The sequence below is a fragment of the Balaenoptera musculus genome, chromosome 9 (assembly GCF_009873245.2).
Source record: "Balaenoptera musculus isolate JJ_BM4_2016_0621 chromosome 9, mBalMus1.pri.v3, whole genome shotgun sequence".
NCBI classification, from domain to species: Eukaryota; Metazoa; Chordata; class Mammalia; order Artiodactyla; family Balaenopteridae; genus Balaenoptera; species Balaenoptera musculus.
The window spans coordinates 38,570,163-39,723,595 of record NC_045793.1 but is presented as its reverse complement, the minus strand read 5'-3'; the positions used below and the strand labels follow the sequence as shown (position 1 = coordinate 39,723,595).

At 37.0% G+C, this 1,153,433-nt stretch overlaps 4 protein-coding genes and 3 pseudogenes across 8 annotated transcripts; 5 read left to right on the top strand and 2 right to left on the bottom strand.

Annotated features, from left to right (window-relative positions):
- The first annotated feature begins 96,372 nt into the window (after window positions 1-96,372).
- On the top strand, window positions 96,373-96,530 carry LOC118901371 (annotated as a pseudogene).
- A 36,087-nt stretch (window positions 96,531-132,617) lies between these two features.
- LOC118900524 (ubiquitin-40S ribosomal protein S27a-like) lies at window positions 132,618-133,766 on the bottom strand. Its single transcript, XM_036862933.1, has 2 exons — window positions 133,709-133,766; window positions 132,618-133,173 (listed from the first exon to the last, which is right to left on the bottom strand). The coding sequence occupies exons 1-2, from the start codon at window positions 133,764-133,766 to the stop codon at window positions 132,656-132,658; spliced, it is 576 nt and encodes a 191-aa protein (XP_036718828.1). The 3' UTR covers window positions 132,618-132,655.
- A 48,326-nt stretch (window positions 133,767-182,092) lies between these two features.
- Window positions 182,093-1,083,355, bottom strand: IMMP2L (inner mitochondrial membrane peptidase subunit 2). 5 transcript variants are annotated; one of them, XM_036863031.1, is made up of 7 exons: window positions 1,083,276-1,083,355; window positions 1,082,673-1,082,745; window positions 1,039,613-1,039,749; window positions 1,007,195-1,007,298; window positions 464,456-464,521; window positions 381,972-382,074; window positions 182,093-183,261 (listed from the first exon to the last, which is right to left on the bottom strand). In XM_036863031.1, exons 3-7 carry the CDS (start codon window positions 1,039,745-1,039,747, stop codon window positions 183,124-183,126), a joined length of 546 nt encoding a protein of 181 aa, XP_036718926.1. In that variant the 5' UTR covers window positions 1,039,748-1,039,749; window positions 1,082,673-1,082,745; window positions 1,083,276-1,083,355; the 3' UTR covers window positions 182,093-183,123. The 5 variants fall into 5 exon arrangements, with proteins under 5 accessions (XP_036718926.1, XP_036718927.1, XP_036718924.1 ...); XM_036863032.1 differs by lacking the exon at window positions 1,083,276-1,083,355 and adding an exon at window positions 1,083,080-1,083,100; XM_036863029.1 differs by lacking the exon at window positions 1,083,276-1,083,355 and adding an exon at window positions 1,082,930-1,083,023.
- LRRN3 (leucine rich repeat neuronal 3) lies at window positions 619,175-657,865 on the top strand. Its single transcript, XM_036863027.1, has 2 exons — window positions 619,175-619,690; window positions 654,911-657,865. Exon 2 carries the CDS (start codon window positions 655,270-655,272, stop codon window positions 657,391-657,393), a length of 2,124 nt encoding a protein of 707 aa, XP_036718922.1. The 5' UTR covers window positions 619,175-619,690; window positions 654,911-655,269; the 3' UTR covers window positions 657,394-657,865.
- Window positions 749,652-751,024, top strand: LOC118900598 (DNA/RNA-binding protein KIN17-like). The gene has a single exon (XM_036863028.1). The coding sequence runs from the start codon at window positions 749,679-749,681 to the stop codon at window positions 750,855-750,857; it is 1,179 nt and encodes a 392-aa protein (XP_036718923.1). The 5' UTR covers window positions 749,652-749,678; the 3' UTR covers window positions 750,858-751,024.
- Window positions 777,620-778,290, top strand: LOC118901117 (annotated as a pseudogene).
- On the top strand, window positions 1,010,891-1,011,798 carry LOC118900600 (annotated as a pseudogene).
- Window positions 1,083,356-1,153,433: the final 70,078 nt, after the last annotated feature.

Below are 1,153,433 nucleotides of genomic sequence, written 5' to 3'. Positions count from 1 at the left end.
ATTTTGAGTTAATTTTTGTGTATGATGCAAGACTGTGGCGGTCTAGTTTCATTCTTTTGCATGTAGCTGCCTAGTTTTCCCAGCACCACTTATTGAAGAGACTGCCCTTTCCCCATTGTATATTCTTGGCATCTTTCATGTAAAGTCCTTGACCATATATGTATGGATTTATTTCTGGGCTCTCTATTCTGTTCCATTGATCTAGGTGTCTGTTTCTATACCAGTGCAATACTGTTTTCATTACTATAGCTTTGTGATGTAGTTCGAAATCAGGGCGCATGATACTTTCAGCATTGTTCTTTCTCAAGATTGCTTTGGCTATTCGGAGTAAGATCTACCTAGCTTTTAAATTAAGTATTCCCAGAGAAATATGCTATTTCTATTTACATGGCTAGCTGGCAAATAAATTTAGAAACACCTTTCAATAGTCTATGTTAAGAATAGAGACATAGCACTCAAAATTCAAAGCATGCATCACTCTATCAAAATAAACTCTGTACTTCTTCTACCCAGCCCTTCCTCTGTAAAGGAGAATTATCACAGCAAAGCCCAACTTTTTCTAAATATTTTTGACTTTGAGGCTACACACTTTTAGGACAAGTTATCCAAACAGAGGTGTTGATTTGTATGAGTAAAACTCAGCCAAAATCTCTGAGTTTATATGACCTCACAGAAGTCAAGGTGATCGTTTTTGGACACTGCAAACTTAGTTTTTCGAATCCTCAAGAATAATTTATTAATTAGGCTTAATTGATATGTAATGTCCATTTTGAAGAACTGGCCCGAACCATAGTTATTAACCATTATAGTTTAATGGTGTTTAGAGTAAATTTATTGAAACTTCACCATGTGTTAGGCATTGCTCTAAGAACTTTATGTGAAATATCTCATTTTATCCTTCCAGAGACACTTGAAGTAAATACATTTATCCCCACTTTACAGATGAGGAAGCTGAAGTATGGGGAAATTAAATAGCTTGCATGGTACATAGTTGGTAATTGCTGTGAGTGAAACAGTTCAGATTGATTTCAACCTGCAACCAAACTTCAAGCTCAGAATGGATGTGGCACCCCAGATGTAATAGCTGAGTAATTATAGATGATTCTTCTCTAGCTCTTTATATCTACATCCTAAGCTGAAGGAATGAATCCAGAAATTCAGAAGGACTAAAAGAATGCACTTAGGCCACTCTCCTTATCTGGTAAAATTTTAGGGACATGGAAATAATTATAAATAATACGTATATTTTTACTTTCTGGCAAACTACCTCCTCCATTCCCAGGTTCATACTACATTCTGAGGAATGGCCTAGAAGAGAGATAGGATGCAGTGGTAAGAAGGTGGTGGTTTGCACTGAGTTGATGAGTTTTGTCCTCTTCTCTCATTTACTGGTCAATCACACTTATTAATAAATACCTATATTTTATAACGATAGGAAGGTTTTGATATTTGGTATAAAATATGATACCCTTCCAAACTTTATGCATTTAAAAATAAAAATGAAGAGAAAAAGTTGAGTATAAGAGTGAAAAGTTATAGAATTCTTTTATTATTATTATATAAACCACCTTATTAAATTATGGTTGACATGTAAAAAGCTGTACATGTATACAACTCAGTGAGTTTGGGGATAAGTGTATACCCATGAAACTATCACCACTATTAAGGCCATAGACATACCCATCACTTCCCAAAGTTTCCTCCAAACTCTATTATTTGTCTGTGTGTGTGTGTGATATGAGTATTTAATGTAAGATTTACCCTCTTAGCAAATTTTAAGTATTTGCTAGCCATAGTTAGCTAGTATTTTTAGCTACAGGCACTGTGCTAATATATAGTAGATCTTCAGAATGTATCTAGCATAACTGAAACTTTGTACCCTTTGACTATCACCTCTCAATTTTCTCCTCCCCCCAGTTCCAGTAATCACCATTCTACTCTCTGCTTCTATGAGTTCAACTAACTATTTTAGACTCCACATATAAGTGAGATCATACAGTATTTGTCTTTCTGTGTCTGGCCTATTTCACTTAGCATAATGTCCTCCATATCCACTCATGTTGTTGCAGATGGCAGGATTTTCTTCTTTTTCAAAGCTGAATAATATTCCGTTGTATGTGTATACCATATTTTCTTTATCCAATTATCCATCAATGAATATTTAGGATATTTTTTTCCATATCTTGTCTATTGTGAATAATGGGAGTGCAGGTATCTCTCTGAAATAATGATTTCAATTCTTTGGATAAATAACCTCAAGTGGGACTGCTGGATCATATGATAGTTCTATTTTGTAATTTTTTGAGAAACCTCCATGCTGTTTTCCATAATGGCTGTACCAATTTCATTCCCACCAACAGTATACCAGGGCTCCCTTTTCTCCACATCCTTGCCAACACTTGTTATCTCTTGTCTTTTTGATAATGGCCATCCTAACAGGTGTGAGGTGATATCTCATTGTGGTTTTCATTTGCATTTGCCTGATGATTAGTGATAAAACCCACTTTACTGTATTTTCACATCTTAGTGAAAATACTCCCCTATGTGTAAGATGCATCTTTATATTATTTATAGTCCACATATTATAATTTACTTGTATAAATATAACCTTACAAACTTATACTTTAGTTCTTAGTTTATAACTATTACTTTAAATTATGTATATTTTTATACTTTTGTAATAGCAATAATGTTTTTGTTTTTTATCCCTTCTAAATAATGTGCCTTTATTCAGAAGCAAAGGTAGTTTCCCATCAGTTTATAGTGGGTGGATGCTTTGCATTACATTTTTTTTTTTTAATTAATTAATTAATTTATTTTGGCTGTGTTGGGTCTTCGTTTCTGTGCGCGGTCTTTCTCTAATTGCGGCGAGCGGGGGCCACTCTTCATTGTGGTGTGCGGGCCTCTCACTATCACAGCCTCTCTTGTTGCGGAGCACAAGCTCCAGACGCGCAGGCTCAGTAGTTGTGGCTCACGGGCCTAGTTGCTCCACGGCATGTGGGATCCTCCCAGACCAGGGCTCGAACCCGTGTCCCCTGCATTGGCAGGCAGATTCTCAACCACTGAGCCACCAGGGAAGCCCCTGCATTACATTTTAAATGTTGCTTTGGAAACAGGCAATTAGTTATAAACCAGGCCTGCCATCATCATTTATTGATGAAGAAACACTGAGTTCCTTCTTTTGTAAATTTGAGATAAGCTGTCTTCCCAAAGACATCTAGATAAGAGGAATCAATGTACATTGTCATTTTGACAGGCCGTACTTTCCTGTTTGCTTACACATCTGCTCAAGGAGAAAAGACTATCAGATATTTTTGCTGATAATGATAAACAAGAGAGGGAGTCTTGGGTTGGTATCTGAGGACAGCCTGTCAGGGCTGAATGGAAATTCAATCCCCGTTCTAATGAATGCCATTGCCCTACAGGGGGAGCCATGATGACAGCTGATCCGCCCCCTGAAGTTTGAAGTCCTTGCTAATGACATGACTGTAATTCTCAGACCTGTCAACAAGGACCTAACATGCTTTTTCAGTCCAGTAGGGTACTGTGAGCTATTTTCATATGTGTGTTTTCAGGACTGAATACCTATTTTGAAGTGACTCTGTTCTGTGGGGGTAGAAACACCAAGGACCATTCAGTTCCTACCAAATGATTTGGAGAAAGAGCTAGTTCATGTAGAAAGTGAGAAAAAAAAAGTGACAATTTTTACTACAGATACCAAAAAACTTAACAACTCAGGGGACAATATTATAATAAATACCATTTAATTAACCATAAAAACATATCCAGAATGTCCTCTTCCTTCACAAGTACCTATCCAGCCTAGCTCATGGCTTTAGTCTTACAAAATAGCTTTGTTACCCCTGCCTCCTCTTCCTTTGTAGGAAGTCAACTAGCTCTGAGTTTGGCTGAAAAACATTACTTTCTTCTCTATTTTCTCTCTTCTCCCCTACATTAAAGAAATGCTGATGTATTTTCAGAGACTCAGTCTTCAGAACCAATGTATCAGAACCAAAGGAACTGGTAGTTTTATTCTTAAGTCAGATTTTTATTCTTAAAGATGATTTAAGATCAATAAAATTGATCAATTAAATCCAATTAAATTAACTCAATTAAAACTAATAAAAGAAGTATAAATATTAACCAAAAACTGATTTGAGAATTTTAGAATAAAGCATCAAAAAAAACTAGGGCTTCCCTGGTGGCGCAGTGCTTAAGAATCCGCCTGCCAATGCAGGGGACACGGGTTCGAGCTCTGGTCAAGGAAGATCCCACATGCCATGGAGCAACTAAGCCCATGCAACACAGCTACTGAGCCTGTGCTCTAGAGCCCATGAACCACAACTACTGAGCCTGCGTACCACAACTACTGAAGCCCGCGCACCTGGAACCCGTGCTCTGCAACAAGAGAAGCCACTGCAATGAGAAGCCCAAACACTGCAACAAAGAGCAGCCCCCGCTCGCTGCAACTAGAGAAAAGCCTGTGTGCAGTAATGAAGACCCAACGCAGCCAAAAATAAAAAATAAGTAAAATAAATAAATTAAAAAAAAAAAAATTAGTTGAACTTTTCCCCAGTAAAACAAATGATGGTGTGTTTAACTTGCAAAATAACCTAGATTTTCCACTTTAAAGCCTGAATGAAATATGTGATAAGACGAAGTAATAAGTGAAAGTGCCTTGCCCAGATTCTGGAACTTAATAAGTACTAAATAAATGTTGATATATGAATGATGGCCTCTGACTTCTGCTGTTTTGACTAAAGATAAAATCCTAAAAATTTATTATGTGTGTGCTGCTTGATTTTTCCTTTATTATTATTCTAATGGTATTACAGGACAAAAATTACAAGGATATTCAAAACCCAAGATTATTTTCATGGCTATTGTGGTTTTATAAATTAACATGGACCACTGCATCATCAGTAGAGCTATGGCATCCATACCAATTGTGAATACTGACTCTGTAGATTGAGCTTGTCACAGTCAGTTTTCGCATCCCATGGCCTGCTGGGCTGAGTTAGTGTAGACATGGCCCACGGAGTACAAAGTCTTTCAGAATCTGATGTAAAGCTAAAGAAACCCATGACAAAGAGATCTACAGTACAAGTATTCTGAAGTTATTTTTGTTTTTCTACATTATTCCCCTTCTCACTTGTATTCTGTTTAGGGGCAAAGTATGATATAAAAAGGTAGCCAAGAATTAGTTTTCATAGTCCTTTCAATTACTATACTAAAAGTGATTAATTTATTTATTATTACTTTAACCAACAAACCCCATGGGATGGGTTTCAATAAGGATGTGCCTAGTACCAAAATTCGATCTTTTAACACTACACCTTTAGTAAAATATTAAAAAAAAAAAAATCCTGACAAAGAATTACTCTGATCTTTTTCCTTTAGACTATTAATACAAATTGATTCTGGTTTCCTGAACCAGAATTTTACTTGGTTTTAATTCATTTTTGATAGCATAAGAAAGAAAACAGCTCTTTCTAAATTATTCACCATGTTGTTTAATGAGTGAGCACTGCACAATGTGATGGCTCCTGAAAATCCATTAGTCTATTGTGAAATATATAATTATAGACTGTTATGAAAATAAGAAATTTTTATTACACATATGCATTTGACAACGTGCAATTAGTTTTAGACTCTCTAACATATGTTTTACTTAATGGTGAGTGAGTATGCATTATCATTTAATTATGGATAATTTCAAATACTCATCTAATTTTTTGTGAATCTAGAAATAAAATTAAGCATTTGTCAAGAAGCAGAAGAGTAAGCTTTTCTCTGTTTTTGTCCAGTACCAAGAATTATTATGAAATAAATAGTAATAAAGTAGCTTTCCTTTGAGTAAATTGCTGAATATTTTTTACCATATATATCCTGCTGTTATATTTATGAATGGTGCTGTTCTTTTATATGAGTTACTCATGAGTAATTTTTCACATAAAGAGGAATCAATAGTACAAAGAACTGTAGAAGCTGTTATGAGTTGCATTAATTAAATACCACTTTTTTCCTGAGTAGTCATTCTAAACACTTAGATTTCATCAATCTACCCTAATTAGAAGAATGTATTTGTATAATCAGGTTACAGAACAAATTATACTTTTTAATGTAACAGTACCTGACCATCCTTGAATAGTTGTTTTGTTATTATATAATGTTTGATGAACTCCCAAAGTTTTTCTACTTGGTAGTTTTGCTATATCTCATAGATAAATTTCTCATAGATAAATTTTCTATGTTTAGAAAAATGATATATAAATAGGAAAAACATGAAACTTATGAATCCATTTCTTCCTCCATATAACAAATGAAACTGCCATCAAAATACAAGGCCTTACGGGACTTTCCTGGTGGCACAGTGGGTAAGAATCCGCCTGCCAATGCAGGGCACACCGGTTCGATCCCTGGTCCAGGAAGATCCCACATGCCGCAGAGCAACTAAGCCCGTGTGCCACAAGTACTGAGCCCGCATGCTGCAACTACTGAAGCCCACGTGCCTAGAGCCCATGCTCTGCAGCAAGAGAAGCCACTGCAGTGAGAAGCCCGCGCACCACAACGAAGAGTAGCCCCTGCTCAACGCAACTAGAGAAAGCCGGTGCACAGCAGTGAAGACCCAACACAGCCAAAAAATAAATAAAAAAAAAAAAAAAAAAAAAAAGGCCTGAGAAATGCTCTTGATTGTTTTCTCATTCTATAAATCCAGAGTGAATGGGATTAATGAGTTAATATTTCTAAAATCAGAATATCTTTATTGAGATTTGTAAGCAAGGGAAAGAAATTTAATATTCCTTGTGACATCTGTCTTGGTATTTATGGTTTAATTTGCATTTTTGACAGGATATATTGCTTTAAAAAAAGCAAATCCACACATTATAAAATGTAAGTAGAGTGATTGTAATTAAGTTTGGGCTATGTAAATGTTTGCTGAAAGTAACTAACACCCTAAAGCAGATTTTTTTTTGGTAAAAGAGGGCTAGAATTATCTGCTGTGGCTGTCTTTGAAATATAAGTGGCCTAGATAACTGTATTGCTTCTCTGTTTGTTTTGATGAAACCTTAACTAGAATGCTAGATGAGTGGCACGTACTGAGTAACTTATTGTTGTAGGCAAAGTAATGGCCCCAGAGATGTCCATAACCTAATTCCTGGAACCTATGAATATGCTACTTTATAGGTAACAGGGATTCTGCAGATGTGATTAAATTAAGGTAGTTTGAGATGAGATTTTCCTGGATTTTCGTGATGGGCTCAGTGAAATCACAAGAGTCTTTATAAATGGAAGAGGAAGAGGGAGGCAGAAAAAGAGTCAGAGGGAGATGTGACTAGTGAAGAATGGTCAAGAGATGCATGTGGTTGGCTTTGTGGCCATGTAGGAGCCAAGAAACGTGGGTGATTTCTGGATGCTGGAAAATTCAAGAAAACAGATTCGCCCTCAGATCCTCCAGAAAGGAATGCAGCTCTACCAACACCTTAAATTTAGTCCCATGGGACCCATGTTAGATTTCTAACCTACTCACATCTGTTTTCCCATGTGGTAAGATAAAATCATAAGATAATAAGTTGGTGGTGTTTTAAGCCACCAAGTTTATGGTAATTTGTTATAGTAGCAATAGAAAACTAACATCCATTAACCACAACTACAATATTATGACAGCAACTGCTGGTAATAATAAAATAGGTGGTATTTATTTACCTCTTATCATGTGCCTGCAATGTAAGAATTTTGCAAAAATTATTTAATTTAAATCTCACAAAAAACTTATGAGGTTGGTACTATCATTAGCTCCATTTTAGAGATGTGGAAATTGAGGCTTCAGTTAAAATGTAAGTAAACAAGTACTGCATAAGCTTCCCAGAAGTCTGACTTCAGTCATTTCTCTCTGTCCTTCCGGTCGGTTAGTGATGGGATAAACAGAGTCTTCTTTCTCTTCAATTCTGGTTATTGAAAATCTTTCCAAAAGATTTTCTAAGTTTAACACTCATTTAAATTTAGTCAAACATAATGAACACAATTTAATATTTTATAAGTGAGCATCTTACAGTACCTTAAGATTATAATTAAAATCACCAATTCTTAGTGGGTAGAAATGTAGAGAGACAAATGTCAGGCCTTGGTTGATTCTATACTTAACTCTGTATCTCAAACCTCAAACAAATCAACATTTTCTTGTCCCTGCTGAATAAAACAATGTGTCACTTAAGTTTTACATTATATAGATTTCCATCATCCAATACTGTATATTTTGATTAAGGTAAAGATTTCCTTTTTTCATTCTTTACCTGAATCCATCCTGTTTGTTTTTATCCCATTATTAATTTGAAAAAGCTAATGTGTAACATATTTATCTGAGAACTATAAAACCATATTGTATTTAACATGTATCAAGTATCCTGTATTCCTAGTAAACTTGTCTGCACAGGAATTGTTTATTTTACTTAACTCCTCCTATATTTTTCTTTACATTTTTAATTCTTCCAGATTTGCATTTTTACCTATTTGTCATTTGCCTTCTGAATCTGATTAATCAAATCTACTTACTTTTCCTAAATAGGTTTTTTTTCTTCTTCTTCTTGGTTTATATTGTGTACAGTTGTGGACAGAAATTATTTTTCTTGGACTCGTTTCTCATTTTCTCTACACTTTTTAATATGTTAATATCATTCAACTCCTATTTTTCACTTAGATAATATCTGATGATGACAGCTGTTGCAGTATAAATTGTACACAAGGTAGTTTAAAATGCATTTTGATGACTGCTCCTTGTGCACGAGGCAGGGTGTTAAATCTTGTCCGTCTTCACGCAAATCTTGCTCCTCAGAGCTTAAGCGGGTTACGGATTCCAGCCTCCTGACATAAGAAAAAACAAACAAGTAGCAAAATAGTAAAACAACCAATTGCAAATGTCATCTCTTAGAAGCTATGAAATAGTGCTAATAATAATTATTATTATGATTACTAAGGGGGGAGCCACAAGACCCACACTGCTTATTGTTGGTCACATGCCCAGGGCTGAAAGGTACACAGAGGTATTTGGAACTCTGACATAATTCTTCCATCAGCTTCCTACAACCAATGCAGGTTTCCAAGACAAAAGGGAATTACAAAGGAGAAGGTCAGTCCAAAACCAAAGCAAAACACTTAGAAATATCCAGGATTTGGACACCAAATTTCTCTTCGGAACTTCAGGCCCCCATGAATTAGTTAATTAGTTGTTCTCAAAGCGTGATCCCAGTCCTAGTAACATTAAAATAACCTGGGAACTTGCTAAATGCAAAACCTCCAGCTCTACCTCAGACTTACTGAATCAGAAACTCTGGGGAAGAAGCCCAGGAATTTGTGTTTTAACAGTCTCTCCCGGTGATTCCGGTACCCGCCGATGTCTGAAAACCTGTGGTGTATATCCTAGGGGAGCCGAGAGGTCCTTTCTCAAGGACTAGGCTTGTTTAAGCAATTTTGATGATGCTTCCTTTTTTGTTGACTGTACCCCAGCTCTCTGTTTATCCTTCAGAGAGTGGAGTGACTTTCCAGGGCAGAGAAGGAGCCACAGTGCAAGCAAAAAACAAACAGAAACATAAATTAAAAAAAAAACACTAATAAGACCTCATAGGCCTAAGCACTTATAACTTCTTTTCACTCTTAGAATTCTGTTCCCCAACACACAGTGGGCCAGAAGAGTTCTCAGAGCTTGGCCAGTTGGACATATGATGTTGCTGTTTTATGACATGCACTAAAACGTCAGAGAAATAAGTTAGAAATGCTGTCAATAAATTCAGGTTTTCACAGATGACAGGTCCCACTCCTAACAAAGTTACCGCCTTTGAGTGAACAAACAAACAAGAAAACACTCACCCTCATTGTTGCCAATTTATCTTTTAAGGAGTACTTTTGTGGCTTTCCATGCAGAATGTACTATACAACCACAGCACACCCACCAAATCCTGAGGCCAGCTACTTGATGGCTACAGACAGCTGAAAATTTGAAACTGAATAATCCATGAGGTGTGGTGTTTACTAGGAACGAGTACTCTGTTTCATTAACTAATTTAAATACCTTTATTATGACCCTTAAGAAGTTCCCTGGTTTGGAAAATTGCAATTTGATGACAATTCAAATATTCTAAATGCTATGATACGTTCAGTGCACATGATAAATTCCTTATTTCAAATTTAAATTGAGGTGTACAGCTTTCATTAATAAAACACTTGTTTCTCACTGCTACCACTAAATATTAAACATATTCTAAAATACTAGTGAAAAGAGAGTCAGTTTTTAGCTTTTCAGAGTTACTCATATGTCCCCATTTGTCTATGTCTAGGATTTCTGTGAACATTCCTCTTCAAGGTGGAAGGAAAAGGAATCCTTTAGCAGCATTTAGGATGTAATCCTTGTCTGTAGCTAAAATAAAATATGTATCTTTACTTGGTAAAGTTTTGTGGAGGACTTTTTCAGATTTTTAAGGGTAATATTAGTTGAGGGGCACTCCCTTTTTGCTTAAAGTATTTCAGTAGCTTCCTACTCGATCGCCCTTGTCCCAGTTTTTTTTTTTTCCTTTTAATCCACCTTACTACTAAATAAATTTTTCTAAAACTTTTAAAACCTTACTTTCATTAAACCCTTCATAGTTTTTCATTACCTGTGGGCTAAGTCATTTTGACTTCATCTCTTATTCTATTGTTACATCTAGATTTTGGAAAACTCATGAGCATGACAGATCTGGTCCTGTACCAGGATGTACACAAAGCCACTGTATCACCATGGTGAATCTTCTCTTGGAGTGTCATTTTTACTCAATAATAAGTAGTTTAAATAATAATATTTAATTCATGTTCACTTAAAATAAATCAAGAGTATTTTATGCTTGTACAGGACTACTTTGAGCTCTGTTTTAATTCTTCTGTGAAAATGTTTGAGATGATTTGCACTGTACAAACTTTCCATCCAGCCGTGCAGAAATTGGCATTATCTCCCCTTAAGGTTGTCTAGATTCTGGTTCTCTAGGTAGACTCCGCTCACCAGTGACAGTCTCTGATTCTCCTTTTCATCAGGAGGATTCACCGTGCTGTGCTACCCAAGAGTAGGTGATTTACCTAGAAACTTACAGATTCCTTCAACTCCTCTAAGTAGCCAGATTTACTTAACTTGCTCAGATCACCTTGATTTGTCCATTTTGTACAAGCTATTGAACCAATAGCTGACATTGTAAGGATGTCAGGTTATACTCCCTAATTACTAAGATTCCTCCCCTTGATCGTGACCAGAATGGGTTCCTAAACAAAATAGAAGTTTTAGAAAATATATTTCCTAAAACATGTAAGATGACGTTGAATGTGACTTTTTTGTTGGGGGGGGGGGCGGAGAGTGGGGGACTCATAATTCTGAGTGAAGTCCCAAACTAATGACAAAGAGATAAGTATATCCATATTCTACAGAAAGCACAAGATTGCTGCCATATATTTCTTCCAGGATTGATTAAGGGGCAAACAAAACTTTCTGAGAACCTCACTCACCATGCCATTTGGCCTACAACAAGAAGGCAAAACTAGAGAAACATTGGTTAAAGAAGAAGGATACGTTAGAGTAGTGAGTCCTTGATCTAGGAGGAGAGTGCTGGGGTGGTCTGATAGCCTCCCAACCCTAAGGTTTTTAAGAAGCTAAAAAATTCAACATTATGGAGGTAAAATTTACATGTATACAATAAAATGCACCATTTAAAATGTATACATAGTTTGATAAGTTTTGATAAATATTATTACTACCCATGTAATCACAACCACAATCAACATGTAGAACATGTCTATCACCACGAAATTTCCTTTGTGCACTCCACTGTAGGTCCTAGGCAACCACTGATTTGCTTTCTGTCAACTTAGATTAGTTTTCTCTTTTCAAGAACTTCATATAAATGAAGTCAAATAGCATGCGCTTTTTTTGTTCTGTCTTTTGCTCAGCATAATGTTTCTCATCTTCATCAGTGTTGCCTGTATCAGTATTCATTCCTTTCCATTGCTGAGCAGTATTTCATTGTATAAATGTATTACAATTGAATTATTTACCTATTGGTGGATATTTACATTTCCAGTTTGGGGCTACTATGAAAGAAGTTGTCATAGACATTCATATGAGTCTTTGTGTGAACAGTAATTTCATGGGTCTGTGTAAATAGACTGGAATAGCAACACTGTATGTTAGGTGTATGGGTAATTTTATAAGAAGCTGTCACAATGTTTGTCAAAATGCCATTATATATTCCCACCAGCAGTATATGAAAGTTCCAGTTGTTCCACATCCTTAGCAGCATTTGATGTCATTAATTTTTTTTTTTTTCATTTGTCTTTCTGTCTGCTGTTCTGATTGGGTGATTTCCATTATTCTATCTTCCAGATCACTTATTCATTTTCCTGCATTTATTTTCTGCTATTTATTGCGTTTAGCTTTGTTTTCATCTTGGCAATTGAGTTGTCTAGTTTTGGTTGGCTCCTCATAGTTTGTAGTTCCTTGTTAAAGTGATCTGCATTTCTATCAATAGCCTTCTGAATTCCTTCAGCATTGTTATTACCTGCTTTTTGAACATGCAGTAGACCGGAGAGGTTTATTTCATTGTTTTTTCTTTCAGGGAAATTCTCTTGTTCTTTTAATTGGGAGTGGTTCCCATGCTTCTTCATTTTACTTATATTTATGTGACTCTATGAATTTAGGAGAAACAGTTTTCCATTGTGTGGTTGTTTTTTTTTTTTTTTTGAGATAGTTATAGACATTGTGACATTTTATTCCTAAAGACTTCAGCATGTATCATCTAAAAACGAGCATTCTCTAATATAGCTACAGTAGAGTTATAACACTTGGGAAATTTAAAATTGATATAATTCTATGATCTGATACTATATTTAATATTATTACCTAATATGAGTCCTTATTCAAATATCCCCAGTTATTTCAATAATGTCTTTCATTGTATTTTTAATCATCCAAGAGCCAATGAAGGATTACACATTGTATTTAATTACCTCTTTTGTGTTGTTTAATCAAGAGCAGTTCTCCAGTCATTTTTAGTCTTTCATGACACTGACATTTTTGAAGTCCTAGACAGTTACTTTGTAGAAATTCAATTGAATTTATCTGAAGTTTCCTCAAGATTAGACTCAGGTCATGCATTTTTTGGCAGGAATATCACAGAAATGATGTTGAATCCTCAGTGTGTCGTATCAAGAGGTGCCTGATGTTGGTTTGTCCCATTCCACTGCGGTTTTGATGGGCTGTTTTTATGTGGGCGCATCCCTGTGTAGTCTGCATGAGTCTAGTATTTTTGGTGCGAGGGCTGTTTTCGGTTTGGATGCCTGCTACATCTTTCCTCAGGGTGTGCTGGCCATTATCCCCTTGATAGGGGGTGTGATTGGTGGTGTGGTGACCAGAGACTGCACTGGATGTTGGGTGGGGCCTCCTCTTTGCTCTGTGGTTGTCACAGCCCTGTCTGGTGCAGGGTCTTCTCCCCAGTTATTGGAGTAGAAGCCCCCAGATCTGGGTCGAAGCTGTGGTCATCAATCTTTTAAATTTCATTATCTCAGTGATTTTTAATTTGCATTTCCCTGGTGAGTAATGATGTTGAGTACTTTTTCAGGCTCTTATCGTTCTTTCACATATTTTCATGTGAGCACCTGCTAAAATCTTTTGTCCATTTTTAAATTAGATAGTTCGTCTTATTATTTTGAATTGTAAGAGTTCTTTAAATATCTAGATACAAGTTCTTTGTCAGGTGTATGTATATATATGGTGTGTGTGTGTGCGTGTGTATATAAATATCAGCTTGTAAATTCCTATAGAACTGTTGGTATTTTAACTGGGAAAATTGACATCTTAACAATATTGAGTCTTAACTATACTGATACATTAAATTGGTATGTCTTTCCATTTATTTAGTCTTTTAAGATATCTCTCAGCAATGTTTTATAGTTTTCAATACATAGGTTTTGGACATGTAGAAAATTATCTGTAAATACTTCATTTTTTGGATGCTATTGGAAGTTGTATCATTAAAAAATCTTATTCTCTAATGTATAGAATTATAGTTGATTCTTATATTTTAGTCATATATACTGAGACCTTAGTAAATGCACCTAGTTCAAGTACTTGTTTTGTAGTTTTTTTTTTTCTATATACACAGTCCTGGTTCCTGAGAATAGTGACAGTTTAATTTTTTTCCTTTCAATTCTATATGCTTTAATTTTTTCTCTTCTTGCATAATCATAGTTGATAGAACCTTCAGTAGAATATTAGAGTGCTGAGAGCAGACTTCCTTTCTCCCCAGCTTTATTGGCATATAACATTGGAACATTATATAATTTATATATATAACTGACATATAACATTGTAAGTTTAACACCCATTGATTTGATACACATATATTGCAAAATGATTACCACCATAGTATTAGCTAACACCTCTATCATGTCACGTAATTACCATTTCTTTTCTGTGGTGAGAACATATAAAATCTACTCTTAGCAACTTTCAAGTATAAAATACAGTATTATTAATTATAATTGCCCTGCCATACATTAGATCCCCAGAACTTATTCATCTTATAACTGGAAGTTTGTACCCTTTAGCCAAGCAGAGTTTCACTTGCCTTACTCCCAAACTTAGCAGGGGAAACAGTCTTTCACAATTAAGTATGGCATCAACTGCAGATTTTTCATAGATGCCTTTGGTCACATTGAATTTTCCTTCATTCTTAATTTGCTAATAAATTTATATAAGTGGTTGTCCAGTATAATCACATACATCTATTGAGATAATCATGTTTTCTCCCTTTATTCTGTTAAGATAGGGAATAACATTAGTTTTCAATTGTTAAAGCATCCTCAAATTCCTGGAATAAATGCCCCTTGGTCATAATTTTTTTTTTTTTTTACATATATTGTGGGTTCAATTTGATACTTCGTTAAGGATTTTTGCATTTGTGTTCATGAGGGATAGTGACTTTGTAGGTTTCTTTTCTTGTAAAGTTCTTATCTAGTTTTGGCACTGGAGTACTTCTGACTTCGTGGGATGATTTGGGAAGTGTATCATCCTTCTCTATTTTCTAAAATAATTTGTGTAGGATTGGCTTTTTTTTTTTTTGGTATAAATGTTTTACAGACTGCAACAATGAAATTATCCTGACCTGAAGTTTCCCTGTGGAGAGATTTTAATTATCCTTTCAAATTCTTGACATATAGCTATTTATACTTACTATATCTTATTTCAATTTTGGTAATTTATGTCTTTCAAGGACTTTATTTTGTTTAAACTGGCATAAAGATGTTCAAAGTATCCTTTTAATTTCTGTAGGATCTGTATTGATATGCCCTCTTGTATTCCTGCTATACGTCATTTATGCTTTCTTTTTTCTTGATTAATCTAGGTAGAGGTTTATCAATTTAAATGATTTTTCTAAAGAATAACCTTTGATTTCATTAATTTTTCCTTGTTTCTTCTTTTATTGATTTATTTGATTTATATTTCCTTAATTTGCTCTTCTTTTGCAAGCTTTTTAAGATTGATGCTTAGATAATTTATTTTAGATCTTTATTTTAATATAAATGTTTAAAGCTATATATTTCCCTCTAAGTACTACTTTATTTGTATCTCACAATTTTTTTTTATATGTTTTCTTTCATCATCATTTGTTCAAAATATTTTCTAGTATCTTATGACTTCTTTGATCCATGGGTAACCTAGGAGAGTGTTGTTAATATTCAAAATATTTGGCAATATTCCATGAAACTCAAAAACAAAAATAAGTTTTCTAACATAATTATGTTGTAGTTAGAGAATCTAATCTGTTTGAATGCAGTCTTTCTATATTTACTGAGACTGCTTTTAGGGCCCAACAGATGATCTATCTATTTTGGTGAGTATTCCATTTGCACTTGAAATATAATTGGAAAGTGCTGTTCTATGAATGCCAATTAAATCAGGTTAGTTGATAGTGTGATTCAGTTCTTCTTTGTACTTAATTATTTTTAAATTATTATTTCTAATAATTCCTGAGCAAAGAGTGTTGAAGTCACCATTCAGAAAAGGATAAGCATATTTATATTAGTATGTCTTTGTAATGAATTGCCCCTCTTATTACTAAGAAATTTCCTTTTCTATCCCTGGTAAATTTCTTGTCCTGAAAACCACTTTGTCTAATATTAATATAACCACTCCCAGCTTCCTTTGATTAGCATTTTTGTAGTTCTCTTTGTTCATCCTTTTACTTTTAGTTTATATATATCTTTATATTTAAAGAGCATTTCTATAGACTGATGTATATTTTGGTTTTGATTTTGATTCAGTCTAATAATTTCTACTTTGATTATTGTGTTTGGTTCATGTATATTTAATGTAAAATATTATATAGTTGAGTTTAAGTGCCAAATAATATTCATTTTCTATTTGTACCATTTTTGCTGTGGTTGTTCCTTTGTCCCTTGGTTCTTGCCTTCTCTTGGATTATTTTTTGTCTTTCATTTTATATGCATTACTGAAGTATAAGTTATAGATCTTTGTTTATTTTTTATTGGTGGTTGTAGAGTTAGCAGTAAGCTCCTTTATCCTATCAGAGTCACCCTCAAAAAAATATGATACCCCTTCAGATACAGTGTCAGAACCTTAGCAAGTTTGCCCCTAATTCCTCTTCTATCCTTTATGCTGTTGTTGCAATACATTTTATTTCTACCTATGTAATATTTCTGTAATAAGTTATTATTCCTTCATCATGTTATCTTCTAAAGAAATTTTAAAATGTGGATTTCATTTATATTTACACACATAATTACCATTTCAGAAGCTCTTGATGCTTTATGCAGATCAAAGTTGTCATTTGGTACCATTTTTCTTCTGCCTGAAGAACTTTCTTTACCATTTCTTGTAGTGCCTATTTGCTGGTAGCACATTTTTTTTCAGCTACTTTTGGTCTGAAAATGACATTTTTTATCTTCCTTTTTTTTTCTGAGTATAAAATTCTACAGTAACCATGTTTTTAGTACTCTAAAGAAATTATATTTCTTATGGATAGCATTGTTTTTGAACAAGGCTCTGATCATTCTTGTGTTTTTCATATGTATTTAATTAAGTCTTTTTTTTCTATGATCACTTTTAAGATTTTCTTTTTTTGATTATGCATGCCTTCGTGTGGCTACATCATACTTTACTTTCTTCTTGCTTTTGAGTCATTGAATTTCCCAGATCTATGGGTTTATAGTTTTCATCAAATATGGAAAATCTTTGGACATTATCTCTTTACATAGTTTTTTCTGCTGATTCCACCTTTTGTCATTTAAATTACACATCTGTCAGACCACTTTAAATTGTCCCGTAAGTCACTGTGGCTTTGTTCATTTTTTCTTTGGTCACTTTCTCTCTCTGTTTCAGTTTGAATAATTTTTATTGCTATGTCTTCACAATTACTGATTTTTTCCATCAGTGTATATCTCCTATTTTGCCTATCCAGTGAATTTTTCATATATATTTAGTGTATTCTTTACACCTAGTTTAGCCTTACTTGTAAGGTGCAAATCTTCTGAAGTCTCTCTTATCTGCTCTGATTATTGGATCAAGTCTCTCCACTATGGCTAATTGGTACCTTCTAGTCCAGTTTGATCTCTGGGAATTATTCATCTTACAGCTCTCCATTAGCTCTTTGCTTGGTCTTTGGAATTTCATCTTATGCCTGATAGCTTAATACTCAAAAACAGACTAGAAAAACCACCTTAGAGGTTTCTGGAGTTCTTTCTCTGTATTCTCACTCCTCTCTGTATTTTGCCTGAAAAATCGCAGCTGCCTCAGCAAACCCAAGCCCTGATTTCTACCTGAGCTCAATGAAACCCCCAAACTGTGCTTGGGTTCCCCTTCCATGTGCTGCAGTCCACAGTGTTCCTCCAGGCCAAAAGTCAGGGAGATTGAAGGATACCTCATTTGTTTTTATCCTCTTAGAGATCACCGTGTTCAACTCCTAAAAACAGTGATTTCATTTTTTTTTTTTTAAACCAGAGTTCTGGTTGTTTACAAAGTTCAGGCAAGACCAAATTACTTACGTTAATATGGTAGAAGTCTAAGAAAAGGACACACAGTAACAACTCAAGAGGCTTCTTTTAAAGTTTCAAAGTGACAACATTGCCACATGAAGGGGGAGCTTTCAAAAGATGTTTGGCAAAAAAAAAAACAAACAGAAAAAAAGTCATATTTGCATCTCTCTAAGTTCAGACTGTTCAGCAGAGTAGGACTTTAGGTGAAAATGCTTTAAAGATTTGGGGGTGGGGGATGCATTTTGTAAACAAGGGAAAACAATTTGAGCAGAAATAAAAGTAGAAAGCACACTGACATTTTTCAAGTTCAGGGGAGACTGACATGCAGAATCCTGGTTTGTATTAGAGGAATCAGCAACTTCATGTTCTGATTTAACTCCCTGATAAATTGGATGTGGTTTGTTTCAATATTTACATCACTTCTGTCAAGTTTCATAATATCAGCTTGGATATCTGGTCACATTTTAATGCTCTTTTAACCTCTCTTTATACTTTGAGTAACACGAGTTATTATTTCTGGGGATTGGTGGCGGGATCAATAAAACCACTGAGAAATTTAGAATATTGCTTTTCTGTGGATCATTTCTACAAGGGCAAGAGAATCAATCACAATCAAAAATTTTCTCACCACATTTATCTATAAGCAGAATGTGCTGAATTGGAATAAATCTTGGGCTAATTTAACTTGGACATTCTGTGTTTCTGGCCTCTGAACTCTTTTTTTTTTTAACATCTTTATTGGAGTATAATTGCTTTACAATGGTATGTTAGTTTCTGCTTTATAACAAAGTGAATCAGTTATACATATGTCCCCATATCTCTTCCCTCTTGTGTCTCGTTCCCTCCCACACTACCTATCCCACCCCTCTAGGTGGTCACAAAGCACCGAGCTGATCTCCCTATGCTATGTGGTTGCTTCCCACTAGCTATCTATTTTACGTTTGGTAGTATATATATGTCCATGCCACTCTCTCACTTGGTCCCAGCTTACCCTTCTCCCTCCCGTATCCTCAGGTCCATTCTCTAGTAGGTCTGCGTCTTTATTCCCATCTTGCCCCTAGGTTCTTCACGACCATTTTTTTTTTTTTTTTAGATTCCATATATATGTGTTAGCATACAGTATTTGTTTTTCTCTTTCTGACTTACTTCACTCTGTATGACAGACTCTACGTCCATCCACCTCACTACAAATAACTCAATTTCGTTTCCTTTTATGGTTGAGTAATATTCCATTGTATATATGTGCCGCATCTTCTTTATCCATTCATCTGTCGATGGACACTAAGGTTGCTTCCATGTCCTGGCTATTGTAAATAGAGCTGCAGTGAACATTGTGGTACATGACTCTTTTTGAATTATGGTTTTCTCAGGGTATTTGCCCAGTAGTGGGATTGCTGGGTTGTATGGTAGTTCTAATTTTAGTTTTTTAAGGAACCTCCATACTGTTCTCCATAGTGGCTGTATCAATTTACATTCCCACCAACAGTGCAAGAGTGTTCCGTTTTCTCCACACCCTCTCCAGAATTTATTGTTTGCAGATTTTTGATGATGGCCGTTCTGACCGGTGTGAGATGATATCTCATTGCAGTTTTGATTTGCATTTCTCTAATGATTAATGATGCTGAGCATTCGTTCATGTTTTTGTTTGCAATCTGTATATCTTCTTTGGAGAAATGTCTATTTAGGTCTTCTGCCCATTTTTGGATTGGGTTGTTTGTTTTTTTGATATGGAGCTGCATGAGCTGCTTGTAAATTTTGGAGATTAATCCTTTGTCAGTTGCTTCATTTGCAAATATTTTCTCCCATTCTAAGGGTTGTCTCTTTGTTTTGTTTATGGTTTCCTTTGCTGTGCAAAAGCTTTTAAGTTTCATTAGGTCCCATTTGTTTATTTTTGTTTTTATTTCCATTTCTCTAGGAGGTGGTTCAAAAAGGATCTTGCTGTGATTTATTTCATAGAGTGTTCTGCCTATATTTTCCTCTAAGAGTTTGATAGTGTCTGGCCTTATATTTAGGCCTTTAATTCATTTTGAGTTTATTTTTGTGTATGCTGTTAGGGAGTGTTCTAATTTCATTCTTTTACATGTAGCTGTCCAGTTTTCCCAGCACCACTTATTGAAGAGGCTGTCTTTTCTCCACTGTATATTCTTGCCTCCTTTATCAAAGATAAGGTGACCATCTGTGCAGGAGTTTATCTCTAGGCTTTCTATCCTGTTCCATTGATCTATATTTGTTTTTGTGCCAGTACCATACTGTCTTGATTACTGTAGCTTTGTAGTATAGTCTGAAGTCAGGGAGCCTGATTCCTCCAGCTCCGTTTTTCTTTCTCAATATTGCTTTGGCTATTTGGGGTCTTTTGTGTTTCCATACAAATTGTGAAACTTTTTGTTCTAGTTCTGTGAAAAATGCCATTGGTAGTTTGATAGGGATTGCATAGAATCTGTAGATTGCTTTAGGTAGTAGAGTCATTTTCACAATGTTGATTCTTCCAATCCAAGAACATGGTATATCTCTCCATCTGTTTGTATCATCTTTAATTTCTTTCATCAGTGTCTTATAATTTTCTGCAAGCAGGTCTTTTGTCTCCTTAGGTAGGTTTATTCCTAGATATTTTATTCTTTTTGTTGCAGTGGTAAATGGGAGTGTTTTCTTAATTTCACTTTCAGAATTTTCATCATTATTGTATAGGAATGCAAGAGATTTCTGTGCATTAATTTTGTATCCTGCTACTTTACCAAATTTATTGATTAGCTCTAGTAGTTTTCTGGTAGCATCTTTAGGATACTCTATGTATAGTATCATGTCATCTGCAAACAGTGACAGCTTTACTTCTTCTTTTCTGATTTGGATTCCTTTTATTTCTTTTTCTTCTCTGATTGCTGTGGCTAAAACTTCCAAAACTATGTTGAATAATAGTGGTGAGAGTGGGCAACCTTGTCTTGTTCCTGATCTTAGTGGAAATGGTTTCAGTGTTTCACCATTGAGAATGATGTTGGCTGTGGGTTTGTCTTATATGGCCTTTATTATGTTGAGGAAAGTTCCCTCTATGCCTACTTTCTGGAGGGTTTTTATCATAAATGGGTGCTGAATTTTATCAAATGCTTTCTCTGCATCTATTGAGATGATCATATGGTTTTTCTCCTTCAGTTTGTTAATATGGTGTATCACATTGATTGATTTGCGTATATTGAAGAATCCTTGCATTCTTGGGATACACCCCACTTGTTGGATTCTGTTTGGTAGTATTTTGTTGAGGATTTTTGCGTTTATGTTCATCAGTGATATTGGCCTGTAGTTTTCTTTTGTTGTGACATCTTTGTCTGGTTTTGGTATCAGGGTGATGGTGACCTCATAGAATGAGTTTGGGAGTGTTCCTCCGTCTGCTATATTTTTGAAGAGTTTGAGAAGGATAGATGTTAGCTCTTCTCTAAATGTTTGATAGAATTCGCCTGTGAAGCCATCTGGTCCTAGGCTTTTGTTTGTTGGAAGATTTTGAATCACAGTTTCAATTTCAGTGCTTGTGATTGGTCTGTTCATATTTTCTATTTCTCTCTGGTTCAGTCTCAGAAAGTTGTGCATTTCTAAGAAGTTGTGCATTTCTAAGAATTTGTCCATTTCTTCCAGGTTGTCCATTTTATTGGCGTATAGTTGCTTGCAGTAATCTCTCATGATCCTTTGTATTTCTGCAGTGTCAGTTGTTACTTCTCCTTTTTCATTATCAATTCTATTGATTGAGTCTTCTCCCTTTTTTTCTTGATGAGTCTGGCTAATGGTTTATCAATTTTGTTTATCTTCTCTAAGAACCAGCTTTTAGTTTTATTGATCTTTGCTATCATTTCCTTCATTTCTTTTTCATTATTTCTGATCTGATCTTTGTGATTTCTTTCCTTCTGCCAACTTTGGGGTTTTTCATTCTTCTTTCTCTAATTGCTTTAGGTGTAAGGTTAGGTTGTTTATTTGAGTTGTTTCTTGTTTCTTAAGGTAGGATTGTATTGCTGTAAACTTCCCTCTTAGAACTGCTTTTGCTGCATCCCATAGGTTTTGGGTCATCGTGTTTTCATTGTCATTAGTTTCTAAGTATTTTTTGATTTCCTCTTTGATTTCTTCAGTGATCTCTTGGGTTAATAAGTAGTGTGTTGTTTAGCCTCCATGTGTTTGTATTTCTTACAGATTTTTTCCTGTAATTGATATCTAGTCTCATAGTGTTGTGGTTGCAAAAGGTACTTGATACAATTTCAATTTTCTTAAATTTACCAAGGCTTGATTTGTGACCCAGGATATAATCTATCCTGGAGAATGTTCCATGAGCACTTGAGAAGAATGTGTATTCTTTTGATTTTGGATGGAATGTCCTATAAATGTCAATTAAGTCCATCTTGTTTAATGTATCATGTAAAGCTTCTGTTTCCTTATTTATTTTCATTTTGGATGACCTGTCCATTGGTGAAAGTGGGGTGTTAAAGTCCCCTACTATGATTGTGTTACTGTCAATTTCCCCTTTTATGTCTGTTAGTATTTGCCTTATATATTGAGGTGCTCCTATGTTGGGTGCATAAATATTTACATATGTTATATCTTCTTCTTGGATTGATCCCTTGATCATTATGTAGTGTCCTTCTTTGTCTCTTGTAATGGTCTTTATTTTAAAGTCTATTTTGTCTGGTATGAGAATTGCTACTCCAGCTTTCTTTGGATTTCCATTTGCATGGAATATCTTTTTCCATCCCCTCACTTTCAGTCTGTATGTGTCCCTAGGTCTGAAGTGTGTCTCTTGTAGACAGCATATGTATGGGTCTTGTTTTTGTATCCATTCAGCCAGTCTATGTCTTTTGGTTGGTGCATTTCATCCATTTACATTTAAGGTAGTTATCGATATGTGTGTTCCTATTACCGTTTTCTTAATTGTTTTGGGTTTGTTATTGCAGGTCTTTTCCTTCTCTTGTGTGTCCTGCCTAGAGAAGTTCCTTTAGCATTTGTTGTAAAGCTGATTTGCTGGTGCTGGATTCTCTTAGCTTTTGCTTGTCTGTAAAGGTTTTAATTTCTCTGTCAAATCTGAATGAGATCCTTGCTGGGTAGAGTAATCTTGGCTGTAGGTTTTTCTCCTTCATCACTTTAAATATGTCCTGCCACTCCCTTCTGGCTTGCAGAGTTTCTGCTGAAAGATCAGCTGTTAACCTTATGGGGATTCCCTTGTATGTTATTTGTTGTTTTTCCCTTGCTGCTTTTAATATTTTTTCTTTGTATTTAATTTTTTATAATTTGATTAATATGTGTCTTAGCATGTTTCTCCTTGTATTTATCCTGTATGGGACTCTGCTTCCTGGACTTGATTAACTATTTCCTTTCCCATATTGGGGAAGTTTTCAACTATAATTTCTTCAAATATTTTCTCAGTCCCTTTCTTTTTCTCTTATTCTTCTGGGACCCCTATAATTCGAATGTTGGTGCATTTAATGTTGTCCCAGAGGTCTCTGAAACTGTCCTCAATTCTTTTCATTCTTTTTTCTTTATTCTCCTCTGCAGTAGTTATTTCCACTAGTTTATCTTCCAGGTCAGTTATCCATTCTTCTGCCTCAGTTATTCTGCTATTGATTCCTTCTAGAGAATTTTTAATTTCATTTACTGTGTTGTTCATCACTGTTTGTTTGCTCTTTAGTTCTTCTAAGTCCTTGTTAAACGTTTCTTGTATTTTCTCCATTCTATTTCCAAGATTTTGGATCATCTTTACTATCATTATTCTGAATTCTTTTTCAGGTAGATTGCCTATTTCCTCTTCATTTGTTAGGTCTGGTGGGTTTTTGCCTTGCTCCTTCATCTGCTGTGTGTTTCTCTATCTTCTCATTTTGTTTAACTTACTGTGTTTGGGGTTTCCTTTTTGCAGGCTGCATGTTCATAGTTCCCGTTGTTTTTGGTGTCTGTCCCCAGTGGCTAAGGTTGGTTCAGTGGGTTGTGAAGGCTTCCTGGTAGAGGGGAATAGTGCCTGTGTTCTGGTGGATGAGGCTGGATCTTGTCTTTCTGGTGGGCAGGTCTATGTCTGATGGTGTGTTTTGGGGTGTCTATGGCCTTATTATGATTTTAGGCAGCCTCTGTGCTAATGGATGGGGTTGTGTTCCTGTCTTGCTAGTTTTTTGGCATATGGTGTCCAGCACTGTAGCTTGCTGGTCATTGAGTGGAGCTGGGTCTCGGCATTGAGATGGAGATCTGTGGGAGATTTTCATCGTTTGATGTTACGTGGAGCTGGGAGGTCTCTTGTGGACCAGTGTCCTGAACTTGGCTCTCCCACCTCAGAGGCACAGCCCTGATGCCTGGCCGGAGCACCAAGAGCCTGTCCTCCACACGGCGGTTCTTAAAAGACCCACGGCAGGTCCACACCCATGAGCATCTTTCTGCCTCTCTCGGCAGCCACAAGAGCCGCAGCCTCTGAACTCTTTTCTATGAGACCTTTCTTCTCCTCTTTACCTATTTTAATTACTGTCTCGGGCCCAGCTAAAGTTCTGTTTTACCTACTAAGTCTTTCCTGACCACTTCAGTGAACATTGATCTCTTTGCCCTCTGAATTCTTATACCATTTTATGACTTGCATATAATTGATTAATTAACTGTTATATATTATTTAATATATAGTGCTCTTTTTCGTATCTTCACTTGAATGAAGGTAATTACTGTTTACTTATTTTGCTTATTCATTCAAGTGTTTATTAGATATCTACTCTGGACCAGGCATTTTGCTAGGAGATGATATTCATTCGTGAAATGAAAAGATAATGGTCCCCACTCTGAAGCAGCTTGGAATGGCAGAAGAAACGTACATCAAGCAAAACATATGCAAGTGTTAATAATAAATTGTGATATACTCCCTGATAGAAAGGAACGGGGATCTATTAAAGAAGAATATTAGGTGAGACCTAAGTAACTTTGAGTGGTTAGGGAAAATCTCTCTATGGAAAGGATATTTCAGCTGAGATATGAAGAATGAAAAATAGTTTTCTAGGCAAAGAGTATGGGGAAGAACCTTGTAGGCTTTAGACATGACATGGTATAAACTCATTTGTTGGGGAAGAGCTTGACACAATGAAGAAAGAGGAAGACAGATTGTGGCTAGAGCACAGCTGACCTTAGTAAGGGATGGGTTTGGAAAGGAAGGCAGAGGTCAGATCTGCAGGGCCTTGTACCCACATTATGAGTTAATTTTATTCTCATATCTATAGAAGTTGCTTAATCATTATATTCTGAATGAAAATGAACACAGGAGGCAGAACATTACTTAAAAAGGGGAATGATCTAAATCCTCAAGAGTATAAGGCAAAGGTAAATGTGTCTAGCATAGTAGTGCTCAAAGTTTAGTGTTAATCAGAATAATCTGTGCCTACTGAAAATGTAGATTTCTGGCCTTCAACTTCAGAGATTCTGAGTCAGGTTTTCTGTATTTTGTAAGTACCCAAGTGATTCTTTCTGGTATAAGTAGCTGTGACTCCATTCTGTGAAATATAGGTATAAGCAGTTAATGTTTTTCTTTAAAAAAAAATGTTACGGTAGGAATGAACACGAGTGACACCTCAATGGAATAAAAGGTGTAAGGTAGGTCTGTACCTATAAGAATTTGTTGTACAATGGAATGTGGATATTAAAATCCTGAAATATTGAAAGTGCAGCTATTAAACTCAAAGTTGCAAAAGTCCCGACTTAATTTCTCAACATCAAGGAATAGGTGGTAACACATGTTCCTTTGAAGACAGTAACTATGCCTGATAGAACTTTTCATCCTGCACAGTATCTGCCATAGTTTTGGTGATTTACAAATGTTGAATGCATGAATGAATGCATTAATGAGTATTTTCCTGATACTTTTTGCTTGGGGAAGAGATAAGGTACTGATAGATCTAATAAATGATGTACTGCTACTTGGAATAATTTGAATAAAATAATGTCTGGAAGAGAGCAATGATTAACTGAAAGAAAACGACCTTCAGTCTGTATCCTCATAACACTTCATAAATGTGTCCTTTATCTACATCTATAAAATAACCATAATATAGTTTATCTTATTTCTTCTACTTGGACTGTGAGCTCCTCCAGGGCAGGAGCTGTGCTTTATTTATCTTTATTACATATAGAGTTACCCATTGTGTCTTCTTTGGTTGGTGCTAAAAGGGTTTATCTTGAATTGAGTTATTAATGAAGATATTGCAAATACTTTGGCACCTGGATTGGGGTAATTTTTGAGATAAAGAACTTTCTTAATACTTCTCAATTCTTACATTTGCACTCTTTTTCCTCCTCCCAGCCTACAGTGGGAACCGAGGGCACAGAAGTTGACTGCACAAGCACCATTGATGGGGAACAGCAGTGCTCCCCAAATCTAGAGTTTGGGTTAGGCACAGATGCTAGGATGCCCCATTTGAGTGACCCTGAGACTCATTTAGTATCTCAGATGAACTCAAGTTAAAGATATGTTGATTTCTTGACAACTTGGTGCCAATAGCAATAGGATAAGCCATTATTAGATGGAGACAACCTTCTTAGTTTGTGGATTGAAGAGCTGAGGAAAACACATGAGTTGATAAAGAATGATCGCAGAACTGAGAGCTGGGTGGTCCAAAGCAACAATGTTTGGAATGATTTGGGATTTGGATTATCTGAACCCAGAGCTCTAATCTGGATGATGGCAATGGAAATACAGTGAGAGACATATGGTGGTGTCCAATTTGTAACCCCGGCAGGTGCCATTTGGCCAATGGAGATTGCTCCACATATGAATATTGGAGATTGAACCACACTGGAAGGCATGGGTAATAGAATCTTGCTCAAGTTAAAATGGTTTGTTAGGAGGGAGGCCATAAGATCTGGCTTGTTTGTGGAAAACCAGGAAACTAGGCAAACTGAGGTAGAAATTATGCCAAATCAGTGTCTAGCAAAAAACTTCTGGTTAATCTTGCTTCCCTGATGTATTGATATGAGGGTCACTTTGTGTATGTAGATGGCAACAGAATGTGCATAAACATTTCACTTCAACTGCACTTGTTTTGATCATATTATAAGGCTGACCTCACCCTTTTTATTTTCTTTTTTTTAAAAAATAAATTATTTATTTTTGGCTGTGTTAGGTCTTTGTTGCTGCGCGCGGGCTTTCTCTAGTTGCGATGAGCGGGGGCTACTCTTTGTTGCAGTGCGCGGGTTTCTCATTGTGGTGGCTTCTCTTGTTGTGGAGCACGGGCTCTAGGTGTGCGGGCTTCAGTAGTTGTGGCATGTGGGCTCAGTAGTTGTGGCTCGTGGGCTCTAGAGCGCAGGCTCAGTAGTTGTGGCGCACGGGCTTAGTTGCTCCGCGGCATGTGGGATCTTCCCAGACCAGGGCTCGAACCCATGTCCCCTGAATTGGCAGGCGGATTCTTAACCACTGCACCACCAGGGAAACCCTGACCTCACCCATTTTAAAACAAGCAGTACACAAAACCAGTATTAACTTGCTTGGTTAAGAAATGCATTGCCTTGACAGCCTTAGTATTATTTTACAGAAAAGCTTCTCTCTTTTTTGATGCCACTAAACCTTATTTATGATGAGCATTTTCAGTTTCTCTTTAAGAACATCTTCAGCAGATGATTTTATGTCAGCTGGTGCCTGGCTCTTCAACAGCTTCTTTTTAAATTTAATTTTCCTGTTTCCTTTCCTTGCTCCACTGAGCCCTTCCTTAATTATCAGATTACAGTGTTCAGCATGATTCCTGGAATTGTTCATTTTGTCAACCAGAAAGAAAACAGACCTTTGATATATGTAAGACTGTGCCTTCTCGTTTAATGATTCTCCAATTAGTGTCCCAGTCAATCTCGGGAACTGTGTCTGAAATAACCAGTGAGCAAGTTTTTTCCTTCTTTGCTGCTTCCTAATCTCTCTTCCACTACCAGCTTTATCCGTAAATTATAAAGTGGGATTTTGGTGAAATAGTCATTTAATGTCATGTGAATATCAGATCATTGTGGTTAGCTCTTTTATTTAGTAAGTTTGTTCTAATCTCTCTTTGTGTAGAACTCAGTGTGTACATGTCCTGCTCTTTGCACCGAAGCATGGTGAATTTTAATTTCATTAATTAGATAAGCAGGTGTTATAGGCTGCTGAGTGCACTGGAGAGTACCTTGGCCAAAAAACCAAGGCAGTATGTCCGGCTGGATTCATGGATGTACAACCTGTGTTGGCCTGTGATCAGACGGGCCCTGTCTTTGATTTAATGCTTTGGTGGTGTTTTGAAATTCTTAACAGTTATCTCTTTCAACTTGTATTTTGTAAGTGAACTTTGATGGGACAGTGGAGCATGTGTGTGAGCAGAGGAGATTAGCACAAAATGTGTGTCCACCTTTCGGGTCACCTCATTTGCATATAGTGTTTGGGATGCCCCAGGAGCACAGAATTCTGGTGGACCCACAATATATGAATGTTCAGCAATACAAAAAGTGAGTCCAAGGTAAGCATGTTCTATCTACAACTGAGAAAGTGGGTGAACTGACAGCCTGGGGTGCTGTGCTTTCTGTTGGAGTCAGAATTTGTTTCAAATGCAGAGGGAAGGCAATGGTGCTCTAAGAAATATGAACAACTGTAAAATAATAGAAAATATCTAAGTTGGTCTCTACCTCCAGTTCCTAGCACAGAGCTCCTAAGTGATCAGAGTACTAAGAGCATTTTTTCTCATATTTTGTCTTTGATCCCAGTTCTCACACAGAGCTCCTAAACCCCTTGCAATTTCTTGGGTGATTGCAGTGTCTTTTGTTCTAAGGAGTCCCTCTTGGTGGACTCCTGGAGAGCTTCAGAACAGGGGCTGGCCACTAGAAAGAGCCACTCCATCATTAGAAGCTTGGGATGTTCAGCTCTACCTCTCATCCTCCAGGAAGAGAAGAGGAGCTGGAGATTGAGCTAATGATCTATCACGCCTTTGTGATGAAGCTTCTGTAAAAATCCCAAGTATAGGGTTTGGAGAGCTTCCAGGCTGGTGAACACATCCATGTGCTTGGAGGATAGCCCTCCCCTATGCCACAGGGGCGGAAGCTCCTTCCTTGGGACCCTTCAAGACCTTGCCCTTTGCATCTCTTCCATCTGGATATGTATCTATATTCTTTATCATATCCTTTTATAATAAACTGGTAAACATAAGTAAGTGTTCCCCTGAGTTCTGTGAGCCATTCTAGGAAATTGTCAAACCCAAGAGGCGGTCATGGGAACCCAAATTTATAGCCAATCAGTCAGAAGCACAGGTGACAATCTGAAACTTATAGTTGGCTTCTAAAGTGAAGGTTGGGGGCAGTCTTGTGGAATTGAGCCCTTGACCTGTGGGATCCAGATAGATGGCATCAGATTTGAGTTGAATTGTAGGACATCCAGCTGACGTTGGTGTGAGGAACCTCCCCCTCCAACATACACAGACAGACACATTCAGAAGTGTCAGAGTGTTCTGTGTGAGTAGTACAGGAGAAACACCAAGAGTGCTTTTCCTACACAATCACCAAGGAATCATATCATATCCTTTCTGACTCATGTTACTTCCCTGTATTAGCCAGCCGCTTATGCTGAAAATGATGACATAGAAGGAAAAGGAAATAGGAAAACCATAGTTCTTTTCCTTTCATTACTTCTAACTTGTCAGTAGGCTTAAAGTAGAGTGTTGGTAGAATGTGTGCGTATCAAGAAGTGAAATAAAAACAGTTGAGTTTTGTGCAGTATTTCCACTGTTTTAAGAACAACATACATATGCATGTACAAAGCTACAAAATATGAATTGTGTAATTTTGGTGATTCTGCAATTGAGCTAAATGCTCTTCTATTTGCATTTAAAACAGGCATTGCACAATATAAACAGGAATGGTAAAATTCATGCTAATAATCAAAAATTTAAATTCTTCTTAGAATGACATTTGATAGCAAATAAATAAAACACTGTGACAGGTCAGGAGAAAGATGAGGAAGAAAGGAAAAAGCTTTATGTTTTAGCACTTTTAATGACACTTTGTTCCCGCTTTTCAGACAAGAAGCACCAGATTTTCATTTTACTCTGGGCCCTGCAAATCTTGTGGGCCGCCCTGTAGAATGTTCTCAGGATCACTTTTATTTCTGCTTTCTTTATCATAGATCTCCAAAAAGCATTTATGGCTCCAGGAAGGGGCTGAGAGAGAGACTTCCCTGTGTAACCCTCCCCCCCAACCCCCGTGTCAGGCTACATCATATAGGCTGACGACTCTGGTCCATGGGGATGGTAGTCTTTGTAGAAAATCCGCATCTTCCAGAGATGGAGATTCCATCATAGGAGAGGCCTTGCTCTGTGAGTCTTTTTGCATTCCCTCTCTTACCTTTTTCTTTATTCACGATTGATGGTGGCCACACAGCACCTTGGTTGCCAGAAGCCTTTGGAGTCAAAAATGAAGAGGACTTTTTGCTTGTTTGGAATGCTGCATCAGTTCTAGGTTACCAGTAGCTAAGAACACACAGTTGGACTTTTACAGTGATTGACTCTGGTACAGCACAGCTTTTAGATGTCAAGGCACTGAGCCTATAGCAGCATCACTGTGTGAGTGTGTGTGTGTGTGTGTATGTGTGTGAGGGACGGGGGAAGGGAAAAGGGAGAGAAAGACAGGGAGAAAGACAGAGAGAGGGAGACCATGCATGTTTCAGTAGTGGCAGAAGACTATGGGGGATAAAATCCTTTTTCTTCCTTCCCACTTCTCTACAACTAGCCTTCCCAAACTGTGAGAAATTTCTGAAGATTATTTTCTTCATTTGAAGGCCATAGAGTATATATTCTAACTTTTAAAATATTGATTTATTCTCGTTATAAAAGTACACTACTTTGGAAAATGTATGAAGATGAAAGGAAAAAATGCCTATAATTCCATCATATGTTAAACCAGTATTAACATTTTGGTGTATTTTCGTTTTGTCTTTTTCTCACTTCTTTCCTCTTATCCCTCTCTTTCCCTCCTACTTTCTAGTCCTTTCCTTCTTCTAGCCCATATGTGTGTGTGTGTGTATGTGTAGACATATATAACATAAAATATATATATTATATATAAAATATGTATAATATATATATTAATATAAAATTTATATATTATATATATATAAAATCCCTCCCAAAAAAGTGGCTTTATATTCCTTATATAGCTTTGTCACCTGCCCTTTTCCTTAACATTGTGAGCATTTCCCATGTCATTAAGTTGTCTCTGAAAACATTATTTTAAAAATTGCATCAAAACAGCCCTTATATAGATGTGCTATAATTCACAAATCAGTCTCTTATAGTTGTACACGTAGGTAATTTACAAATTTGTCTTCTGTGGTTGTATACGTATGGATGTCTACATCTACTTTTTAAAAAATATTTAGAAAATATCATAGAGACTAGTTATGTCTACATTATCCATAAGCAATGACCAATCTGGTACTTTCTGCAGTTTTACGATTTAGATTACAGTACAGTCAATGCAATCAATTGTGTGGTGAATGAGAATTTAAAGTGACCAAAAATAGGATAGACTCAGTCAATTTGATATCTGTGAATAGAACAGCTTCAGTCATCACAAGATTAATCAGTAAGGTGTTAACATAAACCAATAAAGTAGCCAGACTTCAAATTAAGGACTTTCTATCATTTAAAGTCTCACCCCATTTAGCCTTTCCACGCAAGTGCCCTCAGGCTTTCGAGGGCATAATTGCATGTGGTTTAAGAAGATTTAAGATGAGGGCGATCCACTCAGCAGAGAGCAAACTTGACCATTGCTATCTTACTTTAATTAATCTCTTTATTCTCTTTCAGTTCACTCAATACCTGAATCAAAAAAAGTAAAATCGTGTTCTTTTGAGTTGAGGAAACAATTGAGTTATAAAGTAATCTGATAAAGAGAGGATCAAGGAATGTAAAATTTAGAATTCCTAACAGGTGGACCTGAATTGAAAGCCCTTTTACACCAGGTTTTTCATGCTTCAGTGGCAGACTTTTCTTCCAGGTTCCCTGGATCATGCCCTTAACCCCTTGGGGTTTGTGAACATAAAGCTTCCTCCCTTTGACTTACAGCCTAGGCTAGCATTCTAAAAATGATTGGGTTCAAAAAGTTACTCCTTTTTTAACTCTGTAAGAATTTAAGGCTCTTTTAGAAACCAAATCCTCGAGACGCCTGAAAAGTGTTCTCTTTTTCCATAGCAACCCTTTTATTGCATGTTGGAAACTTAGTTAGATTATAAGTACTTTTGCACCTGCATTCATTCATTTACCTGGGGAGTATTTATTGACTAATCGACTACCTACTAAGTACCTAGCATCTATAGCTTCTTTCCTCTTGGAGCTTATTCTTTGGGGGAGAAACAGACATTAATCATATGACCAAAATGAAACAACAAATGTGAAAGATACTGGAAGGAGAGGTAGTTGGTGCTATAAATGCTTGTAATAGAGAGAGAATAGTCACACACAGAGTAGGGGGCTTCTATGAGATTGAAAGATGAGAAGGTGTATGCCATAGGAAGGGACGGGGGAGGAAAGAACATTTCAGGAAAGGAAACTGCACCGGCAAAAGCTGTGAGGAGAACCAGGATAGCAAGAACATAAGAGTGTGTGGGGCTTCCCTGGTGGCGCAGTGGTTGAGAGTCTGCCTGCCAATGCAGGGGACACGGGTTCGAGCCCTGGTCTGGGAGGATCCCACATGCCGCGGAGCAACTAGGCCCGTGAGCCACAATTACTGAGGCTGCGCGTCTGGAGCCTGTGCTCCGCAACAAGAGAGGCCGCGATAGTGAGAGGCCCGCGCACCGTGATGAAGAGTGGCCCCCACTTGCTGCAACTAGAGAAAGCCCTCACGCAGGAACGAAGACCCAACACAGCCATAAATAAATAAATAAATAAATAAATAAATAAATAAATAAAAATTAAAATGGAGATTTCTAAAAAAAAAGAGTGTGTGACCTGATCAGATTCACATTTACAAAAGATTTACACAGGCTACAGTGAGCTAAATAGATGGGTCGCTAAGTCCTAAAGCTGTGATCTCTGATTTGGTCATGAAATAACTACTATAAACAAGCCACAGGATGACACAGATTAATCATATAAAAATATTGTTAAAGCCGTCCAGTAATACACTGTATTATTCACAATGCATTTTACTCAAAGATTGAAAATATAATGGAAAAAAAAAAAGAAAAGAAAATTGCACCACTGAAGGCTTTATGGGACAAACCACATTTGACACACAAATAACTTATAAGGTCTAGTAAGAAAAGACAAAGTAGCTTCAAAAATGTTCCATTTAATAACACAATGTGTCAGACAAGGATGGTGGTGGTGAAAAAGGTATGAGAGTGGCACTCTCCCTGTAAAGGTACAGGGCCACTGCCCTAAAGGAACTGAGAGTCCTAGTGGTGCAGACACGTGATCAAGCCTCTACAGCACACTCAGACATGTTTTAAGACAAGTGAGCATGCAGGAGAGAGTGTCTGCCCTGATGGTATGGGCCATCAGCCAGGTTTCATGGAGGATAGGTAGCTGAATCTGAGTGCTGAAGAGGGAAAATTCTCGAGGCAAATGTGAGAAAGAAAAGCAAAAAGGACAAAAGAAACAGAATGAGTGGAGGCATTATGTTATGCTAAGGAAATTGCTCAGTACTACAGAGCAGTGCTTTTCTCCAAAAGCTGGTTTAGGATTGCATTTTCATGCATCCGTAACAAAATGAGAAAAATGAGGATGACGAAGAAGACACACACATTTTCAAAGACACACAGATTTCCCAGGTACTGAGAACACAACAACGGACAAAATCTGCCTGTATGAAGCTTACATTCTACTGGAGAGACAACCAGTAAATACATACGTGAAAAGTGCTTTCAAATAGAAGTGTTTTGAAGAAAAGTAAAGCTGGGTGAAAGAAAGTGACTAGGGGAGATATTTTAGATACTGTAGTAGGCGTTTCTGCTGAGGTGACAGTTAGATTGTGACAGGAATGAAGTGGGAAAGTGAGCCACGCCGCTATCTGGACAAGTATCTGTTCCCAATACAGGAAACAGCAAGGGCAGAAGCTCAGAGGCAGGGACATGCTTGGCATGTTTAAAGAGGCGTACAAAGAACAGCTGATCTGGAGTAAAGAGACCGAGAAGGAGAGGGGTAAGATAGGAGTATGAAAAGATAGCTGGGGACCGGATTGTATAGGTCACATCTCTGCCTCACATTTTCTTGTAGGAGATCAAGATAGGGAACTCGGATTTTCTTCTATGTTGAGAGAGAATAAATCTAGTTCTGTGTTTCCCTGAGTATGTTCTGTGGAATACCCGAAGTAAGAAATGATCTTTTAAAAATGTATTTTACAGTAAAGTAGATTATGAAGTCCAGCCTGCTGTGTCCCCCTGGGGCAGATTCAGTATGTGTCTTAGATGGTTCTTCTCAAAAGAAAACCTGGGGCAAGGACGTAGTTTGCCAGTTGTCTTTTTTAGAGAAGTGAGCCCAAGGAACACGAGTGAAGGACTGGGAAAGGGAAGAGGAATGCTGAGCTTAAGGTGCTTTATTGAGTTGATAGTCAAAAAACAGTATCTAGAACTATGAAAAACCCCATTTGGGGTATGACCAATGGACAATGTTATCTCTTTAGTGCTGGACATTATTTCGTTAATAATTTGACTTAAAAGAACATTGTTTTTTGGAGTCATTCCACATTTTCAGTTTAGAGTCAATTAAAATTGCCCAGTCTTTGTCCTGTGGTAATGTGGCAGCTCAATCACGTGAGGCTGGAGATGCTGAGTGGATGTCCCGGGAAGCTACCAGTAACTGAGTCACTTTGGTCAAGTCATTCTTGACTTGGAGCATCTCATTCCTATTTAAACTTAAAGGGCTTGGAATAACTCTGAGATTGTTTTTATTCATTTAGTATTTACATGAATTACTTTTACTGTATAGCTCCTCTTCTGTATTTGTACAGTATTTTTAAAAATACTTAAGTGAAGTACTTTTAACCTAATTAAGCTTTACCTTGTTGAAACTGGAATATTAATTGAGCACTTTGTTGTCTTTTGGATCCTATTTCTGATTGTGTATTTCACTCTTAGCTTCATTATACATGAAAATCTCATCAAATGCTGCAAATGTTTCTGTATAAGATATTGATAAACACAGGACATGAAACTTCTTTCAGATTTTGGTCCTGGGGGAGAAATCTAGATGACAGAGAATATTACATTTCACAGTCCTATGTACTATGATTGAGCAAATATGAAAGTAAAACAGACAGACGTTAATGTCTAATGGAGGAAATCAATGTACCTAAATACCAAAACAAAGAAAAGCAACGTTTTTAAAAAATCCTCAAAACAAATGAGTAGTATAAAGTAAAATAGAGCAATTAATTTTTCTATGAATAACCATCTTTTTGAGTAATAGTGGCAAACATTAAGATATCCAATAGTTTAAAATCTAAGAGAGTTTCATTTAACATTTCCTATTATATAGTGAGGTTTTTTCAAGAAAGTTTTTGGGAGTTTAATTATTCTCCAGAGCCTAATATCTGCCAACGAGCTGACTACTCCTTTAAATTTGGTTAAACTCCCTATGGAGTAGTAATATGCCACTTTTGACCTCCGTTTTAATGGAAAGAAGGATTTCATTAATACCTTTTCTTAACTACTGCTCTAATTAATATGTACAAGTCAGAAGAGCTGATTTACACTACTTGATTTCATAAAGAAGAGGAACTAAGAAATCACAAAATAAAAGCTTTATCTAAATACACAGTAGGATGCTCAACAATGCATACTAAAAGTGAATTTCTCATCGGGGAACATCCAGCCAGAATTCCAGTGCCAAGCAATTCCACTGGCAGAATGTAAAAGATATGTTTTCTATCATCAGGAGGCTCTGCTGAAAAGAGAGCCCAACAAAATGAGAAGTGTTTGAATGAAGGCCAGGTGAAGAGAAATGCAACTTCTATTTTATAGGAACTGTCTTTAAACACTCCAACACCATTAAAGGAATTTCAGTCACTCTGGCTTTATTTTAGAGTCTTTGCCTCACAAATAAGCAATGGGAGAAAGATTGGTTACTCTTACATCTTTTATACCATCTCCTTAGGAATGGTATCCAAGGCAGACTCCTATTCTTTTCCCCCTGAAAGTCAGTTTCTGACAATACCAATCAAATAAACTTAAAAATTCTAAAAATTTCCAAATCTCACCTTCATTTTGTATTTTAGGATTGTAGCAACATCTGCCAAAGAAAACCCTGAATATAAAGAAGATAAAGAAATATGTGTTGTGATCACTCAGTGGGGGTAGAATTGTACAGATTTTATTTTAGGGAAAGTCCCTACAGTATTTACTGAAGAAGCTACTATATATAAGTTCCCTTCATCTATCTTCTGAGAACTAAGTTTGTAACAATTCCAAATTCCTCTTCTTTTAGTACTGCCATCCTCATCTGGTAATCTGTGAAGGAGTCTTAAATTAGTTTTCTGTCTAAGATGATAATCTCCCATGGAATTTTCAGAAAAATCCACATGAAAAACTCCTTTCGCTTGATCCAAAAAGGTGTTATGCTAGTTGCTGGGGATGATTCATATGTGATGAAAACATGATTCCTCTTCTCATGGACTGTACAAGTAGGATCAGTAAGGGAGAAAAATAAGTAAGTTAAAGATAAACCAGAATGTGCTAAATGTTGATACACATGCACCTAGTAATTGGGAGGGAATTGTGAGGAGAAGGGGGTTTGATTCAGAGAATCTTCATGAAGGACAGGACATTTGAGTGGGTCAGAAAAGGTTTGGATGGAGAAAGGCCAACTCAAGTGGAATGATCTGAGCAGAGGCAGAGAAATTGGAAAGTGTTGACTAGCTCTACACAATGGAGAAGAATCTAGATCGTCTGAGGTGTAGGATTTTGAGAGGAAGACTTGGGGAATAAAACTGGAGAAACTGGCTGGAGTTAGATCTCAGATGAGTGGAATGAGGCAATGGTGTCGTGACTACAGTGTTAGTACATGCAGATATTTCCTCAAAGAAATGGCATGAGCAAAGATACGTTATAGGAAGGTCAGTCTGAAATGTGGAGTAGAGTAGATTAAGGAAAAGAAAAGACTATGGCAGGGAGAACAGTTGGATATAAATGCAGTGGTTTCAGGTGACAGTGATAAGAACTTTAGGCTGGGGACAATGGCAATGTGAATAATCCGTTATGAATCCATTGAAGTTCTTGTAGCTCCACAGGCCTGACAACTCGATTCTAGAAAGGGATTGGTGAACCTTGAGAGATTCTATTTTTTATCCTAGAGGATAAACATTTCTAAAGATTAAAAAAATTGTAGATGCCATCCTCACTCTCCCTTTAGATAATTAAAAAAAAAAAAAGATTTCATTTTCTTCTAATAGGCTATTTATATGAGAAATACAGCCCAAATGTGTCTTTAAGTATTCAAAACATTAGGATCAGAGCTCCGTTAAATTGTAGGCCTTTTACTGTTTTTATGGATTTTTGTATTTCAATGCAGAAAGCATGAAGTACTCTTATGATCACATCTTGTCTTAGTGAAGGAAGTCTCCTTTTCGTCTCTCCTAGGGCTGATCATAGTATTTGAGGTATATTTTACACAGTACCACTCAGTGAAAATCATATGCTATTGGGAGTCCAAGTGCAGCAATTCCAGTGACATTGATTGATTTTGTACAGGTTCCTATGAAGAAAATACTTCACCCAACTCAATTGTTCTGCTAATAATAATTTAAATGCTGATATTTACAGTGTTCACAATTTAAGAATAAGTGAAACATCCCAAGGTTTCTTTATATAACCCAATCAAAGAATTATAAAAGATGGCTGATGCCATATGTTTCCATTTAAATAGTTGTATGTGGATAATCACTGAACTAAATCTATTTCTGCTGTTACAATGTGACACTATCATCATTCCTCAGAAGTTCCTATTAAAAAACTGTAAGTGAACCGTTAAGCTTTGGCTCAAGGGCACAATAACCCTCACATCAATATAAATTAATCATCAACATAAGTTAATGGAAAATTAAATTTGATGTTCAATACTTTGTAATTCCTGCCTCATACATCCCATGACTGTAGATTTTCTAAAATGGGTTAATTTTATATGATGAAATGTCATACTAGACATAAAAACTCTTTTGTATTCTTTTATAATTATTATTTGGGAGTAGGAATTATCTCATTTCTCCTCTAACTGGTGAATTTTTTTTTTTTTTTACTATGTTTGAAAGTAGTTTTCTTGAATAATTTGTTTTCATAGATATACATAAAAATTAACAGTTGGAAATTGGAGAAATGGAATCAACCTGTACTTCACAGTTTACACAATATTTCATTTACTTGTCTTAACGATTCTACTATACTGGATTGTATACTGTCCTCCCAAAATTCATGTCAACCTAGAACCTGTAAATGACACCCTATTTGGAAATAGGGACTTTGCAGATGTAATCAAGTTGAGTTTAGACTGAGTTGGGGTGAGGTCTAAATCCAGTATGACAGGTGTCTTTATAAGAAAAGGGAAATTTCAATAGAGAGACACATAGGGATAACGCCATATGATAACAGAGGCGGAGACTGGCATGCCACATCTCCACGGGAAGGACTGCCAAGGATTGTCAGCAACCACCAGGAGCCAGGAAGGCGCCAGGACGAATTCTCCCCTAGGACCTTTAGAGAGGGTGTGATCCTACCAACACCTAGATTTGGAACTTCTAGGCTTCAGAACTGGGAGGAAATAAACCTATGCTGTTTAAAGCCACCCAGTTTGTGGGAATTTGTTGTAGCAGGCCTAAGAAACTGATCCATCTAGAAAGAATTTTACCCAAATTGATTGATAAAGCATCTGTGGAAGAAACGAGTATTTCTGACTGCCTAATTTGTGAGAGTGTTTTATATAATTTATTATGTAATAATAATCTGCAAGGCAGATATTAGTATTTACATTTTAAAAACTAAAGAGGCTCCAAAAAGTTAAGAACGTTTACTGTAGTCACTCACATCTTTTCATTTCAAAGCCTTGAGTTTTTTCCCTTACTTCAAGCAGCCTTGTGAAGTAGTACAAACTGTTAACAGGAGGAGTTCTAGCTCCATCTGGGTACCTCTCTGTAGGAGTTAGTGTACAAAGGATTTGTGTTAGATGAGATGTCAAGTAAGCTAACTTCTAATTCTTTTCCAATTCTGAGGTCCTAGAAAAGATCCACCAGGTCACACAGAATTCCAGAATACTATTGGATTTTAGAGCCCCTATTAAAACCCAGGCCTCTCAACCAAAACACACAGACCGCATCCCCGTGGAACACGTGTAGTGGAGAGGCAGCACTGCTGAGAACTAGTCGTTCAGTTCGTTTGATCCCTGATGACTTTGCTGTACTCTGTAAAGGCACAGCAAAGGGTTCTTGTTCTGTACGTTGCCAACTGAGGTAATGACTTTTTTTTTTTTTTTAATTAATTAATTTATTTACTTTTGGCTGTGTTGGGTCTTCGTTTCTGTGCGAGGGCTTTCTCTAGTTGTGGAAAGTGGTGGCCACTCTTCATTGCGGTGCGCGGGCCTGTCACTATCGTGGCCTCTCTTGTTGCGGAGCACAGGCTCCAGACGCTCAGGCTCAGTAGTTGTGGCTCATGGGCCTAGTTGCTTTGCGGCACGTGGGATCCTCCCAGACCAGGGCTCGAACCCGTGTCCCCTGCATTAGCAGGCAGACTCTCAACCACTGCGCCACCAGGGAAGCCCCGAGGTAATGACTTTTAAAAGTCATCAGTTTCTAAATGGAAATTCTCATATATCTAAATTCTTCTTTATTATGTATCTGACCAATATCAAAATTCTTACATCTGTGTAACATAAAAAGTACGACTGGCCTATGAGTCAGAAGACCACAATTCTAATTTTGGATTTGCCATGAATTAGCAAATGATGCAGTCTCTTTACTTCCATAGCCATATCTATAAAATGAGACAGAGATCATTACTTGTTCAGCAGACATTCATTGAGCTTCAATATGGATCAGGTGCTGAGAACAGTTCCCTTAGCGATAGAAGGCATAGAATGGAGAAGGCAAATAACGTTGATTGGTGTTGTGCTATCTGTATTTTGGTTAAATGTTTGTATCATTTCCTATCCTGACATTCTGTAATGTTTTGTATATATGGGAAAAACATTTCCTAAACTATATTCTACTGTTGTATTATTTAACCAGAACCATTTCAAAAAGATCTTTCCATTTGTTTTTCATTCCCATAGATATTTGGATAAGAAAGATAGGGCAGACCATAACTCACTGACAAACACAGAACTGTTCAACATGGCAGAGTCAAAATTTAAAACCAACATTTGAGTAAATATTTATCAAGTATATTTAAGTATGTAGAATATTCCAAGTTAGAGTGGTAGCAAATGACACAATTTCCGGATCAAAATAAAAACAAAAAAGAATTTTTAACCACCTCTAGGCTCAGGCTAATTTACAAAATGAAAGGAGAACTTGTAAAATTTGAGTTAACACTTCAGGTCAAATTGGGCCAAACTGAAGGCTTACAAATAATTTTTTTTTTCTTTATTTATTTTCTTTATTTATTTTTGGCTGTGTTGGGTCTTCGTTGTTGCTGCACATGGGCTTTCTCTAACTGCGGCAAGCGAGGGCTACTCTTCGTCTTCGTTGTGGTGCCTGGGCTTCTCATTGCAGTGACTTCTCTTATTGCGGAGCACGGGCTCCAGGCACGTGGGCTTCAGTAGTTGTGGCTCGCAGGCTCTAGAGCACAGGCTCGGTAGTTGTGGCGCACGGGCTTAGTTACTCCGCGGCATGTGGGATCTTCCCGGAGCAGGGCTAGAACCCGTGTCCCCTGCATTGGCAGGTGGATTCTCAACCAGTGCGTCACCAGCGAAGCCCCACAAATAATGTTTAGATGACGCCTTTCCTTATAGTTCCAAGATTCCTGGTATATGAAGAGATTGAATTCTGGTTGCCTTCATGAAACTAAGAGTTATATCAGAACAAGAAGGAACCTGAAGAAAAAATCATCTAGTTTAATTCCTCAGATAAAATGCCTGAAGTCTAGAGTGGGTTAGACACTTGGTCAGCATTTACCTCATAAAAAAGCCAAGAATATTCATGAAGGACACTGTGCATGCCCATCTTTATTCTGGTTGAATATAATAATCTATTTTCTGTCCATTAGTCTTGTAAGAGGAAGAAGTTTTTTTTAAAACTACTTTTTCCATATGTCTGTATTTATCTATTGAGTGTTATACATTTTGGTATAAAATTCGGAGAACTCTTCCCGGTATAACAGTACCATTTTCTGATCCTTCAGTCATACTGTTAGGTTGAATTGGATTGAGTTGGGTTGAGTTAGATTAATTCAAGAGATTCTCCCTCCCCGCCTCCGCCTACCCCTCTCTCTCTCTCTCTCTCTCTCTTGCTCTCTCTCTCGCTCTCTCTCTCTGTCTCCTTCTTCCTTCCCTTCCTCTCTCCCTTTCTTTGTCTCCTTTCTTTCTGCATAGGTACAACTGTTGTCTATATTTCATAGCTACTTGTTGGCATCTTTCTTACTTTATATTCATTTTGGGCAGTTTACGCTTTTAACTGCTTTAGATATGATGAAATACCATAAGAAAAAAATATTAAGATTTTTTTCTTGCCTTTTAATGGAAAAAAAATCAGAAATCATACAACAAAATCTTAAGACAATTTGCCCTATGTAATCAGCCTGAAAGATTCAAATGGCTCAATAGCTGATCATACATTTTCAAATCTAAGGCAATCAATGAATAAATCCAGGCTGAGATCAGCTTGAACTTACTTCATAAGCCAATAGCCACATTTCACATACAGATAAAAATCTGATTATGAAAAATAATATTCAGTGAAATGTATCACTTGAATATGCCCAAAGATTGTATTGACTAAATGTTTACATATGTATCCTGGTAAGATGGCATATTGCCAACAAAATGATTTGGCTATATTTTCAATTTGTGTGTCTTTGGAGTTTCCAAAATCAACTGACTGAAAGATTATTATCATAGCTAGTCATTTCATGACTGAAAGTTTTACTTAAATTCACATTTTAAAGATAAATCTGAATCCAGTCAAATCATTATAGACCCAGAACTGTGGACAAACTTCCCCAAGCTTAATGTGCTAGGAAATGAAGACTATTACTATTTTAATAAAGGTCTTCAAAATAAATGTTAAATAAGGAAAACACACATAGATTGCCCAAACCAGGTGGAAATCATTATCAAACTAGCCTTTAAATGATATATGAAATGATATCTCTTTAAAAATAGTACATTGTAGATTTTACGTCAGTAACATCTTTGCCATGTTGTTTTTCTAATTCAAAAGGAGAGTATAAAGTTGACCCTAATAACCTTGCTGATATATGGGTTAGAATATAAAATTGATGGCCTACTGGAAGATGTCAAGATTTTATTATAATTCACATTCTAGCCCTGTCACTCTGTCAGGCAAATCCTTAAACTTTGTGTTGCTTCACTTTCCTCTTCTGCAGAAAAGATTTAATAATAATTCCCACCCATTAGTGTTATTACAAGACTTATTGTGACACCTGGCACAACCTAGGTCCGTAACAAATGTCTGAGAAACACTGATGAACATGTGTTTAAGAGTTAAAGAGTAAAGCAGTGTGTAAATAATGTGTCTATCTACCTAAATATTTATCTATTTTCTAAGTATTGAGCCAGACATATAGGCTGCTTCAGGTCCCCTGAAGCCCTTTTGAGTACATTTTCTCTCTCTCTTTTTTTTTTTTCCTTTTGGGTTTATTTATTTATTTATTTATGGCTGTGTTGGGTCTTCGTTTCTGTGCAAGGGCTTTCTCTAGTTGCGGCAAGTGGGGGCCACTCTTCATCGCGGTGTGCGGGCCTCTCACTATCGCGGCCTCTCTCGTTGCGGAGCACAGGCTCCAGACACGGAGGCTCAGTAATTGTGGCTCAGGGACCCAGTTGCTCCGCGGCATGTGGGATCCTCCCAGACCAGGGCTCGAACCCACGTCCCCTGCATTGGCAAGCAGATTCTCAACCACTGCGCCACCAGGGAAGCCCGAGTACATTTTCTCTTAATTTCATATCTGAAGCAACAGCAGAAGATCCCTGAAAGAGGCACGTGATGCCTGCATGCCCACCCAGCTCCAGGGAACACCTGGTTTCTTTCACCTTTCACTTGGGACCATGCACTAAAGTGTAGAGTTCAGTGATTTGTAGATGAGGTTAATACACCTATGTTCTTAGGACAGGTAATTAATCCCTTGACTTTTACAACAGTAAACACACATAGACATACATGTTATTTTATGTGCTTAAATATGTGAAAACAGAGGTCAAGTGCTGTGAAGAGATTTTTACTGTATTTGAAAACCAAGGTAGTCTGCTCGAGTTCCATCGATATTGTGTTGAAGTAAGACCTATGACTTCTGGGTCAGAAAACAAAATTTTATAACTCACAGCCCAGCAGGCACCATGAGCTTTATGTTCACATTGGTTCCCTTGTCCCCAAGTCCCACGGGAGTGATGCAGCACGGGTCCAGGTGGATGCTGGGTGCACCCTAGGTTTGTGTCACAGCTGAGGAGCATCAGACTTTTATAAGAGGACTTCAAATCTGCTTAACTTTTGTCCCAAAGGGAAACACTGTGTGTCTTTCAAGGCTGTTCACTATACAAACATCCTTGAAAAGATAGTGCAGAAAAAAACCTTGTTAGTTCTCAGGCTCTCAAGATGTGCAGAAATGAACGTCCCATTGAGAACTGTATTGTGAGAGGAGATTATAGACATCCCTCATCCCTAAATACTTCAATGTATATCTCCTAAGATTGAGGACATTCTCCTTCATGGCCACATTGCCATTATCACTCCTAAGAAAATTAGCATTAGTAATCAATTTTTAAAAATTCCTTGTTAAATTTCCTCTTTTGCTAGAAGCTTTGGCACATGCAAGTATATATAATGTGACTAACTTACTAATTCATTAGTGTTCTATTTAGAGTTCTCTAGTGAGAAGCGATTGTTTGTAAATACATTTAAGATCCCTGCTGTATCTGATGGCATCATAAGAAAGGGTTGAATAGGCAAAACTTGTTTTTGCTAGGAAAGAAATAAAGTGTGATGTTGAAACGCGGTTGCAAATACAATAATAGCAACATCAATAATAATAGCTGGCATTTTATACAGCTCTTATTATGTACTGGGCACTATGCCAAGGTTTTACATCATTTACTTAGTTCATTCTTGTTAGCAGTCCCATGAAGTTTTCATAAGATGAAAAAATTAAAGTAACTTTCTCAAGGTCAGCGAGTAAACGGCAGAACCAGGACCTGGGCTCCGGTCTGGATAATTCTGCAGCCCTTGCTCTCAACCACTATGCCATATTATACTGTTCACCCTCTGCTGGCATGAGTATATACAAGGCCCCCGAAGACTGAGCATCTCATTTAGCCTGTCCTTGGCTCCCTTCAGGCAGCTCTGATAACAAGCAAAAACCACAGATATGAAACAGCATTGTTTATTGACTCTGTGGGTGAATCAACGGGTGTCCCGTGCTCAGAAGCACTCCTAAGAACACTGACTTAAACATTTCTCCTTCGTGACTATATTCTTTTTCTGTATCAAATAGTTTTTTTGTGTGTGTGTGTCAAATAGTTTTTAATGAACTCCCCAGCCTCTGATCTTGTGGAGTGGATGCAGCCACAGCTGACTTTGCCTCTAATTACTGTTCACTTCATTTGCCTCAGTCTTGCCTCCTAATATGCCACAGACATAAGACTTGGGGGGAGGAGTGGGGACTCCCACTGCCAGTGAAACTGAAATTAGCATATGGGCAAAAGAACTCCGGTTTGAACCCCTGGTCTAACTCCAACCATGTTCTGGGCTTTCCTTGCCTTTATGGTTGATCAGTTCTGCCTACTTACAAGTGACTAACATTAGAAGAAGGTAAAAGTTTCCACATGACCCACTAGCTACCGCTAGTTTTTTTCTTTCCCCTCTCTGCTCTTAATATACTGGGATAGCTGCTTCTGAAGACTATTCCCTTGGGGGGTGATTTCAACCTCCTTCAACAACAAAGGATCCTAGGAGGTACCTCCTCGGAGAATAATCTCTAATAGGGTTTATTGTTCTCCATGATTGGTAAGAAAACTCACAATGCTTAACCCCAAACTTGGGGTGACTCATGCCTTCTCTCAGTCATGATGGCCTTTCAACGTTCCTGAAAATCGGATGAGGAAATCTTTCCCAAAGGACCACATGGGGAAATGTCATCATGAGTTTGACATGTTGGATTATTCCACGATTTTCTTCCACGAGATTCTGGAACACATTACACAAATGAAGTACACCACAGCCACCAACACAAGTTTCCCACAGCAACTTCAGTTACATATGTGCTTGGCATACATTTGATGACTTGGATTCCAGGAATGGACTTTTAAGAGGAAAGTAGAAAGCAGTGATAGAGATTTGGAAGTGAAAGTGTGACCATCTAATCCAATAGTTTTAAACATTTTTTAAGCCATATCTTCCTTTGTTCAAATAAAATGTTATGTGGAAGTTCAAGAGAAAAAAAGATTGAGGAAGAAGCAGTCCAGTGGAAATAGGGTGCCTGTGATTCTGGTGATGGAGGAGACCAGGACCCTTGCCCAGTCAGCACTCTCTTCTTGCAATTCAATCCCCCTCCCCACAGGTGGTGAGCTCTGAAGAATTCCTAGAGTTCCATGGAGCAGAGTTTGGAAATTCTTGATCTAATCAGCTCTCTGTTCCATTATAATTCACCAAATATTTGTTGAGCATCTCCTACATTGCTGATATTCCACTAAGTGCTTAGGATACAGAAGAAACTGTGGTTCCAACCTTCAAGGGGCTTACATTCCAGAGAGGATTTTTTGCGTAATTTAATTTAATGTGCTCAATATTCTGATTAAAATTTGCTTGGCGTGTGGGAATGCAGAGACATGCAGTCTGGGAACTGTAAGGAAGGACTTTCTGTAGAAGTTGATCTGATGGTTAACTTGTTAGAATAAAACCACACTGGAAACATAAACAGGACCCAGAATTTAACTGATTGGTGTAGAGTTAAGAACCTTGGCTTTGGGGTCAGGCTGACTGGGCTTTACTTCCAGCCCACTGTTTACCAAGTGGGTCAACTTGGGCTTGAGTGACTTAACCTCTGTACTCAGCCATGAAATGGTGATCACACTTGACTCAGGGTGTTCCAAATATTAAAGTAGATCATGTCTGCACAGCGCTGGATCTCACGCCCCGAGCATGGTAGCTATTGAAGACTCTTCTGTCTTCTATCCCTCTCCCGCCTCAAGCCCATGATGTTGGGTGAAAGAAAAACTAGTTTCTATGCGTAGTGCCACGAAAGAGGAGACTATGCTTTTTAAAAAATATTTTAAGATGCTGCTGTTTCAAAATTTGGCCCTTCATGCCCTTTTGTGTTGAAGAATAAATGTTTCAAAAAGTACAGGCTTCTGGAATTGCTACTGACACTGCAGAAAAGCTTTTTAGCATTTAGAATCTTTTACCTACCCTCTAAGCTTGGTTGTTGGAGAGTATGCCTGATGTCATGAGTCATTTCCGCAATGTTTTCTCCTATAATTTAAGAGGCACATAAATTCAGGAGCAAAGGTGATCCACAATAAAATGAAGTGGTAATTGATACACACACACACACACACCCCATTACTGCTTAATGTGATTTAACTGTGAACATGTACACATCTTCCATAACAGGGCAATTTAAATTCTTTATATATTTTAATCATGTCTGGAAGAGATGAAATGGTTGAATTACTATCAACTTCTTTTTTAAAGAAACTGTTTAGAAGTAGGTAACAGGTGGATGTATTGGGCTGTGTTTCAGACTGGAACAGTTGCCGTTTTCTATTCAGTTATTCCAAATTTATTACCATGACTGGAAATAACACTCTACGAAGGGGACTTCCCCTTATCTCTGTGTATGGAGAAGATGAGTGATATTTTCATGTTGCTACATTTCATGTTTCTTATGATTGACTGATGAGGATTTCATTTGCTGTTATTTTTTTCTCCAGTTCCCATCAGTTTGAAATAGATGTTGAAAGATGCCCCTAGGTATATCTTAATTGTTTCCTGTCGACCTCTTTTTTGCCTCCAGGTTTCTATGCATGTCCTTATTAAATAAATGTTTGTAAAAGTAACCTTACCATTCTGATTTTCCACTGCAACTTTACCAGATAGATTCTTCATCATTTATTATCATCTACCGAACATGCCTCAAGCCTTTTATTTGAATCCCATGATGCTTGCTCAGGGGAAAAATAAATGAACCTACTACTAACAGAAGCTTTAAAGGGATTTGGCTTTACTTGGTGCATGATTTCTTCTTTGTGTTTTTCAAGAGGAAGAAGCAACCTGTTCTGGAGGGAATTACCAGCTAGGTTTTTATTTGCACCTCTTCCCAGAGTGCCTGAAATTCACACATCCTCACCCAAGTTTTCTTAGCTATATTTTAAAAGCTTGGCTTAAAAAAATTCTTCACTTGCATTTTCTTTTCTCCATCTACTGTCTGACCTCAGTGACACAGAACAATATCTTAAGTGGCTGACTCTAGGGTTCATTTCACAATGGAGTACACTTAGCATCTAGTCCAATGACATTTCAGAACTTCTTTCATATTGATCTTCCATTTGAGATCATGCAGAAACAATACAGCTGGGTTCATTCCAGCCTATTCCAGGAAATGTGTCTCCTAAGCATAAGTGGGCAGCAAAATACCTGTTTACAGTAAATGCGTACTTTGCAAATAGTTCATAAACACTGTCAAAGTAGAGAGAGAAACATTCTGATGAAAAAACATCTGTTCATCCCAGAGAATTCCCCTCACTCCTCTATAATTCCCACTGGTGATTGTTCTGAGAACTAGATTCATTTACTTCTTGATTGTCAGGCACTTTCTCACAGCAAAATTGTGAGCCAGACTAAATTTTAGGTTTCAAGGGTTCACAAGTAAGTACCCTGCACTCAAAATAAAGAAGCAGTTTGTTAGCTCTTTCTCATGCAACTTGCTCCACTATGTCTTATTGTTAGTGCTGTGCTTGTTGAAAACACAGGTAAGAGTCAATCAGGACATCCCTTTTAAAAAGCTATCTATCTATATGTCTATTTGTTTGGCAGATCATGCAACAATGAGGCTGTGTAACCTGTTACACACCTTGGAGGTGAGATGTTTTTCTATGATGTGGTGAACATACATCTGGAATTTGTTTTAATGTTTTCTCTTTTATCCCCATACTAGAAACAAATGTTGGGATAAATAGCTATGACTCTCTTTATGACTTTATGTTATGTAATATGCTATGGTACTGAAAGGACACCACTGGGAAGGAGTATACATTAACATAATCAGGTCCATTCCTTCATGCAACAAATTATGTTATGTGCATACTATGCACTAGGCACTATATGAGATATTGAGAGACTAGGGGTGCACAAGAAAATTTTTTCTTCAGGGCTTTCTCAACAAAAGGGAGACCAAAAAGTGAATCAACAGTGACCAAACGGAGTGAAGAATGTTTTGTTAGAGCTATGAATTGTTGATCTGGGAGCATTGCAGGAGCAACTAACTCAGCCTGGGAGTAGCATTTCAGGGAAAGGACAGATGACACTGATCATTGAAAGACAAACAAGACTTTCAGGGACCACTGGGGATAACAGGCTTTGAGATAATGTAAACTAGAATGTAGAGTATGTGGTGAAAGAAATTGGAAATAGATGGGAGTTAGAGTTGTGATAAAGGAGACTGTAGAGGAAGACAAGCCATTTCATGAAAGGACACCAATATGATTTAAAGACTTTAGGTATTAGTCTGAGAGCTCTGGGGAAGCACTAGGGATTGTTTCTTTCCCATTCTCTCCATTCCTCTCTCCCTTCCTCCCTTGCTCTGTCCTATTCTATTCTATTCTCTCTTCCCCTCCCGTCCCCTCCCCTATATAAAAAAACCATGCATCATTAAAAGGTACAATTTGAAAAAATTTTCAAGGATCCATATGCTCATAAAACCATCAATGCAATCAAAATAACATATTCATCACCCCTAAAATCTCCTCCTGCCCCTTTGTAATCTGTTTCTTCACTGTAGGTTAGTTTGCATTTTCTAGAAATATATATAAAAGAAATGATAGAGTATGTACATTTTAGGTCTAGACTTTCACTCAGCATAATTATTTTGGTATTCATCTATGTTGCATAATACTGTATGAATATGCCACAATTTGTTTATCCATTTACCTACTGATGGGAATTTGTGTTGTTTTGGTTTGTTGCTATTATAAATAAAGCTGCTATAACCATTTTTGCACAAGTATTTGTGTGCAAATATAGTTTAATTTCCCTTGAGTAAATGCCCACAAATGAAATAGACAATATGATAGGTGCTTTGTTTTTAAGAAAATATCAATCTGTTTTCTAAAGTGTTTCCTTTTACATTTTCTCCAGCAATGTGTGAGAGTTCTAGTTGATTCACATCTCTGCCAACACTTGGTATAGTCAGGTTTTTAAATTTTAACTATTTTAATGGATATGTAGTGGTATATCATTTTGGTTTTAAGTTGCATTCCACTAATCCCTAATGATGTTGAACATCTTTTCCTTTGCATATTTGCCATTGACATATCTTTGGTAAAGTGTCCATTCAGATTTTTTGATCATTTGCTTTTCTTTTCCTTATTATTGATTTTAGAGAGTTCTTTATATATTTTGGATACAAGTCCTGTATCAGAAATGTGATTTGCAAATCTCTTCTCCCAATTTGTGACTTTTCATTTTCTTAGCAGCATTTATGAAAGAGCAGAATTTCTTAATTTTGAGTATAATTTTTTAATATTTTCTTTTACGGGTTATGCTCTTGGTATTCTATCTAAGAAGTCTTTGCCTAAACCAATGTCATGAAAATTTTTTGCTGTGTTTCTTTCCAAAGTTTAAAATTTTTTTAGTTTAATGTTAAAATATTGATTGATTTTTAGTTATTTTTTATATTAGAGTCCTTTCATCAGGTTGAGGAAGTTCCTTTTTTTTTTTTTTTCAAGTTTCCTGAGAGTTCTTATGAAGAATAGACATTAGATTTTGTCAAATGTTTTTTCTGCATCTATTGAGATAGTCCTTGGTGGTTTTTTTATTTAGTTTGTTGATGTGGTGAAATACATTGATTTTCAAATGTTAAACCAGGCTTGTACTTTCAAGATGAACCCAACTTGAGCATGATGTAGTAGACTTTTTATATATTTTGAATTTGATCTGCTAAAATGTTAAATTCTGCATCTATGTTTATGAGAGATTTGGAGTTGTAATTTTCTTGTAACATCTTTGTCTAGTTTTGATATCAGGGTCATGTTCTCTTAGAATAAATTTGAAAATATTTCCTCTACTTCAATTTATTTGTATAAATTTGGTATTATTTCTTCCTGAAAATTTGGTATCCATCACAACTGAGGCTATCTGGACCTGGATTTTCCTAGTGAGAACTTTTAAGCTGGAAGTTCAATTTACCTGCTATTTAGGGCTTTTCAGATTATTTCATTCTTCTTGTGTAAGTTTTGGCAGTTTGTGTCTTTCAAGGAATTGGTTCATTTCATGCGGGTTACTGAATTTTTTGTGTACTTATGTTTATACTATTTCCTTATTATCTTATTAACATCTGTAGAATCTGTAATGATGTCACCTCTTTAATTTGTGATAATGTGTTTATTCTCTTTTTCCTCATTATTCTGGTTAAAAGTTTACAAATTTTATTGATTTTTTTCAGAGAACTAGCTTTTAGTTTTATTGATTTATTTTCAATATAGTGATTTCTTCTCTTTATTATTTCCTTTCTTCTGCTTACTATCTAGTTGATTTGGTCTACTTTTTCTAGTTTCTTAGGGTGATGCTGAAGCTACTAATTCAAGATCTTCTTTCACTAGTGTAGGCATTTAATGCTATAAATTCCTCTCTATTGTTTTAGCTTCTTTTCACAAATTTTGTTATGTTGTGTTTTCATTTTAATTCAATTGAATAATCGTTAAAATTTCTCTTAATTTCTCCATTGATCCCAGAGTTATTTTGAATGTGTAGTTTGGTTTTCAAATTTGGGGGATTTTTTTTTTTCAGATATTTTTCTACTGTTGCTTTTTGATCTGATTACATTTCAGTTTGAAAATATATTTTGCTTGGTTTGAATAATTTTAAATTTATTAAGATTTGTTTTATGCCCTAGAGTATGGTCTATCTTAGTACATTTTCTGTGAGTGCATCCAAGAATTTGCATTTTGCTATAGCATGGTGAAGATTTCTGTAAATGTCAGTTTGCTCAGGTTAGTTGATAGTGCTGTTTACTTATTTTATTCTTACTGACTTTCTGTCTACTTGTTCTGTCAATTAATTGAGAGATGGATTTTGAAATGTGTGACTATAAATATGGATTTGTCTATTTCTCTTTGTAGTTGTGTTGGTTTATGCTTCATGCATTTTGAAGTTCTGTTATCAGTTGCAAATATTTAAGTTTCTTGGGTCCTCTTAATGAATTGATTCCTTCATCCTTATGAAATAATAAACTTTCTTTTTTCTTTTTAAATATTTTATTTATTTATTTATTTATTTATTTATTTATTTTTGGCTGTGTTGGGTCTTCGTTTCTGTGCGAGGGCTTTCTCTAGTTGTGGCGAGCGGGGGCCACTCTTCATCGCGGTGCACAGGTCTCTCACTGTCGCGGTCTCTCTTGTTGCGGAGCACAGGCTCCAGATGCGCAGGCTCAGTAGTTGTGGCTCACGGGCCCAGTTGCTCCGTGGCATGTGGGATCTGCCCAGACCAGGGCTCGAACCCGTGTCCCCTGCATTAGCAGGCAGATTCTCAACCACTGCACCACCAGGGAAGCCCTCTTTTTTCTACACTGGTTATATTTTTTTTTACTGTATTTTTATTATATTTTACTGTATATTTTATTTTACTGTAAAATTCATATTGTCTAATAATATTTGAATCATTCCAGCTTTCTTTTGACCTCTGTTAGCTTGACATATCTTTTCCTATTATTTTATTTTTAATTATATCTCAATATTTTAAGTACATTTCTTGCAGATAGCCTATGGTTGAATCTTGTTTTATTATCCAGTCTGATGATCTCTAACTTTTATTTAGGGTTTTAGATTATGTATATTTAATGTGACTTCTGATGTGGTTGGGTTTAAATCTACCATTTTGCTATTATTTTCTTGTTTTCCCATATGTCTTTGTTTCCTTTTCATTATTTTCTTCCTTCTTTTGGATTGAATACTTTATGATTCCATTAAATCTCCTTTATTTTCTTAAAAGGTAAATCACCTTGTCTTTTTTTTTAGTGGTTGCTTTGGGTTTATTGTATACATCTTTAAAATAACATAGTCTAATTCTGACTAACTTTGAACATTATACCATTCACATATGATGTAAGAATTTTATAATACTTTACTCCATTTCCTTCCTCCTGGTCTTTTTATTACTGTTGCCATAAATTATGTCTACTATGTTTTAATCTCTTAATACTTTGTTATTTTCTCTTCTTGGGTCATTTATATTTCAAAGAAAAGTGATTATCTTACATTTGCTCACATATCTACCATTTCTAGTGCTCTTCATTTCCTTATGTAGATACAGATTTCCAGCCAGCATCATTTTCCTCCTGCTTGAAACATTTCTTTAACTTTTTTTTTTTAAGTGAGGGTTTGCTGGTAATGGCTTACATGAAATTTGTATATCTAGAAAACATTTTTATTTTATTTTAATTTCCTAAATACATTTTCACTAGCTAAGGAATTCTAGATTGGTAGATTTTCTTTCTTTCTCTAATTTAGAGATGTTGTTAGTGCTCTTCTGGTTAGTATTATTTCTGATAAGAAATCTGTCATCTTCATTTCTCTGTACACAATTTGTTTTCTTCTCCCTCCCCCAACCTGGCCTTCTTGATTTTTTAATTTTTCACTGGTTTTAAACAATTGGTTGTTATGTATTCTGATGTTGTTTTCTTTATATTTCTTATGCTTGGGGTTCATTAAGCTTGTTGAATGTATTTGTTTGCATTTTCCTCAAATTTGGAAAAATTTTGACCATTATTTTTATCAATATTTTTCTGCATGCACCCCCCACTTCCTCTGGGGACTCCCATTACATCTATGTTAGACTGCTTGATGTTACTCCATAGGTCAGAGATTCTCTGCTCATTTTTTATCACTCATTTTTCTCTATGCTTTATTTTGAATCATTTCAGTTGCTAAATTTTAAGTTCACTAACCTTTTCTTTTGTTGTCTTTAATCTGTTATTAATCCCATTCAGTATATTTTCATCTCAGACATTGTACTTTTTCTCTCTACAAATTAGGTTTGAGTCTTTTTCATATCATCTGTATTTTTGTTTAATATATTCACTATTTCCTTTACTGTCTTGAACACATGGAATATAGTTATAATAGCTGTTTTAATGTTCTTGCCTAAAATTTCTATCATCTGCATAATGTAGTTTTTCATTTATTGATTTTTCTCTGCAGTGTAGGTTATATTTTCCTGTTTATTTGTATGTTTGGTAATTTTTTATTAGGTGACAGAAATTGTAATTTTACTTTATTGACTGTCAAGGAGTTTTCATTCATAAAATATGTTCTTAAACTTTGTTCTGGGTCATAGTTAAATTACATGGAAATCATTTAATCTTTTTGGAACTTGATTTAAATCTTTGTTGGGCAGGGCCAGATTAATGTTTCCTCAAACACTTTTTTTTTTCTTTTGCCCACTTATGAGGCAAAAATTCTTCTTTCCTACTTTTTTGTAAGATTCTGTAGGATTTTCTACAAAATTCTACTTTACCTGATACTCTGAGAATTATCAGTTATTCTACTCTGGCTCATGGGAACTGTATTTTTCCCAGCTCTGTTTGTGCTGCAAAGATGTTTTTTCCCTTTTATCTTTTCAGGCAACTCTTTCCTTGGCCTCAGATAGTTTCTTTCCATGTGTATGCTGATCAGAACATTGATGAGTACTCAAGGGGGTCCCTCTACAGATATCCAGAGTCTTCTCTCTTTGCAGCTCTCTTCTCTGTAGTACTCTATTCTGTAAACTCCAGTTACACTGACCTCCCTGAACTCTCAACTCCATCTACTCCATTCTGTAAGAGCTCCAGATTTTGCTTGGGTTTCCTCATCTTGGGTCACAGCCTGGAAACTCTTCCCAAGCAGTAACGTCGGGCAATCGTAGGAATTACCTCTTTGATTTCCCTATCTCAGGCATAACTGTTCTGTGCTATATGATGTCCAATGTTTCAAAATGTGTTTTACATATTTTGTTGAGTGTTTTAATTTTTTCAAGCAGGATAGTTAATTAGGTACCTTCCTTCTATCCTGGATACAGAGGTCCCACAATAGATTTTTAAGAAAAGAAGTGAATCATTTTTGAATTTGAATGCTAACTTTATCTCAATGTAGATTATAGATTTTAGAGGAGACTGGTTAAAATAACCTTTATAATAATGCAGAAAAAATAATTATGTGAACCAGATTGCAGAGTGTGACAGTTAGAACATTAGGTAATTAAGAATTTTGCAGGCATATAAAAATAGAGTTTAATATATATGGAATCTAAAAAAAAGAAAAGAAAAAATGGTTCTGATGAACCTAGGGACAGGACAGGAATAAAGATGCAGACATAGAGAATGGACTTGAGGACATGGGGATGGGGAAGGGAAAGCTGGGATGAAATGAGAGAGTAGCAGTGACATATATATACTACCAAATGTAAAATAGAGAGCTAGTGGGAAGCAGCTGCATCGCACGGGGAGAGCTTGGTGCTTTGTGACCACCTAGAGGGGTGGGATAGGGAGGGTGGGAGGGAGACACAAGAGGGAGGAGATATGGGGATATATGTATATGTATAGCCGACTCACTTTGTTATAAAGCAGAAGCTAACACACCATTGTAAAGCAATTATACTCCAATAAAGATGTTTAAAAAATAAAAAACAAAAAATAAAAAAAATAATAAAAATAGAGTTTACAAGGACCAAATGGCATAATTGAAAACACGTTATATAACATTAGATTTTTAAAAGCAGGGTACTGACTCATTTATATTATACATTACTAAGTGAAAAAAGAAACCTCCTATAAAACTCTATATTTAGGAAAGAAAAGGAGTAGTAGAAATATTACATAGTATTTTACCTATTACATAGTAAAATCACAAGCGATTATATTTCTTGCTGTTTTCCTGTACTTTCCGAATTGTATTTGATAGCATTATTTTTATTACGAGAAAACAAACTTTTAAAGTTTTTTAGAACCTAGAATAAACAGTATTTGATATTAGTGAATAAATATGAAGCAGGGGATTAGGTTAACTCTTGGGACTGGGATGAATAACTAATCTAAAACGTACTGAGGGTAAAGCAGCTCTGTGAGAGAAAATATTATGTTTATATATGAACCTTTTGAATTTGAAGTACTTGAGGGATACTTAGGTAGAAATGTCTAGCAGGGCATTGGTTTCAAGTTTCTGAAACTCAGAAACAAGCTGTTGGCCAAAAATACACATTTGGGAGTCACTGATTTTATTTGAAGTTATAGGTTTAGGTGAGGTTACCTAAATGTCATAATTATTATGATTTTATCATGATATTTTAAATTTAACTCCCTAAATGGACAAAGTACTCTATTAAAATAATAATTAAGCAAATGCCCTGCATATTTGCTTTATAATAAATTACAGAATAATTATGTATACTTTTTATAATGTAAGTGCTTTCAGCATCATAGTGCTATTGGTTAATTTGGTCATTCCCCAAGTATTCAAAAGACTCCAACTTTAGAAACTGAGAAAAAATTATAGATTGATAGTGCCTTATTAAGAAGTTTTATGTATATCAAACCTTTGGATGCCCACTGTACTCTAAACTTTTTGAAATCCAATCAATCAAATCAATGTGTCTGAATTCTTCTAGCACAGAGTCCGGTACATAATAGAAACTCAATAAATATCTTAAATGTGTGACAAAGACTGTGTAGCAGTTGAACGAGACTGGAGTTTAAATATATACAGAAAATAATATCTACCTGGCAGTTGTTTCCTGCCCACTTTTTCTCTTTCCTTCCTCATTACACACATTCTCTTTAACCATTTCATGTAAAGACTGAAAGAATGAAGCATGTTTTTTCCAACATTTTACTATGTGTATTTTCAGACATATGGGGTAAAGTTGAAAGAATTTTACAGTGACCATATATATATCCACCATTAAATTGGTTTTTACAATTTTATCATTGTTTTATTACATTTGCTGTATCATATATCTATCCATTTATCTCTCCCTCTATTAATCCTTAGTACATTTTATTTCTTGGTACACTTCAAGTAAATTGAAGATATCAGTTCAACCCCTATTAAATACTTCAGCATAAGTATCTTTTAACTAGAATTTTTTAAATGTAATAGTTTTTTAAGTTAAAATCTACATGCAGTGAAAACACATAAGTGTACACTTGCTGCTTTTTGACAAATATACAGCTCTGTAACCCAAACTCCTATTAAAATATAGAACACTACCATCAACCCAGAAAGTTTTCCCATGCTCCTTTTCAGTCAATCCCCTCTGCCACTGTTCCAGAGGAAACTGCTGTTCTGATTTGTTTCTACTACAGATTAGTTTTATCTGTTCTAGACCTTTTAATAAACAGGAATGTACATATTCTTTTGTATAAGGATTCTTTCACTCAGCACATTTTGAGATTTAATTATGTTACATTATCAGTATTTCATTCTTTTTAATTGCTGAATAGTATTTCCTGATATGAATATTCCAGTTTGTTTATCCATTCTCCTATGGAAGAATTTGTGGCTGTTTTCAGTGCCAGGCTATTATGACTAAGCTGCTCTGAACATTCTTGTGCATGTTTCTTGGTTGGCATATATTTTAATGTCTCTTAGGTAAATACCTAGATATGAAATTGCTGGATCATAGGGCATATATATGTTTACTTTTTTTTTTTTTTTAAATAAAACTCCAGACCTCCCTTTTCTAAAGTAGTTATACCATTTTATATTCCCACTAGAAATACAGGAGAGATACAGTTGGTCTACATTCTTACCTGGCCTTGTCCAGGTAAGACAAGGCCTTACGGAAGTGTAGTCATATCTTGTTGTGTTATTAATTTGTATTTCCCTGATGATTAACAATGTCCAGCACCTTTTCAGGTGCTTATTACCTATTTGTATAATCTTTCGTGAAGTGTCTTTTCAAATAATTTACCCATTTTTTATGGAGCTTATTGAATTGTGGGAGTTCGAAACTAGAACAGATATTTGAAGGGAGAGTCAACATTTTACGTGTTGTATTTCTCCCTGAAACTAGTGTAGGGTGTTGCACATGAGTGCTCAAAATATTTGCTACTTAGTCTTAATTTGAAATAGACAATCCTAAAAAGACACACATAATCTGGCACTTTAAACTTTGAAAAATACTTCATATAAATATTGTGCCATTTACCATACTCCGCTCTCGAAAAAGTAAGAATTTAATTGGCTTACTCTGTAATGGTTTGACAGAATTTTTTGTTTTTGCTTTTATTTATCACTTTGTTGAAGAGAGCACTTTGTTGGAGAGAGAAGCAGCTTTTTATGTCCTGGAGTAGACTGTGCCGGGATTGTAATTTCAATGCTATTAAAACCTTGGAAGGGAGAGATTTTTTGCAGTCAGCCTCCTACAGCCTTCAGAGGACCGGTTGAGTTGTTAGAAATCTCAGAGAAGCCTGAGAGTTCTTTGTGATAAAAGTGTAGCAAGACAAAAAGGCTTTGTTTTAAATGAAGTTTGCTAATCTTGACTGAATGTTTAATTATAGCTGTCATAAGCAGTGTTACAAGCAGGGCACACTTTAGGGAAGCGGTTGGACTATGGGAAACATGTAAGGCATTGATGCTCATTCAGTAGTGGCAGGCTTTCAATAGAGACGAGGTTTGCTAGTTGGCTTTTGCCTCTCAGAAGCCTGAAGGACCAAGTACGACATGATTCTGGTGACACTGAGCCTGAGGCAGCATAGCCTAGAGGACTTGGACTTAGACAGTTACAGCATTGGAGGCTAGCTCTGCCACTTACTTGCTCATTGGCCTTTGGGAAGTTACTGAATCTTTCTAAGCCTTGGTTTCTTGAAGATGGGGATGGTGGTGATAGTGCTTATATCAGCAATGTGTGAGAACTACTGAGATGATAACAGTGAAGTAAGTCAGACAGAGAAAGACAAATATCATATGAGATCGCTTATACGTGGAATCTAAAAAAATGATACAAATGAACCTATTTACAAAACAGAAATAGAGTCACAGATGTAGAAAACAAACTTACAGTTACAAAGAAGGAAGGGGTGGGGAGGGATAAATTGGGAGATTGGGAATATATCTATATATAAAATAGATAACCAACAAGGACCTACTGTACAGAACAGGGAACTCGACTCAGTACTCTGTAATGACCTATATGGGACTAGACTCTAAAAAAGAGTGGATATATGTATAACTGATTAACTTTGCTGTACAGCAGAAACTAACATAACATTGTAAGTCAACTATACTCCAATAAAAATTAATTTTAAAAAACTCGGTTACAGAAATCAACACTATAAATGGTACCCACCATTATTATTTTTGCTATTCATAGTAGTAGTAGTAGTAGCAGAGTGGCAGCAGCAATACTAGTACTCCAACTTTAGGATGGATGTAAACACCAAGGCTTTCCCAGCAATGTAGTCATGGTGACAAAGCATCTTTATCTTTCTCTTTAATTTGCACTTACTTAGATAGAGATATTACTGACTCATCTTGACGCCTCTCTTCCTCTTCGAGTATCCAAATCAATTGCCATGGCCACGCTTTCTTCCTCACCACAATTTTAATTCCTAGATTTTCTCTGCCTGCCTTCCTTTAGAAAAATCAGCACTCGGAGAGTCAACACCTCTGGTCATTGACTTGCATTGTCAGCGCTTCCCCACCCCTGAGGATCATAACGCCAGAGGGAAATGAAAAACTGTACCTTATCAGAGAAATGCAGAGGCTCCTGTCACAATACTTCTTCAGGTTTGCAATTAAACCTGGCTCGAGGGGAGAGGGATGTTTCACAGGAACCAGGGACATTCTCCCTCGACAGGACTGTGGTTTTCTGATGCTCACTTAAAGCAGAGACGAGAGAATTCAGAGCAGGTACTTTGAGTGACCAAGAGGCAACGAGAGGTTTCTGTTTCAGAGGCTTCCCTGCCTCTCTGCTTTCCAGGCTGGGGTTTTGAGTTGTGACATTGTTGAGACTACTTCTGATGAACTGACCATGCAGGTATCTTTCCTTAACTCCTAAGGAAGTAAACTTGTTACCTGCAGCTCATGCTTGAGGTTTGGCTCAGCATGAAATGCAGCAGCCTGAACATCCACGTCAGAGAGCAGCACGATTCTGTCAGAGTCCTGCCACCTTCAAGCGTATGTTCAGAGAGTGGGAGAGGAGGAGGGGGGTAAGTGGGCTTCTGCTAACTCGCTCTCCCCAGGCTGGGGTCAGTACGGGGCCGTGCCAAGAAAACTTTCCTTTCTGATTCCTCTTGATTCAAAATTTGAATACAAAGCAAAAACTCTTCTAATAATCCAACTGAAAATTGTTGTGGCCAATAGAGGAAGAGGTTAATTGAAGAGATTTCTTCCAGTCAGTAAAACTGCTAGTAAAATTGTGTTTTCTTTCTTTATATCTTTTAAAAATAATTATGAGAATTTTCTTTCCAGCATTTAATTATGTCCTGTCGAATTAGGAGCAAGGAATCTGCTGTTTCCTTTCGTGACCCAGAACTAGCTATTATAGAATAACTATGAGAAAGAGACCTTAATATCCAATGAAGAAGAAAAGAGTAAATTACATGTTAATTTGGCCCTGTGCTTTCAGTAGCTTTGCCTGAAGGATTTTTCAGCTTAAGATAAAACAATAATTCAGTCATTAATCTACTTTCCTTCTCCAACCTTTTCCCCCTGCATGGTGGTATAAGATCTACTAAAAGTGGTAAAGTTGCTAAATTAAAATATTTGATAAAGAATAATTCATCTGGAAACACAGTATCCCAGAAAATAACTGTGTTTTTTTTTAATATAATTAAGAAATTATTGTCCTTGGAATTAAGATGATCAAAATTGTACTTGGCCCCACTGAATACTTTCTGGTCTACAATAGTAAGACTATCAAGGAAAGTCTTTTTGGTTATGAAAACAGAATGCACTTAGATCTGAGGGAGTGATCAAATTCCATGACAATATTGCATTAATAACCTTCTTCCTGAAGGGGATACTAGAGGCTGCTGGCTGCCATGTGGATGGCATGAGTCACTTATTCATTTATTCAGCACCTGGTGTTCCCAAAATAAAGAAAGCTTTGAAGACAGTAGGAGTGAGACCAAAGTGAGAGGAGATAGAAAAGTGCAGTTGTGCCCAGAGGTAGTTGAAGCTCTGTTGAGCCTCAGGTCCCCCATCAGGTGGATTATTTTAGAGCTTAAAATACAGGTCTCAAGGATGTAGAGGGCAAGGGTTGTAACCCTTTTATTTCTCTTCTTGGGGTTCTAATCAGGGCTATGGTTTTTCATTTTCCCTTGGTGTTCAGAAAATATTAATTTCTAAATGTACAGTGACAATTGGGATTACCATTGTTCTTTAACTTGAGAATTAAGTAGAAAACTAATTCATATGAAAGTAATATACCTTAAAAATAGTGACTGATACACTTGTAACATTCTACTCATCTGTTCATTTGGAAAGAGTGGAGCTTTATTCTGACCTTTAAGTTTATCGTGGAATTTATGAAAGATTTGCAAACGCATTAAATAAAACTAAAAACAATCACCCTTAATTTTATCAGCAAGAAATAATATCTGTTAATATATTGGTGTATATACTTCTAGTCTTTTAAGTTTTATGCACATGTAGCCATTCTGTTAAGTAGCCCAAACGTAATAGAGCCTGAATGTGAAAACTTTTATCTTTCTTCTATTATTACCTATCTTCTAGACTATGTGACTGAACCTCTTAACAAAAACTTGTATAGATTCCAAAACTTTCTGATCATTTCCCATTATTAAAACAAATAAACAACAAGAAGCAAACACAAAAATAGACCACTGTCTTCTCTGGTTGAAGTCTCCCATCTCATTTCCCAGTTAAAGCACTTTAAGACATGTTTGAGGTGGAGGAGGGGAACATGTACTTCCTGCACCTAGGAATTTGTATGGAAATGCCTTTTACCTCTGGGCCAGAAAGAGGGAAATGAAACAACGGACTGACCTCTCTTAGGGGATGAACGCTCCAAGTTAGCCGTAAAGCCTATACTCCTGATGACTCTTTCAACTCCAACGATTAATTATTTTGCTCCCCCTTCCTAATTCTTCCCCTTCCATAGACTAGGTGTCAGGATGGTTGAGGAGGGGAGCTAGTGAAGTGGTTGGAGTAGTGGAGCTTACTCAGCTATCTCAATAATATCTGGGGGAGGTTTCTGACACCACTCATTGGTGTCTGTCTTGGGGACGTTTGGTATTTAGAGACACTGCCCACAGTTTTTGATCCTAGCAGGCAATCCTAGGATTACAGAAAAACCCCTACTTAGCATCCGGTTACATGTGTATATGGGGAGTGAATGTAATGTGTTGACACATGTTAATATACTTTTCTCGTTTGCCTGTGTTCATACCTGTTCTTCTCCAGTCAGCTTAAAGCATCTTTCTGCCCATCTTGATGGTGGTGTGTGTATTTGCCGGGGGGGGGGGGTGGGTGGGGGAACAAAGTGTTACAGCAAGCAATCAACTAGAACCTTTTCAGCTTCTAACTTCCAAACTAGAATTTGACAACAAAACACCAAGCTTAAAGCCAGGCATTAATATAGAGAGAATATTCTAAATTCATTATATTAAGAATCAAGTTATAAGAACTCAGATTATAGGGTGTCTTGCATAGTATAATGATGATATTCCTTCTGCCTGCGATGGCCAGGGCATGAAATAGGCAGAGTAGGAAAATTAAGAGAAAATCTAGCCCTAGCAGGACCCAAAGGCTGCATCAAAGAGAATGGGGAGAAAAGCAGAAGAAGGGGTTAAAGTATGTGGCTCCCAATCCCTTTTCTTCACATTTTGACTTAGGGTGTCAGAAGAGTTTCTCTTGAGAAAAATGCCTGGAGTTTTTATCCCAATTTATGTTTAGAAGAAGATTGTCACAGATGGGGCCTCCAGAAATAACCTGGGGGGTGACCACATCAGGTAAATTCAGTTGTGCAGTCAAGTTAGGCAGGAGAAAGGCCAGACTTTCTGAGATGTTCTGAGATGTTCCCAGTTCTTACAGGCCAGGTATGGGATCCATAGTTTCCCATAGTCCCCTAACAGTGACTGAGAGTAGCTGTACTGAGAGATGGTGGAGCTTCTTTGAAGCTGCCATGAATAGAGGCAAGTTAATCTGGAGTAGCTTCTATGACGTACAGTATAGGACAGAGGAGACAGAGGGGGAAGTGTAGAGAACAGGAGGCCTCTACTCTTTTTCCAGGGCCATGAAGCATTGATGTATGATCATCATTAAGCTCTATCAAATTAAGGGGGACAATACCTTGAATTCTGCCATCAGGACACACAGCACAGACATGCCTATGGTGGGTAGTAGCACCGAAGGTCACTACACATACACAAACTCCCTCCCCATAGCCCCCGGGGAGGACACAATAAGTTCCACAGATACCACACGTCATCACGAGCAAGAGAAGGTAAGGGGAGGGTGATTTAAAATCCTAGACATTTGGCTAAAGACCTGAGCTAATTAAAGAGACAGTTGAAATTAGAGAGCACCAGACATAAAACCTAGTTGTTGTTTTTTTTTTCCAGCTGCTCAGTGTGTGTGTGTGTGTGTGTATAGGGAGTTTTGGATTGTAGACTTCAAAATTGTTTATAGTGTTTCTTGTAAAAATGCTATAAAAAGAACATCAAATTTATTCTAATTATTCACTATTACAAAAAAAGCTATGTTTAATAATGTCCTAAATATACCTGTATGTACTCATAAGCAAGTATGTTGTGAAGATATATTTTCAGACATAGAATTCTGCAGCCAAATCTTATATGCATTTTTGATTTTGGTGTACTTTGCCAATTCCTTATCATGAAGGCAACAGCACCAATTTTCACTGCTCACAATAGTGTATGAGAAGGCCTACCTTCCCACTCCCTTAGTGTTTCTGGCAATAGCCAATAAAGCTGAAAATGCTAATAACCCAGAACTCATGCTTAACTCTTTAGCTCTTTAGCTCTTTAACAGAGAAATTATTCCTTATGTTTACCAGAAGTCATACAAAGATATTCACTTCAGTTTTTTACATGTAAAACGTTTGTAATGTGAAAAATTGGATATAAACCAAGTATCCACCAATAGTAATGGATAAAGGGTAATACATTCAAATAATGGCATGCTGTATAAAAGTTAAGATGAACATATAGGACAACATAAATGGAGTTCAGAAACACAATAGGGAATACAAAAGCAAGTTTCAGAAAGTAACACACTGTGTTATTTATGGATATGTATATTATTAAATGGTTAAAAAAAAGTACTGGAGATATATTCACCTGATTAATGATAGCAGAGAAGTAGCCTTCAGGGTGGGAAGAGAAGTGTTGCAGGGTCATACAAGCAAGAATTCTACTTTATTATGTTTTGTTTCTTTTATTATTACATGTTATTGTTAATCTTTAACAAAATAACATTAACCAATTCTGTGTAAGACGTATATAAAGGCTGATTTCTTCTCATACATTTTTTTGTGTTTTTTCAAAAAGAGAAGAAATCCAGGTCCCTTAGTTCTTAGCCTCTTAGGAGTACCTTAACCCAACAGCACCTAGGTTTCATGCCTATTATTTTATAAATGTTAAACATACAGAAGTAAAGTGTTTAAATCTCCTAAGTTCTAAGGCTAATATTAACAGTCTTGTTCTCCTAGATTGCTCTATTTTCTTAGACTATTTTTCTTTGCCTAAGTGAAATTCAAAAAAATATTTTGAGAGTGGTTAGTCATTTTCCATTATTAGTTAAATCATATGTTTATCTCCTTTGCATTCTGAAAGTGGTAATGAAGAATTGCTTCTTCACACAGTAGATAGTCATATTCTGATTGATTAATGGATTGAGTGAAATTTTTAAAAGAAAATTTGTAGGGCTTCCCTGGTGGCACAGTGGTTAAGAATCCGACTGCCAATGCAGGGGACATGGGTCCGAGCCCTGGTCCAGGAAGATCTCACATGTCGTGGAGCAACTAAGCCCGTGTGCCACAACTACTGAGCCTGCGCTCTAGGGCCTGTGAGCCACAACTACTGAACCTGCGTGCCACAACTACTCTAGAGCTCATGCTCCACAACAAGAGAAGCCACCGCTCGACGCAACTAAAGGAAGCCCATGCGCAGCAACGAAGACCCAATGCAGCCAACAATAAATAAATAAATCTTTATTAAAAAAAAGAAAACTTTGTAGCCAACCAAACCAGTTCTGGACTGGAAACCTAAATATGATGGGACCTTTTGAAGTGGGTGTGGACTCTGGCATTTGTGTTGCATGTGTGAAAAATTCTCTGTGGAGTTACAAATAAATTGCCAATTGTCTGTCCTTTTCTATTACATTTGACAAAACCACCTTGTTTTATGTACATTGTTGAGGCTGCTGAGTGAAATGTCTAGAAATAGATGGACACTGAGAACCTAATTTAATTTTAAAATGCTGAAGAGGGAGCCCATAGACCAGAGTAATGGCTCAGCTGGCGCTCTTCGGAGGGCTCCTTACCTGCACCTACAAGATTTATTGAGCCCCCTGTGAGTATGGTATTAGGTTTGTAGGGTACACAGAAAGAAATGTGTTATATTTGTTTTGTAAAGGCAAGAGCATGGGTTTGTGAGGTATATAGGTAGCTATAACTAACCATCCACTCCAACAGACCCTAGCCCCCATCCTCAGCTCTGGTGGGTTGCTATGCAAAATAGTGGTTCAATTTGACACTCCTACCCCTGGAGTATGAGAGCTCCTGTTGGCTACCACTTCCTTAGCATTTGATATACTCAGACTTTTTAATTTTGGCAGTTAGAGGTATTTCTTTACTGTTTTGGGGGGTTTTTTTTTTTGCATTTCCCTCATTACTAAGGGGGTGTAGCATCTTAGGAGTTTATTGGCCACTTGGTTTCCTCTTCTGTGAATTGTAGCTTCATATACTTTCTCCATTGATTTGACCTTATTGATTTGTAGTTCACTGATATTCTGAATGAAAATCTTTTAACTGTTATATATATTGCCAACCGTTCTTGCAGTTTTTAACATGCCTTTTAAACTTGTTTATGGGGTCTCTTCTCATGCAGAATTTTAAAATTTTTGGTATTCTCAAATTTATCAACATATTTCCTTCATTGATTATGCTGTTTGTGCCCTGTTTAAGAAATTCTTTTCTATGTCAAGGTCATAAAGATAGTCTTCTATAATTTCTTCTGATGGTTTCAAAGCCTTCTTATTCTTTGTAGGTTTTTTGTTTTGTGTTCATTAAGGTCTCCAAAATATCTGGATCTCATTTCAAAATATAGTTTTCGATAAGGATCTAATGTTTTCCTTATGGAAATCCCATTTACTTATGCCATTTACTAAATATCTAACATTTCCCCATGGTATTTAGTTCCATTTCTATTATATATACCAGGTTTCTATATATTTGTGGGTCTATTTTGATATTTGTTATTATTTTCTAAATATACAATTTTTCATAACTTTCATTATGATTTATTCAACCCAGGTACTATGTAGTAGTGTGACTTTTAGTGTGACTTTAGTCACACATATTTTTAAATATTTCTGATGTTAGCTATTTCTGATTTAATTGTTATGTGATAATACAGTATGGTCTTTACAAGAGCTATTTTGGGGGATTTGTTTGAGACTTTCTTTATGGACTAGTGACTGGTCAGCTTTTGAACATTTTCATGTGCACTTGAAAATTAGTTGAATGTAGAGTTTAAAATATCTAGTAGATACAGCATGTTAATGTGTGTTGTTAAAATCTTCTATAGCTATAGTAGCTTTACAAATGTTCAACCTATCAGTTTCTAAAAGATGATTTAAAATATTCTGCTTGGATGGTGGATTACTGAATTGCTCCCTGTAATTCCATCAGTTTTTGCCTTATATGTTTTGCACAGTGTTGTCAGTTGCATAGAAATCAGGGTTTCTGTATCTTCTTTGTACATTACTATCTTCATTATTATACATTGTGTGCTTATCTTCAGTGAATTTTTGTTATTATTTTGTTTTCCTTTGCAAATTGTCTGGATGTGAAGTCAATCCTAGACAGTGGTTTTCCATTTCCCTCTATCTGGTCCCATGGGTTCCATGATTTCTGACCTGTTTTCATGTTAACTTCTTGGCTTTTGGTCTTGGTTAATTAGTGTGTAATTTCAGTTTCTTGTGGTTGATTCTTTTTTTTTTTTTTTTTTATCCATGGCCCCATGTGAATCATAAGGTGCTTAGTTTATTCTCAGAGTCAGTTGGTAGACTTTTTCAAATCCTGTATCAAGTCCCTCTTACTAGCCCTTTGTGTTTCTCTCTATCATGCTGCTAGAGCTGCTCTAGCACTGGGAGCGACTTGGGCTGTTCAAATGTCCTTTTCCACAGCCCTCAACATTAGGGTTTGTATGCACCTGTAATAGCTGTAAACAATTTATCTGCAGCCTCTGATCACTACTCTGTGTATCTCTGTTATTTCCAGCTCCTGAGTTTTCAAGGGGCTCTTTTCAGTTTTAAGTTCAGCTATGTATTTTCAATTTTTAAAGGCAACTTTATTATATTTCATCTTGAATTTCTATGTGACTGTCTTGTGTGTGCATGTGTGTGCACACGCGTGTGTGTGTGTGTGTGCATGGAGAGGAAGAGATGATAATTCCAAGTGACTTAATCCCTTATTAACTACATAAACACAAATACATAGGAGTATTTTTTGCATTTAATTTTAACAAAAAAGGCATCATTAAACCATTAATGATTCTCCTGGTCCTAGATACAATCTAAAATACGTGTTTTGAACAGTAGCGTAATAGTACATAGTAGAGATTAAAAAAAAATACTTACATCTACCATTCTATTAATAAATAGAGTTTCACTCTATTGCTGCTACATACAATGCTATAGTAAAAATACCTTTCACTTATTACGTATTTGCACTTTTAATCTACAGAGTAGATAACCAAAAACAGAATTTCTTGGTGTAAACACATATATTTTATTTTACTCTATCTTAATAGAGATGTACATTTTCATAAATTTTTTGTTTTTGTTTTTTCTGTGAAATTTACATCCTTCTCAATATTTGATTCTGTTAATTTCTCTGCATCTTTTCAATACAGGGTATTATTGCAGTTATCAATTTTTGTCAGTCTGATAAGTGGAATATGGGTTCAATTAGCATTTCCCTGACCACCTTTGGGATTGGGCATCATTTCATAGAAATCATCTGGATTTCTTTTTCTATGATTTTTCCACTTGTATCCTTTGCCCCATGATCATTTTTTAAATAAATCAGTTACTCTTTGTAAAATGGTGCTGAGAATGTTCATGTGGTCGAATGTGTCCATTTTATTTGATTAAATCAGATTTCTTATTAAAGAAGCTGCTTCCAACACTGTTTATTCAGATATAAATTTTTTATCATTTGATTCTTTTGAGTCTATGTCTTTAAATATATATATTTAAGGATCTTTTTGGTCAGACAACCGATTATGATGGCATCATTTATTTCTTATGAATGAGAAAGCTGACTTTGACTAACAATACTTGGTGCTATCAAAGTAAATCATTTTTTCTCCTGAATAGAGTTAAATTTTCATCCTTTTTCCTCCTCTTTCCCTCCCTCATCTTTTTTCCCATCATATAAGTCTGGAGTTACATCATACTATTCCCTAATTTTAGGCTCTGGCCCAAGTCCCCTGGCCATTAAGGGTCCTCTAAATTGGATCATCCACTTCATTAAGAACAGTGGTTCTCCAACTAACATGCATCAGAATTATCCAAAACGCTTATTAAAACACATATTGCTGGGCTCCATACACGATTTCTGATTTAGCAGGTTTAGCATCATTGTTTCGGGTCAAACAATTTGCATTTCTAGAAAGTTCTCAAATGATGGTGATGCTGCTATTCCAGGGCCCACACTTTGAGAACCATTGGCTTAGAAAAATGGCCTTTAACTCCAGAGTCACCTGGAGAGCTGTTAAAAGATTCGGATGTCTAAGTCCTACCCCAGATTAGTTAAATTAGCTTCTAATTTAGATAATGCTTCCTTGGCTTCATCCTGAAGACAAAGTCCACATTCAGCTCTTTTAACATGTGGAGATGAGGAGGGGCTGATTGTCCAAGCTTTCTGGAAGATATTGATAGTTTTCTAATTAGTTATTCTGAACATCATTGTATTTTTTAAACTCCTGTTCTTTACACTTATTGCTTCTAAATGCAGAATTTCTTCCCATCCTCATTTGGAGGGACAGCTCACACCTTTGTCAGTCCTCTCCTGTACATATATTAGAATGTGTGTGCTTTGCTCTGGTTTCAGCATCAATCTGAGCCCATCTGGTATTTTAAAAGTAGGTTTATTTATATTTGAGACTTGGAGAAAAAAAGGATAATTAAAAATAACAAACAATAATAGCTGCAAACATAGGTGCTGTTATTATTAATTCTTTATAGATAAGTAAACTGAGTCTCCAAGGATGCAAATAGTATGTTCAGTTATGAGCAAGTGTAATTATGAGTCCCAGTTACATACCCGGGCAGTGTGACTCCAGGCGTGTACATTGAATTGTCCTAGTAAACCTGGATTCACTGTTAAAGTAAACTGGCAGAATGAGCTATTTCTCACTCTTGTGTGAATTTATTTACTAGGTAGCAGACACATAAGCTGGAAAACCACCCCCTTGGATAAGGGAGGTCCTTCTTGGTGGGTTCACTGAATGGGGCCAGGAAAGAGACAGATGTACTCAACATGAACACAGGTTTAAGAGACAGAAGCCCATCTGTATCCTCTAGAAATTCCTCAGCATTTTTGTCCTGATGATGATATCCTCTCTAGAGTCCTAGCATAATTATAAAATTATGATTCTTATATGTCTTCCTTCACTTTGTGGTATGTTGGGAGGGGACAAAGTTAAATTTGTGCTCAGTTCACCATCCTGAAAGGAAGGAGACCTGAATTTCCAGCTTTAATTCTGCAACAAATAGCTCTATGACCTCGAGACAAATAACTTTATCTTACTGGGCCTGATATTTTTCTTCTGAAAAAACTTGAAATAGGTGATTTTTAAAATTATTTCTAATTCTAACAGTGCAAAATGGAATGATAAAGTTCCAAGTATGACAAGTGAAGTCTTGTAACAACGCTGAACTGTTCCCATATCATTATTCTCAGATTACTTATGTGTCTCATTACAGTGATTTATTGTGACCATGCAGTAATTTCTCAGCCCCCCAAAGAACAATCTGTTTATCTGGTTTTTATAAAAACATTAGAAAGAACAAAAATCACTCCTAAGCCAAAACCAAAATAGGAGATAGAGAGAGAATCTCTGATCTCACGATGCTGTTAGTCAAACAAATGAGAAAAGAAATAATTCCAACTCACTGTATTTCAATTTTACTGGAATTCATTAGTGCATATATAAAGTGTTTCATGGTGCATAGTTAAAATTGCTATCTCTATGTCATATATTATCAGGGTTACTGCAATTACCAGAATACATTATATTATAAACCTCTCTTCTGTTTCCAGGGAGATGAACTGACAGTGGCATACAAATGTCTCCAATGGCAGGCAATGTTTCTTTGTGTTTAAAATACTTTACGAAAGAACCCCCTGTCAAGAGAGCACTTCTAAGCATATTCACCTATGAATAGATACAACTTTATTTTTTTAATATGTATAAAGCTCACTTCATTAATGGCTGAGTGTCTGAGGAACTTAGACAACAATTTCAAACGTGACTGTCTTAATCTCTTTCCAAGATATATGTATGCTCAGGTAATTGTCATATACTTCTGACTTCTAAGGACATCTATCTTTTTAATTCTTCATGTGTGTTTTCTATAATTTGCAGAGTAGGAAATACATTTTGTACAGTGGCAAAGAGTTTTCTCTTGGAAGTTCGTCTTTCTTTTTAAAAGCCTTTTCCATAAGGTAAATAATGGACTGAAATAGTAATCTGGGGATTAGATCAGAATTAAAATTTAAAATAGTAGTAGTTAACATTCATTCCCTTTGGTGAGTATTTATTTTATTTAGGTGGCTGATACTTTGGCTGTATCCATGGCTTCAGTATTCAATTTCATTAAAAAAGAAAAGTTGTATAAATAAGGTCATGATGTCTTAATTTGGGTTCCAGGAAAATAGACTCTGAGCCTGAGATTTGCATGCAGTAAGTTTACTGGGTGAGTGCTCTCAGGAACAATACCTGTGAGGGAGTGAGAAAGGCAGGATGTGCAGAGGAAGAAATTGAACCGTGATGAGGCTACAGCATGGGCCACAGTCAAGTCCACAGCGAGCTCTGGAGCTGCCATGGCCCTTCAGAGTTGTGAGTCAAGGCAGAGCAACCATGTCTTTGTACCCTGCATGGACCAGCCATTGGATATGGGCTACCCCGGAGAGGGAACGCAACCTTTCATCAGGGAGCTCACTTCTGCAAAAGGTGACTTCCAAATGAAGAGCTGCGAATATCTTGTCTAGGACTGAAAACTAATCCTCTGAGGCAGGTATGGCATAGGAGGACCAGAGTTTTACAATGTTTTCCACAAATTACGGCAGGCACATTAGAAATTTTAGAAAGACTACAAGTACTAATGCCAATGGTGGATTTCCACTTAGTAATTACATTTAAGTATGAAAATGTATTCCAAAATTATGCATATAAAAATATGCTTTTCCAAAGGAGCTCAAAGTTTAAGTCATCAAATTTGGTTTATTTAAGATGTTTCTAGTAATGGGATAACTAAGAATAAATACGCAACCTGAGTAGAGAACGTAAATAAGTATGGAGAATATACTGTATATAAATTTATGTAGATCTTTTTACTACATGTGTTTGCAGAGGACGTGATATATTCTGTGTATTCTATGAATGTCTGAAAGGTTTTCTGATAGTTGTTTGCTTGACCTAGTTTTAACCAATTATTAAGTTTGACTAAAGCAGCCTATATGCATGTATCTAGAATCCAACCCTGCCTTGAAAGTCCACACCTTCAACAGTCAAAACCCATCACCTCTGGACTGGATTATTGCAGTAGCCTCTTTCCTACCTGGTCTTCCCATCCTTGCTTCTAATATAGTTTGGTTTCAGCACATCAGCCTATGTGATACTATTATAATGTGAGTAAGATGATGTAACTACTTTGCTTAAAAGCCTCTCCTGGCTTCCCATCTCACTCAGCATAAAAGCAGAAGTCCTTACAATGGCCTCTAGGACCCTATATGATCTGACCAATGACCTCTCCTCCTACTCTGCCATCATATGCTCTGGGCACACTGGCATTTTTGCTTTTTTCTGAACATGCCATGTTTAGGGGATTTTGCACTTGTTATTTCGTCTGTCTGGAATGTTCCTCCTCCAGATAATTCCATGGCTTGTTACCTTACTTCAGGCATTTACTCAGAAATTATCTTCTTAGCAATTCTTCCTGGATATCCTACCTAAAAGTTCTATAATCCTTTCCTACCCCAACACATCTGGCTTTTTTCTTTGACTCCCTAACACTTACCATTACTTAGCAAGGTACATATTTTATTTATCTGGCTTGTTGTCAATCTCCATTGCTGGAATAGAGAAGGCTAGGATTTTTGTTTTTTTCATTTATTCCTCTAGCTGTAGCATTGAAAACTAATGCACAGCACGTAATAGGCCCTCAGTACATTTTTAATGAATGAAAGTAGATTTAGATGAGAAATGTGATTATATACTTAGTGCTTTTACACAATTGGTCCCCACTGTCAAGTTGCTGTCTGACACAGCTAACACTAGAAGGAAGAAGAAAAGACTTTCTATGGGATCTGCCTCTTCTGTTTTCTCCAGAGATTGAGGGTTTTAAGAACGGTAAGAGACCTTCTTTAATTAGTGTTAATTATGCTCTGGGCCTTCCCACATGAGCTGACCAGGAAGCTTAAAGGAGAGGTGGCTCTCTAGAATCATGGAAGCTTGTTTGTACTCAACTGTGAATCCATGAGACAACATTGCTATCCCATGAGTGTCAAGAAGAAGAACCTTAGGGCTGACGAGAACAGTAGAAGTGTCATACTGCTTATTAAGAAACTAAATAATTTTTTTTTCTTTCCAAAATAACTGTTTCCCTAATTCCTGTTTAAAACAGGACATGGAACTCCAAGATCAATTTTAAAAAGATAAGGTCAAACCCAGAGTCTGCTTTCTATGAACTACTCTCTGAAATCAATATCTAACAAATATTTCAATGTCATTTGCAATATGAATGTAGCAGATTCTTAAGGAAGTTGTAAGAGAGATGCCTTAGAATGTCAACTTATTTTCTTAAAGGATGCTAAAATTTGGTTTTCAGTTTGCATTAAACGTGACTTTTTTGTAACACCATTGGGTGTCAAATGCAAAGCATGCTTCTTACGTGTGACATCTGTCAGTTTTATAAATCCCACAGGATCTGCTGCCAGGTGTCAGCTCTTCCCCTAGCATGCTTCCAGGACCTACACAAGATCAGAAAAATGATGTCTGACTACTGGTAGACTACCTTGAGGCATAGGGGGAAATTGACTGAGAACGAAGAGCTTGGCTATTGACTATGTAAGGCGCGTAGGAGTTCTATCCTCTCCATGTGTTACCCGTGGCCATCATAGTTACAATCACCTCAGGACTCCCAATAGTGAGGAACTCTGAGACAACTTTCAAGAGCACTGCAGGTATTAACCAGTCTGTGGCCTCTTCCTTGAGGATCGCTTTGGATGCCATTCTAAAGCAATCCAATATAGTAAGCTCCCCCTGCGAGTCTGTGCTGACAGCGAGGCATAAGAGACGGCTTACGGTGTGGTTCTTCTCAGTCCTGAATACTAAATATGGAGCCTGCTGAGTATCTTCTCTACTTTCGGTGAAGCCTCAGAAAAACCAGAATAGCTTATGGCGCATTAGGATGCAGGTGGGATAGGATGCTAAGCACCTCATCACTGTGGCTAGGGACCCAGGAGCAAAATCATGATTTATACATTTTCCAGTCTTCTTTGGCTGCAGAATTTTGAAGTTTGGGGGCTCGGCAGAGATTGGATTTGGATAAGCATGGACGCCGACACGGTATTTAGATGCCCCAGCTGTTCAGTTGCATGGTCCGTCCGTGCTATTCTCTCAGGGAAGGGTACATGAGAAGGCTACTAAGCAAGTTATTTTATTTTAAAGCAAAAAAGAGAAATCATCAAAAGGCAATCTGGCTTTATTAAAAATGGAATTACTTAAAAATGGGATTTCAGGGCCCAAGAGTGGCACCAAGATAGGGTGGTCCACTGTCTTTCTGGCTTGTCTGTGAGCACGTCCTGGTCTGTGGACACTGCTATGGCATCACACAGCCTGTGTGGGCTGAGGGCTTGTCAGGACCTGAAAGGGGAAATGGAGCCCACCATGTCCACGCACTGGCTGCTCGAGGCCTTCTAAGTCTAAAAGCATTGCAGGTAGACATGTGCCAGTCAGAAGCTGAAGCGGGGTGGGGAATGCTCTCTATTTGTCACTCTGCTCAGCCATCAGGGGAGTTTCTACCTCTGTGCGGGATGCCAGCATGTCCCAAAGGAAAGTAAGCATTTTACCCAATCTCATGGAATTTTGTCAACATAACTCCAAAATCCTAGAGGTTGAGATGATTTGTTTGCATTCTGCTCTGAATGTTTTGCCATCAAATGGACAAAGTCTAATGTGGCAAAATGTGCCAGTGTTCCATTTGAATATTAAGCCAGAAATGGCAGAATGACCTCTGCCTGTACCAGATCATCTATTGCTTCTCCAGGAAGCCCGGATTGTATGAGCAGGACCCACTAAGCCTCGCTCCCTCTTTCTCTGTTAAGCTTCTGCATATCAGAATAGCACAGTTTATAGCGTTCCTTCTTTTCCCTTAGTCACAATATCTCAAGTGTGGGATGATTGGGTATATTAGTGGTATAGGGCAGTGAGTATGGAATACCTGAGAACACAGACTGTACAGAGGGTTCTACACATTCTATGTGCTTTGGACCAAAAGTGAAGAATAACAACAGAACAAGGATACTGTGAGGATTTGAAGGGATTAAAGCAAAGCCTGGCTGGAAGGGTCTGCTGGCCATGTGACTTTCTGAAGGTATTATGAGCGTCTCAGATAAAAAGGTAAAGTGGGCACAGTATCTTTCTGAGAACAGTTTTTCTCATAGGCCATTTAACTATTTCCCTGTTACAGACTGCATGCAAATGATGGGAGAATTTTCCTGCTGTTTGCAGAAAGAAACAAGGAGTCAGTTTTCTAATATGAAGAGATTAGCTTGTTGCAGTTCAGCTTCCCATGCCCTGCCCTTTCATGCAGCAAGCTTGAGGTTTCTCATCCTTGCCTCTATGGAAGGGCTCAGATACAGTCTAACTTTTCTGTTGAACATCTCACTGTAGCTGCTGATAAAAGCCACAAAGGACACAAAGACCATCTCATGAAAATAAAAAAAAAAATTATTCTGTGTACCATAGACTGGGTAAAAGGCAGAGGCATATCTATTACTTTGCCCTGCCTTTGAATTGCTAGCCTATCAAAAGTCCAAAGCTGAAAGTTGTATCTGTATTCATGGTAACCTGGGAATGTTCCTTGCACTGAGGCATCATTTGACAAGGAGATAACAACCTGCATTAAGAAAGTGAGAGCATCTCTTCGAAGACTGGCAGGAATGGCAATGGAGCAGTGTGCCGTGCAGATGAAAATCAACCCTTCCAAGCGAGAATGGTATTGAATTCTCTTTGGAGACAGGGTGAAAGTGTTGGTAAATTGCAATTGCATTAGTTTTGCTTTTTGTCCCAAATCAAATGGTAGAACAGAGTATCTGATAGAAGGGACTAGACTATTGTGGATTGCACTGAGGCAGGTCTACGCTCCTTCCTGGGCTCATGCCACACTCATCTCCAGCTCCTGGTCTTTGCTGGTGCTATTTCCTTTCATAAAATTCTTTCCCGGCCCATCCTCTCATACAACTACCATCCATCCTTCATGCTTTGAGCCAAGGGTAGTTACATATTATGTTCTGTGTCCCTCCACTCAAATTTGTATGTATATGTATTATTCACGTTAATCCTGACCACAACTCTGTAAGGTAAATACTATTATTGTTCTCAGTTTACAAATAATTAAATTGGTGCCATAGAAATCCAATAACTTGTCCAAGACCATTCAGTTTGTGAATGGAGAAATCCAAATTCGAATCTAGGCCCTCTGACTGCTCCTGCCCATACTCTTAACCATTATGCCACACTGCTTCCCATGGTAGACCAGATATCCTTACATGCTCATGAGGCCTTCACCATCAATTCCTGTCCATAGCCATATGCTTTCTTTTCATTCCAACTGCATTGTTTGCGACATTCATTCCAGTACTTGACCTTATGCTATCGTAGATGATTATCTAAGGTGTTTATTAAAGGAAACTTTTTCCCTGTAAGGTTACACAGTGTTTAAGAGAACTATATATTTTTTCATATAACACTGTATTTTTGTACTATACTAGCCTGATAGTGTACTCAACACCTAGTAATTGAACTAAATAAGTCACTTAATATAGTTGCAATAAAATGATAAAGGATAAAAAAATACTACATTCCTCATTCTGAGACCCATTTTGCTAAGCATTACTAAATCATGGCCGTGGAAACTTCCACCACATCTATATGATCACCCCTTTAACGTGTCAGGCTGATCAGAACACTGTAGAAATTCAGCTCTATTGTGTAGGCAGGGCAAGAGAGTACATTTCTGAACAACAATTCAGTAGTGATTAGGTCAGAGGGCTGTCAAGTTAAGACACTAAAGTGATGTGCTGAAAACAAGCCAGAAGCAATGTAAAAATCAATAAAGACATCTGAGAAATAGCTAGAGTTGACCAGGCCTTCTGGGCAGGTCTGCCAGGCAGATGTGCTCTGGTTTATCCATAAACCAACCACTACTACAGAGACCAAACAGAAGTGATGTAAGCCTAACACCACTTAGGCTCCTTTTATTGAGGCTTAAGGGAGACATAACAAGATAATCACTTATGTATAATTGACGCTTCTGAGTGTGCTGGTCATCAGTAAGCCTGTAGGCTAATTCTGAGCCTCCTGGGGAGCACCCTTGGCATAGAACAAATAAGAGGACAGTTACCATTACAGAAGGTGCTCCATAGTTGAGTGATTAAGAAAATTAAGTCTGAAAAAAAAAAAACTTAAGTCTGTAATATGAGACTGCCTGCTTGACCATCACTTATAGACGTGAGAACATGCACAAGTTATCCAACCCCTCTGGGCCTAAGTCCTTATTGCAAGTTAGCACATAGTAAAAAGAAGGCATATCGATTAGCTTTTTTAAATAAGTTGATGTATACACCTTTCTCAGCACAGTACCTGGCTGTGTTAAGTATGTGCTCAGTAATGAAGAGAAGTGGGAGTGAAAGATGTATGTGGCAAATGTGGGCAGAATAGGGCATAAAACCATTCATTTATTCAGTAAGTGTTTATTGAGAATCTAGTCTGGTAGATGCTGGGTACAGAATCTAAACAAAATCAAACCAAGCCCTACTTATATGGGGCTTAAACTCTAGTGAAGAAGATATACCATAAACAAGTAAACATATAACTGTATCATTCTCAATTATGAAGAAGTGATCTGAAGGAAAATTAGGAGACAGAGAGAGAGAGAGAGAGAGAATAAAGGAAGAGGACTTATTTTAAATTGGATGGCAGAGACAACTTCCTTGAGGAATAACATCTAAGGTGAAATTTTAAAGACCAAGAGAATACAGTGATGACAGCAGGGTAGAGTGGAGAAGCCAGCCAGGCAGAAGGAGTCCCATAGCCTAAAGCCCTCAGGAAGGAAAAAAATCTTGACCTGATCTATTAGCTGAAAGAAGGTTAAAACGATGGAGGCAAGATGGAAAGGGAGAGTGACTCAGGAATAGGTTGGAGGCAAGAGAACTGGCTGGTGTAAGTTTGTTCAGGGCTTTGTAGGCTATAGTGAGGAGTTTGGATTTAACAGGAAGGGTAATGGGAGGTTATTGAAAGGATCCAACTTAGGTTGTCTGCTTTATGGTGAATGGGTTGCTGGGGCAAGAATGAAAGCAGGAAGACCAATTGGACAGCCATTCTAGTAATCCAAGCTAGAGATGATCGTGGCTTGAGCTTGGGCATGGGTGGAAGCAGTGGATAAGAGGAGAGGAAGACAGAATTGAGATGTATTTTGGAGGTAGCATCTATAGGGCACACACACAAAAGCCACATTTATATTTGATATAAAAAGGGATATAGGTTGATAATCCCAGTCAAGTGCATGTCAGTTTTAAATAGTGTAATATAAAGATAGCTTAAGTCACTTTTGATCTGCAGCCAATTGTATTTAGAGGTTTTACCAATCCTAAAATATGCATTTAAAAAATCAATCTCTCTGAAATCAAGATTATTTATAATTGAAGACAGATTAAAGGAAATGCCATATCTGTCATTTTTTTTAATGGCATGAGAAATTCCCAGGTTTCAAATTGGTAACATTTTTTTCCACGTGTTACTTTAAATTTCTCCAATGAAAGTTTCTTTCAAAAACTCTTCAGGCTCAAGCTGAACAGGACCCTAGAGCAGTGAAATTCAGAGTTTCTGATATCAAAGCACACTATAAGGCACAACAAGAAATGTTGTATACCAAGCTTTTCTGCTGTAAATTAATTCCCATCAGTTGAGAAAGCAGGATAGAGCTGACCAAGAAAAAAAAATGTAGTGCAGCCCATAAACTCGAAGTTGTTTTTTATCTCCTGTTACAAAATTATTCAGGCTATGTGTTTTCAAGGCATTTATGGGGATTGGGCAGCTGAGTCCCCTTGTGATGTTTTAAAATTTCACCCGCAAGAGTTTAACCACATTCATAATAACACTGTAATTATTTTCTGATTTCAATCCATATTTTAATTTAGCAGTACTGTATTTTGTACCATGATTAACAATTGCCCATGCACTAGTTATGGGGCGACTCACTTGTCCTGTTGTTGTAAATCTTATCCCTTTGCTGTACCATCAGATGGCATAGCCTTTCTGAGTTCATGTGAGATTTCTAGAACTGTGGCCCGGGAGATTTCATCCATGCATCCTGACTAAGAACTCACTCTCCTACGCCAGCCGAGCTGTGGGTTGCTGCTGAGTCACTACAGCTGACAGACCCATCTGGATGGTAGCCACCACAGATACAGAATTCATTTCGAGCAAATGAACTATGTGATCCAGGTGACAATGAACTGAAGTGGCGATCCAGAGCCAGCCATACACATAGGCTGAATAAGCAGCTGTCTCTTTACTGGGATTTGAAATGACCTTAAAGAACACACTCCCCAGGCTTGGCTCTCTAGCATCTTTTCTCGCTTGATGCGACCATATTGGCGTACATGACAACATTACTCACTCCGAGTTACGTTATTAAAGACTCCACTAAAATGCGTGTTTCTTAGAGAAAACTGTCTTTAGGTTAGTAGGCCCTACCTATACCACAGAACCAGCTCCACGGAAAAATATGTTTCCGGCATCCTTGGGCTATCCATAGGCACTTTTCTGAACTCTTACCTAGGTGACTTCCTCTTTGTTTCCACGCTTCTACTTTAATCTACTGATTTAAGTTTAGGTGTTACTTCTAGTTCTGAGGTTTACAAGAACATCTATAGAGAAGCCTTTAACATCTAGAAATAATGATAATAAGTTACTTTATCAGGTAATAAATACTTTGGCCGTAGCCTGGTCATGATGGGATAGGACAGTTTTCAGGTATAAACTGATGACTGTGGTAGAGGAAGGAAAGTTGCTAAAAATGAGATACTAGGGGACTCGGAATCAGGGAATAGAGAACGTAAAGGATGAGGGTGGTGGATTGGGACAGATAGGAGTTGAAGTGTAGGCACAGAGTGGTTGATTGAGGAAGGCTTGTTTAACACAGGAAGTAGATAGAAGAGGCTCCATAGGTGAGCTTTACTTTTATCACAATTGGAGCTACAGAAATATTTATTAGAGTTCTACAAATAGATGGATAAAACCAAAGCATGTTTGCCAGTGTCTTCTAAAATCTGTTATTTGGAACATCAATTCCATGAGATGCTTTATGAAAATAGGGTTCCATGGATTAATAAAATTAGGAAATGCTGTACGTTCAAACCTCCTGTCAGAAATTCACTTGACATGTCAGCATATGGGAGGTTTTGAGATGTTTCCATTAAAAAAAAAAGATTTGATTTTTTTAACTTCTTTTTTTCCCAAATAAAAGATTAACTTAGAGGAACATAGTTTGATAAATTTTGCCTGTGCAATTTAAGGAAGCAAAAAAAAAAAAAATAGCTTTTATGAGTAGGTACTCAAGTATCAAGAAAGAATCTAAACCAAGGGTTTCCAAAATTTTCAGTTCTCAGCTCTAATAAAGCTATTATATTTATTTTTAAGTTACATACATATTACTGTGTTCTAACATATTATGTACATTACAGCACACATAAAATAGAAATCCAGAAGATGAGAAAAATGAGAACATTTTAAATGTCATGTTTATTTTATTTTTTGACTGTTTGAAGACATTTTCCTCTTGCCATAATATTTAAATAATGACACTTTTTACTGAACAAAGTGATTAAAGTTTTTAAATGTAAATATATTTTTTTCTATTTTATTTTATTTTTAACATCTTTATTGGAGTATAATTGCTTTACAATGGTGTGTTAGTTTCTGCTTTATAACAAAGTGAATCAGCTATACATATACATATATCCCCATATCTCCTCCCTCTTGCATCTCCCTCCCACCCTCCCTACCCCATCCCTCTAGGTGGTCACAAAGCACCGAGTTGATCTCCCTGTGCTATGCGGTTGCTTCCTACTAGCTATCTATTTTACATTTGGTAGTGTATATATGTCCATGCCACTCTCTCACTTCATTCCAGTTTACCCATTCCCCTCCTCATGTCCTCAAGTCCATTCTCTACATCTGCATCTTTATTCCTGTCCTGCCCCTAGGTTCTTCAGAACTTTTTTTTTTTTCTTTTTAGGTTCCATATGTATGTGTTAGCATACGGTATTTGTTTTTCTCTTTCTGACTAACTTCACTCTGTATGACAGACTCTAGGTCCATCCACCTCACTAAAAATAACTCCATTTCATTTCTTTTTATGGCTGATTAATATTCCATTGTGTATATGTGCCACATCTTCTTTATCCATTCATCTGTCGATGGACACTTAGGTTGCTTCCATGTCCTGGCTATTGTAAATAGAGCTGCAATGAACATTGTGGTACATGTCTCTTTTTGAATTATGGTTTTCTCAGGGTATATGCCCAATAGTGGGAATGCTGGGTCATATGGTAGTTCTATTTTTAGTTTTTTAAGGAACCTCCATACTGTTCTCTATAGTGGCTGTATCAATTTACATTCCCACCAACAGTGCAAGAGGGTTCCCTTTTCTCCACACCCTCTCCAGCATCTATTGTTCGTAGATTTTTGATGATGGCCATTCTGACTGGTGTGAGGTGATACTTCATTGTAGTTTTGATTTGCATTTCTCTAATGATTAGTGATGTTGAACATTCTTTCATGTGTTTGTTGGCAATCTGTACATCTTCTTTGGAGAAATGTCTGTTTAGGTCTTCTGCCCATTTTTGGATTGTGTTGTTTGTTTTTTTGATATTGAGCTGCATGAGCTGCTTGTATATTTTGGAGATTAATCCTTTGTCAGTTGCTTCGTTTGCAAATATTTTCTCCCATTCTGAGGGTTTTCTTTTCATCTTGTTTATGGTTTCCTTTGTTGTGCAAAAGCTTTGAAGTTTCATTAGGTCCCATTTGTTTACTTTTGTTTTTATTTCCATTACTCTAGGAGGTGGATCAAAAAAGATCTTGCTGTGATTTATGTAAAAGAGTTTTCTGCCTATGTTTTCCTCTAAGAGTTTTATAGTGTCCGGTCTTATATTTAGGTCTCTAATCCATTTTGAGTTTATTTTTGTGTATGGTGTTAGGGACTGTTCTAATTTCATTCTTTTACATGTAGCTGTCCAGTTTTCCCAGCACCACTTATTGAAGAGGCTGTCTTTCCTCCATTGTATATTCTTGCCTCCTTTATCAAAAATAAGGTGACCATACGTGTGTGTGGGTTTATCTCTGGGCTTTGTATCTTGTTCCATTGATCTATATTTCTGTTTTTGTGCCAGTACCATACTGTCTTGATCACTGTAGCTTTGCAGTATAGTCTCAAGGCAGGGAGCCTGATTCCTCCAGCTCCATTTTCCTTTCTCAAGATTGCTTTGGCTATTTGGGGTCTTTTGTGTTTCCATACAAATTGTGAAATTTTTTGTTCTAGTTCTGTGAAAAATGCCATTGGTAGTTTGATAGGGATTGCATTGAATCTGTAGATTGCTTTGGGTAGTATAGTTATTTTCACAATGTTGATTCTTCCAATCCAAGAACATGGTATATCTCTCCATCTGTTGGTGTCATCTTTAATTTCTTTCATCAGTGTCTTATAGGTGTCTGCATACAGATCTTTTGTCTCCTTAGGTAGGTTTATTCCTAGGTATTTTATTCTTTTTGTTGCAGTGGGAAATGGGAGTGTTTTCTTAATTTCACTTTCAGAATTTTCATCATTAGTGTATAGGAATGGAAGAGATTTCTGTGTGTTAATTTTGTATCCTGCTACTTTACCAAATTCATTGATTAGCTCTAGTAGTTTTCTGGTAGCATCTTTAGGGTTCTCTGTGTATAGTGCCATGTCATCTGCAAACAGTGACAGCTTTACTTCTTCTCCTCAGATTTGGATTCCTTTTATTTCTTTGTCTTCTCTGATTGCTGTGGCTAAAACTTCCAAAACTATGTTGAATAATAGTGGTGAGAGTGGAAAACCTTGCCTTGTTCCTAATCTTAGAGGAAATGGTTTCAGCTTTTCACCATTGAGAACGAGATTGGCTGTGGGTTTGTCATATATGGCCTTTATTATGTTTAGGTAGGTTCCCTCTGTGCCTAATTTCTGGAGGATTTTTATCATAAATGGGTGTTGAATTTTGTCAAAAGCTTTTTCTGCATCTATTGAGATGATCATATGGTTTTTCTCCTTCAATCTGTTTATATGGTGTATCACATTGATTTTCGTATATTGAAGAATCCTTGCATTCCTGGGATAAACCCCACTTGATCATGGTGTATGATCCTCTTAACGGATTATGTTTGCTAGTATTTTGTTGAGGATTTTTGCACCTATGTTCATCAGAGATATTCGCCTGTACATTTCTTTCTTTGTGGCATCTTTGTCTGGTTTTGGTATCAGGGTGATGGTGGCCTCATAGAATGAGTTGGGGAGTGTTCCTCCCTCTGCAATGTTTTGGAAGAGTTTGAGAAGAATAGGTGTTAGCTCTTCTCTAAATATTTGATAGAATTTGCCTGTGAAGCCATCTGGTCCTGGGTGTTCATTTGTTGGAAGATTTTTAATCACAGTTTCAATTTCAGTGCTTGTGATTGGTCTGTTCATATTTTCTATTTCTTCCTGGTTCAGTCTCGGAAGGTTGTGCTTTTCTAAGAATTTGTCCATTTCTTCCAGGTTGTCCATTTTATTGGCATATAGTTGCTTGTAATAATCTCTCATGATCCTTTGTATTTTTGTAGTGTCAGTTGTTACTACTCCTTTTTCATTTCTAATTCTATTGATTTGAGTCTTCTCCCTTTTTTTCTTGATGACTCTGGCTAATGCTTTATCAATTTGTTTATCTTCTCAAAGAACCAGCTTTTAGTTTTATTGATCTTTGCTATTGTTTCCTTCATTTCTTTTTCATTTATATCTGATCTGATCTTTATGATTTCTTTTGTTCTGCTAACTTTGGGGTTTTTTTGTTCTTCCTTCTCTAATTGCTTTAGTTGTAAGGTTAGGTTGTTTATTTGAGATGTTTCTTGTTTCCTTAGGTAGGATTGTATTTCTATGAACTTCCCTCTTAGAACTGTTTTTACTGCATCCCACAGGTTTTGGTTCAACGTGTGTTCATTGTCATTTTTTGTTGGTATTTTTTAATTTGATCTTTGATGTCTTCAGTGATCTCTTGGTTATTTAGTAATGTATTGTTTGGCCTCCATGTGTTTGTATTTTTTACAGATTTTTTCCTGTAATTGATATCTAGTCTCATAGCATTGTGCTTGGAAAAGATACTTGATACGATTCCAGTTGTCTTAAGTTTACCAAGGCTTGATTTGTGACCCAAGATATGATCTATCCTGGAAAATGTTCCATGAGCACTTGAGAGGAAAGTGTATTCTGCTTTTTTTGGATGGAATGTCCTATAAATATCAGTTAAGTCCATCTTGTTTAATGTATCATTTAAAGCTTGTGTTTCCTTATTTATTTTCATTTTGGATGATCTATCCACTGGTGAGAGTTGGGGGTTAAAGTTCCCTATTGTGATTGGGTTACTGTTGATTTCCCCTTTTATGGCTGTTAGAATTTGCCTTAAGTATTGAGGTGCTCCTATATTGGGTGCATAAGTATTTACAATTGTTATATCTTCTTCTTGGATTGATCCCTTGATCATTATGTTGTATCCTTCTTTGTCTCTTGTAATAGTCTTTATTTTAAAGTCTATTTTGTCTGATATGAGAATTGCTACTCCAGGTTTCTTTTGATTTCCATTTGCATGGAATATCTTTTTCCATCGCCTCGCTTTCAGACTGTATGTTTCCCTATGTCTGAAGTGGATCTCTTGTAGACAGCATACATATGGGTCTTGTTTTTGTATCCATTCAGCCAGTCTATGTCCTTTGGTTGGAGCATTTAATCCATTTACATTTAAGGTAGTTATCAATATGTATGTTCCTATTACCATTTTCAAAATTGTTTTGGGATTGTTACTGTAGGTCTTTTCCTTCTCTTCTGTTTCCTGCCTAGAGAAGTTCATTTAGCATTTGTTATAATGCTGGTTTGAAGGTGCTGAATTCTCTTAGCTTTTGCTTGTCTGTAAAGATTTTAATTTCTCTGTCGAATCTGCATGAGATCCTTGCTGGTAGAGTAATCTTGGTTTTAGGTTTTTCCCTTTCATCACTTTAAATATGTCCTGCCACTCCCTTCTGGCCTGCAGAGTTTCTGCTGAGAAATCAGCTGTTAACCTTATAGGGATTCCCTTGTATGTTATTTGTTGTTTTTCCCTTGCTGCTTTTAATGTTTTTTCTTTGTATTTAATTTTTGATAGTTTGATTAATATGTGTTTTGACGTGTTTCTCATTGGATTTATATTGTATGGGACTCTCTGCGCTTCCTGGACTTGATTAACTATTTCCTTTCCCATATTAGGGAACTTTTCAACTATAATCTCTTCAAATATTTTCTGAGTCCCTTTCTTTTTCTCTTCTTCTTCTGGGATCCCTATAATTCGAATGTTGGTGAATGTAATGTTGTCCCAGGGGTCTCTGAGACTGTGCCTCAATTCTTTTTCATTCTTTTTCTTTATTCTGCTCTGTGGTAGTTATTTCCACTGTTTTATCTTCCAGGTCACTTATCCGTTCTTCTGCCTCACTTATTCTGCTATTGATTCCTTCTAGAGAATTTTTAAGTTCATTAATTGCATTGTTCATCCTTGTTTGTTTGCTCTTTAGTTCTTCTAGGTCCTTGTTGAACGTTTCTTATATTTTCTCCATTCTATTTTCAATATTTTGGAACACCTTCACTATCATTACTCTGAATTCTTTTTCAGGTAGACTGCCTATTTCCTCTTCATTTGTTAGGTCTGGTGGTTTTTTACCTTGCTCCTTCATCTGCTGTGTGTTTCTCTGTCTTCTCATTTTGCTTAACTTACTGTGTTTGGGACCTCCTTTTTGCAGGCTGCAGGTTTGTAGTTCCCATTGTTTTTGGTGTCTGTCCCCAGTGGGTAAGGTTGGTTCAGTGGCTTGTGTAGGCTTCCTGGTGGAGGGGACTGGTGCCTGTGTTCTGGAGGATGAGGCTGGATCTTGTCTTTCTGGTGGGCAGGACAGCATCCAGTGGTATGTTTTGTGCTGTCTGTGACCTTATTATTATTTTAGGCAGCCTCTCTGCTAATGAGTGGGGTTGTATTCCTGTCTTGCTAGTTGTTTGGCGTAGGGTGACCAGCACTGTAGCTTGCTGGTCATTGAGTGGAGCTGGGTCATAGCATTGAGATGGAAATCTCTGGGAGAGCTTTCACCGTTTGATATTACATGGAACCGGGAGGTCTCTGGTGGACCAATGTCCTGAACTCAGCCCTCTCACCTCAGAGGCACAGGACTGACACCCAGCCGGAGCACCAAGACCCTGTCAGCCACACAGGTCAGAAGAAAAGGGAGGAAAAAAAGAAAGAAAGAAAATAATTAAAGTTATTAAAATAAAAAATAAAACAATTATTAAAAATAAAAAGTGGAAAAGTAATTTTAAAAAAAAGAAAGAAAGCAGAAAGCAACCAAACCAAAAAACAAATCCACCAATGATGATAAGCCCTAAAAAACCGTACTAAAAAAAAAAAAAAAACACAGACAGACAGAACCCTAGGGCAAATGGTAAAAGCAAAGCTATACAGACAAAATCACACAAAATCCATCACCTCAATTTTGGGAAGATTCTTTGCCTGTTCAGATAGTCCAGAGATGCAGGGTACCTCAAGTTGATTGTGGAGATTTAATCCACTGCTCCTGAGGCTGCTGGGAGAGATTTCCCTTTCTCTTCTTTGTTTGCACAGCTCCCTGGTTTCAGCTTTGGATTTGGACCCGCCTCTGCATGTAGGTCACCTGAGGGCGTCTGTTCTTTGCTCAGACAGGACGGGGTTAAAGGAGCAGCTGCTTCGGGGGCTCTGGCTCACTCAGGCCAGGGGGATGGAGGGGTACAGATGCGCGACGAGCCTGTGGTGGCAGAGGCCGGCGTGACGTTGCAGCAGCCCGAGGCGTGCCGTGTGTTCTCCCGGGGAAGTTGTCCCTAGATCACGGGACCCTGGCAATGGCGGGCTGCACAGGCTCCCGGGAGGGGAGGTGTGGATAGTGACCTGTGCTTGCACACAGGTTTCTTGGTGGCTGCAGCAGCAGCCTTAGCATTTCATGCCCATCTCTGGGGTCCGCGCTGATAGTCGCAGCTCACGCCCGTCTCTGGAGCTTGTTTAGGTGGTGCTCTGAATCCCTTCTCCTTGTGCACCCAGAAACAATGGTCTCTTGCCTCTTAGGCAGCTCCAGAGTTTTTCCAGACTCCCTCCCGGCTCGCTGTGGCGCACTAGCCCTTTCAGGCTGTGTTCACACCGGCAACCCCAGTCCTCTCCCTGGGATCCGACCAAAGCCCAAGCCTCAGCTCCCAGCCCCCACCCGCCCTGGCAGGTGAGCAGACAAGCCTCTTGGGCTGGTGAGTGCTGCTCGGCGCCGAGCCTCTGTGCGGGAATCTCTCCGCTTTGCCCTCCGCACCCCTGTGGCTGTGCTCTCCTCTGTGGCTCTGAATGTCCCCCCCACCCCCCGTCTCCGCCAGTGAAGGGGCTTCCTATTGTGTGGAAACCTTTCCTCCTTCACAGCTCCCTCCCACTGGTGCAGGTCCCATCCCTATTCCTTTGTCTCTGTTTTTTCTTTTTTCTTTTGCCCTACACAGGCACGTGGGGAGTTTCTTGCCTTTTGGGAAGTCTGAGGTCTTCTGCCAGCATTCAGTAGGTGTTCTGTAGGAGTTGTTCCACATGTAGGTGTATTTCTGATGTATTTGTGGGGAGGAAGGTGATCTCCATGTCTACTCCTCTGCCATCTTGAAGGTCTCTCCTTCCAGTCTTTTAGATAAAAGTCTCAGCCTCATCTGGCTAGACCAGAATGACATAGATTGCCTCATGAACTGGAATTCTGAGAGTCCAAGAGCTCAATATCCCGGGTTACAAATGATGAAGAGGACTGTACAGGCATTCGCTTTTTTGTGATCCCTTTTCTGATGGCTGCAAACAAGCCAAAGGACCTCCGAGGCAACCCCACCGACTCTTCCATGTCTAAATATATTTTTGTTTATTGAAACTCTTGGTTTAAATCCTGGTTTAAAATGTATGCTATAATGAGTCAAAGGAGGGGTTCTAAGTTGAGTTTATTTCCATGTAAGTTTTAAATGACCATATGAATAAGGGTAGCCTGATATATATAGAATATAATACAAACGGAAGATGGCATTGAATTACATTAACTAGTGCCTACAGGTGTAGTATGTATTATACATAGGATTAAGAACAGCATTAGCAGTGGTGGACATGGATCCATATTTAAGTAAGCTTCTAGATTATTTACATAGCTTGGTCTTTTTGTCTGATCTGGTAATATCACCATATCCTTTTCTATGGTATTTAGAGAGCTGCACCCAACAGTAGAGGTGTCTTATACATTTTTCTTTAGTGGTAGTCTTTTAAGACTTCCCAGACATTTCAACAGGGTTGGTATAGTTAGAATTAAACAATATAATTACGTCTTCTTAACTTGATGTAATAAACTGCAAAGCATTACAATATGCTAAAAGCAAGTGAAAGATAGAGGTATCAATTGTCAATCGCCCTTACCTTTCCTTCAGGATGCTCCAGAGATACAGATAACCTAGGACTATTGAACATGCAGGGTAACAAAGACCAGGGCCCATCTGAATATTAAATATTAGCAAAACATAATTATTATATTTTTATATTAAAAAATACACATTTTAGTATTTTCTTCTTCCATCCTCCAGTGGATTGTCTTGCTAACCTTTTGGGCTACATGCAGCTCATTTTGGACTCCCTCCCTCTTGTCCATATTTCTAAGAATTTCAACTTCATTTCTAACCTATGTCAGGCCTGTTCCATTTCTCAGGGGAGTATTGTTTTTTAGCACATGGGCAAATGAAGCCACAAATCAAACTTCCTGCTGCCACCAGGACTCCTTCAGGTGTGTTTTAAAATCCCTCTGACATCGAGTATTCTGAGTTCATTTTTCAACAGAATTTAGCAGAGAAAGGTTTCTGGAGGAAGTAATTTTGGATCTTGATGTGCAACCAGATAAAATGACAAGGTTTTCAAAAAGGAATGGAATGATATTCCAGGAAAGAAGGACTATCAGAGCCATTTTCTTTTCCATGACAATGACCTTATGGGACATTATTACTTTATATTAAATGTGTGTGTGTATGTATGTGTGTATACATACACACAATGTTTTACCAGAGTGAGGCATGTGCAGAACTTGGAAATTAAATATGCAGTAGATTTGCCCAGACTTCTAGTTTTAGGATAGTAAACAGTTCTATTGTTAAATCAACCACATTAAAACTTGTTTCTTTCATTGCAGTAGTCCCAGTATTCTTTAAAGTAGCTCTGGAATATGGACATCTTCCCGTTTCATGCACTTCTCTGTATCCTGGAGTGGCACAAGGGTGGCTTATGCCCATGCATTTGTGTTGTTTCACGCACATTGAGTTCCCATACAATGACATCTTTCCTCTTCACTTGGAACTCTCTTTCCCCTGAGCTTGATCCTGCTCATTCCAAATGCCAGTGGTAACAACTCAGGGGGAAGAGCCATGATTCTTTTGCCTATCTTAGCAGTGTTGTCTGTAATATCATGTGCAATTAGAAGATCTGGAGTTTTCTCTAAGTTCTTAAAAGTATCTGTGGACATGACATACACACCCTAAGTTAACCCCCAATGATATATACCACTTGTAACCCCCTGCTCTTGAGTGTGTGTGTGGCAGGGGAGACCTGTGTCTTGCTTCTAACCAAGTCAATAAAGCAAAGGTGATGATGGGATTTTACTTCTGTGATTATGTTTCATTATCTGAGACTATTTTAGCTGACTGGAGAGACTTTTCTCCCTTGCTGGATTGAAGTCAACCACCGTGCTGTGAGAAGGCTATATGGCAAGGAATGATGTGCAACCTCCAGGAGCTAAGAACAACTCCTGGAAGCAAGAAAATGGGGGCATCAGTCCTATAACCATGAGGAGATGAATTTTACAAGCAATCTGAAGAAACTTAGAAACAAATCTTTCCCTAGTCAAGCCTCCATATGAGAATCAAGCCCTGGTTGACATCTTGATGTAGCCTTGCAGAGAACCCAGCTAAGCTGTACCCAGACTTCTGACCTACAGAAACTGTGAGATAGTAAATGTGAAATGTCTCAGGCTGTTACCTTGTGGTAATCTATTACATAATAAAAGCTAGTAGAGTGGAAAAGTAGCCAGTTTTTAATTTTTTTAAACATCTACAAACCTCAGTTTTTCATCAGTAAACTGAGGAGTATGAAACATGACATTCTTCCTTTTTTTTTTTTTTTTAATGACATTCTTTCTTAATCTTTGCTTTAAACCCTTGTCTCCATTTGATAAAATTGTACACTGCTCTGGAGATCACTCTACTTCCTCCACTTCTGTAAAGAAGTAACACCTTCTATTTTGTGGAATCACCAATAAAAAGAATATACAATTTATCTTTGGGCTTACTCCACCAACCTTGTAGTTCTAGACAGTTTTACTTTCTAAGCTTGAATGATAAAAAAAATAATGGCTAAGAACTTATGACCTTAAATGAGCTTTTTCCAAACTACATGTGGATTCATCCTACCTTGATATGGACACATGCTCATTACAAATCACTGGATTAGTGGAACCCTGAGGTCCTTTCCAACACTAACACTGTGATTTTGTGGTTTAAATTTATTTGAACCCATGTGATACCGAAACAAACAGTGTCTAGGATACTCAGCTTCCCAGTCACACTGCCTGTTTTCATACCATGTGCTCTCCAGAAAGGATCTGATGTTATATGTTTATGACTAGGTGATTTTGATCAGTCAATGAACCACACCTGTCAGTGGCTCTTGAAGTTTAAGCCTAAACTCTACTTGTGGAATGAAGGCATCATCTCCTTTACTGAAGTACCCTGAAGAAAGGAAAACTGGATTTGTGGCCTCTCTGAAATCATAGCTTGAAAGCGGTGAACAATTCCACCAACACATAGAACTGGCTCTAAGGATTTTCCTAGGATTGTCTGATTATTTACCTGCTATTCAGAGCAGCATCTGACCTCTACTTACTTCAAGAACCTGCACCCATCAACTGATCATATAAATATGCAGTGACAACTCTAAGTTTTCCTATATAGCTGTTGCCTGGTTGTACACAAATCATGTCTGTCTTACCTTGGGTGGTATAGTTAGGATTAAAGTTTGCCTCCTTTAATTATGCATTTTATTTGGAGATTAAAGTGCACCATTTATGCATAACTTGGTACACAGTGATTCAGGATTGGTGAAGAACTAGAAAGTGAAATCAACCGAGAACCCATGTGCTTAGTAAATTTCCTGGAGGTTTCAGATCCATATTTTAAAATAAACAAAAATATGTTCGTAAATTTGGAGGTAGCCTGTCATACCATCCTAGATTTGATTCCTGGATCAGACACTTACCAGTTAAGTAGCCTAGAGCAGGCAATTTTATATCACTGCACCTTAGCTTACTTATGGTTAAATTACAGATTTATGACTGTAACAAAATGAAGAATTTTAATTTTCTTAGTAGCTAGTGCAAAGAGATTTTTAGATTACTGTGGCATAGAAGAAAGTCCAACAATGGGGGCCTAGGTTGCCAGTGGAAAAAAGACGCTACATTACATAATCGGGAGATTGAGAAAGGAGGGTTGGAAGTGAACATACAGGATGAGGCAGATCAGGAGAAGATGTGAGTCAAATGAGGCTGCACATGAAGGAGCCAAACTCTCCTGTCTTATCAGTGACACCTTTGCTAAAATCTCTATTGCTCAATAATTCTTTCAGTATAAATGGATTTGTTTTCTTGGAAAATTTAAAGCAATGATGTTCTGCAATAATGTTTGTGAGGAAAGAAAACAGAGAGATGCAGAAAAAACAAACCTCTGATTTACATAGCATCAACATCTTAATGGTATTGTGAGGGCGAATCCTGATAGGGTAAGTAAAGTGCTTACTCAGCGCAGTGCTGGGCACACCTGCCTTCAATAAATGGTAGCTACCAGGCCTGCTAATCACCACCTTGTGTTCAGGAAGATCACAACCCCTGTACAATGATAATTAAAATTTCCTTTTAAACACACAGTGATGCAAAAGTTATATCGACATATAATAACAACAATTAAATTAAAATTGCAAGCAAAAATAATATATTTAGCAACACATATTTAAGTGAGAAGTACAGTAGCCCTTTGGGAATGAAATCTTGATAGAAAATTAGAGGATAGGAATCTTTAATAAAAGAAAGATCGAGCAATCCCCAAGAATATGTAAGAAGGGGCAAAAATCTCTTATTAATCAAGTAGGACATGGTGGATTGTCAGTGAATAAAATCTTAATTTGCATCATAATAAGTAATGTTGAGTTATTGGTTTCTAAGTTTCTCCTAGCTACTGAATGATTTACTATGTCTCACATCAATACTTTTAAAAGAAAATTTCCCAACGTTAAAATGTGTCACAGCTGGTTAAAAAATATTCCCATCTGGCATCATAGTTGGAGTTTATTTTTGTGCTAAGACGTGGACATGATAAAGAAGAGTTTGCCAAATTGCCTGAAAATGATAAAGTGGTGGTTGAAAGAAAAGAGAAAAGCCACCAGGAAGGCAAAATTTTAAAACTCTCATATAGTGCTGCTAGAAGTAAAATTTATTCAAGTGCTTTGGAAAAACTTTTGGGGAGTATCTTCTAAAGGTCACTGTATAATTACATTATTAATGTTATTATAAGATAATTATAACTGTTATAATTCCCTGTGCTATACAATATATCCTTACAGTTTATCAATTTTATACATAGTAGTTTGTATTTCTTAATCCCATACCCCTAATTTGTCCCTCCCCTCTTCCCTCTCCCCTTGGTAACCACTAGTTTGTTTTCTATATCTGTGAGTCTGTTTCTGTTTTGCATATGCATTCATTTGTATTATTTTTTAGATTCCACATTTAAGTGATACCATATAATATTTGTCTTCCTTACCTTTAGAGATAGCAGGGACAGTATGTATATATTTTTATCCTTGAAAAAAGAAGAAAGGAAACATCCAGATGCTTAGATTTTGTCTAGAGTTCTAGATTTTTAGGTTTTTAGACATTCAGTTTTTTAGGTATTCTAGAGTTCTAGGTTTTTAGGAAATCAATTGTACTGGACTGTGATGTCAACTCAGCATCACTGCCAGCGATTCTGGAACTCCCTTGTTCAGAATCCCCTTCCCCATATAATTTTGGGTAATAGAATACCAATGAGAAGTACTTGCTTTGGGACGCAGGAGAAAAGGAGAAGTCAGGGTCTGCTGGCAGCAGTAGTAGAATCACCCACTTTGGTGCCTTATTAGGTTGCTTGGGCTGCCATAACAAAATACCACAGAGTGGGTGGCTTAAACAACAACTATTTTTTTCTCACAGTTCTGGAGCCTGGCAAGTCTAAGACCTGCAGTGTGGGCTCACAGGTTGGAGATACAGGAGAGCCAGTGGTGCACATGAAGTCTGAAGGCAGTCAGCTGACAAACTCCTTCTTACTCAGGGAAGACAATCTTTTAGTTCTATATAGGCCTTCAACTGATTGAATGAGGCCCACCCATTATGAAGGGCAATCTGCTCCACTCAGAGTTCATTGATTTAAATGTTAATCTCATCTAAAAATACCTTCCAAGTTAACATATGAAATTAACCATCATGACATCCTACACTTAAATATAAATAATCTAATGTATGTTTGGGTATTAACTTCTAATTCCTACTCACAGAACAACTGGCTCTATACTTGGACAGGTCTGAGTAAAAAGATGTGCTTGTCTTATTCCTAGTTTTTTCATCCTAGTTTTGCTTCATCTTTCTACATCTTTTGTTAACAGTAATAAAATTTCACTCCCTTATATGCTGTATTATACTAATTGCAAGGAATATGTCTACAATTATGAGGTTTACACATTATTTATAGTCTTCATCAACTATTTATTTTTAAACTTCCTGGGCAATCCCTGCTATTGTAATTATGGCACCGCCCTATGACAAGCTAGAGGTTATGGAAGTGCTCAAACAATGTGTGATAATGCCTTCTGCAGTTTCCTGTCTGGGGTATGCCTTTACTTTCTGCCTCTGTGATGTGATCATAAGAAGGATTAACTATTTTAGCCTGTCTTGCCTCTAACTGAAAGGAGAACAGATCCTCTAGGTTGGCTTGTGACTACACAGCCACCCTTTTCTCTTTGCTTTCTTTCTCCCCAGGGCACCAGGGACTTTGCTCTAGTGTGGAGAATTCAATTGTTGTTCTAATGAGAGCAGTCATGTCAACCTGAACTTATTTCCCTTATGGGATGGATTTACTAACTTAGCCAATTAGGGACACGTACATGTACACACATCTCATGTGTTTCTCATGAGATCCTTGTGGACAAGAGAAGTAAATGAGGACTGGGTGTGAGCATAAATATAAAAAGTTACAGTTGAGGGGGCTTCCCTGGTGGCGCAGTGGTTGAGGGTCTGTCTGCTAATGCAGGGGACGCGGGCTCGAGCCCTGGTCTGGGAAGATCCCACAGGCCGTGGAGCAACTGGGCCCGTGAGCCACAAATGCTGAGCCTGTGCGTCTGGAGCCTGTGCTCCGCAACAAGAGAGGCCACGATAGTGAGAGACCCGCGCACCGCGATGAGGAGTGGCCCCCGCTTGCTGCAACTAGAGAAAGCCCTCGCACATAAACAAAGACCCAACACAGCCATAAATAAATAAATAAATAAATAAATAAAATTAAAAAAAAAAAAAACCTGTGGTGAGGTCACACCTGAACAAGCAAATCAGAGTCTGTGGGAGGTCCACAAGTCTGTAGGGCAGCCAGCCAAGTTCCCAAACCACTGGAGAGTAAGACCCAGGAAACTGGTATCTCTCTACAAAAAAAAAAAAAAGAGAGAGGCTGCGATAGTGAGAGGCCCACGTACCACGATGAAGTGTGGCCCCCACTTGCTGCAACTAGAGAAAGCCCTCACACAGAAAAAAAAAAAAAAGAAATTACAGTTGATTGAAAAACCATGATCAAAGAGTATTGATTAAGGAATTGATGTCATCCCAAAATGCATGCTGTATGTATGGCTTGTCATAAAGTCAGTCTTCTCCAGTTCTGTGATTGCTCTGCCTGTGAATGGAGGAGAACTGTTTGAGATGCTGTATCCTATTTGGAGTCTAGTGGGAGATACTACATACAAAAGATAATAATTTAATAATGTTGTGGGTACAGTGATAAAGACACATATGTGGGGGTACTATGGTGGCCCTGAGGGAGGTACCTCCTTCACATGAGCAGAGTTGGGTGGAGAGAAGTGAGGGTCAGTCACAGCTTACTTCAGTAGGTCAATCCCAAACTGACCCTTAGTTTCTATATTTCAGTCACTAGATATATCCAAGTCCTAATACCAAACACCTATCAGTATGACCTTATTTGGAAATAGGACCTTTACATTAAGGACTGCAGACCCTAAATCCAATGACTGATATCCTTATAAGAAGGAGGGAGGACACAGACACACAGGGAAGTTCTTGTGAAGATGGGGGGGGGGGGGTCATGCAGTCCCAAGCCAAGGAGCCACTCAAGACACCAGAGGCTGGAAGAGGCAAAGGAGGATTTACCCCTAGAGCCTTTGGAGGTAGTGTGACCCTATCAACACCTTGATTTTGGAATTCTGGCTCTAAAAACTGTGAGAGATTCCATTTCTGTTGTTTCAAGCCACCAAGTTGTGTTAATTTGTTAGAAGAGTCCAAGGGAACTAATAGAGGCTTTGGTACGAGGAAGTAGGCTGCTGTTGTAAAAAAACATCTAAAAATATGCGAGTTGCTTTGGAATTGGATAATGGGTACAGGCTGAAAGAACTTTGATGTGTGTGATAGAAAAAGCCCAGACTGCATCGAAGATCTGATTAGTGAAAATAATGACATTAAAGGCAATTTTGATGAGGGCTCAGAAGGAAGTGAAGAGTACAGTAGAGAAAGTGTCTTGTCTTAAAGGATACATATATTGTCGTGAACAGAATGCTGATAGAAATAAAAATGTTAAAGTTATTTCTGGTAATGATTCAGTAGGAAATGAGGGACATGTTATTGGAAGAAAGGTGATTCTCATTATAAAGTGGTGGAGAACATGGCTGAATTGTATTCTACTGTTGGATGGAAAACAAGTAAAATGCAAAAGCAAAGAGAAGAATTGAAGAAGGAACTGCTAAGCAAAAAGGAAGCTGCACTTGATGATTTGGGAGGTTCTCAGGGTACCCAGGTTGCAAAGGATGCTAAAATAAGGAAATTCATTGTTGGGAAAGCATGCTCTGAACTGAAGCCTGAGGGTATGGCTGGGAAACCTTTTGCTGAAGAGACTAGGTATGTGACTCAGGGGTCTGATCAACCAATTCAGCAGGCACCAGTAATAGAGATGGGGTTATCCAGGAAAGATCTGTGGAGGACCTCCCGTCTAATGGTGTGGATCCCATGACATACATGGTAGGCCTACAAGGTTTTTGAGAATGTTGAAACACTGCTAGCTTGGACTGAAGGGGACTGAGACAGAGATACAGAGCAAAAGCCTCTGTGAAGACGGAGGCAGAGACTGGGGTCACGCTACCACAAGCCGAGGATCACCAGGGGCCGCCTCAAGCTGGAAGGAGCCAGGAAAGATCCTCCCCTAGAGCGTTGAGCAGGAACATGGCCCTGCTGACACCTTGATTTCAGACTTCTGGCCTCCAGAACTGTGAGAGAATTAACTTATGTTGTTTTAGGCCACGAAGCTTGTGGTGATTTGTTATGGCAGCTCTAGGAAAGTAATTTATTATCTATTACTCTTTTTCTGGTTCTGCCAATGCAAATGAGGGGATCTTCCACCTAAGCTCTAGCTCTGAGTACCTCTAACCCAGTCCCAGGCATATTTATTCTACCCTTGGATATTCCCAAGGAATAAACTCCCCACCTCCCTCCTGTTAACTGTTTTTGTGAACAACATACAAAGCATTATAAATTGTAACAAAGCCTCATAGACATCAAAATCTTATCATCTTGGCAACAATTAATTAGAGGTCATTTTAAGTGTTTTGAAAGACTTTAAAAAATGTACAGTCGTGATAATAGATTAAAAAACTACAGCTTCACGCCTCATAGATTAACTGTGTGGTTTCCTTTACTCATAGAACTACCTGTTAGATCTGTGGGAAAGAACTACAAGACAGAGCTGCCAAGTAAACTATGAAAAACCTAACAAACTTTTTATCTTAGGTATTGGCATATCCCAATGATCTGTACTGTTCTAGGGTGTGATGGCTTAGGAGTGAATATGATTTGAACCTAATACATTTTTAGAGGGTGTCAAATTCAGAACCAGGCAGATCCATCGCCTGACCCTAAACACGGTCCTAAAGTAAATCGCTTGAGGAAATTGGATCCCAAAGATTACAGGTGGGGAATTTTGAAGTGTGTCCATATTTCATTGGAGATCAAAGAAGCCTAACTGAAAGAATTGTGGGCTGACTCACACGATAACTTCTTTTTGAAAGGGCTACTTTATCTTGAAGATTATGAGTTTGGAGGAACTAAGGTGATTGGCAGTGGAAAGAATCAGAACATGTGAAATTCCTTAAAAATTTATTGACTTAAATAACTTTGTGTTACACATAATTAAAAAAAACCCTTTACACTTTGAAAAAAAAAAAAAAAAAAAAAAACTACGGCTTCTTGTACATACCCTATTGGTAGGGTAGGGAGAAAAGAACAGAAGGGCTGGGCATATTGGAGAAAGGTAGTGAATCTTTGCAGTAAATTTTATGGATGTTATATTCACACTCTGATTACAACAATATATTATAAACTTATGCATGGATAAATCTTTTAACTATTAGAGTAAAGTTTATGGAACAACAAAGTACTTAATGATAGTTCACTTTCTGGATTCCATCATGTGTCTTATGCACATAATAATTGTAGCGACAATAATGATTCCCACTCATATTTAACTTCACAGTATGAGAAAGGTTTGTTAATAAATTATGTATCTAGGTGTCTACAAAAATGGATTCTTTTTTTTTTTTTTTAAGTTATACAATTTTTATTTATTTATTTATTTATTTATGGCTGTGTTGGGTCTTCGTTTCTGTGCGAGGGCTTTCTCTAGTTGCGGCAAGTGGGGGCCACTCTTCATCGCGGTGCGCGGGCCTTTCATTATTGCGGCCTCTCTTGTTGCGGAGCACAGGCTCCAGACGCGCAGGCTCAATAATTGTGGCTCACGGGCCTAGTTGCTCCGTGGCATGTGGGATCTTCCCAGACCAGGGATCGAACCCGTGTCCCCTGCATTGGCAGGCAGATTCTCAACCACTGCGCCACCAGGGAAGCCCCAAAAAATGGATTCTTACAACAACTCTGTGTGGTACACAGGGGAAGTGTTGTTATCTCATTTTACAAATAAGGAAACTGAGGCACGGGCTTTCCAAGTTCATAGAGCAAGTATCAGAACATTGACCAGAACCCAGTCCCCCTGATTCCAGCCAGTGATCTTTTGGTTTCTTTCTGCTGACTTTGGAAAAGGTGACCAAATTAAATGAATCTAATAAAGTTACACGTTTATATATTTTTACCTATTCTTATTATATGATTTGGAATTTTAAACCTAAGAAAAACAATGTGCAAACCTCTTTGTTTAATGGCTTGCTTCTCTGAACATATGCTTTGACATTTTCTGTCTTGATAATGAAATGAAGCAAAGGATGCAGATAAGGTGCATTTAAATTTGTTTCTTTGTGAAAATATGGCATACTACCACTAGTGGATGTGGTTTAAGGAGAAAATGCTCATGTTGTGTTGGACATAGGATAGTGATTTTTTTTTTTTTTTTTTACAATCTGAGAGGATTAAAGAGATTGTATTTTTTAATGTTATCTAGGACGTATGGATGGAATGAGGTTGACCCAGAAGGGCAATCTATTATCGCTAGAAGGCCAAGGAAACTTCCAGGAAATAATTTTAAAATATTTATACACTGAGTTCCCCTAAATCTTTAAGGAAGGAAAATGATTCATGATTCGATGCAATGAAAGACCAATGTGTTTTATGCTAGTGATTTGGCAGTTTTACAAAGATAACAATGAATATGGACACATTTTGAGGGAGCATTCAAAAAAGTCCTTTAAAATTAATTATTCAGTTATTTAAAAGAACCATTAAGGAACTAATAGTTTAGCTGAATTAATACCTGGAAAATACTCTCCATCTAATAGAAATTTGCTTCAAATGCAGAGTGCTTCTCAGAAAATTGCTAAAAATATGATAAATTAAGCATACCGAAGTCACATCTATTTTCTCCTCGCTACTGCTGATGTTGGTGCAATCACATATTTCCAGAATAACCGCTGTTCAGGATACTTGCAACATCAGGGAGCTGAAAATACTTGTCTTTGGAAAATGTATACTCATGAACCTGAAGGAAGTGGTTAGTCATGCTGTGTGATGTATTTTTATATACATATGTAAATGCACATAACAAGATGAAAACACCGACAGCATTTGGATGCTTAAATTGACAATATAGATTTGAGAATCAAGAAACACAAATGTTAATATTGTTTTATCAACCTTGACACACATGATGTTGCATAAGGAGCTTTTATGAGATGACTGTCACTAAACACAGACCTCTCGAGTGGGAGGTGAGAGTACACACTGATGACTTCAGAAGGGCTTACTTTGTGAATGTCGTTGGGCCTGCCAGTGTAGGAGGTACTCTACGAATGCCTGGAGACCTCAGGGATGTGAAATGATCATCTTGCTTTTCCTTACTCCTAATCTGGGCTTTCTGTCCTATCTATGATGAATGGCTAGTTAACATTTTCTCATTGAATTGGTTTGCTCTGTAAAGTAAGTCAAAATTCAGGTAATGTCAGTTTATCTGATTAAGGCGTTGACAGTAGGAAAAAAAGAGAATCAGACCATTTGTGTTCACATGTTCAGTTGTTTTTAAAGACCACATGTGGCCATCCGAGTTTTGGTTTTTATAGTCAATGTGTAGTTTTGCTTTGCAAAAGGATTCAAAGTTTCAAAATCAAAGCCATTAGTGACCACTAGTTTTTGTAGTTCCTATATGAATATGCCAGCAGAAAAGATAAAAGCCCTATTTAAACTATCTAAACTAGAGGAATCCAAAAGAGATTTAGAAATTCCTTTCTCTAAGTTGTCTGCTATCGTCACCACTAACAACTGAGGCATGTAGTCTGGTGTCATTGTCCTGTCATTGTTTATTTTTCTTACTTCTGACTTCTATTAGTCCATTTATCTTATTTTGGGCACTAGGATATTGCTTAGAGTCTGTCCTCTTCTTTCTGTTTCTGTGTATAGAGCCAAAAACTTCTCTCCAGGGCAGAGCCTTTCTTTTTCCCTTCATCCAACTTTGATGAGCTCACCTTATACACATAACTCTCCAGACAGCTTTGCACAGTGGGTGAGGGGGAAAATTGGTGGGAATGTGTTTGGTAGAAAAAGATAGTAGCTGCCCAGTCCAAATCACTCTTACGAGATTTGGAGTTTGCTGTCACAAGGCTAAACCTCATGATAGGAAGAGAATACCAAAAATACTCATAGAGGCCCATGAGCTCCTAGGGAAGACTTACCGTCTTCCAGCCCATCATCCTGAAGGAGCTGAAGGGGAACATTCAGAAGATCCTCCTGTGCTACTGGTGCTCCTCTTTGACCTCAGTGTGGGGTTTTCTTTGCTTTTTTTTTATTTTTTGAATTTTATTTTATTTATTTTTTTTTATACAGCAGGTTCTTATTAGTCATCCATTTTATACACATCAGTGTATACATGTCAATCCAAATCGCTCAATTCAGCACACCATCACCCCCACCACCCCGGCGCTTTCCCCCCTTGGTGTCCATACGTTTGTTCTCTACATCTGTGTCTCAACTTCTGCCCTGCAAACCGGTTCATCTGTACCATTTTTCTAGGTTCCACATATAGGCGTTAATATACGATATTTGTTATTCTCTTTCTGACTTACTTCACTCTGTATGACAGTCTCTAGATCCATCCACGTCTCAACAAACGAACCAATTTCGTTCCTTTTTATGGCAGAGTAATATTCCATTGTATATATGTACCACTTCTTTTTATCCATTCGTCTGTCAATGGGCATTTAGGTTGCTTCCATGACCTGGCTATTGTAAATAGTGCTGCAGTGAACATTGGGGTGCATGTGTCTTTTTGAATTATGGTTTTCTCTGGTTATATGCCCAGTAGTGGGATTGCTGGATCATATGGTAATTCTATTTTTAGATTTTTAAGGAACCTCCATACTGTTCTCCATAGCGGCTGTATCAATTTACATTCCCACCAACAGTGCAAGAGGTTTCCCTTTTCTCCACACCCTCTCCAGCATTTGTTGTTTGTTGATTTTCTGATGATACCCATTCTAACTGCTGTGAGGTGATGCCTCGTTGTAGTTTTGATTTGCATTTCTCTAATAATTAGTGATGTTGAGCAGCATTTCATGTGCTTCTTGACCATCTGTTTGTCTTCTCTGGAGAAATGTCTATTTAGGTCTTCTGCCCATTTTTGGATTGGGTTGTTTGTTTTTTTAATATTGAGCAGCATGAGCTGTTTATATATTTTGGAGATTAATCCTTTGTCCATTGTTTCATTTGCAAATATTTTCTCCCATTCTGAGGGATGTCTTTTTGTCTTGTTTATGGTTTCCTTTGCTGTGCAAAAGCTTTGAAGTTTCATTACGTCCCATTTGTTTATTTTTGTTTTTATTTCCATTACTCTAGGAGGTGGATCAAAAAAGATCTTGCTGTGATTTATGTAAGAGAGTTTCCTGCCTATGTTTTCCTCTAAGAGTTTTATAGTGTCTGGTCTTATATTTAGGTCTCTAATCCATTTTTAGTTTATTTTTGTGTATGGTATTAGGGAGTCTTCTAATTTCATTCTTTTACATGTAGCTGTCCAGTTTTCCCAGCACCACTTATTGAAGAGACTGTCTTTTCTCCATTGTATATCCTTGCCTCCTTTGTCATAGATTATTTGACCATAGGTGCGTGGGTTTACCTCTGGGCTTTCTGTCTTGTCCCATTGATCTATGTTTCTGTTTTTGTGCCAGTACCATATTGTCTTGATTACTGTAGCTTTGTAGTATAATCTGAAGTCAGGGAGTCTGATTCCTCCATCTCCATTTTTTTCCCTCAAGACTGCTTTGACTATTCGGGGTCTTCTGTATCTCCATACAAATTTTAAGATGATTTGTTCTAGCTCCGTAAAAAATGCCATTGGTAATTTGATAGGGATTGCATTGAATCTGTAGCTTGCTTTGGGTAGTATAGTCATTTTCACAATATTGATTCTTCCAATCCAAGAACATGGTATATCTCTCCATCTGTTGGTATCATCTTTAAGTTCTTTCATCAGTGTCTTATAGTTTTCTGCATACAGGTCTTTTGTCTCCCTAGGTAGGTTTATTCCTAGGTGTTTTATTCTTTTTGTTGCAATGGTAAATGGGAGTGTTTCCTTAATTTCTCTTTCAGATTTTTCATCATTAATATATAGGAATGCAAGAGATTTCTGTGCATTAATTTTGTATCCTATAACTTTACCAAATTCATTGATTAGCTCTAGTAGTTTTCTAGTGGCCTCTTTAGGATTCTCTATGTATAGTATTGTGTCATCTGCAAACAGTGACAGTTTTACTTCCTCTTTTCCAATTTGTATTCTTTTATTTCTTCTCTGATTGCCATGGCTAGGACTTCCAAAACTATGTTGAATAATAGTGGTGAGAGTGGACATCCTTGTCTTGTTCCTGATCTTAGAGGAAATGCTTTCAGTTTTTCACCATTGAGAATGATGTTTGCTGCGGGTTTGGCATATATGGCCTTTATTATATTGAGTTAGGTTCCCTCTATGCCCACTTTCTGGAGAGTTTTTATCATAAATGGCTGTTGAATTTTGTCAAAAGCTTTTTCTGCATCTATTGAGATGATCATATGATTTTTCTTCTTCGATTTGTTAATATGGTGTATCACATTGATTGATTTGAGTATATTGAAGAATCCTTGCATCCCTGGGATAAATCCCACTTGATCATGGTGTATGATCCTTTTAATGTGTTGTTGGATTTTGTTTGCTAGTATTTTGTTGAGGATTTTTGCATCTATATTCATCAGTGATATTAGTCGGTAATTTTCTTTTTTTTTAGTATCTTTGTCTGGTTTTGGTATCAGGGTGGTGGTAGCTTCATAGAATGAGTTTGGGAGTGTTCCTTCCTCTGCAATTTTTTGGAAGAGTTTGAGAAGGATGGGTGTTAGCTCTTCTCTAAATGTTTGATAGAATTCACCTGTGAAGCCATCTGGTCCATCTGGACTTTTGTTTGTTGGATGATTTTTAATCACAGTTTCAATTTTAGTGCTTGTGATTGGTCTGTTCATATTTTCTATTTCTTCCTGGTTCAGTCTTGGAAGGTTATACCTTTCTAAAAATTTGTCCATTTCTTTCAGGTTGTCCATTTTTTTGCCATAGGGTTGCTTGTAGTAGTCTCTTAGGATGCTTTGTATTTCTGCGGTGTCTGTTGTAACTTCTCCTTTCTCATTTCTAATTTTATTGATTTGAGTCTTCTCCCTTTTTTTCTTGATGAGTCTGGCTAATGTTTTATCAATTTTGTTTATCTTCTCAAAGAAACAGCTTTTAGTTTTATTGATCTTTGCTATTGTTTTCTTTGTTTCTATTTCATTTATTTTTGCTCTGATCTTTATGATTTCTTTCCTTCTGCTAACGTTGGGTTTTGTTTGTTCTTCTTTCTGTAGTTCCTTTAGGTGTAAGGTTAGATTGTTTATTTGAGATTTTTCTTGTTTCTTGAGGTAGGCTTGTATAGCTATAAACTGCCCTCTTAGAACTCTTTGGCTGCACCCCAAAGGTTTTGGATCGTCGTGTTTTCATTGTCATTTGTCTCTAGGTATTTTTTGATTTCCTCTTTGATTTCTTCAGTGATCTGTTGGTTATTTAGTAACGTATTGTTTAGCCCCCATGTGTTTGTGTTTTTTAAGTTTGTTTCCCTGTAATTCATTTCTAATCTCATAGTTTTGTGGTCAGAAAAGATACTTGATATGATTTCAATTTTCTTAAATTTACTGAGGCTTGATTTGTGATCCAAGATGTGATCTATCCTGGAGAATGTTCTTTGCACACTTGAGAAGAAAGTGTAATCTGCTGTTTTTGGATGGAATGTCCTATAAATATCAATTAAATCTATCTGGTCTATTCTGTCATAAAAACTTGTGTTTTCTTATTTATTTTCATTATGGATGATCTCTCCATTGGTGTAAGTGAGGTGTTAAAGTCCCCCACTATTATTGTGTTACTGTCTATTTCCTCTTTTATAGCTGTTAGCAGTTGCCTTATGTATTGAGGTGCTCCTATGTTGTTGTGCATATATAGTTATAATTGTTATATTTCTTCTTGGATTGATCCCTTGATCATTATGTAGTGTCCTTCTTTGTCTCTTGTAACATTCTTTATTTGAAAGTCTATTTTATCTGATATGAGTATAGCTACTCCAGCTTTCTTTTGATTTCCATTTGCATGGAATATCTTTTTCCATCCCCTCACTTTCAGTCTGTATGTGTCCCTAGGTCTGAAGTGGGTCTCTTGTAGACAGTATATATATGGGTCTTGTTTCTTTATCCATTCAGCAAGCCTGTGTCTTTTGGTTGGAGCATTTAATCCATTCATGTTTAAGGTAATTATCTCTATGTATGTTCCTGTGACCATTTTCTTAATTGTTTTGGGTTTGTTTTTGTAGGTCCTTTTCTTCTCTTGTGTTACCCACTTAGAGAAGTTCCTTTAGCATTTGTTGTAGAGCTGGTTTGGTGGTGCTGAATTCTCTTAGCTTTTGCTTGTCTGTAAAGCTTTTGAATTCTCCGTCGACTCTGAATGAGATCCTTGCCAGGTAGAGTAATCTTGGTTGTAGGTTCTTCCCTTTCATCACCTTAAGTATATCATGCCACTCCCTTCTGTCTTATAGAGTTTCTGCTGAGAAATCAGCTGTTAACCTTATGGGAGTTCCCTTATATGTTATTTGTCATTTTTCCTTTGCTGTTTTCAATAATTTTTCTTTGTCTTTAATTTTTGCCAATTTGATTACTATGTGTCTTGGCGTGTTTCTCCTTGGGTTTATCCTGTATGGGACTCTCTGCGCTTCCTGGACTTGGGTGGCTATTTCCTTTCCCATGTTAGGGAAGTTTTCGACTATAATCTCTTCAAATATTTTCTCTGGTCCTTTCTCTCTCTCTCTTCTCCTTCTGGGACCCCTATAATTCGAATGTTGTTGCGTTTAATGTTGTCCCAGAGGTCTCTTAGGCTGTCTTCATTTCTTTTCATTCTTTTTTCTTTATTTTGTTCCGCAGTAGTGAATTCCACCATTCTGTCTTCCAGGTCACTTATCCGTTCTTCTGCCTCAGTTATTCTGCTATTGATTCCTTCTAGTGTAGTTTTCATTTCAGTTATTGTATTGTTCATCTCTGTTTGTTTGTTCTTTAATTCTTCTAGGTCTTTGTTAAACGTTTCCGCATCTTCTTAATCTTTGCCTCCATTCTTTTTCCAAGGTCCTGTATCATCTTCACTATCATTATTCTGAATTCTTTTTCTGGAAGATTGCCTATCTCCACTTCATTTAGTTGTTTTTCTGGGGTTTTTTCTTGTTCCTTCATCTGGTACATAACCCTCTGCCTTTTCATCTTGTCTATCTTTCTGTGAATGTGGTTTTTGTTCCACAGGCTGCAGGATTGTAGTTCTTCTTGCTTCTGCTGTCTGCCCTCTGGTGGATGAGGCTAGCTAAGAGGGTTGTGCAAGTTTCCTAATGGGAGGGATTGGCGGTGGGTAGAGCTGACTGTTGCTCTGTTGGGCAGAGCTCAGTAAAACTTTAATCCACTGACTGCTGATGGGTGGGACTGGGTTCCCTCCCTGTTGGTTGTTTGGCCTGAGGCAACCCAACACTGGAGACCACCTAGGCTCTTTGATGGGGCTAGTGGCAGACTCTGGGAGGGGTCACATCAAGGAGTACTTCCCAGAACTTCTGCTGCCAGTGTCCTTGTCCCCACAGTGAGCCACAGCCACCCCCCGCCTCTGCAGGAGAGCCTCCAACACCAGCAGGTAGGTCTGGTTCAGTCTCCCCTGGGTTCACTGCTCCTTCCCCTGGGTCCTGATGGGTACACTACTTTGTGTGTGCCCTGCAAGAGTGGAGTCTCTGTTTCCCCCAGTCCTGTCAAAGTCCTGCAATCAAATCCCACTAGCTTTCAAAGTCTGATTCTCTAGGAATTCCTCCTCCCTTTGCTGGACCCCCAGGTTGGGAAGCCTGACGTGGGGCTCAGAACCTTCACTCCAGTGGGTGGACTTCTGTGGTATAAGTGTTCTCCAGTCTGTGAGTCACCCACCCAGCAGTTATGGCATTTGATTTTACTGTGATCACGCCCCTCCTACCATCTCATTGTGTCTTCTCCTTTGTCTTTGGATGTGGGGTATCTTTTTTGGTGAGTTCCAGTGTCTTCCTGTCGATGCTTGTCCAGCAGCTAGTTGTGATTCTGGTGTTCTCACAAGAGGGTGTGAGAGCACGTCCTTCTACTCCACCATCTTGGCTCAGGGCCCCTAGCAATTCCTGACCTCAATGTATTTTGATGCAACTGAAGAAGTGACATGCTGAGTTACATGTGCTCCTGTCCAGATGGTTTCCTCCCCACACAGCACCAAAGACACCACCACCCTTTTAGAAAATTCCAGTATTAACCTCACCGTGCCTGATATCTGGATTTCTGTCAGTCGCACAAGAAGCCCAAGATACTCAAGTCATCTCATCACATGGATGCTCATTCTTGGAATTTCCTTTAACTAGCCCACATCTCCCACCTTCCTCAACCCCAGACCATTCTTCTTCGCCCTCTGGAATATACAGTCAGTCATCAGAGACATCCCCTTCATACTTCACCTCTTCTCAGAATATTGCCTTCATCCTCTTTCTCTAGCTAAAATCTGGCTCTCCCTAGAGATGACTTAAAGAGTTGTCTTTTCAAGTAGTGTTGGTTTTCTCTCTCATGCCGTTCGTACTACTGGGTCTGGAGTTTAGATAATGTTATTTCCTGATTCCTCTTGTTTCTTTCAGACCTTTTTTCCTTCTTCTCTCCTCCTCCAAAACCCCTGATTTCCTTTGACGTTGTTACCAAGAGATTGCCCACTATCCAGATTTGTTGTATCTAACAAACCCCCAGATCAGTTTTCTTCATTTCTTGAAGATTTTACCCCATGATTCACTCCATTACTACTTTGTCACAATTTTTGGTGATTCTGTATTCATGCAGATGATCCTGTTAACCTCCTGACTTTTTAGTTCCTTGTTCTCCTTTTTTTACTAGAATCTCATTCCCTACTTTATATCAGCTGCTCACTCTCATGGGGTAACCCTAGTAATAGCTTTCCCTCCGTAATCTCAGTTTGAAGCACCCCACTCTCCAATCCATCCTTCATATCTTTCTAACACATTCCTGCTATTTCCTTCCCCACACAATTCATCCACTTGTCTGAGATCTTCAGTTTATTGGTCATATGCCTTTTTCACGCCAAACATTTTCTCAACTCCTTAAAATTCTCATATTCCTTCATCCAAACTTAGATTCTGTAGTTCATACTTACACTTGCCTCTTGCTTACACCTTCAATTCTTTGGCCCCTTTCATCGCATCTTCTTACATGCCTGCAAAACCCAACTCCAGTCATATTCATTTCTTAGCCTCTTCTGCATCTACTCATGTCTGGAGAAAAGTATACACCAATATTCCCTGATCTTATCTTAAATAAATGAGCATTATCCTCAAGTTGGATCCTAGTTCTGTCCAGCAACCCTTTACATTTCCTTCATAAATTGTCTCTTACTCTCCTAGATGACTATTTCACTTCTTCTTCTCTGTCAAACATCCATTTCTACCATTCTCTTCTTTTTGAGCTAACAAACTTGCATGCTATTTGAACATAGAAACAATCAGAAGGGAACAGTCGCACACGAACATCTTGAAATCTACCTATGTACATGTGTAGTGACAATGGAGGACCTCTCAGTGATGCTATCTAAGGGTAGGGCCTTGATAAAGGCACTGGGTTCCATCCTTTCTGCCTACCACAGGGCATGGCTCCTGTAAGAGACCATTTTCTCCTGCAGCACCCATTTTTCCTTCTTGTCTTGTCATTCCCATTGGTAGATAAAGAAGCTGTAATATCTCTCATCTTTTAAAAAAACTCCAATTTCCTTTTTTGCCCTTAACGTTACCAACTACTTAAGAGATGTTCTCGGCTCCTCTCTATCCCTTTGCTAAGTCCAGTCAATCAGTTATACCTCTTTCATCTGTTGTTTCCTGCTGCCACTTAGTTCAGTCCCTTATTAACATCTCACTGAACAATTCAAATAGAGTAGCCCCTGTTACCTTTGCCTCTCTCGGTTCTCTAGCCCAGGAAAGAGCATTGGGTTAAATCAACACATGATGAATATATGCAGATTTCAAGAATTGAAACTTTTAGGAATTTTTTGTTAGGTTTAGTATCTTAAGAAACCACTACTATTATATCATATTTTTCAAAAGCTTTATAAGGCTACTTACTGCTTATTGAAGAAAATCGGGTTTTCTTACTCCGGTAATAAAAGTCCACAATGATACTTTCTGATTTGTATATCTTGATGACCTTGCTGAATTAGTGACCATTTCTTCAATATGTACTGTGGACTTTCTCCATTCCCTTTCTGTATAACTATGGAAATTCCATCAATCCTTTAAAAAAATAAAAGAGTAAAATAATTAGTAATATAATAAGTATCCATATTCTTGCCACTCAGAGTGAAAAACAGTTAATTTATCATCTTTTGTTGCAAAATTTTTACTTGTCAAAAGGAAAAGAAATCATTGTGGAGAGAGTAAAAGGGTCCTTAACCACCACTTCTGGTTGCGTTCTTCCATATCATCTCCCTCCATAGTTCACACTGTTGTCAGTGTTTGTGTATATTTTCCAGGCTACTTTTGTTTCACATCTATAAAAAATATATATGGTTGAGTGTGTTCTCCACTTTTCTCTTTTCTGGAGCAGAATCAAGGGTTGGGGAGTACTGGGGCAGATTTCTGCGTGAACTTACCTGTCATATGGACAAAGAATTATCTATCCATCCTTTAAGGCCCAGAGTTATCTATCCCTTAAGACCCATTATCCTTCTTGTCATGTAGAACTCCCATGCCAATGTATTTGGAAACCTTTTTTATGCCATGTACCATGTAAGTTTTATATATATATATATATATATATGTGCATAAATATGCTTCTTGATATTGGCATTACCTTTTATCATCCCTGAGACTACCTTTACGTCTGCACCTGCAAATTGTGTAGCAGAATATACACCTACACCCACACTTAGAGCTCCATGCATGCATTTATATGTGTGTGTGTATATATACTTATATATATCCCTCTGTTCACTTCTTTTACTCCAAATACAAAAAAATAAAGGAATTAACAATAGAATGGTTGACTAAGGAACATCTAATGCTTCAGATTTCAGTAGGTGCTCGTTGTCTAAGTGATGTGCCATACTGCTAATTCTTCATCCCTTTATTACACATGGCACTAGTAAAAAGTAATAAAGGGCTCTTAGTTACTTGAAGTGTTCCCATAACCTATAGGAGCATCATTTGTCTTGGTGGCAGCTAGGAAAGGAACAAAGAACAATTTGTCTTTTTTTGACTCATATTTCCACTTAAATGTAGAGAGATAAAAAGCAAGAGACAGCTTGTACTAATTAGGTGGAGAAAAGAGAATATTGCTCTTGGCAGTGTTCAAAATATCAAGGTCAGACATGTACATTCTGTAACTCTTTGCCTCTCAAGAGAATAGTGTATTGAGTGAGAGGATTGCATGGTGGCATCTTTTTGGATTTTAACAACAAGAGCCTAGCAGCACAGAGTCAGGAGGTTAAATGTCAATTTCTTAAACGGTCACTGGGAAACCATAAGATCCTGTTTATTCATTAAACATAGTTCTTAAGAACATTAATTCTAAGCCTGAAAGATTAATACATCTGTGTCTACTGCTCCCTTGGGGTGCCATTTATTTGCTCTGTCGCTTAAAAATGGCTTAGACAATGAGGTTCAAGGACTCCTTCTCCTTCCACTCCCACCCCCTTATACATCATATAATTCAGCAATGTCATAACTTTTTGACTGACTTGTGGTTCATTTGTATGGAATAACCAGTTACTGATTATGTAGTTTCTGGCCTCCACCAAAAGCCACACCTCCTAGAAAAATCAATCTGTTCAGTGTCCTTTTTCACTTATTGGCAGATTAAGAAATAAAATAGATGTTTGGCAAAGACTAATATTTCTTATTTTGTTAATCTGAAAACCCAGGCATTCCCATTAAATTGCTCAGCAATGCCATTAATTTCCTAGGAAAGAATTAATTAGCCAATTTTGTGAAATGTTCTACAAGATCAGTAACAGTACTACTAAAATGACCTTAACTAATTGAAACTAAATCACACCTGTCAAAATAAATAAAATATGTTTTGGAATGCAATTTCTTTAATTTCTACTGTACATATTCTTTGAATTTCTAATTTTGATCTCTTAGCGTCTCACTTTTAATTGTCAGGTGGAGATCATTAAACTCTAAGCAGAATTAAACACAAGTTTCGTCTCCATTTGAAACTGTTAATAAAATCTGTTATCCCTCTTTGTTCAAAGGAGGCTTTCATTCAATTCCCTTCTTGTTTTTTCTATTTGGCGTTGAAAAATAATTGCAATATGCTTGGGGTAATTACACACTGTCAGGACAAGGTCCTTTTATTGTTAATATAGTCAGGTAGGCATCTCAACAAGTAAAGCACAAAGAGGGAGAAATCCCATAAGAGGTGTCTACTGCTATGTTTCTTAAGAATTACATTTTATTCTACAGAGTGTAAGCTCCATGAGGGTAGTAGTTCTTTTTAGCTTGTTCATGACTGTATACCATCGCCTTGCCCAGTGCTTGATATAATCAGCGCTCAATAAACATTAGCAAATAAGTCATGCTGCTGCCCTGTTTATTCAGACTAAATGATCTAAATTCTAACATAAATGTTGTAAATATCTGGCCTTTAATGGTGTATGCAAATAACAATATCCCTGTTTTAAGTGATGTTTTATGAGTATTTAACTTCTTTTATAATGCTAATCAAAAGCAATTCACCTTAACCTTCTACATAAAGCATCACTTAAAACTATGTTTTAGATTCTGTCATAATTCATCCACATAAACCCCATATGTGAGAGATTGGATTTTTTGATATAAATCAGGAATAAAAGAACATCATGCCAGGTGGATACCATTCCTTCCTCTCTCTTCAGTTGGAAAACTAACGTAAATCCCATTTCAGTGGGCCAACAAGAAAAAGAGATTAGCTCATAACAGAGAGCTATTGCTTTTCTTCACCTCTATATTATACTTGGATTCTTCCATTTGAGATACAATGGAATTTTCCCATTTTTTTAAGGCTTTTATTCAGGTCTCAAATCTCTGTATCTGGTGTGTTGTCTAACAGACTGTCATTTGGCTTTTCTTTAGGGAAGCAACTTTTGAGAATGCCACAGACTCTAGCTTTTCATGCTATATTTAGAAGATAATTTGCTGCACATGCTTGGATTGATTTTGCCATCTCAGTTACTTTGTGAGAGATAATTGACATTCTTTGTGCTATGACAACTGTATGTGATGGATTAGTTCCAGTGGTTGACACTGGTTAGCTTCATATCAGTGACAGAATTTCATGAGCAACCAGATTCAAATCCTATGCAAGACACAAGAGTTTTCCAGGAATATAACCAGACTGAACTTAAGCAAAAGAGCAAACACATTCTCTCTTTAAAGAAATCTTCAATTTTCCAAAGTCATGAAAAAGATGAAAACTCAGTAGACTATTAATAAAACAGTATCCAATGATCAGCATGTATTATAATTGAAAATTTTCAGGGTATAACTACGGCTAAATATTGTGGTACTTTTACATCAAAGCATTAGAACCTTAAAAGATACAGCTAAAATCACTTTTAGAAATTAATTGAGTATAATTTAGCCTATGAAAAATTTTAAATTATTTCAAAAGGATTCATAAGAAACATTCATTTATGTTTAAAGGAGTGCATTATGGGGATATATTCTGCAGAAAATTTCCTCTTGTAATCTTCAAGATTAATGAAATACTGATAGAAATAATGTCTACTAAAACGTTGAATGGCAGAAGGCATGTCATAGAGTTAATACCTTTTGAGGGACCTTAAGACTTTCATGAGTTGTATTTTCTTTTGTGATGATTTATCTAGGTGTTTATCTCCTTACATTTTATACTCTCAAAGCTTATGTTTCTTTAGTATTCCAAGTTTAGATATAATTTAAAGACATAGTCTCTGTATTGTTCAAAATAAATGTTATTCATTATCTTTCACTTAAGTGGTTTAATATCTTGTACCTCCTCTACACCGATCTGATATTGCTATATTTATTTCTCTGACTGATAAGTGAGAGGGCTTAGTAATGTATCTACACATTAGTGACTGGAGAGAAATGACTTGAGCCTGAACTATCCAATTGTAAAGTACAATTTATGTTTCCAAAGTGTTCAAACAATATAGAGAATAGTTTACTAATACACAGACCCATTATTTAAAATGGATCAATGCTACTTAATTCACTGGTCAAATTTTTACTGTGCTTCTGTTTTACTTCCAAGTTGGCCAGATGATCCATCTTCACAAAACTTCAGAACCATCTCTCCATACTTTTTTTCTGCAAAACTATTTAAACTCAGATTTCATGGGTCTTGATTCCTCTGAGTATATCTTTGGACACCAACCATATTGCTCCTTATTGAATCTTGTCTGTCTAACTGAACCAAATCACCATAAAAGATTTTTCTTACTTTCAAGTATTTTCTTATAGTAGTTTTCAGTTTAACTTTCCTGTTTCTCTTAATTTATATTTTCTTCACTCCCTCCCTTCTCTCTATCCCTCTCCCTCACTTATTTTCCCCTCCCTCCCTATCTACTTCCTTCCTTCCTTCTGTTTCTTCCTTTCCTGTCTCTTTCTTCCTCTCCTGTCTTTCTCTCTCTCCCTCCCTACCTCCTTTTTTTCCATTAGCTCTTCCTTAATCAGTTCATTCATCCTAGGTTAGCGCCTTTTTGTACCAAGATGTTTTCCACAAAACTAAATTCTCATTTGCAACATTCCCAAAACTATATACATGGAGTATCTTTTCTGTGTTCCAGTAAACTCGAGATAGCAACATAATTTACTCAAATTTACAGGTTATGTAATTTAGCCCATGGTAGCTAAATGATGCTAAACACTGATAGGGTTCATTTGCTGAAAATTCCTTCCTTGGTAAATTATTGATTTGCTTAATTTTATAAAATAGTCACTATGGTGAATTTCCCCATTTTCAGAGGCATATCTATTTTAGTCATCTTAGTTTTTTATTACTAGAGGCGCTATTGCTATAGGAGTCTAAATATGGGTTGTATAAAGTTGTTTTATAACTGATAACAATTAGCTAGGGAAGACTTTGGTAAGAGGGTACATAATTCAGATATAACATGAATATGTTTTGCAGACCTAATGTACAACATGGTGGCTATAGTTAATAACACAGTATTGTATGCTTAAAGTTTGTTAAGAGAGTAGATCTTAACTGTTCTCACCACACACACACACAACTATGTGAGATATGGATGTGCCAATTAGCTTGGTTGTGGTAATCATTTTACAGTGTAAAGGTATACCAAATCATCATGTTGTACATCATAAGTGCATATAATTTTCGTTTGTCAATTATACTTCAATAAAGCTGGGGGGGGGGAATTAGTAAACATTAAAGAAGCAGATATTGTGGATGCATATGGAGAAGTGTGCTCAAAGAAGTGACTAGGTGTACTCTGGAATAGAAAGGAGTAAGTCTGAATTAAGAGACCATGGTTGAGGGTGGGTATTGTTTATTCAACAACAAGGGCTGGAGAAAATATTCAAGTAATTTGACCTGGGGGACCTAGAGTATAGATAGCTACACACACACACACACACACACCTTACACTCATGTACACACACACTCTGTGTGTACATCAGGAAAGCACAGAGGAGAAACGGTGAGTCGTCAGTTGTTGAGAATAGTTTCAGCCTCAGTCTGTGCTAAACAGTCAGAATAGACTGGGTTTCCTTAAGAATTAGAGATTCATGGAAACAGAATTAACTCAGGTTACCTAGCTGTGGTCACTACGATGAGAATTTAGACCTCTCTCTAACCGGCCTGCCCCCAGATTCCTCACCTGGAAAAGCAGGTAAATTTCTACAAGCTGAATATGAGGTGAAACCGCCAGTTTACTCTAGAGGTGAGCGAAATTCAGACTTCTTATTCTGTCTTGCCTGCCCCAGGATTTCTTACCTGGAAAATAAAGCAGATTTCTGTATGCTATATACAAACTGAATTTGGGGTGAAATCAGCAAATTCAAAGGAGAGGAGAAAGTGCTGGGGTTCTAAGGCTTCAGTGATGATGGTGACTACATATATATTTCTTTAATTACTGGGGTGATGATATGAGAGAAATTCACCAACAGCTATGGTGGGCCTCGATGGAGGGCTTATGTTGGACATGCTTGTGATGGTTCATTAGAGAAACATAATTGGCAGATAACATAAAGCCATTTATGCACTATTTTTCTGAATACTACCTAGATTTTCTGGATTTGTTCAATGACCTCAGTTTCAGTTTTGGACTACTCTAGATTATTGCTTAATGTTATTCAAGGTCAGTTTACAAATAAAGATTAAACATGTATAGAAGTGCATTCAATTTTTGTTCCAGAATTTTTCTTTCACTAATGTATTTTTATTTGAAGACAACTAGCACAAGAAATCATTTTAAGCTGGCATGGGACAAGCAAAATTTGTTTTTATTAGGACTTTTGAACTGTTGCATTACCATAAGTAGAACGATTTTATTTTCTTGAAATTTGCAAGTTCCTTAATTTAGCATGAGCAAAAGTAGCCACATTTGTTACTGTAGTTTAAATCCAAGGCCAGTAGAAAAAGATATTTGAAATTTTTATTTTATTTTTTAACTTTTTATTTTATATTCAAGTATAGCTGATTAACAATGTTGTGATAGTTTCAGGTATACAGCAAAGTGATTCAGATATACATATACATGTATCTATTCTTTTTCAAATTCTTTTCCCATTTAGGTTGTTATATAATATCGAGCAGAGTATTCTGTGCTATACAGTAGGTCCTTGGTGGTTATCCATTTTAAATATAGCAGTGTGTACACGTCAATCCCAATCTCCCTAACTATCCCTTTCCCCCACCCCCTCCCCCAGAACCATAAGTTCATTCTCTAAGTGTATGAGTCTGTTTCTGTTTTGTAAATAAGTTCATTTGTATCTTTTCTTTTTTAGATTCTGCATGTAAGCAATATCATATGATATTTCTCTTTCTCTGTTTGACTTACTTCACTCTGTTGGACTTACTTCACCTAGAGTACAGCAATCTCTAGGTCCATCCATGTTGCTCCAAATGGCATTATATCATTCTCTTTAATGGATGAATAATATTCCATTGTATATATGTATCCCATCTTCTTTATCCTCTGTCGATGGACTGAAAATTTTAAAAACCCTGAAATTTATATATGCTCAATTCCAGAGATCCTATATATATTAATATTTCTATTCCTTTGTCTATCTTCTGTTCATCCTGGAAATGAACTTATAATATATTTGTGTGTAAAAGTGATGAGGCACTAAGGGAGTTTTACTAGATGCTCCTCGCTTGCTCAGTGTTGGTGTTGGATTTGGAACTTCCCAGCGCAGCAGCCCTGCCTGTGCCATAAAGTACCCACAGCGACTTGATGACTTTTGTTGTTATTTGCTCTTACTGATTATGTAGACATCATTCTCTCAGACATTCATCACTGTAATGTAAATAAGCATCTTTCTTTAAATCTAAAGCTCCAGTACTTTCATTTGATCAGAAATCCCTTAGTAGCAACTTAACCTGGGTTGTGGAAGTTGACTCAGCATGAAAACCTGTTTCTGTCATTCAGCCCCTGTGACCTGTCTATGTTCTAAAAGGAACATTCAATTACTAGTACCCTTCCTATTTTCTAACCTTTTGCCCATTGTGAGTCAATGTGAAAAAAGGTCCAGTGTTCCAGAGAGGAAATAATCAGTCTGAAATGTATCCATCAAGTATAATGTAGCTGCCTGACCAGCTATAGGCATAGAAAAGAACAACTCCCTGCTGTGCGCTCTTATCTGAGAAAAGAGTTGCTGACATCTTTTAGTCTTTTCTCCATGGGAGCTTATTTCCTTTTTCTCCGTCCATAGCATTTCTAAGATCCACATCCAAAGACAAAGGAAAGGAGTAGAAAAAAGACAACTGTGAAATGCAATTATAAGCCACATCTTGAAATCTACGCTTTACTAGCAAGAGGCTAACAAGGCAGAGGTTCTATGGCCTCCTATCAAGGTTCAGTTTCAAAAGGTGACCGGATATGCCTTAGACTTTTGGATATGCCTTAGACTTTTGCTGTAACCATTAAGATCCTACACATTAATTTCAAGCATCAAAACTGTAGCCCTCACTTCGTCCCAGAGTGGTATGGACATATATACACAACCAAATGTAAAATAGATAGCTAGTGGGACGCAGCCACATAGCACAGGGAGATCAGCTCGGTGCTTTGTGACCACCTAGAGGGGTGGGATAGGGAGGGTGGGAGGGAGATGCAAGAGGGAGGAGATATGGGGATATACGTATATGTATAGCTGATTCACTTTGTTATACAGCAGAAACTAACACACCACTGTAAAGCAATTATACTCCAATAAAGATGTTAAAAAAAAAAACAAAACTGTAGCCTTTTCTCTGATCTCAATAACAGATGACTGGGAGGTAGCTTATAAAATATAATTGGCAGCTTGAGCTAAAGTTGAACACAGTAGTTTGCAAACCTGTGCAACCCTGAAGTTTATGAGTGGTTGCCTACCTGTGCTGGGGAGCAAGAGGACACGGGTCACGGTTAAATGCCCTGAACAGGACAAGTGGGCCTCAGACCTTTTTCCGAACATTACTCTTCTTCCAGTATTACTCATAACAGTGAATGGAGGCCCAAGAGTAACCTGGAAACCAACTTAACTCTTCCCTCTCCCCCGTTTTCTCACATCCAAATTCCAAATCTTAATATAATTAACTCATCCATTTACTTCTCTACATCCCATTTTCGAACTCATGCCACGAACGTATCTTGCCTGGATTCCTAAAACTGTCCTTAGTTTTTAGGAAATAAAATTCCTGGCTTCAGTTTTGGTCCCTTCTGATGTATACTTCACTGCAAGTCAGAATGATCTTTCTGAACAGCAGAAATCCTTGTAATTTTCAATGTCGCTCTTGTCCTCAAAAGCCCAGACTCCCTAACATCCTTACCTCTCACCAGTCCCCCTTTCTCTGTACTGAATTAAATGCCCCCTGACTCTCCTGTCCTCTACCCTTATGTTTGGACATATGGTCCCCTTTTCTTGTAACATATTCTTGCCTGACTGGCTTGCTCCCACTTATCTTTTAAGTTTCAGTCTTCCTTGATTAGTCTCTTCTACTACTGCCCCTTTAGTTCCTCTCTCATAATCTTCATTTTACTTTCTTGTGATAACTGTAAGTATATCTTCAGCATGAGAGTGGATGTTCCATGATGGCTCTGAGGGCAGAGGAGGTAGCACAGCTTTTGTTTACTATCATATGCCCATGACTCCATGATGTTTGCTGAATGAAAGGATGAATTAACTTTTCCACACCCTCTGAGATCCAGGGCCATGAATGGTCAGCTGAGAAGTGGGTTTTCTTCTCCTAGCCTACCTGGAAATTGAAGGAGTGGTTAACAGGACGAAACACAATGAGGGAATGTCTTTGTGTATCCCTCAGAGAGAAAAAATAGATGGGACTGCTTGTCCACAGAGAAGATTGAGCTCCTTTGGGGAAACATTACTCCCTTCCAGGCTTTGCTCTCAAAGTTTCAGATTGGGGAAAGAGGTGAACATGGGATAGGAACTTTAATTACAGCCTGATGTAAGCAGAGAACTCTGTACAGTTAGGACGTATAAGTAGTTCAAAAATACCAGAAAAAAGTCCCAAGCTTTCAGGAAGCCTAAGAGAATACAGGGTTGGCAGAATTGAAAACATAAACTTCTTTTACATTTCCTCTTTCATGCTCAGTCTTTTTAATATCCCTAATTCTGACCGGTTGGCTGACCTGCTGACCAACCTTTCTTCCCTGCTTCCTTGCTTCCTTCCTTCCCTCCCTCCCTCCCTGACCACACAGTTATTGTGAGCCTACGACATGTCATGTATATTTCTAGGTGTTGAGGATACAATGGTAATGAAGTAAAAACAAAATCAACAGACTCATGGAGCTCATATTTCAGTGGAGACAGTAATAAGTAAATAAATGTGTAATACAATAAGTCCTCCAAAGAAAAGTAAAGCAGAGTGAGGCATAAAGAGTGACTAGATTTAGGTGTGTGGAGGATGGTGAGAATAGGCTATTCTAGACGTAGGGGTCAGAGCAGGATCTCTGAGAAGATGTCAAAGAAAAATTGCACTGGACAGATTTAAACAGGCAAGAGAGACTTTATTCAAGACTATTGCAATAGAGGAAACAGAGTGAATTCTGCTGACACAAAAGGCAGTAGAATTTTTAAGCACTGGGGTGAGCTAGTGGAAAGTACTGGAGGATATTATGGGTAGGTGGTCAAGTGATTTGGCCATCTGTGTTTGCTAATTTTCCCTTATAAAAAGTAGGCTCCTGTCCACCCACAGAGACTGGAAGATAGTGGTGATAGTGGCGCCACCTTCCATGATGATTACGTATCAAAGAGCTGGCTCCCAGGTCCTTGAGAAACACATTCCTCAGTTGTAAGACTGGCTAGAGGTTGGAAGATTTACACCTCAAATGGGACTGAGAAAGAACTTAACATTGGAAGTTTTCTAAAGTAAATGCTCAAAGAAAAGGGAGGTCAGGGGTCTATAGTCAGGAAGAAACCCATGTAAAGTTTAGTCAAGCTAAGGGGAATGTTAAAGCCATCTTGGTCAAAGGTAACATTTGGGCAGAGACCTAGAGGGAGGTGAGAGGGAGAGTCCTGAACGGACCTGAGCACAAGCACTGAGGCTGAGGCAAGAGCAAGGGCAAAGGCCACCACAGAGCATCACACTTGAAGTCAGAGGAGCAATTAAAACAGGCCTGTAGGGCTCTAGTGGAGTGAGCAAGGGGGGAAATGGGCTGGAGCTGAGGCCAGAGAGCTGGGTCGAGACCAGACCATGGAAGTTTTTCAGGGAAGAAGTTTGGAATTTATTGTGAGGACCCTGGGAAGCCACTGGAGAATTTAAAGAAGAGAGTTTCATAATCTACATGTAAGAGGACCTCTCAGGTTGCTGTATGCGAAATGAGTTTAGGCGCTGGAGGGCAGAAGCAGGGAGACTAGCTAGGAGGCCACTGCAATAATGTGAGCATGAATCTTGGACTAGGATGGTAACAGCATCCTTTGGGAGGTTTGACATACATGAAGATGTATATTCTTTGCTTAAGAAATGGATAGAGATAAAAATAGGATGAAGGGAGGCTCAAAATTTTTGACCTGAGTGACTAGGTGAATATTGTTGCTACCGGGGGATGGAGAAGCCTGGATAGAGAGCAGGTTTGGAGGCTTGTGAGGGATATAAAAGGAAGATTTCAATGCTGGATAAGTTAAAATTGAGGAGCCAAGAAAGTATGTCACCTCGACCATTGCTATATTACCCCGTAGCTCAAGAGCAATGTCAGAGATAGAAGGTATTCTTTGGAAGGAATTATTTGGGAATCACTGGAGTGTAGCTAGTACTTAGAGCCAGGCCAGATTTCCTTCAGGGTATGACAGTGAGAAGAAAGAGAGAACATTTATTTTTCAAATGTACTCTTATCTGGCAAGGTTCTGTTTAGTGACTCATCCCAGCATTTTTTTTTTTTAAATCCATTTGGATTAATAGCTACTCACTTTTGCTTTCAGTAAACGTTTCTTCTGATGCATCTAGGGTTGAATTGTAGACTAAGCAAGTGCTTGAAGGCAATAGCAAAGCAAGTGTCTTAGTCTGTTCAGGCTGCTATAACAAAGTACCATAGACTGAGTGGCTTAATAACAACAAAAATTTATTTCTTATAGTTCTGGAGGCTAGAAGTCTGAGATCAGAGTGCTGGCATGGTCAAGTTCTGCTGAGACCACTTTTCCTGATTGCAGACTGCTGACCTCTTATTATATCCTCACATGGTGGAGAACAGAGAGAGGAAGCAAGCTCTCTTGTGACTTGTATATGGGCCCTAATCCCTTTCATGAGGTCTCAACCCTCATGACCTCTTCTAATCCTAATTACCTCCCAAAGGCCCCACCTCCTAATACCATCACATTAGAGGGTAGGGTTACAACATATGAATTTTGGGGGGAAACAAATAGTCTGTCCATAACAGCAAAGGTGCTGAATATGTTTTAAAGAATGCATTGATGTTTCAAAAATATATATGAAATAGGAATAATTGGACAAAGTAGCATTGTGTTTGGCTTTTACAACCTCATTTTACGATTTAGTATTTTTTAGAATATGCATATACTTGAGGTAGAAGACACGATAATTTTCAGTCTTAATACTGCCTTGGCCAGGCTCTGAACTTGGTACTGGCCTCTATAAAAAACAGATGTCAGCTCACTCTGTTCATTTTTTTCAAATGTGTTTTTGAATCCTCTTCTTAGCATTAAATAAAGAAAAAGTGACTATGCACAAATGAATAATGACATGTTGCATTAACTGGCAGTGCTTTTACTTCTTTATTAACTTTAATCAGTGGTAGATGAAACTCAAGGGATTTTAAAAGTCAAGTAAACCCAGATGAGTTTCACAAAGAGAAAATCTCCGGACAATACTCTATTATTTTGTCCTCAAATATTCTTTTTTATGTTTTTTTTTTTACAGTTACTGACAAGTTGTTAAATACAATGTCAGACAGGGATACTGAGTGCCCACTATGTGCCTGGCCTGGTTCTGAGTGCCAAGGTTATAGCTGTTGATAAAGTGGATAAAAGTGTTTGCTTTTATCGGAAGAAAACACAATAAATAAAAGGAAAAGTGAAATTTGTATGCTAAATGGTAGTAAACGCTATGGATAAAAATAAAACAAGGTTGATGGAATAGAGTGCTGGGTTGTGGGTGGGTTTGCAGTTGTCCGTAGGATGATCAGGGAAGGCTTCATGGAAGGGATATTTGAACAAAGGTGTAAAGGATGTAAGGGAACAGGTCATGTAGACATCCAAAAAAAGAGCATTGCAAGTTGAGGGAACAGTGATAGCAGGGATTTCAGGACTGAATCATGGATGGAATGTTTGAGGAACAGCAGGAGCCAAGTAAGGGAGAGGGAGAGCAGTAGGTAATGAGGTCAGAGAAATAGTGGGGACCAGATCATGTAGAGCTCTTAAGTCATTGTGGTGATTTGGCACTAAATTGATGGAAAACCACTGGAGGCTTTTAAGCAGAGGAGTAGCATGAGCTGACTCATACTTTGAAAGGATCATTCTGGCCGCCATGTAAAGAACCGATATTGGGGGCAGAGGGCAAGAGTGGAAGCAAGAAAAATTCTGGGAGGTCATTCCAATCATACAGGTGAAGTAATGATTAGCAATGACAGTATACCATGGGGTTAGCAGTGGAGGTAGTGAGGCTTAACCAGAAATATTTTAGAAGTACAGCTGGTAGGACTTGCTGAAGGATTGTATGTGGATCGTGAAAGGAGTCAAGGATGACCTCAAGGTTTTCAGCCTATAGAATTGGGAAAATGGCGTTACCATCTACTGAATGGCTGTAGGAAGAACAGGTTTGAGGATGAGGATCAGGAATTTGTTTCAGGACATTTTAAGTTTGATATGTCTACTAGAGGTCCAGGTGGAGTTATCAAGAAGGCAGTTAGATATGTGAGTCTGGAATTCAGGGTTGAGGTCTAGGGATATCTGTTTAGGATTCATCTACCTCTACCTGGTATGTAAATGAATGAGTGTAAGCAAACAAATTGTCTAAGGACCGAAGCCAGAGGTGCTTCCTCCATGTTTAGAGGTTGGAAAGATGAGGAGAAACCAACCAAGGAGAGTGGAAAGCAGTGATATAAGGAAGAAATTCAGCAGAGTGGTGTCCTGGAAACCAAGTGAAGGAAGCATTTGAAGGGAGTAATCAACTGTGTCCAATGATGCTGACAGGTCTGGAAATGAGGACTGACCATACACATTGCATTTAGCAACATGGAGGCCGTTGGTGACCTTGACCAAGCAGTTTCAGAGGAATGGTGGGCAGAAGCCTAGGTTTAAGAAGGAATTGGAGGAGAGGATGTGTTGGCATCAGTGAATGTAGAGAACTCCTTTGAAGAATTTCGTTATAAAGGAGAGCAGACAAAGAGGTCTTGAGTAGAAGAATTGAAGTCAGTAGAGTTTTGTTTATTACTTTTTTTAGATTAGAGAAATGTATGTAATGGCTATGAAATGGTGGTCAATGAAAGACAGAAATCTTGGTGTTACAGGAGAGAGAGGGGAGAAGGGAGAATTGCTAGAGCCATGTCCTTGAGTAGTGGATTAGGCCTGTGATTATGCTCAAGCAGAGAAGATGCCCTTAGCTAGGACATGATACTGAGGGTCTCTCTCCCCCATCTTCCCCTCTTTCTACCTCTGAGCTTCATCCCGATCTCTCCTTCCCTCCCTCCTTCTCTATATTCCATACCCACCCACCCCCACACACACCTTTTGTCAAAAAATAATGTAAGAAGTCCTACTGGCAATTTTAATCAATTAATTAATTAAGATATGAAAAAATGGGAGGGAAAAAAAACCTTATCATGAGCTTGGCTTCTTCAAGAGTAAATAAGAGTGAGGAACTTAGTATCTAAGATCCCTAAAAGTATTAAAATCCTATCAACTTGTAATATATTACTTTAACAACTTTATTAATAATGGAGTTAACTACTAATTCAAAGATGACCAATTTTTTGTAAGTTTGACTCAAGTATGTGAAGCTTAATCCATTAATTTTTTTATGTAGAACATGCTATTCATTTTCAAAATGTTTAGGGTAAATATTTCTGTTATACCATCATGGTATGGCTTACATATGATTTTTAAGAATGTTTAATAAGGAATAGCTTTACATGGGATTTAAAACTTTTTCTTCTCAACTCATTAATTTTTATAAATAAAATGAAGTATACAAAATAGTGATAACTACAAAACTGAACTATGCATAAAAAGTAACTACACATGGAACTTTTAAATAATCTCTTAAACATTTTTATTCCATTATCTTCTTTAACTCTCCAGGACAATGAAGCTAATGTGAATAATATTGGAATCGAAGTTCCTTTGCAAACGAGAGTGAATGTATGAATTGTTAATTATATGCCAAAGTCTAAAATAGATGAATTTTTATCATCCTTTAACTGTTCTAAGTGGTCCCTCTGGAGAGCTTTCTCTCTGTCTCTCTCTCTGGTCCATAATGAGCTGTGAATCCTATTATGTCTCTTAAAAGCTTTCACTTTCTATGAATTTTCTTACAAACTTAAGACTTCCTTAATTTACTACAATTACCAGCAAAAAAAATCAACTTCAGATTTTATTTGTAATAATTCAGCATTACCCCCACAGATTCTCAGACACACCTGATGTATGTGTGACCCTGATGGGTTCTCTACAGAATGACTGGACAGTCAGCAAGTCTTTGACTCTGCTAAGTACTCACAACACCCAATACAATGAGATATATCGGTTCTTTCAAGCCTAAAGCCTGAAATACTTCAGCTATTTTTGTCAGCCCAACATATAAATGCCAAATAGTGTGGTCATTCCAAGACTGGACTAGACATTGGGATTGGTTCTTAAAATGTGTTCTGTGTCATTTAATTATGTTGCGTGATCTCTCATTAAAAGCAAATCAAACCAAACCAAACAAAAAAACTGTCAAAATTATGTTTTGAGTCCAGCTGTCACTCTCTTTTTCCCCTTCAAAGCCAAACTCTCTCCCTGCACGCTCTGCTGAAACTGCTTTCCTCATCACTGATCTCTGAATTGCCAAATCCAGGGAGGACTCTTTTATCCTTTTCTCCCTTTCAACCTGGGCATTTAATTCTGTTGTTCCAAGCACATCTAACCAAACTCTTCTTCCCTTTGATCTCATGGCATTATATTCTTAGTTTTATTCCCGTGTTTACTCCTCCTTTATTTTCAGGGTCCCCTAATACTGCCTTTCCTTTAATTGTGATATTTCTCAGAATTCTTCCTGACTTGTCAGAAGAGTGACCTTAGAAGTGCTGACTGCAGGTCAAATACATGAGAGCTAAAACTTTACTTCACTGGCATTTTAATATATCTAGAACTTTGGTTATAATAGGACAAACATAAAAATAATTGAGAAGGTAATAAAGCAATAACTAGATCAGAGGAAGCTCAACATGTGGTGTGGACAGAGTGTGGGTTACAGGCCCTAACATGATGTAAAAATAATAAAATACTTGACAGTCAGTGATTTGGACCATTGGATCCTCATCCCCTTAAATTTTGGAATTCATGATATAACAGCTATTAAATATTGTCCAGAGTATGTCCTCAGCTTGGTGAGTTGAGATGATAAATGTCTCTCTAATAGTAAGTCTTTTTCAACCCCAGAAATATATAGAATTAAGAATAGGAATGTTTAAGAAGTTCAAAAGCAATATATAATTGTTTTTATGTTAGAGAGTCTGTAATATTTAGTATTTTATATTACTTATACTATTTTTAAAATTTTTTCATAGATAATTTTAGGCCAGTCTTAAAATTGCTATTCAAAATGGATAAATAGTTATTTTGACTTGTGATTTTAAGTTGAAATCTATGGCACAAATTGGGTTTGGGTCATTCACTACTCATTCTAAATATATTCTACAGTATTAAAAAATAGAAAACTAAAACCTACATTTTCCAGACTCCTTTGCAGCTACAGTTCTATGTATAAATTAGATGCACTTGAATAAGACTTGGATTCATAACTGAATAACCTGGGGTTAAGGGGCATCCATTATGGGGGCGGTGAGCAGATTGCAGCAGAAGCAGCATGGTTCTGGAGCCAGTAGCTGTAGAGTTGGCTTTCTGATTCAGCAGGTGGTAGCATCCTAATCTGGCATCTTCCTTATGGTGTGGCTTCCTTCGAGTTAACACTGGGCAACACCTTCCTGATTCTTCACCAACCACCTTCACCTGAAGCAGCAGCAACCTGTTTTTGCATTCTCTTGTGTCATTGAGCATGCTGTCCTCTGCATCTAGAAGGCTTTTTCTTTCTCTGCCTGAATCATATAAACTTGGCTTTCCAGACTCAGTCAGTGTATCAGCTTATCATGGAATATTTTCTTAACATCCCCCACCCTCACACCCTGCTGTCCTGGCTGTTAGGTCACCCGTCCACGTATTCTCTTTTATACCTTATTTATCTCCAACCTAGTGCCACACTCCATTATACTTCTGGTTTATTTGTCTATTTCTTCACCATATAGTAAGAGCCTCATGGACATAAACACTGTTTTCACTATGAAACCCTAGCCCCAAGTATGATATCTGGCACATAGTAGGCGCTCAATGTATGAATGAATGAAATAATGAGTAAATGGATGTCTGAGTGCCAGTGAGGGGCTTCAAATGGCAATTTGGTCTTTCCATTAAAATAACTATTTCTAAACACATATTTGAAAATATTTCCTAAAAGAGAAGTCTAATTACTCTGTAATTCAAATGAAGTAGCAATCTAATCCACTCTCATACAGAGCTTTCATGAATATCAGGCCCATGAAGCACCACTGAATTCCCTAATTCTTTCTTTTCTGATAAGAGCCCATTAGCTTAACTGAAAAGGGGCCTTGCCGCCAGGCTCTGTTTTGGGATGAGGCGAACACTTTACTACCAAATGTTTGAAAACGGCATAGGTAAGGTAAAATGATGAAGAAGACTAGTTTCTTTAGTAGCTTTTACAAAGTAGGATTTACAAATCCTGTCTTGTTTGTTCAATTAGGACCAAAGGAGAAACAGAACATGGGCTCAGGTGGTTGGAAGAGTTTCTTAAAATGTTAGATTCAGATTATAGACATTTTAGAATTGCAGCACACTGATAAAAGGAGCTTTCATTCCTGGAACTTCTATAGGTGATTTAGGTAATGATTGTACTTTTTTATACCAACACTATTGTCACAGGGGAAAGAGAAAAATGTAATACAAAGGAAAATTTGGTAGTTGTATCTGCTGATGACAATACCTGGTAAATTGAGTATAACGGGATTTTAATATATGAATTAATTAAGCTTGTTTATGTCTTCCAAACATTTAACTGAACAGGTATAAAGATAACTGGTAACCTTCTATTTTTCTGATGAAATAGAATGTTTGTATGTGTCAAATGACAGAACGTTCATGAAAAAAACATGAAAGGGTTAAGATAATTTCATCCTGCTATCCCATCTATAAAGCCAGGTCAAGGAAACTTTTAACCTAATATAGTTCCTATGGTACAAGGAAAATCTCATTTGCAATTTAAAAAATCCTTTTCATTTTCTATGTTTCTCAACTGGCTGTTACTGGATATACATTTCGCATCAACAAAATAAGGGACCACAGCTTCTCATTCAGCATCCTCTGGTTATACTGTGAATCCTCTAACAGTGCTCTCATTCTGACTGGTGTACGTTGCTCTTAATATTGCTTTGGGGACCATTCATTCATTCAATAAATACATATTTTAGTGCCTATTCTGTACCTAGCCACTATCACAGGTACCGAGGAGTCAGTGGTGGAAAACCACAGACATAATACTAGCCTTTTTTGATTTATAGTTGGTAGCTGGAAAAAAAGGGGTATGTAACATTAAAGAAAAGATAGTAATAAGTGCTATGGCAGAAATTAGCGGGGTAATGTAAGGAGGATTAACAGTAGACATGGTCCTTCATGAGCTCCCAGGTCACCACATTCTTGCACACTGATGGGCCTCTCCAGGCTGCCCCACAAATTCCCTGTGATGTTGACAGTGTCCCCTTACCTCATGCTGGGCAGGCTTTTCTGGGAAGGTGAGCTCCTGGCCATCTTGCACCCTGCTTTCCAACACCTCGTGTCCTCCAAATTCCCTTCCCTCTTAGAGGGCTTTACGATTATTGAAAGAATACTTAATACCCTAGTCAGAAGTATTTGCATTTGTATGGCTTGAATTGTCTGGGCTTTCCTGAGAACATATGTGAATATTTACCTAACTATTATGAGACTGAAAGAGTCACTATAGCAGTGTCGCTTAGGTAGAGAAAGTAGCTCTGCCCCCAAACAGTGAATATGCCACTTGTTTGATGTGGACAAAAATAAAGAACTAGGCAGATAATTTAGATTTGGGATGATTTACAGAACCCCATTAGCACCATTATATGGCCATTTAACTAAGTAACAGAATCATGGCAGTGTTCCAGGTTTATGTCAGGAAAATGGGTGCAAGTCTAGGTGCTGCTATTTACCATACATCCTGTATGACACTGTGCAAATTATGTTTCTGACATCTAGGTTCATCCCTGATCAACCCAAATAGAAATAGACGCTCTGCCTGACTCCGAATACACTTTGAGGTTAAACTGGAAGTGTGCCTTAGAATTATACATTGATATTGTTTTTCCTTAAATATAGAATAAAATAATATTTGTGAGGGTCAACTCTATGTCAGGAATTACCCAGCGTAGGCAAAGCTGTCTTTATGTTGCTGATGAGACAATCAACAGAAGGTAAAAGATTTACCCACAGTCACATTGGTAATAAGTTTTACTGGAATGAAAAATGAAGTCATTTGATGCAATGTCCTATTCTCTTTCTTTTAAACCAAGCAGAAAAATTTACAATGTGAGTTGTACTATATATTTTTAGAAGATTGGTATTCAAATACCTATAGTCAGTGTCCTGTAACAAGTGGAGGAGAACCTCGGAATAGTTTGGTTCCTGCTCTTATCCCAAAATGGGTTTATTTTCACCTGATGTACACACTGTCCTCTTAAAATTTCTTTTCAATCAAGAGTTCTTAGATTAACATGAATGAGTGAATGAATGAATGAATGCCCCTCATTTAGAGAGTCGTAAGTTGGCAAAATTATTTGTGAGCTAGCCAATGTTTTGCTCTCAGAAAGAAGGCTGCGTAGACTCCTATGATAATTTTCCAAAACATTTGAAAATTACTCAAAGACTTAGGAATGTTGGTTGGTTTATTCAGTATTGTCTCCAAGGAAACTCTCTCTCTCTCTTTTTTTTTTTTTTTTGGTAGCCTGAGAATGACTGTGTAGGAGGGATCCTGTGAAAGGACCTGTTAAATTTTGTTAAATATTCATTTGCTCATTTTAGCATCTGGATAAAGACTTTTTACATTTTGGAAGATACCTTCCAAAAGAAACTTTAATTGACTTGGTGAACTATCTTTCTCCCAACAAGAAGGATTAGTAAACTGAGGCCATATATTTTCTTGTATTGCAAAAACATAAAAAATACCATAAAGGGAAATCAAAGTAGTAAAGGATCAGTAGAACTGCTGAGATAGTTGTAATATTTTTTCAAATACTTTAGCATAGCAATATTGATTTTCTATACATATGTATGCAGAAATATACAGGTGTTTACAATCTCAGTATAGTTTGTAATTAATTTTAAAGGTGTTGCAAACAACAGCAGCAAACCATGAATGATTAGCATTCAAATCCAAGGTGGATAGAAGGTATGATGAAACAGCAAATTATACTTTTTAATAAGTGCGTTGTTCTGCTGAAAGAGATTATTGTATTCACTGACAGCCAATTCTGTAGTGATGAATTATTTTTTAAAAACCTTTCCCTGTGATATTTTTTGGTAAGCAGTTAACAAATAACTACTCAGCTAATTTTTATGTATGCAATTATAAATCTTTGCTTTAGTTATATTTCACACCAAGTAGACTGATAAATGTTTTTGATTGTATATGTACCTTCCCTACATTTTCTTTCATTTGAATTTTCCAAAATAGCATAATTTTTCCAACATGAAAGTCGAGCATAATTTGAAGAAATGGCAAGGTTGGGAGCAAAATCTTAGGTTTATACCTGATGTCCGTTTTAACAAGAAGCACTAATCAACATTTAGAATTCCATTGCTACCTTGTCTTCAAATAGTAGAGCATTTGCCATCGTCCCTCAAACTGTGAGTAATTCAAGGGGAAATTTCTCTTTATTTGGTACCTCTTTCAATCTTCAGGTCTTTAAAAATCAAGGAAAATTCTTTTATTTCCTATACGTTTCTTCCCCAAAGTAGATTAAGCATAAGAGAAAACTAGCTTGTTTATTTTCAAAATGGAATCAATTAAAAGTTTACATGGTATTGAAGTTTTATGTTTTAAAATTTGTTACTTTCATTTTAATTGTTATAACCATCTCAGGGTTCCAGAGTATATTATCAATAATCTTTATGGTTTTCTGATTAATCAATAGTTTTAGGGTTAATCACTCTTATAAGCTGTTTATTTTTGTATAAAACATCTAATGACAAATGGGTGAAGTCAGAGATGATCTAGTTATGGAAATTTAAGGTACACAGGAAGGGTGCCCGCCAAATAAAACAGTCTCCTTCAAAGACCTGAAAGGGAAACTTTGGATATTTTATTTTTTGCTTTTGAGAGTTCTACAGTCAATAAGAAGTACCAAATGAAGTGTAGATATCCAGCTAGTGGGGTCAGGGCTGTGACTTTCCCAGATGCAGCAGGAGGAGGGAAGAGGCTCAGTAGAAAGGGTGGAAAGTTAGATAAAAGCTAAATGGTTTTACCTTAAAATTTTGCCTCCAGCTGCATGGAAATTTTAAATATAACTCCATATTCTTGACTGAGTCATGCTGTTCTCTCACTCACATCAAGTTGTTTCGGCTTAATTTTTCAGAATACTTTTCTTGTAATGAATTTCCATTATTCACCGTTGGGTGATTTCTATCTTGAGTTAATAAGAGGACAACAGTAGTTCTGTTTTAATGAGACCTTTTTTGTCATGTAGTTTTAAAAACTAATGGCTAACGTAAAGCATGGATACTTGGAATAGTTGACAACTTCTGTCCTCATGTATTTTACCAGTACCTTTATGTTCATATATATTCACAACTTCCCTCTACCTGCAGAGGCAGTTCCTAGAACAAGGGCTATTCTGTAGCTTTAGTAAATCCATAGTCTACTGAGGAATAAGAAAAAAATGAAAGGCAGAATTGTCTTTTGTTATCTGAACAACCTGTCCAATTTTCTCTCGATATTCTTTAATCCATTTTACTCATTATATGTCAGTAAATTATCACCCACACAGAAAGCGATGAGAAAGTACAAAAAGGGTTTTGCTTCAAAATATATTTAGTTCTGTATAATTGTGCTTACCTTTGAAGATTAAGGTCTTATGTGAAGATTATTTATTTCTTGGGTAGTAAGGATTTCTTTTTTTTGGCCCTGCAGGAGGTAGTTCAAACTCATTATTCTGTGGATTGTTATTCACTGGAAATATGTTGGACTAAAGTAGAAAATTAGAGTCTCTGACGTAGTGAGTTCCTCTCTTTTCTGGTCTGTGCACTCAGGAAGAGAGCTGCTTCCCTTGTTTCCCTTTCTCCCCTGTGGTGCCCTTACTGGGATCTGGAACTGGAATGGAGATTCCACCTTCCTTCTTTCAATTGAATTAATAAGCCTTTCACTTTCGAGGAGGCTGTATAAGGTTGGTCTTTTTAAACAAGCTTTTACTGACAAGAGAATGCCTGAGGCCAGCTGATCACTAGACAATAGTAATGACTGCAGTTCAGATAATGACTTTTTTTTTTTTTTTGGTCTGTTTGGGACCATATCTTTCACAGTGTCAATGCAAAAATTTCATTGGACAAAGTTAAAAAAGCAAGGAAGACTATTCTGGCTCTTGGAATTGGGCATAGAAGCTGAACTCAACTCCCCTGAAACAAATGATGTGAGTGTCTTTAAGCACTGGAGGACAGGAAGGAGGGGGGTTGATGATGGGATGTGTCCCGCACATTGAATATGCAAATGGTTTCCTTTATGATTAGATCATCGGTGTTAACTAATTGGTGCCCATCTAAATTAGGCTTCTATCCTCCCACAGAAACTGGGAAATAAGGGCACTATATTCTAGATGATTACATTTCCAAGAGTTGGCCCCAAGGTCTTAGAGAAAGTCATTCCTGGGTTATAGCAAGAAGATTTTTTAAAGGGGCAGAGAGAGAATTGACAATGACAAGTCTTCTAAAGTAAATGCTCTAAGAACAGGATCGCCAGGGGCCTAGAGTTAGGAAGAAGCTTGTTTAAGTTTCATTAAACTGAGGGCCTTCTTGGTCGATAATAAACATAATTTCTGCTCAAACTGCACCAGCCATGAAGTCTCATCAGTTCTCAAACAACCAATTTAAATATCTGTACTCTTTTGGCGGAAGCTTGAACTGATATGTATCTCTGTGGTCGGTCTATAAAATATTCTAAATAAGTGAATAGTGTAAGCTGAATGTTTTCAGAACATTTTAAAATTTATTGAAAACATTTTAAAGTACACTTTAAGTTCTTAAATTACACTCAATTTCATGTCACCATTTGTTTAGAAATTACAACTCTTTCCTATCCATTAAAACAAATCCCCTAACACCTCTACTAGATTTTTTACCACCTTGATTCATCAAAGAACTAATGATTTTTAAGAGTAATTCTATAATCTCTCATTTTTACTATTTTGGTTCCTCTAAATTAAAAATATAATATTGAGCCTGTGATTGTAATATAGCTGTAATATATCATATATATAACTCAGATATTTTAAACTTAAAATATTAAGTATTTATAATTTGAAGAAGAGAGCAAGCGAGCAACTAGTCTGTTAGAAAATTTAAGTTTGTGTGTGGACAGAGGACAGAATAAGTATTGTTATTTTAACTATTATATTAATATTCTACTAGCGAATGTGTCATTATTCATCAACACTTAGGACAAATATTACCCAGCAATAGCTGAGTTTGGTGTTACTCTTTGAGTGGAGCAAAGATTTTAGTATATATAACCTTCCTCTCACACTCTCTTTTAGTCCTTGGAAGCAGCTCTCAGTATGATACTTTGCCTAGCATTCAATATAGTGGCATTTTCAGTACCTTGCCATAAAGAAAAGTTATTTGCATGTTTCATTTCAACAGAGTGAAATTCAGGTCCCTGTGTAGTCTCTTTTTCCCTAGTTATTTAAATATATCTTATTGCTCTTGGGGTTACTTAATACCTACAGTTGACCCTTGAACAACGTAGGGGTTAGGAACGCCGACCCTCTGTGCAGTTGAAAATCCTCATAAAACTTACAGCCAGCCCTTGGTATCCGAGTTTCCTCTATGTCCACAGTTCCACATCCACAGATTCAACCAACCGCAGATCATGTCATACTGTAGTATTTACAATTGATAAACATTTACTATTGAATCCATGCAATTCAAATCCATGTTGTTCAAGGGTCAACCATATTTTTTTCCAATTTTCTTTTAGTGTGGTAAAATACATATAAAATTTACCATCTTAACCATTTTCAGGTGTACACTTCAGTGATATTAAATACATTAATAATGTTGTACTACCATCACCACTATCCATCTTCAGAACACATTTTATCCTGAAAAACTGAAACTCTATGCCTAGTAAATAATAACTCCCCATTCGCCTCTCCTCCCAGCCCCTGGAAACCACCATTCTACTTTCTGTCTCTATGATTTTAATCACTCTAAGCGCCTCATAATAGTGGAATCAAAAAATACTTGCCTTTTTGTGACTGGCTTATTTCACTTGGCAAAACGTTCACAAGATTCATCCATCCTGTAGTATACATCAGAAGTTTCTTCCTTCTTGAGGTTGAATAATATTCCATTGCATATATATATATATATACACCATATTTCACTTACCCATCATCTGTAGGTGAACACTTGGTTTGCTTCCACATTTTGGCTATTATGAATATTGCTGCTATGAACATGGTATACAAATATCTCTTTGAGACCCAGATTTTAGTTCTTTTGGGCATATACCCAGAAGTGGGATTGCTAATATATTGTATTTTTTTTTTTTTTTTTTTTTAGTTCATTAGTTCATGTCTTTTATTAACCAATATACAATCACTTGTCTTCTGGTTTGTTGAAACAATAAGTCAGACAACATTTGCCACAATAATGTCTGTCAAAGTGGCTGGCCATAAAAACTCCAGCACCACATTCATCTGAAGGGCACTCCCGACGATGGCGACTGATTTTGCCATTCGCATCCACCTTATAGTATTTCAGGACAGCCAGCTTAACCTTCTTTCTCTTATGCTTGTTCTTCTTGGGAGTGGTGTAAGACTTCTTCTTCCTTTTCTTAGCGCCACCACGAAGTCTCAACACAAGATGAAGAGTGGACTCCTTTTGAATGTTGTAGTCAGACAAAGTACGTCCATCTTCCAGTTGCTTGCCAGCAAAGATCAGTCTTTGCTGGTCAGGAGGAATTCCTTCCTTGTCCTGGATCTTGGCCTTTACATTTTCTATTGTATCCGAGGGTTCGACCTCGAGAGTGATGGTCTTCCCCGTCACGGTCTTCACGAAAATCTGCCTATTGGCAGCGGTGCCACCACAGATGGCGGATCCGAAAAGCTGTATTTCTGTTTTTAATCATTGATGAACAATCATGTTATTTTTCCACAGTGGCTATACTATTTTACATTTCCACCAACAGTGCACAGGGGTTCTAATTTCACCACATCCTTGCCCCACACATGTGTTATGTTCTATTTGTTCATATAGTATATAGTAGCCATCCTAATGGGCGTGAGATGGTATTTCATTGTAGCTTTGATATTTCATTTCTCTAATGAGTAGTGATGTTGAGCATCTTTTCATGTGTTTATTGGACATTTGTATATCTTCGTTGGAGAAATGTTTCTTCAAGTTTTTTATCCATTTTTGAATTGGGTTTTTTTTTTGTTATTGAGTTTTAGGAGTTCTCTCTATATATGATAAGGGATATTAATCCCTTACCATATATATGATTTGCAAATATTTTCTTCCATTCTGCAGGTTGCCTGGCACTCTGTTGATAGTGCCATTTGATGCACAAAATTTTTAAATTTTTGTTGTCCAATTTGTCTATTTTTTCTTCTGTTGCCTATCTCTTTAGTGTCATATCCAATAAATCACTGCCAAATCCAATGTTGCAAAGATTTTGTCCCATGTTTTCTTCAAAGAGTTTTATCATTTTAACTCTTACATTTAAGTCTTTGATCCATTTTAAGTTAATTTTTGTATATGGTGTTAAGTAAGGGTCTAACTCATTCTTTTGCATGTGGATATCAACTTTTCCCAGCACCATTTGTTGAAAAGGCTTTCCTTTCCCCATAGAATGGTCTTGGTCCCTTGAGATTACATATGAATTTTAGGATCAGTTTTTCTGCAAAAAATGTTATGGGAATTTTTGATAGGGATTGCATTGAATCTGTAGATTACTTTGCGTAGTATTGACATCACTTTGGGTAGTATTAATATTAAATCTTCCTATCCGTGAACATGGAATTTCTTTCCATTTATTTATGTCTTCTTTAATTACTTGCAGCAGTGTTTTGTAATTTTCACTGTAAAAGTCTTACTTGGTTAATTTCTAAATATTTAATTCTTTTCGAGGCCATTGTAAATGGAATTTCCTTAATTTCCTTTTCAATAGTTCATTGTTAGTATATAGAAATGCAACTGGTTTCTGTGTGTTGTATTTGTATCCTTCTACTTTGATGAATTCATTTATTAGTTTTAACATTTTTTCTGCTGAATATTTAGAGTTTTCTACATTTATGATAATGTCATCTGTGAATACATATAATTTTACTTCTTCCTTTCTGATTTGAATGACTTTTTTTTCTTGTCTCTCTGGCTGGAACTTCCAGAACTTTTTTGAATAGAAATGACAAAGGTGGGCATCCTTGCCTTATTCCTAATCTTAGGGCAAAAGCTATCAGTCTTTCATCATTGAATATGATGATTGTTGCATGGTTTTCATATGTGGTTTTTATTATGATGTGGTCATTTCTTTCTATTCCTAATTTGTTGATTCTCTTTTTATCATGAAAAGATGTTGAATTTTGTCAAATTCTTTGTATCAGTTGAGATGATCTTGTGGTTTTTTCCCTTCATTCTGTTAATATGGTGTATTACATTGATTGAGTTTTGTAAATTGAATTATCCTTTCATTCCAGGAATAAATCCCACTTGGTGTTGGTGTATCATTCTTTTAATATGCTGCTGATTTCAGTTTGCTAGTACTTTGTTGAGGATTTTTATACAAAAGTTCAAAAGGAATATTGGTCTATAATTTTCTTTTCTACTAGTATCTTTGTCTGCTTTTGGTATTAGGGTAATGCTGGCCTCAAAGAATGAATTAAAAACTATTTCTTCCTCTTCAATTTTTTGGAAAAGTATGAGAAGTACTGGTGTTAATTCTTCTTTAAATTTTTGGTAGAATTCACCAGTGAAACCATCAGGTCCAGGGCTTTTCTTTGTCGGGAAATGTATGATAACTGATTCAATCTCCTTATTAGTTGTAGATCTATTCAGATATTCTATTTCTTTGTGATTTAGTCTAAATAGATTCTGCTTCTAGGAATTTGTCTGTTTAGTGTAAGTTATCCAATTTGCTGGCATAAAATTGTTCACAGTACTTAAAATCCTTTTTCTTTCTGTATAATTGGTCGTAATGTCTCCACTTTCATTTCTGATTTTAGTGATTTGAGTCTTCTCTCTTTTTTTTCTGAGTTCATTTAGCTAAAGTTCTGTCAGTTTTGTTTATCCAGGTCCCAGTAGTTCTTATAAGCAATTCCCAGCTTGAGCACATTCAAATTTTGAGTGTGTACTATGTGCCAAGCAATATACTAGACATTTGGTTTATATTTTTAAAAAATATTTAAAAATGTATAAACATATAAAATATTTTTAAAGTGTATATCACTTTTTTTGCTTTCAAAATGACCCAATGGGGAACAGTATTTTTATTTCCACTATATGGATGAGGAAACTAAGATACAGAGAAGGTTGTCCAAGGTCACAAAGCTTGTGAATGGCAGAATCAGTATTCAAATCTAGGCAACCACTCTCCAGAGCAACATACTTAACCACTATGCCAAACAAATAAGTACAAAAAATAAAGGAATAATTTTCAATATTTGATAAATGCTGTCAAGGAAAAAACCAGAATGGTATAAGAGAGGAAAATGTATGAGCCTCCTTTAGAATGGGTAGTCATAGAAGGCCATTCTGAGTGAGGATGTACATTTTAGATGAGGCCTAAAGCTTGAATAAGAGTCATTAGCTGAATGCCTGGGGCCCTAGCAGTCCCTTATAGTAACTAATCAATCCAGCCCAACCCCTCCAGCCACCCACACTTGTCTTGCTCATTCCTGCTTTCATGCCTTTGCCTGCACCCTACTGCTCTTTCCTGTGTTGTCATTTTTTCCACCTAAGAATATTTTTTGACTGAATATATTGCTTATTGCTCAATAAGCAATGTTTTCTTATTGCTCTAAACTCTTATGACATATAACAATTCATGTGCAAGTTGCCTGATAGTTCCTTGTCTTGTTTTATTGGTGGTTATGTTTATATTCAATAAGCCACACAAACCACTGGCCAGTTACATGGCCTCTCCCTTATTCTAAGGGGTTCATTAACTTTATAAGTCAGAGAATGTGATACATGATACACATCATGTGATCCATGACATGAATTTCACCATGAGGGCTACAGGTGCTATGACCAGTGCTGGACCCCTGAGCTGAGAGTGGTCAGTCTTGAAGCTGGCATATGAGGTAGTAACATGAGGAATCTCCCTCATTAGGGCATGCTTTCCTGATTGTTCACTATTTGAACCAACCTACTTCTTTCTTTGGGGGAGTTTAAACAGAAAACCTAGAAATAAAAGGAAGTCATAAGTATTTGCCTAAAGACTCTAAGGAAAGGCAGGATAAATCTATCTGAAAACATTTCTGTTCATCAGAGTTAGGAGACACAGCTCAGGAAAAGACCAGACCTGAGGGAGGGCAAAGACTTTCCATTTGATGTAACTGATCATTTATCCTATGTGACAATCATTTATCCTATGGAAGGAGCAACTCATGGAAAGAGTTAAGAGGACAGAAGGAAGAGTCCTTGTGCTCAGAATAATCACAACATTATGGCTAGGGGCCTGAGAAAGGAGGAGAACCTAAGGAAAGACAAACATGGTCTCTTGCTGAAATGGCATTTGAGGAACTGAGGCTTTGGAACTAGAGAATGGAAGGAAAGATGTTTGCATGTTGTACAGATCACGGCTTTGAAGGAAATAGAGATTAAATATCTAAGAAAGAAAATGAGAAATTTTTTGTCTGGTCTGTATAAACCCAAAATGACAGTAAGGCTATTTGAGAGATGAAAGAACTGTAACATACAGAGTTTAGATACTCATCACTAAGCCAGACCAAGCTCTCTCCATCAGATTCAATGTCTTTCTAACTTAGATGGCTAGAAAACATTTCTGCTCAAGCTTAAGCTCTATAACTTAAACATTTTTGTCTCTCACTATTTATGAGAAAGATCTGGGTTCTTGGAGTAGTCTTCATAGAATTTGAATGCTGCTCTTTAAAAAGAAAATCTTACAAAAATTATCAACTCAAGAGATCTAAGAGAGAAGTGATTCTTCTTTCACTGAATATTTTCAAGCAGAATCTGTTGCTTGAAGGGATGCTATAGAGGTTATTCATTAAACATTAGGTAGAAGTTGGATTAATTGACCTCTTAAATTCTTCCTATTTTTTAACTATGTTTGTTTGAAAAAAAAATTAAAACAGAAAGGAAGTAAATCATTTTATTCTACATCAAAACTCTAACATATTAAAAATGGGTAGATTAAGACCCAGCCTTGTCCTGATACTTTATTTACAAATGATTAGAGAAAATATAACTGTACATTTTGTCCTGCTTTATTTCTCAAAATTAGTGAATTTTATTCCTTTGGAAAATTTTCCAAGTTGATTAAATTAAATACATCTGTCAACCAATAATTTGGGGGCTTACTGAAAACCTTGGGTTTTTTGAAAGTGTTACTTCACAACCTCCTCAGGAGCTTCCAGGTATGATCTGAAAATGGCCCCTGGACACAGAGGGCAGGGAGAGACCAAAGAGGGAGACAGACCACTCCAGATTGGTGGCTGGCAGGTTTAACAAGCAAGGGAACTTACAAGGCTGCAAGACAAGTAGATCTCCACGCCAGTCCACCACAGTCTTAAAAGTTTATGTCGAGACCTTAACCAGGTTCAGTCACATACCCAGTCCAGAGAGTTTCATCACCACCTCACTAGCTCAAGGCTGTATCCTGGGGGCAGCTCCTGGGCACAGCAGGCAAGCAGAACATACATTCCAAAAACAGAGGAGGGGGTGAGGAGCTTCCAATTGCTGGGGTCCAGCTCACATCCGGGTCAAACCAGCAGTCACATCCTCTCGATGACCTCCAATAGGAAGTCAAACATTATTTAAGAATAATTTGCTAGATTAAATGTGCTATAAAAATTACAGAAAATAAAATGTATAACTTACAAAGCTCATTTTTTTTACTTTAATGTTTGTGTTTTAATGTTTTATAGGAGCATTTGCATAGGATATGTACCTTCTTTCGTAAGAGAAAGCATGATACTGATACCTATTCTATAATTAAGTCATACTTTTAGAAAGTCTGTGAATCTACCTAATCTCTTTCATCTCTGTATTCTTAATAAGTGAAAAAAAAATCATTGGCAAGACTTAATTAAAATATTCAAGCAGCATATAAGCTGGAAAAAAATTAAAACTAAAAAACATTGTTGATGAAATACAAAAATGCAATGCGTAACACATTGATATATTAGAATTTCCACTGAATAAAAATGACTAGTGTAATTATGGGTAACACTTAAAAATAGTTAATTTTTGTTGGGGTAAAGAAAGGGATCGATAGTGAAACTAGAAAGATATTCATCTTGGTAGTTTAGATATTAAAATCATGTGTAACTATGATGCAAAGCTATTGAACATTATATGAGTTAGAGTTAAATAATATATTGGATACAGAATTTAGAAACTGCTTTATCTTATTCTCATTTTTTCTTAGTCTCATTCTCTCCCTCATTATATTATATACATGCATATAAAACACACACCACAAACACACATAGACAAACACATATACTTTGTGTGTACATACACACACATAAATGAAGAACACAAATGTGTTTGTGTGTGTGTGTATGTTAGTTAGTTAGCTATACGCTTTCTACATTTTCCCAATTTTGGCAGAAGAGATTGAAGTGGCAATCTAGAAAACATATAATGCTTTGGAATTATGTAAAGGGCACTTATAGCCCAGGTAATAGAAGTGCTAGATTGCCTAGGGCCCAATATGTGAACTCACACTTAAGGAGGAGAAGCGGTTGTTTGATGTGAAAGAGACAAGACATATGATGGAGAAGCTGCAACCTGAATTTGGGATTCTAGCAGGAATATGCACATCTTGTGTCCTGTGACTCTAGAACAGTTAAAATAATGTCTTTTCCACTATTTTAGCAGGGTAACCAAGTTTAGCGCCTTGAGGGAAAGCCTTCTGTTCACCCATAGAGATGCAAAACTATTCTGACAGCAATAAAAGCTTGTAAATTTGATACATATCTATGATATATTCAAAATTAAGGTAGAAGTATCCTTAAATCTACCTATGTAAGTTTGGTTTTAAAATACCTAAAATGATTAACGGAAGTCCAGAATTGGTTTTTTTGTTTGTTTGTTTTTGTAGAGTAGAATTTATTAAATGAATCAAATTTGTGAGGCAAAATAGCTAGGACAACTTCCCAATTTTCCAGAGAGAGGAATAGAATTGAAAACCAGAAGAGATTCTGAAATTTCTCTACCTGGAAATCTTTTAGGAAATCACATTGCCAATCCCTTTAGAGAAAGTCTTAACTATAAGGCGGAAGGAGAGAAATTCAGGTCAGGGATTGCTATTCATCCTTACAAAGCCTGTGGCTAACAGGAATTACTTTCTTTCCCCTTCCCACCCCCAGCTTTAGTGAGATATAATTGACAAAATAAAAAATGTATATTTGAGTTTTACAATTTGATGCTTTGATTTACATATACATTGTAAAATAACCACAATTAAGCTAATTAACATATCCATCACCCAACATAGGTACCAATTTCTTCCTTCTTTCTTCCCTCCCTCCCTCCCTCCCTTCCTTTCTTCCTTCCTTCTTTTTTTGTGGTGATAAGAACACTTAAGATCTACCCTCTTAGCAAATTTCAGTGATACAGTACTGTATTGTTAACTATAGTCACATTGCTGTATATTAGATCTCCAGACTTTTTCATCTTGCGTAACTGAAACTTTGTCAAAAGGCCAGGATTTGGAATGCCTGAAGGTAGCAGGATTTCAGCTAACCGATTTTAGTGAGACTTGAGGTATTATAATCTCACTTGCACAGTGTCCTCCCAATCCACGTGGGCATTGGCACGAGATAGTCTTATTTTGTGAGGATTAGATCAGAGAATGCAAATGAAGCTCTTAAGTGCAATGAATGTCAGGCACATAGTGAATTCGGTAATAAGTGTTTGCTATGGACGGGGTGGTGACAGTGATGATAAAGATAATAGTGATGCTGTCACACACAAGGGGAGGTTCTACCAACCAAGGGACTAAGGTGCTAATGAATTGCATTGCTGTCCTCTACTTTATCAGGACAGAATTCCCATGTGGACCAAACTGCTGTGTAATTTTTGTATGGCCTAAATGATAACTGCTCACTTTCATGTGAGCGAGTTATTGTCAAATGCCCTGGAAGAGCAAGATCAAATGTATTTGGGAGAAATGGGACAAAATTTTCTGTTGGATAATAACCCTCCTTCTAAGTTTGCCAGCTTTGACCTTTCCACACTTCAAGCATTATGCCCCATTAAAACATTTTTTATCTCTCATTTTAGGATAGTCCTTTAAACACCTAATCAAATCCCCTTTTCTCAGTTTTTAAGTCACTTTTTTATTCTCTTTGCAGAATCCCTGAGAATTGCTGGACAACCTACTTGATCAAATAGTATTTCTAATACTTGTAGTTGCTCATGAGGTGAGCCCTTGGCAATCTATTCAGGATAAATAACTTCTTTCCCTCTAATGTTTCCGTACAGATTTTTATTTCATTAAAAAAAAAATCCTTTTGATCAATTTTTGTGGTTTTTCTCCTTGATCTCTAAATACTTTTCTTAAAAATGGTCTTCCCATTAGGTCTTTTATCTATAGCATCCAACATAATGCCATGCACGTAGTGATGTTCCATAGATGACAGTTGAGGGAAAGTAGGCAGAAAAGAATAAAGGAGGGAAGGAAGAAAGGCGACAGCAGGGTGTAAGTGTTTGCTTGTGTTGTGTAGCTTAAAGGATTTTGAGAAGGACGGCTTTTAAAATACATCTTCTCTAAAATATCTGAAATTTCGGTACTAAAATTTGTTTCTGAATATTGTATATTGGTTTTTTCACATACACCTAGAATGAGTCCGTAACACCTTAGTGAGAATTAGTTCAGGGGGATATTTTGTTTTTCCTCTTATAGGAAAGACTATAATAGTGTCAGAATACCTGTTTGTAGAATGACTATGATCTTGATGTCATTTATAAATATGGGAATTATGTCACCATAAAGGTGAAGTTAGGTTGGTTCATATGTGACCAATTCTAGGCAAAGAGCTGGTGTAGCAATAATTAGAAACTTCTGCAGGAAAAGAAAAAATCCATGAGCTTGGATATCACACAGATAGGAGTCCTTTTGGCTATATTTTAAGACAATGGAAAATGAGCTCTTACACTGGGGATTCCTCTCCAGAAAGCTGAACCCCTACTTTAACCAGCTTTCCCCTTTGGGCAGTTTGTTCATTCTCCTGTCCAGAGCACCACTTCCATTTGCATTGTCTCTGCACCTGTAAGCCAGCATTTCTACTTTATTGTTTGGTGTGAATTTTTAATGTCCTTGAAGCAGCCTCCAAACATGCTCAGTGCCTGCCTAGCTGTCCAAGTTATCTCCAGAGGTACCAATTATGGTTTTGGTTAGAGCCTCTGGTTACCAAGTAGATTAAAATTTGAATGATCTCCCAACACTATTTTTCCTACCAACCCTGTTACTTTAGTATGATTTTGAAAAACATGCATTTTGGGGGAAATACATATATTGGACTACAGTAGAAATTGTATTAAACATTACCAAGGTGTTAGTAGGGGACTCTGGGTTGTTGTTTGGAGGAGAATAAAGGGAAGGAAAAGGCACTGAAGTTAGAGACATACATAAAGCAGGCCTTCTCAAATTTTAAATGCATCGGAATCAGCCCAGGATCTTGTTAAAATGCAGATTCTGATTCAGTATGTCTGAGCAGGATCCTAGATCTTGCCTTTCTAACAAGCTCCAGGTGATTCTTGCTGCTGGTCTGGGGATGACAATTTAAGTAGCAAGAGTCTGAAGGACAGATAGCAATTTGAAGAGGCACCATCTAGCACCGGGCCAGTAGGGAGCATATATATTTTTTCAGGTTATGATGTGTTTTCCTGACTCACAGACAAACCAGGATCATTACTAAAATCTTCAGTTTGAAACTAATCAAGAGTAAAAAAATAAAAAAAATAAAAAAAAAAGTTTGACCAACATCCATGTTCCTTTTATTTTTCTCAAACATGCACTTAGAAAGCTAGGTTTATCAACTGGCTGTTAAAATATTAATACTCAGAAAGAGGTTCTTTCTTTTATCTTGTTTTAGAAACAGCTTAAGTTATAACCTCCAACTGTCTCCTGGGCTAATGAAAGAGGCAGGAAAGATAACCAGGTCCAATCACTTTTATTGACTAAACAAAGTGAGTTCCCTGCATTACTTTTAGTTCTTGACATTTCACTTTTACTTGTCTGGATTCACAATAACTGTGATGTGATTTCAATGACCTTCAGTACTACTAAAGGATGCCAGGGTATATTATAAGTTTGGGCTAGCATTCCAAAAATAAATAGGGCCTATAGAAGCTTAAAAATAAATTTCTTCTGTAAATTAACAATTTTGAAACCATATAAAATGTAGATAGATAATGCTTAGATATACGATTGCAGTGAAAAAGATCTACTCTTGACAAAAGACAAAATAATAATCATTTTTAAAAAAGGTTTTTAGTTATCATTTGTTGTGTTGCTTTACATATGCTATCTCACCCAGCTCTCATGAAAATGTGTCAGATGTTATTAACCTCATTTCACAGAGGAAGGAACCACGGCTTGGAGAAGGGAACTAATTTAATGTCACACAACTAGTGAGTGACATGCCCAGATTCAAACCTAGCTTTGCTTGGGTCCAAAATCCGTGTTCTTAATCACTAAGCTCTCAATCCATTTGGAGCCACTAAAATTTAGGTAGACATTATGTCTGATTTATATGTTATGACAAACAAAAAGCATGAAATTCTCTTTGGCATGGGTCCCTTCCTCTCTGGCAGTTACCAAAAGTCATTTTTGGAAATAAGTGGTGTGTAAATTTTAAATAAATAAAAATTTAAAATGTCCTCTACTCATCTCAAAGACTTTCTAAGTACATTCTGTTTTTTTGAGGAGTGAGTGCCATTAGCCCATGAACCCCTGTGTCCTTGAGGGGGTCTCTGTTCTGTTGACTGTTGAAAAGCACCTGAAGAAATAAGATTCCCAGGGTTTGTAATAGCTGGTACTATAGTTGGTTCTTCTGCAGTCTTTCTTTGATTTGATTTGTAAATTAAAACATACTATAAGTATGATGTGGAGGTTATGTTGGTTCATGCACAATTATGTCCAGCCTGTTACTGTTTTGAAGCAATCAGTGGCAAGCTTCTCAAAATTAAAAAGACCACTTTTGCAATACATAAAGAGCTTAAAAAAAAAAAAAAGGCAGAAAATCTCCAAAGTGCCTTCCTTTAGAGCAAAAAGTAGCTGTTTATTTGCTTCAAGAATTGCTAGGCTTTCCACTATGTTCAGCTGTCTGGGGAAATGCAGATGTGGAGACATTTCACCATGAATTAAAATAATGTAGTAAAAAAAGAATTCTGATGAAAAGTCTTTATCAGCAGTGTATGCCTTCTAGGATCTATATCTGGAAGAAGGAAGCACAGATAAAACATTGCAAAGAGTTTTCTGACAGTGATGCTAGTAGAGATTTAACTTTACTAGGATCCTTTATTAGGGGTATAATTGTTTATGTTAGTGCTCTGGTCACAGAGTTCCAATATAGACCCAGTTCTATTTTTCCCCGAGTCTTGTTACTTTTAGTGCTCAATTTTGCAAAATGTGAGATTGTTCAAGACAAGCCTGTGTTATATGAAGCTAGGTTGAAGCAAAGAATGAACAGTTCTCACAAGCGCATCATTTTTCTTTCTCTAGTAGATACCTGAAAAAAAATTTTTAAACACATTTATTGGAGTATAATTGCTTTACAGTGGTGTGTTAGTTTCTGCTTTATAACAAAGTGAATCAGCTATACATATACATATATCCCCATATTTCCTCCGTCTTGTGTCTCCCTCACACCCTCCCTATCCCACCCCTCTAGGTGGTCACAAAGCACCGAGCTGATCTCCCTGTGCTATGCGGCTGCTTCCCACTAGCTATCTATTTTACATTTGGTAGTGTATATATGTCCATGCCACTCTCTCACTTTGTCCCAGCTTACCCTTCCCCCTCCCCGTGTCCTCAAGTCCATTCTCTACATCTGCATCTTTATTCCTGTCCTGTCCCTAGGTTCTTCAGAACCATTTTTCTTTTTTTTTTAGATTCCATATATATGTGTAACCATACGGTATGTGTTTTCCTCTTTCTGACATTTTGCTTTGTATGACAGTCTCTAGGTCCATCCACCTAACTACAAATAACTCAATTTCATTTCTTTCTATGGCTGAATAATATTCCATTGTATATATGCGCCACGTCTTCTTTATCAATTCACCTGACGATGGACACTAGGGTTGCTTCCATGTCCTTGCTATTGTAAATAGAGCTTCAGTAAACATTGTGGTACATGACTCTTTTTGAATTATGGTTTTCTCAGGGTATATGCCCAGTAGTGGGATTGCTGGGTCGTAAGGTAGTTCTATTTTTAGATTTTAAGGAACCTCCATACTGTTCTCCATAGTGGCTGTATCAATTTACATTCCCACCAACAGTGCAAGAGGGTTCCCTTTTCTCCACACCCTCTCCAGCATTTATTGTTTGTAGATGTTTTGATGATGGCCATTCTGACTGGTGTGAGGTGATACCTCATTGTAGATTTGATTTGCATTTCTCTAATGATTAGTGTTGTTGAACATACTTTCATGTGTTTGCTGGCAATCTGTATATCTTCTTTGGAGAACTGTCTATTTAGGTCTTCTGCCCATTTTTGGATTGGGTTGTTTGTTTTTTTGATATTGAGCTGCATGAGCTGCTTGTAAATTTTTGAGATTGATCCTTTGACAGTTACTTCATTTGCAAATATTTTCTCCCATTTTGAGGGTTGTCTTTTCATCTTGTTTGTGGTTTCCTTTGCTGTGCAAAAGCTTTGAAGTTTCATTAGGTCCCATTTGTTTATTTTTGTTTTTATTTCCATTTCTCTAGGAGGTGGGTCAAAAAGGATCTTGCTGTGATTTATGTAAAAGAGTGTTCTGCCTATGTTTTCCTCTTAGAGTTTTATAGTGTCTGGCCTTACATTTAGGTCTTTAATCCATTTTGAGTTTATTTTTGTGTATGGTGTTAGGGAGTGTTCTAATTTCATTCTTTTACATGTAGCTGTCCAGTTTTCCCAGCACCACTTATTGAAGAGGCTGTCGTTTCTCCATTGTATATTCTTGCCTCCTTTGTCAAAGATAAGGTGACCGTATGTGTGTGGGTTTATCTCTGGGCTTTCTATCCTGTTCCATTGATCTATATTTCTGTTTTTGTGCCATTATCATACTGTCTTGATTACTGTAGCTTTGTAGTATAGTCTGAAGTCAGGGAACCTGATTCCTCCAGCTCCATTTTTCTTTCTCAAGATTGCTTTGGCTATTCAGGGTCATTTTTGTTCCATACAAATTGCGAAATTTTTTGTTCTAGTCCTCTGAAAAATGCCATTGGTAGTTTGATAGGGACTGCATTGAATCTATAGATTGCTTTGGGTAGTACAGTCATTTTCACAGTGTTGATTCTTCCAATCCAAGAACGTGGTATATCTCTCTCTATCTCTTTGTATCATCTTTAATTTCTTTCATCAGTGTCTTATAGTTTTCTTCATACAGGTCTTTGGTCTCCTTAGGTAGGTTTATTCCTAGGTATTTTATTCTTTTTGTTGCAGTGGTAAATGGGAGTGTTTTCTTAATTTCTCTTTCAGATTTTTCATCATCAGTGTATAGGAATGCAAGAGATTTCTGTGCATTAATTTTGTATCCTGCTACTCTACCAAATTCATTGATTAGCTCTAGTAGTTTTCTGGTAGCTTCTTTAGTATTCTCTATGTATAGTATCATGTCATCTGCAAACAGTGACAGTTTTACTTCTCCTTTTCCGATTTGGATTCCTTTTATTTCTTTTCCTTCTCTGATTGCTGTGGCTAGAACTTCCAAAATGATGTTGAATAATGGTGGTGAGAGTGGACATCCTTGTCTTGTTCCTGATCTTAGAGGAAATGTTTACAGTTTTTCACCATTGAGAATGAGGTTGGCTGTGGGTTTGTCACATATGGCCTTTATTATGTCGAGGTAAGTTCCCTCTATGCCTAGTTTCTGGAGGGTTTTTATCATAAATGGTGTTGAATTTTGTCGAAAGCTTTTTCTGCATCTATTGAGATGATCATATGGTTTTTCTTCTTCAGTGTGTTAATGTGGTGTGTCACATTGATTGATTTGCGTATATTGAAGAATCCGTGCATTCCTGGGATAAACCCCACTTGATCATGGTGTATGATCCTTTTAATGTGCTGTTGGATTCTGTTTGCTAGTATTTTGTTGAGGATTTTTGCATCTACGTTCATCAGTGATATTGGCCTGTAGTTTTCTTTCTTTGTGACATCTTTGTCTGGTTTTGGTATCAGGGTGATGGTGGCCTCGTGGAATGATTTTGGGAGTGTTCCTACCACTGCTATATTTTGTAGGAGTTTGAGAAGGATGGGTGTTAGCTCTTCTCTAAATGTTTGATAGAATTCACCTGTGAAGCCGTCTGGTCCTGGGCTTTACTTTGTTGGAAGATTTTTAATCACAGTTTCAATTTCAGTGCTTGTGATTGGTCTGTTTATATTTTCTATTTCTTCCTGGTTCAGTCTCGGAAGGTTGTGCATTTCTAAGAATTTGTCCATTTCTTCCAGGTTGTCCATTTTATTGGCATATACTTGCTTATCATGATCCTTTGTATTTCTGTAGTGTCAGTTGTTACTTTTCCGTTTTCATTTCTAATTGTATTGATTTGAGTCTTCTCCCTTTTTTTCTTGATGAGTCTGGCTAATGGTTTATCAATTTTTGTTTATCTTCTCAAAGAATCAGCTTTTAGTTTTATTGATCTTTGCTATTGTTTCCTTCATTTCTTTTTCATTTACTTCTGATCTGATCTTTATGATTTGTTTCCTTCTGGTAACTTTGGGGTTTTCTTGTTCTTTCTCTAATTGCTTTAGGTGTAAGCTTAGGTTGTTTATTTGAGATTTTTCTTGTTTCTTGAGGTAGGATTGTATTGCTATAAACTTCCTTCTTAGAACTGTTTTTGCTGCATCCCATAGGTTTTGGTTCCTTGTGGTTTCATCGTCATTTGTTTCTAGGTATTTTTTGATTTCCTCAGTGATCTCTTGGTTATTTAGTAGTGTATTGTTTAGCCTCCATGTGTTTGTATTTTTTACAGATTTTTTCCTGTAATCAATATCTAGTCTCATAGTGTTGTGGTCGGAAAAGATACTTGATATGATTTCAGTATTCTTAGATTTACCAAGGCTTGATTTTTGACCCAAGATGTGATCTATCATGGAGAATGTTCCATGAGCACTTGAGGAGAAAGTGTATTCTTTTTTTTTGTGGTGGAATGTCCTATAAATATCAATTAAGTCCATCTTGTTTAATGTATCATTTAAAGCTTGTGTTTCCTCATTTATTTTCATTTTGGATGATCTGTCCATTGGTGAAAGTGGGGTGTTAAAGTCCCCTACTATTATTGTGTTAATGTCGATTTCCCCTTGTATGGTTGTTAGCATTTGCTTTGTGTATTGAGGTGCTCCTATGTTGGGTGCATAAATATTTACAATTGTTATATCTTCCTCTTCGATTGATTCCTTGATCATTATGTCATGTCCTTCTTTGTCTCTTGTAATAGGCTTTGTTTTAAACTCAATTTGGTGTGATATGAGAATTGCTACTCCAGCTTTCTTTTGATATCCATTTGCATGGAATATCTTTTTCCATCCCCTCACTTTCAGTCTGTATGTGTCCCTAGGTCTGAAGTGGGTCTCCTGTAGTTAGCATATATATGGGTCTTGTTTTTGTATCCATTCAGCCGGTCTGTGTCTTTTGGTGGGAGCATTTAATCCATTTACATTCAAGGTAATTATCGATATGTATGTTCCTATTCCCATTTTCTTAAATGTGCTGGGTTTGTTATTGTAGGTGTTTTCCTTCTCTTGTGTTTCTTGCCTAGAGAAGTTCCTTTAGCATTTGTTGTAAAGCTGGTTTGGTGGTGCTGAATTCTCTTACTTTTTGCTTGTCTGTAAAGGTTTTAATTTCTCCGTCACATCTGAATGAGATGCTTGCTGGGTAAAGTAATCTTGGTTGTAGGTTTTTCCCTTTCATCACTTTAAATATGTCCTGCCACTCCCTTCTGGCTTTAAGAGTTTCTGCTGAGAGATCAGCTGTTAACCTTATGGCGATTCCCTTGTATGTTATTTGTTGTTTTTCCCTTGCTGCTTTTAATATTTTTTCTTTGTATTTAATTTTGGTAGTTTGATTAATGTGTCTTGCCATGTTTCTCCTTGGATTCATCCTATATGGGACTCTCTGTGCTTCCTGGACTTGATTGACTACTTCCTTTCCCATATTAGGGATGTTTTCAACTATTATCTCTTGAAATATTTTCTCAGACCCTTTCTTTTTCTCTTCTTCTTCTGGGACCCCTATAATTCAAATGTTGGTGCATTTAATGTTGTCCCAGAGGTTTCTGAGTCTGTCCTCAATTCTTTTCATTCTTTTTCCTTTATTCTGCTCTGCAGTACTGATTTCCACTCTTTTATCTTCCAGGTCACTTATCCGTTCTTTGGCCTCACTTATCCTGCTATTGATTCCTTCTAGAGAATTTTTAATTTCATTTATTGTGTTCATCATTGTTTGTTTGCTCTGTAGTTCTCCTAGGTCCTTGTTAAATATTTCTTGTATTTTCTCCATTCTGTTTCCAAGATTTTGGATCATCTTTACTATCATTACTCTGAATTGTTTTTCAGGTAGACTGCCTATTTCCTCTTCATTTGTTTGGTCTGGTGGGTTTTTACCTTGCTCCTTCATCTGCTGTGTATTTCTCTGTCTAGTAATTTTGCTTAACTTACTGTGTTTGGGATCTCCTTTTCATAGGCTGCAGGTTCGTAGTTCCTGTTATTTTGGTGTCTGCCACCAGTGGCTAAGGTTGGTTCAGTGGGTTGTGTAGGCTTCCTGGTGGAGGGGACTAGTGCCTGTGTTCTGGTGGATGAGGCTGAATCTTGTCTTTCTGGTGGGCACAGGACCGAGTCCAGTGGTATGTTTTGGGGTGTCTGTGATCTTATTATGGTTTTAGGCAGCCTCTCTGCTAATGGGTGGGTTTGTGTTCCTGTCTTGCTAGTTGTTTGGCATCAGGTGTCCAGCACTGTAGCTTGCTGGTCATTGAGTGGAGCTGAGTTTTAGCATTGTGATGGAGATCTCTGAGAGAGCTTTCCCCGTTTGATATTACGTGGAGCCGGCAGGTCTCTGGTGGACCAGTGTCCTGAACTTGGCTCTCCCACCTCAGAGGCACAAGCCTGACACCCGGCTGGAGCATCAAGACCCTGTCAGCCATGTGGCTCAGAAGAAAAGGAGAAGGAAAGAAAGAAGGAAAGGAAAAAAGGAAATAAATTATAGTTATTAAAATTAAAAATTAAGAAATTATTAAAAATAAATATGTATTAGAAGGTAATTTAAAAAAAAAGAATAAAAGAAAGAAGAGAGCAACCAAACCAAAAAACAAATCCACCAATGATGACAAGCACTAAAAACTATACTACAGAAAGAGAAAAAAAGCAGACAGACAGAACCCTAAGACAAATTGTAAAAGCCAAGCTATACAGACAAAAATCACACAAAGTCCACCACCTCAATTTTGGGATGATTCGTTGTCTATTCAGGTATTCTACAGATGCAGGGTACATCAAGTTGATTGTGGAGATTTAATCCGCTGCTCCTGAGGCTGCTGGGAGAGATTTCCCTTTCTCTTCTTTGTTCGCACAGCTCCCGGGGTTCAGCTTTGGATTTGGCCCCGCCTCTGAGTGTAGGTCGCCTGAGGGCGTCCGTTATTTGCTCAGACAGGATGGGGTTAAAGTCGCAGCTGATACGGGGGCTCTGGCTCACTCAGGCCACGGGGAAGGAGGGGTACAGATGCGGGGTGAGCCTGGGCGGCAGAGGCCAGCGTGACGTTGCAACAGCCTGAGGCGTGCCGTGCGTTCTCCCGGGGAAGCTGTCCCTGGATCACGGGACCCTGGCAGTGGCGGGCTGCACAGGATCCCAGGAGGGGAGGTGTGGATAGTGACCTGTGCTTGCACACAGGCTTCTTGGTGGCGGCAGCAGCAACCTTAGTGTCTCATGCCCGTCTCTGGGGTCCGCACTGATAGCCGTGGCTCGCGCCCGTTTCTGGAGCTCATTTAGGCGGCGCTCTGAACCCCCTCTCCTCACGCACCAAGAAACAGTGGTCTCTTGCCTCTTAGGCAGGTCCAGGCTTTTTCCCGCACTCCCTTCCAGCTAGCTGTGGTGCACTAGCCCCCTTCAGGCTGTGTTCACGCCGCCAACCCCAGTCCTCTCCCTGCGATGGTACCGAAGCCCGAGCCTCAGCTCCCAGCCCCCGCCCACCCCGGCGGGTGAGCAGACAAGCCTCTCGGGCTGGTGAGTGCTGGTCGGCACCGCTCCTCTGTGCGGGAATCTCTCCGCTTTGCCCTCCGCAACCCTGTGGCTGTGCTCTCCTCCATGGCTCCGAAGCTTCCCCTCTCCGCCACCCGCAGTCTCCGCCCACGAAGGGGCTTCCTAGTGTGTGGAAACCTTTCCTCCTTCACAGCTCCCTCCCACTGGGGCAGGTCCCATCCCTATTCTTTTGTCTCTGTTTTTTCTTTTTTCTTTTGCCCTACCCAGGTACGTGGAGAGTTTCTTGCCTTTTGGGAGGTCTGAGGTCTTCTGCCAGCGTTCAGTGGGTGTTCTGTAGGAGTTGTTCCACATGTAGATGTATTTCTGATGTATTTGTGGGGAGGAAGGTGATCTCCACGTCTTACTCCTCCGCCATCTTGAAGGTCTCTTAAGTGTTTGAAATTTGTTGTGTACATGACCTACTGCCACTTTTCTATGCAGCAATCAATGGCTTAAGCATTTGTTTGAACATCTTGGGGCTAAGCCTAGGAAAAATACTTTAAAGGATGACTTTGTAATATGGGACATATAGTATTAATAAACTAACCTTTTACAAAGAACATTCCTGACACCATTACTTTTGACATCAAATTAAAATACTTACATTTAATATTGGATTACTACAGATGGCATTAATAAGACTAATTATATGTATGGTTATATTACCTATATATGTATGTATATATTTGTGTATAAATGTATGTGTGTGTGTATATATATATACATATAGTAAAAAGGCAGATCCACATAAGAAGTGATCTGCGTAAGTAAAAAATATTTTAAAAATTAGAGTTGTTCATGAATGGATTGGACAGCCTTGTAAGGTAATGAGCTCCCTGTCAGTGGAAATGTTCTAATGGAGATTGGATAAATCTCAATCAGAAACATCACAGCAGTGGTATCTACACTGTGTGGGATATGGGATGAGATAGATAGTTATTTTCCAAAATAAAAATAGGTATTATTTCTTGAATATTAACTAGGTGTTAGGCCCTGCACTAAATCTTTACACCCACTTTCTACCTAAGGAATAGATATTTTTATCCTCAGTAAATAGATGAGGAAAATGAAGCCTAGAGAGGTTAAGTAACTAGCCCAAAGTGATAAGTATCAGAGCCAGCATTTGAATTCATGTCAGTAGAACTTCAGTTATGCTGTGCTGCTTCCCAACTTAATAATCAGTGCCTTAATAGGGCACTGATTCTACATGCCCTGTGTAATTAAGACCAGTTTTTGAGGTGAGATATGAGCGTTTTATATTTGTTCATCTATTATAGAAAATTTTAAATAGTTGACATAGTATGGTTAATACTAACTTGCTTTATTTCAAAAGATGCAAAGAATAAGAAAATTTCAACAACTAAGGACAATATAAGGGAAACTAGACAGAGGCATCAGAATTCCTCATAGCACAATTGAGAATAAATATTGTTGAGTGAATGAGTGACTTTGATATTTTGTCCTAGCTCTTTAAAAATATCCCCAAATAATTCTTATGGTTTCATATTCCAAACAAATTCAAACTGGCCTATAATTTTTGCTCAGATCTCCATCCCTTGCTATGCCACTAACTTGTCCTTCGCTGTTTTCTGACCTTGACACAGATTATGAGGGTTTTTAGATTCCTACATTCTTATATATAATAATTGACCTTCTTTCATTCTTAGACTCTACTCTTGTTCCTGTATGTTATTTAAAGTATACCTTTTCATCTCTGGTACTGTGTTATGGACACTTTGTGACACATAAGGACTCTGTTAACCTCAGGTAAAATTATTGAGTTATAATACTAGCTTTGAATAAAAAGTGATCATCAATGTCAAGTTTATTGCCTGAGGACTATAACTGATTTTATTACAGTTTGTTCAAAGAATGTGAAGTGTATAAACGATCCAGGAACTTCTTAGGGAATGTAAATATTGTGTCACATATATGTCAATTTTGATGATGAACATCAATATTTATGATAAAAAAGGAACTAAGTAGAATTGGAATTTTTCCTAGAATATCTAAATTGAGCACACGGATTAATCAAATTTGCTGCATTATTTAGTGTGAAGCAGTTATATTACTTATTCATATTAACAAAAATGGAAAAGATAAATTTGTAATTGATATGTTTAAGTGAATAGCCTTCACATTCAGGATTCTGAGATTTTCACCCATAATCATTCCAAAAATCTGTCTAGGATATTAAAACTATGTGAACATAGTGATGCTCATCAAATATCTCACCTGTATTCTCCAGCCTCCTTACACTTAGATGAGGCCAAGTATATCTGGTTCTGGTCAATGCTCTTGTAAGGGAAGTGATTTTGTCACTTCTGGCCTGAGGCAATAAAATGCCTATGTTAGGTTTTGCATCTCTCTTCCCCTGGCATAGGGATCCAAGCATGTCTTCTGGTCCCACTCTTCTCAAACTTTAATGTGCATACAGATCACTTGGGCATCTTGTCAAAAGGCAGGTTATCACTTGGGTCCAAGGTAGAGGCTAAGACTCTGCATTTCTAATAAAGTTCCTAATGATATCAGTGATACAGGTCTGCAGAGCACAATTTGAGCAGCAAGACTCTACATAAAACACCTTCAAGATAATAGAACCTTCCCCAGCCAGGGTCCCTGAATGGCTGTGTGGAGTAGAGCCTTACACTAGGCATGTAGCGTGAGTGTGATATAAATGTTGTATCTGCCACATAGAATATCAAAGACAGTTTCTTTCTGCAGAAACTGCCTTCTGTGAGTCAGTAGAGGTATAGAAGCCAGGTATAGACATGTAAATGAAAAAATAAGTAATTCCAGTTCATGGGTTCATAAATTGTAACAAATGTACCATGTTAATGCAAGATGTTAATAATAGGGGAAACTGTGTGTGTGGCGGGATGAGAGACTCTATGGAAAATCTCTGTACTTTCCACTCAATTTTTCTGTAACCCTAAAACTGCTCTAAAAAATAGTCCATTTATTAAATTTTTTAAATTAAAACCCATTTTTCCATCTCTCTCCATTCCAAAAAATAAAAAAAATTAATAAAAGCCAAGTGCTAATCTGATAATGGAAGTGAAGAGGAAGAGACAATTTCAAAGAATGTGGTTTTCTTAGGAAGGCAATAAATTCAGACAATTTAAAGAGCGACATTCAAATTTTGCTGTAGATTAGAATTATTATTCTTTGCTTAATATCTTGTTTTATATATAAAACAAGAGATTTGTGTAACTGTCCTTTTCTAAGACTACCTTCCCTCAAAACATTATGAAACTTAAGACAAATAAAAGAAATAAAATTTCAGTTAAAGTTGAAAAGGAGATTACTTTGTTGTGTAAAAGCATATGTAGAAAACATGACTATGGGAACAATTTGGAAATACTTTCATATTTCTGAAAATGCATATTCTAAAAGTTAAGAGCTTCATACTTATAGCAGTAAGTATGCATTCAGGGTATTATGAATTATGAGAGTAATTTATTTTTGAAAATTATTATTATAACAGTGATAGATGTACTTGGAAAAAAGTTATAAAAATGTAGAAAGTATACTTTGAAAACTAAAAGCCTCCTCTACCTTCACATTAATTCCTATTCCCAATTTTATTCTCCAGTTTTTGAAGGTTACACTCCTCTAACACTAAATAATATATTTGTATCTCCATTGATTATTTATCAAAATTAAGGATGAGGAATTTATTATATTTACATTACCTCTCCTTCCCTTCTTCCAAACTTTGTCATTTTTTATATTACTATTTTATTCCTGATTGAATATTTGGAATTTCATATGGTTCAATTTAACCATGAGGGTTGAGGACTCATTTCTATATGAATATATAATTCATATATGTTATCTTTTTTAACTTTAAATTGAATATGGGCCATAAACTATTTAATTTATAGTCTAAACTTTACAATGTATGTTGGTTCCCTATATGTAAAATTAGGAGATTCATACCCCTCATATGTTTCACCTCTCTTTTTTATCCTACACCTCATGGTTTTTTTAGCCATGATAATATTTTTACATTGTTCAGATAGATGACATTACCAATCTATTTTATGACTATAACAAAATCTATGCTATAACTAAATATATTCTGTAGTTTAATTCTAGAACTTAAAATCAAATTAATAGATTTTTTTAATAGAGAAATGCTACCTTTACTCTACAGCATTGTTATCCCCATAAACTACATTACAGCTTGTTTCAAGCATTAATTTAGTTATTATCTCAATTTAGGAATGTAGAAGTTGAAATTTAGAAATGTTAAATAACTTTCTGGTGTTACATAGGTAAGTGGTGGAGCAGAATAAAAACCAAAGCCTATCTCCCTTTAAATTGTATGCTCTTAACTACTCCATGCACTTAACCATTTACTTCAAGAACATGCCTTCTGAAGCTTTGGTTTGCTTCACTGCTCAACCAGCACAGTACTAAAGTACTGATGATCTCTGAATCCTCTTTCAGTTCTAACAGTGTGCAGCTCTGATTCACTACTTACTGTGGTTAAGAAATAGTTACTGTTTAAATATTGCTGTAGACTAAGCTTGATGCTATGGGACTGAATAGCCCCTTGAAAAGCACAACATCACCACAGTAGGATTTCTTTTTCCTGACGAAACACATGATACATAGTCAAAATGCATCACACTTTTCATAGGCTGTATTTATTGCATGAATATAGCTATAAAATAATTTTTCTTGTTTCTACTTAACTTCCAAATATAAAATCATTTATATTTTCCCCCAAGATGAAGGGTCAGCAATATACTATATATTGAACATTAAACTTTATAAAAAGGGACACATTAAATCAATGGTCAAGTTTTGGACATATTGGACATTTTTGATAATTTTCTATCTCTTAAAAATATCTCCCCTTGATATTTTTTTCCATATCATTGAAATTTCAGTGTATATTTCCATTTTGAGATGGAAAACTGAGTAAAATGACAGTAATAATAAATGAAATACAGTTTTGGTCATAGAGATGGGGGCATGGCATGACCCAGTTGGGGACTTTATCCAATTCCTGAAAGAGTAACAGAAGTTAAGACTCTGCCAAATGGTCCATCTTAAAATATATATTTGAATTCTGTGTTCTCTTTATAACATAGCTATGACTGTTTCAATATAAATACACACTTTAAATTACTTTCCATCAGATAGAATTAACAGTCCAAAAGTATGTCATATTATGCTGTGTTTTTTATCCTAGATCACTCTAGGTACATTCCAGTTTGAGAAATATATAAATAGAACTAGCATCAAGCACAATTGTTTCACATACTTAATATTGGTTTACTAAATAATTTTTTAAAGAGTCTATTTCTTAGGACTACATAGCCTGGCTTTCCTTTCCCTTTCACATTCCTCAGGGATTCTTTGACAATAGCCTACTCTTTTCCCATGGGCTTCATCAAAGTTGCATTTATAATTTAATTGCCTGCCATCCCACTTTCCAGGGTCTGTTTCCTTTAATATATTTGGTGGAGGAATTTTTTTTGTCATACATCTGCCCCTTCTTTTTTCTGCCATAGCTAGTGTTTCTGTTCTTGTCTAGTCTCTATTAGTAACTCTGAACTTCACTGCTTTGTTGCTAATTAGCCCCTGGAACTCTAGGCTAGCCGTCTATCATCTTGTAGCATCATGATACCCTTGGCGGATGCTGTCTAGATTGCTCTTTCACTTTCTGCAGTATCCCCACAGTACAACTAACACAGAGGTATAGAGAGTGTAACAGATTATGATGAAAATGTAGAAATTCCTGGGAGAAATTACAATGTAGTTAAAAGAGCACTCTTTATATTGGATACTAACTATAACTTTTCATCTGGCTAAAATAAATTAAATCCATGAAAGGGCTTCCTCAGCAGAGCCCTTGTGTTTCTCCCTCCCCAGTTATAACTAGCTCCCTACCTACCTAGCTCTCTGTGCCAAAACAAGAAAAAAATTGTTAGAGAGTAGCATTATTTTATATTTTTCTCAAATATTTTCTGTTGTCTGCTTTAATAGACGACAGCTGGATTCTCATATCTACTTCTGCTTTCAATCTGTTGCAATATCATACAACATGTAGCCTCTGGAAAACTCCACTGAACACTCACGAGAGAATAAAGACTGAAAACACCAAATAATATATTACTATTATTATTGAAATAGATTGGAACTTGCAGATCCCTAAAAGGGTTTTGGGGCTACATGAAGGTTCCCTTGAACACAGTTTGAGAACTACTGATAGAGAGCATTTAAAACAGTGCCTGTCACAGAGTGAATCTAATTGTAAGAATTAGCTATTATTATTAACTTTATTTCTAAAGCTAATAAAAGTACCTTAGCTTCTGTCAGTTCACATTTTCAGTGCCCCCTGCCTGTATCAATTCTATTTCCTTTGCCTCCCTGGTTTCTCTATTTTAGCCTCTTTCTTTGGCTCTCCTTTTCAGTCTAGCTTTTCAGAATTGGAGACTCTCTTTTGAGCTATTCTTTGTTGGACTTTGGTTGCCCTTTGAATGTTATATACTCACTCTGCTAAATATGTGTATGAGGCACCTGGCCTTGCACTCCATTATCCTACCCCTGGGTATTCAGATAGGCCTACCTTTCACCTGGTCTTCCACCTAAGGGAGGAAACCCTGACCAAGAAGTAGGTCTAGATATGTCACCTAAATGAAAACTCTGAAGCACAGATTAGGAGCTATAGTGGACCCAAATGAAGACAAGTACTTTGCCCAGGGTTGATATACTGCCTCTATAGTCTGATACAAGGGCTCAGATAGGACCAGGTAGTTAAGAAATGGAGGAGGAAAGGGGAAAATAGGCAAGAAGAAATTGAAATGCTCAATATATTATGGAATAAGAGGAAATGAATAATAAATATTAATTATTCATGACCTAGGATTAGGCAAAGATTTCTCTGACATGACACCAAATGCATGATCCATAAAATTAAAAGAATAAATTGAACTCCATAGAAATTAAAACAAACAAAAAAAATGATTGGTCTGCAAAAGATCCTGTTAAGAGTGTGAAAAGGCAAAGAGGATGAAAAGTTCATCAGCAACTGGGGAAAAAAAAAAATCTGCAAATCGCCTATCAGGCAAATTGCTTGCATATGGAATATATAATGAGGTCTACAAGCTCAATAGTAAGAAGACAATTCAATTAGAAAATGGATGAAGTGACTGAACAGACACTTCATCAAAGAAGATATATGGATGGTAGATACACACATGAAAAGATGTTCAACACTGCTTGCCTTTAGGGAAACGAAAATTAGAATCACTGTGAGCTATCACTACACACCTGTAAGAACGGGTAAAATAAAAAATACTGATAGTGCCAAATGCTGGCAAAGGCACAGAAAAACTGTATCTCTCATACATTGCTGGTGAAAACAAAAAGTAGTACAGCCACTCTGGAAAAGAGTAAGGCAGTTTCCTAAAAACTTACCATATGACCTAGCACTTTCCTCCCTCCTTCTCCCCTCCCACTCCCTCCCTCCTTTCCTTCCCCCCCTCCCTCCTTTCCTTCCCCCCTCCCTCCTTTCCTTCCCCCCCTCCCTCCTTTCCTTCCCCATCCTCCCTTTCTTTCCTCTCCTCTACTCTCTTCTCCCTTCCTTTCTAATCAAGATTCATCCATCAGTCTTGGTTACTCGGTCTTGGGCAGATAGCTATTAAGTAACTCTAATACCTACTTAAGTTCTTTTAAATAGGCATATATTCAGCATGTATCAGAAAGAGGTTGGCTTCAAGTAACAGAATTATTTACTCATGTAAACATTAGTCTAAATGGCAGACAACTATTAGAATCAGCAAAAATTCAATGGCTTTAGCTCCATTTCTTTGTGGTCCTTTGGTTGTCCATTAGGTTTCCCTATGGCTTTATCACCATACCCCATGGTGCTGAGAGGAAGAAACAGAGTTGCTTAGATAAACTCTCTTAAGAGTGAGAAAGTACCCTTTCTAGAAGAACCCAGGAAACCTAGCCTTGGGTCTTAATGTTCTAGAACGAGTCACACATCCGTTTCTCAATCAGTGCCTTTGCACAGGAAATTTCCTAGTCTGTACATCCTTAAACCAAACACTTTATCAAGGCCCATGAGATTATCCTGACTGCCTTCGGTTAATCAGAGCTTACCTTTGGAACTGGGAGTCAATCCCTCAAGCTGCATATTTACTAATGGTGGGCAAATTTGATAAGGATGTAGATAAGAAAACCGCAATGTCAGTTGTACAACATGTAAATCTTGTACCCATTTTTAGAGGAAGCAAAGCCATTATATCAATCATGTAAGCTATATTTTAGAAGATGACAAAAATATTTAAGCTTGCCCTACAAGCTGATATTAGTTCTATTAAAATATTACATTTGCTTATATCAAGCCAAGAAAAGTCACATCAGGGAACAAATATGAAACATTCACCCATTTGTGAATTTTGTAATATCTGTGCTATCCACCAGGTAGCACTTAATGTTTTTGACAATTGAGATGTCAACTTTATGGTAATAAGTATAATATCATATTTTTGCAGTAAGTGCAATTTTCTGGCTGACCTATACATCTAGAGTCATTATTGACTGATGATAAAAAAGATTGCTTTGTAATAATAAGGCTCATTGCCTTATTGGTTTCTCTTTTCTTCAAGTCATAATAAATGTGCTTAAAGACATGGGGCCAAATTTTGCATAGATTTCAGTTCTGGCATAAAGTTTGACTAAACACCTTTTCCTTTCACTAACTAGCCTTATTTAGTGACCCAGGCCATCCTTGCTTTGTGATTCAATGTCAAGACACAGATTTCCCAATGGGTAAGATAACAAGTCAAACAAAAGTAGACTTGAGACAGCAAGCTGGGTGAACAAACCTGTCTTGACTAGTGGTACCTTCCAGAAGATTAACTACCTGCCTTATCTTTTCAGTCTGTCTACTTTCCCCTGGATTTGGGCCAGTTTGAGTCTTTTCATATTCTCTTTGTCGCAGTGCCTGAGGACTAGTGACAAAAGCCCTGCTCTCTAAAGATCCTTGCAGTAACTGTGCATAATACACACACAATACATTTTGAGTGAGACTTAAGATAACAGTATATTTAGAGCAGAAATCTTGGAGTTGCTCCAAGGGAATCATGGAAATGAAATGGAATCTTTCTCCTTGTGACTGTCAACATTTTCAGCATGGTCACCTCCCTTCCCTGTTAGCATGTGTTTTCACCTTACCTCCTGCTTGTCCCATTTTCCACTCTGTCATTACTTCTTCAGTCAGCCTCTCAACTCTGAAAAGAAAGACCATAAATCTAAATGAATAACTTTTTTTTTTTTTTACAAATTCCAGTATTCTATATTAATGATTCATTCTATCAATATTTATTGAGCACTTCTATATGCAAGGCTGGGGAAGGTGTTTTAGAAGATACAAAAATGAGACATAAAATTTCAAAAAGCTTAGCTAGGTATGGCTTATTTCAGGCTTAAAAATAAATGCCATGTGAAAGGAATAGATAAAGCATTATGGCTGCTTAGACGAGTGAGAGTGAACACCTGCATGGGGAGATAATGGTATAGAAATAGATCCTATGTGATCTAGGGCTGGGTTGGGGAAACAGCCTCTTGCCCCTAAATATTTTTTCCGTCTACTGTTTGATGCTTAATGTGTATTGTGCCACACGATTATCACTCTTTAATTATAGGTTTGATCTTGACTCAACTACTCATTAACACTTAAATCATTCTACCTCAGGGCAAACAACTGGGTGAGTATTACTTAAGCGCACTGTTTTATTCCTTCTCTCTGGCTCTCAGCAAGTAAACTCTTGAAACTGCTGCTCCAGTGTTACCCTCTCTTCTTTAGAAATATCTTTAATGGAGTAGTTTCTTCTTCCTTTATGTTCTTATAGCATCCTACATATTTCTCTATTACAGAATATAAAGCATTTTACTATAGTTACCTATTTATACATTTCTCTTCCTTATTAGATGGTGAGTCCTTCAGGCCAGGGACTAGATACTAAACTAGATACTAAAAAATACTACGTACGCTATAAAATATAAGAGTAATTACTCACAATTGTAAATATCAGAAAAAATTTAAAATTTAGTCTTTATACTATGTATTGCTAACATATGATTATAACTAATGGATTTTTGTGCCAAAAGCTGTTGAAAATATAGAAAGAAAAAAGAAGTAAATTAAAAAACCACCAATAATTGTGTAACAGAGATGATATTATTTACATATAGATACATATCTACCCAAATTTATATGTGAGGACTCTCACATAGACTCCTGTCATCATGCTGTGTATGTGATGTAATACTTTCACTTTTTGTGCTAAAAGCTTTACTGTGATCTTTTTCCAAAGCCACTGAATATTTTTAAAAGATAAAAAGAATCCTAATGAATGCACATTGGTGTACCTCATAGATGTGCCATAGTTTATTTAGACATTTAAGTAGTTTCCAATTTTTCACAGTATTCAAAAAATACTTTGATGATCATTTATTAATTAAAATGTGCTAGACATACTGTTAGCTAAGTACTCTTCTAGACACTGAAATTTATGTGCACAGAACTTTGTATACATTTTGATTATTTTTGTAGCATAAATTAACAGAATTAATGTTATAGGCCGAAGGTCATGCTGACATTTTAAGGGGTTGATACTCCTCTAGAAATGTAATAGTTTGTGCTTCCATAGTGATATATAAGCAGCTCCTCTCCTTACTTGGGCAATTTTAGGTTAAAATATAATGTTAGACTCATACTCATTGTTTGTGATGGAGATAGCAATAAGGATAAGGATTGGGAAAGAATAAAGTAATTTAAGAGTTGGGAACATAAAACTGTTGTGAAGGGTTTTATTTCAAGTTGCAGTTTTATTTGGTTAACCAAAAGTATGAGCACTTTTCTCGAATTACTTTTGTTTCTTTTTGTCAGATATTTTTCTTACTTGTTTTTAAAAATGACCAAGATAGAGTTATGTGTCATAATCTCATACTCATGGTTATGTCCCTTTCTCATTATGTTTTTTCTCATTACAAAGTCTACTATTAATCATCATGTATAATCCTGATATTATTTAGAGGGAATTTTAAAATTCAGTTAGAAAACTTGCTTCTTCATCTATTTCTCCAAGGTGTTTCTAGGTTCCACCCGTAGTATGGTTCAATAATCAGAAACAGAATCCCCTTCCAAATGAGGTGAAAGATTTAGGTAATTTGCTGCTTAAAAATACAAGGACAAATTTGGCATTGAACCAAATTGAGTTAGGGACTATACTTTCTTTTCCTCATTTTTTTTCTCTCAGTACTGGAAGAGAAACTTGGGAAGCTATACTTAGGGACTAAAAGTTACATGAAAGCCTCTCCTTCAGGGAAGGCTTGAAAGAAACATCCCTTGAAATTTTTCTCTCTCCTTCTTCCTGTATTTTTAGTTACTTCAGGGCTCTGAACCGGGACCAAGGCCTGGGGATTCAGTCATGACTATGATCACGTTTGTCAGAGGTCTGTCTTGTGTCAATCTCTTCAAAGAACTAGTGTGTTTATTTATCCATTGTATTGCTTTTTTACTTGTCAGTACATTAATTTAAGCCTATATCTTTATTTTACTTTTCTTCTTGTTTTGAGTTAAATTCTTAGTAAATTTCCTCCATACCTTTTATTTTAAATAATATAAACAGAATTTTTAAAAGTTTTCTCTAAGCACACCCTGGCCATATTCATTAATTTTTATGTATTATATATTATTTTATTTTAATTATATTCTAAATTGTCTGTATTTGTCCACCAACAGACGACAACCCAAGAGTTCACCAACCCAAGTTTAGTTCACCAACCCAAGAGTTTAGGGATTTTTTTTTTTCTTTAAGGTTAGATTTTTAGGTTTCCAATTTGCCTGATGTGTATGTGTGTATGTGCAATTCTGTTAATTGCCTGATGTATTAAATTATTGTCAGAAAATGTGATTATCATAATTTCCAATTAGGGGATTTGTTGATGTTTTCTTTGTAATCTGTGGTGTGACTGACTTTTAAAAATACTTCTTGGACATTTGAAAATAACTTTTGTTCTTCACTGGTAGGGATCAGTGTTTGGCCTATGATTTGTATATTTAAAAAAAATGTTTTTTTATTTTTATGTATTTCAGTATTCCATTTCTTGGCAAATGAAGATGTAGACTATTAGATGTCCATTAGGGCATGCCTTCTATTAATATAAAACAGCTGTAAATCATTTAATAGTTTGGAATCCTGACTTGTACCTTGTATAAAGATGATGATCTGGGAGGTTTTGGCATTAATTAAGTGGAGTAATTGCTGTGCACACAATGTCCCTGACAGCTGGCAGAAGAGGCAGGTAGGGCAAAGACCATGGAGAGTCCCACAAAAGTATTGCTTTGCTAGGTTGACTCTTTAGTATATTCCAAAAGTGATAGGCCTCATGGGGTAATGAAAGGAATTAGGCCAAAAGTCTGCTCTTGAGGTATCTTCTGATGGAATTTTAATGGAGAATCTTTAAAAAAAATCAATATTTTGTCAAATTTTTGCAGCAAGAAAAGAATTAACATTTTCTATCACAGTTCTCTCCTCACATTATCTCAAGCTTTCTTCACTATTAGGACTACATATATTTTTAGAAACTCCCAATTTTCTTCCCTATAATTTCCCCTTTTTTTGTATCTCACAACTACTCAAATGCCTTTTCTTTCTAGAACCCCAAACCTTCTCATCTCCTACAATTATAATATCCTCTTCCATGTGTTCACTGCCAGTTTCTCAAAAAACCACCAGAAAAACCTGATTACACAAAGATGTACTGCAGTAAGGGAAACTATCACTTTGTCAAAATTTTGGTAATAATGTCTGAAAATGGGGAAATTAGGAAAAGGTATCTGTTGGGATTCAGCACCTGGGATGTGTCCGTGTAAGATGGATCTGACAAGGAAGGAGACTTCTCTGGACTAGACAAAGTGTATGACATAATAGCTTTGGATTGGTGGACAAAATGAGAGTCTCGAAATTAGTCTTGGTGAAAAAGCTGTCTGGCTGGATCACTGTCTTAACTTCCAGAACGGTGTTTCATATAGGTTACTTTGCTTAGTCTCAGTACTATTTAACACAGGAGTGGAAAAGTATGCCTCCGGCCCTAGTATTGTTTAACCCAGAAATAGGGTATTATGCTGGTTTTATTTCTCCCCATTCCCTATTTAAAATGCCACCACCGGGAATTCCCTGGAGGTCTAGTGGTTAGAAGTTAGTGCTTTCACTACTGTGGCCTGGGTTCAATCCCTAGTTGGGGAACTAAGATCTTGCAAGCGTGGCACAGCCAAAAAAATAAATTAAAAAATAAATAATAAAATAAAATAAAAAGCCACCACCAACTTTCTTTCTATTACCATCATCTCCTTTTTTTTCTCTAAGAACCTCTCATCTTCCTTTGCTCTCAAGATCTTTTCAACTCCTCTTTCTCTACACCGCCTTTAATGTCCCCTTACCCTCAGGAATGCTAAAACAATTTAGGACAGAAAGAGGTCTTATGAGTGAGGGCACTATTTCTAGTCTCAGAAATTGCAAAATAGTCCCCAAATTGCCAAAATCATTCACTTTCCTTCTGACTACACTTCTTAATCTGTTACTCTTCTCCCACATTCTTTTTTTTTTTTTTTCCCCCCGCTTCTACTCAATACTGTATTCTTTGGATGTGAATTCCAACACCCCACCTGCCCCAAACCACCCACAGACAAATAATTGGCAACCTGGCAAGAGGAGAAAGTAAAATATTGATTCCAAATAGAGTCATGAATAGTAAACATTCTGGAAGATTTTTAAAAAACTTTTTTTATTTTTTTTTTCATGATGAATAGCCATTTCCCTGTTTTATCTTTCGGTTTTCTTGGAGGTGATATATGAAAGTACTTGGAAAGCTTCTGTTGTAAAAGGAGAAGAAAAGGCCAAAATATAAACTAATCCCTGAAAGAATAGCACTGAGGTTGTACTGAAACAGATTACAATATCATTGTCCTCGTTTTATTTATGCATTTTTCCAGGAAGGTGTAGAGGGAAAGCAGAAAAGTGGAGAGCCATTGCTTTATCCTTACTATTCTTACATCCTTCTCTCATTTATTTTTTATTTTTAAATTTAATTTAATTAAAAAAGTATAATTGATATATAATACTATTAGTTTCAGGTGCACAACCTAATGATTCAATATTTGTATATATTGTGAAATGATCACCACAATAAATCTACTTAACGTTCATCACTATACATAGTTACAAAATTTTTTTCTTCTAATGAGAACTTTTAAGCTCTATTCTTTAGCAACTTTCAAATATATAATACATCATTATTAACTATAGTCACCATGCTGCACATTACACCACCAGGACTTATTTATTTTATAACTGTCAGTTTGTCCCTTTTGACCACCTTCACCCATATCACCCACCCTTCACACCTTGCATCTGGCAACTACCAATTTGTTCTCTGTATCTATGAGTTTGTTAGATTCCACATAAGTGAGGTCATTTTTTCTTAACGTAGGCATTTATTGCTATAAACTTCCTTCGTGGCACTGCTTATGCTTCACCTCATAAGTTTTGATATGTTGTGTTTTCATTTTCACTTGTTTCAAGATATTTTTGAATTTGCCATTGATTTCATCTTTGACCCATTGGTTTCCAGGAGTGTGTTAATTTCCACATATTTGACCGTTGTCATTGGAAAAGGTACTTCATATGATTTCAGTCTTTTAAAATTTGCTTATACTTGTGTTGAACCTAATATCTGATCTATCCTGGCGAATGTTCCATATGTGCTTGAGAAGAATGTATATTCTGCTGCCCTTGGATGAAATGTTCTGTATATATCTGTTAGGTACATTGGATGTAAAGTATACTTTAAGTTCAATATTTCCTCATTGGTTTTCTTTCTGGATGATCTATCCATTGATGAAAGTGGATACTGTAATATTGTTTATTAGTCCCTTCAGATCTGTTAGTTTGTTTAATATATTTATGTGCTCTGATGTTTGGTGCATATTTATTTACAATTGTTATATCCTTTTGATGAATTGCCCACTTTATCACTATTAATGACCTTCTTTGTCTCTTGTTATAGTTTCCTACTTAATCGACTTAGTCGATTTTGTCTGATATAAGTATAGATAACCTCTGCTCTCTCTTTTGGTTTCCATTTGCATGGAATGGCTTTTTTCCATATCTTCATTTTGAGAGTGAATGTCTTGGAGGCAGCATGTAGTTGGGGTTTTTTTTGTTTGTTTCTTTTTTTTTTTTTTTTTTTTTACTGTCCTACAATTTTAGTTTTTATTTTTTTTAACATCTTTATTGGAGTATAATTGCTTTACAATGGTGTGTTAGTTTCTGCTTTACAACAAAGTGAATCAGTTATACATATACATATGTCCCCATATCTCTTCCCTCTTGCACCTCCCTCCCTCCCACCCTCCCTATCCCACCCCTCTAGGTGGTCAAAAAGCACCGAGCTGATCTCCCTGTGCTATGTGGCTGCTTCCCACTAGGTATCTATTTTACATTTGGTAGTGTATATATGTCCATGCCACTCTCTCACTTTGTCCCAGCTTACCCTTCCCCCTCCCTGTATCCTCAAGGCCATTCTCCAGTAGGTCTGCATCTTTATTCCCAACTTACCCCTAGGATCTTCATGACCTTTTTTTTTTTAGATTCCATATATATATGTTAGCATACAGTATTTGTTTTCCTCTTTCTGACTTACTTCACTCTGTGTGACAGTCTCTAGGTCCATCCATCTCACTACAAATAACTCAGTTTCGTTCCTTTTTATGGCTGAGTATATTCCATTGTATATATGTGCCACATCTTCTTTATCCATTCATCTGTTGATGGACACTTAGGTTGCTTCCATGTCCTGGCTATTGTAAATAGAGCTGCAATGAACATTTTGGTACATGACTCTTTTTGAATTATGGTTTTCTCAGGGTATATGCCCAGTAGTGGGAGTGCTGGGTCATATGGTAGTTCTATTTTTAGTTTTTTTAAGGAACCTCCATACTGTTCTCCATAGTGGCTGTATCAGTTTATGTTCCCACCAACAGTGCAAGAGGGTTCCCTTTTCTCCACACCCTCTCCAGCATTTATTGTTTGTAGATTTTTTGATGATGTCGATTCAACTGGTGTCAGATGATATCTCATTGTAGTTTTGATTTGCATTTCTCTAATGATTAATGATGTTTAGCATTCTTTCATGTGTCTGTTGGCAATCTGTATATCTTCTTTGGAGAAATGTCTATTTAGGTCTTCTGCCTATTTTTGGATAGGGTTGTTGTTTTTTTAATGGTGAGCTGCATGAGCTGCTTGTAAATTTTTGAGATTAATCCTTTGTCAGTTGTTTCATTTGCAAATATTTTCTCCCATTCTGAAGGTTGTCTTTTCGTCTTGTTTATGGTTTCCTTTGCTGAGCAAAAGCTTTTAAGTTTCATTCAGTCCCATTTGTTTATTTTTGTTTTTATTTCCATTTCTCTAGGAGGTGGGTCAAAAAGGATCTTGCTGTGATTTTTGTCATAGAGTGTTCTGCCTATGTTTTCCTCTAAGAGTTTTATAGTGTCTAGCCTTACATTTAGGTCTTTAATCCATTTTGAGTTGTTTTTGTGTATGGTGTTAGGGAGTGTTCTAATTTCATTCTTTTACATGTAGCTGTCCAGTTTTCCCAGCACCACTTATTGAAGAGGCTGTCTTTTCTCCATTGTATATTCTTGCCTCCTTTGTCAAAGATAAGGTGACCATATGTGTGTGAGTTTATCTCTGGGCTTTCTATCCTGTTCCATTGATCTATATTTCTGTTTCTGTGCCAGTACCATACTGTCTTGATTACTGTAGGTTTGTAGTATAGTCTGAAGTCAGGGAGCCTGATTACCCCAGCTCCACTTTTCGTTATCAGGATTGCTTTGGCTATTTGGGGTCTTTTGTGTTTCCATACAAATTGTGAAATTGTTTGTTATAGTTCTGTGAAAAATGCCAGTGGTAGTTTGATAGGGATTGCATTGAATCTATAGATTGCTTTGGGTAGTAGAGTCATTTTCACAATGTTGATTCTTCCAATCCAAGAACATGGTATATCTCTCCATCTATTTGTATCATCTTTAATTTTTTTCATCAGTATCTTATAATTTTCTGCATGCAGGTCTTTTTTCTCCTGAGGTAGGTTTATTCCTAGATATTTTATTCTTTTTGTTGCAGTGGTAAATGGGAGTGTTTTCTTAATTTCACTTTCAGATTTTTCATCATTAGTGTATAGGAATGCAAGAGATTTCTGTGCATTAATTTTGTATCCTGCTACTTTACCAAATTCATTGATTAGCTCTAGTAGTTTTCTGGTAGCATCTTTAGGATTCTCTATGTATAGTATCATGTCATCTACCAACAGTGACAGCTTTACTTCTTCTTTTCCGATTTGGATTCCTTTTATTTCTTTTTCTTCTCTGATTGCTGTGGCTAAAACTTCCAAAACTATGTTGAATAATAATAGTGGTGAGAGTGGGCAACCTTGTCTTGTTTCTGATCTTAGTGGAAATGGTTCCAGTTTTTTACCATTGAGAACGATGCTGGCTGTGGGTTTGTCATATATGGCCTTTATTATGTTGAGGAAAGTTCCCTCTGTGCCTACTTTCTGGAGGGTTATTATCATAAATGGGTGTTGAATTTTGTCAAAAGCTTTCTCTGCACCTATTGAGATGAACCTATGGTTTTTCTCCTTCAATTTGTTAATATGGTGTATCATGTTGATTGATTTCCCTATATTGAAGAATCCTTGCATTCCTGGGATAAACCCCACTTGATCATAGTGTATGATCCTTTTAATGTGTTGTTCGATTCTGTTTGCTAGTATTTTGTTGAGAATTTTTGCGTCTATGTTCATCATTGATATTGGCCTGTAGTTTCCTTTCTTTGTGACATCTTTGTCTGGTTTTGGTATCAGAGTGAAGGTGACTTCGTAGAATGAGTTTAGGAGTGTTCCTTCCTCTGCTATATTTTGGAAGAGTTTGAGAAGGATACATGTTAGCTCTCCTCTAAATGTTTGGTAGAATTCTCCTGTGAAGCCATCTGGTCCTGGGCTTTTGTTTGTTGGAAGATTTTTAATCACAGTTTCAATTTCATTACTTGTGATTGGTCTGTTCATATTTTCTATTTCTTCCTGGTTCAGTCTCAGAAGGTTGTGCATTTCTAAGAATCTGTCCATTTCTTCCAGGTTGTCCATTTTATTGGCATATAGTTGCTTGTAGTAATCTCTCATGATCCTTTGTATTTCTGCAGTGTCAGTTGTTACTTCTCCATTTTCATTTCTAATTCTATTGACTTGAGCCTTCTCCCTTTTTTCTGGATAAGTCTGGCTAATGGTTTATCAATTTTGTTTATCTTCTCAAAGAACCAGCTTTTAGTTTTATTGATCTTTGCTATCATTTCCTTCATTTCTTTTTCATTTATTTCTGATCTGATATTTATGATTTCTTTCCTTCTGGTAACTTTGGGGTTTTTTTGTTCTTCTTTCTCTAACTGCTTTAAGTGTAAGGTTTGCTTGTTTATTTGAGATGTTTCTTGTTTCTAAAGGTAGGATTGTATTGCTATATACTTCCCTCTTAGAACTGCTTTTGCTGCATCCCATAGGTTTTGGGTCATCGTGTTTTCATTGTCATTTGTTTCTAGGTATTTTTTGATTTCCTCTTTGATTTCTTCAGTGAGCTGTTGGTTATTAAGTAGTGTGTTGTTTAGCTTCCATATGTTTATATTTCTTACAGATTTTTTCCTGTAATTGATATCTAGTCTCATAGCATTGTGGTCGGAAAAGATACTTGATATGACTTCAGTTTTCCTAAATTTACCAAGGCTTGATTTGTGACCCAAGGTATGATCTATCCTGGAGAATGTTCCATGAGCACTTGAGAAGAATGTGTATTCTGTTTTTTGTGGCTGGAATGTCCTATAAATATCAATTAAGTCCATCCTGTTTAATGTGTCATTCAAAGCTTGTGTTTCCTTACTTATTTTCATTTTGGATGATCTGTCCATTGGTGAAAGTGGGTGTTAAAATCCGCTACTCTTATTATTGTATTTGCTTTCAATTTCCCCTTTTATGGATGTTAGCATTTGCCTTATGTATTGCAATGCTCCTATGTTGGGTGCATAAATATTTACAATTGTTACATCTTCTTCTTGAATTGATCTCTAGATCATTATATACTGTCCTTCTTTGTCTCTCATAATAGTCTTTATTTTAAAGTCTATTTTGTCTGATATGAGAATTGCTACTCCAGCTTTCTTTTGATTTCCATTTGCATGGAATATCTTTATCCATCCCCTCACTTTCAGTCTGTATGTGTCCCTAGGTCTGAAGTGGGTATCTTGTAGACAGTATATGTATGGGTCTTGTTTTTGTATCCATTCAGCCAGTCTATGTGTTTTGTTTGGAGCATTTAATCCATTTACATTTAAGGTAATTATTGATATCTATGTTCCTATTACCATTTTCTTAATTGTTCTGGATTTATTTTTGTAGGTCTTTTCCTTCTCTTGTGTGTCCTGCCTAGAGAAGTTCCTTTAGCATTTGCTGTAAAGCTGGTTTGATAGTGCTGCATTCTCTTAACTTTTGCTTATCTGTAAATGTTTTAATTTCTCTGTCAAATCTGAATGAGATCCTTGCTGGGTAGAGTAATCTTGGTTGTAGGTTTTTCCCTTTCATCACTTTATATATGTCCTGCCACTCCCTTCTGGCTTGCAGAGTTTCTGCTGAGAAATCAGCTGTTCACCTCATGGGGTTCCCTTATATGTTATTTGTTGCTTTTCCCTTGCTACTTTTAATATTTTTTCTTTGTACTTAATTTTTGATAGTTTGATTAATATGTGTCTCAGTGTGTTTCTCTTTGGGCTTATCCTTATGCTACTCTCTGTGCTTCCTGGACTTGATTGACTATACCCTTTCCCATGTTAGGGAAGTTTTCAACTACAGTGTCTTCAAATATTTTCTCAGACCCTTTCTTTTTCTGTTCTTCTTCTGGGACCCCTATAATTCGAATGTTGGTGTGTTCAATGTAGTCCCAGTGGTATCTGAGACTGTCCTTAATTCTTTTCATTCTTTTCTTTTTATTCTGCTCTGTGGTAGTTATTTCCACTATTTTATCTCCCAGGTCACTTATCTGTTCTTCTGCCTCAGTTATTCTGCTATTGATTCCTTCTAGAGTATTTTTAATTTCAGTAATTGTGTTGTTCATCACTGTTTGTTTGCTCTTTAATTCTTCTAGATCCTTTTTAAACGTTTCTTGTATTTTCTCCATTCTGTTTCTGAGATTTTGGATCATCTTTACTATCATTATTCTGAATTCTTTTTTAGGTATATTTCCTATTTTGTCTTCAATTATTTGGTCTTGTAGGTTTTTAACCTTTCTCCTTCAATTGTAACGTATTTTTTTGTCATTTCTTTTTTTTTTTTTTTTTTTTGATTGGTGGTGCTGGATTCCCGTCTTACTTGTTGTTTGGCCTGAGAGGTCCAGCCCTGAAGTTTGCAGGCAGTTGGATACAGCTGGGTCTTGGTGCTGAGATGAGGACTTCTGGGGGCCCTCACTCCAATTGACATTCCCTGGGGTCTGAGTTTCTCTGTTAGCCCAGTGGTTTGGACTCGGAGCTCCCACCACAGGAGCTTGGGCCCAACCTCCCCACTGGGAACCAAGTTCCTGCAAGCTTCGTGGTGTGGTAAAAAAAAAAAAAAAAACGAGGAAAGAAAAAAAAATGGAGCAGTACAATATCAAAGAATAAAAAACAAAATAAAATTGGAAAGATAAAAAATATATTAGGAAAAATAAAACTATAATTGGAAAAACTGCAACAAAGTAAAATAAAACCACAACCGAAAAAAGAAAAAAAAAGGAAAGAGGGAACAAGCCAAAAGGAGAGATCACTAACAAAGTATAAAGAATAAAATAAAATTAGAAAAATAAAAGATTTATTAGGAAAAATAAAAATATAAAAGAATCAACAACGATGAATCAACAAGGTAAAACAGAACCCCAATCTAAAAGAGGAAAAAAGAAAAGAAAAAGAAAAAAAAAAAGAACAAGCCTTGGCTATGGGGGTGGAGTTTAGGTGGGGGTGGAACTTAGGCAGGAGTGGGGTTTATGGTGGGGTGGGACCTAGGCGGGTTGGGTGGTGACATTTGAGCATGGGGCGGGGCCTCTGCTTAGGACCTGCAGGGAAGGGGAGAGGCAGCACGTCGAAAGGAGGGCCTCTGGAGTGTGGGGTTCCAGAGTTTGGAGGTAGGGCCATGAGTGAGGGTGTGTGGGTGGGGTTTAGGCCCAGCGCATTGGAGGGGGTCTCCAAATGTAGAGGTAAGGCCCTGGGTGGGGATGTAGGGGAGGGGCTTGGGCTCTGAGCTGCAGGAGGGAGGCTCCGAGGGCAGAGGATTAGGCCCGGGAGCCCAACAGGCTTCCCTGTGCCTAAGTGGACAGGGAAAGCACTGGCCCCGTTCCCTTCCGTTCCTTTGCGCCCCTCCCCCACTGTCTCCCCCAGGGTCTTCCCCGTTACTACTGGACCCCTAACCATGGGTGGGTACCTCTGCGTGTGGGAACTCCTTCCCTCCCACAGTTATCCCTCAGGGGTCCTGGTCCCGGAGGTCCGGCCTTTACTTTTGCTCCCCCTTCCCTCCCTCCCACTCCCTCAGGACCCAAGTGGTTGGAGGGGGCCTAGATGGGCAGAGGATCAGGCCTGGAATCTCAACCTGTTCCTGGGAGTCCAAGTGGGCAGGGGACACCTGGCCATGGTCCCTTTTGATCCTCTCCCCTCCCAGTGGCTCCCCAATTTCCCCCTTCGGGCGTGGGGTCCCTTCCCTTCCCCCAAATGCCCCTCAGGGATGCCAGTCCCATCCCACCTCCACTTCTCCCCCTTCACTCCTCCCATGCCCCTCGTCCTACCCCATTGCTGGGGGTTCCTCCTGTCCCCTTAGGTGTCCATGGTCCCCCACCAGTGCCTGGTAGGTGCCATAGTTGTGAGGAGATGCAAATTCCATGTCCTTCTAGTATGCCATCCTGACTCAGCCTTTTCTTCTCTCATTTTTAAAATGTTGAAAACTTTCAAACCTGTAGAAAAATTGGAAGAACAGTGCAATGGGTCCGTATATGCCCCACATTTATATTCAAGAATTTAAACATTTTTGTAGAATACTTTAACCTGATATACTTCCACATATATTTCCTAAAAATAATTACATCCTCCTACATAGCCAGAATATGTCTATCACCATTGTCATTATATTGATGGTTGTGGGAGTGGGTGTAGAATTAGTCTCATTTTTCTATTCTACAAAAAAGATACCTCACTAAAGAAATAAGTGGTGCTTCGTGCTTTACATTTAATTAAAATTAAAAATATAATAGAAAACTCAGGTTTCTTCACTCAATGAATATTTTGGAGTGATCCTTTCTCTGGACATAAGATTTGAGAAGATTTTTTCCAGGTGATTTTGATACTCATATCTAGTTTTGAAAAGTAAAAACTGTATTTTCCACTTCATTTTTTTCCAGCTGCATTAAGGTATGATTGACAAATAAAAATTGTATATATTTAAGGTGCACAATGTGATGATTTGATATACATTATGAAATGATTACCGTAATTAAGCTAAAAACGTTTAGGACTACATCAAACTAAAAAGTTTCTGCAGAGCAAAGAAGCAATCAACAAAATGAAAAAGTAATCAATGGAATGGGAGAAAATACTTGCAATGCAGTATTTTTCTAGTTGTGATTCTCAGATGGCTCCAGGGCTCAGAGCAGCCTGGGCAGAAAGCTTCCTCTCTCCAAGGCTCAGGGATCATCAATAAAATGATCATAGACAGAAGAGGTTAAAAGATCCCTAGAGGATGCTAATAGTTAGAAGTTGACAAGGTGAGAAGGAACCTACCAAGGCTACTGAGTAGGAATTGTTAGTGAACTATAGGGGTACCAAGAAATAGTCAATCCCCAGGAGGCAAGTGAATAAAATATATAAGGGAGGGAGTGGAAAGCAATATCAAATGTTGTTGAAAGGTCAAGTTAAATGAAGGCTGGGAATTGACTTTGGCATGTTGGAGGTCTCTGGTGACCTTAACACAAAAAGTTCTAGTTGAGTGGTAGGGGTCAAAGCTTGAATGGATTTGGTTTCAAAGGGAATCAAAAAGGAAGAAATAGAGACAGAGAGTGTGGGCAACTCTTTTGAGGAGTTGTTTTATAAAAGGAGAAGGGATTGAAGAGAGTGAGTAGAGTACAAGGGGGCATGTGTCAAGGGAAAGGGTTGTCAGGTGGGAGAAATTACAGCATATTTATATGCTGATGGGAATGATGTGGAGAAAGGAAAAATTGGTAATGTAGAGAGGGGGGTCAATTACTAGAGTAATTTCCTTGACTAGGTAAAAGGGCTTGGATCTAATACAAAGTGGACATAAGAGAATTCTTATATATACATTTTAAAAGTAATTTGTACTGCAGTCTGAATATATTTTCAGATTTATCTTCCTAGTCATGGATTCAATTTTCTGAAATGGAAGGTGCATTTTAATTAGTTTATCTATCAGACAGCCAGGAAGCAGAATACATGGATACAGGTACACATAGGCTGTTAGACATGGTTATGGCAGACTGATGAAGTCCTCTTCTTATTCCTTATATATTCTCATTAAATTGGAAGCAAAATCATTCATTCAGGGAGAGCATTAGGAGAAGGTGTAAAAGTGGAGAGGGTATGAATTAATCTTCGAAGAAGGTGAATAGATGAATTAGATAAATATACTGGGAGAGGGACAGAGACATGCTTGTGGTTTTGAGTCTGGGCAGCGTTTTTATCTATGACATTGCCCAGAGAGAGTAAAGCTCTGTATAAAGACCACAGAAACTGCAACAATATGAGAAAATTGGTGAGAAGTATTTTGTTCTTTCAAAAAGGAGGAATGGGGGCTTCCCTGGTGGCGCAGTGGTTGAGAATCTGCCTGCCAATGCAGGGGACACGGGTTCGAGCCCTGGTCTGGGAAGATCCCACATGCCGCGAAGCAACTGGGCCCGTGAGCCACAACTACTGAGCCTGCGCGTCTGGAGCGTATGCTCCACAACAGGAGGGGCCGCGATAGTGAAAGGCCTGCGCACCGCGATGAAGAGTGGCCCCCGCTTGCCGCAACTAGAGAAAGCCCTCGCACGAAACGAAGACCCAACACAGCCATAAATAAATAAATTAAATAAATAAATAAAGTAGCTATTAATTAAAAAAAAAAAAGTCATTTAAAAAAAAAAAAGGAGGAATGGGGTTAGGATGATCTGAGGGGAAAATATGTATGCTTAGGGCTCCCATTCTCCTTGAAGAAGTAATGTTTCATCCAAAATAGAGGATATATGTTTTGTGAGAAGACTGAAAAGAGTAGAACTAGAGGCCTGCATTGGAGAAGGTCAGTGGGACCTCACTTCTTGTCAGCCCTTGGATGTTATGTTTGGATATGAAACCTCTTATTAGGGTCCTCAGGTTCTTTGTATATACGCCCATCTCTCTAGTGGGTGGATCTGGATTCTTTGCAGCTGAGGATTGGATACCACCCTGTTAGTAGGACTGATTAAAGACTTGCTAATCTTGTGATTTAAAGTATATAAAGTAATGAAAAAATTACTGTAGCTTCAACTTAAATGTCAGTAAGATCAAACTAAGGTAAAAGCCCAAATTGAATCTCTGTTATCGTGTAAACTATTTAACATAACAAATTCCTCCTGAATTTTATATGTTTTCCCAGATGAATTTGATACCCTTCCCATTTTGCCCTGCCAGGTGAAAGTTTCCATTCTATAATCTTTCCAACTGTCAATATACTAGAATGGTTCGTAATGTTGTCTTTCCTATTTGAAGATCAAAAATTAAGTAATCAGCTGATTTTGAGACTGAAATGCGTATGAAATTTGTTATCAAATTTTGGAGAGAGACCTTAACCTTTGAAAGAGAGGCATGATAGTCTTGACTCAAAGAAGAGCTAACCCTGAGACAGTCCTTTAAGCTATACTAGGAATCCTTCACTATAGGAATCTCTATTAATTAACCTATGTTAGTTAAGGGAGACTTGGTTGTGTTAACAGACTTCAACATCTCAATGACTTTACAGAATAGAAATGTGTTTCTTGCTCACTTAATAGTCCAGGGAAAATGTTTCAGTTGTGTTGGCCTTTTTTCAGATAGTCACTCAGGGACCCACACATTTTCCATCATGTGCTTCTGTTACCCTTAAGGCCTTATAATCATAAGCCTCCCACCGGAAGACATGGGAAGAGGCTGGAGAAGCCCATGAAAGGTTTTATGCACCAGACACATTAATCATTTTTAATCATAATCTGAGTTGGCAAGAACTCAGAAACATGGTCATAACTAACTGCAGGGGAACCTGGAGAACATAACTTAGTGGTATTTCTAGGAAAAGGAGGTAAATGATTTTGGTGAACTGCTTAAAGCCTCTGCCATACTAATGAAGGAAAGAGTGACTGTGGCAAAATAAGGACATTGCTGAGGATTTTGTTTATTGGAAGTTGGTTTTGAGAGAGATGCTCGAGAGATTTCTGACTTTTAAAATATAAATTTTTAAGAGCTTTATTCTCATGTGTTTAAGAAGGAAAACTGGTAGTGTAGGAAGGCAGCTCTTGGTGAGAAATTTATAGTTTGGATCACTTTCACTTCTTAAATTTAGCAGGAGAGGAGAGAATTTAAAAGATAACAAGAAATCAAAACCCAAATTGGAGAAATGGGTGTCTCCAAATTTTTTTTTAATTGAGGTATAAATGACATATAGCATTATATTGGTTTCAGGTATGCAACATGATGACTCAATATTTCCATGTATTATGAAATGATCACCACAATAAGTTAACATCCACCATCATACATAGTTATAATTTTTTTCTTGTGATAAGAACTTTTAAGATCTATTTTCTGAAACAACTTTCAAATATGCCATACAGTATCATTAGCTGTAGTCACCATGCTGTACATTGCATCCCCATGACTTATAACTGAAAGTCTGTACTTTTGACACCTTGTATCCATTTCACACCTCACCACTGCCCGCCCACCCCCACCTCTGGCAACCGCCAATCTGTTCTCTGTATCTATGAGCTTGTTTTTTTCTTCTTGTCTTTTTTTTTTTTTTTTTGGTTTTCACATGTAAGTGAAATCATACAATATTTGTCTTTTTCTGTCTGAATTATTTCACTTAGTGTAATGTCCTCAGGTTTATGTTGCCATAAATGACAAGCTTTCCTTTTTTTAAATGGTTGAATAATATTCCATTGGATATATATACCATGTTTTCTCTATCTATTCATCTGTCAGTGGATACTTAGGTTGTATCCAAGTCTTGGCTATTGTAATAATACTGCAATGAAAATAGGGGTGCCTATATCTTTTTGAGTTAGTATTTTTGTTTCCTTCAGATTAAATACCCAGAAGCGGAATTGCTGGATCATATGGTAGTTCTAATTTTCTGAGGAATGTACATATTGTTTTCCATAGTGGCTGCACCAATTTACATTCCCACCAACAGTACATAGGAGTTCCCTTTTTTCTGCATCCTTGCCAACATTTATTTCTTTTGTTTTTGGTAGACATTTTAACTGGTGTGAGGTGATATCTCATTGTGGTTTTGATTTTCATTTCCCTGATGATTGTGATGTTGAGCCCCTTTATATGTGCTTGTACCTGTTGTTCATCTGTATGTCTTCTTTGGAAAAATGTCTATTCAGAGGCTTTGCTCATTTTTTAATTGGATTGTTTTTTGTTTTTTTTTGCTGTTGAGTTTTATGAGTTTTAAAAAAAATATATTCTGGATATTAAGCCCTTATCAGATATATGATTTGCAAATATTTTCTCCAATTCGGTAGGTTGACTCTCTCTTTTGTTGATGGTTTCCTTTGCTGTGCAGAAGCTTTTAGTTTGATGTAGTCGTACTTGTTTATTTTTGCTTTGGTTGCCTTTGCTTTTGATGTCAAATCCAAAAAATCATCACCAAGACCAATGTCAAGGAACTTACCACCTATATTTTCTTTTAATGGTTTCAGATATTACATTCAAGTTTTTAATCCATTTTGAGGCAATTTTTGTGTATGGTGTAAGATGGTGGTCCAGTTTCATTCTTTTGCGTGTGGCTGTCCAGTTTTCCCAACACCATTTATTGAAAAACTGTCCTGGAAACTATTGTGTATTCTTAGCTCCTTAAGTCATAAACTAATTGACCATATATGCATGGGTTTATTTCTGGGCTGTCTATTCTGTTCCATTGATCTATGTGTCTTTTTTATGCTAGTACCATACTGTTTTGATTACTATAGCTTTGATACATAGTTTGAAGTCAAGAAGGATGATGGTTCAAGCTTTGTACTTTCTCAAGATTGTTTTTGAATATTCAGGGTCTTTTGTGGTTCTTTATAAATTTTAGGATTTTTTGATCTATTTCTGTGAAAAATGTCATTGAAAGTTTGATAGGAGAAATGTTCTAATCTCATTTTTTTACATGTAACTGTCCAGTTTTTCCAGTACCACCTATTGAAGAGACTGTCTTTTCTCCATTGATTAATTGACCATAAGTGAATAGGTTTATTTCTGGGATTTCTATTATGTTCCACTGATCTATGTGTCTCTTTTTGTGCCAGTACTGTACTGGTTTGATGACTGTAGTTTTGAGTATAATGTGAAGTCAGGAAGTGTGAAACCTCCAGCTTTGTTCTTTTTTCTCAAGGTTGCTTTGGCAATTCAGGCTCTTTCATGGTTCCATATGAATTTTGGGAGTTTTTGTTCTAGTTCTGTGAAAAATGCCATGCATCTTTTGATAGGGATTGCATTAAATCTATAGATTGCTTTGGGTAGTATAGACATTTTAACAATATTAATGTTTCCAATCCATAAGCACTGGATATCTTTCCATTTATTTGTGTCTTCATCAATTTTTCCTATCGATGTCTTATAATTTTCAGTGTGTCTTACGTCTCAAGTTAGTATCTTGTAGGAAGCCTATAGATGGGTCTTTTTTTTTTTTAATCCATTCAGCCACTCTATGGACTAAATTCTCCAATCAAAAGACATTTATATTTAAAATAATTATTGATAGGTTGGTACTTATTCCCATTTTGTTAATTGTTTTCTGGATGTTTCATATTTCCTCTGTTTCTTTCTTCTTCTCTTGCTCTCTTCCTTTGTGACTTGATGATTTTCTGTAGTGGTATGCTTAGTTTCTTTTCTATTTTCCTTTTATGTATCTAGGTTTTTGCTTTGTGGTTATCATGAGGTTTACATAAAACAATTTATAACAATTTAAGTTAAGTTTGAATGCAATCTACAGCTTTTTATATTTTTACTCCCTTCCATGTTTTATAGTTTTGATGTCACATTTTACATCTTTTTATCTTGTGTATCCTTTAACTAATTGTTGTAGCTATAGTTATTTTTATTACCATTGTCTTTTAACCTTCATACTAGCTTTATAAGTGATTCAGCCACCACCTTTACATTTTTCTGAATTTTACTATATATTTAACTTCTCCCATGAGATTTATACTTTCATATGTTTTCCTGTTACTAATTAGCACCATTTCATTTCAGCTTAAAGAAGTCTCCTTAACTTTTCTTGTAAGGCTGGTTTAGTGACAATGAACTCTTTTATCTTTTGCTTGTCTGGAAAACTCTTTACCTCTCCTTCAACAACTTTGCCAGGTGGAGTATTCTTGATTGGAAGTTGTTTTTTTTAATTTCAGCATTTTGAGTATACTGTGTCACTCCCTTCTAGCCTACAAAGTTTCTGCTGAAAAATCTGCTGATGATCTTATGGGGGTTGCCTTGTGCATAACATAACAAGTTATTTGTCTCTTGCTGCTTGGATTCTCTTCTTGTCTTTAACTTTTGACAGTTTAATTATAATGTGTCTTGGTGTGGGTCTATTTGAGTTCATCTTTTTTGGAACTTTCTGGGTTTTCTGGATCTGGATGTCTGTTTCCTTCCCCAGGTTAGGAAAGTTTTCACGCATTATTCAAATGAGTTTTCCCCCCCTCTCTTCTCCTTCTGGGACCCTTATAATGAAAATGTTGGTCTTCTTGATGTTGTCCCATAAGCCCCTTCAACTATCTCTACTTTTCTTCATTCTTTATTCTTTTTGCTGCTCCTATTGTGTGAGTTCCACCACTCTGTCTTCAATTCCATTGATCCTTTCTTTTGTTTCATCTAGTCTGCTGTTGAATCCCTCTAGTGTATTTTTCAGTTCAGTTATTATATTCTTCAGCTCTGTGACTTCTCTTTGGCACTTTTGTATATTTTCTCTTTTTTGAAGTTCTCACTGTGTTCATTCATTCTTCTCCCAAGTTTGGTGACCATCTTTATTACCACTATTTTGAAATTTTTTCAGGTAAATCGCTTATCTGTTTCATTATTGACTTTCTGAGGTTTTATCTTGTTCTTTCATTTGGAATATATTCCTATTTCTTCATTTACCTTGACTCTCTGTGTTGGTTTCTACGCACTAAATAAAACAACCATCTCTCCCAGTCTTAAAGGAGTGGCCTTGTGTAGGAGATGAACCTTATTGTTCTACTCTGCCTTAGCTCTTGGTTGTCTGTCAATCCTTTGTGATTGTTCATGCAGCCTGTTTTATTTTTAGTGGCTCCTTGTAGTTGAGGGTGTGCCAAGACCTGTCAGTGGAGGGGAGGATCTCAGTCAGCATCTAGATTCAAGTGGTTTGGAAGCCAGGCCCTCAGGCAGCAGCTTTTAAAGTATGTAAATACATGTAGTCCTGTGGGATCACAAGCATAAATCTCACTGGCCACCAGAGCCAGGAAATCTAGAGGAGTCTTCTGGGTGGCAGTTACAAAAATCAGGGTGCCAGACAAGCTGTCTTCTGGGACATGCTGGTAACCTGGAATGAGGCAGAGGGAGAGCACAAATATGGCATCCACCCACCTCTGTCCATGCTGTTCTTACCTCAGTAGGCCCCTAGATGTGTGCTAAACCAGATCCCTGCCCTCAGAATAAAGTTCCAGGTCAAGCAAATAGGCCTTTGTCACAGAAAGACTGGGTGCAGGTTTCAGTCTCCTGACTGTGCAGTGCCCTGGGGGTGGTAGCCAGGCAAGAAGTGACTCTCCAATTATTATAGTCCCATGGGACACATGAATGCCAGCCTTGCTGGCCACCAGAGCCAGTGACCAAAGGGTGTCCCATGGGTGGCAGTCACAAAAACCAGGGCACCAGACATGTATAAGGCTCTTCTCTGGGAGATACTGGGGCTCTGCAACATGACAGAGGGAGAGTGCAAAGATAGTGCCTGCCCTCTGAGGTCTCTGGAAAGGATTACAGTCAGCCCTTATATGTGTGTTTAATTAGAATCCTGTCCCTCAGGTCATAACTATGAATATAAGCTAATAGGCCTTTTTCACAGAAAGACTGGGCTCCTGGGTCTGTTGCCTCTTGCTGGCCCTGGGAGTGTTGACAATTAAGAACTCTTTCTTGGTTAATAGTGAGAGTGATTGATGCACTCATGAAAGTACATACTAGGTAACACAGAAACTCTGCCTGGAGTTTCATCTTTGAGGAGGTAGCTTATGAGCTGAGTTGTTCAACAAGCATCAAGAATTAACTCTGCTGGTGATACGCTAGATGGCTTGAGAATACAAAATTAAATAGACGGAGCATTTGTCTCCTGTCTGAAGATTTACAATCTTGAATTAATAGTTTGAATAGGAAGACACAAATAGTCAATAAGGTAATAAGGCTCATAGCCAATTTGCTGAACTGTTAAAATACCAAATTCTTCCATACCAGGGTAAGTAGCAGCTAATCCAGATACCCCTTTATTTGTTCTCTACTCTGTCCCCCCTCATTATCACCCCCCAATCCTGTCTTCCATAGTCCCCGAACTTTCCTATGTTCTAGTAACTAAAGGATTAATACTCTTATGCACGCAATATTTTACATATAATCCCAGGGGATGCACTTCACCAAGGGGTAAAAAAGTTTCAAGCCTTGAAATAGCAATGAGAATTTGGTAATCTGCAGTTAAAGGCCAAAGTGTGAAGTTCAAGTTGGGGAAGAGAGGGAAATGGAAATGAAGAACTCATAAGGATAATATAGATCCACGGAGAGATATTAAGCAGATATTTTTAAAAACATGATAATTTTGACCAACCTTAGTATATAAGTACTCATTGATGTGTGTTGAACTAGCTATTATGATGCTAATGAATTATTATTAGTAACATACACTCTTAATTTGCATTTGTTTTTTGCTGTTGCTCTTTCTGTTCCTGCCAGCTAATGAGTTTGCATCCACATTTGCAAGATGGCTAAACCTTGTTTGGGATCTTATCTGCCGATGAAACAAAAGAAAATGAGACGAGGCACACAGAGGAGATTGAGCTAGAGATGTAGTTTCCATAAGCACAAACCTCCAACCAATGGGAGGAAAAAAAGAAAAGCTTCATACATATAGACTTGCATGCAGGGAATTTACCTCCTTAGCTATACAATTATAAAATCTATTATGCCAATATTACTCCACTTTTCAATAGTGATTTCAGAATTATAGACATGAGCACTGAAAAATCATTGGGAGGGAAAAAAATCAAACTTGTTTGATCTGGAGTGATTTTTCCATTTCACTCAGAACATTTTACCAAACAGTAACCGAATATTGACAAATAGGTTCACTCATCAATGTGAATAGGCATGAGATCACTAAGAAGTTCTGGATTAAAAAAAAGGGCCAGTAAGAAAGATTTGGCTATATGAAAATATTGAGAGAATTGATTCCCCATTACTTCCTTCCTTCCCAAAGAGAGAATGTATTCCTTATTAATGGATGATTATTACAGGTCAAATAATAAACACCCAAAACAGTACCTGAACAAATCAGTGTTTTATTTTTACATCATAGTTTACTGTTCTTCCTAACTGACAGTCACTGCATTGTAGATACTGTCAATTATAATTCCTAACAAACACTATGTGTATAATGTTTCTTCATCTATCTTCCATCTTAAGAGTAACTGAGTAATGTTATGTGATGGAAGTAAATATTAGTCTTCATATCCTTCCAGCAGCAAGCTCCAAAATCAAAACCTAACAATCAATAGAATATGTATGCATAAAAAAATCCAAAATTTATCCCCTTTGAGAAATATGGGAATAAAATTTTCATATTCCCAAAGGTCTGCATTTTTTGGGCATTAAACGGTATTACAATTTAACACAAAATCAGGTGACATTTAATACTGTTTAATAAATATTTTAAAACTCTTTCTCTACTAATACAGATCATCTTAATGTGACTGATAGAAATGTTTCTTGCACTGCATCATCTTGGGGGAAGCTTTGCCCCTATGGTGTTCCTCTTCTCCATCCCTCTTCCTGGGGTTGGTGGTGGTGCCTCCCCATAGCAGCAGCTCAGGGAGATCCACGCAGGCAGTCCTCTTCACTCTGAATGGGCAAGCGCTCTGGAGGAAGAACAGATTCCAATTTCTGCCAGCGCTCTGGAGGCCACAGGATGTGAGTAGCATGACCATGCAGGAGTCCCAGGGAAACCTGAACTCATGAGAGACACAAAGTGAGAAAGATGTTCTTTTATATAGGATCATCATTAATATCTTGAAAACAGAATTTGATACAGGTCTGATATTCCATGGAAAGATAATGATGATGATTAAGATAGTAAACCCTTAGTGGCATTTTTTCTAGGTGCTTTATTCCTTTAATACAACCATTTGAGGTAGGTACTGATATCCCCTTTTTGCATAAGAGAAAACTATGTTCAGGGAGGTTAAAGCACTAGCCAGAGGTCACATAGCTCTCAAGCCACAGAGGCTGGCTTCAAGGCTGAGCAGTCCAACTTCAGCGGCTGCACCCTTAACCTCTATCGTCAGTAGACTGGTTGCTTAACCCCCGGAGGCATGAATCTGGTTTACATTCTCAGAATTTCCTCCAGCGTTCCCAGTATCTCAGAGAGACTTTTTCTTTTTTTTTTTTTTTTTTTTGGTGGAAAATCAGAGATACCTTAAAAATATCTATATTTTGTAAAAACTACTGTCCCACATGCTGGATGAGCAGCAGAAGTTAGGTGTGAGACTGGGTAGGGTGCCTCCACCGAAAGTACACTGAGCAATTTGGGTTTACTGCTCACGAAGAGAGGTGGGAAACCAAGGGGAAAAAATCCAGTATATGGTCCTCTACTGATGATGGTTCGACTTATGACTTTTTGACTTTATGATGGTGTGAAAGCAAGACTCACTCAGTAGAAACCATACTTCCAATTTTGATCTTTTCCCAGGCTAGCAATATACGGTATGATACTGATACTTTCTTGTGATGCTGGGCAGTGTCTTTGAGCTGCACAATTACAAGGGTAAACAACTGATACACTTACAACTATTTTGTTTTTCACTTTCAGTACAGTATTCAATACCTTACATGAGATATTCAGTACTTTATTATAAAATAGGCTTTGTGTTAGATAATTTTGCCCAACTGTAGGCTAGTGTTAAATGTTCTGAGCACGTTTAAGGTAGGCTAGACGAAGCCATGATGTTTGGTAAGTTAAGTTTATTAAACGCATTTTTTACTTAAGATATTTTCAACCTTCAGTGGGTTTAGCAGGATGTAACCCTATCATAAGTGGAGGAAAATCTATATGAAAATCACTGCAGATGGTAAAAGACATACCAGGATCGAAGTGGAGGCAAGGGAAGGGAACTTTTCCTGGAGGATATAAGACTGAGTCCTGAGAGGGAGGGAGCCCTTAAAGACATGTCAGGGCTCCCTAAGGACATGAACTGCAGTGCTCAAAAGAATGTAGCAAACCGGTTTAAAATGCAGATCAAGGCCCTATACTCAGAGATTTCCAGGCCCTCCCTCAGACCTGTGAAGGGTAATCTGTGCCTTTTGTTGTCGGTGCTATCAGGTAATATTTTAACGGTATGTAGAAGCTTACAAAACACACTCATATTGAGTGCCATCTATAAACCAGATACTATGTGTCCATTTTATTTTCAAATGTTTTCCCTATAAATTGAAGCTCCATAGTGATTAACATATGACACTGCTTTCATTAAAGTTCTTCTATTTATATGCGTTTGAAAAATCACACTGCCCAGAGACTCAGAGCTGGATGTCAAGGGAAACACTTCCAAACAGATAACCAGAAACATTAAAAAAAAAAGTAAAGAAAACATTCACAACAACTTGAAATACAAACAAAATAAGCCCAAAGGGTACCAAGAAGCCCATGGGCCCAATAATGGAATTTTTCTTCAACTTGTTACTGTAAAAATCAAACCTACAGAAAATTTGAAAATGTTGTATAAAAAATAGTTCTATTCACCAAAATTCACCAGTTATTTACATTTTGCTGCATTCATTCCCCTCTCATATGTGTATATATGTATTTCTACACATATACTTTTTCCTGAAACATTTGAAAGTTGTTGTCATCATGCTGAATTTATCCCCAAATACTTCAGCGTGTATCACCTAAGACACTTTCCTACATCAACACAATACATTATATGCAAGACATTTAATATTGATACAATATTACTTAATATACAGCCCATATACAAATGTTTTCAATTGTCCAAATGTGTTTCAGAGCTATTTTATTTTTTAAATTTTCAACTGAGGATCACAAATTGCATCATGATTGTCACTATGATGCTTCAGTTTACATTTGGCTTAATCTAGAGGTTCTACATCTGTAATTGCCTGATTTTTTTCCCCTCCTGATTAGAGTCAAGTGTTCTTGGCAAGTATACCATATAGCTGATATTATATTCTTACCATTTTATCACATCAGGAGGCACAAAATATCAGTTCATCCCATGTCATGTGAAGTTTTGATCATTCGATTAAGGTGATGTTGACCAGGTTTCTCTTGTAAACCAATCAATCATTTTCCTTTTGTAATAAGTAATCAGGGGGATGATATTTTGAAATGTAAATATCCTGTATGTCAACAACATACCATCTCACTGCTCTCTGAAGGAAGCTGGTTTCTAAAGCATCTAAAATAATGTTAACATCTATTGATTATCCTGCCTGAAACAGGATAATCAATCAATTATTCTTTCTAAATTTATTTCTTTTACATTTATTAGCTTCCATTCTTCTCTTAAAAAGTGCTGTCCCCTCCAACCTCAAATGCCTATATATATATATATATACACACACACACACACACACACATATATATATATATATATATATATATACATATATATATATATTTTAGTTTAGGCACACGGGATCTTTCTTTTAGTTGCACCTTGTGGGACCTAGGTCCCCGAACAGGGATCAAACCCGGGCCCCCTGCATTGGGAGCACGGAGTCTTAGCCTCTGAACCACCAGGGAAGTCCCCAAATGCCTATATTTTAACATAAAAGATTCCTTTTTAAATTCAAAATCTTACTATCATTTGGTTTGTTTGATACTCAGATGTCCTACATTGGGCCAGTGGGGGTCCTTTGTTCATTTTTGGGTATGCCTCCATGAATCTTTGAGCACTTCCTAACTTTTTGGTACCATTAGGTGTTGTGGGCTTACCTTGTACTTTATACCTGTTCCCTCTGAAATTAGACATCTCTTTAAAGAGCCTTGGTTTCTTTTGTCAAGGAACGCTACTTAGAAATCAAGATCTGGTACTAGATGTGCTCATTGCTCCTGGGGGTGTCAACCTTCTATGCCATTTCAGGGGATAAACATAAAAAGCCCCAAACCACAGGATTCTCTCTTACCTCCTGCATTCCCTATTTCTATCTCCCTTCTTCCAGAGTGAGCCCTCTGTCTCCCCATAACAACACATTTACACTATCCTAAAATACACAAAAAATAGTTTTGAGATCACTATACTATAAATACTACCAACAACAAATTTCCTGAGTAAAAATCGAGATTTCTTTGCAATTATTTTGGTCCTTAAAATAGATCTCATTTTAAGGGTGTATTGGCAGAGTCCTGTATTCAAAACTTAGTTGAATTCAGTCGTTTTTTTCTTCCTAATATACAGTTATATTTCCATTCGATATATAGTTAGGCCCATTTGTTTCTATTTGTATTCAATTTTAGAGTTCCCTTTTGTTATCCTTTTTGATTCAATTTAACTTTTGAATAAATATTTAAATGGTTTAAGAGTAAAATTATTCTTAAAAGGTATGGCGTGCAGAATAATGTCCCCACACAAACTCCAAAGATGCATATCCTGATCCCCAGAAGGTGTGAATATGTAATGTTCCAGGGCAAAATGGGAATTAAGGTTACAGATGGATTTCAGGTTGCTGATCAGTTGGTCTTAAGATAAGGAGACTATCCTGTAGGATCCCATGGACACAAATGTAATCACAAGGGTCTTAAATGTAGACCAGCTAGGCAGAAGGGTCAGATTCAGAGAGAGATTTGAAGATACTGATGCAGAACAGGGCCATGAGCCAAGGAATGCAGGTGGACTCTGAAAGCTGGCAAGGAAACAAATTATCTCCTAGAGCTTCCAGAATAAAGGCAGCCCTGCTGATACCTTAATTTTAGCCTAGTGCCCATTTTGGACTTTTGGTCTCCAGAACTGTAAAATAATAAACTTACGTTGTCTTAAGCCACTAAACTTGTGGTGATTTATTACAGCAGCAATAGGAAACTAATAAACTAATAAAAAATACAGAGAAGTTCCACTCCCATCTGCTACCTTACCTCTCTAATAGGCTAACTATGTTAATTAGTTTCTGGTTTATCCTTTTTTTTTTTCCAAAAAAGAAAATATATGTAAAAATACATACTTTTATCAGTTTTTATCTATTACATTCTTATTTCCCTTTTTTCTCATACTGAAGGTATATATTCCCTTTTGCATGGTACTTTTATTCTTAACAGCATATCCTGGAAACCACTTCCTATCACTTCATAAAGATGGAGCCTGTGGTTTTTACAAAAGCCCTATCCCACATCCAAGCGATTCTGATTAACCCCACTAGAAATCTAGATCTGGACTTTCCGCTTGGCTTCACACCAAGAAAAGGTAAACCTAACCAACTTTAAAAACTCTCTTGAATATATTTGGAACTCCTAAGTAACCATTCTAACCATATTAAATGCAGAAGCCTAGATCTAAATGGTCTATCATGCTGCCGTTTTTTTAAAATCTATTTTTGTCCTTGTCTGGGCTCAGCTGAGCTAGAGAACAGCTGGTCTCCATCCCCTCCACAATAACCCTTTTTAGATTTGATAGCTGCTACTCAGTTGTTCCTCAAGCCTTTATTTGCTTTTCCAAGTTGTTTAACTTTTTTCATAAGGTTGATCTGCCAATCTTTTAACTTGGCTGAACTCTTGCCAATATTTTTGCCTGATTTCCTAGTTTCGGAGCTCAGTTTTAACAGTGATTCAATTTTTTTAAATCAACATTCAGTTTACCAAAACCTATTACAATTTTATTCCAAACATTTATTAGAAATGCTACTCTAACTTCCTGAAAAAAATGATTCATCTTCATAATTATAAATAATGGTGAAAATTCCCACAGATGGATAATGTATCATTTTAAAACATGGTATGGGAATGCAAAATATAACTGTTTTTTAAAGACTGAGATTAAGATAGAGTGCCTAGTCACTCCCTTAGCTATCTTGTCACGGATCTTTATTTTTTTTGGTTGGTATGTACATAGACATGCAAAGAACACAGTGAATTTAAAAGGGCATAAAAATCCAGAAATATATTAAACTTTAAACAAATTAAAAGTTATCTTCAGGTCCAGCTTTGGTGTCCACACATACTGTGTTAGGCATGGTCTTCCAGAGAAAAAGAACCAATAAGATGTGTGTATATATAGGAAGAGATTTATTTTAAGGAATTAGCTCACACAATTATGGAGACTTGGTGAGTCCAAAATCTGATGCAGAGGGCCAGTAGGCTAGAGACTCAGGAAAGAGCTGTAGTTTAAGTTCAAAGGCAATCTGCTGGTAAATTCCTCCCTGGTTGGGGGAACGTCAACCTTTTGTTCTTTTCAGGCCTTCAACTGACAGCTCTCCAGTACATGAGTGTGACTTATCCAACCTGCTTTCAAAGTCCACCCATCTAAATGTAAATCTCATCCAAAACCACTCTCGCTGAATGATGTTTGACCAAATATCTAGGCACCTTGGCCCAGCCAAGTTGACACACAAAATTAACCATCATACCTACAAATATAATCACCTCTGACAAACATATTTCCTCTGTGCTTACTCAATGTCACACACAGTGTTCACTGTATTCAGGGTGATGTTCCAAACGACTTACTTATACATACTGACTCATTTAATTCTCACAATAACCCTGATGCAGGTACTATTGTCTCTACTTCATAGTTGAGGAAACTCAGATATAACAATACATTTTTTGAGCTGACACTTTAATACATGCCCTCTGGCTTTCGAATATCTATATCAGGATCACCATATAATTTATCATACAAATGAAACACTTCTGACAGTCAATGGGGGCACTTTTTAAATTAAGTCAGGATAATAATTTGTCCAAGACTGTCCTGGACAAATCAAGATACGGTCACCCTAATCATACTACTTCTTGATATTCCTAGGTCCCACATACTTTCCTGAAACAAGTAGATTTATCAAAAGGAAATGCACATCATGGGCAGAATTGTGTTCCCCCAAAATTCATATACTGAAGCCCTAACCCTTAGTACCTAAGAATGTGACTGTGTTTGGAGCTGATAGGGCCTTTAAAGAAGGGACTAAGATAAAATGAGGTCATTAGGGGAGGCCCTAACCCAATCTGATGGTAAGCTTGTAAGAAGAGGAGATTAAGGCACACAAAGAGGTAACAGGGTTGCATGTAGACAGGTGAAAGACCACGTAGGGGCACAGCAAAAGGACAGTCACTTGCACGCCAATGAGAGTGGCCTTGGAAGAAACCAAACTCACCAACACAGTGATCTTGGATTTCTAGGCTCCAGAACTGTGAGAAAATTTGTTGTTTAAGCTGTGCAGTCTGTAGTATTTTGTTATGGCAGCCCTAGTAAACCAATACAGACATAAATAAAAAGGAACACTGTGCTGGAAGCCAGTTCCTGAGATGTCCCAATATTCACACCAAATAGGGGAACAAAGGAAGAGGATGAGAAAAAAAGGAAAAAAAAATCTGTTATTAAAGAGCGAGAGAGAAAGATGCTTAAGCATGTATTGAATACAATTTTTTTCAATAGCTTAAATACTTTGACCAACCAACCTAATATTTTATTGGGACTCAACGCTCCCCTCTCTTTGCTCGTTTGTGTTCCCTGTGTAGATGTGTCTCCTCCAATGGATTCACAGTATTTTTAGGCTTGAGGAATTCACTTTTACAGTAAATTTTAAAACATAACACCAAAAACACATTAAACATTATAAACCCTTAGCAGATCATTGTATTTTTAGTATCTACTGAATGAGAAAATAGGTCCATTTACATGTATTAATGAGCCTCTTACAATAACTCTTTTGCCCAAAGATGCGGAATCAAGGATCTAGAATAATTGTCACCAAACTATTTTGAGGGGCTTCCCTGGTGGCGCAGTGGTTGAGAATCTGCCTGCCAATGCAGGGGACACAGGTTCGAGCCCTGGTCTGGGAAGATCCCACATGCCGTGGAGCAACTGGGCCCGTGATCCACAACTACTGAGCCTGCGCGTCTGGAGCCTGTGCTCCACAATGAGAGGCCGCGACAGTGAGAGGCCCATGCACCGCGATGAAGAGTGGCCCCCGCTTGCTGCAAATAGAGAAAGCCCTCGCACAGAAACGAAGACCCAACACAGCCATAAATAAATAAATTAATTAATTAATTAATTAATTTAAAAAAACAAAACCAAAAAAAAAAACTATTTTGATTGTGTACCCCACTAGCAAAAATACTTGAGAATTCACCTTTGTATTTATATATTTAAAATTGTATATATAATATATAAATATAAAATTATATAATATATAATTATATAAAAGTATATTAAAATTACATATACATATGTATTAGTATTAACACTATAAAACCAAATGTTAGTAAAGCTCAAATTCCTATTTTTTAGATCCAAAGTTCTAATTTTTTTTTGCATCCAGGCGATCACTATAAACACCCCCTATATATTCCTGCTCCCTCTTTAGAAATCCCTTCTCTGGCAAACACCAAAATTACTGTCTGGAAAGTGATCAGTGCTATCAGTCAACTGGTTTGTTTTGTCCACATGATGCCAAGGAACCACATGGACTAAATTTACAGTGAACCGCCTGTCTTTGATTGAATTGGCTCCACTAAGAAGTTATTTTGGCATCTGGTAGACACAGCCTTCATGGGCCCAGCCTTTGCTTCAGGTGCCAGGGGCACAGGTGTGTGTTACTCTGGTTCCCTCCACCCATTTCCACAGGGCTACAGTCTACAGAACACTCTTCTGATTCTTGGCTTCAGGGCACCCTCTGTTGAAGGAAGAGCTTGCAAGGACAGTCTGTGAGTACTGTGATAAAATAATAAAAATAAAACCAGTTACTTTGTACTGGTCATTGCTGAGCAAGGACAAACATAAGCACATGAGTCTAGAGATAGGACAGAGGGGAAAACACAGAAAAGAAGGTAAGGAAGAAAGAAGATGACTGTTAATGGGGGCAAACTCCTTTTTAAAAAGGTGTTCAGAACTAGAGCCAGGGTCAGAAGAGGACCAATATGAGAAATCAGATGAAGCATAAAACTTCCAAGTTTATGTGACTAAAATGTTTTCTGAAAAGGACAGTGTTTCATCCAAGATTAGGAACTACTTTTCAGCAACAAATATTTGTTGAATGAGTGAATGTTCACTAAGGAGGAAAGCTAAAATCTGGAAATGCTATATTTTCTGATCTGGGCATCAAGGAAATTTCCTAACTTATCTTAAGAGAAACATCCACAGTTTGCCGGAAAACAATATTAAGTGACATAAGAGCTTTACAGATGATGTGCCACCGTGGATTGACCACAAACTAGTGCTACCAAAAAACTGTGATACAGTTCTTGATACAGTTCTTTGGTCCAGTCTCAAAAGAATTTTTTAAAGTTACAGTATGGAATTTAAAACATATACACGAAATACATAGATTTTAAATTTTTATATTTGCTGCCTCTTAAGAATTTTTAAATATATTACACAGGCAAAGAAAATTGGTTTGGATTGCCTCTGGGGACCACCATTTACCTCCAAAGCAAATGAACAATATTAGGGAGGAGAGAAATGTATAACGACTGGTCCTCAGTCTCCTGGGACGAGTACCATTGGTTTTTTGAGTAAGAGACCAAAATTCTGGCTACTTGTCCCCTTCCACACATTAAACTTTTCCTGAATACAATGTCCACATCAGTCTGCTATCCGTGGCAGCCAGGGAACACTGCTCACTGCTGTACTGGCAAACTCTTTCCGGACTGGAGTACCACAAAAGAGGGTGTTGTCTTGATCACTACTGATAAGACCAGAGATGGGAGTGGTACCTGGAGAGCAGGACACTAGAGAGAAACACAGGACTTCACTCAGGGTCCGTGCTTTGGTACTGCGCATTCAATATGATGCTGCAAGTGGACAGCGCAGGGCAGGTTCTGTGCACTGGTGATCAACCCCGAGGGAGCAGAGCACTAGGCCACTTACTAATCCCATGGAGGGACCCCAAGTAAACGGAGGACAGCAGAGATCATCACAATGCCCGCCACAAGGAACAGACGCCTAACATCTCACCCACTGCACCGTGGTGTCAGTCACCGAGGAAAACACAACGCCATCAAGCTCTGGATGGAACAGGGCATGGCTCACACAGAGAAGAGACAGAGCAACACCGGCTTCCACTGTGGCTGTTGGTGGTTCTCTGTTCCACAGAGAAGGATGCCCTGATAGTGCAGAGATTTGCCTTCCTGGCCCTGCCTCTGCGGTCACCATTTTCTGGGCATGTCAGTGTTACACAACAACAACACTAAAGGCAGGTACTTAAAAACAACCTAAAAGACTAAGAGAGGTTGAGGAGAGCAAAATAATTCCTTTACCAGAGAGCATAAAAGTGAGCTCTCTTGAAAATATGGACAAAAGCAGACGCGTGGTCTAAGTGAATCAAAAAGAATTAGAAATAAAGACAGGCAAAAACATACCATATGGAAAAATAAGCAACGGCACTGTTTTAAAATATTATGAAAAGGATATTTTTTATAAGTCTGAAGGATAGAAATGATAGCACCTACTGTATTTTTACACATGGATTAACATATACAAATTTGAGGTTTTCATTAACATTGTTTGATACAGTAGACAAGGGTCAGAAGGAGAATAGTAATGGCCTGTCAACCAGCACACATTCCCAAGATGCTTATCTACACAGCATTGAGCAGATAAACATAGTCCGCTAAACAAGAACATGTAGGGAGACTGCTTCCAGCCTAAGCAAGCACTGACCGACATCTACGCAAACACAAACTAGTAATGGCAAAGCTTTGGTTGTAGAGGTGGATGAGAGGCATGAGGGTCATGTGCTAAAGAATTATGCAGAAGACAAACAAGGAAAGTATCAACACTCCTAAGACCTAAGCTGGTAAGCAAAAGAATATATAGTAATAAAGGAGGGGAGAAGGAACGCTCTAGAAAAATGGAGAAATAAGTTAGAACAGAGGGGAAGCAGCAGCAGGTAAGGTAAAAGGCACAGAGGCAGTGGTGGCACACTGAGAAAGCTTTATTTGTGGGGAATGAACCACTTCCATTGCCCCCTCCCACAGGGACCCTAGTAGCAGCACCAGTTATGAGAACATGTCACCATCCAGAAAATCCCAGTGCTGTTCTCTTTCTCCTCCCTGAAGTGACAGGAGTAAGGGTCCTTGTACCTGGGAATATTTCCCTTGGATGAGAACGCCTTCCTTCCTAAAGATGTATAATACAGGCTCACAATACCTTATCTACAATTCCAAAATCCAAAGAGCTCCAAAAGTTCAATTGTTTTGTAACTCTCTGGTAGCAAAACCAGACGTGACCTAAACTGTTAGGAAATCATACCCTTTATTTATCCCCTGCAGTGTGCCTATTCATAATTTTTGCTGCAGAAGTATTAACGTGCTTGATTAGAGAAGTTGCCCCAGACTCTGCTGGGAACGTTATGTTACATGGTATAGATATTGTTTAGATGCTGTGTATAGACACTGATACCACCTTTCCAACATCCAAACAAACAGTCTGATTTCTGAAACACATTTGCCCTCTAAGTTTTAGATATAGTATTACCATCTTTAAATATCTGCAAAGATGAATATTTACCAAAGAGGATAAATGTAACCAGAGTTTTGGGCTCAGTCCTAGGTGGGATGGGACCCCGTGTAGGATCTCACCAACTGGCGGGAAAGACAGATGTTTAAACAGAGCATCAAAATACAATCCAATATGACAGACATAGGAAGGAGCCAAGTGCCCTGGGAGCAGAGACTGCGGTCAGACCTTGGGAAGGTTCCACTGAGCCGCAGCATCTAAGTTGGCTCCCAGGGATGATGGAGACTTCCCTCTCCTGAGGGTAGACCTTTACCCAATGACATCCCCTGCCAGATTTCTGTCTAGAACATTCTCCTAATCCTCCTTGCCCCCCACTGAGTTGCAAAATTGAGACAATGTGATAGCTTGATACAACCCAGTACTTTGCCATCGAAAAGGAAAGCCACATGCTTTACAAAAGATTCAAAATGAGATTCTCTCTTCTAAAGACCTCACTCTAGGACAAGTGTTTTCCTTCATTATCAACAATTTTAACTAATCATTTCAAAGCAATTTTCCTGTTCAAGACTGAGCTTTAATCAGAATGCATTTTCAGGTCACTTCATGGCCTCTTCAGGATTCTCTCTAGGTAACTACAGAATCAGGCATAACCATTCCAGTCCCCCCCAACCCCGGCACCTTCAGTAAGTAGTTAGTTCAACATTTTATGCAGAAATAGATACAAAACAGGCCTCTAGGGGTATCTCCAGCTAATTTTCATGAATTAATTTCCCAGGATTAATGTTTATGCACCAGTCTCTTCACCACATAATCAAATCACTGGAGTTGAAGTGGTCTAACTCCTTATTTTGCAGCTTGATTAAGCAGGTGATGAAATACTTGAATATAATTTGGATAGTTAGAAACTCACAGTATCAACAATAAACCACAGTGGGGGATGACGTTACTGATGATGTCTCATTGTTTACTTGTGTTCTCTCTAGTAGCTCGTGTCCCACATGCTATTTTTATGTAGGAGATAAAACAGTCCATATAAATACGTGAGAGGAGAGGCGTAAAAGTCTTTACTGTGGTTGACATTGTTTTAAACCATATTTAGGCCACTGGGCAGACAGCTGCTGAGACAAACCAGACTGCCATTGGTAGGAGAGGATTTGGGACAACAAGGTATCCAGCAGCCGTTGCCAGACCTGCTGCTATGGTGGATGAAGACACATCCCTACCATGGTTACCTCTGTTCATTTGGGTGGTTATCTGGCATCCAGTCTCTATCTTACCATCTCTCCCTACCTCCCATCCCTCTTTTATTCTTTTTTCAAAAAAAAAAAAAAGAAATCAAGGAGGCTTACAAAACAACCAACCAGGAACAAAAGAAGATAAATAAAAGTGACAACTACAAGAGCCAAGATAGTTGCTGTGGAGAGCACACTTGGTACGCAGCATGTTTTCTTCTTCATGGTGGCTCTCAGATAGCTAGCTTACACAGCTCGCATAGGAGAGGGGGAAGTGTCCCAATTTTTAAGGGAAGCTAAGTTTTTGTCTGATTAAATTTCTGCAAGCTATTTCTCACATGGGCTCTGTCACAGGATACTCGAAGCATCAAAATGGACAATGTCCATGGAAGTAGGTTCCACCTAAAAAACAGTAGGACAGTTCAGCTTACTGGCAATTAGCTGTTCTGCCAAATGATTAAGGCGATGTTGTCTCGTATGTAATCTAGAGACCTAACTTATTCCAATGATAAGTACTTAGATTACCTGGCAGCACAGATAGATAGAATGCCCTTTAAATGATCTTTTCTAAATATTTCTTTCACCTGTGTTTTTGATATACAAGATCTGTTCTGTGTTGTTTGTGGCAGGAGATAATTCCTGATCCAAAAATCTGGCTGTGTATCTACAAATGAAGGATGAGTTGGAACTGATGATCTACTGCACTCAGCCCTTCTCCTCATCCCAGAACAATATCTTAGTGGTCAGAGCTATAACTACTGTTCTTAAATTTAAGCTTACCAAAATCCAAAGAATTGCGTTGATAAGGAAAAAAGAAATTACGCAGTATAATAAAAGGTAATTGAAAGAATGGTCTAAACCCTAGCAAAACTGGCTTCTCTAGAAGAAATATCCACCAGGTATTTGAAGTGATAAAGGTACACATGATAGAGCAGGATCTTAAGGATCACTGAGATCATTATAGTTATGGGTGTGGCATGCGTGAGTACCACCCGTTTCAACCACCTTTTTGTGTCTGTACAAGTCTTGGTGAGAAGAAATGCCTTCATCCACTGCCTACACCCCAAGCTGGATGGTCCAGATATTCCTTCTTTCCATTGCCAATAGCTGAGGGTAGGCACGTGACCAGGGCTCAACCAATTGGATACTGAAATCCAGGGCTATGAATGTGGAGGGAGTGATGCAAAGACACAGAAATAGTCAGAGATTACTGGCAGAGACGAGAGTGCCAGGAAGTGTGCAGTGACACCAATTGCCAAACCCATCATCCTGCTTCTGTGTGTGACATAAGGGTGTCCTATGTTGCTAACTGTCTAATTCCCAAGCCTTGTTTTCATCCCATCCATTCAGTGATATCCAATATCGATATCCTTTCCAATGACATCTTTTCTACTTAAATTAGTCAGGATGAGTTTGTATTATTTGCAACCAAGATACCTGATGAATACACTGCCATGGAAATCCTTACACATGAATAATGTTTATAAGGATATTAGAAATTAGGTCTAATCCCCAGCCCCACAGGTGAGGAAATCGAGGCTCAGAAATGCTGCCCACAGTCAGTTAGGGCTGGGACTCAGCACTGGCTCCTAGTTCAAAGTCGTTTTCACCATACCTGTTAGTGATACAAAGTGCAGAGCCCTGGAAATTGTAATGTTTGGCATGGGGCCCTGCATTGATGCTTTCTAAACCTGGTTTCACCCCAGGGAAAAGAGAGGCCTTTCATTTTCTGCAGGAAAAAAAACAAACATTGCACGTTAAGGTCTGTACACATCCATGCCGCTTTGGGAACTGTTGCTGATTTGTAGCAGCAGAACACGTTACAAGTCACTGGGCTGTAAGGAATGCTTGCTGGCAGTGACAAGAAAGGCAGTGCTTACTACAGCAATGTGGTTATGTCCACGTGCATAAAAGAGCCTGGAAAACGAAGAAGTGGGGAAAGACTCTAAAAGACACTCCCTTTACTCAACACCATAGATACATAAAAGCCTACTATGTGCAAAGCACAGGGCATGATGTTCTAAATGTACCAAGATGTATGAGCCATAGACTCTGGCCTTGAGGAGCTTACAACTCAGATGGGAAGACGGCTGTCACAAGCTTGATCCATAGGATGTGTTTGGCAGAAGCAGAGGTTGCAGGAAATGAGAGTGATCTGGTGAGTAACACAGGCCATTGAAGGATTAGGAGGAGATTATATGTCCAACACTGTAAGAGGGGACGCCACCTCTGACCACAGTCTAAGGAAAGAAAAAAGGCAAGAAAGTGGAGAGCAAGAGAACAGTCAGGAGATTTTTTGCAATGGTGCTGCCAAGAGATATGATTGTGTATGAGAGAAAAGAAAAGAAAGGAGCCTTCGGGAATGAAATCCACATTTCCTAGCACGGTATGCTTGGTCCTTCATTAATGGACCTCAGCTTTATGCCTCAGTGCTCCTCAACTTGTACCAGAATCACCCTCACACCTCTGCACATTTGCACATACTGCTTTTTCTGCCTCCTGAAAGGCTTTCTTTCACTGTTTACCTGGATAACTCCTCTTCATCCTTCCAGACATAGCTTACATGTTACTTCCTCCTGGAAGGCCTCCAAGCCCTCTTGCCATTCTCTGCAGTCTGGGCTTATTTATGATAACTAGTAATTACCACCCTGTGCAGTGAGGGTCTATTTAGTTCTTTGTATCTTACTAAGTATGAGCTTCTTGAAGCAGGCACTGTCATATTCTAAATCAAGGGAATGAAAGTAGAAAGAAGCTCAAAAAATGTTGACTGATTAAATTAATGAAACAGGAGATGATGTGGATTTAGACTAGATACAATTTAGCAACTGATTGGACCTGGGAGCTGAGAAAAGAACAAGGTGTAGAGATGGCTCATTTCTCACCTGCCTGGAAAGATGGTAATGCTATTAATAATAGAGGGATCACAGTAGAAGGAGCAGATATGGGAAATGATGAGTTCAGTATTGGATTATCAATCTGAGGATCCTGTTGAATGTCACGGGAAGACATCCCGAATGCAACTGAAAATTCTGTGCAGGAGTCCAGGCAACGGTGGCAAGTAGAACTTAGACATTCAGGAATCACCCAATTGTACCCACAGGAATTAATGTGCTCACCTAGAGAAGAAGAAAGTAAGAGTGCTAAGGACACAGACGTGGGGGACGTTGCATTTCAAAGGTAATGCTAGGAAGCTGTCAGCTACATGCAAGAATCAATACATTTTGCTGAGCTGTAACACACCCACCTCCAAGGCTTGACAGACTTTCGCACAAATGGAGGCATACTGCTCTCAGCTTGTAAAAAGGTGAGCATTGACAATAGGGGAGGAAATAGTTGTAAGTCACCTTTAAAACTGTAGTTGCTATTCTTTTTTTGACTGTGCCTAGAGAACATGTAAAGATCCAGAAAAAACCTATTAAAATTCTGAAAATGATGTTCACCTAGTGTGGTTATACATTTGTATATATGTATGTAACTCATGGACTAAATATATAATATAAAAACAAATCAGCAGATTGATCAAAATATCTCCTCTAATGGAAATAAATGTTTTGTTACGTTTAAACATTTTTCTTTCAGAAGGGTAAGTAAAATGCTTTCTAAGATTTTTAGCTGAGTTTTAAATTAATTTCACATTCTTAATACCACTTTGGTCAGAAATAAATTGTGTGAACCAAAAACGCTACTTAAAGGGCTGTATTATTTATCAGGAATAATACTATTTATGGAGGGTAATTATAAATCTTTTAGTTTAAATATTATGATCTATTTATTTTTTAATCAGGTTCACTACTAAGTAAATAAAAACAAAAGACATGTAAACTATTGAATAGATTTTTGCTACTTTTATTAGTTGTAAAGGATCTTGTTGCCTTCTTGAGAAGTCATCTTGTTAGTATAGTTTGAATCAACAAAGAAATAATGGTACTGTGATGATGTTAAAAGCACACACACAAAGAAAAAGTTACCTATGTGAGGTGATGGCTGTGTTAATTATCTGGATCTTGGTAAATATATACAATTATACCTGTCAGTTATTCTTCAATAAATTTGGGAGGGGGAAGCATATTGCCCAATGTCAATTCTAATATTGATATTAAGTTCCTGAATTGCCTCTATGGTTTTTTTGGTTAGATTTTGAGCTCCTGCAAATAATAGTTGTCTTGCTTTTGTACTTTGATTACAGTAGTTAATTCAGAGAAATCTCTCGAGGGTTATTTGACATTCAATCAATAAACATGCTAGCACAATGCCAGGACCTGAGACGCTCTGTATGAGATAGCAATTGCAGTATAGTGAAATTAGGGGAAATGTAGTCTTTTGACTTTGAATATGCACAGTTATTGTCTGAAAGTTAATTATAGACGATGTTTAAAGTTCAAGTTTACGTAATGATAGATGATCCATGTCAAAGATGGCATAGCAACAACAAGAAAAATACTGGTCGGATTACTAAGAAACAAAAAGAATTCCTGAGAGCTAACTAGATGGTATGTGGCTTATTTACAGAAAATTTCTATATTCCAAACTATTTGCTCAATTAGATTGAATGATTTGAAGTCATATCTTTTCTCTCTATATTGGCTGTATACACGCACACACACCTTGGAAAAGGTTGATAAGTTCAGTAGTAGCCTAAGGAAAATATAACAAAATATAACAAGGGCAAATTTATTTTTCCAGCGCAAAGTTACAAATTATCTTTGATCTGACACTATGGATTATACATGACTTTACTCCACTGACTCAGATAACTGAATGCTGGCTCTAATTTATAAATTCTTAGTGCTGTACCAAACAATTATGTTGTTTTACATATAGGTTAATGTTGAGAGTACAATAGGCTGATACGTACTGTTAAAACTCTCGGTGCTTTATAAATTCAGAGATAATGTTAAATTGTCAGGACTTAAGCCCAAAGAGAGACTGGGCTTAGCCTTGTGGCCCCACTGCTGGAGACACTCACTGCCCTGGGGAGAGGAACAGAGACTTGGCTGATGCTGAATGTTTCCACATATCTGGTGCTCTGTCTTCATCTCCGTGCCAGCTTCCCAGTATTAAGAAAGTGTCATCAATCATTTTCCTTACCAAAGTGGGGGTGGGGTGCACAAAGCACCAGGAGTAGAACCTGCCCTGCCTTTGGATGAAGCCTTTTCATGAGGATTCCTGGCCATATTTAGCCCACTGTAGCCAGTACTAACAGCATTGGAAGCAACAGTTCCAATTAGCTTTCCCTTTCCTTTTAGCACTTCCCCCCCCCCCGCCACCGCCCCGCCCTCGGCTGGCTTTTCCATGTCTTCTTAAACCTGAAAAGACAACTGCTTCATTACTTAGAAATTTTTTTTAACACACGAAGTTGGAGGGGATATCTCAACCCAAACAAATTCGTTAAAGACAGAGTCAAAAGAGATCCTCTCTAATCATCAAAAATCCTGATGATTCAGTATCAATAGCACACTGTCTATGTTCCCGAAATAACATGACACACAGATGGTCCAAGGGAGAGGAGTAGAGTAAGTAAGCATCAGTAGCAGACTGCTGAGAGCATAAGCTTTGGAGTCAAGAAATCACAGTGGGATCCAGACTGGAAAAATGAAGAGCCGCACCACCTTTGGTTAAGTTACTCCACTTCTTTCAGCCTTACTTTTCTCACTGTCGAAATGGGAACAAAAATATCAACCTTGCAAGGTTGCCACAAGAATGAAAGGGTGCAAAGCGCACAGCTCTAGGGCAGAGCCTTGATACATACGAATTACTACGCTACCCCATAGTAAATCAGGCGCAGAGGAAGCCTGAAGTATAATAAAATAACACCAAAAGAGAAGAAAATGAGGTGTTGAAAATAGCTACATTATACTGTATCCCACTGTTAACCGTGAATAGTGTCCAATTAGGGGTTATGCCTTTGAGAAAAAATGTTTTTGGTTAGCTTATGATGTCAGTTTATAAGTACAAAAATGATTGCAAGAATTCTTGTTCCAATAAAGTTCCTTCTTAGGAGCTCTATCAACAATAGCAATAAAACATGGGTGCTGTTATGTTTCATTTTTTTGATACAAGGCTAAACTTTGAAGGAGCTTTTCTATATACTGAGATGAGCTCAATAAAAACAAAATCCTCTGGATTAAGGTAACATCCCTAAGAGACTTCTAGCTCTGGTAAAGGCATTTGCAGTAATGAAAAACAGAGGGTCAGAGGACTCCATTGTTGCTTTAAATTACATGTGTGACAGATCACAAAGAATTGCTTTTAGGTAAATGAGCAATATTTTCTTGATTTTCTCCCACTCTTTCACAGCAGTTAAAAGGTCCCTGGAAAGTATGAATTTTCTTAACAAAATAACACTGCACTATAAATGGTGCCAGTTCCTGACCACTGACTCATTCCTTAACCTTTGCTGCCTTCTGTTTACACGATTCTGTTAAATAGTGACCTTAAACATCAGTGGCCTGTCTTCAGTCTCCATCTTCCTATGTAATTTTCAACCCTGATGATCATTCCCTGCTAGAAAGTCACCCCTGGTGACTACTCTACTTCTCTTCCGAGTGCTCTAAAGGGACTCCAGTTTTGCTGGATGATCATCACCCCAATTTCCTGAATCTAGGTATTCCCTGTGGTTATAGTTTTTCTCTTTATAGGCACTCCCTTGGTAAGCTCATCCATTGCTGTATCTTGAACTCCCACCACTTTGCCAATAACCCTCAAGTCCCTATGTCCAGCCTTACCCTTTTTCCTGACATCCAGACTTGATTCTCAGTGGCCTGTTGGACACTCCCACCAGGGAGTCCTCATTACCCAAATACGATGTACACAGCACACCAGCTCATCAGCATTTGCCCCAAGTGAGTGTCTTACCCTGGTTTTCTGATTTGGGGATCTCCTTGTTGCCCAGTCTTCACTGCAGTCTTAGAGCCATAATTAGACTCCTGGCTTTGCTTCAGCACCATCTTATTAAAATTAGTTGCCAGATTCTTCCTTGCTTGAATCCCTTTGCTCCTTCCCATTCTCACTGCCATCACCCAGGGACAGGTTCTGGTTTCCTCTTCCCTGAATGAGCACAGTAACCTCTATTCCAAACTCCCCAGTTCCAACCTTGTTTTGCTCCAGCTGCTATACGTACTGGTACCAGATTAATTTTCTAAAGCTTGGCTTCCATCAGATAATTACCAGGATGATCACACTTCAGTGGTTCTTCACTGCCTACTTGTGTAAGTAAAAGAGGAACGGCCTAGCATGCAAGACAGTAATAGGCCCACTTACCCACCTTTCCATTCTTTTCTCTCACTATTCCCTTAGCATGTACCCGACACAAGCTCCGTACAAGTTCTCCAGGGTGACTTGAGTGTCCATCAAAGCTTGAGAACGAATGCCCTAAACTACCAAAGTGAAATGGTCACAACTATTTCTTGGCTCCTCTGCACCTGTGGCTTTACTCTTGCCACTCCTCTCAGCATCCTTCATCACCACCTCCACATCCTCATTCTACCCCTCCCTTGACTGCCAGCAACATTTTCCATACGGCTTTTTAAAAACGACTCTCTTCCATCCTCAATGCTATAGACTTCTTTCTTGTTACCTTATTTATAATTATCTATTATGTGCCCTATCTTCCCTAGCTGACTATATGGTCCTCTAAGGCAGACCCCTGTCTAATATGTCTTTTTATTCCTTACTCAGTGTAACATGTTATCCATGATGGGCACTCAACAAATACCTTCTTCATAAACAATACAATGTCAAAAATAACCACACTCCCTTAGACAAGACCAGTTTAGGAAAGAACCATTAACCATGTTGCTGAAAACATGGACCTGTTTATTAATTGTAGCATGAAGTAGATTTCACAACATTGATTACTTCAAAATATAGATCTTTTATTGAGCAAAGAAATATATCTTTAAAAATAAGTTTTTAAGATTTTATACTTCTTGGCAAAATAGTCAAAGCTTGTATACGTAAACGGGTCTAACTATTTCTTTATGTAAACAAACTACCTATGGCACATTGTATTTTTCAAAGATGACCACAAAAGTACCTCACAACTCGAATGCTCTTCTGCAATGTAATCTTTCCACCCCACTCTCCCTTTAAAAGGTAAAGTCTATCTCTTCATCTGGTTGGGAGTGGGTACCTGTGACTGCTTTGATCAATTCTGGGCATAGCACTTAAGTGGTCTGGCAGCTTGTGCTTCTTAGAAACTATCCATCATATGAGAATTGTGACTCTGTGAGATCACCATGCTGTGAGAAGCCCAAACCACACTGAGAAGCCTCGGAGAATGAAATGTCACGTGGAGAGAGAGTGAGAGAAAGAACAAAGAACACTGAGGCACAAAACATCTCAGTGAAGATGTTGAAAATGGGTCCTCCAGCCCTTCCCACTACAGTTGATGCCACGTGAGTCAAACACAAACCACCTAGCTGAGTCCTTCCCAAATTCCTGATGCATAAAATTGTGGGTAAAATAAAACAGTTGTTTTATACCACTAATTTTGGTGTAGCTTGTTACACAGCAATATATAAACACTACTATCACTACTTTGGACATGTAGAACTGTGTCCATGCAAATACAAAATTAAAATGGTATGCTGACAATGCAGATAGCTAATCTTACAAACAGTAAACTTATATGTTATACAACCTAATGCTGAAGAAAACCTAATACTGACCAATTTATGAATTCCCCTTTAATTATGTCCTTAGCAAAAAGTTAATATGAAAAATGGATTACATATCTCTAATATTTTCCAAGTCAAGCCTCCATTACAGAAGGTACACTAAAGAGTACATTAAAAAATGAGCTGAAGACTATCAAAGAAACATAGGATATAAGTAAGTAATTGGAAAAGTTTGCAAACATGTATCCTGGTAAGTACATTATTAGTTTATATGAATTATGATGTATCCCAACACTAAAACTCTACATAGCCATTAAAAATGATGATATAGCTATACTGACAGTAAAAATGTTCATAATATGTTAAATGGAAAAAGCCAAGTACAAAACTGAATAACACAATCTCATTTTGGGTTATTTAAAAAAAAAGGTATGTATTTTTCCCATCTTCCCCCAATCCCCAACACACATACACATATTTTTTCCTGTGGGAAAAAAAGACTAAAAAGGATGCATATTGGGCTTCCCTGGTGGCGCAGTGGTTTAAGAATCTGCCTGCCAATGCAGGGGACACGGGTTCGAGCCCTGGTCCGGGAGGATCCCACATGCCACGGAGCAACAAAGCCCGTGAGCCACAACTACTGAGCCTGTGCTCTAGAGCCCGTGACCCACAACTACTGAGCCCATGTGACACAACTACTGAAGCCTGCGTGCCTAGGGCCCGTGCTCCGCAACAAGAAGCCCACACACCACAACGAAGAGAGTAGTCCCTGCTCGCTGCAACTAGAGAAAGCCCACATGCAGCAATGAAGACCGAAGGCAGCCAAAAATAAATAAATAAAATAAATAAAAAATTTAAAAAAAGAAAGATGCATCTCAATGTCTTTATCCTTAGGGGGTTATATTACAGTTCATACTTATTTTCTTCTCTTATTTTAAGGCAGTAATTCTTAAACTATGCTCCCCAACCACAGAATCAGTATCACTTGGGAACTTGTCAGAAATGCATATTTGTAGCCCCTACCTTGGGCCTACCACTCAGAAAGTCTAGTGTGCGGTTCAGCATTCTGTGTTTCTACACCCCTACTGGTACTTCTGATGTACGTGAAAGCATGGGAACTATAGCTTTACTTCTATTTTCTAATTTTAAAAAAGTGAATGTGTTTCCTTTATAAAAAATTTAAAAGGCCATTTTTTAAAAAAGAACTTAGGTCCCATTTGTTTATTTTTGTTTTTATTCTCATTATTCTAGGAGGTGGGTCAAAAAAGATCTTGCTGAGATTTAAGTCAAAGAGTGTTCTAAGTTTTCCTCTAAGAGTTTTATAGTGTCTGACCTTACATTTAGGTCTTTAATCCATTTTGAATTTATTTTTGTGTATGGCATTAGGGAGTGTTCGAATTTCATTCTTTTACATGTAGTTGTCCAGTTTCCTAGCACCACTTATTATTGTAAAGGCTGTCTTTGCTCCATTGTATATTCTGGCTTCCTCTGTCATAGATTAGGTGACCACAGGTGTGTGGGTTTATCTCTGGGCTTTCTATCCTGTTCCATTGATCTAAATTTCTAATTTTGTGCCACTACCATATTGTCTTGATTACTGTAGCCCTGTAGTATAGTCTGAAGTCAGGAAGCCTGAATCCTCCAGCTCTGTTTTTTTTTCCCTCAAGATTGCTTTTGCTATTCAAGGTCTTTTGTGTTTCCATACAACTTGTAAAATTTTTTGTTCCAGTTCTGTGAAAAATGCCATTGGTAATTTGATAGGGATTGAACTGAATCTATAGATTGCTTTGGGTAGTATTGTCATTTTCACAATATTGATTCTTCCAATCCAAGAACATGGTATATCTCTCCATCTGTTTGTGTCATCTTTGATTTCTTTCACCAGCATCTTACAGTTTTCTGCATATGGGTCTTTTGCCTCCTTAGGTAGGATAGACATTTCTCCGAAGAAGACATACAGATGGCCAACAAACACATGAAAAAATGCTCAACATCACTAATTATTAGAGAAATGCAAATCAAAACTACAATGAGATATCACCTCACACCAGTCAGAATGGTCATCATCAAAAAATCTACAAACAATAAATGCTGGAGAGGGTGTGGAGAAAAGGGAACCCTCTTGCACTGTTGGTAGGAATGTAAATTGATACAGCCACTATGGAGAACAGTATGGAGGTTCCTTAAAAAACTAAAAATAGAACTACCATACTACCCAGCAATCCCACTACTGGGCATATACCCAGAGACAACTATAATTCAAAAAGACACATGCACCCCAATGTTCATTGCAGCACTATTTACAGTATCTAGGACATGGAAGCAACCTAAATGTCCATCAACAGAGGAATGGATAAAGATGTGGTACATGTATACAATGGAATATTACTCAGCCATAAAAAGGAATGAAATTGGGTCGTTTGTAAAGATGTGGATGGATCTAGAGACTATCATACAGAGTGAAGTAAGTCAGAAAGAGAAAAACAAATATCATGTGTTAACGCATATATGTGGAATCTGAAACAGTTGGTATAGATGATTTACAAAGCAGAAATAGAGACAAAGACATAAAGAACAAATGTATGGATACCAAGGGGGAAAGGAGGGGATGGGATGAATTGGGAGATTGGGATTGACACATATACACTATTTTTCTTTTGAATTTTAGAATTTTATTTTTTTATACAGCAGGTTCTTATTAGTTATCCATTTTATACATATTAGTGTTAACACATATACACTGTTGATACTATGTATAAAATAGATAACTAATGAGAACCTACTGTATAGCACAGAGAACTCTACTCTGTGCTCTGTGGTGACCTAAATGAGAAGAAAATCCAGAAAAGAGGGGATATATGTATATGTATAGCTGATTCACTTTGCTGTACAGTAGAAACTAACACAACATTGTAAAGCAACTATACTCCAATAAAAATTTTTTTAAAAAACTTAGAAAAAGAAGGTTAAAGATGGTATGTACATTAAGTTTTTCTCTCCTTTATATTCTATTTATTTCTTTTATTCTTTTTCACAAATTTTAGCTTTTCTTATTTATTTTTAACTCATCTCCGTGTACTTAGTTCCCAGTTCATTGATTTTCTTTTTAGTTTTGTCAAATCAGCCTATTTTACCTGTCCATTAAGTTTTAATTTCAAACTGCTGTATTTTTCATTTCTAAAGGTCCCATTTTGTTCTCTTTCAAATCTATCTACTTTCTCTCATAGTGACCTCATTTTCCTTTCAGGGTGTATCCCTTCTTTTATATCTTTAATTCTTATAAGCATACATTTTTATTAGCCTCTTTGAGATCATTCACGTGGTTTATAGCTTTTGATTTTGACTTGATCTTTAGAGAATTGTTTCATCTGTACACGTCTCAAGAGATAGGTTGTACAAGTGTTTCAACATGGATTTGCATATATTTTTGCCAGGTACCTGAGGAGTTTCTCTAGTCTAAACCACTTTGTTCCCTAATTTCTAAGTATAGAATTTCATGCACCATGCATGGAGTGTAAATTTAGACTATACACTCTCCACAGTGAGAGCCTAGGCCTTCTTTTTCTTTTTCTGAGACAAAACAAACTACCCAAAGTATAAGGAAACAACTAACTAAAGTTTGCTTGTTAGACTTTCCCTGAAGGGGTCAGGCCTTTAAAGCCCAGGCCTTCTGCAGAGGTTTCTGTCTCAACTCTCATGCACACCTCAGCTCACACAAAGCCACATCTCCTGTCATAGGATGCTAGGACCCGTATCTAGTTTGGTAACCGCGCAAACTGCAACAGCTTCACATCCTGAGTTCATTTCTCTTTGTTTTCTCTACAATTTTTTTTCTCAAGGTCAACTTTGTATTATATTCGGCATTTTTAAGTGTTTATAGGAGGGAATTTAACATTCAGTCTGCCATATTTTCTTTAATTTAATTTAATTCTCCACATTTTCTTTAATTTTGTTACTATATTGCTCTTGCAATTAATTTTTAAAAACCTCAGTTATTGAAAATGGGCTCCACTTAATATAGTGCCTTTGATTCTAAGCTATAGATTATTAAATAGAACCACTGCATTGATTTTAGGAACTGAAAATAGTTTTTTATTAAAGAAAATAAGTCTCAAAACTTGATTATATAAGATTTGTTATTTAATTTTCTTGGTATAGATTATCACTGGAGGCATAAATAGCTCTTTCTAGGAAGAACTCTGAGGAATTTGAACCAGTGTGAAAACAGCTAGAAGCAGGAAATTAAAATATTGCTTATTCCTATGAAAGGCAGGAGATTCCATTAGATAATGTAAGTGCCAGTGTAATCAGTTAGTGATTTATTAGTTGCTAGCAATATGACAATCTATTAGTTTAGCAATATAGTACAGAGGAACCAGCACAGTTCAAGAAATAGGACAGAGTAGGTTTGAATCCTATATCTGCCTGTTACTAGCCATGTAAATTCAGACAAAACTTTTAACCTAATATTAATAATACATTCTTTTAAAGTTGTGATGATCAGAAGGCAGAAGTTGCTTAATAACTTATTTTATTGCTTTTGTTATTGATAGCAGTCTGGGACTTAGGAGAGACTGAGGCTAAAAGCAGTGTTTCTCAAAGTGCAGCCCAAGACATCTGCATAAAACTCTCCCAGAGTGCATATTTGAAGGTCCATTTTAAACAATTCTTACTGGTGATGCTTCTCCGCATTCAAGCTTGAGATCAACCACTTAAATATGTAAAAGAATTTTTGTGAGAAAATACAGGCCATGTCAAAAAGAACTGAAGTTCCATTTGAGACAAAGAAGAATGAAAAGCAAAGGCACATTTTATGAACTATAGGATATGCACTAAATGGTCTGCTTCTCAGGAAGGGCAGGGGTTTTGTGTGCTCTAATGCAAAGTGATGTCCCAGCAGAAGAGAACACAACAGAAGAAAAATCACGGCTATCCCAACCACTCTAGTCTGAGACACCATCATCTTTTACTAGGACTATTTCATTAGTCCCCTTTGGTTTCAAAGGTCACCTTGTCAGAAAAGCTTTCTATGACTTCCATATTTAAAATAGCATCATCTGGTTCTCCTTATCCTGTGCTACTTTTCTTCAGAGCATTTATCAATTATCATGAGATTGATATATTACATATTATACAGTTATTTCTTTGTTCTATAGATATATCCACTCACTAGACTGTAAAACTATGAGAACAAGGACTTTATTTTGTTAACTGCTGGATCCCTAGTGCCTAGAAGACTGCCTGGCACACGTCAAGGGTCAAGAAATACTTACTGAATAAATAAATGAATGGGCTTAAGGAAGTCCTCTCTTCCTTTTGGCTTATTAGAGAGGGTAGGGGATTCCTAGAGAGAACAGGAAAATAATCCAGAGAAGGACCAGAAAGGAAGATGTCTTGTGGATGTTGGGCGAACCCAACCAGTGTCATGAGTTTGATGTGGAGAGGAATCTCACACCAAAGGGAGAGAAAGGAAGAACTTCTGCGCTCCTGGAACTCTTTGACAGAAATCAGTTTCTTGTAATATTAGGTCAAACCAGTCCTTCTGGAATAACAGCAGTAGCAATGATGCAAGGGAAGCTATAGAGACCCTAGCAAGTGGGAGGTCATGTGCTCATTATGGATACTTCTCTTTTGAGGGACCATGGGTGGACCATCGCCACAATCAGGTGCTATGTTTCCTACCTGGCATGAGTATCCCAAATATAGAAGAATGCAGGCATCACCATTTCTGATGTCTAACCCGGGAAGAAAAAATATATATAAAACTATTTCCCTACAGATTTGTGAAACCCTGGGATACATAAGAATTAAGTTTTTTTCTTTCTTTTTCCAGTTCAAGCTCTGGCCTTTGATAAAAAAAATCACATGTAAGTGAATAGCTGGCTGAAAAAGAGGAATAGAGTAGAATTTGTTTCTCTGGATGGTGACTTCTAATTTTGGAATGATTGGCTCCTGGCAGGGACAGAGCACAGTCGCAAGAAGACAAGGAAGAAAGTGTTTGGCAGCCTTGCCCACTGGATAAAGATGTTCTAAACCCAGATAAAATCAGATACAAAAGAGAACAATAGATGCGATAAAGAAAAAAGAACCACATGGCAGAGAGTCTAGTAAGTCTCAGGGGAATATTAAGGGGAAGGGAAATTAAGTCTAGTGTTTAGGTCCTTATCTGTCTGTGAATCAGAGCATAAATTCTGACACAGAGGAGTAAATGTGATCTCTTAGATATTATTAAGGCTTTATGAGAAAGGTACTCAGGACTGAACACACCACTGATTAAGAGAAAGAGTGTGTGTGTTTGGTAGTTCCTCAAAAAGTTAAACATAGAATTGCCATATGACCTGGCAATTCCCCTCCTAGGTATATATCCCAAAGAACTGAAAACAGGTACTCAAACAAATACCTGTGCATGAATGTTCATATCAGCACTATTCACAATAGTCCAAAGTGGAAACAACCTCAAATCCACCAATGAATGAATGGATAACCAAAATGTGATATAGGCATACAATGGATTATTCGTTATAAAAAAGAATGAAGGACTGATACATGAACATGGATGAACCTAGAAAGTACTGTGCTAAGTACAAGAAGCCGGACACAAAAGGTCATATATTATATGGTTCCATTTATATGAAATATCCAGAATAGGTAAATCCATAGAGATAGAAAGTAGACAGATCATTTTGCCAGGGGCTTGGTGGAGAGGAAAATGGGGATTAGTTCCTTAATGGGTGAGTTTCCTTTCAAGGTGATGAAAATGTTTTGGAATTAGCTAGGTGGGCTGATGGCACAGCATTGTAAATGTACTAAATGCCATAGAATTGTTCATTTTAAAATAATTTCAAGTTATGTGAATTTTATCTCAGTAAAAAAATAGTCTCAAAGGTGAAAAATATTTCTTAAATAAATTTTTTAAAAGACAGTGAGGGGTGGGGAGGGGAGGAGAGGGAGTGTCAGGTGGTACATGATGGAAAGGGATATGCTTATAGGAATAGCCCAGACCTAAGAGTAGCAGCATAACGTGGGGGTACCTCACAAGGCTAACAGCGTAGACACGCAGAAGCCACTAGATTATCAAAGGAGGACACAGACAACCCAGCCAGACAGACCATTAAAAACAATGTTTTCTAATTAAGAATGCAAAACAGAGAGACAAAAGATGAATGATGTATTCCGATAGCGACATATATCCTGGACACTGCAAAAGTTAACTAGGGAAGCAGATCCAGATGGATTGAGAGTGGATTGAGTAATCGTGCCTGAAACACATCTATTATGACATGACCGCAAACACAGGAGAACCTAAAGACGCATAAACTTTACACTAAAATGTTCATTACCTTAAAGGAATGTCTTATTTATCTCATTTAGTGGTTGAAAGGAAACTCCAGTAGAACCCTACCAAAATATTTTGTTGGTTTAAAGTGCTATTCCATGGTCTGGAATTTTAACTAAAACTGAACACAGAAAGAATTTCTAAGAAATCATCTCAAATGAATAAGATACTTGTTACTTGTGAATATTATTTGGAAGGAAACTGCTAAACACAGCATGTTGTCTTTGTACAGTGTATACATGTAAGCTTTCCTGTTTAATAATTTGGAAGGCTTAAATTTTTTTTTTTTTTTTTGCTAAAATACCATGGCTAAATGTACATGTCACTATATGTTAATCTTTGTCAAAATATTTGTTATAAAAATGTTGCCTCTCAGTATTTTGAATCATCAGCAATTTCCATGTGAAGAATTTATCAGTAAAATTCCATGAGGAGTCAGCAGGGCCTGGGAATTAAGCACAAGGGAAAATGCAGAGATTGAGCTCCTATCCAAACTCTCCACCATCGAGTCACTGACTATGTACTGGCAGGAAGAGCCAATATATAATTTGCAAAATACACTGAAAATAAAGTATTAGAAAAGTGCCTAACAAAGACAACGTGTTCTCTGCAAAGAGAAATCCATCATCCATAACTGCTGCTTAATGGAATAAATAGGTTTAGTCATTGAGATATTAATGTTATGTCTCAATATAAAACATAAGTTACATTATCCCTTACTAATGGCACAAAGTAGTTACCCCTAAATATATGTCACATTATTTCATTATAACTCTACCTTTAGAATCCAGAATTGTAAAGGATAAATGGATGGATAGATAAGTAATCTTCTCCCCAGTTTAGACACCACTACAAGATCAGAGTTTACAGTATGTGGCAGAGACTGCTACTTGCAAAATCAACACTCTTCCTCTCCTTATTACAATAACACTGATTTTCTTCCTGTGGCAATATACCAGTAAAGACTGCGTTTCCCAGCCTCCTTCATTACCAAGTTTGGTCAAGGAGATGACAATGGAAGTTAATGGGTAAAACTTCCACAAAGGCTTTTTAAAAGGGGGCTGAGAGGATACCGTCTCTCTTACCCTCTATTGCCTTCCTCTTTCATCCTTCCTAGAATTCAGAAGTGATGGCTGGCATCAGAAACTCAGCAGCCAGAGAAATGGACATATAAATTTCAGTTGCCTGCCATTTGGACTAAAAGTTGTGCTCTAAGGATGGCAGGGCTGGAAGATAGATGGAGTTCTGGACTTCTTAAGAGTGGGAGAAAGCCAAATGGATTTTTCTTATATACAGTTAACTTTAACCACAACTAATACACACACACATTATGTATCCAGTATTCACCTTCTCACCTTTTCACTCCACCATTCTAGGCATAAGATGCTGCGTAATTCAAAGCTATAATGTTTGCAATTCATTCAAAGGTTTTCACAAATATCCAAGTATGGAAAGACACCAGCACGTGCCTGGATAGTCCGTGGCCTTGTGTCCATCTAAGCTACTTTGAGAAATACCTTGAATTCATATTTTTTTAAGTAAATGCGAATGACATAGTAATTGTTCTTACATATTTGCAATGAAGGGTGAAGTGCTTTGACAGCTGTCAGGAAAGTGTTGAATAGACTGTGGCAGTGAAAGGTGAGGAGATTTAAAAGCCCTTATTCTTGGTGGCCTTAATTTGGTGTGGTATCAAGCTGCTAAAATTGGCACCCACTGAAGAAATAGTATTTACCCTTTCTCATAGCCGCTCCACCTCCTATTACTTCTCTTTGCCTCAGCTTTCTCAAGCCTCTCTCATTTGTACTAAGAGACGACCCCAGTTACAGAAAAAATTCTACCCTAGACCCTGTGCGACTCCCACCTGAGTCTTGAAGTACCTACACTTCCCAATATCCCATTTAATGGGGCCCAGAATATTAAGTCACATATTAGGGCCTCGGGTTTTGTTACACCTAGAAACATTACTGGGCTCATTCCCTGTGGTAGGAGGAATTCTGAGATGGTCCCCATGATCTCCACCCACTGAGTATGGCTCCCCTCCCCTTTAGTGCAGTTGACTTTATTCTAACCAAGAAAATATGAAAACACTGATGGGATATCACACCTATGATTACATGTTATTATTTAAGACTCTGTCTTAGCACACTGGCATGCAAGGGATTCTCCTGTTGACCTTAAAGAAGCAAACAGCCATGCTGCAAACTGCCAACAGAGAGGGCCATGTGGTAGGGACCTGAGGGCAGCCTCTATGACCTAATGGGGGCATCCAGTTGATAGATAGTAAGAAGCAATGTGCCTCAGTTTTAAAGCCACAAAGAAATTCTGGAAAAAACCTGAATGAGTTTGGAAACCGATTCTCCCCCAGTCAAGCCTCGATAACAGCACAGCCCAGACAACACTTTGATTACAGCCTTGAGAGATCTTGAGCAGAGGATTCAACTAAATCAGTCATGATTCCTAACCCACAGAACTGTGAAATAATAAATGACTTGTTTTCAGCCACTAAGCTTGTGGTAATGTTATACATCTCAGAAAACTAGTACATTCCCCAAGCCCCCATTGCCTCCGGTTTGACTTGGGATGCAGCACCCCACCGTTGGCCTTTTCACTGTTTTCTTAATTGAAGTCCTTCTTAATCCTAAGGGCTCTAGTCCACAGCCCTGAAGCTTCAGCTTTGATCACCTTTCTAAGGATCACTCCTTTCCCCACCTCCACACACACACACCCCTCCACATAATGCCTTGCTTTGGTGAACCCCATGTTTTCAAATATTCAGGTCCTAACTACTGCAACCCCCAGAGCCCTCACAAATATTGGCACAGATTGTCCAGTATTCAGACATTATCCACGGACAGGTCTCCTGGTCAGTAACTATCTACCAGCCTGGATTTCTAGAAATAGTTCCCCAACCCTGGCATCTCCAATTCCTTGCATTACTACCTCTTAGGTTATCTTTTGACTTATTGTAGATTCTCAGGGTTGATGGGTTTACTCTTGAGATTAGAGTATGTATCTATTGGATATGGGAATTTCTTACCTAGTCATTTATTTCAACCTCTCCTTCCTTCTACATTTCAAAAACAAAACAAAACAAAAGCCCACCCATCAATTCTAAGGATGAAGCAAATTCAGTATTAAATGTTTATTTAGTATGGCTATCCAAAGAAATCTACAGATTTAATGTGATCCCTATCAAATTACCCATGACACTCTTTGCAGAACTAGAAGAAATAATCCTAAAATTTATATGGAACCATAAAAGACCCAGAACTGCCAAAGCAATCCTAAGGAAAAAGTACAAAGCAGGAGGCATAACCCTCCCAGACTTCAGATAATACTACAAAGCTACAGTAATCAAAACAGTGTGGTATTGGCACAAAAAAAGACATATGAATCAATGGAACAGAATAGAGAGCCCAGAAATAAATCCACATACTACAGTCAATCTTTGACAAAGGATGCAAGAATATATAATGGAAAAAAGACAGTCTCTTCAGCAGGTGGTGTTGGGAAAGTTGGACAGCTACATGTAAATCAATGAAGTTAGAACACACCCTCACACCATACACAAAAATAAACTCAAAATGGCTTAAAGACTTAAAAACAAGACATGACACCATAAAACTCCTGGAAGAGAACATAGGCAAAACAGTTGCTGACATAAATCATACCAGTTTTCTTAGGTCAGTCTCCCAAGGCAATAGAAATAAAACCAAAAATAAACAAATGGGACCTAATCAAACTTACAAGCTTTTGTACAGCAAAGGAAACCATAAACAAAACAAAACGACAACCTACAGACTGGGAGAAAATATTTGCAAATGATGCCACCAACAAGGGCTTAATTTCCAAAATATACAGCTCATTCGCATTTTGAAAAAGATGAATATACAATGTCAGTTGACCTGGTAGGAACAATTTTGTAGAAGTGTGAGCTGTGGGAAGCAATGGGGAGCAAAGAAATTCAAAATATCATCAGAAATACTGAGTTCAGAAAATAAACTTTGATGTTTTCAGATAAGTCTTTGTGTGAAGAAGACTACACTCATACAATGACTAGGTTTCAAATAAAATGTATGGTAGTTAAAATTGTATTGAATTCCAACTGTATAGAACAGGATGGTTTTCTAATCGCTCTTAAGTTTTGTTTTTTTTTTTTTTAAGGTTTTAAGAGTTAGTTACCGCCTCAAATTCCTAATATTCTCAACTGGTTTTACACTCTCTAAAGAAAAGAGTCAGAGTAACTATTCTTGTTAAATATGTGTAGCAGGAAAATCACCAATTTTATGTGTTAAAAACAACTTTCACATTGCTGAATAAGAAAAATCAAGCCTGAATTACTACATGTTGATTTATTTCTCTGAGGAATATCACTCCTTCTTAACGTTACCAAGTTTCTCTTACAATATTATCACACCTATTACACAGTGCAAGCTTTCAATGCAATGTGTAACTGTAAACTATTCCCAGTAACATTTATAGTTGTCTTATCTTAATTGCTAGGAGACTCTATCCTAACCATTTTTGATATGTGGGGAATTTGGCATGTTGGAAACCACTATTGTGGCAATGCTCCCCCGAACGGTCCCTTCCAGAACTCAGATGACAGCACAGAACATTAGACCGCATGGTAAGCTATTCATTAGACTATTAACTTTGACCCAGTTTGTCAAGTTTTTGTGTTCTAAATGTCAATTTCTATTCAGTTGATTTCTTTTCACTTGGTTTTGCCAGACTAAGAATAAATTGTTTTTTTCAAGGAAAAGAAAAGGAAATAAGACTATCAGGAAGAGTAAACTCAGAAGTCACTTAGGTAAAAAATTAAGAACTGGTGTGAATCATCTTTAAGTTAATTAACCAGTTGGGGAGATTATTAAGATTCTTTCTTCATCCTGTTTGTCTAACACTGCTCCTCTGCCCTGCATTTAACACTTGGGTACTTACACTATTTATGTTGATTTCATAGCATATGTCAAATCTGAGAAAACTTTCCAGTAAAGTATTTGCTTCGACCAGATCAAATCACTTCTTTTTGGAAAAAAAAAAAGTCAACTTATTTCATAATCCAATGATAAAAGTCAGTAGTCAGTTTTATATATAATCAGCCCATTATTATTATTTCCATTGGAAATAACCATAGAGAACTGGAAAGAGATTAAACTAGACATATACTTTCTGCCCTTTATTAGCAGGCATCATGAGGGATTTAGTGATGGAGGAATTTATAGCTACTGGCTAAAAAGACAGTGTGAAATGATCTGTAAATGTCTTTCATCCATGCTGATCCATTACCAAGGATAATCAAGAGATCAGGAGTTGGCTAAAATACCTCTAACACCTCATCAAACACATTATTTTCAACAGTTGGTTGGGTTAGAAGAAAGAGAATGTTAAATGGTGTCTAGTAGTGTTTCAGGTGAACAGAAAGTAAATGTCTGATTATATCCCAGATCAAAAATTTAAAAAAAGGCAATTTTAAACTTACTTTATGGTACTTTCATTATTTCTAAGAAATATCATATCTGCTTGTTGTGAACTGATTCGTCCAAGCCCTAAAAGATATTCCCTCAGGTAATTAATGTTGCTAACCTGGTAAAAGATTACAAAATGCCTTGAAACAAATGCAAAGGACTGAAGAGGGTCAAAATATTTTCTTCCATAAATTTTCACTTTTATGCCGGTGCAGTCATTTTTTTCTTGGCAGTCCCAATATTTCTGGTATAAATATTATCAAAGGAAGGAATGATCAATTCTGGAAAGATTAAATAGTTTTTAGAAATGTTAAGGATAAAAGATATACAATCTGCAGAATTTTTTTCATTGATTAAATGTGGTTAAAAATGAAGGGGAGGATGAAGGGATAACTCCCAAATTTCTGGTATAAGATGATCGTACTACTCATTGAAATTGGAAACCTAAGATAAGAAGTAAGCATTTAGAAATATGGAATTAAAGCTCATGACAGATGTTGAGAGCCATAACAACACGAGGTATACAAGTTGTTGAAGATTTGGTTAAGTTTATCTTACAGACTACTTGGTATGAAAAAGAAGGCAGAGGATGAAATCCCACTGGCTGGCAATATCTTAGGGTTTATTTGAAAGATGAGGAGGCATCTAAGTAGACAAAAAAGGCACAGCCTAAAATATAAACAGTGCACAGTGTAGGCTCTCAAAGGGCAGGCACTATGTCTATACTGCTTGTCATCTAGACGAGAATCCACAGCACCTTATTAGACTACCCAGAACACAGTAGGAAAACACTTGTTAAGTAAATGAACAAAACAACCAAGAGAGTGATGCTATGAAAACCTAACACACGGAACATTTCAAGGAGGAAGACGTTTATGGTAGTATTAAGAGATGACTCTTGGATTTGGCAATTAGAAAGTCATTTGAAAACCTTATCAAGAACAAAGTGTGTGGAGTTTTGGAATTGGAATCCACTGAGGAGCAGATACATAATGAAGCAGTGGAGGTGCTGAAGACTGATTTCTCTTTCAAAAGGACTGGCAGAGAAGAGAAGGAATAATAAATAAAAATAGAGGAGGAAACATTAGTGAGAACTTTTTTTTGTAAGTTGGGGGAGATCTGAGAAGATGTACGTGCTGGGAAATAAGCCAAAAGGAGGAAGAAGGGAAAAGGCCAAAAAGGGCATAATTGATAAAGTATGGTCGCTGGGACATGGAGGAGATAAATTCTACAGCAAGATGGAAGCATCAGTCTAAGACCAGAGGCACGTCCTCTCTATCCATGTAGCAATTAAAAGTCGAGAGTGAGGGGAAAGAAGAGTCAAAGATCACTCCCAGGCTTCTGGTATATGGCGGTGGTCTATACCTCTTACCTCAACCCTCCATCAATAGGTAAGAATAGGGGCAACTACAGGCATGTTTATTGGTGTAAAAATAGGAAGTTTGAGGGCACTTATTCCTCAGATTTCTCAGTGAAGCAGCAATGAAGCCATCTTTTTAGAAGGGTTAAGGGTAAAGTAGGGATTTTGAAGATATTTGGGGCAAACTCTGACACCGGATTAGGGAAGTTAACAGGGATACATGGAAAGGGCTGTGACTATGCAGCTGAAGAGGAGATGATAAATTTGGGTTGACAGTACCAATTGGATTCAACGGTTTGGTTTTCTCCACTGGCATTCAGCAGTCCTGGTATAGGGACTAAAAGGTGAAGGGCAGGTTTAATCCAAGGCTGGACGTTGGCAGAGAAGTATGATAGGATGGGTAGGAACTGGGGAGTTGACAGTGCTGAAATTGACACACTTGGAAGTTAGGCTGCCTGGAGAGAGAGAAAGGTGTTAGCATTTTAGGTTTAAAAGGAGGGGGTGGAAGTGATTAAAGGACTTCAAGAGTATGAAGGGCAAGAGGAATTAGAGGGAATAAGGGAGTGTGGAAGCCTCAAGGATAAGAAAGAATTATGTTTCTGAATCCTTCCCTTAGGGAGGGAGAGAAAGGGCCGGGAATAAAAGGCAGACTTATCTGGATGTGGTTTCAGACTGAGACGGGCTCTTCAGTGCAGACAGTAGGTCAGCTCAGGGCTTAAATGAAAAAGGCAGAAGCGGCAAGAACAGGACGATGGGTGTAAGCACCTAAGGGCAGTCAGGACACACATTAAAAATGCTAATACTTGTCTGGCACCCCTGAATAAAAGAACGAGGCTGCCTGAAGCTGTCAGTGACTGCTGACAAGGCGTCCTACTCCGTGACACACATCCCAGACACCTATCACTCATTCCAATCTATTCACTGCCTGGGCAACAGAACATACTTGATTTAGGAAAACTCTGCCTTAGGAAACATTGAAGGTCAAAATCAGGGAAATCAAATTACTACTGACATAGCTCAAAAAGGTAATGATGAGAGGTTCAAAACAAAGATAATAGGATCTAAATCCAAGCAAACACTGAAGTAGACCTAGGAGAAAAGAGCAAGGATAGGATATAAAGTAAGAATCTATGACTGTTGTACTGATGGTCTTGTGTGCCATCTGACGCGGGCCTCGTGGTGCAGGAATGAGTCAGCACAGAAGTGAGCCCAACATGAAGGTGACATTTAGAGTCCTTGAATTCAGGAACGAGTATTTCAAGGTGGTAAGAAGTAAGGCTTTCTCCCACTAATTTTAATTACTCATATAATACACAACCAAGTATAACAGGCAATCAGGAATTTTTTTTTAAAGATAGGTAATTTAAAAGCTGTAGAGGGGCTTCCCTGGTGGCGCAGTGGTTGAGAATCTGCCTGCCAATGCAGGGAACACGGGTTCGAGCCCTGGTCTGGGAAGATCCCACATGCCGCGGAGCAACTAGGCCCGTGAACCACAACTACTGAGCCTGCGCGTCTGGAGCCTGTGCTCCGCAACAAGAGAGGCCGCGACAGTGAGAGGCCCACGCACCGCGATGAAGAGTGGCCCCCGCTCGCCGCAACTAGAGAAAGCCCTTGCACGGAAACAAAGACCCACAACACAGCCATAAATAAATAAATTAATAATAATTAAAAAAAAAGCTATAGTTTTTACACATGAAATAATAGGGCTCTGGAAAAAAAAATCCAACGCATTGTTTAAATACAAAAGTTCACTTCTCAAAATATATCCTAACATTTTTCTCTTTGGCAATTGCACAAACTAACAGAAAGTTCTTTTAAGTCTGGGATGCTTATAAGAATAACCTCTTTTGTGTGTCAGTAGAATATAAGATGTTTTATTCTGCTTGAACATCTTTGAAGGAATGATCAAAGAAGCAGAATGGTATTTGTATTGTCAAATGACCTTGGTCTGTGATCTTCATAGAAAACAAACAGCTTTAAATGAGAAGAAGCTGTCAATTTGGCCATATTACAATAACGAGAGCTCATCACATGCTCTATCCTGTGGTTCGGAATTATAGCACTCTTTTATGTCGTTACCCTGTAAATCACTACCCACTATTTATGGTATTTCAGCACCTCTGGCCAAAATATCCAGTAAATCAAATTGAAGATGAAATATTTTTGGCATAAACCAATTCAATATGTTCTTGCTCCTGACAGCTGTAAAACCAGAGAGTTATTTTACATTTCAGTGTTTGAAGTGTAAAAAATCACAATTTTGGATGACCGGATACATTCCAACTGAAATCCTGGAAATCTCATGATGTCTGGGAAATTAGCTAAGAGGGCCATAAGCAGATCATTGTTACTGGATGAAACCCACAGGAGAATCATACTAAGGGGCCACTGACTAAGAAGCCAAAAGTAAGAGATTATAAAAAACAAAATTTTAAGAGATACCAAAACTGGAATGAAGGCTATTACAGGATGATAAAATACAGATATATTGGTTTATTCTAGAAAGTCAGCTAAGGTAAAAGAGTCAGAGTCCCAGGTGAGTCTGGTAATTATACTAACAAAACATTTATGTAGAAAGTAATCACTCTTATTTAAGCCTGTTGTAACAATTAGTAAAAGAAATAAAAGAGGACAAAGGGATGTGCTAAAGCAAGAATATAAACACTAATGAAACAGTTCAGCACCACAGGGGAATACTGTTATAATTGTTTGAGGTTTTGTAAGTAAAAATGACTCTGTCAGTATTATTATCTGAAAATAATTTAATGAAGCCACGGGATGATTTACACACATGCACTAAAACAATTTAAATTCTGGAAAATAAGATGTAATGTGGTCTTTGCTCTACTACTAATGGCTGAGAAATATACTGACAGCAACCAGAGGTGGGGAGCTGGGCCCGTGGCCCTTCTGTTTTTATGTGAGCTGTCTTGTATTGATGGGAACATAACCCTTGGAAACTCAAAATTTATGCTGAATATTTCTGAAATCTTTTAAGTGCATTTCTCTTAGTGGTTGTGACTACTACTTTAAAACAACACAGAAAGATTTTTTGATTCATGACACCCTGGTTTTCCAGAATTGGTGGCATCCAAAGGTGAACTTGCATTAAGTATCTAGGAACCCAGATTTCTCCTTTTGACTCTGGATTGGCCGCAACTGTAGAACCAACTGGTGCTTTGGGAGGGCTTAGCCCTCCTTCTTTCTCCCAGCTGTCCCACTGCCCCCCCCCCCAACCTAACACTAATCAAGATTAATACACAATACATAAAAATAGTGTCCTGTTACGCAAAATCAGTTTCAGGAAGAGTTCTCTTGTGTCCCGTCCAATGGAATCACTATCCTAGACCCTTCCTATATCTGGTGTCATCACTGAGTGGAAGTTGTAGTATACTGGTCAAATACATGGACCTGGGCATCAGATAGACTCTGGCCTATACCAGAGACAAGCTAAAAGGGACCGACACCATCTCTTTCTCTATGTGTGTGACCTTGGGAAACTTTTAACCTCCCTAAGTCTCAGATTGTTTAGGGTGGTTGCAAGGACTAAATGAAATAATGCTCTGTGAAGTGCTTGGGCAAGTAGGAAGTACTCAATCAAAGCCAGTCATTTTAAATATTACTGTTACTGGTATTATTCATGTTTCTTGCAATTTTCCCTTGCAAATTGTTTATCCAATGAAAAAATTGACAATAATAACCATGAAAAATTATAGGAAATGAAGATATAAGGTTTTTTCTTACTAATAAGCAGTACATAGTACCCCACAGGTACTCTTATTCTATTACTCACTTTGAAAATTTCATGTGTGAGGAATCATAGGACCATAAGTTATATTATGATGAGAGGGACTAATTATTAGGAAATGAGGCTTTCTGGAAAACAAAAAATTCTGATTAGAAAATGAGTTGTCATCTGTTACGGACTGAATTGTGTTCCCCCCAAATGCATATGTTGAAGTCCTAACACCCAGTACCTCAGAATGTGACTATATTTAGATGTAGGGCCTTTCAAGAAGGGATTTACTTAAAATGAGGCCCTCAGGATGAGCCCTAATCTAATCTGACTGATGTCATTTTAAGAAGAGATTAAGACAGACAGAGAGATACCAGGGGTACATGAGCCCAGAGGGAGAGCCACGTGAAGAAGCAGCAAGGGGGCGGTCATCTTTGAGTCAAGGAGAGAGGCTTCAGAGGAAACCAACCCTGCAAGAACCTTGATCTTGGACTTCCAGCCTCCAGAAGGATGAGAAAATAAACTTCTGTTTAAGCCACCCAGTCAGTGGTATTTTGTTAGAGCAGCCCTAGTAAATTGATACACCATCTATGGGTAACCAACTAGCAAAATAACAGTATGACAAAAATCCCCCCACAATTCTAAAACATGTTGAAGGTCATTTGATTATTTAGAGAGTATTTCAGTCTCTTATATTGTCTCAGAGTTATCTGTATGACCATCAATTTTCATTTTACCAGCAAAGAATGGAAATCCTTGCTATTAGAGAATTCTGGATAACAATTTATTTTAACAAGTATTGATTGAGTTGTAACCAAACAGAAAAGCCTTGTGCTCACTGGTGAGGACTGTATGTAGCGGGAGAGAATAAAGATAAGTAAGAAAGTATTCAAATACTTTACAATATAACGAGAGAGAGAGAGTTGTAAACAACCATAAGGTAAGAACAAATAAAAATGCTATAATAAATGTGAAGACCTAGGGATTTGAAAGCACAGCTGTGTGAAGGATTGATTTTACCTCAGTACACTGATGAAGATTTAGTTGAGAAGACACATTTGAGCTGGTACTTAAAAGATGAATAGGATTTCAACAGGTGAGAAGGAAGAGAGCATTCCAAGGATAAACAACAGGATAAAATTATTTTGGGATATTGGGAAAATATAGGTAAGGGCAATGGTCAGATAAATAGAATAGGGTGGGGATGGAGCAATGGAAAGCCTGAAGGGTTTTGAGTAGCATGGTGGACTAATAACAAATATTAATAGAGGGAGGGGTCCTTCAAGATGGCAGAGGAGTAAGATGTGGAGATCACCTTCCTCCCCACAAATACATCAAAGATACATCTACATGTGGAACAACTCCTACAGAACACCTACTGAATGCTGGCAGAAGACCTCAGACTTCCCAAAAGGCAAGAAAGTCCCCACGTACCTGGGTAGGGCAAAAGAAAAGAGAAAAAACAGAGACAAAAGAATAGAGATGGGACCTGCACCTCTGGGAGGGAGCTGGGAAGGGGGAAAAGTTTCCACACACTAGGAAGACCCTTCACTGGTGGAGATGGGGGGTGAGCAGCGGGGAAGCTTCGGAGCCACAGAGGAGAGTGCAGCCACAGGGGTGCAGAGGGCAAAGTGGAGAGATTTCCGCACAGAGGATCGGTGCCAACCAGCACTCACCAGCCTGAGAGGCTTGTCTGCTCACCCACTGGGGCAGGTGGGGGCTGGGAGCTGAGGCTTGGGCTTCGGAGGTCAGATCCCAGGGAGAGGACTGGGGTTGACTGCGTGAACACAGCACGAAGGGGGCTAGTGCGCCACGGCTAGCCGGGAGGGAGTCTGGGAAAAAGTCTGGACCTAAGAGGCAAGAGACCATTGTTTCAGGGTGTGCGAGGAGAGGGGATTCCTTTCCTGTTTGCCCACAGAAGGCAGAGCACCATCTAAATGAGCTCCAGAGACAGGCGTGAGCCATGGCTATCAGCTTGGACACCAGAGATGGGCATGAAACGCTAACACTGCTGCAGCCACCAAGAATCCTGTGTGCAAAGCACAGGTCACTATCTACACCCCCCTGGGAGCCTGTGCAGCATGCCACTGCCAGGGTCCTGTGATCCAGGGACAACTTCCCCAGGACAACACATGGTGCACCTCAGGCTGCTGCAATGTCACGCCGGCCTCTGCCACTGCAGGCTCACCCCGCATTCTAATTATAACTACTGTACCCCTCCTTCCCCCTGGCCTGAATGAGCAAGAGCTCCCTAGTCAGCTGCTGCTTTAATCCCATCCTGCCTGGGTGGGAACAGATGCCTGAGGGTGACCTACACACAGAGGTGGGGCCAAAACCAAAGGTGAACCCCAGGAGCTGTGTGAACAAAGAAGAGAAAGGGAAATTTTTCTGTGCAGCCACAGGAGCACTGGATTAAATCTCCACAATCAACCTGATGTACCCTGCATCTGTGGAATACCTGAATAGACAATGAATCATCCCAAAACTGAAGCAGTAGACTTTGGGAGCTACTGTAGACTTTGGGTTTGCTGTCTGCAACTGATTTGTTTCTGATTTTTATGTTTATCTTAGTTTAGCTTTTAGCGCTTGTTATCATCAGTGGGTTTGTTTATTGGTTTGGTTGCTTTCTTCTCTTTATTATTATTATCATTATTTTTTATTTTCATAATTTTTTTAATTTATTTTATTTCTTTTTTCTCCCTTTTACTCTGAGCCATGTGGCTGACAGGGTCTAGGTGCTCTGGCCGGGTGTCAGGCCTGAGCCTCTGAGGTGAGAGAGCTCAGTTCAGGACATTGGTCCACCAGAGACCTCCTGGCCCCACATAATATCAGTCGGCAAGAGCTCTCCCAGAGATCTCCATCTCAACATGAAGAGCCAGGTCCACCCAATGGCCAGCAAGATCCAGTGCTGGACACCGTATGCCAAACAACTAGCACCAGGGACACAACCCCACCCATTAGCAGAGAGGCTGCCTAAAATCATACTAAGTTCACAGACACCCCAAAACACACCACCAGATGCAGCCCTGCCCACCAGAAAGACAAGATCCAGCCCCACCCACAAGAACACAGGCACCAGTCCACTCCACCAGGAAGCCTAAACAAGCCACTGAACCAACCTCACCCACTGGGGGAAGACACCAAAAACAACGGGAACTACAAACTTGCAGGCTGCAAAAAGGAGACCCCAATCACAGTAAGTTAAACAAAATGAGAAGATAGGAAAGCACACAGCAGATGAAGGAGCAAGGTAAAAAACCACCAGACCAAACAAATGAAGAGGAAATAGGCAGTCTACCTGAAAAATAATTCAGAGTAATGATAGTAAAGATGATCCAAAATCTTGGAAATAGAATGGAGAAAATACAAGAAAGTTTTAACAAGGACCTAGAAGAACTAAAGAGCAAACAAACAATGATGAAAAACACAATAAATGAAATTTAAAATTCTCTAGAAGGAATCAGTAGCAGAATTACTGAGGCAGAAGAAGAGATAAGTGACCTTGAAAATAAAATAGTGGAAATAACTACTGCAGAGTAGAATGAAGAAAAAAGAATGAAAAGAATTGAGGACAGTCTCAGAGACCTCTGGGACAATATTTAACACACCAACGTTCGAATTATAGGGGTCCCAGAAGAAGAAGAGAAAAAGAAAGGGTCTGAGAAAAAATTTGAAGAGACTATACTTGAAAACTTCCCTAACATGGGAAAGGAAATAGTCAAGTCCAGGAAGCAAAGAGAGTCCCATACAGGATAAATCCAAGGAAAAACACCCCTTGATGCATATTAATCAAACTATCAAAAATTAAACACAAAGAACAAATATTAAAAGCAGCAAGGGAAAAGTAACAAATAACATACAAGGGAATCCCCATAAGGTTAACAGCTGATCTTTCAGCAGAAACTCTGCAAGCCAGAAGGGAGTGGCAGGACATATTTAAAGTGATGAAGGAGAAAAACCTACAACTAAGATTACTCTACCCAGCAAGGATCTCATTCAGATTTGATGGAGAAATTAAAACCTTTACAGACAAGCAAAAGTTAAGATAATTCAGTACCACCAAACCAGCTTTACAACAAATGCTAAATGAACTTCTCTAGGCAGGAAACACAAGAGAAGGAAAAGACCTACAGTAACAAATCCAAAACAATTTAGAAAATGGTAATAGGAACATACATATCGATAATTACCTTAAATGTAAATGGATTAAATGCTCCAACCAAAAGACATAGACTGGCTGAATGGATCCAAAACCAAGACCCATATATATGCTGTCTACAAGAGACCCACTTCAGACCTAGGGACACATACAGACTGAAAGTAAGGGGATGGAAAAAGATATTCCATGCAAATGGAAATCAAAAGAAATCTGGAGTAACAATACTCATATAAGACAAAAGAGACTTTAAAATAAAGACTGTTACAAGAGACGAAGAAGGACACTACATAATGATCAAGGGATCAATCCAAGAAGAAGATATAACAATTGTAAATATTTATGCACCAACATAGGAGCACCTCAATACATAAGGCAAATGCTAACAGCCATAAAAGGGGAAACAGACAGTAACACAATCATAGTAGGGGACTTTAACACCCCACTTTCACCAATGGACAGATCATCAAAAATGAAAATAAATAAGGAAACACAAGCTTTAAATGATACATTAAACAAGATGGACTTAATTGATATTTATAGGACATTCCATCCAAAAACAACAGAATTCACTTTCTTCTTCTGACATATATATACTAATATGTTTAAAATGGATAACTAATAAGAATCTGCTGTAAAAATAAATAAATAAAATTCTAAAATTCAAAAAAAAAAAAAAAAAAACAAGAAAAATCTCAAATTAACAACCTAACCTTACACCTAAAGCAATTAGAGAAAGAAGAACCAAAAAAACCAAAAGTCAGCAAAAGGAAAGAAATCATAAAGATCAGATCAAAAATAAATGAAAAAGAAATGAAGGAAATAGCAAAGATTAATTAATTAATTAAGTGTCCATCGACAGATGAATGGATAAAGAAGATGTGGCACATATATACAATGGAATATTACTCAGCCATTAAAAGAAATGAAACTGAGTTATTTGTAGTGAGGTGGATGGACCTAGAGTCTGTCATACAGAGTGAAGTAAGTCAGGAAGAGAAAAACAAATACTGTAGGCTAACACATATATATGGAGTCTAAAAAAAAAAAAAACCTAGGGGCAGGACAGGAATAAAGATGCAGATGTAGAGAATGGACTTGAGGGCACGGGGAGGGGAAAGGTAAGCTGGGATGAAGTGAGAGAGTAGCACTGACATATATACACTACCAAATGTAAAACAGATAGCTAGTGGGAAGCAGCTGCATAGCATAGAGAGATCAGCTCGGTGCTTTGTGACCACCTAGAGGGGTGGGATAGGGAGGGCGGGAGGGAGATAGATGAGGGAGGGGATATGGGGATATATGTATACATATAGCTGATTCACTTTGTTATATAGCAGAAACTAACACACCATTGTAAAGCAATTATACTCCAATAAAGATGTTAAAAAACTATTAATAGAAACAGCAGTGGGAGCAGCAGCAGAAATTTGTCAGTAATAGTAGGACTAGTTAGTAGCTAATGCTTATTTAGCACTCACTACATGCCAGGCACTTAATAAGAGGTTCATGTTCCTGATCTCAGTTATTGCTTAAAAACCACTCTTTAAGATAGGTACCATTTCTGATTTTTAAAATGAGAAACCAGGTTCAAGGGAGTTAAGAAACTTGCCAGAAGTGATACAGGTAATAAATGGTAAGTTGGGGCTCAAACAGATCTCACTGACTCCAAAACCCATTTACTTAGTTCACATGAATATTTTCTCTTTGATATGAAAACTAGGACATCATATAATCCATCTTCTCCACATAGTTGTATCTACTATTTTCTTTTCTTTTCTCTCTTTTTTTTTTGGCAAATAGATGCTATACATTGTAATCAATCTGAAAATATATTCCAACTTTTGTTTTTATGAAAAAATGTTATTAAAAGTTTAAAAGGCAAACTTAAAATATATCATTCTTTCTGGTAAGGAAATAAAGGCCAATCTTCTAGGTCCTTGCTACAATGAGAAGAGAACAGATCCTAACTCAGCCAGTTTTTCCTAAAATTACCAACTGGGATGGTTTGAAGATATAAATGGTAGGAGGTTGGGTTAGGGCTGTGGCGCAGAGAAGTGTGTGGGCAAAACAATTTTCTGAAAATAAAAGCTTTTCATTCTTCACTATTGTGCTTCTCATGCCATTAAAATCTGGAATTTGGTACAACCTGAGCAGAAAATACTCAAGCTGGGGTGCTGGCAACCTTGGCAAACCTGTCAAAGCTCTCTTTAGCTGTGTCCTACTCACCAAGTCCTCCTTAAAAGGAAGATTTCCTGGTACGTAGTATATCGCAGTGCTTTTCTAAAATAGACATGCCAACTGAAAGCTGAAAAAACACTTTTATAAGCAATAAATAATAAAATGGCTGATACACTATAGTCTGAAACTTTAGTCACTGGACCATAAATGGGGATGCCAAACTGAATTACGGTGAGGATTTTGAGGTATTCACAAATAGGGACAGAAGTTATGCATGTGTGTAAACATTCCCCTCCAAGCAGGGAAGATGGCTGGAAGTCACTGTCACACCAGCTAATGGAATAAGCCACCACCAGTCTGATGCAAAACCCTGACCCAAGACTTTGATCCTATAGTTGGTATGTACCTGCCACAGGACAATCCTGCTCACAAGCAAACTGAAATCCACATGTGTAAGAGTGTCTGGTTTCTAATTTTTTGAGGTTGGTATTTTCACTGACCAAAGGGAATAAAAAGTAACAGGTAGTGACTCATCCTTTGGGGTTATTATTATTTTTTATGCTCTTAATGAATCTCTGTTGATTAGCAATTGAAGCAGTTCTTAAAAATGACTGATTGAGAAAGACACAGCCCATATGTCTGACAATATGTTTTAAAAAAATGCTTTCTGTAAAAAGCATATTAAAAAACACCCACAGCATTGAGAGATACTTACTGGAACCTTTATTTTATAGTCTCTGGTTATGGCCATGGAGACGAATTAGAAAACAGAGGTAATTATAGAGATAAACCATGGAACCCTCAGCTTCAATCTTGAATGATTCCCACACCCAAGAATAGATATTCTGGATTAGTAACAACAAGGAATTTAGGAGGGAAATACTATTTGGCAAATATTTAGCGCACACACTTGCAAATGCTTAGTAGAAAGGACTTATAAATAATTTATAGAATTATAATAGTAACTGAAGTGTTTATGTTAAATTTTGATATCTTTGACTAATATCATTTCTAGTTATTTTCTGTTCCTTATGCAATTCTTATTAACAACCCTCAAAATACTGTAGAACACATGATATTTGAACTGATTTGTGGTTGTCAAAATATCTTTTCATATGTTAAGCATGCATAGTATTTTGAGATTTATAACTATAAAACGGATTTCAAACAGTCACTGTTTATTTGGTTCGAAGTTTTTGTTGGTGTGCTATTCCATGTGAAATAGAATTATGCTTCAGTAGTTTAAGAAGAACTATTAGCTAGATCCTTCCTATATCCAACTCTCCCAAACTAAGCTTAATGGGGGGGCTGGGGGAGGAACTACTGTCAGACTCAACACCGTAACTTCCAAACTGATTCCTGTCAATGACATCTTTGGCAAAGCATTCCTATCAAAAAATTTTACTGAGTTGCACTCAGGAATATTCTGGAAACAAAGTGTCTGTTTGCTGCAGTGAAGGAAAGCAATCGTCAGGGACACTGATATACAATAGTATAACAGTACACTGTTAAAACTTCTTTTAGAGTAATATTGCAGATTCCCTGAGGAATAGTGGTGCAGACTCTTCAAGGTTGCTAAGGATGAGGGGAAAATGTCCTCATCCTTTTTCTGTGTGTGTCAAAAGAGGTATTTTAAAAATTAGATTCAGAAAAGAAAAAAGCCATTCCAATAATCTCAATAGTTTCGTAAATGTGTTTTCAGAAATAGAGTTCTTACCCCTCAGGTTCTTTTTTAATGACTACCAAATTCACAAGAACTAAGCCTCCTCCCAATCAATAATTGTCTGACCCCCTCCCTTTTCACCCCAAAATTACTAACATTAAGGGCATCTATACCTGTGAGTGGCTTATCATGACTTGGCTGTGAGATGTTAAAACCTTCATGACCTTGACTCAAGTGAAAGCATTTCCAAGTACAATGCATTTAAGTAGACCATTATACTGGATGACAGGGCTGAGACTGAGGGAGTTTGAGAACAGTAAAGCTCCAAGTCCCTTGGGGTAGACAGATAAAATGAGGCAGAACCTGTTTAAACAACACATTTGTTATAACTAGTTGTGGTGTTTTCAAAGTCTTTGCTCTGGAAACTACGCTGATTATGCCAGGGTTCACCGTATCACTGATGCCACAAAAGCATTTCAGACAAAGATCAGACTTGCCCATCTCTGCTTTATACAGAGAAAACCAAAGATGACAACATGTATAAGCAACTGAATCCAGGCTCACATTTTTCATTAACATGTGCTCAGTTACTAAAGACATTCTTGTTCTAAATATTTTGCTTTTCTACTTTCTTTAAGAAGCCAATATTTTGGTAAATGTTGGCTTTTGTTACTATATGTACAAAACAGAATGTTTTCTTGGTCTAATATCATTTGCAAATATTTGGCAGACTTTATTAATAATTAGAAAATGCTTTTCTTTTAACTTACATGGTATTTGCCTTCTACACACATTTTTAAAAGAATATTCCTATTTTATAATATTCTTTAAATATTATAAATTAATTGTTAGATCTTAAGAGTTAGATTAAACTATTCAACAAAAATGAGAGGGGAAAGAAATTATCGTTTGTTGGCCATGTCTGCTATGTTTAAGCACTGTGCCCAGAAAGAGATACAATGACCTTGAAATGAACACTGGCTAGTGGAGAAGGCAATATGCTAGCACTAACCTGGGTACCTTGTGACAAGGGTGGCAGCAAAGCAAAGAAAGTACTGTGAGACCACAGATTAAAAGCTAGCCTATTCTGATTGGGATGATCCCCCAAGAATTCAGAAAGTAGGAGATATTTAAACTGAATCTTAAAAGATGAATAGTAGTAGTAGTAGTAATAACAATAATTACAACTACTGCTACTACCCCTTACATAGTTCTTGCTATAGGCCAGGCATTGCTCTAAGAGCCCTATGTATATTATCTCATTTAATTCTCACAATAATGCTATAAGGCAAGAACTATTATCCCTATTCTTCAGATGAGGAAACTGAGGTTCAAAGAGATTAAATGACTTGCCCAAGGACACACAACTAATAAGTGGTGGGGCTGGGATTTTATCCAGATGATCTAACCCCAGAGTCTGCAGTTCACAGCTTGTATAGCAAACTGCCCCTCCTATAAAAAGTCACCAAGGAAGAGAGTCAACAAACCAACCTAAACAGAGGGAATAGTAACAGAGGATGAGTTATGCGATAAATGATGGTGCGGCCTTCAACCACTGGGCTGCTTGAACATCTCCCTCGCCATGTGAGTGGATATGCGAAATATACAGCACTCCCTTATTCTTCCCACCGTATGCCTCCAATTCAGTTCTCTTGATAGGAGAGAGAGAGAGAAAGGGAAGAAAATGGTTGAAGAAAAGAAAGCACACAATGGAAATCCAATTTATCTGAAAGTAATTATTACATACATAATAGAATATTAAAATAGGAGTTTTGGGCTGAAGCACCAACACAATAATTAACACATTCCAAAGGAGGAGTTAGACCATATGCTGAATTCCCAAAGGAGGATTCTCAGAACCAATTATGCAATTCTTAAATGCCACATCCCCATTCAACTTCTAGAGCTGGAAATTAGGGAGGAGAATTTTTTTGGAGAAAGTTATTGGTAAGCTGTGAATTCAACTCTGGAGGATAGGAGATGTCTACCCCTTACCTCAGACTGGGGAGAGACTTCAACAGGACCTCATGGAGACCCCAATATTTGTCCCCTGCAGTTTGATGGGCATGTGGATTGGTGTCTGACTTATGCACAAGACACCTAAATGCCAAGTGATTGGTTAGTTCCATTTATGGTGGGGCAAAAGGGAGATTGCTAAATTAAGAATTACCAATTCCCAGCATACACTGGGGTTCCTAATGTGTGAGTGGTTTCTTTGGACTATATGTGGGCATTTTGGAAGAGGGAATCAGAATGGGTCATATCTCAGAAGACCATTTGGATAGGGTCAACAGATCTCAAAAACTGGACAGATCACTGCCTTTCTTAGCCAGAATAGAGATGTTTTGCCCCATTAAAACAACTGCAGCAGGGAGAGTCTACACAGAACAACGGAAGCTTTCACAATCAAGTCGCTTTAATCCCACGTCCCCAAGTTCAGAGAGCAGGAATGCTAGACTAACACTATGGTATTTATTAAGGAAGAACTTTCCTATCCTTCCCTCTATCCCAGTGTTCCAAACCCAGAGGAGTCAGAACGTGATATTACCAAACAGGATGGAGAAGTAGAAAGCCAGGTGGTGAAACAGACAGGAAACCATGGCAGGGAAAGGGATAGTTCCTGTCTCTGGGAGCCCTGAGCTTGGAGCTCGAGGGGAGAAACTTTAAATAAAGTTTAGAATATTAAATATTACATGGCCTGGAGATTTAAATTATTAAATTGAATCTGTGATTTTGCCTAAAAAGTATTATAGGACATATTATTATCCAAGAGTGTCCAGGAAAGTCACGAGGCTTGCCTGAACATGTATCAATGGGCAAGGAAAAAACTTGCTGCATAGAGTGGACGTAAGGGGATTTAAAGAAAATTTGTTTTGTAATTACATTTAACAAATTGCGCTTAGTCAACAAGGCAGCTACATATGTGGCAATCTCTGCATCGAGCACGTGTACACATGGAATTCTGCTCACTTCTATTCACAATGTAAAAGGTGGCACAAAGAGCTTCAGGGTCTGAGCTCTGGAACCAATTTGCCTGAGCGTGCCTCAGTTTCTTTATCTGTAAAACAGAAGTAATAACAGCGTATACTTCTTAGTGTTGGTGGGAGGATTACATGAAGCAATAAGTGGAAGCATTTAATGTAGTGCATGGTAAGCACTCCACAAATGATATTTGCCATGCTAGTTGTCGTTATCATTATTAACAGTAAAAGGTTCTTTTGGACTCACCTTACCTGCAAAGAACAGCCAGAGCAGGAAGCTCACCAGTATCATGCTTTATCTAACCTTCTAACCACTTGCGAATCAACAGACCCAAATACTGCCACTGCCGCCCCCGCCCCCATCCAAGACGGTAGTAAGTCCAGCCACAAAAAGACAAAAATAAGAATACTAACTGCTAATGTTTATTGCGTGCCTGCTATCACCACACATTGTACTCTGGGCTCGGCACACATTCTCTCATTCATTCCTTCCCACACCCCTGGAGGTGGCTACTCTTATTATCCCATTTTCTTCTTGAGAAACGAAGACTTAGAAGGGTTAAGAACCTTGTCCACGGTAACAACTGTGTGTGGTTGATCCAGGATAAATGGTTATTGTCAACATTTTCATCAATTTATGGTAATCAAAAAATTATTTTGCTAATGAAACCTAGTTTCTTTTTGGGGCCAGATATGTAATATGCTACATGTTCATAGGGATTTCACTAAAGACTACTAGTAACTCAAAATAAAGCAATGCAACTTTTATGAAGAAGCAATCCTTCTTTAGTCATATCAAATAAGTATCTTTAGAATATATTGGACTCGATGAAGCAAAATCAAACAGACTGCCCTTTAATTTCAAGTGAAAGGTTTTCATGTTAGAGCACATACAAAACCAAACAGTAATTAAACACATATTGTAACTGATCGGTTCACTATTTAATGGGTGTGAATAAGAAGAGGTAGCAATTTAAATGAAGTTAAAGCACAATATCCAATCAGGTAAACCCTTCTAAAAAGTCATTTTTTACTTCATGCCTTCTTTTAACTTCTCTTAGCCTCAGGTCCCTGATATTTAAAATGGGAATTATTTAAATGAAAGTATATATATACTATAAAAGGAAAGTATTATGTACATACAGAGGAATTAAAGTATGTATATACCTATGAGAACTACTTTTTTAGCTGTAAAAGGCTGTAAAATGTTAGCATTTGTTTGTTATAAGAGATACTACTGTATTTTAATGTACAGAATATCATCAAAATTTTAAATATAAATATTTAGCTGCCCAAATGTATACAATGCTTGAGATACAGAAGGTGCTTCAAAATGTTAATTAATAAATGCAGATGCCCTTAGTTCCTTACTAACGGCACGAACGCATCTAGCATTCAGAAATGAGGTAAACAGTGACCTCATACATTTGTTATTATGATAATGAACTCTACCTAGAGCCTCTGTAGTTTAAGGAAACACAGGAGAGAGAAGCTTACAAAGACACACAATATATACAACAGTTCTGAATCTGGAATTCAAACTCGTGTTACTGTATTTGTAGCTTTCATCTTCTGTAAGCACATTGGCAAATGTACAACTACAACCATGAAAAGTGCCATTAAAATAATACCTTGCAATAATTAGGTAAAGGATTATTGACATGCTCAAATATTACAGTGTTTATGTCTTGAGTATGAGATGGAGAAACCTATTCCTTAGAATGAGATAGATAAAAGTGCCATCACTAATAATGTATAATGTATTCATCATTCCATTGTTATTAAGTACCTACTATGTGCCAGGTACTGAATTAAGTGCTGGATAAAAGAGTGGCCCCTTTGAGGAGTTCTCAATTAGTTAGGAACACACACGATCAACCAGCACTTAGGAAAGAGTATGATATCTGCTGGGAATGGGTAAGTTCTGAAGGCCATAGGAACCCATGAGAGGGATTTTTTGGAAGAGGTCCCTGTGCAAAGTGATGTCAAAGCTGAGCCTTGGGTGGTGGGGGAGGGTCACTGTACTGGGAGAACATGTACGATGGTGAATGTTCAGGGGGCTGGACAGCATGAAGAATTCAGTGACCTGGGAGAGTGTGAGTGGGGAGGGGCAGGCAGAAGAGGTAACCAGGGACAGATTATAAAATGCCTTAGGAGCTATGACTCCTCAGGAAACACTTTAAGAATCCTGAATAAAAGTATTTCCCTGTTCGTCAAACATATTCCTTTCTTGCCTGCTATTATTATTAACAATAGCTAGTTGCTTTTTTAAAGACTTCAAAATTTAATCAAAAAGAGTGTAAGACCTAAAAGAAGCCATTCTAAATTCGTTTCTAATCAAAAGTAAAGAGATCTTTAGAACTGCATCTCTCCACTTTTGGCAATGTACATTATGATTTGCGAGCTTGGAAAATGGTACTGATTTCACCTTCTCTTAGAAAGAATGGACAGATAGCAGAAAGGAGCCTTTTCCTTTGGCCTTATACTAGTGTGCCTTTATAAGGATTTTATACTCTGTCCATGAACACCAGGAACTCATGGAAAAATTAATGTTCCCGAAGCCAAATCATGGACTTTTAGAAACATCTCAACAGTTTCAATTTATTGATAGACAATGATTTCCTAAGTGCAGAACAAGCGCCTACATTCTCCCTGCCTAATAAATGGCTCAGGCATCTGGTATAAGAGTTGCTAAATGGAAAGGAGAAACACTCGAGTACAACGGACTCCAACATCTTTGATACCTTATCAATTAAGATTGGATTTGCATGCAAGAAACAGAGCCCCCAGCCCCCAAAACAGTGGGTTAAACAAGATACAAGTTGTAATTATGCTGGTGGGTGCTAGTATGACAGCTCTACAGGGTTATCAGGGTTTAATCTCCTTCCATCTTAACTTTCTACTACGGTAGGTGTTATTCCCCTCATAGTCACCTCATAGTCCAAACTAGCTGCTGAGATGCCAGGCATCATGTCTGGAGTTTAAGATGTAAGAGGGAGGAAGAAGGTGAGGAATGACATGCCTTCTCCCTTTCAAGGCACCCTCTGGGAAGTTGTACACAGTTCTGCTGAAATTTTATTTGCCAAAATTTAGTCATGAGGCTCCAGCTAACTACAAAGAGAGTCCAGGGAGTGCAATTTTTTAGACATGTGGCAAAGTGCCCAACTGAAAAAGTGTGTTTTTCTAAGTAAGGAGGAAGGAAGGAAGGAAAGATGGATTTTGGAAGGCAATTTTCAATCTCTGCCATAAGTACACACTCATGAGTTTAAAAATGTAAGTATTTAACCCCAATATATGTTTACTTATAAATTATATACACACTCTATTATACTATTAGTTTATAGAATTTATAAAATCTGGACAAAGAATTTTGTTAAAAACTAAAATTAAAAATATAAATAAAATTTCCTCTACTGTCTTTTAAACCTCAGGGGATTGTAATGTATACATCACTTTAAAGACTACTGCTCTACAAAGTAATCAGTAAAAACACTTAGATTTTGCTTCTTCAGATTGTCAAGGAAATAGTCACGGAATCTAGAAAGTCTATATGGATATGAGCTATTCCCCAGTTTATTGAGGAAAAGCCTATCTCCACTGAGAAAAGTGACCACTCAGACAGCTGGGCTAATTCTGATCATTGGCAAGACAAGAAAAAAGCCTAAGCATCACTGCAAGAATCAGAACGTTAGCATGCAAAAACGCCAGTCCTATAGAACAATGTGGAAAGCAGAAACAATATAAATTACTAGGTGTTAGTACATGAAGACTTTGAGGTTATTTTTGTATATTTTGCTAAATGGGGACTTGTTTCTAAAAATGAAATTGTACTAATGCTTTTGGAAAGTACAATGGCAGTATGTATCCAAAAGCCTTACAAATGTTTTTACTTCATGAATAAAATTCTAAAAATTAATCCTAGGGAAAGAATCTGAGATGTGGTGATATATTTATAATGCATTTATAAATAAAGGTGTGCATTGAAAACCAATGTATAATAATACAATATAATAATTAGAAACAGCTTATATACCCAAAAATAGGCAAAAATAGTTAAGTGAATTATGATATAGTCATACAATGAAACATTCTGCAAGTACTAAAAATTGTACTTTCAAAGACTATTTTATGACATAAAAAATACACATGATATAATATTAACTGGGGAAAGAAAGTTATCTTGAAAGAAAATGTAAGCATGTAGATTCTCATAGTTAATAAATATTAAAAAGACACCTATAGGTTTATAGTGCCAGGCAATGGAGAGACACATGGCTTCTGGGTCGGAGAAAGGGTAGTTTAAAGGACATTTACAGAGTCAATTTTACTTCATGTGGCAGGAAATGTCTAAATTATAATTTAGATAGTAATTATTCATATTGTAGTAACAGTGTATTATCAAATAATGCATTTGAATCTGAATATGCAGAAGCCATACCTATACTATTTCAAGGTAACTTTCAGAGCATTAAGTAAAAGTTCATCAAAATAAGGTATGCTATTTATTTAAACTGTTATATTAAACAACAGTCATTATGCTAAACTTCAGATCAGAGCAAACCTTTTGCAGCTAAGATTCAGCTCCAAGAAAGTAATGATTTTACTTAGAAAAGCTGCTAGGACCAAACTATAACAGCATAAATATATCATTAATATAAAAACTTTTCAATAGCTAAACACTACAAGGATTACCTGGTTTGAGTTTCCAAGTGCAAATTCAATCTGAAATGATATTGCCAAAAATCTCTGTGGTCTAAAGGATTTTTTTTTTTTCTTCTAACATCTACAAAGAGAGTGTACAGTTATAGCTTCTACTCACTGATCTGGGCCTTCAGAAACACATCAATACATGCAGTACATAAGAAGCAGCTGTAAGAGATATTTTTGTCAATACAAAGCAAGGTCACTGCATTATAGGAAGACTCAGCACTGTTTATTTCACTTCCAAAAGGGATTGTTCAAGGGCAGATTCTAAAAGAACGATTCTGAAGAACACTGAAACCCCTGGAAGAACAGACAACTTTGGAGAAAACTCAGAATATCTATTGGGATATTTTTGGATTATGTTACAAATAAAAGCAATGTATTTTAAAATATATATTTTTTGCATATATCTTCACGTAACTAAAATACCTTATTTCACAATAGAAAGAAATATAAATACCATAAAGAAAATAATAAATCATTGGCAATTATAGTGATTCATTCTGGAAAATTTAAGATAACACAAAATAAGGAAGACTTGCAACTAAATGCTGACCAAAACGTCAATTCAATTTAATGAGGGTCTGCCCCACATTAGATACCTCGCTGGTTGCTGAGATCCACTGTTAATGCTTCTTTAATGTGTACTTTCTCTCTACAGAGCATATTACTAATAGGGAATAGGGCCGGTCTAGGGTGAGGCCACTTAGGCATTTACCTCGGGCACCAAATTTAAGGGTCATAAAAAACCCTTATTAATCAAGATACACGATACTTTAATGAAATATTAAAAAATAAAACTAATGCAAGAAATGCATGATAAAAATATCCAAATTTTAATATAGATAAGACCTGTCAGAAAGCATGTACCAAACACTACTTATTTCAAGTGGAAATGATAAAAAAAAAATTGCATGTCAAAAAGTGCTTTTAGGTACTAACTTCCAGTTATAAAATAAATGTCATGGGGACATAATATATAGCAAGGTGACTATCGTTAATAATAGTGTAATTCATATTTGAAAGTTGATAAGAGAGTAGACCTTAAAAGTTCTCATCACAAGAAAAACGTTGCACCTATGTATGGTGACAAATGTTAGCTAGACTTACTGTGGTGATCATTTTACAGTATACACAAATGTAAACATTGTGTATACTGTTGTGTAAACACAACAGTATACACGATGTAAACATCAAGTCAGTATGCTGTATACTTGAAACTAATATATGTAATATAATGTTATATGTCAACTATATTGCAATTAAAAAAGAATTTAAAATTATAGGAAAAACGTTCTTAAAATGAAGAGAAGATAAACCTTTTTCATAGAATGTCTTTAAGACTTTAGGATCTTCACATAATTCTCTCTCGAGAACATCAAGATAAAACACCATCCAGAATATTTCAGCTTTGTCCCTCAGTAAGAGACAGAAAGGAAACCATGTGTAAGACAAGGCGGGTCTTCAGAAGAAAGCCATTATGGAAAAATAACACATTGGTATTTACAAAGCAAATCCCATTATTTATGATGGATGGTTACAGAAAGAGAACATTTTTTTTAGAAATCATTATGATACTCCTTTAGAAACATGCATTTAATATTTGGCTAACCTCCTTTTTTTCATTGTCTAGACATTTCAACTTATTTCCCCAAGACTTTCACAAACAATCTTTTTGAAAGCCAACATTCAAGCCACTCTGAGAGGCCTTGAGGAAATTAGATGAAATACACACAAAAAACAAAAGTAAGAACACTGACTAGAAAAAAGAATAGCCCTGATAACCAGCCAGTGTTCCAGGAAATTTTCTCTGGAACACTGTAACAAGATCTAGCTGTAACATAACATGTTGTAACAAGGTGAAGAAAGTAACGGCAGAGCTGTGACATATCAGATTAAAAACTAGGAAACTCTGATATTTAGTGAACTGAAGACTAGTTCGTTTAAACCTGTACTATATTCTTTGAATGAAAATGGTCACTTCCAAATAATTCAGTGATTACATGTAACATTTAAATACTTCATTTATATGAAATGTTGGAAGATTTTTAAAAGTAAATTAATACTATTTTAAAATAAATGAATATATGAATATGACTTCAGAGGATTATACATATCCAAAAAATTGATTAACTTCTGAGTTGCTCTGTTCCACTCTAGATTCTCATCGGATAAATTCACATCCCCTTGATGAGGTACGATTATTGAAATTGCTAATTCCTAAGTCCCACATCAAATTTTCTAAATCAGTATCTCTAGGGTTAGGACACGAGAAACTACATTTTTAAGCAGCACCCCTGGCAATGCTTATACATCCAAGTTTGAGAACCATTGCTGAGTGTAGAGTTTTAATTTGGATTTTTAAAAATAGGCATGATGGAAATAGTTCATGGGACAAATTCTGAGGTTTAGTACTACAGAAATGGTCAGCTACAAAGCATTTTATAGGATTTAAGATCTCTTCCTCTGATTCAGTCGAACTGAGGCTGACTGATGGTAATTACAATAGCTTGCTTAGGTAATTACAATAGCATAATTGGCCATTATTGCAGGGGAAAAAAAAACAACCCTAAAAAGTGTGTTCCAATGCTTCACTGTCTCGGTCTTGGAATGTCTAAGTAAAGATTACAGTGTTTTGGTGGTTTTTTTTTTTTTTTTAATGTGTCAGTGTCATACATTATGAAAGCTTATGATTACTAACTTGTTCACTATTTATATATAAAGTAATTTTATTTATATTTTTAAATCTTGGTTTCAATTCTGTTAAACAACAGAAAATGACTGGGACACTCACTATTGTTAATGTTGCTATTGTTTTCAAATCTAATATTTCAAGATCTTTGGACTCTCAGCCCTCCATCGCCATGGCAGCATGGTTATTTTAGCAGCATGAAGATCCTCTGACACACACTTTGCCAACACTTGAGGGAGGCAGTGGTGGAGGCAGGCGGGCCCACCTTTAGCCAGTCAAGGAGGAAAGCCCCACTGCGAAGAGATGTGCAGGAGAGAAGAGACAGCGTGTCTAAAGAGGCTGGTAGTGTATATATGTCAACGACACTCTCTCACTTCGTCCCAGCTTACCCTTCCCCCTCCCCGTGTCCTCAAGTCCATTCTCTACGTCTGCGTCTTTATTCCTGTCCTGCCCCTAGGTTTTTCAGAACCGTTTTTTTTTTTTAGATTCTATATGTAAAAAAAAAAAGAATTAACAAGACATCCTGAATAAACAACATAAAATAAAAAAAAAGAAGAAGAGGCTGGGCTGAGAACACATCCCCACCCATCAGTGGGAAACAGAAGGAGAACCGAATCTGAAACAAATCAAGCATCACAGATTATAGACTACTAATGCTAGAACGGATTTAAGGGAACATATAAATAAGGCCCTTCATTTTACCAATGAGAAAGTAAAGGCAGGGAGCAGTTAAGTAAATTGTTAGATCCTTTAAAAGAGAAGATCCTATGAATCACCACAGTAACACTGTTTATTATGGTCTCCATGAAGTCTCTTTAACCCATAATGGAATATGTAAGCTTTCCCTCCATAGTAATTATACTCTATGGGCAATGCTTGATCAATCTGGGGAAAGTTGAAGGTAAAGGGATGAAAGAAAAGACTGCAAATGTTCCCTAAACGGATCACTTTTTTTGTAAATCAAGTTACGTTTTAAATCTCCGTGAATCTTTCTGCCTCAAATAGTCTGCTTAAGGAGTCAAATTAGCTTTCAAACTACCTACTCAAATAAAAGACTACTCAAAAAGATCTTAGATGTTAGAAAAGGAATAGGAGGAATTATAAATGATCCATGGTGGCTTCCCTCAATCAGAATACTTTTTTTCATTTGCTAATTCATAACCAAAAAGCTGAGATTCAGTTTATTTTCATTACTGACCCCTGCAAATGGGCACTTGCCATCTGACATTTAACTCTTATGACAAGATTCCACACAATGTTATAATGGAACTATCTATGAAGAAGCCCATGCTTCAGTGAAATATGGAATCCTAAACTATCAGCGCAACGTCAAGATATCTTAATTTTCTAACAACCATACGCAGGAATCATAACGTATTCATGACTGATGGCCCTTAAATGGACATGCATACTGGGACATACCAAGGACATGTGATAGCACATCATGTCTGATTTTTCAAAGAACAGCCAAAGGGAAATGGCCATAGAGGTGAGAGGCTTTTGTTTGAAAATTTATTTATGTGTGTCAGTGTGTGTGTGTGTGTGTGTGTGTGTGTGTGTGTGTGTGTGTGTGTGTGTGTGTGTAGTTAGGGAATCAAGAAGAGAGATGAAATAGAAGAGAATGTGAGCAATAGAAGAAAATCGTGTCCGAACATCACTATAATCAATAGTCCTTATTCAGGAGAGTTGAGTCACTTTACAGTGAATGTGGATGGACAGATGGAGGCCCTGCCATCTCTACTTCCTGTCATAAATGTTCTGGAGTGCCATCCAAGCTTCCCAGTAGACTGGTATTGAGTTTCTTTCTACAAAATTTGGTGCATAGAATAAAACCACCATCACATATATTACAGTATCAGGGAAATTTTTCCAGCTACCATTTTTCCAAACTTTCTCCAAGCTAACACATCCCTGTCAAATAATGTATCCCTTTTTGAAGCCTGTCTTTAAAAATGGGGTCAAAGGGTAAAAGATATCAACATTCAATTCACAGTGCCAGAGAAGAAAAATAATGTAGTGATTTTCTAGTTCTTTTTGTATAGTTTACTATGTTTTAAATAATAATTCAGTTACTATAATCAGTGAATATCACTGCTACTCTAAGATGAATAATATCTTATTTCAGAGATGACTAGGGTTAGCTACACTGTATTTGTTCAGAAAGTCCAGATTTAATAGCCTGTAGATAGTTTTTCCATCTACGAACTGCACTTTTTGTAGGAATCTGTCAGCTTTACTCAGCAGCTATCTCTACCCAAAGGCATATCTATTCTGGATTAAATGTCAGTCCTCCCTTCTCTTCTCTCTGCTTTTCTATGGGTACAGAAATAGTTTATAGAAAGTGAAAAGTTATTTTTGGGTCTAGTGATATTAACTTGGATTTTGAATTTTGGAAATTCAGTTTAGGATTTTTTTCAGTGTACACATCTGCTACTGCTCAGTATAAAGCTAATAATAATCAAGCTCTTAAAATAATATGTTATAAAAACTAATATATCTCTAAAAAAAAAACTAATATACAAAAGGAAATTTTCATGGTACCATATTTGCAATAAGAGCCTTTTGCTGGTAATTGGAAGATTCGGCTTCACTTCACTGTTTAATTACCCACAAAACTGTTTATTGCCCTATATATTCCTCCAACAAGAATATAATCCTTTTAATGTGGCCCTCAGAAAACCAGGGAACATGGCATGGTAATAGCACATGCTACTCTTTTTAAATATTAGAGCCAAATTTTAATCTGACCTTCAGGCTCTGACAATACATTCTAAAATTAGTATATATCTGAACTAAAAGGAGATATTATTTGAAGCAGAATGACATAGCTATGGGGTTAAGACATAAATAATAATTGCAACATAAACTATGTGTCTCAAATATTAACTTTTAATTAAATATGACTGATACTCAGTTTAGTCTATGCAACTATACTTTTTTAAACTCTTGAAGTATTTTGTTCCTAAGTGTGATTAAATATTGTGTACTTGTGTATATGCATTTAGAGACACTGCGTTTTCTTTTTGAAGCTTATAAATAAATTTAAGTTATAAACTACTAATTTTTTGTTTAAAAGGTAACTTTTTCACAGTCATTAAGAAAAAAATAAAATTAGCTTCCTTTAGTACTTTCTAGGCAAAAATCATTAGAGAGTAGTTAATAGTTACTTAGAATATTGTTTAAAAGACTTTAAGACTTAAGTATTTCAAATTATGATTGTGTAGTTCTAGACCTGTGGTTTAAATTTATGCACACATGCACACATAGGAACATTGTGTAATAGCCAAAATGGAAATGCAGCATCTGTTTGTCTCATTTATTTAGCACCTACTATGTGCTGGTCACTGTGCTAGACATGGGGCTACAAAGATAAAAAGATGTCTCTTCTCCAAAGGAACCTAGAATCTAGTGGAGAGCCAGATATCTAAACCAACTGTCACAATGTGCAATGCAAAGCTGTAATGGGCTCATTACAATGTGCAGGGGGCACAGAGGGAAGGAGGTGGGTTTAAAGGAGAAGCAGAAATTTGCTGGGTTGGATCCACTGGGGAAAGCATTCTCTGTAGGAGGAACAACGCTGGGTGCTAAGGCAGGGAGAGGCATTAGAAACCATGGAAAAGATTTGGCTGGATAAGTACAAGTCACTCATTAAAGTATCATACATTGGCAAGACATCGAGGGAGATAATACATTGGAGGATTCTACTCGCCATCTAAAGAAGCTCAGGTTTTATGTTATAGGTGAAGAGAAGCTACTGAAAAAATAACAGAAGAGACATGGTAAGATCTACATGTAAGAAGCCTGCATTAGCAGCATGGTGAATGACAGATTTAACAGCATGGTTAAAGGCAAGAAAGCTACTTAGGGGACCACTGTCAAAATGAATTAGGGTAACAGATGTGAAGATGAGAAGGAGACTCAGATATGAGAGGTATTTAGGAGGTGAAAAACAATAGGCTGTTGGGCTAATTAGATGGTAAATGAGGAAGAGGGAGAAGTCACCAGAGACTCCTGGGTTTCTGGCAGGGATCATGAGGGACGAAGATGCTGTTCTCAGAGGCAAAGCAGGAAGAGCAGGCTGGTGGCTGGAGTGGGAGAAGGGGGACACAGTGACATCCGTTCTGAGTGGGTTTGCTATCCCTATGAGACTTACAAGTAATCATATGTAGTAGGCAGTTGGACTGTAGCATACACATTTTGAAGCCCAGGTGGAAGATATAGGCTGGAGATCGTGTTTGTGCCTCACTTACTTTAAGTGCTATTTTGATTCAGTGGCTACAGATGAGTTTGCTGCGAAGTGTGTATAGTGAGAGAAGACGTAGGCCAAGCACAGAACTCTGAGAAACAATCATTCTAGGATAGGCAGACCACAAAGAATAAATATTAGCTAAGTTCATAACATGGAAATAATCCTTAGAAAACTTAAAAATTATACTCATGCACACATTTCTATTCTAAATGCCAACTGTTAATTTAAGTTAGAGGTCTTGTTTTGATTACTTCCTCTATATAAGAAATTATTAAGGCAGATGATCTTAAATACTGAGAATTTTAAAAAATTATCCTTTCCAATGAGAGATACTGGCCTGCATTCAGCTTTGGGTTTTGGCTTATGAAGAGAAGGGCTATGGAAAGGGAACCAAGCTAAATCAATAAGTGTGATGATCCCCTTCTGTGGCCTGTCTTCTTCCCTTTTCCAGGAGAATTGCATACATTTACACATATTTATTGCATTTACTATGTACCAGGGAGTGTTTAAGACATTATATGCAGCATGTAACAAAAGATATTAAAATCTCTGCCTGGGGAGCTCAAATTCAAGTGGGGCAGAGGGATAATAAACTAAACAAATCAGTTAAATTATATAGCATGTGAGACTTAGACAGGTGTAGTGGAGAAAACAAAGTAGAGGAGAGGAATAGGGAATTCAGTGCTGGGGAAAGGGTTGAAATCAAGGCTGGCTTCACGGGTGCACAGCCTATGCAGTCACACAGGACCCCAAGACCAGAAGGGCCCCATGTTGGGTGCGATGCTCCACTCCCACTGTCTTGAACTTCTTAATTTTTAAACAAGTGGCCCCTTAAATGATACACTTGGTCCTGGTTGTAATTTTCAATATGGTGGATGAAGAAGCCCCTTTTGAGTGTTATCTTTCCTTTGGCTCATCAGATATATTCTCCACCTTTCTCTGAACTCTTCTGTCCCAGGAGGCTGACCACATGGACTGTATCAGGGACCTCCTTTGCCCTCTGGCTGCAGATTTGGTTCCAATGATAGGGAGCCCAAGCAGGAGTTCAAGAGGTCACTGCTTCTCTCAAGATATCCTGGCTACCCACTTCGCTTGTCCTAGGTGCTACAACTGCTTCTCCTCCTTGCCCATCTAAGGCCCATCTGCTTACCGGGCCTGGCATATACATACGCCTCCTGGTCTACCTATTCCCTGCCCATACCTTCATTAGACCTTTCTTAAACTTTTCTCATTCGAGTATGCCATGTGTGTCCTCAGTACTCAGGCTGAGAAACACCTCGTTAAGAAGGTGACACTTGAGTAGATTCTGGTGAGAGATGAGGGGGAAGCAATGTGGCTATCCAGAGAAGACAATTCTAAGCATTGGAAACAGCCAGGATTCTAAGGGAGGGGTTACCTGGTGAATCAGAAAGAGTCTGCAAACCACAGCCTGTAGACAAATCCAGCTGCTGCCTGTTATTGTAAACAAAGTGTCATTGGAACAAAGCCACATCCATTCATGTGTGCATTGTTTACGGCTATTTTCATGTTACAATGTCAGAGTTCAGTAGTTGTGACAGAAACCACATACCCACAAAGCCTGAATTATGTACTGCATTTTCCGTTACAGATAGTTTGCTAATCCCTAAATCAGGGGAACAGGAAGGAGGCCAGAGAGTTTGGAGTTTAGTGGGTGAGGGGGAGAGTTATAGAAGACAATGCCACAGAGGAAATAGGAGGACAGATGGTTTGGGGCCTTATGAGCCTTATCGAATGTTTTGAGGCGGGAATTTAAATTTTACCAAGATAACTATGGTTATTGCCTTAAAAGTAGTCTTAAGCAAGGATAAAAGCTGAGAGATGGGGCAAGGGGAGGGGACACCACTGCGATAAGCCAGGAATGAAGTGATGATAGCTTAGTAGCAGCAGAGCTGCTGAGAAGTGGCCAGAGTCTACCACAGTCATGACAGAGCCAAATTAATTTGCTGATGGATTGAATGTAGAGTGTGAGAAAAAGGAGCTGAGCCACAGTTTTCTTTCATGAGGAACTGCAAGTGTGGAGCTGTCATGAACTGAGGTGGGGAAGCTGGTGGAAGGGGAGAGGGATATAGGGTTAGGGGTGGGAGTCAGAGTGGCTTAGCTCATGAGGTCAGACATTATGAGCTTTAAAGTTGGATTAAACATCCAAGTAGCTATGAGATAGGAGGAAAATGTGTTGTCCTCCTATCTCATAGGAGAGGTAAGGAAGAAAATGTTTCAAGAAGGAAGGAAGGTGGCTCTACTAGAGCAGGAGAAGGCTCTACTGCATTGGCCTTTTACTGCTCAGCGCGCTGCAGGTCGATGACGATGAGGTTGAAGAAGGGACCACTGAAGTCAACAACTTGGAGGTCACCGATAACCTTCACAGGAGCAGTTTCTGTGGAGTGCTGTGGGTGAAAAGCCTGATGGGAGTGTGCTTAAGAGAGAATGGGAGGAGAGGAAACACAGACCACGAGTACAGACCACTCTGAGTTTGGCAGTGATGAAAATGAGAAAAATTGCTAGAGTTAATCTCTGTATTCAGCCCCCTTTTTTTTTTTTTTAACGATGGAATAAAACCCAGCATGTTGGTATGCTGTTAGGAAAGATCTTATAGACAGGAAAATATTGATGATGCAGGAGAGGGGGAAGGAATTGCTCGAGCTATGTCCTTGTAGGTGGAAAGGGATGAGATCTAGTAAGTAAGCACTAGCCTTAGCGACCTGCAGGGAGACATCTCAGGGCATGTGACACTGTGCCATTTAGTAAATAATCAGTCAATCAATATTGACTTTCAGTCTTCCTACAATTAAACCTTCTAATACTTTGTGAACAGTTAGGGCATTAGTATATAACCAAGAGCTTCAAGTTCAATTCACGGTTTTGTCACTGATGAGCTCTGAGACCCCCCCACAAACAAGACATCCAACCTTCCCTTGACTTAGTTTGCTTTTAATTATGAAATACAGTATCTACTGGTCATTGTAGTGCCTGGCAAATTAATAAGTTATTTAAGTAAGCCTAGCCAGGCACCAAATCTCTCTGATTCTTGCTCCTGTAGAACTCCAGATAGAGAGAAAAAAAAAAAAAAGAAAGGTACTTGTAGACTCCAATGTCTACCTAGCAATAGCCACGTACAGGTCTTTTCATAGTGCATTATTCCCGCTTGTATATCTTAAATTTCCTCCAAATGAAAGATATTTACTCTCCATGTCTTAACACCCCCTACAATTAAGTTTAATTTCTGAGAAGACTTATCTTTTATATAAACAACATATGTTTAACCTTCTAGTTGCCATTATTTCCACAAGGCTCTCACATGCTAAGCTTGACTACAGATTCTAAACATACCCTGTTCATCCTTGGAGATACAGCTTACGTATCACCACCACTGGGAGGCATTCCTGGGTCCCCCTGGGGAGAATATCTCCTTCTCTGTCCCCACTGCACTCTGTTTACACCTGTGCCATGACACTGACCAGGCTGTAATCTGTTGACATTTCTGTCTCCTCTTCCAGATTATAAGCACCTTATCCTATTCTTCCCTGAGTTGTTGGTGACTGGCACAGAGTAGATAGGAGATAAATATTTGCTGAATGAATGAATTTCAATGTATACATTTCCGAATGGAGGCTGATCAAATAACATGGCATGATACGCAAGGAAAGAAATGGAGTAAATGGGTCCTAAGATAGGAGGCTTGTGTAAATGTTCACAAGAAAGGGAGACTCGTGGTACATATACTTACCAGTTCAGAGTGTGTTATGAAAAGACTCTAGTTTTCAAGGACTGCTTTGGTAAAGAGTCAGGAGACATTTTCTTGACTCAATATTAAAAACAGATTTCTGACCTGTTCTACTTCCTCTCTTGGTAACTATGTTAAACAGACTTAGGAGTTTATTTCCTTAAGAAAATACACAAATGCCTTTGACCACCTTTTATTTTAGGAGAATATTGACAGCAATGAACAACTGAAGCCATAGCTCTAATACTCTCAAATAAGAAAGGATATAAATAAATCGAGTTTATATAATATGAATTTTCAGCATTGAACTTCCTGGCAGAAGGAAAGTTGACTTATCACTATTAGATTCACTCTTTCCCAGCCTAATTACTCTCTTTGCCTTGCTGTGAGGTCTCTGTCTTCAAATTCTCCATTAGGCTTTTTAATAGACAATCTGCTTCAGCATTTTCTGAGGAAGAAAAAAAAAAAAGCTTCATTTCCCCAAAAAAATGGCAGTTAAACCTTCCATTTAATATGAAATCAAGTGGAGACATCTGTGCTTTGTCATCAAATAAGCAAACAGTTTTATCTTTCTCATTATTATCTATTTATCAGCCTTGGGGTAAGAATTCACTTGCCTTTGTGCCACCTTGAGAATTCAGTCTTAATTCCCCCACGTCCAGGCCTAAGATAGACTCATTACCTTTCTGTTAGTCTTTATCTGCATCTGCCTCAGACGCATGCTGTTTATATCCAGTATTGAACCACCCTTCACATTAAGTTTAAATTGGAAACATTGTTTTTCCCAGTGAAGATAATCTATATCCTACTAGTTTCCAGGAAATATAATCATTCAGCAATAGATGAAAATGTTTCAGAGTCATGAAGGGCTTTGAAGCTGATGTCTTCCATTTACAGAGGTTTGTGGAGGTAAATACACTGAAGGTCAGAAATGAAATGCCCACACTGATCACTAAGAAGTCGGACGCTCTCATCTACTACTTACTGTTTTCAACTTATTAAAAAAAAAAAACAAACCAGCTCTTGTTTTCCCCATCTCACAGAACAGCAACTACTGGGAAGGAATTAAGTGTCTAGAAGATACCAGACCACAATGAAAGGGAGAAAAGAAAGCTCTGGTTTTGTTTTCCTCCGAACATACCACAGAATTGGTTTTCTGTGTGCAATCTTATTTTTGTTCTGTGACATGATTATTTGAAAATCTCTCACAGCACTCCGTACCTCGGAAATCTGCAAAGGTCTGTTGACTACTGTAACAGCTCTGACTAAACACCCATTTCTTAGGACAAGTGTAGAACACTGCATATGGTAATCGCAATCAGTGCCTCACAAGTGTCATGCAGACCCCAGAGGGATTCCGGGCCCAACAAACCATAGCAGCCAGATCGTAAGACAAACCAGATTTCTATGTTACATAAACGGGCCTACTGGGGTGAAGGAAAAAGAGAGAGCAAATATTGCAATGCCGTAATAGCAAGGAAATTAGCGAATTAAGAGCATTTGCTGGTGGATCACGGAGAAGGGGAGCTGTTGGTTGCATCAGAATAGCTCTCTCTGGACAGCTGAGACCCTAAGGTAGCCCACTGTTCAGCCAATCAGATTTTAAATTGTTCGTCTCTGCAAATATCTCTAACAATGTGAGACTCCAGATTAAGTGGTTTCTCCATCTGTGGAATACTAGCACTCCACCAGAGAAACAAGAGACTGCTTAATAGAAATCATGATATCTGGAGGATGGAGATGGTTAAAAAAAAAAAAAATAGAAAGGAAAAAGGAAAAAAGGAAAGTATAGCCATTCCTCTTTATCCACCTCACATCAAGCCCTGCTGAATAAGTACAGCATAAAGCTTTCCATTGATCAGTGATGCCATTTCCATGACGGAAAAATTTTGAACTCTCCACCTAGATTGAGATATAGAATTAGACCCATCTACACTAGTTATAAGAAATCAAGAACAATATAATAGAATCCTTCAAAATGATCTCCAGAATTCAACATATTCTACTGGGAGATCCATATCGCCGTAAAGCTGAAGTAGATATGCATCCACTAAGTACCTCTCAAGAGATTTTGAATTTTTACAAAAGTAACTTTCATATTTATCAGATGCTTACTCTATGCTGTAACATACTATGTGTAAATGGCTAACCTAATTTACACGTATTGTCTAATTCCACCATTACAACTACCTTATGAGGTAAATACAATTATGAATCCAATTTCACAGATGAGAAGCCTGAAGCTTAAAGAGTTCAAACAAACACTTAACCATTAATTGGAAGGCTGAGCTCTTAACCTCTATTCCATGCTATCAGTCACAACCTGTTCATTTCTCTTAACTTCTGACCCCTGGTGTCACAAGGACAATTGTCAGGTCTATGTAGCATACCTCGTGTCGTTTGTGCCAAAGCTAAATACTGCTCCTGGCCAACAATGGGTCCACACCCCATCTCCTAGCACCTGACACACTCCTGAGTTTCTGTCTAGACCAAGGTCCTAGAAGCAGAGAATGCTTTGAATTCTGTCTCCAACAAAGCTATTGTCCTTTACTTTCCAAAGAATCCGGAAACTTGACAACTATCTGAACAGCTATTTTAAGACATTTTGAAAGATTTAATTGCAACTCATTTTGTTTGCTCCTAATGCATTTCTAAATTTCTTTTCTCCTAAAAGTTGTAAAAAAAAAAAATATATATATATATATAACTTTTCAGAGGTTTTATCAGGAAAAGAGACTTTTGGTAAACATACCATTTTTTCTTCCATCATTAACGTGCTTCCAAGTGCTACAAAATGGACAAAATACTTGAAATAGAGTACAGCTGAAAAGCTCTGAACTGTTAAACTTGTGGGTTTACAAAAACAATAAATCCTGATCACTCAATCCATGTAAGAAAAAAGATCACAACCATCACAGTAGGATCATGACGGCTGCAAAGTGACAGGGTCTGTGGCTGATGCACACTTCACTTGAATAGCCTATCACATTGCCTCAACATCAAGTCCCCTTCAGACCTGCCTCGGTGTCAGGGTTACCTTCATTCTCAAAGTCACCTCTGCTTCAAAATCTTGTATTTATCCTTCACTCTTTTGTATCCTTCTTGACCTCCACACAAGCACTGAATCTTATTATTTTTTCTTTACGTAGCTTTGTCTGGGAGGGCACAGGTCAGAGGCAGTTTGGTAGGAATGGAATAGTGGAGTCTTCTGGAGGTCTCTACGGAAATCTGATCTGTTGAATTGAGTTAATGTGCACTTGTATTTTGGACATATGCCCAGAAGCTAGTAGACAGCAGGGTCTTTTAAAAACAACACAATTACCACAAACACAAAGCAAAAAATAAGGGCAATGTTTGGAGAGAGAGGGAGAGCATAAAAATGCATTGCACTCCACCATGTATTTGATTTTAAAAACATTTTCCCCATTTCCATCATTAATAAGGATTTATTTTTAAGTTTAATTTTTATCATTCTCTTTTCCTATAGCACTGTATGCAATAAAACCATCCTTTGAGCTGGGGAATAGCTCCATGGTAACAGATTCTCAAACATCAGCTCAGGATGGAGCTTTCAGTGTGTGATCACAGTTCAGAAAAGGAGGATAAGGAAATGATGAGTTTCTTTCCTTCCTTGGGATAATATCCTGAGAAAGAAATCTGCAGTCTCAGGAGGTAACTGGGAGGCGGGGAAGGAAAATGTGGTCAAGTGACAGATCACCCTTAAAATGTTATTAAACTAGTTATGGAATTTCAAGGTTTGAAATAAATCCTTTATTTTAGTTCCCTAGAGAGATGAAAAAAGCATTTCCTACTCAAGAGAGCAGAAAGGAACTCTCTACCATGATGCCACACTTTCCAGCACATACAGAAATAGACTAATTCATTCACTCGCTCAAAATTCACATGCCTAGTATTTGCAAGCAAAGCCCTGTGGTAGGTAGTGTGCTTGGGTCCAAGCCTGTGGGTTTTCATATGACAAGTCTTTGTGAAAAATTATTGTAAAGTGTATCCAGACAATGGACTATTATTCAACGTTAAAAGAAAATGAGCTATCAAGCCATGAAAAGACATGAGGGAAACTTAAATGTATATTACCAAGCGAAAGAAGCCTATCTGAAAAGGCTGCATACTGTATGATTACAACTGTTTGACACTCTGGAAAAGGCAAAACTATGGCGACAATAAAAAAGATCAGTGGTTGCTGGGGCAGTGGAGAGCAATGAATAGGTAGAGCACAAAAGATTTTTAGGGCAGTAAAAATACTTTGCATGACATTATAATGATGGATACATGTTCTTATAACATTTGTCCAAACCCATAGAATGTACTGTATCAACAGTGAACCCTGAGTTAAACTACAGACTCTGGCTGATTATAATGTAGTAATGTAGGTTCATTCTTGGTAAAAAATGTAGCATTCTGGTGAGTGATGTTGATAACGGGGGAGGCTTTGCACGTGTGGAGACAAGGAGCATATGGGAGACTTCTGTACCTCCTTCTTAATTTTGTTGTAAACCTAAAACTCCTCTAAAAAACTGAAGTCTTTAAAATTTGCTTAAAACCTTTAAAAAGTATTATACGTAGAATGATTTGAATGTTCTCATCTCTATCTGACTGTTCTAGAAGCTGGACACCAGAAGTCCACCTGAACATTGCTCATTGGGAAGGATCGTCTCCACTTTGGGATCACTTTGTAACACTGACAAGCAACCTAGTTTTTACACAAACTTAATAACTTGTTTGTCAAGTTCAACCTAGCCTCAGGGATTTGGAATAACCAGGTTTAAAGCAGGGGAATAGTGAATTAGGGGACTATTCCAAATAAGAGACATTTAAAATTCTCATCATTGTTGCTGGGCAGTGATGCTGCTTTAAGAAACTCTGGGAATATTTTATATTTTGAGTTGAGATAGGCCTTAAGTATATGGGTGCTTCTAAAGTGCTTTAGAGTGTTTAATACCATTTGTTCTTCCAATCTTGTTTGCACTATTAATTTGGTTAATGGGTTAGTAATCCTTTCTTTATAGATACCAGGAAAGTAAACTTCAGCCCAGCACTTTTCTAAATTGTTACATCCTCTGAACAAATGGGGTACAGATTAATGAAGTTTTACTCAAAGCTCTGAATTCGCAGGAGGCTTAAATGAAGCGACACATCCTCGTTTCCATTGAATGAAAATAACAATCAGGAAATGTAAATCTGACTTGATTGCAGGGTAACAGAGCTGGATAACTACGTGCCAACATTGAAATCACCTTCAAAGTCTAACCCCTGGCAAAATGAGAGGGCTCTGACCATCTACTGACAGTGCAACTACACAACCGTTTGAAGAGGAACAGAAAGTCACGTATTCCCCTTTCTCATGTGCAGTCAGGCTCACAATATTACATAAGCACTTATAACCTTACTGCATATTAACTAAAGACAGTTTCTGATTTTCAGGGCTTTAATTCTTTAGTCATAAAACAGCATAAGAACCTCTCCTCCTCCAAAATGCCAAAAATTCCTATTTATATGATTTCACCAAAAAGAGAATGAGTAGATGAGATAATATAGTTACACAAAATATTTTCTACCGCATCACCATAACATGTTTAAGTTTTTCAATAAAGCATTGGTACTGGGAATCCTCATTGTAAGGCACAGTTAATTTCATTTCAATAAAACTTGTGTAAAAAAATGTGAACTTACCAAATCAACAAACATCTATTTTGAAATGATTGCTCATAAAGTAGCACTTAATTACAATAATAAAAAATTCAAATGTAGGAGAAGTGAGTATGTCAGTGAAAGAGAGTTACGACTCCAAAGAGGGAAAACAGATATCCAGCTTCTTTTCTGTGTTACTAAATTACTTGGGGAGAAAATGTTAGTATTTAAATGTAGCATCACTACCCCTGAATGTGGTACTCATAAATCCATCAAACTCAAAACAAATGCTACTATTATTTCACTTCTAATCTTCTAGCCAAACAAGATGTGATTAAAAACATTAAAAAACGACATAATATCTTTGTGGTTTCCTGTAAGGATCCAAGGTGACAAAAGGAAGAGACTGAAAACTGCACCATTTCAGTAAAGGCTCAAATCCGAATCCCAAACCTCAATGTTTTCACCTGTAAAATGAAGAAATACTGCTGACCTAGACATTCTACTGGTATAATCTTAGTCAGCAATCTGAAGGGAAAAGACTTAATGTCTGTACTACAGCACAAGATCAAGGTGCCAGATATTCTGTAGATTTGAAGGGTGGATAATTGCTATGCAAAACTGGGTAGAAGAAGAGGAAGTTTCCTCTTCCCTTCATAAAATATTATATGCCTACAATAAGTCAAATCACTAAGGTTAATGATGAACAGAAGTTTCTGACCATAAACATTATCATAGGAAATTAAATACTTATAGAGGAAAATGACAGACCTGTTTATACCCCAGAAGAGAAGGCAAGATTTCTAATGAGATCCCAAGTTTGCAAAAATTGTTGGGTAGGCTGAAACAGTTATCATGACTCTCAATATATGCCCATTAAAAATGATGTTGGAGGGAGGCAGTATGGACAGAAGAGAATGCCAAATATTTTTCAAATGACTTTCCCCAAACTGACATTACCATGATTACTTTATATTTAAGAGTATAAATTCAGTATTCAGTGCTTTGCCTATAATTAGGGTATGCTGTCACTAGATGGCAGTAATGGTTAGGTCATTACTACTGGGGATAAAATTCATTCATTCAAGAAATCTCTAAAGTACCTACTAAAAATTCTGTTTATATTATATAAAGCTTACTTTTATATAAATCTTTACATGACAACTAAGCTGTATTAAGACAACAAATTCCATAGTCGTGGAGAACACATTTTTTTAAAAATCTGAATAATGAGATTTACCTTATTTCTGATTTAATCCCTAATCATTCTTATATGTTAATCAGAATATCCTTAATAACTATTTTGAAATCTTTTTTGGATTTTGGCCCTTCCTATGGTTGATTCTCAAATCTGGGAACAGTCCTGAGACAGTGTCTTTTGATGTCATAAGCAGTTTCTATCAATAATATTCTATTTCTTTGAAGTATTCTTCCATTTTACCTACAGGATTCTTATACTGCTAAAATTGTTATATTAATTTGAAAGGAAGGGGTTAGTTTATATTTTAAGGCTTCTTAGGAAGTTTAAATATATATACTTTAATTTTGTAATATTTGATATATAGTTTTTCACTAATTTTTATAATATTTCGTATAGAGCATACCAATAAAAAGAATACCCAAGGCCTCATCAATATATATCAGAATGAGATAATGACAAATATTGTTTAGGCTATCTATGCTTCATCCCGATTCCATTCTTTGCTGCCCCACCAAGAGGCAATCCCATCCAGCCTTTTGTGTTTATCATTTTTTGATTTATTTTTTTAAATGTTGGTTTTTAACTGATTTTAGCTCAATTTCATTTACTTCCATTGCTGATACATGCAGATTTTTTTCCAGCATCTTCGTGTGCATGTGTGTGTATGTGTGCGTGCACACACTTTAAATCCATTCCACCTTTCCTATTTTTCTCTGTTTCTCCCTTCTTGGTTCTTTTGCACTGATTATGTTGTACAATTTCACTTTTTTCTTTTACTGGTTTGGCAGTTTCCATCTACATGTACTCCTTTAGTGATTTGCATAGAAATGTAGGTATGCATATTTTATTGATTTCTTCCTTTCCAATTCTTTTATTTCATTCCTTTTTTCTTACCTAAGACCTCTGCTACTAGGTGAACAGAAGTGATGGCAACGGATATATCGTTTCCTTCCTGATTTTAAAGGGAATGTTTCTAAACTTTTACCTCAGAGTGGTATTTGTTGTTGCCTTTTGGTAGATACATTTTATTAGGACAATAGGGCCCCCTTCTATTCTTAGTTTGCTTGGAGAATTTTTACAATAATGAATCAAGGTAAAATATTAGCAAACATTTTCTTCATCTAATAGAAGGTCACATCCTTTTCTCCATTAATCTGCTAATAAAGGTGAACTACATTTCATATTTTCTAATGTTAAATCCTTTGTTTATGTAATAAACCCACGTGGTCATGAGAGATTACTTTTTATTTAGTGTTGGACTTGGTCTACAATATTTAAAGAATTTTAAAATTCTTTAATAATTAAAGAATCTTAAATATGTTTATGAATGAGATTTGTTTTAATCTGTGGAAATTTATTACTTTCTTCTAAGTCTAGAAGGCATTAAAAAATAATTTTTGGCGCACTTTTTCCACATCTAGTTGTCGTGCTATAAACGTTCTTCAGAACTTACAGTTTCCTACACTTCCAGAAGCAAAACTTATCAGGGAGGTTTTTGTTTTTTATTTTCTGGCTTTTCTGCTCTTCCTACAAAGTTCATGGCAGAGCAATTAATGTCATAAGACTGTACAGTAAAACTCCATCATTATTACTTGGTAAAAAGAAATATTCCATTCAGTATACTATCCTTTCAGAAGTAGAGACCAAAAGAATCCCAAAGATCATTTCCTAAGATTCTTTTCTGGGGGCTAGGGAAAAGTCTATATTATAAATATCTCAAAACAAATCTAAATTTACTACAAAAAGGAAAGTTTATCAATTAAATCTAGACTTTTTTCCCCCCTAATTGCTCTGATTCACTGTGAGGAAATGCCCCAAGGGGATCCATCATTTTGGGATAGAACTAGGACCCATCTGGATGTTTTTGGAGACCTAACCTGCTCCTTTGAAAAAAGCCTTTGGCGCAAGGTTGACCAGGATGACATCCTCTGGCTGAAAATGGGGATATTCTCTAAGGAAAGGCCTTGGTGAGGAGTGAATGTAGCCAGTTTGGAGGGCTGACTGTCAAAAGGAGTTTCATTTAATCATAACAACATAATTTATGGAGCACTTTCTGTGGGTTGGCTACTGTGGCAGTGTCTTCTCCACATTATCTTTTCTAACCTTCACAACAACGTAGGAGACAACTGTTGCTACTTGCTCTGTTTTAAGGATAAGCAACAGACAGTGGGTTACAGAAGTCAGGCAACTTGCCCCAAACAACCCAAACTGGAAGTGGATAACCCTGGACTTGAAATCAGGTAATTTGTCTCCAAAGGTGATGCTGTTCCTCTCTCAGAAGTCAGAAATTATAAACTTATTATTTATAATTTATTATAAATTATAAATGATCTTACCCAGAGATCATTAGGGTAAGAACTTTACAGCTTTAGCTCTATTTTATGTATCAAGTTGAGCCTCCATTATATGTTATATATATATATGGTATATGTTTTATATATATATGTATAATATATATATATACACACACACACATATATATATACATGTTATATATATATGGTATATGTTATGTTATACCAGTTACTCAAATGCAGGTATAGTTTCTTCTGCTATGGAATGAAGTCAGAAAAACATAGATGTAACATTGTTTCATAAGCAATTTTCTAACATTTTCCCCAGCAAGAATTAGCAGCTAAACACATCTGAATACAATACTGTGCATGACACCCAATCATCTCATTCAATCCTTCCTAACTCAGGTTGGCTACACTACCTATGGGAAGGGCTCGCTGTTCACTTCTCCCACACACTGCTTCATTTTGTCTTTTTTCATAGTTGAACAGCCTCAATCCTTCCTTCTGCCTCTTCCCTCAAGCTATCTTCCATATTTCTTCAACACCAAGTCCTCGATAAACTAAAATACTCATCTATTTATGAAACTGGAATTTAACATGCCTTTTCAACTGGGCTGGTATTTTTACTAGATTTTTTAAAAATTGTTTTTGGTAGTGTTCTGGTTGCAAAGTTTTCAGTGGTCTATCTTAAGTCTATTTTTCCCCATAAACTTGGCTATTTTCAGTGTGTGGTCTTACAGATTGTGGGTATTTTCAAGCCTACATATATCATGTTATGGCAGAAATTCTGTATTGCTTGGCTATAATTTATTTGATATATAATTATTGGTTCTGATAATCTTATTAAATGCTAGAATTTGTTGTGACTGTATTGGCTATTGAGTTATCTACAAATAGAATAAATTAAACATTTCCAAATAACATAGAGATTATTTAAATGAATTAACTGGTGAAACACAAGCTAAAGATAGGCTATCTCCAACTATTTTCTGGCTCTTAATAAACATATTTGACTCCAATCTTGAAGGGCTTTATTTGCCAAGTATTACTGAAACAATATAAATGTATGTGACCTAGAAAAGTAGTTTTTCATTTCTTACTTGGGAATAGGAGATTTTATGGTGGGGATGGAGATAGGGAATAAAAATCACACTCATTTTTAAATCCCGTTAAACTATGTTTCCCTTATGAAAATTGAGAATTTACATTTGATTGTTTAGTTCTTCAAGAGAACATGCTTAATATCTTGATTTCTAGTCTCCTATAAAGAAAACACAATCATAACTAATTAGAAATTCTGATGAACTTGGCGAGTTGTAATCAGAAACTTCAGGCAATAAGTATTCAGAGGGTAGGACCTGGTGTTTGAGTTCCCGGTGCTCATGATGAAACTTCTGGCAGTTTTCATGCTTAATTGGGCCACTGGATCCTGTCTGTATGAGGGGAGGAAACAAGTTCTTGCTTGTTTGGCATTTTAAATGATTTGATTAATGATTACCTGGACGCATTAGAGTCATTATGATGATGCCATCAGTATTTCCTGTTTTTCTTGTGCTAATATTTATTTTGCAAGATGCAAAACTGGCGTTTCAGTCTGTCACATAATTTATTTATCCTATTAAGCCATACTGTTGTTGCTTATGAGTCAGGGAGACTTACCTCAATGTAACCTTACCTACTAGACAACAGGTTACCTATTTTAGCGAAGCTGACAATCGACCAGAGACACAAGCAGGCGGAACTAGAAAGAGACTTCACACAAAGGAGAAATTTCTCAAACCTAAATTTTAAAAATGCTTTTGATATGGGCTTAAATTTTTTTTCAGTTTGATTTTGAACTTACATGTGTACCTCAGGATTTCAGCCTTAACGCTCTCAGTCTCATTCATGCCACCCTCTCCCTCAGGATGATCTCATCCATTTTCATCTCTTTGCTGATGACTCTCAAATCCAGATCTCTTGTTACATCTCTCTCTCTCTCCCTCTACTCAGGTATACAAGAAAAACACCTAAATATCATCTTGACTCCTCCTCTTCCCTCCTATGCTTATCCAATTAATCATCAAGTACAATGTAAAGCTGACCTTTGAACAATGGAGGGGTAGGACTGCTAACCCTCCATACAGTGGAAAACCTAAAGAGGAGTTTACAGTTGGCCCTCCGTATCCATTGTTCTGCATCCACAGATTCAACCAACTACAGATGGTGTAGTACTACAGTACATATTTGGTTAAAAAAAAAATCCACATATAAGTGGACCCATGCAGTTCAAATTCATGTTGTTCAAGAGTCAACTGTATTTTGTTTCTACCTCACTCTATTTCCAATGCCACTCCCTTGGTTCAAGTCAGCAGTTAGAGTGGGGAGAGGACTGGAACAATCTCAGCACTCTCCTAACCAGTCTTTCTACTTTCATCCAGCCCCACATTCGTGCTTTATGATACTGCCAGGATGATTTTTCTAAGGCATGCACTTGTGATAATGCCCCTACTCTGCTTAAAAACCTAGCATTTTCGGTGTAAAGCCCTAAGCATGGTGTATAACACACTTTATGGAGTTGATCTATGCTTACTCTCCTATCAGTGCTTGAGGAGAATTTTACTGAATACATATTATGTGCCGAACACTGTTCCAGATACTGAGAATACAGCAGTAAATTGTATATAGTCTCTGCCCACCGAGTCTCACTGTTAGTGAAGGAAGGTAGAAAATAAATATATGAACATGTATTTTCCAATTTTAGGATTGATAGGTGCTATGAAAAAATAAGACATTACAGAGAGTGGGTTAGAATGCTGGTTTATTACAGACTGCTTGGGGAGGGCATCAAAGAAGGGGTGTTATGTGAGTGGAGTCTTGAATAATAAGCAGAAACATGTGAAAACCAGAGAAAATCCTGATATAAAGACTCTGGGACTGACATGAGCTTGATATATTTAAGGGACAGGAAAAAAAAAAGCCAAAACAAAAAATATGAAGCCAGAGTGTTTAAAGGGGGCCAGATGCCCAGGACTTTGAAGGTCATGATACAGAGTTTGAATTCTATTCTACTTGCAATGTAAAACCACTGGAGGGTTTTAATTAGAGAGAGGGGTGACCTGATTTACAAGATTAAAAGTTTCCCTCATCTATATGCCAAAAACTGTAAGACACTGATGAAAGAAATTGAAGATAATGTAAATATATGAAAAGACACCCTGTGTTCATGGGTTGGAAGAGTTAATATTGTTAAAATGTCCATACTACTCAAAGTCATCTATAGATTCAATGGAATCCCTGTCAAAATTCCAATGGCATTTTTCACAGAAATAGAACAATCCTGAAATTTTTATGGAACCACAAAAGACCCCAAATAGCCAAAGAAATCTTGAAAAAGAAGAACAAAGCTGGAGGTATCATGCTTCCTGATTTTAAACTATATAACAAAGCTATAGTAATCAAAATAGTATGGTACTGGCATAAAAACAGACACATCAACAGAACAGACTCAAGAGCCCAGAAATAAACCCATGCATATATGGTCAACTAATATTTGACAAGGGAGCCAAGATACTCAATGGGAAAGGACAGTCTCTTTAATAAATGTTGTTGGAAAAATTGGACAACCACATGCAAAAGAATGAAACTGGACCCATAACTTACACTATTCACAAAAATTAACCCAAAATGGATTAAGAATTTAAACGTAAGACCCCAAACCATAAAACTCCTAGAAGAAAACATAGAGAAAAGTTCCTAGACATCAATCTTGGTAATGATGTTTTGGATATGACACCCAAAGCATAAGTAACAAAACCAAAATCAACAAGCGGGACTACATCAAACTAAAAACCTTCTGAACAGCAAAAGACACCATCAACAAAATGAAAAGACAATCTATAGAATATGAGAAAGTATTTACAAACCATATATCTGATAAGAGGTTAAAATCCCAAATATATGTGGGACTCACACAGCACAATAGCAAAAAAAAAAAAAAAAAAATCTGATTAAGAAATGGGCAGAGGAGTCAGCTCTACCCACCACCAGAGCCTCCCATCAAGCCTCTTAGATAGCCTCAACCACCAGAGGGCAGACAACAGAAGCAAGAAAAACTACGATCCTGCAGCCTGTGGACCAAAAACCACAGTTACAGAAAGATAGAGAAGATGAAAAGGCAGAGGGCTATGCACCAGATGAAGGAACAAGAAAAAACCCCAGAAAAACAACTAAATGAAGTGGAGATAGGCAACCTTCCAGAAAAAGAATTCAGAATAATGATAGTGAAGATGATCCAGGACCTCGGAATAAGAATGGAGGCAAAGATTGAGAAGATGCAAGAAATGATTAACAAAGACCTAGAAGAATTAAAGAACAAACAAACAGAGATCACCAATACAATAACTGAAATGAAAACTACACTAGAAGGAATCAATAGCAGAATAACTGAGGCAGAAGAACGGATAAGTGACCTGGAAGACAGAATGGTGGAATTCACTGCTGCAGAACAGACTAAAGAAAAAAGAATGAAAAGAAATGAAGACAGCCTAAGAGACCTCTGGGACAACATTAAACGCAACAACATTCGCATTATAGGGGTCCCAGAAGGAGAAGAGAGAGAGAAAGGACCAGAGAAAATATTTGAAGAGATTATAGTCGAAAACTTCCCTAACATGGGAAAGGAAATAGCCACCCAAGTCCAGGAAGCGCAGAGAGTCCCATACAGAATAAACCCAAGGAGAAACACGCCGAGACACATAGTAATCAAAGTGGAAAAATTAAAGACAAAGAAAAATTATTGAAAGCAGCAAGGGAAAAACGACAAATAACATACAAGGGAACTCCCATAAGGTTAACAGCTGATTTCTCAGCAGAAACTCTGCAAGCCAGAAGGGAGTGGCATGATATACTTAAAGTGATGAAAGGGAAGAACCTACAACCAAGATTACTCTACCCGGCAAGGATCTCATTTAGATTTGATGGAGAAATCAAAAGCTTTGCAGACAAGCAAAAGCTAAGAGAATTCAGCACCACCAAACCAGCTCTACAACAAATGCTAAAGGAACTTCTCTAAGTGGGAAACACAAGATAAGAAAAGGACCTACAAAGACAAACCCAAAACAATTAAGAAAATGGTCATAGGAACATACATATCGGTAATTACCTTAAACGTGAATGGATTAAATGCCCCAACCAAAAGACATAGACTGGCTGAATGGATACAAAAACAAGACCCATATATATGCTGTCTACAAGAGACCCACTTTAGACCTAGGGACACATACAGACTGAAAGTGAGGGGATGGAAAAAGATATTCCATGCAAATGGAAATCAAAAGAAAGCTGGAGTAGCTATACTCATATCAGATAAAATAGACTTTAAAATAAAGAATGTTACAAGAGACAAGGAAGGACACTACATAATGATCCAGGGATCAATCCAAGAAGAAGATATAACAATTATAAATATATATGCACCCAACATAGGAGCACCTCAATACATAAGGCAACTGCTAACAGCTATAAAAGAGGAAATCGACAGTAACACAATAATAGTGGGGGACTTTAACACCTCACTTACACCAATGGACAGATCATCCAAAATGAAAATAAATAAGGAAACAGAAGCTTTAAATGACACAATAGACCAGATAGATTTAATTGATATATATAGGACATTCCATCCAAAAACAGCAGATTACACGTTCTTCTCAAGTGCGCACGGAACATTCTCCAGGATAGATCACATCTTGGGTCACAAATCAAGCCTCAGTAAATTTAAGAAAATTGAAATCATATCAAGCATCTTTTCTGACCACAACGCTATGAGATTAGAAATGAATTACAGGGGAAAAAACGTAAAAAGGACAAACACATGGAGGCTAAACAATACGTTACTAAATAACCAAGAGATCACTGAAGAAATCAAAGAGGAAATCAAAAAATACCTAGAGACAAATGACAATGAAAACACGACGACCCAAAACCTATGGGATGCAGCAAAAGCGGTTCTAAGAGGGAAGTTTATAGCTATACAAGCCTACCTAAAGAAACAAGAAAAATCTCAAGTAAACAATCTAACCTTACACCTAAAGAAACTAGAGAAAGAAGAACAAACAAAACCCAAAGTTAGCAGAAGGAAAGAAATCATAAAGATCAGAGCAGAAATAAATGAAATAGAAACAAAGAAAACAATAGCAAAGATCAATAAAACTAAAAGTTGGTTCTTTGAGAAGATAAACAAAATTGATAAGCCATTAGCCAGACTCATCAAGAAAAAGAGGGAGAGGACTCAAATCAATAAAATCAGAAATGAAAAAGGAGAAGTTACAACAGACACCACAGAAATACAAAGCATCCTAAGAGACTACTACAAGCAACTTTATGCCAATAAAATGGACAACCTGGAAGAAATGGACAAATTCTTAGAAAGGTATAACCTTCCCAGACTGAATCAGGAAGAAACAGAAAATATGAACAGACCAATCACAAGTAATGAAATTGAAACTGTGATTAAAAAAAAAAAAAAAAAAAAAAAAGAAATGGGCAGAGGAATTAAATATATCTCTAATAGTTTTTCCAGAGAAGATACACAGATTGCCAATGGGTACATGAAAAGATGCTCAACATCACTAATCATCAGAGAAATGCATATCAAAAAAGTCAAAACCACAATGAGATCACCTCACACCTGTTAAAATGGCTATTATCAAAAAGACAAGAGATAAGAAGTGCTGGTGAGGATGTGAAAGAAAAAAAAATTTTTTTTGTACTGTTGGTGGGAATATAAATTGGTACAGCCACTATGGGAAAATTATGGAGGTTCCTCAAAAAACTAGAAATAGAATTAACATTTGATTCAACAATCCCACTTCTGGGTTTATATCTGAAGGAGGTGAAATCACTATTTTGAAGAGATATCTGCACTCCCATGTTCTTTGCAGCATTATTAACAATACCCAAGATGTGGACACAACCTAAGTATCCATTGTCAGATGAACGGATAAAGAAAATGTGATATGTGATCTTTGTATGTTAAATATAAATATGATATATAATGATATATATGTGAAATATAGTGATATATATATATACATATATATTTTAAAATGGAATAAATATAAAAGAATATTATTCATTCACAAAAAAGAAAATCCCACCTTTTATGACAACATGGATGGAACTTGAGAGCATTATGCTAAGTGAAATACATCAGACAAAGACAAATACTGTATGATCTCATATGTGAAATCTAAAACATTGAACTCATAGAAACAAAATAGAATGGTGGCTTTCAGGGGCTAGAGGGTGAGGGAAATGGGGAGATGTTGGTCAAAGGGTACAAACGTTCAATAATAAGATGAATAAATCCCGGGGATCTAATATACAGCATGGTGACCGTGGTAGTTAACAGTAGTGAATTGTACGCTCGAAAGTTGCTATGAGATTAGAGCTTTAATGTTCTCACCTTAATGATGACAAAATGATAATTATGTGAGGTGAAGAATGTGCTAACGTTAGGTGGTAAACATTTCACAATATATATGTGTATCCAATAATCGCATTGTGTACCTTAAACTTACACAATGTTCTGTGTCAATTATATCTCTATAAAGCTGGGGAAAAAATTAAAAAAAATATCCCTTCAGCCTTTCCCACTTCCTCCTCTCTCCTCATACGATGCTGTAGCCACGCTGAACTACTTCTGGTCCCACAAAGCTCCAAAGCTCTCTCTCCAGGCTTGTGTGCATGCTGTTCCCTCTGCCTAGAATATCTTCATCCGCATCTGCCTTCCTCCATCTCTCCCTGCTGGCTTGCATTTACCCTCTGGACCTCTCAGTGCAGACGTTATTGCCTGGAGGAAGTCTCTGCTCCCTCCCAGATTGAGACACGTATCCCTCCTCTATGCTTTCAAGCTTCAGTTTCATAGCAGTTATTCCAACACACTGAGATTCCTTAGCTGTCTATCTCCCTCACTAACTCATCGGCTTCTTGAAAACTCACATTGCCTAGGCAATTCCTGTTTATTCTGCACCAGCACAGAGCCCTGAGGTAGAGCAGGCATTCAAAACATTTTCTGAATGAATATAGTGACTTTTTAAAGTAATAGTGGCTACTGAGTGCTTACAGGTAAAGATGGCTTTATGGAAACAAGCATAGAAGTAGGCATGCTTAAAATGTTTCAAAGAAAATAAACAGAGTATGCTCCAAAACTCCTTGTAAATGTCCTGGTACCTCTTTGTCTTATAGCACAGTTTCTTAAGTACGTCAGTATCTTTGGTCCAACCTTTTGAATGCATTTTCATTTTCTCAGCACACATTTCTAAAGTGCAACTGTATTCTCCCACTCTTCTTTACTATTTTTCTAAATTATTTTCTTGATTGCCAGTGCTCTCTCCTTGTTATTTCCTTTACCTTCCTAGACTAGTACTCACTCTTTCCTGGTTGCACCTCTCATTTTACGTCCAGCCTCTTAAGCTCATGAACTGCCACACTCCTGAGCCGTTCCGTATCACCCGGTGTGGCAGGAATGACCTCCAGCACAGGGAACCCTCGCCTGCTCCCTATCACCCTTTGTTTGCATACACGCTTGTAATTCAGTAGTCAGCTAATTCCTACTTAAGGTCTCTTTCTTCATTCTCCCACTTCATTCTCCATCTTCTGGCCACAGCATGTTTGTATTTTCACTAGATAATATGAGGTGAAGAGAGGCAGTGAAATGCAAGTGAATCCATTTTGATCATTTTGAGCAGCCCTCATAAAAGGATTTGATGGAAAACAAGGATGAAATCATTGGTTTAATGGAGAATTAAAAACTGTCAGTGGATGTCATTTATCCATGTTATTTCTGGTCATCATTTAACATGGATAATTGGAAAGAAAATGGACAGAAGGGGGAAAAATTCAGAGATAAATGAAAAGAGAGAGCAAGAAGTGAGAGAGAAGTTAGAGTACAATACAGCTCAACCAAAGATTGAGTGGAGACTGCCCTGGATTAGAAGCAGTTTCCACTGTGTTTCCTGATGGGGAAACAGTGCAAATCTGTGGATAAACATTCATCTGATGTTATATTTATCTGCTGTACTGATTATCTAGTGCACTATAGACTAAAGAGCCAACAGGTTGACTGTCTGAACCATTCTGGTCTATAACGGTCTTATTTGTTCAAGTAGATATGAGCCACTGAAGAGTCCCCAGTCCTCAAATGCTCACACAAACAGACGCACACACATACACACACAACTATATGGCATATACGTAGTGTTTTCCTAATCCCAAAGGGACCTAGAGACTTGAAATCTTTTCTTAAGAAAATCTACAAGAAAAAACTAATAGTGCTACGAAGTCTCAGGCACTTTTAAGTAAAGCAATAGCTAACTATTTTCTGTGAAGAACTCAGAGGATGGAGGGTCTCATCCTTAATTCCCTTATAGCTAATATGAAGCCATCTGTATTTATGCAGGGTCATTCCTGCATTAATGCAATCCTCTGCGTGCAATGTGCCCCTCAGTATAATGGTACTGATTAGCAAAAGTACATTTCTGTGAATATATTAAAAGGTTTAAAAAAATTAGCCTTTGTTTATAATTAGAAAACATCAGTGAAAATGTATTTTATTTCATGGACTTTTATGAATACATTAAGATTAACAATGAAGTATGCCCTCTCCCACCTCCCCGTCAAACGTCATAGAAGTTCAAGTCCTTACACTGTCACGCATTGTCTTGTTCCTGTCAAAATATTTTTGATGTGTTTGGTGGTAGTAGATGTTTCCAGAGTTATTTTTATATATAAAATATGGCAAATGTTCCTTTTGAACTGCTCTGTATCTTCAAAGGAAGGTATTGAAAGCTGTGCTTATTTGGGTAATTATTACCTTAGGGATGTATAGAAAAGGGCCATTGTTGGGTGAAGGAGGTTTACCTGAAGGCATTGTGTTACCAGGTGGATATAGCATTCCTGGAATATCTGACCCTATAGAAGATATTCCAGGAAGATTTGGGGCTCCTGTGCAGCACACATCACTTTATGGTGAAAAAGAATATCCCTCTGGCAAAATCACCATGTAATTAATATGACTCCCACAGAGCCGATTTGTCCTTGGTAATATTTACACACTTGCTCCATGGGCCTGTGCTATACTCCTAGGGTCCATCAGGGACACCTAAAGTTGGCTTAACCATTGAGACCTGGGCAGGAGACTGAAATGCAGATAGTAAGAAGGGGAAGAAAACATGACAAGGGCCAGGGAAACTTCATCTCTGGAGGATCCCAATGGTAAATAACTTGAATTTCCCTAAAGAAGGGATTGCTGTTTATGTGATTTTATGGCAGAATTACTTCAAGTTGGGAGGTGAGATTAGGTCAAGAAAGCCACTGTGGGATTGAGATACTGGAAGAGAATCTCATGAGTAGGATCCAGCGGAGCATAATTGTTGATGCTGTTATTAAGTAGGATGAGGGAGTTGCCCCGGGCCTCCTTGCTAGGGAGCAATACCTCCAACCAATTCGGCTATCTATACCTTTGAGAAATAATGAGAAAAAAGCAAGGCTGATCCTAATAGGGGAATATGGGGCTGCTAAATAAATGGAAAAGACCTTGGAAGTGGAGATTCAGAATGGCAGAATGGTGAGGAACAGGGGACCACCAGACTGCCTGACACCCAGCTCTGCCACTTAGCTGTGTGCACTCGGGCGAGTTACTGAACTTACCCGGATCCCAGTTTCCTCATCTGGAACAAGGACTAACACTGGCGGCCACGTGCTTCCTTAACCCACAGCTGTTCCACAGCTCACATTTCTATCATGTCGCCCCTCACGGGCCACGGCCAGCTTGGCTGGGCGTCCCTTCAATGAACGTGATGGTGAGGAGTCAGCACATTCTCTCTCAAAAGGAAAGATGCTGCTTTAACATTTGTGGTTTCTGCTGCAGGGGGCATTCTGTTCAGGATTCTTGGCTTTGGACAAAGCTCACCAAGGTTCTATTGAGTAGCCAGGGCCCGGCTTCCCTGGTGGCGCAGTGGTTGAGAATCTGCCTGCCAATGCAGGGGACACGGGTTCGAGCCCTGGTCTGGGAGGATCCCACATGCCGCGGAGCAGCTGGGCCCGTGAGCTACAATTACTGAGCCTGCGCGTCTGGAGCCTGTGCTCCGCAACGGGAGAGGCCGCGATAGTGAGAGGCCCGCGCACCGTGATGAAGAGTGGCCCCCGCTTGCCACAACTGGAGAAAGCCCTCGCATAGAAACGAAGACCCAACACAGCCATAAATAAATAAATAAGCCTACACCTTTAAAAAAAAAACAAAAAAAACAAAGTATGTATATAAAAACAAAAAACAAAAAAACAAAGTATGTATATAAAAAAAAAAAAAAATAGCCAGGGCGTCTTGACTGCTGTGAGATAGGACCAAGTCAGTCTTGACTCCCTTGCTCCTGTCATTTGTAAGCACCACACAACCCCTAGGGTGTAGATCAGTGAGAGGGGAAAACTCAGACTTCCAGTCTTCACACTCTTACTGGTAGGAGGTCTCAAGCACAGCATTCTAGGGACTAACTGCAGTACATTACTTGCATTGAATTGTGTCGAGGGAAACCCTAGAACTAGAACTATCTGCCATTCTCATCTCTTTCTTCCTTTGTCCTTTCAGATGTGTGTTACTCCTGAAATAATTACAAACATAGAATCTTAGAAAGTAATTCTACTAACATGTGTGGATATACATATATATACATATACACACACATAAATGTGAACACATACACATATGTACACATATGTGTGTGTGCGTGTGTATATATATATATATATGTACATGTACATAGATAATCCCAAGGCAATATATATATTTCAAATAACAAGACCTAAAAAGGTTTCTGGTCATCTTGGAGCAAGGTTTCATATGAGACTGTCAAGCAGAAAAAGTGGCATTATTAGTTTAGTAAGTGTATGCTAGAAAACCAAGGATTTTCAACTGTATAAACAAATGAAAGTTTGAACCTTTCAATATTTCAAGGTCTCTACACTGACAAAATGTTCACAACCTGCCTGAGGCTATACTCTTGCAACTGCTTTAAGCAAAGAGCGCTAAATCTACCTCTTAATTGGCTGAGACACAGAAAATTCCGGTATTTCAGAAAACAGTTAAAATGATTCATTAGATCACTCTTTTCTGAAGATAGCCTGAACCAGCCTCTCAATCGAATATTATGGAATACTTTACATCGGGTGTCTTGTCTATAAGGTTAAAAAAATCAGTCATTAAGTGTCAGGTGCAGAAATAGATTAAATTTGGAAATCTGGCCAAATGCTGTCTTCTAATATATTGCTGTACAAAGAATTTTCCTTCGACTCTATTTTTAAACAACTATAAACATAAAAACAACAACACAACAAAAAAGCTATGCTAATATTATTACACAATCTAACCTGGTTGTCCAGAAATGTATCTAGCAACCTGGCCATCCAAACTAAGAGTTGTAGGTGAGAAGGACCAGCATATTCAATCATCCATTTCACCTGGGAGTTAGATCGTCCTGGAGGCCAATCAGGCAACCTCAATGGCAACTGACCAGCCTGCTATTTTTTTCAATTTTGAAATTTTCTAAAGATTCTGCACTCGTAATTTTAAAACTATTTTTCACTAGAGTTCCAAATCATAACATTGGGGAAAATAATTTAAAAATTTCTATGAGTAGTCATTTGAAAAAGGGTAGTACTGGAAACATTTATTTTCTGTATCTTTTGAAATGAAATTACTTCCTTTATGTCTTTGATAACTGTTGCTGTTTGAGATGGTTTGTATTTAAATGACAGGTGAGCCCCATAAAAACATTGTCTAGCAATTTGTAGTTTCACCAAGTTTAAAGACAACTAGTCTACAGAATAGTGGAAAGCACTTTGCAAGGGAAAAGAGAGTGGAATCAGTGATTGGTAAACCCTCGGTTACCCAAAATTTGACCATGTTCTTTGGTTAGCTAGAAGTCGAAACTGATAGGGACAGAGTAAAGGGACAAAGTAGATGACTAAATAGTTAATCCCACTGAGGGATCATAAGTGAAGAAAAAAATATGGAAGACCCCTGTAAGTTAATAATCACTCAAGAAAGCAGGCTTGCCTAACAACAAAACCATGCAACAGAAGCATGAGACATGCCCCCAAACAATAAAATAATTGTAAAATGAGACCCACATCCTGTCAGCGAGGTTAGTTAATGATTCCCAGGGCACACTCCTCTGCCCACACTAAAAACAAAAATATAGGGAAAAGATGGCATTAGACTAACACCTGAGATGATTTACCATTTTTAGCATATGTTACCACCCTTCTGCTAATTTAAGTAGTGCAATGACAGTCCCGGCTTGACCATGTAGGGACAAGAAAACTCCCCCACCTGATGTGGAGGAGGAGCTGACGATGGAAGCCTGATGTCTACTCAAAATTGAGGAAGAAGTTGGTCTTCTCCCCCTCCCCATTCTTGCTTTGATTATGAAACTGTAGCCCACTAAGTTCTCAGGGCAGCACCCTCTTGCCCACCCACTTGTAAACCTCACAATCATCCTATTCTAATAAATCACTTCCAGTCTATCACTTTGCCTCTCTCCTACTTCTTAGCGCACTGAGACATAAAGAACTGGAGCTCCTCAGAGCCCCCCGAGACACATTTCTGTGGTTTCAAAACTGCTTTTCAGCACTGCAAATCTCACCAAGCAAGGATGGAAAGGGCAAAATTCATATGTAAATATGGCACTAAGTGAATACTCCCAGCTACCTTTCCACATCCCAAAGTAAATGATCACCTATAAAAATATTATTTTATCTCTAAAGATAATTTTTATTACTTTTACTTAGATGTAAACAAATTAACCATCCTTGCATCATAAAATAATTTAAATCTGTTTTAAAACCTTTTTTTACATTTAAACACGTTAAGTATATGTACGCCCATGTCTTCAGAGACTAAATTTTAAATTGTAAACAAAAATTCTAAGTGTCAAGAAAAATAGCAAAAGAGCTAAATAAATCATGGAAAATCCATAGGATAGAATATTATGCAGCCAATAAAAATCATACCTCCTTCATTGATTATTTCGTGATACACGAAGATGCCCATAGCAGGTCAAATGGAAGACATAAAACTTTATATGCTGTATTGCAATTTTAAAATAATAACGCATGCATATAAAAAATACTAGGAGGAAACATTAGTGTTAACCATTTCTTGATAGTGAGATTATGCATGTTTTCTTATACTTTTCTGAATTTTCCAAATTTTTTACTGTGAGCATGTAAAGCTTAAGTCAATCATGTGTATGTGTGGTTCTGATCTAACATTAGCTTGTATTTGTTGCTTAAGTGTGAACAGTTTCAAATACAGAAATGACAGAGGGTCGAGTTCATTGTTAAGGTTAATGTCACCTGAAATGGAAATATTCTATTTAAATTCCAAGTAAATACCTGAGAGAATTGGAAACCTGAAGAAGGAGGCAATTGTATGAAATGTTTTCTAGACCTAAACTGGATAGAGAAACCATTACTAGAGAAAAGGCCATGCAGGTTTCATTCTGTCATTCCACCATATAAAAATGTATGTTGAATTTAAACTCTCAAACACATTTGCCTTTAGTTAAAGCCACTCCTAGAGGAACCCTCAAATACTTTCCATCTTGTTCAAGTGCTATTCTTTCATAAGTGAAAGTGCTGAAGAAAAAGATATTCTGTTTTTGCTGTACCTAATGTTATTCTTCTTTACTTGAAAACAAAACATTAAATGTAAAGTAAATGTACAGTTAAAGTAAAGCAGCTATCAGAGATGAAAGGAACTCAGTTTTCTCCTACAGAAAAAAAAAAAAAAATATGGAAGCTGCTCTTGAGAAGGAAAGCCGTCTCTCCTTCAGTATACCATGCCCACACATCAACCTGGTTTTGCACAAGCCCAGAGCAACAAAGTCAACTTGCTGTTGAAAAACAAAAACAAAGTACACACACACAAAGAACAACAACAAAACACCCACAAAAAAATAACTTCTTGAGGAAAGAACTTATAAACCTCAAAACAGAGTTAAAAGTCAAATTCTGGCCAGTAATAAATTGTCTGTAATTTCCAAAAAAAAATTCATAATAAACAGTGACTGTGCACGTGTAAATTATCTTTAACCTATACCATGTGTAAGTTTGATGAACACCTAAGTACTCTAATTAGAATTCACACTCCGTAGTTAGCATCTGAAGATCATTATCAAGAGTTCACAGTCTAGGGATGGCTGTGTCATACACTTCAAATATCACCAGTATATCTGTACCACAGGGTCAGAGGAATGTTAAAAATAACTATTCTAATAAAATGAGTGGTATTTGAGAGGTGGTTTCCTAGAAAGATTATACAGATATCTCTGCCTTTCCATGTCCGAAATTGAAGAACTCAGCAGGACACGTAGCACTCAAGGTGTAGAATCTCTTGTAGCTGTGTGCCCCTTTAATGGAGGACCCTATCATCTATCTGAGAAAACAGAGGGCCTGTGATCTTGCCACCTTAATATCGTTGCATCTTCTTCCGAGGGAAGCTTGCATTAAAGCTAATTGCCAGGAGTTCCTAAGTGGGCAAGGAGTGGACTGTTTTCATGCCTGCATGCTAATAAAAGTATGGCAGGATTCAGACTAAGATTTGCTTTCATTTTAATATAGGGGGGAAAAACCTGTATCTCCCATTTACCTTCAATTTCTGGAAGTTACTGGTATTTAACACAAAAGCCTGACAACTACATAACTCAGCTCAAGGGTCACCTTCTCGGCCAACATTTCCCTCTTCTCCTTTATGCTTCCCACGGTACAGGGTACTGTGTTTATTATATCATACTGCAGAGCATTGACTTTTTTTTTTTTTGGCATGTATGTCTTTACTGATTGTGTGTTTCTTTACACTTAAAAGTTTAGAGTAGGGACCATTTTAACTTCATCCCAGAATGGTACACCACTTTAATATTTGTAGTTATAAATTTGACAGTGGCTCTATGTGAAACTTTAGTTAAAAAAAAAATAGTGAGGGCTTAGCATCGCTGAAAATTCCTGGGAATGTCTCAGATCCTTTTCCACGTGCCTTCTTTTCATCAGCACAGCATTCTGAGCTGTGGGCTTCTTGGATAAAACCTCTGTATCCCTGTGCAAATATCATAGCAGCCCACCTGATGTGCCTGACATGTGCCTGACAATCACCTGGTCAGGCCATATTTGGAAGATACAGACAACAAATACATGAATGCAACTCCTCTAGGCTACTGCCACCCCACAGGCTATTGTTTCCCATGAGGGGAAAAAATGAGTTTGTAGCAATACTCATAAGCAAGACACAATTATTTTGGAGACTTTGGGAGCAATCAAACCTGCCGCTCATACACATTTCCTACACTATATTTTTTCCCTAGAAAATAATAGTTTAAATCTTGCTGCTCCAAGAAGACCCCATAAAATCGAATAGTTTCTTTAGCTCGTTAATTTAGTGTGAACATTCTATACCAAAAATAATATTGAGGAATGCTGCTGAGAAAGCTGCAGAGCTAGAGAATGAACACTGCTTCTAGAATAGGATGTCTTATATTATATAAGCTTCATTCTATAAATATGTTTGGCAGAAGTGTCATTCTGCATTATTTTTGCTACAATATGTGTTATTCTGAGGATCTGTTATGGTGGTGGCTTGCAGATCCACTGTACTGAAATTTCCATATTGACAGTTACAAGAGAGAAAATAATCTTAATACCAAATAAACTGCCAAAAAAGATATGGTTTGGTGGTTGTGGGTACAGTCTCTTATTTTAAAATGAATAGATTATTTTAATTTTAAGAGGCAGAAAATAAGTCTTTCCTCTTCTAAGAGTTTGACTTGTTTTTCATTTATTGTTCTGCTAGTCTAAAAAAGGAAACCTAACATTTTCTAACTGATGGACAGCAGTGAATTCTTTTACTGAAACACCCACACTTAAAACTTCTTGGCAGTTTTTAAGGCAAGGCTGGGTTAGAAAGAAGATGATGAGAGTATGTCAGCTTAACTAAGATGAACATCTGGTTTCTAGAGGCACCAAATGAAGGCAAAAATGTAGGATGTAAAAAATATTTTGTCATGTAAAAGTTTTTTGGTGGAGAAACCTAATGGACAGAGAATCTAAAAGCTTTTGTGGATTAAAAAAAAAAATACAGAGTTAAAATTTGGTGTTTCTACATGTGAGTAAATATAGATCTTAAAGAAACTAGTTTTTTTAAACAAAATTAGCAAATAGAAGACATTGAACAATTCAGAATGTTGTCTTCTATTCAAGAAACACCTACTTAGCACCCATGCCATATATTGAAAGCAGCATTGGAGATATAAAGATGAAGACAATCTCTTAGGATATACATGCATCATCATTTACTTCTGTTGTAAGTCAGTCAATGTTTTTATCCTCATTGCTCTGATATTACTCTTATCAGTTATCCTTTTTCAATGTAAAAATAAACTAAAACAGAGCAAAGCAAAATTATTTTTATTTCCTCCATAATTTAGAAAGCTCTAAGACAATGGTTCTCACATTTTAGTGTAGAAAATAACTTACTCGGACAAAAGAACCCTATTGAGAGAGTCAGGGGTGGGACCAAAGAAACTACAGTTTTAAACAAGCCCAGGAGAGGGCTGTAACATAGGTGCTATAAGAACCACCCCTTGAGATACCACCACTGCCCTAAGAACTGTAACAGCATCTATTCTTTTCCAACATGTTGGAGGTTCAGATACTGAGCAGGGCATGACTTGGAATGAAGCATGGCACAGGAAATATTGTACTTCTAACTCATGGGCATTTTTGGTCATGTGCTATTCTATGTAGCTAGCTCTGAAACTCTAAACAGTTTTCCATGGGCCGTGGTGACAGCAATAATTACTACTGTTCTTTCCACAGTAAGGGAAACAGAGGAATAAATTTCCTAGGGAGCTTTCTACCCAAGAAGTTAGTAGCAGATCGGAACTTTGAGGTCAATGGTTTTTTAAACCACAGGTTGGCTGTAAAGGAAATACATGGAATGAGTATTTCCTATAAGCTTTTTGGCATGAGTACTATTAAGAGCATATCCTCTAATGCTAATTAAATAAAATTGGTAGGTCATATTTTTCTACTTTTTGTACTGTCTTTAAAGTCATCTTTGATACACAATTTATTTATCTGGCTGGCCTAGATATGAATCTCTTTAGGAAGCTCTGAGATCTCCTTGTTCCCTTTTCTACTTCATTGTATTTTGAGTGCCTTGCACCAAAGCTTCAGAAACAAGGTTGATATAAATTAGTATTCAGAAAATTAAGTGTACTGTTTAATTCATGTAATTGAATTAGAAGCTGACTCTCTGGATTATTTCTCTATACAGTAGATGGAAAAATGATACTGTGTTTAAAAACACCAACTGTTATGGTTTACACTGGTGCTATAAAGAGATGTGACCATTCACCACTGGAAAAAAAGAAAAGTACTACTTTAAAAACCCATCTTCCCAATGTCTTTCTCTGCAGATGTAGAACTAACTCCCATGTAGACATCCAGAGTATATTCAGAGGTAAACTTTCAGACATCGATCAATCCTATTATTTTGGGCACCTCCACCCTCTCATTTCACAATTCTTCAAGCCCACAACCTGCCTACTCCCTTCACGATACCTCTTCTCCATTGCCAGTGCCCCTTCTCCATTCTCACTGTGGTTTGTTCTTAATTAGGAGTCAGTCAATTGATTCCTGGTAAAGTGTAAGTTGATTAAAAAAAAATCTGCAAGTCTTACCTTAAACCTATCTGCATTTAAATGTGGCTTTTATTTACCTAAACTCAAGTGTACCTATCTTATTTAGAGGAGGAGGCTGCCTTCACCACAGCCTTCTAGTTCCTCACAGCATAGGGGCAGGTGCCAGACTTCTGCATGAGCCCCTGTGTCTCATGATTTGGCTTCTCTGCCTCCTGAGTTTACAAGCTGCATAAGACAGTAGCTCCACTAGTGTGGGCTTATGACGTGTTAATGCAGGATTTTCGGTAGGAGGCTAAAATGTTCGAAGTTAGGATTTACACGTATACACCACTTGTTAACCTTGCAGAATGTAAGGATAATTTTGATCATGATTTTATAGGAACTCATGGATCACTGAAGGGGCTTTTAGTTATATATACCAGGTTTGATGTTAATACAGGGCAAACCAAAAAGTTGTACACTTTCCTCAGTAATGTATATCATCCTGTGCTACAAAAATCATCCATTTATTAAATTAGCAGTCGAAGAAATATGCTCCTTTCTTTTCTCCAATAATGTAGAACATCTATATTCACTACACTAAGTAAAAATTCTCAGCCTAGCGCAGCCTATGTTTTGTTCCACATATTGCAAATATAAGCTAAAAGATGTACATTTTTCAAATAATTTTAAATGAATTAAATGCATTGCTTTTCCCTTAATCTCCAGCTTCAGAATGGTAAAAAATAAATTACCAAATTTTAATTTGCCATTATGGTATTATTAGTTATCAATAACATCAACTATTAGTTCAATATATTATTTTTATTTCTAAAATAAAGATATTTTATAATTTATTTCAAGAAAACCATCCACAGGATATGTTCCCAAAATGAACTGAAATATTCATTTTCCACATTCAAATAAAATTTAGGCAAGATATAAATGGAACTTATCTGACAACACGTTATGAATTGTCAAAAATCTTGATCCAAAATAAAACAGACCCATATAAAATATTAACAATAGCCTGTGCCTGAAATAAAACTTTAAAGAGATAATTATAAGGGAAGTCAGCCTAATTATACTTATTTTAATAACAAAAGGTACATATAAAGTTTCATTATAATTATATACCTGAGGTGATCTGCTATATAGCCCTTAAACTTCTTTGAAAAATTAATAGGCAATAGAAATCAAATTCTTTCTTCCAATAAAGGAGAATAATCACTTTATTCAATTAATTTAAAGGTACCTTCTTTGAATATGAAATGGGAAAAGATTAGCTTGTTATCCAAGTTTCTTTCTAACCTGGTTATGGGTAGAAGAGATGAGACCTGAAGATTAATTTATAGGGTTGAGTCCACCCAATAAGGACCTAAATGGGGTATGGTTGAGTCCAAGGCAGAAAAATCTCCACTCCATTCAGCCGTGTTTCAGTATGACTCCTTGGCCATCTCTGGCCTTTAAATCCAGACATATACAAAAAAAAAAAAAAAAAAAAGATTCTGAGACACTCACTGGACTTATAATTTATGACTGCAAACATATTTTAAGCCTAAAGTGGACAGGGTACAAACTCCAATCCTCAGGAAGATTATATATTCAAAAACAGACAATAGACATGACTACTTTCAATTAGAATTAACAATAGGGGGAAAATCAACAAACAGCGTATAAGAGTCTACCTGGTCGTATGATTCTAACAGTTTTAGGAGGCTTTACCTTAGCATTTCCAATTGACAGCTTCATTTCCTGACAATGTGTTATTTGCTTAAGTGTGTTAACGCAACTCCATTGGGAAAGGCGAACAGATGAGCACCGGAACCATATAGGTTCTTCCCAAACTTTTTTTTTTTAAACAGTGTTTTGATGGTCTTTAAGGCAATTTGGCCCAGTATTCCCTTTAAGGCATGTTTATTTTAACACATAATGTCTCTTCAATTAAAAAAAATATATATGAGAAAGTTCTGTTTATATTCATATAGACTGAACACTTAAGCTAACAATAGGTACTCAGCCAGATATCTCATTTGTTTAAGAGCACCAGATCCTCCAGAAATTCTTGGTTTAGACTTGCATTAAATCTTGAGTGATGTACAAAACTCTCACTTGCCTTGGATAGATAATATGGCCAGGTGGTATTTTCAGGAATGTGGAGATTTTTTGCCTCCTTGGACTAAGAGAATAAAGAGGTTTGCAGAACAGAGGTATAGAAAGAACAGAAGAGACCCTGAAAATAAAACTTCAGAAAGGATAACAGCCCAGAAGCCTTAGTGAAGATAAATAAATTTCAGTGCATAGGTTCAAGTAATAGAAGAAGAATAAATGAGGAAGAATCGTGATTTTTCCTGGGAGGATATGAGCTAGGGATGGAAGCACTGGAGTACATTGGGGTTGGCATAGGAACAGTGAATTTCAGAGGAGTATATGCTAACACGTTTTCTTGTTCCCTATCTTGGGTCTAACTAGCTTGAACTCAGCTATCAGGGGATATACAGAACAGGGAAGACCATAACATGCTCTAACTCTGGAACAAATAAATCTTTTCTTCACAAGAACCTTAATGAGCCATGAGGCTGACAATCGAAGAATTAACCCTCCAATTTGCCTTTCCCCTGGATGACTTAGGTGACAAAAATAAAACAGGTAATATTCCTCTTCAATGATAAAATTCTTAAACTCCTACAGTGTTACAGTTAAGGAATAAATACTTAATAGCAAAACCTATAAGCTCCTTCAGCAATGGAAAGGTCTTATTGTACATTTTTAAGTATCTGGATACACAGACTCAAAACTCCTGATATGCAAAAACTTTTATATTTGCCTTTTAAGATGCTCTCTTCATAATCTTCCTCTGAAATGGAGAACAGAAAACGCAAGTGTGCAAAGTTTCTTTCAGGTCTACAAAATGAATAAACAACTCATAAATGATAGCACAATTTAACTATCAAAGTTGTATAATTTATTATAAGTAGTCAAGCTATTAAAGTTTCCAATTAAAACTAACAACGCAAAAAAAGCCATGTAAAAATCATGTAACTTTTGCATCTTTTTTTGCAGCTTCCTCCATCACACTGAACAGCATCTCTCCCCTCCCGCTCCACATTCAATCTGTAATCAAGACTCCTTATCTTCTAAAAAACTCTTGATTCCATCTCCATCTACCATGAAGTCATTATCTCTGAACTGGGCTACTGCCAAAGCCACCTAAAGGATCAGCCACCATTTTTATCTACTTTTTTTCCCTCTCATCTGTTCTCTGTGATTTCACCAGAGTGCTCTTATACAAATGTAAATCCAATCGTGCTGTATCCCTGTTTAAAACTCTTTAAAGGTTTATCATTGTTCTAGGATAAAAGCAAAACCCCTCAACAAGGTCCCCAATCCACACAGTGGTCCTCATACTTGACTGCACACTGGAATCGCTCAGAAAACTTTAATAAAAACTCTGATGCTTAGGTCGCACCCTCAAACATTCTGATGTAATTAGTCCGGGATGGGCCTAGACAGCCAGATTTTTACAAGTTCCACTGAGAGTTCTCCTGTTCCGCCAGGGCTGAGAACCAGTGCCCTAGAGTTCAATCATCCGATGTGGTAGCCACTTACCATATGTGGCCATTATGCACTTGAAGTGTGGCTGGTCTGAATATTGACATGCTGTGACTATAAAACATATACTAGACTTTAAAGACAGTGTGAACAACAGAGTAAAATACCTCAGTAATTTTTAATATCGATTACATGTTGAAATAATATTTTGGAAATACTGAGTTAAATAAAACATCATGAAAAGTAATTCCATGTTCTTCCACTTTTTAACCATGGCTAACAGAAATTTAAAGATTACCTATGTGGCTTGTATTCTATTTTTATCAGACATCACCACTGAAGGGCCTTATCCAGCACTACACTCCCCCTTCTCCTGCTTTGCCCCTCGCCTTCTCTTAGTTTCCGATATTTTCCTTCTTCTCACCACAAGGTCTTTGTATGCTCTCTGCCTGAGCTTTATTCTTTTCCTTCTTTTTTTTTTCTAGTTAACTCCAAGTTATCCTTCAGATTTCATCTGAAGGGGTAATACACCACACACCCTTAATATGGGCATCTCTCTCTCCCACACACATATTTCTGAGACTATATAATGTCCATTTCTCCAATTAGTAAGCTCTGTAAACACAGGTTAATATCTGCTTTTGCATGACTCAGATTTAAATATCTGCTGAATAAGTGACATAATACCAGAAGCAAAAGTATAGAAACTATCATATTAGAAATACTGACTCTACAAAACATTTGTCCATGTGCCAAAGAGAGAGTCCATTGCTAATATGTAAAATAAACTTTAGATAACTTTGTGGACTAGAACACATATACTCTTCACCTCCCACAGTGATACCCTGGGAGTGTAAGCTAATTACGTACACATATATACACACACACATTTCTGTACATATATATTTACATGTATACTTGTGTTCTTAAGGTTATTTTTCATATTTTAATATTTTATTGCTAAAATCTATTCACAGGGATAAAAATCTGCTTTATCATGGCAATAAAACTATATTTTTTATAAAGATACTAAAGAAAAATACTACTTTCTATATGAACAGAAGGAACTATCTCAAAGAATGCTGCTTGATTCTTCAGAAAGTCTGTCAACATTTCAGAGTGGAAAGCGTATAATTCTCCAACATTTTAACAAATAATCCTCTTTGCCTGAGTAAAATTTGCTCAAGAGTAACCTCCCTCTATGTCCTTTTTTAATGTGAATCATTGTTTAGCCTTGGAGTTTACTGCCAAATAAATATATATGAGTTCTATTTTTTTATAGTTGGAAGAGGCAACGATGATACTCAACGCAAGAAGAGACTTGAGAAAGAGCTAACATGGCCCTCGTCCCCGGTCTTACTCTACAAACCAAGCTGAGGAGTCTCCGTCAGCTCCTTGCTCTGCTAAACTGGGTCTCCCTGAGGGAGGCCAATGAGGTGTAAGCCTTCTTCATTTTCTTCCTGATTTGCCCATTACCAAGATCTAATTTCTCCTATTTTAAGAGTGTGTGATATAACTCCCAAGAGGGTGATCAAGGCAAAAGTATCAAACTATATGGTCACTGACCTAGTTGGAGAAATACTTTGTCCTACGTAATCTCCAAAAACTGAATTCAAATTCTCTTTTGAAATAGCAGAAAAATTAACCTCCCCTCATTCTTCATTAAATGAGATTCAGCTAAATATGATGATTTAGGTCAGAAGTCAGTGAACTTTTTTCATAAAGAGCCAGATGGTAAATATTTTAGGCTTTGGGGGCCCAATGGTCTCCATTGCACATATTCATCTCTGTTGTCATGGCACGAAAGCAGCCACAGACATCAGGTTAACGAATGAGCACGGCTGTGTTCCAACATAACTTTACTGCAATATAGGTGGTGGGCCGGGTTTGGCCTGTGAGCTATTGTTGGCTAATTACAGATTTAGAAGAAAAGTAAATTGCTCTAGAAAAGTAACCATGGACTCATCAAAAGGAAACTATGCAGACAACTTCCCAGCTGAAATTTTATTACAATATTTAATTCTTAGAGGTCAATGTTTTTTCTTATAACTGCATCTTGCTTTACATATGCTTGCATATATGTTACCTGATGACTTCTAACAAGAACTCTGTAAGGTAGCTCTCACTGCCTCCCATTCAGTAATTGAGGAAATTGAGGTCAGCTATATGAAATGATTCTCTTAATATCATACAGGCATAGAAAGCAGAGCTGGAAGCCAAACACAGTTCTAACTTGAAGTTTAGTGTGTGCGCGCATGCATGTGTATTTCTCCACTGGAAATCTTAAAATTGTAATTATATTTTCCTGTTAAATAAAGTCTTAATACTTCTTAAATAGGACACTTAACCATATTTGTAATATATTTTCTAATACATGAAATTAGAAGTTATATTTTGTCAGAAATAAAGTCAATTGTAATTTGTCATTAATTCCATGATATGTTCTTTTCAGAGGATTAGATTCACATGTGATACATAAATTTTGGTATTAAAATTACAACAGGTAGCAGAAGAATTCAGAATGTTCAATTATGTCTGAGGTCCTTTTGACACAAAAGCTATTGGTAAAAAGAGATTAAAAGTGAAAGCGTGTGTTTTAACCAGACAAATATCCTTGAAACAAAGCTTACCATCTTTTAAAAATCTGCATCAGTGTAATCTTCCACTTATCACTTTAATTGTTATTTTTCAATAGTATATCTTCTTATTATATATTTCTAGTTCTGTTGGTGGTGATTCAGCATTAACATGGCTGGGCTTAGAAATGGTTCCTGTAAACTTGAAAATCAGATGTTCTCACCCTCTGCAGTGGTAAAGAATCCCATGGATCTTTTCCAGTATTAGGACTATACAATCAGTTGGGAGAGCAAAAATGAGCTCTAACACATTAGATTTTCCACGCAACTTCCCATTTTATTACTAGAAAAATAATCAGAAAATAACTGACTTCTACTATATATAAAATAGATGACTAATAAGAACCTACTGTATAGCACAGGGAACTCTACTCAATACTCTGTAATGACCTATATGGGAAGAGAATCTAAAAAAGAGTGGATGTATGTATATGTATAAATGATTCACTTTGCTGTACAGCAGAAGCTAACAAAACATTGTAAATCAACTGTACTCCAATAAAAAATTTTTAAAAAAAAAAGAAAAGAAAAGAAGTGACTTCTTCAAGGCCACATAGCACAGGTGGTGAAGCAAAGATAGAATCAATGTCTTCCATCCCCTATTAGTCTTTTCAAGATAATACCTTGGATCACCAATGACAGAAATGCATATTTATCAATATAAAGTAACTGTAAACCATATAGGCTTTATTTTATTGGGGCAATGTCTTATGTGTCCGATAGGCTATATAACTAGGTACCTATCATAAGTAAAAACCTTTAATGATGGAAAGTACTGCAATAAAATGTCTTTACTCTGATCTGTAATAACACCTGCTTGGTTCCACATAATTTGTCAACTGTACATTGATATTTCTCTTTTTCATGCGTTTGTATCTAGTTTTTCAAAGATACTTTAGATTCCTTGAAAGAGAGAGGCTATCTTAAGTGGTTTTTTTCACATTTTCCACAAGGCAGCCCAGACCTTGGCACATAAGTCCTTCTAGAAATGAAAATGATGAATTCAGAAAAAGGATACTTATTACAAATATTGCCATCATGCACAAAAATAAACTCAAAATGGCTTAAAGACTTAAACATAAGACATGACACCATAAAACTCCTAGAAGAGACCATAGGCAAAACGTTCTCTGACATAAATCATACTAATGTTTCCTTAGGTCAGTCTCCCAAGGCAATAGAAATAAAAACAAAAATAAACAAATGGGACCTAATCAAACTTACAAGCTTTTGCACAGCAAAGGAAACCATAAAAAAACAAAAACACACACACAAAAAAAGACAGCCAACGAGAAAATATTTGCAAATGATGGGACAGACAAGAGCTTAATCTCCAAAATATACAAACAGTTCATACAACTTAACAACAAAAAAAACAAACAACCCAATCGAGAAATGGGCAGAAGACCTCAATAGACACTTCTCCAAAGAAGACATACAGATGGCCAGTAGGCACATGAAAAGATGCTCAACATCACTAATTATTAAGGAAATGCAAATCAAAACTACAATGAGGTACCACCTCACACCAGTCAGAATGACCATCATTAAAAAGTCTACAAATAACAAATGCTGGAGAGGGTGTGGAGAAAAAGGAACGCTCCTACGCTGTTGGTGGGAATCTAAGCTGGTACAGCCACTGTTTGCATGGATGCAAAACAGTACGGAGGTTCCTCAGAAAACTAAAAATAGAGTTACCATATGATCCACCAATGCCTCTCCTGGGCATACACCCAGACAAAATTATAATTCAAAAATTTACATGCACCCCTATGTTCACAGCAGCACTGTTCACAGTAGCCAAAACATGAAAACAATCTCAATGTCCATTGACAGATGAATGGATAAAGAAGATGTGGTACATATATACAATGGAATACTACTTGGCCGTAAAAAAGAACAAAATAATGCCATTTGCGGCAACATGGATGCAACTAGAGATTATCACACTAAGTGAAGACAAGAAAGACAGAAAGAAAGACAAATACCACATGATATCACTTATATGTGGAATCTAAAATATGACACAAATGAACCTATATACAAAACAGAAACCGACTCATTGACATAGAGAACAGACTTGTGATTGCCAAGGGGGAGGGGAGTTTGGGGTTGGTAGATGCAAACTATTACCTTTGGAATGGATAAACAACAAAGTCCGAATGTATAGCACAGGGAACTATATTTAATATCCTGTGATAAACCATATTGGAAAAGAATATTAAAAAAGAACGTATATATCTGTATAACTGAGTCACTTTGCTGTACAGCAGAGACTGGCACTATACTGTAAATCAACTATACTTCAATAAAAAATAGTATTCAATAAAAACAAAACAACAAGAAGAAATAATGCTGTATTTTTTTGCACGTTACCTACCAATATATATTTCTTAACTACTGTAAGTTTTTATATTTGCTCAAATATTCCATGATGGAAACAGCCACATAAAAAGAAAGTAATTATTTTAGTCTAATGTTCCTAGACTTATTTTTCTAATAAACTATTGAATATAATACATGGTTACTTGAATCTAAAAGTATATCTTTCAGTAAAAAGATCAGATGGATTTTTAGTTGCAATTGGACACTTAAAAACATTTACGTGCTAGCAAAACATTATAATTTGCAGGAGTATTATGCCTTTGGAAACACATGAGAGTTCAAATAGGATCTGTTCTATCTTTTTCCAGAGTGAAGATGCTAAAAATAGTGTGGGCTTAAGCTGGGCCACAGTTTTGTGAAATTGCTATCACTTCACTGGAAAATGGAGGAAATGAAACGAGTCTGTTGGGTGGGCGGGGAGGGCCTGTGTAGATGATGGATTGGCAATCATACATCAGCGCTTCAGTGCTGTTATACCAAAGGCCTTTTACAGCTTATAGTTAAACTTAACACTAAGTGTAATCCAAATATATGACACCTCATTGTACTTGTATTACCGTATGCAAATATAAATAAAGTTACCACAAATTGGTGAACAATTAATGAGATTCATTGCAGGGATATTTCATCACTGAACACTGTTTTCCTGCCAACTGAGACATGATGTATTTAATTTAAATGACACCACCTGCTCCCACCTCTAAGTGAAATGAAAAAGCTGCCAAAGGGCATGTTGGGAATTCACTTGCAGACTTCCTTTTAATCAGGCATTTCTCCATAATACTGAAAGCCAAAAACATCGTGAAAAATAACACAGCTTTGTAAGTCGATAGTTGAATTTGGAGTGCTCGCCAAATAAAAGAAACTTAGGATATACAGGATGATATTCTACAACAATACTATTCTTTGCTTACTGTGAAATTACTTTCTTACTCTAAAGAAAAAAAAAGGTGTATGAAAATACAATACTGCCTGACATGACAAATCAATAAGAAGTGACTTATAAGAGAGGGAAGTGGAGTGAATGTTTTCATTTGTCATAGTTACCAAGATAACGATACTGTGAACTTACGATTGTCTGAGGAAAATGTTTCCCTAACATTAATTGGAAATGTCTCAATACCCTCTTCGCCCAGTGAACTACCAACATGTTATCGTGCACATTTTCCTAGCAGGTAAGATGAGTTAGAGAATGGACAGGTACTTTTCTAAGAACCTTGCAGGACCTTCCTTATATCTTTCCTCTTGATATTCAGTCCTCTGTCCTGAGCAATTGAACTGCTATTTAACGTGAACAATGGAGGGTGTAGGAGGGTATAAAACAAGTGTATATGCCAATTTCTTATCTAGGGAGTCTGTCAAATGAGGATCCATTTTCCAAAGTCATCAAGTTGCTAAGGATGAGTATTAGGCTGTATAAAATCTGCCAAATTATTTTCCCATTAAGTCATGCTTTCATCCCTAGAAGTCTCAAAATGATGTCCTAATTAAAAAGTGATGTCAAAATCACATTTGAACTGCTGTTTATAAAATAATTTTTAAAAGGTACTAAGCCAAACAAAAAGATTCACATAGAAATACACACTCTTCCATTCATTCAGCAGTCATTCACTCAAAACATTTTTCTAAATACCCTCTACACGCCAGGTTCTAGGTGCTAGGAATAGGTCAATGAACAAGACAGGCAAAATCCTTGCTCTCATAGAGCTTACATTCTGATGGGTGATAGGAAACAAATGTCTAACGGCAGAATGCCATGAACAATAGAGCAGATTAAGAGAGAAGGGTATGAGCTTCCACATAGTAGTTAGAGCAGATTTTTCTGAGGAGGGACATTTGAGCAGCTATCTGGATGAGCTGAGGGAGGGAAACGAACAAATATTGATTATACTGCATGCCATCCCCTCTTGCCAGCTCAAGGACTTCACTCATGCAGATGTCCCCTCTCCATTATTTATTCCACTTTCTTACCCACTAGCATACAAATATGCACTAATATCTTCCATCCTGAAAATAAAAATAGATAAATCATATTTATTTTTGACCTAATAGCTCCCTCTAAAAACCATTCCACACCATTCATCTATTTCCCTTTGCAGCCAAAATCCTCAAAATAGTTCTTTCTACTCAAAGTCTTCTTTTCCTCCAATTTGTTCTTGAACCCACACCAAGCTGGTTGTGGGCTCCACCACTCAAGGAGATAGCTCTTCAGAGTCATCAATAACTGTCTTATTGCCAAAGGCAATCCACAGTCTCCATCTTCCAATAGCAATTGACACAGTGGATTCTCTTGAAATTTTTTCTTCTTTTGGTTTTGAGCACACCACCCTCTTAGCAGGACTGACTATCTCAGTCTTCCTGGCTGGTTCCTTCTCATCTTCCTGACTTGGAACATTGAAGTGGTTCAGGCTTCAGTCCTGGGGACTTCTCTTCCCTATTTACACTCACTCTGCATCATCCAGGCCACGTTTTTAAGTAGATTAATGACTTCCAAATGTATCTGCAGCCCACAGACCGTCTCCAGATTCAGGTATCCAACTGCTTACTCGACGTTTCCACTTAGTTGTCTAATATGTATCACAAATAAAATGCTTCTAACTCTTAATTTTGAGATCCCACATATACTTGCTACTCTCACAGTCTTCCCCATTGCAGACTGTGTATTGCAAAGATGGCTGCCACAATATCATCCGCTGGATGTGCTCTTCTTGCCTTGACATGCCTTCCATTGAGTGGTAATGTGTCTGTCCCCTCTTCCTTTAATCTGGGTGGAACTTTGTGACTGCTTTGCCCAGTAGAATATTGGGAAAGTAGCCTTATGTGATTTCTAAGACTAGATTATGAAAATTCCATGCACCTCCATTTGGTTTTCTTGGGTCACTCGCTCTTAGAACCTAGCTGCTTTGCTGTATGGAAGCCCAAACTGGAGACTACCTAGAGAGGCCATGGGTAGGTGTTCCAGCTAACAACAAAGCTGGGGCCCTAACCAAAATCTAGCATCAGCTGTTACACGTGTGAATGAAGATACTTCCAGATAACTCTAGTTCCCTATCATTGAGTTGTCCCAACTGAGGCTCCAGATATTGTGGAACAGAGACGAGGGCTCCCTCCTGGGCCTTGTTTGAATTCCTAACCCATTGAAGCTGAGAGCAAAATAATATGGATATTTTAGGTCACTAAGTTTATTACAACAATAGTAACTAGGATGGATTTACCAACTGCTGAGGCCAAAATCCTTAGAGTTGCCTTCAATTTTTCCTTTCTCTCATACCCATGCTCAATCTATCAGCAGACCCTGTGAAATCTAGGTCTTCCTTTGAAATACATCCAGGATCTATGACTTCACACCACTATCCCTCTTGTCTTGACTATTACAGACGCCTCCTAACTAGTCATTTTTTGCTTCTATCTTCCCTCTTATACTATCTACTCTCAACAGAGTAGGAAGATTACTCTTCTAAAAGTTTAAGTAAGATCATGTCACTTCAATGCTCAAAACCTCCCCATGGCTTTCTTTGTGATACAGCTTAAAAGCTAAAGTCCTTAATGGCCTACAGAACTCTTCATGATCTGGACCTCCACCACCTTGCTAATTCTTATTCTCCTACCACTCTCCCTGCTTTGCTTGTTGCATTCTAGCTAAACCGGTCTCCCTGCTCTTCCTTAAAAGCACCTAGCACTCTCATGCCTCAGGGCCTTTGTACTTGCTGTTCTGCCTGGAATACACTTCCCCCAAATAGCCACGTGGCCACTCATTCATTCCCTCCAGGTCTTGCTCACGAGTCATCTTGTCAGAGAGGTCTTTACCAAGTAGTTTACATAAAATAGTGTGTCTTATACCTATCATTCTCTATTCTTCTTATCCTGATTTCCGATCTCCTAAATTATTATACATTTGATTTTTTGCTTATTGTCTGTTTTTCTCCTATTTGATGAAGGCTTCCTGAGGACAAAAATTTTGTCTTGTTGAAAGCTCTAGTTCCCAGGACTGGGGTAGTCCCTAGTACAGCAGGAACTCGGTAAGCATTGCTTGTTTTTAAAGACCGTTCCAAGCAGAGGGACAATCAAGTGCAAAGACCCTGAAATAGGAACTAACTTGACTTGTGTGAGAAACAGTGTGACCATGACAGAATGTGTATGGGGGAGAGTGAATCAGATGAGGTAACAGAACAAATCAAAGGCCAGATCAGGCAGGTCCTTATAGGCTATGACAAAGACTAATGGGAAGAAACTGAAGGGTAATGATGCGATCTAATTGGCCTTTTAAAAATATAATTCTGAATGTCTGTAGAAAATAGCCTGTATGAAGAACAAGAGGGGAAGCACTGCTAGGGAGACTAGTCCTGAGGCTTTTGCAGTAATTCAGACAAGCAAGAGATGATAGTACCTTGAACTGTGATAATAATGACAGAGGACTCCAAGGTGGTCAGATACAAGATATATTTTGAAAGTAGACTTGAACAGACTTGATAGTTTAGATACAAGATAATAAGAACAATCAAAGATTACGCCTAGATTTTTGGCCTTAGCAAGTGGTTAAACAGTGGTACTGTTTTAGGAGTAGTTTTACTTTAAACAAGGGTCCTATTTTCATAGGATGGATTCAGAGTTGGCAAGCAAGTTCCAAAGCAATGTTCAAACATATGATAGTTTAGATGAACAGAAGTTCTAAGAACTGATGGGTAAATTCTTTGATTCTCAGAGACCCCTGGATGCGATACCTAACTGGAATAAAAATATACAAAGAGATTAATAGTGACACCCACACATAACAGAGACCTGTGTGTGCCACTGTCTTGAAGAAGCACCCCTGACACCTGCAGGCACAGATGGCCTAACTGGACACCCTGAAGACTGACAGGATTTATATCTGGCAGGCGAGCCATCAAGAAAATTTCATAGACAGACTTCTGTCCACAGAGATACACCTCTTCAGAACATTTACAGATACTCTGGGGGAAAAAAAAAAATCACACTAAAACCTTAATATGAAACCACTCATACAAAGAATTAAGTACTCACATGTCTTTCTCCCAACATGCACATAAAAGAAAACAAATTTGTAGGGCAGCTGCTGACCAGGGCTAAAAAGGGATGTAAAATATTGAAACATCATAAGAAGTACAGCTCTGTAGGGAGCAGCCATGAAAATGGGCTCTGCTGACTTGGTGTTATCCCAGCAGAAAAAGCAAGCTGACCTTAACATCCTTTCTCTTCTCTTCCTTTAACATATTAGTCATTCAGTTTCCCCAAAATATTTTGGCAGTGATTTTTCTTTCTCCTTCAGAAGTAGAAATGAAAGTTATTACTACATTATCTTTAGTGGTAATTTTATATATAAAATTCATAAATATATGTATACATCTATATATGAATTTTTTTAAAAAACATTGATCCTCTGGACTTTGTCCTGCCTATTTTTGAGGTTTCCACTAGCCAAAAAATAAAATAATTTTCTTTTCTCAGTTTGAAACCAGCTGAGAGATAGACGAAGAAGATCAAAATGTCAGCTTTCTTACTGACAAAGCTGATGAAAGAATGTGGCTTAAAGATGCCACCCTAGTGATCCCTCTAATACCTTCTAATCCCCCTGAATTGCAGTTTCCAGCAATGTTGGACAATTGCCAACCAGTCTCTCAGGGGAGACCCTGGACTGAAAGCTCCCCGAGAAGCAGAGAATGTCTGTGTTGCAGAAAAGAGTGATTTGGGCACAATCATTTCCTTCTGCCAAACTCCACTATAAAAAGAAGCCATTCCTCCTGTCCTGGAAGGAGCAAATAATGAGGTGGAGAGAACACACCTTCCTCACAGGCACTTCCCTCCTGGAGAGTGGAGTGGAAATTACCTTCCTCCATGAAAACATGAGGAGTTAGGAATAAATGTTCCACCTCACCCTCCAAAGTTGGAGGAGGGAACTAAATTTTATCTTCAACTGTAGAGCTGGATTTTTACCAACATCTGCATATAACTTCCCCCTTTCACTTTTCTTCAGATACATGAACGGGGCAGCTGGTTGGGCAGAGACGTGGAGTAGTTTGAAACCTACTCCCTCCATCTATAGCTTTATGAAGTTCAGCAAATAAATTGTCTTCCCAGTACCTTTTTTTTTTTTTTTTTTTTTTTTTAACCTGGAAAGTGGCTCTACTATCTCCTAGGGTTTTGTTAGAATTAAATGGAAATAAATTTGAAAGACTTGGCATATGAGTGCTGAATTAATACCATTTTCTTCCTTTCCCTGCCTGATTCAGTACTAGGACAGGGATTAAAATTTGTACTGAACCAAATTCCACAACTTTATTCTAGACTGTGTCACTTGGCTGACCTCCATAGTCATCGGGACTAAACCTTAGGCTTATGTAGTCTTGTTTTCAGTGCTGATGAAAGATTACTTTATAAAAGAATACATCTTCCATTTTTCTCACCTTGTGCTTAAATTCTTTCAGCTATTTCTTTCTTCTGTTTTTTTGTTTGTTTGTTTTTTGTTTTTTTTTAGTTAAGACATTTAAGACATGTCTTTAAAGAAAATGCAACAACAACAACAAAACAAACCACTACCACAAAACACACATCCTCTGCATCCTGATGACTGTACCACAGTAGATGACCATTGCCATTTCCATCTTGGGACACAGTACTTTCCAGGTTTACTTATAGTGGGCATGTGGAAAGGAGAAGAATGTTTTGATCATAAGATGAAGATCCTACAGAATCATACATATTGAATTAGAAAGAACTTTATAATTCCAACCCTGTAATTTAAAAAAATTACATACATATAAAGATAAAGTTTAAATGACTTGACGTTACACAATTAGCAGTTAACAACAGGGCTTGGTCTTCTGACTCTCAGCTCAGTGCTCTTACCTCTGGTTCAGACACAGGGAGAAAAACATGGAGGAGGGGATGCACTTGGGACTCAGGGGTGACTAGAGACAAGTGCTTTGAGAACAGAGAGAACGAGAAAAGAGATGACTGCAAAAAGTGGCCAGAACATTCTGAAAACAAACCTGGCTAACTTTGTGATGGGGTCCCAAACAAAATACGCCTTGTGATTACGTTGTGCTCCTGAGTTTGCTGTTTGTACCTGGCCCTGCTTCTTATCCTGATCACAGAAGCAAGCTAGTACAGTTGCCCTGGCTGTTGACTCAACATTTGTCACAGGATTCCATATTCTTCTACTTTGTGACTAAAAACCTAAAGCGAGCACACCATTTGTAAAAATCAGTATCCTAGGATGGGTTAAATAAGAGATATTGAGCGAGTGGGCTAGAAATAGGCATGGGACTTCCTTTCCTGTACGAGTAATGATGAACACTGTCATACAATTGTCTCCTGAGGGCAAGGCAGCGTGCTGACAGTGCTTTTTCCTAACAGCCCTGATAACCAATTCAAGCATAAGCATAGCAGCCATAGAGAAACATCTGCTGAACCAGAAATATGAAGACACATTAAATCTATGACCAAAAGAGAAGACAGCTCTGGAAATACAGGCACTCTGGGATTCAAGTCTATATCCTGCTTTTCAGCCTCAGAGCTGATGTTCTGTGCACTGAATCAGGGGGTCAGTCTAAGGCCGGTTATGCACCTGGGAATTCAGTAGGAATTAACTAATATTCAGGAAGCAGCTACTAAGTTCCAGGCTCTGGGATACAGAGGATAAGGCACCTTTCTTACCCTCAAGAACAGCACTACAAAGCAATGCTTAGTCTTGCAGTGAGGCAGAGATAGATGGACTTAGAACTCATCCAATGCTCCCCCTAGAAGCCAAAGCACAGAAAGGTAATGAGTTCATGGCAGTGGCAGAAACAGAACTCCAGCCTCCTGACTCCTGGCTGAGCGCTGTTTTTAATGCACGAGCTCAAAATGAAAATACACTCTATTTGACCCATCTCTTCTCTTCTTCAGGGTTCAAAATCTTTGTTTCTGACTTTTAGAAGGAGGTTTGCTAGCCAAAACTTTTTCACTGAACCATGTCTTCATCCTATGATAGCCTAAAACAATTTCAATTTGAGAGATTTCTCCCCAATATTAAAAACATACCCTATGTTATATCACAGAATATATTTAAAAGGAAGAGGAAACCATTGAAGCTAGATATGAAAGAACTTGAACAGATTCTGCATACCAACAGGAATCTGATGCCACAACCCACAGCTCTTGTTACCTCATAAGCAAGATCACAGGTGAAAAGACAGGGTTTCTTCTTTGAATATTTGATTAAAATTATCTATTTATAGGGTGTTACCCAAGACCTCCAGAAAATATTGCATTTGCAAAATATACATAGCAGAGCTAAATGCCTTAACCCACATTAGCTTCTCTCTTAATGAGAACTGGAAGCTCAGCAAGTAATGAGTTAATTTATTACAAGCCCCTCCCTCAGAACGGTCCCCTGCAGTATCTCATTTTCCTCACTCTCTATAAGTAAACAACTCCTAGGTAAGTATTAAAATGCAGGGATCTAGAGAGCTTGGCTTCTCAATTTAAAAGGTAAGAGCGGGCTTCCCTGGTGGCGCAGTGGTTGAGAGTCTGCCTGCCAATGCAGGGGACATGGGTTCGAGCCCTGGTCTGGGAAGATCCCACATGCCGCGGAGCGGCTGGGCCCGTGAGCCACAATTACTGAGCTTGCGCGTCTGGAGCCTGTGCTTCGCAACAAGAGAGGCCACGATGGTGAGAGGCCCTCGCACCGCGATGAAGAGTGGCCCCCGCTTGCCGCAACTAGAGAAAGCCCTCGCACAGAAACGAAGACCCAACACAGCCATAAATAAATAAATAAATAAATAAAAATTAAAAAAAAAAAAAAAAAAAAGCTGAACTATAAAAAAAAAAAAAAGGTAAGAGCAAGTTTATCTTTCATGATCCTTTTGCTCAGGGAATAAGTTCTGTCTTTGCTTCTGTCTCAGCTCATGCAAAAAACAAAATTCCTATGAAAATTAAATTACCGTTATCTTTTTGCAACACACTGAAACATCTAAATGAAAAAAACAAAAAACACCACCTCTAAATGGACCATCTCACCTAATTTGAATCCTCACCAAAATCACATGATATGCCATATGCAAAATACCAGAAGCAGCTTGAGGGGGGAAATAATGTTAGTTTTAAGAAACTGCCATTATATAAGGATAAAAAGCTACGAGAAAAAAGTTCAAAATTTCAGTGTGAATTAAAATATACTTTTTATATCTTTCTTGTCCTTGCTTTAACTAATTCAGAAAGATAAAATTCATCTTATTTTGAAACATTCAGGTAAATCAAGCCTGAAAATTAGTTAAGAGAAGAAGCAATCAGTTAGACAACACATTTCTGTTGTGCTAGAGAAAGCGCATGCCTGTAAGTGTGAGCACACTAGGTACTAGTGTAAGAATGCCTAACGTTTTACACACCTATATTATACATTAGGAACTAATTTATTCATCTGATATTTATTCGTTACTCACTATTTGGAAGACACTCTGCAAGGCCCTATGGGAGAGTCAAGTTATAAGATAATCCTTGACCTCTTAGAAGCTGAGATCTACTAACAGAAGTAAAATACATGTGTGAATGCTTACAGTGTGTGACTGTGTAAGTGTCATGGCTGCCTCAAGAAATGCCAAATCACCTAACATAGGTTATTTGTTTTGAAATGAATTCCTGTATTTGCCTATGAAAATTTAAATGATCAGGAAGACAGATTTAAAGAATAACTACGATCCCTGAAGTAACAGAAGGGCAAACAATGGTTATTTAAGCAAAAGAAATATCAAAGTACAAGGTATTATTTGTAATTAATCACAAAGTCTTAAGAATTCTTGGACGTCATGGAGTTTATGCCTAATTTTTATTAAGCAAAATATAAAATATTGTGTTTGATTCTAACCACACCATCACACAATACAGAAAAAAATGCACATACATTTTAAAGTTTAGGTGCTATAATTAACTATTCAGACAGGTGAAAATTCATCTTGTTTTGAAACACTCAAAGAAAGCAAGCCTGAAAAATAATTAAGAGGTGATCAGATAACACAGATCTGTTGAACATTCACCCTGTGCCTGCCATTATGGAAGGTACAGAGAAGAATCAGAGGGAAAGCTCCTTGAGGTAGGGAATAAACCTCATTCACAAGTCTATCCATAGTACTTAGCACTGGCCCAAAGGAGATAATCAGTTAGTACTTTTAGGAAATAAACTTAGAGGAATGAATGACTGACTGAATCCCTAACTTCTGGCATTTATGTTACCTTATTTTCAACCTATTCCTAGAAAAATAGCTTTCCGATTGCAAGTTGGTACAATAAGATCAATGCTAAAAAAGATTAGAACCCAAAGAGAAAGGAAAGAGAAAAAACACTCAGAGCTGAGGAAAGATGGTTACGTAAACTGAATATCATCTCTCTTTCTGAGATACCTAGCAGTCAAGGAAAAAGGGAAGTAATTTTGCAGTTCTTATTGTCTGACTAAAGGAAAACACCAGTCTTCAGAGAAAGACATTTTATTGGAACTATACTATAAGAAAATTTTTTCTTGTAGAAAAGGAACTCTGGGTAACTTAATGGGCAATGATGGCAATACCTTCTTGCAGAAGATGGAGAAATGCTCTTCCTGTGGTCAATTGTTTTAAGTGTCTTTTGATAAAAACTAAAAGAATGGTAATAAACTGTAACCCAAGTAAAGCATTTTTATTGGTAGCTAAGCTTGTTGCTTTCTGGCGGTGGTATTAACATAAAGTTGGGGAAAATGTAGAGGAATAAGTGGTGACTGTGACTCATCTCAAACACCAGCAGTTTCCCTGTAATTCTGTTGGCAGAAGCTAGACAGTAGTCACTTCAAGGTTGAGGTCTTGGTGAAGAATGCTCAGAGAATAGGCTCCTATGCTTGTTCACTGAATAAGCTTTAAACATACATGTGGTAAGGAGAGTTGGGAAATAAAGGCTTGAATCTGAGGGTGTTAAAACCAGTTTTTTTAAAAGGGAACTCTTTCACTAAAACCAAGTGAAAAGGAACTTTAAAGACAATTCAGTACATTTTAAGTGAACAACTTGCTTTTATTTCTGAAATTCAGGTCGGAACATATTTTTGAGACTAATTTATTGAGGATATCACAAAACCAATTTACATTAAGGTTTTTTAAAAGATATTAAAATTTTTCTATTTTTATATCTTTGAACTTATTTCTGGAAGCACCTCATGTAAAGTATGAATTATTATCCATGTTTAATTATCTACATAATTTCCCGAATACTTTAGTAAGGAGGAACATAGTAGAGTCACATTTACTCAAGGAACTAGAATATATAATTTCTAGAAGAAAATATTGAAGATGACAATTTACTGTTTTTCTTTACTATCAGTAATTTTATTACACCAACTAAAGATAGAAAATGTTCAGTAGTAGCATGTGCAGGCAAACTCAAGACACCATAGGCCAAGGAGATTGGCAATATTGACGACTTTGTCTGAATTACCAATTCTACTCATTGAAGCTTTGCTGCAGTTCACCCAAGAGTCTCTAAAATAACCAACTTAGCAGCAATATATGCCAGTCCAACTCCATTGTACATCATCCAATGACAATGAGGGTGGATTCTGAAATTCATTTCCGTAAAAGTTCCCTGAAATTGTGTTCTAAATTATTTTAACACGAAATCGACCTTAAAGATTTGCTAAAATATTAAATGCATAATGTTTAAAATATTTATTAATCATTTATTCTTTATTGCAAAGTCATATCTGTTCAAATAGAATTCACACACTTGAAAGAGGAATCTGATGGCATCTTCTCTGATCCCTGTTTTCTTATAACTTCCAAGTTTCTAGTTTGTTGTGGCTGTATATTCCACAAACAAAGCATTTATCTAATAGAGAAGATCATCAGGAAATGTGAGGAAGTATTAAGTGAGAAATCTGAGGAAACAGATACAACTGGAGTATTAGAAGCAGTTTGAGAATGAATATGACATTACAGAGAGTAAATAATCAAGCTCCCTCCCACCCACAGCTGAATGGCATGTGCATCTGATCTAATGATGTCTCTTTCCTGTGTAAACTAATTTTTAGATTTTCCCATGGATCTGTAGAGAATTTTTGAATAACCAAGTAGGAACGAGAACAAAGCCAGAAAACATGCGGACACATCTTAAGCAAAAAAAATATTAAATCTACAAAATTCATAAAGTGTCTCCTATGTGTGCATACCCACCAACTCCTTGATAAATTATAAAAAGAATGAACTATGGTTTCATCCCACAAAGTTCAATTTCTTGTTTGAATGAAAATATATTTATATAAACCATTTTTCTCATAAGAAACTTTCCCTAAGATAATACTTTTAAGATTATCATAGTATTTTTACTCACTGTCACAAAGGGCATCTGTACATTTTCTTGAAAACAATGACAGGTTAGCACCATTTGGCCCCAACCATTGCAAGACTCGTGTAACTGGATATTAACCAATCATAACTTCTTTACATGGTGCAGTTGGTAAGGGTAGAATGCCAATGATGTAGGGTGAAGGAGTGGCTCCCAAGATGAACCTGGTCTGTTCCACAGCCTTAGATCACTATTTCGTAAATGGGGGCCACTGGGCATAGGGGGGTACCTTAATAGGAAATATGGATCAAGTATTTTTAAAAATCCTAATCAAATAAAATCAAAGCACATGGCTTACGGTCCATGATTTGATAGATTCGTTTTTTATGTATGGATGGCAGCAGGCTATTATCTGTGATTCTTTTAACTCATTGACTTTGCTGTACATAGTTGAACATGATGCCAGTCCTAGGTTTCTACCAGCTTTCTAGATCTGGCTAGAAAATCAAAACCATGCGCATCTGACACAGAGACCACACATGTATCTGCTATTTACATAGCTGATACAGTTGCTGCTTTAGGGTTGTCTTGCTGTCTGAATCTAATATTCTGCTCAGATTGAGCCTTCCCATATATTGCTTGTGTTAACTTTATTCAAACTGCACAAATTAGAAATGAACGTATGTGCTATAGACCTCAGTCTCAAAAGTGGATTTCCCAACTATGTGCTTGACTTATACTTTTTGTTGTCATTGCTGTTTTATGTGGACTAACTTGGTTGAGTGAGATTCTGAATAAGGATTGTGGAAAAAAAACAAACAGCAATGCCCTTTAATCAGACCGTAGAGGATGGGTAAGAGAATATTTGACATTCCTGTTTATTTATGCTACTTAAAATCTAGCTAGAATTAGAAATTGAATAGGATTGTAGAATGTGAAAACAACTTTATTCTTCAATCATTTCAGCTGCAAACCCTCTGAAACTAATAAAGGAGGAAAGTCATGGTTAGTCACATCCAAACTCTCATTACGGATATAAATGGAAGATACCCAGGCCTGGACACATGCGTTTGTAAAGGACAGTTTCCCAGGCCTGGCACAGCAGGATTGTCAAGATCTGGAACACTGGATAACAGATACTGGGCTGGTAACAGATACTGTGTGGTCTACTTGTTGACCAATAGAATTATTGCCTTATATGTGCTCTCTCTGGTGTTGACAGGCTGGGTGGGATAAAGACAGCAAGCCCATAATTTTAGGATCCTCTTACTTGACAGCAAGATCTCATTCTATGCAGCAGCCAAGATCACCAAACCTCGGTGTATGTCTGTTAAACACATGAAGCCCTGGGCATACACCACAGCTCTATGATATATATTCTTTGCTGTGTTAGGAGTGAACCTGAATAAAATCAAATTTGAACTATCTCCAAGTCAAGGATCTTGCCCAGCTTTGAATCTAGATAAGATTCCTTGGTCTAGCCTAGGACAAACAGAAAGTATGATTTAGCATTAAAATTAGAAGCAGCTTACATTAATAAAAATTATCTTCTGAATTTCCATGAAAGTGGAAGACTTGGGGTTAATTTGGTGGTATGATTGCATTTAAAAGGAATTTTTATCTTAAAGACAATTTATGTATGTAGCTCGGTAGGTGTAATGCCACATTTTTTTATTCTATTTTTTCCCTATTGTTAGGTAGACTGCTAAAGGTTACTTCAAATTAATATTCTACAGCATTATTTTGTAAGTTTATTTATAAATGTACTGTAAAACATTCAGATTGTAAAGAGCTCATTATCTTGGGATACTGTAAGCATTCAAATATAGAGAAAGGTATAATAAAATTGTAAGTATGGTCTTCTATTCAGAATACATACTATTAGCATGTTCTTTGTTATGGGCCATAAAAACCACCAACTATATACAAGGTTCTTTTATTCAGTGAGTATTAATGGAACATCTGTTTCCTTCAAAGCGCAGCACTAAGAACCATGAGAACATAAAGCTAAAAACCAAAAGCTTGTCCCTGAGGAACATGTAAAGAGAATAAAGTGCAAAGTTATGTAAGGAGTAGTAGTAGAGAAATTACAAGGTAGCATGAGCACACTGAGTGGCCCCGTGCAATAGGACATACTTGTGGGCCAGTTATCTGTTCATGGATAACTAAAGGTATGATCCTTGCCCTCAGGGAGTTCACTGTCTAGAAGGATAGACAAATGAATATTAAAAACGTTCATTTTTCAATACCGCATAATGTTATAGAAATATGCGCAAGTATAGATTATAAACATAATTACTAGGAGATTCTCAAGATCAGCTCTACAGTGCTTTAATCGGGAAGGCTTCTTGAAATAGGCAAGTTTGGATCTGAGCCTTGAAGGACACATAGGATTAGGACAGGTAAAGGGACAGCTCTGGAGAGGCATTTTGGATGTTAAGAACAAAATAGATAAAAACCCTAAGGCAGGAATCCATAGTAGGAGCTGTGCAGGGGATGGTGGGGATCAGACAGACAGGAGATGGGGGTTAGAAAGTGGCTGTGAGCCATGAGCTGCAGAGCTTAGGGATGGTTAGTTGAAGGTCAACCTTGAGTATCAACTCAGAGAGTGGACTCAATTTGATGGGCCACAGAGAAACACTGTGGGCTGAATCATTCCTGTTACAGACTGAGGTCTCTAGAAAGAAAGACTCTGTACAGTCTGGTGTTCAGGGTGTTTATTAGAGAGTGCCCTTGGGGTTAACACTTAGACAGGAAGGAGGAGAAAGCAGAATGAAGCCCAGGGAGAAGTCAGCTGACTCCATAAGGAGCTCTGGAGCTGAAACTGGTAAACTGGGTGTTTGAAAGATGAGTGAGTCATTGAGTAAACTAAAGAAGAGTGTCTCACTTCCCAGAGTTAACTTCTTAGTTGTACTGCTGTGAATCTACATGTAAACTCTCTTGAAATTAATGAAATAGGAGATAACCTCCCTGTTTTATTATCCACATGCTAATAGACTTAAATATCCAGGATTTGGGTGGTAAACGCTCACTTTATGATCATGTTGTTGGAGATTTAATATTCGTTTAAATGCTAGATCCTTCTTCCACCCCAAGTACTATTTTCAGATGAAAAAAACATTCCGTGCAGCATTCCTAAAAGAACCTTCTCGACACTGAATATTTGCATAGCAAATGTTCATATCACAATGAACTCTGGTCCTAGGCTACTGGAGCAAAACCTAACTTCACAGAGTCTCATGTCTAGAAGAGTAATAATTCACCTATCCACCGCAGGATTGACAAAACCCAGTCAAAAGCCCCAGTACTTCGGAACTCTGATTTCTAACGTACACTGGATCCTCCTGTGGCACACTAGTTGTCCTCCAAATGCATTCTGCTACTATTCTTCCTGGGCACATGGTGGCTCATCTGGAGACTACATGTCCCAGCCTTTCTTGTGGTGTGGAGTAGCCACGTAAGTGTGGGTCAACAGGATATAAGAAAAGTGAAGCATGAAACTTCTGCTTATCTTCAACTTAAAGACAATCAGCTTCCCCTGAAACTCCTCTCCAACTCACTCCCATCAGGGCCTGGAATGCAGATGAGGTAGCAGTCTAGTTTCAACTAGGCAGATGAGGACAATTTAGAAGATGGAAGTACAGCATGTAATGAACTGGGCCTCCAAATGACCTAAACGTGCAGAACAAAGCTGTCACTCTAGGACAGAACTGTTACGTGAGAGAGAAACAAACCTCTATTCTTTTTGTTTGACTGCTTAACCTTTATTCTAAATCGTACATTTACGGCTGTGTCAGAAGAAAGTACTTATAATTAAATAAGGAAATAAGGTCATTGATGTCCTTCATGCTCCTTAACCACTTGGAAAGAAGTTCAACTTAATTTTAAGTATCATCATAGATGCCATATCGAAGTATTTCCTGTTCTCGAAGAGAGTGCAAATTAAGTCAAACCAGTTTTAAGATAGGTAATTCAGATGAATAAGTAACAAAAGTACGCAGGAAGTGCTTTATATATTACTGACATAATGTAAATTACTTAAAGTTTAATAGAAAACTTAATAGAAATTTTCTGTAAGTAGAACATTTATAAGACCAAGCCTTACCAGCATGGTATCTGATAACTTTTGGTTAATAGTATAAATCACTACCACAAGGTAAGCTCCATGAGAGTAGTGAATGGTTTGTTTGCCAAATACACAGAACCTAGAAAATATTCCTGGTACATAATAGGCAGTGTATAAGATTGTCAAATGAATGAATGCGATTTCTTTCATGGTCTAACATTTGTAAAAAACCAGAACAAATACATACAGAGAGAGTATTGAAAGATCTTCATCTATCCTGAAATACATTAAACCTTCTCAAAATCAACCACAGTCTATTTGTTTAAATTACATAAAGAAAAAAAAAATCCCATGATTCTATAATTAACAAAACTTTTGCTATTGGACTTACTGATTAAATTCAAGATTTATGAGCAGTTGTGTCATTGGAAAAATGAACTCCTAGAACTCTTAAGAAAAATGTAGTAGGATATAAAATTGTGTTCTATCAAACAGTGAATTCCCTTATAATAACGGACTAACACTGGCCTTACAATCCTGGCTTGTTTTAAACATGGCTTTTACTGTATATAGCTATGTTTTAGAGAGAATATTTTGAAACTTTTCTTAAATCTACAAATGAATGAAGGGGTATAATGCTAAACCCAGAGCACATACTTTATACCAGGTAAAAAAGATCAAAAAGACTTTAGGTTCAGCATTATCTGGTCTATTTTCAGGGCTTCAGTGAACTACTCTAGTTGGATCAACCCTTGCTAAAGTGGGCAAAACCATTAATTCAATAAGTCAATTAGTGAACCAGTTACCTTTGTTCCATTTTAAGCCCAAAGAATACACTCAACTAGGAATGGTTGCTATTGATCACAGAGGGATCCTAGTGAGTAATAAGATGGATAGGTAAATCTATAAAATTATTAGGAAAAGCTCAACCCCATTGCACTGTTGAAGGTAATGAGCTCAAGTGTCAGTGTAACTTTAATAAAAGAGTTAGCTCACATAGCACAGGGAGATCAGCTCGGTGCTTTGTGACCGCTTAGAGGGGTGGGATACGGAGCGTGGGAGGGAGATGCAAGAGGGAGGGGATATGGAGATATATGTAAATGTTTAGCTGATTCACTTTGTTATAAAGCAGAAACTAACACACCATTGTAGAGCAATTATACTCCAATAAAGATGTTTTAAAAAAAAAAAAGAGTTGGCTCATGTTCTGGCTCTGAGGTTCATCATTCAGGGTGACTCATTTTAGACTTCACTATGCCATAATTTTTCAACATGTTTACTGCAGACATTATTTCCCATCCCTTAACTCACAGAAACATTAACAGAATAACATGACAAAATGCATTAAAATAGAATAGGGACTAGGGAAGAAAAAGATGGTACGGATCCAAGATAGCATTAAACCTATTTTATTACTGAGAAGATTTATCCATAGTTTCAAAAGTATTCCATGTCTCACTCATTACTTCTGTGCTTTAGAAGAAAATGCTCTTCATTCTAAGTTAAGCATGAAGAATTTTTAACAAATTTTCCAAAAAGAAAGAAAAATGGCCTCAAAAAATATATATCCAATTCAAGGACTACTACACACTAAAATAGCAATTAATTATGATAATAAAATATTTCTGTGCTCAGATCTATGACTGCCAATGTCTGGTTAACTTCCCAATACAGAAATATGCTCCAATTCAAACGCCTTTTTTTTTTTTTAACCCCCCCCCCCCTTTCAAATATCCTGGCATATTCAGAAAATATTAATCTTGCCAGAAAGTACAAGGGAATCTTAGAAAGTACTGGGTTGGCTAAAAAGTTTGTTCGGGTTTTCCCTTGACATCTTTTTCATAAGATATTATGGAAAAACCCAAACAAACTTTTTGGCCAACCCAATAAGAAGCATTCAGAAAAAAATGTTAAATATTTTCTGGGGATGAATTGCTCTGATAATCAAGTAGTCTCCATTCTCCGCATCATTTTTTGGTCACTGTTGATAAGGTTTGTTCTGGGTCTTAGTGTTAAAATTTTGCTTGTGTGTACATTAAAGCCAAGAATGCTTTAATTTTATACACTCCTTGTAGATACTTACTTTGGTTTCCCTCTTCTCAGCACCTTTATTCTCGGAGCTGATTCTTCTAGCCATCATGGAGTTCTGCCCCATTTTAATGCTGATACAGTTAGCTGCATTCTGTCTAATGCAGTATCCTCTTTCTTACTCTCAATCTAGGAGGACATTTCTCTGTTTGGCCATGGAAAAACCAATTTGAAGGGTGTATCTGAATTGTCTGTGTATTAGAAAATCCTGTTTTTTGTTTTTTTTTTTTTATTCAAACAGAAAGTCACAAAAATTATAATCAACCTCATCAGTCCACTCAGTCCCATGTCCTGTGTTTGTTTTACCCATCTCCATCTTGAACAAAGCAGAAAAGAAAAAACACCCCCATCTCTTCCTAATGACTTTCCTTTGTTAGTGGCGCCTTCCTTCTTGTAGTCAACCAGACACAAAGTCTAATTTCTGCCAAGTAAGTATAAGAAAATTTGAAATAAATTACCTTAGGACTCCCATGAAAGCTACTGGTATTCCCCAAACAGTTATTCAGGAAAATCATTTAAATACATGTATACTTATGTTTTAAAAATGATTAAAACTCTATGTACAGAAATCTAAATTTATCCTTTGAACACTACCTTATTAATCTTATAGTTATTTAAGGTATCATCCTACCTAAGAAAAAGTACATTTTTAATTTCATATGCAAGTCCTGTCATCCTCACAAAACTGACCCCCAGCTACACCACTGACTCATTCTGGACCTTCCTCCAAACCAGATATAAGTCACAAGAAATCAGGGTAACTTCTGCTCCAGTTGATGATATGCATTAGCTTAATATCCGTGTGTTATGACTGCAATGGTTTCTAAAGCTGCACAATGCCTAGAGGCTTTTGCTTAAGAAAAAGTTACAAGCAAGTTGGGTGTAATATTTTCAAAGGGTTTTAATTTTACCTTAAAAAAAAAAAAAGATTGCCAAGGTAAAGACGGCAAATTGTAAAATAATGAATTTTCACTATAATAATGACATTTCACTATATATTCCTCACTCAAGTCTGCTTAAAATATATATTTGGATAGAGACAAAAGCGATCAAGATACAGTAAAGACTGTAAAATTTCATTTAAATATGTTCTGTTGACAATAATTTCATTTTTATTTTGTGCCAATATCCTACACACACCTAGGAATTTGACATGGTGGCAGAAGGCTGTGTAAACCAGAGCATCCACCAGGAGCTGATGATCTCAGTACACTTGCTGTGATCCAACACTTCAAATCTTTAGACTAAAATTATAATAGGGGCAGGGAATCAAGGGTTTCTTTATTTTAGGCAGCACTTTATGATAGAGTGCAGTCACTAAAAGGCTAACTGTATCTTCTGAACTATTAATTGACTTAGCTCCAGGACGACTGTATAAAACATATGGTGTAAGATACAAGCAACTGTCCAGGGCTACGCACAGGGGGCATTTGGCTTCTTTCTGAAAAGAAGAACCGAAGGTAATCCCTTTGCAGCTGCAGTGCAGATGGTTTTCTTTACACCATTTCACTGAATACTAAACAGAAACTGGAAGAAGTTTGAAAACATAACAAACAAACAGCTGAGTGTTAGCTTAAATGCTCTTTGCATCTATCAGAGAGAAGCATTCAGAAACCCTGGATGTTTACCAGATAGTTTAAAAGAAAAACAGAGATGTGAAAATGGAGTAAAATGGTTTTTAAATTGTACCTAAATATGGTTCTGTGTGGTTTTCTTCAAAGTAACAATATCATTAAATCTCTCTGAAACTTCAATTATGGGTGTCATGATTCATAATCCTCGACATCATCAAAAGTTTAGGTTTCCCTGAAAATATGCTGAGATGAGTAAAGCTAAAATCACCTTGCCCTAAAGGAGGTACTTGAAAATCATGGCAACATCTGTTAACCTTCATTCTTTCTCTTCGGTGCGGCAGCACGTAGTGGTTTCCTTTTAAATAAAAATGTACCGTGAAGCTCGGTTACCATTTCAACTTCACATCATCTATTCTACTGTGACAGAAAGAAAATACTACATTGAAGACTGGTCAGTGGGCAGGAAGAGAGCAAAGTCATGTCAGTGAGTGGGTTTGGCCTGTTAACATGCTAGGAAATAAAAATAGTATATTAAGTCCACTGGAAAGCACTAAGATATTAATACTAAACACAAATCCAGTTATCTGAACATGCTTGATACTCTTCTAGACATCTGGGTTGCAGCAGTAACAAAATACTGTCACGCATATAAATATACATGCATAGGATTTCATACATAACTAGAAAGAAGAACACCAAAATACTACCACTTTTAGTTTCTAATTATGCATAGGATTATGGCGAGTATTTATGGATAATTTTTCTTAACTAACTTGTTTTTGGTCAGATGCTGTCTGGACTTTCTAAAATAAACAATTAACTTTCATAGTAAAAAGTTATTTAAAAAACTATGTCATATACTTTATTAATAATAAGCAGGTCCCAACCTAAAGTTGGTATTACTCTATGTAAAAGTAAGTTATTCATTTGGTAAGTAGAATACTTTCTTTGTGTTTCCAAACTTCCTCAAAGTCAAGTGTTAAAATGAAGAGCTCCTCACAACTGAAATAAACAATTGCTGCATTTCTCTAACAGAGCAACTACGCAGTTCATCAGCTGGACAGTTCTTGAGCTGTAAACAGCAAAACGATTCAGTCAAATTATGTTCTGAAGCCCTACTATCCAATGAGATCAAACCCAAAATAACCTAAATGAAAATGAACTCTTCCTCTTCTCCACTGCTCTACTCTTCCCTATATTTGAGTTTCATAAGCTTTTCACACATTTTGGCGAATAGCAATAGACTTGCATTATGAAAAAAAAGCAAAGACAAAGCACGCCAACGCCAGCTCTGAATGGCTGGTCGCTGGTGTGACGTCTTTTTTCCTAAATGTCTGCCATCTGGACCCGGCATCCTCACCACTCTGCCTTGCCAGCGTCCATCTCACTCCCAGCTTCCAGCTAAAACTGTTTTGCTTATCCCTTGTTTACTCCTCTTAATTCCTTTCTTCTCACTTGCTTGCCTTTCGCTCAACTTGGTAAAACACTACCACGGCTGCATTTAATTATCTTATCAATGTTCAGCTAAAACGGACTATACAGAATTCACATACGGCTGCTGCTATCAGTTGCAGCCCAATGAGTAAAAAGAACGCTTCACATTTGAATCCTTCAACCGGAAAAGTTGTGCTATAACACACTGAAGAAATAATTGATTAAAATTTGATAGACTATGTTTCCAAAGAAGCTGGGAAGGTGATCTTAATATACTGGGAGGCATAGGATCCCTTTTTGGTTACGTTAGGTACTAACCAGCCTAAAAAGAAATGCTGAATTGTTGACATGGGAATTAGTGCTTAAGTCTAATACACACAGCTGCTTGTCAGTCCTTTGGCCATGAGGAGGGCTTTAAGGGGCCTCAAATACCCTAAGGCTGCTAGTTCTTCTCCGCAGCAGAACTTGAAGCTGGAGGAGAAAGAGTGTATGGCCTAATTCAGCTTGAGAATGGGTTAGTCACTATGAGAGATACCTTAATTCATTACATAGTACTGGGAAATTATTTGGGTCTCAAATATGTGGTTTTCTTCAAAATAATAATACAATTAATCTCTCTGAAACTTCAATTATGGGTGCTATAACTCATTATTAAAAGCTTATGTTTCCCTGAAAATGCACAGAGATGGGTAAAGTTGAAACCATTTCCATTTCTGTCAGGTCTGCAACACAGAACACCTTGTACCTACCCTAGGATGACAGGAGAAGCTCAAGTGAGGGCACAGGGAACAGAGCCTGGGGTGAATGAAAGACTTTCCAGACAGGTTTCTGATGATGCCACGCCCCATATGCTTGGATATTTTTTACTTGCTTGGCAGGTAATGATGCTTAAGTAATGAGACCAGTAAAATTTATTAGTTCTTCGTTGGATTGTCAGTCCTTTTTCCTAAGGAATGCTATTACTTTTTAGCAATTTTCTCTATTCCTAAAACATTGCAAAATACTTTAGTTTTTGCATGAAGTCCAAAAGCCCCATAAGGTTTAATGAACAGAAAGACTTTCACTTTGCCAATTCTAGAATAACCTTAGCAACTAATAAAGACAATGTCACAGGAAATCCTAAAACTCACATCTACATGGCCTTAATGCCAAACATCAGTCTAGTGAGAAATGTGATAAAGGGTAATATATTCATAAATAAATAAGGGGTAGCAACTTATTAGAAATAGGATACTGGGCTTATTCATCAAAGTGCCTATACAGGTGAAAGGTGGGTGTACAAAAAACTTTTCCTTTTCTTTACTGTTTATGTTTATTCTTATGATTTGTCATAAGTATTAGTTCAACTTGCATAAAAAATTTACTTCAAATTGAAAATCTTCTGTGTATTTTTTTTTATATATATTTTAAGATTTACCCTATGAACCCTTTGATTGCTATAGTTGTACACAAATGTTATAAACAAAGCAAGAAATCCGGGGGGAGTATTATCATGCACAGCTGCTGTATGGACTGTTCAGCATTGATTGTCCCTTCTGGAAACAGCCTCCTGGTGTTGCTCATGGAAAAGCCACCCTTCCTCAGCTGTTAATACTCGTGGTTTGGGTGGACCACCTCCCGGCTTTAGGGTGAGCCCACCTAATAACAGTACTCTAATCGTCTGGCCAAAGAGACTGGCTCACGTGTAAGCCAATGACGTAAGCCATTTACCAAGATTCAATTTTGTAACTCTGCTGCTTCTTCTGCCTCTATTTCCATTCTCCAGGTATAATCATTGATATCAGTTTGGTATGTTTCCATCCAGATTTATTTCTCTGTCATATATATTTGTCAATAAAATAAGCCTATACATACATATGTATGTATACTGATATTTATGTATATACACATATAAAGTTTCTAAATAGAGCAGTAAAGTATATGAAACTAATTTACTTCTTTTACTTAACATCTTTTCATTTTAGGGCAACAGACGTAGCTTAATTTGCTTAATCACAGATAATATTCTATCATATAGAAAAGACATACTTCATAACATAACCAGTAGGGTATTCTATCCCACAGTGAGCTATGATAGGAGATAAACACTGGCTAAAGCAATAACCTCATTTCTGAAGCACTATCATTACTTGGCACCTCAGGAATGCCATAAGATTTAGAAGTAGTCAATGCTGAGGGGAGAGAGTCCTGTTGAATAAAATGGGCCTGAGAAAAGGTAAAGAAACTCAGTAAAACTCAGAAAAAAAAAACCAAAAAACGTCATTTGCACCCAATCTCACTGCTATCTTCCTCAGATTCCCACCTGAGAGAGCAGAATTTAAAATCAGAAGGCTTTATTTAGCAGGAGGACAAAAAAAAATCATACTTTGTTTCTAGTAAAACCAGGCTTAGGTTGGCCTTGGAATTGAGCCCCAACTCCTGAATCAGGATTGGGAGCTTGGGATTAAGATCTCAGTTGACTCAAAGGAGATGGAAGTTGGTGGTGAATGAATGCAGGATCCAAGGAAATTACAAGTATGTAAAGACTGAGACCTAGGGGACCACTGGCTGTTCATAGGCTCATATGTAAAACATGTGAGTAGGCCTTATCAAAGTCCAAAACTGCATGTATTCATCTAATTGATCGTTAAACAGAAAGTTTCCGTATGTGAACCATAGCAACTAGTATATCCTAAAGTATTAATTCCTTAGGTCAGGACTCATGTTTACTTAATATTCACAAAAATTATGTTTTTACGTACACACAATATATTATATGCAGAGCAGTTACTGAAGATTGATATCCCTCACCCTTTACTTTTTCATACTTATTGAAAATTTAATTAACTGTAGTGATTTGCTTAAAGTCTTTAGTTTATGAGATTAAGTTCCTTTGGGACAGGAACCACATCTGTTTTATTCTGTAGTATATCCCTGGCACATATGCCATGTGATTGGCCTAACCAATACATTTGGTTCAATGTATCTGTAAGCAATAATGAGTGGGGGAAAAAAGGAGAAGAAAAGAGAAAAAGGGGAGAAAAAATGAAAAAGGAAATGGAGGATAAAGAGCCTAAAGAAGAAAAGAAAAAACTCATTTCAAAATCAAGTACATTAATCTGTAATACTATTCCATGAAGATGAGATCTTTTTTGCAAAGTAGCTTAGAACAGGATGGTTTGAAGGAAGGAGATTATAACGGCTCCATTTTGCTTCTCTTGTATTCTTATCTAAAATTCTATATATAGACCATATTTCCTTACACATTTCTCCCTTCTCAAAAAGGCAGATCAAGCAAAATGCCAATTCTATTTTTATTATATCAAAATGCATGTATACTCATGTAAGTGGCATTTTCAAATGGTATTGAGTTTTTCTTGTGCCAGCTAGTTTTCTTAATAAACCCCCCAGGAGACCTAAAGCACCATGAAACTGAGCAAGAGTTCTGTAAAATCACTCTGCAGTAAAGTGTTTTTCCCTTTGCTTTAGCACTATCCTCTCTTTTCAGGATTAAGTACATTGTAAAAAAGTTGTCATAAAAATCAAAGGATATTGAGTAAAAAGAAGTACATGAAGAGTTTTTCTAACTTTCTAGATCATCTTATTTTTGTACCTTATTCAATAACTAATTCCCATTCTAAGTGTAAACTTCTCTCATTTGAGCAAGAGAAAACGAGGTCAAACTTTTGTTCCTTTTCGATTGAACCATTTCAGCAGGAAAAATTTACCATTTTGCAGCATTTACTTCATGCCTGTACTTCGTAATTCTTAATTGTCTGTAGATTTTGGATTATCTAAAAACATCAAGTTTAATCAAAATGGAGCTGCCAGGGAGAATGGGAGAAGAATGTATTACTGTAGCTAATTGTAGCTCTGACATAAGGAAGCTAAAGATTTTAATTCTGCTTAGAAAGGTCAGAAATTCCAAGTAAATACTCAGGAATTTAATCATTTCCATATAGATACTGCCCCAGGCTAATTTAATATTTATTAAGTCCTACTAAAGTACATTTTTAGTACTTTTTAAACTGAGTTTAAGATAAAAAGGAACACTCTAAAATTACACCCAAAGGGAAGTCATTTTACTGTGCTGTTTCCTCAGATAAAATAATTTCATCGAAACTAACTTCCTAGACAGAAAAATATTTTCTATACTTAATTCAGAACATAAACTATCTTTTATGCTTTTGAGTGTAGATTAAGGAAAGGCATCAATCCCCAAGGAAACAAATAGCACAAGTATGTTCATTTGATGGGCCAGATTGGGCTCTCTGTGCTTATGCAATTAGCCAGGAAATTGCTACATTTCAATTTCACTGTATTCTTTTCAGGACCAGTTCTGGATGAAGAGTCAAGCAACATTCCAAATTCCATTCTACTTTTCCTCAAAGGGGAATTTTTCCAATGTCACAGAAATGATGGTGCATAATGTCTTTATATGCAATTCCCATTTTTTTTTTTTTTTTGGTAGACAACAAAATCTTTAAGGAGGGCCCACTTGAATTTTATGTTTTGATCAGAGTCTTGCATATATTGACATCTAGTATACTTCATTATGACTAAACAAAAATTAAACAGCATCTACTCTCAATTTAGTCCTCTCTAGGATTAAAACATCCATGACTTTGAGAAAACAGTTCTATGTAGCAGAAAAAAAAAAAAATTATCAGAGTATAATATTCTAAGAATTAAATCAGGTAACGCTTTTGTCTAAAAATGCTATCACAAACCAATAAACTATCTTGGTTGTTAGTATATGTCCTGTATTTACCAAAAAAAATCCTGATTTCTTTTTCAACAAAAAAATTTGTCAAGTATTGAACTATGTATAATTAAAATTTAATTTCATGTAGATTTCTAGTAATTTATTGCTCAGAAAAATTTAATCTCATTGTAAACGGGTATTGTAAATATACAATGAACTCTAAGACACAATGCAGTCACAGTACTTAACTTGCTAACAGGCATTTATTATGATGTTTAATCTTTCTCTTCCTCACTGTGCTGGGTACTATGCAGGTTACAGAAATGAAACACATGGTCCTTTTCCTTTAGAAGCTTAAAATATAATTGAGATAATAGCAAGCCTCATAAAACCACACTGAATAATAATTGCTCAGCTGTGGGGTGCTGGTGAAAAGTGCTCTGGGAGTATGACAGTAAATCAACGTGGACCGTAGGAGTCCACAGAGGGTTCACGTAAGAGCTGAGACTTGTGCGGGCCCTTGATGGAAAGAAGGGTGTAGGTGAGTGAAAGAAGAGAAGCAGCTTGGTGTCTGTCTGGGGAGGCTCAGAGGGCTGGGGGCAGGGGATGAGGGTGAGGTGGAACTGAGCAAGGCCTTCAAGCTGAAGCAGTTGGTGTGTGATCTGGACATTACTCTACATGTAAATGTGAGGCACACATTTTGGCTCATCTGCAAAAGTATGTCCATTTGGGAGCAGGTGAAGAGTGCTCAGGAGGTCTGGCAAAAACACGGCAAAGGCAAGGAAAGGGACTCGATAAATGTGTTGAAGGAAGGGTTGCTTTTATCCACTTGCTTTCCACTGTTTCATCCACTTGGTCAAATCCAAGGTCCCAAGATCAAAAGTAACAAAAGCAGTGACCACAGCAGGTGAGGCTGTGAGATATTCATTACGAACTTAAACTACCCAGTATATTTTTTTAATAAGCAAGGCCTCAATGATTTTACTAAATAAAATGCCCCACTGCAAAGAATCCTGTGAATTTTAGAGCTAAAGGAGCTCAGAAAGGGAAAGGAATGAATGATAGTGCAAATTAAAAGGAAGAAGAGGGTGAAACTCCTAGTTAAATAATTATAAACTCCATCTTCCAAGTAAAACTGTAATCATTCATTTTCATGGTGTGCTTACATTAGACTGGATAAATGTGTGTTACTTAGATCAATTCCATAATATCCAATATTATGAATAGATAATTCTGACATACACACACACACACAACTATAATAGTTAATGTCTAACTTGAACTAATATCCACAAAGAGTGAACTTCTGACCATTAGCAGATTCATTAATAAAGAATAATATTTTTATTCTATTGTGGGTAACACATACTAATTATCAACTAAAATTACACGTTTTCTTAACCTACTCATGAAGGCACAGGGTCCTGTTTAACAAAGGGTGACAAGAAAGACACTGAGCTGAGCAGTACTAGATCTTCAGGCCTGTCTTTCGCTAGGTGTTCATGCTTGAATGTATCGTACTGATTGCGGGCTTCCTCTTTCTCATCTATAACACTGATATGATTACTGTATCTCCAACATCCCCCTCACTGACTAAAATCCTGCCATTTTATGATAATAAATGATTATGATGCTGCTTACTGCCTCTAATGATGTCAATTACACACTGAGGCCTTAATTATTGGTCAGCCACTATCCTATATACTTTATATTTACTCATTTAATCTTCACGGCAACCTGTGAGGTAGATACTCCGGTTATTTCTATTTTAGAACAGAGGTGAAACAACTTGCCTAAAGTCAAGAGCTGATAAGTGGCTGACACGCAAACACAGCCAGTTTGACTGGGAGCCCACACTCCTGTTATGCTAATTTACAGTATCTGATCATGCTTTTCAGTGTAAGGATAGAGTCCTTATCAATGAATTTACTAATAGTTCCATTTCTGCTGATATTAATCTAATTTAAATCTTTAAGTGCTACATCTGTAACTCTCTACTTATATATGCAACAGTTTACAGGGATTCCAGTTATCAAAAAATATGTTTTTTAAAACAACCCTGTGAAGGATATTGAGTAGTTTTTTACATCTTCATTTCATTTATGAGAATTTAGAGCTAAGACCTAGACGTTTAAAGACTTCCAAATTACAAAGTTCAGCTGCGTTAAATCTCTAATAGAACAAGGAAAGGTAAAAACGAACTAGTCACAAAGCCAACTGCTGCAAATGGCAAAATTTCATTCTTTTCTTTTTTATGTCTGAGTAGCATTCCATTGTGTGTGTGTGTGTATATATATATATATATATATATATATATATATATATATATATACACACACACACATATATATATGCCACATCTTCTTTATCCATTCATCTGTTGATGGACACTTAGGTTGCTTCCATATCTTGGCAATTGTAGATATTTTTTAAATATTTTGAATTATTTTTAAATTAAATATTTTAAATATTATAAATATTTTCAATTAAATATTTTTAAATTAAAATGAAGATCCCATTACATATTAACATAAATAACATTTTGATGATAAGTAATCATAATCTGAACTTTGAATTGAAGTTCAAAGATTAAGTAACCTACACTAAACAAAACAAAAAAATTAGTGAGGCTAATGGCTTTGTTTTACATTTCTTATAAATCTTTTTAATGTTTGCTTTAAGAGATGACAGCTGAATTTCCATATCTGGTTCTGCATTCACTCTCTTGCAATATGTTGTTTTGCTTGAAGTATATGAAAAGAAATTGGCCTCACATAGCAAGTATGTAGTTGGAAAAGGGAGGTGCACTTTCATAGTCTTTTTACATAATTGCAGATATTCTTCTTTGATAACACACCAAAACTTGACAGTGGTAGTTTCTTAAAGAATAATTGCAATGTAGAATCTGAAATCCCACCAAAGAACTTAATGTAATAGCTCTCTTACATTAAAATATATTTATTGGTCTCAAGGCATCCATATTTTAATATGTACTTTGAATGATCTTTACCTATGCATGATTTTAATGCATACTTTTGTAACATCATGTACTGCTCATTTGGAAATCCCAGTTCACTATATCATGCAGATTTTCCAAATGTTGTTTTATTTCATTATATAATATTTTAAAATAATTTATAACACCACTGATATTTTCACAGAAGTCCTTAAGAATTGAGCAGCTCTAAAGCTCATGGTGAAAGATATAAGTTTTCCAAAATTAAAAATAATGCTTAGAAGCATAATTCAATCATTGGAAACAAATACTATTAGTCGTTTTCCTTGAAATGATAGGTTCCCTTCATCAACTTTTGGGAAGATATCTGTCAAACACCAAAGTCTGGATAACCATACTGTAATTTATCAGTGAATCAAGTAAAAATGGTGTTACCATGTACAGTAGTGGCTAGTTCAGCTGGCAACTCAATAGCACAAGTACTTTCCTCAAGATAGCCATTGTACTTCAAAATGTAGCAAAAATATGTACTTTTGATTTCATCACACAGAGTATTAAAAAGGACATTGTACCCAAAGGTTGAGACTTGATAAAATTAGTTATTTTACTCCTTCATCCAGGACATTCTTAAATGAAACTGGCATACTTTTTTTTTTTCTGCCAGTGTATAATGATGAAAACGTTAATACTAGTTCAACTTTGTGCCTTGATTTGTGCTAAAGCACCAGTAGTTTTTCCACCATTGCTTTTGCACCATCAATGAAACTCAGCGAAAAAGGTAAATACTGCCTTAGCATTCTTATAAAAATAGTTTTGACCTCACAGACGTCTTAAAAGGGTTTTTGGGATGCCCAGGGGTCTGCAGACCATAGTTAGAAAACTGCTGCCTAAATCATCTCTATTTCAAAGGTAAGGAAACTACAACATTAAGTAACCTACCTAAAGACAAACAGTAAACAGGACAGCAGAAATTCAAACCCAGGCATTCTAACCCCAAGTTCTGGTTTCTGATGACTATGCAGCACTGCTTAGGACATATTGTTGCCAATATTGTCACAAAGTTCTTTTCACTGAAATTTCACATTGGCCCTTGCTTTGCCCTCTGATATCATAATATACATTCATTCATCAAGTATTTAGATTGCTTCTACTATGAGCCAGGGACTGAGCCCCATGATGGGGATGCCAAAATGAATAAGGTATTGTCCTCACTTTCAAGGAGTTCACAATTGACTGGGGAGATAAATGTGTAAACAACTACCTGTAACGCAGTGTGATAAAGGCTATAGTAGTACTCCGTACAAAGTATTTTGGAAGCACAGAAGAGTGATTAATTCTGTCCAAAGAAGGGAGGAGGAGGAGCGGGTGATCAGGGGCTTAAGAGCGAAAGTGCATTTGAGTCGGACTTGAAAGACAAATACATCTTCTAATCCTTTTATTCACAGGATAGTCCTTCACCTACTTGAATACAGCTATTGTGTGTCCTGCATAAGTTTTCACTTCTTTGAATTAAGTATTTCCATTGCTTGAAGAATGTATTATGAGGATGAATATAGGAAATAAATCCCCCTATTATAGGAAATGTCTTCTAAAAATATGTATCTATCATTCTTTTGCAAATATATTTTCCTTTTTTAAAAAAATATTTTATTTATTTATTTATTTATGGCTGGGTTGGGTCTTCGTTGCTGCACACAGGCTTTCTCTAGTTGGGGCGAGTGGGGGCTACTCTTCGTAGCGGTGCACGGGCTTCTCATTGCGGTGGCTTCTCTTGTTGTGGAGCACGGGTTCTAGGCCGTGGGCTTCAGTAGTTGCAGCACGCAGGCTCAGTACTTGTGGTGCACGGGCTTAGTTGCTCCGTGGCATGTGGGATCTTCCCGGGCCAGGGCTCGAACCCGTGTCCCCTGCATTGGCAGGCGGATTCTTAACCACTGTGCCACCAGGGAAGTCCCAAATATATTTTCACATTTGTTAACATCAGCCTGTAAATAATCATGAGAGCCCGCTGATTTTGCCTAATATCTAAATAGCTTATGCCAAACCACAATTAGGGACAAATGCACAAACTAAAGAGACTGTTCACAAAATGCCCCAACCAGACTTTTTAGCCATCTTTCCTCTAATCCAGAGGTCAGAAAACTTTTTCTGTAAAGGACCAGACAGTAAATATTCTATGCTTTGTAGGCCAGATGATCTCTGACATAACTATTCAGCTCTGCCTTACAGTGTGAAAACAGCCAGAGTCAATATGTAAACGAATGGACATGGCAGGGTTCCAATAAAACTTTATTTACAAAACAGGCAGTGGACCACATATGGCCCACAGGCCATAGTTTGCTGACTCCTGCTCTAAGCCATCTTTCCTTTTATGCTCTCCTCCTTTTCACTGTATAATGCAAAGAACATTAGACTTGGAATCAGGAGAACTGGCTTTTAATTCTACCTCTCTCATAACCAGCTGGGTGATCTTAGGCAAATTGCTTTACTACTCTGGCCCGTGTTTCTTTTATCAAATCAAGGATCTTTAGATTATATGATCAATAATGGCCCTTCCTAAATTCCAAAGAATTACCTCAAAGTAACTCTCTTCCCCACAGTATTCCTAATTCATTCCATCATGAAATAAACAGTGTGACCTTCAATGATATTAATAGAAACATTTATCTCAAATGAAAAGAGGGCAGGTCTACTTCACTCTATAAAGGTAAAGTTCAATTATGAGTAAAACACTAACAAGACTGTCCATAAGAAAGCAACCAGGGACCTAAAAAACCCTGGAAATTTTAGCAAATCAAATAGGTTTGAAAGAACCGTGTAAAAAGTAAAGCAGAAATATAGTAGGCGTAATATTCTTCTTCAAATGTTTGGAATCAAAGATTAGAACTTAAAACATCCTAGGTCTGAATGATATTTCTGAGTCCTTGGTTCTGACCAATTTTAAGTTCTGTGCCTTCTGAAATTTTGTAATATCTTAAGTCTGTAAAGTCATTGCTAGTAATAACGTTGAAGTAATATCATTTAGAGTTTATATCCTTGTGTAGTATATCATTCGAGCTCCCTGGCCCTATGAGATTGGCAAAGATAAATACTATTGCCTTTTTACAAATAAGGAAACCCAAATTCAAAAGGATTGCCCTCCACCTAGAAGACTCTTGACATATGTCATAAAAAGGGAAGGGGCTAAAGCTAAGCTCCCAAATCAGCTTACACAATATATACTGAACACTAAAAAACAGACACCAAAAAATATTTTGTAAAGTATCATCTCCTTTGTATTCTAGGAGGAAGGAGAGCTTGGGTGAGTGGGATTTAACAGCTTACCAGCAACAAAGCACTGTAAATTTGGAAATAGTTGCCTAGCCTTTTGCTTTAGCTCTTAGCGTTCAATTTACCTAGTTTTTCTAAGTGCTTCAACCAAATGTAAATGCTTTATGAAGATAGCTCATAAAACGTATGATGGGGAGAAGGGGTGTTCTATATTAAAACAACCTCGACTAGGAAGGATTTTAAAAGCAAAGAATATTCCTTTCAATTTGACTGGCTTCATAGACAAAAGCCATATTCTTATAGAAATAAAATACAAGCAGCTGTGAATAATTCAAATCACTAAATGGCATGAATGGATTAATATTTTAATGTTATACTTGTCTTTTATCCAGACACAACTTTGAACATAATAAATTTGGTTTCAGAACTGAAACCCTCAAAATTCTGAGTTTGGTTTCTTTTAATATGTATAATTAAATTCATCTTTGAAGACTCCTGAAGGTCGTAGAGGTCAGAAGAAATGTATTTTTATTCAAATGAGTCAATCTGTGGGAGGCCTCCACAGTTTGCTACACAGAAAACTACAAAGAGATTTGAGAAAGCAGCAATTCGAAGCTTGGTTATCCAAAGAAAAAGGCTAATATGGATGAGGAAATTCATCTCAATCCGCTTATTTTCCCCGGGGTTTAGAGGATACCAAGGGGGGAACAGCACTGGAGCAAATCATATGTATACCTGGTTCTCTTCCCTTTCACTCACTCTCCAACTGCTCATAGATTAAATCAGATTGTTGACCACTAATGTCCCAGGTTACCTTTTATGAGAGAAAGGTAAGAAAGGAATAATTTGTGGAATCCTTGGAAAGGAGAAAGGTACATTCCACTCTTGTGTGGAGCAAGTTGGGAGAATTCACGGGCTGACAGTGTGCACATGAGTCAAATGACTTCCTAAGCAACAGAGAGTGAGGCTACTCCACTTTCCTGCAGCCTGCCTCCCTCTAGAAGCTCAAGTTCTCCTAAGGCTGTGGCCAGGAGAGGTAGCACGCAGGACAACAGTTGCATCTTACGTGGGAGGTGGTTTCTAAAATCAGCCTATTAGGCAAAAATAGCCTGAAATCAAAATACCCTTGAAAATCCCTTATATTTTCTTTAAAGTACAGTAGGTATGGTTTTCCAAACATAACCCTCTAATTATACATAAATATAATGTACTCGATAGTATACAGTTTATAATCAAGAAGTCCATCTTGTACCCCCCCCTCCAAAAAGCCACTGAAATATTTAAAGATTAGAATCAGTCATGTGAGAAACTAATACCACCAGGCATGCAAGAAGCCACTTGGGGTCACAGTCTCCTGAAAAGGAATGCAGGCGAAAGTGCCTCCACTTTGTAATGTTAGACCCCTTCTCTCCTCCTCCTGCTTTCATTCTCTCTTTCCTCCAGTCAGCCATCCCTCTTCCTAACTAGTTATAGTCGAACTCAAGTCACCCTGGGCACTAAGGCACTCCTAAGGCATGCTGAGCCTTACATGTATCAGTTTTTTATCGCCGCTCTAACCAATTAAGCAAACTTAAAACAAGTGATCATATGCAGGCTTGAAACAACACAGATCTATTACCTTACAGTTCTGAAGGTCAGAGGGTGGGTCTGGTTGCTCTGGGCTTCCCACAGCCGAAATCAAGGTGTCCGCTGCCTGGCTCTGGGGGAGCATCCACTGGGAAAATGATTCAGGGTGTTGGCTGAATTTACTTCCAGGCAGCTGTAGGACGGAGGTCCTACTTCCTCGCTGGCTGTGGGGCAGGGGTTATCGTCAGCTTCTAGGGGTCGCACTTTGACTCCTGGACCCCTTTCTCCGTATTTAAAGCCAGAGGCAATGAACTGAGTCTGTCTCATGTTCCACATCTCTAGACCTCTCCCTCCGCCTCCTTCCTTCTCTGCCCCTCTCTCTTCAACTGCATCTCTCTGACCGACTCCCTGGTCTTCCTCCTCTGATTTTAAAGACTCATGTGATTATACTGGACCCACCTGGAAAAACCCAAGCTCCTTGCCCTCTTTTAAGATCAGCTGATTATTAACCTTAACTGTCTGTAAAGTCCTTTCACAGCAGTTCCTAGGGGAGGGTTTGATTGAAAAACGTCCTCTAGAGAGGACGCCTTTAGTATTCTGCCTACCGCACTGTAATGACAAATTCTTAGCCCCTCAAACACATTCCTTACATCCCCTAAATTATATTGCACATTTAGCCAGAAGTCACAGGCGGCCAGGTTGGCAATTAAGATTTCATTGCAAAATGAAGAACCAAATGAAAACATATCAAAGAGGACTATTACAAGACATTACAAATATTTGAATAAAACTTAAAAGAGTTGAAGTAGCAAGTATGAAAATAAGCATGCACTAAAGGAAGACTGACAAATTCTAGAGGGAAAGAGCCTTTAGAAGTTTCATTTGCTCTTTAGACATTTGGGGTCACTGATTTATTGAGAGATGCCCAGATGTTACTTTTTGCCCTGCGAAGTCTAAAGTGCTCAGTGCTTTGAAACAAAGACTCGTTAAAGGCCCAGGTGAAAGTCCTTAACTGAATCTATAGATTCCAGCTGGGGTTTGAGATGCTTCCAAACTAACTTGACTTCAAAACCACTCTGTCATTCTAATTTGAGCCAGTGTTTGCACTGTACTGTCTTTATCCTTGCATATTCTTGGGTTTCGCTAAATGACCTCTGAATAGAGTCAGTCATCCTGGAAGTCAGGGATTCCCAGGAGCTAACACTTCCTTTGTCTGGGGCCAGTGGTCAGAGGTTTCGCCACTGTCTTCAGCAGACAAGCCGGCCTCCCTTAATTCTTTCACAGTCTGAAACGGGACTGCTGGTGGCATGTTTTGTAGCTTCTCTGTTGCTTTACCTGGTCTGGGGACCTTGGGTTGGCTCAGAACACTGTGAAACCCAAGCGTGCTCTGTACCTCCCCACATCCACCAAGAACTGAGTTTATATCACGTGACCTGCCAGTCAACCCTAAACAGGCATTTCATAGGTATTTGACACAGAATGGTGAAAATAGTGAAAAGGTTCTTTTTCCCCCACAAGTACAGCAAGCAACTTAGAATTTTTCATAGAAATTCTAGAGATCAAAAATCACTGAGGGGGGGCTTCCCTGGTGGCGCAGTGGTTGAGAATCTGCCTGCCAATGCGGGGGACATGGGTTCGAGCCCTGGTCTGGGAGGATCCCACATGCCGTGGAGCAACTGGGCCCGTGAATCACAGCTGCTGAGCCTGCGCGTCTGGAGCCTCTGCTCCGCAACAGGAGAGGCCGCGATGGTGAGAGGCCCGCGCACCGCGATGAGGAGTGGCCCCCACTTGCCACGGCTGGAGAAAGCCCTCGCACAGAAACGAAGACCCAACACAGCAATCAATCAATCAATCAATCAATCAATCTTTAGAAAAAAAAAAAAAATCACTGAGCAGTAAGAAAATGGGGGAGGGGGGCAGGATTCAGTTTATTCTCACCATCTAAAGGACATGACCACATATGATGTAAAGATGACTTTTTGACCTGAGAAGCTGACGTTAGTAACCAAGTGAGTAGGAGAAAGGACTAGACGTGTTTTCTTTGTTCCTTCCAGTGCATTCCTGACCTGTTTTCCTCTGGGAACTCTACAGATGATGTACAATGCCCACCTCCTCCCCGCCATCCCCTATCTCATACACAAGATGTAATCAATACACCTTGAATGGCGCTGCTTTTATTTAACTGAAGGGTCACAGAAGGCTTTTTACACTGCTAACTCAAAACCATGGGAGATATTCACTCCAGAATAAGGGAAAGTGGATCTCTTAGAAAAACTCTATCACTAAATTGAAGTATCCTTAATTATATCCTTCCACCTACTGGCATTCTTAGACCATTTGGGGGCATGTCTGATTTCTAGTGACTTCATAGTATATTCATTAAGGCAAAACAATAATATTAAATCTTCAGCTTTTTCAGAGGTTCAATATTAGAAACACCTTTTATAGCAACAGCCATTTCTGTGCTCTTTCAATAAAATAACTTATACATTATCCATTGCATTTTATATTACAGAATGCCAAATAGACAGACCTATGTGATAAATTTCTCCTGGATTTCAATTCTAGCTCAGGAGTTATTAATTGGTATCTATCCCTATCCCCACCTCTGGTTTTATCTGGCCAGGAAAGACTCGGTTTTGGTTTGGTTTTAGTTTGAATTTCTTTGCGTGGGGCAAACACAAGCTATACCATTCTCTACGGTTCACACCAAGCCTCTTCACACCTTTACTTACCAGACTGTGCACTGCGGACCCCTGAGACTAATATGAAAGGTCTCTTGAGTTCAACAAGGAGAACTAGGTAAACCAAAGTATTTTCTTTTTTTTACTTTAGTTGCCAATAACTTCAGAGTTAGGTTTAGAGCTCATCCACATTAATAAATCCATTTGAAGTTGCTTCTAACTTTTCCTCCGTATAATTTCATTGCTTGTTCTGAGTTTCTTTCGAATTTCCTAGTTTTTACTGCAATTTATTTATAAAGTTTCCCCAAGTTTTTATTATAATAAATCTTAATTATATTTTGTAAATAGGGGCCTCCAAAGAAACATACCAGATGTAGTTACCTCTGTAGTACACTCAATTTAGTACAGCCCTTTCCTAGCCTAGCACAGCAGTCTATCATTTAAGAAATGGCCACCAGACATAAATCAGGCCTCATCTGTCATACTAACACAAAGAAGTTAAGAGGGGCTTAAGCCAATGTACACGTTACATACTTAAGGGGATCAGAACATGCCACTTTGGCATACTGATTATTTTGAGCTAAAGGCACTTAAGAGACAGCAGATGTAGGAAGGGCTCTCTCTTCCTCCTTTATACTTAAAAGCAGGCCATGTAATTTCGCATGAGAGAGATGACCTCCCTGTACCAGGAAGAGAACATTCTTATCACTGGAAACTGGGAACCTATGCAGAAATGGATCTATACAAACAAACCCACTAAAATAACCCTTGTCTTCCATTAGTTTCCCCCATACACTTCCTAATCATTTTCCCACAATTTACTGCCCCTAACTGAAACCCCTTTGTCTTGTCATTTCTCCACAAATTTATCATTCTTTGTTAAAAAAAGTATATAAACTCTTAGTCCTAACTGCTTCTTTGAGTCTTCCCTTTTCTTATGAGGACTCTCATGTGCCCATAAAGTATTTAAAAACTCTCTCATTAATCTGTCTTATATCAATTTAATTCTCAGGCCCAGCCACAGAACTTAAGAGGATAGAAGGAAGATTTTCCTCCCCTACAACGAACGCATATACAAATTAGCCCAAAACAGTCCTGCAAGGATGTTTCTAATCATTGTTCTAGCAACTGATCATAAGAGAAACCAGTGACAAAATAGCAGACAGTCACAGGGAGGAAGAAAGCTTTGTCTTCCTTCCTTCCAACTGTGTCACCATTATTGGAACAAAGAACTAAATATTTATGTTTACTGCTTTTGTAGTTTAGTATTTATTATATAATGAAAAACCTATCGCTGAATTCCAGTCAGGTTAAAGAAGAGAAACTTACGGCTTGTGACAGCACAGGCTATGAAAATAGACTAGGGTTGGGTTTGTCTCCTGCTACAAAGAGAATTGTAGGGATTAATAAAACCTTAACAGAAAGCAATAGAAGAACTGATCACAGCAGGCAATGGGGAACCTCTCAGAGATCCTAACTTACTGAAGCAAACCAGAACATGGTTCCATGACACAGGTGCCTTTTGCCACCTGCCAGAAGTCCACTCCCTTACCATGTAACCAGAAGAACAGAGGAGAGGTAAACACTGAGAGCCATCTGCAGGGTGGGCTTCAGGTGGAAACACTCATCTGGAAATTTCTTCCTGACTATGGACTAGTCATCTGTGGCATGTGAGCTCATAATGTCGCCACAAGACACCCCAGGAAGGAATAATTATGTAAAATAGGTAACTAAATCACCTCTAGTGCTCAGAGTAGAAGAAGCATTTGCTTCACCAAAGAAACAAAATGGAACAAAAGAAAACAAAAAACAAAACAAATCCTTATTGCAAAAGTCTCAAAAAAAAGTAGGGCTGAGGGACCCATTTCAGGGGTGATGCGAAAGAACTTGTCTGGATGGGGGTACTATGACTCTATTATTGGATGCTGAGGAATAAAGGTGTTTATTACCTGAGACCAAAGATCTGATCCACCAACCAAATATGGGGTACGGCAGAGCTTTCTACAGACTCTGAAATTTTTGTCCTCAAAAGTCTCAGATTATCAAGCAAAGACTCTTAGAAAGCTGCCAGAAAGTCTCCCCAAACATCCAGAGAGCCCTGGGACCAAGGAAAACCAGAAAGTGGAGAAAACGACCAGGGGTAGCTGAGCCAGGAAAATGAAGCTGTTTGGTTGTAAATTTCAAATTTATTTCTCCTAACTGACATACTTGCCTTTGTTCCCTAAAGATAGTTCTGAGCTAAACTTAGTAGCTATATTTTTATTCCTAAATCTTTTTTCTTTCTTTGTGAATTTAACTGGTCAGTAATAAGATCTATTATTATTGCATGTATGAAACTGTATTCAATAAATGCTAAATAATAGAAGATTTAAAATCTTTTAATAATCCTGTGTATTATTCTCATTGTCTCTTTTCTCTTGTTCTTCTCATTTAACAAATCTTTCTGCAAATATATCACATTAGGGGGGTTGCTGTTTACCCTGATGCGTCGTTGACTTTGTAGAGCATGGCATGTGCTGAATTGAACATTGTAATTACATTTAGACCCAGGGCAACACCCAATTGTTCACTCTCATTTGTAGCTGGAAGCACCTACAAATGAATGTTTTAATGAATTACAGATCCTGTGGTGAGTTAATAGGATAACAAATCTCAGTCAGTATTGCATAAATTGGGGTGAGGAGAAGCTGAGCTCTTTGTAAACATATGACTTGGTAGGATGGAATTCCTCTAGAGACAGTTAAGAAATGATAAGGTTGAATTCATATTGGCCCTTGTATTCTCACTGTTCTGTCAGCCTACTCAATTCATATGTTCCAGTTGACTGTTTCCCAGAATTTCTCTGAGGGTAAGACCTGAATATACAAGTACTGTTGTAATTTGGAGTGGGGGAGGGGGTACATGCATAAACACACATGGCAAAATTCTCTCATGCATCATCAGTTATTAGAGAAACCCCTTAAAAACTTCTGTGACCCTAGGCCTTCTATTTGTTGCCCTTGTACTTCAGGTAGCTGGTGTGGTATAATGAAACATAAAGCATTAATGAAATTCTATTTTATTTTTACCTATCAAATTGGAAAAAATGGAAAAGATTGATAACATCCAGTATTAGTAAGGATGCCTAGGGATGAAGGGAAACTCACTTACTGCTTATGGCCATGTTTATTGCCACCACCTTTCTGGAAAGTAATATGGTAATATACATTACAATTTAAAGGTAAAGGTACCTTTTGAATTGGTAATCTAAGTTTGGGGGATTTTTTCATACACATTTAAAGGAGCATACATAAGGATTTCTGTACAAAGTTGTTTATTGCAGTATTGTCAGTAGAGGCACAAAGCTAGAAACAACCTGAATGTTCATCAGTAGAGGAATGATTAAAGAAAACATGCTACCTCCATATTATAGAATATCATACAGCTAATAAAAAGAATGAATTGCATCTATAGGTATTGACATCAGGGGGATGAATGTGATACATTGTACAAAAAGAAGCAAGTGACAGAATATATGTATATAGTATCATTCCAGTTTAGGAAAGGGAGGGAGAAAAAGAGGGAGGGAGAAAGAAGAGAAAGGCAGGCAGGGGGTGAGGGCAGAGAGAGAAGGAAACAGGTAAGTGAAGGGAAAATGCAAAAATCTGTTTCGGTGGGTGTGTATCTATCTTTAAATGAGCATAGAGAAGGGATGTTATGCTGCAGATAACTATCTAACACTGGTTACTCAGAGGAATGAGATGACGGAGCGAAGGTGAAGTTGTTCATTTGTCTTTACACAGATAGCTCGGTACGGTTTTATTTGACACAGAGAAGAATGATAACTGTTGTTGCCCACCTTTGTTTAAAAAAAAAAAAAACAGTAATACAATCTGAAGAAGATAGGGTGATGTAGACCATGTAGGGACCTCCAGCTACTTTTTAGTTGGTTGAAGCTATAAGATGATTGGGGTGGAGTTGAGGGTGAAGACTAAACTGTGCTTTCTTTCCCAGCAGGAATTCCAGCATGGTTTGGATATGAACATGCCCAGAAGGCCTGGCAATTCGGTCTTCAATTTCTACCCGTCAATTCCAATTTATAGGTTGGGGATGACTCATGGTGACAGACCAACAGACTATGAACATACTGGCTTTGGGGCCTAGACTAGGGGGATCCATTTTGTTTATTCCTAATAAATAAATCTCTGGAAGAGTAAATGTTACTGTTCTGCCAGAAGAAGCCTTGGCTTAAGATATATACTTATGGTCTTAGGTGGAAATAGTAGTTACAATTTTTAATAGACTAATTCTTAGCCTCCTAAATCATCAGGTTCAGTCAGTAGTTATCTGGGCCTTCAATCATATATTCCTAAAGAATCTTTGAGCACGCCCTCCTAATAAATGTAAATTTATTTATAACCAATATATACCTTCTACTGTTAATCAACATTTTGACTTAATTTTTGATGAAATTAAATAGAAGTAGATATTTTAATGTTTTTTCTTAATGCATCCCAATGGATTGTTCTTTGTGTTTCTTGTGACTTGTATACTTCTCTTTGGGATCTATGGTTTTACAGGTCCTAATGATTTATTTATTAAATGCACTTATAAGTTCCATTAGAAACATGGAACAGTTAGTTTGAGCCAGAAAAAACAAAAAATCACAAGGAGAAATCTCTGTCATCAATTAATGTAGCCTTAAATGTTTTAAGATCTAGTAATTTTATTTCCCACAAATACTCAACACTTTAGGTCTATTAGATGTCCTTATTAATATGACTGATTTAACAACACAATCAATATCACTGCATTCTTCAGTTCAACAATTCATTTCAGTGTTGTTGTTTGTCCCTTAAATCCCTTGATTTAAGCCACTTTAATATACGAACATACAGACGTAAACAAAAGATAAATTAGGAGATGTTGATTCACATAATGAAGGGATTATTTTGTTCAGTGAAAGATCTTGGAATATCTTTAAATAACTAACTCCATTAGTTATTTGCAAAATTGTGCTATTTATATGCATTAGTTATAGATAGACATCAGCAGAAACATCAAATGAACAAAGTAATCATTAGGACTTGTAAACAATGCTTAGTCAATTAAACAAACAAAAAACAGAAGGCATATTAGACTAATACAGGCTGTGCTAAAAGGTTAATTCATTTTCAACTTAGGTTAACACAAATTTCATTCTCTGTTGACCTGGGTATAGATTTACCAAAAATCATATTTATGACAGAAAAGATCAGTCCTTAAAAGTGTATGTGGGGTATGTCTCCCTGAACTGCTGCCTTTTCTTACAGCTTTCCTCTTACCCAAGTACTCAATTATATATACACCCAGATTAATGGTTTGAGAGAGTGCAGTGAAATTTAAGCACCACAATTAAGCAAACATATTTGAGTTAAAACATTTAAAGACTTCATCACTGTCCCACTCATTAAATGAACATCTACTAAGACAGACATTCCCTGCTTGCACACAACCCTCCTTCCCTTGTTTCCATCTACTCTTTACCTTTCTCCATCTTTCTCTGTGCTTGTGGATGCAGTCGTTGATGGAGTATACTGATGGACTTCTCTAGTCCCTGGCTTTTGTTTGGGTTTAGCCAGTAATAGGCCAATGAAAACCATTGAGAAGGCATAAGGGAATGAGGCTCTATTTCTGCTGGGTTTCACTTCTGCCATAGCCTGAACCCCTCAAAAGGCTACAGCTCTTGCCAGCAGTTCTCTACTACAGCTACAATCTCAGCCACAGCTCTTTTCAGATCCTAGTAACCTCTCCCCACTTTTGGCCCTCAGACCAAGGAGTGATAATAGCTTCCTGCTGTTGCTAGCCCAAGAGTGCTTCACCATCTTTGTTGTCTCTCCCTTATCCCTGCTCATATCTTTATAACTAGTCTCCTTACTAAACACTCCGCAATTACACCAATGAAGTGTACCATCTCTTTCCTTATGGGATCCTGACCCACACATTGATATGCTAAGAATCTATTAAGAGCTCTATAACATATAAAAATAAATTAGAAATTGATTCTTGTCTCAAACAGTTTACAGTCTGGTACAGGAGATAACTGTGGTTCATCTGATATCGGTTAAGTTCTGTTTAGACATAATTGAGAAGGGGAAACAAGAAAGGTAGAATATTCCATGGGATGACTTGTTATCTATATGCTGGCTTGAAATAATTTAAATTTACATGTGACAGAATGAAACTGTATTTAGAAACATTATATCAAGACTTTAAAGTGTCTGTCTTTTATAATTTGTGTGCATACAATGTGATATTTGAAAGGGCAATTAAAAATTATGTGCCCTCGCCCCAAATGATTATTTCACATACATATTCATCTTAAGAAAAAACTTCTTGTTTATTTTCTATATGCTATTTTTTTAAAACTTCTGCATACAAGCCCACAGGCTGAACTTTCTTTCAAAGAATATTTAAAACTATCTGGTGTTAATGGAACTGTTAATTACACATTTTAGCAATCTGATGGGAATAAACTCAATTTTGGTAATATTTAATTATAACAAACAATTGGCTGGGTTCTAGCAGTGAGAAGGCACTAAGTGTTCAAGCAAAAAGGATACTATGTAATGATGTTTATTTAATTCAGGGGGCCATTCAATAAAGTAGAAAAAAGTAGCACTTTTACATGTATAATTAGCTTTAGATTTTAAAGCCCTGGATTTTAAAGTCCACACCAGATGGATTAACAAGCGTTTAATACATGCTTCTCAATAGAACATTTACTTCAAAAGTTTTAATTGACATTTATATGTTCTCAATATATAAACAACAGATGAGATGACTGAAAAGAGATAGCTCTTATCCTTAAAGTTTATAATGAGAAATCTATGCATGAAAATTAATGATAGATTACAAAGCAGGACCTTTTCTCTATAGGTATTTATTTTTAGATAACTAGTAAGGTTAATCTAGAATCACTTAGTTTAATTAGACTTTAGACAAATATTCCCACATGAATATGTTCATGCTTGCTTTATAGCTTCCTGGCTTTCTTTCATCATAATAGATTTGCCATTCACACCGCATTTCAAATCAAATTTTACATGACTTCAGTAGACATATTATAGAATTAACAAATATTGAAATACTATTGCTTGAAGTCTTCTTTTAAGAACTGGGGTTTAGGGGGAAATTAATTTGTAGGTAAGAGCTACTGAGTACAAGTTGGATAATATCTGGATTGGCAAACAGAAGGTGTTTAAGCATTTGCAGAAGTAACTGGAAAGAACCATGAGTCCATTATCAAATTACATCTAAGAACAGATTTAAGATTTTAAAATTTGCCTCTATCCCAATGGCCTGCTTTTCAAAAAGGTACAAACATAAATATGTCTTTGTTAAAATAAACACTAGGTCAGTAAATCTCAAATTCATAAAGTACACTCAAAGCTTTGAACTGTAGAGCCTCAAGTGATACATTAATGGTACAGACATATATTCAAGCACGTAGCATGAAAACCGTCTGCTGTAAAATAGGGCAGAAACACATGAAATATTCTTATCAATCTCAAGTCCAAAAGGGTTGCAATTTAGAACATATGCAGGATCAGTTATGCAAAATGGACTCAATAGCTTCTCCAATAATTTTCTCACTATTTAGAGATTTTTTTCTCCTATACTTTTGAATCTGATGAACAGGGAGAACAGAAAGGAAATATTTAAATAATTTAGTTTTGTTTATTTGGCTAGAATAGCAAATCACGAAACACTCACAGAACATAATTAGCTCCTCTGCACTGTGATTCCAAATCTCTTTGGATGCGGGGCCAGCTGACCAGATGGCGTGCCGTAGCATAATGCCTTTGAAATGGAGGCTTGAGTTCAGGTCCACAGGCCACAGGACAACAGAGGCAGATTGTGATGGGAAAGTGACATATTCAACTAGGAAGGCCTGGGGCTGGCAGTGCTGCTGTACTCTGCAGCCAAAGGGCAAACCACAGGCCACCTTCCTCAGCCCCTGCCTCTATCTTAGTATGTGGTTGTTACTGTGTTTTAACCTTTAGTGGGGGTTGGAGGGACAGGCGATTTTGAGAGGTCAGAGACACAAAAGAGGTGAGGAAGAGGGGGAAGAAATACGTTTCCAAAATACCCGTAACTGGCCATGCTGAAAAAAGGATATGTGGACATTTGCAAAATGATGTCATTCCTCTATATTACCCTGTATAAAAGGGAATTTCTTTAAAAATCTTCTTTTGCTCTTAATTAATGAGACTGATTGGCTAGCAGTTTGCTTTATGACTAAGTCTGACAGAGTTTAATGGAAGAGAAGCGTAATTGCAGAAAAGCAATGGAAGAAATTCATTAGAGAAGTCTTGAAACCTGAAAATTATGGGCAAAGCAGACTACCCAAATGGAGATGGAGCGATTTAAGATGTCTTAATTAGATTTAAGACCAGAGCTTAGAAAAACTAAATTAGCTTTATCGAATCAGATAAAAAAAAAATCTGAGATAAAATGCATGGTTATTATTGGATTACTCATGATGGTCTGTACAGTGTTGTACTGGTGATGCTAAAAGTCAGCTTTTATGAGGAGTAACAACAATAACAAAAAGACAAAGAGGATAGTGAGCATGAACTTTAAATAGTACTGCATTCATTCCTAACATTATAGTAAAGGTTTTAAGAAGATGATTCAGCAACTGCCTTCTGCCATATTATCGTGAAGAAATCCAAAAAAGGTAAGCAAAGAAAAGCTTAATTTCAAGTTTGTTGGGCAAAATATTAGAAGAAACACACCAACTTATTATTCATTTGAGAGCTAGAAATTTATATAACACTGTGTGATTCAAAGGTGATAATAGTATGGATATGGAGGGGGCCAGCCAAACAGTTAACAGAATACTATAATTATTAGATAAGTATGGGGCATTAGGGTTAAAAATAAAGAGAAACTAGAGGAGGAGAAAAATATCTATAGTAAGTACAATCCTAAAGCTTGTTACTCATTCATTCATATTTATTGGGCAAGTAAGTCTCAAGCACTATGCTGGGAATACATCTTAGAACAAAATATACAAGGTCCCTGCCATAGTGGAGATTAAAGGCTAGTAAACAGGACAGACTTTAAACAAAAATGACAGAGATAAATGCAAATTACACATTGAAGTAAGCACCATAAAATGCATAAAGCACCAAAGTGAGATGACGCTAGGGAAATAGGATTTGGATAGGGCCTCGAGGAGGAAGTGGTATCCGCACCTAGACCTGAAGTTGGAGGAAGGAACAGCTAACGAGTGCCCAGGGAAGAATATCCCAGGCAGAAGGAGCCAGGGCAGCTGAGGCCTGCTGCCTGGTCAGGGGAAGGTGAGGAGAGACGAGCCTGGGGGAGGAGGAAGGGGAGACAGGCCAGTAAAGATTGTGGATTTCACGCCAAGGCTTAGGATCTAAGTGAAGCATGAAGCCTTTGGAGGGATTTAAGCAGAAAAGTGACATGATTAGATTTGCATTTTTAAAAGATTGCTGTCATTGCTGAGCCAACACTGTTGCCAGAGAGGTCTCTGGGTCCCCAGAGCACACCAGTTAGTGCATTCATTTAATATTCATTTGAGAAACATTTTTCAACATCTATTGTTTGCCAGTTCCACTGAAGAGGTGGGAAATGCAAAGATCAAACGGGCTTAGATTCTGCTTTCCAGAAATATAACAAATTATTAAATAAATATGATTTGTTAGAGGTAAATGTGTATTTAGAGGCATGTATAAAATGCTAATGGAAACAAGGGGAAACGTTACAAAAATGATAAACATTTTTTTTAATTAATTAATTTTATTTATTTATTTTTGGCTGCATTGGGCCTTCATTGCTGTGCACGGGCTTTCTCTAGCTGCAGTGAGTGGGGGCTACTCTTCGTTGCACACGTGGGCTTCTCACTGTGGTGGCTTCTCTTGTTGCAGAGCATGCACTCTAGGCGTGCGAGCTTCAGTAGTTGTGGCACACAGGCTCAGTAGTTGTGGCTCGCAGGCTCTAGAGCACAGGCTCAGTAGTTGTGGTGCACGGGCTTAGTTGCTCTGCGGCATGTAGGGATCTTCCCAGACCAGGGCTTGAACCCGTGTCCCCTGCATTGGCAGGCGGATTCTTAACCACTGCGCCACCAGGGAAGCCCAAAAGTAATAAACGTTGAACTGTGTCTTATAAGGGGAAAATATTCCAGCCAGTAGCAATTGCAAAATAATGGAGGCATATAAGAGTATGGAATGGAATGGAGACAAAAGAAGTTCAGCAATGCTGGACTTAGAAAAAAAGTAAAGGCTGGGAAAGGTAAACTTGTGACAAATGCTGGGAAAGGTAAACCTGTGACAAATGGATGGGATGGATGGGGCGATTTTATGTGCTAAGGGATTTGAACCTTATCCTATGGTTAATGAGGAACTTGGATGAATTCAAGTCAGACCAGACGTATTTTAGAAAGATAATTATAGACCCAAGCAGAAGAGTAATGAGGAGGAAGGTACTACTGTAGTAACACGGAGGATAGTTAAGAAATTTCTCCAGTAGTTCAGAGGAGAGATGTTGTTATGGACTGAATGTTTGTGTTCCCCCACCCCACCGATTCATATGTTAAAATCTAATCCCCAGTGTGATGGCACTTAGAGGTGCCACCTGGGAGGTAATTAGGTCATGAGGGTGGAGCCCCCATGAATGGGATTAGTGCCTTTATGGGAAGAGGCAAGAGACCTGACTAGTTCTCTTTCTGCCATGTAAGGACACAAGAAGTCATCAGTCTACAAGCTGGAAGGTCTTCACCAGAATCTGACCATACTGGTACCCTTGATCTCAGATTTTCAGGCTTTAGAAATGTAATAAATTAATTTCTGTTATTTATAAGTCAACAAGTCTGCATTACTTTGTTATAGCAGCCCAAGCGGACTAAGACAGATGGTAAAGGCATAACCTACCACAAGGGAGAGTGTGGAGACACCAAGGATGGACAGAATTGCTTTCCCAATTCCTTTATACTTCTATCTTTGCTTCTCTCACGACCACCTATGGCCAGGAATTTTACTGGAGAGCCACGGGTTTCCATTATATGCACACCAAAGACAATGTAAGAACCTCTGGAGTCAAGATGCAATGAGGAAGATTAGAAGAAGAGTCCCAGAAATGGAGGGCAGGGAGCCCCAGGCACAAATTTCCCTACTTCCTCATTTTGTCTAGGAAATTGGATGGCTTGTGTTTCTACCTCCGAACTCTCAGAAGCTGAAATTTTAAAGTAACATGTGCCATAATTTTAGTATTTCAGCCTAAAATCCAAGAAAGCAGCTGATTCTGCGCCAGAACATGCCCAGACCTCTCTCTCTCACCTTTCTTTCCCCTCTCTTTCATTCATTGTCTTATATTATTTATTTGCATATCAGTCTTCCTTAGCATCTAGCACAGTTCTCAGCAAGTAGTACACACTTAATATCGGTTTAATGTTCATTTATAATGATAGCAATTGATGAATGAAAATACATGTTCATTATTTATTTTTGTTTCAGTCTGAGAGCTTTGGAAAAGTATCAGTTCCACTCCCCAAATCCCAGATTCAGAATTATCTTGGGTGGGGCCTGATCATCGGTATTTTTAAAAAGCTCCCAGGTAATTCTCCTCTGTAACCAGGTTAAGAACTCTTGTCCTATAAACTCCTGTTATGTTGCATTCTCAAATATTGCATTTCTATATATTTCACAACATGGGCACAAAAAATGTTGCTTATCACACATACTCAGGAAATACTTGTTGAATTATGCCAATTTTTAAGAATTAAAATACATTCTAATAAATTAAAGTTATAGGATTGTTTCAGTAAGATTTAGAAAATTTTAGCCAGTATACATTAAAAAGGTTTGTTATAGAAATAGACTCACAGACATAGAAAACAAACTCATGGTTACCAAAGGGGGAAGAGAGGAGAGAGATAAATTGGGAGTTGGGATTAAAATACATACACTACTATATATAAAACAGATAATCAACAAGGACCTACTGTATAGCACAGGAAACTACACTCAATATCTTGTAATAACCTACAATGGAAATGAATCTAAAAAGAATATTTATATATATATATATATATACACATATATCACTGAATCACTTGGCTGTATACCTGAAACTAACACAACATTGTCAATCAACTATATTTCAATAAAAAAAAAAGGTTTGTTGTAAAGCTTTTAGAAATGTACAGCATGGGTGGGGGAAAATGTAATATAATATACATAAAGCAACTGAATTTCTGCTTGTATTTTTGCACTAGCAACATATATTTTATTTTAAATATATTTCTTTTAGTCTGATTATAATAAATGTAACACATACTTACTTGAAAAAATTTCAGATAATAGAGAAAGTACAAAGAAGAAAGTAAAATTCATTCCTTTCTCTATTAATCACTGTAATATATTTTGGTATATATGGTTTTCCAATTTTGTTTCTCTGTAACAGGGCAATGAATGACTCTTGACCCAGAATTAATGACCAGGGCTGAAAGTTGAGGTTAAGGAGATGCTAAGTTCCCAAGGGTATGTCAACCCCACAGCAAAGGAGAAACAAAAGTGGAAAAAAAAAAAAAAAAAGAGCTGAACTAATTGCAGGACTGAGAAATTGGAATGGAGTAATCTTAAATGATTATTACTACATGAAAGAAGCCCATCTGAAAAGGCTGCATACTGTGATTCCAACTAGAGTTGACCCTTGAAGAAGTAGTGTTTGTCTAAGTCTGCACATATGTTTTTCATTTCTCATTTCTCTTTTATTTTAATTTTGTTTTTCATCTTTTATCAAACAAAGAATGAAAATCTATCAGTCTTTTGCTTTTGTTTTCTATTAAGCATTCAATCTTATATTTTATTTTTTATTATATTTTCTAATTTATCATACCTGGTATATATCTTTTTTTTTCTTTCTGAATTTATTGAACTGCACAGGTCCACTTGCATGTGGATTTTTTTCACTAAATACATACTACGGTACAACATGATCTGAGGTTGGTTGAATCTGCAGATATGGAACTGCAGTTAAGGAGGGCCAACTGTAAAGTTATAGTAGGATTTTCCACTGAGTTGGGAGTCAGTGCTCCTAACCCCACCTCCACCCCCCCGTTGACTCTTGAACACCCCCCTCAGTTGTTCAAGAGTCAACTGTACTTTACATTCTGGAAAAGGCAAAACTATGGAGATAGTTAAAGAATCTGTGGTTGCCAGAGGTTGGGGGGAGAGAGGGACGAATAGGCAGAGTGCAGGAGATGTTTAGGGGAGTGAAACTGTTATGAATGTACCACAATGGTGCATTCATGTTATATATTTGTCAAAACCAATAGAAAGGACATCACCAAGAATGAAGCCTAATGTAAACGATGGACTTTGGGTGATAATGGTGTGCTAATGTAGGTTAATCATTTGTAACAAATACACCACTGTGGGGCAGAATATAGACTGGGGGAAGTTGTGCATGTATGGAGATAGATGGTATAAGGGCACTGTCTATACTTTCTCCTCAGTTTTGCTGTGAATCTAAAACTGCTCTAAAAATAAGTGCTATTAATTTTAAAAAATCAGTGTATTTATCCATCTGACCTTTTGATGAAAGAGAATTTGCAGGAACCAAAAGAAATCAGAAAGGTATAATAATGAAGAGATTTGACTTTACTAAAACAAAAAGTATATTTGTCTATGAAATTAAAATGCAAACTACTATGTAGGAAACATACTTGCCCCCAAGTATAACTCATGATTGATTAATGTATTTATTATATAAATCAATATTTTAAAAAATTGAAAATTTAAAATGGACTAAGTTCATGAAAGAAAAAAATCCCAGATGAAACACAAATCACGAATGAGCATATGAGAAAATATTCCACTGTACTAGGAATCAAAGCAAAATGTAAATTAAAACAATAATATTTATCACTTATAAAATTAATAAAAATTAAAATAAGTAATAGAACACAGTGGTAATAAAGTACAAGTGAAATGGACATTTCCATACACTACCACTGGAATTAAGTAGCAATAAACACCTCTGGCAAGCAATTTGACAATATAACAATATGCATTAAGAGGTGTAAAACTGGTCCTCCTTTTAACCCACTAATTCTGCCTCTAGAAATTGGTTCCATGGCAATTTTCAGAAATGTAGAAAAGATTCATTTATAAAGACAATTATTATAGCATTACTTATAAATGTTAAAAAATACTAACAAACTGAGGGTCCAAAATTAGATTATGGTACATAGGTAGAAAATAATTCATGAATTTAAATTCATATTTTTAGTGGTCTGAGAAAATTTTCATAATGTAATAATTTAAAAATATTTTTAAAAACTGAAAATATGCACATGTAAATATATAGAGAAAATAATAGTAAAGATGATATAATTATCTAACTAGAAATTCAAAGAAAATCAATGGCAAAACTACTAGAAACAGATAGTATAACGTCTAATGAACAAATAAATTCAGGGGGAAAAAAAGATATATACCAGGCATGATAAATTAGAAAATATAATAAAAAATAAAATATAAGATTGAATGCTTAATAGTCAGAAAGCAAAAGACTGATAGATTTTCATCCTTTGTTTGATAACAGAGATGGAAAACAAAATTAAAAGAGAAATGAGAACTGAAAAACATATGTGCAGACTTAGACAAACACTACTTCTTCATTATCCATATAGCTAAACCATCAAAAAGAAAAAGGGAATACCCTCCATGAAAAAAATTTTTCAAAATATGAAAAACAACTTACTAAAGGAAAAATGAAGATAATCCATAAGCATGGGAAAAGATGTTCATCCTCAGAAAACAAATCAAACAGAAATTAGGAAAACAAAAAAATTCTTTTTTCCTTTTAAGTTGTTAGCAGTTAGGACATTGATTAAGTCTAGAATATGAGATTAAGTTCTCTGATTCCTTAGTAGAGTATAAATTGTACAGGGGGAACATTAGTAATATTTGTCAATAGAAGGCAAAATTTAAAATGTACATGTGATAATCTTGAGATTTCAATTCTGTAACTTATTTTAAGGATATAATTTGGCAAGTACACATGAATTTATGTAGATAGACGATCTTTATACCAAAATTCAGGACATGTTAAAAAAATATTCAACATCTCTTTTAAGTACTTCATATTTACTGAGTCTAAGGTAGAAGTGCAGCTCCCAAGCACACACGTGATGCACAGAGGAAAGGATGTCCCACGAGAAGATTTTGAACAATGTGAGATGGGAGTCAGCAGATAAATTACTCTCCCTTCCTTCCTTGTCCTGAGACAATGTTTATGTCGCCTCTTAGAATATGGTTCTGCAAAACTGAGCGATCAATTGTGCTGGGTACTGAGCAGTGGGCAGCTCAATAAATCATCCCCATTTTGGCTCTCCCGCCATCCTGTCTCACTCCCCTTTTCTCTCTCACTAACTCCCTACGACAGGACAAACCTATAATGTTACGGCATATAAGCCTTTGCTTTACACATTACTATCTTAGGAATCCCAAGCTAAAGGAAAAGTGGAATTTCTCAATGTCCATCAATAGGAACTTAAACTATGCAGAAGTTAAACAGGATGAGATACCTTCAGTTGTACTGATACACAACTTGTATTGATCATATTGATCCAAGTCGTATTGATATTTCCAAAAATGTCCCAGCAATATTTCTGGTCTCACACTTTCTTCCAGAATCTTACCACTCTCCTATTAAGAGTTCATGTCTACTTCCTCTAACCTTGAACCTAGACAGGCCCTCGTGAGTGATCAACCAACGAAATCCATCAAGACTGACACAGCATGGCTTCTGACGCTATGATATTCAAAGTGATACTTCTTCCACCTGGTTCTGTCTCTCTCCAGACAATTGCCTTTTGAACACAGTGACCACTTTGTGAGGAAACTGTTGTCAGATACTGTGAAGGGAATGAGATTTAACCTTATCTGCAAGTAAATGATGTAGACCGCCACAGCATGTATGTATGTATGTAGCCTGTGCATACATATATACATATAATATTTTGAGTACTATCTCTCTCTCTCTCTCTCTCTCTCACACACACACACACACAGAGAGAGAGAGAGAGACAGAGAGAGAGGGAAAACATGAGGCCTCAGGGTTAGAAACTAAGAGTTTATTATTCACAGTAAAAGCAGCAACCAGAGCAACATCTTGCATGAGTTTCCCAAACCCCAGGGTAACATGGTGGAGGCCAAATGGTACCTGCCCATGCAGTGGGGTGCGCTGTAGGAGAAGAACCTGCACATTAGGAAACTCTGATCTAATATAGGGCTGCTGGTGATGTCCAGTCCTCCCCTCGGGAGAGAGAGACCTTATCTTGGCTCTGGAATGTAAGGAAAACTTCTGGGGAAGGGAAGGACAGGTTTTTATCTTCACTATCTTGGACTGTCTCCAGGGAGGGAGATGTCTCTAAGCTTTACTACCCTGGAATATCTCCTTATAAAATATTCTCAAGTTGGCTGTAAATGCCTTTGTTCAGAAGACCTGGACCATGCAGAAACATGAAATATTCATGGAGAATTGTCTCCCAACAGGAAGCCAGGTCACATGGAGAGCACAAGTGGAGACATTCCAAAGGACAGGCCCAGCCAAGAGCCAGCATCAATTGCCAGATACATAAGTGAACAAGTTTTCCCATGACTGCAGCCCCCAGACTTTGAGCCATCCCAGCTGATGCCAAGTGGAGCATAGATGGGCTGTCCCCAGTAAGCCCCGCCCAAGATTGGAGATGCCGCTGTTGTTTTAAGCCACTAAATTTTGAGGTGGCTTCTTATGCAGTAATAGATTATGGAACAACTGGGGGAAATGTCTGTGACAAATTAAATTATACAAGCAGTTGTAGAACAAAATTATAACTTGGTTTCATTTGAAGATATATCTCTGAGTACATACATGCATACAGAGAAGTAGGAAGAAGACAAACACAAACATACACAAACACAAAAATATTATGATGATATACCAAAATTGTTCATTCTGGTGGGATTTGAAATTTCTATTTTACACATATATGTATTGATTTATTTTTTAAAAACCAAAGATATGTATTAGTTTCATTAGAAAAAAAATTTTTGCTTTTATAAAATAGTGTGTATACACCTTAATCTCTGGATTATGAGTTCATGAATTTTTATTCTTCCTTATATTTTCTTCCTTCCTCCCAAAGTTTCTATAAACAGTAGGCTTTGAGTACATCTATAGTGATGTGAGGTAATCAGGAGAGCAGTGGGAATGCTTTCAGACAGTAAAAGCTGGTTTCTTTTAAAGTAGAAATGTCAGGCCATTTTCTATAGCATACGAGATGATAGGACCTTTAGGGGACTTTTAAAGAAGAAAGTACTCTCCTATACATGAAAATAGATACGTCCTGTTCTATCATTATTTTGACACTTGATCTTGACTATCATGTTCCTATTTTTCTTTTCAGAAGTACCTTGTTAAAGACAGATTTAAGAAAACGCTAAAAATTGAAATTACAATTGTTAAAAATAAAATGGTAGACATAATTTTATCTAACTTTCTTCATGAAATAAATATTCCATTAAAGAGAGTTTCAAAGCAAAATAGTCAATAATGACTAATTATGTAGGTTATCTGGCTTTAAATATGAAATAGCCAAAGAAACTATAACTTCCATAGTAAGTAATAACCACAAAAATCTATTGACTTTAATACATATTAAAAATGCTGTTCTCACATTAGGCAGAATAAGTTTTCTGTTTAAAACTGTGGGCTCAATATTTACTAAGAATATTATTAAATCAACTAAAAACAAGAGTGTATTTCTTATAATCATCAATAAATAGCTCCAAATTCTTAAAATGAATTAGTGTCACTCAGATAGTACATGTATCTTTTAAATATATGCATTCTAATATTCTACAAGTATATAATAATAACATAAATTTAGAAAGAAATAGTAACTACCTACTTTCTTCATTTAGCATATTTATATTTTCCTTTTTAAAAAATTTTTGACAATTGTTATACATCAGCGGGAAACATAAAGGACAAATTTAATATTAAACCCACTATACTTTACTAAATCCCTCTGGAATGAATCTGGAATAGTAACAGTGAACACATACTTACTCTGAGTAATTTTTGAAAATCCATAGGAAAGAACCATGTAGTGTTTTTTTATTATTTATATAAAACGTTGGTCTTTAAAAGTGTTCTGCATTAAAATTTATTGTGTCAAAATAATACAAATGCGTATTTTGCTCATCCATCTTAATAATGTTGTAACTTGAAACATACACTTAAAACGTTACTGAATAGAACGCCGTATGACTAGACCTTGGGTCTCATGACAAATAGCTAATCTAGCCAAATGAAATAACAATAAAAACTAACTGATATGCGAACACATTAAAATTTCAAGATTATCACTTTACAAAACATATCTAACTCACACAAACTCTGAAGACATTTACATAAAAATCAGCTAAAAGGAGTTTTTATCAAATGGTCAGACCTCAAATTGCATGCCACATTCTTGAAATAAAATGGTTTGCCTGAGTCTCTAGCAATTGTCTGCTTACTCATGTCTGTCCCCTACTAGACGGTAATGTTCTAGAAGACAGTGACTGTCCACATACAGCTTTGTATTCCCAGAGCTTAGACGAGGCCTGATATACGGCAAGTGTAAAACAATCTGCCCTTGAATAAAGAGAAAAGAAAGTGAGGTTTCTAGAGCTGTGGGGCTTTTTCCCCTAAAGAATATTCATCATATTCCAAAATCAAATCCATGTTAACAATAAAACCTAAGAAGGGACATTTACATTTTTGAAGGCCAGTTCCATCGTGATTTAAGAAAACACACCAACATGAGACAGTCCAAAAACATTCAGTCAATCTGAGAAGACACACTTAGAAGATAACAGGCAAAATATACCAGTGTGGTGGAGAATCAAGGTCAATCACAATTTAGAAAGAGATCTTAAATGAGTACCAAAGTTTCTGCCTAAGAAGAAATAAGATTGTAACAGGAAAAAAAAAAAAGGGCAATTGAAGTTACATAACCTAAAGCCCTCTACAATAGACACTTCTATCTTCTCTATAAGACTACAATGTTTAGGATAATAGAGATCTAACACCCAGGGGGTGATACAGTACTGCAATGCAGCATAATAAACTCTATATTAGAATTGGGCATTCTGGCTCCACCTCCACCACTGCCAGTAGTTTGGGCAGAGGGGAAGTCAGATCACTTCTCAGGGCTTTGTTTTATACGGTGCAATGTGCAAGATGAATGAGACAATCTTTCAAATACCAAATTCTACACTAAAAACCATTCTGAGCAGAAGCGGACACTGCAAAAGAAGGAAGATAATTCTTCATGATCCTAAGGGAACATTTGGTATCCCTTGTACCCTTAGCCATCTGTCTATTCAACTTGAATGATATTTCTATTTTCCCAGTCCAAATCTGTCCCTCCTCCTTCTTTCAAAACTCTGCCAAAACTCATCTTCTCCAAGGTTCCTTGCCAAACATCTCACCTTTATTTGATCATTATAATCAGTCCCACAATAATTCAGTTAGATATGCCACTCCTTAAAGTTAAAATTAGACATGAACTTGTCAATCTATATTTTAATTTATATATGGGCACCTATTTGGGTAATCTCTTTACAACTTATACTTAATATAGGAGCACTGACTAATCAATCAACTCAAGGCTCATAAAATAATGTGACAGACCCATCAATGGAGAACGATATGCTTATAGTAAACTATATTTTTCCTGAAGTTTTAGAAAAAGTTTTGAAACTATGTAAAGTCTCAATCTGCTTTTTTCACATAACTCTTATAGGCTTTGAGCGGCTCATCCACTACAGCAACTATTCTTCTGACTAAATGTACTTTCTTCCCAAACTACCAAATTACTGAACTTTCAGTTAAAAAAGAAACAGTGAGAACTGGATCAAGACTACCACTTAAAAACACTCATCATCAAGTTTGTTAAAATGAGATTGTACAGAAAAGCAGGTTAAGGGACTTAATCTATCTTTTTAAGGCAAGGGTTCCTTTTCGTGTCAAACTTTTCAAACAGTCCTCAGCTAAAAAGCATGTACAGATTTTAAAAGGTTATAAGTCCACTTAGTTAAGGGCAGAGTGATGCCACTGCCAAGATAGGTAGACAAAATGATGTTAATTTCTAAAAAGGAAACCAATCACCGAGAACATGCCCACTTAGAAATGAAGGCAAGACAGAAGCAGCCGTCCATAAGCCTGCTGATGTATAGTGAAAGTGACATTATTTTATCTGCTACAAATTCATTAAAAGGGAAAATCAGGGTATTTTCTTATAAAAGATCAAAAATTATATGTGTCTTGAGCAGCTAGCAAGACCTGACATGTCCAATCAGTTTTCTACTTAAAAGAAATTGATTTGGAAAAGGGAGAATGTCCATTTTCTCTTTCTTTCTGGTACAAAAGTAAATAAATAAAATAAAATAAAAAATAAAAAAACAATAACATACGTGAAATGAAGATTTATATGAAGATATTCTTTGGAATGTTACCAGTTAACCAACAGAGGCTGAGACCAGGGGCCTTTAATTAATAAGGAAAAAACCCCCCAAAACCTCAGTATTTTAGGTCTCCTAAATGCTAATGAAATGGCTTGATGTTCATGAAACAGGAGTGGTCTTAAGAGGCAAGGAGTTCTGGGATCCATCAGCTGTTTGGAAGAATGACTCATCATTAACCTTGATGTAACAAAAACCACTGTCTCTGGCAGACATTTATCTGATCGATATTAAATCACACCCTGTAACAGGTCAATGTGTTCAATTGTCTGGGGAACATTTAGCAGCTCACTCATCCCGGCAGACACATCTGGACACCTGCACAGGGTCATATTAAGGCTTTGTGGATAGCTATGGTGTGACATAGGTAACACTTTCTTCAAAGATTTCCAAATAAAATCTATCTCTGACTTGTTCTAACTTGACATTTGAATTCATCAGTGACCCAAGTGCTGGAGCAAACTCAAAACTGTTTCTTGAGGAAAATCTGGCCTTGACCGGAAGAAACCTTTGGGTGGCTGGCCTGTCTAGCCTAGGGTACTGGTCTCACTCTATAATTTTCATAATAGAATGAAAGCCCTACCATCTGTTTGATCACTCATAGTTTTGCCTTTAATCAGTACTACAGAATATCTGCCATCTAGGCTGTCTTCAGATAGTATAACGTTGAGCTAATTGTTATCCAATTCCTATAAAAAATTTAACTCACATAAAAGAAATCTCAAAAAGAGAATCCAAGACAGTGGTTCTCAAATGCCAGACCAGTTGCATTAGAATCCTACCACGGACCTGTTAAAAAATCAGATGAGGGACTTCCCTGGTGGCACAGTGGTTAACACTATGTGATCCCAGGGCAGGGGGCCTGGGTTCGATCCCTAGTCAGGGAACTAGATACCATATGCATGCCACAACTAAGAGTTTGCATGCCCTAACTAAGGAGCCTGTGTGCTGCAACTAAGGAGCCAGCGAGTCACAACTAAAAAGCCCATGAGCCGCAACTAAGAGGCCCGCCTGCCGCAGCTAAGACCCAGCGTAACCAAATAAATAAATAAATGAACAAATAAATAAATAAACAAACATTAAAAAAAAATCAGATGACTTGATCTCATCTTGAACTGCCTAAATCAGACATTCCAGGAATAGAGCCAAAGAACCTGTATTTTTAACAAGAACTTTATTTGATTCTTATGAATACTCAAATTGAAAATGACCAGTCTATGGGATTCAGAATCCAGTCAGTCCTCAGGGTATGCAAGACTCTTCTGTCTTTGGATTCATTAAACCTCTGCTGAGATTAACTACAACTTCACCGTATGAAATATTAGCTTGATTTACAAGTGTTTCTTTCAATGTTACATCATAATCTTTTATTTTGATCACTATCACAAACAGCTATGTGATTTCTTCTTCTGCCTTTGCCATAAAAATGTTAAGAAGGACACTGCTAATACATCACTCAGGGTCAACTCTCTCTCTTTATAAGAAATGGTATGAATTCATTTTCCTGATTATAAAAACTATGTTATTCATAATATCTCTCTTTTCCCCTGGGCTGCCAGGAAGCTCAGAACCAAACTGATGCCTAACTATAGCAATCACACTCAACTTCACAGTAAGCATATTTGTTTCCTCCCTTCTCTTCTATCTCTTTTCCCTTTCAATGACATTTGTATTAATATTTTTTAGGCAAAAACAAAACAAAACAAACCAAAAAACTCCCAAAGTTCTCTTGGAAAAAAGCAAGATATGAAAAAAGTCTCAAATAAAAATTATAGTGGTTTTATAATTTTTGTCCTCTTGATTTAGATTATTAATTGGTATCAATTTGGGGATAGGCTTGTTCTATTTTTCTCCATATACTTACCTGTACAGAAATGTAGTAGGTCTAGATTAGTCACAAGCCATCCTTAGTCACTAAGAACTCCAGAGAGATGATAACTGTTTCCAAACTAAAGGTTTTGGAGCATTCTAAAAGAAATAAAATTCCTTGAAATAGCAGAGGGGGAGAGAATGAAAAACAATTATTAACCAGTTTGAAACCTATGGTCCATGGCCAATCCAAAGTCATGACTCAGAATTCAGCTTTGTGTATTAGAAATACCTGGAACCCACAGGATTAACTGAAGCCTGTTAGCCTAGCTAGAAGCCTGTACCAATTTGGAAGAACTTTGAAATCACTGTTCTGCTTTCTGATCACATCTAAGAGCATTAGATCAAAAATTTTGGTGTATAGATAGTCCACAACACATAAACAACTGGCTCATGTTCTTTTCCTTTATTGTTTCTTTTTCATTTAACTGGAAATGACTAGTGGGTTATCTCCTTTGATTAATGTAACAGGGGAATTTAGAATTCTTTAGGCCAAAATGGCAATTTCATAATAAAACTGAGAGTACTCATCAAAATTCTGTGGATTTCAAGGTCTCTTTAAAGGCTTTTAACTGAAATAACTGTACTATTAGAGAATTTAGAGTTTTCCAAAGTCTTTTTTCAGTCTTTAACTATGGTAGTCTTGTATCTTTGCCACACAGAAAAACCTAAATGCAAAATTTTAGAAATTCAGACAAAGAAAATTCTTAGAAAATATTTCAGAGCCAAAAATGAGATTAAAATGTTTAGTGCACATACTGTTTTTTGCCAATAAAATTTGGTAAGTCAGTAAATGGTGCTGGAACAATTGAACATCCACATGCAAAAAGGTGAATCTAGACCAGACCCTATACTATTTACAAAAATTACCTGAAAATGGATCATAGACCTACATGTAAAACACAAAACTATAGAATTCCTTGAGAACAACACAGGAGAAAATCTAGATGGCTCTGGGTACAAAGGAGGACTTTTAGATAAAATATGAAGCCCATAATCCATGAAAGAAATCATTGAAAAGCTGAACTCCATTAAAATGAAAACTTCTGCTCTATAAAAGAAACTGTCAAGAGAATGAGAAAACAAGTCACAGATTTAGAGAAAATATTTGTAAAACACATGTCTTATAAAGGACTGTTATCCAACATATACAAAGACCTATTAAAGCTCAACAACAAGAAAACAAACAACCCAATTTTAAAAATGGGCAAAAGACCTCTCAACAGATACTTCTCAATGAAGATACATAGATGGCAAATAAGCATATGAAAAAATTTGTACATTACTTGTTATTAGGGAATTACAAATGAAAACAATAATGAGATACCACTATACACCTAGTAGAGTGGCCAAAATCTAGAATACTGACAACACCAAGTGTTGAAGAGGATATAGAGCAACAGGAACTCTCATACATTGCTAACTGAAAAAAAAAAAAAAAGGTACAGCTACTCTGGAAGATAGTCTGGCAGTTTCTTATAAAACCAAACATACATTTACCAAACAATCCAGCAATCACACTCATTGGTATTTACTCAAATTAGTTGAAGACTTGTGTCCACACAAAAACCTGCATGTGGATGTTTATAGCAGCTTTATTCATAATTGCCAGAACTCAGAAGCAACCATGATATCCTTCACCAGGTGAAAGGATAAATAAATGGTGGTACACCTAGACAATGAAATTTTATTCAGTGCTAAAAAGAAATGACCTATCAAACCATGAAAAGACATGAGAGAATTTAAATGCATATTACTAAGTGAAATAAGTCAATCTGAAAAGGCTGCACACTGTATGATTTCAACTATATAACATTTTAGAGAAGGTAAAACAACAGGGATAACAAAGAATCTGTGACTGTCAGGGATTAGGGAGGAATGAGAGATGAATTTGGTAGAGCACAGAAGATTTTTAGGGCAGTGATACTATTCTGTGTGATGCTATAATGATAAATACATGTTATTATACATTTGTCAAAACCCACAGAATGAATGTACAACACCAGGAAGTGAACCCTAATGTAAAACACAGACTTTGGGTGATAATGATGTATCAGTGCAAGTTCATTGATTGTAGGAAATGTAGTACTCTAGTGTGGGATTTTGATAGTGAGGGATATGGCACAGAGAATATAAAGGAAATTTCTGTACCTTCTGTTCAATTTTGTAGTAAACCTAAAACTGCTCTAAAAATTAAAGTCTACTAAAAAATATGTATTTTTTGAGTAAAATGTCATGCAAATAAAATCTTAACCATCTCCTTTCCCAGGGGTATAGATTTTCAGTTTGAAACTTAGAATAAACAAAGTATCCAAGTTATTAGAGACTGTTCTTCACAATCATATAGAATTCTGAATTATAAATTTATTACTTGATGTTATCTACCATGGACTTAAATGGCTGTTATATTTTTAGCCTAAAATATTAATATTAGGAATTCATGAACTAATCTGCAACATGAATCACTATTTATTTTTGCCATTGTTATAATCAACATTTAGTCTATTCCAAATTGATTAAGTAGAGATCAACATCAATGTTTAGGCTGGTCAGAATAAACCAATCAACTGCTGGGCAGCATTATGTTCTATTGTGTAGAATAAGCAAAGTAAACAAACTGGATTGGGGGAAAAAAGGAAAATACAAGAGGATTAAACCACCTAACTTATAAATAACACATTTTCCACTTTCCCTCATATTTCTAAAATATTCCATTCATTTGAATATGCTATGACTAAAGAAGTAAGTTGATAGTAAATATTATCTTCCATAGAGAGGCTTTGCATATATAGTGTGTTCTTGGATTCCCTGATATTAGTTAAAATAAAATGCCAAGTTGAGGGTAATATTTTTTATTGGCCAATTTAACATCGACAGACACACTTATAGGTTTGAAAAACGTACTTCCTGGAAGCCAAAGAAAAAATTTCTTATTCCCTGAAAGCATGTCTGTCACTACTGTATAGTTAGTACAATAAAGGTATTATCAGAAGCTTGGCTTTGAGCTTGTAACTGGATTAGGAGTGGTGTCATTTTCTATACAAATGGAGAAAAATAATGTACCCTTTCACTGATGCTACAACTGTACTGACAGTTCACTAATACAGAGATTAAAGTTACAGTACCTGCCTTTACATCTGTCATCAACAGCTCCAAAAGCATAATGTGCTCTCTTTTAAACAAAGTTTGCAAGTGAACTTACCTACTTCCTTTGCATTTCTTAAAGCCATTTTGGAAAAAAGAAAACCTAAGAAAACTAAAACAGAGGTTAACTAAATTTCCTTGTTTGTTTAAAAAAAAATCAGAGTAGTGCTTTCAATTTTGAAAGCTCAAATAGACACACTTACATGGAATTAATCAAATAATATTAAGGAATTAATAAAATAATATTAAGTCATAATTTGGGGATTCTCAGAACTATGTCAAGCAACTCCATTCTACCAAGTCTTTTTACCCTTAACTATTTTATCTTCAATTTAATAATCCCATGTGCCTTGATCTACTGACCACATCCCTCTTTTTTAAACTGCCTATATTCCATTCAGGGGATATTTTCTAAATTATCTAAGTGTTTAAATACCCAGATATTTAATATCTAAATGTTTACCTGTTATCATGCAATTTATATAACATTATTTGGGATATTCAATTGTTTCACTATTCTTTTTTTGTTTTAATTAATTATTTATTTTTGGCTGCGTTGGGTCTTTGTTGCTGCGCGCGGGCATTCTCTAGTTGCGGTGTGCGGGGGCTACTCTTTGTTGCGGTGCGCGGGCTTCTCATTATGGTGGCTTCTCTTGTTGTAGAGCACAGGCTCTAGGCCCGTAGTTGTGGCATACGGGCTCAGTAGCTGTGGCTCGCGGGCTCTAGAGCTCAGGCTCAGTAGTTGTGGCTCGCGGGCTTAGTTGCTCTGCAGCATGTGGGATCTTCCCAGACCAGGGCTCAAACCAGTGTCCCCTGCATTGGCAGGGGAATTCCCAACCACTGCCCCACCAGGGAAGTCCTGTTCCACTATTCTTATCCATGGTTAACGTAAGTGCTTTTACTTCAGTATTTGGAATTTATATATTTAAAAGTAAATTTTAGCTATATCCTGTATTACTTATATGAGACTTTGAAGGACAAGAAGTGCATATTTGCGTGCATGCACACACACACACACACACACACACACACACACACACACACCCGTTCTTTATTCATTGTTGGGTCTAGTAAGTATTAATTGAATGAATGAAAAGACAAATTAAAACAAACCCTAAATTTGAACCATCTTCTTAAAGTAAAAAAATAAGACAGACTTTTCTGAAATTTTTCCAAAAAGAAATGTAAAGATACTTCCTGTCCTTCAGCATTTTCACATCTTGTCTCAACTCTCCACTGTTAGCCTTCATTTCATTCTTATCAACTGCGTTCAGTCGGCATTTACTCTGCGTTCTATTTCTTAATTATAAACAATTGTTTGAAGCTCTAGCTATGGCTGATGTATTTTTACCTTACAAATGCTATTCTCTTGAACTTCCTGCTGGAAGAATGTTAGTAACAGATGGTGGAGCTTCTTGAGATATAAAATGAGACTTTGCATATCAATGCAAATCTGACAAGTGACTTAATCACAAAAGACACTCTCCTTCAAAAAACAATCAGCTAGGCAGCAGTGATGAACCCAAAGAAAAAAGTCATCTTAGATACAGACTTTTCTGTATTTTTCTCTTTTCATTAATTAAGCAGGCTAACAGTTAAAGCAGGTTTTTATTTATAGGATTTAACTTGATTTCAGCTTCAGTTTTCATGAGGGAAATAAAGCAAGAATCCTGCACTTATTCCTCAAATTAATTTTTTTTCAAGGAGTTTGTGGGCATCAGTGCACTTCAGTATAGATTAAAAAATTTATACAAGGCAGAATTACTTCAAAAATCATCTAGGCATGTCAAGGTGCATCTAAGTATTCAGAGCTACGAGAATAAAGGGGTAGAAAAAAGGCAAAAGTATCTCTGAAAAAAAGCCATTAAAGGATTCTGAACAGCAAAGAGATTTCTATAATTTTGGGGTAATATTTTAAGAACATACTTGACATGCTTTAAAAATTGTGGTTTCTTCCAATAGCAAAGCCTGATCACAAATCCTTATCCATGAGTATCTATTATATTTGTTGTTTTGGTTCAAACTTAAGGCTCTTCGCTATTATTGTACTTTGGGTGATTTCTTAGTGGCATAAAGAGAAGAAAAGATGAAAACCATCAATTTCAGCAAGAAGCCTAAGTGACAGGAAGGGAAATGGAGGTAAGCACAGTGTTAAGAGTCATGTAAATATCTGGAAGATGAGAGCAAGGATTAAAAACACAAAGGCAGTGGTTGGAGAATATGCACAGTATAAAGTAGAGGCAGAGAGAAGAAGAAAGCGAGCCACAGAACAGACAGAACAGAGCATCTCCTCCCCTTGGCATAGTCCAGTCACTCCGTGCCAACGGGCTCTCCCTTTGCCATCTGAGCCCTCCCATGGGTGCTCTTCCCTCTAACACCCCATCTTCTTTGTAAAACCTCCCTATTCTTATCTCCTCTTTGTCAGAGTCTTAACCATCATTTCTAAAATAAAAACTTGCCAATCTTAAAGATTACTCTATGCTAAGAAAAATATTAGTGAAGTATCAATACATTATTCTTTGAGGGATATTGACATTTGACTGAGAGTTTCCCTGAGACACAAAGCCTTAAACCTAAAGAAATGAATCTCACATCTTGGGCATTTCACATCTATTGATTGGTTCTTGGGAGATTCCAGTGTGCCCTAAATCAAATCATACATGTGCCGCTGCCTGTTTTTCTGTAGACTGGCCATGCAGTATTTTACAGGATGTTCAAAGAACCCAAAATGAATGAAAAGAACCTCAAGCTACAACTACCAATTGCAAATACAATGATAAATTTTCATATACCAGAAAAATTACACTCCTATGTACACTATTGGTTAAAGGAAATTTTATTTAGATGAGATCTTTTTATTCACACCTCCTCAACTAGTAACCTATTCCTTTGGTAACTAATTATTACCATGTGAGTGCATTAGCCTGCACAGGCTGCCATAACAAAATACATAGACTGGATGACTTCAACAACGGAAATGTATTTTCTCACAGTTCTGGAGGCTGGGAGTCAGAAATCGGGGTTGGATTTCTGGAAGTCAGAAGTCCTGGTCAGGTTCTAGTGAGGGCTCTCTTCCTGGTTTGCAGATGGCTGCCTTCTTGCAGTGTCCTCACATGGCAGAGAGAGAGAGAGAGAGAGAGCGAGCTCCAATATGTCTTCCTCTGCTTATAAGGGCACTAATCCATTCATGAGGGCCCAACTCCCACAATGTCATCTAAAACTAATCACCTGCTAAAGGCCCTATCTCTAAATATAATATAATCACTTTGGGAGATAGGGCTTCAACATATGAATTTTGGGAAGGCACAATTCAGTCCATGGCAGTGAGAGAACACTCCTTAAAGTAAAATTTAAAAAATGTATGAGCAATAAAATAATGTATGTGCATGTGGGGAGATTTTTATTACCCCAAAAATCTTACCATGCATTTTTTAAAGAAGAACTTCCTGTGAGTTTAACTGTTGCTGAGTATCTTTTCTTTGCCTTCATCTCTAGATTTCACTTCAGATCAAGTTGAACGGCAAGGCCATTCCTGTGCACATGGAAGCAACCATCAATCCAGGTTCCTCCAGGCTTTTGTTTGAAAGCTCTTTATTTTAGCAGGTGAGCCTCAAGCTCTTAAATTTCAAAAATAAGCATGACTCCACTCAAGTGCCGTTCTCAGAAGCTGGCTGGTTTCTGAAATGCCTGAACTCATTATCCTCATGTTGAGGTTTCCGAGGCTGACATTTCTCAGCCCCTCACCCGCACTGCTCAGTCACAGCTCTGTCACCCTAGGAGCTCCCCGTGGGTCCTTAGGGCTCCAGATGAAAATAATCAACATACAGAGCCAGAAAACAGAGCAATTAACTAAAGGCAGCTGACCTTCAAAGAGACACAAACTCAAACTGAGAAGTTTCTATCCGGAGATCTTTTTATTTTGAATACGAGATTCTTGTGAATTAAAAAAAAATGTGTAACCGACTTTAAAGTTCAGTGATAGATACAGACAAACATGAGGTATTGGATGAGCAAGACTAAGTCAAGCTGAGAAAAAGAACACCTGGTGTATATTACATTGGCTAAGGATTTCTTTGTTTTTCTTATTCTCCTAGCCCATTTTTCTGTTTGAAACAAGAGGCATGAAATTTGTTGATTCAGTCATTACAGCAAGAGTAGCTATGTGAGATCAAGACAACCCTCTGAGCTAGTTTCGCCACAAGAACCCAAATCAATCACCCCAAGTATAACTGTAACCTAGTAGGTTATATCGTTATAATTTTGATCATCAAAAGGGACTAGAGGATTCAAATCATAGTACAATGATTGCATATTGTATTCCAAACTGCGCTAGTCTAATCTAGACATGCATTAAACCTGTGAGTGTTAGGATTTGGGCTGGGCAAAGAGAACAGACACAAAGGTTACTCAGGCATGTTTTATCTTCAGAAAATCTCTAACAGTAGGATATATGAACTGGCATAGGGCAGGCACTGCTCTGTTTATGCAAGCAGTCAGCCAGCCACTGTCTTTAAATGAATAATTAAATGCACGGAATACCCACGAAGCACTGTATTTGGTGCTTCCTACACATGCAATTTTCCTTGAATCAACTAGCCTATCTCCATTATTCTTTCTACAGTCTAATCAATTTTTGTTTTGGAAAATAGCCAAGTTTTAACAAGTTCTGAACTGAATATAAAAAGAAACTTTTAAAAAAGAAACAAAGGGACTTCCCTGGTGGCGCAGTAGTTAAGAACCTGCCTGACAATGGAGGGGACAAGGGTTCAATTCCTGGTCTGGGAAGATCCCACATGCCCTGGAGCAACTAAGCCTGTGCGCCACAACTACTGAGCCTGTGCTCTAGAGCCCATGAGCCACAACTACTGAAGCCTGAGCGTTTAGAGCCCGTGTTCTGCAACAAGCCACCGCAACGAGAAGCCCGCGTGCAGCAGCAAAGACCCAATGCAGCCAAAAATAAAATAGAAATTTAAAAAAATAAAAAAGTAAAAAAGAAACAAAATTTCTGGAAAAAGTTTTTAAAAAATAAGGAAAATTCCAATTATTTTAATAGTGTCTTGACTAAGAAGCTCTAAGTTTTTCTAAGACAATATTTTTTTCTAGGGAATGCAATCATGTTTACAATTTAAATAGTTTCTTCAGTGGTCATACACAAACCACTTACATAGATAACAAATAGTGGAATTTCTGCTCCCAGAATTCAAAAAATCATGTGGGTAGAAGCAATTGTATGTGGGGCCATTAAAACTTCTAATAAGAGAAAATACGTATTTAATTAACATACTTTCTCATTTCTCCAATCTAATTTTATAATTTAAAGTCTGATTCTATAAATTCAAATAATTTGTAAGTTATCTGAAACTCATTACACTTTTCAAAACTCAACCAAAAAAGAAAAAAGGCAGAGTATGTATAACTGTAATAAAAATGAGAACGTTTGATTTTTAGAATGAGACATGTCTTAGAGTCCCACTATATCTAAATAACCAACAATTAAAACAAAGTGAAACCTCAAGCATTCACAAGATTTTTGAACTATGTCTAAATGCTATGTGACAATAGGTAAAACTATGGGCTCCTCTAAGCCACTGTTTATCAAGGCATGGCCTAACCTTACACTAGAACAGCATTAGTTTGACTTGGGGAACACTTGCTGAAATGCAGCTTGCCAAACCTCACACAAGTACTACCAAATCAGTATCTCATGGAGGATGGGAAATCTCTATTTTTAATCAAGCACCACAAGTGATTTTGACACACACTAAACTTTGTAAAACAGTGCAGTAAAATTTTAGTTACGGATAACAAGGATTCGGTTTAGAGAGCTTCAGAATGGAATCAGAAGCTTTGGCTCTATCCCTCTTTCTATCTTCTCAGGGAGATGTTTTCTTTTAACCCCTAGATTTCAGGTCATTCTGTACTAAATGAGACTTTGTATTCTTAACATCCCAGTAATACCTTGATAGCACCAATATCTTATAGTCCTACTTCTGGCTCTCTGTATAAGGAAGGTATTTTTTTGATATCACCAAAGATTCCTACCACCCTTATTTATACTATGTCCTTCTTCCAGGTTTCAGCCAGCCTGGTCCACTTACCTATCACAAAAGCCCTGTGTTCCATCTGTGAGAAACCTTGGCTGTTTCTCCTTGTCCTCTTTGCTTTGGTTAAATCACTTTTTTTTTTTTTTTTGATCAGCTTCTTTTATTGTTAGTATTAGAGTATGAATGTTTTAGAGCAAAAACCTACTTAGTTGAGCTTTATTTTATTTTCCCTATCATCTTTTGAATTAAAAATTATTTTCAACTTTGAGGTATAACTGACAAATACAATTGTAAGATATTTTAAGTGTACAGTGTGATGATTTGATATACATATTGTGAAAGGATTCCACTCATCTAGTTATTAACACGTCCATCACTATATATACAGTTTGGGGGCTGTGGTTTATGAGAACATTTAAGTTCTACTCTCTCAGCAAATTTCAATTATACATACAGTGTTATCACCTGTAGTTACCATGTTATGCATTAGTTCCTCAGACCTTATTCATCTTATAGGTAAAAGTTTGTACCCTTTTACCACCCTCTCCCTATTTCCTCCACCTTCCAGCCCCTGGCAACCACTTTACTACTCTGTTTCTATGAATTTGACTTTTTTTCTTTAGATTTCACATATAAGAGATACCATGCAATATTTGTCTTTCTCTGTCTGACTTATTTCAATTAGCATAATGCCCTCAAGGTCCATCATGTTGTAGCAAATGGTAAAATTTCCTTCTTTCTCATGGCTGAATAATATTACTTGTGTGTGTGTGTATGTGTGTGTGTGTGTAAATATATGTCTGTGTATATATATATATAATGTGTGTATATATATATATATATATATATATATATATATATATATATATATATATATACACCACATTTTCTTTATTCTTCATTCATTTATCCTTTCATGGACGCTTAAGCTGTCTTCGTATCTGGCTATTATGAATAATGCTGCAATGAACATGGGAGTACAGATACCTCTTCGAGATAATGGTTTTGTTTCCTTTGGATATATACCCAGAAGTGAGATTGCTAGATCATCATTTTGTTTTTAAGGTGGAATGCATATCACTCTCTCATGACATACTTCCTGGAAAGTGCATCATGCCATGAGCCTAATTCCAACCTCTAAAAGCCACTATAAGCAGACAGTCTCTTTTTTTCAAAGATGTCCTTGTATATGTTCCACTAACTTCTTATTTCTGAACCAGGAGGCACCATTAGAGCTAAGCTCATTCACAGATCAGAAATCCACTTATCCATTTTAAAAAGATGTATTAATTGCCTGTAATGAGCCGGGCACTGTTTCATAGCAGTGACCCCAAAAGACATGGTCCCTGACCTCATGAAGCTTAATTTCTATTAAAGGGGATTAAAAAAAGAAAGAAAATTAAAAAGTAAAATAATATAAGATAGTGATAAGAGTTATGAAGAAAATAACAGTAATAATAGTGATGGCAGAGGTGTGTGTGTGTGTGTGTGTGTGTGTGTGTATGTGTGTTCCATTTTAGATTGGGTGCACAGAAAAATCTTCTCTGAAGTGGGGAAGATAAGGAGCCAGCTACAGAAAGATCTAAGGGAAGAGAACTCAAGGAAAAATATCCAGCTAACACAAAAGACCTATGGCCTATTCAAGGAACTGAAAGACCTGAGTGGTGCAAAGCATAGGGAGAACTGAGATACAAGAGCTGCATGGTGTGAGACCCCTGAAGGCCACAGTCAAGTGAGTCAGAGAAAATACTGTGGGGAAGATTTTTAATTCTAATAGAAACAAGAGGCCACTGAAGTGTTTCATGTAGGAGAGGGACCTGGTTTGAGGGTAAGATGACTCCAGCTGCTATCTAGATACTGGAGTTTAGAAGATGAAGAAGGAAAGGCTGTGGGCCAGTTGGGGAGCTCTTGGGGTGAGACATGATGATGACTTAAGTTAGGGAAGCAGCAGCGGAGGTGGATGAAAGTGGGCAAGTTTAGGATATGATGGTGGTAGAGCTACTAGGCTTTGATGGTGGGTTGCAGGTGGGAGTGATAAAAACTGAGACATTAAGGATGCCTCCTAACTTTTTGGCTTGAGTAACTGGGTAGATGGTGATGTCATTTACTAAAATCTGGGAAATCTGAGGAAAGAAGACAGGAGTGGGAAGGAACAAAGAATTTCTATCTAGACATGTTAAATTTGAGATGCTTATTGAATATCCAAGTGTGATAAGATCAATCTGGAGATATAATTCTGAGCACCAATGCATAAAAACATCTTTTAAAGACATGGGATCCATTTTCTTAGGGAGAGTTTAAATAGGGATGAAAGATCAGGGTAGAGCTCAGGGGCAGACCAAATTTAGAGGTCTCACAGAGAAATATGAAAGTGAAAAAGAGACCGAGAAAAAAATGGCTGGTTGTACGGGTTCAAGAAAGCTAAGAGAAAAGAATTCTCAATATGTTTTAAAGAGGAAGTGGTCAACTATATCGAATACTGCTGAAAGGCTGAATAAGAGGAATACCTCGGAAAGGTCACTGGTTTTGGCAACACTAAAGTAACCCGGACAAACCCTGAGACAAATGAGTGAATTATCTCTTCAAAGCCTAGGCATCTAGCTGGGCTGCAAAAGAAAATGATCGAAGAAAGGTAGAATGGTAAAAAGGAAGGAGATATAAAGAAAATCTTAGCACAGGTTCAGACCCTTATCAGATTTTAATCTTAAACTGTCATACAAGAACAACTAACAATAGAATTAAAAACAAAACAAATATAACATACTATCTGGCACATGCCTTAAATCAGTCTAAAGATGGAGCTTAGAATTTATCAGCACAGGATAAAAATGTTATTGCTCCTAATTCAGGAGACATAAGGAGATTTTTGAAAAGACTTCTAATTAATTATTGAACAAAGAATAGCCAAGCAAAGTCTACTAATGCACTGCAGCTGTGTAAGTACTCCTAGGAGGACTTACCACTCCCCCCTCTGCCCAGAGTGAAGCTCCAAAAACCTGATGATTAATACCAATCTCCCATTTGTTAGACAGCCCAAATCACCCTTTGTCATTTAAATTGCACGGAATTTGAATCTGCATAGATTGCAAGTAAAAAAATGGAATCTTGAAGCCACATAAAATAATCACACTTCGTCTTAAAACAGAACATATTAATCTTTTCTGGCACTGCTCCCCCACTGAAACCACATATCTCAATGCTATTCTTCGGGTGAGTCACGCTGTAAATTTCCGGTTGACTTATCCACAGAGAGATGGCACCACATGAAATAGAGCCCACGGAAACTTTAGAGGGAAGTGAGCCTTCGTGTCTTCACCTTCTGCTTTGGCTCTGACTTCAGATATATTATACCAAGACCGGGGCTGAAATCCAGAGCTCTGAAAGCCCAGCAAGTTGCAAGAGTGAACCAAGGCTCTTTCATACTCATTTCTTAAATGGATTCTCCAAATTGCATCCCAAGATCTGCTTTCCTCAAAGCGTGGTTCTTTTGCCACATTCACCTGGTCGTTGGTGCTTTAAAAAAAAAAAAAAAGCAAATCCCAAAACCCCACTTCACACTTATACACCAAAATCTGCAAGGGGGAGGCACAGGCAGCTGCATTTCTAACAAGCTCCCTTAGTGTTTTCTAGGTACTCTGAAGCCTGAGAACCCTTATCCTAATTTGTGTACTGTGAGATGATACTGCAGGATTTTTGTAGGGTAAGTTTTTTCACCTTTTGTTTCATGCTCCAGCTCATTTTACACCCCACTGCCAGATTATTGTTCCTAACTTGCTGTTGGAATCATTTCCCTACCCTGACCAAAAGCCTTCTGGGTGCTTCATGAAGAATAATGTCCAGACATCTTATTGTGATGTTCAAGGTTCTTAGTCATAGCTTCAGAATTTGCCCTTCCCACAGTTGAATTTTCACCCAAATAAAATTGCTCAAATACCCAGTACCTGTCCTACAGGCTTCTACCTCCCTGCTTCTAACTTGCTCTTTACTTCTAGAAAGTTACTTTCCCATTTGCCCACAAGCCCGAATCCTGTCTTTTCTTTGAGGTTGAACTCATGGAAGCCTATCCATTTCTTTCCTGCTGGAAGTAATCATTTCTGTGAACGTCATAGTGTTTTATCTCTGTCTCTTGCTACAGGGTGTACGCTTTCTACCTTTTATTATATGATAGTGTGGATTATTCTTTTGTCTGCCCAGCACCCTGCAGAAGCTGGGAACAACAGCCCCTTTCTCTATGTTGGCATCAACAATATAAGGTTTCCACGGGACTGTCACAATTTTTATGTAATACTGCCTTCAGGCCGCTTTAGTTGATCTAGAAGTAGATGCCTGACACAAACTATGGCTCCATAGTGTCCCACCCCTTGACAATGATTGATTGTTCCAGGATGGGCACCTTGGGCCAATCATAGCCCTTTCTCATCTAGATTTTGTTCCACAGGTCATAGGTAATTGGTTCAGGATTGGCACATGACCCAAACTAAACCTCTGGATTGAGAGTCTGAGGTCAGAGTATCCTCTCCTCTGGCTCCAACTGTGCTGTGTAACACTGGGAAGCAGTCCACAGCTGTGACCATGGGATTGGGCTTCCCCCAGTTTAGAAGGCCTTGGGATGGGGGAGACAGGCATCTAGTCAGGGTGAGGCTGGAGGCCACTTCAAAGTGTTATTCACCACCGCCCTCAGGGACAAGCAAGGGGACCTTGTGACACTTTGGGGAAGCCATCACCACACAAATAATTCCTCTGCTTGCTAGCTTATTTCTACTGCTTTATTAGTTTTTCTTTGCATGGTGATGTGGAGTGGAGGCAAAAGGTTAATGCTACATTTATAAAAAGTTGAAAGTAATATTTGCAAAAGATAGTATTTATTTTCCTGATGCCTCCACCCTTTCCCTGTCTTTCTTTTTGTCTCTGAAAAGTTATTAGATTGCCTCCTTTGGGGAGGGGTAGGGAAGATAATTTTGAGAGCAGGAGAGATCTGGACTGCTACGGCAGAAGGAGGGGCTTCTACTGTGGGTTAAAAGAAATAGGGGCTAAGAATATAGAATGTATAATGAGCTTTGAAGACATTATAATTTACTCTAGGCCCAGTTTATTTTCAATTGAGCAGGAAGAATATATAGAGTATATTTCCCATGCATCTGTAAATGATTCTGCTTTGCATGATTCATGATGTTTTTGGTTGGTTTATTTTTAAACCAGACTGAAGTTATAGAAAAGCACATTCAAACAGATATACTCATCAAAGTATCATGGCAATAGTCCCCATAGCCATGTTGGAGCCTTTCAGGAATTAAAAACAGAGAATATAGAAAATAACTTCATAGAGAAGGCAATCTTCCTGAACCTAAAGGATAATGATATATCAATTTAGGGTAATGTCCTCATACACAGGCATATCCTATTTAAACCCTTTTCATAAAGGGGCCTTTTATTCATATTCTTCCTTAAAACCAAATACTAAATTTCCTTTGGTAAAACAAACAAACAAAGGTGTTATGGCCAATGAACTCCAAAAGAATGAGGAGTGAGACAGTTACGGGTAGTGACAGAGTGAAGAAGAATATAATAAAAATTCACATTAATACAATATTGTTATGTGAAATACATAAAGGCTGTAGAGAGACTTCCCTGCAATCAAACAGTAGTTTCATCTAAAGGGAAAAATACTTCAGCTAAAGCATGGTAGGTTTTTTGGGAGGTTTTTTCCAAATTAAAATATAAAGAAGTATTGTGTGACTATAATAAAATCAAATGAGAACTTACTCTTAAAAATTATTTAAAGTTCCTATAAAGTATACTTTTGTGACTCAACAGTATAATACTATTTGAAAAGATGTAACAGTTAACCAGCAATGCCCATCTGGGCAAAAAAAGGTTATTTAAATACCATGCACTTTGATGAATGACCTTTTAAATGGCCTTGCCCATTTTGTACTATTAGTTTTCAGTCATTTCAGGGTAATGCACTGAATCAGAAAACAACAGCCCACTGAAACCATGCCTTTAGACGTAAAGAATTCATTCATTTAATGGAATTACCATTCCCTATGCAGTACATAAATTTTCTTTGTTTGAAAGACTGAGCAAATACCTTTTTTTTTTTTGGTTTGTTTTCTGTTTTAATGTCAAAAGAAGCACACAATTAAGTTTGTTTTAAAAGCCTCTGGACCAAATATATTAAGATTAGAACTTTTCTTCGGCCAGAGACTAGATAATTCCATAATGACTTGGAGAAATGACATAATCTATAATCTTATTAGTTTATTTTTGAAGTGAAACTTAATTTAGTGAACAACCAAAATAAAATCATGGCTCATTTGAGAGGAATCTTTCATTTTCCTGCAGCTCCTCAGCAAATACTAGGCAGATAGAGTTTAAAGCCTCTGCAGGAAATAGGCAAATACATTTCACAACGAGGGAGATTTAAGTAGCTTTGAAAATGGTTCAGTTAAAGCTCTTCAACTGTAAATAAAATCACTGGAGGTCTATGTAAAACTTTAGCCTAATGTTGTTGTTAGTCTAAAGTAAATTCTAGTTAATGATCATTATCTTTATGAAAATCAGGTTTAGTGATTAAAAAAAGACTAAGCCCACAGTTCCACCACTTGACGAAGGCTTATAATTTCCCCTTTCCTTCCACTGATCATAATACCATTATATTTATTTTAATATTGTAATTGTATTTAAAGGGAAGATCAGTTAATGTAAATTGAAATTAGTGCAAATATACTACATCATTCCTTCAGCGAAACTAACAATTTCTTTTTGCTTTTTAAAACTATTTAAACGTTGAACTATAGCCTACATGTTTACATTTTAAATAATAATATTAAATAACAATAGTGAAAAAGAAATTTTTAAACCTGCTTTTCTATCAGTGAGTTTAACAATCAAAGTACTTACATAATTTATTTCCTTCTCATTAGCCTCTGCATTCTTGGATTCACCGTCACCTTTTGAAATACGTGAGAACTTTAGAAAAAGAGCAGAGAAGGCCTGTGAAATCGGTGGGTAGTGGATCAGCTGACATGGATGCAAAGTGTAAGAGAACAGAATTTTCATGGAATAATACCTGCCTGTAAGTTTTAATGAGTCATGAGCAAGGCTCAGTTCTCTCTCCCAAGGTCAGACCAGCAAGTCTAATCAGTATGACGCAGCACAATTCTCACCAGATAGCCAGGCTGCCCGCTGCAATGTCTCTACAAGTACTTTGCAAACTAAAGAAGCTTGGAGACACCATGTTGTCACTTCTTTTGGTCTTCCACATAAAGGTGATCACCAAAATATCACTGTGATTTAAGCTCATCATGCTTAATTTTAAGGTTTGATCCACCACAGGTGAGCGTGAAGGCAGCTCAGTGTTTCAGCTGGGGAGCTTTTCTAACAGATATGGTGAGTTAATTCCAGTCAGTGGAATCTAACATGCATCCAATCAATTCTTGGTTCCTAAGGACTCTCAAATCAACACACTTCTTCATATTGTTATTATTGCCACCTTAGTCTGGGGACTAATCATCTCCCACTTGAACCAATAATATCATCGAGTAATTGCATTCTCTACCTGTAATCTATTTGCAATCTAATCTTTCATTCATAATGTCCCCAGATCAGTCTTGCTGACATGGCTCTTCTTAGTCATTACCCTCCTGAGCAAAAAATTTAAATGGCTTTTTAGTGCCTCTTAAATTTGCATGTATATAGTTCAGGATATGATATGCATAAAAAGCCTTCTACAGACTCTTTCTGTGGACAACTATATGGAAATTGAATCCTCAAACTGTAAAAAGATTTACTTTTATAAAAACATGTAATAAGATTTAATTCTTTAAACACTTAAAAATTCAGTTCTATTCAAATAATTTTTATATAATTTTTATGTTCATTAGTAGTTATTTTATTTTGCCTTTTGATTTTAAAAGGTACTTTTGATATTTTACAAAAAAAATTTTACAAAAATTTGAAAATATTTACTTTTCAATTTTTTTCATTTACTTTTCATTTACATTTCAATAAATATATATTCAAATTTTCTATACTCTAATTCAATTAAATATTTTAATCCTTTATATAATTATTAAAAGTAAAATGCAAATTATGTGAAAATCTTTATTATAACAAGATAGTGATTTTGCTAAAATGGAGGTCAGAAAAATTTTATGAATAAACATATAATAATTTATGAATTACATGTGTCTTCATATTACACTTTAAAACATCCCAGGCCTTCCAGCAGAATATGCAGACTTACAAAAATTAAATTCAGTCATCTTTGATATGTTTGCTGCTTTTAGCCATGTGTAGGTATATTTATCAAGTTAAGAGAAAGGAACACATTTAACAGTTTATAAACTTGATTTACAGCTATAAAATATTTAGATATGTGGTATGTGGACCTCCATGTCCTAAGCCCCACAAATATTAGAAAGAGACCTGCTGTGAATAATGTGTAGCCACTGAGGCCAACTTTTAATATTTTTATGTAGTTATTAAAAATATTCGATTACATTTCAGACATAAATGGTATACAGCATAATATAATGAACAGCTATATACTCACCAGCCTGCTTAAGATTTGAGACAGTACCAGTAATCTGGTGTCACTGTACACCCCTCTCCAACAACATTCACTCCCATCCCTTCCAAAGGTAACCATTATCCTGAGGTTTTTTTTTTTTCCATATATATATATATATATATGTATATATATATATTTTTTTTAATTGGAGTATAATTGCTTTACAATGGTGTGTTAGTTTCTGCTGTATAACAAAGTCATTCAGCTATATGTATACATATATCCCCATATCCCCTCCCTCTTGCATCTACCCCCCACCCTCCTTATCCCACCCCTCTAGGTGGATACAAAGCATGGAGCTGATCTCCCTGTGCTATGCAGCTGCTTCCCACTAGCTATCTATTTTACATTTGGTAGTGTATATATGTCCATGCTACTCTCTCACTTTGTCCCAGCTTACCCTTCCCTCTCCTCGTGTCCTCAAGTCCATTCTCTACATCCATGTTTTTATTCCTGTCTGGCCCCAAGGTTCTTCAGAACCATTTTTTTTCTTTTTTTTAGATCCCATATATATGAGTTAGCATACGATATTTGTTTTTCTCTTTCTGACTTACTTCACTCCATCTGACAGTCTCTAGGTCCATCCACCTCACTAAAAATAACTCAATTTCATTTCTTTTTATGGCTGAGTAATATTCCATTGTATATATGTGCCACATCTTCTTTATCCATTCATCTGTTGATGGACACTTAGGTTGCTTCCATGTCCTGCCTATTGTAAACAGAGCTGAAATGAATATTGTAGGAAATGACCCTTTTTGAATTATGGTTTTCTTAGGGTATATGCCCACAGTGGTATTGCTGGGTCGTATGGTAGCTCTATTTTTAGTTTTTTAAGGAACCTCCATACTGTTCTCCTTAGTGGCTATATCAATTTACATTCCCACCAACAGGACAAGAGGGTTCCCTTTTATCTACACCCTCTCCAGCATTTATTGTTTGTAGATTTTTTGATGATGGCCATTCTGATTGGTGTGAGGTGATACCTCATTGTAGATTTGATTAGCATTTCTCTAATGATTAGTGATGTTCAGCATCCTTTCATGTGTTTGTTGGCCATCTGTATATCTTCTTTGGAGAAATGTCTGTTTAGGTCTTCTGCCCATTTTTGGATTGGGTTGTTTGTTTTTTTGATATTGAGCTGCATGAGCTGCTTGTATATTTTGGAGATTAATCCTTTGTCAGTTGCTTCATTTGCAAATATTTTCTACCATTCTGAGGATTGTCTTTTCATCTTGTTTATGGATTCTTTTGCTATGCAAAAGTTTTAAAGTTTCATTAGGTCCCATTTGTTTATTTTTGCTTTTATTTCCATTTATCTAGGAGATGGGTCAAAAAGGATTTTGCTGTGATTTCTGTCATACAGTGTTCTGCCTATGTTTTCCTCTAAGAGTTTGATAGTGTCTGGCCTTATTTTAAGGTTTTTAATCTATTTTGTGTTTATTTCTGTGTATGGAATTAGGGAGTGTTCTAATTTTATTCTTTTACATGTGGCTGTCCAGTTTTCCCAGCACCACTTATTGAAGAGACTGTCTTTTCTCCACTGTATATTCTTCCCTCCTTTATCAAAGATAAGGTGACTGTATGTGTGTGGGTTTATCTCCGGGCTTTCCATCCTGTTTCATTGGTCTATATTTCTGTTTTGGTGCCAGTACCATACTGTCTTGATTACTGTAGCTTTGCAGTATAGTCTGAAGTCAGGGAGCCTGATTCCTCCAGCTCTGTTTTTCTTTCCAAGATTGCTTTGGCTATTCAGGGTCTTTTGTGTTTCCATATAAATTGTGAAATTTTTTGTTCCAGTTCTGTGAAGAATGCCATCGGTAGTTTGATAGGGTTTGCATTGAATCTGTAGATTGCTTTGGGTAGTATAGTCATTTTCACAATGTTGATTCTTCCAATCCAAGAACATGGTATATCTCTCCATCTGTTTGTATCACCTTTAATTTCTTTCATCAGTGTCTTATAGTTTTCTGCATACAGGTCTTTTGTCTCTTAGGTAGGCTTATTCCTAGGTATTTTATTCTTTTTGTTGCAATGGTAATAGGGAGTGTTTCCTTAATTTCTCTTTCAGATTTTTCATCATTTGTGTATAGGAATGCAAGAGATTTCTGTGCATTAATTTTGTATCCTGCTACTTTACCAAATTCATTGATTAGCTCTAGTAGTTTTCTGGTAGCATCTTTAGGATTCTCTATGTATAGTATCATGTCATCTGCAAACAATGACAGTTTTACTTCTTTTCTGATTTGGATTCGTTTTAGTCCTTTTTCTTCTTTGACTGCTATGGCTAAAACTTCCAAAATTATGTTGAATAATAGCAGTGAGAGTGGGCAACCTTGTCTTGTTCCTGATCTTAGTGGAAATGGTTTCAGTTTTTCACCATTGAGAACAATGTTGGCTGTGGGTTTGTCATATATGGCCTTTATTATGTTGAGGTAAGTTCCCTCTATGCCTACTTTCTGGAGGGTTATTATCATAAATGGGTGTTGAATTTTGTCAAAAGCTTTTTCTGCATCTATTGAGATGATCATATGGTTTTTCTTCTTCAATTTGTTAATATGGTGTATCACATTGATTGATTTGCGTATATTGAAGAATCCTTGCATTCCTGGGATAAATCCCAATTGATCATGGTGTATGATCCTTTTATGATGCTGTTTGATTCTGTTTCCTAGTATTTTGTTGAGGATTTTTGCATCTATGTTCATCAGTGATATTGGCCTGTAGTTTTCTTTTTTTGTGACATCTTTGTCTGGTATTGGTATCAGGGTGATGGTGGCCTCATAGAATGAGTTTGGGAGTGTTCCTCCCTCTGCTATATTTTGGAAGAGTTTGAGATGGATAGGTGTTAGCTATTCTCTAAATGTTTGATAGAATTCGCCTGTGAAGCCATCTGGTCCTGGACTTTTGTTTCTTGGAAGATTTTTAATCACAGTTTCAGTTTCAGTGCTTGTGAGTGATCTGTTCATATTTTCTATTTCTTCCTGGTTCAGTCTTGGAAGGTTGTGCTTTTCTAAGAATTTGTCCATTTCTTCCAGGTTGTCCATTTTATTGGCATATAGTTGCTTGTAGTAATCTCTCATGATCCTTTGATTTCTGCAGTGTCAGTTGTTACTTCTTCTTTTTCATTTCTAATTCTATGATTTGACTCTCCTCCCTTTTTTTCTTGATGACTCTGGCTAATGGTTTATCAATTTTGTTTATCTTCTCAAAGAACCAGCTTTTACTTTTATTGATCTTTTCTATCGTTTCCTTCATTTCTTTTTCATTTATTTCTGATCTGATATTTATGATTTCTTTCCTTCTGCTAACTTTGGGGTTCTTTTTTCTTCTTTCTCTAATTGCTTTAGGTGTACGGTTAGGTTGTTTATTTGAGATTTTTCTTGTTTCTTGAGGTAGGACTGTATTGCTATTAACCTTCGTCTTAGAACTTCTTCTGCTGCAGGTTTTGGGTCATTGTGTTTTGGGTCATCGTGTTTTCATTGTCATATTTTTCTAGGTAGTTTTTCATTTCTTCTTTGATTTCTTCCGTGATCTCTTGGTTATTTAGTAGTTTATTGTTTAGCCTCCATGTGTTTGTATTTTTTACAGTTTTTTTCCTGTAATTGATATCTAGTCTCATAACGTTGTGGTCAGAAAAGATACTTGATAGCATTTCAATTTTCTTAAATTTACCAAGGCTTGATTTGTGACCCAATATATGGTCTATCCTGGAGAATGTTCCATGAGCACTTGAGAAGAAAGTGTCTTCTGTTGTTTTTGGATGGAATGTCCTATAAATATCAATTAAGTCCATCTTGTTTAATGTGTCATTAAAAACTTGTGTTTCCTTATTTATTTTCATTTTCGATGATCTGTCCATTGGTGAAAGGGGGGTGTTAAAGTCCCCTACTATGATTGTGTTACTGTCAATTTCCCCTTTTATGGCTGTTAGCATTTGCCTTATGTATTGAGGTGCTCCTATGTTGGTGCATAAATATTTACAATTGTTATATCTTCTTCTTGGATTGATCCCTTGATCAGTATGTAGTGTCCTTCTTCATCTCTTGTAACAGTCTTTATTTTAAAGTCTATTTTGTCTTATATGAGAATTGTTACTCCAGATTTCTTTTGATTTCCATTTGCTTGGAATATCTTTTTCCATCCCCTCACTTTCAGTCTGTATGTGTCCCTAGGTCTGAAGTGGGTCTCTTGTAGACAGCATATATATATGGGTCTTGTTTTTGGATCCATTCAGCCAGTCTATGTCTTTTGGTTGGAGCATTTAATCCATTTACATTTAAGGTAATTATCGATATGTATGTTCCTATTACCATTTTCTTAATTGTTTTTGGTTTGTTATTGTAGGTCTTTTCCTTCTCTTTCATTTCCTGCCTAGAGAAGTTCCCTAAGCATTTGTTGTAAAGCTGATTTGGTGGTGCTGAATTCTCTTAGCTTCTGCTTGTCTGTAAAAGGTTTAATTTCTCTGTCAAATGTGAATGAGATCCTTGCTGGGTAGAGTAATCTTAGTTGTAGGTTTTTCCCTTTCATCACTTTAAATATGTCCTGCCACTCCCTTCTGGCTTGCAGAGTTTCTGCTGAAAGATCAGCTGTTAACCTTATGGCGATTCCCTTGTATGTTATTTGTTGTTTTTCCCTTGCTGCTTTTAATATTTTTTCATTGTATTTAATTTTTGATAGTTTTATTAGTATGTGTCTTGGTGGGCTTCTCCTTGGAATTATCCTGTGTGGGACTCTCTGTGCTTCCTGGACTTGATTAACTATTTCCTTACCCATATTAGGGAACTTTTCAACTATAATCTCCTCAAATATTTTTCTCAGTTCCTTTCTTTTTCTCTTCTTCTTCTGGGACCCCTATAATTCGAATTTTGGTGCATTTAATGTTGTCCCAGATGTCTCTGAGACTGTTCTCAATTCTTTTCATTCTTTTTTCTTTATTCTGCTCTGCAGTAGTTATTTCCACTATTTTATCTTCCAGGTCACTTATCCATTCTTCTGCCTCAGTTATTCTGCTATCGTTTCCTTCTAGAGAATTTTAAATTTCATTTATTGTGTTGTTCATCATTGTTTGTTTGCTCTTTAGTTCTTCTAGGTCCTTGTTAAACGTTTCTTGTATTTTCTCCATTCCATTTCCAAGATTTTGGATCATCTTTACTACCATTACTCTGAATTCTTTTTCAGGTAGACTGCCTATTTCCCCTTCATTTGTTTGGTCTGGTGGGTTTTTACCTTGCTCCTTCATCTGCTGCATAATTCTCTGTCTTCTCATTTTGTTTTACTTACTGTGTTTGGGGTCCCCTCTTTGCAGGCTGCAGGTCTGTAGTTCCCGTTGTTTTTGGTGTCTGCCCCCTGCGGGTGAGGTTGGTTCAATGGGTTGTGTAGGCTTCCTAGTGGAGGGGACTGCTGCCTGTATTCTGGTGGATGAGGCTGGATCTTGTCTTTCTGGTAGGAAGGACCACATCCAGTGGTGTGTTTTGGGGTGTCTGTGACATTATGATTTTAGGCAGCCTCTCTGCTAATGGGTGGAGTTGTGTTCCTGTCTTGCTAGTTGTTTGGCATGGGTTGCCCAGCATTGGAGCTTGCTGGTCATTGAGTGGAGCTGGGTCTTAGTATTGAGATGGAGATCTCTGGGAGAGCTCTCGCCGATTGATATTATGTGGGGCCAGGAGGTCTCTGGTGGCCCAATGTCCTGAACTCTGCTCTCCCACCTCAGAAGCTCAGGACCGACAACCAGCTGGAGCACCATGACCCTGTCAGCCACATGGCTTCAGTCACTGCTCTGCAGCTTCAACTTCAATAAGTAATTTCCAATGTTTTGCTTCAAATTCATCTTCTATAACATAAGAGGAATTATCTTATCTTGAGTGTCTTTTTTTTTTTTTCCCAAAAATGAAGAGGACACTTTACAAACTTACTCATCCCAGAGCAACTCACTGCTCCACACGCCAGCAGGCAAGGCCTCCAGTTGGAACTGGAAGCCACTGTCAGCCCTATCCTGAGTTTTTTATTGCTATTTTAAATATCAAGTTCTTTAAAAGTGTGTTTTCTGTTTGTTGATGAGGTCTAGACCTATTTGATCACTGTATGTGATTGCTCTTATACTAATAAACTTGCAGAACTGTCTTAGTAATTCTGCAGATGCTTCTTAGATTTTCTTTTTTTGTTATTAATTAATTAATTTATTTTTGGCTGCTTTGCGTTTTCGTTGCTGCTCACGGGCTTTCTCTAGTTGCGGCAAGCGGGTGCTACTCTTTGTTGCAGTGTGCAGGCTTCTCATTGCAGTGGCTTCTCTTGTTGCGGAGCACAGGCTCTAGATACACAGGTTTCAGTAGTTGTGGCAGGCGGGCTTAGTAGTTGTGCCTCATGGGCTCTAGAGAGCAGGCTCAGTAATTTTGGCACACTGGCTTAGCTGCTCCACAGCATGTGGGATCTTCCCGGACCAAGGATCCAACCTGTGTCCCATGCATTGGCAGGCAGATTCTTAACCAGTGCATCACCAGGGAAGTCTGCTTCTTAGATTTTCTAATTAGACAATAATATACTTGAGAAAAAAAAAAGAAACTGTGGAATTTTCCTTTCCAATCGCCACATCTCTTATTTCTTTCTTGCCTTAATGTGCACGGGCAATGATCTTTGGCACAATGTTGAACAGAAGTGGTAAGAGAACCTTCTTGTCTTGTGTCTGATTTAAAAGGGAAAGCTTCTAACATTTCTTCATTAAGTATGATAAGTACTGTAGGCTGATGATATTGTTTTAAGAAGTGGAATGATGTGATCAGAGTTCTTTTCAGAAAAATTCTTAGTGATAGGAGGATGAGTTGGAGCAGAAATACCTAGGAATCATATTATAGAAATCAATGTTCTTCAGCGAAAAAGCCATGGGGCCTGTGATGCCCTATCAATAGAACACACTACATGGTTCTAATTCTGACCACTGAAATAAAGAATTGCATTTTCACTTGCTTGATTCACCAAGTTAGAGAAATTTTAACAAAACACAAACCCACATGGGTGTTCCAATGGATAATATCTAAAACTGTGGTTACTGTGATTCATTACAGCCTCCATTACACAGAAAAAAGTCATCCAAGTCACTGACAATCAAACTGATCTTTTAATTCTCTTGCAAGTTTTGTTTTTCAGGAAAAAAACAAAAAAAACAAAAAACCAATAAGATGCTGATACAAAGCAAAGTCATTTTTAGGATTACCCAACAAAAGCTTTAGGAAAATTAAAAATTTCTGAAGAAAGTCATCTCCCAGAAGCTCAGTCGAAATACAAAGTCATTTCCATAGTTTTGTGCTTGCATATTATGAGACGTAGAGCCCAATTACTCAGTAAATATTTCATAAGTAAATATCTATTTAAATGAGGAAATTCAATCTCATACCTTGAATCACAGTATATTCAATAGCTGATTTTTTCTCCTTGTATTGTCTAGGCTAGGCAGTAGAAGATTTTCCTTCTCTTTTGGGCTCCTTATATCTTCCATTTTATTTTTCTATGTAGACATGTAATATAGACACTGATTATGTCTTATAAATAATAAAATAAGGATTTCAATCCCACTTAAAAAAATTTGAGAACTTATAAAATTGCTAAATTAATAATACTGCATATATTTCACTAAATCTTGTTTCCTGACCCACTGTCAGTAAATATAACATTTCTGGTGTAATGGACATGCTTAGTTCTAACTAAATGGCCCAAAGGAACAGTATCTGCCATAGCAATGAAGTCTAATGACAATTCTGCTGACATCTCTCCTTTCTGAAAATGAAATCATGTGGAAAATGATTTCTACACTAGCAGAATAATTAAAACAGAAACAAAATTTGATTTGGTAGAAATGGAAGCTTAGTTTGTCTCTGTGTTCTCTAGTTGATATTATGTTTCCATGTTCTTTTTAAAAAATCATATATATTTTTTGATGTTCTAACTGTATTTTAATTAGAGCCAACCAATAGCGATGCTAATCCTTAGGTACTTTTGTGGGGTTGTTTTTTCCTTTTCTTTTTTTCCTTTCCTATTTCTTTGTTTTGAATATTGCTCCAGAGGGTGGGCTCTTTTCTGAGACTTAACTATCTTTGGATACACAGATATTTTAATTATTATGGCATTTCTTTTCATTGCCTTTGGTCTTTTTATGAAATGCATGCCTTTGTCTACACCAGCCAAATAAGAATTATACCTGAGTAAAATATGTGAGGTTGCTAGGTTCCGGCACTGTTTAAAGGAATTGCGAAAAACAATTGAAGGAAAACCCCAAGGTAAGGTTTTATAATTTTAGGAACCAAGGGACTTTTGTCACAAATATTTTTCTATAAATAGAGCTTGCTTTAGTTCCTCACAAAATTTTTAATGAACAAAAGCATGTACCACAAGGAAACAAGAAAATACAATCAATTAAAGTCCAAGTAACATGTTTCAGAGAAAGCGTGAACAGAACACTTTATTTGGATCCTGTCAACATAGTCTAATGACCTTTTTCTTTATTTGAAAATGGCTGATTTTAAGTAAAAGTTATTCTAGCTGCTGAAGAGAATTTACACAAGGAAAATATTACACTTCAACAATACATAAAATGAAATGTCAATTCATTCTCATATGTCCACAAGATTATTCTGCACTGTATAAACAGTGTTTTCAATGCAGCTGAAACATATTAACCACTCCAGGCATAAACTACTTCATTCACAAAACATGCAGCATCCAGAGTGTTTTATGCAATACAAGATTGTACCAAATAGTTATTATTTTCACGGATTTCAGAACACTGTTCTACCAAATCCTTCCAGATTTCATAGGTTTTTCTTATGAGTTTTCAGTACACAAATGTCTATTCCTCTAAGAGGCTCTGACTTACACCTCTACTTAGACTGCTGTGTTGGTTCTGCCCTATTATTTGTCTGCCTCCTTGCAGGTAGGCCTTATACCTCAGTCACTGTTGTATCTATTGACCATCTTATGATCTTCCTAGGCATCAGGGCATCTCTTGATGACAGCAGCAAAAGGACTGGGAATACTCACAGGCTTAGTGCCCTCCTTATTATCCACAACTTGAATCTCTGTCCTTATACTCTCTGAATATTTTAAACATCTCCCCAAATTCCATTCCAACTCAACCCTTTGTCAGTTGGTCTCAAAAATGTCATAACTTCCTTTCCCTTTCTCTTCTTTTCAGCCTCCTTCTGTCTCCAAGAATCTTGTTTTGCTACCCTAGTTAATCTCATACTGTATTTCTTTTTTACCAAAAATGTATAACATAGGGAGAAAATTCAAAACAGGAATGACTAATAAAACTCTTTGAAAGTTCACTTCCCACACATTACCTAATCTAGCACCCTCTTTGTAGTTAACACAATCGTCACCTCTCCTGATCCATTCTGCCCATTGGAATCCCAGCCAAAATCAATTTGGATAATTGGTAGATGCTCAAAATGTGTCTTGAAGACATAAATGAAAGGCCTGCATGATATGAACTCATAAAATTTACTTTTCCTCTCCTTGACTTTTTCAGTACTTTTTTAAAAAGTAAAAAATGTTTTGAACCTCACTAAATTCAAAAGGAATTCTATGGAATTTTAATATTAATTTCAATGCTTTCTTACAGATTATCATTTTTAGATAATTAGCTCATTTAATTAACAAACAATATTTCTAATACTCATTTATTTGAAAATTATCATCTATTAGGCATATTTCCTTCAAGAAAACATTCTAGGGGTCTAGTATTTTATTTAATTAGGCATCTATGAAATAAGAGATTAGGTTAGCTCTTTTCCAAATGACTTGGAACTAAAAAGAATTCATATTTAGTATAACTCCCTGTTTCCACTCTCAGATAGAGGCACTATATCATGCATAGTTTCTGCACCAAATTGTTCAGTCCTGCTTCATGGTTCCTACACACAAATTGTTCACAAGGTGACACTAAGACCACAAACCTAAAAATCAAAATACTTTTATACAGCGTGGAAAGGTTATCTTCACCCTGAAATGTTTAAGCCAAAAGTTTTTTTTTTCCCTAATATACTTTGCTCAATAAAGTTAAAATAAATTATTTATTTTAGATACTAAAAACCTAGAATTTCTATTATGACATACATCAAATCATTATACAGCAAGCAGTGAACGTATTTCAGTGGTTTGTGACTTAAAACTAGATTAAAATAATAGAAAAAAATTGAAAGATAGGAAATGTACAAGATAAATGGAAGCCATGGAAAGGGTCCATCTGTGTTTTCACCAAAAAGAATGGACATCTATGAGACCATTTCAAATATAAGTAATTAAATGAATATTTATAATAAATGGAAGAAAGAACTGCTGCCTGCACTTTTAATTTATGAAGAGTCTGCTAATCTGAAATAGTTAAGAATCACTATCTGAAAATTCACAGCTATGGAAGATGGTGGAGTAGAAGGACATTAGCTCACTTCCTCTTGCAAGAACACCAGAATCACAACTAACTGCTGAACAATCATCGACAGGAAGACACTGGAACTCACCAAAAAAGAGACCACACATCAAAAGACAAAGGAGAAGCCACAATGGTATGGCAGGAGGGGCTCAATCACAATAAAATCAAATCCTATAACCGCTGGGTGACTGACACACAAACTGGAGAACAACTATACCACAGAACTCCACCCCGTGGAGTGAAGGTTCTGAGCCCCACATCAGACTTACCAACCTGGGGGTCTGACAATGGGAAGAGGAATTCCCAGAAAATCAGACTTTGAAGGCTAGTGGGATTTGATTGCAGGACTTTGACAGGACTGGGGGAAACAGAGACTCCACTCTTGGAGGGCACACACAAAATAGTGTGCACATCAGGACACAGGGGAAGGAGCAGTGACCTCATAGGAGACTGAACCAGACCTAACTGCTAGTGTTGGAGGGTCTCCTGCAGAGGTGGGGCGTGCCTGTGGCTCACCATGGGGACAAGAACACTGGCAGCAGAAGTTGTGGGAAGGACTCCTTGGTATGAGCCCTCCCAGAATCCGCCATTAGCACCACAAAAGAGCCTGTAGCTTCCAGTGGTGGGTAACCTCATGCCAAAACAACAGGGAGGGAACTCAGCCCCACCCATCAGCAGACAAGAGGATTAAAGTTTTACTGAGCTCTACCCACCACCAGTCCAGAGCAACACCCAGCAACACCCAGCTCTACCAACCACCAGTCCCTCCCATCAGGAAGCTTGCACAAGCCTCTTAGATAGCCTCATCCACCACAGGGCAGACAGCAGAAGCAAGAAGAAATACAATTCTGCAGCCTGTGGAAAAAAACCAAATTCACAGAAAGACAGACAAAATGAAAAGGCAGAGGACTATGTACCAGATGAAGGAACAAGATAAAACCCCAGAAAAACAACTAAATGAAGTGGAGATAGGCAACCTTCCAGAAAAAGAATTAAGAATAATGATAGTGAAGATGATCCAGGACCTCAGAAAAAGAATGGAGGCAAAGATCAAGAAGATGCAAGAAATGTTTAACAAAGACCTAGAAGAATTAAAGAACAAACAAACAGAGATGAACAAACAATAACTGAAATGACAAATACACCAGAAGGATTCAACAGCAGAATAACTGAGGCAGAAGAATGGATAAGTGACCTGGAACACAGAGTGGTGGAATTCACTGCCACAGAACAATAACGAAAAAAGAATGAAAAGAAATGAAGACAGCCTAAGAGACCTCTGGGACAACATTAAACGCAACAACATTCACATTATAGGGGTCCCAAAAAGAGAAGAGAGAGAGAAAGGACCCGAGAAAATATCTGAAGAGATTATAGATGAAGACTTCCCTAACTTGGGAAAGGAAATAGCCACCCAAGTCCAGGAAGCACAGAGAGTCCCAAGCAGGATAAAGCCAAGGAGAAACACGCCGTGACACATAGTAATCAAACTGACAAAAACTAAAGAAAATGAAAAGTTATTAAAAGCAACAAGGGAAAAATGACAAATAACATACAAAGGAACTCTCATAAGGTCAACAGCTGATTTCTCAGCAGAAACTCTACAAGCCAGAAGGGAGTGGCAGGACATATTTAAAGTGATGAAAGGGAAGAACCTACAACCAAGATTACTCTACCCAGCAAGGATCTCATTCAGATTCGACAGAGAAATCAAAAGCTTTACAGACAAGCAAAAGCTAAGAGAATTCAACACCACCAAACCAGCTCTACAACAAATGCTAAAGGAACTTCTCTAAGTGGGAAACACAAGAGAAGAAAAGGACCTACAAAAACAAACCCATAACAATTAAGAAAATGGTCATAGGAATATACATATCAATAATTACCTTAAACATCAATGGATTAAATGCTCCAACCAAAAGACACAGGCTCGCTGAATGGATACAAAAACAAGACCCATATATATGCTGTCTACAAGAGACCCATTTCAGACCTAGGGACACATACACACTGAAAGTGAGGGGATGGAAAAAGATATTCCATGCAAATGGAAATCAAAAGAAAGCTGAAGTAGCAATACTCATATCAGATAAAATGGACTTTAAAATAAAGAATGTTATAAGAGATAAGGTGGGGCACTACATAATGATCAAGGGATCAATCCAAGAAGAAGATATAACAATTATAAATATATATGCACTGAACACAGGAGCACATCAATACATAAGGCAAATGCTAACAGCTATAAAAGAGGAAATCAACGGTAACACAGTAATAGTGGGGGACTCTAACACCTCACTTACACCAATGGGCAGATCATCCAGAGAGAAAATTAATAAGGAAACACAAGCTTTAAATGACACAATAGACGAGATAGATTTAATTGATATTTATAGGACATTCCATCCAAAAACAGCAGATTACACTTTCTTCTCAAGTGCACATAGAACATTCTCCAGGATAGATCACATCTTGGGTCACAAATCAAGCCTTGGTAAATTTAAGAAAATTGAAATCATATCAAGCATCTTTTCCAACCACAACACTATGAGATTAGAAATAAATTACAGGGGAAAAAAATGTAAAAACACAAACACATGGAGGATAAACAATGTGTTACTAAATAACCAGGAGATCACTGAAGAAATCAAAGATGAAATAAAAAATTACCTAGAGACAAATGACAATGAAAACACAACGATCTAAAACCTATGGGATGCAGTAAAAGCAGTTCTAAGAGAGAAGTTTATAGCAATACAATCCTACCTCAAGAAACAAGAAAAATCTCTAATAAACAACCTAACTTTATACCTAAAGGAACTAGAGAAAGAATAACAAACAAAAGCCACAGTTAGTAGAAGGAAGGAAATCATAAAGATCAGAGCAGAAATAAATGAAATAGAAACAAAGAAAACAATAGCAAAGATCAGTAAAACTAAAAGCTGGTTCTTTGAGAAGATAAACAAAATTGATAAACCTTGAGCCAGACTCATCAAGAAGAAGAGGGAGAGGACTAAAATCAATAAAGTTAGAAATGAAAAAGGAGTGTTACAATGGACACCACAGAAATACAAAGCATCCTAAGAGACTACTACAAGCAACTCCATGCCAATAAAATGGACAACCTGGAATAAATGGACAAATTCTTAAGAAGGTATAACCTTGCAAGACTGAACCAGGAAGAAATACAAAATATGAACAGACCAATCACTAGTAATGAAATTGAAACTGTGATAAAATCTTCCAACAAACAAAAGTCCAGGACCAGATGGCTTCATAGGTGAATTCTATCATTTAGAGAAGAGCTAACACCCATCCTTCTCAAACTCTTCCAAAAAACTGCAGAGGAAGGAACACTTCTAAACTCATTCTACAAGGCCAGCATCACCCTGATACCAAAACCAGACAAAGATAATATAAAACAAGAAATTGCAGATCAATATCAGTGATGAATATAGATGCAAAAATCAGCAACAAAATACTAGAAAACAGAATCCAACAGCACATTAAAAGGATCATACACCATGATCAAGTGGGATTTATCCCAGGGATGCAAGGATTCTTCAATAGACACAAATCAATCAATGTGATATAACATACCAACAAATTGAAGGATAAAAACCATATGATCATCTCAATAGATGCAGAAGAAGCTTTTGACAAAATTCAACATCCATTTATGATAAAAACTCTCCAGAAAGTGGGCATAGAGGGAACCTACCTCAACATAATAAAGGCCATATACAACAAACCCACAGCAAACATCATTCTCTATGGTCAAAAACTGAAAGTATTTCCTCTAAGGTCCGGAAGCGAGACAAGGATGTCCACTCTCGCCACTATTATTCAACACAGTTTTGGAGGTCGTAGCCATGGCAATTAGAGAAGAAAAAGAAATAAAAGGAATACAAATTGGAAAAGAAGAAGTAAAACTGTCACTGTTTGCAGATGACATGATACTATACATGGATAATCCTAAAGATGCCACCAGAAAACTACTAGAGCTAATCAATGAATCTGGTAAAGTTGCAGGATACAAAATTAATGCACAGAAATCTCTTGCATTCCTATGCACTAACAACAAAAGATCAGAAAGAGAAATTAAAGAAACAATCCCATTCACCATTGCAACAGAAAGAATAAAATACCTAGGAATAAACCTACCTAAGGAGGTCAAAGACCTGTACTCAGAAAACTGTAGGACACTGATGAAAGAAATCAAAGATGACACAAACAGATGGAGAGATATACCATGTTCTTGGATTGGAAGAATCAATATTGTGAAAATGACTATACTACCCAAAGCAATCTACAGATTCAATGCAATCCCTATCAAATTACCAATGGCATTTTTTACGGAACTGGAAGGAAAAATCTTAAAATTTGTATGGAGACACAAAAGACACCAAATAGCCAAAGCAGTCTTGAGGGAAAAAAACGGAGCTGGAGGAATGAGACTCCCTGACTTCAGACTATACTACAAAGCTACAGTAATCAAGGCAATATGGTACTGGCACAGAAACATAGATCAATGGAACAGGATAGAAAGCCCAGAGATAAACCCACGCACCTATGGTCAACTAATCTATGACAAAGGAGGCAAGGATATACAGTGGAGAAAAGACAGTCTCTCCAATAAGTGGTGCTGGGAAAACTGGACAGCTACATGTAAAAGAATGAAATTAGAACACTCCCTAACACCATACACAAAAATAAACTCAGAATGGATTAAAGACCTAAATGTAAGACCAGACACTATAAAACTCTTAGAGGAAAACATAGGAAGAACACTCTTTGACATAAATCACAGCAAGATCTTTTTTGACTCACTTCCTAGAGTATATGGAAATAAAAACAAAAATAAACAAATGGGACCTAATGAAACTTAAAAGCTTTTGCACAGCAAAAGAACTATAAACAAGATGAAAAGACAATCCTCAGAATGGGAGAAAATATTTGCAAACGAATAAACAGACAAAGGCTTAATCTCCAAAATATATAAACAGTTCATGCAGCTCAATATTAAAAAAACAAACAACCCAATCCAAAAATGGGCAGAAGACCTAAATAGACATCTTTCAAAGAAGACATACAGATGGCCAAGAGGCACATGAAAAGCTGCTCAACATCACTAATTATTAGAGAAATGCAAATCAAAACTACAATGAGGTATCACCTCACACCAGTTAGAATAGGCATCATCAGAGAATGTACAAACAACAAATGCTGGAGAGGGTGTGGAGAAAAGGGAACCCTCTTGCACTGTTGGTGGGAATGTAAATTGATACAGCCACTACGGAGAACAGTATGGGGGTTCCTTAAAAAACTAAACACAGAACTACCATATGACCCAGCAATCCCACTACTGGGCATATACCCAGAGAAAACCATAATTCAAAAAGACACATGCACCCCAATGTTCTTTGCAGCACTATTTACATTAGCCAGGTCATGGAAGCAACCTAAATGCCCACTGACAGACGAATGGATACAGAAGATGTGGTACATATATACAATGGAATATTACTCAGCCATAAAGAGGAATGAAATTGGGTCGTTTGTAGAGATGTGGATGGACCTAGAGACTGTCATACAGAATGAAGCAAGTCAGAAAGAGAAAAACAAATATTGTATATTAACGCATATATGTGGAATCTAGAAAAATCGTACAGATGAACCTGTTTGTAAGGCACCAATAGAGACACAGATATAGAGAACAAACGTATGGACACCAAGGGGGGGACAGTGGGGGTGGTGGTGGGATGAATTGGGAGATTGGGATTGACATGTATACACTAATATGTATAAAATAGAACGAATAAGAACCTGCTTTATAAAAAAATAAATACAATAAAATTCATGAAAAAAAGAAAGAAAATTCACAGCTATGTACACACACATACAAATACAAAATTTGACTTTTATGTGATTTCCTTTTATAGCAAGCAGAAAATTCATCAATATTTATTGTAATCAGTTACTTTTGGGTGCTGGCAAAGAACATGGCCACAATAGAAATGTATTAATGTCATCTACATGGAAGTAGGGATGGTAAAGGGAAAGGATAATGTCTTTCACAGAGCAAAAGAATTACTAACAGAAGTTCTTTCTGAATTTTCTAAGCAATCATCAAATATCTTTAACACACAATCCAGTGACATCAAGTAGTAATATGCATTGAAAAACACTTCTAGACAATAATCTTAAAGGATACTAACAAAATATATTTCTCAAACTAGAAATCTGAGCTAAAGTCATACATTAGTGAATCCATATTATGATGCGATAGGACATTTTCTATTATAGTGCAATGATGATATATTCAAGAGGTTTGGCACAGAGATCTTCCATGGAGAGAAATTCATAACTGAAACATTTCCTACCCAATCACATCTGTGATATTTTTCCCTCTGGCCATAGCACCATAAAACATTTTTATAGAATTTAGTCAGAATAAAACTTAGAAGTCATTTACTTTACTCCCCTTTATCTTATTTTTTTGACTAATCAGTTTTCTTCTGATTATAAGGTAATAAAAACTTGTTGCAGACCTTTTAGAATATAGAGAAGTACAAAGGTATAAAAAAGAATTGACCATAATCATAACAACTGGCACAATTAACATAATACTGTGTATTCTCTTCTTTATTTTCATGTATTTACCTAAAACAATATCATGAACATGATGTTATTAAAATTGTTCACAAATGTAGATTTTTAACAACTGCATAATAGTTCATCCTCTGGAGGAAACATACTTTACTTTTATTCCTATTTTAGGTTGCTGAGGATGTTCATTAAAACTTTTCTATATATATAATCGAAGGATTTTATATATATATATACTTTTTTAAATATATTATTAAGTTTTTAGTAAACATCCTCAGCAATGTAAATAGGAGTATATTAAATAAATTATATATTTATATATGTGTATATATATATATATAATATATGCTCATTTTATTAAATAATCATTTAAGATGAATTCAGAGGAGAGGAAATTCATCCTTTTATACACGAGGAAATGTAGACCCATGCAAGTTATGTGACTGATGCGGTCCAAAACTAAGGTTATCTGATTTTCTGTTTTACTATATCCATGTTCATAAAGGAGTCTACTAGTTTATTTCCATAATGTCATCCTTTACAAGTTAAAAGCGCAGATGTTGGATCTCATTCTGTTGTGATGCATTCTATTACTATAACTAACATTGGTATCTTTAAATTCATAATCCATTATTCATCTTTCACTCGTAAAACTCTTTAATTCCCTCTCCAGCATACATATAGTGGCAATAAACCAAATCAAAAAAGTAAATTCAAATATTAAGAAATACATAGGAAATATTAAAACAAACTAGGAAAAAAAACAGAGTAAGACATTTTTTTCTTATTTTTCACTAGATTACAAGTAAAAATCTACTCGAATATGGAAAAAGCTCCATTGTGATTACCCATAGGTAACAATTTAAAATAAACTGAGGAGATGCTATGATATAGTATAATTACAATTCAAAGAGTTAAAGCATATTAAACATATTTGGATACAATTCTGAAGTTATTTGGGAGGGATATGAAGGGTAAAGGCTTCAGTCAATTTCTACAAAGTCAAGACAAGCATCCTGGAACAATGCCGGCTGATTTTTAGATAGGATGTTTACTTTCTGGAAAAGTGTATTCCCTGCTTCCAAGGGGAGAAATGAATCAACAATTCAGAAAGCCTGAAACTTAATTGACCTTCCACAGACAATCTCCAAATATATTGATGGATAAGCCAAAAAATCTAACTGAGAATTATTGGAAAAATGTAACAACTTTCAAGTGTATATGCACTGTAAGATTCAAGATTATTCTGGTTTTTTAGAATTGTAAAACTTGAGTTTTTATTTCTGAGAATTATAAAAATATTAAAATAATTTAATTATTCAGATAACCATTAATTAATAAAATATAAGAAATCTCTATACTCAAACATCACAACTTAGCTTTAAATAAAAATTGTAGGGCTTTAATTCAATTTTTTTCCCTCTGTCCTTTTAAAACTTATTTGGGAGCATCATTATTAATTATTTTTCCTAGTCATAAATGTTATTGGAACATAAAACATGAGAGCTCCCTGTAAGGGTAAAAATATATGTACTAAAACTCATCAAATACAAGTAGGTTAGTATATGATGTGACAAATGTTTTCCTTTATCCTAGTACAGGTTCTTCATCTAATTTTGACAAAAAACAATATGAATTAAGTGAATGGAAATTTATATTTAGTCCAACTTGTGAACCAAAAGCCATTCTGCATCTATATATTTATATCCATTTAAAAAGAAAAGAAAACAATCACTAAATTTCAAAATGGTTTTGTGTCTCTGACTCATATTACTGGTTCAAGTTATAATTAATGAGTAGATTTCTTTTAAAAACTTGATGTAAACCAATGGCATTAAAGTCCTGCACGGAATGTATTTGTCAGTGTTTTGCATATCATAGTTTCTTACTGTAATAAACACAATGAGATTGGCCTTCCCACATGGTTCTCACTTTTTCTTTTCTTTTTTTTTTTAAGATATAAGTGACAGAGGATATTTCCATACCTGATATATTTTCAACTTTCATGTGTCTACTTATACTTCAGTGGTTCATAATACTATTATTAAGTACACAGCAGGAAAGACAGCCCAGAAAGAACTACACAATAGATATGATATTGAAGGTTATGTGCAATTCCCAATATTCTGGCTATCAACCTTATCATTTTTCCCTCCCGAATAAGAAAGCATCTGGAATATGAGTGACTGACAATTATACAATTATATAGATAAGATTGCACTAGCTTTATTTATTAATAAAGAAAAAGCAAACCAATCTCAGACTTTAGTACTTTATTATTAGTAAGTAATTATTTACCCCACACCCCACAACTAATAACAAAACAACATTTTTAACACTTCATTTGAGAGTCACTACCCTACCAATTAAAACCCAAACTAAAGTTAACATTTTAATGTGGACTTGGCCAACATGCTACATTTAATAGATTTAATCTTATTGATGAGAGAGAAATAAAACTGCTTTTAGGTGATTTATTTTCACTTTCAAGTTGCTACTAAGCTTCTTCATGACAGTCACTTCTACTATACTCTCTAAGTGATCTACAACATTTCCAATCTGTTCATTCCATCTTTGATATACCCTACAACGATTAAATTGTATTTTTATAATAAGTAATACTCAAAAGCAAGAAAGACCTTAGATGTTTTTCTTATCATCACTGCAGCTAGAAAAAAGAAGTAGGGGTCATCACCTAAAGTTCCCTTCCACTTACGCGTAACACTTACCCAACCCCAAGTCTCTTGCTATACTTTTAGCTAAAGGTGAGTCAAGTGACTGCTTCTCCCGTCACAATAATAGTGGTCCCTCATGATAGGTGAAGGAAATTGTGTTATAGAGACCACCAACATTTAGTTTTAGACACAAGGATGTGGATAACTTTTTTTGCAAACCTATCTAAAGGTGCTCAATATTAACTTCTACATACATACAAGTATGGCTACATCTAGATGTAGGAAAATCTAATGGGTTGAAGATCCAAGTTTTTAAAGAGACATAGGTGACTAGAAATCAGGTGCAGTTTCCATTAACTAAAATATTCTTCACTTTATATAATGATTTATTGCAGGGGTTCATAAATAGAGAATTTCTGTACATATTCAAAAATGAAAAAATTATAATATATGAATTTAGTCACATTTCATGGAATGTAAATATGGTATAAGGAATGTGGGCATTTCTGTTATAAGTTAAAAGCTGAAAAATGTTAGTTACCAATATGATTTCTATTATACATGCCTTTTTAAGTAATTACTTAGAAAATTGATGTCTATAGGTCTTTTACACATTATTTCTGTTAAACACTAACTAAGAACATAAAGTACAAAGCATTTATGTGAGGAAAAAACAACCGTTGCCACTGGGATCAGGTAGTCAGCTGAAAGCATCTTTTGGCACTTTATTGAGTTGTCGAAGTTCTTTTCTAGATACACACACACAAACACACACACACACACACACACACACCCATTGACAGCTTACATTATCTATATGATATTTAAAAGGAAATTTTCAAATATAAACTGTTCCACTATAAAATTCACAACTACTCTTGGCTGGGTGGGTTACCTGAGCAACCTGTGTGACATACTTTTCTTCCTACATTTGAAATCCAATCATACCAGTAATAAGAAAACTTACCGGCCCAAACGAATTACTGTCAAAACTGTGTCCATGATGATCACCTTCAACCCAGATGTGACCACGGGGGACTTTGACATAGCGGTTTTTGTGTCCCATAGTTCTAGAAATAAATAGCATAACCATTGAGAAAAGATCAGAAAAGAGAGAGATCAAACAGCTAAGCATACAAATTCAGGAAAGGTAAAAATACTACTGTAAAGATGCAACGGATTATTATAGGTTACATGTAAGGCTACTCTAGAATTTTATTTTTAAATAAGATGTGGTTAAGACCCTGTAAACCTATCCACAGTATTTTTTTTCATGTTTCTGTAGGTAGGAATTTTGTGCTTAAACAAGATGCACTAGCACCAGATAATGGTTTGCTACTTAACTTAATTCATAATATCCTATGTTTTTATAAAACTCAATAAGCCCCAACAAAATGCAGATCTATTTTATTTCTGACATCTGCTTTTACCTCAATGGTCAACTTGGCCAGCTGCAATCTTTATTTTTTTAGTCAAATAAACTTCTCAAACCAACTGACAGAATTTTCATAACCTCTTAATACTTTAAAATTCAGAATATATAAGAAAAAAAACCCCTTGATGATCTCTTGTCAAATATAAGCTATCAATGTCAACTGAAAATTTTTGATTAGCACCATTCAATTTCATAAATAATTCTTTTTTTTTTTTATTTTTGGCTGCGTTGGGTCTTCGTTGCTGTGTGAGGGCTTTTCTCTAGTTGTGGTGAGCGGGGGCTACTTTTTGTTGTGCTAAGTCAGCTTTTCACTGCGGTGGCTTCTCTTGTTGCAGAGCATGGGCTCTAGGTGTGCAGGGCTCAGTAGTTGTGGCTCGTGGGCTCTAGAGGGCAGGCTCAGTAGTTGTGGCGCACAGGCTTAGTGGTTCCATGGCATGTGGGATCTTCCTGGACCAGGGATCGAACCCATATCCCTGCATTGGCAGGCGGATTCTTAACCACTGCGCCACCAGGGAAATCCCATAAATCATTCTTGAAAATGAGAAACTTTTCAACAATTTTGAAGACAATATTTAGAGAGCAATGATCGACGATATACATTTAGTGGAACATTCCGTCTTCTTAAGGCTGACAAGGAAACCAAGTAAGGAAAGGCTCTCTCGTACTGTGTTGGTGGCAATGTAAAGTGATACAACTTTTTTCCTATTTTGCCATTGGGGGCCCATTTTTGCCAAATTTATTAATAGACTAAAATGTATATGCCTTTTGACCTAGTTATTTTACTGATAGAAATCCGTTCCAAAGAAATAATCAGAAATATGGACAAATATTTATTACCAGAGATGTTCAGCACAGGCCTTTTGTAACAACAACAAAAAAATTATCTTTCTAAATAATCAACAACAAGAGATTGGTTACATAAATTATAATATAACTAATTAAATAGAAAGGATGGAATTAGATTAAATATTATCCCAAGCCTATAATAATAAATTCTTTTCAGGGCAGAGACTATATTTTTCTTCTTTCATTCCCCAAAGAATTCCAGACAATGCCTAGCTTAAAGAAGCTTCTCAATAAATAATAGTTGAATGAATAAATATCACCCCCAAGTCTATAGACTTAACCCCAGAGACTGAGCTTTATACACTGTTCTTTGAGGTGGAGTCCCAATCAGACCATTTTTGTTAGTTAGTAAGTTGTATATATGCAGAAGAATACATTAAAAAGGAAAACTGCACATAAGTTGGTGCTATAGAAATTGAAACTATTCCTTATCTAGAATGATTTTTAATTTTCAAGATAATTTCAGTGTTGAATTGCTTTGCTTTAGATCACTAAATCATTCATGCAAGGTGTTGTGACCATTAGAAGCCCACAGTAAGTAAATGACTGCTGTTTATTTTTAATTACTACTGGGAAGAAGAGTTTCAGCTTTTTAAGGAAAAGCAGAAACAAGTTGAATACATCATACCGTCATATAAATGTTCCTCAATTAAAATCAGTCGATTAGTTGTTGACATCACTAGTCATTTTATCATGAGATTCCTTCTAAGAACTAATATCCCACATCAAGTATTAATGATGGGGAGAAGACCCTTTTACTTAATTGTTGGCAAGGCACATTCTCCTAATAAATTCAAATATTTGTTTACCTTATTAAGCTGGCTATTTTGGATAAGTACTTAGAAAGGAAACAATTACCTATTTTGTCTCCTCAAATAACCATTCAAGCAGAAATATGAAGTAAAACCAATCATTTCTGCAATGAAATGGTAGGTTCTAAGTCAAGCATATTCTTCTGGAAAGTGAATCTGATATAAAACTCAGATTCAGTTTCAATGTCATATAAACCAAGGAGTCAAGATACTCGTGATAGAAGATAACAGTATCATAAAATTACCAGTGACAGTTGCACATTTCCTTGCATTGACTATTTTACTTAAAATTTTTAAATACATCCAAATTCCCATCATTTTCTAGCCCCTTGCAATGCTTTATTTTTCTTCATTACACCCACTAACATGATATCTACTTCCTAGTTTATTGGTTTATTGCCTATCTTTCTCCCACTAGAACATAAATTTTGGAACTTTGTGTTTCATATTCACGAGAGTATTCCCAGAGCGCAAAAGAATGTACCATACAAAATGCTCAATAAACATTTGTTAAATGAATGACCAAATGAATGTATAACTGAAGAATGAAAAATACTTTCACAAAGGTTGAATAATACAGTAGGAAGTGCATAGATTCTGGAAACAGACTAAACCAGTTTTAATCTTTATGCAGTTACTCACAAGTAATCTTGTGCAAATTACTTAGTTTCTATCTCCATTTGTCTACATTTGAAATGGGATGGATTAGACACGCCCTAACTGGGTTGAGATACAGGTTAGTAGTTAGATGAGAATATAATGGAGAGGTTGTTATAGAGCATGGTCTCTGCAATCAGCCTATCTTGGCTTTGATGTCTGACTTAACACTTCCAAGTTTATGTAATCTTGGACAAGTTGATAAAACTCAAGCGTTGGTTTCCTCATTTGCAGAATGGGGCAAATAATAGTACCTAACTCAAAAAGTGGTTCTATGCATAAAAGTGGCATATATTAAACACTTGATAAATGGATTCTCTTACAGTTGAGACTTTTTAAGTAAAGCACTCAATCTAGTTCTTATGTACAGTAAGAACTCAGTAAGCCATAGTTATTATTGCTATTATCTTCCTTTGTCCACTGTTTTCTTTCATTTTATAATTCAGAATGTGTTCAGCCCCTACTGTCTATTATCATCAGTCTTTTAAAATTACCTGAGCTATGCTTCAATAATTTCTTTCCCCCCACATTTGCACTGGGGCTATAGACTATCTTTAATGGTACAGTGAGTCTTATTTTTCTTTTATTCTTATGCCCTTCTGGGATATTCTAAAACTTACATGTGAAAACACAATCTATCTGTTTGTACATATGCAAGCATGCAGAGAGTAGCAGGTGAAAGCACAATCTATTTGTTTTCACTTACTAATTCTTAGGTATTTGAATGTTGCTATGCTAATAGAGAATGTTTTATCTAGACACTAGACAGGGTGTGAAATAACTCTTTGAGTTGTAGAACCCTGCTAAAATTCATGCCGTATACACATATTTAATTTCTCAGGCTTCAATCTAACTTCTAAAAAAATAACCCAAAGTAGCTTTAAAAAATATGACGTTAAAATATTGAGCTGGTTCCTTTTAGGACTGCCAAAGAAATATAATACTTCTAATAGAATCTCTCTAGAGAAGGAATTTTAAATAGCTTTGTGCTCCTGAATTCACATAAAAGAAAGACAAGGTAATCTTTTCGGTGATTTAACAGTTAAGTGAGGTGTCAGCCTACAAGGTTGTATGTATCTATGGCTTGCAAATAATTTTGGTTTTGACTGTCAAAAATGAGTTCTGTATGGTATTCTAACTACCTGTCTACAAAAAGGCACTTTTAGTACTAGCTTTACCAAGACAAGTTACCTAGGTCTTATAAATGGAATGAAGAATGATTTTTTCCAATTTGATTTGACCTTGAAAACAATGGGTTTTGTTTTTTTTTTTAGGTCTCTGAATGTTTTGAGTGTCATCAGTTGAATACAAACTTGTCTATGTAATCCTTGATGTCACAAGAAGGAAACAAATTCATATTTAAAGTATTTCCCAAATACACACACACCCCTTCTTAACGTAGGTAATTAGTATTAATAATTCATAATTGATTAAGGTATTTTTATTTATTTATTTTTCAAACCATTCGACTGAATTTTTTTCATTGTCCAAAGTAGTGGCTGCCTTGAACGGGTTTACTGGACACTCCCTGGATCCTAGACCCCCTGGGTTTTCATTGTCCAGAAGGGGTCAGGAGGATAGAGCTCAGGATTCAGTAAGATCAAGAGTTGGAACTAGATCTCTTTTATCATCATTAATAGACTGACTAGAAAACAGCAATCTACCATCAGGAAAGGAAAATGAAAAGGACATTTGCCTATCTAGGGTGACCTCTGGAAGGGAACAATTCTCTCTTGAGAGTCCACATCCTGCTCTCAAGGTGAGACGGGTTCAAATTCACACTGCTTATGTGGTCTGGGATAGTCAAGAATGAACTTTAATTGGCTCCAGGAATCTGGCAGAAGGAACTATAAATCTCTTCAGGGATAATCCCTCAATTCAGAGTTTTCAAGTTTTCTATAGATAAGTCCCAGTCAATAGGCACTCACAATCCAAAAAACAGAACTCACAAGGAAATAACCAGCATTAATGAGTCAGAACTAATTAACAAACAGCAGAATTTGACCACCAAGGACTTAAAATGCTGGATTTCTCAAACATAGAATATAATTTATACAAATTCAAATATTTTTAAAAATTAAAAAAAGGGAATTAAAAACATGAGCAAGGAACAATATACATTTTTAAAAGACAGATATTTGAGAAAAAATCAAACAGAGCTTCTAAAAATTAAAATATACTATTAAATAGATGGATTAAAAAGCAGATGAATATAAATGAAAGAAAGAAGAACTGGAATATATATCTAAAAGATTACTTAGACTTTAGCACAGAGAGGTAAGGAAATGAACAGTAGGAGAGATGGAGAACATTATTAGAAAATGTAATATAAGTGTAATGAGAGTCCCAAGGGAAGAGAATAAAAAGGAACAAGGAAGAGATAACATTTGAGAGATAGTGATAGAAAATTTTCCAGAGCTGATTAAAGCATGAATTACAGCTTCAGTAATCAAAGTGAATCACAAGTAAGATAAATAAATGGAAAGAAATCACACCGTGATACACTGTAATGAAACTGCAGAACACTAAGGAACCCTTCTTCCCTAAAAAATTTTTGAAAAGCTGCGGGAGAAAAAAGAGTAGATTATCTTCAGAGGAATAGCAAACTGACAGCAGAGTTCCCTTTTTAGGAGATAAATATAATCCAGCAATTTTAAGTGTACAGTTCAATGAGTTTTAAAAATCTATCCAACCCCATAATCACTAGATCAAGATATGAAACATCCGATCACCTAGAAAAGGCCCCTCATGCCCTTCTGCAGGCAGACCTGCCTCCCTCCATCCTCAGCTCCCAGCAACCACGGCTGAGCTCTTTGTCACCATAGTTGTGCCTCTTCTAGAATTTCACATAAATGGGATCATTCTATGTGCATTCTTTGATTTCTGGTTTTCTTTCTTTAATGTAGTCTATTTGCTTTTGAGATTAATCTGTGTTGTTGCACATGTTAGTCACTTGTTACTTTTTTCTTAATAGTATACTGCTATAGAGATATAACACAATTAGTTTATCAATCAATAGTTCAAGGACAGTTGGATTCTTTCCAGTTTTTGGCTTTTATCAATAAAGCCACCATGAACCTATAAGTATTTATGTGGCTACATGTTTTCATTACTCCTGGGTAAATATCTACAAATGAAATGGCTGAGTTCCGTAGTAACCGAATGTTTAGCCTAGCAACATGTCAGACTGGCTTCCAATGCAGCTGTACCAACAATGTATGAGTTCCAGTTGTTCCATACACCACTGACACTTGATAATCACCATTCTTTTAAATTTTAGGGGCCTACCAAGATTATAACTTATACCATGATTCAAAACATAAGCCACAAAGCAGTCTATTATATATATATAACAGATAACAGTCTAAACTACCATAGACAAAATTTCACAAGCTGGAAGCATCTGCAAGAAAATAATTGGTGAATGGAGGAATAAATAAATGAACGAATGTCAAATGTTGCTAACTGCAGAGGTGTTCAAAGGATGATATTGTTTTAGGCTGGAATAGTCAGAAAAGGCACTATGTATATTTGAATTCAGATATGAAGAACAGATAAAACCTAAAAGGTAAGGAAGATAGTGTGGGTTTCAAATCCCATTCACTTATAGAAAAAAAGATTTCTTTTTCCTTAGTACATTATTTTCTGGAGATATAACACTGTAAATTAAGGGAGATATTTCATAAATCACTTTCTAATGAGGACATTCAATTATAATTTATAGAAAAATTAAATATATTTAAATTATTTTATTCTAAAAATGTATTATTGATTTTTCTCTTATATATTCTATTTGTTATTACAATATACCCAATATTAACTTAGATCATATTGAGTCAAAAAGTTTAAGGTAAATATATTATTGAATTATAGCATAATTATAAACATTATATAAGCTATCTGAATATATAAAAGATAACTCCACAAAGTAAATAATGTAACTAACTTACATATATTTAAAATTAGTTTTTGCTAAAATGATCACCAATTACATGACATGTCAAAGGTGTAAATAACATAATCAGTTTACCTATTGTTAACTGGATCTTATCATGTAATATATATAGTGATTCATTCAATGCATGGCTTCCTAGCAAACAAATTTAAATAGGACAGTGAACTTGTAATGCATAATTTTATTTTTCAAAAAAAAATCAATATGTATTATAAATGGTATTGTTGTGCTTGTTTACAAAGTTCTCTTTCAAAATGATTTCCTGGGTGTCCACATCATTCATCGTTTAGTTCCACAGGTTTTTCCCACATGCTAGTTACAGAGGGGGGCGGGGTAAACACATTTCAGTGCTTTCTTAATGTAAGGTCCAATAATACTTAGTTATTAGAGGAACTATGAACAATTTTCCATCTGTTTGCTCTGATCTCAGTCTTATAACTTTAACTTTTTAGTATTAAAAGGAATGGTTACTATTCTCTTTATTTCCTACAAACAAAATTAATAAGCCTTTGGATTAATTACTAGTAAAACAAAAAAATAAATGCCTCAGAGCTAAAGAGATCACCAAACAATGGCTCTTCTTTAAAAATATCTCTTTAGAATAGGAATAATAGATAACTTCGAAGCTGGAAAGCAGTGTGGCAGAGGGAAAATTAATATAGGCTTCCAAGCTAGACAGACTCGGGTTGAATTCCAGTTCTGCCACTTCCTACTTGCATGGCCTTGAGCTCCTCAGTTGTAATAGAGGATAACACTATCTGCTTCATAGAGATACGAGATATGAGATAAGGCATGTAACATTTTTAGAATAGTGCCTGGCAGAATAGACCCTAATAAATGGTAAACTTCATTATCAGAATTCGGGAATAAGCTTAGCTGTTCTTATGATACAATAATTAAGGCAGCTAGAAAAAAAAAAAACTTCTCTAATTCAAATTAATTCCACAAATATTTATTAAGTACCCAGTGGTATCAAGAACTGTTAGGCACTAGAGATGTAAACATAACTATGACACAGACCTGCCCTGGAAGAATTTTTTAGCTTAGCTAAGTAAATAGACTACTTTTTAAACATACAATTTCAACTCAAAGTGGTAAGTCAATGTTACAGGTGCAAATAGGGCAAAATAAGGAGCTGGGCAATAGATATCCAACTCAGCTAGGGTTACAGGGTAGTCTTCAGGAAAAGGTAATACCTTTCATATATTATACCCATATTTCTGAAATTATCAACATCCATGTATTACATGATGGGTATAAATTATCAGCATCCCTAAACCACCAAATTTAAGCCAAGGAAAAGGTACATAATATTGCAACTGTGGATGAAGAATGTCACCTGCCATATCAGTAAACAAAGGATTTTGCGGCCATCAAGCCATCAGCCACTATAGCCGCCCCCGGACTGTGCACCCTGAGAGGACTCAGGGTGGGAAACCAGGATGCTGGCCCAGATAGATAAGGTACATATCAAAGGAATGATTTCAATGAGCCCAGACAGACTCTGGTATCTTCCCATACATAGAAAAGTGCTAAATTCATTAACTTGAGATGTCTGGCTTTCTTTAATTAACAGTAATCTTTTGATGTTGTGACTGCCTGGCTTTTGTTGCAGAAACTCCTATATATCCGGGCTCCTCCCTTAGCTCTTGGGAGCCATCCCTCAGCTCTATCTGAGAGGCTGCCTCCAGGTTTCAGTCCTCAGAAAGTCGGCCGGAGAAAACATAATTCTCAAATTTTAGGCTGTGCATTTTTTTCAACTGACACAACCAATTAAAAAAAATCAGTATTTTAAAAAATAAAAAAAGAATCTGAAAGTTTCATGTACAAGCTAGGATTGAGGAAAGCCTTTTTAAGCAAGACTAAAAACCAAAAGTTATAAAATATACAAATATCTGAATATTGAAGAATTTAAAACATTTTGTACCATACAGAGTCAAGAGATTAACACTAGCTTTGGAAAAAAAAAACATTGCCCAAATGACATACAAAGCGAAAATATCTACACCATAAAAATATCCTCACAGTCACTCACATTAAAAAAAAAAAAAAAGACAAACAATCCAACAGAAGATGGGTAAAAGATATAAATAGGCACGTTACAGATGAGACATATGAAAAACCACTCAAATTTGCTAGCATTCAGGAAAATACAAATTAAACACAAGATACTACTTTATAACCAACAGCTGAAAAATTAAAAAGAGCTTTAATATCTACTGCTGGCAGAAGTATAGGAAAAGTATACTCTTTCACATTACTGGTAGAAATATAAAGAGTTATAATCTTTTTGGAAAGCAATCTGGAAACATCTATAAAATTTTAAAAATTCATTTGCCTTATGACCTAGCAATTCTACTCCGGGGATTCAATGCCATAAAAATAATTGTATAAGGACACAGGTACAACAATGTTTATTACAACGTTGTTCATTATGGCAAAAAAATTGGAAGCAAAGAAAATTACTAAAAACAGAGGAATGGTTTAATAAATGATGGAGGGCCCATACCATGGAATGCTGTACAACCCATAAAAAGAACAAAAATAAAGCCATTAACTGATTTGAGAGATTTTTCAAAAAGTACTATTGAATGATAAAAGTAGAAAAATACATGTGATATGTTTCCACTTTAGTGAAAAAAATGTTGACAAAAAGTCAGTATATATGTAAATGTGAATATAGGAAGCACTGTTTCAGAATAAAGAAAATCATATTGGGGATACACAAGAGGCTATAGACCTGAGTGAGGGATGGGGAAACTAATACAAGAGAAAGGAGAAAGAAGGAAGAGCAAAGACAAAAAAGAAAAAAAAAGGCATTTCTAAATAGGGCATTATGATATTACCATATTCATGCCTTCATGTAAATTTTAAGTGGATTCATATCAAAGCTAACTACAATAGACAAAATACAAATATATTTATATGTACATATATAAATGCAAAGCATAAAATAAACATTTAGAGAAGAGCTAAAAAGCATGGCTTCATAGCAGTGAAACTAGACAAAAAATAACAATAAAGAGTAAAATAAACATTACTTTATAAAAGCCAGAAGTGTTAATTGGGTGTAATATTTCCAGGGGTCCTCCCATCTGAGGTCTTTCCTCTTAGGCTGAATGCATCAGCAGATAAATGTTGCAGGGGGGCAGGGACAAATGGTATACCAGTTTATGGAAATATCCTTCACTTTGCTATACCTAAGGGTCCTCAATTAGCCACTCACTGCACTAAGCAAAGGATCTGTCAAATGTTAGTTCCAGTAGGATGCCTATTAACATAAATCATTTCTATTGAAGCAATGGTTATGAAATGTCTTCATATTTAGAAGTCCAAAAAATTTGGATTCAGTCCACAGATGCCGAAGGTATAGGGCAGGCAAATTTTCACCTCTTCCCTCTTAGAATTTTCAGCTGGGCCTGAGAAGTAAACTGACAGAAACTGATTAACCAGAGAAAAGCAAAGTTGGCCCCAGATGTGGAGGGCCAACTGTACTGCGCCATCTTATATAAGGGACTTGAGCATCCCTGGATATTGGTATTTGAGGGGGGTCCTGGAACCAATTCCCCTCCGATACTGAGGGATATACTTGTATAAATATATACAAATTTATATAAACTTTATGTTACACAGGAGCCCTCATAAGGAATGAAGACACAAAGAAAGGCAGAACCTACATGATTTTTTATAGTTGGCTGAACAAAGAGAGGTAATTATGGGGAAGTAAATGAATTATGTGCAGAGGCTAAAGGAAGATAAGAATTATTATAGAAGGTCCATTTGTGTAGAATTCTCTGGGTCTCAACTTCTTGTCCCTGATGATAAGAATGTTACTTTTGCTTCTATTACAGAGGACATAATTCACATGAGAATTTCATCTCCTGCTTTTAAGAAAAAGAAGGGAACAGGATTTGCTATTTTTCAAGTCCTTTTAAATCAAAATAATCCTTATGCCAAGGTGGCATATTTTGGAGTGGCATATTCTGCCACCCTTCACAGGCAAAAGCAAAACACAAAAGCAAACAAAAAATATAAAACACAACAAAACCGCCAAACCAAATATGAACACCAACAAAAGAAACCATGTTCTCAACTTCCTGAGAGATGGCTCCCCATCTGTGATTAAAATTAAAAGAGAGAAAGATATAAGAGTGGGGGGTACCTACTGATGGGCTGAGGCTGCTCTGGTCCTCCCTGACATAAAATTCATAAAGAATCAAAAGAGAGCCTCTAGCTGCAAAATCAGTTGTTTTTCCTGGCTTCATTTTAATGAAAAAACTTAGCCAACATTCAACATAGTCATTAGAATGAAACTTATTATCCTCTGTGGGGTGGAAAGCTCTGGAAACCTTCTGCATCTGCGCTCCTGTTTCAGAGTTGATGATTTAATGTTTTTAAGCCACTGTTTAGGCCTTCTAGGACACAAAGACAACTCTAATCAAGGCATATGAACTGACCAATTTGCTTTCTTTTCCTCTCTTCTTTGTGGAGGCCTGCAATTTTATTTTTTAAGAATCTGTTCCTCTGTTAACTCTACTCATTATTTATTTCCTACAATGGTTATGAAAATATTTGATCTTCAAAGTGTAGCATGATGCAGTGTCTTTATTTTTTAACATCTTTATTGCAGTATAATTGCTTTACAGTGTTGTGTTAGTTTCTGCTGTATAACAAAGTGAATCAGCTATATGTATACATATATCCCCATATCCCCTCCCTCTTGCATCTGCCTCCCACCTTCCTTATCACACCCCGCTAGGTGGTAGCAAAGCATCGAGCTGATTTCCCTGTGCAATGAAGTTGCTTTCCACTAGCTATCTATTTTACATTTGGTAGTATACATATACTACTCTTGCACTTCGTCCCAGCTTCCCCTTCTTCCACTGCCTGTGTTCTCAAGTCCATTCTCTACATCTGCACCTTTACTCTGGTCCTGCCCCTAGGTTCATCAGAACCATTTTTTTTTTATTCCATATATGTGTGTTAGCTATTTGTTTTTCCTTTCTGACTTACTTCACTGTTGGACAGACTCTAGGTCCATCCACCTCACTACAAATAACTCAATTTCATGTTTTTTATGGCTGAGTAATATTCCATTGTATATGTGTGCCACATCTTTATCCATTCATTTGTCGATGGACACTTAGGTTGCTTCCATGTCCTGCCTATAGTAAATAGTGCTGCAATGAACATTGTGGTACATGACCTTTTTGAATTACGGTTTTCTCAGGGTATATACCCAGTAGTGGGAGTGCTGGGTCATATGTTAGTTCTATTTTTAGCTTTTTAAGGAACCTCCATACTGTTCTCCTTAGTGGCTGTATCAATTTACATTCCACCAACAGTGCAAGAGGGTTCCCTTTTCTCCACACACTCTCCAGCATTGTTTGTAGATTTTTTTGATGATGGCCATTCTGATCGGTGTGAGGTGATAGCTCACTGTAGTTTTGATTTGCATTTCTCTAATGATTAGTGATGTTGAACATTTTTTCATGTGTTTGTTGGTAATCTGTATATCTTATTTGGAGAAATGTTTATTTAGGTCTTCAGCCCATTTTTGGATTGGGTTGTTTGTTTTTTTGATATCAAGCTGCTTGTAAAGTTTGGAGATTAATCTGTTATCAGTTGCTTCGTTTGCAAATATTTTCTCCCATTCTGAGGGTTGTCTTTTCGTCTTGTTTATGGTTTCCTTTGCTGTGCAAAAGTTCTTAAGTTTCATTAGGTCCCATTTGTTTATTTGTGTTTTTATTTCCATTTCTCTAGGAGCTGGGTCAAAAAGGATCTTGCTGTGATTTATGTCACAGGGTGTTTTGCCTATGTTTTCCTGTAAGATTTTATAGTGTCCTGTCTTACATTTAGGTCTTTAATCCATTTTGAGTTTATTTTTGTGTATGGTGTTAGGGACTGTTCTAATTCCATTCTTTTACATGCAGCTGTCCAGTTTTCCAAGCACCACTTATTGAAGAGGCTGTCTTTTCTCCATTGTATATTCTTGCCTCCTTTATCAAAGATAAGGTGACCATAGGTGCGTGGGTTTATCTCTAGGCTTTCTATCCTGTTCCATTGGTCTACATTTCTGTTTTGGTGCCAGCACCATACTGTCTTGATTACTGTAGCTTTGTAGAATAGTCTGAAGTCAGGGAGCCTGATTTCTCCAGCTCCATTTCCTTCTCAAGATTGTTTTGGCTATTTGGGGTCTTTTGTGTTTCCATACAAATTGTGAAATTTTTTGTTCTAATTCTGTGAAAAATGTCATTGGTGGTTTGATAGGGATTGCATTGAACCTGTAGATTGCTTTGGGTAGTACAGTCATTTTCACAACATAGATTCTTCCAATCCAAGAACATGGTATTTCTCTCCATCTGTTGGTATCATCTTTAATTTCTTTCATCAGTGTCTTATAGTTTTCTGCATACAGGTCTTTTTTCTCCTTAGGTGGGTTTATTCCTAGGTATTTTATTCTTTTTGTTGCAGTGGTAAATGGGAGTGTTCCCTTAATTTCTCTGTCAGATTTTTCATCATTAGTGTATAGGAATGCAAGAGATTTCTGTGCATTAATACTGTATCCTGCTACTCTACCTAATTCATTGATTAGCTCTAGTGGTTTTCTGGTGGCATCTTTAGGATTCTCTATGTATAGTATCATGTCATCTGCAAACAGTGACAGTTTTACTTCTTCTTTTCCAATTTGGATTCCTTTTATTTCGTTTTCTTCTCTGACTGCTGTGGCTAAAACGTCCAAAACTACGTTGAATAATAGTGGTGAGAGTGGGCAACCTTGTCTTGTTCCTGATCTTAGTGGAAATGGTTTCAGTTTTTCACCATTGAGAACGATGTTGCCTGTTTGTCATATTTTGCCTTTATTATGGTGAGGTAGGTTCCCTCTATGCCTACCTTCTGGAGAGTTTTTATCATAAATGGGTGTTGAATCTTGTCAAAAGCTTTTTCTTCATTTATTGAGATAATCATATGGTTTTTCTCCTTCAATTTGTTAATATGGTTTATCACATTGACTGATTTGCATATATTGAAGAATCCTTGCATTCCTGGGATAAACCTCAGTTGATCATGATGTATGATCCTTTTAATGTGCTGTTGGATTCTGTTTGCTAGTATTTTGTTGAGGATTTTTGCATGTATGTTCATCAGTCATATTGGCCTATAGTTCTCTTTTTTTGTGGCACCTTTGTCTGGTTTTGGTATCAGGGTGATGGTGGCCTTGTAGAATGAGTTTGGGAGTGTTCCTTCCTCTGCTATATTTTCGAAGAGTTTGAAAAGGATAGGTGTTAGCTCTTCTCTAAATGTTTGATAGAATTCACCTGTGAAGCCATCTGGTCCTGGGCTTTACTTTGTTGGAAGATTTTTAATCACAGTTTCAATTTTAGTGCTTGTGATTTGTCTATTCATATTTTCTATTTCTTCCTGGTTCAGTCTTGGATGGTTGTGCTTTTCTAAGAATTTGTCCATTTCTTCCAGGTTGTCCATTTTGTTGGCATATATTTGCTTGTAGTAATCTCTCATGATCCTTTGTATTTCTGCGCTGTCAGTTGTTACTTCTCCTTTTACATTTCTAATTCTGTTGATTTGAGTCTTCTCCCTCTTTTTCTTGATGAGTCTGGCTGATGGTTTATCAATTTTATTTATCTTCTCAAAGAACCAGCTTCTAGTTTTATTAATCTTTGGTATCATGTCCTGCATTTCTTTTTCATTTATTTCTGATCTGATCTTTATGATTTCTTTCCTTCTGCTAACTTTGGCGTTTTTTTGTTCTTCTTTCTCTAATTGCTTTAGTTGTAAGGTTACATTGTTTCTTTGAGATGTTTCTTGTTTCCTGAGGTAGGACTGTATTGCTATAAACTTCCCTCTTAGAACTGCTTTTGCTGCATCCCATAGGTGTTGGGTCATCGTGTTTTCATTGTCATTTTTTTCTAGGTATTTTTTGATTTCCTCTTTGATTTCTTCAGTGATCTCTTGGTTATTTCATAGTGTATTGTTTAGCCTCCATGTGTTTCTATTTTTTACAGTTTTTTTTTTCTGTAATTGATATCTAGTCTCATAACGTTGTGTTCAGAAAATATACTTGATATGATTTCAAATTTGTTAAATTTACCAAGGCTTGATTTGTTACCCAAGATATGTTCCATCCTGGAGAATGTTCCATGAGCACTTGGGAAGAAAGTGTATTCTGTTGTTTCTGGATGGAATGTCCTGTAAATATCAATTAAGCCCATCGTGTTTAATGTGTCATTTAAAGCTTGTGTTTCCTTATTTATCTTCATTTTGGTTGATGTGTCCATTGGTGAAAGTGGGGTGTTAAAGTCCCCTACTAATTTTGTGTTACTGTTGATTTCCCCTTTTATGGCTGTTAACATTTGCCTTATGTGTTGAGGTGCTCTTATGTTGGGTGCATAAATATTTACAATTGTTATATCTTCTTCTTGGATTGATCCCTTGATCATTATGAAGTTATCCCTCTTTGTCTCTTGTAATAGTCTTTATTTTAAAGTCTACTTTGTCTGATATGAGAATTGCTACTCCAGCTTTGTTTTGATTTCCATTTGCTTGGAATATCTTTTTCCATCCCCTCACTTTCAGTCTGTATGTGTCCCTAGGTCTGAAGAGGGTCTCTTGTAGGCAGCATATGTACAGGTCTTATTTTTGTATCCATTCAGCTAGTCTATTTCTTTTGGTTGCAACATTTAATCCATTTACATTTAAGGTAATTATCGATATGTATGTTCCTATTTCCATTTTCTTAATTGTTTTGGGTTTGTTATTGTAGGTCTTTTCCTTCTCTTGTGTTTGCTGCCTAGAGAAGTTTCCTTAGCATTTGTTGTAAAGCTGGTTTGGTGGTGCTGAATTCTCTTAGCTTTTGCTTGTCTGTAAAGGTTTTAATTTCTCCTTTGAATCTGAATGAGATCCTTGCTGGGTAGAGTAATCTTAGTTGTAGGTTTTTCCCTTTCATCACTTTAAATATGTCCTGCCACTCCCTTCTGGCTTGCAGAGTTTCTGCTGAAAGATCAGCTGTTAACCTTATGGGCATTCCCTTGTATGTTATTTGTTGTTTTTCCCTTGCTGCTTTTAATATTTTTTCATTGTATTTAATTTTTGATAGTTTGATTAATATGTGTCTCAGTGTGTTTCTCTTTGGGTTTTTCCTGTATGGTACTTTCTGGTCTTCCTGGACCTGATTGCCTATTTCCTTTCCCATGTTGGGGAAGTTTTCAACTATAATCTCTTCAAATATTTTCTCAGTCCCTTCCTTTTTCTCTTCTTCTTCTGGGACCCCCATAATTCGAATGTCCGCGCGTTTAATGTTGTCCCAGTGGTGTCTGAGACTGTCCTCAATTCTTTTCATTCTTTTTTCTTTATTCTACACCCTGGCAGTTATTTCCACCATTTTATCTTCCAGCTCACTTATCCGTTCTTCTACCTCAGTTATTCTGCTATTGATTCCTTCTAGAGAATTTTAAATTTTATTTAATGTGTTGTTCATCACTGTTTGTTTGCTCTTCAGTTCTCCTAGATCCTCGTTAAATATTTCTTGTATTTTCTCCATTTTGTTTCTGAGATTTTGGATCATCTTTACTGTCATTACTCTGAATTCTTTTTCAGGTAGGTTGCCTATTTCATCTTCATTATTTGGTCTTGTAGGTTTTTACCTTTGTCCTTTGTCTGTAACATTTTTTCTTTCATTTTTTTTTTTTTTTTTTGATGGGTGGTGTTGTATTCCTGTCTTACTGGTTGTTTGGCCTGAGATGTCCTGCACCGGAGTTTGCAGGCAGTTGGATAGAGCTGGGTCTTGGTGCTGAGATGAGGACCTTTGGGAGGTCTCACTCTGATTGATATTCCCTGGGGTCTGAGATTCTCTGTTAGTCCAACGGTTTGGACTTGGAGCCCCCACCACAGGAGCTCAGGCCCAACCCCCAGCCTGGTAACCAAGATCCCACAAGCTTTGTGGTGCGGTTAAAAAAAAAAAAAAAAAAAGAAGAAAGAAAGAAAGAAAGGAGCAGTAAAATATCAAAGAATAAAAAATAAAATAAAATTAGAAAGATAAAATATATACTAGGAAAAATGAAACTATAATTGAAACAACTGCAACAAGGAAAATTAAAACCACAACAGAAAAAAGAAAATAAAAAAGGAGTGGGGGGGAACAAGCCGTAAAGAGAGATCACTAACAAAGTATAAATAATAAAATAAAATTAGAAAAATAAAAGATTAGGGAAAATAAAAATGTAAAAGAATCAACAACAATGAAATAACAAGGTAAAACAGAACCCCAATCTAAAAGAGGAAAAAAGAAAAGAAAAGAAAAAAAATGCCTTGGCTATGGGGGTGGAGTTTAGGTGAGGGCTGTAACTTAAGCAGGGGCAGTGTTTAGGGTGGGGCGGAGTTTAGGCAGGTGGGGGTGTGACATTTGAGCATGGGGCGGGGCCTCTGCTTAGGACCTGCACAGAATGGGAGAGGCAGCAGGTGGAAAGGAGGGCCTGTGGAGTGTGGGGTTCCAGAGTTTGGAGGTAGGGCCCTGAGTGAGGGTGTGTGGGTGGGGTTTAGGCCCAGCTCGTTGGAGGGGGTGTCCGAGTGTAGAGGTGGGGCCCTGGGGGGGGGGTGTATGGGGGGGCTTGGGCTCTGCGGCAGGAGGAAGGCTCTGAGGGCAGAGGATTAGGCCCAGGAGCCCAACAGGCTTCCCGGTGCCTAAGTGGACAGGGAAAGCACTGGCCACGTTCCCTTCCGTTCCTTCGCGCCCCTCCCCCCATCTCCCCCAGGGTCTCCCCGTCACCATTGGATCCCTAACCGTGCGTGGGTCCCACTGGGTGTAGGAACCCTTTCCCTCCCCCAGCCACCACTCAGGGGTCCTGGTCTGGAGGTCTGGCCTTTACTTTTGCTGTCCCTTCCATCCCTCCCTCCAACTCCCTCAGGACCCACGCAGCTGGATGGGGCCGAGGTGGGCAGAGGATCAGGCCCAGGATCTCAACAGGTTCCTGGGTGTCCAAGTGGGCAGGGGAAACCTGGCCACGCTCCCTTTTGATCCTCTGCCCTCCCAATGGTCCCCCCATTTCCCCCTTTGGGCATGGGATCCCTTCATCTCCCCCAGCCACCCCTGAGGGGCACCAGTCCTGTCCCGCCCCCACTTCTCCTCCCCTTCACTCCCCCCACGCCCCACATCCTACCCAGTCGCTGGGGGTTCCCTCCCGTCCCCTTAGGTGTCAGTGGTCCCCTACTGGTGCCTGATAGGTGCCCTAGTTGTCATGCAGTATCTTTTGAAATAACTTTACATTTAGTTTTTTTATCACTGTTTTTTTAAGTGTTAATTACCTACCAATAACATTTCAATAACAACTATATCACAAGGACCAATTGGATTTTGGTTAAATTCAAATCGAGATCCTTCTTTTTACATGATCAATATTGCAAAATAGTAGAACTAACTAATCAAAGCCAGCAGGGATTAGTTTAGTCATCAATCATTTTCCAACCAAATATTCCTTAATATGTCTTCATTTAACACTTTCATTCAAACAAAGTACTACAGAGAGAGAATATAATGATTTCTTAAAAGAATTACCATAGTAGATTACACATTCGACAGCTATAGACTATTCTTCATAAAATATAAATATGAATAAAACAGGTTTTATGAAGTACCAAATAAGGAATCTTGCTAATTTAAGTCCCAATTGCTTCAGCCTACAAGAACCTGTATTATAAATCCACATTATAATGTTTAGAATGCCAGCATTCATATATAAATAGGTGAGTGAATTGTTGGAAAGTCACAAAAGATGATGTTTTTCCTTCCCTAGTCATAGAACTATCACGTGATGGCAGGGCCCTTACCTGGGAATTCTCTGGGCTGCAAAGCATGAATGAGGTTATGGATGAATACCTGGAGGCCAAGTGGTTTGCTGTAAACAAAAAGTTTACTTAAGGCTTCCTAGGATATTTTGTTTCATAATTACCTTTGAATATTTGCTACCAATGACCTAAGTTTCAAGGAAGTAGAGAGCAATTTTATCAGCTTCCAAGAAATGTGCTCTGGAGTGGAAGCCTGACTTTTCCACTGTGGAAGAGAAAATACAGGGAATGTTCAATTCAGGTAGAAAAAACAGGAAATCACTTTTAATGAGGTCTTATTAAACTTCTAATGCAACCCAGAATAATATTAAGCAGCATAAAATTGACTTCTATATCCACTGAATTCGTATGGTGAAGCCTGACCTGTAAGAAACTGGATTCAAGTGGGTAAAGTAAATCTTAAAAAGATGTAATTTTTTTCATCTTGTTGTGAAGATATAAATTGACGAGTAAATCCTCCCTCCATAGACACATCCTCTTGATGTTCTGCCATGTAGGCCAATTGCTATCCTCCTAAAGTAAATTTTTAAATAATATAAATCACCTTGTGAAACTTTGAAACCAGATGGAAAAGCCACAGCTAAAAGGAAAGAAAAAAAAATCATTTTTATTTATACCTGGGGTCCAACAACTACCTGCATCTTCCTTAGCTCCCACACTGGTCCAAACCACCAGCATCTCCTTCCTGGACTCCCGCAGTTACCTCCTCACTGGTTTTCATGTCTCTACTCTCCTCTATCTTTAGTCATTCTCCATACAAGTCTAATCATGTCATATTTCTGCTGTGTTGAAAAATTTCCAGGGGCTTCCCCTCACACTTAGAATAAAGTCCAAATTTCTTACTGTAACCTACAAGCCCTTACATCCAAGATTCTGGGCCTTGGAACTGTAGATATTTTGGACAAGATAATTCTTAGCCACGAGGAGCCGTCCTGTGCAATTTGGGATGCTTAGTCGCACCCCTGCCTTCCACCCACTAGACGCCAGTAGCGTCCCTTTCACAGCTGTGACAACCGAAAATGTCACCGGGCATTGCCAAATGTCCCCTGGGGGCAGAGTCCCCCCATCCAGGAATCACTGCTCTGTGTGATGTGGCCACTCACTGCGCCTCTGTCCTCATCTCCTCTGGCTCATTCGACTTCAATCACAGCAGCCTCTTCCATGTCCCTCCCACAGACCAAAAGCCCACTTGACTCCGGCCCTTTTCTGCACTTCCTGTTCTCTGCATGGAATGCTCTTTGTGTTCTATGTCCCTGCTTAAATGTTCTCTCTCTTTCTCTAAAACAGCTCCGCCTGCCACCCTCTACCCCTTAGCATACTTTTCTGCATAGCACTTATCTGCTCCTTAGCTTAATAATCTATCTCACTGTTTACTTGATTTTTGTCTGTCTCCCTGACTTGACAAAATTCCACAATGCCAGAGACTTGAACTGTTTTGTTTAACGCTGTCTTCCTAATTTCTAAAACAGCGCCTGTCTATATTTTCCATAGGTGCTCAGTAAGTATACACTGACTAAATGGATGAATAAGTGTGAATTCTGGTAGCAGTCCTCTTTAGAATACTGTAAACAATTTGTGGTTGCTGTTTCTCTCATTTTGATAATAGCTTCATATAATAGCCTAAATTGAAGAGGATTTTAGAAGTCTCCAGGTAACACAGTCATTTTACAAGTAAGAAAGTTGAGGCCTGGAGAGGTTACTTTGTCAACAATGACTAGACTTAGTTTATCTTAATTGACCTTTAAAAATCAACATGATGAAAACCAAAATTTTTCAGGGCTTCTCTTATAATCTTCATTTTGGGTATTTTAGTCTCATTAATGGACATTTCACTTACTAAACTTTTAGAAAATATGAATTGAATGTGGATATAGGCATTGAGTATAAGATCATTATTTAAGAAGGCTATTAGTTGCCATCTTATTAAGTAAAGACAATTTGTCTTAGATATTTAGACAGGAAAATCACTCAGTAACATATCAGATCGTAAAAGGAATCAATGAAAGAATATCGATGGCTTATAGTTCATAGAAATTGCATTAATTTATGGTTATAAACTAAAATAATTCGGAATATGTAAAGCATAGAATTAGATACTTGGCATAAGCACTATTTGAATGGATTCATTTTATGGACTTTATAGACTGATTTGCATCAAAGTTGTAGGACTACATGGGGAATAAACATTACTGAAACAAACATACACTGTAGTTTATGATAATTTTTAACATGAGTAGTGAGATTCATTCCTATCAATTCAACTCAATTTACATTTATTAAAATGAACATCTAAAATGTACACTATTTTGGAGGGTTCAGGAAGATTAAAAAGCTAAGAATGGCAAAGCGTCTGACCTCAAAGACCTTATAATATAATATAGTACAAGAGATGAAGTAAGTACCTGGAAACCACAACACAAACAGAATCTGATAAGTGCTGGATTTGAGATATAATAATGATGATAATTGACCATCTGTTGAGTCCTTATTATGGACCAAGTAGTAGACTAAATGATAGTAATTTAGACTTTCTCAAGCAAAGAAAATAGTAAAGGATTTGAACACTGATACACAGAAACCTGTGTACTTAACTACTATTCTGCACTCCTTTAAGAAAAAGATTAATTCTGACTAGGTTGATCCTGATCTGGGAAATTAGAAAAATACAAATATGACCATGAGTGGTACAAAATGTGACAAAAGGTATGTAGATGATAAAGTGCATCAAGGGTTCATGTTAGAAAAACCCTGAATTATTTGGTTTGGCTGTAATGTAGTTTAACAGAAGCCAGCAAATGTAGGCTGTAGGTTGAGGATGGACTGACCATATAGAAACTTAAATATCAATCTAAGAAGTATATGTATATTCCATTTTGTGGGCAGTTCGGAACATCTGAAGGGTGATGATCAAAAAAGTTACAAGATTATACAGAATTATCCTCATAGGACTAGCCTAATGGTCAGCTGTCAATGGAAACCATCCCTCCAGATATATTCAATACAGTTAATCTCATACAGAGTGAAGCCCTTGCTTTCTACACACAGCAAGCTTCCACTGATTACAGGGACAATATATCAGTGTATATGTTGTGTGGCCACTTCACTTGAGGTGATGGTTCTTACTGAGACCTAACTGCATTCAATTCATCCCCCTGATTTGGGGACTTGCTATAGAAGGATCACCAGGGAAGCAAAATATTTGAGTACTGCAGCTTTACAGCTCTAGCACATTTTAGGTTAAATGGCTATTTGCCAGTGAAAGTGAGTCCAAGAGAAGCATGTGTTCCCTCCTAAGCACCAGAACCATGTAATTAACATAATCTCTGTATCTTCTGATTGGATATCTCATTCTAATAAAAGCAATCCTGTTTCACCCTTATCAAAAATCATATCACTCAGATAATAAATGCTTATAATTATATTCTTTTCATGATTGCAAAATAACACTTTGATTAGATGAAACAGGCTCACCGTGGAAACCTCTACATCCACCTAAACCCTACTTTGCTATTTATTGTCTCAATTATGTTTCATACTTAGTAACCTGCCTTGCAGTTGCATATCTACTACTAACAGCTTTCCCTCCTACAAATGATCAGCCTAACCATAATACCTAAAAATAAAAAATAAAAAACACACAAGTTTTTGGAGCTGATTATTCCCAAATCAAAATTCTGCATGATTCCCTTGTCATATGCATTCTATCCTTAGCACAATATTATTAATCTTTAAGTCATGGTCAAGTCTGTGATTGCCCTATAGATTTATTTTGGATAGGATATTAGGATTAGAAAAGTTTCACTTATTACTTATCCTTATAATTATATTTTTAAAAACTATTCTATTACTTCTTTCCCATAAAAGAAACAAAAGTAAAAAGGATGAATACATTCATCATTTCCCCTAAATTTTCAATTACAATAAATTTTTTCTGGGTAGCTGTTTCTAATAGACATTTAGAGGAGCACACAGCCAGTCTTGGGAGATCTGGAAAGGTATTGCGGAGCAAGTAATATCTAAAACTAAGAGACGAATCAAAGGTAGCAAAAAGAATGTTAGAAAAGGCATTTCAGGCAAAAGGAAAGCATGTTCAAAGGCAGGAAATGAGAGATCAGAAAGTGCCTCATAGGTTAATATTAGAAGAACTCTGAGTTCTGTGGTTTATCTGGAGCATGGGTATCATGGTACATATGGTACCATATTTCAAAGAGATTAGAAATCCTCTCATCCAACACATTTCAGATTGATAAGTGTCAGGTAATCTTTTTTAAGTTGGCAAGGCAAGGAATTATACCAAAATCTCATATATTAATTTCTTAATCATATCATTGTATTGTAAAACATATAATGCCCAATTAATTCACCAGTCATTTGAGATAAGAAGTCATTCTCTTTGGGTATAAGTGCACAAGTTGAAATTCTGAGAAGTCTTTTATAAACCATACTCATACTACACTGTTTATAATTCCCAGTTTTAGTTTCTTTACATTGGAGTGAAAACTTAAAAGATATTTGTGACAAAATCTGAATACAGAATCCTTCTAGACTTTTACAAATTTTCCCCAGGCTTTCACAGTTGTCTCACCACATTTGACAGCCATTTAGAAAAGAAAACTCATTACAAGTTAGTCTTTCAAAACATCTGACAGGTTTTTTTTTCTTTTCCACGTCTCATCAATTTGTATAACATTTAATTAAATTAGATGTGTATGATAATAGGTATAACTAGTGTAAACATGCATGGGAATAAACACAACTGATTTCTTTTAGGCATACATTTTAGCTGGTGGGAATGAAAGTACATAGTATTATAGAGTGTAACCTTTTAGCTGTGAGTATTCTGGGTTACAGGGCTCAGAAGGAATAGAGAGCTTGAGTGAATCAAGCTTGTCCAGCTGAAGGCTTCATTTAAGAGAGCATCTGTTTAGTTCAGTGTGGCAGATCAGCCAGACAGGAGGATGCAACGCCAAGGAAAATGGAGGTTGGAGAGAAGAGCCAGTTGAGCCTTGCTCACAGTGCTTGTGAGCGAGGCTCTAGAACCAGGGAGCTTATTAGGAAAGGCAGTAGGAGCAGCGCTTCAGAACATGGACTCAGGAGCTAGTCTGCCTGAGTGTGAATGCTATCTCTCTATTCATCAGCCATGTGACTTTGGGCAAGTTCCTTATACTATACAACTCTTAATAGTCAATCAGTCCCCACAACTTAAAAAAAAAGTCCTTATTCCTGGGATGTTGTTAGGCTTAGAAGAGCTAATATTGTAATTATGTGCTCAAAAGAGGCACTCAATTAACATCAACTTTATTATTATGCCAAAGTGTAGACCAATAAGTTTCTAGATATACCGTCCCAGGGCATAATCATGACTTAACATGTGCAAAGTACTTTGAATAGGGCCCGACATGTAATAACATTTTTGTATTAATTTGTTGTTATGAGCCATTTAAAAGTTTTAAATGAAAGAGTGATCAGGTTTGCACTTTAGAAGGAACCATGCCAACAGTGAGAGGGAGAGATTGGGGAGTGAGGTGGGGGTCAAATCAGGAGAGAATACTTGGTAGGTGTAGGAGCACAAGTAGGAGTCCGGACTTACTCACGTGACAGAACTGGGAGTGCTGGCTGCCTGACCGGACGCAGCTTAGGAGCGAGAGGGAGGAGCTGAAGACATTTATCACAGATGCTTTTTTTCATGCAGCTGCACTCAAATACTACATCTCTTTTGGTTTATGGGTAAACTCAAGAAAGTAGTAAGAAAGTCAAAGCATGTATTTCTAAGAAACTCACAAAATCAGCTACAAAAGGAGCAAAAGCCTTATCTTTATCAACAGTCTCTCTACATCCAGCAACCTCAGTGACCAGAATTAACTGACCCCTTTCTTATTAAGCCATCAAACTTCTCTCTCCCCTTCAAAATTATTTATACTTTAGTATCACTAACACATGCAGGCAGTCTTTGAAGATCCAGACATGAGAAGTCTTGTGGAATAATTCTTTGAACATCTTTCTTTTAATATGAACTTGCTGGATAACTGATTTAGTGTTCCTTCTGAGAAAACTCTGTACAACAAAGTCAAGTAGTAAAATCATTATGCTCCCTCTATTGAAATGTGAACGCTTTTGAGGATGTTTCAGATTTTTTGGTGTATAATCTTCCCTAGAATTAGGCAAATATTTATCCTTAAAGTGTAATTAAGTTTTCTAAAAACCACACAGAGGGAGAAACATACCCTAACCTTAAAGAACTGCCAACATGCCCTCTTTATTATGTAAAAGACAAAAATTAATATTTGGCTAAATAGGTAACCATGTAACTACGGAAGCCCTGTTTTCAACTTTTTATGCATAGAAGCCTTTTCATATGTATTTGGATTCCTTTGTGTTTTAGAGACTTTAGATAATAGGGTAACAATTTACACAATAAATCTGGGTTTATGGAGAGTAAAATAACTGGATTCACAAGTGAAATTTAAGTTCTCAGTTCACGTAATTTAATAAACATTTATTGAGTACCTTGTAGGTGCCATACACTGGGATATAAAAATGAACAAAGACAGATACAGTACATTTTTTCAAGGAACTTCAAATTTAGTGGGAAAGATGGACGTTAATCAAGTAATCATTTAAAATGTAATATCATGTGCAGCTGACAAGGGATTAAGTTCAAAAATATACAAACAGCTGATATAGCTCAATACGAAAAAAACAACCCAATCAAAAAATGGGCAGAAGACATAAATAGACATTTCTCCAAAGGCATATAGATGGCCAACAGACACATGAAAAGATGCTCAACATCGCTAATTAATAGAGAAATGCAAATCAAAACCACAATGAGGTATGACCTCACACCAGTCAGAAAGGCCATCATCAAAAAGTCTACAAATAATAAATGCTGGAGAGGGTGTGGAGAAAAGGGAACCCTCCAACAGTATTGGTGGGAATGTAAATTGGTGCAGTCACTATGAAGAACAGTATGGAGGTTCCTTAAAAAAAACTAAAAATAGAGTTACCATATGATCCAGCAATCTCACTCATGGGCATATATCTGGAGAAAACTCTAATTCGAAAAGATACATACACCCCAATGTTCATAGCAGCACTATTTACAATTGCCAAGACATGGAAGCAACCTAAATCGACAGATGAATGGATAAAGAAGATATGGTGTGTGTGTGTGTGTGTGTGTGTGTGTGTGTTTATTGATATATAATGGAATATTACTCAGACATCAAAAAGAATGAAGTAATGGCATTTGCAGCAACATGGATGGACGTAGAGATTATCATACTAAGTGAAGTAAGTCAGATAGAGAAAGACAAATATCATATCACTTATACATAGAATCTAAAAAAATGATACAAATGAACTTATTTACAAAACAGAAATAGACTCACAGACATAGAAAACAAACTTATAGTTATCAAAGGCGATGGGGGTGGGGATACAGATACACGCTACTATATATAAAATAGATAAACAAGGATCTACTGTATAGCACAGGGAACCATATTCAGTATGTTGTAATTACCTATGATGGAAAAGAATCTGAAAAAGAATATATATATATATTCTTTTTCAGATTCTTTTATATATAAAAATTCTTTTATATATAAATATATATATATATATATATATGTATGTATATAACTCAATTACTATGCTGTACTCCTAAAACTAACACAACATTGTAAATCAACTATACTTCAATTTAAAAAGATGTAATATCATAGCTATGCTGAGAACTATGAAAGAAAGGAACCTGAAGCCACAAATACTTATAATAGAGGAATCTGACCTAGTCTGGGAGAATGAAGGGGGGTGTGAAGAGAAAGTTAGCTTCAGGCAGATTGAGAGCATATGCAGAAGTCCCATGTCCAAAGGAAATCCAGGACATTTGGGAGACTGAAAGAAGGCCAGAGTAGCAGGAAGGCAAAAGGAGTGGGAAAGGAGAATAAAATGATGAAAGAGTGATGAGCAGGGACCAAACTGTGCTGCACTCTGCTGGGAGAATTAAGAATTATTGTCCAATGATTTTGTTTATTCAGTTGATTAGGTGCCTAAATAAATAGTTTAGTTAAGGTAGATGAAATAACTGCATATTTAATCACAAGGAAATGAGTTCATGTTTCATAGAAATGCAGTTTTTAATGGCCCTAAAAGAAGTACCTGAGCAGAGAGGACTATGCAGCAGGACAGGGTGTAATGAGGTTACAGGACTTTCACCTAAAGGTACTGGAGAAAATTTCTAACGCGCTGACACCCAGAGGACAGTGCCATGAAGTTACTTCTACTTCCCAGGAAACACGAGGCTAGGCTCTGTTAAGGTAAAATCCTGAAGAAGGAAACATTCACCTCTATAGCCTTTTTTTGGTGAACATTCTTCTCTTTGAGAAACCACTCTCTGGTCTAACATAAACTATCCCCACCTCCAGGCCCTCTTGAGTGCCTCTCCATCCTGATGCAGCCCTCCGAAAACAAACTCCCACTCCATTCATCTAGCCATTCCATCCCTCTCCATCTTCCACCTGCAGACGCCCAGGGCTTATTAACTCCATCTACCATTCCCACTATTCAATCAACTATATCTGTATTTTCCAAGGAAAGGGAAGGGTGGGTTCTTACTCTCATGAGTTTGGAGAAGAAGCCTTACCTTCAAGAAAAGTAGCAGTGTTGGGCTTCCCTGGTGGCGCAGTGGTTGGGAGTCCACCTGCCAATGCAGGGGACACGGGTTCGAGCCCTGGTCAGGGAGGATCCCACATGCCGTGGAGCAACTAGGCCCGTGGGCCACAACTACTGAGCCTGCGAGCCACAACTACTGAAGCCTATGCACCTAGAGCCCGTGCTCCGCAACAGGAGACACCACCACAGTGAGAAGCCTGTGCACCACAACGAAGAGTGGCCCCCGCTCACCGCAACTAGAGAAAGCCCACACGCAGCAATGAAGACCCAACACAGCCAAAAAATAAATAAATTAAAAAAAAAAAAAAGAAAAGTATCAGTGTTTAAAAAAAAGAGTGATACATTAAATCAATCAGAGTGCCAAGGAAGAAAATACTAGTATGGGCCAAAGCTAAGAGAACTTTGAAGTACGGAAACTTGAGTTAAGCCTTAGGCTTAGAGAAGGAGACTGAACACTCTGGGTCATTCTAGAGTAAGTAACCCAGGCATGAAAACACAGAATAAAGGAATGATGCATGTCAGGCTTGGAATAAAGCTTGAAATACTAGGGAAAATTTAAAAACTATCATGACTGCCACAGAGCATTTACAGGGAGAGTAGTGATAACAATAAAATAAGGAGAGCAAGATCTTAATGAGCCCCAAGCACTACAGTGAGGAGTTTGGTCTTTTCCCCTGTTGAGATCCACAGGGAGTAACTTGATGAGAGCTGTATTTTAATAAACTACAATAATGAACCTTGTAGTGTTTATCCACGCATTCAACACATATTTATTCAATTCCTATAATGCCACCAAACACAGTGCTAGGAGCTAGGAGGATACACAATAACCCAGTAAGAAGGATATTCATTAACGTAAGCATTGAAAAGTCTGATGTAGTGATAGAAAGGAGGTAACCAAGAGACTGTGAAATTTTTATCATAGATTAAATCATAGAGTCAAAAGAGGGGAATTAAAGGTGACTCCACTGTTGGAACTCTGAAATGATGAAACTATTGTATCAAGCAGAAAACTGGGTCATATTTGGGAGAAAAGTGATTAATCTCATCTATAAAAGTTGAGCTTCAGGTGATGAGTGATTTCATCAAGTGGGGAGGTCCCACTGACAAATATAGGACCTGATAATCCTCTCTTTTCCTCATTATTTTTGGTTGACAACGCATAATGCTGGTATGTGGGACACATACTATTACACTAGTCGTTGGAGGGGATATTTTTTATTTAGGGGAAGCCTTTGCATCAATGTTCTGCCTGCGTGTTCATGTTAATGAGATTTAATAGAGAAGGTACCTAATGGGAGGATTGCAGAATGTGTGAAAATCAAAGATATTTAGGAAAGAACATTTTAATTTACTCTTAAATATATGTGAAGTATGTTTATGTGTTTATGACTATATAATCACATATATGCATATATGTAAATAAATGTGTCTGCATACACACACACAAAATATATATATTCATGTTTGTACACATTTCTTTCAACAGAGATGTAGATGGTGGAGCTTTTCAGAATCAAGCAGTGGAAGAGACCCAAACATTTATTCAAGACTCCATCCAAATAAACCATCAATAATTCCACATATACTTTTAAAAGGTATTTTTACATGCTTTTTCACTATTTAAGGCAAGTCATAAATATGGGTTTTTATGAGCAACTAGAAATTAAAATTATAATATATACAAAGCCACAAAAGAGGAAATGACTCATCTAAGAACTGCAGACTTTCTAACCACCATTTACCTAAACTATCTTGCATAGCAAGATAAATCTAACACAGAAGTTATAAAAATGAATTCAAATTCAGCCTTAAAAGTAAAATTAAAAATACATTACAAAATGTAAATCAGACAGCATTATTTTATGCTAAAATTGCCTTTCCCTCCAAGGATTTTTAAGCACTCAAAACCCTGATTTTAGCAGTCATGCTCTAATTTCAATTGTGTGAGAATTATTCTATCTTCATGAACACAAAAACAGAAGAATAAAGAATAAATGACCTGTCCCTGGTTTAAACAGTACATCAGAAACTGAACAAATAAAGGGATTCATACCTGTAAATACTAAGTACTTCTAATAAACCAAACTGGCTAAAAGACACTGAAAGGGCAGTTTTGAAAAATCCTCTGGGGGTCAGGTATCAAATGGATGCTATGAAACAGAACTGCATATGTTTTTACTTACCCATCTTGACAGCAATATCCCTATTTTCTGTTCTGGCAGTACAAACAAAATATTTTCTCTAGCTTCAGCCACATTTATCAAGGAATAAAGAGGCAAATATTACTGCTATCTACTTTAACCTAATTCTGCAATTTCTATTCAGGACTTCCTGAAAAATTCATGTACTTATTTTCAGGCACTTGATGGAATAGTAAATATGTATCAAAATAATTTCCTCTTCTGAAATCACAGTAAATGCACTGAGAAATTTCTTCTCCTGGAAGGTAGAAAAAGTTCCTAGAAGAAGGTGGCTTTCTATAGCACATACAATGTTACAAATTACAAATATTGGTTAGGCAACCACATTCTAAAACAGTAGGTCTAGCCTTTCCTGAAACCCAGTTAAAATTCAATAGAAGAAACAAATATACAAACAAACCAAAGACAAAAACTCTCAAGCACATGGAAAATGAAAGAGGGCTGAATCATTTATTCCTCTCCTCTTTTTTTAAAATATGCAAGTTGGCTGCACCTAACAGATTTTAACATGTGTGAATCTTTTGACCCAGCAAATCTGAAATTCTATCCAGCAGAAGGAATTGCAAAACTGCATAAGGACATACGTATGAACATGGTCACTGAAACATAATTTGTAATAGCAAAAAAAAAAAAAATGACAGACAATGTAAGTGTTGAAAAATAAATAAATGACTTAAAAATTATAATACATTTAAACTGTGGAATGCTGGGCATGGATTACAAATAATGAGTTAGATTTGTGATGCTATAGATAAAGTTCATGATGGATCTCAGATTGGAAACATGGAGTTACAGAAAACCCAAGTTCTGGATTTAAAAAACCCAAAATACACCCAGGTACATACTTATGTGTTTTTATGAGAATTAAAAATTATAGAAAGAAACACATTTAAATGTTAAGATTGTTCATCTTGTGGGAGTAGGATAACGGGACATTATTTTAGCAAGAAAACCTCTTACATTTCTTTTATACAATTCAGTATTTGAATTGTTTTGAAATGTCATGTACGAACAAGGAAGCAAAAAAATATGTTGATTAAATGCCAGAGACTGTCTGGGAAGTAGTTGCTATTTGCTCCTAGATGATAATCAAGGTCTACAACCATCTGAAAATTGAGGTAAACACCTTGCCTACTGCCCTAGTACCCTGAGACATCAAAGCTGGGGCCCCTCCCAACCCACACTATGAGTCTGTTATTTTGCATCCATTCACTGACTACAATTCCCAGCACATGGCAATGGCAGGGAGAACAAACATGGATAGAGAGGGAATGGACAGGGTCATAGGACATTTTGGAAGGCTGAGATCCTCTCCTGATAAAGACATGCAAGTGAGGGGAGTCAAGAAGAACTCTGGGAGCAGTAACGTCTGGAAGTTGTAGTTTTACATGTTCTGTCACCAAAGACAATCTCAAATCTGACTTAGGATGGCTAGGATATGTCTAGTCTTCCTCAGAGTCAGATAAGAAGGAAATAGGAGCAGATGTCTTACTTCTGCCTAGAAAGGTCCTGGTAGATTAATAACCACTGGGTAATGGACAATAGGTGAGAGGCTATACACAGAGACACGAAGGACACAACACACAGAGAAGAGAGAAGGCAATGTAAAGAGAGTGGCAGAGATTAGAGCAATACAGCCACAAACCCAGGAATGCTGACGACCAGCAGAAGCTGGAGGTGGCAAAGGCCAGAATGTCTCCTAGAGCCTCTGGAGAGGGCGCAGCGCTGTAAACACCTTGATTTCAGACTCCTGGCTCCAGAATTGTGAGAGATGATGTTTCTGTTGTTTTAAGCCACCAAGTTTGTGGTAATTTATTTGTTCTGGCAACCCTAGGGAACTAATCCAACATTTTATCCTTTTCATGCCCTTCCTTTCATTCAAAGGTTATGAGTAATGATCATCACCCTCACCAAGTACTATTTGTATGTCAGAAATAGTGATAAATTGTTTTACAGTCTTTTTATCATTTAACCTTCCTAACAACCCTGCGAGGATGACATTATTATTAACTCATCATAGAGGAAGAAACTGACAACTAGAATTCAGACCCAAGTCAGTCTGATTTCAGTCTATCATCCTCCACTAAAAATACTAAAGAATAAGGGAGAGTATAAAGTAAATGAATACTTCCTTACCTGCACATGCATTAATAAAGTCTCTGGAAGGAGGGGGGAGAAGGGGGAGACAGAAGGCAAGGTGAGAGGGTATCTTCCATTCTATTACATTATTAAAAATTTCTGAACCCTGTTAATGTATTGTATTGATATATTAAAAAATAACCAAAGAAAATAGCAGTTGCCTAGTGAAAAAAAAGTTAAATCCCCAAACGAATAACAAGAAATTAACAAAAATATAAATTTATGAGCAAAAGAAACAATTTTGAGAATAGAACTAAAATCATACTGGACTTAGAAAACAAGGAAACAGGTCCAGAAGGTATTAGGTGACTAACGGAGTAGTGCTGACTTTTTGTAGTTATTTAAATAAAGTCAACTCTTTCCTACAATGTGTCCTAATTCCCTGCCTCTGCTCCATTCAGAAGTATCTGCTGACAATACGCCAAGAGTGGACAACCGTGACTAAACATCCCAGTGTTCAATGCACAGGTCTCTCCCTCAGGCATGTCTCTCCTGTCCTTTTGCTGTAATTCTTAAAAGTTTACGAACGTAGCCTAAGAGAGTGTAGAAATTAGGGGTCTCAAAGCATAGATTATGAAATTATTATCAAGGGAGTTATAAATCTGTATTCTTTGGATGTTAATTAAGAAAATTGAAATTTTCTGTCGTAAGTGATTTTCATTTAGACTTAGAATTAGGAGAAGGGAATATTTATGATCTCTGATAGCTATTCCTGAACCTACAATTCTAAAATTTTAGTGCCTTTCACTGTAATCCTGCTATCTGAAATGCATAAGCTACAAAAATGCCAACAAATAGGATTCTTATTGTTATATTCCTCTTCCCAGGATTCTTCCTTACTAAGCACTTCATTTTTCATTAAAAAAGAATTTCTCTAATAATTTTCAAAAGAACAAGAAAATAAATTTTTATCAAAATAGTGACTCAGTTTTTCATTATTATCAATTAGCATTTTATCAAAACTTTACAACTACTCAATACACCACCAATCATAGCTGGTGCCTCATCTTTTCCAGAGACACATGCAAACCCCAAAAGATAATTGAGTAGATTAGAGTGAACACCAATAAAATCTAGGTCAAACTGACTAACCTTCAAACAGCAGCAACCATGGTGCATACTAAATGCACCAACCATGAACAAGATGTTTTGATGAAGCCAAAACCAATTCAGGGACTTCTGAGAATGATGTATTTCCATATGGTGACTTTCGTACGACTTTCTTTTTTCAGTATATTTACTTGCAAATGTAACTCTTATTTCACTATTTTCAATACAGTATTTAAAATGACAAACTGATTACTGATCATTAATCTTTGATTGACTTGCCCTATTATTGACTCACTGAAATGAAACATTAGATACAGAAACTGCCTGGGGTAGAAAATTGTGGCTAAGGTACAGTCAACAAACCTAAACCTTCAAATAACCAGGATTTTAATATTAGGAATCACAAACAGAACTGAGAAAAAGCAGAATCAGCAAATAAATTGAGCCTATACTACCCAGGGCTTTTCTCATAGCGGCGCCAGTTGTTTTCAGGATCATTTACATCTAATTCTATGGAGCAGTGAGGGTATGTTTTCAGCACCCTCAGGATGGCAAGGGCTTCAGTGAAGTGTTTATCTCATGGCTGTTCCTCCCGTGAATTCTCAGGAGGACCCTGAACCAAAGGTGCTCTTACAAAAACGGTTTTACCATGTGTACAAATTTTTCCCTACAAATTCATTGATCCCCTGAAAAAAAATATTCTACAAGTACTTACTGTGGACTAAGGTATTAGTGAAGATAAACAATTAGGTGCCTGTCTTGCAGAGTGGGTCCCCCAGTTAGGGACATGGTGGGATGTGCTAAGTGGTGGCGATGTGTGAAGCCAGGGGCCTACAGGGGGCAGGGTAGCTGATTTGTTCTGGAGAGTTCAGAAATTTTCACAGATGTCTTAGACAGAAAGGCCATTCTTTTAAAGGTTTTAGAAGTAATTTGGCTTTTTGCTTTCGGATGAGGTATCCCATAATTTACCCTGTATTATTGAGGTGACTGCCAGCTATCAGGTAAATTTGAAAGTCGGAATGCTAGGAATTGATCCTATGAGTTCCTACATTTTTGAAATAGTATTTTCATATTTAATATGCTTTCCTAAGCTTCTAGCTCTCATTATACTTGTAGGTTTTAAAAAAGAAATGATCACTATGGGGTATGTCCCATTAATATCATAGTTCTTAACCATGCCACACCTTTTCCCCAGTAACCAGTCTGAGTTTTTGTTAGAAAAAGTATTTTCACATAATTATAGACTTGCAGTTAGAAAAACAATAGAGTACCCATATACCTTTCACCCAGATTTCCCTAATGTTAATATCTTACATAAACATAGCACAATTATCAAAATAAGAAATCAACATTGGTTTAATACTACTAACTACAAACTTTATTCAGATTTCAACAGTTCTTCCACTGATGTCTTTTTTCTCCTCTGACATCTTGACGTTTTAAAAACTAATTTAGTGAATGACCAGTTATTTGAGAAAGAAAAAGGAATAGGAATTAGAATTGTCAGCTTCTTAAATGAGACATACATGATTAAGAGTATTTTTTGTTTTATGTTTGAAATATAATTGTTCAATGGGATAAGCTTTGTTCAATGTTATTTTATGTATTACTTATTATATAACCTTGGCTGAACTCTGAAATAATAAATAGATGCATAAAAATATATTTTTCACATTCTCTACTCTCCCGTGTTATTTAAAACTAAAGGTAGTTTGTTAAACTGGGGATGGAAGGCTAAGTCCTGTCTGGTAAGGTTTCACAAGAGTGTAGCATCTAGAAGTGCCCAGCCTAGTAGGAGAGCGGTAGCTGCAGACACCCACATTGAGATCCACATCTGCTAAAAACACGAGCTCCTCCACTGTCTAACATCAAAGCGAGGTGATTTGCTACCAGCACCTATGCACATCCCTCTTCTAACTGTGCATTAGCTCTTATCCAATTAGCCAATAGAGGCCAACGCGCTTTGCTTCAAATTACTATCCCTTTGAGGAATTTCAATGTAAAGGGCACATAAGAATTCTAGAAAACCAGGCCAGGGAGAGAACGGCCTGGGATGACACCCCCTGCTTGTTTCTTCTTCTGTTCTCCTTTTCAGGCTGGAAGCACTGGCTGGGATCACATTATATTTTCATGTATTCCATAATGTGAAAGCTTGAATCCTGGAATAACAAATGTGCTTAACTACCCATGGCGTACCACAAGGAACATTATTTTGACACATGTATGAAAAGTGGAAGTACAAATTGCTCTGGCACGAGGAGGATACTCCATCTCTCCTAGAAGTTAACAGTAGATGACTTCAGTACAACTGGTCAGGGAGTCACTTTTTAGTAATTCTCCAGAGTCCTCGGCATTAGTCAGAAATTATCTTTTCTTGTAGTGTCATTTCTAAAGCACCTGCAGCTCTACTGAAACTTGGAGCCTTATTATAGATTGGGTTCATTAGGTAGAAAAAAATATTAACAGCTACAGTATTTCTTTTGGTTAAATAAGAATAAAGTTCAGTCCATTAGTATTTTCCACCACTCCCATACAACACTCACAGTGCCCAGATGCTATGAAAATAATAATTCCACTCTGCTCTGGAAATAGAAGCATTTATAAAATTGTGGAAATAATTGTTACTTACTTAAGAGGTTGTTAGGAGGCCTAGCACTCAGGAAAGAAGGTATGTGCTCATGTTAATGAACTGTACAGAAGTATGCAAACTTCAGGCTTAAATGCAGTTCTACTTCTTCCACAGATAGTTGCATATAAAAATCCTAAAATGTTTGTCAGTTGTCTATTGTATTTGGTCCAAAGGACCCTGGTAGTAAAAATAGATGCCAAAGTTATAAAGTACGTTTAAATAAACACAGTAGAAACATATACACAAGATATAAAACCCTCAATCAACTTGGAGCTTGCTATAATTTATCATATTTTAGAAGGTTATTTTAATATAATTTACGTGAACCATCTAAATCTGTTTGACATATTCATATCCCTAGGAGAAGACTTTAAAAATTAAATGACTTGGGACTTCTCTGGTGGTACAGCAGTTAAGAATCTGCCTGCCAATGCAGGGGACACAGGTTTGAGCCCTGGACCGGGAAAGTCATGCCACAGAGCAACTAAGCCCATGTGCCACAACTACTAAGCCTGCGCTCTAGAGCCCGCGAGCCACAAATACTGAAGCCCAAGAGCCTAGAGCCCGTGCTCCGCAACAAGAGAAGCCACTGCAATGAGAAGCCCGTGCCCCACAATGAAGAATAGCCCCTGCTCGCTGCAACTAGAGAAAGGCTGCGCGCAGCAATGAAGACCCAACACAGCCAAAAATAAATAAATTTATTAAAAAAAAATTAAATGACTCAAAACCTGTAATAAACGTTTGAAGCTTTAAAATGTCATTTTTCTCCTCTTCACTTACTCTGTTGTTTGGGTTAGGCTGAGGGGACCACAGAAATTAGAAAGACTCTGGTCGAAAACCGTGTCCTGTTTTATATTCTTCAAGCAGGATTTAGAATTATGAAAAATTCTACCACCCATTGTGAGAATACAAGGTGGCCCTGGTGCTTCAGATGTATAATATGAGCAAGCCATGTGATTTCTTGCTAAATTCTGAATGTAATGATTTTCTCATCAGTTTGATAGTCAAGACTTTCATTTAATGTGTAACAGGGTAGAAGTTGTAAACTGGTGGAATTGGACTGATTTTCTGATTTGCCCCATTGCATGGCACAGTCAACAGATTAATTGTGTCAGAGTTTCAGCATTCCAAATCTTCACCTGGGAAGAGGCAAGCCTGGGGCAGTTGCTATGGTGACCATGCCCATGGCTAGGCCCCCAGGCATAAACACACTGCCCCACCAGTAACCATCTCTTAAATTTTAGTTCTTTGACTATAGTAAGGACAAAGAATACATAAATGATGAATCATTTACTGATCATGAATCAACTTTACCCGATGAAGAAACAATGAATATAACTATTATTCTAGATTTTATTCTCAAGAATAAGTAATTCTTGTACTAATGGAGAAAATTTTGATTGCTTGACCATAAATACAAGAAAAAGATAAGTTCCTGTTATAAAGTACCATTTTGAGAATTAATTAAAAGAAAGCATTTGATAGGGTCACTTACCAGCAAATTACCTTTCCATATAAAATCAAAGTACATGTGCATTTGGTGTCATTAATACCATGAATAAAGAAAAACAAATAGAAGATAAACTTTCAAAAGAAAAAGAAAATAGAAAATGAACTCATACAAAATGAATACTTGAATACAGATATTACCTGAAAGTAGGCTTTACTATCATTTCACTTTTAAGGAAGATTCTACCTTTTGATTACTAGTGTAACCAAGCAGGACCATGTGGGGCCTTCCTGGGACAGACCCCTCCCCCATATCCTCTGTATACCTAGATAACAGTATCTGATGCACATTTCCTGAGTTGTTTTATGGATGCTAAAACCTCCACCAAATGGAAGAATTAACTACTTGATGACTGTGAGCACATAGCCCCCAGGTCTATTAGAGCCTAAGGATTGATAATGTTAACACCTGTGACACCACCCTGTTACCTCACCATGAAGCAATCAGAGTATTGTGCATAAGCTGATCACACACCCGGGGATTCCCCTCCCTCATTTGGCCTTTAAAAATGCTTTCCTGGCTCACTCCCTCTTGTGAGAGCACCAGAATCACAACTAACTGCTGAACAATCATCAACAGGAAGACACTGGAACTCACCAAGAAAGATACCCCACATCCAAAGACAAAGGAGAAGCCACAATGAGATGGTAGGAGGGGAGCAATCACAATAAAATCAAATCCCATAACTGCTGGGTGGGTGACTCACAAACTGGAGAACACTTATACCACAGAAGTCCACCCACTGGAGTGAAGGTTCTGAGCCTCACGTCAGGCTTTCCAACCTGGGGGTCCAGCAACAGGAGGAGAAATTCCTAGAGAATCAGACTTAGAAGGCTAGTGGAATTTCATTGCAGGACTTCGACAGGAATGGGGGAAACAGAGACTCCAGTCCTAGAGGGCACACACAAAGTAGTGTGCACATCGGGACCCATGGGAAGGAGCAGTGACCCGATAGGAGACTGAACCAGACCTCCCTGCTAGGGTTGGGGGGTCTCCTGCAGAGGCGGGTGGGGGGGGTTGTGACTCACCATGGGGATAAGGACACTGGCAGCAGAAGTTCTGGGAAGTACTCCTTGGCGTGAGCCCTCCCAGAGTCCTCCATTAGCCCCACCAAAGACCTGGGTAGGCTCCAGTGCTGGGTAGCCTCAGGCCAAACAACCAACAGGGAGGGAACCCAGCCCCACCCATCAGCAGAGAAGAGGATTAAAGTTTTACTGAGCTCTGCCCAACAGAGCAACACCCAGCTCTACCCACCACCACTCCTGCCCATCAGGAAACTTGTACAAGCCTCTTAGATTGCCTCATCCACCAGAGGGCAGACAGCAGAAGCAAGAAGACCTACAATTCTGCAGCCTATGGAAGAAAAACCACATTCACAGGAAGACAGACAAAATGAAAAGGCAGAGGACTTTGTCCCAGATGAAGGAACAAGATAAAACCCCAGAAAAACAACTAAATGAAGTGGAGATAGGCAACCTTCCAGAAAAAGAATTCAGAATGATGATAGTGAAGATGATCCAGGACCTCGGAAAAAGAATGGAAGCAAAGATTGAGAAGATGCAAGAAATGTTTAACAAAGACCTAGAAGAATTAAAGAACAAACAAACAGAGATGAAAAATACAATAACTGAAATGAAAAATACATTAGAAGGAATCAATAGCAGAATACCTGAGGCAGAAGAAAGGATAAGTGACCTGGAAGACAGAATGGTGGAATTCACTGCCATGGAAAAGAATAAAGAGAAAAGAATGAAAGAAATGAAGACACCCTAAGAGACCTCTGCGACAATACTAAATGCAACAACATTCACATAATAGGGGTCCCAGAAGGAGAAGAGTGAGAGAAACGACCCGAGAAAATATTTGAAGAGATTATAGTCAAAAACTTCCCTAACATGGGAAAGGAAATAGCCACCCAAGTCCAGGAAGCACAGAGAGTCCCAGGCAGGATAAACCCAAGGAGAAACGTGTCAAGACACACAGTAATCAAACTGACAAAAAGTAAAGACAAAGAAAAATTATTGAAAGCAACAAGGGAAAAACGACAAATAACATACAAGGGAACTCCCATAAGGTTAACAGCTGATTTCTCAGCAGAAACTTTACAACCCAGAAGGGAATGGCAAGATATATTTAAAGTGATGAAAGGGAAGAACCTACAACCAAGATTACTCTACCCAGCAAGGACCTCATTCAGATTCGACAGAGAAATCAAAAGCTTTACAGACAAGCAAAAGCCAAGAGAATTCAGCACCAGCAAACCAGCTCTACAACAAATGCTAAAGGATCTTCTCTAAGTGGGAAACACAAGAGAAGAAAAGGACCTACAAAAACAAACCCATAACAATTAAGAAAATGATAATAGGGACATACATATCAATAATTATCCTAAACGTGAATGGATTAAATGCTCCAACCAAAAGACACAGGATTGCTAAATGGATACAAAAACAAGAGCCATATATATGCTGTCTACAGAAGACCCACTTCAGACCCAGGGACATATACAGACTGAAAGTGAGGGGATGGAAAAAATATTCCATGCAAATGGAAATCAAAAGAAAGCTGGAGTAGCAATACTCATATCAGATAAAATAGACTTTAAAATAAAGAATGTTACAAGAGACGAGGAAGGACACTACATAATGATCAAGGGATCAATCCAAGAAGATATAACAATTATAAATATATATGCACCCAACATAGGAGCACCTCAATATATAAGGCAACTGCTAACAGCTATAAAAGAGGAAATTGACAGTAACACAATAATAGTGGGGGACTTTAACACCTCACTTACACCAATGGACAGATCATCCAAACAGAAAATTAATAAGGAAACACAAGCTTTAAATGACACAATAGACCAGAGAGATATAATTGATATTTATAGGACATTCCATCCAAAAACAGCAGATAACACTTTCTTCTCAAGTGCGCACAGAACATTCTCCAGGATAGAGCACATCTTGGGTCACAAATCAAGCCTCAGTAAATTTAAGAAAATTGAAATCAAATCAAGCATTTTTTCTGACCACAACGCTATGAGATTAGAAATCAATTACAGGGAAAAAAAAGTAATAAACACAAACACATGGAGGCTAAACAATACGTTACTAAATAACCAAGAGATCACTGAAGAAATCAAAGAAGAAATCAAAACCTACCTAGAGAAAAATGACAATGAAAACACAATGATGCAAAACCTATGGGATGCAGCAAACACAGTTCTAAGAGGGAAGTCTACAGCAATACAAGCCTACCTCAAGAAACAAGAAAAATCTCAAATAAGCAATCTAACCTTACACCTAAAGGAACTAGAGAAAGAAGAACAAACAAAACCCAAAGTTAGTAGAAGGAAAGAAATCATAAAGATCAGAGCAGAAATAAAAGAAACAGAAACAAAGAAAACAACACAAAGATCAATAAAACTAAAAGCTTGTTCTTTGAGAAGATAAACAAAATTGATAAACCACTAGCCAGACTCATCAAGAAAAAGAGGGAGAGGACTCAAATCAATAAAATTAGAAATGAAATAGGAGAAGTGACAACAGACACCACAAAAATACAAAGCATCCTAAGAGACTACTACAAGCAACTCTATGCCAATAAAATGGACAACCTGGAAGAAATGGACAAATTCTTGGAAACTTATAACCTTCCAAGACTGAACCAGGAAGAAATAGAAAATATGAACAGACCAATCACAAGTAATGAAATTGAAACTGTGATTTAAAATCTTCCAACAAACAGAAGTCCAGGGCCAGATGGCTTCATAGGTGAATTCTATCAAACATTTAGAGAAGAGCTAACACTCATCCTTCTCAAACTCTTCCAAAAAATTGCAGAGGAAGGAACACTACCAAAGTCATTCTATGAGGCCACTATCACCCTGATACCAAAACCAGGCAAAGATACTACAAAAAAAGAAAATTACCGACCCATAACATTGATGAATATAGATGCAAAAATCCTCAACAAAAGACTAGCAAATAGAATTCAACAACACATTAAAAGGATCATACACCATGATCAAGTGGGATTTATCCCTGGGATACAAGGAATCTTCAATATATGCAAATCAATCAATGTGATATGCCATATTAACGAACTAAACAATAAAAACCATATGATCATCTCAATAGATGCAGAAAAAGCTGTTGACAAAATTCAGCACCCATTTATGATAAAAACTCTCCAGAAAGTGGGCATAGAGGGAACCTACCTCAACATAATAAAGGCCATATACGACAAACCCACAGCAGACATCATTCTCAACGGTGAAAAACTGAAAGCATTTCCTCTGAGATCAGGAATGAGACAAGGATGTCCACTCTCACCACCATTACTCAACATAGTTTTAGAAGTCCTAGTCATGGCAAACAGAGAAGAAAAAGAAATAAAAGGAATACAAATTGGAAAAGAAGAAGTAAAACTGTCACTGTTTGCAGATGACATGATACTATACATAGAGAATCCTAAAAATGCCACCAGAAAACTACTAGAGCTAATCAATGAATTTGGTAAAGTTGCAGGATACAAAATTAATGCACAGAAATCTCTTGCATTCCTATACACTAATGATGAAAAATCTGAAAGAGAAATTATGGAAACACTCCCATTTACCATTGCAACAAAAAGAATAAAATACCTAGGAATAAACCTACCTAGGGAGACAAAAGACCTGTATGCAGAAAACTATAAGACACTGATGAAAGAAATTAAAGATGATACCAACAGATGGAGAGATATACCATGTTCTTGGAGTGGAAGAATCTATGTTGTGAAAATGACTATACTACCCAAAGCAATCTACAGATTCAATGCAATCCCTATCAAATTACCAATGGCATTTTTTACAGAACTAGAACAAATCATCTTAAAATTTGTATGGAGACACAGAAGACCCCGAATAGCCAAAGCGGTCTTGAGGGAAAAAAATGGAGCTGGAGGAATCAGATGTCCTGACTTCAGACTATACTACAAAGCTACAGTAATCAAGACAATATGGTACTGGCACAAAAATAGAAATACAGATCAATGGAACAGGATAGAAATCCTAGAGATAAACCCATGCACCTATGGTCAACTAATCTATGACAAAAGAGGCAAGGATATACAATGAAGAAAAGACAGTCTCTTCAATAAGTGGTGCTGGGAAAACTGGACAGCTACATGTAAAAGAATGAAATTAGAACACTCCCTATCACCATACACAAAGCTAAACTCAAAATGGATTAGAGACCTATATGTAAGTCGGGACACTATAAAACTCTTAGAGGAAAACATAGGAAGAACACTCTTTGACATAAATCACAGAAAGATCTTTTTTGATCTACCTCCTACAGTAATGAAAATAACAAAAATAAACAAATGGGACCTAATCAAACTTAAAAGCATTTGAAAAGCAAAGGTAACTACAAACAAGATGAAACGACAACCCTCAGAATGGGAGAAAATATTTGCAAACGAATCAACAAAGGATTAATCTCCAAAATATGTAAACAGCTCATGCAGTTCAATATTAAAAAAAACAAACAGCCCCATCAAGAAATGGGTAGAAGACCTAAATAGACATTTCTCCAAAGAGGACATACAGACGGCCAAGAAGCACATGAAAAGTTGCTCAACATCACTAATTATTAGAGAAATGCAAATCAAAACTACAGTGAGGTATCACCTCACACCAGTTAGAATGGGCATCATCAGAAAATCTACAAACAACAAATGCTGGAGAGGGTGTGGAGAAAAGGGAACCCTCTTGCACTGTTGGTGGGAATGTAAATTGATACAGCCACTATGCAGAACAGTATGGAGGTTACTTAAAAAACTAAAAATAGAATTACCATCTGATCCAGCAATCCCACTACTGGGCATATACCCAGAGAAAACCATAATTCAAAAAGACACATGTACCCCAATGTTCATTGCAGCACTGTTTACAATAGCCAGGTCATGGAAGCAACCTAAATGCCCATCGACAGACGAATGGATAAAGAAGATATGGTACATATATACAATGGAATATTACTCAGCCATAAAGAGGAATGAAATTGGGTCATTTGTAGAGATGTGGATGGACCTAGAGACTGTCATACAGAGTGAAGTAAGTCAGAAATAGAAAAACAAATATCGTATATTAATGCATATATGTGGAACCTAGAAAAATGGTACAGATGAACTGGTTTGCAGGGCAGAAATAGAGACACAGATGTAGAGAACAAATGTATGGACACGAAGGGGAGAAAGTGGCAGGGGGTTGGGGGGGTGGTGTGATGAATTGGAAGATTTTGATTGACATGTATACACTAATATGTATAAAATGGATAACTAATAAGAACCTGCTGTATAAAAAAATAAATTAAATTAAATTAAAAAATTAAAAAAAATAAAAATGCTTTCCTGAAACCCACGGGGGAGTTTAGGTTTTTGAGCACTAGCTGCCTGGAATCCTTGTACAGGGCCTTACGATAAACGCTGCACTTTTCTTCACCACAACCCGATGTCAGTAGATTGGCTTTACTGTGTGCAGGCAAGTGGACCCAAGTTTGGTTCAGTAATACTAGGACATTTAAAAATAATTCACCAAGCCTGCTATATTTAATCATTCCTTTTCCTAAAGTAAAGTTTATCAAATAAACTTCACACATAAATATTTTGGCCACAGTTAATATTTGGCTAATAACTGAAATATACTGTTAACACATTGTTAATTTGGTCTATACTGTGACTCAAAAGATCTCATTTTTTAATTAGAACACTATTTTTTATCACTATAACATTATAGTCTTTATTTAAGCTATCCTTTGAGGAAGACTGAAACCGATTTCCCAGAATTTAGGTTAATGAGAGCTCCATATCCCAGTGCACTGCAGATTACTCCACATTGTGGCCTTCTTTCTAGCGATTGACAACAGAAGTGCAGATTCACACTTGCCTAGGAATAGTCCCCCCTGGATGGATGTACAAGGGAATTCAAAGCCTACCCTTTTCAGTGGCTTTAAGGTAGCATTCAGCTCACCTTGTCACTTGGTGGCAAGTTTACCTAATTGATTCTTATGTGTGACAAAGTAACAGTTCACAGGATTATTTTAAATTCTGTCTTCTAAAAGTTTTTTCCCCTCACTTTGTGATTTCACATGGAACACTGCTTTATTTGAACAGTCAGACTTTATCAGCATGAAGCCAGGTTTTGTCCGATGAAGACAGGGACAGAGCTGCTTCTCCTTCTCCCCAGTGTTTCTTCAATCCACTTTATTAAAGCAAAATTGAGAAGAGGTTTCTGGTGACAACATTTGTAGTTCTTTAGGCAGATAAAAACGTGTAGGTAGGGATCAGGATTTATTCAGTTTTATTTCTGCCTGAATATTTTAGAATCAATATTAATTCTCAGGGAAAAGATTGTTGGGATGTTAGAAGGCCTCTGGAGGTTCCAATTTGGTAGAACCTTTGCCAAAGGATTACTGCAAAAGATGCACAAGGGCACCATCGTCTCGTGTCACAGGGTCCTCTGGCTGAAGGTATCACATTTCTCTTATGTTTTTGTCACGGTGGGAAACCAGGCGGGTTGGTTTTATTTTAAATATCAAATATTCTAAAAATATTAATAAATGATAGATAATAAGATCCTCACTTGGAGAACAGGATTCTCAAGTTTGAGAAAAATATAAAGATAGGTGTTGGCTGTTTCACTTTTTTTTTTAAGAATTTTTTTTTTTTTTTGATGTGGACCATTTTTAAAGTCTTTAGTGTATGTGTTACAATATTGCTTCTGTTTTATGTTTTGGTTTTTTGGTCACGAGGCATGTGGGATCTTAGCTCCCCGACCAGGGACTGAACCCGCACCCCCTACATTGGAAGGTGAAGTCCTAACCACTGGACCTCCAGGGAAGTCCCTGTTTCACTTTATATCACATCTATGTGTTATAATTATTACTCCAAAATAGAACTGCTATACAGTCAATTAAACAATTTGGAGAAATGCTTTTTTTATGCCTCTGTCCCTATACTGCCCTACAGCCTTTCACATATATAATTCAAGAAAAGGTTAAGGATATTTTCTTAAGAGAAGAAAAAACGAAAGGAACAGTTGAAAAATTTTAACTCCATCTAACCATTCATGACTATACATGATAATGAAGGCAAAGAATAGAAGCTGGCAGGGAAAGAAAGTCTTGTAAAACTTGTATTGCTGGGGTAAACAAATCATGGCACAAGACGTGGGAAAAACAATTATAAAAAATATTTTAGAGCTAAAGAGGAAGAGCAAAGGAAGACCAGCTTTTATTTTCTATACAGAGCTATTCAAACAAGTAAACTATGTTGTTTTTAGTAGGTTGAATGAACGGAAAATAAAGTTACACATAATTTTTGATATTCGGTCTTAATCAGCAACTCTTACTTCAAGCGCATGGCCTCAAACAAGGACATCAGTCTTTCTAGGCCTAAAGAGTATGAGGAGCTATCTATAAAAATGAAGACAAACTCCAAAGGGTCCCACCCCGAAATACTCTCATAGCTCCACTTTGCTGTAGACTTTTAGTGTAGACACTGTATTCAATTTCCATGTAGATCTACCGACCTTATATCTGTGATAAAATGGTGTTAGGTTATTTGACAGAATTCAGAAGTTCTTTGTAATTTCCTGTTTTATTAGGTAGCAGTAGGGAAAAACATAACAATAATCAAGTATGGATACTTTAATGAAAGAACATTAAAAAGCTGGTGAACTTGGCTTTCTATAAAGTATGCCATGTAATTACCTTTCATTCATTCATTTCACAGTCTGTGTCCTATATTACTTAACTGCAAAGAAAAGAGCAGATTGCTCATGTGTACATTAACTGTAAGTGATTGAATGATCCTGTTCTCAATTCTTAAGAGAAAAAAAATGTTAATGAAGACAATATAAAGGCAAAAATAGGACATAATCCACAAAAATATATACTGCCCTCTTAGAAAAACATGATTTAAGAACAGATAGTCTAAGAACTAAGTTAGTTAACTCCCACACTTGATCTTACTCGCTTTATTCATTAATTTTACTCTAAATTAAAAAAAAGTATTTCACATCAGATTCAAACATCTGCAAAGAAATATTAATGATGAAAAGCCAATTACTATAATCATTTGATGTGCAAGGATGGGAGCTCAAGAGTAGCAAATGGACATTTGCTAAAAGGCTGTTCCACTGAAACTTGAAAACAACCATGTTCAAGGTGATATGTTTTCATCCTCCATATATTAAAAATGGTCTGTGTTGATTTCTGTCTGAAATTGGTGATTACATGAGGAGGAGCACAATTTATTGATTTCATCTAAGAACTCAACACCAAAGTAATTTAAAAACCTAAAGACCTGCCTTTAGCCACAGAGATTATTCTTACTTCTGGTTCTTGTCAAGAAATATAACCATGATCTCTTTGATGCCCAAGTCTTTTAAATGTTTTATCATAAAATATAATATTCATGGCGGATCAGCTGAAGGATGTATAGTCCATTAATTTTTCTATAGCCTTTAAGTTTTTGCCTGGATTCTCCTTAGTCCATTAGAGACCTTGGAATAACCTTAGAAACTTGTACAATTTTTTTTCCCCAAAATGTACTTTGGTACTAGCACCCAGATATGCCATAATAAATATCTCTATGAATTTTATCATCACATTTTTTTTTTTGTACAGACATTGGTGAGGCCATCATCTTTTATTTCACACAGAGTGTCCTTTTATGAGACCCATGAAAAAAATTTTATTTACTTGTTATCCTCCAGAAAAGCTGTTCAGGGGACACTGTAAATATTTTAACTGACTGTGGTAGTTTTAAAACACGTGTCCAAATTCTTTGACATTCCTTCAATCTAATTTCCCTCTCTTGAATATGGCCTTGCTTTAGTGTCTCAGTTCTAGTCGGCAGAAAGTGACAGAAGTGATGTTGCATGATTTGGGAGGCTAGAATATAAAAAGCAACACAACTTCTACCTATCTCTTTCTCTTTCTCTCTCTCTCTCTCCCCTCCCTCCCTCCCCTCCCACCCTCATGCCTTGGAGACCTTAGCCAACATATAGATGTTCAGCTACCTGAGCCACTGTGCTGGAGAAACCACATGGAAGGACCATAGAGACAGACAGAGATGCTCAAGGAATGCCAACTGTTCCAGCCTCCGCTCTTTGAGTCATCCCAGTATCAAGTGCCAGGTATTTGAGTGAGAAAATGCTGAGATGATTCCAGCCCCAACTTTCCACCTAAACTGGCTAATGCCAGGTAGTATAGAAATGAGCTGTCCACATTAAGCTCTGTCCAAATTGCAGATTCACAAGCAGAATAAATGTTGTTATTCTGGTGTGATAGGAATAGTAATGGCCCCCCAAAGATGTCCATATCCTGCTCCCTGGAGTCTACAGGTATGATAAGTTATATAGGAAAGGGGAATTAAGGTTGCAGTTGGGATTAAGTTTGCTTGAAATTAGCTGCCCTCAAGATAGGGAGATTATCCTGGATTATCCAGGTAGGCTAATGTAACCACAAGGGTCCTTAAAAGGGGAGGAGTGAGGAAGAAGAAGAGAGCAGAGGGAGATGTGAGTACAGAAGAATGGTCAGAGAGATGCAACATCACTGGCTTTGAAGATGGAGGTAAGGAACTATAAGCCAAGGAATGAGGTAACCTATAGAAGTTGGAAAAGGCAAAGAAACAGATTCTCTGCCAGAATCTCTAGAAAGAAATAGGGTCCTACTTGATTTTAGCCTGATAAGATCTATGTGAGACTTCTTTCATCCAGAACTTTAAGACAATAAATTGGTGTTAAGTCACTAAGTTTGTGATAATTTACTATCGTAGCAATAGAAAACTATATACTCTTATTTTAAGCCTCTAAGTTTGGGGGGATTTCTTATCATTAATTCTATAATTGGAACAGACACCTGACTTAATTCTCAGTTTTGGCCTATAGAAAGTTCAAACCCAATCAATGAGCCATCTTGGACCACTCTGCAGGAGCTCATATCTCCACTCTAATTTTCCCTTTCTTTTGCTATGTTTTCTCCCTGGTACTATGCTTATTTTTTATATACTACCTCAAATCCTTTTAGAACAGGGCCAGAAATAAATAAATAAGATTGACTAAAACAATATATTTACCATGACTTATCACAAGTAGTGAAATAGACAGAATGAAAAGTATCTTGTCTCTAGCAAAAACCAAACCAAACCTCTAAAGCAGATCAACAGCTATGGAGGGCATCAACACAAGACAGAAGCAAACATTTAATTTAATATTTTCTAAAATTAGAGAAATAAAGTATTTAACTCTTCTGTTTTTCAATTTAAGAACATGAAATAAAACTTCTTATCCAAACTACAATGAAAAACTATATATGTGTATGTATATGTGTACATGTATACACCCACTTGATATATATACATTTCAGCTTTGTATTGTGTCTGCTTAAGAGAGTATAGAAAAAGAGACAAAAATCAGGAGTTGACAGAGAAAGACATAGAAACAGAAGGAAAAAGGAGATGATTAGAAAAAAAAAAAAAGTATGGTGGGGAGAGAGAGAGATCCTCACAGAGACACATAGGAGATAGTTAAACAGAAATTTAACAAAAAGAGGTACATTTGTAAAGAAGAAAAAGGCACTTTCATGGCATAATTAACACTCCCAGCATATGCCTTTTCTTGATATTCTTACTGAGGATTTCTGATATTACACTGGGTTTTAACACGATATCTCTCTCTCAACGATTACTCTATAAACCTGGTGCATCTCACCTTTCTCTGGTCTTCTCAACTTCAGAAACCAAGTTCCCTGAAGGAAGCTGAGCCTCTCCCAGTTCCTGAGCCAGAGGTAACCAGGGCAGAGAGTGCAGAGTAGCGGCAACCACCTGACAACTAGGATCCTTCCTGTTGCTTTAGGTGACTCTTCTGTACTTGTCTGCTCCACTACCTGACACCTGGCTGCAACCATCTTTGTATGGACCACATCCATGTCACTAGGCTTCTGCCTCCCTCCGTTGCCCTGCATATGTGGTCTGGATAACCTTTTAAATGTGTACCTCTGTCTCTTCTATCTACTTAATGTTACTGGCTGGAGTCCTGCTCCAAAACATATGCATCAAGCAAAGCCACTGTATGTAATGACCCAGCCATAGACTCCGCCTGGCGGCAATTTTCTACTCCCTTTCAATATTATAATTTGTAATTTTGGACACCTTATTGAGATCTCTGTAATTTTACCCATAAAAGAAATGGCAGAAGATTCTCCTCACATGGAAGCAGAAGCAGAGTTACACTGCTTGTCAACTACGAGCCAGAAAAAGAAGAAGCAAAAATGATGCTTAGGTGTATATATTGTCCCATCTCTGCAGAGTCCCCTAATTTAGCAAAGTTATTTGCCTATTGGGAATCAATGTGTAAGGAGAACAAAGTCTTGGGAATTCTTAAGGATTGTATCTTTGACTTCCTTGTAACTCTGCAATGGTTGGTATTTAATGCCCACAAGATTTAATGACTACTGAAATTGCTCTCATTACCATAATCAACACAACATGGAAACTTGTGAAGCAGTGTATAGGATTAAGTAACACTAAGATATTTACCTCCATTTGAGAAAGTAAGGTCTCCTTTAATCTTGGACATCAATAGGAACTCCTCATTATCCTTGAGGTAGGTTCACCCATGGTCACATAAATGCTGCCTATAAATTCTATTTTGTATCAGTAGAGTGCTTCCCAGTTTATAAAGCACTTGTACGTTAATCATATAGAATGAAGTCTCTTTCTGTTCTGGCTGTTTCAGTATAAGTACAGAGTATTATTTGGAGATGGTGTGCTTCACTGAGCCTGCACTGAATTGTTCACGCAACAGCTGTAAATCAAGATTGACTTTTTGAACCTAACTTTGCATAATTCAACAAGTTCCTCAACATCTTTTGCCTAAGCAGGCTCATGACCTATAAGAATCTGCAGAGCTAAATAACTACCCATGACTGTCTCAAAATGATTAAATAAAAAAGGTTTTGCATTAACAAATCAGGAATGAGTCACTGCCTGATTCTTCACTGATCAAGAAGTGACAGAGAAGGTGCCATGTACAAAGAGAAATGTCATAGAATGATTGAATTGTGAATTTCTTCTAGCTCCCAAAAATAAGAAAATGACCACAAAAGGAGGTGGTAGATGGGGGGTGATAACTGCTATTAAATACTGGTTTGTCAAGAGAAATATTTATCAGAGTCTTGGTGATGGATTTAGTCTTAGCTCTGGAGAAGTAATCAGTTCTGGAGCTACTGAGTATACTGCTTTTAATCATTTCATTCTATTTAGGACTGAGCAAAGTAAATCAGAAACCCCATTAAGTCAATATATAGTTAGTAGGTGCTTCAACATCACACGACAATAAAACTTCATTACTGTGTTGAAACCTTTATCTCCTTTTCCTCTGTAGTACAATTATTTGGAAAGATGGTGACCAACTCCTGTACCAACCAGATTCCTTCATTGTCTCCTGCTTCTTTTATCTTCTTTTACCAAGGTCATTATCCTTCCATTGTGACCTGGCCTTGGGAGATAGTAAACCTTTTGTTATCAATTGGCCCATCCTCAGGCAGCCTGCACCTGAAAAAGCTTTGTTGACACCACTCATGCCAGCAAGGGATAATGGTGATATCACCAGGAGGAGGAGAACAAATGTTTCTTTAGTTCTCACCACGTGTCAGACAATTTTTTCACATTTTTGTCACAAAAAACATACAGTAGGTTATATTATTATTCTCTTTTTTACAGAGGAGGACAGTGAGGTTTAGAAAACTTATGAAACTTGCCAAGGGTCACAGGAAGTGACACAGTAAGGGCTTAAACTATGACTTAAAACCCAATGCACTTAGTCATAACACTAGTAATTTGCACTACTAGTCAAGTTTGAAGTCAAGTCAAGTTTGAAGTCATAAGACGAGATCAGAATCATCACCATGTCACTCTCACCATACTGATGTAATCATACCATGCTGGATGATAAACTCAGGCCTGTGCTTTCCACATAAGCCAAATTATCTAGTATTATTACCTAGTTATTTCATATGAATGTGTTTAGATCTTCAATTATATTCTAAGTTCATGAGGAGCAACAGCTACGTTTACAAGTTAAAATTTCTTCTTTAGTGCCAAACACAGTGTTCTTCATAAAAATGGTCAGTATACAATGATTAAATCAACGGTACATTGTGTAATCTGAAAATACCCTCTGAGGGCCTTAAAGGGATAGGTTCCTGAAATCTGATGAGTGCAATTTTTCCAGGGAGGGGAGGTGCTGTGGGACAGAAACAAGTTACTGTGGTCCAGGGAAGGAAGAGGGTGGGGGGATAAAAGGTGGGGCACTATGCTTAGGAAGAGCTCAGAGAGACAAGCAGATGATGGAAAGTAGGGTATCAAGACTAGGATGAGAGCCCTGGGTTGGAAATACATAAGAGACATAGTTTATTTCATTCTGTGTTTTATAGGAATGTTCCAAGTGTTTCCTTGGGGACAAAGAAGAGCATCACGAATTTTCCTGGCCTGAAACATATGGAAATGAAAGGATGTCACTAACCCCGAAGACAGGATGTCATTGGCAGCAGCAAGACTAACTCTTCTTAACTGAGTACAGTGTTCAGGTAATTTATACCTCATTTCCATTGACCCTTATTCCTGCCTAACTTATTCTCTCCTCCATCTTGAATATCCTTTCTCAGTAACCATTCCTACCATGTACCTAGTTGTTCAGACCAAAAGCCAAGCTAAGGAACTACCTTCCATTCCTCTTTCCCTCAGTCCCTATATCTAATCATTATCAAGTCTTTTGACTTGATTTTCAAAACATATCCAGACTCCTTCTACAGCAGTTTCTTTCCATTTCTTTTCTATCACCCTGGTTGAAGTTGCTATCGTCTCTTATCCAGATTATTATAGCCCCTCACCCCCACTACCTAACTTCCTGCTTCTATTCTTGCCCTCTCCTGTTAAGTCTGATATATACCAGCCTCATGATCATTTAAACATATTAATCAGATCACATCACTCCTTTGCTTCAAACAGTCTAGGCTAGCACTGCCATGGCCCACAGGCTTTAAGTAGTCTGACCCTATCTCCTTCTCTGGCCTCATTCCACTACTCTCCATATCTTGTCATAGGACCCTGCTTTGCCTCCCTTATACATGCTGAGTTCATTAATACCTTAAGGTCTTGCCTTTCCGTCTACCTTAAATACATCAACCCTGTATCTTCGCAGGACTACTCCTTTCTATTAATCAGGTCTGGGTCACCTTCCCTGACTGCTTAAGTGCTCAAACACTCCTACTCTACTGAATCCAGTCAATGGATATCACCACACCCTCTTCTATATCTTCATAGCACCTGTAGCTATCATTTATTTATTTATTTACTTGTGTATGGTCTGTCTGTATGTCCTATTTCTAGATCTCACTTCCTTATGTAACTGAGCAGGACACTATGGGGCCTTCCCGGAACAGACCCCTTGCCCCAGGTCCTCCTCCTTCCTCTTGTCTGTAGAAAAACCTTAGCCTCTTAGGCCTTTCCCGAGTTCCAAAGAGTAAATTTAATCAGAGAAGTGAGAAAATGCAGAAGAAAGGAAAACAGTCAAGCAAGACAAAACAAATAGTTTAGCCATTAAACAAAGTCAAGGACCTTTAGCTCCTCTTCAAGGGCTATAGATAATATTCTGAGCCATGTCCTTCAAGGTGTTTTGCTGACACTGAAACCCCCACCAGGTGGAAGAAGTTAAGTGTGTGCTGCCCACAAGCACATAGACCCCAGACCAGGTGGAATCAGAAGGTTGATGGTGTTGACTCCTGATTACCTCACCACCAACCAATCAGAAGAATGTCCACAAGCTGATCACACACCCCACAACCCCCCTTCCTCACGCTGTCTTTAAAAATCTTTCCCTGACAGCCTTCGGGGAATTCGGGCCTTTTAAGCGCTAGCTACCTGGACTCCTTGCCTGGTGCCTGCAATAAACACTGCACTTTCCTTCACCACAACCCAGTGTCAGTAGATTGGCTTTACTGCACGTGGGCAAGCAGACCCAAGTTTGGTTTGTTAACACTTACACCATACTTCAGACAGACTCATGAGAGTAGGGACACTTACTAATTTATCCACATTACTTAGAACACCAGTTCCATAGTAAGGCTCAATAACTATTTCCAGAATAAATAAATCACATGAAAAGTCTTTTGTGCTTAAGCCTTCTCTGAAATTGCTGCTTAAGAATTTACTTTAAGCGTGTTGAATACTTTCTTACATTCTCAGATGATAGCAGAGAAAATATCTGATATATTTGCCACAGCAAAAAAAGGGAGGATATGTCACCTATATTTTTCTTACACACATATTTTGAGTACTGTGGTCCCCCCTATGGGAATCTAACCTTAGAATTATAATGTAAGGATGAAAGAGATCATTGAAAAAGTGTAAAAAATTTCATGTTGCCTTTCTGGAGAATGCAATGGCATTTTCTAAAATGACATATTACTATACATGCCCTCAGTAATAAGGGGAACCTGCGAAAATGTTATTTCAGAATATTATATCAGGGAAGAGCTCTAACTCTCTTCATTTTTGCCACAGGGTTTTTAAGACTGCTGTTACCATGTTTACTTGAAACATAATCACAAATAAGAAGTGTGTGGAAACGACAGCTATATTAACTTTATCATGTACAGTTAAGTATTCCACACACTTGAAAGCACTGCTCCTTCGTTTTCATAGTGTGTTCCCTAGAGAAATAGACTTGGAGGAAGGGCCTGGTGGAGACAGAGCTGCAGTAAACTTGAACGGTACAGTCAGATGCCCATAGACTGGAGGCAGGTAACGAGGCATTGATCAAACACTGGGTTTTCTGGCTCACACCACAGGGATCAGATGAAATATCTAGAAGTGCCCCAGGCAGATGACCCAAGGGAAGGTGTGTTTAAGTCCACAAGGTTTGTCTTTGCATAATTTCCACCTCATTTAAAGACATCCTCCACCCCACCTATTTCTCCCTCTACTCCAAGGTACTTTTCTTTGCAGTAGATACAAAGGGGAGAATTCCCTGAATTAAGCCTTCTTGTGATATCAGAAGAGAGAAATTATATGATGCTTTTGTAATAAGTATGTGCTCTTTAAACACAGGACTCTTAAAGGTTTTTTAAAAGCCTTCAGCCTCACTCTGTGCTTTTCATCTTTGATGCTGAAATTCCAGGCTGTATGATTATTGGTTCAGGAGATGTTTTCAGTCTTTCCTCAAATCTTCCTCCATGGAATAGGCTGTTCGGCCTCGACTATGTATAAGGCCAGCACTGGCCCTAGAGGCTCTTTTTCAATAAGGAGAAAGAACAGATTCTCCCTCCTCAGACTTCTGTTCCTAATTAATGATGAAAACAAACAGAAAAAGCAAAGATGGAAAGAAATGGCATATATGACAAAGGTCCCCTCTCTGGCTGTGAATGCTGGTATTAAGAGGAGTGGGCCCTAGTCTGCAGGGTGGGGGTGGAGAGACTCGCAGAGTAGGGGACTCCAGCTGAGAGAGTTACATATCTGAGGACAGGTTCAGAGTACTCTAAATTCCGGGAGTGACTTATAGCCCTGAGACTTAATGGCAAGAGTCTCTGTTGAATGATTCTAGTCGTTCTGACCCTGAGGTCAGGCAATTGCTCATACTGGACTATTTTACTTCCAAGATGGCAGTATCATTTGGTTCAACCACATACAACTAAGTGTAAGAATGGGAGTGGGAAGAACGAGTTCACTTTCAGACTTGTTACACTTTGCAAAGCCAGTTCAGTTTAGCTCCTATAACCGGTCTCTCATTTGTGGAGGTACAAACTCATTTTATACTTTATCCTATGTCCTGGCAGAAGGGACCTTTGATGCTCTCATAGTAACTCAGCCTCTGGATCCTCCTTCGGTGATCCTTGTCTAAGTGTCAACTGTACCAACAAGGATGCATACAAAGCCCCTACTGGTTTCTACAAGAAATCCACATACATTTGGATTTCAAAAAGGCTTATTAAAAACCTGGGAACCCTAAGGAGTATCCTCCTGCCATCTGAGTAGCTCTCTTTATCTCACTGGCCCCCTTGACCCTTTCCCGTTCCTTTTCCTGCTCCTGTGCCCTCCCTTCCAGGCCTACTCCAGATCTGTCTCCTTCTTTTATGGTATCAGTTCAACTCTTCCTGGCTTATGATCTCCCAATTTCCATGTTATCATCTATTAGGCAGATGGCAAAACAATTCAACAGGATCTACTCTCTCAAAATGCAGTCATGAGTCAACACACATTTATGGCCTATTAATCTACTTATCTGTGGTCAGCACTATGTTAGGTGCTAGGAGGGAGGGAATCATAATAAACAATGGCTCCAAAAAGCCTCATGGCTGAGGAATTCAGTCTGGTTGGGAAGGCAGACATTTCATTAAAAAAGCAACTCGGGGCTTCCCTGGTGGCGCAGTGGTTGAGAGTCTGCCTGCCAATGCAGGGGACATGGGTTCGAGCCCTGGTCTGGGAGGATCCCACATGCCGCGGAGCGGCTGGGCCCGTGAGCCACAACTGCTGAGCCTGCGCATCTGGAGCCTGTGCTCCGCAACAGGAGAGGCCACGATAGTGAGAGGCCCGCGCACCGCGATGAAGAGTGGCCCCTGCTTGCTGCAACTAGGGAAAGCCCTCGCACAGAAACGAAGACCCAACACAACCCAAAATAAATAAATTAATTAATAAAAATTAAAAAAAAAAAAAAAAAAAAGCAACTCGGTCAAGGGACAGGGGATATTTTGACATTTGTGACATCTGTGACATTTTTGGAGCCAGACTGACTGAGAAGAAATAAGACAGGAAACACATATCTTTACTGAAAAGATACAAGCAATGAACACCTTACTTTAAACGAAACAACAAGAAATCCAAACAGTCCCTCTAATACAAATTCATATATGTAGGCCAATTATGGCTTACACATTTGAATAAAGTAAGTCCTGATGGAGTTTTGATCGAAAAAATTATTATTTCTTCTAATGGGAAAGAGGAAGAATATCCTTAAAATACAATACTTAGTTCCTACTAGAAGATGAGATAGCAGAGAGTGAGACAGAATGGAGATCTAAATGTTAGATGATTTTATATGCAAATCACTTTCCTTGAATCTATGAGGAAGTCTAAATATACCACTAAATTTAAGCTTCCGATAGTACAGATTCTGCAACTGGCATGGAGGTTACCAAACCACTTCACTCAGGAACACACAAATGATAGTCAGGGATTCTTTTATTTGCTCTTGAAGAGCAAAGCTTACACTGCTAGATCCTCTAAGCAAAAAATGCTTAAGAGATGGAAGAAAGCTTAGAGCCTTGGTTTTCAACCCTGGTTACATATGACAATCCCTTAGGGAGAGCTTTTAAAATGCTGGATCCTGGGGCATCACCTCCATCGATTTGGATTTAAATGGTCTGGCATGGAACCCAGCCTTTTTTTTTTTTTTAAATGTCCCAGGTAAGCTCTTAAGAATTACAGATTCCTGGGCTCCATTCCTGAGTATTTCCAATTCAGCTGATTTGAAATGACTTCCAGGAATCTTTGTTTTTAAAAGTGTCCCAAGAATCCACCTGCCAATGCAGGGGACACGGGTTCGAGCCTGGGTCCAGGAAGATCCCACATGCCATGGAGCAACTAAGCCCGTGTGCCACAACTACCAAACCTGCGCTCTAGAGCCCACAAGCTACAACTACTGAGCCCATGCGCCACAACTACTGAAGCCTGCGTGCCTAGAGCCCGAGCCCCGCAACGAGAAGTCACCTCAGTGATAAGCCCGCGCACCGTAACGAAGAGTAGCCCCCTCTCAGCACGACTAGAGAAAGCCTGCGCGCAGCAACGAAGACCCAACGCAGCCAATAATAAATAAATTAAATAAATTAAAAAAAAAAACCTTTAACAAAAAAATTTTTTAAATAAATAAATAAAAGTGTCCCAAGAGCTTCTGTGCTTAACCAAGTTTTAAAAACCACTGACCTAATGCAGAATTGCAGAAAGTGGAGTTAGTTGGTTCCAAAAGCGTAAAGCTAGTACACAGCGGTCAAAATGTAATGTACTGGGAATCCTTTTGCTATCGGACAAAGGCTGTCCTAGGGCCCCTGAAGGCCTCATGATTTCCTGGGTTACTGGGAAAGTAATGTTCACAACACTATGAAGCAGTAAGTAAGCCTCCCCTTCTTGAACCCTCAGCTCTAAATAGGTAGACCAAATGACTTCTCCTCTGTCCCTACTTAAGGGAAGACAAAGCTATCTCCCTCTAGAAAAGCATGCCCACAATAAGCAGCCATATAAACAGGCATTAAGGTACAGCTCAGTGATTAAATAAAGTGTGGGCATCTCACTGTACTCATTGTATCAACAGAGAATGATCTAGTGGGCTGTTACTGAATAGAAAAGCTGCCACCCCAAAAGCGTAAGTGCAACAAAACAAATTTTACACAGAAAAGACCACTGAGAGTTTTGACACTGACACTCAACAGAGGGGAATCTTCTGCTGAATTTTGTTGAAAGGTGAAACAGAACCTGACATTATAAATTCAATCGGACAAAATAGTAGTACTACATTATGAGCCCACAATTGGTACATAGTCTTATTTGGAAATAAAGGAGATCTAATTTCAGAAATATCACAGTGGAGTATAACCATCAAAAAAGTTAAAAATAACATAAATATTGTGTAATAATATAGACAAATAAAATTTCACATATGCACAGTTGGTGGTTATTCATTAGAAATCACAAAATTACAGTATCTCAGGAATACAAGGGTCTTCAGAGATTCAATTGCCCATCAACTCAATAGAACAAAGGACAACTGTGGTGAAATTTACAGATTTCCAACGAGTATCATCTGATCCAGCTAGACTAAGGGTTAAGGGAGTTGAATAACCTACCCACATTAATTCATTAGCTAGCTACATAAATGTGGGCAAGTCACAAAACTTTTCAGGTTTCGATTTCCTCATCTATGATATGAGTGAACTGAACTTGATCTTTGAAATTCTTGGATCCAGTTATGCAAATGTATATCACTAAGTTTTAGTAATTTAGTCATTAAACAAAGAAGACAAACATCTTTAGATGTGTTGGCCCACCCAGCAGGTGACCTATAGAAGTCTGACATCCTGGAGTAACTCTCCTGACTATCAGGAAATGCCTCAGGTGTCATGAGAAAGAAAAACCACAAGATTATATTTTAGAGTACTAGATGGCTTAGGGAAAAAATGGAAGAACTTAGAGAGTCTTTCTGACTAATATGCTTATAAGCGGGGTTTTAATCATGACCTTATCACATGTTGACAGTGTGCTACATGAAGAAAGCAGACCTGATAAAATACTTAGGGGACCAATCATCACTGTTGCCATTCATCCAGCATGACAGAGGAAACTGCTACTATGGAGAATTACATTCAGCAAAATCAGTGATAATGCTGTCTTTAAAATGGAAATCAGAACCTAGAGTAACAGCCCCCTTTTAGATTGAATGCATCTCTCAGAAGAGTGGTTTGTGCATGTCTCATCTCCAACACAAGTAAAATATTTCATTTTATCCAGAAGCCTACTGGGAGAAACATCCCATTTTCAGAGATATTCTGTTGATGAGAGTATTATGGCTACACAATATATCAACTGAAGCGCCACCAGACAACATGCCACACAATGTACGTTGCTCAGCATAATGTTTCTAAATCTTCGCTTATTGGCAGCTTTTGTGACTGTCTGGAAAAACTACTGATGGTCTCAAATATCTTCCTATTCTCTGGTGGTCTTTGGAATGAACAGTGTCTGTGATCCTTTTGCTCAACACAGCAAAAGAGATCTTTTCAGTTATGATTAAGTAATAGTTTGAAATTCTCATAATTATATTAATGCATTTAAGTATACAGTCAATGCTTAATTTATTGGTGATAATTCTATTTAAAGAATAAAAGAGGACACTTATTGTTCAAAGAGAAAAAAGAGCTTTCAACTTGTGAGTAATTGAAATAAATCACAATTTGGTTTTACTTACTGCATTCATTCCCCGCAGGCTTAATTTAAACACCTTTAAGCTTTGAAAGTTTTTTCCTGTACGCCTTCCTCATTGAGAAGGTAAAATCTAAATCTTAAAAAGTGTTTCATCACAGAGTCCGTGCACAATAGAATACAAAGGAAAACATAAACTCAATTCAATAACTGAATGTATCTGCAGGTTTCTTAGCGTCCAACAGTGAGGCAACAAATTCTAATTCATTAGGTTTATTTTGTTCCTCTTCCTTCACAGAATTCTGAGTGCACTGTTGAGCTCAATTTTTTTGTTAAAATGGCATAGCTACACATTAGTAATTTTTTCAAAAAATCATAACTTGTTGAAAAGACTTAAGAATAAGTTCAAAAACACCACTACTGAATATTAAATCTGTTTTATCAGTTTTGTTTTGGTGCACAGAATCTGTTGGTAATCAAATAATTTTTTAAACACCTGTTGGTTACTCTGGATTATTTTTGTGGATAACATGACAAATTCTACTTCCAAGGTATAAATTCACTGTTCATTTTCACTGATGAATTGCATTTCATTCAAGAGTTAGGTTTCTTGAGAGATTAACCAAGATGGCGGAGTAGAAGGACGTGCTCTCACTCCCTCTTGCGAGAGCACCAGAATCACCACTGGCTGCTGGACAATCATTGACAGGAAGACCCTGGACTTCACCAAGGAGGATACCCCACGTCCAAGGACAGAGGAGAAGCCACAGTGAGACGGTAGGAGGGGCGCAATCAGAGTAAAATCAAATCCCATAACTGCTGGGTGGGTGACTCACAGACTGGCAAACACTTATACCACAGAATTCCACCCACTGGAGTGAAGGTTCTGAGCCCCACGTCAGGCTTCCCAACCTGGGGGTCCGGCAACGGGAGGAGGAATTCCTAGAGAATCAGACTTTGAAGCCTGGTGGGAATTGATTGCAGGACTTTGACAGGACTGGGGGAAACAGAGACCCCACTCTTGGAGGGCACACACAAAGTAATGTGTGCATCGGGACCCAGGGGAAGGAGCAGTGACCCTGGGGGAGACTGAACCAGACCTACCTGCTGGTGTTGGGGGGTCTCCTGCAGAGGCGAGTAGTGGCTCTGTTTCACCGTGGGGATAAGGACACTGGCAGCAGAGGTTCTGGGAAGTTCTCCTTGGCATGAGCCCTCCCAGAGTCTGCCATTAACCCCACCAAAGAGCACGGGTAGGCTCCAGTGTTGGGTTGCCTCAGGCAAAACAACCAGCAGGGAGGGAACCCAGCCCCAATCATCAACAGTCAAGTGGATTAAGGTTTTACTGAGCTCTGACCGCCACAGCAACAGGGAGGGAACCCAGCCCCACCCATCAACAGTCAAGTGGATTAAGGTTTTACTGAGCTCTGACCGCCACAGCAACAGTCAGCTCTACCCACCACCAGAGCCTCCCATCAAGCCTCTTAGATAGCCTCAACCACCAGAGGGCAGACAACAGAAGCAAGAAAAACTACGATCCTGCAGCCTGTGGCCCAAAAACCACAGTTACAGAAAGATAGAGAAGATGAAAAGGCAGAGGGCTATGTACCAGATGAAGGAACAAGAAAAAACCCCAGAAAAACAACTAAATGAAGTGGAGATAGGCAACCTTCCAGAAAAAGAATTCAGAATAATGATAGTGAAGATGATCCAGGACCTCGGAATAAGAATGGAGGCAAAGATTGAGAAGATGCAAGAAATGATTAACAAAGACCTAGAAGAATTAAAGAACAAACAAACAGAGATGACCAATACAATAACTGAAATGAAAACTACACTAGAAGGAATCAATAGCAGAATAACTGAGGCAGAAGAACGGATAAGTGACCTGGAAGACAGAATGGTGGAATTCACTGCTGCAGAACAGACTAAAGAAAAAAGAATGAAAAGAAATGAAGACAGCCTAAGAGACCTCTGGGACAACATTAAACGCAACAACATTCGTATTATAGGGGTCCCAGAAGGAGAAGAGAGAGAGAAAGGACCAGAGAAAATATTTGAAGAGATTATAGTCGAAAACTTCCCTAACATGGGAAAGGAAATAGCCACCCAAGTCCAGGAAGCGCAGAGAGTCCCATACAGAATAAACCCAAGGAGAAACACGCCGAGACACATAGTAATCAAAGTGGCAAAAATTAAAGACAAAGAAAAATTATTGAAAGCAGCAAGGGAAAAACGACAAATAACATACAAGGGAACTCCCATAAGGTTAACAGCTGATTTCTCAGCAGAAACTCTGCAAGCCAGAAGGGAGTGGCATGATATACTTAAAGTGATGAAAGGGAAGAACCTACAACCAAGATTACTCTACCCGGCAAGGATCTCATTTAGATTTGATGGAGAAATCAAAAGCTTTGCAGACAAGCAAAAGCTAAGAGAATTCAGCACCACCAAACCAGCTCTACAACAAATGCTAAAGGAACTTCTCTAAGTGGGAAACACAAGACAAGAAAAGGACCTACAAAAACAAACCCAAAACAATTAAGAAAATGGTCATAGGAACATACATATCGATAATTACCTTAAACGTGAATGGATTAAATGCCCCAACCAAAAGACATAGACTGGCTGAATGGATACAAAAACAAGACCCATATATATGCTGTCTACAAGAGACCCACTTTAGACCTAGGGACACATACAGACTGAAAGTGAGGGGATGGAAAAAGATATTCCATGCAAATGGAAATCAAAAGAAAGCTGGAGTAGCTATACTCATATCAGATAAAATAGACTTTAAAATAAAGAATGTTACAAGAGACAAGGAAGGACACTACATAATGATCCAGGGATCAATCCAAGAAGAAGATATAACAATTATAAATATATATGCACCCAACATAGGAGCACCTCAATACATAAGGCAACTGCTAACAGCTATAAAAGAGGAAATCGACAGTAACACAATAATAGTGGGGGACTTTAACACCTCACTTACACCAATGGACAGATCATCCAAAATGAAAATAAATAAGGAAACAGAAGCTTTAAATGACACAATAGACCAGATAGATTTAATTGATATATATAGGACATTCCATCCAAAAACAGCAGATTACACGTTCTTCTCAAGTGCACACGGAACATTCTCCAGGATAGATCACATCTTGGGTCACAAATCAAGCCTCAGTAAATTTAAGAAAATTGAAATCATATCAAGCATCTTTTCTGACCACAACGCTATGAGATTAGAAATGAATTACAGGGAAAAAAACGTAAAAAGGACAAACACATGGAGGCTAAACAATACGTTACTAAATAACCAAGAGATCACTGAAGAAATCAAAGAGGAAATCAAAAAATACCTAGAGACAAATGACAATGAAAACACGACGACCCAAAACCTATGGGATGCAGCAAAAGCAGTTCTAAGAGGGAAGTTTATAGCTATACAAGCCTACCTCAAGAAACAAGAAAAATCTCAAGTAAACAATCTAACCTTACACCTAAAGAAACTAGAGAAAGAACAACAAACAAAACCCAAAGTTAGCAGAAGGAAAGAAATCATAAAGATCAGAGCAGAAATAAATGAAATAGAAACAAAGAAAACAATAGCAAAGATCAATAAAACTAAAAGTTGGTTCTTTGAGAAGATAAACAAAATTGATAAGCCATTAGCCAGACTCATCAAGAAAAAGAGGGAGAGGACTCAAATCAATAAAATCAGAAATGAAAAAGGAGAAGTTACAACAGACACCGCAGAAATACAAAGCATCCTAAGAGACTACTACAAGCAACTTTATGCCAATAAAATGGACAACCTGGAAGAAATGGACAAATTCTTAGAAAGGTATAACCTTCCCAGACTGAATCAGGAAGAAACAGAAAATATGGACAGACCAATCACAAGTAATGAAATTGAAACTGTGATTAAAAATCTTCCAACAAACAAAAGTCCAGGACCAGATGGCTTCACAGGTGAATTCTATCAAACATTTAGAGAAGAGCTAACACCCATCCTTCTCAAACTCTTCCAAAAAATTGCAGAGGAAGGAACACTCCCAAACTCATTCTATGAGGCCACCATCACCCTGATACCAAAACCAGACAAAGACACTACAAAAAAAGAAAATTACAGACCAATATCACTGATGAATATAGATGCAAAAATCCTCAACAAAATACTAGCAAACAGAATCCAGCAACACATTAAAAGGATCATACACCACGATCAAGTGGGATTTATCCCAGGGATGCAAGGATTCTTCAATATACGCAAATCAATCAATGTGATACACCATATTAACAAATTGAAGAATAAAAACCATATGATCATCTCAATAGATGCAGAAAAAGCTTTTGACAAAATTCAACACCCATTTCTGATAAAAACTCTCCAGAAAGTGGGCATAGAGGGAACCTACCTCAACATAATAAAGGCCATATATGACAAACCCACAGCAAACATCATTCTCAATGGTGAAAAACTGAAAGCATTTCCTCTAAGATCAGGAACGAGACAAGGATGTCCACTCTCACCACTATTATTCAACATAGTTCTGGAAGTCCTAGCCACGGCAATCAGAGAAGAAAAAGAAATAAAAGGAATACAAATTGGAAAAGAAGAAGTAAAACTGTCACTGTTTGCGGATGACATGATACTATACATAGAGAATCCTAAAACTGCCACCAGAAAACTGCTAGAGCTGATTAATGAATATGGTAAAGTTGCAGGATACAAAATTAATGCACAGAAATCTCTTGCATTCCTATACACTAATGATGAAAAATCTGAAAGAGAAATTATGGAAACACTCCCATTTACCATTGCAACAAAAAGAGTAAAATACCTAGGAATAAACCTACCTAGGGAGACGAAAGACCTGTATGCAGAAAACTATAAGACACTGATGAAAGAAATTAATGATGATACCAACAGATGGAGAGATATACCATGTTCTTGGATTGGAAGAATCAACATTGTGAAAATGAGTATACTACCCAAAGCAATCTACAGATTCAATGCAATCCCTATCAAATTACCAATGGCATTTTTTACGGAGCTAGAACAAATCATCTTAAAATTTGTATGGAGACACAAAAGACCCCGAATAGCCAAAGCAGTCTTGAGGGAAAAAAATGGAGCTGGAGGAATCAGACTCCCTGACTTCAGACTATACTACAAAGCTACAGTAATCAAGACAGTATGGTACTGGCACAAAAACAGAAACATAGATCAATGGAACAAGATAGAAAGCCCAGAGATTAACCCACGCACCTATGGTCAACTAATCTATGACAAAGGAGGCAAAGATATACAATGGAGAAAAGACAGTCTCTTCAATAAGTGGTGCTGGGAAAACTGGACAGCTACATGTAAAAGAATGAAATTAGAATACTCCCTAACACCATACACAAAAATAAACTCAAAATGGATTAGAGACCTAAATATAAGACTGGACACTATAAAACTCTTAGAGGAAAACATAGGAAGAACACTCTTTGACATAAATCACAGCAAGATCTTTTTTGATCCACCTCCTAGAGTAATGGAAATAAAAACAAAAATAAACAAATGGGACCTAATGAAACTTCAAAGCTTTTGCACAGCAAAGGAAACCATAAACAAGACGAAAAGACAACCCTCAGAATGGGAGAAAATATTTGCAAATGAATCAACGGACAAAGGATTAATCTCCAAAATATATAAACAGCTCATTCAGCTCAATATCAAAGAAACAAACACCCCAATCCAAAAATGGGCAGAAGACCTAATAGACATTTCTCCAAAGAAGACATACAGACGGCCACGAAGCACATGAAAAGATGCTCAACATCACTAATTATTAGAGAAATGCAAATCAAAACTACAATGAGGTATCACCTCACTCCTGTTAGAATGGGCATCATCAGAAAATCTACAAACAACAAATGCTGGAGAGGGTGTGGAGAAAAGGGAACCCTCTTGCACTGTTGGTGGGAATGTAAATTGATACAGCCACTATGGAGAACAATATGGAGGTTCCTTAAAAAACTAAAAATAGAATTACCATATGACCCAGCAATCCCACTACTGGGCATATACCCAGAGAAAACCGTAATTCAAAAAGACACATGCACCCGAATGTTCATTGCAGCACTATTTACAATAGCCAGGTCATGGAAGCAAGCTAAATGCCCATCAACAGACGAATGGATAAAGAAGATGTGGTACATATATACAATGGAATATTACTCAGCCATAAAAAGGAACGAAATTGAGTCATTTGTTGAGACATGGATGGATCTAGAGACTGTCATACAGAGTGAAGTAAGTCAGAAAGAGAAAAACAAATATCGTATATTAATGCATGTATGCGGAACCTAGAAAAATGGTACAGATGAGCCAGTTTGCAGGGCAGAAGTTGAGACACAAATGTAGAGAATGGTCATATGGACACCAAGGGGGGAAAACTGCGGTGAGGTGGGGATGGTGGTGTGCTGAATTGGGCAATTGGGATTGACATGTATACACTGATGTGTATAAAACTGATGCCTAATAAGAACCTGCAGTATAAAAAAACAAACAAAACAACTAATACTAAACTTTCATTGGGTTATTTGTATGGAAATATGTTAATATAAATGTTTCAGACATTACATGAAATTTCTAAAAATCTTATATTTGTATTTGTATGGAAATATGTATGGAAATATGTTAATATAAATGTTTCAGACATTAAAAAAAAAAAAAAAAAAAAAAGTTAGGTTTCTTGCAATAAATATTAACATAATTAACATAATGTTAATAAATATTAACATAATGTGGGAAGATCTTATAATTTTTCAATGGACTAGGAATCCTTGACATCCAAACGCTGAACTGAAATTGTAGAATAACTCATTAGGAAACAAGCAATAGCAGTGTCAAGATTTACAACAAATATACTGGATGTGTTCTAAAAATTAATATTAAGCTGCTATGCTTGGCTTAATTAGTTTTCTTCTTCATTTTCAAAGCATATCTGTCTGGTTTTATGAAGTTGGTCTCCAATCCCCTCTCCTACAAACCTGTTTAATTAAAGTTTAACGGCTGTGTACACTTTAGAAACAGAATAATGATTTTTCTCCCTTGAAATACTTAATCCTTTCCTAAAATATGATCCTTTTGAATATATATTTAAAAAGCAATGGACGTGGAATAGTCTTCCAAGAGGAAAACACTGACAGCTTAGGGTATCAGCACCATGTATTCAGTGGGTAGACAAGAAAGTAATTCCCAAGCCAGAAAATCCAAGGCCCGCATGGGGCATGAGCAGATCTCTTCCTTCAGAAATAAAATGAGAGCTACACAAAACAACAAATAAGTAAAAAGAAAATTAAATAAATAAGCAGAAGGTAAAAAACACTCTAAAATATAATATTTAATGGGTTTCGTAAGAATTCTGGATATGACTCTACACATCCAACACCCAAATAGTATGACTAATAAGGTAACACCAGCTATTTTGATCAGCGTTACCACTTTATCACCACACGTGCAAATATTTATTAAATAATTATATATGTGTGTATAACATAAATTTCTGAAATGATGACAAGAATTAGAGGACAAATAGCCGTGATGAATCCTTGAATAGTACACCTTTACATGTGAAATTAAAAAATAATAATACAAATATCTGTTCAGATATCAGTAGCAAATGCATACAATTTCACACTATCAGCTTTCTCTCCTCCAAGTGTTCTTGCCAGCATACCGAAGTGACCACCGTGGAGGCAAGTATCACATGTATTTTTAGGCCCTTCTGATAGATCCTTAAAAAGAGTCTGATTTCACCTCACACCCTGCCATTGTGCTCTGTTTGTGGTGCACATTCAATTAATGTGTGTTGAAGAGGCACATTGATGCAAGAGCAAAACCAATTCATTTACAAGAGAAGAACTCTAAAAGAGGCTTTAGTAGAGCATGTTATTGTTCAAAATATTTGCTTCCCACCCCTGAGGAATGGTTGTATATACCCACCCTGCTGAAAACAGGCGTGGCCATATGACTTGTTTCGGCCAATGACACGTGAGTAGAAATGATATGTGCCTCTTCCAAATAGAAGTGTTAAGGTCCGTCCCATGGTTGCACCATGCTTCCTCTTCCATCTCCCCTGTGACTATAAATACCCTGTCAGCCTGAGTCCCTAAGGGAAGGAATCACGGAGCAGAGCTTCACGCAGCCGAGTGAGAAAAAAGCTATTACAATAAACCATTGAGATTTGGGGGTAGTTTGTTATCACCAAGTAAGTCAGCATAAGATGACTGACACAGGGCCTGTGCAAAAGCCTTTTCAATAATAAGCAAGCACATCCTCATGCCTCTTGCTATGCAGGGACAATCCCTGCAGCACTGATGCTGCTGGAGAGAGTAAAGGAAAACAGATGGCTGGGACTCATGTTCTTTACCACTTGCTTTCCTTAACCTTCAGCAACATGAAAAACTAATGTTCAGCAATTTAGAGAGTTTACATTTTTAAAGATAAGGAGTTGGGACTGATGCTAATTGGACTAAGTTGAAATATTTCCGGAATAAATAGAATCATTTCACAGAGTGAGAGGCAGGATTGAAGTTTTATAAATATTGCACAGGAGCCTTCTGCAGTCATTAAATATGACAAATCCTTGCTGAGCACATGTCTCAGTATGCTAGATTTCAGAAGACTGGACCCTGCTAAATGCTGGGCTCCAGAAACGAGTTGTTGCCCTTGACTTCAGGGTGCTCACAGGCAGAGAGACACATGTTCAAATGGCTGTAATACAATTAGATGCATTGTACACCTGTAAGATCAATAAAGTACTATGGCAACAGAGAAGAGGACAATCATTTCTGTCAGAGAAAGGGTACAGGATTTTGTTAAATGGATCGGGGATGGGGAGGTCTGCCAAGCACAGGATAACATGTGAGCGTATGTAGAGAAGCAGCACATTTTTTAAAAGTCTGGAATAATACAACTCCAGTACACTGTGTGTGTGCGTGTGTGCACGTGTGCGCACATATACAGCTATCCTTTTCTTTTTAATTGTTCCAGAGTGTTTTATTTTATGACTGTACCATCATGTCCTTAACTATACCGATGTACCTTTAGAAGGCTGCAGTCTTTTGCTATTATAAACAATGATGCCTTGGACACACTCCTTTTCACTCATGTGCAAGTCCATCTCCAGATGAATTCCTAGAAAGGGAATTGCTGAGTAGAAGTTACCCAGGCAAAAACAAAACAGTAGGAACAAGACAAAAGGAAGGGTGCTTCCTGCAAATGCAATGGTATGTGAAAAGGTGCATAACTGCCATGAAACTGCAAACTACCAGGGTGGCTAGAACTTACTGGAGAAAATGCAGCTGGAGAGACACTCAGGGGTCATCAGATCATGACGGGTAGTACATGCCGTGCTCCTGAGTGTGGGAGACATAATAAGACTAACATTGTAATGAAGTCATTCTTGTGGAAGTGTGGGGGATGGATTGGCAAGGGTATAATAGGGTAACCAGTTAGGATACAGGCACAGTAATCCGGGAGGAAATAACAAAGGCCTGGTAAATCATCTTTTGGGCACTGTGAAAGAAGCTTCTCCCTTGCTTGCCTCTTGTGCTTTCTCCTTTTGGGCACATCACATCCAAGGCCAATGTCTAAGATGCCTCAGGGTAAAGCAGCAGCTGTAGGGAATGACCCAGCGCTGGGATCCACCCTTCTACCCTGGAATGGGGAGAGATTCTTTGGGTGCTAATCCATCTACAAAAAGTTAGGTACGGACTGCTTCCTTCTTTTCTACAAAAAAATACCTATTATAGAATTTAAGAGCTGGAACACATGTCAGCAATCTTTGAATCTCATTTAGTCCAAGGGTCCTCAAATTTATTGTGAGCTGCTTTCCATTTTCCTAAAGGTGTGAGACCCTAGGGAGGTTATTACAAAGAAAGCGGAAATGAATTCCTAAAACCTGACACTGATGTTGTCATCTGGAGATCACACTTTGAGAAACATTCTGCTAGAACAATGCCACCCTCCACGTGGTAGCTGTGTTGCCTATAAAAAGTACATAGACATATGTATGGTCTTCTACAATACAAGGTTTCTAGATTTTCATAGCTTTAAAATATTGAGAAAAACATGTTGGAAACTTTATAGTGAACTCCCATTTCTCTATATTCATTAAACTCATAGATTAGCATTAACACACTAATAGCGTTAACTCATAGTAGATAAATGTATAAAAGTTATTTCAAAGAATTCAGTTTCTAAAGTTCTACATTTTGTACCTTTAATCGTCAAAAATAAGATGAAATAACTTAAAAAAAAACTTATGTCCTTAAATAATCTATGAGAATGAATTAAACTAAAAGGCAAACCACAAACTGGAAATATACTTGATCTAAATATGACAAGGAGCTAACATACATAATATATTCAAACTGAGAAGAAAACATTTACTACCCTTTTAAAATGGCCAATTCTGGAAAAGACAGTTCTTAGAAAAGGAAATGAAAGATTAATAATTGTATAAAATATTCATTCTTTTTAGCAATAATAATAATAAATGAAAACAACAGTAAGAAACATTTTTTTCACTTTTCTTATTAGCAAAGACTAAAATGATGTTAATACTCATTGCTGGCTCAATGCACAGTGAAATTTCCATACCTTGCTAGCAATGTGAAAAGTAAAACTTTCATACAAATTTTCTTATATACTCCTTGATTCCCTCCACTTTATAACTAACGATACTGCAAGTTTTAATAAAAAAGCATGATTTTTTTGAAAGTCCCGTGAGAATACTAGAGCTCAGAAACATTATAAAGTTAGGAGTCATTTCAATTCCCATCGTGCAGTGAACATTCGCTTGATTTTAATGATAGCCGTATTAGATTTAGAATTCAGGCCTGATTTACATAATCCCCCAAAGACGGTCCCAGAAACCCATTAAAGGTCACCTTAGTTTCCCATACATATACCAAATTCTAATCCGCTCATTCACTCCCTCTTCTATTATCATATTCCACGCTTTTGTAAAGCCTACCGCTTATTATACTTTCATCTCAAATAGAAAATCCTTCAGTTTGGCTTTCCATCTTACTAAACTCCATTCCAGTATGTATTACCTACTCCTCTTCATGTTAGAGTAAAAGATTAAATAGCCATTTACTTTTTGATGTAAAATTACATCAATTATGTAAAACTGAAGCTCAGACTGCAGAAACGTTCCTTGGAAGGATCAATACACCTGGAGGTGCAGCAGCGTGGGACTCGGTGTTTATCACTTCCTGCTCCAGGCTGCATATTAAAATCAGGTATCGCATAATAGTCAGGAAGTAGAATTTATTTGTGTAATAAGCAAAGTAGAAAACCTCCTGGGTTCCCAGGTGACAAGTTGCAGAAGCCTGAATTTAATGACTTGCTATTCATCATAAACCAAACATACAAGTTTCATCACACAATTTCCCCTTCTGAAAGAAAATATCAACAACAGTCAGGCTCCTAATAATTAAGAACTTTTTAATTATGTTCACTCCGATTCTCATTTGAATCACAACAAGGATGATCAATTTCAAAATCCTATTAGTTCTGCTAGCATGAACCATTCAGATTCTCACACAGGATCACTCTGCAGTAAAAAAAACTAGGAAGACACCCCTTTTTTTTTTTTTTTTTTTTTTGTCCACGCCACTGGGCATGTGGGATCTTAGTTCCCTGGCCAGGGGTCGAGCCCACACCCCCTGCAGTGGAAGATCGGAGTCTTAACCACTGGACCGCCAGGGAAGTCCAAGACACTCCCTTTTTAATGAATAATTTACAATTAATATTTCTGATAAACAAATATTTTCCAATTTTATAAAATGCATAGACTTTAGTGTCAAAATCAACATTTTAAGTATGGGAATAATTACTGCTTGTGATTATGATGCTATTATACACATAGGTATCTATCATAATGAGTTAGATAACATTTGAATATTTTCCATAACACAATGAAATGAACTGAGGAACTAAATTACTTAAAGAAAATAGATCCCCTAGGTTACTAGCTCCTTCTCTGGACTCTCAGTTTGGTCCAGCATAGGCAGACTGAGCTAAAATAAAAGCCAAAAGATAATTGGAGTTCTATGTTGGGCTTATAAGACGAGATATAAATAGCATGAGGGTAATATTCTGATACAGAATTTTTCCAACTGCAGGGCTGTTCCTTTTGTATTAAAAGAAACTATTTGGGCAATGAAATTTATTCTACTCTTTCATGAGCATTGTGACTGCTCTCCAGTGAAGATGTTTTGCAAGGTTCCTATAGTATAATAGCTCTTCCCCATCCAGCTCAAGACAGATATCTTCATTGTACAGGTCCACCCATGTGGCTTCTAGCAATTCCGCAAAAATCTCAAAGTAGCAACTCAGTATTTTCTCTCCCACTGCCCTCTGCCTCAACCAACATATAATCAAAGAACCCATGGCTTTTAGGCTAATTCTTCTCTTCTATTTAAACTATTGGCCAGGACTAGAAATAAGTTTTGTATTTTCCATTGATTTCCAAGTTAAGGGAATAAAAGTAGATAACAAAGACCAAGGATTGGCAAACTATGACCTATGGGCCAAATCTAGTCCAACATCTGCTTTTGTAAATAGATTTTTATTACACCACTCATTTTATGTATCACTGAGAGTTGCTTTCTTGCTACAATATCAGTGTAGAGTATTTTTGACAGAGACAGTATGGCCTGCAAAGACAAAACTATTTATTATGGGCCTTTTACAGAGAAAGTATACTGATCCCTGCTGTAGGTATAATAAGAAACAAATATCACAATTGTGAAATATCTTGCCAACAGGTAACAATGTGCAGGAGGAAGCAGGTCAAGATCCCAAAGATATAGTATAGCCAGCCTTTGAATACTTGCATGGAAAGTTTTAAAAGTGTTTTTTCTTCCACCTCTTGGATTCACTAAATATGGAGCTATGTCTTAACCTAGCAGTACAATCAAATTATTTCAACAATGACAAAAAATGATCATCTAAAATGGGCCAGACATTCTGCTAAGCTCTGGGTTAGCTTTGTGCTAACCAAATTATATCCATTATTTCATGTAGAATATTAAATTAAATTACATTAAATTTTGATAGTGTGTTGAAATTCACAAAGGATTAGTGCATATATTAATTTACCTCATTTGGTCTTCAAAATAACCCTGAAAATAGAGAGATTTAAAAAAAAAAAAAATCAAAACTCAGAGAGGTCAGTAACTTTCCCAAGATCACCTAGCTTGTAAGAAAACAGAGCTGAGATTGAATCTCCTATTATCTTAGCCCAAGTGTAACATTCTTCTACTTTATCATGCTACCCCTTATTGTTCTTAGGCATCTTTAAAAAAAGATACTTTTATAAGAAAAAAATTAACAAAAATTTTAGAGCAACCACAACTAATTAAATCAATACATCAAACACATCTGCTCCCTACATGAAAATCTTCCTTCAAACATTTTAAAGAGAAACCACAGTCAATGTTAAGTTTAAACAAGGTTAGCTGAAATTGCACAAAAATAGAAGAACTATCTGTTCCTTAATTATTAAGTAATTATTCAGGCTGAAATATTCTTGAATCTTTCTGGCATGCTTCTTAAGCTTCGTTAAAAAGGTATTTTAAGACAATCTTTTTAGTTTCCTACTGAGATAATTATACTTATATGTCTTTTCAAAATATTTGACAGACTTACATTACTGTGAGCAGAGGAAAAAAATCAATATTTAGTTCAAAGAAGTGTACAAAAGTTAGCATTTGTCTATATTTTAACTTGGAGTCCACAACTTCAGAAAGTAATACTACTAAGAAATGTAATTAAGCCAGCAGCAAAGAAGGCTAATACACTAATGCAGCAGCCAGCTTCAGATGTGATGTACTTCCTGCTAGGAAGAAATCAGATTCCAAAATAGCACTTCACATAATCTATCTGTACTGGGGGAGGGGGATGAGACTAATGGCAGAACCAAGGAGCAAAGTCCCAAAGCCAGCCCAAGAAGAGAGAAAAAGAGCTTAGTGAAAAGCATAAAGTTAGAAACTGACTACAATCTTTTAAAGAGAAACAAGGAAATGTGGACGAGGATGGAGCCAGATCACAGCATCCTGCTAGGCTTTCTGTTGCAAAGATTTTCCCTAATTAAGCTAAGCCAATGGGTTTCCTACCTGAAGCACCCCAGTTATTTCAGCCCATGAACTACCTAGAGAGGCCATGACAGTGCTAATATTTCCTTTTAGATATGGCGAGTTTAGTTTGAAGAACATTAAATAATGAGGATATCAGTTAATATTTATTTTCATGTTCTCTCCTTTAATTTTCTATAAATGGTTTTGTCTAAATCATAAATCATTGCTACCCAATAATACGCCTGTGGTATCTTTGTGTACGTTACTCCTAGGACTATTACTTATCATTTAGGACTTACTAAATAAGCAATTCTGGAATTGTCATGTTTACAAATAACTACCTAGTATAGACATATGAGTATACTAGTATAGCATAACATACACATTGGGAAACATAAATACTTACAGATATATCTCAAGTATGTATTTTTCTTTATGGAGTATTCAAGGAAAATACTGCTGAAAGATAAATATTTGACAAATCCTTTCAATATCCTACTATGAGACACAGATTAGAAGGATATACGTCAGATATACCTCTGGGAATTCAATTAGGGCTAAGAGAAAAAGGAACCTTTCCTTTTTTCTTCATACGCTCCAGTATTGTTTGAATTTTCTGTACTAACCCTGTATTACTTTCACAATTAAGGAAGAGGCTGGAGATGTCCTCTTCATCTCAAACTTCGACCTGAAAGTTGTCTCCAATACAGCCCAACTCCTCAGGTCGACCAGATGCTCCTCCTCCAATGTTCCAGGGACCTTTGGTACATCTCCATGGTGGCAATTCTTTCATTACATTGTATTTTTTGTTTGTTTGTTTGTTTGTTTGCTATTTTTGTTGTTTTCATACCAAACTGTAAGCTTTAGAAGGCAAGGACTACCTATGACTTTTTATAATCTCAGAATTCTGCAGTGTCTAGCATATAGTAAATACTCTAAGCACTCAATAAATGATTAAATCATGATGCCTACTAATAATAATATCTAATATTTACTGAACACATACGTATGTGCCAAGCACTGTGCTAACCAAATTATATTCACTATTGCGTGTAATTCTCAAGAAAACTCTACAGAGTATGTACTATTATAATTTCTATTTCACAGACAGATGAGAAAAATTAAGTTTAGAGAATTAAGTAATTTGGCAAAGTAACACAATAAGGAACAAAACTGGGAAACGAATCAAGGAAGTCTGAATTCATAGTTTGTGCTCATAACTTCTACATCATAGTGAATGAATAAATGAATGACTATGCATGAATGAATAAATGTGGAAGAGTTTCATATCTAAAGAAGACTCCTCTTCAAGAGACAAGACGACTAAGGTAGAAAGTGAAACCAGAGAACCACCGATGGGGGTGGGGAGAATACCACAATAACAGATGCTATCATTATTGGAAAAAGCAATTCAATCTAAATATTCTAGTAACTTCCAGCAAGCACTGCATCCTCCTAGGTGGAGGTATACATACTATGTTTCATGTAGTACCTCTGGAAATCTCCCTATATTGCTAAATTGATTACAGAAATGATCTCAACTTTAGAAAACCAAGATCAACATTTCTATATGTAAACTTAAGGTAACTATCACTTTGATAGTTAGAAATACCTATTGCTAGGGCATAGAGCTTTTATTAGCAATTCCATTTTTATTCATGGATATAGCAGTAGTGTGATAAATAATCATTTACAACTACGTAAAAGAAAGAAATATTTCCAAAAAGGTATGGGTTACCTACCAATCCCTAATTCTTGATTAAAGAAGAATTAAAATTCTTTAGCAAGAAGAAGGTAAAAATGTCCAGAATATATTAATAATTTTTCAGGTTCACATCAGAGGGAAGATGATGATTTTTTACAAATGTCTCTTATTTAGTGGTAAATAAACCCTTAGACAGACTCTGGGACACTTACTTTCACAATTCAAGCCCTTACCTATTAACTAACAGCACTGGTTAGATCCTAAGTACTAAGCAAGGATGTGCCATGCTATTTTGCTTTGGAAAAATTCAGGGTTCAAATTAAACCAGGCTAAAGGGCCTTAGAGCATTCTGAAAACTTGCTGTTCAAGTTACCAACAGCTAGGACCCAGTGTGTAAATATCCTTCCGTCCTCAGAAGCAACCATCTATCTGGCTCCCATTTGAGAATTATAAAATAAAACCATTATTTTCCATGCTCTAAAACATTGCCTTCACCAATCTTTATCAGGGTCCTGGACACAAGCTTCTTTTCAAGTTTCTTTTTCATTCTATCCTTCCTTTTAGGACAGATGCATTCCTAATTACTAATCTACCAAAAATGCCATAAACCAATGCATGGTCTTCAAAGAGAGCCATATAGACACATTAGACTTCTATTATTCAGAGCTACTGCACCAACCATAAAAAGAAGTTATTAAACAGGCATCATTTTTAGTTCTACTGGGGAAAACTCAATTTAGTTCTCTTTTTCTTCCTATAAAGCTTCATCATTTGCTAGAACATAATATGTTCCAACCATCTGTGGTAGGTTAATACTGATTTCCCTATCTTCAATAGCGCATTTAAGATCAACAAGCTTTAAAATGTTTAATTTCTAGTGATTCAATGGATTTTTTTTTTGTTTGCTAATAACAGAAAGTTATTTTTAATAAATCAGGATGTTTTGACATTTTACAAAGTAGTCTCCGGACTTGAAGAGGAATTATTATTTAAATATTTTGCAGTGAGAAAAGTCTCATGATTCTCTACCTCAGACTACTTTGCAATATCAATACTTGTGAGAGAAAGTCTTGCACTGTACTTCGCAGCAGGAAAATCACTGTGCTGTGAGCACAACACCATCGATCCCACCAGACTTAATTCCTCCCGGAGGCCACAAAGTGATTGTTTTCTATGAACACTTCTTGGAATTCTCCTGAACAAGGACGGCCACAAACAAAACAAAATCAAATTATGTGAAGTGAATTAGAAAGTAGATTACATTTACTGCTAGGGTGACCATTTGGTGCAGTTTGAGCAGTTCAGTTTATGCTGATTATTCCTATGTAATAATTAATATCATCCCCTTTCACTCTCGAAAGTGTCCTAGCTTAGGTGATGTATTATCTGGTTTCCCTCTTCACTGGAGACTAAAAAGACTATTCATTTACTTCATTGAGGTTGCTAACTACATGGAAGCCCAGATTCCAAATGTCTGTAAAGTGTATTCCATCAGGGACGAGGAGAAATGATGCTAGATTTCATTTCTGACTGGGCTGACAAAATCTGTGAAACAAAAACACAAGTGTCCCAATAAAAAATGCTGATGCCTTCGAAATTCCAACTGCAGTTGATTCATATTGACTTGCTGCAGTTTAGTGCTTTGTATTCATTTTATGCTTTTCTAAAACAGGGCTTCTCTGTGAGTCATAACAAATTAATGGGAAAAAGCAAATAACTATGAAAAACATTTTGGTGGAACTAATGGGTCTAAATATTACTTTCATTAGCTTTTGACTGTTCATGTTATAGATAAGTATCCCCATTTGGGTTAACTTTATGACAATAACTAACATTCCTAGCTAAGCTATCCAGAGACTCAAGCAATTGCCTTGTGATTTTAATCAATGTTGACATCAAGAGAGAACATTCGGACCCCTGAAAGTCTCCTCTTTTACTATATTAGAAACAGTCATCTGAATTCTTTGAACAAATACTTCAACTCTACTTTTCACCTTGCCAATATAATCATAATGACAGTGATTACAAATAATGTGACTACTTTTATGAGTCACTCCGAAAATAATAAATCGAAGTAGTCATCATTCATGTCATAAACAAGGACACTTTACTGTTAGAAGAAGCTAGATGTGATTTTTCTCAAGAGAAAAATACTTTGACCAGTTACTTGGGTCAGATTGCCTCGCTTTAACCTATTCTCCTCACAGCAGGCAGAGTGAGTCTCTAAAAACACCAATGCAGACCTACTAGAGAATGGAATTGAGGACACGGGGAGGGGAAAGGGTAAGCTGGGACAAAGTGAGAGAGTGGCATGGACATATATACACTACCAAATGTAAAACCGATAGCTAGTGGGAAGCAGCTGCATAGCACAGGGAGATCAGCTCGGTGCTTTGTGACCACCTAGAGGGGTGGGATAGGGAGGGTGTGAGGGAGGGAGACGCAAGAGGGAAGAGATATGGGGATATATGTATATGTATAGCTGATTCACTTTCTTATAAAGCAGAAACTAACACACCATTGTAAAGCAATTATACTCCAATAAAGATGTTAAAAACAAACAAAACAAAACACCAATCAGATCATACTGCTCCATGGCTCAAAACTCTCCACTGGCCTGCCATCCCACTAGAATAAACACCTGTCATCCTTACTATGACCCACAAGGTTCTGCGAACCTCTCAGACCTAATCTTCTACCTCCATTGTCTTCCTTCCCAAAGGTGCAACATGCTGGCTGGCGTCTTGCAATTCCTCAAACTCACCGAACGTGTATCCATCTCAGAATTGCATTTGTTATTCCTTTGGGCTGAACTGTCCTTCCCCAGATTCTAGTATGGCTCTCTTTCCCCTCCTCTCCCTTAATTTAGAAGTCTGCTCAAATATCTTCTCATTAGAGAAGTTTACAGTAAATATCCTACCTAAAATAGCAATCCCAGACCCTACCATCACCCTACACATCCTTTCCTACTTTATTTTTCTTCACAGCACTTCTAGCTCATGACATTGCATTATGTGTTATATGTTCGCCTGTTTATTATTAGCTTCCAACCACTAAAATGTAAGCTCCAATGAAGGCAGAGACTTTGTCTCTTTTGTTCAACTACGTCTCTCTAGTGTCTGGACTAGTGTTCTAAATGAATAGTTCTAAGGCCTACACCATCAGTGAACTGATTACATTAAATATAACCTGATCATCTAGAACTATTTCCAAATTTTGTGTTGCCGTGTTTTGGTTTCTGAATCTGAAGCCACAGCTTTCCCACTGCACATGATATTTAAATCAATTTCCTCTGAAAGGGTATTTCATGCAGTGTTGGTAAGGGTATAAACATACACAAACCTCTTGGGAGGGAAACTTGGTTGTATATATATTAGAACTAAAAACAACAACAACAACAGCAACACCAAAACATATGTCGACTGAATATTTCCACTTCTAGATATCTATTCTGTAAGACTAAACACACAAGTGTATGAAGGCATGTGTGCAAGGATGTTCATTAAAGCACTTTGCATTTTTCAAGCTTCTGTTACTTCTATAATTTAAACAAACAAAATATCTTCCCTAGAGAGTAAGGTCTAAGCAACTACTAAGGAGAGCAGATTACAGTCTAATTGAAAGTAAGGTTTTGGGTTCCCCTGGTGGCGCAGTGGTTAAGAATCCGCCTGCCAATGCAGGGGACACGGGTTCGAGCCCTGGTCCGGGTAGATCCCACATGCCGCGGAGCAACTAAGCCCGTGCGCCACAACTACTGAGCCCGCATGCCACAGTTACTAAAGCCCGCGTGCCTAGAGCCCGTGCTCCTCAACAAGAGAAGCCACCACAGTGAGAAGCCTGAGCACTGCAACGAAGAGCAGCCCCCACTCGCCGCAGCTAGAGAAAGCAGGAGAGCAGCAATGAAGACCCAACACAGCCAAAAAAATAAAATAAATAAATTAAAAAAAAAAAAAAAGAAAGAAAGTGAGGTTTTGAAGGGTAGTGCTGAGTAAAGGACTGCTAATCTCACTGCCAGAATCTGAGAGACCTCAGGGTACCTGCCATACCTACAAGCCCTTTCCAAGAGGTTCCTTATAATTACAGGGTTTGTACCAGGTTTATGGCAGGCCTAGACACAGCTGACTGGACCAGGGCAGGGCACCTATCCCAAAGGCAACTGATCAATTGGTTGACAGTGGCCTGTCAGGTGGACAGATTCTAGATCTATACCTCAAAGGGGCACGCTCAGATTTCTCTCAGGTAGTTTAAACACGGGGCACACCCAAGGAAGTCAGCAGTTGACAATGGGGCAAAAGCCAACTGAAACACAGACAACACAGGCAGAAGCAGTGTGACAGCAGACCGGGCACAAGTGTACAGAAACCAGAAGTGCTGCACTGCCATTCCTGTTCTTTAGTGAGGCTAGGCTGCCCCTGGGCGCTATCACCCTTCCTTCCCCAGGTAGCTTTCGAATGAGTGCTCTTTCAACTATATTTTACTCTCTATTATTGTAATCTGAAGGAGTTTCACTAACAGAACATTAAATTGAGGACTGGATTAAGCCTTTTAAGGGCTTAACCTTTGAAAAGATTATGGTTCCCTTTATAGCCTCTAATTATGTATAATTCAAAATAAAAATAATATAAAACCCACAGTAAGTATAACCAAGTCCTGATAAGTCCGATTTGTTTTTCTTTGGTCATTTAATAAAATAACAATTTTTTTCAAAAAAATATTTTTCTAGAGACCTACATTAGTACTTAGCTTGCCTGCTAGGTAAGCCAGTATTAACCAAGATAAAGGTGGGACTGGAAAGTCCTATCACAGACCAAAGCACCTTGCCTACTACAAGTTAGGACACCAGTCAACTAATGACTTCCAGTGGTAGACAGATAGCATATTAAAAAAAATTTTAATATGTTCTTATATTTTTAAAAATGGGTCAGAGAGAAAAGAAGTAAGCACATGAGTGAACAGTATTTTATTCCCTAAATATCCCTTAATGTTTTTCAATGCTGTTAGAAAATCATTATAGGAATATATTCAATTATTAATTGAAAGTCCAGGAAGGTTAGGATATTTAGGTACCAAAGATTCAGAGAAATGAAATTTAAATTTTTCTTTTAAAACACCAAATACAAAAGTAATTTTCTTCTAATCAATTATTTACTAGTCTTTAGAGGCCACACAGTGGAAAAGTCTTGAGCCTTGTCACTTCCATTCTTCATATTATTCATTGCTGCATGATAGAGGCATAGTGAAGGGGCCAGAAAGGGATGCATGTCCAAAGTGTCAGTTTTCAGGATGGAACAAAGAAGCTAGACTTTGCACACATGGGTTGCAGCAGTGGGGAAAAAAGATGTAAAGCTACTACATTCCCGTATCCCCTTTTCTCACCCTTCAATCCTGTACCATTAGCCCTCTTTCTAGCTCAGCATCTCCTCTGTGAACCCAATATTTACATTTACTGAGGAAAGCAACAACCCATCCTTTTTTTCTGAGAGGTCTGTTGTAGGACTTCTGATTGCACAGAGGTTTCTTTTTTTTTTTTTTATGTCTGAACAAGCTTTGCAATCTCACATTGTTGACTAGTCAGCTAGTGAGCAATAATGATACATCTGAATGAAATTTGTGTTACCTTTGGATTATACTATAAAATGTATCTCTTGACATTCCTAATCCTGTTAGATTACTTTACATAGATGAAATTTTTGCCTACGTTATTGATCTTTCTTTTGTTTTGTTTTTTAATAGCTTTACTGAGGTGTAACTCATGTAACATATGATTTACCCATTTAAAAGGTAGAACTCATTGTTTCTAATATAGTCTTAAGAGTTGTGCATCCATATGATGGGATGTAATCAATCATATAAAGGAACAAACTACAGGTGCACAGCACAGAGGAACCAGAAAACACTACGCTAAGTGAAAGAAACCAGGTACAAAGGACTAAATATTGTATATTACCATGTAAATAAAATTTCTAGAAAAGGCTAACCTATAGAGACAGAAAGCAGATCCGTGGTTGTGTGGCACTGGCAACGGGGAATGATGGGAACCAGAGTTAAGGGCAAATCAGGTGAGGGAATGTTTGAGGGTAATAGGAAGGCTCAAAAACTAGATTGCAGTGAGGGTTGCACAACTGTATACATTTATATTAAAGCTCACTGAACTGTATATTTAAAATGGGTGAATTATACATGTGTATATATATGTATATAAATTATACCTCAATAAAGATTTTTTAAACATCTTTATTGGAGTATAATTGCTTTACAATGGTGTGTTAGTTTCTGCTTTATAATTGAATAAAGATTTTAGAAGAAAAAAAAGACCAAACAAATACTCATGAATATAAACTAAACATACCATACCTCGATAGCTCCATTGATACCATGCAGGCTACTAATAATTACTTAATCTGGACATGAAAATGTTTGCCATTCATTACTGCATCAGCAAGTTCTCAAACTGTTTGGTCTGAGGACACCCTTACACTCTTAAAAATAACTGAGGTCTCAAAGAACTTTTATGTGTATATTAGATGTCAATATTTATCATATTAGAAATTAAAATGAAGAATTAAAAAAAATCTTTAGTGATTCAATGTAAAATAACAATAATAAACTTGTACGTTAACACAAAGAACATATTTAATGAAAAGTATAGTTGTTTTCCAAAACAAGAGAAAAAATAGTGAGAAGAGTGGCTTTTTTTTTTTTTTAACATGTTTGGCAATCTTTTTAGTATCTGGCTTAATAGAAGACAGCCACATTCTCTTATCTGCTCCTGCCTTCAATCTGCTGCAATATCATACATCATGTAGCCTCTGGAAAACTCTACTGTACACTCATGAGAAATGGCAATGAAAAGGCAAATAACACCTTAGTATTACTAGGAAAGTAGTTTTGATCTCACAGAACCCCACAAAGGGTCTTGGAAACTCCTAGTGGTCTTTGGGCCATCCTTTGAGAACTGTTGGTCTAGATTCTGCTCTAGACCATTTTAATTGAGGTTCATTTTAATGAGATTGCTTAAACTGTACTGTCATTAATACAAGGTTTTTGGGAGAAATAGGATCAAAAACTTTCTGAATATAGTTTTCAAAGTATATTGAATCCCACATGTATAGACTTGGCTGTAACTTAAAGTAAGCAATCAATATGAGACATATCACGCTACATCAATATTTACTAGTTGAATCTCAAACATTATTCTAGACTTATCAGCAAGTAGAATAAATAAGATGTTACTACACATTGTTAAACCACTGATTGTTACAATGTTATTTTTTAAGCTACTGTTTTTGTCACTGATTCAGAAGCTCTGTTTCCACATTCTTTTCATCTTCCCCCATCTCTATTATAATATAAGCTCTCCCTTAGTTCCTGTGTGTTTGCTTCTAAAATAACAAAATGTTATTGAATTTTCTAAATGAACCTTGACATCATAACCTAAAACAATCATACTAATTTCAATGCCTGAAAAACAGTTATTTAATGGTCTTTTTATAAAATGTGGTTAATTTCAGCTTAATTAATATTTATTTCTCTTGTGCTTCCCAGGTAAAGGATAACAATACCATCAGTCAGTTTATTTATGTGTTATATCCTGAAATGTTTGATGATACTCACTAAAGATGTACCAGTTCATTTGGAAAGTCTCCAAAGGTTTGAAGACTTCAAAGACACCTCTTTGGATTGAATGCACTTTCCATGTGAGGTGATTTAAAAACTCGACAAAAATCTAGATATTTACAACCTAAACTCAAAGAAAACAAAAAAAAAAAACCAACAAAAAAAACTAGTTTAAATTCTTACTTTACAATATCTCCTTCAAGAGCAATCACTCTCTTAATGATCTTCTGTTCTGGGTTTTTAGGAGACCTAGAAAAAGATAAGGTTATATAATCAGTTATGTCTGTTGCTTTAAGAAAATGAAAAGAAATTTTACAAGAAAATACGCTATATTAAAGTCATTACAGGATCCTTTGCAACCGTGACATGACATCAGTCCTACTTAGGTCCCAAGTGAGATAGAGCTAAGAGTGAAAGAATTCTTATTTTAAACCTCTGAGGGAAAAGGATCACACTGAAACTTTTCAAAAATTAAAAAAAAAATTTTTTTTAATAAAAACCCAGAAGTATAAAGATTTTCATTATTAAATCTAAATACCTGTAGGAAAGAGGATTCATACATAAATAATTAGGCATTTCTTTAAAATGATAACATACTTAAGTTTCTTCATTTATTTAAAATAAACAGAGGAGTTGATTTTAAACAAAGAAAACAATGAACAGAGGAATTTTTTTGAAAAAAACAAACAATTAGGAAATTCTTTTTTTTTTTTTTTCCATGTTGGTTTATTTCTAACAAAGCACTTAGACCAGGGCCACCCAGAGGAGAGGATGTCACTTCCTCAAGGACTTGAAGTTTGGGGCTGTTCTTAACCCCTTGGTCCCTTGCCACATTTCCTACTTAAAGCTGCTTCTGACCCTTGTGCAGAAGGATCAGTTGGAGAGGGGCAGGGCCCAGCCTTGCTGGAGTCTTGTCACTTGTACTCGCATCATTCTACAGAAGCACAGAGGACACAGCGTTTGAGGTCCCCCTAAACTCTGTGTTTTCCTTCCTCCAAGACCCTACCCTCTTTGGGGCATAATACTGGACAGTCCTGGAGAGAGAGGCAGATGCAGGGAGAATCTGGGGTTCGGGTTTTAGGGTATGGTAGAGCTTGATGAGGAGGGACAAGGGGAGGAAATTCTTTTAAAGCACAATTAGGTTTAGCCATTTAAAGATTATGTAATTCAGAGTGCTAAAACAAGACTAAAAGAAATTGATAGGTTCTGATATACTTAATGCAGACATCATTTATTTTAATCTATGATTAGTAGCTTATGGTAAATGTTTACTTAAGGTAATACTATTTACTCAAATAAATACTCCCCTCCCCTTCTCTTCCCTCCTCCCCCCTTACTCTATCTCTGGGATTCCTCACTCTAGAAGCCATGTCTGCTTCTCAGCAGTCCTACTGAGAAACTCATTTAGTGAGGAACTAAGGTTGGCCAACCTTCATGTGAATGAACTTAGAAGAAGATCCTTCAACACACTCATAGATACAGAGAACAAAAGGGTGGTTGCCAGGAGGGAGGGGAGTGGGAGGTTGGGTGAAATAGGCGAAAGGGATTAAGAGGTACAAACTTCCAGTTATAAGATAAATAAGCCACTGGGATGTAATATACAGCAAAAGGAACATGGCCAATAATATCTTCATACCTTTGTATGGGTACAGATGGTTACTAGACTTATCGGGGTGATCATTTCCTAATGTATGTAAATGTCGAATCACTAGGTAGTACACCTGAAACTAACACAATATTGTACATCAACTACATTTCAATTAAAAACAAACAAACAAACAAACAAAACCCAGTAGATCCTTCAGCCCCAATCAAGTCTTCAGAAAGTGCAGCTGTGGCCAATAGCTTCACGGCAACTTCATGAGAGACCCTGAGCCATACCACCCACTGAAGCTGCTTCTGGTTTCCTGATTCTTAGAAAAATGTGTGAGAAAATGTTTGTTGTTTTAAGCTGCTAGAGGTTACACAGCAATGGATAACTCAATCTTAATATGTTCAATTTCCTGCCAATAACATTTTCAGTCTTTTGATTTAACATGTGTTTCAAGAAACAGCTCACATATCACATAAATGATCACTTAACATGTATTTAAAAATCAGAGATAGATAAAAATATTTTCAATTCAAGTCACATTTTGAATTGAATTACCTTTAAAAAGGAAAGTAAATGCACAAATACTAAAAAAGATTAAATACATTCAAAATGTAATACTTCATCAAAGGAAATATGCAGTTTCAATAAGATTTATATTTCACATTATATCTTGCAGAGAAAACAAAATCATCTAAACCATTTGAGTCTACTTGTGAAACTTAGTGACATAATTTTCCACTAAATTAACTATTAATATTCTTTATTTTAAAAGGAAATTTGATCAGAGTTTTTGACTGAACTGTCCCCTTCACTGAATTGACTAAACACTATATTTCTATAAATTTAATGTCATTTATGTACAGCTAGAGTGAGGGATCTGGGCACATTCAAGATGACGGAATTCATATCTTCTGTGCAGGGTTACTTATAGATCTTTAGAAAAATTTGCCCCCATGTCTCTCTGTTTAGATAACCAGAAATGTATATAAAAAAAAATTCAACCTCAGTGATCACCAAAGAATTGTATATTAAAACAATAAGACACCATTTTCCTATTATACTGACAAAGAAATAGTAATAATACTATTAATACAGTTTGTTGTTGAGGATTTAGTACATGTCCTAAAGTACGTGATCATGTAACATACCTTTCGGTAAATAGGTTAAGATTTTATATTCTCTTTAACATATCAATTATGCTTTTAGGAATGTATCCTTATGAAATGGTTGTGGATGCATACAAAATTTTAGCTACATGGATGTTGTCTATTTTAAAAAAGAGAAAAAATCAACAAGAAAAGATTGGTGAAATAAATTATAGTCCATCCACATAAAATATTCTTCAATCATTAAAAATGACGTTATAAAAGAATTTTTAATGATGTGGAAATATCAACAGGATACACAGATTTAACATGTGAGCTAGAAAATTTATGTGTACCATGACCTTGCTTCAGTAATTATAAAGAGAAAACATGCATGCAACTGTACTGGGAAAAATTAGGAAGGATATAAAGCAAAGAGGAGGGGCATAGTTCTGTGTGTGATAAAACACATGCCTGGATTTTTGGTTCAGATTACTGGGAAGTCCATTAGAAGATGACAAATATTTGTGTCACATGACATTAACTGAGAAGAAACGTTCCAAGACAGGAGTGAGACCTGAACTAATCATCAAGTCTCCCCACCTAATATTGATGCGCTATTAACATTAATGAAATAACATGAAATGCAACCCTTATCAGCGTAAAATAGTATTTATGCCACAACCTTTAAGCTTTTGAGATATACTTGAAAATTATTTTATATTTTAAAATAACCTACATAGTAAGATCATGAGGCAAAATAGAATATACAAAGTGAGCTACATATATAATTAAAGTCTTATGAATTACTACTTCAAATGTATCTATATTTTAATGTAATATTAATCTCATGAATCTAATCACATGATTCAAAAATTTTTACAAAGGCTATTACTAACATTAATCCCATTACTGTTCAAAATCTATATCTATATTTTAATCATTAGGCTGTTGAATGCATTACTTGGATGTACGTACAAGTGGTACTAGAGTTATTACAGATTTACACTGTGAAAGTCACTGAACTTCCCTTTGTCTACATTTTCTCGGCCACTTGCCTGTCTTCTAGAAGTGAGAAAAATAACAAGTGAAGGATTACGCCTTACTTTAGGGACACGATGTGTGCTGCCCAATAAAATTTGCATTTAAATTTGAAATTTTAGTGTTTTCATAATAAGCATTGTTTTACAATATTTATTACTGGAGTCTGAATTTTAAGCATTCTGTTTTATGCCGAAGATTTAATTAGGCAAGGTTCGCCAGAGGTTTGGACAAGATGCCTAGAATCGTCTCTCTATTGCGTAGGTCTCAGTAGATCAGTTTGATGTGGCAGAACTTATCTCTAACGAGAATGGTTGTGGGGAAGGGTGAAGGGTTAGCATAGACATAATAAGATTTCCGTGATACTTAATGTTCCTCTCCTTGAATTTCACTTCCTATCTTGATAGAAGTGTCGCCATTTTTACCCTGTGACAAGCCAACAGAGCCATGTCTTCAGTCTCATAACCTTTGTAGCTAATTTCATGTTTGTGTATGCTCCCAAAACGTTGTTATTTTGATCCTGTTTGGAACACTGGGAAGGTACTCTGGAAAACTCAAGAGAGACCCTCTTGTGTTCTGTGGGAATGAGGAGACTAGCAAGTGTGCCACCCTCTCTGTTGGTACACTTGTGCTCATCCTGATGTCAGACATATATCTGAACCCTGTGTCTGAGCACGTTCACCCTTCTCCCATTTATAGTAAAATTCTAAAACTTCCCTCTGTGGGTTGTGTAGATTTTTATATTTATATGGTTCAGGATTGGCCCAGATTATTATAGAATTCATCTCAGGATTAGAAGTCACCTTGGCATATATCACAGAAAGGTCTAAATTTTAACTCTTCATTAATGAGGTAAAACTAAGAACTAATATTCTAGGAATGACCTATAATAGACTATTTTTTATACTGTCGAAAGGATGGACATGCATTAAATCAACTAATTTTACATCATCAAAATGGTAAAAAAAAAAAAAAAGTATTGTTGCTTTATTATCAAAATGAAAATGAAAAGTCCACACAACAGAATAAAAAGTCATGAAAAACCTTAGCAAATGAAAGCTTCTCTTCTCTTTTTTTTTTTTTAATTTTGGAAAATATTGCCTGGGTTTCACATGATTTTCATAGGTTAGAGTTAGAAAAGGCCTACGAGTGTACCTAGTCCTTTCCTGGCAATATTCAGTCTCACCCATTCTCCATGGCCTAAGCATTTCTGCTTGGGCGCCTTGTGTCTTACAAATGCATGGACTGGGGGACATTGGAAATGGAATCCATGGTCACTGTTCCGCCTTTGGTACAGACAGCTGCCGAATGTAGGCAAGCCCTGTAAACAATCTGGGTCTCATTTTCGGAGAGATAAGGCTAGATCAGAAGTCCTAAACCAGAAGTCAGACAATCAGATCTAGCTTGTAGAAATGTTTTGTTTGGTCCACACATCGTTTATTTATTTATTTTTAAATCTGGAGCTGGCCAAACAAACAGGAGACTTCACATAAAAATTCTCATTTCCTGTTCCTCTTAGAAAAATACAAAGATCTGGCACCCCAAGCCTACATTCTTCCATGAAAAGAGTCCACTGGATCTGAGAAGCAGATCCTGAGAAGTTGCCCCAGTGCCAACAGCTTGTTTCATGTGGGTCTCAGTGACTGAGAACACATGAGTTTGGGAACCCTTAGAAATCTTGATGATTTCGTCCACCTCTAGCGTCATATAACAACTGAGAGAACACATGAAAACTCCAGCAGAGGGTCTAACGCATAGTAGGAAATCGGTAAATCTTAGAGGCATCTCTTCCTAAAATAAATTCATAAAGGAGATCAATTAACTGGACACAAGCAAATCGTTAGGATTTTTTTTTTAAGACTTACATAGATAGAATATTTATTTCAAAAACCCTCCAATAATTTCAGTCTGTTGCATTAGAGGGCAAGAAAGGCATTTTTAAAGGTTTGGTCAAATTTTATTACACAAATAACTAAAGAAACATGAAAACTAAATATAACTGTATTCATATAGGAAAGTCACAGGTCAGTTTTAAATTAAATGGGTGTTATCTGTAAAATCATGATAAAAATGACTTTTTTCTACGTTGAAGTCTGTATTCTTGCTTCACTATCAGTAGTAGCTCGAACTTTGTGCAAACAGCCCCTTTTATAATGATTTATTTTCTAAATTCAATGCAGTTTTATTAATTAGCACTCTAAAAGTTTTTACTTAGGTCAGCATTTCAGCTACATTTTTGCCCCTTGCAGACTTCTCTTTGTATCATGTGAATCTTTGAAACTTAAACAAAAGAAATTATCAAGACTTTTTTGTTGCTCTTTGGGTTTATTCTTGAAATCTGCACAAGTATGAAGCTTATAACTTCAGATACAGTTTCAGAAAAGTGTATGTATGGGATTTCCCTGGTGGTGCAGTGGTTAAAAATCCACCTGCCAATGCAAGGGACACGGGTTCAATCCCTGGTCCGGGAAGATCCCACATGCCGTGGAGCAACTAAGCCCATGTGCCACAACTACTGAGCCCTCGTGCCACAACTACTGAGCCCTCGTGCCACAACTTCTGAAGCCCACGTGCCTAGAGCCCATGCTCTGCAACAAGAGAAGCCACCGCAATGAGAAGCCCAAGCACCACAACCAAGAGTAGCCCCCGCTCGGCACAACTAGAGAAAGCCCGTGTGCAGCAACAAAGACCCAATGCAGCCAAAAATTAATTAATTAATTAATTTAAAAAACAAACCCAAAAAACCTATATGTCATAGAATAACCTTTTAAAAAAAGTATATGTATGTGTGTATATATGCAATCCTTAACCATTACTCTTGCTCAGATATCTCATAAAATGCTCCAATCCAAGGGCCTCATTGTTAGAAAAGCGAATTACAGATGAGGTGGCAAGAACCCAGGTTAATGCTTCAAATTTTTCTTCTATGATACCATATTTTCTTACATAGGGAACAGGTCTTGGGGGAAGGGAAATCCTGGGAAAGGATCACCATCAGGCAGGGGCAGAGAGTTATGTGTGTAGAAAATCCTAGTGGGAAGTGAGTAGAATTTCAGAGCACTGGGGACAGTGCTCTTGGGCAGACTTATTTCGTGGGTGGCGATGGGGTATGGAACGGATGGCTTATTCTCCCAAAGCAAAGCCTCCCTGAATCAGCCTCCTGAGCAGTAGCAATATGATCCTATAGAGACCCTGAGAGATTCCAGGCAGGGTTCTAGTGATCCAAGAATGTAGCAGCAGGAACAATAAGCTTATGTTTCAGATTTATGGTCGACAATTCCTTATACAAATAAATGTATGCTAATAGTACTTATGAAACAACAAAAGCATGAACTTTAAAGAACTAAACTGTTGTCTATTGATAAACATTTTCTTGGTTAAATTTAAGAGTTGTCTCACCATCACTAACTACGAATTAGAAGAAGTTTAATAAGCAAATAGTGACAACTTGTCTTATTAGTAAATCAGCCTTGATTATACAAAATCAATTAAATTTGTATTATGACTCTAACTTCTGTAATTGAAAAAGCTGAAATAGTTTTATAATTGACTGTTTTGATTCTGAAAAATAAATGTCTTCACTTAACTGTGAAAAATCTAAGAAATTTAGTATAATCATAACAATGAGCTAATTTCTATCAATGTTTATTAATTCAAGCATTTCAAAACATAGAACACTGCAATCTTCAGTTGTGAACATAACTGCACTTATACTTCACTGTCTAGAATTGTATGTAAATGAATATATATAGTACATACATAAAATATATAGCACTTATGTAATACACATATGTGTGTATGTGTGTGTATTCCACCATACAATATGGAATCATACTATTTAAAGAAACTCCTCTGAACTATAAAGAAACTTCTGGGATGAAAGATACATTCCCTCATTTATTTATTTTATAAATTTGTGTTTTCATACATTGAATATGCTTAAAGTTGACCACATCTGTGGAAGTGGAGGAGATGAATACCTAACATAAATATAAATACTGACTATTCTTTCAGTATAGACTCTCAAAGTGCAGACATTCATATAGAAATACTACTAATCTGTCCCCAGAGTATGCACTCAGGAGTGTCTGAGCGGTTTTTGCTGTAGTCAAGACAGGTTTTGCTCCTCTAGCTGCACTATCTCATTGAGTATGACTTTTTAGTAGAGTACCACTTAAGGCCATGGAATAAAACAAAATTAACTGGTCTTCAAATGAATTAAAGCCATCAGTCTAGTCTCATAACCCTAATATCATGATTAAGCTAACTGGATTTATACTTTAAGCTTTAAACAGGTTGGGAAATAGTGCCACATACTTGTGGTAGGCTTGAAGAATATACAAACCAGATGCAGATGTATATACAAATATACAAAACTTGAAAGTGTAAGCTATTGATATTTTCCATATCAAGCCATATTCATATGCATGAATATGTCACAGAAGAAGCAGACCAGGGCTTCCCTGGTGGCGCAGTAGTTGAGAATCTGCCTGGCAATGCAGGGGACACGGGTTCGAGCCCTGGTCTGGGAAGATCCCACATGCCGCGGAGCAACTAGGCCCGTGAGCCACAACTACTGAGCCTGCGCGTCTGGAGCCTGTGCTCCGCAACAAGAGAGGCCGCGATAGTGAGAGGCCCGCGCACTGCGATGAAGAGTGGCCCCCGCTCGCCGCAACTAGAGAAAGCCCTCGCACAGAAATGAAGACCCAACACAGCCATAAATAAATAAATAAATAAATAAATAAATAAATAAAAATTAAAAAAAAAAAAGCAGACCAACTGAAATGCAAAATGAATAAATTCAGTTCTCTGTATCCCTGGGTTCTGCATCCACGAATTCAACCAACCACAGGTTGAAAACATTTGGATAAAAGAGAAATTCCAGAAAGTCCCAGAAAGCAAAACTTCAATTTGCCGTGCGTTGCGCACTACACTAAATCCACTGAATGGAGTGATGTGTAGGCTGCTGCAGCCTCCTGCCATTCCACAGACACTCAGTCTCTCTCCAGTACCTAGTCGTTTGAACACTGTTCACCTCGCATCTTGTTCGTTGGCTGCTTATGCTGTAGGCACCCTTTGTTTCTGTGAAGCAAATTGTTCCTAAAAAGCCATTAAGTGGTCAAAGCATCCCTCAAAGGTTAAGGGGGAGTGTAAAGTGCTCTCTCTCGAAGAGAAAATGAAAATCCTAGATCTTTTGAAAAGTGGCATGTCGCTTGCCAAAGTGGGCAGTAAGGTCGGTAAGAACGAACTGAGCATTCACACAATAAAGCAGAAAGAAGCTAAAATTTGCGGAAGTGTTAGTGCTTCACCTACAATTGCAACGACAGTCTCTCTGGTTGATGTTGAAGTGCTTACAAAGACTGAGAAAGCATGAGGTGTGCGGCTAGAGAACATGTCACAGGAGCCTATCCCTGTTGATGGCAAAGTTTTGCGTAAAAAGCACTTCATCTCTGCGAGCGTTACTGTGAAGGGGCTGGGGAGAGCGAGAGGAAGGAGATGAAGCCTGCTAAGGGATGGCTGGCGAGCTATGTGAAGATCATGGGAGAATCAGCATTGGCTGATGCCAAGCGTCATCAGTGCCCCCAGAAGAGCTCAAGAAATTCATAGAAGAGAAAGGCTACCTTCCAGAGCAAGTCTTCAATGTGATGAAATGTGATGAAAACCCCAAATCGCCTGCCTGTGTTCTGGCAACACAACAAGGAGGCTTGGGTGATGGCCATCTTGTTCTTGGGATAGTTCCACCAGTGCTTCATTCCTGAAGTGAAAAAAATACCTCGAAAAGAAGGGGCTGCCATTCAAGGGCCTCCCCATCATTGGCAATGTTCCCAGCCACCCCAATGTCTCTGCTTCACCGACAAGAATGCAGAAGTAATGTTCCTGCCTCCTAACACTATGTCACTGCTGCAGCCACTTGATCAAGGCATCATCAGGTGCATTAAAGCAACTTACGCCTGCCTTGCCTTCAGGAAGACTTGTGGATTTATGGAAGAGCTTCACAATTACAGAGACTGTAGATGTCCCAACGCCCAAGACAGGAGTGCATGTTGGGAGCCATTATGGAGTGAGGTTGTCTATGATTTCAGGGGCATCCCCACTACTGATGCAAAAGTCAGGAATGTTCCACGGGAAGTTAGTGGGGAAAGCTTCTCTAACATGATCGAGGACAATGTTGAGGAACACCTAGTAGCATAGAGAAACTTTTACCAACAAGGAACTCAAAGATCTGCTGAAATCCTCTACAGACGATGACGATAGTGATGCAGAAGACTTAGAGGAGGCAGAGCTATCAGTATGGATGCCTGAAAAATCTGCAGCAGGTTTTTTTTTTTTTTTGACAGCTTCATGCATTAAAAGGACATGAGCTTCAAGGATGATTCTTTGATGGAATGAAGCCTCTGTGTTACCTGAGGGATAACGATGCGCCTAGAACCACTGCAAGATTTGTTTGATGATGAAAAGAAAAGAAGAAACAGCTTCCTATAACAATGTTTCTAACTAAAGCACCTGCAGTTGTGAAGCTTTGGCCTTCAAGCTTGAAGATCCTCAGCCCTCAGCCTCTACAGATCCTGACATTAGTATCACTGAGCTGCCTCCAAAGTCTCAACATCTGCAACTGAAACCCAGTTGATCCTTCTGACGTCCTGCCAGAAGGTTCAAGTTAGCCTGGTGTCTCACCACTTACCTACAGTGCCAGACATCTCATCCCCTCACCCCATCAGCACGGTAAAATAATACAACAATCATCATTGTCATCGTCATCACCATCATCATTATCATCATATGAGGGTTATCAAGAGAGAATAATCAGGGGCTTCCCTGGTGGCGCAGCGGTTAAGAATCCCCCTGCCAGTGCAGGGGACACAGGTTCATGCCCTGGTCCGGGAAGGTCCCACATTGTGCGGAGCAACTAAGCCCGTGCGCCACAACTACTGAGCCTGCGCTCTGGAGCCCGTGCTCCGCAACAAAAGAAGCCACCGCAATGAAGAGTAGCTCCCGCTCGCCTCAACTAGAGAAAGCCCACCTGCAGAAACAAAGACCCAATGCAGGTAAAAATAAATAAAAAAATAAAATAAATTTATAAAAAAAATTTTTTTAAATATAATAAAAAAAGAATAATCAGGGTTTTGATGAGGGTTAACACAGTGTGTGTGTGAGTGTGAGAGAGAAGTGAATTTATATTTTCTCTGTTTATAATTATATTTTCTACATGTACTTGTATTTGAAATATTCTGTGTTTTATTCTATATATTTCTCTTTCAGGTCATTAAATGAAAGCAATCTGTAAGTATTCAAAGAAAGAAAATGTTACGTTGTTGATGACGTGTGCTGTGCAGTTAGGCCTGCCATGGTTGCATCTGTAGTGAATGTATACAGATTTTTCTTGTCATTATTCTCTAAACAATACAGTATAACAACTCCTTACATAGCATTTACATTGTATTAGGTATTAGATGTAATCTAGAGATGATTTACAGTATACAGGAGGATGTGCATAGGTTATATGCAAATACTACCCCTTTTTATGTAAGGGACTTGAACATCTGTAAATTTTGGTATCTGAAGTCCCCCTCGGATACCGAGGGACAACTGTCCTAGTATGTAAGAGCTGAAGTGAGGACATTTACACCGATGCTCATACAAGATGTTAGTGGTACCTGCAGTCACCTGAAAAAGGCTATTGGAAAATGGCACAAGGATCATCCTGTCTCTAACTCAGCTCACTCACAAGTTTGCCACAATGTTGGTCATATTGTGAGGTGTGAGATGCCAAGCTCAGGGCAGGGGACATCCTAGTAAAAGTGAGGAACAAAGACAGTCTCGACCATTTTACCTGGAGCCAGCACTTAGTGCCCACCCACTTTTTCACCCATAATTCATTTCTAACCAGAATGAATAACCAAATATCTGGAATAAATGAGACAGAATTTTTATCCTTATAAATACAAAAATGAATACTTTACCTATGGTGCATTAAGCTTTTGAAGTCTGCCTAATTGGGCCCAACAGGTGCTTGCAATGGACAGAAGCTGTTAAATTCACACATGCCCATCAGAGGTGTGCACTCCAAACAACATGGCCAGAATGTCTTCAATGTAACTTTCTATGATCAGATAAAAATGTGACATATAAACTGATGTACTAAACCCCAGCCCTTTTGTCTCATGACTGTGGTTACCATGTGATACTTTTCAGGGTCAGGCAATAAATAAAGAGTCGGATGGGAATGGGGGTATTTCAGTGGATACCAGTAAGAGAGCGGAGGGTGGTGGGTTGGGGGGTGGGTTTACAACTGAGAACCAGACAGGCCAACATACCTCTCAGTAGATACCAGCATGGACTGAGGTTCAGCTGTCCTTCCCCTGATGCTATCACAATATAAACTCCCCAAAGCTGAGATGCTACTCTGACAAGATGTAGAACAATAAACAAACTTAATTTGCTCTGAATTGCCTCAGAAGGCTCTTAAGTTTATCTCAGTTTGAAAAGAATAGGTTTTGTTAGCAATAAGAAACTTAAATCCAGAAACGGCAAAATAAAGGTATATACTTTTGCATACCTGGTTTTTATGGCCTGAGAATTTGCACCCATTCCATTTTCTTTTTTCTACTGCATATATCTGTGGATTACCATTTCTAGTTACTGTGGTGACATGCATTATTAATGTATCTACTGTGCTGCAGATTCAAAATTTCCTAGTAAAACTAAGTTAGGTATATGCGTGAGGAGAGGTGAAATTCCACACAATCATGGAAACTATCCTAATTTCTCTAAAATGCTCGATCTCATGGAGGAGGTTGACAACATAGAAGTTAGAATATAAGTACAATATGAAGCTTCCTGGCTCATTTCTGTTCTAACCCTGTTGGACTTATTAATTTTTAAAATACAGTACTATTGTTTTGCGGAGGAATTCTGTTAGGTTCCAATAACCACACACAATTTGCTCCCTTGAAAGTGTCAACGTTATACCCCCAATAGTACACTGAATAGCATTCATGAACTGTCTTCAGAAAAAAATACATCAGGTTTGAGATTTTGCAAAATCAACTCAACTGGTCACGTCTGAAACCAGCATTATCATTTACTTGCTCAGCTTGATAGCCACTTACATAGCTCTGGTTGCTAAGTTATCAGAAACTTTTTCTTAGTATTTTATTTCCTGCTATTTATACTGCAATAACTTGTTACTATGATAGTTTATTTATAAAGCTTTAAACTAAAAAAAATGCTACCATTAAATCAGATGTCCAACTCCTATTTGTTTCTAAGCCTCCTAGTATTACCTCCTTCCTCTCTGCTGGATGGAATACACAGAGTTACAGAAAGGGTAAGAGTTTAGTGTCTGATAAGCTAGAAGGGCTTAAATTTAAAATGGGTTTTTAGTGGCTGAGAATAAATGTCTGATAAAAGAAGGCAGGTTGAGAATGGCACTTTGGAGGGGTTAAAAGAATTGTGAGAGATTGTAAGGGAATTTTGGGGACAATAGGAGGAAAAAGGGGGAGAATATGTCCAAGAACTAACAGAAGTTACCAAGTTATTAGGGTAAACCAAGCCACAGAGGTACAGACCACCAGGTAAGTAGGAAGAGAGTGCGGGGCCAATAGATTCACCAAAGAAACCACTTGAAGACAGAAGACTCTTAGAGTTGCTAAATTTCGTTTCTAGCCAAATTGGTTTGACAGAGCCTCAGAATCCGGCAAAGTCAGTTATGCTGTTGTTACAATCTCGTGACTGTCCTTTCCCATTAGGTTATCCTGGAAAAGTTTTATCCTTTGTAGGAAAATTCAGAGGTCAAAATATCCCTAGTTGCAAGTGTTCTAGATACAGAACACCAAAGGAATCCCGTTTCAAAAATTACAACTATATCTCAACCTGTGATGCATTCTTTCACAAGGCTAAAGATCACCTTGCTATTTTTAGTTGACTGTATACAGTCAGCAATAACTATAAAATATGTTCAGGTATGTCTTTTTAAATAAAAACTGAGTATGTTGAGGCTACAATTTGCCAGATGATTTACCCTTTTCTATCATTCTTTAATATAAATATATAGTAGACACTTTTTTTCTAGTCCATAAAGTTTTATTGCAAATAATGGAGACCCACTTAAAATGGAATATACAGTGTCTACCCACATGTGTTTTTGCTTACAGAAAACCACTTTGATTCTACTTTAAAAGATGTTGATTAATGTGAGAAGGCTTGCCTGCTTTTGTGAGCCTCAGTCCTCTAATTCTGTACACACACAAAATGGACTCTAATCTCTCCAGCTGTCACTTTGATGCTCTTTGTGAGCTGTACATTTCACAGGCTCTGAAACCACTCTACAGCTCAAACATGATCAACGGCTTTCCTCAAAACCAGAACAGAAGTGAGAGATTATTAAGTCAAAATGGAAGCAAACTCTCCTCTTCATGTGTGCAGAAAATTCATAGGGGGCCTGATTTCCATATGGCTCCCACAGCTGAAGCTTAATGAATATCTTCCAGACACAGGTATAACCATTAATAACTCTCAAATACCTCTAGAATGGAGTAAAACAAGGCCAAATAGAATTAAGGGAAATAATCTCCAACTGGTCTTACATGCCTATCGGTTAAATGCATGAAGGAGGCTTTGATTTAAATAAAAGCAGATTCTCAGAAACATATGCTCACCACCCACCATTCTTCATCTGAATGGTAGAAATTTATGAGTTTCATTTCACTGTAGCAGGGGAGCTTTGCCAAGAAACAAGAGCACAAACATCAGTGATTAAGAAAGATCTCCAGTATAGAATACTTTTTCAGGGGGCTAATCTTCTTTAGAGTGGGTTTATAGGCAATGGCATCATGTTTTGGACTGACCACATGGAGAGATGTTTTCCCTTATGCAACATTATTAAACTTTGTTTGGGACTTTTAACTAACCTAAGTCTATTCCCTAAAATAAAACGCCTTTCTTGAAAAGATATAACAAAATCATAAAAATACTTCTCACAAAAATCCTCTGATTCAGCTTCCTTTAAAGATGTATAGCCCCAAAGCCTTGCTGATGCACACCACCGTATCTCTCCCACCTTTTATCAGCACTTTCTTGCCACTACCATCTGTTTGCTTGCTTTTTTCCAGCGCATTGCCCATCCCTCCAGGCTGTTCACTGGCACTCAGATGCCTCCCTCTAATTCTCTATCGCACCATCCAAGAAATGTCCCGGGTCTTTTCCAATTCTTCTTCCCAAAGCTTTTCTTCAACACTACCCCCTGTATAGTTTGGACACTATCCTCCTCAGATATAATTTTTTCAATGAGATAATATCTAAGTTTCTTCTGGCCTTCTGTTTCAAACACAATTATTTCCTCTTACACTGTTTTGTGTTATACATAGGAGGAAAACTTTCTAAACATCTCATCTTTTACAACCACCATTCCCTAAACCCTTATAATTCCAGGCTTTAAAGATTTAAATACAATACTCAGAGGAGTTATATGATTAAGATGTAGCTAATTCAAGTGTTTCTGGAGATAGCCTCATCCACCAGAGGGCAGACAGCAGAAGCAAGAAGAACTACAATCCTGCAGCCTGTGGAACAAAAACTACATTCACAGAAAGAGAGACGAGATGAAAACGCAGAGGACTATGTACCAGACGAAGGAACAAGATAAAACCCCAGAAAAACAACTAAATGAAGTGGAGATAGGCAACCTTCCAGAAAAAGAATTCAGAATAATGATAGTGAAGATGATCCAGGACCTGGGAAAAAGAATGGAGGCAACGATTGAGAAGACGCAAGAAATGTTTAACAAAGACCCAGAAGAATTAAAGAACAAACAAACAGAGATGAACAATACAATAACTGAAATGAAAACTACACTAGAAGGAATCAATAGCAGAATAACTGAGGTAGAAGAACGGATAAGTGACCTGGAAGACAGAATGGTGGAAGTGATCTGGAAGACAGAATGGTGGAATTCACTGCTGTGGAACAGAATAAAGAAAAAAGAATGAAAAGAAATGAAGACAGCCTAAGAGACCTATGGGACAACATTAAACACAACAACATTTGCATTATAGGGGTCCCAGAAGGAGAAGAGAGAGAGAAAGGACCAGAGAAAATATTTGAAGAGATTATAGTTGAAAACTTCCATAACATGGGAATGGAAATAGCCACCCAAGTCCAGGAAGCACAGAGAGTCCCATACAGGATAAACCCAAGGAGAAACATGTCGAGACACATAGTAATCAAATTGGCAAAAATTAAAGACAGGAAAAATTATTAAAAGCAGCAAGGGAAAAATGACAAATAACATACAAGGGAACTCCCATTAGGTTAACAGCTGATTTCTGAGCAGAAACTCTACAAGCCAGAAGGGAATGGCATGATATACTTAAAGTGATGAAAGGGAAGAACGTACAACCAAGATTACTCTACCCAGCAAGGATCTCATTCAGATTCGATGGAGAAATCAAAAGCTTTATAGACAAGCAAAAGCTAAGAGAATTCAGCACCACAAAACCAGCTCTACAACAAATGCTAAAGGAACTTCTCTAAGTGGGAGACACAAGAGAAGAAAAAGACCTACAAAAACAAACCCAAAACAATTAAGAAAATAGTAATAGAAACATACATATCAATAATTACCCTAAATGTGGATGGATTAAATGCTCCAACCAAAAGACACAGGCTTGCTGAATGGATACAAAAACAAGACCCACATATATGCTATCTACAAGAGACCCACTTCAGACCTAGGGACACATTCAGACTGAAAGTGAAGGGATGGAAAAAGATATTCTATGCAAATGGAAATCAAAAGAAAGCTGGAGTAGCAATACTCATATCAGATAAAATAGACTTTAAAATAAAGAATGTTACAAGAGACAAGGAAGGACACACATAATGATCAGGGGATCAATCCAAGAAGACGATATAACAATTATAAATATATATGCACCCAACATAGGAGTACCTCAATACATAAGGCAATTGCTAACAGCTGTAAAAGAGGAAATTGACAGTAACACAATAATAGTGGGGGACTTTAACATCTCACTTACACCAATGGACAGATCATCCAAAATGAAAATAAATAAGGAAACAGAAGCTTTAAATGACACAATAGACCAGATAGATTTAATTGATATTTATAGGACATTCCATCCAAAAACAGCAGATAACACTTTCTTCTCAAGTGCGCACATAACATTCTCCAGGATAGATCACATCTTGGGTCACAAATCAAGCCTCAGTAAATTTAAGAACATTGAAATCTATCAAGCATCTTTTCTGACCACAATGCTATGAGATTAGAAATGAATTACAGGGAAAAAAACGTAAAAAACACAAACACATGGAGGCTAAACAATACGTTACTAAATAACCAAGAGATCACTGAAGAAATCAAAGAGGAAATCAAAAAATACCTAGAGACAAATGACAATGAAAACGTGATGATCCAAAACCTATGGGATGCAGCAAAAGCAGTTGTAAGAGGGAAGTTTATAGCTATACAAGTCTACCTCAAGAAACAAGAAAAATCTCAAATAAACAATCTAACCTTACACCTAAAGAAACTAGAGAAAGAAGGACAAACAAAACCCAAAGCTAGCAGAAGGAAAGAAATCATAAAAATCAGAGCAGAAATAAATGAAATAGAAACAAAGATAACAATAGCAAAGATCAATAAAACTAAAAGCTGGTTCTTTAAGAAGATAAACAAAATTGATAAATCATTAGCCAGACTCATCAAGAAAAAGAGGGAGAGGACTCAAATCAGTAAAATTAGAAATGAAAAAGGAGAAGTTACAACAGACACTGCAGAAATACAAAGCATCCTAAGAGACTACTACAAGCAACTCTATGCCAATAAAATGGACAACCTGGAAGAAATGGACTAATTCTTAGAAAGGTATAACCTTCCAAGACTGAACCAGGAAGATATAGAAAATATGAAAAGACCAATCACAAGCAATGAAATTGAAACTGTGATTAAAAATCTTCCAACAAACAAAAGTCCAGGACCAGATGGCTTCACAGGTGAATTCTATCACACATTTAGAGACGAGCTAACACCCATCCTTCTCAAACTCTTCCAAAAAATTGCAGAGGAAGGAATACTCCCAAACTCATTCTATGAGGCCACCATCACCCTGATACCAAAACCAGACAAAGATACTACAAAAAAAGAAAATTACAGACCAATATCACTGATGAATATAGATGCAAAAATCCTCAACAAAATACTAGCAAACAGAAACCAACAACACATCAAAAGGATCATACACCATGACCAAGTGGGATTTATCCCAGGAATGCAAGGATTCTTCAATATACACAAATCAATCAATGTGATACACCATATGAACAAATTGAAGAATAAAAACCGTATGATCATCTCAATAGTTGCAGAAAAAGCTTTTGACAAAATTCAACACCCATTTATGATAAAAACTCTCCAGAAAGTGGGCATAGAGGAAACCCACCTCAACATAATAAAGGCCATATACGACAAACCCACAGCAAACCTCATTCCCAGTGGTGAAAACCTGAAAGCATTTCCTCTAAGATCAGGAACAAGACAAGGATGTCCACTCTCACCACTATTATTCAACATAGTTTTGGAAGTCCTAGCCACAACAATCAGAGAAGAAAAAGAAATAAAAGGAATACAAATTGGAAAACAAGAAGTAAAACTATCACTGTTTGCAGATGACATGATACTATACATAGAGAATCCTAAAGAGGCCACCAGAAAACTACTAGAGCTAATCAATGAATTTGGTAAAGTTTCAGGATACAAAATTAATGCACAGAAATCTCTTGCATTCCTATACACTAATGATGAAAAATCTGAAAGAGAAATTAAGGAAACACTCCCATTTACCACTGCAACAAAAAGAATAAAATACCTAGGAATAAACCTACCTAGGGAGACAAAAGACCTGTATGCAGAAAACTATAAGACACTGATGAAAGAAATTAAAGATGATACCAACAGATGGAGAGATATACCATGTCCTTGGATTGGAAGAATCAATATTGTGAAAATGACTATACTACCCAAAGCAATCTACAGATTCAATGCAATCCCTATCAAATTACCAATGGCATTTTTTATGTAACTAGGACAAAAAAATCTTAAAATTTGTATGGAGACACAAAAGACCCCGAATAGCCAAAGCAGTCTTGAGGGGAAAAAAATGGAGCTGGAGGAATCAGACTCCCTGACTTCAGACTATATTATAAAGCTACAGTAATCAAGACAATACGGTACTGGCACAAAAACAGAAACACAGATCAATGGAACAAGATAGAAAGCCCAGAGATAAACCCACGCACCTATGGTCAACTAATCTATGACAAAGGAGGCAAGGATATACAATGAAGAAAAGACAGTCTCTTCAATAAGTGGTGCTGGGAAAACCAGACAGCTACATGTAAAAGAATGAAATTAGAACACTCCCTAACACCATACACAAAAATAAACTCAAAATGGATTAGAGACCTAAATGTAAGACTAGAAACTATAAAACTCTTAGAGGAAAACAGTGGAAGAACACTCTTTGACATAAATCACAGCAAGATCTTTTTTGATCCACCTCCTAGAGTAATGAAAATAAAAACAAAAATAAACAAATGGGACCTAATGAAACTTCAAAGCTTTTGCACAGCAAAGGAAACCATAAACAAGATGAAAAGACAACGCTCAGAATGGGAGAAAATATTTGCAAATGACTCATCGGACAAAGGATTAATCTCCAAAATATATAAACAGCTCATGCAGCTCAATATTAAAAAAAAAACAACCCCATCCAAAAATGGGCAGAAGGCCTAAATAGACATTTCTCTAAAGAAGACATACAGATGGCCAAGAAGCACATGAAAAGCTGCTCAACATCAGTAATTATTAGAGAAATGCAAATCAAAACTACAGTGAGGTATCACCTCACACCAGTTAGAATGGGCATCATCAGAAAATTTACAAACTACAAATGCTGGAGAGGGTGTGGAGAAAAGGGAACCCTCTTGCACTGTTGGTGAGAATGTAAATTGATACAGCCACTATGGAGAACAGTATGGAGGGTCCTTAAAAATCTAAAAATAGAATTACCATATGATCCAGCAATCCCACTACTGGGCATATACCCAGAGAAAACCATAATTGAAAAATACACATGCACCCCAATGTTCATTGCAGCACTATTTACAATAGCCAGGTCATGGAAGCAACCTAAATGCCCATCAACAGACGAATGGATAAAGAAGATGTGGTACATGTATACAATGGAATATTACTCAGCCATAAAAAGGAACGAAATTGGGTCATTTGTTGAGACGTGGATGGATCTAGAGACTGTCATACATAGTGAAGTAAGTCAGAAAGAGAAAAAGAAATATCGTATATTAACGCATATATGTGGAACCTAGAAAAATGGTACAGATGGACTGGTTTGCAGGGCAGAAATTGAGACACAGATGTAGAGAACAAACGTATGGACACCAAGGGGGGAAAGCGGCAGGGGCATGGGGGTGGTGGTGTGATGAATTGGGCGATTGGGATTGACATGTATACAGTGATGTGTATAAAATTGATGACTAATAAGAACCTGCTGTATAAAAAATATATATATTATTCAAGTCAAAAAAAATAAAATAAAATGAACACATTGTTCAAAAAATAAATTAAAAAAAAATCTACACCTAGGCATTTCATATTCAAGCTAGAGAAAAAACAAAACAAAACAAAACAAAAACAAACAAGTGTTTCTGGAAAAGTCTTATTTCCTTTTTCTTAACTTTTAGTACATAAAAGTCTAACTGTTCATAGTTACACTGATCTAATCACATAATCAATATCCTAGAGTAGAACTATTAGTTACAGATGTAAAGCAAATATGTAACATGATTTAATAAAAGAAATAGCAAGCAAATGGAACTCAAGGGTCGCAACTCTACAGAACAAATGAGAAGACAAAAAGTAAATGATCATCTCTTACAGTATCTTTCAAACTATATTACTACCTTTCTAAGTTAAAATCTCATTTTAATGAGTTCCCAACAATGCAATCTAATCACTTGCAAGTCAAAGACGCAGCTGTTTAGAATGCAGGCTGTGTGGTTGCTGTGGCCATGTGTACTTGACCTCCTGCCTGTTAACAAAGAGATTCAATTAATTATTTGCTGTTTTGAATGGTGATTTCATTTCACCTCCACCTTTCTTTGAGTGTTAAAAGGCTCAATTACTTTATCACCTTAACCTTAGCTTTGGAGAATGCATGCAGAATTTCTTAACTGCCAACTAATAAACCATCTTGACACAGAGAGCTAATTTTCAGGACCATAGCTCCTATGTCTTATGCTGGAGTCAGCTGAAGTAACATATTGACCTGGTGGCATATCCTCTTCCAAGAGAGCCTCTTTGTTTTGAACGGCAGCTTGGTGCTAAGTTGTTTCCTGGATATAGGTGAGGAGACAAACTAGTACTGCAATGGGTTTTACTGTCTCAGTTACAGTGAAACTCTGGTTTCATTAGAAATATTACCAAACACAAAAATGGAATGCTCTCAGCGTAAACGGAAGGTATGCTGATTAACAGCGTATTGGTTTTTCCTGCGTACTTTTAGTTTTTCCTATACGCTTTCAGGTTACATTAAGCTCAGTTGTGTAATCTCATATTTAAATTCTGAAACACCAAACTAGAACATAACAGCTTCAAAATAATGTAAAAATGGCTTCTGCAATGTATAGGTAGAACTGATACCATTTAAATTCTAAATGTGAAACACTACCCATAAAGCCAAAAGCTAGTCTGGAATCTATCAAGAATATTCTTGCTCCTCTTGAATTCCTTTAATATTGATACCATGAAGCATTTTAGAAGTTCCCATTTGCTACTTATTTATTTTTAGATTACTTGGTCTCCTCAAGTTGAACGGAAGATATGAAAGTAGTGATTGTCTGAACTTTCTCATTGTATACAGTCCCAAGTCAGTTACTAGGGCTTAAAAAAAAAAACAAGTAGTATTTCATAGTGATTAGTTTATAAGAAATATACCAAGAAATTGCTACTAGGTATCCCATATAAGTAAAATCATACAATATTCTTTTGTGTCTGGCTTATTTCAGTTAGCATAGTGTCTTCAAGGTTTATACATGTTGTTGCGTGTATGTGAATTCTGTTCCGTAATTGTCATTTTCATGACTGATACTAGTCCTTGCTCATGAATATTCAAAATGATTTATCAACCTAGTAGCAATATCTTGGTATATTTCTTATGATCTAATAAAGTATGGTGGCTGAAATTTTGAAAAAGCTCATAATTCCTTAATTCTTTCCAATAGAATTTATACTGACATGAAAATGAATGATTCTATATGGTCTATAGATCTTAGTCTATGGATTAGTGGTTCTGAAACTTCAGAGTCTAGGGTTGAATCCTAGGAATGTGGAATCCACATTTTAAAACGCACATAGATGATTCTGATGTAGATGTTCCTAGTCCACCTTTGACAGACACAGCTGGAAACCTTCACATGAAAATTCTATGAAATTCAGCATATTGGATCCCCACACATTCAATAAAGACATAAGCCACAAAGAAAAGCCATAAAATATTTCCAAAACAAACAGAACACAAAATATTGATTTCAAAACATGTACAAAATTGTAAACTAGTGGGAAAACAAAATCCTACTAGGGAAAAAAACCAACATTCTAATAATTCCATATTTAAGTCCAACCTGGAATTGGATCTACAACTAGTATGGAACAACATAACTCAAGTAAGAAAGAGCAAAACGTTCCATTTCCAGGGTTCCTTAGAATATAAAAACCTCACCCAGAGTAGACATAATGATGAGAAGCTATGATGTAACAGAAAGGCTATGGTATTAGATATAGAAGAATTTATTTCTTACAATCATTAGTTCATTCAACAAATATTTGCTGGACGACAACCAGGTACAAGGCACTCTGCGTGGCACTAGTTTACAAAACAGACCTTATTACAATTTACGGCACTCATGGTATTTTTAGGATGCAGGCCCAAACGTGAGCTGTATCACCTCGAGCAAATCATTTACCTCTCTTAGCATCTATTGTGTCATGAATAAAAAGAGGTGATGACAATTGGCACTGCTGACCCCCAAATCTTGCTTCAGGGATCAAATGAATTACTAAACAAAAGCTTCTGAGCACCTGCTTTTTATAAAATGAGCCTCAGGAGATAATAAGTTGTATTGACAGACCCCAAGGGTCCAATTCCTACTTTAGGAAAGAAGCTATAATCTCTGAAACTGAGACCACAAAATGAACTTCTCACCGCAAAGATCAATATGAAACACTCTGTGAGGTGTGTGTTGTGGTCTATTACATGCAAGGATTCTGCCACCAAGGAGAAAGCTCGATTCAACTTCCAAATAAATGTCAAATAGCTTCTCTCTCTCAGCATCCCCAGCTCTCTCCCTGCTTTCCTCCTTCTTTCTACACTCCCTCCTTCCCTTCTTTCCCTTTCTACCTTCCTTCCTTCTTAGAACCTTCTTCATAAAACCTGTTAATAACTGAAGATGGTATAGAGAGATTAAGCCATTTTTAGGCCCAGTAATTTGTTGATTTTTTTTCATTGGTTCATGAGCTGTTAAATTTGTAGCTAAATGTATTCTTACTGGGCAATTTAATTGCTCCAGTGAAATGTAAAATTTCAATCAACCAATTCTTTGCAGAAAGCGAAGAGAATCTAATTGTTCTATCTGTTGTGTATTTTAATTAATTGTTCCTCACTTAAAAACTAGGTAACAAAAACAATGATATTGTATTAAAAATGCTCAGGAAATTCAGCAAATGGGTCATAAAGCATCCTTAAAACAAGCACAAATGGAGAAATCCAAGGCCTAAGAGGTTCAGAATAAGCCACCAGAAAGTTGACACATGACAGGCATTTGTCCACCTTTTAGTCTCATGTTTACTGTTTCACTGATTCCTGTCTAGGATAATGGATTATGCCATTTATTAATATATTTTCTAGGCTTTTATCCTGAGTATTTTAAAATGTCCTAATTGACTTAATTATGGCAATATTTTTAAACTGAAAAAATGGGTACCTATATTTTACAATAAGAAAGGTATGCCACAGACAAATAAATATTTTCTAAAAAGCACAAATCAGACTGTTAGAACTGAGACCAGAACCATGTGTATGAGACTCTTCATCTCTTAGTCAGAACACTTAATTATAATTTCTCATGGTTGCCATTATTATTTGCAATGGGATTTCATTTTTAAGAAATCAGTATAAAGAAATGTATAAGTAACACCAAAGAGAAATTGATGGTGACAGTCTAAAATTATTTTCATTCTTTCTAAAAAGTTGTATATTCACAATGAATTTTGATATGAAATAAATAGATCAAACTATGAATTGTTAAAAGGGACAAATCCTACTTAAAATAAAATTATCATCTATACTAAACGTTCCATATTTCCAAGTGAGAAAGATAAAAGTATTTAATCCCAGTATGAATAGATTAATGATTGATATAAAGACCCCGTAGAAGCCTCCAGTTAATTTTCTAATGCTTTGATTTCTAAAGTATTCTTTGATAAATCTTTCTAAGGCGTGTATCAAAAACACTAATCCCTCTTTTAAAAAGAGAAAAATCTATAATTTTGCTAAAACATTTTACAATTTATGACTTTAAAAACATACATAATGGCTTCCCTGGTGGCGCAGTGGCTTCCCTTGTAGCACAGTGGTTGAGAATCTACCTGACAATGCAGGGGACACGGGTTCGAGCCCTGGTCTGGGAAGATCCCACATGCCGCGGAGCAACTAGGCCCGTGAGCCACAACTACTGAGCCTGCGCATCTGGAGCTTGTGCTCCGCAGCAAGAGAGGCCGCGATAGTGAGAGGCCCGCGCACCGCGATGAAGAGTGGCCCCCACTTGCCACAACTAGAGAAAGCCCTTGCACAGAAACGAAGACCCAACACAGCCAAAAATAAATAAATAAATAATTTTTAAAAATAAAGGAATTCCTTTTAAAAAAAACCAAAAAAACATACATAACTTTAAAAAAAATACATATAACTTAAAAAAAATCAATACAACTTTTCTTGAATATATGTACGACATGTATATCCACATGAATCCATGTAGCATATGCTAATTTTCTCTGGGGCAGAAGGTACAATGTTGTCTGGCTATCACTACAAATTGCTCCAAAGACTTTTCTAGTACTTTCAGTTTCCCACTATTTATTTTTTAAATTTTTTTCTGAAAACACTCTTTTCCCCATCACCCAGACATAACTGCTAGTAAACATTTTGGTATTCATCTTTTTTCATTTTTTCTAACTCTATACATACTTAACTTTAAAAAAATAGAACTGTATATACTGTTTTGTAACCTTTTTTCAAAATTTCATAGTTTATAATGACAAGATTTTCCAATTCTTAACTCGCAACAGAATGAGAAGTTTCAGGTGGGACTAACACAAATTAAAAGTGATCTGTGATTATCTGATTAATTCTATCAATACTGGTGTTCAATGAGATACTAACCCAAATTAGAGCTTCGAGAGAACTGAATTATTGGGTTTGGCAGCAGTCACACTGTTAAAATTATGTGGGTAATTAACAGTTCTTGCCTACAGTTAGGTTTATATTTGGCAAATCAAAACAATTGGTCATGCTTTATACAGCATTTAGGAAAACCTTGTTAAACTTACAATTAAGATCAGAACCGACAAAATAAACAATTAAAACTACTTTCCTGGGGCATGACAAAATGTTTAAAATAAAATTTGAGGACTGTCTTACTAACTTTTCACTAACTTTTTTTTCCCTGCATCTGGTCCTCTTCCACTTCTGCTGCCCTCCTTATTTTTGCTCTGTCAAGACAAGCATTGCACAAAATCAACACCTGCCACTTTCTCAGTTAGGAGAGTTGAAACAACTGTATTCAATGTCTGGAATAATAACTACCTTCTCTTAACCTTTGTTCTCTCATTTCTTGGAAAAAATGAATGCAGAAACTAAATATAAAGGTATTAATTAAAAAATGATAGTAGGACATTTAAGGTGAAACATACATTGCAAGATCTTTTTCAAAGACTTTTGAAAATGTCCCAGTGAGGATTGCTCATGTATAAACTGGGAAAATTTATTAATACCTGCATCTGATTTCAGGTTCTATTAGAAAATCTGAGACAACATAGTGATTTTCCCTGTGTAATTCTCATGTTATCAAAAATAACACAGATACATTTGAGCTACTGTCTTCCAAAGCTAGACCCTGCTGCGTCATTGAGGCAAAGGTATAAAACTGAATCAGGTCACATATCCAAGTATACACTCCATGAAGGAGCCACTGATTCAGAACTCCCTATTTAGGGCAACATTTTGACCCTGGCTAGATCACTAGTTACTCAGAGTCAAGTAGTTTTAGTTGAGTTCTTACTGCATAAGTGCTCATATTAGGAGGAAAAGGATATACAGAACATCAAAATTTGCACCTCTGTTGGCAGTCTCAGTAGAGAATCCTGGGGCTGAATAGACATGAAGACCTAGCAACTCTCTGATCCCTGGAGGAGGTCCCATTAGGTCAAAAATGAAGCAAATTGGTGGGCACCATGAGGAAGCTAACACAACAGGGTCCATGAACTACCTAAAAAGACTCTACTGTCACTGTACAAGTATGCTTTGTGAGAACTAATGGATATTTGAAAAGATATGAACAGCATATACCAATCACATTTATTTTTTCTTATAAATCAAGGTTTCCTTAATTACCATAAATTATATAATCTAGTTTCAACTTCATCATGTAGATAAAGGTATTTTTTTAGATAGGATTTTTGCAATTCAAGTCTCTTATGGAAATGGTAGTTTGTGAATTTCCTTAACTCACATAATTTTTCTCATCTAATTTGAAAAGTCATAAGATAGAACCATTAACTATGACCCCTTAATCACCCAAAACAGAAAGCCATAGGTGAAAGATCATTAACCTCTTAACATTAACTATAACCTCTTAACATCCTTCCCCCTCAATTCAGGACCGTATCTTTAAAATTATGCTTATTGTCATGAAACTTCACACATGCATAATTTTGATTCTATTTATACTCATACAATTATCAACAAATAAATCCTCTTTGAAGTGAAAACATCTGATAAACTCCACATAAGCAATTTTTATAAAGAAATATAAATAAATTGGTCAGCTCTGCCATTAAATAGAAGTTATTGGCAGTTACTGTATACAAAACAAAAAGTAACTAAGTATCGAAAGGAAGTAGAGAAGCAAATTATCTGATCCCAGACTTCAAGGAAGCCTAAGAGCCTAATTGTCCAGGTAATGTAGACATGAATAAAAGATCTGTCCTCCTTTCTAAAAATAATAGTCTATCTAGTCCTAATGCTAAGACTTCCTAGGTCTCTTGCAAATCCTGCCAAAGAGATTGTGCTCTACTGTCCCCAGAGTGAAGCCTGTCCCAGCTAAGAGAATTTTTAAAATATAACTAAGAAACAACATAATATAGAGGAATGAACACAACTTCAAGTAGGGAAACTTAGTTTTGATTCCTGCTTAAATCTCAGAGCCTCTCTGGGCCTCTGCTGGCCTGTTTGTAAAACACAATCTCCTCAACACCCCCTCCAGGATTGTGACACTATGACTAGGGTAGGTTGAAACACATCTTCACACTTGATTAAAAAAAAAAAAAAAAATCACACAATAATAAATTATTCCCCCCCCCCTTCAAGAAAACAACTTAGGACTTTATATAATGCTTCACATATTTTATCTTTTAATTATTTTTCCTCTTAGATTACCTATTTTCTTAAGGAGAGATAAAGTACTATATAATGTTATAATTGGGACCTCCAGTTAACTCCCAATGAAATAGTAAAAAATTCTTAACCCAAATGACAAATAGCAGAGTATGAAAAATATACATCAAACTAGTGGAAAGGGAGAATAAAAAATTAAAAGTTATCATAAATGTTTCTTTTCAAGATCACTCCATCATTTTTATATATACCTATAACGTATGGGCAGGTAACAAGTTAAAATTCAAGAAGAGACAGGTTGAAGAAGGTACTTAACTGAATTAAATAATCTTTAATATTTATAAAGATATCAAGAAAGAAAATAATATTTGAATTCTCACAAAAACAAGTGTTCTTGTTATTTTTAAACTCTTGACAGAGAAAAGGATACAGAGTTGACAGGTCTTTACAATGCACTGTATTCCACCCAATAAACCTGTTTTTGAAAATACAATGACAACTCTATTTGAACTGGAACAGTTATCTTTTTAAAATTACATGCAAAATTTTAAGTGTTCCTTTCCATTTGCTTTTTTGTTAATCCTTTCAAAGGTTTCTTTGACTCTAATATCCTGGGATAGTATTTCCCAAGCTGTGTTTCATGGAACACTAGTTGTATTGCTTCCAAGATGTTAATGGTAGAACCTTAAGGCAAGGCTTCTATGGGAAACTAAGCTTTGGAAACACTAGGTTAGAGAAGGGAGATGAGTTTCTTTACTGCAAGGTTTCTTAGAGCCTTTCAAATGCTAACATGAACTGCACGTTGCAAACAGATGGGTATAGTATGCAGGTGTCCAAAATGTCTTTAAGAATAGAATCTCTTTTTTGCCTAAAATGTGTTAACATCTCACAGATGGTATGGATGACACTGCTCTATGATCTAGTTAAGAAGCATTACATTCATTTAAAGATATTAATTAAAAATTATAGTTGTTCCTGTCAACTAAGGTCCCTAATCTCCCAGAATACTCCACTAAAACAAAAATACTCTTGAGAAAGATGGAATATTATCCCATTATCAGTCTCTGACAGCTTGGTTCTAGATCAGATTAACAGAGAATGCCAGAAAAATAAATGGGAGAAAGGAAAAAAGAGATACTTAAGAAGTAGGGTAAACTGAATATGTAGGGCAAAGCAGAGCCTCAATACTCAGCCTTTGGAGGCTTAAGGAAGAAGTTTTAGGGCTACTATGAAGTGTAGGCTAACTGCTCTAACAAAGTGACCCCAAAATATGTCATGGTTCAAACCTAAGCAAAGTTCACTTATGGCTCAAATAACAGTGCAAAGTGCTTTGGTTTGGTAGGAGCCATGGGGGGCATGCACCTCAACTCTGTTTGTCGTCAACGGCTCTTCCATTTTCAACACATGGCTTCCAAGGTCACCCTTGGGGTTGCCTCCATCCAAGTCAGTGGGAAAGAATAGAAAATAGAGGTGCAAGCATGGGGGATATTTTGAGCCAGACCTGTACTTTATGCACATCACTTCTACTCAAATTTCTTTGGCTAAAATACAGTCATGTAACCACAATAACTACAGGAGAAACTGTGAAATGTGGTCCAGCTGGTGCACAGGAAGAAGAGGAAAACATACATCTTAGTGAACAAATAGTAGCCTTTGCTATATATGTGTAAGGAAAAAGAGGTTGAATGACGTACAGTAGCGAAAAGTCACAAAGCACAACAAGGACAACAAAAACAAATGTGGTCTATACAATTGCCCAGTGTTAGAATTGTTTCTACCATCAAAAACAAACAAACAGAAAAGAACATAAAAAGCTATTATTGAAAAAATATAAGTTAATCCAAACATCAAAAAATAGGGGAGCAATTAAATGAAGTATAGTATTCCTGTTCCTAAAGTAGAGTATCATGTACTCAATAAACATCATGTTGTGAAATAATGTCATAATGTCTGAAAATCTGCAGGGTATTTCACAATATTAAGATGTACAAATAGTAAAATATATATGGTTATAAGCATATGGAAAAAAAGCCTGGAAAGACAGTCATTAAGATATTATTTCTGAGTAGCTATATTTGGGAGTTGGAATTATAGATGTTTGATTTTTAAATTTTTATCTGCAATTTCTTCTTTTTGAAATTAAATATGTAGTATATTTATAATAAGCAATATTTCTAAATAAAAATATCAATATGTAACTAAATACGTACCAATGACAAAACTCTGAAGCTGTTTTATAGTAAAAAGCAAAGACAAAATTAAAAAAACATGTATTTGATCTCTTTCCACACACATCTGATGGGCACATTCTTTTAAGACATGAGGAAAAAATTGTAAAAGTGATTGTTGGTAGGGAAAAAAGTAATAACTTCAACTTTTATTGCAATCTTTATTTTATAACTTCAACAAACAACAACAAATATTTCTGAGCTTTCACTATGAACCTATAGAGACAAAGACCAATGTTATTTTGTGCCACCAATTATCTGTGTTGACCGATGGACAAGCAATTACTTTCCATCCAGAGCCTTGCTCAGTAAAAGCCCATACATTATTTTCTGCTTATTGATTCTGATGAGAAGCATACAGCAGCACGTACGGCTTGTAAAGCAATGATTCAAATACATACATATATATCTACATAGCCACACGAATAAGGAATTTTAGTAATATATATTGTGACAATATCCTTAATGCTTTGTAATTATAAGTTAATTTATAATTATCTCTCATAATCATGAAGAGATTAAGTTATATTTAAGTAACTATATTTGTGAACTTCTTTCAGAGTACTGTAAAATTCATGGCCGTTGCCTTCACAAATAATACTAGGCAAAAATTTAAATTTAAACATGCTGATACAATAGATTAATAAGAAATATGAATAGGCCATATTTAAGATCACAGGATAACTATTTTTCCACCTACATCTATCACCCATGCTGTACTCTGTACTCCTAGTTAGCCCCATTCCTCTAAATACTTAATCTCAATTATTTTAGTTATAACCTAATTACATGGTAAGTACCAAGAGGATACAACTTATACATATTTTTCACAAGCAACCTGGAATAGTAGAAAGATCACAGGCATTGGGGTCAGGATTTTTTGCCTTGGAAAGCCTCTTTCTCCTTGCCACTTTCTAAATCCAGGCCTTTATTATCTGACACCTGCATTACCACATAAACCTCATAACCAACCTCCCTAACTCCACTGCCGATGTTCTCTTGGTTACCATACTACCAAGAGATGTCTGTTAAAGACATAAGCCTGGGGACCCCATTTCCTACTTGAGAACCTTTGTTGGTTCTCCAGTTATGTGATATATAGAAAGTTAGATCTATTAGACCTGACCTTACTTTCCTTGGCTATACAATCTTAACTATGGCAGATTCTGATGTGTTGCTGGACAAGAGTAGACTCATAGTCATATGTGGCACATTTTTATTAATGGCGCATTTTAAAGTGTTTTCTTTTTTCTCTCTTGGATAGGAAAATTTTCTAATTTTCATGCAATAAGATAAAAATGTGTATTTCATAATTAAAAGTAAATTTCATGAGTTACACTGGATTAGCACAAATCCTATGAACTGTTTACATAGTACTGGTATTTCCAACCACATCACTTAGGAAGATCAAAGCAAAGTCTACAGAAGATTAATAAATGATAATGTTCTGTACATACAAGAAAATGTTATGGCCCTGACAAAGCCTCTCAGAAGCTGAGAAAGGATGAGGCCACCTTCATTTTTTTGAGCCTCTCAGAATATTAAAAAAAATGGAGAAGGGCCAAAACACAACTACATATAGTATGGCTTGTTCTAAGTGTTTATATTCAACAGATTAATGTGTTCAACATTTAAAAACACAATGCCATATAACTGTGCTACTCGTAAATTAAGATTCATTATCATTACAATGAATATTTCACAGTTTACTAAATGTGGTGTGGTTCAGTAATAGGAGCAAAGCTTAAAGTTTTTTGATGATCATCTTTTTGCCATCTTGCCAGTGTGTCTTTATCACTACATGATAACATCAAAATCACCCACTTAGGCCGCTTCTGAATGGGAACCTGGGTCCACAGGGCCATCCTGGCCCTCCCTGAGATGTTTCTGGTTCTTGTGCTCAGACACAGACTATTAGACCCTGCTAATTGCATAGGAAACGCATGGCTCTAACAACAATAATAACCACCACCACAATGGCTTCCTATTATCTGTGAACTGAAATACTCCTAAGGATCTTCTTCTAGTTAACATGCTTTCCACAATCACTCCCTACCTATCACACTTCACGCTTACCTTTTGCACCTGGCCTATCTATTCAACTCCAAATCTAGATCCTGCTATCCTCTTTGTTTTTGCTAAAGCTGTTCATTCTGCCCTTCCCATTTCTGCCACCAAAATCCCACTCATCGGCCAAGCCTCTTCTTAAATATCTGCTCTTTTATGACACTGTCACTTTTTCTGACCTTCTGCTTTTTTCATCCTTGATTGTATTTCATATATTTTTCATCACATAAGTTATGTGATACAATTATATGCACATTTATTTTATTTCTCCAAGAGATTATAAGTCTACTGAGGGCAAGGAAAATCCTGTATGCATCTCTACATTCTCTGTGTCCCCTGGGCTAATGTATTAGACATGGTAAACATTTGATAAATATATATTAATTAGAAATCACAATAGCCACAGGACTTTGGCAACAAGCTTGTTGAAGTAAATATTTCTGGTGCTTTCAGTAACTTAAATACCCAACTATGTACTTAACAGCTGCGTTATTAAATAACATGTATAATAATTATAGATTTACCACCCATTTCAAGTATATCAGGCATAAAGTATGCACTTCATAAATATTAAAGAAGTATAATGATAATGCATCAATAATGCTATCAGCCCTCAAAATTTAGATAAATCATAATCACAATCTAGCTTAATGTTCCAAACAGAATCTCAGCCATATTTGAAATTCAAATAAAGATGTATTACTTTTTTTTTTTTTAACTTAACTGAGTTCCGAAATGTCTTGGCAAGAGCTTTATAATATACAACAGATTCATTAGGATGTTTAATCAGATCACTCAAGCATTTGTTCATATGGAAAATTCATCCAAATGTATCAAAACTCTTAGCCAATATCAATATAACTATAATTAAGAATATATTCAGAAATAATGCCATAATTAATGCTTTATTCAAATTGCCAAATTCTTGGCAAATAAATTAATGTTGTCCTTGTAGGCCACTTGTATTCAGTCCCTGGAGTTAAAGCAACTTGGCTGGACTCCAACGACGAATCACTTAGGAGGGGAAAAGATCATTTCTTTAGTGAGAATTCACTGCATCAAATGGGACACACCATGTAGAAAATAATAACCTACTTACTGAGTTCTCAACCTCATCTTGTTATATAAAAACAAAAGTATATAATTTAAAATCACAAGAAGAATAATGCAATTGAGAAAGAAATGGTATTACAGTATCTTATCAAATAATTTAAAGAAAAAGGCCTGGGTTTCCTAAGACTTTCCTGCCTTTCAACCTTTCAACATATGTCAGCTCCTTACAGCTCACAATCACAGACAGACACATGCCACGTGAACAGCCTAAATGAAAAGGAAAGGAAACATCATCACCGCACCCTCCTCTCCTTCCTCCCGGCTGCCAACTCTGCACATTAGTTAATTGCGTGGCTGGGGCTCGTGCTTCTGTCACTCAACTAAAACTGGTCTCTTAAAAGTTATAACGATTTCCCGATGAGTAAATCAATTGGGCTTATTTCTTTGTCCTTGTTTTCTCTAAAAATTCTACCCTGATGACTGAGCCTCTCCTTCTTGAAAATCTTATCAACATTAATGAAGATCCATGGATTTGTTGTTTTCTTTTTGAAGTTCCCTTTCTAGCCCTTCTTGCCACCCCCAATAAACAGGTCTTCCCCAAAGTTGACCTTTTTCTCTCTTTGCCTTGGTATTCTCATGTCTTCAACTACTGTATTAGATCCATTAAAAATGACAGGAGGATAGAAAATCTCTTTCCCTCAAAGTTCTAGAGCTCTCCTTACTTCCTGTCCAACAGTGTGACTTTCTTGTGAACATATAGTCACCTGGGTGTTGCATTGATACCTCAGACTCAAACAGTCAAAAACAAAATACACCTCTCTCTCTTCTCCCCTACTGCCACAAACCACAAGCAAAACAAACCACAGAACAGAAACTCTCCTCCAGACTTCCCTACTTCTCTTGCTGAAGACACTCTCTTTCTAGAGAACCATGCTGGACACTACAGTCAGATTTGACTTTTCCGGTTCCTCTCTGCCCGTTTCAGGGGACCCTGCCTCGCCAATGTCTCTGCTGTCTGTCCTGTCTCTGTCCTTCTCACTATATACACTCCAGAGCTAGTTCTCACTGGCTCTTACCTGGAATAAAAAGAAAACAAGTCTCTTATTTGTCCCTCTGCATTCCATCCCTAATGCCAGTCCCATGTTAATATGCTGGGGAATAGCTGTGAGTATTCATCCATTCACTAAATATCCACTATTATCCTTGTGCCATGTCATTTTGTGTAGAGAAACCACACACCTGGCTTTCTACTGACAACCCCAGCTGATCTTTGTTCAGGTCCAGATCAGTTTCCTATGATCTCTCCTCTTTTGCCGCAAGCCACAGGAACTCATCCTACATTTAACTCTGTTCTTGGGGTTATTTCCCCCACCTCAAGCCAAAATACAAAATAAGATAAGTTGTCCCTGAGTGTCTGCTCTCACTTTCATCTTTCTATCAATAGGAAAAGTGTAGTCCTCAGCTAAACACTACATTTCCTAGCCTCTCTTTTTGCTAAGTGTAACCATATGACTATATTTTGGCCAATGGGATATGAGCAGAAATCACACATACAACTCTCAGATCTTGCCTGTAAAAGGAAGGAGTAGGTCCCCCACTTCTTTCCCCCTTTCCACCTTTGATCATGTAGGTGCCAGAAACACCTTAGAGGCTGGGGACCAACAAGGAGTCTGGTTCCTGAACAGCCTCTGGGAGCAGTGCCATGTTCCCCCATCCCCCTTTTCTGGACCAGTTGTAATTTAGATGTTTGTTTGTGAGAGAAATAAAGTTTGCCCTTGTTGAAGCCTTTGTTATTTTGGTTTCTGTTAAAGTAGCTAATACAACAGGCTATCAAATACACAGACACAATCTCTTCAACACCTCTCCTATTTGTGAACAGCGATGACACATGTGGTTCACGAGATACTGTACAGCAAAGAGTCAAGCAGTCACTGTCCTGAGCTTCTAATGCCAGGAGAAAGGTTTAATTGGTATTACACAGAAAGGAACATAGTGCAAGAAATAGAGGAACATATTTTCAGTTCGGGCTCGAATAAGAAAATACATCTTCCTAGAAAAAGGTCCACAGCTACAGTACATTCGAGGTAGATAGAAAATTAGAGAGCTGCAGCAATCACACCATTTCTATTAGAAAGAAAAGGAGACATTTTGAAGAGCACAACAGAGAGAAGTAAAACTAACATGAACATTAGTCATTGGCTCATATAAAGACTCAGAACTTGGAAATGAGAATCAGGAGAAACAGAAGCTACAGTCCCAATGAAGACTAACATGGAGTTCGAACATTACGGGGTCTATTAAAGAGGAGAAATGGAATTGGAAAAGCCCAAGAAGTGGAACTTAGAGTAGATCAGAACAGATGCTAGAACCTAAGCTAAAAGTTAAGACAATTTCCACAGAAAGGAAAAATCTTGAGTTACCAGAACTCCACTGAAATCCATTTATAGTCATCTAGTTACTGATAATACTTGTACTTACGTTAAAGAGTAGTTGTAAGTAAACTGTTTTCCCCAGATGCTGATCAGCAAGAGGCAAAAAAGTTATCAGGGACTCTAGTACATAGATTTTGTATTTCAGTTCTTTCTGGTTCAAGTTTCTAAGAAGTAGGTGTTTTCCCATATCTGGCAAGGCTAAATATTCTTGCATCATCACAAGCAGGCCTGAACCCCATTAAGGATCCTGGATAAAGGAAAACCAGGCTAAGATGTGCTACATCTCCTCCCTAGTTTCTGCCAGTCTTCGTATTCTTAGCCAGATGAATCACAAGCTGCATGTGTGTGTTTTCTACTTTTCTATAAGCCGCCAGAAATACTACAATAGTAAAGAAATATAATCCTACAGGTTAGGTCATTTTCAACAAACCCTTATGCAGCATTTATAAAATCCCAAAGTAAGAAATCCCTCTAGATGTAATACATATAAGATGCCTTAGAGCATAGTGGTAAAAGCATGGGTTTCACTGTCAGACGGACCTGGGGTTAAACCCCAGCTTTATCATCTTAGTAGGTGTGTAACTCATAAAACACCTCTAAACTTCGGTATATTCTACTGCAAAATTAAGATCAAGTAACAACACAGACAAGCATACAACTGCATGTATAATAAGTGCTATGAGGGGACTTCCCTGGTGGCACAGTGGTTAAGAATCCGCCTGCCATGCAGGGGGCACGGGTTCAAGCCCTGGTCCAGGAAGATCCCACCTGCTGTGGCGCAACTAAGCCCGTGAGCCACAACTACTGAACCTGAGCTCTAGAGCCTACATGCTGCAACTGCTGAGCCCACGAGCCACAGCTACTGAAGCCCGCGTGCCTAGAGCCCATGCTCTGAAACAAGAGAAGCCACCACAATGAGAAGCCCGCACACCACAACGAAAAGTAGCCTGCGCTCACTGCAACTAGAGAAAGCCCGCACATAGCAATGAAGACCCAACACAGCCAAAAATTAATTAATTAATTAATTAAAAAATAATAAATGCTATGAACAGTCAAAATACTGCAGGAAGATGTAACAAGATACCTGACCTAGTTTGGAAAATCTGGGAAGGCTTCTTGAAGAAGTGATATTGCAGTTAAGATCTGAAGGATGCAAAGGGTTAACCAAGGGTTGATAAAGAGTGTCCTCGGCAGGAGAACGCCAAGGGAAAATGGCTCCTGGTGGGAGAAAACACAGCTCACATTAAAGGCAAGTGTAGCTGGAGAACAGAGGGTGAGGGATAGCTCAGTATAAGGAAGCTGGAGGTGTATGCAGGTGCCAGACAATACAGGACAGCATAAGCCATCGTTCAACGAAGGGTTTGAAGTAGCAGGTGACGTGCACGTACTAAGTATTCAGTAAATGTTACTTCTGTCATCATTGTTGGGAAGTAACACCTGGGCTGGGGAGACACTGCCTTATGGTCATTGATTCTGGGACCAGGAGAGAGAGAATTGGCAAGCAGTCTCTTCTTAGAGAATGGTATCTTTAACGCCTCTTTCTGTCTGAATGGGCTACAAAAACACACAGGCCTTTTTCTTATTTTTCTCAATTTAAAAATTTTGAGATAATTGTAGACTCACATGCAGTTGAAAAAATAATAAAGAGAGGTGCTGTGTAGCCTTCATTCAGCTTCCCCAATGGTAACCTCTTGCATAACTACAGTACATTATCACCACCACAATACTGCCATCAATATAATCCACTGAACTTATTCAGATCTCACCAGGTTTACATGCCTTTGTGTGTGTATGTGTGTTGGTGTGTATACTGAGTTCTATGCAATTTTACCACACATGTAGATACATATGACTATGGCCACAGTGAAGATACAGAATAGTTCTACCACAAGGGGCCCTCATGTTAACCTTTAATAGCCATGACCACCTCCTTCTGCATCTCCCTAAACCCTGGTAACCACTAACCTGTTCTTCATCTCTATAATTTTGTAATTTCAAGAATGTAATATAAATGGAATTATATAAAACGTAGCTTTCTTGGATTATTTTTACTTAGTGTAATCCTTTTCGGATCCATCCAAGTCGTTCCATGCTTCAACAGTTCATTCTTTTTAGTGCTGAGTAGTATGTCATTGTATGGATGTACCAGAGTTTTGTTTAACCATTCACCTGATGAAAGATATATAATTTTTTCCCAGTTTTTGGCTATTACAAATAAAGTTTTGCTATACATGTTCAGGTTTTTGTGTGGACATAAATTTTCATTTCTGTGGGATAAATGCCCAAGTGTACAACTGCTGGTATGTAGTTGCATATGGCAGTTGCATGTTGAGTTATATAAGAAACTGTCAAATTGTTTTCCAGAGCAGTGGTATTACCAATAATACATGAATTGTCCAGGGACTCTACGACCTTGATGACATTTGATGCTTTCACAATTATTCATTTTAGCCATTCTAACACTTGTGTAGTAATATCTCATCTTGGTTTTGATTTGCATTTCCCTAATGACAAATGATGTTTACTATCTTTTCATATGCTTATCTACCATATGCATACCCCCTTCAATGATTTTTTCTTCATGTCTTTTGCATATTTTCTAATTGGATTGTTTGGCTTTTTTAACTGAGTTTTGAGAGTTCTTTACATATTCTAGATACAAATCCTTTGTCAGATATGTGTTTTGCCATATTTTAGTCCAGTCTTTACCTTGTCTTATCAGTGATTATAAACAATAATCATTATGAAGCAGGGAATTAAAAAGTAATATATATGTGGAACACTCAGAACTTGTAAAGTTCCTTAAATACTGGATCCCATCAATAAAACTATAGTTTCTGACATGCTCCAGAAACAGAAAATGGAAGCTTTGTTGCACTTTAACCTCTGTTTCCCCCACTACCACATCTGCCTATTGTTCATGTGGACTCTTTCCTTCCATAATATATCATTATTCTTAATGAGTAATCAATATAGGTGACTGCATATCTCCTTGCCAAAAACTGATGTTTGTCAGGATATCTGCCTAGATGAGTCTCAGATCACTGGGCTTTTGCCATTTTCTCAGTATGACCAGAAAGAGACCTTGCCTTCTGCTTACCAGCTGAAAAATCTTCAGGTGTTCCCACTGCCTACAAAAAAATACGAATTTGTAAACCTTGTGTTTAAGGGTTACCACATAATGACCCAAGGTACCTCTTTATTCTTACTTCCTCTGTCCTAAAATTTCTACCACAGTCATTATACCCTGCAATTTACTTCCAAAAGTCTAATGTTTCCTTATACTAAATACTGGACTTGCTCTACCAGGTTGGGGCTGTTACTAGAATGAAGAGCAGGTGGAATTATATAACACAAGGCACATAATCCTCTCACTATGAAATTGAATGTCTCTCCCATATCTACTTTCCCCAGCAATTACAAGCTAAACATTGCAAAGTAATAAATATTCATCTAACTAAATAAAAGTTCACTTACTTGGCAATATATATTCTGCTCTAGCAAATTTCATATGTTCAAGTTGTTTTCCATGAAAATTTGGTTAATTCAAATATGGTATCACTCACATTCCCATGGTAGAGATGACTGGAGGGCTGGGCTCAGCTACGATTTTCAACTAGAATGCCTAAATGGGGCCACTTCAAGAAGGCAGGCACAAGATAGTTGGACTCCTTACATGGAGTTCTCAGGGGATCTCGTAAAGAGTTTTCCAAATGATGGGAAATGGAAGCTGGTAATTTCTTAAGGTCTGAGCTAGGAAACTGGCACAGTGTCACTTCCACTGCACTCAACTGCTTAAAGTGTTCATAAAGCCCACTCAGATTCAAGGGGGAGGGGATACAAGATCACATGTCTTGATGGGAAGAATTTACAGTGATCTTCATTTCACCACATGATTTGCTGGTGGATTAGGGGAGAAATGTTCTGAGTTTTTAGATATCTGAACACGTCTTCAGTCTGCCATTATAGAATGGAAGGTAAATACCATCTAAAGTTGCAAAAGAGATTTTCCCTCGTAACTTTGAAAACAATGCTCTGTCTTCTGATGTTCAGTGCTGGGCCTGAGAAGTCAGATGCAAATCTGATCTATGATCTTTTTAAGACATTGTTTTTCTTCTCTTGAAACTTTTATGATCTCATGTTTATCTTTGGTGTTTCAAAAATTCAGTATCTTGGTGTAGATTGCTGTATGGGAGCAATCAAATGAGAAATTTCCATCTTCAGATCTAGGTTATTGTCTTCTACTATTTTCTTACTAATTTTTTTTGTTTGTTTTTCATATTTTTCTGAGATTCCTATACTGTACCTCCTTTATTGGTATCTATGCCTTATAGCTTTATTTTTCATATTTTTCATCTATTTGTCCTCTTGCTCTATTTTCTGCATGATTTTCTCAAAATTGTTTTCTAACTTTATTGATATATTTCCACAATCATTTTCTCTAGTTCTCTAATGTGTCCTTCATCACAGTATCCCTAATTCTTATTTTACAGATACAATATGCTCTCAAGTATTTCTGAATATATCAGATTAAATTTTAAAAAAAGAGATAGGCTCCCTGAATTATTACATTGTCATCTGGAATCAACTTTCTTCCTTCCTTTTTTTTTCATCTTTTACTTTCATGTTGTTGGGTCAGAAGATGGAGTTGCTAATATAGGTTTCATCCACTGTTGTTTAAGAAGGACTTTTCCCTAAGTCTTTTCCTTGAGTGGAAATTCTGACTGGGATATTTGTGTAGGGTAGGGCAGCATCATGGGAAGGAATCAAAGGCACAGAGCGAAATTTGCCAACTTGCAGGTTAAGGTAAAAGCGCAGGGAGCCACCAGACAGATTTAGTCCAATCCCCTCAACTGACAGAACAAGAAGACTTTACTCCCTTTAATCTGGAGCATCAATATCCATCTAGAAGCCTTAGCTTTCCCAAGTCAATTCTTTCAATTTCTTTACAGAAGAACCATTGGTTTTGTTGTTGTTGTTTTAACTGAACACCTGCCACATGACTTTGTTCTAAGAACAGAAATTAGGGAGAGAGATGGAGGTTCTCTCTATTAATCTCTGTTTGTAGCCACACTTCTTACCAAAACCTCTGTGGACCTTGCTAACTTTCAGTCCAGAGTTCCTCTCCTCTGTTAAAGGTTTACCTTTTTAAAAATACTTCATTAGGGGGCTTCCCTGGTGGCGCAGTGGTTGAGAATCTGCCTGCCAATGCAGGGGACACGGGTTCGAGCCCTGGTCTGGGAGGATCCCACATGCCACGGAGCAACTAGGCCCGTGAGCCACAATTACTGAGCCTGCGCGTCTGGAGCCTGTGCTCCGCAACAAGAGAGGCTGCGATAGTGAGAGGCCCGCGCACCGCGATGAAGAGTGGTCCCCACTTGCCGCAACTAGAGAAAACCCTCGCACAGAAATGAAGACCCAGCACAGCCATAAATAAATAAATAAAATTAAATTATAAAAAAAAAAAAAAAAAAATACTTCATTAGGGTTGGAAGGCAAACACATATTCCTGTCTACTGCTTCTAGCTAAAAGTTCTTAATAATCAGTTACGTGTAGTCTCAGTTTAGCCGTGGTAACAGCTCTTGCCTTTAGAAGAACAAATTTCAAAGGATCACCAGAAGATGATATAATAGAAAATGCAATTAGGTGATAATATATTTGGATGAAGGGAGACTTCATTTTGTAAATACCTTTTATTATATACCATTTACAATATATCTGTTATTAACAAATGCTCATTAGAAAACAGATGGGTGATTCCCCTGTGGTAGGCTGAAAATATGGAACTTCTCACCAATATTTTGAAACATTTTTGTTTGTTTGGCAAATATACAAAAAAAAAAAAAGATAATAAAAGAGCTAGAAAAGCCAAAGTTAGTAGCAAGAGCACTGAACAAGAACTACTTATAGACATTCTACGTAGACAGTGATATTGATTGGCCAATTCATCAACATGTCACAAGACGGTGGTAAGGCATGAACAGAGCATTATCAATGGAACACAAGTAACCTTATGCATGTAGAATCACAGCATAAGGATTCCAGTGTCACAGAGGATTTGCAAAGACATCGCTTTTTAATTTCTAACACTGGTGCCAAAACACCTATCAGTTGTTCTTGTACAAAGGATTACTTTGCTCCTATAAAATAAAATAATGTAATGTTAATTATTTCAAACATCTTTTTAAGCCAGTCTTCTATTAGGCTCCCAATGTAATTAAAATCCACTGAAGCATAACTTCAACTTACAAATTTTTCATACCTTATATGATTGTATTCAATCATGTATGAAAGTGTGGTAAAAATATAAAACTATTAAATAAATATAGTGTCCTTTATAAAAGCTTTGACAGATTAGTTCCAAAGATATTAAAGAAAACTTGAGAGGGCAGGTTAAAATCAGCTGCTTTTATGTCAAAAAGGAGAACTTGTTTCATTATAACTAAGTATTTGAATAAAAACTATTATGAAATTTGGAAGGTCGTTAATTATATCTCACATAGCTCAATTAAAGAAACATTTATTAGAATTTCTCAATACTCTGACAAAACCCTTCATTGCTAAAACATAATGAAAATGATATTTAAGTGTCAGGCCAGGTTCAAATATGAACAGTGAGCATTAGTGGCAAACTAAAGTCAAACTATAATTCCCAATTTGTAATAGGATTAGACTCTTTCCTCACCATGAGATTTCAGTCCAACACCACTCCCAAAATCAGTGATCAAGAAAAACAGACAGGGACTTCCCTGGTGGTCCAGTGGTGAAGACTTCGCCTTCAAATGCAGGGAGTATGGGTTCGATCCCTGGTCAGGGAGCTAAGATCCCACATGCCACGTGGCCAAAAAAACCAAAAGGTAAAACAGAAGCAATATTGTAACAAATTCAATAAAGACTTATAAAGAATGGTCCACTTTAAAACAAAAAAAAAAGAGAAACAGACATACAATCCATTTCGACATTTCAATGTTTGTGAGAAAGAAGTAAGCAATTAGAGGCAGAGAATTTACAACAGCTAAGGGTTACAGAACTGACCACAGCAAAGTTCCTCCAACATGCCAATATAATCTAAGGAATTACAATTGAACTGAGCAAATTAAAATTGAACTTCAGTACCCACTGGTACATAAAACATTAAGTGAACTTCCTAACACTATGAGAGTGAAGTACAGGCAGAGAAGAATGAAGATGAATGAAGAGACCCTGTGAAGCACCAGCAGAATTCTGAAAATAATTTTAAGATAATCAGCAGAGAGGATATGTAAGATATAGGTAAAAGTTACCCTAAAGTGACAGAATTCTTTTCAGGCCCAAAGAGGGAGGATCAAGGCTTACTATTATCCAATAGAAGGCATAAACATCTCAAGAGAAGGAATGCTTAACTACCAATGAGGCTGGTCAGAAAAAAGAGCAAGAAAAAAGTCAGGGAGCAACCAAATTGGCCAAAGTTTTATCCAGCAAAGTCCTCAGGGAAAGAGATGATGAATTTTGGGGGAGGTGGGCCACCTGCAAATTTCATGAAAGATACATATCTGTTTTAAGGTAGGGATACTTCCTTATAATTCTCTAGAGTACAAATAAGTGGTTTCAAATCTTAGGCCTTGAGTTCTTGTAGCCCCTTCAGAAGCTGCAACAAGAAGGGGTGAGGTGCAGGGTATGAAGATACAAGCACAGTTCTGCGTCCATCTGTTATACGTTTGACCAAGGGATCCATGTCTTTTAAAAAATGGGAACTCCTGGCTTAGTTCAACTTGTTTCTGCTATTCTGACTGCATGTTCAGCACATGGTATTCCAGACAGTTTTCCAGTTTACATGCATCCTGACTCTGGAAATTACCCTGCACAGCAGTCTCAAGCAATTCAGGTCACTAGAAAGGAAGAGTCCTTTTGGAAACAACACAACTGCACTCTGATTTTTGTTTTGTTTTCACTGACTCTTGTGAGTTTGCCGAGGGTGAGTCAGGGCCCAGGAGATTGAATACAGTAGCTCAGGAAATGGGGGTAAAACCAAGTTTCCCAAGCTGTACACTCCAGGACTGTGGTAATGACACCATGCAGGTAATGCTTCCATATATGTTCTACTCTGAGAATCCAGAATGCTCTCTTGGTGACAAAGACATTCTGTCTGGAACCCTCATACCATAAATGCCCTTTGGGAGGATTTTTCTACTACTGTATCATTATTGTTACTATTGTAATTAGTTTATGTTAGCATTTTATTATATACTGAATCAGAACATACTGGGTTTAGTCTGGTGCTAAAAATTTATTACTGATAACTTTTCTTAACTGTTAAGTGGAGATAACACTAATCCATATCCTTTCCTCTCCCATCTTAGATACTTGTATGATACAAAGGCAAATAATATATTCTTTATAAAACAATATATAAACTATAAAACTACTTATCCATTACTTAATTACATATTCACCCACTTACTTAATCAAAATATCCCTTAGATAAAGCCAGAGGTATAACAAATTCTTTTGCTTTTGTAAACTATAAAGTACTATGCAAATAAAAAAATTGTTACTGACAGAAAAAAGTTAGTGTTCTTAATTTTTTAAAATCTCACATAGATTAAAGTACAAAATATCAAAATAAACATTAAGTTTGGTAAAATAAGAAAAAGATATCTGGGTGATTCACATAAAGCAGATTTTCTGAAAAATACATACTTAATATTATAAATGGAGAGATGCCACTTCATATATTCTCAACTAATACATATTGATAAATTTTAGAAAGAAAGCAATAAATCATTGACAAACATCATGGATTCTCTGAATGAAAGGGCAGGAAACAGTGAGAATAGTGTACCCTAACACAGCTCAGTGGAGGCTATGAGTCTGGAAGCAGATTGCCTAGGTTTGGAAGCTTGATTTTACTGTGTATTACCTTAAGGACCTTAACGCAAGTTTTTCATAGGGCTGCCGCGAGGCTTAATTCTCACAAAACACTGAGGTCAGTGCTTGTCACTGAGTGAAGATCTGGTAAGTGTTAATATGATTGTTATTACATTACGGTCTCAAGTTTCCACTCCTACCTCCTTGCAAAAGGGGTGTTCTATGATCTTCTGAGAAACAAGTCATTATCCCCAGAATAAAAACAATACCATGGCCCCTAAAATCTGATCAGAGCTGAATAAAATACAGAGAGTCCTCAGCCAGCTGTCCCTTTCAAGGGATGCAAAGCTCTGCATGAAACATGTGTTTCTGGTTATATACTCAGCACCTGCTGTGTCTGGGCATGGTTATTCCTTCAGCATATGCTATATGAGCAGTTTATTTCCTTACCTTCTAGAAATAAGTCCATTAATAAAACTAGGCATTTAGGAATAAAAATAAAAGTTGGATTTTGAAACCTCAGGGTAGATGTACACGGAAAACAAAAATATTCTTACTTATCACATCAAAGTTATTAAATAAGTGTAGCTCAAACTAATTCAAACTGTCCCAAGTTGCAATAAGATCCAATATATAGTACAGCTACTAAGTCATGAACAGCTTGGGAGCCCAACCTATGGGAAGTTACTTTTATCATGAGAAGGGTTGGAATATGTGAATTTAATAATCCAAGAACTTGTGCCCATATTCCTATTTATGCTGCTGTCACTTCAGCGCTTCATTCTGTTGCTTTCCCAGTCGGTAGTTACATTTAGAATCCCACCTGCCTTACTATAGGTCTGCTTTTGGTCCTCCCAGAATGACTGGCGTATATCCAGTCAAAATTGTTTCATCATTATGCTATCTCTCCCATAGGCTGAAAAAGAAGAAAACCAGATACAGTGTCTCTTATTAGCAATAATACTTCTACTGTTTCATAAAGTAGATCTTGGAAATTAATGTTTGGACCTATCTGTCAAGCTAAGTAAGACCCGAATCACCCAGAGAGAACAAACATATGCAAACATTTGCATACCTTGCTATGATAAAGTTTGGGGAAACTATTTAAATCCAGCATATACATCACCAGTGTACAAAACAAATAATCACATGCAATCAGAGTCCTGAAACTGCAGTTGCCTCAATTAAGCAGATAATCTACATAGTTCATCACTTACTAATGTCCCTGTAAAGAGAGTCAAAATTATGAATGGCCTGATTAGTTTCTGTTCTAGAAAATCCAGTCTCCTGCAATTAAAGAGTTACTAAAGGACTCCTTTATTCCTTTATTCAGATTTGATATTAAGACAACCGCTCAGTAGAGTGCAACTGCAGTCTTTGAAAACAAGGTCTTCCTTTCTAGTCACTAAATGCTAAAGACTGCCCTCCAGGATAATTCTTTCTAGCTTCAGGATGCACATGAACTGAACTAGCAGATGGATCACTGCTCAGTGAATGACATAATATGAGGCAGATAATGGAAACTAATTTCAGCTCGGGTAGTAGTTTTTCCAATTTGTTAAAGTCATAGACCCCTTGGTCAAGTGTAACCAATGAAAACTGAGTTGCTCTCGTCCTTCCACATACCCTTTCCCTAATACCTACTCGCATGGAGATCATCTGGGCCTGGGAGGCATGCACATGTTTTAGGGTGAATTTTGCCTATAACTCACATGTGGTTTAGGAAAGACTTAATTGTTGCTGTCATCTTATAAATATATACTAGTGATGATATACAGATTTGACCTTGAATGCCAACACCAATCAGAAAGTAGTGACTGACATGAAAAAGATTCTAAGGACGACTCTTGACTCAATGAGAAAAAAGAAAATACAATGATTGATTAGCAATGATCGATAAAGATATAACAAAGGAAAAATGATGACATTTGTATGATATATTTTGTCTTTGCATTGTGTAAAGGGCTTTTTTTTTCATATGTTCATAGACTTTTAACACTAAAAGTGATTTAAAAAAAAAAACAAAAACAAAACCACCAACCAGTTTAATCCCCTAAAGCAAAAGCACATTTTCCCACAGTAGCTATTTACTTTAATATTTATTCATTCACAAGACATTTATTAAGCACAAATCTTTAACAGATGCCATACTGGGGGAAGCATATTTGCCTGTTTTTCTATTTCTTTCAAGAGCAATAGTTTTATCCAGTGTGCTCACATTCCAAAGTCCTCGCCGTCATCAGGTGACTGTGCCACCCGTCCATTTGAGAATCTCAACATCTGATTGTTTCAGCTGCTTCCTTCTGTAAAAGCACTGCCATCAGGCTCTCACATTTTGAGTCTACTTTCCTCTCTATTTCTGAAACCCCGTCGTAATGAAGTAAGCTCCCTGAGATCCACCTACCGTCACTGAGTCAAGGAAATCACTCTATCACCTCTATCACTTTTGCTCCATCAGCTTCTCTCTCTCTGCTAGATTATTCCTATCAACACAAAAATAGGCTCTCTTGACCCCATATCTCTGCCATATTTCTGACTTCCCCACTTTCCTGTGCTTTTCTCTTGAACTTAAGTCACTTAGACTTTGGTTCCTACTACTCCATCAAAACAGCTCTTATAGAGTCAGCTCCGTTTGACACAGCTGATCACTCCTTGGAACATGTACTTCATCTGGCTTCTGAATTACAATCGTTTCTTAATTCTCCTTCTGCCTCATCAGCTGTACCTTTTCAGTCTCCTTTGCTGATGTGTCCTCCTCTCCCTGACCTCTAAATGTTAGAATTCCTCAGGACTCAGACCTCACACCTCTCTTCATCTACACTCACTTCCCAGTTAACTTCGTCCTGTCTCATGTGTCTAAATGCCATTCATATGTATAACATATGTGTATATATACATACACACATTTGTCAGTGCATACATACACATCTATGCATGTATGTAATATATTCATTCCCAACTTCTCTGAATTTCAAATTCATATATCCAACTGCCGATCTATTATCTCCACTTGGATGTATCCTATGCATCGAAAATGTAGCATGCCCCTAACCAAAGCCTGACTCCTCACTTTCCACCCTGTTCCTCAGTCTTCCCAGTCTTCCAAACTGCAGTTAATAACAACTCCATCCCTCCAGACTGAAAACCTTAAGGCATTATTGGCTATTCTCTTTCTCTCTCACCAAATCAGCAAATCCTATTTGCTCTCTCTTCAAAATTTATCCAGAATCCAACCACTTCTCACCACCTCTCCTACCATTGGCCCCAGCCATGATCATCTTTCTTCTGGACTACTATAGTCTCCTGATCCCTTTTTCTATTTTTTTCTCTTGCCCTTCTCTATTCTCAATTCTCAACACAACGCCAGTGTGAATCTTTCACCAGGCCAGATCTGTATATTCTTCTGCTCACATCCACCAATGGCTTTTAAGGCCCTCCACATCATGACTCACCTGATACTTGTCTGAAGTCATCTTCCATCTTCACCTGATCTAATCTTGCTGTTCTTTGTGCAGAAAAAGACTGCTACTGTCTCAGGGGCTTGGCAATTGATGGTTCCTCTGTCTAGACCTCTCTTCCCCCAGATGTCCACACCGTTCCCTCTCTCATTTCCTGCAAGTCTCTGGTCACATGTCACCATATTAGGAAAAGTCTTCCATGACAATCATGTAAAAGACGCCCCTTCCAGGCTTCTAGGCACTTCTTATCCCTCTTGTACCTTATTTTTCTCCATAACACTCATATATATGGAGACACACACACACAACACTGCTGTTACTGTTTATTTTTGTTTCCTCCCCCACCTCCACATACACACAAAACAGTGTCGGTAGCACGTTGACAGGGACTTGGATCAGGTGGGTTTACTGCTGTATCCTCAAGGGCTAGAATGATGCCTGGCACAAAGTCAGAACCCAAAACTATTTGTTGAAGTAGTAGTGAATAGGAAATAATCATACAGGAAGGTCCAGCAAAGTTACAATGAAAAGATCCAATAACGGCCTGCCGAGTTACAAAGAGTAAGTTGGAGATTTTCAGAAATGGAATAGGATATTCTAAGCAAAAGCAGGAATATGTGCTGATCTTGTGCCACTTTGGGTCACCGAGGTGGTCAGTTATTTATGAACACCCCTCCCCCACTGACTAGTCTCAGCTTATAGTGATTGTTCTCATACAGAAATTTCTTTGGCATGTGTGATCTATAACACAGAATCTAGTATTTACTTCAGCATTATTTTATACTTTTTTCTGGTTGTTCTTTTAATAAAATCAGTAAGTATTTATTGTTTATCTACTATGTGCCTGCCATAATGATCTGCCAGGGTAACTTCTCTCTGAAAACAAAAGAAAACAAAACTTGATTATCTGGCCTTATCAGACTGTTCTAGATAAGAAAATTGTGCCTGTAAGTAACTTTACTGTTACAAACCATTTCTTTAGTTTAGCCAAAACGGGTGTCCTTAATTTAGTAAAAAACTGTAATTGCAATGATTTCATTAACACTGTATTAGCAAGTCAAATTAATTGCAGATTATGCAGAGCAGATATATATTTCTCAGTCTATTTTTTTATTTTAGTTTTGATCTTAACAATTTTTCTAGGACTGTAAATTCTATGAGGGCAGAGACAATGTATTGCTCAGGGCACCTAACAGACAACCTCACACATAGAAGGCACTAAAAAAATGCCAGCAACGATAAACCCTGGCATGAAGCACAGGTAAATAAAAGTATCTTGCTGATGAAATATTTCCAATTTAAGTTGTTAGTATGTGAAACATTAAAATTTTGACAAACTGAAAAGGCACATGTTATATTTGGCTTTAACCATATTTAATTTTGTTTTTGTCCTCAGGCTGTCTCCAAAGTGAATAAAAAGAGAAAGTTGACTTTTGGCAACACTGTAAGTGCAGTCCAAAGGCTCACAAAACCACTCGCATTCATATTCATATTCCATTCTGGAAAAAGGACTTAGGGTTCTTGGAACATCCTGAGTAGAAGTTATAAAACAAATGCTGTGGTTTTGAAAGTACTGCAAAAGTGCTGAAGAGAAATTAAACAAAAGCTCTGAACCTTATTTGTGTTCTGTAACACTGTTCAAGGTAACATTTTTATTTTTAAATGTATGCCCTCATTTACTCAGGAAATTAAGAAATGAACTCCCCGTGTCAGTGTCCCTGCTACTAAAACAACCTAGCCATGGGCTGATTTACAATGGAGTCCTAATTGAACAGTTATGGTTTTAACTATATCAGCATATCTTCAGGTTCTTTAGATAAATATTCCAAGCATTTCCCATAGATTTCACAGGCAAAGTAAAGAGTAAAGAGAGCTTTAGGGCAGACAAGATTCTCTAGAATACTTAGCATATCATTCTGCTTATTTTTCTTAGTTATATCTGACCCATATTTTCTTAGTTATTTCTGACACACATTTTCAAAGACCTGCTATTCAAAATATAAATGTTTTCATTAACACCGAATAAGAGGTTTTAGAGAAATCATAGTCTTATGTCTTCAGTAACGTAGCAGATATTTTAGTTTAATGATTATTTGTATGGAGACAGAGCTTAACTTTCTCCCTGTTATACTGGTTCTTTTTCCTTCTAGCAGCAATAGTCATCTTTAAACATTTTAGTGAGTTCCTCCATTTACATGGCAGCATATTCACTTAGATGCCTTCAGACTAGAAAAAAATAAACAATCAAGCAGCACGTGCTCACTGGTATAAGGGGTCAAAAATGGATACTTTATATTAGTGCTATAAATAATTTATAATTTGACTCATAAGCATGCTTACCTCAAAAAGACTCTTACTACTGATAAAGTTTATAAAATTTTAGAATTGGAAGGGTGCATACAGGCTTTGGCCAGACAACTACTTGACACAGAAGGAGACTGTGGTTTGTGGGCATCTGATGGATTTCTTAAGGTCACAGAGCCAGCTGGGTGTTCAACCACAGGTACACTGAGAGAAATCAAATGAAGCTCATTCTAGGGCATAGGGTAGGCTCAGTGAGTATAAAAGGAGAGAGTTGTAAGCATAGGCTATATTTCAGACAGAGAAAGAACGCTCAGGGCTCAAGACTATAAATGTAGCACAAATTCAACTGAAGACAAATTGGAGGTATAGCTTCAAAGTTGTCTTCTTAATGAGGCTGTCAGAGTTAAAGCCAAGTTGCAGGCCCAGGTGTTGAAAGTGTCCGTAGGATGAGATGTGTCAGGTGTCCATCACCATGGAAGGCAAGAGAGCACTCCAGAGACCAGTAGATGAGGGTGACAATTAGGAAGGGAAGTGAATGGCACTGATGAGAGGTAGAGATGGGTGGATGCGCAGTGACTGAGGAGAGAAAGAAAAGTATCCACCAAAGAGGATTTTCAAATTCACGGGTCCAGTCACCAGTGTAAACTGAGTCTGCAGTGTGCTGGGTTAACCACGTTGTGTTACTGAAACTAAATTTTAAATGGACTTCCATTTGCTGAGAGCAGTATTCATTAATACCTAATTCAGTCTTAACATTTATAAATAAGTGTTGGCCAAACTGTATACCTGGAGAAATGCTGCTCTTGCCCTGTTCCTGGAGCCATGTGCACCCAAAATGGATAGGTATATGTGCTATCATTAAAGAATAAAATATACATAAAAACACATGTTCAAGAAACATCTTCCTTCAGGGATGCAGCACATTTGAAAAACAGTTTGCTTGCATTGTCATCCCACTGAAAGGAAACCTGGGAGAGGGAAGTAATAAAGGGAGAATCTGTGGGATCCTTTATTCTTCTTTTGTGGGCCAGGATCACTTCCAATGGCTCAGTAATTATACTCCAAGCCAAGACGTTTCCTTGGCACGATCTGAGAGTCTGCAACTTTGCCACTAGACAAGGAATGAATTTTGGCACCGTGTTGTGTTGAAGACTGAAACAACTAAGAAAGAGTGTCAAGTGATTAAATTCTCCATAAAAAATGAATGCATGAATAAGCAAATGAACAAAAGAAGAAACTGTCCATTGCTTGCATGATTTTGGTTGGTTATGGATCAATTCTCACCAGGAAGAAACTATGCCTCGCCTGGGGAAGGGTACGACAAAAGCTTGGAATTGCTATGTCTTTGGTAGGAGAGTCAGAGGAAAATCTCTTGGTCAGTACTCCCTTTCATGCCACATGTCCCTCTGGGATTTTGCAGCCTGGGAAGCATATAACTGGAACTTGCTTTTCTAGTCATTTCTGCTCTTGCGTAGGATGGCAAGAGAGCAAGTATGTCAATTCTTATAGCCTCCTGCCTATGCTGGGTTAACTCAGGTATTGAGTGAGTTAGAGTGGGAAAAGATATGCAAGGAAAGAAGACTCTATTTAAAAAGAAGATGAAATGTGATGTAGATCCAAGGTACACAAATAAAAGAAATGTCTATGGTTATTTCAGTTAATATTCGATCTAGCTAATTCTAATACACAACAATTCTGATGAGCTGTACAAGCATGAGTTTTTCAAAGTAAACAATGCAATTATTTCCATTATTATTTTGAATTTATATTATGTTCTTCCTTTAGGGAACTTCAGTGTCTCATACAATATGGCAATTACCCTCAGAAATACCTCACTACAGTGGTAATAGTACCTCATATTATGCAGCTGGTAAAATAAAAACAAATACAAATTTCATATAGGCAGGAATATATTCATTTCCTCTATTTTATAGTTTCTCAATTTACAATGAAGGTATTCACACATAGTAATCTTTACGTGATACTAACATTGAGGCAAATCAAACATAAGTTGAAAAAGACACGTTTCACACTGAAAAAGTTTAAACAAACATTAATAGAGATTAAGCTTTAGAGGTTAATAAATATAGGTATAGAACTAACACATATACAAAATATTTAATAAACTTTATTTTATAAATATTATATAAACATATATATAAACATATGTGGTAGCTACTCTGGAGTTTTGGTAAAGTTAGGTGGCTATGTATATATAGGATCACAGCATTGAATTTCACGGATGACCTGGCCCAACCCCTTTAGATTACAAATTTATCTGCCAAGGATTTAGCCTTTATCTTACAGATGAGGAAATGGAAGCTGAAAGGATTCACCGTATCTTATTTCTTGAGAACTTGTTCAAGCCTCCTTGGAAGAAAGAAACTAGTGAATACACTAAGTTACTGAAAGAAAATTTGCAATTAGGAAGAGGACGGGGGTTCCATATAGCTTACACGCACTGCTGCTTTCATTCATTCAACACACTTTCACTGCATGCATGCCTAATGCACTGTACGTTGTGCTCGGTAGGCAAGAGGGCTACAGCAGTGGGCTAGACCACAAGGTTCCGGACCTCAGGGAGCACACAGTCTGCTGAAAGATACAGACAAGTAGAGAGGCAGTTAGAAGAACCTGAGATAAAAGCTATAAAAGGGGTAAGTAAATGACAGCAGATGAGATTGTTGGGGTAAGCATGTGCCAGACAGCAGAAGGCTTGTGAGCCATGCTAAGAAGTTTAGTATTTGTTCTAAGAGTGAGAATCATGTAAGAGCTTTAAGAAAGAGACAGACATGAGCAAATTATGTTTTAGAAAGTTGACTTCTGATTAAAGAAGGCAAGTCAAGGCAGGAAGATAAATGGGAGAAGGGCTGCCACGGTGCTTTAAGGCACAACACGACCCCCTGCACAAGGAAAGCAGCAGCTGGGATAGAAAAGTGGCCTTAGATTTTTGGAGGTAAAATTGAAATAATCTGGTGACTGACTGGTTGTGATGTGTAAGGGACATGAAGACTGAGGAATGGTGTCCAGGACCTTGTTTTAGTAAGTGGGTGACAGTAAGTCATTCACACATAAAAAGATAGAGAGAAGGAAAAAGAGCAAGCTTTGAGGTTAGGATACGCCTCATTCCAAACTAACCCCTCCCACATACACACTCACATATACACCCCTGCTGACAAGTGGGAAAAATAATTCATTTTATAGCAAAGTAGCCTAAGTCCCTGTAACTTGAGCATTATTACATAGTTAAACCTTAATTATGCATATCTTTTATTTGAGTTTAGTTTGCAGCCTATCTCAACAGATTAAACAAACTAGTCAGCATACCTTTTTTTTCTTTTTTTTTAATAAAACAAATCAAGTTTACTTCTTTGTACAGTCTGCGTCCTACCAAGAAAATTCTTTGAAAGAAGGACATGTAAAACGTTCCCTCAGGGGGTCAAGCCATGAAAACCAGACATATTTCCAGCTTTTCTTGATCATATAGTCATATATTCACAACAAAGCTGCAATTACCTTTCAGAACTGTAGGCACACTCATTATCAGATATAAATACAAATTGCATTTTAAATGTAAATATAAATGACTCCTGGATTAAGCTTTGCTTGAATGAGTGACCTCAGTTCTTATAATCAAAAGTTGGCTATATATATATGAATTTGTAAAAGGCTTTTGGAATGACTTCTTGAATAGAGCACTTATAGCACAGGAAAGAAAGCAAAAAATTAACAAATGGGACTGCATCAAACTTAAAAACTTGTGCATCAAAGGGCACAATCGACAGAGTGAAAAGGCAACCTAGGGAATGGGAGCAAATGTTTGCAAGTCATATATCTGATAAGTGGTTAATATCTAGAATTTTTTAAAAATTCCAACAACGCAACAACAAAAAATCAAATAATTCAATTTAAAATGGGCAAAGAACTTGAATAGATATTTCTACAAAGATTATACAAAATGGCCAACAAGTATATAAAAAGTATACAAAAAGCTCAATATCACTAATCATTAAAGGAATGCAAATCAAAAGAACAATGAAATACCATTTCACACCATTAGGATGGCTACAATAAAAACAAGCAAACAGAAAATGACAGGTGTTCATGTGGATGTGGAGAAATTGGAATCCCTGTGCACTACAGGTGGCATTGTAACATAATGCAATTGCTATGAGATAACAGTATAGAGGTTCCTCAAAAAATTAAAAGTAGAACTACTATATGATCTAGCAATGCCACGTCTGGGTATACATCCAAAATAATTGAAGGCAGGGTCTCAAAGAGATATTTGTACATCTGTTCATAGCACTATTCACAATAGCCAAGAGGTGGAAGCAACCTAAATGTTCACTGGCAGGTGAATGAATAAACAAAATGTGGTATATACATACAATGGAATATTATCAGCCTTAAAATGGAAGGAAGTCCTGTCACATGCTAATACATAGATGAACCTTGAAGACATTATGCTAAGTGAAATAAGCTAGTCACAGAAAAGCAAATATTGTATGATTCTGCATCTCTCAAGTAGTCAAATACATAGAAACAGAAAGTAGAATAGGGGTTACCAGGGATCTAGGGGAGGAGGGCAAAAGGGAGTTGTTATTTAATGGGCATAGTTTCAGATTTGCAAAACGAGAATGTTCTGGAGAACTCACAACAGTGTGAACATACCTAACACTACTGAACTGTACACTTAAAAATGGCTAAGATTTTTTGAAACTGTCAATGTTATATTTTGTGCTTTTTACTACAATTAAAAAAAAAAAAGACCACATATTCTATGATTCTATTTACATGGAGTGTCCAGAATAGGCAAATCTATAGAAACAGAAAATAGATTAATTGTTGCCTAGGGTTGGGGAGATTGAGGTAAGTGGAGAATGACCGCTAATGGGTATAGGGTTTCTTCTGAGGGTCATGAAAATGCACTGGAATTAAATACTGGTGATGGTTGCACAACTCTGAATATATTAAAAACTGTTGAAATGTACAATTAAAAAAAGGCTTTTGATGTCTAGTGATTGACACACTTATCTCCCTCTATACAGCCTCTTTTACCTGCCAAACAAAGGCTATTAAGCAAGTTCAAACCATTCAGCACCCCCTTCAAACACTAAGAAATATTATAAAGTAGTTCTTTCAGATATCTCAATAATTATTTTCTTTGAGTCACTGCATTCAACTCCCTAGGAATCCTAAGGCAACAAACTAGAATGCAGCATTAATAATGTTGTGCTAAAAACAATGCCATAATGCCAGAGAATTTCAAGGATAAAAATGTGAAATCCCCTTGCCTGAGATTGAGTGTGCATTGCAAAACACAGCTGTATGGATCTGTCAGCTTGAATAAGATGTTTTGACATCTTATCTCAGCATCTAAAATTAAAACTACATCTTCAATTTGCACTAAAAGCCTTGTGTTTCATCTAGGTTAAACTCAGATAAGGATTTAGTACGAAGAAGATTAGTTACAAGAATACTTATTTGTCTTCTTTCCCCCACCTCAGATTTGAAAAAATAAAAGAAAGTTCAATACTTTGTAAATCTCTCAGAATACTATAACTGTTTTGAAGATGTATTATGTTTACACTTTTAATAACATTTTGAGCAGAAAAAATATAGTAGGAATTTCACAAAGATGACAGCATTCATTTCATCTCAATAGACATTTCATAACGATGATAATCAAAAGAACTTCAAATTCTATTTTCTAAATATATTTGCGCATCTGTAACTCTATTGCTGTTACTTATTTTCCAGTAATCTCAAAAGCCCAGGATAATGTAATACCTCTTGCTTTTAACAGAAATGATTACGTGGGTCGGCAGGAAGGAGGGTTAGGTATATCCCAACCTTGTGCCTGTAATCCCAAAGACCACGGATCAGTGAGCAAAAAACAGGAGGCTTAAACACCCCGGTCCTGGTTACAGAAATTTTCTTAGATCCTCTTCCTTTTACACTGTCCTTTCTTGTTACTCCCCATTCAGTTTACTTTCAGCTGGCCTTTATGTTTGATACGATTCCTTCTTTACCAGTCCTACCATAGGTAGAGGCCTCTCTGGTTCTGACCTTTGATGCTGTACTCATATTCTCTCCCCCAAGAGACCCAACTCAGACCCTGGCACAAGTCCTCCACCCAGGGCTCAGGCAGCTTTAGACGAGCCCCCTAGAAGGGAGACAGACATAGCAGGAACCTCCAGGAGAACAGACCCTACAGAAACAATGCCGAAGAAAACACCCATTGAGCAGAAAGAAAGGTTCCTGACTTTACAAAAAGATGTCATTCTGAATTATACAAAGGCTTATTTTTCCAAGTCAAGAAACCCACTTAACAATATCTTCTGGACAAACTATTATCTTGCAAAATGAAAGAGATGGGTATCTTTAGTGCACTTAGATTCATATGGAATATCGATCACATGCAAGTTACAGCTATTCTTAAACTGTCTGCTTTTCTATTTTTCAAATCTAAGGCAGCATCATTATTCTACTATTTGAACTCAAGTTATTTCTCAGAAGTAGGAAAAATCTAATAATTGTCCAGAAGCACATTACTCTGAAAGGTAGCAAGACAATTTTCATTGATGCAGAGACAGCTTGGGTGTTCATTAAAAGTACCAGGCAGAGCGTGAGACCCAGTATTAATGGGACACAGTGTTAGCAGGTCTCCAGAAACAAGCATTGATGCTGATTGCAAATTGCACATGATAACATATATTGGAATCTCTAGATCTTTCACTGATGAAGTGTGAAATTGTGTGTAAGAGATAGGGCACTGAAACACAGGGCAGTTTCTAAAGAAAAGAAACATTTTCTCCTGTTCAAATGAGGAATTTAACTCCAGCCTGTTCCATGGTTAAGATCTTAAAAAGTAGACACACTTTCAATAGTGACTAACATTTGTATAGCACTTGGTATGCACCAGCCACTGCTCTAAGTACTTTGCATATACTCATCTAATCTTCAAACAATCACCCCAACAACCCCAAAAGGTAGGTAACATTATTGTTCCCAACTCACATTAGAAAACTGAGGCTCAGAGAGGTTCAGTGACTTGCCTGATACCACACAGCTAGCCAAAGGAGAAACTAAAATTTGAATTGCATGGTTTGTCTTCAGAGTCCATGCTCTTAATCAGTAAAAAGAAATCAGTGTTTTTTTTTATAAATATCCATTTCCCAGTGGCATTGATTTTTTTAAAAAAATTACATAGGCTGCACTTACATACACATGGCTCAATCTTTCCAAAAAACATGCTTGGTTAATTAAGATCAACTGTGTTAGTGAACCCGCTCAGACTAGCAGGGGTGTAGACAAGTCAAATGACTGAGTCCACTGTGATGACAAGTTATTTTGTGTCTAGATACCACTCCGATAATTCTCCTCTTTCAAAGAGGAGATTACTGTCTTTGTATTCTGCGCATCTAGTATCAATGCTCAATAAATGTGTTGAATGAGGATAAAAGGTAAATAAATCAACACTACATAAAAGAAATGTCTGGTAGCGCAAAGGGGCCAGCACCTTGGCGCGGGGGGAGGAAGGGGAGACAAAGGTGATGGAGAGCTCCTCCTTGCTGCCTTGGCTTCCCTACTCTCTGCAGAGCTGCACAGCCTAGGCTCTGCATCCTTGCTGTACTGGGAGGGAGTTCAGACCGCAGGCCAAGGGGCCGGGGAAATGAGAGAGGGTCCCACGGCAGGGAGGCGGCGGTGGCTAGAGTCACACCTGCATCTGGGAGCACGGGCCGGGGAGGCGTCCCGGAGGGAGAGTCAGCAGCAAGGGGCCCCCCACCTCTTTTTCAAAGAACGAAGAAGTAACTGAAAGAAAAAGGATTTCGCCTCCTCTTACTCAGGGTCTTCTGTCTTCCTTTGAAAATGACGTTAGAAAAGAAAAGGCAGAGTTGAAATGGAGCACAGAAGAAAGTCAGATTCATGCCTAGAGAGTTAAAACATTTTAAGAGCCAGTGTAAATCAGCAGTTAATGCCTTTGGAAGGAACATGCTACCGCAGGGTACTAGAGACTGGCCTGCTGGCACTGTTAATTATTCCCCGAAAAAAAATTATTGCAAGGAAGGGCATAAATAGAAACTCAATGACCTTCCTTCCCCCTGCTTTCCTGATTCATACCTTCACCTTTTTCTGAAACACTGCCACACATCTCCATTTTGTTGCCACCAAAATGCCATCTTCTCCATGAAGCCTTTCCTGATCACTGGAATGACACTTGGTCTAGAAAGCTCTTAGCTGTCACTTGTGTATCCTATTCACTTATTCAGCATACATTTATTGCATGCCTGTCACGTGCTGGGCATCCTTCTAGACACTGGAGATAAAGTGATGAATAAAACAGACACAAATTCCTGCATCCAGGGAGCTTACCTTCTATTTACTACAGTATATCTTAAATTATAGTTGTTATACTTTGTATGACATATTTTATAAGCCTCTTATTGGACAGTAAGCTTGTAATAAGCAACCTTTATACTGCTTACACTTTCGAATTCTCACCTTGCCTAGCAGACTGTCTTACACAGAGCAGGCATTACCTTAAAAAAAAGAATTGAGTTCAACCTTTTTAAATCAAAAGGAAATCTATATTTCCCCATACAGTATTAGAACATGCTACCTTTGATGGACTTTTAGGAGATTATTTCACCTGTGAATTTGGTATAAATTCTCATATTTTACCACATATTCTAGACATAAAAAAGTGGAAACACATACACTTGGTCAGAGGAAAAGAAAAACTTCATTTCTCTTTCCAGTGTACTAAAAATGATGTGACAAAAGAAATTATAAAGGCAATATTATTAAAACTATTTCCGAAAGGGGTGTTTATTAAAATAAGTTAAAGGGAAGGGAAGGAGGAAGCAAGTTTAAAATCAGTGACTGACACATAATTAAAATTATTTTCAAAGGAATCTTAAAAAGTGTGTCACGAGGTGTTTCTTAAATTCCTGTTCATTTTGAGAAAGCATGACAATCTGTAATAACTAGAAGAGATGGAGTACTTCCTCATCTGACTTTAACCTCCAAAACACTCAAGGGCATTGACGGAAACTGCAACATAATTAATACCTCTAATACATTTAAATCACTCATAAATCACTTAGTAAGTGATCACACTATTGAGAGAGATACTGTTTGATCAATAAAGATGGTGAGTCTACAACACACTATTATTTACACCAGGAAATCACCATCAAACACTTAAGTTAGGGGTCACCCACTTCTCAGGGGAGATGAAGCTCTTTCCGTGACCCAACCCATCTTTCTTCCTTCTCTTCTCTCTCTTCTCACTTCCTTTTCTATTCTATTTAGCAAATAGTTAATTTTTCATAAGCCTTAGGAAATTCTGTCTGAAATCAAGTAGAATAATAACTATTCTTCACAATTTGATTCCTCAGTCACCCTAATCCATCAACAGCATTTCTTAAGTAGAATGATTTGCTCTAAGCATTACGCTACCCTCCTTCCAAATGAACTAGAACTCATCCTGTCCACCCAACAAACCCCAGTCTGAAGATAAAGCCATCATCTAAATCTCATTTCCCATCTCAGTACAGGTGAGGCATGGCCTTAGCTTTAAAAATTTCTAAGGAGACTAGGTTGATAGGGATAAAGATAGGTTGGCCACAGCAGAAACTGCAGCTTTCCGGCATCATAATTTCAGGATTTAAGTGGCATCCTTAGAATGAAGTCCCCCCACTGACCCAACAAAGGAAACAACACCTAAGCTTAAAGCTTGGTTTACGTCGCCATTCTTTTCTGACAGATTTAGTGTCATGAGTCAATCTCTACAAATGTTTTTCCCATCTGGGGGTATGGAGATGAATAGGCTCTCCAGAGCATTGGGAGGGGGTGGGACTTTTTAAACTCTTTTCCCTGCAGACATTCTGAGACGCCCTGTTCCCTTAATAATTTAGGCATTAGCTGCTGTTGATGGGAAGGTGTCATGTCCCTAGTGGGTGTTGGGGGGGAAAAAGAGAAGCACAGAACTACACTCACTAAAAACCTTGGCCCGCCTCAAGGATGATCTATATCCCGTAGCTCCAGGACTAAAAACAGAAGCAGAGGGGTCACCAATTCGTACCATGACATCCAATTTCTTGGTCACCAAATCAGCTGACCCTTTCCCCAAACCCCTGTGTAACAGACCTGAGATGGTCTTTAAATACATCCTGGAACTCTGATCAAAAATAAATTTTATTCATTTCTTATGTTGAACTTCCTTTTTCTTTTTTGATGGTAAAATGTTGCAAAGCTGAGTGAAAAAGACAGCAAATACACAAGGCAGATCCAACTCATTTCTGAGCTCCGAACCAGACACAATACAAAATCACACTTGCAGCTTTGTACCAACTGCTCATGCCCTCAGTAGAAGAGAGTCATACATAATGTAGCAGTGAAGCTGTTGACAGGGCTACATGGTCACAGAAGACCCTGCAAATTTGTCGCTGTGGACATGAGGATGTGATGTGTAAAGCCAGCCTGATGAGATTTCGCATCTCTTTTAACTGTCCTGGAGGCAAGTTCTTGTTGTTTACTTAGCATCTGCAGTAATGTAAAAGCTTACTGAAAGTAAACTTTTGAGTTCACACATTTTCTGTATCAGCTAAACACATGTGCACACAAAATGACATCATTTCCTTGTTAAATTGATAAATATTCAAGTGTTTATGGCCTTGGTAAATAATACATAGACAGATCATCTAGATTATTATACTTCAAAATGCTCTCTTTCAAACAAATATAAATTTGTAACTTCATTCAAGTCATGGGTTCTTAAAGTTCGTGACCATTATGGGTGGGGTGGTTAATGTATGGACTTTAGAGGCTTACGAAACCATCAGGAATCACATGTGCATGCCTATGGGCCAAGAGTCCATGACTCTGATCAAATTTCCAAGAGGGTAAATGACTCCAGAAAGGTTAAGAATCACTCATTTAGAGATATGGGTGAATAGTCAAGGGTATTTTCAATTGCAGAGAAATGCTGACATTTTGGTTACCTATAAATAATCCTTATCAAATGATCAGATTCTCCAAATGGGAATGAAGATAGTTCTGAAACCTCACTATTGTCACTTCCAGATTCATCTACGGGATCCCTTCAGCTCCTTCCATCCCATCACCACTCCCACTCTCCCACCACACTCCATTTTGCATATCACTCTGAAATTTGTCAGTTACACCACATGGGGATTGTGTGATTTTGATCAAACCACTTGTCAAAAACTCATACGTCTACGGGCACCAGGCAAGTAGTGTAAATGACCCAGTTTCACTGTCTGTAAGGTGTGGTTAGTGATGCTATTGATATGTGAGGATTAAACGACAAAAAGGTTTCCTTTGGTAAATCTCAAAGTTTTATGCCAATACTAGTTATTTTTACCCATAAGAATTAGGAGAGTCAAACCAGCTATTTTTCATGGCATAGCCTAGAATATTAGTGTTGTACATAACGTTTGTAATCCACAAAATTCAGAGTGTCTTGCCACAAATACTAACAAATATGTTCTTTGATTTACATTGAATTGTTGTACTGCTATCCTTTTGACTTGATTTTCTGAACTGGTAAAAGTATGGTTAAAATAGTGTTTCATCTGTTAGGAAGAGGGCCAAGAATACAATTGACCCTTGAACAATACAGGTTTGAAATGTGCAGGTCCATTTATATACAGATAAATATATCAGAAAAAGTTTGGATATCTGCGTCAATTTGAAAAAACTTGTAGATGAACCACACAGCCTACAAATACTCCAAAAAATTAAGAAAAATATAGGTATGTCATGAATGCATAAAATATATCTAGATACTGATATATTCTTATGTAGGCTTAAGGTGAGTGATATTTAATATAAAATTAATAATGTTAGTTTTCTGTTTTATAACTTTGCTTTCAAGGAATTATATTACTGTACATATGCCTCTCTCATAATTAGAGAAACTGTGTATCAGCCTATCACCACAGGTAAGTGGTTTTAAAAAAAAATGTAACAATGTTTCCACAACTGTATTATGAATATGACTGTAACTCTGTATGCCATAAGCATTTTATAATGATTCATTCATTAGTGTATAGGTTAGGCTACCATGAAGCAACCACATCAATTACACTAGGCTACCATGTAGCAATCATACTGCTCCTTCTTCATTATTAATGTATGAATTGTTACTCCTGTAAATAAATATAAATTTATTTTTTACATTATCTTTTCCTTTTTGATGTCTGGTGTTAATAATGCATATAACATCTACAGTGTTTTATTTCATATAAGACAATATTGATGTAGGTACTGACAGATGATTCATCTTGTAAACAGATGACACAAATTTACAGTATCAGTAAATACAGAATAGTACTGTAAATGTATTTTCTCTTCCTTATGATTTTCTTAATAGCATTTTCTCTAGGTTTATTGTAAGAACACAGTATATAATACATATAGCATACAAAATATGTGTTAATTAACTGTTCATGTTATTGGCAAGGTTTCTGGTCAACAGTAGGCTAGGAGTAGTTAAGTTTTGGGAGAATCGAAAGTTATACTGGGAATTTTGACTGTGCAGGGGTTGGTGCCCCTAACCCCTGCACTGTTTGAGGGTCAACAGTAAAATGAAAGACCTGTAGGCAGCAAAAATAAATTTAGCAAAGAAGATGCATTTGATTTACAGGAGAAGCCATCTTACTTTATAAAGTGTCTCTTATTTTGAAAATAATTGGAATAATTGTAGTAACCCTAGGGAACTTGTATCCATATCCGTGAAGAATTAGAAAGAATAATGGGAGGAGCGGGGGACGCAGAGTTCTGCTACAGAAGCGGACACACTAACTAGCAAGAAGATAATCTTGTAGTCAAAAATGAACTACAAATCAAAATCAAATATAATAATTCAGTAATCAGTAATTCTAGTAATCTAGATTATTTAGGTATTGAATTCCAGGTCAGTATAATATCTAAAACCATGATCCTGAGAACATAAAGAAAGATTATATCCAATACTTTCCATTTAGGGGTCATACATTAGAAAGAGATCCAACTAAAACAGGTTGTGCTTAAATGGATAACTCTTAACCATCTAGAAAAGGCAAATATTCAGAACCATGCAGTTCTTGAAAATGGGAAACACCTAAATTTTTAATGTAACTTTCATTCAACTATATACTTTGGTTTACAGTTCTAATTACAAGAAGGTGCTCTAGATGAGGGCCATGTGAGTTTCCTGTTGCTCTTGTACTCCCAGCATCCAGCCCACTCCTGAAGCCTAGTTGGGCATGATATTTACTGAAGGAATGGATGAATGGATAAATACCTGAATGGATGGCTATATGGCTGCATTGAATAATAAATTTCATTTTAACTAATTTAGTAAGAAAACTTTTTTTTTTTAATATTGCTTGCTCCAGAATTCAATTTGGGATTCAGGTATTTTTTTTCTCAGGGCCCTTGAAGCTTAAACATCCCATGATTTATAATAGGAATATAACAAGTTCCCATGGTATTTAACAGAGTTAAATGTCTTGTCTACCTGATCGGTCTTTTTGCTAATATTTTCCCCAATAAACACAAATTAGGAAAAGTGCAAAACCAGAAAAACTGTTTCAGTACCATTGTCACCAAAGTCTCAAGTAGCACATATTTTTAAAAATAAAATAAAATTCAGTAAAACAAAGTCTATCACAGCCAGAACAATTGTGCAATTTTACTTTCATTATACTACCTGAAACAAATAATTTGAATTCCTATTCCTAGTAGTTAGAAGTTAATGATATCTTTTTGCTCTCTATAAAACCTGGCAGCTCTGTCTAAGATGGTGTGTCATAGAAAAATTTCACCATTTAATCCTTAAAACAGAGTTTCCCTATTCTTTACCTTATTGCAAAAGAGAATGATGTTGACATAAGGATCAAACTGTTTGCCCTCAAATGCCATTATGAATGTATAACAGAGAGGAAAAATAAATGTGCAACTTAGATTAGATTACTGGGCTTCTAGCAGGCTCTCCCTATGCCAATTACAGAAGACTTTCCATTTACATATAAATAGCTCAGAAATTCCAACACAAATGTACTTGAAAACACTGAATCAAGTAGTTCAGAAGAACATGGATTAGGTGCATTTCAATTTAATTTTAAGGTGTTACAGCAAGCATGTATGCAAGTAAATAAAAGAAATGGAATCAATTTTTATTACAGCAAGCAATGTCTTTTTAAATTATTGAAATTATTCCCACACTACTCTTAAGCCCTTCAGTCAAGGTTTCTTTTAGCATGCTGCTAGTTTTTTTTTTTTTTGCTGGAAAAAGAAGAAGGATTGAATATCGTACAGAGTTGTGGTGTCATGTTTGGGATTATATACTGCTGGTTTTTTGTTTATTTTTTTTTCTCTTAGGTTTTTCCTGTCTACATCAGAGATGGTTCTTGAGCTGGCTAGCACCTTATAAAAGATATAAATGAAACAAGGTGCATTTGTCCAACTTTAGGTGCTTTTATCTTTCTGTATAACTTGGTTTAAATGTTCAATCCTTGTCTTGTTCTCTCCCACTGGAAGACATTTTTTAATGAGTATAACCTCATTAGCAGTTTCTAACCACTAACTCACCACAGATTAACCACTTCATTTACTGATCCGGTGCTTATAAAGAGCCACTTCAACTTCTACTGCAGTTTCACAGCTGGATTTGATAGATGGTATAAACAAACAACTCAGTGTGGCAGAAAACAAACAACTCTGTATGTGACCAATATGTGCGGATTTCTCATCTTCTGAGTTTACTTGTGGATCTAGATAGATACATAGAGAAAAGGAGGCTACTTTTGCTAACTATTCATGCATTGAAATAACATTGGTGATGTTTTATATTTTACAAATGAGATTACAATGATTTGTTTTGTGTAAATACCTGAAAATATTTAATTCACTGAATTTCACAGATAAAATGACACAAGCTAAAATGGCTAAAATGTCTCCTCCTAGTAATGGGAGTGTGTGTGTGTGTGGTGTGTGTGTGTGTGTGTGTGTGTGTGTGTGTGTGAAGAGAGAAAGAGACAGAGAGAGAGAGAGAGAGAGAGAACAAGAGCTGCTGAGCATTCTGCAATCGAGATGGCTGAGGGTGTTTAGTGGGAAGCCCTTGGTCCAGTGAGAGCTTCTGGCCAGTGCACAAGGAAGAAACACTACTGATCTACAGACACAGTTGAAGGACTTGCAAAAATGACTACTCTGATAAGTTTCATCTTCAGCTGATGAACCACATACATTATTGAGTACCATACGCAGGGAAGGCTAATACTGTTCATCTATGAGTTCAACAGTATTCAGACACAAACACTGATACATGTATAGGAAGGACCAAAAAGTCTAACTTTATATTTCATGAGATAGAAATTCAGAAAAGGAAGAAATCTAAATTCACAGATTAAAGCAGGATTACTGTTATTATTTTTTTTACCACAAAAGCTTCTCAATGTAGAAAGACAGACTAGGAGAAATGATTTATTAAAAATAAAAGGCAAAGGCAAAATTAAACACATATTTGGCTAACAGATTTGAATACATGGGGGCAAAAATAAGTCTTATGTATTTTATAGAATTAATTTCTTTTTTTTTTTTAATTTTATTTATATCTTTATACAGCAGGTTCTTATCAGTTATCTATTTCATACATATTAGTGCATATATTTCAATCCCAATCGCACAATTCATCCCACCACCACACCCCCCGCCACTAGAATTAATTTCTTAAAGCTTATACTTTAAAGGTCCATGTTCTTAAAAATTTAAGAAGCTCAAAAACACATAGCAGACATAAATTTAAAAAAAATAAAAGTACAACAATTGTTAATCAACCTCTGTTGTTTCTTTCTTTTTACACACATCTGAAAAACCCTGAGGGGTAAAATTAAACTTTATTAATGTCTGCAAATAAGTCACCAAATTCAGCATGAAAAATGAGATTTTTTTGGTAACCTTAGCCAAATCTTGGTAAAATGAATTGGCACCGTCAAGTCCAGTAATCATAAACTCGGCAGCTCTGCCATTAGCTTCCACGTCAAACAAACTCATACTGAACACCAGGGTGAGTGACAAACTGAAAATACATTGCTTGGCGTGTGTTTTTCTCTTGCACTCTACCACATTCTCTGCCTCTCTTGCTCTACAAATTATACAAATTAGATTTTGCAATCAGCATAGAGAAATCTCTTTGTCTGCCATTACTGCCAAATATACTTAATAATCACCTTCTTTCTAAACAAAGATAACAGCAAAAGGCTATGATGAGATTTTTATGCAATGGAAAAACTATGTAATTTATTTGTAATGAATATGGTACAACTGTCTATGAAACTGCTTATTAAATATACCATCAAAAAGAGATTCTCTGGGAAAAAAATAACTATGCTGTTTTTCAGTATGGGCCTCATTATTTGAGAACTCATTTCTCTGATATGTACTAGATGCTGCTAACATACTAAGCTTTTTGTTAGTATTCCATGGTTTTCCTTGCTCTCTCTCTCTTATTTTCTCTTAATATCACAATATGTTGCCAAGGAAAAACTATGTATTAAAAAAAATAAATGACATATTTGTAATCTAAAATGATTGGGTTTAGAATAGGGAAAAAAATCTTACGTGTAGCATTGTGGAAACTAAGTTATAAAATCAGATTTTCTTCAAATGTCCCTGGAATCTGAACCTTCCTCCTAAGAAAACCTGAGATAACCTAATGGATTAGGGTACACTGTACATCAATTAAAATTATCTGATCTTGACATAAAGTAACTACTACTCTTTAATATTCAAGGGGAATGTTTAAATCAATTTTTAAAGTATTTCATATAAAATTCTAGTGAACAGTTTTTATGAAACAGTCTTCTGAAAAATCACTATTTAAAATACATTAAAGAAACTATACAGAATTATTTTAAAGTAAGCAAATATGATTCTTCTAAGAAGTTATAGCTGATCAGATGTCATTGTAAAACAATCACTTATGACAAGAGTTTGCAACAGATTAAGAACTCATGGACATTGATCCAATTTCCATACAGCAGTGGCATAATGTAGGTGCAATAATAGAGTTTAACAACTTTCATGGCACATAGTTCAGGGAAGGTCAAGCAGAGAATTACATCAGGGAGAGCTGTGGTTTCAGCTCACTGCTTCCTCAGGGTCAGCTGAGAGCAGAGGAGGAGATGTCTCCACACTTTCCGAAGTGCTCTTCTGAGCACTGGGGTCCTCTGGGGAGGTACTCTCTCCATTTTAGAGGTGAAAAAATGAAATACAGAGAGGTCAAGTAATACAATTAGAACAAACTACCAGTAAGCCGACAAAGAGAAAGAGCTACCTGTCTCTCCACATCAGGTGGTTCTGGCCAGGCAGGAATGAACCTTCTAAGACTTGTTCCGTCCCAAGAACCAAAGGTTGTAATTAAAATCACTTAGCCTCAGCAGAGAACTAAATACCCCAAATTAACCTGTCATATCTGGAGTTCACTAGTAATGCTCAAACGCCTTAGGACTCTTTTGTGGTGAATCTAAAAACATATATAAATTTAAGCCTACCAGGTTAGAAAAATAAATTAAAATGACTCTTATACTTGGAAAATAAGGTATTTGAGCATTTCAATTTACTGCTCGCCACTTTCCACAGCAGCTATAACTTGAGCCACTTCAATACAACAATATATTTCTGACAAAGCTGAAAGAAAGAGTGAAACTGATAGTCCTGATTTTTAAGAAAACCCTTGTTAGTCAAAAAGAAAAACAGCTTTAAAAAAATACTGACAGCCTGAGAGTGATTTCTGGCAAGACTCCAGATCATGTTTCACAGGCAATGTAAAAAGAGAACAAAATGGCAGTCACTCCAATGGGACAGTGACAGAATCACAGTCACAGAATTTTAAAAACTAATCTGCCAGAATCGATTCTTCTCCCAAATTCCCGATTCCTTCAAGGAGGCCAGAATCTAGCTAATTTCAGCTCATTACTAAGTTTAGATCCTGCCAGGTGAGATTCTACCTCAAGAGCCAAATGGCAGTGAAAAAGAGGTTCAGAGTTTTGGATTGAGACTATTGCATCTAATCACTGTAAAGAAATTAGGGTTCAGGCTATTACTTAAAAAAAAAAAAATCAGCCACATTCCACAATTTCATCACCTAAAATGAAGAAATATGTGAAAAAAACCCATAACTGTGCTGAAAATTTGCCACTTAATTTAAGAAGATTTTTTGTTCCTTTCACTAGACAAACTCTTATTTCCCAATTTTCCCATTTACGTGTGAAAACATATAATCATATAATGAATGTCAATAGATTATGAAATTCATTTTGTTACAAGGAAATATCTTTGCTTCTTTTCCTTTTCTTCACATGGGCTTTGTACAGTTGGAATGATCTACAGAACAAACATGGGGAAGTCAAAGATGATGCCAATTTTGACTTGGATTAAAGATTTAGTTTTGCAGCTCCTAAAGAAATCACATTGAGTTGCTCTCATTAAGACTCAAGCCCAGAAACTCCCTGGAAGTGGGGATGGGCTACTGAAGTTATCACTATGAGTAGCTGTTAAGAATAAAATTAACATTATCTACATTAGTAAAAAATTATTAATTACATAGTTACCCATTGTATTTACTATATTATTAAGCAAAAATATATGGTGAGAACAAAAGATGAAAGCTAAAGAAAGTCATCAGTGATACTATTCTGTATAAAATGAACTTCATGCTGAATTACTGACTTGATAAAATAACAACATAGAAATATTGATAGTATTAGTGACAACTGGATAACTACCTCATATTATCATAGTACTTCCCAATTGAAAATCCATTTTTCTGTACATTTTCTCATTTGCCCAAATAAATTTCTATTTCTCATTTGTATATTTTTTATGGCTGACCCTCAAGTAAGCTGATAAATGAAGTGCATCAACTTACAAAATGTCCAAGAACGTTGGAGACAAACTGCTTCAAAATGAAGATAACAACAAAACTGAACATATACACACACACAGATACACACAAACTGAACAATTAATAAATGACAGATGGTGGGAGCCAGATCTTTTTACTGTTGGAGTGCGAGGTCAGAGAGAAACAAGGGGGTAGTGGTGATTAGAATGATCCACATGGGAGAAGCAAGAAGAACTACAATCCTGCAGCCTGTGGAACAAAAACCACATTCACAGAAAGACAGACAAGATGAAAAGGCATAGGCCTATATACCAGATGAAGGAACAAGATAAAACCCCAGAAAACAACTAAATGAAATGGAGATAGGCAATCTTCCAGAAAAAGAATTCAGAATAATGATAGTGAAGATGATACAGGACCTCGGAAAAAGAATGGAGATAACGATTGAGAAGATGCAAGAAATGTTTAACAAAGATCTAGAAGAATTAAAGAACAAACAAACAGAGATGAACAATACAATAACTGAAATGAAAACTACACTAGAAGGAATCAATAGCAGAATAACTGAGGCAGAAAAACGGATAAGTGACCAGGGACAGAATGGTGGAATTCGCTGCTGTGGAACAGGATAAAGGAAAAATAATGAAAAGAAATGAGGACAGCCTAAGAGACCTCGGGACAACATTAAATGCAACAACATTCGCATTACAGGGGTCCCAGAAGGAGAAGAGAGAAAGGACCCAAGAAAATATTTGAAGAGATTATAGTCGAAAACTTCCCCAACACGGGAAAGGAAATAGCCACTGAAGTCCAGGAAGCGCAGAGTCCCGTACAGGATAAACCCATGGAGAAACACACCGAGACACATAGTAATCAAAGTGGCAAAAATTAAAGACAAAGAAAAATTACTGAAAGCAGCAAGGGAAAAAGGACAAATAACATACAAAGGAACTCCCATAAGGTTAACAGCTGATTTCTCAGCAGAAACTCTACAAGCCAGAGGGAGTAGTATGATATACTTAAAGTGATGAAAGGGAAGAACCTACAACCAAGATTACTCTACCCAGCAAGGATCTCATTCAGATTCGATGGAGAAATCAAAAGCTTTATAGACAAGCAAAAGCTAAGAGAATTCAGCACCACCAAACCAGCTCTACAACAAATGCTAAAGGAACTTCTCTAAGTGGGAAACACAAGAGAAGAAAAGGACCTACAAAAACAAACACAAAACAATTAAGAAAATGGTAATAGGAACATACATATCGATAATTACCCTAAACGTGAATGGATTAAATGCTCCAACCAAAAGACACAGGCTTGCTGAATGGATACAAAAATAAGACGCATATATATGCTGTCTACAAGAGACCCATTTCAGACCTAGGGACACATTCAGACTGAAAGTGAGGAGATGGAAAAAGATATTCTATGCAAATGGAAATCAAAAGAAAGCTGGAGTAGCAATACTCATATCAGATAAAATAGACTTTAAAATAAAGAATGTTACAAGAGACAAGGAAGGACACTGCATAATAATCAAGGGATCAATCCAAGAAGAAGCTATAATAATTGTAACTATATATGCACCCAACATAGGAGCAGCTCAATACATACAGCAACTGCTAACAGCTATAAAAGAGGAAATCGACAGTAACACAATGATAGTGGGGGACTTTAACACCTCACTTATACCAATGGACAGATCATCCAAACAGAAAATCAATAAGAAAACACAAGCTTTAAATGACACAATAGACCAGATAGATTTAATTGATATTTATAGGACATTCCATCCAAAAACAGTGGATTACACCTTCTTCTAAAGTGCACATAGAACATTCTCCAGGATAGATCACATCTTGGGTCACAAATCAAGCCCCAGTAAATTTAAGAAAATTGAAATCATATCAAGCATGTTTTCTGACCACAATGCTATGAGATTAGAAGTCAATTACAGGGAAAAAAACATAAAAAACACAAACACATGGAGGCTAAACAATACATTATTAACTAACCAAGAGATCACTGAAGAAATCAAAGAGGAAATCAAAAAATACCTAGAGACTAATGACAATGAAAACACGACAATCCAAAACCTATGGGATGCAGCAAAAGCAGTAATAAGAGGGAAATTTATAGCTATACAAGCCTACCTCAAGAAACAAGAAAAATCTCAAATAAACAATCTAACACTACACCTAAAGGAACTAGACAAAGAATAACAAACAAAACCCAAAGTTAGGAGGAGCTTCAAGATGGCGGAAGAGTAAGACACGGAGATCACCTTCCTCCCCACAAATACATCAGAAATACATCTAAATGTGGAACAACTCCTACAGAACACCTACTGAACGCTGACAGAAGACCTCAGACTTCCCACAAGGCAAGAAACTCCCCACGTACCTGGGTAGGGCAAAAGAAAAAAGAAAAAACAGAGACAAAAGAATAGGGACGGGTGGGCTTCCCTGGTGGTGCAGTGGTTGAGAATCTGCCTGCCAATGCAGGGGACATGGGTTTGAGCCCTGGTCTGGGAGGATCCCACATGCCGCGGAGCGACTGGGCCCGTGAGCCACAGCTACTGAGCCTGCGCATCTGGAGCCTGTGCTCTGCAACAAGAGAGGCTGCGATAATGAGAGGCCCACACACTGCGATGAAGAGTGGCCCCCACTTGCCACAACTAGAGAAAGCCCTTGCACAGAAATGAAGACCCAACACAGCCAAAAATAAATATAAATTAATTAATTAACTAAAGGAAATTGTAGCACAGCCTTTAAAGAAAAAAAAAAAAAAAAAAAAGAATAGGGATGGGACTTGCCCCAGTGGGAGGGAGCTGTGAAGGAGGAAATGTTTCCACACACTAGGAAGCCCCTTCGTGGGCGGAGACTGTGGGTGACGGAATGGGGAAGATTTGGAGCCACGGAGGAGAGCGCAGCAACAGGGGTGCAGAGGGCAAAGTGGAGAGACTCCTGAACAGAGGATCAGTGCTGCCCAGCACTCACCAGCCGCAGAGGCTTGTCTGCTCACCAGCCGGGATGGGTGGGGGCTGGGAGCTGAGGCTCGGGCTTCGGACGTTGGATCCCATGGAGAGGACTGGGGTTGGCTGCATGAACACAGCATGAAGGGGGTTAGTGCGCCACAGCTAGGCAGGAGGGAGTCCGGGAAAAAGTCTGGAGCTGCCAAAGAGACAAAAGACGTTTTCTTGCCTCTTTGTTTCCTGGTGCACCAAGAGAGGGGATTAACAGCACCACCTAAAGGAGCTCCAGAGATGGGCACGATCCGCAGCTATCATTGCGGACCCCAGAGACGGGCATGAGATGCTAAGGCTGCTGCTGCAGCCACCACGAAACCTGTGTGCGAGCACAGGTCAATATCCACACCTCCGCTCCTGGGAGCCTGTGCAGCCTGACACTGCCAGGGTCCCGTGATCCAGGGATAACATCCGCCAGAGAATGCACAGAGCACCTCATGCTGTCCTCTGCCTCCGCAGGCTCGCCCTGCATCCGTACCCCTCCCTCCTCTCTGCCTGAGTGAGCCAGAGGCCCCAAATCAGCTGCTCCTTTAACCATGTCCTGTCTGAGCAAAGAACAGACACCCTCAGTCGACATACATGCAGAGGCGGGTCCAAATCCAAAGCTGAACCCCGGGAGCTGTGTGAACAAAGAAGAGAAAGGGAAATGTCTCCCAGCAGCCTCAGGAGCAGCGGATTAAGTCTCCACAATCAACTTGATGTACCCTGCATCTGTGGAATACCTGAATAGACAACGAATCATCCCAAATTGAGGAGGTGTACTTTGGGAGCAATGATATATATATATATTTTCCCTTTTTCTCTTTTTGTAAGTGTGTATGTGCATGCTTCTGTGTGTGATTTTGTCTGTATAGCTTTGTTTTTACCATTTGTCCTAGGGTTCTGTCTGTTCTTTTTTTGTTTTTTGTTTTTTTACTGAAAATATTTTTTTTCTTAATAATTATTTTTATTTTAATAAATTTATTTTATTTTATTTTACTTTATTTTATTTTATCTTCTTCTTTCTTTCTTTCTTTTTTTTCTCCCTTTTATTCTGAGCCGTATGGAGGACAGGCTCTTGGTGCTCCAGCCAGGCATCAGGGTTGTGCCACTGAAGTGGGAGAGCCAAGTTCAGGACACTGGTCCACAAGAGACATCCCAGCTCCACGTAATATCAAACGGCAAAAATCTCCCAGAGATGTCCATCTCAATGCCAAGACCCAGCTCCACTCAAGGGCCAGCAAGCTACAATGCTAGACACCCTACTCCAAACAACTAGGAAGACAGGAACACAACCTCATGCATCAGCAGAGATGCTGCCTAAAATCATAAGGCCACAGGCACCCCAAAACACACCACCAGACGTGGACCTGCTCACCAGAAAGACAGGATCCAGCCTCATCCACCAGAACACAGGCACTACTCCCCTCCAACAGGAAGCCTACACAACCCATTGAACCAACCTTGGCCACTGGGGACAGACAGCAAAAAAAACGGGAACTACGAACTTGCAGCCTACAAAAAGGAGACCCCAAACACAGTAAGTTAAGCAAAATGAGAAGACAGAGAAACACACAGCAGATGAAGAGGTAAGGCAAAAACCCACCAGACATAACAAATGAAGAGGAAATAGGCAGTCTACCTGAAAAAGAATTCAGAATAATGATAGTAAAGATGATCCAAAATCTTGGAAACAGAATGGAGAAAGTACAAGAAACATTTAACAAGGACATAGAGGAACTAAAGAGCAAACAAACAGTGATGAACAACACAATAAATGAAATTAAAAATTCTCTAGAAGGGATTAATAGCAGATAAATGAGGCAGAAGAATGGATAACTGACCTGGAAGATAAAATAGTGGAAATAACTACCACAGAGCAGAATAAAGAAAAAAGAATGAAAAAAGAATTGAGGCACAGTCTCAGAGACCCCTGGAACAACATTAAATGCACCAACATTCGAATTATAGGGATCCCAGAAGAATAAGAGAAAAAGAAAGGGACTGAGAAAATATTTGAAGAGATTATAGTTGAAAAGTTCCCCAATATGGGAAAGGAAAGAGTTAATCAAGTCCAGGAAGCACAGAGAGTCCCATACAGGATAAATCCAAGGAGAAACACTCCAAGACACATAATAACCAAACTATCAAAAATTAAGTACAAAGAAATAATATTAAAAGCAGCAAGGGAAAAACAACAAATAACACACAAGGGAATGCCCATAACGTTAACAGCTGATCTTTCAGCAGAAACTCTGCAAGCCAGAAGGGAGTGGTAAGATATATTTAAAGTGATGAAGGAGAAAAACCTGCAACCAAGATTACTCTACCCAGCAAGGATATCATTCAGATTCGATGCAGAAATCAAAAGCTTTACAGACAAGCAAAAGCTAAGAGAATTCAGCACCACCAAACGAGTTTTACAACAAATGCTAAAGGAACTTCTCTAGGCAGGAAGCACAAGAGAAGGAAAATACCTACAATAATAAACCCAAAACAATTAAGAAAATGGTAATAGGAACATATGTATTGATAATTACCTTAAAAGTAAATGGAATAAATGCTCCAACCAAAAGACATAGACAGGCTGAATGGATACAAAAACAAGACCCATATATATGCTGTCTACAAGAGACCCACTTCAGACCTAGGGACACATACAGACTGAAAGTGAGGGGATGGAAAAAGATATTCCACGCAAATGAAAATCAAAAGAAAGCTGGAGTAGCAATTCTCATATCAGACAAAATAGACTTTAAAATAAAGACTATTACAAGAGACAAATAAGGACACAACATAATGATCAAGGGATCAATCCAAGAAGAAGATGTAACAATTATAAATATTTATGCACCCAACATAGGAGCACCTCAATACAGAAGGCAAATACTAAGAGCCATTAAAGGGGAAATCGACAGTAACACAATCAGAGTAGGGGGCTTTAACACAGCACTTTCACCAATGGACAGATCATCCAAAATGAAAATAAATAAGGAAACACAAGCTTTAAATGATACATTAAACAAGATGGACTTAATTGATATTTATAGGACATTGTATCCTAAAACAACAGAAGACACATTATTCTCAAGTGCTCATGGAACATTCTCCAGGATAGATCATACCTTGGGTCACAAATCAAGCCTTGGTAAATTTAAGAAAATTGAAATCGTATCAAGTATCTTTTCCGACCACAATGCTATGAGACTAGATATCAATTACAGGAAAAAATCTGAAAGAAATACAAACACATGGAGGCTAAACAACATGCTACTTAATAACCAAGAGATCACTGAAGAAATCAAAGAGGAAACCAAAAAATACCTAGAACGAAATGACAATGAAAACACGATGACCCAAAACCTATGGGATGCAGCAAATGCAGTTCTAAGAGGGAAGTTTAGAGCAATACAATCCTACCTTAAGAAACAACAAACATCTCAAATAAACAACCTAACGTTACACCTAAAGCAATTAGAGAAAGAAGAGCAAAAAAACCCCAAAGTTAGCAGAAAGAAAGCAATCATAAAGATCAGATCATAAATAAATGAAAAAGAAAGGAAGGAAATGATAGCAAAGATCAATTAAACTAAAAGCTGGTTCTTTGAGAAGATAAACAAAATTGATAAATCATTAGCCATACTCATCAAGAAAAAAAGGGAGAAGACTCAAATCAATAGCATTAGAAATGAAAAAGGAGAAGTTACAACTAACACTGCAGAAATACAAAGGATCATGAGAGATTACTACAAGCAACTCTATGCCAATAAAATGGACAACCTGGAAGAAATGGACAAATTCTTAGAAATGCACAACCTTCCGAGACTGAACCAGGAAGAAATAGAAAATATGAACAGATCAATCACAAGCACTGAAATTGAAACTGTGATTAAAAATCTTCCAGCAAACAAAAGCCCAGGACCAGATGGCTTCACAGGCGAATTCTGTCAAATATTTAGAGAAGAGCTAACACCTATCCTTCTCAAACTCTTCCAAAATATAGCAGAGTGAGGAACCCTCTGAAAGTCATTCTACGAGGCCACCATCACTCTGATACCAAAACCAGACAAAGATGTCACGAAGAAAGAAAATTACAGGCAAATATGACTGATGAACATAGATGCAAAAATCCTCAACAAAATACTATGAAACAGAATCCAACAGCACATTAAAAGGACCATACACTATGATTAAGTGGGGTGTATCTCAGGAATACAAGGATTCTTCAATATATGCAAATCAAACAACATGATACACCATATTCACAAATTGAAGGAGAAAAACCATATAATCATCTCAATAGATGCAGAAAAAGCTTTTGACAAAATTCAACACCCATTTATGATAAAAACTCGCCAGAAAGTGGGCATAGAGGGAACCTACTTCAACATAATAAAGGCCATGTACGACAAACCCACAGCAAATATCATTCTCAATGGTGAAAACCTGAAAGCATTTCTTTTAAGATCAGGAACAAGACAAGGATGTCCACTCTCACCACTATTATTCAACATAATTTTGGAAGTCATAGCCACGGCACTCAGAGAAGAAAAAAATTAAAAGAATACAAATTGGAAAAGAAGAAGTAAAACTGTCACTGTTTGCAGATGACATGATACTATACATAGAGAATCCTAAAGAAACCACCAGAAAACTACTAGAGCTAATCAATGAATTTGGTAAAGTTGCAGTATACAAAATTAATGCACAGAAATCTCTTGCATTCCTATACACTAATGATGAAAAATCTGCAAGAGAAATTAAAGAACACTCCCATTTACCATTGCAACAAAAAGAATAAAATACCTAGGAATAAACCTACCTAGGGAGACAAAAGACCTGTATGCAGAAAACTATAAGACACTGATGAAAGAAATTAAAGATGATACCAACAGATGGAGAGATATACCATGTTCTTGGATTGGAAGAATCAACATTGTGAAAATGACTATACTACCCAAAGCAATCTACAGATTCAATGCAATCCCTATCAAATTACCAATGGCATTTTTTACGGAACTGGAAGAAAAAATCTTAAAATTTGTATGGAGACACAAAAGACCCCGAATAGCCAAAGCAGTCTTGAGGGAAAAAAATGGAGCAGAAGGAATGAGACTCCCTGACTTCAGACTATACTACAAAGCTACAGTAATCAAGACAATATGGTACTGGCACAAAAACAGAAATATAGATCAATGGAACAGGATAGAAAGCCCAAAGATAAACCCATGCACCTATGGTCAACTAATCTATGACAAAGGAGGCAAAGATATACAATGGAGAAAAGACAGTCTCTTCAGTAAGTGGTGTTGGGAAAACTGCATAGCTACATGTAAAAGAATGAAATTAGAACACTGCCTAACACCATACACAAAAGTAAACTCAAAATGGATTAAAGACTTAAATGTAAGGGCAGACACTATAAAACTCTCAGAGGAAAACATAAGAAGAACACTCTTTGACAGAAATCACAGCAAGATCTTTTTTGATCCACCTCCTAGAGTAATGGAAATAAAAACAAAAATAAACAAATGGGACCTAATGAAACTTCAAAGCTTTTGCACAGCAAAGGAAACCATAAACAAGATGAAAAGACAACCCTCAGAATGGGAGAAAATATTTGCAAATGAATCATAGGACAAAGGATTAATCTCCAAAATATATATACAGCTCATGCAGCTCAATATTATAAAAACAAACAGCCCAATCCAAAAATGGGCAGAAGACCTAAATAGACATTTCTCCAAAGAAGACATACAGATGGCCAAGCAGCACATGAAAAGCTGCTGAACATCACTAATTATTAGAGAAATGCAAGTCAAAACTACAACGAGGTATCATCACCTCACACCGGTCAGAATGGCCATCATCAGAAAATCTACAAACAACAAATGCTGGGGGCATGTGGAGAAAAGGGAACCCTCTTGCACTGTTGGTGGGAATGTAAATTGATACAGCCACTATGGAGAACAGTATGGAGGTTCCTTAAAAAACTAAAAAGGAATTACCATATGATCCAGCAATCCCACTCCTGGGCATATACCCAGAGAAAACCATAATTCAAAAAGACATATGCACCCTAATGTTCATTGCAGCACTATTTACAATAGCCAGGTCATAGAAGCAACCTAAATGCCCATCGACAGACAAATGGATAAAGAAGATGTGTTACATATATACAATGGAATATTACTCAGCCATAAAAAGGAACGAAATTGGGTCATTTGTAGAGACGTGGATGCATCTAGAGACTGTCATACAGAGTGAAGTAAGTCAGAAAGAGAAAAACAAATATCGTATATTAACGCATATATGTGGAACCTAGAAAACGGTACAGGTGAACCAGTTTGCAGGGCAGAAGTTGAGACACAGATATAGTGAAAAAACATATGGACACCAAGGGGGGAAAGCGGCAGGGGATGGGGGAAAAAAAAAAAAAAGAATGATCCACATGGTAATGTATTAGAGTAAGAGACGTAAGTATGAACTTGTGTTTAGCTTAAAGTAGATCCAGATAGTTACATAAACAAATGTCTATAGTTGTGTGTACATACACAGGTAAGTAATATATAGATATATTTCTTTGCTCTTTAAGGTGACAGGTCCTATAAGCAACCATCCCTGAACAGTAATGAACCTTGTGCACAGATCTTGTTTCTATTTCTCAGGAGAACCTTGACTAATATAAGCACCACTAGGCACCCCCACCCCCTGCCAAAAAAAAAGCAAAGGAAGAAATACTGAGGTATAAATCTAACAAAATATATATAAGATCCTATATGAGGAAAACTGTAAAACCTAGATGTAAGAAATCAAAGAAGATATAAATGATCTAAATGACAGTTATTCCATGTATGTAGATTGGAAGACTCAATATTGTCAAGGTGCCCCCAATGTGATATATAGATTGAGCACAATTCCAATCAAAATCACAGCAAGTTATTTTGAGGGTATCCACAAACCTACTCTAAAGTTTATATGAAAAGACAAAAGACCCAGAGTAGCCAACACAACATTGAAGGAGAAGAACAAAGTCAGAGGATTGACATTATCAGACTTCAAAACTTAGTATAAAGCTATGATAATCAAGACTATGTGGTAAAGCCAAAAGAACAGACAAACAGACCAATGAAACAGGAAAAAGAACCCAGAAATAGACCAACACATATAGAGTCAACTGATCTTTGACAAAGGCAATTCCATGGAGAAAGGGTGGCCTTTTCAACAAATGGTATTAGAATAACTGGACATCCATGTGCAAAGAAATGAATCTAGACACAGACCTTACACCCTTTACAAAAATTAACTCAAAATAGATCATAGACCTAAATGTAAAACACAAAAATATAAAACTCCTAGGAGATAACATGAGAAAAAAAGCTAGGTGACCTTGGGTTTGATGATGGCTTTTTAGATCTAATACCAAAAGTACAGTCCATGAAAAGAGCTGGTAACTTGGATTTCATTACAATTACAAACTTCTGCTGTATGAAAAACACTGTTACAAAAATGAAAATGTAACTCATAAACTGGGATAAAAATTTACAAAACACATATCTGATAAATGACATAGCCAAAATATACCAAGAATTCTTAAAATTCAACAATAATAAAACAATTCGATTAAAAAATGGGCAAAAAATCTGAACAGATACCTCACCAAAGAAAATATAAAGATGGCCAATAAGTACATGAAGAGATACTCAATATGATATGTCATTTAGGAACTGCAAGTTAACACAATCAGATACACATCTAATGGAATAGCTAAAATCCAAAACACTGACAACACCTAACACTAGCAAGGATGTAGATCAATAGGAACTCTCATTATTGTTGGTGGGAATGAAAAATGAAACAGTCACTTTGGAAGATAACTTGGCAGTTCCTCACTAAACTCAGCATACTCTTACAGTACAATCCAGCAATTGCTCTATTTGGTATTTATCCCCAAAAGTTGAAAAGTTACACCTATGCAAAAACTGTACAGGGATGTTTATAGCAGCTTTGTTCATAATTGCCAAAGCTTGGAAGCAACCAAAATGTCCTTCAGTAGACAAATGGATACATAAACTGTGGTACACCCAGAAAATGGAATATTGGCGCTAAAAAGAACTGAGCTACTGTGACCACCTAGAGGGGTGGGATAAGAAGGGTGGGAAATGCAAGAGGGGGGATATATGGGGATATATGTATATGTACAGCTGATTCACTTTGTTATAAAGCAGAAACTAACACACCATTGTAAAGCAATTATGCTCCAATAAAGATGTAAAAAAAAAAAACTGTGCTATCATCTTATGAAAATACCTGGCAGAATCTTAAATACATATTACTAAATGAAAGAAGGCAATGTGAGAAGGCTACCTACTGTATGATTCCAACTATACAACATTCTGAAAAAAAGCAAAACAATGGAGGCAGTAAAAATATCAGTGGTCCCAGGGACTGGGAGCAAGGGGGAAGAAGGGAGGGATAAACAGGTGGAGCATAGAGCATTTTTAGGGCAGTGAAACTCTTTTGTATGATACTGTCATGGAAGATATAGGCCATTATATATCTGGCAAAACCCACAGAATGTACAACCCACAGAAAGAAATCTAATGTAAACTATGAACTTTAATTAATAACAATACATCAGTATTGACTCATCAATTTTAACAAATGTACCATGTTAATAAGATGTTAATAACAGGGGAAATTGTGTGTTTGGGTGGAGGGTAATGGATATAAAGGAACTCTGTACTTTCTGTTTAATTTTTATGTCAATCTAAAACTCCTCTAAAAATTAAGTCTACCAAATTAAGATGATTATATATATGGTAATATAAGTTAAAAGACAATACAATGTAAACTCTAATATGTTGAGTGGTAAGGATTATAACTCATAAGAAAATTTAGAGGTAGAAATCATTTCCAATAAGGCTGATCAGGAAGAAGTTCAAGGAGCAGAAATATGAGCTGTTCTCTGATATATGGGTGGTATTTAGATAAGAAAAGAACTCACTAATAATTAATTATTAACATGCAATCTGCCTGATACAAAATTAAATTACATTTCTCTCAATATGGCTCCAATATGCTTTGAAGTCATTTATAAGATGTTATTTTGATAGATGTGAATTATTTTATGTTGCCACACTACTACTATTTTTCATCAATAGGAAGTTGTTCAATCTTGATACAGCAATTTGTATTACATTAAAAAAGTGATTAAGAGAGTAACATTTTTTTCATGAGGTTATACAAAATTATATACATAGTCTTCAGTCTAGTTACATACTTCCTCTCTTGCAAAGAGCAGCCATGTCATCCACATAATCTAACTAGCCTATTATTTTACATATTAATTCCTATTCATTAGATTTACTGTGCATTATCAAGTAAGTATATATATTAGTAAGAAATGTTGACTGCCAAAGTTGATCTTCTCCAGGAGAAGACAGGGGAAAAGTATGGGTATTTACCAAGAGTGCAACCTTCCACAAAGCTTAGCAAAATTCTCAGTGAATATGTTTTCTCATGAAATATATTGAATAAAAGAGTGAATTAAATCTTTACCCAGATTTCTAAATTTGGCCTTGACTAGGTGCTCCAGGGCAGTGCTGAACAACAGTTCAAGAGAAGTTGGACAGTACAGTGTCGAACAGAAGAGTGTGAACATACTTTTTACTAATCTTAAAAGGGACGTGTTTATTCTTTTGCCACTAAGTATGATGTTACGTGTTGATTTTTTTCATAGACTCTCTTTGAAATCTAGGCCGTAGGATTTCCCTTCTGTTCATAGTTCGATGATAGTTTTCATTATGAATGGGTATTGAATTTTATCAAATACTTTACCTGCATCTATTGAGATGCTTATACATTTCTTCTTTTTTAGTTTATTAACTTGGTAGATTACATTGCGCTGTTTTAATGTTACACCAACTTTGCATTCCTGGAATAAACCCTACTCAGTCATAATATATTAACCTTTTTATATATTATGGATTTAATTCGCTAAAATTTTGTTAAGGATTTTTACACTTGCGTTTATGAAGGATAATGGTCTTATTTTTTTATCTTACAACTTCCTTTTCATCTCCAGATGTGCACTAAAAGAAATGTTTAAAGAAATTCTTCAGGTAGAAGAAAAATAACACTAGATGGAAATGTGGATAAATACAGAAGAATGAAAGGTACCAGAAATAAAAATCCTAGCAGAAATTGGCAAGCTGATTCTAACATTTACACAGATGTGCAAAGGATTTAGAACAGTCAAAACATTTTTTAAAAAGCCTAAGCTGACCAACTTACATTACCTGATATTAAGATTTCTTGCAAAATCATTTTAATAAAGGCAGTGTGCTAGTAGCATAAAGATTAATGGAAAAAATGGTGCAGAAATAGACCATCGTTTATATGATCAATTTTTTTCTTTTTTCAAAGGTGCCAGGGTAATTAAATAGGGAAAAGATAATCTTTTTCAACAAATAGTACTAAAACAATTGGGTATACATATGGAAAAGAAAAAACATGACCTTTATTTTAACTATATGCAAAAATTATCTCAAAATGAATCATAGACTTAAATGAAAAACCTAATACAATAACACTTTTAGAAGAAAACATAAGAGAAAATTTTTGTCACATTATGTTAGGTAAATATTTATTAGATAGAACACCAAATGTATGAACCATAAAAGAAACAACTGGCTAACTGTACTTCATTAAAATTAAAAATTTCATCCTTTGTCAATAAAAAATTAAATAAAATATTAAAACTGGTAGAAAATAATTGCAAGACATATAGCTGACAAAAACTTGTATCCAGAAAATAAAAAGAGCTTACAGTTCAGTAGCAAGGAGACAAAAAAAAAAAAAAAAAAAAAACGAATTTTAAAAATGGTTAAAAGATTTGAATGGATGCTTCAGCAAAGAAGCTATGCAAATGAAAAATATATCAAAAGATGGTTAAAATCTTTAGTCATTAGGGAAATGCAAAATAAAACCACAGTGGGATAATACCAAACACATACTAGAATGACTAAAATTTCAAGTGTTGGCAAGGATACAGAGCAAGCTGAATTCTCATGCATTGCTGGTGGGAATGCAAAATGGTACAGCCACTTTGCACAACATTTAACAATTTCTTATAAACTTACATGTACACTTATTGTTAGATTCAGCAATTGCAATCCTAGATACTTACCTGTAGGAAATTAAAACAGATGTCAATACAAAATGTGTATGCTAATATTTACAGCAGTGTTATTTATAACAGTCCCAAACTGGAAATAACTAAATGCCCATCAACAGGTTAATGGATAAACAAATTATGGTATATCCATGTAATGGAATACTACCCAGCAATAAAATGAAACAAATTCCTGATGGAAGCCACAATAGAGATAATTCTCAAAAAGTATTATGTTAAGTCAAAGAAGTCAAACATATGAAGTTCATATGAAAAGCTAGAAAAGGCAAAACTAGAGTCAGATAAAAGTACATCAGCAGTTGCCCAGGGCCAGGGTGACAGGGAGAGAGTAACTTCAAAGTGGCACAGGGGGATTTTTGGGGTGATTGGAATGTTTTTTATCTTGATTTTGTTACAACTTATTGAACTGTATATTTAAAACTGGTGAATTTTATTGTAGGTAAGTTACCTTTCAATAAAGATTATTAAAATTGGAGGGAAAATGAATGCTCAATTCAGCAATACCATATTCAGCTTGTACTCGGCACAAGGCAGTACACAGAAGCTGAAGGACAAAGATGTATTAAGGCACAATTCTTGCTCTGCTAGGAATTCATAGCTCAGTGGCAAATACAGATATGCATACAACCAAATATAATACAACTATGGTAAGTCCAGTAATAAAGGCATTAACAGAATTTTGTAGGCACAGAGTAGAGTGATTAATCCTACAAGATTCAGAGAAATCTTGACAAAAATATGAGAGCTATGTTGGGCCTTAAGAGATGATTAGGATTTTAACAGATAATGTTTCCTAACCATTCAGAAGGTATTACACAGTCATTTTCCTATATATTTACCTATCTATCCATCCATCCATCCATCCATCCATCCATTCATCTATTCCCTCATCTTTCAATTATCTATCACTGTATTTAGATAAACATTAATATGTTAATATGTGCTCTTTAGCTAAAAAGGTTCACACATGATATTTGTTCACTAACTATTTTATCCCTGAAATGGAGAAAATTAAATCTTCAGATTTAGATAAAATTAGGGTGACCAACTATCCTGGTTCCTCAGGACTGAAGGCATTCCTGGGATTTGGGACTTTGAGTGCTAAAACTGGAAGAGTTCCAGACAAACAGGGAAGACTTGGTCATCCCAGATATATCAACAAGGCAATTAAAGTGACAGATACAAAATTTATGAGTACATCAATCTCTATATGACTGGTTACTGAACTCTCATTTGATATGACCTTATAAAACATTATTCCAAACTTTAAGTATACTTAGATTGTAGGGGATTTTTAGAGTTAACTCAATATGTTCTCTAGATATTATCAAATGTTCCAAATAATGGTCTGTTTTTCACTAGCTAGAACAGATAGAAAATGTGTTTAATTTATAGATCTCATTTAAAATTTTTTCTAATGATTCTGTAACAAAAAGGAGGAAAAGGAGAAAGGAGGGAGGTAGAAAAAACCCACTTGTAGACAAAATCGTGTATTGCAGAATAGTAATACTCTAGACTTAGTCTGTATCATAAGAATTTATTATCTTGTGCTTTATGTCTAATAATTTCTGTGGAACAGCTAGAATAAATGTAGGCTCTATAACACTGTGTATTTGCTTTATCTTGGCTTCAGAATTATCTTTGCTAAATCTGATCCAAAGAGAAACTTATCTACTTCAAAGTGTAACCTTGAGTAATAACAGGTTAATGAACATAGTGGCAGACCCACACCCCAGCACCCACATCAGAACCTAATGCTTAGTGGGAGCTGAGTAAATACTGTTGAATGAAAACAGAGCAGACAGATTGTTAATTAAAGCGTATTGAACGACACACAGGAAAACTCCACGTATAACCAAACTGTACTTCCAGCACAGATCCTCAACAGTTATATGTATTTTTTACCATTTTATTAGTAAAGTCAATAATAAAATGTTAAAGGAAACTAGAGAACATTAAGAAATCCAATATTCCTTTGAGAGGATCAAATAAAGTCCTTCATCAAAAAGGCATCAGCGGAGACCTTCAAGATGGCAGAGGAGTAAGACGTGGCGATCATCTTCCTCCCCACAAATACTTCAGAAATACATCTACATGTGGAACAACTCCTACAGAACAACTACTAAATGCTGGCAGAAGACCTCAGACTTCCCAAAAGGTAAGAAACCCCCCACGTACCTGGGTAGGGAAAAAGAAAAAAGGAAAAACAGAGACAAAAGAATAGGGATAGGACCTGCACCTTGGGGAGGGAGCTGTGAAGGAGGAAAACTTTCCACACATTAGGAAGTCCTAGGGTTCTGTCTGTCCGTTTTTTGGGGTTTTGTTTTAGTATAGTTTTTAGCTCTTGTTATAATTGGTGGCTTTCATTTTTGGTTTGGTTGCTCCCTTCCTTCTTTCTTCCCTTTTTTTTTATTTTTAATAATTAAAAAAAATTTTTTAATCTTTATTTTATTTATTTACTTATTTTTTTCTCCCTTTTCTTCTGAGCCGTGTGGCTGACAGGGTCTTGCTGCTCTGGCCGGGTGTCAGGCCTGTGCTGCTGAGGTGGGAGAGCCGAGTTCAGGACACTGGTCCACCAGAGACCAGCAGAGCGGCTCCAGGTAATATCAAATGGCAAAAGCTCTCCCGGAGATCTCCATCTCAATGCTAAGACCCAGCTCCACTCAACGACCAGCAAGAGACAGTGCTGGACACCCCATCCCAAACAACTCGCAAGACAGGAACATAACCCCACCCATTAGCAGAGAGGCTGCCTAAAATCACAATAAGGTCACAGACACCCCAAAACACACCACCAGGCATGGTCCTGCCCACAAGAAAGACAGGAACCAGCCTCATCCACCAGAACACAGGCAACAGTCCCCTCTGCCAGGAAGCCTAAACAACCCACTGAACCAACATTAGCCACTGCGGGCAGACACCAAAAACAACGGGAACTACAAACTTGTAGCCTGGGAAAAGGAGACCCCAAACACAGTAAGTTAAGCAAAATGAAAAGACAGAGAAACACAAAGCAGATGAAGGAGGAAGGTAAAAACCCAAAAGACAAAACAAATGAAGAAGAAATACGCAGTCTACATGAAAAAGAATTCAGAGTAATGAGACTAAAGATGATCCAAAATCTTGGAAATAGAAAGGAGAAAATACAAGAAAAGTTTAACAAGGGCCTAGAGGAACTAAAGAGCAAACAAACAGTGATGAACAACACAATAAATGAAATTAAAAATTCTTTAGAAGGAAACGATAGCAGAATAACTGAGGCAGAAGAATGGATAAGTGACCTGGAACATAAAACAGTGGAAATAACTACTGGAGAGCAGAAGAAAAAGAATGAAAAGAACTGAAGACAGTCTCAGAGACCTCTGGGACAACATTAAATGTATGAACATTCGAATTATAGGGGTCCCAGAAGAAGAGAAAAAGAAAAGGACTGAGAAAATATTTGAAGAGATTATAGTTGAAAACTTCCCTAATATGGGGAAGGAAATAATCAAGTCCAGAAAGCACAGAGAGTGCCACACAGGATAAATCCAAGGAGAAACACACAAAGACACATACTAATCAAACTATCAAAAATTAAATACAAAGAAAAAATGTTAAAAGTAGCAAGGGAAAAACAACAAAGAACACACAAGGGACTCCCCATAAAGTTAACAGCTGACCTTTCAGCAGAAACTCTGCAAGCCAGAAGGGAGTGGCAGGACATATTTAAAGTGATGAAAGGGAAAAAACTACAACCAAGATTACTCTACCCAGCAAGGATCTCATTCAGATTCGATGGAGACATTAAAACCTTTACAGACAAGCAAAGGCTAAGAGAATTCAGCACCACCAAACCAACTTTACAACAAATGCTAAAGGAACTTCTCTAGGCAGGAAATGCAAGAGACGGAAAAGACCTACAATAACAAGCCCAAAAAAATTAAGAAAATGGTAATAGGAACATACATATCGATAACTACATTAAATGTAAATGGATTAAATGCTCCAACCAAAAGACAGAGACTGGCTGAATGGATACAAAAACAATACCTGTATATATGCTGTCTACAGGAGACTCAGTTCAGACCTAGGGACACATACAGACTGAAAGGGAGGGGATGGAAAAAGATATTCCATGCAAATGGAAATCAAAAGAAAGCTGGAGTAGCAATACTCATATCAGGTAAAATAGACTTTAAAACAAAGACTATTACAAGAGACAAAGAAGGACACTACATAATGATCAAGGGATCAATCCAAGAAGAAGATATATCAATTGTAAATATTTATGCACCCAACATAGGAGCACCTCTATACATAAGGCAAATACTAACAGCCATATAAGGGGAAATCGACAGTAACACAATCATAGTAGGGGACTTGAACACCCCACTTTCACCAATGGACAGATCATCCAAAATGAAAATAAATAAGGAAACACAAGCTTTAAATGATACATTAAACAAGATGGACTTAATTGATATTTATAGGACATTCCATCCAAAAACAACGGAAGACACATTCTTCTCAAGTGCTCATGGATCATTCTCCAGGATAGATCATATCTTGGGTCACAAATCAAGCCTTGGTAAATTTAAGAAAACTGAAATCATATCAAGTGTCTTTACCAACCACAACACTATAAGACTAGATATCAAATACGGGAAAAAATCTGTAAAAAATGCAGACAGGGAGGCTAAACAATACACTACTAAATAACCAAGAGATCACTGAAGAAATCAAAGAAGAAATCACAAATACCTAGAAATAAATGACAATGAAAACACGATGACCATAGGGAGGGTGGGAGGGAGGGAGACGCAAGAGGGAAGAGATATAGGGATATATGTATATGTATAGCTGATTCATTTTGTTATAAAGCAGAAGCTAACACACCATTACAAAGCAGTTATACTCCAATAAAGATGTTAAAAAAAAAAAAAAACTATGATGACCCAAAACCTATGGGATGCAGCAAATGCAGTTCTAACAGGGAAGTTTATAGCAGTACAAGCCTACCTCAGGAAACAAGAAACATCTCAAATAAATAAACTAACCTTACACCTAAAGCAATTAGAGAAAGAAGAACAAAAAACCCCCAAAGTAAGCAGAAGGAAAGAGATCATAAAAATCAAATCAGAAATAAATGAAAAAGAAATGAAACAATAGCAAAGATCAATAAAACTAAAAGCTGGTTCTTTGAGAAGATAAACAAAATTGATAAACAATTAGCCAGATTCATGAAAAGAAAAAAAAAAAGGAGAAGGCTCAAATGAAGAGAATTAGAAATGAAAAAGGAGAAGTAACAACTGGCACTGCAGAAATACAAAGGATCATGAGAGATTACTACAAGCAACTATATGCCAATAAAATGGACAACCTGGAAGAAATGGACAAATTCTTAGAAAAGCACAACCTTCTGAGACGGAACCAGGAAGAAATACAAAATATAAACAGACCAATCATAAGCACGGAAATTGAGACTGTGATTAACAATCTTCCAACAAACAAAAGCCCAGGACCAGATGGCTTCACAGGTGAATTCTATCAAACATTTAGAGAAGAGCTAACACCTATCTTTCTCAAACTCTTCCAAAATATAGCAGAGGAAGGAACACTCCCAAACTCATTCTATGAGGCCACCATCACTCTGAAATCAAAACCAGACAAAAATGTCACAAAGAAAGAAAACTACCGGCCAATATCACCGATGAACATAGATGCAAAAATCCTCAACAAAATACTAGCAAACAGAATCCAACAGCACATTGAAAGGATCATACAGCATGATCAAGTGGGGTGTATCCCAGGAATGCAAGGATTCTTCAATATATGCAAATCAAACAACATGATACACCATATTCACAAATTGAAGGAGAAAAACCATATGATCATCTCAATAGATGCAGAAAAAGCTTTTGACAAAATTCAACACCCATTTATGATAAAAACCCTCCAGAAAGCAGGCATAGAGGGAACTTACCTCAACACAGTAAAGGCCATATATGACAAACCCACAGCCAACATCCTTCTCAAGGGTGAAATACTGAAACCATCTCCTCTAAGATCTGGAACAAGACATGGTTATCCAGTTCACCATTATTATTCAACATAGTTCTGGAAGTTTCAGCCACAGCAATCAGAGAAGAAAAAGAAATAAAAGGAATCCAAATCGGAAAAGAAGAAGTACAACTGTCACTGTTTGCAGATGACATGATACTATACATAGAGAATCCTAAAGATGCTACCAGAAAACTACTAGAGCTAATCAATGAATTTGGTAAAGTAGCAGGATACAAAATTAATGCACAGAAATCTCTTGCATTCCTATACACTAATGATGAAAAATCTGAAAGAGAAATTATGGAAACACTCCCATTTACTATTGCAACAAAAAGAATAAAATACCTAGGAATAAACCTGCATAAGCAGACAAAAGACCTGTATGCAGAAAACTATTAAGACAGTGATAAAAGAAATTAAAGATGATACCAACAGATGGAGAGATATACCATGTTCTTGGATTGGAAGAATCAACATTGTGAAAATTACTATACTACCAAAAGCAATCTACAGATTCAATGATATCACTATCAAACTACTAATGGCATTTTTCACAGAATTAGAACAAAAATTTTCACAATTTGTATGGGAACACAAAAGACCCTGAATAGCCAAAGCAATCTTGAGAAAGAAAAACGGAGCTGGAGGAATCAGGCTCCTGGACTTCAGACTATACTACAAAGCTACAGTAATCAAGACAATATGGTACTGGCACCAAAAAAGAAGTATATATCAATGGAACAGGATAGAAAGCCCAGAGATAAACCCACACTCATATGGTTACCTTATTTTTGATAAAGGAGGCAAGAATATACCATGGAGAAAAGACAGCCTCTTTAATAAGTGGTGCTGGGAAAACTGGACAGCTACATGTAAAAGAATGAAATTAGAACACTCCCTGACACACACAAAAATAAACTCAAAATGGATTAAAGATCTAAATGTAAGGCCAGACACTATAAAACTCTTAGAGGAAAACATAGGTAGAACACTCTATGACATAAATCACAGCAAGAACCTTTTTGACCCACTTCCTAGAGAAATGGAAATAAAAACAAAAATAAACAAATGGGACCTAGTGAAACTTAAAAGCTTTTGCACAGCAAAAGAAACCATAAACAAGACGAAAAGACAACTCTCAGAACGGGAGAAAATATTTGCAAATGAAGCAACTGACAAAGGATTAATCTCCAAAATATACAAACAGCTCATGCAGCTCAATATCAAAAAAACAAACAACCCAATCCAAAAATGGGCAGTAGACCTAAATAGACATTTCTCCAAAGAAGATATACAGATTGTCAACAAACACATGAAAGAATGCTCAACATCACTAATCATTAGAGAATGCAAATGAGAAGTATAATGAGGTATCACCTCACACCAGTCAGAATGGCCATCATCAAAAAATCTAAAAACAATAAATGCTGGAGAGCGTGTATAGAAAAGGGTACCTTCTTGCACCATTGGTGGGAATGTAAATTGATACAGCCACTATGGAGAACAGTTTGGAGGTTCCTTAAAAAACTAAAAATAGAACTACCATACGACCCAGCAATCCCATTACTGGGCATATACCCTGAGAAAACCATAATTCAAAATGAGTCATGTACCACAATGTTCACTGCAGCTCTATTTACAATAGCCAGGACATGGAAGCAACCTAAGTTTCCATCAACAGATGAATGCATAAAGAAGATGTGGCACATATATACAATGGAATATTACTCAGCCTTAAAAAGAAACGAAATTGAGTTATTTGTAGTGAGGTGGATGGACATAGAGACTGTCATACAGAGTGAAGTCAGTCAGAAAGAGAAAAACAAATACCGTATGCTAACACATATATACGGAATCTAAGAAAAAAAAAAAAAAAACTTCAGAGGAACCCAGGGGCAGGACAGGAATAAAGACGCAGACATAGAGAATGGACTTGAGGACACGGGGAAAGGGAAGGGGAAGCTGGGACGAAGTAAGAGAGTGGCATGGACATATATACACTACCGAATGTAAAATAGATAGCTAGTGGGAAGCAGCCACATAGCACAGGGAGATCAGCTCGGTGCTTTGTGACCACCTAGAGGGGTGGGATAGGGAGGGTGGGAGGGAGACGCAAGAGGGAGGAGATATGGGGTATATGTATATGTATAGCTGATTCACTTTATTATAAAGCAGAAACTAACACACCATTGTAAAGCAATTATACTCCAATAAAGACGTTAAGAAAAAAAAAAAAAAAAAGGCATTAGCTTCTCCAAGTGTACAAAAGTGGATATTTTACTAGAACTACTACTACTTCTTTATTCTGTATCTTTTGCATCACTTAGACCAATAATGCTAGTTGATGCCTAAAATTGGAAAGACAAGGACAAGAATAAAAAGGTATCATCAGTTAACCCTGTTCAGATCTTCTCACATAAACGGCTGGTGTTGAGTAAACTGAAGTGAAAAAGCTAAATAACATTTTCTAAAGCAAGCAAAGAACAGAAGAGACACACAACTCGAAACAAAAATATGGAGTATTGTGTATTAGTAGTTAGTCATAAATGCTTTCGAAGATGGGGTTGCTTAGTTAAAATGAGACCTTGAACCCTGGACACTCAAATTACTAACTGTTTGCAGCTACAGAAATATTGGACACCATCATTTTATGTAACAATAAGGAATTACTAGGTTGGTTTTTTTTTCCCCACTCAAAAATTTTTTTTCCCTGGAGAAACCCTTATCTCTATTCCTCAACATAGTAGTTCTTCTCCTAAACGTAGTCGCCTGACATTGACAGGGCTGGTCATTCCACATATACATACTCTTATAACATTCCATGTTTGATATTGGGCAAGTTACTTCTCTGGGCCTCAGTTTGCTCATCTGTAAAATGGAAATGAAAACAGCACTTACCTCATAAGGTTATTGTAAGGATTAGATGAGCTAATGAACGTAAAGTGCTTAAAGGAGAGCCTAGCACATAGGAAGGTCTGTAAATTTTAGTCTTATTGTTCTTACTACTTTTCATTGTTATTTACTCCTATTATTCCCTCTTTCATATCAATCTAAACCAAAAATATGGAATTTTAGAACTAGAAAAACCTTAGAGAGGACACAAGAAACCCAAATCTCTAGATCTAGCTCCTGCTGTTTATAATGCTATTTCCTTTAAGCTCAAGATTTACATTTTCTAGAAAGCCTTCTCCTGCATAAACCAGCCCCCTTAAGGACAGTCAGAAAACACTGTGAATTAAATTCTGGGCCCACCTTTACCTAGGACAGCCAGTGAGCCCCAGGTAAATCACCTTCCGTTTGGTGGCTTCAGCTTACTCATCCCTAAAATAAAGTGTTTGCACTTGAGAATTGCTAAGGTCCCTTTTAGTGCTAATATTCTGATTCAGTAAATCCCTTAGTGTTCTTTAATGTATTTATATGACATGGTAAATTTGACATTTTGACACTTTAGAATTTATCTCTACACACTTAAGTAGATTATAAGCATCAAGATCCTCTAGGGCAGGATCTTTATGCTTCTTTTCCTTTCTCTCCACAGCACTTTGGTCATTCAGAAATTAGATGATTAGCCAAAAAATGTCCAGGGAGTGAAAAATAAAGGATTGATACAGCCATCAGTAGTTCCAGAAGCAATCTAGAATTTTACTGATGTTACACTTATCTTTTACTAATACTACTACTTATCAAAAAGCTGTTCAATTCTATCATAGAAAAGGGCATTTTTAAGGGTAATATACCCAGTTATAGGGTATATTAAGGGTATTTTACAAACCAGATAACTTTATTGTTTCTGTAGTTTTGGACAGGTGAGTAAGGGGCTTAATGTGTTCAAAATCAGTAGCCACATATTTTCCTAATGCATACATTAAGATTATAAGCTTCTCCCTAATATTATAAGAAATCACCATGTGGGAGTTTTGCCAATAAAAGGAAACATTTTTGTCTATTAATGTTTTCAAGTGATATAGTATTTTGCAACAGAATAAATATGCATAGGAACTAAATGTCAAGAACCAATAATAAGCAGTTGTAACTGCTAACTAAATCCCTTGCTCTTAGTAACACTGTTGTGTAAGCTCACTCAGACTGAAAATGAATCTTTTTACAAGGAAAAATTTAATTAACATTTTGTCATCATTACACTGTTTTGTTGTAAGGTGATTTACCTCATCAAGCTGTTAGGTGCTTATATACTTAAAAGGCTAAGATGACCTTAAACTACCCTATCTAGTATAGAACATTAATCTTAAGAATTAAGTGCTCAAATTTGTACAGGTCTAAAGGATTTCAAGGCAGCTGTAAACACACAGTCTTTCTCAAGTAGAGGTTTCTAAAAAATCTGGAATGCAACCAGTAAGATACATTGTAAAGTCAGAGAAGAAACAGAGGAAAAGTAGGCATAGTTCAGGAGAATTGCAAGATGTAATTGAGGCCAAAAGCAGAAGTCATTAATTTCACAACTATGCCTTGGATGGTTTTAAAGCCACTTCAGATACATTAGTAGGATATCATTTTCTATTTCAGGAGGAGGAATATCAAACCGAGGCAGCTTTGTAGTAAATGAATCCTACAGCTGTATTTTGTGAAAAGGGGTCATTTTAATTTCAGGGTCTTTATTACCCAGTAAGGTAACTGACTGAACTGTGAAATAACATTTACAATGTAAATAAACTCAGTTGTCTTCAAAGCAGGTAGTTATTATTCAAAAGTATTTACTTTTTGGGTTCTCTCATGTATCAAGATTTACATAATAGAATCTTGGCCTTTTCAATATTAGACAGAAAGTAAACTTTACAAAAGCAACTTAAGGTACTTAATTGTGTATAATTTAAAATAATAAGGGGGGTAATGAAAAAAGACTAATCATTTGCAGACAATACAGAAAATGAGATACAGAGGTATTCAAGTTCACTTATCTATTTCCAGACGACAGTTTAAAATGCACTGTATTTTATTAAGAAGTAAAAAGGTTGTGTTGACATGCTCTCCCTACCTAAAGTCTGTGGGCAAAAAAATCTATCACAGAAAAACTCCCATAGGTCAGCATGAGATTATTAACAAACTGGTACATCAACCACACCATAGTTATCAAGTATTGCAATGAAAAACCCTAATTTGAAGTTAAAATATTTTCTCATGATTAGCAGTAGGTATTCGCACCATATCCTAAGTTAAGAGACTAGCTCGTGTCCATCCAAAAGGACTTACAAAATTTTAAAGGCAAAGAAAGAGAGTAAGGATCCAAAGATCCTTATTTTTATAAAATCTAAGTGGATTATTCAGAATTCCTTGGTGGTAAAAATGGAAAGATAGCAGTAGATTAGTAGATAGTGATCTGGAAGAGTAACAGAAAGAGAGTTAATGCACAGCGCTGTCTGGTTTAATTATTTTTGAGAATTTTATCTTCATCAATAACTAAAAGTAAAAGGGAAGGAGGGGAAGGGAAGGAGTGAAAGTCATTCTCTTTTTCACCCTGCTAAAGCCATCTGCTGGTTGGAAACAGACACGGTAGGTTCAAAGACCCTAACCTAGGTTAGCAAGCTTACCAAATACAACTATGATCCCGAATGGTGTGCACCAAGCAGTCGCAATGACCTAGGCACCAGCATTTAACTAAAATGGTGAGGTAAAGAGTTCTAGCTTGTTCAGTAAAATGAGTGCTTGGGCATACAACTACACTGCTTCTAGCACTCAGTGGAAATACAATGAACAGTAAAACGGGTATACTGGTTCCTCAGTATGTACATAAGAGAGTACCATTTCTAATACTTTTCTGGAGTCAATGTTTTATCTGAAATAAGTTGAAATGAAGCACAGTTTAAAATCAAAGGTTATCATTCTCATAGATCATGCTATTAATAGAAAACAAGTTTAAAACTCTGGGGAACAGCATATTGGTAAATTTCTCATAGTATAGGTAATAGTTAAGGTCAACCTTGGGAATGATAACTCACTAACTGAAATAAGGCTTCCACTCATGACCTAATATAAATAAGAAGGTAATAGAAATACATTTCTAAGCCTTGGAATTCAGGGAATTGTTTTCTTTTCCATCTCAGATTTAAAATATTTGGGCAACAGGTGTCATTTCCTTTTGAATGTAATTTCTATTCCGAATTCTGGTAATCGCAATATACAGAATAGGAGAGTATGCAATTAGTAACATGAAGATAATTTTGATCTCATATCTTTCATCATTAGTTTTTTTATATATGATGTCACTGCATCTGTTTCAACCATGAATTCAGTATTTCATTTTAAATTTGGAAAACATAAAATCTCAAATTAGAAAGCTCAAGTTTCAGAATTTATTTATTGACTCACTTTTTCATATGTCAACTGGGATGAAAAACTATAGTGGAGTATTCCACTTCAGGAAATATTCCACTTCAGGAAAATAAAAATTTTCAAAACAGCTGATCTATTTTTTAATAAAAACAGAATATACTTCTCTAAACATATCATAAGCAAATCTACTAACCTTTATGATTAACATAAATGTTATACTTATGGCACTTTAAGGAAGGTATGTTTAGATCCTATGTTTGGCAATGCTCAATAGAAGGCAGGTGTTACCTGCACAGTAAAACATTATATTTAGCATCAAGTATAGTGAGCCCAATTCAAAGAAATTTATGTAAGTTCAGGTCAGTGAGCTCTCCTCTTTGTATCCCCTATTTATTTAATGCCTGTATAATCAAGTATAAACATGGTAATGATTTTTTAAAATAGCAACAAAAACTATCAAGTTTCACTGCATTAATCCAAAGTTCACAAAACTACGGAAGTCAGGAAATCATTCCAGCTGCTCTGCTGCTCGCTTAATCATGTGCAAATGTCACCTAAAGAATGTCTTTCCATTTCTGCACGTATGCTACCAGCTACCATTCCACACCAACAATCTATCAGCCCAGTTCTATACGCCGAGGCCCACCTATACAAGGATACGGTCACCACACTAGATGGTTATTTCCAACAATGAGAATTTAAGCCAAATTCCCTAAAATGATTTATTTGATGAGAATTTGATACTTCCATTAAGTAACTAAACTCCTTACATAGTTACGGGAGTTACCAACAACATTTCACAAACTGGGAAATGTCAGTATACATAAAGTGATAACAACAGTGGCATTGAAAACTTAATTCAAACAACTTGAGTTTTCATTCTTTACTGAAGCCAACGACCAGTTTAGGGGACTTTCCTCCCAAGTTTAAAGAAATGTATCACATTAAACGATTATAGCAAAGAGTATTTAATCAGATTTACCTAACATTGGATTATACATCCTGGCATATCTTTTAATCTGAAACTTTCTCTTCCTTTATTTAAAAAAATCTATTACTGCTCCCAGGTTTTCAGGACATATTCTTCAAGAACAACACATAACAAAGATGTGTAAGACTTTAACTACAGCAGTAAAGCACTGTATGATAAATCAAGTTTTAGTTACATCAGAAAATATCATAAATTAATACTGATGGCATTATTTGGCTCAAATATTGCACTGAAGGGAAATATTCAAATTGCTCACTTTAGCACTCATTCAATTACAAATGCATAATGTCATCATGTAATTCTGGTTGTTCTGAATTATGATTCACAACTATTATTTTGGTATGATAAATATTGCAGAAGATAATCCTGTTTAGGGGTTAGTAGCTAATTCTGATGGCCATGTACCACCTAAGGAAACTTCAATTATTTTTTTCCTGAGGCTCATAAATTTTTTTTTTTTTTTTAATTTATTTATTTATTTATTTATTTATTTTTAGCTGTGTTGGGTCTTCGTTTCTGTGCGAGGGCTTTCTCCAGTTGCGGCAAGCGGGTGCCATTCTTCATCGCGGTGCGCGGGCCTCTCACTATCGCGGCCTCTCTTGTTGCGGAGCACAGGCTCCAGACGCGCAGTCTCAGTAATTGTGGCTCACGGGCCTAGTCGCTCCGTGGCATGTGGGATCCTCCCAGACCAGGGCTCGAACCCGTGTCCCCTGCATTGGCAGGCAGATTCTCAACCACTGCGCCACCAGGGAAGCCCTCATAAATTTTTGATATCCTTTTATTGGAGAAATATCTAAGTGCCTACAAGGTAAAGTATACTAAGCTAAGCTGGGTTGTGGTAAAAAAAAAAAAATAAGCTTATTTTTTTAAAAAGCCTTGAAATCCACTGAATTTGTTTTGAAAATGAGTAATAAATATGTTTAAATTAAAAGTGTAAGCATGTACTTATGTTTTCTTAAAATGTGTCTTTGTGGCATTTCATTTCTATCTTCTTCTATAGAAACATCCAACTCTAGCAAAAGGCATCAATGACCTCAACTGCCAGATACAGCATCTTTTTCAGCCTACATTCTTTTAACCTCTCCGGGGTATGTGGCAAAGTTAAACTCTCGTTGAAACTCTATCTTCCCTTGACTTCCAAGATACCATTTTCCTGAATTGCTTCATTCTCAGTCAACATTTCTGATTGTTCTTTTTTCACCAGTCACTTAAATGTTGCTAGATCCCAGCGCCACATACTTGAGAATCTCCTTTCCTCATTCTATCTGTCCTCTCCTAATGGGATTTTATGTACTCCCATGGGTTCGACCACCATCTCTATATATGTGAATTCTGATCTGTTCTCAGCCCAGGTCTTTCATATGATTTTCCAGTCCATACATCCTACTGGAGCATGGACATGTGGATATCCCATGCATAATTACAGAGAGATAAGGCAACCTATTTTAGTTAACGTTAAAAGCATAGATTCTGGAGCCAGAATGCCTGAGTTGGAATCCCAGGTCCACTAGGTGTACGAACCTAAGCAAGCCATTAATCCCTCTGTGCCTCAGTTTCCTTATCAGTAAAAAAGAGATAATAATAATAATTTACCTTATAGGGCTGCTATAAGAGTAAAATGAACTTAGAATGGAGCCTGTCATATAATAAGGGTTAAATAAAGCATTTGTTAAATAAAATAATTAATACTATAATTTAAGATTCTTAAAATATTCCCTATAATTCTCTATGTACACTTGTATCTGTAAAACCACCTGTCTTGATTTTTAATATGGCCATCATATATAACACTTAGATATTTTATCTCCTGTAAAGGTCAACCTATTGATAATATCTAAGCTTGAGGCACTTGGGAAAACAATAAACTCAAGCAGGCAGATAGATGCTGGCAAGAGTCATGTGGTCCCTGGGTAGGCAAAAAGAAACAGGGAGGTAGAGCAGGCCAGGTAAGAGAATGATCTATTTAATACTCTGACAAGGATCTTAGTGATGACCAAGACGCCCTGAACAGCATGGTTTGCCCTGCTACAAAAGACAGCTAACATCTAAAGTGGGATTTCAGGGTTTGAAAGAAGCTTACAAATCTCAACTTTCCTCTATTCCCTCTAATCCATGATAACCTTATTTCTTCCCATGCACTGGTTTTCCAAGGCTAGGAAAATTAATAAAGAAATGAAAGATAGCTATAAGTTTCGAATGGGGTCCACATCTTGTTCACTATACCCCAGCACCTAGCAGAGTGCCTGGCATATAACTGGAGTTTAATGAATATATCTTGAATCAAAGAATAAAAGTCAAAAGTGAATAGGCAAAAGAAGTCAAATTCCTAGTTCTATAGCTGATTCTACTGACTATACTTTCTTCTGAAACAATCACATGCCATAGTCCTATTCCACCTCACCCCATCCACACACATTCCTATAATTCTTTATTTTTTAAGATTTATTTATTATTTATTTATTTATTTTATTTATTTTTGGCTGTGTCGGGTCTTAGTTGCAGCACATGGGATCTTTTGTTGCAGCGCGCAGGCTTCTCTCTAGTTGTGGCATGCGGGTTTTCTCTCTATGGTTGTGGTACGTGGGCTCCAGGGCGCAAGGGCTCTGTAGTTTGCGGAACGCAGGCTCTCTAGTTGAGGCATGCGAGCTCAGTTGTTGTGGCGTGTGGGCTTAGTTGCCCCATGGCATGTGGTATCTTAGTTCCCTGACCAGGGATCGAACCCGTGTCCCCTGCCTTGTAAGGCGGATTCTTTACCACTGGACTACAAGGGAAGTCCCTCCTATAATTCTCAATGGGAGCTGTGGTAAGTGCCAAGGGCACTCTATCATATTCTCCTTTAATTGTCAAAAGATGGCTTCTTAAAGTTCTCTCGAATTAAACACACACAGCAAGGTGATTTTTAAAAAGCTGTGAGAAATTGACAAAAAGTATTAATATAGTACAGTAATGTAGAATTATAATTAACTCAACCAAGAAGCCTAGAATTTCATGGTTACTTAATGTCTCACCTTCTTGTTCCTCCTCCCCCCAACATTAACATCTTAACAGTTTATTTATACAGTACCCCAAAATGCCTGTAGGACATACATGAACATTAAAGGACATACAAATTCAATATCTGCCAGTTCAGTCTTGCAGGACTTTATATTCTCCATCTTAGTTGAATTTGAGATTCTTCTTTAGGTAGAAATTCATTCCTTTATAAATATCATGGGTTAAAAATTAGGTTTTTTAAAAAAGAGAACAAACAGAACAGTGAAGAGCAGTGTTTCAATGCTAGAATATGCTAGTATTATTGTGTGATATAGTAGTTTTTAGTCTAAAACAAATATTTGTATCTATGGCCTTCTTCATGCCATCTTTGCAGAGGCATAATGAAAAAGTCTTAGTTAATATGTACGAGACAAGAAAGTTGCATAGAAGGAAATGTTTGAATTGCTAAATATGAGACAAAAAACAGTTGTGGACAGGAATATTAAATAGAGATCATTACTCTACCTTCAAATATGAGAGAATGACTAATAATTTGTCAACTGTTTTGTCAGTGAAGGGATTTGATAGGGATGTGTAAGAAAGTTCATAGTCCAAGAGGTAGTGAGCCTTTAACAAAATGAATAAAACGCTGAGGCATTCACCAAGTTGATTCTTGTCATTTCAGTATCAATCAAAAGATGTTATGTCAAGCAATTGTGTTCTCTGAACCATTTTTAGTAGAGTGAACCTACTGTTCCCTAGATGCCTTCTGATCTATTTGGAAATTTCCTCACCATCATCATTAAAAGCAACATTACCATCTCATCTTTACACAGCATAGGATCGAAAGAATGGATAAAATTAAATCAACAATGCCTTTGACTTCTACAGACTTAGAATCTAATATTGTAGTCTTGGATATTATGAACAAACTAGATCAACCATTTGTCAGTCTATTAATGTCTTATTTCTTAACTATTCAAAATTGATTGATGAGTGACAGAACAATAATAAATTTAGATAGACAACACAGAAGCAAGAAGGAACGACTAACAAACAAAAACTTAACAAATGATCAAATCTGATACTTTTTTGTACCATCAGCAAGTTAAGGTGTGTGTGTGTGTGTGTGTGTTACATAAACTAATGAATGATGATCATTTTAAAGGTTACCTATGTGGACAGTTGATTATCGAAAACTCAGGTTGCTATCTGATTATGATTTATTTATATTTACTTATAATTTATTTATGATCTACCCTGATTCAAGGCAGCTTACAGAGATGTGAATAATATAATGAGAAAAATAATTTAAAAATGAGAAAAATAAGGTAGAATATAAACAGAAAAGTAGTAAGGAGATAATAGTGTGATGAACATACAAATTTCTGTAATGAAACCCTGCTAGAAGAAATTGCTAAAAGCAACTCACAAACTTCATTCTTTGCTTCCAGACACAAAGATCACAGTAGCTATAGTAAAGCAAAACCTGATTCTCTGTAGAAGCACAACTATTTGGACGAGGAGAGAGACAAGATGGCAGAGTAGAAGGACCTTGAGCTCACCTCCTCTCATGAGCACACCAAAATCACAACTAGTTGCTGGACAGCCATTGATTAAAAAAAAAACGGGAACCTAGAAGCGCAAGTATTTGGCTTGCTCGTTAACCTACTCAGCCAAATCAACAAGAGTCAGCCTTGATCTTTCTTTTCCCCTCTCTTTCCAGATTTTTCCATTAGTAAACCCAGTAGGCTTTATTGCCAAAATATATTCTCAACATATGATCACTCTTCTCCATCTCCAATGCTGCCACCCTAGTCCAACATACTACCCTCTCTTATCTAGATTATTCAAAAGACCTACTTTCTGGTCTCCTTACAACTTATTCTCCACATAGTAGCCAGGAGGGTCATTTATAAAACACAAATCAAGTCTTGTCACTCCTCTGTATACAACTATCCATGGCTTCCTAATGTATTTTCAATGAATTCCAGCTCTTTCCCATGACCTTTGTGATCTGTACCTCGACTTCCTCTTAGAACACTTCTCCTGTGACTCTGCCCCTGGCCCACCATGCTCCAGCAAATTCTTTCTATTTTTCAGTATATGCCACACTCATTTCTGCTTCAGAACCTTTGCACTTACCCAGAACACTCAGTCTTTGAACCTCAGCGTGACTAACATTTTGCCAGAACTCACTTGAAATTTCCCCTCCTTAATGAAACCTTGACTAGAAACCCAAATAAATGCGTGTATGTACACACTCACACCCATACAGTCATATAACCCAGTTTTATTTTCCTTATAACATTTCCTAATGAAAGCATCTTATTAATTTCCTTGGCTGTTGTCTGTCTCTCCGCCCCCAAATAAAATGTATGCTTCATGTCAGGAGAGAACCTGTCAGCCCCATAATATGGAATCGTGCTCAATACAACAAAAATTCCAGATACTGGGACAAAAACTTCTCCACAATAAATAGAATTTCCCTAAAATAGAGGCCAACATTTATACAACAGCATATATAATTCAGTAAGGTAGCTGTATAGGAGAGGTGAACACCAGTGCATTTAATCCCTGCATTCAGCTCCCTGTGGTCTGACGTAATCAATGAGTAGATCTTAAGAGTATCTAGAAGGATCTGTGAACTATATACCCCCCCCAAAAAACTTCTGTTTCTCTCAGCCAAGACTCTGAAAGGAGCAGCAATGAGTTTCAGAGGCTGCTTGCTTACCAGACATGAAAAGTAGCTCCTCTAATCAGCCAGGGAATGGCAGAGATGGTGCAGTAATAATTAGTCACACTAGTGGAAATTCAGAAAAAAATCTAATTTAACTTCCATTCCTAGTTGAACCAAAGGACTGACAAATATATTTCTTAGAAGGTAATTTGGGGAAAATTTCCACGCAAGATGACACTGTGATTTACTATTCAAGGCCATGCCTGTGTGACAAACACAAAGCCACAAAAGGTAAATATGTGAAGAAAAACTTAGAAATTTCTGCATTTAAAAAATAATCTCAGCACAAGTCAACCCTCTTAACCCTTCCACCTATACAAACATTTTTACCACCAAAAATAATAAGCTACACAGCTTAAATGTAAACGGTGCCCCTTTTGAATTGTCTAACACAGCTTCCACGAACAGAAACATCAAGTAGTCAAAGAGCCTGAGGCTCTACACTACTGGCCTCCAAACTCAGAAGCATGTAAAGGCAGCTGGGACTTACAGACTGCAAGACCCAGGAGACTGGCTAGAGGCAAATGCAAATTATTTGCAAAATAATTTGCAAAAATAGTGGTGGTTGTATAGCAGACAGGATAATGCCCCCCGCCCCCAAAGATATCCATGTCCTAATCCCTGGAACCTGTGAAAATGTGACATTTCTGGGCAAACACTTACTACGTTGCACATAGAATTAAAATTGCTAATCAGATGACCTTAAAACAGGGAGACTATTCTGGATTACCAGTCAGCCCAATATAATCATCTAGGGTCCTTAAAAGTAAAAGCAGAAGGCAGAAGAAGAGTCAGGGTCAGAGTGATGTGACATAAAAAAGACTCATCAGGCTTTGAAGATGAAAGGGGGCCACGAGCCAAAAATGCAGGCAGCCTCCTGAGACTAGAAAAGGCAAGGAAACAAATTCTACTCTAGAGCCTCCAGAGGAATGCAGCCTTACAGACATCTGGTTTTTAGCCCAATGAAACACATGTCAGACTTCTGACCTACAGAACTGTAAAATAATAAATCTGTGCTGTTTTAAGCTACTAAGTTTGTGGTAATTTGTTATAGCAGCAATAGGAAAATAATACAGATTGTAATTAAAACCTCCCACATGAGATACGAACACAGTCAAAAATTCCAAAATACATTTAAAAAAATAAAGAAGGAAAGCAAATAAAATAAAATGCGGGATATTCATCAGAAAAAATAATAATATAATCTAAAATGATTTGAACATAAGAATAGCTTTAAAACTCAAAAAGATAAAAGGATTTAAGTCCATAAAATAGAACATAAAAAGTTTAAAACAGATAGAAATTAATCAACACCAAGTATGTATGAAAGAACCAATTAGAAATTTGGGGATGAAAATATATAGTTACTGAAATAAAAAAATAGATTGAATAACCTGTAAATTTACTGTAGTCAAAGAGAGATTTACTAATTCCAAAGAGTATTGAGCAGAGACTCAAAATGCATCCCAGGAAGATAATGCAATAAGAAATATAACAGAGTACTTAAGGGACATGGAGGAGAGATTGGGAAGCTCCAACATACATCCAGTAGAAGTTACAGAAGAAGACAAAGTGAGAAACATAGAGAAAACTAGGAAAGTAGGTGGATAAGAAGTTTCCAGAACTGAAAAAAGTTGTGTGGTAAACTATACACTGAAGACCAAACAAGAAAACAAAAAACAAATCAACCTGTAAAACCACCACAGGGAAACTGTAGTAAACCAAGATAAAGAGAAAAGCTTAAGTGCTACCAGAAAGAAATGACTGTCTATAGTAGAGAACAATTAGACTGGTAGCAAATTTCTCATTAGCAACATTACAGAAGATTACTAAGTATTATCTTAAACATGTTGAAGGAAATAGAACTCAATTCTGCCTAAACTATTAATCTCAAGAATGAGCCAACCTATCCCCATAAATATGTACTGTAATTCTTTGTATATAAAAAAAAATTACTGTAAAGTTTAACTTTACTCTAAAAAAAAAAAAAAAAGAAAAAAAGAATAAGCCAGACTTAATATAAACTAATGAAACTTAAGCTGTAAACCTTCACATTTGCACAGGCCCCTACCCTATTATGCTGGGAGTTATTGGAAGCTGAAGAGTGTTCCAGACAGAGAGGGAAAATATACCAATCAGGCATTTCTGGAAAACTGCCTACAGAGATTTCAAAAGGAGTCTTCAAGTATTGGGTTTTCTTTCCCTGTTTAAAAAAAAAAGACAGTTCCATTCCTAACTTTGTATTTTATAGGGTTGGCCAAAAAGTTCATTCAGGTTTTTCTGTAAGATGTTACTTTTTGGCCAATGCAACATTAAAAGAAGGTCTCAGAGTGTATTAGCTGCATACTCCACAAAATCAGATCTGCCCTGGACTTCAGCAACAAGAAAAGTGAACCCAGAAACAGGAGTTGAAGTAATAGTAAACATAGAAATTGGTAAAATGTTTTCAGAAGCTGAACTGATATTAAAAATAAGTAAATTTTATAATAAACAGACTACTCAAAAATTCTAATTGAGATTAACATGGATAGTTATTATACTAAAGTCCTTTGTTAAGGAAAATAGTGTAAATGTATAAAATCATTGGCCTCAAAAGTCTAGGCTTACAGTTTATATAGCAAAAAATCTGACACGTCGTTAGATGGGATAGCTATTAATTGAGTCTTCTTATAATCTGGGGTAATGAAGAATTGCTCCCTTTCCAAATGAGATTCTTGGCTCTGCACCCAAGAATGCTGGGTCACACTCTTAGCGTTGGCAATGGGAAAGTAGTTAGCAAGGCTCAGCATCCACTTTTAGGAGGGATCTTCAAACCCTCAAGAGGGCAAAACAGCTTCCGTTGGTGCTTGTTCTGCTTAAGATGGTCATAGCTGTATAGTATAAAGGACCCACTCAGAATGGTCTGGAAGCCCTTCATATATTATATGAAGGAAGCTCTACATAGAACAAAGTCTTACATTAACGACTTTTCAAAGTTTACGCCATTTAATAGAAAAGACACTGGACTGTAAAAAAGGAAGCTGAGTTTTACCCCACATTCTTTAACGTCTGCTCCATTTTTTTTTAATGTAGATTCCTGCTATTCCTATCTAGAAAATGAAATGAAGACAACCACCTCAGAGGAAGTATTATAAAATAAATTAAATGAGAATCATAAACTAAAGTGAGCCTAGCCTTTCAGAGAATATACTCCATTTGCCATTTAAGTTGTACACAGAAAATGTGTGTGAACCAACATACTAATAGATAACAGTGTTACCAGTGTTGAGATTATATTTAAGTCTCTCTCCTCTGGGGACTTCTGATCAGTTTAAGGAGGAAAAGGGATACGGGAGGGTTATGCATATCTCTGCCTGAGGACAGTGAAGTAACCCGCTGAATCCAATTTCAAAAAAAGGAACAAGAGAACACGTGTTCATGGCCTGCTGAGCCACTTTCCTAGTGGTCACGTCAAAAAAAAAATAGGTAATTGGCATCTGTATTTACCACTTTCTTAGCATTCATAATAATGAATTAGAATAGCCTGTGAGTCCCTTGAGGCCAAGGACTATGTTTTATTCATAAATTATATTCCCAGTACCTATCACAATACATCGTGCATAGAAAGTGCTAACGACACTTGCAGAATTAATGAACAAAGGGAACTGAATCTCTAGGTAGCTGGAAAAATCCTTGGTAAGGAAGGATGGTTGCTGACTGCAATACATTTGGTCACAGGTGATTCTTGAGCTAATTCAAGGTGGGGGAGGATCTATAAACCTCTAGCAACATCTATAGCCACAAGTCAGTGGCACTTCAAGAGACGACAGGGAGTCCAGCAAGAGAGACAGTTACTATAATGACTACAAGCAAGATAGCCAGCAGCCAGGAAACCCAGCTCTCATGACTTGCTGTCAATTGTTTTTATCAGGAAGTATTAGTGAGCCAACCCATACTCATTTTCTCTAGGTTACTTAGAGATAGGATGGATAACACACATTCTTAATTAATTGCATGTTTATTTAGAATGCTTAGTAAATTAAGTCATAGACCTAACTATTTAGAAACTACTCAATAATTGACCGAAGGACTAGTACATAAATTACCGGTTTTATTGAAAGCCTCCGTTTTCAAGAAAGATATCAACTTTTGAGCTTCCCTGAAGCAGTGGTTGGCAATCTTGGCTATACTCTAAACTTAGCCCCAATCCCAAATGTTCCAATTTGATTGGTGTGAGCTGGGGTTTAAACATTTAGTATTCTTCAAAGCTCCCTAGATGATTCTAAGGCAGTGATCGCCCAAATTGTCTGCATATTGGAATTACTTGGGTTCTTTTTTAAAATTCCAAACCCAAGCCATACTCCCAGATAATTAAATCACCCTCTGGAAACGGGGCCCAGGCATCAGGATTTCTTGAAGATTCCCAGGGGATTCCAATGTGGAGACAAGTTTGGGAGCCATTTATACAAAGACCCTAAATCCTGGTGAAACTTTCCAACCATTTAATCACTAAACTGGTAACTCACCAGAGACCCACTATATCTCCAGAAATAGTAATGCTAAAGATAAGGACACAGAGCAACCAAAGGAAATAAGATACATAAGAAACATTTCAAGTGTCATGGAGAAATATTTTTATGAGATTTTAGTAGAGGAGATGGAAAACAGCCTCAGTATAAAGAGTTATTCTAAATGTTTCTGAGAGTTGGTATCATTAGGTAGTACAGACCTGTTCAGCATTTTTTTGGAATATACTATGTATAAGCAACTATTCTTCATTTAAGTCTGAAAATCAGGACACACATCTGATGAATATTTCGCCAGTTCCTACGTGGCATTTCCTTAGAAATTTACAAGTGGAATTCAAATGTCAATGTCCATCCAAGGAAAAGGAGAGGAGGGAGGAGAAGATGGCCAATATCACAGAAGTTGACAAAAGGAACAGGAAAATAATATGCAGGCATATTTCACTTTGCAAGTTATCTGGTTATTTCCCGTAGGACAGCAATGAGTTGGTATTGACAGTGATCTCATGGTGGGAGCTAAGTGACTAGTCCCTTATTAAAGGATCATAAATGATTCCTTTCTTAATTGAGGAAACCATGAGGCACAAAGTGAGTTGGGATAATGCTGACCAGAATTCCCTCCCCCAGCTCTTGAGAGCGGGTTTGCAAATCAGCAGGATACCCAACCCCCAAACTCTGTAATCAGGGAGGACTGCCCTGACTTCTATTTAAGCTGACAGTCAGTTGCCCCACAGAATAGAATCCCAATAACTTCATCTTCTCAGTCTCACTCAGATTTAAAACTTCCACCTTTTCTATTCTATGTTGGAAAAAGAACATAGATTTTTTTTTTAAATGACTATAGTAATCTTAGAAAAAGGGTAATTGGGGTAGAGCTATGTAATGAAGTCTGTCAGTTTTTTATTAAAAATATATTTCTTTAGGCTCATGGACTTAATCAATTATAAGCAGTATAAGCTAAAAATGCTGCTACAGCCACTGAACTGATATAACAGACTGATCCCAAGACCCATCCTTGGGCAGTGAGACTCTGTAAGCTGTGCCCCTCTTAGACAAGCTGGTAAATGCCACTAAAGGGGATCAGAATATTCAAATACTATATACATCAGTTTGAAATCTAAGAAAAATTGTCTACTAAGTGGACCAAGAATTGTTACATTGGCATGTTCACAACCACTAGCAGAAACCAACTTAAATATATACCATTATATCTGATAGCAAAATACTTCCAGGGCATCTTATAAAATTACAATACTAAAGAAACTGACCTGTTTAAAACTTAGGGTATTGATCTTTATGATACTTTTAAAAAGTGTTATAGGATATCATGACTTCAGCCCACAGTTAATTGACTTTTTTATCCCTTTAAAATTGTGAAAACCAATCACTCTTAGTAAGAAGCTGGAACAGTTCTTCCCTTTGATCCACCTAAATTCTGTATTACTTAGTAAATTTTCTTTCTTTGTAAAATGGTATATAACAACAAGATAGTTAATTGGCTCTCTTTGTCCCAGTTGATCTGAAGCCCCAAAAGGTTGAGAACAAAAGTTCTCAAAGTACTTCCAAGGTAAAGTCAATACTTTGAAAACAAACTCTAAAGCACAAGTAAAATGCTAGCTCACATTTGCAGAACTTGCAAAGAAAAGTAGTCAAAAAATGCTTTTGCAGTTCAACACCCACCTTGAGGGTATAAAGGTTTCAACCCTTTGGAAGGACTAGATCCTTAGGGACAGTTTATTGAAGGACTGGGAATCAAGGAACCACTGTAATACGCCACTGGGAGCACAGTGGACATAGCGGTCTGTCCCCACCTAGAAACCTAAGGGACATAACTCATCTCTCCCTGGTCAAAGGTTTGAGTTTTGAGTTTTCCTTGGACCAGGTATGAGGAAGATTGATTGGATGGAGGTGGGGGGATCCCCAAATCCTAAGATTTATTTCCATTCCAACCATGCTAGTAAAGTAAAATGACTGTGTTCCAACAGTTCCATTTCTAGGAATGAAGTATATAATAAGCATTCAATAAGCACTTGTTGGATAATCCTGAATTGCCCATTCACAAAAAACCTTTTTCTAATTCCCCCAAAGCTTTTACTACACGGAAATTTATGCTGCTGGGGGCAATAAAAAACCTTACCTATTTTGAAGCTAAATTCACCATATTTCAAGTAGTTACTGTCACCTCTCCTTCTAAAACTTTGGGGAAATTAAATTAACTTCTGTGAGCTCAGTTCCCTCATCTGTAAAACAGGGATAATAAAACTTAATTGAAGGCGAGTTGTGTCAAACAAAGAAAACAACCAACATGAGGCATCCTCATAAAATGTTACCCACCCTCTCTCACCTCCTTTCTATTGATACATTCTTTCTTTAGGTGTGTTAATGTTATATAATCTGGATTAAAGTGAAAATCTTTTTTCTGCTTTTTGCCTGGCAGATTGCCAGTCATTTTTAAGTGATTTTGCCAGATGTGTGAATTATCTACTGTGTGTGGATTTAAGTAGTTTAAGTCTACTTTGAGTTTATAGATGACTCAATGTTGGGCATAATTATTGCTTAACTACTGATGCAAGACTAGAAAATACACCCTTTTGAGTTCAACCACATTTTTGTCTACTATGTACCATATCCTTTCAAAAGTTTTTTTTCCCCTCTCATAAAAACATGCATCTGTGGTATCCATGGGATATGTCTAACAGATCTAAGAAGTAGGTTAGGTGAGTTGAAAAGCACAGCATATACTCAATCTGTTTTAGTCATCGCGCCTCTTGTCTGAAAAACCTCAGTGAAAGCAGAGTGAGCTGATGGCAGGAAAGGAAATTAACAAGTGAGAAAGCTGACTTAAGAGTTATGGGGAGGGCTTCCCTGGTGGCGCAGTGGTTAAGAATCCACCTGCCAGTGCAGGGGACATGGGTTCGAGCCCTGGTCCGGGAAGATCCCACATGCCGCGGAGCAACTAAGCCTGTGTGCCACAACTACTGAGCCTGCACTCTAGAGCCCGTGAGCCACAACTACTGAGCCCATGAGCCACAACTACTGAGCCTGCGTGCTGCAACTACTGAAGCCCGCGTGCCTAGCTGGTGCTCCACAACAAGAGAAGCCACCGCAATGAGAAGCCTGTGCACCACAATGAACAGTAGCCCCCGCTCAACGCAACTAGAGAAAGCCTGTGCACAGCAACAAAGATCCAGTGCAGCTAAAAATAAAAATAAATAAATTTATAAAAAAAAAAAAAGAGTTATGGGGAAACAATGGATAAAAGAAAAATATTCAGCATCCTACAAAGGCAGGGCATGGGGTAGTGTTTTTTTGGTTTTTTTTTTGTTGTTGTTGTTTTTAAATGGTCTAAGTGCTTTTATGCATCTCCTCTACTCCCAAAACAAAGGCAAAGAACGGCAACTATGTCACTGCTTATTTCTATTTTGTCAGCATTTTTACTAAAATGATGCTTTGGTTTTTCTCCTATGTCGCTAAGTTATTTTGTTTCTGAGACCACTGAATATTTCCCCTGAGGAGCCTGAGAAAGCCCCCAGGAACCCTCCTGACTAAATGCTTCCAGTGAATGGAACACAGGACAAAGAAACCTGAGATCAGTCTTGGATCTGTGCATTCTAACGAGTCACATCTGTTTTCATTATCATCAGGAAACATTTCTGAAGTGTTTTAGAAAGCCTTAAATACAATTTTTGCTACAAATATAAGGCTGCTGAGGTCAATATAAAAATTCTCAGAGATTCACAAGAACTCAAGCTTTCATACTTTAAAATCTCCAAGGAAAAAATATTTGAGATAGGTCTACGTTTTGAGATATAAGTTGGCTATAATAAGAAAAGTGGATTCACTCTAATTGTGACTAATCACATAAGGCACCATAAAAAAATCTTCAAAGCAGTTATATATTGAAACACCTTTTTTTTAAAACCATAGTTTGTACCATTTTAAGGAGAATCATGGTTGATTATACCACAAGCGGCCTCTCTTTCAGAATAGGTAACAAAGAGTATTGGTAACTATCAATAGCCTCCATAGAAAGGAGAAAGTTTTTATGGTCTGGTTCCCCCTTCTGAATAGGTGCTTCTCCAGCTCTACGGTCTAAATAAATAACCAGCTTCTAAGTTTGGTCATTTCCCTGCTCTTTCCCTCTCCTCCTACTGGGTTTCTGTTTTCTCCCACCAAAATTCAGCACCATAGAAGCTTAGCTCTGTATCAGAGAACAGACAACAAAATGTAGTCAAGAAAGAATCCCGAGAAATACAGCTTGCAGAGAAAACTCCATTCAGTGCCAATACACCCAATGATCTTCTGATAAATAAGTGTATCACTGTTGAATCAATTCCACAAGACTTAGCAAGAGAGAACTATATCAGACTACAGAATATTAAAACCTTTAATTGCTAAACAAATCAATAATTTTGTATTTAGTATTTTAATTCAAATTAATCAAGGTCTATATGGTAGTGAGGTTAGGTAATCCAGGAAAAAACAAACCATTTTTAAAGAGAAGTTAGATTTATGTGAATTGTTACTAAGAGAGGAATCAGTGAAGTGGTAATTTGTACTAAAAAGAAAAGAAAAAAATGGGTCACTAGGGAAAGAAGCAAATCAGTGCACTAAAATCTTTAAAACCATCATTGTCTTGGTGAAAACACATCTTTAAGACTGCACTTAAAAAGAATTCTATTTGATGTATTTTAATATATAGGCATTTAGAAATTCAACTATACATAGATACCTCAGTTTTTAAAAATCTATGCCCTAGAGACAAGATTTTTTAATCACTCTGTTGTTTTGACTTTTTAAATGTCCTTTTCTCTCTTTCAGCTATTTTTTTTAACCATAAGAGCTTCCCTATCTTGAAGACATTTAAAAATACTTCATTTTGAAGAAACTATCAAAGGGACATCAGCTGGCACGTATGCTTGGCATCAGGGCACACCAAATGGCCCAATTAAACCATTTGCAGTCTTTGCAATATGCAATTTAAATGTACCCAAGAAATGTCAAATGGTTTCTCATGCAGAATTATCTTTACCAATGAGCTATGCCTCAGGAACTGAGCACATAAATCCCTGCAGATGTTTGCCTCAGAACACACTGGGGGATGTTAGTTACCACACAAGAGAAGAGACTTTTCAAGCTGTACAGGATGGCAAGAAATGTCTTCTTCAGGAGAAGCAGTGTGGCCAGAGGAAATGGCCAGCACCTCTCTCTATTATAAAGAGTGTTCCCTGCATCAGGCCCTAAAAAACAACAGCAGGAAGAAAGCCTCTATACATTTTCCTTTCTCCACCAATTCTTCAAAAGTCTTCTCAATGTGATAAATTTGAAGAAGAACATGGTAAAGGATAAAAGAGAATTATTAGTAAAATTACAGTCTCAATGTACAGGTTTTCTATTTGAAAAAAGAAAAATGGCAATAAATTAACAGAAAACAAAATAGTTGGGCTGGCTCAAAAGGGGCCACCAAGAATAGCAGAAGAACACTGACTCCACCCTCTCTCCTTTCTCCAGTCGAGGGGTTGGCCTATCTCCGAATGTGGTTCTAAGCCAGGAAGCCCCTACCTCAGAAGGCAGGAGCTCTAATTAATACCTCACTGCCCTTACTTCCTCTTTGGAAGCTTCTTTCTGTTGCTAAGATACCTGTCAGAAACCCTACATAACTTGTTCCCAAGCTGTGCCTGGATCTATGCTCTCAGCTGTACTATCTGCTTTTCTGCTGGGGGCTGGCTCCAGTTCTGTTCAGACCCCTGCCTGCCTTAGTGAAGCTCAACCACTTTACTGGGTTGGATCCTGGGAACACAGTTCTATGCCCCTCTGCCCAAGCTTAATTATTGTCCATGGTTTGGAATGTATAATAATGTCTGATGGAAAATGATGCATTAGGCTTCAAAGGACATAGTGGGTAGAGGAATGAGGGAATTCAGGGGAGGGAGAGGATGACTTGCAAGGCTCTAAGCACCAGCCTAACCAGCAGATACTGGTATTTAAACATGCCTTCTTATAACCTTGGGATATGATGGGTAAATTCTAGGGGCTTATACATGCTAATATCAGACATTTATTAGATTGATTTTTGTGTCAGAATAACATGCTTAGGCTGGTGCTTTTGGAATTGGCACATTTAATAATAACTCCTGACACAACTGTTTTTTAATATTTATATGATTTATATTTTATCAATTAAAATCTAACTGATCAATAGCTGTTATTTTTAATTCATCTCTAATTTTATATGTAAAGATGCATTTCAGAGTGAGCTGTTTATTTGAAAAAGTAACGTGTTTTTAGAGCCTATTAAGACGGCAGAGTAGAAAGACATGCGCTCACTCCCTCTTGCGAGAGCACCAGAATCACAACTAACTGCTGAACAATCATCGACAGGAAGATACTGGAACTCACCAAAAAGAGACCCCACATCCAAGACAAAGGAGGAAGCCACATTGAGACGGTAGGAGGGGCACAATCACATTAAAATCAATTCCCTTAATCCACTGAGTGGGTGGACTCACAAACTAGAGATCCAATTATGCTACAGAAATCCACCCACTGGAGTGAAGGTTCTCAGCCCCATGTCAGGCTTCCCAACCTAGAGGTCCCGCAAAGGGAGGAGGAATTCACAGAGAATCAGACTTTGAAGGCTAGTGGGATTTGATTGCAGGACTTCAACAGGACTGGGGGAAACAGAGACTCCACTCTTGGAGGGCACAAACAAAAGTGTGTGTGCATCAAGACCTAGGGGGAAGGAGCAGTGACCCCATAGGAGACTGAACCAGACCTACCTGCTAGTGTTGGAGGGTCTCCTGCAGAGGCAGGGGGTGGCTGTGGTTCACTGTGGGGACAAGGACACTGGTGGTGGAAGTTCTGGGAAGCACTGCTTGGTATGAGCCCTCCCAGAATCTGCCATTAGCCCCACAAAAGAGCCTGTAGCCTCCAGTGCTGGGTTGCCTCAGGCCAAAACCAACAGGGAGGGAACTCAGCCCCACCCATCAGCAGACAAGAGGATTAAAGTTTTACTGAGCTCTGCCCACCAGAGCAACACCCAGCTCTACCCACCACCAGTCCCTCCCATCAGGAAACTTGCATAAGCCTCTTAGGTAGCCTCATCCACCAGAGGGCAGACAGCAGAAGCAAGAAGAACTACAATCCTGCAGCCTGAGGAACGAAAACCACATTCACAGAAAGACACACAAAATGAAAAGGCAGAGGACTATGTACCAGATGAAGGAACAATAAAACCCCAGAAAAACAATTAAATGAAGTGGAGATAGGTAACCTTCCAGAAAAGGAATTCAGAATAATGATAGTGGAGATGATCCAGGACCTCGGAAAAAGAATGAAGGCAAAGATCGAGAAGATGCAAGAAATGTTTAACAAAGACCTAGAAGAATTAAAGAATAAACACCTAGAAGAATTAAAGAACAAACAAACAGAGATGAACAGTACAATAACTGAAAAGAAAAATACACTAGAAGGAATCAATAGCAGAATAACTAAGGCAGAAGAACGGATAAGTGACCTGGAAGACAAAGGGTGGAATTCACTGCCACAAAACTGAATAAAGAAAAAAGAATGAAAACAAATGAAGACGGCCTAAGAGACCTCTGGGACAACATTAAACGCACCAATATTCACATCATACGGGTCCCATAAGGAGAAGAGAGAGAAAGGAGCCGAGAAACTATTTAAAGAAATTATAGTCGAAAATTTCCCTAACATGGGAAAGGCAATAGCCACCCAAGTCCAGGAAGTGTACAGAGTTGCAGGCAGGATAAACAGAAGGAGAAACACACCGAGACACATAGTAATCAAACTGACAAAAAGTAAAGACAAAGAAAAATTATTTAACGCAACAAGGGAAAAACGAAAAATAACATAAAAGGGAACTCACATAACGCTAAGAGCTGGTTTCTCAGCAGAAACTCTACAAGCCAGAAGAGAGTGGCACGATATATTTAAAGTGATGAAAGGGAAGAACCTACAACCAAGATTACTCTACCCAGCAAGGATCTCATTCAGATTCGACGGACAAATCAAAAGTTTTACAGACAAGCAAAACCAAAGAGAATTCAGCACTACCAAACAAGCTTTACAACAAATGCTAAAGAAACTTCTCTAAGTGGGAAACACAAGAGAAGAAAAGGACCTACAAAAACAAACACAAAACAATTAAGAAAATGGTAGTAGGAACATACATATCAATAATTACCTTAAATGTGAATGGATTAAATGTTTCAAACAAAAGACACAGGCTCACTGAATGGATACCAAAACAAGACCCATACATATGCTGTCTACAAGAGACCCACTTCAGAGCTAGGGACACATACAGACTGAAAGGGAGAGGATGGAAAAATATATTCCATGCCAATGCAAATCAAAAGAAAGCTGGAGTAGCAATACTCATATCAGATAAAATAGACTTTAAAATAAAGAATGTTACAAGAGACAAGGAAGGACACTACGTAATGATCAAGGGATCAATCCAAGAAGATATAACAATTATAACTATATATGCACCCAACATAGGAGCACCTCAATACATAAGGCAACTGCTAACAGCTATAAAAGAGGAAATCAACAGTAACACAGTAATAGTGGTGGACTTTAACACCTCACTTTTGCCAATGGACAGATCATCCACATAGAAAATTAATAAGGAAACACAAGCTTGAAATGACACAACAGACCAGATAGATTTAATTGATATTTATAGGACATTCCATCTGAAAACAGCACATTACACTTTCTTCTCAAGTGCACATGGAACATTCTCAAGGACAGATCACATCTTGGGTCACAAATCAAGCCTCAGTAAATTTAAGAAAACTGAAATCATATCAAGCATCTTTTCTGACCACAATGCTATGAGATTACAAATCAATTACAGGGAAAAAAATGTAAAAAACACAAACACATGGAGGTTAAACAATACATTACTAACTAACCAAGAGATTGCTGAAGAAATCAAAGAGGAAATCAAAAAATACCTAGAGACAAATGATTAAAAAAACCCCAGGACGATCCAAAACCTATGGGATGCAGCTAAAGCACTTTTAAGAGGGAAGTTTATAGCAATACAATCTTACCTCAAGGAACAGGAAAAATCTCAAATAAACGATCTAACCTTACACCTAAAGGAACTAGAGAAAGAAGAACAAACAAAACCCAAAGTTAGTACAAGGAAAGAAATCATAAAGATTAGAGCAGAAATACATGAAACAGAAACAAAGAAAACAATAGCAAAGATCAATAAAACTAAAAGCTGGTTCTTTGAGAAGATAAAAAAAAATTGATAAACCTTTAGCCAGACTCATCAAGAAAAAGAGGGAGAGGACTCAAATCAATAAAATTAGAAAGGAAAATGGAGAAGTGACAATGGACACCGCAGAAATACAAAGCATCCTAAGAGACTACTACAAGCAACTCTATGCCAATAAAATGGACAACCTGGAAGAAATGGAGAAATTCTTAGAAAAGCACAACCTTCCGAGACTAAACCAGGAAGAAATAGAAAATACGAACTGACCAATCACAAGTAATGATATTGAAACTATGATTAAAAATCTTCCTACATCAAAAGTCCAGGATCAGATCGCTTCACAGGTGAATTCTATCAAACATTTAGAGAAGAGCTAACCCCCATCCTTCTCAAACTCTTCCAAAAAATTGCTGACAAAGGACCACTCCCTAACTCATTCTACGAAGCCACCACCACCCCGATACCAAAACCAGACAAAGATACTACAAAAAAACAAAATTACAGAACAGTATCACTGATGAATATAGATGCAAAATTCCTCAACAAAACACTAGCAAACAGAATCCAACAACACATTAAAAGGATCATGCACCACAATCAAGTGGGATTTATCCCACGGATGCAAGGATTCTTCAATAGATGCAAATCAATCAGTGTGATACACCATATTAACAAATTGAAGAATAAAAACCATATGATCATCTCAATAGATGCAGAAAAGGCTTTTGACAAAATTCAACACCCACTTATGATAAAAACTCTCCAGAAAGTGGGCACAGAGGGAACCTACCTCAACATAATAAAGGCCGTATATGACAAACCCACAGCAAACATCATTCTCAGTGGTGAAAAACTGAAAGCACTTCCTCTAAGATCAGGAACAAGACAAGGATGTCCACTCTCACCACTATTATTCAACAGAGTTGTGGAAGTCCTAGTCATGGCAATCAGAGAAGAAAAAGAAATAAAAGGAATACAAATTGGAAAAGAAGAGGTAAAACTGTCACTGTTTGCAGATGACAAGATACTATACATAGAGAACCCTAAAGAAGCCACCAGAAAACTACTAGAGCTAATCAATGAATTTGGTAAAGTTGCAGGATACAAAATTAATGCACAGAAATCTCTTGCATTCCTATACACTAAAGATGAAAAATCTGAAAGAGAAATTAAGGAAACACTTCCATTTACCATTGCAACAAAAAGAATAAAATACCTAGGAATAAACCTACCTACAGAGGTCAAAGACCTGTACTCAGAAAACTATAAGACACTGATGAAAGAAATCAAAGATGACACAAACAGATGGAGAGATATACCATGTTCTTGGATTGGAAGAATCAATATTGTGAAAATGACTATATTACCCAAAGCAATCTACAGATTCAATGCAATCCCTATCAAATTACCAATGGCATTTTTTTACAGAGCTAGAACAAAAAATCTTAAAATCTGTATGGAGACACAAAAGACCCCGAAAAGCCAAAGAAATCTTGAGGGAAAATAATAGAGCTGGAGGAATTAGACTCCCTGACTTCAGATTATACTACAAAGCTACAGTAATCAAGACAATATGGTACTGGCACAAAAACAGAAATATAGATCAATGGAACAGGATAGAAAGCCCAGAGATAAACCCACGCACCTATGGTCAACTAATCTATGACAAAGGAGGCAAGGACGTACAATGGAGAAAAGACAGTCTCTTGAATAAGTGGTGCTGGGAAAACCGGACAGCTACATGTAAAAGAATGAAATTAGAATACTCCCTAACACCATACACAAAAATAAACTCAAAATGGATTAAAGACCTAAATGTAAGGGCAGACACTATAAAACTCTTAGAGGAAAACATAGGAAGAACACTCTTTGACATAAATCACAGCAAGATCTTTTTTGACCCACCTCCTAGAGTAATGGAAATAAAAACAAAAATAAACAAATGGGACCTAGTGAAATTTAAAAGCTTTTGCACAGCAAAGGAAACCATAAACAAGATCAAAAGATAACCCTCAGAGTGTGAGAAAATAATTGCAACTGAATCATCGGACAAAGGATTAACCTCCAAAATATATAAACAGCTCATGCAACTCAATATTAAAAAAACAAACAACCCAATCCAAAGACGGGCAGAAGACCTAAACAGACATTTCTCCAAAGAAGACATACAGATGGCCAAGAAGCACATGAAAAGCTGCTCAACATCACTAATTATTATAGAAATGCAAATCAAAACTACAATGAGGTATCACCTCACACAGGTTAGAATGGACATCATCAGAAAATCTACAAACAACAAATGCTGGAGAGGGTGTGGAGAAAAGGGAACCCTATTCCACTGTTGGTGGGAATGTAAATTGATACAGCCACTATGGAGAACAGTATGGAGGTTCCTTAAAAAACTAAAAATAATGGGAACATATGTATATGTATAACTGATTCACTTTGGTATAAAGTAGAAACTAACACACCATTGTAAAGGAATTATACTCCAATAAAGATGTTAAAAAAAAACCAAAAAAAACAAAACCTAAAAAGAGAACTACTATACGACCCAGCAATCCCACTACTGGGCATATACCCTGAGAAAACCATAATTCAAAAATAGTCGTGTACCAAAATGTTCATTGCAGCTCTATTTACAATAGCCAGGACATGGAAGCAACCTCAGTGTCCATCAACAGATGAATGGATAAAGAAGATGTGGCACATATATACAATGGAATATTACTCAGCCATAAAAAGAAACGAAATGGAGTTATTTGTAGTGAGGTGGATGGACCTAGAGTCTGTCATACAGAGTGAAGTAAGTCAGAAAGAGAAAAACAAATACCATATGCTAACACATATATACGGAATCTAAGAAAAAAAAAAAAAAGGTAATGAAGAACCTAGGGGTAAGATGGGAATAAATACACAGACCTACTAGAGAATGGACTTGAGGATATGAGGAGGGGGAGCGGTGACAAAGTGAGAGAGTGGCATGGACATGTATACACTACCAAACGTAAAATAGATAGCTAGTGGGAAGCAGCCACATAGCACAGGGAGATCAGCTTGGTGGTTTGTGACCAACTAGAGGGGTGGGATAGGGAGGGTGGGAGGCAGGGATACGCAAGAGATATGGGGATATATGTATATGTATAGCTGATTCACTTTGTTATAAAGCAGAAACTAACACACCATTGTAAAGCAATCATACTCCAATAAAGATGTTAAAAAAAAAAAAAAGACACATGCACTCCTATGTTCACTGCAGCACTATTTACAATAGCTAGGTCATGGAAGCAACCTAAATGCCCATCGACAGACAAGTGGATAAAGAACATGTGGTACATATATACAATGGAATATTACTCAGCTATAAAAAGGAATGAAATTTGTTCAATTATAGAGACATGGATGGACCTAGAGACTGTCATACGAGTGAAGTAAGTCAGGAAAACAAATATCATATATTATCGTATATATGTGGAATCTAGAAAAATGGTACAGATAAACCGGTTTGCAAGTCAGAAATAGAGACACAGACGTGGAGAACATACGTATGGACACCAAGGGGGGAAAGCGGGGGAGGGGTGGTGGGATGAATTGGGAGATTTGGAATGACATGTATAAACTAATATGTATAAAATATGTAAGTAATAACCTGTTGTATAGAAATAAAATAAAATAAAATTCAAAAAAATAAAAATAATAGAAAGTAATGTGTTTTTGAGTATATTCATACCAATTTAGCATGCATAGCATTTAACAGAATTAATAATAAGAGTCTTCTCGTAAAAATAAAGTGAACAACACTAATGCAGGCTTTATCATGTATAGCATACTCAATTACATAAAACACTTCAGTAATGACATTCTGCCAACCACATAAGTCTGGGCCGTGGCATTAATGATTTTGCTCAGTGGTATCCTCTTCCTGCCTCTTAGACCTGGAGTCAAGACGAAGCCTGAGCTAAAAAAGTAGAAGAAAAGGAAGCTCTTATATATGTATACTATTTTAACTATTTACTTGGAAAGACATTCGTAGGGTTAAATATCTCTAAATACGTTGATATTATCAACGTTGTTCCAAATAGCTATAAATTTTAGTTATTTAAAATGTTTAATATGAAACTCTTTTATAATCATTACAACAGAACCCCATATCTATCAATACTTAATAGAGTTTATCATATTCAGCTGGATTTCACTGCCAGGTGTAAGTACCTTGAATTCTATCATTTTTGCTCACTCACAGATATAACTTTTCCAAATTGTAAATAACATTCTTTTTTGACTTCATAAAGGACATGACGTTTTGACTTCCAGGGATAGTAACTAATTTAAGAATGTTCGCTCCTGAATCATATTTCCCCTTCTTTGCATTTTCTGTAGCCCACTTCCTAGATTTGATTCACTGACGTAGTACTTTCACCTAGTATAGACTGATGCCTTCCATGAGGTAGGCATTGGCCACCTGCCTCTTTCATCTCTCCAGAAGGTTGGAGGGACTTACATTGCTTTGAGTCAATCATCCTCAGAGCAGAAAAGGTGATACAAAGTAGACGTCAAAATAATAAACTTTTTCAATTGTAATTCTTATTCATTATAGCTAAACACTAAGACAAGTCTCACTGAAGAAAAATTTAAGAATTTTAAAAATAATATGACAAATAAAAGTGATCCCCTTGGTTAATATCTTATAGACAGTTATTTTAAAGAGGGTTTAATAATATTTACCATTCACAGGAATCTGCATACATATTAAATGGAACTGAATAAATGGTAACCTGTAAGTCAAGACTTTTCAGTGAAATAATACTTGACAGTGGCACTGGTACCTTTAAATCTAATAAATATATCTTTTGGGATCATAAATCCCTCAGGTTAAAACTCTCATCAACTGGATGCTCATTAAGCATTATTTGGTCCTTTCAAGCCAGATGAAATGCCACATTTACTCAACAACAGAAAGAAACTAATTACTGTAAAAACTTCTTTCTTTAATATAAAACATGTGTAACTGTAAAACATTCTTATCCATGAGAAATGTCCTCAGTTCTGTACAGCATATGTGTGTATATTATATGTATTCTGAATGAAAGATTATTCAAACTACACATTCTTCAGCAGATTCTCTCACCATCACAATATACAAGCCCAAAGTAACTAACATTTCCAGTTCTGCAAAAGGCAGAATTTGGTCAACTAAAAATTATAATGCCTTGAATTTCTGCAAAGGAATGTAACTCCTTTCTTCTACAAAGTCATATCAAAGTATACACAGGCACCCCAAAGGGAGAGTAAAGCCACATTCTTTCTAACTCAGGCTGTCACTTCAATCAGAGGTAACTTCCAGTTATTATGAGTTCAAATAAAAGACAATAAAAATGTATCTATAAAAATTTATACTGGGACTTCCCTGGTGATGCAGTGGTTAAGAATCCGCCTGCCAATGCAGGGAACACAGGTTCGAGTCCTGGTCCAGGAAGATCCCACATGCCGCAGAGCAACTAAGCCCGTGTGCCACAACTACTGAGCCTGTGCTCTAAAGCCCGTGAGCCACAACTACTGAGCCTGCATGCCACAACTACTGAAGCCCGCGAGCCTAGAGCCTGTGCTCTGCAACAAGAGAAGTCACTGCAATGAGAAGGCTGTGCACCGCAATGAAGCATAGCCCTCTCTCGCCACAACTAGAGAAAGCCCGCGTGCACCAACGAACACCCAACACAGTCAAAAATAAATAAATACATAAATTTATTTAAAAAAAATTTATACCATGACTATATAAAATTATAATGTGTATTTTAGACTTCTTTCTTTTTTAAAAACTTTTAACCTGTTTTTAAAATTGAAGTATAGTTAAGTTACAATGTTGTGTTAGTTTCAGATGTATAGCAAAGTGATTCAGTTATTATATATAAATTATTTCAGATTCTTTTCCATTATAGGTTATTAAGAGATTTTGAATATAGTTCCCTGTGCTATACAGTAGGTCCTTGTTTTTTATCTATTTTATATATAGTGTGTATATGTTAATCCCAAACTTCTGATTTACCTCCCCTCGCCACCGCTATCCCCTTTCATAACCGTTAAGTTTTTTATCTCTGTCTGAGTCGATTTCTGTTTTGTAAATAAGTTCATTTGTATTATTGTTTTTTAGATTACACATGTAAGTGATATCATATGATATTTGTCTTTCTTGTCTGACTTACTTCACTTAATATGACAATCTCTAGGTCCATCCATGTAGACTTATTTCTGAAATGTGCTGGCTAGCCTATTTGAAATAATTCAAACTTCAGATATGAAAGAACAAACAGTTCTTGTAAAGAATAAGCTTATGTTAAGAAGAGTTCTTTGTGTTTGTAGGACAGTCTGTACCCAGTAAGTATGAACTCAGGAAGGAATCATAAATAGTATTACAATTAAAGGCAACATGATTCTTTGTTATATATTTTTTAAAATTAAGTTTTCAACATATATGAAAATAGATAAACAAAAGATAGACAACTAAGGGCAGAAGAGTAAATCTACATAGTTCAGCATGCCACACTACCTTCTAACCCATTTTTCTTAAGTGTGAAGCTTTAAGAACCCCTAAAATACATCAGCATATAGAAACCCAAGAACTATCAAAATTATTGTCATCTTCTCTACCCTTCAGAGAAATTAACCAAAGTCTTAGGGAGGAACGCATCTTCAGCAAATGACCCAGCATATACTGACTTGAGCCCTACTACCAAATTTCTGCTTTAAAAAAACTAAACCCTTGAAAACTGAAAAATTGAAATCATTACCTTGATTTTTCTTTTAAAGAATTAATTCTGTTTTCTCACCTTGACGCTTTCTCACCATGTTTCGTTTCCCCTTTCTCACAGCTTAGCAGTGGTCGTTAAACAGGCAGTACCTTAGCCTTATAAAATAGGACCATAAATTGCAATGAAATTAACTATGTTGTTTAAAGTATTTGAATTTATATATTTAAATATACGATTATGGAAAACTTAAGCCTTCTCTAATTGTTCCAGGGAAAGTTTAAGCATTTCTCCTCTGCAGCCCACTATAACAGTCCATAGTACCCAGCTTCTAGTTCCCTAAAATATTTATTTACAGACCTATCTCCCCTGTTAGACTAGAAATTTCATGAGGGGAAGACTCTACCTTATCATCACCTCTCTGCTCCCAGGGTCTAAAATAGTGGCTAGAACACACAGGTCACTCAGTAAATGTTCAATGAATTGATTTTATATACTTTGGCCCAGATACTTGTCATTTACATATTCTGCTGACCATGTGGGATAGGCATTGAGCTATACTGCTCAAAATTTTAGCAGGAAATCACAGAACAAATTCTCCCCAAGGGTAATCAATATCCTTGCCTTTTTCATGTTGGTGACTTCAAGTATGTAAAGTTACAGCCATCTATATACCATAAGAAGGTAGAGCCTCTTAATTCAGAATATGTACACAAATATATTTTTGACTCTGTAGCATACAGTAATATCTTTAAGATTAAATACCTAATTGTGAAAAAAAGAGCTGTTCTTGCCAGAATCCAAGTCCTCTGAAAGTAGCCAATGCTGTCTTATTAATTAGTAAGCTAATGGAAATGTTGCCAGAATTTCTTTCAGCGTCTAGAAAACGGAGTCTGCAACGTGCCAAGTCTTCAGTGATTTGTTTTTGTAAATAGCGGTGTAATAAACCCGAGGAGGCCAAAAAAAGCAAATTTTTAAAAAAGAAATATTCATTTGCTATCAAGATGGATATGACCTTTTTACCCAAGCCTACTACTGACAATCCAGAAAGACTATGTGAAGCAGTCATTCATCTTAACTGCATTTGCAGGTACTTCCACAACTCGAGGTTTAAAATGCCCTCAATTTTGCATCCCTGTGGCTTTCTATAAGGAATCACATTATTTTACCCACGTACTTTATTATTTTTCTGACCTTTCAAGAAAATTCAATAATATAAATCTACAAAATGAAATAATACTCAAGAATTCTACTTTCCTCCCTCAGCGTGCCTGAACAAAACCTTCAGATTTACATTCATTGTATTGCATGGGGATTGTATGAAGAGGCACCATTGTGGGGTTCAGAGCTGCACATGCTCTGAAGTCAAACTGTTTGAGTCCTGGGCTGGAGCACTGACTGGGTTTAAGACACTGGGGCAAGTTATCTCAATTTTCTAAGCCTCAGTCTTAAATCTACAACATGGAGATCATTTAGCATCCAACACATTGTTTTCTTCAAGTGACTAAATGAATTAATTCGTGTAAATTGCTAGGACAATGCTTGTGACACATTAAGAACTCAATGAAAGTTAATTATTATTATTATTATATATCAATATGGATCACTGATTTAAAATTAAGCTGCTTGGGAAAATGAATATTGTTTATATTTTCAAAGCCTGCTTTCTCTGTTTTGATTCAGATACTGTCTTAAGAGTTTAGGTATTTCACTTAGATGAATTTCACTCTCACAAAGTATAAGAAATCTATGGCATTAGGTTTCCAGGATTCAGACTAAGTCAGGACCCAATGCCCTTTTTTAAAAATCTCTGAAATTTCTGTTATTCTCTGACATAGCACCTTTTCTTTTCTTTAAAGTACTTTCTGCAATTTAGAGCTATTCTATTTTTTGTTTACCAGTGTGTATGTTAAAGTGTACATATGTCTACGTGTGTGTGTGTGTGTTTTATGTGTGTGATTGATTGATTTGGGTTTTTTGTTTCCCATACTAAGCTATAAATTCTATGAGGGCAGGAACCACATCTGTACCAGAATAAAGTAGGCACTTAATAAATACTTAATGAATAAAATAGATGAACAAAGACTAAAAAAATGAATGAGATTTTAAAATATGAGAATCATTAACAAAACAAAGGAGAAGTCATAGGAACATATGCTGTTTTCAAAGTAAAAGGAGAAAAGGATCAAAGAAACTGCTTAGGAAGATAACACTTTAAATAGATAAGAGTCATGTTCCAGGTACCACAGGAGGTGATTTACATTGGTTATTTCCTTTAATCTTTGAAGTAATTCTTAAAGGCAATGGGCCTGATAGCTAACTTTTGCCCCTCTAGAACCATTCTCCATTCTTTTCACTGTGTAGTAAAAATCTAACCTTGGCCTTTGCCCTTGGCTTCTGGGAAGTAATCTCTGTGCCCTGGAAAAGTTAGGAGTATCTTCAATTGCCTGGGAGCCTTGAGTCATGCTGGATAGTCTAACTATATGATTTAGGGTAGGGGTTGACCATGACAGAGAAAAACAACAATGGGATTTAGGGTGGGCACTTTGGGTCACATAGTCTCAGTCAACCCAGAGACTGAGACCAACCACATGGGCAATCAATCAATCTTGCCTATGTAATAGAGACTCAATAGGAATTCAGAATGCCAAGGCTACGGTGAGCTTCCCTGATTGGCAATACTATGTACATACTGTCACACACTAGTGCCAGGAAAATAACGTGTCATGATGTGACTCCATAAGGACAAGATAATAGAAGCTTTGCATTTGTACTTCCTCAGACGCTGCTCTATGTGCTTCATCCATGGGCCGATGTTAATTAGTATCTTTTCCCTATAATAAACCATAACTGTGAGTATAAGAGCTTCCAGTAGGTTATGTGAGTCCTCCTAGCAGACTATCAAAGCTGAAGGTAGTTTTGAGAACTCCCTCCCCAAAATGCAATTGGAGGCGGAGGTGCGGGCGGTTCCCTCCGACTCTAGTTGGCTTACACTCTTGCATCCACCATGATCTCTGACTTGGGAGCTGAACTGTATGGATTACACAGATGAGCTCAATCTTTAACTGAAGGTTGAGTACAGCCAATGAGGAGCCCAGATGGAGGCTAGAGAGAGGGAGGAGAGAGAAGCTGATATTTATGCATGTGGTTCCCTTCCAGCAGGACTGCCTTAGATTGGCTGTGTCCCTCTTTGATAGAAAGTCACTGCTTCTCTTAAGGCAAAATGTTCTACATGATTCCATTAACTCTTCCCTCCCTTTCTCCCTTGGGCTGGAAAAGGAAGACGCAGAAGTGAAGGTGAGTGACAGCAGTTTCAACGGATTCCTGCACATCCTCCCCTTGTTACTCCCCAACATCCCACATACTTTCATAATTAGTCCTTCTATAAAAAAATCCTTCTCAACTTTTCCTAAACTGAGGAGGTCTTTTTTTTCTTTTCCTGGCAGGAGCCTCACTCATACAGGGAAGCACTATAACATTTTACAGATGAAAAAAACAGAGTCTCAGAGAGGTAGAAAGATCTTGTTTAAAGTCACATAGTAAGGGTAAAAGTGAGACTGGAACCTGGGTTTGTCTAACAGCAGGGCATATGCTCTTTCCATGAAAACAGGCAGAAGAAAAATTGACAAAGGGGATAAAGAAGGAAAAGCAAGGGAATAAGCAGAGAACCAGGAAGATGCATGGTCACAGTTTCTAACAGAATTTCAGCAGGGGATTGAGGATGGGGTGGGGAGCAGTGTGAAGATATAAAACCCTTCAAAGAAGACTGAGTGCTTAGTAAACCCTGAATTAAACCAATGTGACACCAGGACATCTGAAGCGTAAAAAAATAAATACATAAAATATAAATAAATAAATAAATAAATAAATAAATAATGTAAACATTATGCCGGTCAATTAATCGTGAAGAATAGAGTGTGTGTGTGTATGTGAATTAGTGTATGCACACATACTTACCTACACATATACAAATGCACATACATAAAGAGACCATAGGGAATATAGAATAAGAGAAGGAAAGTGTGTGAGAAGGCAGATGGCAAAATTTGTTTCATGTATCACTAATAATTTTGCAGAAATGTCTGTGACTGATGGGCAGCATTTTTCATTGTGGAAATGGAACATTTCACAATAAACTTTGGCAGAGAAAAATGTATTCTGTATGAAATAATTTCTCACATTTCCAAGCTGGTTTAAATTAATATGCAAAAAGCAGCAAGAAAAAAAAGATTGATTTTCATATTTTTATGAAATCAATATGCAGCTTAAATTTGTCACTTTATTCATATTTTGTAAAACAGTACTACTTTCCAGTTCCAGGGGGTAAAGTGACGGAAAGCACAAGGTATAGGCTCTAAAACTGAGCAAAGATTCTTAAGTGAAACAAAAAAAATTTTAAGAAAAAACATCAAACAATAAATTATGATCTCTCCAAGTTATTATTGCTTTTATATTTTTAATAGCATATATATCAACTTCAGGCAATTGAAAGATAAATCTTAGTGCTATCAAAAGTAATTAAAAAGATCCCTTTAATTTCCAACTAAAATTTAATATAGACAATAGCAATGTTGAAAGACACCCTATTCTCCAAACTTTAAACTTCCCAGAACAAACCGTGAGGTCATTCTAATTTTAGAAAAGACATCTCAGAAGTCTAACTCAAATCCCTTTTGTTCTTTTGTTCATTGAATTAATGGGCTAATCAGGAGGTGCAGCCAGCTATCTCTCTGCCGATAACAATAAAAGAGGAATTCCTTGAGAGAGTAGTTTTTTACTCAGCTTTCAGTCTGGTACTCAGCCATGGCAGAGGCTGGGTGTGTGGATGCTCTCTGGCAAAGTAGGATGGATGCTATACCAGGAGGCAAGAGGTCTGCTCAGCACATGATTTCTGTTGCAACCTAAGCAAAGAACCTCACTACTGTTTTTCTTTAATCTCTTCTTCTTTAAATTGAAGGGACTGGACTAGATCTGGTAAGGCAAATAGATTCCTTACCTTTTACCAACACCTTTTTACTGGTAATGACGGCTGAGCATGTAAGAAAGAGGCTTTGTGCTCAGTAGGAAGGAGCACTTTGATCTATTAGCAATGTCTGCGGATGGGCAAGCTGCAAGAGACATGCTGTTTAGTTCCTAGACAATTGTTAGATGTCCTTTGAACAAAAACATTTGGTACAATTAGGATTAATAATGAACTAGTCTATAACAATAGGCCATAAAGAACACTGGACTTGAGTTTTTTTGTCTATAAAATTAGAAAATTACAGTGAATAACATAACATCTAAGGTCTCTTATAACTAGAACATTCTGTGCTTCTAGGTAGAAAAGATTCTGAAATGTGTCTTAATTGCTATTTGGAGATTAATAATTATAATGAACACTGATGATTATATTGACCAATGTTAAGTAGCATTTAGATTCTAAACATATAGATATACAAAGCAGTGATTCTCCTGGGACCCTTGCTGTACTTCTCACTAATCCCCTCCCAGTTACCATTTAGGGCCCAGATGTCCAGGGGAAATGGGGCCATCTGGAACTGGTCTCCTTCCTGGAGAGATAGCTAAGGTGGAAAGTCAGCCGCACCAATTTCAAAGAAACAACCACCAGGCTCTCTTCAAATCTGTCTAGAATGTACTATCGAACGAGTTTCCACGGGCAAAGACAGGACAATGTCCCCCTAAAAGTTCTTTTCTATTTGCCAATATATGATGAAACAAGTCACATTTCTGTCTCTACTACAGCCATCCGGGAAGTTTCACATCCAGAATCTCTGCCATTCTTACCCTTCTCCAAAGATAGTCCATACGTAGCAGAAGAGAGGTGATAAATATTACCCAGAAGCTCACAACACAGATTTGTAGGTTGAAAAGAAAACAGTTTTTAGCAAAAGTGGTTCACATTTTTGTCCGAAATATAAAACTAGATGTAAAACTATAGTGAATGGGGCTTCCCTGGTGGCGCAGTGGTTGAGAGTCTGCCTGCTAATGCAGGGGACACGGGTTCAAGCCCTGGTCTGGGAAGATCCCACATGCCACGGAGCGACTAGGCCCGTGAGCCACAGCTGCTGAGCCTGCGTGTCTGGAGCCTGTGCTCTGCAACAAGAGAGGCCGCAATAGTGAGAGGCCCGCGCACCGTGATGAAGAGTGGCCCCCGCTTGCCGCAACTAGAGAAAGCCCTCGCACAGAAACGAAGACCCAACACAGCCAAAAATAAATAAACTAAAAAAAAAACTATAGTGAAAAAAACACCTGCCAATGGGTAAAGTCCAAAGAAACTTTGAATAATGAAAAGAAAGCTATAAATTCCATTGGAAAAAATAGTGAGCAACACAAAACTGTAAAGGGTTGCAGGCTCCACCTCAAAAGTCAGCCTCTGCATCTGAAAATGACAGCATTGATATGCTGCAAAACATTCCATCGAAGTTTGAAGCAGCATATCCCATGGTGGCACTGCTGATAACTGTCATGGCAAATAGTGATTAGCATTCAGTTGATGAATAATAGTTTAGGGAATTAATTATATATGGAGGTGATGGTTAGAAAAATCTGTTTTTTGTTGTTAAATAAAAACATTATGTGACTAGAAAGGAACTGGTGATTGGAGAATTTTTATCAAGAAAATAAGAAAATTTGGTCAAAACTTAGCCAGAGTAAGTTGTTTTTGCAAACTAGACTTTAACATGTCTGCCACATTGAGCCTCACTGGGGAAATACTGAGTGTAAAGTGATTTTCCCCAATGAGCTTGGATTCCTGATTCACTGGGGATTCCAAAAGTCTCTGCTGCACCATCATAGCCACACTGAAGGAGCCTTGGACAACAGCCATATCATATAATATTTTAACTAAACCCCAGATAGAAAAAACCTACGTGTCTTGGTTGTATATATAAATAGACGTATCTTCAAATTTCAGTTAAGTAATTAAAAATGATTACCTATTTGATATTTTTCTTGACACTATTGTTAATTCAAGTCCCACAACTTAAATTTCAGATCAGAAAAAAATCATGAGTTTAAAAACATTTGTACTTTTTAGTTTTTAAGTAAATGATGCTATGTATTACTAAAAGTTTATAATATATAAAGAACTCTTACAACTCAACAACAAAAAACCAAACAACTCATTTCAAAATGGGCAAAGAACTTCAATAGACATTTCTTCAAAGAAGATATACAAATGGCCAAAAAGCATATGAAAAGATGCTTAAAATAGTTGGGCATTAAAGAAATACAAGTCAAAACTATAAGGTACTACTTCATACCCACTAGAATGTTGAGAATCAAAAAAATGAAAATAACAAGTGTTTGCAAGGATGTAGAGAAATTGTAACCCTCACATACAGCTACTGGGAATGTAAACTAGTACAGCCACTGTGGAAAACAGTTTGGTGGTTCCTTAAAAAGTTAAACATAGAATCACCATGTAACCCAGCAATTCCACTCCTAGGTATATACCCTCCAAAACTGAAAATAGGTACTCAAACAAATACTTGTACACGAATGTTCATAGCAGCACTATTCACAATAGCCAAAAGGTAGAAACAATCCAAATGCCCATAAGTGAAGAATGAATAAAAAAATGTAGATATGCATACAATGGAATATTATTCAGCCATAAAATGGAATGAAGTACCGATACATGCTACAATGTGGATGAGCCTGTAAATAATTACGCTAAGTGAAAGAACCCAGACACAAAAGGTCACATACTGTATGATTCCATTTATATGAAATAAGCAGAGTAGGTAAATTCATAGAGATAGAAAGCAGATTGGTGGTTGCCAAGAGCTAGAGCAAAGGGAGAACAAGGAGTGATTACTTAATCGGTTTAGGGTTTTCTTTTGGAATAGTGAAAATGTTTTGGAACTTGATGTAGGTAGTAGTTGCACAACACCATGAAGGCACTAAATGCCACTTGCACTGGACACTTCAAAATGGTTAATTTTATGTTATATGAATTTCACTTCATTTTTTTAAGTTTATAGCAGACTTCCCAAGACTTTGTTGATGACACGTATCCATAAAAAATGACGGGGTCATTACAAATGAGTGAAAGAATTTTTAAAGGAAATATTGCCCACTGCCAAACCTGGGACAATGTGAGAATCACAATGAATAATGATGGTTATGACTCACTGTGGGGAAGATGAATCTACTAGTCCTTACTGGTACTAAACAAAAAGGGAGAAGAGAAAGCTATTCCTTATAAGAGGATGCCAACTAATAAATATACTGTTGGTCCTCTGTATCCACGGGTTCCACATTTAGAATCCACGGTTGGTTGAATCCCTGGATTATGGAACCTCCAGCAACTTGAGGGCCAACAGTGCTATGCCATCTTATATAAAAGACTTGAGCATCCACGGACTTTGGTATTTGTTGGGTGGGGGAGGGAGGTCCTGGGACCAGTCCCTCATGGATACTGAAGGACAACTGTAAAAGGAATGATAGAAATGACCGTTGTGCAACATCATAATAGTGCTTGATTCAGGCAAGAATCGTCACTGAATGCTAGACCTACTGCATAAGAGTTTATAAGGAATAGAATATTTACACAAAACATATTACTTAATACCAAAAAAAAGTTAATGTTATAGTGGATAAACCTGGCAGATACTACTACCTTTGCTAAGGGATCAATCTTTTTTTTTTTTTTTTTAATTTATTTATTTATTTTTGGCTGTGTTGGGTCTTCGTTTTCCGTGCGAGGGCTTTCTCTAGTTGCGGTTTCTCTAGTTTCTCTTCATCGCAGTGCGCGGGTCTCTCACTATCGTGGCCTCTCTTGTTGCAGAGCACAGGCTCCAGACACGCAGGCTCAGTAGTTGAGGAGCACGGGCTTAGTTGCTCCGCGGCATGTGGGATCTTCCCAGACCAGGGCTCGAACCCGTGTCCCCTGCATTAGCAGGCAGATTCTCAACCACTGCGCCACCAGGGAAGCCCCGGGATCAATCTTGACATCACTAAAACTGAGGCAAACTGACATTGTGTGCCTCCTGATATATGAGGTACTAAAGTTGTATTACTTTCAAAGTGTAAAACCTCAATCCAATCATGAGGAAACATTAGAAAAACCAAAAATAAGGGAAATGATACAAAATTCAAAACATGTCAGTGTCATGAAAAACAGTGGAAAGAGACCTGACAACTAAAGGCAATGTGTGATGCTCAACTGGATTCTTAGTTAGGACAGAGAAATGGCTAACACGAACACTATTAGAACAATTGATAAAACTTGAATATGGACTATACATTAGATAATAGCATTGTGCTGCTGTCAAAAATCCTGAATCTGATAGTTGTACTATGATTATATAAGAGAAACGCTTCTTAGAAAGGACTTAGCGCTAAAGGGTCATCATACCTACAATTTACTTTCATGTTGGTCAGCAATAATGATAGTAATAAAAATGACAACAATATGTGTGTGTGTGTGTGTGTGTGTATACATACATATACAGAGAGAGGGAGCAAGCCAAAATGCTATCAATTGTTGTGGGTATTTGGGAATTCATTGTACTATCCTTGCGGCTTTTCTGTAAGTTTGGAATTTTTTTTACCCTTGAGAGGTATCTTCTGTTAACTGTCGCTTGCTGAAATAGAGGTCTTCCTTAAATGCTTCCTTAGTTGTGCCACCAATTATGTAGCAGAACTTGCCGCTCAGGAAGATAATACTTATTTCCAATGGTCTGTACACCAACCTCCTTTAATTATTAACCTTTGGCTTCTTCGTGATTTTGACTATTGAACTATAGTCTCACAAAACATCAGAGCTGAAAGGGACCTCAGAGAAAACCAGGTTTAATCCCTTCATTTTTTAGATAAAGCACAGGGTCCAGAAAGTTTAAATGACTTACCCAAACTAAGACATTAAGTTTAGGTCAGAGTGAGAGTAAGAAACCTGGTCTATTCATTCCCTGACCTGTAATCTCTCCACCTACCACGATGCCTCATCAAACGGTTCAGGGTCTTTCTTTTAACTGAGTTCCGCTTTAAATGTCTGAGAAAAATTAGAGAATACTAATTTGCTTTTCATAAACACTACACGTACAATAATCTTTCAAAGCAAGGTTTATTTCTAACAAAGCTGAAAGAGCTTTATTTCTTAAGGTTCAGAGCAAAACCCAGTTAATCCTGGTCCCACGTGAAATACATGGACCCATGAAGCATATCTTTAGTTCTCTCATTTTTGAACATAGTTCTGCCTAAATGCTTGTTCCTCTGCCAGCTATCTAGAATTCTCTGAACAGTATTTATCACACTCTGGAAAGGGAAGTTGGCTCATGGAGATTTCATCCATACAGGCACTGCTGGAAACCAGCATTCTAATATTCTTGCTAATGAGGCTTGATTACAAAGCAAGAGGGTAACAGAGTCCCACTTTTTCTTAAAATACAATGTTTTTTTACTTCCAGAAACATTTGAATGTTTGTTTTTCCTTCCACTTCTGATTCTGACCAAGACTGTAATCACATATCAAATTTCAGCAATAAGGGTAGTTTTGTAGTACTTTTTGCTACAACCAAGAAACAGAAATGCTGAAAATCTCAAGAAAACCTATTTGTATGGAATCCGTAAGAAAAAAGAAATCTGGGGGAATTCTGGGGCAACATACAGGTGACTGATAAGAACTATTCAATGGAAAGACAAAAATCAAAGGCCAATTAGAGTGGAATGGAAAGATCAGGAGAAGTCAAGAAGTAAAGACAATGGCTCTAAGGCAATGTTCTCAAGAATTTTGATTCTTATGGGAGCAGAAGATTCTAGCAGTTATATTTTTAAACAGCTTGCTTCCAAACTCTTAAAAGTTTTTTTGATATACATCATAAATCTCTATTAGTAGTGTCCAAATCTGATAGTCAATATTTTGTTTTCCTAATACTCAAAATCGCATGATCATTAAAACAGCTAGCCACTCCATCCTTCTTTGGGTTTCCCTAACACTGAGGTCTTCTGGCTGCCTTCTTGCTGGTTGCTCCTCCTCCTCCTCCCTTGGCAGCTTTTCCACTTTAGGTTCACATTAAATGATAGACGGCCTCAGGTCAGATCTCCGAACCTCTTTGTCTCTGTACACTCCTTCCCCAGGAAGTTTCATCTAAGGACAAGTGGATGACTTCCAAATTTGTATCTTCAACTCTGACTTCTCCTCTGGGCGCTATGCTCATACATCCAAAATGTGATGTGGCCATTATCTAGCTAAAAGGCAACCCAAGCTTAACTGACTGTTCTGGAACGCACAGAGAAAAAAAAATGAATGCTTTGCTTTTATTTACAGCCAGTGAAATTGTTCTCCCCAGCCTTCTACCTGCTAGCTATAAGAAAATCACATGAACAAAACATCTTACCTAGTTTAAACTTGGCCTAGTCTGATAGTTGGAGAGATCCTTCAGATAATATTTAATTTCTCTCAAGGGGGAAAAAAGAACACTTGGTTCTTCAAATATCTGCCCTCTTGACATTGGTGGGAGGGGTCCACTGGCTTTCATGATGATCCTTTTATGTACTAGCTCCTTGCTACTCAAAATGCGGTCTGTGACCATCGGCATTGATATCACCTGGGAGCATGTTGGAGATGCACAGCCCCAGTCTACACTCCAGCCCTACTGGATCAGGATCTGCATTTTAACCAGATCCTTAAGTGATTCACAAGTCTGAGAAGCACAGCAGAGCTGGCATCCACTCTGGATGCCCCTGGATGCCGCTTACCCTGCTGATGTTCTCAGCTGCAATCTATGATTGCTACAATTTGTGTGGGACTTTGGTTGGTTGGTTTGGTTTGGCATTTTTGTGTTTGTTTTTTTTGGTTTGTTTCCGTCTGTTTGCTCAGAGCCTGGCGGTTCTGAGTAGCCCGATCATCCTCACCCCAGTTCCCACTAGTGGCAAACTCTGGAATGACTGACTTGTCCTTCATTCAGTGCATAGCTCAGGCACCAGCCCAGCCTCTGCTGTAGGGACTCTAGCCATTAGACCACTGTCGCTCAACCCAGCTCCTGTGGCTCAGGAAAGCTAATTCTTTTGGCCGACTGTGTGGTGTGGTGAAATTGTTGTGGCATGGTGTAAGAGAGATGGGAGAGCAAAGAGGTGATATGTTACCAGAGACATAAGCAATGATTTTATTTGCTTAATTCATTCACCATCTCCAAGAGGGCACTTTGGAAGACACCTCTCCAACCACCTTATTCTCATCTCTCTCCCCTCTTTTCTTCTTATAAATCCTCAGACTAGACCAAATAAAAAGTTTTTCTTTTCCTTCCATGACATCTTATTTTTCTTCCTTCTGATTTACCAAACAGCAGATAGTCTCTTCCCAACTTGGGAAAAATTATGTGAGCTGAGACACTTGAGCTCAGATGGAATCAGGGAAATCTTATCTCAAGATGGAAGCCTAGCTTGCCATATTTGGTCTAGAAATCCACACCTTAGGGCCTTTGTACTAATTGTTTCTTCTGATCATTGCATAATTATATATATATATATATTTTTTTTTTTTTTTTTTAAACAGAGCTGAATATTGTACTGACTACTTCTTGGAATTCATTCTGTGAAAAAATTTAATCTCCCTTCAGGGAAGTGAATGAGTAGAACCGATGAGGGTAACATTTTTTTGGTTTTTGCTTTATACAGTTGAGCAAAATATGAAAGCATTTTAAGCATTTTGCAACATTATGCCTCCATTATATAGGACAAACAGAACTCTGGGGGTGGGGCAACTCATTCTCCCTGCAGAATCCCACATCTCCCTTAATATCATCACCATCCATCCACCAAGATAGTTGTACCACAATGTAAGAGTCATGCTTAAATCATCTTTTTCTATATCCTTTACATACAATCAGTTAGCAGTCCTTTTATGTCTAAATTTAAAATATCTCTAGAATCCTACCATCTATCACCATCTATTCAGCTCCCATGGAAGTCTAGCCATTAGCTTCTGTTTCTCCCCTTAACTCCTATCTTCCTCTCACTAATTGTGAATGCAGCACCCTTGTGATTTTTGAAACTGTGAATAAAAATGATATATCCAATAATATCTCTCCCTCAATAAAACCATTTAATGGCCGCACATTACAATGAAAATCCAACTCCTTCACATGGTTTGTAAGATCATAGATGATCTCAGCTCAGGGCACCATTTGGGTCTCATGTCCTAGCATTTCCTCTTTGTTTATTACACTTAAGCGCACTGGCCTTTTTCTATCCCTAGGACACGTTAACCTCATTCTTGTCTTAGGACCTTTGCATGCTCTGTTCTTCTGCCTGGAACACCACGGCCTAACTGACTCTCCTTTCAACATTGATGTCCGAACTCAAATGTCACCTTCTCAGGAGGAACCACTTTAATATTGCATGTTAGACATCCCTCTTTGTTATTCACCATGCTATTATTGTTTTAACTTTAAAAAAAATTCATACCAATCTCTGGAATCAACTTATTACATACTTGCATGTTTATCACTGCCTATTTATAATCCATCTCCTAAATCTCCCCAACAAGTAAAATTTCTAAAATCAGTGACTTTGTTTTTCACCTTTATATTCCCAGCACCTAGAACAATACCTTAGTATTCAAATATATTTCTTAAATAAATGAATGAATGGATGAATGAATGAATGAATAAATGAATGCTGGCATGGGCATGGTAGGAAGGAGATATACATATTGCTGTGTGTGGTTTCAGGAAAGTTAGCTCTAATACGTGTCAGGAGTCTTAAAATGCCCAAATCCTTCGGTCAAAAAGTCTCTTATGGTAATCCTATCCTATGATGTTTACCATAGCATTATTTACAACATAGAACGATGAAAAAAAATTTAACAAATATCCACTATTTGGGGAATGGGTCATCTATATAGTATTAATATATGCATTTGAAATAATAAAGATTCTCTTATTTTTATGATATAACTTTTTTAAATGGAATATTTTCTGATATGTAATAACAAAAAAGCATACCAAAGTATACACCTCCTTTGATGGCAAAGGTTTTTTCTCCCTTCTTGATCCTTTCTAAATTTTCCAAATTTTCTAAAATACACCTGAGCTATTTTGTTAATAAACAATCTTAAACAGACATATATTTAGTTAAACAATGTAAAAGGAATAAAGAACCAATACAAGTCTCATTGAGTTAAAAACGGCATTAATTTTTTCTAAACTCACTCTTTCTAAATACAATACTGTATGGATGGGTGTTTACTTACATTTAAATTCACTATATTTTAATCACCCTCACAATGTTATCTGTCCTGGGAAGTTAAGTTTTGACTTGGGTGTTAACACAATGTCGTAAGTCATACATGAGATACTTCATGATTCAAAATGTATGCATGTTTGAAGATGCCTAGTAAAGACTATAACTTCTCTAAAAAATTACTAAATGAGCTTCTAACTTTACCAAATCATAGATATGTACTATTAATTTTAATAATAACTGTAAATTCTCCATTCCTGTTCAAATTAAAATCTCTTTGGTCTACTAACAAATTTAAGTCTTCTAAACAGGATTTCCTTCTCCAAATAAACTGATTCTTGGTGTTAATGGAAATGTATGATTGTTACAACAGACTGCAAATATATGGCTGCAGGCAGAAACAGAATTATAATGAATATCTGATGGTTTGCGGTAACTGGAGACATTTTGAGAACTCTCCCATTAAGAGAATGAAATGCAAATATAACCATGTAGGCTTGAAACAAAGCAAAGGCTGTATGACAGATCTGATGCAATACTTTCAGTGAAATTTTATCACCTTTATATACACACAAAAAATATTTCAAAAAGGGCTATAGGTGATTGAAGGGCCAGGGAAAAATTAGACTTTATTAGCTACATGTTAAATCAGGTTAAACATTTGATGTTTCCATCATTTCACACTCAATTAGGCCAGGCTAAGAGTCATTAATAAACGCTGAGTTTGCTGTATTTTTCTCATATCAAATAATTCAGTTCAGCTGAACGCTTGCTTTATGCCAGGCCTCATGCTGAGTACTAAGAACAGGAAGATGCATACATCCTGATCTCTGCCAAACCTTGAGGGGATAAACTATAAGGAACCGAATGTATATTCACTTTGAAAACAAACTTCATAATAAGTCTGAGTATTAGAATTCTCTTGTCAGCAGCCACAATAGCTAAAGTGCTAAACATACACTGAGTAAATACTGCACAGGCACCTCAGACTAGAAACTGCTGGCAGCTGCAGGTTGCTCGTTTCAAAATGAATTGAAGGCTCGTAATCAGAACTAGTGAGGAGATTACTGATAGGGTAAGTACTTACGTACTTTCATAAGAATAAGCTTTCTTTCAAATCTAGGGCCATTTAAGTGGTGTTGGTATGCAATTGAATTCTAGAAAACAATTCTGTTGGTATTTCTTAAACTTGGTCAGGCAGGAAATCTGTAAAAGACATCTACTTGAAATACATGTTTATTAAACATGCATGACTGGTGAAAAAGGAAAAGTTCTATAAAAACAAGACCTGACAATGCTGTTGGCTTCCCATGGTTACTAAGGAAATAAACCTGTACTCGCTTTCTATGCTTGCTTCTAGGTCTTAGACTTGATAGCACCTCTTTGTAACACTGGTATTCCAAGGAGAGTCCTCCGTATCCTCTGTCCACAATGCAGAAATAAAGTGCGAGGCTACAAGTCCAATACCTCATTCAGCCACTGACTCTTGTTCAGACAAGTTATCTTACTGCTACGAGCATCAGCAAAACAGTAAAATGGCAAGGCATCTATAAATATGTATTAATTTCTGCATTTGTGGATTAGTTGATGTATTGATATACTTCTTGTTTGCTGAAAGGATTAAAGTAGCTCAAAATGAAGATAACAATGCCTTCCTTCCTTGCAGTGGTGGCTCCTGACTTTCTTTATGGGTTCAGAGGTGGCAACCTCTGCTTAGGGTGTCTGTACAGCGCTTCACATACATTTAAGAGAACGTCAATAGCCCTTATCAAAGAATGGGGAATGGGATGAGAAAGATTATATTGTAATCGAAGTCCCATAAACCCTACTTTCCAGGGTGAGGAAGAAAGAAAGATCATTTGATTGTTCAGCAGGAGCTACTTTCTTTGCTATGGGTTGCCAGAAGCTAGAGAAGGGAGCAGGAGCCTTCTAGAAGCAGTGTTTTGTCACTCGGGATCTGAACTGGAGGCTCATTAAAGAACACCAAACGCCAGTTTGCAGTAGCCATTCTGAATTTAACAGTGACAATTTGGAGGCTGCAAATTCTGAGGTCTGACTTTGAACATGCGTTTGTTTACTGGCACAGAGATAGCACTATACATTTAGTTACAAAGCACAATGGAGCAAATCTAGATTAATATAAGAATCCATATTTTGTCCTTCCTATGCTGTATGTCACACGTCTGAGTGAGACCCTAACAAGAACAAGAATTAAGAATAGGTCAGAAGAACATCTGCTTCGCTTATTTTGATTACGTGGGCAGGCAAAGGAATTTGCTTTTATAACACCAAAATAACTTGGAATGCGGCAAAAATAAATGCACCTTCTGTCTCGTGGAATGTTATTACAGTACGACGCTTTGTGAATGCTTGGTGGCATTTTCAAACAGTTTTTGTTCCCCTCATTTCTTTCTCAGCTCCATAATGCAATCCTCATGGTTTGAGCACTAGACTTCAAATGAGACATCTATTCAGAGCATGTTCAGACAAAACGAGTGGTTTCCTTAGTAATGGGAACTATGTGAAAGCGCTCAGCACAGCCCCTCCGTCCAGCCTTCTCCCAGCCCTGCAGTCCACACATAGGCTCTCAGTGAGCATTATACAGCTGGGGAGCACCCCCAAAGTCTAAAATGGCTAAAACACTGACTATTCATTGCATTTCTAATAAAACATACCCTTTATAGAAGGTTAAGGATGTAAGAAGTACTCTTACTATTGTGGGTTAATTTACTCATTTTTTGCATCATGTCTACGGAATGGAAAGAAAGATAAGGGATTTCACAAAAGAGATACATTTTGTTCTTTCATTTGAATGTATTTTAAAACATTTTCTTACCTTAAAGCCTAAGCTTGCCTTATTCATTTTCTGTCTATGCCTAAAGTCTGCTGCTTCTGATTTTCCAGTTTTCTGCATAGCAGTCATCTTTGATAAAGATTTGAAATTCAGTTGTTAGGAAAAGGTGTAAATTTTGCCTTTTGATAGTCTCAAATATATTTTTAAAAATAAAATAGTAAATTAGTTTTATGTATAGCAATGTTGAAGTTTTATGGAGGTGTTTCTATTTATCCATTTACTTATCTATTTTCAGGCCAACACAACAATTAGAAAAAGAGCTGGATTCTCTAATACAACTGTCATTAATCTTAAATATTGACTCTAAAAGGCAGCCAAATACAGATACTATCCTAGAGTAATAAAAGCCAACATGAAAACTTTAAAAAAATTATGAGTTGATATAATGCTTGCCTTTGAGGATACTTGTTTATAGGTATAGCCACAATATGATGAAATAATCCAGTTAGGAAGATAGGAATGCAGTCAAAGATTCTGAAGTGAGAAAAGTGAGATACAGCTAAATTACTGTTAGCATTCTGCTATGAATGTGCTGTGTCAATCTGGTTACAAATAAGCCAATGCAAGAAGCAAAAGCTGTTCTGTAGAGCATGCAAAGAAGAAGAGAATGAGAGCCTCAGAAGATACCTAGAGGCAAGAAAATAGTTTTAAGAGCGTTGGCTTCGGAGTTCGACCTGTATTCCAGCCCTAGTTCCTCACTGCCTCTATGACTGCAAAAGTTTACCAACCTCTCTGAACCTCAGTTTCGTCTTCTGTGAAAAGGGGCAGGTGCCTGAATGTCTCACAGCACTGTAAGAGTAAAACTGAACATATGCAGAGTTAACCACAGTTCAGTGTCTCGCACATAGTTAACTCTCAATGAATATTATTTATTATTATTCTAGGTACTTTTATTATCTCAGCATACATAATTTCCACATGTGTACAGTGAAGTATTTCAAATTCTGATCTATTCCCTTGTGTTTTGTGGACAGCTAAAGGAAAATCATTTGTATTTACTTAACCAACAACAATAATAGATATAACAACAGGCTTCCCTGGTGGTGCAGTGGTAGAGAATCTGTCTGCCAATGCAGGGGACACGGGTTCGAGCCTTGGTCCGGGAAGATCCCACATGCCACAGAGCAACTAAGCCCGTGTGCCACAACTACTGAGCCTGTGCTCTAGAGCCTGCATGCCACAACTACTGAACCCGCGTGTCACAACTACTGAAGCCCATGCGCCTAGAGCCTGTGCTCTGCAACAAGAGAAGCCACCGCAATGAGAAGCCCATGCACCTCAACGAAGAGTAGCCCCCGCTCACTGCAACTAGAGAAAGCCTGTGCACACAGCAACAAAGACCCAATGCAGCCAAAAATAAATAAATTAAATAATAATAGATATAACAACAAACATAACAACAATATTAAATTTGCTATCAAAGAGAATATTGCATCCCTATCACTGATAAGTGTGAGCTCTTCTTTTTCTCCCCCCCAAGAAATTGTGATGGATTCCTCCTCTTGGTTCATATTCGCACATCGGTTCTCTATGTAATCAAGAGTAGATAACTCTGACCCATTAGCAGTGGATTATGGCTTAACTGTCTCACACAAGAACCAAAGAATAACTCTGCTCTCATTTATACATGGCTACACATCCACAATTATAGATTTAAAGACTTAACGCTGCTGTGCTTAAACACTTTGCAATTTTACTTTCTTATCCATTTAACCTCTACTCAAATTTCACTCATCCATTTATTCAATAATACATTCTGATCAATTATTTTGTACTATGGGCCCAGCGGCAGAGCACTAAACCCAGCCTCTTTTGGCAGGGGACAGATCTGTCACAAGAAGGAATATTTAAAGTGAGCGTTAAAGGTGAACAGTGGGAGGCAGTCTTGCTAAAGGAAGTTGTGTGCCTGACTGTGTGTTACAGGTGGCAAGCGCTCCAAGTGTCCTGGATGGAATCAGCAAAGACACAGAGGAGAGAAAAGCCAGCACGGTGCTTGAAGAACAACAAATGTTGTACATGACTGGAGTACAATGTGACCAGTAAGGGGTATCTGGATCCAAGAGGCAGGTTATAGAAGGACCTCAACGCTAAGGAGCTTGGAATAATATTCTGTTTGTGATGAGAAACAAATTGGAGTTTTTTTGCAGGATGGACTAGAGGGAATGAGACTGGAAGCAGGCAAGTTTGGAATGACCGCAGCGACCAGGGCGAGAGAGGACGGAAGGCCTAGCTGATAGAGAACGTGATTTAAGAAAATTTGGGAGGAAGATCAGCAGAATTTAGCAAACGGTTGAATGAAGGGTATAAGACAGAAGGAGGCTCAAAGATGCTGGACTCCTCCAGGTAACTGGGTACTGCTACTACCACTAAAATAAATTTTAAAAAAAAGGGGGGGACTTCCCTGGTGGCGCAGTGGTTAGGAATCCACCTGCCAATGCAGGGGACGTGGGTTCGAGCCCTGGTCCGGGAAGATCCCACATGCCACGGAGCAACTAAGCCCGTGCGCCACAACTACTGAGCCTGCACTCTAGAGCCTGTGAGCCACAACTACTGAGCCCGTGTGCCACAACTACTGAAGCCTGCGCGCCTAGAGCCCATGCTCCACAACAAGAGAAGCCACCGTGATGAGATGCCGGCGCACTGCAACGAAGAGTAGCCCCCACTCGCCGCAACTAGAGAAAGCCCGCGCGCAGCAACGAAGACCCAATGCAGCCATAAATAAATTAAGTAAGTAAGTAAGTAAGTAAGTAAGCAAGGAAAGTTGTTAAAAAAAAAAAAAGGAAGAAAAACCACTTTAGAGACAAGCTTAAGACGTCAGTTGTAGACATGGAGAGTATGAAGTGCCCGTGCTCATGCAAGTAGAGATATTTATCAGACAGTCTGAGGAGCATATCTAAATGGATATGGAGGAAGAATTTTATTTGCAAGAGCAGTGATATACATTGGAGAGTAATGAATATGTAAGTAGAAGAGATTATATTATCTGAGAGAATATGAAGAGCAGAGGCAAAAGACGAAAGCTAGGATAAATATTTAAAAGGTAGATGAGCCCACAGTGACAGCAGAACGAACGTGTAGGCAAGCATGAGCATGCCTGGGAGGCTGTGATGTACAAGAACCAAGTCGGGAGGGCACTGATGAGATTCCAAAGGGAAATTCTGGTAGCATGGCTAGAGCAGAAGCCAGAGTAACATGAGCTGGAAAAGTAAGTAGAAAGTGATGATGAAGTAATATCAAATGCTGATAGCTCTCTTGAGAAATTTCTATGAGGAGGACAGATATAGAATGACACAGTAGGATTAAAGGTCAAGAGAAGGTTGTTGTTATTTTAGTATGCGTAAGAATTAAGCATGTCTATGAACTTCATGGCAATTTGTCAATTACAGGGTGGAATGGGGATAAAGGCTTCTAGAAACGAATTCCTGCGAACACAGAAGTAGATGAATTTGAAGGAAAAAAGGGAGGGCTGTAGAGAGAAAAAGTCTCATCCTTTAAGACTACGAAAGAAAGTTAATGATGAGTGTGGATAAAGAGTCATCAGTATGTTGCAAGGTTGTGAAATAAAGGGAGTTCACTCCTCCAGGCCTGAGTTCAATGAAACTAAAGCCAGTGGCATGTTCCTAAGAATATTCAGAGAGTGACAATGGATGCTGAAGAGACTGCAAAATTTGAGTCCTCTCTGAAGGTAACTGGATAAAGAGCTGACTTAGGACAAATACAAGAATGGGAGGCCACTGCTGAAGACCCAGCTGAAACAGGACACTCTGCACTTACTATGATTTCCTCCACGACCAATTTACCTCTTGGAGACAAGAGCAGAGAACGATCATGGTGTTGTTCAGAGGTTCTGACTGGGCAGGTATGGTGGGAGACCAGAGCAAGAGACCCAAGGTGACTGAATGGTGAGTAGTTTAGATGATCAACCTTGGTGGGTAGGAAAGGAAGAGAGATAAGAATGACTAGGGGAGAAATGGCCTCAGAAGATCTGAGGTCTCTATGGTGTCAAAAAGCGGACATAGGAGGAGCACAGTTCTAAAAGAGCCAGATAGGTAGAACGTTAATGGTAGAAAGCAGGACACTCAAGTTCAAGATTTCCGAGGTAGAATAATTCCAGTTACCAACATCATCAATGTAGCATACCTGGGAGTGGGCTTTTGAAATGCAGTGAAAGTGAAAGTTATTTTCATTTAAGGAGACTTAATAATTTTGTGTTGGTTTTATGCTTAAAAGTTGAAATCTCCCAGTATTTTAGCAGCAGGCTGGGTGGAAAAGCATATCATTTTCCAGATATCAAGACAGGACTCTAGGGCTTCACTGGTGGTGCAGTGGCTAAGAATCCGCCTGCAAATGCAGGGGACACGGGTTCGAGCCCTGGTCCGGGTAGATCCCACATGCCGTGGAGCAACTAAGCCCGTGAGCCACAGCTACTGAGCCTGCGTACCGCAACTACTGAAGCCCGCATGCCTAGAGCCCGTGCTCTGCAACAAGAGAAGCCACTGCAATAAGAAGCCCATGCACCACAATGAAGAGTAGCCCCCACTTGCTGCAACTAGAGAAAGGCCACACGCAGCAATGAAGACACAACGCAGCCAAAAATAAATAAATAAATTTATTTAAAAAAAAAAAGACAGGCCTCTACTGAGAAGTAGGTAAGTGATAGCCAACTGGGCAGGTAAGGAATGGTATGTGCCTTACAGAAGAGTTAATAATTAGTGGCTTGAAATTGGTACTGGGAAGCCAGAGGAGGTGCAGAAACATGATCCCCCATCAATATGCACACACACGCATATGCACACATACATACACACACACAGCCCTAAGGAGTGGGAAAATGAGTGGCCTCCAAGCAGAAAGGGCCATAAAAATAATCAAGTCCTGAAAGGAGATTAGATTTCAGCTGAAGGAGGAAATAGAAGAAGAGGTCTGGGATATCATTGAAAGGATGGGAAATCCGCTTACAAAAGAAAAATAGAAAAAGTGGAAAGAATTGGGAGGATTTGTGTAGAATGAAGCATACAGCAGCTGGATGATGGTATGGGAGAGGGTGCTGGAGCCGTGTTATCTGTGACAAGAAAAGCATGTGGAATGAGAGGCAGGGTTGGGGGGGCCTACCTCATATAAGGGTGAGTCTCAGAGAGTGACTTGCTGAGAATGCAACAGATGGCGAAGGTTAAAAAACTTTGATCTCCGTTAAAGGCTATTCACAGTTCAGAGGACAGGAGGGAGGACACGGTTCAGGCCAGGCAGGGGCCCCAGTGCCCACCCTGTCTGACTCTTAACACTTCCAGGGAGGACACAAGGTGGTCAGCAGGTCCTCAACCACGGGCACTGTGGCTTCTGATGGCAGGAAGCATAGCCTGACTGGCTGTCCAACGCTGCTGTGCTGAGGAAAAGCATTAAGTGTGTGCTCCATGGACACTGCTCTAAGTTTCATTTGATAACCATGTGACACTTAGCACAGTGAGTGGTTCCAAACTCAAGCTTGGGAGTCAGATTGATGTGGATTCCAACCCTGGCTGAGCCATTCACAAGACATGTTATCGTAGGGAGTGAAGAAACCTGCTTCCTCTTTATCTGTAAAAGGAGGAAACAGTATCTGCTTACAAACTAACTCTAAGACATTAAAGAGATGCTGTAAGCAAAGCGCTTATTTAGCTCAGCATCTGGTAGACAGCACTCCATAAATAGTATCTAATATTACTAAGTCCTTACTGCTTACCTAGTGGACACCTTCCTTTTCCTGGGGAACTTCTCCTTGTCCCCTACCCTTTAATTTGGGCAGGGAGGACAGAATAGTGCTTTATCCAGGAATAAGCATGTGGCCCAAGTAGGAATTCCCTCCAAATTTTTCACATTGGAACTAAGAGAAAGGGATAGTCTCCCTGGTGGTAAAATTGTGAGATGAAGAACATGAGAGCTGTTGGTGGCCATGCTGTCAGATATGTAAAGAAAGCTGACCAGCAGTAGAAGAGAATAAACCCAATATTCCAAGAAAAGCAGACACAGGAGAACAGAAAAAGAATCTCCTGGCATCATGTGAGTTCAAGGCCAATTTGTCTCTGAGGTCCAGTTTCTCTCCCGCCCATATTATTGTTGCATATAAGACTACACTACCCTGCCCATAACCCCACCTTGTAACTTGAGCTGGTTTAAACCTAAGTTAACTTTAACCTAAGCTAGTTAAAATAGCATTTGTTTCCCTGGCAGGCAAAAGTATCCTGATTAACACACACACTTAGTATGAACAGCTACTAACAGTTTTAAAATAGAAGACACTGGCAGGGACGGTCTCGTAATTCCTTGAAGAATTCTCTATACACACTCAGAGGTCAACAAATGCCACTGACAGACAAAACTCGAATTCTGTCAGGCAAAGTCTGCACATTTATCCACCTGCATTTGACTAGATTTCACTACTTCTTATACTACTCAGAACTTCTTTTGCCCTCCCCAGCTCCTGAATCAGAAACCAGCTGATGAACAGGCCAAATCCAAAGAGAACCAGGCCTGACTTAAATATAGACAGTGATAATAAATGAAGCAGTAACTGTCAAAAATAAATAAGTATGGAGTGTCCAGTATCTGCTCAGAACTACCTTTACCTGCTCATCTTATCAACTCATTTCTGAAAATATTCTAAAGACCAAAGGTTGGAGTAGAATCCGCTGCTCCAAATAGTCCTAGTAGAATAGAGTAGGATTATAAGATAGAGTTGAAGAAAAATTTAAGATTTAAAGATGAAAATTCAGCAGTGGCATCAGTATAGGTAGTAACTACAAGAATCTCCCATCTCTTCTGCCATCGTTGCTAGTTGTAGTAAATGGCTTTCATTACTGAAAACACCTTCCCTACCCTAAAAGGAATAACTCTGCGAACAATCACTAAAAGATCAGAGAGAGAACTTTGGCTCTGGGCCTCCTGTATGCTCCATCAATGAAGGAAGAGAACCCGATGAGAATGATAACAGTCACCTTTGTTCTCCCATTTAGTAGAAGTCAAGCAAAAGTGATATAAAATATTCATGAAAATTCAAACAACTCTTTAACCTCTATGGTGCAATATAACAAGATGCCTAAATATTTTACTGACAAAAAAAGCTTGTTTTCTCTGGCTCAGAAATCACTGCCTTGATCTCTTGCTTAGACATAAAAAACTGGTAACTTTCATTAGCCCACCTTACAAAATAACTCATGTAAAAGCAAGAAAATACCAGCAGACTTTGCCTAAGAATATTGCACAAAGTGTTATCTCATGCTATGCTGGTTCTTAAATTTGCCTAGAATTCTTATGAACCTACCTGCCATTTGGTTCTTGGAGTTTAATTTTTGCCTAGAACTTACATTAATCTTAGTAGTTATATGAACACAACTGCATTTAACATGTACTAATCAAAGAATAGCAAAAGAGGAAGAAGCCAAGTCAAGAGACACTCTATTCTCCCATAAATAACAGCTCTCTTATGAATAGCCTCATGTGTAACTGATCTGACAAAATCTATCACCTTGAGAGGCAGGTTTTTTATTAACTAAGCAATTCTCCGATTTTACTCAAAAGCTTGGAAGAAAACCAGCACACACGTGAGAGTAGTAAATTATTCCTTCAGTCACATGATGGGGTTTAATTAATCAAACATTGACCTTTTAATATGTAAAATGCACTACTGAATATACAAAGCAAATACGACATATTTTCTGCCTTCAAGTTGCTTACTATTTAGGCACAAATAAACCATAAAAGATAATATGCATTGGAGTGAGAGAAATACAATAATAAAAGGTAAATTTAAATTATGATAAAATAAGGAAATACTTATCTCATTGAGATGGAGGGGGGCTTCTTAAAAGATGGGATTTTTGAGCAGAAGCCTCATAGACCTGATACACTTAAGAAGAAATAAACTGTGAAGAATCCAACAGACAAGATTTGTTCAGGAAATGATAAGGCATTTGATGTAGCTGAGGGATGGGATGTGAAATAGGAATAGGGAGAATGACTGGACAGAGATATGGGAAACAAATCAGAGTCAGTGTAGCACAGTGGTTACAAGTGGTAGCCTTAGACTTTGGTTTGATTGTTGACTCCGCTAATAAGCAACTAAGTGAGTTTTTGCACACTCGGCCCTCAGTTTTCTGATCTGTAAAATGAGACTAATGGTTACCTGGTATTCTAATAGGGAGGACTGAATGATTCAGTTCATGAAAAACTCTTAACAGACTACTTCGCACAAGACAAGAACTCAATAAATGGTGTCTACTATTATTACTGTTGTGTTGCGATTTAAATTATTATATCATAGAATTGAATACTAAGTTAAGAAAGTTAGATGTTTTACTAAAGAAAACAGCTCCAAGTATAGAAGTAAAATTTTACCCCAAAAGAAATTCATACCTTTTTTTCAAAAATAGCTATTATTCAAGATTCTTTTTGACCCAGCTCCCAGAGAAATGGAAATAAGAACACAAATAAACAAATGGGACCTAATGAAACTTAAAAGCTTTTGCACAGCAAAGGAAACCATAAACAAGACCAAAAGACAACCCTCAGAATGGGAGAAAATATTTGCAAATGAAGCAACTGACAAAGGATTAATCTCCAAGATTTACAAGCAGCTCATGCAGCTCAATTACAAAAAAACGAACAACCCAATCCAAAAATGGGCAGAAGACCTAAATAGACATTTCTCCAAAGAAGATATACAGATTGCCAACAGACACATGAAAGAATGCTCAACATCATTAATCATTAGAGAAATGCAAATCAAAACTACCATGAGATATCATCTCACACTGGTCAGAATGGCCATCATCAAAAAATCTAGAAACAATAAATGCTGGAGAGGGTGTGGAGGAAAGGGAACACTCTTGCACTGTTGGTGGGAATGTAAATTGATACAGCCACTATGGAAAACAGTATGGAGGTTCCTTAAAAAACTACAAATAGAACTACCATACAACCCAGCAATCCCACTACTGGGCATATACCCTGAGAAAACCATAGTTCAAAAAGAGTCATGTACCAAAATGTTCATTGCAGCTCTATTTACAATAGCCAGGACACGGAAGCAACCTAAATGTCCATCGACAGATGAATGGATAAAGAAGATGTGGCACATATATACATATATATACATATAGATGTATATGTGGCACATATATACATATATATACATACATATACATATAGATGTGGCTGGAATATTACTCAGCCATAAAAAGAAATGAAATGGAGGTATTTGTAATGAGGTGGATGGAGTTAGAGTCTGTCATACAGAGTGAAGTAAGTCAGAAAGAGAAAAACAAATACAGTATGCTAACACATATATACGGAATCTAAGGAAAAAAAAAAAAAAAGGCCATGAAGAACCTAGTGGCAAGACGGGAATAAAGACACAGACCTACTAGAGAATGGACTTGAGGATATGGGGAGGGGGTGGGGTGAGATGTGACAGGGTGAGAGAGTGTCATGGACATATATACACTACCAAATGTAAAATAGATAGCTAGTGGGAAGCAGCCGCATAGCACAGGGAGATCAGCTCGGTGCTTTGTGACCACCTAGAGGGGTGGGTTGGGGAGGGTGGGAGGGAGGGAGATGCAAGAGGGAAGAGATATGGGAACATACTGTATATGTATAACTGATTCACTCTGTTATAAAGCAGAAGATAACACACCATTGTAAGGCAATTATACTTCAATAAAGATGTTTAAAAAAATAGCTATTATTTCTGATTATAAAAATAATACATATTGACTGCAGAAAGTCTGAGAAGCATAAAAAGAAAATTAAAAACTACCCTTTATCATGTGGAGAAAAGGGAACCCTCCTACACTATTGGTGGGAATGTAAATTGGTGCAGCCGCTATCGAGAACAATATGGAGGTTCCTTAAAAAACTAAAAATAGAACTACCATGTGACCCAGCAAGCCCACTCCTGGGCATATAGCCAGAAAAGATGAAAACTCTAATATGAAAAGATACATGCACCCAATGTTCATAGAAGTACTGTTTACAATAGCCAAGACATGGAAGCAAACTAAATGTCCATCAACAGATGAATGGATAAAGATGTGGTGTATATATATATATATGTATATATATATATACACAATGGAATATTACTCAGCCGTAAAAGAATGAAATAATGCCATTTGCAGCAACATGGATGGACCAAGAGATCATCATACTTAGTGAAGCAGAGAAAGACAAATATCATATGATATCACTTAAATGTGGAATCTAAAAGAATGATATAAATGAATTTATTTACAAAACAGAAATAGACTCACAGACATAGAAAACAAACTTATGGCTACCGAAGGGAAAAGGGTTGAGGAGGGATAAATTAGGAATTTGGGATGAACAAATATACACTACTATATATAAAATAAACTACAAGGTCCTACTGTATAGCACAGGGAACTACAGTCAATATCTTGTAATAATCTATAACAGAAAATAATCTGAAAAAGAATACACACATACATAACTGAATCACTTCACTTTGCTGTACACTTGAAACTAACACAGCATTTCAACTATGCTTCAATTTTAAAAAATGATGTCATATACAGGTCAGCACTTTATCAAAAACAAAACCAAAAACGAAAAACAACCATTGTCCCATCAAAGATAACTACTACCAATAGTTTAGAATATTTTCTTTTTTGATAGATTTCTTTCCAGTTATTTCTGTGCAACCTATGAACTACCTATCTGGCTACTTACCTATCTATTTACCTGTATATATTTTCTAAAAATGTACTTTACTATTTCACTATTTTTTACATGGCTAGAGAAGAAGTTAAAGTCAATCCTCTGAAAGGGAAGACAAAAGGGATGAGCAGAGAGAAGCCAAGATGAGAGACAGTTTTAGACTTAGAGAAAGACAAGGAGGACGAGAGGGAAGAAGAGAGGAATCTGAGGAAGAGACAGAAAGACAGAGATTTATCTCCTTGACTTCTGACATCTTTCTCATTTTTGGTTGTGAATTTCCTCAAGGGGTGAAATTACTTTTGTCCTTCAACTGGAGTCGTATCCTGTATTAAAAAACAAGACCTACGGTTAAATAAGGATCTCATTTTTTTTTCCAATTCTACTTTTCAAAACTCCCTTGAAAAAGAAAATGAGAACTCTACTCCAACTTGCTTTAGTTCAACATTCTAACAAACAGCCAAGGTTCCTCACTTTACATCCTGTTTCTAACTTAAGAGCAAATCTGCTATCAGAATCAGACGAGGAAGGACAGTGCCACTGAAGACCTTCTCAGCTCAGTGTCAGCCCCTCTTCATCAGTGGCCATTCACATGTATTTAACATGTCAGTTCATCTTTCCAACCAGGCACTGCATCTCTTCAGAGCTCTATTTCCCAAATGGTGCCAGCAATAAAAATTCTGTCATTAACACTGAACCAACAGTAACTATATAAAAAGATCCACTGTCGAGTGCATAAAATTTATTCCTTTTTTAAAATAGTATTTTTATTTTTAGCATCCCTTGGTGCTGACTACATTTAATTGGTTGACTCAGTCATCAATCAAGCATTCGCTTATTTTCCAAATGAATACTGAGTGCCCTGTGCAGTAAAAAGAGCCTTGGCTCTGTAGGCAGACCAAACCGAGTTCAATTTTTAGCTCCATTATTTAATAGTTTTGGGACACTGGGCAAGTAACTTAACTTCTCTGAGCCAATGTTTCTACATTGTCAAATGGGGATAAAAATATCTATCTTATTAAGATGCTGTGAAGATCAAATAATTTTTAAAACAAACAGTATGCAACAAATGTTTTTTTCTCCATGTTTTTACATGCTACAGATGTTAAAGATGATTAAGATACAGACGCCCCCCTCCCCCATCCAGGAGAATCTTAGAGATTAAAAAGGGTCAAACTACAGAAACAGTTGTAATATATTAAAAAAAGTGATAAGTGATAGCAGGGATAAAGAATGCTAGCGTGGGTCAGATGAGAGCTCATATCTTGTTAGAGGATCAGAGAAGATTCCACAGGGGAAGCAGCATGTGAACTGAACTAACTTATTTCAGAGTAGGTAGACAAAGTGAGAGGCAGGGACTTAGAATGGAAGGTAGAAAAGGCACCCCAAACAAAGGGGATAGTTGGAACAAATGATGATATGATGACAATGACAATGATAATAATGAAAATAATGGTGATGTCAAACATTCATTCAAGCTTACTATGTTCCAGGTACTTTTCTAAGCTTTTAAATATATTAACTACTTTAATCCTCAAAACAATCCTAGGAGGAAACTGAGATGCAGAGATGTTAAGTTCTTGCTGAGGGTCACAAAGGTAGAAAACGGCAAGGTAAGCGTTCAAACCCAGGTTGTCTGTCCCCAGAACCTGCACTCTGACCCACTACCCAGACTACTTCTCTAACAAAAGCACACAGGCAAACACTGCCTAGGATTCCACGAAACAGCAATAAACCTTCACAAATGAGTAGCTTAACTTCAACCATTAAATCAACAAATATGTATTTATTGCATCCCTATATTTTCTTATTTGATGATCCAGGCAGAACTCTTTCAACATAATTTAAGGGCTGTAATTACTCATTTATGTTTAAAAATCATTTCAATACATTTTCATTAGAACTGAGTACTCATTCAGGAAACCCTGCAGATATTTATTACGAGGCAGCTGACATGCACATCCATGTAATATACTGTATTTGCAATGGATTCTAAAGAAAAAAAAAAAAAACTTGGGAAGGAGGAAAAGAAGAAAAAGCAGAGACCTATCAATCATAAGAGGGTGATATAGCGGAAAAATCTTGGAAGACCTGTGGGGTTCTAGTCTTGCTCTCTCTGACCAGCTGTGTGCACATATCACGTTTCTTGAGATTTTAGGACTCAGGGCATTAGAGTTTTATGACTTTGTTTCTCATTTGATGACCATTCACAATTGTACTAATTCAAAAGCCCCAAAATCCTCACCCTGTCACAATTTAATGTCTTCACATGGTACTTTATAGATATGATAATAAGTTTTTAACATATCTTTTTGGAGGGCTACCTTTCATTACTAACAAATGGTTGACCTGATGCAAAAGTAAAAAATCACCTGAAACATATACTGCTTCTACTCAGCTGCTGGTGCTCTTGTATCAAAAGGAAACTACAGCCAAAGAACAAAACCCTCACTCTTTTTATCCAAAGCCAGAGTTATTTTCTCTCTCACACTGAAATCTCATTTCTAATGTTCCATGATATTAAATTTATAAAAATGAGTATGAAATCTTTTGAATTTATCATGTGCCTACACCAAAAGGACAATTGCAAGAAAAGCTATCTCATCTCCCATATGCCAGAAAAAGGTAATCACAGGAAGTTAAAACAACTTCCTATGATAGAGCATAAGGTAGCATTTCAAATATTCCACTCTCACTGAATTAAAACTTAGATTTTTATTTGATTTCTGAAAGAGACTGAAATTTATAATATTAGTTATGACTGTTGGTTTCATTTATAAACCAAGAAAGTAGTTTAAACATCTGTTTGATTATCACCACTTCCTTTCATTATGGGAGTCCATTATAATTGGTTTGATAACTGGATTTGTCAATTATACAGTCCACACCAATCAACCACAATGAAATGCTTAAGGAACCAATGGTATAAAACTAAAATTCCTTTTTCACGTAGTTATCACAATTTTAATATAATTCGTCCATATGTGGAGATAAAAATCTGCCAGTGGTGAAATTATTTGGAATAGGCAAGAAATTGGCGCTGGAGAGAGTAAGATTGGGGGAGTTACTATTATCACAAGTACATTAAAGTAAATGTCGACACAGTGCATCACAATGTCCCCGACACTGGACCGTAGGTGCCTAACATTTACGGCGTGAGCGCTAGAGTGTCTAGTAAAGAAGAAACTCTTACGGTAGCATTCTGAAACAAGTGTTACTAGGTTAAACAAGAAACTACTTATGCCTTGAACTTCTTTTTATTCAAAAGGTTAAGAACCATTTGAATAAGGTTTTATAAAAGAAAAAAATAAAGCATTTGGGAACATTTTAAAGAAAACCACAGAGAGAAAACATTTAGTAGTTAGAAACAAAACTGGTATTATGATTATAATAAATGTAAACTCTTGGTCTATATCATTTCAATAAATACTTAAGGAGTAATTAGATGTGAATGTTTTTTTCCCCTCCCCAAGTAAATCCAGTAACATGAAAACGCCATTTCTTTTTACTCCACTAGAGGGTAGTCTCTCAAAACCAGGGCTGGAGTCATGAATCCAACCTGTTTTTGACCTGTTGATAAATTAATCCTCATGTTGCGTCCTTTTCAACAAGATGTTTCTCTAGGATGCTAACTAAGGTTGTAAAACATGCATTTTTTTAAATTGCTGCCTATTTACTCACAGGTGTCCTTGCAGAAACATACATCACTATGCTTTTCTGTGTTTCTTTTCAAATCTCTGATAATTCAGTGGGTGTTTTACATGTGGTGTATATAGTATATTTTCCTGGTAAATATAAATTCTGAGTTAATAGGTCTTAAGAACAAAGAGAAATCATTTTCTTGAGGGTTTAATTTTATTGCAGGTGAAGTTCTTCCCCAGAGTTAGTAAAGCATGCACCCTAACACACACACACAGATACCTACTAACACCCTGACACACGTACCCATTCATATGTGGCTGGCAAATTAATTTCATCACATAAGGAGAAGTGAGTGACTGTTAACCAGAAAAATATATTTTTTAAAATACCCTCTTAATATGCCAATGTTGTGAATTATAGAGAAGCAAATATATGCTTAATTTTTAAAAACTGGTCAGTCCAGGTCAGAAATGCCATTGCTTTAAAAACAAACAAAAAAAGTGTTATTGAACAACAAGCACATATGCTAAATTAAGTAGGACCTACAGAAAACCAAATGCCACTCAAACAGTTTTAAGCCGCTCTTCTTAAATAATACAGCCCTTGGTGAACTTCACAGAGAAGGAGTCAGAAGCTCTGCATCCCTCTCAGGTGCTTTTAATATTTGGGAAATCCTTATTAGTAATGTGTCCTGCTATTTCCAGAGAGAAAACACAGTTTCTCTGAATGACTGAGAATCCAAAAATGGGAAAACTTGTCAAAAATTCCTCCCCCTCAAAAAAAAGGAAGGAAGGAAGCAAAAAACGGAAAGAAGAAGCGCGGGGGGGGGGGGGAGGGAGGGAAGGAGGGAGGGAAGGAAGGGAGGAAAAAAGGGAGGAAAGAAGGAGAGAAGGAAGGGAATGATACCTAGGAAAATAAGCAAGGCTGTTTCACTTATTTGTATCCTAAGTAGCAGTGTCACAGAACAGACAGGTTGTTTCAGCCAACCAGACGGGAGCAGCTGCGAGCGCTACATCTTGGCAGTCCGAAGCGATTGGCTCCTCTCTGGGGAGTGGAAGGTGTTCAGTTATTAATGACCGCTGAGCAGGCAGCAGCACCATGTCAGTGTGACAACCGATCGGGCGAACGATGCACCACTAACCACCATGGAAACGAGGAGAAATAAAGCCAGCTCCCAGGGTCTCTCTTCACTGGATTGAGGGCTTCAGCCTGCCGACTGAGAGAAAGAGTTCCAGGGAAAAGAAGGAATCCCAGCTGCAGCCTCCCGCCTTCGTTTACATTTCAGAATACAGAGATAAGATTGCTTGCATGTGTGCATATCTATAGTACACGTTTGTGTATACTTTAGTACACACACGTATGCACCTATTTACACCCGGGCAAGAACACAACCATGTGATTATAGCAACTAAGGAGCTGAGGAATCCAGCACGCAGGGACACAGAAGGTGGTGTAGCACAGAAACCGCTTTTACAGGGTAAGTTTGAAATATGCATTTCTATATAAATATGCTCTATTTCTTGTTTAGTTGATGCTCTTTTTTTTTTTTTTACACCTAAATTCTCCTCTGACGTTCTCTTCCTGTCTGAATTCTGAGAGCAGTTTTCTTTCCATTTCATTTTTGAGAGGAAATTCAAATGCAAAAGCCCTCTGGCTCTGTGTATGCCTAGCTGTGTTTGTGGGATTCTCCAACATGAATTTTACTAGCTTGAACGCCCATCAGAGGATGTGAGTGGGAGAGAAAATGCAGTGCTGGGGTGGGGGGGAGGAGGAGAGAAAGGAGGGACAGAGAAGATAAGGGGACAGTGGGAGAGAAGACCAGAGGAGAAAAGGAGAGGGAGAGGGGGCGAGGGAATTTTGCTTTCTCTTCACAGTACTTGTAATGAAAAGCAGATCACACATCATTCTGTGTTTTGAAACCAACCCCCCAAATGGGGCATTTTTCTCCCTTTCACCTAGTGGTTGGAGATTTAACACAAATGCTGCTGTATGTCAAGAGCCAACACCACTAAGCAGAGTGGCAGAATGAGCATATCACAAACAGTTACTGAATTTCTGCCAGGCTACATCTTATGGATTGGGGTAAATGACTTCCCTTTAATAACATCCCCTCGCTGGTCTGAAGGGACAGTGCAAATGTCTGATTGCTTATGCAGCTGCAACTCTAGGTAAAAGGATCCCATGAACCAGAAGAGTTCTAATCTTTTTTGGTAATTAACAGGATCACAGCAGGATGGCTTTAAAGTACATTTCCTATTTAAGAAGATTGTTTGTTCAAACCAACGGCTATATTCCCTTTGCTGTTACTGAGCTAGAAGGCTTCATTCGCCTCTAATTTATTCATTTTTAACAATATGTCCTTGTTTCCGTGCTTTTAATTTTCGTGAAAGCAAGGCTATGAGAATGAGTTGAAGCTTCCTCATTTAGTGAAAAGGGGACAATGTGAAAAAAAAAAAAAAAAAGAAGTAAGGATTCAAAATATCTATCTAGAAAACAGCGTGCCCTGGCACTATAAATACTGCTTATACCCTGTATTCCTCCTCTTTAGCTTCAGGAGCAATGCCTTTGAGACAGAATTACTCTCAGTAAACTATGAGCATCTATGCAGCGATGATTCATGGTATACAGTGTGGGTTAATTTATACTTCCAGTCGTGTGAAAGGAAGCCAGCTACTTAGAATATGCTTTCAAACAGACAATGTCAATTGAGGATGTTATGGAAACATTCACTACCCCCTTTAACGGATCCTGTAAAGATATTAAAGCAAACCAAGTATTTACATTTCATCTTCTGCAGCTCCCTCCTCCTTTCCTTTAGGTCAACTAACCAAATAGTTAATGGAGACTGCTTCTTTTGAACTGCACGTTATTTTTTTTCTACAACCGTAATTTCAGAGTTTTTATTCGTTTTCTAGTTTATAATATGAGCCAAAACCAAGAGACAATAACCAGCCACTTAGATCCTGCCACTTTCCCATACATGTGTCAAAAAATGAGTCACTTTACAGTATGTAAGGTAAGAAGTCAATTAATTCCAGGGACCTTTGTAAATGATGACAAAAAAGCAGCTCTGACAATATTCCGTGGGCTTCGATTTTCCCTCTGTAAAATGAATAAGTTTAAGAAGAGGTTTCCTGCCCAGAGTGAAAAATGAAAGGTGCTGAAGCATTAGCTCAAAATATTGGCAAGTTTGCTCACTCTGCCTCAAACGCCACACGCGATCTATAGGAAAACAAAATGATTCATTACAAAGAGGAAAAGGTATATTTGCTTTTCTGCTATGCATTAGAAGTGTGCCTTCTGCCACAGAACAGATCTGATATTTTTGAGGTACCTCCTAAGTTCCTAGCCAAGAGAAAAAGCTTGAAGCAGATATTCAACCTCCGGATTTCAAACTCCTGTATAATGTAGCATTGCAGTATTGATTTCAGTTTTTCCTAGACCTTTTCTGGGGAAACTTTCCATACCAAACACACACATTCTTAAATCCTACCCAACCTATTTTAAAATTGCAATCAATGACATCTAAGAACAGTGGATTCACTCTTTAACCTTGGTAAAGCTCACATACATATTTTGTGGATTACAGAGATCAATAGTGTGCCCACTTGAGTCTGAGAAATACAATCACTCCAGAACCCCGGGGTTGTCACTCAGTGTGTGCCAGGGAGTTTGGTGATCTGATGAGCATCTACCAATGCCAGATGATGGACATACAAGCATGCCTGCAAGACTTAACCACAGTCTCCCCCAATCATGTAGCTATACCAGAAATAATAGCTTTCTGGCAAGACAAGCTTCAAAGAACCATGTTTTCAGTGTTGCTTTTCACAGGCAACATGCTGAGTTAGAATGCTGATTAGTAGGTGGAATTTTTTTCTTTGGTTATTGTTGCTGCTGTTAATAGCTTAAAAAACAGTTGTATCAGCTTTCTAGCCCAGCAATTTATGGACCTATGAAAACAGTAATCAACTTATAATTCACTAACTGTATTTTATTATTTTTGATCTTTTTTACACCTACTCTTTTTTTTTTTTTTTTTGGCCACAGATGGGTTCGATGTTTTACTTTCTTCCCCCAACTCTGAATTTTTTCTGGTGCAAAATGCCTATGTAAAATGACATTGCGATATTTATTACAAAATAATTATGTTGATGAGAAAGGTTTGTAATCTGAGTTAAAAAATAACACTTATGTAAGTTAAATAGTATTACTTAATTAGCAGCCCCTGAAGATGGTCATAGATGAGATATCTGTTGGGGAATCTGAAGGAGATCGTTGAAAAGGAAGCTAATAGCATGCTAAAAAATGAGTCCCTACTTCTAGCCTCAGTGAGGATGCCCCCAAAGAATGATTTAAAATAATGTAGCTCCAGCCAATCTGGAGAAACACTGGACACATCTGCAGCCACTTAAAATGTTCCATGGAGACCTGCTTCTGAGGGTTTAATCACTTATGTATCCCTCCTCGGTCCCATGCAACTAAATAAAGCAGGTAAACATGAGGCAACAGATCAGTATATCTCGTCAGGGCTGCCAAAGGTAAAGCTCTTTTATGTTGGCTGCGAGAGCAGCACTTAGGAAAGCTTCCCAGCGTAGCAACTGAACACAGGTCCTGCACACTGTGCAGTGCATGCCTCCCTGGCTCTCTTCTGATGAAGTGACGTCTGGTTTGACACCTAGCAAGTAGTACATGACAGCAATCATTCCCTCGGCCACAAAGTAAAAGGAAATCAAACTTCATATAAAGAAAGCAGGTGGTGCCAGAGGATAGAAAAAGTAACAGGGAGAAATATAAATGTTTCTTTAACCTGATGGGAGGGGTAGAAATAGATCTCAGTTGGCGCTATTTAGAAGTCATTAAGTCAAGGGGAGCAGAGATGACAAAATGTTCATCTCAAATTTTGTGAAGAAATGCAGTGCCCGCCGGGCCATCTACTGTATTTGCATAATTGTCATATTTGTATATAACTGTTTGCTACTATGTTAATTTATCTTTAGGTTGTGATGAAGGAGGGCTATTTTTTAAGGTGCCATTCATAAAAGCACATTACACAACCTCAGCGTGGGGAAATGAAGAAGGGGAAGAGATTTTCGTATAATAGTAGAATTTTAGGATTGAATGGGACCTTTGGTAAATGGTCTAATGTGCTCGTTTTACTGGGGAAGAAACTGAGGCCCAAAGGGTTTAACATCTTTACCCCAAATCACTCAGCTCTTTTTTGGAGGCCTAGGGTAGAACCCCTCACAGTGCTCCCTCCAGCAGCCTGTTAAAGGTCTGCCTACTCACTCTTCCAAAGATAATACTCTTTAAAAAGTAAAAGAAAAGACTCATAGATATATGCAAAAAAAAAAAAAAAAAAACTTAAGGAGGTGTTTATCCAGATAATCAAGTACTCTAAAAGTAAAAGCAGACATTCAACAATAGAAGCCATATGATTTGTTAAGTACCTCACAACCAAATATTTGTCTTTGGGATGTAGTCTACTATATTCTGTAATAAGTCATAAAAATTAGAGATTTGCCCTGTTTTTAAAACATCTTAATAATAACACTGCTCTCCTTCACCTATAGAAATTCAGCTATTGATCAGCCACTGTAAGTTTTCCCAGGAATTCTGAAGAGACTCTCCAATCCTTTTTTACTGAGTTTACCAGTAATATTTTAAGGCACTTACATGTGTCCTCTTTATATGCAGTGTCCATTCTCAGGCTTTGCTTCTACACCTCACAGAGGAAATTCTCAGAATAGCAATCCCTACTTTCCTCTCTCCATCTCCCCCATTCTGCCTTACGTTTTCATTTCCAAAGTTAAAAGTGAGAGCCTTTGTAGACAGTGACATACCTCCTTAATTTCACAGCCCTATTTTTTTCTTTTTGGCAAATTTCTCTGTTTCTAAATGTGCTCTCCACATTTCGCTAAGATAATAGCAATGAACGGACCCAAAAACTTTGAGGAAGTAAAGGAGGATACAAAAAAATAACACAGCAATTGTGACTATTTGTTTAAGAGCTATACTGTGTACAGAGTAAATGACATTTGCTCCTCCCAACAACCTGCTGAGGGAGTAATGATGATCACCTCTCTTAAGATTGGAGAATTAAGTTCTGTGAGGTTAGAGACTTGTGACAGTCAGGGAGCTAACATGTGGAGGAGCTGGGTAGCCTCACTCCAAAGATGGTACAGCAATGATCATAGTACCTGGCACTCTGTGAGCCCATTAGTAAATATTCGTTCCCTTTTCCCTGAAATCCCACTCTAGCCTAACCCTTCCAAGTTTTATGCCCTTTGTACCATACCACACTATATGTGGATAGATTTCTGCAATTAAAAATCTGTACTTCTTAATTTACATCACAGCTAATAATATGCCCAAGTTAAATTGAAAAAAAAAAAAACACACACACACAACCAACATCTATTCTTGGAGAAAAAGATTCATGTCTTCTACCTATTCATCCATATGTTTGTCTGACAGCATTAGCACTCTGATAAACAGATACTTGGCAAAGGTCTCAAAAATTGGATAAAATGTGATGAGTAAATTATTCAGGCATGTTCCAGGTTGTTGGAAAATTAAGAGCAAAGTCCTCAAAGTCATTTGAAGCACCACCAATGGATAAAGTTGACTAGAAAAGCAGCTTCTTTGGCATCTCCTTTCTAGTTAATCTTGGAGAGAAAATGGCACACAAAGACCTCAAAATGCCAGTAAATTTATTCAGATTATTCTGAGGGCCCTTTCTAACGGAGATTTTATCTTTCAAAAGTAATGTCATCCTTGGAATAAATGAAAATCCCTGAAACACATGTTCTAAAGGTTATCATGTAAAGCTTTACTTGCAGAAGGTGAAGCATTCTACAGATAATCAGCTACTGTGTTTAAGAAGGGGTGTAAACATCACCACTTTTTTCCATGTCTGCATTGAAAAGGCCCATGGACTCCCCAGTGACCCACTGAAAGGCTTAGCATCAACAAGCAATATTTTCTATTTCCAGAGGCCTGAAACCCCTGGGATTTAATTCCCTGAGGAGTGAGAAAGGAGGCAGTGTTTCCTGACTTGTACAAAGCAGTGACTCCAGGAAGGGGAGAACGTATGCCCCTGGAACTGAGCCTGCTAACGGGCCATGGCCAAGCAATGGCCTTCAGCAAGTCTCAGGACTTGCAACACCTGCCAATGACATGAGTAATACTGAATATTTTCATTACAGAAAATACTTAGAGAGGCCTCATTTGCATTGTGGTAGAGAGGACTGAATGCACTTTATTACAAACGCTCTCTAAAATTAGGAAATTAAATTAATAAAATGACTACAAAGGAACAAGGGCAAATATTCTAGTAGATTCATTCCACTGGTAAAATTTGCTCCATAATATCTTACAGTCTCGTAACACTGAAAGGTCAGGGCATTTAAATTACATTGTCAGAAATTTACTTTTGTTACGAAAAACTAAAAACTCAAAAAAATGCTAACAGCAGACATGTATTTTCAGAGGTACAATTCATATTGGCCTTTATGTCATTAGAATAGTTTTCTCACTGCTATATTCATATTCCCAAGACATATTGGTCTTATCATTGTTTGCTAACAATGTCTCTGGGCTCCATGTTTAATTCTATTGTCATCAAAAAATCAGTCACTCAGAAACACCAAATACTGAATATATTCTACAGAGTATATGGGACCACAATGGACTTTTCTGAAATTTCAAATAGTTGCAGGAGGTAATTTCAATATACATCTAGACAGATCGTATTTTGATTTCTACAAAGACCAAGGGGTTAATGTCCTTACACTGCACATGTTTAAGGCATTGAGAGTAAAACAATGGAGTGGGTGAAAATGGGCCTGAGTGTAGGTTGCAATGCTGTATCACTGAAGAGAAAGTGCAGTAGAATGGAATGAGAAAAACAATGCTACAACCATATATGCAAAAGAAATATATTCTAAGCATTTAGAAAACTTGGAAGCTCTTTTCCTAATAATTCTTGAATGAAAAACAAGTAAAATGCCATTATAAGATAGAGCTTAGATTGTATTCATCCAACAAGTCAATTCTTTGTGTGAATAGCTGAACTGATTCACTTACCAAACATACAATTTATATTTGTTCCTCTTACTGTAGTCTATCACCCACGCATTTTTTACACAAACACTACAGCGGCTCAAAGAGTGTCATAAGGTGATGTTCAGCTAACTTTTTAAAATCAATGAGGCATTTGCCAAAGTACCATTTCCTTAATCAGTTACTTTACTTTTAACAAGCAAGCAAATTCCTATAAATATCAAAGTCTCATTTTTCATTTAAACTATAAACTGTGTCACACTCTGCTGCTGTTGGACAAAATGGTCAAAGAAATGAAGAATTACATGTTTTATGACATAAAATACTGTTAGCAGAGACCTAATGAGTTCAAATCGCATTATGTCTCTTTGACAATCCCTTATTGGCTAAGGGAATGACCACAGAATTAGCAGATCTCATTTACTAAATACAGGCATTTTTCCGTGCCCAACACTGCTGAACATTTCACGTGAATTTTCTCATTTAACCCTCATAATAATCATATGAAGCAAGTTTTTTATTATTATTGTTTTAATAGTAATTATTATTAATCCCATTTTACAAATGAGAGAAATAAGGCTTAGTGAAGAAAAGCAACTTGCCTCACCTAATTAAAGGCAGAACTGAATAAAGGAACCAGGTCAGTTTGGCTCTAAATATCATGCCTTTGTACACCAGGCAACACTGCTTCCCTGTTGGTATTACCTAAATATAACTAGTCTATACTGCCTTCCAGGAGTCAGATTCTCTATCCAAATACAATCACCCCACTTAGCATTTCATAGCATGCGTTCTTCTCATACTAGGATATTATCTCTTGGCAGGATTCATTCATATTTTCTTCTTTTTTTGGTTTCTGAGAAAAAAGTGATGATTTACTTAGTTGTACTTGAGTATCACTATCCATTTGATTAACTAAAATGATTTCTGCAGTTCACAGGCCAACCTTTGACTGGTGGCTTGTAGGCTTACAGACTTCTTCCTTCACCATTTTTCCGTTAAGTAGAATTCAACATGTTTCTTTAACCGAGGTCGCTCGGCGCAATAACTGACACAAAGGAGAAACGCAAAGCTTAGCCCACAGGTCTCAATTTTCATTATTTATAACAATCCTTCCTGGGTCCAACTCCAATCTGTGGATCCTTCCTTTCCTCATGCAATCTCCTTTAAACAAGGAAGGTGAAAACAATCTGAATACTATTTCACTGCTAGTATGATTATCAATTGTCAATGAAATGCATCAATCCTCCTCATTATCAATAAGCTTCCAGCTCTGTAAAGATAACTGATGAAAGCCATAATCCATTTTTCAAAAGGAGCATGCTGAAGCAAACCTAAAACTTCAGCAGAACTGTTCTATCCCAGCTGCTTGCAAAACTTCAGCACTTCTCGCTGAGTGACCTCCTCAAAGAGCTATCAGGGGAGTCCTTCAATCTGACTGCCCTACATAGAAAAAGCTGAATGTGAAATTAAGGCCAAAATGAATCCTGAGGATTCTTCCAATGATAGGAATAGGGTTTAGAGAGCTCATGCTCAGATGTCTTTTCTTATCAGAATGAAGTTTTTTTTTTTTTTAACCATTATAATTAGGCAACTGAAAAATGAATTCAAGCTGAAGGTGATAAAAGGTTAAAATATCTGTGCATCATGAATAACCTAACTCAAAGCAGGTACGAAATAAAGAAAGACTTTTAGAATTTTAAATTAAACTTTTTGAGTGTTTTATTCCTGCTCTTTCTTACATTCATACATAACAGTGAGGAGGAGGAGGAGAAAAGGGGGATGCTGGACAACAGTTATTCAACATGTACCACAACCTGGACCCTGGTTAGGCTTTTTACGCGCCTCATCCCACCTGACGTCACAGCTCTGGGAGGGAGCAGAGTCTCAGGATGGGGAAGCATGTGCCCAGCTTCCCATTGTATCAGGGTCTGGATTTGAACCCTGAATGTCTGACTCCAAAGCCCATGCTATTAAAATCATGCTATCTGCCTCCCATGTCATATATATATATTAGAATAAGCATAATATATTTCTCCTTTGGGAAGCATTTTACTTTTCATACAGACGCATCCAACAACAGCCTCTTTCTATAGTTGTAAGTTTCTCAGCAAAGTTCAGAAAGCTTATATAATAATTAATCAAACTTCAGTTTTACCACATGGGGCAACCTGATTAGTATTTCATGAATAATATAATGAACACTTAATATAATACAACTAATCTAAAAGAAAAGTATTATTTGTGGATTTTCTACTTGAATATTGCCATTAATCTGTGTAATTTCAGAAGTGTAATGAAAAAAAAAATATGATCATAGTTGAATTCCAAAAGGACTTGTGAACATCTAAGATCTTTACTATTTCTTAGGGAATGGATATCAGGAATAAAATGAGGAACGTTTTCCAGGCCATAAATACCTTGCAAATTGAACATGTAGAACAATGTTTTAAACCTATCCTTCCCCACTGAATGTAGCTCACCAGATTAAGGAAATATTTGAAACTTCTTTATATTTTTCTATATTGTGTACACCTAGGAAAGATGACAAGCACTTATAAGCTCAAATCTGCTCCATAAAGAATTTTTTTATATCTAGAATAGTAACTCCTCCTCGACCACCACATCCTGACCCCATCCTTCCCACACAACACTGAAAGTCGTAGTATATTCAGTTCTTAATTTCATTTAAGCATGAGGTTTTCCTTTTGAGATAACTATGTTTAATTATAAATCAATGTGCTACTCTGTACTTTACTTGATAGAGACTTCTATGAATCTTTGAAAGGAAAGATAGTCTAAAATAATTTATCTTTTAGTCATTCATTTAGACATGCCCCAACATGGTTATTTAATCAATGACCACGGATACATCCAAAATCAATGAAAAGAATCTTGAGGTATTGGTAAGAAATGATGTATAACATCTATTTGCTGATGTATAATACAACAAATAGAGCCATATCTATTTATCTATCTGTCTATCTATCTATCTAAATTTTCTCATCTTAACAGGTGCCATTCTATCAAGATTTTCCAAGGCATCATATTCCAAAAGTATTGTGAAACACATTGTCTAGATGTAATATATAGATATATATGTTTGTACATTTTGATTCATTTTCAACATTAAACAAAGTTTATTAACCTGTAAGTACGATGATCAACATCGAATTCACAGTGCTTATTTTTAATTAATTTTTTTTTTTTTTTTGGCTGTGTTGGGTCTTCGTTTCTGTGCGGAGGCTTTCTCTAGTTGTGGCAAGCGGGGGCCACTCTTCATCGCGGTGCGCGGGCCTCTCACTATCGCGGCCTCTCTTGTTGCAGAGCACAGGCTCCAGACGCGCAGGCTCAGTAGTTGTGGCTCACGGGCCTAGTTGCTCCGCGGCATGTGGGATCCTCCCAGACCAGGGCTTGAACCCGTGTCCCCTGCATTAGCAGGCAGATTCTCAACCACTGCACCACCAGGGAAGCCCCCACAGTGCTTATTTTTAACACAGAATCACCATCTATGAGAGTGACACCTAATTATTTTTCAAAGTTTCAGAACTAGTGGTTAAAGATTCAAGTCTTTTTTCATTGTCCATTGTCTGCCATTTTTGTTTTAGGTTTAGAAAAATTGCTTATTAGCAATGAACAATTACTTGCTTTATACAGAATATGCATACAGTAGGAATACTGTGTTGTATTTTTCCCAAGAGAAGACCGGGAACAGGGTAGGGCTAAATGAGATACGGGCTTGACTGTTAGGGATATCACTGAGATATTTAAGTGGATGTTCTTAGTTAATATACCTGTGAGACTATGGTAAGAATAGTCCCTAGTCTAAAGAGGACCACCACCTATAGTCATTCTTGGCTCTCAGATGATGTCTATATGGTGGTAGATCAGGTATCCTTAGGAGGAGTGTCTACCAGAAATGGACAAAACCCTTTTTCCTGCATGTTCATGAACTCCTGTTTTCAAATGCTATATCACATTCTACATGGAACTCAACTGACGGTTACCCAGAAACCACCACTGGCATCATTAATGAATGAATTCTACACTGCCTATTGATTTGCCTTCAAATGCCATTGAATAATACAAGTCAGACCCGGTATAACAGAACTGTGAAACTGAGAGAAATTTTACAGATATTAAGTCACTTGCTCACAGTGACCTCACCACTTAAATACGTAATTGGAACCAGAAACCAGGTGATTCAATCCTTGCCCAGCAGTTATTGCAGAGCACATTGACTGTGATGGCAGAGTTTCAAAAAGATTGGACCACGTGCTCCTATCAAATCATTCCTTTTCTTAAGCACCATTATGACCCAAAGTTCCCAAACTCAACCTTGTAGAGAAATTCAGCAGTGCCTTCCCTGTGAAGGGCCCATATTTGTACAAGTGCTAGCTGCTGGAGTCTGGCAGAAGCCCAACCCTCTATCATCCAGTCACTCTTCAAGATGCCTCTTTAGATTGACATTTTACTGACATTAATGTGTTGCTGCTGCTCTGCATCAAGCATGTTAATTACTTGAGACCTGGGTTTTGAATCTGTGCCCTAAAGTGGTTTTAGCTGAAGAGTTGTTTTGTTTCATTTTTAAATCAGTCACATAAGAGAGAGAGAGAGAGAGAGAGAGAAATTATTAAATGGAAAACTCACAAATTAAAAAATGGCAACCATACAAAAAGCAAGTTTCATAATTATCCAAAATAGAAATAGAATGATACAGTTCTTTGTGCTATTCTATTGGAAATTTCTACCCCTCTTGGATATTCCATCCCAAATTTAGAAGCCTCTGAGATCATTCTGCCCTAATCCTCTTTGCTGGGAACCTAAGAAGCCTTATAACATACAAAATAATTACGATTTTTGAAATTATAAATCTCATTTCAAACTTATTTTTTTAGCTTTTTATAAAAACCCTGTCATAAGTTTTCTCCCAAAAGAATGCATAGTATAGAATAATGAGAACTAGAAGCTCTGAGTTGCTAAATTAAAACGTTTAAATTGCTGATGATAACATGATCTTATTTTAGAGTGTAGAGTTTCCATTTATCAAAATGACTTCAGAGATAGTTTTATTTTCTCTCATTTGAAAAATCCTTCTTGCAAGTACTAATGAAAGATGTTTAAATAACTTTTAACTATCTCTTTAAGATTTATTTCCCCCCAAATGTAACCATATCTCAAGAAATGACAACTGTCCTATCCCATCATCTCAAAGAAGTTATGCTATCACTTTTGTAGATTTATATAGTTAACCACTGTACCTCTATAGCTCTATCTGTTTCAAGGCCAACTTAATACAAGCATGTAGGCATACATTTACACACTTGCACACACACAAATACTGGATTTTTCTTAACACCTGTCAACTGTCAATAGTTCTTACCAGTGTATAAATATTTCAAATAAGTCTAGCCACACTTACTTGTACCTGGTTTCCAATAATTTTTCATCTCCTAAGACATGCCATAGAACTGAGATGACAAATACTGTGGTGCATTTTAAGAGTTATTCTCACAGAAATAAGCAGAAAAAGAAAAAATCTACAAGGCAAGTAAAATTCTACAAACTTTTATGCAAATCAGTCAAATGCCATTCAAGTAGCTCTATTTTGCTCTTCCACTTCTGTTCTCACATCACCACCTCCAAACTAAGTTACAACAAATTCTAATAAATTTGACCATTATTATGACTATTATTAATTTGATAGTGATTAATATTTAGTAATTACTTTGTTTCCTGTTCAGTTAACATTAAGAGCTCTTTTTTTTTATACTAAGAGCTTTTAATGCATTATTTAATTTTCATGCCATCCCTCTGAGGTAGGTACTATTATCACCCACTATTTAATAGATGAGAAATCAGTGACAGAGGAGGAAGAAGAACTAGAGTCTGTCTGATCCCTTAATCACTAGGCTGCCTCTAAGGAAAACCACTAAGAGTACTGGAGAGCAAGAGAATACAACAAAGCATTTGCATTGGCTACTTAAGAAGTACTGGGGGTGGGCTTCCCTGGTGGCGCAGTGGCTGAGAATCTGCCTGCCAATGCAGGGGACACGGGTTCAAGCCCTGGTCTGGGAGGATCCCACATGCCGCGGAGCAACTGGGCCCGTGAGCCACAACTGCTGAGCCTGTGCTCCACAACAAGAGAGGCCACGATAGTGAGAGGCCCGCGCACCGCGATGAAGAGTGGTCCCCACTTGCCGCAACTAGAGAAAGCCCTCGCACAGAAACGAAGACCCAACATAGCCATAAATAAATAAATAAATAAATAAATAAATAAAAAAAAAAAAAAAAAAAAAGAAGTACTGGGGTTAAATGTGGGGCAAAGTGGGAACAGTAAAAAGTGATATGTCTGTAATACAGGTTTGGTGGAAAGGCTACAATTTCACTTTCACTTCCCAAGCATAACACCACTCATATCTCTGGGTTTGGGCCTATATTCAGGCAACCGTCCTGAAAACCAAATTTGCTGGAGAAATGTCTCCTGCTGTTGAAGAGTTCCATCTTTTCTTCCCTTCATGCATGCACATACACACCTCCATTTTTCACAGCTTGAGCTAGTTTTGTAGAGGGGAAATGATGAAACCCCAGGTAGAGGAGAGACAGTAGTCATACAATTGTCTTTCTCCCACTCCCTCTTTCCCATAAATATATAGTTCTATAAGTCTCAATTCAATATTATTCTGGAGAGTGAAACAATTTCTTCTGTCATCTGCTTTAGATTTACCAAATGCCATCTTTTGTTCTAGAAATGTTTTCACATCTGTTGCTAAAGCTCCAAGTTTATATATTTCATGTATCCTTATGCTGTCAGTGTAGCAACAAACACCATCACTTTGATTGCTGCTGATAGCAGTTTTAAAAGGAAGGAGAGGATATTATACATGAAACTACTCAGTATGGTTGTCAACAGTAGTTGAAAATAGTTCTAAATACTAGAAATGTCTCATCATGAATTCCCCCACCTAGTCTTTTCAGGCTTTGGCTTTTTGGAACAAATGCTAAAGAAAGATTCTTAAATGTAGGGGAAAGGAGGGTTGTTATTAGGAATAGAAAATGTGGAGGACTTGCCAATGGGCAGCAGGGGAAGAGACATTAGTGTATCCTAATCAGCTGTAAGCTGCACTACTCATCAAATTTAAAAATACACACACATCCAGGCTCTCATTCCATTGGAAGCAGGGGCAAAATCTCTTCGGGAGGAGAGGATCATGACTTCTGGAATAATGGGGAAGAAAGTAAAGGCAAGCAGAGGGAAGGGGAGAGTATTATACACAAGAACAGAGAAAAGATAAAAGGAAGGAAGAGAAGGTGCAAGTACAATAGCTGTTAGAAATGAGTTGGGCCCAAAATGTGGGTCCACTTCCCAGGACACGGAGAGCAAAAGCATGGCCAGAGACTTCCAAAAGTTCCCAGTAGAGAGCAATTTCAATTTCCACAGCAAAGGAATCAGGGAGACAAAAGTGAACTCATCTCTGTAGACTGAAACTATGTATTTCCAAATAAAATAATCACAGTACCTTTTAAGGTGCCCTTTAAAAATTAATTTGACTCTTTTCCATGAGATAAACCAAGGAATCCATGTGTCAATATGCTGAAAAAATGACAAAATGGATGTCAAGTAACCTTCATTTTGCAACAAAACCTTCTGTGCTTCTGACATCTAGCTAGTCCAGTTGATAGCATGTATGAAACTCAGAAATTATGCAGCCAAAGAACAGAATACTAATTCCTGACAGCATGTGGAAAGGAACAGATGAGAACAAAACACCACAAAAGTTTATAAATTGACCAAATAAGACTGCATATGTTACCATCTTCTATGATAACAGAAATTTATTGACAGACAATTTACATTTGGTTTGCTCCCTTATTCTGCAAATCACAAAAATGGGTTGCTGTGGCAACTGCTATTTAGCTTGCTGGGAGGAAAATAACAATAACAACAACCCTCAAAGTACCTTCTAAGACACAAATACAGCATGTATTTTTATTGTTCCTCCCGCCCCAAGAGAACAAATCTCATGACAGAAACTATTTTTTCATAGTTTTAAAACTGGGCTTGCTTTCTGTCATTTGCATTTTTTAAATTATGTATACTACCAATTTATGCAAATGGGAAAGAAAAAAATCCACAGAAATATAAAAGAGATGGATACAGATTGCCTGAGTCACATGAATGTGATTGGGCCATTGTCTTTTATAGCATCCCCACTTTTATCATGGACAGCTCTTTTAACCAATTTAACTCCGTTGATGTATCAAATCTATGCATGATACTCCCAGGAATACACTGAGAGCTCAATGCTTAAAGCAAGAGCAAGAGCAGTCTTATTTTTCTGGACCAAAACCAAAAGCAAGGTGCAAATAGGAGATCATTAATTTTCTGGGAAGCATATTCTTAACCTCACAATAATGCACATCAGAGTCTGTTCACAAGGAGACTGTGCAGGACCCTAGAACACATCATATTACCAACATCTGTGCACAGTGGAGAAAGCAAATAAACATCTCTACTCTGAATAAAATAGCAAGAAGAATACTCATCCTTTATCTACTTACTTCTCCAATGGGACGTAAAAGAATGGACACAAATTAGTAGATCCTTTAAGGCCTTGAAAATAAAAACTCGAGTTATTGTTGTCCTTATTCAGTGGCAAGTTTGAAAAATTTTTAAACTCTCCTGATGCTGTTCTGACTGGGAAGGTCAACTTTTCTTCAAAGAGCTCAATTACCAGCCCTTGAAACAACACAAGTCTCTTCTTCCTGGAAGTTCACTGATTCTGAGAAAGCTCTTTTAGAAAAATGGCCTACTTAAAAAGCAAAGAAATAAAACAAAGCAGATATGTCCTCTTCCACCACCACTACTGCCATATGAAAACCCTCTCTAGGGTTTCTCACCACCCAAGGCTTGAGTTAATAAGGGCTGACTATTTTGAGGCAGGGACTCAAAGAGGGTAAGGATTGGTGAGGTATGCCAGCTAAAAGATTATAGGAATTTATAATATAAATAACAAGATAACAGGAACTAAAGTCTCAGTGTGTGAAAACACTATGTATCCAAGATGCAGATAAAAGTGTTGCTTACAGATCTTGGAGGCAAAAGTTCCTGACTGTATATATTAGTCTTCTGTTGCTCCAGTTAATCACATGAAAGATTAAATGGAGTGAACACACAGATTCTTTTTTCACTTTTCCTTTGGCAACAATAGAGAACAATCATTTTAAAAATAATTGGAGAAATCTGTGTTTTGTTCATAAGAGAAAAGGAAAACATTCAATCAACAGTACCACATAGAATCATTTGCTTAATAGCATTTCTAATATGTTATGCATTTATTCAATCTACTTCTTACTACATTAAAATGCAAAAACAATTACTCTGGATGTAAATCCTAGAAAAACAATCAAAGTTTCTATTAAATCAGAGAAGAGACAGTTAAGCTGCAATGTGATTTGCAGAAGCTCATGAATAGACAATACTTAGAGTTTCTCACTAGAAAGTGAAAGCATGGTACAGACCCAGATTCCTTCCCATTTTCCCTTCCCTCTTCTCTCCCTCTTTTTTCCTTCTCTCCTTCTCTTCCTTCCTTTCTTCTTGGACTCAGACTAAGGAGAGTCTTTATTTAAAGCCTAAAAATTCAAATTATGTAGGCATGTAAAATCATCTTATGTTATAATACCAGCCTTAGCAGATAGAAACTTCCTTTCACATTCCATTATAAACAGTTTACATTCAACTGAACAGTCACAGGGGAACATGGGCAGCTTCAACCTTCTAGGTCCATTGTTACACACAAAAAAATTCTTGGTTTGTTCTTTGTATACTTATATTAAAGCCATTTCTGTTCATTAAAAACTCAAAATAAGCATGTTAAAGAAAAGGCAACTGAACATGAAGCAAAGAATAAAAAGAATCTGCATGTATAACAAGCATTGTGCATTTTACTTTGTCTGAAAGGAATTTTTTAAATCCACATGCTTTAATCGGGGCGCTTCTGGAGTAATAATCTCAAATATGAGATTCAATAAATGTGTTCATGCTCTGATTAAATGTCAAAGCCATAGATTTGTTATTTCAGATATAGTGAGCAATAATTTTGTTGGATAATAATGAACTCCCAAAGATTTATTTGTAACACTAGCTGTCCATTTCAAAGCTCTGAGTTGTACTGTAGAGTACTTCCAATTCTGCTGATAATAGTACAGAATCTGGTATACAGAGCTGACATTTAAGTAAATTTTACTCATTTTTACATGTGCTGCATGGATTCTAAGTACTTCTGCCAAAACTTGGTACCAACAATCTTTGCACATCTTGACTAACAGCAGATATTGTTTTGGTTTGCATCAACTTTTTTCCTTAACAGGGTATATATGAATTTCTTTACAACAGGGTGTTTTTATGCCCCAAAGTATTTAGGGAAACACACTATTTTCTTTAAGTATCATTTTTCAGCACAGATTCTTTACTCCAATCTAGGCTTCCCTAAAGATGCAAACTTCACAGATTGTTGATGTAATGACCACTTCCCATTTGATCACTATCAGCTGGCCATGAGCAAGGCCTGCCAGCCACTCCAAACCAGTTTTCTAGAGAACTTTTCTCAACACTTACATTCAATTATCTTAATGTTTATTATTCTTTTTTTAATTGTTGTTATAGCATTTTAATTTTTTTTAAGTCTGTGACAAGTCCAGATATTAAGAACATACTATGACCAAATTTACATGGTTTTCTCCGTTCTCCAAGTAGAAATGCCACAAAATTTAAGAAATTAATCCATATCCCTTATACCCTCATTACTCTATACTACTACTACAAACATAATCTATAAAAATCAAATGAAAAAAACCTATCTCACTTTCACAAAACATTTTCTTCATTAGTTCTCTCCAGACATATTTATTCAAGATACTATTATGAGGGTGAAAATTGGATTAGAGGTATTCTCATGATTAGATTTAAGCAATCTGTATTTAACTATACTTTTATACATGCTACTATTTATAAGTGGCTTTTGCTACAGTTTCCTTAGTCGCTCAAATTATAAACACATACATATTTATTTCTCAGTTTGCCAAGTTTATGTTATTCAATATTCCACTCATAGAAGCTATTGTCAGGAACTCAGCATTCATCAGCAAAACCGAGGTCACAAATGAGTGTCTTACACATTAAATATTTCTTATAATGCTATTTTGGGAATTTACAATTAAAGTCAACTGATATTCATTCATTCATTCAATACTTTCTTAACTAGCCAGGCACTATTCTAGCTAGACATTGGAGACATAGCCATGAACAAAACAGGAACTCTTTAATAAAGCTAACTTTCTAGTTGGAGGTGGTGGGAAACAGGCAATAAACAAAAAGTAAATAAATAGGTTCTAGTGGTCTTGAATGCTATATAAGGAAAACAAAACAGGGACTCGAAGCAGTACTTTTGGTAAGGTGGTCTATAAACATCACCAAATAGGAAAATTAAAAGCCAAATTAAAGAACAAATGTCTAAAATGCCTAAAATAATTTCAGTACAATGTAACATGTTCATTGCCAACTATGTGATGAACCATTAACTTTTCCTTCATAAGTTTTAAAAAGAACTATCATCTAATTTTATCTTACAAAAAAAGGAATATTCAGCCTTGTGTATGCTGATGAAGTAAATAAGACATTGGTGTAGACCTGGAAGTACTTTATTGACAACTAATAAAGGGGCTAATCAAGCACCTATGCATCTATAACACAAAGCTTTATGCAGTACAGCCTAACAGAAAGATGACCGATAATGGAATCGGGAATCTGGGATCAAGCTCGGGAGCCATCACTTACCAGCCCTTAGACTTTGACCAACTCGTTAAATTTTTCTGAGCCTCACTTCATCACTGTTAAGCAGGTATAACAGCACAAGCTGACAGGATTATTCTGGGGTATATATGAAAAATGAATTTAGCTTTTTTTTTTTGCAATGTAGCATATTATGACTGCTATTACTTTCATTGTTTCGTTATTTGTTGCTATTGTTATATGATAGCAAAAAATTCATGGAAATGACAAAGGCCTTTAAGAAATGTTAGGATCAGGACTACAGTAAAATATGAAAGTAAAGCATCAAAGACCTTATCTGTCCATGGATACTGGAATTAAGTCTACATTAGAGAAAATTATATTCTTTAATCTATGTTTCTCCATATAATTGCTGCGGATCAGTCATTAAAGAAACTCACAAAACTAGAATTTTCAACTCCGTATCTTTCATCATTATGACACAGTTTAATTATTCTTCTCATACATTGAGGATAGCTTTCATTCACTGAAACAAAACTATACCTTCCAAGAAAACCTACACAACACCAGGAGTGACAAAGATATATCTTACTAACCAGGGTCATGTATTACAATTTTAAAACACCATGAAAAAAAAATTAGTCTCCTTGAAATTTAGATCTTAAACTCCAACTCCCTAGTGGTTTAATCTAAACTTTACTACATGGTTCTCTTTGAAGAAGACATCTAAAATGTAAATATGATATGAAAAATACAAGTATTAAATACAAAAATTCTTAAGCTTCAAAGAAAGTTTCTTCATAATATGAAATTAATGTTGAATAATTCTTGGCTGAACAATGTGAAATATTCCTGCAATACATATTAATGGTAAATCAACTTTACTTCGCAAAATAATTTTGTTTGGGCACACGGGAGTAGTAAATTTTGGTGAATGTCCCAGATCAAATTTAAAGGATTCTAGGTTTTGAATCATGCAACTGTGTGAAGGGAAAGTTTCTTCTCCTAACTCAAATTCAGTAATCAAAAATAAAAACATATTAAATCTGACCCTGTGAAGCTGTTATAATGTAAAACTATTTGCTTCTCTTAGCTTAAAATGATAGTTTTAAATGTATTCCTAAATTTTCTGTAGAGAGTTTATCACTAAGAAATTCTTCCAAACAGGTGATTTGTCACCTAGTTTTTCACCTAATCCATATATTAGATGAATACCAGGCTTTTAAGTGTAAAGTGGATGCAAATTTACAACCTTGTTTTGAAAGAATCCTTTCTCCCAATTAAGCTTTAGAATCCTTTCCATGACTGGTCCTCTAGCCAAGGTGGAACCTCAAAAAAAAAAAAAAAAGCTTAAGTTGGCATATTGCCCAAGCTCCTCATGAGGTAGCTGTTGTAAAAGAAGTAATGTTAGCAAGGGCCTCTACTGCCTATTAACACAAAATTAAAATTTGTAGGCATCACAAATTGTACTACTTTCCCTTTCAAAGAAAGGGCCATTTTGTCTTTTTTACTTCCTCCTTAAACTTTGATCGTTTCTACTCAACATTTAAAGGCAATACATGCTGCTTTTTTTATGTCACCGTTTTTGGGCCTCTCATATCCCCCAAATGTTCATTACCAAAATGTAGCCTAATCCTTAAATGGTATAGTGGTTGAATATTACTGGAAACTTATTAAAGTAGAATTCATCATAAAGCCCATTATGAGCGGGTAGAATATGAATCAAATTGTGTCCCCTCTGTCAAAAATAATATTAAATGAATTCAAGGAGGTTTTAGGCAACGAAATTTCGCAAGTTGTTTACTTAAGGTAGTCCCACAAAATTAACTCCAAGTAAAGAGCAATTGGGAGGCTACTGGAAAGTTAAGTGGCTATAAGTTAAGTAACAGGAAGAAGGAAACTCAAAGCTTTAAGTTGCGTGTAGTACCTTTTACTTCCACACATGAGAAATAATAAAGCTTCACTGACTTAGGGTGCGTCAAGAACTAACTCTGTCTGCCCCTTCAGACTTCCTCCAAGTACCACCAGATCATCTCACAATGATCATTTGTCAACACAAGTGTTAAAGAGCACACGACGTGTCCAGTAGCGAGCGTCTTCTTACTGAGAGATGCACAAACATGCACACAGGTGTGAAGACTCCCCCTATACCTTGTTTAGATGATTACTTTTGAAACTCAAAACCGTAATTTGGAAAGGTTTTCTCAAGCTTTCAAATGAGTTTTTATTATTGTTCTATTTTAAAATCTTTCTTGTAGCCCCTGGACTCAAAGATAGCACTTGTCTTAAGCAGTGTGACAAGAGTATAAGGGGGGAAATCACGGAGCATGAGGGAAATCCGACACGCTTTTCAAATGAAAATATACAAGCAATTCCACGCTCATTATCAGGAACTAATAATACAGACCCTATCTGTATTATCAGCTCCCTCAGTTACAGTAACAGAAAAGCATCATCCATCACTGAACTCACTGGCAGACAAGTGCTGACCCATGGCACACCTGAAATGTGATGCTGTGATTCATCCCCTTGTTCACTGCATTTGAAGAAATTATTTAACCACAGGAGCTCATTTTATTTCAATTCCTTTCAAAATGTGTTTTATTTTCACAATTCTTAGTAAAAATATAAAACTCTGGTATTCATGCTGTTTTGTTTAATAGCAATGAAAACCAATTTTTTTATTATATGCAGAACAGAAGCTGAACTACCCAGAGACCCTGCACTCTGAGTTCCTGTCAGAGGAACATTCCTTTCTAAAATGTAACTTTCAGTTTTCTGTAATAATATTGCAACTAAAATATTCTTCACTCTCCATCTACAGTACATCATTGGACTCTTGTTCAGAGGCATCCTTATCTTCTTTACAAAACAAAGACTTTCTGCTCTGCCAAACTGAGCTAATGAAAGAACACAAACATGATGAAAATCTTTTTCCTGTCATCCTTTTATGGCATGTCTCTGCTTCAAAAACCAACCCTCCTGAGATCAGGATGAAAGTATTTACTTGTACTTGTGACAGTCAATATGGAACACACTTTTTTTCTTTTCTTTTTTTTTTGGTGGCGGTGGTATATATGCCTATCATGTCCTCCCATGTGTAAGATGCCAGGGAGAGCAGTGCTTGTGATGAGAAAGCACTGGGCAGCATACGTGTACCTGGTCAACTCAGGCTGGAATCACTCTATATTGCCTTTAACTACACCAGGGAGATGGACAGTCTTCAGATGACTCAAAGAATGGAGACTTCAAAGACAGGTTAGGGCATTTGGCTGCCTTATAATGAAGAAGAAAATATTTAAAAATTGTTTGAATTGTCTGGAAAATTACCCCAAATGTTTTCATCTGAAATGGAGGGCAATTGAAAGTAGGTCTACATTGAGACATGCATTTCGAAGCCATCATACTGCAAGGCACCATATAAGTATTTCTCCTGTCACACAATCAGGGGAATTTGCTAGAGAGACTGTCTCTAAATGCGGCTGGAAATGCCTCTTAAGACAGAAGGATGGCATCATTTACAAATCGTCCCACTGCACTACCCAAATAAACTGGAACTAGACAATAAGAACAGGCTTTCAGAAAACAAAAGTATCAAGGGAAAAAGGAAAGTTTATTTAGGCAGACTTGTCCTCTTTATCCATGTGATAGTTTTCAAATACAAAGCAATGCCTAACTAAGTCAATTACCCAAAACTCTACCGATAGGAATAAAAGTTGGAACAAAATGGGAAACCTTAGTACATAAGTTTAGTCAATCACATTGGGAATTTTCTGAACTAATGGATCTTACACATGTGCATGTACATGAACATTTTGCAAAGAGAATAATTATTTTTTACACATATATAAATTGTTCCTGACATACGAGTAAAAAAAAAATCTCCAAATTTCCTATGAATTGTACAGGTCCTAAGAATCCTTTTATAGACTACTTCTGATCCTAGTAAAATTCCCACCCTGTCTATATGCCACAGTTTGACACACGTGTAAAACATGTGAATAAACATCATGAAAATCTGAAAATATCATGAAATATCTATGTAAATTCTGTCACTGTCAGTAATATATTTGCTCAGAAAATATATTTAAACAGTTTTGAACTTATTTAAGATTATTACAAAAATTATTTAATTATAGAGCATGGAGGGACCTCTCATTTTAGAAATCAAGTCACTAAAGGTCATGAGGTCTTCTCCTAATTTTTGGGTCTGCATGCTTTCACAATACCCTGCTGCTAAATTACTATTAATCACCCAAATAGAGATCTATAGTTTAATTATAACCCAAAGCAAATTTTCCATTATTCTGTTTTCTAATTTGGAAAATAAGATAATTATACTTCAATCTAAGATGAGTGAATGTTAAGGATAATGCATAAATGAGTGCTTTTCCCCACAGACACCTACACTTGGGACTATACAAATGCTAAATAACAAGAGAATGATAAAAAGGAAGTTAAAAAGCAAATCAGGCAATCAAATTCCATTGGCTCTCACACAATATTGAATGAAGTACTGTTATGCTATGTTATAAATTAGAGTTCCCCAATACATGGAATGATTCTCACAGAAGAAGTACAAGCATAAATAAACAGAACAAGTTCCGGCTTAGAAATATCATATGTTTTGCTAATTACATACAAAAATCAACTTCACAAATAATGCTATTAATGAAGTGCTCAGTTGAACAAAAACTGTAATTAAAAATAAATACAAATCAGAATTTTTTTCATGATAAGAAATGACGGTATCACGACAACCTTTTTTTTTTGAATTTTAGAATTTTATTTATTTTTTTATACAGCAGGTTCTTATTAGTCATCCATTTTATACACATCAGTGTATACATGTCAATCCCAATCGCCCAATTCATCCCACCACCACCCCCACCCCCCTACCGCTTTCCCCCCTTGGTGTCCGTACGTTTGTTCTCTACATCTGTGTCTCTATTTCTGCCCTGCAAACTGGTTCATCTGTACCATTTTTCTAGGTTCCACATATATGTGTTAATATATGATATTTGTTTTTCTCTTTCTGACTTACTTCACTCTGTATGACAGTCTCTAGATCCATCCACATCTCTACAAATGACCCAATTTCGTTGCTTTTAATGGCTGAGTAATATTCCATTGTATATATGTACCATATCTTCTTTATCCATTCGTCTGTCGATGGGCATTTAGGTTGCTTCCATGACCTGGCTATTGTAAACAGTGCTGCAATGAACATTGGGGTGCATGTGTCTTTTTGAATTATGACAACCTGTTACTTTTAAGTATACAGAAATCACTACACCAATATGAAACACTCCTGAGACTCAGATGGCATTCCCCACTCTCTAAAAGAATATTATAAATGAGGAATTTCTGCACTGCGAATTATCCTTCCTGATCGTAGCTATGCTATAACTAGCTGCCACAAATCTGCTGTTTTGGGGTGCCATGTTTAGCATTATTTTTTAAAGAAAACTATCTTGATCCTTTTTTATTTTATCCCTATGGATCTCCCCACATAGCACAAGCCCCAAATTTTGAAAACAGCAGAAGAAAAAAGATAAAAACTCTAAAGACTACCTCACAATCTGCCCAAAGCATATTTTAAGAATCGGGAGAAAAAAGAATTGTGTTGTTTAAGTTACTCCTGGTTTCTCTAAAAGAAATTCATTGCAAGGCCTACATTTTAATCTAAGGGAGTCAGCTGAGCCTAGTTTCATGAGGGATGAAAATAGTACGTGACTTGTTTAAGATCTGCACTAATATTCTCTGTTCAAATAGAATATCCGGAATATGACAAGGACACAAAATAATATCAAATCTCCTCTCTTTTTTTTTCTTTTTAGCTACAGCTATTCCTATCATAATGACAAAAGAGCATGCCATCCAGTTTGAGAATCTCAAAATATCTGATTTGAGATTCTCAAAATACCAGAATCTAAGGAAATCATCCTCAAAAATGGTATCCACTAAATATATGGGTATTCATAACATACATTTTAGTGCATAAATTCTGTACAATAACAAAAATAATTTTGCTCTAAAAAAGAGATTTCTTGATAATGGTAACTCTGTAAAAAATCTTTATGGGATTTCCCAGAACATTAACAATCAATTTGGAAATAATAGTGAAAATTTTGTCCAAACCCCACGTTTTGTGGGAAACTAAGACTCAGAGAGCAATATGATTTAACTGAGTCACACAGCAAAACTAGGCCTAGAAAAAAGGTTTTCTTATTCTACTTCCCCTTCTGCAACACTCAACTGCCTTCTAAATTTCATCTGAGTAAAACTTTTCTATCAGAGAAGGAGAAACAAACAACAACAAAAGCCAATGTACTCATCCAGTTATAGGAAATACATTTCTGAATAGTTACTAAGATGAGTGGTACTATGTTAATAAACATTTGAGAGGAAGTAGAGCTTAGTGGTAGTGAAAGATAAACTGAGGAATATTAAGATTTTAAGAGTTTGAGCAAAAATCAGTTCGAATAGGGTAGAGCCAAACTGGAAGTGGTTAGAAGGCTCCATTGGCAGGAGCTCAGAGAGAGGCTTTGAGAGAGAAAATGTGGAAGCAAAAAAAGGGAGTTATTGATTGGCTATAGCTTAAAGCCTAGTAAGCTATTTGCCTGCTTGTCCTTAGCATTTTGATTTTGTAACCTTGAGGCATTTACAGGCTTAGATTTTGGTTTGCTTACATGGGTCACCATAGAATTAGAGTCCTATCAGTTAATGGCCTCCTTGTTTAATTAATTTAACAGTGGTTCAGGGGCAAAATAAAGGGATTTGAATCTGAGGGGGTGTAAACTGGCAAGTCATTTAACCTCTTTGGCCTCATGTGAAAATTAAGGACGATATTAGCATCTACAAAAAGAGATGACATGAGGAGTACCTGTAAGAATTTACATGAGGCATGAGACCAGTGGTACATGGGACATGCTTGCCATTGATATATTGTTACTAACTGCTCCTACCATACCCACCCTCCTCCAGAGCACTTCCTTCTTCCTTGCCCCATCCCTTACGCGGCAAATACTTACCATGGAAGCTGAGTGCTATCATAACACACTTAGGGATTTTTCACTTGAAAGGAGAAAGACCAATTAGGATTCAGTCAAGGTCAAGGGAAAGAGACCTCACTGTGGCAGGTCTATAGACTGAGATGACAGTGGGGGAATTTGTGTGAGAAAGAATGCCTAAAGTCTCTCCAAATTTTCAACACCGTTTTAGAATGAACCACTTTGTATGAGTCATTTCACTCTGAGGGCCTCCTTTACCTCATTTCTAAGAGAGGATGGGAATAAATGGATGGTTCAGAAAACTGAGGTCTTTGGAGCCTCTTCAGGATCAGATGCTATGGGCAGAAAGGCTAAGCTGGGTACCATCTAAATCTTTCCAGAAACCACACTCTCCTCCGCCATCCCACGTCCCATGCTAACCAGAATAGATCTTCCTTCCTGTGTTTGACTTATTCTGAATCTAGGTGAGACTTTATTTGAACAAAGGTTTTCACAACTGAGATGAGGTTGAGAATCAGCAGATCTGTATGCCCATTTCCAGCTAAAAAATTTTATGACATCAAAAATATGTTAATTTTATATGATACTAAATTTACTCAGGTGGCTGGAACTTGATATTATTAAAAATCCATATCTTTCAAATTAGCAAAAATATCATATTGAATATATTGTTCATATGTCAATATTAATAGTTACTGGCAACTCATTTTTGCCTCAGTTATTCCATCAAGGGACCTAATCCAGGCAATTTACTTACCCAGTGTAGTGTGCCTCAATATGATGACTAAAGTAACTCTCTTCCTCATTTACTACTAGCTAGATATAAACGTAAAGTGAAATAGGAATAATGGCAGGTAATTAATCTGATAGCATTTAAAAGCCCCATAATGACTAAAATTCAGTGATCCTAATGTGTCTATGACACAGGATTACAGCACTAAATATAAATTAGTGATCAATTAAATACAAAGATTAAAACTGAATAAGTTAGCTTACCCACAGCTATTTTTTGGACATCTTTTAAAATATGTTTCATGTTCAGAGTAGTGTCAGTTTAGAGTATGAAGAAACCTTAACGATCATATAACCAATTTCTAAATTTTAATGATCAGTAACTTGAGGCAGAGGAAAGTAAGATGTCCTGTCCACAATCACACAATCGCCTAGTAAACCTGATCAATATTTCATAAGGCAAAGCAAATTTTCTTCCCCTATATCAATTTTTTATTAACAGATAAATATTTTAAGATAGCATCCAGTAAACTACTCTAGTCACCATTATCCACTCCCTGAAAGTTGACATAGATATTTAAATAGTTAATAAATTCTGAAAAACTGGAAAATAAATATTTCTCAAGGAAAAAAGAATAGCCTTTTATAGGGATGCATTTAGAATAACGTAACAATACCTTTGGGATACGGAACCTTCAATTAGAATTGAAGAAAGATTGAGTCTTACAACAAAGGAATATAAAGTCAGATAATGGGAGGACAGAATTTAAGTACTTTATACAAATGAACTTAGCTAGCAATCTGCTATAGAAGAAAAGGAAAAACTGGGCTTTAATGTAGCCATAGCAACCTCCTATCTTGAACAATTTTTGATCTTAAGCATCCAAATGTTTCTCTTCTTCAGACTCTGTAGTCTTTATAATACGCATAATGAGGTACAGGGAAGAAGCCACACTTCGTTCTTAAGCTTTAGGATTGTAAAAATTCACCTGAAAGGTACTGGATTTTACATTTTCTTACCCATGTGTTTCCCCACTACTTCAGTTTATTTTTTATAAGGATCATAAAAGAACACAGAACATTCAGGTTACTTCCGTTGGATGGATAGAACTAAGCCTCTTCCTTTGTGCATCCGTAGAGTAGTACACATACTACTATTACAACAAGTCAACTCTACTGTGCATCACCTCTGCTATTTTCTCCTTCAGTAACTCAGAACTTGGTGAGCAGATAGTTCATCTTATTTACTGTTGACTTTGCAGTAGCTACAACAGTGCCTGCCAAAAAGGAGGTGCCTGGTCAATGTTTCATAAATGTAGAAAAACAGAATAAGCTAAAGAATTAAGATCTTTTTACCAAGAAAAAAAGTAGCTTTTGCTCTCAAAAGTTGCATATATAATTATATCTAGAAATAATTTCTATTTTTATTTTAAAGAATTCTAAATTTACGAGTGTCCACAGGTATTAAAAAATATCATAAGATATGAGAATTCTTAAAATTGTTTTCTTTTAATGGCCTAAACTAGGAGGTTTCATGCTGCTGGTCAGAGTCTTATTATACATATATTACTCGTTTAATTTAAAACACAGAAAACACTTTAGATCTTTGACGCTCCTTTAGGCAAAATCTATGTGGGGAAGCCAACAAAAAAATTAAAGACCCCGTGAGAAAAATTCAGAAAGCACAGAAGGACATATGTATTAGGAAAATTCCACATCTTAAAATGCTTTCTAAATTTAAAAAAAAAAGGTCTACAAATTTACCACCCACACCCCCAGAAAAAGGGCCTTAAGTTCACTGTTCTTCTCTGTCAAAGAAAAATCATTTTTAATCTTTCAGTTCTTAAAAATCTTATAAAATGTAAAGATTAGAAATGCAAGCACAGTGACTGATGCAGTAGGCCCTCAGCAAATATTTATTGACAGATCAAATGGAAGAATAAATGAAAAAGCAGATAGACGATAAGCTCCATATAAGGGTTGATTTTGGACTGTAGGAGTCATTCATTCAAGTCATTTAAAAGAGCCCTTATATAATACATTTCATTAAGATGTCAGTTTTCAGTCCTGGTGACATTTCCTTAACATTGTCTTTTGAACTTGTATAATATTCAATTATAACTTATTTTGCTTTAATATACGATTCTGTTGCCTTTAAAACTAAAAGAAGGGGGACTTCCCTGGTGGTGCAGTGGTTAAGAATCCGCCTGTCAAGGCAGGGGACACGGGTTCAAGCCCTGGTCTGGGAAGATCCCACATGCCATGGAGCAACTAAGCCCATGCGCCACAGCTACTGAGCCTGTGCTCTACAGCCCACAAGCCACAGCTACTGAGCCCTCGTGCCACAGCTACTGAAGCCCACGTGCCTAGAGCCCGTGCTCTGCAATAAGAGAAGCCATCGCAACGAGAAGCCTGTGCGCCATAACAAAGAGTAGCCCCACTCAAGGCAACTAGAGAAAGCCCACGCATGGCAACGAAGACCCAATGCAGCCAAAAATAAATAAATAAATAAAATCTAAAACAAAAAACTAAAAGAACATACAAAAAATAACCTTATAAAATAGTTTTCGATGAAAAAACAACTGAAAAGAACAACAGTTAATTATGAGTTGGTCCTTAGCTCCTACATATGACTACATATATGAATGTGTACCCTAACAACAAGAAATCATTTAATGAAAATTCATCCACTATTAAGATTTACTTGCATATGGCTTAATTTATTTTAAAGAAGAGAAGCAAAATATTTTATCTACATGTTATCTACTTTACATCCATCCATCCACCCATCCATCCATAATATAATATTTATTTGAAGACTTATTACGTCCCAGTCCCAATGCTAGGCTCCAGATCATCTATCCAGGCAACAGTCCTAAAACCTTCAAAACCTAAGTTGAAATATTGACTTTTTGAAGTATAATTTTCCTACTCTTTAGAAGAAAAAATAATCCCAGCAAATTGATGGAGTATGGGAAATTATGTAAGTATATCAATAATTACATAATACAAATTTTCTAAGTTTGAAAACATTTTTCAGAGAGTTTTTTTTTTTTTCATTATATTCAGAAAGGAAAAGTAGAAGAGGGAAAGATGAAGGAGGACAGAAGTGAGAGGGTTTAGGGCACACACATTAAAATTCTCAAAAAGTGAAAATGGGATTTAGCTGGTCCATCTATTTTTTAATGACATAATTAGTTTGTTATTTTAAAAAAATTTTACACCAATGCACATAAAAAAACAAACGACAGTATCTCCTTCTAAAATCAACATCACCATTATCACTGTTATCTAGCCCAAATCTCAAAATAGCCACCAGGGGAAACGATTTTCTCACTGATAAAGCTAAAGTGTACCTAAAGAACAGCTATGTTTTTAAATTGGTGCTGGTAAAGTGAACCACTTTCTGTTTTGCCAGTGGAAACTTGGCAGTATAACTGTGTTATTTCTACTTTCTTTTTTTTTTTAATAAATTTTTATTTTATTTATTTATTTATTTTTGGCTGCGTTGGGTCTTCGTTGCTGCACACGGGCTTTCTCTAGTTGAGGCGAGTAGGGGCTACTCTTTGTTGCGGTGCACAGGCTTCTCATTGCAGTGGCTTCTCTTGTTGCGGAGCACGGGCTCCAGGCACGTGGGCTTCAGTAGCTGTGGCTCGTGGTTGGTCACTAGAGCGCTGGCTCAGTAGTTGTGGCGCACAGGCTTAGTGACTCCGCGGCATGTGGGATCTTCCCAAACCAGGGCTCAAACCCGTGTCCCCTGCATTGGCAGGCGGATTCTTAACCACTGCGCCACCAGGGAAGTCCCCTATTTCTACTCTCTAACCACCAAACAATAAGAAAAATATTCTGTAAAAATCTGGGGGCATATCTTTTTCTCTTTATTTTTTTTTCTATGTTGTTTATTTTAAGTTACTTAAGAAGGGAAACAGTCATTTTAATCATTATTCCATATTCTATCATACAATACAAATTATAGAAAGACACAATTGTGAGTTAGCATGTAGCAAACATTTGTTTAATGACCTATATACAGGCTTAGGTACTAATCAACTGATCAAATGTACTAATATAATCAAAAGTAAGCTGAATACAGTTCCTAATAATAATAATCTCATAATCTAGTAAGAAAATAATAATCTAATAATCTTATACCTAGTAAGGAAATAGTCTAATAATCTAATGTCTAGTAATAATCTACTGCCTAATAATTTTATGGCCAGTAAGGGAAAAAAGAAGGGTAAACAAATGATTATCATGACACAAATGAGAGGTGACCAAAAATGAATCCAGGAAAAGCTTCCCAGCATAGATGTTTGGGGGCTGAGGTCATGCTAAAAGGGCCATGAGACTCAAGAAGTCCAGTTTCTGGTGACGATATGCTCTTTACTAAAGCAGGTATGTCAGGCTATCATTTCTGATGATGATGATAATTAAGAAGTCTAACCTAACTTCCCTGCACCTGACTCTATAATTACAAACAAATTGCAGATTCATAATTTGTATTTCCAAGTAGATTTTTTAAATGGAGCAAAAGCACTGACCAGCAGATTCAAGTATTTGTACTCTTTTGACAGTCATATTTCTCATTGTAATGTATTGGCATTTGGGTTTTGTCCCTTGTGAGTTTGGTTAGTGTGAATCACACCCTAGTCACTATTAGTAGATTGATAAAATTAATTTTCTAAATTTGAAAAGCTGAAGTCAAAGGTAATACCAGCCCTTCCTAAGAAAAACATCACTACATTACCTTCTGTTAAAATAATTTCATAGGGGGCTTCCCTGGTGGCGCAGTGGTTGAGAATCTGCCTGCCAATGCAGGGGACACGGGTTCGAGCCCTGGTCTGGGAGGATCCCACATGCCGCGGAGCAACTAGGCCCGTGAGCCACAATTGCTGAGCCTGCGCGTCTGGAGCCTGTGCTCCGCAACAAGAGAGGCCGCAACAGTGAGAGGCCCGCGCACCGCGATGAAGAGTGGCCCCCGCTCGCCGCAACTAGAGAAAGCCCTCGCACAGAAACGAAGACCCAACACAGCCATAAATAAATAAATAAATAAATTAAAAATTAAAAAAAAAAAAAAAAATAATAATTTCATAGCATCTCTACATATGTATGCAATATGGCTTACTAGAAAGAGCTGCAGGCCTAAGGATAAAACCTGGGTTCTAATCCCACCTCATCAATTATTAGCTGTGTGATTTCAGGCAGATAGGTGTCAATACCCTTATAAATAAATAAATAAATAAATAAATAAATAAATAAATAAATAGTGGTTAAAATCCCTCTCCAATCTGTTTCAAGGCCATTATTAACATAAAATAATGAATAACAAAGGGCTTGGAAAACCACAAAGCTCTAAGAGGTAAGATATTATTACTGCCTTACTAACCTGCAAATAATCCATGCCAAATAATCCATTAGTGAAAGTATCATAATCATTTTCAAAAACATAAGAAAAAAATCAATATTACAAGAAAGGCAAAATTTACATATCCTCTGTTGTACCTCCCATACTGACAATTTCTTCCTACAGACCTGGAGAAATAAAATTTGAATTTGTTCACCACTTTAAGAACTCTCATTTTCTCAAGCTTGCAGAATAAATATAGTTCAAATAGGGTTGTTTCTGGCATATGGCTATGCCAAAATGATGAAATGAGGTCAGAATAGAGTTTCTAATTAAACATAAATATAAATTTAAGAAAATACAAAAATTTTAAAACAAAAAGTGGTATTATTAGGTTAACATCCCCCTAAAAAGAATGTTTCACCTTGAACATTTCTAATCCTCTAGTTAACATAAAGGAGAATATAGGAGTCTTTTTGCTCTGCCAGAGAAAGGGGATATAACTGGTTATTTGGCTGACATTATGATTGCTCAGTTCTCAACTGAGTGATTTATGGCAACATGCAGAAATTTATACTTTGTACCTAGGTTTTTTCTTCATTTTGAGGATAAAGAGGCAATAGATTGCTATTTTAAGTTTTATCCAGGCGCCTCTCCTATGTGCTCCCATTTCATCTCTGACACTGGATTGTAACCATCTGTTTACCTGTGTCTCCCCAGAAAGACTGAAAACTTATGAAGGGAAGAAACCATATCTAAGTCATCTTTTTATCCTCCAACTATTAACCCAATAACTGGCACATAAAAGGTGTTCATTAAATGTTGACTGGATAAATTGAGGAATAAACTAAGATATAATATTAGATTGACTTTAAAGTCTAGTTCCTTTGTATTACACTCAAATTTAATCTTTGGATTTAAGTAATAAAGGTAACACACATTCTGTGTAACTAATAGATTTACCCAAGTTAAACCAGTTGAATACTGAAATTAGGAAATCAAACAAACCGAATTGCTTAAATTGTATGTAGCAAACATGAATATGTACATTTATTAAGTAATATAATTCATTTATCAGTTCACTGAAAACATTTCTTGAGCATCTACTACGTTCTAATTACCATGCCCAGGAGCTGGCAGGCCTCAGGCTCTCAAGGAAGTGAGTGTCTGGTGGGGCAGAGAACCAACTAAATATTCTGACAGAGGTGTGTGCTGGGGCCACTGAACGACCTCAGAGGGCAGCTAAAGTACAGCTGGGGGGAGGGGTTATATGGAAGGCTTCACAGAGAGGTGATGCTTGAACTGAGGGTTGATAAAACAGCAATAATTAATGTAAAACAAAGAAACAGGCAATCCAGGCAGAGAGAAAAGGGTGAGGCACCCACAGTTCTACTGGCAGAGAGAAGGCTGCATGCAGAAGAATGGCAGAAAATGACAACACAGAGAAAAAGAGGAGGGACCCCAGATCATGGAGGGTTAAGGATTTATAAAACATCTTCAGGGAAGAAGCAGTTGTATTAAATTCTTTCCTCAAGGGGCTTAGAGCTTACTTAAAACAGATTAAGAGTAATAGGTGAACAGTATTTAAAGAAGGAATTTTGATCAGCAAATAGGTGAAGTAACAAAACAAAACAAACAAACAAAAAAAGCAAAGACACTTAATTCAAGATAACTTAGGAGTTATCTGAACTTCATGATCCAGTTTTATCACATCTCTTAAAGGATAAGAGGAGAATTAGGTGTGACTTTGAACTGTAAATATTCCAACAAATCTGAAAACCAAAGAATGTTTTAAATTAAAAAGAAAGTGTTTTATCTCTCTGTAGAGACCATATCTCCAAATACATTGATCTCTGTCACTGAAGTACCTACCTTAGAGTCACTCAACAATGCCATTATGAATGTCAATATTGGGCAGAGATGAAAGAAAATAACAGTATTCACAGACTGATTATTCAGCAGACCATTACTACTGGTAGGCAAGAAGTCTCAGAATGAACAGTCCAGCCGTGCTCCAGCTGTCCTGCACACTTGTGGGGAGAGCTCATCGGCAGTCCAAGGGATGGAGTGTACATGTAAAAGTAATGTGGTATTTTACAATACAGCACATATCAAAATTGCAACTTGGTTTTAGATTGCTTATTGTTATGATAAAGACATCAGTAACCATTTAAAAGAAGGTACATCTAAGTGTCTGTATTAGCGATGTAATCAAAGTTACTTTTTCATTGTTAGTAACTAATGGAATGTAAGTTATTTTCAGGGAAAAATAAAAGTCTAACATTAATCTGAATTTCAGTTAAGCATGACAATATACAGGTACAGCTACAGCAAGTTAGACTACCTTTTCCAAATACTGCAAAATTCAAGTCACTTTATACAAAGGAGACTATGGAGAGAAGTATGAATTAAAATGAAAAATTCAGCGAAATTCCACAATTTCTAGTTCATTTTATAATTTTATTTCTAAATGCCGTCTCCTGGGAACCTGAGGAACCACAGGCTAACTCATTTGATTGTAACTGAACAGTATTATTTATTTATAAACTTTTAATTTTGCCTCTCTAAGAGAAAATAAAAAAAGCCATCACTGAAAGGTTTTCTTTTTTCCCCCCCTATAACTAATTGTCAAAGAGAACGACAAATAATAAATAAAATTACAGGCTATAAACAAGCAAATATTTGAAAACAACGAAAAATTCTGGCAGCATAATTTTTACGTTTAATGTAACTTCAGTCTTCTAAAGATCCACTTTCGCAGCCATAAAAAAGAACGAAATAATGCCATTTGCAGCAATATGGATGGACCCAGAGATTGTCATACTGAGTAAAGTAAGCGAGACAGAGAAAAACAAGTATATTGCTTATATGTGGGATCTAAAAAAATGGTGCAAATGAACTTATTTACAAAACAGAAACAGAGTCACAGATGTAGAAAACAAACTTATGGTTACCAGAGGGGAAAGGAGGGGAGGGATAAGTTGGGAGATTGGGATTGACATATACTATATATAAAATAGATAACTAATAAAGACCTACTATAGGGGCTTCCCTGGTGGTGCAGTGGTTGAGAATCTGCCTGCTAATGCAGGGGACACGGGTTCGAGCCCTGGTCTGGGAAGATCCCACATGCCGCGGAGCAACTGGGCCCGTGAGCCACAACTGCTGAGCCTGCGCGTCTGGAGCCTGTGCCCCGCAACGGGAGGGGCCGCGATAGTGAAAGGCCCGCGCACCGCGATGGAGAGTGGCCCCCGCACCACGATGAAGAGTGGCCCCCGCTTGCCGCAACTAGAGAAAGCCCTCGCACGAAACGAAGACCCAACACAGCTAAAACAAACAAACAAATAAATAAATAGAGTAGCTATTAATTAAAAAAAAAAAAAAAGACCTACTATATAACACAGGCTAGTCTACTCAATACTCTGTAATGGCCTATACGGGAAAAGAATCTAAAAAAGAGTGGATATGTGTATATGTATAACTGATTCACTTTGATGTACACACCTGAAACTAATACAACATTGTAAATCAACTATACGCCAATAAAAAAAAAAATCCAGCCTATCCAATGTCTGGGCCAATAACTATTAAGGACAGTCATAACAAGGATAAAGTCATCAAAACATACTGAATTAACTGTAAACTAAGAATATTATATATAAGATAATCATAATTAGTTAATGGATATTGTGTTTTTTTCCCTTTGGACTAATTATTTTTCTCTTTTTTCTTTTATATTTTATTTTATTATAGTTAGCATCATGCTGCTATTCCTGCAAGTACTGAACAAGCATGGGATTTGAATATTACACTCTTAAATAAATGAATTGCTTAATTTCCTGTGACCATCTATACATACTCCATCTTCAAAAAGTATATCAGTATTCTATCATAAAGGAGATAGGAACCTTTTCTTCAATATGCATGACATTTCTGGACAATGCAATTGTGGCACTGGCACTTTTTTCCATGAAGAAAATCTTTGCAGTTCTATGGCATTCATCATTTGACAAAGGCAACTATTTTCCTTATCTATCAGCTCTTACTGATCTTACTAGCAGTGACCCTGGAATCCTTAAGGACCCATTAAATCTCTGAAGAAGAAAGCTAAGATGAAGGACCTGCCACTCCAAATTCATGTGCTACTTGGCCTAGCTATCACTACACTAGTACAAGCTGTAGATAAAAAAGCAGATTGCCCACAATTATGTACGTGTGAAATCCGGCCCTGGTTTACACCTAGATCCATTTATATGGAAGCATCTACAGTGGATTGTAATGATTTAGGTCTTTCAAATTTCCCAGCCAGATTGCCTGCTGACACACAGATTCTGCTCCTACAGACTAACAATATTGCAAAAATTGAATACTCCATAGACTTCCCAGTAAATCTTACTGGCCTGGACTTATCTCAAAACAATTTATCTTCAGTTACCAATATTAATGTAAAAAAGATGCCTCAGCTTCTTTCTGTGTACCTAGAGGAAAACAAACTTACTGAGCTGCCTGAAAAATGTCTGTCTGGACTTAGTAACTTACAAGAACTCTATATTAATCACAACTTGCTTTCTACAATTTCACCCGGAGCCTTTATTGGCCTACATAATCTTCTTCGACTTCATCTCAATTCAAATAGATTGCAGATGATCAACAGTAAGTGGTTTGAGGCTCTTCCCAATCTGGAGATTCTGATGATTGGGGAAAATCCAATCATCAGAATCAAAGACATGAACTTTAAGCCTCTTATCAATCTTCGAAGCCTAGTTATAGCTGGTATAAACCTCACGGAAATACCAGATAATGCCTTGGTTGGACTTGAAAACTTAGAAAGCATCTCTTTTTATGACAACAGGCTTATTAAAGTGCCCCATGTTGCTCTTCAAAAAGTGGTAAACCTCAAATTTTTGGATCTAAATAAAAATCCCATTAATAGAATACGGAGGGGTGATTTTAGCAATATGCTACACTTAAAAGAATTGGGGATAAACAATATGCCTGAGCTGATTTCCATCGACAGTCTTGCTGTGGATAACCTGCCAGATTTAAGAAAAATAGAAGCTACTAACAACCCAAGGTTGTCTTACATTCACCCAAATGCATTTTTCAGACTACCCAAGCTGGAATCACTCATGCTTAACAGCAATGCCCTTAGTGCCCTGTACCGCAGTACCATTGAGTCTCTGCCAAACCTCAAGGAAATCAGCATACACAGCAATCCCATCAGGTGTGATTGTGTCATCCGTTGGATTAATATGAACAAAACCAACATTCGATTTATGGAGCCAGATTCACTGTTTTGCGTGGACCCACCTGAATTCCAAGGCCAGAATGTTCGGCAGGTGCATTTCAGGGAAATGATGGAAATTTGTCTCCCTCTTATAGCTCCTGAGAGTTTTCCTTCTAATCTGGATTTAGAAACTGGGAGCTATGTTTCCTTACACTGCAGAGCTACTGCAGAGCCACAGCCTGAAATCTACTGGATCATACCTTCTGGTAAAAAACTCTTGCCTAATACTCTGACAGACAAGTTCTATGTCCATTCTGAAGGCACACTAGATATAAGTGGCATCACCCCAACAGAAGGGGGTTTATATACCTGTATAGCAACTAACCTGGTTGGTGCTGACTTGAAGTCTATCATGATCAAAGTGGATGGCTCTTTTCCCCAGGATAACAATGGATCCTTGAATATTAAAATAAAAGATGTTCAGGCCAACTCAGTTCTGGTGTCTTGGAAAGCAAGTTCTAAAATTCTCAAATCCAGTGTTAAGTGGACAGCCTTTGTCAAGACTCAAAATTCCCATGCTGCCCAAAGTGCTCGAATACCATCTGATGTCAAGGTATATAATCTTACTCATCTGAACCCATCAACTGAGTATAAGATTTGTATTGATATCCCCACCATCTATCAAAAAAGCAGAAAACAATGTGTAAATGTCACCACAAAAGGTTTGCACCCTGATCGAAAAGAGTATGATAAGAGTAACACCACAGCATTTATGGCCTACCTTGGAGGTTTTCTGGGGATTATTGGTATGATATGTCTTTTCAGCTGCCTCTCTCAAGAAATGAACTGTGATGGTGGACATAACTATGTGAGAAATTACTTACAGAAACCAACCTTTGCATTCAGTGAGCTTTATCCTCTGATCAACCTCTGGGAAGCAGGCAAAGAAAAAGGTACAGCATTGGAAGTAAAAGCAACTGTTATAGGTGTGCCAACAAACATGTCCTAAAAACAACTAACTAAATCTACTTCAAAGAAAACTCAAAACTGTGGTTGTACTTTTAAAAAAAAAAAGGCAGAGAAATATTACTTTGAAGAAGGAAGTTTAAGCTTCACCAATGCTGCTCCTGACCAATGGACATATGTACAAGTTCAGCATTTTAATTAACTGGCTTCGAAGGGTACTGTGGCAACCAAATAAAACAATTCCATTTTCTAGAACTTTCATGTAACTTTTATGTCTGGACTACAGTTAAAGTGGACAAAAACATTTCTGTATTTTTTTTAAGTATATAAGAGTAGTTGAACTGAGCAATACCTCCTCCTGTGTTGTATTACACATGTTAGCCACGAGTTTTTGCAGTGACCAGATAAACTTGAATTGACACGTGGTGTAATAAAATGGACAAATTCTGTAGAGTAGACACAGTGAATATGTGGACCTCTTTTATAAGGAAAAATACATTTTGGATTAAAATCAATTGCTTTTGTCTTGTTTTTGTTTCTAAATAAAGAATAATTTCTGGGAAATATCATTTGACCAGATATCATTTAAATGACAATGTTTTCAAAAAGTGTTTTTCTATAATGAAATTTGGAATGCTAAGAGTAAGACACTTTTACTGGGTGATGTAACTACATTTTTATAATGCACAAAAATGGATCTTAGAAGGCACTTTATCAATATTGAAAGGCAATAATAACATTGTACTTAACCCTTTATTGACAGAAACAAATCCTCTTGGAAATTATGTATTCACTTATAGATTTTCTTTTCTTAACAAGCAGCTTTTGGAGTGGATTTAATTATTAAGTTCATATAATGTAAATCCAATATCTAAGGAAACGAAAGTCTTATTTTAATAATTGGTAGTAGCTCAACATTAGGCTGCTTGCTTTGCAGAAAATATCGCCAAATTTCAGTAGGACTTATGATCTAGGTGTAATTTTCAAATCTTGCTGTGACTGTAAACACTTAATGAGCTTCACTGCAATAACAAGCAAATAATCTAATAATCTTCTATGTTGCAAATACAGCAAGGAAACATGTTCTACATGACCCCCAAAGAAGGAGGTTTATATACTTGTATAGCAACTAACCTAGTTGGTACTGACTTAAAGACAGTTATGATCAAAGTACATGGTTCTTTTCCCCAGGATAACAATGGATTTTAGAATTTTAGGAGACTAGGATTTTCTGAGACTAGGATTTTTAAATTTTATTTTAAGATATACTGAATTCATAGTGGAAGAAGTTCCAGAGTTCAATAGAAATTTAAGAGGACAGTTTTGCTCATGAAAAGCTTCTGAGACTTAGAATAAAAGAAAAAAATTAAGTGCAGTTTTCAATGACTGTAAGGCACCTAAATAACACAGCTTAGAAAAATTGAGAATCATTGAATTGAAGTGCTAATAACATTACTAATTATTTTAGAGTCTTATACAGAAAATACAAGACTTTTACCTAGAAAGAACAACCAAGACTTTTAGGGCTTTAGTCATATTTACAAACAAAAACCCATAGTCCTACAAAACCAATGTATTTGTGTACAAAGAAAACATCCTGAAACAATAAAAAAAAATCTACAGAGGTAATAAGCCTTACTTTTTATAGGCAAATTGCTTATCTCTACAAAGCTACAAGTCTTCCATGTTAACTGCTACTTAATCTGTTCATAATCAAGTGTTTAAGTTTTCTTACCATAGCTTTCTGCACATCATCAACATGTCACTGGCCTGTAAACATTTCTACCACTGAACTCATATCAATTTATATGTTAATACTAGACATTTGCTTTTGTGATAGCACTAACAGTTTCTAATTAAGTATTAGCTGTTTTTGACAATGTTGGAAAGTAATTGTTATGAACTTTTTAAAACAAAAGGACAACTGTGTTAATTTTAACACAACCAAAATATGAAACTTGCTGATTAAATGTGTTTCCCAAACACAAATTTTACAACCTGATGAATCACTATCACAGAGAGGCTGACATTAGAATTTATCAATAAGACATGCTCATACTTCACAAGAGGTTTCAGCACCACGGACAGAGCTTTTTAAAAGAGCCAGGCTATTTATCAAAAATAGAGGAGCTGAAATATGACCTATTAGGATGCAGGTACTGTATAGGTCAGCAAGAACTTGCTCAGGTTTCTTGTATGTATCTATCTTCATGAAGAACTATACCAAACATGGTAAAGCTGAGAATCCATTTCAAGCTACATTTTTCTTAGAGAAATTGCAGTAAATAAGTACTCTGAATAGATACCTAACAGTGAGCACTAAAATGAAGCATTTTTGTTACAGCTGAATAAATACAGATGCTCAAAGCAAATCATGATCCTATTTACTTGCTCAAATTTTAATCTAAATTGCCAGTGAGAAAAAGAAAAAAAGACATTTGCTTCAACAACAGAATGGCATTTCATACTCCCTATATTACCTCCTAAACCTCACATAAAGTTAACTAAGCACTGGTTAAAGTACTCAAAGCATGTAACTTACAATTTGGTGATACCAAATGGATACAAAGGCAAACTCTGCCTATAATAAATAAAATTCTAAAGTTTATATCTCTATGAATACCACATGATCCCCTCACATTGCATGAAGGAAAACATTTTTTTAGAAAAAAATAATTTTACAAGAATTATATATTTTATAATTTACACTACAAAATAAATCCAAATTTTCTATAAATAAGCATGTCTAGTTGAATACAAAAATGCATACAATGTGAAGCGAAATGTGCAATTGTCAGCAAAGCCAAGTAACAATATGCTGCCAGTCATATGTAACCATTTTACTTAGAAAGAAATGAAATAGATTTATGGTACATATGTCAGTCCGTTGATACTTACTGCAGTTCTTAAATTTATTCTAATTAGGTAAAAATTTCTTAAGCAACACTATATAACAGCAAGCATAATTTTAACATTATAATTCCTTAGTCTATTCATTTAACTATATTTTCTTTTGTTTATATTCAATATATATGTATTGTATGGCTATTAGTCACTGGAAAAATAGAAGTGAACAGGACAAATTCCCCACCATTAAGGGGCTTATATTCAACTGGTTTGCATTCTGGTTATGTATCACTGATTTCACAAATATGTGTTAACTATGTTACCTAGTGGAGACCCAGCTTCAATCCATACTTTCACAGAATGGTAATGTTCAGAAAATCAGATTTTTTTTCTTTGGTCTAAAATATTTTATTTATCACAACATGTTGATACAGGAACTTAATTCAAATTTATTATTGATTTTATTCACGATAGATAGATAGATAGATGATAGATAGATAGATAGATAGATAGATAGATAGATAGATAGATAGATAGATAGATACTAGCCTAACACCATCCTCAGACTGGTTAAATAAACAGGCATGTCTACTTACCATAAATTATTTCTAGGCACAAAAACATGGATAACTATTATGTTTCCCCTATTTTCAACATAGAATGATCACCCAAGAAATGTAAGTCAAATTCAAGAAGGTAATCTAGCACTGCTAAAATATTTATGTATTTTATGAGGAAGACCAACTTACTCTATCCACTCTTATAAAATCTTCCAGGGCTTCCCTGGTGGCGCAGTGGTTGAGAATCTGCCTGCTAATGCAGGGGACACGGGTTGGAGCCCTGGTCTGGGAAGATCCCACATGCCGCGGAGCAACTAGGCCCGTGAGCCACAACTACTGAGCCTGCGCGTCTGGAGCCTGTGCCCCGCAACGGGAGGGGCCGCGATAGTGAGAGGCCCGCGCACCGCGATGAAGAGTGGCCCCCGCTCGCCGCAACTAGAGAAAGCCCTCGCACGAACCGAAGACCCAACACAGCCAAAAATAAATAAATAAATAAATAAATAAATAAATAAATAAATAAATAAAGTAGCTAACAAAAAAAAAAAAAGAAAAGAAAACACCGGTTCCTAATTCCTGTGCCAGTACCCATTAAAAAAAAAAAAAAAATCTTCCAACAACTATGAAGAAAAATTCCATAGATTAGCCTTTTACATGAAAAATTATAAGTGACAGGTCAGTAACCAATAAAGCAAAAAAAAACTAAAAGTTTAAGAGCATATATTTGCTAAAGAAAGAGAAAATTCCAATAAAATGTTCTCACAGCTGTCATAAACAGCAGGAAAAAACTCTCATTGTATATGTAAACATAAAGCAACATCTTTAGCTTCATCACAATGCTGACTTTCTAGGAGACAGGGAATTATAAATAGTAATTATATTATGGCTACATTTTCTTTGATTCAATCTCTGTCTCTCTTGTCTCTCTTTCTCTAACTTGCCAAAACAAATGATAACAAATAAGTAAAAGTTTTTTCAAAGAATATGGTTGTTACAGGTATGTTTAGTATATCAAGCGTCCCAAATGGTCATTTGGGGATAAATCTAAGCAGAAAGACTAAAATGATCTTCTCTTTCAAATGGTAGTATTTTCACCCTTAGTTCTATAGCCCCCACCTTTATAATATCATTTTACCCTGACTAATGCCTTGCTAACTAGGCTGTTGCTTGGGAGCATGGCAGTATTGTACTGGAATGAAAAAGCCATGCCTGTCATGGAGTTCTGGAAAATGAAAGAAACTGACTCCAGTTTCAACACAGTAGTGGCTACTTTTGTGTGTTAATTTGAAAAGTGAGGACTTTATTGTTAGGGGTGACCACCAATTTGGTTTATATTATTTCTCTGAAGCAAGGGGAAAATAAAAACACTATTTGTACACAGGAATAAAATGGCAAAATCTGAGTTAATTGTAATAGCCACAAATATCCAATTCCAAGTAAAATTATTAAAATACAAGCTTTAAAGAAGAATATTCTAGTAAAATATAGATTTTTTCCAAAATCTGGCCTAAGCATTCCATTAATGATATAACAAAGGTGCTTTTGAATTGACTAGTAAGCATTCAGTATGCTCAAGTGAGAAAATACATGAAATAGAACACAATTCCTTTTTATTACTACTGAAAATAGACAAGCCCACAGAGATTTGAATCTACCTATTCTAGTTCACTTTACATATATATCAGAGGGCTCTTAGCTTACCTTTGAATAAAGCCATATAGCCAATACCAAATAAGGGGTCATGTATATAACAGATACTTTGATACAGTTTTCTCTTAAAAGCAAAGTGAGGTATTCAAATAAGTAATAAATTCAGAGCAGATTTATCACATATGATTTCAAAATTATTGTAGTGTGGTCCAGAGTAACAAAGCATAGCAAAAAGAATTGTGGTTAACCTTGGCAAGTCTTTCAGAAGAGTGAACTCTAATGGCATTTGAAGACCTCACAGTGCTTTGTGTCTTTATCTTTTCTAACTCTAATACATCTTCAAGAAACTAATACCATTATGTGACCATTGTAAGGAAAATCCAGCTTCTCATTAAAATATATGGTTCGGTGTCAAGTCATTGATTCAAAATCCAATTGTGATATCCATTTATAATGTTTATCAGCCTCTGCAACAAACAATGGAGTAAACTTAGGACATAAATTGACCCTCCTAATCCTAGCACTGAAAGAATCAGAGTGTAATAAAATAACTTTCCGGTCAGTTGAGGTACCAGATTCAAGGTTGGTAAAGACAAACAGTTCTTAAACCATCAGAGGTGTTATTACTACAGGAATATGATCAAACACACTGAAAGAGTTCTTCAAAAGAATACTATATAAGATTGAAATTCACTATCAAAACTGGGATTAAAGACAGATACCTCTGGTAAACATCCCTTTAATAATGATTACAGAGAGGAGACATGTAGTCAATAAAGAACAAAAAAATCATGTCCCCAAAATAACTTTAAGGCTTCCGGGATTCCCATCCCTGTTTCCTAGTCAATCAACAAACCAACATTCCAATATATGATTTTCACATTAAATTGTTTATTAGAGTTTAAAAAACACATTTACATACAAAATGCATGAATTTATATAACTATGTGATTCTAACTACCCAATTCAAACCCTTGAGAGTAAAAATAAGAATCCTTCAACAGAGAAAAGGTATAAAAAATAGAAGGGAATAAAACATTTATTTCTTTTTTCTATCAAAATCCTTATCTACATATATTCATAGAGATTTAATAGACTGCATTGAAAAAACGAGCTACATCAAAAACACCCGTGTTAGATAAGGAGAGTTAGGTTCTTCCCACCAATGGGTTACGTGCGTCTCAGTCCAGGCTCAGGCCTGAAGTCACAGTGTGATGCTTGAGAGATTTGCTTGGCACATATAATGCATAGCAATTAATAAATATATTATCAACATTATTGTATTTGAATAAATATACATTCATATTTCCTTGAGTAACAAGATAAAAACTAGAAAAGAAGGAAACAAACACTTACTGAATGCTGAATATGTGCCAGACTAAAAATTTGCTATGGTCGTAAGAAATCCACTCCAGATCTAAAGGAGAAGGGGTGTGGGAAAAATGAATATTTACCATCTTACTATGTGTCAGGCATACTGAGGAATGTGCTTGTTCACCCTCCTGGTCTCTGTTTCTCTATATGCACGTCTGTCTCTCACATGCGTGCGACACACACACACACTTATAGTAATTCAATTTTCATGAAATCTTTGTGGGCTCATTGTTAACACTCTCATTTTATACATCAGTCTCAGAGAAGTAATTTTCTTTCCCAAGATAATAATATCACAGAGCAGAAAAACCAAAAGGTACAACATCATGAAAAATAATAATACCCAGGTGCTTTTCTGGCATGCCATACAAAAAATAACTAATAGGTGGTATTTTGAGGAGGGAACACTCCATCAATAGTATACCAGATTCATTAATTGTGCTATTGTCTTCTAACTATCTCCATCAACATGTTCACTTATAATATTCCTATGTCAATTCTGCATGAGGGATTGGGGTAATGGGTTCCAGTTTGCCAACTTTCAGTTATTACTTGCCAAAGGCACAACTGTGAGCACTGGTTTAGCAAAAAACAAAAACAAACACACACACACACACACAAAACAAAACAACCTCCAAAAACCTGCATATATTATAAACTGAACTTTTAAAATAAGCATATTCACTAAGTACTCACTGGCTGCAAGGTACTTCTAGAGACTTACAAAAGACTCTTCTGTAATTATTTCCATGCATCCATTTCACAGTCCCCATGCATAATGCTCTCCTGTTTCTCTATCCCATTACAGAAAAGTATAGTCAATTACCTGTTTTACTTGTTTTCTGACTCTAGCTTATATTTGTCATACATGATAATTCTGACCTTAGAAGGAGGTTCATAAAGAGTAAGGACTGAGGGGAAAATTTTTTCCCTTCAACTTTCTGCCAACATCCCCATCCTTGCATATATTGGTGCCATAAACACTAACAGCTTAGAGGGTCATAAGTCAGTGCACTCTGACAGAGTTTAGTCTGTTGGACGACTTGTAGTCTATTACAAACGGGTTCTGAGGAGTTCTAAGTTATGAATTGGAGTTTATGAATTGATTCTGAGGAGTTCTAATAAATGAATTTGTTCTAGAAGAACAAAACTAATTAATATAGGATAGATAACATGGATTATTTGTTCATAAATGGGGCTGCAAAAAATATTAAATAAAAACTTGACACCATTAAACTTATCCCTGAGATTAAAACCTCCAATGCCCATATAGGAAGTTGATAGTCTCTATGTCCCAATAGAAGAAACAAGGTGAGTCATTAAAACAAGCAAACATTTCCACAGATTAGTAAGCTTCTATGAAATTAAATTGGCATGCAGATTTTATGTGTAGAGAAGTATCTCAGTATTTAATGAGTACTAATTTTTGCTTGCTAATATTTCATAGTCACTATGCTGAACCCTGTTCTCATTCCAAAGGTACCACCCCACCTTGATTTTTTTTTTTTAATGAATCATTGATATGGCAGAACTCCTTTGCTACTATTATTTGGAAAATAATAGTAGTAAACTTTCTAAACAGAGAAGCAAGGAGTGGCCCATGTTTTCATTCATACATGATTTTTTCCCATGCGCTCTTCATTTATTGAGGATCTACTATGTGCCAGACATGGTATTAGCTGCTAGAGATGCAACATTGACTGTGATAGACAAATTCCCTGACATCATAAAACTTAGTCTACAGGTAGATACCAACAAATGAATCTGGTAATTGCAATATAAGTTAATAGAAATATGATAGGAATGGGGATAGCTTACACATATGCTGGGGTACAGGTTATTATAAAGGAGCCCAGAAAGGGTTCTAACAACTAAGACTGCCTTTACACAATCTCCCAATTAAAAAGCTGAGAAATGTTGGGAGCAGGCTAGGGACAGTGTGAAGATGACAACAAGCTGAAGAATTTGAATAGCAACAGCATGCTGAGTAACTGGGAGAAAGTTCTGAAGAAGGAAAAAGCCAGAGCTGGCTTCAAAAGATAAATGAAGATATGGGTAAAAAAATCAAACTTTACTTGGTGCTAAACATGGTGGAAACTAATGTCCCAGGGAAAATGACTAGGTCAAATTTAAAACACCAGGACTAATTTATAAGGCTACAAATATTAGTTTTCCATATTTCACGCCTGTCTCCCTCTATAACCAAGCCCCAGTTTCTCATCCAATCCCTAGTCCTCCATAGTTGGGAATATGAGAAGAAGTGGGAAATAAAAGAGAAAAGGAAATAGACACAGGCACACTCTGTACACTACTCCTCAGGTCTCCCCTAATCTGAAACCACATCACACACACAGAGAGACTCTCAAGACCCTTATAAGCATACACTCAGACACAAACCATTCATGTTCAGAGTAAGTATGGTCCATTATATGTAAGATATCCTATTTTCAGATATTAAAAAAATACACCTCCCATGAAATTAACAGAGGGTCAAAATGTTACTCCAGCTCTCCACTCTTTCCCCAAAGGGAAAATAAATGAAAGAGACCTTAGGTATTCTGGCCAGTTTTGTACATTAAAACCCATGTAATGTAAAATTAGGGTCTATGTGTTTGAATTTAAGACCGATCTAGTTCTATTTCCACTGTTAATTGTATTTCTCTTTCAGAAATTTCACACATATGTTATATAGAGTTTAATAAGTATAAAAACAGATTTAGGAACACCAGGAACAAATACTGTGTCTCATTTCCTTGCATTATGTTTTCTACCATACCAGACATAGTTCTAACTGGATCTCATAGATATCACTTTCCTCAGATAATAGAAAAAAAATTGCTCTCTTATGTTTCCAGTTGAGACCCTGAATTCAAAATAACCTAAAATAAGAAAGAGTAGAATAGGTAGAAGTACTCACCCACATGAATAGGACACTCATTCTACATTTTTTATGGTTTCTCAACACTGAGCCCTCTTAAGAAGAAAATTTTATTAAGATTGTCTAACACAAGTCTAATATAGATTACTAAAGATGTAAATTATGTCAATAATTTAAAGTTTAATTTTGAAGATGTACTTAAAAATTAATAGAGGAGATAAGCATTAATAGACATAAACGTAATAGACATAATAAACTTAACAGAAAAGATAAGCATTAGCATAAAAATTCGGAAATACTTTCGCTATTAAATTTTCTCAAAAAGGTTTTGGGAAACTGTGATACAAAGACTATTAAATTAGTTACTTTTCAATCCTTCAAAATCTTTTGTTTGAAAGGTCTGTTGGAGGTTTTTACCTGAAACCAAGGGGGGGTTGAAAGCACATCCACCTTCTCATGATATTTTAAATGCCGGGGTCTTGGTATGCCCAGAAAGACTCCTACAACACTCTGAAGTGAGCTCCTAATTTCGTAGAGGACTACAATTCACCATGGAAAGTGTGTCTGTTCCATTTCACTCTGGTATGAATAATAGAGAAGCCTTTAGATAAAATGATACTAAGTAAACGTAACAACAGAGTGATTTTTGTTTTATTGATACGAGTAACTCTGCCCCAGCGCTAGGCTGCAGTACTCAGGTCAACTGTTTTTCAGTGTGACTACTCACACCAGGTAAGAACATGTATGTGGCTTAGCACAAACTCTCATCTCATTCTGGAAAAAACAAGTCAAGTTTTAGGTTCACTGAAGCCAGAATATATAAAATACTAGGTCTATGAGATCAGTAGTCCTAGATGTCGAACTAAAGTTACAATCTTAAATGTCATAAAGCTTTGATTACACATTTGTCAAGTACTTTCTAAGATATAAGACATTTTTACATATGTCTGACATTTGAATATATCCTCCGTAGCTACTCTGTGATTTCAGAAAAATCATGCTAACCTACTTTGATGAATTATTGGTCCTTGCAATGGAAATATCACATAAAATTATCATCAAATTTGCAAACCCACTGAATCTTTCCCCTGCTCCAAGGTGAGCACTGTCAAACACCTGTGCATGCTTTCACAGTGGCAATGGGCTTATCAATAAAGATTTTTGCTATAGTGGGAAAAGCCAACCCTATGATCTTTAAATAATCTGGTTTCAGAAATGAGTTTTTATATTAAACCTCTCCTAAAGATCTCCTTGACTTGAAATTCCAAGCTTAAAATAATGATGTCACATTATTCCTTTAAAATATATTATTTTAAAGTACATAATTTTATATTATTTTGCCTTAATATATTTTACTACTAAAGTAACATGTGATTATTATACAAAATCAAGAAAATACAGAAAAGAGAGCCCCACATTCTTCCTGTCCCCCTCTTACAAAGCCTGTCATTCTGTCTTCCACAAAGTTTATATTATCTGACTCTATTCCTTCACTCTTAGTACAGACTAGAGGTGCCCAGACTGTAAAACTGGCATGAAAGACCTCCAATCTCAGGATGAAAGAAGACTTCACTGCTCACCCCATCATTTCCTCACCCAGCCCCAAAGCTCCCAATGACATGATTGACAGATATTACCATCCTCTAGTATTGTACATCAGTCCCTTATGTATCAGCCTATTACATTTTTGCAAAGCTTTAAGAGTAAAAAGATTTTCACTCTCACGTTCAGCTGAGAATTTGCTTCTTTCTATTTTTCACTAGTTTTATTTTAGGGAGCAAAAAAAGAATGAATTTAATGTATGTACTACAGGGCAGCCCTGCAAGTCGATCATGCTATCATGTCCCTATATGTTCTTTGCTCCACACTGAAGAAGTCCATGTCCTTAAAGCTATTCAGGTCACTCTTCTCTGAAGATGATCCAAGTCATCAAAGTCTCTCTTAAAATACAGTACCGCAAACAGAATGCCACCCTGTAGGTGTGCTAAGCTCTCTATTTGGTTGGGGAGCAATGTTAACAAAATTCCTGCACTGTTTTCAATCGAAAGCAGAGCCAACTCTAAGCAGACGAGGGTCTTCATACTTGAGGCCAAATCTTGTGGTTAGCAACATCACCAAGACCAGCATCACCAGCACTTAGTAAACGCTAAGCCCTAGCAGACATATAACCTAATTTAACCCCCATGAGGAAGGTTCTATCAGTAGCCATATTTTATATGACAGGTGAGAAAATTTAGGTTGAGAAAGTTTAAGTGACTTACCAAGATTTTGCTAGTAAGTCTTTATGGGTAAGAGGGATTCGGTCTCCATGTAAAAGCAAATTGACAGGTTGTTAGTTTGCTAACACCCACTATAAACCTTGGAATTTCTCATATGAACTGATATGACCTCTTAGATAAAAGTCACTCAGCAGGTAGTAGGGGTGGGTATTATGATAACTTAATTAGCATCAGCAATTATCACAAGAGCAGAAAATTAAGAATCTCTATAGTTAGAAATAGTATTTCATTGATAGCATACTTTTGGAAATAAAGCCTGACACAAACTAAGAACTGGAAAACAGAAACAGAGCGATTACACCTCCATGATGCTATGGTCATTAGAGAAATTGATAGAACTACAAGGCTTTCAGTCAACAAAAGAAAGACAACCCCAAAAGGAAAACTAATGAAAGGTATTCCCATACATCAAGGTTATTGCATTGCTTAACTTACTAACAGTAGTCTAATCCCATCATAAGTTAACAGGATGCTGAGGAGAGAAGTATAGATGAGAATAACTAAAGCTTGTTTTTGTTTAGCTATTGGCTTCTAAACTTGTTTTTAACTGTGCTCCACATTAAAGTAAATATAATACATTGTGACACACACATAAACAAAAATTAAGTTTCACAAAAAAGATTCTAACTGTGCAATTCAAATTCAGTATATTTTCCATTCTATTCTAGTTCTTTTTTTTAAAAAAAATGTTGATATGATCTGTTAATTGATTTTATTAACTACCAATTAGTCATAACCTGCAATTTGAAAAACATTAAATACCTACCAGTACCCATGGTCAGGAATAAACCACAAGTCAAGAAATATCTGTGGAATTGCCATTTAGTTTCTCTTTTTGTAGTTATTAGTTCAAAGCTTAATATTTTTTTTTCATTCCAACATAATAAGGGAAAGTAGAAGAGAGGAAAAGATGGCAACAGCAGCTACTGAAGAGGTGCTTTGTGAAGGGGAAGAGGAAGGAAGAGCATGTAACATGCATACTGAGGCTTAGAAGAGTTGAACAACTTGCCCAAAGAAGGGCTGGGATTAAAACCCAAATCTACATGACTCCAAAGTTTGTAATTTTTACATAGGTTAGAGAACAGTCTACAGGAATATAGTTAATATTTCTAAAATGCATCTGTCTGATGATACTACACTAAAAACCTCTCAAAGGACAGGAAAAAAATCTTAAAATAATTAAATCAGGAGACTATCAGATAAACTTTTTATAGATTTCTAAATAAGAACGTACACTGAATGGTAGATACCCTGGCTGTCAGCTGGGAATGTTTTCTTGAGTTCCATTTAAGGAAAGGAGGAGTGTAGTCATTTCCTAGGGCTGCCATAAGAAAGTACCATACAGCCTTCTCCCCTGTGTCTAATACCCAAATCTCCCACTTTCTCTTATAAAGCAACTAGTCATTGGACTAAGTTGATTATGTCTGCAGAGACCTTATTTCAAAATAAGGTCATATTCACAGGTACTGGGGTTAGGACTTGAATATGTCTTTTCTAGGGACACAATTCAACCCACTACAAGCAGATAGAAATGGATAAATCTAGGATGTCAACTATATAGTTCTCAAAAATTGGAAAGTTACAAAGATACACAGCAGCTCAGTTCAACTTCAAATGGCAACAGGGAACGGATGGAACAGTGTTAAACTCCCTCCATCTCAGTTCTTTGACAGCATTTACAACAGTATAACAAAAATGCAAACCAAAATAAAGTAAAATTAATTTTCAAGAAGGATTCATTCTGTGTTCAATTTATACTAATTATCATGCTGAAAGAGCCATTTAGATGCCTTATAAAAATTTTTTTCTGTTTGAAGGAAGTTTTTAAATCAGTGTTTATTTAATTGCTGATGATCCATTTCACCATTCCCTAATCACAGCGAAAAAAGATGTTAAGCCAGAACTACAGTTTTCCATCAGGCAAAACAAAACTTATACAAAACACTGGCATATTCCTTTCTATACTTAGGAAGATCAATTTTTTTCTATTTCACACTTTCAAACCACATTGCTCAAAGTAAGAAAAGGCAAATGTAATCAACCTTGATAAGCCAGAAGCAGACAAATGACACGAAAAAAAATAATTTGAGGAGTAAAGATATTAAATTACCACCACAATGCTCTGAATAATAAAAGCACGGAGTCAAAAGCAGTTCAGTTTCTTAAGACCAAGAGGCATTTCAACAGCTTTACCAAAGACCAGAAGTCAGTGTTTATGTTTTGTAAGAACTGTAATATGAATGAATTAAGAAATTATACTTTTAAAAATCTCACTTCGAAATACAGTTGGAATACAGATGGGATTCTCTGATACTTCGTGCCCTACATTAACTCGTGGGGCCAGAGGACCAAAGCAAGAGGGAAATAGTGTGCCTCCCTGTTTAGTTGTGGTAGCTACTTTTTATTACATGGGCAATATAATTCATTGTTTCTTATGTAACTGCTAACCTATCTTAAATTTTAATAGCCATCCATAAACAAACAAATGATATCACTTGTTCCAAGTGAGGTGTAACTTACAGATGGAAAACCCTGCAAAATGATTTGCAATAAATTAAAATAATCCTGAAGGAAAAGTGGAACATAGCTAGAAAAAGGTTAGAGATAAGAGATAACTTACTTGTAAAACCCTTTAAAGGCAGAAGAGAACTGCCTGCATCTATATTCTAGGAAGGAAAAATCTTGAAAATTAGGATGCATTCAAATGCCACAAATATATCAGAACATACCATACTGCTAAAAATGTTTCAGTTAACATGGTTTTAAAAATTTATCTCCCTTGAAACCTTTATTTAAAATTGTTTGGCTATTGTGGAAAAAAACAGCAAACAAATGAATATGATGTGCCCTTGATGTCAAGTATTTCATGAACAGAAGGGATAAATCTGGAAATTTTATCTTTGCCCTATATACATTGTACATTGAAGAAAATTTTTTGGAACTGAGCTAATAAAAGACTAAATTAAGACACAATTTTAGTGCTCTGGGAACCTCAGCAGCACTACTACCCAGAGGCAAAAAGCCTAAATGATTCTATGAACAGGTAATAAACCGTAACAATGGCCAGAGACTAGGCTAGGTTGATATTTCTTTATTCATTGGTATTTACTATGAAATTAAAATGTTAGAAGCTGCAGGATATACAAGGATGAACCAGATATGTACTTGCCCTGCAAGAGTTTAGAGAATTATCTATGATGGGAAAACTACACAGGAGGAAAGAGAGTAAGAAATGCTACAGCAATTAAGTAGCTTCCAGATATATTTTGTGAAAATTCCAGATAACAGTAATTAAACTGGCCCTGATATGCAAGATAACCATCTCCCCTATCTAAAAAGTTGTTTTTGTAACAGAAGACACATAAAATAGTGCCTGTTCTCTTTATAAAAATAGGAAAAAATCTTCATTTTCTACAACAGAAAAAAGTACATTTTCCTCTGAATTAAAAAATCCTATTTTAAGCTAGGAAAAGAGAACGCCTATTAAGATGTATTTCACCTGCTACAAATGTGGTTCACCTCACAATTCCCCAGCAAAAGGAAAAACTAGGATATTCTTTCTCTGACAAGATTGCCTTATGCTGTTGGCATTGCTACTTCGAAAACTGAAACTCTAATTTTATTTCTACAGCTACCTTCTAGCTTTCTATTGTCTCATCTACTAAACCCCAGTTACCATTACAGTTCAATTTCCCAGTTACCATTATAGTTCAATTTCCTAGTTTGTTATTTTCTCCAAGAAAAATGAACAGGAGCAAAAAAAAAAAAGAGCAGAAAAGAAAGGAGGAGAGACAAGAACAGAACACATCAATCCTGAAAAAGTGAGACACAAGAAACTAAAAAGCAAGGTAAGAAAAAAGGAACAGACAACGGGCAGAGTTGGGGTGAGAGAGGCAGACAGAGAGTCAGGAGGAGTTGAGAGGTCAAAGCCCTCCGTCCACTTGAAGTGTTAGCTTATTTGCCCTCATTAAATACTGCCTTGTCTCTGTTATCACCTGCTCAATACTGCCCTTTAGAAAATTGGTTGGTAAAGGCAGATATGACACGAAGTGGCAATGACCTGGCTAATACGAACCTTTTAGAAAGGAGCACATATTCCTGAGCCCAGGTGAGTCAATACTAGATGTCTTCTGCTTGCACACTCAATCTACAGGGTTCTAAAATCTAAACAAAATTCAAAGTCATAGCTGTGTGCCTTTCAAAAATACTAGACTTCACTTAACATTATAGATTTGCTGTTGAATAAACAAAAGCTTGGAACACAAATGATGAGAAAGCTAAAAAATATAATTGGGCAGGGGTGAAATAAGTTAACAGGGCCAAGGCATTTTGGCCAGGTTGCATTTTGCAATTTGGGAAATATCTGAACTCTCACAAATGTCATAGGGTGTGAGAACTGAAAATATTTCCATCTGCCTAAACTAAAGGAACTATTGCTCCTCATTCATGCTAATGATAATTCCATGCTGTTCTCCAAGTTATTAAGACTATTCGGCTGCTTGAGAAGAAAAATTGTCTATTCTTCCCGTGAAAGGGTAATTTTAAAGCCACTTGGGTAAATGGCTGAGTGACAAAGCAAAGCAAAATTTAATATCACTGAGGGAGCTACTAGAAATTGTCTCTTCTTATCTACTCTACTTGCAACAGAGGAAAAAATCTATGACACATAGTATAGAACTTGGATGATAAAATGGTGTAAGAATCATGGAACATTATACCTTTTTCATTGAAAAATACATGGTTCATTGGTGGCAGAGTAGGACTAGCACACAGATCTTCTGACTGTTAATCCAACAGTCTCTACACTGTGCGTCAGTATCCACAAATTCTGGCATATTTGGGACTGAGAGAAAGCAAAAGAGAGAACATTAACTCAACTATTGTTTCTGGTGGTACTACCATATTCCAAACCTATACCACTAATACTAAATGTTAAAGTCTTAGATACAATCTACTGACTAGAAATAATATTTTGAAGAATGAGAATTTAGGTCCCGTATATACTTCCACATTTTCCCTCTCAATCTTCGCTCAAAATATAATTTTACCAGAAACTTTGTTAAATCAACACTCATATACACATATTATAAATTCTTAGTGCTAAACCACATAGTATACTATGACTATGATTACACTGTTTCCTGTACAGTTTTGGATTCCCTACAGATAATCATTGCCTTCTTTTTTTTCACTTGCTTAATTTTCAATGTACCTAGAACATTTCCTTCTCAAATTCTGAACAGAACTATTAATCTGCTAACATCTCTTGCTTAATATAGTATCCTTCCCATTCTCTTTATCATTGTGGGTTGATGTTTTCTTTTCATTCCTTATTGCTATTTTAGTGACATTTCAAGAAGAGAAGATAAATGCATGTGTTCAATCAACCATATTTAACAAGGAACTAGAGATTGATTTTTAACGCCTGTATGCAATATTGAAACATTAACAGATGTTAACAATTGCCCAAAGTCATGAGTAAGTAGGTGTGGAAGAATTTACCGATTACAAATTGGTTTTCATTATTGAGGAAAATAACAGGTCAAAAATATAAGTCAGAATTTTCATCTTCATTTTTTCAAGAGAAGGGTTTGGATTTTAGTTTAATATAAATCTTTCTCATTAACTCCAAATTTTAGATTAACGTTTCTCAAACTTTACTGTGCTTATGACTCATCCTGGGAGCTTGTTACACTACAGATTATGTTTAAGTCTTCATTTCTAACAAGCCCCCAGATGATACCAATGATTTTGGTCTAAGAACTACACTCTGACTAGCAAGGCTTTAGAAAGTATCATTTAACCGTGTTACAAGAAGGGTAGAAACCGGAGGAGACCTACTCAAACATGGAAAATATTCTTAGCACATACCTTAAGTTTTCCAATTCATGTTTCTAAGCACAAGTTCCCTACCAGAGAAAGCACAATGTCACCCAAAGGAAGAGGAACAGGCATTCCAGGTCAACGCTCACAATCCATGGTCAACTTGACTCACACTTGACCAGTTTTTCTGCACCAAATCAGCTGTCAACAAAAAGATCACGTGGAGTACTGGGGAACTGCATAGCATGTATGTTTCAAGGCTTCTATTCTGACACCAACCCCAACTGGCATTTTGCAATACATTTCAAGTCTGATGGTAACCACTCAAAGTTAGTACAGACCCCACAAGTTAAGGACTTCAGGGCTCCACAAGACTGCTGTCACTTCAGAAGCCAGCCACAAGCGGCCTCCCAGGTCACCGGCATATCTGACTAAATAGCTAAATATGGGGGCTTCTAATGACCACCCTCAGGATTGATAACTCTCTAGAATGATTCACAGAACTCAGAAAAGTGCTATACTTACAATTATAGTTGTATTATAAAGAATACAAACCAGACCATCCAAATGCAAAGAAGCATGGGGCAAGGTCCTGAAGGGTCCCAAACCGTTTCTGTGTTCTTTCCCCGTGAAATCCGGGCATGTTACCCTTCCAGCACATCAATGTGTTCACCAACCAGGAAGTTCCACTGAGCTCAGTGTCCAGTTGCTATTGGGATTTTGGTCATGTGATTGAACTCAGTCTCCAGGGAAGTTGGGCTGATATCATGTGGCTCAAAGCCCTAACATTCTAATCACATTGGTCTTTTCAGCTGACCAGCCTCCTCCTGATGCTATCCAGGGGTCCATCATCAGTCACTTTATTAACATAAACTTAGATGTTGTCCAAAGGGCTCATAAATAACAAAGACATTCCTATATATCCATAGCCCAGGACAAAGACCAGTCAAATTACTATACAACAGCTTCCATTCATTATATTTGGTAAATTTCACTGCATTCCCTTTTACCTTAATTAAGATATAAATACATTCTTATTAGAAATGAGTTAAGAGAGAAAGTGAGGTGATAAAGACAAACAATTTTAAAAACTGAATTCTAGTTTGGCTCCTCACTCACCTGGCAAAATGTACATGACAAATCACTGTATCTCACTGAGTCTTAGTTTCCTCCCAATATCAGTAAGGGACTGAATTGAATAACCTCCCTAGCACTTTCTGACTTTAATATTCTATAATCCCATGAGTTTACAAAATCTGCTTTATTCATTTGCCCAATTACGGAGTGATTTTGCTAGCTGCCAACAATATCGCCTCCTAGGCTGGTCAAAATGAGGGCTATTAGAAATATCTTTGTGGTAATTATAGTAAAATGATATTCCAACAGTCAAGTCAAATGATGGGGGGTGGAAAAAAGGTTATAGTATCAGCTTGCCCTGAGCTGCATAATTTTCTAAGCCCTAGTCTCTAAATTATCTTCTTCCCTAACTTTAAAAACTAAAAATTAACTCTAGCAATTAATTATACAGATTTAGGAATACATTTATTATCATTTTCTAGGACTTTACTGCAGACATTATGGATTTGGAGTTAAAGCCAAATTCCATACCTACCTGTGTCAAGGAAGGCAAAACAATATGAAACTATTTAATCCACCATAAATTAAGGAGAACATAAAATTAGACAGAGCCCTCTAAACTTAATTATCAGGTATCCTTCATCTGTCTTTCTCATTCCAACTCTATTGATTGTTATTTGAACAGCAAATATCTTATTATTTGAAATAAGAAACTCATGTATTATCTCTAGTATCAGAAGTATGACAAAGCTGTCTGCATAATTCCAATAAACGGAATAATTTTATACACATATTGAAGAAATCAGAAAAGGTGCAACAGTCAGGGTTCATTTTGCTATTTTTCTTTCCTGAACAGGACAAGCAGATCACTACAATGAATATCTACTGTGAATTTACAGGGATTCAGTTGGAAAATAATTCATGTTAAACAGAGGTTCTCAACATCATTAACAGAGACTGAGAAACTGGGCCAGCGTGCATGAGAGCATACATCATAGAGGTCATGTGTGTTAATGAGAAAAAGAACATTTATTAGCTTGCAATTTAAAATATAAAGCACTTCTCCCTCAATGGCTTAAAATGGAACAATATCCTGTACCTGAGGACAGGAGAAGGCTGTGCCCTCAATTAGATGAACAACTCTCCTGGTCCCCAAACTTTTATTGTTGTAACTGAAATTTATCATCCTGATTTTATTTTTAGACTGTGACATCTCTGTTGTTGTGGACAGAGAGCAGAACATAACCCATCCTACATTACTGCCTACACAGGAGAGTCGTGTAGCTTTTTTTCTTTAAGTTTAAAAATGTACATATTTTCTAAGTTCTAATTACTCAGTAGCTGAAGCACCCTATTTCCTAACTGTTGTGTGAGCTCTGATCAATGTTTTATGTTTGAATGTTTGTTTTGAGATCAAAAAAGACAGAAAAATGTTTTCAAATATAATTTTAAAAAATCAGAGTGTCTTAAGAAAGAGGTCCATTAGAAACTGCTCTTTTATTATGCAAATGAGAAATAAGCAAAAGCACTGATTTTAAAAAGAGGTGACATATTACATAATTATGGTACTATATAATAACTTCATAAGTTACCAAGAAGTAACTTACTTTTCTGATACATCCCCCGCCTACTCCCCCAACCCCCTCCCAGGCTAAATAAGTGGAGTAGATAGCCATGACTCCAGACCACACAGCAGTGACTCTTAGGTCAAAAACTCCAGGAATAACTCCGTGACACCATGGGTTACCCTTAAAATACTGAGAAGCTATTCCCTGTAAAAGGGCAACAATTGTTGGATTATATTTTTTAAAAGAAAAATACAAATGCTCTATCCTGTCTACATTTTAAAAATCTCACCTTGGATCATTTTACAAATAGTTATTTCTTAGAAATTTATTTCCTTTGCTGCCAAGTTTCTTGTTCCACTGATTTCAAATGAAAGCATTCTTTACAGACACTTCTTGCTGAGGCTAAGAGAAGGAATAATACCTTTAATGAAAATGGCTCTCACAATTGAAGGACACCAAAGTAAACTGAAACCACACCCAATAACTTTCATCAGGGCCGTTAGGAGACTCAGGATATCTATCTTGCTATCCACTGTGGGAAAATACATTCTTGTTTTAAATGATAACAGTAGTAATCATGTCGTGCCTTAAGAGAAACCAACTCAGATACTGTATATTCAAAGCTACTCTTATGCACAAACTAATGATGTAATGAAATCTTTCAAACAGTTTTATTTTATTCATTTTTTACCCTGACTTGTTTTGTAAAACTTTTTAGAAATTATAATTTCTGTTTTAGTGTCATAACATATACTGCAACCTTGTCAAATGAGGAGATTTAATTGCTGGACTAACAAAACCTCCACACTGTAAGACAATTTTGCTTGCAAGGCAAACCCACCACGTTATGATGAAGTCCACAACATTTACTAGGCAAAAAGAGCCAAAACTATGAGCGCAAATAACACTTCTTTATGCATCTCCACTATTTGCCTTTAGTGACAATGTGCCAGTCTCCCTGAATAACTATTTATTCCTTTTCCTACAATACTTCTAAGTCAATACACAATGCCTCCACAATCAATTTAAATTTCAAGTTAGCAATATTTATTTAGTGCCTATTTGCCAGGCACAATAGTAAGTGTAGTCTGACCTCCATATCCACGGGTTCCACATCTGCAGATTCAACCAACCACAGATCATGTAATATGTTTACGATCCATGGGTGAATCCCATGGATAAGGAGGCTGACTAAAGGACTTGGGCATCCATGAATTTTGGAATCCGGGGGTAGGGGAGGAACAGGAACCAATACCGCCTCCCTGATACCAAGGAATGACTGTACTGGGGATAGAAGCATTGAGCAAGACAGGTGACAATTCTGCCCTCATGGATCTTAGAGTTGAAAAGCCATGTAAGCCAGAAGTTGGATATATTTGGAGAGTTTGCAAAGGAAGAAATCATGCCTTCCATAGAGAAGTAGATCATAATGCTGACTGGTAGAGTAGCTTAAATACAACTTGTCCACCCCCAGAATCATCCTTTCCCTTGTGCTCCCATAGTTTTCACTTCTTTTCCCCCTTTCTGACTATTCAAAATACTTACCACTGCTCATTTGAGGGTTGCTCAGGGAAATACATTAAACCCACAGAGGGTGGAAGTTCTGGAGGACTGGCTGTGTGTAAAGTAACAGCAGACAAGAAAGAAACTGAATGGGTTACTTGGAGAGGGGTGCTTCCCATAGGCAAACTAGCCCTCTCAAGCTAGCACTCTCAAGTGTTTATCCACTATTCATGGGATAATACTGAATAACAACACTGAGCAAAATACAGCCCTAAAGGCACCTGTAGTCTTGCAAAGGAGAAAGAAATTAACCAATCACTGCACATATAAACACAAACAGTGACAAATGCTATGAAGGCTAAATATGAGATCCTGTTTCAGAGGGGCCAGATCTGGACTGTGGGGTCATGAGGATTCCCCTGGCAAAGTACAGTTTAACTTGGAATATTAGAGCTGAGTGGGTACACTATTGCTAAATGAAGAGAAAGAAGAAGAACCTTCTGGTAGAGATGTGCACAGCGTGTGTAAAGAGTTTGGAGAAAGCCAGGCAGGGTCAACAACTAAAAGAATGGATGAAGGCACAGCGTGGTTGGAGGCAAGGGGACTAAAGAAAGTGCTGAGAAACACAGCTAAGGAAATACACTCAGGCAAGTACTTCAAGCAAGGCCTGAAAAGCCAATTTACGGATTTAGGTCTTACTCAATAAGAAGCTGTTTTGCTAAAATATACACATGGTATGTCTGAAGGGAATACAAGTAGTGACTCTGAAGAGAGGAAGTGAGGGGCTCTGGCGGACAGAGGTCGGATGGAGATTTACTTTTCACTGTACAGCCTGTTGTGCCTTTTGAAATTTATCTTTGCACTTTTATTACCTGTTGAAAGGAAAACAATGTGAAATATATTGAAATCACTGGCTCTGTTAGGAAGAATTGATGAGTGGGAGGGTGAAGGCTAAGAGAACAAACAGAAGGCTACTGGCAGTGGCGTGTGTAGGGCTGGGTGGCAGTGGAGATACTAAGATCAGAATGATGACAGCTTTACAAGAAGAGGTCAACAATTCTTTCTCACGGATCGCATAATGGAGGTCAGAGAGAGAATCTGTCAAAAATGAATCCTACGTCTCTGACCTGCACCTGTATGGATGGCAGTATCACATTCACTCTGAGGAAACACTAAAAGACAGTTTTGAACTGAAAGTCAGCTTGGCACATGCTTCCATTTGAGAGCCCTTTAAGGAATCCAAATAGAGAAGTCAAGTATGGATGCTGGGAGTGCAAAGGAGAAAGCTGGGCTAGAGCCACACCTCTGAACCATTAACATATAAATGATAACTAAGCCATAGGTATAAATGATATCACCTAGAGCCATCCCCTATTGCAATTTCTTTTAACATATTAGCATTAAGTTGAGAAGATCTATTTCTTTTTCCAAATAATTACATTTTAATAATATATACTGATCTTGGTAAAGTCTTATCAAAAGTAAAGCAAAGAAAAAACAGATCTAGGATCCCTTGAGCAACGCAAAATGGAACATGAGTCAGCATGGGACTGACTTTTTGGACATCTGGATCTAATTATAAACAAGCCACGGATGGCAAATACCCACTGTAAGTATTAACATGAAAGGAATCGCCCAGGATGGATATATGAACCAGCTGGACCACCTAAACCAGCAATTGACAAATAAGAAGATATCACAGGAATGGTGTGTCTCCTAGACGAGTCATGAGGTGAACTCACCCACTCAGTCTGACGGTGTCAAATGAGCATCAGGGCAGATGCTTAGTCTGGCAATCACAGACATTACAACAACACTAATGGACTATATGGGTTTGAGCCACTTCTTATTAAGGAGCATAATTCTGTGAAGCGAAGTCTGGGGTAGTGGGAGAAACAATGTTAAAAACTCACAGGCAATTAAAAATAAATTAATAAATGAAAACATAATTCCAAAGAATGGCTCTGGAAAGTGCTATTAGAGCAAATGCCAACGGGCAGCTGCTCTCTGGACACGCTGGCTCTACTGTCATTTGAAGTCAAGTCAGAGTAGTTATTGAATAGTATGAAAGCCAGGACAGTTGAGTTGCTAGGAGAGATGAAAGGAATACCAACCAAAAATAATTTTTTCTAAAGAATAAAAAAAAATCAGACGAATAGAAAAAAAATGAAGAGAGGTTACAATGTGATATACCCACAAATGCGTTTAATAGCTAAAAATAGCTTTCAGGTAGCTAAAAATTTTAACCAAAACTTTTAACTAAAAACATAAAAGCCTATTAATTCAAAAGAGTGGATCTGGACCATCCTTGTTACTCTAACAAACCATTTTCTGAGAAAACTGGAAGCATAACATCAATGTGTACAGGAAAATTCAGAAGACGCATCAGTAACATTTATGAATGTCCCAACAAAAAAAGATCTATCCTATGGGTCACTGCAATGCATGCTTTCCTTAGGCACAGCTCCTATCTCCTCTCTTTTCTCTCCTATTATGAGGTTCAGAGACACCTCAGTCTTAATCCTGCCTTACTCTCAGGTACTGAAATCACATTAGAGGCCTTACCCCTCCCCCAGGCCCATTTTTTCCAGGTAACATTTATGGAACAACAAAGTAAGGACCTCTGAAAACCTGCTCTTCCATAAAAGCAACCAAAACACGATTGTTAAACTCTTTCGCAATTCTACAAATTAACCAAAGGTTTGAAATAATCTGAGAGGCACCTACTGAACAAAAATGGATGAATCTTGCTAAGAACTGTGAACTTAGTGGCATTTTAAATTGCCATTTTGGTAAACAATCTGGCAGTTCTTGAAAATGTTAAACACAGAGTTATCCTATGACCCAGCAATCCCACTCCTAGGTATATACCCAGAGAGTTGAAAACATAATGTCCACACAAAAACCTCGACACCAATGCTCATAGCAGCATTATTCATAATAGGCAAAAGGAGAAGTAACCCAAATCTCCAGCAACTGATGAATGGCTAAATAAAATACGGTATATCTATACAATAGAATTTTATTTGACAATAAAAAGGAATGAAGTTCTGACACATGCTACAATCTCAGCAACCTTGAAAACATGCTGAGTGAAAGAAGCCAGTCATAATAGGTCAAATATTGTATGATTCCATCTATATCAAGTGACCAGAATAGGCAAATCCATAGAAACAAAGTAAAAGGAGATTAGCGCCTGCTAGAGCGGCAGAAGAGAATAGGAAACGAATGCTAAAGACCATGGGCTTCTGCTTGGGATGATGAAAATGTTGTGAAATTGCAGAGTGGTGATAACTGACCAACTTCGTGAATATACGAAAACCCACTGAATTATACACTTTAAAACACTGACATTTATAGTCTAAGAATTGTATCTCAATAAAGTTTTTAAAAACATTTCAGTAGATGACAGTTTTCACCTGAGGCAAAAATACCATTTAAAGAAGACATTTTAACATGAAAATATGAAGACAGTTATGTATTTTGAGTTTAGCAGAAGTCACCTGACAGATTTATTGGCTTCCAACTTTATTCATTCTACAAATTCCATCTGGGAAGATAACCTCACAATAGCAAGCATTGTGGGTCGGGGGGGAGAGAGAGTGTAGAGTGGTATTATTACCAAATGCTTATATTAGTTTATTATCAAATGCTTACACTTAGTCATCAAACACATAGTTTTTTTAAGTGTTTCACATGGAATAACTCAATGAATTCTCAAAGTAACTCTAGCCGGTTGTTCCTGTTATTAACTCCACAGGGAAACAAAAACAGGGTTAACTAGGCCAAGGTCAAAAATGTAGTAAGTGATGAGGCTAAAATCTGAATCTAGGCTGACTGGCTCCAGAGCCTGTGCTTTTAACCACATGCCATGTTGCTTTTGTAATAAGAACTTTTGAGGAACATGTTAAAAGCAATACAATAAGCAATTATGTTGAAGACATCACAAATATATAACACAGGAAGAATTAAAAAAAAAAAAAAGAGAGAACCAAAAACAATTTCCTAATGTTTTTTAAATAGGTTCTCATAGCTTGGGATATAATTTCTGGTTAGAACATCATGTGTAATTCAACTTAGACAGAAAGGAAGATGATGTGCTCTGAAACTCTGTTAAATGACTCGGAGAGTGGCTCTAATAATGAAAACACTGATGATGAAGATACATGTAAAACACTGAAACTTTCTTCATGACAGGTAACAGCAGAAAAAAGAAATAAATTAAAAATAATAAATTATATATGTGATTTTAAATAACTATTGTAACAAAATTAATAAATTGTTAAATAGACGTTTGAGTCATCTACAATCGTGTCTATGAAAAAACAGGAGATCATTTTATGTTCAAGGTTACTTTTCTTTGAGACTATATGGTATAAATAGCTAGTCACTTTTCTATTCAAACCATCCAAACAACTTCTGGCTATTCTCATACTCCATGAAGTAATACACTGTTAGTTCACCAGTAAATTTGGATAATGTCAGAAAGCAAACCTTAGCAGTTCTTTATTTCACTTTTTATTTTTATTTTATTTTCAGTACTACTTTGCTTTATTAATTTTATCACACCTGTCCTTATCAAGTGGTAACTTTCAAGAAATCTTAAAATCTCATCCATGACATGGAAGCGACACAATACAATAATCCCTTTTCAGGGTTAAATATTGCATTCGAGTTTGACAAAGGCACTGATATAAACCATCATAGATACATGCTCTCTATTTTGAATTTTTAAATAAGGCTTCTCATCATGTCTTCGAGTAATTCCGTAATTTCTCAGTCATCTCCAAGACACACAGTGTGTTCTCATCCCTAGGCAGTCAGTCCGCGGGCCCTTGTTCTGACAGGCTGACAAACCTCCCTCTGTAGCTATATGCTTTCACCACAGGCAAATGAACTTCCTGGCATTAAAGAGTACATTACCTGCTATTACCTTTAACATCATGTAACAAACCACGCATCTTGACAGTACCATCTTGGACCATACCTCTGACTGAGTCCTTAGGACTAAGTCTGACAGACTTTTGCTTTAATTGGCTCTGCCACTGGGCTGGCTTTGCTGTTGCAAACAGGAAACAGAGCCAACTAAGGAGAAGCAAGGTTTGGATATTTTCTGTGCTTTGTTTTACTGCCAAATACTCAAACTATTTTTCATAACTTTGCATTCGAAGTAAAAACAATACCTATATAAATATTTATGTATGTGTGTCTACAGACATACCTATGTATATATTCATTTTATGGCATAAAAGCAAGCCTTATTGCTAATCCTGTCTCAGAAAAATGATCTTATTTATTTCAATCACTCTACTAATCTTTCTGCAGTTCAATTTTCTGCTTGTGGATGACTTGAGGTTACCTGTTCTTTTGCTTGGCTTCCATAGGACCAACTGTGCCATTTCATTAGTCACACCCCATTCCTGGTGCCTGAAGAGATTATAAACACTGATGGCTTTCATGCCTTAGGAAAAGCTGTTTCCCACTAGAGAGCTGCTCTGTCTGCCTATGTTAGGGTCAGGATGTTACAGAGAAAATAGTCCCAGGGAGTCTTGAGCAATCTGGCCAGCATTGCTCCTGTATAACAGGGAATGATTATAAGCACTTGAAAACAGAACTTGAATTTTACTGATGTGCACAATGCCTAGGCCACGTGTCAGAGGACCTCAGCATAGAAAAGACTCAATCAGCATTTGTTAGACTTAAATAATAATTGCGAGAGGGAAGGCCTCAGTTCTACTGACACTTATCTGGGATAATCCAGGTGATTTTTCATTCATTTCTCCAGATCTTTAAAATGTCTAGAAAGATCTAACTACTAGCTTGTATGAAATATAGGGCACTGAGAATTAGGTTCAGTGACCACATAGGGATTTAATCAGCAAAATCCAACATATGAGAAACTTTTCACAGGACAACTAACTTGGTTTCTTCAACAAAATTAACTGTAATGAGAGAGAGAGAGAGAGAGAGAGAAAACGAGAGAGAGAAAACGAGAGAGAAAGAGAGAAGGAAAGAAAGAAACTGACCAATCTATGGATTTTAAAATCTATGTAAAGAACATAAACAAAATTCAAAATGTGGATCTTTTTTAAGATCCTGATTTGAACAAACCAAATGTAAAAAACCAAGCTAAACAAATATTTACAAGGCAATCATGGAAATTTGAACACAATATTTGATATTAAGAAATTACAACCAACATTTTAGAAGTGACAATGGTATGATGGCTATGTTTTGGAGACCTTATCTTTTATAGATACAGACAGAAATATTTACAAATAAAATAATGTTATGTCTGGGATTTGCTTTAAAATAATCTTGGAAGGGAGGAAGCAAGTGGATGATTGAAGCTGGAGTATTAAGTACTCTCTGAGTACTTAATGTTACCACCACAGTGTCTTTATTTACACCACCTGGCCTCTTATGTGTAACTTTTCCATAGGTTCCTCCTTAATTCAGCGAAGTGTGGTGCTTGTTCCTCCCACCGCATCCTGCACACATTTTTACTGCATGCATCGTACTTTAGTGTGGTTTGTTTCTCACGCTGGCAACTTCTTCTGCAGAAAATATTTTGGGAAAGTCGATCTTAATTTACCCTGGAAGAGTAAAAACCAATAGCTACACAGGATCACTCCTTCATCATCCTCACTAACAAAAAGGATTACCACTTCCTTAACATTAGCTCTGCCCATAAAACTTTCTACGAGAACACAGCAGACAGTAGCAGGATGTTCTGCATTCTTTATCCATAACTCAGCTCCTCCTCACTAATAGGCCATTATTTCATCCTCTCTGGGGTTTAATTACAAAAATCATCTATCCCTATTTTACTTTCTTCTAATGCCACCTCTTCAATTTCTCTTTTTAAATTATTATCTCTACTGGGTTGTGAGCTAACAAGTTAGGAACCAATTGTTACTCTTAGTATCCCATGACAAGAACAAAAAATATTTTTTTTTAACTTTGGATGGATGGATATCAAGCTCCAAAGTAATATTCTGTGTGTAACTTAGTTAAATATAAATGCATTAAAAACCTGCAGTTTTACTGTAAAGAATTCTGAAGGTCCTTACATAAGCCAAAAGAGAATATCTTACAATGAGAGAAAAGAATCATTTCTCTTTAAAATAGCATTTTATGTGTTTGGGAGTACTACCTTATGACAAATACCTAGTTTTTCAACTTTTTTTAAAAAGCTCTTATCAAAGCAGTATCTAAAAGTCATGATGAATCTTACTTTTAAAGCAGATTAATTTACAAGTACTCAGACTTCTCTGTCATTAAAATGTCAACGCGAGGCATTATACCTATTAAAGGTAAATTATTTGTTTTACAGACTGTGACATCCTCTAATGATAAACACTATGCTACTATGTAGAATTAGTGCTGCAGTTTTATTTCCAACACACTCAATAAATAGTCTAACGTTCTGATGAGTAATCTGCACTTTGTAACCTTTTCAACTGCTAAAGGGTGCCTTGATTTGAAATATAAACTAAACTATAACTAGCTTCTCTTGCTAAGGATGGAAATCAGCCAGTTTATTTATAAATCCACTCATGACTGAGAGAAAAGAGTAAACTCTGGAGCCATGTTATTTCTCTTTACCTACACTCTTCTTAGAAACATAGTAAGAATATCTAAAATTGCAAAAGAAAAATGTTCGAACTTTTAACAAATATCTATCAAATACAGGAAAAAAATGTATTCACCTTTTAATGAGAACTATATATTTTCTTTATGGTACTTGCACAATAAGCACACAAATCTCCAGAAGTTACTAAGTCTAGGACACTATAAAAATCAATTTTTCATTGAATGACTGCTCATATCCATTCAGCATGAATTATTGCCTTATTAAATACCAGAGACTTTTTCTCCCTAACTGCACACTCCATTGTACCAAATCTAGTTAGATGAAGCAGAAACAAATTCATATTTCCTAACACTTATTCAAATTCTTTGGACTAGAACTACACTGCAGATAGTCTTCACATTTCATCAAATTATTCTCTCAGTCAGATTCATACTAACGAGGCTCTGATGTATCATTGCTTTTTGCTTTTTATGAAAAAGAAAAGAATCCCCACTAATTTCACAGTACAAAGATTCATTCATTACTTAATCTTGTTTCTTAGTCTATTAAAATTAAAGATGCATATGCCCTTTTGTGCCACAGTATTATATTCAATAGTTGGCTAAAAAATATGAAAAATGAAATTAAAACTATTCTACAATATCTTTAATGGATATTTCTAAAACCCTTCTGCCTTATCTTTCCTGATTTATCCTCGACTGACTGGCTGGCTAGCTTTTTTCTCACTGAGATTTTTAAAGTTATGTTAGAAAGATAAATCACAGTAGATAGATAGGCATTAGCATTATTATCTACCGTGTGTGTATATATATATATATATAGGATTTGCCCAGTGAGGATTATAAGTACTACATTAACAAATACAATAGAATTTTGTTTTTAAAGTACAGTAAGAAAAACAACACCAAGAAAGTCCGCACTTCAACATGGGCGAAAATATCCCTTTTTATCATTCAGGTTGTTGGATCTGACTTACAAATTAATTTCACAAAGGACAAAAATGGTGATGCTGGGCCAATACAGGTAATATCTACAAAAAGAAATTTTAACTGGAATACAGACCCTCATGCTCTGAATTCTAATTGTTGTGAACTAGGGATAATCAATAAACTCCTTAGTAGCAGCTTTAGTTTACAGTTCACTCAGGAGACTGTCAGGATGTAAAATTCACTGTAAATTAGTCATCATTAAAACTCTGCTGGGGCAAGAGATATATTCAGAAGTGTATGGGCAACAATTCTGCCTTCTTCTCCAGGGTCAGGATGAATATGGTCTTCTGAATTTGTTTCAAGAAATAGAAGACTCCAAAGTTTGTGATAGTTTCTTGTGCAGAAGCAGATATCAGTATACGCCCTTTCTTTTGGGTTGGTGACACAAGCCCTGAGGATAAAAGGGCAGTTGCAAAGCTGGATCATAGCCTTCAACTCTGGCTAACTCTGCCTAATGGTACAATGTCATTGGCAACTGCGTGTCCACTTAGAAACTAAGGGGCTAAGGAATATCCACTCTAAAAGAAACAGTGTTTAGACCTGTTCTAGGTAGGCATTATCTTTCTGTGAAGTCCTATAACTTTGGCTAAATAAATTGGGACTTTCTCACGACAGTGAGAAACTATCGTCTCTTCCAACCAATCCCTAATCGACCTGAAGGGACAAAGTGTTCAATAAAAATTGTTTCACTAGAAAGCCTTGTGCTTATATCCTGTCTCTTGGTCTGTATGTATATAATTGTATATTATTTTCCATCACAATGCATGTTTTCCACTGAACTAAAATAATATATACTTTTTAAAGCCTTTCATTGTTGCATAACATAAATACTATAAAATGCACAAATTTTAACACAGCTTGAATGGATTTTCATGACGGGAACACATTTGCAGACACCAGGAGGTGTATGCCCCAGCTGTCACTACCCCACTTCTAAGGTAACAAAAATTTCTACTTCTAACATCCCAAATTAACTTTGTCTGTCTTTGAACTCATGTAAATGGAAATACGTGATATATACTCTTTTTGTTTCTGACGTCTTTTGCTCTGTGAAATTTATACATGTTGCTTGGGTTGTAATAGCTTATTCCTTTTCATTGATCTATAAAGTTTAAATTTATATCCCCAATTCATTTATCAATTCTATTCTTAACAGTAAGTTCAATTGTTTCCAGCTGTGGGATATTTAAAATAATGTTGTTTATGAACACTCTCACACAGACTTCTTTGGTGTGCTTACATACATTTTTCTGTTGGGCATATATCTAAGAGTGGAATAGCTTGGTCATAGGGAATGTTTAAGTTCAGTTTTAAAACACAATACCAACAGTTTTCCAAAGCAGTTATACCAACCTACATTGCCGTCAGCAGCTTAAAAGTTCTAGTTGTTCCATAGCTTCCATTTCTAACACTTGATAACTTTCAGTTACTTAATTTTTTAATATTAGGCCATTCAGGTGGGGATTAGGTGTCTCTCTTAGCTTTAACTTACATTTTCCTGAGAACTAAATTGCTGATTACCTTTGCATATGTTAATTGACCATTGGATTAGCTTCTTTGTAGAATGTCTACTTATTTCTCCCATTTTCATTATATTATGTTTTTCTTATGGATTAGTAGGAGTTCTTTATTCTAGACTTGAGTTCTTTTCAGATATACATAATTCTGTGGCGTACATTTCCATTATTTTTCCCCACACTGTATTTCAGTGATACTTTGTCAATAAATCAGATGATCACAAATGAATGGGTCTATTTCTGGACGTTTTATTCTGCTCCATTGATCTTTTTCATACTTAAACCACTATTACATTCTATTACTGCAACATTATAATAAGTTTTGGTACCTGGTAATGTTAATCCACCCACTTTGTTATCTTCTTCAAGCCTGACCTAGTTATTCTTGACACTTGCATTTCCATTTGCATTGTAGAATCAAGTGTGTCAGCTTCCCCATAAATCCCTACTAGATTTTTAATTGGGATTGCAATGAATCCATAGTCAGTTTGCAGCACTGACATTGACACAATCCATAAACACATGGTATATCATTCCATTTATGTAAGTTTCCTTTCAAGCCTTTTGTTAGATTCTTTTCTAACTTTATTTTTCTAGCATTTCTTTCTTACATAATGGAAAGATACACTGGTGAAGTCTTCTGCTCCTGAGGTTTGTTCTGTGAGATTCTTATTTATGGGTTTTCTTGAACAAACATGATGATTCAGATTTTCCATTTCTCCTTGTATCAGTTGTTATAAGTAGAGTTTTTTCAATAAATTTGTCCATTTCACTCAAATTTTTAAAACCTCTTATTTTCCCTTAATGTTTATAGGATTTTTAGCATTGTCCTTTTAAAAAATTCCTCATACTATCAATGTGTACTTTTCTTACCTTCTTTAACTGTCCTCTTAAGGGCTTATCAATTTCAGTAATCTTTTCAAAGAACCGTTTTTTTTTTTTTTTTTGGCTTTCTTGATGTAATGTACATTTGTTTCTGTTTCATTGTTTTTAACTCCTTCTTATTTCCTTCCATCTAATTTCTTTGCCATTTAATTTGCTGTTCTTTATCTAGCTTCCTTGAAAAGAATACTTGGATCATTAGTTTTCAACCTTTCTTCTTTCTATTATGTTCTTTTAAGGCTATGAGTTTCTCTCCAAATATTCCTCTCCCTATATACCACTAGCTCTGATGTTTTATCTTAATTCTCATTCAATTAAAAATATTTCATAATTTGTATTATAGCTTATTCTTTGACTGAGGGATATTGAGATTTGTATTGTTAAATTTCCAAAAAATAGGACATATTTTAGTTTCTTTTTTGTTCTAGAATTTTAGTATGATTCCACTATACTCAATGTACATATTCTGTATAATTTTAGTTCTTTTATATTTATTGAAATTTGGTTTCTGACCCAGTATATGGTCTATGTTACTAAAAGTTCCATGTGACTTGATAAGATATACATTCTACAGTTACCAGTTGCTGACTGTAATGTGTGTATTGATTTAATCTTGTTAATTGTATTGTTCAAATCTTCTCTATTATTGTTTGTTAACTGTCTTACTGTGAAAGCTGTGTTTAAATCTCCCATGATTGTAGGCTTTTTTTTTAGATTTCTCATTTTAGCTCTGTAAAATTATGCTTTATCTCATTTGAGCTTTTGTAATTAGGTACATACAAATTTAGAATTTTTATATCTTCTTGAATTGATCTTTATTATTATGAAATATCCAGTAATACTTCCCTTAAGGGCTACATTTTTAATATTATAGCTACATAAGATATCACTTTCCATCCTTTTACTTTCAAACTGTGTCTTTATTATTTAAGTAGTATCTCTGAGTTAGCAGCAAATAATTCTTTTAATTTTAATCTGGACAATCTCTGTCTCTATTAGATTACTTTTAGCAAATTTAATTATGAATTAAGTCAACCATTTTACTATTTCTTTCTATTTATCACTCTTTCCTTTCTCCTTCCTTATTTTCTTTGGATTATGTATTTTTAATTATATTATTTCCTACATCTACGTCCTTGTTACTAATACATGTTTTTAATCCTTTCAGTATTACTTTAGGGATTACAACATACATTAGTGACACTATTAGAGTTTAATCCAAATTAGTGATTTCAGCATTTCCTAGAATATTAAAAAAAAAAATTCACAACATTTTAATACTGTTAATTTCCTTTTGCCTTTAGTTGTTACATTTTAAAACCCAGGACATATAATTATTGCTTTATAAACATTAATTTTGTTAATATTTTTTAGGCTGTCCTTTCTTCCATATTACTGTGTTTCTTTCAGGAGTGATTTCCCTTCTGCTCACAAACTGCCTTAATATTTCTTTAAGCACTGGTCTACTAGAAAAAATTTCTCACATGTTTTATTTGCAACTATATTTTACCTTACTCTTTCACCACTATTTTCCATGGGTACAAAATATTTCATTGGCAAATATTTCCTATCAGCACATTAAAGATGTCATTCCATAGTCATGGCATGGCCTCCATTTTTCTGTTGAAGTGCCAACTAACTAACAGTCTCATTGTTGCTCTACTGAAGGGAAAATATTGCTTTTTCACTATGGCTGCTTTTAAGGTGTTTTATTTTGTTGAACTTTGAATTTCAGCAGTTTTACTAGGATGTGTCTAGGAATTAATTATTCTGTTGGCTATTCAGAAACCTTTCCTGATCTCTAGCTTGGCATCTTTCATTAGTTTGAAAAAATGTACAGCCAGTACCTTTTCAAACATTTCTTCTGTCACATTCTCTCTTTCCTCCCCGTTTGGAACTCTAAATAAACAATTATTCAATCTTTTTAACATGTCCTTTATATCTTATTTGTATTTCCTATTTGTATTATCCAAACTTGTTTCCCTTTGCGCTCAACGTAAATATTTCTTACTTATATTTTTTAGTTGTAAAATTTGCATTTTATGGCTTTTACAGAGTCCAGCTTTCTGGTGACATAGTCAATATTTTCATCTATTTTCTTATCATATTAACAATAGTTATTTTAAGGTCTGTGTTTGACCTTTCTAACATCAGGATCATCCTTTGATATTGCATCATCCTTTTTGGCCATATTTCCTGGGCATTACTGGTAATTTTTCAAAGAATGCTAGACAGTAAACATAAAAACTATAAAGACTCTGTGTGATATTATCTCCCTAAAAAGAAGATATAATATATTTTCTGGCAAGTAGATAGAAGACTGAAAATTACCTTGGAGGGGCGTGATTTCAAGATGATGGAGGAGTAAGACATGGAGATCACCTTCCTCCCCACAAATACATCAAAACTACATCTACATGTGGAACAACTCCTACAGAACACCTGCTGAACGCTGGCAGAAGACCTCAGACTTCCTAAAAGGCAAGAAACTCCCCACGTACCTGGATGCCCTCATGTGACCTACACACAGAGTTGGGGCGAAATCCAAAGCTGAACCCCAGCAGCGGTGTGAACAAAGAAGAGAAAGGGAAATTTCTCCCAGTAGCCTCAGGAGCAACGTATTAAATCTACACAATCAACCTGATGTACCCTACATCTGTGGACTACCTGAATAGACAACGAATCATCCCAAAATTGAGGCGATGAACTTTGGTAGTAACTGTAGACTTGGGGTTTGCTTTCTGCATCTAATTTGTTTCCAGTTTCACGTTTATCTTGGTTTAGTATTTAGAGCTTCTTATCATTGGTAGATTTGTTTATTGATTTGGTTGCTCTCTTCCTTTTTTTATTTTATATATATATTTTTTTCTTTTTCCTTTTTCTCTTTTTGTGAGTGTGTATGTGTATGCGTCTTTGTGATTTTGTCTGTATAGCTTTGCTTTTGCCATTTGTCCTAGAGTTCTGAATGTCCGTTTTTTTCCGGTTTTTTAGTATAGTTTTTAGCGCTTGTTATAATTGGTGGATTTGTTTTTTGGTTTGGCTGCTCTCTTATTTCTCTTTTCTTTATTACTTTTTTATTTTTTATTTTTAATAATTTTTTTCTATTTTAATTATTTTATCTTATTTTATTTATTTATTTATCTTCTTTCTTTCTTTCTTTCTTTCTTTTTCTCGCTTTTCTACTGAGTCATGTGGCTGACACGGTCTTGGTGCTCTGGCCAGGTGTCAGGCCTAAGCCTCTGAGGTGGGAGAGCCGAGTTCAGGACACTGATCCACCAGAGACCTCCCGGCCCCACGTAATATCAAACGGTGAAAGCTCTCCCAGAGATCTCCATCCCAACGCAAAGACCCAGCTCCACTAAATGACCAGCAAGCTACAGTGCAGGACACCCTATGCCAAACAACTAGCAAGACAGAAACACAAACCCACCCATTAGCAGAGAGGTGGCCTAAAAATCATAACAAGGTCACAGACACCCCAAAACACACCACTGGATGTGGTCCTGCCCACCAGAAAGACAAGATCCAGCCTCATCCACAAGGACACAGGCAACAGTCCCCTCTACCAGGAAGCACACACAACCCACTGAAGCAACCTTAGCCACTGGAAGCAGACACCAAAAACAACGGGAACTACGAACCTGCAGCCTGTGAAATGGAGACCTCAAACACAGTAAGTTAAGCAAAATGAGAAGACAGAGAAACACACAGCAGATGAAGGGGTAAGGCAAAAACCCACCAGACATAACAAATGAAGAGGAAATAGGCAGTCTTCCTGAAAAAGAATTCAGAGTAACGATAGTAAAGATGATCCAAAATCTTGGAAATAGAATGGAGAAAATACAAGAGATGTTCAACAAGGACCTAGAAGAACTAAAGAGTAAACAAACAGTGATGAACAAGACAATAAATGAAATTTAAAATTCTCTAGAAGGAATCAATAGCAGAAAAACTGAGGCAGAAGAACGGATAAGTGACCTGGAAGATAAAATAGTGGAAATAACTACCACAGAGCAGAATAAAGAAAAAAGAATGAAAAGAATTGAGGACAGACTCAGAGACCTCTGGTACAACACTAAACACACCAAAATGCGAATTATAGGGGTCCCAGAAGAAGAAGAGAAAAATAAAGGGACTGAGAAAATATTTGAAGAGATTATAGTTGACAACTTCCCTAATATGGGGAAGGAAATAATCAAGTACAGGAAGCGCAGAGAGTCCCATACAGGATAAATCCAAGGAGAAACACGCCAAGACACATATTAATCAAACTATCAAAAATTAAATACAAAGAAAAAAAATTAAAAGCAGCAAGTGAAAAGCAACAGTTAACATACAATGGAATCCCCATAATGTTAACAGCTGATCTTCCAGCAGAAACTCTGCAAGTCAGAAGGGAGTGGCAGGACATATTTAAAGCGATGAAAAAGAAAAACCTACAACCAAGATCACTCTACCCAGCAAGGAAATCATTCAGATTTGACTGAGAAATTAAAACCTTTACAGTCAAGCAAAAGCTAAGAGAATTGAGCACCACCAAACAAGCTCTACAACAAATGCTAAAGGAACTTCTCTAGGCAGGAAGCACAAGAGAAGGAAATTCGTTTTCCTACAATAACAAACCCAAAACAATTAAGAAAATGGTAATAGGAACATACATATCGATAACTACCTTAAATGTAAATGAATTAAATGGTCCAACCAAAAGACACAGACTGGGTGAATGGACACAAAAATAAGACCCACACATTTGCTGTCTACAAGAGCCCCACTTCAGACCTAGGGACACATACAGACTGAAAGTAAGGGGATGCAAAAACATATTCCATGCAAATGGAAATCAAAAGAAAGCTGGAGTAGCAATTCTCATATCAGACAAAATACACTTTAAAATTAAAACTATTACAAGAGACAAAGAAGGAAACTACATAATGATCAAGGGATCAATCCAAAGAGAAGATATAACAGTTGTAAATACTTATGCACCCAACATAGGAGCACCTCAATACAAAGGCAAAGGCTAACAACCATAAAAGGGGAAATCGACAGTAACACAACCATAGTAAGGGAATTTAACACCCCATTTTTATGGACAGATCATCCAAAGTGAAAATAAATAAGGAAATATAAGTTTTAAATGATACATTAAACACGATGGACTTAATTGATATCTACAGGACATTCCATCCAAAAACAGCAGATTACACTTTCTTCTCAAGTGCTCATGGAACATTCTCCAGGATAGATCATACCTTGGGTCACAAATCAAGCCTTGGTAAAGTTAAGAAAATTGAAATCGTATCAAGTATCTTTTCTGACCGCAATGCTATGAGATTAGAAATGAATTAGAGGGGAAAAAAACGTAAAAAACACAAACACATGGAGGTTAAAGGGTACACTACTAAATAACCAAGAGATCACTGAAGAAATCAAAGAGGAAGTCAAAAAATACCTAGAAACAAATGACAATGAAAACACAATGACCCAAATACTATGGGATACAGCAAAAGCAGTTCTAAGAGGGGGAGTTTATAGCAAAACAATCCTACCTCAAGAAACAAGAAACACCTCAAATAAACAACCTAACCTTACATCTAAAGCTACTAGAGAAAGAAGAACAAAAAACCCCCAAAGTTAGCAGAAGGAAAGAAATCATAAAGATCAGAACAGAAATAAATGAAAAAGAAATGAAGGAAACAATAGCAAAGATCAATAAAACTAAAAGATGGTTCTTTGAGAAGATAAACAAAATTGATAAATCATTAGCCAGAGTCATCAAGAAAAAAAGGGAGAAGATTCAAATCAATAAAATCAGAAATGAAAAAGGAGAAGTTACAACAGACACCGCAGAAATAAAAAGCATCCTAAGAGACTACTACAAGCAACTATATGCCAATAAAATGGACAACCTGGAAGAAATGGACAAATTCTTAGAAAAGCACAACCTTCCGAGACTAAACCAGGAAGAAATAGAAAATATAAACAGACCAATCACAAGCACTGAAATCGAGACTGTGATTAAAAATCTTCCAACAAAGAAAAGCCCAAGGCCAGATGGTTTCACAGGCGAATTCTATCAAACATTTAGAGAAGAGCTAACACCTATCCTTCTCAAACTCTTCCAAAATATAGGACAGGGAGGAACACTCCCAAACTCATTCTATAAGGCCACTATCACCCTGATACCAATACCAGACAAAGATGTCACAAAAAAAGAAAACTACAGGCCAATATCACTGATAAACATAGATGCAAAAATCCTCAACAAAATACTAGCAAACAGAATCCAACAGCACATTAAAAGGATCATATACCATGATCAAGTGGGGTTTATCCCAGGAATGCAATGATCCTTCAGTATACGCAAATCAATCAATGTGATAAACCATATTAACAAGTTGAAGGAGAAAAAAAATCAGATCATCTCAAGAGATGCAGAAAAAGCTTCTGACAAAATTCAACACCCATTTTTGATAAAAACCCTCCAGAAAGTAGGCATAGAGGGAACTTACCTCAACATAATAAAGGCCATATATGACACACCCACAGCCAACATCGTTCTCAATGGTGAAAAACTGAAACCATTTCCACTAAGATCAGGAAACAGACAAAGTTGCCCCCTCTCACCACTATTATTCAACATAATTTTGGAAGTTTTAGCCACAGCAATCAAAGAAAAAGAAATAAAAGGAATCCAAATTGGAAAAGATGTAAAACTGTCACTGTTTGCAGATGACATGATACTATACATAGAGAATCCTAAAGATGCTACCAGAAAACTACTAGAGCTAATCAATGAATTTGGTAAAGTAACAGGATATAAAATATGCACAGAAATATCTTGCATTCCTATACACTAATGATGAAAAAATCTGAAAGAGAAATTAAGGATACACTCCCATTTACCACTGCAACAAAAAAGAATAAAATAGCTAGGAATAAACCTACCTAAGGAGACAAAAGACCTCTATGCAGAAAATTATAAGACACTGATGAAAGAAATTAAAGATGATACAAACAGGTGAAGAGATATACCATGTTCTTGGACTGGAAAAACCAACATTGTGAAAATGACTATACTACCCAAAGCAATCTACAGATTCAATGCAATCCCTATCAAACTACCAATGGCATTTTTCATAGAACTTGAACAAAAAATTTCACAATTTGTATGGAAACACAAAAGACCCCGAATAGCCAAAGCGATCCTGAGAAAGAAAAATGGAGCTGGAGGAATCAGGCTCCTGGGCTTCAAACTATACTACAAAGCTACAGTAATCAAGACAGTATGGTACTGGCACAAAAACAGAAATATAGATCAATGGAACAGGATAGAAAGCCCAGAGATAAACCCATGCACATATGGTCACCTTATTTTTGATAAAGGAGGCAAGAATATACAGTGGAGAAAAGACAGCCTCTTCAATAAGTGGTGCTGGGAAATCTGGACAGCTACATGTAAAAGAATGAAATGAGAACACTCCCTAAAACCATACACAAAAATATACTCAAAATGGATTAAAGACCTAAATGTAAGGCCAGACACTAACAAACTCTTAGAGGAAAACATAGTAAGAACACTCTACGGCATAACTCACAGCAAGATCCTTTTTGACCCACCTCCTAGAGTAATGGAAATAAAAACAAAAATAAACAAATGGGACCTAATGAAACTTAAAAGCTTTTGCACAGCAAAGGAAACCATAAACAAGACAAAAAGACAACCCTCAGAATGGGAGAAAATATTTGCAAATGAAGAAACTGACAAAGGATTAATCTTCAAAATTTACAAGAAGTTCATGCAGCTCAATATCAAAAAACAAACAACCCAATCCAAAAATGGGCAGAAGAGCTAAATAGACATTTCTCCAAAGAAGATACACAGATTGCCAACAAACACATGAAAGGATGCTCAACATCACTAATCATTAGAGAAATGCAAATCAAAACTACAATGAGGTATCACCTCACACTGGTCAGAATGGCCATCACCAAAAAATCTACAAACAATAAATGCTGGAGAGGTTGTGGAGAAAAGGGAACCCTCTTGCGCTCTTAGTGGGAATGTAAATTGATACAGCCACTATGGAGAACAGTATGGAGGTTCCTTAAAAAACTAAAAATAGAACTACCATATGACCCAGCAATTCCACTACTGGGCATATACCCTGAGAAAACCATAGTTCAAAAAGAGTCATGTACCACAATGTTCATTGCAGCTCTGTTTACAATAGCCAGGACACGGAAGCAACCTAAGTGTCCATCAACAGATGAATGGATAAAGAAGATGTGGCACATATATACAATGGAATATTACTCAGCCATAAAAAGAAACAAAATTGAGTTATTTGTAGTGTGTTGCGTGGACGTAGAATCTGTCATACAGAGTAAGTCAGAAAGGGAAAAAGAAATATCGTGGGCTAACACATATATATGGAATCTAAAAAAAAAAAGGCTTCTGAAGAACCTAGGGGCAGGACAGGAATAAAGACGCAGAAGCAGAGAATGGACTTGAGGACACGGGGAGGGGGAAGGGTAAGCTGGGACGAAGTGAGAGAGTGGCATGGACATATATACACTACCAAATGTAAAACAGATAGCTAGTAGGAAGCAGCCGCATAGCACAGGGAGATTAGCTCAGTGCTTTGTGTCTACCTAGAGGGGTGGGATAAGGAGGGTGGGAGGGAGACGCAAGATGGAGGAGATATGGGGATGTATGTATATGTATAGCTGATTCTCTTTGTTATACAGCAGAAACTAACACACCATTGTAAAGCAATTATACTCCAATAAAGATGTTAAAAAAAAAAAAAGAAAATTACCTTGGATCCATTTGAAGTTAGTATATTTCTGACTTGCCTTTATTCCCAAGGAAAAGTCTTTTCAGAGGATTCCATGAAAAGTCTGAGGTATTAATCAGGACTCCTCCTTGCTCGTCCTAAAATCTACTTTTTATGTCCTATGAAGCAACATGAGCTTTGGTTTCTGGGAGTCTCACTCTCCATATATGCACTAAGTAAGTAAATACTTCTAAAAGATATTGTAAACCAAACACTGGGTTGCTTTCCCCTATCTTTGCTTTTTCTCTAGGACCAGTAGGTTCTGGCTGTTTCAGAACCCTCTACTTCAATTTTTGATCTCTAAAACCAGTGCCTTTCCTTCTACAAGCCACTGTTTTCTATTCCTCCATGCTGCCCTATGATGCAAATTTCCAAATGTCCTTGGGCAAAAAGCTGCTGAGAAGGCAGTGCTCACACATCTACCCTGCTCTTTTCTCCACAACTTTGGATGTCCTGGTTTTGCTCCAGTGCCTTTAAACGGGTTCTTCTTGTTATTTATCCTATTATATTTTGGTTCCTTTAGGCAGGAAGGAGAGACTAGTACCAGCTCCTCCATCACAGCTGATTCCTTCACAATTGTATTTAATGAGAATAAAATCTAAACCAGAAGGACTATTAAAACTTTAAGTCTATGGGGCTTCCCTGGTGGCGCAGTGGTTGAGAATCTGCCTGCCAATGCAGGGGACACGGGTTCGAGCCCTGGTCTGGGAAGATCCCACATGCCGCGGAGCGGCTAGGCCCGTGAGCCACAACTACTGAGCCTGCGCGTCTGGAGCCTGTGCTCCGCAACAAGAGAGGCCGCGATAGTGAGAGGCCCGCGCACCGCGATGAAGAGTGGCCCCCGCTTGCCGCAACTGGAGAAAGCCCTCGCACAGAAACGAAGACCCAACACAGCCATAAATAAATAAATAAATAATTAAAAAACAAAACAAAAAAAAAAAAAAACTTTAAGTCTATATGAGCACTAATTGGAGTAAGTTTAGGAAAAAAGTTAGATGATTCTTTGCTCAAAGCCCAGTATAATCACTCTCTACTGTGTGATTTTAGGCAAGAGACTTAACACCTGTGGAGTTGAATTCACTTACATGCAAATAAGGAATCCTCATATTTCTTCACATATTTCATGGAATTAAGTCAGCAAGTACCTTGCCTAGGTCCTGTACCCTGATGGCTCATCATTAATAATTAACCTTAGAAATACCGTCATTTCACATCAAAAACTTTTACCTATGTGTGTCACTATTTTCTTGTGTATTATCTACAAAGAGAAAAAAAGAGATGGTAACAATTCTCTGTGGTGTAGCTATAGTAAATTTATCTGGAAAACAAATATATATAGGCTGGCTATCCACTTTTAAACTTTTTTATTGATGTTGCTTTTATATAAGAAAAGAAAAATTTTGGCCCAAGGATTCTATCTTGTTTTTATTTGTATCCTCCCAGGACATGACATATAGTAGGGAAATAATTAATAACTCCTAAAGAGAATAGGGCATAAATGTGTTTTATGAAATATAAAGAGGAAGCAGAGACTTACAATTCAAGATCCTAACCTTTAAGAAATTCACAGTAATATGAACTAGAATCTTGCTTTCACCATCAAGGGCTAAGGCCACCCAGTTGCCTGGGGACTGAAACTGAAATGCCGAAGCAGCACAACCTATTAGAGCTTTTGGTTTTAGAAATAATACTTACGGTGACCGACTCTGATTATAGAAGTAACTCATAATCAATCTAAACAAAATTTCAAAAACACCAATCAGTCAAAACAAGGAAATATTAAGCATGCTCCTATTGCCTCAAGATAACAAATCCCATATCAAGGTTGAATAATTAAGATATACTTGGTGCAATTTTTCTCATATAACACTGACACCGTACAGGATATATTTATGGTTATCATTTTATTTCACTTAGCATTATGTACCAGTTTTAAAATTATCAGGCAATCTTTAAAAGGACAGTATTAAATAACCACACAGTAATCCATTACCTTAGAAGTCCTTTATGTTTTTTAAATCAGTCATGACTTTTTTTCTGGAAGTTATGTTGTTTCCAAGTGCTTACCATTTAGAAATAAATGAAATATAAACACTATTGTATACTAAATCTTTGTATACATCTTTGATTATTTCCATAAAATAAATTTCTAGAAGTTAATATTAATCTTAATGATATTGCTAAACTCCTGTCTAGAAAAATTGTACAATACCAATTTAGTCTGGAGAACATTTCGGATTAAAAAGAGAAGCAGACTTGCAATGAAATACTATGGTTTTAAGTTTAAAATACCAAATTATGACAAATATTTTGCACATATAGGATGTTCTAATCACAAAAATGTTTTCTTGCCTTGAAAGGGTTTGATCTCATGGGTCACAGATACACTATGGAACAAAATATCAAATCATTGTCTTATACTAATTCAGCCCCATAGCACTAAAAATATAAAAAGACTCACACGTACAAGTAGTTTAATATTTTATAATTATTTATATAACAGATCATAGAAGCATGTAAACTACTTATTTTTCATTATAAATAATGCAACAGGTATTTTCTTCCTCTCATGCATCACTGAATACTATGCATATGCTAAGACTTTTATCCTCTGACAGATTTACCCTTCTATAATCAAAATAATCCTGCAGGATATTTTAATGTCCATAGAATTTTGAATGTCAAAACTTCTTATTGATAAGAACCACAAATTGCTATCCTTAGAAATAAGTAAGAATGGTCAGAACGCAATCTGTCTTACACGTGGATTCTCTGCTCTGGCTGGAGGAGTGGGCTTTGGCAGAATGCTGTGATTCTGAACAATTACTCAGAAGCATCTGTGTTGCTGAATTCTGCCCAATGAATCTGCATCTCCTGGAGAAAACTGTTTTAAATTTCTCTCTATTATGAATAATCTTAAGCACTCATTAGTGAAAATTGATTTTTCCCACACAGCAGAACACACTTCACAAAGAGGGGGAAAAGGTAAAAGTTTATAAAAGTGACAGAACTCTACCTCCATTTTTGAAACAGCATTCAATTATAGAATTTTAAGTTCCAATAAAAGAAGAAAAACATAATTTAATAGAAAGCACATCTTCTAGAAACTACTGGTTATTAAACACATGTTAATTTATTCTGCTACACAGTAGGACAAGTAGGGGACATATCTGGCCTCAGTGATGACAACATTAAAAGGCATTACTGTCAGCACTGCTTGTCAGAATTTATATTACACTCTTCTAGCCTGTAAGTGTTTTCTGGTCCCCTATTCTATTTACAAAATGAACATTTTATTGTAGCTTTTTACTACTCAAGAAGCAAACATGCATTATGGCACATAATTAGACAATTATAAAATAAGATTGCTGCATTTTTTCATGTCAAAGAAAACACATTCCAGTTTCTCCAGCTCTGCAAAGTATTCTGATGATAGATAGATATACAGAGATAGATAGATAGATAGATAGATAGATAGATAGATAGATAGATAGATAGATATAGGTATACAGAGATACACACACACACTCTCTAAACAGTGTTGCATTCAAAATAAACCCAATACCAATGACAGGCAGTCAACACACAATTCATAAGGGTGAGATTTTTAAATTGTGTAATATAATCCGTTATAGCACTTAACAACTAAACACTGCTTGCTTCATACAGAAAGTAGTGGCAATTAAGCTTAGAGGTAATTATGTGCTTTTACAATTGCTAAGTGTAATTTTAGAATGAAAAACTGCTATGAAATGCAAATTTAACTTCTATCCAAAAATGTTAATTTTTCAAATCACACTGCTTTCAGATATTTCAGGGCACTGCCACATTCACAGATGCTATACAACACTCTGTGATATCTTTTCTAAACAGGTAAGAAACCACCCTGTGTACACATTTTCTCAAAGATCCACACATAGCTGTTTCTCTTGGTTAATGTAGATATTAAATAGAATTGTTTATTCCAGATTTCTTGAATTATCAAACAAAAAAACAATGAAATTGTTCTGTAGAGTAGAATCTAAGCCTCCACTTCAAACTATTCGGTCCATGGATAACACAAAATCTAATTTGAAATCAGAAGCTAGTTTAACCTTTCTTCAAAAGATAGTTTGTGGATCCACCTAAATGTATAATGTCAATGAAATAAGCATGATGAAAATTAAATTGAGACTCTTTTATCGTATATGCTTAATATCTAGACACTTAATCCACTCAGTGTCATAATGTAACTTTACGAATTCTAAACTTGGTTGCTTAAAATTAAAACTATTTTGAAATTTAAAATATTTCTGGAAGCATTCTACTGAGAAAGACTACTTTCTGTTCATACTGTTGCTTACAATGTTTATGATTTAAAACTTTTATCTGGTTCATGTGCTTTATTTGAGGAAACAATAGCCTTTATTGTGATGTTTTATAACTTCTCCAAATTAAGCCAGCAAAAATAAACTCACTAAACAAAAAGGAAGAGAAGAAAATAAGTTACTTTTTGAAATCGTCGAAATGCTTTAGGGAATCAGTAGGTTTGTGTTTTGTTTCTAAATTCCTCACTAGTTTGCGTTGAAGGTTTACATAGAGAAATAAAGTCTTAGACCAGCACTGTCCAATAGAAATTAAGATGAGCCATATATTAAGTTTTTTAATAGCCGCATTAAAAAGTAAAAAGAAACAAAATTAATTTTGATAATATATTTCATTTGATCCAATATAAACAAAATATTGTCACTTCAACATGTAATCAATATAAAATTTATTAATGAGATGTTTTATATTCTTTTGTTCATACTAAGTTTTCAAAACTCAACATGTATTTTAAACATAAAATATCTTGATTTGGACTATCTGTATTTCAAGTGCTTCACAGCTAGTAATACCATATTGCAAAATGCAGCTTTAGGCTTTTGGTTTTCACTTACTGAATAATATGATTTGTAAAGGGTATTTAAGCACTCAGTTTTCAAAATTCTAATTCTAACGATGATATGCAAAGTTCTTCCTCATTTCATAAATATGCACAAACAAAATAAATCATTATTAAATATCACCAAATATTACTTACATTCATGAAGTTATATCATAATTAGGGTTATATTATTACAGAGTTATTCAAAAATTTTAAAAAGTTAAAACCAAAATGCTCAACAGAATTATCATATATAGGAAAAATGATAAACCTCACTAATAAATCTCTGATCAGTATTTCTGTTTAGGTTTATATATATCAGAATAGTCCATTGAAATTTCCATATTCTACCCCTGAAGTTTACAAAAAGAAGTTTTTACTAACACTCAAACTTAAATCATAAGACTTTTAAGGCTCCTATGGTGAGTAAGTCACTTTGCTTATAAATAAGCCAAGAAAACCAATGAAAATCCATAAACCAACTGGCTCATTATCACATATATTAAAAGTGTGAAGACATTTAATTTGTTTATTAAGACAGAATAAAGGCTATAAATTCATGGGCTAAGTATGGGACTTAGGAATTTGGATGATGAAAAATACAATAAAAATAAAGTTAGTTGAAGAAAAGTAATGATAAAGATAAGAACAAATATTAAATAGAAGAAAAGATTAAACAGGCAATCAATAAGCCTGAAGTTAATTCTTTGAAAAAACAAAATAACTCAGATAAATTTCTGTTGAGTGTGAAAAATTAAAATGATAAAGAGAAAGAGGGCAAATAAATATTAGGAATGAAAAAGAGAACATAATCAGGGATACAACAGAACTAAAACATATTAAAAGAATTCCATGAATAATTTTTCTTTTTATTTTTTTGGCTGTGCTGTGCGGCTTACAGGATTTTAATTCCCGGACCAGGGATTGAACCTGGACCATGGCAGTGAAAGCGTGGAGTCCTAACCGCTGGACCGCCAGGGAATCCCCTCCATGAATTTTATGGCAGTACATTGCAAAAATTGCATGAAATGGAAATATCTTTATAAAAATATAATCAATCTCAAGAAGGTATAAAAATGAAAATCCAGATATATTTAGAACTATTAAAGAAATGGAATTACTAGCTTAAAAAAATCTTTCCACAATAAGTATACTAGAATCAGAGATCTTTAGATGCAAGTCTTCTCAGACTTTCAATAAACAAAGCATTTCAATCATATACTTTCCAGAGAATGGGAAAAAAAGGGAGGGGAGAAAGAATGGAGTGATTTATTTCCCAACTCTATGAAGCCAACATAATCTTGACAACGAAACCAGAAAATGGCTAGAGAACAGAAAATAGTACGTCCATCTCACTCATGTATGAAGTTATAGATATACTGAACAAAATACTAAAAAAGCAAATCCATTGACACATACAAACATATCTACTGTTCGACTTAAGTTCAACTTTCAGGAATCTTAAGAAAATTACCACTGAAAGATCTATAAATGTCATTCATTCACCACATTAACAGGTTTAAAAGAGAAAATCATAATCATCTCAGATGCAGAAAAAGCATTTGATAAAATCCAACTCCTAGTTATGGTAAGAACTCTTAGCAAACCAGAAAAGGGAAAAGATATCTACCAAGAAACCTTCAGGAATAATTGTTAATGATGAACTGTTAAATACCTTATCATGGCATATTCAAATTTCACAAACATTTCATGACATATTCCTCAAGAATTCAACAATCAAAGCAATTAGTATTCTAAACAATGAATAGTATGGATGAACTTTAATAAATACCAATTTGCTTAACATATGGTAGACAGACTTCAGGATATTCATTAGCTAAAAAGTTTTGGGTTTTTACTTCTTTGTAAGAAGAAACTGGAACAAAGGGAGCAGTACACATAATTGGATTGTGAATTTTGATGAGAAAATGTAAGGGGAAAGAACCAGGGCTTTATTTTCTTTGCATGGTTTTGAATTTGATTTAACATTCTGTCATAGTTGTTGTGTTTTAGAAGAATGTCTTTCAGGAACTTGCTTGTGTTTCCTTTGCTTTAATGGAGGCATCATCCCAAGGTTGTATGGCACACTGGTGTGGAGTGGGGGAGTCAGATCTATGGGTACCCTGCCTGGCTCTGCCACTCACTAGCTACGTGACTCTTGGTAAGTTACTTCCACCTCTGGAACCCACTTTCTTCATCCATTCAATGGGGATAATAAAAGTACCCATCTCATGCAGTTATGGAGATGATCCAGTGAGATGAGGCAGAAGGTCTTGGCACACAGTAGAAGCTTAATAAACATTAGATGTCAAAAGAAAAGAAAAAAGTTTTGGGTTTTTAATTCTATCAAATTAACTGTTTGTTGTCTTTTGGTAGCAAAGAAGCAGTTCATGCATTTTACTTGTAAATACTTTCACTGATCCGTCTGTATTTGAGACACTTTGACAAAATAAAATGTTTCTACTTCAAGTAAAGGACACAAGCTTCTTTTTCAGTTTTACATTAGGATATTGCCTTAAATAGAATGCTGAGGCGGACTCTCCACAGTACAGGAGTATGTGTTCAACAACTGCTAGATATCTAACTTTCGTCCACAGGATTGTCTGAGGCTCTGGATCAGCATTCTCAAACCGTCTGCATCAGTCTCCTAAAGTCAGTGATCGCACACCAAAAGAAATCAGTGATCACACACTAGTATTTTTACACTTGTTGATTACAAATGACAAATTGTTGATTGCTAACTTTTTGTTAACAGTTATGTCTTGTACATCTCTCTAAATGCGCATATGCACCTGGTTCCAAGGGGTTTTACAGATGTCCAAGACCTGAAGAACATCTGAAGAAATCTAATGAATTTTGATTTAACTATACTTGTATTGGAATTTCTCCCTAAAATCATCTCGAGAAGCAATGACCTCAAGTAACCACACACTCGTCACAGAGTCATACGGGATAAGTAAGTTTGGCATGATGAAAAAGACAAAATGTGGCATTTTAAAATGTTGGTGAGTACAGCACAAACAGATAAAACTTTGTAAAAATATGAGAGTCACCAAATGTGCTCAGCTAAAGGAGGACACAATTTCCATGGGGATTAATTTATTATCTGATTTTAAGTTGCTTTTCCCTTTATAGTAGCCATGTCTGTGAAGCTCAGAAGATTCTAGATGTTGAGTTATCAGACTCTTTCTTACCCATTGTGGGTGCTCTCCAAGCTCCAATGCTGGCATGCTCTTGCCCAAGACTCCCTCCTTTACCAAACTATAGTCAGGATTCTCTGAGCCCTCTTCTCAACTAGGCCTCAACCTTGGCCTATAAAAACAGCATTTTGGGCATAAATGATTTTGTCTACCCCATGCACCCTGCCACCCCCCCCCCAACCACATACACACACTGAGAGACTTGAACAAATATTAACATCATTTCTAATAGCTCAAGGGCACACTCCAGAATGACCTAGCCCCCCTCCCTTAAAATGCCTGCCTGAAAAAGTTCAACACTGCCAGGAAAATTTACTATTATTGAAAAATAAAGTTTTCTTCTTTGTAAATTCATTTAGGCATATTTAAGGAATACCTTTATGGTGAAATCTAAAACCTGATTTTCTGTTGGATATGTTTTCTGTAAAAATAGACTTAATTCTGAGTGTTAGAGAATTATTTATGAATATAGATATACCAAAAAAAATAAAACCCTTGAAAAAACTATTTGCATATGATATATGATCTAATTATCTGTGATTGGTTTTCACTTGTGGGTTTAAGTTCTTCCTCTTCTTCTTCTTTTTTTTTTTTCCGTCTGAATTTGGCTTTTATTTGAGCAATCCAAACTCATTTAGCTGGAAAACCAAATTCCCTGTGGTCCATTAAGTATGTTGCTAAGCAAACTACCTAGCAGCATCTATAAACAGGAGGTCTGAATGTGAGCCAGTCTTGTAAGTTGAGAGTGGGTCAGTGCTTTTTAAACCAGCACATCATTAAAGAAGAAAGGAGTTTTGATGCTTAGCCAGCTTACATTTCTTCCTGGGCCAATACACACACTTATCGACCTATGCTAAATTTACTTTGGTTTTGTATTCCTGCCTTTGAAGCATCTTCCATGTTGCTGTATAGATCTGACTTAACAAGTACTTCCTTATTTTGAAAAACAGATCTAAAGATAATCTTCAAGATCTACTTGTATACCTTTCAAGCAAGGTTGTAAATGATAGTCGAGACTTTCCCCGCATTCTTTCTACAGGAAATAAATTGTCATGAGAAAATAACCTAGATTCTATCCATGACACTAAAAGTTAAGTAGGTTTTTAAATGGATATTAGATCATCTGTTACTGAATTAAATCTAATTAGTCTGCTAGGGCTACTGTAACAAAGTACTACAAACTGCCTGGCTTAAACAACAGAAATTTTTTGGTTTCTTTATGCATACATTCAGGATTTGTTTCAAAAAGCAACCCAGGGTTTAACAGCAAAACTGCTGAAATGGAGTCACTGTATTTTGGCACTTATTATGAATTAGCATTAGGAAGAAAAAACTAATTCTAAGAATGTTTTCCTAAAAAAGAAACTAAGGTCTCTTTCTTTGCTAACTTGGGTCCCCCAGCCCCACAGAAGATCCAACAACTAAACTAAGAAGAAATCAAGGTACCTTCCATGCTGGGGAATTTGGATATGCAGCAAACAGATGGATTGGCAAGGAGATCAAGGCCAATTTAAGAACAGAGTTGTTTGTTTCTGTAGTTTCTCCAGATGATCCTGGCAGGGGCAAAAGTCCACAACAACTGTCAGGAACATAAAGGCCAGAAACACAGTTGTTTGAAAGAAGGCTGAGGCCTGAAGAGGAGCCCATGATAAAAGAGTTTAGGCGAGTACATTTTAAGAACTACAGCCCAGGGCACCCATTTCCAGAAGAAATTGATAGCACTGGAAATAGACAAAAAAGTAGAGAATGTAGACAGGATAGCTCCAGCAAGGACAATCCTACAAACCTACCCACTAACTGACATGTCTAAATAACAAGTTCTGAACTATGGAAAACAGTATGGAGGTTCCTCAAAAAACTGATAATAGAACTACCACTTGATCCAGCAATTCCACTCCTGGGTATATATCCAAAGAAAATGAAAACACTTAATTGGAAAAGATACATGCACCCCAATGTTCATAGCAGCAAGACTTACAGCAGCCAAAATATGGAAGCAACCTAGGTGTCTGTCAACAGACAGATGGATAAAGAAGAGGTAAGATATATATACAATGGAATACTATTCAGCCATATGAAGAATGAAATCTTGCATTCTGAAACAACATGGATGGACCCGGAGGGTATTATGCTTAGTGAAATAAGTTAAGCAAAGAAAGACAAGTACTGTATGCCATCACTTATTTGTGAAATCTAAAACATATAACAAACTAGTGAATATAACAAAACAGAAAAAGACTCGCAGAAATAGAGAACAAACTAGTGGTTACCAGTGCAAAGAGGTGTAGTGGGGAGGGGCAGGATAAGGTTAGGGCATTCAGAGGTACAAACTACTATGTATAAAATAAATAAGCTACAAGTATATCCTTGTAAAGCACAGGGAATATAGCCAATATTTTATAATAACTTCAAACAGAATATAATCTATAAAAGTATTGAATCACTATGTTATACACCTGAAACTAATATTGTAAATCAACTATACTTCAATCAATAAATCAACAAATAACAGGGTCTGAGGTTTCCCATCACTGCATTCCTAGCTCCTGTTCACCAATGGTATCATTTCACCTTCATCTGTTTTCTTGTACTTGGAAAGATTCTTAAAACAGAAAAACAAAGCTTCAGACACATGATCATAATGTACTAAAAGACAGTGATTTTATCTTATAATCAGGCTATTCAGAAAAGTTCTGGTTGCTCAGAGAGCAAGAGAAAAGCTCTGAGCATGTGTTTGATATGCATCTGTATTTCATAGGTCCATTTTTACTTCCAGGAATCAGTATAAAAATCCAAAACTTTTCTAAGTATCCAGCAGTGAATGAAATCAACTTTTTTCACAAGCACTGCAACAATCCTTTTCTGAACAGAAAAATATGCCTACAAGACAGATAGACAGACTGATGGACAGACAGACAGACAGAAACATACACGTACACTGAGGGAGAGAGGAAGGAGCAGAGAGGGAGGGAGGGAGAGAAGGAGGGGAGGAGAGAGGGAGAGAGGGAGAGAGTGAGAGTACCATACGACATACATTTATATTTAAAATTACCATGTATTAAATTTTCCCACCAGACATTTTCAATACTGTACTACCTCACAACTATTTGAAACTCATAGGATAACATAAAATCAATGTTGGGAATCACTGAACTCAAGGGAAATACTCAACTCTCTTAATTTTATACATATCACAACAACTATTTAAATATTTGCCTTTAATGTCCAGAGAGGCAGAGAGAACCATAAAGAGACAACCTGCAGAGCATGAATAATTTCAGCCTTTCTTGCTTCCATTCCCAAGGTTCAAGATTCTTCTGCCTCGAAAGAACATGATCAGCCAAACATTTATGATAAGTACGTTGCATAACATTGAATGTTTAAAGACTATAGTCATATAGTTTATAATAAAGGAATCTGAGGGGAAAAGTGCCTAAAATCCTGAAGGAAACTTACCAGTTTCCTGATCAAGCTGGGATTTGCTTAGCACATGTCTTAAGATGCTCTTTAGACAAGAAGCAACATGAACATTTTTCCTTTTCCTTTATGATCCTGCTGCTCCCAAAAACAACAGCAACAACAACAAACACTTCAGGTAGCTTCCACTAAAGGCAGATAGAAATGTAACTAACAAATATATTATATCAAGAATTAAAAGATAAGGGCCAATGAATAAAGTAAGGTTAGGGGTGGGAAACAGAACATGGAATCAGTAACTTGAAGGAAAGAATGAGTGAATATCATGGGCTTGATGAAAAAGGGCACAGGCATTCAGTAATTTCTTTTCTGGTTTAATAGAAACCAGTATTAATCTCAATCAAGAAAGTAATGTATGCCCAGAAGAATTTCTTCAATATTCTGAACACAAGCATTGCTGAGACTGTTTTGAAGATAAAGAAATCATGTATGTCACTTGCTAAATCTGCTTGCTAAACGGTATAAAATGTAAGGGACTTCTGTAATACAAGTAGCATCATGGTGCTGGTTCCTAAGCAGAATCCGCTCAACTTCAAGCTCTCTGGAAAAAGAAGAAATGAAACTTCACAGCTTTATTTAGTACTGATATCAGATCCATATTAAATTTAATCTACAAATTGAAACACTCTAGGAGGCAATTTCTTATCTCTATCAACATTTCTTCAATGTGGAGTTGTATGTGGAGTATTTTTTAAAGGCAACATACCATTAAATTAATAAAAATCAACTTGAAGTTGACAAAATGGCAGAGAATGCATGGTAAAGTGTTGGAAAAACCACTGTGCGATAATCTATGTAAACAATAGAACTACTCTTCTCTATATGGCTAAGAGGGAAATGTAACCTGCTAAGGAACTGTTACTGCACCATATGCTACAGACAAATGAACAATACATGAAGTCAGTAAGAATTCCAGCAGAGAATAACTGAGAGTTTCAGTCATAAAAGCCCCAGGAGATCCTAATCTCCTAGAAAGTAGAGCTTTCTCTCAGAGCATTAACATCACTACCAAATTGCTGTAGTCAGAGAAAGGGGATTTTTAATAATTGAAGTTTCTTTTTCAGAATTTATTCATAATTAGATAATGGCAGCTGAAAACTTCTTCTCTCTTTAGATAAAATACAAGTCTATTTGTCAAATAGTACATTTTTCTGATTAATTTTTTACAAAATGACTTTTTGAAAGACATTTCTAAACCAACTTTTCTACATGAATAAAAATTTACATATTAACACACAAAATTAATAACTGATTCGAGAAGGAAAGACAAAACAAAAAACAATCTAGTATCTAACTGAGATGCATTAGTGTTACATCAGGTAGGAATATGCTCACTTAATTTTTATTGTATTTAATCATGTTATATTTAACTGACAATTAAGAAGTATTATACATTACAAAATATGAGCAAAATAATCCCTTCATTTTATAGACCTAGAGTCTTATATCCACACGACAAATTAACTTGCCAAAGGCCACAGTGCTCACCACTAGGCTGTAAACTGCTCTGACATTGTATTAATCTCCATTATGTGTCATATGGTCAGAATAGTGCCTGGTATCTAGTCGAATCAAGGCAGGATTCAGCCAGCTCTCTCACTCCTCAAGCTACTTAATCAGAGAAAGAACGGCAAGACTAACATCTCCACCCCCCACAAGAAATATTCCAAACAAAATTTAAACTGAGAAACTGGAAAGGTGCCATCATCTCTCTCTCCCACATGGGCAGACACTCTACTAGCTACAAACACTCACAATTGTTGGCTGGTACGCCCCATGGTCTAATTTCCCCATTGGTGACATGTAGGATAACTCATATTTTCTAAGTATCATTTAACTTAACGAATGATTTGATGAATTGACCAGAAAGGAACATAGAATAGTAGTTAAGAGCTTGGACTTTAGAGAGTTTACAATGTAGCTCTGCTACCTGTGTGAAAAGTTAATACAACACCTCTTTGCCTTAGTTTCCTCATCTGTAAAATAATAATAAACACATCATATGGTTATTATGAGATTAAATGAGCTAATATTTGTACAGTACATGGGACATACCTGCCATGGAAGCAATGTGGATCAAGTGCTACAACATACATACTATCAGGGGCACACTGTCATGCCTATTATTAACAATTTCTACAGAAGAGTTTGAATAATATCCTATAATAATATACAAAGGATTGAGTACAAATGCTCACAAGGGAGAAAACATTGCTGTTGCAAGAAGTAAATTGAGGTCACCTAAAGCACTGAATTACTCGTCCAGACTTTTGTCTCTTACACTCATTCTCTTACACATTGATTATGACTTACTTAGTAAACTTTCTAAAGATGCTGCAAATGGTAAGTCTGTGTCTGCACGACAGAAAAAAAGCACCGCAGATAAAGTCTGTGATTTTTATACATGGCTTGAACCATCGGTGACCACAATGGTTTGAGGATATACACAGTAATTCTTTTTCTCAGGGTTGGTAAATAGTGAACTACACTCTGTATGTGCCCTATCAGAGGGCAAGAATGAATGAATTTCAGGTGTAACAGTGTAACTTTCAATCCCTAGCAGAATAGCAGATACAGTGTGCCTCCTGGGATGTTTATCGTACTATCAGAAGAACAAGCCAGGATTGAAATGTAATCTTTATATTAAATGGGAGTAAGAAGACTTTAAGATTTATTGATTACAGAGAATATCTATCAAGAAAATGGAGACAAACTATGACAAACAGAGCTTCTAAGATTGTTTTAACTTTTAAGAGAACCACAAGCAGTAATCAGCCTTTCTCTGTTTTAGCATTTCATGATCTTCTCATCTCCAAAAATAAACAAACCTAAAATTTCAAACTTTTCTAAAAAGATCTAACTTACACTGAAGTTAAATATATTAATGTAACAAAGCTTACTTGTAACTTTAAACATCTCTTAAAATGAATTCTAAACATCAACACTTCTCACAAAATGAACCTCCCCTGGGCATCGATCTGTGTGGAATATCATCCTTCAATTTTCTCTACCTGCCTCATATCATAAAGAAAAGTTATAGACACATACACACATTCATGTAAGATTTTTTTAAAATCTTGGGACCCTGGCCTCAGTCTCATTAAAATTATACTACAATCAACAGTGAACTGGCTATAAACACATGGACTTATAACAATACTATTTCACAGTTTAACAACTCTACAGTTTCCAGTCCTTTCACATAGTAAATCTCATTGCACAGTTAAAAATGAGGTGAGGCAGGTATCAGGAATTAGAAAACTGAGGCAAACAGGGATTAATGGCTTCCTACAGCTGATGAGTGACAAAACCTAGTCTTCTGATTCCTGATTCAAGGCATATTACCATGCACACACACAGGTACACACACACACTGCCTAGAGCCATAATCTATATTTTTATTGTACATAATATTTTTGAAGCTATTACCTCACCCAACACAAAAACATATTGCCAGTTTCAAAGTTCACAGTGCTTACAGAAAATACACAGCCTAAATCTTTTGGCCCTTGTTTGCGTATTTTTAAATTTCACAATTACATTCTCTCTGCTTCAGAGAATTCTATTACCGTATGAAAAACTATTAACCGGCCTCATATCGACTCTGGTAAAAGAATTATTGAAAAAAAGAACATAGCCCCATAAAGCATGTGCATGGCAACAAACATAATCTCTTCTTCGCACAGATGCACAAATTTAAATTGCTGGGAAAGAATCTGAAAGATGTTTTGGAATCAATGCAATAAATGTTCAGAGAGAAATATGAAAAGCAGGAGAGGTATACATATATAAAGTTTAACATTAAAAGAATTCCTCTAAGTGGGCTGGACTTTCCAATAGAGAATAAAAAGCCAACAAATACTAAGCATACAGTAGGCACTTAATAGCTTCTCATTGCCTTAAGGAGCCTTCACATTTTATAAAAGCAAATAATGAGCTCTATTAAACTGAAAAGTGTTTTTTGTTTTTTTTTTTAATCTACCAGAAATAAAGTCAGAAGAAACTACTGCCTTAATTTTGGAGTCCTCCTGATGCTGTTTTCCAACTCTGTGCAGGCCAGTTGGGATTAACTAGCACACTAGTAACTTCTTGCTTCCACATACAACTCATTCACTGTGAGGGCTCGTAGAAGGTCAAGGAAAAGGTTTTACTGAAGCAGCCAACACTTCCCCCATCCTGACTTAGCTACGTTCAAGAGAAAACCCTGAAGTGCGTACCTATCCCCCTCCCATGCTAATTACAAACTTCCCTCACCTACTCAAAGAGAGGAGTCAGAATAGCCCAAGAAATGGCTGTAGGTCAGCTCCCAGGAAGCTGAGTTAACACTAATATGTCTGGCTTATGGCACAAAAAAGTGTGTTTGAAGCCACCACTCATATTTAAGAGCCTGAAAATTTTACCTTAAGCAATAGGAATTAAAAGCTTTCACAATTTTGAATTTAAAAAGTTAAACTTAAAATTCAATTTTCATCCAGAAGAGATAAAGATTAAACAAAACTCAGCCTGAATGAAAAAGATCCTGCCTTTCCCCTAGCAATCAGGGTGAGCCCTTAAGTTTTCCACATTTTGATTTCTTCCTCTCTGAAATGAAGAAAATAAGATTATCTATCCTAAAGTGCTGATATGGTCTTTGTCCCCAGCTCCTGGTCAGAGCTCCTAAAATCTTTGTAATTTCCTAGATGATAAAATGTGTCAGGAGCATCTTTCATTCTACCATTTGGCCTTTGATCCCAGTTCCTGATACAGAGCTCCCAATCCATTGGGATTTCTTGGGTAATAGGAGCATCTTTGTTCCAATTAGGTGACTCTTGGTGGGCTCAGCGATAGCTTCAGGATGGAGGCTGGGCACTGGAAAGACCAAGCCATGGTTAGAAGCTTAGAACTCTGCAGAGGGGAGAGGACTGGAAACTGAGTTAAAAATCAGTCATGTCTATTTGATGAAGCCTCCATAAAAAGCCCTGAACTCTGGGTCCAGAGAGCTTCTGAGTCAGTGAACACAGCCACATGCCAGGAGGTGGGTGGGTGGTTAGGAGGCACACCCAACTCCACAGGGACGGAAGCTCCTGCACTCAGGAACCTTCCAGACCTGGCCATATGTAACTCTTTAATCTGTATTCATTTGTATCCTTTATTATATAATAAACTGGTAAACATAAGTACTTGTTTCCCTGAGTTCTGTGAGTCATTCTAGCAAATTATCAGACCTGAGGAGGGAGTAGTGGGAAGCCCAATGTATATAGCTGGTTGGTCAGAAGCACAGGTGACAACCCGGGACTTGTGATTGGCTTCTGAAGTGAGGGCAGTCTTGTGGAACTTTTAACTTGTAGGATCTGACACTAACTCCAGGTAGATAGTGTCAGAATGGAATTGAATTGTAGGACACCCAGCTGGTATCAGAGAATAGGACAGTATGAGATTAAACCCACACATCTTGTGTCAGAAGTGTTGTGAGTGTAGTAATAGTAGAGAGTAGCAGATGAAATAGAGTTTTTCTTTACAAGATTAAATGAAAAAAATAGGTAAAACAATAGTTTTTGTTTTTACTTTATGAAGGCATAATTTACAGAGCAAAATTTACCCTTTTCAAAAAAAAGAAAAAGAGAGAGAAGATTCAAATTACTAGAATCAGAAATGAAAGAGGTGACATTACTACTGACCCTACAGAAATAAAGAAGATTATGAAGAAAAACTATGAACAGTTGTATTGCAACATATTAGATAACTTAGATGAAATGGAAAAATTCCTAGAAAGACAAAAACTACTCAAACTGTCTCAATAAGTAATATGCAATATAAATTGTATAACAAATGAAGAAATTAAAATAGTTAAAAAAAAAACCTGTCCACAAAGAAAAGCACAGGTCTAGATGGCTTTTCCATTAAATTTTACAAACATATAAACAATTAATACCATGTATTCAAAAACTCTTCCAAAGTATTAAAGGAGGGAACACATCCTAACTCATTCTATAAGGCCAGTATTTCCCTGATGCCATAACCAGACAAAAATATCACAAGAAAAACACAAATGTCTCTTATGAATATAGATGCAAACATAGCAACAAAATGCCAGCAAACTAAATGCAGCAACATATAGAAATATTTATACACCATAACCAAAGGGAATTTATCTCAGGGATACTAGATTGGCTCAACATCTTGAAAATCAGTTAATGTAATAACTCAAACCAAAATAAGAAAAAACAAAAATCATGATTATCTCAGCATACACAGACAAAGCCTTTGACAAAATTCAATACCCTTTTCATGGTAAAACAACCACCACCACCACCAAAAAGCACTAGGAAGAAATGTGAACTTCCTCAACCTGATAAAGGGCATCTATGAAAAACCCACAGTGAAAAATCATACCTAATGGTGAAAACTGAATGCTTTCCCTCTAAAAAGATCCCTCTAAGATCAGGAACAAGACACAGATATATGCTCTTGCTACTTCTATTCAATATTGTACTAGAGGTTCTAGTAGGACAATTAGGCATGAAAAAGAAATAAAAGGCATTCAGATTAGAAAGGAAGAAGTAAAAGTAACTATTCACAGATGACATAATCTTGTATATAGAAAATCTTAAAGAATCCATTGAAAAACTTTTAGAATAAAGAAGTTCTGTAAGGTTGCAGGATACAAGATCAATATACAAAAGTCAATTGTATTTCTACACACTTGCAATGAACCATCCAAAAAGAAATTAAGAAAACAATTCCATCTACAGTAGTACCAAAAAGAACAAAATACAGAGGAATAAATTTAACAAAAGTGCAAAACATGTACTCTAAAAACTACAAAACATTGTTGAAAGCAATCAAAGATCAAAATAAATGGGAATATACCTATATATTGTTCAGAGGCCTTAACGTTGTTAAGATGGAAATACTATCCAAAATGATACACAGATGCAATGCAATTCCCAACAGAAAACAAACATTTCTTTGTAGAAAATGAGAAGCTGATTCTAAAATTCATATGGAATCACAAGGGACCCAGAATAATCAAAACAGTATTGAAAACAAAAAACAAAGTAGGAGGACTCCTACTTCTTGATTTCAAACTTACTATAAAGCAGTGGTAGTCAAGACAGTGTGGTACTTGCACAAGGACAGACATATTAATGGAATTGAGAGTACAGAAATAAACCCACATATCTGCCCATGGTCAATTGATTTTTGACAAAGGTGCCAAGATGATCCAATGGGAAAAGAACAGTCTTTTTAGCAAATGGTACTAGGATAACTGGATAGTTACAAGCAAAAGAATGAAATTGGCCCAGAATATATAAATAACTTTTACAACTCTTCATTCAGAATATATAATGAATTCTTACAACTCAATAATAAACAGACAAATAACCCAATTAAAAATTGGTTTAAGTGTTCATTGGTTTAACACTTCTCCAAGGAAGGTATACAAATGACCAATCAATACACATAAAAAAAATGCTCAGCACCAGTTAGTCATCAGGGAAATGTAAATCAAAACCACAAGGTGGTACCACTTTATACCTACTAGGATTGCTATAATCAAGAAGATAATAACAACTGTTGACCAGAATATGGAGTGTATTAGTCAGCTTGGGTTGCCATAACAGAATACCATAGACTAAGAGGCTTAAATGAGAGAAATTTATTTCTCACAGTTCTGGAGCATGTGAAATCCAAGAACAAGGTGAGGGCCAATTAGGCTTCCCGTGAAAGCTCTCTTCTTGCTGTGTGCTCACACAGCCTTTTCTTGGTGCATGGATCCAGAGAGAGGTGGAGCAAGCTCTCTGGCATATCTTCTTATAAGAGCACTAATCATTCCTTACCTGGTTTTCTTCTTATAAGAGTACTGATCACTTCTTATAAGGGCACTTATGAAGACTACACCCTCATGACCTCATCTAACCCTAATTACCTCCCAAAGGCCCCATTTCTAAACACCATCACATGGGAAGTTAAGGCTTCATCATATGACTTTTGGGGCATATAAATATTCAGTCCATAACATGGAGACATTGGAAGACTCATACAACGCTGGTGGGAATGTAAAATGGTGCAGCTGCTTTGGAAAACAGTTCCTCGAATAATTAAATAGAGAGTTACCATGGACCCAGGAATCCCATTGTTAGGTATATACACAAGAGAGTAGAAAACATATTTCCATACAAAAACTTACACATCAACATAGCAGCATTATTCATAACAGTCAAAATGTGAAAACAACCCAATGTATGTCAACAGCTCAATGAATAAGCAAAATGTGTAAAATCCGTATAATGAAATATTATTCGGTCATATAAAGGAAGGAAATTTTGACATATACTACAACATGAATGAACCTAAAGGACATTATGCTAAGTGAAATAAGCCAATCACAAAATACCACAATTTATGTGATTCCATACATATAAAATATCTGAAACAGAGGATTCTACATAGAAAAAAAAAATATGTGGTTGTTTAGGGCTGGGGTGGGAGGGATGAGGGAAAGAGGGTGGAGGTAAAAGCAAACAGGTCCTGGGTTTCTTTTCTCAGGTGATGAAAATATTCTAATACAAACTCTAGTGATGGTTGCACATACTGTGAATATACTAAAAACCATTGAATTGTACACAGTAAATAGACTATGATATGTAAATTATATCTAAATTAAATCTCTTTAAAAATCATTAACAACTTAGAAAGGGAAATTTTTGTCTTAAAAATTATTGGCCATAAAAACTTTTTTCAAGTAAAAATTTTTTTAAAAAACTGTAAAATTGTATACCGAAGAAAAATTTATATGAGAAATAAGCCCCCAAAAAGTGTAATGCAAAGCCCCAAAAAAGTGTAATGCAAAGCCCCAAAAAAGTGTAGTGCGAAGGGTGCGGAATAAATAGCAAAATCAAGCACTTTCTGGGAACCTTTCCCTCACATAATGATCATCACTGCATTATTCTCAGAATTTATGCATTTGAGTTTTATTTTTTTGAGGTATCTGAACTGTATTACGTAACAGTTACTTCAAATCATTTCACAGAAGTTTCTTTCCCTGATGCATAGATCGTAAACTCACTAAAGTTTAACTAGACTGTCTACTCTTTTAATTCCTAAGTTGTACTATATATATGCTTTTGAGTAATAATACAACATAGGGGTGGGTAGGAAAGAAATATGTATAGACCATCCTAGGTTCCCTGTGAAGAGGAATCTATAATTTGTTTATGCAAAAGTACATACTCCATTAGGGATCACATGATTCATAATATCAGAAATTATCTGAAGAAATGCAATACAGATCTGCAGCATGGAACTTTAACAACAAAAATGCACAAAATCATTTAAATAAGAGGTGGAATATTTTTCAGTGTAAGAAATATATTTTTTTTCTTTTATGAAAAGCAGAGTATTTTACTTTATAGTGGGAAATATATTTCTACACAAGTCAACAGAAGAAATGTATTTGCCTCATTACAATCAAAAAGTATCTTTCACTGTTGAAGGGTCATATATGCGTTATATATGAAAAGAAGGATCAGAAGATTGAGTTTTGTCATATGGATGTCATTTGTTGAGTCTACAGCATATTGTAATTCTACCCACAAATGTTGATGGACAAAAAAGCATCATACTCCCACCTTTTGCTAATTCATGAAAATTAAAATATGCTGCTTAAAAATAATATAAAATCACTTAAATCATAAAGAAAAAAAAATGATCCATTGTGTGGACAATCTTATTGCCTATGGCTTCTCAGTGATTCTCTTCTAGTTACGGAATATTGTTTAATATAGTTTATTTTCTACACATAGTGAAAATTAGAGAGCAAGTAAGAATGTGTCCCCTTAATATCTTTTCCTTTATTCATACAATTCTTTTCATCCAGAATATGCACTTCATTTGATGACTATCCAGCCTCAAGTTCACTGATGAATGTGGATGAAAATAATAATAGGAAAAATGTTGAATCTTCAAAGTACCCCATGAAAAATTCATAAGAAAATGGTCAGGGAAAGGTTTGTTACTACAACAAAAACCTGGTTTAATTACTGAATTTCAAACTGCCCTACGTTTTGAAAATTTATCCTCTTTTCTTCGCCCTTCTGTTAATTATTACTTTCTGTCTTTCCACATCTCCAAATTTAAAAGGTGTAGATGTCAAATACAGTAACAGAGAGAATATAAAACTGAAGATCAGTTAATGTTGCTATGCACTAATTGTAGATCCTTTAGTCCATGAAGTAACTAAAATCATTGTTACAAGGACCTGTGGAGATGACCCATAAATGTAATTTACCTAGATTAGTTTTTGCCATAAAATATTCACTGAAAGTTAAGTACCTGTGAGATTTCTTTTATTTACATGTGGGTACATCAAATATGACAGGAAGATGGGGTTTCCTGTTACAAAGAGTGGAAAGGGCCTACAAGGTACTTGGAATCAGAGGGCAGGAAGTTGAATCCTAGCTTCCATTCCCTACGTGTATTTGCCTGGACCTTCACTTTCTTTTATTGTAAAAATGGGGTCCTACTGATGATCAAATGAAACAAGAAAGCACCTAATACCATGAGAGGGACATAGTATGTGATTGAGTATGCTAAGTGCTTTTCATATTACTATTTCCAACTAGCTAGCAGACATCCACATACTCCCAAGAACCAGCAAGCATCTTTCCCATGAATCACAGAACCAAATAATAAAATTGTGCTGAAATGAATGTACTAATTACTTTCAATTCAATTATGCATACATATTGACAAAACCTCTACTTTTTCATTCTGGCTGCTCCATTTAAGATACGTGCTTCATTTTATAAATTAGGAAGAATTTTGACATACTGTTTATTAGGTTCTTACGACGTTTACACGATAGAAAAAATGCTATTCTTTAAATTTAAATCCAGCATACCAAAAAAAATATTATAGTGCTTAGTTGATGCTACTGAAAAAATAAAATGATACTTAGATTTCACAACCACCAAATATTATACCATTATTTCTATACTATTTTTCTATCATACAATTATGACTATATTAGCTTACCATTATTATCACTACATGTAGACCTGTTTAACTATAATTAGGAGTATACATTACCTGATTTCCTTATTACCATACTATTTTCATTGCCAGTAAACAATCTGCACATATGTTTGAGATCCACATAATAAGAATGTCTTAAGATCACTGAGCCCAATTTCCCCTGCTGTGATTTGCTGGAGAATAAGTAAAGCAATATCTTCATGTGATTTTCCAAAGTAGGAATGGATAACAGTTCCCCTAACCACATACTATAAACATGCTTCTCACGAATAGTCTTGTACCTTTGTCACCCTATCACTATGCTGATACTTTCTTATTTATGTTCGGATAATAGAATGTAACCTCTGTGAACTGGGATCTTGCCTGTCCTGTTCATTGTTATATACGTACAATCCTCTACATACTCCCTGACATATCATAAGTGCTCAATAAATAGATTAGAGAAAGGAGTGAATCATGTATTTGAGCCCCTTGAATTGCTGAAATAGGTAATGGCTTGGAAAAGAGATATGGAGGAACTAATACACACATCCTATGGGTGCCCCCAGCTTGATTCATAGGCTGTGGCCCAACATACACAGCTAATATTTGGCAGCACGACAATGAATCCAAACCCAGATGACTAGTAAGAGGCACAAAGGAAGGCTCTGTTGCCCTAAAACACACTGTTGAACTTTCCAATTTTGAAAGTGGATACTGGGATAAATGCAAAGGTTTTATATAATCCTAAACAAATGACCAGCATTATTTAATCTAGTTGCATGCCACAAACAATAACAAAGAATTGCCCTTAACGCTTTTCAATAGCATGATAAAAGCTAACACAAGAATAAAGTACACTGAGGGCTTCTTATCGTTGCTTCCATGCTGTTGATTACCTCTAACAGCTAAAACCTATAGCTATAAATTTTGTAACTAGCTAATCTGTCACTTTAGATATGCTCAAACCTTACTTACATATAGAACAAGTATTGAACACAACTCTTTGGATTCAAAAGCTTTAAGACTAAACTTTTCAATACACACAGTCATTTCTTACTTCAAGAAAAGAAATAAGCATAAAAAAAGGAGATTTTTAAACTTCTTTCCCCTAAGTGGCAGAAGAGGGAATGAGTATAGAACTGAAATATATAATACAGAATCTTATTTTTTTCCTTCCGAGTCCCATTCTCAGTATAGTCAGTTCTGTTTAGGTGCCCATCACCTTTTTGTTTTCAGGACTCAGAGTGCTCAAAGGAACTCTGGGACAGAATTCCGGTTTACCAAGCTAATAGCACTAATGGAACTAAATCCACTGTTTGTTTTCTAGTTCTACTACCACCAGGTGTTTACATTTTTTTGATCCTATTAGATCTAAGGAAGTCAGAGGCTGTCCCAAGGCCTCAACATGATTCAATCACAGAGGAGGCAGGCTGCACCTGAGTCCAGTCCCCCCACCCTCTGTGATAGATTCCACTGAAAGGAATCCTCACATTCTTTGAAAACTCAAGAAAGCAGTCATCTTGGACTCAAGATAGAGTTTGTCAGTTGATTTGTCAGTTGATTTATCAATTGAAAAGGAAAAAAAGGAAAATAATAAGTTTGAAAAATTATAATTAGGAAATAGAGCATAAAGTATCCCCAGTGATGAATTAGTTAAGAAAATGACTTAAGGGGATATGAAAACTTAAAACAAAAATCAATCGTGCTCCTCAGAGAAAATAGCTGGGATTGGAGGGTAGAGGTGAGAGTGTGTTGTGAGTTGAGGACAGTCATCATTTTAAGAATGGATTTAGGCACAAATAAGAAAGGAAAAAAAAAAATCCTGACCCAATAGATAAACACAATGGACCTAGAAGCAGAGACAAGTACAAGAAAAATAAGATAACTCAGGATAGTTTCCAAATAGTTTGGATTCTCTCAAGTGCTTATGTAAATTTAAATTTGGAAGTCAGCAATTCATTAATCAAATCAACCTTAATTTGTACCATGATTTGAATGCTAAATCTTACAAACATAGATTGGCAGTTCTCTCTTAAACTGGTGCCTTGCTAGATTACATAAACTTTTATATTCACTATTATTTTATAACAGAAATTTAAATGATCATTTATATTAAATGCTGACATTAAGTATTAATAAATGCATCTTAAATGTTTATTTTGTGGCTGCATCTAAACTAAAAAATGAAGAAAAGCCATTATGTTCTGCTTAACCCCATGCTGCCTGCAGATGGATGATGTGATATTCCAAATAAGTAATAATGTATAAACACTGTGTTTTTGTGAAATGCATGTGAAAATTATGCCAATAAAATATTTCCAACCTGGAATGGAAGTAAACCATTTTAATGCATGTTAACATAAGACTTTATAAGGGATATTAGTCATATACTCGAATTTAGTTCTGATTACAAAACAAAAATATGCTGGAAATTCCATAAAGATCAAACTAATTAAAGTACTTAATTGCCTCTGACTAATTATGGAAATTGGCAAGCTCAGTAAGGAAACAAGTTTTTTAAAAAGAGTTTATATTTTAGGCCATAGCTTCCTAGGCTTCACTTTACTGGGAGCCACTTCTATCATCTCACATCTGATACTGCAAACTCTGTCCACAGAGAGTTATAAAGGGAAATGACTACATATGCATTCAAAGCTTAACTGGGACAAGCAGAAGCTATATTCTCAGACTTAGCCAGAAGTTGTGTTGGCACTTTCCTCAACAGCTATATTGTGTCTTGTTTCTCATTAGCATGACCTCTCATTTCTAAGTTTTGGTTGCTGTTGTTAAAAGAGCACTTCCTTCTATGGGGCATATTTGGAGATCATTGTGGGTCTTTTAACTCAAAAGAGCAAAGTGCCTGAATCAGGAAATTGCAAATCCCTATGAAATATTTGCCATGAAACAAAAGACAGAATTTTAGACATAAAGGAAAGAAGATGGACTCTGGAGTTCAAGTGATAATGGTTTTTTAAAAGCCAGTTCTGCCTCTTAATAGCATGCCCGTGAGAATTTGAGGAGGTTACTTGATTTCTCTTGGTCTCATTTTCTGCATTTATAAAATGGAAATAACAGCACCCAGTTTGCAGTGTTGTCACAATAATAGGGAAACCATAAGGGGTGTAGCTTATTTATGAAAATGGTAAGTGCCCATGAATGGAAGTTCTTATATTTTATATCCAATGAAAGAATTTTTCTTCATATGTTTGGTTCACTCCTTATTATAGGTATACAAGCATCCATGAAGAATCAAAGAGTACTCTGGGGTATTCCTGAGAGAAATTATAATTCTGCATTAGGAATCAAAGAGAAATGGGGGAAAAAAATAGTGAAAAAGGAGTCAATAAGTAAATGTTCTTCTATGTTTAATCTTTACTTTAAATTATTTGCAGTGTCAATTTCCACATAAAATGACAGCCTCCATTTATAAAAAACTATATTACATAACGTGAATTATGTACAGTATTCTATAGTACATATGTATTGATAATTTGAAGTCAGTGACATAGTAACAAATATTCAATTTCTCCAAATTCTGTTAAACAAGGATATAATCCATTCACTCTCTCAAGCACTGAAAAAGCTTCCCCGCCCTCTCCTTCTCTAGAGCTTCTGGTCTTACTACAGAGACCACGAGACGCACTTGTCGCAAGCAGTACTGCAAAGGCAATTCTTTCCACCCTGCCTCAAGGAAGGCATAAACACACTTTGGTGAGGAAGGTTGCTGTGCTAATGGTAGAACTCAAAGAGTAGTGTGACTTTTGGTGTTACCCCAGCAGGCCCCAGACACTGCCTCTTAATGGCTATGCCACCATTCAGAACTATCCATAGATGTGTGTGTGTGTGTGTGTGTGTGTGTGTGTGTGTGTGTGTGTGTGACATAAAATCTGAATTTAGGAGTATTCAGTTAGTATATAGGAAACCAGTACATCTGTATCTCCCACCACCACCCCAATTACCCCACAATAGTATCTGTATAAAATTTTTTAAATGTGTCAATATGTGAAAAAAAAAAAGGTTTGAATCCAGTAAAGACAGTGTTAACAAAGATGCTCTTTTTCAGGCCCTATCAATGAGTATATATTAAAATGAGAAGTCTCTTTCTAGATGGTTGCTGGTTTGCTGTCTTTTAAGTAGCTTTATTGCCGATCTGTACATGAATGTCATCACTGAATGGCAACAGTCCAAGGACTCATATCGCTCCCACTAGAAGGAGAAGCTTCAATAAATCTCTACAGCTATGGCGGTGGTCCAGTCCCTGTGCCATATGGCATTCCACCTGCCCCAAGTAGTTTTGTTAACATCCTTTAAAGCTCCAAATAAAAATGCTGAGGCATAAACAATCAAGTCTGCTTTGCAGTTGGGTTTTTTGAGCTCTGTGTGGTAGCTCCAAAAATTCCCCATGCTGTGCGTGTTAATGAGACCCTCCATAGGCACTGTTAATACAAAAAAGCAATCACTCATAACTCACAGGCCTTTGCCTTCTGACTATGTTCATTGCATTTAGCAACTGGAAATAAAATAAACCGGGAGAAGTCAGTCTGGATGTCAGGAGGCAGGAGGAATGAAGATCTAAAAGTGACAACAAAATTTCAAAACTCTAGAGCTTTTTGGCACATTACCTCCAAGGATTTATTTCTAAAAGAAGTTAGCAATTAAACACAAAAATATATTAAAATCAACATATAAGTAAACAGCAACTAGTGAAACTGAAAACTCACTTTATGTGTATTCTTGGGGGCCAGAACAAGAATAGAAAATTTCAGTTTCTATAACCTAATGAAAAGAATAGCAAGGAAATTAGAGTCAACTGATTGCCACATCCCTTTGCATTACTGTCCAATGACTTTGCTCATTCAAATATTTATTTCAATAGTTCTAAACATTTTAGATTAAATAGCATAAGTATCAACAGAAATGAGTGATTAGCTTGCCTAGTTTTTTGAAATGTAGGGGAATACACTTTAATCTAAAAACTATAATGAGAACTACATATATATATATATATATATATATACACACACATATATGCGTGTGTCAGAATAGAAAAATACAATCCTAGAAAGAAAAAAATACAATTCTAAATTATCTCTTATTACAATATTACATATTCAATGTTTACGTTAAAAAGATCATATGGTTCTATAAATTTTACAGGTAAGTCAAGGTACTAATACGGAAAATGAAAAGGCCCTTGAAGTTTGAAGAAAATCTTATTAAAAAATCATACACCTTTGATTTAAAAAACAAAAAATCCAAAATGGAGGACAAGTTTCCTTTATCATAAAGCCTATCAACAAACAGAATTTTCCACTGTCTTCATAGTATCTAATGTTAATACCCCTCACTCTGGCAGTACTGCCTTCAGTGCTGCTTCTAAACAGGAGTTCCCAACCTGGGGCTCATGGACCCAGGGGTCCACACATAGAATCCAGGGATATTTGTAAACCTGGGCAGAAAAAAAATACATCTTTATTTTTGCTAACCTCACCCTCCAAGTTAGCATTTCATCCTATTGTGAATGTATGGAAAAACAAAAAAAACACCACCACAGTCATATTAGCAATTCCTGTGACTTGGTCACCTACATATCTTGAAGTAATTTTTTCCTTTCAACACCACCTTGAAATTATAATCATTTTTACACTAAATGTTAGATCACATCATTTAATACATTTATGAAGAAGCACATATATAGTACATAACAAATTTTAAAAGATTTTGATAAATGTATTCTATACATACAACTGGTTTCCCTTGTAATCCTGTATATTTTATTCATTTAAAAATTTATTCTGAGAAGGGGTCTATAGGCTATAGAAGATTCCCACCAAAGGAATCCATGACGCAAAGAAAGGGTACAAGTATCTTTTTTTAAAGAAAACATCACACAGTGATGCCAGTGTATATGCTTCTGACACACGACTGTCACCACAGCTGAAGTCACAGCCATGGGACTACTCATTCCCTCATGCCTACTTAGGCCTTCATTGTTCCTCTCTTCTGCCCACTGTATATCCTAGTATCATTCCACTCTATTGTTTTAAGCACCCAGGACCATATCTCAGCTTTTATCAGGCAGGTTGATGAGGAAATCAATTTCAATATATAACCTAAGAATGGTTCTTACTGCCCAGTTCTTCGAGAACCCCTGGGATTCATGTATCAAGGACAGGGTCAGACCGAGGCAACACTGGGAAGAGGCCACATATGTTTTTTGGAAATCTCCCCTTACAATTTTCTGTAATTCTACCCTTTTTTTCAGTTTTAGTACCTTCTTGTCTCCCCAGTAGAGTATAAATTAGTCCACTTATCTCTGGGAGTAGAATTAGTAGTAGGCTCTATTTTTCCCCTAAATGTGTACACTTTTATACAGGAAAAAAAAACCTCAAAGAAGTGTGGGAAAAATACAAGTAAACAATAATGTTGTTGGAGACCACTGCACACATGTGATGTATGACATAAAATGATGTAAGAGAAGGGGAGTAAGGTGGGGCTGTTCCAACAGCCTGTGGGTCCCAAGGAAACTAGGTCCTTTCTTTGCTGGTTAAAGGGAGTCTTAGCCCTTAACTCATCAGCGAGTCTCTGGCAGCAGAGTAACTACACAGACGAGGGGGAAGTTTTGCTGCCTGAGGCTATAGGGCCACCAGGGTCTCCCTATTAGTATCAGCTGAATATGATCCTGTCACTTAGCAAGAGCTCCCAGGCATTCAGACCAATACTACCCAAGCCCAAATTATGCACTTTACCTTTAAGAGTGTGAATAAAAACCATCTGCACTCTTAGATTTCAAATGCAGTATTAGGACAGAAATTCAGACTGCTATAATATAATTAGGTTCGGGTCATACTCATAGTATGAAGCCTACTGGGAATGAGACAGACTAACACGCCTAGCGCATAGTATGCTCTTAATAAATATTTGTTGAATGAATGATTGAATGCTGTATTCAATAGGACAGAAGAGAGTGCCTTAGACTTCTTTCAGGATTATATTTAAATCATCAATGATAATAGCAAACACTTAAAAATAGCTTATCATATGGCAGATATTGTTTTAAAGAGATTTACAAATACTAACTTACCCAACTCTCTTTATAAGGCTCACGAGGGTTATTTACAGAGGAAGCAACTGAAGCACAGAGATCTTGAATCATCTGTCCAAAATCACTTCATCAGTAACTACAGATCTGGGAAGCAAATGCAGGCAGAGTCTGGGGTCTTAACTACTTCACTATACTGCCAAGTCAGAATACGGTTTACCTCTATGTTGATATTGCATTGAAAAGGAAAAATTAAAATATTTTTTAAGGGGGTGAGAGATGAAGGAGACCAGGTTGATGTACACCTGTCAGAGAAGGAGAAGCTACATTAGGAAGGGCTGGGGCCTGCTGGGCAAGGTCCCTCTGGGGAACACAAGTCGCAGCCCGTGCTTCTCCTCCCCTGACAGCTTCTACTACTCTTGCTCAGCCTCGGTTACGTGTGTGACTTAAATTTTCTGTTGCTGTTTTAATAAAGGCTTCAAATAAAGGTGGTATTCCACATTTCAGGTCAATTCATGGTGCTCACCCGCAGGATCTGCCTTAAGTGGCTGGTTCCTGTAGCTCAAGGGAAGAAACTATTTGGTCCTGGGAGGAGCTAGGGGTCAATCTCCTGGTGTAATGGAGAGTCGGGCACGTGTGAGTGATGGGAAAGGGCGCAGAGAGTGGCCACTTGACAAACTTGGCATTTCTGACATCCCCTAAAAGAGGGAGACTTTGGGCATTACTCACACTAGCTTGTACTTTAGTTATTAATCCTGTAGAATAATTGCTACTCATTTAATAGGAAGATTTGTGATTTTTAAACCTATTTTTAAGCCAAGAACCTCATTCCAACTGGCTAACTTCAAGTAAGACCAGACCTATGAAAACAGCTTACAAAAGTTTCTCGTGTTCAAGCACCATTCTGACTTTATATTTATATAGTACCATGCTATTGACAAAGCACTTTGACACACTGACTGGGGGAGGAGCGGGCAGGTATGCACAAGATGGAAAAGAGAGATCAACAGTTCCACTGAAGAGAATCCAGTACAAACCAGCGAGAAGTCCTTCACCAGTAAACTTAAGAGTAGTGCTTCCTACAAACATCAGCCAGCTATCCTAGTCACACTGACTAAGAGTACCGTGGAGAGAAAATTGCCCTCAAGCAGCAAAGGGGAGAGAGCTCTAGTACGTAGTCTATATGCACCATAAACTCAAGTGTGCTACTTGAAAAAACATGAGAAAATTCACATTTTATTGTGGCCATTTCTCTAATCAAAGCTCTAAAGGCTTATCTCAAAATCAAGGCTTATCTCAAGGGGGATAAAAAGAGAAGAGAAACCTGTCTCAAAAGCAGAAACTTTGCCTCTGTGGTCCCAGAGACCTGAGAGTCCTCTGCATCGATTTTAACTATTGAAAGACATCAATGCTTTCACAGAGCCCACCTTTTTAATGAAAAAAATGAAATACTGCAAGGGCCTGCCAGAAAGGAAATTAGCTCAACATTAATGACCAGGAAAACCACACTATTGCTTAATAAATATAGCAGAATTATTTTCTCAACAGCTTTCCTTTAATGTTTCTACACTCTACTCATGGACTCTCTAACTTTCCTATCACTGAGTCTACACTCTACTCATGGACTCTCTAACTTTCCTATCACTGAGAACCCACATACAGAAAGTAATCAGAAGAAGAAAGATGTATTGGTCCACATTCTCCTAAACCCTACAAATATCAAAGAAATGATGGCATCCTTCAGCAAAGAACTAGGGCAAAGATAAGGTAAGAGAATAAGGATGACATTTTTAATACAGTGAAGTTTCATAGAATTGCCATTCTTCATACCTTTTATGATCTTGCACTGACTTGGCTTAAGGTGATTTCTCCACCTCCAACCCAGCCCAGTGATGGAGAAGAGACGGGCTTGCGGGGGGGGTGGGGGAAGCGAAGACTCACTATACATTTTAAGATGAAAGGATGCCTTTCCCAGTCTAAATGCTTATTCAAGCAAACTGCTATCATAGATTAGCCTTAATATATCTGTTCAAGTATAATAAGGTTTTGTTTATAGGACAACCCAGTGTGGGGCGAGGGGTGCTGATATATACGTTCATGAGATAATTTCAGTTGTATTACAAGTGAAAATTAAAGTGGCCAGTTGTCAGTATATCAAAATAAATAACGACACAAAAACTGTCTGCAGATATGTTTTAAAGCATCATCTCACACCATTTTTTACGTAAATTAAATGTCTAGCCAATAGCTAAAATCACTGATCACTGAGCTTGTAGGTATATGCTTTATCATTTCCTTTTACTTCCAGGGCAGCATGATGGTTATTATTTTTTATTCCTTTAAGCTTTCTAACAACTTGCTCTATTTTTCATGCTCAAGGTAAACAATGACATCTAAGAAAAACAAGGTTTTCTCTGATTCTACTAGACCTTCAGGCTCCAGTGTAAAGTTAAATCTAGCATCACCATATTACCAAATTCTAACTACAGAGCTTCTTTATTTATCATCAAATGTACTTTTAGACTCACCAAAAGTGAAAATAATTTTTGTTTTGCATAAAATGTGACATACATAACAGAAATATAGGATTTTAGGAAATATTTCACTCTTTCATGTACTAATAGAATAAACAGAAAAGCAGGGTAGAGAGCAGTGATTGAAAGGAGTTGAAAGAATGGGTATTGGAGTCAATCACATGCAGGTCTGAATCCTTTTAGTAGATATGTCACTAATGATATGTGACCTTGGGCAGGTGACAATCTCCGGAGCCTTGGTTTCCTCAAGTAGTCTGGCTTCAAAAGCTAAACTCTTTACCACTGAGGGAACACTACTTCTTTACACAAAACAGGATCATTAATCTACCTAGGTAGGTAGGTACATATGTATTTGTGTGTATCATCATGTGATGTAAATAAATTTCATAACAAACTTGACTAGGCAGTTTGACTAACTAGAATTTGAAGCTGGGGAAGGAGGGCTGGTGTCACAAGTTTGACTGTCATCTTAGTTAACTGAATGAAAATACATGTAAAACTTCTAATCAAAAGGCTGACACATAGTGAACATCAATCATGCTACTCCTTTTTCCCTAGAGCAGGCTTTGAAGAATAGAAATGGACCGACCACAGCATACCTGAAATGAGAGATAGAGAACATCGTAGAGACGGTAAGGGTGAGAAGCAAGAAAGGCATATTGCCTTGCTCACAACTTTTTCCAGGGCTAGCCTGGCTTACAAGTTTTCCGTTTAATATTGTTAAATGACTTAATATAATTTACGGTGTATTATTTTGCATTCTGAATGATATTCCTTTTTTAAAAAAATATTCTTTGCCATATTCCTCCCCCAAACTGCAGGTAAGAAGACTAAGGCAAAAGTAGAGTAACTGTTTTACTTAGCCTCACAGAGCGATTTAAATTTCATTACTGCGTGTAAAACGCATTCGTTACATCCCAGTTACATTTGCTAACAGAATACTTCCAGAAATACAATTAAAATCTCCAGCAGGGTAAAATGCTGCTGTACACACACACACACACACACACACACACAGTCACACACACACTCCACCTGCATACTTTTACTTCTAAACAAAGTGCCCTGACTGGATCTGACTTGTAGTGCACTCTTAAAAACAAACACCCTGGGGCTTCCCTGGTGGCGCAGTGGTTGAGGGTCTGCCTGCCAACGCAGGGGACACGGGTTCGAGCCCTGGTCTGGGAGGATCCCACATGCTGTGGAGCAACTGGGCCCGTGAGCCACAACTACTGAGCCTGCGTGTCTGGAGCCTGTGCTCCGCAACAAGAGAGCCCACGACAGTGAGAGGCCCGCGCACCGCGATGAAGAGTGGCACCCGCTTGCTGCAATTAGAGAAAGCCCTCGCACAGAAACGAAGACCCAACACAGCCAAAAATAAATTTAAAAAAAAAAAAAAAAAACACCCTAAAGGCAAGTAACTGTATATTCCTTCCTCCTCACTTGCAAGTGTTTTAGGTTAGTAGCACAATCCAGTTTCTTAAGATAAGGAGATTCCAGTATCTCTTACCCTTAAACATGTCACAGGGCTAGTGAATGCCTTTAGAAAATGAAGTCAGGCCAAAAAATAGTTGATCTTCTATGAGCTAAGCAAGAAAACCTTTTTTAAAAGGCACTTCACATTTCACATTCTTTTTGTACACATCCCCCCACCCTATCACATCACCCTAGTTCTCCACTGCCGTTTAAGGATAAATGTATTTATTCTGCAACAGAGGGCAGCTTGGTTCTCTTTCTAGAGCCAGGAACTGTGCAGCATAAGGAGGTGAGGGGGATTGTCGACAGAGGCAGAGGAGGGAGGTAGCCACAGGGAAGTCTGTGTTCATCAAGATCTGGCAAAAGACAACTGGAACAAATACAAGTTGCACTTACACAGAGCAACCTCATGTCTGGTATCACCTAGAGTTTGGGTGATCAACTATGTAACCAAGTAGAAGAAGTAATTTTCTCTCAGACTTACCCAGAAGCCAACAAATTCAGAATACAGCAATGAACTTTCATAACACCATTCAACCATGATCAAATTACCTTAAGTCTTGAAAATACCATGAGGTCTCATGCCCCTATGTATTATTGAAAGTCAAAGACAAATATTGCAAAGTAAAAACACTACACCATGATGTAAGTATAAGGAACTGCACCAAATTCCTTGTTTCCTATGACAACTTTTTAAAATATCCTAGGTAAATTTCTTTTAAAAAATTGTATTTTTTGTTTCCTGCTTTACTAGTGCCCTAACTTTGTATTTAGTCTGCAAAATGAACAATCTAATACTGCTACCAACCGTAATTCCTTCCCTTCTTCCTCCAATAAAACTTAATATGTAAAATATTTCATATTAATAAAATTGCATGAATTGCTTGTTTTGAAAGAGAGAAGTCTCAGTTCTAGTTAACAGCAGATATAAATCAGTGAAGGGTTGGAACATTCCAAGTTTGAAGTGCCTGGTCCATCCAGATGGAGCTATGAGTCTGGAACTCAGGAGAAATCTGAACTGGATTTGAGAGTCAATTTGGGCAGTTTAATGAAAGAAAAGTGGATGACAGCCCAAGGGAGTGCAAAGTATAAAAAAGAAAAGATCAAATACAGAACTCAAGTGAATAGCCACATTTTTAAGCAGGATAAAGGGAAAAGAAACAACTAAGACCAAAAACAAGTCACAGAGGTAAGAAAAGGGGAGTGTTAGCTGATGAGGCAAGGGAGGAATTTAAGAAGGGATGGCTGACCAGGTAGATGGGGCAGTGACCAAGTACATAAGGAGAGGCTGAGTTTGGCAACCTGAAGTCCACATCAGCCTTAGCAAGCTCTCCTGCAGTAGAGCCGATGGTTTGGGCAGTGGATGGAGTATTAATAGGAAATGCACAGAGATGGTGAGTGAGAACAGCTATTTAAAGATGGAGGTAGAAAGAAAAAGGAAAAGTGCGAGGGGAAATATGTATAAGGAATTTCCTCCTTTTTTTTTTTCTTTTCGTTTTTGAAGGATTTAGCCTGTTTCAAGATTAAAGGGAAGAAATTAAAATACAAAAGGAAGTTGGTAAGAATCAGAGTGACAGATGAAGAACACAGGAGGAAGCTTTGCTTTTCAATCTGAGTTCAAGTGCCTTTCTCCCACTCCAGGAATGAGGGAGGTAAGAACGAGTAAACAGATCAACAAATTTAAAGGCCTAGTAAAAATAAAATTGAGCAAATTTATGTCTAATGGAAAAGTGTGATAAAGATTTGCAATGAAAGACCTAGAAATGTTCTTAAAAGCAGAATTAAGGGGCTTCCCTGGTGGCGCAGTGGTTGGGAATCTGCCTGCCAATGCGGGGGACGCGGGTTCGAGCCCTGGTCTGGGAGGATCCCGCGTGCCGCGGAGCAGCTGGGCTCGTGAGCCACAATTACTGAGCCTGCGCGTCTGGAGCCTGTGCTCCGCAACAAGAGAGGCCGCGATGGTGAGAGGCCCGCGCACCGCGATGAGGAGTGGTCCCCACTTGCCGCAACTGGAGAAAGCCCTCGCACAGAAACGAAGACTCAACACAGTCATAAATAAATAAATAAAAAGAACGTGAATTTCTTTAAAAAAAAAAAAAAAGGCAGAATTAAACCTTGAGCACACATCTGCAACCTTTTTTAAAGAAAAGAATAGTTTTTATTTCACCTAGGTTTTAGAATTCTCAAGAGTGATTATTTGAGATGAAAGAGAAGAGGGGTGTTAAATACAGTTCTGTGCACGGGAAGTCCTCAACAACCAGAGATCTTGACTAGAGAGCTGGGGCTAGATTAGGAAAAGAAGAACTCACTTCTTCTTGGGCAATGACTTAGAGATCAGTAGGGAATCTCTTCAGTAAATATGTTGACTGGTAAACCTAGTTAAGAGATTCTAGATGAGATAAGCAATAGTATCTGTAGACAGCATAATTTTGATCCCTTTTGATAGCACTTGTTTGTACCTATTACTTCGACACTTACTTTGGCCTTACTGTGGGTCAGCTTCCCATTATTTAAACCGTACCCTATCCATTAACTGACTTTAAGTCTTCAAGACTATGTCACATATGTTTTAAAAATACTATTGATTTCTTAAAATTTCTCTCCTCTCTCATGTCAGTCCATTTTTAACTCAGTACTCAAGAGGCCGAATTACTTACAAACTCACAGCTGCTCTTTGGGATTCAGCAGGTATGCCCTGGGCTGGTCAGACGGCAGGAAGTTCCCACAGCACTGTCACTCCACCCCTGCCCCGGGGCACAGCTCCTCCTGCACACACATGCCAGACTGTGAGCTCCTTAGAGCAGACACCAGACCTTGGCAGCTTTGTAGTCCCTCGGTGGCTAACACAGGGACTTACCCCTTGCAGCTATTCAATAAACATCTAATGAACTGACTATTGTTCTCCTTCTACCTTTAGTATTTGTTCAACACTGAAGTAAATATTTACCTAATTTCAGTCTACTTATGATCACCATTATCCCACCTTGCTGTTAATACTCTTATTTACCACCCTTCAAGCACAGCCTCTGGGAAGAATTCCTGAGATCCCCAATGGAACCAATTCCTCCTTTGTCCCACTACATCTGTTAACCACATTTGTTACTGTGTATCATAATTATTTGCTTTTGATGCTCGGCTCCCTTTTAACAAAGAGCTCTATCAACGCCAGAACCTCGTCTTATCACTATACCCACTGCCCGCACAACGTGTAGTAAATACCAAGTACTGAATAAATGTTCGGGAATGAATAGTTCTTATCTCACAATCCAATAAAACCATATGCAGTTGATAAAAATATTACTCAGTATTTGTTTCTAAATAAAAGAGTAACACCTAAAACGCAGTATTTCCTTTATGAAATTTCTTTTACAAATTATTCTCACCAACTCTGTGAGGCAGGAGATTTACCATTATTTCCAACCTTAAATCACAAAATCACTGATACAGAACATAAATGTCTAGCTCCAATCAGTATCAACTTATAATTAGATTTAAGCATGCAGACACTAAACTTCCAGTTTATTTTGCTATATACTTAAACTGCCCCCCCCCTCAATAAAACAATTTTTTACTTATTATTTTCAGAGGTAATATTTCAAATACAGAAATAGATTTTTGTAGGTATTATAAGCTGCAAATAATGCATTTTAGTGAATTGTTAAAAAAGAATAAATTATTTTAATACAAAACTGCTGATGTTTAGTATGTTATTTACTATGTCAGTTTTTAAACATTAATTGGCACTACATAAAACTTACATTGTAAAGTGTATGAAAGATTTACCAAGTAATAGATTTTTGGCTTCCATTTATACTTATATAGAATTACAAAGATTCTTATTAAATCTACTGAATTAACAGCATTTCTCTAATTTAAAGTAATAAGAACAGTAGAAACCTAAATCCCATTAATATCTTTGGAAGATGGAATGAGAGGCTAGAAACATTTTTTTTTTTAACTTATCAGTTCTGTTTCAAGTGATACCAGTTTCTATGATCTCATTACAAACTGAGCTGACTTTATCAATTGCTTTTGAAGACTAATTTCATCAAAGCATAAAGTTACAAGGAATAAAACTGAGACAGGCTGGAAGAATATAAGAGGCAACACTAGCCAGAGAAGTCAATACATTCAAAGTAAAGAGTCAAAAATCAGTGTAAAATTTTAATTGTATCACTTCACCAATTGCCACACTACCTTTTACACTGTATATGATTTTTATTATGAATGAAGTTTTGTTTCTAAAAGTAGATGCATACAAATATTTTTACTGAAGGTCTGTTATGTGGCCAAGTCTTTCTTCAGGGTACTTTACATATGTTATCTCACTTATTTTAATTTTAACCATCCTATGAGTACTTTTTACAAATATGTATGATTTCAAAATTCATGTTTCTTCCAGAACATTACGAACTTAAGGTTTAGAAATTATCAGAAAAATATGAAATAAATTAAAATTAACACACTCAAAAAAATTTGTCTGAGTTGTCTCCAAATCTATAAATTTACTTTGGCAATGTGAACAGAATGCTGCAGTGTTCAATCAAATTTAATTTTTTAAACCAAGCTTAATTCTGGCCTTACAAGAACTAACTAATCAAGATAATTAATATTTTAGAACGAAGTAAAAGGTTACATTGTTCATTCTGAAGAACAAATTGCTTTAGGGTGGCGACCTTTCACGGGACACCTGACAAGCAGAGGCAGATCTCTGCTCTTCATTTTCAGAATCAAACTGCAAAAGCAAACTAAGAAAAAAAAAAAGAGTTCAATAAAATGACCTACTCAACACTAGAAGTTTTAAATGAAAATCAACGTGGCATTTTTCTTAAAGCTTTCATGACAATCATCGGAAATTAGAAGGTAATCAATTTTCATTCAAAAAAGGTTATGGAAGACACCAAAAGAATAGTCTCCTATTCATTGTTTCCTAAGTAAATGGGTACTTTTTAAAAAAAGTTTTCCTGTTTTAAAAATAAAACATGCTCATTAAAAAAAAAAAAAAGTCATAGAAACAGAGGCTAAAGAAAAAAGAAAAATCAAAGCAGTGCAGAAAAACAGGAAATTAATATGAAAGTGCAAATTATTCTCATTTTTCCTAGTTTCTTTCCCCAGAAGTAACCATTGTTAATGGTTCTCAGAAATCATTTAAAATTTTTCTCTCTATATGTTTGTTATTTACATATCTGTACAGCTTTAGCTTTACATAAATGCACTCAAACTATTTGCATTCTACATTTTACTCATTTTGACTTAATATATACCTTAGGCATCTCTCTTTAACAGTACATACAAAACTAGCTCATTAATTTTCATAGCTGTGTAGTATTTTATTGAACGGGTATTTCACAATTTATTTTGCCCCTATTGAGGCTGACTTGAGCTGCTTCCACTTTTTCACTATTACAAACAAAGCTACCCTAAATTTCCATGCATTCTCTAGAATTCATAAAGACTACTTAAAATAATGAGGTGTTTTTTTTTTTTAACATGACCTGAAGAATACTGAAAAGGTTGAGGAAATACAGCAGCCATCAATAAGTTCCAATAAGCCAATCAATTACTTTGTAAATTAACTAAGCATTTATAGGAAAATAAATCTCAGAGCAATATAGTTAACTATCTGATGAAAAAAATCTCCATATATCTTTAAAAAGACAAAAAAAGATAAAAATAATTATGGAATTGGGGTTCAACAAACCAAAGTGAAATATGTCATCAGTTAAAAATGAAAACGGTACTTCTCAAATATAAACCCCAATTCCAAGAAATTTTAAAGGGGGTGTCAGCTGGAAGGATGAGAAAAATAATCATATTAAAAACCCACCAGAACTAGTACACCATATGATAGCATTCAATGTGCTTACTTAGTACTGTTACATTCTATCAAATGATAAATTGACCTAATGCTGAAATTGAAGTTTCAAAAGTTTAAAATGATTTTGCTCCCCTGAAAAATTCTCTTGCTGCCAAATCATTACTTTCAAATTAGAAGATTTCTCATATTTTGGAATTTTCACATATTAGAAAAGATTTGGAGACAAATATCTGCCTTACAGTAATAACAGCAACCAACAAGAAGGAAAAAACACTGAATATAATTTAGAAATTCAGACAGATGACATTAAACAGAGTAATGAAGATTTTATAGATGATTTTATATAAAATCTTATAGATTTTATAAGATTTTATATCCTAAGGTTAAGGATATTTAGGATTTAATTAAAAACTTTCTCCAAGGATTCTAATACATTTTGGGGCAAGTACTCTTCTCTTGTTCTCCAGGACACCAGAACGCAATACTAATGGGAGAATAAACAAGGCTTTCCTTCTACTCATTTTTTAAAAAAGATGAAAATGGGGACTTCCCTGGTGGGCCAGTGGTGAAGAATCCGCTTTACAATGCAGGGGATGCAGGTTCGATCCCTGGTCAGGGAACTAACATCCCACGTGCTGCAGGGCAACTAAGCCTGTGTGCCACAACTACTGAGCTCACGCACCTCAACTAAAGAGAGAAAACCCACAGGCTACAACTAGAGAGAAGCCCGAGCGCCGCAACGAAAGATCCCGCATGCCTCAAGGAAGATCCCACGTGCTACGACTAAGGCCCAACGCAGCCAAAAATAAATAAAAATAAATAAATCTTTAAAAAAAAAAGAAGAAGAAGAGGAAGAAAATGTTCTCTCTACTCTGCATAAACAGGTGAAGGTTTGGCCTGACATGACAATTCCTCTAAATATGGCTCCAGATCTGCCCTTAGAATCAATCATACAATTAATTTATTTCTTTGTGGGATGTGTTTCAAGAAAGGAATTGGAATAAACACAGTTTAAATGTTTGCCACCATTTACCAGAAACCTTGCCTTATTTTCTGAATAAATCAATACGACCTATGCGTATTAACTTAAATACTTCAATTCTCTCATTTAAACATGCAAATATCTCTGTTTAAAGTTAGTTGATTCTAAAGCTAAGAGTAACTGGACAAGCTGGCTGTCACTTCATCATTTTCCCTTTTGCGCTTTAAAAACACCTCCATCAATATAACCATAATCAATTTAAAAATACGGAAATATGTGTATGGAATATGCAAAATAGAACCAAATATGAAATACGTAGAAGTGAAAAATATTGAAAAGCAGCCAAAGACTAGAAGAGAATGATTCTCCTGTAACACATCAAAAACAATACTGTACCTGAAGGGAAAAAAGAAAGGTCAATGGTAATCACTAGAAAGTTAATATCCTGTGACAGTGTTAATCTATATAATTTGACTTGACTAAGAATTTTACAGGATGACAAGATGATGTAACACATCAACTAGTAGAAGCATAAGCTTTATCTTTCACTATTGTTCTGTTTCTTCAAGGAACTTAGAGTAGTAAGTAATTTACTACTGTCATTAACCTGGTCTGGGTGCATTGTTATCAGAAGCTGCAAACTCTGCTAAAGTAAAAATTCCAGTCTTTTAACATGAATGGATATCCATTAGGGATCCGGTTAAAACCACCAACCTCATTTCAGTAGATATCTTATCTCACAGAATGTATGTTGCTAGACATAAAGTGTCACTGGTTTACCTCTAAAGATCCAGTGCCTTCAGGAAACTGGGTGTAGTTTTAATAAAATGGGACTCATAAGTTTTTATTACATTTATAATGAACACTTTTCAGTTTTATAGGCTCTTTGAAGGAGCAATTTAGTTTATTAAAAGATGACTTTACATCCTTCACAACTCTCAGGTTTTCAATTTTATGTTGCTACCCCTCTAAATATAAATGAAGATATTGAAGTTTTAATAAATGTATAGAGTTATTTTTACTGACGTGTATGGGATGCAAGTTTACAAATTACAGAGAAAAGTACAGAAGATTAAAATCTCTTTCTAGTCTGATTCTTTCAATATCCTTTCCATCATACAAAACCTCTCAAAACCAACCAATGGCTATACAAGGTATATAACATTTAGGTAGTAATAAAGCAGGATTCATGATACTGCCTTTTCAGAATCAAGTATAATAAAATCTTTTTAAATTGACTTACTGATGCAGTGGAGAGTATAACTGTTTAACTTGGTGGATCTTTAATCAGTCTCTTTATTATATCTAACACATCCATATGAAATTTTCAGACATACTGGCTTTATTTACACCATCATACTCTAATTCAAGCCCCAAAGTAGGGATTATTACAAGTGAACTAAAGGTAGACACAGGAAATTTTGTCGGCTTACTTTCCCAGTGAAAGAACGTACTATATATGGGATCCTAATCAAGGAGCTGACATTAAAATAGTGATTAAGGCATCATCTCTGCCCAAATAAAACTCACTATCTGTTGGAAAAAAGAGACATAAAAATAATTATAATACATTACGATATGGCTGTAATAGATATAATAGATATCTATATTTATAATAGACAATTCCAAGCAATAAAGGGATCACTGAGAAAGAGCCACCAACTCTGCTTAGCAGAGAGACGAAGACCTCATGGAGGTGATGGGCCACCTGGAACTTGAAAGATAACTAGGAGTTCACCAAACAGATAAAAGACACAAAGGCATGGCAAACAACAGGAAGAACCCTATGTTTGCATGATTGCTAATCAAATGTAGTACCCTTGCACCAATTAATATTTTAATTCATATTTACTTTAGTCAACAACAATCTCAACAAAAATATAGTATTACAGCGGAAAAAAAACCTTCCTATATATTTTCTCCCACAAGGGCAAAATCAGATCCTAATCATGCAATCTTGATTCCCATCTTAGCTTGTTCGGATATTCAGGAACAATTCTTATCTATTCTTCTAAGAAATTCATATGAAAAAAATCTAGCATCACACACATTTTCTTGGAGGGCCCAAAGACATGTTTTAAACACAAACAGTTCATTAAATGAATATGCAGAGCATGCCTACGTCCTACAGCTACATAATGAAAATCAATGTGTTGTCCCCAACCAACATTTATCATGTCAAATCCACAGGAAATTGCCTCAATTTTAGGAATTCAATCTTCATGCAATTTTCGGAGATTTACACTACCCAATCTACATGAAAAACTAGATACTAATCTCAAAGCACATCTTTAGAGAAGTAGTTTCTTTAACTTGACTAAACATGTTTCAAATGTGATAAATGTATCACTCCTAGGATAAAGCAGAATTGTCACTGAGAAACAACCAGAAGCCAAATGAAGGATTTCTACTGACTTTAATACCAGGTTATTAACTTCCATGATCCCCACTCTTGGCAGAAAAAGTCAGTGCAATTAAAATCCATTAATGGAACTTAAATTTGTCTGGAAAAGGGAACTATCAACTGAAGTGCTGGCCCCAAAGTCCACCTGGCTGATAATTTCTCTGATGACAAGTTTCAAGAATTAAAAATAACCTCATTTGTCACACACTCAGAGTTTCCCATCATGTAGAATTCATTGTTAGAGAAGTGCCTTCCTTTATCCCATGGAGACCCATCATTTAAATTGATCTACTCCAAATATACCCAACAGGGCAAAGATGAGTGTCCTCACAGTTAGTTTCACTCGTGAACCCAGCCAGCAATTCAGTTGTCGCTGCTTTGTTCTAGGTGGCTGCCCTCTAATGATGGACAGTAAAGAGGATATGTAGAATTGACTCTGCACAGACACTATCTGAAACACAGCTTAAAAAATAGCATCAAAGGAAAACATTACACGAGCAAGAAGGGAGTTTGGGGAAATGGACTACTTCTCTATAGGAACGGGATAAAGAGATAATAAGCGATTTTACTCTTGAACTCTAGTTGACCCAACACTGATCGATTAGTAGAGCAGAAACAGAGATGAGTGTGTATGGAACTTTGCGGATTCATAGACAGCTGGCCTCCTAAAATTCATTTTGGAAAATGGTGGGTAGAAACAAGCAAACAAGTATGCAAACAAATAAAGAAATCCATAGGTGCCCACCGTTTTGGGAGACCAGGCATAGTACAGACGACTTGAGAGCTGGTCTCCTGCCCCAAACTGCAAACACTGATAATCGTGGGGAAGCAACCTAACTTTCTGCAAAAAGGCCATTTGCTATCTGGAAAATGAGAAGTAAACATTAAAACCTCCCAAACTAGAACTACATTTTCAGACAGATACCAGGAAAAGGAAATGGCTAATGTTTAAAGGTATATTTAAGATGAATTGTTCTTGAAACAAATGCTTTCATAAAAAGAAGTACTCAATCATACAAAAAAGCAAGGCATAGGTTTTCTTTTGTTTGTTTGTTGTTTGTTTTGACTTCATTCATGCAATAAATATTTATTGCCAGCATCCTATGTGTCAGGTGCTATTCTTGGCACTGGAATACAACAGTAAACAAAACAGATACATGGTCCCACTCTTGCAGAGTTTTTATAATAAAGGAGACAGATAATAACAAGAAAAATATATAGTATGTCAGATGGCAATAGTGCTATGTAGAAAAATAAAGAGGCCCAGAGGGATAGGCAACATTGGGGACGGTGTTATTTTAAATAAGGTGGTCAGGGAAGGTAAGGCATATGTTTTTAAAGAAAAGAAGAAAAGTAATAATGTTTGGGAAAAAATAGACTAGGATTACGTTACTTTTTAGAAAACTATTGGTTCTTTTAAAATTAAAATTGGAAAACCAAAGAAACCCAAGAAATTAGATGTGGAGTGCTACTTGTTCTGCCTCTGTCACTGTCAGACATGAGGTAAAATATTTTATCTCTGGCTTCCTCGTCTCCATTTTTTAGAAGGAGCGACATGGGTTTGACACAAAGAACCATTAAAAACTAAACGAATTCTCAGGATATCACACAGTCCAATCAGTAGCAGAGCAATGAAATGGCCGAAAGACGGCTCCCGATTGTTTGAAAAATCACTAAAATCTAAAACTTCTCTTGGAAATGATTTCCATGTCTTTGGAACCACATTACATGTACTACCCTTGTAAGAACTTTGTTACAAATAAGTTGTAAATGGTTGCTTTAATAATGCCAAGGATCTATACACTGTAGAACTGCTGAATAGACGAGATTCACTGATCAGTCATGCTCTTAAAGTCTAACCACTCCAGTCTACACTCAGAAAGGAAATAAATCTCACTTTAGAATAGTCATCTATCATCTTTTACAGGATCTGCATTTTAAAATATTATTCTAAAATAATATCATTTCTCTAATGGTTGAGAAATTATTATGTCCTGTCCAAGAATTTTTCAATGACTGAGACAAATGCTCCTGTGAGTAGTTTTGAAAATACTTTCAAAAGTCCACAGTGCTCAGTGATGCAAATGTCTCATGAGAGGTATCTGCTTTAAAATGCAATTTATAGCCCTCTTCTGTTTAAATAAATTACAATATGAACTGCAAGGCATAAAACAAAAATCTCATTTTAGTCTCTAACCCCAGAGCATATAGTCACCTCTGCATTACAACACAAATTTTTAAAAACTCTGATTAAAATATAATATTCAGTAAAATTTTCCATGCATACTAAGTATTCAACAGTGCTGATATACATTATGATTATTAGCACACAAAGTAGCTATATCTAATAATACTGTAATGATTGATAAGCTCTTTTTTCCATGAAAATTCTATAATACTATACTTTGCTATTTAGGTTAAAAAATAACAAGTAATTAAAACACACACACACATACACAAACACACACAACTTCTTGGCCACCACCAACATTCAGGTAACATGTTGAATACTTTCATATAGTAAGTCATTTAGTCTTCACAACAGCCTGTGAGGTATGTTTTGCTACCCCTGTTTTTAAACATAAAGAAACTGAGGCTCAGAGAAGTTAACTGACCTACCCAAGATCACAGAGTAAGAACCGAGTACTCCAACCCCAGTCTTTCACAGAGTCAACTGCTAGAATCCCTCTAGGAAAACAAACAAACAAACAACCTTAGATCAGAATTATATAAATTGATGCTATTTTCTCATAGAAATAAAACTATAATATGCAATTATAATCCTTACCAAAGGCCTGATGCTAAAGCAATCTGGAAACATAGAAGAACATGTTTCATTACCTACTGCATACACTATAGTTCAGAGACATCTATAAATTAACCTAAAAATAATAATCTGTTACGTGTCTTTTACCACAATAAAAAACTAAAATTTAAAGTACATAAAAAGAAAAAAATAATAATAATCTAGATTTAATTCTATTTACTTTTCCATTCCAAGTTTCCACCAAGCTACTACTGCCTTCTAAAAGTCAACCTGACCTATTTTTATAGAAACAAATAGAGGAAAAAGGTAAAACAAGCAGACAAAAAAACTGCAAGACCACAGAATTTAGAAAGGTTTTTGCAGAGATATTTTGGGAGTCAGATATTTATTGAACAGAAGTATTCTGAGCACCTCTCTGTACCAGGTACAACGCAAGGCAGGAAAAGCAAAAAAAAAAAGATGAAAGCAAGGCTCTTACCTTTGAAGAAGTCCTTTTTGACATTAAAAAAAAGGCAATAAAAACAAATAATCACAACATAAAATATTAAGTGCTGTCTATAAGTGTAAGGACAGAAAGCTTTAGAGGAGATTCTGGGTGAAACAGTAATCCCTGATGATTTTTCTTTTCTCTCTTTTTTTTTTTTTTTTTTTGAGAAAACCTCCTTAATAGTTCGTTGTAGCACTCTCATTTTTCCAAGTAAGTTTCTCTGGACGAATAGCTAATGTCCTGCAGTGTCCAAGCTGCCAGGTCAGCAGCACTTGAACACTCAACTTGCCCTTCGCTGACATGCAAGAGCTTTATGTGTGAATCAATCCTCACTGGCACCAAATTGTCCTTGCTCTGAGCTCTCTCATTATTTCTTCACAATGTAAAAACAAACAAACAAACTAAAAAACCTTTAAAGCTGTGATCTGAATAATGGCAAATACCAAAGGTACAAAACTGACACAATCAAGTCTTTCTATCCTAGCTAAAAAAATCCTTCTATTAGTGTAGTCATTATTGCTGGGAGATCTGTTTATATTTTTATTTGGAGGGTAGATTGGGAATGTGAGGTGTGACTATATAGTGCTGAGACTGAATTCTTTTCATAAATACATCAAATGTAATACATACATGTAAGACATCAAGACCTCACACATCAAATGAGTGCAGCCTTTCAAAGTATTTTACTGGACAGCCTATATATCTGCTTCAAGGGCACTGTCGTTGCCACTTTTAGAACTTCTCTGTGGGAATGGTCACAGAGCCAATTTACCAACTCCTCTGGGAGATCAGTCCCACTGAATGTCACAGGGCATTATAGGTCAAAGAGGTCTCTTCTGCTAGCCAAACACATATTTTTCTCCTTCTATCTTTACCTCTTTGATTTGATTTCACGAGCGAAATTTATAAACGAACCATTTTAGTACAAAACAATAAATAACATTAAGTTACAGAAAACAGCAACAACAACAAAAACACAAGGAGGTTTTACACTAAAAAAAGAAGATCGCCTCGGGAGCTGTGTGGGGACCCCGCCGTTTTGCTCCTGCTCTGCCCTCTCTCGGCTGCTGCTGCTCTGCAGCGGGGGCGAACCCTACACAGAGTGTCACAGAGCAGCCCAGGGGAACAAACTGAGGCTGCTGATGAGGGGGCCTTATTGATTCGCATCAGGAATCAGACTAGCTGGGGCAAGTTCATTTGTGCCCTGCTTGCATTAAGTGCCATTACATAATAACACCGGTAAAACTGGCTGGAAGCCTTTCTGCATCGTCTAGAAGCACAATCACTCAAAGTAGAGAACTGCCTAGACAGCTCCCAACTCAAGCACGTAGAATTAAAACAAGCTACAATACATAGTGTTAAATCTCCAAAGAAGCTCCAGGACACTAAATCTGTTTTCCTAATGGAACACCAGACTGCTTTAAAACTACCCCATATACTATCTTATTCTTACACAATTGTGATTTTTAAAAAATCAATAAACTCCTTCAGATCTCACTACTAGTAAAATCCTGAGGTTTTTCATTACCTCTATCCTAGAACACTAGATCCTGCTTGCTTTAACTTAAGCCTATTTCTTCTCTATTCATCCTGAGGAAACAAACAAGAACACGTTTCTTTTAATATCCCTTCATGCAAGTAAGTCCCCGTTAGCTTTCCAGCTGTACGCTACATAAGCCCAGACTTGCTAGGCAATTTTCCAGTCTTTCCGTTTGTTGCCGCAAATCAGCTTCTCAAACTGCAGTAAAGGTAGGGTCTACGTTTACGTTCTTTCTGGTGTGTAGTAACACAATCAGTGACTCTGATCTTCAGATTGTTTCAAGTGAGAACATAGCCTTAGAAGCTTATTCTCATCTCATAAGCAAGAGAACAAGAAAACAAAATAAAACAAAACAAATAAGCAGACAATAAGCCTCATCGGGGGAGACATCTTTGCTGAGGTGTTACTCTTTTTTTTTTAAAGAAATTCACGTTCTTTTATTTATTTATTTATTTATTTATGACTGTGTTGAGTCTTCGTCTCTGTGCGAGGGCTCTCTCTAGCTGCGGCAAGTGGGGACCACTCTTCATCGCGGTGCGCGGGCCTCTCACCATCGCAGCCTCTCTCGTTGCAGAGCACAGGCTCCAGACGCGCAGGCTCAGCAACTGTGGCTCACGGGCCCAGCCGCTCCGCGGCATGCGGGATCCTCCCAGACCAGGGCTGGAACCCGTGTCCCCTGCATTGGCAGGCAGATTCTCAACCACTGCGCCACCAGGGAAGCCCGCTGAGGTGTTACTCTTAGGGGCCAGATGGGCACATCAAGTAAACATTTCAAGTAAGTACATAAAAGAAGACCAGCACTTGCCATCTACCATTCTTTCATTGTTTCTGGAAAAAAATAACTTTTACAAAAAATATTTTTAACGGACTTCCCTAGTGGTCCAGTGGTTAAGAATCCGCCTTTCAATGCAGGGGACATGGGTTTGATCCCTGATCAGGGAGATCCCACATGCCACAGAGAAACTAAGCCCGTGTACCGCAACTACTGAGCGCATGTGGCCTAGAGCCCATGCGCCACAACTAGAGAGTCTGAGTGCTGCAACTACTGAGCCCGCGTGCTCTGGAGCCCGTATGCCACAACTAGAGAGCTCACGAGGGCCACAACTAGAGAGAAGCCCACATGCCACAACAAAGAGCCTGCGTGCCACAATGAAAGATCCCGCATGCCACAATGAAGATCCCGCGTGCCACAACTAAGACCCGACGCAGCCAAGTAAATAAATAAATAAATAAATATTTAAAAAATATTTTTATGATTGTCAAGAAAAATCTATTGTATGAGTTAACCTTGGCGGGGGCGGGGGAGTCTCTCCCTGTTATGGGATATCTAATGTCAAACTTTCTACAAATCCCTATCTCTCCATTTAGTAATAGCCATTTAAAAACTATCATTAGGATACAGCACTGGGCTGAAATGTACTTAAAGCATCACTATCAATAAAATTTCCCTTGGAAGGGACATACAATTGTAGCCAAACACTCGGGCTTTGGAATTGGGCTGCCTGGGTTAAACACCTCACCTCAGCCACTAATAAAGTAACCTTTGTGCCTCAGTTTCCTCATGGAGTCTGACCTATTTCACAGGGGTGTAAGAAGAATTGAGTTGATAGACTAAAGCACTTACTGTAGCCGCTAGAACAAAATAAAAGCTCAATTAATGTCAGTGATAATTATGTTGAGTTCTAAGTCATTGCTCACCCTTACCATTCCCAGACTTCAAATGTAGCTTTAAAACTATACAACCAACCAATTAATTCCTAGCAAAAGACAGAGCTGTTTTGTTTTGTTTGTTTGTTTTCTTTGTTTTGGGGCGTCGTTTGTGGTTTTTTGTTTGTTTTCTGGGTTTGTTTTGTTTTGTTTTGTTTTTTAGCCAGGCTGTGCAGCTTGCAGGATCTCAATTCCTCAACCAGGGATTGAACCTGGGCCACAGCAGTGGAAGTGCCAAATCTTAACCACCAGACCACCAGGGAACTCTGGAGCTTTTCTGTTTTAAAAGACTGATTTTACTACATCACCCTTTCGGTTTGCTCTCAAAACTAACTCTTTCCCAGAATGACCACTAGTTAATCCACACCTCATCATTATGGTATCCATCACTTTACACCCTTGTCTTCCTCCTGCTGCTCTCAGCTCAAAGGGCTCCCCACCAAACAAACTATGATTAGCCTCCAAAATTCAATTTTGCACTTTTTTTCAGTCTTCCATCAGGAAGTAACGGCTTCCAACAGAGTCCATTACAAAGTTTTATACATTGCTTGTATCACTCATCTTTGCTTTTAAAGACTCACAGCTAAACATTTTGTCCCTATCTGATTTGTTGATATTTTAACAAGATTCTCTCAGGAGATTAATCATTCAGAAAAATAAAGTAAAAATTTTACTGACACAGTTTCATTTAATATTTTTAAATCCAAGTAATGGAAATGGTGAAAGCAAGAAAAATTTTGTCCATAACGCAGCTTGTTACTGATTAGAATTCCAAAATCAAAGCAAGTCCTCAATTAATAATCCCTTTTAAATTACTTTATTTTGCGGCTGAATTACCACACGGATACTTATTTAATTATGCCCTGGCCCAGAGAACTGACATTTTTACTGGCAGGTTATGAAATGTTTCTTAAAGCTGTGAAGTCCAATTACAAAAGCCTTCTTTCAGAGGTTCAACATAAGGTAGAAAAGAGGGAGAAAATTATCTCCCCAGTGCCAAAGGAAGCGTTATAAAATAAATGAAAACAAACAGAGTGAAATCAGATGAATGAAGCATGGTGCAGGTGGTTTAGTGTCCACACGTATGAGAGGCTGAGCACAGAATACAGAGTAGAAAATGGAAAGACTGGTCTGGTGCCATCCTTTAGGTCTTTGTAGAAAATACTGTCAACATATTTACTTTTTTTTTTTTTCTTCAATGAGGTTGGCTGTAACTTAAGTTTCATAGTTGCTAATATGTGATCGTTACTCACAAAAATTAGACTTGGGAGCAGTAGATATTTTTAATTAGCCATCTCAAAGCAAGTCCCATTATAATCATCTAATTATCCTTTGAGGCAGTTTATGCACAGGGGTGCTGGCTCCACGTTTATAGTTTAAAACTAAGAGCATTTATGAAAATACCGTGATGAGAAGGAAAAGAGCACAAATTTCTTAAGCAATTTCAAAGTTAGTTTCAGAAAGTAAGCAACCACTAACTACATTTAAACTCAAAAATTAGTATGTAACTTCAGCTGTTAAAACTGGTACAACTGACCACCCCCGCCAGCCCTGTTCCGCTTCCGGTCAACCCGGCGCTGGGCTCCCGAAAGTTATTGCTGCGGAGGGCGCGATGGGGAAATCAGATTTTCTTACCCCTAAGGCCATCGCCAACAGGATCAAGTCCAAGGGGCTTCAGAAGCTGCGCTGGTATTGCCAGATGTGCCAGAAGCAGTGCCGGGACGAGAATGGCTTTAAGTGTCATTGTATGTCCGAATCTCATCAGAGACAACTATTGCTGGCTTCAGAAAATCCTCAGCAGTTTATGGATTATTTTTCAGAGGAATTCCGAAATGACTTTCTAGAACTTCTCAGGAGACGCTTTGGAACCAAGAGGGTTCACAACAACATCGTTTACAATGAGTACATCAGCCACCGAGAGCACATCCACATGAACGCCACTCAGTGGGAGACGCTGACAGACTTTACTAAGTGGCTGGGCAGAGAAGGCTTGTGCAAAGTGGACGAAACACCAAAAGGCTGGTATATTCAGTATATAGATAGGAACCCTGAGACGATCCGCCGGCAGCTGGAACTAGAGAAGAAGAAGAAGCAGGACCTTGATGATGAAGAGAAAACTGCGAAATTTATTCAAGAACAAGTGAGAAGAGGTCTGGAGGGGAGAGAGCAGGAAGTCCCTGTTTTTACGGAATTAAGCAGAGAAAATGATGAAGAAAAAGTTACATTTAATTTGAATAAAGGAGCATGTAGTTCAGGAGGAGCATCTTCCAAATCAAGTTCTTTGGGACCAAGTGCTCTGAAGACAATAGGGAACGCAGCATCGGTGAAACGGAAGGAATCTTCCCAGAGCTCAGCTCAGTCAAAAGAAAAGAAGAAGAAGAAATCTGCACTCGATGAAATCATGGAGATTGAAGAGGAGAAGAAAAGAGCTGCCCGAACAGATTACTGGCTCCAGCCTGAAATTGTAGTGAAAATTATAACCAAAAAACTTGGAGAGAAATATCATAAGAAAAAGGGGATTGTTAAGGAAGTAATTGACAATTACACAGCTGTCGTGAAGATGATTGATTCTGGAGACAAGCTGAAACTTGACCAGACTCATTTAGAAACAGTAATTCCAGCACCAGGAAAAAGAATTCTCGTTTTAAATGGAGGCTACAGAGGAAATGAAGGTACCCTAGAATCCATCAATGAGAAGACTTTTTCAGCTACTATAGTCATTGAAACCGGCCCTTTAAAAGGACGCAGAGTTGAAGGAATTCAATACGAAGACATTTCTAAACTTGCCTGAGTTTGATAACTTGTTAACAGCACATTAAAATCTTAAAGCATCAAATTGGTGTTCACGAAGGCATTACAAGACTCTACTGTGTTAGGGTGTTTCTTTTGTATGAAACAAAAGGATTTATTTAAATATTACTGTATAGTTTAGCTAAACTTATAGAAAAATCTAATTATATCTCATGAAGTATCAAAATTAAAAAAAAAACAAAAACTGGTACAACTAATACTCATGTTCCATTTACTCATATACCAATAAAGCCTAAAGGTACTTTTTGGCCTAAAAGCCAAAGGTTTAGCTACAGTCAATCAACAAGATTGCTTATCTAGATAAATAATTACCACCTTTATCAGGGTAAGATGCCCTCCAATAATAACACAAAGTATGGTTCAATCAGCCTTTAAGAGCAAATGACTTTTTGGAAGACATAATTATATTATAGGTGGGCCTGAGGGTTTGGGTCAGGTAGAGAAAAACGACCCAGTGTTCCTGGTCTCTAGGCCCCATGCTACCTGCCTATCAGCCCTGTTGCAATCTGCAGAGACAGGCCTCATGTTCTCCCTGTCTGTTCAGATTCTAAGAGCTAACAATCAATCCCGTCTCCTTTTCCTCCCTTCCAAGTAACGCCTTTTGGTTGAGACTTTGTTTTTTACTTTCTTGACTCCCTGCCTCATCTTAATTAAAATTACCTCAGCCTCAGCAGTTCCATAGGAAGGGACCCCTGACGTGAAGATTACTAGAGATTTCGGTGGCATATTTGTCTTAAAAATTAAAAAGTTCTTCTTAACAGATAGAGCATATTTCCAACATAATTATGTGGCTCTATTTTGTCAGTTTGAAGTTTTGAAGCTGGGTTTGTTTGTTTCACATATCAACTGGAAGCTGTAAAAACTTACAAAATTCATCTTATCTACTCTGCTGTTTCTAGATAGAAATCTCCTCAACCAGGCAGACTCTAAGGACTATCTGCAAACCTATTTGTAACGCCATTAAGGTGTCTTCTTACTGCCATAGGCAAGAAATATTTCCCTTCCTCTATGCCTAATATAGTTAAATATCACCCATTTTAAAGTATGTTTCCTTTTCTAGGCTCACCAACTGGTAAAATGTAAGAAATATTGCATCCACTTATACTCTTAATCATAGTACTGCCATTTAAGGAAACGTCTAAAAGAAAATAAAAATTGCTGTTGTACTATTATAGTATTGTGAGTATTGAAGGGAGAATCCCAGTTAAGAAATCTTCAAATTTACAAAGAACCATGTTTTCTTAGAGTTAGAATTGGAACACCAGTCAAAATAGGAAATACCAAAACTTGAGAATCTTGTGATTTGTCCTCCAACTGTATAGATATGGATAGGGACTCTGGCCTTCCCTGGACCTACCTTGAATGAAAAGGGAAAAAGACAAAATAAGAAATTTAACTTAGGCAGAAATTATATCCTTTTTTATAGGAAGAAACAAATATTCAGTTCAGTTACTCTCTCCAACAATTAATTTAACACATATTTATTAAGTGTACTCTTTATACAAGACCTTATGTAATACATGAAGGATATGAAGAAATATAAGAAAACTACAAATACTTCAAAGCAATGACAGAGAGAATGAGTGCTTCAGAGACCATGTATGATTGGTCTGCATAAATATGAAAGCATTTCAGATAGGCCCTACAGCATGAATTGGATTTTAACCAAAGGAGATAAGACAGAGAACATTCCAGGGACTGCTTCAATGTGGAATTACAGGAGCAAAGGTGCGCAAAGAAGATAGCAGTGGCTTGTTCATGAAGAGAAAGGAAGAAATGAAAGAAGGAAGGAAGACACTTTGAGTTTGAAGCATGGAGTGATTCAATGGGAATAGCAGAAAATGGAGCTGAATCACAGGTTGGGCCAGATCAACAAAGTGTTGAGAATTAGGTACAGTCTATTTTACTCTGAAAGTAATGGGGAACCTGAGGCTTTTGATCAAGGGCACATCATCAGAAGCTTGGCAGAGAAATATAGTTTTAAAGCGTATTATGTAACAAGGGGACAATTGGAGGGTTATTGAAACACAAATCTTAAACTGAAATTAGAAAAGAAAAATTTGGAATATTCAATGATCTGGTTCTTGGACTGGATAATGGGTTCATGAATTTTTATTGTGTTACTATGCCTCATATACACATATACACAAACACATGCAATTTATACTGTGTGTATCATGTATTATTTTGTGTGTTTAAAATAATATATATAGTGCTATTTAATTTTAGCTTAAAGTTATTTGGAACACATTTCAGAATTGAAAAAACTGGGAAAATAAATAAATATTAAAGGGAAATAGAAAAATATGATAGCGACTCCAAGGTATTGCCCTTGTGCCTGGGAGGTCATACACATTAGCTGAAATGAAATAGAAGATGTTTGGTGAGGCATCAATGAGGTGGAATAAGCACAGTTTAAGAAGCTGAGAGATACCTAAAAATAAGGAAGGTATATTAGATATAGGCAGCTAAAAATAAGGAAGAGAACTCATAAGAAAGATTAAGGATGGAAAAATATAGATTTAGCAAAGTTCAGCAGACTACTAGCATAGAATCAATTTTTTAAAAAGGGATGAGATCACCCACAAGGACTCAGAGGCAAAGAATATAAAAATCAATTTTCACTGCAAAGTAAAGGAGCTGTTACAGTGGAGGATTACTGGACTGAATGTCAATATTATGACATAGTATGAGTGTGTTTCATGTTTGGTAATTGCAATCATTGTTGCTTTTGTTGTGGTCATCCATGTACAATGCTTGGTGTCAGTCTATTTATCTCTTGTAAAAATAAAATACAGTGTGTGTGTGTGAAAAAAAAAAAAAAGGGATGAGATCAAAAAGGAGAAAACAGAGAGAGGAAAAAAAAAAAACTTGGAAGAGAATCTAGGAAATCAAATACCTAGGAAATCCAAAATAGATTTCAAGCAGAAAGATGAGCAAACAGGGTGGTGAAGGAAAGGAAGGAAGTGGATCTAGGGAGCCCGAAGCCAAAGAAAGCTGAAGCAGAAAATGCTGGGCAATAATGTAAATATCACAAAGAGTTCATGGAACAAAAGCAGCAGGAAAAGGCCACTGAACCTGACCATCTGTGACCTTCAAAAGCAACCATCACAGTGGAGAGGCGAGCATAGAACCAGATGATCAGAACGAGAGGGTGCAAGAGGAGGCAACTCCCACAGCTGCCTCCCCCCTTTCCTTGCAGAAATCTGATAGTGAATGGTAAGGTTGAGATATGAAGAGGTATTGAGATAAAGGGGAGGAATTCTGTGTATTGACTTAGAGAAAAGGAAGCAATGGAAGATATAGGAGTGAGGGGGAAATCATTTCTTAAACAAGATCATAGAAAAAGGTGAAAGGAATAGGCTAAAAGGTCCAGGGAAATTTCTTAGGAAGAAAAGGGATGGTGAAGGATGTTAAACCAAAATGCTTCGCTGCTTTTTAGACAACTGAAGAGGCAAGATGGTCCACTAAGGAAGAGTAGAGTGTTGCAGCTTAGAGAGAGTGGAAAGTGTTGGAAGTAGCCTTTGTGAGATACGGAGAATAATTTGTCAAGAGGACACATTCCAAAGAGCAAGAATTAACTAGATACATCACAGCATCCCTGGACTAATTTTTCTGTCATCCAATTTTTCTCTAAATGGGCTACCATTGTCATGTAAAAGTAGTCATTAGCCAATATGGTGCATGCAATGGGACTTAACATTCTACATTTTAGAAATTCATGCTCTTGGAGAAGGTTTTTTTGATCCTCAGGGATATTGACAGAATTTGCTTCAATCAAGTTATTGAGAGGGACAAGAACACCAGACAGATAAGTCTGGAAACAGGAAAGGAAAAGCCTAGAGTACAAACAGGTAGTTAGGCTTACAATAACAGAGCAGTGGGAAAGCCCTGCTCACCTTCCAGGAGACAGGAAAACGAAGGAGACTGAGCAAAGACAGGTTCAAAGGTTCAAAAATCCAGACTAGAAGACTGAAATCCTGCTTAACGTTGCCCTTGTTTTTTCTTATCATCAACAGAACTGGGAGAATCACTAAATCATCTTAACCATTCATACCCCCAGTCTTCATCATGCTGTATTGAACCAGATTATCTCTCTCTTTCTCTTAAATTTCCAGGGAATTGTAACGATGAGTCAGGTCTGGGAACCCTTATCTAGAAGGTTAATTTCACTTTATAAAAGAATACATCACAGATTTTCCTTTAAAAAGCAAGCAAGGGGGCTTCCCTGGTGGCGCAGTGGTTGAGAGTCTGCCTGCCAATGCAGGGGACACGGGTTCGAGCCCTGGTCTGGGAAGATCCCACATGCCACGGAGCAACTAAGCCCGTGAGCCACAACTACTGAGCCTGCGCGTCTGGGGCTTGTGCTCCGCAACGGGAGAGGCCGCGACAGTGAGAGGCCCGCGCACCGCGGTGAAGAGTGGCCCCCGCTTGCCGCAACTGGAGAAAGCCCTCGCACAGAAACAAAGACCCAACACAGCCAAAAATAAATAAATTAATTAATTAAAAAAAAATCAACAGGACTAGGTGACAGGGATGCCTGGAACCAGTCCTCTAAAAAAAAAAAAAAAAGCAAGCAACTTTTGTTCCCTAATTATGTATTACTCCTGTCGTCACAAAAATACAGACGCTTTAATACACTCAATGGATAAATAAAATGATGGTAAAACCCAATTATAAAAGAATATGACTATTACACATATGAAGGTTCAGGTTAAAAAGCAGAGCAATGGTGCCAAAGTAAAAGACAATTCAATGTCAGATTTGTGAATACCAAGGGACATCTGCTGTTTGTGTCTGCCTGGTGCCATTCCCATTTTCTGCTCTCTCCTCGGGTGGACTTCCCATTCTCAATTCACATGTTCTGGTAGGGTTCTCAATCGCTATACTCGAATTCTGCCAAGGGCCTAGCCAATTACAGATCTTTGAACATTTATCCACAGTGTCTAAGCCAACAGTGGGCCAGAAGAGCAAAGCATAGGCAATTAGAGCTGTTCCCTGGGATTTTATAAATGTTCAATGAGAGAAAAAGACTGTCTTCCTTCTGGGGAACTGAGCTAAGGCAATAAATGTCTGAAAATAATTGCCACCATGTGTCCCTCTAAACCTTGCCTCATGTAGGAAAAAATAAATACAGAGAAGCATAGCTGAGAAAGTTGAGACAAAGAGGGAGAAGAATGTGACAACACCATTTGAGTACCTCAACTTCTGAGGTCAGTTTCACCCCTGGACCTTCCAGTTTCATGCATCAATACACCATCCTCCAAATCCCTTAATCTGTCCCTTTTCACTGTTAACGTAAGCTAGATTGATTTAGATTTCTGTCATCTGCCATCCAAAAACCCCTGAGAGACAAATATGTTATGATGGCCAACCCAGAATAAATCGGTCTGTGCCATCTAAATGTCATCTCAGCTTCTGAGAACCTTGGTGGTAGAGGGGCTGTGGGCAAGAGGGTGAGATGAGGGGGACGACTGACATTAGATTCACCAGAGAAGATGAAAGAAACGTGGTATCTGCTAGTGTATCCATAGTCCCTGTTTCAGGCCACTCTCACTTTTGCAAATTCATCGAGAAATTGCATATTATTAGACATTGCCTGTATTATCTCACTGAAGGCATACCTTCAATACTTAACTACACAGACTAAAACTGACCAGTGCTTCTGTCTAGGCAAACACATTCTGAACAGCACACTTCCCAAGGGTCAACTGGAAGTCACATTTTGAAACTGAAGTGAATTCTTCAACTTGTTCTCATCTTTCCTTTTAATCTAGTCATTCAGGCAATTATTAAAAAACAGCCTGCTATTCCTAAGAAACGCAATTAAGTAGACAGGCTAAACCATGATTTGGAAGGCATTCTCATTAATGGAAGTGATATAAGAGAGAAAAGACATCAAAAGCTCAAATGGAAAAAAATACGCACAGATCTTACCTTTACTCTAAGGAGCTTGAAAATTCAGTGTTAAGAAAAAGTAGCCACCCTTACATTGAGATTTCTTTAATGAAACTCTTAAAACCCCAGAGGAAACTGCTGAAAATTAGATTAAAATGGTTCTATGGTTATTGCCTTAATACTCAAGCCCAAAATGAAGTAGAGAATGCCTTAATTTACCAATTCACTAAATCTTTACTCAACTATATAATTTATAATGCTGGTGATGAGTTTCTTTGTTACTTTTCTTTCTTTTTGTATATTTGCTGACTTATGAAAAAAATCCCTCCCATTACAATAAAATGTTTCTGACTTTGACAATCTATAACAATAACAATATTTATTAAGCACTTACTATGTGCCAGATTCTATCCTATGTGTTTTCCATGTATTCATTCATTCAATCTGGTCAACGACCCTATAAGGTAGGCACTAATTATTTCCTTTTTACAGATGAGAACACTAAGGCAAAGAGAGGTTGCATAACATCTCTGCGGCCTCAGAATAAGAAGTAGAGACAGAACTGTTGGAACTCAAGCAGTTTGGCTCCAGGACCAATGCTCTTAATCACTGTGCTTAAGAGCAGTGTTAGATTAAGCTCTATTCTATTTCCTTTTGTATGTGAGACTGTATGTGTTATGAACAACAAAAAACAAGCAAATCATGGCAGAAGGGAAGAAGCAGCACCCTAAAAGACAGCTAAAAAAAAATGTATGGGGGTAGGGGGAGGAGGAAAGCCAGAAGATGGGAATGGAATGAAGAACGGTACTGGGAAGGAAAACAGTGGAAGCAGCCAGCGGTTTAATTTGGTGCCCTCAGAATCCTCACAGGTGAGTACTGGTCAGAAAAGGTACAGGAGGGCTTCCCTGGTGGCGCAGTGGTTGAGAATCTGCCTGCCAATGCAGGGGACACGGGTTCGAGCCCTGGTCTGGGAAGATCCCACATGCCGCGGAGCAACTGGGCCCGTGAGCCACAACTACTGAGCCTGCGCGTCTGGAGCCTGTGCCCCGCAACAAGAGAGGCCGCGATAGTGAAAGGCCCGCGCACCGCGATGAAGAGTGGTCCCCGCTCGCCGCAACTAGAGAAAGCCCTCACACAGAAACAAAGACCCAACACAGTCAAAAATAAATATTAAAAAAAAAAAAAAGAAAAGGTACAGGAGACTAGATCCTCACTTTGGAAAGTCTGCAATATTAGGCTTAATTAAATTAGAGTTAATTAAGTATCAATTAGAGATTTAGTGATAATTTTTGAGCAGGGTGATATGATTTTCTCCTTTACTTTATGAAAAAGGATCGGAAATTCTGGATAGGGAAAACTGCAGTTAGAAAGTTACTTTGAGGCTAAATCCCAAGATCCAAATGAGATAATGGGGACCCAACGCTGGGTCAGATGGGATGGGAAAAAGGGAAGGCTTGGAGGCTGTAAACATGTCTGACAGGGTAGAAAGAGGGGAAAACTGAGAGATCATAAGAAGGGGATGGGCAAAAAATAGAGATGGAATCAATTCCAGGAAGGTTTAAAAACATCCCATGGTTTTGGAAAAAAAAAAAAAAAAAAAGGAGGAGGGAGTCAACAAAGGTTTCTAGAAGGAAAAGAAATCTTGAGTGAGACTTGCTGAATGAGTAAGAGCTCGGCATAAAGGGAGTGGGAGATGGTAAAGGGGTGAGGGGAAGGAGGAAATTGGATTAATTGAAGAAGAAGGACCAGTGTGAGCACCTAGGGACAAGAGAAAACCCTGTGATGGAAGAACCAAGAAAGAGCCTTGACACAAGAATGGATCAGGTAGTGAAAGAATATAAGGGAGCTTAGAGACTTCAGCTTTGAGGGTTCATGGATCTTTGTCCTGCTTCACTGCATTAATATTGTCCAGCTATTCCTCATCTGCCTGCTCCCTGGAGTAGAAATTTTATTTTGTCTTAGATTCTTCCAGAACACTCCTGCCCCTCACATTCTGCATGTTTTCATTTCTCTCACATAATGTCTTCACCCTCATCTTATCCACAGTTTGTTTCATCATAAAGTTTAGGCTTTCCATGATCCCTCATGGCCACCTGACACTCCATGGCATTCTTTCAGCTTCCTCTCAAATGTTAACTCTTTATCTTGATCTGTCTAATCCACTCCTATCTTTTAATCAGGCTGTGTCACAGGACCAGTGACCTATATAGCTTGATGATCTTTGGAACAGGTGCCCACTCCAAAAACAATCACCTGCAAGGGTAATTTGATTCAAATCATCACAGCTTCCTCTATTTCTAGAGTTTTCCCTAAAACCAAAAAGTTATCAAACAACCAGAATAAGTTTTTATTCTTAATTTGCTATTCTATGGCCAAAAATAGTGGGACAAATAGAAGGATTTGGATCACACAAATAATGAAGAGTTGTAAGTATCCATATTTTTCCAACGTAAGACGTATCATCAATAGTTAGCTTTGGTAAGCCTGAGAATAGAGACATATTTTAAAAAATACATAACTCAATTTAATAGTGAGATAATGATTTTATTTTGAAGAGACTTTTTTAAAAATAAATATTCACCATCCTTTACCTTTGAGTGTCCATAGGACCTTCCAAACATATCTTTTCTTGCTTATTTAGAAAATTCTGTAAGAAACATTGATGACAAGGTTTATGGTAACAACTCAACAAAATTAAAGAAATGAAATCAGTCGTCCTTTCCTTTATAGTCCTTCCCATGCTTCAATAAAATGTGTACTATTAGGAACCTTACTTTCAATCCCATAAAGTAATTGTTTTTCCAAATTTACGTAAAGGTTTAAACATCACCTAAATAAAATATAGGTTATTAGGCATTTCTTGGAATATAATTCAACATTTTAAGAGAGTCTAGTACAAAGCCATGCAACTTATCAGGATCTCAATAAACATCTATGAAAAAACAGATTAAAGAAGAAGATCTAAACTGTAGCCATAGGGCACATCTGGCTCAAAGACTTGTTTTGTTTGACCCACACCAGTGTGGCAAAATTGTTTTTTAATTAATTGCATATGCATGTGTGTTTGTTTGTGTGTCTGTGTGAAATTTCACTGAAAAAATGCAAATTTCAGGGTTCTAAAAATCAAAACAAAACAAAAACTGGAAGTTCTGGCAAAACTAGGCCTGCACTCTCACATGCCAACAATCACTTTAAGTTAAAAACTACACTCTTTAACCTGGCCTTCGGATCAGTTTGTCACCGTCCCCACCACTCTTCATAGTTTACCACTGGTTAAAAGAGTCTGTGGTTGCCTCCTCACGGAGACACTGTAAGTGTAACAGAAAAAAGAAGTACTATTTCCTCTGCACTGTAGGTACTTTCCAGACCACCTACAAGAGCCATTCCATTCCTTCGAGAGCCTCCCATCCATACTTCTGAACATACCCTTCTATTTAAAGTCATTACGTATCTCCCTCAGACTCAAAAAGCTGCTAAATAACAGACTTACCCTTGAATCTGCATGTTCAGACCCAAAATCCAGTGCTTATCTGGCCTTGGCACAGCTAATATGGCTAGCAATGAGTAAGACTCATTTTTTCAAACAGGAATTAGGAAGATGCTCTTATCTATATGAATATAGCCATTTTTACATCTAAGATTAAATTTACTACACACAATAGGCAAAATAAGAAAGACATCCATTTAGTTTAACTTCAAAAACCATATATATTCTCTCCTCTCTGAATTCTCATCTTATTTCCCTCAACAGTAAAAGAAAAGTCAGATACAGAAAGCATCAGACTACCCACAAATAGGCAACTATGAAAGAGAACTATGTCAATCTTCAGAGAAGCCTCAGAAGCAAACTTTGGCAAAACATTACTTTTCTCCCCCTTTCAGAAACTTCTCTGTTTAAATTCTACTTTTATTCTTTCTAATACAAACCTAACATTGGCTCTCACACAAGTCATCCTTTTGTTCCTTCTACATTTCTCATCTGTAGATGTGCTCATCAGCTTGTCAGCCAAGGCTGTGAGAATTTATACTTAATCTTCACATTCCCTCTTGGCTGAAATTTTCTCCCAAACCCTTAATAATTTCCTATCTTGATTACTATAATTTCTTTTTTATTGTCCTCTTGAAATTCATACTCTTTAAATTATGTACAACCAGAATATGTGGCTAAAATAACATTTCCCCCAACTGTCTATTTTTCACTAATGTAACTTCACTCTTTCTTGGAAAATTCCAGTTTACCTCTAAATTACTCTGGAGACCTTACTGCAATTATCTACTCTGTCACTGGAGTGCGGAGTCACACATCACTAGTTTTGTCATCTCACCTTCCTTCCAGGAAGCCCCAAGCAGATATTCTTTGAGTTATTCTCTTTTTAAGAGCATTGTTTTAAAAAGTTGCCTATCAAGATGAAGAGCAGGAAAACATGTGAAGGACGACCTATATCTGTATTTTCTTTCTTCCCTAAGAAAAAAAGGAGTGGTTCAAAGTGTATCCCACAATTTACATTTGCATTGAAATTTAATTTTAAGGATATAATTTCTAATAAATCGAAATTTGCAAGTAAATGGTTTCTCAGATTCAAACATCTTTTGGGCAAAAGATGAGAAGTCCAATTCTACCATATGAGGCACCAAAAAATGTAAATATTAGAAAACTAACTATATCATCAAAAGAACATCATTTTAGGCAATAAGCCTTTCAACTTCAGAAGGCTTGGCTTTATGACTTTATACCCAGTCAACCACATTAGCATTCTAAAATTTTTCAGTGAGAAAAATAAGCGTCTTTGAGGGGGAGCGGAACAGAAAAAAGACATTTTATCAAAAGCATGCAGATGATTTGGTTCATACAGGCCTTTAAAGTAAAACCCCAAATGGCATATTTTAATTTTCCCTTTGTAAATTTCTGAAAAAAAATGCAAATGTACATTCTCACCAGGATGTTCCTCATCTACTGATACCTGTCTCTGTCATTCTCTCTTTTTCACACACACACTCACACACACACACACACACAGTGGAGTTACAATGTTCCTGGTTGGGAATGTTTTTCTCTGCTCTTTAATCCACGATGAATGTTTATCATAAAGCTAGTTCTCCCTTTGGTATTAGGATGCAGCCAGCAGCCCAGCAGGAGAGAAAGGGAATCAGTTCTGGAAGGTCTCCAGGTGAAGATTAGCATGACTTTTCCAAAAAGGCACCAGGAGCACTGAGCTTAGCATCAGTAGGCTTAAGTGTGCACCTGACCTTTTTCAGATGAAACTGTTAGAGGTACAAAAGATGGTGTTGGCTTTAGACAAATCAATCCCACTCCTGGAGCTGGGATATGGCTCAGCTTCTCCTGAAGCATTTGGCCTACAAGAGAGCAGAACAGCTGCATGAAGAAAATAGGAGTAATGCAGGGAAAGAAGCAAAGTGAAACGGATGCTGAGTAGACAACTAACCAAGGTCCATTGATCAGAATCAAAGTTGTAACTAAATTGTTCTACTTCCTTTACTTTTTCCACTTAAAAACAACAACAAAGCCAGCTATATCTGATTAGAATCAAACTATAATAATTTCAGGAAACCCTTCACCTCAAAATCATGAAGCTGAAAAATAACCACTATGAATGAAATTCTAATACAAGGCAGAAAAAGTATTAGAGGTGTAATTATCAACCTTCTCCATATACTCTAGAAATCATATATTTAATATAAAATTAAATGTAATATTTTTGACATGCTTAGATCTCTACTATGAATTGAAGGTCTTCAGTACTTCTCTTGGGGCCGGGGTCTTAGAATGCTGAGACACAACAGTAGTTTTCATTTCTCACTTTCCTTTTCAAAATAATGAGCTACAGAAATGCTATTGCCTCTTTGTACTTTTATAAGCAGTAAAATTCAAAGGACTATGGTGGACAGAAAATTTGAATCATAAGCACAATAATAAGAATTTTCTCTTAGTCATCCTTTCCCTATGTGAAAATAGTTTAGCCTAGCATCTATGATCTTATAAACACCAAAATATAAACAAATGTTCCAAGCTGGGAACTAAGTCACGGCTCCTGTTCTAAAGTTGTCTTGCACAGGTCATCAGCCAGGCCTGGTAAACCAATGTTTTACAAGTCTTACCAATTTCTGTGCACACCTTTTAAGCTGTACAATCCTTATAAATGTCACGTTTCTTATGAAAATAAATGTCTTCCTCCTGAAAGAGCTGCAAATCAAGAATGCATGTACCAGTGCTATTACTAAATGCTATATTTGCTACATTTAATAAAACAAAGGGGTAAACTTTCAGCATATTTTCAGAAGTTTTATCAGTTGTTTCCATTACAGTGTTCAACAGAACTGCAGCAATAAATCCCAGGCAACAAATAAAATGTCTCCCATACAGTCTTAAGAGAAATCACAGAACAGTCCAAGGCTTATACATTCAGTTATACCTAAAATATTTTCATTAACCCAACAGCCATTGTGAAAGTCTCTGCTGATGGAAGATCTCCAATAAACCTACTTTATAAACTGTAAGGTTGGTATTCAGTGTTACTAAAATAGTTGTTTCTGATTACTTCAGGCTGACCAGTTGTAGGCCAGAGCTATGTATGTCAAAGTCACTCACTTAGTTAGCAATGACACCAGTGGAAATTACTTTCCTATGAACAGTTCTGAAATCTTGGCCCCTGGCTAAAGCCAGTTATTGCAAAAGAGTAATAAATCTTGGAAATCGGTGGCCTGTCTCTTCTAATACAAAATAATGAATATTAAAAAACAAACAAACAAACACCTAAGGTTCTGCTTAAAAGGTGAAATAACAAACACTTCTACAACTTGGAAAATGTACACAGGTTAAAAAGTCATGTATGTTGAGCCACTAAAACTAATGAAGTTAATAAACTAATGAAAAAATAAGGAGGTTATGAAAATCCTAAGGAAGTATGGGTATTAGGCTGGAGTCGTAAAAGACTATACTACTGACTTACTAAATCGACTACTGGTGTATGCTCTAATGGTTCAGTTTAGCTATTTAGCTGTTTATTTACTACCCCAAATTATTCATTAATAGGAATTTCTAAAAGTTATTATACTGTAAATATGAGACTACTGGAAGAATTTTACAAGCCTCTTTATAAAGTCTGCAATACTGACTTGATCACAATAAAATCACAACTTTTGTGTTTTTCTTTGAGGTACTGTTTCTCATAGTGTGGTCTTAGGATCACCTGTGATGTTCCCAGGCCCTTCCCAAGACCTAATGAACCAGAATCTCTGGAATTGAGACCCAGGACCCTAAGTGTGAAACAAAAGTTCTAAGTAAGTCTGCACTGGTTGGAGCTATTGTTTTTACCAGAGCATAAATTTTCAATAAATAGAGCTAGCACAACACAAAAATTAGCCCTCCTGGTGACATGAAATTAAGTTATATGTTATTCAAATTAAGTGAGCTTCTATTCTTGCTTATATATATTTTATTAAGCTCTTATAAGATGCTTTGTCTTATGAAACAGTGAAATCCCATCTAATTTTATATGGTTGTCTCTTTGGCTTAGCTGCTGATTTTCTATGATCTGAACTCAATGTTCAACTATAATGATTAAACAGTACCACTAAGTTAATCATGATTTTTACCTTTTTTGTCCTGTTTTATTGTGTTTAATTTGAAAAGTTTTCTCTAATCCTTAATAGAAGTCAGGTATAAATTAATCAATAAGTGATCTCAGAGTAGTTCTAGATTGATTCGGGCAATGGGAATACCATTTTAACTTCTTTTCTCAGAAGCCAACAAATGGCTAATAGGAAAAGGAATTTCACAAAATAAATCCTGAATCTAATATTTAGACTAAGAATTCATGCTCACAAGTAATTCTTCAAGTTCAACGGAAGAACTATGTTACTACGTATAGAAAGAACAAAGGAATAATTCAGTTAGAAAATCACAATTTTCCAACTATAGTAGTAAAACGTGATTCAGGCAAGCATGATCAATAGATGCTAAATCTAAGGGGAAAAGGTTTGATTACAAACAGGATATTTAAAACATCTCAAAGTATTTCCCTATAAATTACTTATTAATTTCCAAAGGAAAAAAGTAAATATGGTAGAGAAACTGAATGACTCTTGAAACAAATAATCAAAATATTGCCAACAATAATACTTTTAATTTTTATGAAAAATGAAAGAAGTCCAGAAGAACAACTTATACGCAACTAAACAATGTTTTAACTGGCTTTCCTATTCCTATTAAAGCTTTATATTTAAAATGTCTACATGATATGTGCTTCACAGGCTTGAGACTATCAAACTTTACCACCCATGTGACTTTAGCAGTTTTATTGCATAATGATCCACATAACACTGCATATTTGTCTAGTTCAGCCTCTGTCATAAAGTGCTATTCATAGGTGGGAAAGTAGCAAAGCTTACTAAACACTGAAATTCTCCAAGGTATTTGCTACTTGGGTCAGGGAAAAAAAGCTAATTTAGCACTACCAGCCTGAATAACAGATTTCCATTTATATATACATGGATATATATATTATATATATAAATATATATATATGAATCTGAATTCCATTTATATATATTTATATATATATATCAAAAAAAAGAGCTAAGAGTTTTAGTCAATTAAAATATGTCAAAAGCATCCCAAAATAGTTAATTCTATTAATGCTAATGATTAATCCTTGAGAAGGATACATCATCACTAAAACATTAGTTTTAGTCCAGCCAAAAATGCATAATCTGAATCTAATCATGAGAAAACACTAGATAAACACAAATTGAGAAACTTTTAACTTCCTCTATTCTTTAGAAACATCAATGTCATAAAAGATCAAGAAAGGCTAAAGAATCGTCCAGATTAAAAAAGCCTAAAGAGATGTGAAAGGTAAACGCAATGTCATCCTTGACTGCGGGGTGCGGGGGAGGACTGCTATAAGGACATTATTGGGACAACTGACAACGTTGCAGTATGGACTGCAGATTAGATACAAGTATTTTCAGTGTTAAACTAGACTTGATAACTGTACTGTGGTTATGTAAGAGAAGGTTCCCAGTTCTAAGAAAGACACACTGAAGTATTAAAGGGTGAAGAGACATTGTCAAAGCAACCTACTCTCAAATGGCTCTGGTGGGGAAAAAAATACTTTATACACACACACAATATAAAGACAAAATGTTAACATTTTTTAATCTGTGTAAATGGTTTATGAGCATTTTTTTGTACTATTGTTACAACTTTTCTATAAGTAAAAATTGTTTCGGACTTCCCTGGTGGCACAGTGGTTAAGAATCCGCCTGCCAATGCAGGGGTCATGGGTTCAAGCCCTGGTCCAGGAAGATCCCACATGCTGCGGAGCAACTAAGCCCATGAGCCACAACTACTGAGGCTGCACTCTAGAGCCTGCGAACCACAACTACTGAAGCCTGCACATCTAGAGCCCGTGCTCTGCAACAAGGGAAGCCACCACGATGAGAAGCCTGTGCACCACAACAAAGAGTAGCCCCCGCTCGCCACAACTAGAGAAAGCCCACACGCAGCAGCGAAGACCCAACGCAGCCAAAAATAAAATTAATTAATTAAAAAAAAATTGTTTCAAAATAAAAAGTAAAATCTGATTTTTTCAAATTAAAAAGAAAAAGAAAGAAAACAATTTGGCAGTAGTACGCAGTAAAGCTGAAGAAGCATACTGTCCAGACTGGGCAGTTCTACTTGTAGGTATGTACCTTAAAGAAACTCTTGACCATATACACAAGGAAGTATATATAAGACTGTTTCTTGTGACTCTGTTTCGTACAGCAAGAATTGCAAGCTACCTAAATTGCCATCAATCATAGGATGTATACATGAATTACAGCATAGTCATTAATGAACACCGTGCATTGAATACCTCAATCAGAGCTACACATGTTAAAATGGATAATCCCAAAAGCAATGTTGAGGGAAAAAACTATTGCCAAATGTACATAATGATACCACATTTTTAAAGTACTAAAACATGAAAAATCTTAGATATTTATCAATGCAAATACATGTGTCAAAATATAAAAACAAGCATTATGAAAACTGAATAGCAAATTCAAAATAATAATTAACTCTGGGGAGTGACCAGTGTAAACTAGGAGGGGTACAGACAGAGCTTCAGTTGTCTCATAACACTTTATTTCTGTAAAAGAAGCAAACAGCAAAATGCTAAAATATGAGAAAACTGGATGGTGTCTATATGGATATGTATTATTATTCTCTATCATTTGCAGTGTTTCAAAAATATTACCTAACAAATTCTTTTTTAAGACTTTAAAAGTTCTAATGAAACAAAATGAATGCTGAGAAGCTCAGTTCAACCCTCTTGGCCAAAAAGGAGGACCACGATGAAATATAATAAACTAATGTTTAATTAATTTTTACAATATGCAAACACTCTTTGCTGTTGTAAACTCGTCAAAACCCTTTTTCATTAACTCACACCATGTACTTCAGCCTTTTGTATTACGAATCCCAGCATATGATTATAGATTAGTCAGTCAAGTTTATTTTGTAATATGCTTAATTACCCAGCAAATCTCCATTCTCTGTATTGTTTTGCCTCACATTGACTGATTGTTTTCTGCGGTTTCCCTTGCAGGTGAAAATTTCATACCTGGGTTGGCTGATATTTATTAAGGTTAAAGAGGCATTAACCTTCATGGTTACAGCAGAATTCTGAGCAGCACCAGGCCTCCACTGAGACCACAGTGCCTATGGTAGTCACCATTTCTTCAGCTGCACAGTATTTTTATCAAAGTCAGCCTGTGCAGGCATCATATGACATAAATGATAACAGAAATGTGCTGCAGAGACCAGGGAGAAAAGTATGAAATGCCTTTTAAATTGTTACAAGAAAAGAAACCGTGCTCTACAGTGGAGGAAACTGGAGATCGAAAACAGAGCATCTCAGTTTTGTTCTGCCACTCATTCCTTGTGGCCTTAAGCAACCCACATCCCCTCTCTCAACCTGGGATTACTCATGTGGAGATAATGACAATGTCCTGCCAACCTCCCAGGATTGGTGTTAGGCCTGAAAGAGATGACACATGCAGAAGTGCTTTGTGAAAGATAAAGCATTCAAAAACCACAAAGTGTGATTGTCATTATTCTGATCCTTTCAGAACCAAAAAATATCCTTGCAAAATGAATACAATAAAATTCTCAGAAACAGATAAGGAAAATTAATTTGGTAGTTTCAGCAAGCTATGGTTTGTATATGAGTGAGTAGACCTGCTACAAGAAAATCTTCAAGAGAAAATAAACAACTGCTAATGATATTTTAGTATGGAACTCTGTTCAATGTAGGAGTACACAAGGAAGTTGAAGGAAGGTGTCTGAAGTACTCTCTTCCAAAATTACTTAAGGACTAATTGGTGATTGCAAGTTGTGTGTAAAAATTAAAATGGACACTAGCTGAAAGGGGGTGGCAAGGTGGAGAATGCCAAGAGTTGTTGCTTTCCTTAAAGCAGTGGTTCATTAAGTGTGCTCAATGGACTCCTAGGGTCCCTGAGAACCTTCCAGGAATTCATGATGGCAAAATTATTTTCATAATAATATTAAGATGTTATTTGCCTTTTTGCCGTGTGGTGCAAAAGCACTGATGGGAGAATTGCTGGTGCCTCAGCACAAGTCAATGCCACGGCAGCAAACTGTATTAGTCGTCATTATACTCTTCACTGCCACATACCTGCATGCCTTAAAAGAAATAAACAAAGCTTGTCTCATTTAAGAATGCCCTTGATGAAGCAGTAAAAAAATCTTAATTCTGTTATATCTCAACGCTTGATTCAATTATTTTCTTTATTGTGTGATAAAATGGTAAATAAATACAAAGAAATTGCGACATACTAAACTGTAAGAGGTGTTTCAAGGAACAGCACACCTGTGTGGTTTTTTTTAAGTTGCCAGCTGAACTAGCCACTTTTTTCATGCAACACCATTTTTACTTGAAGGAACAACTGACAGACAACCTACAATTTTTCAGACTTGGGTACTGGGCAGGTATTTTGCAAAAATGAGGGAGGTAAATCTTTTAGAAATTTGAAAAACTTCTAATGGCCTCTGGGAGCATAAAAGCTTCCCAGTGCAATTTTTTCTGATTAGATCTATGGTAATATTAACAAATGGGATTTGTTTATGCTGTATAATGAAATGCATCAACATTTGGAAAATCTACGAAACTCAGTGAATTAACATTTTCTAAATGACCAATAGTTGATGTTACAGTATTATGCCTGGGTAAAGTATTTGTTCAAAGTGCATAGTAGATCAATGGATTTTAAAACAACAAAATACAAAAAATTCATTAATATGTTTATAACTAACTAATCTTTAAGAAATTACCACTTGTTGAATTTCGGTATATTACTAAAGAAGAATGTCCACAGTTATCCAATAGTGATATGAAAATACTCCTCCCTTCTCTAATCAATCAATGAAGTGGGCTGCAACCAAAGAAAAGACAAGAAAAGAAAATGATGTAGAATGGAGTAGAGTTATGGAGTGGAAAGGAAAGGAAGTTATCTAATTCTATCACAATTCTTCAACAAGACCTGTGCACATTACAATACATATTGTGCCTCTTACACTTCAGTGTAATTTTGCTTCAAAAAATAGTACTCATAAATGTTGTTCTGTCCTAAGGCTAACTAGAGCCCTTTTGTCCAACTGTGGCAAGCATCCACCCTCCCTTACCCTGTAGTCCTGTGGTCCTTAGTCAGTGGTTGACAGGTATGGAAGTATAAATGTCCAGTTCATTTAACTTGGGTTGGAACAGTGGCATAATTCATACTACAGAACTTCCATGAAATTTTAAACTTCAGTTGCACTTGGACAGACTTTGCCTGAAATTACACACCTTCTTTCCCTTCCCAGTCCTGCCTTTCCCATTTATTACTCCCTAACTTGTTTCTCACTTTATTATTTGCAAATAAATCCTCATCTTAGCATCAGCTTCTAGGGAATCCAACATCAAACAGCTAGTTAAGAGCCATTCAATTATTTGATCAATGCTGCTCTTTGAATTCCTGGTATATGATGATCAACTTGATTATCACAGTAATAGGAAGGTTAGGGTACAATTTCATTTTATATCAACATAATTCTAGCTAAACATAAAGTGAATGAAATGTGAAGGAAGAAATTTTAACTCTGCCAACAAAAAAAACCAGGCAAATTTTGGTTATGATCTTTGGTTCATTTTCCAGAAAGGGCATGATCACATGGGATATTTGAGTCCACAGCATTGCAACATTCTTTTAGAAAATAGGCTACAAGGAAAAGGAAATAATAGAGCAATACTGTGATGGGATAGAAGGAACAGGACTACATAGAACCACATGAGCAAGATATGGGTCAAGGTATGTGTGAAGATAATAATCAGTGGAGAGGAAATGACTGGGAAATGCCAACTTCCAAGGGTTAGTTGACTGGTGAATTGATATCCCTGATGAAACGGGAGGGGTCAGGATAAAAAAGGAATGTAATAGATGGGAGGGCAAATGAGCACACAGAAAATGCTGACATGGAAAAAAGGGAGGGGAAGGAGAGATGAGGTGAGCAAGCAGCATTCGAAGGTTCCAGACATCTTTTCTCTGGCATTGGTAGCAGAGCAAGCAGCACTCACCAGACACTACGGCCAGTTTCCGGGTACAAACAGTCACACCACCGTTTCCTTCTCAGCAGTACTCCGTTTAGACCAGTGTGCATTTTCTCACACTATTCTGCATTATTCCATTAACATTGCTTCTTTATCTTCCCTTTTTTTTACATTTCAGTTGCTCCCCAAATCATTATGTTACAAACATAATGTTTGTGTTACATCACAAACTTTCTGCCTCTGGTCAACATATGTTCCCAAAAATCAATAAGCAAAGAAGGAAGTGGGATATATTACACACTTTCTACCTGTTTTCTTTTAGGCTTACTGTAAGAGCCAGTTGTTTTTGGGGGTTTTTTTTAGCACCCAAGAGGAAAAAACGCATATTAGAAACCTGTTCTGAACAGAACCATATCTATCTACAACTTCCTTTGCCAGTCTCTAAGGACAATGGTAAAAAGGAATACCAAAGCATATAGGTGTCTATAAAGACACTGCCTAAAAAGACAAAAACTGAATAGAAACCTTCAATAAGGCTGCTCTCTCATAATTCTGCATACATTAGGAATAAATCACTTTTAATACTGCAAGCACGTAACAGACATCTGATGATGAGTATGTAGGTTTGTCAATACATATCTCTTTACATTTAAATATGTTAACAATAAAGCATTCTTTTTTTTTTTTTAAAGCATTCTTATAAGCAGAATTCTAGCACATAAAAGAAAAAAACATATCACATGGTAGCCCATTTTAAAGTTAATCCAGATTAGTATTTATAACATTTCAAGTGAAGTGATACTTTGAAAATTTCTTTCTACTATTAATCTGTTTTCTTATCAGTTGTATTTATTAGAGAGCCTAACATGACAAATTTTGGTTTCAACAGCATGTAGAGATTCCTAAACCGCTTCTATTGAAATATTACCCTAGGCCACAGAAATCTATCAGAAATAATGTCAGATTGGCTTCTTTGGGTTAACCAGGAATCCTCTCATTAAGAGATTATCCGCTGTTGAAATAGTTTCATCTTTGCACTTTATAAAAAAAACTTTATTGAAAACAAAATAATTCTTTTCTCCTGAATTTAAGAGTAAGTACTAGCCACATGATGCCAGCATATAAATAAAAGTCACAGACCTAAAAAGCTGTCAAGGCGGGGACAGGAGCATTTGGGACGTGTGCCAGGATACAACATGTGTCTGGCATCAGAGTACTTAATACAACTAAGTCTGTTTCAATCAATTTGTATCAGGAGAACATTAGGTTATCATTTAAAAAAAAAAAATCAGACTCCACAAGAAGAACTTTCCTTTTATGGGGCAGGGGGGCGGGGGGAGGCAAAAAGCAAAAAGGTCTCTATCTGGAAATATCTTCCAAAAGCCAGGCAGCATGGAGCTTCAAGCACAAGAACCAAGGTAGCTTCCTAATGATCCTGGGAACTAAATGACCAAGACCAGCACATCCCACAGGTCAGCTCTCAACTATGTGTTGGATGTACAGAGGACTGGGGAACAAGTTGAAGTTCACAGCTGTATCCATTCCCAGAAACTGACCATATACTGGGCGAATCCAGTGAATTTTGTATGAGATTTCTTAACTTGAGCAAGGGCAGCTTTTCTGCCCCTGAAGCTTTGTCCAAAATGCATAAACATTCTATAGTTATTTACAAAAGAACGACTATGATTAAATATAGCCTCTGCTCTTACAGTTAGATATCAATTTTTAAAAAGAAATTTAACAAAGGGCTTCAGCCATTTTAGGAAAGAGGCAATTTATTACATTGTAAAAAATATGGATATATGTAAAAACAAAAGGTAAAATAATTTATACCTTTCAAAAATTACCGAGACATAACAGTAAGCATTAAAGTACAAAACAGGTAAGTCAACAAGCACTAGCAATGCCAGTTTTTCTCTTAATTACCTACTATTAATGTCACACTAAGCCCTTATTTGTCATATATCTGAAATACTAACAACTTGCCAACACACCAACAGCGCACAGACCTTCAGTTCTTCTACTCAATCACCTTTATTACAAAATAATTTCTCTCCAAATTGATGACACATATATTCCAATGGAAACAAAATCAATTCTTAATAATTACATGTTTAATTCTTAAAAAAAACTATTGATTTAAACAATGCTTAATTTCTGTTTCAAAGAAAATACTGAACATTATTTTTTAAGAATCCTTTCCCTTTTTATATTGAAGAATATAGTTGACTTACAATATTATTCATTTTATACCTATTTATTTTATACCTAGTAGTTTGTACTTCAAATACTGCAATTATTAAAAGCATCTAAACAATGGGTTAGGATAGTGATACATATGTACCAGCTATGATTTTATCAGCTCTGGGTATGAAAATTACAGTCAGGCAATCAAGGAAACTACTTTTTCTTAGAGTTGAAATCCTCCCTGGTTTCTGATAGCAAAGGTCCTGCTGAACGTGCTACACATGTTCCAAATGCTCCCATACCACCTCACCCCAGGCCCCTCCCAGCCATCTTCCATCTTTCTAGGATAACATGTGTCATTTAAGTGCTTAATTTATCATGGGGAATGACCTCAACGAGGGATAAAATCGGATTTAATGAGGAATTTCCAGGGTGTTTGACTAAAAGAGAAAAGGAATTATTGCATATATTAAAATACTCCATGCCATTAGGGTGCACTAGGCTTTTGCATTTCAAAGGCAAATGTTTGATAAGGTTCAACTAGAAGCATTTTTTCATTTACTATGTCAAAATATACAGGAAATGTTACATTGGAGAAATGCTCAGAGAAAGCCCAAATGTAAAGAACTGAAGATTATGTAAGCTTTGGTAAAAATCTCTGTGTTACATTTTCTCAGCTCTTAGATGTAATTCCAAAAAGGACCCTGGATAGTGTAGGATGGCTAGCATATGGTTTATTTTGAGTTTTATGGAACAGGGATTTGCATGTTTTAATAAATTTCTAACCATAACCACAGAAGATCTCTTCGGATTTCACCAAATAGAAACCAAACAATAATGAGTTGATGAAGTAACAAGGTCTTTATTTGTTATGATGGCATAGAAAAGACAAAGGTGTGCTTAGGGCATTGTTTTAATGATGAAAGTGGGGTACCTGGTGCTCAGTATTCTTCATCACTGGATCATTCTACAACCAATTTAATACACGTGAAGGATAGCTTCTTGTCTTGTGAATAATTCACTTCTTCACTTCACAAGTACCTACTGAGGTCTGATATCAACTCAAACATTAGCAAGGTCCTCCATACTCTAGATCACATAGGGATCTGAGGAATAAAGAGACTGAAAAGCAAAGAAATGCAGAAGGAAGATCAATGAGATCAAGTACTTATTTTACCTTTATTTTTAAAATAGTTTTGATGACACTATTAATATATTATAAAAGTGTTGTATAATTTCAAGAAACCTTAAACTTCATAGCTTATCTTGAAAGAAAATGAATGTGGGACAATGCTAGCTCTGTTTTACAGGAAACTTCAGGCTGAGGTAGAGTTACATTTACTCATTCATTTCTTCATTCTTTTCTTTTTTCACTAAGTAATTGCTGTGCACCACTCAGATGCCAAGCTCTGTGTCAAGCCCTAAAGATATTATAATGCCATGATATCCTTTCCTCAGTTTAGTGAGTGGGTGCAGGAGAGAGAAAGAGAGAGAGAGGCAGTAATCAAACACATTACCAAGTATGCAATTACAAAATAAGGTACAATCTAACAATCTAAAGAAAGGAAATGCAGACCTAGGAATATCTGGAACAAAGGAAACTGACTTGGGCTTGGGGCTACTGAGGAAGGGGGACAAAGAAAGCTTTATTTGGAAAAGAAATGCTTGAGTTGGGAGTAAAGAATGGGCAGATGTTAACAGGGAGCAGGCGAGATCGACAAAAGCAACAGAATCCCTATGATGGGCAGGGATTGGAAGAAGGGAAAAACGAGAGATCACCAAGGAACAAAAATTAACAGTCAATGAAGCTGGAATATAGACAGCTAAGTAAGCAAAGGAATCTGAAAAAGACTTTCACCTCAGGATACATAGGGACTAACTCTTGAGGAGACCTTCAATGGTCATACAAGTAGACTCAGTAACAAAACAGTTTTAATGCACTGATGGTAAGGGAAATCTCTAAGTAAGGAAAATCAATCTCTCTCTCACTCTCTCTCTGATCATGCTATTTGTTTTTGTAAAGCAAAGGTTTATAAAAATACAAATATCAGGATAGCGTTTACATCTCAGCATAGTGTTTACATCTCAGGAAGACATAATGATAATAAAGATAATGTAGAGGCACCCACAGGGAGATGCAGTGAGTTTTAAGTTGGGGGGCAGATTCGTGGTTGTCCAGTTTTTTTGTTTGGTTTGGTTTTTTGGTGCTTTTGTTTGTTTGTTTTACAACTTATAGGTTTCTTTGCATACATTATTTTATTTCAAATGTTGCATGAAAATGGGGAGGGTGAGGCTAGAGAGGCAGGCAGATAACAGACTTTATGGGGACATTTAGGCTACCTTAATAACTATGGTCTTCATCTTAAAATAAGTGAAGATAATGAAGGCTATTCACATGATAGTAAACTTGAATTTTCAAAAGATCACTTTGGATCAAGTGGGACAAAAGGTTATATGAAGCTGAGTAGATGAAGAGACACAGGTTAATCAATGCCTGTAGTCGTCCTGGACTCAGATAATGTCACTGGAGATGGATGGCAGTGGATGAACATAAGATCAATAGGACTTTGTGGTGGAAGCAATATGAGGAATGAGGTAGCAAGAGGTTTCAAGGATAAATCTGAGACATGGCGCTTATACAACTGGATGTGTTGTGGTTGTTCTTCACTAAGATAGAAAACACTGGCAGAGAACCTGGTCCAGTCTGCAGCATGCTGAGTGTGAGGTGCCTTTGAGATATACAGGGGGAGATGTCAGGCAGATAATTAGATGCAGATGTCTGGAGCTCAGACGAGGAATTCGGCACAGCAATCAGATAGGATAGCAGAATGACAAAAATGCCATTTTTTAAGATAATATATCTAGCCTACAACAGTACTTAAGAAACGTAAATTAAGAAAAAGTTATGAAGTATATACATATTTTAGATCTCTTATGTTCAACTCACAGTAATATTCTATTGCATTTGTTATTCCTTTGGTTTTAAACTAGTGAAAGAATTAATTAAGGTACAAGACATTAGCGTTAACCAATAAACATATTCCCCTTAACCAGTTTATCAGATTAGTCAACTAGTAATATATTGGAGTTTGGAAGGAATAAAGAGAGAATATATTTAAATTTTACACCCAAGCAACAAAGAATTTCAAGTCACCTTAAGGGACAAAAACATTCTCAAGACAACACTTGGGACCACAAGGCAGAACTTAAGAGGAGTTAGTTTAACAAAGAATGCAACTGGAATCTTCTATAATAATAAATATCATAATAAAGGAGTTAATAGTTTTGGACGGTGAAATACAAAAGGAATTCTACTAGTCACAAACAAAACATATGCTCACTTCCAGCAGCTCTTTAATAAAATATTTAGGTTACATTGCTAGACAAAGGATCACACTGTCCCTGAAAGAATCACATTCGTGCACACCCAAAAACCCATAGGTTAGTATGTCTTATGTTTTACTTTAGTTTAAAACAGTAATCTGGAAAAAGACTTTGGGTTTTCATTTTGCAAGAAGATAACACACAAAGCAAATGTGGAAATTAACTCCACCCTGCCTTTTTAAAGATAATATGGTAGGTAAATAAAAATTTTGATAGAGATTTTCTTAAACACTTTAATAAACAATACAAGATTTCCTTAAAAGAAAAACAGCTAAATAAGTGGTGTATGGGTGTACATGCAAAACCAAAGGAAAAATACTTATAAAACTAAAACCAAGAATTGTTCACAAGTCCGACAGCAATCAAATTACTTGGTCTGTCTACCTTTCCAAGCATTTAAAAACTGACAACTAACGTAACACCAAGCTGTCTCCATTTTTCAAATGGTTAAGGTAAATTATTCTGATATTTACACCATCACATATTTCCTACTACTATAAACAATGCATGAAAGCTTAGCAAACTTCACTTCATGCTTGGAAATGAAAATCGTCAAATGGCAAACCCCATCTTGCATTACTTTAGCCTTTACTCTAACTACCACACAGGCTTTCTTTGGTTCTTCCAAAAAGGCCAGTTCATTCCCTCCTTAGGGTACAGTCCTCCCTCAGTATCTGTGGGGGGATTGGTTCCAGGACCACTCATGGATACCGAAATCCGCAAATCTCAGGTCCGTTATATAAAATGACACAGTCCAGTCTGCCTTCCTTATCCCCAGATACAAAATCTGTGGCTACAGAGGGCTAACTACATGTACATAGCCTTTCTCCCACATCTTGATGGCGCTAAATGACTCTTAAGCATCCATCAGATCTCTGCTCAATTTTACTTCCCCAATGAAGCCTTCCCTGCTTGCTCATTCTCAAGTGGGTTGCTGCCTCTCTCATAACACAGTTCTTTTCCTCACACCAGTTGTCAACTTAGTGTGTTTATTTGTTTAATCTGTCTTCCCCAACACAGGATAAGTGTCATAAGGGAAATATATCCATTTCATCTACCAAGAGCAACACGTGTGTTAGGGGCTTCGTAAATATTTATTAACTGAAAACGAATGAATCAACGACGACTGAGTAAATGAGCAAAATAAAGTAAGTCAGAGAATCATGAATAAATATTACTATAATGCTCATTAAAAAGTTTTTTAAGTGGAGACGCTTTGAAAATAACTGAGATACTCCTCTGAGAATTTCTCACAGAATATCATACAATACAACTGTCAAGTATACTAATTTTTTCTATAAGGAATACTGCCAAATTTCAGAGTGCCTTCTAGAAAGTCAATTTGAATCGTAAGACAATTCAAAATGGAAAACAGGGAAAAAAACTCCTCAAAAATAAAAACCCCGACTAAACAAAATCATTTTCACACACAAAAAGATTCAATATCACACATGATACAAAAGAAATAATAAATGTGGAATGAATGAATACATGCCTAATATTCCTACAACTATTTTCTTCACAGTTTTAAGTATAGACCAAAAAAACTTGAATTTACATAATGACACTTCAATTATCCTTCTTATGAAATTTAGAGAGAAGTTAGGATATAGAATTTTTGCCAGTGTGTTTGTTTCTGTGGACCTAGAAGCAGTTTAGAATGTCGGGAACAAAGAATCTTCAGTTTAAAGGATTCACAAACACCAATGAAAGTAGCTTACAAATCTCACAGAAATGCATACTTTTTTCCAAATTATTCACCATACTGACTCATTTGGGGGGCTTTTTTTTTTTTTAAAAAAAAGAAAAATCGAGAGGCGCAGAGTTGGTGGGGTGGGATGAACCGCGCTCCCGGCGGAAGCAGAGGAGCCGAGCGGGAACCGTGGCCAGTACAGTGGTAGCAGCTGGACTGACCACTGCTGCTGCAGGATTTGCAGCCTGTTACGCTTTGCAAGGATGAAGCCTATGGAGCCTCAAGTAAAACAAGTTTTTCAAAGTCTACCAAAATCTGCCTTCAGTGGTGGCTATTACAGAGGTGGGTTTGAACCCAAAATGACAGAACGGGAAGCAGCATTAATACTAGGTGTAAGCCCTACTGCCAAGAAGGGAAAAATAAGAGATGCTCATCGATGAATTATGCTTTTAAATCACCCAGACAAGGGAGGATCTCCTTATATAGCAGCCAAAATCAATGAAGCTAAAGATTTACTAGAAGGTCAAGCTAAAAAATGAAGTAAATGTATGATGAATTTTAAGTTCTTACTCATTTATGTATATGAGTACCAGCTTTTGATAATAAAATGCCTCAAAGCTAAAAAAAAAAAAAAAAAAGAAAAATCACTTAGTTGTATATGAAGTCAGGAGCCATCACTTGGGGAGACCTCAGCTCAGTGGGAAAGTAACACAGACAGCACACCAGAGACAGACCGGTGAGGCGGGTTCTGGAGTAAACCCAATCTGTCTCTGAAATGTTCAATTTCCCAAACTAACAAATTTCTTTCTTCCATCCTCTTCCTTTTTCTCCTTCTTCTGTGATTTACTGATTTAATACTATATATCAGAGCCTTATATATGGCACACACTCAATAACTTAATATTATAAAAGCCTGAAAGATGGGAGACGCAGGAAAGCATCACTTGCAAGCTTGTAGAGACAGATAAAACAGGGCAGGGGTGATTCCAGCGTCAGTCTAGGAACAGAATCCAGCAGCTGCCTGCCTTTTAAGCCCCCACTCCAAATGACCTAAAAGAAGAATATGAGTGATAAAGATCTGTTAGAAGGTAAAATAGTCATGTGGGAAAATAGCTTTTATGATGTAAGCTGAACTGAAAGCTGACCCAATATAGACATGTTACAGAGAAAAATTATTCTAATTTTTTTTGATAATTTGTAATAGTGGTGGTGGATGGAAAAGTCAAGGTTTTGCAATCAGACAGACCTAGTTTGAGTCTAAATTTTGTCACTTATTAGCTGAATGACCTTAAGTTCTTTAAATTCTCTGAATCTTAATTTTCACATCTGTAAAAATAATAACAACTACCTTTCAGAATTATTCTGAAAATTAAGTGGGAATGCGTGTAATACTTGCCATAATTGCAATAATTGTAGCTTTCATCATCAGAGTGGAGGAGGAGTAGAGAAGATCAAGATGCACCCCCCAACCTAGCTGAAGAAGATGAATCAGGCTTGCTGTCATTACGTCCAAAGCAGCAGCAGCCCTTCCAGGGCCTCTGCCTCAGAACATCTTCCGCATATGCAAATTTGGACTCATTCCAGGTCTCTGCCAATTGGAATGAGAATGCCTGGCTCAAATCCCCATTAAATTCAACACTATCCCATAGCCAGTTTGTTATCCAAGCTACAGCTGTGACTAAATACTACCTACTGTCCCTGAAACCACCCCCTTCATTTATTTGCCTTACACAAATAGACTTTATTATGTACAGCATTCAGTATGATCAGACCCTGAAGCCAATATTCAATATCCTAGACACTAATTTCAACAAGGCCTAATTTATGCAAATTAAACACTGTACCACTTTCCACTGTTAATTTTCACAGACTTAATACAATTAGAATCTAAGGTTCTGACACTTAATGACAAGACAAAGACAAATCATGCAAGAATTATAAACACCTTCTTTGTTGAATCCACCGTATTTATCAAAATATGGAAAACAAAAATAACACTCTCTTAAGGCAAGGGTTCTAAAATTAGGTCTAGGTGATTGTAACTGAAAACAGACAATTCATAATGCAACCTATCAACCCGTTAAGACCAACTCTTTTTGTAATCTTTCCCTCTGATGACCCTCTATGAAATTCAGAAAACTTAATCTCCCACATTTTCAACTGCTTATTTTTTACTGCCAACTCCCATCAATTTGGCAAGTAGATGAGAGCAGTAATCACTGGAGAAAATGTAGGAGAAAAAAAAATGAGCCAAATCAACTGATTTTGTTTCGACAGTCTATTTAATCTGCACAATGAGTCAGCCCACGTGTTCCTACTAAATGTAATTAAGTGTATTTTGTAATTTTTGCTTTAAAAAAAGAGGTCTTGTGTATAATAAAACACCTTGTGTCCTTAAAGAACAGTGGTAGAAATAGTTGTTAAGGTGAGAGTTTGGGATTAGCATCTTATTTTCACAATAATGAATGTTTTGACTTCGACTCTGAATAGATTTCCTTACCAGTACAATCAAAATTCAATTTGAATAAAGTTTTGGTAGTGGCTTTCAAGGAGACAAAGTACGTCAATAATATAGAATGTTTCCTTAAGGATACGCAGCTACTGCTATGTTTCCATTTCTTCCAGTCAAAAATCAATGTCACGCTAGGCCATAGTGAATGGCTGCTTGCCAGCTGCACTTAACTGACTGAAACTCATCATTCCTTTAAAATCTATTCTTCTAGCAAGAGTAATTTAATAACTTGACTTAAGTTTGTGATTTGATTCAGACATATAATCTAACGATGGTATGCAAAGTAAGGGAAAAAGGCTGTCTTGATTAGTATTACAGATGTTTACAACATAGCCAATTTTTAAAGGAAGGACAGAAACTACAGTCATTTATTAGATACAGATTCACACCTGTTGTCTGTCATGTTTCAAACCCCTAGGTGTGAGATTTAGTCAAGGCAAATGAAAATGAAGAAGGACCAGCTGCAAAACATGATTTTCTTCTCATACGGTAATTAAAAGGAAAAACTGCACAACGTGTTGTATCTATGACAATCCCATTATCTCATGTCAAGGACAGTTCCATTTTCTTTTAACAGATTTGTGTTGCTGTCAAGTCTGTTATAAAGGCTAGTACTCACAAGTCTAAGCTATGGACCTAATTTATAGTATTGGTAGTCTCTCCAATTAGCTTTGCTAAATTTCTTTCTGAAGCATGCTAGTGGCGTGTCAGAAAAAGTAAACATCATCATTCCCATTCCAACCCCCACTCCTAAGTCTCTGCCCCAATGAACTGTTTATCGACGGCACATTAGACATCAGACCTACTCAGACCTTACACCTTATGAACATTAAATGTTTTTAAAAGGTAAACCATAGAGCACCTAAAACACATGTGGTACAATAGTAACAGCACATCAGCACAGGTCAATCCTACAGTGTTATGTGCACATTCTTGCTCAAAACACCTTAAGGTAACAATACTTTATGTTTTTATGTTTGAATTAGACAAACATTTAATTCACATTTGCATCTTATTTTCTAAAACTATTAATTTAATATGCTTTTGAATATTATGGATAAGAGTGTATTCATCTAAAACATGTTAATATACTCCAAGTCACCATGGGTGTGCCTCATTTGAGGAAAATAACAATTCTAATTTATAAACAGATCTTTCCAAAAACAAAACAAGGTCGCTTTAAACACATTCACCACTGTTTTCTATCATGTATCAAACTGAAAATATGATCTGCTTTGTCAAAACTTTATCTCTGGGCTTCCCTGGTAGCGCAGTGGTGAAGAATCCACCTGCCAATGCAGGGGACACGGGTTCAAGCCCTGGTCTGGGAAGATCCCACATGCTGCAGAGCAACTAAGCTTGTGCGCCACAACCACTGAGCCTGTGCTCTAGAGCCCGTGAGCCACAACTACTGAGCCTGCATGCCACAACTACTGAAGCCCACGCGCCTAGAGCCTGTGCTCCGCAACAAGAGAAGCCACCGCAATGAGAAGCCCGCGCACCACAATGAAGAGTAGCCCCTGCTCGCCGCAACTGGAGAAAGCCCATGCGCAGCAATGAAGACCCAACACAGCCAAAAATAAAAAAAAATTAAAAAAAAAAACAACTTTATCTCTATACGAGACAGTGAGTAGAAAGGAAAGGTGAAATACATAAGCTTTGGAGCTAGATAGACACAGATGTAAATTCCGGCTCTACAACTTACTAGCTGTGTGTTTTGAGGATAAGCCACTTAACAGTTCTAAATGTTAATTTTTTCACCTGTAAAAAAGGAAATAATATTTACTTCAAGTTAAATAACACACATAAAGTATCTAGCAAGAAAAAAACAATGTATAAGGGGCTTCCCTGGTGGCGCAGTGGTTGAGAATCTGCCTGCTAATGCAGGGGACACGGGTTCGAGCCCTGGTCTGGGAAGATCCCACATGCCGCGGAGCAGCTAGGCCCGTGAGCCACAACTACTGAGCCTGCGCATCTGGAGCCTGTGCTCCGCAACAAGAGAGGCCGCGACAGTGAGAGGCCCGCGCACCGCGATGAAGAGTGGCCCCCGCTCACCGCAACTAGAGAAAGCCCTCGCACAGAAACGAAGACCCAACACAGCCAAAAAAATAAATAAATAAATAAATAATAATTAAAGGTGCTAATAACTAAAAAAAAACAATGTATAAGAAAATTAATGCCAACTTAGCCTACTTACATGAAATGATTGTTACTGACAGTATAACTGACCACAATAGCATTTATGAATCAAGGAAGCAAAGTGCTACTTATTATGGCATTTATAGTTAAGGACCAAGATCTAAGCAAATGTATACTCAGTTTTCACTTTTATCTTTATATGTAAGTACAAACTACATGCCATATGCACACACATACATACATACACACATATATCTTTTCCACCAAGGAGGAAACTACCAGATTTTCTATGTCTCCAGATGATTTATGCACCAAATAACTTGAAGCACTTTAATGGACCCTTTAATAAATACACTTTAATGGACAAAAAAAAAAAAAAAAATTTTTTTTTTACAGTCAATGAAAGGAGGTGTTTACAGGTATTGCTTAGGTATTTGAAGCCGGTAGCAAAAAACATATTGTTAAATTTCAAAATGTCCTAACATTGTATGTGGAAAATATGATTCACCTAACCCAACCATGAAAAATGCCCTTAACCAATCTATGAAACAGGTTTTCTTTCCAAATCATGAAGAAGTATTCACTGAAAGGTTGTGCATTGTAGAACTATTTTGGTGTTTTTTTGTTTGTTTGTTTGTTTTTTAAGTGGAGGCTAAAATGAAAAGAATAATTCAGAAAATAGAATATTTATTTCCCTTACCATAAACTTTTGCTGAATACACTTTAGGAAATTAGAGACAGCAAAGAGAGAGCAGGATGAGGACAGGTGTATGTTGCTCAGCTATCACTCAGATCATCAATAAATCAATCCCTTTGAGATTTTGATTTTAACATACAGCTGAGTGTATCAGCTAGGAAAGAATCCAATCTCTTCCAAGATTATTTATAACAAAGCACTCCTAACTGAAGTCCAATTTGTTTGTGGAATTGCAGTCATTCTGATTCAACTAAACAATAAATGAAGCTGCCTTTCATAGCTCCAACTCTTGAGCATAAAAGAAAACAAAAGGGAACTGCACGACAACAATACTTAACAACCCAGGGGCCCAGATGATTTTCATTTCCAAGCAGTTACTGAAGTGGAGAAAAAAATCTAACAGGCCACAGAGAACAATTCATTCACCTGAACTGCCCGTGTACTTTGTGCATCAGCTGTATTTCACCTAGTGAGCCATTCATGTTATGCAAATGAGCTGTCTGGGGCTTTTTTTTTTTTTTTAACCATTTCTCTTAGTTCTGAAGGCCTTGTGCATCACCAAATTTCCAGATGTGTCAGATGATCACTCTAAATGCTCCTCCAACTCAACCAAAGCCAAAAGCACAGCTAGACCATGACTACTGATTGAAGGAGAGCAAATTTGGGAGGCTAGGAACAGGAACATGCTAGAATTTTTCCAAAAAGCAAAGAGAAGTAAACGTATAAATATTCCTCAACGAATTAAGTTTGGGTTCTGACATACTATTATCTGCCATAATGATTCAATTATTTAGAAACAACCTATCATCCTGTCTTCCATAACCATTTCTTATTTTGTTATATTTAGTAAGCTGTATTTTACTAGGGAAGAAAGGACTGTATGATATTTTTTTGTCCTATAACAAATCTTTTTGTGCACTTTTCTTCTGACTCAAGTGTCTAAAGGTGAAAAATACTGTTATCGAAAAACCTGCCTTATTCTTTTTATCCCAAGTAAACAGCAGTTCACTTCAGAAGAAACAGCATTTTTTAAACTTGATGTTGCCTCGTTCACTTGCCAATCATTCCAGAAATATTATTCTGAATATGAAATATATATTTATTAATATGTTGAGTTATGAAATACTTATTATGCTGCAAGTGTTCACCATCACGAGTAATTGTCCATCTAAATCTCTTATAGAATTAAAAGCTGCAATATAACAGAAGCAAACTGTCAGGAACAAACACTGCACTAGCAAATTCTCAAGTTGTTAAGGTTGATATTCTTGCATGGAGAGTAGTCATTTCAACAACAATAGATCTTAAAGTCCTTCATGTATTGGGCTATAATCCTATATGACAGGGAGCTTACATCCATTACAGAAGTAAAATTTTCAACTTAAGGGAAGTAAAAGACTTAACTCCGTACATCTGCTTCTTGTTACTAAAAATTTACAAACTGCTTCTAAAGATAAAAGCTATCCATTTGGGAGAACAGTACTATTTCTATTGAACTTCCATCTTCCATCTAAAAACATAATGCCACTCTGTCACTGCTTTCTTCATGTGTTTTATTCCCTAATACAAGATCTGCTCTGAAGGCCCACCTAGTATACTCTCTTCTAACAAAACACCTCATATCTGTGAAAGCTATGACAAGAAAAGAGAAACAGAATTTGCTTTAACAAAAGAAGAAGAGAACATATCTCAGAATCTTACCAATAATCGTTTTTTTTTAAATTTATTTTTTAATTTTATTTTTGGCTGTGTTGAGTCTTCGTTGCTGCGCACAGGCTTTCTCTAGTTGCAGCGAGTGGGGCTACTCTTTGTTGTGGTGTGTGGGCTTCTCACTGCGGTGGCTTCTCTTATTGCAGAGCACGGGCTCTAGGTGCGTGAGCTTCAGTAGTTGTGGTACGTGGGCTCAGTAGTTGTGACTCGCGGGCTCTAGGGCACAGACTCAGTAGTTGTGGTGCACGGGCTTAGCTGCTCCGCAGCATGTGGGGTCTTCCCAGACCAGGACTCGAACCCGTGTCCCCTGCATTGGCAGGTGGACTCTTAACCACTGTGACACCAGGGAAGCCCTCATCGCTTCTTAAAGTAGGTCATTCAAGAGTTTGAAGAATGATCATCCTCTCTATCCCAAACTCACATGCAGGATTCTCTCCCTCAGGAATGGGTTCAAATGAAGCAATGGTTTATTCATCTGGTGGTAGGGATGATCATATATCACGTAAAAGGTAAGCATCATCAACCAACATGAGAAATAAAGTCAAAGAGTGTGCATGTGCACACCCGCATTTATGAATGGGTATGGGGCTATTAGAAATATGCCAATGAAAAAAATTCTGAATTGAGCAGTATCAACTCAGACTTGGCAAACAGATTACAGAGATATGAAAGTATTATGACAGATGAGCAAGCACCCTAAATGTTGTCACAAGAGTATTTTAAATAGTTGTCACAAGATTTGAGAAGATAAAGGTTAGTGGACATTGCCATTGGAAAAGGGAAAAAGGACAGGGAATAATTTGAGATGGAGGGCAGGAGAGGAAACGAATACCAGCCTCTAAAGAATAATATGTGGCTCCAACATTGCATTAGGCTTGAGCCAACACTAAACTGGGCATTTTGAACATTTAAATTAAAATTATATTTTTGAGAACCCGTGAAGAGTCTATTTAAAATTAGTAATATTGGCACAATATGCAGATAATTATTCAGAGATATCTTTTGATATTGTTTCAGATTCATGAACTTGTTTTTTTCAAGTCCCAATCGTTAGAAAATGGTGTTTTCTATTATTATTCTAAAACCTTAGAGTCTCTCTGGAAATATATTTAAAGAGTTACTAGTTTCTAAGATCGACAATGTCATTATTTACAAGAACGAAGATTTAGTTTGAGTCTATATAAAATGTTTTCTAAAGTAAAAATGATATGATGAGCATTAAAAAATTTCACAAATTTTACTAATGTTGCCTAGGCTTCCTCTAATTTCTACAGATGTTTCCAACTTTATTGTAAGTGGAAAATATGGTAAGAAAGAGAATATGGAAGATAAAAGACATTGTAATCCAATAAAATTCTATGTGATAAAAGGTCTCGCCTAGAGTATTTACAGGAAGCAAGAGGAAGAGGGGTAGGGGAGGAGGTGGGGGGAATGCGGTGGGACATGGTTGGGGGAGGTCTATCGTTCCTCCACTAAAATGAAACACTCCCCCAAATGTAAACTACCTAAAGGTCAATGCCAAGGGGGAACTATGACTCATAAATGACACGAGAAAAACTTAAGAATCATTTACTAAACGCATATTCACCTGCAGTGAGCGGGTATAGAGTGCAACAAAGATGGCGCCTGTCAGGTCTCAACGCGCCCTCAGCCAGACATAGTGGGCAAGCTAAGAAGAGGGAGCGTGAGGAAGGCTGTCCAGGGAGGAGGAGGACGACGTGAAGCCAGATGAACGAGGCTGGGCGAGTGCTCCAGACATCGGAACACGCAAGGCTCAGAGGTAAGAAGCTAGATGTGATTCTGCTTGGCTGTGGGGACTGCCAGAAAATAAAGCCCTTTAGAGAAAGGCAAAGCCAAGGTCATGAAAAGCAACATCAATGATATATGGAAGGAACCCCTCCAAGAGCTTTTGTCAGGGGAATCTAAAGATTGTGTTTCAGTAAAATCATACAAACTAATTGGGGTCAAAGTTAGTTACCAAAGAATCACAAAATATGTATCAACTTGTATTAAGGCTCTCAAAACCTGCTACAAACAACTTTATCTAAAGTCAGACAAGTATTTAGGCCAAACCTCACGAAGTCAAATGCTTTCAAAAGCCAGGCAAGTAATATAAGCAAGTGAACAGGCCCAGTGGTGCCCTTAGTGAACTCAGGAGGACCTGTGATAACTCAGTCCCCAAAACCGCTGCCAGGCAGAGTTTTAGGTGAAGCATGCCCTGATATAACATTTAAAGAAAACCAGGAATCAAGACTCTTAGGTGAAATACATTAATTTTTAAACAGCAACTAAATCAATGTTTCTCAAAACGCTAAAGTACCACACAAAAATATTTGCAGAAATTATGTAATGCCACAGATAACAAGATCATTTAGAACAAATTCATTAAGACACAGAGTACAGGTATCAAGTTATCTCAGATTTGAGCTGAACATTTTTTCCCCAGATACCTTCATTGGAAGAGATTTCTGAGTGATAAAAATTTTGCTTTGGTGGCTATTAATGGTAGAGAAAAGTAAGTTAACCTGTTCTCATTTGGGCAGAAATCTGTTTGCCTTTGTTTGGTTTGAATTTTCTCATCTCAAAGTAAAGTGGACGGTCCTAAGCATTCCGGAATGATCCTAAAAGCCTTTGAATATATGCAAATCCGCAAAGAGGAAAGCTTACAAATATAGACCATAGCCATTCTGGAACATTTTTTAATTCACCTATCAATCTCTGATCTGGTAAACAGAAATGAACAAAAGGATGCTATTTCATGAATGACACTCTGAAATAGGACATTGCACTGCCCAGTACTGTACTCACAGTACTACTTCAGTCCTCATGGTGGACTGTCAGTATACCTAATACTAGTTTATTGTATAACTGATGAGCCCAATGTGTTAACATTTTATAGACAAAAAAAAAAAAAGAAAAATCAAGCTACATACAAATGCTTATCTAGTCTGTATACTTTGTTTCTGGAAAATAATCTTCAGATCTTATCAATGCTAATTTACATAGTAAACTTATATGCAACTCTCAAATGAAATTCAAGTAACATGATATAAAAAATTTTAACTATCCACAATCCCATACCCAGATATAACCACTTCCTATTTTTAATCTATATTCCAAACTAATACATCAAGTAATTCTAGACTGATGAAAACTTCTAGTTATGTAAGCAATTCCACCTGCACTCCAACACCCCTACTATTATAATCACTAACATCAGTGCATTTTTTTCCATTTCCTCACATTTTTATTTTTAAAAACCCCCAAAATAATAACTGGATAGATTTATTTTGTAATATATGCCTACTAATGGGAACAATGGGATTCTTCACTGGAAATTAATATTTTGCCTAACTGGGATTCAAACTTTGTTTTACTTATAATCATAGCTGACTGCAAATGTAGCAATCAAGTACCTCAGTATTTACCCAAAGTAATAAAAACATGTCCACACAAAAGCCTGCATGCAGATGTTTACAAGAGCTTTATGGGTAACTGCCAAAACTTGGAAGCAACTAAGATATCCTTCAGTAGGTGAATGAATAAACATACTGTGGTACATCCAAACAGTGGAATATTATTCAGCACCAAAAGACGTGAAGAAAACTTCAAAGCTTATTACCAATACATTTTTAAAGCATTTCTTCCCATAGTGATCAACATGGGTGCCAATACTGAGAGACTAATTTCTCTTCCAAAAGTAGTGCAAATATCATAATTAAAGAAAATAATTCAACCACAAATTGAACACCGTATTTTTCCATGAGGCTAGAATGTGTTCTCAGACATATTACAAGTGCAATATTGACAGATACAATTTTAAACACAGTGTTTGAAAATTTCAGAGTATAAAATTAGTGGAACAGAGGAATGGTGAAAAGGAAGGTGTAGATCATTCATTTTACAAAAAAATTCTCCACTTAAAATGATTCATTATAAGATATCTTTATAGAGCACCTTCTAATAATAATAACAATAATAAATAATAACATTATTTATTTATTTATTTATTTTTGGCTCCGTTGGGTCTTCATTGCTGCACGTGGGCTTTCTCTAGTTGCGGAGAGCGGGGGCTACTCTTCATTGCAGTGTGCACGCTTCTCATTGCAGTGGCTTCTCTTGATGCAGAACACGGGTTCTAGGCGCACGGGCTTCAGTAGTTGTGGCATACGGGCTCAGTAGTTGTGGCACACAGGCTTCAGTAGTTGTGGCATACGGGCTCAGTAGTTGTGGCACACGGGCTTAGTTGCTCCAAGGCATGTGGGATCTTCCCGGACCAGGGATCAAACCCGTGACCCCTGCATTGGCAGGCAGATTCTTAACCACTGTGCCAACAGGGAAGTCCAATAATATTATTATAGTGTATAACTAACAAAAAATTTCACATGTATGTCAACTTTACCCTAATAAAACCCTGGGGGTCACGAATTATGAATACAAGTTTACAAGTGAAGAAAAAATCAGCCTCAAGAAAGGTAAGCACTATGTCCAGGATCTAAAAAATAAAGGAGCCACAGATAGATGAGCCAGGATTTGAAATGAAGTCTACTAATTCCAAAGCTCATGCTCTGGTTAACATGAGCATTTCTAGAACAATCAGAGTACAGAGAGCATCTGTAGTAATCATTGCCCAAACCAAAAGTTTTAACTAAACATGAAAATTCTTTTCAAGAAAAGGTTATCTATCTATATGCTGTTTCTAACCAGAAAATAACTCCCACATACTAGCTTTATCTGCTTTCTATTATTCAAAGCCACTATAACCAAGGAATGTTTCTGGAAACAATAAATGCTTTTGACGTTTTTCTTGTATTTTTTAGAGATATTCAATAGCTCTAACAGTCTAAAGCCTCGTCACTGAAAAGAATAAACCATGAAAAATTTTCTCTCTGAAAGGAAACTAAAGCGTACAGAGATTAAACAACACTGCATGTTGTTTCTTTGGAAAAGTGAGATTGTTTTTACTTAAAACAAATGAGTTAGTTGCTTGATTTAGATAATATTCTAGCAAGCTCATAAAAAAATAGCTTCTGCTCTTCCTGTTTTAAAGTATTATGCTAATTAAGTTTTTGAATACAAAAACATTTACCAAAGTTACAGAATAACAAAATGGCATTTGTCAAACTTCATTTTGCCTTTAAACCAAACATCTCCAACTGATGCACAAATGAACTATAGTAATTTTTGAATTTGTAAAATAATGTTTGAATCTAATCAATATTTTCTAAAAATACCATACTTTCACAATTGTGCAGAATTCAGATGTAGAAATATGATAACATTCCTAACACTAAAGTGGTTACAAGTGTGATGTTAGGGACACATTTTGGTTCATTGTATAAGATGCTACATGTTATTTCTTCTTCTAATTCAGTTTGGAAGCCAACTCCAAATGAATAAGATATATCAAGGAAACCTCCCATTGAAGGAGGATTAAGACAAAATGCACTTCACTTTTACAAATAAGCGGTTTCATTTTTAAAAGATACTTGCAGCTTCTCATTATCACACAGATGTTCACTTTATGTCCATTGTTCACAGAGGACCAGGCTGCCTAGAGTGAAAAGTTTTTTAATTTGAGTAAAAGTGTAAAGTGTTTTTCCGTATCACGGGAAACTCATAAAACTGAGTGCCCCTCAAGTGGTGCAAAATGGCCCTTCAATAATTCAACTCTCTGCCCTGAATTGCCCAAATTATCATACACTGAATTCACACCCTCTGAGAAAGAAGTTTTCAAAATACCTGAATTGTGATGCCTCTAAAAGACGCAAAACACAAGGGCAAGAAGCAGTTTCAGGTACTTAACTAAAAAATATCTGGGTAGATCATCAACTCCAGAGATCTTTCTAAATATGACACGAGTCCATCATTTTAACTTAATCATCTTAAACTACCTATAATTTATAAAAGTAGACTAGACTCACACAATTATATTCCAGACAAATACCAAAACAAGTATTCCCTTCAAGGAATTTATTAGATTATGATCTTAATATAATCCAACCAGAAAGAAACACAAATCATTCTCAGATTCTCTAATGAAAAAAACCAACCAAGACTTAATTTGGCTGGCAGTGTTTCATGTGGAACTTATAATATTTCCCCCGAAAGATGCCATATCTCTTACTAAAAAAGAGTAATATAAAATAGTCCATATTGTATATTAATAAGGGTGGTTGTTCAGTTACCTTGTTTTAACTGAAAATTAATCCGAAGCCTGTCATTTCTGTAGGACAGATTGATTCAGGTCACCCGTTACAAAATTAAACATTTTCTGCTTTCACTGCATCTCATTAAACATGCTACTGCAAGTATAAATAACTCAGTGCTTCCATTTGCACAGTCACCCATTTTGTTATTGTTTACAGCAACCTAATTTGGCACATAATAATTCAGGCAGCATTGGTTTCATATTACACTGAAGTATTAATTTTTAATATAATTGCATTCTTTCATCCAACAAAAGCTAGTTCAGTGGGGATTGTACTCAAGTGATTCTTCAATTATTATTCAAGGCAAATTCTTCTAAGATTTTGCACCTCTCATTGTCCTACTGATTCATTTCTCTATAAATTAAAAACTTGTTATGAGCTTATTTAAACTAACTTATTTGCTTAAACAACACAGTGAATGATTACACTGGTACAAAGTATATGCCCTATACATCTCTAAAACACCTTTTTCCAAAGGACATTTGAATCAATAATTAAACAAAGCATGTTTTCTTTTCCAGCACTATAATGTATTATTACTAAACCCCACAACTTTGCATGAAGGCTAATAAATAAATTGCTGGAACATCAATAAAATAACGATAAGACGCATATAAGATGTGTTCCTATATCCTTCTTTCTATCACAAATTTGAATGAAGCAGATATGTGGAGAAATGAATTGAAGATCAGTTAACTTGTCATCCCTCAAATGTGGGGTGATCACAAAGAAGTACAATGTACATACTTGAGAAGAAAAAAGGTGAATCGATTGAAAACAAGAAGGTCAAGGGTAAAATACAAATATTTGTTAACAAATGTTCACAAAACAGCATGAAGGCCTTCAATTAAGCACTAAGCACCTTCTCATGTTTGTGTACCTTCTATGTAATGGCTCATATTTATAACAGTCCCCTCTGAAATACTGGCTTTATGAATAAGAGTATATTTTTAAATTAACATGTTAAAATTCCATTTTTCAATACTTATATTTATGGTTACTAGCAGATAATTGAGGAAGCAAAGTAATTGACTACCTAAACTGTAACCTGAATTCTGCAATACTGAGATCAAGCTCTACTGGCCCCATGGCCAGTTCTCTACAGAGCAGAAACTAGTAGTAAGGTAGGTCATTTTTTGACTTGATCTAAAAAGACTGTGTTTAACTAAAGAAGCAAAAAAGACTTGATATTTTGGGGGAACACCTATAAGCCAAGAGAAGATCTATATTAATAAGAATCTTTTCATAACAATACTTTTCTATACCTTATAAGTCTATTTCTCAAAACATTTTAATCATAATGGATTGCATTACTTAAAAATATTTATAAGAATTAGTTGTTTTTATGTGAAGTGTATGAGGAAGGTATTGTTTTCTCTAAAGAGCTATGCAATTGCAACAGGTATTACAAATTACAGGAATATAAATTACGTTTTAAAAAATACAGTACAATATAGAAATTTTCAATTAACCCTATCAATAAGGTTTCCCTTGTGTATGAGTTTAATAAAAAACATACCAGCCTAAATTAGTATATCAGTTGATAAAAACAGTAATTTAAAAATTATCATTTATTAATCTTTGATTTCAGTGTGAACACACATGGGGATGATAAAGTGTGGTGCTGGAAGTGACAAATTTGGATACTTGGAATGAAGAATAGAGATTCTAAGAAGGCAAGAGTTGTGAATCTCAGTGGAAAATGTGCCCCTCTCTACCTAACACTTGACTCGTAGCATAATATAACAAGATCGTGGGTCAAAAAATTCCCATTAACTTCCTTAACTTGACCTATATAATAAAATGACAAGGATTTAATTGTGGCCAATTTTTCCAGAGCCTTTAAGGATGGGGTAAAGATGAGCAAGTCTCCTCCTCATTTACTCTGAAGTAAATGCACGGCATAATATTCCCTGTGCATTCACCAACTCCAGCAATGTCATTTCCCTCTCAGACTTGACCCTCGGAGGGGTACCTACTTAGTTGCTGCTCTCTGCGTATACCACCTTGTGTATACCATGAGATCTGATTAAGGAGATAGTCTTCTGTGTCTTGTGTAATCAAGTCAGAACTATTTTTTAAAGCTACTACTTAATCTAAATGCCCTTTTTTTCTTTGGTTTAGAGCTTCACATAGTCAACACATTTTGGGGGCCTACTATGAATCAAATTACCAAATGTCTTAGAGATACAAAATGAATAGAACTCAAGAAGCTTCAAGTCTAGTGAATAAGACATATACATTTGAGGACAATTATTACATAATGTATAAATGCTACAGCAGAGACAGGCACGGTTGCTATTGGAGAAGAACATTTAATCCAGACTAAGGGGAATAAGGTGAAACATTACAGTAAAGAGCCTTAGGCTAAGTCATCAAGGAACCAGTTATTCAGATGATTCAGATAGGCGTTTCAGGCACAAAAATTCAGGAACAAAATGAAGGGAAAAGCACATGAGTGAAAGAAAGACTACAATGAGGTTGGAGAGTTAAGCAGGGCCTTGGGTGTCATGCTAAGAAATATGGAATTTATCCTGAAGTCTATGGGGAGCCACTGAAGAATTTTAAGCAGGAATGAGATATGACCACAGAGCAGCTTTGCGTTTTAGAAAGATCACGTTGGAAACAATATGCCAGAAATCTTTTAGGAGATGACGGCAGCAATCGATGTGAGAAATGATGAGGTCCTCAACCATAGTAGTGGTAGTAGGGAAGGAGAAACAGTAATCCATTCAGCAAGCACAGAATGAGAACCCACCATTGTCAGGTCCTGTTCTAGGAACTAGGGATACAGCAATAAGCACAAATCTCAACCCTCATGGAATTTATTTTCTAATGGCACAAACAATCTATAAACGAGATGAATAAGTGAAATAACACTATTTTATACAGGAAGAAGTACAGAAGGGAAAATGCTGGGAAAACAATGTATCTGGAAGTGGGGTTGAAATCTCACCAAGAAGGTCAGTACAGAGCTGAAGGAAGTTAAGGAGCAGGCTACGAGAATATCTGGGTCCAGAACATTTCAGTAAGAGAGAAGATCAAGTGCAATGACCTATAGCAGGACTGTGCTTGCATGAGTGGGAGGAAAGAGTGGGGAGGTGGGATGGGAAGGGCTGGAAGAAGGTAACAGAGAAGGCAGTTAGCTATCTAAACCCTTTGCTACCTAGACTTCTGAATAAGCAGATGAATGATATTCACCCAGGAGGAAGAGACAATCTCTGAAATGCCTGTAGCCAGAGGTCCCTAGTTCAGGATTATCTATAGTAAATAGAACCTAAGATTTGTGAGGTATGTCTCCTTGTATAGTATTTTATCAGATATATATCATATCTGTATCATGTATAGATACAACTCTCTAGAGGTTAAAATGGAGATGTTTCATAATTTCAATATTCCTTCTCTCTGGGGTAATCTCATGAACCCCACTTGGATATCTCATCTATTCTAAGCCAGAGGATCAGGTCCAACGTGGGAAGGACCTTGAGAGTTTCCCTTGATATCCTGGACCTCTCTCTAGTTTGCCTAAGCCCTTTGATTGCCTGTATCCTTGACATCATTTAATAGAGTAACGCTGGGTAAGATCTCTGATTCACGTTTGTCTGATTTGACAGTCTAGTCCTATTTGTTTGCTCAGAGAGGAATAGCAGGGAGGCCAGTGTGCTGAACATTATGATTGGAAAGAGAGTCATAAAAAGGTGAGCTCAGAGTGGTAAATGTGGGGCTGAAATTATAGTGCCTAATAAGCCATTGTAAGGTCTTTCCCACTTACTGAGAGATAGGAAACCACTGAAGAGTTTGGAGTGAAAACAATGACACAGTAATTGTGACTTGTGTTTTGAGAAAAGAATGGGGTGCCAAGGGCAAAAACAGGGACACCTGTTATTATAATGAGTAGGTGAAAGATGATGGTGGCTTGGAGAGGTAGAGGTAGTGGAAAATACTTATATTCTGGGTATATTTTGAAGATACAACCAACAAGATTTGCTGACAGATTAGATGAGGAGTATAAGAAAAAGAGAGGAATCAAGCATAAACCCAAGTTTTCTAGCCTAAGAACCTAGAAGGATAAAATAGCCATTTACTGAGATGAGGAAGACTAGGGAAGAAGCAGGTTTCACAGGAATGATCAGGAGGTCTGCCTTGGATATTTTGGACTTGGAATCTAATCAGACATCTAAATGGAGATGAAAGTGGACCACTGGATGTATGAATCTGCAGTTCAGGAGAGAAGTCTAGAATAGACATACAAGTTTGGGCTTCATCAGCATTAGATGGTATTTAAAACCATGAGCCTGGATGAAATCACCAAGAGACAGTGTTGTTAGAGAAGAGGTCCAAGCACTGAGCACCGGGGGACTCCAGTAATTAGAGATCAGAAAGAGGAAGACGAACAGGAAAGAACAACTGAGGAGTGACTAGGGAAACAGGGGGGACACCAGGAGAGTATGGCTTCACTGGAAGCCAAGTGAAGAAAGTTAATTCAAGGAAGAAGGAATGGTCATCTGTGTCACCTCACCTGACAGTCAAGAAAAATGAGGATTAAGATTTGTCCATTGGATTTAGCAACATGGAAATCACTAGTGACCTTAATAAGAAGAGATATTTAAAAGGTAGAACACACAGGTTTTTATCTAAAAATGATTCCTTAGGTTCTGGCTAGGGTGATTGGGTCGGTAATAGTATATTAACAGACAGACATAGTAAATACAGTCATGATTCTCCACACTCAGCGAAGTTTAATAAAAATCCCCAGCTGCATCTCTCACTAATAAAGTATTAACACTTAAAGTGAACTATCCACATATTAACACAGAAAACTTGAAAAAAGGAGTTGCAAAGGCTAATAATTCATTGCTTTTTACCTGTCTCTTCTTAAAATGAGACTTCTTAAACAGATCTCATTTTAAGAAGAATGGTGCTTAATGAAGAAGGGCACTGAGTTAAGTCTATCATCAAAATTATGCAGGATTAAAAGGCCTCATTCACCTAAGAGAAGAGATCCAGATCTGGGTCTATTAGCTTGCCCAACACAGTCTAATCCTTGAGGTAGGAAAGATGCTTCCAAATCATTTCTGCTGGAAACAGCAGATGGAGATTTTGTTTGTTTTGTTTTGTTTTATATGTTCCCTCTTGGCAAGTACACTTCTGGAAAACTTGCCCAGAAGAAACTAATCCTCGAAGCAGGAATTTTTTTTTTTAGGTTTCTGCCCAAGAGGAATTTAGTTATGGATGGGAAATTCAGGGGTGGATACCAGCTGTAGCCATGAATTAATTACAAACCAGAAACCGAAACTGACAGACCAGAAGTTGACCAAGTAGTTACAGAGAAGATCAGCTAGCAAGGTTAGCATCCAGGGAAAGTTCATGGGGCCAACAGGGAGGCTACCGCTCCACCCTACTGCCAGGACACTGTGTATAGACGCAGCTGTCCACGCACCCCCAGACTCCACCCACTAGTGAAGCAGCAGCTCCTAAGTCTCGGGAAATGTAGATCAGGTGGAGAAAATAATAAATCTCCCAGGGGCAAGTCTTTGGTACCCACAGCTGTGCAGCATGATACTCAAGGCAGGGACCAATGGGCGAGGACACAGGTATCCTGAATTGACCCCATCAACTTCCAATCTTTTGTTATCTATGTCTTTGATACAAATAAGTAGAAGGGTTAATTGTTTAAAGCAAGCTTGTTTACAGATCATTGGAAACAATTATTAACTTGATGAGCTTCAGAGAGCTGTGAGATAATTTAGCACTAACCTAAAGATATAGACAACATTTCTCAAATGTTGCTTATTTTAGCAGAAAACCATTTAAGGCAGAGTCATTTCCACATGGCTTAGCTGACAGCCTGCTTCCCACGTAAGTTCAGGGGAATTCATTCTCTCCAACTGTCCCTGAACGTAGAAGAGGCTATATTTCTGAAAGCCTCTTTCTGTTTAAAATATATTCTATTAAACGTTTTTTTCTCCTATGTCTTGGCTACATTTTCATGAGCAGTGTATTGAACCCAGATTGCAATCTCAACTTTTTGTTGAGATTTCTGATTCTCAGTGGAAACTGATAAGTATCATTCAACTTGATTCAACGAACCCTCATGGAGCAGTTACTATGTACCAAGAGCTGTGCTAATGAAAAGCTGATTAAGAGACCAATTCTTACCCTAAAGGAGGAAACTAGAACTCTTTTTTTTTTTTTTTTTTTTGCGGGGGCAGGGTGGGGGGAAGATCAGAAGAAAACTCTCCGGAAAGGGACATGGTTTGAGATGGACTGTGAAAGATGGTCAGAGTTTCAACTGGCAGAAGAGCATTCAATGAGCAAAAGCGGAAAAGTGGCCTGTCCAAGCAGGAGGGAAGGTGGGCGGGAAGAGGAGATGCCGCCATATCACAAAGGGCTTGAATCTCCTGGTGGCGAGGCTGGGCTTAATGAGGGATCACGGAAGACTTACGAGGCGGGTCGGGGTGAGAGGACTCAGGTTTGATTCTTCAGGCTCGAGGCAGGATAATGGATGTCTTAGAATATGAGACAGAGAGAATGTGTGGTCAAGAAAAGATGCAACGGGAGCTTTCTGTTTCTATTCAGGGAAATGGGAAAAGAAATACAGATGTTGTACGCATCAAGTAGTAGACGCTACAGGATGACTGAGGAAACGACTGGATACCCAGTCAGTGAGGTCTTCCCTGACCACCCTGTTCAAAATTACAGCAGTCCACTCACACACACACAACCCCACTCCTCTTTTCCATTTTTTCTTTTTTCGTGGCACTTACCACCATTTAACATACACAAATTTAAACATACTTTAAATCATATCTTACTCGTTTAGTTTATTGTCCGTCTTCCTCAACCATAAAGTAAGGTTCATGAGGGCAAGGACTTTGACCTGTTTTGTTCACTCTACCACTGCAGGGATTTACTAAGTATTTGTTAAATTAATGAATACATGAATGAAGACCAAAATGACTGAAATCTGATGGTGTCATGAACAGAAAATTAATGGTTTTAATGGGGTCAGGGTTTTCTTTTCCGAGTCATGAGGCTATAGATGATTACGGCAGGGTCAAGAGACCTGGGTTCTATCTCCAGCTCTGGCACTAAGGTGATCTGTCAGTTTAGACGAGTCATTTTTCCTCCATAAACTGTATTTCCCTCATCTGTAAAACCGAGGTTTAATTAAACTTACACATGCCTACTGTAGGAGTAAATGAAGTCCCAATTTAATTAGCCAAGGATATGGGACCTTCCTGCCAGATCTGTGAAACAGCCAAATCCTTGTCATGTCACTACCCTTTTATACATATGGTTAAAATAGTTTACCCAGAAAGAACTTATGCTGCTATAGACATGTTTCCATTTAAAGGAATGTTTACAAACAGCAGCTTTCCTAGTTCTTGAATCATACGCAGTGTGGGCAAGGTCACAGCCTCTTCCAGATGGAGAAAGCGGAGCAGGGCCCAGGTGTCCTTGATCAATCTCTCTGCCCTAGCTTTCCAGTGTTCCAAAAAGCTTGTTTCTCCAAAGGTCACCCTTAACTGATTTAATACTCTGTTATCTGAGTGGTTTTGATAATGAGTTTGGTCCAAGGATCTCAATTACAAATTAATTTCCTCCCAACCTCCAAGATCCCTTTTAGTGTCAATATGCTATATTATCTATAAACTTTAATAGGACCTCACCCAGTGGTGGAGCTGATAACCTTTCTTCCTTCTAAATACAAATTCACCATCAGAATATGTATGGTCCCACCAGATAGCTATTTCTTTAAGCATTGAAAAGAAGTGTAGTGATTTGGAATGAGAGGAATTTTAAGTAGTTTGAATGGGTTATAAATATAACTGTAAAGTCCTTTGGAAACAAAGTTACTGAGATATATTCAATGCCATGATTTCAACACAGCCTAATTTGTTATTATTTAACATTCCTATCCCACTTGGTTAGCATTATGGTTCATGAGCTGTAGGGTAATGGGGGAAGCATGCCATCTGCTTCACTGCTGGGAGCACTGGTCTCCTGAGGTCACTAACTGTGATTATAAACATGGCCTTAAAGTAAACAGTGACTCCATGCCCTAAGAGGCCAGAAGCTCAGATGTTCTTCTTGCAATTCTCTCACTGATTTACCGGGCAACTTCTCAGCAGGAGACTTAACCTTGAGCTATCTCTTTAACCTAATCTTTAACAGACTTGATAAGGGCAATATTCTTTTTTCCCTCTCAAGCTTTCAGATTAGACTACATTTTTTCTCTATACCATTCTCCAGGGATAGATATTACTTACCACCCACAAAGGTGTTGGCTGGGTTAATTAAAATATGGTTCCAAGATAGACCACAAATTGAAATGCTAAACAAGGATCATTCCCTCATGTCTATGAGTTCATGAGCCATTGCATAAAAATAGTCTCAATTCATTCTTTCTATCATTACAGAGTATCTGCTTCAAAGAAGAATAAGGAAATGCCAGCCCATTCATGCCTGTATATTATCATATTTAAGTATGATAATTCAAGGAATTTTTAATTAGCACTAATTATTAATAACCCCAGCTTTACAAAAAGAGCAGAGGAAGCAGTCACTTATACGTTAGCTTTAGAATAAGAAGATCTCTGCCCCCAATTTTCTCAATCATCAACCCCCCCAAAAGACGTTTTAAATTTTGCCCTTAGAGGTTTATTCCTTTGTGTTATATATTACTCCCCCCAGGTAGTCTCTTAAAAGCTGATATCCTTGGAAGATGTAAGATATTAGGATGCAGTCAATCACTAACACTGTGTGAAGCCTCCCAGGCAGGAGGAACTCAAAAGTATTAGGTGTTTGGGAGCTGGCAGAGTTAGAAAAGGGAGGAAGCAGAGGTCTAAGACAGACTTCACCTATTTCATGGTTTTGCCCAGGGCAGGCTTCCACTAATAGGTTTTAGTTTTGTGATGGTAGCAATGGGAAAATACAGTGGTAACTTGCTGGTTTCAAAATTCAACCTCACCAAAAAAAGAAAAAAAAAAAAAAAAAGAAAATGGTAACTATACCCCTAGGGTAGAGATATGAATAAAACTTCAAATTTCTATACAAACTGCTATCTTAGCTGGTCCTTGGTAACTTGGAAGCATCTGCAAATCTTGCCCATTCTTTATTGCTTCTAAAGTAGGTACAGCAAGGCCCAGTGACCACATAAGGCACAAAAGCCAGGACCACAGAGGAAGAGAGGACCCCAGACTCGGGACCCCAGCATTAGGAGTGTGCTCTATCTGCAAAGCTGCCAGTGTCTGCGATCACGCACCCAGGCATGATTTGATTACATGACAGGGCAGAGTTTGTGGAGATGAAGGAGGCTTTCATGTAAAATTTATATCAAAAGCAGCATTTGTCCATATAAGAAACACCTTTACATGATTCATTTCCTTGTCAAAACAAATATCAACCTTTAAGTTTTTGTATTTTTACGTTGTCTCATCATCCTAAAAAAAAATACATAAACATTAAGAAATGCAATCTGTGTATAAAAAAATCATTCCTAGGAGAAGACGGAACAAATGATGAGTTTTTTAAGCCAAATCAAGTACATATTATCTTGAAAAACATGCAATTACACAAATAATTGTAAAATCAAGTAGCAAATACAACAACTATATGTGTTTGATATATACTTCGGCCTCTCTCTTCTGAGAGTCCCTTATTTCATCTTATAGTTGAAGAATAAAAAGACGTATTTACTTAAAATGATTGTTGTAAATAATTATCGTAAGTATCCTACAGTGAATTCAGTATTTTCTTCTCTATGTGTATGATGATGTTAGATACAAATTTTAAATTTCTCGCAGTGTGTGTTACAGTTTAAAAAAACTAACCAGTGTTGACATCATGAAAGAAGAGGTAAATTATGGAATTCTATTATCAAAATATGGAATTATGTGTTTAAATCCAGCTAAGCCCCACTACCTCATCTGAAAGAAGACTTATAGAACACAAACCCACCACATAGAAATGCTTTCCTAAAGAGTATAATCAAAGTCCCCTCAGAAGCTTACCTGGTGCTACACCATCCTTGGATACCTTGGCTACTTGCACCTTCTTTGAGAGCAAGCACATCTATTTTTTTTCTATCACTGACCCACCACCTTGGTGCTGGATGCCATCCAATCTACTTCCCTCAAGGACTGTCATCCATCAATGCTTCCTTCTCTCCTCTGCATCTTTAATCTCTCTCCCTACTGCACTTTTACCTAACCACATAAATAAGCTCAAGCCTCCTGCAATTGAAAACCACTCCTCTCACATAACATCGCTTCCTACCAACCTATGTCCCTTCTTCCTTTTCTGCTCAACTTCCTAAAGAAACAACTATACACCTCAACTCTAATTCTTCAGCGTTTAATTAGTGTTCAGCTCTCCACAGTTCCACATCTGCCTAACCCGGAGAACCCTCTCAAAAGCGCACTCTTCAAACCGACTGGTGACACTCCCTTTAGAGAATCTTTAGCCCTTATTCCATCTCTAACATTTGAGACTGTGGGCCACTAGTTCCTATTTGAAACTCTCCCCTCTCTTCACTTCTGAGTCACGCCTACATCTACAAACATGTTCTTCTTTTCCTCCTGTGTGATCAGCACTTCTCTGTGATTTTTCCTGGGTCTTTTCCCAAGTCTGTAACCTGTACAAGCCTCAAACTTTGCTTGAAAAAGAAAAAAGTGGGCAAAGAGATAGTCAAACTTACTGCTTGAAGCCAAAACCTAGGAGCCATCCATGCCTATCTCAGGCTGGTCCCTCCTAATATACTAACAAAATATTATGCAGGGATCTTTCTAAAACATAAATCTGAGTATATGACTTCCTATTTTGAAATCCTTATATGGAAACCCAAAGCTTCAAGATCAAAGTCAGGATTCTTAGTGTTGCCCAGGAAGGTATTTGCCATCAGGTATCGAGCTATTTCTCTAGCACCACTGCTGCAGCTCCTAAAGCACCCAATATTCTGATCATGCTATCTTGGACAACCACACGTCCCTGAATATGGCATGGTCTTTAACACCTCCATCCATCCGCCGTTTCCACACACTGTATTCTGATTCTAGAATACCTTTCTCCATACTGGCTAACTCTTCTTGTCCTTCAAGATTCAGCTCAGGCATCATTCATTGGTATTTGCATTTGAATCTGTGCAATTCCTATTCCTACCATCTGTGTTTGTATGTGTATGTATCTTCCCCACTGATCTGAAAACCACCAGTTTGCTTTTTCTAGTGCCTACCATGTAGCTGCCCATCAAATGGGGGCAGGAGGAAGCCAGCTTGCCTTTTACATTTAAAAAACAAAAACAAAAAAAAAACTTCATTCAAAGAAAATGTGTCAAAAGTGAATGTACTACAGCATAGCTTCCATTACTTGAAAGTTATCATTATCTGCCTCCCATTATGATAAACAAACTCCAGTGCTGCCTTAAAGAAACCTACTGTTCTGATTTTCATTTTTTCATAATGTTCCATATTATTCTTGAGCACAGTGACAGAATGCAATCCCAGAACTGAAGAGTCTAGATTCATTCCATTTGTCATGAGTATTGTATTTAGCAAGTTGAATTCTTTTTATGCAGATGCAGTCCGTCAATTAACTCATCTATTTATCAGAGTTCATTATAAAGGAAAAAAAATTCTTTTAAAAAATATGAAGCACAAGAGGAGAAACCTTACTCTATTATGTGAGCAAATTAGCTGTCAAAAGCAATTTTAAAAGGCTTACCAAATAGCATCCTACCTTTTGGAAAGCATTTTCTAAGGTCAAGAGTTTAATCTAAGTAACTTCTACACAATACCTGTATTTCAACAATTTACGGACTATAATTTTGACCTGAAGAGACCTCCATCTAATGAAAACACAAGTATTTATCTGCTTATTTTCTTACTCAGAGCAGTTTATCCTCAGTCCTCCAAAAAGATACAACAATTGAATTTCGCTTATGTTATACATACAAAAAGGGCATCTCTGAAAAGAGCACTTATCTCTTACCTTACATGAACAAGTTCAAAACTCTTAATGTAAAGTACAATTTCAGGACCACATAGCTCCTGTTAAAACTGTTGCATTCTCCACTGACACGCCCAGCTGATGGAATGGTCAAATGTAGAGTAACAAAGTTCATCACAAACTAAACTGCTTTTGGAGTAAAATAACAAATATATTGAATACATAAGCCCTACACCTGCTTTTTTCCCCCCCTCAGTCTACCTTTCATTACCTTAGCTAGTGGTTGTTAAGCTTCCACATACATCAGAATCATGTGAAAGGCTTATTAATACAGATTGTTGGGCCCTACACTCAGACTTTCTGACACAGTAGGTCGGTGTTGGGGCCTGAGAATTTGCATGTCTAAGTTCCCAGGTGATATTAATGTTGCTGGTCTGGGAAATCACACTTTGAAAACCACTGGCCAGGTAACTGCATCCACCCAGATGCCTTCCATGAGTCATCCGATCTCATTATCAGGCCCATTTAACCAACTGCCCATTTGGATGTCTTGGGGCGTCCTGAGTGCACAATACCCTGCACTGAATCTCTATCCAAAACCTACGTCAGAAAAAAATGGTACCACCATCTATCAAGTTGTTCAAAGCTTAGAAGTCATTCTTAATTATTCTCTCTCTGGCCACATCTAATCAATGGGCCAAAATTGTCTAATCTATTCCTATACATCTTTCCAATCTATACACTTTACTTCATTCCCACTACCACCCTGATCAGGGCCAGCATCATCTCATGCTTGGAACAAAGTAATAGACTCCCTAATCAGACACTCCATTTCTACTTTTGCCCCCTTACGATCTTTTTTCCATAGTGTAGACAGAGCAATCATCTTAAAACATAAGCATGGTGATGTTAAAACACTCCAGGGACTTCTAGATCTTTTAAAACAAGGTCTAAAGTCCTTCCTGTGGTTTCTCATAGCCTCTACATAAGGCCCCTAACTATCTCTTCAGGCTCATCCAGTGTAAACTCTCCCACTTAACCGTGCTGGCCTTCCGCCACATGTCTCTTTACCCCACCTCAGGGCTTTTGCTTATGACGACACCTCTATACATCACCCACTTTACTTTTTCTAGCAAACTCCCCATTCCTTGAATCTCAGCTTAAGTGACATGTCTAATAACAATCTTCCTTGATTCACGAGAATAAATTAAATCACAACCACGTCCTCCCAAGTCACTGTGCACAGTGCCTTTGGTATGATTAATCACATTTGAAGTTGCTTGCTCCTTGTACGTTTACCTCACTGGTTAAGCTCCACAGGGACCATTGTGTCTTGTTCACCATTTTAATCCCAAGTGTTGTTTACTGCTTATTAACAACTAGTAAAAGTCCCAAACTAAGCACTGATAGGCTGATATGTATGCAACTGCAAAAATTTTGGTATGTTAATAGAGATGGGGAGTGAGCAAAAGTAGAAAGTGGCTGGCCAAGCTCGCTGTAATGTCTGGCCTCGGCTTGCTCTCACAGAACAGCTCCAACCTTTCAACAGGTCTCACTTAGCCCTCCTTTTTGTCCACACACGCCAGAATCCAAACCAAGCCTGGCCATTGGCAGAAAGAAGATAAAGACTCCAAGAAAGCGTCTCATTTGCTCAGTAATCCTCTTGCACTGCCTGAACGTTCCAGCCCAGCTTTGCAATAGCCAAGCTTTCATACAGTTGTTGTGACTATTTCCCTTATTCTGCAACTTTCTACCAATCCTCCAAGACTGTGTTTCAGACTGATTCCCCGGGAAGTACTTTCCTGCCTCAAAATCCAGCATACTTCTGAGTCCCAACTAAAACTAAATTCTAGGCTATCCCCTTAAGATCATCGCCAACAGTAGTCACCTATCTCAATCTTGAAAGGTCACCTTCTTATCACTAAGTATATGCCTGCCCCAAATGGACACCTACACAGCATCAGTACCAGCCTTCCACAAGAGCTACACTGCTAGCCCTTATCCCCACAGGGTCATCTCTTAAGTTGGAAGCTATCAACAGAAGCTTTGCCATAAAACTCATGTCTTGACTTTGCCAAGGTTTGTACTCCTGCCCATGGGGTATTTCTTTTTTCTTTTTTATTTATTTATTTATTTTATTTTTGGCTGTGTTGGGTCTTCGTCTCTGTGCGAGGGCTTTCTCTAGTTGTGGCAAGCCGGGGCCACTCCTCATCGCGGTGCGTGGGCCTCTCACTATCGCGGCCTCTCTTGTTGCGGAGCACAGGCTCCAGACACGCAGGCTCAGTAGTTGTGGTTCACGGGCCTAGTTGCTCCGCGGCACATGGGATCCTCCCAGACCAGGGCTCGAACCCGTGTCCCCTGCATTGGCAGGCAGATTCTCAACCACTGCGCCACCCGGGAAGCCCCCATGGGGTATTTTTAATCTCTGCTCTTCCATCCATTCATTCAAACACTTATTGGGAACCTACTGTGTGCCAAATACAATGCTAGACATGGAGGATACAATAATAAATAAGAAATGACCTTTGCCCTGTAGAGACCACTAAGATTATAATACAGAAGTATGTACTGAGATGCCATAAGAGCCCAGAGATCAGCTAACTGATCTAGATATCTTCCTGGAGGAGGTGATAATGGAGTCTTGATGGATAATCAGAAATTAACTATGTTTCAAAGAACATTACAAGCAGAAGGAGCACCTTGAGAAAAGTTCAGAATTATAACATATCAAAGGCCTTAGCGTGAAGTAAAAACAGCTCAGCACTGCTGGAATGTAAGGTGTGAAGCCCCAAGTAGTGGGAACTAGGGCTGGAAGAGATGGATGGGGTCAAATCATGGGTGGCCTTATTTGACTTGACATACTAAGGAGGTTAGACTTTGTTCTCATGGCAAATGACACCACTGTAAAGTCTCATGGAGGAGACTGGCACAGTCAGGTTTGCCCTATGATGGATACTTCTAGAGGGCCGTGTGGAGAAGAGATTCAAGGGCACAAGACCAGGGACAGGCACAAAGGGGTCACTGCAGCCATCTCAGACAGACAAGGAGGAGCTCAACTAGCAAAGCAGCAGTAGGAATGAAGAAGAAATGCATGGGAGGAGTTGGAACTCATAGCCTAACGGGGAAGATCTGGACAACTAAATGTACTACAGAGTAATAAGCTCAAAATTAAAGGACATGCTAGGGGACAGAAAAACAGTTATCTTACCATGGGAGTGGAGTCCTCATGAATAGAGCTTATGAGCTTCTGTCTTGAGGATACAGGAGGTGCAGGTACATTGTTGTGGGACTTCAGAGATAGAGGACATTCATTCTGTCTGATTAGGGGGCACTTCTTGAGGGAGCTGGGTCTGAAGGGGTCCCAAGCTTTGGTCATTTGGAAGTTAAAGTTAGGAGCATTCAAAGCTGAGGGAAAAATCACACCCAAAACCTCGAAGGTGCACTAAATAGTGTGAGAACTAATAGTTATGCTTGGCTGGAGCACGAGTGGCATAAAGAGAAGAAGTGAAAGGGAAGAACTAAAAGTAGGTTTGAACCTAATGCTGGAAGGGTGCATATAGCTGAGTCATCAGTTTGATAACAAACTCCATTTTGCTTTAAGTACTATATGTATTTCTTGAAATTTTTAAAAATTAGTAACTTGCCTAGAGCTTCCTCAGCCAAAACCTAATTTTGAAAGTCTTTTCATGGGAAGAAAATGTGCTTCTCTAGCTTTTCCTTTATATACTCTGCCAATACCACCCAAAAAGTATTACTTGTGCCTGGTTTTTACCTACACCTATTTTCCCCAACAAAGAAAAAATTAATGAAAGTCAAAATATGACATGGTAGGTAGCTCTAAGATGTAAAATTAGTGAGACTAGCCAAGCAATTCCTACAGGAAAAATTTACAAGTCTCTGATCGGGTAGGACAGCCTTTTAAAAAAGCAAAATCCATCATTACATAATATGAAACCTTGACACTTCCATTAAAAGGAAGGTTAGAATGATCCTTAAATAAGATGCACTCATACTAAGAATTTTTTACAGTAACTGAAAAGAATCTTAATTATTTTCCTTTCTTTACTTGAACCTCTCTAGAAACCTTATTGCCAGTAATTTAGGCTGATGAATGTCGTCAATAAAGAAAAGCCTTGATTTTAACACTCCTCCCTCAAAGCCTGTCCCTCTTGTGGTTTTCCAATAGGCTATTGTTAGAGTCATTTACAGTAAAATAATTACCAGCTCCCAACGCCAGACACACTGCGGGTTACCTATCGTCCCTTAGAGGACTGTTGGACTGTTCTTAACAAGCATTCTAAATTACAGTAGCAGCTTTATTGCAATTAACAAACACACGAATCACCAATCTAGTTATATCTCAAAAGAGAGAAGGGTTTTCTGAAGTCGACTGCTATGGTTGTTTTCTCAACAACTGTTTTGCCATCCGAATTTCAAAGACCAGTCTTTAAGCAAATAGGCACATGTCCCAGCAGCAGGGAATACAGAGAGATTGTCTTTTCTTGCTATTCCCAACAGAAAGAGTAACACTACAACGGTTTAGAGAATTAACAGAGTGCAGACATGAACAGACACCAACATTCCCCATCAGTATGTAAAGCACTCACTCGCGCATCAGCATTTACAGCTCTGTCCCCGGTCACCCCTCAGTCTCGGATCCAAAGTGGTAGCACCAAGACACAACTCTGCCTCTCCATTTACAACATTCTAACCTTGACATGTGTCAGAATTAAACTTGGCAAGTTTCCAGCCCATGTGAATTCCTTCGTGTTGGGGAAAAATGCAATTGCTCTGTGCATATTTATAAGAATCCCGTGGAGGCTCTCAGAGGATCTGCTCAGAGGGACTTGGGGACCACAGGTCAGTGCCTGCAAGTCAGTAAGCCCACATCACCCACTAATGGAGCAGCGCCCTCCAGTGAGACATGGACACGGCCCGAATGCCTCTTCCGCTGCAAATAACAGGAAAGCACTCTCACATAAACAGTTCTATCAACAAACTCTAATATTTCTGAGGGGCATCAGCTTGTTAAAAAGGACAGTTATATTCTGGAATGAATTCTAACCAGCTTTGGGACAGAATTCTTGTCCCTCCGCCCCTAGCATTTCTAACTGGAACTACTTCCCATAACTACCCCATACTCCAAAAACACGTGTGGGAGACTGCTGAGGGAAGCAAGTAATTACACTGAAATTTTAATAATAAAGAGTCCACTTTTAACAAATCAGATAGACCTTAATTAGACTGGTGTGTGTGTGTGTCTGTTTATGTGTGTGTGTGTGTCCATGAGTGAGTCACAAGGCAATACAATTAAGTCTTAACATATATATTATGCACTGCTTCCCAACCTTTTCTCCCCTGGGGCATATGGAAAAAAATTGTGTTCTTTGTATGGAACATGGGTAAACATACAAACATGCTTGTGCAGATAGAGGTCAGTGGCCTGGGGGCTCCAGCCACTCTCTAACTCTTTGTGTACCTCATCACAAGCACTGTGTTTGTAAAATGACACCTTTATACTGTAAAAAAAATTCTATCAGAACTGATGATTTTAAAGATCAAAAATCACCTGAAATCCCACCAACTCAGAGATAAGCACTGTGAATGCTTCAGTAAACATTATTCCACTTATCTCTTCAGGCATATACAGAAACATATGACTCACGCACATCGGGTGTGAAGCTCTGTAATAGTGCATGATTTATATGTATTTGTATTAAATCTCTAACTGAATGCTTTCTCATCTTTAGGCTATGAATTTGAACATGAAGAAGGAAAATATAATGAAGCGTGGTCTCTTATTCATAACACTTTTATCATTTTCCAGCTCATGTGCATTGGACTTACTCTTTCTCACATATACCAACAATGTAGTTTATTTGTGACCAAAACTATTTCCTTGGAATCTATGCCTAACTTGCCCCCAGCAATTAGACTTAAAACTCTACCTCTAGTCCAACTTTCAGTATGTCTCATTCTTCTTAACAGAATTAGAAACATTCATTTCTAACAGTTTCTGGGTCACTGAAACAACTTTCCCTGAGAATAAAATATTTGTCCTAAACATTAAGAAATAGAACATGGAGAAGGGGACTTGAACTCCCTGAATAATCAATAAAAGGCAAGGCACATAAGTAGTCTGTTGGGAGCAAGTCACCTGTGCTGTTTTTATATTGAGAGTCAAAAATACTTTTGTATTTGATTTTACTTGAGGAAGAGAGCAAATCGTATAGAGTAGGAACTATTTTACAGAGGTGATTTAAACAACACAAAAAGACTTAAACCAGACTTTTACAAGTGGCTAGGTTTTACTAAACATTAGGATAGGCACAAAGCTGGTCCTATGAGTGGTCTCAGGCAACTGCAGTGAGCTGAATGGTGACCCCCTCCCAAGATGATACGTCCATGTCCCAACCCCAAGAAACTGTGTGACCTTATTTGCAAAAAGGGTCTTTGTGATTAAGCTAACGATGCCGAGATAAGAGCATCTTGAATTAAGATTGGCCCTAAATCCAAAGACAAATCCTCAGAAGAAAAGGGGAAACAAGCAGGAACACAAAGGGGAAGACCACGTGAAGATGGAGGCAGAGATCAGAGCTCCTTCTACAAGCCAAAGAACGCCAATGATCGCCAACAACCACCAGAAGCTAGGAGACGGGCATGGAACAAATTCTCCCTCATGGCCTCTGGCAAGAACTAACCCTGATGACACCTTGATTTCAGACTTCTGGCCTCTAGCATTATGGGAGAAAGAAGTTCTATTATTTTAAGCCACCCTGTTTGCTGTAATGTCTTACAACAGCCCAAGGAAATGAATACACTAATCATCTACTGAACACTTACCATGGCCAAGGGTTTTCCAAACACTTTACATGAACTTATTTAATCCTAGTAACAACCCTATAAGTTAGAAATATTACTGTCTCTATTTTACAGATGAAGAAACCAAGGTACAAAGAGTGTCCGATCTGAGATCACATAGGAAGGGAAAAAGCCAGGATTTGAACCCAGAAAGTCTGATACCACAGAATGTGCTTTAAACTACTATATTATACTCACTTTTACTTGAAGAATAAAGTGTACCTTTGGGTATAAAGGGAACTAAACAGACATATGAAGAGGCCAGGTTACAGAGACCATGAAAAACACAAAGGATTTTGTCTGTGATACAGCATATAAACAACAAACAGGTCAGGCTTTCAGTGCATTGCCAAGTCTATTGGCTCAACCTCCAACATGTATCCTGCCACCTATATGCTTTTCTCCACCTTTATAAGCCACTCCTCTAGAATAAGCTACCAGTATCACTCACCTAGAACAGATACCAACCTCCTAAGCAGTCTCCTAGTTCTACTCTCCCCTATTTAAAGCATTCTCCACATAGAAGCCATATTTACCTTTTAAAAACAAGTCATCTCACTCATCTTAAAATCATCAGTGACTTCCCAGAGCTCTTAGATTAAAAACTCCTTGCCATAACTTAGCAAGGCCCTACATAATCTGCCTTCCTCTTCAACATCATCTCATATTGTCATTCTTAACCTTGATTACACTGTAGCTACTATGCCCTGCTTTCTATTTCATAAGTGTGTCAAGCCCTCCTCTGTCTTTGGGCTTTTGCACTTGGTGTCCCCTGGAAGCCCTCTTCCTAGTTTCTGCGTGGCTACCTCCTCCTGATCCTTCAGGTCTCAGCTCATATGACATCTCCTCAGAGAGGTCTTCACTCACCACCTACCTCAGGTGTCCCCTGTAAGTTACCCCCTCATGATGCTCTTTACTAGCATAGCACTTATCACAATGTGAGGATCTCCTTTATTTACTTGTTTACTATCCATTGCAACACGGAACAGAATGCCCAAGAGGGAAGGGACCTTGTCTAGCTTGTTTACTACTAAACTACAGCACCCAGAGCAGTGAATGGTTCATAACAAATATCAGAAAACATCTGTGGTGAGCATTAAGAAAACGGTGTGATGGATTGGTACTTAAAGAAAATTGGTCTGGGTAGGAGAGTATAGGAAGGCTTCCAAAAAAGACACAAACTACAGAAAGAGACAAATTAGAAGGCTACTACTACAAACCACTGAGGAGTGTTCAAAGGTCTGGATAAGAACTGAACCTAAGGTCTTACAGACCTCTAGAAGATAAAGGCAATAAAATTTAGTTATTGGTTAAATACACAGGATATGAGGAATAGGAATATTGAAAGCCAAGAAAGTGTCCCAAGCCTTATAGCTTAGGTTACATGGAAGACTTCTATAACATTTAGAGTCTACACTTCACAATTTAGTTTTTGATTTAACCAACAGTAACCAAATGTGGACTAAGAATCCAGCAGAGATACTCAGTAGGCTTAGTAAACTTCAGAGGTTTCATCCAATACGACTAGCGTGGGAAAAGTTATTTTTGCCAAAACTAAGTGGACGTATTATTATATCCACGTTCAGCAGAAAGAACTATGGGCTGAACAGTGTTAAAATACACTGGCTTTCAGTATTATATAAATAGAGATACTAAGCTACAAGTCAGGGATAGCAGTTGATGTCAAGTGGTGCTAAAAACAAACAAAACAAACAAATGAACTTGATTTCATAAGGTTATAAGGTAGGTAAGTCAAGGCAGTAAGCAACTCACCTCTGAAAGTGACAGGATACTAGAAGGAGACCATAAAAATGGTAGGACAACTGTGGTTCTTTTTATGGGCACTATGGGATTCTGTTAAACAACCAATACATGCTTCATAATTGCTAAGTTATTTAATGTTATTTTGATCCTTTTAATACCTTCAAATGCACCACCAAAAATTTCAGCATTCAAAACTGTGCCCAAAATAGAAAACGTTTGAGAATCACTGACCTGCAGTATTTCAAGCATCGTGGTAGGTACCGGGCAAATAAATATGAATAAATCATTGCCTCATAAGGCTTGTAAAACTCATCAGCTATTAAGGAAAAGAAACAAACACACACACAAATTATAGAAAGAGGCATATGGATCAACTTCTGGCATAGCAGCATGAAAAGCTCTGCTGATCTGGTCTCCAGTGAAAGTGGTAAAAAGTATTTTTTAAAAAACAACAACAAAAACATATAAAGTGTCAGGAAATGGTCCTAAGGGCAAGCAGCAAATGAAAACAGTATCCTTTCCAGAAAATCTATGAGAATTCAAGAAAGGCAAGAGTCTGTGGTATTTGAACCAAGACTTTTCTCTGTGTCCTCACTCCTAGTTCAGAGATAAAGGGGACACTTTTATAATGACAAAAGGATCAATCTATCAGGGAGATATAGCACTTTTAAACACATATGCAGCGAACAACAGTGTGCTAAAATATATGAAGCAAAAACTAACAGAAATGAAGAGAAAACTAGACAATTCAACAATAGTAGTTGGAGACTTCAATACTCTACTTTCAATAATGGGTAGAACAACTAGAGAGCAGATCAACAGGTAAATAGAAGACTTGAATAATACTATAAACTTACTAACCTAACACATGTCTATAGAACACTCCACACAACAACTGAAAATATGCATTTTTTTTCAAGTGCACATGGAACGTTCTCCAGGACAGACCGTATCGTAGGTCATAAAATAAACCTCAGTAAATTTAAAAGAATAGAAATAATACAACATATGTTCTGCAAACACAATGGAATGAACTTAAAAATCAATAAATGGGAAATTGGGGGAAACTCACAAAATATATAGAAATTAAACAACACACTCCTTCCTATGGACTGAATGTTTATGTCCCTCCAAATTCATATGTTGAAATCATAACCCCCTATGTGATGGTATTAGGAGGTGGGGTCTTCAAGAGGTAATTAGGTCATGAGAGTACAGCACTCGTGAATGGGATTAGTGCCCTTACAAGGAGAGACACAGAGAGCTTGTTCCCAAAATACAAGACGATGGTCATCTGCAAACCAGGATAAGAGCCCTCACCAGGCCCTGACCATGCTGGCACTCTGATCTTGGGCTTCCAGATTCCAGAACCATGAAAGATAAATTTCTGTTATTGATAAACCACCCAGCTTATGCTATTTTGTTATAGCAACCCAAACTGACTAAGACACTCCTAAATAATCAGTGGGTCAAAGAAGAAGTCAAAATAGAAATCAGAAAAAACAATGTGGCAAACAACAGAATGGGAGTTAGCAAAGACCTAAAAGAGTACACAGAGAGCAGACACTAAATCTACATAGGAAAATGCAAGAAACCTCCACCAGCACAGAGGAAGCAACTTTTAAAGTCGGTCTCAAAAGATGAATATGAATTTTTGTGGCAAAAACATGGAGAAAGAAACTGTAAAATAAAGAAGCAGCTTACCAAAGTCAGGGAGTTATAGAAGTGCATGCAATATTCTGGAAAAATGAGCAGATCAGAGTGAATGGAGGGGAGGGCATGTGGTAGGAGAGTGCAGTAGAGGAAGATGACGCTGGTAAGGGAGATCAGGGTCAGATGGTTAATGACCAAGTACACTGGGACATCGGTGACCTTTCTGTAAAAAGGAAAGTGACATGATCAGATTCGTGTTTTCTATCACATTCTGTCTCACAGTGTTCATGTATATCACCATTTTCTCTTCAATATATAACACAAGTTTTTCTCATCAGGTAAAATACCCTGTACTTCCTCTGGCTCCACCACAATTACCGGCGCAATGCTGGGGACATTGCAACGATTTAATACAACAGTTACTTTTTTACTGCACAAACAGTGCAAAATTCCTAGAGATATTTTGCCCATTAACTGAAGATCATTTATTTTTTAATTTAGTTGCCCTTCTTGGCTATCCAATATAATTGAACAAATTATACTTGAATTGTGTTTCCTTGCTACTAGGCAAGAAGTCTTAATATCCACTTCACTTTCTTATATGTAGCAATTTTTAAAACAACAGTGCTTAACAGGGAATGAGACCAATTAAGACACCAGATCTTTGTTACTGTTGTTTATATCCGCAAGAAGGTAAAAGCCATTTGCATCTAAAGACCATAATAAAACCTGCAACACAGCAATGTGCCAAATATATTAAGTTTATTGTAACTGTTCTAGAAAAAACTGTAATGATAGAAAAGCACAATGATTTAGAAGCCTACCAGCAAATTTAATCTAAAAGCATAAAGCCTTACCATCATTCACTACCGAAGGAATATCTCCCAACCTCTCCTAAGAAACTAAAAAGATGCACATGGGATTGGGGACCACGGGAAATACATAAAAAGACAGTGGGGCAGAAGAGACCATCCAGCTGAGGTTATAAAGCCAAAAATTTTATTTGTACTCAATCAACTTGGTTTCACAGTTCTCTCAAGCAAAGCTTAATAACCTGAAAACAAAAGCAGATAAAGCAGGTGGCAGGGGGCAGACCAGGATTCAAGGATGATTACAGGAAAAGTAAAAAAGAAAGAACTTTCAAAGATGCTAGAGAAGGCAACTGTTACAGCTGCTCACTGTGGTGGTCAGGTGAAGGAAGCCAAGATGTGATGAAGAGAACAGCAGCGAGAAATTGGCAAAGAAGGCTGTAGCCTGCAGAAAGGAAGCTTGAAGGGAAATTCAAGATTCTTGAAAGTGGAAAGTTTTGGGAGGTACAAGTGGGAAAGTGGGAGTGATGAAGATGACTTAAGAGGAGCCAGAGTGAAGAAGAAATAAAGGTCAGTGCAGCTGAGAATGACTGTGAACCTGAGGCATTAAAAATGCCACAGACAAGAAAAGTAGCAGGCCTTGAGAGGAAGAAGAAAAGAGAATGAGGAGCTGCCATTGAGGAAAGAGGAAAAATGCCCAGAAAGAGAGCAAACGGCAGGGGTGAGACTGGGGAAAATGAGAATGGAAAAAGAAATGCAAACGAAGAAGTGTTATCATAAGAGAAATCGTTAACTCATTTTGCATAACAATGCTCTGGAAATCACAATGGGTAGGGGAAAATATGACATACTCCTATTTTCATGAGGATAAGTGGGAGTAGGAGAGCCATCCACTGAAGAGGTTAGAGAGAAGTAGTCAAGGACGAATGTCAGAAGGTATTAAGTCAATTATTAAGGAAGCACAGGAGAGTCCTCCTTTGTGTATTCAGAGACAATAGGCATACTTACTGAATTGGCCATGTTCCAGCGAAGACTACTAAAGAGGCATTTTGGAAAAAGAATACCACATATTTATTCTAAAACTAGAATTCAAGTTAAGCTAGCTTCAGGAAAATGATGCAATCTAAATCAATTTCCAGATTTTAATGTTCATAGCAATCATCAGGGGATCTTGTTAAAATGTAAATTCTGATTCAATAGGTCAGGGATTGCACCTGAATGTCTGGATAGGAATAGAAAATAAGCTCCCGGGTGATACTGATGTGATGGTATGTAGACAGCTAGGAGTAACAAGAACCTAGATTTCAGTACCTTCGAAATACGTGTGACGTGTATGTGCACTAGAGGAACTTTTCTCAAACTCTCATGTGCACAGAAACCACTTTGGAATTTCGTTAAAATGCAGATTATGGCTAATAAGTCTAGAGTGGGACCAAATAGTCCACATTTCTGAATATCCTAGGTATACAGATGCTGCCGGTTCACTGACTACACTATGAGCAGCAAGGAATTACAGAGCAAACAATTAAACCACAGTTGTGCTTAACATAATTCATACTGGCTGGACATATTTCCTATCATCCAAAATCAATTGGATAAAGCAATACAGACGCAGTTTTTCCTGATATTTTTCCAAAACTCAAAATGTTTGCAAGAAAATAATAATAATGTAATCACAAAAGTAAAATTATATTTGCCTAATTATACACTGCATAGGGAAAACATCATAAAATAATCTCACCATAGGGCTCTGAGTCATCGCCTACCTTTGTAAAAATATCAGGAGAGTACTAGATGTCTAACTATCAGTGAGAATTAAAGCCAAAGAACCATTTGTGGAAACCAGATGTAGGAATTAAAGAATTTGCAAATAGTCCTGCTTTCTAGCTTGCTGTAAATTCCCACAGCTTTACTAAGAATTTCTTCTGATCTGCAAAATAATTGAAGGCAAAAGACAGAACCAGATATTAGATAAATTTGCACCCAGTTTATGGTGAACAAATACATAAGCAAAATACAAAAATAATTAGAATACATTTTTCCTATTAGTATGTGAATCTCAACCACAGATACCTACATACACATAAACCATGGAGGGAAAAACCTAACTTCCATAAGGAAACATGATATCTGACCAACCTACTCGAATTTCCCAAGGGGGTGTCCATAGACAGAGAAACATCACATCAAGTTTCACACTAAAAAGATTTTTTTTAATCCGGTTAACATGAGATTGGAAGTCTTTGGCAGCATACAAATAGGTGAGGGCTTTGCCTAACATTATTGAGGGTGGCCAGGATATAGTTGCTGTCACCCAAAATCAATATGATAAAACAGGTTCAGAGTTTTTTTAAAAAACCTAAAAACTAAATTTAAACCCAGAACATTTAACAATATTTTCCTAATTCTCTATTAGTCACATATAATTAATTTAGGGAGAAGAAAAAAAAGGCAGTAATGAACAGGAACTTTTCTGACAAAAGTAGTTTAAACAAGTGCTCCTTAGAGACGCTTTCTAGTACAGTGATTATTTAACATGTTTACGGAGAAGTGCAGAGGGGAATCTCCAGCTCAACCATGACAATAAACTCTGTGAGGCAATGAAAGGTCAAGAGGTTTTTCATATACTGCAAGACTGTGCATCTTTACAGTTAGACAGGAAACTGCAAATACAGAGAAACTCACTCTACCAAGCATTGAAGAAAGTCAAATAAAATGCAGCCCTGGCCTTCTAGGAGCTCAAGTCTAACACAGAGGGAGAAATGTAAATCACTACCTGCAATCTGAGGATTGATAGAGTTGCGTGTCTAGAGTCATGAGGTGCAGGGATGAAGTGACTGTGCTGAGGGATCTGGAAAGGCTTCACAGGTGAATAAGCATCATGAAGGATGGGGAGGAATCTGCATAGACAGCATGAGGCAAAAAGGGCCTCCCAGAGAGAGACAGCAGCTGACCCTATGACATGAAACAGTATGGCTTATGAAAAGCCAGTGAAGGCACACAGGCTGAAAAGGTCATCAGGATGGAGACCACCAATGGCCTTTAATACAGTGCCATGACCTGAAGATCAACCCCTCAAATCATAGGATCTTCTAAATAAGATGCACTGTGAGAAAAATAAAAATAGAAACAAAAATTATAAAAGAAGCAGAAATCACCATGTATAAAATCATGGCTTAGACAACGTTTCCTTGGGAAAGACCTAATAAACTTGAGACGGTCCAGAGAAAAGCTTTTAAAATGATGAGAAAATGAAGGGAAGAGGTTAATACATCAAGACAAACTGCAAAGATTAAGGTTCTGAAGTTTGGAACTAGAGAGGACTGAAGTCTGTACAATCATGGTATCAAGGGCTTATTCTCTAAATTTCAGAACACAAGCTTAAAGGAGAATCCTTGAAGCTTGAGGGAAAATGAAAGTGATTTTGGATCATGTAAGAATTATATAAATTTCCCATACAATTCAATTTTCAATGCTAAGAATCCACTTGTCCAAGGTAGTCTCCCCTGGTAAAATCCCACTCACCCTTCCAGAACCACTTAATGTCAACTCTAGACCCACACTATCGGAATTTATTTTTTCCTCCCCAGGACTTCTACAGCATATGACAACTTTTAACACAATCTTCCTTTTTTCTCTCTGAATTGTAAATAAATTTCCTAAGGCTATGGACCATGGTTTACTCATATTTGTATACTCAACAGCATCTAGATTCAATAAACGCATATTTATTTAATGCAAAAATATTCATGGAGAGCCTGTTAATTCAAAGCACTGTTCTTAATACTTCTACACAATCAAGAAGTGAGAGACACAATATCTACCCTGAAAGACCTCACATTTGGTAGGGAGATTAGGTAAGGAAGTAAGTCACTATGATACAAAATCAAGGAAGAAGGTACAATCAAAGCATACATTTGTGTAATTTTTTAAATTCATTCCCAAGCTCATTCCAAAAGCATTTTTGACCACTTACAGAAATACACTGTAACATTTAAAAAGATTAGTTATTGGCATGAAGGAAAAGTAATAATAATTTAAAAAATATGAAGTCAGTGTAGTTGACAAAAAGTTTAACAGAAGTTTAGTTAGAGTTGGGCAATGAAATCACTAGTCAGAAGATTCTTAGCAACAGTTGCTCCCGAGAAGTTCAGCATCTCCTGACACTGAGAACTTCGAGAACTTTCTTCTATGAATGTTCATAAAGCAAACACTGTGTGTTGTATGGACCCTCTCCTTACCCACTCCACTGTGATGAATCCAATAATGACTTTCCTGAGGATGCTTATTAATAATGACCCTCAGTCTGGCCAATAACATAACACCACAGTACAACTCAGTAAAAGCAATTCTCAAGGGAGGGAAAATGTAGCTCTGTGATGGTCTGGCTTGAATTAAGGAAAAAGATCTAATCTCTAGCAGAATGGATGGATTACTTATTCCTCAGTAATATTTCATAAATACTATCGCTATTTATCACGACTGATTTCGGATAAGAACAAAACAGCACAGAGTTTGAAATTGTGATCTCTGAGAAGAAATGGGAAACAGATAACGGCATACTGAACTTCCTCATCAGCTGACCAACAGCCAAGGATGCATCATCTCATGAAAACTTTACAGCTGTATGTGGATATTATCCCAATGGTAAGCAGAGAAAGACTATTTCTCTCAGAAAATGGTCACAGGTCCTCTTTAACACATTGATCAATGGGTGCTTGAGGCCCCAGAGACTTGGAGCCTGGCCCCAGTGATTTTAGGACACCCAATTTTCAAAGTAGGCATTCCTAGTAACTTTCAAAGACTTGATAAGATGCCATCTTTAAAATAATTCATGTTAGGGAGTGTTTCAAGTTATCTTTCAAAATAAACTGGCTGCAAAATGTATTCTTGCAAGATGAGTGAGATAACTTGCTCTACAAGATTGTCAGCTACAAACTAAGAGAATGTTAAAGGACATGTGACATTGATTTTAGAGAAACTTCGATGATACCATTCTTAAACTTAATGCCAATAATTAGATATTAGAAACAGTATTCTTTAAAGACCACCACTACCCACCTGCCTCCCACTTTGTGGCAATAAATTCAAACTACCAGCGTAAGAAAAGAACAGATTTTTCTCATCTCTAGGTAGGAAGAAAAAACTGAGAAGGGGTATATATCCTGCTCACGTAGAAATGTATCAAGCTATTAAGATATAAAATGGAATTCCAAACATATTTCCTGTTTTACCTACTCAAAAGTATGTACAAAGCTGTCAAGAGAATATTTACAAACCCTGGTTTTGACTCTGGTATTAAGCACCATAAGCATTATGTACAGGCACCCTAACTGCGTGGAAGAGATGGGGGCACTCATATCATAGATACAAACGTAACTTAAGAGTCTTCTGTTCCCCAAAATCAAGCCTTCCCCACTAAAAATAATTAATAAACAAAGGCTGTATTGAGAGAGTCCCAGGCAGGATAAACCCAAGGAGAAACACGCCGAGACACATAGTAATCAAATTGACAAAAATTAAAGACAAAGAAAAATTATTGAAAGCAAAAAGGGAAAAATGACAAATAACACACAAGCAAACTCCCATAAGGTTAACAGCTGATTTCTCAGCAGAAACTCTGCAAGCCAGAAGGGAGTGGCAGGACATATTTAGAGTGATGAAAGGGAAGAACCTACAACCAAGATTACTCTACCCAGCAAGGATCTCATTCAGATTCGACGGACAAATCAAAAGCTGTACAGACAAGCAAAAGCTACGAGAATTCAGCACCACCAAACCAGCTCTACAACAAATGTTAAAGGAACTTCTCTAAGTGGGAAACACCAAGAGAAGAAAAGGACCTATGAGGACAAACCCAAAACAATTAAGAAAATGGTCACGGGAACATACATATCGATAATTACCTTAAATGTGAATGGATTAAATGCTCCAACCAAAAGACACAGGCTTGCTGAATGGATACAAAAACAAGACCCATATATATGCTGTCTACAAGAGACCCACTTCAGATCTAGGGACACATACAGACTGAAAGGGAAGGTATGGAAAAAGATATTCCATGCAAATGGAAATCAAAAGAAAGCTGGAGTAGCAGTACTCATATCAGATAAAATAGACATTAAAATAAAGAATGTTACAAGAGACAAGGAAGGACACTACATAATGATCAAGGGATCAATACAAGACGAAGATATAATAATTATAAATATATACACACCCAACATAGGAGCACCTCAATATATAAGGCAACTGCTAACAGCTATAAAAGAGGAAATCGACAGTAGCACAATAACAGTGGGGGACTTTAACACCTCACTTACACCAATGGACAGATCATCCAAAAAGAAAATTAATAAGGAAACACAAGCTTTAAATGACACAATAGATCGGACAGACTTAATTGATATTTATAGGACATTCCATCCAAAAACAGCAGATTACACTTTCTTCTCAAGTGCGCACGGAACATTCTCCAGGAGAGATCACAACTTGGGTCACAAATCAAGCCTCAGTAAATTTAAGAAGATTGAAATCATGTCAAGCATCTTTTCTGACGACAACGCTATGAGATTAGAACTCAACTACAGGGAAAAACACGTAAAAAACACAAATGCATGGAGGCTAAACAATACGTTATTAAATAACCAAGAGATCACTGAAGAAATCAAAGAGAAATCAAAAAATACCTAGAGACAAATGACAATGAAAACACGATGATCCAAAACCTATGGGATGCAGCAAAAGCAGTTCTAAGAGGGAAGTTTATAGCAATACAATCCTACCTCAAGAAACAACAAACATCTCAAATTAACAATCTAACCTTACACCTAAAGGAACTAGAGAAAGAAGAACAAACAAAACCCAAAGTTAGTAGAAGGAAAGAAATCATAAAGATCAGAGCCGAAATAAAAGAAATAGAAACAAAGAAAAGAATTGCAATGATCAATAAAACTAAAAGCTGGTTCTTTGACAAGATAAACAAAACTGATAAACCAGACTCATCAAGAAAAAGAGGGAGAGGACTCAAATCAATAAAATTAGAAATGAAAAAGGAGTATTTACAACAGGCACCGCAGAAATACAAAGCATCCTAAGAGACTACTACAAGCAACTCTATGCCAATAAAATGGACAACCTGGAAGAAATGGACAAATTCTTAGAAAGGTATAACCTTCCAAGAATGAACCAGGAAGACACAGAAAATATGAACAGACCACTCACAAGTAATGAAATTGAAAGTGTGATTAAAAATCTTCCAACAAACAGAAGTCCAGGACCAGATGGCTTCACAGGTGAATTCTATTAAACATTTAGAGAAGAGCTAACACCCATCCTTCTCAAACTCTTCCAAAAACGTGCAGAGGAAGGAACACTCTCAAACTCATTCTATGAGGCCACCATCACCCTGATACCAAAACCCGACAAAGATACTACAAAAAAAAGAAAATTACAGACCAATATCACTCATGAATATAGATGCAAAAATCCTTAACAAAATACTAGCAAACAGAATCCAACAACACATTAAAAGGATCACACACCATGATCAAGTGGGATTTATCCCAGGGATGCAAGGATTCTTCAATATACGCAAATCAATCAATGTGATACACCGTATGAACAAATTGAATAAAAACCATATGATCATCTCAATAGATGCAGAAAAAGCTTTTGACAAAATTCAACACCCATTTCTGATAAAAACTCTCCAGAAAGTGGGCATAGAGGGAACCTACCTCAACATAATAAAGGCCATATATGACAAACCCACAGCAAACATCATTATCAATGGTGAAAAACTGAAAGCATTTCCTCTAAGATCAGGAACGAGACAAGGATGTCCACTCTCACCACTATTATTCAACATAGTGTTGGAAATCCTAGCCACGGCAATCAGAGAAGAAAAAGAAATAAAAGGAATACAAATTGGAAAAGAAGAAGTAAAACTGTCACTGTTTGCAGATGACACAATACTATACATAGAGAATCCTAAAGATGCCACCAGAAAACTACTAGAGCTAATCAATGAATTTGGTAAAGTAGCAGGATACAAAATTAATGCACAGAAATCTCTTGCATTCCTATACACTAATGATGAAATATATGATAGAGAAATTAAGGAAACAGTCCCATTTACCATTGCAACAAAAAGAATAAAATACCTAGGAATAAACCTCCTTAGGGGGACAAAAGACCTGTATGTGGAAAACTATAAGACACTGATGAAAGAAATTAAAGATGATACAAACAGGTGGAGAGATATTCCATGTTCTTGGATTGGAAGAAACAATACTGTGAGAATGACTATACTACGCAAAGCAATCTACAGATTCAATGCAATCCCTATCAAATTACCAATGGCATTTTTTACAGAGCTAGAACAAAAAATCTTAAAATTTGTATGGAGACACAAAAGACCCCGAATAGCCAAAGCAGTCTTGAAGGCAAAAAAAGGAGCTGGAGGAATCAGACTCCCCTACTTCAGAATATACTACAAAGATACAGTAATCAAGACAATATGGTACTGGCACAAAAACAGAAATATGGATCAATGGACCAGGATAGAAAGCCCAGAGATAAACCCACGCAACTATGGTCAACTAATCTATGACAAAGGAGGCAAAGATATACAATGGAGAAAAGACAGTCCCTTCAGTAAGTGGTGCTGGGAAAACTACATGTAAAAGAATGAAATTAGAACAGTACCTAACACCATACTCAAAAATAAACTCAAAATGGATTAGAGACCTAAACATAAGACCAGACACTATAAAACTCTTAGTGGAAAACATAGGAAGAACACTCTTTGACATAAATCACAGCAAGATCTTTTTTGATCCACCTCCTAGAGTAATGGAAATAAAAACAAAAATAAATAAATGGGACCTAATGAAACTTCAAAGTTTTTGCACAGCAAAGGAAACCACAAACAAGACGAATAGACAACCCTCAGAATGGGAGAAAATATTTGCAAACGAATCATCGGACAAAGGATTAATCTCCAAAATACATAAACAGCTCATGCAGCTCAATATTAAAAAAAAAAAAACCCCAATCCAAAAATGGGCAGAAGACCTAAATAGACATTTCTCCAAAGAAGACATACAGATGGCCAAGAAGCACATGAAAAGCTGCTCAACATCACTAATTATTAGAGAAATGCAAATCAAAACTACAATGAGATATCACCTCACACCAGTTAGAATAGGCATCATCAGAAAATCTACAAATAACAAATGCTGGAGAGGGTGTGGAGAAAAGGAAACCCTCCTGCACTGTTGGTGGGAATGTAAATTGATACAGCCACTATGGAGAACAGTATGGAGATTCCTTAAAAAACCAAAAATAGAATTACCATATGACCCAGCAATCCCACTACTGGGCATATACCCAGAGAAAACCGTAATTCAAAAAGACACATGCACCCCAATGTTCATTTCAGCACTATTTACAAAGGCAGGACATGGAAGCTACCTAAATGCCCATCGACAGACGAATGGATAAAGAAGAGGTGGTACATATATACAATGGAATATTACTCAGCCATAAAAAGCAACGAAATTGGGTCATTTGTAGAGACGTGGATGGATCTAGAAACTGTCATACAGAGTGAAGTAAGTCAGAAAGAGAAAAACAAATATTGTATATTAGTGCATATATGTGGAACCTAGAAAAATGGTACAGATTAACCAGTTTGAAGGGCAGAAATTGAGACACAGATGTAGAGAACAAACGTATGGACATCAAGGGGGGAAAGTGGCAGGGAAGGTGGTGGTGTGATGAATTGTGAGATTGGGATTGACATATTTACACTAATATGTATAAAGTGGATAACCAATAAGAACCTGCTGTATAAAAAATAAATAAAATAAAATTTAAAAATTCAAAAAAAAGAGAAACAAAAAGACCAAAATTAATTAATTAATTAAGAAAAGAAATCAATTACAGGGAAAAAAACATTAAAAACACAAACACATGGAGGCTAAACAATACATTACTAAATAACCAAGAGATCACTGAAGAAATCAAAGAGGAAATCAAACAGTATCTAGAGACAAATTACAACAAAAACACGACGATCCAAAACCTAAGCGATGCAGCAAAAGCAGTTCTAAGAGGGAAGTTTATAGCAATACAAGACTACCTCAAGAAACAAGAAAAATCTCCAATAAACAATCTAAACTTATACCTAAAGGAACTAGAGAAAAAAGAACAAACAAAACCCACAGTTAGTAGAAGGAAAGAAATCATAAATATCAGAGCAGAAATAAATGAAACAGAAACAAAGAAAACAAGAGCAAAGATCAATAAAACTAAAAAGCTGGTTCTTTGAGAAGATAAACAAAATTGATAAACCTTTAGCCAGACTCATCAGAAAAAGAGGGAGAGGACTCAAATCAATAAAATCAGAAATGAAAAAGGAGGAGTTACAGCAGACACCGCAGAAATACAAAGCATCCTAAGAGACTACTACAAGCAACTCTATGCCAATAAAATGGACAACCTGGAAGAAATGAACAAATTCTTAGAAAGGTATAAGCTTCCAAGACTGAACCAGGAAGAAATAGAAAATATGAACAGAGCAATCACATGTAATGAAATTGAAAGTGTGATTAAAAATCTTCCAACAAACAGAAGTCCAGGACCAGATGGCTTCACAGGTGAATTCTATCAAACATTTAGAGAAGCGCTAACACCCATCCTTCTCAAACTCTTCCAAAATACACTAATATGTATAAAATAGATAACTAATTAGAACCTGCTGTATAAAAAAATAAAATTCAAAAATTCAAAAGAAAAAGACAAGTGATAATGTTGGAAATAAACTGAAAAGTCAAGTGACAAAAGAAAGAAAAAAGGCTGCAATGTTCAGAAGGGATTTCCCTCAAGGTATTGAATATTAAAACTGCAAAAGCAGCTTGCTAGTTTTGTTAAAAGTTGGCATGCATTTAAAAGCTACCATATGGTCTGATTTGTGTCCAGAGTTAGGAGGAAAGATGATCATTCTTTTAAAAAGTGTATAGACTCTGTGTCCAATCACAGAGAACCAGAAATATAGAGCCAACCAGTGTGAGCAAAGGAAGCCAGCCCTTTGAAATGGTCCTCAAGCACTTTCACAGACTGGGCAAATTCACCGGGCCGCCTCCTACATGAGGGATAGTTACAAGAAAGCAAGAGAAAGAAGACTTTGCATCTATCAAATCTGAAACATTTGATTGTGGTCCATGAAGCTGAGAAACGTAAACTATCCAAATTTCAACAAAATAGAATCTAGGTTTCCATAAGCACAATAATCAAATTCATTCCATAGGTAAACATATTGAAAATTGCTCACATTACATTTCTAAGAGGCACTTGAAGATTTCCCTGCAATTTATTTTGGATTTTTTTCTTATTGCTTTTGTTGTTACTGTTGTTTCTGAGGCACTGAGATATGTACGTTAAGAAAAAGCTATGGGAGTTTCAAAGAAAGAGGACGTCACTTCCAATTGCCGACAAGAAGCCGTAAGTAGGAATAAAGATGTGTAGTGGGGGACACTAAATTTTGTCCAAAGTTCCTTTCAGAAAGTATTCTGAAAGAGGCAATTCCTGTTTGCCCAGACTTAGGCAATTTGTTTAGAAGTAGGGAAAAGCCTGGAAAGACAAGTTAGTGACAAATTCTAAATAGCCTTAAATGTTGAGGGACGGTTTAAGCAATGGTGACGGTGTTGAACTGAACCTGGACATTAAATTACAACACTACATAAGTATCCCATGTTATTCTTTCAGTGATTTCAAAGGGATATACAATTCAGAAGACCAATTCTGGAAATTTTAGGAAAGAAATCAAACTATATATTTCAGAGCTCGGGAAAGAAATAGAAAATACACCCACCTCCCTTATCCTTGATTGTTGTGTCTTTGCATTTAAATGTTCTGTACCCACAGAATTCTGGTGTTGACACAACTCCAGCTTTTACATCACTTTAAAGGCCAATTGAATTGGAATTATATTAATGAACATAATAACTATTAGCACAGTTAAATATCTCCTAATATTCACCGCCTCAAAAGTAAAGCTTTGAATTGGGTCACATCCTATTCAAACACACCTACTGCAAATTACTAATTTATACTAGAATAGCGATTACTGCAAAGCCCTAACCTATACCCTCTTATTGTCTTCCCTTCCCCAACTCACCACTACACGAAAAAGTCAAGGATATATAGTTCAATCATTTCCCATGCTTACAGCAGTAATTCCATATCATTCTTAATTCCGTCTTACAAGGCTTCTCTTTTAATATAAAGGTTATGCTACTGACCCGCCATCAGTGGATCATGTGCATTAAGTGGGCTTTCTGGGAGTGGGGCTGTTGAATCTTTTCACACTCCATTGCCAAGTGACCTTTGCAAAACTCACAATTGTAAAACACAACATGAGATGAAATATAAAGTGAGGAGACACATTTCTCCCATATACTGAAAGAGATAAAAGGACTGCTTTATGACTGTTAAATTCTGGCCGTATTTACAGCCATCGGGATGTTTTAAATGTCTTCAGAGGTAATTTTTAAACATAATTAGCGTTTATTAAAACACGATGGACTTCTTTTGGAAAAAAACCACTAAATGACTTCAATCCTTCATGCTCTATTTGTATCAGAGGTCCGCAGTCCTGCAGAAGTGACGTGCCAAGCTTCTGATTCCTGTTTCTGGCAAGCAAGTGCAGAAAGAAGCTGAAGCCCAGAACAGGCAGCTCAGACATATCCATGACACCTAGACATGTGGGGCCTTCCTGACACACCTATTTCAAATTGAACTTTGGGTCCTGTATAATCCCCTTTTTGTGTTCCTTCGTTCCCCCCAATGGCATGTATCACTATTTATCACACCGTATATGTTATTTTTTATCCACCTCTCCAGGGCAGATAGTTTTGTCTGTTTTGTGTCCCCAGTGCCTACAACAGTACCTGGCACCTAGCAGGATTTCATGGGAGGGAGGAAGAAAGGAAGGAAATCCAAATAAAGATCCCATAGGAGCTATTTACCTACGTTTCATACATTATGATGTCCCTTTAATTTGAAACCAACCCTCCCTTAAAACCTAGGTGAGACTAGCCACTAAGGAAAAGAATGTTTTTCCAGATATAAAGAGGCAATGAAGAGGCACAGATAATATTTTTCAATCTGGGGAGATTCAGTCAGAAAAGAGCTTTTAAGGAACAACAACAAAAACAAGGCAGAGAAAGAAAATGAGGAGATTTTGCAGGTGACCAGTGTCACAGCAGCTTACACCATCTGAAAGCCCTCTCTCTCAAAGATCAGGGTCTTCCTGGGCCTTAGCTCACAATCAGAAGGTGCCTAAGTGGTTCTACCAAACTGAACTAAAGCTGAAAATCATAACATGAACATGTCTGTCATCCAGGCTTATTTTCGACAGGTGTCTCATACTTTGACAGAGCTCATAGAGAAGGGATCTAAAAAATGTGTATTTACCTTTAAACCAGGAAAAAAAGGGCAATGCAACTTTTTTCTTCCTTTCAGTCTAAAATCCACTCCCTCAATTCCAGCAGCATACACACAAAATTAAAACTCTTTAGGGAAAAAAAAAGTCTTTACTGAAGGAATCTCCACCAGCTTCCGAGGATAGTTGAAAAGGTCTCCCTAAATGACTCCTGTGGTGATTTAAGCTCTTTCTTGCCTGTGTCCCTGCAGTGAAGAAAGAACAGCTGCTCATCATCACTCATGTGATATCCTTTCATGCACAGTGAAAACCAAGAAAACAACCACGTTTGAAAGTTCCTGTCAAAAGAGAATTCTTCTGGGAACAACTCACGGCTTCTGTGTCTATGATTTCACTGAACTTGAAGAGTGTAATGAAGTCCCTATGCAGACCTCACTTCTCTAGGCTAAATACACCCAGTTCTTGAGACTTACAGAACAAATTTCTCAAACCTTTTAACAATTTCTGTTGGATTCCTCTAGATTCTCTCCAAATTCTATATAATAAAGAATATCTTTATATTCTTTATTCATGACCAGAGCTGCGGGAGAAAAAGAGAATTGCCTGGCAGCCTCTTAAATTTTCACTCTTGCACTTGTACACTTTGTTTTCCTCCCTATGGGAATTACACTGCACGCATCTCTACTGAGCTATAGTCTGTTTACAGTTACTAGTTCTTGCCAATTTGACATTTCTTTTTGAATTGTAATCCTTTTCTTGTTTTTCAGAGTACTGGAATCTTAGCCTGGTTTGGTGATATTGACATATAACATGTCATTAATGAAAGTGAAAAACACCAGGGTTAACGACTGTGATCTGGAGAGTACTATTCAGAAACCACTTCCACAAACTTCCCAGGAGGAGCCTAAAATAATGTGAAACAGACACTATTGAGTTTAAATTTCAACGCTGTCATCTTCTAGAACCATTCTGAGGATAGCAATGCCTACTTCACAAGGCTATCATGAGAAATGACTTAATAATGGACAGACTATAGCAGAGTAGGACTTCCCTGGCAGTCCAGTGGTTAAGACTCCACGTTTCCAGTGCGGGGTGCACGGGTCCAATCCCTGGTCTGAGAACTAAGATTCCCACATGCCATGCAGCCAAAAAAAAAAAAAGGAATATGGCAGAGTAGTAAGTACTCTGCCATAATACTGATACATATTTATTATTTTACCTTCATGGAACAACCATCCAAACCATTATGAGCTACTTTCACAGCACAATGGTCAAAGTCAAGAGGGCTCATTCCTCCTCAGAATGAAACTCAATGTGGAGGATGCAGGGTTTGTCAAACTAACAAGTCAAAGGACTTAACTCTCCACATGTACCTCACCATGCCCTGCTTTTCAGGTAAGACAGCAGTAATGACATGTAGAATGGGATACAGACAATTATGCACAGTAAGAAACACAGGGAAACTCAGAAAACAGTAACCTGATACAGGCAAAATAAACTTAGAAGCCAAATATCTGGATTAGACTACTTACCTCAGTTATTATTGAATATTAGACCAAAGGCTGATCAGATATAAATTTAACACCTCATTTTAGACATGAAGTCAACAGCTTATTGTTTCAGTGATAATCAAAATATTAATGCTTTTTGCTTTACAAAAGTAATTTTTGATTCTAATATTTCAAAAAGGCATCTATGTTTCAATGTCAAGAGGCTATAGATTATTTTAAATGCAAAACAAGATGAAAAATTTTCTAATTTTTTTTAAAGATTCAAATGAATCCTAACTAGAACAGGGGAAGAAATACCAAAATAATGTATTTTCTCTAATGACATCCCTTACATTTGACCACTTAGTGAGGAACTCAACTCAGCTGGAAAACCAAAGATTTCCCTCCCTCACAGGAGTAGTATAAAAACTTTACTATTTGACAAAGCATTTATGGATATGCTTCAGAACTACTGATTGACAAGAATATAATTTTATCCATAATTTTAAAAGGTTTCTCAATAATGTGGCAAAAACTTTTAATCAATTATACTCTGTGTAATAGAATTTTAGAAGAGGAAAATCGTGCTTATAGTATAAATAAATAATGAGAATAACTAACACGCAGTATGTTCTTCCATTCACCAGACACTATATGAAGTGCTTTATACAGATGATCTCATTTAATCCTCACAGCACCCTTACCAGAGCTGGATGAGGAAATGGAAGTTTATAGAAGGTAAGCCACTGTTCAGGGTCACACAGCTAAGACTGATACCCAGGAATATCTGAATCAAGATATGAATCTCAACCCAACTCAGTTCTGGTCATGAAATCAAGTTAGTAGGTCATGACCAGCATTTCGTTTAATAGGATGTGATAGAACATGCTATCAATAATTACACCCAGAACATAGGCATAAACCTGAACTGTCCTAAGCAAAGCAGAACGTATAATATATGGCTTTAGAAACAAACAAAAATTTGTCTATCAAACACGGTGGGGCAAAAAGTTATGTTCAATGAAAGTCTTTTTTTAAACAACGCAGAACAGTTTGAACTTACACATAAACCAAGTAATAGCCTTTATATCTATGCTGTGATTTTTTTCCCTTTTTTTCAATATTTACGTAATTTAAACACTAAGCTACCAAAGAAATAGGAGGAAAACAATATACACTTTATGCATAGCAAAGAAGCTATCAAGCCTTTGTCAAAGGTGCACAAAGATTTCTCAGTATTTTCCAGTTTTGACACCAAAACTGGCAAGGACAGATTCAAACTAAATTGCTGATACTGTGAAATAATGCTCACCAGATGGAAGCAACATTTAATGCAGGTGACAGTTTCTATAAATATAATTCAAAACTAATATTAGTATTCAAAGAACTTAGCAAAGAAAACTTAAAAGAAGACTCTTTCATTTTCACATGTAATTTTCTCATTCGTTATTTCCGAGTGGAGATTAGTCCAGGTGTTTCTGTTATGTAGCAGTGAATGAACTTTTCAATCAGAGAGAAGACAACTAATATTTTAGCCTATAAAATCATCATGTAAATTTAACTGGTTTACACTACAGCCCTTAAGACTTGAAACATCTGTTCAACACAAGTTTTTCTTATAATACATAAAGATTCAGACTGAATATTACAGCATTTTCCAGTATATTTTTAACATGATGGTTTTGTCCTTTACTAGGTAAAAAACTTTTAAGGTGTGACCCATGTTGAGGTACTGAAGTTATTGCTCACATCACCATCTGCTCATAGATATTTTCACCTAACACTATATAGCCTTCATAACTATATTAAAAATTATCTTCACACAATTTGGCACTTAATTATATGCATTGATACCTAACTTACCTGAGGTCACTAGTTCAACATCATGAAAAATAAGAACCAAAGATGAGAATGAAAAAGGAGATAAAAGTGTGGTCAAGTTGACAAAACACCTATCATAACACCTATGCACTGAACTAACGGTACAGAACCTAAGGCCTTCCCTCTCAGCCTGTGTACTCATAATTCAGACACAATTTGAACTGGGTAAGAGTACTGGTTTCCCCTTCCCTTCACAAAAGATCAGAGTAAGTGAATTAGAAAAGAGTCACAGATTGTCATAAGGAAGCACGCTGAGAACAACATAATATAAAATCTGAGTTTAGAAGTGAAGGAAAAAATCTTGTAATTACTCATAAGAAGTAAAAATAAAGAAAACAGGGACTCTCCCACCATGCTGATGGGAGTATAAACTTGTGCAACCATTGTAGATAGCAATTTGCATACACTTAGTGAATTGAATATATGCCTTACCAGCCAGAGATACTTTTCCATATAGCCACAAGGAGCCATACGTGACAGTGTGTCATCAGTGTTATTTATGCTAGTAAACCTAAGTAACAATCAATAGGGGATTAGATAACACAAATGTGCACTTGAACAAAAATTAACTCCGAAATAGAACTTAGACCTAAATGTAAAACGTACAACTATAAAATTTCTAGGAGAAAATGTTCATGACCTTTGAGTAAGCAAAGATTTGTTAGAAAGGATGTTAAAAAGCACTAACAATAAAAGAAAAAAATGGACAAATTGAAATTCATCAAAATTAAAAATTTCTACTCCTCAAAAGAAATTATTTTAAAAAAGAAAAATGTGAGCCACACAATGGTAGAAAGTATTTGCAATACATGTATCTGACAAAGCACTGGTATCCAGAAATAAAGAGCTCTTATAACTCTGTAAGACAAATAAACCAACTTAAAAAAGAGCAAAACCAATCTGAACAGACACTTCACTAAAGAAGATGTAAGAATGACCAATAAACACTTGAAAAGATGCTCAACATCATAATTCATCAGGAAAACAAAAATTAATATCACAGTGAGATACCAGTACACTCCATTAGAATGGCTAAGATTAAAAACTGATAATACTGTACATTTCACCACAGAGGATATACAGATGGCAAATTAAGCACATGAAAAAATGTTCAATACCATTAGCCATTAAGGGGATGCAAATTAAAACCTAAATGAAGTAGTATTACTCAACTATTACAGTGGCTAAAATAAACAATAATGTCAATAGCAAACGCTGGCAAGGATGTGGAGAAACTAGACAAATCACATCTTGCTGGTGAGATTGTAAAATGGTACGACCACTCTGGAAAACAGTCTGGCAGTTTCTTAAAAGATAACAACTACAAAAACTTAATGTACATTACTGGGCATTTATTCCAGTGAAATGAAAATTTATGTCCGCACAAAAGCATATACACAGTAGTTCATAGCAGCATTTTTGGAAAAGCAAAAAAATGGCAACAATTCAAATGTCTCTCAACAGGTAAATGGTTATATCCCTATCATGCAGCAATGAAAAGGAAAATAACTATTGATACACGCAAGTCAACACCTTGGATAGATATTAAGGGCATTCTGTTGAGTAAAAATAGCCAATCTCGAGGGACTATATACTATCTTATTACATTTATATAGCATTCATGAAATGACAAAATTATAGAGATGGTGTACAGGTTAGTTTTTTCCACGGTTTCACAAAGGGTGCAAGAAGAGGTGGGGGAAGAGAGCAAAGCGGGATGTGTGTGACTGTAAAACGCTAGCATGAAGAATCTTTGCAGTGATGGCACAGTTCTGTACCTTGACTGCAGTGGTAGTTACATGAATCTAACCATGAAAAAATTCCATGGAACTACATACACATGTACACAGAAATTAGTGTATATAAAGCTGGTGAAATCTGAATAACTCTGTGAACTGTACCATATCAATTTCCTGGTTTTGACATTGTAGTAAAGTTACACAAGATGTTACCACTGGGGGAAAATTGGGTGCAGAGTACAAAGGACCACCTGTATTATTTTTGCAACTATGACTCTATAATTATTTCAAAATAAATAGCTTAAAAAAAAAGGGTGACAATACCAAGAGTTTTCAAGAATGTGAAAGAAACTGAACTCTTATTCATTACTGGTCAGAGTGTAAAAATGACACAACCACTTTGTTAAACATTCTGACAGTTTTCTATAATGTTAAATATATACCTATCATAAGACCTAGGTATTTACCTAAGAGAAATGAAAACATTTATCACTACAAAGGCTTATGCATAAATTTTCATGCCAGCTTTACTCATTCTAGCCAAAAACTGGAAACAACCCAAATGTCCATCAACAGATGAATAGATAAACAAATTATGGTACATCTATCCAATGAAAAACTACACCATAATAAAAAGTGAACTGCCAATTCAAGCAACAGTATGAATGAATCCCAAAATATGCTGAATAAAAAAAAAAAGCCAGAATCAAAGAGTACATACTGTATGGTTCCATTTATAAAAAATGTATTACAGGAAAAATGAATCCATTGTGACACAAAGTTTCTTGGGCCAGGGGTAGGACTGAGTGGGAAGGGGTACCAGGGTATCTCCTGGGGTGAAGGAAATGTATATATTGATTGTGACATTGATTACAGGAATATATTCATTTGTCAAAACTCAGTAAACTATATATTTAATATGAGCTTATTTTATTATATGTATATTATACCTCAATAAAGTTGATGTTTGCAAAATGTGGTATATGCTCATAACAAAATACCAAGTAGCAATTAAAGGTCATGAATTTGACGTACAAATGGCAGCATGGAAAAAAAGGGAAAGAACCAAGTGAGATTTACAGCACCAACCTTTTTGTGACAACAGGGATAAGAATATCTACCTCACAGAGCTGGTGTGAGGATTAAATGAATTAATGTTGGAAAAATTTAAAACAGTATCTGAGATATGACAAGCGCTATATAAGTGTTTGTTAAACAATAAATAAATACAATGAAACAAACAAAATAGCACAATCTTTTTTCAAGGATACATATATATCAAAAAAAAGCTAAGGGAGAGCTAATTGTAGGGACATTCATTAAATACTTTATACAGATACTTATAATGGAGGGACAGGAATGCAGGTAGAAGGAAAAACATAATAAAATAAAATAAAATAAAAGAGGGGCTATACATTGATCAATAACAAGAATCGTCTGGAGCAAACAAATTTTGTGCACTTGAAGTCATAAAGGGGAAAAAGTACAGTCAAAAGGCAAAAGTATTTGGACCATACCTGATTCAAGGAACAGCCTACAGACTTCCACTATTTGTCCTTAATTACCAGAACCATAAATAACAGGTGTCTAATGATGACACTGAGACTTTATCAAGAGGACGAGAGACAAAAGCAAAAACAGAGGGCATCAGGCTAGCGCACCATTACACACACACACACACACACACACACACACACACGGGTGCCAAGTAAGTTTGAGAAAGTATCCATCACATCCAATAAATGGAATGTTATAACAAGTCTTGAATCATTCTCATTATTTATATATCTCATCACCAAATTGAAAGCTACATGAAGATGGAACTGTCCACAGGGCTGATACACAGCAGTAATCCTTAAAAAATTGTTAATCTTATTCAATAACAATCACTGAACACCTACTATGTGTTAAGCATTCTGCTGAACTCTGCATCAAATAAATAATCTTCAAAATGCAACACAGAATTAAGTAGTCAATATATAATTAAAAAAGAGATTAGAATTTCCAGGAGCAAATACAAACCTATTATTACCAGTGGGGTTTTGCCAGAATATTCTTTAAAAGTGTAGCTGAAGCAAAGGGGAAAAAATGCATGCTTCTCCACTGTAAAAAGACAAAAGAAAGAAGTTCTCATGGAAAAGAAAGTATAAAACTTATGAAGTAACTGTTTACTGTGGTTTCTGATCATAAGCAGCAGGCACGTAAAAAAGGAACCTCATATGTGAATTAAATACTGCTGTTGGGCTTCCCTGGTGGCGCAGTGGTTGAGAGTCTGCCTGCTAATGCAGAGGATGTGGGTTCGAGCCCTGATCTGGGAAGATCCCACATGCCGCAGAGCAACTGGGCCCGTGAGCCACAACTACTGAGCCTGCACGTCTGGAGCTTGTGCTCCGCAACAAGAGAGGCCACGATAGTAAGAGGCCCGCGCACCGCGATGAAGAGTGGCCCCCGCTTGCCACAACTAGAGAAAGCCCTCGCGCAGAAACGAAGACCCAACACAGCCAAAAATAAATAAACATAAAATAAATAATAAATACTGCTGTTGTTGTTTTTAAATAGACTCCTGCAACTGCCATGCAAAAAGACTTGCACGTGTTGTGTTTACACACAGGATTTTATTGCCCAGCCAGGGCCCATATGCAAGAGAAGGGGGAACAAAAGGACAAACAGCAACATGCAAGCATGAATAAGCAGTTCCTGCATCCTTGCTGACAAAATTACAGTAACTACAAGTTATGAAATTATTTCAACAGGTGTCTGAAATAAAAGCTGAATGGACCTTGGAAAGAAACAGAGTAAAATGTACTTTGAAGAGGAAATATTAAGATATTTAGATATGTATATAGATCTCAAACATTCTCAGCTGAGAAAGTGACACTGGTCCCCCAGCATCAGGTCACAGACATGCAGAGTCGAATGCCTGCAACAAGTATCACAGCCTAAAGAAGGCATGAGTAACATCCTGCATGTAAAGCCCAGAGGGATCTGTGTGCAGCTTTGCAGAGCTCCTCAATCCTGTCTGCACAATAGAACCACCTGAAAGTCTTCCTAAAAGTACAAGACACAGATACCACGCCTGACCAGTTAAATCAGAAAAACTAGGGCTGGAGGCCATACATTCTCTACTGATCTGCTAAAATAATTGGGCTTTTCTGTAATTAAACTTGTTATTTTGAGTTAATTGTAGATTCATATGCAGTTGTAAGAAATAATACAAACAGATGCCACATACCCTCTTATCCAGTTTCTCTCAGTGGTAACGTCTTGCAAAACTACAGCACAAATTCACAACCAGGATGCTGACATTGATAACAGTCAAGATATAGGAGGATTCCATCACCACAAGGATCCCTCCTGTCTTCCTTTCATAGACACAATCACCTCCTTCCTCCTCCCACCCCCAACCCCTGGTCCTGAACCCTGGCAACCATTAATGTTCTCTATTTCATAATTGTGTCATTTCAAGAATGTTATATAAATGGAGTCATTCATACGTGACCTTTGGGGATTGGTTTCTTTCACTTAGAATAACTGCCTAGAGATTGAGCCAAGTTGTTTCACGTGTCATTCCTTTTTGTTGCTGAGTAGGATTCCATGGGACATATGTGTCACAGTGTAACAATTCAACTTCAAAGAACATCTGGAATATTTCCACTTTGGGCTGGAACATTCATATACAGGTTTTTGTGTGAACATAAGTTGAACATTCAAGTACAGGTTCAACTATGAATATTCATGTACAGGTTTTTGTGTAGGTTGTCATTTTCCCTAGGATAAATGCCTAAGAGTGTTTTGCTGGGTCATACAGTAACTGATATTTAGACTTATAAGAAACCACCACACTGTTTTCCAGTGTGGCTGCACCATTTTACATTCCCCCCACAGCAATGTATGAGTGATGCATTTTCCTCACATCCTCAGCAGCATTTGGTGTTGCACTTTCTTATTTTAGTCATTCTGGTAGGTGAGCAGTATTAACTTACCATGGTTTTAATTTACTTTTCTCTAGTGGCTAATGATGCCATTAGAGAAAGGCAGCTCTTTTCATGTATTTATTTGCCATGTGTACATCCTCTCTGATGAAATGCTTCTTCATGTCTTTTGCTCTTTTTCTAATTGGACTGTTTATACAGCTAAATTTTGAGAGTTATTTACATATTTTAGACACTAGTTTTTTTGTCGGATATGTGGCTTGCAAATATTTTCTCCCAGTCTGTAGCTTATCTTTTCATTCTCTTAACACAGGTCTTTCACAGAACAAATGAGGTCAAATTTATTGACTTCTTCTATGGATTGTGCTTTTGGTAATGAAGTCTAGGAACTCTTTGCATAGCCCTAGATCCTGAGGATCTCATCCTGTTATTTTTTTGTTTGTAAAATTCTTATACTTTTGCATTTAAGTGCAAATGATCCTTTTGGAGTTAATTTTTTTTAATAAGGTGTGAGTTTTAGGTCAGTTTCATTATTTTACCTGTGAATGTCCAATGGCTCCAGCACCGTTTGTTGAAATGGTTATCCTTCCCCCATTGAATTGCTTTTTCCCCTTTGTCAAATGCAGTGTGTCAAAATTCTGTGCAGGTATACTTCTTGGGACAATATTCAGTGCTATTTACTTATGTGTCTATCCCTCCACCATTAAACCTCACTGTCTTGATTATTGTAGGCCTTAATCAAAATAGTTATAAAAATGTGGGTTAGGTAATGCCAGTCTTCTACTTAAAAACCTTCCAAGAGTTCCCTGCTGCATGGAAAATGATATCCTAATTCCTTATCCAGGCTCACAGAGCCTTACAAAACCAGACCCCATCCAGCTTCCCATTCGTACCTCACACTGCTCACGCCCAGGCTGCCACCCATTTGCATCACGAGTCTTCTTTTTGTTTTCCGAGCACATTAGAAACTCTTCACGCGAATGCTCTTGCCTCCATATCTTCACAACATTGTTTTCTGGGTTTTGTTTTGTTTTGTTTTGTTTTGTTTGTCATCAGCTCTCAATTTATTAAATATCACCTCCCTTAAAAAGCCATACCTATATATGCTCATTCAGTCCTGACGATACCCTAAGAGGTCTTATACTGTCCTCATTTTATAAATGAGGAAAGTGAGGCACAGCCATGTTCAGTATCTAACCAAGGTTACACATGTTTATGTGCTTAGTCATCACACTAAGAAGAAGCAGTGAAATAAAGACTGTTCTCTTTTTTTCTCTTTGGCTTCTCTGATGGAGATTATGACAACTGCCAAAATCTTTACTGCTTAGCACCTTTTATTTGATTACTTCTAGTTCCAGTCCTAAAGAAAAATAATGCTATATCAGGAAAGGGCACGACATAGAAGAGATTTTAAAGAGAACTTCCTCAGTGTGACTCACTTACGAGATAATTACTGGGCTGCAACACCGCTAGCTTTTCACTTGACTTCAGTGACCTAAACCCCAAAGACAGTATTCACTAAATTCACTCCTCAAACCCAATCATATCCTACCAGCCTTAAAAGAGCTGATTATACTGCCTTCTTTGCCCCCTACCCTTGGTTTTAGAAAGCAAAGAACGGCCTTATATAAATATCTTTTGGAAATTTGAAACAATTCAACCTTTGAAACAAGTTTCAAAATTTGAAACCAGATACAAACTTTTAGAAACTCAAATGCATTTCTAAGTAACATCTTCTGCCTTTGATTGCCCTGTTCTGCTCCTTACTAAGCATCCTCAAAGTACTGCCTTCTTCCCCACTAAGCAAAGTACAGGAATCTGAAAAATTAAAACATTTACTATTTACAAATTAGTTCAGTAAACATTAGCAACTCTTGAAGTATGAATATGTTCTCAGTCCTTCCTTCAACAGAAAATTACTTAAAAATCGGAGTAATGGATCTTTGGCTGAATAAATTAAAAAGCTCAGCCTCATAAAGCAAATTTTTTAAATGTACTTATATACACTCGCTGTTTGGAAGCAGCCAGTATCTATTTATTTCTGCAATGTCTTTCCTTATCTCTAGAAAGTGCTTGGGGATTTCAGTTCTATGATCATGACTATGCAAAGTTAGAATATCCTGTATTTTATTCTGTGAGACTCCCTTCTAATCTGGGGAAGAAGTAACTTATGTTTGATTCTCCTGTTCTTTGGAACTGTACCTGATCCATTTGTCAGAAGTAATAATGGCATAACAGGCAATTCCTCAGAACTGAATAGACAGTTTTTGAATATTAAGCCTCCTGAAGATATGGACTTCTCAAATTTGAGTACTTATTTTTTTTTAAAAGAAACAAAAAAATCAATCTCAGCGCCTTCACAAGGGTTCTTCAGGGATTTCATAAATGCTTTTTGGAGAGATCTCATCCTTTCCTGCGCAATAAGAGAAAAAGTTGTGATAGAAGAAACAGAGTTACAGGAACAACTATCAAAACCACAATTCCCCCCCCCGCCAAAAAAGAGCTTTAGTCGGAAGAGAACAAAATATTCTATTGGATACTCTAACCATCAGCTATATAAGAGAAGAAATAAACTTAAAAGTTAACCTCAGACATTTATGGAAAGTTTACTGCATCAGAAAGAAAATGAATTCCCATATAGTATTAACTTCATACACTAAAATGAATTGAAGAAACTTGTTATTCAAAAACAAAGAATGGCCTTTGGGAAACTCTGCTGCCTAAAAGGATTTAATGGTCAAAGCTTGTCTGGGTTAGTATCATGAATTAAACTAATGAGAGGATGAAGATATTGTTAACAGAAGGGAAGCTCTCCTGAAATGCTACCCTTGCCATTTCTGTCATGTGATGAGAAATCAATGTTCAAGTAAAATGTGCAGATAAAGCTATTACAGAAAATAAATGCCACAGTATTTATGAATATAGCTTTTTCCAAAGCAAAAACGTACTAGTGGTGGTAGGGTGGAGAAAGAGAAAAACAGTAAATATTGTGCCGCAAACGAAAATGAAATTAATGCTCTGAGAATAAATTGTAAAGAATCAAAATGTAATGTTCAGCCATTTGTATAAATATTGTGAGTCAAAATGTATATACATTTATATACATACACACATATGTGTATATAAACATATATTTATGTATAAATTTTAAATACACATTTTATTCAATATATTACAATTATATATATAATATATATGTATATTTTCTGAAAAAGTCAGGAAACAGCAGGTTAAACTATCTGGACATCAATATCCAAAATCAAAATAACACACACATATAGCATGATAGAAGGAACATATAAATAAGAAAGCTTAAACATGACCCTTCCTGTTCTCCTTAAATAAAAAATATTTTTAAAAGTGTGCTCCAAGAACAATGATCTACATGACATCTATAAAAGGAAAGCCCCAGAAATAAGAATTTGAAAGTATGACTGTCTAAGAAAGAGAGAGTCTTCTGCTGAGGAAGGTGGCTCCAGATTGCAGATGTTAGTTGTGAAAGGAAGTAGAACAGGAGAACTCCATGACAATTGTAAGAATATAGAAAAAAAAAATTGTTCTGCTTTGGGAGGTTGTTTTCTTCTGTTTTGCTACAAAATGGGGTCTCTAGAGGGTGGCGAGGTGGTGGGGGGAGAGTGGGAAGTTGACTATGGAAAAATCAGAGTATGAATTAAGCAAGGGAGAGGGCCAGATTATTGGAAAAGAATTGGCATTTTGGCAGCAACTTAGAACAGCATCAATAGGTTTCAGGGCTTCAAAAAAAATCCACTTCCTGGGCTTCCCTGGTTGCGCAGTGGTTGAGAATCTGCCTGCCAATGCAGGGGACACGGGTTCGAGCCCTGGTCTGGGAAGATCCCACATGCCGCGGAGCAATTAGGCCCGTGAGCCACAATTGCTGAGCCTGTGCGTCTGGAGCCTGTGCTCCGCAACAACAGAGGCCGCGACAGTGAGAGGCCCGCGCACCGCGATGAAGAGTGGCCCCCGCTTGCCACAACTAGAGAAAGCCCTCGCACAGAAACGAAGACCCAACACAGCCAGCCAGCAATCAATCAATCAACCAATCAATCAATAAATAAAAAATCCTTCCTTAGGGCTAAACTAGAATGGCAAATTAATAAAAATATTAATTAATAAATACAGGTTTATTCATTTCTTTGGTGGGTCTAGCCCAGAAAGACTGATGAACTTCTAGACACCGAAGAATCAACTTTCAGGACCTGCAAAGCTGAGAACTGAATCCTAGAACTTGGTCCTTGAAACAACAGCCTCCTTCTGAGACTGTCACTACCCTAGATGAGGTCTCCATTCCATTGGTCTCTGCAATGTTTTACTCAAAAAGCAGTTGAGAATTAAAGAAGCAGTTTCCTAGGAAAAGTGGTGAAAGAAAGAGTAGGGCAGGAAAGAGGATGGTACATACCTTCTAAAAAGTATCAAAAATTTCAGGCATATATAGATCTCTAAATATCATGAACTGTACAATAAAATAGTATGCCAAATTTTCAAGGATTACTTTGCTGTTCTTATTTAAATAAAACTGACTTAGATCAAAATGTGTGTAATGACTACTTTTTCTTTTTCATTCTATTTTATATTTCTAAGTTTTCCAAAGTGAACATCTATAAGTTTAATAAGAAAAAATTATTAAAAAATCTAGCACAGATCTCACTTTATCTGGTATCAGCATCAATACATTTTCAGAAACACTTAAAAGCTTTTCATTTTTGTATAGGGAATCATATTGATGATACTGGGATGGAGACTGTTTTTTTCCTTTAATTCAGAAAAGAGGTTACTGACTGAGGTGCTGTAATGATGGGCTCTTCTGATAAAATAATGTGGCCAAGCCAATCTGCGGAGTGTAATTACTCAGTTATTGGGGTCTCATACAGAAAGAGGTATATAATGGACAAATAATATGACTAATCTTCAGCCTAACTGATTAACTGGAGAAACCTAAAAGTGTTTTATTGTTGATTCCCTTGATACTCTTAGAACTAATGTCTTTTCATAATTGATATATCTTTTAAAAGTATTCTTCCCTTCACTGTTTTAAAACTAGCATAAAAAATAGAGCTTTTTCTATTATCCCTCTCAGTCAAAACTACAGAGATTGCTACTCTTGCTAAAAAATGTCCCTCAGTTTGATGCCCCCAAACTACCTTCTAAGCAAAAGGCCTGTTTCTGAAATATAGGCCTACTTTCATTGTTATAAAAATCTAAACACAGGAAGCCAAATTTGGGCCTTACCAAATTCGAATCTTTTCCTTACAAAGAATAAGATTATATCCATTCTTCACCAGGAAAAATGTTCCTACACATTTTTCACCTCTTTTTTAAAAGGGTGTGTGGTATTTTATATAATTTTACCTCAACAAAGTTGATTTTCAAAGATGAGAAGACATTAAAATATCCATTGAGAGAAGCAAATTTACAAAAAGAAAAAGTTAATCACCTAGAATTTTTTCCTTAGCACTTTGTTTCTAACATTATTGCAGCACTTACCACGTTGAACTGTGGTTTGTTTTGCATTATGTCTCCCCCAATTCAACAGTGAGTTGGAAGAAGGCAAGAAATGTATTTCATTCACCTTTGTAGACACACTATCAAAGGGACTGGAACATGGTTATATCAATTTATCTAGAATTTTCAGAGGTAATTTCAGTTTCAAATATATTACTCGATCTTCACAGAATGTATCAGCTCACAAATTAGTATTACTCTTCTACTTAAAATTCTTTAATATTTCTTCCACCTGTTCACATGATGGCACATGGTCCCCTTTCCCTCTCTTCCACATGCTGACCTACACAGCCTTCAAAACCCAGGACTGTACCCTGTATACAGTACATGTGTGTGCATGTATGTGTGCGTGCATGCATGCATGCGTGTGTTTTCCCCATTATCTGCTTACTCCTTGAGGGCAAAATCCAAGGGTTATTCATCTCTGTATTCCTACCAGAGTACCTAGCACATAACAGGCTACCAACATATGTTTATTGAATGAAATGGCAACTGTTATCTAGCACCTTTGCCATTTGTTGAGCTTGATAAAAATAGAGCCAATTATTCTCAGTTGTGTAAAGGGATTTTGATGTGAATTTTTGGGAACTGGACAAAGCACAATAAACTGCCAAAGTTTATTACTAGTTTCAAGGTGGCTCGTTAAGATCAGAATCTACAATCTCATGACAGCATCTAGAAAGAAAAAGCCAAATGAGATACAGCCTATCACCCTGTTGCTACGTGTCTTTTATCCTTAAGTGGAACTCACAAACAGCTGGCTATTTCTTTGAACTATGCTCTAAACAACAGTCACATTTGGATGTTGAATGCTACCTGTCTTTTATTTCAGGGAGTAATGATCAAGCTCTTGACCAAGTTACTCTATCAATTTGCTGATGTCTCCTAACTTTTATCCCTCAGGCTGAATCAGTGAAAATGAAGAAGTTAATAGGATTAAGAGCCTGCTACCCTCAGCAAAATGGAGGGAAAAACTGTATGAATTATCAGCATATATTAGCATTATACTTTTAAAATGTATGCTTATGGAATTGATTGCTCATTATTAAAAGAGCTTTTCTGATATTTAAAAAACTGATTAACTGTAAGAAGTATTTTTTTTAAATACATTTTTTCATTTAGTTCTTAGTTTATCATTTCAGCCCATTTTTCACATGTGAATAAGATGGAAAACTCAAAAAAGGAAAAGAAATAGCATATACCCATCATCTTAAATTATGTTACAAAAACTTAATACCTTATTTTAATTTTTAACCCCAAATAGTTTTTCATCGATATAACTCACAATTTAGAGATTTTAATTTTTTTAAACATTTGCTTATTTGGCTGAGAGCTGTATCATAAATGTTACCATTGGTTTTTTATTCTTATTTTATTAGCATTTACCATTACTTTCAATTCACTGAGCTTTGATTTTTGGTTCCATTCTTTCTAATTTCAGTTCAGTATTTTAGTCCTGAATTTTATCCAAAACATGTTCATACATGCTATATTCAATTATAAAAAAACACTTACAAAAAGCTTTGATTATCTACGTCACAGCAGGTCAAAATATAGATGGTCCCAGAGTTAATACTCAGCTTCCCAAATTGTATGTGCTATATACAGTACATAAAGTTTAATTCTGTATGAAAATTTAATGTATTACTATAAAATGTAACTATACCTATAATATTGTTTATTAATTCAAAAAAATAACTATCAAGTCACAAGTTTTTCTTAAGTTTTACCCATAGTCATAATTTACACAGCATATCTTTACTCTTTGACAGATTTATTTTTCTTACTTATAGCTGTTTCCTATATGTTCTCATTGCATTTCTAAATTCCTTTAAAAACCCACAGCAGTACAACTTTTCTTGGTGTAACAGTTCCTAGGACAGTGCTTCTAGTTGTTAGATTTAAATCTAGTAATAAAACAAAAACATAACAATTCCACCTAATAAAAAAGAGTACAATCAACCAAAATCAGGTCTGATATCCAGAGAATCCAGAATAAATATACAGAATATACTTGAGCATTTTAAGCAACACCACACATTCTAGGAAATACAGATGCAGACTGAGTTGTTTTACTAAGTAGAACAATTACACTGGTGTAATTCAATGTAGTCTTTGAAGTTATAAGTATGTCCCTGCATCTCTATTCCTTATCTTTCCAATCTCAATTGTGATCATTGCCTACAAGATCATATGCTTAAGTTAGTAAATAGACAGCAAAGAGTTCCACATAAAAAAGCAGATATAAGATCTAGACATGGCACAGTGTCCTACTTCACAAAGGTATTGTGATAAAATGGTACCATCTGATAATATTTACAGTACATTTCATGAAAAAATGGAAGTTACGTAAATATAATAAGGGTGAATAAAACCATGAAATTGTATGAGAAAGTTTTATTTGGTACACCTGATAACAAATGCAAAAGGAAAGGAACTGATTGTTATTGGTGGTGTAGTAGTTGGGGGCTGGATCAGACAGGCAGTGAAGATGAGGCAGTAGTGAAAAAAAAAAGTCATAGAAAATTATTTTAAATTTCCATCTATTGGTTATGTTTTAAGTCAGCATTTCCATCTGTATACAAAGAGCCACAATCTTTTCTAGGTAGAAAAATATTATAACATTGATAACACAAAAAGGAACTACTACAGTTTTAAAACAGCTGACTTTTCCAGGCCAATCTTACTTTAATGGTATCATTATACAGAAGAAAGAAAATTATATGGAACAAATGAAATAATGTACCTCTGTCATAAACTTTGAAACATAACATTATAATGAAAAAGAGTCTCAGGAGAAATTTTGGGGAGAAAAGATGTATTCTTCAATAATAATTTAACTTGGCCTGAATTCATAAGAATATCCCTTAGTTTTGCAAATTGCCTCCGGTTTGCTGAGAGCCATTCTTTTATGCCGGCTTAAAATAAGCAAAGATTACACAAGTACCATGTGCCATCCTAAATAAGGAAAGAGGCAAAAAACAAGTACAATATGGTATTTAAACAGCTGTGTGAAGATCACTGGTTAAAACAAGAATCATTTTTTCAGCTGAGCTTGTTATGCTTCATTTTGCTAAATATAAACTAGTGCATCATTAAATTAACCACTGATTTGTAGACCAAAGCCCAGAGCCCCACCTGCAAATAATCCAATAAACATAATAACTTTTCAAATGCTAGTGAAATTGTCATAATTTGGGACTGAAAATGTGGAGAAGGAAGAAGAAAATGCAGAAATTATTTTGTAGCTATAGTGGTCAAAAATGCAATTGTTTTCATTATGTGCAGTTTTATTTGAGTGAGCTGACAAATGTATAAAAATGAATACTTTTGTAAATACTCTAGTAAGAATTTCACACCAATCAATTAGTGCAGATCATTGCAGAAACTCAATCTTTCAGAAATAAACAAAAATCTTAGATATTATGCAGTCAGTCTAGCTGAGCATTAAGTAAATGAGCTTGAACCAGTTGACAAAATGGAGGAAAACAGCATAATCTTGAAATAGTTTTACTTCAAAAGGTCCATGAGGCACCATCTAGTATATTAGAGGAGTTAATTTACTATGTGGTAACTCACTGACCAAAGAATTACTACTTATTCACATTGACTCATTCTGGTCTCCACTTTCCATTATGTTAGAGTATTTTATTTCTCCATACAGTAAATATAGCATTGTGGTAAAATATATGATTAAGTAAATACATTCAAAAGATAATAAATATTCCTTTTTTCAGGGCCATTGTGTTACATAAACAGCTTCTGCTCTAAATAGATTTAAGTGAGATTCATGTACCCCTCCCTCATCCACCAAAAAGTTCAATAGAAGGATTTGGGGAGTGGGGGGTGAAGGGATGGTCCATGTATTTGGATAGAAAAGAGATCATACATTTATTTTCACTCACATCTGACTAAATCTTTAAATTGCCCTCTATTAAGAATGCAGACAATTGGGCTTCCCTGGTGGCGCAGTGGTTGAGAATCTGCCTGCCAATGCAGGGGACACGGGTTCGAGCCCTGGTCTGGGAAGATCCCACATGCCGTGGAGCAACTGGGCCCGTGAGCCACAACTACTGAGCCTGCGTGTCTGGAGCCTGTGCTCCGCAACAAGAGAGGCCGCAACAGTGAGAGGCCCGTGCACAGCAATGAAGAGTGGCCCCCGCTCGCCACAACTAGAGAAAGCCCTCGCACAGAAACAAAGACCCAACACAGCCAAAAATAAAAATAAATAAATAAATTTTAAAAAATAAAAAATAAAAAAAAAGAATGCAGACAATAAATGACAGTAGTATTAGAGTACCTGTGACCAGTAGAAGTCACAGATAATTTGACATATTGTTATACTCATCACTAACTCCAACATTAAAATACTTATTAGAAGTAATACTAATTTTTACTTATTATTACTATACATGTGTTACTGTACTGGAGATTTTAAAATATTTTGTTGACTATATTTCAACTCATTGACTTGCTTTATAATCCTATGCAAGCTATTTTGTGCATTTGAAAACATTCTGTGACATCCAGACTTCACCAGATTGCAAAGGAGTCCACTGAACCAAAAAAAAAAAACTGTTAACCACCTCTGATTTTTAATCTAAAAAGGTAAGGTGAGGGAAAGGGTAAGAAGACAAGAAATTCTGCAGCTTAAAATTACACTTTGTGTTAACTTTTTGTTTTTGTTTAGCTTTGCTCTACTTTTTAATTCTGGAAGAACAATCATCCTAGCTGAAGTCAATCAAATAAATACTGCTTTAAGCACTAATTAACACCTTCCTCTTCCACCTTTTATTGGTGCTAAGAAATGCTCTTTGGTTTAAAATTTTACAGTAATAATGGGAAAAGTATGAATTTTTTTTTATCCTTATTTGGCCATTTAAAAAATAACTTCAAGGTATACTAGATTACGATAGCAGATTTTACATAACCCTGGCAGTAAAGTATACTGCTTTCTATGCCAGGTGAGTGTAAACAGCTTCTTGTAATCCTGGCTGATTGATGTGGGTGCGGGAAAGGATTTGCAAGATCAATAGCTGTACTATACCGAGGACCAGAGACCAGGATGACTGGCTCTAGTAAAAACATCACATCTGGAACAGCAATTGCAATTGGAACCACAGCCTGATTCAACTTATAATAAAACAGCTTCCAACATCCGTTCTCCTTGTGCACAAGCCAAGGTGAGTAAAATGAGCATGTGATAAAAATCTCTACTTTTGAATTTGAGTATTTCACGGTGGCTCTCATCTCTGTAATTCCTGTGATACAGTTATTATTTTTTGATTACTCTCCTGGATGAGAGAACACTTCCAGGGCTTTTCGCTTGGCCCCCTTCCATAATATCCCTCATTCCATGACTCAGAGACAATGTAGATGTTCTTCAGGGTAAACACTGAAGAACTAGGTCAATGATCATAAGGTAGATACACAGTCTCCCTGGAACTACAGTGAGATAAACTCAATCTAGAGAAGGAGGGAGGGAGGAAGCGAAATAAATCCATCATCTGCTCACCATAAGGTCTCATTTTTCCAAGAACGATGGTAGTGTTTTGGTTCCCTCAAAAGATTAGTATCAAGTAAGGGCCATGTCTAGTAATCCTTAAAAGAGCCGAGAGTTTCCCTTTCCATAATGTTCAGTCACTCTGGTAAATAACTGAGATTCCCCCTAAGGAGAACCTAAAGGAAGATTTTCAGTATATATTTATAGCAATAGCAATAGTTTATCCTCAAAGGGATCTAGCTCTCCCACTTTATTTAAGGGCTGTGGAATTGTGAACTGGCTCAGGCCTGGAAACGTAGTGAGAGGTCATGATGGTGAATGAAATCAGGTTTCTGCTCACGTGACCCAAAAGTTTCTGTACCCTAAAGGCTGTACTTCAATGGTTTAGCCACCACCAATGATAACAACACTGGGGTCACAAAATTCTGATTGTCACTCTGGCTCTTCTGCCCATTAGAGTAACTGTATGCCCCTGGCAGTTACACCTAGACGCCCAGCCTCTGTCACTCCAGGATGCCATGATTCCATTTAAATGAGAGAGCCCATTTCAATAGTGGCACATAACATATTCCAAGGCTATCAGAGCATAGGCATCCCACAATTTTTCCAGGATTTGAGTGCTCCCTTCACCAATGCATTTCCCAATGTCTCAACAAAGGGAGTATTTGTGAGTCACACATGATACATCCACTCCACTCTTCTCCCTAGATTTTTTCCTAGGGAAAAAATATTTCCTAAATATTCCTAGCAAGGTTGAGGCCATTATGTGGTCTTCAAGCTGGGAAAAATTAACCCCCTCAGGGAACTAAGGAGGGGCTGGTTCCACAATAAAGCATAGGTGAAATTGCAAATGAAGCACAGAGAGAACTGAGGTTAAAAATTCTCAGGTTCATCTAGGTTTACCTAAGTATATTCATTTCAATTCTCATGATCCCATGTCTACCCGATCAATTCTTATCTTTTACATCAAAAAGCTTGGGAGGCTATGAATTCAACTTAATGTGTGATTCTACAACTCTCAGGGTCAAATTTGGGGTTTTATTTTCAGCTTCATCAGAACTGCAACAGTAAAAGACAGGACAATCCATCATGGAGCTCTCTGTTTCTCTCACTATACCTGAATTGTGTTTAAAGCCCTAAACTCATCATTTCCTTGCTAAAATTTTTCTGTGCAGTCAAAAGCAGCCAACACACCCAAGAGTCCTAGAAGCCATTATTCCCACCATAATAGTCAATTACAACTTCCATTTGATTTCCTAAAGCTTTGACTTTAGAGAACACTTCACTTTCAGTAAGAAAGCTGATAATTTAAGTAACTAAAAATGCATGTCAGGGCACTTCTCCACTGGCAATAAGAAGACCCTACTGTGTTCAATCCCAGTCAGTTCAGATAAGTAAATTCTCATCCTTGAAATCTGTTTTCTGAGACCACTCCTGGTTATCCACTAGAATGGAAGTATTCTAGGTATTTCAAGCATAGGGCAGTTCATACAGGAAATCTATTATGCAGGTGTTGAAGGGATTAGAAGAACAAAAAGGAGAAGGGGGCATAACCAGAGGCACACAACGAAAACAGGGCTGCAAATCAAAGCCAGGGTGCTACTATGCTGGGCTGGGACCCACAAGCCTACGATCATTGTTCAGCTTCTGGAAACACCGCCACAGCGGCCACTGGGCCTGCTCTGTTTTTGTTCAGTGGAGTCCGTATTACTCTACAGCAGTACAGACAGAGATGCTCATGAAACCAACCCCAGCGCTAGTGAAACGCCCAGCCACCCGTGGTCACCGTCAGCCATCATCTACTCCTGCTGCGTGCTGAAGTACACCGTCCAATAAAAGGAAATAAATAACTGCTCTTTCCCCTCGCCCTCCCATCTTTCACCATTGCCTTCCTTTGGCTGTACCTGACAGAAAACTTGCTAGCAGTGGTGTCTGGCATACGTGCTTTACACCTTTTGTATCTCTGCAGTGGAGTGTAATAGGGCAGGCATGGAGCTGAGAGATAAGTGCCCTAGCTGGCATGAAACCAAACACTAATGGTTAAATAAAGTATGACCACTTTATCCTTCTTCAACCATATAAAAAGTTAAATGGCAGATTAAGAAATGTAAAGAAAACCAAGTAGCAGAGAAGTACTCAAAATGCTATTTTCATTCTATCTTAGCTTTCTCAATATTCAACAAGTATTTACTGTGTTTATTGAACCTGATTTTGCATCCAATGCTGGAGTTAAATATGCAAAATCAACTACAGGAATTTTTCCTCTAGTTTGAGGAAAGAAACAAAATACAGCATAACAAGAACCAGGCTATGTGTACCAGGCACAGAGAAGAGAGAACCACGACTAACAGATAAGTCAATGAAGGTTTCAGGAAAGAAGCGACACTTGGAAGAAAATTAGAGCTTGGTCAGAATACAGGAAGAAAAGGGTATTCCATGTCAGAAATACAGCATGTGCAGAGGCATACAGACACGATAAAGCATGCCTGGAAAGTGGCAGAATTTTATGTGGTTGGAATATCAACTGAGGAGTTGGGGGCGGGGAGGGGGGTAAACTGGAAAAAAAGGCTGGACTGGTTACAGTGAGCAGAGTACGATTCTGCATCTCCTACAGCTGATCAGATGGTGTTTTAGGGCTTTATACAGTAGCACTGTCAGATCTGATTTGCATTCTAGAAAGATAACTGCCAGAGGAGTGGAGGATTGATTAGAGAGGATAACACTCAGGGAATAGAAGAGTAGTCCTCTATTCTAGTGAGAGAAACTAGAATTAAAGGTGCAATAAAGTGAAATAATCCCCACTTGTCCTATATTCATAAGTCTAAGAAAAGCCTGGCTCTCCTCCTCCTTCCTTTTCTAAGTTCCCCAGCTTCTAATCAATCTGTCAGTTAAGCTCATTTCAAAACTATTTATGTATTTTCAATGACCACTTTAATAACCCTATTTCTCTATAGAGATTAATAAAATTATCCTATAGATTTTTCTAAACAAAAGATGGAAACCTGTGGAATGTAACTGAAAAGAGTAGCTAGTAAAAAGTACTCTGACGTAAGTGTGGCATATATTCTATTTTTTATTTACCTATTTTGTTTTAATTCTTTTACAGCCAATCTACCTCTTAATAATATTATTTAGGTTATCATTTAAATTCTGCCATATTCCCTCATACATAATCACTAGCAGAACTAGAAGTTGCCCAAAGCAAACCAAGAGGAAAATATTTTTAACGTACAGTGGCAAATCCCACCCATAGAAAAATTAAGAATCGATTCTTATTGTTTTTATGGTCACTCTCCCTCAGAACGGCATTGACTTTTTTATATCATAATAAAAGGCAATCATTTGTGACGCTATCACAGCCTATTTTATATTGCCAACCAGAAAAGAGGCCATCTTCAATTGTAATCAACAGTTTTGCACAAAACTTCTTTTATTAAATTCTTGCTATGGAGGAGGTCCAAACAACAGGGCAAGAAATAGAGAACTAGCCTGGACAGGTGAGAGGAAAATAGAACACGGGTGTTTCTTTAGCATCCTGCTTATACTTGTATCATAGTACTTAACGATACTTGACCACAAAATTATCTAACTGGAGAGAAGCCTATGAAAGCCGTTGATAGCAGGAACAATTATTATTCATTCTTGTCTTCATTGCACAAAGCACAAGACTGACACACAATAAACACGCAATAAATGTTTAAAGAAGGGAAGTGGAAAGAAGTGGTGAAAAGGGACAGATACTGAAAGACGAAGTAGGAAAAGGTCAAAGACAAAATACGCCTACTACTCTGTATTGCCCAGGGCAATCCAATCTCTAACAATACTTTTTTTTTTTAATAAACTAGCCCGTTCTCAGTTATCATCACTCATATATAAATATTGCTTTTCCTTTCAAGTATCAAAGATTAAGTTAAAATTTCTTCAGTGGGATTCTGGACATAATGCATTCCTAAAAAGAAACGACTTTGATTTTTAAACTATTTCTGAGAGTCTTAGGTTTCTTAAAAACTTACATGGACATTTTCTGGGGCGGGGGGGTGGAGGGTGGAATGTTGTCAGATTATTTGCATATACAATGTAGTATACTCCCCCATATTCATCCCAACCCAGCTTTAGAGTTAAGCTCTGTTTAATCTAAACCGATCATGGTACTACCTCTTCACCACCATCCAGTGCTTCAGAGAATGACACTAAGCCAGTTTAGGCAAACGATATACAAGAAAAGGTATCTTACAGTCTTTTAGAAAAAAAGGGGGAAAAAAAGGCTTTCTTACTATCCAGCTAATGCAAAAATGAGTGTTAGAGCTAATCATTCTGTAGGAATGTAAGAAACAGAATAACCACTCTGGCTACGTAGTCTGGAAAGACATGGAGGAGGTAAGACTCACACCATGCCCCATGCCTTACTGACAGGAAAGTACCTTGAGTGGAAAGGAATTGCAAGAGGGTGGATAGTATAAGCAAAGGCATACGAGACATAAAGTCTGGAAGGTGTCGGATGTGTTCAAAGCACAGGCCAGCCACCCTAACCGACATATTTATAGACAAAGAGAAGACATGGCAAAAAGTTAGTAGGAACAAGAATCTAAAGACCAGTATACATGTTTCATTGCTGTAAGAGCCAACAAAGTAAAATTCTTTGTTGTGATCTAAATGTATCATTTAGGGATGAACACATCAATAGAGATAAAAGACAAAACTCTTCAAAATTTTTAGCAATGAATAAAATTATACCACTATAGTGGTTCTTATTATTCTTTTAAGACTCCATTCTGAAGGGCTACAGCTTAAAAGACTCCAGCTACCAGGGACTTCAACTTAACAAATTCCTTTATGAAGGAGTAGAAAAAATAAGCAAATATTTTTAAAAAGATGGAAGAAAGGGAAATGAAGAAATGAATGAGTATATCTGATAGTACGTATTATCTCATATATTTATATGCTCAAGTAAGAAAAACTATATCCTCATATTTATAAGCAATTATAAAGGAGCATTTGTAATGGACCTCACATGTATTATCTCTGAATTCTCACAACTTTGAAACGGAAGTACTGTTGGAAAAGAATCTTAAAAAAAAGAGTGGATATATGTATATGTATAACTGATGCACTGTTGTACACCTGAAATGAACACAACATTGTAAATCAACTATACTCCAATAAAAATTTTTTTTAAACAAGTATTGTTGGCTCTTTATACAGGAGTGAAAAGTGGCTCAAGAGGTTAAATGGACATGGAAGGCCCAGATTCTTACTCAGGTCTCAGACCCTCAATCCTTTACCCACTCCAGGATTTCATCTAAGAGATACATATGATACAAAATTCAACAATATCTAAAGCCATTCTGATCTAGAGATAAATGAAGACTCCAATTGTCAGTGCATCATTATTCAGACCTAATGTAGAAACAAAGATTTAGCCAAGCTCAATGTGATTTGGCTGAATGCAAGATTTGTATGTTAAGATCCAACATTAAATATGCAAAGAATATTACATGACTCCCTGTAAATTGAGGTTTATCACTCAAAGAGACCCTAGATATTCAGTATTTTGAAGAACTAAGTAGTAATGAATCAGAGGAATAAACTAGTAATAAAATATTCAAAGGTCTAAAAATTAAAAGCAAACATTCTTAGCAAAGAGTGTATGGGATTTTATTTAACTCTTAAATTTGGAACTTTCAAAAACATCACAAAAATCAACAATTCATCTTCAATCTCTCAAGTCTAATTATCATGGCCCAAAAAGAGACCATTATAAGGCTGCTTGGAACAGTCTGTCAGTCATTGATTTCAAGAGGTTTAGTAAAGGCTGTTTATTTTGTTGTCAAATGAAGGAAAATTTAAGACCCTCACACAGTTCCTTAAACCTATTAAAAATAAGATTTTTTTAAGTTTGTGAATTTAACATTTCATTACTTCCTAATCCTCTCAGAGTTAAATCAAACTTTAAAAATGTCAGGAGGGGCTGAATAAAATTTGTTATAGGTTCTATATGTTCCTTTTTTTGTTGTTAAAGAATATCAAGTAGGCAGTTACATTTTAAAAATCTTCATTTTTTCCAACCCACCCTTTGAGCGCGCCAAGTATGTTAAATAAGCATTTACAGAATATAAACAGTACTTACAACGCAATCCTTATAATACTATACTTGACCAAACTACGGAGGATTAGAGAAATAGAAACCATGTTGGCTTTGATTTTGCAGTTATGCTTTCCAATATAGGCCAGAATCTAATAAGTTAAGGTGTGAAAGAGGGCCACAAGTGGCAGGAGAGGGCCTTTAAGGGGTCTGAATATCAGTGTACAGATTGATTCTGTCCACAAAGCAGATGGCAGCTTTTCCCCAAGCTGCCTGGTTGATACAGATGGGAGAGCTAAGAGGGTACTTGGGTTCCTTACAAAGACCAGCAAAGAGTTTGAGCACACAAACAATATTTCAGGTTGAGTACAAGGGAAGGGGGTTGAAGTCTGGTGGTAACAGATAGGTACATACGGATGTCCGAAGGAAGCAGAGAAAGGGAGGTCTGGGAACCCACTCCCCATGAAAAGATTTTACCCCAAAAGCTATCACAAGAAGCCTCAGATCAGATGCAAAACTACATCAGGCCTCAACATGACTAAACCTCAACCAAAATATTTATTGTGAAACACTGGTATGGCTCAGATCAAACCACAAAATAGTTTTCTAGTTCTGATAGAAAAGAAACTAGAAAAGTGGCAAACTAGGAAGACAGCACTTATTGAAGGCAATACCTTACCAAGCCACTTTAAGACTAAATACAGTCGTCCCTCAGTATCCACAGGAATTGGTTCCAGGAGCCCCTGTGGATACCAAAATCCGCAGATATTCAAGTTCCCTTACATAACACAACGAAGTACAATTAGTTCTCTGTATTCACAGATGTGGAACCCACGGATATGGAGGACTGACCACAACCAACTATAACATAATTAAGAAAGATTTCTCTTAGTTACTAGATTCTTTTAAAAATATTTCATTACTAAAGTAGGACTATTAAATTTCTGGTGTTATTTACATTTCAAGTATGGAAATAATTCTTTCAAACCAATTACAGAGCAAATATATTGTCTGTTCTTCACAAGATTCAGGGTTACCCAGACTGTACTGAATAACTCAAAGATTAGTCTGCTAATTAGCCAGAGGTTAGCCATCTACAACAATTATTTCTCTGTGTCATTATCTTAAATTTTGTTCACACATTGTGGTAACAAATATATCCCTCCATACCATCATGGTAATCAAAAAATCACCATATGCCTTAAGGTAAGACTCCATTAGACTGAGAATCTGACTGGAAGCTACCAAATATGTCTGTGGGAGGGCAAGGCTGAGGGCATGCTTACACTTTCAGGAATTTGTGCAGAATCATTTGTAATCATGTAACAGTCAACGATGAAGTGCTGAGAGCATTCTTTTTTTCACCCTCACAGAATCCATTGAACTGTTCAGCAGTATCAAGTCGTGACCCTGATGTTTTATGGCATAAAGACCATAGTTTAAGTCCTCATAAGCACTAAAAGCCATCTCTACAAAAGAAGTAGAATATCCTTCTATACTAATGCGCTACATACTATAGCCTTCTCCAGTATGTTCCAAATGTGATACGGCGCTATTTTCAAAAGAGTAAAAAATTCACAGAAAAGCAGATCCAAGCAGGACTCATTTTGCTGGTGGGATGGTGGGAATGGATCAGGGAAGGAGATAAGGAAGCAGAGGCAGAAGAGAATGTTACCAGTAAACTACCGAAATTCTCATTATCTACCAATGTTATATATTTGATTGTCCCAATGACCAGCCCTCAAGAAAAATCCCATAATCTGTTTCAAGGGAGACTATATTCTATAGGGATAGGTACTATTTTAAGAAAGAGACAGTTTTAGTTCCAGTGTAGATCACTTAAAACCTAAGTTTTCCTAGAAAGTTAAAATAGCATAAAGTGTAAAAAAGGAAACAAACAGATTAAAGGAAGGTCAGAACGTTGGCTGAAAACATACTTTCGGGGCACACTTCCAGGCAATGCCCAAGGCCTATTAGAGAATAACTAACGGGTAATATTTCAGGTGCAACATTTTATAGGTGATAACAATGACTTTATATGAAAATTGCTTCTATTTTTCTCTTTCATCTATATTTTTAATTAAGTACTATTAAATGAAACTCTTTCCTCCCTCGTAAGCTATTCATTACTGTTTATTTCTGTATATAAAGGCCTCTTTTAAACAAGTACCCTCATCACCCAGCATCCTCCATTCTGGGAAGACATCTACTCAGAAAGAGAGGACAAGTCATTGATCCTCAGGCATAAGTCATGTGAGGCTTTGACAACAGCAGATCACACCTGCCCTGCACACTGCTGCCAAGTGGAGAACATCTGCTCAGGTAATCATTTCAGGACAGACGCTAATTCTACAGTATGAATCTGAACAACTCCAGGCCCCCAAACTGCCTTCCACTCATTCACCTCAGTCAATGTCATCACCATACATCCACCTTCTCGCCCAAATCAGAAGCTTGGGAGTCATGCCTGCCTCTTCCCTTTCATCCCACAGTCAATTAGTCCAAATTCTTGTTAGCTCTTTAATCTCTTCATTTCTCTCCAACTGACTGCCTCAGTGTTTGCTTAAGCATTTCCAACTCAGGTTATTTAATCAGTTTCTTAACTCGTTTCTCTGCCTCTGGTTTTATGACCCCAAAATTCATGCCTCAAAACACAGCCAGAGTAATCTTCCTAAAACCTTTAAGCGGTTCCCCACCACCCTCAGATCAAGTTCAAACTCTTTACCACAGCTTACAAGGTCCTTTATGATCTGACTGTTTACTCTCAAGCCTCCTCTCTTACCACTGTTACTTTTCATAACCAACAAAACTAAAATTTTGGAGTGCTTAAATTGATAGTATATTGAGAGTAATCCGTACTCTCTCAGCACCAAGTCCCACCATTCCTTATTCCTCAGGGCTTAATTCACTTTGTAGTCCTCCAGGAAACATTCTTAGACCTCTTATATTTGGCCCATCTATGTGCTCCAAAAGCACCCCGAGCTTACAATTATCACACTATATTGTACTGTTCACATTTTTTTCTCCCTCTCTCCATCCCTGACTATAAGATCCTAAAAAGTACAAATAACATCATTCATATGTGTATCATGATGCTAGCACAGTATTTGGAACCCATGATACTCTCAATAGATATTAACTGAATAAAAGAATGCATAAATAAATATGGGGATGGGAGGGTACACAAATCTGTGCTTCCTTCAAGAAAAAATGGCTACCAAAATGTACATGAACTATGCTAAGCTACTCTCTAGGTCTGCCCAAAGAAAAAAATAACAACTAAGAGTTTGTCTGAAATTCCAGGACACTCCTAATGAATCCAGGAAAGTTTACTGATGGAGAAGCTATCGAGTGATGCTGGCCTTTAGCTCTGACTTACCCTTGTTTGTCTCCCCATCATACCAAATAAGCACCTGTCCATACTATGAGAGTTTAAGTCAGCACCCAACTGGCTCTGTGTCAGCAGATTACAACCTCTACTGAAAGAAAAGGATTTTAATCAAAATCCTGCTTCCTTACATGATTTAATCACTGCACACTGATTAAATAAATGACAGTAATTATAAAGGATGTTTTCCATCCATTCTAAGTGCTCCTTGGAAGCTCACAACTGCTCAGATCTCTGATTTGAGATAATGTACTCAATGTCTTAAATTAAATGCACTCAATGTCTTAAATTAAATGCAAATATTCTCGACTGGGGAAAAAAACTTACAAAAATCTTTTTTTCCTAAATTATTTATCTTTGAAATTGAGCTTTTCAGGTGTTTGCAATGTATCCTGGGGGTGATAAAAAATAAGTCCTTAAAAAATCTGCAAATCAAAATTGTAGTCCTAAATCCAAACGCTGGTGTTACTATGTAACTATGCCCTAAATCTTTAAATTCAGAAATCCTTGAATTAATTCAGTATCTTCTTAGACTCAAAAACTTCAAAGTCCAAGAATAATGGGAAAACAATAGCAGTTTATTTAATTAAGAGATGTAGAACTGTACAGTAATTAGTATAGAAAACTTCAGCATGCCTTTTCAAAGGCTGTGTAAAACACTTCTAAGACTTTACTTTCATCTTTGCCTTTGTGACTAAGCAACTTACCTTAAAATACCTTCAGTTATGATGATACAAATCCTTAAGCCTAAAATGCCTATGTTAAAACCCAAAGTATGTTAAAACCCAAAGCACAATAAGCAGCATTCCTCATTCACAGTACTTAAAAGTACATTCCTTCATTTTTGAACCTTTATAATTTTTTTTTAAGTTTTATTTTTATTTATTTATTTATTTTATTTGTTTATTATTTTTGTCTGCATTGGGTCTTCATTGCTGTGTGCAGGCTTTCTCTAGTTGCAGCAAGCGGGGGCTACTCTTCATTGCAGTACACAGGCTTCTCATTGCAGTGGCTTCTCTTGTGGCAGAGCATAGGCTCTAGGCTTCAGTAGTTGTGGTGCGTGAGCTCAGTAGTTGTGGTTTGTGGGCTCTAGAGTGCAGGCTCAGTAGTTGTGGCACACGGGCTTAGTTGCTCCACGGCATGTGGGATCTTCCCGGACCAGGGCTCGAACCCGTATCCCCTGCACTGGCAGGTGGATTCTTAACCACTGCACCATCAGGGAAGCCCGAACCTTTATAATTTCTACAAGAGAAAACAATGCCAAGAAATATCCCTGTAGGAATTTAAGATAAAGGCTTCCAATTTGTAGTTTTGCCTGAATAATTGAAATGAACATGGATGCCATGACTCTAGGACCTGATATCTACTGAGTAATTACTAATAAATAAGAAGCTGTCTCAGAAATTCCTTTATGCCTGACCCACTGGAATAGTACGTGACAAGATAACAGATTCTCAATAAATATTCACTGAAGTCGAACTGACCGGTTAGATGCAGAATTTTAGTTTACATTGTAAAGATACCCTGAAACTGAAGAAAATACCAGCATAACTTCAGCACAATTTTACAGTGGATTATACAGACAGAATCATCAATTTCTCCTCCAAATCAATGAAATCCTAAGGCAGAGGGGATAACAAAAGAATTCTGGGATAGAGACAAATTTGAAACCAAGGGAGAGAAATCTCTGCGTGCCAAATTTGAAGAAGGAACTCAAAGTCTGGTTGGTAACAAGAACTGAATCCAAAAATTTAGAAATATACCAATAGGGCTTCCCTGGTGGCACAGTGGTTAAGAATCCGCCTGCCAATGCAGGGGACATGGGTTTGGGCCCTGGTCCGGGAAGATCCCACATGCCACAGAGCAACTAAGCCCGTTAGCCACAACTACTGAGCCCAAGTGCCACAACTACTGAGGCCCGTGTGCCTAGAGCCCATGCTCTGCAACAGGAGAGGTCACCGCAATGAGAAGCCTGCGGGGGGGAGTGTCCCCCGCTCGCCGCAACTAGAGAAAGCCCACGCGCAGCAACGAAGACCCAACGCAGCCAAAAATAAATAAATAAAATAAAATAAATTTATATAAAAAAAAGAAATATACCAATAGAGGCATACCTTGTTTTATCATGCTTTGCTTTATTATGCTTCCCAGATATTACGTTTTTAACAAACTAAAGGTTTGTGGAAACCCTGTATCAAGAAAGTCTGTCTGTGCCATTTTTTCAATAGCAGTATTTTTTAATTAAAGTATGTACATTGGCTTTTTAGTCATAATGCTATTGCACACTTAATAGACTACAGTATAATGTAAATATAACCTTTCTATGCACTGGGAAACCAAAAAAGTTTGTGTGACTTACTTTATTGCAATAGTTGCTTTATTGCAGTAGTCTGAAACCGACCCACAATACCTCTGAGGTACACCTGTACTAATATTAGTAAATTAATACTGATACTATATTTTAGTGTATTAGTACTGATACACAAATACACCAATAGTGTTCTCTGATCACCACATAATAACCAAAAAAAACCCTAATTAATAATAATGTAAAACCTTTTCACCTGGAAATTAACAAACAAGGTATTAAACAACTAATATTTAAAGATCATAGCAAAAGCACTTCTCTGAAGGAAATCCATAGCATTCAATGTTTACATACATAAATTTTGGAAAAAAAAAAGTGATTTAAACATTCTACTCAAAAGCTAGAAATAGATCAACAAAGTAAAACAAAGTCAGAAGGAAGAAATTAATGAAAAGAAAAAAAGAAAAACTGTAACACTTATAAATAAAGAAGCTGGTTCTTGTTAACAGACACATGGATCAAAGAAAAAGAAAAAAAAAGAATAGAGAGCCCAGAAATAAACATGTAAGATCAAGTAATTTATAACAAAGGAGGCAAGAATATAGAATGGGGAAAGGACAGTCTCCTAATAAATGGTGTTGGGTAAACTGGACAGTCCCATGCAAAAGAAATGAAACGAGACCACCGTCTTATACCATATACAAAAATCAACTCAACATGGCTTAATGACTTGAATGTAAGACCGGAAACCATAAAACTTCTAGAAGAAAGTACAGGTCGTAAGCTTCATATGACATCAGTCTTGATGATTTTTTGAATCTGACTCCAAAAGCAAAATCAAAAAAAGCAAAAATAGACAAGTGGGATGACATCAAACTAAACGTCTTCTGAACAGCAAAGGAAACCATCAACAAAATGAAAGCAACCTACCAAATGAGAGAAAAAATTTGCAAATCATATATTCAATAAGGGGTTAATATGCAGAATACATAAAGAAGTCAAATAACCAAAAAAAAAAAAAAAAAAAAAATTCAATTAAAGAAATGGGCAGAGGATCTCAATAAACATTTTTTCCAAAAAAGACATACAGATGGCCAAAAGGTTCATGAAAAGGTGCTCAACATCACTAATCATCAGGGAAATGCAAATCAAAACCACCATAAGATATCAACTCATCGCCATCATAGAATGGCTATTATCAAAGGGACAAGAAATAATGTGTTGGTGAAGATGTGAATTAAAGGGAACCCTGTGCACTGTTGGCGGGAACATAACTTACTGCAGCCACTGTGGAAAACAGTATGAAAATTCCTCAAAATATTAAAAGTAGAACTGCCACATGACCCAGCAATTTACTTCTGGGGATTTATCCAAATAAAATGAAAACACTAATTCAAAAAGATATATGTACCCCCATGTTTACTGCAGCATCATTTACAATAGCCAAGATACGGAAACAACCTAAGTGTCCATCAATGGATAAATGGATAAAGAAGATGTGATATATATACATAGAATACTCTTCAGCCATAAAAAAAGAATGAAATCTTGCCAATTGTGACAAATATGGATGGACCTTGATGGGATTTTGCTAAGTGAAATAAGTTAGACAGAGAAAGACAAATACTTTATGATATTACTTATATGTAGAATCTAAAAAACAAAACAAAGAAAGAAAACAAGCTCAAAGATACAGAGAACAGATTGGTGGTTGCCAGGGTGTTATGTGTGTTGGGGGCAGGGGGGTATTATTATTAAAAAATAAATACTCAGCATCAACAACTACCTATTTATTGACAAAATGTATTTGTACTTTAAAAAAAGCTATAAAAGGTAAATAAACCAAAGTCAAAGTGCCAAAAAATAACATATTAAAGCTGTTTTTTGGAATACTGTGAATCTACTGGAACAACTGTTCAATATTTGGTTGTTTCACAATCTGTTTTTTTTTTTTTTTTATCAAATATGACTAGAATAAGCCTGTCACATCCATAAAAACATTAACTGAAATTAATATGCAAATTATGGTGCCTGTGTGGGATGCCATTTCATTAATTTCATTTCGCTGACATAATTGTGTTCTCTAAATATATGAGTTTTGCAAATGCTATCCCATAGAGAATGCAGTATTTGGTGAATATTATTTTACTAGCAGAAAATCCAACAATAGCTTAGTCAACAGGAAAAAATGGTAATCTGAGATCTTAGTCACAAAATAATTTACATGCATTTTTAAAGATGTATATTCTTTGAGCTAGTTGTGATAGCTTTTTCAAACAAATACATTTTTAGTTTTAAAATAACACCTGTTAATGGTAGAAACTTTCAAAGACTCAAGAAAGTACGTAAAATGGGACCATTAAAAAAATCTGTTATCTTTAAATTATAAGTAATAATTGTTAACATTTTGCTAAATTTTACTTCAATAGTCTTGTATGGAGACAGATATATATTTTTAAACAATACAAATGTGAAAGCAAGCAAAATAAATATAATTTTCTATTCTATTTTTTTCATTTAATATTATTAGAGGTATATTACCGTAACAGTAAATAAATTCCAAAATGTCATTTTAAATAAATGCATATTGTGATAATCATTTGGACCTACCAAAATATTTTTAATCATTCCATTATTTTTCAGTGTTTATGTTTTTGTTTTAATGCTTTAGTACTATGAAACCTTCTGTAATAAAATACTTCATGTAATTATTTGTGTAGCTCTCTGATTACTTCTTTAAGAAAAATTCCTTGAGGTGGAATTACTAGATCAAAGGATGTAAATCTTAATGCATATCATCTAATTCCTTCCAAAAAGATTTAAGAATTTTACATTCCCACTTCTATATATAACTATATAACTTCTATTCCCTTGAACCCCTGCCCATACTACATATTACTGTTCAGCATTGTCAATGTGGTAGGTCAAAATAGCATCTCACAGTTGATTCATTTGTATTTCTTTATTAGAAAGGTTGAACTCCTTGCGAAATTTTACTGTAGTAATAATCTACTAGAATTTGAATTTAAACTATAATGTAATTCTGCCTATATCTGAACTGTGAGCAACACTGCTATTTTTAATTTATTGTTGCTTGAAGTCACATACAGTAAAACATGGTGTGCTTAAATTATGCACAGTACTTTTTTTTTTTTTAAGTTACATTTCATAAAATCTCCCAAAGCAAGTAAGAGTAAATGTCTTATCTCCTCACTTCTAATTTCTTTCAGGTTTATACAGATATGAAGAAAATTTTACTTAAGAGTTTTTCATGTATTAGTTATTCTAAAAGCAATTCGTCCATCATCACAGCTCAATTAAGAACATGAATTATCCATATTTAACAGTGAGACTGCAAAAAAGAGTGCTTAGCCAATAACCGTTAAATTTAATGAAGGTTTTTAAGTTTTCAAAACCACAGCAAACAGTTTTTAATGAAGACCAAAGGTAAGAAATAAAATATCTCTTCATTTTAGACAAAGTTATAATAATTCCAAAATTGTAATACAACAATCTCCCTCCAGAAGTAAAAAGTTACAAGATGGCTTGGTTTTCAGTTGTCTCCTATACTGCCCAATTCAAAAATTCTCATAGCCACATTTAGTCTCCAGTAACATTCCTGCTTCATGAATATGGAATAGCAGAAGTCAAAGGGCAAAGTGAAAAGAGAAGGAGAGAAATTTGGAGAGGGGAGAAAAAACAAAGGAGGCAAGTGATACCGCTTCCTCCAAGGTTAATTCCATTTCCATCAACAAAGGAGACTAGTCAAGGGCTTCAGCACTACACGACACTGTGATTTTGTGGCAAACACTCCCAACCTAATTTTTTTTTTTTTCCAGAGAAAGAATATTCACTGCAAGAGAGCCACTTCTCTTTATCACAGTCACAGCTATCAAACAGAAAGCACTGGATTTGATTCAAGAAGATGCATAAGACTTAACAACCTTATAAACTTTCACTGGTCTCAGTACCAGAAAAAAAAATAAACTACCAAAAACATTTTGGGGGAAAATTGTGGACCGGATATCAGACGATATTAGAGAGTTACTGTTAATTTTCTTAGGTGTGAAGAGGTAATCATAGTTTTATGTAGAAGAATGGCTTTATTCTTTTCCCTAAGTATGAACATGTTAAGTATTGGTCGTCAAATGTCTAATCCCAAATTGCTCTACTGAAAACCAAAATTAGTTAGAAAGAGTAATAATATTCACAGAGTGGTGAAAATGAAGATTACTATTATCTTGCATATGAGGGGAGAGGACCAGTATAAATGTTTAAATTAGTTAATATTAACACTAAAAACCATAGTCTAAATAATATTAAATTATACATAGACAACTACAGATTACTGTCTTATCAAGTAAACTGACTTAGAAAAATTTAGAAAGGTGATCCCCATACCTGAATTGTTAATTTGCAATTCTTTAATCCTCCTAAATTAGCTGACAAATGGTAAACATTCTGGGTTCACAATGACATTACAGTTTAAACTTTACCTTTTTGCAGTGTATTTCTTATCCCATTTTAAAAGAAGGTACTGGTACTTATTACGGACGTGATCTAAAATAATCTATTCCAAACCCCATATTCCAATATGTGAATAAACAAAAGCTAAAGAAATATGGGAAAACTTAGCTCATCAATGCACTGTTTCTGAATAAAAGAGTAAAATATTTAACTATTTTCAGAGATAAGTTAGAAGCTAGAAAGCAACCTTATGTTATCTTGATAACTTAAATGCTATCATAAAGTCCTCTGGTTTACCCAAGATAAATGCAGAGGTAGAAGGAGAGCCACAAATTGCTTGAGGTCAGAAATGGAAGCAGAAAAACATGGAGCATATAATATGAAAAATTCTGAACTCTCCAGATGGCTACATATGAAAAAGCTCCTGATCTCAATGTGAAAATGGGGTTTAACTACATACATTATCACCTGTTTGGAGAGGAGAGGTAAATATAGCCATACATGATATATGGAGATAAATACAGGAATAAAGCACTATTAAGCACAGGATCCACTCATATTTTTCCATCTTTTCATTGCTAGGCTGGAGAATATAAAAGCGAACTGTGGTAGCCACTTGATGACCTCTCAGTCATAGTAGAACTAATGAAAGTACAATGATCCAATCTTACTCAGAGAACTTGTATTAGTTTTAAAAAGAGTACCACTGGAACAGCTCTCTCAGAATACTTTCCTATAACCTCTTAAAAGTTATTTTGAAAATTGTCAATATGGTTGGGTTCTTTTCAATTCAGCTGCAGGTTACAAAGGAATATTAAAAATGCTTTAAAAATTGATATAATGCAAGAAAAATTTAAACTATATTATACCAATTATGACATGTTACAGTGAAATCCATGGCAGCTAGAAATGAATAGGAGCTCACAGAATGATAATTAGAAACGCATTTACAAGATTACTCAGTTTTCCCCAGTAGGAAAATTACTGTTCTTTCTTGCTCCTTATTGGTACAAAATTTATTTCAGGGGCCACAGATTCTTAAAGCGTTACAAAGTCTGAAGAATACAAAAAAATTGGCCATCAAAAAAATTAAGGCTTCAGATTTACAAGACCCAGTGAAGCAAGATTTAGCTATACAAATTAGAGGTGTGTTATGTCTTAGAGTAGGTAATAGCTGGATACTGTGCATAATAAATGTGCATACCAATGGGTGGGATGTTCATAATGCTAAAGAGCAAGAGAGAGATGTATAGCTTGGGAAGTGATGTGGATAATTACTTAGTAAACAGCAGAGTAATTGCTTCAGCAAATTTCCATGTAACTATTCCACATGAAACTTCAACGTGCCCTTGGACTTACTAAACACACATAGTTGTCTCAGATAATCTTAGCAAAAAGAATCAGCAGTGAATCACAGTTAAAAAGAAGATTGCTGTTTTATTATTTAGTCCCACAAAACACGTTAGGGACTCTAAACATTAATAACACAGAGACAAAAAGCCATTGATTTTTACATTAGTAAGACCTTGGTAAGACCTCAGAATCCATTTTTTTCTAACCTGCTGAAACTATGTGCCTGATAAAGCTTATGATGTATAAATTTAATTATTTAAAATATCTTCTCATCTTTTGGAAAGTTTTCATATATATTCAATATTTGAATTTCATACAAAGCAAAATTTAAAAACATTTAAGTTGCTACAGGATACTGAGTGATATCAATGTATACAGATGATTCTGGGTTGCCAAAGCAGTGGGAGTGGTGTAAATCTCAAAGTCGCAACATATCCAAAAAAACAAAAAAACAAAAATAAAACAAAACAAAAAAACAGGGAGGACAAATAAAACTACACAAACTCGTGACTCAACATAAATGGAAGACAGAAACCTCTCAACTTCCAATTACTTGTAAGTATAAATGTAAACATTAAATTCCAGCATGCTCTCACTGGTGCTCCTGCCACCAGGCTTCATGGAAACCAACAGCAATTCAGGAGAAATACAAAGAGATAAGAGGGAAGCTAATGGCAGACCTGAATGTGATTTAAAACCACTGCCAGAAAGTCGATCCTATATGTGAAAATACTGAAAGTCAACAGTTAGATACGAGCACTGACACAGAGAAGGGACTTGAAAAGATATATTAAAGATGACAAGGCAACCTCAGAAAGCTTTCGTGTTGGAGGGAGAAGAGAGCTAGCACAAAAGGAAAGGTTTCTTTGGGAACTATACATAGAAAAGAAAAGGAGCAAGGGGAAATATTTAGAATCCCCTAAGACAAAATAAAATTTTAAAATCCAGTGACACATAACTATTCGAAAGCCATGCCATCCAGTAAAGAAGCAATACTCTGTCTGCAATGACAGACGAGAGTGCTCTTGAACTAGGAATGTCATTCCAACACACTGGAAAAACAAATAAAGAAAAACAAAAAAACTGCTATAAAAAGAAAATTGAGAATAAGCCAAACAATTCATCTGATAGAAATTCCATCCCCTCCCTACAAACTGCCAAAACAGAAGGAAACTATAACGTAACACTCAAACCTTAATTAAATATCCTCAAACAAGCATTTAGGTAGGTGAAACAGAAATTTTAAACTAAGAGAAAATGCATGATCAGAAAAAAAAAAAAGAAGTGAGTTGACTGAACTCAAAAAAAGAAAAATAGAAAAATACAAAACTATACCACAAATAGAAACTACATTACAAAATTCTAAACAAAAAATAGATTTCAATGAAAATATAACAAGGGATAGTAGAAAAACAACAGAAACAACTAAGGGAATAAAATGAAACTGAGAAAAAAAATTAAAGGGTCACAGAGAAAGTGGTTGAAATGGAGGACAGGCAAAAGAAAATCTAATTTACATATCAATTGAATTCCTAAAGAAGATTTTTTTAATGGAATAGAACTAATATTTGAAACTCTACTTCAATAAAGTATTAAAAAATGAAAGACCTGAATCTATACACTGAAAGGGGACACTGGGTATCAAGGGAAAAGGACCTCACATGATCAACTCCTAGTAAGACTAGTAGACATTAAAGGAAAAATTCTCAGGGTATCAAGGCAAAAAAATTCAAATAATGTACAAAGGAAAGAGAATTAGATTGACAACAGGTTTATCAAATACAAGACTCAGTGCAAAGTACTGACGGGCAGCATTTTCTTTTTATTTTAATGTATTTTTTCAATTAATTAATTTATTTATTTATTTTGGGTCTTCATTGCTGTGTGCAGGCTTTCTCTAGTTGTGGCGAGCAGGGGCTATTCTTCATTTGGTGTGCAGGTTTCTCACTGTGGTGGCTTCTCCTACTGCGGAGCACAGGCTCTAAGTGCACAGGCATCAGTAGTTGTGGCTCGCGGGCTCTAGAGCGCAGGCTCAGTAGTTGCGGCCCACGGGCTTAGCTGCTCTGCAGCATGTAGGATCTTCCCAGACCAGGGCTCGAACCTGTGTCCCCTGAATTGGCAAGCAGATTCTCAACCACTGCGCCACGAGGGAAGTCCCAATGGGCAACATTTTCATAAAATTCCAGGAAATACAGTGGAATCTAAAGATTTATATCCAGCCAAGCTACCTTTGAGTATCAAGCCTATAGAAAAACTGCTTTAAACATGTAATAGCTCAAGGAATTGTGTCCACAAGTCCTTGAGAAATCTATTAGAAGATGAATTTAATCCAACTAAGCAGTTATTGGGAAAGTTAAGCCAAAAATTAACAGTGTGCATTTATATATTTATTTGTATATATAAGACAAAGACAGGGTAAACACAGGAAAATACCATGCTATATGATATACACAATATATTATGTACTAAATGTTCTCACAAAGTAGAAACAATGCTGATAAAACAATGGGATAAGAAGGAAAGGGAAAGAATAAAGTAGAATAAACTTGTATAGGCAATAGGTAGGGGTAGGTATACTATTAAAAGCTGACAAACCAGACATTAAAGAGTTAAAATTTTAAGTTGGGAATAAAGCCATAATTACAATGTGACTACTAAAACAAAAATAAAACACTGCTAGAAAAGAAGTTGAAACAGAGAGACATAAGAGAGAGATAAAAACTCATGTAGTAAAAGAAACCCAGCAAATATACCATAAATGCAGAATGATTATAATATGAAATAATATGATAGAATTAAGACCAAACATAACATTCTTTCCAATAACTTTAGAGGCATTAACATACCTATTAAAAGGAAAAGACTTCTATTCTGGTTCATAAAGCAGAACCTCACTTTATACAATATATAAGGTATATACCTAAAAGAAAATGAGTCAAAAGCCTAAATATAAAGAGTTAAACAAAAATATACCACGAAAATTTTTAAACAGATGAGCAGGGATAGTAACACTGATAAACAAAGTAAAACACAAAACAAAAACTATTAAATGTAAAAAAGGAAGACACTGTTTAATATTAAAAACCAAAAGTCTCAATGAAGATATAGTAAGTATGAATATCTATGTAGCAAATAACACAGCATTCCTCTTTGTAAAGCAAAATCTCAGAGATGCCAAGAGACACAGACAGAGCAAAACCAATAGGAGACTTTAACATACTACTGACAGATCAGGTGGACTAAAAATGTGAAAACACTTTTTAACCCTACAAATAGAATTATGAAGACTCTATGAATATATATTAAACTTTACACCCTGGAAATAGAAAATATACCTTACTCTATATGGAACATCACAAAAATTAATCATGTATTAGGTCACAAGGAAAATGTCAGAAAGTTCTATAAAAGAGATATATGATAAGCAACACTCTCTGGTTTCAATGAAATAAAACTAGAAATTACTTAAGCAGATTTGTAAAAGCCCCTTCCTACTTGGAAATTTAAAAAACTTTTTTAAAGCAATTCTTGGGTAAAAGAGTAAATACAAACAAAAAATGTCTTTTAAAAATAATAATGAAAGCCCTACATATCAGATATTTTTAAAGCACTGATCAGAGGAAAATTGATAGCCTTAAACACTCATTTTAATGAAATTGAAAGAGTAAAAACTTATGAATTATCTGCAGAGCCAGAAATCTCTCATACTTTATATCTCTCAAGTCTCTCATACTTTATATCTCTCTCTTCTATACCAGCTCTGACCCAGTCTGAAAAGGCTCTCTACTTTTAAGGACTCATGTTATACATATGAATTAAAATCTCAGCTCATAAAGGCGTTTGAAATAAAAATTTTATAACATGGCGTTTCATACATGTATGACTACAGAAAGACAGTGCCCATTTACATTGCAGGTTCTCACTGTTTTTTTCTATTTGGTCCTGATGGTGCAGAAGAGTTCCTGGGAATTGAACTCCCTGGAGGTACATGGCTCAGTGTCTGAGACACAAGACTACTAAATATATCTATTTTATTACACTTCATTTATTTATTCCATTTTGCTTCATTTTTATTTATTCCATTCCCCTTTTTCTATCATGTCTTAATACACAGAAAAACGAAAGAAAAAGGTAGGTCAGTTTCAGGTAAAATTGGTCACCTAACAATGGAAATCAAAATTTTGAGACACACCTATTCTTTCTCCAGTCATATCCCTCTTGTATTGTTAATCATCCCATACAGACTTCTAACAAGCAGCTTTCCTTGTCCTTGCACCCTGTGGCAGGAGCAGGTTACAAGCCAACTCCCATAAGCTCAGCAGAGGTTCACACTTACTAATACACTTCTGGAATCTAAGCTTTTAACACATGTATTGTACAAGAAGCAAGGGAGACAAGAATGGCCTTGTTATAGAAAAGGTAGAAAACTAGAGCAGTATTTCAGCCTCCCTTACCTTCTCTTTTTAATGGATATCTTAAATATTTAAAACCATATTTGATAAAATGATGCATATCTTTATATAAGAACAATTTTAAGGAGAAATAAACTAAGTACATATAGTATGATATAACCCTGGAGAGCTGTAAAAACTCAATGGACAGCATGAAAAGGCAAAGTGTCTACAGAATAGAAAAACCCCAAGCTAAATGGCAAATGGACAGGAAGAAAACATTTAGAGCACATGTAACAGATAAAGGTTACTATTTAATATATAGACCTCAAATAGGTAAAAATTATCAGTATCAATTAACATTAAAAACAAAAATTTGAAAGATTTCCAACATCACGAATTTAAGTAAAATCAGGATATCCTTGCCATGAAATTACAATTTTAAGAATTTCATAATACCCAGTACTAGTGAGAATATGAGAAAATAGTCATTCTCTTAAAATGTTGGTGAGAATGTAAAATTACACAACTTTATTGGAGGGCAACATTGCCAATACCTATCAAAATTAATAATCTACATACCATTTTATTTCCATATCTAACCATCTATTATTCTAAACACTCACACTTAATTACAAAGACACTTTTAATAGTGATTTTTTAAAAGGTGTGTAATAATATGAACAATTTCATGTCTCTTACAAAAAATCAGATTATATATTTCTACATGTGTATATATTTTCATATAAATAAAGGAATAAAGGTCTGGAATGATATACACCAAATGGATAGTGGTTACTATGGGGTGGGAACTGTGCATGGCTAAAAAGAGCAGAGGTACTTTTACTTTTTACTTCAATATATTGTTACCTGATGTTTGAATTTTTATGTCAAGAATGTTTTCACACATACTTGTATAATTTCCTCTTGTTATTTTTAAAGAAAATAGTAGATTAAAAAAATGAAGATAGTGTGTGTTTAGAACGTTTTAAATACTTCTAGTTATAATGGCACTTCTCAACCTATTCTTTAGTCTCAGTATTTTTATAGTTTCCTATTTTTTTAATCTATCTTTGATTTTGATATGGATTCCACAATAATATCTTCCAGTTCAAAAATTCTAACAGTGAATTTTCTAAAGTTTATCCTGTCTATAATGGCATTTTACTTTTAGTGACAACATTTTTCAATTCTTCAATTTCTAATTAGATCTTTTTTTTATATACACCTTCATATTTGGTTCTGCCTGTTTGGTTACATAATTTCTTGCTCTAGTCCAATGGAAGTTATTTTTTCACTTATTCCCATGAAAAACAATCAAGCACACTTATTTTAAAGTTTTTAGCAGATCCATCCATTAAACTAATTTTATATAAAGCAAATTCCTGTTTGTGCTATTTATCAAGTTGTCTTTCTCAAAAGTAGATTTCTTCATGTTTTTTATGTCATTTATAGTGGATAAGGTAAAGTGGCCCAACAGAAATTAGATCTGATGAGGTTATCACTTCACTTAATACTTACTGTACACTGTTGTGAGGTATTATTACTCTTGTTTTATGGATAAAGAAACCCAAGTTTGTAATATTGCTTACTCATCAATGAGAGAACTAGCAATAGGTCTGATTCCACAGCCTCATTCCTTTGCCATAGCACTGTGTGTGCTTGTGATTTAAAAAAATTTGTAGTTGGCAACAAGCTTTCACCAAAATAAATTCAGTCAATGTGACTATTCATCCAGAGTGTCAAGAATATTGTCCCAGAAGTCAATGACCACCTTTTTTCTTGATCACAGTACACTACAGGTGAGTTCCTCTAGATTTTACTTGTACAAACAATCCTTCCTTCAAACTAAATTACAGTAAAAACACTTACCACAAAGGAAATTGCTAACAAAATCATTATCTACCTCAGCACAGCACAAACTAATGTTATTACCTCCAGGAAACAGAAGCAACTGAGTTACATAATAGAAATATTAATTTAAAGGTCACTGGATGTCAGAATGTATTATTTTAAAGAAGTCTCCTGAGTCACCATTCATTAGAAATTATAATGGTTAGAACTCCAAGTTCAATGCCATGAATCAGCAGATCTCTCTCCTCCCTGGTTCATTTAGCACCAGTTATGAAGATCTGGAAGGGGGAGGATAGTTATTCTCTCTCTGAAATATTTCCTTTCACTTGTAAGGAAGAAGAAAGAAAACCACAGACCCCTTCCTAAGCAACACTTTATTAAATATACATCTAATACCCTGCATTAATATATAGAGCACACACACACAGAAATTAGCTCTAGAAGGAGCCAGCTTAGTCCCATGCCCTCATTTAACAGATAATGAAACTAAGACTCAGTAAAGCGTTTACCCAATCAAAGCTGCAGAAATACTGATTGAAAGAACCACAAATAAAGGGGGGTAAAGATATTATACCACTTCTCTCAGCTAGATAAAAACCATTCGGTACAACTGAACATGAAACAAAGATATGAAAGTTACTGATATTTTCATTCTTCTATGTCATTTAAAAACTTCAACTCTTCTTCTGGACCTACACTTGCATAGTAAAGGAATTTGGTGAAAACTGAGTAATTAGCCTCTGCAATACATCAAAATACTTTCCAAACACTATACTTAATGTAACTGAGGCTGAAGTAGCATTCAATAATCATATTAAGATAAGGATGCCTATGTTTTAAAATGCATGGTGAGACCTGCATATACCCTCCAAAGTGCTAATTTGGGATTAAAAAGCAATTATAATTGCCAAAGAGCATAGGTTGATCACTGATACTACCATTCGGTATACAGAGTACTGTAGACACAGCTCATTGTCTGTAACATGTTAAACATAACCAAGAAACTCTGGTAGAGGGAAACAAATAGAAAGAAAATTTTATGGCATATCAAATGAACTGAAATCTTCAAATTTTTCTTTTCCTGATTTCAAGTCCAAGAGTCACTTTTTATAGTATACATAGGGCAAGAAAAACCATTAGTACTGGGCATCAAGTACATCTTTGGTAATTTAATATGTTCCCTGAACATTCCATTTTTTTTAAGTTCCATTACAGATCTCTTTGTACGTCAAGATTACTATTGCAAGGGCTTCCCTGGTGGCGCAGTGGTTGAGAATCTGCCTGTTAATGCAGGGGACACAGGTTCGCGCCCTGGTCTGGGAAGATCCTATATGCTGCGGAGCAACTGGGCCCGTGAGCCACAACTACTGAGCCTGCGCGTCTGGAGCCTGTGCTCCACAACAGGAGAGGCCACGATAATGAGAGGCCCGCGCTCCGCGATGAAGAGTGGCCCCCGCTTGCCACAACTAGAGAAAGCCCTAGCACAGAAACGAAGACCCAACATAGCAATCAATCAATCAATAAAATAAATAAATCTTTAAAAAAAAAAAAGATTACTATTGCAAGATAATATACTTATCCACTCAAGTTTTCTCTATATCAAATTGAAAAGTTGGGACAAAGTATAAAAGACATTATTCTAGTTGTTTTTAAAAAATTATATACTATTTAGATTTCTTAAAATTTAAAACTGAATATTTTCTGCCAATATGATTCCTATTTCATCACAACACATCTCTGATATTCACCATATTCTCATACATAAAATATAATACAACCACTTTAGAATAATCTTTAGCTATATCTCCTAGAGCTAGACATATACCCTATGTCCCCAGCAATTCCACTCCGAGGTCGACAGCCAAGAGAAATTCTTACATATACAGGAAAATTTAAGCAGTTATCTGTAGTATCCAAAAGGTAACAACTTAAATGTCTATTAACAGTACAACTGAAAAATAAATTGTGGAGTAACCTTACAAGGAACACTTCACAGCAATAAAACTGAACTTCCACTACACACAGTGTGGATGAGCGTCATCTACATAATGGTGAGTGAAAGAAGTTAGACACAAAAGAGTACATACTATATAATTCAACTTACATACACCTTTAAAAACAGGAAAAACTAATCTATGGAGATAATAATTATCTGAGTGAGATAATGACAGGAAGGGAGCATGAGAAAGATAATGTTCTTTACCTTCATCTGTGTGGTGGTTTCATGGGCAACCACCCTGGAAAAGTTCACCAAGCTGTACTCTTAGGATGTGTATCCATTTCTCCTTGAATGTTATACTTCAATTTAAGATCATCACTTCAAACACTAGGCATACATTAGAATTTTTCTAAGATTATATCTTGGAGTAGTGAATTCATCCTAGCAGTATTAATCAGAATAATAATATTCTAGTAATGACTTTCTACTAACTAACTATGTGATCTTTAACATAACTTAACCTCCCAGTGATAATTCTAATAGCCAATAAATCTCAGAGATCTTCTGGAGATTTTTCTGAAAGACTTTAAATCATTTTTATTCATGTAACAAATATTCATGTGAGCTTACTATATGTAGGACAGTGTTGTAGGCACTTATTGCTCTTACTCTAGTGGAAAGAAATAGAAAACACGCAGAGGAAGGAAGGAAGGAAGGAAGGAAGGAAGGAAGGAAGGAAGGAAGGAAGGAAGGAAGGAAGGAAGGGAGGGAGGGAGGGAGGGAGGGAGGAAGATGTAAACTGTAATCAGTAATTAGAAAGTATAGCTATATTAATAGATATATACACACCAAATGAAAGTCCATCCAGTGTGAACACATCTGAACACACAAACACAAAAGGGAACCTAGCTTTAAATAACTATTTCATTATGCTGTGAAGTGAATCCTCTTCCAGGGTTAATATTACAGCATAAATCTTCATGAATAAGTCTTTATAACACATGAAATATTTAAGCATTTCCTTAAAACCACAGAGGACAGAGCTGCAACCAAAGAGGCAGATTTTTCAAAGAAAGAGATTAGGTCAGTAATTAAGAAACTTTAAACAACCAAAATATTTTAAAAGGCAGTGTTAAAAGAGAAACTTGATACTGGATTGTAGACAAGAAATAATTTGTATTTGGGAAGGAGGTTAGATTTGACCTATAAGACCCTTCTAGGAAGGATTTAATTCTAAGAACAGGAATTATCGATTAGGAGTTTTGAAAATATATTAAAATATGGCAGACTTTTAAATGCTTACTGTGTATATACAATAATAAAAAGAATAAAAGTCATACACAATCTTACATTCATAATAAATTGACAGTTAAAGTACTCTATTATCTTATAGATCTTAAAATGTTATTATAATTATACATATACGGTATAATTATAACAAAAATAAAATTTTATGTTCCTTTTTTAGTGAGCATTATATCTCTAAGTATTTTTAATATGTTAATTTTTACTGTAATTCTAGCTAGGTTAATAAGAATGTTTATATCAGTAAATACACGCTTTTTAAGTAGAAAAAAGTACGTACATTTCTAAAAAGCAACATAATTCTTTTAATCTGTTTTAACATCCTTCTAGGACAAAAATGCAAAAAACAAGCAAACTGAAAAAAATACTTACGTATGTATACACTAAAATCAAATTGCCTAAAAATTCAAATAACAGAATAAAATAGCAATGAAACTTACTGAGGCTCTGTTTATGCCACTCCCTAGTGGCTTCAAATTATCTTTCATCAGTTAAATGCAACCAAGCTGAAAATCCTTGCAACTGCCTATTATACACACTAGACATTTGTAGAATATTACCAACGAATATTTATTGAGTGGTTGTAGCCTTTTCTAATCCATTCTCCACACTACAGTTACAACAGTCTTTCTAAAATGATAATTTTAAAAACTCATGCCCCTTCTAAAAGACATAAATGCTTTCCCTGCTACCACAGAATCACATCTAAGTTCCTTAAAAGGACTTTTGAGGTGGCATGCCCTGGTTACTTGTGCAGCCTTACCTCTCCCCACTCTATCTGAACTTAGTTTTTCAACCACATGGCTTTAATTTCAGGTTCTCTGAACTTTTTGTGGAGTCCCAGTTCTAAACATGAGCTGTCACTTCCGCCTAGAACACTATTTCCTGATCTCTCACCCTAACTTCTACTGAGTCTTCAATATTCACCTGCAAGAAGGAATGATCCTCATGGAGAAGACCTTCCTGGTTCCCCACATACCAGTGCTTCACCCCTACAGCAATCTCATGCTGGGTTATACCACTTAATGGCCTACCTTCCCCCAAAACAGCAAGACAGAGATCATTTCTGTGTGTCACCACTCTGTACTCAATGACACCTAGAAAATTCATTATCTGTTGGATGAGTGAATGATATAAATGGCAGTCCTTGATATAGGTAATATGAGTTCTAGGTTCTTAGAACACTACACACAATAAAATATTTCCCACACAAATAGTTTCCCTGTCTGGGCATTTGCTTAATTTGAAAAAGCAGAGTAGAAGAGTAGGTGACCTTGGCAAATTACTTAACCTCTTCAAGCTTTATCTTCCACTACTTTAAAGAGGGGGACCTTCACCATTTCATCATATGGTGCAACCATCCACTCATTGATCAAACCAGAAAACCTGTCATCATCCTTGTTTCCTCTCCCTCCCTCTACTATCATACCCAATCCAAACCAAAAGTCTGTATATCTACCTCCAAAGAGATATTTCAATTTGTCTGCTTCTCTCCATTTTTTTCTATCCCCACAGTAATCCAGCTTCTCTATTAGATTTTCAAGTACATTTTCCCATTCTTGCCCCATCCAATTTATTTATCACAGAGCAGTCAGAGAACCTTTATCAAACTATAAAGTGAGGGCTTCCCTGGTGGCGCAGTGGTTGAGAGTCTGCCTGCTAATGCAGGGAACACGGGTTCGAGCCCTGGTCTGGGAAGATCCCACATGCTGTGGAGCAACTAGGCCCGTGAGCCACAACTACTGAGCCTGCGCGTCTGGAGCCTGTGCTCCCAAGAGAGGCCGCGATAGCGAGAGGCCCGCGCACCGCGATGAAGAGTGGTCCCCGCTTGCCGCAACTAGAGAAAGCCCTCGCACAGAAACGAAGACCCAACACAGCCAAAAATAAATAAATAAATTAATTCATTAAAAAAAAAAAAACTATAAAGTGAACTGTCACTCTACCTAAAATCTCCCTCAGTGACGTCCTACTACCCTATTAAATGATGTGGCCCCTAACAACATCTCCAAACTCATCTCATCCAACTATGCCCAAAGTTCCCAACACACGACACACTGGCCTCCTTCCAGATCTTGCAACTTATCAAGCTTTCTCCTGCCTCAGAGCCTTTGCATATGCTGTTCTCTCTGCCTAGCACACTCTTGCCTTTGGTTTTCGTAGGGTTGGTTCCTTTACTTCCTTCAGCTTCAATGTTATTTCTCTTCAGAGAGGTTTTCCCTGAACACTGTATCCAAATTGTTCCCTCAGCCTGCAATCCTGTTATTCTCTATTACCACACTTTCCTTCTTCCCTTTTCAGCAAATTCCCAATGTGTAGAGCCATGGCTCAGCACACAGCAACAGACTAAAAATGTTTCGGGAAGGAAGAAAAGAAGGGAAGCTGTACATGGGCAGAACATGTGCAGTCTATTCTGATGTGAGCATGGGTTCTCTGTTTTCTCTAAATTTCACCTTCAACAGTCTGACATCCATCAGTAGAGTTGGATAAATGCCTTCTGTTATGAAGACAACTGTTTTTTATTGTTTTTTCTAATTCTCTTTTTTTTTGGGGGGGGGTAATTTTTTTTTTATTAATTAATTAATTTATTTATTTATTTTTGGTTGAGTTGGGTCTTCGTTGCTGTGCACGGGCTTTCTCTAGTTGTGGCGAGCAGGGGCTACTCTTTATTTATTTATTTTTAAAATTTTCTTATGACAAGAATTTATTACTTTTGTAAATGAAAACTTTACTGATCAATTTTATAGATTTAAAACAATATGAGCATTTATATATAAATGTTCACATTATAGAAATTTTTATAAAAATACAGATAAAGAAAAGACAAGTCTTATCACTCAGAGATTTCCAGCATTTCAAGCATATATATTTACAGAAATTTGCATTTTTTAGGGTACGCATTGGGGGGCTACTCTTCGTTGTGGTGCGCGGGCTTCTCATTGCAGTGGCTTCTCACTGCGGAGCAAGGTCTCTAGGCACACGGGCTTCAGTAGTTGTGGCTTGCGGGCTCTAGAGCGCAGGCTCAGCAGTTGTGGCGCACGGGCTTAGTTGCTCCGCGGCATGTGGGATCTTCCCCGACCAGGGCTCGAACCCGTGTCCCCTGCATTGGCAGGCAGATTCTTAACCACTGCACCACCAGGGAAGCCCAAGACTACTGTTAATGCATAAGTTACCTGAGATAAGGCAAGGGTTGATATAATTGGGTCAATAAAAGTAGATAGCTATTACCTCAGAAAGGATGAAATATGATAATAAGAAATAGAAAATAAAATACTTGACAGTTTTGATAAGAGAAATAAATCCAGAAAGTTCTGAAAATGAAGTGCCACCTAAGGGTGGTGGCATCAGGAAGCCACCACATGATAAGGTTTTGGAGGAAAAAATGAGGCAAAACAACATTCGAGTCCCAGAAATACATGATTTTAAATAGGAATAATACTGATGGGGACAGACAGAGTAACAAAGATAAACCCTCATTATCTCACATTTCACATATGGTTTTTTCCTAGAATTTTCCCTGCACAGAAATATTAAGCGTGAAAATTGGAAATTTCATATAGGATCACCTAGAATGTAATCCCAATTTTATGAGTCAATCAATTCCTTTATAACTCCTAGGCCAGTCTACTATTGCTGAATGTGTAATATTACTAACTTGAGGTCGGGTAAAAATGCCAAGTAGATCTACTCACAGCAAATTGTTTCAGTTGTGCTCCATGAGAGCTGGATGCACTCAGGTTTATTTTACGTTGGTCACCAGAGGTACAGTTTGCTCCCCACCACTCTGCAATAAACAGCTGTTTGCAATAAGCCCCATGTTGCAGACAACATTAGACCGTCTCCTGGGGCTTACAGAATGTTGATTCCTAAAGGCCAGATTTAACACTTTGGGGAAATATAAAAGCCAGCAAGCAACTACAGAATAAGAAATAATGCATGTTGCTTGATTATTTGAGGACTGCAACTTATTACAGGGATTGGTTACCACAAAACTATGATCTGTAAATGGCCCAAGTGGGATATGCTGAACAATAGTATGTTGTGCAAAAACTGAGTTGACTCACAGAACAGCAGAGATGAGGGGCACCAGGCGGATTAGCTGGTGGTCGTTCTAACGGTTAATGGGTCTGAATCGCTAGTCAAAGGGCTAATGTCCCATTTGACAACCCTGGCCTCCACCAGAACACCTGCTATATTGGGCAGACTGTTTTAAGGCAGCTCTGTTATAGAATTCTTTATATTAAGTGAAAATCTACCTCTCAACTATTTAGTTTATTCCCAATTCAGTAGGTTATACTCCCTAGAACCAAGAGAATAAATCAAATTCATCTTCCACATTCCTACAAAAATTTGGAAGAAGCTATTACATACCCTCATGCCTCATTTTCCTTGTCTTCAGATTAAACTGCTGTAGCTTATTCAATTGTAACCTTGATCGTAGGGCATGGTGTTGAGTCACTGTCTTCTAAATATGTTGCTATCGCTATATTTCAACAATCAAAGCCAAATGCACTAACCTAACATTAAGAACCAACAAAAGGGGCTTCCCTCGTGGCACAGTGATTAAGAATCTGCCTGCCATTGCAGGGGACACGGGTTCGAGCCCTGGTCTGGGAAGGTCCCACATGCCGCGGAGCAATTAAGCCTGTGCACCACAACTACTGAGCCTGCACTCTAGAGCCCGTGAGCCACAACTACCGAGGCTGCATGCCACAACTACTGAAGTGTGCGCGCCTAGAGCCCATGCTCCGCAACAAGAGAAGCCACCGCAATGAGAAGCCCGCGCACCAAAACAAAGGGTAGCCCCCGCTCGCCGCAACTAGAGAAAGCCCACGTGCAGCAACGAAGACCCAACGCAGCCAAAAATAAATAAATAAAATAAATAATTTTTTTTTTAAAAAGAACCAACATAAGTACTCAGTGTTTTGCATGTCTTGTTCCACCAAATCCTAATAAGGATGGAATTATAATCATCATCGTAAAATGAAGATATGGAGGATTACAGAAATAGAAATTCCTGCTAGAGGCTATATAGTTAGAGACAAGTATGGAAATTGAACACATGTCTGACTGCAAATCCTAACCCCTGTCCTGGACTACTTACTTCAGACGAGACCTGAGCAGAGTGGAGGGGGGATGGGGGTAAGAGAAGCTTCTGAACATCTGTTAACTCCTAATTATGTTATTTAATATGTTTAAATATGTTTAATTATGTTATTTAATTATGTTATTTAATACACAAACTGACTTGAACCATCTATGTGTTCAATATAACAACCATTTTTCTCCAAGTAATTGAAGAATTGAAGAATTGTGTGGCTAAACCACACAAGGTTGAGGATGGAGTTATCCAAATGCTACAGGAAGAAGTCTGAACTTACCTTAGGGTTATGAGGCCATTGAGTATTTTAAGTGATAGAGTTAACTTTTAAAGTCACTTCAGTAAATGTATAATTCTAAGAGGTGATATGTATGGATGGATGGAAAGAAAGCTACACTGGAGGCTGAGAGCAGTAAGATAACTCTCCCAATATTCCAAGTGAACCCTGTACAAGAGTCTGAACTAGATAAGTCACAGGGAGATGGAACAAAGTATATGGTTTCAAGAGATTTTTAAAAAGCAGAATTGACAGTACTCAGTGATGGTTCAGATTATAAGCTGTAGTATACTACAGGTTTAGAATGTGGGCTCTGGTCTGACTGGGATATGAATTACAGCTCCACAATTTAATTTGTGTGATTGACGCTGTACTTCAGTGTCTGCAACTGTAAAAGAGGTACCACAGTACCTAACTCATGGAGATGATGGTAACACTAACTGTGATAATAGATGTAGAAGGTTTATAAAAGTCCCTGTCACATAATAAATGCTCACTAAATGTTAGCAATGACAAGAAGGAGAAGAGGAGAGAGGCAGAGAAGGTAGTCTACGATGGCTCCATGTCTTTGCTTAGGTAACCGGATGAACTCAGAGATGGAACACAGGCAGAAAGTCAGGCATGAGAAGGAAGATCAGGAGTTTACTTTCAAAGATGATGAGCCTGAGATGTCTGAGGTTAGCCAGGTAACAATGTGTTGAAGAGTAAGAAATTAAATGCCTGGGCGTAGTCTAGCCTTTTAAAGACATTTGGCTATGAGGGCAAGTAGAAAGGATGTAAAAGCCAGGGGAGTAAAGTAACTTAGTTTGATGGATGACACAAGAATTAAGAGTTTGAAAGAGAAGAGCCTAGAGACAGGGAGGGACTAAAGGTACAAAGGATTAAGGGGTTAACCTGGTGAAACCAGTTTCTGAGCAGTTGGAGAGAAATGGGTCCAGGGCACAAGGACAAGCCTCAAACAGAAACAAGAGTTCCTCTTTCTCCTAGAAAAGCAGGAAACAACAGGCAAAGTATAGATTCAGATTAAGACTGGGAACTATAAAACTCCTAGAAGGAACAATAGGCAGAACAGTCTTTGACATAAACCATAGCAGTATTTTTTTGGAAACTGTCTCCTCAGGCAAAGGATACAAAAACAAAAATTTTTAAATGGGACCTAATTAAATGTAAAAGCTTTTTTTACACATCAAGGGAAACGCACCACCAACAAAACCACCAACAAAATGCAGAGACAACCTACAGGATGGGACAAAATATTTGCAAATGATATAACCGGTAACAGGTTAATATTCAAAATATATAAACAGCATATACAACTCAACTCAACATAAAAAACAAACAATCTGATTTTAAAAAGGGCAGAAGAACTGAATAGACATTTTTCCAAAGAGGAAATGCAGATGGCTAACAGGCACATGAATAAATGCTCAACATCACTAATCATCAGGGAAATGCAAATCAAAATCATAATAAGATATCACCTCACATCTCTCAGAATGGCTACCATTAAAAGAACACAAATAACAAATGTTGGTGAGGATGTGGAGAAAAGGGATTCCTCATACACTATCGGTGGGAATGTAAATTGGTTCAGCCACAATGGAAAGCAGTATGGAGGTTCCTCAAAAAACTAAAAATAGAAATACCATGAGGTGACCTAAATGGGAAGGAAATCCAAAAAAGAGGGAGTATATGTATTCATATATCTGATTCACTTTGCTGTACAGTAGAAACTAACACACCATTGTAAAGCAACTATACTCCAAAAAAATTACTTAAAAAAAAATACCATATTACCCAGCAATTCCATTTCTGGGTACATATCCAAAGAAAACAAAAACACTAATTCGAAAAGATACATGCGCTACAATGTTCACAGCAGCATTATTTACATTAGCTAACATATGGAAGGAACTTAAGTGTCCATCAACACATGAATGAATAAAAGGGTAAAGAAGATGTGATATATATACATATATATACATACACACACAACAGAATATCACTTAGCCATTAAAAGAAATGAAATTCTGCCATTTCCAACACCATGGATGGACCTGAAGGGTATTATGCTTAGTGAAATAAGACAGAGAAAGACAAATATTCCTGTTATCACTTGTATGTGGAATCTAAAAAACAAAACAAGTGAATGAATAACAAAACAGAAACAGACTCACAAATATAGAGAACAAATTAGTGGTTACAGTGGGGAGAGGGAAGGTGGGAGTGGCGAGATAGTATTATAGTTTGTACCTCTTAATCCCCTACCCCTAAAATAAAAAAGCTATAAGGATATATTGTACAGCACAAGGAATATAGCCAATATTTTATAACAAATTATAAATGGAGTATAAACTATAAAAATATTCAATCACTATGTTGTACACCTGAAATACTGTAAATCAACTATACTTCAATTTTTAAAAATTTATAGATGCAGAGGTAGATATGTCCTATAGCAAGAAATTGAGGAAGTTTCTCTCCAATTTCACATCTTGTAATAACCTGAGGTCAATTCCATGGGAGTAGAGGGAGGTGGGGGGAGTAGAGGGAGGTGGGGGGAGTAGGGAGTTGAACTTGAGTATGGCGGCAAAGTTTTAGGATATTATTTGAAGGGAATGGAGTGAGAATGACAAGGGAAAGGCGTTCCTATGATGAACTTCAACTTAACTTTCAGAGCCCAATTCATTTGTTGCCTGTGAAATTTCCCCCTACTTTCCTCTCATAAATGGAACTTTTATCTGTCATACAATATTTGGTTCTAAATTTTTATTAAAGCACTTATTATGATAAAAGTTATATGTTTATTTTGCCACTAGATCATGTTCAATGATAGCATTTGTTCAAATAGCATTTGTTCAATGCTAAAATTCCCAGTCATTCTCTAAAACACAGTAGGTGCTCTTTTTTTCTTAAAAGAAGGAAGCCAGTTATCGATCCACCTAATTATACTGTAATCCCACATACTTCTCCATGTTAGAATGTTAGAAACCAAACAATGCAGTTTTTTAATAAGTAAACTAGAGAAAATTTGTATTTTTCTAATAGCAAATAGTTCACATGAATCTGCCCCACAAATAAGGTCATTGGGTCCATAGATTTTTTTTTTCAATATGCCCAAATGGCATTATTAGTATCATTAACAGAACTAGAATTGTGGGATAGTCTTTGGAAACTATTAAGATAGCATTAAACTATGTCTCACTGGCCCTAGATGTTCTCCTTGTAGAAACTAAACCTCTGCCATTTACTAACTAGCTGACTTGCCATCTAAAGGTTCTGATATCTGAAAGCAAGGAATGAATATTCTTTTCTGTCCTTATGTATACATATGATAAATTCCTAAGGACCTGCCTAGAATGAATTTAAACTAGCAAAGAAATATTTTCTTCATCAAAAATCCTTTCGACTATTTATTTTCTTCCCAAGTTGAGTGATTTCGGTGTATACCAGTTAATACTTTATTAGCTTGGTCTTGCATGCTGAACATGTCAGAGGCTTTTCCCCCCAGATACAGTTTTCTTGCAATTTTAGTAGTATGCCATAAGGAAAAGAACGATTTTTGAGCTACAACCACATTATCAAAGTAGAGGAGCCTCCTAGAACCCTAATTTCCAGAATCAGACATAGAATTACTATCTCAATTCTATTTTTCTCTAAAATTTAAGGAAAAACACAACCGAAAAAGATTAATTGCTAATATTAAGAACAATAAATTATGTGACATATATGAATGAGCACCTATGTTGGGCAGCTGCTCTGTTAGGTACTGGGATGGTAACCAAACTGCAGGAAATGTTATTCCTACCCTCCAGGAATTGTACAGGCAAGTGGGATAGAAAGTACATGAGAGAACAAAAGAGTTGAAAGACTTCTGAGCAAGAAGTCAACAAATGCAGCCAGTTAATTTACAACAAGGTGCCTTTGTTTTCAAATTTCAAATGTTAAATATCAGCGTTCCCCCCTAAACTTTAGTAAAGCAAATAAATTTGCCTTGGCTTTCATAGAGCCACGTGAGCCTTACCTACGTAGGTTTAAAAACATTAACAGATAATCCTCTGTTTAAATCCTCTGTTAAAGCAATAGGTTTTAACTAACAATGTCTCTAGAAGAAGGGTGGTCATCTGGTGCCAGGGAGGGGAGTAGAGGGCGGTCCCTGACTTAAGGAGAGAGAAGCACTGCTAAGGGAAACGGAAGGAGAGGTAGGCCAGGGAAATCCACGGGTGTTTTCCAGGTAGGGTCAGACTCTCCACCCTCCCAAATCCATTCCTGGGCCTCTCCGTCTTCTCTCCTTATGTCACACAGAACCCTCCCCCGCCCCCCCAGTCCAAATCAAAATGAAGTTTCTGCACCCAACCCCCCTCAAATATCATCTACTCCATGTGAATTGATTATGTTATTTATTCAAAGATATTTCCTTCTTAAGGGGAACTCCTGATACCAATTGTTAAAGTAATAAAATATATTCCATATCATTAAATTTGCATATATAGATATATTGCTGGACTTATTATTTTGTACTTATTAATACACTGTATTATTATAAACTATTAGGCAATGAATTCCTTGAGGGCAGGGTCATCTTAGATCCCCAGAGTCTATAAGTACATAGTAGATGTTCAATACATTACCATGAGACAATATTCCTCCCACAGCTAGGAGGGTCTAGATTATTAATTATCTGAATCTTACACGATTATTCTCCATAAGTAATCATACAACAGAAGATTTTTTTATATGAAGTGGCTAATTGATTAGGAGAGGAGATTTCAGCTTCACTTTACGATGGAATATTCACTCTTTCACTTCCTCTCTGCAGAATATTTTATAGTAAATAGAAACAGAATTTAACACTTTTTCAAAAATAATCCAAAACATCTAACAGTTTATTCACAGTCACCATGAAGATTTTCACCTTTTACACCTGTGATCTATTTTTAATTTAATTTTATTTCAGTCCACACTACACTAATTTCCTCACAGAGCTTCTGTTTACTTAGAACAGAACGATGAACACTGTAATTGTCCAGGATGATGAGACAGGTGAAAAATTGACTGTGTATGTTCAATCATGACGTTAAATATTATTAGGTTAGATAGCCGACTATTACATTCTAAGAGATTAAAGTACAACACAAACTGATGAGGAAATCATAATCTTAAAATTTTCAACAACAGTCTGGTATTGATTTGGATATAAGACTAAAAAGCTTACTTAATACATTTTTTACTCAATTCGCTATTGCATGTGTGCTGGGGGGAAAAAAAATTGTATCTTGTATTCTATACCAACCCATTAAATCAAAATGAATGAGGGTGGCATCTATTTTTCTTTCACTGCACTGTAGATAACTACCAATTCAAGAAGATAACTAACAATGGGAGCAATTCATCACCAATATCATTTTGTCATCAAGTTTTGCTTCCATTCCTGACCAACCAAAAATATATATATATTCCTTTTGACATATGTAAGTTTCAAACAGGTGTCAGAGATAAAAATTGCTAAATGAGTAGCTGGAGTAACATGAGACTGCAAAAACAGAGGCGTCCTCTCACTATTCTTTATCATTTTATCTAATTATTTCATTATGATGTTAAACTTTAAGCCATCCTTTTGAGATGAGTAAATGCAGACACACTGTCCATCTCAATTTCATCCATGTTATACCACGTATCCAATGAACCTCCCTTTAGGGAGGTTCTGACCTGTGTATTTCAAGACAGCTGCTACAGAGTACCTCAATACATTTCATTTGATTTATTAATATAAAACTCAATCTGATTAGGTTTCAGCTTTTCAGTGAACTGACATTCACTTAAACATGGCATTTGACTGGGAATAGTTCCTTTTTCTGTGTCATATTTTTTAAGTAGCATTTTTTTATCTGTCATTAAGACAACAAATGTGTCCATATCACCAAGACTTACGAGTAAAACATAAAAATGCAATCAATCAGCTAGATGTTTGCAATCATGAGCATAAACACCTTAGGCATGACAAAGCCTACATGAATCGTAATGCTTGGCAGGATACAGGAGAAGTGTTTAAAAAACAGAAAAAAAGTATATGCCTACTATAGAGGTGACAAAAATCTGGACATGCAGTTAGAGGAGAAAATGTAGAATTAAGAATTAAAAATATATGGCATAGGGAAATGTAACACTTGATGAATGACTGGCTCAAAAATGCTAGGGTAAGATAGACTCATCTGTATCTATAAATTTGGTCATTTCTCTTAGGAAAGAAAATTAATAATCTTCTCAACCTTTGAAACCCATTCAAGAGTAAGAAAAAGACAGTAAGTAGAAAAGAAAATTATAGGCTATCTCCACACAGAAGTCCCCAATGACATCTGGAATATAACTATCCATCTAATCATCCACCTATCCAAAAAGTGTTGAGCACTTAATATGGGCAGGATATTAGAGTGGACAATGTACATATCTCTAATCTTCACAAGTTCTTACGAGTTAAACATTATTATCCCAATTTTATAAATGAGGAAAGTAAGACTCAAAATTTGAGAAACAGAAGGGACTTCCCTGGTGGCGCAGTGGTTAGGAATCTGCCTGCCAGTGCAGGGGACACAGGTTGGATACCTGGTCCAGGAAGATCCCACATGCCGCAGAGCAACTCAGTCCATGCGTCGCAACTACTGAAGCCTGCGCACCTCTCTTGTTGCTTTTCCGCAACAAGAGAAGCCACTGCAATAAGAAGCCCGCGCACCCCAAGAGAGTAGACCCCGCTTGCCGCAACTAGAGAAAGCCCGCGCGCAGCAACAAAGACCCAACACAGCCAAAAATAAAATAAAAATAAATAAGTTTATTAAAAAAAAAAATTTGAGAAACATACCCAATGTTATTCAGGTGCCAGTCAGATTCCAGCCTCCAATCCAGGTGCTGGCTCTAGTCTAAGCCAATGATTGTCAAACATTTTGGATTTAGAACCCCTTAACATTTTAAAAAGTTACTAAAGATCCCCCAAAGCCTTTCTTTTATATGGACTGTATCCATGAGTTATAACATATTAGAAACTAAATTTGACAACCTAAAACTTTTGTTATTTTTAAATGAATTAACAATAGCAAACCCATTACATGTCAACACAAGTAACACTTTTTTGTTTAAAACTAACTATATTTTCCCCAAAAGAGTTTAAAGAATGGCATTGTTTTACATTATTGCGAATCTTAATAGAGACAACTGGATTCTCATATCTGCTTTTGAATTAATCTGTTGTGATGTCACATGTCTTTTAGTCTCAGCAAAATTGCACTGTACATTCATGAGAGAATGAGTAAAAAAAGGCAAATAAATTCTTAGTATTATTATGTAAATTGTTTTGAACTCATAGACACCCCCCCCCAAAGTGTTTCAGGGATCCATCAGCATACCCTCAACCACATCTCCCACATTTTGAGAACACCACTTTCTGAAGTATATTACTGATACTGCATGTGCATTACTATATAAAATACAAATTCAGACATGCAAATATAGAATTTTTGTTTTCTGCAATGGAACTTAATACTTATTGCTCAAGATCCTGTTCCACCTAAAGTCAGAAGACATAATCTAGTCTTTTCTAGATAAACTTAATCACTTCTGGGTTTCCTCAGTAATTTCTGTATAAGGTCAATTCAAGATTTCAGGCCTCCTCATCTCTCTTGTCCCTGAAGTGAGGGTTACAGGCTGAGGGGCAAATTCACCCTGTGTCATCAGTGGGAGGCATCGGATCTGCAATGCCCTGTTTAACATCATTTGTGCAGTCTGGTTTTCAGTGATGTATCTGTAGTCCCGCTGGCCTCCAAGCATGTGCCCTACACTGCCATTCTTGGCTGTATCCCCCTCGTCATAACTGAGAGCACTGGTTCTCTGAGCAAACTTCCCTGTCCTGGAATTTAAGAAGTTCTAGCTGCCTCCCTTGATCCACAGGAAACCGGGGATTAATATTACATCTTCTTTGTCTCCAGGCTCCTCTCATAAGCATCTCTACCCTAGTGACCCCATTTCACTTTAATGTGGGACACATCCATGAGATCGTTGCCTCATAAAGTTCCAGAAGGGGCAGGGGTTCAGCCATTCCAACGTTACTGCTACCACACCCGTGGTCATACTGGACCGTGTACGCTTTTATGTAAGTCTTGCCATCTCCCTGGCTTTCACCTAGAGAGTGAAGCGCAAATATCCCCTACTCAAATCTTCACCTAAAGGAGTTTCTATCATCATCCCTCCCACACCTCAGCCTGAAGAGGAAAGGAGAGTAAGGTACAGGGCCGCTGTGTCTACTGAATCTCACTTCTAACACAAATCTCTTTCCAGCCAAGACAATGTTTATTTAACATTATAATGAGATCATCTCATTTTTTAGCTAATTTCATTCCAATCTATTGTTTAAATTTTTTAAAATAAATAAATTTATGCACTGGTATCTTCAGAGCTTTGCTTTAAAAACAAGACCTTGTCTATCAAATACAGTCCAGTTCCTGCAACTCAAACAGCTTGGATTTCAAGACTACTGCACCAACTGTAAATTTCAGCAGTCTACCTAGAACACAGAATTTAACTGTGTTATTTATGTGTAAATTTACCTGTGAACATAAGAACTTAATTCTTCTTTAAAAGTTTAACTCTCCTCTCCAACATAAAACTGTAGTAATGGTAATAAGCTTCAACCTGATTTAATGGGAAAAGAGCTGTGGATATTAAAAACAAACATATATATTGATATACATATGTAAACAAAAAATAATTTACTAAAAAGAAATTGCCCAAATTAATATATCAAAAGACAATCTTATTATCATTTGTATAATGATAGGCTCCACAAACACAAATATATTCAGTTATATGTATTACATTAATTATGGAAAAAAATTGGTTTTATCCACAAATTGTGATAATATTCCTTCTCCTCCACCTCCTCCACCTACTCCCCCTTCCCCTCTTTCTTTTTCTGAAAACATCTGAAATATCAAGTACTGTTTCCTATAGAGAGTCTTATGGTAGGATCCTAGGTGGTAAGATGGTACAGGTAGACATGTAACTGGAGTGGTGAGAAGGGGTACTATTTACGGAGAATATAAAGTTAAGGATAGAGCATAGAGCTTTAGATTTATGAGTAATAGAGATATAAAACTAGTCTATCTCTGATATCAAAAATGAATAAATATACCAGAAAAATAACACCCACAAATGCTCATTTAATACTACGGATGCAAAAGCTCCAAATAAAATCTTGACAAATCCTGTTGCATATTTTAAAGTAACCCCTCATGACCAAATAGGACTTATCATAGGAATGTAAGACAAATAAATTTAAAGATATCTATTTATATAATATATTCACCATACTAACAGATAAACACAACACATAGCTATTGTTATCTCAATTGACCCCTAGTATCAAAGGCTGAAATACTTACAAGTACTTAAAGTCTAACCTCCCCTCACTTTAAGATAAACATTTAACAACCAAAAAACAAAACAAAAAACCCAAAAAGCCTCTTAACCAAATGAGAATAGAGGAAAAAACATGTCTCTGATTCCATACAAGGAGCCTAAGGCAAATATTACAGTCAATGTAAATAGTAGAAGGGCTTCCATAGTGAAGAGGAAACGGAATGGAGGTTGTGCTCTAAGGAGAAAAAAAGAAAAAAATGATTTTATTTTGCTTATGCCTATCTAGAAAGACAGATACAATCAATTGAAAAGGCATTAGAATGAATAAGAACATCCAAAAATGTGGCCAGAATCAGGGTCAACATTAATGACTCTCCTATACACAGAAATAATCAATTGCAAATTTTTTGGAAAAAAAAGATCTCTTGAGAGACAGCAATAAAAATATACAGAATAAGTAGGAATAAATCTAACAAGAAATGTGCAAAGTTTGTGAAGAAAGCTATAAAATTTTACCAAAGGACATAAAACAAGCTCTGAAAAACGAAGAGATGTCATTCATTTGACAAAAAATTACATCCCTACCTTATATCAAACTTCCCCCTCCCCAAAATTCCAGATGTCCTAAAGATCTCAACAGAATAAATAAAACTGTGTAAGTACTGCAGCAAAATATGAGTGAATACAGAGAAGCTGGGAAGGAGACCATTCTGGGAAACTTGCCAATGAATTCAGTTTTCCCCATGTTAATCTGCAACACCAGTATCAACAGAAAACATTTTATGATGGTTCCATGAATGTATTATGTTACACTAAACATGATACTTTTTATTAAACATAAATAACAATGGTTGCCTCTGAAAGACGAAATTAAATATTCTTCATACAATTCACATGTTTTCTACAAGATATTTTTAAAAAATCAAAATCAATTTCTAAAAGTTAAACATACATAATGTAGGTGATAATACTAATGCGTAAATTAAGTTTGGCAAAATGTTTTCTTTTCATAAATTATAAAAATAAGTAATTTATACACCTTGAGTCTTTAACCAGAGGCACTGTGCAAATGCAAAGTGCTCTGAGTCTTCAAAACTTTTCAATGTAAACTGCAGGGCTGAGCAATATTACTTAATTTACACAACCCATGAACATCCTTTTAATTATTAGTTCACTATTTTTCCAAACTTTCTTGCTTTTCTTCAGTTTCCTACACAAATTTCCTTCAGCATTTTAAAAACCATTTTTGAAAACCTACTCAAAAAAGAAAAATAGTTTTTAAAATAGGAAAAAAAATTTAAAACCTCTACTCACTCATAAGACGTACAAAAATGTTGACAGTAACCTTTTAAACTTTCACCTATAGAACAAGTATAATCTACATCTTGTAATACAACAAATCACCCTCCTTTTGAAGAAGGATTGAAACATACCCAAAACAAAATTTTTTAATTAAGGAGAACATACATACAGTGTAATCTATTTTAATTTTGCTTTATATTTCAAAGATTTGTGTTTAAGCTTTATTAATAGTACTTTTCAAGTTATTTTTCTATCAATAGGTCTTTAATCATCTGAAAATATTTAATTCTGTTAGAAAATCTTACAACTCTTAAAATACTTGTTTCCATGGGTATTTTTAACAATGATTATCTGAAAAACAAACTCCAAAGGACAATAATTAAGCCACATGGGATTTAACACAGAATTTAGAAAATGAGACACACACACTACACGCATACACAAAGCCATATTTTAAATAAAATATAATCAGTTATAGAATAAATAGACCCAGATTCCTTTTTACACTAATTAATTGATTCATTCAACATCTTTAAATAATGCCTTATTTTATATCAAATCCAGAATGCGTGCTTTCTAACACAGAATTGAAAATTTGCAGACTTCTCTCATACAAGTAATACTGAAGCCGAGTGGGGCCCTGTGGGGCTCCCAGGCACTGAAACCGAATGGGGCCTGGGCACCGAGTCCTCCTTTTTTTTTTTTTTTTTTAAATTTTATTTATTTATTTATTTTTGGCTGTGTTGGGTCTTCGTTTCTGTGCGAGGACTTTCTCTAGTTGCGGCAAGCGGGGGCCACTCTTCATCGCGGTGCGCGGGCCTCTCACTATCGCGGCCTCTCCTGTTGCGGAGCAGAGGCTCCAGACGTGCAGGCTCAGTAGTTGTGGCTCACGGGCCCAGTCGCTCCGCGGCATGTGGGATCTTCCCAGACCAGGGCTCGAACCCGTGTGCCCTGCACTGGCAGGCAGACTCTCAACCACTGCGCCACCAGGGAAGCCCCCCCACCCGCCCCAAGGCCTCCTTTTGCCCACCATTTCTTATAGGCAAGACTCCACCCTCCATGACCTTCCCCAAGTTCCAAAGGGCAGATTTGAACAGTTGCTAATCATGGGAGGAGCAGCCAAAAAATCACCTGAGGCCAGATTAAAGGGACCAGAGAAACTCATCAAGATTAAGAGATGACCACCTGAGGGCTTCCCTGGTGGTGCAGTGGTTAAGAGCCCACCTGCCAATGCAGGGGACGCGGGTTCGAGCCCTGGCCCGGGATGATCCCACATGCCACGGAGGAACTAAGCTCGTGCGTGTGCCACAACTACTGAAGCCCGTGCACCTAGAGCCCGTGCTCCGCAACAACAGAAGCCACGACAATGAGAAGCCCGCACACCGCAAGGAAGAGTAGTCCCCGCTCGCCACAACTAGAGAAAGCCTGCGCACAGCAATGAAGACCCAATGCAGCCAAAAATAAATAAATAAACTTATTTAAAAAAAAAAAAAAGATGAGATTAAAGGAGTGCAAGCCCTGCTCACACCCTAATCTTGTCAGGACTCCCACTTTGAACCACTGCTATAAACCCCTCATCAAATCCTCTGGGGTGGAGATACATAGTTTTTCAAGGCAGAAGCCCAGTGTCTCCCTTGCCTGCCAAAGCAATAAAGCTATCCTTTTCTACCTGACCCAGAACTCTGTCTCTGGGATTTGATTCAGCACCGATGTACAGAGAGGCCAAGCTTTTGGTAACGACACTATTTATGAGTAAATTAGTTAACATTCTGTATTAGCTGGGATTAAAAAAATCTTGACTTTAAAAAAAGAGATTTGACATTTTAACAGATATTTTATCTTTTAAAGCATGTATGTACAAACCATAAGATTATTATCAAATGGTACAGTACTTCATAAACTGCAAACTCATCTATGCCATGGGATTAATCACCAACACTTGAGAAAGATGTGGACACAGACTGACCCCAAAGTGGTATTTAAGTTTTTTGCTAAACACACACCTCTGTGTTTTTCTGTTCAAAAACTGACAAGATATAAAACACATTTAAAATCTTTTTTAAAATACCATGCAGCAACAATCCCTTAGAGGCAGCAATGTTAGATGGTACTTAAAAAAAGAATTTTTAAATTTTCTTTAGATTCATTTACAAAACCTCACCACACAGCATGAGACATTAACATGGTAAGCAACTATAAAGCAGAATTAACTATCCTCAAATGACTATGAAATTAAGTCAGCCATATCAGATTAAGATGACCATAACTGCAGTTAAAAACATGCTAATTTACATAGCCCCCTAACCGTGTTTAATTGCCATATTAAAAATCCTAAATGCATTCCCTTCAGATGCTGGTCTGTGCTTTTACAACTCAGAATCGTGTCAACTAAATTAACTTGTTTTGTCTGACTGTTGCACTTGGTTTTTTAATTTATATTACTGGTAACATTCACCAGCTCTAGCTATTATGTCGAATTATTTTTAGTAAACAAATTAATGTAATTAAATCCATCAAACCGATTGTCATGAGGTAAGCCATGTGTTAAAAAAAAAAAAAGTCTCTCACCCTTCTACAGCATGAGTCATCATGAAGAATGTATGGAAAAGATATACATAAATGCTGTTGTCCATTTCTATCTGTACCTTTAACCATCTGGGACATACCCATCTTCTCATGAACTAGGAAACTGAAGATAAGCAAAGGCACTAGCCAGTGTTAGAATTACTGCTGTACCACTCCTACACACGCCCACCCCTCCCCACACTCACTGATCTCTGCGATCCATAAAATCCTTAAGCTTTTTACCCTAAGGCAATCCGGACCCTTTGGACACCCTACCTCAGCTCTGGATACCCTTTCTCTACTGGCCTGTCAACCACTTACTTTTTTATTCAGAATACAAAACCATTTGGCTTGTTTCTGCTACACTCCCTGGGTGCCTCACTCTCTAGAACCATTTGATTTGAAGACCCAGCATGTCTGGATTTGGCTTCCTTCCTGAACAACTGTTTCACCTTTCCTCACCTACACAATAAGGGCATTATCTTATTACCCTCTATTCCCTTGTCACTCAAAGGCCAGGATACCACCCAGAGTTGAGGACAAATTATTTACGCCACCAGTTACTTAGGGCAACCCCCAAGCATTAATGAAAGTATCTTTTCCCATTATGTGCCATATAGAGTCTTCAACAGGCAGCAGAACATAAGAGATAAAGGAAATTCGGACCTGCTCAAGGAAAAACCACAAAGCATAAAACCATCTTGATTTCCTCCATGACATGATATACCATAATGCCCAAGCTCAGTTAGGCGTTAAAAAGCCAAAGCATCCACAGCTGGCAGCAAAATGAGAATGATCTAGACTCATTTCAACATGTACAGTAGTTGCACTGAAAAGCTCCTTTAGCCAGTTCACTGTGTGACCCCCATCCCCATGAGAACTATGAAAAGTTCTCAGACTGGAAGTAGTCTTCCTGCAGCTGCTGGAAATGACCAATTCTGTTAGTCTTATGGTCTTACAGCAACGAGGGGAGATACTGTAAAACCAGGGGAGAAAGGTGAAAGTTCTTTTAAAGTGAAGAAGATTGACATGGATGAGGACAGAAATCAAGACAGTAAAGGAAGGAGTAGGTGCTCTGATTTAATAAGCCAGAAATATTCGCTATCAACATTTTAAAACATTTCATTATAGGGTTTTTTTCCTATGTATACAGATTGATTCCCTCAACTCCATTCCAGTTGCATTCTTTAATGCATGCCAAACTAGAAAGCTAAGCTAGAAGGCTAGAGTTCACTTCCTGAACTCCCTGACAGCTAGACTTTGGCACATAATCCAGCTCTTGCCAAGCAGACGCACCAACAGGACTTTAAGTCAGAGTTAAAACACAGTGAGACAGAGGCCAGGCTGGCTGCTGTGGCTTCTGCTGTCTTTACTTGCAGAATCAGGGAGAGAGAAGTTTGATTTTTCTGCAGCATAGATCCTAATGTCCAATTCCTACTTTCAGGAGTGTCAAGAGCCAGGGCGAGCCGTCCATTTAACCAGTGTGAATCATGGCAGAGATGATGTGGTTCTAGAGCCAGCAGTTGTGAGACAGCTCCTAAACTGCACAAACTGCAGTTCCCCAGCTGACCGGCCACCTCTCTCAATGAGCAGCCTCTCCCCAAACAGAAACACGCGCATTAAATGAAGCAACAAATAAACTTCTGAACCATTGCCCATTTTCCTCTCTTTGTTATACAAGCGAGTGCTTACCCTAACCTCTAAAGATTCCAACAAATATTTATTGAATGAATTTTGAAGAGGAAGATGGAAATGAAAGAGAGAAGAGGGAGGGAAAGCTGGAAAGAACTGAAAAAGATGGACAGATGGATAGAGATCTAGATTAAAGGATTTATGGGATAAACACTTTCCTGAAGTTTAGAATTCTTTGGTATTATTACAACTGCATTAGTTAATAATAATATATTTAATTTCTTTTCTATTGATTTTCCTGATTGAGATAAACACTTGTTCAAAATTCCCATCTTATAGAAACTTATATTCTAATATACCCCATAATTTTAGTTAAATGTTTTCAGGTTAGGATTACAATTTTGTCATAAACTTAATTACACATCTACAGGTTAAAAGTCTTCCATAATACATGAAGCTAAAATCAAATGCAGACAACATCAAAATAACGCATATGCAAAAACTGTACTATTTTATCATGCACATACAAATTATGAAGGTGTAATATAATGCTTATGACAATATTTTGAAGCGGCACTTCTCATAGTGTGGTCCAAAGAACTCTGGTGATCCCCAAGAACTTTTCAGGGGTTTCACAAGGTCTCTGTTTTCCAAGTATGTATCTGGGGAAGGGTAGATTTTCTTCATGTACTTCAAACAAAACAACATATGTCGGATTGAATGCAAGAGCAGATACGGGAACCCAGCTGTGTCTATTAAGCTACACATTAAAGAGATTTACAAAAATGTAAAAAAGTCCCACTATTCTCACTACGTGTTTTTGTTTTAGGAAAGAGTTATTTACATTAATATATAATAGGTTTACTATTTGTATGAGTTTTTAATTTTCCCAATTTTAAATTCTAATATGCTAAATACTGACAAATCTAATCCACGTAAACAAAAGCTCTTTGGGGCCCTCAATTTTTAAGATTTTTTTAAAACTATAAACTAATTAGCAAAATCCTGTAACACTGCCAGAATTTCTTCTAGTAAACAAACTGTATTAAATTTAACCAGCTTGCTGTATGTATAAAATACTGGGAAGCCTTTCTAATTGCTGTAGTAGAAAAAACATGGTATTGTATACATGGGTTTAAATACCAGTTTCACAACTTATTAGCTATGTGGACATCTGGTCCCTATCATTCTCACTTATACCAATATGACAAACTCAACAGTAAGCATATCAAAACTAAAGTTATTGCATTTTGCAAGCATTCTTAAACATTGAATTAGGATTATATAGTGATTTCTATATAATTATATACATTAATTCAATTATCTGAGAGTGTATTTCACAGCTAACTCACTGTTAAGAGTTACACATTCTGTAGTAGCAATTGCAGCATCATGAAGTATAGCTGAAGCTATCACAAAATTTTTCCTAAAATACCTGTCTTGTTTTATGGAGTCTCAACAAAATGCTTAGTTGTTCAAACGTCTGCCTTGATCCAAAGATTTCTTTCTCAGGAAAATTTGGTGTTGCCTAGGGCTACTCCTACCTTTCAGTGAAGAAGTGTTCATCTGAGAGAGTTGTCTAGGACACTCATCTTTGACAGGAGATCAACTTTATCACAACCTGTTCATCAGGCATCCAAAGCCTAGAAATCTGCTATTACTAACAATTTAATATGCTCTCAATGAGTATGATCAATTCTTTTATCATCTAAATTTTATGAAAAGCCTTATTAAGGAAAGTTAGGGTCTGAGAAACAAGCTCCAAAGCAGTAGATGCCATTTTCCCCCCCATGTTCCCAAAAGAATTCTCTAAAATTTTGCAGTACGCTTTCTCAGTTGACATTCAAAATTTTTCACAAGTTTGAACAGTTGCAAAGAATGTAATTTCCAGTACGTTGCAAATATTCTCATTTTTAAACACAACCATCACATCACTCTTTTAAGAGTACCATAGGAATCTAAATGTCACAGCCGTTTGATACACACCATCATCCATTATTAAAATACAATATTTAATAGTAAGAAATTTTACAGGGTTCACATTTTTGCTTGAACTCATTTATACTTACGTCCCCACTGAATTTTACCATTATGTAATACATTTTTTTATTTCTGAAAGTTTTTATTGATCACTCTATCATACTTCTCTACAATAAAAATATTCCTTAAAATCTTACATCTAAACTTTTAATTTTATTTCCTAAAACTGTAAAGTTCAAACTAGAAATATACATTGGAAATGCATTTCTTGATGAAATGGATGGGGCTAGTTTTTTTTTTAATTGTTCATAGACCTCTGAATGAACATTACTTATTACTAGTATGAGACAAGGTTACGCATCAATTTTTGTTCTATTCTTTTCTCTCCTTATGAGAGGACTGAAAAAAATCCTGTTTACTTAAATAATACATGAAAAGGGACAGCATTTTGTTACAGCAATGTTAATTCCTCAAAATCACATAATGAATCATACAAATATTTTTAATAATCAGCTGATAACTCAATTACATCTTCCTACAAGTGGAGAAACACAGAAATTGGAAACCACATGAGTTGCAAAAGAATTCGTTGCCTAGTGGTTTTAAGTCATTCACTTTCTCAATACCAATACCAATATTTCTAACTGACCCTCTGCTTGATGCGAGGGGCATTTTCCACCCTGGAAAAATGCACCATAGTAAGAAAAGGAATGGGTGAGAGGCCTGTCTGCATTTCTTCTTACAACATGAAAGAGCAATTGTGAGAAGGCAGTTAGTAAAGGAGAACCTGCTAAAGAGATGCTTTCTCAGGTGAACCAATTTTAGGCAAGACTATGGAAATTTAGGACTTAGAAAGGGATTTTTTCAAAATCAACTGTGTGTCCCTTGCAAAGAAATCATGTACCAATTTGAAGACCTCAGGTCCAAGGGGCACACTATCCTTTCACTCATCTTAGTATCTTAAACTAATCTCCCTTTCCCAGCTTCTCCCTCACCTCTCGCCCCGTCCTCCCCACCTCTCTCTCACACACATAATTCAAAGCCCATTCATAGAAAGTAATCATATGAAGATCACCTCTGTATTTATTATAAAACTACTGCTGGTGGCACAATCATCTGAACACTAAATATGATCTAAATCCCTGCTACTCAAAGTATGGTCCTCAGAACACAGCATAAGTATCATCTGTGATCTTGTTAGAAATGCAAACTTGGGGGCCCCATCTGACACCTACTAAATCAGAATCTGATTTAACAAAATCCCCACATGATTTACATGCAGATAAGCATATAAACACTGATGTAAGAAGGGGAGGAATACTTTTTGAAAGTTTAATATGTAGAAAACTATTTTTCTTTTGAAGAGATAATGTCTCCCCCTTTCTGATCTTAATAACTAGATAACCCTTGTGTTTCTTGTGTAAACTAACCAATTTATAAGACCATAAGCCTCAAACTAAATATACTGGAAACACATTTCTTCCTCATTTTCTTGGACTTCTGAAGTGTCCTTCCTCCCTTCAACCTATCCCCTCCACAGATGCAAGAGTAGAATCTATTTAACAAATCTGACCATGGCACTCCCCTGCTTAAAAACCCTTCAAGTGTCTCCAACCCAAAATGAAATATTACAAGTACATGCGGACCTGATTATCTGGCTCCTATCTAGCTCTCCAGCCTCATCATGCAACCACCTTCCATTGCCTACTGTAATTATTTTAGCTCCCTGCACACACCATGTGGTAACTGTTCATCATGCTATCCCTTGCAAGAATACCCTTGCCCTATTTATTCTCTGGCTAATTCTTACCTGTCCTTCAAGGCCCCACTCAGCCATCTTCTCCTCCAAGAAGCTTTCCTGTGTGCTGAAACAAACACACACACACACACACACACACACACACACACACACACAATGGGTAAAGTTTATTTGCTTTGTACTCCCACATCACTTATTTTATATTCAAATAATCTGTCTCCCTAAATAGACAATAACCTCCTCCAGGGACTAACAAAATTAACGGCATGAAACAGGTGACGAAGACTGAGTCAAAATGAATAAATTGAAATTTAATTCTTAATCATAGCACTGTAATAGCTCTTGCAATTGATATATTTGCTTCTTCCCTGCTCTTACACTTTAGTGTTTTTATGTCATATGATACAGTAAAACCAAGATATAAAAACTATTTTTTAAAATAATCTACCTCAATTCCTTTTTTTCAACTCGGCAGGGTCTGACTACGTATACAGAACATGGCTATGTGACTTTGGCAAAATTACATAATCTGTCTCAGTCACAATTTTTTTTTTTTTTTTTTTTTTTGTGGCCATGCTGCATGGCTTGCAGGATCCTAGCTCCCCGACAAAGGATTGAATCCAGCCCTGGCAGTGAAAGTGCTGAGTCCTAACCACTGGACCGCCAGGGAATTCCCGACAGTTTCTTTATATTGATTAAATAGCAATTGCAAGATCATATTAGGTAGGAAGTATCAAATCAGGGTTGAAAATTAGGATGAAATGTTTTATATAAACTATAAACATTATATACATAGTATTTTTATTTAAATCATATTCAATATCATAAATTCTACGGGTTACAATGTTAAATCAACAGGAAATTCCTTAAGAAATAAGATAAATAAAACTTTTTTTAGAAGTTTATTATTTATTTGTTTTATTGGCTGTGTCAGGTCTTAGTTGTGGCATGGGGGAGTCTTCATTGTAGCACGGGATCTTTCATTGTGGTGCGCAGGCTTCTCTCTAGTTGCAGCACGTGGGCTCTCGTTGAGGCACGTGGGCTCTAGTTGAGGCACGCGAGCTCAGCAGTTGTGACGTGCGGGCTTAGCTGCCCCACAGCATGTGGGATCTTAGTTCCCTGGCAGGGATCGAACCCGTGTCCCCTGCATTGTAAGGCGGATTCTTTACCACTGGACCACCAGGGAAGTTCCAAAATAAACTTTAAATTAGAAGGTCCTAACCTTTGTACTGCTGAACTTTAAAAATTTAATTCAGTATAGTATTAATATCCTGGAGTGGCCTTTGCACAATTCTTTATTTCCTTAGTTTCCTGTACTTCAAGAAGGATGTAGAAAAGCGATTATGTGAAACTATTCAGCTTCTGAAACACAATCTATCATGAACATTTCATTTGTTGAAAACACTTTCATTCTCATCCTTTTCAACAACCCCACATCATTAATGCTTTATTTCACCTGCCTGAGACAGGTATCATTACTAATCCCACACAGCTGTTCATTTCATGCCACACTAGGGCAGCTATTGGATGTCCTACAACATGGTGGCTAATCCTGACACTCATGAGGAATACTATCACAAATACATAAAGGACTATAAAAAAGGCAAGGAGAATTAAAATGTCATAGGTTTTGAAGGATGTATCTTAAGTCAGAGAAACTCAATAAATAACCAGTTGGCTGAAGGCTGAAAAGAAGAATTGCCAACTGGTTTAAAACCACAGTTCAATCAACTTACAAAGACAGTAAACCTAGCACCCAGATGTTGCTTTTTAATGCCATTCCTCACTAAAGAACCGTAGCTCCTTGGAGAAAGGGCTGATTCCAGAGCTGAGCAGAGAAGGTACATGATGAGCCTGGAGCATCTTGTTACACCAGAAAGTAAGGAAATGCTCAAAGAATAAGAAGACATGTCACAAGGACTCAAAATTATAAATTGCTGGGGGGGGGGCGGGGAATAGGAAAATAATAAATAAAGATAGAAATGGGGAAGAAAGAAAGGTTAATAGAATAGAATGCTGAGAGCTGACGGGTAAAAGTGGACTTGCTGCTGGCATCATTTTCCAACCACAACAATAACACTGGGTTCAGGCAAGAATTATCAACAGATGCTAAATCAAGAGGAGAAATTTTTACTAGGAACAGGATATATATATATATATATATATATATATATATATATATATATATACATATACATACACGTGGTCTTAGAATGTCTCCCCACTGCCTGCTCACCAGCAACAAGAGGAAAATTTGTAACTATAAAAGGGAGAAATTGGACAACACTTTGACCAGGTGGACACTGAGTGCTTCCAGATATAATATCTGGAAAGGAAACATCACTTTTATAGTATTCTGTCTGGGAATGTGAAATCTGAAACTAAATTGTGAGGAAACATCAGACTTAAATGAGGATCATTCTATTAAAAAAAAAAAATAGAGCGAGAACCCTGTATTCTTCAAATATGTCAATGTTATAAAAAGACAAAAATAAAGCTTAAGAATTGTTTCAGATTATAAAGAGACTAAAGAGACATGACAAGCAAATGCAGTATGCAGCCTTCTACTGGATCCTGTACAAGAGAGAAAAACAAAGATGTATAACGTACATTATCAGGTTCACTGACAAATTCTAATATGGATTGTAAGTTAGATAAAATTAATCAATATTAAGTTACTATGGTCATAAAAACATACCTTATTCTTAGGAAATCACATTGAAATATTTAACAGTAAAGGAAGGCAATGATATCATCAACTTACTCTCAAAAGGTTCTGAGAAAAGGATGAATGTAAATGATCACTCTACATATGTGTGTGTGCAGTGTATACATAAGTGTAATTAAATACATACATACAGGTATTCTCTGTACTACCCTTGCAACTTTTGTGTAATTTAAAATTATTTCCAAATAAAAATTTTTTTTAAAAAAGCAGGAAGAATGATAAACACAAACTCCAACTAATGTGAGAGAGGCAGAGGAATCAGACAGGGCAATCAGGCAGATGGATGTGAGGTGTAATATTTTCCATGACAGATGCATGACTGCTCCTCTTTTTACTAAGCTTTATAACTACATATATGTTACTTAAGCTCACATGTGTAAAGTAGCATATTACAAAGGAGAATAAAGATAAAATAATGCTCTGTAAATTATTTTAATAATTCATTCAAAACTACTATAAGAATATGAAGAACAAACAAAGCCCAAAGTTAGTAGAAGGAAGTAACTGAAATGGAGACTACAAAGACAACAGAAAAGATCAATGAAACTAAGAGTTGGTTCTTTGAAAAGATAAACAAAATTGACAAACCTTTAACTAGACTCATCAAGAAAAAAAGAGAGGGGGCTCAAATAAATAGAATCAGAAATGAAAGAGAAGTTACAACTGATACCCCAAAAATACAAAGGATCTTAAGAAACTACTATAAACTATATGCCAAAAAAGTTGAACAACCTAGAAAAAGTGGATAAATTCCTAGGAACATACCATCTTCCCAGACTGAATCATGAAGAAATAGCAAATCTGAATAGACCAATTACTAGTATGGAGATTAAAAAAAGTAATCAAAAGCCTCTCCCCTTCCCACCGCAAAAAAAAAAAAACAAAAAAAACAAAAAAAAACAGGACCAGACAGCTTCATTGATGATTTCCACCAAACATTCGAAGAATCGTTAATAACTATTTAATAACTATCCTTCTCAAATTGGTCCAAAAAATTTAAGAGGAGGGAACATTTCCAAACTCATTTTAGGAGGCCAGCATTACACTGATACAAAAACTAGACAAGGACACCAGTAAAAAAGAAAACTAAAGGCCAATATCACAGATTAACATAGATACAAAAATCATCAACAAAATATTAGCAAACTGAATTCAACAACATTAAAAGAGTTGTACATTATGATCAAGTGAGATTTATTCCAGGGATATAAGGATGGTTCAACATAAGCAAATCCATCAACATGATAAACCACATTAACAAAATGAAGAATAAAAACCATATGGTCTTCTCAGGAGATGCAGAAAATGCATTTCACAAAATTCAACATACATTTATGACAAAAACTCTCAACAAAGTGGGCAAAAAGGGAATGTACATCAACGTAATAAAGGCCATATATGACAAGCCCATAGCTAACAACAAACTCAACAGTGAAAAACTGGAAGCTTTTCCTCTAAAATGAGGAAGAAGAAAACGATGTCCACTCTCATCACTTTTATTCCACATAGTATTGGAAGTCCTAGCCAGAGCAATTAGGCAAGAAAAAGAAACAGGCAACCAAACTGGAAAGAAAGAGGTAAAACTATCACTACTTGCAGATGACACTATTTCAAATATACAAAATCCTAAAGACACCACAAAAAAACTGAGAATTAACAAATTAAAATTTCAGGGTACAAAATCAATATACAAAGATCTGCTGTGTTTCTATACGCTAATAATAAGCTATCAGAAAGAGAAATTCAGAAAACAGTCCCATTTAGAATTACATCAAAAAGAATAAAATACCTAGGAATAAATTTAACCAAGGAAGTTAAAGACCTGTACAATGAAAACTATAAGACATTAATGAAAGAAACTGAAGACACAAATAAATGAAAAGATATTTTGTGTTCACGGATTGTAAGAATTAACATTGTTAAAATGACCATACTATGCAAAGTAATCAACAGATTCAATGCAATCCCTGTCAAAGTTCCAATGGCATGTTTCACAGAAATAGAACAAACAATCCTAAATTTTGTATAAAATCACAAAAGACCCCAAGTAGCCAAAGCAACCTTGGGAAAGAAAAAGCTGGAGGCATCACACTCCCTGATTTCAAACTACATTACAAAGCTATAGTAATCAAAACAGTACGGCATAAGCATAAAACAGACACATAGATCAATGGAACACAGAGCCCAGAAATAAACCCATGCATATATAGCTAACTAATCTATGACAAAGGAGGCAAGAATATACAATGGGGAAAGAATCTCTTCAATAAATGGTGTTGAGGAAACTGAACAGCCATATGCAAAAGAACAAAACTCGATTATATCTTAAACCATTCACAAAAATTAACTCAAAATGGATTAAAGTTCTAATCACAAGAGGAAAAAATGTAACTCTGCATGGTGATGGATATTAACTAGACTTATTGTGGTGATCATTTTGTACTGTATACAAATATTGAATTATTATGTTGTACACCTAAGACTAATAATGTTATATGTCAATTACACCTCGATTTTTAAAAAATTTAAAGAATACGAAAAGCCCTCACAATGCAGCAGAGCAGAGACTAATAAGTATTTTGGGGGTAATAATCATCAATTTGTTTTAAGTCCACTAAGAGCATAGTACTGTTTTTAAGCCCAGTTCTTTAGTTTCTTCCTTCTTCCTCGATTTGGAAGGTCTTTTTCTCCTCAACAAGAAGTGTGTGAGAGTGTGTGTGTGTGTAGTGTAACAAATAGTACAGTTAACAAGGTTTAATTGCACATCATTATAGCTAACATTTATTGCTTACTAAGTGCCAGGCTATTAATGCTATTATGCCCGTAAGTGCTTACTATAGATCATATCTTTTAACTATCACAATCACTCTTATGACATAGATCCTATTATTTCCGCCCCTCTTCACACAGAGAAAAACCAGCAACAGAAAGGTTAGGTAACTCATGCAAGGTCACACAGCTAGTAAGTGTCAGCGTCAGAATTTGAACCCAGGGAATCTCATCCTAGACCTCATACTTAAACACCATGCTCCACTGTGTTTTTATTACCTTCCTGAACCTAAGTTTCTGATCTCAAATTGTTCTTGTGCTGAATATATAGGTAAAATGACCATCAAGTATTTAAATCCAGTATTTTATAAACCAGTAGGTAAAAAATAAATTATAGCTATTATTTCTATTCACTGTGGGCAGCAAATGCTCTATATAAAATTCAAAAACCAACACTATCTTAGATTTGAATTCCCATTTCTTCCCTCCTCTGACCACTCATGGGGGAAAAAAAAAATGTATTGTTGAGTAATTAAAATGCTACCAGAGGGCTTCCCTGGTGGCGCAGTGGTTGAGAATCTGCCTGCCAATGCAGGGGACACGGGTTCGAGCCCTGGTCTGGGAAGATCCCACATGCCGCAGAGCAACTGGGCCCGTGAGCCACAACTACTGAGCCTGAGCGTCTGGAGCCTCTGCTCCGCAACAAGAGGGGCCGCGATAGTGAGAGGCCCACGCACCGCAATGAAGAGTGGCCCCCACTCGCCGCAACTGGAGAAAGCCCTCACACAGAAACGAAGACCCAACACAGCCAAAAATAAACATAATAAATAAATAATAAATAAAAATTAAAAAAAAAATGCTACCAGAGACAAAGCAATAGAGAAAAAGTCTTAAAATAGTCTCAATCTGTACACACTAGATAACCACATTTTAAAAATACTTAGTATGCTATCCAGAAAAGGCAGATCTTATCGGACACAGAACAAGCTTTCCAGCATAATGTGATCACTGACAGATGGATGAAGTGAACATATGTCATTTTGTGGCAACCCAGCATCCAGCCCCTTTCCTGACATCTCTTCAACTCCCTTTTGGGGAACTTTCTCCTCCACTATATCGTCCTGATGGAAACATAAATCTAAATACATGCTCGCCAACTATAGAAACCAAAGGTGTCCCTCGGAGGCTGCTTTGGGAAGATTTCTGCACAATTCCTAGTACAGATTGGTTAGCACAAAACCGAGGGTTAGTCAATAAAACACAATCTCTTGGGACTTGGTTTATTAAACAGAGTCTATGTACATACCAAAGATGTGGTTAGAGTTGATTCATGTCAGCAACAGAGCCTAGGTATTTTTGTTGAGTGTTCCTGCTACCAAGACCTTTGGATCTGCCTGATTCCTCCCTGTTCCAAGCCTAATTATGCAGTCTCCCTTCAATTCTGAGAGAGCGTCCCTCATTCTAAGAACTTCTAGTAAATTCCTTTTTTAACTTTGAATCATAGTCTGTGTCTTTTGCTGGCAAGGATGACAAAAAAACAAACATATAGAATATAAAGCCATAAGGGGATGAAATTATATAATCTTATTTAGTATTTCTTTGGATGACTTTTACTATTTTCCATTAGTTTGGTATGTTGGAAAATATGCTGGCCAAAGAATATGAAGGTTTAGAATCTAGTCCAGGCTTTCATTTTAGCAGGCTATAACATTTCAAGTGTGAATGCACTCATTCTTAATTTTTTTTTCTCATCTGTGAATGCAGGTGGTTTGAACTGCAAGTTTTCTTACATTCATAAAATATTATGTTTTGTGAAGAAGATCAGATTCTTAATGACAACACCAAAAATATAGACCTTCTTTAAAGAATTTAGCACATGGTTAATCGTTGACTTTAGTATTACCCATTCTTTTTTAAATATTATTTTTTTATGTAAATAAGATTTATAGTTGTTTCTAACATAAAGGCTAGGAATCAAATACTTTCAGACTATTTCCCTAAGGGAAAAACATCACATGTCTCAGAAGATATAGCTATAAAAAATAAATAGGTTTGAAATATTATTACACAGTAAATACTATTATATTTTTAATATCCACAGGCAAAACAATGCAACTTTTACAGATTTTTACATTTTCTAATATCAAAATATTCTCCTGAAATGTGCTTTCCTTCATGTTTTCAAATGTTGTATAAACACCAACCTTACCTAAAAGTTTCAAGTTCAAAAGAATAATTCCTTTCAAAATTCGTTGATGATTTGATAGACATGTTCTGTTAAATGTGTATAAAATTGATTGGTGCACTTACTAAGGAATATATCCATAACAATACTAGATTCAATTTTCCAAAGAGGTCTAAAATTACTAGTGTCAATGTCAGCTGAAACGTTTTAAACTGCATTAATCACAGATTGATGAGAATCTGAAACAATGCGAGGACATACCATCAGGTCACAAGTGTTAGTATTGAAACCAAGACATCCATAGCAAAGTACTATTACGAATTCTTTAAAAATTACAAAGTCTTCCTCAAAAAGCCATTCAAACCGAGGAGACTATCATTATGTCTACAGAACCATGATTATTTAATATTATCATTTATCAAGCATTAACTGTATTTGAAAGGCTATGAGAGTCTATTCCTCTCATCAAAGTTTTCTCTCTCTAAACCTAACCTTGGGGATACTATTTGTTACTAACTCTCAACACAATTCAACACACAGGGAACTCCATCTTTCATGTAAGTCATTACACTAAATGCTAGGGTAACAAAGAGGAATAACAATTGGTTGCTGGCTTTAAGGCACAAATAGCCATGAAAACCGACTCAATATAATGTCATACATACTAGAAAAGAGATGGTATTTAGTGCTATCTGTCAAGGAAGCAATTAATTCTATTTGGGGGCACAGAAAGAGCTACAGAGAAGGTGACATATTAAGCCTTTAGAAAAATATCAGAAATGTGAACAGTAACCTCTTATGTAGATACTGGACTTCACAGTCATTCACACCTGAGTTTAAACCCCAGCTCCACCCTCCTGTTGGCCATGTGAAACTGATCAAGTTGTTTGGAAACATAGAAAGTAGCCTTCATTCTGCCACTAGTTGTGATCTTAGGCAATTCACTTCACCTCTCTAGGCTTCAATTTCCTAATCTATGAAGGGAGTCATGGAGTCATGCTTTAAGATCTTTAATTTCCCCTCTGGATATCTTCATTTAGCAACTATTTATCAAACACTACCTACAATATATCAGGCACTGTTCTATGCACATGGGAGATGTCAGTGAACATAATAGTCCAAAATCACATGGAAATTACACAGAAAATATCTACTGAAAAACTTATAATGCTTGGTTGTCTCCTTGTTCATACATCACTTCCCTGTAAGGTTGACATGTGTATTTGAAATAGTTACCACTGGGAAACAAATAAACAAACATTAACACACAAAGAGAAATTTAAATGAAGATGAAGTATAGTTGGTAACACTGCCATCAAGATGATAGTTTCTCTAAATTCACAATCAGTGAGCCTTAGCAACCTGACAAAAAAGGCAGTATGTTAATGAGATCTCTTACATCAATTTAGTATATAGCCATCTTTTCTTCCTCATTTAAACTACTACCTGGTTATATCATAGCTCTCAAGAAACTATGTAAGTTTTACTTACAGATAAATAAAATCTGTACATGGTAAGAAATAAACACAAAAACCTATAATATCACTTCTTTTTCAGATATTCCACTTCTGTATCTGGTATTTTGGGCCTTGTTTTAGACCATCTATGTCATTACGCAAGGTCTTTATTTGAGAATCATATTATCACTTTTCAAAAATTGATTTATTCTTAAGTAAGCAATTTTAAGACATCAGGGATTTCAGGCAGCTCCAGAAACTCAGAAGACAGGGAATTTGGGGGGCGGGTTGGGGGGAGGATGTGGATTGTTGAAAGGATACAAGATGAGGTAAGAGCAGAATCAACCTGCCCTCGGAATACACAATGACTTGAGGAGTCACATGGCAAGTCAATTTGGACTCCTCTTCTGGGTCTGCTTCTCTCCTTCACTAATCTACTAATTTCTCAGTATGCCTCTTCCCATTATCTCATGGCAATGTCTTCTTTATGGCTGCTATAGCCTCCTGGATTCTGCTGCCTACCTTCTCTCAGAAAATCTGCACACTTCTACATCATTCTATTAACTGCATCCCTCTCCTTAGGGGAAACGATCTTACGGGGGTTGTGCTCACTTTCCTGTAGAGAGCACCCCGTGGAACAGAGTTCTTATGTCCAGCCCCTTCCATGATTACGCACCTTTGCCTGTCTTCCTATAGTCGGTGGTCAGGATAATGGGGTGACATGGTAAGACAGACAACTTGGTACTATATACATAAGGCACCCTTCAAAAGAAGATTATGGCACAGTAGGTGCCATGAGGTTTCTAAGAAAGATACACCATAACTGCCAGTCACCTGCAATGGACTGTTCATTACGTAAAGATAGTCTCACCACAAAGACTGTATGTACAGAGACTGAATTCACAAGTCAAGTCCACGAAGTAAGGCCACTTCTTTAAAGACACAGGAAGCAAATATGTATGGCATATACTCAGAATTTAAAATTCAAAAAAAAGGTGTAAAGAGGTGGGTATGTGTTTCAGAATAAAAAAGCTCAGCCTGGGAAACTATTCTTTAAAGCAAAACAAAACAAACATACATACATACACTCAAAACAAACTAAAACCACTAATTTTAAAGATGAGCCTGCCGGCATCAGATTTGCACTGCGAAGTGGCATGTCCCAGATTTCGACTACTCAACCTAACTGACAGTCTCCAAGGTGTGCAGCTCAGAGTACATGAACAAATGGCCACCGCTCTGGGTGAGAGAGCCGTCGGCCTGGCTTTTCCCCAGCTTCAGCACTCCACTTTTACCAGCAAGGGGCAGCCAGCATTGCAAGACCGCTAGCCTGAGGGTCCTGTCCTGGCCTCGTGTTTAAAAACTGCAAGCAACTACAAAACAAAACAATGAAAAAAACTGTGGGTTACAATTTGTTTATAAAGATTACTTCAATAAAATAATGGAGGCTTAGAAAAGAAAAGGACACCCATCTCTGGTTCTCTTTCTGAGGGTGGGCAGGAAAAAGCCCATCTGTCAGGTGATATCCGTTGCCTCAGAAGGAAGCAGATACCGAGGAAGGTAGTGAAGAGCTATGGAAATGGGACTTTGGTGACCCGATCAAGGCACTGATCAAGCCTCACACACACTTGCCCCAGCTCCCGTCTTCTCACTTACGTTTGTCAAAAAAGATCCTTGGGGCTTTCGTACTTTGGATACGACGTCAACCTCCCTTGACTCCTTGGCCTCCATCAGCACAAATCAACGCGAGAGCCCAGCAGCTACAGACAGGACCAGTCCTCCCCAGTGTCTACATAGCCATTGACAGGAATGAAAACTGAGAACCCACCCCCCTCCCAAAGCAACACTCACAATCCTACCATGTTTAACACCCTTGGGATCATCAAAACGAATCTCATTATGTCCTTTATTCCCCCTTCTCATCAGCTCCCGGAGAAGCCCCAGACTCCCAGGTCATCTCTATCCCCACCAGGCTCTGGGGGCAGTGTGGCAACCCCAGGGTCACCAGCGACTCCTCATCCCTCATACCTGTTTTAATCTTTCCGTGACCACTTGCAAGTATCTGCTGCACTATGAATTTTACTTGTTTGTTCCTTCCATTAAAATGTCATCTGCTAACTGCTGTATCCCCAGCATACAGAGTACTCAGTATTTGTTCATGAAGGAATATCCAAAAAAAGTTATTCAAGGAAAAAAAAAAAGTAAGGGGGAGAGAAAAGTAAGTTTTTTTTTTTTTTTTTCTGGACTTGACAGGTTTTAGTCTTTGAGGAATGACAAAGGGCTTAGACTCATAATACATTAAATTAATACATTCAATACATACAAATACTACCAAAACTATACCTATGAACCCTGGAACACTGCTTTCAAAAGAGTTATTCTGACTTCTTTCCACTTCTTTAATAACTTTTCATACATAATATAAACATACACTCTCATCAGTAATTTTCAAAAATTAATTACTTTCTTTTCACAATGTATTTTCAGAATCAAACACATAATCATTTTAACGGCATGTTTTCTTTTATATGGATTATTTTAAAGCTCTAAAATATTAATAGGCATTCTAATTTTCTGAAGTGTCAGAAAAGAGTATACACTCCTTGTATTTACCTAAAGGAGTTGAAAACATATGCCCATAAAAAAAACCCACACACAAATATTTATTTATACCAGTTTTATTCATAATTGCCAAAACTTGGAAGCAACCAGACGTTCTCTGACAGATGAACGGATAAACTGAGGTACATCTATACAATGGATTATTATTTAGTAATAAAAATAAATGAACTATCAAGCCCTGAAAAGCCATGGAGGAGACTTAAATGCATATTACTAAGTGAAAGAAGCCAGTCTGAAAAGGCTATATACTATATGATCCCAGCTATATGACATTCTGCAAAAGGCTAAACTATACAGACAGCAGAAAGATCAGTGGTTGCCAGGGGTTCCAGAGGTTGAGGAGTGGGGTGGAAGGGCAGGAGGGAGACGGAGCACTGGGTATTTTTCGGGCAGTGAGGTATGATAATGGTGGATACATGACATCATGCATCTGTTAAAGTTCATAGAGCAAAGTATAACACAACAAGTGAACCCTAATGGAAACTATGGATTTTAGTTGATAGTAATGTATCAGTATTTTCTCACCAATTATAACAAATGTTCCACAAAAATTCAAGTTGTTAGTAACAGGAGAAACTCTGTGCGGTCGGGGCCCTGGGGGCAGGTATATGGTAATTCTGTTCTTCCTGCTCAATTTTCTATAAACCTAAAACTGCTCTAAAAAATAAAGTCTATTATTTTAAAAACTTACTAAAGGTGTAAACAGACTGCCTATAAGCTTTCAAATGATCACTGACACTGTCATCTCTTCTGATGAGTTTTTTAATACAAGCAGAATCTGTTTCATAAAGCAAATGGTGAGAGTGGGGGCAGGGTAGCAGACAGATAAGGAGGTTTGAGCTATGATAGCCATCCCCTTCCCTATGAGTCCACCCAAGAGGTCACGAACACAGTTACGAGTGAGGACGGTAAAAACCACGAGTTTTACCCGACTACAACCAAATAAACAATAGTATGAGCAGTCAGAATTCCTAGTCATTTTCATTTTCCTGTTTCAAGTGTTGTGAGATCATGGAACATATTTTCACAAAAAGCCCATAAATCTGCATACTCAAGGTGAACAACTAGTCAAGATGAAAGTGAAAAATCAAGTGTGGATTCCATCTGTTTTGTTACTTGATGAGGGAAGGGGCCTACAAAATTATACAGTTTTCTCATTACAGAGGATTAAGTGACTTACCCCAAAACACTTAAAAGTGGTATAAATGCCCCCAAAAAACAAAAACAATAAACAAACAACAACAACAAAAAACCCCACTAACTACAGAGGAAAAGAGATCAAAAGCCTCTCACAGAGTAGCTGTTAAATAAACATTTCTTAAATTTAACTGAAATTATATATCAGGGAAAGAAAAACAACAGATTTTCTATGAAAAGGAAAAAAAATCAGAGATGATCAAAAAAGTTATTACACTGGGGGACAGGGGTGTGGCATGCTGGAATAAAGGCTTGCACCACCTACCCAGCAGCAGTGTTTAGATAATTGGATGAGATTATGTTTGTAAATATATTTGGAAAATGCCAGGCAGTAAAAATATTAAAACTGAGAAAAACACTGAGTAAAGGAGGGAAAACTGCCTTTTGATGCTACAAAGTAAGGCAAGGCAGAAAAAGGCAGTGCATTTAGGATCCCTTTCCTGGTTCCTTGGTGCTCCACGTGCTGCCACTTGTAAAGCTCTACTGACACAGAGATCTTCACTTGTCCATTTTTCTTGACAACTTTGGTTGTAAGCTTTGCTGATGCTTATAAGTTCCTACAGGAGACAAATTGGTTAGTGAAGATTATGAACTAAAGGAAAACGCCTTCAAGGATGAGGTGGTGAGGGTAGAATGAATTCTTACACCAAGGAAAAAAAAAAAGGATAAGATTTGGTTCTACATATTTTGTGCCAAATTAATTTCTCCTCTGCTGAGTACAGTAGCTCATAAATCACCTACCTCCTAAGCATGAATGGAGAACCTGGGGAAATACATCAGATTTAAATGAACCCACTTTTAAGGTAAGGAACTCACATATGACAAGAATGGCTTACACTTTGGAAAACACGGTTTTGAATCAATTCAAAGTTACAAAATGCTTTTTTGTCCCCTGCTTTTTTAATTATGAAGGAAAAAATGCAAATACCTCTTTCTAATTCTAGGTTTGCTCCGACTCTTCCTACTTTAGTCATCAGTAAAGACCTCATTCCTAAAAAAACCAAACCTTCATCATCATTACTTCAAATTATTTAATGGGAGCTGCTTTGTACTAAGCACAAAGCAGGTCTTTAAAAATTGCTCACAAGCTAGAGTTTGACATCATCATAAGTGCCTATAAACAAATATCAAATAATGTAAATTGGTCACCTGTTGACAATGCATCTGCATAAATCAAGTGAATACTCATGTAATAAATTCACATCTGACCTTTTTAACCTTTCCCAGTATTGATCATTCTGTAGCTGATAAGATACTAAACTTGGCTAATGACAGTTAAAAAAAAAAAAAAAAAAAAAAAAAAAAACTGGAAAGGAAAGAAATGCATCCTAGGGGAATGACTAAGAAAAAGCTTTAGAACTTGGTAATAAGAAGCCAGTTCCCAGGAGGAAAAAAAAAAAAAAAAAATCCAACATTAGAAAAAAGTGACAGGACTTAACAATTGTACAAGATGAGCTTTACCAAGTCCATGCTATCCCCACATTATTATTGTCCTTTATCTAACAATCACAACTTATCAGGCTCCCTGCATTTTTCACAGTGTTAAAGGCAAGAATGACATCCATACAGTCCTTATCAAGTTAAAACCAAAGGACAGTCAACTCCTGAGAGTCAAACAAGTAAGGATGTAAGTGAAATGGCTTTGGTCATAAATCAAAAGCTAAAAGGGCCCGAACACATGAGTCTGACCCTTTAATAATATTCTCTCCTAGCTTGACAACTCAAGTGAGAAAACAAAGTGTAGGGGATATCACTTGTGCAAAGACATTGGATGCTGCACCTGATATTAGCTGTAGCTATCACACTGTTCAGAAAATTTCTTACAGGAAATCAGGTAGAACTGTTATCACTAAGACTAGACTTTTGTTATCGAAGGAATCAAGAAACTTTCACATCAGATATATTCAAACATGATCTCATGATCTATTGAGAAGATTTTAGTATTTTTGGTTAAAGCTTAAAATTCCTACCAGAGTTTTGCCTCTTTCATAGCAGAGGTCATGCATAGCAGAGGTGGTGCTGTCACCCATCTATTCAGAAGGTGCTGAGCAAGAGATTCTTAACTCAATGATTAACTCAGCAGAACTTCCTGGATCAAACTGCAGACTAAATGTCCTGTCTTTCTGCATGCCAGAGCTATGCTTACCAAGCATCAAAGGGGAATAGGCTTGTTGAGTGTTGCTACAAAGAGTAGAGACAGATCAAAGGATAAAAGCTACCAGGAAACAGGTGAAAAAGCATCCAACAAAATACTGACCTTGTGAGATAGATGTCTTACCACCAAAGCAGTAGTTCTCAATCTACTTGCTTAAAATTTTGTTTCCTAGGCCTGATGCTCAACTGGCTTGTTCATGAACTGGCAGGGGAGGGGGGGGCCTGTAAATATGCATTTCTAACAAACAACTTAGTTGATTCTGATGTAGGTAGAAGATATACAATGCTAGCTAAACAACCAGGCCTTAGCAAACCTGTGGACAGATTTCTGCATTTGGTCAAAAACAGCATTTGATGAACTATGAGGTCCCTTTGATATTTGTCTTTGTTTCTATGAGATTATGAAGGCAAGTAAAACAAAATAACAACAATACAGTAAACTTGAGAGTATATATAACTTGAGATGCACTATCATGTCATGTTTAAGAAATCAAGCTTTGGATTTAAAATAAGCCTGCTTTCAAATCCTATACCACTTACTAGCTTTGTGGCCTTGGGCAAATTACATACTTTTTCTAAGTCTCAATTTTTTTATGGGTATAATACTCAGCTCAGAGAAATTATGAGGAGTAACTAACTTTGTGTTAAACACTCACAAAAAATGATAAAGAATGAAAAGTAAAGGTAAGGGCTTCCCTGGTGGCGCAGTGGTTGAGAATCTGCCTGCTAATGCAGGGGACACAGGTTCGAGCCCTGGTCTGGGAAGATCCCACATGCCGCGGAGCGACTGGGCCCGTGAGCCACAACTGCTGAGCCTGCGCGTCTGGAGCCTGTGCTCCGCAACAAGAGAGGCCGCGATACTGAGAGGCCCGCGCACCACGATGAAGAGTAGCCCCCGCTTGCCGCAACTAGAGAAAGCCCTAGCACAGAAACGAAGACCCAACATAGCAACCAATCAATCAATTAAATAAATAAATCTTTAAAAAATAAAAATAAAAAAAAAATAAAAAAAAGTAGGGGCTTCCCTGGTGGCGCAGTGGTTGAGAATCTGCCTGCCGATGCAGGGGACAAGGGTTCGAGCCCTGGTCTGGGAAGATCCCACATGCCGCGGAGCAACTAGGCCCGTGAGCCACAACTACTGAGCCTGTGCATCTGGAGCCTGTGCTCCGCAACAAGAGAGGCCACGATAGTGAGAGGCCCGCGCACCGCAATGAAGAGTGGCCCCTGCTCTCTGCAACTAGAGAAAGCCCTCTCACAGAAACGAAGACCCAGCACAGCCAAAATAAATAAATAAATATTAAAAAAAAAAAAAGTAAAGGTAAGAAAAAATGGACAAATCTGATACATTTTAGTTAAAAATTATGAAAGTAAAAAAAATTCATTATCTCATTACTTTAAAATATATATATAGCCAATAAGCATATAAAAAGATAGTAAACATTGCTAGTCATCAGGTAAATGCAAATCAAAATCACAGTGAGATGCCACTTCACACCCACTAAGGATAGTTAACATCAAAAAGACATTTAACATGTTGATGAGAATTTGGAGAAATTTAAACCTCCCTACCCTGCTGGTGAGAATTTAAATGGTACAACAACTTTTGAAAAACAGCTTGGCAGTTCCTCAAATGCTTAAATATGAATTACCATATGATCCAGAAATTTCACTCCTGGCTATATACCTAAGAGAATTGAAAACAAGTATTTGAACAAAAACTTGTACACAAATGTTTATAGCAGTATTTTTCATAAGAATCAAAAAGTGGAAACAATCCAAACGTCTATCAACTGATGAGTGGATAAATAAAATGGGGTATTATCCATATCATGGAATATTATTCAGCCATAAATAGAAATCGAGTACTGATACATGCTGCAACATGATAAACCTTGAAAATCTTGTGATAAGTGAAAGAAGTCAGTCACAAAGGACCACATATTGTTTAATTCCATTGATATAAAATGTTCAGAATAGGAAAATCTATAGAGATAGACAGCATATTAGTGGTTTCCAGGGGCAGAGGTGGGGTGGCGTGGAGATGATGGCTAAGGGGGTAGTAGGGTTTCTTTTGTGGGTAATACAAATATTCTAAAATTGACTGTGCTGATGAATGCAAAACTCTGAAAATACTAAGCCACTGAATTATAAACTTCAAATGGGTGAATCATATGGTATATGAATTAAATCTCAAGCTATTTTTTTAAAAAGATTTATCTAAAATAAGAAGGAACACATCCCTTTATGCCCAGCACCCTTTCCTTTGATGAACTGCCACTACCACCATTCTCTGTAACTCTAGTGGGCTGTCAATTACAAGAAGTCCTCAAACCCCACTCTTGCCACAGTAACTGCTCACAAATTTCTGCCACTTAACTCTGGAGTGGTTTCTATTTCTCTACTTCCTGAGGCCTACTTATTCAACTCTGCTTTCCATTCTGTGATGTACCGGCACTTTATCAAATATATCTCCCCCTCTTTCTTTGCTTAATCTCTCATTTTAGGTTGCTTGTAATCACAACACCCTATTTAGTATATACTCTACACTTCTCCAATCTCTTCTCTAGAAGTAATTACATAAACAATGGGCTATAAATCCTAACAATTTTTTCTATGCATATACAGTTACTTGTCCACATATATATGTCTTAACAGCATGATACTATGCATAGTATGATTACACTGTAATCAATTTTGTCATTCTTCCATGAATAGTTAATTGTCTTATTTATCCATTTTCTTTTAATATCAAGGGGAGTAGGGAGCATCCATTAAAAATGTATCAGCTTAAAACCCAACAAACATTTACTGAATATACTTGGTGGTTGGAAAAAAAATTTTTTTACATACTTTTAGATGAGAGGAAGCTGAAAAATAATTTCTAATCAATTTTTGTTTACAATTTAGTTTGACAGAGAATATATAACAATTACAAAACAATTATATATCAGGAAATAAGCAAAATTGTAAGACAATCATCTCATACCAGCTGAAGCCAATGCAAATTCAATTCAATTTTATTAAATGTCAACTATGTAATATTTTTCAACGTGCTGATTATACTGTCCTTCAGGGCATCCAAAAAATAGTTTACAGCTTGGTATACTCATCCACTAGTCAACATTTTGTAATTGTCACATATACAAAGGTTGATAAACAAAATTTCCAGCAAAATTAAATATATTTAGGACAAAAGTTTAGGGCTTTGATTATTGTGATTATAATAATCATCTACATCTTTTAGCACTTACTAAGTCTTATTATCTCATTTATGTCTGCAATCAGTCCTAGGAGGCAGGTATTGTTATTATAATCACCCAAGGGCATTATGATAGTTTTAACTGGCAAATCTCAGATTCAAAGTCAGGTCTTTCTATCTCAAAAGTTCCTTTCTTAAGCAATACCTTTGTAATATCTTAACAATGATTTTAATGACTAGCTGAAGAATTGAACTGAAGAGTTTTTATAATATTACATTAAAACATCTTTATTTACAAAAATCCTGCAAGCAACAAATTACTTTTCTGAATCAGCACAGTTATTAAACCTGAGTTCTTTACTTCTTGGCACATGAAAAGTTACAATATCAATTTCTTCAGCATTCTGATAAAGGTGAAATCAAATTAATTCAAGCTACTACTTGATAGATTTGTGATCTTTACAAACACAGAAAACAGGTTAGTCTAGACTCTTAATGAAATAATTATTCTGCATGAGAAATAGGTACACAATTCCGTGAGAATACAAAATAATATAGAACGCATCATAATTACTGCATTGTTACACAGTAGATCTTTCCATATTTATGCATATTTAATTAAAATGATATTTATCAAAAGGCTAATGAGACCATTTTGAAACCCATTTACTGAAAGGCTAATGAGACAGTAGAATACAAGCTGTTTATTAACTGAAGAACAAGATATGTGACATCTGTACAAAGTCAGAGAAGACTGAAATTAAAAATAAAGTATCACTGAAAGCTTCTCATAAACCTTACAGTAAAAAAGTCATATCACAGATAAGAAAGACCATGTACAATGTCAGCTTCCCACTTAAACTGATAGGTAAAGGCAAATTTATATTCTAGTCAAAGAACTTACATAATGAGAGTATATAAATTAGATATAATGAGAATATGTAAATTATATACCCATTTTTCAGGATTACAGCTGTTATAAGTATTTAAATACAAGTCATTTTTTAAATTGCAAGATAGGCCATAATGGGGACTTCCCAGGTGGCATAGTGGTTAAGAATCCACCTGCCAATGCAGGGGACATGGGTTCAATCCCTAGTCCGGGAAGATCCCACATGCCGCGGAGCCACTAAGCCCTGTGCGCCACAACTACTGAGCCCGCGTGCCACAACTACTGAAGCCCGTGCGCCTAGGGCCTGTGCTCTGCAACAAGAGAAGCCACTGCCGTGAGAAGCCCGCGCACCGCAACCAAGAGTAGCCCCCGCTCGCTGCAACTAGAGAAAGCCCGCACACAGTAATGAAGACCCAACACGGCCAAAAATAAATAAATAAATTTATTTTTTAAAAAAAGGATAGGCCATAATGCTTACATGGTGAAATACAATTTCATAATGTTGCACTTTAAGACAATCTCATGTTAGACTACTGCATCTCACAAAAACACTGTTGATATTTCACTGAGCCAAAAAGTAGTTCCCTAATCATGTGAATATAATGGAAAGACACCATGCTGAAAGGCAAGTAAAATGCCAGTCACTTTCTTGAATAATAATGGTAGTATTCATAACAACAATACATATCTGAAGGCTTTCAGCTTCAAGAACAGAAAACTCCAGAGATATCAAAACGGCACATATCAAACTCTAAATAACAAAATTACTTAACATTTAATTGCAAACTCTCTGCTCGTCAAATAAACAGGAACTCATTTTAAGATTAAGAAAAGTAGCAAGTCGGGTCAAGTCGAATTTTTAGATGAAAGAGCATTCATAAGCAACTTTCTAAGCCAGGATCTTGGTTACATTTTTTCCTAACATTAATAACAAGATTCACAAATACACGGTAAGTTTAAGCAAAAAATAAAATCCATATGTATTGCAAGTGGCAACTGTTCTCTTCAAGAGAATTTAGCATTATAAATTACCTGAATAAAAATCAAAAGTGAATTACCAGAAGATAGTAAAAATAACCCCAGCAAAAACTTCTGTATTTCTCAACATAAATTAACATGAAAGAAGTCACTCATCGCTAATTTATTTGTCAAGAAAAAAAATGATACTTTATTATTGCACGTAAATAATTTGAAAGTACTTCACTGTAACACGTTTTTCTGTTATTTATCCAATGATATATTTATTAGTTGTCATATTAAGGCCCTGTCAAGAGAGTTTTTAAACATTTACTAAGAAACACCGTCTATAGTCAAAATGAGATTATGCTTAATATCTTCAAAGAATCTGAAATAGCCTGTTATTTACTCACTGGCTCCTAGGACATGTTTCAGCCAGATAATGATCTTTTGTCAAAATAAGAGCAACACAGTCACGTGGGCCTCTTCACACAGACTGACAGCAATGCTCGGAATGTAATCAAATCAAAACTATTCACCTAAATGGTAGTGACAGGGCTAGTTCCAACTGCTTAGATTTTTATTCTTCTTTAAAATTTTAGTCCCTTGAAATTTAACTGAAGTTAATACACAGCTATTAAAAAGTCGCAGACTTATAATCAATACCTTTACTAACAGCTATTCCCCAGGCTCTCTCAAAGAGAAGCACCAGAGTTATGCAAGATGGAAAATACCCAATTAGGTTTTCCTAGACCAATTAGCTTGTCCAGCTACTGAATATTTTGACAATAAATACATTCACACTCTTGAGTATGTGAGAGAAAAGTTAGCCCTTTAATTAGCAGTAAAACTAGTCTAGAAACGAGTCGTCTGGCATATCTCTGATATACTCTGGGATTGTATCATGTCACCAGAAATTTTTTAGAATACCAGGCATATATTGCTAACCTCAGAGTATAAACTTAAGTTCAGCTCCCTTCACAAAAAGTAAAAAACAAAACAAAACAAAAAAACCCAACTGTTTCTTTTAAGTATCTGAGTTGATTCTAAGTGAAAAATATCAATTGTTCTCACTGCTATCCACTTTCCATAGTGCCAGAATGAGAGAACAAATCTGAGCTCCTTGTTCAGATACAAGTGGATCTGGGAATAAAGGGAACCAAGTTTTCACCCAGGTGTTTGTGTTTCAGTCAGCCAGTGCTGAGACAACACTGTACAAACTGTTGTAGCTAGTTAACTTGGATGGTTAAAATATTGCCTTTGAGCATGTGAACAACACTTCTGGACTTGAGTCATCCAATATATATATTGAGCAGGCATGTTGCACCAGGCATTGGATTTGTCAACAGAAACATAAAGGTTTAAAATTTTTTAAAAATTAAAAGAATTTTTTTTTTTTCAGATTTAGAGTCTGGGACTTCCCTGGTGGCGCAATGGTTAAGAATCTGCCTGCCAACGCAGGGGACACAGGTTCGAGCCCTGGTCCAGGAAGATCCCACATGCCGCGGAGCAACTAAGCCCGTGCGCCACAACTACTCAGCCTGTGCTCTAGAGCCTGCGAGCCACAGCTACTGAGCCCACGTGCTGCAACTACTGAAGCCCGGGCTCCTAGAGCCCATGCTCCCCAACAAGAGAAGCCAGTGCAATGAGAAGCCCGCGCACCACAACGGAGAGTAGCCCCTGCTCACCACAACTAGAGAAAGCCCGCACACAGCAATGAAGATGCAACACAGCCAATAAATAAATAAATATTTAAAAAAAAAAAAAAAAAAAGATTTAGAGTCTGGTGAGGAGATATATGCAAAAAAATAAAATAAAATTTAGTGTAGCCTGGTAAATGCAGTAATAAACTTATGTATCAGATTGAAAAACATGGGTCTACACTAGCAGCAAACTATGGATTCTGACTTATTTTGTGATCTGTGGAATCAACATAGTCACAGTCATTTTTTTTTTAATATAATAGCATAGGATACAAAACACTAAAATGTACCTCGTGAAAGAAAACACTGTTTTAAACTTTTGTTCCAGTTTTACATTGATACAGATTTAGATGTAAACATAGACACAGATTTCAGTATAGCTATAGACAAAAATATAGGAGTATATATTTATCTCTATATGTGTGTGTACATACATATATCTGGGTCACCATGTAAAATACTCTTCCTAGGTATGGTCAAAAATCTTTGAAAGTCACAAGTAGATGAAATTTGCCTGAATAAGTCAAGGTAGGCTTCATCAAGGAAACAGCATTCAGGTTAATACTATATGAAAAAGTTTGTTCAGTAGAAGGATAGGAGGCTTCCAGACAAGAAGAATAGAGTGTGTACAGATTGAGCACACTGAAATATGACTCGGGCCACATGCTGAAATATTATTTTGGATATACTGGGTCAAATACAATATATTAGCAAAATCAACATCACTTCTTCCTTATTTTTTAATGTGGCTACTAGAATATGTAAAACTATATATATGGCTTGCATAACAAATTTTAATGGACAGTAATGTGGTAGATGATGAACTGGTGAAAGGAAAACACACTAACAGTGATTAGGTCAAAGTTAGGCTATTGAAATAGCCAAGGTGAGAGAAGACGACAGCCTGATCCACAACAGTAGGAATGCAAAGGAATAGGAGAGAAAAGTTAAGAGAATAAAAGAAAGTAGAGGAGACAGGACTTGGTGACTGGTTATGAGAGATGAGCTACCACAACTAAGACCCAGTGCAACCAAATAAACAATAAATAATAAAAATAAATATTAAAAAAAAAAGAGATGAGGGAGATGAAGTCATGTATTCATTCATTCATTCATTCATCCATCAAAACATACCACTGCATGCCTAAGATATGCTGGGTCCCATGCTGGTTGTGCTACGGGGAGCTAAATAAAAGTCAAAAATGCTTATTAACATTCTGGAGTGGGAAATGGAGTGGAGGTTGTTACCATCCACTGAAACAGCAAATGAAGGAGGGAGAAATTTTCTGTTATCAAATACATCAAGAATAAGATGCTTAAAGGATATTTAAATGGAAGTATCTGGGAAATACTTCCCAGATCTGGATTGCAGGGTCTGAAGTGAAGAGAAAGGTCTAAGCTGAAGCTACAGAGTTTGGCAGCAAACTCTTAGGAGGGGTTGAGATTGCTCAGAGAGAGGCTGTAGAGGGATAAGGGTCACAGGTTCCAAGGGAAAACAACACTACTAAGGACGCAGAAAAAGAGAGCAAGTCCACTAACAGGGAGTAGCCAGACATGAAGGAGAAAAAGCCATAAAGGGTAGAGTCACAGATGCCGAAAGAGAAGGATGTTTTTAAGTAAGTAACATTCCATAAGATCAAACTGGAAGAATAATTTCAGAGAAGCACTGGAAAGAGTACAAAATTTGCTAAGTCAGAGATCACTGATGACCTTTATGAAGGTGATTCCAGCAGAGTGGGGGAAACGAGCAAGACTACAGAAGGCTGAAGCGCACAAGGGAGGCCAGGAAGTAGAGAGGCCAAGCAGAGACAGCTGTTTCTAAAACCCTAAAAGAACAATAAAGTAGGAAGCACAGATTTGAGGGAGGGTTTGGGGTGCCTTCATCTTTGTTTTTTGATATGAGAGAGACTTGAACATGTTCAAAAGCTCAGAAGAGCAGCTAGCACAGAGAGGATGGCTAAAAAGGCAAGAAATGGAGTAACTAATGGATCAAAGGCCTGAGAAGCTGGGCGAGGAGAAAACCTAGAATACAGGTGGACAGGTAACTTTGACGAGGAGCGAGAACATCTCTTCCCCTAAAGATGGAAGAGAAGGTGGCTTAAGAGACAACGATCAATTCTGATCCAAATAAGGACTCTAGTTTCTATATTAAAATATTACTCATTTTATAGAGGAATCACTGGGCTCCTCTCATTAATGGTAACTGCAAATGTGGCTCCACAGTTCCAAGTATCTGAGTAATACTTATGTATAGCAAACGTTCTAAAGCCAAGGACACAGAGCTATCAGAGGGCAAGTCAACTTCAGTCTACTCCATGACCACTGACTTAATAGGTTCTAGTACCTGTTAGGTAACCTCTCAGAAATGACTGTCAGTCTCAAAGAGGATTGGAGGGACAGGGAACCTTTCTGTCCCTGCAGGGTTTCCACCTATGTACATGCGGAGTGGAAGGTGTGGGAGAGTTTCTATCCTCTCTGCCTAACCCCTCACTAGCTCCTTCCCAAGGAAGAGTCACATCTGTCACACTGAGCCACAGTTTAAACCCTGTGGGTGGAGTTATTGTGCCTTCAAGACAGGAACCCAGATTCCCTCTACCTCCACTCTTCCCATTACTGGCATTGGAAAGGTGAGCATGCATGCCAGGCAGAATGTGGACCTCCAGGCAGAACGGTCATGATCATTTTGTGTGATTTTAAAAAATCAGATCTGGCCTTCCTCATCTCCCCTCTGCTCCAATTCTCAACCTACGACTGGGGAGATAAGTGGGACTGAGGTTCCTTGGAGTAGGAAACAGTTTAGCCTCCAAATCCCTCACTGGAAAAGCCAGACATGGAGGGTTACCAAGCATCCATCCAGCTATGAAGCAGCACTTTATTTCCCTGCTGGTGGGGGAATAAATCATTCTTCAGTCCAGAACCCCAGAACACAGGAAGGGTAAAAGTGGAAGATTAAAACATCAAAATATCACCTTGAAACTCCCTCATCCAAAAGCCCTCAGCAACAGACAAAATAAAATTTGCACTAAGTTTTTCTGCCTATTTTTCATTTTTCTTTTCCTCAGTCTGACCCTCCTGAAGTCCTCTCCCCTTCTACTACCACATGTTCAAATCCATGAATTTCATATGTCATCTCAAGGAAGTCTTCCCGCCCTGTCCAGTTAGATTTAAGTATCACCACCTCGTTTATCCTCTCATAGGCCTTATTTATATCTCTATTAAGCACTTTGTTATAATAAGTTATTTAAATATATCTTCCCTAGTAAATCAGATGAGATTGCTAAATTCAGCTGTGTATCTCGAACCTTGAGCACATTGTCAAGGTTGGTCTCTGCTCTAAGTCACACCTCATCTCTCCTTCCTCTGAACTTCCACAACAATTTGTGGGGCTGCTACTGAGCCCAGTAGCGTACAATCACTACTATACCTCTTTTTTTGCAAGAAAGAAAGATCCAGAAGGATTTTGTATCATGGATAAACAATGTGAATTAATCTGACTGCCCAGACAGGAAGAACTAAAGGAGCAATCTTTTGACTCATCAGCCAGTCAGAGCTCCATTTGGCCTGGAGCTATGGAAATTCTTAAATCATCAGGCTCAAAGGAAGGTCCACAGACAGTAGAAATCAGTCATGAGTCAATGGGGATTGAGGCCAAAAAGACAGCCGGCAGTTGAGGTTGTCCCTTTGCATTTCACAAAGAGTGCTCTACATGCATTTTCAACCTGGCTAAGTAAGTTAGGAAGTATACAGATTGTGCTTACTAAATACTGAGTTTCTAACTTGATTATTAATAATGGCAAAGCACCTTATAAAGTACACCTTATAAAGCACACCTTATAAAGCACATGAAGTACTTCTAAATACTTCCATTTTATACCTGAGGAAGTGAAGTCTTAGATAAATTGGGTGAGTTCTGTAAGGCCTCATTTACCAACAAATATTCAATAAATTCCTCCCATATGCAATGCACTGGGACTGAAGCAGACCTGCCCTTGTGGAGCTTTTTCTTATGGGGGAGACATAATAAAAGAAGTAAACTATAAAATATGTCAAGTGGTGCTAATGGGAAAAGAAGGCAGGCTAGGCAGAAGGTAGGGGTTTTGATGGCCCAGGAAGTCCTCAATGACAAGATGACATTCGAGCAGAGACCAGAATGGGGAGGAAAAGAGCTTAAGTGGGTGGTGTCCCAGTCCGAACTGTAACGCAAATCTTGGATTCCCACTGCTTATGCTCTTTCAAAATACAGCAATTTGCCTCTGTGAGAGGAAGATGTTGACATCCAGGCAGGTAGCAGGAGAAACAGGGCCCTGTTCTTAGCATTTCGGGCACATTAGGAAAGTAGATCAGAAAATCCTGAACAAGGCACAGAGCACACTATCCCATGCCCACAAGGGTCCCCAACCACAGAGTTGGATACTCCAAAAAGATGCCAAGGGGTAATTGTCATTGACAGGAGTAGCAGCACCACTGCAAATAGCAAAATGTTAAAGTTGTAGCTAGAGAATGTCTGATCTTTTTATTGCTGTTTTTAAAGGCTAATGTCCTAAGTGCTTTGTTATGGTTCCTATCATACAAAAGTCATTTGACTCTATTCTGAGTTACTTGGCTGTCACAAGACAGAAAATGGGCTGCAATAAGAAGAGCTTATTCAGAGGAGGGAAAAGTACAAATATCTGGTCCCGTATCATGTCTTCACCCAAGGCATGATTTACCTTTCCCAGTGAAATTTTTGTCCAGCTCAGTTAATCACCCCCTACCACTCACAAGTAAAGTATCATTCAGAAAGGTGAGGTAAAGGAGCAGACAACCTAACAATTGTTGCATATAATTACTAAGTGACCTGAAGTAACCACCTCCACAACAAATAAATATTCGCTGCACGAATGATGTCTACATGAGACTTTGCCCTTTGCCTTTGCCCAATCTGCACCTGTTCTTAAAATCACTTCTGGTTTGGAGCTCATATTTATTCACTTAATGAACTGAGCTGAATACCTACAATAAGCCAAGTACTTTGAGTGGTTAACTACTTGAAAACAGTATGTGCATGTGTACACACACACATACACAAAAGCACACACCAATTATATACATAGGTCCTGTGTGAGTTCCATTTGGGAATATTTCTATACATGTCAACTATGTAGATTCAAGTGCAAATGTATGTGTACATACGTGTGAGTGAGTCTGTATCAGAGAGAGAGGCAGAAACAAAGAGAAGTGGAATGGAATAAGCAACAACTAAAGTTACATTAGACGAGGAGAGGAGAAATCCTAAGGCTCATGAGAAAACGCAAATATATTTAAAGAAAAAGAATGAGGGCTTCCCTGGTGGCGCAGTGGTTAAGAATCTGCCTGCCAATGCAGGGGACACGGGTTCGAGCCCTGGTCCGGGAAGATCCCACATGTCACGGAGCAACTAGGCCTGGGCGCCACAACTACTGAGCCTGTGCTATAGAGGCAGCGTGCCACAACTACTGAGCCCTAGAGCCCATGCTCCGCAGCAAGGGAAGCCACTGCAATGAGAAGCCCGAGCACGGCAACAAAGAGTAGCCCCCCTTTGCTGCAACTAGAGAAAGCCCGCGTGCAGCAACGAAGACCCAACGCAGCCAAAAATAAATAAAATAAATAAATTTAAAAAGAAAAAGAATGAAGTGAGCCTTCACCCGTCTTCCCTGTACAATCATACTCACTGCACATCAACTGCTTTGCCCATATCCTGTATGCTCCCTGTGTTCCTTACAGGTTAAATATAATCAAGATCTACCTTTAAAGCTACTTGCAAAAACAACTCTCCCATTAACTTTTAGCTGAGAAGTAATTATATTTTATCCTTCAAAAGAAAATTAGGCATAAAACAATCCCAAGAAAAATAAGAACTAATAACCTTGCTCCACAAAAGAGGCAAAAAAAAAAAAAAAAAAAAGATTTAACCAAGATAACACCTTCAGTTTCTGTCCTGCCATCCATTAATTTTAAATTTGATTTTTCTTTACATCACAAGGCACTTATTCAAAAATAAAAGAATCCCTATATCCATATGTTGTCCTGCAAAAAGAAAACACGATTAGTTGTATTTCTCGTTCAAACACTGTAAGAATAAAGGAACTGTTTTTAGAAATGATGAGGTTCCTGCAGATAACATTTACACACAGGATTTGAGGCTTTTTTGTGACATAAAGCGCAGAGTACTTTGAGGATGGTTACAGATGCAATGGCACAGAAAAGGCTTTTAACTTTGGCTCATTTCCTCTGACCACCATGCCTCCATTCTACATTATAACCTCTCAAAGCTACAGATCCTTTAGAACTAGCTTTTAAACTACCTTTCCTTGGTATCATCACAAAACAAGAACACTTTGTTATTTGAAAATAAAAGCACAAAATTATTGTGACTCAATAACTGTGCTCATTATGGCAAACCAATAAACAAGGCTCAACAGAAACTGTTCTTGCCAATAGCTGTTGTTTATTGAGCTGCCAAGAAATAAATCCAAAAGAAACCAGAGAAAGATCTGCCTTTACAATATAGACGGTTTCTTATTCAGAAGCTATCTTTAATATCAGAAACCGCTAGCACATATCCCACTGCTATCATTATCATCCACAATAGAATCGTAAACTAAGCACTAAAACCCTGTCATTCATACCTTTAGAATAATGATTTAAAAAAAAACAACAACAAGGACATACTGTATAGCACAGGGAACTGTACTCAATATCTTGTAATAACCTATAATGTAAAAGAATCTGAAAAAGTATATATATGTACAGGTATAACTGTATCACTTTGCTGTACACTTGAAACAAAACATTGTAAATTATACTTCAATTTTTAAAAAACTAAAATACTAGAGAATTCCATTTTTAACTTAGTAATTTCTTTTTTGATATAACCCATAACAAAAGCTACCTTGAGTACAATCACTTTTAGAGACCGTATAGCACTTTATATCCAAAGGAAAGTTAATAACAGGGCGGGGAAACATAAGAAACATCAGGGCCTCTTCCCCTTGTTTGAGGCAGAAGAATTAGCTGGCATGGTCACCAAGGCCAAAACCAAATATTCAACAGTGCTGGCTGGAGATGGTAGGGCCAAGCCAAAAGAGGTGACCAATCAGTAAGAGACTGGTTACATACAGAGGGAATTGAGCAAGTAGGTAAACATATTGAGGATAATGGGAGCCAAGGTTTTCAACACTGCAGAAGGAATCTGCAAGTATAAAAATGGGGAAGGAAGAATAAATCCTGCTGTTTGGGGTTGGAGTTGGAGATATCAGTGTGAACCTATTTTTTTACATAGATCTATAGATATATACATACATAGAGATGTATACGTGTATATGGTGTATATATACATACATACATGCATGCATACATATATACATACACACACATACATACAAACCTCTATTTCCTAAGTTTACTTACTAAGAAGCAAAGATATCCTAACAGCAATGACACCTCTAGAACCCTCTAGAAACCCCTTGGTTTCTAAATGTCACTTCCACCCAAAGGAACCAGAAATCCTAAAATTCCAAGGCTGAGGCAGAAAAAGTATAAGATACGCCCGGACCACCTTTTAACATGATGAATTGAGAACATAGCACCAGTTCTGTGGTAATTCTGTCTGAAAACATCATCTGAAGCTATTCATCAGTAAACATCAGATAAACCCAAATAGAGAAGCATAATTTGGCTGTATTCTTCAAAAACGTTCAGATCATGAAAGACAAGGCAAGACTAAGGAACAGTCCAGTTGAAGGAGACCAAAGGGCAGGATAATAGATACAAGGCATGATACTGGATGCTGGACCTATAAATAACATCACTGGGGTGACTGGTGAATTATGAATGGGATCTGTGGGTTAGGTGGTAATATTATATCAATATGCATTTCCTATTTTGATGGTTATATTACGGTTATGTGGGAGAATGTCCTTGTTTTTAGGAAACACTGAATTACTAAGAGATTACTAGAGCATCATGGCTGCAACTTTTACTCTCAAGCCAAAAAAAAACAAAAACAAAATCTTCAAAATCATCTGTGAGAGTTAAGGGATAGAGAGAGAGAAGAGAGGGAATATGATAAGACAATTGTAATAAAATGTTAATACTAGGGGAATCCGAGTGAAGAACATATGAGAGTTCTTTGTCCTATTCTTAGAATGTTTCTGTAAGTTTGAAATCATTGTAAAATTAAAAGTTTAAAAGAGAAAGAAATGTTTGGTCATAAATGTTCATATACTATTAAGAAAAACCTTAACTGTCTATGAAAGGCCACAATCTGCTGTAAATTTAAAAAGTAAAAAAAAAAAAAAGGTATGCTGTGGCTACAGACAAAAGATGGCCTACATAATTCTAAAAGCACTCAAACAAAATAAGGACATTAAAAGGGCTTTTATCATCAGTAAGTCTAAAAAATGTGAACTGTATGGGACTTCCCTGGTGGTCCAGTGTTTAAGACTCTGCACTCTCAATGCAGGGGAACAGGTTTGCTCCCTGGTCGGGGAGCTAAGATCCCACATGCTGCACAGCGTGGCCAAAAAAAAAAAAAAAAAAAAAAAAAAAAAAAAAAATTGTTATTCTTATGCAACACTTGGCTGATTAAAGGTGACATATTTTATGGGCATTACAAATATTTTAAGGATAAAATTGCAGAAAATCCCTGCTATTCGTGAAATAAGATGACCCACGTAGACAAAGAAATGTGTCACCCAGATCCTGCTTCAAGGATGAACTTGGGGGGATTGTGGTCAGTAGAGTGTCTCCAGGTCAGCAGACTTGAACATGTGCCTCAGCTGCAGACAGCCCTGCCCTGGGCATTCCACATCCTTCCACAGAGCAGGGGTGACCTGAGACAATGCTGAGGGCAATACCACCTCAAACCCCTCCCCTGCCACTGGCCTGGCTGGGGCTTTGTCAGGCTTGCGTGGAAGTTTGGCTTCTTTCTCTACCCAATCCTGTAGCTTCCCCTTCCTTTCACAGCAGTTGATCCCTGACATACATCTTGCACCCCTATTCCATCTCAGTGATTACTTCTGGGGAACCCAACCTACAACCAGGCCCTCCTTTGCTATTTGTTAAAACTGCGTGATATGGACACATTTTATAATTTTGTCTTGTGAGGGAGTAACATTATTTCTGACTCATAAGACAGTTGTGAATTTTCTTAAGGTGAATTCTGCCTCTAACTCCCATCCATTTACCTTCTCATGCTGTGTGACAGAAAAATTGTACTTTCCCCTTTTCATGTTAGCCAAATATAAAAGATAATCATTGTTTAAACAGCAAATTTCCCTCTTACGGTCCATTAGCTCCTGCTGCTTGTTCTTGTAGTGGAATTGAAATATAACAAAATGATTTCCATGGCAATAGAGAATAATCTAGTAAATGTGAATTCTGACTTAGCAACAGAAGAAAATAAGAGGAGATTACGGGACTGTAGTGGGACTAAATTTTTAATTTCCATGTGTGTATTTTTAGTATCACATTTTGAAACAAAGAAAACAGACAAATTCATACACACAGAACTAGGAAGAGTGAAACTCTAATTATAGGATAAGTTTAAAACCTATACCTCAATCATCAATTTGTATTATCACTCCCTACCATTACTACCAAAATACATTCAACTATCACAAAAAATTTTTACTTAGAAATTTGAGACTTTTTTACAACTTTTACTTGAAACTCTATTATCTACTATAATTTCAGTTCCAGTTACTAATGTCTCCCACTATGTTCATTTTTACTAATAAAAACAAGTATGGTTTATGGCTAATATGTAAGTGAAAGATTCTCAAAAGACTATAGAATCTTTAGAAGTCACAGGAATAGAGGAACTGCAGGGCTTGTGAGCATCACAAATACGATAGCAGATCTCTTGCCTGATACCCAGTTAGCCGGCCCTTTCTGTTCAGAAGCCCTGTGAAACATGCACCCTCTCTACCATACACCGCTTTTCTCCCCACCCCCCAACCCCCTGAGTTGTACACTCAAAGGTGGTTGTTTTGGTCCCACACTTATTATCAGTTGTTCCTGTTGCTGTGTAACTTAATTAAATTGTTCACAAGCTGATGAAATCAAAGATCAAAAAGGCAAGAATTACTGCATCTAAGAAAAACAAGTACTATGGATCACAAAGATTTAATAAAGATGAATTACTAAAAATATAAACATATTGGGTATGAACAAGGCTAGACTGGACAATTAGAAAAAAATTATTCAAATCTAAAAGGATTCTACACTCAGAATGCTTTGTGTCTTAAATTTTTCTTCTTGTTAATCGACCAAACTAATGTACTGTAGATAACGCATTGTGTCTGTGCCTTATACAAGAACGATTACGCAAACCTCCAGACTTTTTAAAGGAAAGAGCTTCAGCCTTACAGCAGAAACTGGCAAACACATAAATAGTGAGATAAGAGGAGGAGTTCAAGGAAGCCTGGATAGGATTCTTTAATATTAAGCAGTCAACCACGCCTCTCTTCCATTTGCCTCCACTCTCTAGGTGGGATTCCCGCCCTCTGCTCTTAAGGATGACACGGAGCACTGCTCCCTCATCCCAGACCTGCGACAGGCATTGCTTCCATCTCAGGCTAATTCTTCCTGGTTTGCAGTGAAGGCTCAGCAAGTGTTCTTCACCTGCTTGCCTCACAGTCCTTGCCTTGCTTTGCATATACGGATTCTTCATTACCAACTAGATTTCACTTGTGTCCAGCATATCCCATCTGCAAACTGCATTTTCCCTTTGGACATCTGCTCCCCAAGATGGAATTCAGACAAGAATTTATTCCTGACTCCACAGCCACGTGGGCAATTACTTGATTAGACACATTTGCAGTGCTTTAAGCACCCTTGTCAATGCATACATTGGCTAACTAGGAAAAAGGGTAGCCGGACCACTGAAGCCTCTTTTTCTTCTAGCCACATTTTAATGGTCAATGTTCCCTGGAAACGTACAAGAGCTACCATAAACTGAATTTTCTGCTATGGGCCCAGCATTTGTAGCTTTAGCTCCTAAAGCATCTAATTTATTTTTTACTTATTCTAGCCTATTGTCTTACATTCCTTAGCCACCACTCACCTCATTTCCTACCAACGTATTATATCCTTACCTCCCTCCTTGAACTTTTTGGCCTGTAACTTGGTGCTTCCCTTACTATGCTTGAACAGGTTTTGCTCACACCGCTTGTGGCATCTAATGAGAAGTATTTTTCCTCCTGACACCAACCAATTGTAACACCTACTGGGTGCCCTACAATTCTAGTCAATCCTGACACTAAGTTCCTGGGGTTAACGTCAGGCTCCCCACAAAATGTTCTCACTTCAAATGCCAGTCACAAGTATCAAGTCCCCAGGTTACCCACATTTCTGTCCAACTTGGCTACAAAGTCAGGGGGTTCCCACAATTGACTCTTGCTGCAAGAGTCAACAATTCACCAGAACAGCTCACTAAACTCCGGAAAACGTTTTACATACTATTGCCAGCTTATTATAATGGATACAAACGAAGAGCCAGATGAAGAGGTACATAGGGTGAGGGCCGAAAGGGTCCCAAGCACGAGGATTTCCATCCCCTTGGAGGTGGGGTGTGCCACCCTCCCGGCATGTGGGTGTGTTCACCAAGTGCAAAGCTCTCTGAACCCTGTCATTTAGGGGATTTTAGGGAGGTTTCATTACACAAGCAAGATTGATTAAATCACCGGCCACTGGTGATCTCCTCAATCTCCAGCCTCTCTCTCCACTAGCCAGAGGTTGTTGGGTGGGGCTCAGAGTTCTAAGTTTCCAGTCAAGGGTTGCTGTCCTTGTGACCAGCCCTATGCAAAAGCTAGACAGGGGCCCATCAAGAGTTATTGTTAGAACAAAAGATGTGCTTATCACTCTTACCACTCAGAAAATTCCAAGTGTTTTAGGAGCTCTGTGCCAGAAAGTGGAGACAAAGACCAAATCTCTCTCTCTCTAGTACCATAATACATTAACTCTTTCTTCCTTTTTCCATTTTTCCACAGACTACCTTGTAAGTAATAGCTCTCTACTGTGACCTAGTACCTTTAACGGCTCCTCTCACACTACCTCTTATAAGAAACTTCTCCCATTTCTCCTTCCCTTCCCTCTACCTTTCCCAAGTTTGTACCAGGTAACAGGCAAGATTTAGATCATTGCACATTTTCAATTAGACTTACTTTGTTGTCTGCTCTGCTCAGACTATCTGTTGTGTGTAAACTCTGCATGCTAGAAGTAGCTATTTAATTTTGCTCCTGACATTTTGTGTAGGAAAGAATTGCTTACAGGTTCAGTGTCTCTAGAAAGACCATTCCTCTGGGAAGAACATATCTGTTGCTCAATGTTCATTGACTGTTTTACTTTTAAAATCCTCCCATCACCATTCCTGACTGCCAAGGGTACAACTTCGCAGTCTAATGTCTACAACTAGTGAAAATTAAAGCTTAGCCTCTGCCTACATAAAAAAGTATCCCTACCTGAAGATACACAGTCCCCTCAGAATCCTTTTGCTCTGATTCTCTGTTCACATAAATGGGTTCTATATATGTAACCTCTTCCCAAAAAGAAGACACCCAAAGATAGCCAAGGGATGCAGGATAGACAACTAAACTTCATTCTGAATTGAATCACCAATGTCTTTTATTGCCTCGTTCTCACATTTTTAAAATTTTCTCCTTTCAGTGATAATAACCTTGTTAAAAACTGACCTTCAAGATAGGGAAGAGCAATTGATCAGTTTGCTAGTCCACTCTCCCATCCACCAACCAACGTATTTCATTTATTAGGATACAATTTTTAAAATAGTGTGTCATCTCTGGAATCAGGATTTATTTTAGTCAATCACAGCATAGTTTAAGTAACAGTACCTTTTTCTTTCTTAGTGGTATATAAAAATAAGGATGCATCTTAGATTTGATAAGTTCCTCTCCCAGCAGCCTCTGGCTGACCACCAGAGATAACCCACGTAAAGCACTTAGCATTGGATGTGGCATACAGGAAGTATTCAATAAATTTGCTGTGTTCATCACCATGTTTCTAAACAAATAACAGAAAATTTAAAAATAAACATAGATTAAGTTAGAGTTCTGATGCATTCTCCTTATTCAACTTTTTCTGAGTGCCTTTTGTTTATTTGTTTCTGTCCTAATTTTCTATACTTTGCATTTGTCTCCATGTGCGAGACCACTGAAAAAAAAAATCTGATGCAATTGCTAAAGGATGTGCTAAATGATCTGGCTCAGAGTATCCAAGCCTGACAGATTAGGATCTTTTCATATCAAAGGACTTTAATATCCTTTGAGATCCTGTAAGATCCTTTCACTAGCTACCAAATCAAAAGACTATTTGGATAACAGACTATAAAAAAATCTCACTAGATAACAGACTATAAGACAACTCCACAGTTAGGAGTCTTTGAAAATGGCTCAAACTTTTTTTTAAACTAGAAGTACCAAGTCATAATTTCAAATGATATAAGTTATTTTTCTTCCACATTCTCCTACACTTTGCCCTTTTTTTCTCTCTGTCTCCATACACAGTAACCTGAAATGTATTTCTACTTAAATCAGAGAGCAGTCAATTAAATTTAAAAATTGTAGCCCAATTTTGTTTGCCTGATCACACATTACTTGTACTCATTTTTACTTTATACTGTATCATACAGCCATTTCAGCAAAATCATTTTACTTCTTGTTAATGAATGTGCTAATATAAGAAATATCCACATTTTAAAAGAAGCTCAGCGTCGGTAATTATTAGAGAAATGCAAATGAAAACCACGAGGTATCACCTCACACCAGTCAGAATGGCTATCATCAAAAAGTCTACAAATGATAAATGCTGGAGAGGGTGTGGAGAAAAGGGAACCCTCCTACACTGTTGGTGGGAATGTAAATTGGTGAAGCCACTATGGAAAACAGTGTGGAAGTTCCTTAGAAACCTAAAAATAGAGCTACCATATGACCCAGCAATCCCACTCCTGGGCATATACCTCAAAAAGACAAAAACTCTAACTTGAAAAGTTACATGCACCCCAATGTTCACAGCAGCACTATTTGCAACAGCCAAGACATAGAAACATCCCAAATGCCCATCAATAGATGATTGGCTTAAGAAGATGTGATATATATACACAATGGAATATTATTCAGCCATAAAAAAGGAATGAAATAATGCCATTTGCAGCAACATGGATGGACCTAGAGAATATCATAGTAAGTGAAGGCAGACAAGGACAAATATTATATGATGTCACTTACATATGGAATGTAAAAAATAATGCAAATTAATCTATATACAGAACAGAAACAGAGTCACAGATACCGGAAAAAAACGTATGGTTACCATGGAGGAAAAGGAGGTAGAAAGGGATAAAGAAGGAGTATGGGATTAAGAGATACAAACTACTATACATAAAACAGGTAAGCAACAAGAATTTGCTGTATAGCACAGGGAACTATATTCAATATCTTGTAATAACCTATAATGGAAAAATAATCTGCAAATATATATATTATATATCTATAACTGAATCACTTTGCTGTATACCTGAAACTAACAAAATATTGTAAATCAACTATACTTCAATAAAAATGTTTAATAAGAAATATCCACATTTTAATGAAAAATACAGTACAGCTACAATATTTCTAAAAGAAAATAATACAGACAGTACAGTTTTATGGTATTTTATAGATGAAATTGTTCCTTTATTTTGCTGTTCATTTTAACCTTTCCCCTTTTTAAAATAACTTAATTGAAAGCATGATATCATTTCACCTCTGGTATATCAAAAATACACAACCAACTGTGGTAACATTATCCTGTAACATTCCTAGGTGAAAACTATTAAATATTGATTCAATCTGGACCCACGCCTGAAAAATGTTATTCAACAAATTTACATAAACCATAATTCTAACTATTTAATGTTGATGTATCATGTAGCTCTAAAAATAGAGAAATACTGGTTAGCAAATTATTTGTATAAATACAATATAACTCAATATATAATGCCAGTCGTTATGTTTAAGGCTACAGAAAAAAAAAATTTCAAATTACAAATCACATTTAATAGACATATCCACAATGTCTACATATTATATATTCCTTCAGTCTTTTTCTACACATATATACCTTATTTTTCAATTATTGGGATTATGGCAACATTATGTAGCTTGCTTTTTTTTTTAATTTCACAATTTAACAGCAGCAAATTTCCCTGAAGAGTATTCAAAAACATAAGAGTGCATAGTACTGTAGTATTATTGAAAACAATCCGCAAGTAAGTGGGCCCACTGGTTCAAACCTGTGTTGTTCAAGGGTCAACTGTAATTACAGTAGTAAACAAGTCATTTAACCTTTATAGGTCATGGTGTCCAATTCAGAAATGGGTAATTTAGAGACAAGATTATCTATTAAGTCTGTTCAACTTAAAGATTCAATGATGACATGACCTCTATTTCCAGAATCCAGTTTTACACTCCCTGCTGCTGCACCTCCACCTTGGTGGTATTCCCTTGCTCCCACCTTCCACCCTTGACCTTCTCCACCTTACCCCACTGTCCATTTAAAATGTTCCTATCTTGTTCTCTTTCAGGCTTTTCTATGTGATCAACCATCTATATATGTAGTCTGAATGACAATAACTTTTAATGTACCTTCTTTGTGCTAAATTTACATTCAGGTACCTTGCATGGCTCAACGGAGAGATATTAGTGACGTGGAACATTCAGGCACGGAGGCTTGGGGAAGAGCTCTCAGCCTATCTGCTTACATCTTCGGAAAGCATATGGCATGAGGCATGACTGCATTTCTACTCTGAAATAATATGTCTGTAGTAAAGATTATTAATATCATTTTATAATTTTACGACTCTCATTTCCATAACGATCACCAGTAGAAATAACACAGACTTTTTAGAGTCACACCACACCAAAAAAAAAAAAAAAGTTATACTGATAAGTCCTTCTCAAGTATATTCTGATGAGGAAAGGTTTATGTTGTTTGGGGGTGGGGGTTTTTTTGGTTTTTTTTTTTTAATTGAGATATAATTGACACACATTTTATTAGTTTCAGGTATACAATATGATAATTCAATATTTGTATCTATTGTGAAATAATTACCATAATAGTTCTAGTTAACATTCATCACTACCCGTAGTTAAAATATTTTTTCATGGGATGAGAACTTTTAAGATCTCCCCTAGCAGGGCTTCCCTGGTGGCGCAGTGGTTGAGAATCTGCCTGCCAATGCAGGGACCACGGGTTCGAGCCCTGGTCTGGGAAGATCCCACATGCCGCAGAGAAACTAGGCCCGTGAGCCACAATTACTGAGCCTGCGAGTCTGGAGCCTGTGCTCCGCAACAAGAGAGGCCGCGATAGTGAGAGGCCCGCGCACTGCGATGAAGAGTGGCCCCCCGCTCGCCGCAACTAGAGAAAGCCCTCGCACAGAAACGAAGACCCAACACAGCCATAAATAAATAAAATTTTTTTAAAAAAGAAACATTTAAAAAAAAAGATCTCTCCTAGCAACTTTCAAAATACAATACAGTACTATTAACTATAGTCACCGTGGTATACATTACATCCCCAGGACTTACTCATTTTATAAGTCTAAGTTTGTACCTTTTGACTACCTTCACCCACTTCACCAAACCCTATCCCCGGCCTCTGGCAACCACCTATCTGTTCTCTGTATTTATGAGTTCAGTATTTTTTGTGTTTTGTTTTTTGTAGATTTCACATATAAGTGAGATCATACACTATTTGTCTTCCTCTGTTCAATTTATTTCACTTAGCATAATGCCCTCAAGGTCCATCCACACTGTCCCAAATGTCAAAAAAAAAAAAAAAAGGTTCTGTTTTTACTTTTGTATTTTCTGCTTTCCTCACGCTAGTCTAGTTTTTCTTAAATATTTACATAAATTTATGTAATAACTTCACTTTGGACTGAACAGATTTGCTTTTATTTTCTAAGGATTTGATGACATGCGTTGAGATTATCTCACTGAGATGCAATAAATTTAGCTTATGTTCCAAATGTAATCCACCAAGTTATAACATGATTTAAAATGAAGTCAGTAAAATAAAATTCCAATTTTCTAGTGAATATGTATAATTACTAAGGATAGGATCTTAAATATTTTCTCATTGCCTACCTGTGCTGAGAGTTATGGGGGAGCAAAAGCAGTTAAAACCAGTTTTCTGTCCCAACGAGTGTACATGCTGGTAAAATAGAGAGACCCGTGCTCACCTAACTATAACACAAGGTAGAATAAAATGGTTCTTTAAAGAAAAATAAATGAATTCTGTAGAGGCACAAAAGTTTTAGCATTAAAGGATATACAGATAAATAAGGGGATTAAAACTGTAGCTCCAATACCCTTCCAAATTTTAAGGTACTTCTTTGAGCAATAAATAAGGGAAAAATTACCCAACCATGTCCTTTCAAAGGTACACTGGAGATTATACTTCCTGTAGCACTTCTGTACAAATGAGCCCTGACTAGCAGTGGACCACTGCTTGCTGTTGAGGAGATTCCTCAAGTAACTGTGAAGACTAAAATGGAAAAACACCAGGCGAGGCATGGTCACACAGAGCAATTCAATTGGTGAAACACGGACTAGATAGCTACATACAAGGTCAGGTGGAAGGAACAACTTGGAATGCTATTAAGCAATAGAATTAGGAAAACTACAGGTTCGTTATTAAACCAACTTTTATTTAGAGCCTTTGTGCAAAACACTAGATCAGTGAATAAAATCCAGGAAACATGTACTCTGGGAGACTGACTCCCATGTTATATATTCATGGTCTAAAAATAATAATAATGAATTCAGAGAGCAATCCTTCACTCATTCATCCTGTAAATGTCCCATGTATTCAAAACAAAACAAAGCAAAAGCCTTCTGCTCTGAAACGACCTTTATAAAACACCTCAGCTGGTATTCCTGGTCCCTAATATCAAGTGCTTTTTCATATCTATAGATTATTCACATAATGAAATGCAATCACCCTTTTCCTTAATGTTTCTTTTATCACTTTTTTGGTCAAAAACTTTAAAACTTCCGTATACTACAAAATCAAATTGAAACTTCACAAGGTGGCATTCAAAACCCTCCATCTCTCTAAACATCCAATCTGTTTCCTATTACCTTTCCAACAGGAATTTTCTGTTCCCAACTCAATGCCCTCCTGGTACTACAAGCACATTATCTTCATTTACATCTATTGACATCTGTTTTTCCATGGTCATCTTAACAAAAGAAATCCTTTCCCTCCTATCCAAACTTTTTCCAGCTCAACTCGAGCACCATTCCTTCCAGAAAGTCCTCCTGGATCATCCAAATCCATACTACTTTCTTCCTTATTGTGTATCATTCATTTTGGTAATGAATCTTATGCTGTTTTAAATTACTATCTGCTGTTTTCATACCAACTAGGTTAGAATTTTTAAAGTCAGATGGTTTATCATTTATTTATTTTGTACTTCCTAGGATATTTAGTATACCAGCTATTGGAATAGTAAATATTCAAAATGTATGTGCTGTTTTAAATTCATCAATAAAATCATCTGGTCTAACAAATTTCTTTACACATGAAAAACAGGACAAAAAAAACAGGACAAAAAGTTAAATAGCTATTGCAAATCACAAACAGTTTGAGAGCCAAGTCCAAAAGCTAGAATTCTGTATTCAGGTTACCAAGAATCCTGCAGAGGGTCCCTAAAAGGGTACAAGGAAAGATCCCTTATTTTTCATGTACTACTGTTAAAAGTGTGGCTCCTATGATTTAAAAAGTAGCTTGAATTCAAAATGTGAAATGACCATCATAGTTAAATGTAAAGTAATATTTGGGCAAAATTAGCTGTTTTGAAGCCTTTTGAATGGTTTATGTTTTGTTTTTTTAACCAGCATATTATTGTAAGGGCCATACCTGCAACAACTCCAAACACATATACTAATTAATATCAAATGACAGTGTAACATACAAGGAGTTTTACCATGGACGCATGACCTACCCATCATATTTTGCCCTATCTCACAGTACTTTATCTACTTGACTAGAAAATAAAAGGCCACATAAATTCACACTAGTCAATCTGTTTTCTAAAATATTTTGGAATAAAGGACATAAATTCATCTGAGAAGATAACCAGTACACAAAAAATCAGGTTCAATGTGATACAATTAAAATTGGTTACCACAAAGAGCTGAAACATTAGGAGTGTTAGAAATTACAGAGAGCCTTAGGAGTATTAGGAGTTACTGAGAGCCTTTTAGCAAAAGAGGGCTTGCCCAACTGCTATTGTAATGACAAGGAAAAATTTTATTTCTTAATGATCTCATCTGGAACACATTATATTTGACAGCATATAAATGCTGTCAAATATAATAGGCACATAAGGAATATCAATTATGACTGCCCTCGCCCACAAATAAAAAATGACTTTTGAGCACAACTCCGTTTTTAATGCTTTTTGGAACTCTTTTTCCATTTAGGAATAATCTAGTACATACAACAGTTCATGGAAAACTCAAACACTTAACTATCTCAGTGAAGAGAGGTAGAAAGAAAGTCTATAAACTTCACTTCTGATCCATTTGAAAAAATTTAAATTTGGAGAGAAAAAATCAATTCATTCTTAAAGTCCCTACACACTAGAAATAAAATTCATTCCACACTTTCGTATTTGACAAAGACAATAATATCAAACAGCAGCCCACAATTCCCGGAAGGAGTCATGTCAATTGCTATTTCTTAAATTAATTCAGTAACCTATAATAATGTGAGTTCTTTATACATAATGTCTACCAGTAGACAATGCAAAAATTTCAGAATCACTTCTGGTGCCGAAGCTCCAAAAAGATATGTCTAAGTAGTTCCTTAATTCCTACTTCACCTTGTGTCTGCTGCTTATTGCAGTACCATAAAAATTAAAATTATACCAGGTATAGCTTGCAAGAACTCCAATTCTACAAATTAAATGCAAGTTTAACCAAGATTTCTTGTAATATCTTATCAGTCATGTTTTTAAGCTAAGACACTACAAGTCTGTGAAATTTCTTATACCAACTATAGTTTAGTGAGTTCACGTGTGCTTACACAGTTCGTTCTTTAGTTACTTAATAGGAAAGGTGCAACAGTATTCTTTAAGACTCCAAAGGTCTTTAAAAATGGAAAATGCTCAAATTTAAAGGATTTATCTGTTATTTTCAAACTCTCTTCCTCTACTTTCACTATTTCTGAATATGTAGGTGCCCCAAACAAAAAGACTGTCTGAAAATTCAGGAACAGGAAACTCCAACCGTATCATCTTAACAAATAACGCCACATATCAGAGTATACCAAAAAAAAAAAAAAAAATGTATTTGGAACAATGCACTAAAAACTTTGATTAGAGCTTCACACTCAAGTGTCTAAAGAATTCTGAGCATTTTACATGATACTACTCCATAAATTCTAGAGAATGATTAATAAAGTATAATATTAAAGAAATAGTATGTCTAAGACCAAAAGAGATAAGAATATTTCATATTTATATTTTTACATTAGTTATTTATCCAATTACAAATGTAAGTTAAATGAAGATAAACATAAATTGTAACCTAAACACATTCTTTGAATTTTCCTTCTACATCAGTGTCTTCCTTCCAATCTCCCTAGCTCTACGTGTTATACTACCCCAGGGCCCAGCTAAGGGAAGAGCTAAGATCTCTTCTCTTTCTCTATTCACTATCTAACTCAGAGGTCAGCAAACTACTTCCTGCAAGCCAAATCCAACCTACCACCAATTTTTATAAATAAAGATTTATTAGAACATAGCCACACCCATTTGTTTAACTATTGTCATAGTATTTACCAATACCAGGGCAGAGTTTAATGACTGCAACAAAGACAACATGGTGCATCTGAACCCCTGTCGAGAGGAACTCACTCAGATCCACGACTTTGTATGTGCACCCTGAGAGCTCCTCAAACTCCATCTTCAGTCTGGACCCAGACTTGCATTCCAACTTTTCAGGCCAATCTACTCTCATATTTCTAATAGGCATGCAAATTTAATGTCTAAAACTGGAAATTTGATTTCTACCCAACCCCACCTGCTCCTATGCCTTTCAGTTCTCAACACACTCATCAGCATTCATCCAATTGCTCAGGCCAAAGTCTTCAGAATCATCTTTGATTCCTCTCTTTCTCTCACATTTCTCTGACATCCTTATCCCAACCACCAAAAAAATTATATTCTCAAAATATATTCAGAATCCGGCCACTTCTTGCCCACTCCAATGTTACCACTCTAACTCAAGCCACAACCATTTCTCACCTGGACCATTACAATAGCTCCTGACCGGCTCCCTATTGCTGCTCTCAGCCCCTTACATTCTATTTTCACAAAGCATCTGGAGTGATCATGGAATCCCACTGCTGAAAATACTTCAAAGGCCACAAAGGGTATAACCATCAAAGCCCTTCAGGATCTGGCTCCTTTGGTTTCTCCACATGGGCCTCCTTACTGTCAAGCATGGTCCTGCCCAGTTTCTTTGCACTTACTGTTCTCTCTGAAAAATTCTTCCCGCCAGATACCGAGTTGGCATGCTTCCGCATTTTATTCAGGTCTCTGCTCAAATATTACTTTTAGCTAGAGACCACCTTCCTCAATCACTCTCTCTGAATTAGTGACTCCTGTCAACTCTATATCCCTGTAGTTAGATGCCCTGGGAAACAGACTCCAAGACTGTGAGATTTGCATGCATTTAGGGGAACACTTTCAGGAACAACATCTGGAAGGGAGTGAAGAAAGTAGGACAGGTAGACAGAGAAGTTGAACTGCAATGCAGTTGTAACGAAGGCTTCGGTCAAAGCCACTGGAACCTTGAGTGGGAATGGCACTTCAGAATTTCCCAACTGAGGCAAGAACCTGAGAGGTCTTTGAGTCCACATATTGGTGCATTATGAGATGCAGGGTACTTCCAGAGAGGGCATAATTTTGTGTAAGACACATGAGAATGTGCTTTAGGGAAATTAGGGAAATGTAATACTATGTTACACAGTGACAGAACACCTATAATTAAAAAGACAGAAAATAACAACTGTTGATAAGGATGTGGAGAAACTAGAACCCTCATAAATTGCTGGTAGAAATGTAAAATGGTACCACAGCTGCATTGGAAAACAGTTTAATAGTTTCTTTAAAAGTTCAACATAAACTTATCACACAACCCAGCAATCACACATCTAGGAATCTACCAAAACAAACAAAAATATATGTTTATGAAAATACTGGTAAAGAATATTTATAGCAGCATTTTATAATACCTAAAAACTGCAAATAAACCAAAGGTCCATCAAATGGTGAATAAATTTTAAACATGGACTACATCCATACAAGGAATACTATTAAGCAATAAAAAGGAATGAAATATTGGTATCTGCTACAATATGGATGAGCCCCAAGAACATTATGTTCAGTAAAAGAAGCCAGATGCAAAAGACAATTTACAATTCCATTTAAATAAAATGTCCATTAAGGGCAGAGAGCAGATTGTTGGTTGCCTGGAGCTGGGGGTAGGAAAGAGGAGTGACTGCAAATAGGCATGAGGAATATTTTGGCATTCATGGAAATGTTCTAAAACTGGATTGTGGTGATGGCTACACAACTCTCAGAATTCATGAAATATCATTGTTTTCCACACTTAGCATGGGTGAATTTTATGGGATGTAAAGGAGAAGGACAAAAAAGATTGTTGGCTAAGTGATTCTTAAATTAACTAAAGTAATAGTGTAAGGATGGTAATAGCTAATACTCACTGAGTTTGTTAGGGGGTCAAAAATTGTTCTACGAACTTCACTTGTGTTAACTCATTTAATTTTTACTATAATCCCATTAAACAGGACCTATTGCACCCTCATTTCAGAGATGAGGTAACTGAGGCTCAGGGAAATTTAAGTAACATGCTCATATCACAGAAGAAAATATATTAATATATTAATTGACTCATACTCATAAAAATAAATCATTCTACCTTGCAATGCTAAGTAACAGCCTTTAGCTAACTTACCAGCAAAACCAGAAAATAGCACGATATGTACCAAATGTGTATAAACGTGGTAAGTTTACCATAAACAGCATATTTAAGATGGTCCAATAAGTGACCATGTTGCAAAACTTCTAATTATCTCCACTAGCCATTGAAACCAGTAATGAATATGTCATTACAGGACTGTCTGGTCAGTAACTGGTGCATATTCAGTGAGAGAATTATTGTAAACAAATACAGAGAACACCTATGATCTTGTCTACTGAATCAATATGTTCATACAGATACAGAAATATCACTATAGTTCATGTAAATACAACTTTATTCTCTAAGAATAAGGCATAAACATACACAAACACACACACTGAGTCACATACACTCTGTAATAAAAATTCTAGTGCAACGTGTCACAAAACTGAAGGCATATCATTGCTCCTATAACTGAAAAGTACGAGACAAGATGAGATGACAGTGTGTTTTATCTTTTTCATATGAAAGTTTAGTTATAAATTTCACAATGCAGTAAACTTGAATGGAAAACTTGGGGACAATAACTTCTCGTGCATCTTCCAGTAAAACATTCTCAAATTTAGAGATAGTTCTAGATAAGAAAGCTGATAAATGAACTACCTTGTATGTAGTTAGTATTTTTTTTTAATTAAAGCACCTCATATAAATGATCACCAAGCCCATATATTTGACGATAATTTAATTTTCCAGCCACAAAATCCTCAGACTGTGGAGGAAACAGGATGTGTAACTAAAACCAAATTCACCTTCAATACCTTTCCAAACTAAGACAAAAATCCACGTCAGCTTTCTGTCTAAATGATATATTGATACATTGATGAAAGCTAGAATAAAAATGGTGCTTAAAAATGTACCATTTATAACTGAGAATAAATGTTTCTAAGTGCTGACAAGCTTCAGTCAGTTAAATTGCTTTTACATGGAAATATTTTTCCCTAAATGTTTCCTCTAGTATTTTTAATAGAAAAATTTGTAATTAATGTTCCTAACTAATAATTAAACAACTCTTTTTGTGTATTGGCTATACAAATTAGTAATGTGAATATATAAAGCATTCATTTAAAGTTGAAGAAACCATCCCATAAGAGAAATGTAATTCCTATCTTTAATTCTCTTAGAGTGTAACATGTCTGCCTAGAAAGCTATGCATCAATAATAAATTTATCATTCAATATGGATATCAGCCCATAGCTAAAAATTTGCAGATCTATATAACCAAGCACATTAAGTAGTCCTCCTGGGTAACATATAACCATGAGTAACTCTCATAATTCAACACACACTATGTAAGAAACATTACAACAGCATGTGTTCATTTTGAGTCCCAATCCAATTTTATAAGAACCTGTAGATGCTGTCAATGTAATGAATTAAACAACCAATGTGCACTAAAAGGGCTGGGGGTGGGGGGCAGGAATGACCTAAAGTGTATCTTAACCTCTATAAAACCTCTGTTGGTATTATTTTAAGATACTGGTATAACTTTCATTAAATAATCTTTTGGTCTCTATAAAAATTCTTCGAAATCTCTGAAAATAATATACCACAAAAGCTTGCTTCTGAAAGTAACCAGATTCAATACTCAGGTTTAGAGCAACTACATTTACCACAATGAATTTAAGTGGGAAAAGTAACTATGCTGGACTGCTATAAGATTGCTCTCCCAATTCTGTATATAACTAGAAAAGTGAGCAAAATATATAAAGCTATTTCAGATATTGAACAAAAGGCAATACAGGCTTGTGAAATAAGAGAAAGGAAACAAATCAGGTGCTAAGACTGCCCATATTTTATCCTAAAGGCAAAGTCCAATCTGTGGTATAGGATGGGGAACCCAAAAAGAACCTCAGAGACTGCATAAGTTAAGAAACAAAAGTTACTCTTTGGGGAGGCTGAGATAGCCAGAATTTGTGGGGCTGGTTTAAAAAAAAAAAAAGGTGGGGGGAGCTTTGCAAAAAAAAAAAAAAGCTGCAGTAATTGGCATTAATCCTGACAGGCTTTGAGTACCCATCTGTGCTGAATAGGGTGAAACTCCAAGAGGCCAAGTGAAGAACAACAAGAAAGGAAAGAGCAATTTCAGGGGAGTTGTAAACTTAACAATTTCCAGAATGTAGAGACCTTGTTTATACCCAGGGCATTCTGTATAGACTCTAGAAAGGTCTACTACTCTTAGTAGTGAGGCTAAACTAGCTCTAGAGTAAATACTACCATAGATCATGGAAATATAAAAAGCATGAAAATGAGCCTCAAAATGATTAAACTGATCTGTAAATAAAGGTTAAACCTTATTTAAAGGAAACCATAAAATTCAGCTAAAAAATATTAATCCTAATGCTCATTACCTATCCAAAAAAAAAAGAAACAGGCAAAAGGCAGGAAAATGTTACCTATAACCAGGAGAAACACCGGTCAATAAGATAGATCCAGAATTAACACAGATAAAGTTTACATGAAAGGAATTTAAAATAGCTATTAAAATAGGCTTGATAAGATTAAAGACTTAAAGGAAAATATGAATATAATAAGAGAAAGGGAAGATACCAACACAAACCAGATTAAATGTCTAAAGATAAAAAATATAATATTTGACATAAACATTTCACAAGATGGGATTATCAGCAATTAAGCACTGAAGAAAAAAATTATCAGGGAACTGAAGACTTAGCAATATAAATTGTCTTAACCAAAGTATGAAGGGAAAAGGCAAAGAAGTGAATACAGCCTCTGTAAGGTGTGAGATAGTATCAATTAGCTAACGTTTGTGTAATTAGAGTCCTAAAAGGAGAAGGAAAAGAGGGTTAAAAAAAATTTAATGAAACCATGTCCAAAAATGTTCTAAATTTGATAAAAACCATATACCTACAAATCTAAGAAGTTCAAAGCCCAGGCAGAATAATTATAAAGGAAAAAAAAAACACACAAGATATGTTATAACCAAATTGCTAAAAGCCAGTAATAGAAAACCTTAAAAGCAGCCAGGAAAATATAAAGATACATTATGTACACAGGAACAAAGATAAAAATACCACAGACATCATGTCAGGAACTATGCAAGCCAGAGGAAATGGAATGCCATTTTTAAAATGCTCAAAAAAAAAAATTAATGAAACTAAAATTCTATATCCAGCCCAAATGTCCCTCAAAAATGAAAAATAAAGGCAGATATGTTCTTGTCAGCATACCTATATTTTTAGGAAACACGGAAAGAAGTTCTTCAAGTAAAAGAAAAATAATACCAAGATAGAAACTTGCATCTACATAAAGGCATAAAGAACAGTGGAAAGAATGTAAGTGTAGTAAACCTAAGACTTTTTCCTAATTTTTAATCTCTTTAAAAGACAATTGACTGTGTGCAGCAAAAATAATGTATTGTGGAGTTTATACACATGTAGAAGTAAAGTGTATGACCACAATAGCACAAAAGATGGAAGGGACTACTGGAAGTATACTAATGTAAGATAATTATAAGTGAAAAGGCATAAAATTATTTGAAAGTATAAAGTGTTACTAATACATACCATACATAAGGTATTAATGTACTAATATATATTAATCCATGCTGTAAACTTCAAAGTAACCACTAAAAAAGTAACAACATATAGCAATAGTAGAGATAAAATGGCACATAAAATGTCCTCAATTGTCTCAAAAGGCTGCAAGAAAAGACAAAATTACAAACATCAAAAACACAGACAAAGAGAAAAAAACAAACAGCAAGATGGCAGATTTAAGCAATTACATTATACAGAAACCTAAACCAGCCTCTCTAGCAGGGCTCTCCAAAAGAATTAAGCCCTAATGTCCTAAGGCATTTATTGTATGCAGTAAATTAACTTCTCCCCTCTGCACCTAGATTGGGACTTGCTTTGTCCCACACTCAGGAAAACTGGGAAAATATCCATTCAAACCATTTTCTGTAGGCTTATTCCTCTTGCAGAAGTCTAGCTGAGTGAGGCTAGTATGTATTCAATTTAAAGGCACAGATTGTCAGATTGTAAATAAAACAAAACCAAATATATGCTAAGTTAAACCCAAATTAATTATAAAAACAGACATTAAAAAATGATTTTTTTAAGATTTATCATGCAAACACTAACCATAAGAAAGCTTGAGTAGCTACATAAATATCAAAGTAGATTTGAGAACAAGTAATATTACCAAGGATAAAGATGGGCATTTTATTATGACAAAAGAGTTAATTCATCAAGAATACTTAACAATCCTTAATGTATATGCAGCTAATAACAGAGTATCAGGACACATGAAGCAACGACTAACAGAACTGAATGGTGAAATAAACAAACTTACAGTAATACTTGGAGATTAACACACTTCTGACAGTAATTCACAGAACAAAAAGACCAAAAAAATCAGTAGGTACATAGGATACTTGACTAACACCATCAACACACTTGACCTAATTTACATTTGTAGAATACTCCATCCAGTGATGGCAGAATACACATAATATTCCAGTGCATGTGAAAAGTTAACCAGGAGACATCACATGACAGGCCCGAATAGAAAAGGTCCAGTAAATTTTAAAATGTTGAAATCACTCAATACTTTCTTTGATCACAGTGGAATTAAACTAGAAATCAAGAAAAAAGAAGAAAAAGAGAAGCCCTGAAATATTTGGAAACCAAACAGTATGCGTCTAAATTACCAATGGATAAAAGAAGAAAATCACAAGCGAAATTTTTAAATATCTTGAAGTGAATGAAAATGAAAACACAACCTATCAAAATTTGTGGGAGCAGCTAAAGTAGTGCTCAGAGCAGTGCTTCACAGAACGTGCTATACATTAGAATCAACTAGAGAGTTTTTAAGTATCCCATTGTACCCCATATCTATTTCAACAATTAAATCACAGTGTCTGGGGCTGGGAAAAAGCCATTAGTATACTTTAAAGACTCTTAGATCATTTTCATTTACAACAAAACTTCAGAGTCACTAGTTTTGAGGAAAATTTGTAGCTTTAAAAGACAAATTTCTACCTTAAGAAATTAGAGAAAGCAAAGCAACTTAAAAACAAAGTACATAGAAAAGAGGAAATTGTTTTTACAAGAGTAAATAATCAAAGACATTGAAAACAGACAAACCAAAGATGCTTTTTAAAAAAAAAATTTTTTTAAGTGATAAACCACTAGCTAGAGTGACTCAGGGAATAAAAGAGAGAAGACACAAATTATGAATACAAGAAATAAAAAAGGATTCATTCTACAGATGCTTCAGACATTAAAACAATAAGAGAATATTAAGAATAATTTTAATCCGATATCCTTGATAACAGATTAAATGGATAAATTGCTTGACAGATGCAAAGTACAAAACTGACTCAAAAAGAAGCCAATCATCAATCTCAAAAATTGAATTTATAACTAAATTATCTTCTCAGAAAGAAGATTCCAGGACCAGATGGCTTCACTAGCAAATTCTATCAAAAATTTAAGGAAGAATTGAGACAAATCCCATACAAACTTGTTCAAAAAGAGGAAGAATACTTCCCGACTTACTTTATGAAGCCACCAAACCTCCAAAACCAAATGGACATTACAGAAGAAGAAAATGATAGACCAATATATCTTATGGATATAGACAAAGATCTTTAACAAAATATTACCAAATCAAATCTAACAATACAGTTGATTCTTGAACAACATAGGTTTGAACTGCCCAGGTCCACTTAAATGCAGACTTTTTTTCCAAGAGTAAATATTACAGTACTGTAAGATCCGAGTTATTGAATCTAAGGAGGCAGAACTGGGAATACAGAGGAACCAGGGATACAGAGGGCCAACTATAAATTATACTTGGATTTTCAACTATTCAGAGGGTCAGTGTCCTTAACTCCTGCATTGTTTAAGGGTCAACTATATATAAAAAGGAATATTAACGCATATACGTGGAATCTGAAAAAATTGGTATAGACGATCTTATTTACAAAGCAGAAATAGAGACTGACGTAGAGAACAAAAGTATGGATAACAAAGGGGAAAGGGGGGGTTGTGGGATGAATTGGGAGATTGGGATTGATATATATACACTACTGATACTATGTATAAAATAGATAACTAACGAGAACGTACTGTATAGCACAGGGAACTCTACTCAATGCTCTGTGGTGACCTAAATGAAAAGGAAATCCAAAAAAGAGGGGATATATGTATACGTATAGCTGATTCACTTTGCTGTACAGTAGAAACTAACACAGTATTGTAAAGCAACTATACTCCAATAAAAATTTTTTAAAAATGATATTGCATCAAGTATGGCTTATGCAGGAATGCAAGATTGGTTTAACATTTAAAAATCTAATTAATGTAACTCACATTAACAGATTAAAAGACAAAACCTTATGACTATCTTGATATTGTAGAAAAGCATGTGACAACATTCAATACTCATTCCTGATTTAAACAAACAAAAAAAAAACTCTCAGCAAAGTAGAAACAGAAAGTGTGTCAGTTATCAACTTCTTGCCTGTCAGCTCCAAACTGTCCTTCTACCCTTCACTGTCCTGCTTTGTGATACTGAAGCTGGACCCTGTATTTTCTCATCTTTGCCAGTAGCCATAACATTAAGCTTTATTGGTAGAGGGTGCTAGAGGAACATTGTTCGAGTAAAGGACTTCTCTTGCTGGTTCCAGTATGCTTTATTTTCTTCTTGCTAATGTGGCAGCCACTAGCATGGGGGCACCCAGTGGCACTCACTCCCCAGCAGCTTTCAGCAGCACCCCCATAAGCCCACTGCAGCAAGTTCCACCAGCACCCCAGGTAGTTTCCCCAGCAAGTCTCACAGATGTCCCCAAACAGCAGTCTCCCAGAGAGTTTCAGTGGCACCCCATAAGCATCTTTCCAGTGGACACTGTCCACTCCTCAGGGATTGGCTCACCTCCACACACACCACAGGAGCAGGAGAATAAAGCACACTGAAACCAGAAAGAGAAGCCCCTTCCTCCTAACCCAAAGGAGGCCTCCCAGGGAGTTTTAGTGACACCTCTACAGGCTAATTCCCAGCAAGTCTCAGTAGGACCTAGAGGGCGGCTTACTGGATTAAACAAATGGTGGTACATCCATACAATGGAGTATTATTCAGCAATAAAAAGATATAAGCTATCAAGCCACAGAAAGACATGGAGGGACATTAAAAGCCTATTAAGTGAAAGAAGCCAGTATGAAAAGGCTATTTACTTTGTGATCCCACCTATATGACATTCTAGAAAAGCAATACTATTAGAGATAGCAAAAAGACCAGAGATTGCCAGAGCTTCAGGGGAGGGAGGAGGGAATGATGAATAGGTAGAGCAAAGGGGATTCTTAGGGACGTGAAACTATTCTGATTGATACTGTAATGGTAGATACATGATATTATGCATCTGTCAAAACCCATAGGACAATATGAGGAGTAAATCCTAATGTAAACTATGGACTTGAGTATTGGTTCAATTTTAATAAATATACTACACTAATGCAAAATAAGAATAATAAAGGAAACTGTGTAGAGGGAGAGGGGGTATGTGGGAACTCTATACTTTATGGTCGATTCTCCTGTAAACCTAAAGGTGCTCTTAAAAATATAGTCTATTAGTTTTTAAAACATATACAGATACACTTTAAAACTGTCACCTAACTTCCGTGTGGTCGGCAGTATTCTAAGATGGCCTCCACCTTAGAGGATTCCTGCCCCCTGGTGTACACAGTCTATCCCCTGAGTATGGGCAGGACTGTAAATATGTTCACTCCCTGTATTAGATGACATTTTATGACAAGAGGTAAAAGGATTTTACAGATATAATTAAAGTTACAAAGTAGTTGACTTTAAGTCTGTCAAAGGGAGATTATTCTGGGCTAATCAGGTGAGCTCGCAGAAGGGACTAGGCCTTTCCTGAAGGAAGAGCCTCAAAGAGGCTCTCCTGTTGGCCTTAAAGAAAAGGGCCTCATGAGGGGGTCATGTAGCAAGGCCCTAAGAGGGCCTCTAAAGACTGAGAGCAGTCTCCAGTCAACAGCTAGCAAAAAAATTAGGACCTCAATCAGACAACCTCAAGAAACTGAATTATGCCAACAACAACACAAATATGCAAGAAGACCCCATGAGACCTCAGCCCAGGTAAGATCTTGATCTCAGCCTGTGAGATCCTGAGCACAGAATCCAGCTATACTGGACCCATACTCTTGACCCACGGAAACTGACATCCATCATTTATGTTGTTTTAAGCCACTATGTTTGTGGGAACTTGTTACTTAGGGATGGAAAACTGATACAGCCTGTTACACACTGACAAAACACCAAAGTCAACAAATTAGACTAAAAGAAGTCATTTGAGGCTTTTATGTACTCTGAGAAATGAACTGAATTTTACAGTCATAAAAATGTAAATTACTTTATTTTGCATATAGCTGGCATTTGACATTCTGAAAAGCCAAATTATAACTGCATATATGACACAACCACAGCCTGTTAAAAAAAAATCCACAACCAAGAAAATATGCAAGAACAAATCCATCAGGAAGCAACTTTTTAAGATGCTACTGAGAATTTTGCTAATGGTTACCAAGTGATAATTTTTTAAAAACAAACAGACAGGTTCTGACCCCAAAAAAATGCCAAGAGAAAAGTTTTAAAACTCTGCAAATAAAACCTGTCATGAGTCCTGGATTTCTGACTAGAAATTTACCATAAGCAAAGTCAATGTTCATGTCTCTCTATGTACCAATCTCTAGAATAGAAAAGTGAGGCCCAGCACAGTAGAACAGAAGATTAAAAACAATGAGCCCTCACAAGAAGCAACCTAGGTGTCCATCATCAGATGAATGGATAAAGAAGATGTGGCACATATATACAATGGAATATTACTCAGCCATAAAAAGAAACGAAATGGAGGTATTTGTAGTGAGGTGGATGGAGTTAGAGTCTGTCATACAGAGTGAATTAAGTCAGAAAGAGAAAAACAAATACAGTATGCTAACACATATATATGGAATCTAAGGAAAAATTTAAAAAAAAAAGGTCATGAAGAACCTAGTGGCAAGACGGGAATAAAGACACAGACCTACTAGAGAACGGACTTGAGGATATGGGGAGTGGGAGGGGTAAGATGTGACAGGGTGAGAGAGTGGCATGGACATATATACACTACCAAATGTAAAATAGATAGCTAGTGAGAAGCAGCTGCATAGCACAGGGATATCAGCTCGGTGCTTTGTGACCACCTAGAGGGGTGGGATAGGGAGGGTGGGAGGGAGGGAGACGCAAGAGGGAAGAGATATGGGAACATATGTATATGTATAACTGATTCACTTTGTTATAAAGCAGAAACTAACACACCATTGTAAAGCAATTATACTCCAATAAAGATGTTAAAAAAAAAAAAAAATGAGCCCTCACAAGATGATGCAACACATCTTATATCACAGAATTTAAAATTCTGGTGAAGCTCACCATTTTTTTTTAAAAGTCTATATTCACTGATATGAAAGAGAATATTAAAAATTTAATATCTGGAGATTTTTATGACTTTCCTTTTATGATTGGTGGATAAGAAGGATGTTTGATTTTACTGTTTACTTTCTTATCAAATTAGTTTAAAAGATTATCAGTCTCATAGATCAAGTTTTTTGTTTTTTTTTTTTTTTTTAAATACTGGCTTGAGGGAAGACTTTGCCGCTTCTCCATCTCCAGTGGACCTCAAAGCACTCCCTCTAAAGATCCACTCTTTTTTTTTTTTTTTTTTTTTTATTTATTTATTTATTTATTTATTTATTTATTTATGCCTGTGTTGGGTCTTCGTTTCTGTGTGAGGGCTTTCTCTAGTTGCGGCAGGTGGGGGCCACTCTTCATCGCAGTGCGCGGGCCTCATTATCGCGGCCTCTCTTGTTGCGGAGCACAGGCTCCAGACGCGCAGGCTCAATAATTGTGGCTCACGAGCCTAGTTGCTCCGAGGCATGTGGGATCGTCCCAGACCAGGGCTCGAACCCGTGTCCCCTGCATTGGCAGGCAGATTCTCAACCACTGCGCCACCAGGGAAGCCCCGTTCAAGTTTTATCTTTCTTCCAGCTTTATCATTCTATGATTTATCAGACTAAATTCAGAGCATTTGTATTAGACTATCTTATTAACATTAAAAAATAATTTTAAGGGAGGTTTATATAAGATGTTTAGCACAAAACAGTGTGTAAAAAATTAATGAATGGGAATGGGACTGAGGGTAAAAATTGAAATACTGGTCATATTTCATTTCAACCTGAAGAGTACTGAATAACTAACTATAAACAAGAATTTTTATGGTCAATCAAGGTTTAGAACTGATTAAGAAAAATTACTGAAGGACTTAGTTTCAATTGTATTTAAAAGTTATTCTACACATCACTGTTAATCAACTATACTTCAATTTGAAATTTATTTTAATTTATTTCAAGTTACTCGAATGAATGAATGGAAAAAGAAAATGTGGTATATCTATACAATAGAATATTATTCAACCTTAAAAAGAAATAAAATACTAATACATGCTACAATATGGATGAGCCTTGAAAACATTATGCTAAAATGTGAGAAAAGCCAAGAAACAAAGGTCCATGTGTTGTATTATTTCATTTATATGAAATATTTGTAATGGTTATATCCATTCTGGATATGGGAGACTCCTTTGGTGATGATGAAAATGATTTGGAACTTAACAGAGGTGACACAACATTGTGAATGCCAATGAATTATATACTTTAAAATAGTTAACTTTATATTATGTGAATTTTACCTCAACTAAAAAAAGTCAATCTAGTAAATCTAAATATTAATTACAATTATTAGATATAAATGTACAGAAAATATCTAATCCCAATTTCTATCAACCCTCAGCTGTTTGAATAAAAATCACTAGCACATGAACAGAAAATCATTAAATATCCCACTTCAGTACACACTGAAACTTTATACACAAATTTTGAAAGGTCACCTGTACACTGCAGCAATAATTACAAAAATGCTCCATCCTGTGCTAGGCATATAATGAATAAAATTTGCAAAATCTCAGAAAATTATAGGTAATGACACACCATAGAGGTAGTTCACATAATTCTACTGAACAATATTCATGCTTTCTCTTTTTTCTACCAATTTAAATATCCATGAATTACTGTCAAATGCCAAGTCACAGCAAGACAAGATCTAGCCCAAATCTCAGAATCTGGTTTGGAGCACCTGGATTAGCAAACTAATCAGTCAAATGTAATATTAAGCATGTCAACCAAACATTCCACTTTCCCTTTGTCTTTGGAAATGCTCCATTAGATTTCCAAAGAGAAAAATAAAAGACAGTGCTTCATACAAAAGGTTTTAACCCCTGCTTTGAAAACACACATTTTAACACATAATTTTTTAATATGACTGGTTCAATATAATTTTCCAGCAAGACTCAAAATATCCCCACCATAAAAAACACTTCAAAGTTGTTTTCCAGTTTAATTTAAATAGATCTTCAAATATAAATCTTCTCTATAATTCTGAGAAATGCCTGCTTTGCTCAGTAGGCAATATCATATGTAATAAAGAATTTAGGTCACAATGGAGTTTTATACCTAAATAAACTAAGTAAAGCAGAATATGACATAATACATAGTATCTTTAACGGAATTACATAAGCACAATTTTACATAAAATAATAAAGAAGAAGATGCTAGACCTATACTGTCCAAGACAGTAGCCATTAATCACAAATATCTCTTTAACTTTAAAGTAATTAAAATTACATAAAATTAAAGATTCAGAATTGGTTCAAGATGGCAGAGTAGAAGGACGTGCACTCACTCCCTCTTGCAAGACCACCGGAACCACAAATAACTGCTGAACAATCATTGACAGGAAGACACTGGAACTCACCAAAAAAGATACCCCACATCCAAAGACAAAGGGGAAGCCACAGTGAGATGGTAGGAGGGGCGCAATCACAATAAAATCAAATCCCATAACTGCTGGGTGGGTGACTCACAAACTGGAGAACACTTATACCACAGAAGTCCACCCACTGGAGTGAAGGTTCTGAGCCCCACATCAGGCTTCCCAACCTGGTGGTCCAGCAATGGGAGGAGGAATTCCCAGAGAATCAGACTTGGAAGGCTAGTGGGATTTGATTGCAGGACTTCGACAGGACTGGGGGAAACGCAGACTCCACTCTTGGAGGGCACACACAAAGTAGTGTGCACACCAGAACCCAGGGGAAGGAGCAGTGACCCCACAGGAGACTGAACCAGACCTACCTGCTAGTGTTGGAGGGTCTCCTGCAGAGGTGGGGGGTGGCTGTGGCTCACCGTGGGGACAAGGACACTGGCAGCAGAAGTTCTGGGAAGTACTCCTTGGCGTGAGCCCTCCCAGAGTCTGCCACTAGTCCCACAAAAGAGTGGGGTAGGCTCCAGTGCTGGGTCGCCTCAGGCCAGACAACCAACAGGGAGCGAACCCAGCCCCACCTATCAGCAGACAAGTAGCTTAAAGTTTTACTGAGCTCTGCCCACCAGAGCAACACCCAGCTCTACCCACCACCACTCCCTCCCATCAGAAAGCTTGCACAAGCCTCTTAGATAGCCTCATCCACCAGAGGGCAGACAGCAGAAGAAAGAAGAACTACAATCCTACAGCCTGTGGGAAAAACCACATTCACAGAAGGAGAGACAAAATGAACAGTCAGAGGATTATGTACAAGATGAAGGAACAAGATAAAACCTCAGAAAAACAAGTAAATGAAGTGGAGATAGGCAACCTTCCAGAAAAAGAATTCAGAATAATGATAGTGAAGATGATTCAGGACCTCGGAAAAAGAATGGAGGCAAAGATCGAGAAGATGCAAGAAATGTTTAACAAAGACCTAGAAGAATTAAAGAACAAACAAAAAGAGATGAACAATATAATAACTGAAAAGAACACTACATTAGAAGGAATCAATAGCAGAATAACTGAGGCAGAGGAACGGATAACTGACCTGGAAAACAGAATGGTGGAATTCACTGCTGCGAAACAGAATAAAGAAAAAAGAATGAAAAGAAATGAAGACAATCTAAGAGACCTCTGGGACAACATTAAATGCAACAACATTCACGTTATAGGAGTCCCAGAAAGAAAAGAGAGAAAAGACCCAAGAAAATATTTGAAGAGATTATAGTCAAAAACTTCCCTAACAAGGGAAAGGAAATAGCGACCCAACTCCAGGAAGCACAGAGAGTCCCATACAGGATAAATCCAAGGAGAAACAGGCCAAGAAACATGGTAATCAAATTGACAAAAATTAAAGACAAAGAAAAATTACTGAAAGCAACAAGGGAAAAACGACTAATAACATACAAGGAACTCCCATAAGGTTAACAGCTGACTTCTCAGCAGAAACTCTACAAGCCAGAAGGGAGTGGCACAATACATTTAAAGTGATGAAAGGGAAGAACCTACAACCAAGATTACTCTACCCAGCAAGGATCTCATTCAGATTCAACAGAAAATCAAAAGCTTTACAGACAAGCAAAAGCTAAGAGAATTCAGCACCACCAAACCAGCTCTACAACAAATGCTAAAGGAACTTCTTTCTATGGGAAACACAAGAAAAACACCTACAAAAACAAACCCATAACAATTAAGAAAATGGTAATAGGAACATACATATCGATAATTACCTTAAACATGAATGGATTAAATGCTCCAACCAAAAGACACAGGCTTGCTGAATGGATACAAAAACAAGACCCATATATATCCTATCTACAAGAGACCGACTTCAGACCTAGGGACACATACAGACTGAAAGTGAGGGGATGGAAAAAGATTCTTCAATATATGCAAATCAATCAATGTGATACACCGTATTAGCAAACTGAAGAATAAGAACCATATGATCATCTCAATAGATGCAGAAAAAGCTTCTGACAAAATTCAACACCCATTTATGATAAAAACTCTCCAGAAAGTGGGCATAGAGGGAACCTACCTCAACATAATAAAGGCCATATACAACAAACCCACAGCAAACATCATTATCAATGGTGAAAAACTGAAAGCATTTCCTCTAAGATCAGGAACGAGACAAGGATGTCCACTCTCACCACTATTATTCAAAATAGTTTTGGAAGTCCGAGCCACAGCAATCAGAGGAGAAAAAGAAATAAAAGGAATACAACTTGGAAAAGAAGAAGTAAAACTGTCACTGTTTGCAGATGACACAATACTATACATAGAGAATCCTAAAGATGCCACCAGAAAACTCCTAGAGCTAATCAATGAATTTGGTAAAGTTGCAGGATACAAAATTAATGCACAGAAATCTCTTGCATTCCTATACACTAATGATGAAAAATCTGAAAGAGAAATTAAGGAAACAGTCCCATTTACCATTGCAACAAAAAGAATAAAATACCTAGGAATAAACCTACCTAGGGAGACAAAAGACCTGTATGCAGAAAACTATAAGACACTGATGAAAGAAATTAAAGATGATACTAACAGATGGAGAGATATACCATGTTCTTGGATTGGAAGAATCAATATTGTGAAAATGACTATACTACCCAAAGCAAGCTACAGATTCAATGCAATCCCTATCAAATTACCAATGTCATTTTTTACAGAACTAGAACAAAAAATCTTAAAATTTGTGTGGAGACACAAAAGACCCTGAATAGCCAAAGCGGTCTTGAGGGAACAAAACGGAGCAGGAGGAATGAGACTCCCTGACTTCAGACTATACTACAAAGCTACAGTCATCAAGACAATATGGTACTGGGACAAAAACAGAAACACGGATCAATGGAACAAGATAGAAAGCCCAGAGATAAACCCACACACCTATGGTCAACTAATCTATGACAAAGGAGGCAAGGATATACAATGGAGAAAAGACAGTCTCTTCAATAAGTGGTGCTGGGAAAACTGGACAGCTACACGTAAAAGAATGAAATTAGAACACTCCCTAACACCATACACAAAAATAAACTCAAAATGGATTTGAGACCTAAATGTAAGACCAGACACTATAAAACTCTTAGAGGAAAACATAGGAAGAACATTCTTTGACATAAATCACAGCAAGATCTTTTTTGATCCACCTCCTAGAGTAATGGAAATAAAAACAAAAATAAACAAATGGGACCTAATGAAACTTAAAAGCTTTTGCACAGCAAAGGAAACCATAAACAAAACGAAAAGACAACCCTCAGAATGGGAGAAAATATTTGCAAACGAAACAATGGACAAAGGATTAATCTCCCAAATATATAAACAGCTCATGCAGCTCAATATTAAAAAAACAAACAACCCAATCCAAAAATGGGCAGAAGACCTAAATAGACATTTCTCCAAAGAAGACATACAGATGGCCAAGAAGCACATGAAAAGATGCTCAACATCACTAATTATTAGAGAAACGCAAGTCAAAACTACAACGAGGTATCATCACCTCACACCAGTCAGAATGGCCATCATCAGAAAATCTACAAACAACAAATGCTGGGGGCGTGTGGAGAAAAGGGAACCCTCTTGCACTGTTGGTGGGAATGTAAATTGATACAGCCACTATGGAGAACAGTATGGAGGTTCCTTAAAAAACTAAAAATGAATTACCATATGACCCAGCAATCCCACTCCTGGGCATATACCCCAGAGAAAACCATAGTTCAAAAAGACACATGCACCCCAATGTTCATTGCAGCACTATTTACAATAGCCAGGTCATGGAAGCAACCTAAATGCCCACTGACAGACAAATGGATAAAGAAGATGTGGTACATATATACAGTGGAATATTACTCAGCCATAAAAAGGAATGAAATTGGGTCATTTGTAGAGACGTGGATGGACCTAGAGTCTGTCATACAGAGTGAAATAAGTCAGAAAGAGAAAAACAAGTACCGTATATTAACGCATATACGTGGAATCTAGAAAAATGGTACAGATGAACCAGTTTGCAAGGCAGAAATAGAGACACAAATGTAGAGAACAAACGTATGGACACCAAGGGGGAAATTGGGGGTGGGGCACAGGGGGATGAATTGGGAGATTTGGATTGACATATATACACTAATATGTATGAAATAGATAACCTACTGTATAAAAATAAATAAATAAAATTCAAAAATTCAAAAAAAAAAGTAGAAGCCACAAGGGAAGGCTTCAGAAAATTAAAAAAAAAAAAATTAAAGATTCATTTCCTCAGTGTCACGAATCACATTTCAAGTGTGCAATAGCCACATGTGTCTAGTGGCTACCATACTGGAGAGCAGATTTCCATCACTGTAGAAATAGCACTACAGAATCCACAGAGGTGGATTTACCATGAATTTGCTGCATGAAGCTTAGGCTTCAGGGTTCTTTTCTCTTGTGTCAAATGGTATGAGTCACAGTAGGCACCTTGGGGGTCCAGCAAAGAGGAAGGAGAATTGGTGGTACATTCAATTTGGGTTTAGTGAAATATATGTATGTGGTTCTCACTTATTTCCATGTGTAATTAATTATTGCCATCTGTTCCACTGTAGGAATGGCTTCAAGGAGTACACCTTTTTACCCACTGCACCAATTCACCTGGAGTCATGAAATGGAAGTACAGAGCCTGAGGTCTATGGAGACATATACGTGTCCCATGGAAAATAGAACTACAGGTATGTGATAAGTGGAGGAGAAAAAGTCTGAAATGTACACAGCTAGAAGCTAGTCTATGGTAAATTCTTCCATTCATGATACATGAAATAGTATAAGCAGATAATTCAGTTTTTAGTCAGTGCCTAGTCAAATCAGAAGTTCTCTCTTATTGGAGTTTAGTTGATAAGGCTTATATAATTATAAATGCATCATACAGTTCTTTTCTCTTTTTATGGGACTCCTATGAAATAGAACTTCTCAAACTCTCTTTGTAGAGCACAAACCTGTAGCAGTTCTACAAGCAGCTGAGTACGTCTTTGAGTGAAGCTGCATGTTTTATACACTTCAACTATCAGTAATAAAAAAAAATTTTGTTAGCCAGGCTACAGGAAAGACTAACTTATCTTTCTAATCTCTTTCCAGGTAATCATATTGTAATAGCCTTGTTACAGGGAGAGGCAATCAAAGACTATACATCCTACAGATGTAAATTTTTAAAAAGTATTTTACAAGTGTTATTAGTTCTAAAATGTTCACTTTTCTAAATATTATGATGTCATTGGCCACCTTTTTAAAAATCTGCCATCTGTTCTTTTTTCATTCTAAGTTTTAACTTCTGTACATCAATTCGTAATTTTGTATTTTTTTTCTTAAAGAGGACCCGCCCTCATAAAAAGTCTAATTTCAGGTCCCCAACAAAACCTTAATGCCCCTGATGCTAGGAAATTATGTCTTGATCAAAATAAGTATTTACCAATTAGCAATCCCTACATTTTTGTTTCTTCATTCCACGCGTTACATTTTATAACCCAGTTACATCACTGTCATTGAATCCCAGGATTTAAAAAGGTTAATTTGAAACACATGTGTTCCCCCCACTCTGGACCTTACCTGATATCTCTTCAACCTTCAGTTCCAAAAAAAAAAAACCAACCAAAAAAACTCACATCTCACTAGCACTAAACAAATGTCATTCTTGGTAATTAAGTTACCATGAGTGCCTTTGAGCTTTGTACTGCTAATACCAGTGAAATTCTTAATATAATTACAGTTAACGCGTATTCAAATGACTAAGACTTTTCTTTTAGTACACAATATATTGAACCAAATGCTGGCCTGAAAATACCAATTCATTCAAGAAAATAAAAAACAAAAATTTCAATCATCTAATTACCTTGACAAAATGTTCTAAATGATACCAACATTAGTAAAACTACCTTTATGTATTATGAAAATGCACTTACAGTATAAATATAAAAATGCCCAATAGCTAAATACCTTTTATACAAATATTCCCTAGGTTACATTTTATTTATGTTTCATTTCATACCCTTTACACTTCATTAAGCCATACTTCAAATAACCTAATTTCTAATTATTGTATTGCAAAGATATTCTCAGCCTGAAATTATATCAAATAAATTGTAAAGCAAACTTCTCAAAGCCATACCACAGGTGGAAATCAAATGAAATGCCTAATATCATATAAATGGCTTAAGTTTTAAATGGATTGCATTTATACAATTGCCTAGGCACACTTATTTCAAAGTGTTTTTGTTATGCCTCCCACAGCTGTAAAATAAAAATTATAGGTTATGTTAAAAAATTAAAGAACTGAATTTAGACTTGGAATGTAGGTATTCTAGTAGTTAACCCTGATAGATACAGTTACTAAAAAGAAAAACACTTCTTAACTACGAGGAATGGAAAGAGAAAACTTAGCACTCTTAATCAAAACATTTGTTCTATACTCCTAAAGACAAAAGATGGAATAGTGGTTTCCAGAAGCTGCAGGGAGGGAGGAATGAGAAGTCACTGAGTTACTGTTTAATGGGTACAGACTTTCAGTTTGGAAGGATGAAAAATTCTGGAGATGGATGGGGGTGACATTTGTGTAACAAGGAGAATATGTTTAATAGCACTGAAAATGGTTAACATTCATTTTATGTATATTTTACCACAAGAAAAAAAGTTTTAATCATGCTAAAGTAATTATACTTATATTTTTATATACATTTTTTTTTCTTTTCTGAGATTCAGCCTGAATTGGAAAGTACTTCATTATTAATAATAGCAGCTAAGCACTTAAGTTGTCTCAAGTCACAGCTAATACGATGGAGAAAATCAGTTTCCTGACTTCTGGCTCCATGAACTTTGTTCTCTAACACTATGCAAATTGAGAGATCACATAAGAAATTCCTAACTGTGACCAAGAATAGTTCTTTTGAAACATATAAAAAACTATTCGCACAAGTAAAGGCACAAGTGAATCTTTTTTAAAGTAAAAGACAGCTAAATGTACTGATGACTACACTGAGCATAAAGAGTTGATGGCGCAGGGCAGGTGTCAATAACAAGTCCAGTGTTCCGGTTGTGAAAAGAAAAGAATTATGTCAACAGTACAAATATTCAATCAACTTCGAAGAATCTATCTTTACCATGTATACCATCATGTCCTGTATTATACAAAACCTACTGACAAATTCTAAGATGCATGATTATTTTTAAAGGGAGTTCTGATTCATTAGAATTTAACATTTACAAATCTAAGTACCATCTGTAGAATCTGATTTACATTAAGATACTTTCCACTCATCACAGTACCTCCAGCATCTTACACGGTGTTACACAGTCGGTACACAATAAATACCTTTTTAATTAGCAGGGAAGGAAGGAGAAAGAGAAGGAGAGAATTAAGGAAAAAAAGGAAGAGAGGGAAGGTAGGCGGGTGGGGGGTGTGTGGGGTTTGTTAGAATTTACAAACCATCATTTTCTAACAAACCATCAGCTAATATATATTCAGCCTTTATGCAAAAAGTCAGAGAGGCTAGGGACCAGAAGTAATGATAAACCGAGGATCAGTTCCCAGACTAGGCCGTGCTATTTTACAGATTTTATTGGTGATTTCTTTCTCTATTGCTTGGAGTTCAGAATTTAAATATATTAGTGATAGATACAAAGTACCTGATTAAAGCCTTGGATCCATTACACCTGTGTAACTTGTGTATGATGTATAACTACACTATTAAAATTATATTTTAAATGCAGAGACTCTTAATACAAAGTGACTTTATATATTCCAAAATATTTTTCTCCATTGTACAATTAAAACTTTATATTTTCCCTATTTTATAATAGATCATTTTAAAAGCCAACTATTAACCAACTCTTATTACAAAAGCAAAACACTTGAAACAACTGCCATATTTCAACTTTATAACCTTTGTAAAAATATGTGCTTATTTGGGTCATAGAATTATGTCACTTTTGCTGACTAACAGGCAAAGATCTCTGTCAAGGGACTTTCAGGTTTATATGGTCTGATGCCATTATAAGGAATTACAAGGCTCAATGGCCGCTAGTTGTGTGTACTTCTGGCATTGCCCTAAACTCGTGTCATTAGTCATTTCCTGAAGTCCTTCTAGCTTTCCTTCATCAACTGCCCTCTCAGGTTTCCCAGTTGTCATTCTTAAGATCATTTCACACAATAATTTGTCACCTTCCTATGTTTTTCAGTTAAACATTTATATACTTTGATTCCTTAAAGATTTCATGTTTTGGCAAAACTAATCAGGAGAGGAAAAACATCACATTGTTGCCTATGGCATGTGAGGGTAAAGGCTGAGTGGTAATGGACAAGAGGGAACTTTCTGGGGAGATGGTAACATTATCTTGATAGAGGTTTGGGTTAACAGGTATACATATCTGTCGAAACTCAGCAAATGTTCACTTAAGATTTATGTATGTCCATTGTATTTCAATTTACCTCAAGAAGAAAAAATAATTCAGACTATTACTGAATTCTAGATGATATGCATGCTGAAGTATTTAGGAGGAAATGCCTGCAATGTACTTTGAAATGCATCATAAGATTGATTGACGGATGAATAGAGAGATGAACAGATGAACAGATACATAATAGAAAAATGTTCGCAAAAATAAGTGGTAGGTAAACTGGTATTCACTGTAAAACTTTTCCAACTTCTCTATGTTTGAAAATTTCCATAATAAAATGTTTTAAAATTTAGAAGATCATTATTCATAATCCTTTTACTTTAAAATTTATCCAGTAAAGAAAGAGGAATCAGCATATGTTCCCAAAGACTCTGAACTATGATCTTAGTTTCTTGTTTGCTTGAACATTTCAGGTATTTATATAAATTGATCCAAACAGTTAAAACTGGCTAAAAATCTTTTTAAATTAATTAAATGTATCTGAAAGGGCATCTTCTGGACCATGAAGGATAAGTGAAATTTTTCCAGATGGAGGAAGTTCATTCTAGACTATAGAAAATTGTGTACATAAGCATATAATACAAAAAATTTATTTTACAGCAAAAATCAACATATTTATGGTAGTTGCTTCTCGAATATATCAAGATATTTAAAATAAATGTATATATATTAGATCCTCCTTTTACTATCTAATATACTGCTTTTGAAAGATTCTGCAATGTTTTCAGTTACCAATATAATCTAGGTGTCTCTTGTTTACCATTCAAACCAAGCTGCAAGTATTTTAAGTAATTGAAAGTATGACCACAGCTGATTTTATTACTTCTTTGGGATTTTTTTTCCATAACAAATTTTACCTGGAACTCACTACATGAAACACTGCTCTAAAGTGTTAAAATCCCAAGAGTGAATACCCTGGGATTAGAAAGGTTTCCTAGACCAGACAGCAAATAAAAATTCAAGTGTCTCACATAGCAACTTAGCCCACTATAAAATGCGCAAAGGACAAATATCCAAAGTACTGTCTAAATTGTCTATAATCTACTTAGATATTTTAAATATTTTGTATCTTCCTTTTTAAGGCATGTGGATGGTCCCATTTCCTTTAATGAGCAGTTTGCCTCTCTAACCAACTCCAGCAAAATTCTAGCACATGTGGGTTTACTTCAATGTACCTTATCTACAAAACGTAGGTATCACTAAATACTCACATGCTTAATATGAGGGTTAAATGAGAGTTCGTTTAAAAATAAAAGCAGTTAGGGCTTACTGTTCAATAAATAATAGTAATTAATAATAAAAATGTTTATCCACATGCATATTCACGCAACTGCACAGACATGTTTTTTTAATCTGGGCCATAAGCTCAGGTGAGTCAGAATTCATTTTATCATTTCAGTTTAGTTACAAAGTCCCAGCTCTTAGTCTCACTGCATTACTGATCACTTCAATGTCATGATGGTTTTTCATTTGCACCCTTTCAGATCCAAACTCCTTACTTCACTGCTCACCCAAGACTGGCACTCTTTACAGAGTTCACTAGCAAAGACCTTAAAATTCTTTTATCATTTATCCGTTAGTGGCTGAGAATAGAAATATCACTGGAACTTCACCTCAAATAATCCTCTAAAAAAATTCTGAGTGACTGAGTTGGGCCAGAGGTTCAGACTCAAGATGCTTTGTAATTTGTTTCAAACCATTTTCTATAGGTACTGTCAAATGATCCCCAGGCTGAATGAGATGGTTTTTGTTCTTAGGGAAAAAGTCAGGTCGGAAGGATAATATTAGGAGAGTTCTTAAGATTGAACACTGCATTATTAAAGGAGATGCAAAATATTCATAAATTCTAGGGAAAAGAAATTTCTAGGACAAAAAAAAAAAATGAAATAGAAAGGCTGATTTTGTCCATTAGTACATATAATAATGACTGTTACTATTTAATAGAAAACTACACTATCACTTGGAGATAGAAAATGATCTTTACTATTGATCAGCTTATTAATCTCCATGCTTTATTTCCACTAGGGAAAAAAGTATTTTTCATATTTACGATTGTTAATCTAGTTCAATATATATAAAGATTTCAAAACAGTTAAATCTTCCTTAATGCCCTAAGAGCAAAGACAGAGCCTAAGGCTTAGTTCTATTAGGCAAGCCCATAACACTGACATATTCTTCTCAAGAAACATGTTTAATTTAAGATATAGGTATGAATCTTTTTTGCTGGCATGTTAATTATACTCATTCAAAACCTGAATGCTATTAGTACTGATTTTCACTTTTTCATATTTCATGATATGCTCTTGATACAAGTGTAGGCTGTGAGCAACCGCACTCAGGCTAAACTCCTCATCGGCTAAGACCCGTCAGCAGATTGTACACATGTGAACACATTGCTTTTTTTCATTTGCAATACGCTGAGAGTGATTCTCTTTTTGTTCCCTGATCTTGTATTTCAATCTTAATGAAAATGATAGGGCAATTAGGACCTTATTTAGCAAATAAGTCAGTTTGCCTTCTTTGTCTACATAAAAAATAGATTTCTCATCTAAATGAGAAAGACATAAGGCAGAAGAAAAGTGAATACTGAAAATGTTAAAACAAATAAAGGTTTCAGCAGTAATTTTTTAAAGTAATAAGGACTAGGAGGAAAACAATTTAATATAAAAAATTTGCATGTCTAAAAATACTTAGGTGAATCCCTACAATCCTAAAAAAATCTTTACAAAATGATTCATATGTGAACTAAACAAATTTACCATTTCAAAAAGAAAAGAAACTTTTGGTAAAAGTAAAATCTTCATTAAAAACTTTTTTAAAAATACTGTGATAAAGTACCTTTCTAAAGAAATGGCCAGGTGACTTGTGATTTTATTTTTACCCAAGAAAATCTTATTCTGCTTTACTGACAATGTGCTTTATTTTAAAACCAGAGCAGAACAAAAAGTTCAAAGGAATACTTTCCAAAGTACAAAAAAGAGTTGATGATAAACCAAGCCACAGCTAAAATGACTATCTATATAACCTTCCCAAATCTGTAAATGCTTAAAAAGTATAGTATTATACAATCACAAACAAATATGTACATATTCTCTACTTGAACAGCTTTATAGTTGCCATGAATCATTCTTTAATTTTCTACAAGTATTTAGAAAGCAGTCTAGTTCCTGATTTAAGAGGAAAGAAAAGAAAGGAAAAGCAGAAAAATAAAACACAAAGTGTTTGACAAAAAGAAAGTATCCAATAAGACATGGATAGATGAGTGGGTGCATGCATAGGTAGATGGATGAACAGATGCTCAAGAAGGACAGGTAAATGAATAAATAAGCTGCTTTCCATCCAAGGGGGGCAAAAAAACCCACACACCGTCTTTCTGTCTTCCTTTTACTTAAGTAATACCTGTGGAAGTCCTTAATCTGGAGGTTGTCAATGCACTTCAGGAGAGGATTTATGAATCTCCAGGAACTATGAAGGATGGGGATGCATGGTGATACAGGTACACACATGAATGGGGTAGGGGGGTGAGTGTGTACAGACATCCACTCATGCATGTATCTCTGAAGTAAATTAAGAGCTTCTTAAAGGTATCATGACCTAGAAGAAGGTTAAGACCCACTACTGTAAAGTGTTCTGCTTGGTTAATTAAATGGTACGGCAATACTAGGTAGTCTTTTCAAAGCTGGGGAGCCATGCTAAGAATTTCAAGCAAACTTAAAGACAGACTCAAACTCAGGTCTCTCATTAACCAGAGCTCTTAGCTACCCTAAAGAGGTAAAGAGAAATTGCATTGTTTTAACGTAAAAAGCATTTTTTTAAAATGAAATTAAAATCTTCAATGGGCAAAAAAACTTACTTTTAATGTTCTCAAAACTTACTTTTAATGAGACTGAAGTTAGGACACAAAAGTTCTCAAGTGTCAGCATTCAGTACTTTGTGCAGGGAAAACTCTTCATAGCATGGCCTGAGTTCCCACAACGTGCCTGAAGATAACATGCAGGCACACAGAACGGTCTCTCTAATAACTGGAGTACACACACAAAAAGGTCCCCTTCTTCTGATCTCCAGAAACAAATTAACCTACTCTTTTTTAAAAGTCTACTTCATCAGAGTCTTTCACCTGTCACCAAAAGCAGCAAGGCCTGCGTGAAGAGGCTGACTAGGCATTTTGAACAAGCAAAGTTCCCATACACAGACTAGGGAAGCTCTGGCACTCACAGATGGTGCTAGGCATGCGACCTGAATCAAGAGCAGCAGGATACAATCTACCTAGTAGATAACAAAAGCACTGAAAGTCAGCTTAAAAACAACAACAAAAAACAATTAACACAACATCCCTGATTTCATACTTACAAGCATCATCCTTTCACAATAGCCCAGAAGAATTAAGAATTTAAAGATTCACATCTAACTTAACTTCAACCCAGATGAAACAGTTTTTTTTTAAATTGAGACTTCAACAGCTGAATCTTGCCTTTCAATGGCAACAGAACTTTAGAGAAATGATACCTTCCCAGGGATCTTTCCGAGCTTTTCACAAACATTTATAATAGTGGCATATAATTTCATAAGTTTCTTTACTGGACAGGTCAGCTCACACTTTGAGAAATGCACACTCAAGAATCAAATTCACAGCAGGAGAAGGGAAACATGGAAAGCATGCTGGACCAGAATCACATCAGAAGGCTTAGGGTCTTAGCTCTAAATCTAGGTGGATGGACATGAGTTCCTGGACAGGAACCACACGTAGACAAAGCAAACATTAAGGTAACACATTATACTCGAGTCACTCTACTTCCTGTCTGTCTGGCTTTATCTCATAAGTAACAAAGCCCTGTTTGAGGTCCCGATTAGAACATTCTAATTGGAAAAACAAAAAAAAGTGAAATTGGAAAATACATAATAAGGTCAGGATATTGGAAATTAATAATAAGATGAGGAAAATGTACTTGATATTTTCACAATTTCTGCAGTATGGAGAACCAGCCATCAGATTAAGGATGGCTACAAGGTACATCTCTAATCTACAGTAGTGGCCTGTGCTAAGGAGAAGGCCCAGGTGTTCCTTGCAATGTATGTGTAGCTACCTCAAAAAATTGCCAGCTACCAACCAAAAAAATCTAGTACAAATAAAGTAGGACTGGATGCATCTAATGAAGCACATAACACTGCAATGCTGGATGTAAATACTAACAAAATTTTCTAAAGTTATATGCGAGGAGGTCCTTTGTAAATCATAGGAGGAAAAGTGTTTTTAACCTTAAGTTTTCCCATATAATTAACCTCTGCTACCCAAGCAAATCCTTTGAACTGAAAAGCCAAACTGAGCTGGCTTGGTCCTAGTTATAATTACCATTTAAATACAACAGAACAAAAGCCTCTATGTTGACAAGAACATCAAAGCGGAACACAACCATCTAGAATGTCTCAATTACACATATGCTTTGGAAGTACTGAGGGTTTTTCACTTCACTTTTCTTTCCAGAACATCCAACAAAACTTTTAAATCAGTTAGTGAAAATATATACATGTAATAGCATAGATTTTTTTTTTAAGATGGAGATCTGAAGATTATCTCATTCAATCCCCTTTTAAAAGTGAGAAAATGAAACCTAGAAAGTGCGAGTCACACAAGACCACACAATATATTAAACAAAAATTTTCCTCTGTTAACTATTTATACCTATGCCCCATAACATAGCCCATTTTTCAAATACAATAGAGTAAGCTATTTTGTGAATCTATCCAAATACCAGGCTACCTTCAAAACAGTATTATGACCATGGTCACCAGAGGAGGAAACCTGAGTGGGCTGGTAAAGGACGCAAAGGACACAATCATGGAGAGCTTAATGGTGTGAACTTAATTCCCAGGAAACCTGGTAAACCTTACTTCCCAGGAAACCTGAGCACGTAGAGCTCAAACATGTATCAAGTCTCCTCTGAACAGTTCTCAGTATGAGGACATCTTACTGTACTGTTTTACATTCCTTCCCAGTCCAAGCTTCACACAACAGAATTCTCAAAATATCTAGGTGGGACTTCACAATCTACTTTTTCAAATGTTCTGACACAACACTGAAAAGGCTGAAATTATTAAGGTCTCAAAAGCTATTGGGCTGGCCAAAAAGTGCCTTTGGATTTTAAGTAAAAATAAAAGACACATTTTTCATTTTCACCAAGAACTTTATTGAACAACGTATTCACCCTTTTGTTCCACTACCTTCTGCCATTTTTTTGGCAACTTCAGAATTCCATCTTCCCAAAACTTTTTACCTTTTTGAGCAAAGAACTGTTCCAGGTGCCTTTTACAGTCTTCCGGGGAATTGAAATTTTTTCCATTAAGAGAATTTTGCAAAGACCGAAATAAATGGAAATCCAAAGGTGCAATGTCTGGTGAATACGGCAGATGAATCAGAACTTCCCAGCCAAGCTGTAACAGGTTTTGCCTGGTCATCAAAGAAACACGCGGTCTTGCCCTATCCTGATGGAAGACTATGCGTTTTCTGTTGATGAATTCTCGTCGTTTTTCATCAAGTGTTGCTTTCAGTTGGTCTAACTGGGAGCAGTACTTGTTGGAATTAATTGTTTGGTTTTCCAGAAGGAGCTCATAATAGAGGACTCCCTTCCAATCCCACCATATACACATCACCTTCTTTGGATGAAGACCGGCCTCTGGTGTGGTTGGTGGTGGTTCATTTTGCTTGTCCCACGATCTCTTCCATTACACACTGTTGTACAGTATCCACTTTTCATCGCCCGTCACAATTTGTTTTAAAAACAGAACGTTTTCATTACGTTTCAGTAGAGAATCCCATGAGGAAATATGGTCAAGAAGGTTTTTTTCGCTTAACTTATGTGGAACGCAAACATCAAAGTGATTCACAAAACCAAGCTGGTGCAAATTATTTTCAACGCTTGATTTGGGTACTTTGAGTATGTCGGCTATCTCCAGCGTGGTAAACGTAGATTGTTCTCAATTAATGTCTTGATTTGATCGCTATCAACTTCAACTGGTCTACCCGACCACGGAGCATGATCCAGTGAGAAATCTCTAGCACGAAACTTCACAAACCACTTTTGACATGTTCGATCAGTCACAGCACCTTCTCCATACACTGCACAAATCTTTTTCTGAATTTTGGTTGCGTATTTACCTTTCTTGAAATAATAAAGCATATGCCAAAAATGTTGTTTTCCTTCCATCTTCAATACTTAAATGGCTACACAAAAATTCACCCATTTTGATAAGTCTTTTTTTAAATGCACAGCTGTCACAATAGAATCTAACAAAATTGTTTTGAAGAGTTAAAGACAACTAAGTGCTACTAGAGCCATCTTAAGGAAAAACTCGAACGAACCTTTTGGGCAGCCCAATATTATATTTAATTCAAATGTGTTAGCTACTACCCATTTTCCCTCTATTTTTATTTTTTACTTTTCTCCCTCTATTTTTAAATGTGTGGATCACTGTAAACATTCTAACACTTACTTTCAATTTTTTCTACACAGGCACAATGGAAAGAAGTGGGGGGGGTTAGAAGGTGAGAAATTTGATTTTCTGATTATAAAGGGAGGAAATTTTTAAATGCATTATAGATGTGAAAATTTAAGTGTAAAGAATATTGTGTGTGCATCTTGACAGTATCCAACTTTGAAAGATAAAAAAATGTTTAAATAGCCTTTTAAATTACTTCTTTGTAAATATTAAAGGTATAGCCTTAATTTCTATGAAAGTAATTCTTAAATGCAGCCTTTTTATAAAAAAAAAAAAAAAAAACCAGTTGCCTCATCACTTGGGAGAAGTTTAAGTTTGTTATTTAATTTTCTGTTTCCCTACTATCTGACTCGAATTTGTTTTTTTCCATTAATTATAAGGTCCTTTCTCTTATGTTTTAAAATAATCTGCATATTCATATATCTGTTAATACACACACACATTTTTTTTATTGTAGCTCAGCTAATGTGTTGGCAAACGTGTATGTACACACACACACACACACACTAGTTTAAAGCACTTTAGGCTTCAGAGGAGCAACACCATACAAGGTCATGGCAAATAAAAAGAAGCACAAATTTGAAGACTAAGAATAATGAAACTTTAAAGTACAAATAGAGGACAGGAGTTCAAGCACGCTCAAGATATTATGAGCATTTTCAAATAAGTTTTAGAGCTCAAATTAGATGATCCTTTTTGTGGAGTGCTGAAAGAGTAGAGGTTGGAAAACAGAATTAATTGAAGAAAAGGGAGCAACAGGAAAACAAAGTAGGAAAGAAAGGAGGAGGAAATGCAAACTGATTTAGTATTAAAGGAAGAAATGCTATCAAACAGACCAATTGCATAAAGGCCACAAATTAATAGAGCTTAATTAGTGATGAAACACCGTATTGCCAAAACAAAATGCCTGAATGCTACCTTAATCAAGAAAGAAATCCTACATTTTCCTCTGGACATATCACTAGTAGCATAAGAAATCAGTAAATACTTTTTTAAAAGGAAGGCTTAAGCAGACGGTAAGAGAAAATATATAGGTCACAGGAAATATAAAACTAATAGTGTCTTTCCATACAGACTTAAAACAATTCTAGTCACTAACGGGCAGCGGGTCTGAGGAAGGAAGATACTTCTAGGAGATACTACATTCTTACATTATTCACAGGGCAGGGATCCATATCATTTTGTTCACTGACCTATCCCAAGTACCTAGAGCAGTGCCTGACACATAGCAGGTACTCAAAAATAATGAAGGAAGGGACTATTACTTTGCCTGAGGCTCTATCTGTACCAAATCCCCCATCTGGGGAAGCACTTACTAAACCACATGCTGCTCCAATTCTGATTATTTAATTTGCATTTGACTTTTCTCACCCTATTGTCATTATCATGGGTAACAGTCTGTTGCTACAACAATTGCAAGTGATATCTGTATGGATCAGCACAATACTTCTGTTCTTGGCTGATTTCATTTTATGGCCATAAAAACTCAAAGCATCTAATCCTTTAGCTTGTTTCCTTTATGCCTTCTCCCCACCTTTACAATAGATCTACTCCTCTGAATTTTCCCTGATCAACACAGTCCCTCAACGACCTCCATAAAAGCCCATTAGTAAAAAAACAAAAACAAAAACAAGAAAGGTAATTAGGATGAGATTAAATCATTAGGGTGGACCCGAATCCAACTTGACTGGTCTCCTTATAAGAAGAGGAAATTTGGAAGGATTCTTCTGCGCAGAGGAGACACCAGGTAAAGACACAAGGAGAAGTCAGCCATCTACAAGGCAAGGAGAGAGGCCTCAAAAGAAACCAACATTGCCAACACTTGGATCTCAACTTCTAGCCTCTAGAACTGTGAGAAAATAATTTCTGTTGTTTAAGATCAAAAAAAAATTTCATTAGTAGTAGATTCATAGACACATTTGTGCATCTATTTAACATATATAAATAGATGTTATGACATGTATTACTGTAAAAGTATTCAAATTAAGTTGTACCTTTATTTGATGTCAACTCCTGCCTTAAACTGATAAAGTACATATAGAGGTGAATGCTACCTACAGGACATGATGAAACAAAGATGACTCTTACTATTAATATAGACTCAACTCTCTGCCCTTGAGTCAGTGAGGGACAAGAAAAAAAGACTGGAGGGGAGCTGCCACTAGTGCACAGGATGATTTTGAGCAGTGCAGGTATTAACTGATTGGCTACCTCCTACCAGCGTCTCAAGCTAACCCCAAATCACTCTCACACAGTAAAGCCCAATCATTCCTGTTCTTTTAAGTTACGGAAAGAAAAAGCTCCCTAAAATAACATGCATTTGTAAGTGATTAATATACAGTAGGCACTCAAATATTTGCTAAATAAATTAATGAATCAATGAGTACTTCCCTGTGGTTTGGGAAGTTCAGCCCAAATTAAATGCCAAACTTTTAAATGTAAAGTGTTATGTCTCAAAAATGTATATTACCAATTGATAAATATATTAACAGATAGATGTGTCTGGATACTCAATAAGAACTTTATGCATTCATATACTCAACACAAAGACAATTTTATAACAATAAATTGAAACACTTTTGATTTGAAGTAATTCTCAAGTGACAATTTATGCTCAGTCATATAGCTACCAGAAAATGAAATACCTGTTTCCAAAACCAATGAGTCAAAAACAGTAAGAAAACTTTAATTTACTCTCAATTTTGAAGTAATACATATTTTGTTATAATAATTTTCATTCTGCTCTCCAAGTACATTTAATTTTCCATTTTTCCATATTTAAGAAGATCACATAAAATATGGGAAACATTTTATTCTCAATTCACTAAAATATTAAAGGTATTATGTACAACACTCATTTTCAGATATAGCTAAGTTCATTAAGAATCTGTTGTTTATATCTTTTCTAAGAAACATTTCTAGAAACTATTGCTAGAATTTTTTAATTTGTACAGTTTCATTATTAAGAATTAATTCTTGGGACAAAATATGATTTTAATTAGCTGGGCTTTAACAGGTATGTGATCAGTAAGTATGTGTCAATTCTTAATTTACAAGTTTTAAAAAAATTTTTTCTCTACCCCAAAATACAATCTGGGCTACATTCAACCTACTGACCCAAAGATATGAGAAATTCAAAATCAGTAACATTCTAGAGTTAGGATTCTGGGCTTTCACTGCCGTAGCCCAGTTTCAATCCCTGGTCAGGGAACTGAGATCCCTCAAGCCATGCAGCGCGGCCAAGAAGAAAAAAAAAGAAAATTAGTAACGTTTCAATACAGCTAGATGGAGTAGTGAGTGATGGAAGAAGAAGCCGTAAGGTACTGATCTTTCTAGCATGGTCTGAACGCAATCCTTCCTATGAAGTTAAAGGTCAGTAAAAGGCCTGTCGGGAAACCTTCCAAACACTAAGATTTGTCAGAAAATGTGATAGAGGTTAAAAGATGAAAAAAAAAAGTATTAGTGGGTATCCTATCGGTGTACCCATCTAGGTTATCCAATTGTAGCAGGGCTTTTAAGCCTTTCACTGTCTTTCGGCTACTTCACCACTCTCTAAGTTGTAAAATACATATTAATAAAAATGACTTTTTTCCATAGAAATGTAAATAAATTGTGTCCAGTGGGGGAGAAAAAATAATTGACGATCATGATCCACAGGATCATTGTCCTGTGGATACTGACGAGTTTGGCAGTACATTCATTTCAACATCCCTGATTGCCTGTGTATGTGTGCGCTTTTAACTCTCCTGTGAACGAGTTGTATTATCTTACCGGTTCCCTCATTATTAATGAGCTAAACAAAATCTTTGACACATTCATTTTATATTTGAATAGGACTCATGATTCTTTTTAAAAGTAAACTTTAACAGAGTCTGTAAGTAAACATATGACTTCTGAAATGACATTCACTTTCCATGAACACACCTTCTTAAAATTTCCTCTAGATCATAAGTCATCTCATTTAAATTACTCAAGCTAAGATAACATAGTATGCTTCAGTGAACCCAAAACACCAGCATTATATGACGTACCTTTATTATGTACCACCAAGAAAGAAAAAAAGCAACCAACTATGACACAACGCTTTCTTATCATTTAATACTTGTTTGTTTTTTAAAACTCTGTCAAATATTCCACTGCTCTGCTTCCATGCCTTTATATATGTACAATTTATCTTTCCAAGGCCAAATCTTGGATTTGGAAATTATGGTGGTACCTAAAATACACGTAACTCAATTAAAGCATTGACACTATAACCACATTCACACATGCACAGACAATGATAAGTTCATCAAAACCACCAGATAGCCAACAAGGAACTTAAGAAGCTATCAATTTAAAGATGTGTCCTAATTTCAGATATACTGAAATATGAACAAAAATGTGCATTTCAGAAACCAGAAAAAAAACTTATAAATGTAGAAATATTTAGCACGATTATAAATGACAAATAGCTTACAATCAGAAACCCTAACACTATATGGTCATCATTTGCTTAAATATTAGTGCTAGTATAGTCCATAAAGATTGCCAGCAATGTATGAATCTTAAAATTGAGACCCAAAATCTCAGTGAAGCCAAATAATCCTTTAGAGGTAAAAATAAAAGATGAGGTCCTTGATTGAAGCACAATTATTCAATCTCCTGCTGACTCAAAGAGTAGTAATAGTGCTTTGGTCTCTAGTAGAAGAACAAGAAAGATGTTACAGCATAAAAGGGATGGTTTAAAATAAAACAATGAAAAAAAAAAAAAAAGAGTTACCCCCATCCTTCCTAAGCAAATAATCTTCCTCCTCCTTTTTGATATACTGCTGACACTCATTTCCTATCTTCAATCTAGTATTAACAGTTTGTAAAACTGCTTTATTTAACAATCTCCATCAACACACAGCTACAACTGGTTGTAATCTCCTTGAGGATAAAAGGAGACAAAGTCCTGTCTTGAAGAGTCAGGTTTATAACTTGGAAAAAGTACCTATTATTCTAAATACTTATCAATGATATCAATCAGATTTCCTGGTAAATTTCACTTAATTTTCGGCCTTTCATAATATGTTACAAAAGTTTTAATTGTCTCCTTTATTACTGGGGTCTGCAGTACTGCCTGGACTGTAGCAGTAGTCGTGAATATTGGTAAACTTAACCTTGATTCTTTCTCACAATAGCTTGATTTTCACAGTTAATCTATGAAGTAAGTATGGCAACAATCATGACTCCCATTCCATACATGAAGAAACTTTACAGAGTTTAGGACTTTGCCCAAAGTCACACCATTAGTAAGTGGCACCATCAAAACTGAATCCCAGGCCCTCTGACTCTGAGTCCTGAACGTTTCTTACTATCACAGACTCCATGTCCCCTGCCTAGGAGCTGTCCTTCCCTCTCTTCCCTTCCTTTAGATAACAAATGGTACTGCCCTAGGGATATGGCTTGCTCAGTTACTGACTGAAACCACATCAGTGAGTTCATTATTATTCATGAGGAAATTCTCTACCTAGTTACACCAGCATTTTAGCACTAATATTGTAAACTTAGGTACAGCCGAGACTATTGGAAATACCTAATAGCGACAGGTAAGGCCAGGTTCTAGTAGGACTAGAACACTTAATTTTCCTGTGCCTCAAATTCTTCATTTGCAAAAGTGAGGTAAAATGTAGAGGATCCAAGTCTTCCCCTAATCAAAAACCTAATATTCTAAAACCTTATCAGTGATACCAAGCAGATCTTGCTAATTTTTACTTCTTAATATTTAGCCTTTCATAATGTGTTGAAAGAAAAGGAGGAAACTATAGAAACCTAGCCATTAGATTCTATAATGGGAGAAGAACATAGAATCCATCAACAAAAATTTAAATACATTCCAGCCATACTACCTGACTAAGAAACCTGTACTCATTTAAAACCATAAAGTTTTGAGGAAAAAAGAGATCTACATAGATACAAGTGTTAACAGCAGCCCTTTTGGGTATACAGTATGCTGTTACATTTTACTAGCTTATAGCATTTTTTTGTACATGGCAAAACTACACTTTTCTCATTGCAACTGCCCTAGTTCTTCCCACAAAGTTATTGTAAAGTCTTCAAATGTCACTAATTTGTCCTTTAAAGCAAACATAGAAAATACTCTGTGTCATGAAAAATGGTCACCATGTCCTCTAGTTGCTTCAAGATATAGCATAAAATAAATCACTGAGTTGCTGAATAGAACCGTACTACCCAGATATTTTTGCCTAAAAGATTTAAGATTTCCCACCTTTTGCTTTTCTCTTTTGCATCTTTCAGACCACTTAATCTGCTCTGATCTCGGAGATACCAATTATTTTTTCAATATGTGAATAAGGTTGGTATTTTTGACCACTTGGTTAGCAATAAAGCTTTGTATGAGTGTTCTCTTGTACAGTACTTTTTCTTTGCATGAGTAAAATGTCTATTAAGATGTAAATTATTTCCGCTTAATCTATCACTTGAGCCTTTTACTAAAAGTAGTTTTAAAATGGACAAAAAACTTTGGTCAATTTTTATGGAATGGTATTATTACCATCAATAATATATATGATATGCTTCTGTTTTAACTAATAAGTAACCTACCACCGTACCGCCCTGTTACCAAAAAAAAAAACTGCTTGAAATGACCAATAAAATTACCCACCCAATCTTTCTCCTTTGCCTCTCAGCTCTATTTCCCTCCAAAAGATTCTTTCCTTAAAAATTTCCCAAAACTGCACATTTTTCTGGTTCTCCAGTCCCTCTGATCTTTTCATCACTTTCTTCAGAATCCGCTTCATCCTTTCTCCCACCACCACTTACCTTTGATTCTCTGCCTGCATTCCTCTTCCTCTTAATTCACTTCTTGGTAGCTCCATCTACTACCCCCGAGTTCAATTAACATTCTATACTGATGAATCCCTAAAGAACATTTTTAGCCCTAATCTCCAACCAATCTCTGATCTCAGGTTTCCAGTTGCCTTCAGGATATGTCTACATGAATGACTCGATATCCTATCTAAAATTTAAATTTAAATTTAAAACGTCTAGCTTCTCTCCATCCTCCTCACGCCCCTGTCCATAAACTCATACTTGGGGACATCTAGTCCTTCCATGTAATCCTAATAATTTAAAGTCCTCCCCATCTTGCCAGTCCAAGCCCAGAATCAATTATGTTACCTGCTTTATTTAATCACAGGATGCTAAAATGGTCACCAAGTTGCCACTTAAAATGTAACAACTGTTTTCAATACTAACTGATGAGTTCAGAATATTCTGTGAGTAAATTTTTTATAGTTCACTATTTCCCTACTGGACATTTGTTTCTAATTTTTCGGTATATACAAATCAAGTTACAATATTTATCATTACACATAATTTTGTATTTAAGAATATCACTTTACCATAGCAATCCAGAAGTGGAATTATGGGGCCAAAAGACAGAAGCATGGTTAAGATTCTTGATTAATACTGACAAGCTGATTTCCAGACGAGCGCTATCACAAGAATGTTGGTTCCAGGAGAGCTGAGATATTGTTTATTTTGTACGTATTACAGGCATGGTAATACAACAATGAAGAGCAAAAAGGACTCAATTAAGTTTAGTTAAATAAATTAATCAACCAATCATACCTATGAAAGTACTCACAAATACTTAACATTCTTTTATATACTCACTAACATTCTTTTATATACTCATTCTTTTTTTTTTTTTTATTAAATTTTTTTTTTTTTTTTTTTTTGCTGTGTTGGGTCTTCGTTTCTGTGCGAGGGCTTTCTCTAGTTGCGGCAAGTGGGGGCCACTCTTCATTGCGGTGCGCTGGCCTCTCACTATCGTGGCCTCTCTTGTTGCGGAGCACAGGCTCCAGACGCGCAGGCTCAGTAGTCGCTCATGGGCCCAGCTGCTCCGCGGCATGTGGGATCGTCCCAGACCAGGGCTCGAACCCGTGTCCACTGCATTAGCAGGCAGACTCTCAACCACTGCGCCACCAGGGAAGCCCTATACTCATTCTTTTTCCACTCACCTTTAAAAGTGACCATGTCATTTGCTTTGACCAATAAAATATGAGCAAAAGTGACTTGTGATACTTCTAGACAAAAGTTTTAAGAGCCATTTCTCATATTTTTCCCTCTGTCACAGCAACCAAAATGACAGGCAAAAGTTTCTATTACTTTTATTGTTATTAATCATCATTATTATATTTCATATGGTAAAATGTAGTTTTCTTCCTTAAAACATATCCCCTTTATTGAGCAGAAAGTCACAGGGGACTCCCTTACAAAGAGCTCGATGCAAGGAGGCCCTTTGATAGGAGGATTGCAGGTGTGCAGTCCCCTCTGAGATAAAATGTGGAGCAATAAAGGAAATTGCTAAAACCCTGAAGGCATCGTCGAAATCAAGCTGACTCGGAAAATCAGAGAATTCTAATCAAGTTTTGATAGATTTCAGGGAAATAAAAATGCTTCATAGCACAGCTCTAAGATAGCTTTACTACAGCTCTACAGGCTCCAAAAAGGCAGCTAGAAACCAGGCAAAATGCTTCATGTTACAATTCAGCTGTATGGGCTGAAATGTCACCCCAGCATAAGGGTAGAGGGGGTAAAGGAGAGAAAGCAGCCAGAACCTCAGATATAAAAATGTAACTCAAACTCAATATATTTCAATTACAATGAATAAAGCAAACAGAATAAACATATAAAGATGTGGGCACGTAAACTGAGTTTCTAAAGACATTTTAACTGCTACTACCTAAATCCTATTAGATAAGGAATATTTCTTCTACAAATACAGCTAAACACATTGGAGATTACAAGTTTTAGTGGCAATTTCAAGACCTACAAGGAATTAGAGGAAGCCCAATCAGAAATGAGAACCAAGTTTAAGGCCAATCAACATTTCAGAAGTTAGACAGAAGAATGGGTATTTTATCATTTTTTTGTTTGTATTTCGTAAGTAAAGGTGTTTGTGGGAGATTTTTAAATAAATGTTTGCCTTCTCTCCTTTTTTTTTTTAAGTGGTAAAGGTAGAAAAGTTAACTAAGAAAAGGAGGGAATGAGAGCAGTTCATTGCAAATTTGCAATCCAGAAAAATCCTATTAATTTCCTTTTGTGACGGTATCTGTTCTTATAATTAGGTCCCACAATCACCATAAATGCTTAGAGCCAGGTAGTATGATTATCAAAAGCCGAATACGGTGTTCCTTGTTTTTAATCACAATTCAAGTATATTGTATTTTTCCCATCATAAACTAATTAATCAATATAGAAGATATGGAACACACTGAAGAGCAGACAAAAGGGAAAATAACCCACAACACTGTGATCCAAGTAAATCATTATTTCACATTTGGTCTATTTCCTTCTCATGATTTCTCCAAGCCAAGTTTTTCCTTGCTTATTTTATTTATCCACTTTTTCAATTCTCATCATTTAAACGTAAGCTTTTACTCATGTTACCTACAACTGTTCACAGGCTTCACTTTTAATACAGCATTCCATCAAATGGACATCTTACAATTTATACTTTGCCTTAGTGCCAGATAGTTGCTCTCAATTTCTTCCACCATTACAAATAATTCTGTAAGGAACATAATGGATATAAAGTTTTTCAATCATTTCAAATTCCTGTATTAGAATATATTCCTCAAAACTGAACTACTTATCAAAAACAATAATCAAAGGGCAATATGATGTCTGGGATTTGTAACAAAATTATACAGGGTAACAAAGTAGATGGAAGTTACAGATGAAACAAGATTGTATATATTTAAAATTTTCCAGAACAGTATGTTCAAACAAAAACAAAAAGCAGATAGCATCCTGAGGGAGAAAAAAATATATTTTATATATATATACAAAATTATATAATACTAGCAAAGTTTAAGGCTCTTTCTGCACATTGCCAAACTGCTTCCCTAAAGGGCTGTAATCATTTTTACTCCCAACATATAGCTTAAGGTTTTATTGTGAAGTCTTCTTTAACTCTGAAGTCTTTGTTTATATATTGACTTCGGCACATCTCTCCAACCTACTGAAATTTTTTTCTATTAAGATATGCTACTGAGTTTTCACTTATTCTGGACACAGGCAATTGCTTTTTTGATGCTCTGTTGTTTATCATGCAAACATGATCTTATGCAGAACAAGAATTGGTAACAATGATTTACCTACAGGGATGTTTATCATATTGTTTGTTGTTTACCTCATATTAACAAGAAAATGTTGGTTCAAAAATGAATTAGGAACATACCAACACGGCATAATTAATTAATGCCCCAAAGTTAATTACTAGGATATTGAAACCTGTAAATTTATAGTGACAAGGCTTTTCTTACCTAAAAATTCAGTGACACAATGTCTAGATACACACCTTACCTGTATGGCCCTAGCTCTGACCTTGCCAATAAAGTTTCGTGATCCTGGGCAAGGCTCTCGTCTCCAAAATCAGTGTTTTACACTAGCTCATTTCTAAAGTCTTCGAACCCTATGACTCTATATAAACTTAAAAGAAATGAAAAACAAAGTTGGTCAATAAGAAACTTTACCATGATATACAGTATATTAGTTTCCTGGAGCAGTTGTAACAAAGTACTAAGAACTGGGTGCCTTAGAGCAACAGAAATGTATTGTGTCACAGTTTTGGAGGTCAGAACTGTGAATGAAGGTGTCAGCACAGCCATATTCCCTCTGAAGAGGCTAGGGAAGGATCCGTTCCAGGCATCTCACATAGTTTCTAGTAGCTGCAGGTACTCCTTGGCTTATAGATGGCCATCTTCTCCCTGTGTCAACAACTTCTCCTTCTGCGTATGTCTGCGTCCAAATTTCCCCGTTTTATAAAGACACCAGTCATACTGGATTAGGGCTCCGCCTTACAAGCTCAGTTTAATTTGATTACCTCTGTAAAGACCCTATTTCCAAATAAGTTCCACATTCTGAGAAACTGAGGTTTAGAACTTCAACATATGTTTGGTTGGTTTTCTTTTTTTGGTTTTTTTGGGGGGTGAGGGGGAGGTTGACAGAATTCAACCCATAACAAATAGCACACTGGTTAATCTGCTGCCCTCCAGATCCACTTCCTGATCGTTTCTGACTTCTACCCCAGAGGCTGACGTCTGTGAACTACATTACCCAAGCTTCCTTGACTTCTAGCTTCCAGCTGGGTTCAGCCAATGGGAGGCACCTGCAGGAGATCACAAGCTAACAGAAAAGAGAAGGTGGGGAATTTGTCACCCCCGGCCTCCCACCAGGACGCTGTTTTGGGAGTCACTACATTCAGTCACTCAAGGTCCCGATTCCTGTCCACTGGCCCCTCTCCCATGCTTCCAGCTCTCACCAGTATAGGTAATTCCATTTCCTCTCCTTGACCCTCTGGCATAAGGCTGTCATGACTTCCCACTGTTACTAGTCCTTGGTTGCTTCAATATTTCTTCCCAGTTGAATCCTGCCCACCCCTTTGTGAACAGCCCCTTCATTAACCTCTCTTCATCACCCTCTTTCATGTACCATCTGTTTCTCACCAAGACCCCATCTGATATATAGGGATAAGCCACTTCTTTACTTCAGATGATCTACATGATTTGTTTTTCAAAACTCTAAACAGAAGTGTAACCTCAGGCATGGAGGCCTCCAATCGATACTTAAAATAATTGGTAGTAAAGGTACCACTCTGTATCATATATGCATTTGTGACTCTTTGGCTCTCTCTCATTTCTGTCTTCCTCTAGAGAAGCAGTATGACAGCGGTTAAGAGCATGGATTGTGGAGGCAGACTACTTCACTTTGACTCTTGCCTCCACCACTTACTAGACTGTGTAAACTGAGCAAATTACTTAACCTTGCTGTATGTTAATAAAATGGACATAAAAATAATAGTATACAGGTCATAGGGTTGCCACGTGAGATAGACATCAAATTATTGATACTTACATTAATTTTATGGTAACTAAATCAGTTAATATAGATCAAGTGCTTAGAACAATGCCTGGCTTATACAAGTGTTCTGTATTAGCTGCTATTACTATTATTAACTTTTCCTTTGATGTTTTGTGCTTGATCTATACTTTAAGTCAATCTAGCCTCATCATTTTATGTGGACCCCATCTGCCCAGTCAAAGGTATGTTAGCAATATATAAAAGCACAGCCAAGCATGTAACTTTTACTTCCCAATCTACCTGTCCTTCAAAAGGGCAATAAGACCTGTCCCTCCTGCTATACCTGGCTCTCTGACCCCTGCGGCAGTACATTTTAAATCGTCAGGATTTTTACTGCCTTACAATTCATTTTTGATGACTTCACGTGCTGTCAGACAAGCCTGTGATGTTCATCAATCCCCCACCTGGGCTACTCCAGGCTACAGGTGAGACACCACACTCCACCCCCTACCCCAAGCTCTACTCAGCCCTTTAAACAGTTACCAAACCCCTCCTTCAGCCAGAGACAGCCCTTAATAGTGATTTTCATCCCAAGATGTATATGCTTGGTTTTGTTTAATTGTGGAGAAGATGTCACTCCAAAAGGACATGAAAAATCATCAAATTCAGTAGCATTTTAAGAAAGGGTAAGTAATTGGGGAGGGAACCTGGGAAAAGAAACCCTCGTTGATCTTTGCAAACTATAAGCCTTCTTTTTAAGTTAAAAATAAACAAAAAACTTTAGAAAAAATTCCATTACTTGACTTAGCCAAACACACCTCAACTGCAATAACTAATTTGCAAAAACTGTTTATTGTTACTGTATAAAATGGCTTTGAGATACATTTAAATGTACTGTATTTGTGTGTTTATATAAGCACTTATTTACCAATACATCAAAATATCTTATCTACATCCCAAAAAAGCTTCAACTTAGAAATGAGAGTACTAGCTACGAGTTGAGTGGTAGCTATAGAGTTCATTGCTATAGAAGCAGATTGACTGGCTGGCTGACTACGTGACTACGAAGTTGGCAGAAGAGCCACGCGGCCAAGAGCACAACCCTGAGGTGAGAAGGCCCGGGTCCAAATCCTCACTCCCACATTTACTGAATGACCTCGGGCAAGTTAAAACCTCCACGGGCCACAAGTTCCTTATTGTAAAATAACTGTTCTTACCTCACACGTTATTGAGAAGATTAAATGACATAATATATACAAAGCATTTAGAACTCCTGACACAAAGTAAGCCCTCAACCACTTCTAATTCTACAACTTCCAATTGTATATAAATAGTCCAGAACTATATAGATCCATAAAAGATCATTTTTATAATATTCCAGACAGCTCTTCCAAGTATTAGCTGAGAATCTGGGCCAGTTCGTTGACTTCCCTTAGCCACGACACCCTCATGAGTAAAACAGAAATAATAGAGTTTCAAGGGCTTCTTGTGATGTTCACATGAAACAATGACTATATAAAGCCCAGGATGAGTACAATGAATCATTCTCATTGTTACACCCTACTCTCTGGACTAGGAAGAGCATGTGGTGGTGATAAGGAAACCATGTGGGATCTAAATTTCCCAGCAATAGAGCCGTAAGTAACGGGAGAGGGACTTCCTGAACATTAACAATTTTACTCATTTAACATCCTCATGCTTAATCCTCCACAGGAAACCTGGCACACAGTCTGGGGGGGAAAAGTGCATTTTTTTTTTCCTTAAAAATCAACAGCAAAATGGCATAAAGAGCTTAAACTTTGGAGTCATATTTGAGTTAAACCCAGCTCTGTCACTTACTAGGTAAATGGAACCAAGCAAATTATTTCTCTAGGCCTCAACTTAAATACCTCTAAACTGAAAATAACAATAGCTGCTTCATGATATTGTTTGAGAACTAAGAGGGATAATGTTTATAAAGTATTTAGCAGAGTGTGTAACAGATTGTATGTGCCAAATAAATGGTAGTGACTGTTCTGTGGTTTTTTTTAAAAAAATAAAGATCATTTTTACTTTAAAGGAAATATTTTGTTGCAGTTACAGTTTGGGGCTTTTTTCTCCTACTTATGAGTCACACTGCTCATACTTTAGCACAATATTAGTGATTTTAGAGAATAAGTTTTCACTGATGACCCAAGTTTACATTAAAACAATATGCTGAATCCTGAGTTCATGTCTAGACTTGCTTGAAATTACAGAGATGAGAAGGTTAATTACCATTTTAAATATGATAATTGGCTATTACCTTGTTTTCCTTTTGAGAAAAGGGCAAAACAGTTTTACTATATGCAAAAATTTTCCTGTTGACAATTTATTCATTGCTGTTTATGACCTCTAGTTTTCTTTCAAATCAAGCAATTAGATTTTAAACCAACTCCCATGAAATAGCAGCAAAAATGACTTCCTCAGCATATTTAGTACTTCTTTAAGGTCTCCCAGAAGTAACACCTTCCAATTAATATTTATCCTTTTCCTCCCACAGCATCAATGACTATGCTGCCTAGGGGAAGCCCATTGCCAGCTAAGGCACATGAGGTTAATAATAATAGGATTGGGCTGGATGAAATAGTATGTTGCATTATAAAGAACTAACATCTCATTCAAATGAAATATGCTAGGAGAATAGAGAGGCCAGAAGACAACCAATTGTAAAAGTATTAGAAAACAGGTAACAATTAAAGTCATTCTTTCTCAACCCAACTAGATGTACTAACTGCCAGAGTTACTTTCTACTTACATTAGTATTACCTCAGGGGATCTATTGTTTTCCTGTAAAACTCAGCCAAGCTGCGAACCTTAAACTAAGATATATCTCTACATTAGTTTCCAAGTACAGAAAGTATATCTGTAAATAAGACATGCATCATTCATTGTTTCCAGGATGCTATTAATTCTTGCTGCTCGGAAACTGAAATATCTATAACAGGGCTTCTTTTACAGGGAAATACAGAAATCTGCTTGTTAACCTAGCTATGAGTATCACCTAAGCATACTGTATATGTCCCCACGTCTTATGAGTATATGAATGCTGTCAGGCCATACTATCCACACTTGATGGCGAGTTTCTTCCACTAATCATCAAGAAGACTAAAATTTCATCTTTAAATTTAGGCCTTAAAGGTTTTCAGAGGAGAGGAAAATACTGAAGAGAACATCTAGAGTTAAAGATAGAACAGTAGCCTAGGATTTACATGCCACGTAAGAAGAGGACAAATGGAATCGCTGTAAGTTTCAGACAGGAAAACCGTATTATCCAACTGTGTTGATAAGAACTCCGGTAGCAATGTCGAAAATGTATTACAGGAAACAGAGTCAAAGTAAGAGGCACCATGTGGGATCTTAGCAAGGGTGAGGGGGACATGAAGTGAAACACTGCAAAAAAGAGGAAAGAAAAATGTTCAGAACGTATTACACAGGTAGACCCAAAAAGATTGTGTATCTAATTGCATGTAGATGGTAAAAAAAAAATTGGAAGAAGTTAAAGATTATGATAAAGTCTCTAACTTTGACTTGTGACCAAATATGGCAATGTCAAGAACCAAAATAATAACACAGAGGAAGAAAACAAGTTTGGTATGGAGCAAAGGCCAGGTTGGGAGAATCCACAGAATAGCATCATATAGATATGTCCAATAAATAGCTAAAAGTACAGGCATGATTCTTAGGCAAGAAGTCAAGGACACAGGGCAAAGGGAAAAGAAAAGAGATCCAAGAAAAGAATCAGCAAAACAGAGAACTCAAGGAAGAACCGAGAAAGGAGTGTAATATGATGAGGGACAAGGAAATTTCAAGGAGGAAGTATTTACAGTGCTTGACTTTGCTATGGCATCAGGAAGCATTCATATTGTGGCCGTTATATTTAGCACTTGAGAAGGTTTGGGAATTTTTTCAAGGAGTTTCTGTCAATTACTGAACACAGAAGTCTGATTTCATAAGTTAAGGAATTGAAGAGAACTCAGGTTACTCTTTCTGGATGTTTGAAAATAAAGAGAAAATGTGCCGATTCAGCTCTAAATCCTGACACATTCTAGGAAGTGCAAGTCTGTCACTACTGAATAGAAAAGGGGAGAAAACAAAAGGAATTAAAGGTGACTCTAAAGTTCCTAAATTTGACTGATGGGTAGTGATTATGAGGATCCAGTGACCTCAGGTGCACAGTCCAATACAGTAGCCATGAGCCTCAATGAGGCTACTGAACACTGGAAGTAGCTAGTCCAAGTTGAGATGTGTTCTCTGAAACCCACACCAGATGTTCAAGACTTAGTACTTCAAGCACGGTAAAATGTCTCATTAATAGTTTAATATTAATTACATATGGAAATAATATTTGGGATATACTATGTTGAGCTAAAGTATATTATTAAAATTAACTTCACCTATTTCTTTTTACTTTGTTCATGTGCCAAGTAGACAATTTAAAATTACACACCGCTCACATTATATTGCTATTGGACAGCCCTGATCTAGAGAATGAACACTGGAATTGGAATAAGAGCAGGATTCAGAAAGGTTCTGTCGAAACCAGCCCTTGTGAATCACATTAGGGTAAAGTTTATGAAGAGGTCACCCAGGACAACTTCATGATGGTATAACTTAAGAAACTAAGGTCCTAACTGAGTAGGTGGCTTACTCAGGTCCTCTGGCTAGTTAGAAGCAAAACCCAAACTATAACTCACCCATGGGTATTACCTCTATTATTCCACCTCTTGAAACATCAGTGAAAATTTAAAAGTTTGAATTAAAAAAAGGTAATAGTAGCTGAGCTGTTATATACATCCATCTCGTTCTATGCTATGTCCAGTAAAATCACTTGCTTGTAGCAAAAAACACAACCTCCAAACATATTAAAATCATGACCTCAATAAACAGAGTGTCCTATGTTCACCGCTCAACCCATATTGTAACTAATCTTTTAAGGTGGCCATGCTAGGTTTTGCTTTTGTTTGGACATATATATACTCTGAACAACACAACTCCACATTAAAGACAGTATCATCCATTCAAGCATATGTCTCTTAAAAAATAGTTTTAAGAAAACATTTAAAAAAGCTCAAAGAATTTACTTCTCAACTCTTGTGTTGTTGTCTGCCATTCAAGATTGGTAACTCACTAAAATATCAGGGCTTTTTATACTCATGAGAAGTGAAAAATTACTAAGTTCAGGGACTTCCCTGGTGGCGCAGTGGTTAAGAATCCACCTGCCAATGCAGGGGACATGGGTTCGAGCCCTGGTCCTGGAAGATCCCACATGCCGTGGAGAAACTAAGCCCGTGCGCCACAACTACTGAGCCTGCGCTCTAGAGCCCACAAGCCACAACTACTGAGCCCACATGCCACAACTACTGAAGACCACGCGCTTAGAGCCCATGCTCCACAACAAGAGAAGCCACCACAATGAGAAGCCCATGCACCGCAACGAAGAGTAGCCCCCGCTAGCCACAACTAGAGAAAGCCTGCATGCAGCAAGGAAGACCCAACACGACCAAAATCAATCAATACATAAATAAATAAATTTATTTTAAGAAAGAGCTCTATTTTTTAAAAATTACTAAGTTCAAAGTATAACTACAGTATATATTAATATATATTTCAAATTCTTGCAGAATTTAAAGTCTGACTTTGCCCAACGAAGTCTTCAAAGCTCACTCAACCTCTATGTTACAGGTCAGCCACAGTTTCAGGATCTCCAATAATTATAACCAACCAAAACTCTCTGGCTGTAATTTCTTCAATATTCCAAGCTACTATAAATCTGTCTAAACTTCACATGTAAAAAAGGGCAAAATTAGGTTTTTAATGACATTTTCTTTTCAAGCTAATTTTCCATGAGAAATTGAAAAATAAACTTATTGCTTTAAACTGTACATAGTACTTAATTCTGTGAGACAGTTTCATAAGCTATTAACTACCAAAATTATGATAGTTGTTTTCATTGTAGAGTTATTGCTCCAAACTACAGTGCTGAAAAATGAAAAGATTAGGCAGCATGTTTATTTCTTTCTGTATATATACACCCTGCATTTATTTTAACAAATAAAACTACTATTGGTATTCCAAATTGACATCATTGAGAGAAACAAAGAATACCAGCTTCCATTTCTTGACTATGTGCTGCTATCTCATTGTACCACACTGATGAAAGGCTGATACAAATCTAGCTAATGGAGTCAGGCATGCACAGAGCGATTGTGTTTTCCAAAGAGGTGTTTTCAATTTTGAACCACATGTTTTCATTTCTCTGCTTGCTGTTTGTGACCACTCTTCACATTACTGGAGTTAGTGTACTCATCTGTTTCAAAGGTATCCCACTCCAGATTCCTGTATGGCAGCCTGCCCACCGGCTCCTGTTAGCTCCCAGAAGTACAGATCAAGGTATCTCATTTAAAGCAGAGCTTCAGCACATCTTTAAAAGATTTTTCCAGTTTTCCCTGCTTGAACTGGCCTCTTTCAGCTTACTACACATACTAGGTGTTAGGTGTCCCGCTGTCACCTACCATAATGCAGCATGGTGTTAGACAGTCACTGCTCCTTCAGTGCTTGCAGACCCAGTCACAGTGCTGTGTATGTCACCCTGCTCCCTGATAAGAGTAACTTGCAGTTCACAGTGAGGAAATCACATAAATATCTGTGGTACATTCAGTATCAATACTCAACAAAATCTTTTACCACAGACAACATTTTATAGGCCTTCAGTTGGTATAGAGCCTATAATCTACTATAAAGGATTTTTTTATTTCCTTAACTCTCAAAGGATCACTAAGAGATAAGGTCACAAAATTCAAGAACGGTCTTCCATTTTTCACTGCTAGCGAAAACGTGGCCATGTTTAAGACTTGGCTGGTACAGGTTAACACATGATTTAGACATTGTTACGCTCCTATGAGGTGAAGCTTTGACACCTTGTTCAAGATCAACAAACCTACTTAACCACTTCTCCCACACAGCTATTAACTCTGGCCTCAGAACTGTTACACATGCCATCTCTGAAACTCTCGTTTCTTCTCTGGTCAAGCATGGACCACCCCATCTTTAAAATCAGATTACAAATTCACACCTATTTTTCTTTCAGCTCCTCTCCCTTCACTAACTCATTACTTTCAGTATCATATCAGTAGTTGTTCACATGGCTCGATAAACTCACACACCAGGTGTGCGGATAGAAACTATGGAGAGAAATTATGTCTGCTATTTCTGTTGTGCCACCTGACAACATTTACCACCAAACCATTTTAATAGCATAATTTTAAAACTTTTAACTGTAAGCCCGGATGTGAAGTGTTTGCCAGTTTTCATGATATAAATACTCCCACCATGACTGATTTCAAGCGACAAAAATGAAGTTGCTGAATGAGGGAATGGGAAGATGTAGGCAAATTGACTCTTGGGAACCAGTGCAAAGCACTGTACCATGCTTGGCACAATTGCTGATTTACTGAATATCAAGCTTCCCTTCTAATATGCCCACCTGTTACATTTTTGACAAGTTTCAAAAATGTCTCTCTTCAATTTGGCTCATTCAAGACACATCTATCAGTGGAACAGTAAGTTCCATGAGGAGAGGTGCTTTTCCTGTCTATTTTCTTCACTGCTGTATCACAATAGCTAGTTCTGTACCCAGAGTAAACACTTGGAAAATATTTGCCAAATGAATAAACTGTCAATAATTTAAATATAAGAAAATACTATAAATATCCAATAGAAGCTGTGATATGCCTCCCATCATAAAATAAATTTAACTTACACATGTGGGAAATAAAATCATAGAGAAAAGAACTGTAGAATTAAAAGTTACCTTAGAAATTATCAGGTGCAATCCCTTCATTTTATTAAAAAGGAAAACCTATCCACAGAAGTTAATTGACAAATTAATTGACATAAAGTCTCACAGTGCCAGAGTGAGCCTAGAACCCAGGTCTCTTGGTATCTGGTCCAAATCTTTTTTGACTAGATAATCATTAACTGCCCCTTGGGTTATTACCTATTTGAGCTATTAACCTGCTGGGAAGCTGCTAACATTATGAAAAGCAGATTTTTTCATTGGTTTTCAACATTAATATACAGTGCAGAACTGCATATGATATACTATCTAATAAAAGAAAAGCCAAGCTAATCATAAGATATCAGTGACAAAGAGAGACTACAATTATAAACTATAGTTCTGTATATATCAAATGACCTTTTTCTCAGCAAAGCATCATAGGAGCTGATAAGCTCAATTTTTATGTTCACAACATCTTTAAATTTGGAATCATCTATGAACTTAATTATCTTGGTTATTATTCCCTCTAGCTGATCATTAGTACAGAGGTCATATAAACTTAGTCCTTATATTGATTCTAGAAAGATTCCAAGATCTTCTCTTAATTCAAAGGCATAAGAAGCTTCAAAAATGGCCAAGAATCTACCAACATCTTTATAAGATTTCAATAATTATTTATATATATGTTATATATATATTTTATATATATATATTTTATAACATATATTTTATATATATGTTATACATACAATTATACATATGTTATATATATTTTTTATTGGGCTAACTAGAAGTGTATCTCAATTAACGTCTTATTAACACATAAGTAAAAATCCCAAATATTGTCTAAAGAAAGATTTTTTTCTTCTAAGAATCATAATATCCTGTACTGAATTTCTATGAATGATTCAAGTAGGTTGACAGTCTCTAAAGTTGTTTCTATTATGAAACAGATAAGTAGAACCCAAATGTAAACAACTGACCAATAACATAAACACATAGTGAAAATTACAGTATTTTAACAAATTACACGTTAGATATTTATCTCATGAGAAATTCTTTCTCTGTTTCATTATTTGCTACCATTTTTAAAATCCACAAAAAAATAAATGTGCAAAAGAATCATAACTCCTTGAAAATGACTAAGAACATCACTCCCTCTGTTTCTAGAGCAAAGTGAATATTCGAAGATAATTTCAGGAGGTTAAGTCCATTAGCCAATATTCCCCTAACACCTAAGGCAGTTTTCTGATATTTTTCAGTATGATCTTATTACTGTCTAATTACCCATATTGCTTTTCATCCTTTTTATTAAACGGAAATTCACAGAAGCAGTTTAACCTTTCATTCAGAATCATTAAACACACCCCCTCTTCACTGATAATTGGCCTCTTTCCTTTTTTATTTTTATACCATCTTTATTGGAGTATAACTGCTTCACAATGGTGTGTTAGTTTCTGCTTTATAACAAAGTGAATCAGCTATACATATACATATATCCCCATATCTCCTCCCTCTTGTGTCTCCCTCCCACCCTCCCTATCCCACCCCTCTAGGTGGTCACAAAGCACAGAGCTGATCTCCCTGTGCTATGCAGCTGCTTCCCACTAGTTATCTATTTTACATTTGGTAGCATATATATGTCCATGCCACTCTCTAACTTCATCCCAGCTTACCCTTCCCCCTCCCCGTGTCCTCAAGTCCATTCTCTACATCTTATAGCCGGTTTCTTAAAAGGACTTTATTTGAATGTAGTGTCTCTGAGACTGTCCTCAATTCTTTTCATTCTTTTTTCTTTATTCTGCTCTGCTGTAGTTATTTCCACTATTTTATCTTCCAGGTCACTTATCTGTTCTTCTGCCTCAGTTATTCTGCTATTGATTCCTTCTAGAGAATTTTTAAGTTCATTTATTGTGCTGTACATCATTGTTTGTTTGCTCTTTAGTTCTTCTAGGTCCTTCTTGAACATCTCTTGTATTTTCTCCATTCTATTTCCAAGATTTTGGATCATCTTTACTATCATTACTCTGAATTCCTTGTCCGGTAGACTGCCTATTTCTTCTTCATTTGTTTGGTCTGGTGGGTTTTTACCTTGCTCCTTCATCTGCTGTGTGTTTCTCTGTCTTCTCATTTTGCTTATCTTACTGTGTTTGGGGTCTCCTTTTCGCAGGCTGCAGGTTCGTAGTTCCCGTTGTTTTTGGTGTCTGCCCCTAGTGGCTAAGGTTGGTTCAGTGGGTTGTGTAGGCTTCCTGGTAGAGGGGACTAGTGCCTGTGTTCTGGTGGATGAGGCTGGATCTTGTCTTTCTGGTGGGCAGGACAGCATCCAGTGGTGTGTTTTGGGGTATCTGTGATCTTATTATTTTAGGCAGCCTCTCTGCTAATGGGTGGGGTTGTGTTCCTGTCTTGCTAGTTGTTTGGCATACGGTGTCCAGCACTGTAGCTTGCTGGTCGTTGAGTGGAGCTGGGTCTTAGCATTGAGATGGAAATCTCTGGAAGAGCTTTGGCCGTTTGATATTATGTGGAGCTGGGAGGTCTCTGGTGGACCAATGTACTGAACTCAGCTCTCCCACCTCAGAGGCATAGGCCTGTCACCCGACCGGAGCACCAAGACCCTGTCAGCCACACAGCTCAGAAGAAAAGTGAGAAAAAACAAAGAAAGAAAAAAATAAAATAAAGTTATTAAAATTAAAAATAATTATTAAAAATAAAAAAAAAATTTAAGTAATTTAAAAAAAAGAAAAAAAGAAGAGAGCAACCGAACCAAAAAACAAATCCACCAGTTATAACAAGTGCTAAAAACTATACAAGAAAAAAAAAAACGGACAAACAGAACCCTAGGACAAATTGTAAAAGCAAAGCTATACAGACAAAAATCACACAAAGCAGCATACACATACACACTCACAAAAAGAAAAAATGGAAAAATATACATATATCGTTGCTCCCCAAGTCCACTGCCTCAATTTGGGGATGATTCGTTGTCTATTCAGGTATTCCACAGATGCAGGGTACATCAAGTTAATTGTGGAGATTTAATCCGCTGCTCCTGAGGCTGCTGGGAGAGATTTCCCTTTCTCTTCTTTGTTCGCACAGCTCCCGGGGTTCAGCTTTGGATTTGGTCCCGCCTCTGCGTGTAGGTCGCCTGAGGGCATCTGTTCTTCGCTCAGACAGGACGGGGTTAAAGAAGCAGCTGCTTCGGGGGCTCTGGCTCACTCAGACCGGGGGGGGGGGGGGTACGGATGCGGGGCGAGCCTGTGGCAGCAGAAGCCAGCGTGACGTTGCACCAGCCTGAGGCGTGCCGTGCGTTCTCCCGGGGAAGTTGTCCCTGGATCACGGGACCCTGGCAGTGGCAGGCTGCACAGGCTCCCAGGAGGGGCGGTGTGGATAGTGACCTGTGCCTGCACACAGGCTTCTTGGTGGCGGCAGCAGCAGCCTTAGCGTTTCATGCCCGTCTCTGGGGTCCGCGCTGATAGCCGCGGCTCATGCCAGTCTCTGGAGCTTATTTAGGCAGCGCTCTGAATCTCCTCTCCTCGCGCACCCAGAAACAATGGTCTCCTGCCTCTTAAGTCCAGACTTTTCCCAGACTCCCTCCCGGCTAGCCGTGGCGCACTAGCCCCTTCAGGCTGTGTTCACGCAGCCAACCCCAGTCCTCTCCCTGGGATCCAACCTCTGAAGCCCGAGCCTCAGCTCCCAGCCCCCGCCCGCCCCGGCGGGTGAGCAGACAAGCCTCTCTCGGGCTGGTGAGTGCTGGTCGGCCCCGATCCTCTGTGCGGGAATCTCTCCGCTTTGCCCTCTGCACCCCTGTGGCTGCGCTCTCCTCCGCGGCTCGGAAGCTCCCCTCCTCCGCCACCCGCAGTCTCCGCCCGCGTGGAAACCTTTCCTCCTTCACAGCTCCCTCCCACTGGTGCAGGTCCCGTCCCTATTCTTTTGTCTCTGTTTTTTGTTTTTTCTTTTGCCCTACCCAGGTACGTGGGGAGTTTCTTGCCTTTTGGGAGGTCTGAGATCTTCTGCCAGCGTTCAGTGTGTGTTCTGTAGGAGTTGTTCCACATGTAGGTGTATTTCTGATGTATTTGTGGGGAGGAAGGTGATCTCCACGTCTTACTCTTCTGCCATCTTGAAGGTCTCCCTGGCCTCTTTATTAACTGATTTCCCCCCTTGATTTACTACAAATCTTTTTTGTATGCATTTTGTTAATTCTTTACCTTCTTTCAACTCAACACACTGTCACTGTTAGCAAAGCTTTCCTATTATTTCTTCAAGTTCTTACTGCTCTTTAAAGATCCTTTAGTAGAATAATAAATTTTTAATAAACCTGGAATATTTTAATGATTCATATTTAATTCTACGGTACAATTTATGTGAGACATACTACTCACACTTAAGTATTTCCTATTGTATTGTCTTAGTACTCTACAGTAACTTTCCCGCAATCCAAATACACAAATCTTTGCAATGTAACTTATGACCTCTAAAAACCACAGTGAGCCGTATTACAATTATCATATCCGTAGCCAAATCAAACTGAGTCAGCCTCTCTGTCAGCAATTTCAAGAGCTATACAATTTTTAATAAAGTGAAACCTATACTTACTGTGCCTTCAGTAAGTATCAATGTGACCTCCGAATGTGGTAAACCTGTCACTAGATTATGCAAAGAGTTACCTTTCATAATAATGGGTCATTGAGGCGTCTCATTAATGTAAATAAACAATTACCAAAAAAAGCATTCCTGTTCTTCTTGGAAAGAATGTTTTCCTTAACTCCAAAACACTGATAAAGTTTGGTGGCTATCGCTTTAAGCCCTTTCCTTTTCTTATCAGCCACAGACACATTTCCCAACAACTGCCACCCCCTCCCCAAAACAGTGCCTTTTTCTTTTTGTAAAAGGGAAAAAAAAAAGTGGGAAGGTAGCTACTGATCTTAGATCAAATAAGGTGATATTTAAGTTTCATTTTGAGATTTCTTCCACATTTCCAGGACGTAAGCTATGAAACAGAATATGGGATCTAGGATCATTTCTAAGAACAAGTACACAGAGTGTTGACTGGTGGGAAATGCATCTGAAGTTGACAAAAGAGATGGAGATAACCAGAACAAGATTAACCATTAGAGCCAAAAACTTAACTCCCAGAATAAATGACAAGAGATAAAGAAATAAGATTTCTATAGCTTTCTTATTTTGAATAATTTTAAACAGAAAGGAAAGGATTTTGTGCTCATCCTCTTGTAAAATACCTGCCAACTTTTAATTTTTCGATTTTCAATAATTTCAACCTTAATAGGCACTATTCATCTGATCCCTTTGACCAAAAAAGCTCTGGTGTTCAGTCTCCTTATCTATTCTAAAATTTCTGTTTAATGTACCAACATGGCTTCTCTTCTTTACAAAAATGTCAAATCAATTCTGACTCCAGCTTCAAAAGTATGGAACAATATTTTTCCAATATTCTGAGGGATTGATTCTTATGTCTAGCTCTCTAACAATTCCATCTGGATTCTAAAACTATTTTCATGCAATTTTTTAAATGGAAGAGACCTTAGAAATCAACTAGTCTACACCTCTTCCTTTGCAGGTGCTAAGACTTGACCCTAAGTGTAGTTAAGAAAACCTCTCCCAGGTCACTCAGCCAGTTAATAAATGATAACAGCTGAAAGTAGTAAGATTTCCTGAAGCCTACTCCTATATTCTTGCACCAAGGAACTGGCAGGTAGAGGCTTACAAATTTGTTTTATATAAAAGAAAATAATAACTTTTAATTAGTTAGGCAAGTAACAGTAAAACAGTGTTTTTCAAATGCTTAATAAGAACCTTCTGTAAAAGTTCATCTCCTTACACATTCTAAGAGTAGTATTATAACTGTTTGTATCTTTTCATTGCTTAACACAATTTTCTATTGCCACTCTAACAAATTAAAACAAATGAAGAGGTTTAAAATTAAAATAACAGCCATTTATAATCTCACCGTTCTCCAGGACTGAAGTCTGGCAGGTTCGGCTGGGTACTCTGCTTAGCGTCTCAGAAGGCCAAAATCAAGCTGCCAGTTGGTCTGGGCCCTTATCTAGAGACTAGGGGAGAGTTCGTTTCCAGGATCATTAGGTTGTTGGCAAAATTCAATTCTGTGTAGGACTGAGGTCCTCATTTCTTTGCTGGCCTTTGGCAAAAGGTCATTCTTAGTTTCTAGAGGCAGCTTGCTTTCCTCTGCTCACAGCCCCCGTATCTTCAAAGCCAGCAAAAGCACATCAAATCTTTCTCCCGCTTTGGATCCCTCTGACTTGTTCCACTGCATCTTCCTAACTTCCTCCTCTGCCTCTGCTTTTAAGGGCTCATGTGACTACATTGGGCCCACCTGGATAACCCAGGACAGCCTCTGCTTTTAAGGATTCCTGAGACTACATTGGGCCCACCTGGATAACCCAGGACAGCCTCTGCTTTTAAGGATTCCTGAGACTACATTGGGCCCACCTGGATAACCCAGGCTAGCCTCCTCACTGACAACTGAAGGTCAACCTTAATTACAACCACAAAGTCCCTTTGCCAGGACAAGGTAACATATTCATGGGCACAATATCTCATCATATTCACTGTCCTGGGCATTACGGCATGGAATCTTGAGGACCAAAATTCTGCCTACTACACTTAGCACCTGTTTTATTGACATAACCTTAAAGATTTACATTTTTTTTAACAGATCCTATTGTTCAAACTTAACAACTCTAACAAAAATGTAAATTTTCACCCCTAACATTTATACGTCCATTTCCAGGAATGGCTCAGATTGGCCCTGCTTAGGTCCAATCACAGGGCCAGCTTCGTAAGGACATAACCAGTGCAATCACCCATGGGCCTGGACTCAGAAAAGCCCCACACCTGGGGCTTAATTAATGCTCTTCAGGTGCTATCTTGAAATTCTTAATACTTTGTTTTGTAAGTAAAGTCCTATAGACAATGGAGCATGTACTGAGGGTTTGTTTGAAAAAGAGTATATTTCTCTTTCATTTTTGCAGAATAGTTCCAATAGGTACAAAATTCTAGGTTGGGATTTTTTTTTCCTTTAGCACTTTAAAGATGTCATTCAGTTCTCTCCTGTATCCCCCCAGTTGAAAAGTCGGCTATTATTTTTGCTTCTTTGAAGGTAATATCTTTTTTTTTCCTTTTAAGAGGTTTCTCTTTTTTTGGGTTTTCAGTGGTTTGACTACCTACCCTGTGCCCTAATTGTGGTTTTTCACTGTATTTATCCTGATAGGATTTGTAGTACTTCTTGATTCTGTAGGTTGATATCTTCATGAGTTCTAGAAAATTCTTAGCCTTTATTTATTCAGGCTATTCCTCTCACCCATGGCCTAGATATTTTCTAACTGACCTATCAACCAGTTCACGATCCTCCCCACAGCTGTGTCTAATTTGCTGTTAAACTCATCTACTGAGTCCTTCACTTCAGTTATACTAGTTTTCATTTCTAGAATTCCTTTCAATTCTTTTTCTAGATTCTTCTGATTCTCTAATGAAATCCATCTTTTCATCAATTTTTTAATATATTGATTATAATTATTTTATAGCCCATGTCTGATAATTCCAAAAGCTAGAACACTATGAGAATGTTTCTAATGATTGTTGTTTTATATTTTTTAAATCTTGGTCCTGGCTTGCGATAGGCATGATTTATTTTTTATAGAGTGTCAGGTACTGTGTTTAAAACTTACAGAGACTCTGCACGATGTCTCTTGCTTCTGGCAATGACAGACAGTTAAAGTAAAGGCAGATCACCTTAAAATCAATTGAGTTTATCAGAGGCTGCATTTCAATTTTTATAACTTATTGTCTATTTCTAGTTCTCTGTTAACTCCAAGGATGTAGCCCTTCAGGGGTCCCAATTAAAAGTTTAGAGTGTTTTACCAGGGTCCTGCATCTTCCTCCCTGAATTCTAGTTTGTGACCTCTTAGCAATGTGAAACTGCCAAAAATTATGCTCAGCATCTCCCAGCTTAGCTGCCACTGCTTGGCTTCTCAGCCTCATAGCCCGTACTGTCATTAAGTGACAAATAACCCAAGGTGAAAAGTGGCACTGAATACAGGGCTCACCTCAGTGTGTTTCTCTTCACTCTGGGTTCTTTGCCCTTTGGTAGTACTACAATGCCTGTAGACATTCTTTTTAATATAGCTTTCTCATTTTGTCAGTATGGGCCTTAGCTTGAAATAAACTAATCTATCATACCTGAAAATGGAGATCAGATGTTGCTGATCTTAGTGGCCTCGCTTTATGTATGCATCCATATCTTATTGGTTCCAAAAGTATTAAAGACAGGTTGACATACCTATGGGATAGTTTATTTTTCTGTGTTTTATCTTCTGCTTGAAAGCTAAACCATTTACTTCTTAAATTTTTCAATTATTTCTCTGTTAAAATTATTATTTCAACTTATATTCAAAATGTTTCTCCTTAATAGTTCAAGCTGACTCCTTATGTATAACATATAAGGTGTATTTGGGAGCATTTGGGAGCACCTTCGTTGTAAATGCTGTCTTGCACTTTTTTTTTTAAATAGGGTAACAGTGTTCACAGAGACTGGATTCTTTTCAATAAAAAAGAAGAAGTTACGTAAATACCCACTATTTCAAAGAATGCTGCATGTATAACTTTGTTCTTTGACAACTTCTAGTCATCTCTCAAAGCATATAAGATTTATGAAATGGGTTGAGCAGAAGCTATGGATATCTCCTATAGTTACATTACCATAAAATCTCAATAATTCAAAATTGAAATTTATGATCACTGAAACATTTCTATGCTATAATTTGAGCCTGAACTAAGAAAATGTTTTATTGTATAATTAAATGTATAAAAATTGTGAAGGCAGTTTATCCTACTCAAGAAAGGAAATTGCTTTTAAGGACTACTTTAAGGGCACCAACTTTCTGTATGCCTCTGAAGAGTATTTATAAAATCAGTTTAATCTATATCAGACAATAGCAACAATACTTACACTATCTCATTTTTTCAGTATTATTTGTAAATATACTTAGTAACGAATGCAAATTATTATGTGTAATTGAAAGTGCCAAAAACTAAATTTCTCATCAAAACAAATTGCAGCCCAGGATTTCACTCTCCAGCATTTTTACTATCAAGTAATTAAAGCCAAAAATAAAAACCTAGGCACTTCTTCCTACCTATAGAACCTTTCTTTGAAAGTCATGTTATTTCTAAATTTGTGTTCCTGAAATGTATGATATTAACTACAAACTCAAAAAAAAAAAAATTTGGCTCTAAACCAAAAAAAACTAGGAATAAGTATAGATAGACTAGTACCACACTAGTAATCACAATTATATTCTCCCAGCTCAACAGATTAACTGGCTTTTAATACAATTATAGGTCATTATTCAGTATTATCATTGCCCTGGGCATTTGTTTCAAAACATGAATTTCGTATTTTAGCAGACTGCAATTAATTTCCCTTGGTGGGTCAAGGGACCTTTAAAGATTTATAAGCGTTCAAGACACAAAGGAACTAGCACATTTCCCCACCCCCCCAAAGGCTCTATTCTATTTCATCTATTTCCCTGGCTCAATTCTTCATAACTTTTTGCTCATATTTACTGCTACAGATGTAGCCATCACAGTCAGAAAATGGCAATTAGTTTAGCATGCTACAAACCAGCTGTCAAAATTGTATGCAGACTGTATGTTCGTAATAAAGTATTATTGCTATTAATAAAGAGACAACATTTCAGGAACCACTGTATCAGAAATTTCATTACAGAAATAGGGATAATCTGATAGATGCAGAGATACAAGGGTCTGCATGACTTCTTTGCTAAGAATGAGTAAGTATCCTCAACCAAACCATCACCACAGTATACAGAGGCTTTACAGTTTGACAGTTAAGAACACTGGATTTGATGGGAAGCCCTTCAAACCTTCGCTCTTCCATTTACCAGCGAGCTGTATGTTCACAAGCAAGTTACTTAACCTCTCTGTACCTCAGTGTTCTCATCTATAAAATAGGAATAACAACAGTACCTACTTTACTGGGATTTATTTTAGTGAGGATTAAATAAAAATGAATGTAGAACTAAGCCCAGTGACTGGAAAATGATAAAGTCAATAAATATTAAAAACTGTTGTGAGGCACATGAAAAGATGCTCAACATCACTAATTATTAGAGAAATGCAAATCAAAACTACAATGAGGTATCACCTCATACCAATCAAAATGGCTATCAACAAAAAGTCTACAAACAACAAATGCTGGAGAGGGTGTGGAGAAAAGGCAACCCTCCTACACTGTTGGTGGGAATGTAAATTGGTGTACTCACTATGGAAAACAATATGGAGGTTCCTTAAAAAACTAAAAATGGAGCTACCATATGATTCAGCAATCCCACTCCCGGGCATATAACCGGAAAAGACAAAAACTCTAATTCAAAAAGATACAGGCACCCCAATGTTCATAGCAGCACTATTTACAATAGCCAGGTCATGGAAGCAACCTAAATGCCCATCAAGAGACAACTGGTGAGATATATGTAAGAAGATGTGAGTAGAAAGATACACACACACACACACACACAAACATACACATACACACAATGGAATATTACTCAGCCATAAAAAAAGAATGAAATATTGCCATTTGCAGCAACATGGATGGACCTAGAAAATATCATACTGAGTGAAGCTGTCAGAGAAAGACAAATATTATATGATATCACTTACATGTGGAATCTATAAAATAATACAAATGAATATATACAAAACAGAAACAGACTCACAGACATAGAAAACAAACTTATGGTTACTAAAGGGGAAAAGGAGGTGGAAAGGAATAAATTAGGAGTATGGGATTAATAGATACAAACTGTATACATAAAATAGGTAAGCAACAAGGATTGACTATATAGCACAGGGAACAATATTCAGTATCTTGTAATAGCCTGTAGTGGAAAATCATCTGAATCACTGTGCTGTGCACCTGAAACTAACACAATATTGTAAAACAACTGTACTTCAGTAAAGAATAAATAAATAAATGATTTTTTAAAAATAAAGGGACTTCAGTGCTACAAGAAAAAAAATATTGTGGTTACTTTTTTTTCTCTTTGTAGATTGCATGTCTTTTTCCCTTTGTCTTTGGACTTGATCATCCCCAACACTCTCACCAACACAGTGTTTTCCTGTCTTTGGGAGTCTGCTTTGCTTCCCAGGAGCTACATTAGTATTTTTCCACCTCAGACTTTAGGATCTCATCTTAGTTCACCTTAGACACACTCCAGGAAAGCAGCAGTGTACAATGGAAAAAGGTTTAGACACAGAATTTGTCCAAGTGAAACGTAATGTGTGTCACATAGGTAATTTCAAATTTTCTACGAGCCACATTAAAAAAGGAAAAAGAAACAGGTGAAATTAATTATAATAATATATTTTATTTGACTGAATATATCCAAAATATTAACATTTTAACAAGCGGCAGTAGCCACACTTCAAGTGCTCAATAGCCACATATGCCTACTATATCAGGCAATAGAGATTTAGAGTCAAATGGACCTGGATTCAAATTCTAGCTCTGCCAATTACTTGCCATTTACCTGTTAAATCTCAGTTTCATTACATTAAAAATAACTATGTCCACAAGATTTAGTGTACACAGAAGTAAAAATATAATGTTATACATATGAAACATATAATGTTATAAACCAGTTACCTAAGTAAACAATAAATTAAAAAATAAATATGTCTACCACGCACAAAAATAAAATAATAACTATCTCCAGATACTGTTATGAGAATTAAAATGGCATACACAAAGCACTTAACACAAGGCCTGACATACCGGGGTGCTCATTAAATGAGAATTCCCTCACCCTAACCTTCTACTCTAAAACTGAATGCTGGCTCAATATAGAATAATCTGTGCCCCAGCCTTAGTTCCTTCCCTTCTACCCCTACTACAAACTATAGCCTTTTCCCCCACCTTCACAGCTCTACCTCCTGGCTTCCTAGCATCTATAAACTTCACTGTGTGGACTTCTAGAAGCCATGGAACCTCTTAGTCATGACCCAAGTATGTGGTCCTAAGAAACTGAAGAGACCTGTGCCTGAAAACTTCCTTCTCCTCTGACCCTGTCTCATCCATCTCCCCAACAGTTGCCACTGCTGCAGCTTCCCCAGCAACTGCCATCAACAGCAATGCTTCCTCACCGGAGACAGACTGACCCTCCAACATTGAAAAGGATCATTCTACAAAATAACTGGCCAGACCCTCCAAAAGTGTCAAGGTCAAAAAAGATAAAGAGTGACCAAGGAACTGTCACAGATTAAAAGAGACTAGAGAGACACGAAAAATAAAAATGAAATATAGGATTCTGGGTAGGATCTTGGTATAGAAGGAGGACATGAGTGGGAAAACCAGTGAAATTCAAACAAGGTCTGTAGACTAGTTAATAGTATTATATCAATGTCAATTTCCTGGTCTCCATAATTGTCCTGTGGTTGTGTATAATGTTAAAATTGGGGGGATATAAGATGAGTAAGGTCTGAGGAGCTAATGTATAACATGGTGATGATAGTTAATAACACTGTATTATATAACTGAACTTGGCTAAGAGAGTAAATGTTCTCCATGTCTGTCTCTCTTTCACACACACACACACACACACACACACACACACACACACACACGGTAAATAGGTGATGGACGTGTTAATTAACTTGATGGGGGGAATTCTTTCACAATGTATACATATATCAATTCATCCCAGTGTACACTTTAAATACCTTACAATTTTGTCAATTTTACTTTAATAAAACAGAAAAAAAATTAGGGGGTATATGGGAACTCTCTATACTATTTTTACAACATTTCTTTAAGTCATGTCAAAGTGAAAAGTTAAAACACTTTTAAATGTGTTTATTTGAAACTTTATTATGAAGGAACCTCTGTCCCAATGGATGGTAATTGATATATCATTATAAAATAGTGCTACTTATGCTAAGTCTATGGCAGTAAGGCCATCACACAGGTTAATGAAAAGTCGATTCCAAGGTATAGAAAGTCCACCTTAATCACCACTATTAGTTTGCAAATCCACTAAGAGAGTATGATGTCACCTACTTACACTCTAACACTGAGGGCTTGATGACAGCAAGTAATGTTTTGTGCGACCAGTAACGTTATCAAACAAATACACCGTTTGATTTAACATTACTGAATAATGTGGTTAAACAGTAGCCCCACTGCTACCAACAGAAAGAAAGTTACAGGAAAATGAAGAGATGCAAAGAAGCGTATTCCAATATGCACACTTCCCCCACGCAGACCTTCCTTGCTTTAGGAAACGGCCTTGGTCAATAAGCTCTGAATGAAATTTCTTACAACAGAAGTCTGCTCTGCTACATCCTGTGTTCCTGTAACATGAATTAGCTCATAGGCAACTGGTGAGAAAGAATGGAGAAAGAATTTTCAGTATAAAGCAGAAGCTTCACTGGTTCACATCTGATTTTCTTCCCAGATCATTAATGTTTTGCCTCCTTAATAATAACAGCTGAAGGCTAAGTACACTAAAGGCAGCAAGCTAAGAAGGAATCAGTATTATACATTCAACCTTTCTCCTAGAAGTGCTTAAAGCAAGGTTAACTGGGATCTTTGTTTTCAAAAAAAAATAAAGTTATAAATAAATAAATAAAACAAAGTAACACAAAACAATGAGCTGAGCATACATCTCTGGGATCAATACATTTTGTACAAAGCTTGCAATCCTTCCTCTACTTGCAACTTCTGATAATAATGTCCCTGGCCCTTGTAAATATAGATAGCCTCAACCCTTCCTTATATTGTCTTCCATCAAGCTACCTTCACCTTTTTTGTTTTAAGTAAAATCCGACATTTACTGCAGTGTTTATTTATTAGAAAGTTCATATGTCTTTTAAATGGTGCTATTGGAATTGTTGTTATTTTCATTAGTGCTGTGGTTACAAACATGCATAAGCCCTAGTAACTTAAGTATGAATTTATGAACTACGTTTTCCAGAAATGCATATATAATATTACCATAGAAATGCTGCATTTCCACATACTCTGAATACATAAAATGCTGTCCAAGGATAATTTAAAATATAAACTGTCAAACTACCTTGTTTCCAAAGATTACTTATATATCAATAAAATGTGTTATTAATACCAATATTATATTTATCATATTTTATATTTAGCCATAAATTCAAAATTTAGTCATGCATTTCTGTATTAGTCACACATTTCTTACACAGATAGGATATTCTAACGTCAGGACATGTGTCTAGAAAGGATTTTTGTTCATAAAACTAAAAAGATACTTTAAACAGTGTCTTTTACTATATTACATCATGCTAAAGAAGATTTTGGTATAAGACGTTTGGTTCATAAAAAGAAAGCAACAATTACTGCTTAATGATTATTTGTTATTAAATAACATGATACCAATCACTAAGCATTCTTATATGTAAATAGCTCCTGCTAGCAACAAGCATTATGAAAGAAAATTTGTGTTATTTGTACATGACAGAGATATAGCACAATTAACTCATTAAAAATACAGTTCAACCGAAATAGCTACAATTCAGTATATCAACCTCAATTTGAATACACTATTTCTGAAATTAATTTATATAATAAATGTCAATTACTTTAATATTTACATAAATGAATAGTGTTCTCTTTTTTACATAGTCTGTGATATGCTAGGGTACTGTTATGGACCCATGCAACCCTGAATTTTAAGGAGGCTTTTTTTTTCCCCAACTACCTATTCAAATTCACTTGGTTGGAGATAATATGTTTCTCATAGAAAAAAGTTACTGCACAATTGTCTGCTTATAGTGTGACCTCTTTCACTTGGGTGGGTATCCTCTCCACCACTAAGCGAGGATGTAACCTTGTCAAACCAAAGGCAAAAGAATAATGAGTGCACGACAGGCTAACCCAGCATGGAAAGGTTGTTAAGGAGGTTGCAGAAACAGTTCCCTGAATGACAAAATAAAAGTATACTCCAAAGAGTAGGTTAATATTAAAGAAAGCACTCAAGAACATGAGAAGCATTTAATTCCCATCCTTGGATGGCTGCCATATAAAACTTCACTCAAATTTATTTCATTAGTTACTGACCAGATTTACTTAATATGTTTTCAAATCTTGGTAGAACAGGTTTGACTGAGACACATTTAGAAAATATCTGTTTCCACAAAGTACTAGCCAAAGGTAAGTATGAACTAGTAGATAACGTTTTGCTTTTACCAATTATAAATTATCACCCAACAAAAAACCATCATTCCAATTCAAGAATCAGAGCTATAAGCTGGAAGTCTTCACCAAACAGGAAGATTTTACTATCATTAAAACAAGTAACAAAAAAAAAAAAAAAAAAACAAGTAACAGTAATTGCTACATTGCCACCCCAAAGCACTAACTGGTGTAACAGGGAATCATATTAAAACATTTTTATAAGTAGCTGAAACCAGCAGAAATTAGGCAAGTTCTGTTGCAGTCTTCTCAATGTAAATTTACTTTTAAAATAAACAAACAAATCTCAAGCATGTACTAGGACTATCATTGTGTCAGTTATGTACATTTTGACATTCCTTTTCTACACTATGATTGGAATGAAATTTTTGTTCCGGACCAGTCTTAATACTTTAACAGAGAAACAGTGCCACCTTTTGGTCCCAAACAAAAGCCTCCAGTCTACTAATCTTCCAAACTTCCTTTTTTCAGTTAAATTACCGATATATATAAATGCCACTGAATTTCATGTCACAATTATCATCGTCTAGAAATATTTTGTAGCGACACCAGCTAATAAACCATGAGAGTAACATAAGAGTTGCTTCCAAAATGTGGAATTTCAAAATTACCCAAATACCAAGTTCATGTACTCTAGATCATCAATATAATAATTTCTAATCAACATTTCATTAAACACGCTCTGCCAAATCCAGGTATGTCAGTCAACTGATATATTTTAAGTATAAAAGAAAAATCCTTTCTTATAGCACTGTTACATTTCAAAATTGATTTTGAAAAATGCATTATATCAATATTTTAAATGGACCTATTAATTTAATAATTGACAATATGGTATAAACAGTGAATTACTAGTTAAATCAGATAATTATAAATAATCTTATATATGAATATAGTATGTTTCTGATTTACTTACACTAATGACACAATGTCACCACGTTGTACTTCAAAATTCCTCACTTTCCAGTGGTTCAAAAGCACCACATCAGATGACTGGCTCCCCCCAGGATTCAAAGAAGGCTAAAAAATAAGATGAAAGAGACACATCTATCATTTGTATTTTTCATTCTTCATGGTTCCTTGCACTTCATAGCTGTAGTGCAGTGCAATAAAACATTTCTAATATGGTAGCTTTCAACAAACTGCTGTTCTAAAATAACTGCAAATGATGAGTTTTCAAAAAGGCTCATTGGGATTCTTCACAGAGAACCAGAAAAAAAAATACATTACCAATACTTATTTGAAAGGAAAACGTGCTAGATATTCAAATCTTTACTAAACTCCAACAAAGAGCATGGAAACCTGTAAGAAGAATTAAAAGGAAAAAGTGAATCAAACCTCCCAACAAAATATTCGGATAGGATCTAATTCCACAGTAAGTACACATTATCGTTCCATCTGGAGAAAAGAAGAAATAATCTCAAATCAACCAGGAAAACACCCATATGAAGAAGTAAAGGGACCAGAAGAAACGAGTGATGGGATAATCTTGGAAAATATGGGAATTTGCCAATTTGACCTCTTTTCTCCAGAGAGCATGCAACAAGGGTCCTGGCTCCAGTTTAAGCCTAATAAGTAACCTGCACCTTAGGATTCAGACAAGTCTAGATGTGCCTAAGGATTGATGGGGCAAAAAGTGAGAAACATTTTATGTAAGAGTTCATCTGAAGGTCAGGAATCATCTAGGCATAAAAAACTGACTGAGGGGCTTCCCTGGTGGCACAGTGGTTGAGAATCAGCCTGCCAATGTAGGGGACACGGGTTCGAGCCCTGGTCTGGGAGGATCCCACATGCCGCGGAGCAATTAGGCCCGTGAGCCACAACTACTGAGCCTGCGCGTCTGGAGCCTGTGCTCCGCAACAAGAGAGGCCGCGATAATGAGAGGCCCGCGCACCGCGATGAACAGTGGCCCCCACTTGCCGCAACTAGAGAAAGCCCTCGCACAGAAACGAAGACCCAACACAGCCATAAATAAATAAACAAATAAATAAAATTTAAAAAAAAAAAAAAACTGACTGAGGAGCCATAAAGCCAACATACCTGTCACCTGGACAGGGGTGCAGAAAAAGCCAATGGATATCAAGTCTGAAACCTGATGGTGGACAAAAGAATGAGAAAAAGTAGGAGAGCTTTTTCACCATTGACCCTCCAGGGTCTCTGAGAACGTCATAGGGGAAACAGCAATTTCTGCGGTGGCGGGAAAGGTACCAAACCACAGCTGAGGCTCTCCACCTTCACAGATGGTGGCAGCAAGAGGAGACACACCACAGCTACCAGGTCAGGAGCGAGGAAAACAGTGCATGCCAGACAACAGCCTGTCCCTGGAGCAGTAGTGACATACTATTTTTTAAAGATTCCTGGTATTACTTGTAGGTTCTACAAAGCAGATGCGGGCAAAGCTGTGGAAATTTTGCATGGGGGCTATTATCATGATCTTATTTTTGACTCCCCAGATTTTTTGTGGCCAAAAAATATTGGTTATCCTTGGGGGTCTCAAACCCTCTACAGCTTCTGCAACTCCTTTATGCGATAATGCCTAAATATCTCTAACTTTAGTTTTGAATTCCCTGCTAATCATCACTTGACTATCTGACATAAAATTCAACATGATTAAATGGAATTTGTCATCATTTCCTACCAAAACAGTTTTCTTCCTTATTTTCTTACATCCTATTTACCATTTTCCCAGTCAACCAACTTAAAATCTTAATTACCTTTTTACTTCATGTCCAACCAGTCACCAAGCTAAAGGGATTTTCTTTTCATAATATCTTTCACTTATGGCCCATCTTGTCTCCTCTCTACCATCATCATATTTCAAGCACCAGTCATCATACAACTTCATGCACCTATACTAGTCAGTCTCTCACCTCCAACTCAAAAGTGCATGATTCTATTTCTTTATAACTATAAAATCTTAAGTTACTTAACTTTATTATACTCCAATTTCCTTACTAGTAAAATGGTGATATTTAGTAACTATTCTCTAATTGATAATTAAATAATAATAATAGCCAATACTTGCTGAGTACTTACCATGTGCAAGACATTGTTCTAAGGGCTTTACAAATATTAACTTATTCGGTGAGATCATGCATTTAAAGTGCTTAGAATAGTTCTTAGCCCATAGTTAAGCTCTCAATAACTTCTATTATTGATATTACTAAATCACAACTTTAATTAGAGGTAGTTTTGTACCCTTTCCCCAGGTTCCTCCTCTGGCTCTATCCCTAATAAGGAACAGAGCTGATATGGCAGGATAAATCCAAGGGGCTTTGTTGGGCCATGGTGCTAGGGTATGGAGCTTTTGCCATCACACAGTAGGGTTAAGCTAAAAGTCATGCTTCCATAGGGGTTTATTCTTTCTCATCCATATTTCTCATTCATATTCTCTATTTCTTCCTCTCCCTCTCTGTCTTTGAGTTCTGTATCTTGCAAGTCCTTTCCCCTTATTTCTTTGTATTTCTCTTCCTACATAACTGATGTGGCAAAGGTGGCCTAGGGGGAGACCACCTGCACATAAAATCTTTCCATTGCACTTGCACTGGGTCCATTTCTTTTCCTTGCCATCAGAGTAGTGAAGAACAAAAGTGATTTAATTATTTCCAACTGCTCTTCCTTAGTGTCTTTTATTGTTTTTCAAAAGTTTGTGATTACAACTCTTAATAAGAAAGACATTTTACACTTTACCCAATACACACATGCACAAATACACACATCTGAACAAGATGCCACAAAATAATAATTACCTTTACTTCATACACCCTGATATTTTCTTTCTCTCTTAATCCATGTTTTTAAAATTCTGTCTATAGCCAACCATATTAATTTCCCATCCACTATTATTGATCTACAACCTACAAATAAGTTGTAACCCACAGTGCTAACATCACAGCTTTAGATGATTCTTCTTTAACCATTATCCTATGAAGGCTGCTTTCTTCTGGAATTCTACCGTCAGTTCTTTCATCTCTGCTTTATATTATTTCCTTAGAAAAATCATCAATATTCTCAGTTGCAAATACCACCCATATACCTATGACTGTTAAAAGTGAAGTCCCAAATCACTTCCTCCTCTATACTCAATACATAGCACTGCATACTACAACACTTCACATACTGTGATGTCAGTTTTATTTACCTGTCTCCACATCTAAGCAGGAAGCACTTTATCCATTACTGTGACCCCTAGTTAAATTTATACCCTACCCCCAACTGCGTTTCTGAAATTCTAGAACATAATTCTAATTGGTTGCTGGGCATCAAATTTGATCAAGCCATTCCCCTACTTAAAATCCTTCACTAGCTTCCTGACACTACCAACATGACTGTCTTCAACATAAAAATCAAGAGACATATGATCTGCAGGACCCTACCAATCCCCACTTACATAGTTCCTACAAGTTTCACTAAACCACAAGCAGTGCTCTCTATACACAGGTTACTTCCTCACACTCCCAAGGCATCATCTAAGCAAAATTCCTGCCTGACATGTTTCCCCCTCTTTCCCTCTTCCCACAATCTGTTTAACTCATACTTCAAAACAACACTTGAGGGCCCCGCCCGTCACCATGTTGTTCCCTCGGTGCTGGCCCCCGGCAGTGCCGCCGACGCCTCCTGCCCGCAGGGTCCTCGACCCTCTCTCTTTCCTCCCTGCACCCCGACGGGCTGGCCCGGAGCTCCCGGGCTTCCTGCGTGTGGCCGCGAGAAACTCCCTGCGCTCCTATAATGCGCCTGGCACAGTGGTGAACGGCTTTTCCTGCTGTCCGTGTCCAAGTGGATCTTCCCGACAGCCCTAGAGATAATGATAATATTTGAACTGAACAATTAAGGGTTCTGAAATCAGAGATCTTGAGATTAAAAATGTTAGGAAAATCATCGCTTTTTAAAGTAATTCTCCTTGGAGATGGTGGAGTTGGGAAGAGTTCTCTAATGAACAGATATGTGTCTAATAAGTTTGATACCCAGCTCTTCCATACAATAGGTGTGGGATTTTTAAATAAAGATTTGGAGGTGGATGGACATTTTGTTACCATACAGATCTGGGACACGGCCGGTCAAGAGTGATTCAGAAGCCTGAGGACACCATTTTACAGAGGTTCTGACTGTTGCCCGCTTACTTTTTGCGTCGATGATTCTCAAAGCTTCCAGAACTTGAGTAACTGGAAGAAAGAATTCATATATTATGTGGATGTGAAAAAGCCCGAAAGCTTTCCTTTTGTGATTTTGGGTAACAAGGTTGACATCAGCGAGCGGCAGGTGTCTGCAGAAGAAGCTCAAGCCTGGTGCAGGGACAACAGCGACCATCCTTACTTTTGAAACAAGTGCAAAAGATGCGACGAATGTCACAGCGGCCTTTGAGGAAGCAGTTCGAAGAGCGCTTGCTACCGAGGATAGGTCAGATCACTTGATTCAGACAGACACAATTAGTCTGCACCGAAAGCCCAAGCCCAGCTCATCTTGCTGTTGAAGTTAGAGAGGTTGCCCGTGCGATCTAACCAGCTCACACACTTGCACAGATAAGCAGAGGGTGAAGACGAGAATTAGTGTTTGCAGCGATGGATCATGTACTCATAAAATTAAACTAACCATATTACTGCCTTGTTAGTGGGTGGGAGAAGGGACACATCCACTCACAGGAGACTCTATTTACTCAGTAATGGCACCTTACATTTATAAGTTGTTAACGGTTGTCTAATAATGTTTAATTTAAATATGTATGTTACAGAGCTAATAAATGAGATGACCAAGACTTTGTAATTAAAACAAAACACTTGAGTATTCTAGAAGTTACTGTTTTTTCCCTGGGAAAATGGAGAACTACTTTTTCTATGTGTATATTTTTATGTAATTAGCATTCTGTTCCTGGTCAGGGAAAACATGTCCTAAAGCAATAATGTTAGATATTAAAGATTGAAATCCAGAAAAAAAAAAAAAAAAAACAACTTGAATTCCGTGAGGCAATCTCATAGGAATTCTTTCCTATCACTCCTTATCTCTCCTCCCCATTCCCATCTTCAGTCTCCATTAGGTGATCAAAACTCCCAAGTTCCCCATCAAAACCTGTGACTGCTGCTATCATAGCAGTTTTAAGCACATATCATAATTATTGGATTGTCTCTCCAAGAGTCTATAAGCATTTTGAGAATAGATTATTTCTTATGTCTGTGTTCTTCATACGTGGGCAAGTAAGGATATTAATAAATTTTAGTGGAAAGAATTTTTTAAAAATCAATTAATGAAATTTCCAAAGACTCCCCAAATCAACATGCCCAAAACAGAGACCATATTCCATCCTAGCCCCAAAATATACTTCTATACTCTCCTCCTTAGTTAACAGTATCACCACTCACCTTATCCCCCATACTAGAAAACTCTTGAGTCCTTCTCAACTTCTCTCTCCGAGTCACCTATCACCAGACTTTCCCTCTTCCCAGAATGCCTTTTCCCTACTTGGAAAAATTCTATTTATCTTTCAAAGCCCAGCTCAGATGATGGTGACTTCTCTGTGAAGCCTTAAAACAAAACACAACAAAACTTGAAGTTCCCTTGCAGAAATTAGGAAATTACTTCCTGGTGCTCCATGGTTAGGGACACAATAATCCCTATAGACTCAAACCTTGACACTTGCATTCATCTTTCCCTTACAGAATCAATCATCTACCAACTTTTCTAATGTTAATTGTTAGAACCAAAAGGTAATGCATTGTAAACAAAAGATTTATGTAGGGGGAAAAAAACCCAGAAGGAAGCACGTCTAATTTCAAGCAGTAAAATATTAGAATCATTAGTCAACACCTGGAAGACCTTGTTTGATTTTTACAAATGAAACACTAGTTTTCTTTTACCTTTCCTCTCCTCCACAAGGATAAATTAATCATTCCCCCACCTGTGCTCCCTTAGCAATTTAGGTAAACTTCAGGGATAGCTCTTAAAACCTTATAACGGGTATCTGCCTATACATATGACTCTTTCACTGTAAGTTTCTCAATTGCAGGAACCATACTTTATTCATTTTTGTATGCCCAATCACAGAACAGTGGCTGGAAAATAGTATTTCTATACTTTGAAGTTTAAAAGATTAAAGGTGTTTGAAAGCATATTTAACTAAGATGTTTCCCAAGCAATGTATGTTATCTAAACAATGTATACATCTCTTGGACTTCCCTGGTGGCACAGTGGTTAAGAATCTGCCTGCCAATGCAGGGAACACGGGTTCGAGCCCTGGTCCGAGAAGATCCCACACGCCGCAGAGCAACTAAGCCCGTGCGCCACAACTACTGAGCCTGCACTCTGGAGCTCACAAGCCACAACTACTGAAGCCCGTGCGCCTAGAGCCCGTGCTCCACAACAAGAGAAGCCACTGCAACGAGAAGCCCGTGCACCACAACGAAGAGTAGCCCTTGCTCGCCGCAACTAGAGAAAGCCTGTGTGCAGCAACGAACACCCAACGCAGCCATTAAATAAATTTAAAGAAAAAAAACCAAAACATTATGCCCATTATGTTTTTAAGTTTCATTTTTAAAACATACATACATATATAAATAAAGGTATACAGTAAAAAAAATCTTAAATTAACTCTGATTGGATGAGATTATAATCTTCTTTTTCTTTTTTTTTTTTGGAAAAAATTTAAGTTACATTAAAAAGAGGTTATATGCTTTGCTCTGACCTAAGTACTATAACATTCACTCTAAGAAAGACAATATAAGTCAGAAGATTTCAACAGATGTTAATAAATTATGTTAAACCTTGAAATGGCAGATATCAAACCTGCTTTTGAAACAAATATAACACGGAAGTTGAGCTTTAATGTTCTCTCTGATCAATCTGAAGGATTTTTATTTCTTCTACAAACAAATATTATTGTCAAGGTATCCTAAATTCTCAACTTGTGTCTAAGTTCAAATCATATGACAGTTTGGGGGAAATATATGTCTTGATTTAGGAAAATATAACTCCCCTAGAGAATTAAACAGAGACATGATAGATTTCTCACCTTGTAAGATTTAGCCACAGCCAAATAATAAATGATATTATTATGGTTTTGATTTTTTCTATAAATTTCTTATTCATTTATTTTCTCATTCACTTTTTAATTAAAACAAAAGAAGTCCACAGTCACAATTCACTACCGATAGTCTACCAATAAAGCCTGGTTTTAACCTCACTTCTTTGGGAGCAGTACTGTCAATCTTTTCAGACCTATAATGAGCACTACCCACCCTGACTATATACAATCTAAAATGTTTAAATAGTATTTTGTGCTTTTCAATAAGATAGTCCCCCGTGGCAGCCACAGGAACCAACAGCAGCCCCCAGACTTCTTTTGAAGAACCATTATTTTAGAGAACTGATTGGTAGGGTGAGGTGCGCCAGAGTGGGACTATTAAAGTAAGAGAAGAAACTGAAATAATACTTCATTGTAAACTTTCTAACATTGTAGCACTAGCCAGCAAGCAATGAGGTACACTTAAAGTAAGTATATTCTGATTACAGAACAATTATTATTATTAGACGCCATACTTTTGAAAAAACATGAATAAAATTGTGTAAAATGTCATCTTCCTTCTCTTGCTATTCAGGTGTCTTATTGTTTGCATGGCTTCTAGAGTTCTCAGACTCGTCTTACAAGGTGTGCATAAGAAAATGGACTATACTGTACCCAAGTCTGCATGAAGCTTTACGTTGGAAGTGGAGCATTCTTTCCAGGTAAAGGGTACTTATTACCCATAGCCCTGAATACTTGACCCCCTACAATGACCATCCATCTAATTCAAAAATTATTCAAACTTTTGACCTCAGGGCCCTTAACCTGGCAAGGTGATAAAAACCTAGAGTCGCACATACATACTCAGTTACACTTGAGTGCTAAAAGGAAGAAATTCATATCATAAAGCATCTCAGGAAATGTATACTTATTAAGTCCTGGTTACATTTGACACTTTATTAATAAGTTGAGAATAATGGGCTCCTCACACCTGCTCCAGCTTCCAGAGGCTCCCCACAGGAGCATCTGGCAATATCAGGAGGTCCCCATTAGAAACCTCCCCGCTTCACAGAGTCGCTTTAGAGCTCTGGCCTAGACCAGTCACTCCGCCTTGACCAGATAATCCTGGCAGCCTCTCTCTGCTCACATGTGTCGACTTTGGACAGGTTTCACATGAGCTGGAACAGAGATATATTTTTATATGCCCAACTTAAAAGACAACAAAGGATGCCTTTGTTAAAGAAGTGAAGTTAGAAAAATTAATTCATGCTTTCTTTTACTCATTCATTCCTTCATCACTGAAAAACTCCTGAATTCCAATTCTGCTAGGCATTGTGCTAGGCAATGGGATTCCTCACCCCTGAAAATCCAAATATGATTCAAATCACATTTTATTCAGAGATTTAAGAGCCTTTTAAAAAATATTCACTTTAAATTGAGGTGAATATTTTCTCATCCTTTTGATATTTCTGCACGAAATTTTATTCACTGAAAAATAATTTGTATTTCTGTAGATACTAAATTTCTTAACTTTTCTTTAAAAAGCAAGCCTTTAAAGCTATATTAATAAAATTTTTAAATGGACATATACCATTTTAATTTAACTTGGAAGAATAGTGAGTTGCTAATTTTTCATTCTTTAGATTGTATTTTCTATGTATATATAGAGACACATCAAAGTTTTACAGGCACTCTCATATATTGCTTGTACAAATAAAAATCTTTACAAACTATCTGAAAGGTAATTTGCCAAAATGTATCTAAAGTCTTTAAAGTGGTCTTATCCTTAGGCCTGGAAATGTCATATTTAGAAAGTTATCCTAAGGAAATAATCAAAAATATGTACAAGGATGCTTATCATATATTATTTATGATAGGTGAATAACTGAGCCAACCTAAATACCTATAATAGAAAACTGATTCAAATAGTAATGGTTAAACCATATGATATATGGATACCAGAAGCCATTAAAAATCACATTGCAGAGAAATATTTAAGGATATTTGGATATGTTTGGCAAAATAAATTAGGTGAAAATGTGATAAATGGAAAAAAACAAATTGGTGTGATCCAGCTTAGAAAGGGAAGGGAGGAAGGGAGAGAAGGAGGGAGGGAAGGAGGAAGGAAAACTGCAGAAAGGTATGAGAAGAACTTATAATGGTTTAGAAATGCAAACTTTTAGTCAAAAGTCTGGGCTTAAATCTGTGTAATCTTCAACAGATTAATCTCTCTGCTCCTGTTTCTTCATCTGTAAAATGGATTAGTAATAGTACCTTCATCATAGGATTTCCGGGCATATTAAACAAACTATTATATTTAAACTGAATACTATACTATAATGCCTGGAACACACTGATCACTCAGTACTTTTTAACTATTAGTATTATACAATAACATCTTAAAGTAACTAATTCTGGAAGGTGATGTAGATTATTTTTATTTGTGTATTTTTCTATACTGTCCAAGTTTTCTTCAATCAAAACGCAATGCTTGGGGCTTCCCTGGTGGCGCAGTGGTTGAGAATCTGCCTGCCAATGCAGGGGACACGGGTTTGAGCCCTGGTCTGGGAAGATCCCACATGCCACGGAGCAACTGGGCCCGTGAGCCACAACTACTGAGCCTGAGCGTCTGGAGCCTCTGCTCCGCAACAAGAGAGGCCGCGATAGTGAGAGGCCCGCGCACCGCGATGAAGAGTGGCCCCCACTCGCCGCAACTGGAGAAAGCACTCGCACAGAAACGAAGACCCAACACAGCCAAAAATAAAAAAATTTAAAAAATTTTTTTAAAAAATGCAATGCTTTAGAGAAAGAAGGAAGCAATTAAGCTTTTAAAGGAAAAAAAGCATCTGATTTTTTTTTTTAACTAGAGGAGTATCTCATTTTATTTTTTCACAATTTTATTTATTTATTTATTTTATTTATTTATTTTTGGCTGCATTGGGTCTTCGTTGCTGCACATGGGCTTTCTCTAGTTGCGGCAAGCGGGGGCTACTCTTCGTTGTGGTGCGCGGGCTTCTCATTGCAGTGGCTTCTCTTGTTGTGGAGCATGGGCTCTATGCGCACGGGCTTCAGTACTTGTAGCACGCCGGCTCAGTAGTTGTGGCTCATGAGTACAGCGCAGGCTCAGTAGTTGTGGTGCATGGGCTTAGTTGCTCCACAGCATGTGGGATCTTCCTGGACCAGGGCTGAACCCGTATCTCCTGCATTGGCAGGCAGATTCTTAACCACTGTGCCACCAGGGAAGGCCCAAGCATCTGATTCTTATATCTTTTTATTACAAATATTTTTGAAGTTTGCTTTCTTCTTAAGTTCTTTAGTGTTTAAGCATCCCCTTTACTCACATCACTGTAACTAGACTGCAAGGTTACAATCTGCAAACTTTCTGGTTCAATGCAATTACTACAAAACACTACCATTAAATATGTGTATGGTGTTTCCCTGCTAATAAAACATATTGATATAGCTATTCAAATTAATAGTTCTAATTAATCACAAAATGAAATAGATGATGTATAGTTAATGAAATATTAAATTGATATAAATAAACATTTCTACATAGTAACAAGAAGACAGATTACTATATGTAATCTAAGCCAGCTACATAGATACATCTATGTACTGACACCAAGATACATCTATATACTGATGAATCTTTAACATCCTCATAAAACTGAATAAGGCCTTCTTATTCACTAGTACGTCCTTCTCCATTGCCCAGAAGAAACCACGTTTCCCTCTGATGTGCCCTCCTGACCTAAAAAGAAGTTCATAGTAAGATGTGTAGCAACAGAAAGAAGTTGGTTCAACAAATAAAAAAAGGTTTTTAGGAGGCTGATGGGATGATTTCCCCAGGTGTACATAACTCCAAAGAGGCCAAACTCCCAAGTAGGTGCAGTGCACAGCAATCTATTCACTTCACGTGTACAATATCTGTAAACAAATCTGTGAAAATGAGACCATGGATTTTAAATCCTTCAGCTCTTCATTGCTGAACCTGATACTGCATCATATGAAAAAAAAAAAGCCCCCATTCTAGCAGTACAAGTGGGTATAAATAGAAATTTTGGTCCATGGGACCTCTGAATTACATAAATCAAAGCTATTAGAATTCAAGGGATTGACTGTGTAGAAAACAGTCTATTGAAAGGAATCAAAAAGCATTGTGGCAGATAAAAGGGACAAAAGCATACAATCTTTATATTACTCATCTACTGCTATAAAACAAACTACTCCAAAACTTAAAACAGTAATCAGCTATTTGCTCTTGATTCTCTGCATTTAGGCTATGCTAAATGACTAACCAGGTGGTTAGTAAGCTAGTGTGACCTGAGATCATTCAGGCAACTGCAATCATAGGGATAGCAGTGATCCCAGAGGACAAGCTCCACTGTGTAAGCATCTAACAAACCTCTGTAGACATGTTCGCTATAATTCCACTGGCCAAAGGAAGTCATATGGCCAAGCCAAGAGTCAGGGTAGGAGTCTACAAAAGAGCTTGAGAACCAAGAGGCATGGCTTATAGGAGTTGGGGGTAGGGGAGGGGATGTTAATGTAACAATCTATCAAAGTTCTGCCTTCTGGACCCAATGAATCATATCCTTCCCACATGCAAACACATGCAACCCTTCCCAGGATCTCCAACATCTCCTCTGACTTTTGCAAAAGGATCAAATTTTATTACCTCATAATATGCATCAGCTCCAAGTATGGATGAGGATACAACTTGAATGCAGCTCATCTTGAATCAGAAGTTTACGAAGCAAAAAGAAAAAATTGTCTGTCCCCCAAATATCCAACATACAATGGAAAGACAGGGGACAGGATAACTACAATAGATTTTAAAAAGGAATGGGAGAAACACAGAATTCATTTATCCATACAGGTCTAAAATCCAGCAGCAGATGTTGTCAGAGCCTCCTAACACAGGGACAGGAATGTTCTTTTAATTAGGGCCCATTTCTGTTATCTGGAATGGTTTCCTAATCTATTCTTCTCCATGGCTCTTTGCTCTGCCCTCTGGGCTTTGGGGTTCTTTTTAAATAGAAATGCTGCTATTCATAGTAAATTGAGGCCAAGAGGCCTCTTTTTAAACTGACCATCCCTTTTAGTATAAGCCAATTCTAATCTCTTAAAACTTTGTAGACTTCCTATGCATCTAACTGAGCTTCATTCTATTCCCCCTAAAACTATATCCATAACTCTTTCAAACTAGATCCTTCTCTAATTTGGAAGTGTTAGGTTGTTAGGGCACAAAACCCTTAAGATTCTTATCAACTTATCATCTCTTTCATCTAGCTAAAAGGACCTACCTTAAATCTTTCTAAGGTCTTAATAAAGAGTACTTGATATTTACTCCAGGCCACTTTGTACTTTAAGAATATTTTGCCTGCCAGAGACTATGAAAGAAACAGTTTTATTTTCCAATACAGAAATTCCTGGACACCCTGTATTTCCTCTAATTTCTGCTTTAAGTTCATTTCTCTCTTCCCATACCTTATACAAAGCTATCAGAAGCCAGTTGACAATTTCAATATTCTGCCTGGATCCTTAAGCCAGATCCACAAATTCAGTACATACATCTTCTGTATTCTAAGTTCCTGTAAGTGACAGTTTTTAAAATTGTTTCAGAACCATAAAAATGCGTCATCATCATTCCAATCTCCAATAACAGTTTCCTCACCACCTCTCCAGATTCCATTAACAGTTTGTCATTTTTCCAGCCTCTGCCAACAATCCCTTCACCATTTTTCTAGACCTCAACTGCCACCCAGTCCCAAAACCAATGCAACATAATTTAGGATTTTGTTATGGCAGCACCTCACTAATAATACTAATTTTAGTTTCAGTTACCTATTGCTTCATGACAAACCATTCCAAAACTGTGCCTTAAAAGAATAACCATTTATTTGATCATGATGCTGCAATTTGGGCTCCACTCAGTGGGGGCAGATCCTCTGCTGCTTTCTCCTGTGGTCACTCATGTGGTTGTAACCATATGGGGCTCAAATGGGGCTGGAAGTCCTAGATGGCCCTAGTCATATGTCAGGCATTTACCTGGGGATTGTTGGCCAGAATGTCTCATTTGTCCTTCAATATCCCCTCTAGCAGGACAGCCTGAGTTTCTTGCATGTTCCCAGTTCACAAGTGCTCACCATGTTTCCACTTGAATAACATCTGCTGATGCCCCATGGTTAAAGCAAGTCACATGGCCAGAGTCAATGTGGGGGGAACTATACAAATCAATGAGAGAGTTATGATTCATTGAGAAGCTATTACTGTAAAAATCTATAAGTCTCCCATCCTAAGAGAATGTGCCATTCTCTCAGCTAACACTCTGTGCTTCTTATTGGTCATTTTAAAAACTACAGAAATAAAAGACGGTATATATTGTAAGAAAGAAAGAGAGCAAGGAAGGAAGGAAGGAAGGAAAGGAGGGAGGGAGGAAGAAAATTCGCTGGTAAAACAAATAAACTAAATAAAGCAAAAAAAATTAACAGACATTCTTAAAATGTCTTTAAAAATTAAAAAAACATTCTTAAAGCTACAAAGTGCAGAACACACATTTTAAAGTTTTAATAAAGTAGAAAGATAATATAAAAGTAAAATTAGGAAGAAGAAATAAAAACAAAGTTTATAAACTAGTAAGAAAATCTAAAATGAAAATAATATAAATTGATAAAACAATTGGTATGAGATTAGAAACAAGAAAATAAGCTAAAACTAGCACAGATATATGGTAAATAATTCAACAGACAAAAGGATGGGGAATAAAAAATATATTTTTAAAAAATACTATGAGTTAGAATTCAAAAGCTTAACAAACCAAGGCAATCAGGATTTTTCAAGCAAAAGTTGTTTGCATTTTGGCAAATCCCCCAACAATCTCTCATACCCAAGAGCTGGGGCTCTCTGTAAAAAAACAGTTCTCAAACTTGAGCATTTATAGAGCTTGTCACAATGCAGATTCCAAGGTCCTAGCAGTGATTCTAACTTCATAGATCTGAAATGGGGCTCGGGTACACAGGTAGTGTTAATAAAAAAGGCCCAAGAACCACACTAACTGCAAAAGGGCTTTCTCAGGCATTGCGCCTCCTCATCCTTTGTGTTGCATTTACTGCTTGAAGCCGTTACGACAAGCCCACATTTAAAATTTCAGAATCGGGCTTCCCTGGTGGCGTAGTGGTTGAGAATCTGCCTGCCAATGCAGGGGACAGGGGTTCGAGCCCTGGTCTGGGAGGATCCCACATGCCGCGGAGCGACTAGGCCCGTGAGCCACAATTACTGAGCCTGCGCGTCTGGAGCCTGTGCTCCGCAACAAGAGAGGCCGCGACAGTGAGAGGCCCGCACACCGCAATGAAGAGTGGCCCCCGCTTGCCACTAGAGAAAGCCCTCGCACAGAAACGAAGACACAACACAGCCATAAATAAATAAATAAATAAATAAAATATTTTAAAAATAAAAATAAAATAAAATAAAATTTCAGAATCAAGAGCTAACGTGCTCCACTCCCTTAGTTATAGCTCAATGTGAGCAGCTTCACCCTTTCACTCCTCCCTCCAGCAATAAAGCAGCATTTTTCATATTACAGGTCGTGACCAGTGAGTGAGTCATAGAATCAATTTAATGGGTTGTGACCAGAATAGAAAATATCGGAGGGCATTGCACATAATGATGGTAATTACAGTTTAAGCACTGTTACATGAAACTTTTGTTTCAGTCGCGTGTCTGTGTGTACAATGAAAATCTATAATATGAGTCATGGGCAAAAAGGTTTGAAAATTTCTGCTATAAAGAATATGATGGATTCATCAAGGAGCTAAAAAGTTTTTCAGGTGCAAAGTGCAGAAACACCCTCAAATTTAAAGGAAAAAAATTTTAATGATGATAATTTCATTTTATCATATTGCTGTAGGGTTTAATTATTCAGGCACTTCAATGCTTCAAAGAACAAATTTAATATGCAGTTATTCACCATCCTCTTGAACAGGTAGGTGAGAGGAATATGGTCCCTTTCTTTTAGAAGCTTACAAAGTAATTAGTATTAACCCATAGTTAAGATGACTAGAGGACAATACAAAAGAATTTATAATCATAAGTTAAATTTACAGGGCTGTAGGATTTCAAATAAGTGAATGATGGAATTAGGGAAAGCTGTGTGAAGAAGATAGGACTTGAGTTTAGCCTTAAAGGAAGTGTAAGATAAGAAAAAGCAGACAGGAAAAGGTATAGTATTAAGTCTTGTTGTATAGTCAAACTAGGCTAACTGCCTATAAAAAGAATCTCCAAAGCTCAGTCTATAATACAATAGTGAGTGGATTTACTACACCCACTATTGGGTGTAGTACAATACACCCAGTACTACACCCAGTCATTGGGAAACCCACGTTCTTTCTATCTTGCAGATCCACCATCTCCTGTGGCCTCCAAGTCCTCAACTGGATCCTCTGCATCCAGCCAGCAGACAGAAGACACAGCATGGATTACAAAAAAGGTTTTTATGGGTCAGGCCTGGAAATGGCACCTCACTTTCCTGGTCTTTTTTCACTGGCCAGAACTTAGTCACATTTGACTACTAGGAAAGGTAAAAAATACAGCTTAGGACCAAAATGGTGTACCTCCATTCATCACACTCTCTCTCTCACAACTAAAACATCCCAGAGGTAATTAACAAATACAGGAAGACTCTGAAAGATGTAAAGAAGATATACTGGAGGCTAGGGACCTTAGGACTTGAGGAGTGACACGGTGGCGAGTTCCCTGGGTTTTCCTTTTGCTTCCCATGCATCCTAGATGAGGTGCTGGAGAAGCCTGCAACCAGGAACCACCAATAGGCAGGACAAAAAAGCCTGAAGAAGAGCCTATTTTTTACCCAAAAGACTGGAAAAGCATGGCCAAGTGGAACAAAAAAAACATTTTTTATAATACCTGTCCTAATTCAGGCAACCACCAAAGGAAAAACTGGCCCAACACCATCGTGTCGGTGGGTTGAGCAGGGACCTAGACTTCCAGCCTCACCCAGCAGCAGTGAGACTGGGCAGGGTCCCTTCACTTCCCCTGACCCGGCAACAAAGAGGTAGAATGAGAGTGCAGGCAGTGCAAATCAACACACTTTCTCCTACCCCAGTGTTCGTTTGGCAATTTCTTTAAAAATTAAACATAAATGTACCATACAACTTAGCAATTCCACTCCTAGGTATCTGCCCAAGAGAAATGAAAACATGTTTATACAGAGACCTGTACACAAATGTCCACAGCAGCATTATTCACAATAATGAAAATGTAGAAACAACCTAAATGTTCATCAACTGGCGAAGAGATAAACAGAATGTGATATATCCATACAATGGAATACTATTCAGCAATAAAATTATACCAACTATTGATATATAGTACAACATAGATAAACCTCAAAACACATGGTAAGTAAAAGAAGCCGGACAAAAAGATCACATATTGTTTGGTTCTATTCACAGGAAATGTCCAGAAAAGGCAAATCTATAAAGCAGATCAGTGGTTGCCTAAGGCAAGGTGGAAGCAAGAATTAACTTCAAACAGGCATGAGGGATCTTGGAAACTTTCTAAAAGGTGATGACTGTACAGTGCTACAAATTCACTAAAAATCATTAACTCACTCAGAATGGGTATAAACCTGTTTTTTAAAAACTAGACAGATTAAAATAATGAACTACCATGTTATCCATCATCTAGAATCAACATTATGAACTCATGGCCAATCTTGTTTCCTCTGTAACCCCACTCCACTTTTCCTCCTCTAATATTAAAATAAATTTCACCTATTTTATATATATATATATATATATATATGTATATGTATGTATATTTCATTGCAAATTTTATTAGATTCATAGTATAGAAGATAAGGATTGTTAACCTAATCACATCATTTTTATATCTTAAAAAATATATTAAAGCACACTTTGCTTGACCATTTTAAATAACCTTTTGTTGCTTTCTCATATTTTCAGTTTCCTTTTTTATTTCTTTAAACATACTACATTTAACAGCTGATAGTTCTAATATCTAAAGTCTTTAAGGTCTGATTCTACCACGGGTTGTTATTGACTCTCACTTAAAACATTCACTTCCTTGTATGATATTTTTTACTGTGAGATCATGTTCATCAAACTTTGCATGTGCCCAGGAGGACTGGAGATAGCTTCTGCCAGGTGCCTGAGGCTGCCCTAAACCCCTGTCCACTATAAATTACTACCTCTGTTTAGGGTTTTTCAGTTACAGTGAAAGTGAATTCAAATTTCAATTCCACATTAGGGTTTTTACTCTGTACTCAGAGACCTGACAATTTTTCTCTCATAACAGATTCCGGTTTTAGTCTATCAGTTCCCTAAAGATGTGTCTCTTCCATGATAGTGAATTTACTCAGAATTTCTGTCCCAACTCTCTACCTTGTATCAGTCCAGGGCTGATCCCCATGTGGCCATTCAAACCAAAACTCGAAGTTACCAGGAAATGACAAATGTCCAGAAGACAGCTGATTATTTTAATGTGTACTTACTACTCTAGAAATGTATTCCCCCTTATGTGTGGCCTCTGGTCATTTCCCTTACCTGCCAGCAAGGTCACTATGCATTTTTAAAGATTTTTAATGTTTTATTTATACTTTTTAATGAGTTCTGCATTGGAAATATTTTCAAGATGTCTATTCTGCCATATTTCCAGAAACTGAAGTCTAATTCCTTCTTAGGAAATCTATAATCCTCAGTTTAACATACGATGTCTTCCATCAACCTGAGTATCAAACTTTAAAATCTTTCATCTCCCACTTATAGTATAAGCTTGACTGAGCTCTGCCCACCAGAGCAACAGCCAGCTCTACCCACCACCAGTCCCTCCCATCAGGAAATGTGCACAAGCCTCATAGATAGCCTCATCCACCAGAGGGCACACAGCAGAAGCAAGAAGAACTACGATCTTGCAGCCTGTGGAAAAAAAACCACATTCACAGAAAGACAGACAAGACGAAAAGGCAGAGGTCTATATACCACATGAAGGAACAAGATACAAGCCCAGAAAAACAACTAAATGGAGATAGGCAATCTTCTAGAAAAAGAATTCAGAATAATGATAGTGAAGATGATCCAGGACCTCAGAAAAAGAATGGAGGCAAAGATCGAGAAGATGCAAGAAATGTTTAACAAAGACCTAGAAGAATTAAAGAAAGAACAAACAGAGATGAACAATACAATAAATGAAATGAAAAATACACTAGAAGGAATCAATAGCAGAATAACTGAGGCAGAAGAATGGATAAGTGACCTGGAAGACAGAATGGTGGAATTCACTGCTGTGGAACAGAATAAAGAAAAAAGGAATGAAAAGAAACGAAGACAGCATAAGAGACATCTAGGACAACATTACACGCAACAACATTCGCATTATAGGGGTCCCAGAAGGAGAAGAGAGAGAGAAAGGACCAGAGAAAATATTTGAAGAGATTATAGTCAAAAACTTCCCTAACATGTGAAAGGAAGTAGCCACCCAACTCCAGGAAGCGCAGAGAGTCCCATATAGGATAAACCCAAGGAGAAACATGCCAAGACACACAGTAATCAAATTGGCAAAAATTAAAGACAAAGAAAAATTATTGAAAGCAGGAAGGGAAAAACGACAAACAACACACAAGGGGATTCCCATAAGGTTAACAGCTGATTTCTCAGCAGAAACTCTACAAGCCAGAAGGGAGTGGCATGATATACTTAAAGTGATGAAAGGGAAGAACATACAACCAAGATTACTCTACCCGGCAGGGATCTCATTCAGATTCGATGGAGAAATCAAAAGCTTTACAGACAAGCAAAAGCTAAGACAACTCAGCACCACCAAACCAGCTCTACAACAAATGCTAAAGGAACTTCTCTAAGTGGGAAACACAAGAGAAGAAAAGGACCTACACAGACAAACCCAAAACAATTAAGAAAATGGTAGTAGGAACATACATATTGATAATTACCTTAAACATAAAGGGATTAAATGCTCCAACAAAAAGACACAGGCTTGCTGAATGGATACAAAAACAAGACCCATATATATGCTATCTAAAAGAGACCCACTTCAGATCTAGGGACACATACAGACTGAAAGTGAGGGGATGGAAAAAGATATTCCATGCAAATGGAAATCAAAAGAAAGCTGGAGTAGCAATACTCATATCAGAAAAAATAGACTTTAAAAAAAGAATGTTACAAGAGACAAGGAAGAACACTACATAACGATCAAGGGATCAAACCAAGAAGAAGATATAACAATTATAAACATATATGCACCCAACATAGGAGCACCTCAATACTAAGGCAACTGCTAACAGCTATAAAAGAGGAAATCGACAGTAACACAGTAATAGTGGGGGACTTGCTAACACCTCACTTACACCAATAAACAGATCATCCAAACAGAAAATTAATAAGAAAACACAAGCTTTAAATGACACAATAGACCAGATAAATTTAATTGATATTTATAGGACATTCCACTCAAAAACAGCAGATTACACTTTCTTCTCAAGTGCGCACGGAACCTTGTCCAGGATAGATCACATCTTGGGTCACAAATCAAGCCTCAGTAAATTTAAGAAAATTGAAATCATATCAAGCATCTTTTCTGACCACAATGCTATGAGATTAGAAATCAATTACAGGGAAAAAAACGTAAAAAACACAAACACGTGGAGGCTAAACAATATGTTACTAAATAACCAACAGATCACTAAAGAAATCAAAGAGGAAATCAAAAAATACCTAGAGACAAATGACAATGAAAACACAACGATCCAAAACCTATGGGATGCAGCTAAAGCAGTTCTAAGAGAGAAGTTTATAGCTATACAAGCCTACCTCAAGAAACTAGAAAAATCTCAAATAAACAATCTAACCTTATGCCTAAATGAAGTAGAAAAAGAAGAATAAACAAAACCCAAAGTTAGCAGAAGGAAAGAAATCATAAAGATGTGAGCAGAAGTAAATGAAATAGAAACAAAGAAAACAATAGCAAAGACCAATAAAACTAAAAGCTGTTTCTTTGAGAAGATAAACAAAATTGATAAACCACTAGCCAGACTCATCAAGAAAAAGAGGGAGAGGACTCAAATCAATAAAATCATAAATGAAAAAGGAGAAGTTACAACAGACACTGCAGAAATACAAAGCATCCTAAGAGACTACTACAAGCAACTCTATGCCAATAAAATGGACAACCTCGAAGAAATGGACAAATTCTTAGAAAGGTATAACCTTCCAAGACTGAACCAGGAAGAAATAGAAAATAAGAACAGACCAATCACAAGTAATGAAATTGAAACTGTGATTAAAAATCTTCCAACAAACATAAGTCCAGGACCAGATGGCTCCACAGGTGAATTCTATCAAACATTTAGAGAAGAGCTAACACCCATCCTTCTCAAAGTCTTCCAAAAAACTGCAGAGGAAGGAGCACTCCCAAACTCATTCTATGAGGCCACCATCATCCTGATACCAAAACCAGATAAATATGCTACAAAAAAAGAAAATTACAGACCAATATCACTAATGATCTGTAATTTTCTGCAAATATTATATGTGATATAATATCACTGCAAAAATTCTCAACAAAAAACTAGCAAACAGAATCCAACAACATATTAAAAGGATCATACACCATGATCAAGTGGGATTTATCCCAGCGATGCAAGGATTCTTCAATGTACGCAAATCAATCCATGTGATACACCATATTAACAAATTGAACAATAAAAACCATATGATCATCTCAATAGATGCAGAGACAGCTTCTGACAAAATTCAACACCCATTTATGATAAAAACTCTCCAGAAAGTGGGCATAGAGGGAACCTCCCTCAAGATAATAAAGGCCTTATACGACAAACCCACAGCAAACATATCATTCTCAATGGTGAAAAACTGAAAGCATTTCCTCTAAGATCAGGAACAAGACAAGGATATCTACTCTCACCACTATTACTCAACATAGTGTTGGAATTCCTAGCCACAGCAATCAGAGAAGAAAAAGAAATAAAAGGAATACAAATTGGAAAAGAAGAAGTAAAACTGTCACTGTTTGCAGATGACATGATACTATACATAGAGAATCCTAAAAATGCCACCAGAAAACTACTAGAGCTAATCAATGAATTTGGTAAACTTGCAGGATACAAAATTAATGCACAGAAATCTCTTGCATTCCTATATACTAACGATAAAAAATCTGAAAGAGAAATTAAGGAAACACTCCCATTTACCATTGTAACATAAAGAATAAAATACCTAGGAATAAACCTACCTAGGGAGACAAAAGACCTGTATGCAGAAAACTATAAGACACTGATGAAAGAAATTAAAGATGATACCAACAGATGGAGAGATATACCATGTTCTTGGATTGGAAGAATCAATATTGTGAAAATGACTATACTACCCAAAGCAATCTACAGATTCAATGCGATTCCTGTCAAATTACCAATGGTATTTTTTACAGAACTAGAACAAAAAATCTTAAAATTTGTATGGAGACACAAAAGACCCTGAATAGCCAAAGCAGTCCTGAGGGGAAAAAAAGGGAGCAGGAGGAATGAGTCTCCCTGACTTCAGACTATACTACAAAGCTACAGTAATCAATACAATATGGTATTGGCACAAAAACAGAAATATAGATCAATGGAACAAGATAGAAAGCCCAGAGATATACCCACACACCTATGCTCAACTAGTCTATGACAAAGGAGGCAAGGATATACAATGGAGAAAAGACAGACTCTTCAATAAGTGGTGTTGGGAAAACTGGACAGCTGCATGTAAAAGAATGAAATTAGAACACTCCCTAACACCATACACAAAAATAAACTCAAAATGGATTAGAGACCTAAATGTAAGACCAGACACTATAAAACACTTAGAGGAAACACAGGAAGAACACTCTGACAGAAATCACAACAAGATCATTTTTGATCCACCTCCTAGAGTAATGGAAATAAAAACAAAAATAAACAAATGGGACCTAATGAAACTTCAAAGCTTTTGCACAGCAAAGGAAACTAAACAATACGAAAAGACAACCCTCAGAATGGGGAAAATATTTGCAAACAAATCAATAGACAAAGGATTAATCTCCAAAATACATAAACAGCTCATGCAGCTCAATATTAAAGAAACAAACAACCCAATCCAAAAATGGGCAGAAGACCTAAATAGACATTTCTCCAAAGAAGACATACAGATGGCCAAGAAGCATATGAAAAGATGCTCAACATCACTAATTATTAGAGACATGCAAAGCAAAACTACAATGAGATATCACCTCACACCAGTTAGAATGGGCATCATCAGAAAATCTACAAACAACAAATGCTGGAGAGGGTGTGGAGAAAAGGGAACCCTCTTGCACTGTTGTTGGGAATGTAAATTGATACAGCCGCTATGGAGAACAGTATGGAGGTTTCTTAAAAATCTAAAAATAGAACTACCATATGACCCAGCAATCCCACTACTGGGCATATACCCAGAGAAAACCATAATTCAAAAAGACACATGTACACCAATGTTCATTGCAGCACTATTTACAATAGCCAGGTCATGGAAGCAACCTAAATGCCCATCGACAGATGGTACAGATGGTACATATCTACAATCAAATATTACTCAGCCATAAAAGGGAACGAAATTGGGTCATTTGTAGAGATGTGGATGGATCTAGAGACTGTCATACAGAGTGAAGTAAGTCAGAAAGAGGAAAACAAATATCGTATATTAACGCATATATGTGGAACGTAGAAAATGGTACAGATGAACTGGTTTGCAGAGCAGAAATTGAGACACAGAAGTAGAGAGAAAACGTATGGACATCAAGGGGGAAAAGCGGTGGGGGTGGAGGTGATGGTGTGATGAATTGTGCAACTGGGATTGACATGTATACACTGATGTGTATAAAATGGATGACTTATAAGAACCTGCTGTATAAAAAAATAAATAAAATAAAATTCAAAAAAAATAAAATAACATAAGCTTAATTTCAATCTTTGTTTAAATGCCAAATGTACTATGAAACCATCCCCAAATTAAATAACTTACTAATTACATCATTCAATAAACCAAAACAAAATGGAACGAAATATCTCTGTGAACAGGAATACTATCAGGAGGCATTATAGCACGGTGATAAAGCACAACTTTTATTGGTTATTATTTAGTAAAATGGAAAGCATTATCAGAGTTGGTTCAAATCACTTCTAAAACCTAATGGCTATGTAAGTTACTGTAAATCATCTCAAATGTCTGGCCTCAGTTTTCTCAAATGTAAAGTTTAGAACTTGAATCAATATCTCTTAATGTATCAAAAATTCTATGCATATGAATCTGAATAAAATATTAAAGTTAAATTTTTAATTAAATTTTTTTTAATTTAAAAATCTGTAAAAATCATTAATATACCAATCAGCAAGCATCATAAGTATACTCAGCAGAGTATAGAGAAGTACTGTTAAAGGGGCATGATGCATACAGCCTACTCTCAACTGGTTCAATAACAACGTTTGTGGGTATATATACTCACACATATATATGTGTGAGTATATATACATAGAAACATAGATGCATATATTATATGTTATATATTATCTATTATATGTTATATATGGGGGGAGGAGAGGAAAGAAAGAGAAAGAGGAAGAGAATAAAATCAACGTGGCAAAATACTGAAAACTGGTGAATCTGAGTAGAGAACACATGGGAGTTATCTGTACTACTCTTAAAACTTTTCTGTAAATCTAAAATTACTTCAACATTAAAAAAAGAGAGAGTTGGGCTTCCCTGGTGGCGCAGTGGTTGAGAATCTGCCTGCCAATGCAGGGAACACGGGTCGAGCCCTGATCTGGGAGGATCCCACATGCCGCGGAGCGACTAGGCCCGTGAGCCACAACTACTGAGCCTGCGCGTCTGGAGCCTGTGCTTCGCAACAGGAGAGGCCGCGATAGTGAGAGGCCCGTGCACCACAATGAAGAGTGGCCCCCGCTTGCCGCAAGTAGAGAAAGACCTCGCATAGAAACGAAGACCCAACACAGCCAAAAATAAATATAAATAAATAAATAAATAAAAATTAAAAAAAAAAAAAAGAGAGAGAGTGTTGTGAAGTCAGTGTTTAAACAACAGACCTAACCCTGGCTATATAGAACAGAAGCTCGCTGCTATTCTATCACGGGACGTGAAGAAAATCCATGAAGGGACATTATAAAGTTATCACTTACTGCTTCAGTATCACATATGTTTGTTGCTATAAATACAAACTGATCTATTTAAACTCTCTGTTAATGACAGGTTGCAGAACTACATAAAAATGCGTAACATCCTAAGGGGTAAACACCTCAGGTGAGATTTTTGAGCGAAAAGCAATTTGGGAAGAAAGCACACATGTAAGCCAATAAAGCCTTCCAACATTAACTCCTGGCTTCCCTCAAAGTCAGCCTCAGCCAACCAAGGGGAGTAAGAGCACAGAGCAGTCAGCGTCACAGGAAATGTGTGCCCAGCGGTTCCCAGCATCTTAGAAGCGAAAATTCAGCAGGTAACTTAAAACTCCCTAACTCCACCTTAAATTCTGGCATATACATCACAATACATCTCTTTTCTTGAGAGTCTATTTGTATCTAGCTTCTCAGAATGTCAAAATAATAGTTACAACCACTATAACCATTGTATATTAAGCCCACTATAGGTTTAAAATTTTTTTAATAAAATAAAATAATGTGACAGAAAGAGAGAAAGAGCATCAGCCTCTTTGCTTGCTTTTTTGATAGAACTTTTAATTTTAAACTCAGTAGGGAACAAGATAATGACTTCAAAGAGCCAGGTAGAAGTCGAAGAGGTTTATTACAAACCAGTTTCTTCAAGATCATTTGCAGGTAGCTGAAAGTCAAGGCAATTTTGAACCAATGAATGTGTGATATTGATGAATAAAGACCTAAGTGCTGATTAGACTCTATTTTCCCTCACATTCTCTTATTTTCTAATCTATTCTGTGTAAATCCTTCCCTGAAGTCTGAGCTAGAGAGATAGTATTGTGTAATGTTTTCAAGTATTTTCCCCTCTGGCTATGCAAAATGGAAAAAGGAAAAGGGCATACTACATAAAGATTGTGTGGCAACTGCAACAAAAACAGGACAATGTCACTTACAATTATTTCTTTCACTTATTTTTTTTATGTCTTAAATCTTAATTTTACACGTAGAAGGCATACACCTTTTATAAGAACCAGTGACCCTGCTGCAGGCATTCTCACTCAAATAAAATACAAAACTTTGGTGTGAGGTCATTAAACGTTTCCTAGGGTACCTTTTTACTCTAAAAGTCTCTGTAAGCAATTGAGCTCCTAATCTGAGTAATTTCATCTCACCAATACAAATTCCCTCCGTAGTTTTAACTGTATGCAATATCAGTTTTCATTTCCTGAGTTAAATTAATGTTGAGTAACATGGCATTTCTTTAAAAAAAAAAAGTGCATCTACTTTCATGGTAACCTTTCAAGCAACCAGTAGAAGTGATTCATGTGCATGAGAGGGGAATAGGTCAGTATGAATAATCATTAACCAACAATATCTGCTAGTGTTCCTTGTGTGCAGAGCATTGCTAAAGGTACATCTCATCCAATAAAAGGAATATGCCTATATAACTTGATAAAAAAATCAAATATTTCATAAACTGAATCCTATTTTCCACTGAATTATATCATTAACTTTATTTGCATTTATGACTTACCTTCAACGAGCTGTGACTCCCCATGTTTGATCACCTCTATCCTTCTAGTCAGATACCTAATGAATCTGTAAATTAATATTGGAAAACCTAACCTCAAAAAAGAACCACTGAGTAGTGTTTAAAAAGTAAAGAATTATTTCTTATAAGAGGGAATCCTGAAAATGAGCTTGTCCTATTAAATCTCAAGCCAACAGAATTTTTTTAAAGACATAAAAAGAGTTCTAATGCAAAATCTGTCACTCAAAGTGAACTTACAGTGTTGTTATAACAGTATTTATTCAATAAACTCCAAAGGATTGGTATTATATGTCCTTTAAATGAAATTCTAACTTTCATTTCTTAGATTTTCTTAAATGTCTACAAGTTGCAGAGTGACCTTTTAAAAAAGCCACACGAAAGTGATGAACCACTTGGCCCTGGGCTATTTCCAACCTAACGGCATCTAAACTGGATCAATCCATTCCAGAATTCAGTGACTTAGAATTTCAATCTATTCCAATTTTGTCGGACTTGGACTACAAAGACTAGGGTCATTCTAGGTAGACTCAAAGGTAAATACAACTTTTTAGATTACCTCTGAAATCAATCATGTGTCTTTGGCGTCTTAGTGGCTGTGGTAGATGTACTTACCTATTCACAATCCTTCCTTCCCTCCCCACCTTTGTCATGACTTCCCTGTGGGTGGAAGATACTTCCAACTAATTGTTTTGGGGTTTGCCGTGTGACTTGTTTTGACCAATGGAATGTGGACAGAAGGGTAGAAGTTCTGAACTGAGGCTTTAAGACATTCTGAGTGCTTCCACTCACCCTCCTGTGTCCTGCTATCACCCATGAGAAGAGCACGCCCCAAGCTGTCTCTATTCCTTCAGCAGAGGCTCTACAGTGAGAGATACAGGAAGCAGACTGATCCCAACACTTAGTCTAGAGTGACTACAATCCATCTACAGACCCATGAGTAAGAAATAAAGATCTGTTAAGTAAACCACTGAAATATTGGGGTTGTTTGTTGCCACAGTAACAAACTTAATACAGTGTCCAACCATAAAAGGTATTATTTTTCTGGTACCACTCTGTCTCAAATTAAAATTTCCAGGTCCATTCTCTAAAATAGTAGGCTAAGCCAGTCAAGTTTTTTTCATTTCTGGATGTACCAGGCACTGGGCAAACATTTGTCTGACAGCTTGACATCTTCTATATTAAATCTCATCTGAAGATGTATCCATCATCTAGGATTAGTAATTCTTGAACCTCCTCTGCTAAAGCAACAATACCTTGAAGACAGAATCTGTATCTGATTCACCCACCCCATAGCACCTAAAATAGTTTTGCACATACTAGCCATTTGATAAATGACTCCCTATTCCAACTCTCAGTTACCAGTGCTTATTATTATTATCCATATCCCAAAATGACCCCCTGAGTCACAAAATTACTCATATATTTGAAATGACAGAAATGACTAGATATGATCTTTCTACCTGAATACACAGGGGAACTAAAGTACTATGCAATGAATGATGCTCAAGACTGATAACTTACACCAATAGGAATTCCCTCAAAATGGCACACAGATTCCTTTAATGAATACTGAGATTTAGAATGGATAGCTGGATGATGAATCTCACGGTGCTACCTACAAACATGTAGCAGAGATGGGTCAGCATTCGAGGGTACAATTCCAAGGGAGTTTCCAGAAAGGGGTCCGTGAGCCCCTTCACTGGAGCACTTTTCTGTCTTGAGTCTGTTCATCACTGGTCCTCTGTGCCACTCTGTCTCCTGCTCAATGTCCCAGTTGTCTACTTTTCTCCATCACCCAACTGATCTTTTATTTTCTTTCCTCTTCTTCACATTTTTCTTCTTTCTTGCCTATTGCTTTTTCTGCCTTCCTTTCATACTTTTAAGCCTTGGTACAAGAAGACATCACCATGGATCCAGAATACTCCTTCTGTTCCACAACAAATCAACCAACTGCAATAACCTGCATATAATTTTCAGGCCTCAGAGTCAATAAAAGCAGATGTGTTCCTTGAAGGAAGCTCAGGGACTTCCAGGGAGCTCCACACACCTTGCCAACTATTTAGTACTTGAATCATTAGAGAAATTTGAAGACAAGAATTTTTTCGAATTTTTTGTCAAAAATTCTGCTGAACCCCATGGTCTAAACATGTTCAGTTATCAAAGCTGTATAGTAGCAAAGATCTCTTCAACTATGCTGAATTAATAAATCACCATATTTCATTATTGCACTTTCAGTTCCTAAATAATTTTAAGTATGATTTAGTGATATCTAATAAAAGTGTAAACAAGTTATCTATTATACCTAAAAGTGGTCTAAAATTCCTAAAATACAGGTCAAACCATAATAAACATACATTTTTTTCCTTTCTTCCCAGAACATCCTTTCCCCTTTTATTCCAAAAATAGCACCCCCTCTTCTTCTGGGAAGTGTCACCCTTACCTCACCATGAAAGCCCACAATGTGATGCACATATACACTGTCATTTTCTCACTCCAACTAGCCACAGGCTAGGGGTGTGCACCTGTCCAAAGCTGGGCCAATCACGGCACCCTAATCTTCTGGTCAAAGTTGATCTGTATTTGTATGGATAAGGGCATATGGCCCAAGATGAATCAATCACAGTCCTTCCTCAAGATTTTTCAAAGTGATATTAAGGCATGAGGAGAAGTCTCTCTCAGGCGGTGATGAAATTGGCATCTAAAGGCATGAGAGCTGCCAGCTGCCATGTGCCCTGCATTGAGAAGAAAGCTGGTCTGAGAGAACTAAGCCAAGATGCAGACAGAAGCAGACGCTGAAACAGAAAAGACTGAGCACCCTGGCAGCATTCAAGTCCCTGGTTCCAGTTGCCTCTGACGATTGCCACACTCCTTCCTTTCTCCTAGGTACATCATAAGCCTTCCAATCAATTCCCCTGTAAATCTAAGTCAATTCAAGCTGTTTTTCTGTAACCAGTAGCCAAGGAAATTCTACATAATCTACCAAACAAACTACAAGTTAACAAATTTGACTTATTGGGGGTAGTGGTTCAGGAATACTGTAAGAAACTCTAATGTATCTGCAACAAACTTACTATTTAGTCAACAGACGTGGCATTTAACGGTGACATTATTTAACACTTTCTTCACTGCCTTCACCCTGATATCAAAACCAGACAAAGATATTACAAAAAAAGAAAATTACAGACCAATATCATTCATAAATATAGATACAAAAATCCTCAACAAAATACTAGCAAACAGTATCCAACAACACATTAAAAGGATCATACATCATGATCAAGTGGGATTTATCCCAGGGATGCAAGGATTCTTCAATATACGCAAATCAATCCATGTGATACACCATATTAACAAAATGAAGAATAAAAACCATATGATCATCTCAACAGATGCAGAAAAGGCTCTTGATAAAATTCAGCATCCATTTATGATAAAAACTCTCCATAAAGCAGGCACAGAGGGACCCTACTTCAACATAATAAAGGCCATATACGACAAACCCACAGCAAACACATCATTCTCAATGGTGAAACACTGAAAGCATTTCCTCTAAGATCAGGAACAAGACAAGGATGTCCACTCTCACCACTATATTCAACATAGTGTTGGAAGTCCTAGGCAGAGCAATCAGAGAAGAAAAAGAAATAAAAGGAATACAAATTGGAAAAGAAGAAGTAAAACTGTCACTGTTTGCAGATGACATGATACTATACATAGAGAATCCTAAAAATGCCACCAGAAAACTACTAGAGCTAATCAATGAATTTGGTAAAGTTGCAGGATACAAAATTAATGCACAGAAATCTCTTGCATTCCTATACACTAATGATGAAAAATCTGGAAGAGAAATTAAGGAAACACTCCCATTTACCACTGCAACAAATAGAATAAAATACCTAGGAATAAACCCACCTAAGGAGAAAAAAGACCTGTATGCAGAAAACTATAAGACACTGATGAAAGAAATTAAAGAGGATACCAACAGATGGAGAGATATACCATGTTCTTGGATTGGAAGAATCAATGTTGTGAAAATGACTATACTACCCAAAGCAATCTACAGATTCAATGCGATTCCTGTCAAATTACCAATGGTATTTTTTACAGAACTAGAACAAAAAATCTTAAAATTTGTATGGAGACACAAAAGACCCTGAATAGCCAAAGCAGTCCTGAGGGAAAAAAAAGGGAGCAGGAGGAATGAGTCTCCCTGACTTCAGACTATACTACAAAGCTACAGTAATCAATACAATATAGTACCGGCACAAAAACAGAAATATAGATCAATGGAACAAGATAGAAAGTGCAGAGATATACCCACGTACATGTGGTCAACTAATCTATGACAACAGAGGCAAGGATATACAATGGAGAAAAGACAGTCTCTTCAATAAGTGGTGCTGGGAAAACTGGACAGCTACATGTAAAAGAATGAAATTAGAACACTCCCTAACACCATACACAAAAATAAACTCAAAATGGATTAGAGACCTAAATGTAAGACCAGACACTATAAAACTCTTAGAGGAAAACATAGGAAGAACACTCTTTGACATAAATCACAGCAAGATCTTTTTTGATCCACCTCCTAGAGTAATGGAAATAAAAACAAAAATAAACAAATGGGACCTAACGAAACTTAAAAGTTTTTGCACAGCAAAGGAAACTACAAACAATACGAAAAGACAACCCTCAGAATGGGAGAAAATATTTGCAAACGAATCAATGGACAAAGGATTAATCTCCAAAATATATAAACAGCTCATGCAGCTCAGTATTAAAAAAACAAACAACCCAATCCAAAAATGGGCAGAAGACCTAAATAGACATTTCTCCAAAGAAGACATACAGATGGCCAAGAAGCACATGAAAGGATGCTCAACATCACTAATTATTAGAGAAATGCAAATCAAAACTGCAATGAGGTATCACCTCACACCAGTTAGAATGGGCATCATCAGAAAATCTACAAACAACAAATGCTGGAGAGGGTGTGGAGAAAAGGGAACCCTCTTGCACTGTTGGTGGGATTGTAAACTGATACAGCCACTATGGAGAACAGTATGGAGGTTCCTTAAAAAACTAAAAATAGAATTACCATATGACCCAGCAATCCCACTACTGGGCATATACCCAGAGAAAACCGTAATTCAAAAAGACACATACACCCCAATGTTCATTGCAGCACTATGCACAATAGGCAGGTCATGGAAGCAACCTAAATGCCCATCGACAGACGAATGGATAAAGAAGATGTGGTACATATCTACAATCAAATATCACTCAGCCATAAAAGGGAACGAAATTGGGTCATTTGTAGAGATGTGGATGGATCTAGAGACTGTCATACAGAGTGAAGTAAGTCAGAAAGAGAAAAACAAATATTGTATATTAACACATATATGTGGAACCTAGAAAGATGGTACAGATGAACTGGTTTGCAGGGCAGAAATTGAGACACAGATGTAGAGAACAAACGTATGGACACCAAGGGGGGAAAGCGGCAGGGGGGTGGGGGTGGGAGTGTGATGAATTGGGAGATTGGGATTGACATGTATACACTGATGTGTATAAAATGGATGACTAATAAGAACCTGCTGTATAAAAAAATAAATTAAATTAAATTAAAAAATGTTTTTAAAAAAAGAAAATTCATTCTAACTCCTCAGAGCTGATGTCTATAACCTCACCTAGTTCTAAGACAAAAAGAAAAAAAAGTAAGTTGTTTATTCTCTGTATAATTTTAAGCTTTTAGAAGCTTATACATTCATTTTATTTATGTTTTATACACATATTGAGCACAATGCATGAACTTAATACATGCTAATAACGGAAGAAAACAAATTATATTACAAAATGCAAATTCTTCTTAGTTGCATAAACTTACTTAAACAGCTAGGTTCCAGACATCAACTTTAGAATATTCGAGTTTTCTCTAAGATACTCCAGAAGACTATTTGCATATAAGCTTTGGAAGTCTCCACTCCAAATTTCTTTCAATGTAAATAGCACTTAATCTTTTCAATCAGCAACAGGCTTAAAGAATACACTAGAATATCTGAGATCAGTGCTCTAGACTTTTCTACCTATCAGAACTGTGTGTGTGTGTGTGTGTGTGTGTGTGTAACAACAGAGTAACTGAATTTGAGCCAAATCCATCTTGCAGCTGTACTAATAATTTGATCTTAAAAGGATATTTAAGTATGGATTCAAATATGGATAACTTAAAAATCTTAAAATCTCAAGCTACAGCCACAAAAAATGGTATCATGTAGTAAAATTTCTTTAGAACCTCCATTTACAATTCCAAAAAAGAAAAAAAAAAGCCACAGATACAGAGAACTATCTGATAGTTAATTTTATTCACCTCTGCTCTGATTTTAACATGACTACATTAAAAGACCTTATAAAGAAATTTAGCAACGTTAAATTTCAGTTCAAGGCCTTTTTAAAACCTTTCAGTTCCAGCATAGAGATAATACACAGAAATATCATTTCTAATGCCTGAGAAACAATGAAGCATGTGTTTTAAAGAACGAAGTCACATTAGTCTCACCTGCATTGATGCTCCTTCCACTCTTGCCACACAGGCAACCCGATCCAGGAAAGTCACTGCCACAGGCACCGCCACAAAGAAGCCTTTACAAAAGGCCTTGAAGTATCTCTTCACCCAGCCTTGAGACAGTGCCATACCTAAAAGCACAAAGAAAACAAATATGACATTAGCCTCAATAAGGTGAAAAGAAAAACACAAAAACAGCCCAAGAAAAATAAGAGTTAAGAAAAAGCAACCTCATCTCAATATGTTTCACACTCATCCCTATAACCATTGGAATAAATTTGACTTAAAATCCCAAAGGCAAATACGTTAACTTAGGTTAACTCTTTTCAGTAGCTCAAGTAGCTTACTAATTTCAATAGAAAATTTCTCCTCACAAAGCAATGAGTTAGAAGAAAATAAGCATTCCAAAAGTAAGTCCTTTCCTGTTGCTGACTATGGTGGAGATGCTCCTTAAAGCCCTGATATCTGTTCTCTTCTGCAATAATTGAAGTTCTAGTGGGACATATGGCTGCCCAGCCTCCCTTGCAGCTAAGTGTGACCTTGTGACTATGTTTGATGAATGGCATATAAGCAGAAATTACATACTTCCAACCTGTGCCCTTAAAAGAAGTATGCCCTCCACTTTCTGTTCCCATTTTGTGATACCTGTGATAAGGAGGTGGTTGTAGGAACAGGAGTAGCCACCTCAAGTTAAAGATGGCAAAGCAACAAAATAGAAGGGTCCTAGGTCTCCAGCACCATGCAGGCACTGTCATTGCCCTGCATCGCTTACACTCGAGCTGTTAATTAAGAGGTAAATCATTTTCCATCATGTTTAAGCCAATGCTATAGGGCCTATGTTATAGCAGCCAAACTGATCCTAACTAATACAACAATGAAATCTATGGGAAATCAAGAAAAAAAATCACTGCATATGAATTCAATACAGAAAATTATCAACCCTCACTTAGCCCCATAACTTGATTAATTTTCAGATTTCAGATTGCCTAGCTAAGGCAATCCTTAAACTGTCTCAAGCAATGAAAAACAAAATAGTGAGAGATCAAGATATGCTACCCTAGCAGACCCAATGGAGTCAAACTCAGTCCAACAGATGAAGAATCTTCCTGGCTGGAAAAGGCAAATGACCAGTTTGCTCACCAGTTTCTCAAAACAATACTTATTCATACGGTGTAACAGACTATAATTTTTGTCTGTTTTATTTCTTGAACAGGACTAGATAGATACAGGGAGACTGGATTATTCTAGCGGTCCAGGGCAAGAGATGATGGTAGGATGGATTATGGTGGTGGTGGTGGTGGTGGTGGTGGTGGTAGAGATGGACCAACATGGGCAAACTTATACCTATTTTGGAAGTTAAACTGACAGGATTGAAAATGGATGGGCAAGGGCTGGGGAGAGGAGAGGAGACAAGAAAACTGTCAAGGGGTAGTTGTGACCTATCCAAGCACTGTTATTTTGTCATTCCCTTGGATTACATTCCAAAGTACTAAAAACATGCTCATAATTCAATTCCTCAAACTTCTAGTAAGTACAAGGTCATGAGGTGGGTGCTAGGGATACAGGAGTGAAAAGTAGATACGGTCCTTGCACTCAAGCAGTTACAAAGTGCCAGGGAAGACTGCCCTTAAACAAATATTTCCAATGGAAATGAGCATTAAAATGGGCCAATGTCTCTGGAGCATGGGAACATGGAGCAAGGAAGTCTATCCATCAGAAAATGATTCAGGAAGGTCTCTCAAAGGAAATGGCATTTGAGGTGAGACCTGGGCTCTTTGGGCAAAAGGAGCAGCATGTATGAAGTCTTCAGAGCAAAATAAAATATGGTTATTATAGAAACTAAAAGAAGTTCAATTTGGATGGAGTATACATAAACTTTACTATATTAATTCTCAATTTTTAATTCAGTAAACATTTACTTATTGCCTGCTAAACACCAATGCTAAGTGCAGATATAAAGACAGCTACATATACAGTATAATATCATTTTAAAACTCTCACTAAACAATATATTTTCTATATAAATGTATGCATATAAAAGCATTTTAGGGGCTTCCCTGGTGGCGCAGTGGTTGAGGGTCTGCCTGCCGATGCGGGGGACGCAGGTTCGAGCCCTGGTCTGGGGGGATCCCACATGCCGCAGAGGGGCTGGGCCCGTGAGCCACAACTACTGAGCCTGCGCGTCTGGAGCCTGTGCTCCGCAACGGGAGAGGCCGCGGTGGTGAGAGGCCCGCGCACCACGATGAAGAGTGGCCCCCACTCGCCGCAACTACAGAAAGCCCTAGCACAGAAACGAAGACCCAACACAGCCAAAAATAATAAATAAATAAATAAATAAATAGAAATTAGAGCACTGAATGTAAGATGAGAAAAGTTAAAAAAAAAAGCATTTTAAATAGTTATTTGCAGTATTGTTTTAATCATTTAGTAAACACCCATATGTCACCTGAATAATTATTAAAATATAGAGAGAGACAGAAAAAAGCAGGTTTATCAAAATGCTTAAAATGGTTCATTCTAGATGTTGAGAAAGTAGATGATGAACTATTTTCTTCTTTGAACTTCAGTTGGTTTCTAATATTTACAAAAGAAAGATGGTCCTCAGAAGTCACTTTAATATATAGATACTATGGGGTAAAACTAGTTCTTGCTCTTTTTCCCATCACAATAAACAAACCACACTTTTGCAGTCTAGTCTCTGCTGCTCCAAGTAGAACAAGAAAGATTCTTCCCTGTTTGTGCACCGATCAATATATTATAACTGACTGCAATTCTTTTACGTAGCCAATTCAGACTATGACAGAATATTACATGCTTTTGAAAACATCTTGAAAGTTTGAAGAGCCTTGGAAATTCTTACCTTTCTACTCACCCACAGTAAGCACTTTAGTTCAAACAGGAAAAAAATACTGACAATTCATATAACAACTAACCTGACCACTTGACTATTTAAGTAATTAATAAACTGGCTTTAAACACACAAACCTATGCTTGCTTAAATATATTTTAATAATCAGGTCAAAGAGACTTAGATAACCAGAAGATTTAGACTCAAAAAAAAAATGGATAGAACAAATACAAATAGAAAAACATGTTTCTATACATCTGTGGCTCTTAGAATAAAAGTAGCAAATATATGGACAGAATGAAAATATAATGTGTTCTCTTTGTTATTCCCCGCGCCCTGCATGCATGGACCTCCATCTTCACTAAATAACTAGGGATAGCAGCAGGATAGAAACTAGGAAAGCTTCAAATATGATGACGCCACAGCTATCCCAGTTGTAAGGTAGCATGCATGACTACAATGTAAATTAAAGGGGAAAAATACATTAACATAAGTTGCATTAAATTCAGGTTCCCAGAATTTTACACCTCCACTTCTTTTCCAATATAAACTCCCCCTACACTGCTACTGCATTCAGTCACTGTGGCACCCAGGAAGGAGCATGGTAACGAGAGTCAGGGGCCCTGAGGTGGCGTCCTCTCTATGTCTACTATTAGCTGCATGTCTTTGATCAACTCACTTCTGGTCCTCAGTTTCCTCATCTATAAAAAGAAAGGGGTTAGATTCAATTTCTAAGATCCTTTCTAGGGCTAACATTCTATATTCTTACACATTTTTTGATTGTTTCTCCAGGATGCTGAGAAGGTACTAAAATTAAGAAAAGCACTTAGATTATTATTGACTAAGAAGAACTGTTATGTTGCCTTTTAGGTTTGAGATTTTATTTTAATGTTGAAATGAAAAAAAACTTTGCTTTTATTAAACAAATAGTTAAAAAGGGAAGCAGAGAGGAAGTTGGAACTAGTGCAATTTATGTGAAAGGACATTTTAAATACAGGTAAAGACCTGAAAGCCACTGCCCTTTCCCTTCTCACGCTCACAACTCCACTGCTGATCAGGGCACTGCCGCCGTCACCTGCACAACGGTAAGGACAAATATTTTTCTACCGAGAGATTCTCAAAGAGCATGTGGGAGCTGTGGGAGGTATGCCAATCTGAAGGTATGCAGATTCTGCCCCAAGCCAAGGGGAAAAATAAAAGCTGCCTTGCAGATAAGGGGTCACTACTTTCAGAGGCTTAAAAGCAAAGTCTCAGTACAGTCCTGTCCTACCTGAATTGTGAACCACACCTCTACCTCATAATAAAATGCTTTTAGAAGCTTCTCACTATCTTTAGAATACTAAAGCTATACATAAATGAAGAAATGAATATTATACTTCTATGTCAAGTCATATCAAATAAAATGTTTAAAGTGCTATGGCATTCACACTTCATTAAAGTTAATGTATTTCTTTTTCTACAAAGAACCATTGGGATGATCTGGTCTTTTGTTCACACCTTAAATGTTTAAAACTACAATACTAATAAGCACCTAGCGTCCACTTCCTCTGACAAAATTTCCTTTAAGCAATAATAATGTGACCATCCCTGGCAAAAAAGGAATAATTTTTATTCCTAGTGAACTAGTGAACTCATTCTTCTAGTAACCACGCAAGTCATTTAGGTTCAAAACATTGCTCCTGAGAAAATTATTGCTTAAGTAGTAGGCACACCTGGTTCATTGCTGAAGTACATAAATGAGAATATTTTTAAATAAGGTTTCAGAGTTCACTGAAATCATATTTGCCGCCTGGTATAAAACACCTGCAAGTAAAAGGTTTTTTGGTGCTACTGACCTCAACCACATAATGACCTATACTCTAAATACCTCTCTTTCCTCTCACAACTTGTTATGGTTTGATCATACATGAATTCATCTAAAATCATTCTTAAACTTGCATATATTTTAGCTTATACAAAGTCACTAATCACTCATCCATAGCAACCATGTGAATAAATACAACACAAGTCATCCTAACTATAAAAACTATTTTAAAATTGTGTGGCAGCTTTGAAGGTAAGAGGAAAACAATAAATTACAAAGCAGTATCTTATATAAAATGTAACCTTTCCATCATAGAAATCAGCCTGCACATTTGGATAGCCAAATCAAGATTTTATTTCTAAATTCAAACTACGAATATCAGAGAATAAAAGAGCAGGGACCCAAACAAATCTGACACCCAATTCCTGACTCAGTCAATATATATTTATTGATCACCTACTATGTAACTCTGCTAACGGGTGAGCACATAATGCAGAACAAGGCAGGCTTGGTCCTTGGCCACGTGGAGCTTACATTTTCATTCTCTCTACATTAAGTGCCTACTTTGTGCTACTCACTATGCTAAGATACCAAAAGTAAAAAGGCACACTGAGTCATAGTTCCTTCCCAAAGGACTTGTGATAAGATCACAAGAATGAGTAGATGACCACACGTGATCAGGCTACCCTCCTCCACGTTATCTCTCCAGGAGCTCCTGGTACCAATAACCTCACTCTGCAAACAAAGCATAAGCATGTGCAATAGGAGGCAGGAGGCATTAGGATACATATACACTGAATCAAGGGAAAAATAATAACTGATGAACTAGAACAATTTTGATTCCACTGGAAGCAGATCTGGGAAAGTAACTGATGGATACCAATTTGAAATAAATTTCAGGGCCACCTTCCTCCTTTCAGATTATAAATAAATACCATAAAAGTAGATAATTGGTAATCTTTAGAATGTGAACTCCAGCATGAAATTATTTATCTTTTAACTTGTGTGACTTAATAGTTCACACTCAAAAATTTGCAGAAAGGACAAAATGGCAAAAAAAAATAAAGTATGAAGAAAAACTAGCCAAACAAAATAAAGGAAAGAAAGGTGGGCTTCCCTGGTGGTGCAGGGGTTAAGACTCCACCTGCCAATGCAGAGAACACGGGTTCAAGCCCTAGGCCAGGAAGATCACACATGCCGCAGAGCAATTAAGCCCGTGCACCACAACTACTGAGCCTCTGTCTAGAGCCCACGAGCCACAACTACTGAAGACCGTGAGGCACAACTACCAAAGCCCACACACCTAGAGCCCATGCTCCACAATAAGAGAAGCCACCACAGCGAGAAGCTTGAGCACCGCAATGAAGAGTAGCCCCTGCTCACTGCAGCTAGAGACAGCCCGTGCGAAGCAACAAAGACCCAACACAGCCAAAAATAAATAAATAAATAAATTTATTTAAAAAAATAAAAGAAAGAAATGTAATGGGGTTACACATAAAGTGAATCATGTTCTGGAAAAGAAACCCAATTTTAAAAGTCCACACTGGGAGAGGACTGGAGTTGGCTGCGTGAACACAGCCTGAAGGGGGCTAGTGCACCACAGCTAGCCGGGAGGGAGTCCGGGAAAAAGTCTGGACCTGCCTAAGAGACAAGAGACTATTGTTTCGGGGTGTGCAAGGAGAGGGAATTCAGAGCACCACCTAAATGAGCTCCAGAGATGGGAATGGGCCGCGGCTATCAGCGCAGACCCCAGAGACGGTCATGAGACGCTAAGGCTGCTGCTGCAGCCACCAAGAAGCCTGTGTGTGAGCACAGGTCACTATCCACACGGCCCCTCCCAGGAGCCAGTGCAGCCCGCCACTGCCAGGGTCCCATGATACAGTGACAACTTTCCCTGGAGAACACACGGTGCACCTCAGGCCAGTGCAACATCATGCTGGCTTCTGCCGCCGCAGGCTCGCCCCACATTCCACACCCCTCCCTCCCACCAGCCTGAGTGACCCAGAGTCCCCTAATCAGCTGCTACTTTAACGCCATCCTGTCTGCTCAGGGAACAGACGACCTCAGGTGACTTACATGCAGAGGCGGGGCCAAATCCAAAGCTGAACCCCAGGAGCTGTGTGAACAAAGAAGAGAAAGGGAAATCTCTCCCAGCAGCCTCAGGAGCAGCAGATTAAATCTCCACAATCCACTTGATGTACCCTGCATCTCTGGAATACCTGAATCGACAACAAATCACCCCAAAATTGAGGCAGTGGACTTTAGGAGCAACTGTAGACTTGGAGTTTGCTTTCTGCATCTAATTTGTTTCTGGTTTTATGTTTATCTTCATTTAGTATTTAGAGCTTACTATCATTGGTAGATTTGTTTACTGATTTGGTTGCTCTCTTCCTTTTATATATATATATATTTTCTTCCTTTTTCTCTTTTTGTGAGTGTGTATGTGTATGCTTCTTTGAGTGATTTTGTCTGTATAGCTTTGTTTCACCATTTATCCTAGGGTTCTGTCTGTTTGGTTTTTTGGGTGTTTTTTGTATAGTTTTTAGCGCTTGTTATCATTGGTGGATTTGTTTATTGGTTTGGTTGCTTGCTTCTTTCTTACTTTTTTTTATTACTTTTTAATTTTTTTACTTTTAACAATATTTTTTAATTTTTATTTTAATAACTTTATTTTATTTTACTTTTTCTTTTTCTTTTTTTTTCTCCCTTTTCTTCTGAGCCATGTGGCTGACAAGGTCTTGGTGCTCTGGCCGGGTGTCAGGCCAGAGCCTCTTAGATGGGAGAGCCAAGTTCAGGACATTGGTCCAACAGAGACCTCCCAGCCCCACATAATATAAAACGGTGAAAGCTCTCCCAGAGATCTCCATCTCAATGCTAAGAACCAACTCCACTCAACAATCAGCAAGCTGCAGTGCTGGACAACCCATGCCAAACAATGACCAAGACAGGAACATAAACCCACCCATTAGCAGAGAGGCTACCTAAAATCATAATAAGTTCACAGGCACCCCAAAACACACCTTGGGATGCGGCCCTGCCCACCAGAAAGACAAGATCCAGACTCATCCACCAGAACACAGGCACCAGTTCCCTCCAGCAGGAAGCCTACATAACCCATTAAACTAACCTTACCCACGGGGGGCAGACAGCAAAAACATTGGGAATTATGAACCTGCAGCCTCTGAAAAGGAGACCCCAAATGCAGTAAATTAAGCCAAATGAGAAGACAGAGAAATACACAGCAAATGAAAGAGCAAGGTAAAAACCCACTAGACCAAAAAAATGAAGAGGAAATAGGTAGTCTACCTGAAAAAGAATTCAGAGTAATGATAGTAAAGATGATCCAAAATCTTGGAAACAGAATGGAGAAAATAGAAGAAACGATTAACAAGGACCTAGAAGAACTAAAGAGCAAACAATGATGAACAACACAATAAATGAAATTAAAAATTCTCTAGAAGCAATCCATAGCAGAATAACTGAGACACAAAAACGGATAAGTGACCTGGAAGATAAAATAGTGGAAATAACTACTGCAGAGCAGAACAAAGAAAAAAGAATGAAAAGAATCGAGGACAGTCTCAGAGACCTCTGGGACAACATTAAATGCACCAACATTTGAATTATAGGGGTCCCAGAAGAAGAAGAGAAAAAGAAAGGGACTGACAAAATATTTGAAGACATTATACCTGAAAACTTCCCAAGTATGGGAAAGGAAATAGTCAGTCAAGTCCGGAAAGTGCAGAGAGTCCCATACAGGATAAATGCAAGAAGAAACACTCCAAGACACATATTAATCAAACTATCAAAAATTAAATACAAGGCTACCCTGGTGGCGCAGTGGTTGAGAGTCTGCCTGCCGGTGCAGGGGACACGGGTTCGAGCCCTGGTCTGGGAGGATCCCACATGCCGCGTAGCAGCTGGGCCCGTGGGGCACAGCTGCTGAGCCTGCGGGCCACAGCTGCTGAGCCTGCGCGTCTGGAGCCTGTGCTCCACAACAGGAGAGGCCGCGACAGTGAGAGGCCCGCGCACCACGATGAAGAGTGGCCCCTGCTTGCCACAGCTAGAGAGGGCCCTCGCGCAGAAACGAAGACCCAATGCAGCCATAAATAGATAAATAAGTAAATTAAATAAATAAATAAGACTTTAAAAAAAAAAAAAAGAATCTGCCTCCCAGCGCAGGGGACACGGGTTTGAGCCCTGGTCCAGGAAGATCCCACATACCGCGGAGCTACTAAGCCTGTGCGCCACAACTACCGAGCCTACACTCTAGAGCCTGTGAGCCACAACTACTGAAGCCCGCGTGCCTAGAGACCGTGCTCTGCAACAAAAGAAGCCACTGCAATGAAAAGACAGTGCACCAAAATGAAGAGTAACCCCCGCTCACCACAACTAGACAAAAGCCTACACACAGCAACGAAGACCCAATGCAGCCAAAAAATTTTTTTTAAATTTTTTTTAATTAAATACAAAGAAAAAATATTAAAAGCAGCAAGGGAAAAGCAACAAATGACATATAAGGGAATCGCCATAAGGTTAACAGCTGATTTCTCAGCAGAAACTCTGTAAGCCAGAAGGGTGTGGCAGGACATATTTAAAGTGATGAAAGGGAAAATCCTACAACCAAGATTACTCTACCCAGCAAGGATCTCATTCAGATTCAACGGAGAAATTAAAACCTTTACAGACAAGCAAAAGCTAAGAGGACTCAGCACCACCAAACAAGCTTTACAACAAATGCTGAAGGAACTTCTCTAGGCAGGAAATACAAGAGAAGGAAAAGACCTACCATAAAAAACCCAAAACAATTAAGAAAATGGTAATAGGAACATGCATATCGATAACTGCCTTAAATGTAAATGGATTAAATGCTCCAACCAAAAGACACAGACTGGCTGAATGGATACAAAAACAAGACCCGTATATATGCTGTCTACAAGAGACCCACTTCAGGCCTAGGGGCACATACAGACTGAAAGTGACAGGATGGAAAAAGATATATCATACAAATGGAAATCAAAATAAAGCTAGAGTAGCAATTCTCACACCAGACAAAATAGACTTTAAAATAAAGAATGTTGCAAGACACAAAGAAGGACACTACATAACGATCAGGGGATCAATCCAGAATGTATAACAATTATAAACATTTATGCACCCAACATAGGAGCACCTCAAAACATAAGGCAAATGCTAACAGCCATAAAAGGGGAAATCGACAGTAACACAATTATAGCAGGGGACTTTAACACCCCACTTTCACCAATGGACAGATCATCTGAAATGAAAATAAATAAGGAAACACAAGCTCTAAATGATACATTAAACAAGATGGAATAAATTGATATATATATAGGACATTCCATCCAAAAACAACAGAATACACTTTCTTCTCCAGTGCTCATGGAGCATTCTCCAAGATAGATCATATCTTGGGTCACAAATCAAGCCTTGGTAAAGTTAAGAAAATTGAAATCGTATCAAGTATCTTTTCCAACCACAACAGTATGAGACTAGGTATCAATTATAGGAAAAAATCTGTAAAAAATACGAACACATGGAGGATAAACAATACACTAGTAAGTAACCAAGAGATCATGGAAGAAATCAAAGAAGAAATCAAAAAATACCTAGAAACAAATGACAATGAAAACACGACAACCCAAAACCTATGGGATGCAGGAAAAGCAGTTCTAAGAGGGAAGTTTATAGCAATACAATCCTCCTCAAGAAACAAGAAACATCTCAAATAAACAACCTAACCTTACACATAAAGCAATTAAAGAAACAAGAAAAAAAAAAAAACCCCGAAGTTAGCAGAAGGAAAGAAATCATAAAGATCAGATCAGAAATAAATGAAAAAGAAATGAAGGAAACGATAGCAAAGATCAATAAAGCTAAAAGCTGGTTCTTTGAGAAGATAAACAAAATTGGTAAACCATCAGCCAGACTTATCAAGAAAAAAAGGGAGAAGACTCAAATCAACAGGATTAGAAATGAAAAAGGAGAAGTAACAACTGACACTGCAGAAATACAAAGGATCATGAGAGATTACTACAAGCAACTATATGCCAATAAAATGGACAACCTGGACGAAATGGACAAATTCTTAGAAAAGTACAACCTTCCGAGACTGAACCAGGAAGAAATAGAAAATATAAACAGACCAATCACAAGCACTGAAATTGAGACTGTGATTAAAAATCTTCCAACAAACAAAAGTCCAGGACCAGATGGCTTCACGGCGAATTCTATCAAACATTTAGAGAAGAGCTAACACCTATCCTTCTCAAACTCTTCCAAAATATTGCAGAGGGAGGCCCACTCCCAAACTCATTCTACGAGGGCACCATCACCCTGATACCAAAACCAGACAAAGATGTCACAAAGAAAGAAAACTACGGGCCAATGTCACTGATGAACATAGATGCAAAAATCCTCAACAAAATACTAGCAAACAGAATCCAACGGCACATTAAAAGGATCAAGTGGGGTTTATCCCAGGAATGCAAGGATTCTTCAATATACACAAATCAATCAACGTGATAAACCATATTAACAAACTGAAGAATAAAAACCATATGATCATCTCAATAGATGCAGAAAAAGCTTTTGACAAAATCCAACACCCATTTATGATAAAAAACCCTCCAGAAAGTAGGCATAGAGGGAACTTGCCTCAACATAATACAGGCCATATATGACACACCCAAAACAAACATTGTTCTCAATGGTGAAAAACTGAAACCATTTCCTCTAAGATCAGGAACAAGACAAGGTTGCCCACTCTCACCACTATTATTCAACATAGTTTTGGAAGTTTTAGCCACAGAAATCAGAGGAGAAAAAGAAATAAAAGGAATCCAAACTGGAAAAGAAGAAGTAAAACTGTCACTCTTTGCAGATGACATGATACTATACACAGAGAATCCTAAAGATGCTACCAGAAAACTACTAGAGCTAATCAATGAATTTGGTAAAGTAGCAGGATACAAAATTAATGCACAGAAATCTCTTGCATTCCTATACACTAATGATGAAAAATCTGAAAGAGAAATTAAGGAAACACTCCCAATTACCATTGCAAAAAAAAGAATAAAATACCCAGGAATAAACTTACATAAGGAGAAAAAAGACCCATATGCAGAAAATTACAAGACACTGATGAAAGAAATTAAAGATGATACAAACAGATTAAAGATGATACAAACAGATGATACAAACATGTTTTTGGATTGGAAGAATCAGCATTGTGAAAATGACTATACTACCCAAAGCAATATACAGATTCAATGCAATCTCTTTCAAACTACCCATGGCATTTTTCACAGAACTAGAACAAAAATTTCACAATTTGTATGGAAACACAAAAGACCCCGAAGAGCCAAAGCAATCTTAAGAAAGAAAAACGGAGCTGGAGGAATCAGGCTCCTGGACTTCAGACTATACTACAAAGCAACAGTAATCAAGACAGTATGGGACTGGCACAAAAACAGAAATATTGATTAATGGAACAGGATAGAAAGCCCAGAGATAAACCCACGCACATATGGTCACCTTATTTTTGATAAAGGAGGCAAGAATATACAATGGAGAAAAGACAGCCTCTTCAATAAGTGGTGCTGGGAAAACTGGACAGCTACATGTAAAAGAATGAAATTAGAACACTCCCTAACACCATACACAAAAATAAACTCAAAATGGATTAAAGACCTAAATGTAAGGCCAGACACTATAAAACTCTTAGAGGAAAACATAGGCAGAACACTCTATGACATAATCACAGCAACATCCTTTTTGACCCACCTCCTAGAGAAATGGAAATAAAAAGAAAAATAAACAAATGGGACCTAATGCAACTTAAAAGCTTTTGCACAGCAAAGGAAACCATAAATAAGAAGATGAAAAGACAACCCTCAGAATGGGAGAAAATATTTGCAAATGAAGCAACTGACAAAGGATTAATCTCCAAAATTTACAAGCAGCTCATGCAGCTCAATATCAAAAAAACAACCAACCCAATCCAAAAATGGGCAGAAGACCTAAATAGACATTTCTCCAAAGAAGATATACAGACTGCCAACAACCACATGAAAGAATGCTCAACATCATTAATCATTAGAGAAATGCAAATCACAACTACAATGTGATATCACCTCACACCGGTCAGAATGGCCATCATCAAAAAATCTACAAACAATAAATGCTGGAGAGGGTGTGGAGAAAAGGGATCCCTCTTGCACTGTTGGTGGGAATGTAAATTGATACAGCCACTATGAAGAACAGTGTGGAGGTCCCTTAAAAAACTACAAATAGAACTACCATACGACCCAGCAATCCCACTACTGGGCATATACCCTGAGAAAACCATAATTCAAAAAGAGTCATGTACCACAATGTTCACTGCAGCACTATTTACAACAGCCAGGATATGGAACCAACGTAAATGTCCATCAACAGATGAATGGATAAAGAAGATGTGGCACATATATACAATGGAATATTACTCAGCCATAAAAGGAAATGAAATTGAGTTATTTGTAGTGAGGTGGATGGACCTACAGTCTGTCATACAGAGTGAAGTAAGTTAGAAAGAGAAAAACAAATACCATATGCTAACACAGGTATATGGAATCTAAAAAAAAAAAATGGTTCTGATGAACCTAGGGGCAGGACAGGAATAAAGACACAGACGTAGAGAATGGACTTGTGGGCACAGGGAGGGGGAAGGGTAAGCTGGGACGAAGTGAGAAAGTGGCATTGACATATATACACTACCAAATGTAAAATAGATAGCTAGTGGGAAGCAGCCGCATAGCACAGGGAGATCAGCTCGGTGCTTTGTGTCTAACTAGAGGAGTGGGATAGGGAGGGTGGGAGGGAGATGCAAGAAGGAGGAGATATGGTGATATATGCATATGTATGGCTGATTCACTTTGTTATACAGCAGAAACTAACACACCATTGTAAAGCAATTATACTCCAATAAAGATGTTAAAGTAAATAAATAAATAATAAAAATAAAAGTCCACATTGGTGGGACTTCCCTGGATTCCCTGAGAATCCAAAAGACCTCAGTACAAATCATGATTCAATCATGTGACTTTGGACAAATTACTTCATCTTCCTGAGCCACAATTTTTCCATGTGAGAAAGCTTGCTGGGTGTTTTGGAAGTTCAAAATGTTCAGACATGTGGCATTTTTTAAAAAAATAAGCATTAGTATGAAGGGGAAAAAAACCCCATAAAACTAGCATCTGAACATATTATGTGTAATGTATTAGAGAACAATGGCTAGATCATCAAATAAAAGGTGTTTCTTCAGATAAAAGCATTAGCCATGTCCAAAGAAAAGGACTAGCAATAACAAATCAAAAAAGGGCAAGAGACTTAAGGATGTCCATTACATACAATAAAACCTATAAAGCCTATCTTCTAAATAATGGGACACCTAATATCCAGAGTGATAGTTTTGTTCTGCTTTGAATCTAATCTTGTTCTAAGATTTGATGGGTTAGGGATGATCATCTTTCCTGATGTCTGCCAAATAACAAGAATTATGGAGTCCCAACACCAGCACTGTCTTAGGTGTTTTGAGAATTATTTTTAAGCAGAATATAAGAAATATATGACTTAGCAACAAAATTGGACCAGAGGAATAATTAATATAATAGACATTGGGAAAAAAGAAAAGAAAAATAGGAGCTGGAATTGCAAGAAAAAAAATTCATGCGAAAAGCTGAAAAGAAAAAAATGAATTAGAATGTAGGTGGTAAGTTTAAGAATGTTCACTCTAAAATTCTTACAATTTTTCTGTACGTTTAAAATTTTTCATTAAAATGTTGAAAATAAAAGAAGGATAAATTACATTTGGTAAATTTCTCAGACAAGAGGAAAATGTGATTATGAGAGTAAAGGTACATATGGCCTATTTCAGATAGTGAGAATACCGGCCAGACCAGGGAACAGGAGATATATTAAGAGCAGTGAGGAATAAGACTGGATTTAATGCTTATTTTTTATTTTGCTTTGTTTTGTTTCTTAGCAATATGGAAAGCATCATCTCAATGTTTTTGGAAACCATATAAAACAAAATCCACATCACAACAGTTGCCCTCTCTAAGAGCTGGCTCAGGCCACCCTAATCCTGTATCCTTATCCTTTAAGTCCATGTAGACACAATTTGACTGCATTTACAAGTAAGGCCCAATCTCAAATTTCAGTTATTAAGATGCCATAGATTTTACAAAAGTAGTTTACCATAAAAATTAACAGGACAGAAAATAGCTTTCTATGAAATGAGGAAAACCGTATTAAATGATGACCATTAGCAGGGAGAAGCTTGGTAAGATTTAAACTCTAATAACCACAAAATTTAGATTTCAACTGTACTGTATTTTTTTTCCAATTTAATAGAAAAGCATAACTGCTGTCATTAAGTAGACGCTAAAGGCAATGTGAACATTAAGCTAACAATGTAGCAACTTAAATATATGTGTAAATGAAACAGACCAGGTACTTATCTACAACCCAAAGAAAGTAATTAGAGGACTTTGGACTATTTCACCATAAGCCCATTTATTCCTGAAGCAATAATATTTTGAATTAGCTAAAGAACGTATTTCCAGCATCAGAATACTTGCTGAACAGCTAAAAAGAAAATACAGCATTATTTAGCATTTAGACTGTGAGTGAAATTGGCTTTTAAAAAATTAAGAGAGCCTGTAAACGGAAAAAGTATGCTTTCCAAAAGCAAAATCTCAAAACCCTTCAACAATCAAAACTAAGCAATAGAAGTCAGAGGAAATAAGGAAAAGATGATAACACTGAGAACCTATAAAAAGAAGGGCACAAGATCAACAAGAAGAATAATAGGAAGTAAGCGTCAGGCGATAATATGAGTTTCCGGGGAAATGTCCCCTAAAACTCCATGTGACACGCAGTTCCCGAAGCACAGCTGTCCCTGACCTATCTTGCTACCTCCGATCCTGGCCTACTGTCTAATACTACTTCATACTCGTTTCTCCTAGTTGCTTTTCACAACACCTCTGCTTCTGCCCTATTTTTAAATGGTACAAGGGTCTCCAATGGGTTGGACAGTTAAGTGGAATAGGCAATTTTTTTTAAATACATGATTTTAGGGTCTCATGAAAATCCTATCCTGACCCCTACCTCTCATGCCTCACATGTGTTGCTTTCTTTAACCAGACACTAACTCAAATTCATATCAAGAGATAAGGAACAAAAACACGGCTTTTCCTTTGATCAGGACTGAGAAGAGGAAATAGGAAGGTTTCTCAAAATAGCCAAGCCCACCAGCCTGCAAAGGGGCAAAGATGGGAAGGTAAGGTCACAAAAAAGTGAGACTGGGAAATACAACGTAACCAGCAAAACTTAGCCCAGGGACTGATACTACTCTCACAGAATGATAAATTTAAAAATTAGAAACACAGGCTCCGCCAGCAGGGGAAGCACATCAAGGCTCTGATTAGTCTGTCAAAAATAAAGCCCGTCCACACTATGGCTGGGAGATTTGGAAGGCTGCCCACGTCCCATCTATGGCAGCTGCACGTCCACGGGGAGCTCAAACAGTGGCAGTGCAGGCTCAGTACTGGATAAAGACTCAGCCAGATGACAAGATTTACGCAATTTAAAGTGAAAGCAACAGTGGCCATGGTCTTTGGAATGAGTGGTTGTGGTCCTTTAAACTTATAAGCGTAATCCCACACTCAGGCACACGCACTTGTTGAAATGGCAACAAAGGTCAGGCTGGCAACATGTTTTTAGCAAAAAAAAAAAAAAAAGGCAGCCAAGGGCTTCCCTGGTGGCGCAGTGGTTGAGAGTCTGCCTGCCAATGCAGGGGACACGGGTTCGAGCCCCGGTCTGGGAAGATCCCACATGCCACGGAGCAACTGGGCCCGTGAGCCACAACTACTGAGCCTGCGTGTCTGGAGCCCGTGCCCTGCAATAAGAGAGGCCGCGATAGTGAGAGGCCCGCGCACCGCGATGAAGAGTGGCCCCCGCTTGCCACAACTAGAGAAAGCCCTCACACAGAAACGAAGACCCAACACAACCAAAAATAAATAAAATTAAATAAAATAAATAAATAAATAAATAAGTGAGGAGCTCTTTAAAAAAAAAAAAAAAGGCAGCCAAGAGGTCAGAGTACAAAGAGGCTCCTTCTGTACAGCCTGGGGACTAAGGCAGATGGAGCACAGCAGTCTCTGGACTCAAGTGACTGCTGCACAGAAAGTCCAGGGATCACAATGAGCCCCTGGTGAACATTACAGCAGATGGAGCTGAGATGTTTATTTAGATTGCTCCCCACACATAAATGCCTTATTTTGATTTTGCCTACTTGCTGGTATATTAGAAGATTCTGTTTAAGATACCTGTGAAATTTCATTAACATGCAATGCCCTGAAGTTACAATGTATCTGCCTATCAAAGTATTTAAAAGTACTCATAGAAATATGAAATAGTGTAAAAAAAAAAAAACTGTTTAATACTGTAAGCAGGTATCTGCAATGAAATACAATGATCCCTACCGTATAATTCCAAAGAAGTATCAGAAGTTGGGGAAATAAAGCAACTTAAATGTCACCACATTATTATCAATATTATTTTGTGAATCTGTTATTAGATACTTGGCCAATAAGAGTCAATGGCTCTCAAATACAGTCGAGCATAGTATTATGGAACATTCCATCAGTTCAATATAAGACTCTTTAAGTGAATTAATGTGATATTAGTGCAGAAGTAGTCAAATACGTGAATGGAACGTTCGGTCAAGGGAGCTGTGGTGGTTTAAAAATATTCCTGCAAACCCCTGACAGCCCTCCCTTCAAAACGAGGAGCCTAATTCCCATCTTCTTAAGAGTGGGCTGGACTTAGTGACTTGCTTCTAGCAAACACAATGTGGCAGAACTGATGCTATATGACTGAAGCTAGTCAAGAAAAGATAGCTTCCTCCTGCCTCTCTCTCCTGGATGACTACCTCTAGGCAAGCCAGCACCATGTCCTGAGGACAGCCAGCCCTGGCAAAAGCCCAATTAGAGAGCAATTGAGGCCTCCCTCCCCGCAAGAGCCAGCACCCCCTGACCAGCCATGAGTGAGCCACCTGCAAGGTGCAAGACCCTCCCACCTCAGTTAAGCACTCAGATGACTGTGGCTCCGGTTGAAATCTTTCCTTCAACCCTAAGAGACACCATGAACTAGAACTGTGGAGCTGAGCTGCTCCCAAATTTCTGACCCATGGAAACTGTGAGAGAGAATAAACGTTTCAAGCCACTGAGTTTGGAAGTAATTTGTTTTGCAGAAATAACTAATACAATAGTAAACCCAGAAATAAATCCAAAGACACAGAGAAATCTGGTATATGACAGAGATGTTCACATTGATGGGGAGGAGCTTGAATTAACAACTGATGTTAAACAACTAACCACAGTTTGGAGGGAGAAAAAAAAAAAACCAAAGGTGGATATTTTACTCATTATAGAAAGATAAATTCTGGATAATTCAAAGGTTAAAAGTAAAAAATAAAAATAAAAACATAAAAGCAACAAGAGAAAATAAAGGCAGACAGTATTTTAGGAGTGGAAAGAGGCATTTCTGAACATTTTACAAAACCCAGGAAACATAAAAGAAAAAAGACTGATGGATTTAACTTCATAAAAATCAAAACATCCCATAAATAAGGTTATAAGATAATCAGCAATGATATTAAAAATTGCAATATATATTAATCCCAAAGGTTTAATATCTCTAAAATTATACAATTCTTAGAAGAAAAAAGGTAAATGTTCTGAGAGAAAAGTGAGTAAAATACATGAAAGGCATTTCACCAAAAGCAAAATATGGACAGTATATAAAGATATAAAAAAATGTTCAACCACATTAATAATAAAACAGATACAAATAAAAACAAAATATCACCTTTTTAACCTATCAGACTGGCAAAGATTCAGAAAACTAAAACTACCCAGTGTAGGAGCACAGAATTTATCATGCTCTCCTGGGAGTGTAAATGGGTACAACCTTTCTTGAAAGTAATATTGTAATATGTACCAAAGTGTTACATGAACACACACCTCTGATGCAGAGACACCACTTCTAGGGCACAAAGATATGATCAAGAATTTTCAGTACGCCACTGTTTACAACAGTGAAAAACTGAAAACAGCCTAAATGTCCATGAAAAAATAAAGAAATAAACTACGACACAGATACAGTGAAATAATTTTCAATCATTAAAAAGGACATTGTATAGCTATACTGTTTGACATTCTGTCTTGAAAAAAAGTTGGAAAACTATAAATATAATATGAACTCATTTATGTGAAATTTTATATACACACATCATCATCATCAAAAGAGGTGGGGTGAGGAACAATAGGCACACAAATGATGACAGTAGTATTTACTGGCAGTCAAGAGATTTTTACTTTCTTCTTTATTCTTTTCCATATTATTTAAATTCTCAATAATGGGTATATATTATCTTTATATACTAAAGCAAATTAACATTAGCCTTTTCTGCTACAACAGATGTTTCTTTAATGTAAATTAGTTCACATGCAGGAAAGTCTCATTTCCTGTCTTCAAGACTCTCCCCTATGGTAAGCTATCCAAGGAAGCTGAGAGTGCAGATGAAGAAATGCAAAATATTTCCCCTTGTGTTTAAAATAAAACTAAGTCAACACCCTGGATCAGATTTTTAACTTTGATGAAATTGGTCTCTGTTAGAAGTGGGTGACTTTAAGGACCAACAATTCAAAGTAGGAAAACCAGGATTTAAGGCCAAGGACTGACTGTGATGCTGGGTATAAATGCCAGTTGAGATATAACCACGTCGTTGTTTTTATTACAATTGTCATTTTTTGGTGCTGGGTCTGTTTACAAAATTCTACTGGTTTCAAACCATCTGTTCCTCACCCTATTTTCTCTAGAAGCCCTATCACTTTTAGCACATGATTTTGCAGAATTAAAGGTTTTTCAGGAATGCAAACATCGCAGGAAGAGAGAAATGCCTCTGCTGTTCTGAGGAAAACGCAAAGAGGTAGAGAAACATTCCATAAATAAAAAAGGAAAACAAAAAGAAACATTAAGGGGGCTTCCCTGGTGGCGCAGTGGTTGGAAGTCCGCCTGCCAATGCAGGGGACACGGGTTCGAGCCCTGGTCTGGGAGGATCCCACATGCCGCGGAGCGGCTAGGCCCGTGAGCCACAACTGCTGAGCCTGCGCGTCTGGAGCCTGTGCTCCGCAATGGGAGAGGCCGCGACAGTGAGAGGCCCGTGCACCGCGATGAAGAGTGGCCCCCGCTCGCCGCAACTGGAGAAAGTCCTTGCACAGAAACTAAGACCCAACACATCCAAAAATAAATAAATAAATTTAAAAAAAAAAAAAAAAAAAAAAACATTAGGGGCTTCCCTGGTGGCGCAGTGGTTGAGAATCTGCCTGCCAATGCAGGGGACACGGGTTCGAGCCCTGGTCTGGGAAGATCCCACATGCCACGGAGCAACTGGGCCCGTGAGCCACAATTACTGAGCTTGCGCGTCTGGAGCCTGTGCTCCGCAACAAGAGAGGCCGCGATGGTGAGAGGCCCGCGCACCGCGATGAAGAGTGGTCCCCACTTGCCGCAACTAGAGAAAGCCCTCGCACAGAAATGAAGACTCAACACAGTCATAAATAAATAAATAAAAGAACGTGAATTTCTTTAAAAAAAAAAAAAAAAAAGAAACATTAAACTTTATTTTGCTTCAGCAATAGTTTCTAATGAGAGATGTGAAACACAGGACAAAACAATCGCAATAATCTTGATTTACACCACAAATTTATATATATAAATATATATATATATATACACACACACATAAAAATACATACACATACACACACACACACAGAGGGAGGGAAGGAGAGAGAGAGAAAGAGAGAAAGGGTCCTTGCCCCCACTAGACACTTAAAATCTAAGCAAGACAGAGAATTAAACAGGCATCAATTGTGGTAGAGGAAGGAGGGATTAATCCAATTAACTTTTTTTTTAAGTGGCACAAACAGGAAAGAGATTTATTTCTTTCTCATATAAAAAAATTCTGGAGGCGGGCAATTCAAACTGACCCTGTATTGTCCACCATGGCAATTCACCCGTCATCTTCCTTTTTTTTTTTTTAACTATTTTATTAAGGTATGACTGACACACCAAATGCTGCACATATTTAATGTATCCAACTTGATGAGTTTGGAGATAAGTATACACTCATGGAACCATCACCACAATATATTCCATTAACATACCAGACACCTACATAAGTTTCCTCCCACCCTCTTTTAATCCCATTAATTTTTGAACATCATATTTAATTATATATCCTCAATTGAGGTAAGGGAGGAGAAATGCAAACAATGAGGGAAGCAGGTCTGAAACTATTTTAGATACATTGTAGCACTGAGCAAATGGGAAACCGGTGTTAGCTGGGAGCCAGGGTGCTCGCTATGGAAAAAGGGAGATATAAATACACAGCAGGGAGCCAAGGGAGAACCCTCTGGAGACCTAAAAGCAAAGATACCCCGGTAGCAACGACTATATCTAGTACCTGGATCTTAGGTTCTAATACCATTCCTCACAATAGGGAACCAGGGCTCTTCAAGAAAGGGTTGATTGCAGGGCTGGGCAAGCAAGGTATAGAATGAGCCTGGAACATCTTGTTACGTGAAGTGCTCAGAAAAACAATGGAAGCACATCAAAAGTACACAGGGGCCTGCTTGAAGGTGTTCCTACTGGTTAAATATGAAAAAATGTGACCATCTAAATAAATAAGGTCAGTAATGATTATAAACCACTGAAAAATACCAGTGGATCTGCTTATCTTCTGAAATTGGGCAATATTAAAGAACTGAGTATTTAGCCTCAAAAAGTAAACTGGGTAATGCTAATTTAATTTCATATTAAGTAATTAATACCATGAAAGTATTCTATAAACTGTTGTTTAATAAAATGCAAAATAGTGTTTTCCTTTGTGATCATTCTCAGATATACGTTAGAAATGAAGTTTCCTGGCAGGGAAATTTTTTTCAATTCATAGATTATCCTTCTACATAATTTCCAAAGTATAATTGTTGACCTGACTAAATAAAGTTTTCCACTGCTCTTTGATTACTATATCAGCACATCCAACTGTCAAGTGACTTTGGGATCCAGCGTAAAATGAAGATTGTGTGAATCTGAACTATTTAAAAGGTACAGTTTTAGTAACTATCATTAGTACCAGTAGTATACAATGATTGGACCTTTGCTGGTTTAAGAAATAGCTGATGTTAAAATTATCTAAACCTAAAGAACATGGGGCCAGGATGGGGGGACCAGAGTAATGATTACCAAAAAAAGAGAACTGAGTTGGTATCTCTTCCTTCAGTATTTACTCCTTTCAAGTCAATAAACAGTTATTGATTACCTGTTGTGTGCTGGGCATCATACCAGTTTCTATACTGAAAGAGTGAAGACATATCTGTGCATCTATATAGATACCGAACATTAACCGTTGTTCTTTTGAATTACTCTAGCCTTGTGAGGGCCATAAAGATAAAATAAAGATGGATTTCATAAGAGACAGAGGCAACTGGGGATGTTATGGAAAGACAAACTACACAGTATTCTATATTCGGCCCTTCTACTCTCAGAGAATGACTCCATCATCCAAACAGCTGCCCGAAGGTCAACATGGTAGTTAACCAAAGGGCCCTCTCCTGAAAAAATACAGATCATAACTTCTCTGGCTTGAAATCCTTCAATAACTTTCCATTTCCTATAGCATAATATCAAGCTCTTTATATTTAGCATACACAGCTAATTATGATTAGGTCCCTCGTTTCATTACTTCTACTCTTTCGTTAGCACGTCATGTTCTAGCCAAACCCAGCAACACACAATTTCTAGAATGTGTCATGCTTTTACTTGTCTCTGGGCCCTTATACATGTTCTCCCTTTTGTCTTCATCACTCTCCCTACCTTTCTTGTCTTGGCCACCTCTTATGCATCTTTCAGGTCTGCTTAGATGTCACTCCACCGGAAGTCCACCCTGACTCTTCAAAGCTGAATTAGATGCCCCTCCTATGTGTTCTCACAAAAGCCTATGCTCCGCCTAGTGTAGTATTTATCACACCTGATTCTCCCAGCCTCACCTCCAATTGGCTGTGAGTTCTGTGAGGGCAGGGACTCTTGTTCACTGCCATACCTCAGTGCCTTGCACTGAAGTGTTCAATATCTAATACAGTGTTATTAATGAAATTAACAAAACATGTCCAATAACATTACTAAAAATGATTCTTTAATTAACGATTTGGGGAAGCTAACCTCAAAATTTCCTGTCCATGTAAACTATCTAAACATTAGATTCAGAATGTGATGGATGTTGGGGATGCATGGGTTGAGAAAAAGGCAGTACCCAATCACACGCAACAAACTGTGTGTGTGTGCACACATGTGAGCATGTGCATATGTTTATCTGATTATCCCCATCTCTCACCTGACAGTTCTACTTGGTAGTTGAAGATATTTATGGAGAAAGTGGTTTTCTAAAAAAAAATTTGTGTGCGTGTGTGTGTAACTTCAAGAGGTTTTTTGGGGGTGTTTTTTTTGGTGCTTTTTTTCTTCAATAAATCATAGCACAGCACTCATGTCTAAAGGCGGTAAAGATGGGTAACAAGGATCAAATAACTTTTCACAACCCATTCAACTATAAGGCATTATGAATTTTCTTTTCAATTAACAGCTTACTTTTAGAAAGTATTTAGCTTGTTTTTCCTTTAAAAGCAGTGTTTTTCAATCCATGCTCCATGGTGTCCTGAGGATTCCCTAGAGGCTTCGGGGCCGAAAGGAGCAGGCGCTAAGTGAGCAGAGCTTTGAGCCCCGACTCCCTGCTTCAATCAGAGCCACTCTGCTTTTATCTGTTGTTTTTTTTAATAACAGAATTCCAAAAAAGATTTTCCTTGAAGAAGAGTTCACTACATTAAAATAAGAAGAAAAAAGAAAAAGGTTAAAAATCACCACCTTAAAGAATCAGTGGTGGATTGAGTCTCACACTCTATAATTCAAGTCCTTAATGTCTTTCATATTTCTTGTTTATTTCTTGTACATTCATCTTTGTCAGGTTTATTGGCTGGTTTATTTCTAAAATGAGAAATACCATTTGAATACAGAAATACCCAGGTAGAGAGAAAACAACATGAGTTTTGAGAAGCATATTTATTCTCTGATGCAGCTGTTTCTAAATTTATTTCTCTTATAATGTTTAATGGCATTATTTATGTACCAATCTTCAAGCTAACGATTCATAACACAGAATAACAAAATAATCTAATTGAAAAACAGAAAAGCCCACTGTAAATGCCAGCTGCTGCTATGTTTTCATGTACTATCAACAAATATCTCATCTCGCTTTAATACTGTCTTAGGAAAAAGATTGTCTTAAATGGAAAACCCCAACAAACTCACATTTAACTAGCAACTTTAGCTATTTTACCAAGAAACAAAAGGGGAACAAGGTAACTGAAACCAGGGGGTCCTCCATCATGCAACATTCAGAAGACCAGTGGGGAGAATTTGATCTGCTGATGAACACACTCATGGATGAGGAGGAGAAATGGGATTCTCTCAGACAGAAACCTTCTGCTGTCCTATGCACACCAGCATGGGGATTGTGGAATGGCACTCACCGGAAAACACCTGATAAACACCTGCAATCAAGTCCCAGCTCTGTAACGGTAAGTTGGGTGAATCGAAGACTTTAGAGGTGAACACATATAATTATTCATAAGATCTACTGAGCTGAGAAGGGTTAAAAGATAAACTGAGGCATATTAAAATGTTAAGCATTGATCTGAGCAAAAATCAATTCAAATAGGGCAGTGCCGAACGGGAAGTGGTTATAAATGCTCCACCAAGAGGAGTTCAGGGAAAAGGAGGAAGCAAAGAAAGGAAATAATTGATTGGCTATAGGTGAAAGCCTAGTGGGCCGTTGGTGATTGGTGGTCCTTAGGTTTCAACTTGGTAACCTTGAGGCATCTACAGGCTTAGATTGTGGCTTAAGTAGGTCACCCCATGGCATTAGAGCTACCTCAGTCTAATGGCCTCCTTGTTTAACTTAACAGAACAACCAACCTAAGTTTCACCTCTTCCAGGAAAACTTACATGAGTACTCTGACCTACAGAGCCATCTTTCACCCCCAAACTCCTCTGGCAGGTACCAGTCACACCCACATTTGCCAGCCAGTATTGTCAGTTAACTTTTTGTAGAAGGTCCATTCTCTCCAACTAGATTGTAAACCACCAAAGGGTAAGCACCATGTCTCATTCCTCCCTATACACCCTAAAGATATGAGAATTTTACTGAGCATTTGCAGGTGCTAAACAAATACTTTTTGACTGCTTGTTTCATTTTAGATATGGTTTATATTAATACCCACTTACAAAGCTGATGGAAAGACAGCTTGGTATGGCTGTGTCAGACACTCCATTCCTTTAAATGACAGTCAAGAGCGTAAGGGAAAAATTGGGTGGCCAGAGCAGGCTGTTTTGAGAGCCACCCAATCCATCTGAAAGTACCTCCATGCATGTGTCACCCCCAAAGAACAAAGCACCCATCCTCTCCTAGAGCTAAACCTTTCCTCCTCTTCCCATGCTAGGTACCAAATTAGAAATCAGAAAACTTGGATTCAAGTCTCAGTTATGCCAAGGACTGGGCAATTCATTTCATCTACTTGAGTAGACTACCTCTAAGGTTCTTTGCTCTAACTATCTATGGTTCTATGAGACTAACTTCAAACCTTTTCCTTCCATATCTGAAATCCATGGAATGGCCCGTTCCTGCGAGTACTAAAATTACCTGTCTTTCGTGATACCGCCCATCATCATCACTGTTGCACCTGTGCTCCAAGACCTTTCTGACTTCTGCTGCAAGGTTAACATACTCATGAAAGTATGTTCACTTCTAATGATGACACTTAAATTTCTCATCTGATCTTTACTTCATACCTGTGCTCATTTAACAAATACACATCGCGTAGCTAATTGGATAGTACAGGACAACACACACACTTGGGGAAATTTCTAATATATTCCTGCTTTCAGCAGCAAAGACAAGTACGACCCTATTTACAAAGAAGCACCAGTAATAATAAATAAAATTAAACTATTTTCATGTTGGTCACGAAATAGGTTATTTTCAGCATAATCAACAGCTCAGTGGCCCTGAGAATAATTCCCTGACCTTTCCAATTTTGTAAGAAACTTATTTTTATTGTCTAATCAACATCAAATGATATTAGGGAATGTCACAATGGTTGTTACAGTAAATGGCTTAGAAAGAAAATCCAGTAACAATTTTGATAGATTTGGGGGAATATATGAGCTAGATAAGAATATATGAGCCATATAGAAATTCAAAGCAATTTAAATTAATATCTATCAGTTTTGAATAATGAAGAAGTTTTTCAGAACCTAATGTAGTTTTGTTCTGCAAAAAGACTAGGCATATCACACAAAGACCTTTCCCTAGCCAAGTAACTTGTTATCCAATTAATTAAAAAGGAAGGTGGCAATTTCACTTCTTCTTGTCTAGCAAAAAGAGCCATGATAAAATCACAGATGAAAAAGTCAGTTTTAGAAGTGAGATGTAGGTAACTGAATCCTCCAGGAAATATTTAAATGTTATTTTTCCTTGGCCAAAATTAGACCAACATTTTGCGACATCTTGGGTGTTAACCCTAGTACCAATATTAAACAGTTGCATAAAAATGTTTGACTAACAGAACAATGAGGTTTTGCTTCATTTTTAACAAAGACAGAGTGACTGGCCACTCATACAAAATCAGCCAAAATTACTCTTCCACAAATTATTATCAAATCTATCAACTCTGAAAGAAGCATTAACTGGAAAGAAAGAAAAACTGTAAAAAAACAATTCTGTGAAACCAATGAAATAACAATTTTAGTCTAGTGAAGAAAATTCATTTTGTATTGTCTAAAATAGTATATCACTATATCAATGATACTACAATAAAAATTTTTGTTATTTTAATTACATCAAATAATCCCTACACTAACTCTATTTATATCCCTAAATGCAGATGTAAACTTATGCTCAGCATATCTGAGTAATCTTCCTAAGGTCACACAGATATTAAGCAGCAGAGCTGAGTCCAGATTTTCTGGCCAGTGGCCTGCACACTTAAGCACTATTCTCCACTGCCTCCCAGTTAGTCACCACTCCCAGTAAATATTCACCACTCCCAGTAAATATTCACCACTCCCAGTAAACACAGAGCAGGAGGAGTTATGGATTCCATAACTGCCATTATAGCATTGAGATACAATTTATATGAAGTGTCTGAATACACAATTAGTTCAATCCACTATATAAAAGGTAAATGCTTAAGTCTCATTCATTTCTAATAAATTTTCAAACTGGGAAAGGATACAAAAGGAAGAAAAGTACAAATCTATATATCATATCAATTAACAGAAAAATATAATTAGAGTTGTCTTTGGACTTAGCAAGTATTGAAAATGCTTATTGTCCTGCTGTCCTTTCAGCCCTTTGAGTTGCCTGTTAGAATTTGAAATTTCACTGCTGAAACAAAAGAAAGGTGGAAGATATGTGCATTCCAAAGCACTGTACCCTTTTGCAATTTCCCGTCCATATTTATTACCCGGATCTTTAAAACACTCAACTAGAAGCTAAACCAATTCAAAGATATGTGTAAAATGTAAAATTGGAAATGCTGCAAAATCAACGTGACCTTTAAAGTGTAACATTTCCCACAATCGTTTAGTTAATACTAGAAAAACATTTTACAGTGTTTAAAGCATAATCTTCATGTGTAATATTTGAAGCAAATATAAAAGCAAATACAGAACAAAGTACTTAAAAATCAACCACATTTTTTAAACAAAAACTGCAATTAATTTTAAACTACCACTTTTTCTGTAATAGTTACATTATATATATATTTTAAACATTCATAACCTATAAGGGTACTCTGCTTTTCAAATACAAAACTGATGAAACCACTGTCACCCTACCCCAGTCACCTCCTGCAACTGGTAGGACCTAGTTGTATGACTAATTCTCCCCCAATTTACCCACATTAGTTTGCTTGAGAACAAAACTATGTACCGAGCAAAAGGCCAAGATGGGTCCTCTCTGTGAGCCAACAAGACCACGCTTGATTAATCCCCAAGGCACTGGTCTCAACAGCACATTTTCAAACCAACCAGACTCCTCAGTCAAAGATACTTTAAGCAAAGATAATAATTAGGTAGTCGATATTATCATAAAATTAAATTTTGAATGAGAGCATATGTAGTCTTCCATCTTCAGATCCAATCATACATTTGTTAAAAGTAAAGATATGCAAATCAATGCTAATAGGTTGGCAAAATTTCCCCAAGAGAGAATCACACTTCAGATAAATCGCCATTCATAATTTTTTTATTTCATAATCAAGTAGCAATCCTTGAGAACCTCTCTTTCCCTTTTGACTACTTTGATTAAGTATTTTCAATAGAAGCTGATCAGAAAATACTTTTTCTCAGACTATTTTTTTTTTCCTGCACCTCTCCTAGCAGGAGAGAAAAATTAGCAAGAAAAATAAATTCAGAATCCACCCCATTCCCATTTACTAAATGGTGTAGATGTGTATATCCCATTGCCTTTAACACCTGAGAATTAGGAAGAAAAAGAGTTCAAGGAAACAAACTGAGCAATCTAATATCTGGCTAAAGGTCAAATTCTATCTTTAAAATTGAATACAGTTTCTATCAACTCTAGGAATTCAGTTCATATTTCTTTAATGCAAAGAGTGAAAGAACAAGGTTACAGCATGAAGAAACAAAACAGTGAAACATCAACAAAGCAACTAAATTAGATACCTCACCTGTCACAGAGAAAATCAATAAGGCTCAATGAATTTATATTGTACACAGACTTACTTAAGGAAAAACTTTGAAATATAATGTCTTTAGCTTTTTGTGTACTAAACACATTCTGCTCCATTGGCTGGAAGAAAACTTTAAGAAGATGGCCTCTGGGTAGAGGGCAAATAGGACTCAAGCTATACTTTAACAGAGAAGCAAAACAAGATGGGAGAAAAGCAGTTGGGGAGGGAAGGTTTATATGCCACTTATGTAAAAATCATACACGTTGGCTTTTTACTGGGAAAGGAATTTAACCGGCAACACTAAGAATGAAATAGGAGGAATCATCTTGGCAAGAAACAAAACAGCAAGAGGATTAAGCAGCCCTGAGAGTGGTTTACACCCCCAAACAAGAAAAGAGTGAGACAAACTCAGGTAGGAAAAAGACAAAACCCCAACCGCCTCTCTTACTCTGAGAGAGAGACAGAATAAGACACACCACCACCAACAAAGAAGTCTCAACCTAGAATTCAGGTGCTCTGGTTCTCTCCCTCCCTCCCTCCCTCTCTCCCTCTCTCTCCTCTCTCTCTCATACCCTCAGAGCAAAGGGACAACATATTTTACAACATTAACAGAAAACCAAGAAGAAAACAGCTACGCCTGGTTGGTCAGCCCTGCCCACAGAGGCTTCCTACAAACTCCATGGAACCTCTTTTGACCACATCTTCATTTCCCAGAGTCAACCCCAGAATTTGTCCCATTTTGTCTGACAAGAGAGGGATTCATGGCCACTGTGGTAAAGCAAAGGCACAATCCTGCAAAATGGCTACATTTAAGGAGTCCACAGAATCTCAACAGGCTCCTAAGTAATCTCCTTACCTCCCACATGACCCTCTATCCTTTCTAAAAATATACCTTTCTACAATGTAGACCATGATACTATTCAATTCAAAATCTTTCATGACTACACATGGAAAAAGTCCAAATTCTGTGACCCACCATTCAGACACTGAGAATCTATCCTGATTCTTTTCCAGCACCATCTTGTTCTGTTCTATGATAGTATCCTTCACCTTCCCTCTTTTTGCCTTTACTTGTGCTACTCCTTCAGCCTAGAATTTCTTTCCATCCTCTCTACTGCATAAGTACTGCATTCTAACACCAGCTCAAGATATCGCCTCCTGTTGTGTGAAGTCATAGGCAATCTCCCTTAGCTACATCTCATTCTGTGCCACACCAGAGCTTTGTTTATACCCATTTTGGACACAGATTATATTCTGAATCACAGCCATTTATTTACATATTCATCTTCCCTACCTCCATACCACAGGGTTCGGGGGGGGGGGGGGGGGGGCGGGGGGGCGGGGGAGAGTTATATTATCTTTTTTTTAATTGTGGTAAAGTACACATGGTATAAAATTTACTGTCTTAACCATTTTTAAGTATACAGTTAAGTAGTGATAAGTATATTCACATTGTTCTGTAACCAATCTCCACAACTCTTCATCTTGCAAAACCGAAACTCTTTACCCAGTAAGCAACACCTCCTCCATTTCCCTCCTATCCCCAGCCCCTGGCACCCAACTTTCTACTTTCTGTGTCTTATTATAAATTTGACTATTCTAGGTACCTCATATAAATGGAATCATATAGTATTTGTCTTCTCATGACTGACTTATTTTGGTTACCATAGTGTCCTCAAGGTTCATCCATCTGCAGCATGTGTCAGAATTTCCTGCCTCTTTAAGACTGAATAAAATTCCATTGTGTGCATATACCACATTTTGTTTATCCATTCATCCGCCCATGGACACTTGGGTTGCTCCCACCTTCTGGCTATTATGAATAGTGCTGCTATGAACATGGGTCTTCAAAATCTTGCTTTAAATTCTTTAGGGCATATACCCAGAAGTAGAATTGTTGGATCATATGGAAACATTATTTTCATTTATTTGAGGAACTGCCTTCCAAAGCACCTGCAGCATTTTACATTCTCATTAAGAGTGCACAAGTTTTCCAATTTCTCCACATCCTCACCAACACTTGTTAATTTCTATGTTTTTTAATAATAGCCATCCTAATAAGTGTGCATTTCCCTAATGATTAGTGATTTTGAGCTTCTCATGTGCTTATCGGCCATTTATGTATCTTCTCTGAAGAAATGTTTCTTCAGGCCCTTTGCTCAATTTTTAATTGGACTGTTTGTGCTTGTTGTTGTGTTGTAAGAATTTTTATATACTCTGGATATTAACCCCTTATCAGATATATGAACCAGAGCTCTTTTTTAATTCACTTTTCTATTCCCTAACATTTCAGAGTTGGCTATAAGTATTACAGAAATATATTTTGAGTTGAAGATGTTTCTTCCTTTTTTAGGTTTTTTTTTTGGAGGGGGTATAATACAAAATTCAGGATATCCAAAAAAGGGTATACAGTGGAAAATGAAACTCCTTCCCATCTCTGTTATCCAGCCACCAAGTTTCAACCCCCAGAGATATTTCCATTTTCTTATAATTCCCTCCAGAGATACTCTGTGCATATATAAGAAAATACATATCTTAATTTAGTCTCCTCCAAAATAATAACCTACTAATACCCACTGTTCTGTACCTTGCCTTTTTGACTTAATAATTATTCCATTTCAGTGTATATAAATTGCTTTATTCTTTTTAACAACTACTAAATATTTCACTACATGTATCATAATTTATTTATCCAGTCCCCTAGGGATGAGCACTTGTTTCCAATTGCTGCCAAGAATATCCTTAAATATACATTATTTCACACAAGTACAAGATTTGTGGGTTAAATTCTGGTAGGGGGATCAAATGATATGTGTATTTTAAGTTTTGATAACTATTTCTAAATTGGTCTCAACGAAAACTACAAAAATTCCTACATCCATTAGCAATAATGACATTGCCTATTTCCCCATACCCTCAGTAACACCTCACGTGTTCAAAATTTGTTTCTTTACCAATTTGATAGGTTAAAAAATGAGTATCTCACTGAAGTTTTATTTTGCATTTCTCTTTTATGAACTGCCTTTCATATCCTTTCATATCTTTGTCCATTTTTCTGATTGTTGGTCTTTTTCCCACTGAGTTGTTGGTATTTTCAATATATTTATGAATTAGCCCTTTTCCTATGGTATAAATTTTCCAATGATATGAATTAATATATTTATGAAATTAGCCCTTTTCCTATGATATGAATTGCAAATCATCCTAGTTTGCCTTTGCTTATTGATATAGTTTTTTTAATCTGTTTTTGGCAGTGCAGAATTTTAATATAGTCAAGTTTTACTATTCCTCTCTTTTATGGTTTCTGAGCATTTCTTAATTTCTATTCCCACAATTATCATAGTGAAAATCCTCACTACCTTGTAAGTAAATTACAGCTTCCCAACTGGTCTACTTTTTATTACTCCCTCTACCTTCCAACTGATCCTATACACTTGTCAGATTAATCCTCTTAAAATACTGTAAATTAGTAGAGACACAGAAAGTTGAGATTACAATATAATAAAGATGTCAATGTCCTGACAGGAAACGACTATTACAGTTTTGTCTTGTACTAATTAAGCTCTCTCAAGCATTCTCAAACTCAGAAGTGTAAAGTTTTCTATAATTTTAATTCGTTAGAATGTCACTGACCACAGGTCTAAGTATTATAAAAGAGAGGGACATTTTGATTGGAAACTAGGATTATATTCAATACACCAACTGCCTCAGGATTTCAACTTCACAGGACTATTTTTATGCTCTCCCCCCCAGAATCTTTCTACCAAACTCTACCCTGCCCTAGTGGCTTCAACCACACAGAGGCTGGTCATAAGAGCTTTAGAATCCAGGTTTTTCTCACCATAAACAGGAAATAATGTGTCTCTGACTCTATACAGAATGTGACACTATAATTCATGCTTTGGGAATGAGGACTAACATTTCAAGCTGACAGCTAGGTAATAAATATGATTAGGAGCCAAGCACGCAAGCAGAATATCCCAAAATGTACACCTTTCATGAGAAGACACAAGCAGGCTTAATCAGTAAGACAAATTCAGATAAAAAAATGCAGTTCCCCTCCCCTGCCGCCCCCAGGCACAGCTAAATAAGCATCTTTTCAGCAGTACTACCTTCTTAACCCCAAATCATTATTTCCCTTGAGGACTCTTCTACAAAACTAAAAAAAAAAAAAAATTTAAGTTGGAGACAGTAACCAAGTATGACTCGTTAACCAAATAATTTTTCACATTTCTTTGTAATGAGTTAAAATTTACATAGGTTTCAAATAAAAAGTTTACATACACAGTCCTCAAAATTAACCAATGAAGTACACTTTATCTCCATTTTCCCAAAAGGAAAATGAAATTCAGAGACCAAAAGTTCAAGTTCACATAGCTGATAGTAGAGCTAGCACTTGAATAAAAGTCTTCATAACCCCATTCCATATTCTTGTCACTATACATCACCACTTTAACATCTGGAAATTTACATTTAATGCCTATTTTTTAATTTCAAAATAAAAGTTTTAATAAAATGTTTAGAGTATTAACATCATGCAGTCATATACACCAGATATGCCCCAAACTATTAATCTTCTAATGTGTTTTCATAACCCATTTGTTCAGATAACAGTACTTCTCTTACCCGTAAAAAATACTCATTAAAAACACAAGCTAAGGAGCTTCCCTGGTGGCGCAGTGGCTGAGAATCTGCCTGCTAATGCAGGGGACACAGGTTCAAGCCCTGGTCTGGGAAGATCCCATATGCCACGGAGCAACTAGGCCCGTGAGCCACAACTACTGAGCCTGCGCGTCTGGAGCCTGTGCTCCGCAACAAGAGAGGCCGCGATAGTGAGAGGCCCGCGCACCGCGATGAAGAGTGGCCCCCGCTTGCCACAACTAGAGAAAGCCCTAGCACAGAAATGAAGACCCAACATAGCAACCAATCAATCAATCAAGAAAAATAAATAAATAAATCTTAAAAGCAGAAACCTACCACTTAAAAAAAAAAAAAAACACAAGCTAATTAGTTTATAAAGTGCTTCAAACTACTCTTAGATAATAACAACACTAAATTGTCAATACTTAACAAACCAAATTATAGTTACTTAGTATCTTAATCTGACACTAATAAAACTCTTATTAAAGTAACTATTAAACAAATAAGCTCTTGGAAAAATACCAAAACGCTTAGTAAATAATTTGCTACCACAGGCAAACTAAAAATTCAGGCATACATATACGTGTGTGTGTATGTGTGTGTATATATATATATATATATATATATATATATTCCAAGTACATGATATTCTGGAAAAGGCAAAACTATGGAGACAGTAAAAATACCTGTGGTTGCCAAGGGTTAGGAAAGAGGGATGAATGGGTAGAACACAATGGATCTCTAGGGCAGTGAAACTACTCTGTATGATACTATAATGGTGAATCCATGACATTACACATTTGTCCAAACCCATAGAACGTACACACCAAGAGTGAACCCTAATGTAAACTATGAGCATTCGGCATAATGATGTGTCAATGTAGGTTTATCAATTGTAATAAATGTACCATTCTGGAAAGTAATGTTGATAATGGGAGAGGCTCTGCTTGTGTAGGGGTGGAGAGCATGTGGGAAATCTCTGTACCTTCCACTCAATTTTGCTGTAAACCTAAAACTACTCCAAAAAATAAAGTATATTTTAAAAATTAAGGTAAATGATCTGTGGCAACTCTAATCTGTTCAATCATTGCTTCAGAGGTCCACTTGTACCTGTTCGGGAAAGAACACCCTTGGCCATCAACCCTAACCTTCAGAGAGATTCTGCCTTACACACCCACTGCTCCTCCCAATCCTGCCCTGCCCCTCGTAGCCTGCTCAGCATCTAACGTGACATTGGTAGACTAAGTCCAAAGACACGGAGAAAATTAAGTATAGACAACAGATGGAGAAGGCAGGTAGTGGCTAAGAAGGTAAAGAGTTCCGAAAGAGGGAAATCTGCAGAAAAATCCACAAGAGAGCACAGAAAGGAGAAAATCCTGAGATGCTCTGAACTTACTGGTCTACATAATGTGAAAATCATATGAAATTAAATTGTCCTAAAATACAAAACATGATATTACAAGCATTTCCCTTCTTTAAAAAATGTCTTTGCTGAACATGATTCCAAAACTAGACCTTGATAATGTGTTTACAATGTGTCCTCTGGCCACAAGCAAGATGATTTTTCAAAAGTTGACCATAAATGCTATAAACATTTTTCAAGAAAAAGATATATAAAAGTGTGTGTGTCAAAGTGCCATTACAAACACCTAGCTCTCAGAATAAACTTTTGGATAAAATTGCAAAATTTTAATTTTTATGATATATTACATGGAAGAAAGACGTACATTTTTATCTTCTAGGTATTCTTAATCTCAGATGTCAGGAACACACTATGAGTTACCAAACTGAGCAGGAGTTCACTGAGATCTTGAAACAGTCACACAGAATTACTGGGGGGGGGTGGTGCTTGTTTGCTCTGTTCATCAATGAGGAGGCCAGGCTAAGCACTGGCAGACCCAAACACCTGAGTCATTTGGGAGAGGCTAAGGACTCCAGTGGCAAAACAGGGACCCGTAAGACAGGCTTAAGAATGGTTCTGGCAGGAGTCACCACCATCACCACCACCACCACCTGAGCAAAAATCAACCTTCTGTATCTAAAGTTTCAGGGGAGGCACAAAGGCTGGAGTTTCACCAGCAATCCAATGCAGTTCAGCAAATACCAAGTAAGCACCAACAAAGTACCCAGCGCTAGGGTAAAGGTGCTGGGGGACACTGAAGAGAACTTGGTCTCTTGGTATGGCAGTCTGGGGAAGCCTGAGTGAGGACAGCCCCGTAGAAAGCCGCTCGTGGAGAGGAACCAACTCGCCAGCACAGACTTGCCAGCCACTATGGAAGTGAATCTTTTAGCCCCAGGCACACCTTCCACTAACTGCACCTCTACCTGGTATCTATTGACAACCTCACGAGACCCTGAGCCAGAACCACCTGAATTGCAGACCCATAGCAACCATGAGATAATAAACGATTACCGTTGTTTTCAGCCACTAAGTTTTCAATATGGTACAAAGCAACAGAGAACGAATGCATCCAGATTTTACATAAAAGGCTTAGAGAGGCTAACTTACCTACTACCACGTAGGAGTGAGCACTTAAACCACGTCGGGAACCCAGTCTCTAGGCTTTAGATTCAGTTTCCTTGTCATTAAATGACACCACTTCTCAAGTAAAATAAGTTATAATACCGTAAGAACGATCATTTCTCTATGACTACACGACCAGCACTAACATACCAGGCTTTCCACAGCACAGAGATACAGCACATGTCCCCGCATACTTAACAGACATGATGACACCTGCAATATAACTGAATTTGTGACTCTTCATGGTACTTTTTGGGGTTTTTACTATCTTCTGAAAGAATTCTGGGTTTTTTTTAAGTGTACAGATTTTGAAAATAAAAACCTAACATATTTATAGCATGTTAATACTAAACAATTACATTATTGACATTGAGGATATTTATACACTTTACAATCTTAATCACAATAAACATTTGTGTAATTTTAAACAGAATTAATATGTCACACTAAGAAAAGTTCCACTGCTCATTGTTTAAGGATTTGTTTTTTTGCTTTAAGTCTTCAACTTTTAGCATTACACAAACATAGTAAAATATATTATCAAAATGCTCATGACGGTGAACTCTTAAGTCCCGATCCATAAAACGGTTACCATCTTGCAGGACAAGGCGGCGGGCTCTTAGCCTGTCTCCTCCTAGAGAAAGTCAATGGAGCATTTCACTGTTACAACCACATCTGCATGTAAATGTAACTTAACTAAGGACACATTGTTATTAAAAGGAACCTACAATTTTTTAGCTCCAAACCTGACACTTTTCTTCTGTGCCATGTTTTAGCCAGTGGTTCTCTACTCTGAATGCCTAGGGCACTTTGAAAATTACCCATACCTGGACATCATCCCCCAGAAACTCTGATTTAATTGCTTTGGTCTGTTTTAGCCATCTAATATATAGTAAACCAGTGGTGATAAATTCACAGAAAGTTTATGCCACAAAGGGAGAAACTGTGGATATCCCTACATGTTAGCTAAAACATCCTTATCCCCTAAGACAAAGATACCTTGCAATAAACGAAGCAGAACAAGGAGGAAGAGGAGATGGGAAGCTCAAACCCATTCTGCTGCTTTCATGGAGCCACCAAGGAATATTTTATTCCCCCGATTCCTCTCCCTGAACCCCATCACCCCACACCTTAACTCCACTGCAAGCTTTAACTCAAGCATCACCCCCTCCATGAAGCCTTCAGGCTCACACAAAATAAAGAAACCCATCTTTCTGCATCCATCTTACCCTGAACTCTACCTCTAAATAGCACATACTGCACAAGGCATTTATTTACACATCCATTTCTCTTACTGGCCTGAGGGCTCCTTAACGGTAGGGTCCCTATATTATTCATCCTTCCCATCTTATATATCTTTGTATCCAGAGCCTTGAAGATAGACAGTAGATATTAAAAAGTATTTGCTGAATTGTATGGGGTTTTTTTTATGCTTGGTATGGTTATTTCCCCCTTGGCCTCCTAGTAGACACGTTTCTGAAATTTTTCAACTTCTCATAAAAGAAAGGGGACTCCCACTCCCCCCACAACTGGATTAGGGTAGCGAATAATGTATGCAAAAAGGCCAGACATGGTGAGAGCAAGACAGCAGTGGAACCCTAGGCCAAGAAAGAATAGGATAAATGGGGTAAAATGAGATACACGAAGGTAAGATCAGGTATGAATTTTTTTTAAAGGGAGAGATTAGGCAAACAAAGGGACAACTTGATTTTCATTCACAAGAAGGTGTGACAAAGAACACTGATTACAGGCAACCATAGTATTTTCGTATTTTCAACAGAGCTTTTAAAATTCTGAACTGAAGACCAATGAAGCCAGAAGCTCTGAGAAAGAACCCAGGCCTATCTACTCTAGCCTCACTCCCTCCCCTCCTGTTTACCCCTTCACCCAGGGCAGTTCACTCTGCCTGGAACCTGACAAGTTTTGCTTTCTCTTTTCTCCCAGCCTCTCTGGTCACTCTCCTTCAGCATCCTTACATTTTTCTTTTTCTTGGTTTGTCCCTAAAATGTCAATATCCTCTAGGACTTACTTTCAGCCTTTTTCTCTTCCTTTTCTATGCAGTTCCTCTGAGCATTTTTATCCTTACCCATGCCTTCAACCACTCTCCATGTGGCAAGCACTCAGAAATCTGTATCTCCAGCCTCCCCAGCTCTTGTGATGCTCCAAGACCGTATCAACTGCCCCCTAGATACCTCCAACTCACCAATGACATGCCCCACAAGCACGTTAAACACAACGTGTCCAAATCTGAACTATCACCTTCCCCCGCAGAACTGCTTCTTCTCTTTTCCCTCCCACTACCCAGAAAGCCGGCAGTCATTCGAGTCAGCCTCACTCTCCCATTGCCTTTACAGTCAAACAGTCGCAAAGACCAGCCAGCTCTACCTCCTCCTAGATATTCTCCTAAACATTCTCACTTCTGAGCACCCCCACTACTTCTGCCTTTGTCTGTGCTCTCAACCTCCTATCACCCACGCTAATTGCACTGTCCACTCCGGCCCCCAATCTTACCACATCCCCACCCCACTGTACCCCAATCTACCCAGCACACTGCTTTCACGGTGATCTTTCAGGTCATTCACGTTTCTTCAGTGGCTCACTACAACACATGGGATGGGAAATGCGCCCTGAACTAGCTTTCTACTTTCCTCTCCTTTCACTCCTGACTTTGCCCTTCACACTCTAATATAATGACCTACCTACAGTTCCCAGAACACACTATGCTGTCATAGTACCACATGACTATTCATGTTATTAGCTCCACCTGGAAATGCTCTGTGCTGCTTGTCACCCTGCCCAATCCTACTCAGCTGTCAAGACTCGGCTCAAACACAACCACGGCTAAAGCCCTGCTCTGGCATTCCTGTCAGGGATCAAGAGCTTCTGCTAGGCTTGTTTTGCATGTGTAGGTATCTCCATTAGAGCAAATAGCACACAATATTTGGACTGTTGGTCAAGATGTCCACTGTCCTATAGACTGTAAGCTCCTTGGTCAAGGAAAGTGACTTTTCAACTTTCTATCCTCAGCACTAGTTCAATGCACACAGCATACAGAAAATTTTAAAAAGTTATTAATGTATGAACTGTAGGCCAATGAAAGGAAAAAAGATCAACCAGACTTTAAGTATAGAAAAAAAATCCAGATCTTAAGAAAGTACAGACATCTATTATTAAGTCCCACTCATTAAAAAAAATAGAAATATATGGTTATTAACGTAGTACAAAGGTGACAAAGAAAAAAATCTGTCATTGGACTAAGCAGGCAATAAGGAGCTAAGAGTCTCCAATGGAGCAGCTGACAAAAGATTAGCAGAAAGGTCAGAGATAAAGGGGGTTCTTTCTCTGAGTCAAGTAATTCATCAACCTGAGTCCATGGACTGAGCAAAAGACTGGCACCTTCCTCTCTCAGTTCACCACTCCTCCCCTTTGTCATGATTCTCCATACCCCTTTCCCAGTCCCACTACCAAGTCCCAGCTTCAGTGGGCAATTCCCTTCAGCTGGAGCCACAAGCCTGGGATATAAGAGAGGGGAAGTCTTTGTTCTCGTGGCCAGGACCCAGAGGAAAGAAAATGAAACTATTTACTGAGAACCTATTTTGTGCCAGACATTGTGCTACTTTAAGAACACTCACTGGGACTTCCCTGCAGTCCAGTGGTTAAGACTCCATGCTTCCACAGCATGGGGTGCGGGTTCTATCCCTGGTCAGGGAACTAAGATCCCGCATTTCTGAGGTGCGGCCAAAAAAAAAAAAAAACGCTCCCTAAATCTCACAGTAATCATTTATAATTAGTACCCCATTTTACAGATGGGAAATTTGGGTCCAAGGTCACACAGCAATGACAGAGCTGGCCCAAGAACCCAGGAATATTTCTCCAGAGTATTTCTACACCCCTGACCACCTCAAAATGGAGAGAGATGTGGTCCAACCATTCTAGGTTGCAACTCAGAATACATTATTCTCCAAAACACTATTATAAGTGTTGGTTACAGTCTATAGTATCACTAATACACAAAGGCACACAATGAGTTAGCAAAGCTTTGGGGTCCTGGCCTGGAAATCTAAATGCTATTTGTTATTTTATTCCTGTAAGTACACTGTTCAACATGACAAACAAGTGGTCTTGAAAATTTATTTGGGGAATACAAGGAGTTCTTAAGTGAGGCTTTTCCTTAAGAATATTTTCTTCCACAAAAAATCACGAAGGATAGAAACTATTTCACCTTGTTAACTTGTAAGAACCATGACACTAGAAGACACCTATGGGAAATATGCTTATCTGACCAGGTGCTCATTTACAGTGTGCTGTCATTTGAATAAAACATCATACTAAACCCTACAGACCACAGCTTATGATAGAAATGCCACAAACTACAGCAGTACAGCTGATATGCTTGTAATCTACTGACAAAATGTAGTCTTTAGCAAAGTGAAACCAGATTTCTGGTGTGAAATCAGATGTCTGTGGACTTGTCTTTCTTGGCTTCCAGAGCAGTATTAGCTACACTAAATACACAGCTTAGCTGTATATTAAACCCACGACTTGGCAATATCATGACAGTTTGGACATGAAGCATCAGCATTTTTATTGTAATTCTTATAAACCAAAGACATTTCTGAAATAAAAATCCTAACTTTAAACACTCAGCTAAATGTGGTAGTATGTCTTTCTCACTGTGGGAACAGTGTCAGAGCTTTTTAAACACATTATGGAAACCCTTCCCCTTCACTTTTCAAGCTGACACTCTTTCCGCAGGGCTGTGGAATGATCTGATAGAGGGAATCAGGTGTCAGTCCTTGTCCTAGAAATTCTAGGATCAGATAGAACAGGGGATCACCTGTGAAAATGCAAATACCCAGGAAGCTTAGCACCTTTAGGAGAGTAAGTACTAGATTGCTTTCCACAATCACAAGCAAGATCAAAAGAAAGCGGGTGACCCGATAGAGAAACAGGGAGGGAAGTTAATAGTATCTGTGTGCCAGGCACTGTTTTTACACTTTCTTTTTAATATACTCATTGTTCTGTTTTGATAGATGAGAAGTTAGGGGCAAAGAAGTTTTAACTGGCCTACAGTTGCAGAGCTAACATAATACGAGCCAGGATTCACGTCCATGTCTGAAAGACTGTAAAAGCCATGCTACTTCCACACAGGATTTGGAGTGGAACAAAGAGCAGTGGTAAATAGCCAAGAATATGGAGGTAAAAGGCAGAAACCTACCATTTTTACCCAGCAGTGGTCGTCTGAGACTGATTTCAGATGAGACTCACATTCTACCTTTTATAACCTTGCAAGATTTAATTTTAAGTAACTTTTTTTTTTACCTTATATAACTTTTGTAACCAAAAAAAGACAACTTGTTTCACTTCAATTTAAAAAAAAAACAAAAACGAGGTTATGGGAATTCCCTGGCAGTCCAGTGGTTAGGACTCAGCACTTCCACTGCCAGGGGGCCTGGGGTTCAATCCCTGGTCAGCGAACTAAGACGCCGCAAGCCACTCGGCACAGTCCAAAAAAAAATTAGGATTGACATATACACACTACTATATATAAAACAGATAACTAATAAGGACCTACTGTATAGCACAGGGAACTCTTCTCAATACTCTGTAATGACCTATATGGGAAAAGAATCTAAAAAAAAAGTGGATATATGTATACGTATAACTGATTCACTTTGCTGTACAGCAAAAATTAACACAACATTTTAAATCAACTATACTCCAATAAAAATTAAAAAAATAAATTTAAACATTAAAAGAAACAACAAAAAAAGAGGTTAAATGTAAAGAAACCCACACAAGTGCACAGCCTACTTTAGAATTTATTTTCCTAAGTGCATCATCCTTAACATTGTCCATGCTTTCTAATCTTAGGTCATTTTTCTGGAACAATTCAAATAATTATCCTCATCTAATTATTATGCTAGTTCAATACATTTATTACACTGGAAAATGACTATAACTTTACTACAGGACACAAATCACCATGGTCAGTCATCCTTGAATGTTTACTTCTGAAAGTATCAGTAAGGCAGGAAAAGAACATTGTTCTCCCACACCACCACCACCACTATCAGCAGTACAGTGAAGGTCTTCTACATTAACACTTAACTATTCAGAAAAACCGCAGAAAACCGGTAAAAGGCCTGCCCCCAAATGGCCATCTCCAACAGTCCCCTCATTCTCACCATCCTACTCACGGCAAAGTGCTCGGCACTTTGGTAAAAAAAAATATCTATTGAATCAATAAATGAACCTATCACCAATAAACAACTATTTCCTGTTGTTTTCAGATAGTAAATTATGTGGCCATCTGCCAGTTGAGCACACACAAATAAGAAGGCAGGTTCAGGACACAGGCAGCCAATGTCAACATGCCATGGAGAGCAATTCTAGTTTTCCTGTGTAAGTATCCAAGAATGTGATTTACAAAATCTTTGCCTGTGGCTTACCTGAATTTTAACTAATTCAAAACATTTCTTTATATGGGACACAGAGGATGCATAAGGTGTTTCCAAACTTCTGAGAGCAGTTGTGTTTCATTTCACTAATACTAGGGGAGGAGAGATCATGGAAAAGTTCCAGAGAAGAACCGTTAAAAGAGCCCACACTGAAAAATCACAGCAAACCTTCAAAGACTTCAATATGCTGTTTGACAACGTTTCAGAAGTGAAGAGAATGCTGGTGAGGAGGTATCAAAGTGAAAGTCAAGAAGAAAAGGCCCAGTCTGGTCATTTCTCCCTCCCAAAATACCCTTCTCTATGAGCTTAAGAGAAGATCCCAAAAGAACTTCAACACTTGTAACATTGTTATTAACTTTATGCTTTGGAGTCCTAAAGGATTTTTACAGGAGTCCCCTTCTAAAATGTAAAGATCTTTGGAGGGGTTCCTGTTTATTATCAAGGAGAGCCATGATGCTTTAATTTCACAGTCTCAGAGATTAGTCCAAGTTAGCTAAGAGATGGGGGCCTGAGACAGACAACTACAGGACAACTACAAGACAGACAACTACCGAGAGGTGAAGGGTAATGACAGTGTTCTGCCAGGTCAAGTGACTAAAAGGGACCTATGCCAGCTGTCAAAGTCCCAGCCAACTTACAGACTCCGAAACACCTGAAAAAAAAAAAACTCTTCGACTTGGAGCCTGTGACCCTTGAAGGTGGGCCTTAGGTTCCTGCTGAAAACGTAGAATCTGGCCCCAAGATCCAAGGGCAGTTCTGGATCTAGTCCTTCTCTCTTTGTCTCGCTCTCTTTCAGGATAAAGTCCTAGCTCCTTCCACCCCTAACCATTCCTTACTTACCCTTTCCCCCGTTCGTCCTCGGTGAGAAGGGGTAAGTGGTTACTTTGTGCCCTCGCCCAATTTGGCCAAAACCCTAAAAGTAAAAATGACAGAGACAAACACGTGTTTTAAAACCCTGACGTTCAAGCCTCAGGAACTCCCACCACTCGCCCAACGTGTCCAGACAGAAGGCAGCGCGCCTCCACAGCGCTCCCTCTCGGCCAGGACTTGGGCCGGAGTTGCCCCCTCTGGTGGGGGGCACGAAGAGAGGGCGCGACCTGGGGGCGCCTAGCCAGCGGGTAGGAGCGCATCGGCTCCGGGCCTGGCGTCCCCGTCTCTGGGCTCCGGTTTCCGACCCGCGTTGGCGGAAGGAGGAGGGGTCCGGGGTTGGCCGCCCCGCTGGGCCTCAGATAAACACGCGCACGCACACATGCTCGCTATCACCGCAGGACTCGCGGCCAAGCAGCCCTCCGCCTCCCAGCAACACTCGTCCCCTCTGGGGCTAACTCCGGGGTAAGGGTCCCAAGCCCTGGGAGCCACCAAGGGTCGGCAGCGGCACCCCGCCTGCCCACCCCAGCCAACCTCACAGCCCCCTACAATCCCCCAAACACCCGCCCTCCGCACCCGCTGCGCAGCTCAGCCCTAGGGAAGTCCCCGCGTGGGTTCCGCCCTCCGCCAGCGGCAAGCTCCGCCCCCGCCCCCGGAGCGCGGGAGCTTCGCGAAGCTCCGCCCCCAGCGGTAAAGCGGTACTTCCGAACGCCTGCGCGGGTTAGGCCCAAAACCCGGCCTGGATCTGAAACGGATCAAAAACAACACTCGCTTAGCAGGCAATTATTGAGCACTTGCCCTGAGCTCAGCGCTGTACTAACGGCTGAGAGAGGGCAACAAAGAGTTGAAAATCTGTGAGACTGTGACTTCATCCTCTCCCCTTGTTTTACAGATGAGGAAACCGAGACCCCAGCTGTTGTTTTGAGTGCACAGCTACAGTGGCAAGCTGCCTTATTGAGGCTCTCCCCTCTGGACTCGTCTTTTCGGCGTTTTTTCTACTAAAGTGGGCACGGGAAAACTATTCGATGTTGCCGCTTCTAAACAAGCCAGAAGGAATAACCCAGAACAAGTGGTTTACTTTGGAGAAACTGGAATTTCATACCTAAGCTTTTGCATTCAAATGACACAAACTCTTAACTGGGTTATTAAAACCTTCGAAGAAAGTGAAACCTACAACTACTTTTTTTTTTTTAACCCTCCGCCAATTATATCCTTGATTATGTCTGTCTTTATCGTCCTTCTGGATACTGACAAACTATTCTGTGCAAATCATTCAATACAAATCTAAGTACCAGACACTCTGGTACTTTGGGTTCAAAACTAATTCTGATGTTTTAAAAACCTAGTCAGAGACTTAAACGGACCTGATAACTAGAACTATTAGTCTCCCGAGGAGAATAAAATTGCTCTCCTGTGAAGGGGTTGTGTAGCAGTTTTGTAGTTTTTCTTATTTGTCACTGAAATAATTACTGTAAGGTAAGCTCTTCTCTGCTAATGCTTAAGGACTTAATTCCAAGAACACTTAGCTTAGAAGACCACGCTCATGGAATAGCAGTGGGGACCGATTTGTAAATTGGACTGGGATCTACTGGCACTAATAATTAATACTAATAATTAATTAGGTGGTCCCAAATTAAATAGATGGAGTTCCTGGCCACCAGGAGCTGACAGTGTGGAATGGAATGTATGTGGAAAAACAACAAAGGCAGGTATGTGTGATTTTTATTATAAAGGAATGTAAATAAACATACAAAAAGAGTTGCTAAGTCTGACCAGACTCTGTCACTAAGATTCATGAAATGTACTTAGGAAGCTGAGGTAATCTGAAAAGGGTACAGTACACTATATGACTCCAACTGTCTGACACTCTGGAAAAGGCAAAACAATGGAGACAGTAAAAAGAGCTGTGGTTGACAAGGGTTATGCTGGAAGAAGGGAAGAATAGGCAGAGCACAAAGAATATTTAGGGCAGTGAAAATATTCTGTATGATAACTGTCAGGGTGATGCATGCCCTCATACATTTGTCAAACCCCATGGAATGGGTAACACCAAGAGTGAAACTTGATGTAAACTATAGACTCTGGGTGATAATGAAGTGTCGGTGTGGGTTCAACAGTTGTAACAAATGTACCACTTTGATGCTGGGATGTTGATAGCTGGGGAGGCTCTGCAAGTGTGAGGTCTATGTACTTTCTCCTCAATTTTGCTGTGAACCTAAAACTGCTCTTTAAGAAAAAAAAAAAGATTTCTAAAGAAAAAGAAACTGGGGTTAAACCTCAGAACATCCCATATTCTTCAAATTCATCAGTTAAATTATAAGCTGAATATTTGGCTTCATGTGTGGAGTTGAAACATAATGAGTTGTTTCCTTAGATGAGAGCAGCCTTCTGTTTGGCATTTATGTCATCAGGAAGAAAATGAATCATATATTCCTAAGGTACAAAATTAAATTGTGGTTAGAGATCATGTCTAATGCTCAGGAGATATTTAAACAAAGTTAACTTGAAATAAAGTTTATAAATTCTATGAATACATTTATATTTTGAATCTATTCCTATTCATACATACTTACAATTACTAAGCAAATAGTGCAAGATATCATAAAGGTTTTCAAAATTCTTGGTCTCAAGATCTCTTTACATTCTTAAAATGAGGACTTTAAAGAGCTTATGTTTGTGTGGGTTATATATGTCGATGTTTACTGTATTAAAAATTAAAACAAAAAATTTAAATGTATGTTTATTAACTCATTTTTAAATAATAAACCCTTTTCATCTTTACTATAAAGAAAATTTTTTTGAATAATGACTACATTTTTAAAAAAAATAGTGAGAAAAGTGGCCTTTTTCACACTTTTTGCAAATCTCTTTACTCTGGCTTAAGAGAGAGTGTTGGAAGCTCACATTCTGCTTCTGCATTCGATCTTCTGTGATATGTTGTTATAGCTAAGATATTATGAGGAAAACTGGCCCTCATTCAAATCATGGTTGAAAAAAGGAGGACCTTGCAAATCCCCTAAAAGGGTCTCAGAAACCCCCAGGGGTCCTCAGACCTCACTTTGAGAATTGCTGCCAGATAGCATTTTGCATTTCATTTATTTGAATATCATGCATTCCCACATCAGAGTCTGCTAACACCTGAAATTATAGCCCTTCACTTATTTCAAGCTAAATCTCAAACTTGACAGCTCATGTCAAACCCATCACATTTCTGAAAGTTTTTTCAAGGCTTTTACTATAGCAACTCTGATTAAATTGATATTCTTTTTGAATACATATAAAAACATTTAAGATTTCATTTATATCCCTCATTTCAAACATTTTTGGGAAATTTTGAATGTAAATTGTGCAATCTGGAAAAATGAAACATTGGTATATGGTTATTAACCAATTTTAGGTCTACTTATAATGAATGATGTACATCTCCTTTTACATAAATAATTTAAAAGTCAGCTTAAAATAAAAATAAAACAGGCAATTACAGTTTTGTTTATTACCTAAATAAATACCAGGTTCTAAAGTTATTGCCTTGGAATAAAACTTTACATGTATAAGCTTTCATTTTTACTACAAATGAAATAATTTAAGTCATGCATTTTGCATTTTTTTTTTAATTTTTTTTATAGCTACTTTTATTTTATTTATTTATTTATTTTTATTTTTGGCTATGCTGGGTCTTCGGTTCGTGCGAGGGCTTTCTCTAGTTGCGGCAAGTGGGGGCCACTCTTCATCGCGGTGCGCGGGCCTTTCACTATCGCGGCCCCTCCCGTTGCGGGGCACAGGCTCCAGACGCGCAGGCTCAGTAGTTGTGGCCCACGGGCCCAGCTGCTCCGCGGCATGTGGGATCTTCCCAGACCAGGGCTCGAACCCGTGTCCCCTGCATTAGCAGGCAGACTCTCAACCACTGCGCCACCAGGGAAGCCCATTTTGCATTTTTAAATACAATTTCCAACTAAAAGAAACCAGGACCACTCAGAGCAATGTCTCATTTCAGGTCTGGGACAGGATATATATAAAACAAGTGTGGGATATCTTGTGATACAAAACAAGGAATCCATTCACAATAAATAAGTGTGTCAAAAGGTAACAGAAACCAAAATCGAAGGGTCTCTTTGGTCAAAGATGGGACAATCAAAAAAAAGTAATAAATACAGTTGTTTGAAACATACTGAATATATAAAAATCCATGAATTCTTAATGATGCTCCAAAGGAGGGAGACAAAAATCAACAAAAACAAAACAATTCACTGGACACTACTGCAAGTAACTAGGGCACACACCCCTTATTCTAAACTTGTCACCTGTGGGGTTTCCCTGGTGGCACAGTGGTTAAGAATCCACCTGCCAATGCAAGGGACACAGGTTCGAGCCCTGGTCCGGGAAGATCCCACATGCCACGGAGCAACTAAGCCCGTGCACCACAACTACTGAGCCTGCACTCCAGAGCCCGTGAGCCACAACTACTGAGCCCGTGTGCCACAACTACTGAAGCCCACACACCTAGAGCTCGTGTTCCACAGCAAGAGAAGCCACTGCAATGAGAAGCCCACACACCGCAACAAAGAGTAGCCCCTGCTCACCGCAACTAGAGAAAGCCTGCACGCAGCAACGCAGACCCAATGCAGCCAAAAATAAACAAATAAAAAATAAATTAATTAAAAAAATAAAAATAAACTAAAATTGCCATTTGAAAGAAAAGAATTAGAACTTACACTACCTTTCCTGATTTAACTGTATTTCAGAAAGCCAAATTGTTGTTGAGGGTAAGTTGTTTTTTATAATATAGAAAGAAATACCAGAATTGGAAAATTGCCATTTAGCAATCCTTTGTGAAATAAATGATTCAGGCAACAATCATCGATGGATTAAACCATTAAATGGAAGGTCAATAAGGTACTTTACAATGGAGATCAGGGTGTCACTACCTCAGCCTAATACTCTTTTAAGTATCACTACAAAAGGGACTCCATTGTGTGCTTCCTGATCTAATGCCATCTGAAGCACTCAGCACACCTATGAAGTGTTCTTGCTTAAACAAAACAAAGCAAACCAAAAACAAAACAGTCTAATCAAGCCTTAGAACTGACTTCCCACTTAAAGGCTTACAGGAAACATGAGGATTAGAGGAACAAGTTAAATGACACCACAAAGAAGGTAACAGGTAAAATCTAGAATGTGACACACTCTATAAAAAAACTGACACTATTTCTGCAGCAAGTTAATAACAGGGCAAAAAGGAGAGAAGAGGTGAGGAAGAGCTCTGGATTAAAGAGATATAGCAGCAAAATGAAAGGTGTGACCTTGTTTAGGTTCAACTGTTGTGATTCAAACATCACAACAGTTAAAAAACTTTAAGAAACACATGGACATTTGAGTATGGACTGGTATTAGACAATGCCAAAGAAATATGGATATCTTATTGGGTGTAATAATGGCATTGTGTTTATGTTGGAAATGTCCATTTTCTTTGGGGAAACATTCTGAAGTGTGTTGAAGTTAAATGACATACTATCTGGGATTTGCTTTAAGATATTTGAACCAGTAGGATTCATCCCTGGGATGGTTCAACATATGCAAATCAATCAGTATGATACATCATATTAATAGAATGAAAGAAAAGAATCATGATCATCTCAATAAAAACAGAAAAAGCATTTGACAAACTTCAACATCTATTCATGATAAATAATAATCTTAACAGATTAGGCATAGAAGGAATATATTTCAACATAATAAAGGCCATATATGACAAGCCCACAGCTAACACCATACTCAATGGTGAAAGGTTGGAAGCTTTTCCTCTCAGATCAGGAATGACAAGTTTGCCCACTCTCAGCATAGTACTGGAAGTCCTAGCTAGTGAAGTCAGGAAGAAAAAGAAACAATAGGCATCAGAATTGGAAAGGAAGAAGTAAAATTTTCTCTATTTGCAGATGATATGATTTTATATATGGAAAATCCTAAAGATTCAACCAAAAAACTGTTAAAACTAGTCAACGGGGCTTCCCTGGTGGCGCAGTGGTTGAGAATCTGCCTGCCAATGCAGGGGACACGGGTTCGAGCCCTGGTCTGGGAAGATCCCACATGCCACGGAGCAACTGGGCCCGTGAGCCACAATTACTGAGCCTGCGCATCTGGAGCCTGTGCTCTGCAACAAGAGAGGCCGCGATAGTGAGAGGACCACGCACCGCGATGAAGAGTGGTCCCCGCTTGCCACAGCTGGAGAGAGCCCTCGCACAGAAACGAAGACCCAACACAGCCATAAATAAATAAATAAATAAAATTTAAAAAAAAAAACAAAAAAAAAAACTAGTCAACGAATTCAGTAAAGCTGCAGGGCACAAAATTAACATGCAAAAATCAGTAGTGTTCCTATACACTATAAATTTTGAAATCCTGAGAACACCAAAGCAGGAGACATCACACTTCCTGATTCCAAGCTATATTATAGTCATTAAAACAATATGGAACAGACAAATAGACCCATGGAACAGAATCAAGAGCCCAGAAATAAACCCAAGCATACATGATCAACTAGTATTAGACAAAGGGGTCAAGAATACTCAATGGAGAAAAGACAGTCTCTTCAATAAATGGTGCTGGGAAAATTGGATAGTCACATGTAAAAGAATAAAATTTGACCACTGTCTTACACCATTCACAAAGATTAACTTGAAACAGATTAAAGACTTAAATGTAAGACCTGAAACCGTGAAACTCCTAGAAGAAAACATAGGACAAATGCTCTTTGACATAGGTCTCGGTAATGATATTTTGGAAATCACTCCTAAAGTACAAGAAACAAAATCAAAAATAGACAAATAGGACTACAATAAACTAAAAAGCTTCTTCACTGCAAAAGAAATCACCAACAACCAAATCCTTAGATCCACGAAGGAAGGAAACAGTTACCTGGAGGACCCTGGCCTGCCCCACATTTTGCTGTTTTTTAATTTGCTTTTGATTGACAATTCTGACATATCTGAAGGAATTGCTTAAATTTTCTCATGAATTAGCCAGATAATAATTACAAACCACAAATCCATAATAACTACTTATGGGAGAAAAAATTCAAAATAAAACTGCACACAGTAAAAATTTGTTAAAAGGGAAAATAAACAAGATCGATATCTTGTTGGTAACTCTGAAAGCTAAAAACACTGAACTGTAGATTTAGTAGGAATACTCAGTACAAAATGATGAAGCAATGGCTGAAACTGCACATGATTAAAATGTATAATTGACAAATTCTGATTTCCTTCATCTGAGCATATCTTTATTTCGCCCTCATTCCTGAAGGATTATTTTCACCAGATATAGAATTGACAATTCTTATCTCTCAGTATCTGAAAAATGTGGTGCCACTTTCTTCTGGCCTCCATTGTTGCCAGATAAGAAATCTGCTCTCGTTCAAATTGTTGTTCTTCTATAAGTAGTGTCTTGTTTCTGGCTGCTCTCCAGACTTTTTTTATTTGTCTAGTTTTCAGAAGCATTGGGATATTTTGGCATGGATTTCTTTTCTTTTCTTTTTCTTTTTTTTTTTCCTACTTAGGGTTTGTTCAACCTCTTAAATTAGTAGGGTTATGCCTTTCCCCAAATTTTGGAAGTTATTAGCTATTATTTCTTCAAATATTCTCTAATCTCACATTCTTTCTCCTCTCCTTCTGGAACTCCACTGACGCAAATGTTAGCTCTTTTGTTATTGCCCATATGTTCCTGAGACTCTGTCCATTTTTTTGCCCCAACTGATTTTCTCTCTGTTGTTCAGGTTGGGTAAATTCTATTGATCTGTCCTCAAATTCACCAATTCAATCCATAGTCATCTCCAGTCTATAGTTGAACCCATCTAACAAGTTTTTTATTTTGTTTTTAGTTTTTTCGTTCTATAATTTTCATTTGGTTCTTTTCTTATATAACATTTATTTCTTTGCTGAGATTTTTTTCATTTGTATCAAGATAATTTATAGTTGTTAACTGAAGCATTTTTATAATGGCTGCTTAAAATCTGTGTCAGATCATTCCAACATCTAATTCATCTTGGGTTTGACATCTGTTGCTTTTCTTTTCTCATTCAAGTTGTGATTTTCCTAGTTTTTGGTATGATGGGTAATGTTCAATTATATCTTGGATATTGTGGCTATTATAGGACTCAATCCCACTTAATCTTCTTTTTTAAACAGACAGTGCCCCCTGTTGAAGTATAGCAGGAAACCAGGGGATTTTGTACGTTTAGCCCCCCACTGGACTCCACCAACATCACCCAGGCAAAAGTGGAGCACTCGTTCACACTGCCCTAATGTCATGGCTGAGTCTGATGCCTTCACTGTAGAAGTAAGGCACTCACTCACACCATCTAGCTATCTCTCAATGGGGGTGCCACCAGGGAGCTGGGAAGCAGATACCCTATTGACACCATTGTGCTGATGCAGAATTGAGTGGAATCTCAGCTCTCAATTCCGCATTGAGCCTCATTGACACCAGGGGAGGAGAGGGCCGTAAACAGAGTGCCAACTAGCCCTACCTCTGGGAGTGGAGGCTCAGAACCCATTGGGCTAAGGCACAGCTTCCATGGGGGAATGGGGGCTGGAGGAGAAAGTAGAATGTGACTAGACTTGAGTCACACCTTCTTGTTCAGTCTTGTTGATACTGGTACTGGGGGTGGCATGTGAACTGAGACATAGTTGTGACAAACCCACTTCCTACTGCCTCATTAAGTCTGGTTGCTGCCAAGAGTGGATGTAAGCTCAGCTCATTGCTGGACCCTGCTGACACTGTCCTGGCAGGGAATTGAGGGAGACCTGCTTCTGCCAGACTGAGAACAGCTGGCCCCTCAACCAGTCACCTCCACCCTGTGTGAGAAGCAGAGCGCTGCTGCCTGCTTCCAGTGAGTGCGGTGGAAAATCAGCTTTCTGCTTGGCCTCCATGAAGCCTCCAGAGAGAGAGGGGTGTGGTTTTTCCATTGTTGTTTGACTGGAGTAGGGCGGGTATTACCAAAAATTTTGGCTAAACAGGCTTTTCTTGGAGCTTTTTTGGTATATGTCTGTTGCTACTTCCAGGTTGGCAGCTTCTGCAGGGCCTTGTCTAGGATCTAAGGGAGGCAGCAAGAAAACCTAGGGAACCCACTGCCATCTCAGTCCTCAAGTCCCAAGGTGTCTAAATTGTCCACCTTCTTTTGAGACTTCAGAGACTTCCTATGCTTGTTTGTTGAGTTATGCCCAGGCTTTTTCATTCTAAGAAATAGGACCTGGGTGGAATGAGGCTATTTCAGTTGCACCAGAACCAGAAGTCATCTTTGTAAATACTTTAATAGAAGAAATGCAAAAATATGAATTGTTATGAAATATTCCAGCATGAAATTAGAAACTGGTCTAATATCTCAATTATCGAAAGCAATATCAATTTCCAAAAGCAAGGCAAGCAGACAAAATAAAAATAAATAAGGGTGCTAATATGACGTTATATGTGCAATAATGCTCAACTTGAAGATGCTTTTAGACACTCTTAACAATTCAACAAGTGTCAAGGCAAAATAAAATTTTCTACATCTAGAATATTTGTTACAAAACAAAGATCAAGATTATCAGGGCAATTTATGTTTTCTGTATTTTAATTTTTTTATTTTAAGGATGATAACTTTTAAATAAATTTCAATTTTTAGTCAGCTTCATTTGGTGTTTATTATTGGTGTTAATTTTCTCGGCTCAATTTTTTCTATTATCAGGTAGAGAACTTTTTATATGTTATTCAAATATATACTCTTGTAATATGCATTTGTTGTCTTTATTTTTACAGAAAACCTCTAAAACTTTTAGAATAACCCTATTATCAAAGAATGATACACTCCTTATTATTATGGTCACCCATCATTATCTAAAAACACGTAAGTACATTAAAAAATACATATTAACTTATGATTCCTGGAATTCCTATTTATTTCCTTAATCATGAAAGTATCTGTTGGGAATTTGAAATCACTGTAAAAATGTGAATGCACAGACTAATTGCCTTACTAACAAAGTCTTCTTTTTTTTTCTTTTTCAATGATGTAGACCTTAATCAAAATTTTTTCTCTCTCCAACTCATATATCCAAACTTACTTGGTCACTGTAGGCACTCTGATGCAGGGAAATCATGACATATTCTTAAACAACATGAGAATATTCAGCCTTTAGAAGAAAAGGCTTAGGTGAGAATTTGATAGCTATCTTCATAAAGTTCAAGGGCTGTCCTGAACAAGAGAAACTGCGTTTATTCTTTAAGACCCAAGAGGGTAGAATTAGGATAAATGAGATGGAGTTACAGGGAAGAAAATTTTGATTTTATATATATACCCATTTTCTAGCAACCAGAGAACTCTGAAAAGAGTACCTCCAGAAATAGTGATTTCCTGTCAAGGGAAAAGACTGGACAACCACTTATTGGGGATTGTATCAAAGGGACTCTTAAGAGTTTATGATTCTTTCCGTCTCTATTATCTCATGCTATTCTCCTAGTGAGATACATAGGACAAGTATTAAAATTGCCATTTATGGGTAAGAATAATGAAATTCAGAGAGTATATTGGTTAGGACTCTTGGTAAATTATAAAAGCAACTTGAGCTAGCCTAAGCAAAAATGAAAGACAGTATAAGATTGAGTGCTATTTCGTAGAAACCAAGGCTAGTATAATGCAACTGAAAACAGGAGCCAGCAGAACTCTCTCTCTGTCTTGACTCTGCATCTCTCAATAAATTGCTTTGTTCTCTGCTTCTACAGATGTATTTTCTGTGCTTCCCAGCCACATGATAGGTAGAAGATATTTATTCCACAGCCCCCTAGTTTACATCTCGATCATTCAAGAGACCAGCCCAGAACGACTGACTGCCTCAATTATTTTGGACTTTATGGTACGAATTCATCACATCGTTCTCCCTTCCGATTCCTATGCCAACTGATAAATAACCACAGTAAAACTGAGTTGGATAATGTGACTTGAACTTGGGGCAGAAATGGAGTTTTCTACAACTTTCCCTTGAATTGAACTCACTCGGTCAAAGGCAGATCCTCTTGTCTGGAACTTTGAATCTGGAGCAAGTGATACAAACAATTTGGAATTTTTTTCCAATAACTGTGACACCAATAACCTTAGAATCTAGTTCTCTGTGGCAGTAGTGACAGTAGCAGCTTCCAGTATCTGGTGATATAGTGATGACTACAGGGCAATGACAGCAGTCACATTCTACCCAGGTTTTTCTGCAGCGTGACTTTGTCCTATGTTATGGTCTCCTTTAGTTGTTTCTCATTTCTTCCCCAGCCCAGCTCTTCAGGTCTTCTCAGGCATTCTGTGAGTATTCTTAAATTCTTGAAATAATTATTTCTTCTTTTTAAATATGCCAGAATCATTTTGTGTTGTTTACAACTGAGAGCTTGCCTGTCTTGCAATCAGCTATACCAGTTGGTCAGGCCCTTGTAGAGGAAATCTGATTGTCAGAGATCCACCCCATGAATGTCAAGAGCAATTCCCAGGAAAAAAAGGATGGGAAAATACCCCCCCAAAGCATCTTTTTGCACAGATATTCAGTGAGTTGTCCAAGACCAGAGAGGAGATTAATATCAGAACCCTAAAAAAAAAGTCTTAGCAATCAACGTTGAGTTTATTCTTTTATCCTTAGGATTAATTTTAACTTGTAAATTAATAATTAGTGGTGAAAACTAGGGTTTTTTAATAGAAAGACCAATATAAGCATTTCAGAATCTCAATAATCTACTCTTCCACCAAACTTAGAAAACAATTTAGAAGAAGAAAAGGCTGAATTCAATTCAACAACTCAGTTCTTTCAAAATAACTTGTTACTTAATTAAACTTTACTATTTCTTTCAACTGTATAAGCATATCCTAAACACTACTGTGCTAACACAGGACAAAGTAATGAATTACTGATTAAACACATAGTTAATTGAAAATTATGTTTAAAATATTCTAATACTTTCCATCATGTAATATAAAATAAAACTGTGTGGTCTAAGTTTATCTCTTTTTAGTGACCTATTTGATTTCTGTGAGGGAGATAATTTTTGAAATTGAGCAAGATTAAAAAGAAAGGGAAATAATGACTTGAATAATCAGTCCCAAATAAACAAGAGTTACTATTTGTATTTTACTGTACAAGAGTAAGATTAGATTAAAAATTCAAAGTAAACCAGATATGAAGCACAGAGATTATCGTTGAGCATAAATAACTAAAATTAACTAGAATCTTAAATAAACTGAGAACTCCTAGACTCCTAAGGATGTGAAGGAGGCTATTAGAAGTCTGTAAAGATTTCTCCTACTCAAAGATCTTTGGAACCCAAAGATCTAGGAGGAGCTTCTAGCTGTGACTAGACTCCCAGTAGACTCATCAAAGCTTAACCCAAACTGGACCCTGGAGTCTCCTCCAATGTCCGTCGATGAAGATTCCCAGGAAGTTCCAGCTGCCTCTCGACCTATCTCTGAAGTATTAATAAAAAACCTTAGTAAGTTGACTCTCAATCTTAGTACCAAATTGCCTTCCATTCTACCAGAATATCCACTTCAACAGAGTGGACAGAGACTTGGTAAAGGCATACTCTATAGGAGGAAAGGTGTGAGGGCATTGTTAACTGCTTGGAAAGAAAGGGGGAAAAAGAGACCCACTATGAAGTAGGTACTATTATATTTTTTAATTTTACAGATTAGGGAACTAAAAAGAAGCTTTCCTAAGGTCATGAAATTAGTGTCTGAGGAACCTGGAACACACAAACACAGGTCTGCCTGACATCAAACTTTATGTTCTTAGCCACCCTGCTATCTTCTGCCTCATGAAATATATTGTTCTGTTTGCAGAGAGCTCTAACTACTAAAAAGTTGCTCTTTTATATTCAGTGAAATTATTTTCCCTGTAATTTTCAGTTACAGATCTTAATTTGGCCCTTGAACACACACAAGATAAATATAATATTTCATAAATTAGATGATACAGTAAAAGTGCCTAAAAAACAGCATGTGTTCAATAAGAATTAATTTAAATCAACCCGGCAATGGACATAACAGTCATTGATAAAATATTAATTAAGGCAGGGCCAGCACTAATTGTAGTCTCACCCAGTTTGAATTTCTCTAATTTATACAGAAACTATAAGAAAAGAATAAACATAATATTTAACTCCAGCTATACAGATAAACTGTTTTACAACATTTCCTTAATGTGCTAGCTGAGTGACCTTGTAGACAAGGTCAAAAAGGGAAATGACTCCTAGATTGGATAAGCAGCAGACAATTAGAATGTTTTGGCGGGACAGGGAGGGAGAGAAGATGAGAGGACATTAAATAAAGCTTCTTAAAATTAATAAGCATTTATCTTATTAACAGGTAAATAGGCAATATCGACTTTATAAATGTTGACTATTTTATAAGTGGAAAAGACTGAACTTGTTCAAAGGTAAAGTGTTGCTTACATTAAAAATTTACTTAAAGTGACAAGAGAACTAAGTACATAATCACTATTGATAATAAGAAGGTTGTTAAAGGATGATTTTCAAAATGGTAAAATACTAAGTGAACATATGTTAAAGATTTTATTTAACTTATTAATTAATGAGGGTAATCTCGGGTGGCCTCTGCCTGAAGTGGCTTGAAGCAGGATTTCAGATCCCTGGCCAGATATTCAAGTCAGGCCATGGCAGTGAGAGCGCTAAATCCTAGCCACTAGACCAGTGGCCAGTGACAAGGCCCCGGCCTGTCAGTTTTGTAGAAATAAATTTCTACAAAGAGACAAAAAGTAGTAAAATAAGTAAAGTGTTTATTAGGAGGAAAAAGAGTGCATGTGGATAGACAAACGTGTGGACTCAGAGAGAGAGTTGCGCCCTCGTGGTAGTTTGAATCACTTATATGGGGCATTTCTTCCAGGTTTCCTTTGGCCAATCATCTTTCTTTGCCTGGTTCTGAGTTCATATTTGGTTTATCTCAGGGTCCCCCTGTGTGTGTGCGTGAATCTCTTAGCCAAGAAGGATTCTAGGGAAGAGGCCTATGAATAGGTTGACATCACTCCCTTTTTGACCTCCAAGGAGCCTCACTGTGCATGTATAGCCAGGAAGATCTCCTTGACCTTGAGAATGAGAAACATGTGGTCTCTATCTTTTATCTGCGCAGGGTGCAGCTTCTCTCTCGCTCCTGCTATTTTGGAGTATCTGTCCACAGGGGACAAACCCCAGCAGCTCAGCCTGAGGCCCAACTATCTCCTGCCTCAAGGGAACCAGTAAGATATTGCAACCTGCTCAAAAAAGAATCAGAACATACATATGTAAGGCAGTCAGGAATCCTGAAGTAAATTTGCTAATAGATGCAAAAAAATAGATCCTATAGGCACTAAATTATAATGCTATAATCATCTTTTCTACAGAGAGGAAATCAGTTGTGTTTCTATGACAAAATTTATTTACATGTCTACGAACAAGAATTATTTGCATTTTACTATCAGTCGGTTTTCTATAATGTTCTGAGTTACAAAACAGCTAAATCAAGGACAGTTCAAAGCACAGGCCCCAAGAGAATCAGATAACCTGAAGGGAGAGCCAGGCAATGTCAGAGAGTCCATTGAAAGGACACCCAGTAATCGCGCCCATTTCAAAATCTTTCACAATTCTTCCTGATGGGGTTTCCTAACAGGACATGAAGGAGAAAAACTGACAAAATCTTGGGTTAAATGAAAATTTACAATGCTTGAAATATTTTATAATTTTTTTAAAAAACGTGAAAATCTATAAGAAATTGAATAATCCAGAAAAATCATAAAATTATTTTCTTAGATTCTTTTTTGTCACATTCTTCAAATAAAACTGGTTACTCATTATACACAAGGTAAGATGGGAACTGGAAAAAAGAGAAAGACAAAGAAAAGTAATAAATTCTATTCATATACCTTCTCAATGATCTGCCAAAAATTATATTTTTATAAAGTAGTGTTATATAACTTATTTTATATGTCCAGATGATCAATGACAAGCTGAAGCTTTCCCTGATCTTGTGTTAAAAGATGATTGGTTGGGAGACCTTCAAGATGGCAGAGGAGTGAGACATGGAGATCACCTTTCTCCCCACAGATACATCAGAAATACATCTACATGTGGAACAACTCCTACTGAACGCTGGCAGAAGACCTCAGACTTCCCAAAAGGCAAGAAACTCCCCACGTACCCGGGTAGGGCAAAAGAAAAAAGAAATAACAGAGACAAAAGAATAGGGACGGGACCTGCACCAGTGGGAGGGAGCTGTGAAGGAGGAAAGGTTTCCACACACTAGGAAGCCCCTTCGCGGGCAGAGACTGCGGGTGGCAGAGGGGGGAAGCTTCAGAGCCACCGAGGAGAGCACAGCCACAGGGGTGCGGAGGGCAAAGCGGAGAGGTTCCTGCACAGAGGCTCGGCGCCGAGCAGCACTCACCAGCCCGAGACGCTTCTCTGCTCACCGGCTGGGGCGGGCGGGGCCTGGGAGCTGAGGCTCCGGCTTCGGTCGGATCACAGGGAGAGGACTGGGGCTGGCGGCGAGAACACAGCCTGAAGGGGCTAGTGCGCCACAGCTAGCCGGGAGGGAGTCCGGAAAAAGTCTGGAGCTGTCAAAGAGGCAAGAGACTTTTTCTTGCCTCTTTGTTTCCTGGTGCGCGAGGAGAGGGGATTCAGAGCGCCGCCTAAACGAGCTCCAGAGACAGGCGCAAGCCGCGGCTATCAGCGCAGACCCCAGAGACGGGCAGGAGACGCTAAGGCTTCTGCTGCCGCCACCAAGAAGCCTGTGTGTGAGCACAGGTCACTATCCACACCACCCCTCCCAGGAGCCTGTGCAGCTCGCCACTTCCAGGTTCCCGTGATCCGGGGACAACTTCCCCAGGAGAACGCGCGGCGCGCCTCAGGCTGGTGCAACGTCATGCTGGCCTCTGCCGCCGCAGGCTCGCCCCTCCTCCTCCGTACCCCTCCCTCCCCGCGGCCTGGGTGAGCCAGAGTCCCCGAAGCAGCTGCTCCTTTAACCCCGTCCTGTCTGAGTGAAGAACAGACGCCCTCAGGCGACCTACACACAGAGGCGGGTCCAAATCCAAAGCTGAACCCCAGGAGCTGTGCGAACAAAGAAGAGAAAGGGAAATCTCGCCCAGCAGCCTCAGGAGCAGTGGAAAAATCTCCACAATCAACTTGATGTACCCTGCAACGGTGCAATACCTGAACAGATGACGAATCATCCCAAAATTGAGGCAGTGGACTTTGGGAGCAACAATATATATATATTTTCTCCTTTTTCTCTTTTTGTGAGTGTGTATGTGTATGCTTCTTTGTCTGATTTTGTCTCTATAGCTTTGCTTTAACCATTTGTCCTAGGGTCCTCGCTGTCCTTTTTTTTGGGGGGGGGGTTCTTTTTTTTTAGTACGGATTTTAACGCTTGTTATCATTGGTGGATTTTTTTTCATTTTGGTTGCTCTCTTCTTTTTCTTTTTTTTTTAATTTATTTTTAATAATTATTGTTTGTATTTTATTTTAATAACTTTATTTAATTTTATTTTTTTCTTTCTTTCTCTCTCTTTTTCTCCCTTTACTTCTGAGCTGTGTGGCCAACAGGGTCTTGATGCTTGGGCCGGGTGTCAGGCCTGTGGCTCTGAGGTGGGAGAGCCAAGTTCAGGACATTGGTCCACCAGAGTACTCCCAGCTCCATGTAATATCAAATGGCTAAAGCTCTCCCAGAGATCTCCATCTCAACACTAAGACCCAGCTCCACTCAACAACCAGCAAGCTACAGTGCTGGACACCCCATGCCAAACAACTAGCAAGACAGGAACACAGCCCGACCCACTAGCAGAGAGGCTGCCTAAAATAATAATAAGGTGACAGACAGCACAAAACACACCACTGGATGCGGTCCTGCCCACCAGAAAGACAAGATCCAGCCTCATCCTCCAGAACACAGGCACCAGTCCCCTCCACCAGGAAGGCTACACAATCCACTGAACCAACCTTAGCCACTGGGGACAGACACCAAAAACAACGGGAACTACAAACCTGCAGCCTGCAAAAAGGAGACCCCAAACACAGTAAGTTAAGCAAAATGAGAAGACAGAGAAACACACAGCAGATGAAGGAGCAAGGTAAAAACCCACCAGACAAAACAAATGAAGAGGAAATAGGCAATCTACCTGACAAAAAATTCAGAGTAATGATAGTAAAGATGACCCAAAATCTTGGAAATAGAATGGAAAAAATATAAGAAACGTTCAAGAAGGACCTAGAAGAACTAAAGAGCAAACAAACAATGATGAACAACACAATAAATGAACTTTAAAATTCTCTAGAAGGAATCAATAGCAGAATAACTGAGGCAGAAGAACGGAGAAGTGACCTGGAAGATAAAATAATGGAAATAACTACTGCAGAGCAGAATAAAGAAAAAAAGAATGAAAAGAATTGAGGACAGTCTCAGAGACCTCTGGGACAACATTAAATGCACCAACATTCGAATTACAGGGGTCCCAGAAGAAGAAGAGAAAAAGAAAGGGACTGAGAAAATATTTGAAGAGATTATAGTTGAAAACTTCCCTAATATGGGAAAGGAAATAGTTAACCAAGTCCAAGAAGCACAGAGAGTCCCATACAGGATTAATCCAAAGAGAAACACGCCAAGAAACTTATTAATCAAACTATCAAAAATTAAATACAACAGAAAAATATTAAAAGCAGCAAGGGAAAAACAACAAATAACACACAAGGGAATCCCCATAAGGTTAACAGCTGATCTTTCAGCAGAAACTCTGCATGCCAGAAGGGAGTGGCAGGACATATTTAAAGTGATGAAAGGGAAAAACCTACAACCAAGATTACTCTACCCAGCAAGGATCTCATTCAGATTCAATGGAGAAATTAAAACCTTTACAGACAAGCAAAAGCTAAGAGAAGTCAGCACCACCAAACCAGCTTTACAACAAATGCTAAAGGAACTTCTCTAGGCAGGAAACACAAGAGCAGGAAAAGACCTACAATAACAAACCCAAAACAATTAAGAAAATGGTAATAGGAACATACATATCTATAATTACCTTAAATGTGAATGGATTAAATGCTCCAACCAAAAGACACAGGTTTGCTGAATGGATACAAAAACAAGAACAATCTACATGCTGTCTACAAGAGACCCACTTCAGACTTAGGGACACATGGAGACTGAAAGTGAGGGGATGGAAAAAGATATTCCATGCAAATGGAATTAAATGAAATCTGGAATAGCAATACTCATATCAGATAAAATAGACTTTAAATAGAGAATGTTACAAGAGACAAGAAAGGACACTACATAATGATCAAGGGATCAATCCAATAAGAAGATATAACAATTAGAAATATATATGCACCCAACATAGGAGCACCTCAGTACATTAGGCAACTGCTAACAGTTATAAAAGAGGAAATCGACAGTATAACAATCATAGTAAGGGACTTTAACACCCCACTTTCACCAATGGACAGATCATCTGAAATGAAAATAAATAAGGAAACACAAGCTTTAAATGACACATTAAACAAGGTGGACTCAATTGATATTTATAGGACATTCCATCCAAAAACAACAGAATATACTTTCTTCTCAAGTGCTCATAGAACATTCTCCAGGACAGATCATACCTTGGGTCACAAATCAAGCCTTGGTAAATCTAAGAAAGCTGAAATCATATAAAGTATTTTTTCCAACCACAACGCTATGAGACTAGATATCAATTACAGGAAAAAATCTGTAAAAAGCACAAATACATGGAGGCTAAACAATACACTACTAAATAACCAAGAGATCACTGAAGAAATCAAAGAGGAAATCAAAAAAATACATAGAAACAAATGACAATGAACACACGATGACCCAAAACCTATGGGATGCAGCAAAAGCACTTCTAAGAGGGAAGTTTATAGCAATACAAGCCTTCCTCAAGAAACAAGAAAAATCTTAAATAAACAACCTAACCTTACACCTAAAGCAATTAGAAAAACAAAAACAAAACAACTCCAAAATTAGCAGAAGGAAAGAAACCATAAAGATCAGATCAGAAATAAATGAAGAAGAAATGAAGGAAACAATAGCAAAGATCAATAAAACTATAAGCTGGTTCTTTGAGAAGAGAAACAAAATTGATAAACCATTAGCCAGACTCATCAAGAAAAAAAGGGTGAAGACTCAAATCAATAGAATTAGAAATGAAAAAGAAGTAACAACTAACACTGCAGAAATACAGAGAATCATGAGGGATTACTACAAGCAACTATATGCCAATAAAATGGACAACCTGGACGAAATGGACAAATTCTTAGAAAAGCACAACCTTCTGAGACTGAACCAGGAAGAAATAGAAAATATAAACAGACCAATCACAAGCACTGAAATTGAGACTGTGATTAAAAATCTTCCAAAAAACAAAAGCCCAGGACCAGATGGCTCCACAGGCGAATTCTATCAAACATTTAGAGAAGAGCTAACACCTATCCTTCTCAAACTCTTCCAAAAAATTGCAGAGGAAGGAAAATCCCCAAATTCATTCTATGAGGCCACCATCACCCTGATACCAAAACCAGACAAAGATGTCACAAAGAAAGAAAACTACAGGCCAATATCACTGATGAACATAGATGTAAAAATCCTCAACAAAATACTAGCAAACAGAATCCAACAACACATTAAAAGGATCATACACCATGATCAAGTGGATGCAAGGATTCTTTAGTATATGCAAATCAATCAATGTGATACACCATATTAACAAATTGAAGGATAAAAACTATATGATCATCTCAATAGATGCAGAAAAAGCTTTTGACAAAATTCCACACCTATTTATGATAAACACCCTCCAGAAAGTAGGCATAGAGGGAACTTACCTCAACATAATAAAGGCCACATATGACAAACCCACAGCCAACATCATTCTCAATGGTGAAAAACTGAAACCATTTCCACTAAAATCAGGCACAAGACAAGATTGCCCACTCTCACCACTATTATTCAACATAGTTTTGGAAGTTTTAGCCACAGCAATCAGAGAAGAAAAAGAAATAAAAGGAATCCAAATTGTAAAAGAAGAAGTAAAACTGTCACTGTTTGCAGATGACATGATACTATACGTAGGGAATCCTAAAGATGCTACCAGAAAACTACTAAAGCTAATCAATGAATTTGATAAAGTAGCAGGATACAAAATTAATGCACAGAAATCTCTTGCATTCGTATACACCAATGATGAAAAATCTGAATGGGAAATTAAGGAAACACTCCCATTTACCATTGCAACAAAAAGAATAAAATACCTAGGAATAAACCTACCTAAGGAGACAAAAGACCTGTATGCAGAAAACTATAAGACACTGATGAAAGAAATTAAAGATGATACAAACAGATGGAGAGATATACCATGTTCTTGGATTGGAAGACTCAACATGTGAAAATGTCTATACTACCCATACCAATGCAATGCAATTCAATGCAATCCCTATTAAACTACCTATTAAATCCCTAAACAGATTCAATGCAATCCCTATTAAACTACCAATGGCATTTTTCACAGACCTAGAACAAAAAATTTCACAATTTGTATGGAAACACAAAAGACCCTGAATAGCCAAAGCAATCTTGAGAAAGAAAAACAGAGCTGGAGGAATCAGGCTCCCGGAGTTCAGACTATACTACAAAGCTACAGTAATCAAGACAGTATGGTAATGGCACAAAAACAGAAACATAGATCAATGGAACAGGATAGAAAGCCCAGAGATAAACCCACGCACATATGGTCACCTTATTTTTGATAAAGGAGGCAAGAATACAGAATGGAGAAAAGACAGCCTCTTCAATAAGTGGTGCTGGGAAAAATGAACAGCTACGTGTAAAAGAATGAAATTAGAACACTCCCTTATACCATACACAAAAATAAACTCAAAGTGGATTAAAGACCTAAATGTAAAGCCAGACACTATAAAACTCTTAGAGGAAAACATAGGCAGTACACTCTATGACATAAATCACAGCAGATCCTTTTTTACCCACCTCCTAGAGAAATGGAAAAAAAAGAAAAATAAACAAATGGGACCTAATGAAACTTCAAAGCTTTTGCACAGCAAGGGAAACCTTTAAAAAAGACGAAAAGACAACCCTCAGAATGGGAGAAAATATTTGCAAATGAAGCAACTGACAAAGGACTAATCTCTAAAATTTACAAGCAGCTCATGCAGCTCAATATCAAAAAAACAAACAACCCAATCCAAAAATGGGCAGAAGACCTAAATAGACATTTCTCCAAAGAAGATACACAAATAGCCAATAAACACATGGAAGAATGCTCAACATCACTAATCATTAGAGAAATGCAAATCAAAACTACAATGAGGTGTCACCTCACACCAGTCAGAATGGCCATCATCAAAAAGTCTAGAAACAATAAATGCTGGAGAGGGTGTGGAGAAAAGGGAACCCTCTTGCACTCTGGTGGGAATGTAAATTGATACAGCCACTATGGAGAACAGTATGGAGGTTCCTTAAAAAACTAAAATAACAGCTACCATACAACCCAGCAATCCCACTACTGGGCATATACCCTGAGAAAACCATAATTCAAAAAGACACATGCACCCCAATGTTCATTGCAGCTCTATTTACAATAGCCAGGACATGGAAGCAACCTAAGTGTCCATCGACAGATGAATGGATAAAAAGATGTGGCACATATATACAAATGGAATATTACTCAGCCATAAAAAGAAATGAAATTGAGTTATTTGTAGTGAGGTGTATGGACCTAGGGTCTGTCATACAGAGTGAAGTAAGTCAGAAAGAGAAAAACAAATACCGTATGGTAACACATATATATGGAGTCTAAGAAAAAAAAAAGAAGAAGGTTATGAAGAACTTAGGGGCAGGACATGAATAATGACGCAGATGTAGAGAATGGATTTGAGGTCACGGGGAGGGAGAAAGGTAAGCTTGGACGAAGTGAGAGAGTGGCATGGACTAATATGTACTACCAAATGTAAAATAGATAGCTAGTGGGAAGCAGCTGCATAGCACAGGGAGGTCAGCTCAGTGCTTTGTGACCACCTAGAGAGGTGGGATAGAGAGGGTGGGAGGGAGAGCACAAGATGGATGAGATACAGGGATATATGTATATGTATAGCTGATTCACTTTGTTATACAGCAGAAACTAACACACCATTGTAAAGCAATTATACTCCAATAAAGATGTTTTAAAAAAAAAAGATGATTAGTTGGAATTCAAAAAATGGACAAAGAAAATATTAAAATGGCCAATAGGCACATGAAAAGATGTTTGGCGTCCCTAGTTATTAGGGAAATACAAATCAAAACCACAATGAGATACCATTTCACACCCATTAGAAGTCTGTTATCAAAAAGGAGAAAATAACAAGTGTTGGTGAGGAGGCTGAAAACAGAAAATAACAAGTGTTGGTGAGGAGGCTGACAAAAATTGGACCCCTTGTGCTTTGCCGAAGGGAATGGTGAGCCACTGTAGAAAAGAGTATAGTGATTCCTCATAAAGTTAAACATATGATCCAACCATTCCACTTCCAGTAATATACCCAAAAGAATGGAAAGCAGTTCAAACAGATACTTGCACACCAATGTTCATAAAAATTGTCGACAAAGAAAAAGGCACAGTGCCAGAGTTGTGGGTTTCTGTTTTATTCAGGGACCTTTCTGAGGACTATAGCCTGGGAAATAGCCTCTCAGCTCTGAGGTTATGCTCCTACGAGGTAGGAGGAGAACCATATATATATGATTTTGGCTAGGGAGTGCTTGCAGTCAAGCATACATCTCGGTAAAAGGTTATTGCTAGTCACAAGAATCAGATATCTCAGTTAATGATTTTAGTGCTTTTCTATGTATGGGAAGATTCAAGAATCTGGGTTCATTAAACATTTTTCCAGAGATATCTCTAACAATCTAAGGGGTCTGTTTTTCCAAAGCACAGACTGCCTTATCCTGTTTTTCGTCCTGAATTTCTTTCAGGGTGCACTGTCAGTCAGCTACTGCAGTGGCTAATGACTTGAACCTTTTATCCTTATAGAACCGGATGGTGGGCAACATCTTTGCTTTACACAGCATTATTCACAACAGCAAAAAAGTAGAAATAACCCAAGTGTACATCAACAGATGAATGGATAACAAAACGTGGTATTATAGGAAAACTTCCTTTTACCTTTGTAGGCTCTGTGGCTGGGCCTAAGAATTAAACTGACAAAAGAGATCAACTGGAGAAAAACATACACATTTTATTTCATATTTTTTCATGTACACAGGAAATCTTCAAAAGGAAAACGAAGACTGGAATAAACCATTAGGTTCCAAAACTTAAGTACCTTTTTAAACAAAGAATGAGAAACTGTGCAGATGTGACAAGACAAAGGGGTTTGGGGTAGGGGCAGTAAATTGTGGAACAGTGACTTGAAAATATATGAGGGAAACTAATGGAAGTCATTTTAATAGGTTTGTTTTATTTTAGTAGATTTGTTTGTATAGATCCATTTTGGTGTAGGTTCCCAGTCTCCAGTGATAAGAATGTTCTTCTCTTCCTGGTACAGAGAGGGCACCTCTCTCGTGGGAAATTTTATGATCCACTTTTAAGTAGAAAGAGGGAGATCAGAGATCCCTTCCTGGGACTTCCCTGGTGGTCCAGTGGTGGTCTGTGCTTCCATTGCAGGGGACACAGTTTCGATCCTTGATCAGGGAATTAAGATCCCGGATGCCAAGCAGCACAACCAAAAAAAAAAAAAAAAAAGAGAGAGAGAGAGATCCCTTCCTGCATCTGTTGCTTCTCAAGTGCTTTCAGCTCAAAATAATTAATATGCCAAAGCGGCATACGTTGGGATGGCATGGTCTGCTCCCCTTCAGTATGTAGATACTGTAGGGGAGAAACACTTTTCCTTCTACCCTTCTAGGGTTTTTTAGCTGGTCTAATAATCAAGTTGGCATAAGACAACTTAACAGGAGAAAACCAATTTAATTTTGTACATATGGGAGTCCATAAAAATATGAGACCCCAAAAGCAAGTCAAGCAGTAGAGACTTATATGCCATCCTGAGCTAAGGAATGGGATAGGGCCCTGGGGCTTCAAAGAGGAGGAAGGTGATTCACAGGACAATAAGAAGAGCTGATGTCTGATGATTAGATGTTTGCCCTGCCATACAGGTAGGTCATTCAGTTAAAAAGATGTCTCTGAAACTATAATTCAAAAAGAGACATGTACCACAATGTTCATTGCAGCACTATGTACAATAGCCAGGACATGGAAGCAACCTAAGTGTCCATTGACAGATGAATGGATAAAGAAGATGTGGCACATATATACAAATGGAATATTACTCAGCCATAAAAAGAAACGAAATTGAGTTATTTGTAGTGAGGTGGATGGACCTAGAGTCTGTCATACAGAGTGAAGTAAGTCAGAAAGAGAAAAACAAACACCATATGCTAACACATATATATGGAATCTAAAAAAAAAAAAAAAAAAAGGTTCTGAAGAACCTAGGGGCAGGGCAGGAATAAAGATGCAGACATAGAGAATGGACTTGAGGACATGGGGAGGGGGAAGGGTAAGCTGGGACAAAGTGAGAGAGTGGCATGGACATATATACACTACCAAATGTCAAATAGGTAGCTAGTGGGAAGCAGCTGCATAGCACAGGGAGATCAGCTCGGTGCTTTGTGACCACCTAGAGGGGTGGGATAGGGAGGGTGGGAGGGAGACGTAAGAGGGAGGGGATATGGGGATATATGTATACGTATAGCTGATTCACTTTGTTATACAGCAGAAACTAACACAATATTGTAAAGCAATTATACTCCAATAAGGATGTTTAAAAAAATAAAATTAAATAAAATTAAATAAATAAAAAAGTTAAAAAGTTAAAATCACCCTAAAACTTAGTGCTTAAAAAAAAAAAAAGAAGTTGTCTCTGGTGATAGCTCTCTCTCTGAGCTAGGCCCCCATCTAAATTCTTTTAGGTAGTTAAGGGGGGAAGGTTAAAAAAAAAATGCTTCCTGAGTTTTAGGGGCTTTGATTATTCTCAGCTCAAAATAATCCACATGCTAAAGTGGTACATTTTAGGTAGACTTGTTCCTAACCCCTTCGATACAATGCAATATGATTTAGCCTTAAAGAGGAATGAAATTCTGATACATAGTATAATGTGGATGAACCTTGAAAACATTATGCTAAGTGAAATAAGTGAAGTATTGTAAGATTCCACTTATACGAGGTACCTAGAATTGGCAAATGCATAGAAACAGAAAGAATAGAGGTTTCCAGAGACTGAGAAGAGTGGAGAATGTGGTTATTGTTTAATAGTGATAGGGTTCAGGACACACTACTCCAAAATAGGACAACTTGGCATATTGAATATTTCAAGCTGAAGGAATCTTAGAACGACGTGTGCAAAAAGGACTTTCTGACCTACCCCTGACAACGTTTTAAAACCCTCATGTGAGAGGTAATGTCCCTGTATCTGGAGAAAAGGAGCAGCGTCCTTATCTCTAAGAAGGAAGGACACTGAGAAGAATCTGAACTAACTGGCCTTGCTAGGTTTCCCCCAGTTTACCACACTTGGCTCACCTTTGTCCTATCACATCTTCCCACAACTTTTCCTTCTTCATCACTTCTGGCTTGAAAACGCTCAGGTTTAACCATTTCTTTGAGTCTTCATTTCCTTATGAAGGCTCCCATGTCATGTGCTTACATTACATTAAATTAGTTACATTAAATCAGTTTGTATGCTCTTCTCCTGTTAATCTATCTTTGTCAGTTTAATTTTCAGACCCATCCAGGGACCCTAAGAGGGTAGAGGAAAACTTTTTTTCCTCCCATACTATATAGGCACAGAGTTCTAGAAAGTTCTAGAAAGAAACAATGGTGGTGGTTGCACAATGATGTGGATATACTTAAGGCCACTGAATTGTACACTTTTAAAAAGTTAAAATGGTAAATTTTATGTTGTATATATTTTACTGCACACACACCAAAGAAGATCATTGGGTGGAAGTCAGGTAGGTTTTAAAGCTTTTTCAGAGCTCCAAACACTCCAAGCTGTCTTCCTTTTTTTCCTCTCAAGTTAATTGTTAAGCATTTATTGAGAGCTTTTGTACTAAACACTGTGCTAGGCACAGCAGAAAATTCAAAATGAAGCATCTTTCTTTCCCTGAAATCCATCGTTTAGTTTTCCTAAATTAAGATTAAAGGAAAGCTGTTCAGTTTTCAATATGGTTTTGTGTTCTTTTGTTGGGAAAGTGTTGTTAATAGGGGTGCTGAGGGGGGGAAAATCTTTCTTTTTACAAATAAATAATTAAACAAAGTTAAATGGATTTTTTAAAACGTGGGACTTCTTTAATATGCTAGTATGTATTTTGAATCTCCAAGACAGGGACTTAGTAAAGGGCATTCCTAAACTTATTTGATCAGGAATTCTTTGTCCTCTTGTACCCCAATTAATTAATATCGCCCTTGTACTGTGCCTACAGAAGCTGAGCTACAGATGTACCAGCTATGGAGGGGATTCTCTTTATGCAGGGCTATATATGTTATGCAAGCTGTAATTATGATACGAATGTGCAGTTTATTTTATCCCTAAGTGTTCTAGCATGTGTACATGATTATTTTTAACATTTTTTTTACAAATTAAAAATATAGATTAAATGTTAAATAGAGACAATAAAAGTAATTTTCTAAAGTAATTTCTTACCTCAATTTAGAGTTCACTATCTCCTTTAGATGGCTTTTAATGTTCTTTTTAAAAAGTTATTTCCATTTTGGGGAGAAGGACTTGCTAATGGAGATTTTGCAGAAAATGTGATGCTGACTTTGTGGTCTGTAACTTCTAAACATTTTTAATTAACAAAAAATAAAGCACAAATTCTCATTTTTTTTCTTGATAAAAGTACAATATTTCTACTAAGTTGTACCAATTAACAGCTGTAAGGACCTGTGATAGTATCCGTGCCTTTGGATAATTGCACTATATTTTGCAGCTTGTTCTTAATCCATGATTTAAAATACGTCTCCATTTCTCCCATTACTAGACCTGGAGTTCAAGTCATAACCTTCAACAATATACTCCCGCATTTTCTACATATTCTCTAATTTTATACCATTTCTTCTACAATTAAACATGGTGGACCAATTTAAGTGAAATGGGTACCTGATTAAAGCCAAAGATACAGCAAATCGGAGCCCATTTCATGATTTTACTGTTGGTCCCTATTATATTTTCGTTAGTAGTATCACTTTCATGTTTATAAAATATTGACTAAATGCATTAGGATATTCAAATAATTACACGTGCATTACAAAGGGATGGGATTATGAAGCTGCCAAGATTAAACATTTGGCTGTCAGGCAGAAGGCCCTTGTGATGGTGTGAAATATTTATCAGTGAAGGATGAAAGTGTACACTCAGCATAGGAAAGGGTATTTAGCTGTGTGAATGCACAGTGGATGGAGGTGCAAGTTTTCTGAAAGTAAAGCATTCTAAAGCTGGCGACTGCCTGAAATAGAGGAACAACATCCTATGTGAGTTCAAGGATTAATTCCTACTGGATGACTACAGAGGCCTTCATGGAGGAGGACATATTGGGGCTGGATTCTGAGGGATAAATAGGATTCCCACAAATTATTCCAGATGGAGGAGAGAGGCTGAGATGCGAAAATACATAGTACGTCTGGGAAAGTCATTTGGTGGTGCAAAGGGTAGAGCGAATGAGGATATGGAAGTGAAATGAGAGTAGAAAACAATAGATTGAGGCCAGATCATTAATGATGACAATTTTAGACTTTATTCTCTAAGTAATTGGGAGCTGAGGAACATTTTTGAGCAGAGGACATGATCTGTGTTTCAGAACAATTACTCTAGTGGACCCACAGGGAATAGATGAGTCTGGAATAAAGCAGGGAGGCTGGGAGCCTAATTAGGATGTTATAATTGTCTAGTGAGAAATGATGAAGATTTGATTGAATGGAAAGGAAGCAATAAATAGGAGAGACATTTCAAAAAGAAAATTAACTGAGCTTGGTGAGCAAATCAATTAGAAATGAATTTGGATGTAATAAACAGAATTTCTGCTGACTAGGGCTTAACACATAGGGACTTACTTTACTCAAGTAAATGCAGGTGGCTGCTGGTGTTGGTGCAGAAAATTGCCAATTGTTGGGCTGCACCCCACAGGCCTCAGGAGGCCTGTGCTCGCCCAGCTTCAAGACCAAAGAAAGATCCCGGAGTCAGCAACAGAGACATCGGTAGTTTAATGGATGGGGGAGAACTTACACGTCTGAAGCAAGGTCCTTGAGCGACACCCACCCCCTGTGCCGTGGAAGGCGGGCAGGACATGGTGGCAGGCTTCCCTCCTCGGGGGAAGGAGAGATCTCCAGTTATAGGGGAATTGGGTCAGGTAAGCTCATTAGTTACCAGGGAAACCAGTAGAGGGGCACGCCCCTCATTGCCCCTTTGATAAGAACAATCACTAACTGGAACCTGGGGCAAGTATGTAGGAAGGTCAGTCACGTGTGTAGGGTGTAGGTGAAGCAGACACTGAGTGGGCAGGGGATGTACAGAGAGCAAGAGAACAGCCATCTTGAGTGGCCTGACCATACACCAATATCAGGGACATTTCTCAGTTCTCTCGGTTTTTGCCTCATGCTATTGAACAACCCTCTCTTTCACAGCCAACTCTAGGTGTCATTGGCCAGAGCTGGCTCACATGGCAGCCTCTACCTGCATTGGAGGCTGGGGAAGTGGGGGACCGGAGGGCCTTGATTGCCTAAGACTGCCCATGGTCCATAACTAGGGGCTGATCACAATGTCTTTTTGGAAAAAGAAAAAATTAGCATGGAATCAATAGGCATTGGATATTAGGTGGACAATTAATAGAGTTTGCCACAGTGACTAATTGGATATAGGGGGTGCAGTGGATTGAATAGTGTCCCCCTAATATTTCTGTTCACCCAGAGCCTGAGAATAAGGCTTTATTTAGAAAAAGGGTCTCTGCAGAAGTAAATAAGGTAAGGATTGTGATAAGAACGTTACTGGATTAGGATGTGCCCCGTATACAATGAGAGTGTCCTTGTAAATATCAAAGATAAAGCCAGACAGTAGTTAAAGTCACAAGGACAGACTTTAATCGGTAATAAACTATCACAATAGGGAAGAGGCTCCTTCATGAACTGAATTCAATTTGCACAGAGGTAACGGGGTGTTCTAAAGGCAGAATGAAGGAGCAGGGAAAGAGAAAAGTAGGGGTTTGAGAAGAGTCAAAGAAGCAGAAGTCTATAAAAAGTGTGAGGTGGAGGGAGATTTGGTCCATGTGAAATTCATCTGGGTTTGTTAACTGGCACTTATCAGACTTAGGCTCCCACCCTCACACAGAGCCTGGGAGAAAAGGCCCTATCTTCAGGTGTTGGCTGGAACAAACAGTAAATTCTTTGGCAGCCTTGGGTTTTCTGAGGCAGGAATTTAAGAGGGCTGGACTGGTCATCCTAGGAATTCAACCTTGAACTGTTAGAAACTACACTAGTGTTTATTCAAGTCTTTGTGTGTAGGTGGGAAGGGAGGATGGAAAAATCATTGGTGCTGAGACTGCAGTTTTAATAGACCAAGGTAGAGGCCTGGTCAAGAAGAGGGCTTAAAAGAGCCTGCCTAGAGTTTGGTAAAAGAGAGAATCTTTGTCGTAAGAGACAGACACAGTGAAGAGGGCCATGTGAAGATGGAGGCAGAGATCAGAGTTATGCTGCCCAAACCAAGGAACACCAGGAGCCATCAGAAGAGGCAAGAGGCAAGGTAAGATCCTCCCACAGAACATTTGGAAGGAGCATGGCTCTGCTGGTATTTTGATTTTGAATTTCTGGCCTCTTGAACTCTGAGAAAATCAATTTCTGCTGGTTTTTTTAATATATAAATTTATTTATTTATTTTTGGCTGCGTTGGGTCTTCATTGCTGCATGCGGGCTTTCTCTAGTTGCAGTGAGCGGGGGCCACTCTTTGTTGCAGTGCGGGGGCTTCTCATTGTGGTGGCTTCTCTTGTTGTGGAGTACGGGCTCCAGGCGTGCGTGGGCCTCAGCAGTTGCAGTGTGTGGGCTCCAGGGCACGTGGGCTTCAGTAGTTGTGGCTCACGGTCTCTAGAGCGCAGACTCAGTAGTTGTGGTGCATGGGCTTAGTTGCTCCACGTCGTGTGGGATCTTCCCAGACCAGGGCTCGAAGCCGTGTCCCTGGCGTTGGCAGGCGGGTTCTTAACCACTGCACCACCAGGGAAGCCCAATTTCTGCTGTTTTAAGCCACCTGGTTTGTGGCAATTTGTTCCAGCAGCTCTAGGAAACTAATATACAGGGTGAAGGAGAGAAACTTCAAAGCTTAGGAGCCTGGGAAGACATCAGTACTGTGGGTTGAACATGGTGACTCAGAGACATCTGGGAAATATTCATGAGGGGATGTTAGGCAGGGATTGGGGTTATGGATTAAGGCTTGAAGAGTGAAGAATAAAGAGACTGATGCTGAAAGAAAAGTAAATTTCATCAAACAATAGTTTATAACTTAGAACGTAAGTATAGTGCTGAATTGCCCCCTTCAACACAGTTGTTCCCCTCCCATTTCCAAAGTCTATTTCTGTATGTCGGGGGTAGAGAGAAAGCTAGCATCATTGAGGGTTAGTGAATTTGGTTTATAAGGACCAACAAATTTCCACAAGTTTGGAAAGAGTCACTAGCAGTGCTTTAACTTCCCATTTGCCCTAGTAACAAATTTAGCAGCCCTTTCTAAACTTCACCATGGATTATTGTCTCTATTAGTTTTTTTTTAATAAGAAAACAATAAACACTAACCATAGCATTGCTACATCCTCAGTGCTCGTAATGTAACTTGTTCATATTTCCAGTATTATATTTGTCCCAATGCATTGTAATTCTCATTCTGTCTCCCACTCTAAATTGTGAGTTTCTTGAGAGCAATGCACCATTTTAATTCATATTTGTATCTCAATTACCTAGTGCAATATTCAATACTTTAAGTAATTTATGTAATAATTGTTGCATGAATTGCAATAACAATAGTAGTTAAGGGCCAGGCTCTGGAGCTAGACCACCTAGGATAAATCTTTGCTCTTACATATTATCTTTGTGACCTTGGGCACATTACTAAACCTCTCGGTGCCTCAGTTTCCTCATCGTAATCTGGAATAACAACAAGACAATCCTCATAAAATTATTGTGACGATTAAATAAATTAACACATTTAAAGCACTTAGAAAAGTACTAAGTATATGGTAGATGCTCAATACATGATCAATATCCATAAATATGGTATTGAATTATTAAGTAGAATAAAGCCTTCTGACATTCCATACTGCTATCCAAAGTAGGCCTTCTGTATTTTCTTTTACATCTTCCTATTTCCTTCCTGACAATACTATAATCTGTAGATTCACTTACTTGTCTACTGACAAATCCCATGAGGGCAAAAACCTTGTCTGTTTAGTTTTCCACGCATTCCATGCTTACCCCCTCATCTGCATACAGTAGAGATTAGCAACAGTTTGTTAAAGGAATAAATTGATGAAGGATCCATTTCATTCAATGATCATTGAATGACTCATCTGTAAAGTCTAATTGAACCCTTTCTCACATAGCTAACATTTGTCGACCGGAAAAAAAAAAAAAAAGCACAACCTAAAAGTTGCGGGTTATGTTTTATTCGGCGGACAAAACTGAGGACTTAAGCCCGGGACACAGTATCTCAGATACTCTGAGGGACTGCTCCCAAGAGGCAAGGGGAGAAGCCAGGACATATAGGAGTTTTTGCAACAAAGACCAGGTAGTTGAAACATTGGAAGATTATTGCTAATTAAAGAAAAGCAGATATCTTGAGTTAAGGAATTTAGTGCTTTTCTATGTACGGGAAGATGCAAAAGTCTGGGCTCACTGAAATCAACCCTTTGATACGCACCTCAGCTATCTGGGGCCAGTATCCTGTGCTTCTCATCCTGAGTCTCCTCAGGATATACCATCAGGTATGGCTGCAGTGGCTGACTGCTAGATGGGGGTACAAATCCCACGTCCATCCTGAGTTCCCTCGGGGCTCACCATCAGGGCGACTGTAATGTGATGGCTTGATGACTGCAACATCCTCTGTTTAGTGATATGGCAGGTGGCATTTTTAGTTCACACACTGAAACTCCTTCTAGTTTGAAGTTCAAAGAAAGGCAATGTGCCATAACAACAGACCTTCAGGCAGATCTGAGAAAGAAGGACTTCCTCTTATTTCTAGGACTAACTACCTGAAAATAGGATAATATCTTATATCACTATAGGAACATACTCATTTTATCTCCTGTTTCTGCTCTTCAGGGCAGTTTTGACATTGGAACAACTAACGATAATATTATGTTCTTAGAGAAAGACTGATGACTCACGTGTGAGAGGGTTCAGGACAGGTTCAGGGGAGCAAAATTTGCCGCCCTGAAATGCTTTGTTGGCTTGCAGATTATTTCGAGCTGAAAACGATCAATGCCCAAAAGACCCAGGAAGAAACTTTGACCTTCCCCCTAGATACCTAAAAGAATATAGATAGAGGACCTGTTCCAGGAAGGGAGCTATCACCATAGAAAAACTATAGTATGAACTAGATGTGGTAGACAGGGAAGAACTGAGCAAAGTCTGTAAAATTCTTTTCTATGTCCCATTGTCTCTGCACGACCCAGCAAATATTTGTTTACCAAAGATTTCCTTTTTCATCTTCATGGGAATTGCTTTCCTCCCCTTTGAAGTCCCCAACCACTACCCCCAACATTCTCTTTTGTCTTTATCTGAAGATGGTATGTAAAGTGAGCATTTTGGCCATTTTGGTGAGTTACTCAGTTTTCCTGGGTCTCTACCATGCATACATGTTACTAAACTTTTGTTTGATTTTCTACTATTAATCTGTCTCAAGTCAATTTAATTCTTAGATCAGCCAGAAGAATCTAGAAGGATAGAGGAAAATTTCTTCCTCCCCATGTAAACAAAGAACCAATGAGTGTTGCTTACCACCCAGTTCTACAATGGTTAAGTCATAACCCACAGCAGTCATGACCAACAGTGCAATCAGAGAGGAATTCTGGATGAAAAACAACAGGAGGTACTCTGTACTTTGGATAAACAGGTCCTTAGGTAGTTAGATGCGTACCTCAGAAGAATTTCAATGACCCCAGTTTCTTGCATCTTCCTATATATAGAAGACCACTAAAATCATTAACTTGAGATATTTGTTCTTTGTGATTAGCAGTAATCTTTTACCAAGATGTATGTTTTCCTGCATGTATTTCTTAATCAAAAAAAGTCATATATAAACTGGCGCCTCTCCTACTTCTTCAAAGCTATTTCCTCAGAGCTAACTGAGAGTCTGTCTCCCAGGCTATAGTCCTCAGTAAGACCCTGAATAAAACTTAACTCACAACTCTTATGTTGTGCATTTTTCTATAAGTTGACACCCTACACAGGGTACCCCCAAAATACAGCAGCTTAGCATATTAGATATTTTTAGCTGATGAAATTTGAAAAAGGCATGTACAGGAAGGACTTTCTTACCTTCCCCTGAAGCAAGTCATAAAACGCTCATGTGAGAAGGGCGCTCCCTATACCTGGAGGAAAGGAGTATCCTTATCTCCAAAGATAAAGGGCCAAGGAGAGGAATCTGAATGCACAGCCCTTTCTAAGTCCCACTCCCATCCCTACCCCTGGCCACCCCTTTTACTGTACAGCCCATATTGTTTATCCTGTTGTGTCTTTCCTGGACTTTCCACTCTTCATCAAACCCAACATAAAAACACTCAGGTTAAATCATTTCTTTGCGTCTTCATTTCCTTAAGAAGGCTCCTGTGTCACATAAAACTTACATTAAATAGATTGCTATGCGTTTTTCTCGTTAATCTTCCTTTTGTTATAGGCGTCCCAACAGAGAACTTAGAAAGTTAGAGGAAAAAGATATTCTTCCTCCCCTCCACTGGAATAAAGTTTATTTTATGTGAATTTTCTTTTTTTTCCAATGTGATTCATATAGAGGGGAATTCAATGATGAAGAATTGGCTGTTTTTAAAATCAATCCCTCTTTTGGGACTTGAAAAGGATTTGGGAAATAAAAACTAATAGAATCTTTACAGTATTAAAAGTTTCCAAACCAAAATGCAAGCTAGTCTTATTTACCAGAAAGCCTTTCCCATTGCTTCGTTCTGACGTCCTTCTGTACATTTGTCCAGAGAGGACAGCAATGAAGGAAGAATATGTAAACATTTTAATCATTTCTAACTTGCCATCTGTGACAATTCACAGTGCTGAAATCAGAAAGGATGGGATCACTTTTCCATTTCTTTAAGGTCACCAAGGACAGACAAGCTCAGGACATACTGTATTTGTCAGAAGCAAAAGAGATGACTGGGGAGGTGGCAGTGACAAATCTGTTCTAGGCTTAGCTCATTTTACTGAAGAATGTGTGTCCCCTTCTGACATTTATCAAAAGAAATTCAATTTTATAAAAAGAAGAATGTCAAATAATAGTACATAGCTAACACTCATTCTGTGGCTGTCAGAAGGCCAGATGGGGCAAAAAGGAAAAGGGTAGATGGAAGAGAAAGTCATGCTGGCAAGAAACAGAAAACCAAATAGGGTGGAAGGTCAGTTCTAATATACTTACATGCTTGAATACATTTCTAATTAAGTCACCTAGTTTTGAGATCCATATTAATGTCTGGTTCACACTTTGGAATACTGTTTTTCATTTTCTTCAAATACAAGGAATGACACAAAGTAAAGGTTTTGTGTCTGTGTCTGTGTGTGTAGTTTTGTTTTTTGTTGTTGCTTTATTTTATTTTATTTTGTTTCTGCTACATCAGGGAAGAAGGCTAATGAAACCTGGTAAAATCCCACAGCACCAGGTACAATGAAATGCACCCCGTGGGCAAGCAATCAATACTTCTTATGGTGATGATGATGATTTTTCTCTGGCAGGAAAGGATATTCTGGGTCAAAGAACAAAACCAAAAGTTGTGACAGAGGTGGTAGAAAAAGAGAAGTCAGATTAAGATCAAAGGAAGGGATTCTATTAGGAGACTAATGATGAGGCCAGCAAAACACTGTAACAAGTGATAGTGTTTTCCCATACTGCATAAAAATATTGGATTCAGCTACAAATTAAATCTCATTCTCAGCGAGGGGTTTCTGCAGGACATAAACAGTTAGGCTGCTGTCTAGAGAAGGCAGGAAACTTGATTAACAGATCCACAAAGACAGCATAAGGAAGATGGGTTTAACACCAGGAGGTGAAACACCAACTGTTATGCAAATTGACTTTTCCCAAAATGTTGGATAATTTCAATCAAGGACTGAAACACACTTTTTTTTTTTTAACATCACTGTTCTCTGGCCTTAAACTCGTCAAAGGAGTTTCTTATTAAGTAAATACTACTGATGCATGTGTCACAGTCTCCCAAGATGAGTACTGAGGCACTACAGAAGATTTAACCATGAGACAGGTTCTTGCTTCTTTTCTGAATTTTCAAATATTCCAGGTGTTCTAGCTAAGGATGGCTGAGCAGGCAGCTTGTGGGACACTAGCTGTGAAGTGTTTGTGTCTGACCTCTTTGAGTCCCGTACTCTCTGTAAGTTGCCTATTCAGTGCGGTCCAAGGTAGTCTCGTTTAGAATAGGGACTCTAAGAGGTGACTAAAATTGGTCAATGACAAAATACTTCTGTGTATTTCTCCCACAAATAAGGCATTGTGCTAAGGCCAGAGACATCACACCAGGAATCCAGGAAAAATTGTAACATTATATTCAATCCTCAGACTCGAGATTTTCAGATTCAAGGTCCTAAAAGTTATGCAGAATATTTTAAAATGTATCTGTAATCAAGTATCTTTCCTTGAACAAAAATAAGTCAAGCTCAATAGCATATAAACCAGATCTTTCTGCTCCTTCTTCTTGGAAGATGTCGAGAAGAATTAATGTCATGTAGATGATCTTCTACATGGCGTTAATATAGTCATCTTCATAAGAATTATTACCAGCACAGCTTTCAAGGTTTAAAAATTTTCATGGGACTGGCCACACACATTTGCATAAATCCTTTTGAATCAGGGAATAAATAATAAATGATCAAATAAACTAAATAAGTGAACATACAAATTTTTAACTCTTCATATCAGGGGTTGGCAAACTTTTTCTCTGAAGGGCCAGATAGTAAATATGTTAGCCTCTGCATTCCAGACACACTCTCACAACTACTCAACTTTGCTGTTGGGACTCAAAAGCAGCCATAGGCTCTACGGAAGTGAACGGGCATGGCTGTGTTCCAATAAAGTGTTATTTACAGTAACAGGCAAATAACTTTTGCCTGCAAGCCTTAGTTCGCTGACTCATGCCTCATAGCATAATTTTTTTCCCCTTCATTTCTTTTCATTCATCCTCTATCACAAAGTCACAGCCTTGCACTCAAAATGCAGGAAAACTGTGGCTACAGACCAAACCTTGTAAACAAAGATTGCAGGGGGGAACCTGAAAATCAGTTAAAAAAAATCTGTGCTAAAGTATTAATAGAATATACACTGGAAAACATTAGCGTTAATAATCCTTCCCCCATCCTGCTGCTTGAGACCTCTTTCTAAAATGCAGATTTGCTCTTGGAACTCTCTAGCTTAAAATGCTTTACCTGCAGCAGACAGCCAGCTCCTTAGCTTGTCACAATTGGCTCATCCCACAGCTGACGCTGCTTCGCTCCCAGCCACATCTCTTGCCATCCCTTCCTCTCAAATTCTATGCTCCAGCTACACGGAGGGAATCATAATTTCCACAATGCTACCTGCTTTCTTGCCTTCCAACCCATGCACTTGTTTACTCACTTTGCCTGAAACCTTCTATAAGCAACCCTGACCTTGCTAAATAACTCCTAGAGGACTGAGCTTAGGTGTCTTAGGTGACTTTGATTCCCAGGCTGTGCTCTCAAGACACCCTTTATATACCTGCATTATAATATTCTCACCACTATCTAGAAATGATTATTTCCTTGTCTATTGCCCCTGATAAATATTAAATTCTTGAAAGCTTAAAGCATGGTGCCTAGCACATGAAGAACAATCCATAAGTGATTATTAAATCAATCAATCAATCAATTAAATGAGCTTTGGGCCCTTCCACTTTGGCCTGTAAATTCAATTATTCCCAACTATGAGCAATCTCTTTTCTTTTGCATATTATCTATAAAGGATGCCCAAACAACTAAAAGAGAAATTTTTAAAAAATCAGTTAAACCAATACCTCAATATCATATAAAGGAGAAAACTATTAATAAAATTGCTTTGCATTTACCACGTAAGTAGGAATCTTTTCTCAACTGCTAGTCATGTGAGAACAAGGTTTTATTTGAGGAGCAATTAAACATTTATGGGGTCTACAGGAGACATGAACAGATGCTATATAAAGACATCCAGAAGAACAGACGGTAGAAAAAAATAAGTTTGTGTTTCAGTGGAAAACTATACATTATCTACACACAGCATATCCTTCTGGGTTATTAGATTTTAGTCTTTCCTAATCTTTGCACTATTTTACAACTCTTTGTAAGTTGATACACATGCATATTCTGTCTGGTCTGGAAGAGTTTCAACTGACTTCCCTCCATTCCTTTACTCCATAGAAATTAGTGCCTTTTGACTTTTCCTTTAAACCAGTTATACTGTCTACCTAGTTCCCTCATTGAATGAGTAAAATAAAATCTTCAACACATGCTCATTTTTAAATCCATATGAGAGTCATGATTTTACCTTTTCCAGAAAATTATCTTTTAACAGTTTTGGAGGTTCCATTGAGATGCTCAGTGGATTCACGTACCAGAACCAGGAAAACTTCATAAGGAGGGAAGTACACTCCATGCGCAGCTTATGCCCACAGCAGCCTTCTCTTGGCTCCCAAATGTGAATCCAAAATGGAAATAAAACTTTGCTTCCTCTCTGCTTTTCTAGTTTTAATTTTCCTCTCTACCAATTTTATGTTTTGTGTTTGGATTGTTTGGGGCCAATAAGTTATTTCCCAGTAATTGTTGAAAATTTGGTTTTATGACCTGATCATTTGACCATCTCTGTAAATGGATTAATAGTTAATAGAGAACTCAGCTGGCTGTGAAACAACAGAGAATCTGGTGTGTTAGTCTTTTCTGTTTGCCAATTTTGAGATCAAATCAATTAAGAATTTCTTGCCCCCTGGCGAGTTTTATATTTCTATGTTTACTCTTGACCCATGGCTAAAATTTTAGAATGGAAGCTATAAGTTTTCTCCCTCTATGTATATTTGTATGTGACTATAATTTAGAAAGGCTTTTACCTCTCATCATGTGAGTGTATAATATTTTATTACTCCAAATAGTACTAATAAATTAAATTATAAAATATATCTTAAAGAAATAAGTACTCATATAATTAGAATATTCCTAAAATAAGGAAATTGGACTTCTCATACTTTCAACGTGCCAGATTTAAAAAGTATTCAGCCCAGAAATGTTTTAAGAATTCACTTTCACATAATTTAGTTAATGAGACAAGTTTAATATTATTGGTTTTATAAAAAAAAGGTATGTCATCTATGATTTGTCAGTGTTAAAAAGCATAATACATAAGTATAGATTTCTACTTTACTTGGATATTTACTTCATAATCTTAAATAGATTTGCTGATTGAATAAACTTAACATTACTTCTACTTAATGTTTAAGATTATGAAAAATGTAAATTTGTGTTTACCCAGATTAAATTATTATTCTGATAAACTTACGTCAACAATAATTGTTTTGTCATATGTCAGTTTAAAGACAATTTCTAAGATCTCTAGGTAACTTAAAACCTTGGGCTGACACTAAGTTGAGTTAATTAATGGACTTTCATATGATAGGAAGTATCTTAAGACAGTAAGATAGAGTACTGAAATACTGATTACTAATCATAATTTTAAGTTAATATCCATCTACTTCTCATTGTTATGACTCTATCTCCTTAGTCCGTAATGGACATGCTCATTTTCGCCACTTTGAGAGGCAGATATAAATGATGTGTGTGGCTTAGAAAACTGTGTTAGGTGTGTTCGTGGCCTCTGCAAATGTGCTACAGAACGCTGGTGTGTGACAGACAATTGTCCTCTCCTCAGCTTCCTCTGTGAAATAGAAGTTAGCGACTTGGGGTAAAAGTTATAAATACTATATGGTTTAGACTATACTTAGGAGTCATCGCTTCAGAGAAATACAGCTGCACTTGTACTTCCATTTTTTGAGAAAAAGAGTTACTTTGTCCTAAAGGAGTCAGGATATGTGGTCTCCAACCCCCCTGGGATCATCAAGCTTCTTGAGGGCCTCAGAGAACTAAAACTGTCTTTGAGATTTTCCAGAGGGCTCCTTGAAAATCACAAAGATTTGTTCTTTCACCTTATAAAAAGAGAGGTGCTAGAAAAAAAATTAGGCTTATTTGATATGTTATTATTGATGAGTCATGTAGAAAGAGTTGTCAAATCAGAAGAGATGGCTAGCCTACTTTAGGTTAAATTTATATGAGTAAAAGCTTGTTAATACAAACACTTCAGAAATTAAAACCTAAATGAAACATTTCTAGAGATTTGTCAGTGCCCTCACTGTCCATGATGTATTTCCATTTATCGGAGTCCTGCTGCTGCTTTGCTTAGTATCAGACAACAACAGTATAATGTTATAGGTCATAATTTTAGTTATTATTTTTTATCCAGCTTTATTGAGGTATAATTCACATACCATACAATTTAAAGTATATAATTCAATGGTTCTTGGTATATTATGCAACCATCAGCATATCCATTTTAGAAAAATTTTATCACCTTTAAACACTGTACCCATGAGCAATAATTCTCCATTTCCCTGCAAACCCACCAACCCAGATTTGCCTGTTCTGGACATTTCATATAAATAGAATCATACAATGTGTGATCTTTTGTAATCGACTTCTTCCCCTTAGCATAACATTTCAAAATTCATCCATGTTGTAGTATGTACCAGGATTTCATTCCTTGTAATTGTCAAATATTATTCCATTGTATGAATATAACACACTTTATCCATTCATCAGTTGATGGACATTCGGTGTTGTTTTCAATTTTTTTGAATGCTGCTATAAACATTCATGTACAAGTTTTTGTGTGGACATATGTTTTCACTTCTCTTGAGTGTATACCTAGAAGTAGATTTGCTAGGTCATATGGTAACTCTGTGTTTAACTGCTTTTATGGTGACTGTATAAACACACAGTCACCTGACAGACTGTTTTCCAAAATGGTGGCTGTACCCTTTTACATTATGTACAGGAGTGTATGAGGATTCCAATTTCTCTACGTCTTCGTCAACACTTGTTATTTTCTGTCTTTTTGAATATAGCCATCCTAATAAGTGTGAATTAGTATCACCCTGTGATTTTGATTTACATTTCCCCGACGGGTAATGATATTGTGCATCTTTTCATGTGTTTATTGGCCATTTTTATATCTTTTTTTGAGAAATCTTTATACAAATCCTCTGCCTATTTAAAAATTGAAATACTTGTCTTTTTATTATTGAGATGTAAGACTTCTTTATATAGTCTAGATAGAAGTTCTTTATCAGATATATGTTTTGGTAACATTTTCTCCCATTCTGTGGGTTGTCTTTTCATTTTCTTAATGGTGTCCATTGAAGCACAATTGTGATGAAGTCCAACCCATCTTATTTTATTTATTTATTTTTTTGGACACTTGTGTTTTTGGTGTTACATCTAAGAAGTCTTTGCTTAACCCAAGGTCACAAAGATTTACCTCTTATATTTTGTTCCAAGAGTTTTATTGGTATATTGGTTTATTTTATTGGTTTATTGTTTTAACTCTTATATTTAGGTCTATGTTCTATTTTGAATTAATCTTGTGAATAATGTAAGAAAAGCATCCAACTTTATTATTTTGTATGTGGATATCAGTTGTTATATTTGAGAATGATGCTAATTTAGTCAAATATGACCATGTATTTTAAGCAAGTAACATTTTAGATTTTATAAACAAATGTTTACAAAGCTCACTTGGGTAAACTGGACTGGTACTTGGCTTACAGGGTTCCCAACCTTCCAGGTGAGTGTGGAAGTTTACTTCCTGGTAGGCCCAAGAATCTTAGAATATTTGGGAGAACTGGAAAAGAAAAGAATTTGCCCACATTTATAGGTAGTGCAGGTGAAATCTGGTGGTGAGTTCTTACTTTGGTCTCCTAACCTCAGAATAGCACATAACAAGAGGTTTTTAAAAGTTCATTCTGAGATTCCTTATGAAGACCTCCAGCAAAGGCAATTTAAGAAGGTCTATATGGTATAGTATTCTTGCTGCATCTATATAAACAACCAGACCAAATCCACTAACAACAATCTTATTTTGTTTTTGTTTTTGTTAATTTTTTAAAGTTTTTAAAAAAATATCTTTATTGAAGTATAACTGCTTTAAAATACTGTGTTAGTTTCTGCTGTATAACAAAGTGAATCAGCTATATGTATACATATATCCCCATATCCCCTCCCTCTTGCGTCTCCCTCCCACCCTCCCTATCCCACCCCTCATGGTGGTCACAAAGCACTGAGTTGATCTCCCTGTGCAATGCAGCTGCTTCCCACTAGCTATCTGTTTTACATTTGGTAGTGTATATATGTCAATGCCACTCTCTCACTTCATCCTAGCTTACCCTTCCCTGTCCCTGTGTGCTCAAGTCCATTCTCTATGTCTGCGTCTTTATTCCTGTTCTGCCCCTAGGTTCTTCAGAACCTTTTTTTTTTAGATTCCATATATATGTGTTAGCATACGGTATTTGTTTGTCTCTTTCTGACTTACTTCACTCTGTATGACAGTCTCTAGGCCCATCCACCTCACTACAAATAACTCAATTTCGTTTCTTTTTATGGTTGAGTGATATTCCATTGTATATACATGCCACATCTTCTTTATCCATTCATCTGTCGACGGACACTTAGGTCGCTTCCATGTCCTGGCTATTTTAAATAGTGCTGCAATATTGTGGTACATGACTCTTTTTGAATTATGGTTTTCTCAGGGTATATGCCCAGTACTGAGATTGCTGGGTCTTATGGTAGTTCTATTTTTAGTTTTTTAAGGAACCTCCATAATGTTCTCCATAGTGGCTGTATCAATTTACATTCCCACAAACAGTGCAAGAGGGTTCCCTTTTCTCCACACCCTCTCCAGCATTTATTGTGTGTAGATTTTTTGATGATGGCCGTTCTGACCTGTGTGAGGTGACACCACGTTGTAATTTTGATTTGCATTTCTCTAATGATTAGTGATGTTGAGCATCCTTTCATGTTTTTGTTGGCAATCTGTATATCTTCTTTGGAGAAATGTCTATTTAGGTCTTCTGCCCATTTTTGGATTGGGTTGGTTGTTTCTTTGATATTGAGCTGCATGAGCTGCTTGTATATTTTGGAGATTAATCCTTTGTCAGTTGCTTCGTTTGCAAATATTTCCTCCCATTCTAAGGGTTGTCTTTTTGTCTTGTTTATGGTTTCCTTTGTTGTGCAAAAGCTTTTAAGTTTCATTAGGTCCCATTTGTTTATTTTTGTTTTTATTTCCATTTCTCTAGGAGGTGGGTCAAAAAGGATGTTGCTGTGATTTATGTCATAGAGTGTTCTGCCTATGTTTTCCTCTAAGAGTTTTATAGTGTCTGGCCTTATATTTAGGTCTTTAATCCGTTTTGAGTTTATTTTTGTGTATGGTGTTAGGGAGTGTTCTAATTTCATTCTTTTACATGTAGCTGTCCATTTTTCCCAGCACCACTTATTGAAGAGGCTGTCTTTTCTCCATTGTATATTCTTGCCTCCTTTATCAAAGATAAGGTGACGATATGTGTGTAGGTTTACCTCTGGGCTCTCTGTCCTATTCCATTGATCTATATTTCTATTTTTGTGCCAGTCCCATACTGTCTTGATGACTGTAGTTTTGTAGTATAGTCTGAAGTCCAGGAGCCTGATTCCTCCAGCTCCTGTTTTCTTTCTCAAGATTGCTTTGGCTATTCAGGGTCTTTTGTGTTTCCATACAAATTGTGAAATTTTTTGTTCTAGTTCTGTGAAAACTGCCAGTGGTAGTTTGATAGGGATTGCATTGAATCTGTAGATTGCCTTGGGTAGTATAGTCATTTTCACAATGTTGATTCTTCCAAACAAAGAACATGGTATATCTCTCCATCTGTTGGTATCATCTTTAATTTTTTTCATCAGTGTCTTATAGTTTTCTGCATACATGTCTTTTGTCTCCTTAGGTACGTTTATTCTTCGGTATTTTACTCTTTTTGTTGCAGTGGTAATTGGGAATGTTTCCTTAATTTCTCTTTCAGATTTTTCATCATCAGTGTATAGGAATGCAAGAGATTTCTTTTTCTTTTTAAAATAAATGTATTTATTTATTTATTTATTTTTGGCTGCATTGGATCTTTGTTGCTGCACGTGGGCTTTCTCTAGTTGTGGCGAGCAGCGGCTACTCTTCATTTTGGTGTGTGGGCTTCTCATTGAGGTGGCTTCTCTTGTTGCGGAACATGGGCTCTAGGCATGTGGGCTTCAGTAGTTATGGCTCACAGGCTCTAGAGTGCAGGCTCAGTAGTTGTGACACATGGGCTTAGTTGTTCCGCGGCATGTGGGATCCTCCTGACCAGGGCTCGAACCCATGTCCCCTGCATTGGCGGGCAGATTCTTAACCATTGTGCCACCAGGGAAGCCCAGGAATGCAAGAGAGTTCTGTGCATTAATTTTGTATCCTGCTACTTTACCAATTTCATTGATTAGCTCTAGTAGTTTTCTGGTAGCATCTTTAGGATTCTCTGTGTATAGTATCATGTCATCTGCAAACAGTGACAGTTTTACTTCTTCGTTTCCGATTTGGATTCATTTTATTTCTTTTCTTCTCTGATTGCTGTAGCTTAAACTTCCAAAACTATGTTGAAAAATAGTGGTGAGAGTGGACAACCTTGTCTTGTTCCTGATCTTAGAGGAAATGGTTTCAGTTTTTCACCATTGAGAACAATGTTGGCTGTGGGTTTGTCATATACGGCCTTTATTATGTTGAGGTAGATTCCCTCCATGCCTACTTTCTGGAGGGTTTTTATCATAAATGGATGTTGAATTTTGTCAAAAGCTTTTTCTGCATCTCTTGAGGTGATCATATGGTTTTTCTCTTTCAATGTGTTGATATGGTTTATCACATTCATTGATTTGTGTATATTGAAGAATCCTTGCATTCCTGGGATAAACCCCACTTTATAATGGTGTATGATCCTTTTAACATGCTGTTGGGCAATCTTATTTTGTAATCAAGAATAAACTTTTGAGATTATTTTTGATCAAAAGGGGAGACATTGTAGAAAAAGTTTGTGTTTCAATGGAAACTATGCATATAGCATAGCTTTCTGTATTAACAGATGGTAGCCTTTCATAGTCATTGAGCTATTTTAAAACTTTTAAAAAATTGATAGACTGCCATATTCTGATAGATTTTCAACTGACTTCCCTCCTTCCTCAGGAAAAAAACACTTTTTCCTCCATTTGCTATTCCATTCCTTTACTCCATATAGATTTGTGCCTTTTGACTTTTCTTTGAATTGGTATAACATCTGCCAGTGTCCCTGAACAAATGAGTAAAGTAAAATCTTTAACACATGTTCATTTTTATAACTGCATGAGAGTCATTATTTTTACTTTTTTTTTTTTGAAAATTATATTTTAACAATACATTTCAGAATAGGATGGAGACAAAATCAAGTAAGAGAGAAAGGGACAAGCAAAATGCACAGGTTTTGAATGTGTCTCATTTGGACAATGTATAGACAGTGAACAAAGCCTCAGGGAGATTGACTTGCCCAAAATGATAGAACAAGAAAATGGGGGTGAGATAAAGGTAAAGGGTAAACAACAATTAATGGAAAAGATAGTAAAATGACCAAAAACATGTGAATAAATGTTCAATCCCATAATGGTCTCAAATCTCCTTATCTAAGAGAGTGGGAAAAACTTAAAAGAGTGATACTATCCAGAGCAAGTAAGGTGTTGCTGGAATAGGTACACTCCTGCTTTGTGAGTGAGTGTGTAAGTTATAAACTCTTTAGGTGGCTATTTAATAATATTTATTAAAATTTAAATGCAGCTACTCTTAACCCAGTGACTCTACTTTTAGATATTTAATCAGTGAAAGACTGGCAACAGTATGTGATGATATATGTTCAAGGACACTTATTTCTAGTATTGTTATAACAGAAAGTTTTGGGAACACCCTACATTTCCATAAATAAGGGGCTGCTTCAGAATAGAGTACATATAATGTATTCTTTTAAAAATCATATATATAAAGTAGTTATCTTAGATGGCTGCAGTTATGGAAGTTCGCCAGTAGACATTTTTTGTTTTATATGTTTGTATTACTTTTGTAACATGCAAAAATAATCCAGTGAAGATGTAACTATAAGAAAATCCAATCTTTTAAACTTGATGCAGTATCTTGTCCACTATTATGTGATGGACCGTATCATACAAATTAACTCATCTTTTCAGTGCTTCAGTGGAAGTTTATCAGCAGGAATGGGGAAGGTTGTAGAACAGCATTCTTAAATTGACCTACATGGGATGGAAAGAGGTCATTACTCTCTGAGAGTTTTCTGTGGATGTGCACAATATTCAGACTAGGATCTAATAAAGATCCATACACCCTGCTCAAACTAATCATACCCTTTACCTAACTATTTGTCTTTGGGCAAATAAGCATGAGAATTTTACCGAAATGATTTTGAACAACTTATGGGCTATGGAATATATATGTATGAGTGTGTGTGTGTGTGTATGTGCGTGTACGTATGTGTGTATATATATTTTTCAAATTGGAAATGACTAGTTGTCTTTTTTTTTTTTAATTTATTCATTTATTTTGGCTGCATTGGGTCTTTGTTGCTGTGCGCAGGCTTTCTCTAGTCAAGGTGAGCGGGGCCTACTCTTTGTTGCGATGCGCGGGCTTCTCACTGCGGAGGCTTCTCTTGTTGCAGAGCACGGGCTCTAGGCACATGGGCTTCAGTAGTTGTGGCACATGGGCTCAGTAGTTGTGGCTCATGGGCTTAGTTGCTCCACAGCATGTGGGATCTTCCCAGGCCAGGGCTCGAACCCGGGACCCCTGCATTGGCAGGCGGATTCTTAACCACTGCACCACCAGGGAAGCCCGACTAGTTGTCTTTTGACTGTAATACCCAGGGAAGAATTAAGTTGCCGGAAGATGAATTAATGTTAAAAGATCTGAATATTCATCATGTAAATAATCACTTCCAAGTGAATATAATACAGATAGAATCAATATATTTTACAAAGTTATTTGTGGAGTTAATTGATTTCAAACTGCATATACATCCAATTTCAAAACAGGCTAATTTGAAGCTGACCCTTTAGTAGATGAACAACATATTATCACTTTAAGAATTTAGATCATAAGTTACACTAAAATGCTATAGGAAATAGATTTGAAAAGGCAACCAAACCAATGTCATGGTTCACTATCCATAAATACCATGGCAAATAATAATTAACATTTACCACAGGCTTAGTGCATTGAAATTACTTCTGTCAGTTGTGCATCCAAGCAACCCAGTGAAGTAGGTTATGACCATCCTGGTTTAACAGGGGGTAACTAGGGGCACAGGACAAGAAAATGATTGATTCCAGATAAACCAATATGCAGACCAATCTCCTGTAGGACAGCTCCATAATTTTGTTAGTATTTATGAAGCCATATTTTGGAGTCTTTTACTTATTGAAAACAATTTTAGAGAAATAAATCAAACACAGACACATATAAGTCCCTCAACAAGGCTGTGTATATAGACGAGATAACATAATAGTCCCAGACAGTTTCCATCCCAAATTTATTTTTTGTTCAATATACATGGTTTCCAATTGCTTTCTATTTACACTAATGCTACAACAAGAGGCAACAGGGATATTGTGCAATAAAAATCATGCAACCAGACTGTTCATACTTTTTGGCAATGGTGATGTTTAGCTTTGTCATCTGTGGTCTAATTCTCACATTGTTCAGGACTGGGCTCTGAACATAGTAAACAACCAATGGGTGCTACTGATAGAACAAGAATATTACAGTGGGTCACAAAGGGATATTGGAGACTCTATTTCCCAGGAGGTGCTCAACAAATATTTATCTGTCCAGAGTGAATTGTTGGTGTGGAGGCCACAGAAGCTAAACCACTGATAGATGGCACTTTCAGGACTATCATTCTTGAGAAAAAAAATTTTTTTCCACATTCATGGTTGGTTATCTAAATAGTTAAATATACCCTCTTCTGATATGGTACTTGTCTGCCACCCTCCCCTTTAGAGAAACTGATTGCTGAATAATTCCTCTCGTACATGCATTTTAAAGGTGTGTAATTAACTGGTAACAGGTTGTTAGGTAGCTGATGAGGTGTGAACCAGCCACTAATTTGTTTTCTTTATTTACAACTTTCTTTGCACTTGAAGATAACAGCGTGGTGTTTTTCATTCCCTGCTTACTTCACCAGATTAAAAAGTGATTTGTGAAGCCATTTTTAATTCCTCAAATTCCATTAAAAAGGAATATCCAGGGGAGTCTTAATCAAGACATAATAGGCACTAAAATGTGATCACACAACGGCACTTCTAATGTGGCCCTATCAGCTAAAATGTTAAGGGATTGCCTCCCGTTAACTGAATTCAGCCCTAACACTGACCTACAACTTCTGGAACAACCTCCATGCACTTGGCACTGGCTTTATTGCAAGTGTTTGCAGCTAACATATTTTATTGCTTTAGAATTTATCATAGAACCCACAGGGATAATTTGTTACAAAAGTATAATTATTTGGATTTCCCTGGTGGCACAGTGTATAAGACTCCACACTCCCAGTGCAGGGGGCCCAAGGTTCAATCCCTGGTCAGGGAACTAGATCCCACATGCATGCTGCAGCTAAGAGTTTGCATGCCACAACTAAGGAGCCTGCCTGCTGCAACTAAGACCCAGAGCAACCAAATAAATAAATAAAATATTTTTTAAAAAAAGTATAATTATTATATTATCACTAAAATAGTGTGCTTTCTCCTTCAAATTGCCTTGCCTCCTATTTAATAATACATTTTTTTAAAAAAATTACTTTGAGAAGAAATTAAAATAGAAACATAATGGAATGAGAACTGCTAAAAATACAAGACTGGAATATTGAAAATGCAACTAAAACAGAAATGGCTAAATGTAGAATCAGCAGGTAACCAAAAGGGGTAATTTGGAACCAGGGAGAATATTGAGTTATTAGATGAGTTTGAAAAGACAAATAAGAATAAAAACTCTGTCCTGGCCTTTTTAAAAAATATAACCAAAAGTTACGGTATAGAATATGTGAAAACGTATGTCCAGAACTGTCCATAAGTCTTGGATAGACAGTTAACCAACATGCAACAAAGCACAGACGTTGGATAAGTGGCAACATTCTCCTTTCTACCTGTCAAAGCCCCATCAGTACTTATATCTAGAACACTGTGGCCTCCAGGATCTATTTCTAAATGCAGGTATGTCTTGGAGCATCAACTCCAGAAGCTGCTATAGTGATTACTTTTGTATGATATTAACAGCCAACGTTTTTTGAGTACTTGATTTATAGCAGGCATTTGTGTGGTTTTTTTTTGAAATTGTAAAAACATATTTTATTTAACCAAATATATCCAAAATATTATCAGTTTAACATATGATTAATATAAAATTATTAATAATGTATTTTACATTTTTTTCCAACTAAATCTTCGAAATCCAATGTGAGTGTGACATCACATCTCAGTGTTGACCAGCCTCATTTCAAGTGGACAACAGCACAGTGTTGAACAGTGTCTTAGTGGCTACCAGCAGGAGACAGTCCCCTGCCCAACTGCCTAAAACAGCCCAGCTGCTCATCTACCACATTATCTATTTTGTCTTCTTTGCAGCCTTCACCAATACCTCAGATTTTATTATTTGCTTGCGTGTTTTTGTCCCTTAAGACAAGGGCTCACATTGAACAGCGCCCAGCACAGGGTAGGCACTCAATATACACTGTCCCTGTCTGAATCCGTGTCCAGGGATGGAGGGCAGACCCCTGGGCCCCCTTCACCCTCGCCTGGAGCTGCTCCTCTGCCCACCTGGGCCACCCCTCACCCTTCCTTCTCCAGGGCCATCCCCAGAGTGTGGGTGTGCCTGGGAGAACTCTGCCCCGCCTGGGATTTCCATGTGCCCTGCAGGGACCGCAGCTACAGACCACGGAAGGCCCCACGTGAGCTCCTCCCTCGCGGAGCTGCGGCTCCAGGACCCGCGCCGTCACGTGGAGCTCTCAGTGGCCGAGCTCTGCACTTGCGGCAGGGAGCCCTCCACTGCTTCCCCACAGGTTCTGCCTTAAGTTCTTTATGGTATTAATTCATTGAATCTCCCCAGTGACTCCAGGGGTAGTACTATTAGGATGCTTATTCTGTAGTCAAGGGAACTGAGGCATGGTTTATAGTTAAAACTAACTTGCCTAAGGTTACAGACTGTTGGGGAAACATAATTAAAATGAAATCTGCCGACCCAGAAAACCTCTCCATAGAGAGAAGAGAAAGAAAACAGTTTTATTATCAAATAAGCATCAAACCAGAATGTGATGCACATCACAGACAATCCGCTAAGTGATTGATTGCAAAGACAGAAGGAAGACTTACTTTTTTTTTTGTAGCCAAACAGATACAACCCTTGACATACATGTTCTCAAGATAAACAGTAACTAGTTCTCAACTGAGAGGGCTGGACGGCACCTTTTGTGACACATAATTCATCTTAGCTGTACCTGGTAATTGGGGTGACCATCCATGTTAGCTAGTTGGTTTTATTCAGAGGAAACACAAACCTCTTGTGGCTTTATGACAGGAGTTTTGCAACTTGGAGCAAGGTGCCTAAATAAGTGAGGCTTGCACTTTCCACAGAAATTAGGAGATACTGGCACTATCTCTTAATGTTTACAGTTCAAAGAGGTGGCTCCCATGTCCTTCAGAAAGGATTACTGGGTCATAAAGCAGACAAAAAGCCTATCTGGTTTTCAAAAGGATTTTATACATTTCAAAGAGAGGAGAAAGTACTTCTGATTAAAAGTTTTCCAAAGTAAATGTTTTAAGAGGAAGGAGGGGATGGAAATTTCTTATTTTTAACCTAGAGAATTAAGCCTCTTATTTTTAATTTGTGTTTTTCCTTACAATAGCTAATATGTAGTGAAATTAGAGGTCAAGCCCAGATAGTCTGGCGATAAAGCCCTTTTCAAAAATCATGTATTATACTGCCTGCATAAACTTCCTACTTGTGAGGAGATGCACTGCGGGAATTCATACATTCCTTCAATAGATTTTTATTGAGCATCTACTATGTACTAGGCATTTTGCTAGGGATTAAGGATACAGTTATGGATAAAACAGGCAAGAGTTTTGCCCTCATTAAACATAGGTGGAGAGACCTGTATTAAACAAATAGTTTTACAAATCAAACAAAATTGTGGAAATTGAAAAGAATGAAAATTACAAGGTGTTTTGAGAGCATATGACAGAGGAAATTTGAGCTAGCCTAGGTGGTCTGGAAGGCTGTTTAAGTTGAAAATGGAAAGTTTGATGGAGAGGAAAGGAAGACAATAAAAATGAGATTTGAAATTTGGGGTATTAAATAGTTTGGGAAGAATAAAATGAAAAAGTAAGCATGCCCTAATCTTTGAACACTTATTCTGCCAGAGTGAAATGATAACTCGTGATATAAAATATTGTATCTTTGTCTTTGATTAGACTATTTTACAACCTATAGAAAAAACAGTGAAGTTATAGAAAAGGGATAACAACGCAAATGTTTCTTGTCCATAATATTGCAAATGATTCTTTTTCAAAAAAGTCAAATAGGGACTTCCCTGGTGGTGCAGTGGTTAGGAATCTGCCTTCCAATGCAGGCGACACGGGTTCAAGCCCTGGTCTGGGAAGATCCCTCAGTCCACGGAGCAACTAAGCCTGTGGGCCACAACTACTGAGCCCGTGCACTGCAACTGCTGAAGCCTGCGCGCCTAGAGCCCATGCTCCGCAACAAGAGAAGCCACTGCAACGAGAAGCCCGCGCACCGCAACAAAGAGTAGCCCCTGCTCACCGCAACTAGAGAAAGACCGCGCTCAGCAACGAAGACCCAACGCAGCCAAAAATAAATAAATAAATTTATTGAAAAAGAGTCAAATAAATTTTGTCTGTTAGAGTTACAATTGATTTCCACCCCAAATATTACATTTTATTGCTCTATAGAATATTAACCAATTTGCATTTATTAACAAGTTCATTTCAGAATTTCTGATAGCCTCTATGTATATCTGTACTCCAAAAACATTTTTGAACTGGTTTTAACATCTTTCTAGTTCCTTTACCAATTAATGAGTTAAAGAAAATATTTGACATGTATTCATTCTATATTTGTCTAAGAGTCATAATTCTACCTTTTTGAAAATTATAATTTAGCAAGTGTGGTGCAAGGTTGAAACCATGCACCTCAGATTGGGACTTGAACCCACTCAGTTGGGACTCGAACCCGGCCAAAACCCACAGTCTTCCAACTGAGAGCACACACCTGGTTTTAGGACCTAATGAAGATCAGGTTCTTGATGTCTCATTGCAGAAAGAATTCAGTGAGAAACAAAGTGATAGGTAAGCAGTGGATTTATTTAGAGAGAAACACTATCCACAGACAGAGTGTGGGCCATCTCAGAAGGTGAGAAAAGGCACAAGGGTATGGGGTTGTCAGTGTTTACAGTGGTGGGTAATTTCATAGGCTAATGAGTGGGAGGAGTATTCCAACTATTTCAGGAAGGGGCAGGGATTTCCAAGAATTGGACCACCACCCACTTTTTGATCCTTATGGTCACCTTAGAACTGTCATGGCACCTGTGGGTGTGTCATTTAGCTTGCTGATGTGTTACAGTGAGCATATACTGAGGCTCAAGGTCTAGTGGAAGTTGGCTTGTCCACCATCTTGGACCCATTTGGTTCTAATCCATTTATGTCATGTCCTCGGGCTATGTCATTCTTTTAAATGTTGTGCCCTGCCCCCTTCCCTCCTGTTTCAAGGTCTGATATCCTGTATTCAGGTAAGGGCTCTTCCTGGTTTGACAATAAAAACAAATCTGTTGAAACCGCACAACTCAGATGGGACTTGAACCCAGCAAAAACTCAAATTGGGACTTGAACCCACTGTCTTTTAATTAAAATCGCACACCTGGTCTCAGTACTTAATGAAGCTTAGGTTATGTCTCGGCACCAAAGGAATTTAGCGAGAGGCAAAGTGATAGGTGTGAAATGGATTTATTTAGAGATACACATTCCATAGACAGATTGCAGTTTGTCTCAAAAGGCAAGAGCAGCCCTGAGAGAAACACACTCCACAAACAGAGTGTGGGCCATCTCAGAAGGCGAGAGGCCCCAGAATATGGGGTGGTTAGTTTTTATGGGCTGGGTAATTTCATAGGGCAATGAGTGGGAGGATTATTCCAACTATTTTGGAGAAGGGGTGGAGATTTCCAGGAATTGGGCCACTGCCCACATTTTGGCCTTTTATGGTAGGCCTCAGAACTGTCATGGTGGTGGTGGGTGTGTCATTTAGCTTATGCTAAAGTGTTACAATGAGTTTATAATGAGGCTTATGGTCTACTGGAAGTCAAATCTTTTGCCATCTTGGGCCTAATCAGTTCTAACCAGTTCTGTCGTGTCCTCAACAGCTATGTCATTCTTTTAAATGTTGTGCCCTGCCCACTACTCTCCTGTTTCACTGTGATCATATTTCCATTATACTCCTCTGTATAGATGTCACATGAAATGCTCATCAATCCTTTAAACTCTCACCCCAAAAATCCTACTCCAAGAACTTTTATTTGGCTTACTAATCCTAAAGAAACTCTAAAGTTAACAAGATTCAAAGGGGGAAAAAAAATAAACCAGAAAGAAAAAATAAGCCATACAAAACATGTGGAGCAGGCATAGAGAAAGCGCTTTAAACCTCCATAAATCCCAGTCAAATTTTAGCCAGCTCTGAGAAAAATTACTATTTGGCTTACATCCCTTATTTCTCTTACTCTCCAGTCAACCTCTCTTTTAAATTTTTAATACAAATCAGCGCACTCCCTGCCCTCCCCATCTCCTCTTAGCTAATTCTTCTGAAACAGGAGGGAAGGATGCAAGGCACAACCTTTGAAAGAATGACATAGCCCGAGGGCATGACATAAACTGCTTAGAACCAAATGGGTCCAAGATGGTGGACAAGTTGACTTCCGCTAGACCTTGAGCCTCAGTATATGCTCACATCAGCAAGCTAAATGACACACCCACAGGTGCCATGACAGTTCCAAGACCAACCATAAGGATCAAAAAGTGGGTGGAATTTCCAATTCCTGGAAATCCCCACCCCTTCCTAAAATAGCTGGAATACTCTTCCCACTCTGTAGCCTATGAAATTACCCACTCCTATAAAAACTGACAACCCCATACCCTTGTGCCTTTTCTCACCTTCTGAGATGGCCCACACTCTGTCTGTGGAGGGTGTTTCTCTCTAAATAAATCAACTTCTTACCTATCACTATGTCTCTCACTGAATTCTGTCTGTGATGAGACATCAAGAACCTGAGTTTCATTAAGTCTTGAAACCAGGTGTGTGATCTCAGTTGGAAGACTGTGGGTTTTGGCCGGGTTCAAGTCCCAGCCTTGTGGGTTCAAGTCCCAATCTCAGGTGCATGGTTTCACTTCCACTCCTCTCCCTCACACTTTGCTTTTCTCTGGTCATACTCCATTCCTAGGTTTCCTCCCACCAACATTTAAACAAAAGGAAGCAAAACAAAACTAAACAGAGCACTGGAATTCCAACCCATGTCCTCCAGTTCAAATTCACTGCTCTTTGGAAGAGAAGTAAAGTAGTCTCCGTTTGTTGGTTTGTACTGCTCAGCCAGTAGTGATCATTTTCTGATTAACAGCTGTATTAAAGACATAAATAAAGCCATATGAATATTTTGACATTTGGAATCACAGTGAAGTTCTGGAATGAGGTGGACAAAAAGTAAGATAAAATCTGTCACTGTGAACTACTGGTATAGATAAGAAACCAATGAAATATTAAAGAATAAAATAGAAAATTAATAAGAATGAGTTAGAATTTAAAAGATTAATTGGCAGTGCCCAACTTTAATAGTATTTTAATCAAATAGTACAGAATGTTCAGTATCCTAAGTGATTTTTTCTAAAATTTGAATTCGATATTATCTGTGTCATTTAAAGTCCTTCAGATAGTTTTCCATCATATTACAGATAAATAATAAAGAATTTTAAGAAACTCAGTCTAGTTTTCTACTTTCATCTTGCACCCATCACCCTTGCTCAGGATTTGAGGAGTGCATCGATAGCAAATTGCATCACTTTACTGCCCCATCCCACGATTGCCCAGTATAGCATCCAGAACAGGTACATATCAGTGTATTGGCTGGAACTCTCCAAATTGTACCTGTACTCTCTCTAGGAAGAGCTACTCTTAGGGCTATAATCTGGAGCTCATTGTTGTGTGGGTTGTGGCAGGGGTTTTGTTTGTTCGTTTTTGGCTTTCTTCTCTTGTTAGGAAAGACCAGTCTATTGTGTGAGTCCATATTTGATGGCTAACTCCACCTATTCAGGTTGATGTGAGGGGGTAGGCATTTGCCTCTTACTAAATGGAAACGTGCCTCGAAATGTTGGCCTCCCCGTGCTATCCTAATTCCTAGCACTGAAATCAATTCTATTTTTAAAACGTAATCCTGTTTTAAATAAAATGGATTCCACTTTGGACACACTTTAGTATAAATTCATTGATTAATAACAAGCCCCAGTTACTTTCTTGAGGTCACAGGGCTTTGTTTCTGCCTCCACACAAGCCCTCCACACAAGGCAATCATCACGACTCTTGTTCCCTTCGCTAATTTTCAGTGGGGACCAGCAGTAGGAGCCAAGGATACCTCTCCCCCAGCATGCCCATGGAAACACATCTTTTGGGGGGGGTGTGTGATGGATGTGATTCAAAAAACTGCTGTCCCCCCAATCTGATATGCCTTGCCAGAAAGTGAATCCCACTCTTAAGAATTTCTAATCTATGAGAATAAAACCTGAGAGAGGAGCATATAAAATTGAGGAGGTGGGAGGGACTTCCCTGGTGGTCCAGTGGTAAAGAATCCACCTTACAATGCAGGGGATGTGGGTTCAATCTCTGGTCAGGGAACTAAGATCCCACATGCTGTGGGGCAACTAAGCCTATGCACAACAACTAGAGAGAAAAAACCCACATGCCACAACTAGAGAGAAGCCCACGCGTCACAACGAAAAATCCCTCATGCCACAACTAAGACCCAACGCAGCCAAAAATAAATTAAGTGAATAAATAATAAATAAATCTTTTTTAAAAAAAGAATTGAGGGGGTGAGAAAGGTGAGAAGAGAGGGAAAGGATTTAAAGATGGAGTGTTGCTCAGAGAGGTTAAGCCTGGACAGGACATCAAAACGAGGGGGCTCGATGGACACTGGAACCTGGGAGGGGGAGGTGCATGTGGAAGGAGAAGACCTGCTGAGCACCCAAAACATATTTAGCCCACTTTACACTTTTAGCCAAGGCCAAGTTCATCCACTCTCAGGAGAGTCTCAGCCTGGGGAAGAGCAGTTCTGTGAATTTACATGGGAAAATAATCTGTATCTCCCTGCATCTGAAAGTTTTCCAGAAAAGGAGAGTCCATAGCCTTCACAGCATGCCAAAGGGATCAGTGGCTCAAAAAATAGTTTAAGAACCTGAGTCTCAGCCATTTTCTCATTACTGTGTTCTTTCTCATTACTATGTTCTTTCTCATTACTATGTTCTTGCAATGACATTTTCTTTTCTTATCAACCTCCTCTCTAAAAACTTTTCCAATTTATTCTTTTGAGAAAACTTTATATCTTTGTGGATGTCTGATACTGTCCTTAGATGCACTTCTTATGAAATCTGTCCTGGTTTGTGGGGACTTGGAAAGAATGGGCTACCTGGAGAAAAATATTCACAGACTAAGGTGCAGCTAAGGACAAGAGCCCTACTTCAGTTTAGATCACGGTGGAGGACTTGTTGACAGTATCGATGGTACATTTAAAATCTGCAGAATATTTTACCAACACACCCACCAACCTTTGCCCAAATGCCAAAGAAGAAAGGAAAAGAACAGACAAAATACCTTTAACAGAAAGACATTACAAACACGATGGTGTTCAGCTCTGCTGCCATTTATCTCAGGCTGCTCAATGCTAACCTCAATTCATCTTCTCCCAGGAAGGAGTGTTTGTAAATTGCATCAAAATGATTCCAGACTATCAGGCAGGCTGGTCGGCCTGGACTCCTGGAAGCAGTTAAAGAAGCTCTCATTTGTAATGTCATGTTGGTTTCTTATTATTTAATATGTCAGCCAAGGGGGGAAAATGCCCAGATATTTCTGCTCACAGCAGTATGTGATCACATCTCTTCTTGTATGAAGGATTTTAAGAGGGAGATGATTACCTTGAAGTGCTTGATTGTAAGAAAGAGGTGCATATCTGTCACTGGTAGCTCATAACAGAGTTTTTGGTTAACTTTCTGCTGCAGATGTTTTTAAGCATTCTGCTCCACATTATTCCAGCTGTGTAGTTTCAGATTTTAATGGAAACAACACAGTTCAAAACACATTCAAAGTATTTTCGTGATTAGAGAGCAACTTTAAATTCTGTTTACCTATGCATTTTAGAAATGCTAGAAAAAAAGTAATTATTCTCTGAAAGACTGTTTCACACTCTGTCAAGAATATTCAAGAGGAAAGAACACAGTTTCTTTCCATTTGTTTCTAAACAATCAAATAATAACTGTTCACTTATTTTGTTATCTAATATATATATATGTGTATATATATATATATAGTATTATACAGAAGTATACATATGGCTAAAAAATGTCAATGCAAAATGCTTTTAGATATATCTACCATTTTTCATATTTTCTTAAACCTTTTCATATTTAATTAACAATGTGTATCATCAGACATAAGTCTTGCTTGTGAATATAACAAATCTCCATTATTTAGGTTCTTTAGCCTGTTGATATCTTTGCTTTATTTATTGACAGGTTGCTACAATTTGAAGAACATTTAAGAATCTAAGACACCTGTAGATGAGAGGCAATTAAGTTTTTCCTCTCTAGTATTACACTAACTCTTTCAGACTATAAGAATCCCATTTTCTAGATTACCTTTTCTAATAGACTTCCCAGTACCCTAGAACCAAGGTTAGTGACATTTCAGGGAGTGATTGGGAACACCAAAGAGCATTGTTAGAAGTCTAAAAATCAATCAAGAAGTCACTCACTTATGAGTTATCAGGTTCAAAAGACATTTGAGTTCAGCCCGAGCTTGCTGGTAAGAAGCCAGTAAATTGCTCTCTTTCAAGAAGGGTATGAATTTTTTTCCAGGACAATTTGAACTGGTATAGTAAATTACTTTATTTAAAAAAAAGTAGAACTCCTCAACTATAGTTCCTTTGAGTAACATTCTAACAGTGAAGTTAATGACCTTCTAGACACCCCCTATCTACCTTCAAAGGAGGACCCCCTGTACGGACCCTGCCCAGAGTTGATGAGACTCTGAAGAGTTTTCTGATAAACTACCACATTATTCCCTTAAACAGCCAAGGGACTCTTAAATTAAAATTAATGAAAAACCAGAGCCTGCAGAAGGCTCTGGGAAAACTGGCAGAAGCCAGAAAAGTAAGAATTCTTACCAGAGCCAGCTTTCCCGAATCTCTGTCTGTAATGCCCAGTTGTGAGAGGGAAATAAAATTTCACACTGTCCCTCCCTTTCCAAATCCAAACCCCTTGTTTATTGATCCTTTCTCTCCTAGGGATAGTTATTGCCTTCTTGCTTGCCTTGTTTTACATCCTAAGTACCTGGACTTGGCTTTCTGCCTGCCTGGGCCATGCAAGTTGTCAGTTCTTTCTTTTGGCTACCTTTGGGAGTGACTCTAGATCTTGCAAAGACAATATATTTTGCACCCTTTTGGGAGACACCTCTTGAGTCCAAGAGGTTGTTTAATATTGCCAGAAATAACCATTGCTTGTCCCAGCTGAGACCTGACAAGACATTTAAAAGTTTTTCATAACTTTATAACCAGAATTCTGGCCAAATTGAAAACTGATATTCAGAGGCTGAAAGAAAAAAATTTTGCGACCATCTCCTCTTAGCTAGATGTAACCAGAAAGAAATAATCCAACATAGGTGGGTGGGTGTGTCAGCCCCTTAGCACCCAGGCTACAACCCAGTTCTTTGAGGAACTGAGATCAATTGTCCTTATCTTATAAAACCTTACGTAACTAGAAATATAGCTCTAGGAAAGAAAAAGGGAAAAGGGGACTATTATGAAATATGAACTGCTATAGAAGCACCCTTGTATAAAAATCTAATTCAAGGAAAATATTAAAACAAAAACTATAAGATCTCTGCCTTTGTCTGTATGTTCATTTGTGTCTATAAACGTGTTGTAGTTGTGTGGTATTTATCTACCTTCAGATGATACTGATAAAATAAATTTGTAAAAGACCTCTACTTAATTGGTTGAACAAATTAAGAGCTTTTATAAATTTAGTATTAAAACTAACCCAAATGCTTTTCAAGTTTACGTGATCTGGGATAAACTTTAGTAAAAAAAAAAAAAAAAGCTAGTTTAACTTTGTTGGTTTAATTAAAGGGGGTATGTTTTTAGAGCTGCCAACATTGAATATAATGCAGGCATACAACTTTTTATTCTACCTGATTTAGTAGTCAAATACGTCCACGTTATCTCTTACAAAATTTTCTGCCAGAAAAATAACCTAGAATGATAACTGACTTTGTCTAATGTCTCATGAAGTTTTGTGTGTGGTCTAAACATAATTTTTGAGAATAATTAAATGGGTGTAAGGGAGACAAAAGTTTCTAGGTGAATTTTTGAAAATAGTTTTCCTAAATCCTTTTGGTAAGCTGAAACCTTAAAGTTTTGCTAAATTAACTTAAATGATGGATAGTCATTGAATATCCAGATCACTTCCAAATAAGATAAAATACTGAAACATCGATTACTTAACATAGGTTTATCCATGTTTTACTTCCTTTTACAGAGGAATTAAAGATATTTTGGTCTATTAACCGAAATGTTTAATGTCATGCTGAGAAGCATGTTTCTAGAAATTATAAAAGTATAATCTGCCAATCCACAGAATGCTAATGTAAAAGTTCATGATTGATTACTTCTTAGTTTTCACTAGAAATTAAAGGTTTCTAAGGATTAATAATTCTAATATATGTAATTAATATTACTAGAAATAATAAGGAAAAGAAATTTTATGTGTGGTGAGGACTGGATAAGATTGGAATAAATTTAATTAAGTAAATGAGTTTTAATATCAAAAGTTATCTGATAGGGACTTCCCTGGTGGCTCAGTGGTTAAGAATCCACCTGCCAATGCAGGGGACACGGATTTGATCCCTGGTCTGGGAAGATCCCACATGCTGTGGAGGAACTAAGCCCGTGCATCACAATTACTGAGCCTGTGCTCTAGAGCCCGTGTGCCACAACTACTGAAGCCCGCACGCTCTGGGGCCCGCGTGCTGTGAATAGTGAACCCGTGTGCTGCAACTACTGAAGCCCACACACCTAGAGCCGGTGCAACAAGAGAAGCCACCGCAATGAGAAGCCTGTGCACCGCAACGAAGAGTAACCCTCACTTGCCACAACTAGAGAAATCTCACACGCAGCAACGAAGACCCAACACAGCCAAAAAATAAATTAAAAAAAAAAGTCCTCTGATGCAAAATAGGAATTTGTTTTTCTCTCTGTTAAAAGGACAAAGTTTCTTTTTTTTTTTCTTTTTTAAACTCTTCTCTTGATAATAAGATCTTATGGAAAATTTTTCTTTACCTTAAAGTAACCTGCCTAGAAAAAAAAAAAAGATCTTGTGTCTTATCAAAATAATCACCTATGTTTTATGTTGTTTTTATTAGATCTTGTATTACTTGAATTAACCCAATCCTCTCAATATTAAAAGAGCTAGGTTTTGCTCAGTAACGTGTAAGCTTTTATATTTGCTATGAAGTCTTTAACTGTTATTTTAGTTAAAGAGATAACTAAGTATTGTTTCACAGTAATCTATGATCCTATTTTGATCAAGTGTTATAAAACTTTTTTGACATTTTTGACACCCTTCCCACAAATCAAATTCTAAATGAAATCTTTTTGACCTTAAATTAACTTTGAAATTTTCCAGAGGGCCCCTGGAAGATTTTAGAAGGTTTGTTCTCCCTCTTCATAAAAAAGAGAGATATTAAACTAATTAGGCTTATTTGATATGTTAAATTACATGGGAAGCATTGCCGAATAAGAAGTACTACAAATCCTTCTTCATGTCGTATTTATATAGGTATATGTTATAAGTATTTCAGAAACTATGAAATTCCTAGAAATCTGATATGTCCTGGTATAATGTTGCCAGATGTAATTCCAGTTATTATCTAAAAACATTGTGTGTCACAGAAATAAATAAATTTCCTTGTCAATTCCATCAGATCTTTAATAATGGGTATTTTAGGTCTTTTGTCATTTACAGAGAGTTATTATTCTACTCTGATGCTTTGGAAAAGTGTTCCTACAAAGGTGTTTCATCTTCAGAGAAATTCAAGAAATGGACTTTTTGACAAGTACAAGTCTGATAATTTTAAGGTCATAAAACTGAACTGGCAAGAGCAAACACTGCCCTTGAATCTCCTTGGAAAGGACTACACCATATCCTCCTCACCACCCAGATGGCAGTCAAACTTCTGGGATTTGAGGCTTGGGTACACAGTTCACAGCTAAAGAAGAGTCCCCTTGAAATCTGGTCACATATAAATGCTGGAGACCTCTAAATCAAATTGACTAGGAAGAGAAAAATCTGACATCAAAGTAGACTGCTTCCTCCCAAGACATCAGATCAAGACTTGATACTTTAACCAAACATGAAACATTCTCTTCTCTTTCTTTTCTTTACTCTGGCATTGGCCTGGAAAGATAATGCCATTGTTCATATCTCCCAGGCCATTGCTAAGGGGAGTAACCTTCCATACTGCTAGACTTGTCATCAGAAACTATGATCTGTTCATGATGCTAGAGACCCCCTGTTCTGTTTCCCTGTCTCTGCTTAACACCCCAAACTTGGGGAACTTGGTGTCCAGGCAAAGAAAGGAACACAAGGCAAAAGTAACCCAAATAAAACTACCTCCATGGCTGTCATCTTTCCAGTCCTGAGCCACAGATTCAGACAGAAATTATCAGGAGGCATTCATGATGCAAAATTAGCTTCCTTTGACAGATCCCTAATTCCTTGGTTAGGAGTAAATGTAAATAAGGCTATGATCAGGAATCTATTGTTAACTCTTGAAAACATTCCAGAATCTGCTGCTAAAGCAATAACTGCCCCCCCAAAATCCTTAGACTCTCTGGCGAAAGCTGTTATTAATAATAGGATAGCACTTGATTATCTTCTAGTGAAGTAAGGAGGTGTCTGTGCTGTGGCCAACACCACCTACTTGCACCTGGATTAACACTCCTTGGAAAGTGAAATGCAATTACATAAGGTCACTAAGTAAGCCAATTGGCTTAAAAAAGTGACTCCTTCAATGAGGTCTTTCTTTGACTTATTTGATTTTTTTGATTGGTTTCGTTCTTGGGGACCGTGGCTCCAAAGTGCACTGCAAACATTGGGAATTATCCTGCTTATTATAATCATAATAATCTTCCTGGTGCATTGTATTCTCTCAACAGCTTTAAATGTGTGTTCACAGCCACTAACTACCAAGCAATGATCTCTTCAAAACTGGAATGTCAGAAAAGGAATGAAGAAATTGACCAGCTTAAAGAGTGAACCTGAAGCCATGACCTGTGAATATCACAGGGATTAAGCAAAAACATCATGAGCTGTGAACACCACACAAAGAAAAACAAAGCTGAACTTCAGCGCAGTAGCTGAGAGTGGTGTGAAAGCCTTAAGCTTTGATTACATCTCTCAGTTAAGCTGAGAGTCTGATCAAAAGGGGGAAATTGTTAGCAAAGAAACGACAGGCCCCAAATGGAGTCACTTGTGCTGAAATCAAGACTGAATACCTAACTTAACTGCAGTTACAACCTTCCTCAGGAATGTAATCCTAATTGGTCAGTTGGTGTGGAAATTTCTGGTCAGCTCTAATGAAGAAATCTGTCACATGGGCCCTCTCCATTTCCCAAAGGATGATGAGGTAATCTGCTACATTCACCCCTTCCATCCCCCGTAGGTAGGTTACCTAAGCCTGAAATAAACTTTTTTGTTTATGGCTGCCTTGTCTTGCCTTTAAAAATCTCTCCCTTTCTGTAGCCCTTTGGAGAGTCCCTCTGTTCACTAGATGGGGTGCTGCCCAATACATGAATCATTCAATAAATCCAATTAGATCTTTAAAATTTGCTCAGTTTAATTTTTGTTTTTCAACACTACCAACTGACTTTAGGGCTTGAAATTTCCATCTTAGTTCAATCTTTGGATTAAGGAAACAAAGGGTTCCTGTTACAATGCAATTCACCTACTGGTACTTTTATGCATATAGTTTATCAGATTGGTCCAAATCTCTAGTAGAGTTAACATTTGATGAGGAAACCAAGATACTTCCCAGGCAGAGCTCTTTGTTGAGGGCAGCCTCGGGTAAGGCACCACTAAAAGGGATCCCAGGCAGCTGTGGAAAAAAAAAAGGTTGGAATACCCTGAAAAAGGGGTGCCTTGTGCCCCTTTTTTGTTTATAGCTATGACATTTGAGCAATGCCTTGAAGGATCAACTGGGTTATATGTGGCTGACTTTTCCGCTTGTCCCCAGGGCTCCAAAATATGTCATCAGAGATGGAATTAAGTGGAACTAGCTGACCAGGATTTACAACTCGCTGCAAATCTGCCTGGCTCTTTTTTGTGCTGTCCGCTGTGTTTTGCTAAGTCAGTTTTCTGGCAGACGTGAAGCATGAGTGGCTGACTACTATGTTTGCCAGCATATATACTGTTTTCCTTTTGACCACAGGACTTACGAACATTCTCCAGGCCAGAGAAATGGCAAACACAGTATGAATCATAATGCAGAGACTCGACTCAGGCCCTCCCCAGAGTCTTGTGTATCCCACTTCACATAGTAACACATTTTGAAAAGTTTGAAGAAAACCACACTCTTATAAATCAAATTATATTCTGCCATTGATTTTTCATTTTCTAAGATATATATTCCCTCACAGCATAAATCTTAACTTCAAAAACATTGTGAAAGATTCATATTTTAAACTGAAAAATAAAACTTTATAATAAAATAATAGCATTAAATAGTTAAACATGATTTTAAATATAACTGCTGTCCTAATGAAAAAGTGGTTGTTGTCAGTGAAGAATAGGAAAGAACACTAAGCATTTTTTAAAGGTTCTCAAAGAACAGTTTTTCTCAGAGTATGCTTTCTTGTCTCAGTTTTTAAAAATAGGTTGGTTTCCTTCCAGTAATCTTTAAACTAAAATTAATAATGGCCAACAAAAATAACAACAAAAACCACAAACCAAACCAAACGACAGATAGCTCCCAACCCCAATTAGCATTTGCTGTGTGCAAAGCACTGTACTAAGAGATCTACATGGATTATCTAATTTTATCCTCACAGCAACATACTATTATCATTACTGCTGGTGAAGATATCCAAGACCTGCAGATGTATGAATGTGAAGTATCAATTAGTTGCTCTGCAGTATTTCTCAAAGTATATTGCTCAGACTGCCTGTACCAGAATCACCTGAGACCCCATTAAAAATTCATTTCTTTAGGCTCCCAACATGCAGAGGTTTTAACTCAGAGGTTTGAGGTAGTAGTCTGGAATTTGCTTTTTAATAAGCACTTCAGGTGATTCTGGTGCACAATAAAGTTTATCACTTGAGAATATTCATTTTTAATGTAATTTTCATACATATTTTAATAGAGATATAAAAGAAAGTAAAAATGGCCCATAATTCTACTCTTGTTATAAAAATTAAAATGTGCATTAAATAATTCGAGTAGGGCTTCCCTGGTGGCGCAGTGGTTGAGAATCTGCCTGCCAATGCAAGGGACACGGGTTCGAGCCCTGGTCTGGGAAGATCCCACATGCCGGGGAGCAACTGGGCCCGTGAGCCACAACTACTGAGCCTGCGCGTCTGGAGCCTGTGCTCCGCAACAGGAGAGGCTGCGATAGTGAGAGGCCCGCGCACCACAATGAAGAGTGATCCCCGCTTGCCGCAACTAGAGAAAGCCCTCGCACAGAAACGAAGACCCAACACAGCTAAAATAAATAAATAAATAAATTTATTCAAAAAAAAAAAAAAGAACCAGCATGCTGTGCAGCACATGGCCAAAAAAATAAAATATTTTTAAATAATTCGAGTAACACAGAAAGTTAGAGGTAAAATCCCCCTCCATACCACACTCTTCATCACCAACATACCCCCAACACACATGTAAACACTCCTGCTCCTCCAAATAACCACTCTCAAGTTTCTTGTTATCCCCCAGAAAAATGTTACCATATGTATGCATATACCTTGTATTATGCCCAGAAAGTGAATCATACTATGTTTACTGTTCTCCATCTTTTTAATGTATCACTCAAACTCTCTATACTGTATATAGGGCTCTACCTCATTCTTTTAAACTACAGCACTGTATTTCATTAAATGTATGCACTAAAGTTTAATACATTTTTATCTATCCAGTTTTTATTATGATAAACAATATTGCCCTGAATATTACATATGATATATATTTATATTTATATAATATGTTGACTGTGCTGTCTCTTTCAAACTGTAAATCTGGTATTAAAGTTACCCAGGTAGAGACTTCTATGTTTTCTAGAAGCTTTAGATCCCTCTTTTAATCTCATTTCTGCTAGAATGAAAAGAAAGATTCTTAGTAAGCATGGTTCATATTAAAGAAGTTAGTGTTTTATTTGAGTTAAACTTAATTACACTTAATTGTAGAAGCACATAATCCTATTATTTATTAACTTAACAGGACCACAAATGCGAAACAAAGAATCAACTAAATTGGAATATGGCAAAATGGAAGAAAACAGCGCAAACTTAGCAAAACTGTAAGAAGGCAGGATTAAAAGAGACCCAGAAAGGAAAACTTAACTCAGTAACAGAGTTATTAAAAGGAAGACTATTCAAGCAGTAGTGATTATTTCAAACATACATAATAATTTATTTCAGTGAAAGTTAAATGTATTCATTTGTTCATTCATTCATTTATTCAATAAACATTTATTGTTAGGCACTGTGCTGAGTTTGAGGCTGTACGGAGGGAAAGATATAGGTCCTACCCTCAGTGAGTTTACTGTCTATGGCAATACAGATACAAAATACATATACAGATCAATACAGGTCAATTGCTTTTAAAAAACAATTTTAAAAAAATTGCTTTTAGAAAAAGTCAGGGATGTTTTTAGAGAAGGGGTTTCCAGGTGGCAAAGAGGAAGTAACATGTGCAGTCACTGAGGATTATAAGAGCGGGCGGGTTAGAAATCAAAGTGTAATTCATGTTGCTGGAGTGGAAACTGAAAGGTGAGAACAGTAGGAACGAGAGATGAGACTAGATAGATGACACTAGATAGAGAGATGACGTTATATCATGAAATGTCCTACTTGTCACGCTCACGAGCTGAGTATTTATACTATGTGCAATAGGGGACAGCCAAGAATTTTCAATGGGAGTATCACATAATCAGATCCTCAGGAAACTGGATGGAGTTGAAATAATCTAGTTCACAGATAACGAGACCCTGATGAGCTACAGCAATTGTGGTGGTAGGGCTGGAGACGACAGGACTCTTCATGGGTAGAACCAACAAGTCTTAGCAATTGATCAGCTGAAGAGAGGAGGCAGAAGGAAGAATTTATGATGTTGCCAAAATTTCTGGCTTGGGTAAATAGGTGTCCGGTATTCTTTGAAATAGAAATTAATGAAAGGGGAACAGATCTTTCCAGAATCTCTTTCAGATGTTCTCAATTTATCAAGACCCAACACACTCGTTTTACAGTAAAAAAAAAAAATCTGTAATATCCCCTGCATACACTGAAAATTTATAGATAATATAACCTACTTATATAGAGAATTCTTAAACTTTTAACATAATGGCCCAACAGTAAGATAAAGTATAAACTAAAGGAAAGTAACTGAGGACAAAATATCTATATCAATATGCAAATGTTCAGGCATGGCTACTTAAAACCATTAAGAAGTAGTCAGAGGTTTAGACCTATCTGTGAAGTCACTGTCACTGACACAGCCACACACATAGATCAACACACTCCAGTATATTTCCCACTACGCCACCATGTTCCAGAAGGTTAGAGGAGAGTTCATCTTGGCTACAGTATTGGAGAAGGCTTCATAATGCTGGTGGCATTTCAGTTTGGCTTTAAAAAGAAGAATAGAATTTTGAAATGGAGAACTAGAAGAAGAAGAAAAAGGCATTCCCAATACAGAGAACAGTACAAAGGGGGCATAAAAAAGGAAAATACAGGATGATCTTTGGCTTTGGCTGTGGCAGAAGCTACATGGAGTTGGTTTATGAAGCTGAAGAAGTATGTTCTGGTTAGTTCAGAGAGAGCCTTGAGAGTCTACCAAAGAGTTTAAACCTTAATAATCTCAGTCGAACTTTTAGCTTGCTTTGGTAAGTTATTTGCATTAATCAGCAGCTGGAATAATTTTATTTTCCCATAAATATTGAACAGATCATCTTTAAGCTAACCCTGCCCAAATTATCTCAGATTCCAAGGTGATGAAGTACAAATTAATGAGATTTTATTGTCCAAATTGATAAAGCTACATTAAAGAGAGTTTGAAGGTAATGAGTGGATATAAAAATAGATTTCTTGTCTTTTCATTTAATGTCAGGCTTGAAAGGATCAAATGAGGTATTTTGTACTTTTTCTTCTGGATAATAATCTGAGAAGCGGACATTTATGACCTCTGCTGGCAGTGATGTCAAGATAAGAGTAAAAATCACGTAGGGGATAAGCGCCAGCTTGAGAGAAGAGAATGAATTCTGTTAAATAACTTCCTAAGAGGGGGCCCATGTTAACATTCTATCATTTAAATCACAGTTTTCTTTTTAAAATATAAAGATGTGCTACATAATAATATCTAACAGTTCTAAGAGGTTTGTTAATTATCCTTGCTAGAAGACAATAAAAGATAAGTTCTATTCAAGCAATATTCTTCTGAGAAAAATTAATCTCTCTCTTTTTATTACTTTTAAATTTTATTTTATTTTTTGCCTGAAATGTCCCATTAGGTTTTCAAAGCCTTATCTACCTACCTTCTCTTCAAACATCCGTTTGGCTAAGGAGTCAGCCCACAGAAATCAGGAAAAGGACCGTTAAACTACTTCCACACATTTTAAATCTCATAAATAATTTAGATAAAATGGATGGTTGCTAGGCTGCAGTCGATTTCATCCTATCCCATTATAATGTAATTTAGGTTTATTGGGTTGTTGTGGTTTTTTTTTTTCTTGTTTGTAATCCTACTGGAAAAAGCTTTTGGTGATTGAACTGCTATATATATAATAGTACCTATTCTAAGGCAATGACTTTGAGGTATTCATGTCATTTCTTCTCATATCTTTGAAAAAAGAATGTAAAGAAATCCAATGCTAGCCCCAGCAATGTCAAAGTTAGAGAATGAATAAAGCCTGAAACTTGCTCTCCTTGGTCCCAAAGTGACTTTTAACTTCAAGACACTCAGAGCAGAGGGCCCCAAACTAAATTAAATCAGCTCCTCAGGTGAAAATCAACACGTGAAAGGAGTCAACACTTAAGTGTGGTAGCATCATGTACTTCAGCCCAGGAACACCAGGTAGGTCCCATCTTCAGAGGGCAACTCTGATTGGCAGTAGGTATTTACAACAGGCACCTGCAAACTACAGCCAATAAACCACAGGACTATAAGCCATAGGCCAAATCCAGCCAGCCTGTTGTTTGTAAATAATGCTTTGTTGGAACACAGCCAGGCTCATTCATTCCTTATTGTCTGTGGCTGCTTTCACCCTACAGGGGCAGAGTTGAGTAGCTGCAACAAAAACTGTATGGTCCGCAAAGCCTAAAATATTTACTGTCTAGTTTGTTACAGAAAATGTTTGCTGATTCCTGGTCTAGAGTATTATGTTGGGAAGACTGATGCAGCCTCAGCTAGTCTCAGAAGGAAAGAATGCTAAGATTGATTTTTTTTTTATGTCTGCTATGTTCACAGAGGAAGAATGCCGTAGATTTATCAGCCCTGCTCTGTGCCCTGCCCAGAAGTCAGAACAGCATGACGAGAGGTATGAGATGGAAAAGAGTAGCTTCAGTGTCAAATCCAGAGCCTAATGATCTCCACCAGAAATGCGAGGATGTTGAATAGGAAGTCAAAAAAGTTGGTAACAAGGAGGGGGGGGAGTGATGTCAGGGAAAAGAGATGACTTGTCAGTGGGGATGACAGAAAACATAAAACCAAGTCTATCATTGCAAATATAAGTGCATCAAGTTTAGTTTTCTATTCTGTGGATTGAATTATACTCATTGGTGATATAGAAAATTTGGAGGAAAAATCTTTCTGAGTTTATCTAAGGGAAGGAAGCAAGGCATCGTGGTAAGAAAGAATTCACCTTTCCTTGAAAAAGGGTGTTTCCTTCTTTTCCTCCGTACCGTCCTTCACGTGCACACACATACACTCACATGCTCAGTCCTCCTCATCTCACAAAGCTGGCTGATTTCATACAAATAAGAACTCTTCTTGGTCCTGAGATATTGCAGTCAGAACTGGACAACCCTTCTCTAGTGGCCGGTACTTATATTTTTGAAATGACCTTAAATACAGGACTTGTGAATGGACAGAGGGAATATTTTCACTACTCCCTGGATCCTAAGGGCTTATTTCTATACCTCATAGAATCAGAACAGAAATTTAATGAAAGACAGTCTAAAAGTGTCCAGAGATTTTTAGAACACGGTGTTAGGGATGCTTGCAGTTGTCATGCAAAAACCTCAACTTGTGGCAAGATACAAACAATCCATTGACTGGCAAATTAACAAAATAAGAGGCGTTGAGTAGTCACCTACATATCTTTAGGAAGGAACCAGCCAAGGAAGTTTAATTTCTTTCTTTGACACCCTGACAAAGGAGAAGTAATAGATATAATATATCCAGACTTCAGTAAGGCTTTTGGTACCATTTCACATGACATTTCTTTTCAACAAGCTGGTAATACATAGCTTAGATCACTGTGCTGTCAAGTGGCTGAAGACTTGCAATCAAAGAGGAGCTATCAGTGACTTCTTGTCATCCTGAGGACATTTATCAAGTGGTGTCCATCCGTAATGGCTGGTTGAGGGCCAGAGTCATCCACAGGGTGATGGAAGTGAGCATAAGTTCAATAAATTTGCTGATAACACCAATCTGGAGCAGCCTCTTACACCTGGCAAGATGGGAATAGTTTTCAATGACCTTGATGAAGTCGGGCTGGTAGAGTAGAATAATCTCAAAGCCAGGATGCCAGGCCAAGACACAGTGGGCAGATTTTCTATTCAGGAGGGCTTATGGCATGTTGCAGTATAATGCGGCAGTGCCTTTATTTCCAAAATTTTCTGAGGCACTGTAATTAATTAACAACTCTCCATGATGCCAGTGGTTTAGAGCTACTTTTATTGTACCAGTTTTCTAATTTGCAAAATAGAAACCCAAAGACATGTCTCACCATATTCTTTTAAAATTTAATTAACTCCTGGAAAATGCCTGACAGATATTGGATGCTAAATGTTAGTTTCCTTCTTCCTCCCTGTTTTCCCACCCTTGTTATAGTGGAACCAGCCCCGGGAAGGGAAAGCCCTGAATTCAATATAGAAATTCAAAAGGAAAAAAGGATCTTCCAAGAAACAAAAATACTGGTATTGAACCTTAAAGCACCCTCTGGCACATCAAAATGTTACCCCTTAATAATATTTTAGCCATCAAGTAGAATACTTTTTCAAGGATAAGTAGTTATAAGAATTTTAAGAAATTAACCTTCAGCAATTGAGTCAGAGAATTATGGCTTCTTTTACTTCACGTGTCTTATAAAAAATTAGTCCCATGCATACAGTGGGTACTCAACAGGTACTTGTTTTATTTTCTTTGTAAGTTGTTAGAAGAAATGAGTTTTTAAAAATGAGTGCTTAATAATAACGCCAAAGCAGGTGTTCTTAACTCCTTTGGGGATTCGACTTTCCTTTGAGAACAAGGAACAAGTAACAAGAGCTAGTGCAGCACCTATAACAAGTTTTACACATAAATTCTTTTTTTTCCATTTAAAATTTATTTTATTCAAGTATAGTTGATTTACAGTGTTGTGTTAATTTCTCCTGTGCAGCACAGTGAGTCAGTTACACATACATATACACACTTTTTCATATTCTTTTCCATTATGGTTTATCCCAGGATATTGAATATAGTTCCCTGTGCTATACA

Excerpts from the sequence above, each read along its gene's own strand:
- LOC118900524 (XM_036862933.1), bottom strand. The coding sequence starts at position 133,766 with ATGATAAAACTCTTTGAAGAAAACATGGGACAAAATCTTTGCAACATT. Across the intron at positions 133,174-133,708 it reads TTGCAACATTGGATTTGGCA|AAATACAGCTTTTCGGATCC; the intron begins GTGATTTATTGG and ends GATTAAAAACAG.
- LRRN3 (XM_036863027.1), top strand. The coding sequence starts at position 655,270 with ATGAAGGACCTGCCACTCCAAATTCATGTGCTACTTGGCCTAGCTATC.
- LOC118900598 (XM_036863028.1), top strand. The coding sequence starts at position 749,679 with ATGGGGAAATCAGATTTTCTTACCCCTAAGGCCATCGCCAACAGGATC.
- IMMP2L (XM_036863029.1), bottom strand. The coding sequence starts at position 1,082,962 with ATGCGCTCCTACCCGCTGGCTAGGCGCCCCCAG. Across the intron at positions 382,075-464,455 it reads CTTGAAGGAGATATTGTAAA|AACTATGGGACACAAAAACC; the intron begins GTAAGAATTTAA and ends ATTTATTTCTAG. Across the intron at positions 183,262-381,971 it reads ACAGTAATTCGTTTGGGCCG|GTTTCCCTGGGACTCCTGCA; the intron begins GTAAGTTTTCTT and ends TCATGAGTTCAG.